A 1028834-nucleotide genomic window follows, 5' to 3' on the forward strand; every position below is an offset into this window, starting at 1 on the left:
CTTGCAGTTCTATACTTTTGTGGTCAGATTTAAATGTAATGTTCGTACTAAGTTTTTCATGCAGTGGAAAGTTAAGAGTATACAAGATCAAGCGCTTGATTTTCTCTTGTAACAGGGACGTTGATTGTTTTAGCTCCTAGAACTAAAAATGAGTCGGACATTATAATAATGTAATCATATTGTCCTAAAACCAAATCAGGAAGTCCTATTATTTCCAGAAAAATAAAAGTTCCGTTGCAGTAAAAAATCCGGGAGAATAATCATATGTAAATTAACCAACTTGCAAACATAATTAAGAAGTCTTTACAACTTTCCAAAGAAGCACCAAAAACAGACAAATCATACGCATATCTCCTTGAGACTGATATCAACCAGAGCATAAACTGGTTGGAAGCCCTCCACACTACTGATTCGCTTTGTTTTTATTAATCGTCATAAACTTTCAGTGATAATCAGCGTGATAAGTTCGAACTACTTATCGCTTTCAGTGATAAGTAGCTCGAATTTTTGGGCCCCTGTCCAATGACTGCCGAAGGGGCCCAGTCTTTCTATTTTATTAGTATGAAACGCCTTACTCGTAAAAATGTTATTTTTAACGTACATTTTAAGTCATATTTAAAAAATCCAAACTATAAAAGAAAACGTTAAAAAAGTTAGTACATAATAATAAGCAATATAATCATCCATAAGTTATAATTAGGTTACTTTATGAATTTGGTTATAATTTAAAATTTCATCGTTCTTCGAAAAAAAATCACTAATTCGTTCTTTAAGATCCATTTTGGAGGATTTCTTGTGCTCAATAGCTAGGATAACCGAATCACCTGCCTTGCCCTGTAAACGTTTGATCATTGAATTTACTAAATGACCGGACATGCAAGAAATAAATGTGGTGACTCTCTATTATTATATAATATTTTTATTTTATATAGTTGTCTTTATAACATATATATTCCTCAATAATAATGCTAATAATGTTCCTCAGTTTCTAATGCTATTTCTCAGTCAGGCAGTCCTTAACCTCTTTATGTTCTAGATGTTCAGCTTGCACCATCCACAGATACTTGGATCTCCTCTGTCATGGCTTTGATCTGTTTAGCGGTCTTCATCTCGAACTTTCGCACTACTGGATTTCTCTATTTGCAATCCGTGGGTGTGGCATTTTTCTACACTGAATTCCATGCTGACTTCACTGCTGAACTCTTCGGTGATTGGAGTGGCTGTTGGGGTTAATTTTCTCATAGAGAAGTAACCCCAGCTGCCAATGATGTACATGGATGATATCAGGGAGGAGAGGGTGTATAGGATATTCCTCTCTTGTGTATCCGTACTTGATGGTATTAAGCATGGTGGATAGTGGATTGAGTGCTAGACAGAAGCATAGTGGGCTCAGGGTAGCTCCTTAGAAGATTCCTCTCCTAATGGGGATCAGTTTCACCGTGATCTTCCTACCTTGGTGATCTTCCATTTCGTAATTGTTGCTACTAGAAGTTTGCTACTATCGAGTTTCCTTTGTAGATCATCAGAGTTCTTGTCAGTCAACCGTGGAGCACGGAATCAAAGGCCTTGTAGTGGTCGCTGCAGACCATGTACATGGTTGTGGCGCTTCTTATTAGCTTGCTCCATAACTGCTGCGTCAATGGTGATTTGTTCCTTGCATCCTTTGCTTATTTGCTTACAACCCTATTGCTGCTCGACCTTGATGTTCTGGCTCTCCAAGTGGTCTGATATCTTCTTGGTTATGCAGCTGGTCAGAATCTTGAACATTATTGAGAGACACGTGATCGGTCTGTACTTTGATGGATTTGTGATGTTAGACATATGAAAATTTTATGGGTCTTTTTTTCAAAAAAGTGGCTCAGTTAGTCAGAGTCAGGCAAGGGTAGCATGTTTTTTTCTCCGGGAAACTCTGGTTTTTCGTTCAGCAGACAGAAAATCAACTACAAAACACTCAATTTACAGATAGTATACACGGAGAAACATATCCTTAGTCGCTAAAAAAACATAGCACAACAGATTCTAAGTGCTAGGAGTTTCTGATTGATGGTGTCAAAGTGTTCTTCGATCCTCTTATTATAGATCTCTCGTTGTCTTTCTTGAGGATGGTCTTCACTTTTCTTTTCAACTTCTTACTTCTATTACCTCGTTGGTACTGGATCAGTTTGCTTATCTTCATTATTACCTGTTATATCTTTTCCTGTAGCCATCTTTCCCAAGCTGGTGTTTCCTTTTATTTGCGTTTTATTTCCCTTGTTCTCTGGTTTCTCTTCCGTTCATCCTGATGGTCTCTACAGCGACACAATTAATAGCTTTGCATTTAGACCCGAGACCATCGCACTATAATGGTCTCTGGTTCCACTTCCATTCATGCTGATGGTTTCTACAGCGGCACAGTAAATGGCTCTGCAGATAGAATCTAGTGTTATCCAGTATTATTCGCCGATTGAGGTAGATTGTAACTTGCCACAGGATTCTATTGGGTCTCTGCTTCGGCATGATGTGGAGGGGTCCATTTCCTCGAATTCTGCTAGGGCCTTCTTCCACTCTTCTTTTATTCTTGATATGGCAAAATTGTCTCTTTCCACTTTGGCTGCGCCAGGTTGTATTTCTTGTACTTGATTCTCCCCTTTCAGTTCTAGTTCAGTTGTCCATATTAGTTTTTCTTTTGTAGTTGGTCCCTCAGATTTCTGGAGTTACCAGGTTCTTTATGACAATGGTCCGTCCCTGATCTGCTAGATTTAGATCACTGATCCTGTACAGTGACCTAAACAGTCAGGAAATGTTCCAACTACTTGGTATGTAATTTCATCCTGTACATTACGTGTCGGTCTCTAGCTTGGTTACTTCGTAATATACTTCCTTGATGAATGTATTCATTTCAATACTCCACTTCATGAGTTGGCTTTTCTTTCCTACCTGGGTTGTCACTAGTGAAGAAAGCATTTTCATTTGTTTGGGCCGGATGATCATTCTCTTTCCTTATGGTAGTCATAGGATGGACAGTACCACTTGCTCCACTGTCTTGTTCAGGAGACTTTTCCAACTTGTCGAACCACCACTGTGCCTGAGGCCTGATCGCGAGTGACTTTATCCTACGCCACACTCGATTCGGTATGCTCAGTATTTCTACAACTCTTTTCATCCACTTATGGAGGTGGACCTATTTTTATTTGGCGTTTGTATTCAGTAGTAGGTGGTAGTTATCGCTATGTCTATCAAGTTGGTAGCCATTTCCTTCTTGTCGATGATGGCTATGTCTGGTGTGTGTTGTGCGGAATCGCCTTGTCCGTTATTATGGTACGGTCCCATTATAGTCTGTGAGTAGGGGTTTCTAGTATGGCTTGAGGCTCGTACTTGTACACTTTCTTTGATCAACTGGTATATTTGCGCTAGCTTCTGATGGCCTGACGACATAGTCGTTTATTATTATTGAAAAAAATAAGTTTTACAATATTTTATACTAGTTATTAATTTAAAACAAGATGAGTTATCAAGGTACATCTTTTATACCGGTCAATTATGACTACTATTAGTATGGTTATCTACTGAACATGTCATAAAAAGGTAAATTTTAAGTGAAATGCGGAGGGAAGTTTAATAAGCAGAGCATGCTTCAAAAACGAATCTATTTATATTATGGAAACAGGTATATCGACGTTGAATGGTAGGAGTGGGAAAGAATGGGTGAGAGAGAAAAAAAGGGATCGTAGGATGTGATTTTAACTTATGAGGGAAAATTAAAAACAAGTGTGGCTAAAAAATAAATCTAGTTCGAAAGAATCGCTTGTGTACATTTTTTTTTAAATCTGGGAATATTAGAAAAATAGAAGTATTCGTTTTCGTATCTAACAGAAGCTTAAATAATTGACTAATATTTTATAAATCGCAATTAGTACATCCGGTAATATAATTTCACTATTCGAAAGTTTAAGCAAAAAGTCAAGATAAGCGAGCTATTATTAGTGGACCTCTATCTGGAAAGGAGGTCAGCTTATCGATTGCTGTTGATTATGCATTAATTATCGAATCAAGTTGTGATGAAATATAAAGTATTTAGCAGTAAAATTTTCCACCAAAATGCAGATTTAAAAATCATATTGATATAAGTATGATACGTTGTTTCTAGATATTAGGGTCACGCAAATCTCTTTCCCACCTTCGCTCTGAAATCTCTACCACTAACATAAAACTTTACGTACTGTGGTGATATGCTCACGAGCTACAACTCTATCGCTGAATTCAACAGAATTCAGCGATAGAGTTGTAGAATCCTGCTGCTTGTGCAGGATTCGTTTTCATACTTGTCTTTTCATTTTGTTTAACCTATTAGGTGTGTGTGCTAGGGGGTGGTTGAGTGAATGGAACGAGATTGTAAAGGTGGGCTACGATACATACATAGTTGTAGCCCACCTCGATGCGGCACTTGGACGCTGAGCAGGCTTTCCAGGTGATCGCCTTGCTGGTGGCAAAGTGGCCAGAAACTACACAACAATACTCACTTTGCACAAACACAACATTACATACACTTTTGGCCGTTTACAGAGTTTTGTATCATCCCAGTGTCCCACGGAGGAGTTGAACTATGAGCATAAGATACTGTACATAAGATACTGTACATCCTACATAAGATACTGTACATCTCTATATATACAGGAATCGCACGACCATCCTCATAACCACAATTCATCATCTTTCAAGTTGACATGAGTACTTATTCGTAAAAGAGAAGCATTACTATTTTGCGGTATCAAGGTTTGTCCAGGACGTCTTCATCAAACTACGAGCCCTACTAAACAGCCACCTTGTATCAGAGGATGATGATACCACGGCAGCACAGTAGGCAACTTTCTCCCCAGCACATTCGCTATCTTTGTTTTCCTCAAACAAATTAACAGTCCCTCCAGACTAACGTCATCGGATATGATATCTTTCTAACTTCCTGGATTGATTACTTACAGGACATGACTTGCCGATTAACGACTGGAATCGAACTTTACATAGGAAAACTTCGCTGGAAGCTACTAGGCATGACCAACATCTAATTCTTGCTTATGACAGGCACATGCTAATTTGGCTTTCGGCCGGATAGAATTAGGTGGCGCTTGGGTCGACGGACTCGCTAACGGCGACCTACCCAGCTCTATTGCTGTGTGGCTTCCTCCCCGGGGTATCCTATGCCCCTTTCGTCTGATGAAGCTAACTCAATTGCTCTCTTGGAGGTTGTTATAGTAGGAGTTTTAGGAGCATCAGCAACCAGGGCCATATTGCTCTGTGTGTACTGTTTGTAAATTGGTGGACCAATTTTCTGTTTTGCTGGACAAAACACCCGAGTTTTTGGGAGAACAAAACCATGTTACCTTCGCCTGAGACCGACTGAGTCACGTTGTAAACGAGGCCCATTAAAATTCCTCACGTCATCGATGGGACTTGAACTCGGATCTTTTCCATCCGGTGTTGGGAGGACGGCGATTCTACAAACTTCTATCTTCTCCATACTTCTATTTGTTTACAGATAGATGTTTACAGGTAGAGAAGACAGAAGTAGCCAGGGGCAGCCTGGCTACTTCTTAACAGTGTGTGCGGGCAACGTGGCGATCCCCATCAAGGACTGTATAGCCAAAGCCAGAATACGACACGAGAACCCAATCCAACACAATACTTTTCTTTTCGAAATATTGTAGAGTGTTACTCTATTTTGTCCCAGAGTACGTATGGCACAGATGTGGGGAACCACTGGTGGCGTCTGAACATAACACTATGCACAGAAATGTTTAAAATTTTACTGGGGTACCTGCACAATGGTATCTATTGTATAGACAAATCCTAAAATTTTCTCCTGGTGGACTCTGTTACCCTAAAATACTATACGCTTCCCTTAAGATCCCCTCCCCTTTTGAGGGTGGTTTGCTTCTGCAGAGGGGTGCCTCTATATCCCTTTAACTTCAACCTCTTGGTGGAAGACTTGCTATTATCCACCCTCATTTCATCTCAACAACTCAAACTGTCTCCCCCGCACTCCATTCTAATAAAAACTTCATTTTTTGGACCCTACCTGACAAGCTCAGGCGATGCCAGTATTCGCCTCACTAGAGAACCTATCACCTTACTACCTGGCCGTCGTTCCCTTGGTCGTGAACGTCAAATAGGATACTGTGGTATTCCAAGGGCCCTAGACTAAGAGGCCAGAGGAATAATAGACCAATCCAGCTCTCTACTATACAGTGCAAAAGACGCAATAATTCACACTTTTTTTCTGGCCTTTATAGAGTTTTTTTTGTATTGTGTCATAAAAGTTCACCACGGAGTAGGGAGAACCCTAGGGCTGCATGACACTGAACACTGTAAACTGTACAGCATTGTTCTGAACCATCCATCGATATTAAGAAATCTTTTTGCAGTAATAATAGTGATGATATTACAATTCGATACACTGCAATGTAGCCCTTCACGGCCACCAAGCCAGGGGTTAACAGTAATAATACAATATAATAATAAATAGAGAGCGTTGATATATAAAACATAAGGAAATGCATGTATGGACGTACAGTTCAAAACTCAAAGTATAATACAGTTATTTGCACAATATATAAAGAAGATATTGGCAGAAACTTGAAATTTCATATACATATAGGAATATAAACAGTGCAACGTCCTTTGCACTGAACAGAAGTAGTTAGTTCATCATTACTCACGGTCATACCGAAAAGTTAGCATGCCATCTTCATATCAGGTGGTATTGTTGGCTTCCGGCATTAAGACGAGCTTCGAGGAGAAGGATCAGGGACAGAGAAGTACAATTCGGGAATGCGGCATCTGTATTCCCTGTCAGAAGCGAACTTATTAAGTTCAGCATCGAAGGACTGGGCACATGAAAGTAGCTGAAAAGGCAAGAACTTATTGGACAGTGGAGACTGCTGAGATGTGGACGTAGAGTTGGAGTCGCTCTGAGGGAAGGCTGAGGGATTCTCCATGAGCACAGGTCCCAGAATGATGGTGCCGAAATCACGCCAACTATCTTTTTGATAGTCGTGCGGAGCCTGTGAATTTAAATCAAACTGTCCATTTCAGTTGTCCTTGGCTGTGGAGGAATTTGTTTATGCCCATTTTAAGAGCCATGACTCAGCAGAAAAAGGTGCTAGTGGCAGCTGATCCCCACACTTCTGCAACATATAAAAGCGGAGAATATACTGTGGTTTTTATAAATTTTCTAGTAGTTGTGACTTCATTAATGTAATGTAAATGTTGTTTGGTAATCCATCTGAGTCGAGCTGCCAGGGTGAGGAGCTTGTCTATGTGGTAACTGAAGCAGAGCTTAGGATCACAGCCGCGAGATCAGTATGCTCATTGACGATGGGAACAGGAGGAGAATTACACAGAATTGGCTGAATATAAGGCGGCGTTTTCTTTAAAGAGAATATCATAAATTCAGATTTTTCTGGGTTTATTTTTAATCCGAACTGGTTGAGGTAGTTCAATTAATTGATTCTGTTATCACGAGAAGATCATCGTATGGAGAAATCGGTGTGAGAGGCTTTATATCATCTGTATAACATAAAGTATCATACCTGGACTCAACAAGTGGAGAGATAAGTGCTGTAAACAAGAGCCCAGATAAGACACCACCCTGTGGCACCCCTGAAGAGATACTTCGCTCGTATATGTGCCCATGAATTGTAAGCAGGATTATTCTGTTTTGGAGGAGTGACGTGAGAAACTGTAGTGTCTCCCTTGATCTGATAGTAGTCTGATTAGATTGCAGGGACGTTTATAGAGTCGAAAGCTGCTTCAAGGTCTACATAGGTGACTGCAAGCTCTGCTTGGGATTCAAACGCAGAGAGGATACAGTTGGTCGTGGCTGAGAGATTAGTCACAGTGCATCTATGCGGAAGGGAGTAGTGGATTTGAGGAGGCTGATGTGGAAGAAGTTGTTTAGTTAAAACGGGGAGAGGTACCTTCTCAAGGAGCTTTAGAAGTGATTGGCTGGTAATGCGTAAGAAGTGTAGGAGATTGAATTTTGGGATTGGCTTCACAACGTAGATATTCCACTGCTGGGGAAATAAATGGCTTGACAAAACAGCAATAAAAATAGAAAGGGAGCAAAAATATATGGGCTAAGACATTTGATAATGAATTCGGGGATTCCGTCCACACCTGCCGTAGCAGAAGCTGACGTAGAATTAATGGCAGCAATAAGCTGCTCCCTGGAGATTGATACTGCCGACAAGTGTAAAGTGTATTCGTGTCAAACGGCACCAGGGGTTTTCCCCGATCTCCGCGTTGTATACATTGTCATGTGAAACAGAACACTGTTGAGGCCAGAGATTTAAAAGTGTATGGATTTTGTACATGTGTACTGTCGTGTACCGTTGTTCATCTGGTCATTTAGCCGCTGGACCCCTACTGAGGGCCAACGTTGCCCACACTTGGCCCCGTGGAGGCAGACCAGGTACACCAGTATTACAATTATTTACTCTGGCAGGCCCTGTCACCTAATTTCCTGAGATTTCAGTGGTAGGGCCTATGTAAAAAAAAAAAAAAAATAGGGTAGACACTAGAGGTTTAGGTAAGGCCGAGATAGGTTTTAAATGAAGGTTAGGTTTAATTTTTCACATTGCAGCTTGCAGTGGGACATTCACGGTCGGTAAAGGTAGAGTGGGGGAAGACTGAAGATTGGGGGGGAACAGGTAGAAGTATGGGAACGAAAGAGAAGGTGATCCCAGGAGTGTCAGTGGAGCAAGCCCCACCAGGGAGAAAAGGGGTGCAGGGGAGGGGATGAGACAGAGGCCCATCTCTTCCCCTTCCCTGCCTAGGGATAGGGTTTTAAAAGTGAACTGAGAAAAGGTGCCCAGTTCAGAACGCCAGGCGACGTGCTGCAGCAGAGTTGCTGTGGTCATGTTGTCCAGTCATTGCGTCGCACATGGGAGAAAGAGTCCCGTTCGGAGAGAGATCATTGTCTAGTAGGAGTCCGCATATGTGGTGTCGGATCGTCTATCATTTGCGATGGATGTTCAATCCTAGGAGAGAGTGAGGTCCCACCATAACGGCCATAGTCTGGTTCAGTTTGGATGCTCATGTGCAAGGGGCCCTGGGCTAACGGCGTTCATTATTGATTGCAATTTGTGTTCTCCTTGCAAATAAGTCTTGTGCAAATTTGGCGAGCGCACTATATTCATCGAAGCTGTCCAGGAGATGGTGTTCCCTGTCCTGAGGTAAGTAAATTAGTCGGGTGATTAGGATTCCTCGAAGGTCGTCATACAGTGGACATTGGTACATCAAATGTTGCCAGCTCTCGCGTTCCCCACATGGACAATGTGGGTCCTCCACAAGCCGAAAGGCTGCAAGTTTTTCATTGAAAGGTCCATGACCTGTCAGGAGCTAAGTGGAGTGCAGTCCTGGGTGGAGCCAAGGTGGTGATTTAGGGTACACTTTGTGTATGTCCGGAAGAAATTTCCTTGCACTTCTCCTTTGGTGCTGTTTGTCCAGCGGGTTTGCCATTCTTGTTTTAGATGCCCCAATAATCGGGTCTTTTCTGTCTTTCTGTCATTTGTCGGTTCGATGGTGTGCCCCCCATGAATGTGACAGGCATCCCTTTAGATAGGTAGTATGACAGACCACACCTGACAATCTCCAGGTCCAGCGGGAGAACCCCCGCCAGCACCTGGACCGCATGCGTACTGACAGTCCTGCATGCGCAGGTTATTGTTAGAAGGATTGATCTCTGGATTGAATCAAGAATTCTTTTATTTACGGCCATGGCTGTCTTGTGGAACCAGAGAGTGTTCGCTTTTTCAGGCCCCAGTCACGCCTTGTAACATGGGCAACCAGTGCAGAGTAGTTTCTAATTTTTATTCTTAGTTGCTTAAGATGAGGTTGGAAGGAGAGATTGTTGTCAAGGGTGACACCTAGATATTTCATTTGGGTGGTAAGCTTTATCGTTTTTCCTTTTATTTTAATTTGTGAAGGTCTTCTGATATTTAATGATCCTTTGAGAAGGATCGAAGTTGTTTTTGTCGGTTCAATTTGTAGGAAGTTTTCTTCTGCCCATTGTTGTAGGATCTCTAGGGCATGGTTTGCCTGTATCTCCAGTTGGGCCCTGGAGTCTGCCGCGCCACCATCAGTGCAAGGTCATCTGCGATGGCTTGACACTTTACTTCCCCCAAGTTGGTGTCAAGGAAGTCGTCGAAGACTATATTCCAAAGCAGGGGGCCAAGAACGGACCCCTGCGGGCATCCTCTATGGATATTTCTTGTTATTCTTTGGAAGGGCGCTATGACTTCAATTCTTCTTTGGGACAGATATGCTTTGATGGTATTGTAAAGGTTTATGGGCGCATGCCCATAAACCTTTACAATACCATCATGGGTATTGTAAAGCGCCGCAAAGCACCCACTCCGCAAAGCCCCCATCATTTATGGGCGCTTTGCGGAGTCTGCCAAGGACGCTTGGCCACCAGAGAGAATCGAACGCCCTAGCAAAATCCATAGCGATCACCAGAAAGTATTTACTTTGGCATGCATTAGCAGTATTTATAAGGTTTCTGATGGCTTCGATTTTTGACAGTCCCGGCCTGAAGCCATGTTGGTTTGCTGCCTCGAGGTTTGCTGTGAAGTAGTACTGTTGAATCCGCTTATATAAAAGTCTTTCATAGAGCTTGCTCAAGACCGACAGCAAAGCAATGGGCCGATAGGAGGTCGGAAGAGTTGGTTTTCTGTTAGGATTTTTTAGGATTAATTTAGTATTGGCAATTTTCCAGTCCTTGGGGAAGTACCCCTGTTTCAGACAACAGTTATGGAGTCGAAGTAGGAGTCCTGGTGCTAAATCCACAACACGCTTAATGATTTCCTGTTCAAGCATATCCTTGCCCGGGCATTTCCTACTTTTTATCTGCGCAGCAGCCCTCTGAAGCTCTTCCTGAGTGAACGGCTGTTCCTGGTTGTCAGTGGCGTAGTCATCGTTTTCTTTACAAAGCCTGCGTTGTGCTTGTGATGCGGGTAAACCTGCTCCTTGAAGATGGAGTTGAGGATGTTTTCAATCGACTGCTCCCACGATATTGTAAGCAGGCCCTGCGGTGTTCTGGTAGTAGTAAGAATTTCCCCCCTGGGGAGTTTGTTGGTGGTAACTTTATATACCACACCCCAGGGGTCTGTGTTTCCCATGTTGGAGACGAATTGCTCCCAGGAGTTTCGTTTGCTTCTTCTGATCGCGTCCGTATACAGGTTTCTGGCAGCCTTGCAGCGCTGTCTCATGACTTCGACTTCAGCTTCTGGCCAAGAGCGCCGGGCTCTTTGAAATTCTTTCCTGCGCATGATGACCTCCTTCCGCAGTGACTGCAGATCCCGATTCCACCAAGGCACTGCCCCTGGGGATGGAATTTTCTTCTTAATTGCTATCTTGCTGGATTTAGTGATGAGTTCCGTAATCTTTCGTTGAAGGAGATCCGAATCCTCTTCCAGCACCAGGTCCTGCTGTCCAGCATTTACTGCTGTGAGGAGCTTCTCAGCAAACAGATTCCAGTCTGCCTTGTTTATTGCATATCGGTTGTCCAGTTGTCTTGGGATCGGAGTTCTGGTTAGTGTCCTAGAGATTTTCAGAGTGATGACACGGTGATCGGAGGTTGTCCAGGAGTTTTCTACCCTCCAGTCTAAGACGTGGGCGGCCGTGTTGGTGGATGCAAGTGAGATATCAATCGTTGCCACCCACAGTGTATTGCAAAAGGTGGGAAGTTGGTGCTGCTGGTTGAGCATGGCTAGGGGTGACCCCGCAAGAAAGTTTTCCAAGAGCTGGCCATTATTTGTTCCTCTTCTATCTTCGGTTGCACTATGCCAGGCAGGCGAGCGGCAATTGACATCTGCTCCGACGATGATTTTCTGGTTTGGAAGGACATCCAAGAGGTGTTGAAGGTAGTTTATGTCAAAAGTGATTTCTACCCCCGGTCTACAATATAAGGAGACCACATAGAAGGAACCTATGGGTGTGATTACGTGGGCGCAAGCTGCCCAGGTCTACATAACTGCGTCACTTTGGTGGCTGTTATATTAGGATTCCTAATGAGCACCGCCGCCCAGGGAGTGTCTTCATCACACTGAATGGTCTTGTAAGTCAAAGGGCCATATTTCATTTTCATTGAAATACGGCTCTTGGACAATAATTATATCGGCATTTTCCTCGTCGGCCTTCACTCTGAGCTGGTCAGCCACTGCTCTGGCCCGCTGTGCGTTGTGCTGAAAGATTTTGATTTCCGTGGTATTGAATTGTTTTGGCCTAGTTCCCATAATCGCTCTTACTCTGGTACATACTCTTGGCTTTTGTATACGAGGGGCACTTGGGATCTCTTATGGAATGATTGCTATTCATTTTCGCTGCCTTGCAGTTCGCACAGACGGGTTCTTTGGACTTGTTTGGGCAGCTATTAAAGTTGTGCTCTTTGTCGGAGCAGTGGCCGCATGTTGTTGTTTGAACACAGGTGTGGGAAGTGTGGCCGAACCTGCAACATTTAAAGCATTTGGGAACGATCACATGTTCCCTGAAGCGGTGACAGTTCCACTCGATGTATATTCTCGTTTGGGTTTTTATCGCTTGCCAGGCCTCAGGGGAGAACTTCGCAATCCAGTTATTGGCGTTTCTGTCTTTAGGCTTGGTCGCATATTTTGGAATTACTGACCTTTGCGGGTTTTGGTCGGGGAGCCGATCCCGAAGGTTCCTTGTATAGATTTCCTCTGTTAGTTGTTGTGGGGTAATATTTTTTCCAACGTCAAAAATAATGGCAATTGGTCCCCTTCTCTTTGGCAGCTCTGCAGTTAAGCCTAAAGTCGCGATTTTAGGATTCCCCATTATTCCTTGTATTTCTTCTCTCGTCTCAGTTTCTATCGCTATTCCGGTACTTCTAATCTTCTTTATTGACTTGATTCGTGTTGTCTTGAAGTCGTCTTTCATTGATTCCATTACTTTAGTTTTAATTTCCTCACTGGTGGTTGCTGGTTCACTCTCCTTCGGTCTTAGGATGATCAAATTTGGCCGCTGGACAGGTGGTTTCTTTTTTGTTTGTGCTACATCTGCCAAGGGAGAGGGAGCGGCGGATGTCCTCAGCGCAGCGGAGTAAGAGAGAGAGCGCTGTGGCATTTGCTTTTCTCTCCTTTTCATGAAAACTTCAAGCCTAGCTTTCGCCTTTTCTTTTTGGAGGTGTTCGCTCATTGCGATGGTTTCTGGTTTGTTCCAAAGGATTACTATGTCTCCTCTGACGGCCGTAGTGATCCTATTGTTGTTGTCTTTCATTATATTTTCCAGCTTGGTTCGAAGTACCGAGACCTGATCGAACACAGTATTTTTGTCAGTAGTGGGAGCTGGGAGAGGGCGAGCTGGAGTAGAGGGGAGGCCTGCACATATCTGTTCAAGGATTCTTTTGCAGCAGACGGGACACGCAGGACTGGAGTGGCAATGTTTAAGCTAGAGGAGATAGCTGTAGTAGTCGAGTGAGCTGGTGGAGCTGAAAAACTGGAGTTGATGCAGGTGGAGCATTAGCAAGGGACTCCAGGATGGAAGCAGCCACTGGTGTGGACATGATAAAGTCCAGTTCACCCGTGAAGGACTGGTCCGGTTGAGTAGCACAAGGGCTTCTGTTTCTCTGTCTTGTCAAGGGATTTTTAGTAAGTTCTTTCCGGTTAGTAACTGCTTCAGCATGGCTTCGTTTATCGAGCTCGGTGGAATTCACCTGGCTGTTACTGACGTGCCGCCTTCTACTACTCTGCAGCGGGCAAGGCGGCGTCAAGCAGCAGTTTGGGAGGAGAATCCACGGCTGAGTGGGAAGGGCTCCCTTGCCCATTCGCCGGCTTTTTTCGGCAGCAGCATGCAATGAATTTCGCGCGAGCTGCGCTTGATAATTTTTTTAGGCTTATATGAGAAAGACCTGAGCAGCTCTGGCAAATTTGGAATTTGCATTTGGAGCATTTAATGAATGCACCTTTGTTTTCTTCGTTGGTTTCTTTTTTGCAAAATCTGCAGATATTTGCATTTTTAAAACTATTCTCCCTTTCCATAATAAACAAAACAACTGGACGTGAGGACTACGTGTTTGGTAGTCACACAAAACTTAAGCCTGTTAGTCACTGCAGCGAAACAAAACTTTCTCCAATTTTGAAAGGGACCTCCTGCTGTAGAGTATTGCGGCAGGCAGGGAGGTGACACGAAACGGAGAGAGAGAGCGAAGGGAAAATGTTATTGGTCAGCGAAGCTAGTGTCCACTAACTTGCAAATTGTGCTATACAAGAATAACTACAAGCTAGCGTCCATCTTGAAGAAGTGCATTGTCCCAAGCCAAAAGGAGAAATATATACAAAATACTTAACTTTTGCTGGAGCAACGCAGCTGAAACTTCATACACGAGTAGACGGGCGTTCATCGATGGTTACTGGATCACTTCAATGGTCGAGCATTTAATATAATTCACTTAAGTTACTTTTGATTAAGAGCGCTAAACACACACGGTATCCTAATAGGCGCCACCTGGCGATAATCCCTCGATACTGCCGACAGTGTCATGTGGGATTCTACTTGTTGGTGTATAAAGATCAAGACATTGTTCTGTGTTTGAGGCAAATCTCGATATGAAGTCAAGTCGCTGGTCACGTTCAAGATTTCGGGAGAAATCAGAAGGCCGCTCAAAGTAGGGGCATTTTCCTCTATGAAGGGTTCTATCCATGTAATGCTTAATTGATTGAAGATTCTGCTTATTAAATGTTGCGCGAGCTCTGGAGTAGGTTATCCCGTCTTGGATACTTTGCGACTGCTTCCACATTTTGTGCAGATGCTGCTTTAACTTGAAGCTCATATTAAGATGGGGAGTCCACCATGCTCTGGACCGAGGCATGATGGAAATTCTTTTTGATGCTGCAAAGGTCGCAATAGTCTTAAGCCAATTAGTAAGCAAAATCACTGCAATTTCGAGATCACAATTTTCTAAGACTGTCCATGGGATGAGAGAGGCAACCTCAAGACATTTAGAAATACTCAAAAACCTGGGACTTAATTGGTATTAGTCGAATTTACAACATTGAAGTTTGGAGCAGGTATGTGTAAAAGAACAACAATTGGCTTGTGGTCCGAATTGAAATAAGTCTCTGGCAGGTAATCAGGTGTGCAAGGATGAGATCTAATTGGTTGTTACGTCTAGTTGGGAGTTCGTTGATCATTTGTAACCCTGTGCAAGACAAGTTTGATAGGAGCATTTGCTGAAGGTTAGCTAGCTGGGGAGAGAGAGATTAAAGTCTCCACAGGCGAAGTGCAAGGCTGAAGGATGAAGCGGGTTGATGATGCAGTTAGATATTTCATGGATGGCTTCATAAGAAGGTGCTGGAGGTATATATAAAACAACTACATCTATGAGGACCCTATGATAGCTGAGAGTAACAGCAAGAGCTTCGTTTGCTGATAGGTTAGAGCCTGATGAATAAGTGAGATCTGCGAGTTCTTAAAGAAAATTACAACACCGCCTACTCTTTGCCCAACTCTAGAAGTGAAAGCAGATTTATATCCAACTGGAACACAGGATATAAAAAAATTCTTGGTGTTTATCGAGCCAGGTCCCGGTGACACAGAGGATATCGATATTATTGAAGCAGAATAATTTGGTCAACGGTATCCAACTTGTTGGGAAGGCTTTTAACATTCTGGTACAAGACTCTAGCTTCATAGTTCCTGGGGATCTTTTTAAGGCACATACCGCTAGTGTTTTTATTTAAGGCAGGCTTTCGAGTTTGTCGATTCGTAACCCATGTTGGGATGACCATTCTCGAGCTGTTTATCACTGGTGATTGTAGGCTGATGGAATCAGTTTGATGATGCTGATGTAGTTCACCACTAGTATAATTGCGACTTATGCTCCGCACATTTTGAGACAATACCTGGAGCGTGGAGCATTCATACTTGTCTCCTTGAGGCCTTGATTGCTATCGAGGAAGGTGGATTAGTTGAGATTGTTGATGAGGGTCTGTTTTCCTCAGAAAAGGGCCTGATATGTATTTTTTGGGGCCAGGAGGCAGGATTTACAATCTTTTGGTAGACAGCGGGTGAACACATTATAAGGAAGGAGGTATAGCGTGTTTGCCGACTTTTAAGCCATTTAACCTGAACTGAGAGTATATTCTCCTTAAAATTCTGCTAATAGAATCAGGCGATGTTTTAGGTCCAAACCTGGAGGCGAAGATCTTGGCTCTGGTAGGAACGACGGAGATATTATATTTCTCGGGCAGTGTCAGACGAGATTTGGAGGCTGTTACTTGGTGGGATGGCGCCTCCGTAGCCAGGTGGGTAGGAGCAGCAGTGATGAGTAGCACACGCTTCTTGATTAGACCAGGGTTCGAGCCCGTGTCCACCAAATACGGAGGATGCGGAAAAGTCAGGGAATGATCACCGCATATCCCCGGAGCAATGTGGTGCCTTAGTTGCTAATGCTCCTAAAAACCAAATAACAAACAAACAAACTTGGTGGGATAAAGAGGTCTGCTTGGAAATAACAGCATGATGGGGATGGCGATCAATATTGGTAGCTCGAAGTCATCTTGAGGAATTTGAGGTGTGGTTGGCTGTTGGAATGAGAGAATTTTGTATATCTCCAGATGGGATGTAGGTATTGCTAGAAGAGCTGTTGGTAAGCACACCAGCATATGAGGTGTGTGGAACATGATGGGCGTTAGTTAAATTATTGTTTAGTTCTTGGGCCTGTAGGGACTCTTTATTTCCTGGTCTGTGATTCAATAGCATGCAGCTGTGGTTGCTCACCAGCCGCTGAGTGTCTAAGTATGTCTTTCTGATGAGTGCATGATTGGTCCCTGCTAACGAGCTCAGTCGGAGTGTCTGTAGATTTCCATAGTGATTGTCTTGAGTGGATTTGAGTGTGGAAGCTAGGCTTTATAAAATTAAATTAAATTACTGTATTAGGGTTACCCGTAAATGAAATTACATTAACCCGTATTCGTGTCTGTAAATTGCGTGTGTTCTCTGGTCGATTTGCCTGTTTTGCTGGACGAAAAAACCTCAGTTTCTGAGGGGAAAAACCTTGCTATCTACGCCTGAGACCGACTAACTCAGCCACGGAGTGAAAAAAGCCCACTAAAGTTCCTCCCGTCATCGATGGGATTCGAACCCGGGCCTTTTCCACCCGGTGTGGGGAGGACGGTGGCGGTACCACTGTGCTACCCACGCAGACAAGCTAGGCTTTATAAGGCTAGGAGGCTTTACTGGATGAGTAATTTTTGACCTTTTTTGGTATTATTGGTGGCTGAGATGTCAGCTTGCCATTTTGGCTCGCCATAGAACAGCGGTCCGAGAATATATGCTTATTTTGGTTCCTCAATGAGTACACCTCATCCTTGAGATCCTCAATTTGGTAAATTAGGTGGATCAAGAAATCTGCATTGTCTGGCAGTATAGGAGGCGTCGACACTAACTTCGGCATTAATTCTTGGAGAATTACCTTCGTCTTGGAAAGTATCTGTTGTGACTGGATTGAGGTGAAGAATACGTTAGCGTTCGAGGCACAATTTTGATCATTATTTTCTGATGGAAAATTCTGTTGATTAGTGCTGCATTTAACGTGATTGGCAGTGCCATCAGGTGATGTTGTGTTGCCCACTGTTTCATCACATGCGACGGTCATGAGTGAAGTTTCAGGCAAACTAGTATTTGACTGAGAATATTGACTTGGATCAGTGATTTGTGCTAATTTCATTCTGGGGGAGAGGAAGTTCAGATATTTCAGAGACCTCTCCAAGGCATTTGTCATGTACGAACCTTCTCCGACGTTGTTTGGAAAGATGTGTGATGTCTGATTTAACCGAGTGGGCACAAAAGGTAAATTTGCATACATGACATTGAATAATTGAGCCTTCCAGTCGCGTCAGGCTACGCAGACAGATTGTTGCAAGTTATTGTTTTTGTGACATGGCTGATTTCGGGTCTTAAAATCCCTTGGAAGCAGTAAACAATGTTCACTTTTAGGAGTTAGTCTTTAATTCCTAGTGGCTTTTTTCCCTCTGGCACTATTAAGCTTGCAGATTTTATATTCGCGTTCAGCAGATGACTGGGAGAACACAAGAAAGCTTAAATGGTTGAGACAGGTGTACTTAACACAAAAGATTGAAGAGTGGGAGCATTTCCCTAGGGATTTGGTAATGCGATGCTTTGTGACTTGGTCAATGTTGACGCATTGTCACCTTAAGCCCTTTATGGTAATGGTGTTTGCCTGGTTCATGAAGGCTAAAGCGCTATGCAAGCAATGTAATGGAGGGATTCAAAAGTGGGCAGGAATATTTAAAAATTAGCAATACCTGTTCATCCTATCACGAAGATGATACCACATCAGGCTTGAGCAGAGGAAGAGGAATTCACTGGTGGGCGAACCATTCTATAAAGTTAAGTATAACTATCTAAAACTAAATTAATATCAGGAGCATAAAAGGACACCGTATACCACAACTCGCGCGCGCGTTGTACTCCGTATTTACAAAGCTTGAAACATTACGGGAGGCGAAGGCTGATGCACTGTTGTGTATAAACCACATCCTCTACTGAACTTCAAGTTGCACGTCTTCCAGTAGTCCCCATGAAGTGTTCCGCAGAAAATGTAGTTATGCCATTCCTGAAAGAATCGCAAGTAAAAAAAAAAAAATAAATAAATAAAGACCAATAAGATTGTCCCTAAGAACACCGCATCAAACATTGAAGGAAAAAGATATGTTGAAAATGAGTACTGACAATCGTCTTTTTTCCAGATACGAGCTAAGTGAATGCTGAGAATTCCATTTCTTTTAAAACATGACTCATCCATAACCAGGATATATGTGAGAAATTTAGGGACACGTGTACGTTGCGAAATGAGCCACTGATAAAACTCTTCTCATTTATTCATATCTTGTGGAAACAAGATATGAATAAATACCTTGTGGAAACAATTGTTGTACAGCCGTATCGTGAAATGGATACTTGTTTTGTTATAAGTTTCCGAAGATGGCTGTTAAATTGAAAGATCCTGTCAGGCATCGGTGTTAAGAGGAATCTGCAACCAAGTTCTAGTCTACCTCGAATAGCTGATAAGGGGCTCGGCTCTGAGCAGTGATTGGGGTATTCTTCATTAACAAATATCCTGGAATGAGAGATATCAGTCCACTCAGCAACCCATTTGTTGATGGTTTTTGTCGGGTGAATGTGGTAAAGTCCTAGTGTTAAAAAAGAGGGATCTCTTATACAGTCGATAAGGTTGGCACTTTTGTATATTAACCACTTCATTAAGCTGATTCATCAATCTGATTCTTACCTCTCAAAGAATGTTTGTACTTTTATTGTACAAAGTAGCAGCATGTTGGTGAATTGGAAGTTTACAGTACAGAATTGCGCTACGATCTTTGTGGTGGATCACAATAGATAATGGAGAGTTGAGAAGCATTGGCTGTAAAGATGAATTCTTGTTCAGAGAACGCATTATAAAGGCAGAATGTGAGAGTTGACTGTTAATGACAGCATCTGAAGTAGTGACCCAGTTGTCTGACATGTTGAGATCGTGAGTGGTTTGTTGGAGATTACCTCCAGAAATGAAGACAGACCTTCATATCATCAGCAAACGAGAGAAAATTCGCTTCTTAATGATGGACACAAAAGATGGAGAATACAAGAATGTTACATCTTTATCATCACATAGGCTCTAACCATGGTAAATTTGAAACCATGGTAATAGTGTTATTTCCACATAACTCTACTACTGCTATAAATACACGTGGGCTGGCCGAAGACTTGTGACCTTGACAGTAAAACTTTCTTAAAAATTGCCTGTATCGCGATGGGAGTTCCTGTTGTACCCACGCGAACATAAAATTCAATAGCAGCTCACTGTACGATTTCAAATCCATATCGGGTAATGTAATTACATGGGCACTCAGTTGTTGCTTCCTTTGAACTTCCCTCGAGGCTAGCACGCTGGTTTCGATTGCTTTTCTTCCACAATATTTTGAAAATTCCGTTGTTGGGATACCGTCAAAAAGAGACGAATTCTAATTTCGTATGTGGCCGAGTTTGTCGGTTTTAGCCAAGGGGTGCATCTTTGTTTTTTTTGCAGAAGCCTTGAACGTTTCGTCAAGAAAAGCAGGACTATAGAAGACACGCAATTTAATTTACAGTCATATCTCTATGCCTCAAGTTGCTTTGATCTAAACAATCTGCCAACCCTGAAAATGAACTGAGTCTGGAAAACAAGCTTGCTCGCATCGCAGTTAGACAAGTCAAGTGAGAAAATCCAAAGTTTTACATACAGTGATGTTTATGTAGCGAGGGCAGAACCATATAATGGTCCATGCATCGGACCCGAGCCCTGACAGAGACCGAAGTCTCTCCAAAGCCTGCTAATGCTATATAAGTTTGATTCCTTTCTTTATTTGCCAATAGTAATATTAATTTGGTCAAGTTTTATTAGATATTACTCATGATCACAACGACAGTTGGAATTGAATATTGTCACGGCCTCCGTAGCCGAGTGGGCAGGAGCGGGAGTGCAGTAGCACACGCTCTTTGAGTAGACCGGGGTTCAAGCCCCTGACTGCTGAATACGGTCGATCTGCCAACCCGCACTGGACCAGCGTGGCAGATTATGGTCCATTTCCCTCAGCATGAATTGTTGAGGAGGCTTCCACCCTGCAGTGGGTTGATAATGGCTGCACTTTACTTTATTGTCTGTAAATTGCGTGTTTTCTGTGGCCAATTTGGCTACAGGAAACAAATGTTTGCTAGACGAGAAACCAGAGCTTTTCGGGAGTAAAAACCATGCTGTCCCCATCTTAGACTGAACAGATCAGCCACAGTGTGAAAAACCCATAAAAATTCCTCTCATTATTGACAGGATTACAATTCGGGCGTTTCCAACCAGTGTGAGGAGGTGATTATATCCACTGTGCTACCTAAAAAGGTGATTGGAAAGAAGAATCACTTTCCATTTTAAGTAATTGCTTTTGAGGGATTGTTGAGACCAACCTTAGTCATGGAAATTGATGGGGTAGTAGCTCAGGAATTGTTTGTATGGTTTTTTTTAGGAGCAGCAACAACTTAAGACGTATTTACAGACATAATGTCTGTAAATTGCGTGTGTTCTGTGGTCGAGTTGCTGTTTTTTTTTTGCTAGACGAAAAAACCCGTAATGCTAAATTTTGATACTTCGAAATTAAACAGCTAATTAACATTTTATGAATGCAAATATTGGTTCTTCTGTTTCTAAAAAATGGAGGAATTTCCATTCGATGAGCAACTGAATTGAAAAAATAAAAAAAAATCCTCATCAATGGAGGTTATCGCTTCAGTTGTGAGTCAGTAGGGCAGAAAGACCTGTTGTCCTTTGATAGCTTCTTAACTCCGCCTCCCTTGTGGCTTTCAGTCTCGCGGAGAGTAATGAACCATTAATAGTTGCTCTTCGACCCTATTGTGACATACACGATAGTTTGTCAGCGAAATGTGAGATTGCTCCATATACAAAAAACAGAGTAACATTTAAAAATATATTTACCTGTCACGTGTTTGATTAGCTGATTACATGTTCGGTGGTTGAAACATTCTGTCACTAGGGGAGGCTACTGGGCTTTGATGGCTCCTATAAGTTCTGTTCAAGCTGCCCAAATAAACGGTTGTTTGAGCCAGTACCGGTTTGAAATTCATTTAAAGGAACTCTCTGAAACTAAATTGGGCCATCGGTACGCCTTTTGTCATTCTGTTGAAATTTATGCCTCATTGAGATGATAAATGAAATTGGGCCTAATCCTTTGTCATACTTTGCGAAACTGTTGTTATTTTTTATTTGTAACCTTACTTTTTCAATGTAGTCCTTAAACATATCGCGTTCGCAGTTTTTAAGATCCTAAAGGTACTTCAAGATCATCAGCCTCTTTTGATTCTCTAAAGACTATATTCATTTGGGGAAAAAAAATCTTTACATTAATACGAAATCCATTAAAGTCTACGATGAATTGGCGTCCGTGTTTTCGATGTACACTAAATTCTGATTATCATCACTTGCTACCTCTTTGAAATCCCAGCGCGCTGCCATTTATTTGCGATAATCAGTTTAGTGCCAGTTGATCAGCTTAATTCATTATGTCACATCAGCCTTGTGTATACAACGATTCACAGCCATTGAACACCTTGGATGTTGTCTTTCTAACTGATTGTATGTCGTATTGCCGTAGTGTGAATTATAATGATATTCTAAATCTCGGTGTAGCACAGTTTGCCTCTTATATTTGACCCTTTTGTGGCTGAAAGATAAGAGAATTCGTATGGTTATGCATAACTAGAATCGACCACACATACGAGAAAGCGTTGAAAAAGAAATGGTATTGTTATTTCATGAGTACATTATTGATCATTTTCCTTCTTTCCAAGTTGCAAAGCAATTCGAAACACGTCATTTGCTTGGAGCATTCCTTCAAATTCATAGCGCATTTTCATCTGTCTTACCACTGTTGGCTGATGCAATCTCAGAATCATATAAATGATTCTGAAGTCACCAGTCTCAGACTTCAAGTTTATTATAATGCGACGATGGGCAAAAAAATTACAAGTCTAGTTAAAATCAATTCAATTACAGATTATTCCGTATAAATAAAGATCATGGAAATCTAGCATCTGGGATAACAGACAGGGCGAAGATATAATGGCTACTCAAGACAGATTACCCCCACTTAACTGATGTGCACCTGCTTACAACCACCGTCAGAATGTGCAAACTGCAATGCACAGTTCACTGGAGAGCATATACATCGATTTTCCCATATGCAACGGATCAACAAACTATTTTTGCCTTGTTTTCCACTATTGGCCCAAAAGTTACGGATGCACTGGATGTGTCAAAAAAGCTTAACTGCCTAAAATCGAAACAATGTTATAATGCACTTTAAAGTTCTAATGACAATCTTTTCGCGAAAGTTCTCTTCAGCTGTAAAGCCCTAGCAAACAGAACTGCAGAACAGTGCATTTAAAATAAAGACCTAAACTGCACATAAAAAATCCAAAAGAAAATATGACGCGAAATAGAATCTATCAGAAATTAGCTAAACGTTGATAGCATATGTTTGTTCCGCTGATGCGCCAATAAAGTCCAAAACAACCAACCAACCTTTGTATGAGATACAGCATCACGTGGGTTGCTGGTTCCTTTTGCAATGGGCAGTGCAAAGATTTCCCTCTCTTCATCACGTTTGGGAACGTATTTTCGTCTACGTCCATATCTTAAGGCTAGCAAACCTAGTCCATTGAACTTCATTTCACAAGGTTCATCTGCATTCTCTTATCACTACCTCGAAACCGGATGATCAGCCTCAAATTGAATAAGAGCACCCACACCATAACAATAACTGCTTCTGTCTCACACAAGGGTGGTGGAGAGATGCTGTCTGGTCGCTTCTTTACAGTGACCATAAACCCTGCTGCTTGCCACCATCAATGAAACATTAGCCTCTGTGGAGACATCAATCCTCAAACATCAAACGTGTCCAGGAAACCCATCAACAAACTCTTTTCCCCACCAACAACAAACTTTTCCAGAATGCGTAAACTATAATACAAAGTCGCTGTTGCGCAAGTGGTTATCGATGCATTGTAAAATTCTAATCGCAAACTCTACTCGTAACTTTAAAAAATTGCCAAGAAAATACAGACTACCTAATATGGAATCATCGGTAATAGGTGGTCTCTTGGCACTTGAAATTTGCATAGCTTTAGGACAAAGATAAACAAAGGTAACAAATAATAATAACAGTTTTCTAAACAGATATTTTATTTCTTCTTAATTATAGATAGCACTTGTTACAGCTTGTCATACACCTTTTTTTGTTTAAAAAGTTTAGAAATATTAATTCTAAATATCGTTTAGTCATTAATTATTCCATTTCCCAAAATACAGTTAAATGGTATTTTATATGGCATCCATAAATCAAAGATTTAAATGCTGATATTATCCTCCATGACAGTTAAGTTATTCCGCAAGGAAGTATGGTGGCTTGATTCCAGTGGCAAAGACCAAAGCAGAGTGCTTTTGGTTGGCATGGTAGGAAATTTTAATAAGTCCTTTTAATATTAAGGAGGAGTAATTTCCAGTCTCAGGCTGGGGGTGCAGGATTTTTCTCCCATAAACTTGGTTTTTTTTTTTCTCGCTTACATGAAACCCTGGAATATGCGTAATTTTCAGACGAATATACTGATATCTTATGGCCTTTTGACAAAATCTGATCCCTCGACGTGGGCACCTGTACGTGGTGAGGGGACCTCCCAGTGATGCTGCTGGTTTTCCAGATTAGCATCACTGGGATCCAACGCCCATACCTTGGTTCCAGGGTTACACCATTGGAATCCGGCGTGTGCAGCCGTGCGCCGCGACCCGTGGAAGCGGAAAGGGGGATCCTGGTGGTTGAGGGGCCCAGCCTTAATACACCACTTTGGCCCCTGCTTCGACGAGACGGGTGGTCCCGGACCGGCTCGACTGGGATCAATCGGCGGGTGGTATTATACTGCTAGGGTCAACTGCGCTCCAATAAGTCTCCCTCCCTATGGTCCTGGGACGGGATAAAGACTTATTGGAAACGTGGGTATGGTGTTCTAAGCGAACTCGGCGTCCCATTCGTGTACGCAGTACCTGCTAGTTCACGAGTGGGCGCCCCCTCGTAGGGCTCCGTGGTGGGTGAGGTACTTAGGCATCAGACACTTTTTCTTTACTCTTATGAGTAATTTAAATTCTATTTCTTCTGGGGCCCCAACAAGGCCCCTACCTAACCGAGACGAAACCACAGAAAATACTTGTGCAAAAAGAGCCAGAACTGAGGATACACCACCATCTGTCACACCGCTTTTCCTCATTCTCCATTCCACCGGAGAGCAGGCACTCGGGAAAATGTCACCCTTTTTCATCCAGAAAGGATTAGAAGGGTTGACAGGATCCCCAAAATCTGTCAAAAGGCTACGTTCTGGAGACATTTTAGTTGAGGCTGCAAGCCAAAAACATGCACAGCAACTACTGAAAGCCACATCTTTAGGGGGATTACCGATCATCGTTACTCCCCATAAAACCTTGAATTTCTCACGCGGTGTCATATCAGAGTGGGATCTTCTTCATGTTTCTGAAGAAGAGATCTGCTCTGAACTTAAAGAGCAAGGAGTGACGGCTGTCAAAAGAATATCGATGCGGAAGGATGGGAATCTCGTCCCTACCCGAGTTCTCATCGTAACGTTTAACACCCCACGGCCTCCAAGTTCCATAAAAGCAGGCTATTTAAACTGCCCAGTGAGGGTTTATATCCCCAACCCACTGAGGTGCTTTAAATGCCAAAAGTATGGCCACTCTCAAACAGCTTGTCGTGGCAACCCCGCCTGTGCTCGCTGTGGTGCTAAAGACCATGAGAGCAAGGAATGTTTAGCTTCTAAGCCAAGTTGTACAAACTGCCAAGGGGAACACCCTGCATACTCTCGAGCATGCCAGCGGTGGAAAGAGGAGAAGGAAATTCAGAAACTAAAAACAGAGCTAAACATCTCCTATCAGGAGGCCAGAAGACGCATCCAACCTATAAATAGCGCCAAGCCCTCATATGCCCAGAAAGCTTCTGGGAAAAGTACCATTGGTACTCAGACTGATATGAGTATTCCACCAAGGGAGTCTTTTACCCCCATTGCGCGCTATTTATTAAGTTCCGAAAAGCCCACCCAAAAATCACAGTCAGCCGCCACTGCTATATCCGTACCTCCTAGTGCTCCACCACTTCCAAAACAGAGTACTAAAGAAACCAAGAAGAAAGGGGAGCAGACATCTACAATTCAAGAGACAATGGATGTCGAAAATAAGGAGGTACAGGACGACCCTGTCCTGGAACTCTTTGCGAAAGACGAAGAAGAAATGGACACAGGCCAACGTCCAGTCTTTCCAAAGAGAGATAAACCCAGGACTGAGAAAATGAAGCCCTCAGCCCTTCGGAAGCCACCAGACGGACCCAGTAAATCAAAATAATGGGTACATTTAAATTTCTCCAATGGAATTGCCGTGGATTTCGTAGAAATAGAGATGACATCAAGGCCCTCCTGAGTAAGCATGAACCAACTTGCTTTTGCTTACAGGAGACATATTTAACGGCAAATGAAGATCCTTACTTACGGAACTGCTCAGTTATTCGCAGAGACAGAGCTGGGGATGGACCTGCCCACGGAGGAGTTTCTATCCTTGTGGGTAACCACACCCCCTTTCAAGCTGTGATTCTTACCACTAATCTAGAGGCTGTAGCAGTTCGTCTTACAGTAGGGTTCCTACTAACTGTTTGCTCCATTTATTTGCCACCTGGGAACGACACCGCCCAGGCAGACCTTGATGATCTCATTAAGCAACTGCCACCCCCTTTCCTATTATTAGGGGATTTTAATGGACATAATCCGCTGTGGGGTAGTTCTGACATCAACAGAAGGGGTCGGATTATCGAGCGATTGCTTGAAAACAATGATCTGGCCCTTCTAAATGTGGGATCTAACACCTTTTTCCACACGGCTACCCGTACATTTACTGCTATTGATCTTTCCATCTGCTCCTCTTCCCTCCTGCCTCTGAGTACTTGGGAGGTCGAAGATAACCTTTATGGTAGTGATCACTTCCCCGTGTTATCCACCATTTCAAATGGGAGACAATGTCACCAGTCGAGGATACCACGTTGGAAGATCGATCATGCCGACTGGAATGCCTTTCGTCATCTGGCAACGTTTAATACCACCATAGTCAGCCAGGAGCCAATTAATGAGGCAGTAAAAAACGTCACAGAAAGTATAGTCCAGGCAGCAGCAGTTGCAATTCCCAGGACATCGTCCCGTTTTCCACGTTTTCCAAAACCATGGTGGAATGGAGAATGCACAGCGGCTAGGAAGGCTCAAAACAAAGCATGGGGATTTTTCCGCCGTTACCCCACCACAGATAATTTAATAGCCTTTAAACGTGCACGTGCCAAAGCACGGTACATTAGACGTCAGAGCCAAAAGGAATCTTGGATCAAATTTACATCTTCCCTTACAAGGGCCGCCAATCCCAAAGCCATCTGGGACAAAGTTCGGAAAATGAAGGGCAAATACAACTCACACCCTTCATCGATCCTGGAACATAATGGATGTACAATTGCAGATCTAACTGCAATTGCAAATACTCTAGGGGAGACATTTGCTAAAGTGTCTTCAGAAACAGCTTACCCCCCAGAGTTCCTCGCACACAAGCAGACAGCAGAAAAACATCACCTGAAGCTGTCCTCTAACAATCGCGAGGAATACAATCAGCCCTTTACACAGTGGGAGCTGAAAGCAGCACTCTTACTCTCCAAGGCGAGTGCTGTTGGGCCAGACGACATCCATTATGAGATGATTAAACATCTTTCATCGGAATCCATGGATCGTTTGCTCTGTCTCTATAATAGAATCTATATTGAAGAGACATTTCCGGACTCGTGGCATGTGGCAACTATCCTTCCCTTTCCGAAACCAGGAAAGGATCCAAAAACACCAAACAATTACCGTCCTATTGCTCTGACGAGCTGCTTGTGCAAGATCCTGGAAAGAATGGTCAATGCTCGTCTCTTGTGGTATTTAGAAGCTAATGACCTCCTTTCCAGGATACAGTGTGGCTTCCGAAGGAATCGGTCAACACTTGACCATTTAATCCGCTTGGAAACATCTATACGTGATGCTTTCCTAAAACGTGAGCACCAGGTGTCAGTTTTCTTTGATATGGAAAAAGCGTATGACACGGCTTGGAGATATGGAATTTTAAAAGATATATATAACTTTGGTCTTAGAGGACACATTGCCCTCTTTATCAAAAACTTCCTTACAGACCGGTCTTTCCAAGTTCGTGTGGGATCCACCCTCTCCCGACCATTCTGCCAAGAAGAGGGAGTTCCACAGGGATCAGTTTTAAGCGTTACGCTTTTTGCAATCAAAGTTAACTCTATAACCGAACAACTTCCTCCTACCGTAAACGGTGCCCTCTTTGTAGATGACTTTAGCATCTTTTTGCAGTCATGCAATATGAGGGTCATCGAAAGACAATTGCAGCATGCCATAGACCACGTCAACTCTTGGGCAGTGACTAATGGTTTTAGGTTCTCGCCACAGAAGACCGTTTGCGTACACTTTTGTCGCAAACGGAACCTTCACCCTGAACCAGAACTTAAACTCGGACAAGACATCATTCCAGTAGCATCTGAGACAAAATTCTTGGGGCTCATTTTCGACAAGAAGTTGACATTTTTACCTTACATTCGTCAACTTCGGACAAGGTGCACAAGAGGGCTGAATCTCCTACGCTCTATTTCCTCCAATAAATGGGGAGCAGACCGCTCCACTTTGCTCAGCCTCTATCGTGCACTTGTCCGATCTAAACTAGACTATGGGTCCCAAGTGTACACATCGGCTAGAAACAGCGTACTTAGATGGCTGGACCCAGTCCACCACCAAGCCATCCGAATTGCTACTGGAGCATTTAGAACATCCCCTGTCCAGAGTTTATATGTTGAAGCATCTGAACCACCACTGTCATTGCGACAAAAGCAATTGTCTTTAAAATATACTGTTAAATTAAAATCCCTGCCAGACAACCCTACGTGGACGTCCGTTTTCAAGCCACAATGGGAAAACTTATATAACACTCGTCAGACTGCCAATCGGCCTTTTGGTATCCGTGTCCAAGATCTGCTCAGAGAGCTCGACATCACGGTAGACAATGTTGCCCAGTCACCAAGGCAATCACTTCCACCCTGGCATGCTCGCATTCCATCATGCGACTTCTCCCTTAAAAATTGGGGAAAGTCCACAACTCCATCTTCTGTCTACCACCAACTCTACGCTGCCCACCGGACCGAATATTCCGACTTCTTGCCTATCTTCACTGATGGCTCGAAGTCGGAGTTGTCTGTTGGATGTGCTGCTATCTTTCCAGGTCTTTCTATATCTGGAAAGATTCCCCAACAATGCAGCATATATACAGCTGAGTTGTATGCTATAGAGTTAGCCTTGGACCACATTAAAACCCATAGGTACCAAAAGTGTATGGTGTACACTGATTCTCTAAGTACACTGCAGGCTTTATCGGGTATGAGGTATAATCCTCATCCATTTGTGACCCGGATTCAGCAGACGTTGCATTCCTTGTTTGAGTCTTCATTTGACATTCGTTTCTGCTGGATTCCAAGCCACATTGGGATAGTGGGAAATGAAGTGGCAGATGCTGCGGCCAGGTCACCCGAACCCCAAAACAGTTATTGCCTGTTAGTCCCCTATACAGACTACAGGCAGTTAATACACGACAAATTACTGTCCCAATGGCAACAATCCTGGCATGAGCAAGTCACAAACAAGCTCTATCAGATAAAGCCTGTAATCGGACATTGGCAGTCTAGTCTGCGCAGGAATCGCAGAGAGGAAGTTGTATTAGCTCGGCTCCGCATAGGACACAGTCATCTTACACATGCTTTTTTGCTGAGGGCAGATGACTGTCCTATGTGTGAGAATTGTGACACCTATTTAAGTATACGCCACATTTTAACCGAGTGTCCACGTTTTAGACACGAACGTGATTTTTATTTTACCGCTTTTAGTCCTCTGGCTGAGCCTTATACACTCAGTCAGATTTTATCCGACAATGACAATGTGTCTGCTGTTTTTAACTTTTTAAAATCAGTACACCTTTTTAATCGAATTTAAAATTCATTTGGCATCCTTTTGTTCATATGTTTTGTACTTTTACTCCTTTTATATCTCGACATGGTGGCCTAACTACTTAGTTCACTGAATATTTTCACTTTTTATATATGACCGGTATTTGGCGCATTATAGTCTCAGTTGCTGATGCGCCAATAAACCCCAAACCAAACCAAACCAAAGACAAAATCTGATTTTTCCATTTCGAATAACTTTTCATCTTCCTTTTTACATGGTATTTCAAAGCTGTGTAGATGCCAAAATTTGCCAACCAACCCCAGTCCTTTTCTAGAAAAGCTCTCTTCTCAGTTAATTTTTATAATCTTTATATTTTACTTTACCATGCGTGCTAAATATGCAGATATGAAAGCTGTTGTTTTAACAGTTTAACTCACACAGGTTAGCTATGTTTTGAATATAAGCCGTTAAAATTTATTGTCTTGAACTGATTGGACATTAATTGTTGGACTGGACATTTATTAACTTTAATGATTAATTCCCTTTTTTCTTTTTTTTTTATTTTCCTTCGAATATGTAATAGTTATTTGTATAATTCTGTTCATTTTTGTATATTTTGCATCTGTATAATTCTGTAAATTTTCTGTATAATTTATTTTGTTAGAAACATATTGTATAACTATTTTTATTTAAAGTTGTATAATTCCTTTTCTTGCAAAAGTGGAGTGGTTAACTATTTCAGATTATCTTTAAATGGTTACTATTTTTAAAGAAAATCTAACTGATCTAGCTCTGGTCAAATTTGTGCGATAACCTTGATCACGTTACCTGACTTTTTTAAAAAAAATACAGCCCAATAGGCTTTGGCTTACAGGAAACAAACCTTGCTTGGCTGGTTACCTGTCCATGGAGGAGTAGCAATTTTCATTGACTCCAGAATCCGATCGAAATCTGTTCCCTTTAGACTTCATTATAATCTGTTGCAACCCAGAACCGCTGATTCTAATGACATACCAACTTTTATTAACAAGAGGAAGATATGTATGTAAGTTGCCGAAGCTTTCTTAGGCTTCCCTCTGGTCAACCTCATCAGATACATCACTCAACTATACCTCCATAAACAGATCAGAGCCTACAAAATCAGGCTCTTAATAATAATCCTAATCAAATTTCATCTGGACAGTCCAATTTCAAATGTACTCTAACGAAAGATCCAGGCATTGAATTTCGCAAGGTCTTCTTCCTCGACATCCAATATATGCTTATTTCTAGACAATAACAGAATATATTCATGCCAATTTGAATATCTGCCTCTAGCGTCAATATACTTCTTTCCATATCATTAATTGTCTTCTTATGAACATTAACAGTTAAGTAAATTTTTTACTTATTAATTTTATTCTCCGCATCAATATCCTAACCAGGTTAACACTTTTTTATGCAGCTTGGAAAAAAAACAAATGTTTGGAGAGAACTTAGGATTTAACGAGTTTTGTACACACCCTGAAGGATTTTTTTTTTCTGCCAGTGCCATTAAAGAAATAGGTCAATTACCATAAGGAGGTGGTGGTGGTAAAGGCATAAAGGGTACAACCTGGTGTGCGCTAATTAAGGACCTCGGTAATTAAACTACACAGACGGCTCGGCTTTATCCGGAAATATCATGGCATCCTCTTTACTCACAGTTGCAGCTGACGAAACTGGCCGCTCTGTACATGTACTTTGTGTATTGACATAATGCCATCTGCTACACACATGAAAGAACTCGTTGGTAATGACCTGTAGAGAGCTGTCACAATACGAAAAGCAAAATAGAGTGAAATTTTCGAACAAAACACGTTAGGCAACATGTTATTGCTGTTGCAATAAGTTCAGTCTCTCTCTTTCTCGATATTTCTATTCATAGAACCGTATGTTAGACATTGATATAACAGGTGCAATTCTTAACTTTATATTGGCTTCATTTTTAAAATCTTTGCCCTTTCCTTCAAAAAAATAATTATAATCATAGATTGGTAATGTGAAAAAAAGAAGAAATAAGTGTCATTAAAGGGGATGGATACGGATAGAATTAGCTGGACAAGCACGTGCTCCATGTTTACCGAGAGAGCAAATTAGATATCTGATGGTCCTAGACTTTCCTCTCCGTCTACTTTTTTATGGATTTTCTTATTGGCATTGAGTTAATTGGTCTCATTTACTTGGAATATAGTCTTGAGTTCTGCCAAATTCTTTTTCCCTCGTAAACAAGAGAAGTGATCATTGAGCATGCGCGTTTTGCATACACACACGAACCCCAACTTATCGTCATGTCTTAAATACATAAATAAAAAAAAACATTGGACAAAGATCCAGCAGTTGCGATACCAAGATCATACAATGCATATCTGTCAAGATATTCATTTCATTGTCGTAGATGGATAAATATTTACTAAATACTAGTGGAGTTTATATATAAGAATAGTATTTAGGTATAAATCAAAGATGGTTAGTAAATTGGCAATTCCTTCAACATTATGACAAGTGCGTATATCATCGTAGTTATATCTTGTACAAGATTACATATTGATAAATTCAGATAACAAAAACTAGGATGCTTTTTGTATTCTTCATTGAAATGGATATACATTACATCATCGGGTGACATCGATTAAGTACATCTCCAATTATTACATCTTCAAGGTTTCTGCATTCTCCGATGGGATTCGAACCCTGGAGGGGGCAGTACCACAAAGAGCATACACACATTGCACTTGTATTAAGGAACAAGCCTTACTGATCGCTATATATTCGGATACATCAGTGTGTCCGAGTGTTACGTGTGCCCAAGTGGGTATATAATATATGATCTCACCTGTCCAGTCTAAAATCTCACTCTCCGTAAGCGATAAATCCGATAGTTATCAAAATGAACAACAAGTTCACCTCCCCCAATATTCCCTATATTTCCGAAACACCTGCGTGATTTAGTAATGCGGTGTCTGATAATATCCTGATTCACTATTTCAGCTGCAAAGTAGCGGTTGAAAAATATACGCTGATGCAATTTATTACGTCAAAACAGCCATTAAATATTTAAATGTTCAGCAAAAAGAAACAATGTTTAATTACTGCCACGTGTAGAGATCCATTGCTTTTCGTAAACAACCGATTGAATAAGATACCAGATAAATATCAGATATAAAATATATTTTAATATCATAGGGAGAACACGCGATGTGATTGAAAACAAAAGAAAATAATGCGGTGATTTGTTGATGCGAAGCAAATCAAATAAGAAGGAAATGGATATACTGGCTGTCCAAAAGTTAAGCTATAAATCTAATTTTATTAATAATTCTTTTGAGTTTTATTAAAGCCGTATTTTTTTTTTTTTTTATTATGTGAACCCCAAACACGAGAGGTATTAGAACCCATAGTACTTAGTATCATGCTTGGGTTGGAGGTTGAGAAGACGAAAGAAGATATTTGTTGACATTGGACTTGAACTTCTGTAGACTAATTTTCAGGAAATACGTGTGAAGGAAGATTGTTCCAGAAAACGACAGTTGAATGAATAAATGAGGAAGATGAAAAGTTGGTTCTGTGGGTTTGAAGTTGGACAGTAAATGGCTGGTGGAGGCACGTGTTCAGACTGTTTTGAAAGAGAGAGCGAGAATTATAGAAGCCAATTCAGAAGAACAGTGCCCATGGAAGTATCTGTATAAGAGGCATACAGCAGAAACAGTACGTCTATGAGATAGCGAGTGGAGAGACTCTGTTAGAGATGAATCATTAACAATCAATGGAATCAAGAAGCCTGAGAGAGGTTTTGGGGGCCCACCCCAGATGTGGGAACAATATTCCATGGCAGGGCGGATTTGAAATTTTGCAATGAGTGAACAGCTGTTTGGAAGAAAAGTAACGCCGAGAGTGAAAGAGAAAACCAAGTTTTTTAGATGCAGAGGAAGCAATATTTGTAATGTGCTTGTGCCAAGAGAGATTAGAAGTCAGGGTAATCCCCAAAAGAGATATATCAATTTGCCTAGAAATCGGAGTGTCACTAAAGATAAGCATAGGAGCAGAAGAATCCTTTTTGCGAGATCTAAGACAAGACTCAGTTTTAGAAGGATTGAAATCTACCAAGTTGTATTTGTTCCACTGGACATAGGCATTAAAGGAATTGGTAGCGGATATTCGAAAAGTTGTAGCTGATTGAGCAGGACAAAGTTTCTCCAAATGGAAAGTGGAATGCAATGTGCTATCATCGGCAAAACTATGGATAGGATTTCCAGTCAATGGAAGAAGGTCATTAATATACAAAGGGAAAAGAACTCAACCTTGGTGGACACCGGAATTAGTGGAGAAGTTAGAAGACAGAGAGCCATCTACCATCACCCTCAGTGAGCGATCAGAGAGAAAACTGGATAACCAATTATTAAATTGGTTATCCAGTTTTGTTCGGATTTTTTTTTTTTTTTTTGGCTGGTGCAGCATAAGCCATAGGCTTTCTTGCACCATGCAGCCATTACGAATACTAATACTAAAAACAGTTGGCAAACCATAGGATGGAAGCTTGTTTAGAAGACCTTTATGCCAAACACGATCAAAAGCCTTTGAGATGTCAAGATCAACTGCTTGTGTTTCACCGAACCTTTCCATTGAATTAGTCCATAAATGGGTAACATAAGCCAGAATATCACCAGTGGACCGACACTGATGGAATCCATACTGGCGATCGTTGATCAGACGGAAGGTCTCTAGGTAGTTTAAGAGTTGGCGGTTAATTGATTTCTCCATTACTTTAGAAAGAGTAGAAGTAATTGCAATCGGACGATAATTGGATGGGAGGGATTTGTCACCCTTTTTTAGGAACTGGCTGGATATGAGCAAATTTCCAAGCAGAAGGAAAAAAGGCGGCAAAGAATAGGAGTAAGTTCAGGAGCACAGGTTTTGAGAACAAGTGGAGAAATACGATCGGGACCTGGAGCATTCTTAACATCAAGATTCGTCAAAATCCTTCTGACATCCTTTTGATGGAAGACAACAGGAGGCATTGAATGGAGCGTTTTGGGAATGTTGGGAGGTGTTTTACCAAGATCATTAATACATGAGTTGGAAGAAAATGGGATGCTAGTGGGTCAGCTTTATCCTTGGCTGAAGTGACAACAGAATCATCTGGTGTTGACAGAGGTGGGAGCAGAAATGGGCTAAAGTTGCGGCCAATAGCTTTGGTAAGAGACCAGAATGCTTGGCTACCATTAGGGCAAGAAACAAGTTTTCTACTTTGTCTGTTCAAAATCTAGTTTGGACTGATTAATAATTGCTTTACAATTGTTGCGAGCTTTAGTGTAGGCAGAAAATGAAACTGAAGAATTGGAAACAAGCCAATTACGATATGCAACGTTCTTCTCTTGAACAGCCTTAGCACATTTATTGGAAAACCAAGGTTTAGATAAAGGACGAGATTTTAAAGTGGAGTGTGGAATAAAGGAATAATTTATTCCTACAAGAATAATTTCTCTGACACGATCTGAGCAAATGTTGACATTAGAAGTTTTGAAACAGTAATCTGACCAAGGAAAAGAAGAAAAGAAATCTCGCGGGTCATTTCATTTTGCATTCTTTTAATGCCAAACAATACGAGGTTGGGAATAGCCATGAGATAAAGGATCCATTGGAAAAGAGACAATCACCAAGTTGTGATCTGAGGTGCCTAATGGACCACTCACTTTGACCTTGTTCTTAGAGGGATTGTTTGTGAGAAAAAGATGAAGCGTGTTTGCTATATGGTCAGGATTGTTCGGTATTCCGGTAGGTAAGTGAACAATCTGTCCAAGGTCCTTAGTAATTGCAAAAGCCTCAACATCTCGACCACCTGGTTCTGTGTGAACTAGAAATGAAATTCAGTTGGAGTTGTGAACATTAAAATCACCAAGGACAATTACATCACTGTTAGGAAAGTTGTACTGGAAAAAGTCAAGTTGCAAAGAGAGGAAGTCAAAGAGCTCCATGTGATTAGTGGAGTTGGGAGAACGGTAGAGACAACAGATGAATTTGACACAATGAAGTAGAGAGATTTTAAGCTAGAGAAGATCGAAAAGAGGAGATTCCAAATTACCAAGTCTCTGACAGGGAATATCGGAACGGACATATGCACAAGTACCACCTTTGAGGTGAACGGAATCATACAGCGAATAATTTGGGCAACTGAGATGAGCAGTAGTTGAATCAACCAATAACTGAGATTCTGTCAGAAAAAGTACATGGGGTTTGGCAGACTGTAAGTGGAAATGGACATCGTTGAGATTAGAATTGAGACCACGTATATTTGTAAAATGAACTAGGAAGTGTTTGGAAGGTTTAGGCTTTTTCGCAGATAAGCTTACTCTATTAGTTTGGCAATTCATGGTGTATTCAATAGTAAGAAAAAGTAGGTGGGACATGCTGTATGAAGTAATGACATTTTTGGATATGGCGTACACATGGCAAGAATATTCCCAGATACTTGGCATAACGTGACCTCTACAATTCCCCCCTCTCCCCGCATACACACTACTCGGGCTCCCTCCAGTCACTATCTGGCAGAGTAGAGGTAGCAAGATTATACACCAGCTGATCCGGAAGCCTCCTGAAGAGTTGCCAAAAGGTTCGGTTCGGTGTACTAACTAGCGGCCGGCCTGCGAACACCGTTTTAGAGCTGTACCCTCGAAATGTAAGGAAGATTGGATCTAGCATGATGTTCATCCTAACCTCAAAAGTCATCAGTCATACTGCATGATGGGAGGGTTGACCGGAACTTAGCTCTGGAGACTAAACATGGGTTCCACCACTTCAAGCCTCCAGTAAGCAAAGTGGTGGTATTGCGCTAGTTTATGAGTGTCATCTACTACCTTATATTGCCTGGTAATACAGAGGGGCGGCATTCTTTGATCCCTGCTTACGTTGGTTCACACCTGCTGGTCACCCACCGTGTGCTTGTGCATGTAGGTTATATCCAAGATTACTAACAGTCCCACCATCGTGAAGGTGCAAGGAGAGGATTTGGCTGTCACAGACCGTCCGGACTTCACCGAAATTGAGTCCACTTGACTTGAATGTCACCCGAATATCAGTTCCATCAGCGTTTTAGACTTCCAGGTAGCAAGCACAGCTTGTCTGGCCTATCTGAGAGAATGTATATGAGATGGATCAAGGTTGAGGAGGGAACAGATGCTTGTTAATATTGGACTTGAATTTATATTTATTGTAATGTTCAGAAAATGCGTGTGAATGATGATTATTGCAAAGAACAGAGGCAGAAGGGAAAAATAAGGAGAAGTTAGTCTCATAGAGCTGGACAGTGAATAGAAGCAGCGCATAATGTAATAGAAAGCAGAGATTGTAAGAAAGAGGTCATTAATTAAACTGATGATAACCTGTTTTAGCTAGTCTAGGAGTTTAAGTGGTTTCAGAGTTCCAGATCAAATGTACAAATAATATTGGTTGAGTGAATCCCAGATAAATATTAAAAAGTGCAAGCTTTGCAGTCTGCACTTTTTAAGCCGTTCTTCTTATGGACAACGATTAGAACCCCTTACCAATCTGATTGCCTTTCTTTGAACCCTTTTTAGGAGTTCTATGTCTTTTCTGGCGTGGTCTCCTGCAGACTGAACACAATATTCTAAATGCGAACCGACCATCGTCTTATACAAAGGGATGATGATATCTTTTTCCATGCTTGCGATAGTCCTATGTACACTGAGCGATCACTGAATTATGACCACCTACCTAATACTTCGTAGGTCCTCCTTTTTCACTCACTACAGCAGCTATCCTACGTTGCATTGATTCAACAAAATTTCGGAAGCGTTCGGGAGGTATGGCCAACCAAGCTGTGTGTAATGCAGTCAGCAATGCAGGTATGGAGGTGATTGGTGTATCCAGACGCCTGATATGCCTTTCCATGGTGTCCCAGAAGCGCTCTATGGGATTGATATCGGCTTAGTTCGGAGGCCAATCGATATGCTGGAAATAAGAACTGTTCCTCAAACCATTCCTTCACAACAAATGCTCGATGACTTGGCGCATTATCATCTGGGAAGAGATCATCGCCATTTGGGAAAACGTGTAACATAACGGGGTGTACACAGTAAGCATTTGACTTTAGCGGAGACCATTGATACGTTGTTCCACATGCACCAGGAGTCCAAGTTCCTGCCAGTGAAACATGTCTCACACCACACCTGTCCCACTCCACCGGCGTGCACTTTTGATACCATGCATGATGGTTCAAGAGTTTCACGTTGTTGACGCCCAATCCATACACGACCATCCATGGTGTGCAGTAAATAACGTGACTCATCTGACCAGCATACCTTCTGCCAGTTTTCTAACGTCCAACTTGCATGCTCTTTGCACCAAGAGGGTCTTTTACGCCGACGAACCTTGGTTAGGACAAGATGCCGTAGGGGTCGTCTGCTGGAATAGCGCATACGTGCGACGCATGATCATGCCAGATATTATTCCGGGTTGGCCCATGTTGTATTGGGTAGGCAACTCTTCAACAGTGCTGCGCCTGTCGCCTGTAAGAGTCGTCGCACCCGGCGTTCACCTCTAACATCAACCTTTCGCTGACCTTTGCAGTTTTGCCGTCGGGTCATTGTTTGACCATTTTGACGCCAGTCCTGGTACACTTTAACTACGGCGGCTGTCGAGCACTCCACCAGTTCAGCTATATATGGAAGTAAACTGAGAGGAAATGTTTTCTGAACTAAACAGCATGTGTACCAAAATTTCCCTTTCATACTGATTGGACAATTGTGGTGTTTTCTTGGTTATTTCTGTGTATTATGGAATGACACTGACTGACAGACAGACAGACACAGAGAGAGAGAGAGAGATCGTACATTTTGTTTTCAGTTCTGGCCACTTTGCGATGGTTCTGTTCAAATCATTCAGTGTTAGAAAGTAATGGATATCAGTTATTTTACTCCTCTTTTTTGGGAGCAGACACTCTTTGACCATCTTTCTGTCATCGTTGCTGTATTTGTGCTGGTGTCATTTGCACATAATGCAGCTCTTTGACAGCTCTAACTATATGTAACCATGGAAATAAATAACTGGGCAGTTCTGTTCGCCGACTGCTACAACCGTTTGTCCCTAACTCTCTGGACATTTCATAGAAATGTCCACAGAGTTAGGGGAAAACATTTCACTAAAGGCCTGTTTGCAGAGATTATGGCCATTTTTATTTTTTCTATTTCATTTATTTATTTATTGATATTTCATTTATTTTTTGTCATCAACAGAATAACTACAGTGGTAATTTGAATTTTGTTCATTTTTTTTCATGAAGTATGGAAACTCTTGCTTCACTTATATAGATCAGTAATCAGATCACGTCTGGACTACGGCCCGCCTGTCTTCGATTCTGATAAGGAGAGCGTCAAAGTCCTCCAAGATCCATTAGGTCCCGACCCTCCATGGGCTGTTATAATGTCAGTGGGGGGAAACTCTATCTGACATTAATATCCAACAGCTACACATTGCACATACGCAGTGTCATCCCGATTTCGCTGAAGTATGGATTGAAGTCTGAGAGTGGTTATTGCTGTTGTAGGGTTTTAGGAGCATCAGCGACTAAGGCCATATTGCTTCATGTATATTGTCTGTAAATTGCGTGTGTTCTGTGGTCGATTTTCTGTTTGCTGGACGAAAACTTCGAGTTTCCTGGAGAACAAATCATGCTCCCTCGCCTGAGACCGACTAACTCAGCCACAATGTGTGAAAATGCCCATAAAAATTCCTCCCATCATGGACGGTACTCGAACTCGCGTCTTTTCCACTCGGTGTGAAGAGGGCGGCCATCCTACCAACTGTAATACCCACGAGGAATTCTGAGAGTGGAAAGGGTGCAGCAGTGGCAATCCCTGATACTACCATTTCTGTACCACTTCCCACAGAATGCAGTAGTTATGCCACTGAATTATATTCCATAAAGTTTGCTCTATAAAATATTATCCATCTGTCAATCCAAAAGAGCATACTGTAATATACACAGACTCGCAAAGTTCGTTATTAGCCATGCAAAAACACTTCCCCACCTATTCATTATTCATTAATAATGCTCATCACAACAGAGTTGATTCGTTTCAGAGAGCATCAGCAAAATGTTGTCCTTTGTTGGATCCCAGGCCATACTGGAATATTAGGACATGAAATCGCGGATGATTCTGCCAAACACCCATCCAGCACAGTCCCCCAACGAATTTCATATTACCGTTCACAGATTACAAAATCAATATTCGAAGTATATGTAAAGGATGATGGACACTTCAATGGCAAGCGCAAATTCATAAAACTCCTTCAAATTAAACCAAAATTATGGGCTTCCAACTTCATTATAAACAGACAAGAACTAATTCTAGCCAGAACCCGAATAGGTCATACTCATTTAACGCATCCGTTCCTTTTGTCAGGAAATGACTCTCCTCAGTGTAATCATTGACACTCACAGTCAAACATGTACTTTGTATAATAATGTCCATCTAACATGTATACACTAATACAATATAGACAGTTGTTTTTTCTGTTATATTGAATTTTATTTATTGATGTAGATATATAACCTTTAGACGAGGTAACCTTTTTGAAGGTTACCAAAATTTCGACCTTTTTAAACACTAACTGCGACGTGGCGCATTATAACCGTATTCCTTTTTTGTGCCATAGAAAACCCAGAACCTGCCTACCTCCCATGATCAGATAAACTGGTAATAAAACCCAGTTGATCCGATAATGGAAAAAAAAAATTGATTATAGAATGCAGCAATATTCAGACAAGTGAATGGTTGAAATTTTCGTCAAGGAAACTAATTCAAAAAGCATTGTCTGTAAATTGCTTGTAATCTGTCATCGGTTTGCTTGATTTAAAGTTGAAAACTGGAATTTCCTGGAGAAAACGTACCATGGAATCCCCTTCCTCGTATGCTAGTGGCGAAGGTCTCAGTCGTGATATGCTCAACGCCTTATGCTCTGACTTACCTTGGCGCAAATTCGAAACGATCCACCTTCTTCATTTGAACTATTGTTGAGCTTATTATAAAGTTTAGGACAATGGCGGGACACTCAGAAAGAAATGTAATTGCAGTTTATAGTTATTCACTTTTTATGCTATCTCCTGTTCAGAATCACACAATGCATGCGCGCGCGCGCACACACACACACATGCACTGCAAAATCATGTCATCCCTTTTGGACTCGCTTTGCTCAGGGGACTCCTGCATTAGTTCCCACTGCTGGAGCAGGTGTCTGTGCTTACCTACAATGAAAAGTTTTACTAGCCAAACCATCACCCACCTGCTGCCTTTCTGTAAACTGCCAATTGGAACCTCAAGCTCTGAAAAAACAACGGCCATCGCGATACGACGAAAAACTTGGCCAAGAAAATACGTGCAAAATATGAATGAATCATCTTTATTATTCACTAAAGAGTTTAGAGATTACTAGATAAAATCCATCACGGTGAGTTTCCAAGGGCTTACGGTGGTATTGACAAGAGAATATTATAATAATATTTGAAGTTCAAGAGAAAAGAAAAATAAGAGTGCTAAATTACGCTTCTACCATAATGGATAAATTTAGCTGTCATATTAAAAGGTATAATTTTTTTTTACCTTCCTTTTCCTGTCTATGCCTCTGTCGGGTCATCCATGAAATATACGTCAGCTTTCCATATACTGTACTTCCGCTACCTTTAACCCTGGCTTCTCTAAACTTTTAAACTGCAACATGATTTAATTGTTTCAACCACGTGCTAGGTATATTTCATGTTAGAAACAGAGGCCTTACTTCTTGCTGTCTTTCCTCTGCTTTTGATGGCTGACCCTTGAAGAATATATTAAAATCATCGGACTTGCAGTATTACTATATATATATATCTCCGATAATACGAAATAAAACAAAAAACGTAAGCCAGTAGTATGGCAAAACACGTAGAGCGAAAAAATAAAAATAACGTAAAATAAAATAAACAAACAGGGAGGGGGAAGTAAAGGTAAGACAAACAGTAGCCGATATATATATATATCAAACTAAACATCCTAAAATGAAATTTTAGCATATTTAGTTTGATAAAGACATCTTTAGTAGAAACCTACACGTAATCGTGAATTCGTTTTGTATCTCTGTTGAAGTTTAATTATGTTAGCAAACCATATTATTCAGTTGCATTCTTTCACCTTAAGCAACTTAAAAATTCAACTTAGAACTCTTGTTTTAAGCAGTTACTTGCTGAAACAAAATACAGAGCCTTTGGCAATCTTTCTAATTGATTCATTTAAAAGGTTTAAGTGTTCTGAGAGAAGAGGTGTTTTGATGAAGAGGATGGATAAGTGTAAAGCCTTTAGCAAACGCGCGATTGAAGAGAAAAAAAAGAAACAAAAAAGACGGTCGGGAATTAATTAATCTGATTAGAAACACACTTGGTGTTTTCTTCTTTTTTTTTCTACTTTTCGAGTTACACGATATATATAATAGTTGCCTGCTGGTCATTTTCATGTGGAAAGAAACTTTTGTGGTATTCTATAATAAAGATAAATTATTAGATAATGCAGGACCGAGTTAAGAGCTTGAAACCTAACGAATTACCTGTTATTGATGGCAGGACGTTATTCAGAAGTCCTCTCCTTGACACCGACCTCTTCCTTTCTTCAGATATCATTCAGTTTGGGAGTTGCTAGATCAGGCTCTGGTTGTATGATTCTTCTATGCGGCTTTAATTAACTTTGACACAACAAATGGGTACTTTTATCCAAGAACAACTTGTGTTATGTAAATTGTAGAGTCTAGAATCTAGGCATCTGTGAGGACATTTTAAGGCTTTAAATGGATTGAGTAAGTTAGATTGCCGGTACCAATCATAAATCCGTCTTGGATATCACAAGGAATTTCTGTAGACCGTTCATTGAAATGAATATAAAATCGATATCCATTTTTATGTGCAGGAAATGAATATAATAAGAATTATAAATAATTAGCGTAATTAGGCAGACATTGGAAGAAGAGAAAGTCTGATCTTGTTTGATAAAATAGAATCCATTGGTTAAAGTTGCCTACTTAAACAGGTCCTCAAAAGTCAGATTCTCAGAAAAGTACGTAAACTTTAAGGGTTTACACACGAATGAATGTGAATTGCTGGTATTATTTTGTTTTTATTTACTTTTTTTCCCAAAGCGATTGAGGCTTAAATCGTGATTAAACATCCGATGAATGGGAAACTGTGCAACCCACAGGACGAGGTTGGCGTCCACGGCAATTCCTGCCATCTTGTCAGAATTCGAACCCAGGGCTTTTCTAGACAGTAGTAGGGCTTATAATACCGGGATCTCGGTATTTTTTTTTCCGGTATTGATACAATAATTGAAAAAAATACCGGTTTTTCGGTACTAATTTAAAAAAAGATAATTTTTTATAATTTAATCACATAAAGGTTATGTGATTCATCAAGTTTAGACCCCACGCCCTCCATCCCTTCATAGATGTCATTTAAGATAATCAATAATTAAGATCACAACAGTGGTCCTAATACTGATCCTTGGGGAACCCCACTACTTACATTAACCCAATCTGGGAAATAACCATTAATCACAACCCTCTGCCTGGTGCCCTCAAGCCATCGTGCTATCCATCTAAGGATTTTCCCTATGATTCCAGCCTGCGCCAACTTATAAAGTAACCGCTCATGTGGGACTGAGTCAAATGGTTTGCTGAAATCCAAATAAACAATGTCGAAATTATCCCTAAATCCAGCTCACGAGTGACCTGTCAAAATGGCTAACCAGGTTTGTTAAACATGATTTTCCTTTTACAAAACCATGCTGTTATATCCTTCAGAATTCCATTTCCATCTAAATGATCCTGAATTCCACCCTTGATCATTGCCTCCATGATTTTCCCTACTCCTGAAGTTAGACTGGCCTGTCGGTAATTTCCCGTTGCACTCCTGGAACCGCCATTATGTTCCAATTAACACCAATCCAACGGAATCTTTCCTGAGTCCAGTGATGCTCTCATAACTAGCCTTAATGGTTCAATGCACTCACTTGCCGCCTCCTTTAAGATTATAGGGTATATGCCATCAATCACAGGAACCTCACTCGCCTGTAGTTCTCATTAAATAATCATTTGAAATTTCAACATCATTAAATTACATTTTTTTTCAACTTCACTTCCATAATATCTCATTGACACAAAGCGTTATTTTTATGTAAATATCGATGCAAAGTAACTGTTGAGTTCATCTGTAACTTCAGCTATGTTATCTAACACTATCCCACGTCCATTGCATAAGGGTCCAATCTGATTTGTCCTTCTGTTCTTTGCATTTATATATGTGAAGAATTCCTTAACTGCACAGATGAACAGAATTCAACCATGGAAGACCAACGTGGAAGAGAACATCAGTGTTCCGCAAATTCTTTCCAAAATAAGAAATTGCCCGACTCCAACGAGATTTTAAAAGATGAACTTGAGTCGGAAATTAATGAAATACTTTGTAACTATTTTTGCTAAACGTTTGTTTTTGGAATACCGGTATCCCGGTTTCATAAATTAAAAATATCGAAATACCGGTATTAAGATTTTGACCGGTATTGTAAGCCCTAGATAGTAGCCACGAGGGGTGGGGGATGTGCAGTACATTGCCAAATCTAAGGTAACCTTATCAGCCGTTGTAGACAAATCTACAAAAAAGATTATTCATTTATTTTAACTTTAATCCTATTTCTTTCTTAGTCCATTTTTCATTCTCCACTCGCGGATTGTTTATGATACAATCTCTGTGTCACACGAGGTACTGAAGCGTAGGAAATTGTAAAAGTTCGTCAAGATCCCTACTCGCCCATTACTTTCAGGTTTTAAGTTTTGGGACAGTAATTTTAATTTCAATAGAAATCACTTGGAGATAGAATCGTTCATTTTCTCTTCATACCGGTTTCTGTCTAAATGCAAATCATTCCTCATTTTTCTCAGTACTTTTATTTTCTTTCCCTTTGCTGTTTCTTGCCATTCATGTCGACACTTCCTCTACGTTTGTTATTTCCCTCGCCCTCTTCAACCAGTTTACTGTTAATTAGTGTTCCATAGCGCGATTCTTCTTCTTCTCTTGCTGTTCCTTCCATCGTTGCATTTGCATTTTCCTTTAAGTTGTTTCTCCACTCACGCTTCCCCATTCCATTCTTCTTAGTCGATCTCCTTGTCACCAGGCGTGTGACACAGTCACTCGCCAACGCGTGATTATGTAATTGCATACCGTTGCTATATAACAAGATTTCTTTTTCTTATTCCATTTTCAGAATGCACGTGTTTTCTCTTTCTAAGCGAATAATTATTTCGAATGTATATTTCCTTTTATTAAAAATCCATGCACCAAACATCTGTTTATGCCTCTTTTATTTCCTCAACTTTTTCTTGTTTTGGCTAAGTAGCCAATCTAGTCTAACAAAGGAATCATTTGGAGTTTCAGCTGACAGAATGAGCAGCAAGATGGTTACCAGTTGGCTTCATAGAAATTAGTCTAAAGATCTCGTATAATAACAGTTACAAAAACTTCCAGACTTCTGCTTTATTTTCCATATATTCAAAGCATTTTAGAATTAATGATTTCAGAAAGCACGCTCGAAACCTACAACAAAAGAGGGATGTTCAAAAAGTCGTGGCAACACTGTCGTGTGCATGCGTTCTTGAGAAGGAATCATTCTTCTCCAGAACACATACGTATAAAATGAAACAGGACAGTTCTATTTTAGCGGCAGTTAGTATTAGCAATGGCCACATGGTGCAAGGAAGTCTATGGCTTATGCTACACAAGCCAAAAAAATAAATAAAATAATAATAACAAGAAGAAAATTTAAGAAAATAATAATTAATAAGAGAAAAGTAAATGGACAACCTATGCGGTTTCCTCCTCCATCCAGCTGACCTTTGAATTTTCCCCAAACTGTCAGCCTCTGCCACTCACGTAGGTAACTTATTCCAGTAATTTGACTCGCTGGCTAAAATAAAACTTCCTGCAATCCAGTCTGAACATCTCCTCCCAGTAACTTGAAATTATGGCCCCTTTTTCTACAATCATTTATAACCGTGAAAATTTCGTCCTCATTCGTTTTACTTATGCCTCTCAGAGCCTAGAACACTTCAATCAAGTATCCTCTAAGGTGCCTAGTTTCTGAGACCTATAGCCCACATATTCGAAGTCTTTCCTCATAAGGACGCCCTTTTGCCGATCTCACCAGGCGAGTTACCCGTCTTTGCACCCTTTCAAGAAGCTCGATGTCTTTTCTTTAGGTGCGGTCTCCATACTTAAACACAGTATTCTAAGTGTGGTCTAACAATAGCCTTATATAATGGGATTGTGATGCTTGGCTTCTCTACCAATCTTTACATCATCTGCAAATTTAGACATCACGCCCTCTATTCCTTCATCGATGTCATTTATGAAAATCAATTATGAAAATCTAATACTGATCCTTGGGGAACCACACTTTTTACATTAACCCAATCTGAGGAATAACCATTTATCACAACCATCTGCCTCCTGCCCTGAAGCCATCCAGCTATCCATCTGGATTTTTCCCTGTGATTCCAACCTGTTCCAGCTTATAAAGTAACCGGTCATGTGGGACTGAGTCAAAAGCTTTGCTGAAATCCAAATAATGTCGAAATTATTTCCGAAGTCTAGATCTTGAGTGACCCTATCAAAATAGCTAACCAGATTAGTTGAACACGATTTTCCCTTTACAAGACCATGCTGAGTATCCTTCAGAATTTCATTTCTATCTAAATGATCTTTAATTCCAACTTTGATCATTTGTCTCCATAACTTTCCCTACTACTGAAGTATCTTCTGATTGTCTGGATATAAGTCCTTGTGATTTACATTTGATCTAAAAGATGAAGAGCCACCTTCCGGGCATATTAGGATCAGTAAATCCGCCATTCGACAAGCTGCTGCTGGGATGGACATCTCCAAGGTGTTTGGCAATGAGTTGAGAGGAATACCGGCGATTACTTTGAGAAAAATAAACCATCAAATATTTGTAAATAAAATTTCATGTTTTGGTAACAACTTTGATGCCCTCCCCACTACTGTTTAAACAGCCCTCATATACGGTTTTAATCCATTTGAAATAATTCAAAAATGTAGATAGATGGGAGAAGGTATCTGTCATATTTTATGGATTAACAATTTATGGTTAGCCATAATTATCCTTAAATTAAAGAGCATTAGCAATTTATCATTTCCTAGATCGATAATACGAATAAATATTCCATATACGAATTAAGAGATAAGCATTATCTCTACCATTTTGCAAATCTTGGACGACAGCAGATAGTCTTATCGAGAACTACTCGCAAATAACACATCTGTGGATGCCTGCAACACTCGAAGTGGAACTCTGATTTCCCAGTATTTCAGCGTCACACGAATGTCTTAAATAATCTGACATAAGATCATGAAAATTCCCAGACTCGGCATTTTGCCAAGTTTGACAGTTATGCGTCAAGGATTGCATAATTAAACTATGGTAAGGAGTGTGTCAACAGGATGTGAATGACTATTCATGTCATCTGTTTTCCTCTCATTAATACTTATCCTACTGCCATTACAGAAGAGTCTTTTCACAGTTTTGTTTTCCTTTCAGTTTATAAATAACCGGTAATGATCCTTTTTATGGTATATATATTTCAAACTGTAAGAATGCCCGGCAAGTTAGAGTATAAAATCAGGTGACTATTGCAAACTAATGCTATATACGCAATTCTAACAGTCACTATGCTTTTGGAAGAAAGAAATTGGTAAGTTTATTAGGGCATCACATCTAATAATTAATCTAATTCAGGACATCAACCATTTTATTCGTTTTGAACCAAGGAGCCCTATACTGTGTTTTTCTCCAAGTCCTGGATAGTCCTGGATAGGTAGGTCTTCGTACGAACCCAGATTCGCACGAAGGATTTAAGCATCGGTATTTTTATTTTATTTTTTTGGGCGGGGGGGGAGTGGATTATTTTTTGCCAAAATTATTAAATTTCCATTATGCACGCCGAAGTCTTGAAATTTTCATAAAAATGCCATTTAGTATTACAAATGATAATCCTTTTAGCGATTAATGATTAGATATAACAACTTATGGAAATATAACTCATCTCCCAGTGGCGATACTACCATATTCATTACTAAACTATATCCTTCTATTACCAAGGTGTAAGAACAGCATAATTTGGTCTTGTCCAGTGTTCTGCAGGCGTGATAGCTACCAGAGAAGCCTTGGAAACAAACTTCGTGCAGTTTCGGCGTGTGAATTAAGTGGGTTGAGTAGCAATATGATATATTGCTAGTGGAGGAGAACAAGACAACTTTCAAGATTAGCGGTACCGATAGCCTTGTTCATAAGTCTCAAGTCTGACCCGAAAGGTGCATGAAATTCAGTGTACTTTCTTTTTTCTTATTGCAGGATGATATCATACCCCGTCACTTACCAGTGTTCTCTAATGAATCACCATTAGCATACTGAGTACGTTATCACTAGGCCATGGTCAACATGTCTGAAAGAATGTAAAGTATGACTTTGTCGTTTCGAGAACAAATTGATCTAAGAATGCATGGCCTAAATAGAATGTTTTACTAATACACTTTATAAAGGTCCAAAGCATGTTGCCGACAGCCACATTAATAGAAGATTTTGTCTGACTATTTCATTACTGACTTATTTTAATTCTGTAATAAGGCAAAACACGAATACCATTATAGTTTAGTGTATATTATATATATATATATACGAGAAATATGTAAGGTAAAGATCAATCAGCTGAAAAAGGTACTTTGGAAATAAACATCTTGGAGTTGTATCTAGTTAACAGTAAGCACCCGTGGAGTTGAGACATCAATCTGATCGGTCATCAGGCAAGGCACATTTCTGGGCATAAAACTTTGCTGGTTCTTTGCAAAACCGGTGGGAATTTTACGTCATCGTTTAAGTGACGATCATTTAGCGATTTCATCTGTAAACCACAGATATGGTAGTCGCAGGGTGACAGGTCAAGGCTGTAGGCCGCATGCTGCACCACTTGCTAAATATAGCACTCAATGAGGCTAGATTTATAGGTATATGGGTTTCGGCCAATCGTGACTCAGTACTATATATTTATGATGTGTGGCCAGAGCAACTAAGAGTATGAGACATCAGTATATTAAGTTTGTAACTGCGTGTGTTCTTCAGTCAGTCTGGTGGACAAAAAACCCGAGTTCCCTTCATTAAAAAACATTTAACACTTGCATGGCTCCGACTCAGACAAGGTTTGGATGTTGTCTAGCCGAGAGAGAGAGAGTGGCAGCCTTTCTGTCTGCGACAGAGGACCAATCTCGACACATCAGAGACAGAATCTTATTTGAAAAACCTGCCGGATTGCAGTTTTTGAGATACTCATACCTGCCCGTCTCGCGCCCAATCCCATTCTCAGTTTTTGGTTGCCTAAATCTTTTGCCTTGCTCATTTTCGCACCGAATTGCACACATACAATACAACGTCCCTGCGTATCTGCTCACCTGCTCTTTATCCCATGGTAACACGTGATGCCGTTATTGAATGGGCACTCCATTTCATGATAGGGACAGGTATGCCTAATAAGTGGTCATTCAGTGTATATATATGAAAGGCGTGTTTCGAATGTTTGAGCAAGGAAAAGTCAAAGTGAGTCATACGTTTTCTTTATCTCTGGAAAGCTTTTAAGACTAATTAAATTCCATAATTCCTCTCCTCCGCCAAGGGATCATGAAGATAAATTTGGAACATCATCTCTGATTTATTTCAAAACTTTGGTATATTTTTCTGGACTTTTGAAACACATTTCACGTCGATAAGTTAATGTATATCATCTACCCCTAAATAAAGAACTGCTACAGAAATCCTACTACTAGGATACCCATCTCGTGGTGAGTTTTTGGTAAACTTGAGTACAATATAGTAATTTTTTATTGCAATTGTGAACATTGCATAAAAATAGTACTTCAGTAATTCTATATTTTAACAGCTATCAGTGTGTAATCCTTCTTTAATACAGTAAGATAATTTAATGATTTTTTCCATATTACTTTATAAAGTCAAATTGACGGAGACCTTCCCTTGTCTCAGGTTATTATCGAAGAGTTTCAGATTGTAGAGTCGTAATTTACCACAAGAAACCTGTACTTTATTAGGCTGAAATCTAATTTCAACAAGTTGGAGAGACATATAAACCTGTGAGCAGCTAAATTAAAAAAAAAGAGGTTGAAGGAATTTCAATTAACAGCGAGAGGGCCTTCTAAATCCTCTTCCGAACCTTGAATCCACTGTTGCAGAAATTCAAAAAGTGACCACTTTATTAGAAACTCTCGCCCTTTTTATGATATGAGTGTAGTGCAATGTTTGCGTAGTGTGTCGTGTTGTGTAATTGTTTCTAGCCGCGTAGCTACCAGGAAGGCTGCTTTTCAGTACCTGTCCACGCCACGACGAGGTGGGCCCAGCTATACACGAATTAAACTAAAAGTAATATTACCAGCGAAAACTAGAACGCAAAGTACCACGGAAACTAGAACGCTGGCGGAATTTTCACACAGACTGTGGCTCAGGTTCATCGAAATTGTCCAATAATCAAATAATATCAAGCTAATGACGATCCTGTGGTCGAAAACAGTTCGCTAATGCTACAAAACCAAAGAAGACTAAGAATTTTGCGGGTACCAGAAAGACTATAGTCAGTCAATAATAACTTAGTACAACTGGTAAATCGGGTTCCACCCTTTTTCAGCAACAAACCAAAAAGTAGATTACAGTGGTCTCAGGAAGACGAACGCTGGACACGATAGCATCACACAAAAGAACACTTCCCATATCACCTGTCCATTCCCTCCAACAGTTTTTGTTCTTCTTTGTATTCATTCAAACTACCCATCTCTACAAAACCAGTTGGAAATTTGTTTCAACAGTCAACTACTCGCTGACTGAAGGCAAATTTCCGCACTTCAGTTTGCAACCATACTTTCTCAGTTTGAAATTATGTCTCCTTATTTGTGTAGTCTGAGCAAGAAGAAGGATTCCATCAGCATCGAGGCTCAATCCAGACAGTCACTTGAACATCCCAATGAGATTTTCTTGCTGGTGCCTAACGTCCAGACTCTGCAATTTGCGGAATGGAGCCTTTCCTAGTAAGAGCACCCTATTTTCTTGTTACTAATCTTGTTGTTTTTCTCTACATCCATTTCAATAAATCAACATACTTTTTCAAATGGAGCTTCCAGACCTGTATATGCGGTACTCAATATATAAAAGTATGCAAGAAGAGTTTGAAGAAAACAGCATGAGTCTATTGACCCATCTTTCCAGATATCAAAATTGCAGGCCGGCATTAGTGATGTAGGAAGGATTTTCATGGTGCACATTGGCAACACTTGGATGCCAAAAGTAATCTGGAAATTGTTTCCGACCAGGCACAGCCCTTCTTAGCTGCAGCGTATCCATCAGCAAGTGAGATCTTCCAACAGTATATCGTTACATGAACAGGACTGGTTCCAGAAACATCAGAATGAATTCAGTCTATTGTAGTGACCTACCCAGTCACCAGATCCCAACTCAAATGAGCACCTGTGCGGGAGAAGGTGGAACAAGCTCTTTGGAATAGTGATCCGTAGCTATCCAATTTGCAACCACTATGGGAAGCATTTGAATTAGTGTGGACTAGCATGCTTTCTTACATCCTAGAATCCATACTGCGAAGGATCTAGGCTGTTCTGATGGCTAAATGGGCCCACATTTTATTAGTGAGGTTTATCTAATAAGGTGGCTACTTAGTGTAGTTGATCTGTCATTTTATTTGTCTCTATAAAACAGTTAGATGAAGTTTTGGAAAAATTAGAATGCATGATTTTTTTTTCTTTCATCTCGAATTAGTTTCAGTGTAAAGTAATTTTTATTTCTTGACATAAAAATTAGTGAGCTGTCTGTCATGCGATGATTCATTCCTAACTTTTTTTTTTAACTTTCTCTGGTTTGATATCTCGCTATAACCTTTGCTACCTTGTTTGTTCGCAATGAAAGCAAAGGATAACCTTTAGAGAATATACGATTCCAACTTTAACGAGGCACTAAGCTAATTATTTTTAATCAACTAACCACTCAAGGGAAAAATAATCCCAGATAACAGAAAGAGTAAAATATCTTCAACGACACTTCGTTTGTGATGGAGTCTAGAGAGGGCAAAGAACTTCGTGTTCTTAGATGGTTTCCAAGTAAAGTCATTTTGTGAGTTAATCTCGTGGCTCCCACAGGAAACAGTGGTATGCTTCGAAGTAATCACTTAATTTTTCCTTGCTTGGTATGTAAAGATGGTAGAATCACTTACTTTCGGATCTATTTCCCTGCAGAAAGGAACTAATACTCAGAACCGAAAACAGCGTGCCGCCTTGCTTATTGACCACAAATCAAAGAAACATTTCTTCATTAGAAAGTTTTGTTTTTATGAAGGTTTTAAATACAGCTTTGGTAAAAACCTTTTAATCAGCTCTCATAATGTAAACTTTATGTTACACTTTATTTTATAACAACAGAATTCGTTTTCTTTCTTAGCAGATAACACGTGCAGAAGAGGAGGAGGCTAATCCCCATTATTTTTTGTAGATGGAATTCCCTAAATTATAAGTAATTCTCTTAAAGCGAGCTAATTTAGTTGTAATTTCTCCTAAAACTCTCGCATATAGTTATTTAAAACTGACTTTATGATGTAGCGATTAAAAAAATAATTCAAATCAATAGTTTAAGCCTCTTTAAACATCAAAATATTTTCCAAAAGATGCTGTAATATTATTTAGTTTAGGAAGACTATTTCGAATATGCGCCAAGGAAGCAAGGCACTGAGGAATAGTGGTATTTTATGATATTTAAGGTATTGAAACACCTTAGGATGATCACACGATATGCAATTGTATGTTATGAACTTCCCCATTCTAAAATAGAGGAAGTTCTAGGTATAGAATGGACATCAATCAATCAAACTTCAGATTGAATCGTTCAGTTTCAAGCAAAATGTTATGTTGAGCGGGACTCTAAGTTCGAATGGGAATAATTAGCTGGATACCACATTGTAGAATGTTTCAGGGTGATTTGTGCCACGTTTTAGATGGATTTTGGAGGCCTCCGATGTTTCCACGAACCTCTGTGTGGAATCACATAGCGGCCGATCGTTTGCTTTGACAGGAACAAAATGGTGAAAAGTGTATCCAAACAAAATTGCAACTAGAGCGGCTGCAAAATTACTCAGGAAGTCCAGGAGAATGCAAAAGAGACTGTCAGCGTGATTACCGTCAACAAGCCAAAGAAGCCAAGAGAATTTCAGTACTCTTAAAGATATTTATTATTCACACAAGATCTCAGCCAGATAAACTGACCATAACAATTCTCAACCGAAAAGGTTTAAAACAAGCTCTTCTCTGTTGAATAATCCAGCGTTTCTCAACCTGCACCTAATATCAGACTTATCGGTGAGTAAATTTCTCCCTTTATTATGCAGAAATGAATTGAATCTGACACAAGTTTGCCAAAAATTGTGACACTGCTGGACATTCAGATAAGCATCAGTGGGATCTAAAGACCACATCCTCGATTCCAGGATAGCACCATAAGAATTCAATGTGTTTGCCGTGGGCTGCGACCGGTGGAAATTTGGAAAGGGAATCTTGGTGGTTGAAGGATCCAGCTTCAACACACCACTCTGGCTCCTGCTTCCACATGGTGGTCCTGGAAGGCTCGGCCAATATCAAACGGCTAGTGGGTTCTCCTACGAGGGTCAACCAGGTCAGCGCCATGCCCCTATCCTCATGGTCTGAGGGACAGGGTTCATGCTGGCGACGATGTGGGTATGGTGTCTAAGTAGCCCTGGCGTTCCTACTCTGGAACACATTTATTGCTTGTCAGGTAGTGAGCGTCCCATTTGGGCTCCATAAGGGGGTGGCAAGCCCAGGTACTGAATAATAATAAAAATCTCTTTCAACCTCTGATAAAGTAATTTTCCCTTGGAGGCCGCAACCCGCTTTCTAAGTGAAAACCAAACCGACGAAACAGACAATGCCAATATTGCAAAGAGACCACAAACCAAAGAACTGTTAGGTCCTACTCCAAGGTTCTTGATTATATATTCATTGATTATAAACTGAGGCCCTATTGAAAAAAGGTCACTATTTTTCTTTCAGAAGGATTAATAGGGATTAGCAGATTCCCAAAAATTAGTTAAGAAGCTTCGTTCTTTGTTTTGTTCTTTCTTTCGTTCTTTGTTTTGTTTTCAACTTCTTAATTGCAATAAAAAACGACCGGTACTCAGAGATTAAATAGGACTTAACAGTCCTATTCAAATCATAGACATTGAGTCTAGTCTATTAAACTGTGTAGAATTTCTGTCTTGTGTAGAATTTCTGTCTAGTAAAGTATAAAATTATATTTATTAGTATGGCTCATGTATCTCCAGGAAGTAAATTGAGTCGTAAAGATAATTAAGAATAATCTGATTTTTTATATAAAATTAAGATCAAACAAGGTTTTAGCTTAGAATATTAAGCTTATATTACTACCGTTAGGAAGTCTCTATAGAAGGAATCCTCTGTAACCGTGTGTGAAAAAAAAGGCCATTATTATTACATTGATAGTAATGTTTCTTACATCATTTGGCCTTCGTTGATCGATGCGATAACTGGAAGGAAAGGGACGGGTCATGTTAGGTGAGCTGAGATAGGTGATCTGCAGACAGAATGAAGGGTAGATGTCCTTGATGTTACACGTGTAGCCTTTTCTAGAATTTAACCGAACTTCCTGTTTTTCTGGACAACCTTATTTGTTAGCTGAATCAGCAACCCGCCCAAAATCGAGAAGTCGGTCGGTTGCTGTCTACAGTTTAGTCGTTAACTTTGAAAAAATATAAGAAATAGGAAATTTTATATGTATTTAGAATATATAGCATAAAACTGTACAAGCTTCTAGGGGAGAAATCATAAAAAGAAACCTGCACGAGGACTATTTTTAATCAGTAGGTCAGTAATAAAGAATATCAAACACTTCTAAATGATCACGTCAAAACACAAATGAAAATGGTAAAGCAAGGCTTCCCATGTTGTAATTTAAGAAATAGGTGCATTATATAAATGTAACTTTGAACATTTCTAGAATTATATATGACAAATTGATTTCCTTGCAGATGTATCTGTGCAGTTACGTATTATAAATGGGAAAAACCACCCACCTTACTCAAAAATATGCGAAAAATGGAAGCAAGACAAACTAATTCAGAAATATAAAAGAGAACACAACTCAACGTACCAAGAAGCAAACAGAATAATCCAGCCATGGTCTATAAACAAGCCAACGTATGCCCAAGCAGTGATCCAATATAAATTATTAGAAATCCAAACAGAAATTTCCATGCTGTCGAACGAATCATTCACTGGATTGAAACCACAAAAAACAGGAGAAAACAGTGAATAATCAACTCCTATTCTGGCAGAAATCCATAAATCAGCACCACAACAAAGACTGACATAAACCTGCAAACATCAAAGCAACCGAAAAGATGGACATAGAAAACAAACGCATCAGAAGAATTAATACTAGAAATCTTCACAGAAGAAGAAATAGACATGGATCTGCCTTTCTATCCGAAAAAAGAGAAAAGACAAAACATAAGAATACCACACTTCGTAAACCAATCCTATAACAACTAAATAATGGATCAGTTCATCTAGTGGAATTGTAGAAGACTACGTGCCAGTTACGACGATGTTCTATATCCAATAACACACCATCACCAATATGCTTTTGTCTTCAAGAGACATACTTTTGACAACAAGACACTCTTTCAATAAAAAAATTATACTGTATATGGGAAAGACAGAATAAGAGAAGGGTCAACACATGGAGTAGCCATCTTGGTCCAACCGAACACATCTCTTTAAACAGTAATCTAGAAGCGATAGCTGTAAAAACATTAAGATTTCGGGTAGCCATCTGTTCAGTATACCTTCCACCAGGACCAGACATACCATTTGGAGAAATAGACCAACTAATCTTCCAACTTCCATCACCTTTTGTATAATGGGAACCCTGAATGGGCATAGCCATGCCATCTATGGAGAAATACTGACAACAGACGAGAACGAATAATAATCACCATAACCTTTCTCTACTCAATGATGGCAAACATACGTATTTTCACTTTCCTAGTCGTACAATCTCGGCAGTAGATCTGACTATATACACCTACACTTCTACTAGATTTAAAGTAGGAAGTAATAGAAAACCAATATAGCAGTGATCATATACATAATCACTGCCCCCACTGTGTGGGAAAGATTTGAGTTCGAATCCCATCGATGACGCAAGTAATTTATATGGGTCTTTTTCACTCCATGGCTGAGGTAGTCGGTTTCAGGAGAGGCTACCATGGTTTTTCCTCCCTGGAACTGTGGTTTTTTGTCCAGCGAATAGAAAATCGACCTCAGAACGCGAACAATTTATAGAAATAATATATAGCACAATACGGCCGAAGTGATGCGTTTAAACCCTACAACAACCAATCAAAAATGTCAGTTAATTAATTGTGAGCATTCAATTTACTTAAGTTGATAAAGATTGCGCAAATTGATGTACATCAATTAGTTATTTAATTTTTGAAAAAAAATTAACTCATTCAATTCTGGTTAATATCACAAACTCGATTCCTGGACACTTTTCGAATGATAAATGATTTATCTTTGTAGATACAAAATTCGAGGCCAATATCATGAAAAACATATATTCTAGAATCGTTTTGATAATGCATTGGTATTGAAGATGTTAATGGAAATATTGAAAGCGAATTAGCAGGGATTGCTAAGGGTGGCCTAAAGTCCTACACCGATTTTAAATTTTAATAACTAAAGTTATACAAATAATAGAACCATTTAGTAAAAATTATATGAAAGTTGAAGTCTTAAAGTTCTTTATATAATAATTTCATCCACATAAATCTGATTTTTCTTTTGTTTTATTCATATTTTATCAATTTCTCTTTTATTTGCGGATATTGAATGAATGACTCCAAATGGCGACAATTGAAGAAGTTAACTGCTTTCTTTGGCTTGCAGTTTAAATCAATAACAGCTGTAAGAAGTCCTCTACTCATTATTAAAAAGATGCATCCCATAAAAAAGTCAATAATTAGTTGGATGAAAAATTTAAAAGAACTGGATCAGTTAATGACAAACCACGATCTTTTTGACCCCGAATGATGGTGGCCATGTTGAAGTGTGAAATCCAAAAATTGCATTATGAATAAAACTTTAAGGCTTGAACTTTCATACAATTTTTACTAAATGGTTCCTTATTTGTATATCTTTAGTTATTAAAATTTAAAACCGGTGCATGACTTTATCACCATCCTGTATTACAAGAGCCCGGATAAGGTGATTTTTTTTTTCACCTACTCACTCGAGAGAGAACCCTGAAATCAAACAAAATATGAAACATTTATTTCAGAAATCACTGCTTAAAAAATAAAGAATATGCTGAAAAAATATTGCTATCTCTAATACTGTGTAGCTTGTTTATTTCCGAATATTCTTATATATCCATTATTATTATTATTTCTCCCTGATTGAGGTTCCACCCCTTGACGGGTATTGTTACGAAGTGCACAAGATGGTTGGTATGTCTGGTGTTACTGTTGGTCGAGGACTATCATACAGATATTCAGGATTGCGACTTTCTGGAGTTCCTTGTATGTGTTCTCTGGGAGACTTACTGCCGGTAGGCTGTTATGTAGGGCCTTTGGCATAATACCGGTGGTTGACAGGATGATCGTTGCTTCTTGCATATGCTACACCTCTTTGATCTCCTGTTTTAGGTTCATGTACTTCCTGATCTTTTCCTCGTGGGTTTTCTGGAGGTTGCCAGTGTTTCGTACCACTACGTAAATCAGATAGGTAGCATTTTCCTTCATGTCTACAATGGTCATGTCCGGACTGTTGTGTGGGATTGACTTGTCCGGGCTGTTGTGCGGGATTGACTTGTCCGTTATTATGGTGCGGTCCTAGTACAACTTGTAGTTTGGGGTCTCTAATACTGCTTGGGGTTCGTATTTGTAATACGGTACACTTTCTTTGATCAACTGGCATTTTCTTGCTAGCTTCTGATGTATTATCCTGTCTATCTGGTCGTGTCTGCGAGTACTCAGTCTGGGTGATCACCTTGCACCCCGCGGTGATGTGTTGGATCATTTCTGAGGCCAGGTGGCATCTGACATTCCGGACTCCTTAACGATGCACTTTCTATAGTTTCTGACGTTTATTACCTGGTCTTGGATGGTGAGCATGAATCCCTCAGTCTCGGGGAAGAGCCTCCCCGATTTTATCTATGTGATCTTAATGGAGGTCATTGTAGTGTCTGCCGTGGAGACACTTTGCCCATCTTTTTAGCTTCGGCTGTCTGATCGCTGAAGTTCAGTGGGGTATGCCACTTGTCTATCTTCTTTATTGACTCGTAGAGTGCTGCTGCGTTTTTCTGGAAGTAATCCTTCAGGTTAGCTTATCGCTGTTTTGTTGCTCGATGAAGTCTATCAGGCCCCTTCCTCCATATTTTGTAGCTATTGTCCGACTCTCCACGGCTAACTTCGAGTGGCGTTGGCGGCTTTTGATCATCATGTCCTTGTCTTTCTCATGATATCCTCCGCTCAGTGTTTATCCAATCTATGATCCCGATGGAGCATGTTACCACTGGGACTGAATAGGTGTTTATGGCTTTAAATGAGTTCTCTCCGTTCATCTTTGCTTTGAGCAGGCTTCTTAGTCTCTGATGGTATTTTTCGGTCAGGCTGGCCTTGATTTCCTGAGCCTGCATCATACCCAGGTATTTGTGGGTCTCTCTCTCTGTCATGACTTCGATCTCTTTACCATTCTGCAGCTGGTAGTTTCGGACGACTAATTTTCCCTTATTACCGTTGTTGCTCTTATATTATTTCTCCCTGATTAAGGGTTCCACCCAGTGATGGGTATTGCTAGCAAGTGCACAGGATAGTTGTCATGTCTGGCGTTTTATTATTATAATTATTATTAAAGCCATAAATTTATTTTTCTTTAACTTCACCGCATGAATCACGACTGAACATTTTCAAATACAGTAGTTAGAATTCAAAGCTTGTGTGTAACTGTGCATTTAGAATACCAATATCATTTGTTCATTTGGACCGATTCCATTGCACGTGTCGCAGTTGTAATAGTTGAATATCAGCAAGGAAGTCGTCTAATCTTAATAGTCAACAGCTGATGATATATTACTTTCGCACGTTTTCGGCCTATAATATCCAGAAGGAATCAACTCTTTGTGTAGTGATTAGTCAGAGTTGTTGCATCGCATCTGTATTTTTGTGAAAACTTTAATAGTCAAAACGATTTACAGTATTCTAGTTTTAAAAATATTTTTGAAGACATAAGCCTATTAGAATAAATATTAAAAATGTTACTACAATAATTTAGGTGTACTGTGTTAGTGAAAGCCTAAGTCGACTGAATTCAAAATTATATTTTTAATGCAATTCATCGCTTGATCTTGTTTGTGGCATAAATGCTAGGTACCTGGGAAAAAAATTATTATTATTATTTCCAGCTTTTTTCCTATTTCCTTGACCCTTCTTTATTTAATGCTGGTTTATTATTCTGTATTTGATTTTATTTTTTATAAGCCCAATTAAATACACGTTAATTTCGAGTTACCATCGCAGACTCCCAAAACTTATCTAACACGTTTTATGAAGGTCATGACATTTCGAACTCTGTCAAACAACATCGTAAACACTAAATACTGAAAATCACTGCTTTTCTTTCCTTAAGGAAAACTCTTCACCAGTTATACAACATCAGTTCTCAACGGTATCCATCAGACAAGGACGCCCAACCCACCCCTGACACCGAAATGAGGGCCTCCACTACTTTATTTTTTTTTTTAACAGAGGTTTACCTTGAAATGAAGTGTTTTGTCATCTTAAGTATCTTTCCCGCTGTATTTACCAAACGGAGCCCCCCAAAAGGAATTCCAAAGTGTTCAATTATAAACTGCATTATTCTACTTTCAGTAGAGTCACCACAAAGTCAGAAGCAGAACTCTGATATTTTCAAAATAACAGTAATAATAATAATAATAACAACAGTTCAGGAACGACTTTTATAGAAGAACGGGATCTATATACAAATATCTATTATTCAATATAGAATGCAAAATAATATATATCTATATACTCCTTTTGAATAAATTGTATCAAAACAGCCATTACTTAATTTATACTGTTAAATCTGCATTGGCGCATGAATATTAGTTATGGGCATAATCGAATGATTAATAATCGAGAGATTTTAATAATCAAAATAATGGAATTATAATCGAATTAATCATTCGAATGAGTACCATCGAAATAGTCGAATGATTTGTTGAAATCGAATGCTGATTCCAGCGTGCGTTTATTATTTGTAAAATATTTCTTTTCGCATATATTCTTACAGCACTTAATTTCTTCCCCATTTCCTTTCGTCGGTCTCTCCCCCTGTGGATGAATTGAAAGTTTTATATTTGGCTCTTTTAGAAAGATTTGTTCGGCAATTATAATTTCGTATGTATCGCCAATGGCTATTCATATACGATATACTGTAGATGAAACACTGGATATATTTAGTCTCTGATTGGAAGAATGAATGGGGAATATTCAGTAGCAGCGGGTAGAAGAGAAAGGATATCTGTGTGAATGTGAAGTGGATGCCTTTTGATGAGCTCTTTTTTAATTATCAGTTTACTAAATATCTAAATCATGAATTATTACTATTTTCTCATTGTATGAATCACAGAGAAACGGGAAATATATGTTATCATTTAACTGTTATTAAAATCCGGGAGAAATAAGTAAAAAAACATTACAAAATATGAGGACTGATAAGAGCTGAGGTATAAGTTACTATTTTCTTGTTTATTAAACTAACAAAGCTCCATGAAATACGTGTTAAACTTCAATTTTTATTAAATATCAAAGGAGATAAATACAGCAGTCCTGGTTATGCCTAAACCATTCTGCGATAATTGACTTTCTAATGAGGAAACATTGACTGGCAAATCAGTGTCCAGCAGCTACATGCAGATCACGCAGGTCATCGTTTGTAGATTGTGCAGTGGTTCTACCACTTGTACTGTCTCAGTCTGACTCTCATCCAATTGCAGCGTCTATACTGATGAACTTTATGCGATCGAGATGATTGTAGAACACTCCAGCAACATACTAGTCAGCAGATACTGACTCTGAGTGCATTAAATGCACCACAACAAAAAAGTATTCCTATGCACCCGATTTTGAAACAAATCAGATAAAGTCTAATACAATTTATGGAAAATGGAAAAACAGTTACGTTTAGCTGGATTTCAGGGCATGCTGGAATTTCGGGAAATGAAAAGGAGGATCAAGTTTTTAGAAATGTCCCTCAACCGTCTTGGTCTTGTATATGACTACACAATTCGTCAGGCATGTATTGAACAATAGTCAAGATTAAACTCAAAATAAGTTACTTCAAATTAAGCAATCGCCACAATTCTCGAAAGTCCAATTTCTATATTCCCAGATTCCATATTTTCAGAAAAGAAGAGGCTGTACTTGCAAGAACACGTATAGATCACACCCATTTTCATGTATTATTAGGTGGAGATCCGCCTATCTCTTCTCACTGTCACTACCTACTTACGGTGAAACATATCCTCGTTGACAATCTCCACTATAAATCTTCTCGACTTACACCTTTTATACTTCTTTCAGGTCAGCCCAACCCCTCAGAATTCAGCGATCTTTTAGGAGGCAAAATCGATTTAGCTGGTTTATTTACATATCCTAAAATTATTAAAGTACATGGTCATTTCTGGTTACAGAGACAATTTGGTTACTCTTGTGCCAGAAATTCCAGTATCAACCAACCATCCCACATAATTGGTTGTCTGAGTGGACAACTATTTTTCTCTTTAACTGGATAAAGTCCGATATTCCATCATCTCTCTCTACCTGCAGTTCTTTATTCAGGAAACGAACTGATCATTCTGTCTTCTTGAAATTTACACTGACGGCTGAAGTCGGAATCATATGTAGGACCTGCTGCTGTGTTTCCAGACACCACTATATCAGAGCAGATTCTCCCTGAATGCAGCATTTTCACTGCAGAGCTGCACGCTTTATAGTTGCCCTGGTTCACATGAGTACTCGTCAATACCAACGGTTTATGATATATTCCGATTGATTCCTTGAGCGTATTACAGGTTTAATTAACTTTCAAATACAATTCTCATCCCACCATGCCTCGGGTTCAGCAGAAGATCCACTCTCTCTCTCTATGAACGTGAAAAGAATATCCGCTCCTGTTGTATTCCTGGTCGCCTTGGGATTAGCAGAAATAATTTGGCTGATACTGCAGCCGAATCGGCCATTCCCACTAATAATCATTGCCTGTCAGACTGATGTCAAATATTACACAACAAGATGAGTTGAAGTTTATCTATCCCACAAATCCTGCCATTGGATTTGTGGGATAGATAAACTTCAAATAAATCATGTCAGATAAAGCCTGTAATCGAACCATGGAAGTCTAGTCTGTGCAGGAATCGTAAAGAGGAAGTTGTTCTTTCTCGGATCCGCAAAGGACACAGTCATTTGACACATTCGTTTTTGCTGATGGCCAATGAAATTCCTATGTGTGAGCCTTGTGACACCGTTTTATCTATTAGACATATTTTACTTGATTGTACAGAGTTTAGCGATCTCATTTTACCACTTTTAACCATCTGACTGAGCCTTAAGCACTCAGCCAGATTGCATCTAACTGAGCGTGTACGTGAGATTGTCTGCTGTTTAAATTCAGACGAACGAAGACTTTCTGTATTACGTTTGTGTGATATGTGCAGTGATGTGAAAAGTTACGTTTACATATTATTAGTTAACCAATTAGTAATGAATTGGCAACAAGTTAATTAGTTATTTACTATTAATTTTTATTAATTACAGTAAAAACAGGTTAGTTAATATACGTAGTGGGCAGAGACGTGAAAATGTGGGGTGCATTTGATGCGCCGCAATAAGGCCTCCGATCCAGCGGGCCCCAATCGAGGGAGCCATCAAAGTCTCAGCCTAAATAAACGAGGCCCCTTAATCCCTTTTGCATCCGACCCCCAAGTTTCTTTTACATTTTAGCAATTAATAATTATTTCCGTGCATCTGCCACGTTGTCCATTCATTCCTCTGACCTGCGCATGGCAACAAACATAATATTCAGTATTTCAGCTGCAATGTGCAGTATATGGATAGCCTTTGTGATATATAAGAAAAAAAAATAAATATTAATTTCCAAATGCTGTTGGTCTGATTTTAATAAAATTTGGGAAGGGTCGACGAATCATTCTAAAAGAGCGATATGTAAAATTTCCTGAAAATCCCTCTACTGGAAGTTATTTGTTGAATCATACCAGATTAATAAAATCTGGTATGATTCAACAAAAAACGTTTTAAAAAGTCAAAATATAAAATTTTATATTTGGACCTTTTAAACTAGCTACACGCCTAAATATGCAGTTAATTAAAAAAAATTGAATGCCCCTGCAATGAAGCACACTGAGTATATTACCTAACTTTCTTTTTGCAAACTGTAAATATCAGCTTAATAGTCGAAATTGCAATTAAATATATGTCAATAACAATCGTACCAACCCACTGTTCAACACGAGGGAACGGCTGGTTTACAGAATATCGAATAAAGGTTTGGAAACCACGGAAATGACAATAAAAGAAAAATTACACTACCCTTGCTCCCCTATTATAGACTTTACGAACATTAATAGCTTAGTCTACTCTCCAATCCAATTGGAAGCCATAGAGATGGTCCGGGAGAACTGAAATTCAAAACTCAAAGCTTAAGCTGGATGTTACCAGCGAACACGGTCTAGTAGTTCAGTGATATCAGCTTAGATTGTGAGATGAGCACTAGCAAAAACTACTAAAAAAGCCATATTGAATTTGAATAAACGCCAGGAATAATGTGGAGATCAAAATCTCAACTTAAAATCACTTTTTAAATCATGCTGTCAACAATACAATTTTTGATTTCTGAGTCAAGTTTTAACAAATAAATAGATTTTAATTTACCCTTATAGCCTGAATGTTTGTCCTTTTAACTTACATAAACTATCTATGGAATCTATTGTAATACGAGTAATACCATATTGTAATATGGAATCTATTGTAATTCTTTAAATGAATGGATGAATAAAAAACTTTGGAAATCAAGAAATAGCTTGGGTAGTAATCTAAACTTACAACGTACAGTTCACTTAAACAATAGTGTGAATACTACAGTAAGTTATTAAAAAAATAAGTAAATTATCTCACAATTTCAGGAATTTTAACCTGTTCAATCCAGGCTATGGGAGCTGATATATTTCCACAGAGAAGCAAAGCCCAATAACCCGACTTTTTTCATCTTGTTTCCTGAATATTACCTTTTAACTTTGGCATAAGTTTTGACTTAATATTTCCTTGTTATCGTGGATTTATGTGCAAGGTGATCATTTAGCAACAATCCTTTTGTGTCCCAGAAAACTGAGGCCAACGCTTTTGTAGCTCATGTTTTGGTTCCGGGCTTTTTGGGGCTTCAATGTCCGTTGTGCTTCCACTGAATACTTTAATTTGGATTCAGGATAATAAAAATGTAGCCACGTTTCTCCACCAGTTACCAAACGGGATAAAAATCTATCTCAGTTAGCAAGATTCGATTTCTTTTGATGACTATCTCTGATGTTTCGTAAATGGAAAGATTTCTGGAAATCCATCTTGAACAAACTGGTCACATTCGAAATGCTCATGTATTACTGTTGAAATCTTCGATGGAAAATGTGAAGTACTTTTTCAAGTACAGATACTTTCATTCTTCTTTTTTATAAAATTGTTTCTTCATTGATGGAAATTCTTTCTTTAAGCATTGATTGCTTCCGATGACCGACCAGAACTTGAATCATCCTCAACTGACTCTCGTCGTCTTTTGAACTCTGCCGACGGTCAGTACCATAACTAGTTGATATCTTTCCCAACCACTTTAGTCATTTTTTATGGATTTCTTTAGCATTTATGCCTCCTTTTATGAAACATTTTATTACTGGGCGATGCTCAATTTGCTGGATATTCATTCCTCTTCCACTTTCCAACTTAAATTAACATAAATTTTTTCATATTATTTTATAAGTCATTGAGCTATCAAAATAATATATTCTGTAATTTATTAATACATTTCATATAGCCTGTCATCAGAACTTTTTGACCACCCCTAGTACTTGCAGCAAGAGTAATCCGAAAGAAACTTTTCAAATTATCCCACCAAAGAACGCCACGCAACACTGGTGATATAAGATGCAAATTAATTAATAATACTGCATTTCTGATTTTCAGAAATACAAGATTTATAATATGTACGTGATGGCAGACTGAGACATACGTACACGTATCAATCATCGCGTATTCATCTCTGTATTCACCTTCCCTCCCTCCCTCCCTTAATATTCCATCCACCTATTTATCATTGCCCTGAATATTTCCTTTCACTGCTCTAATGCCCCTTCCCCTACATAAACAATTCTCATTTTTAAGGAGCACTTTTTTTTAGGTTGTTCGTGAGGTAGGAGAAGGAGGGAGATCCAAAAAAAAGTCTTCTAAGACCCGCTTGCTCTCTTGCATCATACTTATAATACGAAAACGACGGCAATAAATATGTTAAACGTATTTTATCAGGCAGCTGCTCTCAATCAGTGGACAGCGACTTCCCAGAAGGTCTCAAAGAATATCCTGGTAGCGGATGTGGATCACTACGTATCTTAATAAATTAAAACACACAAAAAAAAATAGCAGCCAGTACTTGTTATGATTAATGGGATCGTGGAGCGGGTCTGCTTCTGGTAACATGTTGTTTTAATGACCACATCATTGGGTCTTCTTTTAATTGATACTGTCACCTAGCATATCACGAGTACTAACAGCTGCAACAGCCGCGATTCTGCAATCTCTATTAAGAAACCATAGGCATATACCAATCACCGGTGGAACTAAGACTATAACAAGGTGAAAAGAGAACAAAAACGCAGCATGGAACTTCTTCAGTAAATATCCCACCACTGCCAACTTTATTAATTATAAGAGACTTTGAGCCAAGGCACGTTACATCCGGCGCAAAGCTAAAAGACTCCTGGATAAAATTCGCTTCATCAATCAACAATGATACTGTTGCCAGAATAATCTGGAGAAACATAAACAGTTAAAATGGTAAGTACACTTCTCGACGAAATTAACAGAACACGTTGAAAACGTGGTGCAACTCGTGCAGCTGGCGATGAAGCTGGACAAAATTTGGTATGTTGGTGTACCATAGAATAACGATGAAATGAGGAAACAGCGAGAAACTTCGAACAGGTAAAAGGGACATTTATAGGGTTGTATAAGAATTACCAAAAAGGTCATATTACAAAAGTCGATACAAGATGCTGGAAAAGGTGGTCCCATGGCATTAGTTCGCCTTATGATCCAACGGCTAATCAGGCCTGACTGCTGTGAACATTGCTCGATACAAGGGCCTCTACGAGATATAAGATTCTGTAGCAACAAATCCCATTCTTTCACCAGCGCAAACCTTACTTACCGAGTAGCCAAAAAAGTTGGCTGTCGGCATGCAATGCGACTCCCAAGGGCATTTCACACATGTTCGATCGGATTTAAGTCTGATGATCGTGCTGGCCACGCAGTCGTTGAATATCTTCAGTTTCGAGATATTCTAAACTTGAGCTCAACCGCAGAGGCCTGTTTGGAGAATTATTTCGATGTTATGGCCGTCCATTTGTGCAGTGCGTCAGAGAATTTCAGAGGCATAGTGTTAGGGAGGCGAAACATGAACAACATTTGAGGTTTGCCCATCGATGCAAGACGCATAATCTCATTCCACGAGGCTTTCAAACAAAGCTACCCTTTGAGGATGAACGAGTGTTTAACATTACCAAGTGGTATCAAAGGAAGATCCTTAATATATGGATCGGAAAATTACATAATGATTTATACCACATTAGGAGAGGTAAAAGGCAGTGCTTGGATAAGTTAAGTGATAAGTTGTCTCCGATACACTTAGCAGGAGTGGTTAGTGTAGTAACAGCTAAAGCAAAACGAATTTCGGACAGTTATAGACGGAGACAAATGGGGAAGTTTGACAAGCTTAAAGAACGAACCAAGCCTAGGGGCAGTGGTGATAGCACCACCAAGAATTTTGTGGTGAATTTGAGCAATAAACAATTAACTAAGGAGCAATTGGAGGTTCTAAATTTAGGACCGGAATTTGCCATGGTGCCGCCCAGATTACCCGTTGCAGAAGTAGCTATGGGCGTGGAAAGGGCTATAAGCAAACTTCCCGAAGCTACAGCTAATGAAGTTCGAGTAAAAGTAGCAGCGATCCTGAGTCAAGCTAAGGATGCCCCCTCCAATCTTAATGTGAAGCAAAGAATTGCGCTAAGAAGCCTTAAACAGGATGATAGCATCGTAGTCCTACCCGCGGACAAGGGTAGAGCAACTGTGGTTCTTGATAAGGAAGCATATAGAAGTAAGGCGTTGTGTTTATTGGAAGATCAGATGACTTATAAAGTTATTCAGAAAAGTCCTCTTCTTAGTTTGGAACGCCAAGTGAACGGTATGGTACAGGGTTGGCTTAAGTCCAACAAAATTTCTAAGGAACAGTATTGGATGTTGCGCGCTACAGGTAGCCAAATGCCAAGATTTTATGGCTTGCCTAAAATTCACAAAGTGGATGTGCCACTTAGACCCATAGTCTCATTTATAGGCAGTCCAACCTATGCACTTTCTGGTTTCTTAGCCAAATTGTTATCCCCACTAGTGGGACTTTCAGAATACAGTATTAAAGATAGTAAAGACTTTGTGCAGTTTATTAGAAGCCAACCCATAGAAGAAAATGAGATCATGATTTCCTTCGACGTGAAATCGCTATTTACATGTATTCCGATTGATCATGGGGTGTGGTGTGCACGCTTGGCATTACAGAGGGACACCACCCTAAGTACTAGAACACAGCTAAAGCTAGAGGATATTGAGAAAGGAATAGAGTTATGCCTCTCAAGTACCACTATGGTATTTGATAATACTATGTATAAACAGGTTAATGGTGCAGCCATGGGCTCCCCCATCAGCGCAATTATAGCTAATTTAGCTATGGAGGAGCTCGAGGCCAGAATATTTAATGCTAGTGTTCTCCCTATGCGCCCCTGGAAAAGGTATGTGGATGATACGTTTTCAATCATTCGGAAGGGGAGTGAGGATCAAGTGTTGAACAGCTTAAATGGCTTCTCCCCATTCATACAATTTACATCGGAGGTGGAAGAAGGAGGAGTTTTGCCGTTCCTAGATGTGTTGGTCTGTAGAGAAGGTCGACAGCTGAGGACTAGGGTGTTTAGGAAGTCCATGTGTAAAGGGCAGTATGCGCATTACAGCTCGGCCCAAACCAACCATCATAGGAACAGTGTGGTAAGAGCTTTAGTTGAAAGAGCAAAATCACATTGCAGTGCCTCCGATGATAGAAAGTTAGAGTATGAACGGGTCGCGACGGATCTTGCTAAATGTGGTTACCCCCGGAGGATTATAGAGAAATATGTTAAAGGAAATCAGAGGAGAGGCGAGCCATTTACACCGATAGCCACTGCATACATTCCCTACTACCCGGGTTTGACTGATCATATAGCTAGAATACTAAGAAAGTACCAGACGCGTTGTGTGCAGCTTCCAGGACGGAGGCTGCGCACAATCGTGTCTCAGGTTAAAGACCCCATTAAAAAAGAGAACACTAGTGGGGTCGTATATAGCATTAGATGCCCGGATTGTGGGGAGTGTTATGTAGGGGAAACAAAACGCCGTCTTAAAGATCGTTTGGGGGAACACGCTAAGGCAATAAGAAATGCGGAATATGGCAAGTCCGCCGTGGCCGAGCATTTTTGGGAGAAGCAACACCAGATCTCCCCGGACGATGCTATCATCACCGATCGAGCGCATAAGTTCTGGGACCGTAAGTGGCTCGAGAGTTTGCGGATTTGTTCTACCATTAACATAAATAGGGATAGAGGCACGCGGATTCATCCCATCTTTGAGACCACTATCCTCAAAAGGGATGAACGATTCCGTGTGGCTTCCACTCGAGCCACTTCCAGTTCCACAACGCGAGAGAACGAAGCACACGAGAATGGAAACACGTGAGGAGTACCGTTAGCCTGCTGATATTTAAAGTTGTACTGCATAGCAAGGTTTACCGCTGAAGAAGAAGGCTGAGCCTTTGAAAGCTACGGTTTTTATCGTTTTAATCAGTATATTTTATGCATTTTATTGATTGTAATGTAGCAGATTTTAATAATTTATATGTAGAGTTTTTATAAAGTTAAATTTGTTGTAGATGCGGGTATTTTGACTTATTATAAATCAGTTATCAAAAGTTTAGTTTCCCTGGTGTTTTTAATTCTACGCAAGGTTGGTGAAAAAGACTCAAAAAAACAGTATGGATATACCCAACCGCAGAGGCCTGTTTGGAGAATGAGCTCTATGTGTTGTGGCGTTGTGGTGAATGAAAAGAAAATCGGGCCAATGGTACCCCTAAAAAGTCTCACATAGGGTTCAAGGATCTGTTCTCGGTAACACTGCGCAGTTACGGTTACCCTATCAAAAATATGAAAAAGGGTGCGGTCGTTTATGTTATATTCCGCCCCACACGAGAACAGCGCCTTCACCTTAAGTAACCCTTTTTCTGATGTTGGAGGAATGGTACCGCATTCCTCATTGTCGTCAAATGAAATAACATCTAGAATCTGTTTGTAGGCTAAAACGGGACTCAACAGAATTGTGACCCATTTGTTAGGGATCCAAGTCATGTACTCATGGCACCAGGTTCGACGATCTCTGCAGTGGGATAAAAACCACTGGCTTCGTTGCAGAGTCTACTTGAATTGCACTTTCTTAGCACAGTCCGGTTGCAAATATTTTCACCTGTTCTGCAGCAACCTCAAGAGACAGTTGATGATAGGACATCGTATGGTTACTTCTTCCTGTCAGAGCCAGGCAGCGGTCTGTTCTGGTTGATGTCTTTCTCTATGCTCTCGCTTCAGAAATTCCAGATTCCCTTGCTTCCGTAATTTATGCAATAATCAGAATCCAGATACCGTTCAACAGATATTAAGTAATTCTGCAAAACTAGAAGAACTGATTAATTTCTTTCAGCAAATCCGATTTGATTAAAGAGTCTAAAAAAATTGATTTACTTTTAAAAAATCTGGAAAGACACAACTTGGCCTTTGATGCCCTTGTGTCTTAAAACTCTTAAACAACAGCAACATGCATACATGTATATATACACATCTGAAATGAATGCTGTACAATTAAGCCACAGATCATATTGGCAAGTTTTCCATTTAAAAAAAAAATCATTATTTTTACTAACTCACTAAGTGCAGCGAAAACAAAACTCTCACAGGTAAGAAAAATCTATTCCTCTTTGTTTCGCCTTAAGACAAATAGATTAATAAATAGATTTTCCTGGATATTTGGAGAATTTTGAGTGACCAAACTGTTGATCAAGCTACCGAAAATCCAATTTATCTTCGTCTGTTATTGGAAAAGCGTATGAAAACTTAAAGGATACAAACTTTGCAGTATTAACCAAACAACAAATTGTACCCATTTAAGAAAGAGCCAAATACTGGAAATCAAATCTTCGACCAAACACAGATGTAGAGGTTATTCTATCCAGCCAACTTATTGGATACTTCCCTGCTTTTTGCCTTCTGATTAAAGATGATCCTCCATAGTTTTCGATGCTGTTTTCAACTTGCAGTAAAGCATCTAACCATAGAATGGCATGTCAAATAGCTTTCCAAGTACCACTTCAGCTCATTCTACAAACTCAATGAAATATTTATTAACCACTGTTTTACCTTTATTAAGTTAGTAAATCTCATCAACTTCGTCTAATGCAACTTTGATATCACCAGCAGTTTAACTCGTATGATAGAAACATTTTAACAGGTACAATATATCCAGAATATTCGTAGATGTATGTGTACATGTTGAAAAGTGAAATCAATGTCATTTACAGTGATTCTCAAACATTCGGACAGGGACACCAGTGCTCAATAAACAGATAAAAGCAAGGTTACCTATAATAATCAAAATAATACGACAGAACTTGTTTTTTCTATCACCTGTTTTCAGATTAATACTGATTCTTAATTACTCAGTGCAGGCAGAAATTAATTTATTCACGGACTGGCACAGGTCAGTGGAAGGGGTGCAGATTAACCTTTTGACGATGTCATGACATTGCCAAAAGGTTAATCTGCCATTTAGCTCTTGTCTATTATAATTTCATTTATTTGTAATTATTTATATAATTCTTTTGCCAGAAATACAGAATTGTATATCTTTATTTTCCATATTCTTTGTCGAGGCCATGGTTTCCGCGGATATGAAGAAGATAAAATGGTAACCCTAGCGATAGACACAACAATTACAATACATTCGCTTTATGGGACCTTTTAAGTCAAATTTTCTTAATAACTGTTATTAACAGTTAATTCTCTTCATAACTCTCAATAATTTCCCATTTTATTTTTTCCACGCGTCTTGCTAACCATTCATTATTATTTTTTTTATGACACGTACAAAGAAAGCCCCTTTATACTACAATACATAAACAAAAATAAATAATTCAACTTTTTATGGAAAAAAAAAAGATAAAAATTACTTTACGACACAAGAACAAGCTGTTCCCTTAAACAGTCTGTTTCTTTCTGAAGGTTATCATTTCGTCAACGGAAGCCTTGGATTAAACAGAGTTCATTACCCTTCTTTATGAGTGTCCTCAGTGGACAAGGCTATACTGTTATCATCAGATGTTTTTTCTCCCATTTTTTTCAAGGATCGAAGATAGAGAAAGAGGGAGAAGGTAACATTATACTTGAAAGAATGACGTATGCAGTTTGTTTTCACAATGAGGCGAGAAGGAAACAAAGTTTATTACTTTAAGTAATGTTGCCGGCTTCAGTAATTCAGAGTCTTATATGGCGAAATAATTCAATAAACTTGTTGATTCTAAAGCCCGGCATGTTGTAAAAATGTAAGATAATGAACAAATCCGTGGATCTGTTATAAGGTAGGTTCAAGAGAAACCCATTCAAGATTACTAGTCTATCCTATCTTGGTTGACACGTACACATACTCTGCATTAAAACATGCATTTCACTGTTTCATATTTGTTGAAAGTAATCGCAGAAAGTTTGCAATATTTTCTCTCCTCTTCATCCAAAAACTGCACAACAGCAGGCTGGCTATGCTTAGACGTACTGAAAGCTGATATTCTATAATGTGTTCTCTCGCGGATCACCCAGCTGACCACTCTCTATCAGACACGCTGCATCTGGTCTTCCTTGACGATTATATGCAGTGAGATGACCTAATATCCTTGAACATCGGGCCCCGAAGTGATTTCTCTTGAACTTACCTGGTATAAAGTTTTCTCTGTGAATGGTGAGAATTCGAAATTCAGTTGAACTTCCTATATCTTTCCTTTACGCTGTAATAGAACTGAAGACCCAGGTGTAATACAATACACCTGGGTCTTCAGTTCGGATGCCCTAAAAGGGAAAACAAAAAAATCAAAGTTACTTTTAGGAGTCGATAAAGAAACGCCGAAACAGAGCTCAGGCTTGATGATAGCATCACTGTGCATATATTTAAGTCTCCTACTAATGCGTAGACAAGTTTCAAGGGCCTCATCCAATTTATGTTATTACAAGTGATATTTTAAAAATACACAAAATTGTTGAGCGTGAAAATTATCTTGTAAAACTTTTCATTTATTACCATGGTAATTCCTAAAATATAAATACGAAAATTCACATGAAACGCGCACATTTCAATTAACTCCATTAAAATAAACTGATTAAATGAAGTACACTGTAAGAAAGGCACCTGGAGTGGATGCGAGCTATCCAATTATATTAAAGGTGGCAGCAAAAAGGGTAAGCAAACTCTTAGCCATAATTATGAGAGCATCCTTGGATTCAGGGGAAATTCCGTGGACTGGAAATGTGCGAATGTATCCTCAATTTGAATAGGTATTTTGTATCTACATTCACACATGAAGAATCCTTAGGAAAGGGAATGCCAGAAGTTTATCAAACTGTAACGAGGAGGTAAATGAGTAATAAATGAAAGGAAATTGAAGAAGGAATTGAGGATGGACATGAAAAATGCACCTGGGGTGGGTGGAATCTATCCATTTATATTAAAGGAGGCTGCAAAAGAGGTAAAAAAAAAAATCCCGTTGCCATAATTACGAGGGCATCCTCGGATTCAAGGAAGGTCCCTATGGATTTGAGATGTGCATAAATATATATTGCTTATTCATAAAGCGGGATAAAAAGGCGACATGAGTACTTACAGACCTGTTAGCTTAACGTCTGTTCCAGGTAAAATAATGAAATCACTGGTTCAAAAGTAATACAGGACCATTTGGATAGGCATGCAAAGCAAGCTTCAGCATCAGCCAGCACAAAAAAAAAAAAAAAAACATCGCATTTCACCCATCCACTCGCTCCAAAAGTTTGTTCACTTCTTTCTTGAATTTATTTAAGTTATTAACTTTCATAATGACAGATGGAAGTTTTTTTTTTTTTTTCCAGAAATCAACCACCCGCTAGCTAAAGGCAAATTTCCGAACATCTATTCTGCCACTGTCTTTCCTCAATTTGAATTTATGCCCTCTCAGTTGCGTAATCTGAGAAAGAGGAAGAATCCATCAGCAGTGAACTTGCACAAACCATGCATGGCCTTACACATCTCAGTCAGATCACCTGGCAGGTGCCTAGTCTCCAGGAGGTGCACTTTGCAGAACTTAATCCTTTCTTGGTAGGAGCAACCTTTTGTTCCCCTCATCAATCTCGTTGCCCTTCTCTGTACTCAGTCCAGCAACTCTACATCCTTCCTAAAATGAGGACTCGAGACCTGTACGCAGTACTGAAAGTGTGGCCTGACCATTGCCTTACACAAACGGATAATCACCTGCTTATCCCTGCTAGCAAAATTCCTGTATATCATTGATAAGACCCCATGAGTATCTTCAGGCCTGTCTGCACTGCTCATAAAATTTCATATCTGACTTCACAATTACCTCCAGGTCTTTTTCATTCTCCACTACCCTGAGTGTGGTACCGCGCAGTTGGTATTTGACTCTGGGGTTTCCGCTACCCGTATGTGATAATTTGCATTTGTCGATGTTAAACAACTTCAGTTGCTACCACTCAACCCATCTAGATCCCATTGCAGTAGCTTACTGTCATTAACTATCCTGTCACACTTCGTATTAACAACGACATTAAGCCTGATATATCTTCATCAATATCATTAATATATGTAGAAAACAAGAATGAGCCGAACATCACTTGAAAAATCCAATCACAGCATGGATTTTTCAAGGGACGGTCTTTTCTAACCTAACTGATACCAAGTGACCAAGGAACTGGATGAAAATAAATTTTTACATCATATACTTGGATTTCAGGAAGGCTTTTGATACTGTGGTATCCAAAAGACTGCTGTACAAAATGGAGCAATGCACATTAAGGGAAAGTTTCTGCAATGGATAAAGGGATGGTTAAGTGGATGGTGAGGCTACACGAACGAGGGAGCATAAATTCAAGTAGAGGAAAGATGGTTGTAGGAACGGGCTTCCATCTGTTGTTGTGGAAGTGGATGAGTTGAATAAAGTTTAAGGGAGAACTAAACGAATTCTTGGAAGGAGTAAATGGGTGAACTTTTTTTTTTTTTTTTTTTGTAATGCTATATAAGCTTGCTTTCTTGCGTCATTTGCCATTACTACTAATCCCAGATTAAAGTACCAACTGTGTGTTACTAAATTCAGGGTAGCAGAAAATGAAAAAGACTGGGGGTAATTGTGCACTCAGATAAGAAGTTCTCTGAGCAGTGTAGACATGTTGCCCGGACAGCACACGGGGTTTTGCCAATGATATATAAGAATTTTGCTAGCCGGGATAAGGAGATGATTAATCAGTTCTACAAGGCAAATCAGGCCACATATTGATTACTGCGTACTGGTCTGGAGGGCTTCTTTTAGGAAGAATTTGCTGGAACGAGTACAGAGAAGGGCAACGAGATTGGCGCTCTTACCAAGAAAGGCTTGAGTTCTGCAAATTGCAGCGTCTAGAGACAAGGCACCAGTGAGGTGATCGCTTTGAGGTGGTTAAGGCTTCGACTGGTTTCAGCAAGCTTCATGCTGATAGAATTCTTGCTCAGACTACGCACATGAGGAATGAAATTCAAATTGATGTGCGGAAGTTTGCCTTTAACCAATCTGGTGGTGGTTGCTGGAACAAACTTCCATCTTCCATCTAGTTTTCCCTTGAATAAATTCAAGGGAAAACTAGATCAACTGTTGGGGGGGGATAAATGAAATGGAAAGTTTATTTTAATTATTATTTTAGTTTATTCTTGGCTGTATTAACCTTCTTTCTTGCATATGTACTTTGCCACTACTAATATTAATACTAATGCTATTGTCGCCATCTACTGCTAACAAGTTAAACTAATAAAATACCGAGCTGGAGTAAAGAACATAGACGCGTCACGGCCTAGAGGTCAAAGGTGTGCGGTCGGCAAACATCAATCATGGAAATTATCTAATCTTTACGTAATCCATTAACCCCAAGACGAGTCTTTTATTGTTATTGTCCCATTATGGTCTGCTAAGGAGATTGAGGAGAAAAATCACATAATTCGCCATTCTCAAGAGCTTCTTTCTGCTCATACTCTAGTTAATTTGCTGTCGGTATTAGCAATATTTGTAAGAAGAAGAAAATGTAATATTGAGGCAGTGCTAATGCGGGTATATCTTCTTGAAACCTTAAGGAAAATAAATGTTCTTACCCTGTCTAATGCGTCAAATTCATTTACCTTGTCTAATAACCGATATCCACTTTAAATTTTTAATTAAATGATGAAATAGGTTGTTTTGTTTTTGTTCTGAATTTTCGCTGTCATGATTAAGTGGCTTGAGTCTTAGTTGTGCAGAGATATAATTTTTCATTTAAAATAAACAGTTCTATTGCAAAAATGTGCGATATTTTATTATAAAAACGTGCAAAAAAGAAGACAATAAATGGCATATGCAATCATTATTAAATAAAATGTGGCATAACAGTTGCGATGATATTATAGATTGAACAAAAACTGCTATAAAAAAGACTGCAAGAAAAAAGACAAAATACAGCGGAAGAAGAACTTTTAAAGAGTGACACGATAAATGTGTTTTCTTGACTGTGGTGCATATAAATACAGTATTAAAAGCTACAGAACTTTTCCAGGATTGACAGGTTGTAGCAAATATAACAGAAGCGTTAAATATTATTCTGAAATAAGCGTTTTGTTCCCCTTGAGTTGGGCCATCACTGATAACTTATTTTTTATAAAAAAGCACAGGTTTTGTTATTATGGTTTGTACTATTGGTTGTTCCAGCTGTCCACTTTTCTTGACTAACGATATATGTATTGAAAATAAGAATATAATAATAAAATAAATAAATAAATAACAAACAAACGTATTCAGTACTTTGGTTCATTGGGACTGGAGCCTTAATACTGCTATAACACAATGGTTACATCACTGGTTGCTAGGAGATTTAAGGTTTCTATTCCTAGCGTGTCTCTGATTTTTCTAAGTGGTTAGTATCCTCGCAAAACTGTATTTCTGCATTTGTTTTAAATGCCAGCTAGTAGCACATCTAGAATCGTGCCAATCCTGGGATAACTTTTATTATTGGAATCCCTTACACAAAGATAATAGTGATACAAATCATTTCGATTTATTTTTTCAGAAAGTTTAACCTACAAGTCATTAAAAGAATTCGATTTTGTTGATATATATTTTTTATTATTTAATATGAATTATTTTGGACCCTCGCGCGCAGAATTTGACCAAATTTACTGCTTGAACTCATTAACCTTGAGAACAAATCAATTTTTTTTTTTAAATAGTGGATTTTTGATAAATGCTTTGCGGGGAGGGGGTGATTATCCTGAATGATGGCAAAGAACAGCTGTTTGTACAAGTTTATTCATTTCTGAATAGGCTTTAGTTGCCTTGGCGAAAATTCGAACTATCCGGCCGGTCTGAATTTATTTTTACTAAAATTTGAAATCAGTTAAAACAAAAAAGCTGAACCGGACTTTCAGTACCACTAACCTCTCTCCTCAATGAGCTTTTCATCGTGAACGAGATGATTTCGCCAGAAAGTAGCTTCTGGAATCAACCAAAATATTATTGTTATTTATCATTTATTTTAGTACTTTAAACAAGTGCATAAGGGTACTTGGCATCCTAGGCGATCCCTTAGAAGTAGTTTCTAGTAAATTTTGATAAGTTAATGTAAGAGCGAAATGCTATCTTAATAAAATACATTTCCTCAAGGAATTTTCATATTTTAATTAGAGTAAGTAATTTTTATCCTTGTTCACAATTTATGGCGCCCTCAAACGTTGCCCCCCCCCCCCTTGGCAATCGCCTAATTTGCCCAGTGGGTAGCGCCGGCCTAGACTATAAATCTACCAGTGTTTCGTGAATTATGTGTTCTGTTGTTGTTGTTGTAGGGTTTTAGGAGCATCAGTACCTAAGACCATATTGCTCCGTGTATATTGTTTGTAAATTGCGTGTGTCCTGAGGTTGATTTTCTGTTTGCTAAACGAAAAACCCGAGTTTCTGGAAGAAGAAACCATGCTACCCTCTCCTGAGACCAACTAACTCAGCCGTGTTGTGAAAAAAAAAACAAAAAAACACAAATATCCTCACGTCATCCACGGGACTCGAACCCAGGTTTGACGGCGATCCTACTAACTGGTAATATCAACGAGGGCTAACATCACATCATGCAAAAAAATAGATCTAAGCAACCTCCAAGTAAAAACAATACAATATCTAGTCCTAGTCGCCTAATTTAAAAGTGTAATTTTCACAATGCATCACAAATAGTCACTCTAAAGGAGGACTCACACTTTTGATAGGTCTAATGTATAGTTTATGATATTTTTAATTAGTTGGAAGCAATGATTTATGTAAATGAAATAGTGTTCTGATTTTGCATTAAAATTTATTTTAATGATTGTTAAAATCCGATATATCCAATAAAATTATAATCAATATCTCAAAGGATTTGTTAAGTTATTTGCTCATAATTTATATTTCAACTTTTCTTTCAACTTTACTCAGCTTATTGGAAATGTAGACGTTTTGAAAGAAACCGTTAACACTTCACTAATTTAAAGATATCAAAGCGCTTCCACAAAAACACTATTGCGTCAGTTTCACATTTACATTTCTTTGATGTAAAATTACTCTCTTTGACTGGTCATTCTAATTTAATATGCATATGATTTGATGGTTTATACGCCATTTAACTTTCTCAATATATGGAAATTGTAAATAGATTGATGTGGAAGCCATGGGTAGGTACTGACATCTAGTGACAATTCAGAGTACTAATTCCCATTATTAATTAATAACTAAGTTTCCTAAATTTCATTACTTTCTTCAGTTTTGTATTGTACAAGAAACAATAACAAAAAAAAAAAAGTGACAGCCATTCATACGTTTACAATATCATAAATGTTATTTTTCGGGGACATTTTTGTATGAGTTGTTAATTGTTGAAATGCCTTTGACGTCCAGCGTTGAATTCACACTGCCCTCTGCAATTTTCTTGTACCAAATACTGCAATAAAATATAAACGTTTTACTAATTCTGTATAGGGATTTTCATCATAAATTAGTTGCAAAATAATAGTGTTATACGTCTTTTCACAACTATTAACCTGATGCCCGTGAAAAGTTTATATCGTGCATAAATTCGCTATATAAGCGTTAATACCTTCTCGCAGACTTTAAATAGAGTTCAGACGCCTAAATTTTTAAATTGCGCTGTAATAATTTTCTTTTTTTTAAAAAAAAAGTCTGTCGTCAGTATTAAGATGTGCTTTATTTAGAAAAATATGGTATATTATCAGAACAAAAAATCTGAGAGTTGGTTTTAATACAATAGATGACACATCGTGCCTTGACTGCAGCTGTTGATAATAATAATAATGATATATTTGTTTACGCTCTTGGATAGCCATTTAGGGAAGACCGGAAATAATAATCAGGTATTGATAAGAATAATGATACTTTCTGTTTTTAATTTATGTGCCATCAAGCAATTCTTAGCTGTAATTTCCTCACCCTCTGCCAACGTGGGGATGAAATATTTTTGCACAATTTTAGTGCTGTCGTAAGTCACTCCTATGTGTTTTTGAACACACATTCATAACGATTTGTATATTTCTTTGGATAAAAAAAAAAAAAAAAAAAAGTTCTCAAGTGAGAAGCGATTAACCAGGCTGCAGTACGAAAACTCCTTAGTAGAATTCCATTCATTTGAAAAAGAAATCGTCTACAAATGGAACAAATTGAATCCATATGAACAATTTCTATATAAACAACGAAACTGTAACCAACTTAATCACAGTAAGTACATTCAATACACGGTATGTGTCGAGAAAGACTGAAACTTGAATTGTCATGTAAACTTCATATTGATGGAAAATGTCAAGAAGACTACCATCGATTTAAATAATGTGATGTAATCAAACGTATACACGCTTTAGAGGTGGTGCAATCCTAGAAACCCTCATGAGTAGTGCAGTTGCTATAATCGTCCGCCTCCTCACTCTGTGTAGAAAAGATCCGAATTCGAATCCCGTCAATGAAGCGAGGAATTTTTCTCGAATTTTTCACAAGGTGGCCGAGTTAAGCGATGTCAGACAAGAGCTGCATGATTTTTTTCATTAAGCAAACAGCAAATCGACCAAAGAACACAAGAAATTTACAGACATAATATGTGCGGCGCAATGTGGCCTAAGTTGACGATGCACCAAGAACCTAAAATAAAAATAATTATGTTTTTGTAGGAGTTTAGGCGCATCTGACTTAGATCGTATTGCGCCGTACATATTATGTCTGTAAATTTCGCGTGTTCTGTGGTCAATTTTTCTGCTTTCTGGGTGAAAAAAAAAAAAAAAAAACAACAACAACAACAAGCAGTGCTTGCCTGAGACCGACTAACTCAGCTACGGTATGAAAAAGGTCCAAAAATATTCCTTGCGTCTTTGACGGGACTCGAATTCAGTTCAGCTCCATCCTGTGTGGCGAGGACGGTCATTCTGTCAACAAGGGCAAAATATATTCAGATAATGATATGATGATATGGATTCTTGCCAGGGATGGGTGTATTCAGGCGTGGGCAGAGGGGGAGTATGCCCCCTTTAATCAAAAATTTGAAATTAAATAAAAAGAACACAGGAGACGTTCTAAAAAAACTTAAAAACCTAGTTGCCGTGCCTCCCCTTACAATGACATCCGCTACTGATTCTGGCAAACTATTTTTTCCAAAAAAAAGGAGAAAAGAAAACAGGTTCGCTATAGACCTTAGACTTCACGGTAACAAACAGGATACTCAAAATCAAAATAATGGATGCATTCCTACAATGGAACTGCTGAGGTTTCCGTGATCTTCTGAGTACAATCCTATAGGATTATGCTTGAAGAAACCAGCCCAACATCTAAGACAAATGTAGAAATAAAACATTACACAATCCATAGAAAAGACTAAACATTCCAGTTCTCCTCGTGGGGATGTAGCTATTAAAGCAAGTTCTAAAATACCTACCGAGCACCTTCAACTGCAAACGTCGCTGGGGGCAGTCTGTATCATTACTAGAATTGCTATACAGTTGTGTCATTATATCTCGCACCAAATAAAAACTATTTGTATTTTCCAAGACTTAGATGGTCTTATACGTCAATTACAACTTCCCATCCGCATGTTAGATGACTTAAATGGGCATAATCCGTTGCTAAGGTACTCCACTTTGGATAAGCGAGGGCAGCACTGAAAATCTGCTTTATAGACTGAACCTAACACTATTAAATACTAATATCGACAATGCATCTACCGTTGTACACCTTGCATTTTCAACCCTATAGCTGATTGACAGGGATAGGACTATCATTGATTCAATGGCACCTCCGTAGCCAGGTGGGAAGGAGCAGCAGTGCGTAGCACACGCTTCTTGGTTAGACCGGGGTTCGAGCCCGTCACCACCAAATACGGAGGATGCGGAAAGGTCAGGGAATGACCACCGCATATCCCGGAGCAATATGGCCTTAGTTGCTAATGCTCCTAAAAACCAAATAACAAACAAACATTGATTCAATTTTGATTAAATAAAAAATACATGTGGGAAAAAGTTCAGCTTTTGATCTATCAGTATGCTCCCAGCCCTTTACTCATTGATTAATTGCAGAATCGATGATGATTTCTAGACTGAAACTATTACCAATTTGCAAAATTTCTTTATTACTTCACATTACACAGAAATGTAGTCAGTCCATCGGAAACTGCATGATGCCAATCGGATCAAATACAGAAAACTTGCAGTCTTTGAGAGAGAACATGTACTTGACGCCTCAGTAGATCTTTGCAGAGAGTCATATTACAAAACAGATATTAAATGCTTAAGAATCTGCCAATATCAAACAGGTGGAATAATAAATCCACCACAGCCAAACATGAAAAGAAAAACGCCTGGAACTATCTGTAGCAGAATGGCCAGATGCAAAGGTGTATAAGTACACGTGCTTTGAGTGACGGGGTTCAAGGCCGTGACTGCTAAATACGGTGCTGCTTCTTGTAGTCTTTTTATCTTGTAAACTCCTGTGGTCTGGATATAAACAAATTTTGTTATATTTATTTATTTTGTAAATTTCCCACAACGACGAACTTAATTCAGAGCACAACAACTAGAGCAAATGATACACGCATGAGAAGGAACACTAAAAACGAATAGTGGCAAAGAACGGTGTGGTATTGCACCGTCTTCCTGAAACAGGGTGAGTGGAAAAGGCCCGGGTTCGAATTCCATCGATGATTCGAGGAAATTTTATGAGCCATTTTCACTCTCGTGATTGAGTTAGTCGGTGTCAGGCGTGCATGGCAAGGCTTTTATCCCCGGAACCCGGAATGTTTCGTCCAGCAAAACAGGCAAAGCGACCAGAGAACACACGCAATTTACAGACACATGGGTAGATGAAATAACTTTCCGGGTGACCCTAATAAATTGTTTTTTCCGCAGTCACTAGATCTACTGATACTTGAATAGTACGGAAGAGAATACGCAATATGCATGGCAAATTGCCACATCACATTAATCCGCTATTGAGCCACTGTATAATGGATAAGATATTGCTAATCCAAAAGACATCGCTGATGAACTTTGCAAAATATTTGCTGATGTATCGACACCTTCATACACATCAACATTTTAGAGACCAAAGGCACAAGTGGAAAGAGACACTATAACTTATAGCGCTACCTGCCGCACCTGTTAAATTACCCTCGAATTATTGAGAGGTTTCGAACTCCGGCCTTTTCCACCCGGTATGGGGTATGACAATGATTATAACCAGCGTGCTAAGGCGAAGGAATTATATATTGATTAGACATCTTGATAAAACTTTCTGAATAGGCCATTACAGAATATATATATTTATAACAGAATATATATAGAAGATGCCTATCCAGAAAGCTGACACCACTCCATCTTCCTTGCCTTTTTGAAACCAAAGTAATTTGAAATCCAAACGGTAATTGCCATATATTTCTTACTAATTGCCTAGGAAAAATATTGGGAAAAAAATGATAAATACCAAGCTCACGTGGCTGTTTGTTACTCAAAGCTTTTTATCTCAGACCAATACGGCTAGTGTAAAAATTGATCAGTACTAGATGCGACTGTCAAAGCAGAAACAAACATCGGAAATTCTTTCCTAAGATGCGAACAACTGGCCATAGTGTACTTTGACGTTGAAAAAGCCTTCGACACAACCTGGTATTATAGCATACCCATAGATCTCCATGACTTGGAACAAAAGGGAATTTTTTGAAATTCATATTAAACTTTCTGAATTATCGAACACGTCAAGAGAGAATACATAATATTCTTTCCAGACTATATATACAAGAGGAGAGGGTTCCTCTTCAGTGCAACCTATTTGCTATTATTAGTATCAATTCAATAAATAAAAATATACTTGAAACATATGCTGAGGACCTTAGCATCTCATGCCATTCTCACCATCGGAACATGGTCATGCTTAAAAGACAACTGCAATGTGAGATATGGACTAAGAATAATGGCTAACGACTTTTTGTACAAAAAACAAATGAAACACGTTTCTGCAGAAAGGAAACTTAGACTCTGTAACAGAAATAACAATTGGAAATAACATCATCTCCCCTTTGCACTTGACATAATCTCTATCCGATTTCTCGGCATTATCCTAGATAAGATGCCGACCTTTTCAGAACACATTAAATTTTTTGGGGTTACTTGTGTGAAGAAACCGAACTTCTCGAAGTAATATCAACTGAATACCTGTATAAAACCCTAATATGATCGAGATTAGACTATGGTGCTCCTGCTTGATTCGGCTCGACTAAGTTCATTAAGAGGCTAGACTCCATCCATCATAATGCTCTACTAATTGTCTTAGGCGCCTTTCGCACCTCACCTGTTCAAAACTTATATACAAACGCCTCACCGCTGTATATTCGCAGAAAGCCTCTTACTAAATTGTTTTGCAAAAATTAAATGTCTTTCCAATTATCCAACATGAAATACCTCTCTGAGCTAAAGTGGGAAAGCCTGTACAGAAATAAAGCAGAGAAAAATAAACCAGCCGATATACCTACAAAATCTTTTAAATGACTGGAAACTAAATTTGAGGATTGACTCAAACAAAACCCCTCAAGGATATCCTTGGAACCTCTTTTCATTAACATGTAATGACTTCTTACTCGTGATGAAAAATAGCCACCCCCAGTCAATGCTTAAAACAGTTGTATGCCGTTATTCAGCTCAATATTCATACAATGCGCAAATACATATAGCCAGTTCCATAACCGATGCCAAAGTTGGTGCAGCTGCGGTGGTATCAAATCATATTATATCACAAGTTCGAATCAGTTGCAGTATATATACCACGCTATAAGAATAGCCACAGATCAGATTCATCTCCTATTAATTCTATACAGTGTAATAGATTCGAAAGTGCATTTCGGGCGTTACAGACAGAAATTGTCTTCATAACCCTTGATAAAAAAAAAAATACAGTCATTAAAAAAAAAAAAAAAGCTCGACCGAGTTATCAGAACATGATGGATTCCTCGCATATTGGAATCGCTGGAAATAAATGTGTAAATCAAGCTGCTAGAAGTGTAACAAGCCCTATTGATAAAACTGTTAAGAGTCCCATCCACAGAGGGAATATAGAAATCGGCAATATATTCCAGGACATGATGACACCCACCACCAGACCTTGGACAAATATCTGCAATTTATGATTACTGTTTTTAACAGTGGGGAAAGAATACCCTGTCTCCCTCCAATATCGCCAGGTGGGCAGGAGCGGCAGTGCGTAGCACACGCTTCTTGCCGGGGTTCGAGCCCGTGACCACCAAATACGGAGGATACGGAAAGGTCAGGGAATGACCATCGCATATCCCCGGAGCAATATGGCCTTAGTTGCTAATGCTCCTAAAAACCAAATAACAAACAAACAAACAAACATCCAATATCGCTCAGTTACATGAAACTCACTCTTTAACTAACTCACAGGCCTGTAAAATCTATATAGATGGATCTAAAACTGAGACCCAATTAGGTGATGCGGCAATTTTCCCCTCATTCACCACTTCTGTCTCATTATCAATAGAATGCAGTATCTTCAATGCTGAGTTTTACGCGTTGAACTTAGCTCTGTATCAGCTTGTAAGAGTAGATCTTACATGATGTGGTGGATTTGGGCCTCGGCGAGTGAAAGAGTAATTAAAGAAAGTTCAATTTAGTATCAACTAAAATATTAGCATGAATTTAAGTGTTCTAAATGGTAATGCCACTTAGAACAACTCGAAGTTTGACAAAAGGGGAGATTAAGAGCTCAGGCCTAGATAATGGTGACTAAAAGGTCCACTTAAAATTGGCAAAGGGACACCACACCTGCAATAAGGGCAAGTAAGGAGCCTAGCATAAACCAAGCAACAGGAAAGGCTTAGTGGTCACGCCGAATCAGTGAAGGCCCTTGAATAATTGTGGAAGAGGGCTGCTGTAAGCGATTCTCTGGGAAGGCTGTAGGGAAAGAATTTTAGAAAACAATAAGAAATAGCAACAAAGAATACGCTATCCTTAGTAAAAATATTGGCGGGAAATAAAAGTTAAGAGAAAGGAATTCGATGCGATTGGTGGAAGAGATCAGGCGATGAAGGACGAACAAATAGATGAGAGAGAAATATATCATGCGATGTTGGGGAAAAGGATAGGGGATGCAGAGAAAAGTCGGAGCAGAGAGTCGAAGTGGTAGTCGGAAAATAAGGCAGAACAAGAACGGTGTGGCGAGAGAAGTAAGAGAAAATAATGATAGTGCGTGTAAAGTTAAGATAGTTATGTGCCTGACAGAGAGAGAGAGAATCTCCAAATAAAGCGATGCCCCTATGGAGAAATGGAATCCATATGAGAAGTGAGAAGCTAGTCCTTATTTCCCAACCACAACCCGCCAGTAGTACAGCCTACTAAGCTAGAGTGAAGGCCATCCCTTAGATGTATTAATCGACAAGTACCAGAGATTCTTCAGAAAGATGGAAGCAGCAGCAGTAATTACCCAAGGGAACACCAACATAAGACAAGGCAAGAGCCGGATGGAATAAAGTAAGTGGACTGTTACTTTCACGATATATAAGACACAAAGAAAATTCCAGGACATACATATATATACATGGGTGTAGGCCTAAAGTTTGGGCAGTATAGAAAAAAAGGAATGTAGCAGCGAAAATGGAATATGTAAGTCAACATAAATGAACTAAATGTATAAGTGTATAAGAACTAAAGTACTTGTATGTTTATATATATACATACACTAAGTAATAGATCGAGTGCTTTAGGTAAATGAATTGTGTTAATTAATAGGATAAGTTAAAGTTATAATAACGTTAGGGAGAGCGAAGATAGTTAATGCTCCATAAAAGGGAAAAGTTTCATAAATTAAGAAACCTGACACGTATAGGATGTTTCTCGTACAGAGGATAGATATTAAAATAGATCGCAGCTTGCTATACACCTATAGCCAACTTCTTAAAGGTGTTGAGAAATAAGATAAGTGAAATTTTGTATTAAAACTGAATTGGAAGGGCTTCAAGAGTAGAAGATTCCCATAATGTCAGGAAGAATTAAGTAAGGAAGTCTAACCTGTTAGAGAGCAAGAACAAAAAGTAAAATTGTTAATTATGCCTTTATTGTTCATCAAGAGTAAGTAAACATAATGAGATAAATATATACTAATAGTTACTAGTTTATGTTTGAGCTGTCTTCATTTTGAGAAGTATTTGTAGATATTGTACTTATGAAGGATATAATATGTATTATAAAGTACTTGTAAATATTACGACATGTATTAAAGCTGTATCAAAAGTATAATATTTGATGGTAATTATTCATAGACTCAGACACTGGCTTTTCGACATAATTAGGGTTTATCAGGACCGAGGGAAATCACAACGCCCTCTGGACCGGGAATTTTCTGATTTAATTACAGCTTTCAGGTAGCGCAAGTGGGTATCCGAGGTTTGAAGGCACTTTTCTTTATCACTGTTTATCTCATTAATTGAGTAAGCATATTAATAGAGATAGCGAAAACAAAATAATAAGACCCGCAAGCTTACTGAACTTTTAATTACACCTCCTTTAACCCACTGACTCACTCAGTACTGTCTCTACTATAACTAGTAATACCAATTCCTCTCACCCTGTAATAAAACAAACACGTTCTAAGTTACTTGCTTTTAATGAGTCGCACCAAACTGTGACATTTTGCTGGTTCCTAGGGCAATTCTGGAACAGAAGAAAATGAAAGAGCAGATCTGGCAGCCAAACAACCCAATTCCACAGACTTTCCAATTTCCATATACCGATTGCAAACCCATTATCAGTAAAGCATGTTACAATAGCTGGTCACTATTCTGGAGAATTTATCCAGGAAACAAACTACCGAATAAAACCAGACCCAAAGCTGTGGCTCTCCAGCTTCCAGAAAAGCAGGAGAGAAGAAATAATTTTAGGAAGACTAAGGATTGGGCACACATACCTCACTCACCTGTATCTGTTAATCAATGACAGCGCTCTCCAATGCACATGTACAACTCACTATTCGTCATTTATTAGTGGATTGTCCCCAGTATCCGCTCAAACACCTTAAAATCATTTACTAATGCACAGTCATTGCAGATTCTTGGAGATGATACTAAAAATCATAAAATATAACAGCGATTACAATAAAGTTTGTGTGTCATAATATTTGTCCCATTGTGTCGTTAAATTCCACAACAACAACAACCGTTCACCGATTATAAGCTCAGAATACTCCATGCACAAAAGGTCATTTGGTATGTCACAATGAAACCAACAATCGAGACCTTCAAATTAAACCAGAATTACAATACTGGAAATCCTGTACTCGTATGAACAACAGGATAACATTTGCAAGACTCCAAATAGGATATATACATCTTACTCATATACGTTTAAACAGGAAACTCTGTGCTCCGGCTGCCACACTCGGTTTACAGCTTGGTATATTATTTTTAACCATCCTCTTTTTAACATGGCCAGTGGCGTAGCCAGGATTTTTTTGTCAGCAGGTATAGTCACAAAACATGTGCCTGTTGCCTAATGCTAACCTACCTGTTATGTTTGGTTTTAAATAAAAGGTGTCTGAATGAAAATGATACATAATTAAAATATTACAAGAAAAAACAATAGATATATAAAAGGCAGAAAGTTCTAAAGAAAAAAATATTTAAAATTTTTACGTCTTTTTTTATACTTGAGAACTTTATCGTAATACCAAAGATTTCGGCGTCAGTGGGTACAAAGGACTTGCTGACCCCCTACTCTTGCTACATCACTGAATATGACCAAAGGAGCTAATGGGCCCATAAACCAATGACAACAAACACTGCATGACTCAAAAAGGAATTTTTGCAAGTGAGTCACAGTAATATTGATTGTACTAACTCTCTAGCAGGTACAGGGTGTGGTGTCCAGCAACATACAATACTGCCACAGGTGATTTCCATTTTGAATTACATACAAAGAGAGGGTTAAATAAAACGAAAATACGGAGGTTTTCATGAACGAGAAGGAATGTCATTCATTCTTTCGTTTTCAAATACGAAGCGTTTGAAAACGAATATAAAAGTTTCATATTCGTTTCTTCAAGAGAGTATGAGAGTTTCTGGAATTTTGCCCAGACATGATAAGGAATGGCCTAAGCCTTTTCAGTCAGTTACAGACTTGGGTGAGCGTAGAGGGATCAAGGGATAAACTTTTTCTTAGCGTGGTTTGCACTTGTTTGCAGAATAGATTGTTGCTATAGAGATAGTTGTATACGTGAATATAACAGATAGAATGATGCTTTGTAAAGGTATTGAGATAGTGTTAAATTTTTCAGGAAATTGCTATCTGGGATATATATATATATATATTTATTTTATTTTTTTTTTTTTGTTGTTTTTCCGGGACAGTAGACCGTTAATTCTATGGTGGTTAACAGCAGAGGTAGATTCGATTGTTGTGATCCTATTGCAACAAACGTAAGTTGGAAAATATGGGAAGAGGGCATAGCCTACAGGGCCTGTTGAGGTTCTTATATAATAATAGAGCGAGAGCTGGTACTAGAAATAAGACCACAAAAAGCAATGGCGATTTATTGAACAGTTGATCAAAGAATACGAACGATTAATCAAATATGGATTTGAAAACGAGGAATGTGAGGAAAAAAAAACACCCAAACAATTACATTAGGGTCACTCGGTAAATTAATACACATCCCCATATACACTGCCCTACCATTAATATCCGGACACCTGCCTTTAGACAAAAAAAAGAGCTTTTATTGTGTCATTTAATATTTTGTGCTGAAACCTTTTGTGTTTATTACGGCCTTCAATCTTCGCGGCATACTCTCAACCAACTTTTTTTATAAATTTCAGGTGATATGTTCCTCCACTCGGCCTTTAACGCAGCCACCAATTTGGCATTGTTCTTTGGGCGATCTCGAAGTGCACGTACCCGACGATCCAATACATCCCAAAAATGCTCAGTAGGGTTTAGATCAAACTTTCGTTTGGCCAATCCAACTTTTTCACACCCATGTCCTCAAACCACTCTGTTACGGTCCAATCAGTATGGCATGACCAGTGCCTTGTACAAGGCGATAATCACCTACTTGTCTCTGCAAGCAAAATTCCGATATATCATTGACAAAACTCCATGACCTGCTCTGGCAGCCTGTCTGCACTGCTCAGAGAACTTTATATCTGACTACACAATTACCTTTTTTTTCATTCTTCACTCGACTCATTCTCCACCATTCTCATCACTACTTTTTTCATTCTCCACCTCCCTGAGTGTAGTACCACGTGATTGGTACGTTTCTCTTTGGTTACTGTTACCCTTATGATGTACTTTGCATTTGTCAATGTTAAACTTTAGTTGCCATCTCTCAACCCATCTACCCAACTTTTCTAGATCTTCTTACAGTAGCGTACTGGCATTGTTATCATTAACAACCCTGCCAAATTTCATATCGTCTGCAAACTTGGACTTTAAACCTAATATTACTTCATCACTCTCATTGATAAATATAGAAAACAACAATGGGCCAAACCTCTCAAAATACTTTAAAAAAAAAAAAAAAAAAAAAAAACACACAACTTAAATAAGAGTTATCTCTTCCACATCATGGGGAGCAGATCGATACACCTTACTTCCCTTATATAGAGCCCTAACGAGATCTCCCTTGATGTATGATTCTTCTATGGAAAGCATGCTAACTCGGCTTGCTCTTATTCAGAATTCTGCACTCTGGATTGCTATAGGTACTGTAGAGCATTGCCAGTACGAAGTCTTTATATTGACGCTCATGAACTTCCTCTCAGCCTCAGGAGACAGACGTTACTTCTGAAGTATGCAGCCAAAGTTTGAAGTCTACCTACCCACCCTATTTGGCCGATACTTAACGATCCACAGTTCACGATGTACTATGGAAATAAACCTGGAGCCGCTCAGCTTAATGGTATCAGATTGCTGGTATTATCACAAACTTGGAATATCTTGACAATATCCTGCAAGATCAAAACAGTTTAAATCCTTCACTGCCTTCTGTTAACCCATTCACCATCCTGTGACAGTTATTTCTTAAAATGGGGAAATCATTCCCTTTTAAATATCAAACACAGAACTCTACACTGCTCCTCCTCACCAACACATCTTTTAATGAAAACTAAGCTGATGCATGTCTATGATCACCAGCAAGTAGTCATTTTTTTCCTGATCCTAGGCCACACTGGGTTATCAGGGAATGAAAGAACAGATTATGCAGCCAAGCATTCATGCAACATAACATCGCCAGATTATTACATTCCATATATTGGCTACAGAACCAGTATGAGAAGTATATGTAAGGAACAATGGACTTTCTATGGCAAACTGAACCGCATAACAAATAAAATCTGTACCACATTAAAATCTTCAAATGAAATCTGAACCACAGTTATGGATTTCCAGAGTCCGTGCAAAATAAATAAAAAGGCAGAAGTTATCCTATCCAGAGCACGAATCTTTTAGTCAGCTCATTCAACTTTTTCTTCTCACAGGAATCGATCCTCCACAGTATACGCACTGCAACTCTCTTCTCACAATCAAGCACATTTTCGTTGAATGCACATTATACTTATGCCCGAAAGCATCATTCAGTTTCTACGAAATCTGGAACAACCTTTGACATTTAACCATATCATAGGCAATGATGCAAATATCCAGGGATTTTCTGCTTCCTAAAACGAATGAATCTATATGTTTGTTTCTGACTGTTCTCACAGTCACCATGTGTGACCTCCATCTCGTTGATATGCGCAGTATGGCCTGAGTAGTCCTTGCGCCAGAAATAGCAATACCAATACCATGTGCAATGTGTCCATAAACTTCGTGTTGTTCTCTGGTAAACTTGCCTAATTTGCTAGACGAAAAACTCACATTCTGGGAGGAAAAAAAATTTAACTTCTCTCGTGAGGGCCACCGAGTGCCAAGCGATATTAGTGACCACAGCGCCTTTTCAAAGTGATTATCTAGTATGCTTAACTTTAAATACGTTTCTCCTGAGTTTCACAAGTCGAATAACTCCTGAGTATTATAATTAAAGAGATATATTCAAATGCTATAATCTAGAAAGGAAAGCCACTTTTCTTTAATTCCTCTTTTATTTTTAGTTAATACTAACCGTCTTCTTCGCTTAGGTCACTAGGTGGCACCGCTCTTGCCTCCTCGTGGTGGGGCTGGTAACCCGGGGCCAAAAAAAAGCGCATCATGAGTAAGTCAAACTCAGAGTTATCTGGGCTGCCAGATGCCACCTAAATATCTAAAAAGAAAGATAATTCCAAAGCAGGAACTGCAAAGAGCCAAAAAAACTGAGCCAGAGAGACCTACCAATTCTAATTTTTTTTTTGATCATCCGCTCAACTGGTGAGAATGCAGTTGGCAAACTTATATTGTATAGAGTTCAAAAGGAATTGGAAAGTCGAGCTGGATCTCCGAAATCCGTAAAAAGACTCAGGTCAGGTGACATTCTCATTGAGACATCTAATGCCAAACATTCTGAGCGACTTCTGAGAATTAATTTCTTTGCAGGACTACCAGTAACGGTAAGGCCCCACAGAACATTGAACACCTCTAAAGCAGTAATCTCAGATTGGGACTTACTAGATGTATCTGTAGAGGAGATGCTAGAAGAACTCAAAGAACAATGAATTATTCATGTCAAGAGAATCTCCACAAGAAAAGATGGCAAACTGATCTTGTCCTTTAATACACCGAATCATCCATTGTCCATTCGGGCCGTATATCTGGTATGCAATGTCAGACCATATATCCCAAACCTACTACGGTGTGTCCGATGTCAGAAGTACGGCCCCTCGACGTGGGCACCTGTACTTGGTGAGGAGACCTCTCAGTGATGCTGCTGGTGTTCCAGATTAGCATCACTGGGATCCAACGCCCATACCTTGGTTCCATAGTGTTAGTGTGACATAGTGTTTTTTTTGACAAGCGGCACCGGTGCTTTCGCACAACTCCGCATTTGAATCTCTTGTGAAGTAAGACAGTACAGTACTGTCAAGGCCAGATATCATATGTTAGTGTATGCTCATGTTTGCTTAGTGCGGGTTATGTTGTTCATCTGGCCGCTTAGCCTAGGGTCTGTGGAACACCACAGACTGCTAGTTACCGTCACTGGCACTGGGAGCCGGACCAGGTATGTGGAAAGAGAACTCTGGCTGGCCGACCCTGGGGTTAGCCTGAGCGTCCCAGGGAGGGCCGAAAAAAAAAAAAAATAATAATAATAATAAAAAATAAAAAAAAAAATAATAAATAAATAAAAAAAATAAAAAATAATAAATAAAAAAAAAATAAAATAAAATAAAAAATAAAAAAAAAAAATTAAAAAAAAAATAAATAAATAAAAAAATATAATAAAATTAAAAAAAAAAAAATAATAATAATAATAATAATAAAAAATTAATAAATAAATAAAAAATAAAAAATTTTTTTTTTTTTTTTTTTTTTTTGAAATAGGAGAAGGGGTGAGAGATTGAGGAGAAGAAAGAAGGTAAGCAGAAGAGAGAGGGTGAGGTAGGGTGGGCTCCCCCAGGGGGGGAGCCCACCCTACCTCAGGAAGAAGAGAAAAGGTTGTGAGGTCAAGTGACCCACAAAGTCAGATTGCCTAATAGCATGGTCCTGCATTTGATAAGTCAAATGCCAGTCCCACTCCCAGAGGAGTATTTATATGAGTTCCTGCACAAGTAGGAAAATCAGATATTGTCATACACCTTGAAGAGAAGAGGTGCCAGCAAGTGAGTGGGTCCCACAATGGGCAAGGGGCCCAGTGTCAAGCAATTTAATCTTCTTCATCCAAGGGTGACTTGTAGGCAATGAGCAGTGTCCCACACTGGGACTTGGATAATCTTCTCTTAGGGGATGAGAGGCGGCACATGGATTCATGAAGCTCAAGGATTGCTTGGAGTTCTTGTGGCTATTGTAGAAAAGTCCTTTTTGGGTTCGTGGGTTTGTCAGATAGCTACCTTTGTGAACGTCGAGAGATTCCTGTTAGGTCATGACAAAGATCAATATTCTGTTTGTGTTTTCTTTGATTCCATTCAGGATATGTTCTGTGAATTGAGTTTTGGGTTCATTATAAGATGGGGGTGCGTTGAACAGTTTGCTGTAGGTGAATTTGACGCATTTCAAATACAGTCTGGGCAAAAGTAGTGAAGGCTTTGTAGTTGGTTTCGTCAATTATGTAGAGGTGTTCCTGCCCACTGGGTATATTTCTAGTTTTGGTGATTAGGAGACTTCTGGGTAAATCATAAAGAGGGCAGTTATACATGAGGTGAATCCAGTCTTCATTGTCACCGCATGTGCAGAGAGGAGAATCGGTGAGACCCAGGGCATGCAGCTTGGCCCGAAACGATCCATGACCAGTGAGGAAGAAGGAGACGTGAAGGCCTGGTGAGTACCACGGAGGAGGTTTTGGTGCAGTTATCATAACTTGTGGAAGAAATCTTTTAGTTGTTTCACCTTTGGTTGTTTGCTCCCAAGATCTTTGCCAATGCTGGAAGAGCTTAGAGTAAATCTGTTTCATTTCGTTTTTTGGATCGTTAGCTAGATCGAGTGTTATATCCAGAATGGTGGTGGGAATTCCTCTCTTTATGCGGTATGCAAGGCCGCGACGAATAACCTCCAGGTCCAGAGGAAGAGTGCCTGCTAAGACCTGCAGGGCAGGATTACTGACTGTGCGGCATGCTCTAGTCACAGTGAGTAGGATATTGCGTTGAATTGTATGTAGCTTTGCTTTATTACGTGCAATGATGGCACGAGGGAACCATATGGCTGCACCATAGCACACAGCTGGTAAGAAGATGGTTTTTGGTTCCAGGGTTACATCATTGGAAGCCGACCGGGCTAGCCGAGTGGGTAAAGTACCTGCCCGGGCAACCCAAAGGTCGCGGGTTCGATTCCCGCCTCGGGCTTGGATCAAAGTACTGCAAAAACCTTGGGAGGTGCAATATGGCCACAGAAGCCGATGCGCCAACAACTACCAAATCAAAAAAAAAAAAAAAAAAAACATCATTGGAATCCGGCGTGTGCAGCCGTGCGCCGCGACCCGTGGAAACTCGGAAAGGGGGCTCCTGGTGGGTGAGGGGCCCAGCCCTAATATGCCACTTTGGCCCCTGCTTCAACAAGACGGGTGGTCCAGGACCGGCCCGACTGGGATCAATCGGCGGGTGGTTTTTTACTGCTAGGGTCAACTGCGTTTCAATAAGTCTCCCTCCCTTTGGTCCTGGGACGGGATCAAGACTTATTGGTAACGTGGGTATGGTGCTCCTAAGCGAACTTGGTATCACATTCGTGTACACAGTACCTGCTAGTTCAAGAGTGGGCGTACCCTCGTTGGGCTCCCTGGTGGGTGAGGTACTTAGGGCATCGGAAATTTTCTCTTTACTCCTATGAGTAATTTAAATCTTTAAAACCCCTCTGGGGGCCTCTACAAGGTCCCTACCTGAAACTGATGAAGATAATGTAACATCAAAAAGAAACACCGAACAGAAACTGCACCACCTCCTGTACCTCGATTCTTTATCATACACTCTACCGGTGAGAAGGAAATAGGTAAAATGTCGCCCTTCTTCGTTCAGAAAGGTCTCGAAGGGCTGGCAGGGTACCCGAAGTCGGTAAAACGACTTAGATTGGGTAATCTGTTAGTAGAAACTTCCTCAGTGCGACATTCAGAACTGCTTCTCCAAGCAACATCTCTTGGGGTATTCCAGTTAAGGTGTCACCACACAAGACATTGAATATATCACGTGGTGTAATTTCCGAGTGGGATCTCCTTGAAACATCTGAAGAGAAGACATGCACTGAACTGAGAGCTCAAGGAGTGACAGCCGTTAAAAGAATATTTATGCGTAAGGAGGGAAAACTAGTCCCAACTAGTTCTTATCCTTACATTAATACTACTAAACCGCCTACTTCCATCAAGGCTGGTTATCTGAACTGTCCTGTATGGCTGTACATTCCGAACCCGTTGCGATGTTCCAGATGCCAAAAATATGGCCACTCTCTGAGATGTCATGTCGTGGATCACCTGCTTGTGCCCGCTGTGGAGGCAAGGAACATGACACAAAGGAATGTTCTGCCTCGAAACCAGCATGCTTGAATTGGGCATGCAATTCAAGCATGCTGGTTTCAAGCATCAGGACAAATGGGTAAAACAAATGTTTTACCCATTTGTCTGAGCCTTATACACTCAGGCAGATTTTATCGGACGATGAAAATGTGTCAGATGTACTCAAGTTTTTGCAATTAATTAATCTACATAGTTTTATTTAGAGTTCTTCAATATTTAATACATTATAACTGTGTTTATGGCATATGTTATTTTATTGTATATTTTTACATATTTCTTATATATTTATATTTTATACTTTTAGACTTGGCGCACAATAGCCTTAGATGCTGATGCGCCATAAAAATCCTAATAACCAACCAACCAATCAGAAGTAAGGACATTCCCCGTACACAGTCTAAACTACGTGGAGATGGGGGAAACCCCTGGTGCCGTTTGACCTAAACATACTTTACAGTTTACCTAAACATCTGGAACAGGCACTCTTAACCATGTCAAGGGCATGCCGAACAACTTCAACAATGGCATTACAAGCTCTACTAGTGAAAATGCCAGCAAATCTAGAGGAACAATTCAGATACCTGAAGTACAGAATAAACACGACTATTGATGAAATCACTGTTGACCTGCAGGCTGAAAAGAAAACGGAAATAGCAAAATAAGGAATGTGATGAGGGAGAAATGGGAAAATACCTGGACAACCACAGAAAAGGGAGCAACAGAAACAACATCCCGGACGTGCAAGAGCTAATTAAGAAGGAAAAATTGTGGCTAGCGCCAAGCCTCCTAATGACGGGCCATGGTAGTGTTATTATTATTTATTATTATTATTAGCCATATGGTACAAGGAAGCATGAGGCTTATGCTGCACTAGCCAAAAAAAAAAAAAAAAAAAAAAATTCCTGAGTTACCCCCTAAGAGAGAGAGAGAGAGAAGTAGAAAGGAATCACCAAGAACCCTGGAGGACCCTGGAGAAAATGCGCTTCCTGCGAACGCAACTGGAACAGCTGATGGCCAAATCCAGTAGCAGGATTACAACCGAACTACTTGGAGAAATAATCACCATATGGAATAAGGAATCGATTTTGGTCAGTGATCGTCTCTTGCAGGAAAAGGTACAAACAAAACTGGAAGCCTATCTTGACGAGCGGCGAAAAGAAATGCAACAGTGCACCCCCCTCATATACAAAAGCGCTGAGGAACTCCAAAAACACCCAACAATGTGACAATACCTAGCGTTCTACCACCCAGGGAAAAGACGCTCCTACCAAAACCAAACCCTCGTCATCCGTAAGCCAGCAGCAGAAGATACCTCGAAACCGAGCGAAGAAATCAAGACCTCGGTTATTGCAAACTTAAATGGCGATCTGAAAACAATAAAAATCAAGTCAATTCAAAAGACAAGAAACGTAGGGATAAATATCGAAAAGGAGACAAAAAAGGATCTGAGACCCTAATGACCAATTAAAAAATCAACCAACACTAGGACTTGTAGCAGAGACCCGGAAGAGGAAAGGCCTTTCAATTATAATCTATGACACAGATAAAAACCAGGCCCGGGAGACCCTAAGGGAGGAAATATACCACAGAAACCTACAAGAGAGCTTTCCTGATTGCAGCTCAGATACACTCATCTTCCCCAAATACCAAACCCAGTCCAGGGATGGTAGCAAATTTAACTGGGGCGTTGAGTTGTCCCTGAAGGTGTGGCAAACCTTGTGTACACAAAGCAGGATATTCATTTGTTGGGGAAGCCACAGATTCAAGGAGCACGTGTCTGTCCCCAAGTGTTTCAAGTGTTGCCGTTTCGGCCACACTAACTCACACATGTGCTCAGACTGAGTCAACATGCGGCCACTGTGGGGAGAAAGGATATGGATTTGCCAACTGTCCTAACAAAATAGCTCAGCTGGTCTGTGCAAACTGCAAAGCACAAAAAATAGACTACAGCCACTCCATAAGGGCAATCAAATGCCATATTTACCAAAGAGCGAAGAGCGCGTACCAAACCCGCATAGAGTATAGGTATGTTGCCTAATATACGCAGCATAAAAGAGCTTAAAATCCTACAAATCAATGCACAACTACAGTTCGGGCCCGAACTGTAGTTGAGCAGATTAGGATAAAGGCAGATGAAAAGAACCTGAACGTCCTACTCCTTCAGGAGCCATACACCCACAACAAAAAAGTCAGGGGCTACCCCCTGGCATACAAAGTAATTCAAACAAACGAAGATACGCCCCGGGCGGCCATTGCAGTAAGGAACAAGGATATCACCTGTACCAGAATTTCCCATCTCTGCTCCTCCTGGGCAGCATGTGCCCACCACTTGGAGAACTGTACGTTGTCTCGCTCTGCTGTAGACCAAGACAAGACAACTCCCCGCAATCAACTATCTCCAATACCTTTTAATGGAGCTAAGAGTGAAAATACTAATTGCCACAGATGCCAATTGCCGCTCCGGACTGTGTCACAGTGAAATGCGTGACCGGCATGGAAAAAGCAACGGCCAACGCCTAGAGGAATTCCTTCTTAATTCACACCTCACCATACTCAACCAACCCAACCACCCAGCAACTTTCTCGAGCATCCTCTGGGAATCCTGGATCAAGGTTACCCTGGCTACAAGATCCCTCGCTGGTTACATCACAGACTGGAACGTGCATGAAGACTGGACAACATCCGACCATAGAGAGATAACCTGTAGGATAACGGCATCCCTTGTACAGTAACCTATGGTGCGACTAATGACCCAAAGATATGCCATAGCCAAATCAAATTGTGAGCTTTTCAGGGAAACTCTGGTGACCCTCTTTCAGGCCTCCCCCACAGAAGATATTGCAAATCCTGGATTACCACCAAAGGAAAATTACAAACGCCATAACAACCGCCAGCAACATAGCCATTAGCAAGAAGAATCCCAAGCTAGGGGCAGTGCACTGGTTGAACCAGGAGCTACGCAATCTGCGACAGGATGTGACCCAAAAACGGAGGAGATTTCAATGCGCGCGTCGGACTTGGCCGGAGAGGGAGGTAGCTGTTTACGGCAACAGTACAGGCAAGCCCGTAATCAATATACTGCGCTTATAAGAAAGAGAAAACAGAACTCCTGGGAGGAGCTTGTCTCCACAGTTGGAAATACTGATCCATGGGGGATAGTATATAGAATTACAACAAATAAACTCCCAAGAGGAGAGGTAGTGTCATCAACCAAAACGCACCAAGGAAATATGACCACCACCTGGCACAGCTCAGTCAATAATATCCTAGACACCATCTTCAAATCCCAGGTAATACCAGGTGCTCAAAGGCAGATGCAACAACAAACAGAAAATGAGACATATAACAACCACCAACTGGAACCACCCTTCACTTTGAAGGAGCTCAACACTGCTGCCTCTAAAATCAGAACAAGGAAATCTCCAGGCTTAGACCTTCTTGAACCTGAAATCATCAAGAAGACAACAGAATATACTGCACAACCTTTCCTGCGCCTCTTTAACTACTGTCTACAAACAGGCCAATTCCCGATGTACTGGAAAACACAAACGTCAGACTGATCCTCAAAAACCCGACCAAACCACAAGACCAGCCAAACTCCTACAGGCCTATTGCCCTCCTTACTGTGCTTAACAAGCTATTGGAACACCTCATCCATCAATGTATTCAAAACCATTATAAATCAGCCGAACTTCAATCTCCAAACCAATATGGATTCTGCAAAGACTTGTCCACAGTGGACGCTCTGCAAGCGATCATCACAGCCGCATAAAACACGGATAAAATATACTTTATAGTTATCTCCATTGATTTTGCTGGAGCGTTTGACTCACTTTGGTGGTCAAGCGTCCTCGGCAGACTCCGCACCGCTAACCTTCCAAAGAACCTTTATGACTGCATCCGAAGCTACCTTTCTCAGAGGAAAATCGTAGTAAGAACACCCTACAGTCATGTCTCATTACAGGTCCACAGATGTTGTCCAAAGGGCTCTGTCCTGGGGCCCCTCCTGTATATTGTCCTAGATGAATTCCTAAACTACGATCTTCAAAACGTACATTCACAGGCATATGCGGATGATTTGGTACTCACCCTTGCAGCGGACTCTCGACAACAACTAGAAGAAATGGCCAACAGAGCCTTCACTAGGATAGTGAGGGCTCTGTTGGCCATTGCCAGGAATGGGCAAACTATAATTTCCTTCACACCTCATCAACAAAAACTAGTTCCTTACTGCTCAAAGAAAACCTAAATATTAGGAGGCCCCCAGAAATACAAATACAGGGAACAACAATCCGCCTAACAGAGCAAATTAAGCACTTGGCGATTGTCCTGGACAGGAAAGTGATATTCGCTCCACACTTAAAATACATCCAAACGAAGATCCGAAACTACACGGCCATGTTCAATTGAATCACCCGAAGAGACTTGGGGCCGTAAACGCCACACACTGTCCTTGCTCTATAAGGCTGCCTTTATGCCAATCATCAGCTATGCTTCCAGCATGTGGTTCCACAAAGCAATAACGGAGACGAATAGAAAGAAACTTGACACGATACAGCGTGTCAAGTTTCTGACTATACTGCTGACTATATCTAGGCGGTACTGCACGCTCAGCACCCACGCCCTACAAGTGCTGGCCGGTGCCCTCCCCCTTGACCTGGAGATTGTCAGGACAGGCCTAATGCATAACCTCACAAAAGGCAGAACAGTAACCAGCCTTGCCTATACCACGAACCCAACAAACACCCTCACGATGGAGAAAATACGAATTGATACTCACTTAATGCGGATATGGCAGGACGGCTGGACCAATTCCAACAAGGGAAACATCACCAGGAAATTCATACCCAATGTCGAAAGGACCTACCCAAAGTCGCCACACTGGTTTTTCCCAGGTCTTCATGCTACCTTCTTGTTAATAGGACGACACGAACCCATTAGTGAGAAACTCTCCATCCTAGGCATCACTAACAATCCACTATGTCACTGTGGACTCCCTGAAAGTTGGGAGCACCTAATGTACAAATGTGAACTATACGAAGATCTCAGATGCCAACTAATAACAAAAATATTTTACGTGCCGCTAAACCAGGATCACGATCTCTTCGAGAGACGAAAAACCTTCCCGCTCAACTAAGACATAATTCTGACGTAGAATGTCTCTCCAGTAGCAACCGAGGTATACATCCAACCACGACCAAACCAAGCCTGGCAACAAAACGATAGTACAACCTGGACGCGACCTGTGTGCCATGATGTACCTCTTACCCTCTTCTGTGACTCTTCACCGGATACGACACTTACGTGATCTGGACTCTGCACCGACCTTGACAACCTGTAGCTCTGCTGCCAGCGCCATCTGGCGATTTGTATCACGCTCCCTTCCTTGTACCTGTAACCCCTCACCCCTGGCTGGGGAGGAGAGGAGTTCTGTCTCCTCTCCCCCCAGCTTCTTCTTCTGGTGAGGCATGGACTTGCCTCTCTGATTGATTGGAGTCGCCTTCCTTAACGTCCCCATTTGTACTTCTGCCTTTCCCCCAGTCTTCAGTCTACCCCCACTCTATCTACAAGGTGTCTCAAAAATATTGGTACAAACGTTTAGGGGAGGTAGGTAACATCTAAAGGAATGTGAATCGCATAGGAACCCATAACCAGAAACGGAACCGTAAGTCGGTACACGGCACTGTTCATCAGTTCGCGAGAGGAAAAATTTCTGGTTTACTCATTCAAGCAGTAACCGCCGCACGAAGAGCATGCATCGATATATACGAACTGTGAGCTGGCAGACATGCACCTAGTTTATGAATTAGCAGAGGGCAATGAACGAGCCGCTCAACGAATTTATGGAGAAGGCTTCCCAGACACACATGTACCGGACCACCGTTTGTTTGCACGTGTGCATCAAAATTTGTGCGATTATGGGTCATTTAGAGGTAACAGGAGTAGTGCGGGCAGACCACATTCGACGAGAACTCTTGCCATGGAAGAAAGTGTGTTGAATGCCGTCCAGAATAATCCTACTACCAGCAAACATGCCGTTGCCTCTGCCTTAGGAGTGTCTCGTTGCAGTGTACAGCGTGTCTGGGACGACGATTCATTACACCCTTTTCATCTCCAAAGGGTTCAGTTACTGCTCCCCCAAGGTCATCCTGCACGTGTGGCTTTTGCGCAGTGGTTTCTCCAAGAAAGTGTTCAAGACTTGAATTTTCCAGCCTATGTTTTGGTCACGGATGAGGTTTATTCCACTCGGGAAGGCTTATTCAATCAGCTCAATGCTCATGTGTGGGCTCACGACAACCCACACGGTGTGCGCCCCCATGCGGCACAACATCACTTCGCAATAAATGTGTGGGCAGGTATGGTCGGTGACTGCTTAGTCGGCCCATACCTGTTACCATCCCGCATGAACTCAGCTAAATATCGGATCTTTCCTGAACAAGTTCTACCAGGGTTACTCGACGATGTTCCGGCAAATGTGAGACGCAACATTTGGTTTCAACATGACGGAGTGCCTGTCCATTATGGAAAATGTGTTCGTGACCATTTGAACAGGCGTTCTGGGCGTCGAAGGATTGGTCGTGGTGGACCCGTTGCCTGGCCCCCACGCTCACCTGATTTTTCGAGCCTCGATTTCTTTCTGTGGGAGCCCTCAAATCTATCGTGTATGAATCGCCTGTGGAGACGGAAATGGATCTCGTGGCGAGACTCGTCTGCGCTGCTGCTACTGTCAAAGAAACTCCAGGTGTGTTCGACCGTGTCCGCCAATCCACGCTGCGTCGGTGTCACGCATGCATCGCGTCTCATGGTGGAACCTTCGAGCATCTGTTGTAACATCATGAAATGCATCCATCTCGTACTCCATTGTTAATATTATGTCAAATAAATGTTTGCCACTAATTACTGTCTTGTGTCATTTCTGCTTCTTGTGCCTCTGCTACTACGTTCCCTTGACATTTTCGGTTATGGGTTCCTATGCGATTCACATTCCTTTAGATGTTACCTACCTTCCCTAAACGTTTGTACCAATATTTTTGAAACACCCTATATATGCAAGCTAATGCCCCACACGTCTAAATTTAAACATGTCAAATTAACCGCGATCTCCAGTTTTTGGGCTTTTCCAACTTCAGCGTTTCCCTACGGTTTTTTTTTTTTTTTTTTTTTGTAGGTCCTTGCCACTGAAATCTCAGGAAATTAGGTTGTAGAATCTGACAGAACTCCCGCGAACCTTAAAATAATTATAATAATATTGTACCTGGTCTGCTTTCACGGGGCGGAGTGGGGCAACGTTGGGTCACATTTGGGTCCCAGCGGCTAAATGACCATAGGAAGAACGGTACACGACACTACACATACAAAACCTCTGGCATTGACAGTGTTCTGTTTCACACTCACAAAGCATACTATGCGGAGATGGGGGGGAACCCCTGGTGCCATTTGACACTAAACACCCTCTACACCACCAATTGACAAGTCAAAGCTCAGAGAAAGTGAGGACAATTTCAAGGCATTCAACACCTTCGCTACTATGGCCTTTAAGAGAAGACAGGCCATTAGGAGTGAGGACAAATGGATTTGACAAATAACTACCAACCTTGACCCTAACTGAAGACAACAAACTTTCCTTTCTCTCTCACAACCCTGAGTGAGAGATATTTTATTCTTACTGAAACTCTCATCACTTCTTTTTAGGGCGGCCCTACTCTTGGATTAGCCCCCATTCCATCACTATTACTTACTTCTCCCATAATTGAGTGCCCTTGAATCTGTCAGGGATACTCAGCCAGTTGATAGTAGAACCCGGCACGCCTCCTCGTGGAAGGGGTGGGGAGTGGGGGTTTTGATACCTCTCGCTCTGCCCCCCCACTCTCTAAGTTGCCGGTTAGGAAGAAGAAAGGAGTCCTATAAACTAGAAGACATGAAGCAGCTAATGGGGGAAACTCCGGGCTCCGCTCAGGCAACCTGAACACACACACACACACACACACACACACACACACACACACACACACACACACACATCTAAACATCATTGTTGACCAGGTACACCCTTTTATGGCAACAGTCTTCCCCTCTGGTGGTGCCATCTTTCAGCAGGATAATGCGCCATGCCACATCGCCCGGAATATTCGAAACTGGTTCGCGGAACGTGAGAAAGACTTCCAGGTATTGCCCTGGCCTCCAAATTCCCGAAACATCAATCCCATCGAGTATCTGTGGTTTGTGTTGGAACAGCAACTCCGATCTGCGGAGTCTCAACCACGGACCTTACAGGAGCTAAAGGATCTGCTGGTCACGCGGTGTACCATATACCACAAGACACATTTAGAAAACTTGTAGCGCCCATGCCTTGCCAAGTACGAGCTGTTTTGGCTGCACGTGGGGGTCCAACATCATATTAGGTAGGTGGTCAAATGTTTTGGATCATCGGTGTATAAGAGTACGTATATATATTTTTAAACTTTTCTAACTGTAATGGACACGCGCTCTCTACTCCTACAAAAATCACAAATCCTTCCGTCACAAATGGAAAAAGTGCTGAATCTAAGCTCCCTTTTATCAAGGGCTCTATTAAAATGCTTGACGGACAGACCACCAAGGAAGTCCAAAATCTCTTCTCCAAATGCATAGCAATCAGGGACCCTACTATCTGCAAACACTTCGCTCTCCTCTCGTCATAGAATCTCCAGATCCAGCTGTTCAGTGTTTACCTTCAGAATTGCAGGAGTATACACTGTGCTGCCACTTTATTAGGTACACCTACCTAGTAGCTTGTTGAGCCTCCTTTAGCCTTCAAAATAGCCTGAATTCGTCTAGGCATGGTTTGAGAAAGATTCTGAAAACGTTGTGCAGGAATAGAGCACCATGCATCCATGAATGTGCCACGCAGTTCCTTGAGATTCGACGCAGGTGTAGACCTGCAGCCAACAGCCCTTTCCAGTTCATCCCAAAGATATTCAAAGGATTGAGATCTGGGGGAAACTGAGCGGGCCACTGCAGCAAAGAAAAGTCATTGTCATATTCCTGGAACCATTCCATAGTGATTTAGACTTGGTGCACCGGCGCATTATCCTGCTGGATAAACTGTCAACATGAACGGATGCACTTGGTCAGCAACGATGTGGCATTCATACGTGAATCTATGGGTATCAATGGACCCAACGTGTCCCAAAAAAGCATTCCGCACACCTTAATACTGCCCCCACCACCTTGCAGAGTAGTCGTCAGATATGACGGGTCCATGGATTCATGTTGTTTTCGCCAAATTTTGAGCCTTCCATCGACATGATGCACCAAGAACTTCGACTCGTCGTCAGACCAAGCAACTGTTTTCCAATCCTCAATAGTCTAGTGCTGGTGTTGCTGTACCCACAGGAGGCGTGCTCTCTTGTTCTTCCTTGAAAACAAAGGTATGCGATGTGGCCTTCGGCTATTGTAGCCCATTCGAGGCAAAGTGCAACTATTGGTCCGTTGCGATATTTTGTTCTGCCCACCAAGGTTCTATTCTGACGTGATGTGCGACATTGTGGCCCGTCTGTTTGCTTGCTCAATTCTAGCTATCCTTCTCTGAATTCTCTCTCTCATCAACAAGAGATTTTCTTCCGCAGGAATGCCGTTGAGAGGATGTTTATTGTTCGTTACACCATTCTCGATACACCCTTGAAACTGTGGTGCGTGAAAAGTTCAGGAGAATTGTCGTTTCAGAGATGCTTTGTCCAGCACGTCTTGCACCTACTACCATGAAGTCCGTTAAAGTTCGACGTCCGTTAGATCACTCCTTTTCCTCATTCTTTCTACAGTTTGTTCGCTTAACTGATACTAGAAAGGCTGTTCTGCTGCATTTATATCCCCAACTGTGTTCATGTGGCTTGCAACGTTGTGGGACAAACATTTTTGTGTACAGCAGGGGTGTACCTAATAAAGTGGCAGCACAGTGTAAATAGTAACCTAAACCTCTTTAAAGAAATCCAAGGCTCACATATTTATGACATTTATCTGCTCACTGAAACCTGGCTCTCCGTAGATATTGATGACCAAGAGATTATAGATTGGCAATATATAATCCATAGAAAAGACATTGGATCTCGTGGAAGCGGAGTAGCTATTATACATTCTAACCATATACTCTGTGAAATTGCATCAAATTTCACAAATATTGAATCACTATACTGCCTTCTCCATCTTGGGAAGTTAAACGTTTTATTAGTATTACTTTATTTTCCACCTCCATTAACTAATAGTGACCTTCGGTACTTATAAAACAGCCGACCGGGCTAGCCAAGTGGGTAAAGTGCCTGCCTAGCAACCCAAAGATCGTGGGTTCGAATCCCGCCTCGGGCTTAGATCAAAGTACTGCAAAAACCTTGGGAGGTGCATTATGGCCACAGAAGCCGATACGCCAGCAACTACCAAATAAAAAAAAACTTATAAAACATGCAGGAATCTATCTTTCGGCTAATTCAATCTGCTGACATAGCAATGGTTTTGGGTGATTTTAACTGTCAACTGGCCAATTTAGGATCTTATTTTCCATCACTGCAGACTAGAGCTCTCTTTAATATACTTCACAGTTATGACTTTAAACTAGTTTGCAATTTTCGAACCAAATAAAAAAAAAAAAAAACCAAACTATTATTTTTAGTCCATCCGAATAATTAAATTCATCTGCCGTGTTGCGTGTCTTATGCCTGTTAATTGCGTGTGTTCTATGGTTGATTTGTCTGTTTTACTGGAAGAAAAACCCCAGGTTCTGAGGAGAAAACCTTGCTATCTACGCCTGAGACCGACTAACTCAGCGACGGTGTGAAAAAAGGCCATTAAAGGTCATCCTCGCGTTATCGACGGGATTTGAATCTGGGCCTTTTCCACCCAGTGTGGGAGAACAGTGATAATACCACTGTGTTACCCACGCAGACAACAATTTTCCAACCAGAGACAATGCCTACCTTGACCTAATATTCACCTCTACTCATATAGAGGTTCCCAAAGACAATCCTATATTCCACTCGGATCATTTGCCGATTACTTTTGACATCACTGTGACTTCTCATGACTTCAAATGCAGCTCCTGTTCTCCACGATTCAATTTCAGAATGGCTGACTGGCCTCTGCTGAACCTAGTTCTCAGCAAAATGGACAAGCACCTCTTTGATGTCGTTGCTGACATCGATGTGCTCACCAATAACTTGGTTAATTGTGTCCACTGAGTAGTTATCCCTGACATTGTTCCTCAGTCCCATCTGACGGCACGCTCTACCGACAAGCCCAGGTATAACAGTGAATGAATTCATAAAATTAAATCCAAAGAATTCTATAGAAACAAGTATAAACAATCAGGTGACAGTCGATACTACGAAAGAAATATTTAGCCAACTCCGCAAAGAAGTGAAAACGCTAATATTAAATCTTACAACGTGCATGCAAAGTCAGTTCAGGAGAGTCTTCTTAATCCCAAAGATATTAAAGAGATATTTCATGAAGCACAGAAATATAACCAGTTGAAAGTTACAACTCCATAACGCCGATGGAATTCTCTTATCGGACGAATTCAGTATAGCTCAAGAGTTTTCCAAACATTTTTCCAGAATCCAAACAAATGATACATTGAGACCTGCCTCATTTCCTGACTTCACACGTGTTAAAGATGACATTCTCACCAACCTCTTTATCACAGATGAAGATTTAAATTCTGCATTAAAAAGCATGAAAAATGACTATATTAGAGGTCCACATGACATTCCTGGCTTATTTTGTAAAATGACTGTCACCCCTCATCTGGCCCCTGGTACCAAGCGATTGTGACTGATCGATTTCTCTTTGTGCTTTCACTGCGACTTTTTGAAAGGTGAATTCTACGTTCTCTCTTACGTTCCTCTCGTTAAGAAATCCTTTTATTTAATAGTAGCTCTTGTATCAAAGGTACTGGTAGAGAGCAAGGAAGGAAAGTAATCTTTCTTTATTTTTCATATCTAATAGACTAACTCCTACTAATTTCGTTTGGTCACTCCAGGCACTGCTCCTGCCTCCCAGTGGTGGGGCTGGTAACCTTGGCAAAAAAGTTAATCTGCCAGGGGCTAAAAGGAGCCAATATGGAACAAAATGTGTTTCCCTCTTTAGAACCGACAGGTAGTTGGCCAGACATATAACATGAGCATGACTCTTCCCAAGCAAAGAGGTTAAAAACCATTTCATCTGCGACCATGTGTCCTGCATTCATTATCAGAACAGCCTCTTAGTAAGCCAAAAACACATCGAAAGTATTGCAGGTATTTCTACATATTTCTAATCCAAAAACACAAAGTATTGCAGGGTCTCCCAAGACGGTTAAAAGACTGCAATCAGGGGACTTACTTGTAGAAAGTGTCAACCGCAGGCATCCTGAAAAAAACTTAAAAGTGACAAACTTTGCTAAAATTCCAGTAAAGGTAACTCCCCATGCAACCCTAAATACATCTAAGGGTGTTATGTCTAGTTGGGACCTTTTGAATTTGACAGAAGAAGAAATTAAAGAAGAGATTCAGGAACAAAACGTAATTGCTATCAAAAGAATTATGACTAAAAGGGACAATATACTCACGCCCACCAGAAATATCATTCTCACCTTTAACAGTCCAAATCTAACCTCATCAATAAAAGCAGGTTATCTACATTGTCGCATTTGTCCTTATATTGCTAATCCGTTGAGATGCTATAAATGCCAAAAGTATGGCCACTCTCAAACGGTATTCAGAGGGAATCCACTTTGTCCCAACTGTGGATTCTCCGATCACAGTCAAAATGACTGTTTGGCGAAAGAAATGACCTGTCCCAATTGCAAAGGTAACCATCCTGCTTACTCTAAAACATGTGAGAGGTGGAAAATAGAGAAAAATTGTAAAATATAAAGTTGAAAACAAAGTTAGTTATCAGGAAGCAAGAAAATTAATTGCACCCAGTATACCTAACCGTACCTATGCCAGTATTGCAAAAAAATATATATATATCAAACAATAGCCACGCAAACTGATGTTACCGTTCCATACAACATATCAATCTCCGACTAGGCTCGAGCTGTCCTCTCTCAGCAGCAGTCCAATTCCCTGACGCACTCAGACCAAGCAAGTAATACGCCTCTTACGATTCTAGCAAAATCTCCTCATCCGCCAGTGATTACTACTACTCCAAATAATCCTAGTTCAACTTCAAAAAAGATTATTCAGGACACATCGATGGATCCAGAGTACTCATCCAAACAGGAAGATCCGATTCTGGAAATATTTGTAGAAGAAGAAGATATGAACACTGGTCGCCCCACCTTTCCAAAAAGGAGACAAACCAAAGCCAGAACGTCACAAGACAGCCACGTCAGGTAGAGCTTCTTCTAAACTCAAATAATGCCTTATATTTTACAGTGGAATTGTAAAGGCTTTCGTGGCAACATCGACGACATTCAGTACTTAACTAGACTCTACTCTCCAGTGGGTTTCTGTTTGCAGGAAACCTATTTAACTGCTCAAATTTCTGTTTCCACAAAAATCTACTCAATCTATCGAAGAGATCGGAATACATCTGAATCCGCTCGTGGTGGTGTAGCTATTTTGATTAACTCAAAGATCCCTGATAGCCAAATCATTCTCTAAACCCAAATTGAAGCCGTTTCCGTGCGTCTGATTACTCAGACGCACAGAAACCGCTTCAATTTGGGTTTAGAGAATGATTTGCTAGCCATATTCAAAATTATTTTGACTTCTTACAAATATATACTGTTGGAGCAGCAGCAGTGTTTTCGTTTGCTATTATAGCAGCTTCTCTTCCACTTGAGTACAGTAGCTTTTCAGCGGAATTATATGCAATACAATTAGCTCTAGAAAATTTGACTCTTCACCCATCTGCAAAATATTTAGTTTACACCGACTCTCTCAGCTCAATTAGAGCAATGCAGAATCTCTCTCATAAGGATCACCCTGTTTTAAATAAAATCAGGAATTTGCTGTTGAAAATTGAAGATCGTCAGCAAGAGTGAACTTTTGCTGGATTCCAGCGCATCAGGCATTAAAGGGAATGATCTGGCTGATATTTCTGCTAAAAATCCGTCAACCTTAAACTTAACATCTGTCTTTTTTCCAGTTTCTGATTATAGTATTATAATTCAAACAGCATACCATGCACAGTGGACAGAGCTAGGGTATAAACAAACAAATAATAAACTTTTCCAGTTGAAACAGGACCCAAAATTTTGGCACTCATGCATTCAGACAGTTCGGCGAGAAGAAGTGGTACCCGCAAGGATTAGAATAGGACATACTCAGCTGACTCACCTCCATCTACTCACAGGCGATGATCCTCCTCATTGATCACACTGCTCTGAGCAGCTAACAGTCAAACATATTTTGATTGCGTGTCCACATTATCGACATCTAACTTCAGTATTTCATTCTCTGGCTAATCTCCGAGAACGGATAACATTAAATGATATTATTGGTGAAAGCGCAAATATTAATGAACTTTTCTCTTATTTGAAACAAATAGGAATGTATGAAACACTATGATTAGTTTCTGACCTGAAACGAGATTGAACTGTTTTCATACTAATTATTTATTTTTTTTCAACATTTCTATGAATAGGAACAATATAGCCACAGCAGCTTGTGCGCCATTAAACACCCATACCACACACACACACACACACACACACACACACACACACACACACACACACACCGCTCATACATCGGATCTTCAACTTGTCTCTCAGGCTGGGCAAGTATCCTAAGCACTTAAGCAGGTCAATATAGTTCCAATTTTCAAAAAGTGACAAAAATGATGTAACTGATTACAGAACCATATCCTTGAAAAACAGCCTGGCTAATCTCTTCATCACAGCAGTACACAAACATCTCTTCGAAATCTTCAGGCCTCTCATTGATCAGAATCAACATGGTTTCTGCAGTGGCAAGTCAGTAGTCCCAAATTTGCTTCCTTTCTGGCAATACATCTCTGTAGTTCTTGATAACCGGCTTCAAGTTGATGTAGTCTACACAGATGTATCTAAGGCATTTGATAAAGTCCGGCACGAACAACTTCTGGAAAAACTTCAGCTCTGTGGTATCCGTGACCATTTGTACTAATTGGCTACGGAGCTATATTACATATTGTTCCTTGAGCGTTATCATCAACCATATGAACTGGAACCACTTTATACCACAAAGAGGAACATCTCAAGGATTCCCTCTAGGTCCTCTACTTTTCATTGTTTTCATAAATGATTTTCCTTCTTTAATCTGCACCTCCAATGTTCAAATTGCTCTCTATGAAGATCATCTTAAGATCTACTCAGCAGTCAATATTGCGGATTCTCAACAGCATCAATCTGCCCTCAATAAATTCTATCTGTGGCTGTCTCTGAATAGCTTGTCTGCTAACGCCTCGAAGTGCAAAGTAATCCCTTTCTTATCCTAGTTAGCAGTTATTAATCAGTCCAAACTAGAGTTTGAACAGGCTACGAGTAGAAAACTTGCGTTTTTCCCTAATGGTTGCCGAGCAGTCTGGTCGCTTCTCAAAGCTATTGACCGCAACTTTTGCCCATCTCTGCTCCCACCTCTGTCCAGACCAGATGGTTCTGTTGTCACTTCAGCCAAGGATACAGCTGACCTGCTAGCATCCTATTTTCCTTCCAACTCATGTATTAATGATCTTGGTAAAACACCTCCCACCATCCCAGCACGCTCCATTCAATGCCTCCTGTGGTCTTCTGTCAAAAGGAAGTCAGAAGGATTTTGACTAATCTTGATGCTAAGAAAGCTCCCGGTCCCGATGGTATTTCTCCACTTGTTCTCAAAACCTGTGCTCTTGAATTTACTCCTATTCTTTACCACCTTATTTCACTTTCTTATTCCAGAAGTATTTTTCCTTCTGCTTGGAAATTTGCTCATGTCCAGCCAGTTCCTAAAAAGGGTGACAAATCCCTCCCATCCAATTATCGTCCCATTGCAATTACTTCTATTCTTTCTAAAGTAATGGAGAAATCAATTAACCGACAACTTTTAAACTACCTAGAAACCTTCAGTCTGATCAACGATCGCCAGTATGGATTCTGTCAGTTTCGATCCACTGGTGATATTCTGGCTTATGTTACACATTTATGGACTAATTCAATGGAAAGGTTAGGTGAAACACAAATAGTTGCTCTTGACATCTCAAAGGTTTTCGATCGTGTTTGGCATAAAGGTCTTCTAAACAAGCTTCCATCTTATGGTTTGTCAACTGTTTTTGTAATTGGTTATCCAGTTTTCTCTCTGATCGCTCACTGAGGGTGATGGTAGATGGCTCTGTCTTCTAACTTCTTCACTAATGCCAGTGTCCCTCAAGGTTCAGTTCTTTCCCCCACTCTCTTCCTCTTGTATATTAATGATCTTCTTCCATTGACTGGAAATCTTATGCATAGTTTTGCCGATGATAGCACATTGCATTCCACTTTCCATTTTGAGAAACCTTCCTCTGCTCAATCAGCTTCAACGTCTCGAAAATCTGCTACCAATTCCTTAAATACGGATCTCCAGGTAATTCTCCAGTGGGGCAAAGACAACTTAGTTGATTTCAACCCTTCTAAAACTCAATCTTGTCTTATATCTCGCGAAAAGGATTGTTCTGCTCCTATGCTTATCTTTGGTGACACTCCAATTTCTAGGCAAAAAAATTATATATCTCTTTTGGGGATTGCCCTGCCTTGTAATCTCTCTTGGCACAAGCACATTACAAATATTGCTTCCTCTGCATCTAAAAATTTGGTTTTCTCTTTCATTCTCGGCGTTACGTTTCTTCCAAACAGCTGCTCACTCTGTATAAATCGCAAATCCGCCCTGCCATGGAATATTGTTCCCACATCTGGGGTGGTGCCCCAAAACCTCTCTCAGGCTTCTTGATTCCATTCAGAAGAGGGAAGTTAGGTTAATTAATGATTCATCTCTAACAGAGTCTCTCCACTCGCTGTCTCATAGACGTACTGTTTCTGCTGCATGCTTCTTCTACAGATACTTCCATGGGCACTGTCCTTCTGAATTGGCTTCTATAATTCCCACTCTCTCTTTCAAAACAGTCCGAACAGGTGCAGCCCAGCTAACATCCATTTACTGTCCTACTTCAAACTCACAGAACCAACTTTTCATCTTCCTCGTTTATTCATTCACCTGCCGTTTTCTGGAACAACCTTCCTTCATACGTATTTTCTGAAAATTACAATCTACAGAAGTTCAAGTCCAATGTCAACAAATATCTTCTTTCGTCTTCTCAACCTCCAATCCAAGCACGGTACTAAGTACTATAGGTTGTAATACCTCTCGTGTTTGAAGATTACATAAAAAAAAAAAAATCCTGCAGATCTGTACAACTAATTAATACGGCGTACACTATTAACTCTGTGATCATCGAAAGGTGTGACCGAGGAATTGAGAATTCTCTTCTCCGGCAGTGCTAAATTTGAGGCCCATGTCCTTAAAATCACAAGTAAAGCATTCAAAACATTGGGATTTATCAAAAGGAACGTTTACAAGTTCAAAAACTACAGATATGCTGGTATCCTTTATAAAACTATTGTTCTGCCACTCCTTGAATTCAGCTCACTCATCTGGAATCCTCACACAAAGACTTTAATTAACAAAATTCAAGCAGTCCAAAAAAATTTTGTCCATTACCTTACGTTCCGTAATCCTCTGTTTTATTACACGGTGTACTATGAATCGCTCTGTGATTACTTTCATCTGAGGACTCTGTGCACTAGAAGAGTTATTGCTGACATCATCCTTCTGGCGAAAGTAATCACTGGAGCTTATGAAGCATCTGATATCCTTAGAAAAATCAACTTAAATGCTCCTTGTAGACAAATCAAGAACCTTACGCTGTTTCACCTTGACCTGTTACTACTGATTTTATGAAGTTCAATCCACTGAACAGAATCAGCAATTGGCAAATGACTCTCTCATTGACTTTTTTGAAACCTCCCAATCACTGCTGAACTCCATCCACATGTTTGCCTGTTCTCTTGAACTGCAAAGTAGTAGTAGTAGTAGTAGTAGTAGTGGCATGTGATGCACGAAAGCAAATGTATTATGACCTTATGCCGCATCAGCCAAAAAAAAAAATTTCACACAACCATTCCCTCTAAATGTTTGTCCAGTTCCCCCTTAAATTTATTAAACCTATCAACTACCACAACGCAGAGGGAAGTACCTCAATCAGATCACCGTGCAGGTGCCTAGTCTCCAGCCATTGTAATTTGCAGAACTGAAGCCTTTCTTGGTAAGAGAATCCCTTAATTCCCCTCACCAATCTTGTTGCCCATCTCTATACACACTCAAGTAAATCTACATCCTTCCTAATATGAGGACTCCAGACCTGTACGCAGTACTCAAGGAGTGGCCTGACCATTGCCTTATACAGAGGGACAATCACCTCCTTTCCCTGCTAGCAAAATTCCTGTATATCATTGACAAAATCCCATGAGCTACCTTAGTAGCCTCTGTGCATTGCTCAGAAAACTTCATATTTGACTGCACAATTACTCCCAGGTCTTTTTCATTTTCTTTCAACTTAAGTGTGGTAGTACGTTTCTCTGGGGTTACTTCTACCCATATGCAGTACTTTGTATTTGTCAAGGTTAAACTTCAGTTGCCAATTTTCAGCCCATTTGCCCAAATTTTCTAGATCCTGTTGCAGTAGCACGCTTCCATTACTGTCATTAACAACCTTGCCAACCTTTTTTTTTCTTTTATTGTTTATTTATTTTTATTTTAAAATTTTTATTAATAACAAAATACACAACCGGTAACCATTAGCAGTGTAACTGAGAGCAGAACAATGAACTGAGTTGATAATAATAATAAGGGATCCAACAATAAAATAAACATTTTTATATATTCAAATTTAAAATCATATACTGTATACAAAAGAGGTATGCATGAAGTTAAGATACCGGTTAAATAATTAGAGAATAGAAAATGATTAAACGGATATCAATAAACAAGAAAATAAAAAAAAATTCAAATAATCTAGGAAACAAAACCATATATTTTTTTCGTTTGTCCTACTCAACAGCTCATGATCAATCATTTCAAAAAAAATTAAGGATGTAACTGAGAAATGCACACTCACCTTCGGTAATAATCTGTATTCTTCCTCAACCATTTAGCATGTCAAAAAGCCGTGAATTAGGGTTGGATTTGAAAGTGTTTGCAATTCTGCCCAGACACGATAGGAGGGAATATATGATGAAAGCCTTGTCGATCAATTCGGCCATGGAAAGATTGTGCAAGGCTCAAGGGGTAGAATTTTTTTCCGCCTGGTCTGTACTTATTAACAGGAGAGACTGCTTCTATAGGGATGGATACACTTAAATAGAAAGGGTGCAAGAATATTTGCTGATGCTGTCGAGGCAGTGTTAGGTGGGTCGGAAAACTGCTAGCTTGGGGGGATACAAGGACTAATAGATTGACAGTAGCCACTAGTAGAGGTGAAAGTGATTCTTGCACTGCTTCTATTGGAATGAATAGAAGCCTGAAAAACAAGATGCAGGTTATTTCAGAGACTGCTGGGAGTCATTGCGGTACAAGTAAACACATGGGCTATGTCAGGGTAGCTAAGATTAGCAACAGATGCATGTATACTTCCGTATACACCAATGCTAGGGGTTTGATAAATAAATTTGATGACTTTGAGATGTTGGGAAAAACATCAAAGGCAGATATTGTTGGGATATCAGAGACGTGGTATCACACAGATATAAGAAATGCAGAATGGAATTTGGGGAGTACAATGTGTACAGGAAGGATTCACAAGATAGGAAGGAAGGAGGGGTTATGCTATTAGTTAAGAAACATATAAAATCCAAGGAAGTGAAGCTAGTCGACAGCGCTGGACAGTGCAGTGTCGAGGCAGTTTGGTGTGACATAAGCATTGGGAGATCAAAATTGAGAGTAGGAGTACGTTATAGGCCTAATGACTCTGATGAGTATAATAAGAAACTGTACAGGGAAATAAAGTGGGCCAGTAAACCAGAGAGTCTTATAATGGGGGATTTTAATTTCCCAGATAGTGACTGGAATTTTTGGGTTTGTCACTCACACGTTAGCAAGGCTTTTGTGGATTGATTGGATGATTGTTTTCTACATCAGAATGTTCGGAAGGCAACTAGAAGGAGTAATACTCTTGATCTGATTATCAGTAGTGATTCTTCATGCATTAAGAATCTGCAGATAAAGGAACCATTAGGTGGCAGTGATCACAGTGTGCTGAAAAGGGATTTACTCAAAGAGGTAACTACCATCAGGGGTAAAGGGAAGGGTTCTTGCTTTCGTAAAGGCAACTACGGTGGTCTGAAACAGTATTTAAATTCTATACGGTGGAAACAACTGATGATGTTACCAACAGCAAATTCGAAATGGGAAGCATTCAAAAAATTTATCTTGGAAGCTACTAGGCTTTACATACCAACTAAGAAATATTGTTCAAGGTTTAGGCTTAATGGATGCCAAATGAACTCAAGAGACATATGGCAGAGAAGAAAAATGCTTGGGATACATATAAATTAATGGGTGACATGGGAGCCTATGATAGTAGGCGAAAATTCAAACGTTGCAGAATTTTTCTTCTTTCTGAAACGAATAAGTTTATATATCCTTTTAGAAGCCAATAAAACTAGTATTAAATACTATGATATGTGCAATATAGCCTAAGTAGCCTTTGCACCAGGAAAATCTAAACACAACAACATACAAGCTGATAGATGTATGTAAGCTTGTCTGTAACCTAGTCACAAAGGAGATTAGGCAGGCAAAGGCAGATTATGAGAAATCTTTGGCAAAGGATGCAAAGAAAAACAACAAAGAGTTCTTTACCTATATACACTCTAGAAGGAAAGGGATGAATCAGATTGGTCCACTGGATATTGATGGTTCAACTGTTGATGATCCTGCTCAGGTGGCTAGCAAACTAAATGAGTATTTTGCATCTAAATTCACACATGAGGAGTTATTCAGGGAGGGGAATGCCAAAAGTGAGTTAAACTCTGCCAATGAGCTAGATGATTTTGTCATAACTGAGAGGAAAGTGGAGGAGAAATTGTTGAAGATAAACATAAAAAAGGCACATGGGGTGGATGGGATCTATTCGGTTATATTAAAGGAGGCAGCAAAGGAAGAAAGCAAACTCTTAGCCTTAAATTATGAGCAAAGCCTTAAATTATGGGAGCTTCTTTGTACTCAGGGGAGGTACCCATGGACTGGATATGTGCAAATGTGACCCCAATCAATTCACAATGGAGGAACAAAGGGTGACACATGTAATTATAGACCAGTTAGTTTAACTTCTGTTAAAGAAACACTGCAGGATCATCTTGACAAAACTTCAGTTATAGCTCCGACATAGCACGGTTTTGTTAAGGCAAAGTCTTGCCTAACCAATTTGATTGGATACTATGATGTAGTCACAAAAGAACTGGATGCAGGGAACAACTTTGATATCATATATTTGGATCTTAGAAAGACTTTTCATACTGTTGCATACGGAAGACTGCTGAACAAATTGGAGCAGTGTGGCATTGACGGCAAATTGCTGCTATGGATAAAGAGATGGTTGAGTTGGAGAAGACAGAGAGTGGTAATCAATGGACACTGCTCTTCGTGGATTAATGTTATTAGTGGAGTCCCTCAGGGTTCAGTGCTCGGTGCATTGTTGTTTTCTCTATTTATAAATGATATTGATGGTGGTATATCAAGCTTAATGTCCAAGTTTGCAGACGATACAAAGGTTGGCAGGGTTGATAAGTACAGTAATGACAGTACACTCCTGCAACAGAATCTAGAAAAGTTAAGCAGATAGGCTGAGAGGTGGCAACTGAAGTTTAACATTGACAAATGTAAAGTACTAAAAATGGAAAGTAGTAACCCCAGAGTAATGTATCAACTCTGTGGTACTATACTGACAGTGGTAGAGAACGAAAAGGTAATTGTGCAGGCAGATATGAAGTTTTCTGAGCGTGCAGACGGTCTGCAAGGGTAGCTCATAATGTCTTGTCAATGATATACAGGAATTTTTCTATCAGGGATAAGGAGGTGATTATCCCTTTGCATAAGGCAATGGTCAGACCACACTATGTCTACTCTATACAGGTCTGGCGGCCTCGTTTTAAGAAGGATGTAGAGCTGTTGGAACGAGTACAGAGAAGGGAAACAATATTAGTGAATGGAACAAAGGGTTGCTCTTACGAAGAAAGGCTTAAGTTTTGCAAATTCCAATGTCTGGATACTAGGACCGGCAATGGTTTTAGCATGCTCAATGCTGATGGGATTCTTCCTCTTGCTCAGAATAATCACATGGGAGGGCTTAAATTCAAATTGAGGAAAGACGGATGTAGGATAGATGTGCGGAAGTTTGCCTTTAGCCAGCGGGTAGTTGGTTGGTGGAATAGACCTCCATCCTTTGTAGTGGAAGTTGATAGCCTAATTAAATTTAAGGCTGAGCTGGAGAGGTATTTTGAACGAACGGGGGGGGGTGAAATTTTTTTTTTCTGGCTGATGCTGCATAAGCTTGCTTTCTTGCATCATATGCCTCTACTAATGCTAACGCTTATGTGTGAACCTCAGCAGTCTCTTACCATCTCAATGAACAGGAATGGCCCTGATGGGATATATTATGTAATGCTCCAAAATCTTGATTAAAAATCAATCTTCACTGCTGAACTTTTTCAATTGAATCTTCACTGGACATACCCACCCCCGTCAGTGGGATAGCACAGTGGTATCGTCACCGTTTTTTCCACACCGAGTGGAAAAGACCCGAGTTCGAATCCTGTTGATGACCCGAGTAACTTTTATGTGCTTTTTTTCGCTTGTTGCTCAGTTAGTCGGTTTCAGGCGTAGATAGCAAAGGTTTTTCGTCCAGCAAACAGGCAAATCGACCATAGAATAACGCAATTTACAGACAAACGAGACATGGTTATATGAATTAACTTTCCATGTGACCTTAATGTATTAGTTTGGTTTTGGTTTTTGACATACCTCCCATGCTCCTGGCAATCTCCTAAAACCCAGTAAAGACCTGTAAAAGTTGTTTATGCATGGGTAATGGACATGCATAAACAAACATGGCCTGTCAACTACAGACCTATTTCTGTTACCAGCTGTTTCAGTGAAATCGTACACCTTTTGTCACAAACAGAACCTTTACTCTGAACCAGAACTCAAGCTAGGAAAAACATCATTCCATTAGCACCTGAAACAAAATATTTGGGGCTCATAATCGATAAGAAGTTGACATTTTAACCGCTATCCGTCAACTGAGGAGAAAGTGAGCGAGGGGATTGAACCTCCTACATGATATCTCAAATAAATGGGGTACAGACCGTTGCACTTTACTCCACCTTCATCGTGACTTGTCCGATATAAATTAGACTATGGGTCCCAAGTGTACACATCGACTAGAAACAGCGTACCATGGTGACTAGACCCAATTCACCACCAAGCCATCTGTATGATTACTGGGGCATTCAGAACTTCCTCTGCCCAGAGTTTATACGTTGAGTTTATCGAAACCTATTTTCACTAAAATGTAATTTTAAATTGAAATCCCTGCCAGAAAACCCTACGTGGACATTAATCTTTGAGCCACGATGGAAACTCTTTATAACTACTGTCAAACTGCCAACCATCTCTTTGATATCCGTGTCCAAGAGCTCCATATCATGTTAGACAATGTTGCCCAGTTACCAATGCATCTACTACCATCCTGGCACGCTCGCTTACTCTCATGAGACTTATCCATCAGCCTAATTCAACATATATATAAATGAGTTGTATGCTATTTAATTAGCCTTCGACCAAATTAAAACCCACAAGTACTAAAGGTGTATGGTTTATACTGACTCTCTAAGTGCACTGAGTGGACAGAAATCAGGGGAAACCTACCTAGTAACGAGTAGGCCCATATTTCTCCAGAATAAGGGCAGTCACACGGCGAGGCATTGAGTCCACTAGTACACGAAAGCGTTCCACAGGTATTTCCATCCATGCATACTGCACCGCCATCGATAGTTCCGTCGCATTCCTGTGCAGGATGCAAAGCTGGAAAGGACTTTTCCACAGGGTCTCAAAAATGTTCCACAAGGTTCATGTCCAGTGAGCGGGTAGGCCATTCCATGGTGGTAAAATCTGCTGAATGCTTTTCTAACCATGTTCTATTCACTACGGCTCTGTGTGGGGATGCACATTGTTTTGCTGAATGAGCCCATTGCCCTGTGGATGCACGACAACCACGAAGAGATGCAGATGGTTTACAAGGATGGAAACGTAACTTGGATTGTTCAGAGATGCGTCTAGACGTACCAGAGGTCCCAACGTGTGCCAGTTCAACAGGCCCAGACCCTTACCGACCATCCACCTGCCTGAACAGTTCCTTGTTGACATGGCTCCTGCATAGCTTTGTGCGGTTTCCGCCAGATACTCACCCTCCCGTCCGCTCGAAATAACTGGAAACGGGACTTATTGAACCAGGTGACCCGTCTGCAATCATCCAAGGTCCAGGGCCAATGTTCTTTTTCACAGCTGAGGCCTAGAGTACTGTACCTTGGTGTTAGCAATGGGACGACTCGGGTGGGTCAGCGGCTCCCTTAACTTATTAAGGCTGATGATCGCCTGATGGTTTGGTGCAGACATTTCTGACACTTCCCTCGTTGAAATCGATGGTGATTTGTGCCACTATTGCTCTCCGGTTGGTTGAAACAATACGAGACAGACGTCGACGGCCACGTTCATCCACCACGTTTCTCCGCCCACAGCGCTGTCCACGAGGATATGTTATTCCGGAAATGGCGTATTCCCGTTACACTCTTGATACTGTCCAACGAATTTCTGTACCACCTCCGCCATAGAGCTCACGATGTTTACTAACATTGAATATTACGAACTAGCATACTAACATTGAATATTACGAACTAGCATACTAACATTGAATATTACTAACTAGCATACTAATATTGAATTACCGTCTACGTGAATCCAGTGTACCCATATACTTGCCAAGCTGTGGAGTTTTCCACTAGCGAGAGGGGTGACAGCGTCGCATTGCCAGGAACCAGATATCTCATGGATTCTATCCTCTCAGTGTATACTGCAAGCTTTATCGGAGATGAGGTATAATACTCCTCCGTTTCTGACCTGGATCCAACAAAAAAAAAACCCCAACAAACTATTATTTTTCGGCCACCCGAATAATTAAATTCATTTGCCGTGTTGTGTCTTATGTCTGTTAATTGCGTATGTTCTATGGTCGATTTGTCTGTTTTTCTGGACGAAAAACCCCAGTTTCTGGGGGTGGGGAACCTTGCTATCTCCGCCTGAGACCGACTAACGCAGCCACACTGAGTGAAAAAATCCCATTAAAGTTCCTCGCGTCGTCAGCGTGATTCGAACCCGGGCCTTTTCCACCGGGTGTGGGGAGGACGGTGACGATATCACTGTGCTACCCGCGCAGGCACCTGAATCCAGCAGACGCTACATTCTCTTTCCTTGTGTTTATTCGACATCCATTTCTGCTGGATTCCAAACTACTTTGGGATTAGGGGGAATACACTGGCCAATACTGCGTACAGATCACCCGAACCCCGCAATACTCATGGCCTGCGAGTTCCTTATACAGACTATAGGCAGGTAATAAACTTCCACTACTCTCCCAATGGAAAAAAATATTAGCATTGGCAGGTCACGAACAAGATGTATCACATAAAGACTGTAATCCGATTTTGGTAGTCCAGTCTGCTCAGAAACTGCAGCGCGGCACTTATAGTTCACCTCCGCATAGGACACAGTCATCTTACGCATGCATTTCTGCCTGAGGGCAGATGACCCTCTATGTGTGAGAATTGTCGCACCATTTTAACTATTCGTTATATTTTAACTGAATGTCCACATTATACACACGAACGAGGTTTTTATTTTACCGCTTTTAGTCATCTGGCTGAGCCTTATACACGCAGTCAGATTTTCTGTTTTTCTTCACGTCTTCTGTTTTTAGTTATCTGAAATTAATTAACCTTTACATTCGTATTTAAAATTTATCTTTTTATTGCTATGCCTTTATTGTTATATTTTATGTGTTTTTAGGCCTTTATTATCCTATATATACTTTGGCATTGTGGCATAATGTTTTGTGAAAGGCACCACCTGTGGTTTCCCACATCTGCACCGTGGTACTTTGTGAAGAAGTACAGAATCTCTGTAAAAGCCAGAAAAAGTGTAATGTCTGGTTCCTGTCAGAGTAGTGTTATGTTTTGTTGTTGTGTCTCTGGCTGCTTGGCCGCAGAGCCCCTAGTTGGACCCCACGTTGCCTGCCACCACCACTTGGAGGTGAGTCAGGCTGCCCATTATACTCTGGCTGGCCTTTGCCAAGGTTGTCTGAGCTTCCTGACAAAGGCCGAGTGAAAAAAAAAGGAGAGGGAGGAAAATTAGAACAGGGGTACGAGTTAGGAGGAACAGAAAGGGGGAAAAGGAGGATGGACTGAAGTTGAGGAGCAGTCCGCTCTTTGTGAGCTGAAAATAGGGTTCTGGGAGTGGGAGTTAAAATAGCAGGGGAGAGGTGCTCCTGCATGATCAACAGAGGCCAGTGCACTCTGTATCCCGCACTCAGGAGTTCTCCAGAGTGCCAGCACTCCCGCACCAGAACGGTGCCGGCTGATCCTAACCTATAAGGGGTTTGCAGCAGTATCCCGCACTCGATAAGTGCCAGCAGTCCCGCACCAGAATGGTGCCAGCGGTGTTCCTACCTTTAAAGGATTAGCAAGTTGTCAGGGCAGTGTCCTCTAACAGAGAAGAAGCTAACCCACGTCAGTTTGATTCAGGCCTTGGTTAGCATGATCCAATGTTGTTCTCATTTCAGCAATCTTGGCTCGCCTCAGTCCGAAGATTTCCTGCGCATACACAGTTAGTGCCCTGTATGTGCTTTCATCGAGCAGCAGCGAGGACTCTTGATTACGTCGATTCCTTTGAATTGTGGTAACAAACTTGATTCTACTGTTGTCATAGTAGGCAGGGCACTCATACATGAGATGTCCCCAGGACTCTTCTTCTCCACAATGGCACCGCGGGTCTCTTTCAATCCTCATAGCTGAGTTTCTGACGGAAGGGGCTGTGTCCAGTGATAATAAACGTCATGTGCAGACCAGACGAGAGCCAGGGAGGGGGCTTTGGGTGAGTATGGTTTATAGTTGCGAGGAATCGCCTCCTGATGTCTCCTTTCTGTGTGGTTTCTCAGCTCTGTTGCCATATCGCTTGTAGGTGTTGGGTGATTCTCCTCTTCTCTATCTTGGGGATCACTTGCAAGATCCAGCTGGAGATTTACTATTTCAGCCGGTGTTCCTTTCCTAAGGTGGTAATATAGGACTCGCCTGACTACTTCTACATAGAGTGGCTGACAGACTGTTAGAACTTGCAAGGCAGGGGTGCTAACAGTGCGGCATGCCCTACTAATTGATAGTAGCATGAACCTTTGAATTGTATCCAGCTTCTGTTTATTTTTTTGCTAGTGTAGCTTGTTTGTACCAGGTGGAAGCACCACAGCAAACTTTCGGGACATATACTGCTTTGTATATGAGGGTCAGAGCTTTGTGCTTCAGGCCCCAGTCGGCTCTGCTCACCCTCCTGATCATGGCGCCATACTTCCGGATTTTGGTGGCTAGATGTTTCAGGTGGTTACAGAAAGTAAGACTCGAGTCAATGTAAATACCTAAGTATTTAACCTCTGTGTACAGTCGGATGGGAGTGAAGTTTAATTGCATCGTAGGTGGTCTTCTAATTTGTAGTCTGCCCTTGAGGAGAAGGGATTTTGTTTTTTCTGCCGAGATGGTAAGGTTGTGCAAGACTGCCCAATTCTGCAGCTTCACAAGCGCCGCATTTGCAATAATTTCCAAGGACGACCTGGTGTCCGCACGCACCAACAGGACAAGGTCGTTCGCAAAGGTCAAGGGCTCAGCCGCCCCATGATCCAAGCCCAGGAACTCGTCCAAGACAATAGACCAGAAGAACGGGCCAAGCACAGAGCCCTGCGGACATCCCCGGTGGATGAATCCAGTAACTGTCTGATATTTGTTAGTAACTCGTACTTTTCTGTTGGTTAGGTAAGACTTCATACTGTTATATAGATTTTTAGAAACATTTGATTGCCGAAGTCTCCGAAGAACGCTGGGCCACCACAGGCGGTCGAAAGCTCCAGCAAAGTCCACCAATATACCAAGAGAGTACTTGAAAGCTGAGTGCGTTGCTTGGGTTATTAGATTGTTGATAGCGTCTTCAGTGCTGCAGCCTGTTTTAATATTGTTTTTGCCATATTGTTTTTCTGAAGAGAGTTGGTGTTCCTCGTAACAGACAGAAAGTCGAAACAAGAGTAGACGCTCCAGTAGTTTGGCCATCACGGAGAGTAAGGCAATCGGGCGAAATGAGGCTGGGTTCTGTGGTGACTTGTTCGAGTTTTTCAGAATTAGTTTTAAGGTTGCAGTCTTCCATGAAGCTGGGAAGGTGCCCTCTATGCAACTTATATATATGTTGTTGTTATATATATTTGTTGTTTATATATATATAACTTATATATATATATATATATACAACTTATTATATTAGGGTCACCTGTAAATGATTACATCTACCCATATATTTATTTTGTAAATTGAGTTTGTTCTCCGGTCGATTTGCCTGTTTTGCTGGACGAAAAAAAGATAGCTGGACGAGTTTTTTCGTCTAGCTATCTACGCCTGAGACCGACTAACTCAGCCACGGAGTGAAAACAGCCCATTAAAGTTCCTCGTGTAATCGAGGGGATTCGAACTCGGGCCTTTTCCAGTCGGTGTGGGAGGATAGTGACGATACCACTGTGCTACTCGCGCAGAAATCATTGTACACTGGATTTTTCTCTGCCTGTGTTGAGCTGATTTTTCATTCTCTGAAGATTATTATTATTAGTAGATTTAAGGTGCCAGGAAGCCTGCTGCTTTTGCTGAACAACCAAATAGAATTATCTGAGTTAACCTAAGAGAGAGAGAGTCAGGACCCTGGGTGTGCCAAGTCAAACTCACCAGATGGTGAACCCCTCAGATGTGGCGCGATTTTACACAACTTATAATTTAAGCTTATAGAGAATGATTTTCACATTTATATATTTGAATGACGAAATTTGTGAAATGCTGATATAGTGAATTCTTTCATTTTTCTTAGAGCTTAAGTTTTTTTTTTTTTTTTATATTTTCATTACTTTCTACTATTGCTTTATTTTCTGTGAAGTTTTTGATAAGATGAAAACATTCTGACGTCACAAGTATGGCTTCTTGTGCGCAAAGTCAGTTTTCACTATGTGGACGTGCTGTCGGGAAATGACTTTTAGATGATTGTTACAATAATTCTTAAAAAACTTTATAGCAGAAATTCTTCGCTATGACTGACCTTTTCAGATCGGCGTTAGGTTATTTTGCTAGCAATGCACCTAAAGAAGATCACGATTTTGTAGGTCAAGTCGTAGAACTGGGAAACCAGAAACTCCGTGTTAAACGTGTGATCGCGGAAGGTAAGTACGCCCCGCTGTGTGCTTTCACTTACTGTCACCGGTTCTAACTAAATTCAGAAATATTTATCGAGGGTGATCGGGGATGAATTGACAGACAAACACTTGCCATCGCCATGTGCTTGAAAATTATCGTGTGCTAGGTTTCCATTCATATCATTTTCCGGTTATATCGCTATAAATCTAGTTATACTTACTTTTATGTTGAACAGGTGCTTAGTTTTAAACACACCTACAAAAAAAAAAAAAAAAAGCTCTCAGTATTATCAATAGCCCGCAGTTATCAAATCTTAGACCTCTGCCTAGTATTCATTTGATTTTCTATGGGCATTTATAAATTTAATTCCCAAGGGCAGTCGAAACATTTTGCTTATGCAATTTTCATGCTTTTCTGTGATCTTCATTTTTTCATCATTGCTTTTGTTGCATTGGAATCTTAATTATATGCTATAATCTGATTTTGTATCAAACCTCAACATACATCCCAAATCATTCTTGTGTCTCCTTGTCAGATTATGACGATAACCGGGTGGAACCTCTCACTATGAACTGTTTGTTTCTGGTAAGTCATTTGTATGCGCTACATAATTTTTAAATGATGAAAATAGTTCATGAATAAAAAAAAACCATAGGCAGATTAAAGACTGAGAAGTGCTTGCTTGTGCAAAAATTAAATTGTGCCTTGCATGCTTGGAGAATGGTTTGTTTTCTGTCAGCAGCAGTGAGGTCCTTATGATTTTATATGAATAATGCAGTAAAAATGCTGTTCTTTATCATTATGTAATATGGAAAGTTTTGATTATAATAATGTATAATTAAAAAAAAAAACCCTACTACTGATTTCTGTTATTTTTGACAAATTCTTTTGTATGCAAAAGCATTTATCAGAAATCGAACATCATTTATCAAAAGCATTTTGTATTTGAAAGCATATTTTTATCTGCCACTGTTGCTTTTAAGATTGGTTTATTTAAATTATTTAAGTAAGCCAAATACCTACCAAGCACAACTGTGCTCCAGTAAGAGCATAGCTACCATTTTTATAGCAACATGCAAAAGAATGGACCCATGTTTTTCGTTATAGACAGGAATTGTGTCAAAGCTTTCAAGTGCCTGAATGCAAACAAAGTGTGAAGGTCCCAGTAATACTCTATTAATGTTTTCATCAGTCCATGGAAGTGTTTCTTCAATATTCTTCGTTTTACTGTCACCAAGACTTATCACCTGGGTGCAGTCAATTCTAGGCTAACATCCTAGCATGGCCTCAACTATATGTGTAATTTTTTCCAGTTTGTGACACTCATGCCATATATGTTTGAGTTGTGTTTCAGGAATGCCGATACTTGCATTTCTTAAATTAGTACGTGTTTAAGAAATGCATTATTGTACAATGATAGTGTTTCTTGGTCAATGACCAAACTAGCTGATGCACCAGAAATCCTTCTCCCCCCCCCCTAAAAAAAAAGGAAAAGAGAAAACAAAAAGGCCATTTCATGAGATGAATAGTATGGTCTCATGGCATTCATTTGTTTGAACATCATTTATATGAACTCAGAAATTTAATTTAAATTCCATTAATTGCATTCTTAGATATTCTGCCCCACAAAACTGTTAAGGCACTATACGTATTGTTCTCAACTAACATTACAGTCTCTTGAGATGTCCAACGATTAGTCAGGACCATTTCTAGGGTTATAGAAACCCTATATATAATTTTAATCTGCTTTCTTTTATTGCTTTAAGTTAATTATTAGGAAAGTAAATTTTGCTGCCTTTTTCACTTGTCACCTGTGTCTTGGTCATGTAATATCTACTCATTTGTAGAGAACGTGGTTATATTGGGTGGTTTGCATAATGTATATAATATGCATCGCATCAACAGCAACTTGGATGTATTGACTTGATTTTTTTAATATTGTACATATTTATGACCATTCTGCGATGTTCTGTAGTGCAAGTCATATATCTGTAAATACATTGCCATTTGCTTTTGTTGTTATTTGCATTCCAGTACAGTATCAATTATAATATCATCTGTTTACATTTCCACAGCTGTTGCCAAAGCGTAATATTGGAAGTGTATTTTACTCTCATTTCAGCTGTGCAGGAATGAGAATAAAACAGAATTCCTCAAACTAAAAAAACATTGGAATTTTCATTTTTAAGCAAACAATCACGACTGTAACATTCTGATACAATGAAACAATTATTATTCATTATCGTTAGTAGAGGCATATGATGCAAGAAAGCAAGCTTATAACATCAGCAAAAAAAAAAAAAAACTTTCCCATTTCACCCATCCATTCACTCCAAATGTTTGCTGCCTTGAATTTATTTAATATGCCAACTTCCACGACAGATGATGGAAATTTGTTCTAGCAATCAACTACTCACTGGCTAAAGGCAAATTTCTGCACATGTATTCTGCAACTGACTTTCCTCAATTTCAATTTGTTTCCTCAGGTTTGTATTCTGAGCAAGAGGAAGAATCCTAGCAGCAGTGAGCTTGCTCAAACCATTCAAGGCCTTATACACCTCAGTCAGATCACCTCACAGGTGCTTAGTCTCTAGATGCTGCAATTTGCAGAACTTATGCTTATCTTGGTAACAGAAATACTTTTTTCCACTCACTAATCTTGTTGCCCTTCTCTGTACTCATTTTAATAGCTCATCATCTTTCCTAAAATGAGGGCTCCAGATCTGTATGCAGTACTCAAGGTGTGGCCTTATCATTGCCTTATACAAGGGGACAATCACTTCCTTACCTTTCTAGCAATTTTTTTGCCAAATAACATTAGCATTAGTAGAGGCATATGATGCGAGAAAGCATGCTTATGCAGCATCAGCCAAAAAAAAAAAAAAACACGCTCCCATTTCACTCCTCTATTCGTTCCGAGTACCTGTCCAGCTCAGCCTTAAATTTATTTAGGCTGTCAACTTCCACAACAAAGGATGGAAGTCTGTTCCACCAACCAACCACCCGCTGGCTAAAGGCAAACTTCTGCACATCTGTCCTACATCTGTCTTTTCTAAATTTGAATTTATGCCCTCTCAAATGATTATTCTGAGCAATAGGAAGAATTCCATCAGCATTGAGCATGCTCAAACCATTCAAGGCTTTATACACCTCAATCAGATCACCTCGCAGGTGACAGACAAACTAGACAAACTGTGCCTAGTCTCCAGCCACTGTAATTTGCAAAATTTAAGCCTTTCTTCATAAGAGCAACCCCTTGTTCCATTCACTAATCTTGTTGCCCTTCTCTGTACTCGTTCCAACAGCTCTACATCCTTCTTAAAATGAGGCTTCCAGACCTGTATACAGTACTCAAGGTGTGGCCTGACCATTGCCTTATATAAGGGGATAATCACCTCCTTATCCCTGCTAGAAAAATTCCTGTATATCATTGACAAGACACTATGAGCTACTCTTGCAGACCGTCTGCACTGCTCAGAAAACTTCATATCTGCCTGCACAATTACCCCCAGGTCCTTTTTGTTTTCTACCACTGTCAGTGTAGTACCACAGAGTTGATACGTCACTCTGGGGTTGCTGTTTCCCATATGTAGTACTTTACATTTGTCAATGTTAAGCTTCATTTGCCACCTCTCAGCCCATCTGCTCAACTTTTCTAGATCCTGTTGCAGCAGCGTACTGTCATTAGTGTTCTGAACAACCCTGCCAACCTTCATATCGTCTGCAAACTTGGACATTAAGCTTGATATACCATCATCAATATCATTTATAAATACAGAAAACAACAATGGACCCAATACTGAACCCTGAGGATCTCCACTAATAACATTAGTCCACGATGAGCAGTGTCCAGTGAATATTTGGCAAAGGATGCAAAGAAAAACAGCGTTCTTTACTTATGTGTACTCTAGAACGAAGGGGTGAATCAGATTGGTCCACTTGTTATTGTTGGTTCAACTGTCAGTGATCCTGCTCAGGTAGCTAACAAATTGAATGAATATTTTGCTTCTACATTTACACATAAGGAATTATTCAGTGGGGGAATGCCAGAGGTGTATTAAAATCTGGCAGTTATCTAAATGATTTTCTAATAATTGACAGCAAATTGGAGCAGAAATTTTTGAAGATAAACATAAGAAAGGCACCTGGGTGGATGGGATCTATCCAGTTATATTAAATGAGGCTGCAAAGGAAGTAAACAAACTCTTAGTCATAATTATGGCAGTTTCCTTGGACTTAGGGGAGGTACCTATGGCCTTAAGATGTGCAAATGTGACCCCAATTCACAAAGCAGGATCAAAGGGTGACACAAGTAATTACAGATCTGTTAGTTTAACTTCTGTTCCGGGGAAATTAATGGAGGTACTGGTTAAAGAAGCACTGCTGGATCATCCAGACAAGACTTCAGTTATAGTTTGGACACAACATGGGTTTTTTAAGGGGAAGTCTTGTCTGGTCAGTTTGATTGGATACTATGATGTGGTCATAAAGGAACTGGATGCTAAGAATAATTTTGATATCATATAATTGGATCTTAGGAAGGCTTTTGATACTGTTGCACATGGAAGACTGCTGTACAAATCGGAGCAGTGTGGCATTGGGACAAATTGCAGCTGTAGATAAAGGGATGGTGGAGTGGGAGAAGACAGAGAGTGGTAATCAATGGACACTGCTCTTTGTGGACTAATGTTACTAGTGGAGTCCCCCAGGGTTCAGTATTGGGTCCATTGTTGTTTTCTGTATTTATTAATTGTATTGACGAAGGTATATCAGGCTTAATGTCTAAGTTTTCAGAAGATATGACCACTAATGACAGTACACTACTGCAACAGGATCTAGAAAAGTTGAGCAGATATGCTGAGAGGTCGCAACTGAAGATTAACATTGACAAATGTAAAGTACTGCATATGGGTAGCAGTAATCCCAGAGTAAAGTATGAACTGTGTTGTACTACACTCAAGGTGGTAGAGAATGAAAAGGACCTGGAGGTAATTGTGCAGTCAGATATGAAGTTTTCTGAGCAGTGCAGACTGTCTGCAAGAGTAGCTCATGGAGTCTTATAATTGATATACAGGAATTTTTCTAGCAGAGATAAGGAGGTGATTATTCCCTTGTATAAGGCAATGGCCAGTCCACATCTTGAGTACTGTGTACAGGGCTGGAGGCCTCATTGTAGGATGGATGTAGAGCTGCTGGAACGAGTACAAAGAAGAGCGATAAGATTAGTGAATGGAACAGTGGGTTGCTCCTACAAAGAAAGCTAAGTTAAGTTTTGAAAATTAGTGTTTTGAGATTAGGCACCTGCGAGGTGATCTGATTGAGATGTATAAGGCTTTGAATGGTTTGAGCTGGCTCAATGCTGATTAAATTCTTCCTCTTGCCCAGCCTAATCGCCTGAGGGGACATGAATTCAAATTGAGGACAGACAGTTGTATAGATAGATATTCAAAAATTTTCCTTTAGCCAGCCGGTGGTTGATTGCTAGAACAAACTTCCATCTGTTGTTGTTGTTGTTGTAGAAGTTGACAGCTTAAATAAATTCATGGGAAAACTAGACAAACTGTGCCTAGAAGGGTGGGAGGAGTATGAGGTGTGGGCAGTATATTTGCACCCATGGCATAATATAATTTGACCATTTTTACTTATTGGGCATTTTTCTGAGAAATGGTGCTTTTTTTTCTTGAGTTATGAAAAAAAAATTTTTCATGAGGGGTACCAAAAAAATCTGAGTCGGAGCTTGGTATATTCTCTTCAAGAGTCAGCTCTTTCTAAAAAAAAGAAAAATGAGACTAAAATTTTACTCCTACACTACATTGGATAATATGAGCAAATATCTTTAGGAAAAAATCTTGTTATTAAAAAAAAAAAAAAAAACTGTAGTGTGCAGTGAAATCTTAGAGTAGCAAAATCAAAAGTGATACACTATGGAAAATTGGCATAGTAATGGCACACGGAAAATTGGCAAACAGCACACTTTTTACTTGAATACAGAACTAATAATTTTTTGTATGGCTATACTTTTTCAATAAAAATAATTAATGGTACAGATCAAAAGTGAATACAATACTGGAGGAATATTAAAATTCAAGCTGGTGTAATTGTAATTTTTAAAATAAAATAGTTTACATTTTTGATGTAAAGTTAGTATTGGCAAATGATGTAAGGAAGCAAGTTTATGCAGCATCAGACAAAAAAAATATAGTTATAAAAATAAAAGTAATAATTAAAAAAAAAAAAATTTGATATCACCTGATCAACTCTTCTAATAATTTAATTCCTCCTTAAATTTGTTCCAACTACCTGCTTTTACAATGTTGGATGAAAGTTTGTTTCAACAAAAACTTTCATCCTGAAAGCAAATTCTGCATCTATTCTGTAACCATCTTGATTAATTTAAATTTATGCTTCCTTATGTGTCTTAGCAAGAGTGTTTAACAATTTGCACACAATTCATTCAAAGCCTTAAACACCTCAATTAGATCTCACAGCTGCCTAGTTTCCAGATGCTGCAATTTTCACAACTGAAGGCTTTCTTGGTGAGAGTACCCTTTTGTTTTCCTCAGTCTTGTTGTTCTTCTCTATACCAATTCCAACAGTTTCACATATTTTCTAAAATTAGGCTTCAAGACCTATATGCATTACCCAGAATGGGGGCCTAACAATTGCCCTTATGCAGTAAAATGATTACCTCATCCCTGCTGGTACAATTCCTGTATATCATTGTCAAAACCCCCATTAGCTGTCTTAACAGCCATCTGCATTGCTCAGAGAACTTCATATCTGACTGCACAATTACCTGCAGGTATTTTTCATTATTTATTTCATTGGGTATAGCATCAAATTTGATATGTTATTCTGGGATATTTCTATCCATGTGTTTTCAGCAAAGTTTGTAGCTGAGTGCCTGCTGAAGGGTTAAGGGGCTCTTTAATTTATCAAATTTATTTACTGTATTTATAGTATACAAACAGATTTAGAGCTGCTGGAGCAGGTACAGAGAAGGGCAATGAGATTGATGAGGGGAACAATGGAATGCTTTACGAAGAATGGCTTCATTTCTGCAAACGGCAGTATCTAAAGACTTGGCACCTGCGAGGGGATCTGATTGAGGTATATTACTGGAGGAAAGGGACTTGGGTGTTACGATACGGTCAGACATGAAATTCTCTGAGCATTGTAAACAGGTTGCAAGGAAGGCCCATGGTGTCCTATCGATGATCTATCGAACTTTTGCAAGTAGAGATAGGGACGTGATAATTGCATTATATAAGGCTTATGTTAGACCACACTTGGAATACTGTGTTCAAGTATGGAGACCGCACCTAAAGAAAGACATCGAGCTTCTTGAAAGGGTGCAAAGAAGGGTAACTCGCCTGGTGAGATCGGCAAAAGGGTGTCCTTATGAAGAAAGACTTTGAATATGTGGGTTGCAGAGTTTGGAAACTAGACACCTTAGAGGAGATTTGATTGAGGTGTTTAAGGCTCTGAGAGGCATCAGTAAAATGAATGAGGACAAAATTTTCAAGATTATAAATGATGCTAGAACTAGGGGACATGAATTCAAGTTGCGGGGGGGAAATGTTTAGATTGGACTGCAGGAAGTTTTATTTTAGCCAGTGAGTTATAAATTACTGGAATAAGTTGCCTTCATGGGTGGTAGAGGCCAACAGTTTGAGGAAATTCAAAGGTCATCTGGATAGTACTTTCGGGTTAGGGAAGCGCATAGGATGATAGGTTTAATTTCCTTTTTATTTATATTTTATTTTATTTTATTGTTTTTTTTTATTTATTAATTATTATTATTTAGTTTATTTTATTTATTTATTTATTTTTTGTTTTTATCATTGTTTTGTTCGGATTTTTTTTTTTTTTTTTGGCTGATGCAGCATAAGCCATAGGCTTTCTTGCACCATGCGGCCGTTACTAATACTAATACTATATAAGGGTTTGAATGGATTTAGCAAGCTCATTGCTGATGGAATACTTCTTCTTAGTCAGACTACGCTCAGGCAAGTGTGCATAAATTCAAATTGAGGAAGGCTGATTACAGAATAGACAGATGGTTACAGAATGTGTGGAAGTTTGCCTTTAGCCAACAGGTGGGTGATTGTTCCACAAACTTCTGTCTGATGTTGAAAGAAGTGGATAACTTGAATAAATTCATGAAGAACTAGACAAACTGTTGGAGGGGAGGGATAGGTGAAAGGGGATTTTTTCCCCTGACTTAATATGCTGTATAAGCTTGCTTTCTTGTATCCATTATCAGCCATTATCAACCCACTGCAGGATGGAAACCTCCTCAACAATTCATGCTGAGGGAAATGAACCATAATCTGCCACACTGGTCCAGTGCGGGTTGGCAGATCCACCGTATTTAGCAGTCAGGGGCTTGAACTCCTGTCTACTCGAAGAGCGTGTGCTATTGCACTCCCGCTCCTGACCACTCGGCTACAGAGGCCGCTTGTACCACTTGCTAATAATAATATCAGAGACTTCGGTTTTATGTTCTTTGTATTCCCAACACATCCTGCTTAGCGGCTCGTGGCAGTGCTTTCCTAGGAATTTTTAAGATGGGCAGTGTATATACTCCAGCACAACCACCAAGTTAGAGGAGTTTACAGTAAATCATGAATACAGGTCATTTAAGTTGCAGGTCAATCGAGGAGGAACCCATGGTGGGTGAGAGTAATTCATATCTGTTGCTTCTTGAGAATACAAACATTCCAACTGTGCCTTAGTTCAAGTAGGCATAGGCCTGGTGGTTTTATTTTGCTTGATTGATTTCAGTAGAGATTTCTGGTGGTGGCTTGAAGAGATTGGCTCAGTAAGATGCAGATGGAAACTTTGTATATTGGCTGCATACTTAAGTAGTAGTGTTTTTCTGTGGAGATAGATGGTCTCATGAGCTTCAATATATAGACTATGAATGGAAGATGTCATAAAAGAAGTGCAATCTGCAATGCATTATGTTGTATAACAGCAGTTCCCAATCGGTGGTTCCCGAACCCCTGAGAGTTCGCTAAAGTGTTCCAGGGGGTTTTTGCACAAAAAATTCTGTAATGGCATCTGCTTAGATTTACATAGGTATATTTTTGTAAACTACAAAATGGTTTAATATTAATTTATGCAGTTCCATTCAAAATTTATATTTAGTTGTGATTTGGTTCAGTTCACTTACGTAGCGAGCATGCATGACAGGCATTAGTGAGAGATTGGGTGCGAATGTGCAAATATGTATCGCACCGCACCGTTCAGTCACATAGTAGTAGCAGTGGCATGTGATGCAAGAAAGCAAGTGTATGAGCTTATGCAGCATCAGCCAATAAAAAAAAAAAAAAAAAAATCACACCATTCCCTCCAAATGCCGGTCCAGTTCCTCCTTAAATTTATTCAACCTATCAACTTCCACAATGACAGATGGAAGTTTGTTCCAGCAATTAACCACCCGCTGGCTAAAGGCAAATTTCCACACATCTATTCTACATCTGTCCTTTCTTAATTTGAATTTATGCCCCCTTAGGTTCATAATCTGAACAAGTGGAAGGATCCTATTAGAATTCAGCATGCTCAACCCATTCAAGGCCTTATACACTTCAATCAGATCACCGCGCAGGTGCCTAGTCTCCAGCGACTGCAATTTGCAGAACTTAAACCTCTCTTGGTAAGAGGATCCCTTCATTCCCCTCACCAATCTTGTTGCCCTTCTCTTACACGCTCAAGTAAATCTACATCCTTCCTAAAATGAGGCCTCCAGACCTGTACGCAGTACTCAAGGCGTGGCCTGACCATTGCCTTATACAGAGGGATAATCACCTCCTTCTCCCTGCTAGCAAAATTCCTATATATCATTGACAAAACCCCATGACCTGCCCTGGCAGCCTGTCTGCTTTGCTCAGAAAACTTCATATCTGACTGCACAATTACTCCCAGGTCTTTTTCATTTTCTACCACCTTAAGTGTAGTACTACACAGTTGGTACGTTTCTCTGGGGTTACTTCTACCCATATGCAGTACTTTGCATTTGTCAAGGTTAAACTTCAGTTGCCACTTCTTATCCCATCTGCCCAAATTATCTAGATCCTGTTGCAGTAGCACACTGCCATTACTGTCATTAACAACCCTGACAACCTTTGTATCATCTGCAAACTTCAACATTAAGCCTGATATACCTTCATCCATATCATTGATAAATATACAAAACAACAGTGGACCTAACACCGAACCCTGTGGGACACCACTAATAACATTAGTCCACGAAGAGCAACACCCATTGATTACCACCCTCTGTCTTCTCCCACTTAACCATCCCTTTATTCATTGCAGCAACTTACCCCCAATACCATTGTGCTCCAATTTGTACAATAGTCTTCCATGGGCAACAGTGTCAAAAGCTTTCCTGAAATCCAAATATATGATATCAAAATTATTTTTTGCATCCAGTTCCTTTGTAGCCACATCATAATATCCTATCAAATTTGTCAGACAAGACTTTCCTTTAACAAACCCATGCTGTGTCTGAATTATTGCTGCAGTCTTGTCTAGATGATCTTGCAATGCATCTTTAACCAGTGACTCCATTATTTTACCCGGAACAGAAGTTAAACTAACTGGTCTGTAATTACTCGTGTCACCGTTCGATCCCCCTTTGTGATTTGGGGATACATTTGCACATCTCCAGTCAGTGGGAACCTACCCTGAGTCCAAGGATGCTCTCATAATTATGGCTAAGGGTTTGCTTAGTTGCTTTGCCACCTCCTTTAATATAACTGGATAGATCCCATCCACCCCAGGTGCTTTTCTTATGTTTAACTTTGACAATTTCTCCTCCACTTTGCTTTCAGTTATTACAAAATCATTAAGTATCCTGCTACAATTTGTTAGACAAACTTCGGTAAACATTGCTAGTCACTGCTCTGTGCCATATCATGTTGGATTTGAATGTTGTGCAGTATTAAATTGTTTATTCATAGTATTTTTAAAATTTGAAAATCATTATGGACTATTGGTTGAAGACTGGAAGCATGAAGAACAATGACGTTGAAATGCAAGTTAATGAGAAACACAAAATTCAAAATCATCCCCTAATTTCGTCCAAGTTGACCTTAAAAAAACCCATAAAATCCATTCAGCTTTTCAAATTTCCCAACTACTACATAAAAATGTTCAAAATATTGGCATGAAAACGAATAGTAAAAAGAGGAAATATTGTAAAGATTACATTAAATTAGGTTTTTCATTTCTTGGCGATGAGGACTATCCATGCCCGCAGTGTGTCATTTGTGGAGTAGTACTGGCCAATAGTAGTTTGAAAGCTTGTCTCGTCATTTTGAAACAAAACATGAAAATTATGCAAAAAAGCCAGTTGATTTTTTTAAGTGAAAATTGCAAGAAATCAAAACATCTAATATTGATTCATATATATCACTCGAAAATTCGGACAGTGAAAAAGCACTTAGTAAGCTATGAAATAGCAAAAGCTGGGGGAAACCCATACTATTACAGAAAATTTGTTTTCCCATGTGCAAAAGCTATTATCAGGTGTATGTTTGGTGACAATTTGACAAGTAAATTGGGTATAATACCCTTTTCCAATAACAGTCTCACCGAATACATGATATGTCTGAAGATGTTTAATCCATTCTTATAGAAAAGGTAAAAGAAAAAGTACATTTTATGCTTTGCAATTATATGAGACCACAGATGTTTCCAATCTAGCCATTTTAATTCCATTTGCACACTACTTGAATGAAGGTAAAGTAGAGGAAAATAAGCTGTTTTGTCGTCCTTTGACAGAGTGTACAACAGGTGAGAACATTTTTATTTTAATTAACTTGTATTTTGAAGAAAAGCAAATTGATTGGTCTTATTGTATGTATCATTTGTGTTGTGGAATTTATACAGATGGAACAAAATCGATGACAGGAAAATTTGTGGGCTTATTGCTTGCATCAAAATATATATGTGCTAATATCTCGTGGACACTTTGTAGCAGTCATAGACAAGCTCTAGCGTCGAGACGAATGTCTCAACAACTTAGAAGTGTAGTAGATGATGCTGTCAAAATAGTAAACTTTATAAAATCGAGACCAACAAATCCGCAGACTATTCACTTCTTTATGTAAAGAAATGGGCAGTGAGCATGTAACTCTTTTAGCACACACACACAGATACTAGATGGCCGTCACGTGACAAAGTAATTACACATTTATTTGAATTAAGACAAGAATTAATCCTTTTCATCTCAGTGGGTGTACAACAGACCAAATATGGCTTCAAAATTTAGTTTATTTGTCAGATATTTGTTTGAAGATAAATGAACTCAATTTATCATTATAAGGCTTTCACTTTTATCATACTTTTTTTCATTCAATTTATCATATAACGGTTTTCACTGTTCAAGACCAAGTGGAAAGCATGATAAAAAAAATTAAAATTTTGAGACAACTTTATTGATAACAGCACTGAATGCTTTAGCACTTAACACAATTTTTTAACTGAAAATGAACTGACTTTGGAAAAATTGTTAAAAAAATATATTAAAGAGCATCTCAATTTCGTACAGGTTACTTTTTAGATAGTATTTTCCACAAATATCAGAAAATCTGAACTGGATTTGTAATCCATTTGATGAGTCTTTTGTGGTTATGGCTGACCTAAAACTGACAATAAAAGAGAACCTTTTTGATATATCAACAGCATTTGAACTTTAAAATTTATTCAAGACTGAAAATTTTATAACCTTTTGGTTTGGATTAAAAACAGAATATCATCACTTAGCAAAACAGCTGTGAAAAAACTGCTGCTATTTTCTCAACTATGTGTGTGTGTGTGTGAGAGAGCTTTTGCAATTTATATCTTGTTCAAGTCTCAGTACCAGAACAAACTTGATGCAGAACCAGATTTGAAGCTCTATCTGTCTTCCATTGAACCAAATATTGCTATACTGTACTTTGTTCGGGAAGAAAAAAAAAAAAAAAAAAAAAAACACCAAACAAACAAATCCAACAATCGCATTAAATCTATGATTTATTTTGATTTATACCTACACATTAATATTATGTTTAAGGATTTTATTACATACATTCTGTAAGACAGTCTTACAAAAGTTGAAATTTGTTATCAGTGAAATAAAGGAAAGATCTTGTAGGTGAAAATAAGGCTAGTTGATTATCTCCATGAAAAGGAATGTAAAGTTTAGCTAGAATTTAGGAAACACTTTTCAGAATTCAGAAGGAGCAAAGTCTATTTAATGTCAAAAGCATAACAAATGTTATTATTAGCTATATGGTGCAAGGAAAATCCCAAGGCTTATGCTGCACCAGCCAAAAAAAAAAAATAATTCCCACATTACCCTGAGAGAGAGAGAGAGAGAGAGAGAGAGAGAGTCAGAAATAGAAGGGAATTCAACAAGAAAGAGAAGAATTACCATATCTAGCTCAGGATCCTGAGTTTGCCAAGCCCATACTCACCAGATGTGTGTCTCTGTGGTGAATTTAAGGAACAATTAAGATCAAAGAAACAAGCTTTGAAATCAAAAAAGAGCAGAATGATTGGGACAAATGTAGGATAAGAATAAACTTTAGATAGTGGAAAATAAGTAGTTTAATGAGTACTAGATATAATTTTAGTTCTATGTTTCCCAGAGAAAGGAGGGCCCTCAACTGAAAATAATCATAAAGAATGGCAATTGGAAGCTTTGGGAAGTGTTTTCAGTGAGAAAGGTAGGGATGGAAAGATACTTAGCTTGAGGAGCTTACAAATAAATTTATATAAATGTAATAATTAAATGAAGGCAAGGAATAACTTCCTTTGCAGGGAATAACTTTGATATCATATATTTGGATCTTAGAAAGGCTTTTGATACTGTTGTACGTGGAAGACTGCTGAACAAATTGGAGCAGTGTGGCATTGGAGGCAAATTGCTGCTGTGGATAAAGGGATGGTTGAGTGGGAGAAGACAGAGTGGTAATCAATGGACACTGCTCATCATGGACTAATATTATTGATAGAGTCCCTCAGGGTTCAGTGTTGGGTCCATTGTTCTTTTCTGTATTTATAAATGATATTGATGATGGTATATCAGGCTTAATGTCCAAGTTTGCAGACGATACGAAGGTTGACAGGGTTGTTAATAACACTAATGACAGTACACTGCTGCAACAGGATCTAGAAAAGTTGAGCAGATGGGCTGAGAGGTGGCAAATGAAGTTTAACATTGACAAATGTAAAGTACTACATATGGGAAGCAGTAATCCCAGAGATATCAACTCTGTGGTACCACACTGACAGTGGTAGAGATTGAAAAGGACCTGGGGGTAATTGTGCAGGCAGATATGAAGTTTTCTAAGCAGTACAGACGGTCTGCAAGAGTAGTTCATAGGGTCTTGTCAATGATATACAGGAATTTTTGTAGCAGGGATAAGGAGGTCATTATCCCCTTGTATAAGGCAATGGTCGGGCCACACCTTGAGTACTGTATACACGTCTGGAGGTCTCATTTTAAGGAGGATGTAGAGCTGTTGGAATGAGTACAGAGAAGGGCAACAAGTTTAGTGAATGGAATAAAGGGTTGCTTGCTCTTACGAAGAAAGGCTTAAATTTTGCAAATTACAGTGTCTGGAGACACTGTAATTTGCAAAATTTAACCTCCGAAGGCACCTCCGAAGTGATCTGATTGTGGTGTATAAAGCCTTGAATGGTTTGAGCATGCTTAATGCTAATAGGATTCTTCCTCTTGCTCAGAATAATCACCTGAGAGGGCATAAATTCAAATAGAGGGAAGACAGATGTAGGATAGATGTGCAGAAGTTTGCCTTTAGCCAGCGCGTAGTTGTTTGGTGGAACAGACTTCCATCCTTTGTTATGGAAGTTGATAGCCTAAATAAATTTAAGGCTGAGCTGGACATGTATTTGGATTGAACGGAGGGGTGAAATGGGAGCGTTTTTTTCTTCTTTTTTTTTTCTTTTTGGCTGATGCTACCTAAGCTTGCTTTCTTGCATCATATGCCTCTACTAATGCTAATAAATTTATATAAATGTAATAATTAAATGAAGGCAAGGAGAAATGAGTTGAAATAAATAGAGTAGAATTTGATTGGCCAGGTTGTGACGTGTAGAAAGGGGAAAATTGTTCATGGAAGAAATATGTCTTCTGCACCAATCATACATAATTTATATGAAATATGTGCAATTTTGGTGCAAAGAAGAGAGTGGTGTGTAAAAAAGGGGAGGGTAGAAGGATCGAGAGAGTCCGGCCGCTAACTGGGGATTTGAGCTGCAGAGTCATTATGGCCATAAGTTTCTTACATTTACCTTGTGCAATATGGTCAAGTTTTTTAATGAGTAAGATAATAGAAAGTAAAAATCGGAGTAAATACAGATCTGGCAGTGCTACAGGAGCCACCCGATGCATTGGAAAATGTAGTATAACCATTATGAATGCAACTTTTCCTTCCATCATGGCTGGAGCAATCTTAATTCAAGTCCTACTGCACCATTTGTAGGAGTCATATCGAGAGTAAAAGGAAGAATGTACATTTAGGAATGGACCTTCTTAAAAGAATTAATGTTAAGTTCTATTAATGTCTTTTCAGGATAATTTTATGTTGAACTTAGTTAAGAAATTAATAGTACAAAGGAGGACATTAACTTAATTATTAAGTTGATTAAAATTATTATTGACGATAAAGGTTATTAGGAGAATGTTTAAGATAGTATGTTAGAAAGGAGCAATATATGAAACAGGAATTATTGATCATAAGTTATTTATCACCATGGAAGTTTGAAAAATTTATTGTGACAAAAGACTGAATCAAAAGAGACTACATTTAACTTTGTGTTGATTGGACAATTTTAGAATTAAATTTAAGTGTTTCATTTGAAAAGGAGGAAGAGAGAAACCATGAAAAATTTTCTCAATGAGATATTATGAAATGCTTGCTCATTTGTAAAATTGTGTAAAATTTTGTTTGTTAATAATAGATGTTTTGTTGATCATTATTAGTGACCTTGCAATTGCTCACATGCACCAACATCAAGTCATGATGATGAAGAGGTTGAAGAAATGTACACTGAAATTGAGAGTCTTCTAGATGAGCAGAAAACCCACTACACTATTATTATGGGGGACTTCAATGCTAAGGTTGGAAAAAGACAAAACAGCACAGAAAGAGGAACTATAGGAAATTTTGGAATTGGTGAAAGAAATAAAAGAGGTGAAAGACTTGTGGAATTTGCAGAATCTCAAGGACTGTCAGTAATGAACACTTTTTTCAAGAAAAGGGTGAACAGAAAGTGGACATGGAAGAGTCCAAATGGATTAACAAGTAGTAGTAGTAGTAGTAGTGGCATGTGATGCAAGAAAGCAAATGTATGAGCTTATGCAGCATCAGCCAAAAAAAAAAAAAATAAATCACACCATTCCCTCCAAATGCCTGTCCAGTTCCTCCTTAAATTTATTCAAGCTATCAACTTCCACAACGACAGATGGAAGTTTGTTCCAGCAAATAACCACCCGCTGGCTAAAGGCAAATTTCCACACATCTATTCTACATTTGTCTTTTCTTAATTTGAATTTATGCCCCCTTAGGTTTGTAATCTGAACAAGTGGAGGGATCCCATCAGAATTCAGTGTGCTCAATCCATTCAAGGCCTTATATACCTCAATCAGATCACCGCGCAGGTGCCTAGTCTCCAGCCACTGCAATTTGCAGAACTTAAGCCTTTCTTGGTAAGAGGATCCCTTCATTCCCCTCACCAATCTTGTTGCCCTTCTCTGTACCCGCTCAAGTAAATCTACATCCTTCCTAAAATGAGGTCTCCAGACCTGTACGCAGTACTCAAGGCGTGGCCTGACCATTGCCTTATACAGAGGGATAATCACCTCCTTTTCCCTGCTAGCAAAATTCCTATATATAAGTAATGAAATCGACTTCATCCTCACTAACAGAAGATATATTGTGAATGATGTTACCATCCTGAATAAGGTAAATGTTGGAAGTGATCACAGAATGGTAAGATGTACACTTGATATAGATGTAGGAAAGGAAAGGAAAAAACTGACTCGAGTAAATAATACAAAGGTCTTTGAAATAACAGAGGAGGAGAAAAAGCAGTATGTACTGGAACTTAAGAACAAGTTTGAGCTTCTGCATACTGCTCAGGACCAAGATATCGACGAGGAATATTACAACTTTCTGAAAGTGATAAAGCCCAAGAAACCTGTAGGGAAAGAGAAATCCAAAGAAGAAAAAAATAGTCAAGAAACACTTGTCATGATGAACCAAAGACGACAAATGAAGAGCAAGAAAAACAGACAGGGAGAAAATTGAGTATACTGAGTTATGCAAAGCCATTAGAAAGAGACTCAGAGAGGACATAAGAAGATTTAACACAAGAAAAGTAGAACAAGCATTAAGGGAAAACAAAGGATTTAAATCAGCAGCCATGAGCAGTAATACAGAAAGACAAATGATACTGAAACTGAAGAATAGCGATGGTGTACTTATAAACAGCAGAGAAGGCATAATTCAAATAGCAGAAGACTACTATAGAGAATTATACAAGGAGCGAGGGAATGATACCAGCAGTGGGGAACATGGATTGCAAAGTAGCAACACATACGACATACCCGATATTCTTCCTGATGAGGTAGAACATGCATTGAAGAAAATGAAAAATCAGAAAGCCCCGGGGGAAGATGAAGTTACTTTAGAGTTGTTAAAATTGGGAGGAAGAGACATAACACAAAAACTGGCAAGGCTCTTCACAAAGTGCATTAGAAAAGGTGTGATGCCTAAGCAGTGGAATAATGCAATCATAGTTTTGCTGCATAAGAAAGGAGATAAATCAGAAATTGGAAATTATAGACCAGTTAGCTTGTTATCCCATATCTACAAGTTGTTCACAAGGGTCATTACTAACAGATTAGAAAGAATACTTGATGAGAATCAACCGAAAGAGCAAGCTGGCTTTAGGACAGGATTCTCAACTATGGATCACCTTCACGTAATATCACGGCTAATGGAGAAAGCAAATGAATATAAAACACCATTATGCCTGGCATTTGTGGATTATGAAAAGGCATTTGACTCCATACAGCATAAGGCAATATTTCGGGCACTGGAAAGACAAGGCATAGATACTCCATATATTATGATTTGAAGAAAATATATGAGAGTGCTACATCCTTTATTAGACTAGACAAAGACAGTAGGAAATTTAAAATCGAGAAAGGAGTTCGACAAGGAGACACAATATCTCTGAAGCTGTTTACTGCTGCCCTTGAGGAAGCTTTCAGAAGATTAGACTGGTCGCAGAAAGGAGTCAATGTGAACGGAGAGTACCTAAACCATTTACGATTTGCAGATGACATTGTGGTCATAAGCCACGATCCCAAAGAATTAGAGGAAAATCTTAATCATTTATGCATAGTTAGTAAGGATTTTGGACTAAAGATGAATATGGCTAAAACAAAGTAATGATGAACAAGTATGCCACAGAAAGGGATATAATGATTGAAAGAGCAGTAATTGAAAAGGTGGGGTCATATACTTATCTGGGACAAGTTATTAGCTGTAATAATGATAAATGGCTGGAAGTCAAGAGAAGAATAAATTTTGGATGGATAGCATTCAGGAAATATAGTCACATACTGAAGAGCATTATCCCAGTTTGTCTGAAACGTAAAATAATGAATCAATGTATACTCCCCACCATGACTTATGGAAGTGAAACTTGGGCACTCACCAAAAGAATGGAAGAGAAGCTAAGAACTACACAGCGAAGAATGGAACGAATTATATTGGGAATCAGACTGTTAGATAAGAAGAGAAACACATGGATTAGGCAGCAAACTCAAGTAAAGGACATTCTTATCAAAACTAAAGAACTAAAATGGTCTTGGGCAGGACACATAGCTCGAAGACATGATGACAGATGGACTAAGAAAATAACAGAATGGTACCCAAGAGGAGCTAGAAGAAAACCTGGAAGACAAAGGCGGAGATGGATAGATGAAATTCATGAGTTTTTGAGTAGTAAATGGATGGCCAGTGCTCAAAACAGAAGGAACTGGAAAGTTGCTGGAGAGGCCTTCATCCTGCAGTGGATTGAAAATGGCTGATGATGATGAATTGCTCATAAGCTATTGATATATATACATTTTCCCAAAAAAGAAAAGAAAAGTAGTAAATGACATTTATTATCCAAATATTTTGGGCCTTCTGATCATACAAAGCAGCCAGGTTTGTGGTAAATTGGTTATAAAAAATTATAACTAATAATAAACAAAGGTAGAATAAAGTAAAATAAAATTAAATTAAATATAAAGTAAAGCATTGCCAACAAAAGAAACCACATCTACAATTTCTTATAATTAGTTTACTCTCTTACAGTATATCATGTTAAATTTTTTTCATACAAAATTTTTTCATTCTCAAGGACCATTGTTATGAATAATTTTATATTATTACGCACTATCACATATAAAAACATAAGAGTGGAAATATTTTATAATAAAAATTCATAAGTATTATATGATTTCAGAGAATATACGCTTAGGAGCTCGCGATAAAAATATTATGTTGAAAGGGGTTCGCAAGTCAGAAAAGGTTGGGAACCCCTGTTGTATTGGATCAAGCTAGTGTACTGCATTCTTCCAGCTGAATCAGATTGAAGTGCCATAATCCAAACAGGATCTAATTAGTGCTCTGTATAAGTACCGCATATGGGTAGCAGTAACCCGAGAGCAATGTAGCAACTATGCTGAGGATAGTGGAGAATGAAAAAGACCTGGGGGTTATTGTGCAGTCAGATAAAGTTTTCTGAGCAGTGCAGGCAGATTGCCAGAACAGTCCATGGGGGTCTTGTCAGTGATATACAGGAATTTTGCTAGCAGAAATGAGGTGATTATCCTTTTGTATAAGGTGATAGTCAGACCATACCTTGAATATTGCATACTGGTCAGGAGCCCTCATTTTAGGAAGGATATAGAGCTGCTGGAACGAGTATAGAGAAGTGCAATGATTATAGATTGTTTAGCATTAGCATTAGTGAAGGCACATGATGCAAGAAAGCAAGCTTATATAGAATCAGCCAAAAAAAAAAAAAAAATCTTCTAATTTCACCCCTCCACTCACTCCAAATGTTTGTCTAGTTCTGCCTTGAATCTATTTAAGCTATTACCTTCTACAACGGCAGATGGAAATTTGTTCCATCAATTAACCACATGCTGGCTAAAGGCAAACTTCGTACATCTATCCTACAACTGTCTTTCCTCAATTTGAAAATATGTCCTCTCAGGCGATTATTCATCAGTATTGAGCATGCTCAAATCCCATCAGTATTGAGCATGCTCAAACCATTCATGGCTTTATACACCTCAATCAGATTACCTCAGGTGCCTAGTTTCCAGACACTGTAATTTGCAAAACTTAAGCCTTTCTTCATAAGAGAAACCCTTTGTTCCATTCACCAATCTTTTTGCCCTTCTCTGCACTCGCTCCAGCAGCTCTATATCCTTCCTAAAATGAGGCCTCCAAACCTGTATACAGTATTCAAGGTGTGGCCTGACCATTGCCTTATACCTGGGGATAATCACCTTCTTATCCCTGCTAGAAAAATTCCTGTATATTATTGACAAGACACCATGAGCTAATCTTGCAGACTGTCTGCACTGCTCAGAAAACTTCATATCTGCCTGCACAATTACTCCCAGGTCCTTTTTGTTCTCTACCACTGTCAGTGTAGTACCACAGAGTTGATATGTACCACAGAGTTGATTCTGTAGTTTATAGGCCTGCTAGACCAATCCTTTTATGTTGCCTTGATCCTATATACCACAATGCTCTCCTTCTTGCACACTGGGGGGTATACTGTACATTACTGGTTCAGAGCCTATATGCTGTAGCCCATGAAACACCCTTGCAGCTACGGAGACAGATGCATTAAATTATGCAGTAAACCTCAAAGGACATCCAAAACACCCCACTTTTCTCTCCTAAATGGGAAAACCTCTATAAAAACAATTGGGATATATCTTTGCTCACTACAAGCTGACTGGCAAATTGACCTTAGTAAGATACAGCCTACTGCCTCTCATACAATTCCACCTTGAAGCATATACCATTGTATGACGTTTCATTCACAGCTTGGGGAAAACACTATGTCCCAGCAGAACATGATACAAATACATGCGACACTGAAAAGGCCCCCGGGTGCCAAGCGTATTTCGAGGACAAGCGATATTTGTGCGATTCATAAAGTGCTCTTTATTAAATTTATTAAAGTTATTTTTAAGTGCTTACATTTCTCTAAAGTCTTATTTTAAAAACCGTTCTATACTTGAAAAGCCACAAGTTAGAATACAGAAAGGAAACCCACCTTTCTTTCTTTATCCATATTTCTAAGTCACTAACCAACTAACACTTTAACTGATTGGCCTCCTAGCGGCACTGCTCCTGCCTCCCCGTGGCAGGGCCGGAAACCTTGGCAGATAAGTCCTCTTGCCAAGGGCTAAAAGGAGCAAATATGGCAAACACAGACCATCAGGATATTGAGAATGATAATCCAAAGAGGCAAAAGACTGATCTGATGGAGCAGCCTTGCCCATTGTTCCTAATCCTCCCTTCACTTACAAGTCAGCCTATGAGTAAATTGTCTCCCTTTGTCATACAAAAACATCTGCAGCGTATTGCAGGATCATCCAAGACAGTGAAGAGACTGGCAATCAGGAGATTTACTAGTAGAAACCACGAACCACAGACACTCTAAGAAGCTGCTACAACTTACAATCTTTGCTGGCATTCCAGTAAAAATATCTCATCACGCAAACTTAAATTCATCTAAGGGTATGATATCCAGTTGGGACCTATTAAATGTCACTGAAGAAGAAATAACCCAAGAGCTGCAGGGACAACACGTAATTGAAGCAAGATGAATAATGATTAAAAAAGATAATCAACTTACACCTACCAGAAATATTCTCGTCTTCAATACACCCAGCTTACCCTCCTCTGTAAAAGCAGGTTATTTACTTTGTTGCATCCGCTCTTACATTCTAAACCCTTTAAGATATTATAAATGCCAAAAGTATAGCACTTGCAAACTGCATGCAGAGGAGTTCCTTTCTGCCCCAATTGTGGGTTCTCAGATCACATACAAATGACAGTACAGCTACAAAAATGACCTGCCCAAATTGCAAAGGTGACCATCCTGCATATTCAAAAAAATAGTAAAATACAAGGTTGAGAACGAAGTCAGTTACCAAGAAGCGAGGAAACTAGTAGCACCTACTATAACCAAAAATATGACCTATGCCAATGCTGTAAAAAAAAAAAAGTATCAAACAGTCTCCACTTAAGCTGATGTCACAGTTCCCACTAATAAATCAATTTCTGATTGGGCTAGAAATGTCCTTTCTGAGCTACAGCCAATTGGACCTAAACAACAATCCAAGTTCTCTGACCAGGAAAATACTCCTCTGACAATACCAGCAGCATCTCCTCCAGTGATAGATAACATATCTCATAGTACAAATTCAAATATAATTAAAAATATTTAGGACACAACAATGAACACAGATGGCCCATCTATACAGGAAGATCCCCTTTTAGAAATCTATGCAGAAGAAGAAATGGATACTGTCGGTCAGTTTTCTCTAAAAAAAGATAAACCAAAATTGGAATGCCATAAGCCAGTCACCTTCAAAAAGCAGTCAGATACAGCTCCATCAATTAAACACAAATAATGCCTTGTATTTTACAATGGAACTGCAGAGACTTTTTTTGTAACATATGATATCCATGATCTAGTTAACCAAAATTCTCCAGTTTCTTTTTGTCTTCAGGAAACTTATCTAACATCGCAAATTTCTCCTTCAATAAAGAACTGTTGCCTTTAGCATTAGTAGAGGCATTTGATGCAAGAAAGCAAGCTTATGCAGCATCAGCCAAAAAAAAATAAAAATAAAAATAAATAAATAAAAAATAAATAAATAAAAAATAACCACTTCCACTTCACCCTTCTGTTCGTTCGAAATACCTGTCCAGCTGAGCCTTAAACTTATTTAGGCTATCAACTTCCACGACAAGGGATGGAAGTTTATTCCACCAACCAACCACCTGCTGGCTAAAGGCAAATTTCCTCACGTCTATCCTACATCTGTCTTTTCTCAATTTGAATTTATGCCCTCTCAGGTGATTATTCTGAGCAAGAGGAAGAATCCCATCAGCATTGAGCATGCTCAAACCAGTCAAGGCTTTATACACCTCTATCAGATCACCTCGGCCCCGAGTGCCAAGCGAGTGACTATAGCGATTCCTAAGCGATTTTGAAAGCGATTTACTTAAAAGAGCGGTTGATTATAGAATAGTGTTATTTTTCTGAGCTTATTTAATTTTGCGCTTCTGAAGTAAAGAAGTTAGCGCACTTGACAGAAAGGCAAGACACCTTTCTTTTTGTATATAGGAATAACTTATTAACACACTAACAACTAATCTCTTTATCGCTTGGTCACTGGTGGCACCGCTCCTGCCTCCACGTGGCGGGGCTGGAAGTCTGGGAGAAGAAAACCACTCTCCCAGGGCTAAAAGGAGCAGTAATGGAAAACACAAAACAGTCTAGCCATGGATCTACTGATCCAGATGTAGATAGGCATGACCTAGATCATGACTTAAACCCATCCCATGCCAAGAGACAAAAAAAAGAAGGGACAGATTATTCTGCTCCTCTCTTTTTAATATTGCATTCCTCCACAGACCAACCACTGAGTAAGTTATCTCCATTTTTGATTCAGAAATGTCTCGAAAATGTGGCTGGCCCTCCAAAAATGGTTCGTCGATTAAGATCTGGAGATTTATTAGTGGAGATGAACGAACATAGACATGCAGAGAGACTCCTGAAAATTTCTACCTTTGGTGGAATTCCCACAAAGGTTACCCCACATGCCACCTTGAACTCCTCTAAAGGGGTAATATCAGAATGGGATCTCCTAAATGTATCGGAAGATGAACTTGTCCAGGAATTAAACAACCAAAATGTAATCCACGCCAAAAGAATTTTGATCAAAAGAGATGGAGAGCTTGTCCCTACTCGGACAGTTATACTGACTTTTAAAACACCAATTCTCCCCACAACTATAAAGGCTGGATACCTCAGATGTCATGTTAGACCATACATTCCCAATCCGGTACGGTGCTTCAAGTGCCAAAAATTTGGTCATTCACAAACGGTATGCAGAGGTGTAGTCACTTGTGCTGCTTGCGGTTCTAAAGAACACACACATACCGATTGTAACAAGGAAACTCAAAACTGTCCTAATTGCCATGGAAATCATTCTGCCTTCTCTAAGGACTGCGATCAATGGAAACGAGAGAAGAATATTCAGAAATATAAAATAGAGCATAAGGTGTCATATCAAGAGGCAAAAAAACAATTTACAACTCCTGTCAAATCATCTACGTATGCATCAATTACTCAACGACTACGCTCAATATCAACTCAAACTGACTGCTCAGTCCCTCCAAATATTTCTATATCTGGTTGGGCTAAATCAGTACTTTCTTCATCAAAGGAACACTCTCCCTCCAGATATGTAACAAAAGAAGTAAATACACCAGTAACAGTTCCTCCAGATAAGAATCCAAAACAGCAACAGAAAGAACAAATCAAGAGCTCTGAAAGAAGTGATAAATACAAACTCAGATCTGATACCATGGACATCGATGAAAAAGCAGGCGATGACGATACAATTCTTGAAATTCATCCAGAAGATGACATCGACACAGGCAGACCAGTATTCTCAAAGAAGGAAAAGGGGAAACTAGACAGGCGTAAGCAGACTACTTCACGGATGTTAGCAGACACCAGTTAAAACCAAACAATGAGTACAGTTATTCAGTGGAATTGCCGTGGGCTCCGTGGTAACGTAGATGACTTTTACGATCTATTAAGTAAATATAAGCCTGTTGCAGTGTGCCTTCAAGAAACCAATCTCACAAATACAGTGTCTATGACAATTAAACATTATACTATATATAGAAAAGATAGAAGTTCCTCTAACTCAGCTCATGGAGGAGTAGCAGTCATAGTGAACTCTGTAGTTCCCTGTAGACCTATCCCCATGCAAACATCTTTAGAGGCAGTTGCAGTTCGTGTCACCATTGGTATAACAGTAACATTAGTTTCGTTGTATCTATCGCCAAACCATTCATACAGCCTTGATGATTTAGATGATATAGTTAAGCAAATACCTGTTCCCTTTTGTATTATGGGTGACTGGAATGGCCATCACCCCCTATGGGGTTCCCAACATCTTGACTCTAGAGGACAGATAATAGAAAAATTTTTAGATAAACATAATCTAACTATTCTAAACACTGGTGATCACACATACATACACTCTCCATCTGGTTCAAGTTCAGCTATTGATCTTTCAATATGCTCCCCAACAATATTTCCTATCATAGACTGGACTGTTACTGACAACCCTTGTGGTAGCGATCACTTTCCTATCATCTGTACTTTTAGCTCAAGTTCTCCTCCCCAGAGAGAAATTAGGACAAGCTGGAAATTTGAAAAGGCTAACTGGACTAAATACCAGGAAATAGCTCGAATAGATACTGCCGTCATAACAACCCTCACAATTGATTCTGCAGTCAGGTATACTACACGAAAAATAATGAAAGCATCGGAGGCTGCTATTCCAAAATCTTCATCCAAAATCAGGCTTCATCCAAAAATGTGGTGGAATGAAGCATGTAACAATGCTAAAAAAGAAAGAAATAAGTACTGGAATCTGTTTCGAAAATATCCAACTACAGCCAACCTCCTACAGTTTAAGAGAGCCAGAGCTAAAGCTCGTCATATAAGACGAGAGAGTAAAAAAGAAGCATGGGCACGTTTCGCTTCCACCATAAACAGATCCACAGATACTTCTAAAATATGGAAAAAGATCAAACGAATTAATGGCAAATACACACAAACAATTTCTCCTATTCTACTCGTAAGAGGGAAGGAAATTTCTGAACCTCTGGAGATTGCCAATATCTTAGGTAATTCATTTGAAACACTTTCAGCTGTTGCCACATATGAACCAGCATTTCAATTGTTAAAATCCCGGACAGAAAAATACAAACTAAAATTTAATACTGCCGTCCCATATTCGTATAACCTACCTCTGACCATGATTGAATTGCGCAGTGCACTTTCCCAATTAAAGAATAGTGCTCCAGGCCCCGATGGAATTTTTTACACCATGATCTTTCATTTAAGTGAGGATTCATTAACTGCCCTATTACAACTGTATAACAGAATTTTTCTAGAGGAGTATTACCCTGCTAGCTGGTGCCATTCTTATGTGCTAGCTTTCCCGAAACCAGGAAAAGACCACACAGATCCCAGAAACTACCGCCCTATTTCTCTAACCAGTTGTCTGGGAAAAACATTAGAAAAAATAGTTAATGCTAGATTGACGTGGTTTCTAGAAACGGAAAACATTCTAAGTCCAAACCAACATGGCTTCCGGAGAAGAAGATCTACACTTGATCTCATTATCAAAGCAGAAACAAATATCCGGAACGCTTTCCTCAGAAACGAGCACCTAGTCATGATATGCGTTGACATAGAGAAAGCCTTCGATACAACTTGGCGATATGGGATTCTTCAGGACTTACATAAATGTGGACTTCGGGGTCATCTGCCGATATTCATTAAAAACTTTCTAGGCAATAGATCATTTCAAGTCCGATTCCATTCATCATTGTCTCGAGCATATGTACAAGAAGAGGGAGTTCCCCAAGGTTCAGTGTTGAGCGCTACACTCTTTGCCATTAGGATTGATGCCATAACCAAGTGTATACCTAATACAGTTGATGCATACCTATATGCTGACGATCTTGCCATCTCATGTCACTCTCAAAATATGCGACTAATTGAAAGACAACTACAAGGTACTATTAACAAAATAGTCTCTTGGGCCAAAAACAACGGATATCGACTTTCTAAACCAAAAACAACAGCAGTACACTTCTGTTGCAAACGTTCTTTACATCCTGATCCAGACCTACAGTTAGATTCTCATCGTATTACTTTCCAGCCTAGTATTAGATTCCTTGGTGTAATTTATGATAAAAAATTAAACTTCCTGGAGCATATAAAACATATCCGTACAAGTTGTCTTAGAAAACTAAATCTTCTGAGAGTAGTTTCCTCCATGTCATGGGGCGCAGATCGCTACATGTTGCTACAGCTATATCGATCGCTGATTAGATCCAGGTTAGACTACGGGTCTCCTGCATATGACTCGGCCAGACCGAGTGCACTTAAATGGCTCGATCCTGTACATCATAGTGCCCTACGAATTGCACTGGGGGCTTTTCGTACTTCACCAATCTTAAGTCTATATACCGAAGCCTATGAGCCACCGCTACATCTTCGACGACAAGTTCTGTTACTAAATTACGCAGCCAAAATCAGCAGTCTTCCACATCATCCCATATGGCAATATCTCTTTATACCCAAATGGAGTAAACTTTATGAAAGTAAACCACGGCTCAATAAACCATCTGGCATTAGGCTTCAAGCTCTTATCACAAGCTGGGGCCTGAATTTTACTAACATTCTTCAGGACACTAGCATGGAAACCCAGCCATGGCAAATGCCCCCGATACATATTGATAGACACTTTCAGCAATGGGGAAAGAATAACCTTCCAGATTCCAACATTAGACAAATTCATAAGACCCACTCCTCTGAGTTTAGCACTTTCATTCAAATATATACAGATGGATCCAAAATTGGTAGTAAAGTTGGTACCGCTGTAGTATTACCAAATATCACCATCTCCAGACAGCTTCCGTCTGAATGCAGTACTTATACCTCAGAACTATACGGCATTGTTCTAGCTCTAGAGAATATCAAAGAAGAGTCGTGTACCAAATCCATCATATATACGGACTCATTGAGTGCTGTTAATTCTCTACAGCGTCAATTCTTCCCTAGTCATCCGCTGGTACAAAAAATTTGGGCACAGCTACTAGAACTTCATGGACAGCTAGTAATATTTTGTTGGATCCCTGGACACGCTGGAATACTAGGAAACGAGCAGGCAGATCTAGCTGCTAAATGTGCTACAAATGTGATACCATCTAATTTCAGGACTCCTTATATTGACCATAAATCCATTATCAAACAGATGTATAAACAACAGTGGACACGCATGTGGCAAGGTCAAGCAAATAATAAACTTCTTGAAATCAAGAGAGAACCCAAGCAATGGCAATCCAGTCTGAGACGAAACAGAAAAGAAGAAACCATCCTAGCCAGATTACGCATTGGTCATACATTCCTCACACATAGCTACCTACTAACAAACGATGATCCTCCACAATGCAGCAACTGCTTATGTTCACTAACAGTAAAACATATCATCCTGGAATGCCCGCTATATCTGCAAGAACGGAAATCTGCTTTCTTCTCTCATTTTCATAACTCCAGCCGGTTATCATTACAGAATGTTCTAGGAGATCGTGAGGACATGAATGACATTTTTCTCTTTCTAAAATTGATAAATAAATATCACAATATATGAACCATATCATGTGTAAGACAAACTAAGAAGATATTAGACAGTAACCAGTGCATTATAGCCTAAGTTGCTGATGCACCAACAAATTTAACAACAACAACAACAACATCAGATCACCTCGCCGGTGCCTAGTCTCCAGACACTGTAATTTGCAAAACTTAAGCCTTTCTTCGTATGAGCACCCCTTTGTTCCATTCACTAATCTTGTTGCCCTTCTCTGTACTCGTTCCAGCATCTCTACATCCTTCTTGAAATGAGGCCTCCAGACCTGTATACAGTACTCTAGGTGTGGTCTGACCATTGCCTTATACAAGGGAATAATCACCTCCTTATCCCTGCTAGAAAAATTCCTATATATCATCGACAATACACCATGAGCTACTCTTTTGCATCCCGTCTGCACTGCTCAGAAAACTTCATATCTGCCTGCACAACCACCCCCAGGTCCCTTTCATTCTGTACCACTGTCAGTGTAGTACCACAGAGTTGATACGTTGCTCTGGGGTTGCTGTTTCCCATATGTAGTACTTTACATTTGTCAATGTTAAACTTCATTTGCCACCTCGAAGCCCATCTGCTCAACCTTTCCAGATCCTGTTACAGTAGCACAGTGTCAGTAGTGTCCTTGACAACCTTGCCAATCTTCGTATCGTCTGCAAACTTGGACATTAAGCTTGATATACCATCATCAATATCATTTATAAATACAGAAAACAATAATGGACCCAATACTGAACCCTGAGGGACTCCACTAATAACATTAGTCCACGATGAGCAGTGTCCATTGATTACCACTCTGTCTTCTCCCCCTCAACCACCCCTTTATCCACAGCAGCAATTTGCCTCCAATGCCGCACTGCTCCAATTTGTGCAGCAGTCTTCCATGTGCAGCAGTATCAAAAGCCTTTCTAAGATCCAAGTATATAATATCAAAGTTATTCCCTGCATCCAGTTCTTTTGTGACTGCATCATAGTATCCAATCAAATTGGTCAGGCAAGACTTCCCCTTAACAAAACCATGCTGTGTCTGAGCTATGACTGAAGTCTTGTCTAGATGATCCTGCAGTGCTTCTTTAACCAGTGCCTCCATCAATTTTCCAGGAACAGAAGTTAAACTAACAGGTCTATAATTATTTGTGTTGCCCTTTGATCCTCCTTTGTGAATTGGGGTTACATTTGCACATCTCCAGTACATGGGTACTTCCCCTGAGTCCAAGGAAGCTCTCATAATTATGGCTAAGGGTTTGCTTACTTCCTTTGCTGCTTCCTTTAATATAACTGGATAGATCCCATCCACCCCAGGTGCCTTTGTTGTATTTATCTTCAACAATTTCTCTTCCACTTTACTCTCAGTTATTACAAGATTCTCTAGCTTACTGCCAGAGTTGAATACACCTCTGGCATTCCCCTCGTTGAATAACTCCTCATGTGTGAATGTCGATGCAAAATATTCATTCAGTTTGTTAGCTACCTGAGCAGGATCATCAACAGTTGACTCATCGATATCAAGTGGACCAATCTGATTCATCCCCTTCCTTCTAGAGTTTACATAAGTAAAGAACTCTTTGCTGTTTTTCTTTGCATCCCTTGCCAAAGACGTCTCGTAATCTGCCTTCGCCTGCCTAACCTCCTTTGTAACTTGGTTACAGATCAACTTGTATCTATCATAGGCTTCTGTGTCACGTGTTAATTTGTATGTATCCCATGCATTTTTTTCTCTGCCATATGTCTCATTAGTTCATCTGACATCCACTTAGGCCTAAACCTTGAACAATATTTCTTAGTTGGTATGTAAAGCCTAGTAGCTTCCAAGATAAGTTCTTTGAATGCTTCCCATTTTGAATTTGCTGTTGGTAACATCATCAGTTGGTCCCACTGTACAGAATTTAAATACTGTCTCAGTCCATCGTAGTCGCCTTTACGAAAGCAATGACCCTTCCCTTTACCCCTAATGGTAGTTACCTCTTTGAGTAAATCCCACTTCAGCACACTGTGATCACTGCCACCTAGTGGTTCATTTACCTGCAGATTCTTAATGCATGAAGAATCACTACTGATAATCAAATCAAGAACATTACTCCCTCTAGTTGCCTCCCGAACATACTGATGTTGAAAACAATCATCCAATAAATCCACAAAAGCCTTGCTAGTGTGTGAGTGACCAGCCCCCAAATTCCAGTCAATATCTGGGAAATTAAAATTCCCCCATTATCCATTATAAGATTTTCTGATTTACTGGCCAATTCTATTTCCCCGTACAGTTTCTTATTATACTCATCAGAGTCATTAGGCCTATAGCACACTCCTACTCTCAGTTTTGATCTACCAATGCTTATGTCACACCAAACTGACTCGACACTGCACTGTCCAGCAGTGTCGACTGGCTTCACTTCCTTGGATTTTATGTATTTCTTAACTAATAGCATAACCCCTCCTCCCTTCCTACCCTGTCTATCCTTGCTGTAGACATTGTACTCCCCAAATTCCAGTTCTGCATTCCTTATATCTGTGTGACACCACGTCTCTGAAATCCCCACAATATCTGCCTTTGATGTTTTGAGCAATACCTCAAATTCATCAAATTTATTTACTCAACTCCTAGCATTGGTGTACACGCAAATATACATGCACCCTAACACAACCTATGTGTTTATTTGTACCCCAATGATTCCCAGCAGTCTCTGAACTATCCTGCATCTTATTTTCCAGGCTGCAGCTCATTCCAATAGAAGCAGTGCAAGGATCACTTTCACCTCTGCCAGTGGCTTCTGTTAATCTATTAGTCCTTGTATCCTCCCAATCTAGCAGTTTTCCGACCCACCGAACACTGCCTCGATAGCATCAGCAAACATTCTTGCACCCTTTCTATTTAAGTGTATCCCATCCCTGTAGAAGCAGTCTCTCCTGTTAACAAGTACAGACCATTCTGAAAAAAATTCTACCCTTTATCGAACAGATCATAATACAGTAAATGCTGCCCATGGTGTAGCAATCTGGATAAATTCAAAGATCCCAACTAAACATATTCCACTTCAGAGTGAAATAGAAGCTGTTGTTGTTCGTATAACTCTCCATATTTCAATAACGTTTGTCTCAATCTACCTACCGCCAAGCCATACTTACTCTTTAAAAGATCTTCATACAGGTACCTTCACCTCTGTGTATGATTTTAACAGGCATCGCCCCATAAGGGGTGATCCTAAACTAAACAGATGTGGTCGACTCATTGAAAGCTTTCTAGAGTCACAAAACCTTACCATACTCAATACTGGTGCACACACTCACATGCAGCTCCCAACTGGATACACCTCAGCAATAGATCTCTCCATTTGTTCACCAGTACTGGTCCCAGTCATAGAGTGGTACGTTATAAATGATCCTGTGGGCAGTGACCACTTTCCAATTGTATGCAATTTTTTAATAGCACAGATTCCTTCAACCAAACTCTGCAGGAAATGGAAATTTGTCTGAGCAAACTGGGCAAAATTTCGGTCATCAATCTCTCTATATGAGGAAAAAATCCACTTCCAGAATATTGATAATGAAACAGATTATATTACCTAAAAGTGGCCAAGAAAACAATACCATTATCAAATCCCCAGGTTGAAAGCATTATAATTATTGGTGGAATGAGGAATGCACAAAAGCAGAGAAAGCAAAAATTAAAGCCTGAAATTTATTTCGGCAATGTCCAACCACATCCAACCTCATTAATTATAAGAAGTTAAAGGAAAAAGCACGTTTCATACAAAGATAAGCCAAGAAAGAATCTGGACCCATTTTGCATCGACCTTTAACAGAAACACTGATCCCAAAATAATATGGAAAAAAATTAGACAGTTATCTGGTAAACTTCCTACCATACCTTCTCCAATCCTCTCCTGGAATGGACAAGATCTGTCCAGTCCCTTAGATATTGCTAATTCATTGGGCAATACTTTTGCTGAAACCTCAGCAGCATCAGTACTATATCATTCCAATAAATTAAATACACTAGAGAAAAGCATGCTATTAACTTTCAAACTGCTTGCCTTCTTCCATATAACAAACCTCTGCAATATTCTGAACTTTTGCATGTGATTAGAACAGCCCACTGTGGTGCTGCTGGGCCAGATGGGATTTATTATGTCATGCTAAAACATCTTGATGACAAAGCTTTGTGCCTGCTCCTGGTTTTTTACAATTATATATTTTTATAAAATGTTTTTCCAGCTTCTTGGCATCACTCTACTGTTTTGGCATTCCTAAAGCCTAGGAAAGATCCAACTAACCCCCATAGCTATAGACCAATATTTCTCAAGCTGTCTGAGCAAAATCCTGGAAAAAAATTGTCCACAGAAGACTCGTCTGGATCATTGAATCAGAACATCTAATGAGCCATAGTCAATATGGCTTTTGTAAAAATAGGTCTTGCTTGGATCTTATGGTCAAGGCTGAATTCACCATTCAAAATGCCTTTGTTAAATGTGAACATCTTGTAATGGTTTCAGCAGATATAGAGAAGGCTTTTGACAGCACCTGGCAGCAGGTCATACTAAGTGGTCTTTACTCTCTTGGTCTGCGAGGCAACCTTCCTATATTTGTTCAGAACTTCCTACATACTAGATCATTTCAAGTTCAATACCAACGTGCCCTCTCTGCAATTTTCATGCAGGAAGGTGTTCCACAGGGATTAGTACTGAGTGCCACTCTTTTTGCTCTTAGAATAGATTCCATCACCAAACAGCTTCCAAATACGGTTGAGACTTACATTTATAGCCGACCGGGCTAGCCGAGTGGGTAAAGTACCTGCCCGGCAACCCAAAGGTCGCGGGTTCGATTCCCGCCTCGGGCTTGGATCAAAGTACTGCAAAAACCTTGGGAGGTGCAATATGGCCACAGAAGCCGATGCGCCAACAACTACCAAATCAAAAAAAAAAAAAAACTTACATTTATGCAGATAACCTTTCCATCTCCTGCCATTCCCAAATCATGAGGACTATTGAACCAGCAGCTTCGGATATCACTTAATAAAATACAACAGTGGGCCAGCCTCAATGGCTATCAACTCTCGCAATAGAAAACAGTTGCTATTCATTTTTGTAAGCAATGCAGACTTCATTCAGATCCTGAACTTCAAATTTCTAGTGTCTTCATCCCAGTCACTAATAACATCAGATTTCTGGGATTAATCATTGACAACAAGTTAAATTTTATAGACCATATTAAAAATGTACATACTTCCTGTATAAAAAAGTTAAACATACTCAGAGCTTTATCCTCCCAAACATGGGGTACAGATTGTGCCTCTCTGCTTCGGCTATACCGGGCATAAATCAGATCCCGTCTTGATTATGTAGCTCCCATTTATGATTCAGCCAGATTGAGTGCATTGTGCTGGCTTGATCCAATTCAGGCTTTGAGGCTTGCACTTGGTGCTTTCAGAATATCACCAGCACATAGTCTCTAAGTTGATGCCCACCAGCCCCACTAACTTTGTGGAAAACACTGTTATTGAAGTATGCTGTCAAGATACAAAGTTGTGCCACACATCCCATTCAGTCATACCAGTTCAATCCACCATTAGAAAACCTCTTCAGAAATAAACCTAGCATAGTAAAGCCAGCTGGTCTTCGCATTCTTGAACTGATGCAAGTTTGGAATGTTTCCATCCATTCCATACAACAGGTAACAACTTGTCAACCACCATGGGTTCCACCTCCTATACTGACCTGTGACTCTTACCTCTGTCAGTGGGGAAAGAACATTTTACAAACATCAAACAACTTCATGAAGCTCACACTCAAAGATATATATTGATTTTTCTCCAATTTATACAGATGGCTCTAAATCTAATTCAAACATTGGAGCGGCTGCAGTGCTTCTGAATACCGTTATTTCAGCATCCCTTCCATCTGAATTCAGTATTTTCTCAGCTGAATTATATGCAATTAAACTAGCCTTACAAAATCTATATTCTGACTGTGCTTTAAAATTTGTTATTTACACTGATTCCCTTAGCTCAATCATGGCTTTATGTAATTCCTCTGATCAATTTCACCTGTTCTTGATGAAATAAGAAGCACATTACTACAAATTGAAGGATGCCATCAACTCCTTCTGTTGGATTCTAGCACACGCTGGCATTTTGGGCATTGAACTGGCTGATAAAGCTGAAAAAAAATCCAACTACCTTAGACTTAACTAATATCCCTGTTCCTCCATCAGACTATGCATTAACCAATCAGGCTACATGCCTGTCAGAATGGACAGCAATATGGCACTCTGAAACAAATAATAAACTCTTTCAATTTAAACATGATCTGAAAATTTGGCGTTCCAGTGTCAGCATATCAAGACGAGAAGAAGTAGTCCTTTCAAGGCTAAGAATAGGTCATACTTATCTGACCCACCTTTATTTACTCACAGGGATCAATCCACCACAGTGTCCATGTTGTAATATAAAACTAAGTATTAAACGCATTCTCATTGACTGCCCCTACTATAAACAAGACAGAACTTCAATGCTGCTATCACTGGTTAATCTTGGTAAACCAATAACTTTAGAGAATCTCGGAGACAATGCAAATATTTCTGAATTTTCAGCTTCTTAAAGCAAACTGAACTTTTTAATGAATTCTGACTTTATGAAACTTGCTCATTTCTTTATATAATAATTGAATAGGCCAAAGTAGCTTATACACCATCAAACCCCATAACAACAACCACACTGAAAACCCAGCACGGCCAGTACACACTGATCTACACAGATGGATCTAAAACTGACAAGCATGTCGGTGCAGCAGCATTTCCTAACATTACTATATCCAAAAAGCTCCCCCACTGAATGCAGTGGCTACACTCAGAATTCTGTGCTATCCACATAGCCTTAAACTACACATTCTCAAGAACCATACTGCACAGCATTATATATACCGACTCAATTAGTTTTCTTTTGTTGGAATCCCTGGTCATGCTGGAATTTCTGGAAATGAACAGGCTGATGTAGCTGCTGAAACTCCTATTGAACCTATAGACCAATCCTTCACTACACCTGCATCTGACTAAGAGTATATTATAAAGAAACGATGCTTTGAACAATGGCACATATCTGGCAGAGTCAAAGCAATAATAAGCTGCATAGTATAAAAAAAAATCTAAAACCATGGAGATCAAGTATATGTAAGAACCGACATGAAGAAGTCGTATTAGCCCGATTACACATCTCTGTTTGCTTGTGGCCACTGATCCACCATATTGCACAAACTGCAACACTCATCTTACAGTCCAGGATATACTCACTGATTGCTCCATTTACAACAGTGAATGCCAAACTCTTTGCTTCATTTTCAGCAACGAACACTGAGTATAGCTCATTTCCTGGCAGATACACCACAGGTGGACAAAATCTTTATTCCCCTTAAACAGATACAAATCTATAACACACTCTAAACTTTAACCGCAATCCATATTGATAAAAAAAAAACAGCACTGAAATCTACCATAGTTGTATGCATTATTGCCATGTTGACCTGAAGCCTGCAAACAAACAAACAAACAAACAAACATTATCATTCCAAATGGGTTGTACACTCAAGCTGCAATTTTTTTGATATAACTGTATGTACACCATTTAGCTGTGGGCCTTGTCCCTCATTCAGCTTCGGCAATTTTTCTTCTAGGCACTTCTTATATCACTTGTTACTGTCTTCACACAGTTCAAACATGCTTTCATTTGTAAGGTTGTTGGTTGGTTGGTTGTTTTGTTGTTTATTGGCACATTGACAACGGAGATCATAATGCGCCAGTTCATTCGTTATATTATGTCTTTGTATGTATATTGATTCTCTATATCTTGTCGTATTAACTGGAGTTAAATATTTTCTGTGATTATATACTCTATCATTATTTATAGTAGATGGTAAATGTTGATTGTCTGCATGAATCTGAAAATGTCTGATACCCGTCCCTCGTCACCTAGGATATCTCTGAGGGTGATGTCTTGATTTCTTTTATATAATGATGAGAAAATCTTTCGTCGATCATTTTCATAGGTTGGGCATTCTATGAGTATATGTCTGATTGTTTGGGTAGTATTGCATGTTTGGCATCTTGGAGGTTCTTCTGCACGTAGTAAATAGCCATGTGTGAGGTGTGTATGTCCAATTCGTAGTCTAGTCAGAACAACTTCCTCTCTCCTTGATTTTCTTGTGCTTGTTTTCCAATGTTCAACTTTTGGTTTTATTTTATATAATTTATTTGAAGTTTGTTTTTGCCAGAGTTCTTGCCATTGTGTCAGAGAGCGGTTTTGAATGATTGGTTTATAATCCTGATACGGAACTGGGAAAGGTTGTTTCTGAAGGTTAGTTGTTGATTTTGCAAATCTATCAGCTTCTTCGTTTCCTTTTATCCCTTTGTGTCCTGGTATCCAGCAGAAAAGTATTTCTTGTTTTTCTTTTGTTAAATCCGTTAATATCTGTTTAATTTGCACTAGAACTGGATGGGTTGTATTGGTCGTGGTTTTGAATGGCTTGTATTGCACTTAATGAATCAGAGTATATTACTGTTCTCAAATGATATGTGGTTCTGAAGTACTCCAGGGCTATCTGAACTGCTACTAATTCTGCAGTGTAGACGCTGCATTCTTTTGGAAGTTGGCGTGCCAGTGTAGTGTCTGGGAATACTGCCGATGCTCCTACATGGTTCTCTGCTTTTGATCCATCTGTATATATTGGTAAATGATTGGGATATTTAGTTCTATGTGCTGCATGCAGTTGTTGAAAGTTAATGTCTGATAAGTTATTTTTATTCCAGGTTTGCGTGGAGAGTTCACAAGTTGCGGAGTGGTTTATCCATGGTGGTATTATGTGCCTTTCAAGATTTGCAACATTATCTACGTTAAGATCATATGTTGTCAGTAGCTCTTGCAGTCTGATTCCTAGAGGCTTGTTTGCACTTTTGCGATTCCTATATATGTTTTCAAATTTTGGTGAGAATAATGATGCCCAAGTCGGATGATTTCTTGTGGATCTTATCTTGTATGCATAGAGTAGGGCCAGCTTTTGTCTCCTGAGGAACAATGGTAGTTCATTCGCTTCTGTATAAAGACTGTATGAAGGTGATGTGCGGAATGCTCCTGTTGCTATTCGTAGTGCACTATGGTGAATTGGGTCTAACCATTTGAGGGCGCTCTTTTTGGCGGAAGCATAAACCGGTGCTCCGTAATCTATTTTTGATCTTACTAGTGTTTTGTACAGATTGAGCAGGGTATAACGGTCTGCTCCCCAAGATAGTGATGTTAATACTTTAAGGATATTAAGCCGTCTCATACATTGTATTCGTAATTGTTTTATATGTTCTACGAAGGTTAACTTGTTGTCTAAAGTGAGTCCAAGGAATTTTACGCTTTGTTTGACGGGTATTTTGTGACCTTCTATTGTTAGTTCAGGGTCGGGATGTAAATTTCTTTTCCTGCAGAAGTGTACGCAGACTGTTTTTTGTTGTGAAATTCTAAATCCGTTTTTCTGGGCCCAACTACTGATTTTGTTAATTGCGCATTGCAGTTGCCTTTCTATTGTTCCCATATTCTGTGCTTGATACGATATACTGAAGTCATCTACATATAGTGCATGCGACACCGTGGATGGAAGTTGTTTTGTAATGCCATTTATTTTTATGACGAATAGTATAGCACTGAGGACAGACCCCTAGGGGACTCCTTCTTCTTGTTTATATATTTTTGACATGGTGTTCTGTACTCTGACCTGAAATGTTCTGTTTTTCATAAAGTTTTGAATGAAGTGCGGTAAATGTCCTCTGAGGCCTGTATCGTGGATGTCTTGTAGTATACCGTATCTCCAAGCTGTATCATATGCCTTTTCTATATCAAAAAATATGGTAACCATATGTTTTGAACTTATAAATGTATCTCTTATGTCTGTTTCTATTCTTACGAGGTGATCTAAGGTGGATCTATTACCTCTAAACCCGCATTGCATACTGCTTAACCAGTTGGTTGTTTCTAAAAACCAGATTAATCGTTTGTTGATAATTTTCTCCAAAACTTTGCTCAAGCAGCTAGTGAGCGCTATCGGTCGATAGTTGTTTGGGTCCTTCTGATCTTTATTCGGTTTTTGGAAAGCTAATACTATTGCATGATGCCAAGCTTCAGGATATTGCTCTTCTTGAAAAATGCGGTTGTACAGTTTAAGAAGGTTTTCTATTTCTTTTTGCTTCAGATGTTTAAGCATATCATAATGTATGTTGTCTGGTCCAACTGCACTTGATTTTGTTTTTGATAATGCTTCACGTAATTCATGCAATGTAATTGGTTGGTTATAGGAGTCAATATGTTTGGTGTTAAAATTAATTCTGTTTTTTTTCAGTTTTCTCTTTATAGGTCAAAAATTCTTCACGATATGATTGTTTTGACGATACTCTGGCAAATATTTCTCCTAGTATATTAGCTGTCTCTGAAGGTTCAGTAATGCTTTCGCCATTCCAGTGTAATACTAAGGATGGTTGGTTTTTGTATTTCCCGTTCATTTTCCGTATTTTATTCCATATTGTCTGTGTATTTGTTGTTCTATTTATTGAGGATGTAAACTGGATCCAGGAATTTTTTTTGGCTTGTTTCCTTGTGTACCTGGCTAGCGCTCATGCTTGTTTAAATTTTATCAGATTTTCCGTTGTAGGACATCTCCGGAACTTATTCCATGCTTTGTTTTGTTGTCTTTTTTTTGTCATACAGTCCTCATTCCACCAGGATTTTGGATGTAGCGGGAAACGAGTTGAAGTTCTGGGTATTGTTTGCTCAGCTGCTTGTATTAAGGTATCTGTGACGTGTTTCACAGCTTCATCGACTGATTTTTCTTGAATGCTTTGTGAATTAAATATTGCGAGTTCTCTAAATTTTTCCCAGTTGCCTTTTTCTATTTTCCAGCGGGGTGGTCTGCTGGGATGACAGGGAGTATTTCTGATCAGTGTGGTGATTACTGGGTAGTGGTCACTGCTGTATGGGTTTTCTATTACTTGCCACTTTAACTCTGGTAGGAGTGAAGGGGTGCATATGGTTAGGTCTATTGCTGAGGTCGTACGACTAGGAAAGTGAAAATAAGTATGTTTACCGTTGTTAAGTAGAGAAAGTTTATGGTGATCTATTATTCTTTCTATTATTCGTCCTCGTCTGTTGATGTCAGTGTTTCCCCACAGATGACTATGCCCATTCATATCTCCCATTATACAGAAAGGTGATTTGAGTTCGGAGATTAGTTGGTCTATTTCTTCAAAAGTTATATCTGATCCTGGTGGAAGGTACACTGAACAGATGGTTAACTTAAATCTTAGTGTTATTCTTACAGCTATCGCTTCGAGGTTGCTGTTTAAAGGAATGTGTTCAGTTGGGATGTGGTTATGAACCAAGATGGCTACTCCTCCATGTGTTGGCCCATCTCTTATTCTGTCTTTCCTATACATTGTATAATTTTTTACTGAAAGAGTTTCTTGATGTCTAAGGTATGTCTCTTGAAGACAGAAGCATATTGGCGTATGGTGTGTAATTAGATACTGGACATCGTCGTAATTGGTCCTTAGTCCTCTACAGTTCCACTGGATGAACTGATCCATTATTTGGTTTTTCTAGGTCTTTTGGGTTGTTTCCGAAATGGAACATTCTTATATTTTGTCTTATCTTTTTTAGGGTATTGAGGCCTGTCCATGTCCATATCTTCTTCTGTGAAAATTTCTAATACTGGTTCTTCCGTTGTGTTTATTTTTCCTATATCCATCTGTTCGGTTGTTTTGGTGTTTGTAGGTTTACCTCGGTCTTTGTTGTGGTGCTGATTTGTTGGTATTTGTTCTGTGTGAATAGAAATTTGAGTACTCACTATTTTCTCCTGTTTTTGTGCCTTCATTTTATTAAGTGATTCTTTTGGCAGCATGGAAATTTCGGTTTGCACTTCTATTGATTTGTATTGGATCACTGCTTGTGCATATGATGGCTTGTTTGTAGGCCATGGCTTTATTATTCTTCTTGCTTCTTGGTACGTTGTGTTGTGTTCTGTTTTGTATTTCTGAATTAGTTTCTCTTGTTTCCATTTTTCACATGTTTTTGAGTAGGCTGGATGTTCCCCTTTACAGTTTGTACATATCAAGGTGTTAGCAGAGCAATCTGTAGTCTCGTGTTCTTTAGAACCACATTTTGCACAGGTAGCCGAGTTTCTGCATGCCATTTGCGAATGTCCAAATTTCTGACATTTGTAACATCGCAATGGATTTGGAATGTATTGTCTTACTTGGCAGTTCAGATATCCTGCTTTTACTGTTGCTGGAGGTTTCGGAGTATTAAAGGTTATGATTAGAGTTCTTGTTGGAATTATATTTCCATCCCTTCGGATATTGATTCTCTTCACTGCTGTTATCCCTTGGCTTCTTAATTCTTCTATGAGCTCTTCTTCTGACACATTTAAGAGGTCCCACTCGGAGATCACTCCTCTGGAAGAATTCAGCGTGTTGTGTGGTGTTACAACTACTGGTAATCCTCCAAAGATTGTCGTAGCTAGCAACTTCTGGGAGTGATTAGGACTTTCTGTTTCTACTAGTATGTCCCCGGATCTCAGTCGTCGAACAGACTTGGGAGATCCTACTAGACCCTCTAACGTTTTCTGAATTACGAAGGAAGACATACGTCCTAATGTCTGATCTCCTGTCGCATGTATAACAATGTATGTCGGTATTTTTGGTGGGTCCATATCAGTCCTCTGTCTCTTTGCCTTTGTCTTTTCTGTATCTCTACTTGGTAGGGCTTTCTCTTGAAGCCCTGTAGTATCAGTAGTTATTTTACTACTCATGTTTGCTCTTTTGGCCCTGGGAGTGTTACTTTCCTCTCCCAGGTTACCAGCCCCGCCACGTGGAGGCAAGAGCAGTGCCACTTAGTGACCAAGCGGCTACTGTGTTAGGTTAGTAAATTGAGATTAAGAGAAAAAATAAGAAAGGTGAGTTTCCTTCCTGTGTCTTCACTTACTGCTTGTAAGACAAAGAGCTGTTTCGCAAAAAAATGAAAGTAAGTTAACGATGAAAATTAAAGAAACGGATATATTTTTTTTTTTAACTCTATAAATCGCTGGGAATCGCTTAGTCACTAATAAATCGCTTGGCACCTGGGGCCTCATTTGTAAGGATAATTGCAAATTACCTGTTTAACTTTTATTTCACTGTGGATGGATTTTCTGTGATTTTGTGTAGGAGGGCTTATATGATTTGCTCTCTTCTTTTTTGTATTTATACAGGGTGTTTCAAAAATGGGCAATAATTTAAAGGTGAAAAGTACAAACTAAAATCGGCAAAAAAGTCCCAATGAACATCGGGCCGCAAATGAACTGTTTGAGATAATGCACATTTTCTGTTAAGATCTGCCACTGACTAAGGGAGCACTCTGGGAGGGTAGTCTGTATTGCTGAGACCTTGTACACGCTGGATGTGGTTGCGGTACAGTAATTGTCAATGTAAAATTCGCCACGCGCTGGATATGGTAGTGGTACAGTAATTGGCAATGTAAAATTTGCCACACACTGTACACGCTGATATGGTAGTGGTCCCTCAGCATGAATTGTTGAGGAGGCTTCCATCATGCAGTGGGTTGATAATGGCTCTGCACTTTACCTTTTTTTTTTTTTTTTAATTGGCGATGTAAAATTTGCCACACACTGCTATGACTCAGTACACACTCTTGCAGAGCAACCCTTGTCAAAATTCCTGGATTTTGTTCTATTCTTTATAACACCCTTTCCTCAACATCAGGTGTTTTGCTTCTGGGCCTACCTGCTCATAGTCCATGTGCGAAGCGCCCATGTTCTCTAAGGCATTGATGTACCCTGATGATTGTGACTGTTGGGCTGCTGTCGGTGGGGAAATGCTCCTTGGTACAAATGTGCACTGCCGTTGGCTTTACCATACATGAAATGCATATCCACGTACTCTTTGTTGCTGTAACCTCTTTCCATGTTGACTATCCTTTGACAAGTACTAGTATTCCTGCTACATCTCAGAGCATTGAGAGAGGGGGAAAGAGAGAGAATGAGCATAACCTAAACAAACAAGTCAGTGGTGGATCCCAACTAGAAATGTGCAATATCTTGAAAAAGATTCACTTAATGTTTATTAGGCTTTTTTTGCATATTGTAGTCTGTATGGTTCACCTTTAAATTATTGACCATCACTTTTGAAACACCCTGTATATGAGTAGAACTCCTTTAAACTGTTCTTAGCTGTCTTCTGCAGAGATTTCTTTTGCTTGGCTCTACCCATCTTATCCCATTGTTGGTGTTGTCACTTAGTTTTAACTGTCTTATGAGTTTCTTTCTTACAGTAATCTGTAACTATACCATGCTATTTTCCTTTTGCTTACTAGGACCTACCAATTGTCATTTCGTGTCAGTAAATTTCCATATTTTATTTTAATGTTCTTCCTCACTGGAACAAATGTGTTTGTAACTTCCAAGATAAATCCCTTAAATATTTCCTATAATGCATTTTTATATGACAGTATATAGTTATCATTATAATATTAAAGAACTGGAGAAATACTTAAATCTATTATAGCCCCCTCCCCTTCCCTTCAGAATTTAAGCACTAGTCGTTCTCTTTGGTTACCAAAATTTCCTTAGACATTACCCAGTTAATGGCATCGTTGTCACTGTCCATGCCGCTCTGATCCTTGGTGAGAACCAAGTCAAAGATATTTGTACAACTTGCTCTCTCTCTCTCTCTCTCTCTCTCTCTCTCTCTCTCTCTCTCTCTCTCTCTCTCTCTCTCTCTCTCTCTCTCTCTCTCTCTCTCTCTCTCATATGCTGGAATACGTAACAGTTATCCAGGTGGTTCAAAATACTAATCTACTTGGTGTATTGCTAGTCATGATTTCCAACTTATAAGAGGTAAGTTTTATATCCATAACAGATTGCTAATTCAATTGGCCAGTAGAGATTTTTATCATAATCCTCATGGCTATGCATCCTGTAACCCACCACCACTTGCATCTTTCTCTTTACCACTTGTGATCTTACCACTTTACCATGCCATTGTTTATGTAGACTTGATCAGTCTTCAAACAATGTGGCAGTTTACAGGCAACATTTTGTAAAAAGTTGCATTAACTGCTAATCCTTTCCCCTCCTTTGATTTCTTTGATTTACTTTTAATTTACCCAGTTTTTATGCAACAGTCATAGTTTTGCATAACATTAAATAAGGAGTATTCACTAAGAAAATAGTGAAAGCCAATTCATAGTTTTGTATAACATTAAATAATAAGGGGCATTCACTAAGAAAATAGTGAAAGCCAATTGGAGCAGTGCAAAATTTCAGTTGGATGACAGCTGCATTATAAAAATACAGGTAACTGTATTTTTACCTGTATTATAAAAATACAGGTAACTGTATTTTTACCTGTATTATAAAAATACAGGTAACTGTATTTTTATAGTTAGGTTCCTATAAAATCTCATGTAGTGCAAAACCGTGTTATATGGGACTAAGAAATAATACAAAACTGCGGGTTATGTTCCAACAGCTAACAAAAATACATAATTTTTTTTGTAACTATCAGAAACTTAATTTTTATTAAAAATAGTAATAACTGAACAAACGTCTTACAAACTGTGATACATAATATGTCAGTTAATGTACGTTCATTTAATATTCTTCCTCTTTATTGCTGCTAAGTGCAATCAAACAAGAATGTTTTCTCTGTTGCAGAATATCTTCACCTTCTGAACTTTCTTCTGCAGCATCAAGATTTCATGTATCTTCTGCTCTCCTTAAAATATCATTATTCTGGGATTATTTGCTTTTGCTTGATAGATCTTTGTAAATTGCATGGTATGGAGCTAAGCATTTTTGAGGCTCCATTTTGAACTTCGTGTTCCTTCCAGTCGAAGGATCTGCATTAAAAAAAAATAAAAGATTCTAATTGCTCGGCTAAGTTTATACCTTGCCATATGCTTTTTAGTGTAAAATTTGGGACTTCAGAATTTCATATGCGCTATTATCCTCTGAATTGATTTGGTTTACCTCCTATGCCATTTCCACCAAATCTGCTTTGCCAGCCTCTTTTTTTTACCAGTAATTTGTGAATGTCTTTAGTAGTGATATCATCAAAACCTTCCCTTCCTTCCTACTTAGGAAGTTCTATTATCACATCGATTCTGTTTTCTGCCAGTTCGACGATATTTTCTAAATGAACTGACCCTGGCCATACATTTTTCTAACATGTACACGTTGACGGTTTTACTCCTTTGAGTGATAAAAGCTATGATTTCGATAGTCCACAATTGAAAAATGTTTCCATGCCTCCATCACTTCAATAGATTTGGAATAAATTTTTTCCAAAATCCATTGTAGCGATTTTCTGATGTAATGAGTTTTAAAGGTAGATATAACACTTTGATCTAATGGCTGAATTAAAGAAGTTTATTTAGAAACATTACTTAAACATTTTGGATGATTTAAATCTTTTGGATGGCCTGGTACGTTATCCAATAGTAATAAAACTTTGAAATTTAGATTTTTCCGCTTTAAATAGTTTTCCACGGTTGGCACAAAAGAATTTAGAATCCATTCTTTAAATTAATTGGCAGTTACACAAATTATGTTTAATTTCCTTAGCCATAATTTATGGGTGGAATTTAATTGACAACAAAGAAATTACTACAATACGGTTCTTAAGAACAAAGTTTAGTAATACATACCCGGAAAAATTTAATAAAATACGGGGATTACCCAATTTTTTTTTTTTTTTTTTTATTGCATACCGACTTAGAATGGAAATGCTTGCATAGAATAGAAATCTTGAAAAATTACATCCGACATAATAACAGGTTTTTCCCCACACAAAATCTCAAAAATACCATGTTATGCAAGGTTTGCCGCAATTTTTTCACCGTATTATATAAGTACCATGCTTTGTGAGGATTGCCGTAATTTATCAATCGTGTTAGAGTGAAACCGTGTTGTAGAAGTATGTTATATGGGGGTTGCCTGTATATTCATGTAGAATCATTATGCAAAAAAAGGTACAGTATCATAGTATTAAAAGAAAAAAAAAAAAAAAAATTGAGATAAATCTATCTAGATTAGCTAAAAGAAATGTGGAAATTTATAAATACCATATTTTATCTTTATTTTGATAGGGCAACAATTCAGATCTGCAGCCATGGCAGTCACATACATCTGCTTTACTATTACTTTTTTTTAGAACATCAGGAGATACATAGTGAATACCGCATCTGTAAATGTTAATAGCTCTGTAATGCTTGAATTGAATTGATGGCTAAGGTAATAAAGTGAGAATCACGGGAAACTTTGGTAAACTTACAGGGCAAATTCGTTTCTTGCTACCACAGTTTCTCCTTGAATTCTCGGTAAACAGATGGTGCATGTTATCAGTAGTGGCAGTAGAAGTTGATAACAATGTATTGATTAGTTTTTTCTCATTATTAACAGCTGATTATTGGAGTTCATGAGTGGGCTGAAATTTACTTACCGGTACACCCTCCAGACTGCCTGGCTTAGGATGTTTATCCCCCCCTTCCCACTGTTTTAACCTGATAGGAAAACAACTTCTACTGCCACTACCAATAACATGCACCGTCTGTAGAAGTAGTTTTCCTATTTTAAAACAGTGGAAAGCGGGGGATAAACACTCTAAGACCAGTCAGCCAGTCTGGAGGGTGTACCTGTAAGTAAATTTCAGCTGCGAAGGCATTACATTCATGAACTCCAATAATCTGCTTTTAATAATGAGAAAAAAATTAATCAATACATCGCTATCGACTTCTATTGCCAATACTGATAACACGCACCATCTGTTTACTGAAAATGCAGGGATAAACTGTGGTAGTGGGAAGCGAGTTTGCCCAGTAAGTTTTCTGTGGTTATCGTGTTGGCTTTCTTTACTTTCATTGAATAGATGCATATTTGTGTAACACATTCAACTCAATCATGGAACTAATGACCACCTAAAAACCTAGAATTGGGGGCTGCTGTTTTTGCAGAGAGTGAGTGTGTGTGTGTGTGTGTGTGTGTGTGTGTGTGTGTGTGTGTGTGTGTGTGTGTGTGTGTGTGTGTGTGTGTGTGTGTGTGTGTGTGTGTGTTTAAAAGATGGAATTTCTATGCTGTTTAATATAAATTTTGTATTCAATAAATTAAATTGAATTAAATTTATTTAATTTTATTTAAATTTTTTAGGAGGCTTTGGATATGTTTTTGTGGCTCAGGATTTATCTACTGGTAAAGAATATGCACTTAAGGTAACATTATATTCTAATTTTTTTTTTTGAAACAAGGTTAGAATTTTAGAAATTATTGGTTTTTCAAGTCACACCTTGATGGTGTTGTTAATATTGAAATGGATGGATTGAAATTTGTTTGCAGCAGAGTTGACAAAACTGACAACCAATGGATTACCAGTTACACTTGAGAAAAGGTATACATTCTTCATAGGCTTAGTTCGAAAAAGTTTTGTTTTTCTTATGGAATGAAATTCATTTCCAATTTTGCTATATAACAATGATCTGCACTGGGTTCCTTCACAAATGTCCTTTTGTTAACTCTAATCAGGGAGGCAAAGCTAGATTTTAGGGTATAGGAAAAAATCGGTTCGAGAATATAGTTAACCTAAATAGTAAGTGAAGAAAATGCATTGACTGGGATGGTATAAAGTAATTGAAGGTCACTTTGTAAAAAAAAATTATGGCAACATTAACCAAGGCAACTGTTGTGATAATTTAAATAAATGCCATAAATAAATGCCATGTTGATTACATTATATTATAATATTAGCATTCCTGCTGGTTTATACAGAAATATTAATGTTATATTTATTTATATTTATAACAAAAAATGATATTTACACAAATGATTTACCGTATTTCCCCACGTATAAGACGCACCTTAATTTTGGGGCCCGGAATTTGAAAAAAAATGTATTACATAAAGTTATTGAACTCAAGTTTTATTCATCATAAAATTCATACAACTCCTCATCACTGTCAAAACTCCCATCCATTAGCTTGTCCTCATTTGTGTCTGATGACGAATCACTGTCTTCATATATTGTCTCGTCCTCAGTTCCATCTATGGCATTTGAAATGCCACACTTCTTAAATGACTTGACAACGATCTCAATCTTGATATTATTCCAGGATCTTATCACCTAGGTACAAACTGCTCCCATAGTTGGTTTCTCTTCACTCTTCCTGTCTGGCGACAATTCCTTCAAATTGTCCCCAGAAGACTTCATCCATTGATTCCATTTGTCTCTCATGGCAGCTTTGAAGAGTTTGTTAATGCTGACATCAAGTGGTTGGAGCTGGGATGTCAAGCCTCCAGGTATGACGGCAAGTTTTGTTTTTTGCTCTGCAGCAATCTTCTTTGTGTTTTTTGTTGTGTGCCCTGAACTGATCAAGCACCAATAGGGCAGGTTTGCAAAAGAGCCCACCTGGTCTCCTGCTCCAAACTTTCTCAAACTAGATCTTCATCCCATCCTGATCCACCAACCCTTGTCATGAATGTGGACAATCACTCCTCGAGGAATGTCTTCTTTTGGCATTGTTTTGCGTTTGAAAATCAGCATAGGAGGCAGCTTGGTTCCGTCAGCACAACAAGCTAGAACAACTGTATAATGGCTTTTTTTTCATGTCCACTTGTCTTTACAGTTACAGTTTTCACCCCCTTCTTATCAACAGTTCTGTTACTTGGGACATCAGATTGAAGGGGGACTTCGTCCATATTTGCAATCTGTCCCAACTCAAACTGTGTCTTCCGACATTGGAAGACAAAACGATGAAATTAAAGGACCTTCTGCTCATAGCTTTCAGGCATCTTTTGGGCAAGTCTGGTGTGTGTGTGTGTGTATGCATGCTTAGTCCATTCCGTTTCATGAACCTGAAGCACCAATTGTGTCCTCCTCCTTTGAAATCAGTAACTTCTTTTTCATCAGCAGTTCTTCTTGCCTCATGCTGAACCATCTTTGTGGACAGGAATTCCAATTGCCCTTTGCTCTTCAATCCATATCTTCAATTCCCTCTCTAAATCAGGTCATTTTGCTGACTTGCCTCTCATGGCCTTCTTCTGTCGTGGCGTTTTCAGTAGGATTTCTTCTTCCCGTAGCCAGTCTCGGATTGTTTTCTCAGTTGGAGGAGGACCAAACTTACATTCAGCAGCACGATTTCCATTCACTTTTGCAAACTGGATCACTTTTAACTTGAATTCAGCGCTGTAAGAAAATCTTTTCTGAGCCATTTCTGGGCAGAACGTGGCAAAACGTAACCTAATATACCGGTAACAAGTGCAAAACAATGAGCGAAAACACAAGCGCGAAAAAGCGGGAAATGCAAGTAAAAAAATCTACAACCACTGTATAAGACGCACCCAGTTTTTAGACCCCAAATTTTTCGAAAAAGGGTGTGTCTTATACATGGGGAAATACGGTATGTAGATGGATGCTAATTAACTCTGCAGTGGAACTGCAACTGAATTTGTAGACCAGACTTGGGGGGGAGGTACAAAACATAAATCGTGGTTCTCTGCTGGACTGCAGAAATTAATTAAATTTGAGAAGGACATTACGTGGAGTATTTTTAGACCCCAAATTTTTCGAAAAAGGGTGCGTCTTATACATTGGGAAATGTGGTATGTAGACGGATGCTAATTACCTCTGCAGTGGAACTGCAACTGAATGACAAAACTGTCTTTATTAATCTTTCTTACCAAGTAAGAAAGATTAATAAAGACATTTTACTGCATGACATGTTTGATTAATTTAATGGTATGAAAAGGGCAGATTGGAGCAACTAGACTCAAACAATTAGCAATTCCCCATTAATAGTTAAATAAAGTTGTTACATTTCAAATTTCTATGTTGAAATTCATCTTTGGGCCTGAATTTTGGGTTCTATAAAATTATGAACAAAGAGAAGTTAACACAGGATGAGACTGAATTACATGGACTCTATAACTAAATTGTTTTATTTTTTAAAATTTTTTTTTTTTATTTAAAGAATTAGAGTTTAAAATTAAACACTGAATAGTCTGAAAATTAAACACTTCACTAAGTATATACATTAAGTCCCCGACTTGCGTAAACCTGAGTTACTTAACTTTGGGCTTGCACGTAAATATTTTTTTCACTCAAATTATTGTTGTTGTTATTTTTTTTTTAGGGTTGTAAAATTTAAAACAGTAAAAAAAAAAAAAAAAAGCAATCAATAACGATGAACATGCATACGTAAATTGCACAAGTGAGATAAGGAGTAACAAGCTTAAAAAATAGGAATGAAGAGAAGATTCTGAAAATTTACTTGTTTCTTTATATGACTGGATGTTTCAATGAAGGGGACACACATTTTACCATAATAACATAAAAACCCACAACAATTTCAGCTATCAGTATTATTGCAAATACAATAAGATCAAGTTTACTACCAGTCCCACCATTGTGAAGGTGCAAGCAGAGGTTTGTAATTAGATTGCATTAACAAAAAAGCCCAATAAAATCGGAAAGTGCAAATTGTTTTTGTTGTTTTTTGGTAGTGGCCACCAGAAATGTGCTTTAGTAAAATGTGAGCTTGTACGAGGTGATAATAGTATGTTTCCTCCTTAACCTGTGAAGTTCTTTACAGAAAATTTCATTTTGATGGTGCTGACTAAGAGAATAAGTGACAGCTGTACTAGTAAATCTACCAAGAAAAGGAAAGCAATCGATTCGGATCAGAAAATTAAAATAATAAGAATGTATGTAAATGGTCAAATATTAATAACAATCACACCAAATTTATATTTGTCAGTGTCAACAGTGAACACAATAATAAAGGACAAAGACAGAATACGGAAGCAGTGAAGGGATTGACACCAATGAAGTCAACTATAATAACCAACTATAATTTGGCCCTTGAGGTTGTCAGAGACATTCTCTTAGATATGCCAGACAAGCCGTACTTGCTACCTGGGAGTCTAAAACACTGATGGAACTGATATTGGGTCCAAAACCAAAAGTCAAGTAGACCCAATTTCAGCGAAGTCCGGATGGTCTGTGACAGCCAAATATTCTGCTTGCACCTTCACGATGGTGGGACTGTTAGTAATCTTTGGTATAACCACCATGCACAAGCACACTATGAGTGACCACCCAGATGTGAACCAACGTAAGCAGGGGTCGAAGTGTGACATCCACACACATGGAGGAATGCTGTTCCTCTGTGTTACCAGGCAATACTAGGTGTTAGATAACTCTCATCAACTGGTGCAATACCACCACTTTGCTTATTGGAGGCTTGAAGTGGTGGAACTCAAGTTTAGTCTTCAGAGCTAAGTTCCGGTCAAACCTTCTCCATCTAATTGCTGCTATGGATAAAGGGGTGGTTGAGGGGGAGAAGACAGAGAGTGGTAATCAATGGACACTGCTCATCGTGGACTAATGTTATTAGTGGAGTCCCTCAGGGCTCAGTGTTGGGTCCATTATTGTTTTCTGTATTTATAAATGATATTGATGATGGTATATGAAGCTTAATGTCCAAGTTTGCAGACGATACAAAGGTTGGCAGGGTTGTCAAGGACACTACTGACACTATGCTGCTGAAACAGGATCTGGAAAGGTTGAGCAGATGGGCTGAGAGGTGGCAAATGAAGTTTAACATTGACAAATGTAAAGTACTACACATGGGAAACAGCAACCCCAGAGGAACGTATCAACTCTGTGGTACTACACTGACAATGGTAGAGAATGAAAGGGACTTGGGGGTGGTTGTGCAGGCAGATATGAAGTTCTCTGAGCAGTGTAGACGGGCTGCAAGAGTAGCTAATGGAGTATTGTCAATCATATACAGGAATTTTTCCAGCAGGAATTCTACCCCTTGTGCAAGGCTCAAGGAGTAGAATTTTTTTCAGCCTGGACTGTACTTGTTAACAGGAGAGATTGCTTCTACAGGGATGGAATACACTTAAATAGAAAGGGTGCAAGAATATTTGCTGATGCTATCGAGGCAGTGTTAGGTGGGTCGGAAAACTGCTAGCTTGGGGGGGGGAGACAAAGACGAATAGATTAACAGTAGCCACTGGCAGAGGTGAAAGAGATTCTTGCACTGCTTCTATTGGAATGAGCAGAAGCCTGAAAAACAAGATGCAGGATATTTCAGAGACTGCCGGGAGTCATTGCGGTACAAGTAAATACATGGGTTGTGTTAGGATAGCTAAGAATAGAAATAGGTGCATGTATACTTGCGTGTACACCAATGCTAGGAGTTTAGTAAATAAATTTGATGAATTTGAGGTATTGCTCAAAACATCAAAGGCAGATATTGTTGGGATATCAGAGACGTGGTGTCACACAGATATAAGGAATGCAGAACTGGAATTTGGGGAGTACAGCGTCTACAGAAAGGATAGACTGGATAGGAAGGGAGGAGGGGTTATGCTATTAGTTAAGAAATACATAAAATCCAAGGAAGTGAAGCCAGTGGACATTGCTGGACAGTGCAGTGTCGAGTCAGTTTGGTGTGACATAAGCATTGGGAGATCAAAATTGAGAGTAGGTGTGTGCTATAGGCCTAATGACTCTGATGAGTATAATAAGATACTGTACAGGGAAATAGAGTGGGCCAGTAAATCAGAGAGTCTTATAATGGGAGATTTTAATTTCCCATATATTGACTTGGAATTTGGGGGCTGGTCACTCACACACTAGCAAGGCTTTTGTGGATTTATTGGATGATTGTTTTCTACATCAGCATGTTCAGGAGGCAACTAGAGGGAAGAATACTCTTGATTTGATTATCAGCAGTGATTCTTCAAGCATTAAGAATCTGCAGATAAATGAACCACTAGGTGGCAGTGATCACAGTGTGTTGAAGTGGGATTTACTCAAAGAGGTAACTACCATTAGGGGTAAAGGGGAATGGGTTATTGCTTTCGTAAAGGCGACTATGATGGACTGAGACAGTATTTAAATTCTGTACAGTGGGACCAACTGATGATGTTACCAACAGCAGGTGCAAAGTGGGAGGCATTCAGGGAACTTATCTTGGAGGCTACTAGGCTGTACATACCAACTAAGAAATATTGTTCAAGGTTTAGGCCTAAATGGATGTCAGATGAACTGATGAGGCATATGGCAGGGAAGAAACATGCATGGGATACATACAAATTAACACATTACACAGAAGCCTATGATAGATACAAGTTGATCTGTAGCCAAGTTACAAAGGAGGTTAGGCAGGCGAAGGCAGATTACGAGAAATCTGTGGCAAGGGATGCAAAAAAAACAGCAAAGAGTTCTTTACTTATGTAAACTCTAGAAGGAAGGGGATGAATCACATTGGTCCACTTGATATTGATGAGTCAACTATTGATGATCCTGCTCAGGTAGCTAACAAACTAAATGAATATTTTGCATCGACATTCACACATGAGGAGTTATTTGGCGAGGGGAAAGCCAGAGGTGTATTCAACTCTAGCAGTAGTAAGCTAGAGAATCTTGTAATAACTGAGAGTAAAGTGGAGGAGAAATTGTTGAAGATAAACACAACAAAGGCACCTGGGGTGGATGGGATCTATCCAGTTATATTAAAGAAAGCAGCAAAGGAAGTAAGCAAACCCTTAGCCATAATTATGAGAGCTTCCTTGGACTCAGGGAAGGTACCCACAGACTGGAGATGTGCAAATCTCACCCCAATTCACAAAGGAGGATCAAAGGCTGACACAAGTAATTATAGACCTGTGAGTTTAACTTCTGGTCCAGGAAAATTAATGGAGGCACTAGTTAATGAAGCACTGCAGGATCATTTAGACAAGACGTCAGCTATAGCTCGGACACAGCATGGTTTTGTTAAGGGGAAGTCTTGCCTGACCAATTTGATTGGATACTATGATGCAGTCACAAAGGAACTGGATGCAGGGAATAACTTTGATATTATATACTTGGATCTTAGAAAGGCTTTTGATACTGTTGCACATGGAAGACTGCTGCACAAATTGGAGCAGTGTGGCATTGGAGGCAAATTGCTGCTGTGGATAAAGGGGTGGCTGAGGGGGAGAAGACAGAGTGGTAATCAATTGACACTGCTCGTAGTGGACTAATGTTATTAGTGGAGTCCCTCAGGGCTCAGTGTTGGGTCCATTATTGTTTTCTGTATTCATAAATGATATTGATGAGGGTATATCAAGCTTAATGTCGAAGTTTGCAGACGATACAAAGGTAGGCAGGGTTGTCAAGGACACTACTGACACTATGCTGCTGCAACAGGATCTGGAAAGGTTGAGCAGATGGGCTGAGAGATGGCAAATGAAGTTTAACATTGACAAATGTAAAGTACTACACATGGGAAACAGCAATCCCAGAGCAACGCATCAACTCTGTGGTACTACACTGACAGTGGTAGAGAATGAAAGGGACCTGGGGGTGGTTGTGCAGGCAAATATGAAGTTCTCTGAGCAGTGCAGATGGGCTGCAAGAGTAGCTCATGGTGTATTGTCAATGATATATAGGAATTTTTCTAGCAGGGATAAGGAGGTGATTATTCCCTTGTATAAGGCAATGGTCAGGCCACACCTAGAGTACTGTATACAGGTCTGGAGGCCTCATTTCAAGAAGGATGTAGAGCTGCTGGAACGAGTACAGAGAAGGGCAACAAGATTAGTGAATGGAACAAAGGGGTGCTCTTATGAAGAAAGGCTTAAGTTTTGCAAATTACAGTGTATGGAGACTAGGCACCAGCGAGGTGATCTGATAGAGGTGTATAAAGCCTTGAATGGTTTGAGCATGCTGATGGGATTCTTCCTCTCGCTCAGAATAATCACCTGAGAGGGCATAAATTCAAATTGAGGAAAGACAGATGTAGGATAGACGTGCGGAAATTTGCCTTTAGCCAGCGGGTGGTTCGTTGGTGGAACAGACTTCCATCCCTTGTCGTGGAAGTTGATAGCCTAAATAAGTTTAAGGCTTAGCTGGACAGATATTTTGAACGAACAGAGGGGTGAAGTGGTGTTTTTTTTTTTTTTTTTGGCTGATGCTGCATAAGCTTGCTTTCTTGCATCAAATGCCTCTACTAATGCTAATGCTGTCTACCGTCAAAAGGATGTCAGAAGGATTTTGACGAATCTTGATGCTAAGAAAGCTCCAGGTCCGGATGGTATTTCTCCACATGTTCTGAAAACCTGTGCTCCTTAACTCCCGTTCTTTGCCACCTTTTTTCACTTTCTTATTCCAAATGTGTTTTTCTTAGTGCTTGGAAATTTGCTCATATTCAGCCAGTTCCTAAAAATGGTGACAAATCCCTCTCATCCAATTATCTTCCCATTGCAATTACATCTACTCTTTCTACAAGGGGATAATCACCTCTAGCAGGAAGTGATTATCCCCTTGTATAAGGCAATGGTCAGGCCACACCTTGAGTACTGTATACAGGTTTGGTTGTCTCATTTTTAAGAAGGATGTAGAGCTCTTGGAACGAGTACAGAGAAGGGCAACAAGATTAGTGAATGGAACAAAGGGTTTCTCTTATGAAGAAAGGCTTAAGTTTAGCAAATTACAGTGTCTGGAGACTAGGCACCTGCGAGGTGATCTGATTGAGGTGTACGAAGCCTTGAATGGTTTGAGCATGCTCAATGCAGATGGGATTCTTCCTCTTGCTCAGAATAAATGCCTGAGAGGGCATAAATTCAAATTGAGGAAAGACGGTTGTAGGATAGATGTACGGAAGTTTGCTTTTAGCCAGCAGATGGTTGATGTTTAGCCAGCAGATGGCAGATGTGCCGCCATGCGGCACAACATCGCTTCACAATAAATGTGAGGGCAGGTATGGTCGGTGACTGCTTAGTCGGCCCATACCTCTTACCATCCTGCATGAACTCTGCTAAATATCAGATCTTTCTTGAACAAGTTCTACCAGCGTTACTTGATGATGTTCCAGCATATGTGAGACGCAACATTTGGTTTCAACATTATGGGCGCCTGTCCATTATGGAAGGTGTGTTCGTGACCATTTTTGTTTTTCAGTATATATAAAATATATAAATAATTAATTGATAATATATATAAATATTTTTCTTCATTCTTCTGAGGATAGGCGCCTCCGTAGCCAGGTGGGAAGGAGCAGCAGTGCGTAGCACACGCTTCTTGATTAGACCAGGGTTCGAGCCCGTCACCACCAAATACGGATGATGCGGAAAGGTCAGGAAATGGCCACCGCATATCCCGGAGCAATATGGCCTAAGCTGCTAATGCTCCTAAAAACCAAAAACAACATCTTCTGAGGATATGTGGTTTTTGTAATTTTGGCATATCAGGGATATAGAAAAAATATTTATTAGTCATTCCCAAGTTATGTAAAGCTCGACTTACGTAAGAAGTCCTGGAACGTATCTCTTACGTATGTCGGGACTTACTATGTATGTCACAGGTACCAATACAGTATAATAAATGACATTTGTGAAAATTTACCTGAGTTTAGGTTGCTATAAATTACTATAAAGCTCAGGAAAATTTCCCAGATATTATTAGCATTAGCATTAGTAGAGGCGTATGATGCAAGAAAGCAAGTTATGCAGCATCAGCCAAAAAAAAAAAAAAAAAAAAAGCGCAGTCTTAAATTTATTTAGGCTATCAACTTCCACAACAAAGGATGGAAGTCTCTTCCACCAACCAAGTACCCGCTGGCTAAAGGCAAACTTCCAAGGCCCCGAGTGCCAAGCGATAGTTCCCAGGTGATCTTTCTAGTGCAATCATCTAGCGATTTTCCCAGGGCGAGTACTAGTGCTTTCATAAACCCTCCACCACTTTCACCATTACTGCTGACCGCTCGCAACGTTACTGCTAACCCCACTTGCAACGTACTGCTCTCCTATTCTTCTGATCATTTGGTCACTGGTTGGCACCGCTGCTGCCTCCACGTGGCGGGGTCAGTAACCTGGGAGAAGAATCACCCTCTCCCTGGGCTAAAAGGAGCAAGCATGGATTTGAATAATTTTCTGCCATTAGAGCTTTCAAGCTTAAGATTGGAAATGTCTGATGTCAATGACACTAATCAACTGAAAAGAATTCGAAGAGAAACGCAGTGCAATGAGATGCTAAACTTTCGGGTGATACCCTCTCTCTCTCCAACCAGCCTGTAGGCAAGTTATCACCATTTGTTGTCCAGAGATATTTGGAATCCATTGCTGGAACACCAAAAATGGTTAAATGTCTACAATCAAGAGACCTCCTGATAGAAACAGCATCATCCAAACATTGTGAGTGGCTGCTGAAAACAACAGCTTTTGGTGGGATGTTAAATTACATTACGTTAAATTCGTCCAAAGGTGTCATCACAGAATGGGACCTAATTACAGTGTCTGAAGAAGAATTAGTTAAAAAAAATTGAGCAATCCAAAGGTAATCAGCACCAAACGTATAATGACTAAAAAAGATGGAAATCTTGTTCCAACTCGATCCATAATCTTAACTTTCAACACCCCAGAATTGCCATCATCAGTAAAAGCTGGCTATTTAAATTTCAGAATTCGGCCTTATATCCCTAATCCCATCCGATGTTTTAAATGCCAGAAATATGGACACTCCCAGCAGGCATGTAGAGGTGATGCCATATGTCCTATATGTAGTTCCAAGGAGCATATTCAAGCAGATTGTATAGCTTCTACTCCCGTTTGCCCGAACTGTAAAGAAAGTCATTCAGCCTTTTCAAAATCATGTGAAATGTAGAAAACAGGAATGAAAATACAAAAATATAAAACAGAACATAAAGTGACATACCATGAGGCATGCAGACAAGTTATGTTGACAATGCCCAGCCATTCTTATGCATCTCATACTAGAAGCTCTCACTCAACAGCAGCTCAAACTGACGTATCGATACCACCCAACACATCTATAGTTAACTGGGTTAAAACTACATTAGCAAACTCTGGAAAAAACACACCTCAAGCTAAAACCAGTGAAGCGACCAACACTCCAATTAGCATCCTGACCGATAATGCAAAGGTTTTGCTTGACAATGAACAATTGAAAAGCACTAAAGAAAGCAAGAAAACTGAATCGCCTACCAACAGCATGGAAGTCGATGTTCATTCAGAAATTGAGGAACCCATACTTGAACTCCAAGCGAATGACACAATGAATATTGGAAGCCCCACCTTCCCAAAAAAAGGACCGGAAAAAATGCTGCTCATTCAAAAAACAGTCAGATGAATCATCCTCAACAAAACCTAAATGTTGCACACCTTTTTACAATGGAATTGCAAAAAGTAACTGGGTTACTTTTTGTTGCAACACAATATAAAAGATCTAATTAACCAGTTTTCTCCAGTTATCCTATGTCTCCAGGAAACTTACCTAACCTTACAAATTTCTCCTTCGATAAAGAACTACTGCCTTTATCGAAGCGATTGTAATACAGCTAATGCTCCATGGCGGTGTGGCAATCCTCATAAATTGAAAGATCCCAAATAAACATATCCCTCTTCAGACTGAATTAGAAGCTGTTGCTGTTCGTATAACTCTCCATATTGCCATAATGATTGTCTCAATATACTTACCGCCAAACCATGCTTACTCTTTAAAAGACCTGGAAGATCTCATCATACAGATTCCTCCACCTTTCTGTATATTAGGAGATTTTAATGGACATCACCCCTTATGGGGCACTCCAAAATAATTTAGATAAATGGGGTAGACTCATAGAAAGACTTCTAGAGGCCCAAAACCTCACCATACTCAATAGTGGTGCACACATACAACTGCCAAATAGACACACCTCAGCAGTTGATCTCTCAATTAGTTCTCCAGTACTGGTCCAACTATAGAGTGGTATGTACTAAAATATCTCATGGGTAGTGACCACTTCCCAATTGTTTGTAACCTGCTCACTACAAAACCACCACTCCGATTTCTAGGCAAAATGATATATCTCTTTTGGTGATTACCCTGACTTCTAATCTCTCTTGGCACAAGCACATTACAAATATTGCTTCCACTGCATCTAAAAAACTTGGTTTTCTCTTTCGCTCTCGGCGTTACTTTTCTTCCAAACAGCTGTTCACTCTGTATAAATTGCAAATCTGTCCCACCATGGATTATTGTTCCCACATCTATAAATTCTCTTGGATTATTGTTCTCATGGATTATTGTTCCCACAACTATAAATTCTCTAAAGCCAATTGGGCCAAATTTCAGTCAGCAATCACTCTGGACAAAAAAACTATTAAACTACAGTCCATAGATAAAGTCACTGATTATATCACATCCTGTATTTTAGTTGCCGCTAAGTACTCAATTCCATTATCAAATCCCCTGGCAAGACGGCACTTCAACTACTGGTGGAATGAAGAGTGCACAAAAGCAAAGAAGAAAAAAAACAAAGCATTTAATTTATTCCATCTATCTCCAACTACACCCAATCTAGTTAACTATAAGAAGCTAAGGGCGAAAGTGCGTTTCATTCAAAGGAAAGCCAAGAAAGATTCATGGACTCAGTTCACATCTACTATCAATAGAAACACGGACTCCCGGTTAATATGGTAAAAAATTAGGCAGCTTTCTGGGAAGTTTCCAACCATCCCTTCCCCAATTCTTTCTTACAATGGGCAAGAATTTTCTTCTCCTCTAGATATTGCAAATTCCTTGGCCAAAACCTTTGCCCAAGTCTGAGCTGCTTCAAACTACTCCAGAATTCCAGAAGATTAAGACCACCACTGAACAGAGATCCATGAACTTTCGGATATCACTATCACTTCCATACAATCAGCCTCTTCAATATTGTGAACTTTTACAGGCCATTAAAACAACACGAAACAGTGCTGCTGGGACAGATGGCATATATTATGTCATGCTGCAGAATGTCGATGAAAAAAACTTACAACTGCTGCTACTCTTTTTTAATCGGATCTTCCTGGAAAATATTTTTCCAACCTCCTGGCACCATGCTACAGTTTTAGCCTTTTTGAAGCCCCTCCAATCCTTATAGTTACAGGCCAATCTCTTTGTCAAGTTGCCTTGGTAAAATTCTCATAAAAATGATCCACAATCGACTCATTTGGATCATTGAAACCCAACATCTACTGAGTCCACATGGCTTTCGCCAGAACAGGTCATCCTTAGATCTTGGTAAAATTTGCCTTGGTAAAATTCTCATAAAAATGATCCACAATCGACTCATTTGGATCATTGAAACCCAACATCTACTGAGTCCACATGGCTTTCGCCAGAACAGGTCATCCTTAGATCTGATGATCAATGCTGAATCTAAAATTTGCAATGCCTTTGTAAAAAACAAACACCTTGTTATGGTCTCCATAGATATAGAGAAGGCATTTGATACCAGCTGGCAGTATGGCATTCTCAGTGACCTTCATACTCTTGGCCTACACTGTTGCAATTCACTTTTGTAATCAGCGCAAATTGCATACAGACCCTGAACTTCGGATATCAAACTGCACCATTCCAGTTGCCAATAATATCAGATTCCTGGGATTGATCCTTGACAGCAAGTTAAACTTCTCTGAACACATTAAATCAATACGCACTACCTGTCTGAAAAAGTTGAACATGCTAAGAGCTTTATCTGCCCTGTCTTGGGGAGCAGATCGTACAACTTTGCTGCTCTTATACAGAGCACTGATTAGATCCTGTATGGATTATGGTGCTCTAGTTTATGATTCTGCATGAAGGAGAGGCGCCTCCGTAGCCAGGTGGGAAGGAGCAGCAGCGCGTAGCACACGCTTCTTGATTAGACCGAGGTTTGAGCCCGTCACCACCAAATACGGAGGATGCGGAAAGGTCAGGGAATGACCACTGCATATCCGGAGCAATATGGCCTTAGTTGCTAATGCTCCTAAAAACCAAATAACAAACATCTGCATGAAGGAGTGTATTGCGTTGGCTGGATCCTATACAACACAATGCATTGCGGATTGCTCTTTGTGCTTATAGGACATCTCCAACCTATAGTCTATACACTGAAGCTCATGAGCCCCCTCTGCAGAAGAATGTTATTACTTAAATATGCAGCCAAAATACAAAGTTGCTCTCCGCATCCTATTCAGCCATATCTCTTTAATCCACCATTTCACAATCTCTATAGAAATAAACCAAGTAAAATACCACCAGCAGGCCTACGGCTCCTTGAAATAACACAAAATTGGAATGTTCCTCTCTACAATAGGCAACAGGTTAAAAATTACTCTCCTCCACCATGGACCACCTGTCTTCAACTGAAATGTGATACATATTTTCTACAACGGGGAAAGAACTGTCTACCGACTGTCTAAATATGCAACAACTCCATGCTAGCCATGTTCAACACTATGCTGACTTCCTACCGATATATACGGATGGTTCCAAATCTCACTCAACTGTTGGAGCAGCAGCTGTGTTTCCCCCTGCTACCATATCAGCTTCTCTTCCACCTGAATACAGCAGCTTTTCAGCGGAACTATATGCAATTCAGTTAGCTCTAGAAAATTTGACTCTTCACCCATCTGCAAAATATTTAGTTTACACACACTCTCTCAGCTCAATTAGAGCAATGCAGAATCCCTTTCATAAGGATCACCCTCTTATAAATAAGATCAGGAGTTTGCTGTTGAAAATTGAAGACCACCAACAACTAGTGAAGTTTTGCTGGATTCCACCGCATGCAGGCATTAAAAGCAGTGGGATTCAAATAATTTAACAACCGGTTTGCTGCCCTAATGACCGTTCTAAGTATAAAAAAACTATATACCGAAAGGTAGTTTATTATTTCGTGCAGTTAATACTTAAATAAGAACAGTAAAAGAGTTCCACAAAACTAGATTATTTGCTGCATGATTCCTTTCGCCTCAAAGGTGGTACTTGTGCATATGTCCGTTCTGATATTCCCTGTCAGAGACTTGGCAATTTGGAATCTCCTCTCTTTGATCTTCCCTGGCTTAAAATCTCTCTACCTCATTGTGTCAAATTCATCTGTTGTCTCTACTGTTCTCCCAACTCCACTAATCACTTGGAGCTCTTTGACTTCCTCTCTCTGCAACTTGACTTTCTCCAGTCCAACTTTCCTAACAGTGAGGTAATTTTCCTTGGTGATTTTAATGTTCACAACTCCAGCTGGCTTCCGTTTTCTAGTCACACCGACCCAGCAGGTCGAGATGCTGAGGCTTTTGCAATTACCAATGATCTAGCACAGATTGCTCATTTACCTACAAGAATACCGGATAATCCTAAGCATACAGCCAATACGCTTGATCTTTTTCTCACAAACAACCCTTCTAAGTACATGGTCAAAGTGAGAGGTCCTTTAGGCACTTCAGATCACAACTTGGTGATTGCCTTTTCTCCAATGGAATCTTTATCTCATGGCTATTTCCAACCTCGTGTTGTTTGGCATTACAAGAATGCAAAATGGGATGACCTGCGAGACTTCTTTTCTTCTTTTCCTTGGTCGGATTACTGTTTCAAAACTTCTGATGTCAACGTTTCCTGAGATCGTGTCATTGAAATTATTCTTGCAGGAATAGAATCCTTTATCCCACACTCCACTTTAAAATCTCGTCCTTTATCTAAACCTTGGTTTTCCAATGTGCTAAGGCTGTTCAAGAGAAGAATGTTGCATATCGTAATTGGTTTCTTTCTAATTCTTCAGTTTCATTTTCTGCCTACACCAAAGCTCGCAACAATTGTAAAGCAGTTATTAATCAGTCCAAACTTGAGTTTGAACAGGCTAAGAGTAGAAATGCTTGGTTACCATTAGGGCAAGAAGCCCTAATGGTAACCAAGCATTCTGGTCTCTTGCCAAAGCTATTGGCCGCAACTTTTACCTATCTCTGCTCCCACCTCTGTCCAAACCAGATGGTTCTGTTGTCACTTCAGCCAAGGATAAAGCTGACCTGCTGGTATCCCATTTTTCTTCCAGCTCATGTATTAATGATCTTGGTAAAACACCTCCCACCATTCCCAACACGCTCCATTCAATGCCTCCTGTTGTCTTCCGTCAAAAGGATATCAGAAGGATTTTGATGAATCTTGATGCTAAGAAAGCTCCAGGTCCGGATGGTATTTCTCCACTTGTTCTCAAAACCTGTGCTCCTGAACTTACTCCTATTCTTTGCCGCCTTTTTTCACTTTCTTATTCCAAAGGTGTTTTTCTTTCTGCTTGGAAATTTGCTCATATCCAGCCAGTTCCTAAAAAGGGTGACAAATCCCTCCCATCCAGTTATCATCCCATTGCAATTACTTCTACTCTTTCTAAAGTAATGGAGAAATCAATTAACCACCAACTCTTAAACTGCCTAGAAACCTTCTGTCTGATCAACGATCGCCAGTATGGATTCCGTCAGTGTCGATCCACTGGTGATATTCTGGCTTATGTTACCAATTTATGGACTAATTCAATGGAAAGGTTTGGTGAAACACAAGTAGTTGCTCTTGACATCTCAAAGGCTTTTGATCGTGTTTGGCATAAAGGTCTTCTAAACAAGCTTCCATCTTATGGTTTGCCAACTGTTTTTAGTAATTGGTTATCCAGTTTTCTCTCTGATCGCTCACTGAGGGTGATGGTAGATGGCTCTCTGTCTTCTAACTTCTCCACTAATGCCGGTGTCCTCCAAGGTTCAGTTCTTTCCCCCACTCTTTTCCTCTTGTATATTAATGACCTTCTTCCATTGACTGGAAATCCTATCCATAGTTTTGCCGATGATAGCACATTGCATTCCACTTTCCATTTTGAGAAACTTTGTCCTGCTCAATCAGCTTCAACTTCTCGAAAATCTGCTACCAATTCCTTAAATACCGATCTTCAGGTAATTCTCCAGTGGGGCAAAGACAACTTAGTTGATTTCAACCCTTCTAAAACTCAGTCTTGTCTTATATCTCGCAAAAACGATTCTTCGGCTCCTATGCTTATCTTTAGTGACACTCCGATTTCTAGGCAAAATGATATCTCTTTTGGTGATTACCCTGACTTCTAATCTCTCTTGGCACAAGCACATTACAAATATTGCTTCCACTGCATCTAAAAAACTTGGTTTTCTCTTTCGCTCTCGGCGTTACTTTTCTTCCAAACAGCTGTTCACTCTGTATAAATTGCAAATCTGTCCTACCATGGATTATTGTTCCCACATCTGGGGTGGTGCCCCCCAAAACCTCTCTCTGGCTTCTTAATTCGATTGAGAAGAGGGAAGTTAGGTTAATTAATGATTCATCTCTAACAGAGTCTCTCCACTCGCTTTCTCATAGACGTACTGTTTCTGCTGCATGCCTCTTCTACAGATACTTCCATGGGCACTGTTCTTCTGAATTGGCTTCTATAATTCCCGCTCTCTCTTTCAAAACAGTCCGAACACGTGCCGCCACCAGCCAACATCCATTTACTGTCCAACTTCAAATCCACAGAACCAACTTTTCATCTTCCTCATTTATTCATTCAACTGCCGTTTTCTGGAACAACCTTCCTTCATACGTATTTCCTGAAAATTACAATCTACAGAAGTTCAAGTCCAATGTCAACAAATATCTTCTTTCGTCTTCTCAACCTCCAACCCAAGCATGATACTAAGTACTATGGGTTCTAATACCTCTCGTGTTTGGGGTTCACATAATAAAAAAAAAAACAAATAAGAAAGAGTTTTAAAATATTAATGAAAAAATATTGAATAATACCTGACAAAAAAAAATAAAACTGTTATTTAAGATATTTCCATATTGCTTCTTGATTGGTGTCCTCACTTGCAATTTTCTTTGCTTTTATCCGAGCATCATCGGCTGAGTGATTTATCCTTAACCACTGTAGGAATAGGATCCCATTCCTTTAGAGGTAGGCCGATTAGACTAATAGTCATTGTGTTTGATATATTAGAAACAGTTAGGCGACTTCTTTTCTCTGAACATATTATGTTCATCTTTGAAAAACCCCTTTCTGCTTCTGCTGAACATACAGCAATTGTTCTGACAATATTTTTACCTCTTTGAACACTTTCAGGAATTGCATAATTCTGGGAATTTTTGAAAATGTTTTTCAAGAAATCTCGATAATCATTAATATCAATTTGGTAATTAAAAATGTCATTAAATACTAGCAATTGTTCTTCAGCTGCCTTCCATGGAACTAGTACTTCTTCAATATTCCTGTAATTTGGCTCCAAAAAATTGAGAAATTGTAATTTATTCCTATCTTGAAATTGACTTCAACTTGCTTTTAAATGTTCACGATCCATTAGTCTTTTTTTTTTTCAAATTCGTTAGGATGTTTTCTAAAAGTCTTTCCTGAGGAAACCCGAGACAAATCGATGATTTTCTACAAATTTTATATTTTTTAAGGTTTCTGAAGTAATTAATTCATCAACTTTTTTTTTCATATGGACTCTTTTCCTTTCCAAGCATTTGAAATGCTTTAATAGATCTTATCATGACTTTTTCAGCCTTCATTATGTCTATATTTATTGCTTGAAGTGCATTTGAAAGAAGAGAAATTTCGTTTAAAATATCAATCATCAATGCCAAATCAGTTATAAAATATATATTTTCAAGATGGGCAGCCATACCTAAGTACTTTTTATTTGAATAAAAATAATGATGTAGCGCTGGATAAGTGCACCACACAGCTAGGGTTGACCTTAAACTACAGGCAGCCCATCTTAGTCTCAAAACTCCACCAATCTTTATAATTTCAATTCCAAGTTCGGATATTTTGGAAAGTTCAATTTGGTTCTTATTGGATTGATGAAAAATAGTATATATCTTATCAATAAATATTGTAAAATGATTTACTTTCTTTGTTTCCTTTATCGAATCATCTAAAACAAGATGGAGGCAATGATTTAAACAGTGCCATATTATTATGTTTGGAAACTCTTTCGCAATCCTAGTGATCACCCCAGATTTTCTCCCAAGCATAATGCTGGCACCATCGGAGCAAAATCCTATTAAATTTTTTTCTAGGTAGGGAACATTATTTAACTACCTAGCCCAACATTATTTAAACCCAACATTATGTTGGGTTTAAATAATTACTACTCGAGGTAGTTCACAGTTTCAGCATTTCTTATTAAGTTGTTTGGACCTAAGTACTAAACGAAACTGTTAGGTATTTCTTTTGGTCTGGGTGCTCCTTGAAAAAATTACTGAGACATTAAAGGCGCTGTGAACCGAGAAACTTTGGCAACCTCTGACATAAAATACACAATGAAGAAATTACTGTTGTGGAAATATTTGAACAGTGTTGACTTTCTTTTCATCAATCAATTTCTGATAGCCGACAACAATCTTCTATGGGCCCTGGCGAAATAAATATCTCAGAGAACATCAAACCTTTTGTTTGAGGTTCTATGTGATACGAAAGATTTCATCTAATTCTTTTACCGTTATCTCCTTCGCGGTAACATTTTCATCTGGCTCATTTAAAAATTTGAATTTTTAAATGCAAGTCTGCATTGACTTTATTAGCAGGAGACAAACATATCTTCTTCCGATGGTTGATGGAACACACCGAGGCGGGCAGCAGGCAAACGTTTGTTTATTGACCGTACGACTCACTGTAAGCTTAATGCGCGATTCAAATCTTTTTCAACTATCGCATAAAAAAAAAAAGATTGCGTTAACTGTAAATTTGTAAAGTGAAAAGTGGTATCATTTTTCAAATAGCGTTAACTGAATATCGCGTTAATCGAACTCGCGTTATGCGAGGCCTGGCTGTACTTTTCATTTGTCAATGTTAAACTTCATTTGCCACCTCTCAGCCCACCTGTTCAACTTTCCTAGATCCTGTTGCAGCAGTATACTGTCATTAGTGTCCTTAACAACCCCGCCAACCTTCGTATCGTCTGCAAACTTGGACATTAAGCTTCATATACCATCATCAATATCATTTATAAATACAGAAAACAACAATGGACCCAACACTTAACCCTGAGGGACTCCACTAATAACATTAGTCCACGATGAGCAGTGTACATTGATTATCACTCTCTGTCTTCTCTCACTCAACCATCCCTTTATCCATAGCAGCAATTTGCTTCCAATGCCATACTGCTCCAATTTGTGCAGCAGTCTTCCATGTGCAACAGTATCCAAATCCTTTCTAAGATCCAAATACATGATATCAGAGTTATTCCCTGCATCCAGTTCCTTTATGTCCACATCATAGTATCCAATCAAATTGGTCAGGCAAGACTTTCCCTTAACAAAACCATGGTGTGTCTGAGCTATAAATAAAGTTTTGTCTAGATTATCCTGCAGTGCTTCTTTAACCAGTGCCTCCATTAATTTTCCTGGAACTGAAGTTATACTAACAGGTCTATAATTACTTGTCACCCTTTTTTTCCTCATTTGTGAATTGGGGTCACATTTGCACATCCCCAATCCATGGGTTCCTCCCCTGAGTCCAAAGAAGCCCTCATAATTATGGCTAAGGGTTTGCTTACTTCCTTTGCTGGCTACTTTAATATAACTGGATAGATCCCGTCCACCCCGGGTGCCTGTTTTATACTTTATTTTCAACAATTTCTCCTCCACTTTCCTCTCAGTTATTACAAAATCATATAGCTTACTGCCAGAGTTTAACTCACCTCTGGCATTCCCCTCCCTGAATAACTGCTCATGGGTGAATGTAGATGCAAAATACTCATTTAGTTTTGTTAGCCACCTAAGCAGGATCATCAACAGTTGAACCATCAATATCCAGTGAACTCTTTGTTGTTTCTCTTTGCATCCTTTTCCAAGAATTTCTCATAATCTGCCTTTGCCTGCCTAATCTGCTTTGTGACTTGGTTACAGACCAGCTTATATCTATCGTAGGCTTCCATGTCACCCATTAATTTATATGTATCCCATGCATGTTTCTTCTCTGCCATGTGTCTCATTAGTTCATCTGACATCCTTTTAGGCCTAAACCTTGAACAATATTTCTTAGTTGGTATGTAAAGCCTAGTAGCTTCCAAGATAAATTGTTTGAGCGCTTCCCATTTTGAATTTGCTGTTGGTAACATTATCAGTTGGTCCCACCGTATAGAATTTAAATACTGTCTCAGACCACCGTAGTCGCCTTTACAAAAGCAAAAACCCTTCCCTTTACCCCTGATGGTAGTTACCTCTTTGAGTGAATCGCACTTCAGCACACTGTGATCACTGCCACCTAGTGGTTCCTTTATCTGCAGATTCTTAATGCACGAAGAATCACTACTGATAATCAGATCAAGAGTATTACACCCTCTAGTTGCCCCCCAAACATGCTGATGTAGAAAACAATTATCCAATAAATCCACAAAAGCCTTGCTAGTGTGTGAGCGACCAACCCACAAATTCCTGTCAATATCTGGGAAATTAAAATTGCCCATTATAAGACTGTGTGCTTTACTGGCCCACTCTATTTCCCTGTACAGTTTCTTATTATACTCATCAGAGTCATTAGGCCTATAACACACTCCTACTCTGAATTTTGATCGCCTAATGCTTATGTCACACCACCAAACTGACTCTACACTTAATGTGTTGTATGGCTTCAGTATCCATACATCCTGTCTAGTAGTGTATATATATTTATTGAAGTGTAATGTCTATTCAGTATTTAATTAAATTTGAATTCTTTAGTATTCAATTAAGCAATAAAAAAATCTTATTTTGCTATAAATTGAGTTCATGTTATATAGTATTAACTTCTCCTTGTACAGAATTTTATAGAACCCAAAATCTGTCACAAAGATGGATTTCAACATGGAAACTCAATGTAGCCAATTTATTTATTTATTTGGACTATTTGAGTATAATTGTAACAGTTTATCCTTTTTATACTGATAAAGGCTCCAGGTGCCAAGCAATTTCTGATCAAGTGAATTAAGCACCTTTTATTGAACTAGAAAATCATCCTTTAAAGTTTTTATCAACATACAATTAGAAACCTACTTTAGTCGATTAGGATAGAAAGCAACCTTCTGTTCCGCTTTCCCCCACCCCTTGTATGTTACTAATCTCTTAGTGCTTGGTGAAAAGGTGGCATTACTCCTGCCTCCATGTGGCATGGCTGGGAACCTGGAAGGGAAAATGTCTGCCATCCAGGGCAAAATGGAGCAAACTGACTCTGAAGCCCAGAAATTCACTGGATCCACGGATCCACAACCTGAACTTAGTTCTATTAGAAAAGATGATAGAAGTGACTGTCTGCAAAGAGACAAAAACCTGACAAAATTTTTACATACCCCAGCTTACCTGATAATTCATTTGATTACAGAGAAAGAATAGGCCAATTTCCATCCTTTCTCATGCAGAAGAGCCTTGAGAATTTTGTCATTCCAGCAAAAAATGGTAAAAGAGTAAAATCATGTTATCTAGCCCATCCTTGGAACTTTTTGCTGATGAAGTAGAAACTGATCACCAGCATTTCTTCCTCAAAAAAGGATAAATCCAAGACTGAGAAAAGTAAGTCCTTGACACTTTGAAAGTTCACCAACAGATCCACCAAGGCCACATGATGGCTAAATTCATATGAAATTGTAGTGGGTTCTGGTGAATTATAGATGAAATAGAGGTCCTCCTGCAAAAGCCTGAACCAGTTTTCTTTTGCTTGCAGGTCTATCTGAAGGCAAACGAACACATCTTGCATCACCTGTATGAATGAATCCTAGTAATCATCAATAAGAATAGAAGTGGGAATGGGTCCTGCTGGAGGTGTTGCTGTCCTTGTATGCCATCAACCCCATACCAGCCTTTGCTGCTTCTTATCACCATAGGTGGTGCAGCTGGATTTCTATTAGCAGTTTACTCCATCTGTTTTCCAACTGAGACTGTTATCTTCCAGGCTGACCTTGATCTTAAAATCCCGACTGCCTTTCTCATTTTTAATATTAAGAGGTTGCAATGGATGTAGCACCATGTAGCATAGTGCTGACATCAGTTTGAGAGGCCCCTGCATAATGCTTATTGAAAATGACCTCTCTTTTAAATGTGATCACTTCCCTTTGATAACTACCCTACTTAGTGAGAGACTTTGTCTTCTTTTTAGGTTATCCTTGTTGAAAATTGATCATGCTGACTACTAATGCCTTCTAATATCTGGCAGAGGTAACAGTACTACATTTAGTCCTGATCCCAACAGTAATGCACATCAGAAAATATTGTCCATGCAGCTGCAATTGCAACTCTGAATCCACTATTTTCCACTATTTCCAGAATCACAGTTGCACAGTAGCAGTGAAAGCACAAGACAGAGATTGGGAAATATTCTGATACATTCCACCACAGCCAATCTCATAGCCTTTAAACAAGCATGCACTAAAGCATTATATTCGATGTCAGAGCTAAAAGAAATCACAAATCCATTTCTGGGTTATACCCAGTTGACCTGTCCTAAGGCAGTTTGGGAAATGAAGGGAGAATACACTTTACACCCTCATCAAGAGCAGGAACATCCTAGAATTCCTGCTCTTGAAACGGAAAAAAAAAAAACATTTCATTTCAAAGGGTTTTCACTTTTCTGAACAATTTTGTCCTGTACATTGGGCCATTTGCGTACATGAGTTCAGAGATCTTTCTTGATGAACACTTTCTGGATGACTGGTGCAAGGTAACCATATCTGTGTTCTCTCTCTAAAATGGGAAGTTTCTAACGTTTAGTGAAGCTGAACAAACTATCATTCTATTTCTGTGACACTTATATGTACAACATCTTGGGGGTGGGGGGAGAGAGAGACAGACAGACAGTGCTCATTGCTCACCTTATATGATATTTAGAAGCAAATGACCTCATCAGCAAGAACTTTTATAGCCTCTGTTTTTATAGGTCACCTCCATGTTTATATTAAAAGGTTTTATCCCATTGGTGTTTGTCTGAAATCCACCCTTTCTTGGACCTTTTTCTCGGAGGTGGAAGTGTCCCAAGGTTTAGTTTTAAGTGTTGTGCTTTTTGTTATTAGAGTGAATTCCATTACTGAACAAATTTCTCCAATTGTAAACAGTGCCCTCTAATTCGATGACTTAAGCATATTTTCCCAGTCATGATGCATGCGGGGTCATGGAAAGACAACTGCAATAATCCATTGAACATTTCAACTCCTGAAAAATGGTTAATGGCTTCAGGTTTTTGCACACACAATTCATTTTTTGTTGCAAGTATAATCTTCATCTAGAACCTGAATTGAGACTTGAACAAAATGATATTCCAGTAGTACCTTCTCCAGGACTCCCCAACTGAACCTAGCACTACTCTTGCTCCTTTCTGCCTGGTGGGATGACTACACTCCCTGGCCTGGCTTCTCATGCCAGTGGACAGAGGTCCCAAAGTGCCAAGCGATAGTTTCCAATTATTTATAGTGCGATTTTCTAGTGTTTCTCTAGGGCAAGTATTAGCTTTTTTCATAAACCCTCCTCTGTTTGCAACGTTACTGCTTCCCTTGATAGCAACGTACGTCACTGCTAACCTCGTTTGCAATGTTACTGCTACCTCCGCTAGCAACGTCTGCTTTCTTATTTTTCTGATCGCTTGGACACTGGTTGGCACCGTTCCTGCCTCCACGTGGTGCAGTCGGTAACCTGGCAGAAGGAAGTTCCTCTCCCAGGGCTAAAAGGAGCAACAGTGAATTGTGATGATTATCCACACCCATAAAAGGGGGACACGATATAGGTCTTTCAAAAAGAATGAGAACGGATTCTAACAAATCAGAACCATCAGCGTTTCTGATAATGCATTCGTTATCAACTCAGCTGGTAAGCAGACTCTCACCCTCTTGTTATCCAGAGATGTCTCGAAAATGCAGCAGGTACACCAAAAATAGTAAAACAGCTTTAGTCAGGAGACCTATTAATTGAGACTACACAAGCAAAGCATTCTGAATTATTATTAAAAATGTCCTCTATAAGTTGAATCCCAATCAGAGTGATGCCACATAACACATTGAACCCCTCAGAAGGAGTGATAAGTGAGTGGGATCTATTGATTGTCACCAAGGAGGAGATAGTTCGGGAATTGCAAGAACAGAAAGTGACACAAGCAAGGCGAATTATGATCCAGAGGGATGATAAACTTGTTCCAACAAGAAATACTATTTTGACATTTAGTACACCTAACTTGCCAACTTCAGTTAAGGCAGGGTATCTGCACTACCGAGTCCATTCATATATTCCGAATCCCTTAAGATGCTTCAAATGCCAAAAGTTTGGTCATTCTCAAACAACATGCAGAGGAAAAATTGCATGTCCTAATTGTGGGTCAAAAAATCATGCTCAAGCAGAGTGTACAGCAGTCTCCTGAATGTCTGAATTGCAAGAGGGATCACCCAACTTATTCGAAATCATGTGACATGTGGAAAATGGTAAAAAAGATAGAAAAATACAAGATCGAAAATAAAGTATCATACCAAGAAGCAAAACAGCAAGTCAAAGTAACTATGCCAAAATGTAGCTATGCTTCTGCAACCCAAAATTGTCAAGTTGTCGTGATCCAAACAGACATGTCAATCCCGCCTAACACATCCATTGCAGAATGGGCACGATCTGTGCTGTTAACAAATCAGCCTACTAACAGACCTGTTTTAGTTGATGAAACAAAAAATATCCCAATCTCAAGTCCATCTAAAATTACATCAAGTACAAAATAAACCACAAAGGCAGTGTGCAACTGAATCGTCACAATCAAATTCAAAGAACATGGACAACGAAGGTGTAAAGGAGAAACAGTCCTTGATTTTCATGCAGAAGACGACATAGAGACTGGATGTTCACTTAATGGAACTGATGATGTAGAAGAGAGTACAGATTATGGATGCCCTTCCTTTTCTAGAAAGGAAAAGACTAAATATGATCATTAAAAGCAAACTGCTCTCTCGCACTAGAAACAGACAGACTCATCTTCCCTCTCTAAAACCAAATAATGCAGCACATTGTACAATGAAACTTCAGAGGTTTACGCAGTAATACTGATGATATCTACAATCTGATATCACGATATAACCCTATTGCTATTTTCTTACAAGAGACTAACTTAAATTCACAGGTAACTTATACGATTAAAAATTATACAGCCTACAGGAAAGATAAATTCTTCAAGCTGCAAACACAGACGTAGAAATTCTAGGGGATTGTAAAATACCAGCTAGAAACATTCCACTTCTGATTCACTTAGAAGTTGTTGCAGTGGGACAAACTAACTTTAATCTGATTATATCTTCCACCTAACAATATCCTACAGATTGAAAGAATTAGAAGATCTTATAGAACAAATACCATTTCCTTTTTGTCTTCTTGGTGACTTAAATGCACATCATTCACTATGGGGATCTGCTCATATGGATAATAGAGGTCACTTGATAGAAAAGCTCATAGACCAACTGAACCTAACATTGCTGAACACCGGTCATAACACCTACAGTCATCTCTCCATGGGATCTATGTTGGCAATTGACTTATCTATTTGTTCCCCTCAGTTACTTCCTATTATAGATTGGACTGTTTTAAATGATCTGCACAACAGTGATCATTTCCCAATTATTTGCAGAATTCAAACAATGCTGACACCTTTCCCTGATCATCGGGTATTATGGAAATTCACCAAAGCAGATTGAGAAAAGTGTTCTGTCTCCATCTCCTTTGATAGCCAATTGATACGAGTAGGATCGATTGATAATGTAACTGAGCACATTACTAAACAAATATTAGCATCAGCTTCCAAAGCAATACTACAGTCTTCTGCTTTTAAACACTGGTGGAATGACACTAGTACCATAGCACTAAAGGAAAAAATTAAAGCCTGGAATCTGTTCTGCAAGTTTCCAACCACCAACAACCTAATTCAGTTTAAAAGACTTAAGGCAAAATCACGACAAATTAGAAGACAAGCCAAAAAAGAATCATGGATACAGTTTGCCTCCTCTATCACAAAGGACACTAAAATTATTTGGAAAAAAATTCGACAACTAAATAACAAATGTTTACCGGTTTCTGCTCCAATATTAGCCAAGAACTGATAAGAAATATCTTCACCACAAGAAATAGCTAACATCCTTGTAAAGACTTACTCTGAAACCTCTGCCACTCCTTTCTACGAATCAAAGCCATAGCAGAAAGATATATGATAAATTTCCAAACTACTCGGTCTCTAGCCTACAATCAACATTTCGTCTTTTTGAACTCCAAACAGCATTAAACAGACCACCTAATAGTGCTGCTGGAGCTGATGGAATCTTTTATGTAATGCTTTAAGCATCTAAACAATACAGCTTTGAATTTGCTAATAACGTTCTTTAACCAGACCTTTCTTGAAGGTACATATCCCACTACCTGGTAACCCTCCGTTATTTTAGCCTTTCTCAAACCAGGAAAGGATCATTCACTCTCACAAAATTACCGACGAACCTCCCTCACTAGTTGTCTAGGTAAAACTCTAGAAAGGATTATACACAGACGACTCACCTGGGTTCTTGAAACTCAAAAACTGTTAAACAACAATCAATTTGGATTCCGACAAAATAGACCCACTTTGGATCTCATGGTGAAAGTAGAGACTAATATCTGTAATGCTTATGTGAAAAATGAACATTTTGTAATGGTAAGTTTGGATATTGAAAAGGCTTTTGACACAATCTGGAGGTATGGCATATTGCAAGAACTTTATTCCCTAGGATTGCGAGGATATTTACGGAAATTTATTCAAAACTTTCTCCAAAACAGAACTTTTCAGGTTCATTATCAAACAGTACTATCTCGTATCTATACCCAAGAAGAAGGTGTCCCACAAGGGTCAATACTTAGCGCTACTCTTTTTCTCTTAGACTGAACACTATAACCCACAACATTCCCAATACTGTGGAATTATATATGTATGCTGGTGATCTAACTGTATCTTGCAGTTCAAAAATATTCATACTGTTGAAGGACTGCTACAACTCTCTGTAATTAAGCTAGAAATATGGACACAGCAGAATGGATATCGTATGTCAGAACAAAAAAAAACAGTTGAATTCACTTCTGCAAGAAACGCACGCTGCATCCAGAACTGGAACCTCGGCTGAAAAACCACCTAATCTCACCAGTAATCTTTGTTTCCTAGGTTTAATGTTGGACACCAAACTTAACTTTGTTTCTCACATAACATACCTCCGAACTGTTTGCTTAAAGAAACTAAATATCCATTGGTCGATTTCTGCTGTGGTGCTGATAGATATACTCTTTTACATTTGTATCGTACTCTTATTAGGTCTCGCTTAGATTACCGAGCTGTTGTCTATGATTTGGCTAGAAAAAGTGACTGAATACCACGCAACACAGTGCCCTTCGTAGTGTTAGGAGCCTTTAGAACATCCCCTGTCCAGAGTCTGTATGTAGAGGCATACGAACCTCTACTTCACCTTAAAAGGAAAATGCTGCTCCTTAATTATGCAGCCAAAATTCAAAGCCTTCCAGCCCATCCTGTTTAATCATTGCTTCTCAACCCTAAATGGACCACGTTCTATAACAGCAAAGCTACTGAAAATAGACCCACTGGTATTCGATTAAAAGAATTGATACACTCCTGGGACATAAATTTTGACAATATGCTTCAAGAGACTGATGTTTCTGATCCACCCTGGTCTGCAAATCTTTCTCACTGTGATACCTATTTTCAGCAATGGGGAAAGAAATCCCTGGCAGATGAAAGTATTAAACAACTACATAAAGGCCATGCCCTCAAGAATGCTCAACACTGTATAATATATACAGATTTTTCGAAAAGAGACACTGCCGTTGGTGTGGCTGCTATCTTTTCTTCTCTTACACTTCCTGTATCACTACCAGTTGAATGCAGCAGTTACACTGGAGAATTATATGCAATAAAATTAGCCCTAGAGAATATAAACACTTTCCATAATACTAGCAGTATAATATTACACAGATTCCATTAGTGCAGTGTCTGCATTAGACAAATTTTCAATACCGCATCCCATCATAAAACAATTTTTTTTCTGCTTAAACCACCTACGAAGTAAGAATCATGCAGTGATATTTTGCTGGATTCCAGGTCATTCCGGTATCACAGGTAATGAGAGAGCAGACCAAGCAGCCAAAACATCCAAACAATACCATCACATTACCAAGTACCATATATAGATTATTTGAAGCACATTAAAAAAATCTGTACTTTTCAGTGATCTGAAATCTGGAGGGCACAAATGAACAACAAATTGCTCGAAATAAAAGAGGAACCAGCACTATGAAATCTAGCTTCAGGCAAAACAGACAGGAAGAGTTTGTTCTAGCAAGATTATGCATAGGGTAGTACACATCCAACCTATATATATCTACTCAAGGAGGATGATCCACCTCGATGCTCACATTGTACTTTACTACTTACTGTAAAATACTTTACTTTCACTGTCATGACTGAAAGAGCCAACTTGGTGATTGTCTCTTCTCCAATGGAGCCTTTATCTCATGGCTATTCCCAACCTTATGTTGTTTGGCATTACAAGAATGCAAAATGGGATGACCCTGCGAGATTTCTTTTCCTTAGTCGGATTACTGTTTCAAAACTTCTGATGTCAACGTTTCCTGAGATCGTGTCAGTGAAATTGTTCTTGTAGAAATGGAATCCTTTATCCCACACTCCACTTTAAAATCTCGTCCTTTATCTAAACCTTGGTTTTCCAATAAATGTGCTAAGGCTGTTCAAGAGAGGAATGTTGCATATCGTAATTGGCTTGTTTCTAATTCTTCAGTTTCATTTTCTGCCTACACCAAAGCTCACAACAATTGTAAAGCAGTTATTAATTAGTCTAAACTTGAGATTGAACAGGCTAAGAGTAGAAATCTTGCTTCTTGCCCTAATGGTAGCCGAGCATTCTGGTCTCTTGGCAAAGCTATTGGCCGCAAATTTTGCCCATCTCTGCTTCCACCTCTGGCCAAACCAGATGGTTCTATTGTCACTTCAGCCAAGGATAAAGCTGACCTGCTAGCATCCCATTTTTCTTCCAACTCATGTGTTAATTATCTTGGTAAAGCACCTCCCACCATTCCCAACACGCTCCATTCAATGCCTCCTGTGGTCTTCCGTCAGAATGATGTCAGAAGGATTTTGACGAATCTTGATGCTAAGAAAGCTCCACGTCCCGATGGTATTTCTCCACTTGTTCTCAAAACCTGTGCTCCTGAACTTACTCCTATTCTTTGCCGCCTTTTTTCACTTTCTTATTCCAAAGGGGTTTTTCCTTCTGCTTGGAAATTTGCTAATATCCAGCCAGTTCCTGAAAAGGGTGACAGATTCCTCCCATCCAATTATCGTCCCATTGCAATTACTTATACTCTTTCTAAAGTAATGAAAAAATCAATTAACAGTCAACTCTTAAACTACCTAGAAACCTTCCATCTGATCAATGATCGCCAGTATGGATTCTGTCAGTTTTGATCCACTGGTGATATTCTGGCTTATGTTACACATTTATGGACTAATTCAATGGAAAGGTTCGGTGAAACACAAGTAGTTGTTCTTGACATCTCAAAGACTTTCGATTGTGTTTGGCATAAAGGTCTTCTAAACAAGCTTCCATCATATGGTTTGCCAACTGTTTTTTGTAATTGGTTATCCAGTTTTCTCTCTGATCGCTCACCGAGGCTGATGATAGATGGCTCTCTGTCTTCTGACTTCTCCACTAATGCCGGTGTCCCTCAAGGTTCAGTTCTTTCCCCCACTCTTTTTCCTCTTGTATATTAATGACCTTCTTCCATTGACTGGAAATCTTATCCATAGTTTTGCCGATGATAGCACATTGCATTCAACTTTCCATTTTGAGAAACCTTGCCCTGCTCAATCAGCTTCAACTTCTCGAAAATCTGCTACCAGTTCCTTAAATGCCGATCTTCAGGTAATTCTCCAGTGGGGCAAAGACAACTTCGTTGATTTCAACCCTTCTGAAACTCAGTCTTGTCTTATATCTCGCAAAAAAGGATTCTTCTGCTCCTATGCTTATCTTTGGTGACACTCTTTCTTGGCACAAGCACATTACAAATATTGCTTCCACTGCATCTAAAAAACTTGGTTTTCTCTTTCGCTCTTGGCGTTACTTTTCTTCCAAACAGCTGTTCACTCTGTATAAATTGCAAATCTGTCCTACCATGGATTATTGTTCCCACATCTGGGGTGGTGCCCCCCAAAACCTCTCTCTGGCTTCTTAATTCGATTGAGAAGAGGGAAGTTAGGTTAATTAATGATTCATCTCTAACAGAGTCTCTCCACTCGCTGTAAGCGATAGTGACAAGCGATTTTCTTCCAGTGATTATAAAGTGATCTCCAAAGTGATATAGTTTCTTTATTTTCCAGTGCGTCTGTTATTTTATTTACTTGAAGTGGTTCTGTGCTTTAAAAGTCAAAAGTAAGAACCCAGAAATGCAATCCACCTTTCTTTTCTTATTCCTTATATATATATCACTAACCAAATCCACTAACTTAAACAACCGCTTGGTCACTGGTGGCACCGCTCCTGCCTCCACGTGGCGGGGCCGGTAACCTGGGGGAAAAACCAACCCTCGGGGCGAAAAGGAGCAAAGATGGAAAAAAATGAATTTCCACGTTTAGAGCCGAAGTGCTCTCAACATGAACTTGACAATGACACCGATCATGACTTCTCTCTTTCAAAGAGACTTAAAAAAGACACTAGGAAGCAGGAATCTCCAGCTTTCCTAATAATACACTCTTTGTCATCCCAACCTGTGAGCAAGCTCTCACCTTTCATCATCCAGAGATGCCTTGAAAACGCTGCAGGTTCACCAAAAATGGTTAAACGTCTCCAATCAGGAGATCTACTAGTAGAGACTTGTTACTCAAGACATTCTGAGTTATTACTACAACTTACTTCTTTAAGCGGAATACCAATTCAGGTTACCCCACACAACACACTAAATTCTTCCAAAGGAGTGATCTCCGAATGGGATCTATTATATGTTTCTGAGGAAGAAATTGTCCAGGAGCTAAAAGATCAAAATGTCTCTCATGCAAAACGTATCATGATCAGAAAAGACGGCAACTTAACTCCCACGCGAAACATAATCTTGACTTTCAGCACTCCAAATCTACCGGATTCTGTCAAAGCTGGTTACCTGAATTGCCGCATTAGGCCTTATATCCCAAATCCGCTCAGATGCTTTAAATGTCAAAAGTTCGGCCATTCTCAGACAGCATGCCGTGGAGACACCATATGTCCAAACTGCAGCTGCAAGAATCACACACAAGCAGAATGCAAAGCTCCAACACCACAGTGCCCTAATTGTAGTGGCAAACATCCAGCCTACTCTAAAGACTGTGAACTGTGGAAGATAGGAAAAAAAATTCAAAAATATAAAATTGAAAATAAAGTCTCTTACCAAGAAGCGAAAAAACAGATCAACTTAAGTATGCCAAAACGCACTTATGCTTCTACCACTCTCAGACACGAATCTGTGGCATGTCAGACTGAAGTATCCATCTCTCCAAAGATATCAATATCAGACTGGGCACGATCAGTACTCTTGATCCAGCAGCCATCTAAACCGAATTCAACAGATCAAAGCAATAACACGCCACTCTCAATTCCAACCCAGAGACTTCCTCATCGTCAGGCAGCAGAAAATTTGCAAAGATCTTATTCTGCTGAGACGAAAGTATCAGGTCTATCAAGCATGGATACAGATGATTCTATCGGTCAAGAACTGCTTGAAATACATGCAGAAGATGATATGGACGACAGCAATGAATCGGGACGTCCCACTTTTCCCCGAAAAGAAAAACCAAAACCGGACCGTCATAAACAATCAACTTACAAAAAGCAGTCAGATACATCTTCCACGAACAAAACCAAATAATGGAACATATCATTCAGTGGAATTGTAGAGGCTTTCGCAGCAACATCGATGATATCAATGAACTAATTCACTGCTTCAATCCTGTAGCTATGTGCCTACAGGAAACCAACTTGACACCCCAAGTTTCCACTACAGTCAAAAATTACACTATCTACAGACAAGATAGATCTGACAATAATAGTGCTCATGGAGGAGTAGCTATCCTGTTGGACTCAAGAGTTCCTTCCAGATGCATTCCATTGCAAACCTCTTTAGAAGCTGTTGCCGCACGCTTAGTAATTGGAATCACCGTTACATTGGTCTCAATTTATCTTCCACCTTATCGTCCATATTCTATTCAGGAAATCGAAGATCTTGTGTTGCAACTACCAGTACCCTTCTGTCTACTAGGTGACTTTAATGCTCACCACCCATTATGGGGTTCTTCCAGCTTAGACAGGCGTGGAAAACTTGTTGAAACGTTAATAGATAGACAGGATCTAACATTGTTAAATACTGGCGCTCCTACCTATGTTCATTTTCCTACCGGATCAACCTCTGCAATAGACCTTTCCATCTGCTCTCCAGTGCTCTATCCAAGTATCCAGTGGGCAACTATTAATGACCCTCACAACAGCGATCATTTCCCAATAATATGCAAAGTTCAAACTTCCTGTTCATTACCAATAGACAATCCAGTAAAATGGAAATTTCCAAAGGCTGACTGGATAAAATATAGCACGCTTGTCTCGTTCGACAACCATATCATACAGTGCTCTTCTATCAACCATGTTACTGAACATATTACAAACCAAATTCTAACAGCTGCAACCGCTGCAATTCCACAATACCAAGTCAGGAAAAGGCGAAAATTAAATTATTGGTGGAACGAAGAATGCAACAATGCAAAAAAACAGAAAAACAAAGCTTGGAATCAATTCCACAAACATCCAACCACTTCCAATCTTATTAATTATAAGCGACTTAGAGCAAGAGCCCGTTATATCAGACGGAAAGCAAAAAAAGAATCTTGGATTAAATTCGCTTCCTCAGTTAATAAAAATACAGACATCAGACTGATCTGGAATAAGATAAAATTGTTAAATGGCAAAATTCCTCCAACATCTACTCCACTAATTAACTGGAATGGACAGGAACTCTCTACTCCTGCAGAAATCGCAAATGCACTAGGATCTGAATTTTCCCAGTTGTCCTCCTCAACTTCTTATGACCAATCGTTTCAAAAAATTAAAGGTGTAACTGAAAAATCCAAACTGAATTTCACTGACAGATGTGCACTAAAATATAATCAACCATTTACCATGGTTGAACTTCAGAATGCTCTTACCAACACAAGGAATAGCGCTTCTGGCCCTGATGGGATATTTTATATAATGCTTAAAAATTTAAATACAAAGTCACAGTCATCACTGCTGTTCTTCCTCAATCGAATATTCACTGAACATACATACCCAAGCTCCTGGCGTCATTCCTACGTTCTGGCAATCCCAAAACCTGGTAAAGACTCTTCTGTTCCTCAAAACTACAGACCAATTTCACTTACCAGCTGTCTGAGCAAAACCCTCGAAAAAATGATTCACAGCCGCCTGACTTGGTATCTTGAGTCCCAAAAGTTAATCAATAACAATCAATTTGGATTCAGAAAAAATCGATCATCATTGGACCTTATGATTAAAGCCGAAGCAAATATCAGAAATGCATTCATCAAAAAGGAGCATCTCGTTATGATCTGTCTGGATATTGAGAAAGCTTTTGACACCACATGGCGTTTTGGCATTTTAAAGGATCTACATTCTCTTGGCTTGAGAGGAAATTTGCCATATTTCATCCAAAATTTTTTAGATCAAAGAACCTTTCAAGTTCGTTACCGGGGAACTTTCTCTAAAAAGTTTGTTCAGGAAGCAGGAATCCCTCAAGGGTCCGTTCTTAGCGCTACTCTATTTGCAATTAGAATTAATCACTTAACTGAAATTATTCCGAAAACAGTGGACTCATATCTTTACGCCGATGATCTAACACTCTCCTGCCACTCTCAAAACATGAACTACATTGAGAGACAATTGCAGATATCAATAAATCAGATCCAGATTTGGATGACACAAAATGGTTACAGACTATCCAGCCAGAAATCTACTGCCATTCATTTCTGCACCATGCGTAAAATGCATCCTGATCCTGAACTCCGATTAGATAACCATCTTATTCCAATTGCGAATAGTATTCGTCTGCTTGGCTTAATTTTTGACAGTAAGTTAAACTATCATAAACACATTGAACATCTCCGGACAGCTTGCCAAAAGAAAATGAACATACTGAGAGCCTTATCAGCAACAACCTGGGGAGCAGATCGTTAGACCTTGCTTCACTTATATAGATCCATAATTAGATCTCGTCTGGACTATGGTGCACCTGTCTTCGATTCTGCTAGGGAAAGTACCTTATCTCGTCTGAACTCTATTCAACATTCAGCTCTAAGAATAGCTTTAGGTGCGTTCAGAACATCACCAGTGCAAAGTCTTTATGTGGAAGCCTACGAAGCTCCTCTAAACATCAGAAGAAAGATGTTATTACTGAACTACGCAACCAAGGTCCAAAGCCAGTCGACCCATCCCAATTGGTCAATATTTAATGATCCGCCACTCAAGACCTTTTATAGAAACAAACCACAAGCAATTAGGCCTGCAGGTATTAGGTTAATGGAACTAGCAGAAAACTGGAACATACAACTCAAAGTCCATCAAGAACCTATAGATTACGTCCCTCCATGGTCTGTCATCATGCCGTGTTGTGATAATTATTTCCACCAATGGGGGAAACACTCTTTAACGAGTACTAACATCCAGCAACTCCACATTGCACATCTACAATGTTATCCAGACTTTGCGAAAATATATACTGACGGTTCAAAATCCGAGAATGGATCAGGTGCAGCAGTGGTACTACATGACACTATCACTTCTGTGTCACTTCCAACAGAATGCAGTAGTTACACCACTGAATTATATGCCATAAAGCTTGCTCTGGAAATCATTTTCCAACTCTCAATCGAAAAGAGCATAATCTACACAGACTCGCAAAGTGCCCTATTAGCAATGCAAAAGATTTCCCCATCTACTCATCCATTACTACAGCAAATCAGATCAGAGTTGATTCGTCTCCGAGATCATCGGCAAAGCATTGTCTTCTGCTGGATCCCAGGACATAGTGGAATAGCAGGTAACGAAATTGCAGATGATGCTGCCAAGCATCCATCCAGCACAGCCGCAATGAATTTTCTGGTCCCGCTCAGTGACTACAAAATCCATATACGAAATATATGTAAGGAACGATGGACACTACAGTGGCAAACGCAGATGCATAACAAACTCCTTGAAATTAAACCTATACCCCAATTATGGGCCTCCAATTTTCGCACAAACAGACAAGAAGAGGTTGTCCTGGCCAGAGCCCGAATAGGCCACACCCATTTGATCCATCTATTTCTGTTATCAGGTAATGACCCTCCACAGTGTTCACATTGCCACAGGCCACTCACAATAAAACACATACTCCTGGAATGCACCTTGCATAACAACTCCCGTCTAATTTCATTCACTTCTCTGTCAAACTTACAAGAATTGTCACTTCGTCATATGATAGGCGAAAATTCAAACCTTACAGAATTTTTTTCCTTTCTGAAACGAATAGGTTTATATAACCGTTTCTAGCTGCTTCCATAGAAGCCAATAAAATTAGTACTAACTACTATGATAGGTGCAATATGGCCTAAGTAGCCTTTGCACCAGAAAAATCCAAGCACAACAACAACAACATCCACTCGCTGTCTCATAGATGTACTGTTTCTGCTGCATGCCTCTTCTACAGATATTTCCATGGGCACTGTTCTTCTGAATTGGCTTCTATAATTCCCGCTCTCTCTTTCAAAACAGTCCGAACATGTGCAGCCACCAGCCAACATCCATTTACTGTCCAACTTCAAACTCACAGAACCAATTTTTCATCTTCCTCGTTTATTCATTCAACTGCCGTTTCCTGGAACAACCTTCCTTCATATGTATTTCCTGCAAATTACAGTCTACAGAAGTTAAAGTCCAATGTCAACAAATATCTTCTTTTGTCTTCTAAACCTCCAACCCAAGCGCGGTACTAAGTATTATAGGTTCTAATACCTCTCGTGTTTGGGGTTTACATAAAAAAAAAAAAAGCCTGTGTCACTTGCCCATATTATTGGAAACAATGCAAATTTAAATGAACTATTTACCTTTCTTAAGCAAATACAAATATATGATTTACTCTGATGACAAATTGGACTGAATTTCTATATGAAAACATAACATGGTTGATTGCTGGTTGGTTGGATGCAGGGTGGTTGATTGCTGTAACAAACTTCCATCTGTCATAGAAGTTGATAGCTTAAATAGATTCAAGGCAGAACTTGACAAACATTTGGAGCAAGGGGACGGGTGAAATAGGGGTGTTTTTTTTTTTGGCTGATGCTATATAAGCTTACTTTCTTGCATCGTGTGCCCTTGCTAATGCTAACATAGGAATAGGCACATTTTGGCCCAGTTGCCCTTGTGCCCAAAAACACCAATACCAGTGGACAGATGCTCTGAGGCTCGTTCCTGCTGATTGCACCTCCCAGTAACGAAGAGACCAGTCAAACAACACACTACTTACACAACCCACATTGACTGGCTTTGCTGTGTTTTGCAGCATCACCAGAGTACTTAACACTATGTCCACTATATTCCAGTAGTACCCAAGACAAAATTTCCTGGCTTGTATTTGTTGAAAAGTTGACCTTTCTTGAGCATATTTGTAAACTGTACATAGAATTCATGAGAGGATTGAACACTCTCTGTGCTCTTTACTTTACTTATTCCATTCAATGTGGGCACCCATACATGGTAAGGAGACCTCCCAGTGATACAGCTGGTCCTCCAATTATCATCACTAGGATCCATTGTCTGAAGCCTAACATCAGAGGAATCTGGCATGTTTGCCGTTCACTGCAATCCATGGAAACTCAGAAAGGAGACCCTGGTGGTAGAGGGTCCCAGCTTCAACACACCACTTTGGCTACCTGCTTTGACAAGACAGTTGGTCTTGGATGATTTGACCGGGATCAATTAGCTAGTGGATTTGCCTGCACAAGTCAGTCATGTCAGTGGCATGTCCTATCATCTGAGGGACAGAATTCATCTTGTGGGGGGTGGTCTGGATAGTCCTCTTGTCCCACTCCAGTGCATATTTATTGCTTGCCAGGTAGCGGCATTCCATTTAGGCTGCACTTTGGGTATGGAGCCTGGGCACTGTACTAAACAAAAACACTTATCACAAATCCTGATAATGTAAACCTTTCTTCTGGGACCTCAATATGGTCCCTATCAGAAGAGAATGATATGCACAATAAAGAAGCAAAAAGACCCAGACCAGAGGAGATATCAGGACCTACACCATGCTTCCTGATAATGCACTGAAATGGTGAGTGGATTATCTCTTCGGGTGATCTCTGAGTAGGATCTTATGGAAGTACAAGAGAAAGAAATCTGCTCTGAACTGAAGCTGCAAGAAGTGATAGCTGTAAAGAGAATATCCGTGAGTAGGGATGGGAATCTAGTACCCAACGGAAATCTCATCCTTAATTTAAACTCAATGTCGCTTAATTTCAGTACAGCTGGTACCTCCAATACTTCCCAGTAGGCCCCATATGTACCAAATCCATTACGATTCCCCTCGATGTGGGCACCTGTACGTGGTGAGGGGACCTCCCAGTGACGCTGCTGGACTTCCAGACTAGCATCACTGGGATCCAGCGCCCACAGCCCAGGTTCCAGGCTTACATCAATGGAATCCGGTGTGTTTGCCGTGCGCTGTGACCCGTGGAAATTCGGAAAGGGGGGATCCTGGTGGTTGAGGGGCCCAGCTTCAATACACCACTTTGGCCCCTGCTTCGACAAGACGGGTGGTCCTGGAAGGCCCGGCTAGGATCAATTGGCTAGTAGGCTCGCCTGCGAGGGTCAACCATGTCAATGCCACGCCCATACCCTCATGGTCCGAGGGACAGGATTCAGGCTGGTGGCGGTGCGGGTATAGTGTCTGGGTAGCCCTGGCGTCCCACTCCCAAGCGCATTTATTGCATGCCGGGTAGTGGGCGTCCCTTTGGGCTCCGTGGTGGGTGGGGAGCCCGGGCACTGAACAATTTAAAAACTATATGAATCCTGATAAACTTATTTCTTCAGGGGCCCCAACCCCATCCCTATCAGAAATCAATGAAAAAGATACAGATAGCATTATTGCTAAAAAGAGGCAGCGAACCGAATTACCATCAGGGCCTGTCCCAAGATTCTTAATCATGCATTCTACCAATGAAACACCGATTGGTAAAATGTCGCCCTTTTTTATTCAAAAAGGGTTAGACGGGTTAGCAGGTTCCCCCAAATCAGTTAAGAGGCTTCGTTCTGGAGACCTTTTAATTGAAACTAAAAATGACAGGCAATCAGAACATCTCCTCCGAGTAACATCAATCGGTGGAATACCCATAACAGTGACACCACATAGAACACTCAGTTCATCGAGAGGTGTCATTTCGGAGTGGGACCTTCTCGACGTAACCAAGCAGGAAATCTGCTCCGAATTAAAACCCCAGGAAGTTATTGCCGTCAAGAGAATTACTGCGCGAAGGGATGGAAAAATTGTTAAAACCAGGAGCGTTATCCTGACTTTTAACTCTCCTAAACCTCCTGACGAGATTAAAGCTGGATACATCAACTGTTCAGTGCGTCCATATGTTCCGAACCCTTTACGGTGTTTTAAATGCCAGAAGTATGGACATTCTCAAATGGCCTGCCATGGAGTCCTTGCATGCGCTCGATGCGGTGCAAAGGACCACGAAACAACAGCATGTTCAGCCGCAAAACCCACCTGTATTAACTGTGAAGGCGAACACCCGGCCTATTCATGAGCATGCCAGAGGTGGAAAGAAGAAAAAGAAATTCAACGGCTGAAGGCAGAGCTAAATATATCATACCAGGAGGCAAGGAAATCGGTCAAACCCCTGAATATCAACAGACCTACCTACGCCCAGAAGGTAGCAGGGAGATGTTCCGTCGGAACTCAGACGGACATGACCATTCCTCCAAAGGAGTCTTTCACTCCCATCGCGCGTTATCTCTTAAGTTCTCAAAAACCTGCACAGAAGGACCAATCAGCTGCCACTCCTATATCGGTACCTCCTAATGCTCCACAAGTAACAAAGTTAATTAGGAAAGAAAAGAATAAGAAAGGGGAAGTCTCCCCTACTACCCAAGTAAACATGGATGTCGAGCAGAAGGAGGTACCCGAAGATTCAATCTTGGAACTCTTTGCGGAGGAAGAAATTGACACGGGACAGCGTCCATTCTTCCCCAAAAAAAGATAAACCCAAGACTGATAAAAGTAAGCCCTCAGCACCTCGGAAGCCGCCTGATTACCCAAGTAAACATGGATGTCGAGCAGAAGGAGGTACCCGAAGATTCAATCTTGGAACTCTTTGCGGAGGAAGAAATGGACACAGGACAGTGTCCATTCTTCCCCAAAAAAGATAAACCCAAGACTGATAAAAGTAAGCCCTCAGCACCTCGGAAGCCGCCTGATGGACCCACCAAGCCAAAATAATGGCTAAATTCCTACAGTGGAATTGTCTTGGATTCCGGCGAAATACTGATGACATCAAGGCCCTCCTGCAAAAGCACGAGCCAGTTTGCTTTTGCTTTTGCTTGCAGGAGACTTACCTAAAGGCAAATGATGATCCCACAATGCATAACACCACCATTTTTCGTAAGGATAGAATTGCGGATGGTCCTGCTCATGGAGGAGTGGCTATCCTTGTGGGAAACCAGACCCCAGTTCAGCCCTTGCTAATTACAACTAGCATAGAAGCTGTTGCAATTCGCCTTACGGTGGGATTTTTATTAACCATCTGCTCTATCTATTTGCCACCTGGGACTGACAACTCCCAGGAAGACCTTGATGATCTTCTAACGCAGTTGTCTCCCCCTTTCTTACTTCTCGGGGATTTTAATGGACATAACACCCTGTGGGGGTAGTGCTAACATCAATGGAAGGGGACGAGTCATAGAGCATATGCTAAATGACAATGACCTTTCCTTCTAAATACTGAAACAAATACCTTCTTCCACATGCCTACCCGTACTTTTTCTGCCATTGATCTCTCTATCTGCTCCCCTTCTCTACTCCCTTCACTCACTTGGGAAGTGGAGGAGAATCCATACGGAAGTGATCACTTCCCTGTGATAACCTCGTTACACAGTGGGAGACCATGTCTTCCCTTCAGGTTACCGCGGTGGAAGATTGATCAGGCTGACTGGACTGCCTTCCAACATCAGGCAAATTTTGATCTTAGCACAGTCAGTCAAGAGCCTATCAATGATGCAGTTAAGTACATCACAGAAAATATTGTCCAAGCAGCTGCGAATACTGTTCCAAAAACATCTGCCCGGTTTCCACCATTTCCCAAACCTTGGTGGAATTCACAATGCACAGCAGCAAAAAAGGCTCAAAACCAAGCGTGGGGGATATTCCGCCGATATTCTACCACTGTTAATCTAATAGCCTTCAAGCGTTCACGAGCCAAAGCACGCTACATTCGCCATCAGAGTCAAAAGGAATCATGGATCCGTTTTACATCGTCTATTAACCAGGCTACCAACTCTAAGGTAGTCTGGGATAAAATCCGGAAAATGAAGGGAAAATATACATCCCACCCTTCTTCAATCCTAGATTATAATGGATGCGCTATTGCAGATCCAACTCAATAGCCAATGCTCTTGGGGAAACTTTCTCCAACATCTCTGCAGCATCTTCGTATTCCCCAGAGTTCCTGGTCCTGAAACATAAACTGGAAAAACAAGCACTTAATTTTAAGTCCGAGGGCCTCTATCCCTACAACAGGGCGTTCACTATAGAGGAACTGAAAACAGCCCTCACTCTTTACAAAGCAAGTGCTGTTGGACCAGATGGCATCCATTATGAAATGATTAAACATCTTTCACCAAAATCTATGGATTTGTCTGCTCCTTCTGTATAACAGAATCTTTATTGAAGGGCAGTTTCCGGACTCCTGGCGAAAGGCAATCGTTCTTGCCTTTCCTAAGCCAGGAAAGGATCCAAAAGTCACCACCAATTATCGTCCTATTGCTCTGACTAGCTGTCTGTGCAATATCCTGGAGAAATTGGTTAATTCTCGTTTAATATGGTATCTTGAAACAAATGACCTTCTCTCCAACATCCAGTGCGGCTTCCGAAGGAACCGGTCCACTTTGGACCATCTTATTAGATTGGAAGCATCCATCCGGAATGCTTTCCTAAAACGCGAACACTTGGTGTCGGTGTTCTTTGACATGGAGAAAGCGTATGACACAACTTGGAGATTTGGCATTTTAAAAGATTTACATAGCCTAGGCCTAAGAGGGCATCTGCCCTTTTTTATTCAAAACTTTTTAGCCAATCAATCATTCCAAGTTCGTGTGGGATCCTCACTCTCTCGCTCCTTTAGCCAAGAGGAGGGAGTACCACAAGGATCAGTATTAAGTGTCACGCTTTTTGCCATCGAAATAAATTCCATCACAGAACAACTTCCTCCAACTGTACACAATGCCCTCTGTGTTGATGACTTTAGCATTTTTTGCCAGTCGTGCAACGCGAGGGTTATTGAAAGACAACTGCAGAAAGCCATTGATAGTCTGAATTCCTGGGCACTTGCTAATGGCTTCAGGTTCTCGCCGGAAAAGACCGTTTGCGTACACTTTTGTCGCAAGCGTAATCTTCATCCTGAACCTGAATTAAGGCTTGGACAAAATGCTATTTCAGTAGCAGCGAACACAAAATTCTTGGGACTCATATTCGATAAAAAACTGACCTTTTTTAAATCATATTCGTCAACTCCGCACAAAGTGTACACGTGGGCTTAATATTCTCCGCTCACTCTCCTCTACATCTTGGGGAGCAGACCGATGGACCCTTCTTTGGCTTTACTGTGCACTTGTGCGATCCAAACTAGATTATGGGTCCCAGGTATATTCCTCAGCCAGAGACAGTGTCCTTTGATGGCTGGAACCTGTCCATCATCAGGCCCTACGTATTGCTACTGGAGCATATCGCACATCTCCAGTCCAGAGCTTATACGTCGAAGTAAACGAACCACCGTTATCGCTTCGACGTAAGCAGTTGTCTTTAAAGTATGCTTTAAAACTGAAATCCCTGCCAGATGATCCTACGTGGCCATTCGTTTTTGAGCCACAATGGGAAAATTTATACAATACTCGTAAGACTGCCAATCGTCCTTTTGGTATTCGTTTCCAAGAGCTACTCAAAGAACTTAATATCAAGGTAGACAAGGTTGCCCAAACATCAAAGCAACCCTTTCCACCCTGGCATGCTCGTGTCCCGGCATGCGACTTGTCGCTTAGAAAATGGGAAAAGTCGGACACTCCATCACGTGTCTACCTGCAGCTTCATTCAGCACACCGAACTGAATATTCCGACTTCGCGCCAGTCTACACAGACAGTTCGAAGTCAGAATCATATGTGGGATCTGCTGCTGTCTTTACAGACAGCACTATATCAGAGCAGATTCCCTCTGAATGCAGCATATTTACTGCAGAGCTGCACGCTGTAGAGTTAGCCTTGGATCACATTAGTAAATGCCAATACCAACGGTTCATTTTATATTCCGACTCTCTTAGCATGTTACAGGCTTTAATATCTGTGAGATATAATCCTCATCCAGTTCTGTCTAGCATTCAGCAGAAGATTCACGTTCTCCATTGATGCGAATATGATATCCGCTTCTGCTGGATTCCCAGCCACATTGGGATTAGGGGAAATGATTTGGCTGACGTCGCAGCCAAATCAGCAATTCCCAATAATAACCGCTGCCTGTTAGTCCCCTATACAGACTACAGGCAAATAGTACATCAAAAGATACATTCCCAATGGCAGGATTCGTGGAATAGACAGACTGCGAATAAATTATATCGTATAAAGCCTGTAATTGAACCAACCGTGGCAGTCTAGTCTGCGCAGGAATCGTAAGGAGGAAGTTGTTCTAGCTCATCTCCGCATAGGACACAGTCATCTTACACATTCTTTTCTGCTGAGGGCAGATGACTGTCCTATGTGCGAGCAATGCAACACCATTTTATCCGTTGAACATATTTTATGTGATTGTACCAGTTTTAGAAATGCTCGTTTTACCGCTTTTAATCATCTGACTGAGCCGTATACACTCAGTCAGATTTTATCTGACAATGACCATGTGTCTGCTATTTTTAGTTTTCTAAAATCAGTAAACCTTTTTACTAACATTTAAAAAATCTTATTGTTATTTACTGATATTTGTCTTTTACAATTTATACTTGTTTTTTTTACCCGACTTAGCGACCTAATTCTTTAGGTCACTGAAAGTTTTACTTTTTATAACAAGTTTTTGGCGCATTATAGCCTTAGTTGCTGATGCGCCAATAAAACCCTATCAACCAACCAACCAACCATTACGATTCTTCAAGTGTCAAAATATACAAATGGCCTGTCGTGATGCCTTTGCATGCACTTGTGATGTGGTGCCAAGGAACCTGAAATCATGAGAAGTTCAGCAATGAAACCTATATGCATCAACTACCGAGGAGAACACTCTACATACTCAAGAACATGCCGGTGGTGGAAGGAGGAAAGGAGATACAAAGGCCCAAGGCAGAGCTGAACATATCCTATCAGGAGGAAAGGAAAGCACTGAAGCCAATGAAATAAATAGCAATAAATCTATGTATGCTGAGAAAGTTGCACTGAAGCACTCCATTGAGACACAAACTGATAGGGGTATTTCCACAAGGGAGAGGACTCATTACTGCCATTGCACACTATTTATTGAGCTGTCACTCCAATATCAGTATCAGTATCCAATATTAGCTGCCACTCCAATGTCAGTACCTCCTAGTGCCCCACCACTACCAAAACCAAGTGGGAAAGGAAAGCCACAACTGGAAGAGCCAACAGCAACCCAAGTAAAAATGGATGTTGAAGTGAAGGAGGTACCAGATGACACAATCCTTAGAACTGTTCAGAGATGAGGAAGAAATAAACACAGGACAGTGTGTTTTCTTTCCAAAAAAAGAACAAATCGAGGACTGAGAAAACAAAGCCCAACAAATCGAAATAATGGCCAAATTTAAATTCTTACAATGGAATTACTGTAAATTCAATTGGAGTATTGATGACATCAAGGCACTCCTAACCTGTTTTTGCTAATTGGAGACATTTAAAAGCAAATGAGGACCCTTACTTGCATAACTGTTCAATTATCCACAGATCTGGGGATGGACCTGCCCACAGAAGAGTTGCCATTCTTGTGGCTAACCATACCCCTTTTTTTCTATGGCACTTACCACCAACTTAGAGGTAGTAGCAGTTGTATTACTGTAGGATTACTCTTAACTGTTTGCCCCATCTAAAATTGGCACACTATGGCCATAGATGCCAATGTGCCTAAAAAATCCCCAAACAAACAAACCCATCTAAATTAATAATCTCATTCAGCAGTTGCTGTCCCCGTTTCTATTACTAGGGGAGTTCATTGGTCATAATACTCTGTGGAGTAGTGCTGATATCAATGTATTCTAGGCTGTGGAAAATGCAATTCCCAAAACATTGATCTGGTTTCCACTAATTCCACTAGTTCCAAAACAGGAATACCTCTCATAGCGTGGTTAATTTGTGCCAAAAATATACCGCACTATGTGAAACCATGCTGATTGAGGTATTATTAGTATGTCATCATCATCATCATCAGCCATTTTCAATCCACTGCAGGATAAAGGCCTCTCCAGCAACTTTCCAGTTCCTTCTGTTTTGAGCACTGGCCATCCATTTACTACCCACAAACTCATGAATTTCATCTATTCATTTCCACCTTTGTCTTCCAGGTTTTCTTCTAGCTCCTCTTGGGTACCATTCTGTTATTTTCTTAGTCCATCTGTCATCATGTCTTCGAGCTATGTGTCCTGCCCAGGACCATTTTAGTTCTTTAGTTTTGATAAGAATGTCCTTTACTTGAGTTTGTTGCCTAATCCATGTGTTTCTCTTCTTATCTAGTAGTCTGATTCCCAATATAATTCGTTCCGTTCTTTGCTGTGTAGTTTTCAGCTTCTCTTCCATTCTTTTGGTGAGTGCCCAAGTTTCACTTCCATAAGTCATGGTGGGGAGTATACATTGGTTCATTATTTTACATTTCAGAGAAACTGGGATATTGCTCTTCAGTATGTGACTATATTTCCTGAATGCTATCCATCCAGAATTTATTCTTCTCTTGACTTCCAACCATTTATCATTATTACAGCTAATGACTTGTCCCAGATAAGTATATGACTCCACCTTTTCAATTACTGCGCCTTCAATCATTATATCCATTTCTGTGGCATACTTTTTCATCATTACTTTTGTTTTAGCCATATTCATCTTTATTCCAGAATTCTTACTAACTCTGCATAACTGATTCAGATTTTCCTCTAATTCTTTGGGATCTTTGCCTATGACCACAATGTCATCTGCAAATCGTAAATGGTTTAGGTACTCTCCATTCACATTGACTCCTTTCTGCAACCAGTCTAATCTTCTGAAAGCTTCCTCAAGGGCAGCAGTAAACAGCTTCGGAGATATTGTGTCTCCTTGTTGAACTCCTTTCTCGATTTTAAATTTCCTACTGTCTTTGTCTAGTCTAATAAACGAGGTATCATTCTCATATATTTTCTTCAAAATCATAATGTGTGTGGTATCTATGCCTTGTCTTTCCAGTGCCCGAAGCATTGCCTTATGCTGTATGGAGTCAAATGCCTCTTCATAATCCACAAATGCCAGGCATAATGGTGTTTTATATTCATTTGCTTTCTCCATTAGCTGTTATTACATGAAGGTGATCCATAGTTGAGAATCCTGTCCTAAAGCCAGCTTGCTCTTTCGGGTGATTCTCATCAAGTATTCTTTCTAATGTGTTAGTAATGACCCTTTCGAACAACTTGTAGATGTGGGATAACAAGCTAATTGCCGACTGGGCTAACCGAGTGGGTAAAGTACCTGCCCGGTAACCCAAAGGTCGCGGGTTCGATTCCCGCCTCAGGCTTGGATCAAAGTACTGCAAAAACCTTGGGAGGTGCAATATGGCCACAGAAGCCGATGCGCCAACAACTATCAAAAAAAAAAAAAAAAACAAGCTAATTGGTCTATAATTTCCAATTTCTGATTTATCTCCTTTCTTATGCAGCAAAACTATGATTGCATTATTCCACTGCTTAGGTGTCACACCTTTTTGAATGCACTTTGTGAAGAGCCTTGCCAGTTTTTGTGTTATGTCTCTTCCTCCCAATTTTAACAACTCTACAGTAACTTCATCTTCCCCTGGGGCTTTCTGATTCTTTATTTTCTTCAATGCATGTTCTACCTCATCAGGAAGAATATCGGGTATGTCGTATGTGTTGCTAATTTGCAATCCATTTTCCCACTGCTGGCATTATTCCCTCGCTCCTTGTATAGTTCTCTATAGTAGTCTTCTGCTATTTGAATTATGCCTTCTCTTCTGTTTATAAGTATATATTTTAATGTAATGCATTCCAACAATTTGATTATATGGGTCGAGTTGCAAAAATATATGGGTATTTGTTTACTATAAATTGATGCGCACAGAGTTCTTGCACAAAAAGAAAGTAAAATGATAAAAATGAAAAATACTAGTAAGTACATGACTTTCATCAACCGGTGAAATACCACCACTTTGCTTATTGGAGGCTTGAAGTGGTGAAACCCATGTTTAGTCTCTAGAGCAAAGTTTCCGGCATCCCCCATACTTGTCCTTCAACCCATGCACGGTACTAAGTACTGTAGGTTTTGATAGCTTTCGTGTTTGGGGTTTTCATTAAAAAAAAAAAGTACAGTACAAATGATTTTTTTTGCAGTATGTACATACCAAAAGATTATCAGTGAAGTATGTACTGTATTTTTATTTTGAAAAAAATAACTGATCAGCTTAGTTTGCACAGTTTTTTCTTCTTTTTATCTGCATACATCTCTTTATAACATTGAATATTATTTTGCAATGCCTGCCTTACTTTCATTCCTCGTTGATGTTTGGTTCTACTAGAACACTCAGCGCCATTACATTTCTTCTTTCCACTCATATTTGTGTATAAAGGTATAACATTTTAAAAAAATAATCTTTAATAAAAAACAGAACGAAAAATATTTGTACAGCTTATGCACAGTCAATGACCTCACCGCTCGGATTATATACGGACTCTGCTAGCAGAGTCCATGTATAATGGGAGTTGTGACAACAGTCAGCGTGGCCTTGAATCCATAACACATTGGCCTACGTGCTGGCATTATAATACATACATACATATCAAATGTATTGGTGCGTAACGCAATTAATTTTTTTCAATTTGTAAACCGCGCTGTTTGAAACCGTGCTATGCGAGGTATTCCTGTAATTCCCTACAATTCTAAGTTCCAAAACTTAGAATGCACAACAGCAAGAAAGGCTTAAAACAAGGCATGGAGGATATTTTATTGTTATCCCACCACAGATAATCTGATAGCCTTCAAATGCGCAGGCACCAAAGCACATTATTGTTAGATGTCAAAGTTAGAAGTAATCTTGGATCCACTTCACATCTTCTATCACCTAAGCACGTCTGGGATAAAGTCCGGAATATGAAGGGCAGATACGCATTTACACTAAATCGATTCTAGAACATAATGGATATGAAATTGCAGAGCCACCTGTATTTGTGAACATTCTAGGGGTGACATTTGCTAAAGTGTCTAAAGAAAAAACATCTTATCCCTTGAATTTCTGGCCCTCAAAGAAAAATCTGAAAGGCAGCATTTCAAGTTGTCTTCAAATAACTGTGAGGCTTATAATCAACATGTTACAGATGATGACAACAGGAAATGAGAGTATCACTATCCCAGGCTAGTGTCTGGCCAGATGATATCCGTTATGAGATGATTAAACACCTTTCATCTGAGTCTGTGGATCGACTGTTCTGTCTGTACAACAAAATTTATTTTGAAGACCAATTTCTGGACTCCTGGCATAAGGTAATTGTGCTCGTCTTCTCAAAGCTAGGAAATGATCAAAATTTTCCAAATAATTATCACTTGATTGCTCTGAGAAGCTGTTTGTACATGGTCCTGGCTAAATAGCCAAGGAAAATGCCCTTTCCAAAGTACAGTGTGACTTCCAAAGGAACAGGTTGACACTCAACCAGTTAAGACTGGAAACATCTATTTGAGGTGCTTTCCTCAAACACGAGCACGAGGTGTTGATTTTCTTCGATACGGAAATAGCACATCACAAGGATTGGAGATTTGGAATCTTAAAAGAGATATATATTAAAGATTTTTTACTGAACCACTCATTCCAAGTTCATGTTGGGTCCATTTTCTCTTGATCTTTTTGCCAAGAGGAGAGAGTCTTCCCCCCAAGGGTCAGGTCTAAGTGTTACGATTTTTGCTATCAAAGTTAATTCTTTTACTGAACAACTTTGTCCAACTGTAAATGGTGTCCTCTTCATTGATGACTTCAGCATCTTTTTACAGTCATGCAACATGAGGGTTACCTAAATACAGTTGTAGCACACCATTGACCATGTCAACTCTTGGCTAATGGTTTCAGGTTCTCTCCTAATAAGACAATTTGCATATACTTTTGTCGTATACGAACCTTCACCCTGAACAGAGTATTCAATAATAAGTTGACATTCCTGCTACATATCCATCAATTATAGTCAAAATGCACAAGGAGACTGAACCTCTTATGTGCCATCTCCTCCAATACTTGGGGAACAGATCACTATATTTTACTTCGCCTCTATCATGCACTTGTCCTATATAAATTCGATTATAGGTCCCAAGTGTACACACCTGTTAGAAACAGCGTACTCTGATAGCTAGTCCCAGTTCACCATCGTGCTATTTGCATTGCTCCTGGAGCATTCCAAACATCCCCTGTCTACAGTTTATACGTTGTAGCAACTGAATTTCTACTGTCACCCCAACGAAAGCAATTTTCACTAAAATATACTTTTAAACTGAAATCCCTGCCAGACAACCCTATCTTCACATCTGTTTTTAAGCCACGATGGGAAAATCTCTATAACACCAGTCAGACTGCCAACTGTCCTTTCGGTATTTGAGTCCAAGGGCTGCTCAGAGAGCTTAATTTCAGGGTAGACAGTGTCGCCCAGGCAACCCTTTTCTACCTGGTATGGTCATTATCCATAATGAAACTTCTCCATTAACAATGGGGGAAAGGCCAGTATTTCACCACCAGTCTGCAACTCTATCCTGCCTATTGATTACTTATTCTGATTTCCTGTCTATCTTCACTAATAAAAACATCCTTCGGTTCATATTCTTCCAGAATCTTCTTTAACGTGTTGTTCCTCCAACTGTTGCAATCTTCTTCGATTACATTAACACTTTTCTCCACAAATAACCTTCTCCACAATTCTGTGATGCTTCTTAAATTGATCTAACCATCCAGTGCTCGCATTAAATATTGTATATCCAAGTGACTGTGCAAATTTCAAAGCTTATTGCTTAATTATTGGACCTGATATTAGCATTAGTAGAGGCACATGATGCAAGAAAGAAAGCTTATACATCATCAGCCAAAAAAAAAAAAAAAAAAAAAGCCCTTCCCATTTCACTGATCCATTTATTCCAAATGTTTGTCTAGTTCTGCCTTAAATTTATTTAAGCTATCACTTCCACAACAACAGATGGAAGTTTGTTCCAGCAATCAACTACCTGCTGGCTAAAGGCAAACTTTTGCACATCTATTCTACAACTATCTTTCCTCAGTTTGAATCTATTCCCCCTCATCTTTGTAATCTAAGCAAGAGGAAGGCATTAAGCCTGCTCAATCCATTCAAGGCATTATACACCTCAATCAAATCGCCTTGCAGGTTCATAGTCTCCAGAAGCTGCAATTTGCATAACTTAAGCCTTCCTTTTTTTTTTTTTTTTTTTTGGCTGATGCTGCATAAGCTCATACACTTGCTTTCTTGCATCACACGCCACTACTACTACTACTACTACTAATTTCTTCATAAGAGACCCCTTGTTCCCGTCACCAGTCTTGTTGCCCTTCTCTGTACTCGTTCTAGCAACTCTAAATCCTTCCTAAAATGAGGCTTCCAGACCTCTATGCAGTACTCAAGGTGTGGCCTGACCATTGCCTTATACAAGGGGATAAACACCTCCTTATCCCTGCTTGCAATATTCCTGTATATCATTGACAAGACCCCGTGACCTACTCTGGCAGCCTGTCTGCACTGCTCAGAAAACCATATCTGACTGCACAATTACCCCACGGTCTCTTTCATTCTCCACTATCCTGAGTGTAACACCACATAGTTGGTACATTTCTCTGGGGTTTACTGGCACCCGTATGCAGTACTTTGCATTTGTCAATGTTAAACTTCAGTTTCCACTTCTCAGCCAATTTACCCAACTTTTCCAGATCCTGTTGCAGCAGCATACTGTCATTACTGATATTGGTATATTCTTTTCACATATAATTTCATTTGCACCCATTTTAGAACAGTTTTATCAACATCTTCCTATATACACAACTTAATTAGCTTCATGTCTGCTCCTCCTTCAGTTGTCTTTAAAATTGATTCTCGATTTTTTAAAATCGTAGATAAACTGCTTGCTGTTATGCTGTATTTCTCTACAATATCTTTTTTCTTAAAACCCTGGTCAATATCATGAAGAATCTTGACTTTATCATTAATACTTACACTTTCTCTTCGACATTGTTTCCGCAAATGTAAAAATTACTTGACTGCAGCTCTTGCCGATACATACACAGTATCTATATAATATTGGTGTAAACACACCATAGACAACTCTTAAACAAAGTTTGTTTAAGAGTTGTCTATGGTGTGTTTACACCAATATTATATAGATTATTATACTCTTAAAAATATGATGCCTTGTTGCATTTAATTTTACTTAAATACACCGTATTGTGCTGCAAACTTTGCTGCACTGGCCATGTGTAGTGAATTGTTAGTACCGCCTACTCAATGACATTCGCTTGTCAATTCAACAGTATCATGTGACTTTTCATATCAATTACTTTGAAAAAATATACGACTTTGTGAATTTTTCTTATTCTGCTTTCATTCATATATACATGAAAGAAAATTTATGGTTAATGTATGCTGTATGTTACTTTTCAAAAAAAACGAGCATATAGCCTATGTTGATTGATGACATATTGTTCTAAAAGAACAAAATTTTTAAAAAAATCATGAAAATAATCTACTGGAGTCCAGTTAGATGAAAACGTACATATACAAAAACTATCATATAATGATTGACTGGAAGGTCACATGGTACGTTTGAGGTAAGAAACAAATGTCACTCAGTAAGCTTTACTAAAAACCGATTATTGAAGCATTCTGTATTGCCACCACATCGCACTAAAGGTTTACAACAGTGAATTTCTTTTCCCCTTAACCAACATCAATTTACAAATCTACCCTGTTTATTGCAAAGTTCATGACCACTTTTAAGAAAACCCATTTGATTTTATAACTGTAACGAAAATGAAACAATGACCCTCCTACGGGTGTCAATGGCCATAAGCGTTCACTAAAAGGATGATTAATTTCAGATGCTAATGAGCAATTTCGGAGGGAAGGAAGCCATACATTTGAGCGGCTGTTTAGCAGTAAATGCTTGAAAATCTTCAAAAATGCTTTTGCTAATTTTTTAAAAATTTGTTATAGAGAGACCAACACTTTGCTATATGCGGTTAATTTTACATGTAATTTTTTTTCGAGGTGCAATGTTTTGAGAAAAAATTCGTAATATAGAGAAATTTGTTAAATAGAAGTTCTTAATAGAGAAGTTCCATTATATATGCTCTTATAAACTCATTTTACTTGTCTCTCCACAGGATTAGGTGCAGTTTGGCCATAGTAGCTCTTGTGCCAAAAAACCACCACCACCACCAACAACAACATTATTCTGAACCCAATAAGATGTTATATAAGTGTAAGAAATTAGGACATTATCAAACAGTCTGTCGAGGTGGCTCAGTGTGTTCTAACTGTGGATCAAAATAGTATACCCAAGCTGGCTGTGATGCCCAGTCTTCACTTTGAACCAGTTGTAAAGGCAGTCACCCAGACTTCTCCAAAAATTGTTATAACAGTGGAAATAAGAGGAAAAAATCCAGAAATACAAGATGGAAAAGAATTCTCATTTCCAGAAGCAAGAAAGGAATTACAACTACAGATACCTAGATGTATACGTGCCAAAGCCTCTAAAAAATTTTGTTCAGTATCAGTCCAGACTGATACATCAGTTTCACCAAGCATCTCTACTTCTGAATTTACCCAATCTTTGCTCTCTTCTATACTTCAATCTTCAGAGCAACAGATTTCAAGCAGAGCTAAAACATACCACTCACAATACCACCTGCTGCCCATTCAACTCCTGTAAGAACCCAAGCAGAGAACTCATTTCATCCTCTGGAGATCCATCCAGAGGAGAAAATAGACAAGATCTATTTTCCCAAAAAAAGAAATAAAATTTAAATTGACCATGTTAAACAGATTTTCAAAAAGCAGACAGACTCAGCTTCTTCATCTAAATGAAACAGTGATCCCCCAATCATCCTTGTACAATTCATAAACTTGAATATCTTATTCTGCAGTTGCCAGTCCTGTTCTGTTTATTGGTATCTTCAATGGATACCATCAATTGTGGGGTTTGCCCAGTGCAGATGGACAAGGACAACTCACTGAAATGCTCAAAATCTAACCATCCTAAATACTGGTTCACCAACTTACATCCATCTCTCAACAGAAATAGTCTTTGCAGTAGATATCTCTGTCTGCTCTCTGATTGTCTTTTCTAGTATTGAGTGGACAGCTCTTGATGATCTGCTCAACAGTAACCATTACCCATTAATCTGTAAAATTCAAACATCACACTCCATAATTTCAGAAAACTGCATAAAATGAAAATTTTCCAAGGCAGATTGGGCAAATGATACACTGCTCGTGTATCATTTGGTAATCAGATCGCCGAATCTCGTCCAGTTGACACAGTTTCCAAATGTATTCCGAAACAAATTCTAGCAGCTGCATCTATTGCCATCTCACAATCACAGTCAAATGTCTGTAGACTCAAATTATTGGTGGAACAGGTGGAATTGTAAGGGTGTCAAAAAAGGAAAACACCGAGCATGTAATGTATTCTGCAAACATTCTACTACCAGTAATCTTAAATATTATAACAGACTCAGAGCCAAGGCCTGCTACATCAAGAAGAAAGCTAAAAGAGACTCTTGGATCCTATTTGCAACTTTAGTTAATAAAAATACTGATGTAAGAATAGTATGAAAAAAAAAAAAAAAAGTACATAAATAGAAAATTTCCTCCATTATCCTCTCCAATTTTCAACTGGAATGGACAGGAGCTGTCTACTCCTGCAGATTTTGCGAATGCTCTAGGGTTCTTATTCTTACAGTTGTCTGCCTCTATCACATATGATGTGACATTTCAGAAGATTAAAGCTTCAGCCTAAAAATCCCAACTGAACTTCAAAACAACATCTTCTTTACCACACAATCATCTACTTACTGTACTCAAACTTCAAGAAGTGCTGCTGGACCCAACGGAATATTAGCATTAGCATTAGTAGAGGCATATGATGCAAGAAAGCAAGCTTATTCAGCATCAGCCAAAAAAAAAAAAAAAAAACACACCACTCCCATTTCACCCCTCCGTTCGTTCGAAATACCTGTCCAGTTGAGCTTTAAATTTGTTTAGGCTATCAACTTCAACAACAAGTGATGGAAGTCGGTTCCACCAACCAACCACCCGCTGGCCAAAGGCAAATTTCCGCACATTCCATCCGACATCCGTCCTTCCTCAATTTGAATTTATGCCCTCTGAGGTGATTATTCTGAGCAAGATGAAGAATCCCATTGGCATTGAGCATGCTCAAACCATTCAAAGCCTTATACACCTCTATCAGATCACCTCGCCGGTGCCTAGTCTCCAGACTCTGTAATTTGCAAAACTTAAGCCTTTCTTCGTAAGAGCAACCCTTTGTTCCATTCACTAATCTTGTTGCCCTTCTCTGTACCCGTTCCAGCAGCTCTACATCCTTCTTGAAATGAGGCCTCCAGACCTGTATACAGTACTCAAGATGTGGCCTAACCAATGCCCTATACAAGGGAATAATCACCTCCTTATCCCTGCTAGAAAAATTCCTGTATATCATTGACAAGACACCATGAGCTACTCTTGCAGCTCGTCTGCACTGCTCAGAGAACTTCATATCTGCCTGCACAATTACCCCCAGGTCCTTTTCATTCTCCACCACTGTCAGTGTAGTACCGCAGAGTTGATACGTTGCTCTGGGGTTACTGTTTCCCATATGTAGTACTTTACATTTGTCAATGTTAAACTTCATTTGCCACCTCTCAGCCCATCTGTTCTACCTTTCCAGATCCTGTTGCAGCAGCATAGCGTCAGTAGTGTCCTTAACAACCCTGCCAACCTTTGTATCATCTGCAAACTTGAACATTAAACTTGATATCCCATCATCAATATCATTCATAAACACCGAAAACAACAACGGACCCAACACTGAACCCTGAGGAACTCCACTAATAACATTAGTCCACGTTGAGCAGTGTCCATTGATTACCACTCTCTGTCTTCTGCCACTCAACCATCCCCTTATCCATAGCACCAATTTGCCTCCAATGCCACACTGCTCCAATTTGTGCAGCACTCTTCCATGTGCAACAGTATCAAAAGCCTTTCTAAGATCCAAATATATAATATCAAAGTTATTCCCTGCATCCAGTTCTTTTGTGACTACATCATAGTATCCAATCAAATTGGTCAGGCAAGACCTTCCCTTAACAAAACCATGCTGCGTCTGAGCTATAACTGAATTCTTGTCTAGATGATCCTGCAGTGCTTCTTTAACCAGTGCCTCCATTAATTTACCTGGAACAGAAGTTAAACTAACAGGTCTATAATTACTTGTGTCAGCCTTTGATCCCCCTTTGTGAATTGGGGTTACATTTGCACATCTCCAGTCTATGGGTACCTCCCCTGAGTCCAAAGAAGCTCTCATAATTATGGCTAGGGGTTTGCTTACTTCCTTTGCTGCCTCCTTTAATATAACTGGATAGATCCCATCCACCCCAGGTGCCTTTTTTATGTTTATCCTCAACAATCTCTCCTCCACTTTCCTCTCAGTTATTACAAAATCATCCAGCTCACTGCCAATGTTTACTTTACCTACATCATTCTCCTTCCTGAATAACTCCTCATGCGTGAATGTAGATGCAAAACACTCGTTTAGATTGTTAGCCACCTGAGCAGGATCCTCAACTGTTGAACCATCAATATCCAGTGGACCAATCTGATTCATCCCTTTCCTTCTTGAGTTTAAATATGTAAAGAACTCTTTTCTGTTTTTCTTTGCATCCTTTGCCAAGGATTTTTCGTAGTCTGCCTTTGCCTGCCTAATCTCCTTTGTGACTTGGTTACAGACCAACTTATATCTATCATAGGCTTCCATGTCACCCATTAATTTGTATGTATCCCATGCATTTTTCTTCTGTGCCACATGTCTCATTAGTTCATCTGACAACCATTTAGGCCTAAACCTTGAACAATATTTCTTAGTTGGTATGTAAAGCCTGGTAGCCTCCAAGATTAGTTCCTTGAATGCTTCCCATTTTGAGTTTGCTGTTGGTAACATCACCAGTTGGTCCCACTGTATAGAATTTAAATACTGTCTCAGACCATCATAGTCGCCTTTACGAAAACAAAAACCCTTCCCTTTACCTCTGATGGTAGTTACCTCCTTGAGTAAATTCCACTTCAACACACTGTGATCACTGCCACCTAGTGGTTCATTTATCTGAAGATTCTTAATGCATGAAGAATCACTACTGATAATCAGATCAAGAGTATTGCTCCCTCTTGTTGCCTCACGAACATGCTGATGTAGAAAACAATCATCCAATATATCCGCAAAAGCCTTGCTAGTGTGCGAGTGACCAACCCACAAATTCCAGTCAATATCTGGGAAATTAAAATCCCCCATTATAAGACTCTCTGATTTACTGGCCCACTCTATTTCCCTGTACAATATCTTATTATACTCATCAGAGTCATTAGGCCTATAGTACACTCCTACTCTCAATTTTGATTTCCCTATGCTTATGTCACACCAAACTGACTCGATACTGCCCTGTCCATCGATGTCGACTGGCTTCACTTCCTTGGACTTTGTGTTTCTTAACTAATAGCATAACCCCTCCTCCCCTCCTGTCCTGTCTATCCTTTCTATACACATTGTATTCCCCAAATTCCAGTTCTGCATTACTTATATCTGTATGACACCACGTCTCTGATATCCCAACAATATCTGCCTTTGATGTTTTGAGCAATACCTCAAATTCATCAAATTTATTTACCAAACTCCAAGCATTGGTGTACACGCAGGTATACATGCACCTGTTTCTATTCTTAGCTACCCTAACACAACCCATGTGTTTACTTGTACCGCAATGACTCCCAGCAGTCTCTGAAATATCCTGAATCTTGTTTTTCAGGCTTCTGCTCATTTCAATAGAAGCAGTGCAAGAATCTCTTTCACCTCTGCCAGTGGCTACTGTTAATCTATTCGTCTTTGTATCCCCCCAAGCTAGCAGTTTTCCGACCCACCTAACACTGCCTCGACAGCATCAGCAAAAATTCTTGCACCCTTTCTATTTAAGTGTATCCCATCCCTGTAGAAGCAACTCTCCTGTTAACAAGTACAGTCCAGGCCGAAAAAAATTCTACCCCTTGAGCCTTGCACAATCCCTCCAGGGCCGAATTGATCGACAAGGCTCTCATCATATACTCCCTCCTATCGTGTCTGGGCAGAATTGCAGACACTTTCAAATTCAACCCTAATTCACGGCTTTTTTTCAACAGTGACCTGTACTTGCTAAGTAATTCCGCCGGTCTCCTACTCTTAATATCATTAGTGCCAACGTGTACAACTATATCACCTTTTGTGCCCTTAAAAGATGATATCCGCTCTACAATGTCATCAACCTTTGCCCCTGGCAGACATACCCTGGTCCTATTCCACCTATCCTTTTTACAAAGCATGTTCCCCGTTTCCCTGACAATAGAGTCACCAACAACTACTAGTTCCTGTGGGACCAGCGCATTCTGCTTAGGGGGCTGCCTCTGTGTTGCCTGATGACCAAGTGCAAGCTCTGGCGTTGATGTGGGCAGCTGAGAGCTTGATGGGCCCCTCAATTTATTTCCTTCGAGGGCATCCACCCTGTCCTTCAAGCTCTCATAAAGGCCCATAACAACGCTGAGTTGTCGCCTGATTTCCTTGCACTCCTTACATCGTGCACACACAAAGACATCCCCCTTGGCAGCATCATGTCCCGTACCCGACTACTCCGCAAACATCAAGCAAACAGTGCATTTTAAAAGACTGTGATTCAGAGGGCAACTGCCCCCCTCAGTTCTCCCCTGAACCACAGCACTCCCATTAGCTTGAGCCTTTTGCTTTGCTGGTCTGGTCAGAGTCATGATTCCGATTTAATTCAATAAAATTTCAAAACAAAAATTAAATCCTTAAGTTATATCCCAAAACAGTTATGTTATATATTTTTTTTCGGTATCTAATGTTTTCTACGAGTTCCCTTTATACAACTTCCGTATCACGTGTACCACTATAGTTATGTATTAATTATTTGTTACGATTAAGTCGTTATATATATTTATAGAGTTAAAAATACAATTTAACTGACAATAAAGTTTATCAAGATTAATAGATTTACTGATTAATTGACAATATTATATTATGCACTATACTACACTAAGCTTATGCTATCGTGTAAAAATGGCGGGAGTTCACGAACGGTATTTCTACGGACTCGTAAGTATTGATTAGCTTCCAAATCTCGCTATCTCAATTTAGAATAAACTAAGGATCCTGACTAGGTCTATAATCTACTTATAGAAGATAATTTGATATAACAATTGGTTAATAAATCGACTAAATTTGGTTAAAAAAAAAAAAGACCTCTCGTTCAATTTGTAACACGTGGATTTGATACCGTTACCGATACTAAGTAATACCTACAAAATCTCTGTCTAAGTTAAACTTTAAACTAAGTATCGTAACTAGGAATATAAAGCTACTCTAGAAAATAAGTTAATATGACAATTTAAGCCAATAAATCAGAAAATAAATCAGGAAAAACTTCTCTGTTCCAAGAGCTTCAAGGAGCTTCGGCCGCACAAGCTAACCTCGCACCCAGACTCCCAATATTGGATATATTATGTAATGCTTCAACACTTAGTCAACAAATCACTAACCCTGCTGCTGACCTACAATCTATCTTCATTGAACATTCATTCCTCACTTGCTGGCACAACTTCTATGTACTGGCAGTTCCCACGCCAGGGAAAGATCACTCTATCCCTCAAACCTGTAGACCTATTTCTCTTACCAGATTCTTGAGTAAGGATGCTTACACGTAGAATGCAGGTAGCTGCTTACCAGAAACCAGTTGTGACATAAAGCGGAAGCTTCTTACTTGCTATAAACACACAGAAAGCAGTTAACCAGTGCAACGTTTCGGTATGAACACACAGAAAGCAGTGTGTTCTATGTTTAAGCACCCTAATTGTGCTTTCACATAGAATGCACGTAACCTCTTACCTCGAACCAGCAGCGACATGCAGGTGAAGCTTCTCACTGGCTATGAACGCAATAGAAAGCAGTTGACCAGTGAAAAACTTTACCTTATCGCATACCAAGAAGTTGCAATGGTCAACTGCTTTCTATGTGTTCATAGTAAGTGAGAAGGTTTTGCTTTATGTTGCTGCTGGTTTCCGGTAAGCAGATACAGGAAACCAGCAATATAAATTTTTCCCTAGAAAAATTTATATATCACTGACTGACATGGTATCTTGATTCCAAAAAGCTAATCTCTGATAACCAATATGGTTTCAGGAGTGAATATATAAAAAAAAATAAATTTTCTGTTTATACTCCAGGACGACCAAACGGTCAGAGGAGTTTTTACAAGATACACAGAATACAAGAAACACCACCGTATTCAGCAGTCACGGGACTGAACCCCGGTCACTTTAGGCACGTGTACTTATGCACCCGCGCGCCTGACCACTAGGCTACGGCCTGAAACAAGCATCTTGTTATGGGATACCTTGACACAGAGAAGGCCTTTAACATTATTTGGCATTTTGATATCTTGAAAGGCCTTCATTCCCTTGACCTGAGAGGCCACTTACCATATTTCATACAAAACTTCCCTCATCATAGATCTTTTCAAGTTCACTATTGGCAATTCCCCTGGCAAATCTATATACAAGAGGATGGAATCTCACAAGGCTGGGTCTCAGTGCTATCTTTTGCAATAAGAATAAATCATATAGCCAAACATATTCCCAACCCTGTAAACTCATACCTCTATGGTGCTGATCTGACTGTTTCTTGCAGTTCACAGAATGTGAACTTCATTGAAGGGCAACTACAAATCTCACTTAATATTATTGAGCAGAATTGGTACCGACTCTGTCATTAGAAATCTAGTGTCATTCACTTTTGTAACAAATGAAAGATGCATCCTGACCCAGAGCTACACTTAATAAATAATCCTGTCTCAGTTATGAATATCATTTGCCTCCTTGGCCTGATTTTTTCAATTCCTACTATTAGTTCACACTCTCCCTATATATATTTATATATCTTGTTCAAATTTTCAATCGTTAATAAAATACTTTTTATTCATCCACTCAAGTTCAAATAAATTTTTTTAAACTTGTAGTGGATGACACTTGATGTTAATACAGTTTTTTCAAATATTAATTCATTAGTTAAATTTAATTAATTAATTTTAGTTTTATATGGGAGAAAAAAATTTCTCTTATATAAGATATTTAGCAGGATATAAATTTAGGAATAAAATTGAAATCAACAGGCAGTAGCTCAATCGGTAAAATGCAAGGATTTCAGTATTTTTCACGTGAAGGTGAAGAATGCGAGTTCAGTTCTTGCGAAAATCAATAATTTTTTGATAAATTTTTGTTATTCATCCACTCAAGTTCAAATACATTTTTTTAAACTTGTAGTGGATGACACTTGATGTTAATACAGTTTTTTCAAATATTAATTCATTAATTAAATTTAATTAATTAATTTTAGTTTTATATGGGAGAAAAAAATTTCTCTTATATAAGATATTTAGCAGGATATAAATACCGTCAGTGGCGAAGCGTGTAGATCGCTGGAAAAAAATTTCTTTTTCAGATTCTTTTTTCATTCTGGGTTCTAGTCTGAGTCAAGGAGGGAACAAAATGGAAAATGAAACATGTGAATAAAAATAATAGTCCAACACCATATATAGAAAGGAAAATGGAAAATTGCAAGGAAATTCGCTTTCTATTTTGCCACTTAATATTGTGATTCTGTCATATGTATATACATATTTATATTAATTGTAATTATTTAATAAAAATTAACTAAAATAAAATTTTTCTTTGTTGACCTAAGTAGGAATTGACTTTAAAAAATTTTTTTTTATATTACTTGTTCATAGTAAGTTGAATTTCTTAGAATATGTCAAACATCTACAACTACTTGCCAGAAAAAAGTTAATATACTCAGCTGTTTCTTCTACATCATGGGGTGCAGACCTCTACGCCTTACTTCACTTGTATAGAACTCTAATTAGGTCTCGTATTGATTATGGTGCCTTGGTATATGACTCTACTACGGAGAGAATGCTAGCACACCTTGCTCCTATTCAACATTTAACCCTGAGGATTGTTATAGGCACTTGTAAAACATGTATTAATGCCAGTTGTAATTGTTTTATATGAAGTATTTACTTTCAAGTGCATTTTTTCCATATATTTATTAATAATAATTAAATAATGTAAATAAACTCCTCAAAATTAATAAATTGTCTGTGACTTTAATTTAAAAACAAAACAAAACATGTAAGTATGTTTTGTAATCTTTCAGAGGCTGCTGGCAGCTGACAGTGAAACAAGTAAAAGCATATTACAAGAAATTTCCTTCCTTGTATCCTTTGTTTTTTTCAATTATTCTCTTCTTTCTGAATAAAATATGCTGTATTGAGTAATTTAATTCATATTGTACTGATAAATAGCATTAGCATTAATAGAAGCATATGATACAAGGAAGCAAGCTTATAAAGCATCAGCCAAAAAAAAAAAAAAAAACGAAAACCTTCCCATTTCAACCATCCATTCGCTCTAAATGTTTGTCTAGTTCTGCCTTGAATTTATTTAAGCTGTCAACTTCTACAACAACAGATGGAAGTTTCTTTCAGCAATCAACCACCCACCCGCTGGCTAAAGGTGAATTTCCACACATCTGTTCTACAACTATCTTTCCTCAATTTGAATCTTATGTCCCCTCAGGCAATTAATCTGTGTACAGGTCTGGAGGCCTCATTTTAGGAAGGATGTAGAGTTGCTAGAACGAGTACAAAGAATGGCAACAAGATTGGTGAGGGGAACAAAAGGGTGCTCTTACCAAGAAAGGCTTAAGTTCTGCAAATTGCAGAACCTGGAGAGTAGGCACTTGCGAGGTGATCTGATTGAGGTGTATAAGGTCTTGAATGGGTTGAGCAAGCTGAATGCTGATAGGATTCTTCCTCTTGCTAAGATTAAGAACCTAAGGGGGCTTAGATTCAAATTGAGGAAAGATGGTTGTAGAATAGATGTGCGGAAATTTGCCTTTAGCCATCGAGTGGTTTATTGGTGGAACAGACTTCCATCTTTTCTTGTGAAGTTGATAGCCTAAATAAATTTAAGGCTGAGCTGGACAGGCATTTGGAACGAATGGAGGGGTGAAATGCAAGTTTTTTTTTTTGTTTTTGTTTTTTTTTTTGTTGATGCTGCATAAGCTTGCTTTCTTGCATCATATGCATCTATTAATGCTAATCTGAGCAAGAGGAACAATCCCATCAGCATTGAGCATGCTCAAACCATTCAAAGCCTCATACACCTCAATCAGATCATCTCCCAGGTGCCTAGCCTCCAGACGACACTCTAATTTGCAATATTTAAGCCTGTCTTCATAAGAGCAACTCTTTGTTATCCTTTGTTATAACAATTTTGTTATCCTTCGCTGTACTTGTTACAGCAGCTCTACATCCTTCCTAAATTGACTCCTCCAGATCTGTATACAGTACTCAATGTGTGGCCTTACCATTGCCTTATACAAAAGGATAATCACCTCCTATTCCTGCTAGAAAAATTCCTGTATATCATCGACAAGACACCATGAGTACTCTTGCAGACTGTCTGCACTGCTCATAAAAATTCATATCTTATTGCACAATTACCCCCGGTCCTTTTCATTCTCTACCACCATGAGGGTAGTACCACACAGTTGATACGTTACTTTGGGTTTACTGCTACCTGCATGCAGTACTTTACATTTGCCATAAACTTCAGTTGCCACCTCTCAACCAATCTACTCTGGGGTTACTGCTACCCATATGCTGTACTTTACATTAGTCAAAATAAACAGGAAATGTTAAACTTCAGTTGCCACTTCTTAACCCATCTTCTCTACTTTTCTAGATCACGTTGCAGTAGCATACTGTCATTAGTGTCATTAACAACCATGCCAACCTTTGTATCGTTTGCAAACTTTGACATTAAGCTTAATATACCTTCATCAATATCATTAATAAATTCAGAAAACAACAATGGACCCAACACTGAACCCTGGGGTTCAGTGTTGGGTCCATGCACCAATTCAGCATGCACCAATAACATTAGTCCACGAAGAGCAGTGGCTATTAATTACCACTCTGTTTTCTCCCTCTCAACCATCCCTTTATCCATAGCAGCAATTTGCCCCCAATGCCACACTGCACCAATTTGTACAGCAGTCTTCTATGTGCAACAGTATCAAAAGCATTCCTAAGATCCAAGTATATGATATCAAAATTATTCTTTGCATTTATTTCCTTTTTGACCACATCATAGTACCAGTCAAATTAACAAACCCATGCTGTGTCTGAACAATAATAATTTTTACAGTTGAAATCTGTCATTTAAGTGTGAATTACTTTACATATATTATATTTACATGAAGGTATTTATTATAATATGCAGATGAATTGTTCTAATTGGTTTGATTAATTTAATTTTCAATAAATCACATTTCTTTTCAGTAAACTGATATGTCCTACCACATAAAATGTTTTTAAATGTATTTGAAAGGAAAGCACTATTATCATGTGAAATTATGTATTAATGATGTTACCAACAGGAAATTCTATAAATGGGAACCATTCAGAGAGTTAATCTTGGAAGCTACCAGGCTTTTCATGCCAACTAAGAAATATTGTTCAAGATTTAGGCCTAAATGGATGTCAGATGAACTAATAAGACGTGGTAGAAAAGAAAAATGCACGGCATACATTTAAATTATCAGGTGACACAGAAGCCTATGGTAGATATAAGCTGTTTTGAAATCAAGTCAAAAAGGAGGTTAGGCAGGCAAAGGCAGATTACGAGAAATCTTTGGCAAAGGATGTAATGAAAAACAGCAAAGCGTTCTTTACTTGTGTAAACTCTAGAAGAAATAGGGATGAAACAGATTGGTCCACTTGATATCAATGGTTCAACTGTTGATCATCCTGCAGAGGTAGCTGATAAACTGAATGAGTATTTTGCATCTACATTTACACATGAGTAGTAATTCAGACAGGGGAATGCCAGAGGTTTATTAAACTCTGACAGTAAGTTAAATGATTTTGTAATAACTGAGAGCAAATTGGAGGAGAAATTGTTGAAGTTAAACAAAAGAAAGGCATTTGGGTGGTGGTGAGGTCAATCCAGTTACATTAAAGGAGGCAGCTAAGGAAGTAAGCAATCCCTTAACCATAATTATGAGAACTTCCTTGGACTCTGGGGAAGTCCGCATGGACCGGAGATGTGCAAATCTTAACTCGAATTCACAAAGGAGGATCAATGGTTGACACAAGTAATTACAGACTTGTTAGTTTAACTTATGTTCCGGTGAAATTAGTGGAGGCACTGGTTAAAGAAACACTGCAGGATCATCTAGACAAGACTTCAACTATAGTTCGGAGACAGCATGGGTTTGTTAAGGGGGAAATTTTGTCTCATGAATTTGATTGGATACTATGATGTGGTCACAAAGGAACTGGAAGCAAAAAATTATTTTGATGTCATATACTTGGATCTTAGGAAAGCTTTTGATTCTGTTGCACATGGAAGACTGCTGTACAAATTGGAGCAGTATGGCATTAAGGGCAAATTGCTGGTACGGATAAAGGGATGGTTGAGTGGGAGCAGACAGAGATTGGTAATCAAGGAATGCTACTCTTCGTGGACTAATGTTATTAGTGAGGTCTCCCAGGGTTTGGTGTTGGGTCCATTGTTGTTTTCTGTTTTTATTAATGACATTGATGAAGGTACATCAGGCTTAATAACTATGTTTGCAGACTATATGAAGGTTGGCAGGGTTGTTAATGACACTAATGACAGTATGCTACTGCAACAGGATCTAGAAAAGTTAGGCAGATGGGCTGAGAGGTGGCAACGGAAGTTTAACATTGGAAAATGTAAAGTACTGCATGTGGGTAGCAGTAACCCCAAAGTAATGTATCAACTGTGTGGTATTACACTCAGGGTGGTAGAGAATGAAAAGGACCTGGGATAATTATGCAGTCAGATATAAAGTTTTCTGAGCAGTGCAGACTGTCTGCAAGCTTAGCTAATGGAGTCTTGTCAATGATATACGGGAATTTTTCTAGCAGAGATTATCCCCTTGTATAAGGCAATGGTCAGTCCACACCTCGAGTACAGTATACAGGTCTGGAAACGTCATTTTAGGAAGGATGTAGAACTGCTGGAACAAATACAGAGAAGGGCAACAAGATTGTAGCAAACAACAAGAATGGAGCAAAGGGTTACTCTTATGAAGAAAGGCTTAAATTTTGCAAATTAGTGTCTGGAGACTAGGCACCTGCAAGGTGATATGATTGAAGTGTATTAGACCTTGTATGGTTTGAGAAAGCTGAATGCTGATGGGATTCTTCTTGCCCAAATTAATTGCCTGAGGGGACATAAATTCAAATTAAGGAAAGAAGTTTGTAGAATAGATGTGCGGAAATTTGCCTTTAGCCAGTGGGTGGTTGATTGCTGAAACAAACTTCTATCTGTTATTGTAGAAGTTGACAGTTTAAATAAATTGAAGGCAGAACTAGACATAAATTTGAGCGAATGAATGGATGAAATGGGAATGGTTGTTGCTGTCTAAGCTTGCTTTCATGCTTTATATGCTTCTGCTAATGGGCCCCGAGTGCCAAGCGATTTTCTTCTTGTGATTATAGAGTGATCTCCAAAGTGATATAGTTTATTTTCTAGTGCGGTTGTTATTTTATTTACTTGAAGTGGTTCTGCACTTTAAAAGTCAAAAGTAAAAACCCAGAAAGGCAATCCACCTTTCTTTTCTTATTCTTTATATATATATATCACTAACCAAATCCCCTAATTTAAACAACCGCTTGGTTACTGGTGGCTCCGCTCCTGCCTCCACGGGCGAGGCCGGTAACCTGGGAGAAAAACCAACCGTCGGGGCTAAAAGGAGCAAAGATGGAAACAAGTGAATTTCCACGTTTAGAGCTGAAGTGCTCTCAACAAAGTGACAAATATGATACTGACCTTGACTTCTCTCTCTCTCGAAGAGAATGAAAAAGGACTCTGACAGACAGGAATCACCAACTTTCCTAATAATACATTCTCTTTCAACACAACCTGTGAGCAAGCTCTCCCCCCCCTTCATCATTCAGAGATGCCTTGAACATGCCGCAGGTTCACCAAAAATGGTAAAACGTTTCCAATCTAGAGATTTGTTAATAGAGACCACCAATTCTTGACACTCTGAACTATTATTATGTCTCACATCCTTGAGTGGAATCCCAGTTCAAATCACACCACATAACACCCTCAATTCTTCAAAGGGAGTGATCACTGAATGGGATCTATTGAATGTTCTTGAAGATGAAATTGTTCAGGAACTTAAAGAACAAAAAGTCACGCAGGCAAAAAAAATCATGATCCGTAAAGATTGCAGTTTAGTCCTACCTGGAGTATAATTTTAACTTTCAGTTCTCCAAACCTACTAGCTTCAGTCAAGGCAGGATATTTAAACTGTCCCATTTGGCCATATATTGCGAATTCCTTAAGATGTTTTAAATGCCAGAAATTCGGCTATTCCCAAACAGCATGCCGTGGAGACGTAACATGTGCAAACTGTGGATGTAAAACTCGTGCACAAACAGAATGTAAGTCCTCAACCCCACAGTGTCCAAATTGCAAAGGCAACCATCCGGCATATTCCAAAGACTGCGACCTCTGGAAGTTGGGGAAAAAAATACAAAAGTATAAAATTAAAAATAAAGTTTCCTACCAAGAGGCAAGAAAATAAATAAAATTAAGTATGCCAAAATGCACTTATGCTTCTGCTACTTACAGTCATCAAGCAGTAGCATGTCAGACAGAAGTGTCCATCCCTCCAGACACATCGATCTCAGACTGGGCTCGATTAGTCCTCTCGGACTATCATCCATCTCCACCAAACGTAGTGGACCAATGCAATAATACACCATTGACAGTTGTATTCCAGTGTCCCCACTTGTCAAGCATTGGATAATTTGCAGAAATCTGATCCTGTTGACGTGAAGAAATCTCACTTATCAAGCGTGGACACAGATGATACCTCCAACTCAGAAGATCTGCTTGAAATACATGCAGATAATGATATGGAAGAAGGCAATGACACAAGATGCCTGAATTTTTCAAGAAAAGAAAAATCTAAACCTGACAGATCCTCTTTACAACTATATAGTGGACAGTACATGACAGTCCTCTAAATAGTGACCATTATCCGCTGATTTGTAAGCCACTTACAAAAAGCAAACAGACTCCACTTCCACTCACAAAACCAAATAATGGAACAAATCATACAATGGAATTGCAGAGGTTTTCGCAGCAATTACAATTACACCGTTACAATCCTGCTGCCATATGCTTACAAGAAACGAATTTAACAACAAAAATATCTGTTTCAGTCAAAAACTATACTGTCTTCAGAAAAGATCGATCTGAAACTAACAGCCCCCATGGAGGAGTAGCTATACTAGTGGAATCACGAGTCCCCTCCAGGCACATTCCATTGCAAATGCCATTAGAAGCTGTTGCTACCCACATAGTAATCGTTATAACGTTGACAGTGGTCTCGATATATCTTCCACCAAATCGTCCATGCACAATTGAGGATCTGGAAAATCTTATTTCTCAGTTACCGTCTCCTATCTGTCTATTAGGAGATTATAATGGACCTCATCCACTGTAGGGTTCTCTGGTCTCAGATGGGCGTGGTGAGATTATTGAATTTCTACTTGACAGAGAGAATTTGACACTGTTGATTACCTACTTACATCTATTTTCCTACTGGCTCATCCACTTCAATAGATCTCTCAATCTGCTCTCCGATCCTCTTTCCAACTATATAGTGGACAGTACATGACAATCCTCTAAACAGTGATCATTATCCGCTGATTTGTAGCATTCAAACCAATCAGTCCAAACAAACAGAAACAAAAAAGAAATGGAATTTTTCCAAAGCTAACTGGACAAAATTTACTGAACATGTATCTTTTGACGAGGATATCATTGAGTCTTCTGCTATTGACATTGCCACCGATCATATCAAAACGCAGATACTAACAGCTGCACCAGCTGCCATCCAACAGTCTCAAATAAGAAATTGTGGGCATACCAACCACTGGTGATATAGTGATTGTAAAAAAGCAAAAAGAGAAAAAAAATGCATTATGGAACTCCAACCACTGTCAATCTTGCTAACTTCAAGAGACTGAGAGCAAAGCTCGTTACATCCGGCGAAAGGCCAAAAAATATTCATGGATAAAGTTTGCCTCATCAATCAACAAAGATACTGATACCCAAATAATCTGGGGAAAAATAAAGAAGCTAAGCAGAAAATATCATGTATCACCTTCACCTATTATTAACTGCAATGGGAAAAAGATCTCTTCACCTGGAGAGATTGCTAATGCCTTAGGAACTACAGAAGTACAGGTCACTGTTGAAAAAAAAGCCGTGAATTAGGGTTGAATTTGAAAGTGTCTGCAATTCTGCCCAGACACGATAGGAGGGAGTATATGATGAGACCCCTGTCAATCAATTCAGCCCTGGAAAGATTGTGCAAGGCTCAAAGGGTAGAATTTTTTTCAGCCTGTCATCTGTACTTGTTAACAGGAGAGACTGCTTCTACAGGGATGGGATACACTTAAATAGAAAGGGTGCAAGAATGTTTGCTGATGCTATCGAGGCAGTGTTAGGTGGGTCGGAAAACTGCTAGATTGGGGGGACACAAGGACTAATAGAGGTGAAAGTGATTCTTGTACTGCTTCTATTGGAATGAACAGCAGCCTGGAAAGTAAGATGCAGGATATTTCAGAGACTGCTGGGAGTCATTGGGGTACAAGTAAACACATGGTTTGTGTTAGGGTAGCTAACAAAAAGAACAGGTGCGTGCATACTTGCGTGTACACCAATGCTACGAGTTTGGTAAATAAATTTGATGAATTTGAGGTATTGCTCAAAGAATCAAAGGCGGATATTGTTGGGATATCAGAAACGTGGTGTCACACAGATATAAGTAATGCAGAACTGGAATTTGGGGAGTACAACGTCTACAGAAAGGATAGACAGGATAGGAAGGTCGGAGGGGTTATGCTATTAGTTAAGAAACACATAAAATCCAAGGAAGTGAAGCTAGTCGACATCGCTGGACAGTGCAGTGTTGAGTCAGTTTGGTGTGACATAAGCATTGGGAGATCAAAATTAAGAGTAGGAGTGTGCTATAGGCCTAATGACTCTGATGAGCATAATAAGAAACTGTACAGAGAAATAGTGGGCTAATAAATCAGAGAGTCTTATAATGGGGGATTTTTATTTCCCAGATATTGACTGGAATTTGGGGGTTGGTTACTCACACACTAGCAAGGCTTTTGTGGATTTATTGGATGATTTTTTTCTAAATCAGCATGTTCGGGAGGCAACTAGAAGAAGCAATACTCTTGATTTGATTATCAGTAGTGAATATTCATGCATTAAGAATCTGCAGATACAGGAACCACTAGGTGGCAGTGATCACAGTGTGCTGAAGTGGGATTTACTCAAGGAGGTAACTACCATCAGGGGTAAAGGGAAGGGTTATTGCTTTTGTAAAGGCGACTACGATGGACTGAGACAGTATTTAAATTCTATACAGTGGGACCAACTGATGATGTTACCAACAGCAAACTCAAAATGGGAAGCATTCAAAGAACTTATCTTGGAAGCTGCTAGGCTTTACATACCAACTAAGAAATATCGTTCCAGGTTCAGGCCTAAATGGATGTCAGATGAACTAATGAGACATATGGCAGAGAAGAAAAATGCATGGGATACCTATAAATTAACATGTGACACAGAAGTCTATGATAGATATAAGTTGATCTGTAACCAAGTTACAAAGGAGGTTAGGCAGGCGAAGGCAGATTACGAGAAATCTTTGGCAAGGGATGCAAAGAAAAACAGCAAGGAGTTCTTTACTTATGTAAACTCTAGAAGGAAGGGGATGAATCAGATTGGTCCACTTGATATCGATGGTTCAACTGTTCATGATCCTACTCAGGTAGCTAACAAACTAAATCAATATTTTGCATCTACATTCACACATGAGGAGTTATTCAGGAAGGGGAATGCCATAGATGAAGTAAACACTGGCAGTGAGCTAGATGATATTGTAATAATTGAGAGTAAAGCGGAGGAGAAATTGTTGAAGATAAATACAAGAAAGGCACCTGGGGTGGATGGGATCTATCCAGTTATATTAAAGGAGGCAGCAAAGGAAGTAAGCAATCCGTTAGCCATAATTATGAGAGCTTCCTTGGACTCAGGAGAGGTACCCACAGATGGAGATGTGCAAATGTAACCCCAATTCACAAAGGAGGATGAAAGGCTGACACAATTAATTATAGACCTGTGAGTTTAACTTCTATTCCAGGAAAATTAATGGAAGCACTGGTTAAAGAAGCACTGCAGGATCATCTTGACAAGAATTCAGTTATAGCTCAGACACAGCATGGTTTTGTTAAAGGAAGGTCTTGCCTGACCAATTTGATTGGATACTATGAGGTAGTCACAAAAGAATTGGATGCAGGGAATAACTTTGATATCATATATTTGGATCTTAGAAAGGTTTTTGATACTGTTGCACACGGAAAACTGCTGCACAAATTGGAGCAGTGTGGCATTGGTGGAAAATTGTTGCTATGGATAAAGGGATGGTTGAGTGGTAGAAGACAGAGAGTGGTAATTAATGGACACTGCTCATGGTGGACTAATGTTATTAGTGGAGTCCCTCAGGGTTCAATGTTGTGTCCATTGTTGTTTTCTGCATTTATAAATAATATTGATGATGGTATATCAAGCTTAATGTCCAAGTTTGCAGACGATACAAAGGTTGGCAGGGTTGTTAAGGATGCTACTGACGCTATGCTGCTGCAACAGGATCTGGAAAGGTTGAGCAGATGGGCTGAGAGGTGGCAAATGAAGTTTAACATTGACAAATGGAAAGTACTACATATGGGAAACAGCAACCCCAGAGCAACGTATCAACTCTGTGGTACTACACTGACAGTGGTAGAGAATGAAAAGGACCTGGGGGTAATTGGGCAGGCAGATATGAAGTTCTCTGAGCAGTGCAGACGGGTTGCAAGAGTAGCTCATGGTGTCTTATCAATGATATACAGGAATTTTTCTAGCAGCGACAGGGAGGTGATTATTCCCTTGTATAAGGCAATGGTCAGGCTGCACCTGGAGTACTATATACAGGTCTGGAGTCCTCATTTCAAGAAGGATGTAGAGCTGATGGAACGAGTACAGAGAAAGGCAACAAGGTTAGTGAATGGAACAAAGGGTTGCTCTTACGAAGAAAGGCTTAAGTTTTGCAAATTACAGTGTCTGGAGACTAGGTACCGGCGAGGTGATCTGATAGAGGTGTACAAAGCCTTGAATGGTTTGAGCATGCTCAATGCTGATGGGATACTTCCTCTTGTTCAGAATAATCACCTGAGAGGGCATAAATTCAAATTGAGGAAAGACAGATGTAGGATAGATGTGCGGAAATTTGCCTTTTGCCAGCGGGTAGTTGGATTGTGGAACAGATTTCCATCCCTTGTTGTGGAAGTTGATAGCCTAAATAAAGTTAAGGCTCAGCTGGACAGGTATTTCGAACGAACGGAGGGGTGAAGCGGAAGGGGTTTTTTTTTTTTTTTGGCTGATGCTGCATAAGCTTGCTTTCTTGCATCATATGCCTCTACTAATGCTAATTGTGTTCTGTGAATTGTCCGCCTCAAGTGCATATCAACCGTCTTTCCAAAAAATTATAGCCGAAACTGAGAAAAGGAAACTGAATTTCAAAGCTACATGCCATTTACCCTATAACTAACCATTAACAATATCTGAACTGAAAGAATCTATATATACCTCAAGAAATAGTGCTCCTGGCCCTGACGGAATTTACTATATAATGCTTCAACACCTCAATCAGAAATCACTGTCTTCATTGCTTAAACTTTACAGTCGGATATTCCTAGAACATCTATTCCCCACTTCCTGGCAACATTCTTATATAATAGCTATACCGAAACCTGGAAATGATCATTCGATACCAAACAATTATATACGAATTTCTCTAACCAGCTGCTTGAGCAAGACTTTGGAAAAAATGGTTCACCATAGTCTCACCTGGTATTTTGAATCCCAAAACATAATCAGTAACAATCATTTTGATTTTCGAAAGAATAGATCTTCCCTAGATCTCATGACAAAAGCTGAATCAATCATAAGAAACACATTCATCAGAAATCAACATCTGGTCATGATATGCCTTGATATAGAGAAGGCTTTTGATACAACATGGCGACACGGCATCCTAAGAGATCTCCATTCTATTCATATGAGAGGGCATTTACCATATTTTATTCAAAGCTTCCTTCAACACAGATCTTTCCAAGTTAAGTACCAGCAGGTTTTATCTCAAACATATATACAAGAAGAAGTCCCACAGGGCTCTCTTCTTAGTGCCACTCTGTTCTCACTACGAATAAACAATATCACAAACTGCATTCTAAACACTGTTGATTCATATTTCTATGCGGATGACCTTACCATATCCTGCCATTCCCAGAATATGAACTATATCTAGAGGCATCTACAAATATCCATTAATAACGTATTCACAAAATTACACACGAACACCAACCTTTGCTGAAATAATTATTTTAAATTTACTTTAATATTGTAAAATATATACATAGAACTAATGAAATAATAAAACTTTTCTTTAAATTAATATACAATAAAAATAAAAAAAATACTACATTTACAATAAATATAGAATATATATAAGATATATAAGAATTTTTGAGAATAAAAGCAATAAAATAATGAAAATAAAACCACTAAAATACAATAAAACAATGAGACTAAAACTGCTAAAATCCTGAAGCTTTCAGAGGCATCTGCCTCCTTTCTCAACAGTGAGATTTTTATGGTACAACACATCCTTAAATAACAGCAGGCTCACGGCTGTCAGCACGTGGTTCCACAGGAGCATGGGCAGTATTCCCTTTATGCACACTGGAACCGGAAATGGCTCTGGAGCTTGCCAAGTGGAACAGATCATCCCGTCCGTGAATCACCGCCTCAAAGAGGGGATGAATACGAATTCCCCTGTCTGTTAATGGTATTGTTCTCAGAAGAACAAATCTGCAAGCTCTCAAGCCACTTGCGATCCCAAAACCTATGTGCATGGTCGACGATGGCAGCTTCGTCCAGGGAGATCTGATGATGCTTCTCCCAAAAATGTTCCGCTACAGTGGACTTCCCATAATCCCCAGATTTTATAGCACTCACTCGGGAGCGTGCTGGAAATGACACACTCCCAAGCCATTTCCAGTTCCAGTGCGCATGAAGGAAATACTGCCCATGCTCCTGTGGAACCACGTACTGAGAGCCGTGAGCTTGCTGTTATTTAAGGATGTGTTGTATGATAAAAATCTTACTGTTGAGAAAGGAGGCGTATGCCTCTGAAAGCTTTGGGATTTTAGTGGTTTTAGTCTCATTGTTTTATCGGTATTTTAGTGGTTTTATTTTCATTAATTTATCGCTTTTATTCTCATAAATTCTTATATATCTTATATATATTCTATATTTATTGTAAATGGGTTATATTTTTATTTTTATTTTATATTAATTTAAAGAAAAGTTTTGTTATTTCATTAGTTCTATGTATATATTTTATAGTATTAAAGTAAATTAAAAATAATTATTTCAGCAACGGTTGGTGTTCGTGTGTAATTTTGTGAATATCAGTTTTTTCAACCCCAGAGGCCTATTTGAGGATCCATTAATAACATTGAATTATGGATGGCACAAAATGGTTACAGACCGTCAAGCCACAAATCTACAGCCATACATTTCTGCACAAAGCACAGAATGCATCCTGAACCTGAGTTGCATTTGGCCAATCACCCTTTACTAATTGTAAACAGTATTCGTCTCCTAGGGCTAATTTTTGATAAGAAATTAAACTTCCAGGAGCACATAAAATATCTAAGAACACTTGCGCAAAGAAAATGAATATACTCCGGGTCATCTCCAGTACATTTTGGGGTGCAGATCGTTATACCCTGCCCCACTTATACAAGTCCCTAATTAGATCTCGTCTAGACTACGGAGCACCTGTTTATGACTCAGCTAGGGAGAGCACCTTAGCCTGTCTTGCACCCATCCAGCATTCCTCTCTTAGGATAGTCCTAGGTGCATACAGAACGTCACCAGTACAAAGTCTTTAGCATCAGAAGAAAGATGTTGCTGACGAATTACTCAGCTAAAATTAAAAGCCTGCCTACTCATCCTGTTTGGCCACTCCTGCATGATCCCCAGTGGAAAACCCACTATGCAAATAAACACAGAACAATTCGGCCTGCTGGTATCAGACTGCAGATTCTAGCAGAAAGCTGGAACATCCAATTTGATAATATCCTCAGAGAATCAAAAGATCCAGATCTACCATGGACTACCTTCACACTTTCTTCTAATGAATACTTTTAGCAATGGGGTAAACGTTCAGTAGCAAATATTAACATCCAACAACTACATTATGCTCATTAGCATTAGCATTAGTAGAGGCATATGATGCAAGAAAGCAAGCTTATTCAGCATCAGCCAAAAAAAAAAAAAAAAAAAAACAACCACTACTCCCATTTCACCCCTCAATTCGTTCGAAATACCTGTCCAGCTGAGCCTTAAATTTGTTTAGGCTATCAACTTCAACAACAAGCGATGAAAGTCTATTCCACAAACCAACTGCCCGCTGGCTAAAGGCGAATTTCCGCACATCTATCCGACATCCGCCCTTCCTCAATTTGAATTTATGCCCTCTCAGGTGATTATTCTGAGCAAGAGGAAGAATCCCATCGGCATTGAGCATGCTCAAGCCATTCAAAGCCTTGTACATCTCTATCAGATCACCTCGGTGATGCCTAGTCTCCAGGCTCTGTAATTTGCAAAACTTAAGTACCCCCAATTCACAAAGGTCTATACTGATGGTTCAAAGTCTAACAATCAAGTGGGTGCAGCTGCTGTCTTCCCTAATTCAACTGTCTCGTTTTTACTTCCAGCCGAATGTAGCAGTTATACCTCTGAGCTTCATGCCATTAAGCCGCCTCTCTAGCCAGGTGGGCAGGAGCAGCAGTGCATAGCACATGCTTCTTGATTAGTCTGGGGTTCGAGCCCGTGAGCCACCAAATACGGAGGATGCGGAAAGGTCAGGGAATGACCACCGCATATCCCTGGAGCAATATGGCCTTAGTTGCTAATGCTCCTAAAAACCAAATAACAACATAACATCATGCCATTAAGCTTGCTCTGAAAAATATCTCACTGCAGTCAATAAATAAAAGTATAATACAATCCTTTATTAAAACTTGTAAGACATAAGCTGATGCAGCTTCACGAGCATCAACAAACTTATCTTTTCTTGGATCACTGGCCACAGTGGTATTCCAGGAAATGAATGTGCAGATGATGCTGCAAAGCATCCTTCCAACGTAGCCTCAACAAATGATCTAGTCCCATATCGTGATTATAGATGCAAAACACGGAGACAAAAAATACAGAGAACATGCATGGAACAATGGACACTTCTGTGGAAAATGCAAACAAATAACAAGCTATTTCAAATAAAGCCTGAACCACAATTATGGACTTCTAGCCTTTGTAAAAATAGAAAAGAAAAAGTAATCTTAGCCAGAATTCTCACCTCATTCATCTATATCTGCTTACAGGGAAGGATCCTCCTCAGTGTGCGCACTGCTTGCAACCTCTTGCAGTAAAACATATACTCCTTGAATGTAGCTTGTTTAACAATGCCTGATGAATGGCTTTTAATTCCATTTCAGATCTGCAACAACCCCTGTCTCTCAATAGCATCATAGGCAAAGAAGCAAATCTCTCTGAATTCTTTTTCTATTTAAAACAAATTCAAATGTATGACCGTTTCTAACTGTTGTACAAGCAGTTCTTGTATTTAAATTGAATTGATTTGGGAGGTGCAGTATGGCCTAAGTTGCCCTTGCACCAGAAAACACCACAGCAACAATAATAACAAATCTACTAATGCTAATGCTATATTCCTGTATTCTTAATGAAATCTTCTTCAGACCAATGTGTGGGGATGTATGAAGGTATGTATGTTGTTTTTATCAAGCATACTGAGGTTCCATGTAAATATTAATTTTGGGAGTTTTTCTGTATATCTCAGTATAGTCACTGTACCTTTCAGATGCCCCTTCCCCACCCCATATTGATGTAAAGTTAGGATTCAGTAAGAAAATCAGAAATGTAACGAAGTAGTGTTCTTTACTGTTTTAGTGTTGCTGCAAGTGATTGAACAGCACTAATTCACTGTTTCTGTGAGCTGAAATCTATAAATAATTTAATGTGGTACAAATGTTTTGTTTTCAAATATATATGCTTTGCTTTCAAATATATTTATAAGTATGTAGTATATTTTATGCAGTTTGCAAGTTATTTAATGCATGCATTGATATATAAGTCCATAACCTTATTGCAGTATTTTCATGGTTTAAATTCCGTTTACCGAATAGAATATAATATGAAATTAAGGAAAAGTCAAATATATAAATAGTTAAGCTAATTTATAATATTAAATTAATTCATTCTAAATTGGCAAATGGTAATGCGTATAACAAATCATGAAATTGGGTAACCTGATAGGTTGGTTCAACATTAACCTGTACTTTACTTTTTTTAAGACTGGCCACTTTGGGGTATGATGAAAGTTTTCATTGTGGGTTGTAGCTTTTTGCCATATGATTTTACTCCCTGCATCTCTGCAGTAGAAGATGGTGTCAGCCCTTGTCACTTGGATTATGGAATAATGCTGAGATAATCAAGTTTCTGGTGAAAGAGAGCATGAAACCAACCAGCATTTATGTAGGTTATATGAGACATTATGATAAAAAGACGTTGTGTATGAGTGAGTATGGTCAATATGCTTTGAGGTCACAGAACAGTGACCGATAGGTTGCAGCTCACATAAGTTTATGGCCACTTTCTGTTCAAAAAGTGTGTGTGTGTATGTATAATGGGATAATATTCAAACATTTACCCACATCAGGCACAGTGTATTGTTTTCTCAGTTTTCTCAGAATGCTTCCATTTGAATTGGAAGAAATATTTCTGTGGCAGTTATTAACTTGCAGTGAAACTCGGGTGCACTATTTCATTTCTGAGCTAAAGCACTCTGACCTATATTGGCATCACAGATTTCCCTCTACCCACAAAAAAAAAAAAAAATTTGTTTGTCTGGCCCATTTGTATCTGTTAACAAGAGAGAGTCCTTTCCTGTGTCATTGTTGTAATGTACTGCTTACAATCAAACATGTTCTTGTTGATTGTGGATGTTATCACATCTTGTGTTTAGTAGCCTCGTTCCAGAAAATCCTCATTTCAACAATAACAATCTAAAAAAAAAAAAAAATTCATAATACAGTCACATCAGCTGGCTAGGTCATCGCCAAAGTCTTATGGGATGCTGAAGGAGTAATCCATGTTGATTTCCTGCCACCAGATACAACAGTTAACCTACACTATTATAGCAACCTGCTATTTAGTATTGTACACCAGGCAGTTTATAAGAATCTTGGGGAACTGTCAGTGCAGCTTATTTTACTGCATTACAGTGCACAACTCTGATGACAGTGACACTGACAAATTTCTTGAGAAATCATGTTTTCCTTCTTACATTCCAAACTTGCTCCCTTCAATCATATACTGCTTTTGGGCCAGTGAAAGAGGCATTTGGGAGGGTCAGGAATTTCAACCAAGCATCTGCTGTAATTTCAGTCTATATCTGGTACTGGAGTACTGTAGGTTCCAGTAATATTTTGTTTGAAGTTACCATTAAAAAAAAATCATTTGTTTCAGGATTGAATTTGTGAATTCATGTTTTGTACACAACAACAAATCATTTAATAAAATCATTAAAATCATCATATTGAAATTGTCTCTAATTAGTGTTCAAGTCTTTTGTGTACATATCCTGATGGAAGGTTTTGCTTTAAGATGTGGATGTTGTACCATTTGCAACATAGTTTTGCATGGATATGCTTCTCTCTCACACATGCACATGGGCATTAGAACTGCATAACCTCGTGTAGTATAAGTTTACTATTTATTTTTGAGGCTCTGGAATGCGAATTGCATTTTTAATGAAGTTGTTTATAGACAGTAACATGCATTTAATTTCTTAGCATATGGAGAAATTCACATTATTGTCTGTCAGATCTTAATATCTTCTCTGGGCTGTCAGTAAAATTGTCTGCATTTCAGATTTGTACATTAAATCAGTTTTTAGACTGGATGTAGAAGAAGACTACCATTCATCAAAGGAGAGACCTAAGTATACCACACTGAGGATTACTAGATACAGAAAACCTGAAACCAGATTTTAGTATTAAACTCCCTCAATTTAGGCAGCTATACATGGTGAGGGGACCTCCCAGTGATGCTGCTGGTCCTCCACAATAGCATCACTGGGATCCAGTGCCCACAGCCTAGGTTCCAGGCTAATACCATCTAGTGTGTTTGCTGTGCATGGAAATTCGACAGACTAAAGGTAGAGCTCAGTATCTCATACCAGGAGCCCAGAAAAACAGTTAAAGCAGAAGTGCAAATAAGGCAACATATGGTGAAAAGGTTGCCAAGAAATGTTCGATTGGGACTCTGGAAATGGACACAGGACAGCATTGATACTTAGACAAAAAAGGGATAAATAGACTGATAAAAGTAAATAAGCACTTAGCACTTGAGAAGCCAACCGTAAGATCCAGCAAGCCCACGTAATGGCTGAATTCTCACAGTGGAATTGTTGTGGATTCCAATGAAATACAATTCAGTATTTTTTGTATGATGATTTTTTAATATTATAATTATTTTGAGTATTTTTTGAATGATTATTTTAATGAAGGATTAAGCTCTTGTAGGTTTTGTTGTTATTCTTTGACATGATCTAGAAAAAATTATCTGGTCACCCCAATATTATTCAGTTTATTTCTGCAGCAGCTATTGAAAAGGAACAGTCAGATCATGGAAAAGCAGAATATCTTTTATTGACAGAGTTATGTACAGGTAAAATAAACTGAATCGAATTGAAGTTACTTGATTATTGATATGTCGTATTTAACTTATTCTCAGCTTTCTGGGTTTGTTGCATACAGAAATTTGGGTACAGGATGAAGAATTCTATGTATCAACTTGCCATTGAAAATTAACCCAATTAAATGGTATTGAATAATTCCTATATTTATTTGTGGTACGGTCACTTTTTTTCTAAAAACACTTGGCAGAATGAACTTTTCATATCAATGACATGAATTATTCTCTTAATTGAGACTTTCTGAGACTTGTTTTTTTTTATTTTAACATAACTTATTTTTCAACATGTTTTTTTTTTGCAACCTGTTTCTACGATGAAAACAAAAGCAGGTGCATTGAAAATTTCTGCTCAATTGTATATTTACCTTTTATTACAATTATATTTTGCATCTCATATAGTACTGTATCCTAGTAGATTTTCTGTTGAGAACTAGTTTACATTTTAATTACATTATTTATTTTCTTGCTTTAAAAAATTTGTTGTGGCATTTTATTACACTAAACTGTAAAGAAAGCATTAACTGCACACTTTTTAACCAACAATTTTAAACCATTCAAGGCCTGGTACTAAGCTAATTATTAAAAAATATATCAAATAAAGTTTGAAATATATGTTATTTATATTTCAAATAATTATTTGACATTATTTGGGTTTCAAAATTAATTTCAAAAGATGTTATTTGAATAGTTACATGATTCTTTGATTTATTTAGTTTTTTGAATAGTTATTTGATTCTTTCGGGTATTTGGTTTAAACAGTTATTTAATTACTTATTTGATTATTTGTTAATTTGTTAAACTGTACATTATTTGTTATTTGATTAGATCTTTATGAACATTTTTTTATAATTTGAAATAATTAGTGTTAAAATCTGTTGATATTTTTTGAGCTAAAAGGAGTCGTTACTGCTTGAAGTCTGAGATTGAAGGGGTGTGGAAACAGCTGATTGGTATTAGTCAGTGATTTTAAAAAATATATCAAATAAAGTTTGAAATATATGTTATTTATATTTCAAATAATTATTTGACATTATTTGGGTTTCAAAATTAATTTCAAAAGATATTATTTGAATAGTTACATGATTCTTTGATTTATTTAGTTTTTTGAATAGTTATTTGATTCTTTCGGGTATTTGGTTTGAACAGTTATTTAATTACTTATTTGATTATTTGTTAATTTGTTAAACTGTACATTATTTGTTATTTGATTAGATCTTTATGAACATTTTTTTATAATTTGAAATAATTAGTGTTAAAATCTGTTGATATTTTTTGAGCTAAAAGGAGTCTTTACTGCTTGAAGGCTGAGATTGAAGGGGTGTGGAAACAGCTGATTAGTATTAGTCAGTCATTTTAAATTGATTAATTTTAAACCATTCAACGCCTCGGACACCTCAATCAGATCACCTCGCAGGTGCCTAGTCTCCGGATGCTGCAACTTATGTATTTTTAAGCCACTCTTGGTAAGAAAGGCTTAAATTGGTAATCGTGGTAAGAGAGGCCATTGTTCCTCTCACCGATCTTTGTTGCCCATCTCTGTACTAGTTCTAGCAACTCTACATCCTTCCTAAAATGAGGCCTCCAGAACTGTACATAGTACTCAAGTGTGCCTTGACCATTACCTTACACAAAGGTATAATCATCTCCTTGTCTCTGCTAGCAAAATTCCTGTATATCATTGGCAAAACTCCATGCCTTGCTCTGGCAACCTGTCTACACTGCTCGGAGAACTTCATATCCGACTGCCCATGCTGTGTCTGAACTATTACTGCAATCTTGTCTAGGTGATCCTGCAGTGCTTCTTTAACCAGTGACTCCATTATTTTCTCTGAAACAGAAGTTAAACTAACAGGTCTATAATTATTTGCATCACCCTTTGAACCCACTTTGTGGATTGGGGATACATTTGCACATCTCCAGTCCACGGGGGACCTCCTCTGAATCTAAGAATGCTCTCATAATGATGGCTATGGGTTTGTTTACTTCCCTCGCTGCCTCCTTCTATACAACTGGATAGATTCCATCTGCTCCAGGTGCCTTTTTTGTTTAATTTCAACAATTTCTCCTCCATTTTGCTCTCTGTTATTACAAAATCATTTAGCTCCCATTAGAATTTAGTAAACTTCTGTCCTCCCCTTCCTTACAGAATTCCTCATGTGTGAATGTAGATGCAAAGTACTCATTCAGTTTGTCAGCTATCTAAGCAGGATCATCAACAGTCAAACCACCAACATCAAGTGGACCAATTTGATTCATCCCCTTCCTGCTAGAGTTCACATATGTAAAAAGTCTTTGTTGTTTTTCTTTGCCTCCTTTGCCAAGGATTTCTTGAAATCAGCCTTCACTTGCCTAACCTCCTCTGTGACTTGATTACAGACTAGCTTATATCTGCCATAGGCTTCTGTGTCACCTGATAATTTATATGCATCCCACACATTTTTCTTCTCTGCCATGAGCCTCATTAGTTCATCTGACATCTATTTAGGTCTAAATCTTCGACAGTATTGCTTAGTTGGTATGAAAAGTTGGTATGAATTTGCTGTTGGTAACATCATCAGTTAGTCCCACTGTACAGAAGGCCCCGAGTGCCAAGCGATAGTGACAAGCGATTTTCTTCCAGTGATTATAGAGTGATCTCCAAAGTGATATAGTTTCTTTATTTTCCAGTGCGGCTGTTATTTTATTTACTTGAAGTGGTTCTGTGCTTTAAAAGTCAAAAGTAAGAACCCAGAAAGGCAATCCACCTTTCTTTTCCTATTCTTTATATATATCACTAACCAAATGAACTAACTTAAACAACCGCTTGGTCACTGGTGGCACCGCTCCTGCCTCCACGTGGTGGGGCCGGTAACCTGGGGGGAAAACCAACCCTCGGGGCGAAAAGGAGCAAAGATGGAAACAAGCGAATTTCCACGTTTAGAGCCAAAGTGCTCTCAACATGAACTTGACAATGACACCGACCATGACTTCTCTCTTTCAAAGAGACTTAAAAAAGACACTAGGAAGCAGGAATCTCCAGCTTTCCTAATAATACACTCTTTGTCATCCCAACCTGTGAGCAAGCTCTCACCTTTCATCATCCAGAGATGCCTAGAAAACGCTGCAGGTTCACCAAAAATGGTTAAACGTCTCCAATCAGGAGATCTACTAGTAGAGACTTGTTACTCAAGACATTCTGAGTTACTACTAAAACTTATTTCTTTAAGTGGAATACCGATTCAGGTCACCCCACACAACACACTAAATTCTTCCAAAGGAGTGATCTCTGAATGGGATCTATTATACGTTTCTGAGGAAGAAATTGTCCAGGAGCTAAAAGATCAAAATGTCTCTCATGCAAAACGTATCATGATCAGAAAAGACGGCAACTTAACTCCCACGCGAAACATAATCTTGACTTTCAGTACTCCAAATCTACCGGATTCTGTCAAAGCAGGTTACTTGAATTGCCGCATTAGGCCTTATATCCCAAATCCGCTCAGATGCTTTAAATGTCAAAAGTTCGGCCATTCTCAGACAGCATGCCGTGGAGACGCCATATGTCCAAACTGCAGCTGCAAGAATCACACACAAGCAGAATGCAAAGCTCCAACACCACAGTGTCCTAATTGTAATGGCAAACATCCAGCCTACTCTAAAGACTGTGAACTATGGAAGATAGGAAAAAAAATACAAAAATATAAAATTGAAAATAAAGTCTCTTACCAAGAGGCGAAAAAACAGATCAACTTAAGTATGCCAAAACGCACTTATGCTTCTACCACTCTCAGACACGAATCAGTAGCATGTCAGACTGAAGTATCCATCTCTCCAAATATATCAATATCAGACTGGGCACGATCAGTACTCTTGATCCAGCATCCATCTAAACCGAATTCAATAGACCAAAGCAATAACACGCCACTCAATTCCAACCCAGAGACTTCCGCATAGTCAAGCAGCAGAAAATCTGCAAAAATCGTATTCTGCTGAGACGAATGTATCAGGTCTAACAAGCATGGATACGGATGATTCTATCGGTCAAGAAGAACTGCTTGAAATACATGCAGAAGATGATATGGACGATAGCAATGAATCGGGACGTCCCACTTTTCCCCGAAGTGGGACCGTCATAAACAGTCAACTTATAAAAAGCAGTCAGATACATCTTCCACGAACAAAACCAAATAATGGAACACATCATTCAATGGAATTGTAGAGGTTTTCGTAGCAACATCGATGATATTAATGAACTAATTCACTGCTTTAATCCGGTAGCGATGTGCCTACAGGAAACCAACTTGACTCCCCAAGTTTCCACCACAGTCAAAAATTACACTATCTACAGACAAGATAGATCTGACACTAATATTGCTCATGGAGGAGTAGCCATCCTGTTGGACTCAAGAGTTCCTTCCAGATGCATTCCATTGAAAACCTCTTTAGAAGCTGTTGCCACATGCATAATAATTGGAATCACCGTTACATTGGTCTCAATTTATCTTCCACTTAATCGTCCATATTCTATTCAGGAAATCGAAGATCTCGTGTTGCAACTACCAGTTCCCTTCTGTCTACTAGGTGACTTTAATGCTCACCACCCATTATGGGGTTCTTCCAGCTTAGACAGGCGTGGAAAACTTGTTGAGACGTTAATAGATAGACAGGATCTAACGTTGTTAAATACAGGCTCTCCTACCTATGTTCATTTTCCTACCGGATCAACCTCTGCAATAGACCTTTCCATTTGCTCTCCAGTGCTCTATCCAAGTATCCAGTGGGTAACTCTTAACGACCCTCACAACAGCGATCATTTCCCAATAATATGCAAAGTTCAAACTTCCTGTTCATTACCAACAGACAATCCGGTAAAATGGAAATTTCCAAAGGCTGACTGGATAAAATATAGCACGCTTGTCTCGTTCGACAACCATATCATACAGTGCTCTTCTATCAACCATGTTACTGAACATATAACAAACCAAATATTAACAGCTGCAACCGCTGCAATTCCACAATACCAAGTCAGGAAAAGGCGAAAATTAAATTATTGGTGGAACGAAGAGTGCAACAACGCAAAAAAAAAGAGAAAAACAAAGCTTGGAATCAATTCCACAAACATCCCACCACTTCCAATCTTATTAATTATAAGCGACTTAGAGCAAAAGCCCGTTATATCAGACGGAAAGCAAAAAAAGAATCTTGGATTAAATTCGCTTCCTCAGTTAATAAAAATACAGACATCAGACTGATCTGGAATAAGATAAAATTGTTAAATGGCAAAATTCCTCCAACATCTACTCCACTAATTAACTGGAATGGACAGGAACTCTCTACTCCTGCAGAAATCGCAAATGCACTAGGATCTGTATTTTCCCAGTTGTCCTCCTCAACTTCTTATGACCAATCGTTTCAAAAAATTAAAGGCGTAACTGAAAAATCCAAACTGAATTTCACTGACAGTTGTGCACTAAAATATAATCAACCATTTACCATGGTTGAATTTCAGCATGCTCTTACCAACACAAGGAACAGCGCTGCTGGCCCTGATGGGATATTTTATATAATGCTCAAAAATTTAAATACAAAGTCACAGTCATCACTGCTGTTCTTCCTCAATCGAATATTCACTGAACATACATACCCAAGCTCCTGGCGTCATTCCTACGTTCTGGCTATCCCAAAACCTGGTAAAGACTATTCTGTTCCTCAAAACTACAGACTAATTTCACTTACCAGCTGTCTGAGCAAAACCCTCGAAAAAATGGTTCACCACCGTCTGACTTGGTATCTTGAGTCCCAAAACTTAATCAATAACAATCAATTTGGTTTCAGAAAAAATCGATCATCATTGGACCTTATGATTAAAGCCGAAGCAAACATCAGAAATGCATTCATCAAAAAGGAGCATCTCGTTATGGTCTGTCTGGATATTGAGAAAGCCTTTGACACCACATGGCGTTTCGGCATTTTAAAGGATCTACATTCTCTTGGCCTGAGAGGAAATTTGCCATATTTCATCAAAAATTTCTTAGAACAAAGATCCTTTCAAGTTCGTTACCAAGGAATTCTTTCTAAAAACTTTGTTCAAGAAGGAGGAGTCCCTCAAGGGTCCGTTCTCAGTGCCACTCTATTTGCAATTAGAATTAATCACTTAACTGAACTTATTCCGAAAACAGTGGACTCATATCTTTATGCCGATGATCTCACAATCTCCTGCCACTCTAAAAACATGAACTACATTGAGAGACAATTGCAGATATCAATAAATCAGATCCAGATTTGGATGACACAAAACGGTTACAGACTATCCAGCCAGAAATCTACTGCCATTCATTTCTGCACCATACGTAAAATGCATCCTGATCCTGAACTCCATTTAGATAACCATCTTATTCCAATAGCAAATAGTATTCGTCTACTTGGCTTAATTTTTGACTGTAAGTTAAACTATCAAAAACACATTGAACATCTCCGGACAACTTGCCAAAAAAAAAATGAACATACTCAGAGCCTTATCAGCAACAACCTGGGGAGCAGATCGCTACACCTTGCTTCACTTATACAGATCCATAATTAGATCTCGTCTGGACTATGGCGCACCTGTCTTTGATTCTGCTAGGGAAAGTGTCTTATCTCGTCTCAACCCTATTCAACATTCAGCTCTAAGAATAGCTCTAGGTGCGTTCAGAACATCTCCAGTGCAAAGTCTCTATGTAGAAGCCTACGAAGCTCCTCTAAACATCAGAAGAAAGATGTTACTATTGAACTACGCAACCAAGATTCAAAGTCAGTCGACGCATCCTAATTGGTCAATATTTAATGATCCGCCACTCACCATGTTTTATAGAAACAAGCCACAAGCAACTAGGCCTGCAGGTATTAGGTTAATGGAACTAGCAGAAAACTGGAATATACAACTCAATAAAGTCCACCAAGAACCTACAGATCACGTTCCTCCATGGTCTGTCATCATGCCGTGTTGTGACTATTATTTCCACCAATGGGGGAAACACTCTTTAACGGGTACTAACATCCAGCAGCTCCACACTGCTCATTTACAAAGTTATCCCGACTTTGCGAAAATATATACTGACGGCTCAAAGTCTGAGAATGGATCAGGTGCAGCAGTGGTATTCCATGACACTATCACTTCCGTGTCACTTCCGACAGAATGCAGCAGTTACACCACTGAATTATATGCTATAAAACTTGCTTTGGAAAACATTTCCCATCTCTCAATCAAAAAGAGTATAATCTACACAGACTCGCAAAGTGCCCTATTAGCAATGCAAAAGATTTCCCCATCTACTCATCCGCTACTACAGCTAATCAGATCAGAATTGATTCGTCTTCGAGATCATCGGCAAAATGTTGTCTTCTGCTGGATTCCAAGCCATACTGGAATACCGGGAAATGAAATTGCAGATGATGCTGCCAAGCATCCATCCAGCACATCCCCAATTAATTTTCTGGTCCCATTCAGGGATTACAAATTACATATACGAAATATATGTAAGGAACGATGGAAACTACAGTGGCAAATGCACATTCACAACAAACTCCTTGAAATTAAACCTATTCCACAATTATGGGCCTCCAATTTTCGCACAAACAGACAAGAAGAGGTTGTCCTGGCCAGAGCCCGAATAGGCCACACCCAATTGACCCATCTATTCCTATTATCAGGTAATGACCCTCCACAGTGTTCACATTGCCACAAGTCACTCACAATAAAACACGTACTCCTGGATTGCATCTTGTATAACAATTCCCGTCTAATTTCATTCACTTCTCTCTCAAACTTACAGGAATTGTCACTTAACCATATCATAGGCGAAAATTCAAACCTTACAGAATTCTTCTTCTTTCTGAAACGAAAAGGTTTATATAACCGTTTCTAACTGCTTCCATAGAAGCCAATAAAATTAGTACTAACTACTATGATAGGTGCAATATGGCCTAAGTAGCCTTTGCACCAGAAAAATCCAAGAACAACAACAACAACACTGTACAGAATTAAAAACTGTCTGAGACCACTGTAGTACCTTTACGAAAAAAAAACCTTTCCCTTTACCCTTGATGGTAGTTACATCTTTACGTAAATCCCACAATCAGTACACTATGATCACTGTCACCTAGTGGTTCCTTTATCTGCAAATTCCTAATGCATGAATCATCACTGCTGATAATCAGATCAAGAGTATTACGCCCTCTGATTCCACCTGGAACATGTTGCTGTAGAAAACAATCCTCCAATAAATAGGTGCCTCCGTAGCCAGGTGGGAAGGAGCAGCAGTGCGTAGCACATGCTTCTTGATTAGACCGGGGTTCGAGCCCGTCACCACCAAATACGGAGGATGTGGAAAGATCAGGGAATGACCAGTGCATATTCTTGGAGCAATATGGCTTAGTTGCTAATGCTCCTAAAAAATTAAATAACACAACAACCTCCAATAAATCCAAAAAAGTCTTGCTAGCATGCGAGTGACCAACCCACAAGTTCCAGTCAATATCTGGAGGTGCCTCCGTAGCCAGGTGGGCAGGAGCAGCAGTGCATAGCACACGCTTCTTGATTAGACTAGGGTTCGAGCCCGTGACCACACAAAAATCGGAGGATGCGGAAAGGTCAGGGAATGACCACCGCATATGGCCATAGTTACTAATGCTCCTAAAAACCAAATAACAAGCAACAAACAAACAATATCTGGAAAGTTAAAATCCCCCATTACAAGACATCCTGTTTTACTGGCCCACTATTTCTCTGCACAATTCATTGTACTCATCAGAGTCAATCAGGCCTACAACACACTCCTACTCTCATTTTCGCATTAGCATTAGTAGAGTCATTTGATGCAAGAAAGCAAGCTTATGCAGCATCAGCCAAAAAAAAAAATAAATAAATAAAAAATAATCACTTCCACTTCACCCCTCTGTTCGTTCGAAATACCTGTCCAGCTGAGCCTTAAACTTATTTAGGCTATCAACTTCCACGACAAGGGATGGAAGTCTGTTCCACCAACCAACCACCCGCTGGCTAAAGGCAAATTTCCTCACTTCTATCCTACATCCGTCTTTCCTCAATTTGAATTTATGCCCTCTCAGGTGATTCTGAGCATGAAGAATCATCCCATCAGCATTGAGCATGCTCAAACCATTCAGGGCTTTATACACCTCTATCAGATCACCTCGCTGATGCCTAGTCTCCAGACACTGTAATTTCCAAAACTTAAGCCTTTCTTCGTAAGAGCACCCCTTTGTTCCATTCACTGATCTTGTTGCCCTTCTCTGTACTCGTTCCAGCATCTCTACAACCTTCTTGAAATGAGGCCCCCAGACCTGTATACAGTACTCTAGGTGTGGCCTGACCATTGCCTTATACAAGGGAATAATCACCTCCTTATCCCTGCTAGAAAAATTCCTATATATCATCGACAATACACCATGAGCTACTCTTGCAGCCCGTTTGCACTACTCAGAAAACTTCATATCTGCCTGCACAACCACCCCCAGGTCCGTTTCATTCTCTACCACTGTCAGTGTAGTACCACAAAGTTGGTACGTTGCTCTGGAGTTGCTGTTTCCCCTATGTAGTACTTTACATTTGTCAATGTTAAACTTCATTTGCCACCTCTCAGCCCATCTGCTCAACCTTTCCAGATCCTGTTGCAGTAGCATAGTGTCAGTAGTGTCCTTGACAACCCTGCCAACCTTCGTATCGTCTGCAAACTTGGAAACCTTTCCCGTTGTTTGTCACACCAAACTGACTCAACATTGCACTGTCCACCCATGTCAACTGGATGCACTTCCTTAGATTTTATACATTTCTTAACTAACAGCATAACACCTCCCTTCCTACCTTGTCTATCCTTTCTGTACCACACCAGGGACTCACATTTGTTGAGTATGGGCTTGGCACACCCAGGGTCCTGAGCTGGATATCATCGTTCTTCTCATTCTTGATGATCTCTCTCTCTCTCTCTCTCTCTCTGGGTTACTTAGGAATTTTCTTTGGCTGGTGCAGCATAAGCCTCAGGCACCATATGGCTAATAATAATAACAACATTGTACTCTCCAAATTCCAATTCTGCACTGCTTATATCTGTGTGATACTATGTCTCTGATATCCCAACAATGTCTGCATTTGATATCCTGACCAGCACTTCAAATAATCGAATTTATTTACTGTGCTCCTAGCATTGGTGTACATGCAAGTATATATGCACCTGTTCTTACTCTTAGTTACCCTAACACAGCCCATGTATTTACTTGTTACATGATGACTCCCTGCAGCTCTTGAAGTCCCCAGCAACTTGCTCTCTAGCCTGCTGCTCATTACAATAGAAGCACTGCAAGAATTGCTTTTGCCTCAGCCTGTGGCTACTGTTAATAATCTTTTAGTCTACGAATTCCTCCCAAGCTAGCAGTTTTCTGACCCACCTGACACTGCCTTGATAGCATCAGCAAATATTCTTGTACCCTTTTTATTCAAGTGTATCCCATCCCTATAGAAGCAGTCTCTTCTGTTAGCAAGCACAGACCACACTGAAAAAAATTCTTCCCAACGAGCCTTGCACAGCCTCTCCAGTGCCAAATTAATTGATAAAACTCTCATCATATACTCCTTCCTATCATGTCTGGGCAGAATTGCAGACGCTTTCGAATTCAACCCTAGCTCACTACTTTTTTTCGACATTGACTTGTACTTGTTAATTAATTATCTCTTACCCTTAAGGTCATTAGTGCCAACATGTACAACAATTATCAACTTTTGTGCCCTTAAAAGATATCTGCTCTACAATGTCGTCAACATTTGCCCCTGACAGACATACCCTGGTCCTGTTCCACCTGTGCTTTTTTTGCATAATATATTCCCTGTCTCCCTGATAATAGTCACCAACAATAACTAGTTCCTGTGGGACCAGCACATTCTGCCTTTAAGATTGCCACTCTGTTGCCTGTTGCACAGGAGTGAGTTCTGGCATTGAGTTGGGCAGCTGAGGGCTTGATGGGCCACTCATATTACTTTGCTCGAAGGCAACAACCGTACACCTCAAACTCTCATAGATACCCATTAGAATGCTGAATTGGGGCCTAATTTCCTCGCAGTCTCTGAACGGGACAGTCTCATGTTCTGTTCTAGTCAGGTTCACAAACATTTCACATTTCGCGAATTTTTTTAGACTATTGCCACCTTCGATTCTACCCCGAGCCAAAGCAGTCTGGCTAATCTGTGAGCATTGCTTTGCTGCTATGGTCTGGGTCATGATTCCATTTAAGTACCATTTAATTAACAATGAAATTTAATAAGATTAATAAATTTTACTGATTAATTGATAATACTTTACTATATTAAGCTAACAGATTTGTAATACAGTGCTAAATGTTTCGCTATCTAGTTTTACCTTAAACCTTACGCTATCTAGTTTTGTGTTAAACATTATGCTATTTAGTTTAGTGTTAAACCTTATGCTATTTAGTTTAGCATTAAACCTTATGCTATTTAGTTTAGCGTTAAACCTTATGCTATTTAGTTTTGCGTTAAACCTTACGCTATCTAGTTTTGCGTTAAACATTGCGCTATCTAGTTTTACATTAAACCGTACGCTATCCAGTTCTGGATATATTGTTATGCTATTCCGTATTATATAACAATGGCGGCAAGTTACGGAAGGTAAAATCTAAGGACACTAAGTATTAACTTTCAGAATTGCTATCTAAATTCAAAATAAACCAAGGAACTTGACTAGGACTATAAGCTATTCATAGAAAATAATTTAATATGACAATTAAGTCAATAAAACGGCTAAATATAATTAAAAACTTAACTTTTGCCGGAGCTGCTAAATCGTGTTCAACACGTGGATAACCTCCTACCCATTCCTCCATGGGTTAATTATACCTCAGACAATATTTCAGCAGTTTATGCTCTTTGTTTACTCCATCTGCATATCTGAAACTCCCAATAGCTGTTCTGAAAATAACTTTGAGTTCTCAGAAAATTACAGAAATGTCTGGCTATCGCAGAATTAGGAAATATTCATGATTAAGCTAAACATAATCTTATGCATGTGTTGATTGACATGTCATTTTCAGTTATTGTTAGTAAGTTCACTTTACTGCCATGTGCTTTTCTCCAATTGGTAGCACACTCTGACTTCGTGTCATTAATACTTCGCTTGGAATCAAACTGTTGATGCACATGTGCTTCACATTTTATGCAGTAGGCTCTCCTTTTACAAACAAGCTATGATCTAATCACAATGTATGTTGAAGGCAGTTTTTAAATTTGCATTCATTCTCTAGCAGGTCTAAAAGGAGTTTGAATTTTCAAAAATTAATTTTAAAAAATATTTTTTTTTAATATAGAACATAGAAATTTTTGACAGTTGTGTTCAGAAAAGATTGACAATATAGATGGCATCAAAAAAATTAATAGTTTTGAATTATTTTTGCTGAGTTTTCAAATCATTCCATGCACAGTGGAATTTAAAATTTTTGCATGCCCAACTCAGTGTTAAGTGTTTTTTTCCCTTTGGTATTTTGACATACGCACAATCTAATTTTCAGTTAAGATTGTTTTCTCTATATTTTTCCCTTCCCTTCCCTTCCCTTCTCTCCTTCTCCTTTGTACATGGGAGGTTGAAGACAAATCTTTATGGTAGTTATCGCTTCCCTGTAATATCAAACATTTGCAAAGGGTGGCCATGCCACCAGTCTAAGATATCATGGTAGAAGATCAGTCATGCTGACTGTAATGTCCTCAAACATCTAGCAATGTTTAATACCACTACAGGCATCCAGAGCCAATTAATTACGCAGTTAAAAAGAATATTACAGAAAGTATTATGAAGCAGTGGAATTGCAATTCTGAAGACACTGAATCGGTTGCTGCCATTTACAGAACCATTGGTGGAATGCAGAATGCATGGCAGCAAGAAAGGCTGTAAACAAATCTTTTGGAATATTTCATCATTATCCCACCACAGATAATCTTCAAATGTGCATATGCCAAAGCATGTTATGATAAACATCAGAGTTGGAAAGAATCTTGGATCTGCTTCGCATATTCCATCTCCTACTACACCTAAGTTTGTTTGGGACAAAGTCTGTAAAATGAAGAGCAGATACACAATTGCACCCTTCATCAATCCTAGAGCATAATGGGTATGAAATTTCAGAGCCCCCCTGCAGTTGCAAACACTCTAAGGTCAGTTCTAAGTGTTATGCTTTTTGCTGTCAAAGTTAATTTATTACTGAACAACTTCTACCAGTGAAAAGTTCCCTATTTGTTGAAGATTTCAGTATCTTCTCTCAGTCATGTAATATGAGGGTAGGGTCATTGAAAGACAATTCCAACAAGCCATTGACCTTACCTTCTGGGCAGTGGCTAATGGGTTCAGGTTTTTGTCTGAGAAGACCATCTGCATACACTTCTGTTGCAATTGGAACCTTCACCATGAAACAGAACTAAAACTTTGATAAAGCATCATTCCAAGTAGCACCTGAAACAAAATTCTTGGCAGTTGTATTCGATAATACAACAAAGAGGAAAGCTGTCCCTTCCAGGGCAAAATGGAGCAAGCAGTTCCAAATGCCCAGACATCCACTGGGTACATAGATGAAACACTTACAGGGCTAAAACAATCGTAGTTTGATTTTGTTGAAGCTAAATGTCAAAAGACTGATGTAGACAGAATCTGAACTCAAACCTTCCTTATCCTCTCAACCCAAGACCCTCAGGGCTAAATGGAGCAGAAATCGAAACTGATGTGCTTCCACGTTTAGAGCCTAAGAGCTCTCAACATGACAGTGACACCGACCATGACTTCTCTCTTTCAGAGAGATTTAAAAAGGACACAAGGAAGCAGGAATCTCCAGCTTTCCTCATAGTACATTCTTCGTCATCCCAACCTGTAAGCAAGCTCTCCCCTTTCATCATCCAGAGATGCTTAGAAAATTCTGCAGGTTCACCAAAAATGATCAAATGTCTCTAATCAGGATATTTACTGATAGAGACATCTCACTCAAGACATTCTGAATTACTATTACAACTAACTTCTTTAAGTGGAATACTGCTTCAGGTCACCCCATACAACACACTGAATTCTTCCAAGGGTGTGATCTCCAAATGGGATCTATTAAACGTTTCTGAGGAAGAAATAGTCCAGGAGCTAAAAGATCAAAATGTGTCTCATGCAAAACATGATCAGAAAAGACGGCAACTTAGCTCCTATGTGAAACATAATCTTAACCTTCAGTACTCCAAATATACAGGTTCTGTCAAAGCAGGTTACTTGAACTGCCGCGTTAGGCTATATATCCCAAATCCACTTAGATGTTATAAATGTCGAAAGTTCAGCCATTCTCAGATAGCATGCCGTGGAGATGCTGTATGTCCAAACAGTGGCTGCAAAAATCACACGCAAGCAGAATGCAAGGCTCCAACACTAGTGTCCTAATTGTAGTGGCAAGCATCCGGCTTACTCCAAAGATTGTGAACTATGGAAGATAGGAAAAAAATACAAAAATATAAAATTGAAAATAAAGTCTCTTACCAAGAAGCGAAAAAACAGGTCAACTTAAATATACCAAAATGCATTTCTGCTTCTATTATTCACAGACACAAATCAGTGGCATGTCAGACAGAAGTATCCATCTCCCCAAAAATATCAATATATCAATATTAGACTGGGCTCGATCAGTACTCTTGGTCAGCATCTACCTAAACCAAATTCGGTAGACCAAAGCAATAATACACTACTCACAATTCCATCCCAGAGACCTCGCATTTTCAAGTAGCAGAAAATTTGCAAAGATCGTATCCTGTAGAGGCGAAAGAATCATGCCTAACAAGCATGGATACAGAGGATACTATCAACCAAAAGAACTGCTTGAAATACATGCAGAAGATGATATGGACGATAGCAATAAATTAAGATGTCCCACTTGTCCCCAAAAAGAAAAATCAAAACTAGACTGTCATAAACAATCAGCTTTTAAAAAGCAGTCAGATACATCTTCCACAAACAAATCCAATTAATGAAACACATCATTCAATGGAATTGTAGAGGTTTTCGCAGCAATATTGATGATATCAATGAACTAATTCACTGCTTCCATCCTGTTGCCATGTGCCTACAAGAAACCAACTTGATGCCCCAAGTTTCCCCTACAGTCAAAAATTACACTATCTTCAGACAGGATAGATCCGACACTAATGATGCTCATGAAGAAGTAGCGATCCTGTTGGAATCACTGTTACATTGGTCTCAATTTATCTTCCACCTAATCGTCCATATTTTATTCAGGAAATCGAAGATCTTGGGTTGCAAATCAAGTTGCAACTACCATCTCCCTTCTGTCTACTAGGTGACTTTAATGCTCACCACCCATTATGAGGTTCCCCTAGCTTAGACAGGTGTGGAAAGCTTATTGAAATGTTGATAGACAGACCGGATTTAACATTGTTGAAAATACTGGCTCTACTACCTGTGTTCATTTTCCTACTGGATCTACCTCTGCATTAGACCTTTCCATTTGCTCTCCAGTGCTCTACCCAAATATCAATTGGGTTAACTCTTAACAATCCTCATAACAGTGATCATTTCCCAATAATATGCAAAGTTCAAACTTCCTGTTCATCACCAAGGGATAATCCAGTAAAATGGAAATTTCCAAAGGCTGACTGGATAAAATACAGCAGACTTGTCTCTTTCGACAGCCATATCATACAGTACTCTTCTATCAACCATGTTACTGAACAAATAACAAACCAAATTCTATCAGCTGCAACTGCTGCCATTCCACTATACCAAGTCAGAAAAAGGCAAAAATTAAATTATTGGTGAAATATAGAGTGCAACAATGCAAAAAAAGAGAAAAACAAAGCATGGAATCAATTTCACAAACCTCCAACCCCTTACAATCTTATTAATTATAAGCGACTTAGAGCAAGAGCCTGTTATATCAGATGAAAAGCAAAAAAAGAATCTTGGATTAAATTCGCTTCCTCAGTTAATAAAAATACATCAGACTGATCTGGAACAAGATAAAACTGTTAAATGTTTATATTGTACTTAATATGTAGTCTTATAGTTATAGTTACGTTGGTTATTTTTATTTTAATTTAGATAAACAGTTTTTGTAGATATACATAATACTTAATATAGGTAAAACCGTTATTTCGTTCGAATCTTGCAGCCATTGTATTTGTATATAGTGGTAGGGAACTCAAATTTTTAATTGAGATAGTTAGGTAGCTCTAATGTATAATTTATAGAGTAATACGCCTCACTGTTTCTATTAGATAGCGTAGTATTGACATTTAATTAATTTAATTTATTGATTTTATTAATTTAAAGTATCATGCCCCAGACTAGAGCAGCAAAGCAACGGGCACAAAGTGGCAGGAGTGCTGTGACTCGAGGGAGAACTGAGGGGGGCGATTCTCCAACGCATCACAACCTAAAAAAATGTGCATCTTGTGAAATGTTTGCTGAACTCTATGGAACGGAACATGACATTGCCATGGGGGATGTCTTTGTGTGTGCACGATGTAAGGAGTGTTAGGAAATCAGGCAACAACTCAGCGTTGTTATGGGCCTATATGAGAGTTTGAAGAACAGGGTGGATGCCCTCGAAAGATCTAAATTGAGGGGCCCATCGGGCTCTCAAGCTGCCCACATCAACGCCAGAGCTTGCACTTGGTCATCAACGCAACACAGCGGCAACACCCAAGGCAGAATGCACTGGTCCCACAGGAACTGGTAGTTGTTGGTGACTCTATTGTCAGGGAAACGGGAAACATGCTTTGTAAAAAGGATAGGTGGAACAGGACCAGGGTATGTCTGCCAGGGGCAAAGGTTGATGACGTTGTAGAGCAGATATCATCTTTTAAGGGTACAAAGGTGATATAGTTGTACACGTTGGCACTAATGATATTAAGAGTAGGAGACCGGCAGAATTACTTAACAAGTACAGATCACTGTTGAACAAAAGCCGAGAATTAGGGTTGAATTTGAAAGTGTCTGCAATTCTGCCCAGACACGATAGAAGGGAGTATATGATGAGAGCCTTGTCGATCAATTTGGCCCTGGAAAGAATGTGCAAGGCTCAAGGGGTAGAATTTTTTTCAGCCTGGACTGTACTTGTTAACAGGAGAGACTGCTTCTATAGGGATGGGATACACTTAAATAGAAAGGGTGCAAGAATATTTGCTGATGCTATGGAGGCAGTGTTAGGTGGGTCGGAAAACTGATAGCTTGCGGGAATACAAGGACTAATAGTTTAACAGTAGCCGTAGGCAGAGGTGAAGGTGATTCTTACACAACTTCTATTAGAATAAGTAGCGACTTGGAGCGTGGGGTGTTGGGGGTTTCAGGGACGGATGGCGGTCATCCTGAAATAGGTGGGTATATGGGATGTGTTAGGGTAACTAAGAATAGGAGTAGGAGCATGTATGCTTGCATGTATACCAATGCTAGAAGTATAGTAAATAAATTTGAAGAATTTGAAGTGTTGGTCAAGACATCAAAGGCGGATATTGTTGGGATAGCAGAGACGTGGTGTTACACAGAAATAAGGAATGCTGAACTGGAATTTGGGGAGTACAATATGTACAGAAAGGATAGACAGGATAGAAAGGAAGGAGGTGTTATGCTGTTAATTAAGAAAAACATAAAATCAAAAGAAGTGCATCCAGTTGATATAGATGAATAGTGCACTGTTGAGTCAGTTTGGTGTGACATAAGCACTGCGAAAGCAAAAATAAGAGTAGGAGTGTGTTATAAGCCTAATGACTCGAATGAGTACAATGAACAATTGTACAGAGAAATACAGTGGGCTAGTAAGTCGGAATGTCTTATGATGGGGGATTTTAACTTCCCAGATATTGACTGGAACTTGTGGTTGGTTACTCACACACTAGTCAGACTTTTGTGGATTTATTGGATGATTGATTTGGTTATCAGCAGTGATAATTCGTGTATTAAGAATTTGCAGATAAAGGAACCACTAGGTGGCAGTGATCACAGTGTGCTGATGTGGGATTTACTTAAAGATTTAATTACCATCAGGGGTAAAGGAAAGGGTTTTTGCTTCCGTAAAGGCGAGTACAGTGGTCTCCGACAGTTTTTAAATTCTGTACAGTGGGACCAACTGACGATGTTACCAACAGTAAATTCTAAGTGGGAAGCATTCAAGGAATTAATCGTGGAAGCTACTAAACGTTTCATACCTATTAAGAAATATTGTTCAAGGTTTAGGCCTAAATAGTTATCTAATGAACTAATGAGACTCGTAACAGAGAAGAAAAATGCATGGGATGCATATAAATTATCAAGCGACTCAGAAGCCTATGGCAGATATAAGCTAGTCTGTAATCAGGTGACAAATGAGGTTAGGCAGGCAAAGGCAGATTACGAGAAATCCTTGGCAAAAGATGCTTAGAAAAACATCAAGGATTTCTTTACTTATATAAACTCTAAAAGGAAGGGGATGAATCTGATTGGTCCACTTGATATCGATGGTTCGACTGTTGATTCTGCTCAGATAGCAAACAAACTGAATGAGTATTTTGCATCTACATTCACACATGAGGAATTATTAAGGTTTGAAAATGGCAGAAGGTTATCAAATTGTAGCAGGACACTTAATGATTTTGGAATAGCTGAAAGCAAAGTGGAGGAGAAATTGTTGAAGTTAAACATAAGAAAAGCACCTGGGGTGGATGGGATCTATCCAGTTATATTAAAGGAGGCAGCAAAGCAACTAAGCAAACCCTTAGCCATAATTATGAGAGCGTCCTTGGACTTAGGGGAGGTTCCCACGGACTGGAGATGTGCAAATGTATCCCCAATTCACAAATGGGGATCGAAGGGTGACACGAGTAATTACAGACCAGTTAGTTTAACTTCTGTTCCGGGTAAAATAATGGAGTCACTGGTTAAAGATGCATTGCAGGATCATCTAGACAAGACTGCAGCAATAATTCAGACACAGCATGGGTTTGTTAAGGGAAAGTCTTGTCTGACAAATTTGATAGGTTATTATGATGTGGTTACAAAGGAACTGGATGCAAAAAATAATTTTGATATCATATATTTGGATTTCAGGAAAGCTTTTGACACTGTTGTGCATGGAAGATTATTGTACAAATTGGAGCAGAATGGTATTAAGAGTAAGTTGCTACAATGGATAAAAGGATGGTTAAGCGGGAGAAGACAGAGGGTGGTAATCAATGGGTGCTGCTCTTCTTGGACTAATGTTATTAGTGGAGTCCCACAGGGTTCGGTGTTAGGTCCACTGTTGTTTTGTATATTTATCAATGATATTGATGAAGGTATATCAGGCTTAATGTCGAAGTTTGCAGATGATACAAAGGTTGGCAGGGTTGTTAATGACACTAATGGCAGTGTGCTACTGCAACAGGATCTGGATAATTTGGGCAGATGGGCTAAGAAGTGGCAACTGAAGTTTAACCTTGACAAATGCAAAGTACTGCATATGGGTAGAAGTAACCCCTGAGAAACGTACCAACTGTGTGGTATGACACTTAAGGTGGTAGAAAATGAAAAAGACCTGGGAGTAATTGTGCAGTCAGATATGAAGTTTTTTGAGCAATGCAGACAGGCTGCCAGGGCAGGTCATGGGGTTTTGTCAATGATATATAGGAATTTTGCTAGCAGGGAAAAGGAGGTGATTATCCCTCTGTATAAGGCAATAGTCAAGCCACGCCTTGAGTACTGCGTACAGGTCTGGAGGCCTCATTTTAGGAAGGATGTAGATTTACTTGAGCGTGTACAGAGAAGGGCAACAAGATTGGTGAGGGGAATGAAGGGATCCTCTTACCAAGAGAGGCTTAAGTTCTGCAAATTGCAGTGGCTGGAGACTAGGCACCTGCACGGTGATCTGATTGAAGTGTATAAGGCCTTGAATGGGTTGAGCACGCTGAATTCTAATGGGATCCTTCCACTTGTTCAGATTACGAACCTAAGGGGGCATAAATTCAAATTAAGAAAAGGCAGATGTAGAATAGATGTGCGGAAATTTGCCTTTAGCCAGCGGGTGGTTAATTGCTGGAACAAACTTCCATCTGTCGTTGTGGAAGTTGATAAGTTGAATAAATTTAAGGAGGAACTGGACAGGCATTTGGAGGGAATGGTGTGATTTTTTTTTTTTGGCTGATGCTGCATAAGCTCATACACTTGATTTCTTGCATCACATGCCACTACTACTGCTACTACTACTATGTCAAATTTCCTCCAACATCTACTCCACAAATTAACTGGAGTGGACAGGAACTCTCTGCCCCTACAGAAATCACAAATGCACTAGGATCTGTATTTTCTCAGTTGTCCTCCTCAACTGCTTATGACCAATCATTTCAAGAAATTAAAGATGTAACTGAAAAATCCAAACTGCATTTCACTGACAGATGTGCATTAACATATAATCAATCATTCACCATGGTTGAACTGCAGCATGCTCTTACCAAAACAAGCAACAATGCTGCTGGCCCTGATGGGATATTTTGTGTAATGCTCAAAAATTAGATCCAAAATCACGCTCATCACTTTACATCTTCTTCAACCGAATCTTCACTGAATGTAAATTCCCAGGCTTTTGGCATCAATTCTACGTACTGGCTATCAAAAAACCTAGTAAAGACTATTCTATTCCTCATAACTACAGACCAATTTCACTTACCAGCTGTCTGAGCAAAACCATCAAAGAAATGATTCATCGCCGTCTGACTTAGTATCTTGAGTCCCAAAATTTAATCAATAACAATCAATTTGGATTCAGAAATAATCAATAATCATTGGACCTTATGATTAAAGCCGAAGCAAACATCAGAAATGCATTAATCAAAAAAGAGCATCTCGTTATGGTCTGTCTGGATATTGAGAAAGCCTTTGACACCACATGGCGTTTTGCATTTTAAAGGATCTACATTCTCTTGGCCTGAGAGGAAATTTGCCATATTTCATCCAAAATTTCTTACAACAAAGATCGTTTCAAGTTCATTATCGGGGAACTCTCTCTAAAAACTTTGTCCAGGAAGAAGGAATCCCTCAAGGGTCTGTTCTCTGTGCCACTCTATTTGCAATTAGAATTAATCACTTAACTGAACTCATTTAGAAATTTTGGACTCATATTTTTATGCTGATGATTTCACAATCTCCTGCCATTCTCAAAACATGAACTATATTGAGAGACAATTGCAGATATCAATAAATCGGATCCAGATTTGGATTACACAAAATGGTTACAGACTATCCAGCCAGAAATCGACTGTCATTCACTTTTGTACCTTATGTAAAATGCATCCTGATCATGAACTTCAATTAGATAACCATCCTATTCCAATAGCAAATTGTATTCATATGCTTGGCTTAATTTTTGACAGCAAGTTAAACTATTAAAAACACATTGAACATCTCCGGACAGCTTGTCAAAAAAAAATGAACATACTCAGAGCCTTATCAGCAACAACCTGGGGAGCAGACTGTTACACCTTGCTTCACTTATGAAATACCACCACTTTGCTTATTGGAGGCTTGAAGTGGTGAAACCCATGTTTAGTCTCTAGAGCAAAGTTTCCGGCATCTCCCTCCCCCTATACTTCTCCTTCAACCCATGCATGGTACTAAGTACTATAGGTTTTGATACCTTTCGTGTTTGGGGTTTTCATAAAAAAAAAAAAAAAAAATATAGATCCATAATCAGATCTCAACTGGACTATGGTGCTTCTGCTAGGGAAAACGCTTTATCTCGCCTCAACCCTATTCAACATTCAGCTCTTAGAATAGCCCTAGGTGCATTCAGATCATCTGCATTGCAAAGTCTGTATGTGGAAGTCTATGAAGCTCCTCTAAAGATCAGAAGAAAAGTGCTATTACTGAACTACTCAACCAAGATCCAAAGGAAGGCGACCCATCCTAATTGGTCGATATTTAATGAACCGCAACTCACCACCTTTTACAGAAACAAACCACAAGCAACTAAGCCTGCAGGTATTAGGTTAATGGAACTAGCAGAAAACTGGAAAAATCAACTCAATAAAGTCCACCAAGAACCTGTAGATCACGTTTTTCCATGGTCTGTCATGTGACAATTATTTCCACCAGTGGGGAAAACACTCCTTAACGGATATTAACATCCAGCAGCTGTACATTGCGCATATACAATGTTTTCCTGACTGCATATACTGATGGATCGAAGTCCCAGAGTGGAACAGGTGCAGCAGCGGCATTCCACGACACTACCATTTCTGTATCACTTCCGACAGAATGCAGTAGTTACACCACTGAATTATATGCCATGAAGCTTAATCTGGAAAGCATTAGCAGAGGCATTTGATGCAAGAAAGCAAGCTTATGCAGCATTAGCCAAAAAAAAAAAAAAATAAATAAATAAAAAAAAATAATAAATAAATAAAAAATAACCACTTCTACTTCACCCCTCTGTTCGTTCGAAATACCTGTCCAGCTGAGCCTTAAACTTATTTAGGCTATCAACTTCCACGACAAGGGATGGAAGTCTATTCCACCAACCAACCACCCGCTGGCTAAAGGCAAATTTCCTCACGTCTATCCTACATCTGTCTTTCCTCAATTTGAATTTATGCCCTCTCAGGTGATTATTCTGAGCAAGAGGAAGAATCCCATCAGCATTGAGCATGCTCAAACCATTCAAGGCTTTATACACCTCTATCAGATCACCTCGCCGGTTTTCCATCTCTCAATCCAAAAGAGCATAAGCTACACAGACTCGCAAAGTGCCCTATTAGCAATGCAAAAGATTTCCCCACCTACTCATCCATTACTACAGCTCTTCAGATCAGAGTTGATTCGTCTCAGAGATCATCGGCAAAAGGTTGTCTTCTGCTGGATCCCAGGCCATACTGGATTACCAGGAAATGAAATTGCAGATTCTGCTGCCAAGCATCCATCCAGCACAGCCCCAATGAATTTTCTGGTCCCGTTTAGTGATTACAAAATGCATATAAGAAATATATGTAAGGAACGATAGACACTTCAGTGGCAAATGTATATACATAACAAACTCCTTGAAATTAAACCTATACCGCAATTATGGGCCTCCAATTTTTGCACAAACAGACAAGAAGAGGTAGTCCTGGCCAGAGCCCGAATAGGCCACACTCATATGACCCATCTATTGCTGTTATCAGGTAATGACCCTCCACAGTGTACACATTGCCACAAGTCACTCACAATAAAACACATACTCCTGGAATGCACCTTGTATAACAACTCTCGTCTAATGTCATTCACTTCTCTTTCAAACTTATAGGAATTGTCACTTTGCCATATCATAGGCCAAAATTCAAACCTTACAGAATTTTTCTTCTTTCTGAAACGAAAAGGTTTATATAACCATTTCTAACTGCTTCCATAGAAGCCAATAAAACTAGTATTAAAAATACTATGATAGGTGCAATATGACCTAAGTAGCCTTTGCACCAGAAAAATCCAAACATGACAACAACATCAACCTAAGAACAACCAATTGGCAAACTCGCCATTTCTAGTGCAGAAATGTTTAGAAAGCATAATAGGTACCTCCAGGACAGCTCGTCATTTGAGGTCAGGAAACACTGGTTGAAGTTGCCACTGCTCAACTGTCTGAGCAACCACTAAAACTAAAAATGTTTGGTGGAATTTGTTACCGTTTCACCACAAATTTCCCCAAACATGTCAAGAGGTGTCATCACCAAATTGGACCTCATCAACATGTCAGATGAAGAGCTAAAATAACTTCAAGATCAAGGAGTCATCAATGTCAGACGAATTATGACAAAGAAGGATGGCATACTAGTTCCTACTCGGAATATAATATTCACTCTTGACAACCCAGACCACCAATAGTGATCAAAGCTGGTTATCTTAATTGCCTTGTTAAAGCCTACATTCCAAACTCCTTAGTTTGGGCACTCACAGACAGCCTTCAGAGGAGCAACTGCATGTGGATCCACTGCACACACTAATACTGATTGCACGGCTGCAATCATCCAGCTGTCATAACTGCAGAGAAACACATCTGGCATTTCCCTAGGAATGTCCTGTTTGGAAACATGAAAAAAAGATACAGCGATACAGAGTTGAACGCAATACCACCTACCAAGAGGCCAAAAAATTCTTACCAGCTGTGAATACTAATAACCTATGTTCAAATAAACAAAAGACATAGCGATTGTAACCCAAATGGTGGTGACTATAGCACCAAGTGACTTGTTATCTGAGTGGGGAAGGTCAGTATTGGCCACTGTACCAATAAAGCAAATGACAAGAAAACAAAGTAAAGCTATAAATATGCCGATTACTGTACAACCAGGTGCCAATCTATAGCAGAACACTACAGTACCTACTTCTTTTGATGCAAACTAAACAGATTGCATGGACTTAGTAGATAGTTCGCACCAAGATGAGCAGGTATTAGAACTATTCACTGATGAGATGGACATGGGGGAACCATACTTTCCAAAAGAAGAGGAAAGGTAAATTTGAGTGAAACAAACCTTCTGCCCCTCGAAAACAAATCGAGAGTTCTACTAAACTCACACAGTGCTTACACTTCTTCAGTGGAATCGTAGAGGATATCATAGTGATTTAAATGACATCCAAGACCATCTCTCACAATGCATCCCTCATTTTCTGCCTACAGGAAACTTATCTAACCCCACATATGACTGTTTCTCCTCCAGAACAACATAATTCATCGGCATTGCGTTGCATACAACCAGAAAAATCTGGCACTTGGAGGTGTAGCATAAATAATCAACACTCAAATATCCTCTAAACCAATCCCACTAAAAATAAATGTTGAGGCAGTTGCAGTACGAGTCATTGTTAACTCTGACTTAGCTATCATTTCACTATACTTGCCCCTAATCAAAATATAAGCTATGCTGTCCTATAAGAATTAGTGATACAACTTCCTCAACCCTACTTCACCCTAGGAGACCTCAACAGTCACAATCTGTTATGCAAGAATCAAACCATGGACAAATGCTGACAAATTATCAGAAAATTGCTTGACAAGCACAATTTGTATCCTTTATCAGAATATATATCTAACCAAATACTACAGGCAGTGGACTAAGCGATTCTGAATCACTCCAAAAGTATATCAGCACACCCAAATTTGTGGTGGAATAATGAATGCAGTGCAACTAAAAAAAGAGAACACTGCATGGAACATCTTCAGGAAGTTCTCAACAACTATAAATCTCATCCTCTTTAAACAGGCTTGGACAAAAGCAAAACTTATTAGACAGATCAGCAGAAAAGGAAGAATGGAGGCATTTTGCCTTCACAATGCATTTCCTAAGACGTGACCTTTGAAAAACAGGCAAAAAAAAAAAAACAAGAAGTACAAAAATGCAAATTATATGAACCAAAACACAACATGTACTCAACATTCATTCATCAACTTTCTCATACTCACTGTTAATGGTTGGGATGCAAAAAAACCAATGAAGATGGTAAATACAGTGGGCATTTTAAATCATTCATGAAAATATCAACTACGATATCTTATTCACCTCATTTTCAGGTACATAAGGCATAGGCTGAGAAACATTTCATCAACTTTGAATCAGCATCTGGTGCTGCATACAATCTCCCCATCACAATGTCAGAATTGCACCATGCTCTAGCCACCACAAACCCAGTGAAGCAGGACCAGATGGAATACATTATATGATGACTTCAAAAGTTACTGAATCAGTCCCTTGATGTGGGCACCTGTAATAGGTGCTAAACCTAATTCAAATGATCAAAACAATAATGTTTATTAGTGTATTAAATATTATTTGTATTTAAAATTTTTGTTTCTTAGTTACTATAAGGATCCGAGTGCCAAGCGATAGTTCCCAAGCAATCTTTCTAGTGCGGTTTTCTAGAATTTTTCCTGCATCAAATACTAGTGCTTTCTTTCGGCGTCTCCGTAGCCAGGTGGGAAGGAGCAGCAGTGCGTAGCACACACTTCTTGATTAGACCGGGGTTCGAGCCCGTCACCACCAAATACGGAGGATGCGGAAAGGTTAGGGAATGACCACCGCATATCCCGGAGCAATATGGCCTTAGTTGCTAATGCTCCTAAAAACCAAATAACAAACAACAACTAGTGCTTTCATAAACCCTCCATCGCTCGTAATGTTACTGCTGACCCCTAGCAACGTTACTTCTATTACTAGCAACATACTGCTCTCCTCTTCTGCTGATCACTTGGTTACTGGTTGACACCGCTCCTGCCTCCATGTGGCAGGGCTGGTAACCTGGGAGAAGGAATTCCTCTTCCAGGGCTTAAAAGTAGCAGCGATGGATTGAGACGCTTATCTACTTCTAGAGCCCACAGACTTGATAATGCTGTCTCAGACCATGACTTAAATCGTCCGAAGAGACAACTGACTGAAAAACAGAGTGCAGGTATGCCAGCATTTCTAATAATGCATTTACTATCCACACAACCTGTCGGCAAGTTACTGCATTTTCTAATACAGAAATGTTTAGAATCGGTTGTTGGATCACCTAAAATGGGCAAATGTCTCCAATCTGAAAAATTGTTAAAATTAACAACATTTAACAGTATTCTAGTGACAGTTATGCCCCGCAACACACCGAACACCTCTAAAGGCATATCAGCGAATGGGACTTACTAAATGTCTCAGAAGATGAAGTAATACAAGAACTTAATTATCAGAAAGTGGCACATGCATGGAGAATTATGACCAATAAAGATGGCAACCTACTACCAACTAGGTCCATCATTTTGACATTCAGTACTCTTCCATCTTCTGTTAAAGCAGGTTACTCGAACAGCAAGATTTGGCCTTACATCCCGAATCCCATTCGTTGCTTTAAGTGTCAGAATTATGACCATTCTTAGATGGCATGCCCGAGGCAATGCTGTGTGTCTTCTCTGTGGCTCCGAGGAGTATTCTCAAGAAGACTGTACAGCTTCCACTCCTGTTTGCCCAAACAGTAAAGAAAGCCATCCTGCATTTTCTAAGACATGTGACCTTTGAAAAACAGGCAAAAAAAACAGAAATATGAAGTGGAGCATAAAGTCACATATCCTAAAGCAAGTGCTACTAACCATGCCTGCCTAGTCGATCATATGCATCAGTCACCAAAAACAGCCGCTCAGCTGCAACTCAAACAGATGTCTCCATAGAACCCAATATTTCCTTTGCAAAAAGAAACCTACAATCAACGAAACCAGCAATACGCCAATCAATATCCCAACTGATGCTATCTCAACCATGCCAGATACAAAAAAAAATCAATTATTATTGAAAATCAGAAGAAAGTGAAAACACACAATAGCAACATGGAAATGGATGTTCAGAGGATGACGATACAGTAATAGAGTTCATGCTAATGATACCATGGATACAGGAAGCCCAACCTTTCCCAGAAATGAAAAATCAAAAATAAGCAGACAGAAACCTTCTCAGAAAAAATCAATCAGATCAATTCAGATCAATCTTCCTCAAATAAATCCAACCAATGAATAAATTTCTACAATGGAACTGTAGAGGATTACACAGTAATATAGATGACTTGAGTGATTTACTAATTAAAAGTAATGCAGTAGGTGTATGCTTACAAGAAACCTTTTTATCATTGCAACTTTCTCTGAAATTCAAAAATCACAATATGTTTAGGTGCGACAGGGATTTCAGCACTCCTGCTTGTGGAGGGGTGGCTATACTTGTCAAAAATACCATGCCGTCAAGACATCGCCAACTACAAACCCCCTTAGAAAGTTGTAGCAGTTCGGATGACAATGGGAACATATTTAACCCTTGCATCCATTTATATCCCACCGAATTATCATTGCTCTCAGACGGAACTTGACAATCTTATCATCTGGCACCTCCGTAGCCAGGTGGGAAGGAGCAAAAGTGCATAGCACACACTTCTTGATTAGACCAGGTTTGAGCCCGTCACTACCAAATATGGAGGATGCGAGAAGGTCAGGGATTGACCACCGCATATCCCCCGAGCAATATGGCCTTAGTTGCTAATGCTCCTAAAAACCAAGTAACAAATAACAACAACAATTTTATCACACAATTACACCCTACTGTCTGTTTACCCGGTGATTTAAACAGTCACCACCCATTGTGGAGATCTTCTACCATGGATATAAGAGAGGTCAGTTAATTGAAACATTCCTGGATAACCACAACCCAACTCTATTAAATTCTGGCCAACTCATATTTAACTAGCTACAGGTGCTACATCAGCCATAGACTTATCCATAATCATTTTGCATCAACATTCACACATGAGGAGTTATTCAGGGAGGGGAATGCCAGAGGTGTATTCAACTCTGGCAGTAAGCTAGATAATCTTGTAATAACTGAGAATAAAGTGGAGGAGAAATTGTTGAAGATAAATACAAGAAAGGCACCTGGGGTGGATGGAATCTATCCAGTTATATTAAAGGAGGCGGCAAAGGAAGTAAGCAAATCCTTAGCCATAATTATGAAAGCTTCCCTGGACTCAGGGGAGGTACCCATGGACTGGAGATTTGCAAATGTGACCCCAATCCACAAAGGAGGATCAAAGGGAGACACAGGTAATTACAGACCTGTTAGTTTAACTTCTGTTCCTGGGAAATTAATGGATGCACTGGTTGGTTTAAGAAGCATTGAAGGATCACCTGGACAAGACTTCAGTTATAGCTCGGACACAGCATGGGTTTGTTAAGGGGAAGTCTTGCCTGACCAATTTGATATTGGATACCATGATGTTGTTACAAAGGAACTGGATAATTTATATATCATATATTTGAATCTTAGAAAGGCTTTTGATACTGTTGCATATGGAAGACTGCTGCGCAAATTGGAGCAGTGTGGTATTTGGAGGTAAATTGCTGCTATGGATAAAAGGATTGTTGAGTGGCTGAAGACAGAGTGGTAATCAATGGACACACTGATCTTTGGACTAATGTTATTAGTGGATTTCCCCCCAGGGTTCAGTGTTGGGTCCATTGTTTTTTTCTGTATTCATTAATGATATTGATGGTGGTATATCAGGCTTAATGTCCAAGTTTGTAGACGATATGAAGTTCAGCAGGGTTGTTAATGACAGTATGCTGCTGTTGCTGCTGCAACAAGATCTAGAAAAGTTGAGCAGATGTGCTGATAGGTGGCAACTGAAGTTTAACATTGACAAATGTAAAGTACTGTATTTGGGAAGCAGTAATCCAAGATTAATGTGTAAATTGTGTGGTACTGCACTGATAGTGGTAGAGAGTGAAAAGGACCTGGGGTAATTTTGCAGGCAGATATGAAGTCTTCTGAGCAGTGCAGACAGTCTGCATGAGTAGCTCATGGTGTCTTGTCAATGATATACAGGAATTTTTCTAGAAGGGATAAAGATGTGATTATCCCCTTGTATAAGACAATGATCAGGCCACACCTTCAGTACTGTGTACAGGTCTGGAGGCCTCATTTTAAGAAGAATGTAGAGCTGTTGGAATGAGTACAGAGAAGGGCACCTGCGAGGTGATCTCATTGAGGTGTATAAAACCTTGAATGGTTTGAGCATGCTAAATGCTGATGGGATTCTTCCTCTTGCTCAGAATAATCGCCTGAGAGGGCATAAATTCAAATTGAGGCATGACAGTTGTAGCATAGATGTGCTGAAATTTGCCTTTAGCCTGTGGGTGGTTGATTGGTGGAACAAACATCCATCTGTCGTAGAAGTTGATAGCTTAAATAGATTCAAGGCAGAATTTGACACGAGTGGAATGGTGAAATAAGAGGTTTTTTTTTTTTTTTTTTTTTTGGCTAATGCTATGTAAGCTTGCTTTCTTGCATCATGTGCCTTTGCTAATGCTAACAACTGACACCCAAATTATATGGAAAAAAATACGAGCTCTCAATGGGAAATTTTTACCGTTGTAATCTCCGATAATACAATGGAATGGGCAGGACCTATCCTCCGTTGATATTGCAAATGCTTTAGCAGAATCTTTTTATAACATTTTTGCCTCTTCCTCTTATGCGACCTCCTTTCAATGCCTTAAAACTGATGAAGAACATCATAAATTTAATTTTTAAACTAGACTCTTACTTCTGTATAACCAAACCTTTACTCTAGTTGTGTTCAAAGAATCCTTGAGAAAATCTCCAAACAGTGCAGCAGGACTAGACACCATTCACTACAGTATGCTGAAGCATCTATGTGATGCCGATCTCTACATAATATTACTCTTTTATAACCGGATATTCTCAGACGATACATATTCTCTGTCATGGCGTCATTCTTATATTTGTGCTATTCCAAAACCAGGCAAAGATCCTTTTCTAGTTCAGAATCGTAGACCTATACTGTTGACAAGCATTTTGGGCAAAATCTTTGAAAGGATGGTGCATAAGAGGCTCATCTGGATTCTAGGCTCCCAAAACCTTTCTGATCACCAATATGGCTGTGTCCGCAAAAACATATCTACCCTAGATTTACTTGTCAAAATTGAATCAAACATGCGTAATGTCTTTGTCATGAGGCAGCATCTAGTAATGGTGAACCTAGATATTCAGAAAGCATTTGATACCACTTGGAGTGGTGGTATTATTAAAGATATACATTGTTGGGGCTTAGAGGTTACCTTCCTCAAATCATTTAATTCAGAACTTTTTAAGGTTACGCACCTTTCAAGTTCGATATCGAAACATCAAGAAGAGTTAGATGTTTGATGTTAGATGAATGTTAGATGTTTCGATATCGAAACATCTAACATTCAAGAAGAGGGTGTACTACAGGGCTCCATTCTGAATGTTACCCAATTTGTCATTCGGGTCAATAACATATTGTACAATCTCCCAAAAACTATTGAAGTATACATGTATGCAGATGACCTCACGATATCCTGCCAGTCACAAAGTATGAACACTGGTCTTGCCAGAATAAAATCCTGGACCTTACGAAATGGATACTGTCTTAAGGAACAGAAATCCACTTCTACTCACTTCTGCAAACTACGGTCGCTTAATCCTGATCTTGAGCTAAAGATAAATAATGTGCAAATACCCCTTGCACACACACTCCGTTTGCTTGGCCTGATATTAGGTAGGAAACTGAACTTTCACGCACATGTGACTTATCTTCAAATGATCTGCTTGAAGAAATTGAATATCCTTTGGGTGTGTCATCAATGTCATGGGAATGCTGATCGATATACCCTGATCTATCTTTACAGAGCTCTCATCGGATCTTTATTGGACTATGGCTCTCAAGTGTATGACTCTTCGAGGAAAAGTACTTTGGAGAGATTAAACACCGTCTAGCACAGTGCCCTGAGAGTTTCTCTAGGGGCTTTCAGAACTCCTCTAGTTCAGAGCCTTTACATCAAAGCCCATGAACTTCCCTTACGTCTTCGCAGGGAAACATTACTTCTCTCGTATGCCGCAAAAATCCAGTCTTCCTTTTCATCCTAATTGAAGATGCCTGTACAATACCAAATGGGAATCATTTTACAATAGTAAACCAAATGAAAACCGACCTGCTTCATTTAGACTTAGAGAATTAGTTCAATCATGGAATATAGAAATCAGCAATATATTTTAGAACATGACACCTCCTAATTCACCTTGGACACCTATACCTGTAATTTATGATGACTATTTCCAACATTGGGAAAGAAGGCCTTATCACCCTACAATATCTCACAGTTATATGAAGCTCACTCTACTTCTATCTCACAGCCTGTAAAATCTATACAGATGGATAAAAAACCAAGTAGGTGCTGCAGCAGTCTGCCCTTCATTCACCGCTTCTGCCTCATTGCCAATAGAATGCATTATCTTCATTGCTCAGCTTTATGCTATAAAATCTGGATCAGATTATTGAAATTTTAATTATGCCTGCATTAATATACACCGACTCACTCAATGCTGTCTCTGCTCTAAGTAGTAATACCAATTCCGCTCACCCTGTAATAAAAGAAATATATTCGAAGCTACATACTTGCAGTAAATTGAACCAAACAGTGACATTCTGCTGGATCCCAGGGCATTCTGGGAGAGCATGAAATGAAAGAGTAGATCTTGCAGCCAAGCAACCAGATATGGCCCGCCTCCGTAGCCAGGTGAGCAGGAGCAGCAGTGAATAGCACACGCTTCTTGATTAGACGGGAGTTCGAGCCTGTGACTACCAAATACAGAGGATGCGGAAAGGTCAGGGAATGACCACCACATATCCTCGGAGCAATATGGCCTTAGTTGCTAATGCTCCTAAAAACCAAATAAACAACAACAAACAACAGCAACCAGATACGACTATTTCACAGACTTCTCAAGTTCCATATACCAATTACAAACACAATATCTGTAAAGCATGTTATAAGAGCTGGTCAACAATCTGGAAAAGTTATCCAGGAAACAAACTTTACTGAATAAAACCAGTTTCTGGAAAAGCAGGCGAGAAAAGTAATTCTAGCAAGGCTAAGGATTGGGCATACTCACCACACTGACCTGCATCTCTTAATGTGCCCCGCAGTGCAGTGCACATCATTTCATGTACAACTGACTGTTCGTTATTTATTTGTGGACTGCCCTCACCTTTTTAATATCTGTTCAAGCACATTTAAATCAATTACCAATGCACAGTCATCTTTAACATTATTACAGATTCTTGGTGATGATCCTAATAAGAAAGAACTGTTTACCTTCCTAAATCATATAGGAATATATAATAAAATATATCAGTTATTACAATAAAATTTAAATTTATTAACCATTAGAAAGAAACAATATGACCCTGGCAGCCTGTGTCGTTAAATTCCACAACAACAACAACAGTTACTATAAAATTTGGTTGAAAAATTTAAAAAATCACTATTACAAATATACCCCGTATAAGTTTTGCACAGGACCCCAGGGCCCATGAAGTAATTCTTGAACAGGGCTCTACAGATTTTGGCTTTGTTTGTCTGCAAGGGTCAACCATGTCAATGCCATGCCCTTGCCCTCATGGTCTGAGGGACAGGATTCAGGCTGGCGGCAGTGCAGGTATGGCATCTGGATAGCCCTGCCTTCCGACTTCTGAGCTCATTTATTGCTTGCCAGGTAGTGGGTATCCCTTTGGGCTCTGTGGTGGGTGGGGAGCCCAAGCACTGAACTAATAATAATAATAATAAAAAAACCACTATGAATCCCGATAAACCGATTTCTTCGGGGTCCCCCAAAACGGTCCCTATCTGAAAAAACAAACGATGAAACAGAAAATGCTAACGAGGCAAGATGGTTGCAGGATAGATTGTGTAGAATTTTGCCTTCGGCCAGTAGGTGGTTGATTGTTGAAACAGGTGTGTTGTGGAAGTGGATGGGTTCAATAAATTCAAGGAAGAACTAGACAAATTCTTAGAAGGTATGGATGGGTGAATTGCATAGTTTTCTCTTTTTTATTTTCCTTATGTTATATAAGCTTGCTTTCTTGCATCATTTGTTTACGAGAAGCTACATCACTTACCACCAATTTAGAGGCAGTAGCGATTCATCTAATAGCATATGAATCACTACTGTTTCTATTAACTGTTTGCCACTTGGGAATGACATTTTTCAAGCACAGACTATTGATGTATCATTAAGCAATGGTGCCCCTTTTCTATTACTAGGTGATTTCATTGGACATAATACTCTGTCGGGAAGGGCTGGCATCAATGGAATGGGTTGGACTGTCAAGCATGCACTTGAAAACAGTGGCCTGGCCATTCTAAATGTGGGTTCTAACACTTTCTACAGCTTATCCATACATTTACTGCAACAGATCTGGCTCCGAGTGCTAAGAGAGCAACTATAGTGATTTCTGAGTGATTTTCTTAAAGAGCGGCTGAAAATTATAGTGTGATCCTTAATTTATTCTAGAGTTATTTAATTTTGTGCTTCTAAAGTAAAGAAGTTAGCGTATCTAACAGAAAGGAAAGACACCTTTCTTCTTGTACATTATTATTATTAGCCATATGGTGCAAGGAAGCCTGAGGCTTATGCTGCACCAGCCAAAAAAAATTTGAGTTACCCTGTGTGTGTGTGTGTGTGTGTGTGTGTGTGTGTGTGTGCACGTGGTTGTGAGAGAGAAAGGGAGAGAGAGAAGTAGAAGGATATCACCAAGAAAGAGAAGAATGATGATATCCAGCTGAGGACCCTGGGTGTGCCATGCCCATACTCACCAGATGTGAGCCCCTGGGGTTATAGGACTAATTTACTAACACACTAACGACTAATCTTATTTTATTGCTTGGTCACTGGTGGCATCACTCCTGCCTCCACATGGCGGGGCTGGAAACCTGGGAGAAGAAAGCCACCCTCCCAGGGCTAAAATAAGGAGCAGTGATGGACAAAAATAAACAGTCCTCATGTAGTTCTTTTGATCCAGATCATGACAACACAAATATATCCCATGCTAAGAGACAAAAAAATGAAGGAACGGATAATACTACCCCTCTCTTTTTAATACTACACTTCTCCACAGACCAACAATTGAGTAAGCTCTCCCCATTTTTGATACAGAAATGTCTCGAAATGTGTCTGGCCCTCCAAAAATCTTTTGGCAATTAAGATATGGAGATTTATTAGACAAAATGACCAAACAGACATGCCGAGAGAATACTGAAAGTATCTTCCTTTGGTGGAATTGCCATGAAAGTTATCCCACATGCAACCCTAAACTCCTTTAAAGGGATAATATCAGAATTGGATCTATTAAACGTATTGGAGGATGAACTTGTGCATGAATTAAGTGATCAAAACGTGGTACACACCAAAAGAATTGTCATCAAAAAGATGGAGAGCCTCTCCCTACCCAGACAGTGATTCTAACATTTCAAACACCAAATCTACTTACTAGCATGAAAGCTGGTTATCTCTGGTGCTTTAAGTGCCAAAAATTTGGCCATTCACAACTGTCTGCAGAGGTCTAGTCACTTGCGCTACCTGCAGATCAAAAGAGCATACACACACACAAACTGTAACACTGAAATGTAAAGTTGTCCTAACTGTCATGGTAACCATTCTGCCTTCTCTAAGGAATGCCCTCAATGGAAAAGAGAAAAGAATATTCAAAAACATCAGAGCAGAAAGTATATCAAGAAACTAAGAAACATTTTGCAGGTCCTACTGGCCGTGGGTGCCAAGCGTTATAGTAATCAAGCAATTTCCTGAGTGATTTCTAGAGTGTTTTCTCAAAGATATAGTTTTGTTTCAGTTATAAAAGTTTTCTTACTTTTCTATTATTAGGCAACTTAGTCTTACAAATCTTAAGCAAGTGTAAGAAAGGAAAAACACCTTTCTTCTTTTTTCCTTAAATTAACATACTAACTTTTATACCGCTTGGTCACTCTAGCGGCACTGCTCCTGCCACCCCGTGGCAGGGCCGGTAACCTGGGAGAAGAAATCCACTCTCCCAGGGCTGAAAGGAGCAAAGATAGATAAAAATATGTATCCACCTTTAGAGCCATTGAGCTGAAGACGAGACAACATAAATGACTTCTCTCAACCCAAGAGGCTGAGAACAACCCTTCAAGAAGAGATACAATCATTCCTCATTCTACACTCTCTCTCAGAGCAGGCTCTGAGTGAGTTATCGCCATTCCTTATACAAAAATGTATTGAGTCTGCTGCAGGTTCACCAAAAACGGTAAGGCGACTTCAGTCCGGGGATATTCTTGTAGACACCACTAAATCTCAACATTCTGCAAAGTTATTAAAGCTGACTACCTTTGGTGAACAACCAATAAAAGTCACTCTCCATGCCACCCTAAACTCCTCGAAGAGGGTAATTGCAGAATGGGACTTATTAAATGTATCAGAAGAGGAAATAGTCCAAGAGCTTTGAGAACAAAAAGTAATCCAAGCAAGGAGAATCCTGACTCGGAAAGATGGTATTCTTGTTCCCACAAGGAGTATAATCCTCACTTTTAGCTCTCCTATTCTACCAACGTCTGTTAAAGTTGGCTATCTTCATTGCCATGTGCGTCCTTACATCCCGAATCCAATCAGGTGCTATAAGTGCCAAAAATATGGACACTCCCAAACTGCATGTAGAGGTGAGGCATTATGTCCAAATTGTGGATCAAAGGATCATAATCAATCTGAATGCACTGCTACTTCTCATTGCCCAAACTGTAAAGGTAATCACCCGGCTTTTTCCAAAATATGTGAATTATGGAAACAAGGGAAAAAAATCCAAAAATATAAAGTCGAGAATAAAGTCACATACTCAGAGGCAAGAAGACAAATACTCAAAACAGAACCAAAGTGTACATATGCCACTGCTGCTAAACAATTTCAGTCCTTAGGTATTCAAACAGATGTTGCAGTTCCTCCAAATATATCCATCGCTGATTGGCCACGTTACTTGCTCTCTGCTTCCAGACAGTGTCCTTCACAACAAAAAGCTGAACAAGCTAGTAACACCCCAATTACCATTCCAACCGACGTGCCTCAAACAGCAAAACCAAAAGTGGCAGAAACTAAAGTACTGAACCCACCAGTTTCAATGGGCATGGATGTTGACCAACGCAGTGAATCAGATGATGGTATATTAGAACTTCATGCGACTAATGAGATGGATGTCACACGTCCCTACTTTCCAAAGAAAGAGAAGCGAAATCGGATCGATTCAAGCAAGTTTCAACTAAAAAGCAGTCAGAAACAAAAATAAACAACAAAACCACTTAATGGAAAGATTCCTCCAATGAAATTGTAGAGGCTTTCGCAATACAAAAGACGATTTATATGATCTCATCGACCAGTATGATCTAGCAGGCATATCCCTACAGGAAACCTACTTAAATGCACGAGTGTGTCCCACCATTAAAAATTACACCATCTTCAGACGAGATAGGAGAATAGACTCGCCAGCCCGTGAAGGAGTGGCAATTCTTGTTAGAAACAGCGTTCCATCAAAACATATTGCTCTTCAGACCCCTGAAGAGCAATATGTTCCGATGCACTTCAATATGCACTGCCACTGAAGCAGTGCATATTGTAATTGGCATCACTCTTACAATAGCGTCAATATATATCCCTCCTAATTTCTTATTCTCTTCAGATGACCTAAAAAATCTAATAGACCAGCTACCATCTCCGTTCTGCTTGCTTGGAGACTTCAATGCACATCATTCGCTGTGGGAATCTCCAACAATTGACAAGAGAGGTAAGCTAATAGAATCCTTTCTTGATGCTTATCAACTCACCATTTTAAATACTGGTGAGCCAACCTACATTCATTTTTTGACTGGATCCATGAGTTCAATAGATTTCTCGATCTGTTCTCCCTCCATATATACTATTATGGAGTGGTCTGTTCTTGAAAATCCACTGAACAGTAATCACCTGCCAATTCTCTGCAAACTCCAAACACGAGCAAACTCCCCATCGCCACGTCGCTCCATTTGGAAATTCTGTAGGGCACACTGGAGTGAATATGCCTCTCGTGTTCAGTTAGATGATAAAATAATACAATCTCAGACCATAGAAAATGTCACGGAACACATTACTACTCAAATATTACTAGCTGCTACCATTGCAATACCAAAATCTTTACCGGGGAAACGGAAACACAGTAACTACTGGTGGAACCAAGATTGTACGCATGCGAAACAGGAAAAAAACAGATCTTGGAATTTATTTCGTAAATTCCCCACAACTAGTAAACTAATTAACTTCAAAAGATTGAAAGCCAAGTTCCGTAAAATAAGAAGAAATGCAAAGAAAGAAGCCTGGATTAGCTTTTCCTCAAGTATAAATAAGGACACATTTAATAAGAATCATTTGGAGAAAAATGCTTAATGGCAAATATGTTCAGTCCCCAACTACAGTACTAAATTGGGAAGGGAAAGAGTTGTCATCACCAGGAGAAATAGCAAATGCCTTAGCGGAATCATTTGCCAGCATATCAGCAATATCCACCTTTAACCCAACCTTTCAACTAATTAAAGAATCTGCAGAAAAGCATAATATTAATTTTTCTAGGGCAGTTTCACATCCATACAACCAGCCATTCACATTAACAGAATTTCTAGAGGCACTCAATAAAACACCCAGTAGTTCTGCTGGGCCAGATGGGGTCTATTATATAATGTTAAAACAACTTGACAACAGAGCAAAAAAGAACATTGTTAAAATATTACAACCGTATTTTCTTAGAAAATACCTACATTCTCCTGGCGTCACTCAGTTGTTCTAGCCTTCCTGAAGCCAGGAAAGGATTGTACCTTTCCGCATAACTACGGGCCAATTTCACTGACTGGTTGTCTAGGAAAAGTCCTGGAAAAAATGGTTCACAGGTGGCTAACGTGGTTCCTGGAAACAAACAACTTACTAAACAGCAGCCAATATGGATTTCGAAAGAATCTGTCCACGCTAGATGTGATGATAAAAGCAGAGGCAAACATCCGAAATGCCTTCATAAGGAGAGAAAATCTAGTCATGATTAATCTCGACATTGAGAAAGCCTTCGATACACCTGGCAATATGGTGTACTAATATGGTGTAAAAGATCTCCATTTTTAGTAATAAATACACCAGCTGCCGTTGCAGATGAACTCAACAGTTATTTTGCATCGATATTTACAAATGAAAAGCTTTTTGTGGCAAAGGGAAATTGTGGGAGCGAAGTTAAAAAATATGTAATTAATGATATTGAAATTTCGCAAGATTATTTAATGAAAAAACTTTCGAGCCTACAGACCAGTAAGGCTCCTGGAGTTGATGGAATATACCCTATAATCTTAAGAGAGGCGGCAAGCGAGTGCATTGAACCATTGAGGCTAATTATGCGAGCATCATTAGACTCTGGGGAGATTCCCTTGGATTGGAAAAGTGCAAATGTATCTCCCATACATAAGGGTGGCTCTAAAAGTGAAGTTGGAAATTATCGACCTGTCAGTCTGACTTCAGTAGTAGGGAAAATCATGGAGGCAATGATCAAGGGTGGAATTCAGGATCATTTGGATCGAATTGAAATTCTCAAGGATACTCAGCATGGTTTCGTAAAGGGAAAATCATGTTTAACAAATCTGGTTCGCTATTTCGAAAGGGTCACTCACGAGCTGGATTTAGGGAATAATTTCGACATTGTTTATTTAGATTTCAGCAAAGCTTTTGACTCAGTCCCACATGAGCGGTTGCTTTATAAGCTGGAACAGGTTGGAATCACTGGGAAAATCCTTAGATGGATAGAAGGATGGCTTCAGGGCAGGAGGCAGAGGGTTGTGATAAATGGCTATTCCTCAGATTGGGTTGATGTAAGAAGTGGGGTTCCCCAAGGATCAGTATTAGGACCACTGTTGTTTTTAATTTTCATAAACGACATTGATGAAGGGATAGAGGGCGTGATGTCTAAATTTGCAGATGATGTTAAAATTGGGAGAGTAGTTAATGATCACTGTCAAGCTGAGCTTCTTCAGAGAGACCTAGATAGACTTCAGGAATGGTCAGAAAAATGGCAGCTGTGCTTTAATCCAACAAAGTGTAAGGTATTACACCTGGGAAACAGTAATCCCAAAAAAACTTATTCACTTGGTGGAGTTCAACTAAAGCCAGTACTGGAGGAAAGGGACTTGGGTGTTACGATACGGTCAGACATGAAATTCTCTGAGCATTGTAAACAGGTTGCAAGGAAGGCCCATGGTGTCCTATCAATGATCTATCGAACTTTTGCAAGTAGAGATAGGGACGTGATAATCCCATTATATAAGGCTTATGTTAGACCACACCTGGAATACTGTGTTCAAGTATGGAGACCGCACCTGAAGAAAGACATCGAGCTTCTTGAAAGGGTGCAAAGAAGGGTAACTCGCCTGGTGAGATCGGCAAAAGGGCGTCCTTATGAAGAAAGACTTCGAATATGTGGGTTGCAGAGTTTGGAAACTAGACACCTTAGAGGAGATTTGATTGAGGTGTTTAAGGCTCTGAGAGGCATCAGTAAAATGAATGAGGACAAAATTTTCAAGATTATAAATGATGCTAGAACTAGGGGACATAAATTCAAGTTACGGGGGGAAATGTTTAGATTGGATTGCAGGAAGTTCTATTTTAGCCAGCGAGTTATAAATTACTGGAATAAGTTGCCTTCATGGGTGGTAGAGGCCGAGAGTTTGGGGAAATTCAAAGGTCATCTGGATAGTACTTTCGGGTAAGGGAAGCACATAGGATGATAGGTTTAATTTCCTTTTTATTTATTTTTTATTTTATTAATTATTATTATTTAGTTATTTATTTTTATTTTTTTTGTTTTTATCATTGTTTTGTTCGGATTTATTTTATTTATTTATTTTTTATTTTTTTTTTTTTGGCTGGTGCAGCATAAGCCATAGGCTTTCTTGCACCATGCGGCCGTTACTAATACTAATACTATGCAACAGAATGTTTCAGGTAAGGTATATGAACAATTTATCCAAATCATTTGAACAAGAGGAGGGTGTACCGCAGGGTTCCATTCTAAGTCCAACATTATTTGCAGTAAGAATTACAAATATGACACGGGAAGTACCAAATACAGTAGAATCGTACATGTTTGCCGATGACCTTATTATCTCTTTTCAATCCCAAACTATGAACACCATTGAAAGACAACTTCAAATCTCCATCGCTAAAATAGAATCATGTACACTGCGGAATGGTTATTCTTTAGCAGAAAAAAAATCCATTGAAATTCACTTTTGTAAAAAACGAAAACTCCACCCGGATCCAGAAATATTTTTAAAAAACAGCCTGATACCTGTCACTAACAATTTTCATCTGTTGGGGCTACATTTAGATAATAAACTTAATTTCGCTTCCCATATATCTTGCCTTCGAACTACGTGTCTTAAAAAACTGAACATCCTAAGAGAAGAGAGCTTGCTGACAGAAGCTGACAATTTATTTATATTTAAGATGGGGGAAGACATCCCTGCTAATACAAATTTTCAACAGCTCCATAAATCGCATTCCTTGGAAAACTCAGGAAAAGTACATATCTATGCTGATGGCTCCAAAACAGATACAGCTGTAGGTGCTGCAGCAGTTTCTTCCACCTTCTCAGTAGCTGTGTCTCTTTCCATTGAATGCAGTATCTATATTGCAGAATTATTCACAATAAAACTGGCTCTAGATTATATAAACAAGTACCATATCAAGGAATCTTTGATATATATAGACTCCTTAAGCACAATCACTGCCATTCAATCTACTTTTTCTCCCTCTCACCCCAATCTTAAAGAAATCCAATCTAAGTTATTTCACTATCAAACAGTCAATCAGAAGGTTACCTTCTGCTGGATCCTTGGTCATGTTGGCATCTCAGGTAATGAACATGCAGATGCTGCTGCAAAACATCCCGACTCTTGATCTTCCAGACAACTAAAAGTTCCCTACGCCGATCACAAATCTGTCATTAAAACAACATGCAGGAAACAATGGTCTCTCCTTTGGAAAACTCAAACCAATAATAAACTGCTGCAGATAAAAAAAGAGCCACAACTGTGGACATCTAGTTCCAGGAGAAGCAGGCGACAACAAGTGATTCTAGCAAGGCTCCGCATTGGCCATTCGCATCAACTCACCTGTATTTGCTTATGGGAGAGAATCCTCCTCAGTGTTTCTTTTGTCAGTCGCAGCTAACAATAAAACACATCCTCATAGAATGTCCGCAACTTTCAATAGTCAGAAAATCAAGCTTCAGCTCCCTGTCCAACTTACAGGAACCCTTAACCTTATTTCATATTCTTGGCAATGAAGCAAATTTTGATGAACTGTTTAATTATTTAAAACGAATAAATCTGTATAATAGACTGTGATCATAGTAACAAACAAATTATGAACAGGCACAATATGACCCAAGAGGCCCTTATGCCAAAAAACCCAAATACGACAACAATAACAGCAGGTCCTACTAAGCCACCTACATATTAGCATTAGTAGAGGCATATGATGCAAAAAAGCAAGCTTATGCAGCATCAGCCAAAAAAACAAAAACAAAAAAAAAACACGCCCATTTCACCCCCTCCGTTCATTCGAAATACCTGTCCAGTTGAGCCTTAAATTTATTTAGGCTATCAACTTCCACAACAAGGGATGGAAGTCTGTTCCGCCAACCAAATACCCGCTGGCTAAAGGCAAATTTCCGCACATATATTCTACATCTGTCTTTCCTCAATTTGAATTTATGCCCTCTCAGATGATTATTCTGAGCAAGAAGAAGATCCCATCAGCATTGAGCAATCTCAAACCATTCAAGGTTTTATACACCTCTATCAGATCACCTCGCCGGTGCCTAGTCTCCAGACTCTGTAATTTGCAAAAACTTAAGCCTTTCTTCGTAAGAGCAACCCTTTGTGCCATTCACTAATCTTGTTGCCCTTCTCTGTACCCGTTCCAGCAGTTCTACACCCTTCTTGAAATGAGGCCTCCAGACCTGTATGTAGTACTCAAGGTGTGGCCTGACCATTGCCTTATACAAGGGAATAATCACCTCCTTATCCCTGCTAGAAAAATTCCTGTATATCATTGACAAGACACCATGAGCTACTCTTTCAGCCCATCTACACTGCTCAGAGAACTTCATATCTGCCTGCACAATTACCCCCAGGTCCTTTTCATTCTTTACCACTGTCAGTGTAGTACCACAGAATTGATACGTTGATCTGGGTTTGCTGTTTCCCATATGTAGTACTTTACATTTGTCAATGTTAAACTTCATTTGCCACCTCTCAGCCCATCTGCTCAGCCTTTCCAGATCCTTTTGCAGTAGCATACTGTCAGTAGTGTCCTTAACAACCCTGCCAACCTTTTTATTGTCTGCAAACTTGGACATTAAGCTTGATATACCATCATCAATATCATTTATAAATGCAGAAAACAACAATGGACCCAACACTGAACCCCGAGAGACTCCACTAATAACATTAGTCCACGATGAGCAGTGTCCATTGATTACCACTCTCTGTCTTCTCCCCCTCAACCATCCCTTTATCCATAGCAGCAATTTGCCTCCAATGCCACACTGCTCCAATTTGTGCAGCAGTCTTCCATGTGCAACAGTATCAAAAGCCTTTCTAAGATCCAAATATATAATATCAAAGTTATTCCCTGCATCCAGTTCTTTTGTGACTGCATCATAGTATCCAATCAAATTGGTTAGGCAAGACTTTCCCTTGACAAAACCATGCTTTGTCCGAGCTATAACTGAAGTCCTGTCTAGATTATCCTGCAGTGCTTCTTTAACCAGTGCCTCCATTAATTTTTCCGGAACAGAAATTAAACTCACTGGTCTATAATTACTTGTGTTAGCCTTTGATCCTCCTTTTTGAATTGGGGTAACATTTGCACGTCTCCAGTCTACGGGTACCTCCCTCGAGTCCCAAGAGGCGCCTCCGTAGCCAGGTGGGCAGGAGCAGCAGTGCATAGCACATGCTTCTTGATTAGACCAGGGTTCGAGCCCGTGACCACCAAATACGGAAGTTGCGGAAAGGTCAGGGAATGACCACCGCATATCCCCGGAGCAATATGGCCTTTGTTGCTAATGCTCCTAAAAAAAAAAAAAAAAAAACCAAATAACAAATAATGAGTCCAAAGAAGCTCTCATAATTATGGCTAAGGGTTTGCTTAGTTCCTTTGCTGCCTCCTTTAATATAACTGGATAGATCCCATCCACCCCGGGGGCCTTTTTGTATGTTTATCGTCAACAGTTTCTCCTCCAATTTCCTCTCAGTTATTACAAAATCATCTAGCTCACTGCCAGAGTTTACTTCACCTCTGGCATTCCCTTTCCTGAATAGTTCCTAATGTGTGAATGTAGATGCAAAATACTCATTTAGTTTGTTAGGCACCTGAGCAGGATCACCAAAAGTTGAACCATCAATATCCAGTGGACCAATCTGATTCATCCCTTTCCTTCTAGAGTTTACATAGGTAATTCTTTTCTGTTTTTCTTTGCATCCTTTGCCAAGGATTTCTCATAATCTGCCTTTGCCTGCCTAATCTCCTTTGTGACTTGGTTACAGACCAGCTTATATCTATCATAGACTTCCATGTCTCCCATTAATTATGTCTCCCAACTAAAATTTGTGGGTGACCAACCCACAAATTTTAGCAATGTCTGGGAAATAAAATCCCCCATTATAAGACTTTCTGATTTACTGGCTCACTCTATTTCCCTGTACAGTTTCTTATTATACTCATTGGACTTGTTAGGCCTATAGCACATTCCTACTCTCAATTGTGATCTCCCAATGCTTATGTCACACCAAACTGACTCGACACTGCACTATCCAGTGATGTCGACTGGCTTCACTTCCTTGGATTTTATGTATTTCTTAACTAATAGCATAACCTCTCCTCCCTTCCTATCCTGTCTATCCTTTCTGTACACATTGTACTGCCCAAATTCTAGTTCTGCCTTCCTTATATCTGTGTGACACCACGTCTCTGATGTCCCAACAATATCTGCCTTTGATGTTTTGAGTAATACCTCAAATTCATCAAATTTATTTACCAAACTCCTATCATTGGTGTACATGCAAGTATACATGCCCCTGTTCCTATTCTTAGCTAACCTAACATAACCCCCCTCAACGTGGGCACCTGTACGTGGTGAGGGGACCTCCCAGTGATGCTGCTGGTTTTCCAGATTAGCATCAATGGGATCCAACGCCCATACCTTGGTTCCAGGGTTACAACATTGGAATCCGGCGTGTGCAGCCGTGCGCCGCGACCCGTGGAAGCGGAAAGGGGGATCCTGGTGGTTGAGGGGCCCAGCCTTAATACACCACTTTGGCCCCTGCTTCGACGAGACGGGTTGTCCCGGACCGGCTCGACTGGGATCAATCGGCGGGTGGTATTATACTGCTAGGGTCAACTGCGTTCCAATAAGTCTCCCTCCCTATGGTCCTGGGACGGGATAAAGACTTATTGGTAACGTGGGTATGGTGCTCTAAGCGAACTCGGCGTCCCATTCGTGTACGCAGTACCTGCTAGTTCACGAGTGGGCGTCCCCTCGTAGGGCTCCGTGGTGGGTGAGGTACTTAGGCATCAGACATTTTCTCTTTACTCATATGAGTAATTTAAATCTCCTTTCTTCTGGGGCCCCAACAAGACCCCTACCTAATCGAAATGAAGACGCAGAAAACACCTCTGCAAAAAGAGCCAGGACTGAGGATACACCATCATCATCAGTGACACCGCTTTTCCTCATTCTCCATTCCACCGGAGAGCAGTCCATTGGGAAGATGTCACCCTTCTTTATCCAGAAAGGATTAGAAGGGTTGGCAGGTTCACCTAAAACTGTAAAAAGACTGCGTTCTGGCGACCTTTTGGTCGAAGCTTCTACCACCAAGCAAGCGGAAAAAATCATAAAGTCTACATCCATAGGGGGAATACCTATCATCGTAACCCCTCATAAAACTCTAAATTCTTCACGTGGTGTCATATCAGAGTGGGACCTTCTTCATGTTTCTGAAGAAGAGATCTGCTCTGAATTAAAAGAACAAGGAGTGACAGCTGTCAAAAGAATATCAATGAGAAAGGATGGGAATCTCGTCCCTACCCGAGTTCTCATCCTAACGTTTAACACCCCACGGCCTCCAAGTTCCATTAAGGCAGGCTATCTAAACTGCCCAGTGAGGATTTATATCTCAAACCCACTGCGGTGCTTTAGATGCCAAAAATACGGCCACTCACAAACATCTTGTCGTGGTAATCCTGCCTGTGCTCGATGTGGTGTTAAAGACCACGAGAGCAAGGAATGCTCAGCTCCAAAACCTATCTGTGTCAATTGCCAATAAGAACATCCCGCCTACTCTAGAGCATGCCAGCGGTGGAAGGATGAAAAAGAAATACAAAAACTGAAAACAGAGCTGAATATCTCCTACCCAGAGGCCAGAAAACGTATCCAACCAGTAAATAGCGGGAAACCTTCATATGCCCAGAAGGTTTCTGCTAAGTGCACTATCGGGACACAAACTGAGATGACTATACCACCAAAAGAGTCATTCACCCCAATTGCACGCTATTTATTGAGTTCTCAAAAGCCCACCAAAAAAACACAGTCAGTTGCCACTCCTATATCCGTACCTCCTAGTGCTCCACCACTACCAAAACCAAGTGGTAAAGAGCCTCAAGTAATAACAGAAAGAATGGATGTAGAGAACAAGGAGGTACAGGATGAATCAGTCTTGGAACTCTTTGCGGAGGAAGAAATGGACACGGGACAGCGTCCATTCTTCCCCAAAAAAGATAAAGTCAAGACTGATAAAAGTAAGCCCTCAGCACCTCGGAAGCCGCCTGATGGACCCACCAAGCCAAAATAATGGCTAAATTCCTACAATGGAATTGTCGTGGATTCCGGCGAAATACAGATGACATCAAGGCCCTCCTGCAAAAGCACGAGCCAGTTTGCTTTTGCTTGCAGGAGACTTATCTAAAGGCAAATGATGATCCCACCATGCATAACATCACAATCTTTCGTAAGGATAGAATTGCGGATGGTCCTGCTCATGGAGGAGTGGCTATCCTTGTGAATAATCAGACCCCAGTTCATCCCTTTGCTAATTACAACCAGCATAGAGGCTGTTGCAATTCGCCTTACAGTGGGATTTCTATTAACGGTCTGCTCTATTTATTTGCCACCTGGGACTGACATCTCCCAGGAAGAACTTGATGATCTTGTAACGCAGTTGCCTCCCCCTTTCTTACTTCTCGGGGATTTTAATGGACATAACACCCTGTGGGGTAGTGCTAACATCACTGGAAGGGGACGGGTCATAGAGCGTATGCTCAATGACAATGCCCTTTCCCTTTTAAATACTGGAACAAACACCTTCTTCCACATGCCTACCCGTACTTTTTCTGCCATTGATCTCTCTATCTGCTCCCCTTCTCTACTCCCTTCACTCACTTGGGAAGTGGAGGAGAATCCATACGGAAGTGATCACTTCCCTGTGATAACCTTGTTACACAGTGGGAGACCATGTCTTCCTTTTAGGTTACCACGGTGGAAGTTTGATCAGGCTGACTGGAATGCCTTCCAACATCAGGCAAATTTTGACCTGAGTACAGTCAGTCAGGAGCCTATCAATGACGCAGTAATGTACATCACAGAAATCATTGTCCAAGCAGCTGCGAATGCTGTTCCAAAAACATCTGCCCGGTTTCCACCATTTCCCAAACCTTGGTGGAATTCACAATGCACAGCAGCAAAAAAGGCTCAAAACAAAGCGTGGGGGATATTCCGTCGATATCCTACCACTGTTAATCTAATAGCCTTCAAGCGTGCACGAGCCAAAACACGCTACATTCGCCGTCAGAGTCAAAAGGAATCATGGATCCGTTTTACATCATCTATTAACCAGGCTACCAATTCTAAGGTAGTCTGGGATAAAATCCGGAAAATGAAGGGAAAATATACATCCCACCCTTCTTCAATCCTAGATTATAATGGATGCGCTATTGCAGATCCAACTGCAATAGCCAATGCTCTTGGGGAAACATTCTCTAACATCTCCGCAACATCTTCGTATTCCCCAGAGTTTCTGGTCCTGAAACATAAAATCGAAAAGCAGGCACTTAATTTCAAGTCCAAGGGCCTCTATCCCTACAACGGGGCATTCACTATGCAGGAATTGAAGAGAGCCCTCACTCTTTCTAATGCAAGTGCTGTTGGACCAGATGGCATCCATTATGAAATGATTAAACGTCTTTCACCAAAATCTATGGATTATCTGCTCCTTCTATATAACAGAATCTTTATTGAAGGGCAGTTTCCGGACTCCTGGCGGAAGGCAATCGTCCTTGCTTTTCCTAAGCCAGGAAAGGATCCAAAAGTCACCACCAATTATCGTCCTATTGCTCTGACTAGCTGTCTGTGCAAAATCCTGGAGAGAATGGTTAATTCTCGTTTAATATGGTACTTAGAATCAAATGACCTTCTCTCCAACATCCAGTGCGGCTTCCGAAGGAACCGGTCCACTTTGGACCATCTTATTAGATTCGAAACATCCATCCGGGATGCTTTCCTAAAACGCGAACACTTGGTGTCGGTGTTCTTTGATATGGAGAAAGCGTATGACACAACTTGGAGATTTGGCATTTTAAAAGATCTGCATAGCGTTGGTCTTAGGGGGCAACTCCCCATTTTTATTAAACACTTTTTAGCCAATCGATCTTTCCAAGTTCGTGTGGGATCCTCACTCTCTCGTTCCTTCAGCCAAGAGGAGGGAGTACCACAAGGATCAGTATTAAGTGTCACGCTTTTCGCCATCAAAATAAATTCCATCATAGGACAACTTCCTCCAACTGTAAACAGTGCCCTCTATGTTGATGACTTTAGCATATTTTGTCAGTCATGCAACATGAGGGTTATTGAAAGACAACTGCAGAAAGCCATTGATCGTCTCAATTCCTGGGCACTTGTTAATGGCTTCAGGTTCTCGCCGGAGAAGACCGTTTGCGTACATTTTTGTCGCAAGCATAATCTTCATCCTGAACCTGAATTAAGGCTCGGACAAAATGCTATTCCAGTAGCACCGGACACAAAATTCTTGGGACTCATATTTGACAAAAAGTTGACCTTTCTGGATCATATCCGTCAACTCCGCACAAAGTGCACAAGAGGGCTGAATATTCTCCGCTTGCTCTCCTCTACATCTTGGGGAGCAGACCGATGTACCCTTCTTTGCATTTACCGTGCACTTGTGCGATCCAGACTAGATTATGGGTCCCTGGTTTACAATTCGGCCAGAGACAGTGTACTTCGTTGGCTGGATCCTGTCCATCATCTGGCTCTCCGTACCGCTATTGGAGCTTATCGAACATCTCCAGTCCAGAGCTTATATGTCGAGGCAAACGAACCACCGTTATCGCTTCGACGTAAGCAGTTGTCTCTATACTGCGCTTTAAAATTGAAATCCCTGCCAGACCATCCTACGTGGCTATCCGTTTTTGAGCCACGATGGGAAAATTTGTACAACACCCGTAAGACTGCCAATCGTCCTTTTGGTATTCGTGTCCAAGAGCTACTCAAAGAACTTAATATAAAGGTAGACAGGGTTGCCCAAACACCAAAGCAACCCCTTCCACCCTGGCATGCTCATGTCCCGGCATGTGACTTGTCCCTTAGAAATTGGGGAAAGTCTGACACTCCATCGTCTGTCTACCTGCAGCTTTTTTCAGCACACCGAGCTGAACATTCTGACTTCACGCCAGTCTACACAGACGGCTCGAAGGCGGAATCATATGTGGGATCTGCTGCTGTCTTTAGAGACAGCACTACATCGGAGCAGATTCCCTCTGAATGCAGCATATTTACTGCAGAGCTGCACGCTATAAAGTTAGCCTTGGATCACATTAGTGAATGCCAATACCATCGGTTCATTTTATATTCCGACTCTCTCAGTGCGTTACAGGCTTTAATATCTGTGAGATATAATGATCATCCAGTTCTGTCTAGCATTCAGCAGAAGATTCGCGTTCTCCATGAACGTGAATATGATATCCGCTTCTGCTGGATTCCCAGCCACATTGGGATTAGGGGAAATGATTTGGCTGATGCCACAGCCAAATCAGCAATTCCCAATAATAACCGCTGCCTGTTAGTCCCCTATACAGACTACAGGCAAATAGTACACCAAAAGGTACATTCCCAATGGCAGGATTCGTGGAATAGACAGACTGCGAATAAATTATATCATATAAAACCTGTAATTGAACCGTGGCAGTCTAGTCTGCGCAGGAATCGTAAGGAGGAAGTTGTTCTTGCCCGGACCCGCATAGGACACAGTCATTTAACTCATTCGTTTTTGCTGAGGGCTGATGACCCTCCTATGTGTGTGTCCTGTGGCACAATCTTAACAATCAGACACATTTTAGTTGACTGTACCTGTTTTAGAAATGCTCGTTTTACCGCTTTTAACCATCTGACTGAGCCGTATACACTCAGTCAGATTTTATCCGACAATGACCATGTGTCTGCTATTTTTAATTTCCTAAAATCAGTAAACCTTTTTAATCATATTTAAAAATCTTATTATTTTAAGATTTTCCATTGTTACTTATTTACTGATATTTGTCTGTTACAGTTTATACTTGTTTTTATAACCTGACGTAGTGACCTAATTCAGTAGGTCACTGAAACTTTTTTACTTTTTATGACAAGGTTTTGGCGCATTATAGCCATAGTTGCTGATGCGCCAATAAAACTCAACCAACCAACCAACCTAACATAACCCATGTGTTTATTTGTCCAGAATGACTCCCAGCAGTCTCTAATAAGTGCCCTGCATCTTGTTTTCCAGGCTGCTCCTCATTACAATAGAAGCATTGCAAGAATCACTTTCACCTCTGCCAGTGGCTACTGTTAATCTACAAAGGGTACTAGGAAAGTTTTGCAATATGACGCAACAATGAATCACAGGAAGCTGCTTGTTGCTGCATGTTGAGACATGTTCATATGTGCATAGTAGCCGCCGCGCCAAGTCAATGGGCTCAGTTATTCATTAGTAGTGAGAGTGTAAAGTGCTTGCGATGGCATCGTGGTCACGAAATGAGATAAGGACAGTTTTGCGGTATAATTTCGTGCATGGTTTTACCATAGACCAGTGCTTAGAAGAAATGACTCTTGCACTAGATGATGATTGTCCACATCATACAACGATATTCAGGTGGTATAGAGAATTCCAAAGGGGAAATTTAACTCTGGAGGATTCTGAGAGGCCGGGAAGGCCACGAACGTCAGTTACGGAGGAAAACGTTACTGCTGTGAGGAAAATGCTTGACGAAAATAGGCGAGTGACCTACCAACAGATAGAGGATACTTTGGGCCTAAATGCACCAGCAATTAGTTCGATTCTGCAAGATCATTTGCACGTGAAGAAACTATGTTCTCTCTGGGTGCCGCATCAACTGACTGAAGAGCAGATGACACGACGTGTGACTCGGTGCCGGGAGATGTTAAAAAAGTTTGATAAGGGACAATCTCGGTATGTGAACAACATCGTGACAGGTGACGAGACTTGGCTGTACTATTACGATCTGCCGACCAAGGCTCAAAACAAAGTTTGGGTCTTTGATGATGACGACACACCTGTAATTGTCAGAAAATCCCGATCTGTAAAGAAGAAAATGATAGCTGTATTTTTCAAATCGAGTGGAATTGTGGAACGTGTCGTTTTGGACATGCAGAAGACAGTCACAGCTAAGTGGTATACTGAACAATGCCTGCCTAAAGTCATTGGATCTATGAAGAACCTGCGGCCAAAGTCAAGAATGGACACCTGGTACCTCCATCACGATAATGCTGCAGCTCACAGCGCCAAAGCCTGCACCGAATATTTGACCACGACAGGACTGAAACTTCTCGAGCACCCTCCCTACAGTCCAGACCTTGCTCCCTGTGACTTTGCACTGTTCCCGCATGTGAAAATGAAGCTAAAAGGGAGGCGGTTTTCCAGTGATGAGGACCTTCTACGGGCTTGGGACAACGAGTGTGCTTTACTCCCTAGTGAAACTTGGCAGAACTGGTTTAAAGATTGGTTTCGGAGGATGGAGAGGTGTATTGAATGTAGAGGAAATTACTTTGAAAAAATTAAATAAACAAAGCTGTATTGCAAAACTTTCCTAGTACCCTTTGTATTAGTCCTTGTATACCCCCAAGCTAGCAGTTTTCCGACCCACCTAACACCGCCTCAGTATATGTTTCAGTTACCGAATGGTTGCGCTCAGTAGCAACTCAGACTTACTGCTTATTCCCTCTATCTCAATATCACTACATTCCTCATCAAAGAAACAATCTACTCCCAAATATGCTACTAGAGAAGCGAATACACCTGTAAAAATACCTCCAGACAAACCTAATGAGCAAACCTAAAGAAGCAACACAGCTAAATTTATAGCTGATACCATAGATATCGATGAAAAGGTAGATGAAGATGATTCAGTTCTTGAGATTCATCCAGAGGATGACATTGAAACCGGCAGGCCAATCTTTCAAAAAAAACAAAAGCAAAAGTAGACAGGCATAAACAAAAATATCTGCAGTAATTAACCAAACCTACCAGTTAAAACCAAACAATGCACATTGAAGTGATTCAATGGAATTGTCGTGGACTTCGTGCTAATTTAGAGGACCTATATGATCTCCTAAGTGAATATAAGGCTGTTGCAGTATGCATACAAGGAACAATCCTGATGAATTGCTCTAATGCAGCACATTGAGGAGTAGCGTTGTTGATAAACTCTTTAATTCCCTCCATACCTATTCCCCTGCAAACACCTTTGCAGCCCATTCACCATTGGCATAACGATAACATTAGTCTCATTGCATCTCACCAACCACGTTTACACCCTTGTTGATTTAGATGACCTCGTAAGACAAATACTGACTCCTTTCTGTATTCTGGGCGACTAGAATGGTCATCACCCCCCTATGGGGTTCTCAACATCTTGACTGCAGAGCACAAAGAATTGAAAAATTCTTAGATAAACACAATCTATTTTAAACACCGATGATCACACATATGTGCATATACTATGTTGTTCAAGCTCTGCCATTGATCTAACAGTATGTTCTCCAACAATACTTTCTCTCATGGACTGGACAGTTACTGATAGCCTTCGTGGTAGTGATCACTTTGTGATCATCTGTAATTTCTGTACAAGTTCTCCTCCGAGTAACATAAGAACAATTTGGAAATTTGACAAGGCCAACTGGACCAAATATCAAGAAATAGCTCAGTTAAATTCCACTATCATTGCAACTGACAAGATTGATTCTTCAGTAAGCTATATTTCATGACAAATAACGACAGCAGCTTTATCTGGTATCCCGAAATCATCATTTAAAATCTGGTTCCATTCAAAAATGTGGTGGATTGAAGAATGTAGCATTGCTAAAAAAGAAAGGAATAAATACTGGAATCAGTTTCGAAAACATCCAATCACAGTTAACCTCCTACAGTTTAAGAGTGCAAGGGCTAAGGCTTGTCATGTAAGACAAATGAGTAAAAAAGAGGCCACCATAAACAGATCCATAGATACTGCTACTGTCTGGGAAAAAATCAAATGTATCAATGGCAAATACTGATTTGCAACTTTTCCGATTCTATTTCTAAAAGGGAAGGAAATTTCTGATCCTGTGAAATTTCTAATGCATTCGGCTCATCTTTTGAAACCCTCTCAGCTGTTTCCACGTATGAACCAGCCTTTCAGTCGCTAAAATACAGTACAGAAAAGTATAAACTGAATTTAAATACCGCTCTCCAATATTCATACAATCTGCCACTAACCATGACTGAATTGTACAATGTACTTACATTATTATTATTATTATTATTACAATTAGCCGTATGGTGCAAGGAAGCCTTGAGGCTTTTGCTGCACCAGCCAAAAAAAAAAAAAAAATTTGGAGTTACCCCAAGAGAGAGAGAGAGAGAGAGAGAGAGAGAGAGAGAGAGAGAGAGAGAGAGAGAGAGCAAGTGTCAGAAGTAGAAGGGAATCACCAAGAAGAGAAAAATGATGATATCCAGCTAAGGACCCTGGGTGATGGGTAAGTGCATTGTACAATTGTACACCAGTGCTTCGGGTCCTGATGGAATTTATTACACAATGACTTCCCATTTAAGTGAAGAATTGTTAAATGCTCGCTTACAACTCTATAATAGAATTTTCTTAGAGGAATATTATCCCACTAGCTGGTACCATTCTTATGTTTGCCTTCCCGAAACCAGGAAAAGACCACATGGATCCAACAAACTATCGGCCCATCTCTGTAACCAGTTGCTTGGGAGAAACATTAGAAAAAAATAGTCAGTACCCAACTAACATTGTTCCTGGAGACTCAAAACATTTTGAGTCCAAGTCAGTATGATTTTCGGAGAAGTAGATCGATACTTGATCTTATTATTAAAGCTGAGGCAAATATTCTGAACAATTTTCTAAGAAATGAGCAGTTTGTCATGATATGCATCAACATCGAAAAAGCCTTTGATACTACTTGGTGATATGGGATTCTTCTTGACTTACATAAATCTGGCCTTTGGGGTCTTCTCCCGAAATTTATTTAGAGCTTTCTAGCTAACAGATCCTTCCAAGTCCAATTCCACTCTTCACTGTCTGGAACATATATGCAAGAAGAGGGAGTTCCTCGAAGCTCAGTGCTGAGCACCACACTCTCTGCCATCAGGATTGATTCTATAATCAAGTGTATACCTGACACAGTTGATGCATACCTGTATGCTCATGATCTTGCCATCGCATGTCATTCACAAAATATGTGATTCATTAAAAGACAACTACAAGGTCTTTCTAATTTCATTAATGAAGTGAAAACAACTGCAGTACACTTCTGTTGTAAACATACTTTACATCGGGTCCAGACCTTCAGTTAGACTCTCATTGTATTACATATCAGCACAGTATTTGATTTCTTGGTAAAGTACTTGATAAAAAATTAAAGTTCCTAGAACATATAAAATATATTCGTACCAGCTGTCTTAAGAAACTAAATATTCTCAGAGTAATCTCCTCTATGTCATGAGGTGCAGATTGTTACATGTTGCTACATTTATACTGCTCATTAATTAGATCCTGCCTCGACTATGTGTCTCCTGCATATGCCTCAGCTAGACCAAGTGTACTGTAATGGCTTGATCCCATACATCATAGTGCACTACAAGTTGCACTGGGGCCCTTCATACATCTCCAATTTTTAGTCTATATACAGAAGCCCATGAACCGCTGCTCCACCTTCAATCGACAAATTCTTCTCCTAAATTATGCTGCTAAAATCAGCAGCCTTCCACATCACCCCATATGGAAATATCTCTTAAGACCAAAATGGGGAAACCTCTCTCAAATTAAACCATGTCTTAAGAAACCATCTGGCATTAGGCCCCCAGCTCTAAACACAAGCTGGGGCCTCAATATGAATAACATACTGCAGGATACTAACGTGCAAACCCACGATACATATTGATAAATATTTTCAGAACTGGGGAAAAAATAATCTTCCAGATATTAACATTAGACAATTACATCTGGCCCACTCCACTCAGTTTAAAAGTTACATTCAGCTATATACAGATGGATCCAAGACTTGCAGTAAAATAGGCACAGCCGTAGTCCTGCCAGACGTTATCATTGCCAGTCAGACTTCAGTGCTAGACCCGTTGTTGTTTTATATATTTATCAGTGATATCGATGAAGGTATATCAGGCTTACTGTCCAAGTTTGCAGACGATACAAAGGTTGGTAAGGTTGTTAATGACAGTACAGACAGTATGCTACTGCAACAGGATCTAGAAAAGTTAGGCAGATGGGCTGAGAAGTGGCAACTGAAGTTTCACATTGAGAAATGAAAAGTACTGCATATGGGTAGCCATAACCCAAGAGAAACTTACCAACTGTGTGGTACTACACTCAGGAAAGTGGAGAATGAAAAAGACTTTGGGGTAATTATGCAGTTAGATATGAAATTCTCTGAACGTTGCATTGCAGACAGGCTGCCAGAGCAGGTTATGGAGTTTTGGCAATGATATATAGGAATTTTGCTAGCAGAGAAAAGGTGATTATCCCTTTGTATAAAGCAATGGTCAGGCCACACCTTTGAGTACTGCGTTTAGGTCTGGAGGCCTAATTTTAGGAAGGATGTAGAGTTGCTAAAACGGGTACAGAGAAGGCCAACAAGATTGGTGAGAGGTGAGTGGTTTTTTTTTTTTTTTTTAGGAGCATTAGCAACTCAGGCCATATTGCTCCAGGGATATGCGGTGATCATTCCCTGACATGTCCGCATTCTCCGTATATGGTGGTCACGGGCTCGAACCCTGGTCTAATCAAGAAGCATGTGCTGTGCACTGCTGTTCCTGGCTACAGAGGCGCCTGGTGCTCTTACCAAGAGAGGCTTAAATTCTGCAAGTTGCAGCATCTGGAAGCTAGGCACCTGCGAAGTTTATCTGTTTGAGGTGTATAAGGCTTTGAATGGTTTTAGCAGGCTCCAATGCTGATGCAATTCTTCTGCTTGCTCAGAGTAAGAGCCTGAGGGGGCATAGATTCAAATTGAGGAAAGACGGTTGTAGAATAGATGTATGAAAGTTTGCCTTTAGCCAGCGGGTAGTTGATTGCTGGATCCATTTATTGTTGTTGTGGAAGTTGATAGCCTTAATTAAATGTAAGGCTGAACTAGACAAACATTTGGAGTGACTGAATGGGTGAAATGGGAAGTATTTTTTTTTTTTTTTTATGGATGATGCTGTAAAAGTTTGCCTTCTTGCATCATATCCCTCAACTAATGCTAATGATAATGTGTTCTTTAGTTTCTTATTTTATTTTATTTGAATATTGGAGTCTTATGATCTATGTAATGATATTGCATCTTTCTGAGAGGTTGCCCTGATTGTAGTTTGCTTGTTTTGTTTTATGAGAATAATATTTTGACCTATTTGAAGTTAGGATAAATAAAAAACATTTTTGTTTCATTTTCAAGATTGCATTTTTCTGGTTTCCCATAAAGGAATTGAAAAATATCCGTGTTTTTAAACAGTATGTTACTATTTCTTGTTAAAAAAAAAAAAAAAAAATGCATTGTGACTTACATAGCTGTCACATGTTTTTTTATCTTTTGTTACTCTGAAGGATATTAGTGGTTACTCTGAAGAATATTAATGGTTTTGCAGTCTTAAGTTAGAATAGATACTAATCATATCTGGCCATTGGCACACAGATGCTTGGGGTAATCATTGATACACAAAAAGGATGTGTAATTGGTTACTGAAAAGTTGGTTATTATGTGAACAGTTTTGCTTAATTGAATTCTGAAACTGAAAATAACTATTAATTTGCATATATCTCCTGTCGTTTAGTCACAACTGCTTTGAAACTGAATGAAGCAGATTTGTAATACAAGAGAATAAGAAGTTAAATTAGAGAAAGTTAATCATTCTGACATTAAAATACTAAAAGAGAGTAGCCTAGCCTGCAAACTGATTTTGCTGGAAAGGCATATTAAGATCTTTATGGGGACTACAAAGACATTTATTTACTAAAAATTTAGGTGTTGAAATTTAAAAGTTGGACTCCAATTTAGCATTTTGTATACTTAGGACTCCTCTTTTTCATAATATTTCAAATAATATGTTTTGTTTTACTTTTGTGAAAAATTATACTTTTAATTCTTTAATTCTTTTTATTATTTTTTTTTCTGTTTGTTTTATGCCCTGTTGTGTGTAATTTTATTTTTCAAAAAATATCCCAACTTTATAAAATTATCTTCTGGCCACCTTGAGGCAGCTGCACAAATTCCGGGAACCAGGAGCACTTACCACTGTTTTAATCTGTCTTCTATAATTTTATTTTTCACAGAAAAAACTAAATAAATAGAGTTGTTTCTGTAGAGAAGCTTATTGTTGATTTTTAATTTCTCAAAAATAATTTTTTTTTGTTTAGTTATTAGAATTTACTTCCAGGCCATACTGGATAGTCTGGAGTATAGCACATGGGTTCCAGGTTGCTCGCTACTTAGATAAGACATAGAAGCTTATGTTAGGAATCAGTGTGCAGTATCTCAAATAAATAAATAAATATTCTGTTTCTGCTTTAGATTGTCTGTATAGAGCCAATTGAATTTACAACCACATTGTGAAATTTATAGAAGTAATATTTATTGTTTTAAGACATCTCTGTTTCTTATGGGGGAAATCAGCCATTATTGGAAAATGTTTTTTAAATATTAAATAGCTTCAAAGAATTTTGATCCACCTGGTAGCCATTAACAATTGTCATATATAAGATTTTTTAACATTTATTACTGATTTTTAAAAATATCATTTGTAAACTTATTGCTATTAATTCACATTCTAGGAGGTCCATTGGTGGATGCACTTAAAAATCTACAGACTCCTGTTGATTTTGATCAGGTGACACAAGTGTTTTATCAGACATGCTGTGCTGTTCAATATATGCATAATCAGAATCCTTCCATTATTCATCGAGACTTAAAAGTTAGTATTTATTTAAAACAATCCTTTCATAAATTTTTCTTTCTTATGTTTCAAAGTATTTTTTATTATAAAAGACAGCTCGAAAGTTATGTGCTTATTTTAGTTGATAAAGAACTTTAAATTACTTGTTTTATTAGCATTCAGCATCAGCCAAAAAAAAAAAAAAAAAAACCCACTCCCATTTCACCCCTCTGTTCGTTCGAAATACCTGTCCAGTTGAGCTTTAAATTTGTTCAGGCTATCAACTTCAACAACAAGTGATGGAAGTCGGTTCCACCAACCAACCACCCGCTGGCCAAAGGCAAATTTCCGCACATCTACCTGACATCCGTCCTTCCTCAATTTGAATTTATGCCCTCTGAGGTGATTATTCTGAGCAAGATGAAGAATCCCATTGGCATTGAGCATGCTCAAACATTCAAAGCCTTATACACCTCTGTCAGATCACCTCGCCGGTGCCTAGTCTCCAGACTCTGTAATTTGCAAAACTTAAACCTTTCTTCGTAAGAGCAACCCTTTGTGCCATTCACTAATCTTGTTGCCCTTCTCTGTACCCGTTCCAGCAGTTCTACATCCTTCTTGAAATGAGGCCTCCAGACCTGTATACAGTACTCAAGATGTGGCCTAACCATTGCCTTATACAAGGGAATAATCACCTCCTTATCCCTGCTAGAAAAATTCCTGTATATCATTGACAAGACACCATGAGCTACTCTTGCAGCTCGTCTGCACTGCTCAGAGAACTTCATATCTGCCTGCACAATTACCCCAAGGTCCTTTTCATTCTCCACCACTGTCAGTGTAGTACCGCAGAGTTGATACGTTGCTCTGGGGTTACTGTTTCCCATATGTAGTACTTTACATTTTTCAATGTTAAACTTCATTTGCCACCTCTCAGCCCATCTGTTCAACCTTTCCAGATCCTGTTGCAGCAGCATAGCGTCAGTAGTGTCCTTAACAACCCTGCCAACCTTTGTATCATCTGCAAACTTGGACATTAAACTTGATATCCCATCATCAATATCATTCATAAACACCGAAAACAACAACGGACCCAACACTGAACCCTGAGGAACTCCACTAATAACATTAGTCCACGTTGAGCAGTGTCCATTGATTACCACTCTGTCTTCTGCCACTCAACTATCCCCTTATCCATAGCAGCAATTTGCCTCCAATGCCACACTGCTCCAATTTGTGCAGCAGTCTTCCATGTGCAACAGTATCAAAAGCCTTTCTAAGATCCAAATATATAATATCAAAGTTATTCCCTGCATCCAGTTCTTTTGTGACTACATCATAGTATCCAATCAAATTGGTCAGGCAAGACCTGCCCTTAACAAAACCATGCTGTGTTTGAGCTCTAACTGAATTCTTGTCTAGATGATCCTGCAGTGCTTCTTTAACCAGTGCCTCCATTAATTTACCTGGAACAGAAGTTAAACTAACAGGTCTATAATTACTTGTGTCAGCCTTTGATCCTCCTTTGTGAATTGGGGTTACATTTGCTCATCTCCAGTCTATGGGTACCTCCCCTGAGTCCAAAGAAGCTCTCATAATTATGGCTAGGGGTTTGCATACTTCCTTTGCCACCTCCTTTAATATAACTGGATAGATCCCATCCACCCCAGGTGCCTTTTTTATGTTTATCCTCAACAATCTCTCCTCCACTTTCCTCTCAGTTATTACAAAATCATCCAGCTCACTGCCAATGTTTACTTTACCTACATCATTCTCCTTCCTGAATAACTCCTCATGCGTGAATGTAGATGCAAAATACTCGTTTAGATTGTTAGCCACCTGAGCAGGATCCTCAACTGTTGAACCATCAAGTGGACCAATCTGATTCATCCTTTTCCTTCTCGAGTTCAAATATGTAAAGAACTCTTTTCTGTTTTTCTTTGCATCCTTTGCCAAGGATTTTTCGTAGTCTGCCTTTGCCTGCCTAATCTCCTTTGTGACTTGGTTACAGACCAACTTATATCTATCATAGGCTTCCATGTCACCCATTAATTTGTATGTATCCCATGCATTTTTCTTCTCTGCCACATGTCTCATTAATTCATCTGACAACCATTTAGGCCTAAACCTTGAACAATATTTCTTAGTTGGTATCTAAAGCCTGGTAGCCTCCAAGATTAGTTCCTTGAATGCTTCCCATTTTGAGTTTGCTGTTGGTAACATCATCAGTTGGTCCCACTGTATAGAATTTAAATACTGTCTCAGACCATCATAGTCGCCTTTACGAAAACAAAAACCCTTCCCTTTACCTCTGATGGTAGTTACCTCCTTGAGTAAATCCCACTTCATCACACTGTGATCACTGCCACCTAGTGGTTCATTTATCTGCAGATTCTTAATGCATGAAGAATCACTACTGATAATCAGATCAAGACTATTGCTCCCTCTTGTTGCCTCACGAACATGCTGATGTAGAAAACAATCATCCAATAAATCCACAAAAGCCTTGCTAGTGTGCGAGTGACCAACCCACAATTTCCAGTCAATATCTGGGAAATTAAAATCCCCCATTATAAGACTCTCTGATTTACTGGCCCACTCTATTTCCCTGTACAATATCTTATTATACTCATCAGAGTCATTAGGCCTATAGCACACTCCTACTCTCAATTTTGATTTCCCTATGCTTATGTCACACCAAACTGACTCGACACTGCCCTGTCCATCGATGTCGACTGGCTTCACTTCCTTGGACTTTATGTGTTTCTTAATTAATAGCATAACCCCTCCTCCCCTCCTGTCCTGTCTATCCTTCCTATACACATTGTATTCCCCAAATTCCAGTTCCGCATTACTTATATCTGTGTGACACCACGTCTCTGATATCCCAACAATATCTGCCTTTGATGTTTTGAGCAATACCTCAAATTCATCAAATTTATTTACCAAACTCCTAGCATTGGTGTACACGCAGGTATACATGCACCTGTTTCTATTCTTAGCTACCCTAACACAACCCATGTGTTTACTTGTACCGCAATGACTATCAGCAGTTTCTGAAATATCCTGCATCTTGTTTTCCAGGCTTCTGCTCATTTCAATAGAAGCAGTGCAAGAATCACTTCCATCTCTGCCAGTGGCTACTGTTAATCTATTAGTCCTTGTATCCCCCCCAACTAGCAGTTTTCCGACCCACCTAACACTGCCTCGACAGCATCAGCAAAAATTCTTGCACCCTTTCTATTTAAGTGTATCCCATCCCTGTAGAAGCAGTCTCTCCTGTTAACAAGTACAGTCCAGGCTGAAAAAAATTCTACCCCTTGAGCCCTGCACAATCCCTCCAGGGCCGAATTGATCGACAAGGCTCTCATCATATACTCCCTCCTATCGTGTCTGGGCAGAATTGCAGACACTTTCAAGTTCAACCCTAATTCACGGCTTTTTTTCAACAGTGACCTGTACCTGCTAAGTAATTCCGCCGGTCTCCTACTCTTAATATCATTAGTGCCAACGTGTACAACTATATCACCTTTTGTGCCCTTAAAAGATGATATCCGCTCTACAACGTCATCAACCTTTGCCCCTGGCAGACATACCCTGGTCCTGTTCCACCTATCCTTTTTACAAAGCATGTTCCCCGTTTCCCTGACAATAGAGTCACCAACAACTACTAGTTCCTGTGGGACCAGTGCATTCTGCCTAGGGGGCAGCCTCTGTGTTGCCTGATGACCAAGTGCAAGCTCTGGCGTTGATGTGGGCAGCTGAGAGCTTGATGGGCCCCTCAATTTATTTCCTTCGAGGGCATCCACCCTGTCCTTCAAGCTCTCATAAAGGCCCATAACCACGCTGAGTTGTCGCCTGATTTCCTTGCACTCCTTACATTGTGCACACACAAAGACATCCCCCTTGGCAGTATCATGTCCCGTACCCGACTGCTCCGCAAAAATCAAGCAAACAGTGCATTTTAAAAGACTGTGATTCAGAGGGCAACTGCCCCCCCTCAGTTCTCCCCTGAACCACAGCACTCCCATTAGCTTGAGCCTTTTGCTTTGCTGCTCTGGTCAGAGTCATGATTCCGATTTAATTCAATAAAATTCAAAACAAAAATTAAATCCTTAAGTTATATCCCAAAACAGTTATGTTATATATATATATTTTTTCGGTATCTAGTGTTTTCTACGAGTTCCCTTTATACAACTTCCGTATCACGTGTACCACTATAGTTATGTATTAATTATTTGTTACGATTAAGTCGTTATATATATATAGAGTTAAAAATACAATTTAATTGACAAAGTTTATCAAGATTAATAGATTTACTGATTAATTGACAATATTATATTATGCACTATACTACACTAAGCTTATGCTATCGTGTAAAAATGGCGGGAATTCACGAACGGTATTTCTACGGACTCGTAAGTATTGATTAGCTTCCAAATCTCGCTATCTCAATTTAGAATAAACTAAGGATCCTAACTAGGTCTATAATCTACTTATAGAAGATAATTTGATATAACAATTGGTTAATAAATCGACTAAATTTGGTTTAAAAAAAAAAAAAAAAAAAAGACCTCTCGTTCAATTTGTGACACGTGGATTTGATACCGTTACCGATACTAAGTAATATCTACAAAATCTCTGTCTAAGTTAAACTTTAAACTAAATATCGTAACTAGGAATATAAAGCTACTCTAGAAAATAAGTTAATATGACAATTTAAACTAATAAAGCAGAAAATAAATCAGGAAAAACTTCTCTGTTTCAAGAGCTTTAAGGAGCAACGACCACACAGGCTAATCTCGCACCCAGACTCCAGTTTCTGGAGTGATATGCAGATAAAATTTTTTTCTCTGCATATACAAGTGAATATAATTAGTGTCACTTCAGCTTATGGAACTCCGTTAATAATAGAAAAGTGAAATTTGGAATGGACAGTTCCAGCACATGTGACTGAATGGGAGCATTTTACACCGGTAAACCAAATGAAAACTGACCTGCTCCACTTAGATTTAAGGAACTGACTCAATCATGGAATATAGAAATCGGTAATATATTTCAGGACACTACACCACCAGATCCACCCTGGACAAATATGATGACTATTTTCAACAGTGGGGAAATAAAACCTTTGCACGTCTGTGAAATATATACAGATGGATCAAAAATTGAGACCCAAGTAGGTGCTGTGGTAATATTCCCATCATTCTGTCTCATTACCAGTCTCATTACCAGTAGACTGCAGTATCTTCACTTTCTGAGCTTTATGCTATAAACTTAGCTCTGTATCACATTATTGAATATCTAATATCTAATATCTAATTCCATCTGCTTTTATATATACTGACTCACTTGGTGCTGTCTCTGCTATAAACAGTAATACCAACTCCTCTCACCCTGTAATAAAACAAATCCATTCTAAATTATTTGTGTGTAATGAGTCAAACCAAACTGTGACATTCTGCTGGATCCCAGGACATTCTGGGATAGCAAGAAAAAGCAGATCTTGCAGCCAAACAACCAGATACTTCTATTTTACAGACTTGTCAAGTTCCATATACCGATTTCAAACCCATCATCTGTAAAGAATGCTACAATAGCTGGTCAGTAATCTGGAGAGGTTATCCAGGAAACAAAATTTAACCAAAAAAACCGATCCAAAGCTGTGGCTCTCCAGCTTCCGAAAATGCAGATGAGAAGTAATTCTAGAAAGGCTAAGAATTGGGCATACTTGCCTCACACACCTCTATCTATTAACAAAGGACAGCACTCCTCAATGCACATCATGCCATATACAACTGGCTATTCATAATTTATTAGTGGACTGTCCTCACCTCAATTTTCACTCAAACAGCTTTAAATCATATGCTAATGCACAGTCATCACTAAAATTATTGCAGATTCTTGGAGATGACCCTAATAAGAAAGAACTATTTACCTTCCTAAATAACATAGGAATATACCATAAAATATAACAGGTATTACAATAAAGTTAGTATTTCCTTATTAACCACTAGAAAGACACAACATGGCCCTAGCAGCCTAAATGTTGCTAGGGCCATGTTAAATCCCAACACAACAACAAGAACAATCAGCATATGTGGAAAGGAAAAGTGGCAAAAAAAAACCCCTACTACCAGCAGACAGTTGCCCGTGTGTACTGATATGCAAATCTGACATCATGGGATGTGATCATTGCTGACTTTTCTGAGAGGATGGAAGATCAAAGCAGTCAAGAGGTCTCAAAGTGATACTCTAGAAGGATGATGCTCTACCAGAACAACAGTAATTGCATGGCTCTGTTCAGAAAACACAAAACACTGGCATTCAAAAGGATTAAGAAGAGGACCACTTTCCTGGGAGCTGCACAAAAATGATGAGAATATTTGAAGAAATGGAATTTATCTGTAGTCCAAAGCAGAGGATTTTCTCCAGCGATAGCAGCATTTGTTAAACAGGTTTGATGATGATGCAGCATGAAGATGATGTCTATGGTTGATTATGCAGCATGAAGTAGTAGTAGTAGTAGTGGCGTGTGATGCAAGAAAGCAAATGTATGAGCTTATGCAGCATCAGCCAAAAAAAAAAAAAAAAAAAAAAAGAAAATCACACCATTCCCTCCAAATGCCTGTCCAGTTCCTCCTTAAATTCAACCTATGAACTTCCACAACTACAGATGGAAGTTTGTTCCAGCAATTAACCACCCGCTGGCTAAAGGCAAATTTCCGCACATCTATTCTACATCTGTCCTTTCTTAATTTGAATTTATGCCCCCTTAGGTTCATAATCTGAACAAGTGGAAGGATCCTATTAGAATTCAGCATGCTCAACCCATTCAAGGCCTTATACACTTCAATCAGATCACCGCGCAGGTGCCTAGTCTCCAGCCACTGCAATTTGCAGAACTTAAGCCTCTCTTGGTAAGAGGATCCCTTCATTCCCCTCACCAATCTTGTTGCCCTTCTCTGTACACGCTCAAGTAAATCTACATCCTTCCTAAAGTGAGGCCTCCAGACCTGTACGCAGTACTCAAGGCGTGGCCTGACCATTGCCTTATACAGAGGGATAATCACCTCCTTTTCCCTGCTAGCAAAATTCCTATATATCATTGACAAAACCCCATGACCTGCCCTGGCAGCCTGTCTGCATTGCTCAGAAAACTTCATATCTGCCTGCACAATTACTCCCAGGTCTTTTTCATTTTCTACCACCTTAAGTGTAGTACCACACAGTTGGTACGTTTCTCTGGGGTTACTTCTACCCATATGCAGTACTTTGCATTTGTCAAGGTTAAACTTCAGTTGCCACTTCTTAGCCCATCTGCCCAAATTATCCAGATCCTGTTGCAGTAGCACACTGCCATTAGTGTCATTAACAACCCTGCCAACCTTTGTATCATCTGCAAACTTCGACATTAAGCCTGATATACCTTCATCAATATCATTGATAAATATACAAAACAACAGTGGACCTAACACCGAACCCTGTGGGACTCCACTAATAACATTAGTCCAAGAAGAGCAGCACCCATTGATTACCACCCTCTGTCTTCTCCCACTTAACCATCCTTTTATCCATTGTAGCAACTTACCCTTAATACCATTCTGCTCCAATTTGTACAATAGTCTTCCATGCGCAACAGTGTCAAAAGCTTTCCTGAAATCCAAATATATGATATCAAAATTATTTTTTGCATCCAGTTCCTTTGTAACCACATCATAATAACCTATCAAATTTGTCAGACAAGACTTTCCCTTAACAAACCCATGCTGTGTCTGAATTATTGCTGCAGTCTTGTCTAGATGATCCTGCAATGCATCTTTAACCAGTGACTCCATTATTTTACCCGGAACAGAAGTTAAACTAACTGGTCTGTAATTACTCGTGTCACCCTTCGATCCCCCTTTGTGAATTGGGGATACATTTGCACATCTCCAGTCCGTGGGAACCTCCCCTGAGTCAAAGGATGCTCTCATAATTATGGCTAAGGGTTTGCTTAGTTGCTTTGCCGCCTCCTTTAATATAACTGGATAGATCCCATCCACCCCAGGTGCTTTTCTTACGTTTAACTTCAACAATTTCTCTTCCACTTTGCTCTCAGTTATTACAAAATCATTAAGTATCTTGCTACAATTTGAAGGAAGGAAGTCAACTTCCTTCCATTAATTCTACAACAGCATCACAATGGCTTAACATTCTTTGTCAACCTGTGCAAAGTTCTTTGATCCATCATCAATTGGTACTCATACAAAATCCATATAATGCGACATCTATTATGAATTGATGCCCCATCAACATAACTGTTCATTTCTAACAAGGATGGCAGTTGATGACACATAGCCAGCATAGCCAGGGGACATCTTGTGGAACAATGAGGCTCATTTCCATCAAATGGCAGTGTAAATATTCAAAATTATTGAATGTGGGTATCATTGCTCCAGGCATTATCAACAAAGTGTTTCTCCATTGTCTTCGTGTTACTGTTTGGTGTAGTTTTACAGTGAATTTTGTAATTGAACTATGTTTGTTTGTTTTTTTTTTTTTTTTTTTTTTTTTTGAGGAGCTTAGAGCTCGTGATTTAGAGATGTGTACTGCGACAGCTGAGCCTACTGCAATCTTCTTCATCATTGTTTGGATTCTGTTCTTCAGTGGTGGGATGTGGGAGAAGAGAGAGAGGAAGGTAGGGATGTATGGAAACAGCTGTTTTTATGCAGTATGGAGCTTAGCTGCTTTGTAACACATTTGATGATGACATCTCACTACTTTCAAAACGTTTGGCTGCCTTGATCCCTGGCTGATTATTTGTGACTTTTGGTTACTGGACATTCAAGGACTGTGTGTGTGCATGAGAGAGAGAGAGAGAGAGAGAGAGAGAGAGAGAGAGAGAGAGAGAGAGAGAGAGAGAGAGAGAGAGAGAGAGAGAGAGAGAGCATCTCCCATGCAGACCTTTATGATTTCATTATGCAGCTGTCTTCTTTAGTAGGGAATGTCATTGGACACAATACCCTGGAAAAGTGTAGATACTAATATGAGGGGATCATACAATAGAGTTTATCCCTGAAAATAATGATCTTCTAAATGTAGTAAAGAACACCTCTTTTCACATGTTTACCTATATATTTTCTACTTTCTGCCATTATTGAACATTTTACTTGCTCTCTTTTCCTTCTCCTTTTGTTTATTTGGGAGGTTGAAGACAGTCCTTATGTGGGAGTGATCACTTCTTTGTGATATCTTTCTTGACCAAGAGAAGACCGTGCCAACAATGAAGTGGAAGTTTGAAAAGGTTTTTGAAAAGGAAAGTTGGAAATATTTTGAACAGCTGGCACAGATTGACATCAAAAAAGTCATTCAGAAATCTGATAGTGATGCACATTACAACAGTTATTGTCTGTGCAGCAGTTGCAATTCCAAAAACATCTGTGGTGTTTCCACTATTTCCAAAACAACTTTGGTGAAATTTGAGTGTGCAGCAGCAGCAAGAAAAGCTCAAAACAAGGCATGGCCTTGGGTGAAAAGCAATTTAGTGACCGAGTAATCATTTCCAAAGATAGTTTTTGTTTTCAAACATTCTCCCAGTTCAGTACATTTGAAATAGAGCTTTGCAAAGTAAGCAGACTCTCAGGAAGGAAATTCACCTTCCTTTTTTTCTTTTCTCTACTAACCAACTAACTTTTATACAAAAGTCAAAAGTCACTCTTGAGGCACTGCTCTTTCCTCCCTGTGGCGGGACAGGAAACCTGGGTGGTAAACCCCTGAGTCAAAAGAAACAAAACATTGATTGTGACTTTGCTGGCTGGAAATCTATGAAAGTCCCGCTTCCATGGATTTGTATCAATGTGATGATGACATTTCCACCCTAAAGAGAGTGAAGATACAAACTTTCAGAGTAGACTATCCAACTTTCTTGATTCTCCATTCTTTAATAAACCAATCTGTAGGCACTTTATTGCCATTTATCATACAGAAAAATCATGAAAATGCAAGTATCAAGCTCATTTTATTTGGTGGAGTTCCAAAGTGTCCCCACATATGCTACACCCAACTCCAGAGGTGTTATTTCAGAATAAGATCTAGTGAATGTCTTGGAGGAGGAAATTTCTCAGAAACTACAAGAACAGCAAGTCACAGAACAAAGGCCCCGGGTGCCAAGCGTTCCGTGGCCAAGCGATCTCAGTGCGTTTTCCAAAGCGAGCTATCTAAAGAGCTTTTGCCATTATATATATTCTGTTTATTTCCGAATACCGTTTTTTCTCATTTTATATTTAAGTAGCTCTTTTGTTCTGCAAGAAGTAGGCAAAGGCCCAGAAAGGAAAGAAACCTTTCTGTTTCGTTTTCTTTATTACTAACACAACTAATAGCCGCTTGGTCACCTCGTGGCACTGCTCCTGCCTCCCCGTGGCGGGGCCGGTAACCTGGGTGGTAAAGACAAACCCCCAGGGCCAAAAGGAGCCGACATGGATATAAGTGACTATCCACTGTTAGAGCCCTCGAGCTCAAGGTCAGAAATTCCTGACATTGACCATGACTCCAATCGTCCAAAGAGACTAAGGACGGAAAATCAGAATAATGACGTGCCCGCATTTCTTATAATGCACTCATTATCCACGCAACCTGTTGGCAAACTATCGCCTTTTCTTATACAGAAATGTTTAGAATCGGTTTGTGGATCTCCTAAAATGGTTAAGCGTCTCCAATCTGGAGACCTTCTAATTGAAACTTCTAAGACAACTCACTCAGAGAAGCTGTTAAAATTAACATCATTTAACAGTATTCCAGTGTCAGTTACGCCCCATAACACTCTTAACACCTCTAGAGGCGTTATCAGCGAATGGGACTTACTATCAGTGTCAGAAGAAGAGATAATACAAGAACTCAGGGAACAAAAAGTGACTCATGCGCGGAGAATAATGACCAAAAAAGATGGGAACCTACTACCAACCAGGTCCGTCATTTTGACATTTAGTACTCCGACTCTTCCATCTTCTGTTAAAGCAGGTTATTTAAACTGCAAGATTCGGCCCTACATCCCAAATCCCATTCGCTGCTTTAAGTGCCAGAAGTATGGCCATTCTCAGACGGCATGCCGAGGCGATGCTGTGTGTCCTATTTGTGGCTCTAAGGAGCATTCCCAAGGAGACTGTACAGCTGCCACTCCTAGTTGCCCTAACTGTAAAGGAAGCCATCCTGCCTTTTCTAAAGCATGTGACCTTTGGAAAACAGGCAAACAAATCCAGAAATATAAGGTAGAGCATAAAGTCACATACCCTGAAGCAAGGAAGCAAATACTGTTAACCATGCCTAGCCGATCATACGTATCGGTCTCTAAAAACAGCCGGTCAATTTCAACTCAAACAGATGTCTCCATAGAACCAAACATTTCATTTGCCACCTGGGCCAAAACCATGCTAACGTGCAATAAAAAATCTACAGTTAATGAAACCAGCAACATGCCAATCAGTATCCCAACTGATGCCATCTCAACCTTGCCCGAAAGAACAAAATCTGTTAGTGTTGAAAATCAAAAGACAATGAAATCATGCTATAGCAACATTCAAATGGAAGTTCAGTCAGAGGACGAAGACACAGTCCTAGAATTACATGCCAATGATACCATGGATACAGGACGCCCAACCTTTCCCAAAAATGAAAAATCAAAACTAAGCAGGCAGAAACCTCAGAAAAAACAGTCAGATCAATCTTCGTCAAATAAACCCAAGCAATGAACAAATTCATACAATGGAACTGCAGAGGATTACGCAGTAATATAGATGACCTGAATGATTTACTCACACAAACTAACGCATTAGGAGTATGCTTACAGGAAACATTTTTATCACCAAAAGTTTCACTCAAATTCAAAAACTATACTATGTTTAGGCGAGACAGGGATTCTGACTCTTCTCGTGGAGGGGTAGGTATTCTTGTCAAAACTACCATACCATCAAGACATCTCCAACTAGTAACCTCCCTAGAAGTTGTAGCAGTTCGGATAGCAATGGGAATATCATTAACCCTTGCATCTGTTTATATACCACCTAATTATCCTTGTACCCAGACTGAACTTGACAACCTTTTAACACAACTGCCACCTCCTGTCTGTTTACTCGGTGATTTTAACGGTCACCATCCATTGTGGGGATCCTCCACTATGGATAAGAGAGGCCAATTAATTGAAACATTCCTAGATAACCATAATCTGACTGTATTAAACACTGGCTCTCCAACGTATGTTCAATTACCTGCAGGCACAACATCTGCCATAGATTTATCTATCTGTTCAGCATCTCTTTTTCCAAGTATGGAATGGTTGGTGTTGAACGATCCATTCCACAGTGACCATTTTCCAATAATCAGCTCACTTCAAACACAGGTCGTATCATGCCCCAAAGCCCGTATATCTTGGAATTTCCACAAAGCAGACTGGAAAAACTACTGTACTTGTGTCCTATTAAACAAACAGTATGTACAGCAACAACATATTGATGAAGTAACCGAACACATTACCAGCCATATATTATCAGCAGCTGAAATGTCTATTCCAAAATCCAACCAGAGCAAGCGGGTACACCAAAACCATTGGTGGAATCAAGATTGCACCATAGCGAAAGTAGAAAAAAACCGTGCTTGGAACCAATTTCGCAAATTCCCCACTACTGCCAACCTTATAGCTTTCAAAAAACTGAGAGCCAAAGCAAGACAAATTAGGAAAAAAGCAAAACGTGACTCCTGGATTAAGTTCGCCTCAACTATTAACAAAAATACTGACACTCGGATTATCTGGAAAAAAATACAAGCTCTCAATGGAAAATTTCTACCTCTACAGTCTCCAATAATTCAGTGGAATGGGCAGGACCTATCTTCTCCTACTGACATCGCAAATGCTTTAGCAGAATATTTCTATAATACTTCCGCCTCAACCACTTATGTGACTGCTTTTCAGAGAATTAAAACTAATGAAGAACGAAAAAAATTGAATTTTTCAACTAATCACCCACTTCCATATAACCAGCCCTTTACTATAGCTGAACTCAAAGAATCCTTGAGTAAATCTCCAAATAGTGCAGCAGGACCAGACGGCATTCACTACAGAATGCTTAAACATCTGTGTGAAGCTGATCTGTACATACTATTGCTATTTTATAATAGGATCTTCTCAGAAAACACATATCCTCTCTCATGGCGTCATTCCTATATTTGTGCAATACCAAAACCGGGAAAAGATACATCTCTAGTTCAAAATTACAGACCAATATCATTGACAAGCTGTTTGGGCAAGACCTTCGAAAGGATGGTGCATAAGAGGCTCACCTGGATTCTTGAATCCCAAAATCTGCTTTCTGATCACCAATATGGCTTCCGCAAAAACAGGTCCACCCTAGATTTACTTGTCAAAATTGAATCCAACATACGTAACGCCTTCATCAGGAGACAACATTTAGTTATGGTCAACCTGGATATTCAGAAAGCATTCGACACCACATGGCGTCATGGTATTATCACAGATATGCATCAGTTAGGGTTGAGAGGCTATCTCCCTCAAATTATTCAGAACTTTTTAAAGTTACGTACCTTTCAAGTCAGATATCAAACCTTCCTATCAGCATCTCATATTCAAGAAGAGGGTGTCCCACAGGGTTCTATACTGAGTCCAACCCTATTCGCAATTAGGGTCAACAATATATTGGAAGATCTTCCAAAAACTATTGAAGTATATATGTATGCAGATGACCTCACCATATCGTGCCAATCACAAAATATGAATACTATCGAAAGACAGTTACAAATTACTCTAAACAGAATAGAATCGTGGACTTTACGCAATGGATACCATCTTGCTGAACAGAAATCCACTACCACTCATTTCTGCAAACTCCGGTCATTTCATCCTGATCCTGAGTTAAAGATAAAAAATGTGTCGGTTCCTCTGGTTAACACTGTCCGCTTTCTTGGCCTGATTCTAGATAAAAAACTGAACTTTCAAGCACATGTGGCCTATCTTCGTACCATCTGCTTGAAGAAATTGAATATCCTTCGGTGTGTGTCATCCATGTCTTGGGGCGCTGATCGGCATACGCTTATCCATATTTATAGAGCTCTCATCAGATCCCGTTTGGACTACGGTTCCCCAGTGTATGACTCTGCGAGGAAGAGTACATTAGAACGATTAAATACCATCCATCACAGTGCCCTTCGAGTTTCTCTAGGGGCTTTCAGAACATCCCCAGTCCAGAGCCTTTACATTGAAGCCCACGAACCTCCCTTACATCTTCGGAGGAAAACATTGCTTTTAATGTATGCCGCAAAAATCCGCAGTCTTCCCTACCACCCGAATTGGAGATGTCTGTACAACACCGAATGGGACTCATTTTACAACAGTAAACCAAATGAAAACAGACCTGCTGCACTTAGACTTAAAGAACTAACTCAAACGTGGAATATTGCAATCGACAATATATATCAGGACATAACACTTCCTGATCCACCGTGGACAAATATCCCTGCAATTTACGATGACTATTTCCAACAGTGGGGAAAGAACACCTTGTGTCCCTTCAATATCGCACAGTTACATGAAGCTCACTCTGCTTTTAATTCACAGGCCTGTAAGATCTATACAGATGGATCGAAAACTGAGACCCAAGTAGGCGCTGCTGCGATCTTTCCATCTTTCAGCACTTCTGTCTCATTACCTGTAGAATGCAGTATCTTCACTGCTGAGCTTTATGCTATTAACTTGGCTCTAGGGCATATTACTCAACTTCTAATTTCGTCTGCCATAATATACACTGACTCGCTCAGTGCTGTCTCTGCCATAAATAGTAATACCAACTCCTCTCACCCTGTATTAAAACAAATCCATTCTAAATTACTTGTGTGTAATGAGTCAAACCAAACTGTAACATTCTGTTGGATTCCAGGTCATTCTGGGATAGCAGGAAACGAAAGAGCAGATCTAGCAGCCAAACAACCAGATACTACTCTTTTGCAGACTTTTCGATCCCCATATACTGATTATAAACATATCATCCATAAAGCATGTTACAATAGCTGGTCATTAATCTGGAGAGGTTATCCAGAAAACAAATTATTCCAAATAAAACCAGAACCAAAGCTGTGGCCCTCCAGCTTCCAGAAAAGCAGACGAGAAGAAACAATTTTAGGAAGGCTCAGGATTGGGCATACTTATCTCACTCATCTCTATCTATTAACTAATGACAGCGCTCCACAATGTACATCATGTCAAGTACAACTGACCATTCGCCATTTGTTAGTGGACTGTCCCCACCTTCAGAACATCCGCTTAGATACTTTTAAATCAATTGCTAAAACACAGTCATCAATAAATTTATTGCAGATTCTGGGAGATGATTCTAATAAAAAGGAACTATATACTTTCCTAAACCGGATACAAATATATCATAAAATATAGATATTATTTCATATTCACTATTAGAAGACACAATATGGCCCAAGTAGCCTTTGTGTCGTTAAACCCAACAACAACAACAACAACATCACAGAACAAAAATAATTATACTTAAGAGAGGTGATGAGCTTATTCCTCCTCACAGCATTGTGCTGACATTTAGTATTGCAACTCTTCCTTTATCAAGGAAAGTAGCATGGAATATTTGAACTGTTGCATATGCCCGTACCTTCCAAATCCAATAAGATATTGTAAGTGTCACATATAAGCTTGCTTTCTTGCATCATATGCCTCAACTAATGCTAATGCTATGGATAGGAGTGGCCAATTAATTGAAATGTACGTGGATAACCATAACCTGTGTCTGTTGAAGTCTGGCTCTCCAACTCATATATAACTACCCACAGGTACAACGTCAGCCGTAGACTTATTCATCAGTACAGAATCTCTTCTTTCAAGCATGGAACGGTTAGTGCTGAATGATCCATTAAACTGTAATCATTTTCCTATAATCAGTTCAATTCAAACACAGATTTTGTCATATCCTAAACCGGTCCTTGAGGTTGTTGCAGACATTCTCTCAGATATTCCAGCCAAGCTGTACTTACTACCTTCTTACCACGTGTAAACCCTATCCAAAAATTTCATTAATTCATACAGCATGACCCCGGCCCCGGGTGCCAAGCGATCTCAGTGCGTTTTTTAAAGCAAGCTATCTAAAGAGCTTTTGTCATTGTATATATTCTATTTATTGCTGAATACTGTTTTCCTAATTTTATATTTCAGTAGCTCTTTCATTCTCCAAGAAGTAGGCAAAGGCCCAGAAAGGAAAGAAACCTTTCTGTTTCTTTTTCTTTATCACTAATACAACTAAGAGCCTCTTGGTCACCTCGTGGCACTGCTCCTGCCTCCCCCGTGGTGGGGCCGGTAACCTGGGTGGTAAAGACAAACCCCCAGGGCCAAAAGGAGCCGACATGGATATAAGTAACTATCCACTGTTAGAGCCCTCAAGATCAGAAATTCCTGACAGTGACCATGACTACGGACGGAAAATCAGAATAAAGATGTGCCAGCATTTCTTATAATGCACTCATTATCCACGCAACCTGTTGGCAAACTATCGCCTTTTCTTATACAGAAATGTTTAGAATCAGTTTGTGGATCTCCTAAAATGGTTTAGCATCTCCAATCTGGAGACCTTCTAATTGAAACTTTTAAGACAACTCATTCAGAGAAGCTGTTAAAATTAACATCATTTAACAATATTCCAGTGTCAGTTATGCCCCATAACACTCTTAACACCTCTAGAGGCGTTATCAGTAAATGGGACTTGCTATCCGTGTCAGAAGAAGAGATAATACAAGAACTTAGGGAACTAAAAGTGACTCATGGGCAGAGAATAATGACCAAAAAAGACGGCAACTTACTACCAACCAGGTCTATCATTTTAACATTTAGTACTCCGACTCTTCCATCTTCTGTTAAAGCAGGTTATTTAAATTGCAAGATTTGGCCCTACATCCCAAATCCCATTCTCTGCTTTAAGTGCCAGAAGTATGGCCATTCTCAGGCGGCATGCCAAGGTGATGCTGTGTGTCCTATTTGTGGCTCTAAGGAGCATTCCCAAGGAGACTGCACAGCTTCCACTCCTACTTGTCCTAACTGTAAAGGAAGCCATCCTGCATTTTCTAAAGCATATGACCTTTGGAAAACAGGCAAACAAATCCACAAAGTCACATACCCTGAAGCAAGGAAGCAAATACTGTTAACCATTCCTAGCTGATCATACGCATCGGTCACTAAAATCAGCCAGTCAGTTGCAACTCAAACAGATGTGTCCATAGAAAAAAACATTTCATTTGCCACCTGGGCCAAAACTATGCTAACGTGCATTAAAAAATCTACAGTTAATGAAACCAACATGTCAATCAGTATCTCAACTGATGCCATCTCAATCTCGCCCGAAAAACCAAAATCTGTTAGTGTTGAAAATCAAAAGACAATGAAACCATGCTATAGCAACATGGAAATGGAGGTTCAGTTAGAGGACGAAGACACAGTACTAGAATCACATGCCAATGATACCATGGACACAGGATGCTCAACCTTTCCCAGAAATGAAAAATCAAAACAAAACAGACAGAAACCTCAGAAAAAACAGTTAGATCAATCTTTCTCAAATAAACCCAATCAATGAACAAATTCCTACAATGGAACTGCAGAGGATTACGCAGTAATATAGATGACCTTGAATGATTTACTCATACAAACTAATGCATTAGGAGTATGCTTACAGGAAACATTTTTATCACCAAAAGTTTCACTCAAATTCAAAAACTATACTATGTTTAGACGAGACAGGGATTCTGATTTTTCTTGTCGTGGAGGGATAGATATTCTTGTCAAAACTACCATACCATCAAAACATCTCCAACTAGAAACCTCCCTAGAAATTGTAGCAGTTCGGATGGCAATGGGAATATCATTAACCCTTGCATCTGTTTATATACCACCTAATTATCCTTGTTCCCAGACTGAACTTGACAACCTTTTAACACAACTGCCACCTCCTGTCTGTTTACTCGGTGATTTCAACAGTCACCATCCATTTTTGGGATCTTCCACTATGGATAAGAGAGACCAATTAATTGAAACATTCCTAGATAACCATAATCTGACTGTATTAAACACTGGCTTTCCAACTCATGTTCAATTACCTACAGGTACAACATCTGCCTTAGACTTATCCATCTGTTCAGCCTCTCTTTTTCCAAGTATGGAATGGTTGGTGTTGAATGATCCATTCCACAGTGACCATTTTCCCATCATCAGCTCAATTCAAACACAGGTCGTATCATGCCCTAAAGCCCGTACATCTTGGAAATTCCACAAAGCAGACTGGAAAAACCACTCTACTTGTGTCCTACTCAACAAACAGTATGTACAGCAGCAACATATTGATGACGTAACCGAACACATTACCAGCCATATATTATCGGCAGCTGAAATTTCCATTCCAAAATCCAACCAGAGCAAGTGGGTACACCAAAACCAGTGGTGGAATCAAGATTGTTCCATAGTGAAAGTAGAAAAAAAACCATACTTGGAACCAATTTTGCAAATTTTCCACTACCGCCAACCTTATTGTTTTCAAAAAACTGAGAGCCAAAGCAAGACAAATTAGGAAAAAAGAAAAACGTGACTCCTGGATTAACTTCGCCTCAACTATTAACAAAAATACTGACACTCAGATTATCTGGAAAAAAATACAAGCTCTCAATGGAAAATTTCTACCGTTTCTCAATGGAAAATTTCTACCAATAATACAGTGGAATGGGCAGCACCTATCCTCTCCTACTGACATCGCAAATGCTTTAGCAGTATCTTTCTATAATATTTCCGCTTCTTCCACTTATGTGACTGCTTTTCAGCGAATTAAAACTAATGAATTGAATTTTTCAACTAATCTCTCACTTCCATATAACCACCCCTTTACTCTAGCTGAGCTCAAGGAATCCTTGTGCAAATCTCCAAATAGAGCATCAGGACCTGACAGCATTCACTACGGAATGCTTAAGCATCTGTGTGAAGCTGATCTGTACACACTATTGCTATTTTATAACCGGATCTTCCCAGAAAACACATACCCTCTCTCATGGCATCATTCCTATATTTGTGCAATACCGAAACTGGGAAAAGATACCTCTCTAGTTCAGAATTACAGACCAATATCATTGACAAGCTGTTTGGGCAAGATCTTCGAAAGGATGGTGCACAAGAGGCTCACCTGTATTCTAGACTCACAAAATCTGCTTTCTGATCACCAATATGGCTTCTGTAAAAACAGGTCCACCCTTGATTTACTTTTCAAAATTGAATCCACCATACGTGTAACGCCTTCATCAGGAGACAACATCTAGTGATGGTGAACCAGGATATTTAGAAAGCATTCGACACCACATGGCGTCATGGTATTATCAAAGATATGCATCAGTTAGGGTTGAGAGGCTATCTCCCTCAAATTATTCAGAACTTTTTAAAGTTACGTACCTTTCAAGTCAGATATCAAAACTTCCTATCAACATCTCACATTCAAGAAGAGGGTGTCCCACAGGGTTCCATACTGAGTCCAACCCTATTTGCAGTTAGGGTCAGGATATATTGGAAGATCTTCCAAAAACTATTGAAGTATATATGTATGCAGATGACCTCACCATATCATGCCAATCACAAAATATGAATACTATCGAAAGACAGTTACAAATTACTCTAAATAGAATAGAATCATGGAATTTACGCAATGGATACCATCTTGCTGAACAGAAATCCACTACCACTCATTTCTGCAAACTCCGGTCACTTCATCCTGATCCTGAGTTAAAGATAAAAAATGTGTCCATTCCTCTTTTTAACACTGTCCGTTTTCTTGGCCTAATGCTAGATAGAAAACTGAACTTTCAAGCACATGTGGCCTATCTTCGAACCATCTGCTTGAAGAAATTGAATATCCTTTGGTGTGTGTCATCCATGTCATGGGGTGCTGATCGTCATACGCTTATCCATATTTATATAGCTCTCATCAGGTCCCGTTTGGACTACTGTTCTCCAGTGTATGACTCTGCGAGGAAGAGTACTTTAGAGCGATTAAATACCATCCAGCACAGTGCCCTTCGAGTTTCTCTAGGGGCTTTCAGAACCTACCCAGTCTAGAACCTTTACATTGAAGCCCACAAACTTTCCTTACATCTTCGGAGGAAAACATTGCTTTTGATGTATGCAGCAAAAATCTGCAGTCTTCCCTCTCACCCGAAATGTAGATGTCTGTACAATACCGAATTGGAGTCATTTTACAACAGTAAACCAAATGAAAAACAGACCTGCTGCACTTAGACTTAAAGAACTAACTCAAACGTGTAATATAGAAATAGACAATATATATCTAGGAAATAAACTCATACACCGACCATTGAACAAAATTTACTGTAACTAAAATTTTTACAGATAGTAGAAAAATAATGCAAAATCAAAAATAAATTATTTACAATAAACTAATGATTGTATATTGCGGAATACTAAAAACTGTAATAAAAGATCGTTTACAATAAAATAAGCTAAAATATAAAATTAAAAGCGCTAAAAACCTGGAGCTTTCCAGAGCGTCAGCTCTCTTCTTCAACAGTAATATGACTTCCTGCAACATCTCCTTAAATAGCAGGTTCACGGTACCTCCACACATGGTATTTCTCCATGTGGTTCAATCGGCACACGGTCAATACCGGAAGCGGAAATGTCTCGGGTACGTGGCAAAGAAAATCGTTCATCCGAACTTAATACAATTGTTTCAAAAATAGGATAAATTTATTAACTCATCGAATTTATTAACTGTATTCCTAGCATTGGCGTACATGCAAGTATACATGCACCTGTTTCTACTCTTAGTTACTCTAACACAGCGTATGTATTTACTTATTCTGCTATGACTCCCAGCAGTCCTGGAAATCCCCATTGCCTTGCTTTCCAGGCTGCTGCTCAATTGCATTTCAATAGAAGCACTGCAAGAATCCCTTTCACCTCTGCCAGCGGCTACTGTTATCTATTAGGTTGTGTATCCCCCCAAACCTAGCAGTTTTCCGACCCATCTAACTCTACCTCGATAGCATCAGCAAATATTCTTGCACCCTTTTTTATTTAAGTGTATCCCATCCCTGTAAAAGCATTCTCTCCTGTTAACAAGCACAGACCAGGCTGAAAAAAATTGTACCCCTTTAGGCTTGTACAATCTCTCCAGGGCCAAATTGATCAACAAGGCTCTCTCTCATATACTCCCTCCTATCGTGTCTGGGCAGAATTGCAGACACTTTCAAATTCAACCCTAACTCGCGGCTTTTTTTTAACATTGACCTGTACTTGTTAAGTAATTCCGCCAGTCTTCTACTCATAATATCATTAGTGCAAACTTCTACAATGATATCACCCTTTGTGCCCTTAAAAGATATCTGCTCTACAACGTTATCAACCCCAGGAGCTCACATCTGGTTAGTATGGGCTTGTACACCCAAGGTTCTGAGCTGGATATCATCATTCTTCTTTTTCTTCGTGATTCCCTTCTAATTCTGACTCTTGTTCTCTCTCTTTCTCTGGGTAATTTAGGTATTTGGTTTTTTTGGCTGGTGCAGCCTAAGCCTCAGGCTTCCTTGCACCATACAGCCAATAATAATAATAACAATAACCTTTCCCCCTGGCAGACATACCTTGGTCCTGTTCCACCTATCCTTTTTGCACTGTTCCCTGTTTCCCTGCCAATAGAATCACCGACAACAACTAGTTCCTCTGGGACCAGTGCATTCTGCCTTGGGCTTTGCCACTGTGTCGCATGATGTTCAAGTGTAAGTGCTGGCATTGATGTGGGCAGCTGAGAGCTTGATGGGCCCCTCAATTTAAATCCTTCGAGGGCATCCACCCTGTCCTTCAAGCTCTCATATAGACCCATAACAACACTGAGTTGGCTCCTGATTTCCTTACATCGTGCACACACAAAGACATTCCCCTTGGCAATATCATGTCCCGTTCCTGATTGCTCCGCAAACATTAAACAAGCAGTGCATATCAAAAGGCTGTGATTCACAGGACAACCGCCCTGCTCAGTTCTCCCTTGAGCCACAGCATTCCCATTAGTTTGAGCCTTTTGCTTTGCTGCTCTGGTCTGAGTCATGATTTCTATTCAATTTCAATAAAATTCCGCTACAAAATATATCCCAATGCAGTTATAACACTATATATATATATTTCAGTATCGAATATTATCTCTGAGTTATGTTATGTGACTTTCTTATCTCCTGTCAAGTTATATGTATAAATTTATATTGTTATGTTTGTAAAAACTCGGTCGTTATATGTATTTAGTTAAAAAAGTACAATTTAATTGACAATGAAATTTAATAAGATTAGTAAATTTTACTGATTAATTTATACTACTATACTTGCTATCTAGTTTTCCGTTAAACCTTACACTATCTAGTTCGGGGTACATGTATCATATAACAATGGTGGCAATTACGAATGGTATATCTACAAACACGAGGTATTAATTACTTTCAAAATCGCGCTATCTAAATGCAAAATAAACCATGGAGCTTGACTAGGTCTACAAGCTACTTATAGAAAATAATTTAATCTAACAATAAAGTCAATAAAACGGCTAAATATAATTAAAAACTTAGCGTTCACGTGAGCTACAAAACTTGTTGAACACGTGGATTAGATACCCTTACCGATACTAAGTAATAACCTACAACATCTCTATCTAAGTTCAAATTAAACTAAAGTATTGTTACTAGGAATATAAAGCAACTCTAAAAAATAAATTAATATGCCAATTTAAATCAATAAAAAAGCAAAAATTTAAAAAAACTTCTTTTTTGCTGGAGCTGTAAAACTTCGCCTGTTCACTTGTACTCTCGTGTGTTGGATCTTGAGCTTCAGATAAAAGAATCCTTGAGAAAATCTGAAAATAGTGCATCTTGCACAGAGGGCATTCACTACAGTTTGCTGAAATGTCTGTGTGAAGCTGATCTAAGCATATTATTGCTCTTTTATAACCAGATCTTCTCAGAAAATACGTATTGTCTGTCGCGGTGTCATTCCTATACAAACCCATAACCGGAAACGTCACGGGAAAGTAGTAGCAGAGGCACAAAAAAGTAGAAATGATACAAGACAGTAATTAGTGGCAAACATTTATTTGACATAATATTAACAATGGAGTACGAGATGGATGCATTTCATAATGTTACAACAGATGCTCGAAGGTTCCACCATAAGATGCGATGCATGCGTGACACCGACGCAGCATGGATTGGCGGACATGGTCAAACACACCTGCAGTTTCTTTGACAGCAGCAGTGCAGACGAGTCTCGCCACGAGATCCATTTCCGTCTCCACAGGCAATTCATACACAATAGATTTGAGGGCCCCCACAGTAAGAAATCAAGACTCGATAAATCAGGTGAGGGTGGGGGCCAGGCAACGGGTCCACCACGGCCAATCCATCGACGCCCAAAACACCTGTTCAAATGGTCACGAACACACCTTTCATAATGGGCAGGCGCCCCATCATGTTGAAACCAAATGTTGCATCTCACATTTGCTGGAACATCGTCAAGTAACCCTGGTAGAACTTGTTCAAGAAAGATCCGATATTTAATGGAGTTCATGCGGGATGGTAACAGGTATGGCCTACTAAGCAGTCACCGACCATACCTGTCCACACATTTATTGCGAAGCGATGTTGTGCCGCATGGGGGCACACACCGTGTGGGTTGTCATGAGCCCACATGAGCATTGTGCTGATTGAATAAGCCTTCCCGAGTGAAATAAGCCTCATCCGTGAACAAAAGACTTGAATTTTCCATAGGCTGGAAAATTCAAGTCTTGAACACTTTCTTGGAGAAACCACTGCGCAAAAGCCACATGTGCAGCCACATCTTGGGGTAGCAGTAACTGAACCTTTTGGAGATGAAAAGGGTGTAAGGAATCGTCGTGCCAGACACTCTGTACACTGCATTGAGACACTCCTAAGGCAGAGGCAACGGCACGTGTGCTGGTAGTAGGATTATTCTGGATGGCATTCAACACACTTTCTTCCATGGCGGGAGTTTGTGTCGAACGTGGTTTGCCCGCACTACTCCTGTTACCTCCAAATGACCCATAATCGCACAAATTTTGATGCACACGCGCAAACAAACGGTGATTCGGTACATGTCTGTCTGGGAAGTGTTCTCCATAAATTCGTTGAGCGGCTTGTCCATTGCCCTCTGCTAATGTTAAGGTCGCCATAGCCTAGTGGTCAGGTGCACAGGTGCATAAGTACACGTGCCTTGAGTGACCGGGGTTCAAGCCCGTGACTGCTGAATACGGTGCTGTTTCTTGTGATCTGTCTACCTTGTGGACTCCTCTGACCATTTGGTTGTCCCAGAGTATAAAGAGAAATTTATTTATTTAATCCATACACTATGTGCATGGCTGCCAGCTCACAGTTCATATATCGATGCATGCTCTTTGTGTGGCGCCTACACACCGTCTACTGACTTATGGTGACGTTTCCGGTTATGGGTTCCTATGCGATTCACATTCCTTTCGATGTTACCTACCTCCCCTAAACGTTTGTACCAATATTTTTGAGACACTGTATAACTGTCTTGTAGCATAATAGCCTTAGATGCTAATGTGGCAGTAAATCAGGCCCTGGGTGGCAAAGTGATTGTGACTGAGCGATTTCTCTGTGCTTAAAGTATGATTTTCCAAAAAGTGATTCATAGTTCTACATTCCTGTCCTTAAAAAATTTATTTATTTAATAACAGCTCTTGTTAAAAAAGTACTTGTACAGAGTAAGAAAGGAAAGTTACCTTTCTTTATTTCTTATATTTTTATTACTAACACCTACTACTTCTTGCTTGGTCACACCAGGCACTACTCATGCTTCCTCGTGGCGGGGCCAGAAACTTTGGCAGAACAGTTAATCTGCCAAGGGCTAAAAGGAGCAATTATGGAACACAATAGGTTTCCTCCTCTAGAGCCGACAAGCTCTTGGCCAGATATAGAAACTGAACATGACATGTCTCAACCCAAGAAGTTTAAGACCAACTCCTCAGCCATAAATTTTCCTGCAATTCTCATAATGCACTCTCTCTCTTACAGATCAGCCTTTCACCAAATTGTCTCTGTTTCTTATCCAGGAACACCTAGAAAGCCTTGCAGGATCTCCTAAAACAGTGAAGCGACTGCAATCAGGGGACCTACTAGTAGAAACAATCAGCAGGAAATATTTGGAGCATCTACTGTTACAAATTTTGCTGGAATTTCAGTAAACGTTTCTCCCCATTGTACCCTAAACACATCTAAGAGTGTTATATCCAGCTTGGACCTATTGAATATCTCACAGGAGGAGATAAGTCAAGAGCTTCATGAGAAAAATGTAACTGCAGTAAAAAGAATCATGATTAAAAATACACTCACACCTACAAGGAATATTATATTCACTTTTAATACACCAAACCTACCTTCATCCATAAAAGCAGGTTATCTTCTTTGCTGCATTCGACCCTACATTCCAAATCCATGAGATGTTGTAAGTGCCAAAAATATGACCACTCTCAAACGGCATGTAGAGGAAACCCGGTTTGTCCCAAATTTTGATCCTCCGATCACAATCAAAGTGATTGTTCAGCAACAGAAATGATCTGCCCTAACTGTAAAGGCAACCATCCTGCTTATTCTAGGACATGCGACAAATGGAAAACTGAAAAGAAATCTTGAAGTATAAAATTGAAGTAAGCTTTCAAGAAGCAAGGAAATTAATTGCTCCCAGTATTTCTAAACGTACATACTCCAGTGTGGCACAAAAATATCAATCAATGGCTACCCAAACTGATGTTACAGTCCACTTCAACCTCTGACTCTGGGTGCCAAGTGATTGTGATCAAGCGTTTTCTCTGTGCTTAAAGTGCGATTGTATAAAAGTGATTATAGTTCTTTTAAGTTCCTATTCTTAAGAAATTTATTTATTTAATATCAGCTAATGTAACAAAAGTACTTTTACGGAGCAAGAAAGGAAAGCTACCTTTCTTTATTTTACATGCCCAAACCCAATGTACTTTTTCTGACAGAATCTCAGTTATCGGTTGATTCAACTACTGCTCATCTCAGATGCCCAAATTATTCGCTGTATGATTCCTTTCGCCTCAAAGGTCGTACTTGTAAAGGTCATATTCCCTGTCAGAGACTTGGCAATTTGGAATCTCCTCTCTTTGATCTTCTCTGGCTTAAAATCTCTCTACCTCATTGTGTCAAATTCATCTGTTGTCTCTACCGTCCCAACTCCACTAATCACTTGGAGCTCTTTGACTTCCTCTCTTTGCAACTTGACTTTCTCCAGTCCAACTTTCCTAACAGTGAGGTAATTTTCCTTGGTGATTTTAATGTTCACAACTCCAGCTGGCTTCCGTTTTCTAGTCACACCGACCCAGCAGGTTGAGATGCTGAGGCTTTTGCAATTACTAATGATCTAGCACAGATTGTTCATTTACCTACAAGAATAACGACAATCCTAATCATACAGCCAATACGCTTGATCTTTTTCTCACAAACAACCCTTCTAAGTAAACGGTCGAAGTGAGAGGTCCTTTAGGCACTTCAGATCACAATTGGTGATTGTTTCTTCTTCAATGGAACCCTTATCTCATGGCTATTCCCAACCTCGTGTTGTTTGGCATTACAAGAATGCAAAATGGGATGACCTGCGAGACTTCTTTTCTTCTGTTCCTTGGTCGGATTACTGTTTCAAAAGTTCTGATGTCAACGTTTGTTCAGATCGTGTCAGTGAAATTATTCTTGCAGGAATGGAATGCTTTATCCCACATTCCACTTTAAAATCTCGTCCTTTATCTAAACCTTGGTTTTCCAATAAATGTGCTAAGGCTGTTCAAGAGAAGAGTGTTGCATATTGCGAGAGCGAGAACGAGGGTAGCCTGTGCGGACGTACATTTCTGCCGCTCCTGGAACAGAGAAGTTTTTTCTGATTTATTTTGTTTTATTAGCTTAAATTGGCATATTAACTTATTTTCTAGAGTAGTTTTATATTCTTATTTACGATACTTAGATTAAAGTAACTTAGATAGAGATTTTGTAGGTATTACTTAGTATCGGAAAGGGTATCAAATCCACGTGTTTACCGTTCGTAAATAGCCGCCATTGTTACGCGATAGAAAATATCTCTAAATAGATAGCATAAGCTTAATATAGTATAGTATAGTACATAATATTGTCAATTAATCAGATAATTAATCTTGTTGAACTTCATTGTCAATTAAATTGTACTTTTAACTATACATATAACGACTTGGGTTATGTAACATAAATAATTAGTAAAAAATAAATAATTAATACTTAACTTGATAAGGAAGTAATATAAAGGGATTTCGTAGATAACACTCGATACTGAAACATAAATATAGCGTTATAACTGTGTTGAGATATAAGTTTAGGGTTTTAATTTTGTACTGAAATTGAAATTTTATTGAAATTAAATCGAAATCATGACTCTGACCAGAGCAGCAAAGAAAAAGGCTCAAGCTAATGGGAGTGCTGTGGCTCAGGAGAGAATTGAGGGGGGGCAGTTGCCCTCTGAATCACAGCCTATTAAAATGCACTACTTGCTTGATGTTTGTGGAGCAGTCAGGTACGGGACATGATACTGCCATGGGGGATGTCTTTGTGTGTGCGCGCGATGCAAAGAGTGTAAGGAAATCAGGCGACAACTCAGCATTGTTATGGGCCTATATGAGAGCTTGAAGGACAGTGTGGATGCCCTCGAAGGATTAAAAGTGAGGGGCCCATCAAGCTCTCAGCTGCCCACACCAATGCCAGAGCTTGCACTTGGTCATCGCGCAACACAGTGGCAGCCCCCAAGGCAGAATGCCCTGGTCCCAAAGGAACTAGTAGTTGTTGGTGACTCTATTGTCAGGGAAACGGGAAACATGCTTTGTAAAAACGATAGGTGGAACAGGACCAGGGTATGGCTGCCAGGGGCAAAGGTTGATGATGTTGTAGAGTGGATATCATCTTTTAAGGGCACAAAAGGTGATATAGTTGTACATGTTGGCACTAATGATATTAAGAGTAGGAGACCGGCGGAATTACTTAACAAGTACAGGTCACTGTTCAAAAAAAAGCCGTGAATTAGGGTTGAATTTTAAAGTGTCTGCAATTCTGCCCAGACACAATAGGAGGGAGTATATGATGAGAGCCCTGTCGATCAATTCGGCCCTGGAAGGATTGTGCAAGGCTCAAGGGGTAGAATTTTTTTCAGCCTTGTCTGTACTTGTTAACAGGAGAGACTGCTTCTACAGGGATGGGATACACTTAAATAGAAAGGGTGCAACAATGTTTGCTGATGCTATCGAGGCAGTGTTAGGTGGGTCGGAAAACTGTTAGATTGGGCGACTAATATATTAACAGTAGCCACTGGCAGAGGTGAAAGCGATTCTTGCACTGCTTCTATTGGAATGAGCCGCAGCCTGGAATATAAGATGCAGGATATTTCAGAGACTGCTGGGAATCATTGGGGTACAAATAAACACATAGGTTGTGTTAGGATAGCTAAGAAAAAGAACAGGTGCATGTATACTTGTGTGTACACCAATGCTAGGAGTTTAGTAAATAAATTTCATGAATTTGAGGTATTGCTCAAAACAGATATTGCTCAAACAGATTGCTCAAAGGCAGATACTGTTGGGATTTCAGAGACGTGGTGTCACACAGATATAAGGAATGCAGAACTGGAATTTGGGGAGTACAATGTCTACAGAAAGGATAGACAGGATAGGAAGGGAGGAGGGGTTATGCTATTAGTTAAGAAATACATAAAATCCAAGGAAGTGAATCCAGTCGACAATGCTGGACAGGGCAGTGTCGAGTCAGTTTGGTGTGACATAAGCATTGGGAGATCAAAATTGAGAGTAGGAATGTGCTATAGGCCTAACGACTCTGATGAGTATAATAAGAAACTGTACACGGAAATAGTGTGAGCCAGTAAATCAGAAAAATCTTATAATGGGGGATTTTAATTTCCCAGATATTGCTAAAATTTGTGGATTGGTCACTCGCACACTAGCAAGGCTTTTGTGGATTTATTGGATGATTGTTTTCTACATCAGCAAGTTCGGGCGGCAACTAGAGGGAGTAATACTCTTGATCTGATTATCAGTAGTGATTCTTCATGCATTAAGAATCTGCAGACAAAGGAACCACTGGGTGGCAGTGATCACAGTGTGCTGAAGTGGGATTTACTCAAAGAGGTAACTACCATTAGGGGTAAAGGGAAGGGTTATTGCTTTCGTAAAGGCGACTGCGATGGACTGAGACAGTATTTAAATTCTATAGAGTGGGACCAACTGATGATGTTACCAACAGCAAATTCAAAATGGGAAGCATTCAAAGAACTTATCTTGGAAGCTACTAGGCTTTACATACCAACTAAGAAATATTGTTCAAGGTTTAGGCCTAAGTGGATGTCAGATGAACTAATGAGACATATGGCAGAGAAGAAAAATGCATGGGATACATACAAATTAACACATGACACAGAAGCCTATGATAGATACAAGTTGATCTGTAACCAAGTTAGAAAGGAGGTTAGGCAGGCGAAGGCATATTATGAGAAATCTTTGTCAAGGGATGCAAAGAAAAACAGCAAAGAGTTCTTTACTTATGTAAGCACTAGCAGGAAGGGGATGAATCAGATTGGTCCACTTGATATCGATGGGTCAACTGTTGATGATCCTGCTCAGGTAGCTAACAAACTGAATGAATATATTGCATCGACATTCACACATGAGGAGTTATTCAGCGAGGGGAATGCCAGAGGTGTATTCAACTCTGGCTGTAGTGGAGGAGAAATTGTTGAAGATAAATACAAGATAGGCACCTGGGGTGGATGGGATCTATCCAGTTATATTAAAGGAGGCAGCAAAGGAAGTAACCAAACCCTTAGCCATAATTATGAGAGCTTCCTTGGACTCAGGGGAAGTACACATGGACTGGAGATGTGCAAATGTGACCCCAATTCACAAAGGAGGATCAAAGGGCAACACAAGTAATTATAGACCTGTTAGTTTAACTTCTGTTCCTCGAAAATTAATGGAGGCACTGGTTAAAGAAGCACTGCAGGATCATCTATACAAGACTTCAGTTATAGCTCAGACACAGCATGGTTTTGTTAAGGTTAAGTCTTGCCTGACCAATTTGATTGGATACTATGATGCAGTCACAAAAGAACTGGATGCAGGGAATAACTTTGATATTATATACTTGGATCTTAGAAAGGCTTTTGATACTGTTGCACATGGAAGACTGCTGCACAAATTGGAGCAGTGTGGCATTGGAGGCAAATTGCTGTTATGGATAAGAGGGTGGTTGAGGGGGAGAAGACAGAGAGTGGTAATCAATGGACACTGCTCATCGTCAATGTCCAAGTTTGCAGACGATACGAAGGTTGGCAGGGTTGTCAAGGACACTACTGACACTATGCTACTGCAACAGGATCTGGAAAGGTTGAGCAGATGGGCTGAGAGGTGGCAAATGAAGTTGAACATTGACAAATGTAAAGTATACTACATATGGGAAACAGCAACCCCAGAGCAATGTATGAACTCCGTGGTACTACACTGACAGTGGTAGAGAATGAAAGGGACTTGGGGGTGGTTGTGCAGGCAGATATGAAGTTTTCTGAGCAGTGTAGACAGGCGGCAGGAGTAGCTCATGGTGTATTGTCGATGATATATAGGAATTTTTCTAGCAGGGATAAGGAGGTGATTATTCCATTGTATAAGGCAATGGTCAGACCACACCTAGAGTACTGTATACAGGTCTGGACTCCTCATTTCAAGAAGGATGTAGAGATGCTGGAACGAGTACAGAGAAGGGCAACAAGATTAGTGAATGGAACAAAGGGGTGCTCTTACGAAGAAAGGCTTAAGTTTTGCAAATTACAGTGTCCGGAGACTAGGCACCGGCGAGGTGATCTGATAGAGGTGTATAAAGCCTTGAATGGTTTGAGCATGCTCAATGCTGATGGGATTCCTCTTGCTCAGAATAATCACCTGAGAGGGCATAAATTCAAATTGAGAAAAGATTGATGTAGGATAGACGTGAGGAAATTTGTCTTTAGCCAGCGGGTAGTTGGTTGGTGGAATAGACTTCCATCCCTTGTCGTGGAGGTTGATAGCCTAAATAAGTTTAAGGCTCAGCTGGACAGGTATTTCGAACGAACAGAGGGGTGAAGTGGAAGTGGTTATTTATTTATTTATTTAATTTTTTTTTTGGCTGATGCTGCATAAGCTTGCTTTCTCGCATCAAATGCCTCTACTAATGCCAATGCTAATATCGTAATTGGCTTGTTTCTAATTCTTCAGTTTCATTTTCTGCCTACACCAAAGCTTGCAACAACTGTAAAGCAGTTATTAATCAGTTTGAAGTTATTAATCAGTTCTTGCCGTAATGGTAGTTGAGCATTCTGGTCTCTTGCCAAAGCTATTGGCCGCAACTTTTGCCCATCTCTGCTCCCACCTCTGTCCAAACCAGATGTGTCTGTTGTCACTTCAGCCAAAGATAAAGCTGACCTGCTAGCATCCTATTTTTCTTCCAGCTCATGTATTAATGATCTTGGTAAAACACCTCCCACCATTCCCAACACGCTCCATTCAATGCCTCCTGTGGTCTTCCGTCAAAAGGATATCAGAAGGATTTTGACGAATCTTGATGCTAAGAAAGCTCGAGGTCCTGATAGTATTTCTCCACTTTTTCTCAAAACCTGTGCTCCTGAACTTACTCTGGTCGAACCTGCTCGAACCCCGGTCTAATCAAGAAGCATGTGCTACGCACTGCTGCTCCTGCCCACCTGGCTACGGAGGCACCCCCTACACCAAAGCTTGCAACAATTGTAAAGCAGTTATTAGTCAGTCCAAACAAATTTTCAACGGACTAAAAGTAGAAAGCTTGCTTGCCCTAATGATAACCGAGCATTTTGATGTCTTGCCAAAACTATTGGCCGCAACTTTTGCCTATCTCTGCCCCCACCTCTGTCAATACCAGATGGTTCTGTTGTCACTTCAGCCAAGGATAAAGCTGCTAGCACCCCATTTTTCTTCCAACTCATTTATTAATGATCTTGATAAATCACCTCCCACCATTCCCAATGCACTCCATTCAGTAGCTCCTGTGGTCTTCCATCAAAAGGATGTCAGAAGGATTTTGACGAATCTTGATGCTAAGAAAGCTCCAGGTATTTTATTATTATTATTATTATTATTATTAGCCATATGGTGCAAGGAAGCCTGAGGCTTATGCTGCACCAGCCAAAAAAAAAATTTCTGAACCACCCCGAGAGAGAGAGAGAGAAGTAGAAGGGAATCACCAAGAAAGAGAAGAATGATGATATCCAGCTCAGGACCCTGGGTGTGCCAAGCCCATACTCACCAGATGTGAGCCCCTGGGGTTGCTCCACTTTTTCTCAAAATCTGTGCTCCTGAACTTACTCCTATTCTTTGCCGCCTTTTTTCACTTTCTTATTCCAAAGGTGCTTTTCCTTCTGCTTGGAAATTTGCTCATATTCAGCCAGTTCCTAAAAAGGGTGACAAGTCCCTCCCATGCAGTTATCGTCCCATTGCAATTTTTTTTTTTTTTTTTTTTTTTTTGATTTGGTAGTTGTTGGCACATCGGCTTCTGTGGCCATATTGCACCTCCCAAGGTTTTTGCAGTACTTTGATCCAAGCCCGAGGCGGGAATCGAACCCGCGACCTTTGGGTTGCCAGGCAGGTACTTTACCCACTCGGCTAGCCCGGTCGGCCCCATTGCAATTACTTCTACTCTTTCTAAATTAATGGCGAAATCAATTAACCGCCAACTCTTAAACTACCTAGAAACCTTCCATCTGATCAACGATCGCCAGTATAGATTTCATTAGTGTTGATGCACTGGTGATATTCTGGCTTATGTTACCCATTTATCGACTAATTCAATGCAAAAATTCGGTGAAACACAAGTAGTTGCTCTTGACATCTCAAAGGCTTTTGATCATGTTTGGCATAAAGGTCTAAACAAGCTTCCATCTTATGGTTTGCCAACTGTTTTTAGTAATTGGTTATCCAGTTTTCTCTCTGATCGCTCACTGAGGGCGATGGTAGATGGCTCTCTGTCTTCTAACTTCTCCACTAATGCCGGTGTCCCCCAAGGTTCAGTTCTTTCCCCCACTCTTTTCCTCTTGTGTATTAATGACCTTCTTCCATTGACTGGAAATCCTATCCATAGTTTTGCCGATGATAGCACATTGCATTCCACTTTCCATTTTGAGAAACCTTGTCCTGCTCAATCAGCTTCAACTTCTCTAAAATCTTCTACCAATTCCTTAAATGCCGATCTTCAGGTAATTCTCCAGTGGGGTAAAGACAACTTAGTTGATTTCAACCCTTCTAAAACTCAGTCTTGTATTATATCTCACAAAAAGGATTCTTCTGCTCCTATGCTTATCTTTAGTGACACTCCGATTTCTAGGCAAAATGATATATCTCTTTTGGGGATTACCCTGACTTCTAATCTCTCTTGGCACAAGCACATTACAAATATTGCTTCCTCTGCTTCTAAAAATCTTGGTTTTCTCTTTTGCTCTTGGCCTTACTTTTCTTCCAAACAGCTGCTCACTCTGTATAAATCACAAATCTGCCCTGCCATGGAATATTGTTCCCACATCTGGGGGTGGTGCCCCCAAAACCTCTCTCAGGCTTCTTGATTCCATTCAGAAGAGGGCAGTTAGGTTAATTAATGATTCATCTCTAACAGAGTCTCTCCACTCGCTTTCTCATAGACGTACTGTTTCTGCTGCATGCCTCTTCTACAGATACTTCCATGGGCACTGTTCTTCTGAATTGGCTTCTATAATTTCCGCTGTCTCTTTCAAAACAGTCCGAACACTTGCCGCCACCATCCAACATCCATTTACTGTCCAACTTCAAACCCATTCAAACCCACAGAACCAACTTTTCATCTTCCTAATTTATTCATTCAACTGCCGTTTTCTGGAACAATCTACCTTCATACGTATTTCCTGAAAATTACAATCTACAGAAGTTCAAGTCCAATGTCAACAAATATCTTCTTTCGTCTTCTCAACTTCCAACCCAAGCACGGTACTAAGTACTATAGGTTCTAATACCTCTTGTGTTTGGGGTTTACATAAAAAAAAAAAAAAAAAAAATTTCATATTTCTATTACTAACAATTACTACTTTATGATTGGTCACACCGGCACCGCTCCTGCTTTCTCGTGGTGGGGCTGGAACCTTGGCAGAACAGTTCAGCTGCCAAGGGCCAAAAGGAGCAATTATGGAACATAGTGTTTCCTCCTCTAGAGCCGACAAGCTCTCGGCCAGACATAGAAACTGAACACGACACATCACTCATTTTAAACCCAAGAGGTTTAAAACGAACTACTCGGCGACAGATTTTACTGCCTTTCTCATAATGCACTCTCTTACAGATCAGCCTCTGACTAAACTGTCTCTGTTTCTTATCCAGAAACACCTGGAAAGTCTAGTATGATCTCCTAAGACAATCAAGAGACTGCAATCAGGGACCTACTAGTAGTAACAAACAGCCGAAAACATTCAGACCATCTACTGAAAATTACAAATTTTACTGGAATTCCAGTAAAAATTTTTCCCCATGAACCCTAAACACATCTAAGGGTGTTATATCTAGCTGTGATCTATTGAATGTCCCAGAGGAGATAAGTTAAGAGCTTCAGGAGCAAAATGTAATTGCAGTGAAAAGAATCATGATTAAAAAGGACAATACACTCACATCTACAAGGAATATTATACTCAATTTTAATACACCAAACCTACCTTCATCCATAACAGCAGGTTATCTTCTTTGCCACATTTGACCATACATTCCTAATCCCTTGAAATGTTATAAATGCCAAAAGTATGGCCACTCTCAAACGGCATGTAGAGAAAATATAGTTTGTCCCAACTGTTGGTCTTCCGATCACACTCAAAATGATTGTTCATCAACAGAAATGATCTGCCCTAACTTTAAAGGCAACCATCCTGCTTATTCTAGGACATGCGACAGGTAGAAAACTGAAAAGAAAATCGTGAAGTATAAAATTGAAAATAAAGTAAGCTTTCAAGAAGTGAGGAAATTAATTGCTCCCAGTACATATAAACATAAATATTCCAAATACTAAACTTATATGTTCCAGTGTTGCACAAAAATATCAATCACTAGCCACACAAACTGATGTTACAGTCCCTTCAAACACCTCAATCTCTGACTGGTGCACAAACTGTTCTCTCTCAGAAATAGCCCTATATCCCCAAACAATTGAACCAGGGAAGCTCTTACAATACCAGCGAAATCTCCTCCTCCAACGAATGCTGCTGCATCAAATAATCGAGGTTTAAACATAAAAATGAATATTCAGGACACATCTATGGATACAATTGACTCATTCAGACAGGAAGACCCAGTCTTAGAAATATATGTGGAAGGAGATATGGACATCAGTCAGCCATTCTTCTCCAAAAAAGACAAACCAAAACCTGAACGCCATAAACCAGTCGCATCAAAAAAACAGTCAGATACAGCTTCTTTTAGTAAACACCAATAGTGCCTTATATTCTTCAATGGAATTGTAGAGGATTTCGTAGCAACTTTAACAATATTCAAGGCTTAATTAACCACCTGTATACAAAAACCAACTCTCCAGTTGGTTTCTGTATACAGGAAACCTATCTAACTTCTCAAATTTCTGCCAACATAAAGAACTATTATATCTGTCAACATGATCGTAATACTTAAACTTTCGCCCGTGGAGGTGTGGCCATCTTGGGCAGCTCAAAGATTCGAACCAAGCAAATTGTTTTGAAAACTGAAGTTGAAGTTGTTGCTGTACGTTTGATAACCCAAATTGAATTAACGTTAGTATCAGTTTATCTCCCACCAAGTCATACCTTCTCTTACCAAGATCTTGAAAACCTGCTAATACAGCTACCTTCCCCTGTCTGTCTCTTGGTTGATTTCAATGGCCACCACCCCTTATGGGGATCTACTAAATTGGATAGGTATGGCAGACTGATTGAAACCTTAATAGATAAGCAAAACCTTACCATTCTTAATACCGGTGCACCTACTCACATACAGTTACCAACTGGACAAACTTCTGCAATCGATCTCTCGATATGCTCTCCGATTCTGTTTCCAATCATGGAATGGCCTGCCATGGGCAGTGATCATTTTCTGATTATTTGTGATTTGCTCACTGCATAACCACCATTAGCCAAATCCTGCAAGAAATGGAAGTTCTCTCGAGCCAACTGGGTCAAATTTCAATCAGCTATCGCTCTGGATGAGAAATTTATATGAACACAGTCGATAAATGAAGCCACAGATTATATCACTTCACACCTACTATCTGCAGCTAACTTCAATTCCATTGTCGAATCCCCAGTCCTGATGGCACCTTAACTATTGGTGGAATGAAGAATGCACAAAAGCAAAGGAGTTAAAAATATATTTACTGCTATTATTTACTGCCAACAGACAAGATGTCGATGTTTTCATAATATTTTTGTAACACAATTTTTGATATTATTTATATATACAAGTTTTTTTTTTTGGACTGTTAAGCCCCCCCCCAAAGAGCTTAGCGCCTCGGGTCCCGAGAAGTGTAAGGCAGCCCTGATAATGCCTGGAATGCTTTATACCTGTTTTATATCATATATGCTTTTATAATAATATATTAAGTAATTATGCTGTTTTACTTGGCTTATACTATTTTATTCCTTTTTGACTTGGTGCATTATAGCCTGTGACGCTGATGTGCCATAAAACCCATAAACAAACAAACAGACCAGTTAGCTTGACTTCAGTGGTACGGAAACTCTTAGAGGCAATGATTAAGGGTGCAATCCAGAGACATTTAGATAGATAGGGCATTTTGAATAACACACAACGTGGTTTGTTTAGGCAAAATCATGTTTAACTAACTTAGTAAGCTATTTTGACACAGTTACTCATGAGCTGGATGTAGGCATAATTTATTTGGATTTTTAGCAAAGCATTTGATTCAATTCCTGATTGGAGGTTATTGTGTAAGCTGGAACATGTTGGGATTATTGGAAATATTCTAAGATGAATTGCAGGGTGGCTGCAGGGCATAAGGCAGAGGGTTGTGATTAATGGATATTCTTCAGATTGGTGTAATGTCGAGAGTGGGGCCACCCAAAGATCAGTCCTTGCACCACTGTTGTTTCTGATTTTTATAAGCATCATCAAAGGGTTAGAAGGCATGATGTCAAAATTTGTAGAAGATATAAGGATTGGTAGAGCTGCTAATGATCAGTTCCAAACAGGGTTCCTTCAGGATGACTTGAACAGACTTCAAAAGTGATCAGAGAAGTGCCAGCTGTGTTTTTATGCAGCAAAATGCAAAGTGTTACACTTCGGGATTAGCAACCCCCAAAATTAATTATACACTTGGTGTGGTTGAGTTAAAAACAGTAGAGGAAGAAAGGTATTTGGGATTTACGATACGGACAGGTACGAGTGTTTTCTTAGCAGTATAAACAGGTGGCCAGGAAAGCCCATAGTGTCTTATCGATGATTAGTCGAACATTATCCTGACATAGGGAGGTCATAATCCCACTGTATAAGGCAATTGTAAGACCACATCTGGAACACTGTGTTTTGGTATGGAGACCTCATCTGAAATGGCCTTAGCTGCCAATGTGCCATTAAAAACTAAATCAAATCAAAATCAAACCTAATCTGAAAAATGACATCGAGCTTGTCGAAAGGATCGAAAGGCAGGCAACTTGCATGGTGAGACTGGCAAAAGGCGGCTGTATGAGGAAAGACTCCGACTATGTGGTCTGCAGAACTTGGCAACCAGACACCTCAGAGGTCACCTGATTGAGGTTTATAAGGTTATGAAATGAGTTAATAAAATGAGTGAAAGGGAAATTTTCACTTTTATAAATAATCCCAGAACTAGGGGCCACAAATATAATTACAATGGAAAGAGGTTTAGACTAAATTGTAGGAAGTTTTCTTTTAGCCAACGAGTCGTTGATTGCTGGAAAAGGTTGCCTTGCAGGTAGTTGTGGCTGATAGTTCAAAGAAATTTAAAGATCATTTGGATAATTACCTATACGAGGAGGGTAGCACATAATTTGTATTTTCTTGTCCACTTGTTTTTTTATTTTCTGACTCTTTTTTTTTTTTTTTTTGTCAGCACAGCAAAAGCCGGTGGCTTCCTTGCACTATATTGCAAATACTCTTACTTACATGCATGGTATGTAAGATCAGTCAGCTGAAACTGGTCAAGCCTGCATTAGTCATATTGATAGAGGCTGGTCCAGTTTTGACTGATATTAGGCCAGTGGTTTTCAACTAGGGTGCCACGTAATTTGGGTTCAAGTTACTTAAACTTATTTATTTATTTTTTTATTTATCTATTTTTGTTTAAATATAAGATTGCTTATCATACCTTTTTGTAGGAAATTTCTTCAGCCGACACTCACATCAAATTGATCCGGTTAATATATAATATAAAAGATCTAAGTTTGAAATGCGATAATATCCATATTAAAAGATTGTTAATTTATACGGTTTTTATAAAACTAATCTTGTCTACTTACTGCCACCAAGAAAGAGCAAAGCATAGCCAATGCACATCAATCTACCCCAAACTAAACCCATCAGCAATGATAGACTAGAAACTGAAGATAGTTGTCAAACTATATTAAAATATTTTAGACTAGATGTCTTTATACGTGACAGGGTTATTTCGGTTATGACCAATGCTCACAAGAAGTAAAGTGACAAATTTAACAATATCCACTTTCTGATAATTTAACATTAATGCACCACAACAAGATTATTTTTGTTACCCAGTGTGAATTGCTCTATACACACACATGCACGTAAAGGTCCATGAGTCCGAATAAAGAAGTCTAGTATGTATGAGCAGATGGGCCGAGAGGTGGCAAATGAAGTTTAACATTGACAAATGTAAAGTACTACATATGGGAAGCAGCAACCTCAGAGTGACGTATCAACTCAGTGGTAGAGAACAAAAAGGACCTGGGGGTAATTGTGCAGGCAGATATGAAGTTTTCTGAGCAGTGCAGACGGTCTGCAAGAGTAGCTCATAGTGTTTTGTCAATGATATACAGGAATTTTTCTAGCAGGGATAAGGAGGTGATTATCCCCTTATATAAGGCAATGGTCAGGCCACACCTTGAGTACTGTATACAGGTCTGGAGGCCTCATTTTAAGAAGGATGTAGAGCTGTTGGAACAAGTACAGAGAAGGGCAACAAGATTAGTGAATGGAACAAAGGGTTGCTCTTATGAAGAAAGGCTTAAATTTTGCAAATTACAGTGGCTGGAGACTAGACACCTGGGAGGTGATCTGATTGAGGTGTATAAAGCCTTGAATGGTTTGAGCATGCTCAATGCTGATGGAATTCTTCCTCTTGCTCAGAATACTCATTTGAGAGGGCATAAATTCAAATTGAGGAAAGACAGATGTAGGATAGATGTGAGGAAGTTTACTTTTAGCCAGCGGGTGGTTGGTTGGTGGAATAGACTTCCATCCTTTGTTGTGGAAGTTGATAGCCTAAATAAATGTAAGGATGAGCTGGACAGGTACTTGGAATGAACGGAGGGGTGAAATGGGAGCGTGTTTTTTTTTTGGCTGATGCTGCATAAGTTTACTTTCTTGCATCATATGCCTCTGCTAATAAAAAAGTCTAATCTTAAATATTTTAATATAGTTTTTAATATAGTTTTTAATATAGTTTGACATTTGTCAAACTATATTAAGGGGCTCACATCTGGTGAGTATGGGCTTGGCACACTCAGGGTCCTGAGCTGGATATAATCATTCTTCTCTTTCTTGGTGATTACTTTCTGCTTCTGACCCTCTCAGTGCCTCCGTAGCCAGGTGGGCAGGAGCAGCAGTGTGTAGCACACGCTTTTTGATTAGACCGGGGTTCGAGCCCGTGGCCACCAAATACGGAGGATGCGGAAAGGTCAGCGCCTCCGTAGCCAGGTGGGAAGGAGCAGCAGTGCGTAGCATATGCTTCTTGATTAGACCAGGGTTCGAGCCCGTCACCACCAAATACGGAGGATGCGGAAAGGTCAGGAAATGACCACAGCATATTCCCAGAGCAATATGGCCTTAGTTGCTAATGCTCCTAAAAACTAAATAACAACAATAACACAGCGGAAAGGTCAGGGAATGACCACTGCATATCCCCTGAGCAATATAGCCATAGTTGCTAATGCTCCTAACAACAATTTCTGACCCCCTCTTTCTCTCTCTCACTGTGGGTAACTCAATTTTTTTTTTGGCTGGTGCAGCATAAGCTTCCTTGCACCATATAGCTAATAATAATAATAAAATTATCTTCGGTTTCTAGTCTATCACTCCTGATGGATTTAGTTTGGGATAGATTGATGTTCATCGGCTACGCTTTGCTCTTCCTTGATGGCAGTAAGTAGACATTGGGAATTGAAGACAAGATTAGTTTTATAAAAACCGTATATAATAACAATCTTTTAAGTATGGATATTATCGCGTTTCAAACTTAAATCTTCTCTATTATATATTAACCGGATCAATGTGATGTGAGTGTCGGGTGAAGAAATTTCCTACAAAAAGGTATGATAACCTATCTTATATTTAAACAATATTACTTAAAGTAGGAAGAATTGGGCTCCATCGCTCTTATATTTTGAAATCTTATTTATTTATCTTTTTATTTCATTATAAAAAGGTACAATCTTATCTTACCTATATGAGTTAGGATTTTCTGTGTTTGCTGCTATAAAAACTAACAAGTGGAAAAGACTACAAACGATTGAGGAAGAAATGAGCGTATGTATCTCCTGTATTCTGGCATGATTCGCAGATCTTTTTGATCTGTGAATTATGCCAGGCACAAATGTGTCATTGAAAAGTTACATAAAATAAGTGTTTAAATTTCTTCCATTGTATGGTACATATTTGATGTGAAAATATCTATGGCGGCACTAGAGTAAAATCCATAGGTAATGAAATTTTCTTCCGGTAACGGAAATGACGCAATTGATTGTTAACAGAATTTTTTTTTACAGAAATGACACATTTGACGTCAATTCCTATTATGTGGCTGTTAGATTTTAAATGATGCAAATGACATCACTTCCTAAATGGTGCTAACGATGCTAACTCAGTCACTAACACTGATTCAGTAGAGTAAGTAGTTGATTCAGAGGAGTAAGTTCATACTAAGATATGAAAATGACGTCACTTCCTAAATGATGGCAACTCAGTCACTAATGTTGATTCAGTAGAGTAAGCACTGGTTAGTAATATTATGCAAGAATAAAATGCAAACTTTAATAAAATCTGCTTCTTGAGATTTTGATTAACATCAACGTTCTAAGTAGTGTGGAAATAAGTAAGTTTCGATCAGACTGTTCAAAAATTTAAACGGTTTTTCTCTAGTGCCGCCAGAGATATTTTCACATAAAATAAAACATAATCAAAATTAAAATGATCCCTGATGAAATGTTAATAGAAGAACAGGCATGATTCAGAAAAGGAAGATCATGTACAGATAATATATTTATATTAAAGCAAATAATAGAAAAATGAAAAGAGTTTAATTTAGAAACGCATTTAGTATTTATAGATTATGGAAAAGCATTTGATCGAGTAAACAGACGAAAACTATGGGGCATATTGAGTAATAAACGATACCCAAAGCATCTTACAAAAATAATAGAGTTTATATCAAGGAACAAAAATAGTAATAGATACAGTTAATAAATTAACAGAAGAAAGTATAATAAATCAAGAAGTTAGACAGGGACGTAGCTTGTCACCAACACTGTTTAACATATATATCGAGGATATGATATGTGAATGGAAAGAAGAAATTAATACAGGTATATATTTAAATACAAAGAATAGGATTTGTAGATGATCTTTTATTTGCAGATGATCAAGTAATTATTCAAGATGGTGAAGATAATTTACAAAGAGCAGTATTTAAATTAAACCAAATAACAGAAGAATATAAAGTTAAAATATCAATGATGAAAACTAGAACAATGGCTTTTAAAGAGAAAAATGCAGTGAGAAAAAAATTGTTATAGACAATAAAATATTAGAACAAGTAAAATATTTTAAATATCTAGGATGTGATATAACATATGATGTCGAAGAAGATATGAATCAGAAATTAGTGAAATTTCAAAATATATGTGGAACAATAAAAAGAACTCTGGCTAAGAAAACAAAGAAAGAAACACAATTGAAATTTTACAAAGTAATGGCAATATCAACACTTCTTTATGGATACCAAAACAAAGAGACATTAATAGAATACAAGCTGCAGAAATCAAATTTTTAAGATATGTTAAAAGGATGTACAAAATTAGATAAAATACCAAACGTAAATATTAGAAAGGAATTAAAGATTTGCTCAATTAATGGCAAAATTATAGAATATAGACAAAGATGGAAAGAACATGGAGAAAGAATAGAAGATAATAATTCCCTAAATTAGCTTATACATATAGAGCAAAAGGAAAACGAGACAGAGGAAGACCAAAGAAAAGATGGGCAGACCTCTTCGAGATCGGAACAGGCGGATCACCTAATCCATGAAGGAAGATGAGATAAAACATCTTTCGTGCGTACAGGGTACACACGCTGCTTTTTTTTTTTTTTTTTTTTTTGTGGTGTTCTGTAATTGATGTTTATTTAGTACCTCTATATAAAGAATAAAATTACTATATAAGTATATATCATTTGTATTATCAATTATAATTTTGCTTATATTATTATTATATTAACTATCACATAACATATTTTTTTTAATATTAAATAAATATATAAAAAGAGAGAATCTGTTCTAACAAGCAGAAAATTGAGTAGGGGTGCCATAAAATAAATTACTTAAGGGTGCCATTATTAAAAAAAAAAAAGGTTGAAAACCTTTGTATTAGGCACTTATTCCATCTAGTTTAATGCTTTATATGTATGTGAACATTTGTAATCAAACCTTTCTCTGGTATGTTTTAATTTTCTTTAATTTGCAATGGGCTACAAAATTGAGTATTTTGGTATAAAACTGTATTAGACACTTTGATACATTTCTGTCTTTGATTATTTAATTTTTTTTCCCTTTATATTTTAGATTGAAAATTTACTTTTAAGTGCCCAGGGTACTATTAAGTTATGTGATTTTGGTAGTGCCACAACAAAAACTTATAAGCCTGATACCTCTTGGACAGCCATACAGAGGAGCCTTATAGAAGATGAGGTTTGTTTCTAATTGTAATATTAGTATTATTAGAATAGACAGAGTGGTAGAAGTAAACTAGGCTGATTGAGGAACATTCAGCTAATTTAAATGATTTAAATTCATTCAGCATTCCTTCAGCTGAATGAATTTAAATTTATTTTCATCTAGGTATTTATTCGTAGATTCTCCAATTTCATAGTTAGATGGTAGTTCAGTTTTTGGCAGAAATATCAAAAAAAGAGAGTTTTCTTAGTTGGTCCACATTAGGAAAATCCATTTTAACTGAAATACATGAGTATCATCACAAAAGATATACTCTGTTTTTAGTTTCTTAAATTCTTTTGGTTCTTTGGTTCAGCGTCAATGGATGCTGCTCTTTGTGGACTAATGTTATTAGTGGATTCCCCCCCCCACCAAGGTTCGGTGTTGGGCCCACTGTTGTGTTGTATATTTATCAGTGATTTTGATGAAGGTATATTAGGCTTAATATCGAAGTTTGCAGATGATACAAAGGTTGGCAGGGTTGTTAATGGCAGTGTGCTACTGCAACAGGATCTAGAAAATTTGGGCAGATGTGCTGAGAAGTGGCAACTGAAGTTTAACATTTACAAATGCAAAATACTTCATATGGGTAGAAGTAACTCCAGAGAAACGTACCAACTGTGTGCTACTACACTTAGAGTGGTAGAAAATGAAAAAGTTCTGGGAGTAATTTTTTTTTTTTTTATCAAAACCCCAAACATGAGAGGTATTAGGACCTATACTTAGTACCATGCTTGGGTTGGAGGTTGAGAAGACGAAAGAAGATATTTCTTGATATTAGACTTTAACTTCTGAAGAGTAATTTTCAGGAAAGCACCTGTTCGGACTGTAGAAAACAGTCCGAACAGGTGCTTTCCGCGCTGTTCGGACTGTAGAAAACAGTCCGAACAGCGCGCGTTCGGACTGTTTTGAAAGAGAAAGAGTGAATTATAGAAGACAGTTCAGAACAGTGCCCATGGAAGCATCTGTAGAAAAGGCATGCAGCAGAAACAGTATGTCTATGAGACAGCAAGTGGAGAGACTTGCCGAGATGAGTCATTAATTAACCTAACTGCCCTCTTCTGAATGGAATCTAGAAGCCTGAGCGAGGTTTTGGGGAGCACTGTCCTGGATGTGGGAACAATATTCCATGGTAGGGCAGATTTACGATTTGTACAGAGTGAACAGCTGTTTGGAAGAAAAGTGACGCTGAGAGCGAAAGAGAAAACCAAGTTTTTTAGATGCAGAGGATGCAATATTTGTAATGTGCTTGTGCCAAGATAGATTAGAAATCAGGGTAATCCCAAAAGAGATATACCCTCTTGCCTAGAAATAGGAGTGTTGGTCAGAGAGAAAACTGGATAACCAATCACAAAAAACAGTTGGCAAACCATAAGATGGAAGCTTGTTTAGAAGACCTTTATGCTAAACATGATCGAAAGCCTTTGAGATGTCAAGAGCAACTGCTTGTGTTTCTCCAAACTTTTCCATTGAATTTGTCCATAAATGGGTAACATAAGCCAGAATATCACCAGTGGAATTGCACTGATGGGATCCATACTGGTGATTGTTGATCAGATGGATGGTTTCTAGGTAGTTTAAGAGTTGGCAGTTGATTGATTTCTCCATTACTTTAGAAAGTGTGAAGTGATTGCAGTGGAATGATAATTGGATGGGAGGGATTTGTCACCCTTTTTAAGAACTGGCTGGATATGAGCAAATTTCCAAACAGATGGAAAAACACCTTTGGAATAAGAAAGTGAAAAAAGGCGGCAAAGAATAGGAGTAAGTTCAGAAGCACAGATTTTGAGAACAAGTGGAGAAATACCATCAGGACTTGGAGCTTTCTTAACATCAAGATTTGTCAAAATCCTTCTGACATCCTTTTGATGGAAGACCACAGGAAGTATTGAATGGAATGTGGTGGGAATGGTGGGAGGTGTTTTACCAAGTTCATTAATACATGAGTTGGAAGAAAAATGGGATGCTAGCAGGTCAACTTCATCCTTGGCTGAAGTGACAACAGAACCATCTGGTTTTTACAGAGGTGGGAGCAGTGATGGGCGAAAGTTGTGGCCAATAGCTTTGCCAAGAAACCAGAATGCTCGGCTACCATTAGGGCAAGAAGCAAGTTTTCTACTCTTAGCCTGTTGAAAATCTAGTTTGGACTGATTAATAACTGCTTTACAATTGTTGCGAGCTTTGGTGTAGGCAGATAATGAAACTGAAGAATTGTGCAGTCAGATATAAAGTTTTCTGAGCAATACAGAGAGGCTGCCAGAGCAGGTCATGATGTATTGTTAATGATATACGGAGTGTTGATTCAGCCTTTTGATAATGATTTTAACATTAATCCTGCTTGTGACGTACAGCAGCAATGTAATTTTTTTCCCCACAGGTGCAGTCCCAAACCTTATGAACAGGTGTATCAGTTGTAGAAGTTGTTTTAATGTTGACATGCCTTGGAAATTTGACCCATGGTTGGAAGGTTACATAACCGCACTTTCCGAAGAAGGGTACAGTTATGCGAAAATTTTTGATAGGTGCAAGTCGAAAAATTTTAGTGTATCAAAGTTCGGTATCCATAATGTTTTGAATGGAAAGGAAAATTCCACGAAGCTGCTGCAAGTGGGCGGAAGACACCGAAGAAACTGCAACCTGCTCCAAGTCGAACGAGGGACGTAGTATGAAAAGTGCAGTTGCTCATTGTCGGTGAAAATTCAAAAACCCAAAGAGCTATAGTGTCACGTGTGGGAACATCCCAGTCAACCTTTTGTCGCATAATCAATGAAAATTTTGCAACTGGAGAAGAAGCACAAAGCCCTCGTAAACCACCTATGAGCAAGGCACATTGCAGAGCGGTGGGTCAATGCTCGAAAACTCTACGAAAAATATCTGCCAACTGAAAAGTGGAAATTCGTAGCAACATTGGACGAAATGTGGGTGTACTTCTCCTATTGCAACAAAATTCGGACAATTTGTTACCATCCACAGGGTGACAAGGCCTTTCCAACATGGGTGCGTCAGTGAAAGGAAAGTTTTGGCCGAGGTTTTATGGTTGTAGCTGGTTTTTGTTATAACGGCAAATTTGAGTTGCGTAGAGTTGCTAAAAATGTGAAAATTAACTCAATGTATTACCAGACTGAAGTTCTACAGGCTTTGTTTGAACGTGAAATACCCACATTATACGGTTCTGATGCTGAAAAGGACTGGGTGCACAAGGATAAGGTGTCCAGCCACAGTCACATTCCACACTTGCTTTTTTTGCAGAGAATGGTAGCAGTGACAGTATTTGTTTGATCCTGTTTGAAGATATACCTGTTAAATCATGTGATGCCACACCCATGGATTTTTGCACATTCGGACTTTTGAAAAAATCTCTCAGAAACCGCTGCCCCAGAACCGTTGAAGGTTTGTGGAAAGTCTGCAAGCAGGAATGGGACAAGATCGATATGGTAGTTTTGCAGTGGGCTTTACTTCAATAGAAATTGCGATGCCATGCGATAGTCCATGAGCAGGGAAAACAAATAGAACACAACCGGTGGTGGTGGCACGGAACTTCGTAGTTTTAAAGGACTGTCAAATTCCTTATCAAAAGTCCGAATCAAACCTCCGTACAGGAATTTTGCCAGTTGGTAAAAGGAGGTGATCTTTTTGTGTAAGGTAATGGTCAGGCCATGCCTTGAGTACTGTGTACAGGTCTGGAGGCCTAATTTTAGGAAATTTGTAGAGTTGCTTGAGGGTGTACAGAGAAGGGCAACAAGATTGGTGAGGGAATGAAGCGGTCCTCATACCAAGAAAGTTTTAAGTTCTGTTAATTGCAGGAGTTGGAGACTAGGCACCTGTGAGGTGATCTGATTAAGTAGTACAGGACCTTGAATGTGTTGAACACGCAGAATTCTGATGGACTTCTTTTGCTCAGAACCTGAGGGGGTCATAAATTCAAATTGAGGAAAGACAGTTGTAGAATAGACGTGTAAAAATTTGCATTTAGCCAGCGGTGGTTAATTACCGGAAAACTCTTCCATTTGTCATTGTGGAAGTTGATAGCTTAAATAAATTCAAGGAGGAACAGGACAAACTTTTAGAGGGAATGGACATAGAAATTGTTTTTTTTTTTTTTTTTTTTTTCACTTGGGCTGATTCTACATAAAATCATATGCTTGCTTTCTTGCATCACATGCCTCCATTATTACTACTACATCAGTCATTTTCTGCATCAACAATTTTAATTAGTTCATTAGCATGCAAAGGACAATTAGTGCATTTATTCCCCAAACAATCCCAATAACTAAATAAAATTGGCTATGTTTTAGATTCCGAGAGGTTCGTGTGTGTTGTCTATTTTAATGCCTACGTAGAGGTGATACAGAGATGTCCTAGCCCATTATTTTGCAATAAATGATAGATAGAACCCTATTGGCGATCCTGAATTCTGCACTGCTGAAAGAACTTCATGTGAGATTGTAGAATTATTCCAAAATATTTTTCTTCTTCAGCTGGCATGAGTTTGTCACTCCTTAATTGCAACTTTGAAAACTGCACTCTGTTACCTGCAGTTGTTTCCTTATTCTGTCAGAGTATCTCTTTGTCTTCTATAAGAATAACTCTTTCTCTTAATAGCTGATCTTCTTACCCTTTATTTTACCCTTTCCAACAGGTCCACACCTATTGTGTGTTTTAACACCTCTGTAGGGGTGGTGGAGAAATGTCATAGTTCATTACATTGCACTAAATGATAGGTGGAACCCTATGGGCTATCTTGACAACCTTTACACACACACTGCTGAGAGACCTTCATGTTAGATTGTATAATTATTCCTAAATCATTTTCTTCTGTTTCTTAGAAAGTCTTTCATTGCATAAGTGATAAATTAATAATTAAATGTGGGTAATTGCAGCTTCCAGCATTTAACTACTACATTTTGAGCTGTTTGAAAATTTAATAAAGATCATTTTGAAGGTGCATATTCTATTTGCTGTTAGGAAAGTGGCTAGCACCCTCAGAGAGAAAATATGTCATTGGCATATTTTGGTATCAGAAGATCTTGTTACACTTTCATAATACACTTTACTAATAAATACACTTTCATACACTTTGCTAATAAATATCAGAAAGCATAATGGACCAAGTACTTATACTGAATCTTTTGAGCTTCTCACTTCTGAACCTAGTATATTCAGAGGGATAACTGTTTATAATCAGTTTTTGTTACATATTGGTTAACCATTGATCTCTTCAATTAATCAAATCCAATAAAATAAAACATTCCGATATAGTCCTCTCTGAAATGAAAACTCATGCCTTTACTTTAGATAGTCCCACTTTATTTTATTGTGGTCATTATTTGCTATTGGTTCCCTGCCATTTAAGGTTTTGAAACATTTAGGCTCCTTAGTGAAAACCAGTTGTAAGATACTATAGCCCCTTATACTCATTGACATGTTGGAATAAGTAGCAATCATCTAGATTTGTACAAAAAAAGCACTGTTACCATATACAGTAGTTTATTTCTGGCTCATGTATTCCTGTTTGTAAGAGTAGGTTGAAGTTGCCCATAATGAGACAATCATGCTTACTAATCCATTTAATCTGGTGGAAGAGATTTTTATCATATTCCTCAGAGTCATTTGGCTTATAATATAGTCCACTATCATCTTCTCTTTACTGCAAGTCATTTCAAATCATCCTCGACTTGACATCTGCTTTGCATTGATCTGATTTGGGGAACATCCTCATCTTCAGGCAGTTTTAGATCAAAAGCATCTCTTCTCCACTTTTCCATCCCTCTCTATCCATCCTAAACATATAATATTCACTGAAATGAAATGCATCTCATATCTCTTCACATCTCATAGTCCAACTCCATCAGTGTATATTGGCTTGATCAAAATTTTGCCTTTATTCATTTAATTTGCTTTTAAAATTTTTCCATGTGGTCTTAGATTGTTGGTGGATTATGCTTTAATTACAATTTCCTTTTCAGTGTTTAGGGTATTTAATGGTTGCACACAGTTGTAATTTTGTCCGATGATAGTTACCTAAGTCGATTGCATGCTGATATCCATAACTTCCCAAGCTAACAGAATCCCCGAACCCTTAATGTCTCCTCAGTGGCATTAACAAAAATTCGTGTATTTCCTTTGTTTAAGTGAATAGCGTATTAACCAAATAAATTCCAACTAACTGAACTACCAGCTGTCTACTGAATTAATTGCAGTTATCATTTTGACTGATTTGAATAAATATCTATAAATATCTTATTCTTGTATATTCTATAAATACCTTTTGAGATAGTAACTGATTTTCATAGGTCAGTGTAAAGTGTGTTAGTTGTCTGACAGCACTGGGGATTCCCCCATCTCCACATTGTATTCTTTGTAAGTGACACAGAACTCTGTGGAGGCCAGAAATTTAAAAAGTGTGTGGAGAGTGGTTTGTTGTGTAGTGTTATGTTCTGTTGTTTCTCTGATCACTTAGCCATTTGGCCCCTATTGGGACCCACCGTTGCCCACACTTTTCCACGAGGAGGTAGTCCAGGCACCCAGTAGATTATTTATGTAGTCTGGCAGGCTCTGCCACCTATTTTCCAAGGATTTCAGTGGCAAGACCTATATATATATATATATATATATATATATAAAGAATCCAAATATTCCAGAGTTAAATTGTAAAATATATATAAAAAAATTATTAAGCGTTACAAATATATAAAATTATTAAGTGTTACATATGGAACTAACCGATTAATGCCATCAAACGATAGAACATTACATCGGTCGTTAGGTATGTCCAAATTATATAAGTTATAGTGTAATGTAAGTACCTCCATCGTTTGAAAATCGATGTAACCACTGGCCAACCATACCTCCAGTATACATGAAAAATTACATGAAAAATATATAAAATATTAGGTTAAATAACATAATAAGCCTTACATGGGAACCCATTTTGCAAGAGACTTTGTCAAGGGCTAAACCCCTACAAAATAAAATTCCATGTTAGACTGAGCCATCGGTTTCTGTTATCTGCCTGTATACCAAATCCAATATCCATCATAATGGATAATTCAACTAATTTAAAATTAGGTTATAGTAAATACTATAAATCAGTATAAATCTAGCCATCCAAAAAGGGGTATGTCTAACCATAATTTGTAAGAATACAGGCTGGATGATATTTAGCCCGACCGATCGCTGCAACATTATAAGCACAACTGAGAAATTATTAATATTTGCTGAACAATTTGCAGAAAAAAGGCTAATTTAGCTAACTAAAGGCGAACGGAAAGCAGGGTAGTTAAAGCAATAGTACCTCACTCCCCCTCGAATTACTCTAATAGTTCGTGAGATATGAAAAATTAGGCAAGAGGATAGCTAAAAGTGAAACAGAAAGGAAAAGCAAATTATCAATATTACATCGGATATAACCGGGAGTGTAAATTCCCGACCCTAATAGTAGGGATCCTGGTTAAGTAGTAAGAGCCGGTAAAATATATATCAATATAATTCGAAAGGAAACAGAAAAAACGGAATGGCTAATTCCTAAGATAATTTACTATAAATCTAACTTCAAAAATTAAGTAGTGGCAAACTTTATGTAAAGCGTTAAACAACAAAGGAGGGAATGCAGCTAAACAACAAAGGAGGGAATACCGTAGAACCAGTATGCTCCCGTCAAAGAATCTACCTTACATACGTTACCGTAGCCCAAGGCGGGAAAAAAACTAAACGCCTGCAGGAAACGTACAAGACGTTTATAACTGCCGCGTATATTGCGCCACCTAAGATTTGTCCAATAATAGCCAGGTTTGGGAAGAACCAAAAGCTTAACAGCGCCCTCTATAGTAGAGAAAACAAAACCAATAATTCTCAGATGTCGAAGAGAAATCTTAGTAAAATATAAACGAATTGATTCCTACTGTAAAAACACATATAGGTACCACTTTTCTAAGACGTAAGCTATATATAGCGTGTTTATGCAGCAGTGCCTAGTATGTACATGTATATACAAAGGCTAATTAGTAAACAACTCGCTCCATAGATACTGATGTATAAAACCGATAATAATTCTTTTAGAACAGAGAAACTATACCAGATAATAATTCCTTTAAAACCGAGAAACTATATACCGTACATGTAATTCAATATACTGTATGCCTAATAGCTTCCATGGTATCCAACAAGTTTAGATCTTCGTGGTATTGTTTTAGGGCTATTGACAAAGCAGTACTCATATGTTTCATAATAAAATTATGTGGGAAACCGTTATCTAATAAAATATGCTTAAGATTGATCAGTGTGTCTATAACATCACTTTTATTATTACAGATATATAATCTTCTGATACCTTGTGTCACTATTATGTTTTTAAGGATTCGCATTGAGGTGTTAGTACCCCAAATGGTTAGGTCTATAGTTTTGAAATTAAATTCTTTGCGTTTGTCAAATACCTTGGTAGTTAGGTTATTATTCTTAATATGAATGTCTATATCCAGATATGCAGCTTTACCAGAGTCACTCTTGTTAGTGACCTCTAGAACCAAATCCTGCGGGTAGTGTTTAACTGCTTCTGTATGAAAGTTAGTATAGTTGAACACAATTAAGTCATCTATATATCTGAACATATTGATATCTTTATCGAAGTTCTTTTCAAAATGGTGTAGATATAGATTGGCTATAAGACTCGAGCTACTCGCCCCCATAGCTATGCCAGTATGCTGTACGAAAATATTGCTACCATTATAAATATAGCTGTTGGAAATACATAGGTTAAGTAGGTTATCCCAATAATTACATTGGATATAATCTAATGCTGTGCTTATGTTCAATTTCTAGTATAGTGATAGTAATATTATCGAAGCTATGTATTTGGAAGTGCTGCAGTTCAATGTCATTTTTGCTAACAAAGTTATTAATATGTGATCTGTGCCCATTAATTCTAATATGTAATTCTCTTCCCGTTTGTCCAATATATTTGGCCATGCAATTATTGCAAGTAATTAGATAAATGGCTCCCCTAGAATGGCAGAAAACCGGATCGTCCGTATTATTTGAGACATGTTTAATGTCCATAGCAGGGCATGTTTGACATCTAATATTATTGCATTTTTTGAATTTTAAGTATTTTTCCGATGTATAAATCTTCGTGTCCGAGGGTAAGTTAGTGGCTATATTATCCATAGTTTCATTAATGGTATCATTAACGAGACTGTTACTTGGTAAGCCTAACGCATTATATGCAAACTGGCTAGTTTGGTTACTTATCGGATCACCCATAGCCACAGTGGAATCCGCGGTACAGTTTAGCCTATGCGACCAATGTAGTATCGTATGATTATTCGAAGTGTAGTAGCTCATAATAGCATTAAAATGTGACAATATCTAAAATGGGAAGTACCATTAGCAATCGACTACAAGTCATACCAAACTCAGAGTATAATAACCTGCAATATAATATCTTAATATCCTGATACTAACTTTTAAATATAATGATATAATACGATAAAGTAAGATAAAGCAATTTAATAACTCTAAAGGAGTATCCTAGTAGACCAGTCAATACAAAGGCAAACTCCTACATTAATAAAGAATCCAAATATTCCAGAGTTAAATTGTAAAATATATATAAAAAAATTATTAAGCGTTACAAATATATAAAATTATTAAGTGTTACATATGGAACTAACCGTAAACTTGCATATAAGTATAATTTACCACTAGAGGCCTTCTATAATTGGCTGGTACTTACCATCAGCGAACTTAAGCAACATATATGTAGGAAGCTTTTACATAGGAAGCAACATACCAATAGAGATAGCAAAAGATATAACATGCAGTTAATCAAACGATAATTAAAGGATTTACAGGATATATTTATCATAACTACTATAGACAAGGCCGCCAATAATTATAGTTTCATCTGCAAAAAATTCTACGCCTCACTGTTATACGAGCTACATAGCAGTGCCACATACGCTAGATCAAATGGTAACCTTGGTACTATTACCAAGAAGCTACTAGCTATGCAAAAAAAGTTAAAACTTAATAACTACAACACTAACTTTCCTTTTTTGTATGGTATACCCAAATTTCATAAATCGCCTATCAGTTTCAGATTTATAACTTCATGTAGAAATAGCTACTCAAAGGTCCCGCATTGTAAGCTAGTTGAACTGCTTAGGATTATCTTCAATACTATAAATTTCACTAGAATTATTAGTAATAATAGACCTATTTTAACCTTTATAAAGAATAATAAGCATAACATCAAACACATAAATACATTTGATTTCAAAAACTTATTCACTAGCATCCCGCATGATAGTTTAAAATTGGTTTTAAATAATTATTTCACAGAATATAGCGATATTTTACTCTGCCAACGTAATTACTGGGATAACCTACTTAACCTATGTATTTCCAACAGCTATATTTATAATGGTAGCAATATTTTCGTACAGCATACTGGCATAGCTATGGGGGCGAGTAGCTCGAGTCTTATAGCCAATCTATATCTACACCATTTTGAAAAGAACTTCGATAAAGATATCAATATGTTCAGATATATAGATGACTTAATTGTGTTCAACTATACTACTTTTCATACAGAAGCAGTTAAACACTACCCGCAGGATTTGGTTCTAGAGGTCACTAACAAGAGTGACTCTGGTAAAGCTGCATATCTGGAAATAGACATTCATATTAAGAATAATAACCTAACTACCAAGGTATTTGACAAACGCAAAGAATTTAATTTCAAAACTATAGACCTAACCATTTGGGGTACTAACATCTCAATACGAATCCTTAAAAACATAATAGTGACACAAGGTATCAGAAGATTATATATCTGTAATAATAAAAGTGATGTTATAGACACACTGATCAATCTTCAGCATATTTTATTAGATAACGGTTTCCCACATAATTTTATTATGAAACATATGAGTACTGCTTTGTCAATAGCCCTAAAACAATACCACGAAGATCTAAACTTGTTGGATACCATGGAAGCTATTAGGCATACAGTATATTGAATTACATGTACGGTATATAGTTTCTCGGTTTTAAAGGAATTATTATCTGGTATAGTTTCTCTGTTCTAAAAGAATTATTATCGGTTTTATACATCAGTATCTATGGAGCGAGTTGTTTACTAATTAGCCTTTGTATATACATGTACATACTAGGCACTGCTACATAAACACGCTATATATAGCTTACGCCTTAGAAAAGTGGTACCTATATGTGTTTTTACAGTAGGAATCAATTCGTTTATATTTTACTAAGATTTCTCTTCGACATCTGAGAATTATTGGTTTTGTTTTCTCTACTATAGAGAGCGCTGTTAAGCTTTTGGTTCTTCCCAAACCTGGCTATTATTGGACAAATCTTAGGTGGCGCAATATACGCGGCAGTTATAAACGTCTTGTACGTTTACTGCAGGCGTTTAGTTTTTTCCCGCCTTGGGCTACGGTAACGTATGTAAGGTAGATTCTTTGACGGGAGCATACTGGTTCTACAGTATTCCCTCCTTTGTTGTTTAGCTGCATTCCCTCCTTTGTTGTTTAACGCTTTATATAAAGTTTGCCACTACTTAATTTTTGAAGTTAGATTTATAGTAAATTATCTTAGGAATTAGCCATTCCGTTTTTTCTGTTTCCTTTCGAATTATATTGATATATATTTTACCGGCTCTTACTACTTAACCAGGATCCCTACTATTAGGGTCGGGAATTTACACTCCCGGTTATATCCGATGTAATATTGATAATTTGCTTTTCCTTTCTGTTTCACTTTTAGCTATCCTCTTGCCTAATTTTTCATATCTCACGAACTATTAGAGTAATTCGAGGGGGAGTGAGGTACTATTGCTTTAACTACCCTGCTTTCCGTTCGCCTTTAGTTAGCTAAATTAGCCTTTTTTCTGCAAATTGTTCAGCAAATATTAATAATTTCTCAGTTGTGCTTATAATGTTGCAGCGATCGGTCGGGCTAAATATCATCCAGCCTGTATTCTTACAAATTATGGTTAGACATACCCCTTTTTTGGACGGCTAGATTTATACTGATTTATAGTATTTACTATAACCTAATTTTAAATTAGTTGAATTATCCATTATTATGGATATTGGATTTGGTATACAGGCAGATGATAACAGAAACCGATGGCTCAGTCTAACATGGAATTTTATTTTGTAGGGGTTTAGCCCTCGACAAAGTCTCTTGCAAAATGGGTTCCCATGTAAGGCTTATTATGTTATTTAACCTAATATTTTATATTTTTCATATAATTTTTCATGTATACTGGAGGTACGGTTGGCCAGTGGTTACATCGATTTTCAAACGATGGAGGTACTTACATTACACTATAACTTATATAATTTGGATATATATATATATATATATATATTATAAAAAAAGTGGGTGAACACTAGAATTTGGAAAGGCTGAAAGAGGTTTACGAGAAAGCGGTTGAATTTTTAGACGTTAATAAGAATTTGGTGGCATTGTTAGGGGTGTACTCGATCGGTTTAGTTACAGTGGGGAGAGAGACTAGGGGGAAACAAGTAGAAGGATGGGGATGGGGATGATAGAGTAGGCATCCCCAAAGAGGTTAGTGAGGCTGAGCCCCACCAGCCAAAGTATGGGGAAGGCAGGAGGGGAGGGGAGGAGACAGAGACCCATCTCCTCCCTCTCTCTCTCTCCCCTGTCTGGGAATAGGGTTTTAAAGGGAACCGGGTTAGAGTACCCAGTTCAGATTGCAAAATGGCGTGTTGGCAGCAAAGCTGCAATATGTCTTTGTTGGTGATGGCTGTCAGGTCCATGTCTTGTTGAATCCGGTAAGAAGGTGAAACTGCCCATCCCATTCTGTGGGTGGGATATGTTAGCTGGCAGTGAAGAACCCAGCAGGCGAGGGGGTGGGAGAGACACACATTTACTTCATTCATGAGCCGCATTCTCACTCTACTTGCATTCTATTTTTATACTTTTTTTCCCCTGTTAGGCTATATATACACTGTGCTGCCACTTTATTAGGTACACCTACCTAGTAGCATGTTGAGCCTCCTTTAGCCTTCAAAACAGCCTGAATTCGTATAGGCATGGATTGGACAAAATGCTGAAATCGTTGTGCAAGAATTGAGTACCATGCAGACATGAGTGTGTCATGTAGTTTCTTGAGATTCGACGGAGGTGTAGGCCTGCAGCGAACAGCCCTTTCCAGTTCATCCCAAAGATGTTCAATAGGATTGAGATTCAAAGACTGAGCAGGCTATTGCAGCAAATAAAAGTCATTGTCATGTTCCTGGAACCATTCCATAGTGATTTGGGCTTTGTGCACCGGCACATTATCCTGCTGGAAGTAAACATCTGACTGAGGATAAACTGTCAACATGAACAGATGCACTTGGTCAGCAACAATGCTTAGGTACGATGTGGCATTCAGACATGAATCTATGGGTATTAATGGACCCAACGTGTGCCAAGAAACATTCCCCACACATTAACACTGCCCCCCCCCACCACCTTGCACAATAGTCGTCAGACATGACAGGTCCATGGATTCATGTTGTTTTCGCCAAATTCTGAGCCTTCCTTCAACTTGATATACCAGGAACTTTGACTCGTCAGACCAAGTAACTGTTTTCCAATCTTCGATAGTCCAGTGCTGGTGTTGCTGTGCCCACAGGAGGCGTGATCTCTTGTTCTTCTTTGATAACAAGGTACACGATGTGGCCGTCGGCTGTTGTAGCCCATTTGCGACAAAGTGCGACTAGTGGTCCACTGCGATGTTTTGTTCTGTGCACCAAGGTTGTATTCTGACGTGATGTGCGACATTGTGGTCCATCTGTTTGCTTGAACAATTCTAGCTATCCTCTTCTGACCTCTCTCATCAACAAGCAATTTTCTTCCACAGGAGTGCCATTGAGAGGATGTTTTCTGTTCGTTGCAACATTCTCAATACGCCCTTGAAACTGTGGTGCGTGAAAAGTTCAGGTGAACTGCTGTTTCAGAGATGCTTTGGCCAGCACATCTTGCACCTACTACCATGCCATGTTCAAAGTCTGTTAGATCACTCCTTTTCTTGCTACGGTTTGTATGCTTAACTGATACTAGAAAGGTTGTTCTGCTACATTTATATCCACAACTGTGGTCATGTGACTTGCAACCTTGTGGGACAAACCATTTGTGTGCACAGCAGGGGTGTACCTAATAAAGTGGCAGCACAGTATATATATACAGACAGGGTGTCTCAAAAATATTGGTACAAATGTTTAGGGGAGGTAGGTAACATCTAAAGGAATATGAATCGCATAGAAACCCATAACCGGAAACCACCATAAGTCGCTACACTGCGCTGTTCATCAGTTCGCGAGAGGGAAAATTTCTGGTTTACTCATTCAAGCAGTAGTCGCCACACGAAGAGCATGCATCGATATATGAATTGTGAGCTGGCAGACATGCACGTAGTGTATGGATTAGCAGAGGGCCCACACGGTGTGCACCCCCATGCGCCACAACATCGCTTCGCAATAAATGTGTGGGCAGGTATGGTCGGTGACTGCTTAGTCAGCCCATACCTGTTACCATCCCACATGAACTGTGCTAAATATCGGATCTTTCTTGAACAAGTTCTACCAGGGTTACTTGATGATGTTCCAGCAAATGTGAGATGCAATATTTGGTTTTAACATGACGGGGTTCCTGCCCATTATGGAAGTTGTGTTCGTGACCATTTGAACAGGTGTTTTGGGCGTCGATGGATTGGCCATGGTGGACCCATTGCCTGGCCCCCACACTCACCTGATTTATCGAGCCTTGATTTCTTTATGTGGGTGGGGCCTCAAATCTATTATGTATGAATCGCCTGTGGAGACCAAAATGGATCTCGTGGCGAGACTTGTCTGCGCTGCTGCTACTGTCAAAGAAACTGTAGGTGTGTTTGACCGTGTCCGCCAATCCATACTGTGTTGGTGTCATGCATGCATCGCATCTCATGGTGGAACTTTCGAGCATCTGTTGTAGATTCATGAAATGCATCCATCTTGTACTCCATTGTTAATATTATGTCAAATAAATGTTTGCCACTAATTACTGTCTTGTGTCATTTCTGCTTCTTGTGCCTCTGCTACTACTTTCCCGTGACGTTTCCAGTTATGGGTTCCTATGCGATTCACATTCCTTTAGATGTTACCTACCTCCCCTAAACGTTTGTACCAATAATTTTGAGACACCCTGCATATATATATATATATATATATATTTATTTATTTAATTTTTTTTCACAATCACTCATTCATCTCTTTCTCAAACACCGGGGGGGCGGATGCAATGGTGCATAATGTAATTTAAATACTAATGCTTAATAATTAAGCTAAATAAGAAAGAATATAAAAGATTAAAACCACTTAACTGTAACATTTATGGTTTGACAGATATTTATTTAAGGTATACCCAGTATAAAATAAAATATTATTTTATTTTATTTTATTTTATTTTATTTTATTTTATTTTATTTTATTTTATACTGGGTATACCTTAAATAAATATCTGTTAAACTATGGACCCCAGTACTCCAGGCCCATTTGTCACTATTTATGGTTTGGTTTCTTTTTCTCACACACTTAAACTCTCATTAATTCTTCTGGCTTTCATTTTATTTGTTCGACTCTTGCTTTCTGCGGCCCCAAGAGCCAAGCGATATTAGTGACCACAGCGCCTTTTCATAGTGATTATCTGGTACGCTTTACTGTAATTACATTTCTCCTGAGTTTGGCAAGTCCATTAACTCTTGAGTATCAGAATTAAATAGATCTATTCAAATAATATAACTTAGAAAACAAAGTACATTTCTTTAACCCCTTTTTTATTTTTTAGTACATACTAACCTTCTCTTCGCTTGGGTCACTAGGTGGCATTGCTCTTGCCTCCACATGGCAGGGCTGGTAACCTGGAAGAAAAAGGTAATCTCCCAGGGCCAAAAAGAGCACGTCATGAGTAAATCAAACTCTGATTTATCTGGACTGTCAGATGCAACCCAGATATCTAAAAAGAAAGATAGTTCCATTGCAGTAAGTTTTTCGATTTTTTTCATTTTAATTTCTGGAGAGTATCATATGGAAGTGTTCTACGTACTATACTGAGGTAAACTTCTCTGATTATTTTACAAATCCCTCAGATCAAGAATGCAAAGAAAAACAAATCAGAACTTCCAGACATCAAATGAAAAGGGATATTAATGAAAAAGATGCAGATGATGGCATCCTAGAAATTTTTATCGAAGTAGACATGGACATGAGAAAGCCTTACTTTCCAAAGAAAGATAAAAACAAGAGTGAAAATCAGAGAACTTCAACAATACAAATGTTCTGAAAGCAGCCTAACAAGAAACAAATAATGGACACAATAATTCAGTGGAATTGTCATGGTTTCCGTGCCAATATTGATGACTTATATTATGTTACCTCTAAATATATGCCAATATGTCTCTGCCTTCAAGAGACATATTTAAAACCTCCAGATACACCAAAACTGTCTCAGTATAATATCTTTAGAAAATACAGAACCCACCAAAATACTGCACTTGGTGGTTTGCTGATGGTGTAGCTGTTTTAGTAAACCCACATGTTCCTTCCAATCTTGTCTCACTGAATTCTCTACTTGAGGCAGTAGCCGTCCGTGTAGCTGCTGACATTCACATTACAATCTGCTCCTTATACATTCCACCAAGTGATATCATTCGACAAAACAATCTAAATAGTCCCATTGCTCAGCTCCCCGCACCTTTCCTCATTCTGGGAGATTTAAATGGACATCACACAGTATTGGGGTAACAACCACATAGATCAAAGAGGGAAAACTAATTGAAAAATGTTTAGATGACAACAACCTTCTTCTAAATGATGGGTCACCAACATATCCCAAAAATCTGGTGGAGTGATGAATGCCGTATGGCTAAAAAAAAAAGCAAAATAAAGCATGGAATACCTTTCGCAGCTGTCCAACTATAGCTAATCTTATCATATGTTAGACTAATCTACATTAGACTCAGTAATAAAAAGGCAGCTTGGATCCACTTTACTTCAACCATCAATCAAGACATCCCTACACCCAATTTGGAAAATAATCAGAAAAATTAGTGGGAAATACCAGACGACTCCTGTCATGGAATGGAGGGGACAGAACATTTCTGACACTGTACAAATTGCCAATATCTTAGGGACAACTTTGCCAAAGCATCATCAGTGGAAAGTTATACACCAACTTTCACAGGCCCCGGGTGCCAAGCGAATTCGAGGTCAAGCGATTTCTCTGCGATATATAGAGTGCTCATCAAAAGCGATTAAAGTTTTTTCTAATTTTGTACGTTTCTATTAGCAGCTTTATTTCTATATTGTTCTACACTTAAAAGCCACAAGTTAGAACAGAGAAAGGAAACTCACCTTTCTTTATTTTTCCATATATCTCTATTTCCACTAACTAACTAACACTTTAACCGCTTGGCCTCCTAGCGGCACTGCTCCTGCCTCCCCGTGGCGGGGCCGGAAATCTTGGCAAGTAAGACCACTTGCCAAGGGCTAAAAGGAGCAAACATGGCAAACACTGACCATCAGGATATTGAGAACGAAAATCCAAAGAGACAAAAGACGGATCGGATGGAGCAACCTTGCCCATCGTTCTTAATCATCCACTCTCTTACTAGTCAGCCCATTAATAAATTGTCTCCGTTTGTCATACAAAAACATCTGGAGGGTATTGCAGGATCTCCCAAGATGGTGAAGAGACTGCAATCAGGAGACTTACTAGTAGAAACCACCAACCACAGACATTGAGAAGCTGTTACAGCTTACAAGTTTTGCTGGAATTCCAGTTAAAATATCCCCGCACACAACCTTAAATTCATCTAAGGGTGTGATATCCAGTTGGGACTTATTAAACGTTACTGAGGAAGAAATAACCCAAGAGCTGCAGGGACAACACGTAATTGAAGCAAGACGAATAATGATCAAAAAAGATAATGTACTTACACCTACAAGAAACATTATTCTCACCTTCAATACACCCAACTTACCCTCCTCTGTAAAAGCAGGTTATTTACTTTGCCGAATCCGGCCTTACATTCCAAACCCTTTAAGGTGTTACAAATGTCAAAAGTATAGCCACTCACAAACTGTATGCAGAGGAGTTCCTGTCTGCCCTAATTGTGGATCTGCAGATCACATACAAAGTAACTGTACAGCTACAAAAATGAACTGCCCAAATTGCAAAGGTGACCATCCTGCATATTCCAAGACATGCGAAAAGTGGAAAACCGAGAAAAAAATAGTAAAATACAAGGTTGAGAACAAAGTAAGTTACCCAGAAGCGAGAAAATTAGTTGCTCCAACTATAACCAAAAATATGACCTATGCCAATGCTGTGAAAAAATATCAGACAGTCTCCACTCAAACTGATGTAACAGTTCCCACTAACAAATCAATATCTGATTGGGCTAGAAATGTTCTTTCTAAGCAACAATCTAAGTTCTCTGACCAAGCCAATAATACTCCTCTGACAATACCAGCGGCATCACCTACTCCAGTCATAGATACCATATCTCATAGTTCAAACGCAAATGTAGTAAAAAATTTTCAGGACACAACCATGGACACAGATGGCACATCCATACAGGATGATCCCCCTCTAGAAATCCATGCAGAAGAAGAAATGGACACAGGTCGACCAGTTTTCTCCAAAAAAGATAAAACTAAATTAGAGCGTCATAAGCCAGTAACCTTCAAAAAACAGTCAGATACAGCTCCTTCAATAAAACACAAATAATGCCTTGTATTTTACAATGGAACTGCAGAGGCTTTCGTTGCAACACAGATGATATCCGTGATCTAATTAGCCGCTATTCTCCAGTTGCCCTTTGTCTTCAGGAAACTTACCTAACCTCGCAAATTTCTCCTTCAATAAAAAACTATTGTCTTTATCGAAGAGATCGTAACACAGCAAATGCTGCCCATGGTGGTGTAGCAATCCTGATAAACTCAAAGATCCCAACTAAACATATTCCACTTCAAACAGAAATAGAAGCTGTTGCTGTTCATATAACTCTGAATATTTCAATAACAGTTGTTTCAATATACCTACCACCAAACCATACTTATTGTTTAAAAGATCTTGAAGATCTATTCATACAGATACCTCCACCTCTCTGTATATTAGGGGATTTTAATGGGCACCACCCCTTATGGGGCGATCCTAAACTAGACACACGTGGTCGACTCGTTGAAAGCTTTCTAGAGTCACAAAACCTCACCTTACTCAATACTGGTACGCACACTCACATACAACTCCCAACTGGACACACCTCAGCAATAGATCTCTCAATTTGTTCTCCAATACTCTATCCAACCATAGAGTGGTATGTTTTAAATGATCCAATGGGCAGTGACCATCTTCCAATCATATGCAATGTTTTAATGTCACAGAGTCCATCAAACAAGCTCCGCAGGAAATGGAAATTTGTTCGGGCAAACTGGGCAAAATTTCGATCATCAATCTCTCTTGACGAGGAAAAAATCCAGCTCCAAAATATTGATAATGTAACAGACTACATCACATCACATCTCCTAAAAGTGGCCAAGGACACAATACCATTATCAAACCCCCCTGATCGCAAGCATTATAATTATTGGTGGAATGATGAGTGCACAAAAGCAAAGAAATCAAAAATCAAAGCCTGGAATTTATTTCGGCAATGTCCAACCACAACCAATCTCATTAATTATAAGAAGCTAAGAGCAAAAGCACGATTTGTACAAAAGCAAGCTAAGAAAGAATCCTGGACCCGTTTTGCATCGACCTTTAACAGAAACACTGATCCGAAAACTATATGGAAAAAAATTAGACAGTTATCTGGTAAGTTTCCTACTATACCTTCTCCAATCCTCTCCTGGAAAGGGCAAGATCTATCCAGTTCCTTAGACATTGCTAATGCTTTGGGCGATACTTTTGCTGAAATATCAGCGGCATCAGCATATCCTACATCATTCCAACGAATTAAAAACACTAGAGAAAAGCATGCCATAAAATTTCAAACTGCATGTACTCTTCCATATAACAAACCTCTGCAATACTTTGAACTTCTGCATGCCATTAGAACAGCCCACAATGGGGCAGCCGGGCCAGATGGGATTTATTATGTCATGCTTCAACATCTCGATGACAAAGCTTTAAGCCTGCTTCTGGTTTTTTACAATCGTATATTTTTAGAAAACGTTTTTCCAACTTCTTGGCACCACTCTACTGTTTTGGCATTCCTAAAACCTGGGAAAGATCCAACTAACCCCTATAGCTATAGACCGATCTCTCTATCAAGCTGCCTGAGCAAAATCCTTGAAAAAATTGTCCACAGAAGACTCGTATGGATCATTGAGTCACAACATCTAATGAGCCATAGCCAATATGGCTTTCGTAAAAATAGGTCATGCTTAGATCTTATGGTCAAGGCTGAATTTGCCATTCGAAATGCCTTTGTTAAACGGGAACATCTTGTAATGGTTTCAATAGATATCGAGAAGGCTTTTGACACTACCTGGCGGCATGGCATACTTAGTGATCTTTACTCTCTTGGTCTGCGAGGCAACCTTCCTATTTTTGTTCAGAACTTCCTACGTACTAGATCGTTTCAAGTTCAGTACCAAGATGCCCTCTCCAAAACGTTTATACAGGAAGAAGGAGTACCACAGGGATCAGTACTGAGTGCCACTTTGTTTGCTCTTAGAATAGATTCCATCACCAATCAGCTTCCAAATACAGTTGAGACCTACCTTTATGCAGATGATCTTTCCATCTCCTGCCATTCCCAAAATATGAGGTCTATTGAACGGCAGCTCCAGATATCACTTAATAAAATCCAACAGTGGGCCAGCCTCAATGGATATCGACTCTCGCAGCAGAAAACAGTTGCCATCCATTTTTGTAGACAGCGCAAACTTCATCTGGATCCTGAACTTCAAATTTATAATGTCTCCATCCCGGTCACTAATAGCATCAGATTTCTAGGATTAACATTTGATAATAAGTTAAATTTTATAGACCACATTAAAAATGTACGTACTTCCTGTCTAAAAAAGTTAAATATACTCAGAGCTTTATCCTCCCAAACATGGGGCGCAGATCGTACATCTCTGCTTCGGCTATACCGGGCATTAATAAGATCCCGTCTTGATTATGGAGCTCCCATCTATGATTCAGCCAGATTGAGTGCATTGCGTTGGCTTGATCCAATTCAACACAGTGCCTTGAGACTTTCACTCGGTGCTTTCAGAACATCACCAGCACAAATTCTCTACATTGATGCCCATGAACCGCCACTAACTTTACGTAGGAAAACACTGTTATTGAACTATGCTGTCAAGATACAAAGCTGTGCCATGCATCCGACTCAGTCATACCTGTTCAATCCACCATTAGAAAACCTTTTCAGAAATAAACCAAGCGTAGTAAAGCCAGCTGGTCTTCGCCTTCTTGAACTGATGCAAATTTGGAATGTTTCCATCCTTTCCGTACAACAGACAACAACTTGTCCTCAACCACCATGGTTTCCACCACCTATACCGACCTGTGACACCTACCTCTCTCAATGGGGTAAGAACATTTTACAAACATCAAATATCAAACAACTTCACGAAGCTCACATTCAAAGATACTTTGACTTCTCTCCAATTTATACAGACGGCTCTAAATCTAATTCAAACGTTGGAGCAGCTGCAGTGTTTCCAAATACCGTTATTTCAGCATCCTTGCCATCTGAATTCAGTATCTTCTCAGCTGAATTATATGCTATCAAACTAGCTTTACAGAATCTCTCTTCTGACTGTGCTTTAAAATATGTTATTTACACTGATTCACTCAGCTCAATCTTGGCTTTATATAACTCCTTAAATAAAGTACACCCTGTTCTAGACGAAATAAAAAGCATATTACTGAAAATTGAAGAACGCCATCAACTGGTCACCTTCTGCTGGATTCCAGCTCATTCTGGCATTTTGGGCAATGAACTGGCTGATAAAGCTGCAAAAAATCCAACTAGCTTCGACTTAACTGATATTCCTGTTCCGCCATCAGACTATGCATTAATCATTCAGTCTGCATGCCTGTCAAAATGGACAGCAATATGGCACTCTCAAATTAATAATAAATTATTTCAATTTAAACATGATCCAAAAATTTGGCGCTCCAGTGTCCGCACATCAAGACGAGAAGAGGTAGTCCTTTCCAGGGTAAGAATAGGACATACTTACCTGACCCACCTTTATTTACTCACAAGGAACAACCCGCCACAGTGTCCACTTTGTAATGTAAATCTGAGTATTAAACACATTCTCATTGACTGCCCTTACTATGAACAAGACAGAACTTCAACCCTACTATCACTGATTAATCTTCGTAGACCAATAACTTTAGAGAATCTCATTGGAGATGACGCAGATATTTCCGAATTTTTCAACTTCTTAAAGCAAACTGGACTTTTTACTCAATTCTGAATTTATGAAACTTTATCATTTCTTTTTATTATAAATGAATAGGCGCATTATAGCCAAAGTAGCTTATGCGCCATCAAACCTCCATATCAACAACAACAACCAACTTTCAGGAGATTTAAAACAAATACAGAAAAACAAAAATTAAACGTCTTATCAAAAGGAAAGAACAATATAACCTACCATTCACTATCCACAAACTGCGTAGAGCTCTGTCAACATCTAGATGCAGCTCGGTAGGACCTGACAATATCCACTATTCAGTGATACAGGAACTAAGTGCTGAATCATCGCAGTCACTCTTGGATCTGTTTAATAGACTTTACGTAGAAGATACATTCCTTAAACAATGACATCATGCTACAGTCCTTGCCTTCCTTAAACCCCGAAGGGACCCAACAAACCCTACTTGTTATAGACCCATTGCCTTGACTAGTTGCCTCTGCAAAATTCTTGAAAAGATGATAAACTGTCAACCGATATGGTACCAAAAAGCTTTAATCTCCTACATTCTGCACAATTTGGTATTCGCCAAAACAGATCAACCCTAGATATACTAGTAAGACTAGAGAACTCCATTCGGAATGCATTCCTCAGATCACAACATCATGTAATTGTTTGCTTTGATATTAGTAAAGCATATGTTTCCACATGGGAGTATGGCATTCTCCACGAATTAGATTACCATAGACTTGGAGGTCATCTACGGATTTTCATACAGAACTTCCTGTACAAATGCACATTTCAAATCCGATTTAAAACTTTGTTATCCCAAGTATACTTACAAGAAGAAGGAGTTCCCCAAGGCTCAGTTCTAAACACTACACTTTTTATAATTGCAATAAACAACATTGCTGAACAACTTCCGAAGAATATTGATAAAGCACTATTTGTAGATGATCTTAGCATTTCGTGTCATGTGAAGAAAATGAATACTGTTGAGAGACAGTTACAAGGGGCAATAAATAAAATCAGTTCATGGACACAAACTAATGACTACCAACTCTGTCCCCAAAAAACATTGTGCATTCATTTTTGCCGCTAATGTAAACTCCACCCACATCCCGAACTACTGGCGCCTCCGTAGCCAGATGGGAAAGAGCAGCAGTGCGTAGCACATGCTTCTTGATTAGACCGGGGTTCGAGCCCTATCACCACCAAATACGGAGGATGTGGAAAGGTCAGGGAATGACCACCGCATATCCCGGAGCAATGTGGCCTTAGTTGCTAATGCTCCTAAAAACCAAATAACAACAACAACCCGAACTAGTACCGAACGGACAACTAATAGCAGTTCATCCCACCATACGGTTCTTAGGAATAACATTACATCATAAACTTACCTTTTTAGAACATATTAAAAAACTAAGAATATCTTGTCAGAAAAAGCTAAATATCATCTGGGTTCTTTCAGCAATAAGTGGGGGAGCTGATTGCCTTACCTTGTTACAATTATATAGAGCCTTAATCAGATCGAAGCTTGACTACAGAGCACCAGTGTTATAACTCAGCAAGACCCACTGCCCTTTGCTGCTTGACCCTATCCATCATAATGCAATACGCATTGCCTTAGGAGCATATCGCACATCTCCAATACATAGATTACATGCCAAAGCATATGAACCCCCTCTCTCCATCAGAAGACAACAGCTGATATTACGCTATACATATAAAATTAGATCTATGCCAAAACACCCAAACTGGCAGATACTTTTCACATCACAGCATAGCAGGTTATACCAAAACTGCTCTACTGCAAATCGTCCTTTGGGTATGAGAATAAAACAACTCTTAGAAGAACTAAATTTAACCTTAGAGAATGTGGCGCATAACCTCCCATTCTCTCTTGCTCCTTGGAACATCACTCCACCTTCATGCGAATTACACATTCATGAATGGAATAAATCTACGTTACATAGGAAAAATTTCTTGCAATTATACCATGCAGCAGTGGACCAGTTTCCCAACTTCGTCATAGTATATACTGATGGATCAAAGAATGATGCCCACGTTGTATATTCTCAGCCAAACTAATAGCAATTCAGGTTGCACTGAATTACATTGAGTCCTCCGATATTAAAAATAGCATGATTTTCTCAGATTCTTTAAGTGCACTTCAAGCACTGAAAAACACCATGAACATCACTCACCCAGTTGTAAAAGAAAAAAGTCACCTCTTTGCATACATTATCAGAACTTGGGAGAAATATATGCTTCTGCTGGGTCCCAGGACATATGGCAATTCCTGGGAATGAACTAGTGGACAGTGCTGCCAAAGGCTAACCTACCACCCGACAGCAAGTGGAAAGTCCTTCATGAAGACTATAGACCAATAATCCAGGAAAAATGCACGTACCAGTGGCAGTTATCATGGCAGCAACAGCTTAACAATAAACTTTAAATTTTCTGTTTATACTCCGGCACAACAACGAAGTCAGTAAAGTTCACAATTAATCGTTAATACAAATATTTATCGTATTTAGTAGTCACGGGCTTAACCCCAGTCCACTCAAGGAGCACGTGCTATGCACTCTCGCTCTTGACCACTGAGGTATTAAACCAAATCTTGAGCGATGGCCTTCAAGCTTCAGTTCAATTCGACAGCAGGAGGTAATATTAGCTCGCTTGAGAATCAGTCACGCTAACATTACTCATGGTTATCTCTTAAGAGGGGAGACTCCCCCTCAGTATCATCACTGTAACACTACACTTTCCGTGAAACATATCTTTGTTGAATGCACAAAATATGCAAGAGAACGCCAGAACCTCACTGCTGACATAACGAAAGACCCTCTTACACTTGCTTTAATCTTGGGTAATAAAATAAATGTCTCCAACATCATTACTTTTCTCAAAACGATTAATATACATCACCTCCTTTAGCTAAAAAAAAAAATAATTTTTAGCCATAGTTAGGAAATTATCCCTACCTTCAAGAAATAACATCCATACTTACCATATGTATGGCACACTATGGCCATAGATGCTGATGCACCAAAAAAATCCCCAATCAACCAACCAACCTTGCTTTCTGCACTGCACTCTCTGGGCACCTTAACTTACTGTTATTCTTCAGTTGTGGTGCAGGCCTAGCCTCAAGTTTTTTGCAGGCCAGGGGAGAATGCAGTGATAGTGTTTGTGTTGTTAGTAAATGTTTGTTAGTATATATAAAGTAGTGTAAGTTATTATTAACTTTGTATTCTTTCAGCCAATTACATTTGCTCTTCCACTCATTCACTCACTTTCCCTCGTGCTGGGTCACTCTTTCTTTCATCAAAACTGACATTTATTCCTTTTTACCATAATTCCTAATTCACTCTTCCACTCAGTGACCAGCCTATTCATTCTTTCTTTCATTCTTCTTTCATTCTACATTGCATCCCATTGCTACCAGCTTACTAATATTTTTCAGCTAATCTGCTTCCCTGGCTGCCTGTACATCTCCCTCCCCCACATGGTTACTTATTTGATGTGGGGTTCCAGGTTCCTACACATGGCAGGGTTAGGCCTGGGGGGGGGGGACCCAGGTCAATCCAGTTTTGTCATGTCAGGGTGCTGCTCTCCTGACAGTTATTGTCTGGGCATGGTGGGAGACTTGGGCAATTTTAATTGTTGATTATTGTTTAATTGCTGGGGGGCTGAATTGCCATTCTTTGGATAGTTCTGCGCATTTCGAATACTTTCTGTGTGAAGAATGTAAAGGCTTTATAATTTTCATCTTCTGTGATAAACAGGTGTTCTTCTCCCCTAGGAAGGGGGCCAATCTCTGCTATTAGCTGTGTTCTGGGGATGTCATAAATTATAGATTCATATAGAATGTGTGCCCAGTCTTCCCTCTTGCCACGGGTGCAATTTGGGTCATCAGTCAGCCCTAAGGAGGTTAGTTTTGCCTTAGGTAGCCGTGAAATGTCAATATGAATGTTGTAAATAGTCCAGGAGCATACCACTTAGGCGGTTTTGGGCTGACCATTGCCACCCATGGCAGAAACCTTTTGGTAACTAGACCTCTGGTTTCCTGCTCCCATTTTGTTTGCCCTAGCTCATGGAGCTTTGTGGCTATTCTTTTTCTTTCAGCATTGAAAGCATTGGCTGTATCACGGGCTATCCCCAGAAATTCTGTGGGTATGCCCCTTTTAAGTCTATAATACAAGCCTCTTTTGGCTACTTCCAGGTCAAGTGGTAGAGTTCTGGCCAGCAACTGTAGTGAGGTGTGCTTACTGTGTGACATGCTCTGGTAATGGTGAGAAGTATTGTCCTTTTTATCGATTCAAATTTATTCCTGTTTCTTACTATGGTCGAGCGGGTGAACCGCGGACCGGCTCCATAGGTGATAACATAGGTAGGAACATTGCATGGTCACTGAAATCTTTTTATCTTTTACTGTTTTTATTATCTGGTTTTGGCCCATTTTATCTTCTTTTGCTGATATGCCAATAAAACCCAAACCATTCCAAATCAACATGACCAATCTGTAAGTTCAGTTGAGGTTTAAATCATTAGTTCTGCCTATATTACCATGCCCCCAGTAATTGGTGCCATTATGTGCTGATAAACAGTTTGTTACATCATCAGTGCAATAACATATGTCTTTCTTATGGAATATGTTCCCCTATCTACTTTACAATTAATTCCCCATTAAAACTACTTCTATCAGAAGCAAACCGTTCTTTGCTGGTTGATCATTTCTGGAGCCAGATTCAGATGTGTCACCCAACACTGCATAAAATATGTAATTGTAAATTCTTATGTATGCACATCACACAAATCAACATAATAGAATCTTGATAATTTGAGGCAAATGGAACCGAGGTTGCCTTAAACTATCAAAAAACTCATGGAACATATGGAATATATTCTCACAAAAAAAGGACAATTTACAATGGCATTTTATTAATAATAGTATATTTTCTAGTATCAGTACAACTTTGTGAGTCTCTTTTAAAAATTTTTCAGTTTTTGGAATGAATTCTTTAAAAATCACTGTTTGAACGGCCCACATCACATCCAAAAGATTTTCTGGGCTTTATGTGAAACTGTTGAGGCTGTCAAAGAAGCGTGTTTTAGGCAGCTAGTAGGGTTAAGCTAATTTTGCAATTCATAGTATGTGATATACAGAAACATAGAGGCAGAAAACGTATGGCAAGCAAGTATATTTTCTGCTGTTTTTTGGTGAGGAACTAGAATTTTAGATGTAAGTGATTGGACTTCCTTTCAGTCTCTACGAAAAATACAGGAATATAGTTTTGTTTATTTTTTCATATTCAGTCTTTGTGGTTTTTCATAAAATCAAGGTATCTTCAGAACATTTTTCCGAGCATCACCTTTCAGTTTTGATCTGTTTTGTGACACCAGTTCACAAAGTAACTTGTTTGCCAAAGTAGAAGCCATAAAAAGTTGGTATTATTTCTGACACAAATTTTTTATGGTTTCTCCTTTGTCTAATCCTTTTAAAGCTTCAGGCTTGACTTTCATTAAAGACTATTTTTCTCTTGCTTTTATAACTCATTGTACACTGTCAAAAAAAAAAAAAAAAAAAAACAACACTTAATATATACATGTGAGGAACAGCTCTAATAAACATAACTGCCTCAAAAACATGTGTACACAGTGATTCACTTGCCTCAACTGAAGTTTATTTTTAGAAGGGTGTCAGCTGGCCAGAGGAAGTGACCTCAGTTACAGTTATATTTTTGGACTATACAGAACCTTGAACTAATGGGACTAGAACCTTGAACAAATGGGACTCTGCTGTACAGTTATTAACAAGTGCCCAGAGAGTGAGTAATTAGCTTATATATACAGGTAGTTCTTGACTTTATGAGTTAATTCGCACCTAGCGCGTGCTTGTAAAGCAGGAATTTATTTCCCATAGACATAAGGTTAAAATAGGGGTTACATTCTCAACGATGAAATTAGTTAGCTAATTAGTTTGTTTAAGCAATCATTGATTTATCGAAAGAAATGGAAACGTAGCCTGTAAAATCAAGGAAATAATAATAATAGAGATTTTATTTACGATCTACATAAATGTTAGTAAAACTTATAAAAAGGTTAAAAATGTTAAAGAATGTTTATTCTTCATCATCATCGACTAAATGCACAATGGTTGATCACTCATTATTGGTTCAGCACTCATTGGTTTGTTGCACAAGGAGTCATCTTCTTCAGAAATATTTCAAGAGGCATTTGTTTCCAAGATAATTTCATGATTGCATGCATAAGCATTTTTTAACGACACACACAAATTTCAGCTAACACAATGCACGTAGAATAACAAGTTTGCAAAGCTTAAAAAAAAAAGAAACAAAGAGAAGATTCTGAAAATTTATTTGTTTTTTTAAATACAATTAAAGATTTCAGTAAAGGGGAAACACATTTTACCATAATAACGTAAAAACCACAATTTTAGCTATCAGCATTTTCGCAAATGCAGGAAGATCGAGTTTACTACCCATTTATAATTACTTGCAGTAACAGAAAAGCCGAATAAACCGGAAAGTGCAAATTGTTTTTATTGTTTTATGGTCGTGACCTCCAGAAATGTGCTTTAGAAAAATATCACAAAGGCGTTTAAAATTGATTCTTATAATGGAACATATGATAACAATGAAAGTGTGTAGTGCATTTTAATGATTTGAATTGGTTACCAATTCAAATCATTAAAATGCACTACACACTTTGTTTGTAAATTGTAACTAATACAATTTACAAACCATGTTCACGACCTTTTATATGGCCTTAAGGTCACGCTCGTGACCTTAAAAATGACATTTTAGAGAGATAAATAGCTTAGTTATGCAGCGAAAATTTCAACTTCCGAGATCTTGAAACGAATTACCAAAAAAACAATGTGTTATTGGGTTCACATTACGATATTTTCATGATACGATGGTGTCTCTGGAACTGATTAATAACGTAAAGTGGGGTAAACTATATTGTATAGCTACGCACATGGTTTGGAATGCAGTATTTATGAATGTTTAACATTAATTTTTTGCAATTAATGTTCATATTTTCGATTTTGTTGATACTTGGGAAAAAAAAACTCATAAACCCGGGAACTTGTAAAGGGAGAACTTCCAGTATATATACACACTCAGTGATCACTGACTTATGGCGACCCCATCCGTAATGGACTGTGCAGCATAGCTGGCTGGGGGCCAGCCGAGCTAGCCGGGTGGGTAAAGTGCCTGCCTGGCAACCCAAAGGTCACGGGTTCGATTCCCGCCTCGGGCTTGGATCAAAGTACTGCAAAAACCTTGGGAGGTGCATTATGGCCACAGAAGCCTATGCGCCAACAACTACCAAAAAAAAAAAAAGCAGCATAGCTGGCAGTATAAAAAGCTGAACAGCTTTGTACACTAGAGCAGTGCTAATTTGCATCTAATCGTGCAAGTCAAAGTGATAAAGTAGAAGTTATGGGACGTAGTAAAGATATATGAATAATGGTTTACAAGATGAGTTTCTAAAGGGCATGATTGTGGGATATAATACGTCTGGTACATCCATGCACTCAGAGTTTTACAACAGATGACCCAAAAAGACACTCTCCTTGTGGCTGATCACTGTTGATGGTGAATGCTGCGATGACAACAACAGCACGATGGTTGGTACTTGAGCACTGGAAATGAGCGTGCTGTTTTGATCAGTCACAATACCTTGTGCAACACACGGATGGACACCTTTGTGTGTCTTGCAAGCAATGAGCCCATGGACCTGGTGGTTGCTTAATATGGGGCATGTTTTGCTGGCAAGAACTAGGAACCCTCGTGCATTTGAATCAACATTTCACTGGTGAAGTCTACCAGCAACTCTTAGGAGACCATGTCCACCCTGCCATATTTAATTTTTTTTCTGGATGGAAATGTTTCTTCCAAGACAATAATGCACCATGTCACAGGGCCTGCACTGCGCACAAGCAGTTTGACTAACAGAGTGAAGATATCACCCATCTTGATTGGCTTCCAAATTTGCCTGACCTCAATCCAGTTGAACTGTGGGATGTTTTGGAATGGGAAGTGAGGCGTACGGACACGTGGCTGTCATCTCTTTTGACCCTGTAAAGCCTTGCATGCAGCATCACTACAGATCCTTACTGATGTTTTCAGAAATCTAGCAGAGTCAATGCCAAGGCAAATAGTGGCTGTTATTCATGCAAATTGTTGCCCAGTGTGGTGTTAGGTAGGTGGTCACAATTCAATGATCACTGAGTGTATATAAGGATATCTGCTTAGCTCTTTTATAGATATCATTTCTTTCTTTAAAATTAGGTTACTGTTTGTCAGATCAGTGGTCCCTTTATGCCAGCTTACAGAAAAATTAACCCCTCTCTAATATGTGAAATATGATTAAAAATTTTGTTTTCTGTAATTCTGTTGCAGTTATAAGTTGTTATTGCGAGTTTTCATGGTTACGCATGTGTAATGCTGGTATGAGGTATATAGAACTGATAGTAATCCCAATAATTACTTTTTACTTGTGCATTGACGGGTGTTGGTTCCTGTTGAAGTACTTATCAATGTGTAAAGACAGTAATTAGTTTTTGTTTTATATTTTTATATTCTGTATAATTATAATTTGATTAATCTAATTTTGGCTTATTTAATATACATAGATTTATATCATTACATATTGCTGTTTAACAAACCAGTACTGAGGCTCCGAGTGCCAAGTGATTTGCAATCAAGCGACTAAGCACTGCAAATTAGTGCTTTCTCTAGAAGGAGTAAACTGTTTTTGTTTAAAGTTAAACTAAAACATAATTGAATATGCCTTAGTAAAAAAATCCACTTTCCTAGTTTATAGATTAGGAATAAAAGTAATCTCCTTTTTTGTTGTTTACTTTCTCTGTATGTATGTACATATTTATTACTTACCCTGTCTTCTGCTTGGTCACAACTTTGCACTGCTCCATCTTCCACTTGGTGGCAGGACAGGAAACTTGTCTGAAGTTGTCCCATCCTGGGCAGAATGGAGCAAACTGACCAACCCAGAAGCCACTGGGTTGTCTCACTCAAATATAACAGGGTACAAACACGAAAACCTAGTTCCCTCCACAGCCAAATAAAAAAAAAAAAACCTGATGAAATGGTATGCCTGGCTTCAACTTTTTTAATAATTCATTCTAATAGTTAAATGACAGTAAGTAAATTGCCGTCATTCAAAATATGAAAATACTTGGAGAGCATTGCTGAGCATCATGTTCAGCTACCAAACCCACCTGCATTAACTGCCAAGGAGAACACTCTGCTTACTGTAGAGCATATGAGAGTTGAAAAGAATAAAAATAAATTCAGCTCTTTCTATACAATGGAATTTTCCTTGAATAGCAGTTTCCAAATGCCTGGCGCAAAGCAACTATTCATTTGCTAAACTAGGAAAGGATTCTAAATTTCCAAAAAAATTGTCGACTAATTACTCTTACTAGCTGTTTGTGCAAGATATTGGAGGGAAAGGTCAATGCTCATCTTGTATCGAATAGCTTTTTTTTTCCTGCATTCAGTCCGGCTTCTGAAGAAAGGGTCCACTTTGAGTCACTTAATTTGACTAGAAACATCTGTTCATGATGCTTTCCAAAAAAGTTAGCATGTGGTGTCCATCTCCTTTGAATGGAGAAAGTGTATGACACAACATGGAGATTTGGTATTTTGAGAGACCTTTATAACCTCGGTTTAAGAGACCACCTTCCCTTTTTTATTAAAAACTTTGTATCCTGCGAACTTTTCCAAGTTAGAGTAGGATCCACCTTCTCTCAGTCCTTTTGCCAAGAGGAGTGAGTCCTGCAATGATTTGTTATAAATGTTACGCTTCCTTCAACCATAAACAGTGCACTTTGTCGATAACCTCAGCATATTTTCCCAGTCATGCAGTATGAGAGTTATTGAGAGAAAACTGCAACAAGCTATTGATTACCTTCACTCCCAGGCACTAGCCAATGGTTTCAAGTTCTTGCCAGAGAAGACTGTTTTCATCCATTTTAGTTGCAAACATAAGCTCCACCCTGAACCAGAATTCAGACTTGCACAGAGCACCAATCCAGTAGTAGTGGAGACAAAATTCTAGGGACTCGTATTCAATAAAACCCCTCGACGTGGGCACCTGTATGTGGTGAGGGGCCTCCCAGTGATGCTGCTGGGCTTCCAGATTAGCATCACTGGGATCTAACGTCCATACCTTGGTTCCAGGGTTACATCTTTGGAATCCGGCGTGTGCAGCCGTTCGCCGCGACCCGTGGAATTCGGAAAGGGGGATCCTGGTGGTTGAGGGGCCCAGCCTTAATACACCACTTAGGCCCCTGCTTCGAAAAGACAGGTATTCCCGGACCGGCCCGACCGGGATCAATCGGTGGGTGGTTCTTACTGCTAGGGTCAACTGTGTTCCAATAAGTCTCCCTCCCTTTGGTCCTGGGACGGGATCAAGGCTTATTGGAAACGTGGGTATGGTGCCTCTAAGCTAACTTGGCATCCCATTCGTGTACGCAGTACCTGCTAGTTCACGAGTGGGCGTCCCCTCGTAGGGCTCTGTGGTGGGTGAGGTACTTAGGGCATCATAAATTTTTATCTTACTCCTATGAGTAATTTAAATCCTTCTTCTTCTGGGGCCCCAACAAGGCCCCTACCTAACCGAGATCATGACGCAGAAAACACCTCTGCAAAAAGAGCCAGGACTGAGGATACACCACCATCAGTGACACCGCTTTTCCTCATTCTCCATTCCACCGGAGAGTAGTCCATTGGAAAGATGTCAGCCTTCTTTATCCAGAAAGGATTAAAAGGGTTGGCAGATTCACCAAAATCCGTTAAACGACTGCGTTCCGGCGACCTTTTGGTCGAAGCTATAAATATAAAACAGGCGGAAAAAATCCTGAAAGCCACATCAATAGGGGGAATACCTATCATCGTAACGCCCCACAAAACTTTGAACTCTTCACAAGGTGTCATTTCAGAGTGGGACCTTCTTCATGGCATAGAGTGATGGCTGTCAAAAGAATATCAATGAGAAAGGATGGGAATCTCGTCCCTACCCAAGTTCTCATCCTAACATTTAACACCCCACGGCCTCCAAGTTCCATCAAAGCAGGCTATCTAAACTGCCCAGTGAGGATTTATATCCCAAACCTACTGCGGTGTTTTAGATGCCAAAAATACAGCCACTCACAAACATCTTGTTGTGGTAACCCTGCCTGTGCTCGATGTGGTGTTAAAGACCACGAGAGCAAGGAATGTTCAGCTCCAAAACCGATCTGTGTCAATTGCCAAGAAGAGCACCCCGCCTACTCTAGAGCATGCCAGCGGTGGAAGGATGAAAAAGAGATCCAAAAGTTAAAAACAGAGTTGAATTTCTCCTACCCAGAGGCCAGAAAACGTATCCAACCAATAAATAGCGGGTAACCTTCATATGCCCAGAAGGTTTCTATTAAGTGCACTATCGGGACACAAACCGAGATTACTATACCACCAAGAGAGTCATTCACTCCGATTGCACGCTATTTATTGAGTTCACAAAAGCCCACCAAAAAAACAGTCAGCTGCCACTGCTATATCCGTACCTCCTAGTGCTCCACCATTACCAAAACCAAGTGGTAAAGAGCCTCCAATAATAACAGAAACAATAGATATAGAGAACAAGGAGGTACTGGATGAATCAGTCTTGGAACTCTTTGCGGAGGAAGAAATAGACACGGAACAGCGTCAATTCTTCCCGAAAAAAGATAAATCCAAGACTGACAAAAGTAAGCCCTCAGCACCTCGGAAGTCGCCTGATGGACCCACCAAGCCAAAATAATGGCTAAATTCCTACAATGGAATTGTCGTGGATTCCGGCGAAATACAGATGATATCAAGGCCCTCCTGCAAAAGCACAAGCCAGTTTGCTTTTGCTTGCAGGAGACTTATCTAAGGGCAAATGATAACCCCACCATGCATAACATAACATTTTTTTCGTAAGGACAGAATTGCGGATGGTCCTGCTCATGGGGGAGTGGCTATCTTTGTGGGCAACCAGACCCCAGTTCAGCCCTTGCCAATTACAGCTAGCATAGAGGCTATTGCAATTCGCCTTACAGTGGGATTTTTATTAACTGTGTGTTCTATTTATTTGCCACCTGGGACTGACATCTTCTAGGAAGACCTTGATGATCTTGTAACGAAGTTTCCTCCCCCTTTTTTACTTCTCGGGGATTTTAACGGACATAACACCCAGTGGGGTAGTGCGAACATCAATGGAAGGGGACGAGTCATAGAGCGTATGCTAAATGACACTGACCTTCCCCTTCTAAATACTGGAACAAATACCTTCTTCCACATGCCTACCCGTACGTGTTCTGCCATTGATCTCTCTATCTGCTCCCCTTCTCTGCTCCCTTCACTCACTTGGGAAGTAGAGGAGAACCCATACGGAAGTGATCACTTCCTTGTGATAACCTCATTATACAGTGCTAGACAATGTCTTCCTTTCAGGTTACCACGGTGGAAGATTGATCAGGCTGACTGGTCTACCTTCCAACATCAGGCAAATTTTGACCTCAGTACCGTCAGTCAGGACCCTATCAATGATGCAGTAACGTACATCACAGAAATTATCGTCCAAGCAGCTGCGAATGCTGTTCCAAAAACATCTGCCCAGTTTCCACTATTTCCCAAACCTTGGTGGCATTCACAATGCACAGCATCAAAAAAGGCTGAAAACAAAGCGTGGGGGATATTCCGCCGATATCCTACCACGACCAACCTTGTAGCCTTCAAACGCACACGAGCTAAAGCACGCTATATCCGCCGTCAGAGTCAAAAGGAATTGTGGATCCGTTTTACATCATCTATTAGCCAGTCTACCAACTCTAAGGTAGTCTGGGATAAAATCCGGAAAATGAAGGGAAAATATACATCCCACCCTTATTCAATCCTAGATTATAATGGATGCACTATTGCAGATCTAACTGCAATAGCCAATTCTCTTGGGGAAACATTCTCTAACATCTCTGCAACATCTACGTATTCCCCAGAGTTCCTGGTCCCGAAACATAAAATTGAAAAACAGGATCTTAATTTAATGTCTAAGAGCCTTTATCCCTACAACGGGGCATTCACTATAGAGGAACTGAAAAGAGCCCTCACTCTTTCCAAAGCAAGTGCTGTTGCACCAGATGGCATCCATTATGAAATGATTAAGCATCTTTCACCAAAATCTATGGATTATCTGCTCCTTTTATCGAAGGGCAGTTTCCGGATTCCTGGCACAAACCAATCGTTCTTGCCTTTGCTAAGCCAGGAAAGGATCCAAAAGTCACTACTAACTATCGTCCTATTGCTCTGACTAGCTGTCTGTGCAAAATCCTGGAGAGGATGGTAAATTTTCGTTTAATCTGGTATTTAGAATCAAATGACCTTCTCTCCAACATCCAGTGCGGCTTCCGAAGGAACCGGTCCACTTTGGACCATCTTATTACACTGGAAACATCCATCCGGGATGCTTTCCTAAAACGTGAACATTTAGTGACTGTATTCTTTGACATGGAGAAAACGTATGACACAACTTGGAGATTTGGCATCTTAAAAGATTTGCATAGCCTTCGTCTTAGAGGGCAACTTCCCATTTTTATTAAAAACTTTTTAGCCAATCGATCTTTCCAAGTTCGTGTGGGATCCTCACTCTCTAGGTCCTTCACCCAAGAGGAGGGAGTACCACAAGGATCAGTTTTAAGTGTCACGCTTTTTGCCATCAAAGTAAATTCCATCACAGAACAACTTCCTCCAACTGTAAACAGTGCCCTCTATGTTGATGACTTTAGCATATTTTGTCAGTCATGCAACATGAGGGTTATTGAAAGACAACTGCAAAAAGTCATTGATCGCCTTAATTCCTGGGCACTTGCTAATGGCTTCAGGTTCTCGCCAGAGAAGACTGTTTGCGTACATTTTTGTCCTAAGCGTAATCTTCATCCTGAACCTGAATTAAGGCTCGGACAAAATTCTATTCCAGTAGCGGCAGACAAAATTCTTGGGACTCGTGTTTGATAAAAAGCTGACCTTTCTGGATCACATCCGTCAACTCCGCACAAAGTGCACAAGAGGGCTGAATATTCTGCACTCTCTTTCCTCTACCTCTTGGGGTGCGGATCGATGCACGCTACTACGCATCTACCGTGCACTTGTACGATCCAGACTAGATTACGGGTCCCTGGTATACAATTTGGCCAGAGACAGTTTACTTCGATGGCTGGATCCTGTCCATCATCAGGCTCTCCGTATCGCTACTGGAGCATTTCGAACATCTCCTGTCCAGAACTTATACGTTGAAGCAAACGAACCACCGTTATCACTTCGACGTAAGCAGTTGTCTCTAAAGCTGAAAAAACTGAAATCCCTGCCAGACCTTCCTACTTGGCCTTTCGTTTTTGAGCCACGATGGAAAAATTTGTACAACACCCGTAAGACTGCCAGTCGTCCTTTTGTTATTCATCTCCAAGAGCTACTCAAAGAACTTAATATCAAGGTAGACAAGGTTGCCCAAACACCAAAGCAACCCCTTCCACCCTGGCATGCTCATGTTCCAGCATGTGACTTGTCCCTTAGAAATTGGGGAAAGTCGGACACTCCATCTTCTGTCTACCTGCAGCTTCATTCAACACACCGAACTGAACATTGACTTCGTACCAGTTTACACAGACGGTTCGAAGTCGGAATCATATGTGCGATCTGCTGCTGTCTTTACAGACACCACTACATCGGAGCAGATTCCCTCTGAATGCAGCATATTTACTGCAGAGCTGCACGCTATAGAGTTAGCCTTGGATCACATTAATAAATGCCAATACCAACGGTTCATTTTATATTCCGACTCTCGCAGTATGTTACAGGCTTTAATAACCGTGAGATATAATTCTCATCCAGTTCTGTCTAGCATTCAGCAGAAGATTCACTTCCTCTGTGAACGTGAATATGATATCTGCTTCTGCTGGATTCCTAGCCACGTTGGGATTAGTGGAAATGATTTGGCCGACACCGCAGCCATATCAGCAATTCCCAATAATAATCGCTGCCTGTCAGTCCCCTACACAGACTACAGGCAAATAATACACCAAAAGATATATTCCCAATGGCAGGATTCGTGGAATAGACAGACTGCGAATAAATTATATCATATAAAGCCTGTAATTTTGAGGACGAGAGTTTCCTGTGCGGACATGCCTTTCTGCCGCTCTTGGAACAGAGAAGTTTTTTCTGATTTATTTTCTGCTTTATTAGTTTAAATTGACATATTAACTTATTTCTAGAGTAGCTTTATATTCCTATTTACGGTACTTAAAGTTAAAGTAACTTAGATAGAGATTTGTAGGTATTACTTAGTATCGGAAAAGGTATCAAATCCACGTGTTTACCGTTCATAAACAGCCGCCATTGTTACGTAAAAATTAATCAGTAAAATCTGTTAATCTTGTCGAACTTCATTGGCAATTAAATTGTACTTTTTAACTATACATATAACCACTTAGGTTACGGGACATAACTAATTAGTAAAAATAAATAATTAATACATAACTTGATACGGAAGTTATATAAAGGGATTTCGTAGATAACACTCGTTACTGAAACGCGATACAGCATATCCGGAATTCGATAGCATTAGCTTTGTATAGTATAGTGCATAATATAATATTGTCAATTAATCAGTAGATCTATTATTCTTGTTAAACTTCATTGTCAATTAAATTGTACTTTTAAGTATATATATATAACGACTTAGAGTACAAACGTAACAAATAATTAATACATACTTGATACGGAAGTTATATAAAGGGAACTCGTAGATAACACTCGTTACTGAAAAATAAATATAGCGTTATAACTGTGTTAAGATACAAGTTTAAGGTTTTAATTTTGTTCTGAAATTGTAATTTTATTGACATTTAAATCGAAATCATGACTCTGACCAGAGCAGCAAAGCAAAAGGCTCAAGCTAATGGGAGTGCTGTGACTCAGGGGAGAACTGAGGGGGGCAGTTGCCCTCTGAATCACAGGCTTTTAAGATGCACTGTTTGCTTGATGTTTGCGGAGCAATCGGGTACGGGACATGATACTGCCATGGGGGATGTCTTTGTGTGTGCACGATGCAAGGAAATTAGGCGACAACTCGGGGTTGTTATGGGCCTATATGAGACCTTGAAGGACAGGGTGGATGCCCTCGAAGGAAATAAATTGAGGGGCCCATCAAGCTCTCAGCTGCCCACATCAACGCCAGAACTTGCACTTGGTCATCTTGCAACACAGAGGCAGCCCCCAAGGCAGAATGCGCTGGTCCCACAGGAACTAGTAGTTGTTGGTGACTCTATTGTCAGGGAAACGGGGAACATGCTTTGTAAAAAAGGATAGGTGGAACAGGACCAGGGTATGTCTGCCAGGGGCAAAGGTTGATGACGTTGTAGAGCAGATATCATCTTTTAAGGGCACAAAAGGTGATATAGTTGTACACGTTGGCACTAATGATATTAAGAGTTGGAGACCAGCGGAATTACTTAACAAGTACAGGTCACTGTTGAAAAAAAGCCATGAAGTAGGGTTGAATTTGAAAGTGTCTGCAATTCTGCCCAGACACGATAGGAGGGAGTATATGATGAGAGCCTTGTCGATCAATTCGGCCCTGGAAAGATTGTGCAAGGCTCAAGGGGTAGAATTTTTTTCAGCCTGGAATGTACTTGTTAACAGGAGAGATTGCTTCTACAGGGATGGGATACACTTAAATAGAAAGGGTGCAAGAATATTTGCTGATGCTATCGAGGCAGTGTTAGGTGGGTCGGAAAACTGCTAGCTTGGGGGGAGACAAAGACTAATGGATTAACAGTAGCCACTGGCAGAGGTGAAAGAGATTCTTGCACTGCTTCTATTGGAATGAGCAGAAGCCTGAAAAACAAGATGCAGGATATTTCAGAGACTGCTGGAAGTCATTGTGATACAAGTAAACACATGGGTTGTGTTAGGGTAGCTAAGAATAGAAACAGGTGCATGTATACTTGCGTGTACACCAATGTTAGGAGTTTAGTAAATAAATTTGATGAATTTGAGTTATTGCTCAAAACATCAAAGGCAGATATTGTTGGGATATCAGAGACGTGGTGTCACACAGATATAAGGAATGCAGAACTGGAATTTGGGGAGTACAATGTGTATAGAAAGGATAGACAGGATAGGAGTGGAGGAGGGGTTATGCTATTAGTTAAAAAACACATAAAATCAAATGAAGTGAAGCCAGTCGACATTGATGGACAGGGCAGTGTCGAGTCAGTTTGGTGTGACATAAGCATAGGTAAATCAAAATTGAGAGTAGGAGTGTGCTATAGGCCTAATGACTCTGATGAGTATAATAAGATACTGTACAGGGAAATAGAATGGGCCAGTAAATCAGAGAGTCTTATAATGGGGAATTTTAATTTCCCAGATATTGACTGGAATTTGTGGGTTGGTCACTCACACACTAGCAGGGCTTTTGTGGATTTATTGGATGATTGTTTTCTACACCAGCATGTTCGGGAGGCAACTAGAGGGAGTAATACTCTTGATCTGATTATCAGTAGTGATTCTTCATGCATTAGGAATCTGCAGATAAAGGAACCACTGGGTGGCAGTGATCACAGTGTGCTGAAGTTTTTTTTTTTTTTTTTTTGGTAGTTGTTGGCGCATCGGCTTCTGTGGCCATATTGCACCTCCCAAGGTTTTTGCAGTACTTTGATCCAAGCCCAAGGTGGGAATCGAACCCACGACCTTTGGGTTGCCGGGCAGGTACTTTACCCACTCGGCTAGCCCGGTCAGCAGAGTGTGCTGAAGTGGGATTTACTCAAGGAGGTAACTACCATCAGAGGTAAAGGGAAGGGTTTTTGCTTTCGTAAAGGCGACTATGATGGTCTGAGACAGTATTTAAATTCTATACAGTGGGACCAACTGATGATGTTACTAACAGCAAATTCAAAATGGGAAGCATTCAAGGAACTAATCTTGGTAGTTGTTGACAGTGGCTTTACATACCAACCAAGAAATATTGTTCAAGGTTCAGGCCTAAATGGTTGTCAGATGAACTAATGAGACATATGGCAGAGAAGAAAAATGCATGGGATACATACAAATTAATGGGTGACATGGAAGCCTATGATAGATATAAGTTGGTCTGTAACCAAGTCACAAAGGAGATTAGGCAGGCAAAGGCAGATTATGAGAAATCCTTGGCAAAGGATGCAAAGAAAAAGAGTTCTTTACCTATTTAAACTCAAGAAGGAAAGGGATGAATCAGATTGGTCCACTGGATGTTGATGGTTCAACAGTTGAGGATCCAGCTCAGGTGGCTAACAATCTAAACGAGTATTTTGCATCTACATTCACACATGAGGAGTTATTCAGGAAGGGGAATGTCGTAGGTGAAGTAAACATTGGCAGTGAGCTAGATTATTTTCTAATAACTGAGAGGAAAGTGGAGAAGAAATTGTTGAGGATAAACATAAAAAAGGCACCCGGGGTGGATGGGATCTATCCAGTTATATTAAAGGAGGCAGCAAAGGAAGTAAGCAAACCCCTAGTCATAATTATGAGAGCTTCTTTGGACTCAGGGGAGGTACCCATGGACTGGAGATGTACAAATGTAACCCCAATTCACAAAGGAGGATCAAAGGCTGACACAAGTAATTATAGACCTGTTAGTTTAACTTCGGTTCCAGGAAAATTAATGGAGGCACTGGTTAAAGAAGCACTGCAGGATCATCTGGACAAGAATTCATTTATAGCTCATACACAGCATGGTTTTGTTAAGGGCAGGTCTTGTCTGACCAATTTGATTGGATACTATGATGTAGTCACAAAAGAACTGGATGCAGGGAATAACTTTGATATTATATATTTGAATCTTAGAAAGGCTTTTGATACTGTTGCGCATGGAAGACTGGTGCACAAATTGGAGAAGTGTGGCATTGGAGGCAAGTTGCTGCTATGGATAAAGGGATGGTTGAGTGGCAGAAGACAGAGAGTGGTAATCAATGGACACTGCTCAACGTGGACTAATGTTATTAGTGGAGTTCCTCAGGGTTCAGTGTTGGGTCCATTGTTGTTTTCTGTATTTATAAATGATATTGATGATGGTGTATCAGGCTTAATGTCTAAGTTTGCAGACGATAGCATGGTTGGCAGGGTTGTTAAGGACACTACTGATTCTATGCTGCTGCAACAGGATCTGGAAAGGTTGAGCAGATGGGCTGAGAGGTGGCAAATGAAGTTTAACATTGACAAATGTAAAGTACTACATATGGGAAACAGTAACCCCAGATCAACGTATCAACTCTGTGGTACTACGCTGACAGTGGTAGAGAATGAAAAGGACCTGGGGTTAATTGTGCAGGCAGATATGAAGTTCTCTGAGCAGTGCAGACGAGCTGCAAGAGTAGCTCATGGTGTCTTGTCAATGATATACAGGAATTTTTCTAGCAGGGACAGGGATGTGATTATTCCCTTGTATAAGGCATTGGTCAGGCCACACCTTGAGTACTGTATACAGGTCTGGAGGCCTCATTTCAAGAAGGATGTAGAGCTGCTGGAACGAGTACAGAGAAGGGCAACAAGATTAGTGAATGGAACAAAGGGTTGCTCTTACGAAGAAAGGCTTAAGTTTTGCAAATTACAGAGCCTGGAGACTAGGCATCGGCGAGGTGATCTGATAGAGGTGTATAAGGCTTTGAATGGCTTGAGCATGCTCAATGCCAATGGGATTCTTCCTCTTGCTCAGAATAATCACCTGAGAGGGCATAAATTCAAATTGAGGAAGGACGGATGTTGGATAGATGTGCGGAAATTTGCCTTTAGCCAGCGGGCAGTTGGTTTGTGGAATAGACTCCCATCGCTTGTTGTTGAAGTTGATAGCCTAAATAAATTTAAGGCTCAGCTGGACAGGTATTTCGAACGAACGGAGGGGTGAAATGGGAGTAATGGTTGTTTTTTTTTTTTTTTTTTTTTTTTGGCTGATGCTGAATAAGCTTGCTTTCTTGCATCTTTTGCCTCTACTAATGCTAATTGAACCGTGGCAGTCTAGTCTGCGCAGGAATCGTAAGGAGGAAGTTGTTCTTGCCAGGACCCGCATAGGACATAGTCATTTGACTCATTCGTTTTTGCTGAGGGCAAATGACCCTCATATGTGTGAGTCCTGTGGCACAATTTTATCAATCAGACACATTTTAATTGATTGTCCAGATTTTAGCAATATTCGTTTTGTCGCTTTTAATCATCTGACTGAGCTGTATACACTCAGTCAGATTTTATCCGACACTGACAATGTGTCTGCTGTTTTTAGCTATTTTAAATCAATAAAGATTTTTACTTGTATTTAAAATTTACATGTTATTGTTATTTCTTTATTGATTTATCTTTTTTACATTTTATACCTTTGTTATTTTATATCTTGACATGGTGACCTAAGTAATTAGGTCAGCGAAATTAAAATTTTTATATATCACCTGGTTTTGGCGCATTATAGCCTTAGTTGTTAATGCGCCAATAAAATCCAAGAACCAACCAACCTATTCAATAAAAAGTTGACATTCTTACATAGTCAACATCCCACCAAGTGCTCAAGAGGACTGAACATTCTTTGTGCGCTCTCTTCTACTTCTTGGGGTATAGACCGATTCACCTTACTCTGTCCGGATTGTGCACTTGTACGATCAAAATTGGCCCTGGGTGCCAAGTGTTATAGTGATCAAGGAATTCTCTGAGTGATTTCTGTTTTCAAAAAGATAAAGTTTTGTTTCAGTTTTTAAAGTTCTTTTACTTTCCTATTAATTGATAGACAACTTAATCTTACGAACCATAAGTAAGTTTCAGAAAGGAAAAATGCCTTTCTTTTTTTCCTTTAAATTAACTTACTAACATACAGGGTGATTCACTACCAGTGCGACAAACTTGCAGGACGTGTAGGGGGCACAAAGACGAATCGAAATCACATAGCATTGCAGGGTCTGAAATGCCTTCGTCATGCGGTAGAGGACGTTGAACGGGAGGTCGTGTGAACAGCGATCCTGCTGGAAGTCAGCATTTGCGAACCGGTTCCCGAGGCAGTAGGATGGACGAGTATTCAAACGTTGAACTGGCCGACATGCACCTCGCGTATGGAGCTGCGGACTGTAACGGGCGTGCCGCTTTGCGCTTGTACCAGGAACGTTTCCCGCACAGGCGTGCTGCTCATCATACGATTTTCGCACGTGTGCACAGAAGGATACGTGAGACTGGTTGTTTCACAAGAGGTACGAGGATACCAGACAATGAGGAGAATGTCCTACGTCTTGCAGAAGGCAATCCGAGTACGAGTACTCGAGCGATAGGCCAACAATTGGGTATTTCCCAATCCACTATATGGAGGATACTGTCAACAAACCAAATGAGTTCATACCATCTGCAACATGTCCAATCATTGGAGCCTGCGGATTATCCACTCCGGAGGACTTCTGCTATTTGGTTTCTTCAACAGAAACTTTCGCAAATGCTGACTTCCAGCGGGATCGCTGTTCACGCGACCTCCCGTTCATCGTCGTCTACTGCATTATGAAGGCATTTCGGACCCTGCAATGCTATGTGATTCCGATTCGTCTTTGTGCTCCCTACACCTCCTGCAAGTTTGTCGCACTGGTAGGGAATCACCCTGTACATACCGCTTGGTCACTCTGGCAGTACTGCTCTTGACTCCCTGTGGTGGGGCTGGTAACCAGGGAGAAGAAACCCACTCTCCCATGGCTGAAAGGAGCAAACATGGATAGTAATATGTATCCACCTTTAGAGCCATCAAACTCAAGACTACCTACAAATGACACTGAAAATGGCTTCTCTCAACCCAAGAGGTTGAAAACAAACCCTCAAGAGGAGATACCATCATTCCTCATACTGCACTTTCTCTCAGACCCGCCTCTGAGTAAGTTATCACCATTCCTTGTTCCGAAATGTTCGTTATTTGGTTTTTAGGAGCATTAGCAACTAAGGCCATATTGCTCCAGGGATATGTGGTGGTCATTCCCTGACCTTTCTGCAACCTCCATATTTCGTCGTTACAGGCTCGAACGCCGGTATAATCAAGAAGCATGTGCTATGCACTGCTGCTCCTGCCCACCAGGCTATGGAGGCACCTTCCGAAATGTATTGAGTCTGCTGCAGGTCACCTTACTGTTTCCACCGAAAACAGTAAGGTGACTCCAGTAAGGAGATATTCTGGTAGAAACCATGAAATCCCAACATTCTGCATAGTTATTAAAGCTGACTATTTTTGGCAGACAACCAATAAAAGTTACTCCCCATGCCGCCCTAAACTCCTTGAAGGGAGTAATTGCAGAATGAGATTTACTAAATGTGCCACAGGAGGAAATTGTCCAGGAGCTTCATGAACAAAGAGTCATTCAAGCAAGAAGAATCATGACTCAGAAAGATGGAATTCTTGTTCTCACATGCATAATACACTTTCAGATCGCCCACCTTACCAAAATCTGTCAAACAGGATATCTCCATTGCCATGTCCGTCCTTACATCCCAAACCCAATCAGATGCTACAAGTGCCAAAAGTATGGACACTCCCAAATTGCATGTAGAGGCGAGGCAAATGTCCAAATTGTGGGTCAAAGGAGCACAATCAATCTGAATGCACTGCTACCACTTTTCATTGCCCAAAGTGTAAGGGTAATCACCCGGCTTTCTTCAAAATATGCAAACTATGGAAGCAAGAAAAAAAAAATACAGAAATAGGAAGTTGAGAATAAAGTGACATATTCAGAGGTGAGAAGGCAAATACTGAAAACAGATCCAAAATGTACACATGCAACGGTTGCTAAAAAATTCTAGTCATTAGGTATACAAACAGATGTTACAGTTTGCCCAAATATGTCTGTCGCTAATTGGGTATGCCCCATGCTCTCTGCTCCCAAACAATGTCCTTCACAATAAAAATCTGAACAGGCCTGAATACACCAATTACCATTCCAGCCAATGTACCTTCAACAGCAAAACCAAAAGTGACAGAAGTGACAGAAACCATTGCACTGAAACCACCAAATTCAACCAGAATGGATATTGACCAGCACAGTGATACAGAATGATGGCATATTAGAACTTCGTGCGATTGTTGAGATGGACGTAACACGTCCCTATCTTCCAAAGAAAGATAAACCAAAATTGGATTGATGCAAACAAGTCACAACTAAAAAGCAGTCAGAAACAAAAACAACCAACAAAGCTGCTTAATGGAAAGAATCCTTCAATGGAATTGTAGAGGCTTTTGCAATACAAAAAACGATTTTCGTGACCTCATTGACTGCTATGAACCAGCAGGCATATCCCTACAGGAAACTTATTTTAATGCATAAGTTTTTCCTACCATCAAAAATTACACCATCTTCAGACGAGATAGAAGCATTGATTCATTACCCTGTAGAGGCGGGGCGGTTCTTGTTAGAAACAGTTTCATCGAAACATATTGCTCTTCAGACTCCTTTTGAAGTAGTGGTAGTATGCATTGATTGGCATTACTCTTACAATAGCAATATATATCCCTTCTGATTTCTCATTTCTCTTCAGAAGACCTAGAGAAACTAATAGACCAGCTGCCATCTCCGTTCTGCTTGCTCAGAGATTTCAATGCACATCATTCTCTGTGGGCATCCCCAAAAATTGACTAGAGAGGTAAGCTAATAGAATCCTTTCTTGATGCCGACCGGGCTAGCCGAGTGGGTAAAGTACCTGCCCGGCAACCCAAAGGTCGCGGGTTCGATTCCCGCCTCGGGCTTGGATCAAAGTACTGCAAAAACCTTGGAAGGTGCAATATGGCCACAGAAGCCGATGCGCCAACAACTACCAAAAATCAATCAAATCCTTTCTTGATACTTATCAACTCACCATTTTGAACACTGGTGAGTTGAACATATTCATTTTGTTCAACTGAACATGTTCATTTTTCAACAGGATCCATGAGTGCAGTAGACCTTTCAATCTGTTCTCCCTCCATATATATACTATTAAGGAGTGGTCGGTTCTTGAAAGCCCACTAAACAGTGATCATTTGCCAATTCTTTGTAAGCTCCAAATATGGGCAAACTCCCCTTTATCAGGTTGCTCCATTTGGAAATTTGGTAGTGCACACTGGAATGAATACACCTCTTATGTCCAGTTAGATGATAAAATAATCCAATCCCAGCCCATAGACAATGTCACATAACATAACTAATCAAATATTACAAGCCACTACCACTGCAATACCAAAATCTTTACCCAGAAAACAGAAACACAATAATTACTGGTGGAATCAAGATTGTGCACATGCTCAACATGAAAAAAATAGATCCTGGAATATATTTTGAAACTTCCCCACAACTAGTAATCTAATTAACTTCAAAAGACAGAAAGCCAAATTCTGCTAAATAAGATGAAAGCAAAGAAAGATGCTTGGATTAAATTTTCCTCAAGTATAAACGAGGACACGGACAGCAGAATCACCTGGAGAAAAATACAGACACTTAATGGCAAATATGTTTCAGCCCCCAGCTACAATGCTAAATTGGGAAGGGAAGGAGTTGTCATCACTGGGAGAAATAGCAAATGTCTTAGCGAAAATATTTGCCCATATATCAGCAATATCCACCTACAACCCACCCTTTCAACGAATTAAAGAATCTACAGAACAGCATAAGATAAATTTTTCTACAATAATTTCACATCCATACTACCAGACATTAACAGAACTTTTAGGGGCACTCAAAAAAACATCCAGTAGTGCTGCTAGTCCAGATGGGATCTACTACATAATGTTAAAACAGCTTAACAGTAGTGCAATAAAAACATTGTGTAACTACTACAACCGAATATTCTTAGAAAATGCTTACCCAACCTCCTGGCATCACTCAGTAGTTCTAGCCTTCCCAAAGCCCAGAAAAGATCATACCTTTCCACATAACTACAGGCTGATTTCACTGACTAGTTATTTAGGCAAAGTCCTGGAAAAATCGGTTCACAGACTGCTAATGTGGTTCCTAGAAACTAACAACTTGCTAAATAGTAATTGGTTCAGGTTTTGAAAGAACCATTCCAAATTAGATATAATGATAAAAGCAGAAGCAAATATCCGTAATGCCTTTATAAGGGGACAGCATTTGATCATGATTAATCTCAATATTGAGAAAGCCTTCGATACAATCTGGCGATATGGTGTACTTCAAGATCTTCGTTCTTTTGGCTTGAGAGGTCATCTACTCCAATTTATACAAAACTTCCTATGCCACAGAACATTTCGGGTCAGATACATGAATAATTTATCCAAATCATTTGAACAGGAGGAGGGTGTACCACAGGGTTCCATTCTCAGTGCAACGTTATTTGCAATAAGAATTACAAACATGACATGGGATGGCATAATACATTAGAACTGTACATGTTTGCTGACGACCTCGTTATCTCTTGTCAATCCCAAAATATGAACATCATTGAAAGGCAGTTTCAGATCTTCATTGCTAAAATAAAATCATGGGCATTACGAAATGGTTACTCCCTAGCAGAAAAGAAATCCACTGCAATGCATTTTTGTAAAAAATGCATATCACACCTGGATCCAGAGAGATTTTTGTCTGTTGGGGTTATATTAAAAAAAAACAAAAAAAAACTAATTTTTTTTTTGCTTCCCATATCTTAGCTTAGGACTACTTGTCTTAAAAAACTGACCATCCTAAGAGCAGTCTCTGCTGTGTCCTGGGGTTCCGACAGAATCTCTCTCTCTTTCCTGCATCTGTATAGAGCTTTAATAAGATCATGCTTTGATTATGGTTCACATGTCATTTACTTTGCTAATAAAAGTTCTCTCTTATGTATGAACGGCATCCAGCATTGTGTCCTTAGGATAGCTTTGGGAGCCTTCAGAAAATCTCCGGTTCACAGCCTGTATATTGAGGCAAATGAACCCCCTCTCTGCAACTCAGGAGGAAAACTCTATTGTGTAATAATACAACAAAAATTAAAAGCATACCATTCTACCCCAGCTGGCAATACCTCGTTGATCCTCAATATGCCATATTATATCATAATAAACCTAATGAAAACCGTGCCACAGGGTTTCGACTGCAAGAGCTCATGCTCATTTGGGATATTAAATTTCAGAACATTCCAAGACCTTGCTACTCCTGAACCTCTCTGGAATGAATGCTCACCTCTCTGCGATAATTTCTTTTTAAGATGGAGAAAATCCTCTCTGGCAAACCAACTGCCAACAGCTCCATAAAACTCATTCTTTGGAAAACTCAGATAAAATACCTATCTATACTCGTGGCTCCAAAACAGATGCAGTCGTAGGTGCTGCAGGAGATTCTCAATTGCTGCATCTCTTCTTACAGAATGCAGTATCTATACTGCAGAATTATTTGCAATACTTACTGTAGACAAAATACACAAGAGCCATAACGAGCAATCTCTGATATATACAGACTCCTTAAGCACAATCACTGCCATTCAATTTACGTTTTTGCCCTCTCATTACATTCTTAAAGAGGTATGATCTAAGTTATTTTACTATCAAACAGCCAACCAGAAGGTTGGCTGTTTGATAGTAAAATAACTTAGATCATAGGTTACCTTCTGCTGCTGGATACTTGATGTCAGCATCCCAGGTAATGAACAAGTGGATAATGTCACTTGACTTCCCAACTCAGGCTCTTCCAGTCAAATAAAAGTGCCCTACACCGACTACAAATCCACATTTAAAACTTGTAGTGGTCTCACCTCTGGAAAACTCAAATAAATAATAAACTGCTGCAGATAAAAAAAGAGCCAAAACTGTGGACATCTAGTATCAGGAGAAGCAGGCGACAAGAAGTAATTTTAGCAAGGCTCTGCATCAGTCATTCACATCTAGCTCATCTGTATTGGCTTATGGTAGAGAACCCTCCTCAGTGTTTCTTTTGCCAGTTGCAGCTAACAATAAAACATATTCTCATTGAATGTCCCCAACATTCAACTATCAGAAAATCAAGCTTTATCTCCCTATCTCACTTGCAGGAACTGTTAACCTTATTTCATATTCTTGGCAATAAAGCAAATTTCGAGAAACTGTTTACTTATTCGAAACACACAAATCTTTAAAATAATCTGTGATCACAATGACATGTGAAATTAGCATTAGTTGAGGTGTATGGGGAGTAAAAATAAGGTTGAACTAGACAAACTTTTGCAGTGACCATCTGGTCACTGCAAATGTTTGTCTAGTTCAGCCTTAAATTTATTTAAGCTATCAACTTCCACAACAACAGATGGAAGTCTGTTCCAGCAATCAACTACCTGCTGGCTAAAGGCAAACTTCTGCACATCTATTCTACAACAGTCTTTCCTCAATTTGAATCTATGCTCCCTCAGGTTCTAAATCAGAGGAAGTAGAAGTATCCCATCAATACTGAGCCAGCTCAAACCATTCAGGCCTCAAGTGCCAAACGATTTATTAGTGACTAGGCAATTCCCAGCGATTTATAGAGAGTTAGAAAAAATATACCAGTTTCTTTAATTTTCATTGTTAGCTTACTTTAATTTTTTTGCGAAACAGCTCTTTGTCTTACAATCAGTAAGTGAAGACACAGGAAGGAAACTCACCTTTCTTATTTTTTCTGTTAATCTCACTTTTACTAACCTAACACAGTAGCCGCTTGGTCACTAAGTGGCACTGCTCTTGCCTCCACGTGGCAGGGCTGGTAACCTGGGAGAGGAAAGTAACACTCCCAGGGCCAAAAGAGCAAACGTGAGTAGTAAAATAACTACTGATACTACAGGGCTTCAAGAGAAAGCCCTACCAAGTAGAGATACAGAAAAGACAGAGACAGAAGACAGATATGGACCCACCAAAAATACCGACATACATTGTTATACATTCGACAGGAGATCAGACATTAGGATGTATGTCTCCCTTCGTAATTCAGAAAATGTTAGAGGGTCTAGTAGGATCTCCCAAGTCTGTTCGACGCCTGAGATCCGGGGACATACTTGTAGAAACGGAAAGTCCTAATCACTCCCAGAAGTTGCTAGCAACGACAATCTTTGGAGGATTACCAGTAGTTGTAACACCATACAACACACTGAATTCTTCCAGATGAGTGATCTCCGAGTGGGACCTCTTAAATGTGTCAGAAGAAGAGCTCACAGAAGAATTAAGAAGCCAAGGGGTAACAGCAGTGAAGAGAATTAATATCCGAAGGGATAAAAATATAATTCCAACAAGAACTCTAATCATAACCTTTAATACTCCGAAACCTCCAACAGCAGTCAAAGCAGGATATCTGAACTGCCAAATAAGACAGTACATACCAAATCCATTGCGATGTTACAAATGTCAGAAATTTGAGCATTTGCAAATGGCATACAGGAACTCTGCTACCTGTGCAAAATGTGGTTCTAAAGAACATGAGACTACAGATTGCTCTGCCAACACCTTGAAATGTACAAACTGTAAAGGGGAACACCCAGCCTACTCAAAAACGTGCAAAAAATGGAAACAAGAGAAACTAATTCAGAAATACAAAACAGAACACAACACAATGTAACAAGAAGAATAATACAGCTATGGCCTACAAACGAGCCATCATATGCACAAGCAGTGATCCAATACAAATCAGTAGAAGTTCAAACTGAAATTTCCATGCTGCCAAAAGAATCACTTAGTGGAATGAAGGCACAAAAACAGGAGAAAATAGTGAATACTCCAATTTCTATTCTATTCACACAGAACAAATACTAACAAATCAGCCCCACAACAAAGACCGAGGTAAATCTACAAACACCAAAGCAACCGAACTGATGGATATAGGAAAAATAAACACATCTGAAGAATCAGTACTAGAAATTTTCACAGAAGAAGATATGGACATGGACAGTCCTCAATACCCTAAAAAAGATAAGACAAAATATAAGAATGTTCCATTTCGGAAGCAACCCGAAAGCCCTAGAAAAACCAAATAATGGATCAGTTCATCCAGTGGAACTGTAGAGGACTACGAACCAATTACAATGATTTCCAGTATCTAATTACACACCATACGCCAATATGCTTCTGTCTTCAAGAGACATACCTTAGACAACAAGAAACCCTTTCAGTAAAAAATTATACAATGTATAGAAAAGACAGAATAAGAGATGGGTCAACACATGGAGGAGTAGCCATCTTGGTTCATAACCACATCCCAACTGAACACATTCCTTTAAACAGCAACCTCGAAGCGATAGCTGTAAGAATAACACTAAGATTTAAGGTAACCATCTGTTCAGTGTACCTTCCACCAGGACCAGATATAACTTTTGAAGAAATAGACCAACTAATCTCCGAACTCCAATCACCTTTCTGTATAATGGGAGATATGAATGGGCACAGTCATCTGTGGGGAAACACTGACATCAACAGACGAGGACGAATAATAGAAAGAATAATAGATCACCAATTTCTTTCTCTAATCTTTCTAATCTTTCTCTACTTAACAACCGTAAACATACTTATTTTCACTTTCCTAGTCGTACAACCTCAGCAATAGTCCTAACCATATGCACCCCTTCACTTCTACCAGAATTAAAGTGGCAAGTAATAGAAAACCCATACAGCAGTGACCACTACCCAGTAATCACCACACTGATCAGAAACCCTCCCTGCCATCCACCCCGCTGGAAAATATAAAAGGACTCCTGGGAAAAATTTAGAGAACTTGCAATATTTAATCCACAAAGCATTCAAGAAAAATCAGTTGATGAAGCTGTGAAACACTTCACAGATACCTTAATACAGGTAGCTGTGCAAACAATACCCAGAACTTCAACTCGTTTTCCGCCACATCCAAAATCCTGGTGGAATGAAGACTGCATGACAAAAAAAAGACAACAAAACAAAGCATGGAATAAGTTCCGGAGATGTCCTACAACGGATAATCTCCTAAAATATAAACAAGCACGAGCGCTAGCCAGGTATACCAGGAAACAAGCCAAAAAAAATTCCTGGATCCAGTTTACTTCCTCAATAAATAGAACAACAAATACACAGACAATATGGAATAAAATATGGAAAATGAACGGGAAATACAAAAACCAACCATCCTTAGTATTACACTGGAATGGAGAAAGCATTACTGAACCTTCAGAGACAGCTAATATACTAGGAGAAACATTTGCCAAAGTATTGTCAAAACAATCATATTGTGAAGAATTTTTGACCTATAAAGAGAAAACTGAAAAAAAAGCAGAATTAATTTTAATGCCAAACATATATTGAATCCTATAACCAACCAATTACATTGCATGAATTACGTGAAGCATTATCAAAAACAAAGCCAAGTGCAGTTGGACCAGACAACATACATTATGATATGCTTAAACGTCCGAAGCAAAAAGAAATAGAAAACCTTCTTAAACTGTACAATTGCATTTTTCAAGAAGAGCAATATCCTGAAGCATGGCATCATGCAATAGTATTAACTTTCCAAAAACCCAATAAAGATCAGAAGGACCCAAACAACTATCGACCGATAGCGCTCACTAGCTGCTCGACCTAAGTTTTGGAGAAAATAATCAAACGATTAATCTGGTTTTTAGAAACAACCAACTGGTTCTACAGTATGCAATGTGGGTTTAGAGGTAATAGAGCCATCTTAGATCACCTCGTAAGAATAGAAACAGACATAAGAGATACATTTATAAGTTCAAAACATATGGTTACCATATTTTTTGATATAGAAAAGGCATATGACACAGCATGGAGATACCGTATACTACAAAACATCCACGATACAGGCCTCAGAGGACATTTACCGCTCTTCATTCAAAACTTTATGAAAAATAGGACATTTCAGGTCAGAGTACAGAACGCCATGTCAAAAACATATAAACAAGAAGGAGTTCTCCAGGGGTCTGTCCTCAGTGCTATACTATTCGTCGTAAAATTAAATGGCATCACAAAACAACTGCCATCCACAGTGTCGCATGCACCATATGCATGCGACAATGTGGATGGCAGTCATAGATACATGCACTATATCAATGACTACTATATGTATCTACATATAGTAGTCATAGACTTCAGTATAACGTATTAAGCACAGAATATGGGAACAATAGAAAGGCAACTACAATGCGCAATTAACAGAATCAGTAGTTAGGCCCAGATAAACAGATTTAGAATCTCACAACAAGAAACAGTCTGCGTACATTTCTGTATGAAAAGAAACTTATATCCCAACCCTGAACTAACAATAGGTCGTCACAAAATACCCGTCAAACAAAGTGTAAAATTTCTTGGACTCACTTAAGACAACAAGTTAATCTTCGTAGAGCATATAAAGCAATTACGAATAAAATGTATGAGACGACTTAACATCCTTAAAGTCTTAACATCAGTATCTTGGGGAGCAGACTGCTATACCCTGCTCAATCTGTACAAAACACTAGTAAGATCAAAAATAGATTACGGAGCACCTGTTTATGCTTCCGCCAAAAAGAGCACCCTCAAATGGTTAGATCCAATTCACCATAGTGCAATACGAATAGCAACAGGAGCCTTCCGCACATCAGCTTCATACAGTCTTTATACAGAAGCTAATGAACTACCATTGTTCCTCAGGAGACAACAGCTGGCCCTACTCTATGCATACAAGATAAGATCCACAAGAAACCATACGACTTGGACATCATTATTCTCACCAAAATGGGAAAACGTATATTGGAATCGCAAAAGTGCAAACAAGCCTCTAGGAATCAGACTACAAGTGATACTGACAACATATGATCTTAACGTAGATAATGTTGCAAATCTTGAAAGGCACATAATACCACCATGGATAAACCACTCCACAACTTGTGAACTCTCCACACAAACCTGGAATAAAAATTACTTGTCAGACATTAACTTTCAACAACTGCATGCAGCACATAGAACTAAATATCCCAACCACGTACCAATATATACAGATGGATCAAAATCAGAGAACCATGTAGGAGCATCGGCAGTATTCCCACACACTACACTGGCACGCCAACTTCTAAAAGAATGCAGTGTCTACACTCCAGAATTAGTAGCAGTTCAGATAGCCCTGGAGTACTTCAGAACCACATATCATTCGAGAACAGTAATATATTCTGATTCATTAAGTGCAATACAAGCCATTCAAACCATGACAAATATAACCCATCCAGCTCTCTTGCAAATTAAACAGATATTAACAGATTTAACAAAAGAAAAACAAGAAATACTTTTCTGCTGGATACCAGGACACAAAGGGATAAAAGGAAACAAAGAAGCTGACAGAATTGCAAAATCAACTACTAACCTTCAGAAACAACCTTTCCCAGTGCTGTATCAGGATTACAAACCAATCATTCAAAACCGCTCTCTAACACAATGGCAAGAACTCTGGCAAAAACGCCGACCGGGCTAGCCGAGTGGGTAAAGTACCTGCCCGGCAACCCAAAGGTCGCAGGTTCGATTCCCGCCTCGGGCTTGGATCAAAGTACTGCAAAAACCTTGGGAGGTGCAATATGGCCACAGAAGCCGATGTGCCAACAACTACCAAATCAAAAATCAAATCAAATCTGGCAAAAACAAACTTCAAATAAATTATATGAAATAAAACCAAAAATTGAACTTTGGAAAACAAGCACAAGGAAATCAAGGAGAGAGGAAGTCGTTCTGACCAGACTACAAATTGGACATACACTCATCACACGTGGCTTATTTACTACGTGGCGAAGAACCTCCAAGATGCCAAACATGCAATACTACCCAAACAATCAGATGTATACTTATTGAATGCCCAACCTATGAAAATGATTGACGAAAGATTTTCTTATCATTATATAAAGGAAATCGAGACATCACCCTCAGAGATATCCTAAGTGACAAGGAACGTGTATCAGACATTTTCAGATTCATGCAGACAATCAATGTCTACCCTCTACTGTAAAAAATGATAGGGTATATAATCACAGAAAATATTTAACTCCCGTGCATTCGACCAAGATATAGAGAATGAATATGCATACAAAGACAATATAACAAATGAACTGGCGCACTATGATCTCCATTGTCAATGCGCCAATAAACAACAAAACAACCAACCAACCAATCAATCAAACCATTCAAGGCCTTATACACCTCAATCAGATCACCTCACAGGTGCCTAGACTCCAGGCCCTGGGTGCCAAGTGAATCTCGAGTCCAAGCGATCTTCCATGCGACTTCTACTACAATTATATTAGACAGATAAGGTTTTCCCTTTGAGTTCACATGTTTTTTCTTTCATTATTCAAGTATATAATAGGAGTTCTCTTTGTTAAAGCATAAGGAAGAAGTTTCAGAAACAAAAGTAACCTTTCTTAATTTTTCTGTGTACTAACCTCTATTTTGCTCGCTTGGTCACTTGGTGGCACTACTCCTGCCTCCGCATGGCGGGGCTGGACCTGAGTGAAAAGACACCACCCAGGACTGAAAGGTGTTTAACTTTGGACCAAAAAACTAACAACATAAGACTGGAGAAAGTTACAGCTGAACATGTCTCAGGCTAAGAGAATGAAAATCAACAGCTTTCAGCCTACTATTCCTTTCTTTTTGGTGATACATTCGTTATCAACACAACCCATTGGGAAATTAACCCCTTTCTTAGTTCAGAAGGCTATAGAATCCATGGTTGGATCACCAAAAGTGATAAAACAATTACAATCAGGTGATCTCTTAGTAGAAACCTCACTAAGTTGTCAATCTGAGAAATTGCTAAAAACAAAAACTTTTGCAGGACTGCCAGTTTAAATTACCCCACAGAATTCCCTCAATACATTGAAAGGTGTTATTACTGAATGAGACCTTTTGACTGTTTCAGAGGAAGAATTACTGCACGAGCTAACAGAACAGCAAGTGTTACATGTTAGGAGGATGATGAAGAAGAAAGACGGAATTCTCACTCCAACCCGATCAGTTATTCTCACCCTTAACAATCCTTCTCTTCCCCACTCAGTTAAAGCAGGATATTTAAATTGCAAAATCTGACCGTATATATCGAATCCAATAAGGTGTTACAACTGTCAACGATACGGACACTCTCAGGTGACATGTCGCAGTGATCCCATCTGTCCACTCTCTGGATGGAAAGAACACAAGCAAACTGCACATCCTCTACACCACTCTGTCCAAACTGTCACAGAAATCACCCTGCTTTTTTTGAAGGCATGCGAAATGTGTGTATTGGGAAAGAAAATTCAAAATACAAAGTAGAAAATAAAGTGTCTTATCCGGAAGCAAGAAAACAGATAATTGCAACCAAACCTTCACATTCCTATGCTTCAGCAGTGAAACGACAGCAAACTATAGCCACTCAAATGGAGGTAGTAATACCTCTAAATCAAATTATAAAGTAAAGTAAAGTAATGATATAATGTTGTAAAGGAGTAAAGTAACGTTGATGACAAAAACAGCTTCACAAGAAACATCCAGTGCTAAAGAGCAAGATACTTCCGTGCCTGGAAAGCAGAAATCAGAAGTAACATCTTAAAAAACAAAGCAAACAGCGTCTAGTAAACCGTGTGAACAGAAACAAACAAACATAGACGAAATGGATAATGATGAACAGAGAGAGAGAGAGAACGTACTAGAACTACACACTGCAAAAGGTATTGATACACCTCGTCCTAATTTTCCGAAGAAAGACAGACCCAAATATGATAAACGAAAAAACTCAAAAGTGCAGTCAGATTCAACAAAATAGTTCCGAGACCTAAATAATGCAACATATTATTATACAATGGAACTGTCATGGTTTATGTGGAAAATTGGATGAAATAAAAGATATTATTCAGCAGTATAAACCGGTCTGCATTTGCTTTCAGGAGATCCATCTAACACTTCAATCATCACCCACATTTCAAAATTATACACTTTTCCGGAGAGACAGAAATGATAACAGAACTGCCAAAGGAGGAGTGGCAATTTTGATGAATACTAATATACCAGCTAAGCAAACAACATTAAAAACCAATTTAGAAGCAGTAGCAGTGAGAATAGCCATCAGAATTCTAACACAATCTCATCCCTTTATCTTCCACCAAATATTCCTCTCTCCAGATCGGAATTAAACGATCTTACTATGCAGCTTCAACTTCCCTATTGCCTTATGGGAGATATGAATGCTCAATATCATCTCTGGGAATCTTCTCACACAGACAGTAGAAGTAACTTAATCGAAACTTTCCTAGATGGTCAACAGCTGAATTTACTGAATACTGGATCTTACGCTTATATCAGTTTTAATACAGGTATCACTTCTGCAATAGACTTAACGATATGTTCTCCCCCAATTTATCCCAGTATAGAATGGTTCATATTAAGTGATCCTTACAACAGTGATCGTTTTCCGATAGTATGTTCCATACAGACACAACCTACTCTTATAGTAGAAACTAGAGCAGTATGGAATTTTAAAGAAGCTAATTGGAGTAATTATATACAATTAATCAAGCTGGATAAGCAATTAATAGAAATCCTGCCAATAGATGATGCTGTCATATATATCAACGATCAACTGCTAAAAGTTTTAAAAGCTACAATACCCCAAATAAGTAGGGCAAGGCAGGCACGGTAAAACTTTTGGTGGAATGCAGAATGTGCAACATAGTGTTATTGTTATGCAGTTCCTGTGGTTTCCCACAAATCCGTGATAAATACTCTGTTAACTAGGCGCCTCTGTAGCCAGATGGAAAGGAGCAGCAGTGCGTAGCACACGCTTCTTGATTAAACCGGGGTTCGAGCCCGTCACCACCAAATATGGAGGATGCGGAAAGGTCAGGGAATGACCACCGCATATCCCCGGAGCAATATGGCCTTAGTTGCTAATGCTCCTAAAAATCAAATAACAAACAAACAAACAACTCTGTTAACATAGCAAAGCCAGTCAGTGTGAGTTATGTGTAAGTAGTGTGTTGTTTGATTGGCCTCTTCGTTACTGGGAGGCGCGATCACCAGGAAGGATCCTCCCAGCATCCGTCCACCGGCACGAGGAGCCGGACCAGGGAGTAAAAGACATCTGGCGGGTCGTCCACACTCCTGCAGGAGCGAGAGTGGGGAGGGCCAAGGAAAGAGCAGAGAAGAGGCAGGAAAGTGGAAGACAGGCAAGATAGCGAGGATGACAGAGGCATCCTCCCAGGCGAAAAGGAGCAGGAAGAGTGCTAGGTGCAGTTGTGGGAGGAGTCCTGGAGAAGGACTGTGGGTAGGAAGAAGAGAATGGGTAAAGTTCAAATTAAAGAGTCCAGGATCGTCACAATGGAGAATCACGGAGCGGCGTCGACAGGGCTGGCCGCAATTTGCAGTTTCATGTCTGGAAGTTTCCGGTGCTGGGTATCAGTTGCTGTCTAGAGGAGGTTATCCAGGAGTAGTGTTCGGGAGTTGCAGGTGATGCCAGCGACGACGAAAGACCTCGTTAGCATAACTGGTCAGTGCACGGAAGGCATCATTAGATTCCAATAACTTGGTTTCTGGTCGAAGTGATGTAGTGTGGAGGTCTAGGAGTAGTTGGATTCTTACATGGGATGCACTCATGCAACGAGTGCATCCCATGTAAGAGTTCTTCAGGTTCTCTGCAGGTACAGAGGGCATATTCGACTAGGCCGAACTCTAGAAGGCGTCTCTTGAAGGACCCGTGGCCAGTTAATAGGAAGGAAGCATAGACGTTAGGGAAGAACCAAGTGGAACGTTGTTTGTTGATGTAGGTTACCTCAGGAAGGAAAAGTTTAGTAGTTGCACCAGTTGTGGAGTTATTCCAGCGGGTTTGCCATAGGTTTATCAATTCTAGCCACACACGTTTATGTTCCTGGTTGATGTTGGTATTGGTATGGGTTTGAACAGTGAGGAATTCAGCTTCCTTATTCTTCTTAATGGCATGAGAGAGTCCGATAAAAGCAACGTGGAGGTCCAAGGGGAGGCGGCCTGTTAGTAGCTGTAGGGCGGCAGGTGATGTCGTTCTACATGCGCGGGTCATTTGTAGTAGCATAAGTCGTTGAATTTGCTATATTTTATGTTGAGCATGCACTAAAGTCATTCGGTGGTACCATACTGCAGCTCCATATCTGACAATTGGTATAAATACTGCTGAGTATAAATGTAGCCAGGTGGGAAGGAGCAGCAGTGCATAGCACATGCTTCTTGATTAGACCGGGGTTTGAGTCCGTCACCACCAAATACAGAGTATGCGGAAAGGTCAAGGAATGACCACCGCATATCCCGGAGCAATATGGCCTTAGTTGCTAATGCTCCTAAAAACCAAATAACAACAGCTGAGTATAAAAGGCGTTGAGTTGGTCCTTTAAGACCCCAGTCCTTGTGGGTAAAGCGTGCTAACATAGTGATGTAATTTTTTATCTTTTCTTTGATAGCTTGGATATGGGGGATGAAAGTTCTCCTGTCGTCCAAAATTACTCCTAGTAACTTAACCGATCGGTAGTTTTTCAGTGGGCGGCTATTTAAGTGTATGGTAGAAGGTCTGGAGAAGTCTAGTTTGCCTTTTAATAGGAGGGTTTTGCTCTTCTCAGTGGAGACTGAGAGTTTATTTTCCGTGGCCCATACGGACAGAGCAGAGAGAACAACCGTAGCCTGGGTTTCTGTTGTGGCGCGGGTGGGACCGTCAATGATGATAACCATGTCGTCGGCGTAAAAAAGCTGAGTAGTTTGTGGGTAGTCCCTCAGGAGCCAGTTGTCGAGTATCATATTCCAGACAGCTGGCCCCAGGATGGAGCCCTGGGGACAGCCTCGGGTTAGATGTCGGGTGATGCAGTGATATTTTGTTTTGATGCTGACCTTGCGGTTAGAGAAGGAGCTTTTGAGGCAGTGGTAGAAATTCCAGGTACAGTTAGAAACTCTGGTCCTCTGAAGAATGCCCGGCCACCACACTGTGTCAAAAGCTCCTTTGAAGTCAATGAAGATTGCCAGTACATCAGTTGCATCCGACTGTTCTGCAACTTTGAGAGTTTTAGATAGAGCATCAATTGTGGAGCACCCTTGTTTGAATCCAAATTGAAGCGATGATGCCAAACCACTGGCTTCATATCGGGGTTGGAAGCGGGAGAGCAGCAGTCTCTCAAAAACCTTGCCGAGAATGGGAAGCAGCGCAATCGGGCGATGTGCCTTGGAGGTACCTGTGGGATCCTTAGGTAAGAGCCTCAGGTTAGCATGCTTCCAACGTGATGGAAAGTTACCCTCATTCAGACAAGTGTTGAAGAGCTGAAGAAGTATCATTGAAGCTATGGCCCAGAGACGTTGCACAGTCTCGCCTTCAATAAAATCCAGACCAGGAGCTTTACCTTTTTTGATTTTTTTAATTGCTGCATCGACTTCCTCCTCTGTGAATGGTTCCTCCATAATTTCTGGCTGGAAGCTGGAATTTTGTACTGCTGTCTTCCTGTGGATGTCAGTGTCAGAGTTGGTGTTGTCCTGATATATTAGTTAATCCAGAATCCGGTTGATTGTATCTTCCCAGTGTGTAGTCTCAGATGAGTCATCAGAGCGGACAGAGTGTATAACATCCGTGGATCCCAGCTTATTCCTCACCAGTTTGTGGACTAAACCCCACAGATTCCGGTTCCTTTCAGTCTCGACAAGGGAGCGCCAGGAGCTTTGCTTGGCATGGTAAATTTTGTTAGTATATTCACGGCAGACTGCTTTGAATCGGTCTCTATACTGTTCTACGATTGTGCAACAGCAAAAACAAAACAAAATCGTGCATGGAATAGATTCCGAAAATATCCAACTACCCTCAATTTGATTGCATATAAAAGAGCCAAAGCGAGGAGAATTCAGAAGAAGGCAAAGAAAAATTCTTGGATCATGTTTGTCTCCACACTTACTAGGAACTCGAGTCCCACTTTGGTGTGGAAAAAAATTCGGATTTTAAGTGGAAGATATCCATGCATACAATCTCCAATCTTCCATTGGAAAGGGCAGGGCATTTCTACAACAGACGAAATATCAGAAATTCTGGCTGAATCTTTTGCTTCTACATCAGCAGTTACACGCTACAGCACTGACTTTCAAAAATATAAAGAGCAATCTGAACAGAGTAAGTTGAATTTCTCTACCAAGACATCTCATTCCTATAATCTACCATTCCTAAAAGAGGAGTTACTTAAAACCATTACAAAATTGCCTAATAGCGCCCCAGGTCCCGATGGCATTTATTTTACTATGATCCAACACCTAAACTCCGATTGTCTGGATATCCTACTAGTTCTATATAATAGAATTTTTCTGAACAACCTGTATCCATCCATATGGCGGCATGCAATTGTCCTTGCATTTCCCAAACCCGGAAAAGATGCTTCCTATACATATAATTATCGCCCTATTTCACTGACCAGCTGCTTAGGGAAAATTCTTGAACGAATGGTGCACATTAGACTTACGTGGTTGCTGAAAAAAGAGAATGTTTAATCACCCCACCAATTTGGATTTAGGAAAAATAGATAAACACTTGATCTACATGTCAAAGTTGAAACAAATATTAGAAACTCATTTATAAGAAAGTAGCATGTGGTGGTTGTAAATCTAGATCTTGAAAAAGCTTTTGACACAACATGGAGATTCGGAATCGTACGAGATCTATTTCAGTTAGAATACAGAGGACAACTTCCACAATTTATAGAAAAATTCCTTACTGACAGAACATTTCAGGTACGATATAAAGGCTGTTTATCTACAATTTATACACAACAGGAAGGGCTCCCCCAGGGCTCAGTATTAAGTGCAACCCTGTTTGCGCTGCAGGTGAACAATATCACAAAGGTTAAACCACCTTCACTGGAAATATATATATGTACGCAGATGATCTTTCCATTTCATTTCAATCACAAAGCATGAACTCGATTGAACGACAGCTCCAATTATCCATAAACAAATTAGAAGCCTGGACTAAAAATAATGGATATAGAATATCTGAGAAAATATCAGCTGTTTTACACTTTTGAAAAATGTGTGGTCTAAATCCTTAATCGATCTTATACTTAAATAAAATTGCTCTACCTGTTGTTAAAAATTTGTCCTTCTCGGGCTTAACATTAGATAGAAAACTAAACTTAGCATTAGCATTAGTAGAGGCATATGATGCAAGAAAGCAAGCTTATTCAGCATCAGCCAAAAAAAAAAAAAAAAAACCCTCTCCCATTTCACCCCTCCATTCGTTCGAAATACCTGTCCAGTTGAGCTTTAAATTTGTTTAGGCTATCAACTTCAACAACAAGTGATGGAAGTCGGTTCCACCAACCAACCACCCGCTGGCCAAAGGCAAATTTCCGCACATCTATCCGACATCCGTCCTTCCTCAATTTGAATTTATGCCCTCTGAGGTGATTATTCTGAGAAAGATGAAGAATCCCATTGGCATTGAGCATGCTCAAACCATTCAAAGCCTTATACACCTCTATCAGATCACCTCGCCGGTGCCTAGTCTCCAGACTCTGTAATTTGCAAAACTTAAGCCTTTCTTCGTAAGAGCAACCCTTTGTTCCATTTACTAATCTTGTTGCCCTTCTCTGTACCCGTTCCAGCAGCTCTACATCCTTCTTGAAATGAGGCCTCCAGACCTGTATACAGTACTCAAGATGTGGCCTAACCATTCCCTTATACAAGGGAATAATCACCTCCTTATCCCTGCTAGAAAAATTCCTGTATATCATTGACAAGACACCATGAGCTACTCTTGCAGCTCGTCTGCACTGCTCAGAGAACTTCATATCTGCCTGCACAATTACCCCCAGGTCCTTTTCATTCTCCACCACTGTCAGTGTAGTACCGCAGAGTTGATACATTGCTCTGGGGTTACTGTTACCCATATGTAGTACATTACATTTGTCAATGTTAAACTTCATTTGCCACCTCTCAGCCCATCTGTTCAACCTTTCCAGATCCTGTTGCAGCAGCATAGCGTCAGTAGTGTCCTTAACGACCCTGCCAACCTTTGTATCATCTGCAAACTTAGACATTAAACTTGATATCCCATCATCAATATCATTCATAAACACCGAAAACAACGGACCCAACACTGAACCCTGAGGAACTCCACTAATAACATTAGTCCACGTTGAGCAGTGTCCATTGATTACCACTCTCTGTCTTCTGCCACTCAACCATCCCCTTATCCATAGCAGCAATTTGCCTCCAATGCCACACTGCTCCAATTTGTGCAGCAGTCTAAAATGTGCAGCAGTATCAAAAGCCTTTCTAAGATCCAAATATATAATATCAAAGTTATTCCCTGCATCCAGTTCTTTTGTGACTACATCATAGTATCCAATCAAATTGGTCAGGAAAGACCTGCCCTTAACAAAACCATGCTGCGTCTGAGCTATAACTGAATTCTTGTCTAGATGATCCTGCAGTGCTTCTTTAACCAGTGCCTCCATTAATTTACCTGGAACAGAAGTTAAACTAACAGGTCTATAATTACTTGTGTCAGACTTCGATCCTTTGTGAATTGGGGTTACATTTGCACATCTCCAGTCTATGGGTACCTCCCCTGAGTCCAAAGAAGCTCTCATAATTATGGCTAGGGGTTTGCATACTTCCTTTGCTGCCTCCTTTACTATAACTGGATAGATCCCATCCACCCCAGGTGCCTTTTTTATGTTTATCCTCAACAATCTCTCCTCCACTTTCCTCTCAGTTATTACAAAATCATCCAGCTCACTGCCAGTGTTTACTTTACCTACATCATTCTCCTTCCTGAATAACTCCTCATGCGTGAATGTAGATGCAAAATACTCGTTTAGATTGTTAGCCACCTGAGCAGGATCCTCAACTGCTGAACCATCAATATCCAGTGGACCAATCTGATTCATCCCTTTCCTTCTCGAGTTCAAGTATGTAAAGAACTCCTTTCTGTTTTTCTTTGCATCCTTTGCCAAGGATTTTTCGTAGTCTGCCTTTGCCTGCCTAATCTCCTTTGTGACTTGGTTACAGACCAACTTATATCTATCATAGGTTTCCATGTCACCCATTAATTTGTATGTATCCCATGCATTTTTCTTCTCTGCCACATGTCTCATTAGTCCATCTGACACCCATTTAGGCCTAAACCTTGAACAATATTTCTTAGTTGGTATGTAAAGCCTGGTAGCCACCAAGATTAGTTCCTTGAATGCTTCCCATTTTGAGTTTGCTGTTGGTAACATCATCAGTTGGTCCCACTGTATAGAATTTAAATACTGTCTCAGACCATCATAGTCGCCTTTACGAAAACAAAAACCCTTCCCTTTACCTCTGATGGTAGTTACCTCCTTGAGTAAATCCCACTTCAACACACTGTGATCACTGCCACCTAGTGGTTCATTTATCTGCAGGTTCTTAATGCATGAAGAATCACTACTGATAATCAGATCAAGAGTATTGCTCCCTCTTGTTGCCTCACGAACATGCTGATGTAGAAAACAATCATCCAATAAATCCACAAAAGCCTTGCTAGTGTGCGAGTGACCAACCCACAAATTCCAGTCAATATCTGGGAAATTAAAATCCCCCATTATAAGACTCTCTGATTTACTGGCCCACTCTATTTCCCTGTACAATATATTATTATACTCATCAGTGTCGTTAGGCCTATAGCACACTCCTACTCTCAATTTTGATTTCCCTATGCTCATGTCACACCAAACTGACTCGACACTGCCCTGTCCATCGATGTCAACTGGCTTCACTTCCTTTGACTTTATGTGTTTCTTAATTAATAGCATAACCCCTCCTCCCCTCCTGTCCTGTCTATCCTTTCTATATACATTGTATTCCCCAAATTCCAGTTCCGCATTACTTATATCTGTGTGACACCACGTCTCTGATATCCCAACAATATCTGCCTTTGATGTTTTGAGCAATACCTCAAATTCATCAAATTTATTTACCAAACTCCTAGCATTGGTGTACACGCAGGTATACATGCACCTGTTTCTATTCTTAGCTACCCTAACACAACCCATGTGTTTACTTGTAACGCAATGACTACCAGCAGTCTCTGAAATATCCTGCATCTTGTTTTTCAGACTTCTGCTCATTTGAATAGAAGCAGTGCAAGAATCACTTCCACCTCTGCCAGTGGCTACTGTTAATCTATTAGTCCTTGTATCCTCCCCAACTAGCAGTTTTCCGACCCACCTAACACTGCCTCGACAGCATCAGCAAAAATTCTTGCACCCTTTCTATTTAAGTGTATCCCATCCCTGTAGAAGCAATCTCTCCTGTTAACAAGTACAGTCCAGGCTGAAAAAAATTCTACCCCTTGAGCCTTGCACAATCCCTCCAGGGCCGAATTGATCGACAAGGCTCTCATCATATACTCCCTCCTATCGTGTCTGGGCAGAATTGCAGACACTTTCAAGTTCAACCCTAATTCACGGCTTTTTTTCAACAGTGACCTGTACATGCTAAGTAATTCCGCCGGTCTCCTACTCTTAATATCATTAGTGCCAACGTGTACAACTATATCACCTTTTGTGCCCTTAAAAGATGATATCCGCTCTACAACGTCATCAACCTTTGCCCCTGGCAGACATACCCTGGTCCTATTCCACCTATCCTTTTTACAAAGCATGTTCCCCGTTTCCCTGACAATAGAGTCACCAACAACTACTAGTTCCTGTGGGACCAGCGCATTCTGCCTAGGGGGCTGCCCCTGTGTTGCCTGATGACCAAGTGCAAGCTCTGGCGTTGATGTGGGCAGCTGAGAGCTTGATGGGCCCCTCAATTTATTTCCTTCGAGGGCATCCACCCTGTCCTTCAAGGTCTCATAAAGGCCCATAACAACGCTGAGTTGTCGCCTGATTTCCTTGCACTCCTTACATCGTGCACACACAAAGACATCCCCCTTGGCAGTATCATGTCCCGTACCCGACTGCTCCGCAAACATCAAGCAAACAGTGCATTTTAATAGACTGTGATTCAGAGGGCAACTGCCCCCCTCAGTTCTCCCCTGAACCACAGCACTCCCATTAGCTTGAGCCTTTTGCTTTGCTGCTCTGGTCAGAGTCATGATTCCAATATAATTCAATAAAATTTAAAACAAAAATTAAATCCTTAAGTTATATCCCAAAACAGTTATGTTATATAACTTTCATGAACATATACTAAGACTTTGAACTAGTTGCCTCTCAAAACTTAACATATTGCACACGGTATCTTCAATGGCCTGGGGAGCTGACAGGTACTTATTACTACGATGATATAAAACTGATTAGATCTCATTTGGATTATGGATCTCCTGTATATGCTTCAGCAAGGAGCATATTACATCGCCTAGATACCATTCACCATAATGCTCTCCGTATAGCTCTAGGAGCATTTAGAACTTCACCAATTTACAGCCTGTATGCAGATGCATCGTAACCCCCACTGCACCTTTGACGAGATTATCTTCTGTGCATGTATGTGGCAAAAATATATTGTTAGCCATCACATCCAAATTGGTCCATTATTCACGATCCACTATGGACGAATAATTATGATTGCAAGCCAAATGAAAATAACCCAGTCAGATTTGCGTCTAAGACACTTAGCTCGAGTTTGGGAATTACATTTCCAGTACCTTTCTGCAGTAGATATAAACTCAGAACCTCCTTGGATTTCAACTGTGCCTTTGTCCATATCACATCTTACAAACAGGTATAAAAAAGATCTCTCCAATTGTTATACAGAAGCTCCATGCACTGCACAGTTTTGAAAATAGAAACAGTCATCAGATTTACACATATGGTTCAAAATCGAACAACTCAGTAGGTGCCGCAGTAGTTTTACTGGAATATATTATATTTGTCTCCTTGTCTCACGTTTGCAGTATTTTCACAGCAGAATTATATGCTATTTAACTAGCACTGGATGATATTACCGAGCATCAACTTCTACCTGCTCTAATCTATTCTGACTCCCTCAGTGCAGTAACAGCTCTACAGAATAGCAAATATTCCTCAAATTCCTTGATTCAGCATCTCAAAAAACAACTGAGTTTTGCATAAAGCAAGAAAACAAGTGTCTATATGTTGGAATCCCAGGAAATAATCATGCAGACCAAGCCGCAAAAAATCCAGATCTTAATATACAAGATAACTCTCAGTTTGTACCATTTACAGATTATAGGGATGTATTTCGTACTAAATATACTTCCATTTGGAAACAACTTTGGAGGGACCAACCTTTCAATACTCTCCACAGAATAAAAAAAGATCTATGTTCATGGTGTTCGAGCTCATGTGCAAATAGACAGGAGGAAGTTGTATTGACAAGACTGCGCATTGGGCATACCTTCCTCACTCACAAACATTTACTTCTAAGGGAAGATTCCCCGCTCTGCTCTGTCTGTCAGATACAACTTACAATAAGGCACATCCTGATTGATTGTCCATCCTATTCAGCCATTCGAACCACTTGCTTCCAATCATTAGCAAACTTGCAAGCTCCTCTAACCCTCTTTCATATACTTGGTGACAAAGCAAACCTAAGTGAGCTCTTTATATATATTAAACATCTTGGAATAATAAATACACTTTGATATATGCATCCTTAAATTATTAAAATGAACATAGCGACTCTGACAGACACATATTGGCCATAGTTGCCATTGTGTCACGAAATTTGCATAACAACAACCTAGACTCCAGATGCTGGAACTTGCAGAACTTAAGCCTTTCTTTGTCATCACACCCCTTTGTTCCTCTCACCAATCTTGTTGCCATTCTCTGTACTAGTTCTAGTAACTCTACATCCAGGCGCCTCCGTAGCCAGGTGGGAAGGAGCAGCTGTGCGTAGCACATGCTTCTTGATTAGACCGGGGTTCGAGCCCGCCACCACCAAATACGGAGGATGCGGAAAGGTCAGGGAATGACCACCGCATATCCCGGAGCAATATGGCCTTAGTTGCTAATGCTCCTTAAAAAAAAAAAAAAAAAAAACCAACCAACTCTACATCCTTTCTAAAATGAGGACTCCAGACTTGTATGCAGTACTCAAAGTGCAGCCTGACCATTGCCTTATATAAACAAATAATAAGAGGAGTTTACCTCAATATAGTATGTAGAACACTTCCGTACGATACCTTCCAAAAATTACTGTCAGTTAAAGGAATTGAAGTCCAGAACATACAATATTCCTGCACTTTTTGGTCAGGTAAAATTACACAAGACTGGATTTCCTATTCGACCTATTGTTTCCTACAGGAACTCGGCATTTTCATCCTTAGCCACACATGTATATAACATTATAAAACCCTTTAGACAGGTAATACAATTTGGGATTAAGAACTACGATACATTATTTAATAATCTTAAAGACTGTAGACTCGGCGACAATGACAATTTATTCTCACTAGATGTTACCTCATTATATACAAATGTAAACGTTGAATACACATTAGATATTATTTGGGATATGTTAAATAAAAACTCGACACTGATTAATTATACGAAGCTACCTATTAAGGAAATTTTTCACTTAATTAAACTGTTTGTTGAGGCTAACTACATCACCTTTTGAGACAAGGTGTACATATTTTTGGATTATCAATGGGTTTGAGCCTGAGTGGCTTAATGTCAGAGATCTATCTCTCAACGATTGAGCAGATACATTTGACACCTTTTCGACACTGTATCACATACTATGGGAGGTATTTAGACAATGTTCTAGTTATTACCAATAGTAGTACTATCCAAGACATTTTACATTCGTTTAATAATATTCATTCTAGACACAAATTTACATTGGAAAGAGAGGATACGGATACAAAGTCACTAAACTTTCTAAATTTCACGCTTACCCAGGACTCGAATAAAATTCAATTTAGCATCTATCGAAAACCTACAAACACCGATATGCTTCTACATTATAATAGCTATCACCCGTTCACCCACAAAAGATCGATTATCTTTAATCAATTTCTAAATGCCTATAAATATTCAGCAACAGAATCTGCTTTGGACTCAGAAATACAAATATTAACTAACAGATTCTTAAACAGGGGTTATTCCATTACCACAATAAACCGAATTAGGGTACAGGCTAAGGATAGGATACAAAATACTACATCAATCAACAATAGTAATATCAAAAAATACTTTATTTCTGTCCCATATGTTGAACAGTGGCACAAACAGCTTAACAGATTCTTTAAAGATACCGAATTTAAAATTGTAGCTAGGCCAATACAGAAGTTACACACTATACTGAACAATCGCTCGGTTCTTTCCGTGTTCGCAACACAAACTAATGATCTGGTATACAACATTTCTTGCTGTGATTGCGACTCGTCTTACCAAGGTTCGATGCGATTTTCTCTTAATATTCGTGTAAATCAACATGAAGCCTCAGTTCGTGCTTCTCGTTCAGCAGCGTCAGAATTAGCCTTTCATGCCATTAACGAAAAACATACTTTTTTTTATTTAACGAGGCCAGAATACTTAACGTTCAACGTAATTATACGCGACTATTAATTGCAGAAACCATTGAAAAATTACACGAGAATTCTGTTAATGTTCGGCGGCCATATTTGATCTCCGATGCGTGGACCTTTACGCGCATGCGCGAAGACAAATAATCACTATTTAAGTTTCAAGTTTAACCCAGTTCGGTAATTTTCATTCCTGTGATCACGACATATGGTCGAAAAGCGTTGTCAGCTTCAGGAAGGAAAATCGTTTTGAATATTTTTGTTAGAATCTTTTAATTGCGTTAAATTGATTTTAATTGTGTTAAATTGATTATTTAATTATTTATATTTTACTCTAATGTACCGGTAAGTTGTCGATTTTTTTCGTTTTTTCCGTTTTAATTTCTGGAGGGTATCGTACGGAAGTGTTCTACATACTATATTGAGGTAAACTCCTCTAATTATTTTACTAATATTATTATCAACGCAGAACATATTGAGTATTACAGCTCTGATTCATACTATCTAATAAACAAATAATCACCTTCTTGTCTCTGCTAGCAAAATTCCTATATATCATTGCCAAAACTCCATAACCTGCTCTGGCAGCCCGTCTGCACTGCTCAGAGAACTGCATATCTGACTGCACAATCACCTCCAGGTCTTTCTCCACCAACCTAAGTGTAGTACCAGACAGTTGGCATTCCTCTTGGGTTACTGGACTACTGCAGTACTTTGCATTTGTCAATGTTAAACTTCAGTTGCCACCTCTCAGCCCATCCACCTAACTTTTCTAGATCCTGTTGTAGTAGCATACTGTCTTTACTGACATTAACAACCCTGCCAACCTTTGTATCGTCTGCAAACTTGGACATTAAGCCTGATATACCAGGCGTCTCCGTAGCCAGGTGGGAAGGAGCAGCAGCAGCGCGTAGCGCACGCTTCTTGATTAGACCGGGGTTCAAGCCCGTCACCACCAAATACGGAGAATGCGGAAAAGGTCAGAGAATGACCACCGCATATTCCCGGAGCAATATGGCCTTAGGTGCTAATGCTCCAAAAAAAAAAAACAAACAAACAAAAAGAAACAGCCTGATATACCCTCATCGATGCCATTGATAAGCACACAAAACAACAATGGGTCCAGCACCGAACCCTAGGGGACTCCACTAATAACATTAATCCATGGAGAGCAGTGTCCATTTATTACCTCTCTCAACCATCTCCTACTCAACCATCCCTTTATCCAAAGCAGAAACTTGCCCTTAATGCCATACCACTCCAATTTGTACAGCAGTCTTCCATGTGCAACAGTATCAAACACTATCCTGAAATCCAAGTATATGATATCAAAATTATTTTGCATCCAGTTCCTTTGTGACTTCATCATAGTATCCATTCAAATTGGTCAGACAAAAGTTTCCCCTAACAAACGCATGCTGTGTCTGCACTACTACTGCAGTCTTGTCTAGATGATGCTGTATCACTTCTTTAACCAGTGACTCCATTATTTTCCCTGGAACAGAAGTTAAAGTAGCAGGTGTATAATTATTTGTGTCACCCTTTGCAGCCACTTTGTGAATTGGGGATACATTTGAAAATCTCCAGTCCATGGGGACCTCCCCTGACTCTAAGGGTGCTCTCATAATTATGGCTAAGGGTTTGCTTACTTCCCTTGCTGCCTCCTTCAATATAACCAGATAGATTCCATCTGCTCCAGGTGCCTTTTTTATATTTAACTTAAACAATTTCTCCTTCACCTTGCTCCCAGTTATTACAAAATCATTTAGCTCCCTGTTAGAGTTTGATAAACTTCTGGCATTCCCCTCCCTGAATAACTCCATGTGTGAATGTAGATGCAAAATATTCATTCAATTTATGAGCTGGATCATCAGTAGTCATACCACTAGCATTAGCAAAGGCACATGATGCAAGAAAGCAAGCTTATATAGCCAAAAAGAAACAACCTTATTTCACCCATCCACTCGCTCCAAATGTTTGTCAAGTTCTGCCTTTAATCTATTTAAGCTATCAACTTCTACAACGACAGATGGAAGTTTGTTCCACCAATCAACCACCTGCTGGCTAAAGGCAAACTTCCGCATATCTATCCTACAACCGTCTTTCCTCAATTTGAATTATGCCTTCTCAGGGGATTATTCTGAGCAAGAGGAAGAATCCCATCCACATTAAGCATGCTCAAACCATTCAAGGCTTTATACACCTCAATCAGATCACCTCTCAGGTGCATAGTCTCCAGACACTAATTTGCCATCTATGTTAAGTGGAACAATCTGATTCATCCCCTTCCTTCTATAGTTCACATAAGTAAAGAATTCTTTGCTGTTTTTCTTTGCATCCTTTGCCAAATATTTTTCATAATCTGCCTTCGCCTGCCTAACCTCCTCTGTGACTTGATTACAGGCTAGCTTATAACTGCCATAGGATTCCGTGTCGACTATTAATTTATGTGCATCCCATGCATTTTTCTTCTCTGCCGCGAGTCTCATTAATTCATCTAACATCCATTTACACCTGAACCTTCAACAGTATTTCTTAGTTGGTATGAAAAGCCTAGTAGCCTCCAAGATTAATTCCCTGAAGGCTTCTCATTTAGAATTCACTGTCGGTGACATCATCAGTTGATCCCATTGTATAGAATTTAAAAACTGTCTGAGACCACTGTAATCACCTTTAAAAAAAAACAAAACCCTTCCCTTTACCCTTGATGGTAGTTACATCTTTAAGTAAATTCCACATCAGTACAACGTGATCTCTGTCACCTAGTGGTTCCTTTATATGCAAATTCGTAATGCATGAATAATCACTGCTGATAATCAGATCAAGAGTAATATTTCCCCTGATTGCCCCTTGAACATGTTGCTGTAGAAAACAATCCTCCCATAAATCGACAAAAGTCTTCTTAGCATGCGAGTGACCAACTCACAAGATCCAGTCAATATCTGCAAAGTTAAAATCCCCCAATACAAGACATTCTGATTTACTGGCCCACTCTATTTCTCTGCACAACTGTTCGTTCTAACCATCAGAGTCATTAGGCCTATAATGCCTTTGGTTTTTTTTCCTTTTTTTTTAGGCTGGGGCAGCATAAGCCGTAGGCTTCTTTGCACCATGTGGCCATTACGATTACTAACACTAACACATTCCTGCTTTCATTTTCCCTTTCCCAGTGTTTGTCACACCAAATCAACATTGCACTGTCCAGCCATGTCAACTGGATGCACTTCCTTAGATTTTGTTTTTCTTAAGTAACAGCATAACTTCTCCTCCCTTCCTACCCTGTCTATCTGTACACATTGTACTCTCCAAATTCCAATTCTGCACTGCTTATATCTGTGTGTCACCATGCCTCTGATATCCCAACAACATCTGCCTTTGATGTTCTGATCAGCACTTTAAATTCATCAAATTTATTTTCTATACTTCTAGCATTGGTGTACATGCACTTGTTCTTACTCTTAGTTACCCTAACACAGCCCCATGTATTTACTTGTTCCATGATGACTTCCAGCAGCTCTTTAAATCTGATGCTGCTGTTCATTACAGTAGAAGCTGTACAAGAATCACTTTCGCCTACTGTTAATCTTTTAGTTTGTGAATCACCCTAAGTTAGCAGTTTTCCAACCCACCTAACACTGCCTCGATAGCATATGCAAATATTCTTGCACCCTTTCTATTTAAGTGTATCCCGTTCTTGCAGAAGCAGTGTGTACTGTTAGCAAGCACAGACCACGCTGAAAAAAAATCTACCCCGTGAGCCTTGCACAATCTCTATACGGGCCGAATTGATTGACAAAGCTCTCATCTTATACTCCCTCCTATCATGTCTGGGCAGAATTGCAGATACTTTCAAATTTAACCCTAACTCATGACTTTTTTTCTCGCATTCACTTGTACTTGTTAAGGTAATCTGTAGATCTCTTGCTCTTAAGGTCATTAGTGGCAACATGTACAACGATATTACCTTTTGTACCCTTAAAAGATGATATCTGCTCTACAACGTCATCAACTTTTGCCCTTGGCAGACATACCCTGGTCCTGTTCCACCTTTCCTTTTTACACAAATTTGTGAGAAGCACATATTGAAGCTGACCGGGCTAGCCGGGTGGGTAAAGTGCCTGCCTAGCAACCCAAAGGTCGCGGGTTCGAATCCCGCCTCGGACTTGGATCAGAGTACTGAAAAAATCTTGGGAGGTGCATTATGGCCATAGAAGCCGATGCACCAGCAACTAACTAAAACAAACAAAACAAACAAACAGCACATATTGAACAGGCACAGTATGGCCCAAGAGGCCCTTGTGCCAAAAACCCAAATACAAAACAACAACTATCAAAATTAAATTGTGGATCTCAGCTATGTGCATCCACCAGAAATAACGTCATTCAGTGGCTTTACCCCTTCACCATCAGGCTATTCATATTTCTACTGGTTGCTTTCAGTACACATCTTCTGGCCAAAATCTATAATGAAGCTAATGGACCATCATTGTCCCTGTGATGCAAATAATTGGCTTTGCTGTCAAGCCTAAACCACTGCCAGCCCTTCTTATGGGGACACCCGTTTTTGAGCAACATTGAGAAAATCTATACAACCCTTGTCAGGCTGCCAATTTCCCTTTCAGTATTTGAGTTCCAAGGCTGTTCAGAAATTTGAACATCATAGTGGGCAGTTGCCCCATCACCTAGGCAATCCCTTCCACCTTGGTATGCTCATATTCCCTCCAGCAACTTCCTTCTTAAGAACTGGGGAAAGTATAGTACTCCATCTGCTGTCTACCTGCAGCTCTTCTCAGTACCACAATCTGAACATTCGGACTGACTTCTTCCCTGTCTTCACACATGGTTTGAAGCCAGAGGTATCTGTTAGATCTGCAGCTGTTTTCCCAGATGCTACAATATCCAAGCAGATCCCTGCCAAATGCTGCATATTCACTGCTGAGCTACACACAACCGAACTAGCTTTGGATCACATACAAACACACCACCACCAAAAATGCATTATATATACCAATTCTCTGTTCATTACTGGCCTTATCATCGATGAGGTTCAATCCTCATGTAGTCCTGTCCTTGGTAATGCAGAGGCTACATCTCCTTTCTGAAATTGATATTTTATTTTTGGATTCTTGGCCACATTGGGATCTTCGGAAATGATTTGGCAAATTCAGCAGCCAAATCTGTGCCCCTTTATAACTCTCATCCGTTTGTTCTCTATACAGCCTACAGGAAAGGAATGTGAAAGAAATTGGTTTCCTAATGGCAATGCTCTTGACATGAGCAGGCTGAAAATATGTTATATGAGATTAATGTTGACTGTCTAGTCTGGGCAGGGACTGTAGAGAGGAAGTTGTTCTAGCTTGGGCTCTATATAGGGTACAGTCACCTGACGCATGCTTTTCTGCTGATGGCAGTGACCCTCCTATGTGTGAGCCTTGTGACATCATTTAAACTGTGAAACATATCGTTATTTAGTGTTCTGGAGGATTTTTAAATGCATGCTATTTATGTTTTAGAACTTTTGAGCCTTTGACAGTGTTCACTTTTAGCCTTCTGACTTAGCATTATACACTTGATCAGATTTTACCTGTCAAAAACGATGTCTGCAATTTTTAAATATCTGAAAATTTCCAACCTTTATACATGTATATAAATGTTTTTTGTTATGCATCATGTATATATCAGTTTCTCTACTTGATTTTAGTTTTATATGAAATTTCTTGTTTATTAGCCATTTGCGCTTATTGGTATAGCAACATATTTATAACTCAATATATTTTCAGTATATTTAAATATTGGACTTGGTGCATCATGGGCTTAATTGGTCATGTGCCATAAAAATCCAATCAAATTAAAGCATCACACTGAGTGATGTATTCTGACTTTCTGCCAGTCTACACAGGTGGCTCAGAGTGAGAATCATACGTGGGATCAGCTGGTGTCCTCGTACTCAAAATATTATCCAACAAGATTTCACAAGAAACTAGCATATACATTGCAGAGTTGCATGCACTAAAAATATCCCCTGATCACATTAAAGATAGCTGTCATCAAAGATATGATATTTACTGATTTGTCAAGCATGTTACAGGCTTTATTATTGTTGATGTATAATTCTCGTACAGTCCTCTCCCAGATTCGGCAGATGTTTTTTTACTTTTGTTGAATCAGAATTTGACCTCTGCTTCTGCTGGATCCCAAGACACATTGGGATCAGGGGAAATGAATTAGCTGATATGGTTGCCAAAGCGGCCATTCCCCTGCATGACTATCTCCTGTCAGTCCCCTAATCAGACAGCAGGTAAATAATATGCACCAAATTATATTCCAAATGGCAAGATTCTTGGAATGGCCAGGCCATAAATAGCACTACTCTGCATTTTGAAAAAGATTCACTGATGTTATCTCAGAAGTGGCTGTTTCTGAATCATTTTCTAATGCTGATTTCAGAAATTACTTCTGTTTGCTTCTATATCAGGTTTATTCAAAAATTAGGAAAGAAAAGTTCATTTTTCACAAATTTTTATTAATTTTAGTAGTTTGTGCATGGAAATTATAAAAAATGCTACTTTTACCAAACCTTTCTGCACGTTCTGCAGTTAAACTCATCATCCCTTATTTCCAGATTACATCACGTTTTTATTAGGCCTATTATATCAGCATTGGTTGACCTAACTAGCATTTCAAATTCGCTCATTTTATTGACGACACTCCTGACATTACGGTAGAGGTGATTATGGCCGACTATGCTGAACTTGATTTGATAATTGATATTGATGACTATTTTCTTTTTATTTTAGATGTGCAAGCATACTACACCTATGTATCGTCCTCCTGAAATTTTGGATACTTATAATAATTATGTCATTAATGAGGCTGTAGATATATGGGTAAGTTTATGATTTGGAATTCATAGATATCACATTATTAATATTTTAAAGGAATAATTCAGCTTTCATTTTCTTCCCATGACCTTATTTTTTTTTCTTTTATTATTATTATTATTGTTTTGTTTTGTTTTATTTTTTACGTAAACCTAGTGATAATTATAATCAAGAATCATAATAGAAACAATCAGTTATTGCAGTTTCATAATTGACTGTATGCAAATTAGGTGATTATGAAATTGACAAGAAGGGAAAAAAGATTACAGTGGAGAGATTCGATTTACAGTTATTAAAATTTAAGATAAAGTACTGTTACTACTTGGCTAATAGTTCTGCTCAGTGATTATATATGTATATATATAGTTTTGAAATTAGTTTACAGGAGGGGAAGAAGAAAAAAAAGATTCAGATTCAAGGGATATATAAAAGTCACAATGAATGTGGAAAATTAGTTTAACAACAAAATTAAAAGTAAGAGAGAAAAGAAAATCAAGGGAAAAAATTATAAAATAATAAAATACCGAGGGAAAAGATAGTTGCGTAATGCACAACCTTGTTGTTTAGTTTTAATATCAGTGTTGTGCCTTACGCGACAGTATCTCTTTATCTCTTTCCTTAGTATTTTATAATTTTTTGTTCTCCACTATTCTCTTTTCTATTTCTTTGCTTTTATTACTCTTGTCGTTAATTTTATGCTTTCTTTGATGAATATTTTTACTTTGTGTGTATGTGTGTGTATATATATATATATAGTGGATATGGCCAAAGGTTACAGCTATAGGCTTCGGTCGGTAAGCATATATTCAACACGTGCCGATTCATTCGGTCTTTCGTATTTTTTTGCTTTACGGTGGTAAGCAGTTTTCTTATATATATATATATATATTTTTTTTTTAGCTTATACTAAAGGACTTTACCTTGATTGCCATAACCAGGATCCCTTACTATAAGGGATGGGAATTTACACTCCTGGTTATATCCAAAGTTAATTTATGATTTAACTTTTTCTATTCTTTTTAACTTTTGCTGTAAGATCCCTATTTTTCATACCTCATGAACTATTAGAGTAATTCGAGGGGGATTGAGGTACTATATCTATACTTTGACCTTTTCCGTTCACCTTGGTTAGCTTATGCTTCTACTGTTACTTGGCAATTGCTGATTCTACCGAGATTATATATTATATACCATATACGTAAAAGTCTAACTATAGATGGATCTCTTTCTATAATTTAAAATTTGGCTATCCGTCGGGCTAACAGTCATCTTGCCAGCTTATTACTAAATTGGGATATATCAACTTAAATATCTTGTTGTAATGGATGGTTACTTCCTTTGGATGGTTGTTATACATCTTTAATGTTATTTTATGCTACCTGGTTATCTTATACTACCTGACTATCATTTGGACACAGTTATGCTGGATGATAACTACAGAAACGGATAGCTCGTTAATTATGGTTGATACATTGAAAGGGTTAGCCCTCGAAAAAGTCCCTTTCAATGTATCTAATTGCCTATAATTAACATTTTAATTTTTCTTTTAATGTTATTGATATGTAAGGTTTTCCTTACTTTATTTGGCATATATATATTTTTTCCGGTTTGCGTTGGGCTCTTGCATAAGGCGTTGGGTTTCTTGAGAAGCTATAATTTACTAGCTTTCATATTATATATTATAGCCGGCTTAACTTTGTCTATTATTGCACTATTATAACTTACCACTACAACTAATATCTTAAATAATATACAGACGGATGTAATGTTTAATCTTGTAAGATGGCCTTAATCGTATCTGTGACGATTAATATATATATATTAAATTTGATATATTTATTATAATTGAGCTATTAATTAACTATTCATTTATGTATTTTACATACTTGGGATATATATATATATATATATATTATGTGAGGTAAAAGTTAGGTAAAAGTAATAAAAATAAATAAATATGGCTATGTAGCTATCATTAGAGGCAGCAAATGCACATCCTCCACATGATGCCTAATTATATCTGATAATTAAAATAAATATGATATTTAAATAAAATCATCAGCCAGTAGTACGGCAATAATGCAGAGCGAAATGAAACGCAAAATAATATAAATAAACAAACAGGGAAGGGAAAGCAGAGATAATAGGACAAAAAGGTAGTCGATAATCCCCTATATAATTTAGTCAATTAAGTCATTAAACCCAATTAATAAAAAACGATATAAATTTAACTAATGCCAATTATAAATAATTTAGCGGTACCGCCCTTGAAGGTACCAGTTCCAAAAGACGTGAAATATCACCAAAAAAAGGGTTAAAGAAACTACCAAAACTAAAATATCAAAATAATAGACTGACCATCATGCCCCATATCGACAGAGGACCACGAGGCCAATAATGGTCATGGAATCGCTGCATTTCAATCGTCGTACAAATCATCGCAAAGGCAGAAATATCGAAGAACCAAACCACCCCTCCATTCTCCGATAGATCAACCAATGCAGAGGATTTGCATGGCGGTGGTCCTTATGCAGCGAAAAATCTATAGAACAGACAGCACTCTTGATCAGAGCCACACCACTGACATAATGCAAGCTTAACCAGCTTATATAATAGAAAGGAAAAGAATAGATCTGTCGATATGGGGCATGATGGTCAGTCTATTATTTTGATATTTTAGTTTTGGTAGTTTCTTTAACCCTTTTTTTGGTGATATTTCACGTCTTTTGGAACTGGTACCTTCAAGGGCGGTACCGCTAAATTATTTATAATTGGCATTAGTTAAATTTATATCGTTTTTTATTAATTGGGTTTAATGACTTAATTGACTAAATTATATAGGGGATTATCGACTACCTTTTTGTCCTATTATCTCTGCTTTCCCTTCCCTGTTTGTTTATTTATATTATTTTGCGTTTCATTTCGCTCTGCATTATTGCCGTACTACTGGCTGATGATTTTATTTAAATATCATATTTATTTTAATTATCAGATATATATATATATATATATATATATATATTAATTGTGCTAGTGCCACTCTGAATGCTTAATACACTCTTATTCTATTAATTTGGCCTTAAGGCTCTGTGAGATAGCTGTTATTATATATTAATGTAATTACATTAATGTAAATTACGTACATAGAAGAATTAATATACACATAGTACTAACTAGACCTCGTGGGTAGCACAGTTGGTAGGATTGCCGTCCTCCCATGCCAAGTGGAAAAGACCTGAGTTCGAGTCCTGTCGATGATGTGAGGAATTTTTATGGGCCTTTTTCACAATGTGGTGAGGGCGTAAACTCAGGTTTTTCGTCCAGCAAACAGAAAATCAACCTCACAGCACATGCAATTTACAGACAATATACTCAGAACAATATGGCCTTAGTTACTGATGCTCCTAAAACCCTATAACAGTGAGTACTGACTAAACATAACACTTTTTAATATGATTTGGTTTACCAATGATTTTATTCCAAATGTCAAGAAGTATCATGAATGAGAAGGCAAAATGGGCAAGGTCTTGCTTATCTTAGACAACGTGCTATCTCATCCTTGAGTGAAAACATTAAATAGAATGGACAACGGATTTGAGGTCATGTTTCTTCTATCAAACATTACCACACTCCTCCAACCGATGGACCAGGGAGTCAAAGTTGAAAGGAATCTTCAAAAAACAAGTCTTGTATCATTTACTTTTAACAGAAAATAATGGAGAAAGCATCATCACTTTTTTGAAAAAGCTCGTCTCGAGGACAGCTACTACATGTTAGCTAATGCATGGGAATCACTCACTGCACAGAATTTCCTGGCACAGAAGTTGAACTAACAGGTCTATAATTACTTGTTTCCCTTTGATCCTCCTTTGTGAATTGGGGTCACATTTGCACATCTCCAGTCCATGGGTACCTCCCCTTAGTCCAAAGAATCTTGCATAATTATGGCTAAGGGTTTGCTTACTTCCTTTGCTGCTTCCTTTAATATAACTGGATAGATCCCATCCACCCCTGGGTGCCTTTTTTATGTTTATCTTCAAAATTTCTCCTCCACTTTCCTCTCAGTTATTACAAAATCATCTAGCTTACTGCCAGAGTTAATTCACCTCTGGCATTCCCCCACCTGAATAACTCCATATGTTAATGTAGATGCAGAATACTCATTTAGTTTATTAGTCACCTGAGCAGGATCATCAACAGTTGAACCGTCAATATTCAGTGGACCAATTTGATTCATCCCTTTCCTTCTAGAGTTTACATAGGTTTGCAGAATAGAAATGTGGAAATTAGCCAGCAGGTGGACAAATTTCCATCTGTAGTTGTAGAAGTTGACAGCTTAAATAAATTCAAGATAGAAATAGACAAATGTTTGGAGTGAATGGATGGGTGAAATGGGAAGTTTTTTTTTTTTTTTTTGACTGATGCTGGATAAGCATGCTTTTTGCATCATATGCCTCTGCTAATGCTTATCTGAGACTTACCAGAATTCCATAGTTCTTGAATTGGTTATCTTGGAAGATAATAATTTTCTATCTAGTGTTGGACTGGTTGACAGTTCCTTCAAAGTGAAGATATTTTTCAGTTGGAGTGGCCAGGTAGAGCTCGTAACTTGAATTCAGTTTAATATACTTGCAATGTTTTATATGCAGATGAATCAGTGCATCATAACTTTACAGAACTCCTTTCATGTATTAAGATTTACTCTTGTGTGAAGTGGAATTTATTTCCAGAAGACGTTACAGTTTTGCAAACAGTATGAAAGCTGAAATACTGTAAGATCAGATTTTATTGACAGCATGGTCAGTCTCAGAAGTGATCAAGCTGCTTATTAAATGCCTGAAATATGCAGGACCAGTACCTTGGTTTTAGATAGTCATACTCAGGTGATTATGAAATATCATAATACACCACCTGAAAGAAAATATGGACTTCCTCAACCAAGGAAATACCTTTTTGTACATATATTTTACCTTTTTGTCCCGCACTTTTTCTCAAATATTATCTTGCTTAGTTTTGGATACTATGGTATTCCACAATCGTCAAGTATGTAATTAAAGAATTCTGTAAATACTGATTATTCAGGTTAAGCACACATGTGGCTCCATATAACCCTGGACACATGTAACCATGTAACCCTGGACCTTAACCTTTGAATGTAATAAAGAACTCCCTAGCTTACTGCTGTCCAGAGGGTGGCTCTAGACCAGAGCAATAGAGTATTAATAATAATTATGATAGTAGAGGCATAATTCTTTTGAACTCACTATAATTGAGTTTATAATACTTTTTTACAGAAGATTAGTAGGAGTATTATTATGAAATTTGTTTGGGGAAGAATATTTATTTTTTAGAAGAATATTATATTATTTTTCTGAGATTATATGGTAAGTGAACTTTAGGAAACCAGTGTGTTTGAAGGCATTACAGCTGAACAATTAGAATGATAAACAGACTAAATATTTGCATTAATCATTCATTTTCTTTTTTATAATTATACTTATAAATGTCTTCTATAATTTTTGCTGCAAATTTTAAATAGTGTTAATAATCAGTCATAGAATAATTATTATAATAAGAATGAATTATGTATTATTAATGGGGCAGTGAATATTTTGTGGGATGAGAAAAATTCATGGCTTCCATGAATTATGGCACTTTCTTCAAGTGCCAATTTCTAAATTGGCAGTTTTTCTAAATTTCCGTGATTTTTTTTCTTTTACCTAAACTTTTAGAACGTTACTTTCTGTTTTTAAACAAGTGGATCACAGAATCCAGTGCACTTCTACATAAGAGTGAATCATTACTTTAAATATGTTTTTGTTAAACATGTGCAGTAAATGCATTATGATTGTTTTGTCAGCAATTGAGATCCACCAGAATTACTAGGGAGATTGGCTGCAAAAATAAAAAATAAAGTTGAGCTATATTGAACATTGAGCTATATATGAAACAGTTACATTTTTTCTGTTAATGTAGGAACCCTGCTTCAGATAAAAATGTGCACAATATTTTAATGAGGAATAAAGATTTTACTAGCCTGGAACACTTTTTTTTTTTTTTAAGCTTATGAGAATTTTCCATTCTGATCAAACAAGGGTTTAGAAATTTCTGCAAGTAACATAGATGATATTGTGTTTGACAGTATATCAATGTTTGAAGGCAATAACTTAAGATTGTGAATATCAGTACTGTGTATGAACTATGGTAGAATGGAATACCACCGGCAACTTAATTCTCTTTTGTGATTTCCAAGAAAACAATTTTGCAGCCTGCCACATGTAATGTTCAGATGTTTTTCAGTTCCAGTGAACAGCATTAATATAGAATGGCCTTTTTCAAAATACACGTTCTGTGAGATTATTGCTGAAGTATAAAGAAAGAGAATTTATTTATGTATGATATGCTCTATTAGAATTTGTCTTTACCATTTTATATGTATAAGCGATGAATTGAACCTTAATAAAGCAAATCAGTTCACTTGTGTGTGTGTGTGTGTGTGTGTGTGTGTGTGTGTGTGTGTGTGTGTGTGTGTGTGTGTGTGTGTGTGTGTGTGTGTGTGTGTTTATTATTTCTTCTGAGGCAGTTAAATGTATTATTTCTGCTTTGTTGGTATAAATTCAAATATTCTTCTTTGCCATCCCAAATAGGACACAGCTAAAACAATTTGTTTAAAGAACAATAAGCATGCATGAAAATTTTATTGTTTCATAACCTAAAGATGTACAAACATTGTAATTTTACCCAGTGATATTCCCTGTGAAATTCCCATGAGTTTTACTTTTTTTTTTTCCCACAAAAAATTCACAGCATCGATTATTAGTGATGTTTAATCATAGCAAATATTTTAATGTCAATTTAGGACTTGGGCTGCATTTTATTTCTTCTTTGTTTCCGAGAACATCCATTTGAAGACTCTGCTAAATTAAGAATTTTGAATGCCAAATATAACATTCCTCCAAATGATACCGAGTATGATATCTTTCATGATTTGATACGTGAGTATATTTTAACATAATATTAAATTAGAAGTTTTACTGGGGTAAATGTACTGATTCTGTAGGGGGGTTTTTTAATATTTTTTTTTATTTGAAACTTTTTGTGTTCTGGATATTTTTAATAAGGAAATATATAATATTTTATAAAAATTTTCAGCATTATAATTAGCATTAGCATTAGTAGAGGCATGTGCTGCAAGAAAGCAAGCTTATGCGGCATCAGCCCAAAAAAAAAAAAATAAATAAAAACCCTCCCATTTCATCCCTCTTCGTTCCAAATGCCTGTCCAACTCAGCCTTAAACTTATTTAGGCTATCAACTTCCACAACAAAAGATGGAAGTCTGTTCCACCAATCGACCACCTGCTGGCTAAAGGCAAACTTCCACACATCTATTCTACAACTATCTTTCTTCAGTTGGAATCTGTGCCCACTCAGGTTCTTAATCTAAGCAAGAGGAACAATCCCATTAGCATTCAGCTTGCTCAACCCATTCAAGGCCTTATACACCTCAATCAGATCACCTCGCAGGTACCGACTCTCCAGATGCTGCAATTTGCAGAACGTAAGCCTTCCTTGGTAAGAGCACCCCTCACAAATCTTGTTGCTCTCTTTTGTACTCATTCTAGCAACTCAGCATCCTTCCTAAAATGAGGCCTCCAGACTTGTACACAGTACTCTAGGTGTGGCTTGACCATTGCCTTGTACAATGGGATAATCACCTCCCTGTATCTGCTAGCAAAATTCCTATGTATACTGTATTTCCTAATGTATAAGATGCACCTTAATTTTGGGGCCTGAAATTTGAAAAAAAATGTATTATATAAAGTTATTGAATTCAAGTTTTCGTCATAAAATTCATACAACTCCTCATCACTGTCAAAACTCCCATCCATTAGCTTGTCCTCATCTGTGTCTGATGATGAATCAGTCTTCATATATTGCCTCATCCTCAGTTCCATCTATGGCATTTGAAATGCCACACTTCTTAAATGACTTGACAACAATCTCAATCTTGATATTATCCCAGGATCTTTTCACCCACAAACTTCTCTTATAGTTGGCTTCTTCACTCTTCCTGCTGGTGTCAAATTGTCCCCAGAAGACTTCATCCATTGGTTCCATTCGTCTCTCATGGCAGCTCTGAAGGGTTTGTTAATGCTGACATCAAGTGGTTGGAGCTGGGATGTCAAGCCTCCAGGTATAACGGCAAGTTTTGTTTTTTGCTCTGCAGCAATCTTCTTTGTGTTTTTTGTTATGTGTGTCCTGAACTGATCAAGCACCAATAGGGCAGGTTTGCATAAGAGCCCACCTGGTCTCCTGCTCCAAACTTTCTCAAACCAGATCTTCATCCCATCCTGATCCACCAACCCTTGTCATGAACGTGGACAATCACTCCTCGAGGAATGTTTTCTTTTGGCATTGTTTTGCGTTTGAAAATCAGCATAGGAGGCAGCTTGGTTCCGTCGGCACAACAAGCTAGAACAACTGTATAATGGCTCTTTTTATGTCCACTTGCCTTCACAGTTACAGTTTTCACCCCTTCTTATCAACAGTTCTGTTACTTGGGACATCAAATTGAAGGGGAACTTCGTCCATATTTGCAATCTGTCCCAACTCAAACTGATGTGTCTTCCGACATTGCATGACAAAATGATGAAATTCAAGGACCTTCTGCTCATAGCTTTCAAGCATCTTTTGGGCAAGTCTGGTGCGTGTACGCATGCTTAGTCCATTCCGTTTCATGAACCTGAAGCACCAATTGTGTCCTCCTCCTTTGAAATCAGTAACTTCTTTTTCGTCAGCAATCCTTCTTGCCTCATGCAGAACCTACTTTGTGGACACAGGAATTCCAATTGCCCTTTGCTCTTCAATTCCCTCTCTAAATCAGGCCATTTTGCTACTTGCCTCTCATGGCCTTCTTCTGCCGTGGCGTTTTCAGTAGGGTTTTTATTTCCTGTAGCCAGTCTCGGATTGTTTTCTCAGTTGGAGGAGGACCAAACTTATGTTCAGCAGCACGATTTCCATTCACTTTTGGAAACTGGATCACTTTTAACTTGAATTCAGCACTGTACGAAAATCTTTTCTGAGCCATTTCTAGGCAGAACGTGGCAAAACGTAACCTAATATACCGGTAACAAGTGCGAAACAATGAACGCAAAGACAACCAGTGCGAAAAAGCGGAAAATGCAAGTAAAAAAATCTACAACCAGTGTATAAGACGCACCGAGTTTTTAGACCCCAAATTTTTCGAAAAAGGGTGCGTCTTATACTTGGGGAAATACGGTAATTGACAGGACTCCATGACCTGCCCTGGCAGCCTGTCTATAATGTTCAGCAAACTTCATATTTGACTGCACAATAACCCCCAGGTCTTTTTCACTTCCCACTTCCCTGAATGTAGTGCCGCACAGTTGGTATGTTTCTCTTGGATTATTGCTACCCATATGCAGTACTTTGCATTTGTTAATGTTAAACTTCAGTTGCCACCTCTCAACCCATTTGCCCAACTTATCTAGATCCAGTTGGAGTAGCATACTGTCTCTACTGTCGTTAACGACCCTGCCAACCTTTGTATCGTCTACAAACTTGGACATTATGATGATATACCTTCATCAATAACATTGATGAATACACAAAACAACAATGGACCCAGTGCCGAACCCTGGGGGACTTCACTAATAACACTTGTCCACGAAGAGCAGTGTCCATTGATTACCACTCTGTCGTTTCCCACTCAACCATTCCTTTATCCATTGTAGCAACTTACCCTTAATGCCATACTTCTCCAATTTGTACAGTAGTCTTCCATGTGCAGCAGTATCAAAAGCTTTCCCAAAATCCAAGTATATGATATCAAAATTATTTTTTACCTTCAGTTCCTTTGTGACCACATCATAGTATCCAATCAAATTGGTCAGACAAGACAACAATGGACCCAGCTGATAACACTGCTGTTAACAAACTTTAACAAACCTATGCTGTGTCTTAACTAATACTGCAGTTTTGTCTAGATGATCCTGCAATGCTTCTTTAACCAGTGACTCCATTATTTTCCCTGGAACAGAAGTTGAACTAACAGGTCTATAGTTACTTGTGTCACCTTTTGAACCACATTTGTGAATTGGTGATACATTTGCACACCTCCAGTCCATGGAAACCGCCGCTGAGTCCAAGGGAGCTCTCATAATTATGTCTAAAGATTTACTTACTTCCTTTGCTTCCTCTTTTAATATAACTGGATAGATCCCACCTCAGGCCTTCTTTATGATTAACTTCAGCAATTTCTCCTCTACTTTGCTCTCAGTTATTACAACATCACTTAGCTCCCTGTTAGAGTTTGATAAACTTCTGGCATTCCCCTCATTGAATCACTCCTCATGTGTGAATATAGATGAATATGCTCATTCAGTTTATCAGCTACCTGAGCATGATCATCAATAGTCAACCCATCCATGTTAAGTGGCCGTATCTGATTCATCTCTTTCCATCTAGAGTTTACATAAAGAACTTTTTGCTGTTTTTCTTTACATCATTTGCCAAAGATTTCTCGTAATCTGCCTTTGCCTACATAAACTCTTTTGTGATTTGATTGCAGACAAGCTTATATCTGTCATAGACTTCTGTTGAGACAGAAATGTATGGGATGCATATAAATTATCAGGTGAGCCTGATAATTTATATGCATCCCATACATTTTTCTTCTCTGCCACGAGCCTCATTAATTCAAAATCTGACATCCATTTAGGCCTGAACCTTGAACAGTATTTCTTAGTTGGAATGAAAAGCCTAGTAGCCTCCAAGATTAAATCCCTGAAGGCTTCTCATTTAGAATTCAACGTTGGTAACATCATCAGTTGATCCCGCTGTACAGAATTTAAAAACTGTCTGAGATCCCTGTAATCACCTTTATGAAAGCAAAAGCCCTTCCTTTTAGCCTTGATGGTAGTTACATCTTTAAGTAATTCCCATATCAGTACAATGTGATCACTGTCACCAAGTGGTTCCTTTATCTGCAAATTCTTAATGAATGAATAATCACTGCTAATTGTCAGATCAAGAGTATTACTCCCTGTGGTTGTATCTCGAACATGCTACTGTAGAAAACAGTCATCCAATAAATCCAAAAAATTCTTGCTAGTGTGGAAGTATTCAACCCACAAGTTCCAGTCAATATCTGGAATGTTTAAATCCCCCATTATAAGACATTTTCCAAGTGATTTTCCTAAAGAGTAGCTGATAATTATAGTATTATTCTTCATCTTTTCCAGAATTATTTAATTTTGCTCTTCTAAAGTAAAGAAGGAAGCATACCTAACAGAAAGCAAAGACACACTTCTTCTCATACATAGGACTAATTTACTAACACACTAACAAATAACCTTACTTTATCGGGTCACTAATGGCACCGCTCTTGCTTCCATGTGGCGGGGCTGGTAACCTGGGAGAAGAAAGCAACTCTCCCCGGGCTAAAAGGAGCAGAAATGGACAAAAGTGAACAGTCCACTTATGGATCTTTTGATCCAGATCTAGGTAAACATGATCTAGATCATGATGACATAACTTTCCATGCTAAGAGACAAAAAAAAAGAAGGAACGGATAATACCGTACCTCTCTTTTTAATACTACACTCCTCCACAGACCAACCATTGAGTAAGTTTTCCCCATTTTTAATACAAAAATGTCTTAGCATTAGCATTAGTAGAGGCATTTGATGCAAGAAAGCAAGCTTATGCAGCATCAGCCAAAAAAAAAAAAAATAAATAAATAATAAAGTAAAATAAATAAATAAAAAATAACCACTTCCACTTCACCCCTCTGTTCGTTCGAAATACCTGTCCAGCTGAGCCTTAAACTTATTTAGGCTATCAACTTCCACGACAAGGGATGGAAGTCTGTTCCACCTACCAACCACCCGCTGCTAAAGGCAAATTTCCGCACATCTATCCTACATCTGTCTTTCCTCAATTTGAATTTATGCCCTCTCAGGTGATTATTCTGAGCAAGAGGAAGAATCCCATCAGCATTCAGCATGCTCAAACCATTCAAGGCTTTGTACACCTCTATAAGATCACCTCGCTGGTGCCTAGTCTCCAGACACTGTAATTTGCAAAACTTAAGCCTTTCTTCGTAAGAGCACCCCTTTGTTCCATTCACTAATCTTGTTGCCCTTCTCTGTACTCGTTCCAGCATCTCTACATCCTTCTTGAAATGAGGCCTCCAGGCCTGTATACAGTACTCTAGGTGTGGCCTGACCATTGCCTTATACAAGGGAATAATCACCTCCTTATCCCTGCTAGAAAAACTCCTATATATCATTGACAATACACCATGAGCTACTCTTGCAGCCCGTCTGCACTGCTCAGAGAACTTCATATCTGCCTGCACAACCACCCCCAGGTCCCTTTCATTCTCTACCATTGTCAGTGTAGTACCACAGAGTTGATACGTTGCTCTGGGGTTGCTGTTTCCCATATGTAGTACTTTACATTTGTCAATGTTAAACTTCATTTGCCACCTCTTGAAAATGTGGCTGGTCCTCCAAAAATGGTTAGGCGATTAAGATCCGGAGATTTATTAGGTGAAATCACTGAATGTAGACATGGTGAGAGATTATTAAAAATATGTACCTTTGGTGGAATTTCCACAAAGATTTCCCCACATGCCACCTTAAATTCCTCTAAAGAGGTAATATCAGAATGGAGTCTGTTAAATGTATCGGAGGATGAACTTGTCCACGAATATGAAATCAAAATGTAGTACATGTCAAAAGAATTGTCATCAAAAAAAGATGTAGAGCCTGTCCCTACTTGAACAGTGATACTCATATTTAAAACACCAAATCTACCTACCACCATAAAAGCTGATTACCTTAGATGTCCTTATGATTACCTTATATTCTGAACCCAGTCCGGTGCTTTAATTGCCAAAAATTTGGTCATTCACAAACTGTGTGCAGAAGTGTAGCCACCTGTGCTTCTTTCGGTTCTAAAGAACAATCGGACACAAACTGTAACAGTGAAATGCAAAGTTGTCCCAACTGTCATGCAAATATTTTGCTTTTTCAATGGAATGCCTCCAATGGAAATGAGAAAAAAATATTCAAAAATATAAAATAGGACAAAGTGTCATACCAAGAAGCAAAGAAACATTTTGCAGTACCTACTAAGTAGTAGTAGTAGTGGTGGCATGTGATGCAAGAAAGCAAGTGTATGAGCTTATGCAGCATCAGCCAAAAAAAAAAAAAAAAAAAATCACACCATTCCCTCCAAATGCCTGTCCAGTTGCTCCTTAAATTTATTTAACCTATCAACTTCCACAACGACAGATGGAAAGTCATCTACATATGCTTCAGTTACACAACAGCTACACTCAGTAGCAACTCGGACTGACTGCTCAGTCCCTCCAAATATATCGATATCTAATTGGGCTAAATCACTCCTTTCCTCATCAAAGGAACAATCTGCTTCCAAATATGCTACTCAAGAAACTAATACGCCTGTAACAATACCTTCAGATATGAAACCCAATGAGCAACCCACAGAACGAACCAAGAGTCCTGAAAGAAGCAACATGTATAAATTAACATCTGATACCATGGACATCGATGAAAAGGTAAATGAAGATGACGTTCTTGCAGTTCTTGAGATTCATTCAGACGGAGACATTGACACGGGAAAGTCAATCTTCCCAAAGAAAGAAAAAGCAAAAGTAGACAGGTGCAAACAAAAATATCTTCCAGAAAGAACCAACACATTAGTTAAAACCAAACAATGCACACAGTGATTCAATTGAATTGTCGTGGACTTGGTGATAATTTAGATGACATATACCAGGGGTGGCCAACGAGTCGATTGCAATCTACCAGTCGATCGCGGCTTTAATTTCGTTCAATCACGAAGAATTTTAAATATACATCATCCCTCGATTTTCTTGGTCAGGTGTACTACCAAAATTTTATATTGCGCAGTGGGTTTTGCTACCTGCATGTTATTTTTTTTTCATTTTTTTATAAAGCGTCAAAAATAAGAATGAAGAGCAGATTTTGAAAATTAATTTTTGTTTGTTTTTTTTGCATGATTGAAGATTTCATTGAAGGTGTTATGGAGAAACACATTTCACCATAATAAAGTAAAATCCCACAGAATTCCAGCTGTTGGTATTATTACAAATGCAATAAGATTGAGTTTACTTCCCCTTTATAATTAGATTGCACTAACAGAAAAGCCCAATTAACCGGAAATTGCAAATTGTTTTTATTGTTTTATGGTTGTGACCTCTAGAAATAGCTTTAGAGAAATATCAAAATATCAGAAAGGCATTCAAAACTGATTCTTATAAGGATATAACCAAACAGAGCAATAAACGGTGTTGTGTTTGTCCAGTTATTTTGGAAACAACTTCCTCATTTGGGAATCCTCTTCATCGATTATCCTACGTTAGCTGTTACGACAGAATACTTTTCTGGTTCGCATAACTTAGTGTTTTAATCGGTAAGCATTGCTTTTGCTGATTTAATAACTGGACATTACTTATATGTTAATTTAATAACTTTTGATTTAAAATAAATACTACGAAAAAGAGTAAACGTATCATTTTCATCAAGAGTGGGAACTGGAATACTTTTTTGTCATGGTGAAAGAAAAATGTTGCTGTTTGATTTGCAATGCTTCCATGGCTATAACCAAAAGAAGAAATTTAGAAAGGCACTTCAACGCACTCCATGGTAAATACCAATCGGATTTTCCCCGAATAGTGACCTTAGAAAAAATAAATTAGAACTTAAATCCAGGTTATTCGCGTAACAAAATTACTTCATTACACCTAATTTACAATCTAAAGCAGTAACTGTAGCATCATTTAAAGTGAGTCATCTTCTTGCAGAAAAATGCAAATCATTTTCTTATGGTCAATTCATCAAAGATGCATTTTTAGAAATAACAGATTCTCTTTTTGAAAATTTTAAGAACAAAAATGAAATTAAAAGTGCCCTTTAAGATCTGCAATTATCTCGAAATACTGTGATGCGATGCATCGAAAAAATGAGTAAAAATGTGAGTGAACAGTTGTGTGCTGATATTGCTAATTGTGTTTCCTTTTCTTTACAACTGGATGAATCTACAAATGTCAGTGATACAGCTCAGTTGCTCATTTTTATTCGTATAGTTTTCGATGATTCTATCACTAGAGAAGAACGGCTGGATATGGTTTTGTTAAAAGAAAGAACTAGAGGTCTTTGATATCTTTAACTCATTTAAACATTTTTTGAAAAAATTAAATTACCACTATTTAAGCTCGTATCAGTAACAATAGATGGAGCTAAAGCAATCACAGGGCATCTTAACAGATCATTGCATTGTGCCAAAAGGATGATGAATTCCCAGATTTTTTGTTACCACTTTATCATCCACCAAGTGTTAGCCAGCAAAAGATTAAATACTAAAAGTGTTATGGACATTGCTTTCAAAATTGTGAATTCCATCAGAGGACAATTTCTTCAAAGGAGACTTTTCAAAATGCAACTCGATGAAAATAAACCAGATCTGATATTACACACAGATGTGAGGTGGCTGAGTCGGAGTAAGTTTCTACAGAGATTTTGAAATTTGCTGAATGAAATTAAAATATTTGTTGATCAAAGGTGAGATGATTATCAGCAGCTGCAAGATTACGGAGTGGTTGTGTGATTTGGCTTTTTTGGCAGATTTTACCAGTAAATTAAGTGATCTGAATTTGGAATTACAAGGAAAAAATAAAAATGTGGGTGACATGATTAGTAGTATTTCTGCATATAAATATCAATTTTTGGCAATGGCTAAGGATCTCAAAGAAAAAAAAATTCGACCATTTTGCAAATATGCAAGATCATTTGCAAAAATATCCTGTTTTTGAATTTAATAGTGACAAATATGTTTCTGAAATTGAGAATGTTGTGGACGATTTTGAAACCAGATTCAGTGATTTTAAAACAATTAAAGACATTGTTCAATATATTTCTTATTCATTTAATGTCGACTTAGATATGAAACAAATTGCAGAAAAAATCGCTGCGATTTTTCACATGGCAAAAATATTACTTGAAAATGAAATTATTACATTGCGAAATGATACCTTCCTAAAAGCGAGGTCATCAGAAAAAGAGTTTTGGAAATATGTTTGCCGAGAAAAGTACCCAAATGTAAAAAAATGCAGTGAACTTTAAATTCCTGTTTTGGTTCCACACATCTATGTGAATCGGTCTTTTCGTATTTGAAATAAACAACGACGAAGAATCGCTGTACTCTTACGGATTTGCATACAGAAGATTCTTTATGGTTCTCCTTATCACAGTATATCCTCGATTTTGAAAGCTTGGCAGATGACATTGAAGACACACTTTGCATAAATTAAAATTTTAAATACGTATTAATTTAAAATAAGAATTCTGAATTGTATTGAATTTTAAAATTTATAAACAACACTTTTCAATGTGTTGATTAACTTTTTTAACCTTGTGCAATGAAATTTTTGAGATGGTAGATGGCACAATTTGAAGGAAAAAAGTAGATCGCATCACAAATTAAGTTGGCCACCCCTGATGCATACGATCTCATAAGTGAATATAAGCCTGATGCAACATGCATACAAGAAACAAATCTGATGAATGCAATTTCTATAACAATAAAACACATCACCATGTATAGAAAAGATAGAAACTGCTCTAATTCAACTCATGGAGGAGTAGCACTCTTAGTAAACTCATTAATTCCGTCTACACCTGTTCCCCTAGAAACACCATCGGAGGCAATTGCCGCAGGGCCCCGGGTGCCAAGCGAATTCGAGGTCAAGCGATTTTTTCTGCGAAAACAGAGTGCTCATCAAAAGCGATTAAAGTTTTTTCTAATTTCCTACGTTTCTATTAGCTTTATTTCTATATTGTTCTACACTTAAAAGCCACAAGTTAGAACAGAGAAAGGAAACTCACCTTTCTTTATTTATCCATATATTTCTATTTCCACTAACGAACTAACACTTTAACCGCTTGGCCTCCTAGCGGCACTGCTCCTGCCTCCCCGTGGCGGGGCCGGAAATCTTGGCAAGCAAGTCCACTTGCCAAGAGCTAAAAGGAGCAAACATGGCAAACACAGACCATCAGCAGGATATTGAGAACGAAAATCCAAAGAGACAAAAGACTGATCGGATGGAGCAACCTTGCCCATCGTTCTTAATTATCCACTCTCTTACTAGTCAGCCCATTAATAAATTGTCTCCGTTTGTCATACAAAAACATCTGGAGGGTATTGCAGGATCTCCCAAGATGGTGAAGAGACTGCAATCAGGAGACTTACTAGTAGAAACCACCAACCACAGACATTCTGAGAAGCTGTTACAACTGACAAGTTTTGCTGGAATTCCAGTTAAAATATCCCCGCACACAACCTTAAATTCATCTAAGGGTGTGATATCCAGTTGGGACTTATTAAACGTTACTGAGGAAGAAATAACCCAAGAGCTGCAGGGACAACACGTAATTGAAGCAAGACGAATAATGATCAAAAAAGATAATGTACTTACACCTACAAGAAACATTATTCTCACCTTCAATACACCCAACTTACCCTCCTCTGTAAAAGCAGGTTATTTACTTTGCCGAATCCGGCCTTACATTCCAAACCCTTTAAGGTGTTACAAATGTCAGAAGTATGGCCACTCACAAACTGTATGCAGAGGAGTTCCTGTCTGCCCTAATTGTGGTTCTGCAGATCACATACAAAGTAACTGTACAGCTACAAAAATGACCTGCCCAAATTGCAAAGGTGACCATCCTGCATATTCCAAGACATGCGAAAAGTGGAAAACCGAGAAAAAAATAGTAAAATACAAGGTTGAGAACAAAGTAAGTTACCCAGAAGCGAGAAAATTAGTTGCTCCAACTATAACCAAAAATATGACCTATGCCAATGCTGTGAAAAAATATCAGACCGTCTCCACTCAAACTGATGTAACAGTTCCCACTAACAAATCAATTTCTGATTGGGCTAGAAATGTTCTTTCTAAGCAACAATCCAAGTTCTCTGACCAAGCCAATAATACTCCTCTGACAATACCAGCGGCCTCACCTACTCCGGTCATAGATACCATATCTCATAGTTCAAACGCAAATGTAGTAAAAAATTTTCAGGACACAACCATGGACACAGATGGCACATCCATACAGGATGATCCCCCTCTAGAAATCCATGCAGAAGAAGAAATGGACACAGGTCGACCAGTTTTCTCTAAAAAAGATAAAACTAAATTAGAGCGTCATAAGCCAGTAACCTTCAAAAAACAGTCAGATACAGCTCCTTCAATAAAACACAAATAATGCCTTGTATTTTACAATGGAACTGCAGAGGCTTTCGTTGCAACACAGATGATATCCGTGATCTAATTAGCCGATATTCTCCAGTTGCCCTTTGTCTTCAGGAAACTTACCTAACCGCGCAAATTTCTCCTTCAATAAAAAACTATTGTCTTTATCGAAGAGATCGTAACACAGCAAATGCTGCCCATGGTGGTGGCCCCAGGTGCCAAGCGATTTTGTGATCAAGTGTATTTGCCAGTGAATTGCGCTCTCTTGAATAAGTAAAATCGTCTTCTTTATTTACAGCGTTACACTAACAATCAATTAAATAAGCTTCAGTAAAGAAATCACTTTACTTGAACAGGAGGAAAATTAACCTTCTTTCTTTTTTTTCCCCTTTTTTCTTTGCATATTACTACTAACCCACTACCGCTTGGTCACAAAGGTGGCACTGCTCCTGCCTCCACGTGGCGGGGCCGGTAACCTGGAGGGGAAAAGATCTCCCTTCCAGGGCGAAATGGAGCAAGAAGTCCATAAAACCCAGAAAAACACTGGGTACACAGAAGAAACTCTGACAAGGCAAGAACAAGAGGAGTCTGGTTCTGTCGCAGCAAAACGTCAAAAGACTGACGTAGGCAGAATCCGAACCCCAACCTTTTTAATTATACATTCAACTCAAGAACAACCAGTTGGAAAACTCTCCCCTTTCCTAGTGCAAAAAAGCCTAGAAAGCATAATAGGTACTCCCAAGACAGTTCGTCGGTTAAGATCTGGAGACCTACTGGTTGAAGTTGTCACTGCCAGACAATCTGAACAACTACAAAAATTACAATCCTTTGGTGGAATTTCGGTCAGCGTTTCACCGCACGTTTCCTTGAACACGTCAAGAGGTGTCATCACTGAGTGGGACCTCCTCAATTTGTCAGATGAAGAACTCAAACAGGAATTACGAGAAGAAGGAGTCATCAATGTAAGGCGAATTCTCACGAAGAAGGATAATGTACTAGTTCCTACCCGGAATATAATCCTTACTTTTGATAATCCTAAACCACCAACATTGATCAAAGCCGGTTACCTTAACTGCCGAGTTAAACCATACATACCAAATCCATTACGCTGCTATAAGTGCCAGAAATTTGGGCACTCACAGACGGTCTGCAGAGGAGCAGCTGCCTGTGCCACATGTGGATCCACTGAACATTCTACAAATGACTGCACTAACACAACTCCAAACTGCATTAACTGTAAAGAAGCCCATCCGGCGTATTCGAAGGAGTGTCCCCTTTGGAAACGCGAAAAACAGATACAGCGATACAAAACTGAACATAATGTAACCTACCAAGAAGCTAAAAAATCCTTACCAGTTCCAAATACTAACAAGCCAAGTTATGCCCAAATAACCAAAAATCATGTATCAATTGCTACCCAAACAGAGGTCACCATACCACCAACAAAGTCACTAGCTGAATGGGCAAAGTCAATATTGTCCTCAGTGCCAACACCCCAAACAAAAAGCAAACAAAGCAAAGCAATAAATACGCCGATCACAATACAACCAGATGCCACTCAACAGCAAAATACTACAGTGTCTACCACTCCCGACTCAAACCAAACAGACTACATGGATTCAGAAGATAATTCAAACCAAGATGGACAGATTTTAGAACTTTTTACTGAAGAGGAGATGGATACAGCGAAACCTTATTTCCCAAAGAAGGGAAAAGGTAAACTTGAGCGATCTAAACCTTCTGCACCTCGAAAACAAATCGAGGGCCCCACTAAACCAAAATAATGCTTACTTTCTTACAATGGAACTGCAGAGGCTATCGCAGTAATTTGGCTGACATCCGAGATCTCCTTTCGCAGTATGATCCTATTGCCTTCTGCCTACAAGAAACCAATCTAACACCAAATATAATTGTTTCCCTTCAGAAATACGTAATACATCGGCAAGATCGTGTTGCCCACAATCTGAACAACGTTGCACATGGAGGAGTAGCGCTGATCATCAACTCCCAGATACCCTCAAAAGTAATTCCACTAAAGACAAATCTTGAAGCAGTTGCTGCACGAATCAATGTCAACTTTGATTTAACCATAGTCTCATTATACTTACCACCTAACCAAAACATAAGCTACGCTGAATTAGAAGAACTAGTGATCCAGCTTCCCAAACCCTATTGTATCCTAGGAGACCTGAACAGTCACCATCCGCTGTGGGGAAACCACAACCTGGACAAGCGCGGAAAAACTATCGAAAAATTACTTGATCAACACAATCTAATAACTCTCAATAATGGAGCCCACACTTATACGCATCTTCCCACAGGATCTACATCAGCTATTGATGTCTCTTTATGCTCAGCAACCATATACCCTCTGTTCGGATGGACTATTCACAGCAACCCACTGGGCAGTGATCATTACCCTGTGATATGCCGCATTGATACAAGCGTTCCCCATATTTTTTACCGAATCCCAAAATGGATATTCTCCAAAGCTGATTGGGATATGTACAAGCAGCTAGCTACACTAGAAGGAAAACAAGTTCAACAAACACCTATAAACTTGGCAGTAGAACATATATCTAACAAAATACTGCAAGCAGCGGACAAAGCAATTCCGAAACGATCCACTAAAATATCGGCCCGCTGTAAAGTGTGGTGGAATAATGAATGTAGTGCCGCAAAAAAAGAGAAGAACAGAGCATGGAACATCTTCAGAAAGTTCCCAACAACAGAAAACCTCATCTGCTTTAAAAGGGCAAGGGCAAAAGCAAAACGAGTTAGACAGACCAGCAAAAGGGAAGCATGGAGGCGTCTCGCTTCCACAATTACAAAAATGACAAAAACCCAAACAGTTTGGGCTAAAATACAGCGTATGTATGCAAAACATCCAAGTGTCAACTGTCCCATGCTTAATGTAAATGGCTCTGATATTTCAAAACCAGAGGAGATTGCAAACGCTCTAGGTAGATCTTTCAAGGAAATATCAGCTGTGACATCATACTCGCCACAATTCCAGACACTCAAAGCACAAGCTGAAAAACACTCAATTAATTTTGAATCAACATCCAGTGCTGCATACAATCTCCCTTTCACAATGTCAGAATTACATCATGCTCTAGCCTCCACTAAACTCAGTGCAGCAGGTCCAGATGGAATACATTACATAATGATAGCAAAACTCACTGAATCTGCACTCAAGACACTATTATTGCTCTTCAACAGAATATTCAAAGAAAACACTTTCCCTGACAAATGGCGGCATGCTTATGTTCTGGCTTTTCCAAAACCTGGAAAAGATTCTTCAAATCCGCAGCATTACCGACCTATTGCACTCACCAGCTGTCTATGCAAGGTAATGGAAAAAATGATCAACGCTCGGCTATCCTGGTATCTAGGTCGAAATAACCTTATGAATCCAGTGCAGTGTGGCTTTCGTGAAGGTAGATCCACTCTTGACCTATTGATTAAGACAGAAATAAACATCCGTGACGCCTTCGTACGCAAAGAACATCTTGCGATGGTCCTATTTGACATTGAAAAAGCGTTTGACACTGCTTGGAGATACGGTATAATGCGAAATCTATACGATCTGGGATTACGCGGACACCTACCACAGTTTATAAGAAACTTCCTACAACACCGCTCATTTCAAGTTCGATTTCATAATCACTTATCTTCAAAGTTCATACAGGAAGAAGGAGTGCCCCAAGGATCAGTGCTAAGTGCTACCCTCTTTAATATAAAAATGAACTCAATAACACAGGACCTGCCACAAACAATATCCACTACCCTGTATGCCGATGACTTTAGTATCGCCTGCCATTCTCCTAATATGCGGATGGTAGAGAGACAGCTGCAATGTGCAATCAACAAAATAGCAAAATGGGCCCAAAACAATGGTTTTCGCCTGTCAAACCAAAAGACTGTCGGTATACACTTTTGCAGGAAGCGTAACCTACACCTACACCCAGAACTTCGACTAGAAAATCAAATCATACCTGTTGTCCCTAGTGTCCGCTTTCTTGGTGTGATACTTGACCAAAAGCTCACCTTCCTGGAACATATAAAAACACTCAGGATCACCTGTCTTAAAAAGCTAAATATCTTAAGAGTTCTATCAGGCACAACATGGGGAGCTGACCGATACACACTATTACAGTTGTACCATGCGCTAATACGTTCACGTCTAGACTATGGTTCTGTAGTTTATAGCTCTGCTAGACAAAGTGCTTTACGCTGGCTTGATCCTGTGCACCACAGTGCTCTACGTCTTGCACTGGGGGCGTACCGAACATCACCTGTCCATAGCCTATATGCTGAAGCACATGAAACCTCCCTGCAGCTACGCAGACAAATGCTTCTATTACAATATGCAGTAAAACTCAAAGGGCATCCAAACCATCCCACTTGGAACGGACTTTTCTCCCCTAAATGGATAAACCTATACCAAGCCTATCCATCAATAAATCCACCAACTGGGATACGTCTTTGCTCATTGCAGGCCGATTGGCAAATTGACTTTAGTAAAATACAGCCCACTGCCTCTCATGAAGTTCCACCTTGGACATACTATATACCACCGTGTGACTTTTCATTGACAGCATGGGGAAAACACACCTTATCCGAACAGAACGCACTGCAAATGTACACCGCACTGAGAACCCAGCACGGCCAGTACACATCAATTTACACAGACGGGTCTAAAACTAACAATCATGTTGGAGCAGCAGCAGTATTTCCCAACACAACTATATCCAAGAAACTCCCTTTAGAATGTAGCAGCTATACTGCAGAACTTTGTGCTATCCACATAGCCTTAAACTATGCACTCTCTAAAACCATATTGCACAGTGTTGTATATACAGACTCCATTAGTGCTATCCAAGCCATACAACGCAATACAAAAAATGATAACCCCTTACTTGGACAGATCTGGAATACTCTGACAAAGTTAAACCACAAGAAACAACAAGTTCTGTTATGTTGGATCCCTGGTCATGCTGGAATTTCTGGAAATGAACAGGCCGACCTAGCTGCCAAAACTGCCACCGACCCTATAGCCCAAGCCTTTACTACACCTGCATCTGACTACAAGTACATTATAAAGAAACAATGTATGGAACAATGGCAACGCATCTGGCAGAGTCAGGCCAATAACAAATTATTCGGCATTAAAAAAGATCTCAAACCATGGAAGTCTAGTATTCGTGAGAACCGTCATGAAGAAGTTGTATTAGCCCGATTACGAATAGGTCACACACACCTGACACATCTCTATCTACTTACAGCCGCTGATCCACCACGTTGCACAAACTGCAAAGCCCAACTTACAGTCCAACACATACTCATTGACTGCCCGATTTATAAAAATGAGCGTCAAACTTTATTTGCCTCTTTTTCAGCAACGAATTCTCCGAGCATTGCCCATCTTTTAGCAGATATGCCACATGTAGACAAAGTCTTCACTTTCCTTAAAGAGATAAAACTGTATAACACACTGTAAACGTTAACTGCAATATATAAAAAAAAAAAAAAAAAAAAAAAAAGCACTAAACTTTACCAGAGTTAGGCGCATTATGGCCATGTTGCTCTTGCGCCGTAAAGCCCACACTCAAACATCAAACAGCCCATGGTGGTGTAGCAATCCTGATAAACTCAAAGATCCCAACTAAACATATTCCACTTCAAACTGAAATAGAAGCTGTTGCTGTTCATATAACTCTGAATATTTCAATAACAGTTGTTTCAATATACCTACCACCAAACCATGCTTATTGTTTAAAAGATCTTGAAGATCTATTCCTACAGATACCTCCACCTCTCTGTATATTAGGGGATTTTAATGGGCACCACCCCTTATGGGGCGATCCTAAACTAGACACACGTGGTCGACTCGTTGAAAGCTTTCTAGAGTCACAAAACCTCACCTTACTCAATACTGGTACGCACACTCACATACAACTCCCAACTGGACACACCTCAGCAATAGATCTCTCAATTTGTTCTCCAATACTCTTTCCAACCATAGAGTGGTACGTTTTAAATGATCCAATGGGCAGTGACCACCTTCCAATCATATGCAATGTTTTAATGTCACAGACTCCATCAAACAAGCTCCGCAGGAAATGGAAATTTGTTCGCGCAAACTGGGCAAAATTTCGATCATCAATCTCTCTTGACGAGGAAAAAATCCAGCTCCAAAATATTGATAATGTAACAGACTACATCACATCACATCTCCTAAAAGTGGCCAAGGACACAATACCATTATCAAACCCCCCTGATCGCAAGCATTATAATTATTGGTGGAATGATGAGTGCACAAAAGCAAAGAAAGCAAAAATCAAAGCCTGGAATTTATTTCGGCGATATCCAACCACAACCAATCTCATTAATTATAAGAAGCTAAGAGCAAAAGCACGATTTGTACAAAAGCAAGCTAAGAAAGAATCCTGGACCCGTTTTGCATCGACCTTTAACAGAAACACTGATCCGAAAACTATATGGAAGAAAATTAGACAGTTATCTGGTAAGTTTCCTACTATACCATCTCCAATCCTCTCCTGGAAAGGGCAAGATCTATCCATTTCCTTAGACATTGCTAATGCTTTGGGCAATACTTTTGCTGAAATATCAGCGGCATCAGCATATCCTACATCATTCCAACGAATTAAAAACACTAGAGAAAAGCATGCCATAAAATTTCAAACCGCATGTACTCTTCCATATAACAAACCTCTGCAATACTTTGAACTTCTGCATGCCATTAGAACAGCCCACAATGGTGCAGCCGGGCCAGATGGGATTTATTATGTCATGCTTCAACATCTCGATGACAAAGCTTTAAGACTGCTTCTGGTTTTTTACAATCGTATATTTTTAGAAAACGTTTTTCCAAATTCTTGGCACCACTCTACTGTTTTGGCATTCCTAAAACCTGGGAAAGATCCAACTAACCCCTATAGCTATAGACCGATCTCTCTCTCAAGCTGCCTGAGCAAAATCCTTGAAAAAATTGTCCACAGAAGACTCGTATGGATCATTGAGTCACAACATCTAATGAGCCATAACCAATATGGCTTTCGTAAAAATAGGTCATGCTTAGATCTTATGGTCAAGGCTGAATTCGCCATTCGAAATGCCTTTGTTAAACGGGAACATCTTGTAATGGTTTCAATAGATATCGAGAAGGCTTTTGACACTACCTGGCGGCATGGCATACTTAGTGATCTTTACTCTCTTGGTTTGCGAGGCAACCTTCCTATTTTTGTTCAGAACTTCCTACGTACTAGATCGTTTCAAGTTCAGTACCAAGATGCCCTTTCCAAGACGTTTATACAGGAAGAAGGAGTGCCACAGGGATCAGTACTGAGTGCCACTTTGTTTGCTCTTAGAATAGATTCCATCACCAATCAGCTTCCAAATACAGTTGAGACCTACCTTTATGCAGATGATCTTTCCATCTCCTGCCATTCCCAAAATATGAGGTCTATTGAACGGCAGCTCCAGATATCACTTAATAAAATTCAACAGTGGGCCAGCCTCAACGGATATCGACTCTCGCAGCAGAAAACAGTTGCCATCCATTTTTGTAGACAGCGCAAACTTCATCTGGATCCTGAACTTCAAATTTATAATGTCTCCATCCCGGTCACTAATAGCATCAGATTTCTAGGATTAACATTTGATAATAAGTTAAATTTTATAGACCACATTAAAAATGTACGTACTTCCTGTCTAAAAAAGTTAAATATACTCAGAGCTTTATCCTCCCAAACATGGGGCGCAGATCGTACATCTCTGCTTCGGCTGTACCGGGCATTAATCAGATCCCGTCTTGATTATGGAGCTCCCATCTATGATTCAGCCAGATTGAGTGCATTGCGTTGGCTTGATCCAATTCAACACAGTGCCTTGAGACTTTCACTCGGTGCTTTCAGAACATCACCAGCACATAGTCTCTACATTGATGCCCATGAACCCCCACTAACTTTACGTAGGAAAACACTGTTATTGAACTATGCTGTCAAGATACAAAGCTGTGCCATGCATCCGACTCAGTCATACCTGTTCAATCCACCATTAGAAAACCTTTTCAGAAATAAACCAAGCGTAGTAAAGCCAGCTGGTCTTCGCCTTCTTGAACTGATGCAAATTTGGAATGTTCCCATCCTTTCTGTGCAACAGACAACAACTTGTCCTCAACCACCATGGGTTCCACCACCTATACCGACCTGTGACACCTACCTCTCTCAATGGGGTAAGAACATTTTACAAACATCAAATATCAAACAACTTCACGAAGCTCACATTCAAAGATACTTTGACTTCTCTCCAATTTATACAGACGGCTCTAAATCTAATTCAAACGTTGGAGCAGCTGCAGTGTTTCCAAATACCGTTATTTCAGCATCCTTGCCATCTGAATTCAGTATCTTCTCAGCTGAATTATATGCTATCAAACTAGCTTTACAGAATCTCTCTTCTGACTGTGCTTTAAAATCTGTTATTTATACTGATTCCCTCAGCTCAATTTTGGCTTTATGTAACCCCTTAGATAAAGTACACCCTGTTCTAGATGAAATAAAAAGCATATTACTACAAATTGAAGAACGCAATCAACTGGTCACCTTCTGCTGGATTCCAGCTCATTCTGGCATTTTGGGCAACGAACTGGCTGATAAAGCCGCAAAAAATCCAACTAGCTTCGACTTAACTGATATTCCTGTTCCGCCATCAGATTATGCATTAATCATTCAGGCTGCAAGCCTGTCAAAATGGACAGCAATATGGCACTCTCAAATTAATAATAAACTCTTTCAATTTAAACATGATCCAAAAATTTGGCGCTCCAGTGTCCGCACATCAAGACGAGAAGAGGTAGTCCTTTCAAGGGTAAGAATAGGCCATACTTATCTGACCCACCTATATTTACTCACAGGGAATGTCCCGCCACAGTGTCCACTTTGTAATATAAATCTGAGTATTAAACACATTCTCATTGACTGCCCTTACTATGAACAAGACAGAACTTCAACCCTGCTATCACTGGTTAATCTTCGTAGACCAATAACTTTAGAGAATCTCATTGGAGATGATGCAGATATTTCCGAATTTTTCAACTTCATAAAGCAAACAGGACTTTTTAATCAATTCTGAATTTATGAAACTTTTTCATCTCTTTTTTATAATAAATGAATAGGCGCAATATGGCCAAAGTAGCCTATGCGCCATCAAACCTCCATATCAACAACAACAACAACAACAGCAATTGCCGCCTGCATCACAATTGGCATAACTATAACATTAGTCTTATTGTATCTGTTGCCAAACCACACTTACACTCTTAATAATTTAGATGACTTAGTAAGACAAATACTCACTCCTTTCTGTATTCTGTATTCACCCCTATGGGGCTCTCAACATCTTGACTGCAGAGGAAAAATAATTGAAAAATTCTTAGATAAACACAATACAACTATTTTAGATACCATTGATCACACACATGTGCATTTACCATCTGGCGCAAGATCTGCTTTGGTTTGTCAGTATGTTCTCCAACAATATTTCCTCTTATAAACTGGACAGTTACCGACTACCGCGTGATATTGACCACTTTCCGATCATCTGTAATTTCTATACAAGTTCTCCTCCGCGGAGAAAATTAGAACAATTTGGAAATTTGACCAAGCCAACTGGACTAAATGTGAAGAAATAGCTCATTTAGATTCCTTCATCATTACAACTGTCAAGATTGATTCTGAGGAATTTTATTGTGGCTTAAACACAGAGCGTACAGATAAAGTAGAAATATATATGAGCTTTCGGCTATATGGTAGCCTTCGTCAGAATTAAAATACATGAATGGCAGTTGGAATGAAGATGTGCACTGCCAGGTGCGTGAGACGCGAGGTTTAATTGTTTGTTGACGTCTGTGGCTGTGACGCATGATGACGTGGCCAGCGCTTGTCCAATGACAGAACTACTGACTCTGTGATCGGGTTGACTTGGCAACCACTGTTCCTGTTTAAGGATTTATCCGAAGATTTTATATTTAATGATTCCAACCAGGTACGCTTTAGGTAATGGTGGGATCTGTCTACCACCACGACATCGCGGTGTGGGTCGATGTCGTGGTGGGTTGTCCAGACATGTTCGGCGATAGCTGAGTGTTCTATATCCGCTAAACGGATCGCTCTTTTGTGCTCCGAGAGACGTTTCTCGAGTCGACGTCCAGTCTCTCCGAAGTAGCAGCTAGTGCAGTCACGGCAAGAGATGCGGTAGACTAAACCGCTCTGCAGAAGGGTGGGGACAGGTGTTTTCACGTTGGAAATGAAAGAACGCAGTTTCCTGCCTGGGAGCTGGATGCACTTTATTCCGTGCGTTCTCAGGATTCTACCGATCTGTTGTGACAGGTTGGGGTAGTATGGGATGAATGCCCTTGTGGATGGCTCGTCACTGTTGGTGTTGTAGCTGGTCGTCACGATGTCACGTGTCTGTAGATCACACCTGTCGAGGACGTCAATGGGGTAGCCACACCTCGTAAGGTCTACTTTGACCCTAGTGACCTCTTTGCGTCTTTCATCAGCGGAGCTGGAGTGTGTCCAGGCGCGAGTAAGCAAGGTTCGGGCCGTGGAGAGGAGGTGGCCTCGCGCGTGTGCTGACCGGAAGTTGGTAAACTGGCCAGCACACATGGGCTTACGATAAACTGTAGTCCTCAGGTATGTGCCTTCACGTCGGACAAGCGTGTCTAAGTATGGTAAAGAGTTGTTCGACTCCAGCTCAATCGTGAATTTTATGAAGGGCGATAGTGAGTTGAGGTATGATAGAAGTCGCTGACCTGAGTCTCTAGGGATGACCACGAACACATCGTCAACATAGCGACACCAAAAGGCGATGTGATCAGGTGCGTGTGCAAACGCACGTCCCTCTAACTCCTCCATCACGATGTTTGCTGTGACTGAGCTGACCGGGGAACCCATGGCCGTGCCATGTATCTGCTGGTAGACTGAGTCATTAAATATGATCGCACCCCCTGTTAAGCACAGTCTGAGGGCGGTGGAAATGTCATCGGGTGTGAGACCAGTTCTTTCGTTGAGGGTTCTATCATTGTCCAAGAGTTGTTTTGCACAAGAAATGGCAAGTTCCACAGGGATGGAGGTAAAGAGCGATATGACGTCGAACGATGCCATAACTTGATTCTGCGAGATGGATACAGTGCGAATCCTCTTTATGAATTCAACACTGTTGGAAACGGTGTGGGTGGTCTTGCCAACCAGAGGAGAAAGAAGTCTCGAGACAAATTTAGACAGCTCGTAAGTCGGTGATCCACAGCAAGATACAATTGGTCTCAGTGGTGTGTCTTCTTTGTGCACTTTCGGTAGGCCGTAAAACCGTGGGATCTGACATCCGGAAGCACGGAGGTGATTACGGGTTGACTGTGTGATCTTCCCTTGTTTCAGCCAACTGTTGACGAGGATATTCACCTCTGATTCCCATCGTTCTAAAACTCTGTTGGGGTTGATGGTCAGGGGTTTGTATACAGTAGTATCCCGTAAAAGTAGTAGCGCTTTCGCCATGTAATCAGTGTGATCCATTACAACCGTACGGCGGCCTTTGTCTGCCGGTAGAATGACGATGGACGAATCCTGTTTCAACGCCTTGAGGGCAGAGAACTGTGTACGGTTGAGGTTAGAAGAGACGGGGCGAGCACGGTGTAGAACTGCTGCAGTCTTCAAGCGGATTGTGTTGGCTACATCTTCTGGGAGGCGTGATAAGCTGGCTTCCACACCTAAGGCGATGTCGGTGATCGGCGGGTGCTTAGGTTCAATACGAAGTCCGTGGAATTAGTGAGAGGGGTATTACATTGGCTGCGCAATTGACGGGATTCATTAATCAAATTACAAAACTTACGTTTCTGTCGGGTACAATAAAGATCTGATTCTCTGATGGCCTGGTGACATAAAGTGTTGACCACATCGGTGTAAACGGGATCGGGAATCAGAGTCTTAAGGTCGGCTAGTAGGGTTGCCTTGCTCGCTGAAGCACGTTGTATGTCATGATGGAGGCAGCCGATCCATATACGTAGGGTTTTGAGGCCGAAGTTCCGACAGGCACGTCTCATGCGCTCATTAGAAAACGGTTGTTTGTAGCGAAACCCTTTCGGTATAATCTCGTTAGCTTTGCACCTATGTGCAAACCTCAGGTGTTGTCTACTACGGGCTATGAAGATAAAATCTTTCTGTAGTCTCACGACCATGTCGTATGCTGGTTGGCCAAGAATAGTACGAACATAACGAAACAGGCCTACGCGCTCTGGATTCATTGAGGAATTTTATTGTGGCTTAAACACAGAGCGTACAGATAAAGTAGAAATATATATGAGCTTTCGGCTATATGGTAGCCTTCGTCAGAATTAAAATACATGAATGGCAGTTGGAATGAAGATGTGCACTGCCAGGTGCGTGAGACGCGAGGTTTAATTGTTTGTTGACGTCTGTGGCTGTGACGCATGATGACGTGGCCAGCGCTTGTCCAATGACAGAACTACTGACTCTGTGATCGGGTTGACTTGGCAACCACTGTTCCTGTTTAAGGATTTATCCGAAGATTTTATATTTAATGATTCCAACCAGGTACGCTTTAGGTAATGGTGGGATCTGTCTACCACCACGACATCGCGGTGTGGGTCGATGTCGTGGTGGGTTGTCCAGACATGTTCGGCGATAGCTGAGTGTTCTATATCCGCTAAACGGATCGCTCTTTTGTGCTCCGAGAGACGTTTCTCGAGTCGACGTCCAGTCTCTCCGAAGTAGCAGCTAGTGCAGTCACGGCAAGAGATGCGGTAGACTAAACCGCTCTGCAGAAGGGTGGGGACAGGTGTTTTCACGTTGGAAATGAAAGAACGCAGTTTCCTGCCTGGGAGCTGGATGCACTTTATTCCGTGCGTTCTCAGGATTCTACCGATCTGTTGTGACAGGTTGGGGTAGTATGGGATGAATGCCCTTGTGGATGGCTCGTCACTGTTGGTGTTGTAGCTGGTCGTCACAATGTCACGTGTCTGTAGATCACACCTGTCACACCTGTTTCGTTATGTTCGTACTATTCTTGGCCAACCAGCATACGACATGGTCGTGAGACTACAGAAAGATTTTATCTTCATAGCCCGTAGTAGACAACACCTGAGGTTTGCACATAGGTGCAAAGCTAACGAGATTATACCGAAAGGGTTTCGCTACAAACAACCGTTTTCTAATGAGCGCATGAGACGTGCCTGTCGGAACTTCGGCCTCAAAACCCTACGTATATGGATCGGCTGCCTCCATCATGACATACAACGTGCTTCAGCGAGCAAGGCAACCCTACTAGCCGACCTTAAGACTCTGATTCCCGATCCCGTTTACACCGATGTGGTCAACACTTTATGTCACCAGGCCATCAGAGAATCAGATCTTTATTGTACCCGACAGAAACGTAAGTTTTGTAATTTGATTAATGAATCCCGTCAATTGCGCAGCCAATGTAATACCCCTCTCACTAATTCCACGGACTTCGTATTGAACCTAAGCAGCAAACAGTTATCTGCGGACCAAGTAAACTTATTGACTCTTGGCATGACGCTGCTGCAGTCTTCAAGCGGATTGTGTTGGCTACATCTTCTGGGAGGCGTGATAAGCTGGCTTCCACACCTAAGGCGATGTCGGTGATCGGCGGGTGCTTAGGAAGAACGGCAAACGTCATGCCAAGAGTCAATAAGTTTACTTGGTCCGCAGATAACTGTTTGCTGCTTAGGTTCAATACGAAGTCCGTGGAATTAGTGAGAGGGGTATTACATTGGGGTATTACAGTTGGCTGAAACAAGGGAAGATCACACAGTCAACCCGTAATCACCTCCGTGCTTCCGGATGTCAGATCCCACGGTTTTACGGCCTACCGAAAGTGCACAAAGAAGACACACCACTGAGACCAATTGTATCCTGCTGTAGATCACCGACTTACAAGCTGTCTAAATTTGTCTCGAGACTTCTTTCTCCTCTGGTTGGCAAGACCACCCACACCGTTTCCAACAGTGTTGAATTCATAAAGAGGATTCGCACTGTATCCATCTCGCAGAATCAAGTTATGGCATCGTTCGACGTCATATCGCTCTTTACCTCCATCCCTGTGGAACTTGCCATTTCTTGTGCAAAACAACTCTTGGACAATGATAGAACCCTCAACGAAAGAACCTCAACCGTACACAGTTCTCTGCCCTCAAGGCGTTGAACCAGGATTCGTCCATCGTCATTCTACCGGCAGACAAAGGCCGCCGTACGGTTGTAATGGATCACACTGATTACATGGCGAAAGCGCTACTACTTTTACGGGATACTACTGTATACAAACCCCTGACCATCAACCCCAACAGAGTTTTAGAACGATGGGAATCAGAGGTGAATATCCTCGTCAACAGTTGGCTGAAACAAGGGAAGATCACACAGTCAACCCGTAATCACCTCCGTGCTTCCGGATGTCAGATCCCACGGTTTTACGGCCTACCGAAAGTGCACAAAGAAGACACACCACTGAGACCAATTGTATCCTGCTGTGGATCACCGACTTACGAGCTGTCTAAATTTGTCTCGAGACTTCTTTCTCCTCTGGTTGGCAAGACCACCCACACCGTTTCCAACAGTGTTGAATTCATAAAGAGGATTCGCACTGTATCCATCTCGCAGAATCAAGTTATGGCATCGTTCGACGTCATATCGCTCTTTACCTCCATCCCTGTGGAACTTGCCATTTCTTGTGCAAAACAACTCTTGGACAATGATAGAACCCTCAACGAAAGAACTGGTCTCACACCCGATGACATTTCCACCGCCCTCAGACTGTGCTTAACAGGGGGTGCGATCATATTTAATGACTCAGTCTACCAGCAGATACATGGCACGGCCATGGGTTCCCCGGTCAGCTCAGTCACAGCAAACATCGTGATGGAGGAGTTAGAGGGACGTGCGTTTGCACACGCACCTGATCACATCGCCTTTTGGTGTCGCTATGTTGACGATGTGTTCGTGGTCATCCCTAGAGACTCAGGTCAGCGACTTCTATCATACCTCAACTCACTATCGCCCTTCATAAAATTCACGATTGAGCTGGAGTCGAACAACTCTTTACCATACTTAGACACGCTTGTCCGACGTGAAGGCACATACCTGAGGACTACAGTTTATCGTAAGCCCATGTGTGCTGGCCAGTTTACCAACTTCCGGTCAGCACACGCGCGAGGCCACCTCCTCTCCACGGCCCGAACCTTGCTTACTCGCGCCTGGACACACTCCAGCTCCGCTGATGAAAGACGCAAAGAGGTCACTAGGGTCAAAGTAGACCTTATGAGGTGTGGCTACCCCATTGACGTCCTCGACAGGTGTGATCTACAGACACGTGACATCGTGACGACCAGCTACAACACCAACAGTGACGAGCCATCCACAAGGGCATTCATCCCATACTACCCCAACCTGTCACAACAGATCGGTAGAATCCTGAGAACGCACGGAATAAAGTGCATCCAGCTCCCAGGCAGGAAACTGCGTTCTTTCATTTCCAACGTGAAAACACCTGTCCCCACCCTTCTGCAGAGCGGTTTAGTCTACCGCATCTCTTGCCGTGACTGCACTAGCTGCTACTTCGGAGAGACTGGACGTCGACTCGAGAAACGTCTCTCGGAGCACAAAAGAGCGATCCGTTTAGCGGATATAGAACACTCAGCTATCGCCGAACATGTCTGGACAACCCACCACGACATCGACCCACACCGCGATGTCGTGGTGGTAGACAGATCCCACCATTACCTAAAGCGTACCTGGTTGGAATCATTAAATATAAAATCTTCGGATAAATCCTTAAACAGGAACAGTGGTTGCCAAGTCAACCCGATCACAGAGTCAGTAGTTCTGTCATTGGACAAGCGCTGGCCACGTCATCATGCGTCACAGCCACAGACGTCAACAAACAATTAAACCTCGCGTCTCACGCACCTGGCAGTGCACATCTTCATTCCAACTGCCATTCATGTATTTTAATTCTGACGAAGGCTACCATATAGCCGAAAGCTCATATATATTTCTACTTTATCTGTACGCTCTGTGTTTAAGCCACAATAAAATTCCTCAATGAATCCAGAGCGCGTAGGCCTGTTTCGTTAAGATTGATTCTGCAGTAAGCTATATCACATAACAAATAATGATAGCCGCTGAATCTACTATCCTGAAATCGTCATCTAAAATCTGGCTCCATCCTAAAATCTGGTGGAATGAGGCATGTAGCATTGCCAAAAGAGAAAGGAATAAATTCTGGAATCAGTTTCAAAAAATCCAATCACATCCAACCTCCTACAGTTTAAGAGAGCAAGGGCTAATGGTTGTCATTTAAGACAAATGAGTAAAAAAGAAGTGTGGGTGCATTATGCTGCCACCATAAACAGATCCACAGATACTGTTTCAGTCTGGAAAAAAATCAAACAAATTAATGGCAAATACTTGCTTGCAACTTCTCCAATTCTTTTTCTGAAAGGGAAGGAAATTTTCAAACCTGTGAAAATTGCTAATGCATTCAGCTCGTCTTTTGAAACACACTCAGCTGTTTCCTCATATGAACCAGCCTTTCAGTTGCTAAAATTCGGGACAGAAAAATATAAACTAAATTCAATATTGCTCTCCAACATTCATACAATTTGCCATTGCCCATGACTGAATTGCACAATGCACTCACACGGGTGAAGAACAGTGTTCCAGATCCTGATGGAATTTATTACACAATGATTTCCCGATTAAATGCTCTCTTATGACTCTTAATAGAATTTTCTTAGCGGAATATTACCCCACTAGCTGGTGCCATTCTTATGTGCTGGCCTTGCTGAAACCAGGAAAAGACCATACAGATCCAGTAAACTATCAGCCTACATCCTTAACCAGTTGCTTTGGGAAAACATTGGAAAAAATAGTTAACGCCCAACTAACATGGTTCCTGGAGACTTAAAACATTCTTAGGCCAAGACAGTATGGTTTTCAAAGAAGTAGATCGATGCTTGATCTCATTATCAAAGCGGAAGGAAATATTCGGAACGCTTTTCTAAGAAATGAGCACTTTTTCACGATATGCGTTGACATCGAAAAAGCCTTTGATACAACTTAGAGATATAGGATTCTTCAGGATTTACATAAATCTGGTCTTTGGGGTTATCTCTCGAAATTTATTCAGAACTTCCTAGCTAACAGATCCTTCCAAGTCCGATTCCATTCTTCACTATGTACATATATTTCATATCAGGTATACACTATGTACATATATTTCATATCAGGTATACACTATGTGCATATGTTACATATGTACATAGTGTATATCTGACACAGTTGATGCATACCTGTATGCTGACGATCTTGCTATCTCATGTCATTCTCAAAATATGTGACTTATTGAGAGACAACTACAAAACACCATTAAGAGAATAGTCTTTTGGGCCAAAAGCAAAAGTTACAGAATTTCTAAATCGAAAACAACTGCAGTACACTTCTGTCATAAACGTACATTACATCCTGATCCTGACCTTCAATTAGACTCTCATTGTATTATATTTCAACCCAGTACTTGATTTCTTGGTATAATACTTGATAAAAAAAGGAAACTTTCTTGAACACACAAAATATATTCGTACCAGCTGTCTTAAGAAACTAAATATTCTCAGAGTAATCTCCTAAATGTCACGGGATGCAGATTGTTATGGGCGCCTCCGTAGCCAGGTGGGAAGAAGCAGCAGTGCGTAGCACACGCTTCTTGATTAGACCGGGGTTCGAGCCCGTCACCACTAAATACGGAGGATGCGGAAAGGTCAGGGAATGATCACCGCATATTCTCGGAGCAATATGACCTTAGTTGCTAATGCTCCTAAAAACCAAAACAACAACAGCTGATTGTTACGTGTTACTACATTTATACCGCTGATTAATTAGATCCCGCTTAGACTATGCATCTCCTGCGTACGCCTCAGCCTAGCCAAGTGTACCGATATGGCTCTATCCCATACATCATAGTGCACTATGAGTTGCACTGGGGGCCTTTCGCACATCTCCAGTTTTAATTCTATATACAGAAACCCATTTACTGCCACTACACCTCTGACGACATATTCTTCTCCTAAATTATGCCGCTAAAATCAGCAGCTTTCCACTTCATCCCATATGGCAATATTTCTTCAGACCAAAATGGGGAAACCTCTATCAAATTAAACCATGTCTCAACAACCCATCTGGCATTAGGCTTCAGGCTTTAAACACAAGCTGGGGCCTCAACACAAATAACATACTGCAGGATACCAGCATGGAAGCCCAGCGATCCAAATAACCACAATACATATTGACAAATGCTATCAGAAATGGGGAAAGAATAATCTTCCAGATATTAACATCAGGCAGTTACATCTGGCCCACTCCAGTCAGTTTAGAAGTTACTTACAGCCATATACAGATGGATCCAGGACTGCCAGCAAAATTGGTACAGCTGAGTTATATGGTATCGTGTTAGCCCTGGAGAAAATAAAAGAAACCTCCAATCCATAATATATACCAATTCATTAAGTTCTCTGAATTGTATGCAATGTAAACATTCTAGGAGATTGTCAGGATATGGATGATGTTTTTGTTTTCCTAAAATCGATTGATAAATATCACCTTGTCTGAACTTTTATCAGAATCAAAACCAAGGAAGATATACTAATCAGAAATCAGTGCATTATAGCCATAGTTGCTGATGCACCAACAAATCCAACGGCAACAACAACCCTCCTCCCTCCCTCCCTGTCCTGTCTATCCTTTCTATACACTTTGTACTTCCCAAATTCTAATTCTGCACTGCCTATATCTGTGTGACACCATGTTTATGATATCCGAACAATATCTGCCTTTGATGTCTTGACTAGCACTTCAAGCTCATCAAATTTATTAACTATAATGTGTACATTATTAACTGTTTATTAACTATAATGTGTACATTATTAACTATTTATTAACTATAATGTATAACAAATCTATTAACTATGATGTGTATATTATAATACTGAAATTACAATTACAGTACCAAATTCATTCAGATTTTATTATACAAATGATAAAACATGCCATTCTTAGGTATTATAACATCAATGAATTATCACTATATAAAGCATTCTGTTCTGAGGACCAGTTTTTTATAATGTAACTATTTATTTATATGACACATTACAAGTTTTCCTAGCTGAATGTGTGATAATAAAAAGACAATATCACTCATAATGGTGGTGGTTATACAAGTTCATGCAATAGAAAATACAAATAACAATCATTCAGTTCAGATTTTTAATTTTTTTTTTGTGAAACTTTAGATAGTAATACATAGACATTAATAGTATGACAAAATTTGTCATTTTACTAAGAAAGCTACACATATTGCATATCTGAGATAAAAAAAAAAAATGATTGAAAAGTACTTCAATTCACCTGTTTTCTTTAAAGGCTGGAACAGCACAAAGATGTCAGTATCATAATCGTTAATAAGCCATGTTTTGATAGAACTCAGTAGCAAGAAGCTGGAATGACAGACTGGAATTTCACATAAATGATTTTTCAAATGAAACTGAATAAATTTGTGACATACTGCATTTTTTTTTTATTTATTTATTTATTATTTTTTTTTTTATGAAAGAGATGAGACCTGTGAACAGCTAACAAGGAAACTAGTCTAGAGGAGGAATAATAGTGACTGCACAAAGCAGTGAAATCATCTGTAAACATCTGGTAGATAGCATCGAGGTAGGAATTAAAATTTTAATTTGAAAAATTATTTGATAACAGAGACATCAGCAGGCATGATTAAATCAGTTGCATTGAGAATGTGTTCCAGTTCATAAAAGTAGTCATTGGTGACAATAAATGATCTGATATTGTAAACACAAGATTGGGGAAAGCTGAGTGTTTTGTGGACATGGGACTGTGAAAAGGCGTTGTTGAGTCAGGCATGCATTCTCGAATCGTTAAACTACAGAATTCTGATAAGAAGTGTGGCTAAAAACAGAAACTATATTGAAGTCCCCAATAACATGCAGACTAGTTTTTGGCAGTATGCTGGAGAAAGTGTGAACAATAATTTAATTTAGCCAAAGTAATGTCATGAGAGACAGGAGGAAAATGGAATTCCAAAAAGGTCTTAAAACTGATAGAGAGAAAAATACCTCTAATTTTATTGATTTTAGTGAAGTTAAATACAGTAAAAGACCGAAAATCTGGATGCCAGAAATCTGAACCACCCGAGAATTCGGACTTTTCAAAAACACAAAGTTTTTAAATTTAGCGGACTTGTGTGTGCGTGTGCGTGTGTGCATGTATGTACGTGTGTGTGCGCAAATGCGTGATCACCGCAGATGCCCAGTGACAACAAGTGAGCACGTGGTCGCCTTTTTGAAATGAGCAATCAAAATGTGGCAACGCTATAATTTTTGTCCTGCTCTTTCCATTTACCATATATATCATACGTATTTACAAACCTAGAATAATGGCTCCTAAAATAGATAAACTTCATGGTGTGAAGAGAAAGAACAACACTGAAATTGAGTGACAAATTTGAAATAAAAGTTTAAGGCTGTTGAGAATTAAGTAGAAACTGATGAATGGCCAGCAGGAAAAAAAGGGCAGGGCAAGAACTACCTAATTCAGGGGTGTACAAATCATGGATTGTGTGTGGATCACATCTCATTTTGTAGCCCATGGTCTTGTAGGCAGCCTTAATGCTATGTATCCCCCCCCCCATGAATTTAAAGTTATTTGTAGTATTTTGCAAATTATAATTTCACATGGACTGTAGAAAATGTCTGTTTTTAGTAATAATCTTTTTTTGCATTGACGTTTTATGTAATAATTGTTGGATTTTCTTATTTAATTATTAAACGTAAAAAAAAAAACTAAATATACACATTGATAACAAAATTAAAGTCTTTCGAAAGTCACAATTAGTGGTAAGGAACTGTTCTTTCTATGCTTTCCTGCTTCCTATGAGAATACATATAGCTCACAGCATTATGGGTGCATACACACCTAGCCAAATCAGATTGGAGATGCCACAACCTATGCATTGTTCATTAGTTTGAAAGAGCTACAGATTGAGTACACTTAAAATGAAAGTAGAGTAAGTATTAGCACCCACTGGTGATGTGGCATATGAGATGGTATTTGCTAATGAAGCAAATTGTATCAGTGTTTTACTTACAATATCCATGTCTGGATGTACTATGCTGCCAAGCGATTTGCACATTTAACGGGTGATAAAAATTTACAGTACTCACAGAACATATTACAATTGCATTATCACTGACAGCTCAATATACAAGGTTTACATCCAGTGTACCCCTTGATGTGGGCACCTGTACGTGGTGAGGAGACCTCCCAGTGATGCTTCTGCTCCTCCAGATTAGCATCACTGGGATCAAACACCAACAGCCTAGGTTTCAGGTATGCACTTGAACCCATGGAAACTCGGAAAGGGGAATCCTGGTGGTTGGGGTCCAGCTTCAATGCACATCACTTTTGTCCCTGCTTCGACAAGACAGGTGGTCCTTGGATGGCTTGGTCAGGATCAGATGGCTAGTGGGTTCACCTGCAAGGGTTAGCCATGCCCCCAATCCTCGTGATCCAAGGGACAGGATTCAGGCTGATGGCAGTGCAGGTATAGTGTCAGGATAGCCCTGACATCCCACTCCTAAAGGCATTTATTGTTTGCTGGATAGTGGATGTCCCATTTGGGCTGTGTGGTGGGTGGGGAGCCCAGATGACAAATATGAATCCTGATACTTTAAATTGTCCTCCTGGGACCCCAACAAGGTCTCTACCAGAAAAATAGTTCACGGAAACTGAAAATGCTACCTCAGCTAAAAGACCCAGAACTGAAGATATATCAGGCTCAATACCTGGTTATCTGATTGTACATTCCACAAGTAAAAGGCCCATAGGAATAATATCCCCGTTCTTCATCCAAAAGGGTTTAGAAGGGCTAGCAGGCACACCAAAATCGAGTAAACAGTTTTGTTTTGGCATCACCTTTGTTGAGATGAAAACTGACTGGCACTCAGAACAGCAACATCTTTTGGGGGCATACCAATTGTAGTAAACCCCACAAGGCATTGAACTCATCCCGAGGTGTTATCTCGGAATGGGATCTGCTCGAAGTGTCTGAGGAGGAAATCTTTTTAGAAATAAAAAACCAAAGGATTACAGCAGCAAAGCAAATGTTTGTATGTAGGATTGGAATATAGAAGTAGAAACCTCATCCTTACATTTAACACACCAATATCTCCCAATGAGATTAAAGCTCGTTATCTAAAGAACTGCATAGTATGTCCATATATTTCAAACCCATTAAGGTGCTTCAAGTGCCTGAAGTATGGGCATTCACAAATGGCCTACCATGGTGCTCTTTCATGTGCAAAATCAAAGTACTATTAGATAACATCATGTAAAGCTGCAAAACCCATCTGCATTACCTGCTAAGGCAAGTACCCTGCGTGCCTCCATAGCCAGGTGGGAAGGAGCAGCAGTGCATGTAGCACACGCTTCTTGATTAGACCGGGGTTCGAGCCCGTCACCACCAAATACGGAGGATGCGGAAAGGTCAGGGAATGACCACCGCATATCCCAGAGCAATATGGCCTTAGTTGCTAATGATCCTAAAAACCAAATAACAACAACAAGTACCCTGCCTACTCATGAGAATACCAGAGGTGGAAAGAGGAAAAGGAAATACATGAATTATGCTGAAAAGGCTGCCAAGAAGAGATCAATTCGGACTCAAGTAGAAATGACCATGTAAAAATGACCAGTGCATGTAGCACACGCTTCTTGATTAGATCGGGGTTCGAGCCCGTCACCACCAAATACGGAGGATGCGGAAAGGTCAGGGAATGACCACCGCATATCCCAGAGCAATATGGCCTTAGTTGCTAATGATCCTAAAAACCAAATAACAACAACAAGTACCCTGCCTACTCATGAGAATACCAGAGGTGGAAAGAGGAAAAGGAAATACATGAATTATGCTGAAAAGGCTGCCAAGAAGAGATCAATTCGGACTCAAGTAGAAATGACCATACCACCGAAATCATCATTTGTGCCCACTGTTCACTATTTAGTGAGCTCAAAAAAAACAGCACAGAAATCTCAGTCAGCTGCTGCTGCTGCTGCTGCTTCAATATCTCTACCTCCTAGTGCTCCAGCATTACAGAAAACTGAATTGCCTCTGCCAGTGCAAGATAAAATGGATGCCAAAATCAAAGAGGTACTTGACAATTCAGTCTTGGAACTCTTTGTGTGCGGAGGTAGAAATAGACACAAGACAGCATCCATACTTCTCCAAAAAAAGATTAAAAAATGAGGCCTTCAGTACTTCGGAAGCTGATTGATAGATCCACCAAGCTAGATAATGGGTAAATTCCTGCATGACAGGAATTTATTACAAATAATAGTAAGGTTATGGTTCATGAGGTCATCATTTGCCTTTAGATAAGACATTAAGGTCAAACCAATGTGCTTTTGCTTACAGAAGTCTTATCTAAAGACAAATGATAACCTCATGAACCAACCTTACTATTATTTGTAAGGACACAATTGCAAATGATCCCGCTCTTGGGGGAGTCTCAATCCTTCTGGGCAACTAGACACCATTTCAGCCTTTACTGCTTACAACTAGCATGGAAGCTGTTACATTTTGCCTTACAGTGGGTTTTTATTAAGACACCATTTCAGCCTATACTACTTAGAACTAGCATGGAGGCTGTTACATTTTGCTTTACAGTGGGATTTTTATTAACAATCTGTTCTATTTATTTGCCACCTGCATCTGACAATGCCCAAAAAGACCTTGATGATATTGTTCAGGCACTCCCCGACTTAGGTTAACAGTGGCCACAGGCAGAGGCAAAAGTGATTCTTGCACTGCTTCTATTAGAATGAGCAGCAGCCTGGAAAGCAAGGTAATGGAGATTTCCAGGACTGCTGGGAGTCATAGTGGAACAAGTAAATACATGGACTGTGTTAGGGTTACTAAGAGTAGGAACAGTTGCATGTATACTTGCATGTACACCAATGCTAGGAGTATAGTTAATAAATTTGATGAGCTTGAAGTGCTAGACAAGACATCAAAGGCAGATATTGTTGGGTATCAGAGACATGGTGTCACACAGATATAAGCAGTGCAGAATTAGAATTTGGGGAGTACAATGTGTAAGGAAGGATGGACAGAACAGGAAGGGAGGAGGGGTTATGTGTTAGTTAAGAAACACAAAACCTAAGGAACTGCATCCAGTTGATGTTGGTGTACAATGCAGTGTTGAGTCTGTTCAGTGTGAAATAAGAACTGGGAAAGGAAAAATCACAGTAGGTGTGTTATAGGCCTAATGAATCTGATGAGTATAATGAGCAATTGTGCACAGAAATAGTGGGCCAGTTTTCAGAATGTCTTATGTCGGATTTTAACTTTCAAGATATTTTAACTTTCCCACCCACAAGTTCCAGTCAAGGATTGACTGGAACTTGTGGGTTGGTCACTTGCACACTAGCAAGACTTGTGGATTTATTGGATGACTTGTTTTCTACAGCAACATGTTGGAGAGGCAAACAGAGGGAATAATACTCTTGATCTGATTATCAGCAGTGATTATTCATGCATTAAGAATTTGCAGATAAAGGAACCACTGGGTGACAGTAATCACAATGTATTGATCTGGGAATTACTTAAAGATGTAACTACCATCCAGGCTAAAGGGAAGGACGTTTGCTTTTGTAAAGGTGACTACAGAGATCTTAGACATTTTTTAAATTCTGTACAATGGAATCAACTGATGATGTTACCAACGTTGAATTCTAAATGTAAAATCCTTCAGGGGCTTAATTTTGGAGGCTTCTGGGCTTTTCATTCCAATTAAGAAATAATGTTCAAGGTTTAGACCTAAATGGATGTCAGTTGAATTAATGAGGCTGGTGGCACAGAAGAAGAATGTATGGGATGCATATAAAGTATCAGGTGACACAGAAGCCTATGACGGGTATAAACTAGTCTGTAATCAATTCACAAAGGAGGTTACGCAGGCAAAGGCAGATTATGAGAAATCTTTGGCAAGAGATAAAAAGAAAAATAGGAAAGAGCTCTTTACTTGTGTAAACTCTAGAAGGAAAGGGATGAATCAGATTGGACAACTTAACATAGATTGGTTGACTATTGATGATCATGCTCAGGTAGCTGATAAACTGAATGAGTATTTTGCACACACAAGGAGTTATTGAATGAGGGGAGTGCCAGAAGTTTATCAAATGCTAACAGGGAGCTAAGTGATTTTGTAATAACTGAGAGCAAAGTGGAGGAGAAATTGATGAAGTTAAACATAAGGAAGGCAACTGGGGTGGATGGGATCTATCCAGTTATATTAAAGGAGGCAGCAAAGGAAGTAAGCAAACCCTTAGCCATAATTATGAGTGCTTCATTGGACTCAGGGGAGGTCCCCATGGACTGGAGGTATGCAAATGTTTCACCAATTCACAAAGTGTGTGACACAAGTAACAAAGGTGACACAAGTAACTACAGACCTGTTAGTTTAACTTATGTTCCAGAGAAAATAATGGAATCACTGGTTAAAGAAACATTGCAGGATCATCTAGACAAGACTACAGTAATAGTTAAGACACAGCATGGGTTTGTTAAAGGGAGGTCTTGTCTGACCAATTTGATTGGATACTATGATGTGGTCACAAAGGAACTGAAAGCCAAAAATAATTTTGATATCATATACTTGGATTTCAGGAAAGCTTTTGATACTATTGCACATGAAAGTCTGCTGTACAAATTAGAGAGGTATGGCATTAAGGGTAAGAACAGCTTCATTCCAACTCCTATTTCAAAATGTGCGATCCATGAGGAACAAACTGAATGAAGTTGAGGAGCTCTTGCTGTCCAGTTCAATGGATGTAGTTTGCTTTGCAGAAACATGGCTTGATCCCAGTGAAGAAACACTTTATTCTACTTGGCCTGCAGGATATCAGATGGTGTGTACGTCTAGAGAAAACCGTAGGGGAGGAGGAGTAGCAATTTTGTTCAATGAGCAGGTATTTTCTATCGTCCACTCAGTATCGAGCCAGTCCGATTCTTTCGAGGCAGTTCTAGTCACACTAAAACCTAAAAACAACAACAGCCAGAACGTTTCTCTCGACATTGCCGCAGTGTATATCCCACCAGTTCCAGACGCACAAGTAGTTGATGAACTCCTCAATTGGCTGATTAACCATCTCCATTCATCACTGAAGCATATCGTGTGTGGAGATTTCAATCTCCCAAATACCCTGGGGAGCCTCAAGAGAAGACTGAGTCAGCATTTAGACATATTAGGTCTTAAACAGGTGAGCACACCACCCACGAGGGGTGAAAGCACATTGGACCTCGTGTTCGCGTCAGCAAATTGTGTGGCTAATCAAAACCCGACAAGCAACCTACAGTCTGATCATAACCCCATCATTCTCTCTGTGCAAACAGAAATACCCATCACTTCTGGCAGGAGGAAAGTCACAGCCAAAACTATTACAGCGCCCAAATACCTTGACCCTGAAAGGTGTGTTTATGCAGCCCAGGCAATTCCATGGGATGTCCTTGAGGAATGCGACCCTGAATTCGGAATTGACCTAATGACAAGATGGATAGCCACTGTCTCTCTCTATGCTGCAACAAAGAAGCTAACCATTACAGAGCATTCAAGGGCCTGGTGGAGTCAAAGTCTCTGAAAGCTTCCACGTCAAACAGAACATGCACAAGCGGTGGAAAAACTCCGGCTCACCCTCGGACAGAACTGCATTCTCCCGAGCCAGGGCTCTTTTCATTAGGATTAAGAGGGAGGCAATAAAACTTCACCTAGAGGCTACCATAAATAAAGGGAAGCCCTTCCATAGAAGCAAATCAGAGGACGCCATTCACTCACTCAATCTGAGCAGTTGGCTCGACCACATAACTAGGTTTGCGGCTCAGCCAGAATCCATCACACCAATGGAATTACCAATCAATCCGATTTCAACCGACCTCTTAAATTCAGTTCAACTTACCAAATATCAACTGATTGATGCAATAAACAGTTTAGCACCTACGGCCGCATCCGGCGCAGACGGGATTCCTCAGTTTATGTTGAAATGCCTGAGTACATTTATTGTTGATCCCATTCTGTCATTATTCAACAAAATCCTTCATCAAAAATTCTTCCCTCCTATGTGGCATGTCTATCTAGTAAGACCGCTGCCAAAAATACGCTCTGCTTCTCAGCCCAGTCACTTCCGTCCTATTTCTTCTGCATCAAGCCTACTAAAGCTATTTGAGAAATCTCTTCTGAAAACGTTAACCACACAAATAATGCCACATCAGCAACCGCAGATCCACTATGCCACCCGGTCAAGATCCACCGCTACAAATCTAGTCAGTACCACTACCAAGATCCTCGAAGCATTTGAGCACGGTTCGGAAATCACCGTTACTTATATCGACGTCCAGGCAGCATTTGATTCCGCATCCGTTCACACGTTGATAAGGCTATTACGTGAGTATTACTTCATTGGCGGAGACGTGCTCTGGTTCATTCAGTCAATGCTTGAGAATAGGACGATTATTGTTCGCGATGCCAATCGACGCTACACCAGAAATATTACAACTGGAGTCCCACAAGGTGGGGTCCTCTCTGGTATTTTGTTCTCAGCCGTTCTTCTGCCTTTCGTGACGGGCCGAACTGATATTATCACCTTCGCCGATGATATAAAGCTGTTCACTGTTATCAACCCCGGAGACACTGCTGACTACACAAATGTCGTAATCGAACATAAAATCCAGAACCTCGAGGCCTTCCTCTCCGGTTTCGGCCTTCACATCAATCCTGAGAAGTCGAAACAGCTCACTTTCTCGCTCAAACGGAACCCAACGATGGTGCAACCCAATATAAGAGGATCCGCGATTTCTGTTGTGCAGCAACACACCGACCTGGGCGTTATTTTTGACCAGAAGCTCTCCTTTATACCACACATAGACCACCTGCAAAAAAAATTCTGTCGACTCCGGTGGATGCTTAAGCAACAACTTATGCATGTCCATGACCAGGCCGTTGGATGCAGGTATATTAAGACGTGTGTCTATCCGGTCATTCTTTATGGAGCAGAAGTCTGGACCTCAACTGCCGCAACGCATCTAAGACGGATTTTAGTGGGCGAATTTTGGCTATTGAAGTGGGCCATATGGAAATTCCGACTTCCCCCTGCACGAAGGACCACCCAGATGGCAGCATCTCTAAACATCAGACGTCTTCCTGCCATTATCCATGAGAGAAGACTCGTCTCTTCTGTAAAAATGATGGTTGGCATTATTTCGCACCCAGACTTCTGGGCCAACTGTGGTTGGAGGATCCCGGTCCCAAGCCTTCGGGCCAATCCAGTCCTCCAGGCCACCCCAAACCGGTTAAAGTTATCCGATCGCTTCATACCCGTGCAAATGCTGCAGTACGTATACTCCTTGGATGGCGACCTCTACAAGTTCGCATTGGATAAAAAATACAGGCAGAACTTACTCCATCGACTTCCTTCTCAGGACCATGTCACAGGGCATTAGAACCTGCTCCCAAGGACCTGTCCATCACTCCCATGGATCAATCACTACATTGCTTCAACTTTCTGCGCCTGCTCAGATGACTCCAACACTGTAAGAGGACTGCTCCCTGGAGGATAAATTAGCATGATAACATGCTGTTGTGTCATATGTAAATTTTCCATTTGCTTTCATTTCATTACACTTGTATAATTAGTAATAAGATTATTTTTTCTCCTATCTCATCCTTGTTTATTGCAGTGTATTAGCCTTTGTAACCTTTATATTAGACTTTTACCTTGTATTAACCTTTACTGTAAACCCCTGGCTTCTAGCCGTGAAGGGTATTGTGTACGGCATATGCATTTTTTTCGTATGCAATAAAGATTTCTTCTTCTTCTTCTTTCTTCTAATGAATAAAGGGATGGTTGAGTGGGAGACGACAAAGTGGTAATCAATGGACACTGCTCTTTGTGGACAAATGTTATTAGTGGAGTCCCCTAGGGTTCAGTGCTGGGTCCATTGTTGTTTTGTGTATTCATCAATGATTTTGATGAAGGTATATCAGGTTTAATGTCCAAGTTTGCAGATGATACAAAGGTTGGCAGGGTTGTCAATGACAGTAATGATAGAATGGTACTCCAGCTGAATCTAGATAAGTTGGGAAAATGGGCTGAGAAGTGTCAACTGAAGTTTAACATTGACAAATGCAAAGTACTGCCTATGGGTAGAATTAACCGAAGAGAAACATACCAGCTGTGTGGCACTACACTCAGGGAAGTGGAAAGTGAAAAAGACCTCGGGGTAATTGTGCACTGAAATATGAAGTTTGCTGAGCGTTTAATAGAAGACGGGCTGCCAGGACAGGTCATGGAGTCTTGTCAATGATATATCGGAATTTTGCTAGCAGGGACAGGGAGGTGATTATCCCATTGTACAAGGCAATGGTCATGCAACACCTAGAGTACTGTGTACGGGTCTAGAGGCCTCATTTGAGGAAGGATGTAGAGTTCCTGGAACCGAGTATAAAGAAGGGAACAAGATTGGTGAGGCGAACAAAGGGGTGCTCTTGCCAAGAAAGGCTTAAGTTCTGCAAATTGCAACACCTGGAAAGTAGGCATCTGCGAGGTGATCTGATTGAAGCATATGAGGCCTTGAATGGGTTGAGCAAGCTGAATGCTGATAGGATTCTTTCTCTTACTCAGACTAAGAACCTGAGGGGGCACAGTTTCAAATTGAGGAAAGATAGTTGTAGAATAGATGTGCGGAAATTTGCCTTTAGCGTGCGGGTATCTGATTGGTGGAACAGGCTTCCATCTTTTGTTGTGGAAGCTAATAGCCTAAATAAATTTAAGGCTGAGTTGGACAGGCATTTGGAACGAATGGAGGGGTGAAATGGAAGTGTTTTCTTTTTTTTCTTCTTTTTTTTTGGCTGATGCTGCATAAGCTTGCTTTCTTGCATCGCATGCCTCTACTAATGCTAATATATATATATTTTTTTTGATTATGTAAGGGTTGCGTTCCACTGAACTCTGCATAAGTCAAATTTTACGTGTCAGAATTTCCCTGAAGGCTTATACAGCACTCGCAAATATGCTTGCTGAATTTGATTGAAGCAAAAAAGCAATGTTCGACAAACATGTAAATAGAATTATTTATTAAATTTTTTTTATCTCATGTGTAGGAAAAATTACAAATGAAGGGAGGGGACAGGCATAATTCAGCAAGTTTTACCTTTCGAGCATCTTTGCCAGAATCAACATCTCCAGCTGATAAGTACGCCACTGCAGAGGTTGAGGGCTGTGGAAATTTAGAAGTCTTTACGAACACATCACAAAATATCTCTTCTGCAGCATAATTGGCACTGGCGACTTTACTGCATATTTCAATTGTGTGGAAACCAGTGCAATGCTTGAATCTATTAAACCACCCATTGCTTGCCACGAACCTGGCTTGAGGTTCACCATACTTATTCTTAATGTCTTCATAAATGCATGTTGCTTTTGCTTGAATGGTCACTAGACTCAGTGGCACTCACTTCTGAATTTGATTTTCCCTCCATATTATTAATAGCTTTTCCATCTTCTTTATAGCACCTGAATGCTGTTTTGTGATCACTGTTGTTCTTAAATGCCTTGATCCTTCAACATATTCTTTTATAAGTGCACTGTCCTTTAAAATAGTATTTATTGTTGAAGCAGCGAGACCTAATTCCCGTGTGATAGATGACAAACTTTGTCCTGCTTCGTACTTCTTAATCATTTTCATCTTTATTTCTAAATCAATTTTATTTCGTTTCCTAGCACTGCCAATACTTGCACTTTCCATATGTATAAAAAACATAAATAAATTTGTTTTTTATATGAAAAAAACTTCAATCATATAAAAAACATAAATAAATTTAAGTTTTTTATATGATTGAAGATTTCAGTGAAGGGGAACACATTTCACCTAGCATTTCGCCATAATAACGTAAAAACCTACACAATTCCAGTTATTGGGATTATCGCAACTGCAATAAGATAAGAATTTACTACCCATTTATAATAGATTGCACTAACAGAAAAGCCCAATAAACCAGAAAGTGCAAATTGTTTTTATTGTTTTATGATCGTGACCTCCAGAAACATTCTGTAGAAAATTATAAACAAAGCCATTCAAAATTGATTCTTATAACAGAACATATGATAACGATGAAAGGATAGCACTCCATTATAAAAAAGTAACCTTTTAGAGAGATAAATAAATAGCTTAGGTATATAGTGAAATTTTCAACTTCCGAGGTCTCGGAATGAATTACAAAAAAAAAAAAAAAAAAAAAACATGTAATAAAATGTTTTTTTTTTTTTTTTTTTTTTTTTTGCCTGTTACCAGACAGCCAGCACTAAGGTAATCTGTAGAAATGCAGGGAAAATACATGGCGCACTCCTTATCGATCCTGGAAAAAACATCGCAATGTGAACCCAATAGGGTTCACATTGCGATGTTTTTACAATACCTTCATTTATTCCTACGGGATGCAAAATACGTTTCCAAAATTTTTTTAAGTTTGTACCGGCTGGCAAAAACTTACGTAAAGTCAAATTTATGGAAGTTGGATATTATGTAAGTCGGGGAGTGCCTGTAGTGCAGTTGCTTCCCCCTTTCTTACTTCTTGGGGATTTTAATGGACATTAGCTACACCCTAGGCTAGTGCTAACATCAAATTGGAAGAGGAAGAGTCATAAAGCATATGCTCACTGAAAATGATCTCTCCCTCCTCAGTTTTGGAACAAACACCTTCCACATGCCTACCCATATGTTTTTTGCCTGTTACCAGACAGCCAGCACTAAGGTAATCTGTAGAAATGCAGGGAAAATACATGGCGCACTCCTTATCGATCCTGGAATATAATGGATGTACTGTTGCAGACTTAACTGCAACAGCCAGTGCTCTTGAGGAGACATTTTCCAGAATCTCAGCAGCATCTTATTCCCCAGAATTTCAAGTCCTTAAACACAAAACTGAAAAAAGAGGCATTGAATAATTTTACATTCAAGGGTTTACCCATATAATGAGTCATTTACCATCCACAAGCTGAAGGTTAGTGCTGTTGAACAAGATGACATTTGTTATGAAATGATTAAGCACCTTACACCAGAATTCATGGACCTCCTGCTCTTCCTATAAAACAGAATATTCCTTGAAGTGCAGTTTTCAGACACCTGGCACAAAGCAACTTTTCTTGCTTTTTCTAAGCCAGGAAAGGATCCTAAATCTCCAAAAAATGATCCTATTTCTCTGACTAGCTGTTTGTGCAGAATATTAGAGAGAATGGTTAATTCACTCTTTATGGTACTTAGAATCAAATGACCATCTCTACTGCTTTCATTACAGGTTCTAAAGGAACAGGTCCACTTTGACCACTTAATGAACTGGAAACATCTATTTGAGATGCTTTCCTGAAAAGAGAGCACCTGGTGTGCTGTCTTTCGTTTGTTTTTTCTTTGACATGGAAAAAGTGTAGGCACAAATTGGAAATTTGGTATTTTAAAAGATCTTTATATCCTTAACTTTAGAGGTCATCCTCCCTTTTTTTTTTTTTTTTTTTTTAACTTTTTATCCAATCATCTTTTCCAAGTTTGAGTAGAATTCACCCTTTCTCAGTCCTTTTGACAGAGGAGGGAGTGCTGCAGGGATCCATTATAAGTGTTATTCTAGTGTTTTTGCTGTTAAAGTAACCTCCATTACCAAACAGTTTCCTCCAACTGTAAACATTGCACTTATTAGCATTAGTAGAGACATATGATGCAAGAAAGCAAGTTTTTACACCATCAGCCAAAAAAAAAAAAAATCCCATTTCACCCATCCATTCACTCCAAAAGTTTTTCCACTTCTTCCTTGAATTTATTTAAAATATCAACTCCCACAACGACAGATGAAAGTTTGTTCCAACAATCAACCACCTGTTGGCTAAAGTCAAATTTCAGTACATTTGTTCTACAACTTCTTTCCTCAGTTTAAATTTATGCCACCTCAAATGCGTAATTTGAGCAAGAGGAAGAATTCCATCAGCATTGAGCTTGCTCAAGCCCTTTAAGGCCTTATACACCTCAGTCAGATCACCTTGCAGGTGCTCTGACTGAGGTGTATAAGGTCTCCAGACACTGCAGTTTGCAGAACTTAAAGTTTTCTTGGTAAAAGCTACCCTTTATTGCCCTCAGCAATCTCGTTGCCCTTCTTTGTACTCGTTCCAGCAGTTCTACATCCTTCCTAAAATGAGACCTCCAGACCTATATGCAGTACTCAATGTGTGGCCTAACCAACTATTGCCTTATACACCACCTTATATCGCTGCTAGCAAAATTGCTGTATATCACTGACAAGGCCCCATGAGCTGCTCTGGCAGCCTATCTGTACTGCTCAGAAAATTCATATCTGACTGCACAATTACCTCCAGGTGTTTTTCATTATCCACAACATGTCAGTGAGCTCAGCATATATTCCCAGTCATGAAACATAAGGGATATTGAGAGACAACTACAAGAAGTTTTTGATCACCTTCATTCCTAGGCACTGGCCAACAGTTTCAGGTTCTCACAAGAGAAGGCCATTTGGATCCATTTTTGTTGCAAACACTCTGAACCTGAATTAAGACTGGGACAAAGCACCATTTAATATTAGAGACAAAATTCTTGGTACTCATATTTGACAAAAGCTGGCATTTCTCCAACATATTTGTTAGCTATGTACAAAGTGCACGAGAGCTGATAATTCTTTGTGTTCTCTCTCTTCTATTCCTTCGGGTGAGACTGACTTTATTCTGTCTGTATCATGCACCTGTGCAATCAAAATTAGATTATGAGTGTCAGGTATATGCATCTTGCCAGAAGTAGCATCCTTCAGTGGCTTCAACACATTCACCATCAGACTATTCATACTGCAACTGGTGCATTCGGAACATCTCCTGTCAAAAGTCTGTATTTTTGTTTCTTTGATAGAAATAGTCATCTTTAAACTGAACTCTGTGCCAGACTACCCCACGTGGATGTCCATTTTTGGGAGAAGACAGAGTGGCTATTAAATGACACTGCCCTTCATGGATGAATGTTGTGATTGGAGCCCCCCCCCCCAAAGTTTAGTGCTGGGTCCATCATTGTTTTCTGTATTTATTAATCATATTGATGAAGGTATATCAGGCTTAATATCTAAGTTTGCAGATGATATGAAAGTTTCTAGGGTGGTTAATGACAGCAATTGAAATAAGCTACTGCAAGATCTAAAAAACTTAGGAAGATGGGAGTTGAAGTTTAACATTAACAAATGCAAGGTACTGCAAATGGGTAGCAGCAATCCCAGATTAAAATAACAACTGTGTGGTACTACACTCAAGATAGTGGAAAACAGATAAGACCTGGCGGTAATTGTATAATCAGATACAAAGTTCTCTGAGCATTGCAGACACAGCTCATGGAGTTTTGTCAATGATATACAGGAATTTCTTCAGGATGTATAAGGAGATGATTATCACATTGTATAAAGCAATGATCAGGCTACACTCTGAGTACTGCATATAGCTCTGGAGGCTTCATTTTAGGAAGGTTGTGGATCTGTTGGAACAGGTGCAGGTAAGAACAATGAGACTAGTGAGAAGTACAAAATGGATATTCTATCCTGCAGCCATCCTTTTATATTTTATATCATCTTGTGTGTGTGTGTGGTGTGAGAAGGAGCAAAGATTCCATCAGCATTTAGTTTACTTCAGTCAGGTCCTTTCTTGTTCCTAGTTTCTAAATTCTGCAATTTGCAGAACTGAAGTTTTTGGTTCCTTCCTGTTTTATAAAGGACCTTTGTAAATAGGGAAAGGGGTGGCATTGTTCCTTTCCCTTTATACAAGATGATGGTATGACCATATTTAGAAGAAAAACCTTTGAACTCTTAGTGGCAGCTCTATGTTTTTTTGACAAGGTGTGCCAATCGGCATCCATCTGGCTTAAAAGGTGCTGAGCAACTAGACATTCAGTGGGAGAACGAATGAATGAGGTTTATTTTCACTGGTCGAAGAAAGAACTAGTGGTCACAAATATAAATTTTGAAAAGGCTGGATCTTGATCTTATTTTTGTGCAATGTGTTGTAGATATTGGAATGAATTGCCTGCCACAGTAGTTGAGGTTGTGTTTTAAGTTTAAGGAAGAATTGATGGTCACTTTTTGGCAATGGGGAAGGTTTGAGTGATATATATATATAAGTAATGACATTAAAAAGTTAAATAGGTAAATAAGAAAATAAATAAACATGAAGTAGTCATTAGAGGCAGTGAAATACAAATCCTCCACATGATACCCAATATATTACTGAAATTATGTATTGAAAAATTCATACAAATGCCCTTAGTATGGCAAAACTGTAGAGGGAAAATTTAACATGAATCTAACAATTAATCGTAATTGGGAGGGTAGAGAAGGGGTAACAAGACAAACTGTAGCCGAAAGCCTCCAAATAATTTAGAATATTGGATTTAAAATATAATTTAAATCCAATTCATATAAATCCATTTTAAAATTTAAAATATAGAACCAATTGCATATCAATTTAGTGGCATCCCCCTAGTAAGGTACTAGTTCCGAGAAATGTGAAATATCACCAAAAGAGACCAATCAAACTACTAAAACAAAATAGACTAAACTAGTTTAGTTTATTTTGTTATTTTTTTTTGTTTACAATAAAAAAAATGTTTTTCTTATTAAATGTGATATATTTTTTTCAAATTCTGTTGAAGACCTGTTTGTTCTTGCCTATATAAACAAATGAAAAATATGGTTTATTAGATCTCATAATGACAGTTGCAATTTTCCATTGCATTGTATGATACACATTAATTTGGCAGAAAGGTCCAGAATGCTGTTCTGTTCTGTTGTGTTTTAGTTGTAAGATTTGTATTAAAATGTTTCTAGATTAAATTTCTGAAATCTAGATTGAATTTTTGAAAGGAATATATGCTTTCCTGTTTCATTGTAAGGGCTTCTGCATCAAAATAAAACGAAATGTGCATCATGAGTTACAGATACTTCCTTTTTTCTAAGGATTTTAAAATTTCATACTTAGACAGCCACAAATCTCATCAAATATGCTAGTTTGATATATCTGTCTGAGATCCTGTTTAAGAGCTGTCACTGTTACAATCTGTCAGAATTGTGAATTATGGATAGCTCACACTTAATTAGGCATTAAATACTTATTTAATATATTATACATTGTATTTGTGATTTTTGATGGATGAATTTTTGAAATGTACCCCTTTTTTACCACATAGATAATGCAAAAATTAGTTTATTAAGTGCTTTGACTTAATTCCTAAACTTATTACAAAGGTGACATTTCAAGATTCTTGTGAGATCACATCATCAGACCATACTGGACTAAAATAAAGGGAATATAGGGAACATTTACATTCTTAAAATTTTTACAGTAATGCTGAAATAAATGAAAAAGTTTTTATAAATTAATTATACATAAAATGAATAAAATCACAATATACAATTTTAGTTAGATAACTATAAAAACCTAAAGCCAAAATGTACGTAAAGCCATATAACTCGTGATTGTTACTCCTTAATAAACAGTATGGTGATTGCATAATGAATGTAATGTAATATGCTTCTTTCTTTTTTTTTTTTTAGGAGGGACATTGCAACTTAATCCCGTGGATAGGCCTAACATTCATGAAATACTGGAAAGATTAACAGAGATTTCAGAAGCCAGGCATATCAACCTTACTGCACCCTTAAGATTAGGTCAGCCAGTTGGAAGCAGTCCCTCCAGTCCAGGTGAGTTATAAAAATGTAGGGCAAGTCTATAGTAGCTTCATACATTTGGTGTCTCATAAAAGTTTTATCACATTTATATAAAATAAATATTGTGCGAATAATCAACCTCTGGCCAGATATGCTGTAGTATGGCCAGTAATTCTGTTGATTGTTAGTGATTCTCCCATTTCAGTCATTCACATTAGTTTTCTGGGGAAGGGAGAAGCTTGTGTAACTGTTATGTAACATTTTCCTCCCTTTGGGATGGGTATTTTTTTTTTAATTTTTTTTAAAGAAAGATAGCATGTGCACAGTTGTGGTCTGCCTCCTTGTGGCATGAATGGGTACTGGGAAACAGCCTTCCTGTTAGCAAAGTGGCTAGAAACAACTAAACAACAACATGAACACTGCACAAACATAACACCACTCATTTTTGGCCATTTTACAGAGTTAAGTAATCAGCACAGTTTACCGTGGTGGAGTTGAATTTGTGTTCAGGGGGCATCCTACGTTGGATACCAATCACACACACATACATGTTCTTTAATATAAACCCACAAAAGTTATAATCTCAGTGAGCGTTGTTGAGGTAAGTAATCTGGCCACAAAATTGGATCAGCATACCTTATCCATTGACCCAGAAAGTGGAGCTCCAAACAGCCTCAGGCATCCTTAAGGAAAATTGAAATATGCTAATTAGTATCCCAACTGATGCTCCAACGATCTCACAAGATACAGAAAAGCCAAAAATTCCTAAAGACTGTAAGAAAACTGAATCTCCTGCCAACAGCATGGAAGTGGATGTACACTCAGATTATGATGAACCCATGCTAGAACTTCATGCAAATGACACTATGGATACATGATGTCCCATCTTCCCAAAAAGAGACTGAAAAAAATGCCCTGCAGCATACAAAAAACAGTAAGATGAACCCTCCACAACTAAATCTAAATAATGCACATCATACAATGAAACTGCAGAAAACAAAGCAGTTATTCTGATGACTTAAAGGATTTACTCACTCAATTCAAGTCTTCTTGTGCATGCCTACAGGAAATATTCTTGTGCCCCCAAGTTTCACCAAAATTCTTGAATTGCATCATGTACAGACAAGATAGGAGCTCAGAGTCTCCTGCCCATGGAGGAGTTGATCTTATTAATTCAAATACATTATCCTGGCCTCTCCAATTATGAACCTCCCCCTCCTTGACGTGGACACCTATATGTGGTGACCTCCCAGTGATGCTGCTGGTCCTCCAGATTAGCATCACTGGGATCCAACGCCCACAGTCCAGGTTCCAGGCTAACATCAATGGAATCTGGCATGTTTGCCATGGCTGCGACCTGTGGAAATATGGAAAGGGGGATCCTGGTGGTTGAGGAACCCAGCTTCAATATGCCACTTTGGCCTTTGCTTCGACAAGACGGATGGCCCTGGATGGCCCATCTAGGATCAGTTGGCTAGTGGATTCGCTTCCGAGGTCAGCAGTGTCAATGCCATGCCCCTACTCTCATGGTCTGAGGGGACAGGATTCAGGCTGGCAGTGGTGTGGTTATGGAGTCTGGGTAGCCCTGACATCCCATTCCCAAGCACATTTATTGCTTGACCAGTAGTGGACATCCCTTTGGGCTCCATGCTGCACTCATGGTGCTCTCTGGGCACTAAATCCACTATAAAAATTAATATGAATCCTGATAAATATATTTGTTCAGGGGCCCCAATCTCCATCCCAATCTGCAAGTAACAATGACGAAAAAGAAAGGCACCTAAAAGACAACAAAATGAAATACCATCAGGGCCTATCTCAAGATTCTTAATCATTAACTCCACCAGCTAAACGCCTATTCGAAAAAAGTCTCCTTTTTTATTCAGAAAGGTTTCGAGCAGTTAGCATGTTCCCCTAAATCAGTTAGGAGACTCCGTTCTGGGGACCTATTAATCGAAACAAAAAATGACAGGCATTCTGAGCAGCTACTCTGAGCAATATCTTTTAGAGGAATACCGATAACCGTGATAACAACATCGAACACTTAACTCATCGAGAGGTGTCACTTCAGAGTAGGACCTTCTCGAGAGTTACCGAGGAGGAAATCTGATCTGAACTGAAACCACAGGAAGTGAATGCTGTTAAGGGAATTTCTGCTTGTAGGGATGGGAAACTTGTTCCCATTAGAAACCACATCCTGACTTTCAATTCACCAATATTTCCTAATAGGATTAAGTCTGGCTATATCAACTGTGCAGCCCTTCCATGTAATGAGCAGCAGCCTAGAGAGCAGGTTGCTGGGGGTTTCAAGAGCTGTTGGGTGTCATCATGGAACAAGTAAATAGATGGGCTGTGTCTAAAGGGTAAGAACAGGTGCATATATACTTGCGTGTACACCAGTGCTAGAAGTAGAGTACAAGCGTTTCCGTGGCCAAGCAATTATTGCATGTTTATAAAGCGTTTTTCCTCCTAGCTACAGAGTTTTCCTTGTTTTTTCTCATAGTATTAAAATTTTCTGTTAAGTAGCTCTACTTACTTAAAAGCACTAAGAAGAGAGCCCAGAAGAAGGCAAGTACCTTTTTCTTTAATTTAGCTAGCCGTACTAACTTAATAACTAACTCTACGCTTGGCCACCAAGCGGCACTGCTCCTGCCTACCTGTGGTGGTGGTGGTGGTCCAGTAGCCTGGGTGGTAAAGGCAAACCCCCAAGGCTAAAAGGAGCCATCATGGATAAAAAAAAAAATCATTATCCAAACTCAGAGCCTTTGAGCTCAAGAGCGGAAGCATCTAACAGTGACCATGACTCAAGTCAACCTAAAAGACTGCGAAGAGAAGCAGAATGTCATGATGATTCGAACTTCCTGATGATTCATTCCCTATCCGCCCAACCTGTGGGTAAGTTATCACCATTCTTAATTCAGAAAATCTTGGAATCTATTGCTTGGTCACGCAAAAATGGTTAAGACTGCAATCCGGAGACCTGATAGAAACAGCCACCTCAAAACATTCTGAGCGGCTGCTAAAAACAACAACGTTTGGTGGGTTGACAGTATCAATTACTCCCCACAAAACACTAAATTCATCAAAAGGTGTCATCAGCGAATGGGACCTAATTACAGTCTTCAAAGAAGAACTACTCCAAGAACTCAGTAGTCAGAAAGTAATAAATTTAAAACGGATCATGATGAAAAAAGGTAATAATAATAATAATTTATTTAACCCTATTTTATGTTACACTTTTTTGAGAGATAACACCAAAAAGGGAGGGAGGACACATAAGCCAATGGCTTTTTTAGGGAGTGTTCCCTTAATAAATAATGAATATACAAATATACAATTGAAAAATGTACAGTTCTGAAATTGCACAGGTAATGTTCAACAGGAAAGATATAAATAAATTGGAGTGTTTTCTACATTTCTTTACAGAAGACTTTGAAAAGCATCACTACTTATAATATATAATTGTGAACATTTTTACAATTAAATGAGGAGAGAAAAGAAAAATGATGAGATACATGCACAGAAATTTACAAACTATTTGCCAACTGCTTCCTTTAACATTTGTACATTATTTCCATGTTGATGTTTTTAAAATTCAGGAGTTGAGTGGAAGGTAATTTGAATCAGACATCCCTGGTGATGTGTTCAATTAGTAGTTTCTTGAATTGATTTAGTGAAGTGACATTTTTGATTTTTGCAGGAAGTTTGTTCCAGGTTTTAGCACCTCTATTTTATACTTTTCTGACCTATGGCTTTTCTGAAAAGCGGAATCTTCAGGTTGGCTTCATTTCTTAGATTATATGATATTTCTTCTTCATCTGTGGTTATGAAAAAGGATCTGAAGAGAGGGGGAAAGTCTGCTGTCTTCATAGCATTATAAACAAGGATCGCCTCGGCTTTCTGCAATAGCTGGTAGATGCTCAGGAGTCTCACTTCCTTGTATCTTGAACTAACCAATGCATTCCAGGGAAGGCCCAAATTTGAATGAACGCATCGATTGAGAATGGAGTTGATTCTCGCAAGGTTTTCTTTGCTGGTGGTACCCTATGAGATGATTCCATAGGTGAGGTGCGGAGACACCCATCAGAATCTGAGAAGAGAAGGAGACACCCAGGCGGAGGCCCTGGCGAGTATTCACGCTAGTGACGAAGTTTTCTTTCGTAGGGTTATCATTTGTTTTGCCCAACTTTGCTTATCATCTAGCCAGATTCCGATAAACTTGGTTTCATTCACCCTTTCAAGTTGTTTTTCTTTGTATGTTACGTTGGAGTAAGATGGAAATCTTACTCCAACAAGATCCATCATTCTGACATTTAGCACTCCAGACTTACCATCCTCTATTAAAGCTAGTTATTTAAATTGTCAGATTTGACCTTACATCCCGAATCCTGTTCATTGCTTGAAATGCGGTCATTCCCAGCAGGCTTGTCGAGGGGAAGCCATATGTCCCATCTCCGGCTCTAAAGATCACACCCAAGTGGATTGTTCAGTCAAAACCCCTGTTTGTCCAAACTGCAAAGGAAGCCATCCAGCCTTTTCCAAAACTTGTGAGCTATGGATAACAGGAAAGAAAATTCAAAAATACAAAGTTGAAATTAAAGTCACGTTTCCTGAGGCACATAGACAAGTTATGTCGACCATGCCTAGTGGTCGTTCTTATGCAGCTCACACTCGTAACTTTGTTTCTACTGCAGCTAAAATGGATGTATCAGTTCTGCCTAACACCTCTCTAGTGAACTGGCTTAAATCTATACTTTCGACCTCTAAAAAAGATAATCCTCATAATCCTCCAAAGAAAATTAGCGAAGCCACAAATACTCCAATCAGCATTCTTACTCATATACCCATTGGTCCCAGTTCAAAAAGAAAAATTAAAATCTGAATCAGTCTCTAAAAAAATGGAATCGCCCACCAACAATATGGATGTAGATGAGCTACATAATGAGGAGCCCATTCTAGAACTCCATGCAGATGACACCATGGATATTGAACGCCCCACATTCTCAAAAAAAGGACCCGAAAAAATGTTCCACATACCAAAAACAGTCAGATGAATCATCCTCAGGTAAACCTAAATAATGCATGACATCATACAATGGAATTGCAGAGGACTAAGCAGTGATTCTGATGACTCACGAGAATTAATAACTCAATTCAATCCCATAGGTGTATGCTTACAGGAAACATTCTTGTCACCCCAAGTTTTGCTAAAATTTTCAAGTTATACAATGCATTTACAGACGAGATAGGAACTCAGAATCACCTACACATGGAGCAGTTGCTATTCTTGTTAACGCTAACATACCATCCAGGTCGATCCAATTGAGAACTACCCTAAAAGCTGTGGCAGCTCGCATTCCAGTTGGTACATTGTTTCCATTTATATTCTGCCATCTGCACCATTTCTTCTTTCTGAACTTGACAACCTCATTGCACAACTCCCAGCTTCAATTTGTCTTTTTGGTGACTTTAATGGACACCATCCATTGTGGGGGTCTGCCACAATGGATAGAAGAGGCAAATCGATTGAGGAATTCATGTATAATAATGCTCTTAATTTATTAAATTCTGGATCTCCTACCTACATCCACTTAGCTACCAGATCTGCTTCCGTAATAGTCTTGTCAATTTGTTCACCATCCATATTTCCAATCATGACATGGTCACTATTAATCGATCCCTTTGATCACTTTCTTTTTTTATTTGCTTGCTACAAACAGGGGTAACTCGAAATCCCGATCAGCGATCCACTTCGCAGTTTAAAAGGGCAGACTGAGGTGACTACTCTGTCCAAATACTCTTAGATAGATTTTATGTTCAAAGACAACATATTGATGATGTAAACAATTACATAATCAATCTGATTCTGACTTCAGCTAAAACCTCCATTCCAAAATCCATGCTATATCAAAAACAGAAATCACTGGCGGAATACAGATTGTTTAATTGCCAAACAGGGAAAAAACCCTGCTTGGAATAATTTCCGCAAGTATCTCACCACTTGTAACCTAATTGCTTTTAAAAGGCTAAAAGCAAAAGCTAGAAAAGTTAGGCGGAAAGCAAAACAGGATTCATGGATTTCTTTTGCCTCAACCATCACCAAAGACATGGATACATGTGTCATCTGGAAAAGAATACAGGCATTAAATGGCAAATTTGCTCGGCTGCCCTCTCTGATACTTAATTGGAAAGGGAAAGACATTTCTACTCCTGAAGAAGTTGCAAATGCATTAGCAGAATCATTTGCAAAAATCTCAGCTTCTGCCACCTATGCATCCACCTTCCAGAATATCAAAGCAGGTGCAGAACGGTATAAAATAAACTTCTTCATGCGCCGCTCATTTCCGTACAACCAACCATTTACATTAATAGAACTTCAAGAATCATTAAACAGATCTTCCAATAGGCGCTGCAGGTCCAGATGGAGTTCATTACATTATGCTAAAGCATTTACTTGGAGAAGACTTGTGCAGCTCACACTCGAAACTTTGTTTCTACTGCAGCTAAAATGGATGTATCAGTTCTGCCTAACACCTCTCTGGTGAACTGGCTTAAATCTATACTTTCGACCTCTAAAAAAGATAATCCTCATAATCCTCCAAAAAAAATTAGCCATTCATTCATTATCCGCAAGTAAAAAACCAGGAAAACCAGAAAAAAATCCTTCCTGTGTTGAAAATTACCGGCCAATATCTCTTACTAGCTGCATCGGAAAAATTTTCGAAAGAATGGTTTATACTAAGCTCACCTACATCCTGGAATCAGAGAATCTCCTTCCAGATCATCAGTATGGCTTTCGAAAAAATACATCAACCCTAGATCGTTAAAGCCCAGCCTCATATCCGCACTGCCTTTATCATGAGACAACATCTAGTTGTGGTCAATTTAGATCTTGAAAAGGCATTTAATACTACATGGCATCATGATATTATTATTATGGACCTTTACCATCTGGGGGCTTAGGGGCCATTTGCTGGAAATAATTCAGAATTTCCTGCAATTGCGTCTTTTCAGGTCCGATATAAAAACGTACTCTCTACATCTCGCGTTCACAAAGAGGGAGTCCCGCTGGATCAATACTTAGTCCAACACTGTTTTCAATACGAGTTAGCAGCATGACAAAAAGCAGCATTCTTTTTGTGAATTAACGATGAACAGACACAATTTGGCCTTAGTAGCCCTTGTGTTGTTAAACTGAATAATAACAACACCAAATAAATTTGATGAATCTGAAGTGCTGATCAAGGCATCAAAGGCAGATATTGTTGGGATCTCAGAGGCATGGTGTCACACAGATATAAGCAGTGCAGAATTGGAATTTGAGGGGTACAATGTGTACAGAAAGGATAAAGGGAAGGAAGGGAGGAGGGGTTTTGCTGTTAGTTAAGACACACACAAAATCCAAGGAACTGCATCCAGTTGATATGGGTAGACAAAAGGTAATGTTGAGTCAGTTTGATGTGACATGAGCACTGGGAAAGGAAAATGAGAAAAGCACTGTATTATAGGCCCAGTCTCTGATGAGTACAATGAACAATAGTGCAGAGAAATAGAGTGGGCCAGTAAATCAGATTGTCTTGTAATGGGGGATTTCTGCAACTTGTGGGTTGGTTGCTTGTACTCTAGCGAGACTTTTGTGGATTTATTGAAGGACTGTTTTCCACAGCAACATGTTCAAGGGGAAACCAGAGGGAGTAATACCCTTGATATGATTATCTACAGTGATTATTCATGCATTAAGAATTTTCACATAAAGGAACCACTAGGTGACAGTAATCAGTGTACTGACGTGAGATTTACTCCAAGGTGTAACTACCATCAAGGGTAAAGGGAAGGGCTTTTGTTTTCGTAAAGGTGACACAGTGGTCTCAGATAGTTTCAAAAGTCTATGCAATGGGATCAACTGATGATGTTACCAACAATCAATTCTAAATGGGAGAAAGCCTCCAGGGACTTAATCTTCGAGGCTACTAGGCTTTTCATACCAACTAACAAATACTGTTCAAGGTTCAGGCCTAAATGGATGTCAGATGAATTAATGAGGCTCATGGTAGAGAAGAAAACTGCATGGAATGCATATAAATTATCAGGTGACACAGAAAGAAGCCTATGGCAGATATAAGCTAGTCTGTAATCAAGTCACAAAGGAGGTTAGGCAGGCAAAGGCAGATTACGAGAAATCTTTGCCAAAGGATGCAGAGAAAAACAGCAAGGAATTCTTTATTTATGTAAACTATAGAAGGAAAGGAATATATCACATTGGTCTACTTAACATGGATGGTTTGATTATTGATGATCCTGCTCAAGTTGCTGATAAACTGAATGAGTATTTTGCATCTACATTCACACATGAGGAATTCTATAAGGAAGAAGAAGAAGTCAGAAGTTTACTAAACTTAACAAGGAGCTAAATGATTTGTAATAACGGAGAGCAAAGTGGAGGAGAAATTGTTGAAGTTAAACATAAAAAAGACATCTGGGGCAGATGGAATCTATACAGTTATATTGAAGGAGGCAGCAAGGAAAGCAAGCAAACACTTAACCATAATTATGAGAGCATCCTTAGATTCAGTGGAGGTCCCTATGGAATGGAGATTTACAAATGTATTCACAATTCACAAATGGGGTGCAAAGGGTGACACAAGAATATGGCCTTAGTTGCTAATGCTCCTAAAAAAAAAAAAAACAAACCAAATAATAAGTACACTAATCTCCCAATGATGACTTATAATGCCGCTTGTCACTTATTTACGACTTGCAAAATATCTTGTTATAACTATTCTAGTTACTACTTGAATTTTTTAATTTCCGGTTGATTTTTTTTTTTTTTTTTTATCTGGAGCCTTGAAGTGTTGCGGTTAATCGAGAGGCTGCTGTATTTACACCCACCAGATATATCATTCTTACCTTTAACAGTCCAAATCTACCCTCATTATTAAAAGCAGGTTATCTACATTGTCGCATTTGTCCTTATATTCCTAATCCGTTGAGATGCTATAAATACCAAAAGTATGGCACTCTCAAACGGCATGCAGAGGGAACCCAGCTTGTCCCAACTGTGGATCTTCTGATCACAGTCAAAATGACTGTTCGGCGAAAGAAATGACCTGTCCTAATTGCAAATGTAACCATCCTGCTTACTCTAAAACATGTGAGAGATGGAAAATGGAGAAAAAAATTGTAAAATATAAAGTTGAAAACAAAGTTAGTTATCAGGAAGCAAGAAAATTAATTGCACCCACTATACCTAACTGTACCTATGCCAGTATTGCAAAAAAATATCAAACAATAGCCACGCAAACTGATGTTACCATTCCATCCAACATATCAATCTCCAACTGGGCACGAGCTGTCCTCTCTCAGCAGCAGTACAATTCCCTGAAGCACTCAGACCAAGCAATTAATTATGCCTCTTATGATTCTAGCAAAATCTCCTCATCTGCCAGTGATCGCTACTACTCCAAATAATCCTAGTTCAACTTCAAAAAAGATTATTCAAGACACATCGATGGATCAAGAGTACTAATCCAAACGGGAAGATCTGATTCTGGAAATATTTGTTGAAGAAGAAGATATGGACACAGGTCACCCCACCTTTCCAAAAAGAGACAAACCAAAGCTAGAACGTCATAAGACAGCCACATCAGGTACAGCTTCTTCTGAACTCAAATAATGCCTTATATTTTACATTGGAATTGTAAATTCTTTCATGGTAACATCAACGATATTCAGTACTTAATTAGATGCTACGGGCGCCTCCGTAGCCAGTGGGAAGGAGCAGCAATGCGTAGCACATGCTTCTTGATTAGACCGGGGTTCGAGCCCGTCACCACCAAATACGGAGGATGCGGAAAGGTCAGGGAATGACCACTGCATATCCCAGAGCAATATGGCCTTAGTTGCTAATGCTCCTAAAAACCAAATAACAAACAAACAAACTTTAGATGCTACTCTCCAGTGGGTTTCTGTTTGCAGGAAACCTATTTAACTACTCAAATTTCTGTTTCCGTAAAAAACTACTCAATCTATCGAAGAGATCGGAAAACATCCGACTCTGCTCATGGTGGTGTAGCTATTTTGATTAACTCAAAGATCTCTGCTAGCCAAATCATTCTCCATACCCAAATTGAAGCCGTTGCTGTGCATCTGATTACTCAGATTGTGTTTGCGCTAGTCTCAGTAATCAGACGCACGGCAGCGGCTTCAGTGGCCACCACCCTTTATGGGGATCCTCTAAATTAGGTAGACAGGGCCGACTGATTGAACTCTACTAGATAAACAAAACCTCGGCATTCTTAATAGTGGTGCACACACCCACATGCAGTAACTTACTGGACAGACTTCTGCAAATGACGACCTCTCAATTTGTTACCCGATACTGTTTCCAGTCATTCAATAGTCCGCTATGGATGATCCCATGGGCAGTGACCATTTTCCAATTTTTTGTAACCTGCTCAATACACAACCACCATTAGACCAACTCTGCAGAAAATGGAAATTTTCTAAAGCCAAATGGACCAAATTTCAATCAGCAATCACTCTGGACAAAGAAACTATTCAACTACAGCCTATAGATGAAATAACTGATTATATCACATCCCGTCTTTTAGTTGCAGCTAAATACTCAATTCCATTATCAAATCCCCCAACCCGATTGCACTTCAACTACTGGTGAAACGAAGAGTGCACAAAAGCAAAATAAAGCATTTAATTTATTCTGTCGATTTCCAATGACAGCTACAAGAAGCTAAGGGCAAAAGTGCAGTTCATTCAAAGGCAAGCCAAGAAAGATTCTTGGACTCGCTTTCCGTGTATTGTCAATAGAAATACCGACTCCAGATTAATATGGAAGAATATTAGGCAGCTTTCTGGGAAATTTCCAATCATCCCTTCCCCAATTCTTTCATACAATGGGCAAGAACTCTCTGGTCCTCTAGATATAGCGAATGCCTTGGGCAATACCTTTGCCCAAGTCTCAGCTGCATCAAACTATACTCCCAATTTCCAAAAAATTAAGACCGCCACTGAACACAGACCCATCAACTTTAAAACCTCACTATCACTTCTATACAGTCAGCCTCTTAAATATTGTGAACTTTTACAAGCCATCAGAACAACACGAAACAGTGCCGCTGGGCCAGATGGCATATATTATGTCATGCTGCAGCATCTCGATGAGAAAAACTTACAAATGCTGCTAGTCTTCTTTAACCGGATTTTCCTGGAAAATATTTATCCAACCTCTTGGCACCATGCTACAGTTTTGGCCTTTTTGAAACATGGAAAAGATCCCTCCAGTCCTAATAGTTACAGGCCAATCTCTTCAAGTTGCCTTGGTAAAATTCTTGAAAAAATGATCCACAGTAGAAACACCTGAATCATTGAAACTCAACATCTATTGAGTAATTGTCAACATGGCCTTCGCAAAAATAAGTCCTCCCTAGATTAGCATATTAGCATTAGTAGAGGCATTTGATGCAAGAAAGCAAGCTTATGCAGCATAAGCCAAAAAAAAAAAAAAAAAAAAACTTCCACTTCACCCTTCTGTTCGTTCAAAATACCTGTCCAGCTGAGCCTTAAACTTATTTAGGCTATCAACTTCCACGACAAGGGATGGAAGTCTGTTCCACCAACCAACCACCCGCTGGCTAAAGGCAAATTTCCGCACGTCTATCCTACATTTGTCTTTCCTCAATTTGAATTTATGCCCTCTCAGATGATTATTCTGAGCGAGAGGGAGAATCCCATCAGCATTGAGCATGCTCAAACCATTCAAGGCGTTATACACCTCTATCAGATCACCTCGCTGGTGCCTAGTCTCCAGACACTGTAATTTGCAAAACTTAAGCCTTTCTTCGTAAGAGCACCCCTTTGTTCCATTCACTAATCTTGTTGCCCTTCTCTGTACTCGTTCGAGCAGCTCTACATCCTTCTTGAAATGAGGCCTCCAGACCTGTATACAGTACATTAGGTGTGGCCTGATACAAGGGAATAATCACCTCCTTATCCCTGCTAGAAAAATTCCTATATATCATTGACAATACACCTTGAGCTACTCTTGCAGCCCGTCTGCACTGCTCAGAGAACTTCATATCTGCCTGCACAACCACCCCCAGGTCCCTTTCATTCTCTACCATTGTCAGTGTAGTACCACAGACTTGATACGTTGCTCTGGGGTTGCTGTTTCCCATGTGTAGTACTTTACATTTGTCAATGTTAAACTTCATTTGCCACCTCTCAGCCCATCTGCTCAACCTTTCCAGATCCTAGGCGCCTCCGTAGCCAGGTGGGAAGGAGCAGCAGTGCGTAGTACACGCTTCTTGATTAGACCGGGGTTCGAGCCCGTCACCACCAAATACGGAAGATGCGGAAAGGTGAGAGAATGACGATCACTCCGGAGCAATATGGCCTTAGTTGCTAATGCTCCTAAAAACCAAATAACAACAACAACAACAACAATTTCCAGATCCTGTTACAGCAGCATAGTGTCCTTAACAACCCTGCCTACCTCTGTATCGTCTGCAAACTTCGACATTAAGCTTGATATACCCTCATCAATATCATTTATGAATACAGAAAACAATAATGGACCCAACACTGAGCCCTGAGGGACTCCACTAATAACATTAGTCCACGACGAGCAGTGTCCATTGATTACCACTCTCTGTCTTCTCCCCCTCAGCCACCCCTTTATCCACAGCAGCAATTTGCCTCCAATGCCACACTGCTCCAATTTGTGCAGCAGTCTTCCATGTGCAACAGTATCAAAAGCCTTTCTAAAATCCAATTATATAATATCAAAGTTATTCCCTGCATCCAGTTCCTTTGTGACTGCATCATAGTATCCAATTAAATTGGTCAGGCGAGACTTCCCCTTAACAAAACCATGCTGTGTCCGAGCTATAGCTGAAGTCTTGTCTAAATGATCCTGCAGTGCTTCTTTAACTAGTGCCTCCATTAATTTTCCTGGAACAGAAGTGAAACTCACAGGTCTATAATTACTTGTGTCAGCCTTTGATCCTCCCTTGTGAATTGGGGTGACATTTGCACATCTCCAGTCTGTGGGTACCTCCCCTGAGTCCAAGGAAGCTCTCATAATTATGCTAAGGGTTTGCTTACTTCCTCTGCTGCCTCCTTTAATATAACTGGATAGATCCCATCCACCCCAGGTGCCTTTCTTGTGTTTATCTTCAACAATTTCTCCTCCACTTTACTCTCAGTTATTACAAGATTCTCTAGCTTACTGCTAGAGTTGAATACACCTCTGGCTTTCCCCTCGCTAAATAACTCCTCATGTGTGAATGTCGATGCAAAATATTCATTTAGTTTGTTAGCTACCTGAGCAGGATCATCAACAGTTGACCCATCGATATCAATTGGACAAATCTGATTCATCCCCTTCCTTCTAGAGTTTACATAAGTAAAGAACTCTTTGCTGTTTTTCTTTGCATCCCTTGCCAAAGATTTCTCGTAATCTGCCTTCGACTGCCTAACCTCCTTTGTAACTTGGTTACAGATCAACTTGTATCTTTCATAGGCTTCTGTGTCACGTGTTAATTTGTATGTATCCCATGCATGTTTCTTCTCTGCCATATGCCTCATCAGTTCATCTGACATCCATTTAGGCCTAAACCTTGAACAATATTTCTTAGTTGGTTTGTATAGCCTAGTAGCTTCCAAGATAAGTTCTTTGAATGCTTCCCATTTTGCATTTGCTGTTGGTAACATCATCAGTTGGTCCCACTGTATAGAATTTAAATACTGTCTCAGTCCATCGTAGTCGCCTTTACGAAAGCAATAACCCTTCCCTTTACCCCTAATGGTAGTTACCTCTTTGTGTAAATCCCACTTCAGCAAACTGTGATCACTGCCACCTAGTGGTTCATTTATCTGCAGATTCTTAATGCATGAAGAATCACTGCTGATAATCAAATCAAGAGTATTCTTCCCTCTAGTTGCCTCCCGAACATGCTGATGTAGAAAACAATCATCCAATAAATACACAAAGGTCTTGCTAGTGTGTGAGTGACCAGCCCCCAAATTCCAGTCAATATCTGGGAAATTAAAATCTCCCATTATAAGACTCTCTGATTTACTGGCCCACTCTATTTCCCTGTACAGTATCTTATTATACTCATCAGAGTCATTAGGCCTATAGCACACTCCTACTCTCAATTTTGATCTCCCAATGCTTATGTCACACCAAACTGGCTCGACACTGCACTGTCCAGTGATGTCCACTGGCTTCACTTCCTTGAATTTTATGTATTTCTTAACTAATAGCATAACCCCTCCTCCCTTCCTATCCAGTCTATCCTTTCTGTAGACGTACTCCCCAAATTTCAGTTCTGCATTCCTTATATCTGTGTGACACCACGTCTCTGATATCCCAACAATATCTGCCTTTGATGTTTTGAGCAATACCTCAAATTCATCAAATTTATTTACTAAACTCCTAGCATTGGTGTACACGCAAGTATACATGCACCTATTTCTATTCTTAGCTACCCTAACACAACCCATGTGTTAACTTGTACTGCAATGACTCCCGTCAGTCTCTGAAATATCCTGCATCTTGTTTTTCAGGCTTCTGCTCATTCCAATAGAAGCAGTGCAAGAATCTCTTACACCTCTGCCAGTGGCTACTGTTAATCTATTCCTCTTTGTCTCCCCCCAAGCTAGCAGTTTTCCGACCCACCTAACACTGCCTCGATAGCATCAGCAAATATTCTTGCACCCTTTCTATTTAAGTGTATCCCATCCCTGTAGAAGCAATCTCTCCTGTTAACAAGTACAGTCCAGGCTGAAAAAAATTCTACCCCTTGAGCCTTGCACAATCTTTCCAGGGCCGAATTGATCGACAAGGCTCTCATCATATACTCCCTTCTATCGTGTCTGGGCAGAATTGCAGACACTTTCAAATTCAACCCTATTTCACGGCTTTTTTTCAACAGTGACCTGTACTTGTTAAGCAATTCTGCCGGTCTCCTACTCTTGATATCATTAGTGCCAACGTGTACAACTATATCATCTTTTGTGCCCTTAAAAGATGATGTCTGCTCTACAACGTCATCAACCTTTGCCCCTGGCAGACATACCCTGGTCCTGTTCCACCTATCCTTTTTTCAAAGCATGTTCCCCGTTTCCCTGACAATAGGGTCACCAACAACTACTAGTTCCTTTGGGACCAGCGCATTCTGCCTTGGGGGTTGCCGCTGTGTTGCGCGACGACCAAGAGCAAGCTCTGGCGTTGATGTGGGCAGCTGAGAGCTTGATGGGCCCCTCAATTTAGTTCCTTTGAGGGCATCCACCTTGTCCTTCAAGCTCTCATATAGGCCCATAAGAACGCTGAGTTGTTGCCTGATTTCGATACATTCCTTGCATCGTGCGCACACAAAGACATCCCCCATGGCAATATCATGTCCCGTACCAGAATGCTCCACAAACATCATGCAAGCTGTGCATTTTAGAAAGCTGTGATTCAGAAGGCAACTGCCCCCCCTCAGTTCTCCTCTGAGCCACAGCACTTCCATTAGCTTGAGCCTTTTGTTTTGCTGCTCTGGTCTGAGTCATGTTTCTTTTAATTTAAATAAAATTTCAATTTCAGTTTATAACCCCAACTTATCTCCCAACACAGTTATAACGGGATATGTATTTTTTAGTCTCAAGTATTAATTATCTCCAAGTTCCCTTTATATAACTTCCGTATCAGTTATGTATTAATTAATTATGTTACGTTTGTAATCTAAGTCGGTATATGTATTTAGTTAAAAGTACAATTTAAATGCCAACGAAGTTCAAGAAGTTTAATAGATTTTACCGATCACTGAAAATATTATAACCTATACTATACTAACGCTATCTAGGTTCGATATATGACGATCGTATGACAAAGACAAAGGCGGGAAGTTACGAACGGTAATCTATGGACACTTTTTTAAGTATTAATTAACTTTCAAATCTCGCTGTCTCAATTCAGAATAAACTAACGATTCTTACTAGGTCTATAAGCTACTTACAAAAAATAATTTGATGTAAAAATATTCAATAAGCGGCTAAATATGGCTAAAAAAAAAAAACTTCTCGTTCAGCGGAGTTGCGACTTGTAACACGTGGATACTTTTACCGATACTTTTATGCAATTGCAAGGCCGAGGGCACCTCCGTAGCCAGGTGGGAAGGAGTAGCAGCGCGTAGCACACGCTTCTTGATTAGACCGGGGTTCGAGCCCGTCACCACCAAATATGGAGGATGCGGAAAGGTCAGGGAATGACCACCGCATATCCCGGAGCAATATGGCCTTAGTTGCTAATGCTCCTAAAAACCAAATAACAAACAAACAAACAACAGCAAGGCCGAGTAAAGAATAAATACACCAAATTAATCAGAAAATCACAAAATAATGCTATACTGCTAAATTTAAATCAAAAGTTTTAGGAAAACAATAATTTCAAATCAATAAATAAGAAAAATCCACTTAGCGGCTTTGAACACGTCTGGCCCCTACTAGCCTCGTCAGCAGTACAGCAGATATGATGATCAAGGCTGAATCTGAAATTCGTAATGCCTTTGTGCAAAACAAACACCTTGTCATGGTCTCCATTGATATAGAGAAGGCATTTGATACTACCTGGCAGTATGGCATTCTCAATGACCTATATAATCTTGGTCTACGAGGCAACCTGCCTATATTTATTAGAAACTTCCTGCAGAGGCGCTCTTTCCAGGTTCGATACCAAAACTCCTTTTCTTCTACGTTCTTGCAGGAAGGAGTACCACAGGGGTCGGTATTGAGTGCCATCCTATTTGCCCTTAGAATTGATTCCATTACAAAAGAACTTCCAAATACTGTGGAAGTCTGTCTTTATGCTGACGATCTCTCTATTTCTTGCCATTTTCAGAGCATGAGATCTATTGAATAGCAATTGCAGATGTCCATCAATAAAGTACAAAAATGGGCTGAGTTCAATGGATATAGTCTTTCCCATCAGAAGACAATTGCGATCCACTTTTGCAATAAACATAAATTACACATAGACCCTGAACTTCGGATATCAAATTCCGCTATCCTGATTGCCAACAATATTAGATTCTTGGGATTGATACTGGACAGCAAGTTAAACTTCTTTGAGCACATTAAAGTAATACGTACTACCTGTCTGAAAAAGCTGAACATGCTAAGAGCTCTGTCTGCCCTGTCTTGGAGCAGATCATAAAACTTTGCTGGTCTTATATAGAGCACTGATTAGATCCCATTTGGATTACGGTGCCCCAGTTTTTGATTCTGCCCGAAAGAGTGTATTGCACTGGTTCAATCCTGTAAAACTCAGGGCGCTGCAGATTTCCCTTGGTGCTTATAGGACATCTCCAACCTATAGTCTATATATTAAACCCCATAAGCTCCCTCTGTACCTCCACAGAAAAATGTTACTACTTAAATATGCAGTCAGAATACAAAACTGTTCTCCCCACCCCATTTAGCCATATCTCTTTAATCCACCATTTCACAATCTCTATAGAAATAAACCAAATAAAATACGACCAGCAGGCCTGTGGCTCCTTGAAATATCACAAAATTGGAATGTTCCTCTCCACAGTAGGCAGCAGATAAAGAATTATTCTCACCCACCATGGACTCCCTTTCCTCAACCGACCTGTGACAATTATTTTCTCCAATGGGGAAAGAATCGTTTACCGACTCTGAATGAGCAACAACTTCATGATAGCCATATTCAAAACTATGTTGACTTCTTACCAATATATACTGATGGTTCCAAATCTCATTCAACTGTTGGAGCAGCAGCAGCAGTTTTCCCTCTGCTATCATATCAGCTTCTCTTCCACCTGAGTACAGCAGCTTTTCAGTGGAATTATATGCAATACAATTAGCTCTATAAAATTTTAATCTTCACTCATCTGCAAAATATTCAGTTTACACCAACTCTCTCAGCTCAATTAGAGCAATGCAGAATCCCTCTCATAAGAATCACCCTGTTTTAAATCAAATCAGGAATTTGCTATTGAAAGAAGATTGTCATCAACGAGTGAACCTTCTCTTGATTCCAGTGCATGCAGGCATTAAAGGGAATGAGCTGGCTGATATTTCTGCTAAAAATCCGTCAACCTTAGACTTAACCTCTGTCTTTATTCCAGTTTCTGATTATAATATTATAATTCAAACATAATACCATGTGCAGGGGACAGAGCTATAGCATAAAAAAACAAATAATAAACTTTTCCAGTTGAAACAGTGCCCAAAATTTTGGCACTCATGGATTCAGACAGTTTGGCGAGAAGAAGTGGTACTCGTAAGGATTAGAATAGGACATACTTATCCGACTCACCTCTATGTACTCACAGGCAGTGATCCTCCTCAGTGTTCACACTGCTCTGAGCATCTAACAGTCAAACATATTTTGATTGACTGTCTATATTATCAACAACATCGAACTGCAATATTTCATTCTCTGGCTAATCTCTGAGAATGGATAACATTAAATGATATCATTGGTGAAAATGCAAATATTAATGAATTTTTCTGTCATTTGAAACAAATAGGAATGTATGAATGACTATGATTAAGTTCTGACATGAAATGAGATTGACCTCTCTTCATATTAATTATTTATTTATTATTATTATTACAGTGGATTCTGGTTATTTGGGCCACCAGTTAATCAGGGCAGCCGTTTATTTGGGGCAAATCTTAAAGAACAGAACCCAGTCGAGAAAATAGCAAGGGATTACTTCGCTTAATTGGGACAACATGCCGTTTAATCGGGGCAGGAGACCGCAGCACTGGAGATTACCCTACGATTGTCTCCGACCGTACACGTGGTTCGTCAGATTTCTGGAGGTCACAACCATAAAAAAATTAGCAGTCACCTGCTTATTGGGCTTTTCTGTTAGTGCAATCTATCATAAATGGATAGTAAAGTCGATCTTATTGAATTTGTGATAATACCGACAGCTGGAATTCTCTGGGTTATTATGGTGAAATGTGTTCACACTTCCATGGAATCTTCAATCATATAAAAAAATTAATTTTCAGAATCTTCTGTTCACTCCTATTTTTAAAGCTTCATAACTCGTTACTCCGTTCTCATTTGCGTGTATCGTGTTACTTGCAATTTGTGTGTGCCATGTTCTTTGTTATTTATTGCTTATCTTTTTACTGTTTTAAATTTTAACCGCCGCCCAGAAATGTCAGTGAACAGAAATATCAACTAGTTTGTATGTACATATTACAGTACGTATTAATTATTCCGATTATCACGTATATTCTTCCGATTTTTACGTACCATTTAATTTTTTAAATTGGTAAGGTAATTAAACTTTTGTAGCCTGTGGATAAATTTCCTCCTATTTTTGCTAATTAGAATCGCCGTTTAAGAGAATTAAAATTCAATTCACAAATGTGATCACAATGACGGCGCTTATTACACATCATATAGTGAACGGTACTTTGCTATGGTGAGTCTGTCATAACGTGATTGGATTGTACAGTGAATCAAATGTAAAGTAGGGATCCATTGTATTTTTAACTATTTACGTGGAACTTCGGATAATTGGGGCAGCCGCTTAATCGGGCCAAAATGCACTAGTCCTGTTGTGTCCCAAATAACTGGAATCGACTGTATTTATTATTATTTTATTCAACATTCAAATGAATAGGCGCAATATAGCCATAGCAGCTTGTGCGCCATTAAATACCCATACCACACACGTGCATTTGCATCGATGTATTTAGCTAGAGGGTCTGCCAATTTTCATATTGTAATAAATAAAAATAAAGCTTAATCAAACACTTATAGACTTTTTATTAATTAAAATGTTATCAAATGTTTGAAATTTCTGATTTTCTTGTGAAAGTTTGTTACTAATAACAAAATGTTCTATAGTTTAAAGAATATGGATGATGCCAGCATCTTATTTTTTTTTTATATTCTATATCATTTCTGCAACTGAAACTTAGCAATAACAGTATAGGCCTTCTGACCATGCATTTTATACTTGACTGAGAGTAAACAGTTCATCCCTCTTGTGGAACTCAAGTCATCTGGTCGTGAGGAACTGATTGTCATTGAACGGTCATGCCATAATCAAATTGGTCTTTGGAAGGATTAGTAATTGCAGATAATACTCTCTATATATATTATTCAGTCTGCTGTTTTGCTTTATTCAGCCTATTGGTTCTATTGTTTACTTGGTATATGTTATAATTATTAGTTTATAAATAAATTTAGATTTAGAATATCAGTACTCACAGGTTTTAATTAACTTTTGTCATTTTAGCTCACATTCCTAATATGAGGAGAATTAGTGAACAAAGTGAGTCTCCCACAGCAACACCTCTTAATCATTCTAATCTGTCTCCCTCCCATGTGTCTCATCCAGGAAATAATGTTGGTAGTGCTGGACTGCTTAGCTCTTTGAGAGGTGGTGCTGGGAGTTTCTTCCGAAATATCAGGGATACTTCATCCCGTGTCATGCATAGTGTTCAACAGTAAGTTTATTTTCTCAAGTTCAGTGCTGTTAAATACTATTCTGTACGTTGTAGTTAATCGATTCTTAAATTTTGTTCAGTGTAATTGTGGTTGTTTTGCCCAAAATTTCCATTAGTTCTCAACACTTGCTACCTGGGAGTCTAAAACGCTGATGGAACTGATATTTGGGTGACACTCAAGTCAAGCAGACCCAATTTCGGCAAAGTCCGTATGGTCTATGACAGCCAGATGCTCTGCTTGTACCTTCGCGATGGTGGGAATGTTAGTAATCCTGGGTATAACCTCCATGCACAAGCACATGGTGAGTGACCACCCAGGTGTGAACCAACGTAAGCAGGGGTCGAGGTGTGGTGCCCACACCACATGGAGGAATGATGCCCCTCTGTGTTACCAGGCAGTACTAAGTGGTAGATGCCTCTCATCAACCAGTGTAATACCACCACTTTGCTTATTGGAAGCTTGAAGTGGTGGAACCCATGTTTAGTCTCCAGAGCTGAGTTCCGGTCAACCCTTCCCCATCTCTTCCATCATGCAGTATGATTGATGACTTTTGAAGTTATGATGAGCATCGTGGCGAGATCCAATCTTCCTTACATTTCGAGGGTACAGGTAATTAACAGCTCTAAAAGGGTGTTCGCAGGCTGGCCGCTAGTTAGTGCACCAGACCGAACCTATTAGTAACTTTCTAGGAGGTTTCCAGATCAGATAGTGTATAATCTTGCTACCTCTACTCTGCCAGATAGTGACTGGAGGGAGTCCGAGTAGTGTGTTTGCGGGGGCCATTGTCGAGGCCAAGTTATGTCAAGGATCTGGGTATATTCTTACCATGTGTATGGCATATCCAAAAATTTCATTACTTCATACAGCATGTCCCACCCACTTTTTCTTACTATTGTATACACCATGAATTGTCAAACTAATAGAGTAAGCTTATCTGCAAAAAGGTCTAAACCTCCCAAATACTTCCTAATTCATTTCACAAATATACGTGGTCTCAATTCTCATCTCAACGATGTCCATTTCCACTTGCAGTCTGCCAAACCCCATATACTTCTTCTGACAGAATCTCAGTTGTCGGTTGATTCAATTACTGCTCATCTCAGTTGCCCAAATTATCCGTTGTATGATTCCTTTCACCTCAAAGATGGTACTTGTGCATATGCCCTTTCCGATATTCCCTGTCAGAGACTCCGTAATTTGGAATCTCCTCGTTTTGATCTTCTCTGGCTTAAAATCTCTCTACCTCATTATGGCAAATTCATCTGTTGTCTCTACTGTTCTCCCAACTCCACTAATCACTTGGAGCTCTTTGATTTCCTCTCTTTGCAACTTGACTTTCTCTAGTCCAACTTTGCTAACAGTGAGGTAATTTTCCTTGGTGATTTTAATGTTTACAACTCCGGCTGGCTTCTGTTTTCTAGACACACCGACCCAGCTGGTCGAGAAGCTGAGGCTTTTGCTATTACTAATGAGCTTGTACGGATTGTTCATTTACCTACAAGAATACCGAACAATCCTAACCATACAGCCAAAATGCTTGATCTTTTTCTCACAAACAACCCTTCTAAGTGCACGGTTGAAGTGAGAGGTCCTTTAGGCACCTCAGATCACAACTTGGTGATTGTCTCTTTTCCAATGGAGCCTTTCTCTCAGGGCTATTCCCAACCTCATATTGTTTGGGTACAAGAATGCAAAATGGGATGACCTGCGAGATTTCTTTTCCTTGGTCGGATTAATGTTTCAAAACTTCTGATGTCAACGTTTGCTCAGATCGTGTCACTGAAATTATTCTTGCAGGAATGGAATCCTTTATCCCACACTCCACTTTAAAATCTTGTCATTTATCCAAACCTTGGTTTTCCAATAAATGTGATAAGGCTGTTCAAGAGAAGAATGTTGCATATTTAATTGGCTTGTTTCTAATTCTTCAGTTTCATTTTCTGCCTTCACCAAAGCTCGCAACAAATGTAAAGCAGTTATTAATAATTCCAAATTAGAGTTTGAACAGGCTAAGAGTAGAAACTTGCTTCTTGCCCTAATGGTAGCCGAGCATTCTGGTCTCTTGCCAAAGCTATTGGCCGCAACTTTTGCCCATCTCTGCTCCCAACTCTGTCCAAACCAGATGGTTCTCTTGTCACTTCAGCCATGGATAAAGCTGACCTGCTAGCATCCCATTTTTCTTCCAAATCATGTATTAATGATCGTGGTAAAACACCTCCCACCATTCCCAACATGCGCCATTAATGCCTCCTCTGGTTTTCCATCAAAAGGATGTCAGAAGGATTTTGACGAATCTTGATGCTAAGAAAGCTCCAGATCCCGATGGTATTTCTCCACTTGTTCTCCAAATCTGGGCTCCTGAACTTACTCCTGTTCTTTGCCGCCTTTTTTCACTTTCTTATTCCATAGGTGTTTTTCCTTCTGCTTGGAAATTTGCTCATATCCAGCCAGTTCCTAAAAAGGGTGACAAATCCTCCGAGTCAATTATCGTCCCATTGCAATTATTTCTACTCTTTCTAAAGTAATGGAGAAATCAATTAACTGCCAACTCTTAAACTACCTAGAAACCTTCTGTCTGATCAATGCTCGCCAGTACAGATTCCATCAGTGTCGATCCACTGGTGATATTCTGGCGTATGTTACCCATTTATGGACTAATTCAATGGAAAAGTTCAGTGAAACACAAGCAGTTGCTCTTGCCATCTCAAAGGCTTTCGATCATGTTTGGCATAAAGGTCTTCTAAGCACTGCGAAAGGAAAAATAAGAGTAGGAGTGTGTTGTAGGCCTAATGACTCGAATGAATACAATGAACAATTATACAGAGAAATAAAGTGGGCCAGTAAATCAGAATGTCTTATAATGGGGGATTTTAACTTCCAGATATTGACTGGAACTTGTGGGTTGGTCATTCACACACTAGTCAGAGTTTTGTGGATTTATTGGATGATTGTTTTTTGCAGCAGCATGCTCAAGAGACAACCAGAGAGAGTAATACTCTTGATCTGGTTATCAGCAGTGATCATTCGTGTATTAAGAATTTGCAGATAAAGGAACCACTAGGTGGCAGTGATCACAGTGTACTGATGTGGGATTTACCTAAAGATATAATTACCATCAGGGGTAAAGGAAAGGGTTTTTGCTTCCGTAAAGGTGAGTACAGTGGTCTCAGAAAGTTTTTAAATTCTGTACAGTGGGATAAACTGATAATGTTACCAACAATAAATTCTAAGTGGGAAGCATTCAAGGAATTAATCGATTAATTCCTTGAATTAATTAATTCAAGGAATTAATCGTGGATGCTACTAAAAGTTTCATACCTATTAAGAAATATTGTTCAAGGTTAAGGCCTAAATGGTTGTCAAATGAACTAATGAGACTCGTAACAGGGAAGAAAAATGCATGGGATGCATATAAATTATCTAGCGACTCAGAAGCCTATGGCAGATATAAGCTAGTCTGAAATTAAGCCACAAAGGAGTTTAGGCAGGCGAAGGCAGATTACGAGAAATCCTTGGCAAAAGATGCTAAGAAAAACAGCAAGGATTTCTTTACTTAAATAAATTCTAAAAGGAAGGGGATGAATCTGATTGGTCCACTTGACATCGATGGTTCGACTGTTGATGATCCTGCTCAGATAGCAAACAAACTGAATGAGTATTTTGCATCTACATTCACACATGAGGAATTATTAAGGTTTGAAAATGGCAGAAGGTTATCAAACTGTAGCAGGATACTTAATGATTTTGTGATAACTGAGAGCAAAGTGGAGGAGAAATTGTTGAAGTTAAACATAAGAAAAGCACCTGGGGTGGATGGGATCTATCCAGTTATATTAAAGCAGGCGGCAAAGCAACTAAGCAAACCCTTAGCCATAATTATGAGAGCATCCTTGGACTTAGGGGAGGTTCCCAAGAACTGGAGATGTGCAAATGTATCCCCAATTCACAAAGGGGGATCGAAGGTTGGCACGAGTAATTACAGACCAGTTAGTTTAACTTCTGTTCCGGGTAAAATAATGGAGTCACTGGTTAAAGATGCATTACAGGATCATCTAGACAAGACTGCAGCAATAATTTAGACACAGCATGGGTTTGTTAAGGGAAAGTTTTGTCTGACAAATTTGATAGGATATTATGATGTGGTTACAAAGGAACTGGATGCAAAAAATAATTTTGATATCATATATTTGTATTTCAGGAAAGCTTTTGACACTGTTTCGCATGGAAGACTATTGTACAAATTGGAACAGAATGGTATTAAGGGTAAGTTGCTACAATGGATAAAAGGATGGTTAAGTGGGAGAAGACAGAGGGTGGTAATCAATGGGTGCTGCTCTTCGTGGACTAATGTTATTAGTGGAGTCCCACAGGGTTCGGTATTGGGTCCACTGTTGTTTTGTATATTTATCAATGATATTGATGAAGGTATATCAGGCTTAATGTCGAAGTTTGCAGATGATACATAGGTTGGCAGGGTTGTTAATGACAGAAATGGCAGTGTGCTACTGCAACAGGATCTAGATAATTTGGGCAGATTGGCTAAGAAATGGCAACTGAAGTTTAATCTTGATAAGTGCAAAGTACTGCATATGGGTAGAAGTAACCCCAGAGAAATGTATCAACTGTGTTGTACGTTTCTCTTAAGGTGGTAGAAAATGAAAAAGACCTGGGAGTAATTGTGCAGTCAGATATGAAGTTTTCTGAGCAATGCAGACAGGCTGCCAGGGCAGGTCATGGGGTTTTGTCAATGATATATAGGAATTTTGCTAGCAGGGAAAAGGAGGTGATTGTCCCTCTGTATAAGGCAATGGTCAGGCCACGCCTTGAGTACTGCGTACAGGTCTGGAGGCCTCATTTTAGGAAGGATGTAGATTTGCATGAGCGTGTACAGAGAAGGGCAACAAGATTGGTGAGGGGAATGAAAGGGATCCTCCTACAAAGAGAGGTTTAAGTTCTGCAAATTGCAGTGGCTGGAGACTAGGCACCTGCGCAGTGATCTGATTGAGGTGTATAAGGCCTTGAATGGGTTGAGCAAGCTGAATTCTGATGGGATCCTTCCATTTGTTCAGATTACGAACCTAAGGGGGCATAAATTCAAATTAAGAAAGGACAGATGTAGAATAGATGTGCAGAAATTTGCCTTTAGCCAGCGGGTGGTTAATTGCTGGAACAAACTTCCATCTATTGTTGTGGAAGCTTGTTAGGTTGAATAAATTTAAGGAGGAACTGGATAGGCATTTGGAGGGAATGGTGTGATTTTTTTTTTTTTTTTTTTTTTTTTTTGTCTGATGCTGTATAAGCTCATACACTTGCTTTCTTGCATCACATGCCACTACTACTACTAATGTCAACAAATATTTTCTTTCGCCTTCTCAACTTCCAACCCAAGCACGGTACTAAGTACTATAGGTTCTAATACTTCTCGTGTTTGGGGTTTACATAAAAAAAAAATTTAAAAAAAACCCAAACCCATAAAATTAAATACAGCTCTTGCTTTATTACAGTTTTGATTTAGCACTCTCAGAAACTTGCAAAACTGTTTCTGTTTACATGGTGCAAAATTCAGATTAACACAATTTCATTTTACAGATTTAACAGTTCTTGTTACTACAGTAAGTGATTATTTATGAACTCAGTCTCAATTTACATAGTTTAATTTATTCTGGTTTTGACTAATGTAACCACCATTTAAATTGCAGATCAAATGTATACAGATATTTCTCAAATGACGAAAGTGATATGTTTCTGTAAAGTTATATATCATAAGGAATTATGTTACATGAAACCTGCTCTCTGTTTCCTCTATTATTTATTTGGAGTTCCTTAAATTTTTTTTTTTACTGAAGGACATAATACATTAACAGAAGATTAAAGGTGGATATGTACGAGGGGTATCAGAAAGTTCATACCCTTACCTAGAAATAATAGCTCTAGAAAGGTGAAACTTTACGGGAACTTTAATAATTTTCTATGTATTCTCCATGTGTAGTAACACATTTCTCCCATCTCTGGATCAGTTGTTTAATGCCTTGATCATAGAAATCCACACTTTTTGCCTGAAATCACGATTCCACTTCATTGATGACTTCCTGAGAAGACTCAAAGCAGCATCCACACAATGGTTTCTTCATTTCTCGAAACAAGAAGTCTGACAGTGCTAGGTCAGGAGAATAGTGTGCTGCTGCAGTAGTTCGGAGCTGCACTGGGCAACAAAATTTGTGGCATTGCTGACGCCTTCTGCAAAGGCATCAGCAATCTTGGAACCCATCATGTGGAGACCTTAGACATGTGCAGATAGTCATGTAAAATGCCGTGAGCAGACCCAGAATTAATTCTCACTGCTGCAATGAAATGAATTGTCAATGTCTGTCACTCAGCACCAGCTTCTCAACCTTTGCAACTGTCTGTGGATGTTGATGACCTTCCTTCTCTTGGCTCATCAAAGACACTTGTGTGGCTGCACTGGAACTCCTGTTTCCACTTTTTTACAGTGTCATATGATGAACAATTCTGCTTTCATTTCTTCGTCAAATTCCTGAGCATTTCTTGCCTTACAAATGCAGGAACTTGATCACCGTTCAATACTCCACTTTGTCAACCATAGTGTCCTTCCTTAGATTCCGGGCTCCATCTCTGGTGTACGATCACCTACAGGAATGAAATTTCACGTTAGTTATTGAATACGTAGACAACTTATATAAAAACGGCATCCTCTGAAGGTTTTATCTAGGTCAGGGTACAAACTTTTTGATACCCCCTTGTATTAATCGCCTTAATTATATTACATGAAACCTGCTCTCTCATTGACTTTGATTGTGTATTTGAAGATGTTTTCTGTAATTTTTTTTTTTTTTTTTTTTTACTCAAGGGCATTAATACAGTAACAGAAGAATAAAGGTGAATATGTATTAACCACCTTTATTCTTCCAGAGCCACTAGGAGCTCACATTTCCTAGTTGCTCAGGAAACCTGTGGATGTGTATGTGTTTGTGTGTGAGAGAGGGAGACTGGGAAAGAAAAAGAGAAAGAAAGAAAAGAGGCTACTGCCTTTTTAAGATGGTGTGTGACTCTACCATTGTAGTGTCTGCATATGTTGAATCTTAGTTCCCATTTCATGCAGATCTTGCTTGTCATTTCTTTTAGATGATTAAAGTTTCTTTAGTGTCCATGAGTTTTAATTCCTGCCCTGGAACATTTATTTTAATGAACATGAAAAGAGGCTGGCTGAGGTCCATATACACAAAACATGAGAATGATCCTCCAGTTCATCATAGAAAAATCACTGTCAGAGAATCCCAGTGATGAAACTTGACATTTAGGTATCCTTGGCCAATCAGGAAGTATAATGCATAAAGCACATCTGTTTGGATGGAACAATTTTCACTTCTTTTGTCCATGACCAAGTCCACTTCTAATATAAAAGCCTTGGGGACCAGACCTTTAGTTGAATTTGACCGTATGTCTTGCCATTTTTGGAGTAGTTCTCTTCAGCATTTGGCTTTTTTCTGTTTTCAGGTTGGCTTGAGTGTTAATTTGTATATCATATTTCCACTGATTGGCTTTTCCTGATCTAGTAATACGTTCTTTTTGTAGATGCTGCAGGTCTAAGGGAAAGGAGCCAGAAATCACTTGTAGAGCTGACATGGAGATCATTCTTCATCGTGGTGGCCCGGACCATCAGTTTTTGTAGCAAATGATGTTTAGCCCTAAATGTGACATTAGTTGCCCTCACATACCAATGCTCCCTGCTCCAAATATGGCAATTAGTAGAAAGATAGCCTTATGGTATCTGTGCAGTGTTCTTTGTTTTAGACCCTACTCCTGTCTGGAAATTGTTATAAGCATACATACCAATAAACATGTTTTATAAATATACAAGTAATGTTTGGAATAAAGGGTGGCTTATTGTTGATTGGGAGACCTGTCTATCTTGTTTCAGACACCTGGGGGGTCATTAAGTTTGGCTATAGGAAGGTCAATTGAGGTTCCTTCTGAAAGCCACCACTTGGCTTTATTGGAGGAGGTAGTGAGATCGCTTGTTATGGCCTACAAGTAGAGATCTGCATGGATGCAGTTGGCTACATGTTGTTCCAGTTGTGCCCTTGAATTACCATTGTAAAGAATGGGTAGGTTATATTCTTATACCAGCTGGTAGGTGTTTTTGTACAGGTGGTGAAGCCAGCACCATGTTTCAGAATAGAAGTCTGAGGTTAGAGATCTGAGGAAAATTCCTGATTCTTGGATTTAACAATAACATATCTATTAGAGAAGTTTACAGGGAATCCATATTACAATATAATGCAGCCCAGAGTGCCAAACGAGTGATCAAAGCGGGTCTAAAAGCGAATTTCAAAGCACTAGAATTAGCAGTTTTCAGAGAATTTTCAAGTGTTTATTTGTTAAGTTATTTCTTTTCTGTTCTTCTGAATAAAAAGAAAGGAAAGGTACTTTTCTTCTTCTTCTTGTATATAGAACTTACTTACATAACACACTAATCTCTTATTGCTTGGTCACTGTTGGCACCACTCCTGCCTCCACATGGTGGGGCCGGTAACCTGGGGGAAAAGTTATCCTCCGGGGGCTAAAAAGAGCAACCATGGATTATGACAGCTGCCCAGCACTTGAGCCTAGACGCTCATGTCATGACATGAATGAGATCGAACATGATGCTTCCCAATCTAAGAGACTACGCAAAAATGAAAATCAGCAGGCATGTCCAACATTCCTCATATTACATTCCCTTCATCCAAACCTATGAGTGTCCTTTCACCATTTCTAATTCAGAAATGTTTGGAAAGTGTGGCCGGTTCACCAAAAATAGTGAAAAGACTCTGATCTGGAGATCTACTAGTTGAAACAGCTAAACATCAGCATTCTCAGGCCCTACTGAAATTGTCAACTTTTGGCAGAATACCTGTACAGGTCACCCTTCATGCTACATTAAATAGCTCTGAAGGAGTAATAGCAGAGTGGGATCTGATGAATGTTGCTGAAGATGAGATAGTAGAAGAATTACAAGAGCAAAAAGTTGTTCAAGCAAAACGAATAATGTTCAAAAAAGATGGTGAACTTGTACCCACTAGGAACATTATTCTAACATTTAGTACACCAACCATACCATCATGTGTGAAAGCTGGATACCTTAATTGCCGAGTACATCCCTACATTTCCAACCCAATCAGATGTTTCAAGTGTCAAAAATTTGAACACTCACAAACAGTATGTCAAGGGGACACCATCTGCCCAAACTGTGGCTCCAATTCACAAACGGATGGCACTGCAGGAACACCACAATGCCCAAATTGTAAAGGCCAGCATCCATCATATTCAAAAACATGCTAACTCTAGAGGGTAGGAAAAAAGATCCAAAAATACAAAGTTGAACAAAAGGTCACCTACCAAGAAGCTAGGAAGCAAGTTATGCTCAATATGTCAAAAGTTACCTATATGCTGTAGCAACCAAAAAATATTAGTCAACTGCAACACAAACGACAGTCGCAGTATCCCCATCCATCACAATTGCCGATTGGGCTCGATCAGTGTTTTCATCCCCACAACTGCCATCTACAGAACAATGTAAAATAACTTGTGCTAGCAATACTCTGCTAACAGTCCCACCAGCTGCAACTGATGCTTTGCCAGAAACTGCAAAATTGAAAGCATCAGCCTCAAACACTGCAGACCAACCATGCTCAGGAAATATGGATATTAATGCTGGCACCCTGCAAGATGAGCCAATCTTAGATATATACATGCAGAAGACGACATGGACACTGAGCGCCCTACCTTCCGAAAAAAAGAAAGGATGAAACTAGATTGATTTAAACAGGCTGGATACAAAAAACAGACAGAACCATCTACAAACTCTAAAACTAAATAATGCAGAACATTATGCAATGGAACTGCAGAGGTCTACGAAGCAATATTTTTGATATTTATGATCTGATTAAACAGCACAGTCCAATTATCCTCTGCCTGCAAGAAACCAATCTAACCCCATAGTTGATTAAAAACCGGGTGCTGGATACCCAGCCACATCGGAATTCCAGGAATTCAGCATGCAGACGAAGCAGCAAAGCGCCCTGCTTGCTTTGATTCCATCACAGTTCCTTACTCTGATTTCAAACCAATCATACAATGAATATGTACTGAGATGTGGCATCTCAGTACTATCGAACAGGGATAGTGTAATTTCTGTACCAACTCCACAATAGTGACCCATGCATTGAGCCCCACTATCATCCCTCTTTCAAAGTCGGTTAACTCACGACGTTTATCCACACTGACATCAAATTACCGTCTACTTGAATTTTCTGTCCTTTCAGTGTATATTATATGTGTGTGTGTGTGTGTGTGTGTGTAACATATCTTCCACCTTAAGAAAAATTAAGGTGGAAGATAGAAAAAGAATGTGAAGAACCTAAAAGATGCATTGAACTATCTGAAATTGAAAGCTGAATCAATAAACCAATTAGCAGGAAAGAAGCTATAAGGGAAAAAAAAATGTAAAAATGGTTAATAAATTACAAAGAAATAGCAAACATCAAATAGAAGGTGGGAATAAATTTGATGTTAAAAAATCTAATAATAAGGGAAAGAAAATCTGCCTTTGTCTATCTTGCCCCTGTAATAATCTCATCTAATCTCATCATCTACCACATGTAAACCAATATCATGGACACATTACAGGTAATCTTGATATCATCAGTAGTAACACTAAATATTTTCATTTTATAGCTTCTTTCCTTCTAATTTGCTTATTAATTTAGGCTTTAATTTCAGATAATTCAGTGCATCCTTTAGGTTCTTCATATTATTTTCCTATCTTCCACCTTAATTTTTCTATTTCCTCCTACTAGTTTTGGCACATTGTGCTCTTTACAGTTCCATATGTTTGCTCTTTGTCTCTCGCTTTATTACTTCTCTCTTAAATATATACTTTTGTATCCTTTGCTGCTGCTTAACACATATTGGTGCAATTGCCATATAACCTTTTTAACTTTTAAAACATAATTTACCTATACCTCCATATTTGTCACTCCTACTCATTTTATCCATACTACACTAGGGGTCAAAGAAAGTGCATCACCTAGGAATTTCACATTTCTAACCCTCTTTCACAATGGTACGTTACATTAATGACTAGCACCACAAATAGAAATATAAACAAAAGATATTTATTAATAGTTAAGGCAAAGCTAAGTAATATTTGACAGGTGCTCTGGCCCCGGGTGCCAAGCGAATTCGAGGTCAAGCGTTCAAAGTGCGAATATATAGCGATCTTTCCAAGTGATAAAAGTTTATATTAAGTTATATCGTTTTTTACTGGAAGTTCATTTATAATTCAGTTCTATACTTGAAAAATCACAAGTAAGAACAAGGAAGGAAACTCACCTTTCTTTTTAATTACATATATTTACTCTATTTTACTAACCAACTAACTTATCTAACCGCTTGGCCTCCTTGCGGCACTGCTCCTGCCTCCCCGTGGCGGGGCCGGAAACTTGGGAGGGAAAGTCAACCTCCCAGGGCAAAAAGGAGCCTAACATGGACTACGACAATTACCCAGAGCTTGAGCAGCCTAGGCGCTCATCCAGTACCATCAACAATACTGATCATGAAATTTCTCACGATGTAACAAAGTCTAAACGACTGCGTACAGACACAGACCAACAGGAATGCCCATCATTCCTTATCTTACATAGTCTGTCGGACAAATCTATGAGCACTCTCTCACCATTTCTTATACAAAAATATTTGGAAAATGTGGCGGGCTCTCCCAAAATGGTGAGAAGACTAAGATCTGGAGACCTCTTGGTAGAAACAGTGAGTCGTGCACATTCTGAGAGACTGTTGAAACTAACAGTATTTGGCGGGCTACCCATTCAAGTTACCCCTCATGCAACACTAAATACTTCCAAGGGAGTAATTGCTGAGTGGGATCTGATAAATGTAACAGAAGATGAACTGGCCCAAGAACTCAAACATCAGAAAGTAATACAAGCCAAGCGCATCATGATCAGGAAAGATGGAGAACTTGTTCCCACCCGCAACATCATCCTGACATTCGGAACACCTATCTTGCCATCCAGTGTCAAAGCCGGCTATCTCAACTGCCGAGTACGACCCTTTATCCCGAATCCTATAAGATGCTACAAGTGTCAAAAATTTGGACACGCACAAATGGCTTGTCGAGGAGATCCAGCCTGCCCAAACTGTGGGTCGAAAGAACATTCGCACACAGACTGTGACGCCAAAACACCGCACTGTCTGAATTGCAAAGGCGTGCATCCAGCCTACTCCAAGTCATGCGATCTATGGAAAACTGAAAAAAAAATCCAAAAGTACAGGGTAGAACGAAAAGTCACATACCAAGAGGCAAGAAAGCAAATTATGCTTAACGCACCTAAGAACACCTATGCAGCAGCAATGCAAAAACACCAAACAACAGCAACACAAACTGAAGTATCAGTTCCCCCAACAATGTCGATTGCAGATTGGGCCCGATCTATACTGTCACCATCAATGAAACAGACTCCAAAAGAGCAAAAGGTAGTAGATAGAGCCAACAACACCCCTGTCACAGTCCCACCAGCAACCCCACATAGACCACCAGATATTTCAAAGTCAAAAACCGACTCAGTTACAAATAGGAAGACAAACAATATCACTTCAGAAAATATGGACACTGATAACAATACTGACCCAAATGAACCTATCCTAGATCTTCATGCAGAAGATGTCTTGGATACCGGACGCCCAACCTTTCCAAGAAAAGAGAAAATGAAACTCGATCGCCACAAACAGCCTGGAAATAAAAAAGACTCAGAATCTTCCTCAAGTAACAAAACCAAATAATGCACCAAATCATACAGTGGAACTGTAGAGGAATTCGCAGTAACATTGATGATATCCACGAGTTAATTGATCGTTATCATCCCGTAGGCATCTGCCTACAGGAGACAAATTTAACACGTCATGTGTCGCTCTCAGTTAAAAATTATGCACTCTTTAGAAAAGACAGAACTGCTACAAATAATGCTCATGGAGGGGTAGCCATACTCATAGACTCCAGAGTACCTTGCAGATTAATTCCTTTACAAACCTCCATCGAAGCTGTTGCAACACGTATTGTGATTGGTATTACTTTGACAATTGTTTCTATCTACCTTTCGCCCAATCACTCCTATACCATCCATGAACTGGAAGATCTTATTCAGCAGTTGCCAACCCCTATCTGTTTATTGGGTGACTTCAATGGACACCATCCATTGTGGGGTTCTCCCAATGCAGATAGACGAGGACAACTTATCGAACAGCTTGCTGACAGACAAAATCTGATTATACTAAATACTGGCTTGCCAACTTACATCCATCTCTCTACGGGTACAACTTCTGCAATAGACCTTTCAATATGCTCTCCGATCCTCTTCCCTAGTATTGAGTGGACGGCCCTCGACAACCCGCTAAATAGTGATCACTTTCCGCTAATATGTAAAATTCAAACAGCACAATCCATAATTTCCCAAAACTATGTAAAATGGAAATTTCACAGAGCAGATTGGGCAAAATTCACTTCCCGAGTGTCCTTTGATGAACAGATCATCGAAACCTGTCCTATTGACACAGCTACCGATCACATCACAAGACAAATACTCGCTGCTGCATGCACTGTGATTCCACAATCACAGTCAACAACCCATAGAACCACAAACTATTGGTGGAACGAAGAGTGCAAAGGTGCAAAAAAAGAAAAAAACCGAGCATGGAATCTGTTTCGAAAATATCCCACCACCGCCAATCTTATAAACTACAAGAGACTCAGAGCCAAGGCCCGTCACATTAGGAAGAAAGCTAAAAGAGAATCTTGGATTCGATTTGCGAGCACGATTAATAAGAATACTGATTCAAGAATAATATGGCAGAAAATAAAACAACTAAGTGGCAAAGCTCCCCAATTATCCTCTCCAATTCTGAACTCGAATGGACAGGATCTTTCTTCTCCTGCAGATATAGCCAATGCCCTAGGGACTGTTTTTTCACAGCTATCTGCCTCAACAGCATATGATCTATCATTCCAGAAGATCAAAGCATTAGCTGAAAAGTCCAAACTGAACTTCAGATCTACGAGTAAATGTACTTTACCTTATAATCAGCCGCTTACAATGCTTGAACTTCAAGAAGCCATATCTAGCTCAAAACACAGTGCTGCAGGCCCCGACGGAATATACTACATAATGCTCCAACACTTAAATAAAGAATCGGTCTGTTCACTGCTCACTTTTTTCAATCGCATCTTTCTTGAACATTGTTTCCCCAGTTCCTGGCACCACTCCTATATAATAGCAATTCCGAAACCAGGAAAAGATCATTCCATTCCTGAAAACTATAGACCTATTTCTCTCACCAGCTGCTTAAGCAAAACCCTGGAAAAAATAATTCACCGTCGACTTACTTGGTTTCTCGACTCTAAAAATATAATTTCTGACAATCAATTTGGATTCAGAAAAAATCGATCAGCCCTGGATCTCATGGTCAAAGCAGAAACAAACATCAGGAATGCATTCATTCGAAATGAGCATCTCGTCATGGTATGCCTTGATGTAGAAAAAGCCTTCGACACCACATGGCGTTTTGGTATCCTAAGAGATCTGCATTCCCTTGACCTGAGAGGCCACTTACCGTACTTCATATTGAATTTCCTTCAGCACAGATCTTTTCAAGTCCGATACCGACAAGTTCTCTCTCAAACATATATACAAGAAGAAGGGGTCCCACAAGGCTCTGTGCTCAGTGCCACCTTATTCGCAATAAGAATAAACCATATGACTAAATATATGCCCAGCACTGTGAATTCATACCTCTATGCCGATGATTTCACTTTTTCTTGCAGTTCTCAAAACATGACTTTCATTGAGCGGCAGCTCCAAATTTCAATTAATAATATTCAGTTATGGATGGCACAGAATGGGTATAGACTCTCTTGTTCAAAATCTAAAGTAGTTCACTTTTGCAACAAAAGGAAGATGCATCCAGATCCAGAAGTACACTTAACAAATCAAACTATCTCAGTTGTGAGCAGCATTCGTCTGCTTGGTCTGACTTTTGATAGTAAGTTGAACTTCATAGAGCATGTTAAACATCTAAAGACGTCTTGCCTGAAAAAAATGAACATACTCAGAGTCATTTCTTCTACATCATGGGGTGCAGATCGGTACACGTTACTGCATTTGTATAGAGCCCTAATCAGATCTCGCCTTGATTATGGTGCCCCGGTGTATGATTCTGCTAGAGAAAGTGTGCTAGCGCGACTTGCACCAATTCAACACTCTGCCCTGAGGATTTCTACAGGCGCTTATAGAACTTCACCAGTCCAAAGTCTTTATATTGATGCTCATGAACTTCCTCTAACCCTCAGAAGAAAGATGTTAATTCTTAACTATACAACTAAAATCCAAAGTCTACCTACCCATCCCATTAGGCCGATACTTAACGACCCACAGTTCACAACATTCTATAGAAATAAACCAAGAGCAATTCAACCTTTTGCTCTCAGAGCTCAAGCACTATCAGAAACCTGGAATATAGATCCCGATAAAGTTCTTCAAGATTTAAGCAGTACGGATCCCCCATGGAGGTGTATTATGCCACTCTGTGACAGTTATTTTCTAAACTGGGGAAAACACTCTCTTGCAAATGTTAATATACAACAACTCCATATAGCCCATACACAAAATTATCTGCATTTTTCAAAAATATATACTGACGGATCAAAATCTGAGAGTGGAGTGGGTGCATCAGCCGTTTTCCCTCATAAAACCTTTTCTGTATCACTTCCCAATGAATGCAGCAGCTATACAGCTGAATTATACGCCATCAAAATTGCAGTGGAAAATATCCTCCATCTGACCATCCATAAAAGCATGATATATACAGACTCCCAGAGTGCGATTATAGCTTTACAGAACAATTCTTCTAAAACACATCCTTTAATAAAGCTCATAAAATCCAAACTGATGCATCTTCAAGAACTCCAACGAGTGGTCATTTTCTGTTGGATCCCAGGCCATGCTGGGATACTAGGAAACGAACGTGCAGACTATGCCGCTAAACATCCATCCGACAGAGAATTATCACAGCATTACGTCCCATATCTTGACTACAAAAGTAACATTCAAAGAATGTGTAAAGAACAATGGAGAATTCAATGGCAAGCCCAAACGCAAAATAAACTCTGCCAAATAAAACCTGAACCGCAATCGTGGACCTCCAGTTTCCGTATGAACAGGAGGGAGGAAGTAATTTTAACTAGAGCGCGAATTGGCCATAGTCACCTTACCCACCTTTATCTCCTCACAGGTAATGATCCTCCACAATGCACACAGTGCAATTGTCCACTCACAATAAAGCATATTCTTATTGAGTGTACTTTATACACCACTGCCCGCCAAGTCTCTTTTAGCTTTCTACCAAACCTTAAAGAACCTTTGACACTCTGCCATATCATAGGTAACGACGCTAATCTACTGGAGTTCTTTCACTTCACAAAAATTATCGAATTATATGATCGTTTTTAAGTAATGCCATCACAACCACCATGCATATGTACCATTTATAACAGTGATAGGTGCAATATGGCCTAAGCAGCCCTTGCACCAAAAAACAACAACAACAACGACAGGTGCTCTCAAAATATTCCAAATGAGCATTTGCAACCTTTACACGATAATTTTGCTAAACATGACAATTATGGCTGAAATGTTATCAGAAGCCCTCAGTTTGCTTCGGTTTATCATTTTAAATGGAAAACAAAATGAAAAGTTCATCGGGTTCAAACTAATATTTAGTTGAACCACCTCTGGCCTTGATGACAGCAGCACTGACAAGATCGAGGCATTTACAAGATCATTTTCTGAAGATAATCAACTGATAGATCGTGGTTCCAAACATGAATTATGGCCTCCTGAAGTTCATGAAGGGTCTTTGGTTTCTTTATGGCAACTGCAGATTCCACACGATGCCAGCAGCTGTCTACAGGATTCAGGTCCGGGCTGTTTCCTGGCCAGCTAAGAGTTGTAATGGACCGTTCTTCCAACCATTTTTTTCACCTGTAAGAAATGTAAACACATTACTGTTGAACCTCTAATGCAGAAATGAAGCTAAAGTAACTACAGAAGTGCCTACTTACACTTTTTGTCCGATGACAAGGAGCAGAGGCTTCCTGAAAGATGTAGTTACTTGGCACGTTGAAATGGTCTCTAATGGTTGGCAGAAATTTGCCTTCCAATATAGCAAGGTATCCATTGGCATTTACGGAACCTTTTATAAACTTTTTTTTTTACACCCCCATATCAGAGACAAACGAATCATTTGTCTCCCATCAGAGCCATGCAGGTTGAATTTCTTCTCATCCAAGAAAATAACTGACTTCCACTGCTCGGAGGTCCATTTGACATGCTCCTTACACCAAATTATTTGGGCCTTTTTCATTTTTTATGTGAGGAGGGGCTTCTTCTTAGAACGATGGGCTACAAGTCCATTTTATAAGGGGCATCTTCTGACTGTTACTGCACTTGCTACCACTCCTGTATGTTCTTCCCATTCTCTTTTCTGCTCAGATGAAAAAGCTTTATGGTTTTTAAGGCATAAGCGCTTCAAAACGCAGTCCTGTTTTGGTGTAGAGACTAGTTTGCGTCCGGTTTCTTTTTTCCTATCAGCAGAACCAGTATCCTTGAGTTTGGAAAGAAATCTGCTCACTGTTGACTGATTATAAGACACTATAAACAATATGATGGGAAGAACATCTTTCCTCATGTAAAGAAACAATAGCACTCTTTATTCGTGGCATCAACTGCACATAACTCGCCATCCTGACACAAGCAAGGAATGACCGCAATTCTTGCAGAGCGTGCTTATATAGCTGAAAGTAACAGCTGATGCAATATTACATCACCTACACGTGCCAGTCTTATCTGATGCAATCTGTAAGAAATATTGCCATATAATTACATTATTCAGATGACAATTACAATTTTAAGGGGTGGTGCACTTTCTTTGAACACCAGTGTATATATTTCATCGTGGCCCCGGGTGCCAAGCGTTATAGTGATCAAGCGAATTTCAGAGTGATTCATAGAGCGTTTACTCAGAGCCAAAGTTCTTATTTAGTTTAAAAAGTTTTTTTACATTCTCTTTAATTAATAACTTAGTCTTACGAATTGTAAGCAAGTTTTAAGAAAGGAAATCCACCTTTCTTTCTTTTTCTCTTTAAACTAACGTATTAACACATATACCGCTTGGTCACTCTAGCGGCACTGCTCCTGCCTCCCCGTGGCGGGGCCGGTAACCTGGGAAAAGAAATCCACTCTCCCGGGGCTGAAAGGAGCAAAGATGGAAAACAGTTCATTTCCACCTTTAGAGCCATCGAGCTCAAGACTATCAAATGACAATGAAAATGACTATTCTCAACCAAAGAGGTTGAAAACAACACCTAAAGAGGAGATACCAGCCTTCTTCATCTTGCACTCTCTATCAGATCAGCCTCTGAGCAAATTATCACCTTTTCTAGTGCAGAAATGCATTGAGTCTGCTGCTGGTTCACCTAAATCAGTACGGAGACTTCAATCAGGTGATCTTCTAATAGAAACAACTCAACCTCAACATTCTGTAAAGCTATTAAAGCTCACAACATTTGGAGGACACCAAATAAAAGTTACTCCCCATGCTACCTTAAACTCCTCAAAGGGAGTAATAACAGAATGGGACTTATTACTTGTATCAGAAGAGGAAATTGTCCAAGAATTACACGATCAAAAAGTGATACAAGCAAGGAGAATCATGACCCGAAAAGACGGTACACTCGTTCCAACAAGAAGTATAATTCTTACCTTTAGCACTCCTAACTTACCAACATCTGTGAAAGCAGGCTACCTGCATTGCCGTGTCCGACCATACATTCCGAATCCCATCAGGTGATACAAATGTCAAAAATATGGACACTCCCAGACTGCATGTCGAGGTGAGGCAGTATGTCCCAACTGCGGGTCAAAAGACCATAACCAATCTGATTGTGCCACTACCACTCCGCATTGCCCAAATTGTAAGGGTGACCACCCAGCTTACTCAAAAACCTGTGAATTATGGAAGCAAGGAAAAAAAATTCAAAAATATAAAGTAGAGAACAAAGTGACATACTCAGAGGCAAGAAGACAGATAATCAAAACAGAGACAAAGCGAACATATGCCACAGCAGCTCAACCCTCACAGTCTGTAGGGATCCAAACTGAAGTAACAATTCCTCCGAATGTATCAATTTCGAACTGGGCACGTTCGTTGCTTTCTAGTGCAAAACAGTGTCCTACACAAAAAACAAGTGAGCAGTCAAGTAATACCCCAATCACCATACCAACGGATGTTTCCTCAGCAATAAAACCAAAAGAAACAGAAACCACGAAACCGCAAACATCCACCACCGGAATGGACATCGACGAACATCATGATTCAGAAGATACCTTTTTAGAATTACATGCAACCGATGAAATAGATATGACCCGACCCGTCTTTCCTAGGAAAGACAAAGCAAGAATTGATCGATACAAGCAAGCTGGAACTAAAAAACAGTCAGAGCCGAGAACAACACAAAAAAATCACATAATGGAAAAAATACTTCAGTGGAATTGCAGAGGATTTCGGAATGCAAAAGATGATTTGCAGGATCTAATCGATCGGTATGAACCAGCTGGCATAGCCTTACAGGAAACTCTTTTAAATTCACGAGTGTGTCCTTCCATCAAAAATTATAACATCTTTAGACGAGATAGGAGTATTGATACGCCAGCTCATGGAGGGGTGGCTATTCTTGTCAGAAATAACATTCCATCCAAACATGTTCCCCTTCAGACTCCTTTTGAAGTAGTAGCAGTGCGATTTGAAATTGGTATCACCATTACAATAGCTTCTATATATCTCCCTCCTAATTTCGCTTTCTCCTCAGATGATTTAGAAAAGCTAGTAGATCAGCTGCCATCTCCTTTCTGCTTACTGGGAGACTTTAATGCTCATCATCCTCTATGGGGATCTCCAAAAATTGACAAAAGGGGTAAAATAATAGAATCGCTGCTTGATGCTCATAACCTTACTCTGTTAAACACTGGTGCACCCACCTATGTCCATTTTTCTACAGGATCCATGACAGCAATAGACCTCTCAATCTGCTCTCCCTCCATTTATGCCAATATGGGGTGGTCAGTCCTTGATAACCCGCTAAACAGCGATCACCTGCCGATTCTATGCAATATTCAAACACAAGTAAACTTGTCTCCATTGCAGCGATTCACTTGGAAATTCAGTAAGGCAGACTGGCATAAATACTCCTCCCTAATCCAGATTGATGATGAGATAGTCCAGTCTCAGTCCATAGATAGTGTCACCGATTATATAACGAATCAAATATTACAAGCTGCAAATTCTGCAATACCTAAATATTTACCTGGAAAACGCAAACAGAGTCATTACTGGTGGAATCAGGAATGTACACATGCTAAACGGACAAAAAATAGAGCTTGGAATTTGTTTAGAAAATTCCCAACAACTGCTAACTTCATTAACTTTAAAAGACTCAAGGCCAAATTCCGCCAAACAAGAAGAAAAGCAAAGAAAGACGCCTGGATATGTTTTGCTTCCACCATAAACAAAGACACGGACAGCAGCCTCATCTGGAAAAAAATTCAAGCACTTAATGGCAAATTTGTGCAGTCTCCAGCCTCAATCCTGAACTGAAAAGGGCAGGAATTGTCCGCTCCAACAGCAATAGCAAATGCATTAGCTGAGTCTTTTGCCAGTATATCAGCAGTGTCCACATACAGCCAAACCTTCCAAAAAATTAAGGCATCTGCAGAAAAACATAAAATCAATTTTTATACTAAGGCATCTCAACCGTACAATCAGCCATTCACGTTAAAGGAACTTTTTGAGGCTCTAAACAAAACATCAAGTACTGCTGCTGGCCCGGATGGAGTATGTTATATAATGTTAAAAAAGTTAAGTAATAAAGCAATATTTTCCCTATTAAGATTCTACAATCGAATTTATTTAGAAAATACTTATCCGCACTCATGGCGTCACTCAATTGTACTGGCCTTTCCGAAGCCAGGTAAGGATCATACCATACCGAATAATTACAGGCTGATATCACTGACTAGCTGTTTAGGCAAAGTCTTAGAAAAAATGGTGCACAGGCGGCTAACGTGGTTTCTGGAAACAAACAATCTGCTAAACCAAAACCAGTATGGTTTTCGGAAAAATCACTCAACTTTAGATGTGATGATAAAAGCAGAAGCAAACATCCGCACCGCTTTCATCAGGAGACAACATCTGGTTATGCTCAATCTCGATATTGAGAAAGCGTTTGATACCACTTGGAGATACGGTATCCTTCAGGATCTTCGTTCCTTTGGTCTGAGGGGGCAGTTACCCCAATTTATACAAAACTTCCTACACTACAGAACGTTTCAGGTCAGATATAGAAACAGTATGTCCAAATCATTTGAACAAGAAGAGGGTGTACCGCAGGGTTCCATCCTGAGCGCAACACTATTCGCAATAAGAATTACAAATATAACACAAGACATCCCAAAAACAGTTGAATCATACATGTTTTCCGATGACCTGATTATATCTTGTCAGTCACAAACCATGATCTCAATCGAAAGGCAACTCCAAATGTCCATAGACAGAATAAAATTGTGGGTGCAACAGAATGGCTATTCATTAGCAGAAAATAAATCAACTGCAATTCATTTCTGTAAAATACGAAAATTGCATCCAGATCCTGAAATATATTTAAATAACAATCTGATTCCTCTTACCAACAATTTTCGTTTATTGGGTTTATACCTTGACAGTAAGCTTAACTTTTCCAATCACATAGCCTACCTTAGAACGGCCTGTCAAAAGAAATTAAACATCTTAAGAGCTGTGTCATCTAACTCCTGGGGTGCTGATAGACACTCCCTCACACATCTTTATAAAAGTTTTATCCGATCCCGCTTAGATTACGGGTCACCTGTCTATGACTCTGCAAGAAACAATTCCTTGTTACGTCTGAATACTGTTCAACATAGTGCCCTAAGGATAGCCACAGGAGCCTTCAGAACGTCTCCAGTCAACAGCCTGTATATTGACGCAAATGAACCGCCGTTAAACTTTAGACGAAAATCCTTACTATGTAGCTATGCTGCAAAAATAAAAAGTATTCCATCTCATCCTTGCTGGCAATACCTGTTTGACCCTCAGAATGAAATGCTCTATCGTAACAAACCTAATGAAAACCGCCCTGCGAGTATTAGATTGCAAGAACTGATGCACAGTTGGAATATTAACTTCCTACATATCCTTGAAGACGTAGAACCTCCTGAACATCCCTGGTCTCATTATTCACATCTTTGTGATAATTTCTTTCTGAAATGGAGAAAAGGATCCCTGCCAAACAACAACTTCCAGCAGCTACATAAAGCCCACGCCTTAGAAAACGCAGAGAAATGTCAAGTATATACAGACGGCTCCAAAACAGATGAAGCTGTAGGTGCTGCAGCAATTTCTGCTGCTTTTTCAATAGCTGTGTCTCTTCCTACAGAATGTAGTATCTATACCGCAGAACTGTATGCAATAAAATTAGCCCTAGATAACATAACCAAACAGCAAATCAGAAAAGCTCTTATATACACCGACTCCTTAAGTGGCGTCACTGCCATTCAATCTACTTCTTTTTCCCAACATCCCATTCTGAAACAGATACGTTCTCAATTATACGAATATCAAACATCCAAACAGTTGGTTACCTTCTGCTGGATCCCTGGGCATGTCGGCATCCCAGGTAATGAAAGTGCAGATCGTGCTGCCAAACATCCTACCAATGGATCATTCGATCATCTGAAAGTTCCACACATTGATTATAAATCAACTATTAAAACAGCATGTAGACGTCAATGGACTAATCTGTGGCAAACACAAGTAAATAATAAACTGTTCCAGATTAAAAAAGAACCTCAGTTGTGGAGTTCTAGTTTCAGGAAAAGCAGACATGAAGAAGTGATTTTGACAAGACTCCGTATTGGCCACTCATACACAACTCATTTATTCTTGCTTATGGGAGAAAACCCACTCAATGTCCATTCTGTCAGACACAGCTAACAATCAAACATATTCTAATAGAATGTCCTAATTATTCAAGTAACCGGAAATCCAGTTTTTGTTCTGCATCCAATCTGCTGGAACCTTCAAATTTACTAGATGTACTTGGAAATAATGCTAATTTTGAAGCACTTTTTAGATACTTGAAAAGCATAAATATTTATAATCGCCTCTGATAACCATTATATTAATAACTCAGTCATAAATTAATAATGAAAAGGCACAATATGGCCCAGGAGGCCCTTGTGCCAAAAAACCCAACAACAACAACAACAACAACAATATTTCATCGTATATTTCACACACACACACACACACACACACACACAAAATGTCATTTAAAATCAAAGTTACAGTTGATGAAAAAATAAAAATAAAAAAACAAAAATGAATAAACAAGATATGACAAATGCACCAAAACGTGCAAATCAGCTGTAAAGGATGCAAAAGTATATAAGCATACATAAGTCTGATAAAGTTTGCATAGATGGAGGTGAGAATTACACAAAGTGTCAACGACTAGAAAAAACGTTTTTTTTTTTTACTTTTTCAAATCTACATTACTTCTTTTTTCTACTATCCTTGCACTTTGTGTTATTTTCACTTACATCTATGCAAACTTTATCAGCTTTATCTATGCTTACATAGAATTAACCTTGGGCCACATTAAAACCCACAATTAACAAAGGTGTATACTGACTTTTAAGTATACTGCTGGCTTTTTTGGGTATGAGATATAATTCTCATCCATTCTGCATCCTTTTCTGCTGCATCCCAACCATTTTGGAATCAAGAGTAATCAACTGGCTGGTTGGCTGGGATCATGAGGACCTGTCTGCCAGGTCATCACAACCTCAGAACAACCATAACTTGTTAGTCCCATATGCAGACTACAGTCAATAATTACACAGTAGATTTATTGAACAATTTAGTAGAGCAATCTTGGCATGGGCAAGTTGCAAACAAGCTGTATCAGATAAAACCTATAATTAAACACGCAGTCTAGTCTGTGTAGTACCTGCAAAGAGGAAGTTGGTCTTGCAAGAATCCAATAGGACACAGTCACCTTACTCATTCCTCCTGAGGGTAGATGACCCTCCTATGTGCAAGACTTGTGACATGTTTTACTGCTTTTAGCCATTACTGAGCCTTATAAACTCAGTCAGATTTTATCAGACAATGACTATGCATCAGATATTTTAAAATTTTTACAAGTTATTAATATGTACAAAGATATATAGTGTTCAGAATTTATTTTTAGTCACTGTGTTTTGCCTTTTACTGCATTTTATATATTTGCATATTTTTTGACATTGTAATCTTGTTGGAAGAGTATGAAGTCTTTTTCTCTTTTGCCCCTTGATGTAGGCACCTGTATGTGTCGAGGGGACTTCACAGTGATGCTGCTGGTCTTCCAGATTAGCATCACTGGAATACAGTGTCCACAGCCTAGGTTCCAGGCTAACATCTTAGGATTTCAGCTTGATTGCTGTGTGCTGCGACCTGTGGAAATTCAGAAAGGGGGATCCTGGTGGTTGAGGGGCCCAGCTTCTACACACCACTTTGGCCCCTGCTTCAACAGGATGGGTAGCCCTGGATGGCTCGGCTAGTGAGTTCTCTTGTGAAGGTCAACCAAGTCAATGTCAATGCCATGCCCCTATCCTCATGGTTCAAGGCACGGGATTCAATCTAGCGGCAATGTGGATATAGCGTCTGTAGCCTTGGTGTCTCACTCCCGAGCGTACTCATTGCTTGCCACATAGTGGGCATCCCTTTGGGCTCTGTGGTGGTGGGGTGAAGGAGCCAGGGTGCCAAAGAAAAACATAAAACTCATGAATCCTGATAAAATTATTTCTTCTGGGCCCAACACGGTCCCTATCTGAAAGCTTGAGTGTTGACTCAGAGAATGTCATTTCTGCAAAATGACAGAAAAAAAGAGGTTTTATCAGGAACCAACACCTCAGTTCCTGATAATTCACTCGACTAATGAGAAGCCTGTAGGAAAAATGTCACCTTTCTTTGTCCAGAAGGAGTTGGCAGGTTCTCCTAAGTCCATCAAATGGCTTTGCTTGGGAGACATACTTGTAGAAACCAGAAGTGACAGGCATTCAGAATAGCTCCTCCTAGCTACGTCTATGGGGTGGTTATGCCCATCACCATTATCCCCCACAAGACATTGAACTCAACCCATTGCCAAATTAGAGTTGTTGCTGAGACATTGTCCATTGTAAATAATTTTTGATTAATTTTAATTTTGAGAAAACCTCTACACCTGAGGCAACTGAAACTGGTAAAGTTAGAAAAATTCTTAATGCAACCACTACATCCGGAAAAGTATCTGTAAAATTGTTTTTAAAAAATATATTTTAAAACTTCAAATGGAGTAATATTGTCTTTAATATAAATTTGAAGTACTGTAAGTTCTTCAAATAATGCTTAACCATCAGTATCAGACTCATTACAATCAATGTCTCTTAACTTGATATGTAAAACTTTGCAATGATCTAATAATAAGTCCGGTGTACTAACTAGCTGCTGGCCTGCGAACACCGTTTTAGAGCTGTACCCTCGAAATGTAAGGAAGATTGGATCTCGCCATGATGTTCATCATAACCTCAAAAGTCATCAGTCATACCGCATGATGGAAGAGATGGGGAAGGGTTGACCGGAACTTATCTCTGGAGACTAAACATGGGTTCCACCACTTCAAGCCTCCAATAAGCAAAGTGGCGGTATTCCACCAGTTGATGAGAGTCTTCTACCACCTAGAATGTGGTGTATGCGTGTGGTGTTAATTTTTGCTAGATGTTTTTTTAAAAAATTGCCGCTTCTTTCTCTTCATTTTGAGCTCCGACATATTGTGATGTCATGTGACACCCCCTAATACAGTGATTTTCAACCGGGGTGCTGCGGCACACTAGGGTTCCGCAACAACATTCTGTTATTTGAAATTTATATATTTATTTCATTATAAAAAGGGTACAATATCCATTACCATATCTTTTTAATTTTGTGGTGATCTATAATTGATCTTTATTTAGTACCTCTATATAAAGAATAAAATTATTATATATAGGTATATATGAAAAGGTCGAAAAACCACTGTGTTTGGAATTTCTTTTGGCCTAAGGGTGCCGTGAAAAAATTACTGGGACAGTAAGGACGCCGTGAACCGAGAAAGGTTGGGAACCTCTGCCCTAATAACATGCAGGTGAGGAGGAGAGAGGGAAATCAATGAGTGGGAGGTGCCTTCACATTCCACCAGTGCCTTCTTCCTCTCTTTCTCGCTGAAGTATGTGATTGTACCGATGTTCTGGAGAATAACCCTGCGAATTACAAATATGAAACATGAATCCAGATAATAAGCAAATTAATTTAAGTCTGCAATTTCATGTACTGTATTTATTTCAAACGAATTATTTACCTGCCGTGTTGAATACGGGTAAACATTAGCCAATTAGATGATCATTGTGACTTCTGGGCATAGGCCCCAGGGGCTCACGTCTGGTGAGTATGGGCTTGGCACACCCAGGGTCCTGAGCTGGATATCATCATTCTTCTCTTTCTTGGTGATTTCCTCTTTTCTCTCTCTCTCTCTCCCACAGGGTAACTGAGAATTTTTTTTTTTGCCTAGTGCAGAAAAAGCCTCAGGCTTCCTTGCACCATATGGGTGATGATAATGAGGTGGGACTGGGGGTTGGATAGGTTTTATGAGTACTGCTAAGTTACAGAATGGTAATCCCTTTGGCTCTTAATTCGTGCTTAGTAGCAGCACTAATTATCAGAAGGCCAGAGGTGTGAACAATGCATTCCCAGTTAAGTCTCTCGTAATCCATTATATATGGAAAATTTCTTCGTTCTACAGGAACTATTCTAATTGTTTTAGTTTAAATTTTTGAATACCAAGGGGTATTAAAAAAAATCACTAACTAGAAAATTTTGCTATAAAGAAGTTGGTTAAACAGAGGTCCGACTTGTATATGTCAAATATTTTTTGCCGCCCTCCTGAACTGCCACCTGTAAGCGAAGCGTACTTTGCCTACCCACTTGCAGCGGTCCTGCTGACATCCACCAGAAAGACCTTAATAATCATGTAATGCAGCTGCTTCCCCCCTTTCTTACTTGGGGATTTTAATGGACATAATACCCTGTGGGGTAATGCTAGTATTAATGGAAGGGGAAGAGTCATAGAGCATATTTCTCGGGATATCAGAGACATGGTGTCACACAGATATAAACAGTGCAGAATTGGAATTTGGGGAGCACAATGTGTACAGAAAGGATAGACAGGGTAGGAAGGAGGAGGAGTTATACTATTAATTAAGAAACACAAAATCTAAGGAAGTGCATCCAATTGACATGTGTGGACAGTGCAATGTTGTCTGTTTGGTGTGACATAAACACTGGGAAAGGAAAAATGAGAGTAGGAGTGTGTTATAGATAGAATGACCAGACTTCCTGGATTTTCCCTGCATTGCAAACTGTCCCAGAAAATGTCCCAGATTGGACATGTAGCCACCATAATTAATGGCAAACATAATGCAATTGATTTGCATTATGTTTGCCGGGAATCAGTGGTACATTAGAAACAGTTATTTTCGATAGAAAATAAGCTGTGGATGTTAACAAAACGCAACTCACAGTTGAAACACTGAAAGCAATACTACAAGTTAAGTGCAATTTTGCTAATTATTGTGAAGCATTTTATGAATAAATTTCAAATAATGAAGAATTATTAAGAAAAATTCACCCAGTGGAAAAATATTTAATTATACTATTTAATTTCTCTTGGTTTTATTGTTAAGAGAAGTATGTATTATTATTATTGTTTCACAGAAAAAAAACAACCTTTTTTCACTAAACAAAAATGAAAATCGATTAAAAACATGACTCCTCCCTCTAATAAGTGTTTTTTTTTTTTTTTTTTTTTTCCATCTAATTATAACTATTTTTCTCAGTTCACATTCTTTCTGCAACCTTCTGGTCACTACATAGCATAACATGAGTGGTACAGTATACTGAATTTCAGCTTTTCTATGGTATTGGGGGGGGGGACATATATAGATTATATTTGGTTTTTTTTTTGTTCTTTTAAGAGGTGTGATATTTTATAAGTTTAGTTTAAAGAAGTATATGTATTTAATTTATGTTTTGTGTATGTGAATATTTTTTTATATATAAAAAAAAAAAAATAAATAAATAAATGTGTATATTGTTTCTAGGGAGTTGAAAAATCCACTCCACCCCAAGACGTTCTGCATTGGGACACCAAGGATCTGGTCACTTTAGATATAGGCTTAATGACCCTGATGAGTACAACAAACAGTTATACAGAGAAATAGAGTGAGCCAGTAAATCAGAACGTCTTATAATGGGGGATTTTAACTTTCCAGTATTAACTGGAACTTGTGGTTTGGTGGTCATTTGCACGTTAGCAAAGACTTTTGTGGATTTATTGGGATTATTTTCTACAGCAACCTGTTCGAGGGGCAACCAGAGGGAATAATACTCTTGATCTGATTAGCAGCAGTGATTATTTGTGCATTAATAATTTGCAGATAAAGGAACCACTAGGTGACAGTGATCACAGTGTACGGCCACTCCCCGACTTATGTAAGGATTGTTTTCCATGGAACTCTACATAAGTCAGAATTTCCTTAAATGCTTGTGCAGCCCTTGCAAATTTAACTGAAGTAAAAAGGAAATGTTCAACGAACATGTAAATAGAATAATAGTATTATTTATTCAATTTTTTTATCTCATGCACAGGAAAAATTATAAAAGTGTACAAAATTATAAAATTACAAAAAGAGAGGAGACAGGCATAACATCAGCAAGTTTTGCCTTTCTAGCATCGTTGCCAGAATTAACTCTCCAGCTGATAAGCACACCACTGTTGGAAGTTGAAGGCTGTGAAGATTTAAAGGAGTTTTTTCCAAAACATCACAAAATTTCTCTGCAGCTGCAGAATTGGCACTGGTGACTTCACTGCATACTTCAATGTTTTGGAAACCAGCGTGATGCTTGAACCTGTTAAACCGCGCATTATAGCCTTAGTTGCTAATGTGCCAATAAAAATCAACCAACCTATTAAACCACCTGTTTCTTGCCACAAACTTGGCTTGGGGTTCGCTGTACTTATCCTTAATGTCTTCATAAATATTTCTTGCTTTTTGCTTTTAGACTCGGTGACATTTGCTTCTGAATCTGATTTTCCATCCGTATTATTATAGCTTTTCCATATTCAATATAGCACCTGAACGCTGTTCTGTGATCACTGTTGATCTTAACTGCATTGATCCTTTAACATGATCTTTTTACGGCACATTGGCGCCTCCATAGCCAGATGGGAAGGAGCAGCAGCAGCAGCACCGCGTAGCACACGCTTCTTGATTAGACCAGGGTTCAAACCCATCACCACCAAATACGGAGGATGCGGAAAGGTCGGGGAATAACTACTGCATATTCCCGGAGCAATATAGCCTTAGTTGCTAATGCTCCTAAAAAACCAAATAACAACAAATAACAATTTTACGGCACTGTCCCTTAAAATAGTATTCACTGTTGAAGCAACGGGACCTAATTCCATGCAACAGAAAACAAACTTTGTCCTGCTTCGTACTTCTTAATTAATCATGTTCATTTCTAAATCAATCTTGTTTTGTTTCTCAGCACTGCCAGCACTTGCAATTTCCATTACTCCCTTTCCCTTCACCATTGTAATAAGTAAATAGGAATGAAGAGAAGATTCTGAAAATTTATTTATGTTTTTTATACGATTGACAATTTCAGTGAAGGGTAACTCATTTCACCATAACATAAAAACCCACAGAATTCCAGTTATTGGCATTATTGCAAATGCAATAAGATCAAGTTTATTACTCATTTATAATAGATTGCACTGACAGAAAAGCCCAATAAACCGGAAAGTACAAATTGCTTTTATTGTTTTTGACTGTTACAGCCAAAAACGTATTTTAGAAAAATATCACAAAGGCGTTCAAAATTGATTCTTATAAGGGAACATATGATAATGATGAAAGTGTAGCAATTTCCATTATAAAAATGAGCTTTTAGAGAAATAAATAGCTTAGCTCTATACCGAAAATTTCAACATCTGAGGTCTTGGAACAAATTACCAAAAAAAAAACAATGTGTTATTGGTTCACATTACAATATTTTCACAATACTTCCATTTATTCCTATGGGATGCAAAATACATTTCACAATTTTTTTAAGTTTGCACCAGACGGCAAAAACTTACATAAAGTCGAATTTCTGTAAGTCGAGTATTACGTAAGCCAGGGAGTGGCTGTACTAATGTGGGATTTACTTAAAGATATAACTACCATCAAGGGTAAAGGGAAGGGTTTTTGCATTCATAAAGTATTCTACAGTGGTCTCAGACAGTTTTTAAATTCTACACAGTCGGATCATCTGATATTGTTACCAACGGTGAATTGTAAATGGGAAGCCTTCAGGGATTTAATCTTGGCAGCTACTAGGCTTTTCATACCAACTAAGAAATACTGTTCAAGGTTCAGTCATAAATGGATTTCAGATGAATTTCGTGGCAGAGAAGAAAAATGCATGGGATGCATATAAATTATCAAGTGATACAGAAGCTTACAGCAGGTATAAGCTAGTCTGTAATCAACTTACAAAGGAGGTTAGGCAGGCAAAGGCAGATTGCGAGAAATCTTTGGCAAAGGATGCAAAAAAAAAAAAAAAAAAAAGCATAAAGTTCTTTACTTATGTAAACTGTAGAAGGAAGGCGATAAATCAGATTGTTCCACTTATCGTAGGTGGTTCGACTATTGATGATCCTGCTCAAGTGGTTGACAAACTGAATGAGTATTTTCCATCTACGTTCATACAAACAGGGGAATGCCAGAAGGTTATCAAACTTTAACAGGGAGCTAAGTGATTTTGTGGCGCCTCCGTAGCCAGGTGGGAAGGAGCGGCAGTGCGTAGAACACGCTTCTTGATTAGACCGGGGTTCGAGCCCGTCACCACCAAATACGGAGGATGCGGAAAGGTCAGGGAATGACCACCGCATATCCCGGAGCAATATGGCCTTAGTTGCTAATGCTCCTAAAAACCAAATAACAAACAAACAAAACAAACAAGTGATTTTGTAATAACTGAGAGCAAAGTGGAGGAGAAATTGTTGAAGTTAAACTTAAAAAAAAGGAACTGGGGTGGATGGAATCTATCCAGTTATATTGAAGGAGGCAGTGAGGGAAGTTAGCAAACTCCTAGCCATAATTATGAGAGCATCTTTAGATTCAGGGGAGGTCCCCATGGACTGGAGATGTGCAAACATATCCCCATATCACAAAGGGGGGTTCAAAGAGTGATACAAATAATTATGGACCTGTTAGTTTAACTTCTGTTCTGGGGAAAATAATGGAGTTTCTGGTTAAAGAGATGATACAGGATCACCTAGACAAGACTGCAGTATTAGTTCAGACACAGCATAGATTTGTTAAGGGGAAGTCATGTCTGACCAATTTGATTGGATACTAAGATGTGGTCACAAAGGAACTGGATGCAAAAAAATAATTTTGATATCACATACTTGGATTTCAGGAAAGCTTTTGATACTGTTGCACATGGAAGACTGCTGTAAAAATTGGGGCAGTATGGCATTAAGGGCAAGTTGTTGCAATGGATAAACAGATGGTTGAGTGGGAGATGGCAAAGAGTGGTAATAAATGGACACCACTCTAAGCGGATTGATGTTATTAGTGGAGTCCTTCAGAGTTCAGGCCATTGTTGTTTTGTGTATTTATCAATGATATTATTATTATTAACTGTGTGGTACAAGGAAGCCTGATGCTTATGCTGCACAAGCCAAAAAAAAAAATTCCTGAGTTATCCTGAGAGAGAGAGAGAGAGAGAGAGTCAGAAGTAGAAGGGGTATCACCAAGGAAGAGAAGAATGATGATATCCAGCTCAGGACCCTGGGTGTGCCAAGCCCATACTCACTAGATGTGAGCCCCTGGGGTTATATATATATATATATATATATATATATTGGTGAAGGTATATCAGGCTTAATGTCCAAGTTTGCAGATGATACAAAGGTTTGCAGGGCTGTTAATGCAGTAAAGACAGTATCCTACTGCAACAGGATCTAGAAAAGTTAGCAGATGTGCTGAGAAGTGGCAACTGAATTTTATCATTGACAAATGCAAAGTATTGCATATGGGTAGCAGTAACCCAATAGAAACATACCAACTGTGTGGTACTACGCTCAGAGAGATGGAGAATGAAAAAGACCTGGGGCTAATTTTGCACTCAAATATGAAGTTCTCTGAGCAGAACAGATGGGCTGCCAGAGCAAGTAATGGAGTTTTGTCAATGATATCTAGGTATTTTGCTAGCAGAGACAAGGAGGTGATTATACCTTTGATTAAGTCAATGCTCAGCCACACCTTGTGTACTGCGTACAGGTCTGGAGGCCTCATTTCAGGAAGGATGTAGAGTTGCTAGAACTAGTACAGAGAAAAAGGCAACAAGACTGGTGAAGGGAACAAAGGGGTGCTCTTATGAAGAAAGGCTGAAGTTCTGAAAATTGCAGCTTCTGGAGACTAGGCAATTGCACGGCAATCTGATTGAGGTGTATAAGGCCTTGAATGGATTGAGCAGGCTCATGCTGATGGGATTGCTCAGATTACAAACCTGAGAAGGCTTAGATTCAAACTGAGAAAAGACTATTGTAGAATAGATGTGCGGAAGTTTGCCTTTAGCCAGTGGGTAGTTGAATGCTGGAACAAACTTGCAATTGTTGTTGTGGAAGTTGATGGCTTAAATAAATTCAAGGCAGAACTAGACAAACATTTGGATGGGCAAAATGGGAAGTGTTTTTTTTTTTTTTTTTTTTTTTGGCAGATGCTGTATAAGCTTGCTTTCTTGCATCATATGCCTCAACTAATGCTAATATGCTCAATGACATATTCATTCTAAATGTGATAACTAACACCTTCATCCACATGCCTGCCATTACATTTTCTGCCATCGATCCTTCTATCTGCTCTCCTTCTCTACTCCCTTCACTCACTTAGATAGTGTAGGAAAACTCATATGGAAGTGATCATTTCCCTGTGATAACCTACCTACAACTTGGGCTGTCATCCTTTTAAGTTTACCGTGGTGGAAGATTGTTCAGGCCGACTGGATGGCTTCCCACATCAGGCAGAGTTTGACATCACTGCAGTCAGTTAGGAGCCTGTTAATAATGCAATGTACATCACAGAAAATATGGCGTCTCCGTAGCCAGGTGGGAAGGAGCAGCAGTGCGTAGCACACGCTTCTTGATTAGACCAGGGTTCAAGCCCGTCACCACCAAATACGGAGGATGCGGAAAGGTCAGGGAATGATCACCACATATCCCCGGGGCAATATGGCCTTAGTTGCTAATGCTCCTAAAAACCAAACAAAACAAAACAAACAATCAACTCTGTGCAAAGTTCACAAGAGGACTAAATATTCTTCGTTCTCTCTCTCCTGTACGTGTCGCACACTAAATGCGCCTTACTATGCATTTAGTGTGCACTTGTATGATATGAACTAGATTACAGGTAGCAGGTATAAGCTTCAGCTAGAGACAGTGTACTTTGATGGCTGTGCCCTGTCCATCATCAAGGTATCCGTATCACTACTGGAGAATTTCGAACACCTCCTGTCCAGAGCCTATAAATGGAAGAAAATGACCACTGCTCTTGCTTCGACATAAGCAGTTGTCTGTAAATTAAAATTTCAAACTGAAATTCCTGCTAAACCATCCTATGTGGACATCTGTTTTTGAGCCACGTTGGGAAAATTTGTAGAATGCCCATCAGACTACCAATTGTCCTTTTGGTATTTGCATCCATGAGCTACACAGAATTTATTATCATGGTAGACAAAGTTGCCCAAACACCAAAACATACCTTCCAGCCTGGCATGCTCATATTCCATCATGCTACTTTTGTTTAAGAACTGTTTAAAGTATGAGACTCCATCTTCTCTCTACCTGCAGCTCTATTCAGCACACCGAGCTGAACACTCCATCCTGCCAGTTTACACAGACAGCTCGAAGTCAGAATTGTGTGTAAGTTCTACTATTGTCTTTACAGACACTACTATATCTCACCAGATTCTTTTCCTGAATTCAGCCTATATAATACAGAGCTGCATGCTATAGAATTAGCCCTGGATCATATTAGAACTTGTCAATACCAAATACAAAATATATTCTGATTCTTTGAATGTATTACAGGCTTAGACACAATTCCTATCCAGTTCTCTGTCGAGTGCAGCAGAAAATACATTCTCTTTATGAACACAAGTTTGATATCCGCTTCTTCTGGATACCTAGCCACATTGAGATAAGGGGAAATGATTTGGCTGACACTGCATCCAAATCAGCAGCCCCCACTAATAACACTAGCCAACACGATTTTTACCTCCAAGAACTTAAATGCTGTTTTAACCAATTTTTATGTGTAGATTTCGAAACTCACCGTGATAGTTTCACCTCACATCACTAAATCTTTGAAGTAATATATCCTATTTCAGTTTTAATTTATGTGAGTGCGTGTAATCTGATTAAGCATTTCCTTGTATTACAGGACCATAGGAAGGCAGGATTTGGATTTTAATTATATAACAACTAGAATAGCAGGTAAGATAAAAGTAACCTTACAATGCATTTAATTTCAGTTACTGTTTTATTTTATTTCTCAAATGGGTTTTCATCAAGAGTAACTGCATTTTTTATATATATATATATATATATAGTTGGTGTTTTGTGATGGTGCAACTGCAGAATTACAAGTGGTTACTGTAGCATTAATTATTAATACTGTTATTTGTATAATAATTGTTTGGTAACTTCTCTAAAACAACTTGCCTCGCCTCTTTATTCTGCATATTTAAATTTTAACGAGACAAATGAAAATTAAGTTAAAAGAAAGAAGACTAAAATAGACCAGAATAAAAGACAATAAAATGCTACAGCAAACTGAGAATGTTCCACTGGTACAGTAAAATGAGACAGCAAACTGAAATACCATCAGTGGCTGTCCCAAGGTTTTTAATTATCCATTCAACTAGTAAAAAACCGATTGGAAAAATGTCACCCTTTTTTATATAGGAGGGGTTAGCGGGTTCCCCTAAATCAATTAAGAGGCTCCGTTCTGGGGACCTCTTAATTGAAGCAAAAAATGACAGGCAGTCCTGAGCAGCTACTCCAAGCAACATCAATTGGAGGAATACCCATAACAGTAACACCACGTAGAACACTCAAGGAGGGGTGTTATTTCAGAGTGGGAGCTCGAGGTTACCGAGGAGGAAATCTACTGTGAACTAAAATCACAGTATGTAATTGCTGTTAAGAGAATTAATGCTCATAGAGATGGGAAACTTGTTCCCACTAGAAACATCATCCTGACTTCTAACTTACTGACATCTCCTAATTAGATTAAAGCTGGCTACATCAACTGTCCAGTGTGTCCATATGTTCCAAATCCTTTACGATATTTTAGGTTCCAGAAATATGGACATTCTCAAATGACCTGCCATGGAGTCCTTACATGTGCTCTATGTGGTGCAAAGGACCATGAAACAACATCATGTTCCAGAACAAAACCCACCTGCATTAATTGCCAGGGATAACATCCAGCCTTCTCATGAGCATGTCAGAGGTGGAAAGAAGAAAAAGAAATTGAATGAAAGAGATGAACATATATCAGGAGGCAAGGAAAACAGTTAAATCTGTAAGTATCAACAAACCTACCTATGCCCAGAAGGTAGCAGGGAGATGTTCCATCGGGACTTAGATAGACATGACCATTCCTCCATTCACTCCCATCGCACATTACCTCTTAAGCTCACAAAAACCTGCCCAGAAAGATCAATAAGCTGCCACTCCCATATCAGTACCTCCTAATGCTTCAAAAGTAACAAAAGCAATTTCCAAAGAAAAGTCCAAGAAAATTGAAGTACCCCCTAACACCCAAGAAAATATGGCTGTCTAGGAGAAGGAGGTAAAGATGATTCAGTAAACTCTTTGCTGTGGAGAAAATGGACACATTACAGCAATACTGACAAAAGTAAGTCCTCAGCACCTCTGAATCCACCTGAAGGACCCACCAAACCAAAATGGTTAAATTCCTACAATGGAACTGTCGTGGATTCCGGAGAAACAATGATGACATTAAGGCCCTTCTGCAAAAGCATGAGCCAGTTTGCTTTTGCTTGCAGGAGACATACTTGAAGGCAAATGAAAGTCCTTCCTTTTCTAATACCACCATTGTTCGTAAGGACAAAACTGGAGATGGACCTGCTCATTGGGGCATTGCTATTTTTCTGAGCAAACACATCCCATTTCAACCTATTCTGCTATCCACCAACATAAAAGCAGTAGCAGTTCGCCTTACGGTAAGGTTTTTACTAACAGATTGTTCGTTTTATTTGCCATATGGGGCCGACATCTCACAGAATGACCTTGATGATCTCATTGTGCAGCTGCCTACACTTTTCTTACTCCTGGGCAATTTGAATGGACATAACCATGCGGAGTAGTGTTGACGTTAATGGAAGGGGATGTGTCATTGAGCATATGCTCATTGAAGACCTTTCTCATCTAAATTTAAGAACATCTTTTTCCACATGCCTACCTGAATGTTTTCTGCTATTGATCTCTCTATATGCTATCCCCCCCTCCCTCCTTCCTTCACTCACTTGGGAGGTACAGGAGAACCTTTTAAGGAGTGATCACTTCCCCGTGATAACCAGCCTACCTAACTGGAGGCTGTGTCCACCTTTTAGGTTACCACAGTGGAAGATTGATCAGGCTCACTGGAATACCTTTCAACACCTGGTAGACTTTAACATCAGTATATCAATGATGCAGTGGCATACATCACAGAAAGCATTATCCATGCAGCTGCAACTACAATTCTGAACACATCTGCCCAGTTTTCATAATTTCTAAAACTTTGGTGGAATGTGCCATTCGGAATTGTAGTTTTGCATGCTGTGCCAGCAGCAAAAATGACACAAAACAAAGCTTTGGCGATATTACGACAGTATCCTACCACAGGCAATTCTTAGCCTTCAAACGTGCCAAAATATGACATTCGTCGTCAGAGCTGAAAGGAATCGTAGATCCACTTTACATCCAGTACTACCCAGTCAGTAAAGCTGTCTGGGAGAAAATCTAGAAAAGATGGAGAAATATACATCACACTCTTCATTGGTCCTGTAATATAATGTATGCATTGTTGCAGACCCAACTACAATTGTCAATGCTCTTGGATAGTCCTTTTCTACCATCTCATCGTCTTCTGACTCCCAAGAATTTCTGGTCTGGAAAGACAAACTTGAAAGACAGCCAATTAACTTTAAATCTAAAAATTTTCATCCCTTTAACAGGTCCTTTACCATGTAAGAGTTAGAAACAGCTCTAACTCTAGCCAAGGCAAGTGCTGCTGTACCATATCTTATCCATTATGATATGATCAAACATTTGTCAGCAAAATCCATGGATCAAGTGCTCTTTCCATATAACAGAATATTTCAAGAAGAGCAGTTTCCAGATTCCTGGCATAAGGCAATCGTGCTTGCATTTCCTAAGCCAGGAAAAGATCCCAAAATCCTACCAAACTACCGTCCTGTTGCTCTGACTTGCTGTCTATGCAAATCCTGGAGAGAATGGTTAATGCCCACCTTACGTGGTATTTGGAGGCAAATGGGCTCCTCTCCAGAGTACAGTGTAGCTTCCATAGGAATAGGTCCACTTTTTACCATCTAATGAGGCTCTAAACTTCTATTCGAGATGCCTTTTTAAAATGAGAACACCTGGTTTCCTTATTCTTGAGTATTGAAAAAGCGTATGGCACAACATGGAGGTTTGGAATTTTAAAAGACCTTTATAGCATTGGCCTTATAGGTCATCTCCCAATCTTTATGAAAAGGTTTTTATACCATCGATCTTTCCAAGTTTGTGTAGGATCAACCCCATCTCAGCCCTTCAGTCAAGAAGAGGGGTACCTCAAGAATCAGTTTTAAGCATTATGCTTTTTGCCATTAAAGTGAATTGCATTACAGAACAACTTCCTCCAACTGTGAACTGTGCCGTCTGTGTTGACGACTTTAGCATATTCTCTCAATCCTGCAATATGAAGGTAATTGAAGGTAACTGCAATTCATTGACCACCTAAACTCGGCCCCAGGTGCCAAGTGATTTTGTGATCAAGGTTCTCTGCCAGTAAATTAGTGCTCTTTCTTGGTGAGATAAAATCGTTTACTTATTTTCAGCGTTACATTAACACTCAATTCATTCAGTAAAGAAAGCACTTTACTAGATCAGTAGGAAAAGTAACCTTCTTTCTTTCTTTCTTTCTTCCATTTATTGTTTTATTACTAACCCACTACTGCTTGGTCACAAAGGTGGCACTGCTTCTACCTCCACGTGGCAGGACTGATAACCTGGAGGGGAAAAGCTCTCTCTTCTAGGGTGAAATGGAGCAAACAGATCCTAAGATTAAGAAATCCACTGGGTGCATAGATGAGACCCTTACAGAGCGAAAACAGTCTGAGTCTGATTTTGTTGTAGTCAAAAGACTGACGTAGCCAAAATCAGAACTCCAACCTTTCTGATCATTCATTCATGAAGAACAACCTATTGGCAAACTACCTCCATTTCTAGTGCAAAAATATCCCCAGGTGCCGAGCGTTTCAGTGGCCAAGCGATTTTCTGAGCTCTGTGAAGCGATTCAAAGCATTCTCCTTTAAAGTAATCACTCTTCTCTTTAAGTTTCCCATTAGTTTCTCTTAAGTTCTTTAAAAAAAGCACGGTAGACTTCACCTTACAAGTTGTTGTTGTTATTTTGGTTTTTAGAAGCATTAGCAACTAATGGCATATTGCTCCAGGGATATGCGGTTGTCATTTCCTGACCTTTCCGCATCCTCCGTATTTGGTGGTCATGGGCTCAAACCCCAGTCTAATCAAGAAGTGTGTGCTACGCACTGCTGCTCCTGCCCACCTGGCTATGGAGGTGCCTACTTACAAGTTGTAAGTTAAGTCAAGAAAGAAAAGACACCTTTCCTTTTATTTTTATTAGAGTTACTAACCTAACAACCGCTTGGCCACTCGTGGCATTACTCCTGCTTCCCTGTGGCAGGGGGCCGGTAACCTGAGTGGGAAAACCAACCTTCAAGGTCAAAAGGAATACAAAATGGACAAAAAAACCTTTCCTCCACTTGATCAGTTGAGATCACTTACTGATAAAGACCAACCCGATCATGATTCCTATCAAAATAAAATACAAAGCACAGATCTATATGAACAAGATCACCCAGCGTTTCTCTTTATTCATTCTGTATCAGATTTTCCTGTGAGCAAATTATCCCCATTTCTAATCCAGCAATGCTTGGAAAATGCTGTAGGATCATTAACATCTCAGAGGATAAAATTGTGGAAGAATTTTATCAAAGAGTAATACACGCAAAAAGAATATTAATTTTACCAAAGATGGTAAAGCGATTACAGCCTGGAGATCTTCTGGTAGAAACAATGAAGCCAAAACACTTAGAAATATTATTGAAACTGACTACATTTGGTGGAATTCCTGTGAAAATAATTCTCCATGTCACTCTGAATACATCCAAAGGAGTTATAGCAGAGGGGGACCTCATTAACATCTCAAAGGATGAAATTGTTCAAGAATTGACAGATCAAAGAGTAATACACGTAAAAAGAATATTAATCTGGAAAGATGGAGAATTAAAGCCAACACGGAACATAATACTGACCTTTAGTACCCCAAACTTGCCAACAATGGTTAAAGCAGGGTATCTGAATTGTTCTATACATCCATATATACCGAATCTCATCAGGTGTTATAAGTGCCAGAAATATGTCCACTCTCAGGTAGCATGCTGTGGCACTGTGATTTGCCCAAACTGTGGTTCAACAGAACACACTCAAGCTGATCGTACTGTAACCTCCTTCACTGTCCCAGTTGCAAAGGTAACCATCCGGCATATTCAAAAAATTGTGAAATGTGGAAAGTGGGGAAAAAATACAAAAATACAAAACAGAAAACAAAGTAACATACCAGGAAGCCAAAACGCATATTATGCAGTTTATGCCGAAATGCACGTATGCACAAGCAACCCAATACTGCCTTTCCATTGCTACTCAAGCTGACATTACAGTCCCTCCAAACATTTCTTTTGCAGATTGGGCCAGGTCCGTGCTTAATGCTAAGCCACAACCTGCCAAAAACAAGCAACTGGAACAAGGAATTAATACTCAAGTATTAATTAATTAATTAATTAATACTTGAGGGGAATGAAGGGATCCTCTTACCAAGAGAGGCTTAAGTTCTGCAAATTGCAGTGGCTGGAGACTAGGCACCTGCGCGGTGATCTGATTGAGGTATATAAGGCCTTGAATGGATTGAGCACGCTGAATTCTGATGGGATCCTTCCACTTGTTCAGATTACGAACCTAAGGGGGCATAAATTCAAATTAAGAAAAGACAGATGTAGAATAGATGTGCGGAAATTTGCCTTTAGCCAGCGGGTGGTTAATTGCTGGAACAAACTTCCATCTGTCGTTGTGGAAGTTGATAGCTTGAATAAATTTAAGGAGGAACTGGACAGGCATTTGGAGGGAATGGTGTGATTTTTTTTTTTTTTTTTTGGCTGATGCTGCATAAGCTCATACATTTGCTTTCTTGCATCACATGCCACTACTACTACTACTACTACTCCAATTTCAGTTCTGCCCAACATGCCTGAAACTACGAAAACAGCAGACAAAACAGTACCAACGGATCAAGGCGCCTCTATAGCCAGATGGGCAGGAGCAGCAGTGAGTAGCACACACTTCTTGATTAGACTGGGATTCAAGCCCATGACCACCAAATAAGGAGGATGCGGAAAGGTCAGGAAATTACCACCTCATATTCCCGGAACAATATGGCCTTAGTTGCTAATGCTCCTAAAAACCAAATAACAACAACAACCAACAGATAATGCTCAGACCAAGAAACAATTCCCTATACATATGGATGTTGACAACAAAACTGACCCAGAAGAAACTATATTAGAACTTCATGCAGAAGAACACATGGATACAGCGTGACCGGTTTTCCCCAAAAAAAGACAGAAATAAAACAGATCGTTACAAACAAACTGCTCCAAAAAAACAGACAGATAAAACATAACTCCTAAAACCAATTAATGCAGCACATACTTCAATAGAACTGCAGAGGCATATGAGCCAATACCGTTGATATATATGATGTGATCAATAAGTACAATCCAGTGGGTGTTTGTCTGCAAGAAACCAATTTAACACAACAGGTAACTCTCTCAGTTAGAAACTTCACAATGTACAGAAAAGACAGGAAAATTGCAAAATCCATGCATGGAGGAGTAGCAATACTAGTTAACTCTAAAATCCCAGCTTGACATATCGCTCTACAGAGTGACTTAGAAGCTGTTACTGTGCGTATTGCGCTTGGAATAACACTAACTCCTGTTTCAATATACCTCCCACCAAATAGACTTTTCATGTTAAAAGAACTAGAAGATCTTATAGCACAGTTGCCAGCACCTTTCTGTCTTTTTGGAGATTTCAATCTGTTCTCCCATACTGTTCCCCAGTATGGAGTGTTCAACCTTATGTGATTCACACAACAGTTATCATTTTCCAATTATATGTAAAATACAAACAAAAACAATCCCAATGTTCAGATTACAGAGTAAAACGGAAATTCACAAAAGCAAATTGGACAAAATATTCATTTGTGTTTATTTTGATGATCATATTATTAAATCCCAACCAGTAGATGAAGTCACCGAGCACATTACCACACAAATTTAGGCAGAAGCTTTTGAGGCAATTCCTCAATCCTCTGCAAACTAAAAAAGACATGCAAAATACTAGTGGAATGAGGCCTCTAACAGTGCAAAACGAGAAAAAAATAAAGCTTGTAACCTATTTTGTAGGTTTCCTACAACAGCCAACATCATTTTATATAAAAAACAAAAGGCAAGGGCATGACAAATCAGAAGACAAGCCACAAAAGAATGGATAAGATTTGCCAGTACCATCACGAAGGAAACCAGCAGTAGGCTAATATGGAAGAAAATCCAACAATTAAATAATAAGTGCATTCTTTTTTCTGCTCTAATCTTAATTAAGAATGGACGAGAACTGCTTTCCCCAAAGGAAATAGGCTTGGAGAGACTTTCAATCAAATATCATCAGCATCTGTGTACAACAATTCTTTCCTGAAAATAAAAATCTCTGCAGAAAAATATAAAATAAATTTCAACACCACCCAATCCCTTCCTTATAATCAGCCATTCATCCTAGCTGAACTCCAAGAAGCTCTGAACAGAACAGCAAACAGCACAGCAGGACCGGATGGAATCTACTATATAATGCTTAAACATCTAAATAATACAGCTTTAAGATTATTTCTAGTTTTCTACAACTGGATGTTTCTTGAATGTGTTTATCCTTCCTCATGGCATCATTCTGTAATTCTTGGCTTTCCAAAACCAGGAAAGGATCAATCACTTCCACAAAACTACTGATCAATTTCCCTAACCAGCTGTTTAAGTAAAACACTAGAAAAAATTATACCTAGAAGATTAAAATGGATCCTAGAAAGTAAAATGCTGCTAAATATCAACCAATATGGTTTCCGACAAAACAGATCCTGCTTAGACCTTATGGTAAGAGCCGAAATTAACATTTGCAATGCATATGTTAAAAATGAACATATGGTAATGGTGAGTCTAGATATTGAAAAGGCATTCAATACCACATGGAGGTATGGCATTCTTCGAGAGCTGTATGCTCTAGGGTTGAGAGGACACATACCTCAATTCGTCCAGAACTTTCTTAAGTGCAGAACCTCTCAAGTTCGTCACCAGAATGTACTCTCACAATACTTTATTCAAGAAGGGGGTGACCCAAGAGTCCATCCTTAGTCCTATCCTCTTTGCAATTAGGCTAAACACCATGATGCAGAATATTCCCAAAACTGTAGAAATATATATGTATGTCGATGATCTTGCTATATCATGCCATTCACCAACCATTAACAGCATAGAGAGACAGTTACAACTTTCCATAAATAAGTTTGAGACATGGACTGTACAAAATGGTTATCACCTGTCAAAGCAAAAGACAATTGCAGTTCATTTCTGTAAAAAGTGCAGATTGCATCCAGAGCCTGAACTTAAATTAAAAAGCAACCAATCCCTCTTGCCAGCAATATCCACTTTTTAGGTTTAATATTAGATACCAAACTTAATTTTGCCATGCACATAACTTATCTCAGAACTCTCTGCTTTGAAAAAACTCAATATACTCAGAACCATCTCTGCCATGGCATGGCATGGGGTGCAGATAGATACACTCTCCTGCATTTGTATCGTTCATTCATCAGGTCACGTCTAGATTATGGTTCAGTAGTCTACAACTCAGCTGGGAAAACTGTACTTACAAGACTGAATACCATACAGCACAGTGATCTTGGGGCTTTTCGAACTTCCCCAGTCCAAAGTCTGTATATAGAGGCAAATGAACCACCACTCCACCTCAGAAGGAAAATGTTACTCCTCACCTATGCAGCCAAGCTTAAAAGCCTTCCAGATCATCCAAATCAACCGCTACTTTTCAATCCTGAAAGGATAAAATTCTATAACAATAAACCCACTGAAAATAGACCAACTGGTATTAGACTACAAGAGTTGATGCATTGCTGGAATGTTCATTTTGAAAACACGCTGAAAGAAACCAAAATACCTGATCTGCCTTGGTCCTCAACCCCACCTTACTATAACACCTATTTCCAACGATGGGGAAAAAGTCCCTGGAAAACTGTTACATCAAGCAACTGCATCAAGGACATGCTGCTAGCAATGCACTGAGCTGCTTAATATATACTGATGGCTCAAAATCAGATGCTGCCATAGGTGCTGTAGCAGTCTTTTCCTTGTGTAAAGTATCTGTATCTCTCTCTCCCGGCTGAATGTAGCAGTTATACTGCAGAACTTTATGCAATCCATCTAGCTATAGACAATATCAGTATGTGTCTCAACACTAATAGTTTAATATATACAAACTCCATGAGTGCGCTCTCCGCAATAAGTAACAATTTCTCAACCCCACATCCCATAGTAAAAGAAATCCAGTGTCGTTTAAATCATTTGAGGAATCTTAATCATACTGTAAGTTTCTGTTGGATTCCATGGCATGGATTCCATGATCCTATAGCTTTCTGCCTTCAGGAAACCAATCTGACCCCACATATAATTGTTTCTCTCTGAAACTATATAATTCATCACAGGTAACGAAACAGCAGACCAGGCAACCAAGCACCCAAAGAGTAGCGCACCACCATCTTACCAAGTACCCTATATAGATTTCTTAAAACATATCCGACGTATCTGTAGGGGCAAATGGTTAAATATTTGGAAGACACATGCAAACAATAAATTATTTGAAATTAAACGTGAACCACAAATATGGTGCTACAGCTTAAGGAAAAACAGGCATGAAGAAGTAATACTGGCAAGATTGCTCATAGGGCACACACACACCTGACTCACTTGTTCCTGCTCATGGGCGATGACCCTCCTATATGCACTGTTCATCACAACTTACAGTTCGACGTAGACTGTTTGTATTATTCCCATATCAGAAATACTACCTTCCTCTCTCTGACTCAAATACAAGAACCTTTGTCACTAATCCACCTATTCGGAAACAGTGCCAATCTGGATGAGCTTTTCGTTTACCTCAAACAAATTAGACTTTATGAATATATCTAATATTAAATAAAGCAAACTCTGGTACCGTTCCAAATATTTGAATAGGCACATTTTGGCCTCAGTTGCCCTTGTGCCACAAAACCTCTACACCACCACCACCACCACCACCTAGTGAAAAAATGCCTAGAAAGCATAATAGGTACCCCCAAGACAGTTCGTCCCTTAAGATCAGGAGACTTGTTGAAATTGCCACTGCTCGACAGTCTGAGCAACTACTAAAACTAAAAACTTTTGGTGGAATTCCCATTACCGTTTCACCACACGTTTCCCTGAACACGTCAAGAGGTGTCATCACCGAATGGGAACTCATGAACATGTCAGATGAAGAGTTAAAACAGGAATTACAAGATCAAGGAGTAATCAATGTAAGAAGATTAATGAGAAAGAAAGACTGCATACTAGTTCCCACTTTTGATAACATAATACTCACTTTCGATAACCCTAAACCACCAAGAGCAATCAAAGCAGGTTATCTTAATTTCCGTGTTAGAGCGTACATTCCAAATCCCTTACGCTGCTACAAGTGCCAGAAGTTTGGGCACTCACAGACAGTCTGCAGAGGAGCAGCTGCCCATGCCGCATGTGGGTCCACTGTGTACACGAACACTGAATGACAGCTACAAAACCTAGTTGTCCAAACTGCAGAGAAGCACATCCAGCGTTTTCTAAGGAGTGTTCCCTTTGGAAACTTGAAAAACACATACAATGATACAAAACTGAACACAATGTCACTATCAAGAGGCCAAAAAATCTTTACTAGCCTTGAATAATAATAAACCAACCTAGGCTCAAGCAACCAAAAGACATATAACAATTGCAACCCAAATGTGGTAACCATACCGCCAAGCAAATCGCTATCTCAGTGGGCAAGGTCAGTAAACCAAATGACAAGCAAACAAAGTAAAGCCATAAATACTCCAATTACTGTACAGCCAGGTGCCTCCTCACAGCAAAACGATAAAGTAGCTACCTCTCCTGATGCAAACCAAACAGATTGCATATACTTAGAAGATAGCTCAAAGCAATATGAGCACATACTAGAACTATTTACTGATGAGGATATGGACACGGGAAAACCATAATTTCCAAAGAAGGGGAAAGGGAAACCTGAGCGAAACAAACCTTCAACCCCTCGAAAACAATTAATTTAAATTGCTGCAATATAGAGGATATTGCAGTAATTTAAATGACATCCAAGATCTCCTCACACAATATGATCTTATAGCTTTCTGCCTTCAGGAAACCAATCTGACCCCACATATAATTGTTTCTCTCTGAAACTATATAATTCATCAGCAAGATTGTGTTGTACAGAACCCTAACAATCAGGTGCATGGAGGTGTGGCATTTATAATCAATGCTCAAATACCCTCCAAACTACTCCCATTAAAAACAAACCTTGAGGCAGTTGCAGCGAGTCAACGTTAATTTTGACTTGACTATCGTCTTGCTATACTTGCCACCTAATCAAAATATAAGCTACACTGACCTAGAAGAACTAGTGGTATAACTTCCTCAACCTATATCATCCTAGGGGACCTCAACAGTCATCAGGCACCTCCATAGCCAGGTGAGCAGGAGCAGTAGTGCGTAGCACACGCTTCTTGATTAGACCAGGGTTTGAGCCCGTGACCAATATACGGAGGATGCGGAAAGGTCGGGGAATGACCACCGCATATCCTCGGAGCAATATGGCCTTAGTTGCTAATGCTCCTAAAAACCAAATAACAAACAATAGTCATCATCCTTTATGGGGAAATCAAAATATGGACAAATGGGAACAAATTATAGAAAAGTTACTTGACCAGCACAATTTGATTACTCTCAATAATGGCGCACACACCTATACGCATTTACCTACAGGATCTACCTCAGCTATGATGTCTCACTATGCTCAGCATCTATGTATCATATATTTGGATGGACTATTCACAGCAATCCACTGGGTAGTGACCATTACCCAGTTATATGCCGGACTGATACAAACATCCCCCACTTTTCTAACAGAACTGTCCAATGGAACTTTTCCAAAGCGAAATGGGATATATACAAACAACTAGCAATACTGGAAGAAAAGCAGGTCCAGCAAGCATCCATAAACTTAGCCACAGAATATACAGGGTTATTCAAAATGAAGTCTGGGGTTTCAAACAATTCCTGTACACACATGAGCAGACATAGGAAGAAAGAAATATTTCCAGAATGCAAGTATAGTAATGAAGTTTTTTTACATACCTCATAAATGTTCAATATGAGAGCCTTTAGTGATCTGGCAGACATCAACTTGGAAAAGGAATTCTTCCCACACACGGCTTAGTACGTCAGGAGTGATGTTGTCAATGGTTTTGGTGATCCGATCTTTCAGTTCTGGTATAGTCGCAGGTAAGGGAGGCACAAAAATTATCCTTTATGAAACCCCACAGGAAGAAATCGCATGGTGTTAGGTCGGGAGACCAAGGCGGCCAGGATTCGATCTGCTGATCTGCAGTACTCCCACGTCCGATCCATCACTGTGGTAAATGGCGGTTTAAAAAATTCCAGACTATGTGATGGAAGTGACATGGGGCACCATCTTGCTTTAGGATGAAGTTCGCACTATCGTCCGGTAGTTGGGGTAGAAGCCATAAATCCAGATAAATCTTTCCAGTTACAATCTTTTTACAAAAGAAAAATGGACTGTAAACTTTCCTTTGAGATATGGCACAAAAGACATTTACTTTTGGAGAGTCCCGCTCGTGTTCCACCTCTGTATGTGGATTTGATGTCCCCTAAAATCGCGCATTCTGCTTATTCACTTTCCCCGACAAATGGAAGGTAGATTCATCAGAAAAAATCACTCTGTCAGCAAACATGTCATCTTGTTCCATGCAGCTCTGCAGTGCAGTGCAAAGTTACTCCTCGCACACAGATCATCTGGTTTCAAAGACTGCAACAGAGTTAGACGATATGGTTTCATTAGTGATCGCTTCCGCAAAACACGCCAAACTGTAGTTTGCGGGATGTGAAGTTCTTTGCTTGCCCTTGTAGTGGATTTCCTTGGGCTCCTTAGAAAAGTTTCCCTAATGCCTTCCACATTAGCATCTGATACGGGCGAGCGACCGGGACTTTTTCCCTTGCACAGACATCCTGTCTCCTTAAACTGCGTATACCATTGTTTAATTGTCTTGTCCGTCAGCGGATCTTTCTTAAATTTTGTCCGAAAGTGGCATTGCACAACGGTAACAGATTTACTTACATGAAACTCCAACACAGTAAAAGCTTTCTCATTTCATTCCAAAGCCATGTCGCAACAGAGCAGAACTGGCGTCACAGGCAAACGAACGACTGCACGGCGGTATGTGTCCAATGCCATCTGGTGGTTAGCCGTGCAGCATACCGAACATCGCGAGTGTGGGAACGAAACTTGAGATATTATGCGTTCTTTCGAGATGGCTACAAATGATTATGACACATGCGCTTTCCCAAAAAATAATTCTGAAGCCCCGGACTTCATTTTGAATAACCCTGTATATCTAACCAAATACTACAGGCAGCAGACCAAGCAATTCCAAAGCAATCCAACAAAATATCTGTACACTCAAAATTTTGGTGGAATGATGAATGCAGCATGGCTAAAAAACAAAGCATGGAACATCTTCAGGAAGTTTCCAACAACTGCAAATCTCATCCACTGCTTGGGCAAAAGAAAAACGTATTAGGCAGACTAGAAAAAGGGAAACATGGAAACATTTTGCCTCCACAATTACAAGAACTACAAAAATGCAAACGATATGGACCAAAATACGACGTATGTACTCTAAACATCCATACATCAACCTTCCCATACTAACTGTAAACAGTTGTGATGTTACAACACTAGTGGAGATTGCAAATGTATTGGGTGAATCGTTCATGAAAATCTCAGCCACAACATCTCACACACCTGATTTTCAGGTACACAAGGCACAGGCTGAGAAATATTTCATCAACTTCCAATTGACATCTAGTGCCGCCTACAATCTCCCATTCACAGTGACAGAATTACACCATGCTTTAGCCACCACCAAACTCAGCGCAGCAGGACCAGATGGAATACATTACATCATGATAGCACAACTTACTGAACCAGCCCTTAAGACAGTGTTACTTTTTTATAACAGAATTTTCAAACAGAATACCTTCCCGGACAAATGGCATCACGCTTATGTTTTGGAATTTTCAAAACCAGGAAAAGATCCTGCAAATCCACAACATTACCGACCCATTGGAAAAAGGTCCTGGAAAAAAACGATAAATGCCCGCCTAACCTGGTTTCTAGTCCAAAAAAAGCTTCTTAACTCGGTACAATGCGGTTTCCCTTAAGGCAGATCCACTCTTGATTTACTGATCAGGGCAGAAATAAACATCCGTGATGCTTTTGTACGAAAAGAACACCATGTCATGGTTCTTTTTGACATAGAAAAAGTATTTGACACAGCTTGGAGGTACGGCATAATGTGAAACCGATACGATCTAGGACTACGTGGACACCTACCAGAGTTTATCAGAAACTTCCTACACCATCGCTTATTTAAAATTAAAGTCAACAACCAGTTATCTTTAAATTTTGTCCAGGAAGATGAAGTTCCTCAAGGATCAGTACTGAGTGCCACCATATTTAACATAATGATAAATTCCATAATACAGGGTCTACTACAAACAGTGTCCACTACCCTGTATGCCGATGACTTCAGTGTCTCCTGCCATTTGCCTAATATGCAAACGGTAGAAAGTCAGCTGCAAGGTGCCATCAACAAAGTTGTAAAATGGTCACAAAACAGTGGCTTTCGCCTCTCGCTCCAAAAGACTGTTGGGATACACTTCTGTAGGAAGCATAACCTACATCCAGACCCAGAACTTCACCTAGAAAATCAAATGATCCCAGTGGTTTGCAGTGTCCATTTTCTTGGTGTGGTTCTAGACCAAAAACTAACCTTCCTCGAAAATATAAAACAGCTCCGGTTTACTTGACTTAAGAAGCTAAACGTCTTAAGAGTACTATCTGGCACAACATGGTGACCGACCATTACATGCTACTGCATTTGTATCATGCGTTAACATGGTCGCGTCTAGATTACGGCTCTGTGGTCTACAGCTCTGCTAGACCAAGTGCCTTACGTTGGCTTGATCCCATACACCACAGTTCTCTTCGCCTTGCACTAGGGGCATTCTGTACATCGCCAGTTCAGGACTTATATGCTGAAGCAACTGAAACTTCTTTGCATCTACCGAGACAAATGCTTCTGTTAAACTACGCAGCAAAAGTCAAAGGGCAACTGGACAACCATACTCGGAATGGACCTTTCTCTCCCAAATGGGAAAATCTTTACAGAGCCTACCCATCAACAGGGATACGCCTGCCCGTCAATTTGCCAATCACCTGCACAGTGATTGGCAAATTGACCTTAGCATGATACAGCCAGCCACTTTGCATACAGTTCCACCTTCGATGTATCACATACCGCTGTGCAACCTTTCACTCCCATCATTGGAGAAACATACCTTATTCCAACAGAACATACTGACTGCAAATTCATGCTTCATTGAGAACCCAGCATGCAGAGTACACGCCAATCTACACGGATGGATCTAAAACTGACACCTATGTTGGTGCAGCAGCAGTATTTCCCAACCTTACTATAGCCAAGAAACTCCCCATTGAATGTAGTAGCTATACTGCAGAACTCTATGCTATCTACATAGCATTAAATTTCACCTTCTCAGCAAATATTTCGCACAACGCTATCTACACGTACTCAATTAGTGCTATCCAAGCTGTACAGCAGAATAAAAGTCATTATAACCCCTTACTCGTACATGTTTGGAACACCATGACCAAGTTAAATAAGAACAAGCAAAAAATTCTCTTTTGTTGGATCCCTGGTCACGTTGGAATTTTTGGAAATGAACTTGCAGACTTAGCTGCCAAAACTGCTACAGATTCGGTAGATCAACCCTTTAGCATACCACTCTCTCTGATTTCAAATTAATTATAAAGAAGCGAAATGTTGAGCAATGGCAACATATCTGGCAAAATCAAGTTGGTAACAAACTGCTCCATATAAAGAAAGCCTTGGAAGTCGAGTACACATGAGAATAGACATGGAGTAGTACTAGCTCAACTATGAATAGGTCATACACACCTGACTCATTTCTGTCTTCTTGCAGGCACTGATCCACCACGGTGCACAGGGTGCAACACTCAGCTCACTGTCGAGCATGTACTTATTTATTGCTCCAAATACAATACTGATCGACAAGCTATGTTTGCCTCATTTTCCACGACAAACACCTCTTTCAGCATTTCTGACCTCCTAGCAGACATGGCACATGTAACCGAAATTTTTGGTTTCTTCAAACAGATAAAACTGTACAATGCAGTATAAATTTGAATAACATCTATAACTATGTATTTAGCATCACCATAGTTAGGTGCATTATGGCCTATGCTGCCCTTGCGCCGTAATGCCTACAAACAACACCACCACCTAAACTCATCAGCATTGAATAATGGTTTCAGGTTCTCCCCCGCAAAAGACTGTTTGTGTGCATTTCTGCTGCAAGTGCAAATCTGCACCCTGAACCTGAACTGAAGCTTGGACAAAATGCTATTCTTACAGTAGTACCTGAGACTTGTTTTCTGGGGCTCATATTCAACAGAAAATTGAGGCCTAAAAATTGAATCTACAGCACAACCATCAACTACATGCAAAATACACAAGGGGATTGAATATCCTAAGTACAATTTCCTCTAATTCTTGGGGCACAATAATGTGCCTCTATTGTGCTCTCGTGCAATCTAAATCAGATTATGGTTCCAAGGTATATGCATCTGCTAGACTCGGTATACTCCGATGCCACTGGAGCATTTCGAACATCTCCTTTTCAGAGCCTCTACGTTGAAGTGAATGATGAAGTGAAGTGAATGAATTTTTATCACTTTGTAGGAAACAGTTGTCTGTACAGTATGCTTTGAAATAGAAATCTCTGCTATTTCACGTGGACATCTGTGTTTGAGCCACTTTTGGAAAATCTGTGCGACTGGGGAAAGGACAGTTTACATCTGCTGTCTACTTGCAATTCTTTTTATCACACCATTCTGAACATTCTGACTTCTTGCCAGTCTACACAGATGGCTCGAAGTCAGGAGTGTCTGTGAGATCTGCAGCCATCTTCCCAGACACCACAATATCTGAGCAGATGCAAATGCAGTGTCTTCGCTACAGAGCCATACTGCCTAGCAGGGGTCATCTCTTCTATCGACCCCTTACTTCTACTTCTACCCCCCCAGTCTTCAGCCTCCCCTCCCTCCCACTTTTATCTTTCATCAACGTATAGCCCACATGTCTAAATTTTATAACAACAAAATTCTGCTCGACCTTTTAGGCCTTTTAACATATCTCTCTAGCATTCAACCCCAACAAGCGATTTGCTAACAGCAATCTTATTAAGAATTAACGTCAAACGCGTATATATATAGTTTTCTTCTTTTTCTTTTTTTTTTTTAGGTCCTAGCCACTGAAATCCCAGGAAACTAGATGGCAGGACCTGCCAGAGCAACTTATCATGATTCTGGACACCCGGATAGCCTCCACGTGGTGAGGTATGGACAACGTCTGGCCCCACTAGGGGCCTGGTGGCCAATAAGCCGGACAAACAATGGGCACAACACATCACACTGTACAGACATGGCCCACACACTTTCAAGTCTCTGGCTTGACAGGGTACTGTCCTCGATACAGCAAACACACGTGGAGATGGGAGAAATCCCGGATGCCGTCTGACACAAACATACCTTATACCTTATTGTACAGAGCTGCATGCAGTGGAGCTAGCCTAGGATCATATTGAAACCATCCAATGCAAAAAATGTATTATATATACCGATTCGCTCAGTTCATTGCAGGCTTTATCTCCGATGAGATTCAATCATCCTGTCCTTGCACCTCCTTTCTCAATTTGAATTTGATGTATGTTTCTGTTGGATCCCCAGCCACATTGGGATCTCAGAAAATGATTTGGCAGATACTGCAGCCAAATCAGTGACACGTTAGTCTCTGATACAGACTACAGGCAATTAATACGAAAGAAATTGGTCTTTCATGGCAGCACTTGTGGCACATGCAGGCCGCCAATAAGTTATATGTGATTGAACACTGTAATTGAACACTGGCAGTCTGAACACAGTAATTGAACACTGTCAATCTGAACCCTGTAATTGAACACTGGCAGTGTCTGCACAAAACTCTTCAAAAATAATGATTATTGGCTCTCAAAGCAAAAAAACAATAGCTACCCATTTATGTCATAAACATAATTTACATCCTGATCCAGATTTGTAGTGATTGTCATCCAATTACTTTGCAACATAGTATTAGATTTCTTAGTCTAAAACTGGATAAAACTAAAATTTCTGAAGCATATTAAGCATGTCCATACAACCTGCCTAAAGTAACTAAATCCACTTAGGGTAATGTCTACTATATCATGAGGCTGCAGATCATTAAATTCTCCTACATCTATACCATTCATTAAATAGATCTCAACTGGACTATGGGTTTCCTGTATATACCTAGCCAGACAAAGTTTATTAAACTGGCTTGACCCAGTACATCACAATGCTCTGCAAATAATTGCACTAGGGGCTTTTTGTTCATCACCAGTTCAGTCTTTATAGGGAATAACATGGACCTCTGTTACACCTTTGTCAGCACTCTCTGCTATTAAGCAGTGCAGCTAAAATCAGAAGTTTCCCATATCATCCCATATGACTGTTCACACCACCGACCGGGCTAGCCGGGTGGGTGAAGTGCCTGCCTGGCAACCCAAAGGTTGCGGGTTCGAATCCCGCCTCGGGCTAGGATCAGAGTACTGTGAAAACCTTGGGAGGTGCATTATGGCCACAGAAGCCGATGCACTAACTAAAAAACAAACAAACAAACAAACCTGTTCACACCAAAATGGGATAATCGGTATTGAAATAAACCATGTGGCACTAGGTTACAAAGCTTAAATACATGTTGGAGATTAAATATGAATAACATCATTACAGATGCTATCATGGCGACACGGCCATGGCAAATGCCCTTGGTACATGTTGATAACCATTTCCAACAGTAGGGAAAGAATACGCTCCATATTTCAGTGTTAAGAAAATCCATGCAGCTGCTCTTTCTGATTTTCCAGTTCCAACCAAGTATATTCCAATGATTTGAGGACAGCAAAGTTGGTGCGGATTCCATTGGTATAGTGTCTGGGTAGCCCTGGCATCCCATTCCCGAGACGTTTTTTGTTTGCCGGATAGGAGCATCCCATTTGGGCTTGGTTGTTGGTGGGGAGCCCAGACACTGAACCAAAACAAAATTTCCACAAATCCTCGTAAAGTAATTTCTTCTGCAACCTCAACCCGGTCCCTATCTACAAATGTGAATATTGACCCAGATAATGGCACTTCTGCCAAAAGACAGAAAGCAGAAACTATATCAGATCCAACACCTTGTTACCTGATAATTCACTCTACTAATTAGTGAGAAGCCCTTAGAAAAAATGGCACCCTTCTTTTTCCAGAAGGGTTTGCAGGCTCTCTTAAATCTGCCAAATGGCTTTGCTCAGGCAACGTTTTGTTTTCTGTTCCACTTCTGTTTAAATACAATTTAACGAACAATAAAAATTAATAAGATTTATATAATTAGCATTTAGCATTAGCATTAGTAGAGGCATTTGATGCAAGAAAGCAAGCTTATGCAGTATCAGCCAAAAAAAAAAAAAAAAAGAAACCACTTCCACATCACCCCTCTGTTCGTTCAAAATACCTGTCCAGCTGAGCCTTAAACTTATTTAGGCTATCAACTTCCACGACAAGGGACGGAAGTCTTCCACCAACCAACCACCCGCTGGCTAAAGGCAAATTTCCGCACGTCTATCCTACATCTGTCTTTCCTCAATTTGAATTTATGCCCTCTCAGGTGATTATTCTGAGCGAGAGGGAGAATCCCATCAGCATTGAGCATGCTCAAACCATTCAAGGCGTTATACACCTCTATCAGATCACCTCGCTGGTGCCTAGTCTCCAGACACTGTAATTTGCAAAACTTAAGCTTTCCTTCGTAAGAGCACCAATTTGTTCCATTCACTAATCTTGTTGCCCTTCTCTGTACTCGTTCCAGCAGCTCTACATCCTTCTTGAAATGAGGCCTCCAGACCTGTATACAGTACTCTAGGTGTGGCCTGACCATTGCCTTATACAAGGGAATAATCACCTCCTTATCCCTGCTAGAAAAATTCCTATATATCATTGACAATACACCATGAGCTACTCTTGCAGCCTGTCTGCACTGCTCAGAGAACTTCATATCTGCCTGCACAACCAACCCCAGGTCCCTTTCATTCTCTACCACTGTCAGTGTAGTACCACAGAGTTGATACGTTGCTCTGGGGTTGCTGTTTCCCATATGTAGTACTTGACATTTGTCAATGTTAAACTTCATTTGCCACCTCTCAGCCCATCTGCTCAACCTTTCCAGATCCTGTTGCAGCAGCATAGTGTAAGTAGTGTCCTTGACAACCCTGCCTACCTTTGTATCGTCTGCAAACTTCGACATTAAGCTTGATATACCATCATCAATATCATTTATGAATACAGAAAACAATAATGGACCCAACACTGAGCCCTGAGGGACTCCACTAATAACATTAGTCCACGACGAGCAGTGTCCATTGATTACCACTCTCTGTCTTCTCCCCCTCAGCCACCCCTTTATCCACAGCAGCAATTTGCCTCCGATGTCACACTGCTCCAATTTGTACAGCAGTCTTCCATGTGCAACAGTATCAAAAGCCTTTCTAAGATCCAAGTATATAATATCAAAGTTATTCCCTGCATCCAGTTCCTTTGTGACTGCATCATAGTATCCAATCAAATTGGTCAGGCAAGACTTCCCCTTAACAAAACCATGCTGTGTCCGAGCTATAACTGAAGTCTTGTCTAAATGATCCTGCAGTGCTTCTTTAACTAGTGCCTCCATTAATTTTCCTGGAACAGAAGTTAAACTCACAGGTCTATAATTACTTGTGTCAGCCCTTGATCCTCCTTTGTGAATTGGGGTGACATTTGCACATCTCCAGTCTGTGGGTACCTCCCCTGAGTCCAAGGAAGCTCTCATAATTATGGCTAAGGGTTTGCTTACTTCCTCTGCTGCCTCCTTTAATATAACTGGATAGATCCCATCCACCCCGGGTGCCTTTCTTGTGTTTATCTTCAACAATTTCTCCTCCACTTTACTCTCAGTTATTACAAGATTCTCTAGCTTACTGCTAGAGTTGAATACACCTCTGGCTTTCCCCTCGCTAAATAACTCCTCATGTGTGAATGTCGATGCAAAATATTCATTTAGTTTGTTAGCTACTTGAGCAGGATCATCAACAGTTGACCCATCAATATCAAGTGGTCCAATCTGATTCATCCCCTTCCTTCTAGAGTTTACATGAGTAAAGAACTCTTTGCTGTTTTTCTTTGCATCCTTTGCCAAAGATTTCTCGTAATCTGCCTTCGCCTGCCTAACCTCCTTTGTAACTTGGTTACAGATCAACTTGTATCTATCATTGGCTTCTATGTCATGTGTTAATTTGTATGTATCCCATGCATGTTTCTTCTCTGCCATAAGCCTCATCAGTTCATCTGACATCCATTTAGGACTAAACCTCGAACAATATTTCTTGGTTGGTATGTACAGCCTAGTAGCTTCAAAGATAAGTTCTTTGAATGCTTCCCATTTTGCATTTGCTGTTGGTAACATCATCAGTTGGTCCCACTGTATAGAATTTAAATATTGTCTCAGTCCATCGTAGTCGCCTTTACGAAAGCAATAACCCTTCCCTTTACCCCTAATGGTAGTTACCTCTTTGAGTAAATCCCACTTCAGCACACTGTGATCACTGCCACCTAGTGGTTCATTTATCTGCAGATTCTTAATGCATGAAGAATCACTGCTGATAATCAAATCAAGAGTATTCTTCCCTCTAGTTGCCTCCCGAACATACTGATGTAGAAAACAATCATCCAGTAAATCCACAAAAGCCTTGCTAGTGTGTGAGTGACCAGCCCCCAAATTCCAAGTCAATATATGGGAAATTAAAATCTCCCATTATAAGACTCTCTGATTTACTGGCCCACTCTATTTCCCTGTACAGCTTCTTATTATACTCATCAGAGTCATTAGGCCTATAGCACACTCCTACTCTCAATTTTGATCTCCCAATGCTTATGTTAGACCAAACTGACTCGACACTGCACTGTCCAGCGATGTCCACTGGCTTCACTTCCTTGGATTTTATGTATTTCTTAACTAATAGCATAACCCCTCCTCCCTTCCTATCCAGTCTATCCTTTCTGTAGACGTTGTACTCCCCAAATTCCAGTTCTGCATTCCTTATATCTGTGTGACACCACGTCTCTGATATCCCAACAATATCTGCCTTTGATGTTTTGAGCAATACCTCAAATTCATCAAATTTATTTACTAAACTCCTAGCATTGGTGTACACGCAAGTATACATGCACCTATTTCTATTCTTAGCTACCCTAACACAACCCATGTGTTAACTTGTACCGCAATGACTCCCAGCAGTCTCTGAAATATCCTGCATCTTGTTTTTCAGGCTTGTGCTCATTCCAATAGAAGCAGTGCAAGAATCTCTTTCACCTCTGCCAGTGGTTACTGTTAATCTATTCGTCTTTGTCTCCCCCGAAGCTAGCAGTTTTCCGACCCACCTAACACTGCCTCGATAGCATCAGCAAATATTCTTGCACCCTTTCTATTTAAGTGTATCCCATCCCTGTAGAAGCAATCTCTCCTGTTAACAAGTACAGTCCAGGCTGAAAAAAATTCTACTCCTTGAGCCTTGCACAATCTTTCCAGGGCTGAATTGATCGACAAGGCTCTCATCATATACTCCCTCCTATCGTGTCTGGGCAGAATTGCAGACACTTTCAAATTCAGCCCTATTTCACGGCTTTTTTTCAACAGTGACCTGTACTTGTTAAGCAATTCTGCCGGTCTCCTACTCTTGATATTATTAGTGCCAGCGTGTACGACTATATCACCTTTTGTGCCCTTAAAAGATGATATCTGCTCTACAACGTCATCAACCTTTGCACCTGGCAGACATACCCTGGTCCTGTTCCACCTATCCTTTTTACAAAGCATGTTCCCCGTTTCCCTGACAATAGAGTCACCAACAACTACTAGTTCCTTTGGGACCAGCGCATTCTGCCTTGGGGGTTGCCGCTGTGTTGCGCGATGACCAAGTTCAAGCTCTGGCGTTGATGTGGGCAGCTGAGAGCTTGATGGGCCCCTCAATTTAGTTCCTTCGAGGGCATCCACCCTGTCCTTCAAGCTCTCATATAGGCCCATAAGATTAGCATTAGCAAAGGCACATGTTGCAAAAAAGCAAGCTTATATACCATCAGCCAAAAAAAAAAAAAAAAAGGAACCCCTTATTTCACCCATCTACTCGCTCCAAATGTTTGTGAAGTTCTGCCGTGAATCTATTTAAGCTATCAACTTCTACGACAGATTTAAGTTTGTTCCAGCAATCAACCACCCGCTGGCTAAAGGCAGACTTCTGCACGTCTATCCTACAACCATCTTTCCTCAATTTGAATTTATGCCCTCTCAGGCGATTATTCTGAGCAAGAGGAAGAATCTCATCCACATTGAGCATGCTCAAACCATTCGAAGCTTTATACACCTCAGTCAGATCACCTCGCAGGTGCCTAGTCTCCAGACACTGTAATTTGCAAAACTAAAGCCTTTCTTCGTAAGAGCAACCCTTTGTTCCATTCACTAATCTTGTTGCCCTTCTCTGTACTCATTCCAACAAATCTACATCCTTCTTAAAATGAGGCCTCCAGACCTGTATACAGTACTCAATCTGTTAGCAATTAATTGCTAACAGATTCCTAGCACAGTGCTATGTATTATGCTATCTAGTTTTACGTTATACCTTACGCTGTCAAATTCGAGATATACATTGCGTTATTCCATATTGATCTAATATACTACAACAATGGCGGAAAGTTTAAAATGGCACTATGTTCTACTGATACTAAGTAATAACCTACAAAATCTTATCTAAATTCAAAATAAATTAAGTAGCATAACTAGATCTATAAAGCTACTTCTAGAAAATAAATTAATATGCCAATTACGTCAGTAAACTGGCAAAAATTTTTAAAAAAATTTATCGGTTTGCTGAAGCTGTAAAATCTTTGCCCACACCTGGAAATAGGAGGGTAAAGCCATAAAGCCAACCTAATGCCCTTTTGGGTAGTGCAAGCATGAGTGAAAGGGGACGAGTCATAGAGCATATGACCCATCCCCTACATTTAGGATGGAGAGTTCAAAAACAGTGATCTCTCCATCCTGAATGCGGGAAGAAACACCTTCTTCCACATGCCTCCCCATACGCTTTCTGACATTGATCTTTCTATCTGCTCCCTCACTTAATTTGGGAGGTGGAGGAGAATCTCTATGGAAGTGATCACTTCCTTGTAATAACCATCCTAATTAATGTGTGACTGTTTTCTTGTTAGATTACTGCAGTAGGAATTTGATTAGGCTGATTGGAATGCCTTTCAACATCAGGCAAATTGACTTGACTGCAGTCTGGAACCTATCAATGATGCATTTACCTACAGAAAATATCTTGCATGCAGCTGTGAATGCCATTCTGAAACATCTGCCCGATTTTCTCCAGTGGATGAATTACCTAAGAAAGATGCCAATCCTTCTAAAACTTAGTCCTGTCGTATCTTTTTCCAAAAGGATTCTTCTGTGCCTACACTTATCTATGATGACACTCCAATTTCCAGGCAAGATCATATATCTATATTAGAGATTATCCTAACTTCTTATATCTCTCTCTTGGCATAAGCACATTACAAATATTGCTTCCTCTACATCTAAAAAACTGAGTTTTCTCTTTCACTCTCGGTGTTATTTTTCTTCCAAACAGCTGTTCACACTGTACAAATCACAAATCCGATCTGCCTTGGAATATTGTTCCCATATCTGGGGCAGTCCCCCAAAACGTCTCTCAGGCTTCTAGATTATATTCAGAAGAGGGAAGTTAGATTAATTAATGACTCATCTAACAGAATCTCTCCACTATCTCATAGACATTCTCTTTCTGCCGCATGCATTTTCTGTAGATACTTCCATGGACACGTTAATTCTCTCTCTCTCTCTCTCTCTTCCAAAGCAGTCCGAACACATGCCACAACCAGTCAACATCCTTTTACTGTTTTACTGTCCAACTTCAAACTCACAGAACCAACTTTTGTTTTTCCTCATTTATTTATTTAACTTCCGTTTACTGGAACAACCTTCCTTCGTACATATTTCCTGAAAATTATAATCTGTAGTTCACATCTATTGTCAAAAAAAAAAAAAAGTAACTTTCGACTTCTCAATCTTCAACCCATGCACAGTACTAAGTACTATAGGTTCTAATACTTCTCATGTGTGGGATTTTCGTAAAAAAAAAGGGGGGGGGGGTTAAATAATGTTTACCATTTAGGAAGAGACATAAAAATGACTGTATGTAAAGTAAATAAGTTTTTCTATAACAGACAAAAAGGGATAGTACTATTCAGAATGCCAATGATTTTTAGGAGTAATAAACTTATTCAGTGAAGTGCACTTCAGGGAGGTAGCATTTTAATGATGTTTCACTTATTATTCCTCTTTACTTTAAGAAAGTAGAATATTTACCACATGAAAATGTAAACATGCAGAGTAAGGTGTTTTTGAAGATGTTGCTAAACAGTTATTATCGAAACTCAATAGCTAGAAGACCTAGAGCTATATTCACGTTATTATTTTCATTAATTGTTTTGGCAACTTTGGTTGGATTAGTTTATATGAAAGATAAAAAGTATGATTAAAGATTAAGGTAATTGGATTAAGAATTTAAAAAATTAATAGGTAAACTATCTTATTTTTAATTTTGTAGTCACTGAAGAGGTGGAAGAGAAAACGTCTGCAAAACATGTGATTGTTAGACTCTATTTAGTAGTAAATAGATTTTAAATCCTATACAGGTGAAGTGTTTTTATTTCAACTGATTTATATTATTATTATTCATATTAAGCTTTCATTTTTCAACTGATTTATATTGGCGATGTCACTGTGCAATTTAAGCAGCATGCAACTACTTGGGTTTGACATATGTAATTTTATTTATTAAAATCACTCTCCCCATGATCTCTAAGTATTAGTACTGGAAAATGGTACAAGAATGAAAGCTTATACTGCATCAGCCAAAGAAACCCCATGTCACCTATCCATCTCCCCCAATAGTTGTCTAATTCTTCCTTGAATTGATTCAAGCTATCCATTTTTGCACATCTATTCTGCAGACATCCTTCCTCAGTTTGAATTTATGTCCCCTCACGTGTAGTCTGAGAAAGAGGAAGAATGCCATCAGCATTGAGCATGCTCAATCCATTCTGGGTCTTGAACACCTCAATCAGATCATTTTGCAGGTGCCTAGTCTCCAGAATAATCTCATCTTGCATTGACTTGCCTAACTTCCTTTGTGACTTGATTGCAGATTAGTTCATATCTCCCATAGGCTTCTCCACCACCTTATAATTTATATACATCCCATGCATTTTTCTTCTCTGCCACGTCTCATTAGTTCATCTGACCTCCATTTAGATCTAATCCTTGAATAGTACTTTTTAGTTAGTATGAAAAGCCAGGTAGCTTCTATGATTATTTCCTAAAACGTCCCCACATTGAATTAACTGATGGTAACATCATCAGTTGGTTCCACTGTATAATATTTAAAAACTGTCTCAGATCACTGTAGTCACCTTTATGAAAGCAACAACCCTTCCTTTACCCTAGTAGTTAGATCTTCAAGTAAATCCCAAATCAATACACTCTGATCACTGCTATCTAGTGGTTCTTTTATTTGCAGCTTCTTAACGCATGAATAATCACTGTTGGTAATCAGATCCAGAGTATTATTCTCCCTTGTTGCCTCTCTAATGTGCTATTGAAGAAAGTCATCCAATAAATCCACAAAAGTCACTTGCACACAAAAGTGTGGTGTAGGCAAAGCACTGGGAAATCAAAATTGAGAATTGAGAGTAGGAGTGTGTTATAGGCCTAATGACTCTGATGAGTATAATAAACAACTGTACAGGGAAATAGTGGGCCAGTAAATCAGAGTGTCTTATAATGGGGGATTTTAATTTTCCAGATATTGAGTGGAATTTGTGGGTTGGTCATTCACACACTAGCAAGGCTTTTGTGGATTTATTGGATGATTGTTTTCTACAGTAGCATGTTCAGGAGGCAAGTATAGGGAGTAATACTCTTGATCTGATTATCAATATTGATTCTTCATGCATTAACAATCTGCAGATAAAGGAACCACTAGGTGGCAGTGATCACGGTGTGCTGAAGTGGGATTTACTCAAAGAGGTAACTAACATCAGGGGTAAAGGGAAGGGTTTTTGCTTTTGTAAAGGCAACTATGGAGGTCTGAGACAGTATTTAAATTCTATACTTCCAGGGCTAAAAAGAGCAAAATATGAGTAGTAAAGTCATTACTTCCCAAGGGACTTCAGAGAAGATCCCAATAAATCGAACTGTTGAAGATCCTGAAAACACTGCCAAAAGGCAACGGACAGACAGTTCAAAACCAACCCCTTATTCTTAATCATTCACTCCACTGGAGATTAGATATTAGTTAAGAAATTCACATTTTTCACCCAAAATGTCTTGGAAGGACTAGCTGGAACACCAAAAACGGTTAGACAACTCCAATCTGGGGATTTGTTAATTGAAACATCCGGTACCAGACATTCAGAAAAGTTACTGAATGTATCGAACTTTGGAGGTATACCAGTAGTGGTCAACCCCCATAACACAATATCCGAACGAGATCTCTTACACGTTACTGAAGAGAAAATCAGCAATGAACTCCAAAATCAAGGAGTGACAAATGTAAGATGGATTTCTATTCAGAAAGATGGAAATATAATACCAACCAAAACCCTAATTCTGACATTTAATATGTTAAAAGTCCCATCAACTGTAAAAGCAGGATATTTGAACTGCCAAGTAAAAGCATATATCCTAATCCCTTACACTGTTTCAAATGTCAAAAATATGGACACTCACAGACTGCATGTAGAAGTACACTGGCATGTGCGAAATGTGGATCCAAAGAACATCAGATCGAAGACTGCCCGGCTCCAACTCCAAAGTGTCCAAATTGTAAAGGAGAACATCCTGCTTACTCCAGAACATGCGAAAGATGGAAAAAAGAAAAAGAAAAAGAAATACAAAACTGACTGCAATATATTACATACCAAGAAGCAAGAAAAATGGTCCAGCCAACTATAAGCAATAGATCAACATATGCACAAATAGCGGCCAGATATAAATCAGTTGAATGTCAAACTGAAAATCTCAGTTCCTCCAAATGAATCTTTCTCACCCCAAGTCAAACACATACTCCAAGCAAAACAAAAAGATAAACAGGAGAAAACATTGAACACACCAATCTCAATCCCCTCAGATTCTCCAACTGTGAAACAGTGTAATAGTAATGGACCATGTAATATGAACTTCCATCCGAATTTATGGAATTAGAGAATACAGAAAAGGTAGATGATGAAGTGTTAGAAATTCATGTCGAAGATACTGGAAAACCAGTCTTTCCCAAAAGAGGTAGACTAAGGACAGAAAAGGAAAAGACTACCACCGAACGAAAACAGCTTGAGGGGCTGAGAAAATATAAATAATGGATAAAATTATTCAATGGAAGGGTCAAGGACTGTGCACTAATATTGACGATGTCCAATATCTGACTACACTCCAATACACTCCAATCACACACTACACTCCAATCTGTATCTGTCTTCAGGAAACGTACCTTAAACAAGATACCCTGAATATCAAGAACTATCAATGTACAGAGACTGAATAACTGACAGTATAACCCACGGAGGAGTGGCTATATTAGAAAATGACAGCATACCAACACAACAAGTGCATGTAAATAGTCGATTAGAGGCGGTAGCAGTTCGTACAATAGCAGGATCTCTATTAACCATATGTTCAGTATACATACCACCAGCAGATGTCTCTTATGAAGACTTAGATGCATTAATACAATAACTACCTCCCCCTCTTTGTTTGATGGGAGATATGAATGGACATAACCCTTTGTGGGAATGCTCAGACTAAAACAGAAGAACAACTATTAGATAATCACAACCTCGCTTCCTTACAGGGGTAACCACACTTATTCCGCTTTCCAACTCGGACCACCAGCAATAGACCTCACCATATGACCTCCAATAGACCAGCAATAGACCTCCCAATTAAATGCTTTATACAGCATTTAATTGGGAGGTATTTGAAGATAGTGTTGGTAGTGATAATTACACAGTAATTTGTACACTGGTGGATGAGTATTCAAGTCATACCAGCAGGACTCCCCGTTGGAAGTTAGGTAAACCTAACTGGGAAACATTTTGGAGGAAAGCAGTTTTCAACACCAATATCATTGAGCACAAAACATTAGATGTTGCACTAGCACATGTCACAGAAACATTAGCATTAGCATTAGCATTAGCATTAGTAGAGGCATTTGATGCAAGAAAGCAAGCTTATGCAGCATCAGCCAAAAAAAAAAAAAAAAAAAAAAAAAAAAAAGTAACATAAATAAATAAAAATAACCACTTCCACTTCACCCCTCTGTTCGTTCGAAATACCTGTCCAGCTGAGCCTTAAACTTATTTAGGCTATCAACTTCCACGACAAGGGATGGAAGTCTGTTCCACCCACCAACCACCCGCTGGCTAAAGGCAAATTTCCGCACATCTATCCTACATCTGTCTTTCCTCAATTTGAATTTATGCCCTCTCAGGTGATTTTTCTGAGCTAGAGGAAGAATCCCATCAGCATTGAGCATGCTCAAACCATTCAAGGCTTTGTACACCTCTATCAGATCACCCCGCTGGTGCCTAGTTTCCAGACACTGTAATTTGCAAAACTCAAGCCTTTCTTCGTAAGAGAACCCCTTTGTCCCATTCACCAATCTAGTTGCCCTTCTCTGTACTCTTTCCAGCAGCTCTACATCCTTCCTGAAATGAGGCCTCCAGGCCTGTATACAGTACTCTAGGTGTGGCCTGACCATTGCCTTATACAAGGGAATAATCACCTCCTTATCCCTGCTAGAAAAATTCCTATATATCATTGACAATACACCATGAGCTACTCTTGCAGCTCGTCTGCACTGCTCAGAGAACTTCATATCTTCAAACCATACAGAATGTAGGCAAACTAACAATTCCGAAGACTTCATCACATTTCCCTAACCGTTCGAAGATATGGTGGAACGCTGATTGTACTGAAACAAGAAAACAACAAAATAGGGCATGGAACTGATTTTGCAGATACCCCACCACAGACAATCTGATTCAGTACAAAAGAATGTGAGCTATAGCAAAATTTACTAGGAAACAGAGCCGAAGAGCAACACGAAAGTTCTTTTGTGTTGCTCTTCGGAACATGATGGCACTTCTACAATAAACAGGACAACAAATGCTCATATAGTCTGGAATAAAATAAGAAAAATGACAGGTAAATGTAGAAATAGGCCGTCATCAATACAGGTTTGCAGCCAGTTTGACTGACCCGACCTTTATTGCAAATACATTAGGTGAGACCTTTGCAAAGGTATCAGCAAAAACTTCATACCATCCTGAATTTCTGATTCAAAAAGAAAAAGCAGGAAAGCATAAGATTATATTTAAATCAAAAGGTAATGAACCCTACAATCAACCATTCACAATAAATGAACTGTACGAAGTTTTGTCCACAGCCAGGCCAAGTGCAGTAGGTCCAAACGACATACATTACGATATGATCAAGCACCTTAACAAGACTGAATTAGAAAATGTATTGAAACTGTACAACAGAATATTCCAAGAAAATGTATTTCCAAACAGATGGCACCATGCAGCTTTTAGCTTTTCCTAAACCTGACAAAGATTTAGCAAACCCTTGTAACTATCGACCAATAGCTCTCACTAGTTGTTTAGGAAAACTACTAGAAAAAATTATAAATAAGAGATTGATATGGTATTTAGAAGAAAATAACTTCTGCACAAACACACGGTGTGGCTTTAGACATCACAGACATTACACTAGACCACCTAGATAGGATAGAAGCCAATATCAGAAATGCATTTATCAGATCACAACATATGGTTACGGTATTTTTTGACATTGAAAAAGCATACAATACCACTTGGAGATATGGGTTCCTAAGAGATATGCACCATGCTGGACTCAGAGGCAATCTTCCTATGTTTATCCAGAACTTCCTTATGAACAGAACCTTCCAAGTCAAAATACAAACTACTTTCTCCAAAATCTACCAACAAGAAGAAGGCATCCCGCAGGGCTCAGTCTTGAGTGCAATTTTGTTTGTCATAAAGATTAATTTGATCACAAATCAACTGACAGGTAGTGTCAATTTTGTTTGTCACAAAGATTAATTTGATCACAAATCAACTGACTTGAGTATCTCTAGTCAGTCACAGAACATTAGAACAATTGAGAGGCAGTTACAATGCGCAATCAATGATATAAGTAAGTGGGCACTAAATAACGGATTCAGACTGTCAACACAAAAAACAGTATATGTACATTTCTGACACAAAAGAAATCTCCATCCTGATCCTGAATTAAAACTAGAAGGCCAGAATATACCAATGCAGCCAAAAGCAAAATTTCTTCGGCTAATCTTAGATAAGAAACTCGCATCCGGGAGCTATGTACAAAACAGCTGAACATACTTCAAGTCCCATGCTGTTGATGAAAGGACTTGAAGTATGTTCAAGTCCTTTCATCAACAGCATGGGAAGCAGACAGATATTCTTTATTAAACCTATACAAAGCGCTAATTAGATCAAAGTTGGACTGTGGAGCCCCAGTGTATGATTCAGCATGGAAAACAGCTCTGAAATGGCTATCATACCTTTCCCATATATAGTCTCTATGTTGAAGCCAACGAACCACCTTTAACTCTTAGGCGACAACAACTGGCATTGGACTACACATTTAAAATAAAATCTATGCCTGGACACCCTACTTGGGAGACCCCCCCTTTGATCCATGTTGCAGAAATATTTACCAGAATCGCTAACTTCAAATTGACCCTGGGAATCAGATTGAAAGGCTTTTTAGCAGTACATAACCTTAATATAGACAGAATAGCACATCTGCCAGTTCACACTCCTCCACCATGGGATTAGCATATCCCGATATGCGATTTCTTCTTTCAAAAATGGAATAAAAAAGCAATACCTGCAACAATCATCCAACAGTTACATGCAGCGCACAGACTTCAATTTCCTGACTATATTCCAATAGACACAGATGGCTCGAAAACAGACACTTTTGTGGGAGCAGCAGCAGCAGCTGTATTCCCAGATATTACTTTAACACAACAACTACCGAAATAATGCAGCATATACACGGCAGAATTATATGCAATAAAAATAGCCTTAACTCATGTACAAGGTAAGAGTTACATGAGAAGTGTAATATATACAGATTCTTTGAGTTCCTTGCAAGCCATGCAAAACATAGGTACACCCAAACACATAATCCTTTGGCAAATATGACAAATACTAACTGACAGCACCAGAAATGAACAGGATACACTTTTCTGCTGGATCCCAGGACATAGAGGGATTGCTGGAAATGAAGCAGCAGACAAATCAGCAAAAGAAGGCATACTACAGATTGGAGAAAATATATCAGTGCTGTGTTCCGATTACAAACCTGCGATACGGCGTACTTGCCAGTTGCAAAGGCAAGAAACTTGGAACCAGCAAACTGCAAACAAATTATACCAAATAAAGCCAAATATTGAAAACAGAGTTTCTATCACACGAAAGTCGAGAAAAGAAGAAATTGTACTGGCTAGACTAAGAATCGGTCATTCCAATATTACGAACTCCTTCTTGTTGCAAGCAGAAGAACCACCATGATGCCAAACTTGTGTCATTATCCAGTCAGTCTAATACATATTAATAGACTGTCCTATTTATGTAAATGAACACAAAAAAGCCTTCAAAGATACTTATAGGACACACCACAACATTACACTGACGGATCTCTTGAATGATAGAGATGACTTCACAGATGTTTTCACCTTCCTTAAAGCTATTAATTTATACCATATCCTATAAGGAAGTAAACATAAGAAACAGACTAACCCAATGAAGTACAAATCAGGTTAAAAGGAACAATTTAAATACAAAGTAAATACCTCTGAAACACATCATACCAAATGAACTGGTGCATTATGACCCACATAGTCCATTCCCAATACAACCCCAAATACAAACCACACCAATCTGGGAAAAGATCTAAACCTCCCAAACACTTCCTAGTTAATTTCACAACTATACATGGTCTCAGTTCTAATCTCAGTGATGTCCATTTCCACTTACAGTATGACAAACCCCACATACTTTTTCTCACAGTCTCAGTTATCGGTTGATTCAACCACTGCTCATCTCAGTTCCCCAAATTATTCACTGTATGATTCCTTTTGCCTCAAAAGTGGTACTTGTGCATATGTTTAATCCAATATTCCCTCTCAGAGACTTGATAATTTGGAATCTCCTCTTTTCGATCTTCACTGGGTTAAAATCTTTCCACATACTGTCAAATTCATCTGTTGTCTCTACTGTTCTCCCAATTCTCACTAATCATTTGGAACTCTTCGACTTCCTCAATTTGCAACTTGAATTCACTCCAGCTTTTCTAACAGTTAGGTAATTTTCCTCGGTGATTTTAATGTTCACAACTCCAGCTGGCTTCCGTTTTCTAGTCACTTGGATCCAGCTGGTCGAGATGCTGAGGCTTTCGCAATTACTAATGACCTCACACAGATTGTCCATATACCTACCAGAATACCGGACAATCCTAACCGTACAGCCAACACGCTTGATCTTATTCTCACAAACAACACTTCTAAGTACACAATTGAAGTGAGGTGGTCCTTTAGGCACCTCAGATCACAACTTGGTGATTGTCTTTTCTCCAATGGAGCATTTATCTTATGGCTATTTCCAACCTCGTGTTGTTTGCCATTACAAGAATGCAAAACAGGATAACCTGCGAGATTACTTTTCCTTTGTCAGATTAATGTTTCAAAACTTCTGATGTTAACGTTTGCTCAGATCGTGTCAGTGAAATTGTTCTTGTAGGAATGGAATCCTTCATTCCACACTACACTTTAAAATCTCATCCTTTATCTAAACCTTGGTTTTCCAATAAATGTGCTAAGGCTGTTGCATATCATAATTGGCTTGTTTGTGCTAAGAATGTTGCATATGTAGAATAGATGTGCGAAAATTTGCCTTTAGCCAGCGGGTGGTTAATTGCTGGAACAAACTTCCATCTGTCGTTGTGGAAGTTGATAGGTTAAATAAATTTAAGGAGGAACTGGACAGGCATTTGGAGGGTATGGTGTGATTTTTTTTTTTTTTTTTTTTTGGCTGATGCTGCATAAGCTCCTACATTTGCTTTCTTGCATCAAGTGCCACTACTACTACTACTACTACTACTATATCATAATTGGCTTGTTTCAAACTCTTCAGTTTCATTTTCTGAATACGCCAAAGCTCGCAACAATTGTAAAGCAGTTATTAATCAGTCCAAACTAGATTTTGAACAGGCTAAGAGTAGAAAACTTGCTTCTTTCCCTAATGGTAGCCAAGCATTCTGGTCTCTTGCCAAAGCTATTTGCCACAACTTGTGGCTGTCACTCTTCCCACCTCTTTCAAAACCAGATGGTTCTATTGTCACTTCAGCCAAGGATAAAGCTGACCTGCTAGCATCCCATTTTTCTTCGAACTCATGTATTAATGATCTTGGTAAAACACCTCCTAGCACGCTCCTTTCAGTGCTTGCTGTGGTCTTCCATCAAAAGGATGTCAGAGGATTTTGATGAATCTTGATGCTAAGAATGCTCCAGGTCCAGATTGTATTTCTCCACTTGTTCTCAAAACATGTGCTCCTGAACTTACTCCTGTTCTTTGTTGCATTTTTCACTTTCTTATTCCAAAGGTGTTATTCCTTTTGTTTGGAAATTTGCTCATATCCAGCCAGTCCCTAAAAGGGGTAACACATCTCTCCCATCCAATTATTGTCTCACTGCAGTTACTTCTACTCTTTCTGAAGTAATGGAGAAACCAGTTATCTGCCATCTCTTAAGCTACCTAGAAACCTTCCGTCTGATCAACGATCGCCAGTATGGATTCCATCAATGTTGATGCACTGGTGTTATTCTGGCTTATATTACCCATTTAGGCACAGATTCAATGGAAAAGTTCAGTGAAACACAAGCAGTTGCTCTTGACATCTCAAAGGCATTCAGTCATGTTTGGCTTAAAGGTCTTCTAAACAAGTTTCCATCTTGTGGTTTGCCAAGTTTTTTGTAATTGGTTATCTAGTTTTCTCTCTGTCTGCTCACTGAGGGTGATGGTAGATGGCTCTGTCTTCTAACTTCTCAATTAATGCTTCTCAACTAAATGAACCAAGGTTCAGTTCTTTCCCCCACTCTTTTTCTCTTGTATATTAATGACCTTCTTCCATTGACTGGAAATCCTATCCATAGTTTTGCTGATGATGGCACATTGCATTCCACCTTCCTGTTTGAGAAACCTCGCTCTGCTCAATCAGCTTCAACTTCTCAAATATCTGCTAACAATTCCTTAAATGCCTATCTCCAGGTGATTCTCCAGTGGAGCAAAGGCGACTTAGTTCATTTCAATCCTTCTAAAACTGAGTCGTGTCTTATACCTTGCAAAAAGGATTCTTCCTATGCTTAACTTTGGTGACACTCTGATTTCTAAGCTAGATGATATATCTCTTCTGGGGATTACCCTGACTTGTAATCTTTTGCCATAAGCATATTACAAATATTGCTTCCTCCTCATGTAAAAAAAAACTGTGTTTTCTCTTTTGCTCTCAGCAATACTTTTCTTTCAACAGCTGTTCACTCTGTACAAATCACAAATCCTACCTACCATGAAATATTGTTACCACATCTCAGGCTTCTAGATTCTATTCAAAAGAGGACAGTTAGGTTAATTAAAGACTCATCTCTTACAGAGTCTTTCCACTCTGTCTCAGACGTAATGTGTTTGCTGCATGCCTTTTCTACAGATACTTCTATGGGCATTGTTCTTCTGAATTGGCTTCTATAATTCCCGCTCTCTCTTTCAAAACAGTCCTAACATGTGCTGCACCAGCTAACATTCATTTACTGTCCAACTTCAAACTCAACCAACTTTTCATCTTCCTCATTTATTCATTCAACTGCCGTTTTCTGGAACAACCTTCCTTCATACATATTTCCTGAAAATTACAGTCTACAGAAGTTGAAGTCTAATGTCAACAGATATCTTCTTTCGTTTACTCAACCTCCAACCCATGCACGGTTATAGTACTATAGGTTCTAATTACTTAAAATAATTTAATTATTTTAAATTTTATACACTGCAATCATTTTAATGATTTTATTATAAGACAGTGTCTTCTGGCACTCAGAATTGTGTGCTGGTAGTCGGGTGAGGGACCTTAGCTGTCGATCGTGGATTTGTCAGACTATTCTTATATCTTTGAGGGAAGGAAGCCATTAAAAAATAGTTTTACATTCAACTGAATTCAGGAGTGCGTGGTGTTGAAGTATTCTACAAAGAAGCATTGAGGTAAAGTCCTCTTTATTTCTATATATAACAATATTACAGACAGAATTTTAGACTGATATTAATGCCAAAAAGGAAGCCACTTTCTGCAAATTCAAGAGATTGAATTTGCAGAAGGTGAAGAAAATGTGGTGAGTTACTGATTTCACACCAGGAAGGGCTAAACAATGAAAACCTTGCCATGGATGAAAGCAACAGAAGGGAATTGGAGTTGAACCCTCAAGAGACTGAACCTCTGAGAAAATGCATAGGTGCAACCCTCTCATGAGTGGATGGGTGAAATTAGATTTTTTTTTTTTTTTTTTTTTTTTTTTGGCTGATGCTATTATATAAGCTTGCCTTCTTGCATCATGTGCCTTTACTAATGCTAACTCAGGTATCCATCAAGTGATTTTTTAAAAAACCACCTTCATTAATAGCATCCAATTCATTTTACTTTTCCACATTCACTGAAGAGCCTACCATACTTTATGTATCTCTAATCCATCTTTCAGTATTAATAGCGGCAAATGATGCAAGAAAGCAAGTTTATCCATCATCAGAAAAAAAAAAAAAAAAAAACCTTTTCCATTTCACTTATTCATCCTCTCCAGTAGTTTGTCTAGCTCTTCCTTGAATTTATTCAAGTTATAAAGTTAGCCTTGGATCACGTTAAAACCCGCCATTAGCAGAGATGTATAGTGTATACTGACTAAGTACAGCAGGCCCCCGTTATAACGCGGTTCGCTATAACGCTGTTCTTATATTATAACCCGTATCTGACTATAGTGCTGTCACAGATCACTATAACGCTCTTTTACAGATTGCATTTTTGGCACATTTAACGAAAAATTGTTTCATTTATTGAAGTCGATAGCTTGAAAATTAATAGCAAAATAGCATTAAAACGTTTCCCATGCCGGCTTGAGAAATTTTCCCACGCTCAGTGAAATTTTCTCGCCCACTAATTTAATTGCAGTACAGTGACTTGTTACGTAGTTCCGAGATCAACATTTTAAAAAATGACCAAGTATATTGCTTGTAATATTTCCGTTATATGCATTTATCCGAAGTCTAGTGTCATCACTCAGTACCGTATTAGACATCGTGCGAAACGGACAGTTTACTCGAACATTGTATCATAATTAATGCAACCAACGCAGTTACATTTTCGAAGAGCTATTAATGGCCGATAAGAATGAAAAAGTAACAACGTCTGAGCGCAGTACGAAGACTATAAATGTAAGAAAAAGACTGAAATTGAAAATTAAATTAGATGTTTTGAAGTGAATCGATTCCGGTCAAAGACAAGCGGATGTGTGCCATAATTTAGGACTTGCAAGTTTAACTGTAAGAACAATTATAAAAAAAAAATAAAGAATTAATTTTAGCAGCGGGAAAGATAGCTGTTCCACTGCAAGCAACTAGGGCAGGGCCGGCTATTAGGATTGAAATGAAAGACTTTAACTAATTTCATTGAAGATAATATCCAATGCAGAATTCAGTTAAGTTAAATATTATTAAAAAAAAGAGAGAGAGAGAGAGATTAGCCAATATGATGATCTGAAGAAAACTCACCTAAAAAAAAAAAAAAAAATGTGGAACCGTTTAAAACTAGTAAGGGCTGGTTGAATAGATTTAAAATCCAGGGAGAAGCTGCAAGTGCAGATCAAGGAGCCGAAACTTTCAAAAAAGAAGTTGTTAAAATTATTGAAGAGGGAGTATTGCGTGTTATACTTCTCAGCAAGTTTTTAACATAGATGAAGCAGGACTTTTGTGGAAACAAATGCCTAAAAGAAGTTTCATATTGAAAGAAGAAAAAAAACATGCCAGGTTTCAAAGCGGCGAAGGATTGGTTGACTTTACTGTTGGGTGGTAATGCTGCAGGGGATTTAAAATTAATACCCTTTTTGTTTATTTGGAAGAGGGCCAAAGTTCAATCCACAATCGACACATTTTTCTTGATTAAATTCATGATTTTAATTGGAATTTTAAGTTTAATTTTGATACATAAGTAGTTACCACATAATTATATACGTATGTAATGCGGAATATTTTATATGTACAAATATTTGAATATTAAATATTTTGACTGACATTCGTGCATCTGTTCACTACCGTTTATTATTGATTAGGAAATATCCTATGGCACCAACCACAACTCACAAATACATATGTTACCTTATGGGAATGCGGCGCTCGCTTAGCGGGGATTCACTTAGCACTCTGTTTTTACGGAACGAATTATCAGCGTTAAGCGGGGGTCACCTGTATACTGCAGGCTTTATGAGGAATGAGATATAATCCTCATCTATACCTGCCCCGTCTCCAGCAGATGCCTCTCCCTCTTTCTGAGTGTTCTTTCAACGTCTTATGCTGCAGCCAAGTCACCACAAATCCAGATTAACATATCTTGCTAGTCCCCTATACAGAGTACAGACAAGTAATTAGCAGTACATTATACTCTCTCAGTGACAACAATCTTGGCATGGGCAGGTAAAGAAAAAGATGTATCATATAAAGCCTGTAATCCAACACTGTGCAGGAACCATAGAGAGGAATTTGTTCTAGCTCGCCTCCCCATATGCTATTGCCCACACTTTGCCACAAGGAGGCATGTCAGGCGCCCAGTAGATTATTTAAGTACTCTGGCAGGCCCTGCCACCTATTTACCGAGGATTTCAGTGGCAAGACCTATATATATAAAAAAAAGCAAAAAAAGGGAGGTGAACACTAGAATTTGATAGGGGTGTACTCGGTCGATTTAGTAAGAGTGGGGGGGATGACTGGAGACTGGGGGAAAACAGGTAGAAGGATGAGGATGATATAGTAGGCATCCCCAAAGAGATCACTGGGGACGAGCCCCACCAAGCAAAGTATGGGGGGGGCAGGGATGGAAGGAGACAGTGACCCATCTCCTTCCTCCCCTGCCTGGGGATGGGGTTTTAAAGGGAACTGGGTGAGTGTACCCAGTTCAGATTGCTAAATGGTGTTGGCAGCAAAGCTGCAGTACGTCTTCGTTGGTGATGGTTGTGAGGTCTGTGTCTTGTCGAATCCGGTAGGAAGGTCAAGCTGCCCATCCTGCTCTGCGGGGTGGTATATGTTAGCTGGCATTTGGGTTTTTTTTTTTTTTTTTTTCTCACTCACTCATTCATCTCTTTCTCATACACCAGAAGGGGATGCAATGGTGTGTAATGTAATTTAAATACTAATGCTTAATAATTAAGCTAAATAAGAAGGAATATAAAAGATTAAAACTACAGTTAGTGTGTACTTAACTGTAACATTTATGGTTTGTGTTCTTTTTCTCACACACACTCTCGTTCATTCCTCTGGCTTTCCTTTCATTTGTTTGACTGTTGCTTTCTGCACTGAACTCTCTGGTCACCTCAACTTACTGTTATTCTTCAGTTGTGGTGCAGGCCAAGGGATAATATAGTGATATTGTTTGTGTTGTTAGTAAAAAGGGCTGAGAAGTGGCAACTGAAGCTTAACATTGACAGATGCAAAGTACTGCATATGGGTAGCAATAATCGAAGAGAAACGTACCAACTGTGTAGTACTACACTCAGGGAAGTGGAAAGTCAAAAAGACCTGGGGGTAATTGGCAGTCAAATATGAAGTTCATTGAGCAGTACAGACGGGCTGTCAGGGCAAGTCATGGAGTCTTATTAATAATGCATAGGAATTTTTCTAGCAGGAACAGGGAGGTGATTATCGCATTATACAAGGCAGTGGTCAGGCCACACTTAGAATACTGTTTACAGGTCTGGAGGTCTCATTTTAGGAAGGATATAGAGTTGCTAGAACAAGTACAAAGAAGGGCAACAATGTCGATGAGGGGAACAAAGGGTTGCTCTTACCAAGGAAGGCTTAAGTTTTACAAATTGTAGTGCCTGGAGAGTAGGTGCCTGTGAGGTGATCTGATTGAGGTGTATAAGGCCTTGAATGGGTTGAGCAAGCTGAATGCTGATGGGATTCTTTCTCGTGCTCAGATTAAGAAACTGAGGGGGGCGCAGTTTGAAATTGAGGAAAGACAGTTGTAGAATAGTTGTGCGGAAATTTGCTTTTAGCCAATGGTTAGTTGATTTGTGGAACAGACTTCCATCTTTTGTTGTGGAAGTTAATAGCCTAAATAAATTTAAGGCTGAGCTGGACAGGCATTTGAAACAAATGGAGGGATGAAATGGGAGGATTTTTTTTGGCTGATGCTGCATAAGCTTGCTTTCTTGCATCATATGCCTCTATTAATGCCAATTCTAAATGTTTGTTAGTATATAAAAAGAAGTGCAAGTTTATTATTAACTTTGTATTCTTTCAGCTAATTACATTTGCTCTTCCACTCATTCCCATTCACCTTAACACTCATTCACTCTCTTTCCATCATGCTGGGTCACTCTTTCTTTCACCAAAACTGACATTTATTCTTCTTCCATAATTACTAATTCACTCTTTCACTCAGTGACCAACCTATTCATTCTGCATTGCATCCCCTTGCTGCCAGCTTACTGATATTTTTTAGCTAATCTGTTTCCCTGGCTGCCTGTACATCTCCTTCCCCCACATGGTTACTTATTTGGTATGGAGCCCCAGGTTCCTACACATGGCAGGGTAGTCCTGGGGGGGTGGATAGCCAGGTCAATCTGGTTTTGTCATGTTAGGGTGCAGAATACTGCTGTCCTGACAGTTATTAGGTCATCGTCTGAGTGTGGTGGGAGACGTGAACAATCTTAACTATTGATTATTGTTTAATTGCTGGGAGGCTGAATTGCCATTCTTTGGATAGTTCTTTGTATTTCGAATACTTTGTGTGAAGGTTGTAAAGGCTTTATAATTTTCCTCTTCTATAATGAATAGATATTCTTCTCTTGGAAGAGGACCAATCTGTGCTATTAGCTGTATTCTGGGGATGTCATAAATTATACATTCATATAGAAGTCTTCATTCTCACCACCGGTGCAATTTGGGTCATCAGTCAGCCCTAAGCAGGTTATTTTTGCCTTTAGGGAGCCGTTAACTATCAATATAAATGTTGTGAAAAGTCCCAGGGCATACCACTCAGACGGCTTTGGGCTGACTATTGCCACCCATGGCAGAAACCTTTTGGTAACTAGACCTCTGGTTTCCTTTTTCTCATTTTGTTTGCCATAGCTCACGGTGCTTTGTGGCTATTCTTTTTCTTTCGGTATTGAAGGTGTATGTAGGTTCAAGGGCATATCCCCAGAAATTCTGTGGGTATGCCCTTTTTAAGTCTATAATACAGGCCTCTTTTGGCTTCTTCCTGTTAAAGTGGGAGAGCTCTGGCCAGCAACTGTAGTGCAGGTGTGCTCACTGTGCGACATGCTCTGCTATTTTCCTTTGTATTGATTCTAATTTATTCCTGTTTCTTACTATGGCCGAGCTGGTGAACTACGCACCGTATCCATAGGTGATAACAGGCAGGAACATTGCATGGTATATGATTGCCAGGGTCTTTCTTTTGAGACCCCAGTCTGATCGACTGATCCTGCAAATCATACCTGCATAATTTCTCACTTTCTTTGATCAAGTAGATCAAATGGGGATAAAAAAGTTAATTTAATTCATAAAGTTAGTTCATTAGCTCACAGAAATCTTAACTGATATCTCTTATATGACCTGGTTTTGGCTTTATAGCTGTGGTTTGTAATGTGCCAATAAAACACAAACCAACCAACCTCAACATGAATTTAAATCTTTGTTTGAGTCATGTGACATAAATGACCTGGATGTTTGCTTTTGACTCCACCTAGCCGCTGTAAGCATGGATCCAGTCCAATCATGTGTAAGGTTTATTTTCTTAATTTTTTCTGAAATCTATTATAAGTGTTTATAGGCTTAACCTTTTTTTGAATTTGTTAAATGTTTTAATCAAATGAATATATAATATGTTTGTGGTCATTTTCTCTAACATGAATATATGAAAAAGAAATGTAATAATACATTTGTTATTATTATGTGTTTGGTAATATATTTGAATATATGCTTTCAATGTATACCATTTTATGAATTTTTGTTAATTACAGTGATTTCCAGGAATGCAACACATGGATATAACAAGTAGCTATACACTGGTGTTCAAAGAAAGTGGATCACCTTGGAATTTCACATTTGTAACCCTTTTTTGCAATGGTATGTTACATTAATGACTACCATCACAAATAGAAATATAAACAAAAGATATTTATTAATAGTTAAGGCAAAGCTAAGTAATATTTGACAGGTGCTCTCAAAATATTTCAAAATGAGCATTTGCAACCTTTATACAGCAGTTTTGGTAAATACGACAATTATGGCTGAAATGTTATCAGAAGCCCTCAATTTGCTTCAGTTTATCATTTTAAATGGAAAACAAAATGAAACGTTTGCCAGGTGCAAACTAATATTTAATTGAACTGCCTCTGGCCCTGATGACAGCATCACATTTTCAAGGCATTGACAAGATCAATTTCTGAAGATAATCAACTGATAGTTCGTGGTTCCAAACATCAATTATGGCTTCCTGAAGTTCACGAAGGGGCTTAGGTTTCTATCTGACAACTGCAGATTCCACATGATGCCAACAGTTCTGTATAGGATTCGGGTCCGGGCTGTTTCCTGGCCAACTAAAAGTTGCTATGGACCATTCTTCCAACCATTTTTTCACCTGTTACAAATGTAAACACATTATTGTTGAATCTCCAATGCATAAATGAAGCTAAAGTAACTACAGAAGTGCCTACTTACACTTTTCGCACTATGACAAGGAGCAGAGTTGTCCTGAAAGATGCAATTACTTGGCAGGTTGAAATGGTCTCTAATGGTTGGCAGCAATTTTCCTTCCAATATAGCCACGTATTCATTGGCATTTACGGAACCTTTTATAAACTGCAGGTGATATGAAATGCACTCCCATTTCATTTGTCTGGTAGGGAATTTCACTGTAGACACCATACAGTCTGGATGGTATTCTTCACCACGTCTACGGCGAATCATTTGTCTCCCATCAGAGCCATGCAGGTTGAATTTCTTCTCATCCAAGAAAATAACTGACTTCCACTGCTCGGGGGTCCATATGACATGCTCCTTACACCAAATCAATCGGACATTTTTCATTTTTTGTGTGAGGAGGGCTTCTTCTTAGGACGACGGGCTACACATCCCTTTTTGAAGAGGCGTATTCTGACTGCTACTGCACTTGCTACTATTCCTGTATGTTCTTCCCATTCTCTTTTCAGCTCAGATGAAGAAGATTTATGGTTTTTAAGGCATAAGCGCTTCAAAATGCACTCCTGTTTTTTTTGTAGAGACTTGTTTGTGTCTGGTTTCTTTATTCCCATCAGCAGAACCAGTATTCTTGAGTTTGGAAATAAATCTACTCACTGTAAACTGATTACAAGACACTGTATAAGCTGACCGGGCTAGCCAGGTGGGTAAAGTGCCTGCCTGGCAACCCAAAGGTCATGGGTTCAAATCCCGCCTCGGGCTTGGATCAGAGTAAAATGCAAAAACTTTGGGAAGTGCATTATGGCCACAGAAGCCGATGCGCCAACAACTAAAAAAAAAAAAAAAAAACCACTCTATAAGCAATATGACAAGAAGAACATCCTTCCTCATGTAAAGTAACAATAGCACTCTTTCTTCGTTGCATCAACTGCACGTGACTAGCCATCCTGACACAAGCAAGGAATGACTTCAATTCTTGCAGAGCATGCCTATATAGCTAAAAGCTATATAAGCACACTCTGCAAGAGTTGTGCTGATGCAGTATTACATCATCACCTATGCATGTCAATCTTATCTGATGAAATTTGTAAGAAATATTGCCATATACACTTACATTATTCGGATGGACGACAATTACAGTTTTAAAGGGTGATGCACTTTCTTTGAACACCAGTGTATATACTAGATGTATAGGAAGTACAAGGTTGTTAAAATTAAAGTATTACTATGTAGAAGGCTCTGGAGCGATTCTAAGACTCGTACTGAAGAGAAATTTGGACAAGTACAATAAAGAATGCACTCGCCATTTATTGGGGGAAAAAAATTAGTTACAAAATTTGTCACTATATGGTGCTGTGCAATACAAATCACTTGAACAGTGCTACATTTGTTCAATGTGTCCATTTTGGTCAACAACAGTTTCCATTTGAAGAACATCATTTTCTACAGCAGAAGGTTATATGTTAACTGGAACAGGCAGCACATGACGTCTAATGCTGTCCTTCAGATCTGCCAGAGTTTGACATCCTTTCCTGTACACCTAGTTCTTCAAAAAACTCCACAACCAGAAGTCGCATGGGTGAGGTCCGATGTTTGGGGTGGCCAAGATGTCTGCAAATAACAGCTGATGACCCGTTCATCTGTAAAGTGTTGCCTTAGCAATCTTTGGACACAACGGTGGATGTGGGGTGACGCACCATCTTGCATAAATATGGTATCCTGAAGTCACTCACATTGTTGCAGCTCTGGTATTGCAAAATTTGCCAACATTTCATAATATTGCTGTCCAATGACGGAACGGGTGCAGGGTCCAGTCGGTTGTACATGTTCAAAAAAATATGGCCCAATCATGAATTTGACCATAAATCCACATCACTTTTGGAGAATGCAGTGCAACTTCTTGGATAACTGGAGGGTTTTCTGTTGCCCAAATGCGACCATTATGTGTATTCACTTGTCTATTTAAGCAGAAGTGGGCTTCATCACTCCAAAGGATGTTCCATGGCCAAGTGATATCCACTCTCATTTGGGCCAAAAACTGAAGTGCATATGTGAAACGAATATCTGCATCGCCATGCTTTAGCTGCTGTAGCATGTGCATCTTGTAAGGATAGTACCGCAACACCTGACGCATTACTAGCCTTACAGTGGAATACAGCATGTCCACTTCACGAGAAACAGCTGGCACACTTGCACTACCACATGAATGACTTGATAAATCCATGACAGCCATAGCCACATCTTCAACACGACAGGACTCCACTCGTTTTTGACCTCTTTGAACACCAAGATGTCTTGTTGCTTCAAATTTCGCAATCATTTTGTGGACAGCACAAACAGTCATAGGTCACATCCACACCTTATACGCTTCTGACGCCAGAATTCTCTGATAGCTGCAGCTGCATTGTTGCTGTTCTGATAGTACAGCTTCACTAATGCATTTGCCTGCAACCCTTTTGGCATTGCTGCTGTAGTGCAGGCAAACATCTACTGTAATATTTTGAGAAGACTGCTCTGCTTTTTTACAGTACAGTAGAGCTAAGTAGTGGCGCTCTGGCAATAACTTACGATTATACAAATAGTGTAAGTTATTTACATAATTGTAACTAAGATAGTTATAGTGCCATACAGTAACTTCCCCCCCCCCCAATAAATGCGAGCGCATTCTTTATTGTACGTTTTGTCCGAATTTCTCTTCAGTATGAGCCTTAGAACTCGCTCCAGATTCCTCTACATAAGGATACTTTAATTTTAACAACCCTGTATATGTATAGATGTTAAAAAGTTGTGTAAATATGTCCTCTATTTTTATAATTCTGGTTAAAAAATATACATATATATGTTTTTCTTTATATTTAGTGATGTCTTATCCTGCAGAAGGTTTAGAATCTGCATATAGAAATCATGTAGAAGATGTTAGAGGTTTGCTTGATACCCGACATCGGAATCATTATTCTGTGTATAATGTTTCTGAAAGAGCATACACATCTGAGAAATTTAATGCCAGGGTTACTGAAGCTGGCTGGTCAGCAAAACGGGCACCTTCACTTGATACTCTTATATCACTGTGTCGAAGTATGTACTTATGGTTGAAACAAGATCCAAAAAATGTGTGTATAATTCACTGTATGGTAAGTTCTCTGTTAATATATAAATTTTTCATTCATTTATTTATGTTATTAAAAGCATATATACTTTTTCTTTAAGTAGACAAGAAAATTGCTATTTGTGTAACTAACTGTGCTTCTTTTTTTTTCTGCTGGAATATGCTGCAGCATTTCACACCCTTTTCTGGGGAGGGGAGCACAACTAACTGGTGCAAAAGAAAATAATTTTATAAAACATGGTAATGTATAATACGAAGTATAATCCCAAAATGTTACATAATTCTCCTGCATCTTATGGACTGAAGGGATCTTATGTACTAGGTGAATAGTGATTTCTTTTGCCATGAGTAGAGTTAGAGATATCAAAGTACTATCAAATTTAAATTATTTCTGTTTTTGTATCTTCATGGCAATTGGGGCTTTTTCATGTGTAACAAGTGTGAAAGAAGGAAAAATGGTCAAAAAGCAGAATGAATGGTCGCTGTAGTCATTGGACATCTCAATTAACAAACCCTTTAAAGTATTTATGTGCATAGAGTGAACCAAATGGATGGAGTCACCAAATCATGATTTGATACCAATAAGATGAATTGCTGTATTGATGCTCCATTTCCTGTTAAGTAGATGAGACATGTTTTATGACATCCCCATTTTATTAATCAAACTTGATGTATTTTACTAACTGGGATTTGTGAAAAAACAGGTTTGATTTTATAGGACATAAGCAACTTTTGTGCAATTTCACCAGTGTTCACAGCCGACCGGGCTAGCCGAGTGGGTAAAGTACCTGCCAGGCAACCCAAAGGTCGCGGGTTCGATTCCCGCCTCGGGCTTGGATCAAAGTACTGCAAAAAACCTTGGGAGGTGCAATATGGCCACAGAAGCCGATGCGCCAACAACTACCAAATCAATCAATCAATCAACCAGTGTTCACAGGCTGGTTGCATGTTGTGTGGGTTGAAAAAATTTAAAATAATTCACAGGGGAACCCAACTACCTCTGCTTGAGATTGGCTGACTGCACCCCCAAAGTCTCCTGATACCAATTATTCCATGGTCAAGCGATCCTAGTGCATTCTAAAAAGCATCTTGTTATCTAGAAATATTTCTTCTGTTTAGTTTAAATGCTGATGTAGTTACGTTACATCAAAATCAAAAAGCTTCTCCCTTATAAAGAAGGGTTTCTGTTTTCGTAAAGGTGACTGCAGTGGTCTCAGACAGTTTATAAATTCTATACAGTGGGACCAACTGTAATCAAGTCACAAAGGAAGTTAGGCAAGCGAAGGCAGATTACAAGGAATCCTTGGCAAAGGATGCAAAGAAAAACAGCAAGGACTTCTTTACTTATGTAAATTCTAAAAGGAAGGGGACAGATCAGATTGGTTCACTTGATATCAATGGTTCGACTGTTGATGATCCTGCTCAGAAAGCTGACAAAGTGAATGAGTATTTTGCATCTACCTTCACACATGAGGAATTCTGTGGGGAAGTAGAGGCCAGAAGTTTCCCCAGCTCTAACAGGGAGCTAAATGAATTTGTATAAGTGAGAGTAAAGTGGAGGAGAAATTATTGAAGTTAAACGTTGAGAGGCACCTTAGGTGGATGGAATCTATCCAGTTATATTAAAGGAGGCAGCATAGGAAGTAAACAAACACTTAGCTGTAATTATGAGAGCATCCTTGGACTCGGGAGGTCCCCACGGACTGGAGAAGTGCAAATGTATCCCTAATTCACAAAGGGGGATCTAAGAGTGACACAAGTAACTACAAACCTGTTAGTTAAACTTCTGTTCCAGGGAAAATAATCGAATAACTGAAATAAACATTGCAGGATCATCTAGACAAGACTGCAGTTATAGCTCAGACACAGCATGGATTTGTTAAGGGGAAAGTCTTGTCTGATTAATTTGATTAAATACTATGATGCGGTCACGGAGGAACTGGATGCAGAAAATGGTTTTAATATCATATACAGTCAGTTCTACTATAATGCACATTTTTGCAACCCGAATTTGCTCAAACGCGACTGATATATTAGGGAACAACGTGATTTTCGCATTGGCTCATGCATGATTTCATTTGCGAGTAACACCAGGTGAACACAAAACCTCGGCATCAAGCTGAATGTAGTGACTTGCACTGCAATACATACATTTACGAAACTTAAAAAATGTCAAATGTGTAAGTGCTGCATTTCCCAGTTACTGTAGTTGTATTGGTTGCAGATATACTGTTGTCATTCACTATATTCACAAGATAATAACTGATAATTGTAGGCCAACTCATGTTTTCAGGAGCTCACATTTTTCTGTTCGAACAGAAATGTCGTGAGGCGGGATAGCATGAGCAGAGGAGCACATTTCTGGAGATCACTACCATAAAACAATTTGCAGTTCCCAGTTTATTGGGTTTTTTCAGTTAGTGCAATCTAATTATAAATGGATAGTAAACTCAGTCTTACTGCACTTGCGATAATACTGATATCTGGAATTCCGTGGCTTTTTACGTTATTTTGGTGAAATCTTCAATCTTATAAAAAACATAAATACATTTTCAGAATATTCTCTTCATTCCTATTTTTTAAATTTTGTAAACTTGTCTCACTTGTGCAATTTCTGTCTTGTGTTTGTAGTTACTAATTGCTTATCTTTTTTATTCTTTTAAATTTTACAATCCACAAAAAAAAGATAATGTCGGTGAACAGAAATATCAAGCAAACTTCATATCTTGTCAAGGTAAAGTGCTGTATTTACTGTAACATTCAGTTATTTATTAAAAATTTAAGATGTTTAAACCTGTTTTAGCAATTTTATTGTGTTTTTAACTTTTTGTAGTGTTTTACTTACCAGACTGAACTTTTTTTTTTTTTTTTTTTTTTTTTTTTTTGAGTGCTCTGCTCCAACCCAATTTTTTCCATAAGCCCTGTTGTTTTTAATGTGAGAAATACTATAATGCAGAGATTTTTAAGAACACATATACCGTGTTATAGCAGAACTGACTGTACTTGGATTTCAAGAAAGCTTTTGATGCTGTTGCACCTGGAAGACTGCTGTACAAATTGGAGCAGTATGGCATTAAGGGCGAGTTGCTGCAATGGATAAAGATATGGTCGAGTAGGAGAAGACAGAGTGGTAATCAGTTACCACTCTGTCAGTTACTTGTGTCCTTAAACACCAATAAGGCATCATTCCTATATGCTGGCAATCCCAAAACCAGTTAAAGACCATTGTGCTCCTCACAACCAAGACCGGTTTCTCTTATGAGCTGTCTCAGCAAAACCCTTCAAAAAAATGGCATACCGTTGTCACAATAGCTATGTTTAGTCCTGAAATCTGATTAACAACAATGAATATATATTCTGAAAAAATCGATCATCATTGGATCTCATGATTAAAGCTGAAACAAGCATTGGGGTTGCATTCATTAAAAATTAACATCTTGTCATGATTTGTCTTGATGTTGAGAAAGCCTTTGACATTACATGTCATTTTGGCATCTTAAAGGATCTATATTCTCTTGGCTTGAGAGGCCATTTACCTTATTTCATCCAAAATTTCCTTCAACACATCCTTTCAAGTTCATTATTGGCAAGACATATCTAAAAACTTTGTTCTAGAAGAAGGAATCTCACAATGCTCTGTTTTCCCATTGCTGCTTTATTTGCAATTAGAATGAGACATATAACCAAATAATTCCAGAAAAGATTTATACTTTTATGCTGGTGAATTCACAATCTTCTGTCGTTCTCTAAACATGAACTACATTAAGTGACAACTACACATCTTACTAAATTGCATTAAACTGCGGATGACACAAAATGGTTATGAAATATTCAGCCAGAAATCTACTGCTGTTAATAACTGTACCGGATATAAGATACATCCTGAACTTCGCTTGGATAGCCATCTTCTTGAAATAGTGAATAATATTCGTCTTCTAGGTTTAACATATTCATGTCTTCGTGTTTGCCATAAAACAGCCCATTATTCTTTGCATGCTCTTTTTATATTGGTTTTGTAATCAGTGAACAGTACTAGAAAATTCGTTGTGGCTGTGCTCAATGGAAGTTTGGCAGCATAATAATAATAATTTATTTATCCCTATTTTATGTTACACTTTTTTGGGAGATAACAGCAAAAAGGGAGGGAGAACACATAAGCCAATGGCTTTTTAGGGGGTGTTTCCCTTAAAAAATTATGAATATACAAATATACAATTGAAAAATGTACAGTTCTGAAATTGTAAGGTAATGTTCAACAGGAAAGACATAAATAAATTGGAGTTTTTTGTACATTTCTTTACAGAAGACTTCAAAAAGCATCACTACTTATAACGTCATTGTGAACATTTTTACAATTAAATGAGGAGAGAAAAGAAAAATGATGAGATACATGCACAGAAATTTACAAACTATTTGCCAGCTGCTTCCTTTAACATTTGTACATTATTTCCATGTTGGTGTTTTTAAAATCCAGGAGTTGAGTGGAAGGTAAATTGAATCAGACATCTCTGGTGATGTGTTCAATTAGTAGTTTCTTGAATTGATTTAGTGAAGTGGCATTTTTGATTTTTTCAGGAAGTTTGTTCCAGGTTTTAGCACCTCTGTATTTTATACTTTTCTGACTTATGGCTTTTCTGAAAAGCGGAATCTTCAGGTTGGCTTCATTTCTTAGATTGATGATATTTCTTCTTCGTCTGTGGTTATGAAAAAGGATCTGAAGAGAGAGGGAAAGTCTGCTGTCTTCATAGTATTGTAAACAAGGATCGCCTCGGCTTTCTGGAATAGCTGGTAGATACTTAGGAGTCTCACTTCCTTGTATCTCGAACTAACCAATGCATTCCAGGGAAGGCCCAAAAGCATGATCTGTTGTTTCATCCCTTATTATTATACCCTCGGGGGCTCACATCTGGTGAGTATGGTCTTGTCACACCCATGGGCCCTGAGCTGGATATCATCATTCGTCTCTTTTTTGGTGATTCCTTTTGACTCTCTCTCTCTTAGGGTAACTCAGGAATTTTTTTTTTTTTTTTTGGCTGTTGCAGCATAAGCTTCAGGCTTCCTTGCACCATGTAGCTAATAATAATAACAATAAGAGAAGGGCAAGACCATCCAACCCTACCAACTGGAAGTGCTTCCTGCGCAATTGTGCCAGTAATCACCCAGGAAGGAAGAAAACACCAACACATAAAGTGGAGCATCGAAATGAATATGTACATTATGCAAGCATACTACGAAATAACGAAGCTGGAGACCGATATGACAACTTATAGGGTGAGACTACATACCAAGTGGCTGAACGATTCACAGATATTAAGGTCAGCGAATAACGGACCAGAGAAGGACCATCGTCACAAAGAACCCGATAGCTCCTGTAATCTTAGAAAAAAATCAAGCAGGACGTGAGCGATCAACTATAAAGGATAAAGAATACGGAACCAGATGAGGAAGAACATACCACCACCACCGAACCAGAGGAGGAAGAGCAAGAAGAAATACAACCCACAGTAGCTGAAGTGGAAAGAGACCACCTCAGTCGGCAAATAATACCACATTACCTCAACAATAATGGTGCAACACTGGAGGCCATCCACACAGCCATGTATTGTGCTGCCGTAGCAGCTACTAGGATTAATGGAAGAGAAACGAGAGACCGGCAGCAGAAGAACCAAAAACAGAAGGAATTAAGGCCTGCCTGACTGAAAAATACCATCAGCGACTCAGAAGCCTGCTGAAAGCAAAGCTGAATGGAGGGAACACAGTTAAAGCCATAAACACCTATTCAGTCCCAGCGCTAACATACTCCTTCGTGGTCATAGATTGGACTAACACCGAGCTGGAGGATATCATGAGAAAGAGGACAATGATGACCAAGAGCCACCAACACCACCCGAAATCAGTCATGGAGAGACTGACAGTTGCCCGGAAAGGAGGAAGGAGCCTGATAGACCTCATTGAGCAACAGTAGACAGCAATTGCTAACCTGAAGGATTACTTCCAGAATCACACAACAGCACTCTGGAGCAATATGGCCTTAGTTGCTAATGCTCCAAAAAACCAAATAACAAACAAACAACAGCACTCCAGCAGGCGATAAGGAAGATAGACAAGTGGTATACCACACTCAACCTAAACTAGGAGTCCTCTCCCAACCAGACGGCACAAACGAAGCTAGAAAGATTGGCAGAAAAGACACACCATGGCAGACACTACAATGATCTCCATCAAGATCACATAGATAAAATTGCTTCCAATGCATGGCTCATGAGCGGGATGCTCTTGCCTGAGACTGAAGGATTCATGTTCGCCATCCAAGACCAGGTAATCAACACCGGAAACTATAGAAAATACATTGCTAAGGAGCCCGAAGTCAACGATACCACCTGGCCTCAGAAATGATCCAACACACCATGGGATGCAAGTTGATCACCCAGACTGAGTACACTCGTGGACACGATCAGGTAGCCAGGATAATACATCAGAAACTAGCAAGGAAATACTAGTTGGAAGACCCTACATAACAGCCTAGCAGCAATAGGTCTCCCAGTGAACACCTACAAGGAACTCCAGAAAGTTGTAATCCTGAACACCTGTAGGATAGTCAGAGAGTTGTACTTGGTCGCAATACCCATCACGAGGTGGAACCCCCAATCAGGGAGAAACAATAAGAGCAATAATAAATCTCATCAAATGAGAGCTGATTCTCCTCAGTAAGCATAGACAAATAGTTGTTTCTGTTGGATCCCAGGCCATACTGCAATATCAGGGAATGAAACCACAGATCATGCTGCTAAACATCCATTGAGCACATCCTCAATGAATTTTCTACTACTGTTCGCTAGTTATAAAACCAATATATGAAGAATGTGTAAAGAACGATGGTGCTCAATGAGCACCATCGTTCAATGAGCCTGATAGACCTCATTGAACGATGCTCAATGAGATCTATCAGGCTCATAAACACAAATATATGATAAACTCCGTGAAATTAAACCTGTACCACAATTATGGGCTTTCAGCTTCCATACAAACAGACAAGAAAAATAATCCTAGTCATGACCAAATAGGTCACACTCACTAACCCACCTATAACTTACTGTGTATACACTGCCAAATATCACTGATAGTAAAGCATATACTTCTGGAATGTGCCTTTTACAGGAATGCCTGACTATTCTTATTCAGCTCTCTCTCTCTCTCTCAGAATTGCAGGAAACTTTGTCGCTTGGCAGTACAATGGGTGAAAACTAAAATCTCACAGACTCTTGTCCGAAATAAATAAGATTATATGACTGCTTCTGACTGCTTATTGAAGATCCTTATATGTCATGTTGCCCTCAAAAAAAGACGTGTCATCTATATTCGCAAGATTATTTAATGTTTGGATTTATTTCTTCGCCTGGCAAAGAATCAGTATTGTTATGTCTCTTGTGTGAGAACACCTTTTGGAACGATACTATGAAACCATCAAACCACCAGCTGAAAAATATGCATCCTGGTGAAAAAGGGGATTTTGAATATTTCAATGCTTTAAAGATAAATTTATAAAATGTTCTACAATGGGTTTAAAATCATTCTTGAAACATTTAATTTCTAGAAATGCTGAAGGAGGATTGCAAGAGCAGGATATCCACACATAATTGGGGAGCAATTGATACTGCCATCAGTAGTATCAATTTAACATAATCAGTATAAAGAATTATAAGCTGTCATGAAAATGAATCCATATCCAGTATTAAAGTGCATTCCACAGAGTAACAATACAGCTCAATGTTGTATTGATGAAATGTTGAAGATATCCATAAACTGTGGTTTCTGAATTGCAGCAAACTAAATTTGCTGTGCAATTGGATGAGAGAACATTTGGAACTTCAAGCATCCTTATGATTTATGTGTGTTATTACAGCCAAAGAAAAAAAGGCAATGACATAATTTCTTTTTGCTGATGGATTAAATTGTATACAATAGGAGAAATGATTTTTTTTTTGTATTTTGAAAAATCCTGTATATTGTAGCAGCTACTTCTGATGGAGCAAAGAAATAGTCGACATATATAGAGAGGTTTTTTTTTTATATATATATATATGTATATAATCATTTTTGAAGAAAACGATGCCTGATGTTAAAACTGTACTTTGCGTTCTGCATGGGCAATATTTGGTTGCAAATATTGTCTGTTGTAAGAGTTTTCTAGTTTCAAAATACACAGACATTTTTTAGATATAATAATGAAATAGCACTTTCTAAAACATATTATTAATGCAACATTTATCACTTTTAAACTACTGTACTGCAGGCAGCAGAAGTTGGATTTTATTGATTGTCTAATCCTTAGAAGTAAATCAACATTAAATTATAATGACAGGACTTTCCTATCCTATTTCTTTCACATCAATGAATTAAATATTGCAGACAAGAATACAAGAAAATTCTTTTACCTTTATTACTGTTTTTGAATCATTCATTATGAATGTAATCCGTTAGGTATTGTATATTGTGTTAAGCATAAAGACGTGTATATAATGTGAAAAGTGTATGTAATAGAAACCTCTGTTTGCTTTCAAATAAAAAATAAGTATATTTTAACAACTTCTTATTAAAGTCAGAAAACATACTGATTTTTATTTGAAATATCATAGACATGAATAATAATCACATTATCCAAAATACATGTAGTGAGAATTTTTTAAATGATATAGCTCTTCCAATGTTTTAACCACTATATTTAAAGATTACTGTTTGCTAGCCTACATAAATTCTGATCTGTTCTTCTCTGTTTCATTCATGTCCTTTCCTTTGTTCATACAAGTGCTTCTGTGTAATTAATGCATAGAGCATCACAGCAGCAAGTGAAAATAGTTCTCCCATTGAATGTTAACCTGCCAAGCTTTTATGGTGCACTAAAAAGAATACTACTTGTAGCTGGAATGTTTTAATATTATTAGTTTCTAAAGAATATCCATAATCAGGTAATTGCTAATAATTCTTTTTTGTAACAGAGGTACTTCACTTCATTAGTCTCAATTTTTATTTAATTTTAGTCATTCTTAAAAGTAGTGTGTATATATATATATATATATATATATATTTTTTTTTTTTTTTTTTTGATTTAATGATATGTCTGAAACTGGACTGAATGATAGCAACATAACAGTTAAATGTAAGAATTAAATTCTGTACACTAGTGTATTTTATAATTTTATTTCAAAATGGGTGGGATCCTTCGGAGTTCATTGTGGGGTCCTTTATGCAACGGCTCATTCGTATATACATTTGAGTTCACTGGTTCATGCCTCTGTGACAGAATGTGATGTTTTTATATTCTCACCATCTTGTGAACTCCTCTGATCCTATGTGGCCTCTGGGCCTTGTGGAATATAAAAAGAAAACTTATTTATATCACTGTCTAAGTTTGCTGAATATGCAAAGGTGAGCAGGCTCTGCTACTCTAACAAGTCATGGATAAATTAGAAAGGTGTTAATAAAATTATTAACATTTATAAGTGCATGATACCGCATTTCGATAGCAGTATTCCTAGAATAATATATAATTTTACCAGTACAAACTAAAGGTAGTGGAGAATTAAAATTAATTGAGGGCTATATGATCATAATAGAGACAGGGCCATAAATTTAGGTATCAACTGCAGTTTATCCCCCTCTCTCGCTTAGGGTGGTAGAAAATGAAAAAGACCTGGGTGTGATTGTGCAGTCATATATGAAGTTTTCTGAGCAATGCAGACAGGCTGCCAGAGCAGGTAACAGGTTTTGTCAATGATATGAAGGAATTTTTGCTAGCAGTGGAAAGCAGGTGATTATCCCTTTGTATAAGGCAATGGTCAGGCCATGCCTTGAGTACTGCATACAGGTGTGGAGGCCTCATTTTAGGAAGGATGTAGATTTGCTTGTGCATGTGCAGAGAATGGCAACAAGATTGGTGAGTGGAACAAAGGGGTCCTCTTACCAAGGGAGGCTTAAGTTCTGCAAATTGCAGCGGCTTCAGACTAGGCACCTGCGAGGTGATTTGATTGAGGTGTATAAGGCCTTGAATGGGTTGAGCATGCTGGATTCTGATGGGATTCTTCCGCTTGCTCAGATTACAAACCTAAAGGGGCATAAATTCAAATTGAGGAATGACAGTTGTAGAATAGATGTGCAGAAATTTGCCTTTAGCCAGCGGGTGGTTAATTGCTGGAACAAACTTCCATGTGTCATTGTGGAATTTGATAGCTTAAATAAATTCAAGGAGGAACTGGACAAACTTTTAGAGGGAATGGTTGTGTGATTTTTTTTTTTTTTTGGCTGATGCTACATAAGCTCATACACTTGCTTTCTTGCATCACATGCCTCTATTGCTATTACTATTACTTGAAGTGGTTCTGTGCTTTAGAGGTCAAAAGTAAGAACTAAGAAAGGAAATCCACCTTTCTTTTATTTTCTTTTTTTTAGTCTTTATATTTATTACTAACCAACTCTACTAATTTAAACACCAAATACGGAAGATGCGGAAAGGTCAGGGAATGACCACCGCATATCCCGGAGCAATATGGCCTTAGTTGCTAATGCTCCTAAAAACCAAATAACAAACAAACAAACAACTAATTTAAACAACTGCATGGTCACTGGTGGTACCACTCCTGCCTCTATGTGGTGGCGCCGGTAACCCAGGGGATAAACCAACCCTCGGGGCTAAAAAGGAGCAGAGATAAAAACAAATCAATTTCCACGTTTAGAGCCCATGAGATCTGAACCAAATGACAATAATGACATCGACCATGACTTCTCTCTCTCTCTCTCTCTCTCTTTCTCTCTCTCTCTCGAAGAGAATGAAAAAAAGACACTGGCACCAGCATTCCTGATAATACATTCTCCATCAATGCAACCTGTGGGAAAGCTCTCCCCTTTCATCATTCAGATGCCTCGAACATGCTGCAAGTTCACCAAAAATACAAAATGCCTCCAGTCGGGAGATTTATTAATGAAGACCACCAATTCTCGACTCTGAACTATTATTACGTCTGACATTCTTGTGGGGAATCCCAGTTCAAATCACACCACAATACCACCCTCAGTTCTTTAAAGGGAGTGATCACTGAATGGGATTTATTGAACATTCCCGGAGATGAAATAGTCCAAGAATTTAAAAATCAAAAGTCACTCAGGCAAAAAGGATCATGATCTGAAAAGATGGCAGTTTAGTCCCCACTCAGAGTATAATTTTAACTTTCAGTTCTCCAAACCTACTAGCTTAAATCAAGGCAGGATATTTAAACTGTCACTTTCGGCCATATGTTCCGAACCCGCTAGGATGTTTTAAATTCTAGTAATTTGGCCATTCCCAGAGAGCATGTCATGGAGATGCAACATGTGCAAACTGTGGGTGTAAAACTCATACCCAAACAGAATGTAAGGCACCAACTCCACAATGTCCCCATTGCAAGGGCAACCGTCCGGCATACTCCAAAGACTGTGACCTCTGGAAGTTGGAAAAAAATACAAAAATATAAAATTGAAAATAAAAGTTTTCCTACCAAGAGGCAAGAAAACAAGTAAAATTAAGTATACCAAAATGCACTTATGCTTTTGCTACTGACACTCACCAATCAGTAGCATGTCAGACAGAGGTGTCCATCCATCCAGACACATCAGTCTCAGACTGGCCTCAATCAGTCCTCACGATCCAGCATCCATCTGCACCAAAGGTTGTAGACCAATGCAGCAATACACCACTGGCAATTCTATCCCAGAGACTTTCCTATTGTGAAGCAGTTGAGGGTGAAGCAATCAAACCTATCAAACAAGAACACAGATGATACCACTAACTCAGAAGATCTTGAAATACATGCAGATGTATTTCATATGGAAGAACTGAATGACTCAAGACGCTCACATTTTTCAAGAAAAGAAAAAAATTGAAACCCAACAGATATAAACAAGCCACTCACAAAAAGCAGGCAGACTCCTCTTCTGCTCACAAAACCAAATAATGGAACAAATCATACAGTGGAATTGCAGAGGTTTTCGCAGTTTTCTCAGTTTTCTATTGATGATATCTATGAATTAATTCACCAGTTTTCTATTGATGATATCTATGAACTAATTCACCAGTTTTCTATTGATGATATCTATGAATTAATTCACCAGTTTTCTATTGATGATATCTATGAACTAATTCACCAGTTTTCTATTGATGATATCTATGAACTAATTCACCAGTTTTCTATTGATGATATCTATGAACTAATTCACTGTTTAGAATCCTGCTGCCATATGCTTACAAGAAACGAATTTAACAACAAAAATATCTGTTTCTGTCAAAAATTATACTGTCTTCAGACAAGGTCTGATACTAATAGTCCCCATGGAGGAGTAGCCGTACTCGTGGACTCACGAGTCCCCTCCAGACGCATTCTATTGCAAACACAATTTGAAACGGTTGCCACACATGTAGTAATTGATATCATTCTGACACTGGTCTTAATTTATCTTACACCAAACCAATCGTGTACAGTTCAGCAACTGGTAAATGTTATTTTTCAGTTACCATCTCCTGTTTGTTTATTAGGAGATTTTAACACGTTGACTGCCTAGCTAGTTTTAAGAAAAAAAATCCCTCCCAGGGGCCAAAAAATATTTGGTAAATAATTTGATTAGTAATTCTAAAATAAATATTGTAATGTCAGTGTTATTCCGTTTTATTGTTTAAAATATCAAAAAAGAGTATTTTTTTGTGTTACATATATGTGGCTTAGTAGGTTACTTTTATTTCTTGAGAAGCTACATTGGCCATATACATGTGACGCTATTACAGCATACATATGAAGGTAGTTTGTGATTAGTTTATTGCATGCAAAGATGAGCAGGCACGCGCTGCAATAAAAGTAATCACGATAAAATAAACTCTCAAACGTTGCAATAAGTTTGTCAGTATTGTTAGAGATTTTGTGAAAACAAGTTCATTAGCACACTGTATTATCCCCGTTATTATTGTTGTGTTTCTTCGGAAGTCTGTAGAAGTGTGTTGTTAAAAAAAAAAAAAAAAATGTAAAAAGCAATGGCTAAAAGAAAATTACTAAAAGAAGAGGAACTGAGAGAAATTGCTGAAAATCTTAGAAGTAGTTCTGAAGATGAAAAAGAACATTTCGACTCTTGTGATTCTTGAAAAGATCCTGACCAGGATATTTCTTCAAATGAAGGAGATACTGAAATACTGGAAAAATTGAAGAAGTGCTTCAAGACTGGATGGCAGAAGAAAACACTCGTGAGCAATTTGGAGAGACTGAAGTGACTGAAACAAATGAAGTTATTGAATGGACTGAATACAAAGGATGCCAAAAAAGATTTGATTTTACAGGCAAATCAGGACTGCAAATAAAAACATTACCCATCTTCAGGTGTTTTCATTATTTTTTGATGAAGAAGTAATAAATCTTATTGTAACAGAAACAAACAGATATGCCGAACAGAAAATTCAGAGTCCCTGAGCTTCGAACTGAATTCTTCCAAGGGAGTGATCTCTGAATGGGATCTATTAAACGTTTTTGAGGAAGAAATTGTCAAGGAGCTAAAAGATCAAAATGTGTCTCATGCAAAACGTATCATGATCAGAAAAGACGGCAACTTAACTCCCACATGAAACATAATCTTGACTTTCAGTACTCCAAATCTACCGGGTTCTGTTAAAGCAGGTTACTTGAATTGCCGCATTAGGCCATATATCCCAAATCCACTCAGATGTTATAAATGTCAAAAGTTCAGCCATTCTCAGACTGCCATGGAAACACTATATGTCCGAACTTCAGCTGCAAAAATCACAGCAGAATGCAAAGCTCCAACACCACAGTGTCCTAATTGTAGTGGCAAACATCCAGCTTACTCCAAAGACCGTGAACTATGGAAGATAGAAAAAAAAATACAAAAATATAAAATTGAAAATAAAGTCTCTTATCAAGAAGCGAAAAAACTGATCAACTTAAGTATGCCAAAACGCACTTATGCTTCTACCATTCTCAGACACAAATCAGTGGCATGTCAATAGACCAAAGCAATAACACACCACTCACAATTTCAACCCAGAGATCTCCGCATTGTCGGGTAGCAGAAAATTTGCAAAGATCGTATTCTGCTTAGACGAAAGTATCATGCCTAACAAGCATGGATACAGATGATACTATCGGTCAAGAAGAACTGCTTGAAATACATGCAGAAGATGATATGGACGATAGCAATGAATCAGGACGTCCCACTTTTCCCCGAAAAGAAAAATCAAAACCAGACCGTCATAAACAATCAACTTATAAAAAGCAGTCAGGTACATCTTCCACGAACAAAACCAAATAATGGAACACATCATTCAATGGAATTGTAGAGGTTTTCGCAGCAACATCAATGATACCAATGAACTAATTCACTGCTTCAATCCTGTTGCCATGTGCCTACAGGAAACCAACTTGATGCCCCAAGTTTCCACTGCAGTCAAAAATTACACTATCTACAGACAAGATAGATCTGACACTAATAGTGCTCATGGAGGAGTAGCCATCCTGTTGGACCCAAAGAGTTCCCTCCAGATGCATTCTATTGCAAACCTCTTTAGAAGCTGTTGCCACACGCATAGAAATTGGAATCACCGTTACATTGGTCTCAATTTATCTTTCGCCTAATCGTCCATATTCTATTCAGGAAATCGAAGATCTTGTGTTGCAACTACCAGTTCCCTTCTGTCTACTAGGTGACTTTAATGCTCACCACCCATTATGTGGTTCTTCCAGCTTAGACAGGTGTGGAAAGCTTGTTGAAATGTTGATAGATGGACAGGATTTAACATTGTTGAATACTGGCTCTCCTACCTATGTTCATTTTCCTACCAGATCAGGCGCCTCCGTAGCCAGGTGGGCAGGAGCAGCAGTGCGTAGCACATGCTTCTTGATTAGACCGGGGTTCGAGCCCGTGACCACCAAATACGGAGGATGCAGAAAGGTTAGGGAGTGACCACCGCATATCCCCGGAGCAATATGGCCTTAGTTGCTAATGCTCCTAAAAAAAAAACCCAACAACAAACCTACTGGATCAACCTCCGCAATAGACCTTTCCATTTGCTCTCCAGTGCTCTATCCAAGTATCCAGTGGGTATCTCTTAACGACCCTCACAACAGCGATCATTTCCCAATAATATGCAAAGTTCAAACTTCCTGTTCATTACCAACAAAGACAGTCCAGTAAAATGGAAATTTCCAAAGGCTGACTCGATAAAATATAGCACGCTGGTCTCGTTCGACAACCATATCATACAGTCCTCTTCTATCAACCGTGTTACTGAACATATAACAAACCAAATTCTGACAGCTGCAACCACTGCAATTCCACAATACCAAGTCAGCAAAATGTGAAAATTATATTATTGGTGGAACGAAGAGTGCAACAATGCAAAAAAAGAGAAAAACAAAGCTTGGAATCAATTCCACAAACATCCAACCACTTCCAATCTTATTAATTATAAGCGACTTAGAGCAAGTGCCTGTTATATCAGACGGAAAGCAAAAAAAGAAGCTTGGATTAAATTCACTTCCTCAGTTAATAAAAATACAGACATCAGACTGATCTGGAATAAGATAAAATTGTTAAATGGCAAAATTCCTCCAACATCTACTCCACTAATTAACTGGAATGGACAGGAACTCTCTACTCCTGCAGAAATCGCAAATGCACTAGGATCTGTATTTTCTCAGTTGTCCTCCTCAACTGCTTATGACCAATCATTTCAAAAAACTAAAGGTGTAACAGAAAAATCAAAACTGAATTTCACTGACAGATGTGCTCTAACATATAATCAACCATTTACCATGGTTGAACTGCAGCATGGTCTTACCAACACAAGGAACAATGCTGCTGGCCCTGATGGGATATATTATATAATGCTCAAAAATTTAGATCCAAAGTCACACTCATCACTGCTGTTCTTCTTCAATCGAATATTCAATGAGCATACATACCCAAGCTCCTGGCATCCTTCCTACGATCTGGCTGTCCCAAAACCTGGTAAAGACTATTCTGTTCCTCAAAACTACAGACTAATTTCACTTACCAGCTGTCTGAGCAAAACCCTTGAAAAAATGATTCACCGCTGTCTGACTTGGTATCGTGAGTCCCAAAATTTAATCAATAACAATCAATTTGGATTCAGAAAAAATCGATCATCATTGGACCTTATGATTAAAAGTGAAGCAAACATCAGAAATGCATTCATCAAAAAGGAGCATCTCGTTATGGTCTGTCTGGATATTGAGAAAGCCTTTGACACCACATGGCGTTTCAGCATTTTAAAGGATCTACATTCTCTTGGCCTGAGAGGAAATTTGCCATATTTCATCCAAAATTTCTTAGAACAAAGATCCTTTCAAGTTCGTTATCGGGGAACTTTCTCTAAAAACTTTGTTCAGGAAGAAGGAGTCCCTCAACAGTCCGTTCTCAGCGCCACTCTTTTCGCAATTAGAATTAATCACTTAACTGAACTTATTCCGAAAACAGTCGACTCATATCTTTATGCCGATGATTTCACAATCTCCTGTCACTCTCAAAACATGAACTACATTGAGAAACAATTGCAGATATCAATAAATCAGATCCAGATTTGGATGACACATAACGGTTACAGACTATCCAGCCAGAAATCTACTGCCATTGATTTCTGTACCATACGTAAAATGCATCCTGATCCTGAACTCAAATTAGATAACCATCTTATTCCAATAGCAAATTGTATTCGTCTGCTTGGCTTAATTTTTGACAGTAAGTTAAACTATCAAAAACACATTGAACATCTCCGGACAGCTTGCCAAAAAAAAATGAACATACTCAGAGCCTTATCAGCAACAACCTGGGGAGCAGATCGCTACACCTTGCTTCACTTATATAGATCCATAATTAGATCTCGTCTGGACTATGGCGCACCTGTCTTTGATTCTGCTAGGGAAGTGTCTTATCTCATCTCAACCCTATTCAACATTTAGCTCTAAGAATAGCTCTAGGTGCATTCAGAACATCTCCAGTGCATAGTTTCTATTTAGAAGAAGCCTGCGAAGCTCCTCTAAACATCAGAAGAAAGATGTTATTACTGAACTACGCAAGAAAGATCCAAAGCCAGCCAACCCATCCTAATTGGTCAATAATGATCCGCCACTCACAACCTTTTATAGAAACAAACCACAAGCAACTAGGCCTGCAGGTATTAGGTTAGGTGTAAGGTGTATTTAGTGTCAGACGGCACCAGGGGTTTCCCCCATCTCCGTGTTGCTTTCATTGTGGGTGTACCAGTTCACTGGGAAATGCCAGAGATTTAAAAGTGTGTGGGCTTTGTATCTGTGTGATGTCGTGTACCGTTGTTCATCTGGTCGTTTAGCCGCTGGACCCCTGCTGAGGCCCAACGTTGCCCCACCTTCGCCCCGTGGAGGCAGACCAGGAACCCAGTAGTTTTAGTTTCACTCTGGCAGGTCCTGCCACCTAATTTCCTGAGATTTCAGAGGCTAGGACCTAAAAAAAAAAAAAAAAAAAAACGCGCGCGCTCTTTTATATGCACGTACGTACAGACAGAGACATATATCCATCATCGTCGGTTTGATGATCGTTAGGTGAGGGGGATAATGCTTGCATAATAAAAGCCGAAAGAATGGGCGAACGGGAATTTTGACATAATTAAGATTTTGTGTGTGGGACATTCGCTAGCATAAAGATAGAGTGGGTGGGAGACTGAAGGCTGGGGGAGTTAAGGCAGAAATATGGGGATGATAGAGTAGGCAACCCCAGAAGTCAGTGAGGCATGCCCATGCCTCACCAGGAGAAAGTAGGGGGCGCCAGGGGGACCGTCCCACCACCGGCGCAGGGGAGGGGGTGGAAAGGCACCAGGCAAGGGAGCCCGGTGAGCTGAAGAACAGATGTTCTTTGGTTATAATGGTAGTGGGTTGTGGGCTGCGGCCATTTGGTTTCTCCTCGTCCTCCTCCTCGTGAACAGTGCCTGTGCATAATCCGAGAAGGCTTGATACTCCTCCTTCGTGTCTAGGAGGTGATGTTCTTGTCCCTGTGGTAAGTAGTGGATTCTGGTGAGTAAAACACCACGTAGGTCTTCATAGAGCCTGCAGTCATACATTAGGTGCTGCCAGCTCTCCAGCCCCCCGCAAGTGCAAGTTGGATCAACCTGGATCCCAAGTAGAGACAGTTTGGCATTAATAGCTCCGTGTCCAGTTAAGAGGTACGTTGCTTGTAGACCTGGGGAGAACCAGTTGGGTGAGGTTGGGTAGTTTTGTTCAATATTGGGTAGAAATTTCTTTGTGATCTCTCCCTTTTGAGAGTTGCTCCACCTTTCCTGCCATGCCTGCTGCAGGTGAGTTTGTATCCGCTTCTTTTCCACATTTCTGTTGCTGGCTAGGTCAATAGTGAACCCCAGAAAAGTCTGTGGGGTGCCTTTGTCTAGGTAGTATAGTAGGCCACGTTGTATGATTTCTAGGTCCAGCGGGAAGTGCCTGCGAGCACTTGCAGGGCGTGGGTGCTCACCGTGCGGCAAGCGCGAGTGATAGTTAGGAGGATGGATCTGTGAATTTGGTCCGTGATACGTCTGTTTACTGCTGTTGTAGTTTTTTGAAACCATGCACCAGATGCGTAGGTGACGATCGGGGTGAAGATAGCTTTGTAGAACAGTTTGAGGACTCGCTTTTTCAAGCCCCATTCTTTACGCGTGACCCTGGCAACCATGGCTGCGTAGCGTCTTATTTTTTTACGGAGATATTTCAGATGGTCCTGAAATGACAGGTTTTGGTCCAATATCACGCCTAGGTATTTCAGTTGGTTGGAGAATTTGATTGTTTCCTGCCCAATTTTTATTTGCGGAGGCCGCCTAAGATCAAGGCGTCCCTTTAGTAGGATGGAGTTTGTTTTTGTGGAGGATATTTTGAGTTGATTTCGGTTTGCCCATTCTTGGAGAGTGGTCAGGGCCCGATTTGCGAGGACCTCTAACGCAGCTCTTGAGTTTGCCTGTATCGTCAGAATGAGGTCGTCCGTGAATGCCTGAGATTGTACTTCATTGAGATCGATGTTAAGAAAGGTGTCCAAGACAATATTCCACAGTAGTGGGCCAAGGACTGAACCTTGAGGGCAGCCCCGATGGACATGCCTGGAGAGTGTGCCATAGGGGGCGGTGACTTTGATGGTTCTGTTGCTTAGGTAACTTTTGATGGTGTTATAGAGGTTTTCCGGCATGTTGGCTTCGCGCAACCTCGCCAGGACGCTCGGCCACCAAAGTGAATCGAACGCCCCAGCGAAGTCGACGGCTATCACTAGGAAGTACTTTGTATTACATCTGTTTACCTTGGTCAGGAGGTGAGTTAAGGCATCCACGGCGGAGGTTCCCCGTCTGAAGCCGAATTGGTTTGCTGAGGCCAGGCCTGCCTCATCATAGTAATGTTGGATCCGTGTGTAAAGTAGTCGTTCAAATAGCTTACTGATAACTGTCAAAAGTGTAATGGGCCGATAGGAGTCTGGAAGGTGTGGTGGCTTTGTTGGATTCTTTAGGATAAGTTTAACGTTTGCCATCTTCCAGGAATTCGGGAAGATACCTTCTCTGAGACAGAGGTTATATAGGTTTAGTAGTAAGTTCGGAGCGTACTCTACCGTTTTTTTGATAATTTCGGGTTCTAGAAGGTCCGGTCCAGGGCATCTATTTCCCTTTATTAGGTCTGCTGCATTGCTGATCTCTTCCATGGTGAAAGGGTGCTCTTTTGTTGCCGTTTGATGAGTCTCGTTGGCTTGGCAAACTCGGCTCTGTTCTGTTGTCATTGTTTGTATCTCTGGATGAAAGGCAGCGTCAAGGATATTGTTGATGGTGTGTTCCCAAGTGATAGTCAAGTTTCCTTCAGGTGTTTTAGTGGCTTCAACTACTTCCCCTCTGGGAAGTTTGTTGGTGACGATCTTGTATACAAGTCCCCAAGGGTCCTTGTTTCCAGTGGTGGAGACCAGGCGCTCCCAGGATTGGTTTTTTCTTTCTCTAATTTGTGCTGTATAGGCGTTTCTCGCCTCTTTGTAGCTCTGTCGTAGGGTTTCAATTTCCGCCATCGGCCAGGAGCGTCTGGCTCACTGGAAGGCCTTTCTTCTTTCCTGTGCCTCCTTCCTGAGTCGCTGGAGGTTTTGATTCCACCAGGGCACTTTCCCTGGTGTTGGATTTTTCTTCCTGATGGCTGTGTCGCTGGCTTGTTTTATGATTTCAGTCGTTTTAATTTGGAGGATTCTTGGGTCCTCGATACGTTGGAGTTCTCTCTGTCGTTGTTGTATGCTATTCCGTAGGGTGGTCTGGAAGAGTTCCCAGTCTGCCTTTGCTATGGCATATCTATGGGCAGTTTTTCTGTTCACAGGTACTGTGGCCAGTGATTTGTTTAGACTGAACGTAATGGCGCGATGATCAGACGTTGTCCAGGCCTCACGGACGGTCCATTTTGAAATGTTGTTGGCAGCATTCCTAGTTGCCATGGTAACGTCTATAGTGGCCTCCCATAATGTGTTGCAGAATGTAGGCAGATTGTTGGGTAAGTTTAGTACAGTTAATGTTGAGGTTGCCAGGAACTCTTCCAACTTGGTCCCGTTTCTGGTACCCTGTCTATCTGGGGTATGGCTGTGCCACATTGGCGACCGGCAGTTAACGTCTGCTCCCACGATGATTTTTGCATTTGGGAGCATATCACTAGCCAGACTTAGGTACCTTACTGCGAAGTCGATGTCCTCACCCAGACGGCAGTAAAGGGCTATGACATAAAACGCGCCCAAGGCCGTAGTGAGTTGGGCACATGCGGCCCAAGATGTGCATAGCTGAGTGATTTTGGTCACCGTTATATCTGGGTTTCTTACCAAACTCGCTGCCCATGGGGTGTCAACCCCCGTTTGGACTACTTTGTATGTTATGGGATAGCCCCTGACAGCCTTCATATGTACATATGGTTCTTGTAATATTACTACATCAATGTTTTCTTCTTCCGCCTTCTTGCGGATTTGGTCGGCGACCGCCTTGGCTCTATGTGCATTTATCTGCATGAATTTAACCTCTGTGATGTTATATTTTTTAGGATGTGTTCCCATAGTTGAGTCTTGATTGGAATAAACTCTTTGCTTTCAGGTATGTAGGACATTGACCATCTCGATTGAATGCGCACTATCTAACTTTAAACTCTTGCAGTTTGCACAGGTTGGGTCGGTGTTTTTGTTTGGGCAGTCACGGAAGGCGTGACCTTTTGCCGAACAATGCCCGCACGTGGGAATTGTCTGGGTGCATGTGTGGGTTGTATGCCCAAATTTGCAGCACCTGTAGCATTTGGGCACAGTCACATGCTCCCGAAAGCGGTGACTGCCCCAGTTAACATAGATTCTGTTCTGGGTGCTTAAAGCCCTCCATGCCATGGGCGCGAGCTCGACAACCCAGTTTTGGCGGCTTCCGTCTCTTGACTTGGTTATGTACTTGGGCGTCACTAGGTCTTCCTTATTCCTGTCCGGAAATATGGCCTGTAGATTTCTTTGGAATAGCTCCTCTGATAGGTGATCTGGGGTAAGGTCTTTGGCCAGGTCATATATTACGATTGAAGGGCCTCGGTTTTTGGGCGCAGCAGCAGTTAGTCCTAGTTCAGGTATTTTCGGATTTTCTATTATTCTTTGTGCTTCCTCTCTTGTTTCCGTTTCTATCAGTAGTCCGACATTCCTTGTTTTCCTTACGGCCTTTATTCTTGTTGTCTTAAATTCTTCGTTTAGATTAGTCATTATTTGGGATTTGAGTTGTTCACTGGACTGGTTGTCGTGGGGTTTTGTTGGTCGTAGGACCACTAAGTGTGGTTGTTTAGGTAGGATCTTTCTTTCGGGTTCGGGTGCTTTGCCGGCCACTATCGAGTCACTTGCTGGTGTCCTCAGCGCTTGTGCATACGACGGAGCGCACTGTAGCATTTGTTTGTCTCCATCCATGTTTCGTGCTTCCAATATTGCCTCTGCCTTCTGTAGTTGGCCGAATGTGTTCATTAAGATGGCTTCAAGTTTATTCCATTGGTGTACGATTTCTGCTCGTAATACGGATGTTATTTTGCTGCAGTTTTCCTTCATCAGATTTTCTAAGGCCGTTCGCAGCAGTAATGTTTGCTCTGGAACGGTTCCCTTTGGTAGTGTTGGATCGAGTTTAGCATTTTCTGAAGGCTTGGGTTGGTCATCTGTCCCTCCTGGGTGTTCATGCTGATCCTTTATTTGGCTGGTGCTCCGGGTTTTCCGGTCAGATTTTGGTACTGTTCCATTTTTGTTTTTTCTTTTGGCAATTGGTCTATGATCCTCGGCCTCTTCCTGTTTCTCTTCAGTTTGGCTGAGGGTACCAATCTCAATGACTACCATGTCGTTTTCTTGCATTTTATTTGTTTTCCGGATAATCGGAATTGTCTGGTTTATCGAGGTGCTGCTGTTTTCCTACACAGGTCTCTTCGGGAGTCGCTGAACGATGCCTCACATGAGTCCGTACGTTAATTTGGAGAGGTATACTACTATGTGTGTGTTTTTCCTTCCCCCACCGAAACACATGGGGGGAAACAGCCGAGGGTAGAAATTCCCCTAGGATGATGGGAAATTTTTCCTTAGCGGTTTCTGAGGACGCTAAAGATGATGGTCAGATGAAAAGATCAAAAAAGTTGGGAAATGCACGAGAGAGAAGTTCCACTTCACCATGAAAGTTTATGGCAGAGAGGGGGGGGGAGGGCAGTCACTGAACGCATAGTTTGTAATTATAGGTTAACTCAGTCACAAGAAAGTTGGGGCTCTCGTTCAGCCCAGGGTACACACTATTTGGGGGATCCTTCCCCAGTCAAGGGCGAGATCCTAGCGCGGCAGCCGCATTATACCGGAGCACTTCTCTATTTTCCCTTCGCGAGCCACATGGTGACCATACAAAGTCTCGCAAACAAAGGAAAACGTATTTAATGGAACTAGCAGAAAACTGGAATATACAACTCAATAAAGTTCACCAAGAACCTATAGATCACGTTCTCCATGGTCTGTCATCATGCTGTGTTGTGACAATTATTTCCACCAATGGGGGAAACACTCTTTAACGGGTATTAACATCCAGCAGCTGCACATTTACAATGCTATCCCGACTTTGCGAAAATATATACTGACGGTTCACAGTCCGAGAATGGATCAGGTGCAGCAGTGGTATTCCATAACAATCTCACTTCTGTGTCACTCCCGACAGAATGCAGTAATTACACCACTGGATTATATGCCATAAAGCTTGCTCTGGAAAACATTTTCCATCTCTCAATCAAAAAGAGCATAATCTACGCAGGCTCGCAAAGTGCCCTATTAGCAATGCAAAAGATTTCCCCATCTACTCGTCCGTTACTACAGCCAATCAGATCAGAGTTGATCCGTCTCCGAGATCATCGGCAAAATGTTGTCTTCTGCTGGATCCCAGGCCATACTGGAATACCAAGAAAGACTTCGAATATGTGGGTTGCAGAGTTTGGAAACTAGACATCTTAGAGGAGATTTGATTGAGGTGTTTAAGGGTCTGAGAGGCATCAGTAAAATGAATGAGGTCGAAATTTTCAAGATTATAAATGATGCTAGAACCAGGGGACATAAATTCAAGTTATGGGGGAAATGTTTAGATTAGACTGCAGGAAGTTTTATTTTAGCCAGCGAGTTATAAATTACTGGAATAAGTTGCCTTCGTGGGTGGTAGAGGCCGATAGTTTGGGGAAATTCAAAGGTCATCTGGATAGTACTTTCGGGTAAGGGAAGTGCATAGGATTATAGGTTTAATTTCTCTTTTTTTTTTTTATTAATTATTATTATTATTATTTTTATTTATTTATTTTATTTATTTTTTTTTTTGTTTTTATCATTGGTTTGTTTATTTTTTTTTTTTTTTTTTTTTGGCTGGTGCAGCATGAGCCATAGGCTTTCTTGCACCATGAAGCCATTACTAATACTAATACCAGGAAACGAAATTGCAGATGATGCTGCCAAGCATCCATCCAGCACATCTCCAATGAATTTTCTGGTCCCGTTCAGTGATTACAAAATGCATATACAGAATATATGTAAGGAACGATGGCACTACAGTGGCAAACACATATTCATAACAAACTCCTTGAAATTAAACCTGTACCGCAATTATGGGCCTCCAATTTTTGCACAAACAGACAAGAAGAGGTTGTCCTGGCCAGAGCCGGAATAGGCCATACCCACTTGACCCATCTATTCCTGTTATCAGTTAATGACCCTCCACAGTGTTCACATTGCCACAGGCCACTCACAATAAAACACATACTCCTGGAATGCACTTTGTATAACAACTCCATCTAATTTCATTCACTTCTCTCTCAAACTTACAGGAATTATCACTTAGCCATATCATAGGCGAAAATTCAAACCTTACAGAATTTTTTTTCCTTTCTGAAACGAATAGGTTTAAATAACCGTTTCTAACTGCTTCCATAAAGACAATAAAATTAGTATTAACTACTATGATAGGTGCAATATGGCCTAAGTAGCCTTTGCACCAGAAAAATCCAAGAACAACAACAACCGGGTGCCAGGCGTTCCATGGCCAGGTGATTCTAGTGCGTCTCTGAAAGCATCTAAAAAGAGCATTTAAGCAAAGAGTTTCTATTTTTAGTTTTAAACACTGTTTTCTTGATTTCTATATCAGAGTAGTTCTCTTGCACTTCAAGAAGTAGGCAGAAACCCAGAAAGGAAAACCACCTTTCTGTTTCCTTTTCTATTAGTGCTAACTTACTAACTCAGCCGCTTGGTCACCTCGTAGCACTTCTTCTGCCTCCCTGTGGCATGGCCAGAAACCTGGGTGGTAAAGCAAACCCCCAGGGCAAAATGGAGCAAAATATGTATTACGACAACTATCCACCGATTCAGACAGCAAATTCAATGGATTTGCACCAACCCAATGATGACGCAACCAACAGAAACAAACTGAAGACAGACACTTCCAGAGTAGAACATCCAAATTTCCTGATTTTTGCATTCTTTAATGAATCAGGCTTTAGGCAATCTATCGCCATTTCTCATACAGAAGTGTCTGGAAAGTGTAGCAGGTTCCCTAAAAATGGTGAGATGTCTTAGATCTGGCAACCTGGTTGAGACAACCAGCTCCAAACACTCTGAGTCCCTTCTTAAACTCACCACATTTGGTGGAACTCCAGTCGAGGTATCACCACATGCTAAACTCAATACCTCCAAAGGTGTCATCTCAGAATGGGACCTAATGAATGTCTCTGAGGAGGAAATTGTAAATGAATTACAAGATCAGAAGGTCACACAAGTAAGAAGAATTATGCTGAAAAAAGATGGCGAATTTATCCCAACTCGCAGCATCATACTGACAAGTAGTTCACCAAATCTACCCTCATTGGTGAAAGCCAGGTATCTGAACTGCCTCATTCGCCCATATATATTCCAAATCCATTAAGATATAAGTGTCAGAAATTCGGACTCTCCCAAACGGTGTGTCGAGGTGATGCTGTATGCCCTACCTGTGGCTCGAAGGAGCATGCCCAAGCTGATTGTAAATAACAGTCCTCATTCTGCCCTAATTGTAAAGGCAACCACCCAGTCTTCTCTAAAACATGTGACCAGTGGAAATATGAAAAGAAAATCCAGAAGTACAAGATAGGAAAAAGTCTCATTTTCAGAAGCAAGAAAACAGATACAGCAACTGACGCTTAAACATACATATGCTGATGCTGCTAAAAGATTTCTTACAATATCCGTTCAGACTGATACTTCATTACCACCAAGCATCTCTATTTCTGAATGGGCTCAATCTATACTCTCTTCCGTACCTCAGTCCTCTAAGCAACAGATCCAGTAACACACCAGTCACAATACCACCTGTTGCTCGTGCAACTTCTGCAAGACCTGCTCAAAGAGAAAACTCTGATCTCGTTAACAAACAGCATGCTGAATCTTCTTCCACTATGGACACAAATGAGACTTGCAATCAAGAAGAAAATGAAACCATTCTGGAAATCCATCAAGAAGACGAAATAGATACCAGACCTGTTTTTTCAAAGAGAGAGAAAATGAAAGTTGACCGCCTGAAACAGACTTCCAAAAAGCAGATAGACACAGCTTCTCCATTTAAACCCAAACAATGAAAAACATCGTCCAATGGAACTGCAGAGGATTTTGCAGCAATATTGATGAATTCACAAAATAATTATGAACCAAAATCCAATTGGAATCTGTTTACAGGAGACATATTTAACACCTTAGTTGTCTCCCTCGATCGATAAAAAATTATACTCTCTTCCAGTAAGACAGACCTGTTACCACAAATGCTCATGGAGGGGTAGCCATACTCGTAGACTCACGAGTCCCTTGTAAACGCATTTCGCTACAAACTGCCATTGAAGCTGTTGCCATGCAAATAGCGATTGGCTTTTGTCTAACACTGGTTTCTATCTACCTGCCATCCAGTTATCCTTGTACTTTTTAAGAACTTGAAGATCTCATTCTGCAGTTGCCAACCCCTTTCTGTTTATTGGGTGACTTCAATGGACACAATCCATTGTGGGGATCTCCGAATGCAGACGCACGAGGGCAACTCATTGAAATGCTTGTCAACAGACAAAATCTAACCATATTAAATACTGGCTCACCAACTTATCTACACCTCCCAACAGGAACAGTCTCTGCAATAGACCTATCCATCTGCTCTCCGATCCTCTTCCCTAGTATTGAGTGGACTGCTCTGGACAATCCGCTCAACAATGACCCCTACCCGATAATTTGTAAAATACAAACTTCACTCTGCATAACTTCAGAATACAGCACAAAATGGAAAATTTCCAAGGCAGATTGGACAAAGTATGCTTCTCGTGTATCCTTCGACAATCAGGCCATTGAATATCATCTAATTGATAAAGCTGCCAACCATATTACAAAACAGATCGTAGTAGCTGCATCTATTGCCATCCCATAATCACAGTCAAGTATCCATAGAAGCAGAAACTATTGGTGGAATGAGGACTGTAGGAATGCAAAAAAAGAAAAAAAAACGTGCTTTGAATTTATTACGCAAATACCCTACCACTGCTATCCTTATAAACTACAAGAAACTTAGAGCTAAGGCCCACCACATTAGGAAGAAAGCAAAAAAAGACTGTTGGATTCAATTCGCAACTGAAATTAATAAAAATACTGACATAAGAATTATATGGAGAAAACTCAATTAAATGGAAAATTCCCCCCCATTGTCCTCCCCACCTATCTCCTGGAATGGGCTGGAACTGTCTACTCCTGCAGAGATTGCAGATGCTCTAGGCACAGTATTTTTACAGTTATCTGAATCGACGGCATACGAACCATCATTTCAGAAGATTAAGACTTCAGCCGAAAAATCCCATCTGAATTTCAGAACCAAATCCTTGCTACCATACAATCAACCACTCACTATGCTAGAACTTAAAGAAGCTCTGTTCACTGCAAAGAACAGCACTGCTGGCCCTAATGGAATATACTACATAATGCTACAACACCTAGATAATAAATCGCTATCTTTGCTACTGACCTTCTATAATCACATCTTCATGGAACATTCAGTTCCTGGCGTCACTCTTTTGTACTGGCAATACCCAAACCAGGGAAAGATCTTTCTATTCCTAATAATTATACACCCATTTCTCTCACCAGCTGCTTAAGTAAAACCCTAGAAAAAATAATACACCGTCGACTAACATGGTACCTTGATTCCCAAAATATGATATCTGATAATCAATTCGGTTTCAGGAAAAACCGATCATCTCTGGATCTCACGATCAAAGCAGAAACAAATATTAGGAATGCATTTATTCAAAATAAACATCTTGTCATGGCATGTCTCGATCTAGAGAAAGCCTTTGACACCACTTGGCGCTTTGATATCCCGAGAGCTCTTCATTCCCTGGATCTGAGAGGTCACTTACCTTACTTCATACAGAATTGACCTTTCAAGTTTGCTATCGGCAAGTACTTTCCAAAACATATGTAGAAGAAGAAGGAGTCCCTCTGGGTTCTGTTCTTAGTGCAACCTTGTTTGCAATAAGAATAAATCAGATGACCAAAATTATTCCCAATACAGTGAATTCATACCTTTATGCTGATGACCTGACTGTCTTTTGCAGCTTGCAAAACATGAGCTTTATTGAGAGGCAACTGCAAACAACAACAATTAATAATATTGAACTATGGATGGCACAGAATGTTTACAGACTGTCTTATCAGAAATCAAGTGTCATTCATTTTTGTAACAAATGAAAAATGCACCCAGATCCTGAAATACACTTAAGAAATCAACCTGTCACAGTTGTGAACAGCGTTCGTCTTCTTGGTGTGATTTTTGATAATAAATTGAACTTTTCAGAACACATCAAACATCTATGCACAGGAGAGATTCTGTTGGATTTGTGTAAATTGGAACATAAAGGCAGTTCTAGGAGTGTAACGGGAAATTAGCGACCAGCCAGTCTACCTTCAGTAGTAGGGAAAATCATGGAGGCAGTGATTCCAGGGTGGAATTCAGGATTATTTAGATGGAAATGGAATTCTGTAGGATACATAGCATGCTTTTGTAAAGGGAAAATCATGTTTAACAAATCTGGTTAGCCATTTTGACAAGTCACTCATGAGCTGGATTTAGGGAATAATTGCGACGTTGTTTATTTGGATTTCAGTAAAGCATTTGACTCAGTCCAACATGAGTGGTTACTTGATAAGTTGGAGCATGCTGGAATCGGGGAAAATCCTTAGATGGGTAGCACGATGGCTTTAGGGCACCAGGCAGAGGGTTATGATAAATGGTTATTCCTCAGATTGGGTTAATGTAAGAAGTGGGGTTCCCCAAGGATCAGTATTGGGACCACTGTTGTTTTTGATTATCTTAAAAGACATCTATGAAGGGATGGAGGGCGTGAGGTCTAAACTTGCAGATGATGTAAAGATCAGTAGCGTAGTTAATGATCGCCGCCAAGCAGAGCTTCTTCAGAGTGATCTAGGTAACTTCCAGGATCGTCAGAAAAGTGGCAGCTTTAATTGAGCAAAATGCAAGGTCTTACACCTGGGGAACAGCAACCCCAAAATAACTTATACACTTGTTGGAGTTGAACTAAAGTCAGTAGTGGTGGAACGGGACTTGGGAGTTACAATACGGTCAGACATGAAGTTGTCCGAGAATTGTGGACAGGTTGCAATGTTGCATTGTGTCCTATCGATGATTTATGGAACATTTGTTAGTAGAGGTAACAACGTCATAATCACATAAAGGTGATTTTATAACCTTTATGTGATTAAATTATAAACAATTATTATTTTTTTTAAATTAGTACTGATAAACTGGTATTTTTTGTATCAATATCGGAAAAAAATTACCGGGATCCCGGTATTGTAAGCCCTAAGTATAAGTATTAGAGTACCAAACATATGAAGAAGAATTTTACAGCTGACATTTGCATGTATGGTGATGATGTATATAGAAATTTTTGGAAATGCAAAATGGAATTTTGTTTAGCATATTTAATCCATTTATTTATTTATTAATTTTTTGCTGTCTGAATTTTGATATTTTTAGGATGGAAAGTCTTCATCGGCAGTTCTAGTTTGTGCATTCCTAGTGTTTTGTCATTTATACCAAAAACCAGAAGAAGCTCTGCAGATGTTTGCTATTCGTCGCTGCCCTGTTAATTTAATACCCTCTCAGTTGAGGTAAGTGTATATGTTGTACTTTTATCTCTGAATACTTGGATTATTCACGGATGGAAAATTTACTTTTTTTAAAAGCCATAACATCTTTGTATATATGATGATCAAATAAGAATCTCAGTTGTACTGAATAAGTAGACTTAGTACAATTGAGTACTTAGCTACATATTAGCAGCAGTTCTTACACCTTTCATCTTTGTTTGTTAAAATGGTTTAAAACTGTTCAGTTAATTTCATTAGTGAAAAAGCTTTATTAAATATGAATACAACTGTATTTTCACTTTGTTTTCTTTTTCTGTATTGTGTATATCTTTTATTTGAAAATTTTTATCATTATGACTCCTGAAAAAGTCTGATACCACATTATAAATTTAATTTATCGAAATGCTACAGTTTGAAAATTGGGAAAATGACTCTCCAATTTCCATTGGATTTTCATGGGGTTTTCAGTGCTCATTAAAGAGCACTGGAAGCTGAGAAAATAAAGTTCCCAAAAGAGTTTCCAATATTATTTAAGTTTATGTTGTTGTTGTTGTTGTTGTTATTTGGTTTTTAGGAGCATTAGCAACTAAGGCCATATTGCTCTGGGATATGCGGTGGTCATTCCTTGACCTTTCCGCATACTCCGTATTTGGTGGTGACGGGCTCAAACCCCAGTCTAATCAAGAAGCGTGTGCTACGCACTGCTGCTCCTTCCCACCTGGCTACGGAGGCACCTTAAGTTTATGTAACCATTTCAGTAAATTAATATAATTAAAATAAAATAGATGGTACAGGAACATTTTTCATGGTTTAATCATCATTACTTATAGCTTGATTATTTGATATTTCAACTTCTTGAATGTCTGGCCATGGTGTTCTCTGCAAAAGCTACAAAACTTTATCTAGAAAACACAGTTAAAAAAAAAAAAGGAATAACAGTTATGAACTTTGTTTATTTAGATTGTTTGATTGTTTCTGCAGATTAAGAATGGCTTTATAGGATTATGAAATGATGTAGATATAAGAAGTGATGTGGACTGTGATAGATATAAGCTAGTCTGTAATCAAGTCACAAAGGAGGTTAGGCAAACGAAGACAGATTATGAGAAATCTTTGACAAAGCAGAGACTTCTTTACGTATGTGAACTCTAGAAGGAATGGATGAATCAGATTGGTCCACTTGATATTGATGGTTCGGTTGTTGAGGATTCTGCTCAGGAAACTGACAAATTGGATGAGTATTCTGCATCTAAATTCACACATGAGGAATTCTGTAGGGAGGTGGAGAAGCTTATTAAACTCCAACAGGCAGCTAAATGATTTTGTAATAATTGAGAGCAAAATGGAGGAGAAATTGTTAGAGTTGAACATAAGAAAGGCACCTTGGGTGGTTGGGATTTGTCCAGGTATATTAAAAGAGTCAGCAAAGGAAGTAAACATACCATTAGCCACAAGAGCATTCTTGGACTCGACGGAGGTCCCCATGGACTAGAGATGCATAAATATATCCCCAATTCACAACAGGGGATCAAAGGGTGACACGAGTAATTAAAGATTTGTTAGTTTAACTCCTGTTCCGCAGAAAATAATGGAGTCACTGTTTAAAGGAGCACTGCTGGATCATATAGACAGGACTGCAGTTATAGTTCAGACACAGCTTGGGTTTGTTAAGAGGAAGGTTTGATTGGATACCATGATGTGGTCACAAATGAACTGGATGCAAAAAATAATTTTGATATCATGTACTTGGATTTTAGGAAAGCTTTTGATACTGTTGCAAATGGAAGATTGCCACACAAATTGGAGCAGTGTGGCATTGGAGGCAAATTGCTGCTGTGGATAAAGGAATGGTTGAGTGGGAGAAGACAGAGAGTGGTAATCAATGGACACTGCTCTTCGTGGACTAATGTTATTAGTGGAGTCCCCCAGGATTTAGCGCTGGGTCCTTTGTTGTTTTCTGTATTTATTAATGATATTGATGAAGGTATATATATCAGGCTTAATGTCTAAGTTTGCAGACGATACGAAGGTTGACAGGGTTGTTAATGACACTAATGACAGTGTGCTACTGCAACAGTATTTAGAAAAGTTGAGCAGATGGGCTGAGAGGTGGAAACTGAAATTTATAATTGAAAAATGCAAAGTACTGCATACGGGTAGTAGTAACCCCGGAGTAATGTACGAACTGTGTAGTATTACACCCAGGGTAGTGGAAAATGAAAAGGATCTGGGGGTAATTGTCCAGTCAGATAAAAAGTTTCCTCAGAAATGCAGACAGAGCAGGTCATGGTGTCTTGTCAATGATATACAGTAATTTTACTAGCAGGGATAAGGAGGTGATTGGCCCCTTGTATGAGGCAATGGTCAGACCACACCTTGAGTACTGCATACAGGTCTGGAGGCCTCATTTTAGGACGGATGTGGAGCTTGCTGGAATGCTTCTACTAATACTAAAGGTGAAATTTTCTGAGCAGTTTTATCAGGTAGCTAAGAAAGCCCATGCTGTCTTATTAATGATATATTGAATAATATCCTGTAGAGCTAGGGATATAATAATACAACTATATAAGGGAGTTGTAAGACCGCATTTGGAATACTGTGAACAAGTATGGAGAGAGACCTCATCTGAAAAGAGACATTGAGCTTCTCGAAAGGGTCCGTAGATAGGCTATTCACTTGGTCAGATTGCAAATTGTCGACTGTACAAGGAAAGACTTTGATTATGTGGGCTGCAGAATTTGGCAACTAGGCACCTTAGATGGGAACTGATTGAGGTTTACAAGACTCTAAAAGGTATTTAGTAAAATACAAGTGGAATTTTCACTTTTATAAAGAATTCCAGAACTAATAGCCATAAATTCAAATTAGCATTAGCATTAGTAGAGGCATATGATGCAAGAAAGCAAGCTTATGCAGCATCAGCAGCTTCCACATGCAGCTTCCACAACAAGGGATGGAAGTCTGTTCCACCAACCAAATACCCACTGGCTAAAGGCAAATTTCCGCACATCTATCCTACAACCGTCTTTCCTCAATTTGAATTTATGCCCTCTCATGTGATTATTCTGAGCAAGAGGAAGAATCCCATTGGCATTGAGCATGCTCAAACCATTCAAGGCTTTATACATCTCTATCAGATCACCTCGCGGGTGCCTAGTCTCCAGACACTGTAATTTTCAAAACTTAAGCCTTTCTTCGTATGAGCAACCCTTTGTTCCATTCACTAATCTTGTTGTCCTTCTCTGTACTCGTTCCAGCAGCTCTACATCCTTCTTGAAATGAGGCCTCCAGACCTGTATACAGTCTGTTGGTGGAACAGACTTCCATCCCTTGTCGTGGAAGTTGATAGCCTAAATAAGTTTAAGGCTCAGCTGGACAGGTATTTTGAACGAACAGAGGGGTGAAGTGGAAGTGGGTTTTTTTTTTTTTTTTTTTTTTGGCTGATGCTGCATAAGCTTGCTTTCTTGCATCAAATGCCTCTACTAATGCTAATGCTAATCCCTTTCCTTCTAGAGATTACATAAATAAAGAACTCTTTGCTGTTTTTCTTTGCATCTCTTGCCAAAGATTTCTCGTAATCTGCCTTTGCCTGCCTAACCTCCTTTGTAACTTGGTTACAGATCAACTTATATCTATCATAGGCTTTTGTGTCACATGTTAATTTATATGTATCCCATGCATTTTTCTTCTCTGCCATATGTCTCATTAGTTCATCTCACATCCATTTAGGCCTAAATCTTGAACAATATTTCTTAGTTGGTATGTAAAGCCTAGTAGCTTCCAAGATAAGTTCTTTGAATGCTTCCCATTTTGAATTTGCTGTTATATCAGTTGGTCCCACTGTATAGAATTTAAATACTGTCTCAGTCCATTGTAGTCACCTTTACGAAAGCAGTAACCCTTCCCTTTACCCCTGATGGTAGTTACCCCTTTGAGTAAATCCCACTTCAGCACACTGTGATCACTGCCACCTAGTGGTTCCTTTATCTGCAGATTCTTAATGCATGAAGAATCACTATTGATAATCAAATCAAGAGTATTACTCCCTCTGGTTGCCTCCCGAACATGCTGATGTAGAAAACAATCATCCAATAAATCCACAAAAACCTTGCTAGTGTGTGAGTGACCAACCCACAAATTCCAGTCAGTATCTGGGAAATTAAAATCCCCCATTATAAGACTCTGATTTACTGGCCCACTCTATTTCCCTGTACAGTTTCTTATTATACTCATCAGAGTCATTAGGCCTATAGCACACTCCTACTCAATTTTGATCTCCCAATCCTTATGTCACACCAAACTGACTCGACACTGCACTGTCCAGCGATGTCAACTGGCTTCACTTCCTTGGATTTTATGTGTTTCTTAACTAATAGCATAACCCCTCCTCCCTTCCTATCCTGTCTATCCTTTCTGTAGACGTTGTAATCCCTAGATTCCAGTTCTGTGTTCCTTATATATGTGTGACATCACGTCTCTGATATCCCAACAATATCCATCCTTGATGCTTTGAGCAATACATCAAATTCATCAAATTTATTTACCAAACTCCTAGCATTGGTGTACATGCACCTGTTCCTATTCTTAGCTACCCTAACACAACCCATGTGTTTACTTGTACAGTAATGACTCCCAGCAATCTCTGAAATATCCTGCATCTTGTTTTCCAGGCTTCTGCTCATTCCAATCGAAGCAGTGCAGGAATCACTTTCTCCTCTGCCAGTGATGACTATTAATCTATTAGTCCTTGTATCCCCCCAAGCTAGCAGTTTTCCGACCCATCTAACACTGCCTCGATAGCATCAGCAAACATTCTTGCACCCTTTCTATTTAAGTGTATCCCATCCCTGTAGAAGCAGTCTCTCCTGTTAACAAGTACAGACCAGGCTGAAAATAATTCTACCCCTTGAGCCTTGCAAAATCTTTCCAGGGCCGAATTGATCGACGAGGCTTTCATCATATGCTCCCTCCTATCGTGTCTGGGCAGAATTGCAGACATTTTCAAACTCAACCGTAATTCACGGCTTTTTTTCAACAGTGACCTGTACTTGTTAAGTAATTCTACCGGTCTCCTACTCTTAATATCATTAGTGCCAATTACGTGGAAGGTGGTTTACACTAGATTGTAAGATGTTTTCTTTTAGCCAGCAAGTCGTTGATTACTGCAAAAAGTTGCCTTTGCAGTTAGTCGAGGCTTGATAGTTTGAAGAAATTCAAAGGTCAACTGGATAGTTAACAATGTCAGGTTGTATGTGCATAATTTGTATTTTCTTATCTACTTTTTTACTGGTAAACAACAAAATTCTGTGGCTTCCTTGCACTGTATGACTTATGCTAATACTAAAATGCTTCCATTATTGGGTACTGCATAATTCCTTAACATTTTAAGAGTGCGTAGCACACTCTTCTTAGACCGGGGTTCGAGCCCATGACCACCAAATACGGAGGATGCGGAAAGGTCATGGAATGACCTCCGCATATCCTTAGAGCAATATGGCCTTAGTTGCTAATGCTCCTAAAAACCAAATAACAACAACAACAACAATAACATTTTAAGATAACTCTCCACAGTAGTAGTCTATTGAATCTATAAATTAATTGTACATTTGATAATCCCTGTTGTTAGAAAGAAGTTAATTTTCCATGGTTAACTGTGCGGAATTCCCATCAACACATTTTTGCCTGGAAAGATACGATCTCTCTCTCTCTCTCTCTCTCTCTCTCTCCCTCCCTCCCTCCCTCCCTCCCTCCCTCCCTCTCTCTCTCTCTCTCTCTCTCTCTCTCTCTCTCTCTCCCCCCCTCCCTCCCTCCCTCCCTCCCTCCCTCTCTCTCTCCCCAAGATGGTGAAGTAAGAATTTTTTTTCTGGTCCAGTAAGCACAGTTGTGATGATTCAAATGTCTAATAAGTTTGAATGTCACTTCATCTAAACATACCTTTGGAATCTCAAAAGCATTGATTCTACTATTTTTATAACAGTACACTTACAAAATTGTGTTTATTGATCTGGAGTACCTTCCTGTTCGCATGCAGAAATCAAAATCTAAAAGGCTTCATATTTATGTCCTTTAAGGTTGTTATAACACTTAATTAACTCATTTACAGTTCTCATGAGCACTATCTTGTTGACTCCTATGGTAACATTCACATGTATTCACAATGGCCCAGCCTTAAAAAAGAAATAGTACAAATCAGATTGTTAAAGTGTGAATGCATAATTTTGACTCACTTTGTGTATCTGTATATATTAGATATTATTATTCACATCATTTTAGATTTTGTTTCAAATTTGGAGTGCTTTGAAGCATATACATAAGGTGGTAGATGACTTTCATCAACCGGTGAAATACCACCACTTTGCTTATTGGAGGCTTGAAGTGGTGAAACCCATGTTTAGTCTCTAGAGCAAAGTTTCCGGCATCCCCCTCCCTCCATACTTCTCCTTCAACCCATGCACGGTACTAAGTACTATAGGTTTTGATACCTTTCGTGTTTGGGGTTTTCATAAAAAAAAAAAAAAAAAAAAATATATATATATCATCATCATCATCATCAGCCATTTTCAATCTACTGCAGGATGAAGGCCTCTCCAGCAACTTTCCAGTTCCTTCTGTTTTGAGCACTGGACATCCATTTACTATCCACAAACTCATGAATTTCATCTATCCATCTCCGCCTTTGTCTTCCAGGTTTTCTTCTAGCTCCTCTTGGATACCATTCTGTTATTTTCTTAGTCCATCTGTCATCATGTCTTCGAGCTATGTGTCCTGCCCAAGACCATTTTAGTTCTTTAGTTTTGATAAGAATGTCCTTTACTTGAGTTTGTTGCCTAATCCATGTGTTTCTCTTCTTATCTAACAGTCTTATTCCCAATATGATTCGTTCCATTCTTCGCTGTGTAGTTCTCAGCTTCTCTTCCATTCTTTTGGTGAGTGCCCAAGTTTCACTTCCATAAGTCATGATGGGGAGTATACATTGGTCCATTATTTTACGTTTCAGACAAACTGGGATATTGCTCTTCAGTATGTGACTATATTTCCTGAATGCTATCCATCCAAAATTTATTCTTCTCTTGACTTCCAGCCATTTATCATTATTACAGCTAATAACTTGTCCCAGATAAGTATATGACTCCACCTTTTCAATTACTGCTCCTTCAATCATTATTTCCCTTTCTGTGGCATACTTGTTCATCATTACTTTTGTTTTAGCCATATTCATCTTTAGTCCAAAATCCTTACTAGCTGTGCATAACTGATTAAGATTTTCCTCTAATTCTTTGGGATCATGGCTTATGACCACAATGTCATCTGCAAATCGTAAATGGTTTAGGTACTCTCCATTCACATTGACTCCTTTCTGCGACCAGTCTAATCTTCTGAAAGCTTCCTCACGGGCAGCAGTAAACAGCTTCGGAGATATTGCGTCTCCTTGTCGAACTCCTTTCTCAATTTTAAATTTCCTACTGTCTTTGTCTAGTCTAATAAAGGAGGTAGCACTCTCGTATATTTTCTTCAAAATCATAATATATGGGGTATCAATGCCTTGTCTTTCCAGTGCCCGAAACATTGCCTTATGCTGTATGGAGTCAAATGCCTTTTCATAATCCACAAATGCCAGGCATAATGGTGTTTTATATTCATTTGCTTTCTCCATTAGCTGTGATATTACATGAAGGTGATCCATAGTTGAGAATCCTGTCCTAAAGCCAGCTTGCTCTTTCGGTTGATTCTCATCCAGTATTCTTTCTAATCTGTTAGTAATGACCCTTGTGAACAACTTGTAGATGTGGGATAACAAGCTAATTGGTCTATAATTTCCAATTTCTGATTTATCTCCTCTCTTATGCAGCAAAACTATGATTGCATTATTCCACTGCTTAGGCGTCACACCTTTTCTAATGCACTTTGTGAAGAGCCTTGCCAGTTTTTGTGTTATGTCTCTTCCTCCCAATTTTAACAACTCTACAGTAACTTCATCTTCCCCCGGGGCTTTCTGATTCTTCATTTTCTTCAATGCATGCTCTACCTCATCAGGAAGAATATTGGGTATGTCGTATGTGTTGCTACTTTGCAATCCATCTTCCCCACTGCTGGCATCATTCCCCTGCTCCTTGTATAATTCTCTATAGTAGTCTTCTGCTATTTGAATTATGCCTTCTCTGCTGTTTATAAGTACACCATCACTATTCTTCAGTTTCAGTATCATTTGTCTTTCTGTATTACTGCTCATGGCTGCTGATTTAAATCCTTTGTTTTCCCTTAATGCTTGTTCTACTTTTCTTGTGTTAAATCTTCTTATGTCCTCTCTGAGTCTCTTTCTAATGGCTTTGCATAACTCAGTATACTCAATTTTCTCCCTGTCAGTGTTTTTCTTGCTCTTCATTTGTCGTCTTTGGTTCATCATGACAAGTGTTTCTTGACTAATTTTTTCTTCTTTGGATTTCTGTTTCCCTATAGGTTTCTTGGGCTTTATCACTTTCAGAAAGTTGTAATATTCCTCGTCGATATCTTGGTCCTGAGAAGTCTGCAGAAGCTCAAACTTGTTCTTAAGTTCCAGTACATACTGCTTTTTCTCCTCCTCTGTTATTTCAAAGACCTTTGTATTATTTACTCGAGTCAGTTTTTTCCTTTCCTTTCCTACATCTATATCAAGTGTACATCTTACCATTCTGTGATCACTTCCAACATTTACCTTATTCAGGACGGTAACATCATTCACAATATATCTTCTGTTAGTGAGGATGAAGTCGATTTCATTAGTAGTTAATCCATTTGGACTCTTCCATGTCCACTTTCTGTTCACCCTTTTCTTGAAAAAAGTGTTCATTACTGACAGTCCTTGAGATTCTGCAAATTCCACAAGTCTTTCACCTCTTTCATTTCTTTCACCAATTCCAAAATTTCCTGTAGTTCCCCTTTCTGTGCTGTTTTGTCTTTTTCCAACCTTAGCATTGAAGTCTCCCATAATAATAGTGTAGTGGGTTTTCTGCTCATCTAGAAGACTCTCAATTTCAGTGTACATTTCTTCAACCTCTTCATCATCATGGCTCGATGTTGGTGCATAAATCATTATAATCTTTAGCTTGTATCTCTTAGAAATCTTGAGTATTAGTCTTGACACTCTTGGTGATGTACTTTTGAATTCCAAAATGTTGTTTTTAAAATCTTTATGGACCAGAAACCCAATTCCACCTTCACGCCTTTCACTGTTTCCATTGGTGTACAGCAGATTTCCACTTGATAAACTTATAAGTGATTCATTTCTTCTTCTTGTTTCAGCCAAACCGATGATATTCCAATTCACATTTTCTAATTCCTTTTCCAGCTCTAATATCCTGTCTTCACCGATGAGTGTTCTTACGTTATAACAGGCCAAGTTCAGTTTCCGTGCATGGCAGCCTGGTCGTACCAGTTTTCAACAGTGACCTGTACTTGTTAAGTAATTCTACCGGTCTCCTACTCTTAATATCATTAGTGCCAATTACGTGGAAGGTGGTTTACACTAGATTGTAAGATGTTTTCTTTTAGCCAGCAAGTCGTTGATTACTGCAAAAAGTTGCCTTTGCAGTTAGTCGAGGCTTGATAGTTTGAAGAAATTCAAAGGTCAACTGGATAGTTAACAATGTCAGGTTGTATGTGCATAATTTGTATTTTCTTATCTACTTTTTTACTGGTAAACAACAAAATTCTGTGGCTTCCTTGCACTGTATGACTTATGCTAATACTAAAATGCTTCCATTATTGGGTACTGCATAATTCCTTAACATTTTAAGAGTGCGTAGCACACTCTTCTTAGACCGGGGTTCGAGACCATGACCACCAAATACGGAGGATGCGGAAAGGTCATGGAATGACCTCCGCATATCCTTAGAGCAATATGGCCTTAGTTGCTAATGCTCCTAAAAACCAAATAACAACAACAACAACAATAACATTTTAAGATAACTCTCCACAGTAGTAGTCTATTGAATCTATAAATTAATTGTACATTTGATAATCCCTGTTGTTAGAAAGAAGTTAATTTTCCATGGTTAACTGTGCGGAATTCCCATCAACACATTTTTGCCTGGAAAGATACGATCTCTCTCTCTCTCTCTCCCTCCCTCCCCCCTCCCTCCCTCCCTCCCTCTCTCTCTCTCTCTCTCTCTCTCTCCCTCCCTCCCTCCCTCCCTCCCTCTCTCTCTCCCCAAGATGGTGAAGTAAGAATTTTTTTTTCTGGTCCAGTAAGCACAGTTGTGATGATTCAAATGTCTAATAAGTTTGAATGTCACTTCATCTAAACATACCTTTGGAATCTCAAAAGCATTGATTCTACTATTTTTATAACAGTACACTTACAAAATTGTGTTTATTGATCTGGAGTACCTTCCTGTTCGCATGCAGAAATCAAAATCTAAAAGGCTTCATATTTATGTCCTTTAAGGTTGTTATAACACTTAATTAACTCATTTACGGTTCTCATGAGCACTATCTTGTTGACTCCTATGGTAACATTCACATGTATTCACAATGGCCCAGCCTTAAAAAAGAAATAGTACAAATCAGATTGTTAAAGTGTGAATGCATAATTTTGACTCACTTTGTGTATCTGTATATATTAGATATTATTATTCACATCATTTTAGATTTTGTTTCAAATTTGGAGTGCTTTGAAGCATATACATAAGGTGGTAGATGACTTTCATCAACCGGTGAAATACCACCACTTTGCTTATTGGAGGCTTGAAGTGGTGAAACCCATGTTTAGTCTCTAGAGCAAAGTTTCCGGCATCCCCCCCCCCCATACTTCTCCTTCAACCCATGCACGGTACTAAGTACTATAGGTTTTGATACCTTTCGTGTTTGGGGTTTTCATAAAAAAAAAAAAAAAAAAAAAATATATATATATATATATATATATATATACAATTTGGATTTTATGCATGTTGCTAACTGTCTATCCTGAGTGAATATTGCCTTCTTTGTTTTTGTGTGTATTATTAAAAAATATTGAACTTTTCCAAAATAAGTAAATTACAACTGTTTGAATCATGTGGAAGGGTTTTAGGTTTGTTGCCTCGGTAGCAGGTTCTCATGCTATCATTACTACTAGTTAAAAGTAGAGCAAACATGGTAGAGCTGTACCAGCTGGGCGCACTCACTATAACTCTGGAAGAATGATTAAAAAAAAAAAAAAGATTTCAACATCATACCAAGAAAAAATTTGTCTATATTTTCTAAGATAAAGGAATACTTTTATCATGATTAATGCAGCCTCATAGGTGTAGTGCAGGTATTGCAGGGCTTAGAGATCACCAAATTGATGGATTTGCATAAATCAGAGATGAACACCATTCAGCATCTGGGGGCCTTTAAAACTGTTGTGCATTTGATTCAGAGAAATTAGTGTGTGAGGTATAAGTGGTTCATTTTAAAGGCCCCCCAGATGCTGAATGGTGTTCCTCTCTGATTTATGCAAATCCATCAACTTGGTGATCTCTAAGCCCTGCAATACCTGCACTACACCTATGAGGCTGCATTAATCATGATAAAAGTATTCCTGTATCTTAGAAAATATAGACAAATTTTTTCTTGGTATGATGTTGAAATCTTTTTTTTTTTAATCATCCCAGAGAAATTAGTGTGTGAGGTATAAATGGTTCATTTTACCTCCAGTAGTCATTATAGATAGCAATTATTGCTACAGAATAATATGCATGTTAATTCATTTACATTCATATTTTTTTCAGGCTTAATTCAGTTTTTATTTTTTTTAATTTATTTCTCACTTTAAATGTATGTATGAGATTTGTGAATTTTTAATTTTCGGTGTACCTGAATTGGTATTGTGGCATTCTCTGTTTTTAGCACTTTAGCTTTCACAAAATTCCTTTAATATGGCGAAATACAGATTTTCTATAAGTCAGGTTTGAGCAAGAAATTGATTTACACACTATTATTTACATTTTTTAGCTCACTTTCACACACTCTACCTAAATATGAATATTATATATTTCATTAGTTGAGTGATTGATATGTCTTGATTTCACCAGTATGTTCTTGTTTACTTATTATAGTAATTTGACCTTAACAATTTCTTACAGATATATTCATTATGTTGCACAGTTAGTGTGTCCTAAACCACTTGTCCCTCACTGTTACCCAGTAACTATTGTGTCTCTTACAATGAAACCTGTACCTCTTTTCACAAAACTTAGGTAAGTTTATTTAAATGCCTTTATCCAAGTTTTTGAAATTTTTATAGGACAAGGGATTCATAATACTCAGCTTTGGTTGCTTATAATGTCACTATATGTAACTATTTCTCAGCAAGTTCTCCCTCCCTTTTTTCATTACCACTAATGGTTGATAGACAAAGTGATTTCAGAATCTTTATTGAAAATAAATAAGCTGCCAGTATAAAATTATCTATCTATTATCATGATAAATCAATAAGTAAGAACCGATCAAACTTGCTTTGTAAAAAGATTACAATTCTAGTCTGGATCAAATAAATATTTTTACAGGTTACATCAACACTGTCCAATTAAATCATCTTATTGTGAATAGCAATAAAAGGATTAATATTTTTCTTTTTTTTTTTTTAGAACAATTTTTTCAAATAAAAAATAGTCGCCCTTGATTATTACAAAAGAATGTTTTCTGTGTTGCATTTCAAACTCAAACCTACCAACCATACAGCTTAATGTAGCTTTTTGATTTTTGCAGATCTGATCCATCTAAACTGAACTTAGTACATCAAAGCAATAATACGCTACTCACAATTCCATCCCAGAATCCTCCACATTGTGAAGTAGCAGAAAATTTGCATAAATCAATCCTGTTGAGGTGAAGCAACCATACCTAACAAGAACGGATACAGATGATGACATGGATGATAGCAATGATTCAAGATGTCTCATTTCCCAGAAAAGAAAAATCGAAACTTGACTGTTATAAGCAATCCACTTTTAAAAAGTAGACAAATTCATTTTCCACATACAAAACCAAATAATAGAATACATCATCCAATGGAATCGCAGAGGTTTTTGCAGCAACATCATGATACCCGTGAACTAATTCATTGCTTCAAAAATTATACTATCTCAGAAAAGATAAATCGTACACTAATAGTGCTCATCGAAGAGTAGCCATACTCGTTGATTCAAGAGTCCCCTCCTGAGACATTGGCCCCGGGTGCCAAGCGTATTTCGAGGCCAAGCGATATTTGCGAGATTTATAAAGTGCTCTTCAAAGGCAATTAAAGTTATTTTTAAGTTTGTACATTTATCTAAAGCCTTATTTCTTTAAAACCGTTCTACACTTGAAAAGCCACAAGTTAGAACACAGAAAGAAAAGCCACCTTTCTTTTTTATCCATATTTCTAGGTCACTAACCAACTAACGCTTTAACCGCTTGGCCTCCTGGCGGCACTGCTCCTGCCTCCCCCTGGTGGGGCCAGAAATCTTGGCAGGTAAGTCCTCTTGCCAAGGGCTAAAAGGAGCAAACATGGCAAACACAGACCATCAGGATATTGAGAACGATAATCCAAAGAGACAAAAGACTGATCAGATGGAGCAACCTTGCCCATCGTTCTTAATCATCCACTCTCTTACTAGTCAGCCCATTAATAAATTGTCTCCGTTTGTCATACAAAAACATCTGGAGGATATTGCAGGATCTCCCAAGACGGTGAAGAGACTGAAATCAGGAGACTTACTAGTAGAAACCACAGACATTCCGAGAAACTGTTACAACTTACAAGCTTTGCTGGCATTCCAGTTAAAATATCTCCACACATAACCCTAAACTCATCTAAGGGTGTGATATCCAGTTGGGACTTATTGAACGTCACCGAGGAAGAAATAACCCAAGAGCTGCAGGGACAACATGTAATTGAAGCAAGACGAATAATGGTTAAAAAAGATAACGAACTTACACCTACAAGAAATATTATTCTCACCTTCAATACACCCAACTTACCCTCCTCCATAAAAGCAGGTTATTTAATTTGCCGCATCTGCCCTTACATTCCAAACCCTTTAAGGTGTTACAAATGCCAAAAGTATGGCCACTCACAAACTGTATGCAGAGGAGTTCCTATCTGCCCTAATTGTGGATCTGCAGATCACATACAAAGTAACTGTACAGCTATAAAATGACCTGCCCAAATTGCAAAGGTGACTATCCTGCATATTCTAAGACATACAAAGTATGAAAAGTGGAAAACCGAGAAAAAAATAGTAAAATACAAGGTTGAGAACAAAGTAAGTTCCCAGAAGCAAGAAAATTAGTTGCCCCTACTGTAACCAAATATATGACCTATGCCAATGCTGTAAAAAAATATCAGACAGTCTCCACTCAAACTGATGTAACAGTTCCCACTAACAAATCAATTTCTGATTGGGCTAGAAATGTTCTTTCTAAGCAATAATCCAAGTTCTCTGACCAGGCAAATAATACTCCTCTGACAATACCAGGGACATCTCCTACTCCAGTCATAGATACCATATCTCATAGTTCAAATGCAAATGTAGTAAAAAATTTTCAGGACACAGATGGCACATCCATACAGGAAGATCCCCTTCTATAAATCCATGCAGAAGAAGAAATGAACACAGGTCGGCCAGTTTTCTCCAAAAAAGATAAATCTAAATTAGAATGTCATAAGCCAGTAACCTTCAAAAAACAGTCAGATACATCTCATTTCCCAGAAAAGAAAAATCGAAACTTGACTGTTATAAGCAATCCACTTTTAAAAAGTAGACAAATTCATTTTCCACATACAAAACCAAATAATAGAATACATCATCCAATGGAATCGCAGAGGTTTTTGCAGCAACATCATGATACCCGTGAACTAATTCATTGCTTCAAAAATTATACTATCTCAGAAAAGATAAATCGTACACTAATAGTGCTCATCGAAGAGTAGCCATACTCGTTGATTCAAGAGTCCCCTCCTGAGACATTGGCCCCGGGTGCCAAGCGTATTTCGAGGCCAAGCGATATTTGCGAGATTTATAAAGTGCTCTTCAAAGGCAATTAAAGTTATTTTTAAGTTTGTACATTTATCTAAAGCCTTATTTCTTTAAAACCGTTCTACACTTGAAAAGCCACAAGTTAGAACACAGAAAGAAAAGCCACCTTTCTTTTTTATCCATATTTCTAGGTCACTAACCAACTAACGCTTTAACCGCTTGGCCTCCTGGCGGCACTGCTCCTGCCTCCCCCTGGTGGGGCCAGAAATCTTGGCAGGTAAGTCCTCTTGCCAAGGGCTAAAAGGAGCAAACATGGCAAACACAGACCATCAGGATATTGAGAACGATAATCCAAAGAGACAAAAGACTGATCAGATGGAGCAACCTTGCCCATCGTTCTTAATCATCCACTCTCTTACTAGTCAGCCCATTAATAAATTGTCTCCGTTTGTCATACAAAAACATCTGGAGGATATTGCAGGATCTCCCAAGACGGTGAAGAGACTGAAATCAGGAGACTTACTAGTAGAAACCACAGACATTCCGAGAAACTGTTACAACTTACAAGCTTTGCTGGCATTCCAGTTAAAATATCTCCACACATAACCCTAAACTCATCTAAGGGTGTGATATCCAGTTGGGACTTATTGAACGTCACCGAGGAAGAAATAACCCAAGAGCTGCAGGGACAACATGTAATTGAAGCAAGACGAATAATGGTTAAAAAAGATAACGAACTTACACCTACAAGAAATATTATTCTCACCTTCAATACACCCAACTTACCCTCCTCCATAAAAGCAGGTTATTTAATTTGCCGCATCTGCCCTTACATTCCAAACCCTTTAAGGTGTTACAAATGCCAAAAGTATGGCCACTCACAAACTGTATGCAGAGGAGTTCCTATCTGCCCTAATTGTGGATCTGCAGATCACATACAAAGTAACTGTACAGCTATAAAATGACCTGCCCAAATTGCAAAGGTGACTATCCTGCATATTCTAAGACATACAAAGTATGAAAAGTGGAAAACCGAGAAAAAAATAGTAAAATACAAGGTTGAGAACAAAGTAAGTTCCCAGAAGCAAGAAAATTAGTTGCCCCTACTGTAACCAAATATATGACCTATGCCAATGCTGTAAAAAAATATCAGACAGTCTCCACTCAAACTGATGTAACAGTTCCCACTAACAAATCAATTTCTGATTGGGCTAGAAATGTTCTTTCTAAGCAATAATCCAAGTTCTCTGACCAGGCAAATAATACTCCTCTGACAATACCAGGGACATCTCCTACTCCAGTCATAGATACCATATCTCATAGTTCAAATGCAAATGTAGTAAAAAATTTTCAGGACACAGATGGCACATCCATACAGGAAGATCCCCTTCTATAAATCCATGCAGAAGAAGAAATGAACACAGGTCGGCCAGTTTTCTCCAAAAAAGATAAATCTAAATTAGAATGTCATAAGCCAGTAACCTTCAAAAAACAGTCAGATACATCTCCATCAATTAAACACAAATAATGCCTTGTATTTTACAGTGGAATTGCAGAGGCTTTTGTTGCAACACAGATGATATCCATGATCTAATTAACCGATATTCTCCAGTTGCCCTTTGTCTTCAGGAAACTTACCTAACCTCGCAAATTTCTCCTTCAATAAAGAACTATTGTCTTTATCGAAGAGATCGTAATACAGCAAATGCTGCCCATGGTGGTGTAGCAATCCTGATAAATTCAAAGATCCCAACTAAACATATTCCACTTCAAACTGAAATAGAAGCTGTTGCTGTTCATATAACTCTCCATATTTCAATAACACTTGTCTCAATATACCTACCACCAAACCATATTTACTGTTTAAAAGATCTTGAAGATCTCATCATACCTCCACCTATCTGTATATTAGGGGATTTTAACGGGCACCACCCCTTATGGGGCGATCCTAAACTAGACACACGTGGTCGACTCGTTGAAAGCTTTCTAGAGTCACAAAACCTCACCTTACTCAATACTGGTGTGCACACTCACATACAACTCCCAACTGGACACACCTCAGCAATAGATCTATCAATTTGTTCTCCAATACTTTTTCCAACCATAGAGTGGTACGTTTTAAATGATCCTATGGGCAATGACCACCTTCCAATTATATGCAATTTTTTAATATCACAGACTCCTTCAAACAAACTTCGCAGGAAATGGAAATTTGTTCATGCAAACTGGGCAAAATTTGGATCATCAATCTCTCTTGACGAGGCAAAAATACAGCTCCAGAATATTGATAATCACATATTGATAATTACATCACATCGCATCTCCTAAAAAGGCCAAGGACATTATCAAATCCCCCTGGTCACAAACATTATAATCAAATCCCCCTGGTCACAAACATTATAATTACTGGTGGAATGAAGAATGCACAAAAGCAAAAAAAGCAAAAATCAACACCTGGAATTTATTTCGGCGATGTCCAACCACAGCCAATCTCATTAATTATAAGAAGCTAAGAGCAAAAGAACGATTTGTACAAAGGCAAGCCAAGAAAGAATCCTGGACCTGTTTTGCATCGACCTTTAACAGAAACACTGATCCGAAAACTATATGGAAAAAATTTAGACAGTTATCTGGTATGTTTCCTACTATACCTTCTCCAGTCCTCTCCTGGAAAGGGCAAGATCTATCCAATTCCTTTGATATTTCTAATGCTTTGGGCAATACCTTTGCTGAAATATCAGCAGCATCAGCATATTCTACATCATTCCAACAAATTAAAAATACTAGAGAAAACCATGCCATAAACTTTCAAACCACCCATCCTCTTCCATATAACAAACCTCGGCGCCGACCGGGCTAGCCAGGTGGGTAAAGTGCCTGCCTAGCAACCCAAAGTTCGCGGGTTCGAATCCCGCCTCGGGCTTGGATCAAAGTACTGCAAAAACCTTGGGAAGTGCATTATGGCCACAGAAGCCGATGCACCAACAACTACCAAATAAAAAAAAAATAATAATAAAAATAACAAACCTCTGCAATACTCTGAACTTTTGCATGCCATTAGAACAGCCCATAGTGGTGCTGCCGGGCCAGATGGGATTTATTGTCATGGTACAACATCTTGATGACAAAGCTTTACACCTGCTTCTGGTTTTTTACAATCGTATATTTTTAGAAAACGTTTTTCCAACTTCTTGGCATCACTCTACTGTTTTGGCATTCCTAAAACCTGGGAAAGATCCAACTAACCCCTATAGCTATAGACCGATCTCTCTCTCAAGCTGCCTGAGCAAAATCCTTGAAAAACTTGTCCACAGAAGACTCGTATGGATCATTGAGTCACGACATCTAATGAGCCATAGCCAATATGGCTTTCGTAAAAATAGGTCTTGCTTATATCTTATGGTCAAGGCTGAATTCCCCATTCGAAATGCCTTTGTGAAACGTGAACATCTTGTAATGGCTTCAATAGATATCGAGAAAGCTTTTGACACTACCTGGCGGCATGCCATACTTACTTTACTCTCTTGGTCTGCGAGGAAACCTTCCTATATTTGTTCAGAACTTGCTACGTACTAGATCGTTTCAAGTTCAGTACCAACATACCCTCTCCAAAACGTTTATACAAGAAGAAGGAGGAGTACCACAGGAATCTATTCTAAGAGCAAAAAAAGGTGCCACTTTGTTTGCTCTTAGAATAGATTCCATCACCAATCAGCTTCCAAATACAGTTGAGACCTACCTTTATGCAGATGATCTTTCCATCTCCTGCCATTCCCAAAACACGAGGTCTATTGAACGGCAGCTCCAGATATCACTTAATAAAATACAACAGTGGGCCAGCCTCAATAGCTATCGACTCTCGCAGCAGAAAACAGTTGCCATCCATTTTTGTAGACAGCGCAAACTTCATCCGGATCCTGAAATTCAAATTTATAATGTCTCCATCCCGGTCACTAATAGCATCAGATTTCTAGGATTAACCCTTGATAACAAGTTAAATTTTATAGACCACATTAAAAATATATGTACGTCCTGTCTAAAAAAGTTAAATATACTCAGACCTTTATCCTCCCAAACATGGGGCGCAGATCGTACATCTCTGCTTCACCTATATCGGGCATTAATCAGATCCCGTCTTGATTATGGAGCTCCCATCTATGATTCAGCCAGATTGAGTGCATTGCGCTGGCTTGATCCAATTCAACACAGTGCTTTGAGACGTTCACTCGGTGCTTTCAGAACATCACCAGCACATAGTCTCTGCATTGATGCCCATGAACCCCCACTAGCTTTACGTAGGAAAGCACTGTTATTGAAGTTTGCTGTCAAGCTACAAAGCTATGCCATGCATCCAACTCAGTCATACCTGTTCAATCCACCATTAGAAAACTTTTTCAGAAATAAACCAAGCATAGTAAAGCCAGCTGGTCTTCACCTTCTTGAACTCATGCAAATTTGGAATGTTTCCATCCATTCCATACAACAGGTAACAACTTATACTCAACCACCATGGGTTCCACCTCCTATACCGACCTGTGACACCTACCTCTCTCAATGGGGAAAGAACATTTTACAAACATCAAATATCAAACAACTTCATGAAGCTCACACTCAAAGATACTTTGACTTTTCTCCAATTTATACAGACGGCTCTAAATCTAATTCAAACGTTGGAGTGGTTGCAGTGTTTCCAAATACTGTTATTTCAGCATCCTTGCCATCCGAATTCAGTATCTTCTCAGCTGAATTATATGCAATCAAACTAGCTTTACAAAATATCTCTTCTGACTGTGCTTTAAAATCTATTATTTACACTGATTCCCTCAGCTCAATCTTGGCTTTATGTAACCCCTTAGATAAAGCACACCCTGTTCTAGACGAAATAAAAAGCATATTACTACAAATTGAAGAACACCATCAACTGGTCACCTTCTGCTGGATTCCAGCTCATTCTGGCATTTTGGGCAATGAACTGGCTGATAAAGCTGCAAAAATATCCAACTACCTTAGACTTAACTAATATCCCTGTTCCACCATCAGACTATGCATTAACCATTCAGGCTGCATGCCTGTCAAAATGGACAGCAATATGGCACTCTCAAGTTAATAATAAACTCTTTCAATTTAAACAGGATCCAAAAATTTGGAGCTCCAGTGTCCGCACATCAAGACGAGAAGAGGTAGTCCTTCAAGGGTAAGAATAGGACATACCTGACCCACCTCTATTTACTCACAGGGAACGACCCGCCACAGTGTCCACTTTGTAATATAAATCTGAGTATTAAACACATTCTCATTGACTGCCCTTACTATGAACAAGGCAGAACTTCAACCCTGCTATCACTGGTTATCTTCGTAGACCAATAACTTTAGAGAATCTCATTGGAGATGATGCAGATATTTCCGAATTTTTCAACTTCTTAAAGCAAACTGGACTTTTTAATCAACTCTGAATTTACGAAACTTTCTCATTTCTTTTTATAATAAATGGGTGTAATGAGATGACACCCTTGGAGGTATTGAGTGTTGTGAGTGGTCCCATTCTGAGATGACACCTCCAAGGGTGTCATCTCAGAATGGGACCTAATGAATATCCGAGAAGAGGAAATTACACAAATGCTAAAGATACAGATACAGGAGACAAATCCTCTGTCCATGATCATATGGACACATATGAAAAGAAGTCTCAGAGGAACCAATCTTAGAGATACATGCCGAGGAAGAGATGGCAGTTCGTCCATTCTTCCCCAAAAAAGAGAAAAAGCCTGAAAGAAATAAGCAAACCACCATTCACAAAAAGTCAGATACAAATTCGAAATCAACACAATGCGTACAATAATACAATGGAATTGTCGAGGTTTCCGCAGTAACATCAATGATATTTGTGACTTGATTGACAAATATCATCCGATAAGTGTCTGACTTCAAGAAACAAACCTAACTCCACAAGTAAACATAGCAGTGAACTGTTATGGTATCTACAGACAAGATCGATTCCCTTCCAGTGGACCACGTGGTGGAGTGGCTAATTTAATTGACTCCAGAATTCCATGTAAACCCCTCCAACTACAAACATCTTTGGAAACAGTTGCAGTACGAGTCTCAGTACAGTTTACATTCTCAGTGGTCTCACTTTACCTTCCACCAAATCAAGTGTATGCATATGCAGATCTTGAAGCATTAGTAACTCAGCAATCCCCCCCCCCCCGTCATTATCATAGGAGACATTACACATTACGATGGCCAAAAAGATGGAGATTTCACAAAGCTGACTGGACAAAATATACAAATCTTGCGAGAATAGATGAACAAATAATCACTACTCAACCAATAGACAACGCTATAACTCATGTCACAAACCAGATATTATTGGCAGCTGAAGCTACAATCCCTCAGTCTTCTGTCAAGTATCATAAACATGCCACGACATGGTGGAATGATGAATGCAGTTTGGCCAAGAGAGAGAAGAACAAGGCTTGGAATCTTTTCCAAAAATATCCCACCTCTGCCAATCTCATAAATTTTAAAAAAAGCTAGAGCTAGAGCCAGATATATCCGCCATAGGAGTAGAAAAGATTCATGGATACGTTTCGCCTCCACAATTAACAGAAATACAGATACCCATGTTATATGGAACAAAATCAGAAAACTCAATGTGAAATTTCTTTCAGTACCAACTCCACTTATAAACTTGAATGGACAGGAGATCACTAACTGCAAGGAAATTGCAAACATACTTGCAACTACTTTTACAAGTGTACTAGCATATATCCCATCCTTTCAGAAAACGAAAGCTATAGCAGAAAAATACAAACTAAACTTCAATACCAGTGAACATCTGCCATACAATACCATGAACATCAATACCAGTGAACATCTGCCAGCCTTTCAATATAGAAGAAATGCAGAAAGCTCTGACTAAGTCAAGGAGGAGTGCAGCAGGACCCGATGGTGTTCACTATAAAATGATACAGCAACTTAGTCAAAAATCTCTAAATACATTACGTAAATTATACAATAGAATTTATGTTGAAAACTATTACTGAAACCCCTGGCATCATTCCCTTGTAATTGCTTTCCCTAAACCTGGCAAAGATCATACAATCCCCAGAAAGCATCAACCAATAGTGCTAAGTTGCCTCGAGAAAATGGTGAATAACTGACTAACCTGGTTCTTGGAAAAATATAACTTACTAAACACAATCTTTCCACAAAAAAAGATCATCTCTGGACCCCATGATAAAAGCAGAGGCAAATATTTGCGATGATTTTCTAAGGAATGAGCATCTGATCATGATGAGTCTCGACATAGAAAAGGCCTTTGACACTACCTGGCGATATCTCATAACTCTCAAACCAATACAGTAGCTATTCTTCTGAGCTATTTGCCCTACTAATGGCCTTAAAATACATTGCATCCTCTCCTCTTCTGAAACTCTCCAAAATCCAAAAAACTCTCATATACACAGATTTATTGATTGCAATACATGCTCTCCAACAAAAGCAGACTCCATCACATCCCATCCTTCACCAGATAAAAGCTCATCTTGTGAAGCTCAAAAGCAAAAGAAGGCAAGTAAATTTCTGTTGGATCCCAGGACATGCAGACATTGAATGCAATGAAAGTGCTGGTTGAGCAGCGAAGAATCCTACAAATACAACCCTAAGACTTTCCGATTACAGACCTATCATAAAACAGATTCTCCCCACAATATCTCTGGGGAATCCGCCTGAAGAAGTCATTTTAACCAGGTCTGCACATTGGACATACACATCTCACACACTTGAACTTATTCATGAAAGTAAATCCTCCAGAATATCTCCACTGTTCTTGTCATCTCACTGTAACACATTTCCTCATAGAATGTCCACAATACCACATGGTGCGACAATCAGCCTTCCATCTCCCTATAAATATTCAGGATTCCCTGACTTTATCACAAATCCTAGGCTATAACTCCAAAATTGAAAATATATTTACTTATTTAAAACTAATAGGATATTTTAGCCAGATATAAACCATAATTAAGAAACGTCAATGTCATTGTCACATAATACTAACAGATAGGCTCAATATGGTCAAAGATGCTTTTGCCAAAAAAAAAATCGAACAACAACCTACCAACAAGGAAATTAGAGCTAAATCCTGTCATATTAGGAAGAAAGCAAAGAGAGACTCATGGGTTCAATTCGCAACTGCAATTAATAAAAAACTACCGATGTAAGAATTATCTGGAGAAAAATAAGGCAATTAAATCAAAAATTTCCTCCCTCGTCATCCCTACTTTTCACCTGGAACGGACAGGAGCCATCTACTCCTGCAGAGATTGCAAATGTACTAGGGACGGTATTTTAACAGTTGTCTGACTCTATGGCCTATGATCCATCTTTTCAAAAGATTAAAGCTTTAGTGGAAAAATCCTGTCTAAAATTTAGAACTACATCCTCTTTGAGGATGTAGTTCTAAGTGGTTCAAAGTGGTTTATTGTAAGGTAAAGAACCTTACAATAAACCACTTACTTTGATAGGACTTCAAGAGACTTTATCCACCACTAAGTACTGCAGACCCGGATTGAGTATACTACATAATGTTACAACACTTAGACAATAAATCATTATCTTCGCTGCTGTCATTCTACAATCGCATCTTCATGGAGCATTCCTTCCCCATCTCCTGGTGTCACGCATTTATACTGGCGATACCCAAACCAGGGTAAGATCACTCTATTCCGAATAATTACAGACCATTTCGCTCACCAGCTACTTAAGTAAAACCATAGAAAAAATGATACACCGTCAACTAATGTGGTATCTTGATTCCCAAAATATGATCTCTGACAATCAATTTGGTTTCAGAAAATACTGATCATCCCTGAATCTCATGATCAGAGCAGAAACAAACATCAGGAATGCGTTTATCCAAAATAAACATCTCGTAATGGTATGTCTCGACATAGAGAAGGCCTTTGACACCACTTGGCAGTTTGGCATCCTGAGAGATCTTCATTCCCTGAACCTGAGAGGACACTTACTGTATTTCATACAGAATTTCTTATAGCACAGGACCTTTCAAGTTCACTATCGGCAAGTCCTTTCGCAAACATATATACAAGAAGAAGGAGTCCCCCAGGGCTTTATACTCAGTGCAACCTTATTTGCAATAAGAATAAATCAGATGACCAAAAATATTCCCAATGCTGTAAATTCATACCTTTATGCCTGTAAATTCATTATGCTGTAAATTCATACCTTTATGCCTGTAAATTCATTATGCTGTAAATTCATACCTCTTGCAGTTCGCAAAACATGAGCTTTATTGAAAGGCAACTGCAAACCTCAATTAATAATTTTGAGCTATGGATGACACAGAATGGTTATCGAGTATCCTATCAGAAATCAAGTCTTTTTTGCAATAAGCAAAAGATGTATCCAGATCCAGAGGTACACTAACAAATCATCCCATCACAGTTTTGAATAGCATTCGTCTCCTTGGTCTGATTTTTGATAATAAACTGAACTTCTCAAAATATATTACACATCTAAGGACTGCATGCCAGAAAAAAATGAACTTACTAAGAGGTATCTCTTCTACATCATGGGATACAGATCGTTACACCTTACTTCACTTGTACAGAGCCCTAATCAGATCTCGCCTCGATTATGGTGCCCCAGAGTATGATTCTGTTAGGGAAAGTGTACTAGCCCGTCTTTCCCCTATTCAACATTCTGCCCTCAGGATTGCTGTAGGCACTTATAGAACATCGCCAGTACAAATTCTTTATATCAAAGCCCATGAACCTCTGCTCAGCCTCAGGAGAAAGTTGTTACTTCTGAACTATGTAGCCAAAATTCAAAGTCTACCTACTCACCCCATTAGGCCAATATTTAATTTTCCTCAGTTCACAATGTACTACAGAAATAAACCTAGAGCAGCTCAGCCTGCTGGCAACATATTGTAGGCTTTATCACAAACTTGGAATATACATCTGGACAAATATCCTCAAACATCCAAACAGTTTAAATCCTCCATGGTTTTCTATTAGACCATCCTGTCAAAGCTATTTCCTCAACTGGGGAAAATATTCACTAGCAAATACCAGTATACAGCAACTGCATACTACTCTCACACAAAATTATCCAAATTTTACACAAGTATATACTGATGGGTCAAAATCTGGGAGTGGAGTCGGTGCTGCAGCTGTCTTTCCCTATAATACCATCTCTGTTTCACTTCCCACTGAATGCAGCAGTTATACAGCTGAATTATGTGCCATCAAGCTTGTCTTAGAAAACATTCTCCATTTGTCCATACAAAAAACTGTAATATATACTGACTCACAGAGTTCACTTTCGGCCTTGCAAAATTCCTCCTCAGCAATGCATCCCTTAATAAAATCTATAAAAACTCAGCTGATGCATATCCATGATCACAAGCAAGTAGTTATCTTTTGCTGGATACCAGGGAATGAAAAAGCAGACTCTGCAGCCAAACATTCATCCAACATAGCATCACCAGATTACTACATTCCATATATGGACTACAGATCCCATATAAAAAATACATGTAAGGAACAATGGACACTTCTATGGCAAGCTCAACTGAATAACAATCTCCGTGAAATAAAACCTGAACCGCAGTTATAGTTCTCCAGTTTTTGTGTAAACAGAAAGGAAGAAGTTAGCCAGAGCCTGAATCGGGCACAGTCAGCTGTCCAATTTTACAGGAAATGATCCTCCATAGTGTATGCACTGCAGTTCTCTTCTCACAATAAAGCACATTCTTGTTGAATGCACTTTATACACTCAAGCCCAAAAAGCCTCATTGAGTATTCTACAAAATCTTCAAGAACCTTTGGCACTCTGCCAGCTCTTAGGTAATGATGCAAATCTCCCGGAATTTTTCTGTTTTTTTAAAATAGATACATCTGTATAATTGTTTCTAACTGTTCTTTACGGACGCCGTGTGACCTTCACCTCGTTTATAGGCACAATATGGCCTTAGTAGCTCTTGCACCAGAAATAACCATACCTAATATTCAACACCCCGCAGCTTCTAACTTCCATCAAGGCAGGCTACTTAAATTGCCCAGTGAGGATCTACATCCCGAACCCATTGAGATGTTGTAAATGCCAAAAGTACGGCCACTCCCAAACCACTTGCCTTGGCTCCCCTGCCTGTGCTTGCTGTGGTGCTAAAAATCACAAAGCAAGGAATGTTTAGCTTCTAAGCTAAATTGTATGAACTGCCAAGGAGAACAACCTGCATACTCTTGAGCATGCCAACAGTGGAAGGACGAAAAAGAAATTCAAAATATAAAAACAGAGCTGAACATATCCTATTGGGAGGCCAGAAAATGCATCCACCCAGTAAATAGTGCCAAGCCCTCATACTCCCAGGCCGACCGGGCTAGCCGGGTGGGTAAAGGTAGCGGGTTCGAATCCCGCCTCAGCTTGGATACTGCAAAACCTTGGGAGATGCATTATGGCCACAGAAGCTGATGCGCTAACAACTACCAATCATACGCCCAGATAGCTTTTGGGAAGAGTACCATTGGGATCCAGACTGGCATGACAATTCCACCAACGGAATCATTTACTCCCATTGCACTCTATTTATTAAGTTCACAAAAACCCACCCAAAAATCTCAATTAGCTACCACTCCTATATCCGTACCTCCTAATGCTTCATCGCTTCCAAAACACAATGCAAAAGAAATTAGAACAGCAACCTATAATCCAAGAAAAAAATGGATGTGGAAGATAAGGAGGTACAGGATGAATCAGTCCTGGAACTCGTTGTGGAAGAAGAAGAAGAAATGGATATGGGCCAACATTATTATTATATTATTACTATTAGCTATATGGTGAAAGGAAGCCTGAGGCTTTTGCTGCACCAGCCAAAAAAAAATTTTATGAGTTACCCTGAGAGAGAGAGAGAGAGAGAGAGAGAGAGAGAGAACAAGTCAGAAGTAGAAGAGAATCACCAAGAAAGCGAAGAATGATGATATCCAGCTCAGGATCCTGGATGTGCCAAGCCCGTACTCACCAGATGTGTTGCTAAAGAGATATCTGGAATTATTTTTGTTTTGAAAACTTTAGTAGAGGTAGTCCATCTGTTTTGCAAAAGACTCCAGAGAATGTTCCAGACATAGGCTATCTGGCATGATATATATGTGAGGCTATATGCGAGACGTAGAACAACTGACACAAGATATTGCTTATACAAAACATTTAATTAGTTATTAATTATATGAAAACATTCATGGTTGCTGCAATAACTGTGGCTGTTGGTGTACAACAGGTAAGTTACTGCCACTACCCCCCCTCTTTCCACTAAAATAAAGGAGTATGAGTAAATGGTGCTTGAGGCTGTCACAGACATTCCATCAGGTATGTCAAGTTGGGCTTACTACCTAAAATACCGATGGAACTGATATTCAGGTGACACTCAAGTCAAGTGGACCGAATTTCAGCAAAGTTCATCATTCTGCAAAGCCAAATCCTCTACTTGCACCTTCATGACGGTGGGACTGATAGTAACACTGGGTATAATGCTATATGCAAATACTGAAATACAGCATCTAGTATACTGGAGGCAACCACCGAGCAAACCAACATGGAGGAATGCCACTCCTCTGTGTTGCCAGGCAATACTAGGTGAAAGATGGGTCTCTTCAAGTGGTGCAATACCACCACTTTGCTTATTAGCATTAGCATTAGTAGAGGCATATGATGCAACATCCAGTCTTTCCAAAGAAAGAGAAATCCAGAACTGAGAAAACAAAGCCTTCAGTCCTTCGGAAGCCACTAGACAGACCCAATAAATCTAAATAATGGGTACATTTAAATTTCTACAATGGAATTGTCGTGGATTCTGTAGAAATAGTGATGACATCAAAGCTATCCAGAGTAAACATTTTACTTACAGGAGACATATTTTAAGGCAAATGAGGATCCTTACTTGTGTAACTGTTCAGTTATTTGCAAAGCTGGGGATGGACTCACCCGTGGAGGAGTCACCATCCTTGTGGGTAACCACACCCCCTTCCAAGCTGTGCCACTTACCACCAACCTGGAGGCTGTAGCAGTTTGACTTACAATAGGGTTCCTCTTAATGTTTTGTTCCCTCTATTTTCCACCTGGGAAAGACATCCCTCAGTGAGACCTTGATGATCTCATTAACCAATTGCCACCACTTTACAATTATTAGGGGATTTCAATGGACATAATGCTCTGTGGGGTAGATCTGATATCAATAGAAGAGGTCGGATTATCGAGCGATTGCTTGAAAATAATGATCTGGCCCTTCTAAATGTGGGATCTCATACTTTTTCCACATGGCTACCCGTTGCTGCCATTGATCTTTCCATCTGCTCAGCTTCCCTCTTGCCTCTGAGTACATGGGAGGTTGAAGAAAACCTTTATGGCAGTGATCATTTCCCTGTGTTATCCACCATTTCTAATGGGAGACAATGCCACCAGACTGGGATGCCTTTAGACATTTGGCCACGTTTAATAACACCAAAGTCAGGCAGGAGCCAATTAACAAGGCAGTAAAATACATCACAGAAAATATCGTCCAAGCAGTGGCAGTTGCAATCCCAAGGCCATCGAACCAGTTTCCATGTTTTCCAAAACCATGGTGGAATGAAGAATGCACAGCAGCTAGGAAGGCTCAAAACAAAGCGTAGGGAATATTTTGTCGGTGCACCACCAGAGATCATTTAATAGCCTTCAGACATGCCCATGCCAAAGCACGTTACATCATGGCCAAAAGGAATCTTGGATCCGATGTGCATCTTTCCTCACACGATCTGCCAATCCCAAATCCATATGAGACTTAAGTCCGGAAAAGGACAGTGGCTAATGGTTTAAGATTCTCTCCTCAGAAGACTGTCTTCTTATACTTTCATCGCAAATGGAACTTTCACCCTAAACTGAAATCATGTTTGTACAAAATATTATTCCAGTAGCACCCGATACAAAATTCTTGGGGCTCATATTTGATAAGAAGTTGACATTTCTACCACATATTCATCATCTGGTGACTAATTCTACCTCACCTGGGGATTCTTTTCTTTGTGATCGATGTAAGGAGTGCACCGATCTTAAATTACAATTTGGTGCAGTGATGGAACAATTTGAGTCCCTGAAAAAACGAGTGCTTGCCCTCGAAAATAATGCATCTGGGAGCTCGTCAGGGACACAAAACTCCAGCAATCTACCAAGTGATGCACACCCGATTCGAGCCTCAAAACAAAAACCAAGTGCAAACTACTCTGGTTAAAAAGGACATTGTTTTATTAGGAGACTCCATTGTCAGGGAAACGGGGAATATTTTTTGTAATAAAGATAGGTGGAGCAGAACCAGGGTATGTCTGCCGAGAGCAGCTATTGATGATGTCACCAACAGATTGTCAGATTTTAAAGGGGGTAAAGAAAATATTATTATTCATGTGGGGACAAACAATATTAAACGATATTGTCCTTGAGGTTGTCATAGACATTCTCTCAGATATGCCAGACAAGCTGTTCTTGCTACCTGGGAGTCTAAAACGCTGATGGAACTGATATTCGGGTGACACTCAAGTCAAAGTGGACCCAATTTTGGCGAAGTCCGGACGGTCTATGACAGCCAAATCCTCTGCTTGCACCTTCACGATGGTGGGACTGTTAGTAATCCTGGGTATAACCTTCATGCACAAGTACATGGTGGGTGACCACCCAGGTGTGAACCAACGTAAGCAGGGGTCGAGGTGTTGCGCCCACACCACATGGAGGAACGTCGCCCCTCTATGTTACCAGGCAGTACTAGGTGGTAGATGACTCTCATCAACCGGTGAAATACCACCACTTTGCTTATTGGAGGCTTGAAGTGGTGGAACCCATGTTTAGTCTCTAGAGCTAAGTTCCGGCCAACCCTTCCCTATCTCTTCCATCATGCAGTATGATTGATGATTTTTGAGGTTATGATGAATGTCGTAGCGAGATCCAATATTCCTTACATTTCGAGGGTACAGCTCTAAAACGGTGTTCGCAGGCCGGCCGCTAGTTAGTACACCGGACTGAACCTATTGGTAACTCTCTAGGAAGCTTCCGGATCAGCTAGTGTATAATCTTGCTACCTCTACTCTGCCAGAGAGTGACTGGAGGGAGTCCGAGTAGTGTGTATGCAGGGAGCATTATCGAGGCCACGTTATGTCAAGGATCTGGGTATATTCTTACCATATGTATGCCATATCCAAAAATTTCATTACTTCATACAGCATGTCCCACCCACTTTTTCTTACTATTCAATACACCATGAATTGTCAAAATAATAGAACAAGCTTATCTGCGAAAAGATCTAAACCTCCCAAGGACTTCCTAATTCATTTCACAAATATACGCGGTCTCAATTCTAATCTCAACGATGTCCATTTCCACTTGCAGTCTTCCAAACCCCATGTACTTTTTCTGACTGAATCTCAGTTATCAGTTGATTCAACTACTGCTCATCTCAGATGTCCAAATTATTTGCTGTATGATTCCTTTCGCCTCAAAGGTGGTACTTGTGCATATGTCCGTTCTGATATTCCCTGTCAGAGACTTGGCAATTTGGAATCTCCTCTCTTTGATCTTCTCTGGCTTAAAATCTCTCTACCTCATTGTGTAAAATTCATCTGTTGTCTCTACCGTTCTCCCAACTCCACTAATCACTTGGAGCTCTTTGACTTCCTCTCTTTGCAACTTGACTTTCTCCAGTCCAACTTTCCTAACAGTGAGGTAATTTTCCTTGGTGATTTTAACGTTCACAACTCCAGCTGGCTTCCCTTTTCTACTCACACCGACCCAGCAGGTCGAGATGCTGAGGCTTTTGCAATTACTAATGACCTAGCACAGATTGTTCATTTACCTACAAGAATACCGGACAATCCTAATCATACAGCCAATACGCTTGATCTTTTTCTCACAAACAACCCTAAGTACAAGGTTGAAGTGAGAGGTCCTTTAGGCACTTCAGATCACAACTTGATGATTGCCTCTTCTCCAATGGAACCTTTATCTCATCGCTATTCCCAACCTCGTATTGTTTGGCATTACAAGAATGCAAAATGGGATGACCTGCGAGACTTCTTTTCTTCTTTTCCTTGGTCTGATTACTGTTTCAAAACTTCTGATGTCAACGTTTGCTCAGATCGTGTCAGTGAAATTATTCTTGCAGGAATGGAATCCTTTATCCCACACTCCACTTTAAAATCTCGTCCTTTATCTAAACCTTGGTTTTCCAATAAATGTGCTAAGGCTGTCCAAGAGAAGAACGTTGCATATCATAATTGGCTTGTTTCTAATTCTTCAGTTTCATTTTCTGCCTACACCAAAGCTCGCAACAATTGTAAAGCAGTTATTAATCAGTCCAAACTAGAGTTTGAACAGGCTAAGAGTAGAAAACTTGCTTCTTGCCCTAATGGTAACTGAGCATTCTGGTCTCTTGCCAAAGCTATTGGCCGCAACTTTTGCCCATCTCTGCTCCCACCTCTGTCCAAACCAGATGGTTCTGTTGTCACTTCAGCCAAGGATAAAGCTGACCTGCTAGCATCCCATTTTTCTTTGAGCTCATGTATTAATGATCTTGGTAAAACACCTCCCACCATTCCTAACACGCTCCATTCAATGTCTCCTGTGGTCTTCCGTCAAAAGGATATCAGAAGGATTTTGATGAATCTTGATGCTAAGAAAGCTCCAGGTCCTGATGGTATTTCTCCACTTGTTCTCAAAACCTGTGCTCCTGAACTTACTCCTATTCTTTGCCGCCTTTTTTCACTTTCTTATTCCAAAGGTGTTTTTCCTTCTGCTTGGAAATTTGCTCATATCCAGGCAGTTCCTAAAAAGGGTGACAAATCCCTACCATCCAATTATCGTCCCATTGCAATTACTTCTACTCTTTCTAAAGTAATGGAGAAATCAATTAACCGCCAACTCTTAAACTACCTAGAAACCTTCCGTCAGTGTCGATCCACTGGTGATATTCTGGCTTATGTTACCAATTTATGGACTAATTCAATGGAAAGGTTTGGTGAAACACAAGTAGTTGCTCTTGACATCTCAAAGGCCTTTGATCGTGTTTGGCATAAAGGTCTTCTAAACAAGCTTCCATCTTATGGTTTGCCAACTGTTTTTAGTAATTGGTTATCCAGTTTTCTCTCTGATCGCTCACTGAGGGTGATGGTAGATGGCTCTCTGTCTTCTAACTTCTCCACTAATGCCGGTGTCCCCCAAGGTTCAGTTCTTTCCCCCACTCTTTTCCTCTTGTATATCAATGACCTTCTTCCATTGACTGGAAATCCTATCCATAGTTTTGCCGATGATAGCACATTGCATTCAGCTTTCCATTTTGAGAAACCTTGTCTAGCTCAATCAGCTTCAAGTTCTCGAAAATCTGCTGCCAATTCCTTAAATGCCGATCTTCAGGTAATTCTCCAGTGGGGCAAAGACAACTTAGTTGATTTCAATCCTTCTAAAACTCAATCTTGTCTTATATCTCGCAAAAAGGATTCTTCTGCTCCTATGCTTATCTTTAGTGACACTCCGATTTCTAGGCAAAATGATATATCTCTTTTGGGGATTACCCTGACTTCTAATCTCTCTTGGCACAAGCACATTACAAATATTGCTTCCTCTGCATCTAAAAAACTTGGTTTTCTCTTTCGCTCTCGGCGTTACTTTTCTCCCAAACAGCTGCTCACTCTGTATAAATCGCAAATCCGCCCTGCCATGGAATATTGTTCCCACATCTGGGGTGGTGCCCCCAAAACCTCTCTCAGGCTTCTTGATTCCATTCAGAAGAGGGCAGTTAGGTTAATTAATGATTCATCTCTAACAGTCTCTCCAGTCTTTCTCATAGACGCACTGTTTCTGCTGCATGCCTCTTCTACAGATACTTCCATGGGCACTGTTCTTCTGAATTGGCTTCTATAATTCCCTCTCTCTCTCTTTCAAAACAGTCCGAACACGTGCCGCCACCAGCCAACATCCGTTTACTGTCCAACTTCAAACCCACAGAACCAACTTTTCATCGTCCTCATTTATTCATTCAACTGCCGTTTTCTGGAACAACCTTCCTTCATACGTATTTCCTGAAAATTACAATCTACAGAAGTTCAAGTCCAATATCAACAAATATCTTCTTTCGTGTTCTCAACCTCCAACCCAAGCACGGTACCTAGTACTATAGGTTATAATACCTCTCGTGTTTGGGGTTCTCATAAAAAAAAAAAAAAAAAAAACGTACACGATCTGACGATTTGTTGGAAAAATACAGGACCATGATAAGGAAATGTCGCGAGCTAGGCCATAATGTCTATGTGTCTGCATTTCTGCCCAGACACGATAGGAGGGATTATATGTTAAGAGCCTTGTGGATTAACTCAAGACTTGAAGGAATCTGCAAGGCTTTAGGGGTAAATTTCTATCAGCATGGCCCACACTTGTAGGTAGAAGGAATTTGTTTTGTAGAGACGGGATACACTTAAACAAAGGTGGTGCAAAGGTTTTTGCCAGTATTATTGAGGATACCTTAAAGGTTCAGGGAAACTGCTAGTTAGGGGGGATGTGGGTAATACTGACACACGTTTATATGATAATATTGGTCAATGTAACTCTTGCACATACCTTAAGAGTTCTTATCTGTTACCCCAACTGGACGTATTATCTAGATGTTCTGGGGACAAAGACGTTTCACGTGCGTGGGTAGCCAATATCAGGGAAGAGAGCCTAAAAAACTTCAAGGGTTGTGTTAGGGTTGTTAAATATACAAGAACAGTAAATCTTAATTGTTTATACAGTAACGTTACAAGTGTCGTCAATAAAATGAGTGAATTCGAACTGCTGGTTAAAACAAATAACGCGGACATAATAGGGCTTACAGAGACGTGGTGCCACCCGGAAATTGGGAATGATGAGTTTCAGTACGGCTTGTATAATGTATTTAGGAAGGATAGGTCAGATAGAAGGGGTGGTGGGGTAATGCTTCTTATCAGAAGCAGCCTGAGTGCGACGATTGCTTTCCCGGATTCAGACGTTTCACATGCTAGTATAGAGTCTGTATGGTGTGAGATAGTTGGAAACAAAGGTATAATGCGAGTAGGAGTAATCTACAGACCAGGTGATTGTGAAGATTATGACAAAAGCCTCTACATGCAAATGGAATGGGCAGGTAAGCGTCAATGCCTTATTATGGGTGATTTCAATTTGCCTCTAATTGATTGGAGTAAATGGGAAGGAAACTCGACATGGGGAACAAAATTTTTAAATCAACTAGATGACTGTTATTTGTATCAACATGTCAGGGAAAGTACTAGAGAAAAGAATATCCTAGACCTCATCATCACACATGAATCAGATGACATAACAGGGCTGACAGTAGAGGAACCAGTAGCAGGAAGTGATCACGGAGTTCTACGGTGGATGATGACAAGAGAGGTAGCAGAAGTAAAAGGAAAGGAATGGGTTTTAATTTCAGAAAAGGAAATTACGATGCCTTAAGGTACTACATGGCCTCTATTAACTGGGTAGATATTGCGCAGAGAATGAATACAATTGGTACGCTTTTAAAACATTAATCACAGATGCCTTGAATGCGTATATACCATTAAAAAAATACTCCACGAGAAGGGTTCCAAGTTGGATGAATAGTGAAGTTGCCACATTACTTGAGCAGAAAAAGGTGGCATGGAAAGGTTACAGAGCAATAAAAAGTACTGAAGCCTATAACAGCTACAAGGTGATCTGTAATAGAGCCACAGAAAAGGTTCGACAGGCAAAGGCAGTTTATGAGAAATCACTAGCAAACAGAGCAAAGAGGGGGGATAAAGAATTCTTCACATATATAAATGCCAAGAAGAGCAGGACAGACCAGATCGGACCTTTACGAAAGGTCCGATCTGGTAAATACACCAGCTGCCGTTGCAGATGAACTCAACAGTTATTTTGCATCGATATTTACAAATGAAAAGTCTTTTGTGGCAAAGGGAAATTGTGGGAGCGAAGTTCAAAAATATATAATTAATGATATTGAAATTTCGCAAGATTATTTAATGAAAAAACTTTCGAGCCTACAGACCAGTAAAGCTCCTGGAGTTGATGGAATATACCTTATAATCTTAAGAGAGGTGGCAAGCGAGTGCATTGAACCATTGAGGCTAATTATGCGAGCATCACTAGACTCTGGGGAGATTCCCTTCGATTGGAAAAGTGCAAATGTATCTCCCATACATAAGGGTGGCTGTAAAATTGAAGTTGGAAATTATCGACCTGTCAGTCTGACTTCAGTAGTAGGGAAAATCATGGAGGCAATGATCAAGGGTGGAATTCAGGATCATTTGGATCGAATTGAAATTCTCAAGGATACTCAGCATGGTTTCGTAAAGGGAAAATCATGTTTAACAAATCTTGTTCGCTATTTCGAAAGGGTCACTCACGAGCTGGATTTAGGGAATAATTTCGACATTGTTTATTTAGATTTCAGCAAAGCTTTTGACTCAGTCCCACATGAGCGGTTGCTTTATAAGCTGGAACAGGTTGGAATCACTGGGAAAATCCTTAGATGGATAGAAGGATGGCTTCAGGGCAGGAGGCAGAGGGTTGAGGGTTGTGATAAATGTCTATTCCTCAGATTGGGTTGATGTAAGAAGTGGGGTTCCCCAAGGATCAGTATTAGGACCACTGTTGTTTTTAATTTTCATAAACGACATTGATGAAGGGATAGAGGGCGTGATGTCTAAATTTGCAGATGACGTTAAAATTGGTAGAGTAGTTAATGATCACTGTCAAGCTGAGCTTCTTCGGAGAGACCTAGATAGACTTCAGGAATGGTCAGAAAAATGGCAGCTGTGCTTTAATCCAACAAAGTGTAAGGTATTACACCTGGGAAACAGTAATCCCAAAAAAACATATACACTTGGTGGAGTTCAACTACTGGAGGAAAGGGACTTGGGTGTTACGATACGGTCAGACATGAAATTCTCTGAGCATTGTAAACAGGTTGCAAGGAAGGCCCATGGTGTCCTATCGATGATCTATCGAACTTCTGCAAGTAGAGATAGGGACGTGATAATCCCATTATATAAGGCTTATGTTAGACCACACTTGGAATACTGTGTTCAAGTATGGAGACCGCACCTAAAGAAAGACGTTGAGCTTCTTGAAAGGGTGCAAAGAAGGGTAACTCGCCTGGTGAGATCGGCAAAAGGGCGTACTTATGAAGAAAGACTTCGAATATGTGGGTTGCAGAGTTTGGAAACTAGACACCTTAGAGGAGATTTGATTGAGGCGTTTAAGGCTCTGAGAGGCATCAGTAAAATGAATGAAGACAAAATTTTCAACATTACAAATGATGCTAGAACTAGGGGACATAAATTCAAGTTACGGGGGGGAAATGTTTAGATTGGACTGCAGCAAGTTCTATTTTAGCCAGCGAGTTATAAATTACTGGAATAAGTTGCCTTCATGGGTGGTAGAGGCCGACAGTTTGGGGAAATTCAAAGGTCATCTGGATAGTACTTTCGTTTAAGGGAAGCGCATAGGATGATAGGTTTAATTTCTTTTTTATTTTTTTTTTATTTATTAATCATTATTATTTAGTTATTTATTTATTTTTTGTTTTTATCATTGTTTTGTTCGGATTTTTTTTTTTTTTTTTTTTTGTCTGTTGCAGCATAAGCCATAGGCTTTCTTGCACCATGCGGCCGTTACTAATACTAATACTAATACTGATATTCGTTTCGCATATGCACTTCAGTTTCTGGCACAAATGACAGTGGGTATCACTTGGCCATGGAACATCCTTTGTAGTGATGAAGCCCACTTCTGATTAAATGGACAAGTGAATACGCACAACTGTCACATTTGGGCAAAGAAAACCCTCCAGTTACACAAGAGGTCCCGTTGCATGCTCCAAAAGTGACAGTGTGGTGTGGATTTACAGCTACATTCATGATTGAGCCATATTTTTTTGAACAGGTAACACCAACTGGACCCCGCACCTGTTCCGTCACTGGACAGCATCATTATGAAATGTTGGCAAATTTTGCAATACCAGAGCTCCAGCAATGTGGGTGCCTTCAGGATACCATATTCATGCAAGATGGTGTGCCACCCCACATGCACCGTTGTGTCCAAAGATTGCTAAGGCAACACTTTACAGATGAATGGGTCATCAGCTGTTATTTCTAGACATCTTGTCCACCCTGATCACCGGACCTCGCCCCATGCGACTTCTGGTTGTGGGGTTTTTTGAAGAACCAGATGTATCAGGAAGGATGTTAAACTCTGGCAGATCTGAAGGACACCATTAGGCGTCATGTGCTGGCTATTCCAGTTACAAGTTTCATTCTGCTATAGAAAATGTTGTTCTTTGAATGGAAACTGTTGTTGACCAAAATGGAGGACACATTGAACAAGTGATTTTTGTATTGCCCCAGCACCATATAGTGACAAATTTTGTAACTAATTTTTTTTTTCCCCAATGAATTGCGAGCACATGCTTTATTGTACCTGTTTTTCAAATTTCTTTTTAGTACGAGACTTAGAACTCGCTCCAGAGCCTTTTACATAGGGATACTTTAATTTTAACAACCCTGTATCTTTATATTAGTTTACCTTATGCATATTTATATTTTTATACATATTGACATAGTGACCTAAGCAATTACATCATTACAATTTTTACTGTTGTCTTGTATGAGATGTGGTTTTCACCCTTATGGGCCTTTACATTTATATGATATATCAGTGATTCTTAACTAGGATACCATGGAACTTTGTGGCAAACCTCTTAAAGAGATGCATTGAAACTGTGGGGAAAAAAAAAAAAAAAAAAATCTGATTTCATCACTGACACTCATTTAGGAGTGTCTTTCATACCTTTTTAACCCAAATGTTGTTTGAGCAACAAAAGTTACATATGATGTGTATCCATCTGACGTTACTCCAACAAATTTTTTTTATGAGTAGAGAAGCAGCTTCAACTGTTGTGCACTTAAACTTTTGTTTTACTTTGTAGGGATGGTTGTCGTCCATTTGCAGAGATATATGTTGGAGATGAGCGTTTGTTGACAACATCCCAAGAATATGAGAGAATGAGGCAAGTAGAAAATACTTAATAGAAGTTGAATTTTTTATTAGTTTTTTCAGTTTATTCAAATTTAAACATTAATTTTATTGGGATTTATTTAGCGTGAATTTAATTCTTGTTATTCAAACCTTGTTTCGACCACTGCTTCCTGCCAGCATTTATTATGTCAGTATTAAAGTGACAGAATGAGGCACAGAAGCAAAGGTTTTATGCAGCAGCCATATAAAAAAAAAGTCCTAGTTTCATAATTTATCTGTTTTCAGTTATTTATCTGAATTTATATATTCCAGTTATTTATATAACTCCTCTTTAACCCTACAACAGTGGTGCTACTGTTATAAGGTCATGAAAATGATGAGCCTGCTTTAATTGTTTGTTGGCATCTGATTTTCTATACCTTCTTAAATACAGACACATTTTTATCGGGTGTGTCTTTTGAATAGTTTTTTATTGTTTTCCCAGAATTATCATGTGAAAACACCTGCCAAATACAGCACCATTGTATTTGTTACTGTTTTTCACTTGCAACAGCATCTCTCAATAATTTTTCTATGAAATATTTCTTGTGCTTGTCATTGGCTGTTTGAGTCCTGTATGACTTTAAAAATGTCTGGAAGTGAAATATTGATGTATGCGTGAAATGGTTTACTCTGTGTTTTTTGTGCAAAAGGTTTCACTGTATATTGGGTGTTTTATCTTGTTTTTTGGCTTCAAGTTTTCTTCAGTATTTTTATTCAGATGGCTATATATTTTCTTAATATAAGGTAGATATTGTGTTTTCTTCTCTTCCTTTATTATTATGATTTATGTATTTGACAAAAGATGTCAATGGTTTTAATTGTCGATGAACCTGCTCAGGTTGCTGGCAAACTGAACAGGCATTTTGCATCTACGTACACACAAGAAATTGTTTAGAGAAGGGCATAGCAGGAGTTTACCAGATTCTAACGGGAAGTTAAATGATTTTGTGAAACCAGAATGAAAGTGGAAGAGAAAGTGGTGGATGGGATCTATACAATTATATTAAGAGAGGCAGCAAAGGATGTAAACCCTTAGCCATAATTATGAGAACCTCTTTGGATTCATGTGTGAATGTATCTCCAATTCACAAAGGGGGTACAAAAGGTGACATGAGTAATTACAGATCTGTTAGCTTAACTTCTGTTCTGGAGAAAATAATGCAAAGTGACTCTGCCACTGGTTTACCTTCTAGAGAAAAAAAAAAAAAAAAAGAGATGGGAATTTCACCATTCTGGTTCTTTTTAATAGTGCTAACTAATGGAGGGCGATCTAGACAGGAATACAGTTATGCTGCTGTCACAGCATGGATTTGTTAAGTGAAAGTCTTGTCTTACCAATTTGTTTGGATACTGTGATGCAGTAACCAAGGAACCAGTTGCAAAAAATAATTTTGATATCTTATACTTGGATTTTAGAAAAGCTTTTAATACTGTTTTGTATAAGACTGCTATACAGATTGGAGCAGTGTGGCATTAAGGGCAAATTACTACTTTGGACAAAGCGATAGTTGGGTTGGAGAAGACAGAGAGTGGTTATCAATGATACTGCTCTTTGTGGACTAATGTTATTAGTATAGGTCCCCAGGGTTCAATGCTAGGGCCATTTTTATTTTCAATATTCATTGATGATATTGATGAAGGTATATCAAACTTAATGTCCAAGTTTGCAGATACAAAGGTTGTCAGGGTGGTTAATGACAGCAATCAAGGGGATGCTACTTGCAGGTTTATTGGCACACATTCATATGAACTTTAAAGCAAACTAGCATAAACTGCTCATATTGCAATGGCAAACACACTGCCTACTCCAGAGATTGTATCCTCTTTGGGGGGAGATTCAAACTGGTCAGAGCCAAACAAAAAAATCATGTACTAAGAAGCCAAAAATTGGTATAATCTTAAAATAACACTTAATCTACTTTTGCTCTAGTAATTCAGAGTTCAGCACCAACGATTACCACTGCATAAAAAATAACAGTCTGGTACCCAAACAGGAATAACTTTTTCACTCAAACAGACTGATGTCAGACTGGGCTCAGTCACTATTAGAAAGTGTACCCTTACTTAGTAAAACTCCTAAGATAAAAAGGCTGTTAACACATCATTCACTGCTCTATGTACTAATACTTATCCAAAGTATTCAGAAAGCACTACTACTGATAATACTACACAGACTTTACTGATGAAGTTGATTCATTAAAGATGCTATGACTTTTATATTCATATATATATATAGATGGTTCTGAAACATTACCACCACTGAAATTACTGTCAGTTTCAGAACCATCTGTATGTATCTGAATAGAAAATTCATATTTTGCAATTATTGATTTACGAAACTCATTTATTCTGTTGAGTAAGAGTACCCATTCTTTTGGGACAGACCACATGAAATAAGTCAAAAATATAAATCACTTTCAGTGACAAAATCAAGTCAAACTCCTGCAACTGAATTACTAGTCTTGGCAGTCCAGCTTCAAATTAAAAAAATGTCACTTGTAAGAGTAAGGATGGGTCATATACACCTCATTCACTCTTATCTTCTTTCTGCCTCAAATCCACCCTTCTGTCTGAACTGTCATACTCAACTCACAATCCAGCATATCACAGTTGATTGCCCTCTCTAAAACAAATTATGGCAAACCACATTCTTATTAAGGCACGAAGTCCAAATTACTTCTACTTCAAAACAAATATTATATGACAGATCTGATGACCTTTAATAGCACCTGTTACTCTGTACCTTTTATTTGTCACATAATGACTTTTAGTTGCCATTGCACTGTACAGCATTCAGTAACTACAACAACAATAACCATTCATTTATCAATAACAGTAACTTGTCCTTAATGACACACTGCTCCAATTTGTTCAGTAGTCTTTTATGTGGTACAATATCAAAAGCTTTACTGTAATCAAAGTATATGATTTTAATATATGACATTTCCATCCCTAAAAATTTCCTCATGCATGAACATAGATGCAAAATATCTATTGTTTATCAACAACATGACCAGGATCATCAGCAGTTAGTCTATTCATATCTAATGGACCAACATGATTCATCCCTTTCATCCTAGTGTTTACATTAGTAAAAAAAGTGTTTCCTACTTTTCTTTGTGTTCTTTGGAAAGAGCTTTTGTAAATTGCCTTAGCTTGCCTAATCCCATTTGTTACTTGATTGCAGACCAGTTTATATATACTGTAGGTTTCTTGTGTTACCTGATAATTTATAAGCATCTTGTGCATTTTTCTTCTCTGTCATGAGCATCATCTGGCATCCATTTGGATCTTAGCCTTGAACAGAACCTCTAAGATGGTATAAAAAGCCTAGTAACTTCTATGATTATTTTCATGGCTGTTTCTCATTTAGAATTTGTTGTAGGTTACATCATCAGTTGGTCCACCTGAATAGAATTTAAAAGCTGAGACAATTGTAGGCGGCCCTGAGTGCCAAACGTAGTGATTCCAGTGAACTTTCAGTGAATTATCTAGCATGCCAATTATTATAAATAGTTTTATTTTTGTATGAGTATTTGCAATTTCCTTAAACTCCTACTGTATATATTAATAACATTTAACACATTAAAATTTACCAATACAGAAAGGAAAGTCACTTTCCTTTATATTAATCAGTTGCTAACCATTCTTTTTCCACTTGGTCACTAGATGACACTGCTCCTGCCTCCACATGGTGGGGCAGGAAACCTGTGAGAAAAAGCTCTCACTCCCAGGGCAAAAAGGAGCAAACACCATAGATTTTGACAACAAAGTCATAAAATCCTTTAACATGATACAATCAACTCAAGAATGTGAAGAAATTAATACAAACATGGCTAAAGGACAGAAAACCAATTTATGTGAAATACCCACACCCACATCATTCATTCTACAGGCGATCAGTCCACAGGAGAATTATCCCCTTTCCTGATACAAAAATGTCTTGAAAATATACCTGGAACTCCAAAAGTAGTAAAAAGGTTAAATCAAGGTGACTTACTAAATTTAAACATCCAATATACAACAGTCAGAGCAACTAATGAAAATGTCCACTTTTGGCAGGATCCTTGGTAACAGTTACACCCCATAATACACTGGTGTGCAAAATTTAAGGCCCAGTCATGTTTTCACCTGTAGCTTCTCATAGGAGTGGCCTGGATATGAGAAAAGCATACCAAAGGAACCTCGTGAGGTACAGAAATGATGAAGGAAACAACACCGACACAACAATGAAAACAAAACGGTACAGAAGGACTTTATTCAAAAATGGCAACATAGCACTGGATGCCATGATACAGATGCATCACTGCCAAAGATGGAACAAAGGGAAGAGGTGGTCCTCAGTAGGAGATATGGCCACTCTAATGTCAATGCAGGCTTTGCACTGTCTGTCCATATTCAGAACAATGTTGTTAGGTTCTTGCTGTAACATCATCCATTCCTCTGTCAGTGCCATTTTTAGCTGGTGAACATTTTCTGGTGGGTGTAGACGTGCCGCTAGGCATCTCCCCAGAGTGTCCCATATGTGTTCAAATTGGAGGAACGGGCAAGCCAATCCATATGAACAATGTCCTCACTTTCCAAAAGCATATCAACAGCTGCAGTGCAATGTGGTGTGGCGTTATCATCCATAAACATGAACTCGGGGCCAATGGCACCTTGGAACAGATGCACATGGGGAACGATTACCTCGGTACAGGAGTGTGCAGCAGTTACAGTACCGCCTTCCAGTATCTGGAGTTGTGTACGTCCATCCAAGATAACGCCTCCCCAGACAAGAACACCTCGGCCACCATATTGATCTCTTTCAGTGATATTTGTGGGAGTGATACAGTGTGCCAACCTTTCGTCAGATTAGCTGATGTCCAAAATCGCTGCTAACCGTTAGAAAAAGTGTTGGTCCTTAAGTTTTGCACACCAGTATACTTTAAACACCTTGAAAGGAGTAATCTCTGAATGGGATCTCCTCAACATAATAGAAGAAGAAATACTACAAAAAATAAAAAAACAAAGAAGTCATTAATGTCAAAAGAATAATAATCGAAAAAGAAGGAATAATCACCCAGACCAGAAATATCATTTTAACTTTCAATACTCCAAGTTCACCCTAGCACATAAAAGCTTCCTTTGTCAAATTTGACCCTATATATAGTGGTGGACAAAAAAACTGCATCACTTGTGAATTTTGCAAATAATGTGTTTTGCGTTGCAGAAATATTCGAAATGCATTTGTTAGGTGGGATATACATCTCTGTGAATGAAATCCAATAAAAAGACTCCACCTGATATACCTAATTGCCATAAATATCTTCCCAAAGGGTAAAATGCATAATTAACGGAAATATGAGAAATCATGCAAATGACAATCATGACAACCAAACATACATTTTATTGTATTTACGTGTACAAACTGAAATGACAAGTTAACATAATATTATTATGTACTGTAAATCAGCAAAATAAGTCCTCAATATTTTGTTGTTCCTCCTCGAGCTGCAATTACAGCCTTGCAATGATCTGGCATAGAGTTAGTCAATTTCTGGATATATATATAAGGTTGCCCAGTTTTTTCTGGTACCACTCCCTTACAGTGCTCTCCTGCAGCTGAATCTTACTTGTTGGCTTCTTCTGAGCAATTTTAGACGACATTATGTACCAGCAGTTTTCAATAGGATTCAAATCTGAACTGTTGCCGGGACAGCTGCAACACTAATGCCAGCATTTCTGAGATATGACTGCACCTTAAGGGAGAAAAATGAGGGAAAACATTGGTGTACATATGTTTTAAGCCTTGTGAGACAAGAAAACAAACTCATCATTAAATCTAAATAGCATAAAACTTACAAATTTTGCTGTGTGGCAAGGTGCTGAGTCCTGTTGAAAAATGCAGTTTTGAATGTCTGTGTGGTGATCCCTAATAACTGCTTTCAGGCAGTCCTCCAAGATAGCAGTGTAGGTTTCTCCATTCACTGTTCCGTTAATAAACTTAATTCGCCCCACCCCTTTGCTTGTTATGCATCCCCAGACCATCTGACGGGCGGGCAACTTTACAGTCGGTGTTATGCAGTCAGGATAGTATGCCTCTGATTTTTGTCTTCTGATATATCACTTCCCATCCCAGCCATGCAGGTTGAATTTTGATTCATCAGAAAAGATGACAGTGTCCCATTGCTGCTTTGTCCACGAAACATGCCTTTTAGTCCAAGCAAGTTGCTTCTTCCTCATTTGTTGGGTCAACAAAGGCTTCTTCTTGGGCTGATAGGCACGTCTTTGGATAGTTGATGCACTTGTTTCAACACCAGAGGCCATCTCAAAGTCCAGTTTTAGATCAGGAGCACTAGTATGGTGATTACGAAGGCATATCTGTTTAAAATATCGATTTTGGGAAGGCATAGTCACTCTCTTACAGCCTGATCCAGGTCTTCTCTTCACATCACTGGTTTCGCACTTTAATTTCAGCACCCAGGATACTGTTGACTCGTGGCAGCCTATTTTATCAGTGATAACATGCATAGAAAGCCCTTCCTGGGACAGAGCAACAGCTACACTTCTTTTTTCTTGGTTTCAACTGAACATATGGAGCTATGCATAGACCTCCGCAATACAGGATACTAATGAGCATGTATACCCTTCCAATGCCGTATTTATAGAAACTGCTGATGCAGTACTTTGCAATTACTGTCTGATGCAATAGAAGTATTATCTGACGCAGTACCTTTGCTTTGCAATGAACAATGACTGTAATCAAACAATATCTTATACCTTTCGCTACAAATGTTACTTTTTTTAAGATGATGCAGTGTTTTGTCCACCACTATACCAAATCCTATCCGATGTTTTAAATGTCAAAAATATGGACATTTACAAACAACATGCAGAGGAATAGCAATATGTGCCAAATGTGGTTCCTGAGAACACACAAATCAAAAATGCATAACTGAACACCCTAAATGCCCAAACTGTAGTGGAAACCACACTGCCTTCCCTTGGGTATGCAAATGTTGGAAAGTAAAAAGAAAGGAAAGGAAAATTCAAAAATACAAAGCAGAACATAAAGATATATACCAGAAAGATATTACAACCGGCCAACATAAGGAAACCTACCTATGCACAGATAACACAAGTAGTACAAATAACCCAGAAACAACAAACAACAGGATCACAAACTGAAGTTACAATCTCACCAAATGAATCGCTGTTAGATTGGGTACTCAAATAGCTCCTGTCCCCAAACAGTAGAAATGAGAACAGGCTGCAAACATCCCTATCTCAGTTCCACCTACAGTAATTTCACCACATGGGAAAACCAAAGAAGATCCCTCCATAACAGTACACTATGCTGCTGAACAAATGGACACAGCAGAAAAAACACAAGAAGAAACTGTTCAGAAATATTTGCCAAGGAAGATATGGAAAGCCATATTTTGCTAAAAAAGACAAATCACAGGCAGGAAAATATAAATATAAAACAGTAATAAGAAAACAACCAGAAAGCTCATCTAAAACAAAACAATGAGTACTTTTATTCAATGGAATTGTTGGTTTTCATAATGATATTGACGATGTCCGGGATTTAATTTCTCAATATCAACCGATATGTTTCTGCTTACAAGAAATATATCTAAAACCTGACGATACAATCTTAATCAAAAACTTCACTGTACAATGAAATTGAATATATAATTCTATAGCCCATGGGGGAGTAGCAATCCTTGTCATTTCTCAGATTCCATTCCAAACAGTTCACCTACAAACTACTCTTGAGGTAGTAGCAGTATGTATAGCAGCAAGTAGTTTAATAACAATAGTATCGATATATTTACCCTCAAACCAAGAAATAATTTAATGAAGACTTAGAAGAACTGATAGACCAGCTATCCCTTCCTTACTGTATAATGAGGTATCTAAATGGACATCACTGCTTATGGGGAAATACTGATGTTAATAAAAGGGAACATAAAGTAGAAAAAGTAATAGATGCCAAAAATCTATCCCTCCTGAATATTGTAAAAAAACAAATGTCAACCTTCCAACAGGAACCAGCTCAGTGATAGATCTTACTTTATGCTCCCCAGCATTATATCCCAAAAATACTGCCACAGACAGTCTAACACAGTGGGCCAACATCTGATGGTAACTCATTCCACAAAACCCATTGGGCGCCTCCGTGGGCAGGAGCAGCAGTGCATAGCACACCCTTCTTGATTAGACCGGGATTCGAGCCTGTGATCCACCAAATACAGAGGATGCGGAAGGGTCAGGGAATGACCACTGCATATCCCTGGAGCAATATGGCCTTAGTTGCTAATGCTCCTAAAAACCAAATAACAACAAAACCCATTGTACCCGAGGGGCTCATATCTGGTGAGTATGGGCTTGGCACACCCAGAGTCCTGAGCTGGATATCATAATTCTCTTTCTTGGTGATTCCTCTCTCTCTCTCTCTCTCTCTCTCTCTCTCTCTCTCTCTCTCTCTCTCTCTCTCTCTGAAGGTAACTTGGGAATTTTTTTTGACTGTTGCAGCATAAGCCTCAGGCTTCCTTGCACCTTATGGCTGCTAATAATAATAAATAAAAAAAATATATTGTAAGTTGATACATTGATTTCCTGTAATTCGTTCCCCAACAACACATAAAATAGGTATTTTTTATATGTTATACTTCTTTTTTACATTAAAAATTTGTGTTTTATAAAGATTATTCAATAAATAGTCATAACATCTCAGGATAAAAAACAAACAATAAATTAGCATTTACCTTAGACTTGAAGTGCAGAGCTGATGAAATCACTGATGGTGATCAGACTATATCATGTCAGGTGTCTTTTCAGTCTTTTGTTGCTACTGGTAAAGAAAACTGTCCAAAATGGACTGGTATTTGTAGCTTCCTGAAGTAAGAAATGACTTTGTCTTCCATTTTGCAAATCATGAATTCAGTGTTTTCAATGTTTGGGTGTTTTATCACTTCTTTTGAACACTCACAATGAGAAATGACAGTTCAACTCTTCAGCTGACACTTTTTGGATTTCTCTTCCTTCCTCTCCAGTGTCACTCTTCGGAATTTTCTTCAACTCTTGTAGCTTCTCTGTTGTTAGCTCATGCCCATGAGCATCCGTTAGGTCCTCCACATCCTCTTCGCCAACATCCAGACCCATTGATTTACCAAGAGTAACAATATCATTTGTCAAAGCACATTATCTTCAAATCTGTCAACGTCATGGATAATTAAATGCCAGATGTTTTTCAAGGCTGAATTTAAGCACCTGGTGGAAACATCATTCCAAGAACTTACAATCAGCCTCACCACAATCCAGCAATTTGAACTTCAACCTCCAAAAATATTTACGGGTGACAGCATTTTCACCAGAGTTCGCTGCAAAGCAACTTGCGAATATTTTTGTGGTGTTGATTTTCTTGAAGTTTGCAATCACTTGCTGGTCCATTGGTTGAAGAGGAGTGATGTTGGGTGGCAACAAAAATTTGACTTGAACAAAGTCAAATTTTGCCTCAAGAGATTGAACAAGGTTGGGATCAGGGCCAGGCGCATTATCCAGAAGGAGCAGTGCCTTCACAGGAGGCGTCTCCGTAGCCAGGTGGGAAGGAGCAGCAGTGCGTACCACACGCTTCTTGATTAGACCGGGGTTCGAGCCCGTCACCACCAAATATGGAGGATGCGGAAAGGTCAGGGAATGACCACCGCATGTTCCAGAGCAATATGGCCTTAGTTGCTAATGCTCCTAAAAACCAAAACAACAAAAACAGCCTTCACAGGAAAGCTTATTTTTTTTAAGATAACTCTTCACTGAACTTCAAGCTCCCATTCATTGAAGACATATCCTGTAACCCAGGCCTTCTTGTTACTGCACCAAAATACTCCCAGCATGCCTTTGTTGACCTTTTGTTGTTTAAATACACAAGCAAAGGCTTCAGCTTAAAATCTCAAGAGGCATTGGCACCCAACAGGAGAATGAGCCTGTCTTTCATAGGCTTATACCCAGGTAAACTAGCCTCATCCTTAGTGATGTACGTTTTCCTGGGCAATACGCTCCAAGAAGAGGCTTGTTTCATCAATGTTAAAAACCTGCTGGGGACGATAACTCTCCTGATCAACAAACTCTTGGAATTCAATTTTAATAGTCTCAAATGTTTTTTTTTTTTTTTTTTTATCAACACTGGATGCCTTTCAACAGTGATATACGTCCTTTTTTCGGAGTGCTCGAACCAGCCTTTGCTGGCTTTAGTTTCAAAGTGCACAGCACTGCTACTGCAGCTTTAAGTTTTAGATCGTCATAGATCTGAAACAGTCGTATGAGTGATGTTCCAAGCATTGCACAATAACGTTGTTGAACAATAAAAAAAATGTTATTTGGTTGAGAATAATCATAAGAATGATGTTCCATGTGCCACGCATCATTCCAGCTATATCGGAAAGCCATCGGTACCTGCAAATCTCATCTATACTTAAAAGAAATGATCGTATGAAAGGTATATTGGTTCCTGAGAATATCGGATGTCGATGTCATCATAAGTTGAGGCTCCACTGTACATTTTAAAAAAAAATAATGAGAGCAAGATCAAGATGTGTCAGATGAACATGCAAGAAAGCCTCCTGGATATATTTTGCCTCAACCATAATATAACCACTACAAATATTAAAACAGTTTGGAATAAAATAAGAAAAATGAGCAATAGATATCAAAAGTTAGTACATCCAGTTATCAATTGGCAAAGGCAAGATATATCTGATCCAAAAGATATAGCAAATGCTTTAGGGAAACTTTTGCCAAAATATCTGCTACCATATCCTATCCACCGAAGTTCCAGAAATATAAAAACAAAAAAAATGCAATTTAAATTTCTCCACAAAATATATAGAACTGTATAACCATCCACTAACCATAATAGAACTCCGTAACCAAATACGGAGGATGCGGAAATGTCAGGGAATGACCACCGCATATTCCCGGAGCAATATGGCCTTAGTTGCTAATGCTCCTAAAAACCAAATAACAAACAACAAATAGAACTCCGTAAGGCATTATCATAAACAAAACAAAGTGCAGAAGGTCCAGACGGCATCAGTTATATGATGGTAAAGAAACTCTGTGAAGAATCTTTGCGATGCTACTTCTTTTATACAACACAATTTATACAGAGCACGAGTTTCCTAACAAAGGGCATCATGCAATTTTTCTCTCTTACCCAAAATTTGACAAAGATTCTACTAATTTGAACAGCTATCATCCAATAGTACTCACCAGCTGCCCAGAAAAATTAATGAAAAAGATCATAAATGCAAGACTTAAGTTGTACCTATAAAACCATAACCTTTTGTGCTCACCACCGTGTGGCATCAGGAAAGATAGATTGACCTTGAACCTCCTAATTAAAATAGAAAACAACATATGTAACATTAGAAAAGAACGTTTAGTCGTGATATGTTTCAATATCGAGAAAGCATATGGTACAGCCTGGCGCCGTGGCATTCTTCGGGACGTATATAACTTAAAGTTAAGAGGATGGTTCCCTATTTTCATCCAGAATTTTTACAGCACCTGACCCTCCAAGTACAAATGCAAACTATACTCTCAAAAGTTTTCCTACAAGAAGGATCAGTCCTAAGTGCCACCCTGTTTGCAATAAAAATAAACTTGATAACCCAACAGATACCATATACCATAAATACAGCTCTTTATGTATATAGATCAGGGGTGAGCAACCTTTATAAATGGTGGGCCAAATAAAATATCTGCGAGGTACATGTGGGCCAAATTTATTATTAGCTTTCCACGATTTTTAGGATTATTAAAATGGTGTATAATGAAAAAAATTGTCATAAACAATTTTGTTATTTATCATAATATTTATACATACACGTGCATATAATTAATTTTATTAATAAGAAAAATCAAATACAAATTCAAGATAAAGTTGCAAAAATACAATTATAGTAACAAAAATTTCAATATTTTATTTTTATAATGTCTAGTGAGAGATATGGTAATGTTTATTTTTTATCAGTATAAATACTGTGTGCATTGTTATGACAATTGGTATTTGTCATAACAATGCACATAGTATTTTCTAAATTTACATCAAAAATATATATAATGAATGGCGTGCCCATTATTATATATATTTTGAAAATGACCACAGGCCGGATTATGCACGTTTGCGAGCCAGAGTTGGCTGGAGGTTGCCCATCCCTGATGTAGATGATTTCAGTATCTCTTTCCACTCCCGAAATATGAGAACAATAAAAGGGCAATTACAAGGTGCAATAAACAAGGTCCACAAATGGGCTCAGGAAAATGGTTTCATGATCTCCACACAAAAAACAGTAGGCATGCACTTCTGTAGGAAAAGTAACCTTCATTTAGACCCAGAATTAAAACTTAATGGACAGTTAATCCCAATCAAACCAACCACTTTTTTAGAACATATAAAACAACTAAGAACAAACTGCCTCAAGAAACTAAAAATTTTGAGAGTCTTATCGTCAGTGTCCTTGGGTGCAGATAGAGTTACTTTATTGCGATTATACAGAGCCCTAATAAGATCCCGACTAGACTATGGAGCCCCCATGTACAACTCAACCAAACCGAGTGCACTGAGATGGCTTGATCCAGTACATCAGGTGCCTCCGTAGCCAGGTGGGAAGGAGCAGCAGTGCGTAGCACGCTTCTTGATCAGACCAGGGTTCGAGCCCGTTTTTTTTTTTTTTTTTGTTTTGTTTTTGGTAGTTGTTGGCGCATCGGCTTCTGTGGCCATATTGCACCTCCCAAGGTTTTTGCAGTACTTTGATCCAAGCCCGAGGCGGGAATCGAACCTGCGACCTTTGGGTTACCGGGCAGGTACTTTACCCACTCGGCTAGCCCGGTCGGCTCGAGCCCGTCACCACCAAATACGGAGGATGTGGAAAGGTCAGGGAATGACCACCGCATATCATGGAGCAATATGGCCTTAGTTGCTAATGCTCTGAAAACCAAATAACAACAACAAAATAACAACCAGTACATCATAGCACTTTACGTATAGTATTAGGAGCATATCGCACTCACTGGTCCAGAGCCTATATGCAGAGGCTCATGAACCATCACTACAACTCTGGAGGCAAAACTTGCTTTTATACTACACTGCAAAGATAAAATCAATACCTGACCACAGATGTGGAAATCTTACATGAACCAGATTTGGAAAACATATATAGAGTACATCCAAACATTAACAAATCAACAGGCATATATTTAAAAGATCTAATCCTGCAACGTAATTTAAATTTCAGTCAGATCACAATTTCTGATAAAGTTCCATACCCACTTCGGGATACCATCCAAACAATGTGAAATCTTCATATGCACAACTGCAACAAAATTTCCAGCAATTACATACAAACTACAAAGCAGAACATTGCAATTCCATCCTAATATATACAGATGGTTCCAAAACAGAAACCAAGGTAGGAAAAGCTGCCAAATTCCTGAATACCATCATTTCCCAACTAATTCCAACTGAGTGCAGCATTTATACTGCAAAATTCGAGGCTATACAACTGGCTAGTTGTATAGCCTCCAATTCTGCAGTATAAATGTTGGTTGGTCATATATGACATATAAGACCAATCAACATCCCCAGCAGTATAATCTTCACAGATTCATTCAATGCCCTGCAAACCTTAAAGAATATCACCAGAAATACTCATCCAACTGTATGGTAAATTCAAAATATGCTAACAAAACAAAATCAAAACATAAGTTTCTTTTGGGTTCCGTGACATGTAGGAATAGATGGCAATGAACAGGCAGACCAAGCAGCAAAACATGTGGAAAGCCCGATCGATAAAACCATAAAAATACCTTACCTGGACTAAAAAATTACAATCTGAAATAGTGGTGAAAGGCAGTGGCAACAAAAAAGGCAGAAGCAAGCCAGTAACAAATTTTTATAGATAAAACCATTGTTACAACAATGGAAAACCAGTAAAAAGCCTAATAGATGAGAAGAAGTTACACTAGGCAGACTAAGAATAGCACATACCAATGTTACCCACTCCTACCTGCTCTGAGGTGAACTCCTCCTCGGTGCTCTGACTGTCAAACAGTGCTAACAGTCTAACATATACTACTTGACTGCCCTAACTTTACACAAGAACGACAAATTACTTTTAATTCCTTAAAAGCAGTGGACACTATTTCATTACAAACAATATTGGCAGATAAACCTAATATATCTGAAGTTTTCCAGTTTCTGATATGTATAAGCTATTATAATTTAAAATAAAACACAGCAAATAAATCACAAATCATAAGTTTGGCACATTATAGCCATAGAAGCTGATGCACCAGTAAAATTCCCAAATCAACCAACCATTGTAGTCGCTTTTACAAATGCAAAGTCTCTTCCCTCATGCTCTTGACAGTATTTGCAACTTTAAACCCCACCTTGACACTATGATCTCTGCCACCTAATGGTCCTTTTATTTGCCGATTCTTAATGCATGAAGAGTCGTTGCTGATAATTAAATCAAGAGTATTGCTTTCTCTTGTTGTCTCCAACATGCTGGTTGCAGATAATGATCATCCAGTAAATCCACAAAAGTCTTGCTCAGGTATGAGTGACAAACCCACGTGTTTCAGTCAGTATTCAAAAAGTTAAAAATCTCCCATTATATAAGACATTCTAATTTTCTGGCTCACTATTTTACTTTATAGTCATTCATCATACTCATTACAGCCATTAGGCTTATGACACACTACTACTCTTATTATTATTTTTTTTTTCTAGTGCTTATGATACATCTTACTGACTCAACATTAAACTGACCATCCAAGTTGACAGGGCATTCTGCCTTAAATAATAATTAAAAATTAAAGAAATAAAACTTCTTCAGCAGTTTTTCACTGCTTTTATCATCTGAAATGGCACAGCATGACCCCAGTTGCCCATATGCCATTAAATACCAAACCAAACTGCAGGCAATGTTAGATTTTCCTCTGACTTCTTCACTAATTCTGGTATTGCCCAAGATTCAGTTCTTTCTTCCACTCTCTTTATCTTGTATATTAATGATCTCCTTCAATTGACTAGAAATTCTATACATAGTTTGGCTGATGATAGCACACCGCCAGTAAATCCACAAAAGTCTTGCTAGTGTGCAAGTGACCAGTCTACAAGTTTCAGTCAATATCTGGGAAGTTAAAATCCTCCATTATAAGACATTCTGGTGTACTGGCCCACCCTATTTATGTGTACAGTCATTCTTTTACTTGTCAGAGTCATTAGGCCTATAACACACGCCTACTGTCATTTTTGCTTTCCCACGAAAGTGCCTTAGATGGCAGTGCATTCACAGCCATTTAAGGCAGTAGATGCACTGCCTTAGATGTCCTTGTATTGAGGAGTTATGCAGGCTTCACTACTCATACTGGCAATTGTAGAATTTTCTTCCCTATATTGGCATGTGTTTTATTTCTGTTTACATGACTGTCCCAAACATACTCTTATAAAATAAGATTATCTGTTATGGTATTTCTGTTTTACATGACTGTCCCAAATTATCTGGTATTTCTGTTTACATGACTGTCCCAAACATACTCTTATAAAATAAGATTATCTGTTATGGGATAATTTTATTCATTGACAAAATTAGAGACTTCAAATAAAAACAAGCCTCTTGCATCAGCTGCTACAGCTTTATATATAGGCTTCATACATAAATGTGTATGAGAAAATTCTCTGGTTCAGCAACAGTTAATGTTGCTGAAAATATTGAAACATTGAAAATATCACATCATCATAGGCCGACCGGGCTAGCCGAGTGGGTAAAGTACCTGCCCGGCAACCCAAAGGTCGCGGGTTCGATTCCCGCCTCGGGCTTGGATCAAAGTACTGCAAAAACCTTGGGAGGTGCAATATGGCCATAGAAGCCGATGCGCCAACAACTACCAAATCAAAAAAAAAAAAAAAAAAAAAAAAAAAAACATCATCATAGGATTAATGTAGATCTGGCATAGTCCATGACAAGGTAAATTCTAAATTTTGATAGTATTCTGCCCCCCCCCCCCACACACACACACTTCAGCATGGACTCTTCTACCACAAGAGCTAGTCCCCATGCAGTGGGGACTACTGGGGTGATAGTATAGTGGCATCACTACGTTTTACCTATTTTAAAAAAAAAAAGGGTCTACAGTTGATTTCCACTTTCAGACACCAGTCTGAAATATATTCTGTTTACACACTGTCTTTTGGCTTTATTTGTCTCAACACTTACTGCAAATAACTGAACTCAACCCAGCAGCAGGAATGAAGAAGTGGGAAGCTCCATTTGCTTTTATAATTGGCATTTATGTCTCTCATGGTTTAAGTTATTATTTTATTGTTTAATAAAATAATAATAAACCACAATACACAAAATTATTGTTTTATTGGTTAATATTGGCAGGTATTTTTTTCACTGATTTATTTCTTTAAACCAGGGAAGTTTTTTGTTTGCTGATATGCTTCTTTAGTTTCTAAACTGTTTTATTTGATATGTTAGTATCAGGTTTAATATAAAAATATCAGCAGAATTTAAAATAGAATCATTAGTGCTTCTTAGTTCTTCCTCTGTTAATTTTAATACTTCTACAGTTATTATCACTTAGTACTTCATTATTAAGTGAAGTGTAAGATTGGAGAGAATATTGTCACAATAGCTACTGAGTTATCTCCATGCTGCCTTTCCTTTTTATTGTCCTCTGAGCATATAGTCACTCTTCTCTATTTCAGAGGGAAAAGTCTCTGAAGTAGGCAGAAAATGCAGAAAAGTAGCTCCCTCTCTCCACATTTTATTGTAGGTAATTCTTGCTTAATTTATCTTTAGGCATTTCAACCTGGCAGATGGACATGTTACTATACCATTAAAGGTAACAGCTGTGGGAGATATTCTGGTAGTGGTATGCCATGCACGTTCGACTTTTGGAGGAAAAGTTCAAGGAAAGGCAAGTTTTAAATCATGATCATTAAGTAGTAGTAGTACTAGTGGCATGCATTGCAAGAAAGCAAGTGTATGAGCTTATGCAGCATCAGCCAAAAAAAAAAAAAAAATTTACAAAACAATTTGCTTTTGCTTTTATAATTGGCATTTGTCCCTCATGGTTTAAGTTATTATTTTATTGTTTAATAAAATAATAACTTAAACCACAAGACACAAAATTATTGTTTTATTGGTTAATATTGGCAGGTATTTTTTCACTGATTTATTTCTTTAAATGTTTGCCCAGTTCCTCCTTAAATTTATTTAACCTATCAACTTCCACAATGACAGATGGAAGTTTATTCCAGCAATTAACCACCCGCTGGCTAAAGGCAAATTTAGCCAAATTTCCGCACATCTATTCTACATCTGTCCTTTTATGCCCCCTTAGGTTCGTAATCTGAACAAGCATCAGAATTCAGCATGCTCAACTCATTCAAGGCCATATACACCTCAGTTAGATCACCTCGCAGGTGCCTAATCTCCAGCCGCTGCAATTTGCAGAACTTAGGCCTGTCTTGGTGAGAGGATCCCTTCATTCCTCTCACCAATCGTGTTGCCCTTCTCTGTACACACTCAAGCAAATCTACATCCTTCCTAAAATGAGGCCTCCAGACCTGTACTCAAGGTGTGGCCTTATACAGAGGGACAATCACCTCCTTTTCCCTGAAAGCAAAATTCCTGTATATCATTGACAAAACCCCATGAACTGCCCTGGCAGATTGTCTGCATTGCTCAGAAAACTTCATATCTGACTGCACAATTACTCCCAGATCTTTTTCATTTTCTACCACCTGAAGTGTAGTACCACTCAGTTGGTACGTGTCTCTGGAGTTACTTCTACCCATGTGCAGTACTTTGCATTTGTCAAGGTAAAACTTCAGTTGCCACTTCTTAGCCCATCTGCCCAAATTATCTAGATCCTGTTGCAGTAGCACACTGCCATTACTGTCATTAACAACCCTGCCAACTTTTGTATCATCTGCAAACTTCAACACTAAGCCCGATATACCTTTATCAATATCATTGATAAATATACAAAACAACAGAGGACCCAACACCGAACCCTGTGGGACTCCACTAATAATATTAGTCCACAAAGAGCAGCACCCATTAATTACCACCCTCTGTCTTCTCCCACTCAACCATCCTTTTATCCATTGTAGCAACTTACCCTTAATACCATTCTAGTCCAATTTGTACAATAGTCTTCCATGCGCAACAGTGTCAAAAGCTTTCCTGAAATCCAAATATATGATATCAAAATTACTCTTTGCATCCAGTTCCTTTGTAACCACATCATAATATCTATCAAATTTGTCAAGATATAAGACAAGACTGAGTGTTATAAGGATTGAAATCAACTAAGTTGCCTTTGCCCCACTGGAGAATTACCTGTAGATCGGCATTTAAGGAACTGGTAGCAGATTTTCAAGAAGTTGAAGCTGATTGAGCAGGACAAGGTTTCTCAAAATGGAAAGTGGAATGCAATGTGCTATCATCAGCAAAACTATGGATAAGATTTCCAGTCAATGGAAGAAGGTCATTAATATTCAAGAGGAAAAGAGTGGGGGGAAAGAACTGAACCTTGGGGGACACCGGCATTAGTGGAGAAGTTAGAAGACAGAGAGCCACTTACCATCACCCTCAGTGAGCGATCAGGGAACACTGGATAACCAATTACAAAAAACAGTTGGCAAACCATAAGATGGAAGCTTGTTGAGAAGACCTTTATGCCAAACATGATCAAAAACCTTTGAGAGATACCAAGAGCAACTGCTTGTGTTTCACCGAACTTTTCCATTGAATTAGTCCATAAATGGGTAACATAAGCCAGAATATCACCAGTGGATCGACACTGACGGAATCCATACTGGCGATCGTTGATCAGACAGAAGGTTTCTAGGTAGTTTAAGAGTTGGCGGTTAATTGATTTCTCCATTACTTTAGAAAGGGTAGAAGTAATTGCAATGGGACGATAATTGGATGGGAGGGATTTGTCACCCTTTTTAGGAACTGGCTGGATATGAGCAAATTTCCAAGCAGAAGGAAAAACTCCTTTGGAATAAGAAAGTGAAAAAAAGGCGGCAAAGAACAGAAGTAAGTTCAGGAGCACAGGTTTTGAGAACAAGTGGAGACATACCATCGGGACCTGGAGCTTTCTTAGCATCAAGATTTATCAAAATTCTTCTGACATCCTTTTGACGGATGACCATAGCAGGCATTGAATAGAGTGTTGGGAATGGTGGGAGGTGTTTTACCAAGATAATTAATACATTAGTTGGAAGAAAAATGGGATGCTAGCAGGTCAGCTTTATCCTTGGCTGAAATGGGTGCAGAGATGGGCAAAAGTTGCGGCCAATAGCATTGGCAAGAGATCAGAATGCTCGGCTACCATTAGAGCAAGAAGCAAGTTTTCTACTCAACCTGTTCAAACTCTAGTTTGGACTGATTAATAACTGCTTTACAATTGTTGCAAGCTTTGGTGTAGGCAGAAAATGAAACTGAAGAATTAGAAACAAGCCAATTACGATATGCAACATTCTTCTCTTGAACAGCCTTAGCACATTTATTGGAAAACCAAGGTTTAGATAAAGGATGAGATTTTAAAGTAGAGTGTGGGATAAAGGATTCCATTCCTGCAAGAATAATTTCACTGACATGATCTGAGCAAACTTTGACATCAGAAGTTTTGAAAGAGTAATCCGATAATGAAAATAAATCTCGCATCTAATTGAGGTGTATAAAGTCTTGAATGGTTTGAGCATGCTCAGTGCTGATGGGACTCTTCCTCTTGCTCAGAATAATTGCCTGAGAGGACATAAATTCAAATTGAGGAAAGACAGTTGTGGGATAGATGTGCAGAAGTTTGCCTTTAGCCAGCGAGTGGTTGAGTGCTGGAAGAAACTTCCATCTGTCGTAGTAGTTGATAGCTTAAATAGATTCAAGGCAGAACTAGACAAACATTTGGAGTGAGTGGATGGGTGAAATGAGAAGTTTTTTTTTTTTTTTTTTCCCCCCGGCTGATGCTATATAAGCTTGCATTCTTGCATCATGTGCCTTTGCTAATGGTAATGCTACTTGTGTACTGGGTATGGGAAAGTCATAGATAACCCATCTGGTTTTGCTGATTTCGAAATTACTGAAAACTGTTCATTAAAAAAACTTTCAAGCATAAAGTCAAGTAAGACTCCTGGAGTTGATGGCATATATACCTAGTAATTTTGAGGAAGATGGCCAGCAAGTATATTGCACCAGTGAGGTTAATTATAAGGGCATCATTGGACTTGGGAGAGATTAGTATTAGTAAAGGTATATGATGCAAGAAAGCAAGCTTATACAACATCAGCTGGCGCCTCCGTAACCAGGTGGGCAGGAGCAGCAGTGCATAGCACATGCTTCTTGATTAGACTGAGGTTCAAGCCCATGACCACCGTGTATCCCTGGAGCAATATGTCCTTAGTTATTAATGCTCCTAAAAACCAAAATAACAACATCAGCCAGAAAGAAAAAAAAAAAAACCTTCCCATCCATTCGCTCCAAAAGTTTGTCCAGTTCCTCCTTGAATTCGTTTAAACTATTGACTTCCACAATAATCGATGATAGTTTGTTCCAGGAATCAAACACCCGTTGGCTTAAGGCATATTGCCACACATCTATTACAACTGTCTTTCCCCAACTTTATGCTCCCTCAAGTGCAAGCTGAGAACCATTCAAGGCCTTATACACCTCAATCAGATCCCCTTGCAGGTGCCTATTCTCCATACACTGCAATCTGCAGAACTTAAGTCATTCTTGGTAAGAGCAACCCTTTGTTCCCCTGCTCTGTGCCCTTCGACGTGGCCACCTGTACATGGTGAGGGGACCTCTCAGTAATACTGCTGGCCTTCCAGATTAGCATCACTTGGATCCAATGCCCATAACTTGCTTCCAGGGTTATATCATTGGAATCCGTCGTTTTTAGCGGTGCACCGCAACCCGTGTAAACTCGGAATGGGGGATACTGGTGGTTGAGGGACCCAGCCTTGATACACCACTTCGGCCCCTGCTTTAACAAGACGGATGGTTCCGGACTGGCCCAACTGGGATCAAACGGCAGGTGGTTCTTACTGCTAGGGTCAACTGCGTTCCAATAAGTTTCCCTCCCTTTGGTGCTGGGACAGGATCAAGGCTTATTGGACACATGTGTATGGTGTTCCTAAGCAAACTTGATACCCCACTCGTGTACGCAGAACTTGCTGGCTCATGAGTTGGCGGCTCCTTGATGGGTGAGGTACTTAGGGAATTGGAAATTATCTTACTCATAAGAGTAATTTAAATACTATTTCTTCTGGGACCCTAACAAGGCCCATACCTAATCAACATGATAACACAGAAAACACCTTTGTAAAAAGAGCTAGAACTGAGGATACACCACCATCAGTGACAGCACTCTTTCTCATTCTCCATTCCACCGGAGAGCAGTCAATTGGGAAGATGTCACCCTTCTTTCTCCAGAAAGGATTAGAAGGGTTGGCAGGATCACGTAAATCTGTAAAATGACTGCGTTCTGGCGACTTTTGGTTGAAGCCACATCAATAGGAGGAATAGCTATCACCATAACCTCCCCACACACACACACACACACACACACACACACACAAAGACACAAAACTTGAAACTGTTCACAAGGTGTCATATCAGAGTGGGATCTTCTTCATGTCTCTCAAGAAGAGATCCGCTCTGAATTGAAAGAACAAGGAGTGACAGCTGTCTATAGAATATTGATGCAGAAGGATAGGAATCTCGTCTCTACCCGAGTTCTAATCCTAACATTTAACACCCCACGGTCTCCAAGTTCCATCAAGGCAGGGTACTTAAACTGGATTTTTATCCTACAACCACTTAGGTGTTTTAAGTGTGAAAAATACAGCCATTCACAAGCAGCTTGGAGTGGTAACCGTGCCTGTGCTTGATGTGGTGTGAAAGACCACGAGAGCAAGGAATATTCAGCTTCCAAACCGATCTGTGTAAATTGCCAAGGAGAGCACCCTGCCTACTCCAGAGCTCTGCTGTGGAAGGATGAAAAACAGATCTAAAAACAGAGCTGAATATCTCCTACCCAAAGGTAGAATACGCATCCAACCAATAAATAACGGTAAGCCTTCATATGCTCAGAAAGTTTCTGCAAAGTGCACTATCGGTACACAAACTGAGATGACTATACCACCAAGAGAGTCATTCACTCCGATTGCACGCTATTTATTGAGTTCACAAAAGCCCACCAAAAAAACACAGTCAACTGCCACTCCTATATCCATACCTCCTGGTGTTCCACCACTACCAAAACCAAGTGGTAAATGAAAGACAAAAAATATCGGAAGAGCCACCTGAAATACCAGCAACAATGGATGTAGAGGAGAAGCAGATACCAGACAAATCAGTCTTGGGACTCTTTGCGGAGGAAGAAATGGACACAGGTCAGTGTCCATACTTCCGCAAAAGAGATAAATCCAAGACTGACAAAAGTAAGCCCTCCACACCTTGGATGCTGTCTGATGGACCCACCAAGCCAGAATAATGGCTAAATTCCTACAATGGAATTGTCGTGCATTCCGGCAAAATACTGATGACTTCAAGATCCTCCTGCAAAAGCATGAGCCAGTTTTCTTATGCTTGCAGGAGACTTACCTAAAGGCAAATGATGATCCCACTATTGCCGATGGTCCTGCCCATGGAGGAGTGCCTATCCTTGTGGGCAACTAGACCCCAGTTCAGCCCTTGCTACTTACAACCAGCATAGTGGCTGTTGCAGTTTGCCTTTCAGTGGGATTTTTATTAACTGTCTGTTCTATTTATTTGCGATCTGGGGGTGTGATATCTCTCAGAAAGATATTTATGTTGTAATGCAGTTGCCTTCCCCTTTCTTGCCTCTCAGGGATTTTAATGGACATAACACCCCGGGGAAGTGCTAGCATCAATGGAAGGGGACGAGTCATAGAGCATATGCTAAATGACAATGACCTCTCCCTTCTAAATATTGGAACAATCACCTTCTTCCACATGCCTACCCATATGTTTTCTGCCACTGATTTATCTATTTGCTCCCCTTGTCTTTTCCCTTCTCTCACTTGGGAATTGGAGGAGAACCCATATGGAAGTGATCACTTCCCTGTGATAACCTGCTTACACACTGGGAGACCACGTCTACCTTTTAGGTTATCACTGTGGAAGTTTAATCAGGCTGACTGAAATGCCTTTCAACATCAGGCAAATTTTGAAATCATTATGGTAAGTCAGCAGCCTTTCAGTGATGTAGTCCCATACATTGCAGAAAACATTGTTCATGCAGCTGCAATTGCAATCCCAAAAATATCTGCCCGGTCTCCACCTTTTCCCAAACCATGGTGGAATTCACAATGCACAGCAGCTAAAAAGGCACAAAACAAAGCTTGTGGGGATATTCTGCCGATATCCCATCACGGCCAACCTTATCGCCTTTAAACGCACACAAGCCAAAGCTCGGTACACTCGCCATCAGAGTCAGAAGGGATCATGGATCCATTTTACGTCATCTATTACCCAGTCTAACAATGCTAAGGTGGGCTGGGATAAAATCCAGAAAATGAAGGGAAAATATATATCTCACCCATCATCTATCCTAGACTATATTGCAGAGCCCACTGCAATAGTTAATGCTCTTGGTAAACGTTTTCAAACATCTCTGGGATATCATCCTATTCCCCAGAGTTTCTGGTCCTGAAACATAAAAGAGAAAAACAGGCACTAAATTTTACGCTAAAGGGCCTTTGTTCCTACAATGAACCATTCACTATGCAGGAATTAAAAAGAGCTCTCTCACTTTCTAAAGCAAGCACTGTTGGACCAGATCGCATCCATTATGAAATGGTTAAGCACCTTTCCTCTATGGATCACCTGCCCCTTTTATATAACAAAATCTATACTGAAGAGAAGTTTCCGGATGCCTGGCGCATGACAATTGTTTTTGCCTTTGCGAAGCCAGGAAAGGATCCTAAAATTCCTACTAATTATTGTCCTATCGCTGTGACCAGCAGTCTGTGAAAAATCACGGAGAGAATGGTTTATTTTCGTTTAATGTGGTATTTAGAATCAAACCACCTTCTCTCCAACATTCAGTGTGGGTTCTGCAGAAACAGGTCCACTTTGGACCATCTTATTAGACTGGAAACATCCATCCCAGATGCTTTTCTAAAATGAAAATGTTTAGTGTCAGTGTTTTTTGACATGGAGAAAGCGTATGACACAACTTGGAGATTTGACATCTTAAAAGATTTGCATGACCCTTGGTCTTAGAAGGCATCTACCCATTTTTATTAAAAACTTTTTAGCCAATCGATCTTTCCAGGTTCGTGTGGGATCCTCACTCTCTCATTCCTTCACCCAAGAGGAGGGAGTACCACAAGGATCAGTTTTAAGTGTCACGCTTTTTGCCATCAAAGTAAATTCCATCACAGAACAACTTCCTCCAACTGTAAACAGTGCCCTCTATGTTGATGACTTTAGCATATTTTGTCAGTCATGCAACATGAGGGTTATTGAAAGACAACTGCAAAAAGCCATTGATCGCCTCAGTTCTTGGGCACTTGCTAACGGCTTCAGCTTCTCGCTGGAGAAGACCGTTTGCGTACATTTTTGTCATAAGCGTAATCTTCATCCTGAACCTGAATTAAGGTCAGACAGAATGCTATTCCAGTAGCAGCAGACACAAAATTCTTGCGACTCATATTTGATAAAAAGCTGACCTTTCTGGATCACATCCCTCAACTCCGCACAAAGTGTACAAGAGGGTGTTCTGGTATAAAATCTGAAAAATGAAGGGAAAATATACATCCCACTCCTCACTGATCCTAGACTATAATGGATGCACTATTGCAAAACTCACTGCAATAGCCAATGCTCTTGGGGAAACATTTTCAAATATCTCTGGGATATCATGCTATTCCCCAGAGTTTCTGGTCCTGAAACATAAAAGAGAAAAACAGGAACTAAATTTCACACTAAAGGGCCTTTGTTCCTACAACGAACCATTCACTGTGCAGGAATTAAAAAGAGCTCTCTCACTTTCTAAAGCAAGTGCTGTTGGACCAGATGGAATCCATTATAAAATGGTTAAGTACCACTCCCCAACATCTATGGATCACCTGCTCCTTTTGTATAACAAAATCTATACTGAAGAACAGTTTCCGGATGCCTGGTGGATGGCAATTGATCTTGCCTTTGCGAAGCCAGGAAAGGGTCCTAAAATGCCTACTAATTATTGTCCTATCGCTCTGACGAGCTGTCTGCAAAATCATGGCGAGAATGGTTAGTCTTCCTTTAATGTGGTATTTAGAATCAAACCACCTTCTCTCCAACATTCAGTGTGGCTTCTGCAGAAACAGGTCCACTCTGGACCATCTTATTAGACTGGAAACATCCATCCCAGATGCTTTTCTAAAATGAAAATGTTTAGTGTCAGTGTTTTTTGACATGGAGAAAGCATATGACACAACTTGGAGATTTGACATCTTAAAAGATTTGCATGACCCTTGGTCTTAGAAGGCATCTACCCATTTTTATTAAAAACTTTCTAGCCAAGTTTCCAAGTTTGTGTAGGATCCTTACTCTATTGTCCATTTTGCCAAGAGGAGAAAGTACCGCAAGGATCAATATTAAGTGTCACGCTTTTTGCCAGTAAATTCCATCACAGAACGATTTCCTTGAAACGTAAACAGCGCCCTCTATGTTGATGACTAGCATATTTTGTCAGTCATGCAACGTGAGGGTTATTGAAAGACAACTGCAACATCCATTAATCGCCTTAATTCCTGGGCACTTGCTACTGGATTCAGGTTCTCGCCGCAGAAGACCGTTTGCGTACACTTTTGTCGTAAGCGTAATTGTCATCCTGAACCTGAATTAAAGCTTGTACAAAATGCTATTCCAGTAGTGTCAGACACAAAATTCTTGGGACTCATATCTGATAAAAAGCCGACCTTTCTAGATCACATCCCTCAACTTTTTACAAAGTGCACGAGAGGTCTTAATATTCTTCGTTCTTTGTCCTCTACATCTTGGGGTGCTGACCGATACTAAGCATTTACTGTGCACTTGTGTGATTGAGACTAGATTATGGGTCCCGGATATACAATTCACCCAGGGACAGTACTTCGATGCTGGATCCAATCCATCATCAGGCTATCCGTATCACTATTGAAGCATATCGAACATCTCCTGTCCACAGCCTATATGTCGAAGAAAATGAACCACCGTTATTGCTTCAATATAAGTAGTTGTCTCTTCAATATACTTTAAAACTGAAATCCCTTCCAGATCATCCTATGTGGATATCCGTTTATGAGCCACGATGGAAAAGTTTGTACAATGCCGGTCATACTGCCAATTGTCCTTTTGGTATTCGTTTCCAAGCACTACTCAAAGAACTTAAAATCCTTTGTCTGTCTACCTCAGCTTTTTTCAACACAGAGCTGAACATTCTGACTTTGCACCAGTGTACACAGGCGGCACAAAGTCAATTCTATGTAGGATCTGCTGCTGTCTTTGCAGACACCACTATATCAGAGCATATTCTCCCTGAAAGCAGCTTATTCACTGCAGAGCTGTGCACTGTACAGTTAGCCTTGGACTATATTAATAAATGCCAGCACCAACGGTTCTTTTTATATTCGGATTCTTTGAGCATCTTACTGGCTTTATTATCTGTCAGATATAATCCTCACCCAGTTCTGTCTCAAGTTCAGCAGAAGATTCACTCTCTCTATGAACGTGAATGTGATATGCGCTTCTGCTGAATTCCCAGCCACATTGGGATTAGGGGAAATGATATGGCTGACACCGCAGTCAAATCTGCAATTCCTTTTAATAATTGTTGCCTGTCAGTCCCGTATACAGACTACAGGCACGTAATACACAAAAAGATTCACATCTTGTGGCAAGATATATGAAGTAGACAGACAACCAATAAATTACATCAGATAAAGCCTGTAATTGAACCGTGGCAGTCTAGTCTGCACAGAAATCGTAAGGAGGAAGTTGTTCTAGCACAGACCCGCATAGGACACAGTCATCTGACCCATTCTTTCTTGCTGAGGGCTGATGACCCTCCTATGTGTGTGAGTCCTGTGATACAGTTTTATCCCTGAAACATTTTAATCGAGTGTCCAGATTTTAATAATATGCGCTTTACGGCTTTTAACCATCTGACTGAGCCTTATTCACTCAGTCAGATTTTATCCAACAATGACAAGGTATCAGCTGTTTTTAATTTTTTACAGCTTACTAATTTATATACATGTATATAAAATAAGCTTTATATTTTTAGAATATATACCACCTTTTAAACTTATACCTAATCTTTTGACCAGGTAACCTCTTTTAAAGTTACCAGAATCTATTTTTACCTTTGTCTTGGTGCATAATAGCCACTGCTGCTAATGCACCAGTAAAATTTCAAACCAACCAGCTCCTTTGTGATGACTTGAAGAGGCTTCAAGTATGGTCAGTAAAGTGGCAGCTGTGTTTTATTGATACTTGGTGGGGTTGAATTGAAAACTGTAGAGGAAGAGAGAGATCTGGGAGTATGATATGGACAGATATGCCGCATTAGACCATACATTCCTAATCCATTGAGATGTTTTAAGTGCCACTCTCAAACGGCATGCAGAGGCAACCGAGTTTGTCCTAATTGTGGGTCCTCTGACCACACCCAAAGTGATTGCTCAGCAAAAGAAATGACCTGTCCCAACTGTGAAGGAATTCATCCAGCTTATTGAAAGGCATGTGACAGATGGAAAACTGAAAAAGAAAATCGTGAAATATAAGATTGAAAATAAAGTAAGCTTTCAAGAAGCAAGGAAATTAATTGCTCCCAATATGAATAAACATACATACGGCAGTATTGTGCAAAAATGTGAATTAGTGGCCACTACTGATGTTATAGTCCCTTCAAACACTTCAGATACTGCACTTACAGTACCAGCTACATCTCCTCTTCCTCCTCCTCCTCCTCCAGTGATTGCTTCTACATTGAATAATCAAAGCTCAAATTCAAAAAAGAATATCCAAGAAACATCTATGGATGCAATTCACTCATCCAGACAAGGAGACTCAATCCTAGAAATATATGTGGAAGAAGATATGGACACTGGTCAGCCATTCTTCTCAAAAAAAGACAAACCAAAGCCTCAATGCCATGAGCCAGCCACATTAAAGAAGCAGTCAAATACAGCTTCTTCTACTAAACACCAGTAATTCCTTACATTCTACAATAGAATTGTAGAGGATATCGTAACAACCTTAATGATATTCAAGTCTTAATTAACCGCTACTCTCCAGTTGGATTCTGTCTACAAAAAACCTACCTAATGTCTCAAATTTCTACCAACACAAAGAACTGTTCTATCGACAAGATCGTAATACTTCAAATGCAGCCCATAGGGGCATGGTCATTTTGGTCAGTACAAAGATCAAGACTAAACAAATTGTTTTGCAAACTGAAATTGAAGTTGTTGCCATACGTTTGATAGCCCAGATTGCATTAACACTACTATCAATCTATCTCGCACCAAGTTATACCTTCTCTTACCAAGACCTTGAAAATCTTCTAATGCAGTTACCTTCCCCCATCTATCCCTTGGGGTATCTGAATGGCCACAACCTCTTATGAAGTTTGACTAAATTAGATAGACATGGCCAACTAATTGAAACCTTTCTGGATAAGCAAAACTTTACTGTTCTTAATACTGGTGCACCCACTAACATACAATTACCAGCTGGACAAACTTCTGCAATTGATCTATCAATATGCTCCCTGATTCTGTTTCCAATCATGGAATGGTCCTCTCTGGATGATCCCATGGAAAGTGACCATTTTCCAATTGTTTGTGAGCTGCTCACCACCCAGGCCCCGAGTGCCAAACGATTTCTTAAGTGACGTATAGAGTGATCTTTCTAAGTGATTTCGTTCTGCTTTATTTCTAGTGGCTTTCTCATCCTCAGTTCACTGTAAGTGGTTCTGTCCTCAACAGATTTAAGTAAGAGCCCAGGAAGGAAAACCACCTTTCTTTGCTTAGTACATTTAATTTTCTTTGTTAACAAACTAATTCTCCAGCTGCTTGGTGACTAGGTGGCACTGCTCCTGCCTCTCCGTGGCCGGGCCGTAAACCTAAAAGGAAAAATAATCCTATCAAGGCTAAAAGGAGCAACAATGGACTTGACAAAGCAGGCTTCACCTGGAACTATGGATCTAACTGATCATAATCGCCAGCAAGATGATCCTAATCCATCTACTGCCAAAAGACAAAAGAAAGATGTGACCCAAACCATCCCTCCACTCTTTCTAATTTTTCACTCCCTAACAGATCAGCCTTTGTATTACAAAGGAAGCCCACTTCCTTTGTAATACAAAGGTGATTAGAATGTATAACTGGTCCACCAAAAATGGTTCGCTGCTTAAAATCTGGTGACCTACTAATAGAAATGACAAATCACCGATATGCAGAGCTTCTTAAAACCACAGCTTTTGGCGGGATTCCCATCAAGGTCACTCCATGTCCCACTTTAAATACATCAAATTCATGGAATGGGACCTCTTAAACAGCTCTGAAGAAGAAATTGTACAAGAGTTACAAAACCAGAATGTCATACATGCTAAAAGGATGGAAACCTGATACCAACCCATATTGTTCTCACATCTGGGGGTGGTGCCCCCAAAACCTCTCTCAGGCTTCTAGATTCCATTCAGAAGAGGGCAGTTAGGTTAATTAATGACTCATCTCTAACAGTCTCTCTCCACTCACTGTCTCATAGACTTACTGTTTCTGCTGCATGTCTTTTCTACATTTCCATTCCCCCCCTTTTATTAATACACAGTTTCCATACATTCATATATATACAAAACTTACATAGATTTCTATACAGTTATATATACATTTCCATTATCCAGGGCTTGTGTGTGTGTGTGTGTGTGTGTGTGTGTGTGTGTGTGTGTGTGTGTGTGTGTGTGTGTGTGTGTGTGTGTGTGTGTGTGTGTGTGTGTGTGTGGCCCATCTCCACCTTGTTCTCTGTGTTAGTGTAGAAACACTAGGTCACTTCACCACCAGAAAGCAGCAAACATCTGGGCAGCTGCCACCTGGTGCCCGTCCCCAGGCAAGATGAAACTGGCCTGGATCTACTGACCTATATATGCTTATGTGCACAAATTCCCGCACCCACAGGAGGTAGTGCAATACCGGTGGGTGCCAGCAATCCCGCTCCCAGGTTTCCCAGACCTCGAAGCCAGCAAAAAAAAAAAAAAAAAAAAAAATGATAATAATAATAATTATTATAAATAAAATAAAAAAAAGATAAAAATAAAGTGGCATAGTTACCCATAGTACCACTACCTATTTATAGGTAAACGTGACACTCGATGCTTAAATTATAGCAATTTATCACAACTTAATTAAGTTTAGTAATAATAGTGCCAAGTCCAAACAGGGCCTGGAGTAGCACCAAAATGAGTATGGCTTTTAACATTACATCATCTACACTATTTACAATATAAACATTTAGTTGTTGCCAAGGCCCAACTCGGGCAAACACAGCGGCAACCAACACGGTTGTTACGTTTTAAGTCTTCTCCCAAACTGAAGGATTCTTTACAAGTCCTCACCTCAGAGCCATGTACTTGCACAAAATCATAGCTGTAGTTTAATTGTAATTAGTACACGCTTGCTTCAGTCTCCAAAGCAGATCAGATGTGTCCAATAAATAATATCCAACACAGAAAACGCAGAAAGTTCTTTTGTCACCAGTTTTGTCCAAAACATCAATGTTGATAGCATACAGAGCCGTCAAACATGTTTCCCCTGAAGTCCACGTCCGAGAGGTCACTGAGAATGGAGTCCTAGTCACACTAGATGTAGAAATTACTCTGTTGTTTTATATTGTGGTTCTAGGTTAGGTGACTTGTCACAATATGGCAACTGTGCTCCAAAGCCAGTTTCCATCCATTACTCTAGATTTTCAAGATCTATTAAGTGAATTGCCTAGCAGTTTGAGCTCTCAGCTTAATTCTCTTCTTGAAAGCCAAGGTGGAGAAAAGCTGTAATGCCTTGAAATTAGTTTTATTTTCCACAAGTATGTTTACATTGGCCTCTGTGAGATCTGGAACTGCAGTTTGTAGGTCCAATCTGACCTGTGAGTATAATAGGCAGTGGAAAAGTATATGATCCCACATCTCCAATCCTCCGCAGGTGCAATAAGGATCCGGTTCCAATCCTCTTTTGAAGAGCATAGAACGGAGGGAACCATGACCTGTAAGTAAATAAGATGTGGTCATAGAGGGTGTAAACCACAGGAAAATTTGAATCTTTGAAACAAAATCAGCTTTAAGAACAAATTTCTTAGTAACCAATCCATGCTCACTTTCATCCCAATGTATTTGCCATGCCTTTACAAGTTCCTCCCAAATTCTCGTCTTTTCTATCTTGAAGTTGTTTGCTGGATTTGAGGAAATCCCCAATATTTCCGTAGCAAGGCCCTTCCTCAAACGATGAGTCATTGCTCTGTATATAATAAACAGGTCAAGGGGCATCATACCACCTAACACCTATAAAGCAGTATTAGATACTGTTCTAGTAACACAATTGATAGCCAAAAGAACAGAGCATTGTTAGTAGGGCTTACAATACCAGGATCCCGGGATCTCGAATACCGGGATCCTGGTATTTTTTTTTTTCAGTATCCCAGTATTTTTTTTTTCATTATCTCTACTAGCAAATGTTCGATAAATCATCGATAGGACACCATGCAACATTGCAACCTGTCCACAATTCTCCACAACTTTATATCTGACTGTATTGTAACTCCCAAGTCCCATTCCTCCACTACTGACTTTAGTTCAACTCCACCAAGTGTATAAGTTATTTTGGGGTTGCTGTTCCCAGGTGTAAAACCTTGCATTTTGCTGAACTAAAGCATATCTGCCACTTTTCTGACCATCCCTGAAGTCTGTCTAGGTCACTCTGAAGAGGCTCTGCTTGGCGGCAATCATTAACCACTCTACTGATCTTTACAACATCTGCAAGTTTAGACCTCACGCCCTTCATATATGTCATTTAAGATAATCAAAAACAACAGTGGACCCAATACTGATCCTTGGGAACCCCACTTCTTATATTAACCCAATCTGAGGAATAACCATTTATCACAACCCTCTGCCCGGTGCCCTCAAGCCATTGTGCTATCCATCTAAAGATTTCCCCTATGATTCCAGCCTGCTCCAACTTATAAAGTAGCCACTCATGTGGGACTGAGTCAAATGCTTTGCTGAAATCCAATAACGTTGAAAGTATTCCCTAAATCCAGCTCACGAGTGACCTGTCAAAATGGCTAACCAGATTTGTTAAACATGATTTTCCCTTTACAAAAGCATTCTGTGTATCCTACAGAATTCCATTTCCACCTAAATGATCCTGAATTCCACCCTTGATCATTGCCTCCATGATTTTCCTTAGGGAAAATCATGGAGGCAGCCTACTGAAGTTAGACTGGCTGGTCGGTAATTTCCCGTTACACTCTTAGAACCGCCTTTACGTTCCAATTTACACCATTCCAACGGGATCTCTCTTTGAGTCCAGTGATGCCCTCATAACTAGCCTTAATGGCTTAATGCACTCAGTTGCCACCTCCTTTAAGATTATAGGGTATATGCCATCAACCACAGGAGCCTTACTTTCCTGCAGGTGCGAAAGTTCTCATTAAATAATCATTTGAAATTTCAACATCATTAATTACATTTTTTTCAACTTCACTTCCATAATATCTCATTGACACAAAGGGTTTTTTTTATGTAAATATCGATGGAACGTAACTGTTGAGTTCACCTTCAACTTCAGCTGATGTATCTAATACCGTCCCCGTTCATTACATAAGGGTCCAATCTGATTTGTCCTTCTGTTCTTTGCATTTATATATGTGAAGACATCCTTAATTATATTCTTTGCTCTCTTCTTTATTCCTTATCCCCACTCTTTGCTCTCTCCCAGACTCAGTAAAGATACTATAGTGAAAATTATACTTCACTTAATAAAACGTCTTTCTCCTTCAGAAAATGATGAACATAATTCAACCATGGAAGACCAACGTGGAACAGAACATCAGTGTTCCATAAATTCTTTCCAAAATAAGAAATTACGGAACACGGATGTTCCGTAATTTCTTATTTTGACTTTAGTTCAACTCCACCAAGTGTATAAGTTATTTTGGGGTTGCTGTTCCCAGGTGTAAAACCTTGCATTTTGCTGAATTAAAGCATATCTGCCACTTTTCACAAACCAACCTCTGCTTCAGCAGTTAATACACCCATTTATAATCTCACCAGATGCCGAAGATCCAACACCAACAAGTAGTGCAAATCCCACCAAAATAAAATATCTCTGTAAAAAAAATCAAGTGGTTAAGCCTAAATTTTTAGATTTTCCTGTGAATAGGTGCATTATAGCCACAGCAGCTTATGTGCCGTTAAATCCCCATAACACACGCACACACACATTGTTTTACAGACACCTTTTTCAGGCTTATCAGTGCTTGTCACAATCCACATAAACATTAACATTCCTCTTCTTATATATTCATCTGAATGGCCATATTGCATATGAAGATCTTAAACTTTTCCACTCAGCTGTCCACATTTGTATCATGGATGACATCAGTGGATGCCATCCACAGAGTCCCTTCGACATGGACCTCCTGTACATGGTGAGATGACCTCCCAGTAATGCTGCTGGCTTTACAGATTGACATCACTGGGATCCACTGCCCATACCTTGTTCCAGTGTTACATCATTGGACTCTGGTGTGTGAAGCTTAGCACATTGGAAACTCAGAAAAGGGTGGGTGGGGAACCTGGTGATTTAGGGTCACAGCCCTACTTTACACCACTTTGGCCTCTGCTTCAACAATGTGGGAGGTTCTGGACTGGCTGGACTGAGATCAATTGATGAGTATTTCTTACTGCTAGGGTCAACTGCATTCAAATAGATTTCTTTCCCTTTTTGGTCCCTGGACAGGGTCAGGGCTTATTGGAAATGTGTGTGTAATGCTCTAAGCAAAATTGCTGTCCCATTTGCTTATGCAGTACTTGCTAGTTCACAAATGGGCATCAATTTTTTTTTTTTTTTTTACTCTCATGAGTAATTTAAATCTCTCTTTTCCTTTTTGTGGCCCCAACATGGACCTTACCTAACTCATCGGTCAACACCGATAACACTAATACAAAAGGGCCCAGAACTGAGACCATCGTCATCAATGATATTGCTTTTGCTCATTCTCCATTCCACCGGAGAACAGGCAATCAGGAAAGTGACACCCTTCTTCATTCAGGATTAGAATGGTTGGAAGGTGTACAAAATCTGTAAAAAGGGTACATTCTGGAAACTTTTTAGATGAAGCTGCAAGTCTGAAACATGCTAGCAAATTCAGAAAGCTACATTGATGGGGAATACCTATCATTGTAACCCCGAATAAAACTCCGAACTCTTCACGCAGCGTCATCAGAGTGAGATATTCATGTCTCTGAAGAAGAGATCTGCTCAGAATTGAAAGAGCAGGGTGTGACAATTGTCAAACAAATATTTATATGGGAATCTCTACAGAAATTATATACTATATATAATAATATTTATAATAATAATAAATGACACTGTTATAACTAGTGAAATTGTTAACAAAATTGGATTTATTAAATTCATTTGGAATATAAGCTCAACACTAAATTTTTAGCAGGTGACTTTTCAAGATTCTTACCAAACCCCATCATCATCAGACCATAAATGCTATGGCTCTGTGGATATGGCATTCCTGATTCCTACATCACAGTTCAATAATTCAGCTTAGTAAATTGAGTTGTGATGTGAGGAATTAAGAGAGCCATAACCATAGAGTCATAACATTTATGATTTGATGATGGGGTTCAGTACGAATCCTGAAACATCACCTGCTAAAAATTTAGTATAGAAATTGAGCTTGTATTCAACATGAGTTTAATAAAGCCTATTTTGTCCATAATTTGACATGTTATTATAGTGTCACATATTATGTATGTTATTATTTATAGTATATAATTTTCTGTATACATAGAAATCATTTAATACCCTTCCCAACTATATTATGAGATGGAAATCCCGTTCCTACGAAACATCTCAATTAATCAACCCACGGTCTCCGAGTTACAACTGAGCAGGATACTTAAACTGCCTAGTAAGGATTTACATATGAAATTTTAAGTGTGAGTTGTTTTAAATGCCAAAAGTACGGCCACTCGAAAACAGCATGTTTTGGCTCCCCTGCCTGTTCTCAGTGTAAGACTATGAGATCAAGGAATTTTTAGCTTCTAAGACAAATTGTACAAATTGCAAAGTACAGTACCTTGCATACTCTCGAGCCTGCCAGTGGTGGAAGGAAGAAAGAAAAAGAAAACCAAAAACTAAACAGATAGCCAAACAGCTCTTATTAAGAGGCCAGAAAATGTATCTAACCAATAAAAGCATATCTTCATTAGCATTAGTAGAAGCATTTGATGCAAGAAAGCAAGCTTATGCAGCACCAGCCAAAAAAAAAAAAAAAAAATCCACTTCACCCCTCTGTTCGTTCAAAATACCTGTCCAGCTGAGCCTTAAACTTATTTAGGTTATCAACCTCCACTACAAGGGATGGAAGTCTGTTCCACCAACCAACCACCCGCTGGCTAAAGGCAAATTTCCGCACGTCTATCCTACATCTGTCTTTCCTCAATTTGAATTTATGCCCTCTCAAGTGATTTTTCTGAGCTAGAGGAAGAATCCCATCAGCATTGAGCATGCTCAAACCATTCAAGGTGCCTAGTCTCCAGACACTGTAATTTGCAAAACTTAAGCCTTTCTTCGTAAGAGCACCCCTTTGTTCCATTCACTAATCTTGTTGCCCTTCTCTGTACTCGTTCCAGCAGCTCTACATCCTTCTTGAAATGAGGCCTCCAGACCTGTATACAGTACTCTAGGTGTAGCCTGACCATTGCCTTATACAAGGGAATAATCACTTCCTTATCCCTGCTGGAAAAATTCCTGTATATCATTGACAATACTCCATGAGCTACTCTTGCAGCCCATCTGCACTGCTCAGAGAACTTCATATCTGCCTGCACAACTACCCCCAAGTCCCTTTCATTCTCCACCACTGTCAGTGTAGTACCACAGAGTTGATACGTTGCTCTGGGATTGCTGTTTCCCATGTGTAGTACTTTACATTTGTCAATGTTAAACTTCATTTGCCACCTCTCAGCCCATCTGCTCAACCTTTCCAGATCCTGTTGCAGTAGCATAGTGTCAGTAGTGCCCTTGACAACCCTGCCAACCTTTGTATCGTCTGCAAACTTGGACATTAAGCTTGATATACCATCATCAATATCATTTATAAATACAGAAAACAATAATGGACCCAACACTGAGCCCTGAGGGACTCCACTAATAACTTTAGTCCACGATGAGCAGTGTCCATTGATTACCACTCTCTGTCTTCTCCCCCTCAACCACCCCTTGAACTCATACTCCCAGAGGGTTTCTGTGAAGTGCGACGCAAACTGAGACAACCATACCACTATCACAGTCAGTCATTCCTCTTGTCTGCCATTCATCAAAACCAACCCATAAGAGCCAATCAGTTGCCACACCTATATCAATGCCTCCTGCTGCACTAGCTACTCCAAAAGAGAATGGCATAGAATAGCAGTCAAAACTGCTCCATCTCAACTACAAGAACAAATGGATGTAGAGAAAAAGGAAGTGAGAGTAGACGTCAGATTTGAACTTTATGCAGAGGAAGAAATGGACACAAGACAGCATCCATATTTCTCCAAAAAAGATTAATACAAGGCTACGAGAAACAAGCCATCAGCATTTCAGAAGCCAATCGATGAATTCACCAAGCCCAATAAATGGCTAAATTCCTACAGAAGTGGAATTATTGTGGATTCCAGCAAAATACTGATGACATCAAGGCCCTCCTGCAAGAGCATGAGTCGGTTTGCTTTTTGCTTGCAGGGGAGAAGGCATATTTAAAGGCAAAGGAAAACCCTTCCTTTTATAATACAGCTATCATACATAAGGTGATTATCCCTGTGTATAAGGCAGCAGTTCCCAACCAGTGGTTGGTGAACCCCTGGGATTCGCAAAAGTGTTCCAGGGGGTTCACGCTAAAAGTTCTGTAATGGTGTCTGCTTAGATTTACATAGGTATATTTTTTAAAACTACAAAATGCTAAAGAATTGCCAACGAAAGAAACCACATCTCCCACAATTCCTTATAATTAGTTTAGTATCTTACAGTATGTCGTGTTAAATAAATATCTTTTCCATACTACGTTTTTTTTTTTTTTTTCCCATTCTCAAAGACCATTCGATAGGTACTTAATAATAATTTTATATTTTTATGAATATTGCTTATAAAAACATAGTACTGGAAATATTTTATAATAAAAATTCAGAACTATCAGATTTCAGAGAATATAGGCTTAGTGGTTCAGGATAAAAATATTATGTTGAAAGGGGTTTGCGAGTCGAAAAAGGTTGAACTGCTGGAATAAAGAAATGGTATGACACCTTGGGTGCTGCACACAGGTCCGGAGACCTCATTTTAGGAAGGGCATAGAGCTGCCAGAATGAGTACAAGGAAGGGCAACAAGATTGGTGAGGGAGAACAAAAGGTTGCTCTTACCAAGGAAGGCTTACGTTCTGAAAATTGCAGAATCTGGAGACTAAGCACATGTGAGGCAATCTGATTGAGGTGTATAAGACCTTGAATAGTTTGAGCAAGCAAGTTCAATGCTGATGTGATTATTCCTCTTCTCAGATTACTCACCTGAGGGGGCATAAAATCAAATTGAGGAAAGATAGTTGTAGAATGATGTACGGAAATTTTCCGTTAGCCAGCAGGTGATTGATTGCTGGAACAAACTTCCATCTTTCCATCTGTTGTTGTAGAAGTTGATAAATTAAATTAATTCAAGGAAGAACTGGACAAACAATTGGAGTGAATGAATGGGTGAAATCAGAAGGGTTTTTTTTTTTTTTTGCTAATGCTGTATAAACTTCCTTTCTTGAATCATATGCCTCTACTAATGCTATGGAGAGAACTGGAAATGTACCTACCCATGTAGGAGTTGCTATCCTTGTGGGCAACCAGGACATTTCAATCTGTATTGCTTTCCTCCAACACAGAAACAGTAGTAATTTGCCTTATAGTATGGTATATATTAACAATCTGTTTGATTTATTTGCGACCCATGAAATGTCTGGGAATGATATCTGCCAGACACATTCTTTGATGATCTCATTGTGCATCTGCCTTCTCCTGTCCAACTTCTTGGGAATTTCAATGGACACGATGACATGACTGAGCATTAATTGAAGGGGACATGTCATACAGTGTATGCTCACTGAAAATAGCCTCTCCCTTCTAAATTGGGAACTAACACCTTCCAAATGCCTACCTGTACACTTTCTGGCATTGATCTTTATATCTGCTTCTTTTCTCTTTGCCCTTCATTTATTTGGAAGGTGGAGGAAAACCCTTGTGGAAGTAATCACTTCTCTGTGATAACCATCCTAATTAGTGGGAGATTGTCTTCCTGCTGTTGTGTTGAAGGATTTATCAGGCTGACTGGAACAGCTTTCAACATCTGTAGAGTTTGACATCACTATAAGCAGTTAGTAGCCCATCAGTGATGCAGTGACTTACATCACAAAAAAGATTGTTCATGTAGCTGAAATTACTATTCCATAAACATATGTCTGGTGTCCACCTTTTTTCCCAAACCATGGTGGAATGCAGATTCAAAGCAGCAAAAAAGGATCAAAACAAGGCTTGAAAATATTCCACCAGTATCCTACCATGGCCAGTCTATAGCTTTTAAACGTGCATGACCCAAAGCACTCTCCTTTTTCCATCAGAGTAATCAATCAATCTGTTTCACATCATCTATTATCTAGCTAACCAACACTGAGGTGGTCTAGGATAAAATACGGAAAATGGAGGGAAAATATATTTCTCACCCTTCATTGATCTTAGAGTATAATGAATGCACTATTGCAATAGTTAATGAATTTGGACACATATTATACATTTCTGCAATGTCATCTTATTCCCCATAGTTCCTGACCTGAATTATAAAACTGAAAAAAAAAAGGCACTTAATTTCACATCCACGAGCTCTTTCCCCTATAATGAATTGTGCACTCTACAGGAACTAAAAAGAGCTGTAACTCTTTCTAAAGCAAGTTCCGTTGGACCAGATGGCATTAATTATGAGATGATTAAGTACCTTTCTCAAATATCTATGGAATGCCTGCTTTTTCTGTATAACAGAACCTTTATTAAACAGCTGTTCCCAGAAGCATGGCACAAGGCTACCATTCTTGCATTTTCTAAGCCAGGAAAGGATCCTAAAATTCCTACTGACTATCAACTTATCATTCTGACTTGCTGGGTGTGTGTGTGCAGAATCTGGGAGAGAATATTCAGTACTTATCTCATATAGTATTTAGAATCAAATGACCTCCTCCACAACATGCAGTGCTTCTTACAAAAAAACAGGTTCACTCTGGACTGTTTAGTTAGGCTGGAAACATTCATCCGGGTTGCTTTCCGAAAACGAGAATATCTGGCATCTGTGCTCATTGATATGGAATAAATGTATGATACAACTTGGAGATTTGGCATTTTAAAAGACATATATAGTCTCAATATTAGAGGCAACCTCCTAATCTTTATTAAAAACGTTTTAGCCAATCATTCACTCTCCTGTCCCTTTTGCCAAGAGAAGGGAGTGTCACATGACTCAGTTTTAAGTGTTAGACTTTTTGCCACCAAAGCAAATTTCATCACAGAACAAGTGTAAATATCACTGTCTATGTTGACGATTTTAGAATATTTACTGTCATACAACGTGATTGTTATTGAAAGAAAACTGCAGTAAGCCATTGTTTACCTTAATTCCTGGGCACTGACTAACAAATTCAGGTTGTCAGCACAAAACACCCTTTATGTACATTTTTTTCATGAGCACAATCTTCATCCTGAACCTGAATTTAGACTTGGACAAAATGCTGTTCCAGTAGTGCTAGACACAATATTCTTGGGATTCATATTTGATAAAAAGTTAACCTTTAGCATTAGCATTAGTAGAGACATATGATGCAAGAAAGCAAGCTTATGCAGCATCACCCAAAAAAAAAAAGAAAAAAAACCCTTCCACTTCACCCCTCCATTGGTTCGGAATACCTATCCAGCTGAACCCTAAATTTATTTAGGCTATCAACTTCCACAACAAGGGATGGAAGTCTGTTCCACCAACCAACTACCTGCTGGCTAAAGGCAAATTTCCGCACATCTATCCTACATCCGTCCTTCCTCAATTTGAATTTATGCCCTCTCAGGTGATTATTCTGAGCAAGAGGCAGTATCCCATCGGCATTGAGCATGCTCAAACCATTCAAGACTTTGTACACCTCTATCAGATCACCTCGCCGGTGCCTAGTCTCCAGACACTGTAATTTGCAAAACTTAAGCCTTTCTTCGTAAGAGAAACCCTTCGTTCCGTTCACTAACCTTGTTGCCCTTCTCTGTACTCATTCCAGCAGCTCTACATCCTTCTTGAAATGAGGCCTCCAGACCTGTATACAGTACTCAAGGTGCGGCCTGACCATTGCCTTATACAAGGGAATAATCACCTCCCTATCCCTGCTAGAAAAATTCCTGTATATCATTGATAAGACACCATGAGCTACTCTTGCAGCCCGTCTGCACTGTCAGAAAACTTCATATCTGCCTGCACAATTACCCCCAAGTCCTTTTCATTCTCTACCATTGTCAGTGTAGTACCACAGAGTTGATACATTGCTCTGGGGTTGCTGCTTCCCATATGTAGTACTTTACATTTGTCAATGTTAAACTTCATTTGCCACCTCTCAGCCCATCTGTTCAACCTTTCCAGATCCTGTTGCAGCAGCATAGCGTCAGTAGTGTCCTTAACAACCTTTGTATTGTCTGCAAACTTGGACATTAAGCTTGATATACCATCATCAATATTATTTATAAATACAGAAAACAACAATGGACCCAACACTGAACCCTGAGGGACTCCACTAATAATATTAGTCCACGATGAGCAGTGTCCATTAATTGCCACTCTCTGTCTTCTGCCACTCAACCATCCCTTTATCCATAGCAACAATTTGCCACCAATGCCACACTGCTCCAATTTGTGCAGCAGTCTTCCGTGTGCAACAGTATCAAAAGCCTTTCTAAGATCCAAATATATAATATCAAAGTTATTCCCTGCTTCCAATTCTTTTGTGACTACATCATAGTGTCCAATCAAATTGGTCAGGCAAGACCTTCCTTTAACAAAACCATGCTGTGTCTGAGCTATAACTGAATTCTTGTCAAGATGATCCTGCGGTGCTTCTTTAACCAGTGCTTCCATTAATTTTCCTGGAACAGAAGTTAAACTCACAGGTCTATAATTACTTGTGTCAGCCTTTGATCCTCCTTTGTGAATTGGGGGTATATTTGCACATCTCCAGTCTGTGGGTACCTCCCCTGAGTCCAAGGAAGCTCTCATAATTATTGCTAACGGATTGTTTACTTCCTTTGCTGCCTCCTTTAATATAACTGGATAGATCCCATCCACCCCAGGTACCTTTCTTGTATTTATCTTCAACAATTTCTCCTCCACTTTACCCTCACTTAATTCAAGATCATCTAGCTCACTGCCAGTGTTTACTTCATCTATGGCATTCCCCTTCCTGAATAATTCCTCATGTGTGAATGTCGATGCAGAATATTCATTTAGTTTGTTACCTACCTGAGCAGGATCATCAACAGTTGAACCATCGATATGAAGTGGACCAATCTGATTCATCCCCTTCCTTCTAGAGTTTACATAAGTAAAGAACTCCTTGCTGTTTTTCTTTGCATCCCTTGCCAGAGATTTCTCGCAATCTGCCTTCGCCTGCCTAACCTCCTTTTTAACTTGGTTACAGATCAACTTATATCTATCATAGGCTTCTGTGTCACATGTTAATTTATATGTATCCCATGCATTTTTCTTTTCTGCCATATGTCTCATTAGTTCATCTGACATCCATTTAGGCCTGAACCTTGAACAATATTTCTTAGTTGGTATGTAAAGCCTAGTAGCATTCCAAGATAAGTTCTTTGAATTCTTCCCATTTTGAGTTTGCTGTTGGTAACATCATCAGTTGGTCCCACTGTATAGAATTTAAATACTATCTCAGACCATCGTAGTCGCCTTTACGAAAGCAATAATCCTTCCCTTTACCCCTGATGGTAGTTACCTCCTTGAGTAAATCCCGCTTCAGCACACTGTGATCACTGCCACCTAGTATTCTGTATCTGCAGATTCTTAATGCATGAAGAATCACTACTGATAATCAAATCAAGAGTATTGCTCCCTCTAGTTGCCTCCCGAATATGCTGATTTAGAAAATAATCATCCAGTAAATCCACAAAAGCCTTGCTAGTGTGTGAGTGACCAACCCACAAATTCCAGTCAATATCTGGGTAATTAAAATCCCCCATTATAAGACTCTCTGATTTACTGGCCCACTCCGTCTTAACCCTATTCAACATTCAGCTCTAAGAATAGCTCTAGGTGCGTTCAGAAAATCTCCAGTGCAAAGTCTCTATGTAGAAGCCTACGAAGCTCCTCTAAACATCAGAAGAAAGATTTTATTATTGAACTACGCAACCAAGATCCAAACTCAGTCGACCCATCCTAATTGGTCAATATTTAATGATCCGCCACTCACGATCTTTTATAGAAACAAACCACAAGCAACTAGGCCTGCAAGTATTAGGTTAATGGAACTAGCAGAAAACTGGAATATACAACTCAATAAAGTCCACCAAGAACCTACAGATCACGTTCCTCCATGGTCTGTCATCATGCCGTGTTGTGACTATTATTTCCACCAATGGGGGAAACACTCTTTAACGGGTATTAACATCCAGCAGCTCCACACTGCACATTTACAAAGTTATCCCGACTTTGCGAAAATATATACTGACGGCTCAAAGTCTGAGAATGGATCAGGTGCAGCAGTGGTATTCCATGACACTATCACTTCCGACAGAATGCAGCAGTCACACCACTGAATTATATGCCATAAAGCTTGCTCTGGAAAACATTTCCCATCTCTCAATCAAAAAGAGTATAATCTACACAGACTCTCAAAGTGCCCTATTAGCAATGCAAAAGATTTCCCCATCTACTCATCCGCTACTACAGCTAATCAGATCAGAATTGATTCGTCTCTGAGATCATCGGCAAAATGTTGTCTTCTGCTGGATCCCAGGCCATACTGGAATACCGGGAAATGAAATTGCAGATGATGCTGCCAAGCATCCATCCAGCACATCCCCAATGAATTTTCTGGTCCCGTGCAGGGATTACAAAGTACATATACGAAATATATGTAAGGAACGATGGAAACTACAGTGGCAAACGCACATTCATAACAAACTCCTTGAAATTAAACCTATACCGCAATTATGGGCCTCCAATTTTCTCACAAACAGACAAGAAGAGGTTGTCCTGGCCAGAGCCCGAATAGGCCACACCCATTTGACCCATCTATTCCTGTTATCAGGTAATGACCATCCACAGTGTTCACATTGCCACAAGCCACTCACAATAAAACACATACTCCTGGAATGCATCTTGTATAACAACTCCCGTCTAATTTCATTCACTTCTCTCTCAAACTTACAGGAATTGTCACTTAGCCATATCATAGGCGAAAATTCAAACCTTACAGAATTTTTTTTTCTTTCTGAAACGAATAGGTTTATATAACCGTTTCTAACTGCTTCCATAGAAGCCAATAAAATTAGTACTAACTACTATGATAGGTGCAATATGGCCTAAGTAGCCTTTGCACCAAAAAAATCCAAGCACAACAACAACAACAACTGGCCCACTCTATTTCCCTGTACAGTTTCTTATTATACTCATCAGTGTCATTAGGCCTATAGCACACTCCACCTCTACTCTCAATTTTGATCTCCCAATGCTTATGTCACACCAAACTGACTCAACACTGCACTGTCCAGCGATGTCGACTGGCTTCACTTCCGTGGATTTTATGTGTTTCTTAACTAATAGCATAACCCCTCCTCCCTTCCTATCCTGTCTATCCTTTCTGTAGACGTTGTACTCCCCAAATTCCAGTTCTGCATTACTTATATCTGTGTGACACCACGTCTCTGATATCCTAACAATATCCGCCTTTGATGCTTTGAGCAATACCTCAAATTCATCAAATTTATTTACCAAACTCCTATCATTGGCGTACACGCAAGTATACATGCACCTGTTCTTTTTCTTAGCTACCCTAACACAACCCATGTGTTTTCTTGTACCCCAGTGACTCCCAGCAGACTCTGAAATATCCTGCATCTTATTTTCCAAGCTGCTGCTCATTCCAATAGAAGCAGTGCAAGAATCACTTTCACCTCTGCCAGTGGCTACTGTTAATCTATTAGTCCTTGTATCCCCACCCCCCAAAAAAAAACCACGTCATGTGCCTGCCAGGTTTCTCAAACACAGCCATCTCTTTCTCAATACCTTTCTCATACCTTTCTCAAACACAGCCATCAACTCCATACAAAGTGCATGAATGGCTTGAACATTATCTGTGCTTTCTCTGTTGGGATGCGAAATGTTGCACCTTACAACATTTCGCATTTACCGTGTACTTTTGGCGCCTCCGTAGCCAGGTGGGAAGGAGCAACAGTGCGTAGCACACGCTTCTTGATTAGACCGGGGTTCGAGCCTGTCACCACCAAATACGGAGGATGTGGAAAGGTCAGGGAATGACCACCGCATATCCTGGAGCAATATGGCCTTAGTTGCTAATGCTCCTAAAAACCAAACAACAACAACAACAACAACAACCGTGCACTTTTGCGATCTAATGTAAATTATGGGTTCCAGTTATACTCATCAGCCAGAAACAGTGTACTTTGATGGCTGGACCCTATCCATCATCAGACTATATATATTGCTGCTGTAGCATTTCAAACATGTTCTATGCAGAGCCTCTACGTGAAAGAGAATGAACAACCATTATTGCTTTGACATAAGTAGTTGTCTCCAAAGTATGCCTTAAAACTGAAAACCTTGCCAGACCATCCTATGTGGACATCTGATTTTGAGCCACAATGGGAAAATTTGTACAACACTTGTCAGACTGCAGTTTATCCTTTCAGTATTCATTCCCAAGTGTTACTCCAAGATTTGCATATCATGGTAGTCAAGGTTGCCCAAATACCAAAGCAAACCCTTTCACTTTTTCATTCTCATGTTTCAACATGTAACTTTTTCATTAAGAACTGAGTAAAGTTGGATACTTCTGTCTACCTGCAGCTCTATTCAGCATACCAAGCTGAACATTCTGACTACTTGCCATTTTACACAGATGACTCGAAGTTGGAACCATGTGTGGGATCTGCTGCTGTCCTTCCAGACACTACTGGCCCCGGGTGCCAAGCGTTATAGTGATCAAGCAATTTCCTGATTGATTTCTAAAGCGTTTTCTCAAAGATATAGTTTTCTTTCAGTTATAAAAGTTTTCTTACTTTTCTATTATTACGCAACTTAGTCTTACAAATCGTAAGCAAGTTTAAGAAAGGAAAAACACCTTTCTTCTTTTTTCCTTAAATTAACGTACTAACTTTTATACCGCTTGGTCACTCTAGCGGCACTGCTCCTGCCTCCCCGTGGCGGGGCCGGTAACCTGGGAGAAGAAATCCACTCTCCCAGGGCTGAAAGGAGCAAAGATGGATAAAAATATGTATCCACCTTTAGAGCCATTGAGCTCAAGACGAGACAACATAAATGACAATGATAATGACTTCTCTCAACCCAAGAAGCTGAGAACAACCCCTCAAGAGGAGATTCCATCATTCCTCATACTACACTCTCTCTCAGAGCAGCCTCTGAGTAAGTTATCGCCATTCCTTATACAAAAATGTATTGAGTCTGTTGCAGGTTTACCGAAAACGGTAAGGCGACTTCAGTCCGGGGATATTCTTGTAGAGACTAGTAAATCTCAACATTCTGCAAAATTATTAAAGCTGACTACCTTTGGTGGACAATCAATAAAGGTCACTCCCCATGCCACCCTAAACTCCTCGAAGGGGGTAATTGCAGAATGGGACCTATTAAATGTATCAGAAGAGGAAATAGTCCAAGAACTTCGAGAACAAAAAGTAATCCAAGCAAGGAGAATTCTGACTCGGAAAGATGGTATCCTTGTTCCCACAAGGAGTATAATCCTCACTTTTAGTTCTCCTGTCCTACCAACATCTGTTAAAGCTGGCTATCTTCATTGCCGTGTACGTCCTTATATCCCGAATCCAATCAGGTGCTATAAGTGCCAAAAATACGGACACTCCCAAACTGCATGTAGAGGTGAGGCAACATGTCCAAATTGTGGATCAAAGGATCATAATCAATCTGAATGCACTGCTACTTCTCAATGCCCAAACTGTAAAGGTAATCACCCGGCTTTTTCGAAAATATGCGAATTATGGAAACAAGGGAAAAAAATCCAAAAATATAAAGTCGAGAATAAAGTCACATACTCAGAGGCAAGAAGAGAAATACTCAAAACAGAACCAAAGCTTACATATGCCACTGCTGCTAAACAATTTCAGTCAGTAGGTATTCAAACAGATGTTACAGTTCCTCCAAATCTATCCATCGCTGATTGGGCACGTTCTTTGCTCTCTGCTTCCAAACAGTGTCCTTCTCAACAAAAAATTGAACAAGCCAGTAACACACCAATTACCATTCCAACCGACGTGCCTCAATCAACAAAACAAAAAGTGGCAGAAACTAAAGTACTGAACCCAACAGTTTCAACGGGCATGGATGTTGACCAACGCAGTGAAACAGATGATGGCATATTAGAACTACATGCGACTGATGAGATGGACGTCACACGTCCCTACTTTCCAAAGAAAGAGAAACCGAAATTGGATCGAGGCAAGCAACTTTCAACTAAAAAGCAGCCAGAAACAAAAATAAACAACAAAACCACTTAATGGAAAGATTCCTCCAATGGAATTGTAGAGGCTTTCGCAATACAAAAGACGATTTATATGACCTCATCAACCGGTACGATCTAGCAGGCATATCCCTACAGGAAACCTACTTAAATGCACGAGTGTGTCCCACCATTAAAAATTACACCATCTTCAGACGAGATGGGAGAATAGACTCGCCAGCCCATGGAGGAGTGGCAATTCTTGTTAGAAACAACGTTCCATCGAAACATATTGCTCTTCAGACCCCTTTTGAAGCAGTGGCAGTGCGTATTGTAATTGGCATCACTCTTACAATAGCGTCAATATATATCCCTCCTAATTTCTTATTCACTTCAGACGACCTAGAAAATCTAATAGACCAGCTACCATCTCCGTTCTGCTTGCTCAGAGACTTCAATGCACATCATTCGCTTTGGAGATCTCCAACAATTGACAAGAGAGGTAAGCTAATAGAATCCTTTCTTGATACTTATCAACTCACCATTTTAAATACTGGCGAGCCAACCTACATTCATTTTTCGACTGGATCCATGAGTACAATAGATCTCTCAATCTGTTCTCCCTCCTTATATACTATTATGGAGTGGTCTGTTCTTGACAATCCACTGAAAAGTGATCACCTACCAATTCTCTGCAAACTCCAAACACGAACAAACTCCCCTTCCCCACGTCGCTCCATTTGGAAATTCCGTAGGGCACACTGGAGTGAATATGCCTCATGTTCAGTTAGATGATAAAATAATACAATCTCAGACCATAGAAAATGTCACGGAACACATTACTACTCAAATATTACTAGCTGCCACCATTGCAGCTAGTAATATTTGAGTAGGAAACAGAAAGGAAATAGAAGGGAACAGAAGCACAGTAACTACTGGTGGAACCAAGATTGTACGCATGCGAAACGGGAAAAAAACAGATCTTGGAATTTATTTCGTAAATTCCCCACAACTAGTAACCTAATTAACTTCAAAAGACTGAGAGCCAAGTTCCGCAAAGTAAGAAGAAATGCAAAGAAAGAAGCCTGGATCAGCTTCTCCTCAAGTATAAATAAGGACACAGATAGTAGAATCATTTGGAGGAAAATTCAATCGCTCAATGGCAAATATGTCCAGTCCCCAACTACAATACTAAATTGGGAAGGAAAGGAGTTGTCATCACCATCAGAAATAGCAAATGCCTTAGCGGAAACATTTGCCAGCATATCAGCAATATCCACCTTTAACCCAACCTTTCAAAGAATTAAAGAATCTGCAGAAAAGCGTAAGATTAATTTTTCTACGGCAGTTTCACATCCATACAACCATCCATTCACATTAGCAGAATTACTAGGGGCACTCAATAAAACACCCAATAGTGCCGCTGGGCCAGATGGGGTCTATTATATAATGTTAAAGCAACTTGACAACAGAGCAAAAAGAACATTGTTAAAATATTACAACCGTATTTTCTTAGAAAATACCTACCCACTCTCTTGGCGTCACTCAATTGTTCTACCCTTCCCGAAGCCAGGAAAGGATCGTACCTTTCCGCATAACTACAGGCCAATTTCACTGACTAGTTGTCTAGGAAAAGTCCTTGAAAAAATGGTTCACAGGTGGCTAACGTGGTTCCTGGAAGCAAACAACTTACTAAACAGCAGCCAGTATGGTTTTCGAAAGAACCGGTCCACGCTAGATGTGATGATAAAAGCAGAGGCAAACATCCGAAATGCCTTCATAAGGAGAGAACATCTAGTCATGATTAATCTCGATATTGAGAAAGCCTTCGATATGACCTGGCGATATGGTGTACTAAAAGATCTCCATTCTTTCGGCTTGAGAGGTCAGTTACCTCAATTCATACAAAATTTTCTATGCAACAGAACGCTTCAGGTAAGGTATATGAACAATTTATCCAAATCATTTGAACAAGAGGAGGGTGTACCGCAGGGTTCTATTTTAAGTCCAACATTATTTGCAGTAAGAATTACAAACATGACACGGGAAGTACCAAATACAGTAGAATTGTACGTGTTTGCCGATGATCTCATTATCTTCTGTCAATCCCAAACTATGAACATCATTGAAAGACAACTTCAAATTTCCATAGCTAAAATAGAATCATGGGCACTGCAGAATGGTTATTCTTTAGCCGAAAAAAAATCCACTGCGATTCACTTTTGTAAAAAACGAAAACTCCACCCGGATCCAGAAAAATTCTTAAAAAACAGCCTGATACCTGTCACTAACAATTTTCGTCTGTTGGGGCTACATTTAGACAATAAACTTAATTTTGCTTCCCATATATCTTACCTTCGAACCACGTGTCTTAAAAAACTGAACATCCTAAGAGCCGTTTCCGCCATGTCCTGGGGTGCTCTCTTCTTCATCTCTATAGAGCTTTAATAAGATCACGCTTAGATTATGGATCACCTGTCTATGACTCCGCTAGGAACAGTTCCCTATTACGTCTGAACACCATACAGCATAGTGCCCTTAGGATAGCTGTGGGAGCCTTTAGAACATCTCCGATCCACAGCCTGTATATTGAGGCAAATGAACCTCCACTGCACCTAAGGAGAAAATCCTTATTATGTAACTATGCACTAAAGATTAAGAGTATTCCATCACATCCTAGCTGGCAGCACTTGTTCGACCCTAAATACACCATGCTATATCAAAATAAACCTAATGAGAATCGCCCAGCAGGGCTTCGACTGCAAGAGCTCATGATCAGTTGGAACATTAATTTTCAAAATGTCTTCCAAGGCCTTGGTACTCCCGAACCTCCCTGGACTGAATTTGTACCTCTCTGTGATAATTTCTTTTTAAGATGGGGGAAGACATCCCTGGCTAATACAAATTTTCAACAGCTCCATAAATCGCATTCCTTGGAAAACTCAGCAAAAGTACATATCTATACTGATGGCTCCAAAACAGATACAGCCGTAGGTGCTGCAGCAGTCTCTTCCAACTTCTCAGTAGCTGTTTCTCTTCCCACTGAATTCAGTATTTATACTGCAGAATTATTCGCAATAAAACTGGCTCTAGGTAATATAAACAAGTACCATATCAAGGAATCCTTGATATATTCAGACTCCTTAAGCGCAATCACTGCCATTCAATCTACTTTTTGTCCCTCTCACCCCATTCTTAAAGAGATCCGATCTAAGTTATTTCACTATCAAACAGTCAATCAGAAGGTTACCTTCTGCTGGATCCCTGGTCATGTTGGCATCTCAGGCAATGAATATGCGGATGCTGCTGCAAAGCATCCCGACTCTGGATCTTCCAGACAAAAAAAAGTTCCCTACACCGATCACAAATCTGTCATTAAAACAACATGCAGGAAACAATGGTCTCTCCTTTGGAAAACTCAAACCAATAATAAACTACTGCAGATAAAAAAAGAGCCACAACTGTGGACATCTAGTTCCAGGAGAAGCAGGCGACAAGAAGTGATTCTAGCAAGGCTCCGCATCGGCCATTTGCGCCCAACTCACCTGTTTTTGCTTATGGGAGAGAATCCTCCTCAGTGTTTCTTTTGTCAGTCGCAGCTAACAATAAAACACATCCTCATAGAATGTCCCCAACTTTCAACAGTCAGAAAATCAAGCTTTAGCTCCCTGTCCAACTTAAAGGAACCCTTAACCTTATTTCATATTCTTGGCAATGAAGCAAATTTCGAGGAACTGTTTAATTATTTGAAGCACATGAATCTGTATGATAGACTGTGATCAAAGTGACAAACAAATCCTGAACAGGCACAATATGGCCCAAGAGGCCCTTGTGCCAAAAAACCCCAATACAACAACAACAACAACAACAACAACAACCAGACACTACTATATCTGACCAGATTCTCCCTGATTGCAGCATATACACTGCACATGCTATAGAGTTACCCCTGGATTACATCAGAACTTGCCAGTACCAATGGTACATTATACATTCTAAGTCTCAGTGCATTACAGGCTTTATTAGTGTTGAAATACCATACCCAGTCCTACCTGGGGTTCAGCAGAAGCTATATGCTCTTTCTCTGTAAATTTGAATTTGACATCTGCTTTCTTCTGGATCCCCAGCCGCATTGAGATTAGGGAAATTGATCATTTGTCTGATACCACAGCCAGGAATCAGTAATTTCCATGAATAAGTATGACCTTTTGGTACTCTATACAGACTGCATGCAATCTTAACAATGGGAGCATACAAGGTATGCTCCCATTGTTAAGATTCATGTAACGAACAGCCAACAAATAAATTATATCAGATAAAGCCTATAATTGAAACATGCCAGTCTATTCAGTACAGGAGTCACAGCAAGAAGTTGTTCTTGCTTGGCTTCAAATAGGACATGGTCATCTTACACATTTCTTTCTGCTAAGGGCTCATGATCCTCCTGTGTGCAAACACTGTGACATCATTTTGACCATCAAGCATATGTCTGGATTTTTTTAAATTTGAATACCTTTATGTTTTTAGCACTTTTAACTGTCTGGCTGAGCCTTATACACTCAGTCAGATTTTGTCCAAAATGTTTCAATATTTAAAAATTATAAATTTGTGTACACAATTTTTTTTTTAATAGCCATCGTATATACTTCTGTTTTTACCCCGATTTACTTGTGTTTTGCTTTTTATATGTATGGACTTGGCAACCAATTTGTAGGTTACTGCTGTTTTTAATATTTTAATTAATTATTGGAATTGGTGCAGCATGGCCTGAGTTTCTCATGTGCCAAAAAAAAAGCTCAAATCACTCACATAGCCTGCTTCATTTGGTTTTGTTAACATCAAAAAGGAAATGTGCAAATTTTTATTTTAAAGATTACAAATAACATTGCATGTTATTGCTTTAACTTAACTTTAAGTAGTGAAAGCAGCAACAGTGTCTATTAAGCTGATATATATTATTTGCTTGCACATTTCTTCTAGCCAACCAGAATGCATAGAATGCACACTATTAACATACAATTTTAGTGAAATATTACTTGTTTAAAAATATTAAAACAATAAGCTTTTTAATTCTTAATTCCATTTTTATATGAACGAATTTATTTTTTATACCATATTAAATTTTGCAGGTGACAGCAATTAAGATTTTCCAGCTTCAGTTTTATACAGGCTTCATTAGCCATGGTACTCAAAATGTGATCTTTACGAGGTAGGTTAATTTTATTCATCTGTTGTCATATAAATATTTCTGCAAGTGTTTGGTTGGCCCTTCTATTATGAAAGCCTATTTATACCTTTTTTAATGGGTTAACATGGTTTGAATTTCTAGTAATTTTCTTTGTTCGTAGTATTGTGTGACTAATATACTTATTTTAGTAACTGTTGCTAACTAACTATTTTATTAACTTATTTTAGTAACTGTATTTTAGTTCCCTGTTAGAGTTTGATAAACTTCTGGCATTCCCCTCCTTGAAAAACTCCATGTGTGAATGTAGATACAAAATACTCATTCAATTTATCAGCTACTTGAGTAGGATCATCAATAGTCGAACTATCTATGTTAAGTGCACCAATCTCTTTCATCCCCTTCCTTCTAGAGTTTACATAAGTAAAGAACCCTTTGCTGTTTTTCTTTGTGTCCTTTGCCAAAGATTTCTTGTAATCTGCCTTTGCCTGCCTAACTTCCTTTGTGACTTGATTACAGACTAGCTTATATCTGTCATAGGCTTCTGTGTCACCTGATACATTTTATGCATCCCATGCATTTTTCTTCTCTGCTACGAGCCTAATTAATTCATCCGACATCCATTTAGGATGTCGGATGAATTAATTGAACCTGAACCTTTAACAGTATTTCTTACTTGGTATGAAAAGCCTAGTAGCCTCCAAGATTAAGTTCCTGAAAGGTTCCCATTTAGAATTCACCATTGGTAACATCATCACTTGATCCCAGTCTATAGAATTTAAAAAATTTCTGAGACCTCTGTAGTCACCTTTACGAAAACAAAAATCCTTCCCTTTACCCTTAATCATAGTTACATCTTTAAGTTAATCCCACATCAGTACACTGTGATCACTGTCACTTAGTGGTTCCTTTATCTGCAAATTCCTAATGCATACGTCATCACTACGAGTAATCAAGGGTATTACTCCCTCTGGTTGCCCTTCAAACATGTTGCTGTAGAAAACAGTCCTCCAATAAATCCACCAAAGTCTTGCTAATGTGCGAGTGACCAACTTACAAGTTTCAGTCAATATCTGGAAAGTTAAAATCCCCCATTACAAGACATTTTGATTTACAAGCCCATTCTATTTCCCTGCACAACTGTTCATTGTACTCATTAGCATCATTAGGCCTATAACATACTCCTACTCTCATTTTTCCTTTCCCAGTGTTTATGTCACACCAAACAGACTCAACATTGCACTGTGCACCCATGTCAACTAGATGTTGGCTTAGTTCCATACAATGAAATTCACAAAGATTTATCAAGAAAAAGCAAACAAACCCAGATTACTGATTTTTTAAAGAGAGCAGAAGATATACGAAATCTAGAATGGTGTATTTTTATTAGCTTTTGGAACACAACCTTCTTTTGTACATTTTCTTAGTCATGTATAACACAGTTTTGCACAACACGACATTTTATAGGAACCTAACTACCATGTAATACGAGGGTTACATTTACTTCAAATCCCTAAAACAGTCAGAGGATTAAACAAGGTGTGCAATAAGCACACAGTAATGCTGCTGGCCTAGATTGAATATACTATTCTTTTTTACATCACTTGAATGAAATATCTGTATACTGTAGAAGGAAAGTCCATACATGAAATTAAGTATCAAAACATATTAAAATTATATTTTTTTCACACAATGTCTATCAGAACAATATGTAATTGGAAAGTATCTAAGAAGCATATAAGATTAATTCATTGAGAGATATTATTAGTTTTGTCTATTAATAAATAATCTGTGTTAAAAGTCAGATAAATTTCTGATTGTTGTAAAGGACATTGTTTACCTTGAAAGGCATACCACTGAATTAATTAGTTGTGCATGACAAGCATGAGCGGTAGTTTTTTTTTTTTTTTTTTTTTCCCACGTGAACAGCTACTACAGTTAGTAGTGGCAGGAAGACAAGCTTACACAGTATCAGCAAAAAAATTGCACATATCACTACCCACCTTATCTGTCCATTCCCTCCATTTGTTTAATATTTTTAAATTTATTAAACTACCCACTTACCCAACACCTGGTAATTTAAACAAAACCCCCTGTCATTGTCTTAGGTTTACTCAATCCATTTAACACCTTAACATTTCAGTCAGTTCTTGCAAGTGACATTCACGCTGGAATTTGCAAAAGTCAAGTCCTTTGTGGTAAGGGTACCCCTTTGTATTCTTAACTGATCTGGTTGCTCGTCTCTCCACCATTTAAGAAGAGAACCCCAGGGACTTACATCTGGTGAGTATGGGCTTGGCACACCCAGGGTCCTGAGCCACCGGATATCATCATTCTTCTCTTTTTTGGTGATTCCTTTCTATTTCTCTCTCTCAGGGTAACTTGGAAATTTTTTTTTTTTTTTGGCTGGTGCAGCATAAGCCTCAGGCTTCCTTGTACTATATGGCTAATAATAATAATAATAAATTTCCTAAAATGAGGCTTCCAGACCTGTGTGCAGTACTCAAGATGTGGCCTAACCATTGCCTTATACAATGGGTTAATCATCTCCTTGTGCCTGCTGGCAAAATTCCTGTACATCATTGACAGAATACCATGAGCTGTTCTAGCAGCCTCTCTGCTCTACTTGGAGAACTTCATACGAGACTCTACAATTACTCATTTGTTTTTTACCACCTTGAGTGTGGTGATAGCAAATTGGCATATTATTCTGGGATTACCTACCCATATGCAGTATAGGCTGCATATGGCCAGGTAATGTTTATTACTGGCCTTTTTTTGCCAATAATGAACATATCAGTACTTGCTTGTGAACTTCACTGAACACCCCCTGCTGATTATTTTTAGTTGTAATAAAATATAATCTGGCAGATGCAATATGGCTACATTGCAATAGGGCCTTTGTGCCAATAAAAAACATACCTGTACCTGTACGTAAACTTATCTGCTCATACTTTACCACCTTGATTATCAGCAACATCAAATTTTTCGTATTAAACCTTGGCAGAAAGTTAAAAATCTTTGAGCTAATGAAAATGACTAGTATATTTAAATTTCATAAAATTTATACATACTACTTGTCATTTCCTTTTCTTCACTGATATGCTCAGTATTTTGTTAGAAATCATATTTTTTCAATCAATATCCTTTTCTTTTGTTTTAATTTCATCTCTATTGTTGCCAGGTGGGCAGGAGCAGCAGTGCGTAGCACACGCTTCTTGATTAGACCGGGTTTCGAGCCCATGACCACCAAATACGGAGGATGCAGAAAGGTCAGGGAGTGGCCACCGCATATCCCCAGAGCAATATGGCCTTAGTTGCTAATGCTCCTAAAAACCAAATAACAACATAGCAATCTCTGTTGTTTTTGTTTGAGATTCCCCCATCATGAGGTTCTCAATTAAACTCCAAAACGTATTTCTGCCTTTCTGATACGTGTTCTTCTCATCTTTCTCAAAATCTTCCCAAAATTCTTCCCTAGTCTTGCCCACACATATCATAGCCCTCTTGTATTTTTATTTATATTCCAGTATAGATTTAAGATTTATTCTCTAAGAATTTCTTGTACTGATTTGTATTTTGTTTGTAATGGAACCTCTAGTGCAGTGGTTTTCAACTGGGGTGCTGCGGCACCTTAAGGTGCCGCAACAACATTCCAGGGGTGCCACGTAATTTGGGTTTAAGTTACTTAAACTTATTATTATTTTTTTAATTTATATATTTATTTCATTATAAAAAGGTGTACAGTATCTTTTTAATTTTGTGGTGATCTATAATTGATGTTTACTTAGTACCTCTATATAAAGAATAAAATTATATACTGTATATATATAATTTGTATTATGAAATGTACTTTTTAATTATATTATTATAATAAATATCATATAACATATATATTTTTTAATATTTTATATATGTATATATATATATATTCACACATACATACATACATACATACATACAGAGAGAGAATCGGATTTAACAGGCAGAAAATTGAGTAGGGGTGCCGCAAAATAAAATAAATTACTTAGGGGTGCCGTTATTAAAAAAAGGTTGAAAACCACTGCTCTAGTGGTTAAAGATAAGTTAAAAAAAAAAATAATAATAAATAAAGTAATTGAAGCAATAGTAATATTAGAATGTAAATTCCATTAAATATTATTTTAAGGACCACAAGATTTTACTTAGGTTTTTTGTTATTTATTTTTTTATTTTTTCCAGGAATGATTTAGATGGCATTGAAGAACTTGATAGGTATCCAGAAGGGTTCTTTGTTTCACTTCAGCTCACTTTCACAGACAAAGAAAAGGCACCAGATAAAAGTCCACCTTGGGAAGGTCTTCCTCAGTTGAATCCAAATCCACGGTTACTTTTCAACACTGATGAGGAATTAGAACAGTGTACAAGTAAGTGATTTAGTCATGATTGAAATTGTAAAAAGTTTGGGGATGAATTAATGTTTGTAAAATGATGAGGCTGACCTGTCTGTTCGGGTGGATGGATCTCTTGAAGTAGTTTACATGACACTATACAGTGATTCGAACACTTCTGAACTTCTGGAGATGTTCCAACAGGTCTTTTGGAGTTCCCAATAGTCGTGTTTTGAATGATTTCCTCAGTCACTGAAAATATGGGATCATTCAAGGGAGCATAAAGCTTGAGGAAACAAAAAAAAAATTACAGGGGGATTTGATCCAGTGATATGGCAGATGGGGGGGGTCTACAATAATGAAATAATTCATAAGAATTTCTTGCATGGAAAGTCATTGCAACAAGTGTGCAGGGCCTTAGTCATGAATTGACATAAACACTAATTCTCTGAAGCCCAGTTTTCCTGCCAATTTTCTTTGAACTGCATTGCACAGTTGCTTTAGAACTATTTATTAGTATTTCTGGCTCACTGTTTAACTGTGTATAACAAATTTGTAATGAACAGTGTCCTGTGAGTGGAAAATATAATAAACATCTTTAATTTCATTAAGATTGTCATAGTTTTTTGAACCCTGCAGAAGTTATTTTCCCTTTTAAAGGACTTTTTTTTTTCCCTTTCTTTCTTTCTTTCTTTCTTTCTCTGGTGATGGAAATAAAGTGTGGGTCAACAGCAGTATATTTATGAAGATCCTGATGTGTGAAATCTCTCTCTCTCTCTCTCTCTCTCTCTCTCTCTCTCTCTCTGCAGATACATGTCCCATAAATAAATAAATTTTTATTTGTCCTATGCCAACATAAATAAGCATTACTTTGGTATTAGACATATTCCCTTCATGGCAATATATGCTGTGGGATTTACATATAATACAATATAAAGGAATATAAGTAGTTTTGATATTTTTTACCGTATTCTTCGTTAGTTATGTTCTACACAATCTACATTGCATTCTATAAAGATATTAAATGGGCTTAGTAGCATTCATTAACTTATTTTTTAAATTTAACTAGTGATTTTTTGTAAGTTACGACTCACTGCTCATACTGATGTTGACGCCAATATTGTTGAACTAGCCACCATTGTTGTAGTATACTAGATTGATACGAAATAGTGTAACATATATCGCTAACTGATAGCGTAAGGTATAACAGAAAACTAGATAGCGTAATACATAGCACTGTATTAGGAATCTGTTAGCTTAGTTTAGTATTATCAATTTTTTTTTTTTTTTTTTTTGTTAGTTGTTTGCACATCGGCTTCTGTGGCCATAATGCACCTTCCAAAGTTTTTGCATTTTACTCTGATCCAAGCCCGAGGCGGGATTCAAACCCGCGACCTTTGGGTTGCCAGGTAGGCACTTTACCCACCTGGCTAGTCCGGTTGGCAGTATTATCAATTAATCAATAAAATTTATTAATCTTATTAAATTTCATTGTTAATTAAATTGTATTTAAACAGAAATCATGACCAAGACTAGAGCTGCGAAACAACAAGCACAGATTAATGGGGGATGCTGTGGTTCGGAGGAGAAATGAAGGGGGCCATTCACCAATGCATCACAGTCTCAAAAAATGTGCAAAATGTTTGTAGACCTTTCTGGAACAGGACATGATCTAGCCTAGGAGGAGGATGTCTTTGTGTGTGCTAGGTGCCTAGAGTGCCAAGAAATTAAGTGCCAACTCAGCATTCTGATGGGCATCTATGAGAGTTTGAGGTGTAGTGTAGATGATTCCCTTGAAGAAATTAATATGGGGGTGCAATCAAGCTCTCATTTGCCCGACCCAATGCCAGAGCTCACTACTGTGCATCAGGCAACACAGCGGCAATCTCCGAGGCAGAATGTGCTGGTCCAACAGAAACTAGTTAATTTTTGTGGCTCTATTGTCAGGGAGACAGGGAATATATTATGCAAAAGTATAGATGGAAAAGGACCAGGGTATGTCTTCTAGGGGCAAATGTTGATGACATTGTAGAGCTGATATCTTTTAAGGGCACAAATGGTGCTATTGTTGTACATGTTGGCACTAATGACATTAAGAGTAAGAGACCTGAAGGCACCTCCATAGCCAGGTGGGCAGGAGCAGCAGTGCGTAGCACACACTTCTTGATTAGACTGGGGTTTGAGCCCATGACCACCAAATACGGAGGATGCGGAAAGGTCAGGAAATGACCACCACATACCCCTGGAGCAATATGGCCTTAGTTGCCAGTGCTCCTAAAAACCAAATAACAACAACAAGAGATCTGCAAATTTACTTAACAAGTGCAGGTCAATGTTGAAAAAAAGTGGTTAGTTAGGATTAAATTTGAAAGTGTCTACAATCCTGCCCAGATATCATAGGAGTTAGTATATGATAAGAACCTTTTCAGTTGATTCAGCCCTGGAGAGATTGTGCAAGGCTCATCGGGTAAAATTTTTTTCAATGTGGTCTATGCTTGTTAACAGGAAAGACTGCTTCTACAGGGATGGGGTACAATAAATAGAAAGGTGCATGAATATTTGATGATGCTATCGAGGCAGTGTTTGGTGGGTCGGAAAACTGCTAGCTTGGGGAGATTCACAGACTAAAAGATTACCAGTGGCCTCAGGCAGAGGCAAAAGTAATTCTTGCACTGCTTCTACTAAAATGAGGAGCAATCTGGAAAGCAAGGTGCTGGAGGTTTCCAGGACTGCTGGGAGTCATCGTGGAACAAGTAAATGCGTGGGCTAACTATGAGTAGGAACAGGTGCATGTATACTTGCATGAACACCAATGCTAGAAGTATAGTTAATAAATTGGATGATTTGAAGTGCTGGTCAAGAAATCAAGACATTGTTGGGATATCAGAGATGTGGTGTCACACAGATATAAGCAGTGCAGAATTGGAATTTGGGGAGTACCATGTGTACAGAAAGGATAGATAGAACAGGAAGGGGGAGGAGTTATGCTGTTAGTTAAGAAACACACAAAAACTAACAAATGAAGTGCATCTGATTGACAGTGGTGGACAATGTAACGTTGAGTCAGTGTGGTGTTACCTAAGCACTGGGAATGTGAAACTAACAGTAGCTGTGTGCTATAGGCCTAATGGCTCTGACAAGTATAATGAACTATTGTGCAGAGAAATAAGAGTGGGCCACTAAACCAGAATGTCTTAAAATCATGGATTTTAACTTTCCAGATATTGACTGAAACTTGTGGCAAAGGCGTAACGAGAGGAACTAATATCCTTGATCTGATTATCAGCAGTGATTATTCATGCATTAAGAATTTGAAGATAAAGGAACCACTAGGTGACAGTGATCACAGTGTCCTGATGTGGGATTTACTTAAAGTTGTAACTACCATCGTGGGTAAAGGGAAGGGTTTTTGCTTGCGTAAAGGTGACTACAGTGGTCTCAGACAGTTTTTAAATTCTATACAGTGGGATCAACTGATGATGTTACCAACTGTGAATTCTAAATGAGAGGCCTTCAGAGATTTAATCTTGGAGGCTATTAGGCTTTTTATATCAACTAAGAAATACTGTTCAAGGTTTAGACTTGAATGGATGTCAAATGAATTAATGAGACTTGTAGCAGAGAATAAAAATGCATGGGATGTATATATTATCAGGCATCACAGAAGCCTATGGCAGATATAAGCTGGTCTGTAATCAAGTCACAAAGAAGGTTAGGCAGGAAAGGTACATTACGAGAAAATTTTGGCAAAGGATCCAAAGAAAAACAGCAAAAAGTTCTATATTTATGTAAACTCTAGAAGGAAAAGGATGAATCAGATTAGGCCAATTAACATAGATTGTTCGGCTATTGATGATCCTGCTCAGGATCATCAATAGCCATACAAACTAAACGAGTATTTGGCATTTATATTCAACATGGGGAGTTATTCAAGGAGGGGAATGACCGAAGTTTATCAAACTCTAACAGGAAACTAAGTGATTTTGTAATAACCGAAAGCAAAGTGGACTGGAAATTATTAAGGTTACATGTAAATAAGACACCTCGAGTGGATGGGATCTATCCAGTTATATTAAAGGAGGCAGCAGAGGAAGTAAGCGAACCCTTAGCCATGATTATGGGAGCTTCCTTGGACTCAGGACATCCCCATGGACTGGAGGTGTGTAAATGTATCCCCAATTCACAAAGTGACTCAAGTAACTGTAGACCTGTCAGTTTAACTTCTGTTAAGGGAAAAATAATGGAGTCACTGGTTTAAGAAGCATTGCAGTATCATCTAGAGAAGAGTACAGTAATAGTTAACACAAAACATGGGTTTGTTAAAGGGAGGTCTTGTCTGACCAATGTGATTGTATGCTATTATGTTGGTCACAGAGGAACTCGCTGCAAAAATAATTTTGATATCATATACAGTCAGTCCTCGTACAAAGGGTACTAGGAAAGTTTTGCAATATGACGCAACAATGAATCACAGGAAGCTGCTTGTTGCTGCATGTTGAGACATGTTCATACGTGCATAGTAGCCACCGCGCCAAGTCGATGGGCTCAGTTATTCATTAGTAGTGAGAGTGTAAAGTGCTTGCGATGGCATCGTGGTCACGAAATGAGATAAGGACAGTTTTGCGGTATAATTTCGTGCGTGGTTTAACCATAGACCAGTGCTTAGAAGAAATGACTCTTGCACTAGATGATGATTGTCCACATCGTACAACGATATTCAGGTGGTATAGAGAATTCCAAAGGGGAAATTTCACTCTGGGGGATTCTGAGAGGCCGGGAAGGCCACGAACGTCAGTTACGGAGGAAAACGTTACTGCTGTGAGGAAAATTCTTGACGAAAACAGGCGAGTGACCTACCAACAGATAGAGGATACTTTGGGCCTAAATGCACCAGCAATTCGTTCGATTCTGCAAGATCATTTGCACGTGAAGAAACTTTGTTCTCTCTGGGTGCCGCATCAACTGACTGAACAGCAGATGACACGACGTGTGACTTGGTGCCGGGAGATGTTAAAAAAGTTTGATAAGGGACAATCTCGGTATGTGAACAACATCGTGACAGGTGACGAGACTTGGCTGTACTATTACGATCTGCCGACCAAGGCTCAAAACAAAGTTTGGGTCTTTGATGATGACGACACCCCCCGTAATTGTCAGAAAATCCCGATCTGTAAAGAAGAAAATGATAGCTGTATTTTTCAAATCGAGTGGAATTGTGGAATGTGTCGTTTTGGACACGCAGAAGACAGTCACAGCTAAGTGGTATACTGAACAATGCCTGCCTAAAGTCATTGGATCTATGAAGAACCTGCGGCGAAAGTCAAGAATGGACACCTGGTACCTCCATCACGAAAATGCTGCAGCTCACCGCGCCAAAGCCTGCACCGAATATTTGACCACGACAGGACTGAAACTTCTCGAGCACCCTCCCTACAGTCCAGACCTTGCTCCCTGCGACTTTGCACTGTTCCCGCATGTGAAAATGAAGCTAAAAGGGAGGCGGTTTTCCAGTGATGAGGACCTTCTACGGGCTTGGGACAACGAGTGTGCTTTACTCCCTAGTGAAACTTGGCAGAACCGGTTTAAAGATTGGTTTCGGAGGATGGAGAGGTGTATTGAATGTAGAGGAAATTACTTTGAAAAAATTAAATAAACTAAGCTGTATTGCAAAACTTTCCTAGTACCCTTTGTATAGCACGATAGTTGTGTTCCTAGAAACTCTCGTGCAATGCAAAATCGTGCAATATAAACAACAGGCCCTATGGGAAAAACAGGGTTAAGTGCCAGCCACGCAAGATTGAACACACATTTGTAACCAAAACATTACCAAACACAATAAATAATCGTAATAAAATGCGTAAGTATTTTATTACGACTATTACGTAATAAAATAATGCTTTTGCTTCTATCGTAAGCAAACTTGTTTTTTGTTTGATTTTTCTATCCAAACAGATGACAGCCGTTCCATCTCTTCCAATTCTTTGTCTTAATCTAATGGATTTTAATTACACTTTGAGTTGTTCCTGCCGTGAAAGTTGTTTTTATTTTCTCTGCATTCTTTGTAATTCTCGGTGTTGCCTCATTTAGGTCTGTAGCACGTGCAATATCACATGGTCTTTCATTTCGCTCAAAGCGTTTCACAATTTCATATTTTTTCTCTATCGACAGAGGTGGACTGGCCATAAGCCTTACCAGGGAAACTCCCGTGGGCCGGAGGCCGGTGTGATTTTGGCCATAAACCGTAGTATTAGGCCACTATAAATTTTCCCGGGTAAGAATTTTTGACCCAGTCCGCCTCTGTTTATCGATATTGCTTTTCTTTTTCTCTCTGAATCTGCAGTGTCTTCACCAGGACGCTTCCTTTTCACACCTTTTAAGTATTTTACTCATTTTTAGAGAATAAAGCACAATTACAAAAGGAGGAGGCCCGCTTGATACACATAAACAAAGCTGCGCGCGTGTAGCAACTGAATAAACAACACCGTAAAGGCAGAGATTAACACTTCACATTTTACTAAAGCACATTTCCAGGGGTTACTACCATAAAACAATAAAAACAATTTCCAGTTGCATTTCTGCTAGTGGAATCCGTTATAAACTGGTAGTAAACTCGATCTAATTGCATTTGCGATTATACCGATAGCTGGAATTGTTGGTTTTTCCGTTATTATGGTGAAATGTGTTTCCCCTTCACTGATATAAAAAAACAAATACATTTTCAGAATCTCCTCTTCATTCCTATCGTGTTGCGTTCAGTTGGGTGATTCCGCGTTCGACTGCCATTTCTTGTAAACACAAAGGCGAATCGTGCATAAGCGAATTCGGTTCGTGTTATATAAGATATCGTTCCCCTATTTATAAATCGTGTATGATCGAATTTGTGTTGTGTAAACACGTGTTATACGAGGACTGACTGTACTTGGATTTCAGGAAAGCTTTTGATATTGTTGCACATGGAAGGATGCTGTACAAATTAAATCAGTAATGCACTAAGGGCAAATTACTACAATGGAAAAGGGAAGGGATGGTTGAGTGTGAGATGACAGAGAGTGATAATCAGTGGATACATGCTCTTCATGGACTAACGTTATTAGTGGAATTCCCATAGGTTTCGGTGCATTATTGTTTTGTGTATTCGTCAGTGATATTGATGAAGGTACATCAATCTTGAAGTCCAAGTTTGCAGTTGGTACGAAGGTTGGCAGGATTGTTAATGACAGTAAAGACAGTATGCTATTGCGACAAGATCCAGATAATTTGGGCAAATGGGCTGAGAAGTGACAACTGAAGTTTAAAATTGACAAATGCAAATTACTGCAAATGGGTAGCAGTAACCCAAGAGAAACGTACCAACTGTGTGGTACTACACTAAGGGAAGTGGAGAATGAAAAAGACCTGGGGGTAATTGTGCAGTCAGATATGAAGTACGCTGAGCAGTGCAGATTGGCTGCCAGAGCAGCTCATGGAGTCTTGTCAGTGATATATAGGAATTTAGTTAGCAGGTATAAGGAGGTGATTATATCATTGTACAAGGCAATGGTCAGGCTACACCTTGAGTACTGTATACAGGTCTGGAGGCCTCATTCTAGGAAGTTTGTAGAGTTGCTAGTACAACTACGAAGAAGGGAAACAAGATTGGTGAGGGGAACATAGGGGTGCTCTTGACAAGAAAGGCTTATGTTCTGCAATTGCAGCAACTGGAGACTAGGCACCTGTGCAGTCATCTGATTTATAAGGCCTTGAATGGGTTGAGCAAGCTCAATGCTGATGAGATTCTTCCTCTTGCTGGAACAGACTTCCATCTCTTGTTGTGGAAGTTGATAGCTTAACTGATTTTTAAGGCTGAGCTAGACAGATGTTTGGAGTGAATGGATGTGTGAAATGGGAGTTTTTTTTTTGACTGATACTGCATGGGCTTGCTTTCTTGCATTGTATGCCTGAACTAATGCCAATATAACAACACCACCACTGCATACACTATAGACAAGCATTGAGTGAACCTGGGCGAACCACATCGCAGTTTGTTTCCTGTACTTCGGATCTTCTATTGGCCTTTCAAGGTCAATTCCAATTTGAGACTAGCTGTCGATTGATTCCAATGCCTTGGCTTGTATGAACCTATTGGCCATTTTCAGCCTGTTAGCTTTCATTTTCAGGGATTTGATGCCTCTGAAGCCAGATGGCAGGATGTGTCACTGATAAAGCTGCCAGAAACATGGTGATGATATCAGTCCAGTCGTCATCTTGATTGTAGTTATCAGTCGCTTCCAAGCAATAAGTGCCAAGCGATAGTAATAAGCGATTTTCTTACTGTGATTATAGAATGCTCTCCAAAGTGATATTGTTTTGTTTCTTTTATAGTGTGCTTATTGTTTTGTTTACTTAAAGTGCTTCTGCACTTAGAGGTCAAAAGTAAGAACCAAGAAAGAAAATGCACCTTTTTCTTAGTCTTTATATTTATTGCTAACCAACTCTACAATTTAAACAACTGCTTGGTCACTGGTGGCACCGCTCCTGCCCCCACGTGGTGGGGCCTGTAACCTGGGGAATAAACCAACCCTTGGGGCTAAAAGGAGCTGAGATGGAAACAAATCAATTTCCACGTTTAGAGCCAAAGAGCTCTCAATGAAATCACGACACTGACCATGACTTCTGTCTCTCAAATGAAATGAAAAAAGACACTGGCAGAGAGGAATTACCAGCATTCCTGATAATACATTATCTGTCAACACAACATGTGGGCAAGTTCCCCCCCCCCCCCTTCATTGTTCAGAGATGACTCGAACATGCTGCAGATTCACCAAAAATGGTGAAACTCCCCTAATCGGGAGATTTATTAATAGAGACCACCAATCTTCGACACTGAACTATTATTACTTCTGACAACCTTGAGTGGAATCCCAGTTCAAATCACACCACATACCACTCTCAATTCTTCAAAGGGAAAGTTCAAGGGCTGAAGATGAAATAGTCCAGGAACTTAAAAATCAAAAAGGCACTCGGGCAAAAAGGATCATGATCCGAAAAGATGCAGTTTAGTGCCTACCTGGAGTATAATTTTAATAACTTTCAGTTCTCCAAACCTACCAGCTTCAGGGCCCCGGGTACCAAGTGTTCCGTGACCAAGCGATTTCTTTGCGTATCTCAAAGCGTTATCTCTAAAGAGCCTTCAAGTGAGAGATTATATTTTGTTTCAACAACCGTTTTCTTTATTTATTAATTAGTGTAGCTCTTTTGCACTAGAAGAAGTAGGCAAAGGCCCAGAAAGGAAAGTTACCTTTCTGTTTTTTATTTCTAATAGTACTAACTAACTAACTTAGCCGCTTGGTCACCTTGTGGCACTGCTCCTGCCTCCCCGTGGCGGAGCCGGAAATCTGGGTGGTAAAACCAACCCCCAGGGCCAAAAGGAGCAAAACATGGACTGTGACAATTTTCCACCGATTAGGACTGCAAATCCAAATACATTGGATTTGAACATACCCGATAATGACTTATCCAATCCAAAGAGACTGAGGACGGATGCTCCCCGAATGGAAAACCCAAGTTTTCTGATTCTGCATTCGCTAACTAACCAATCCTTGGGTAGTTTATCACCATTCCTCATTCAAAAATGTCTTGAGAGCGTAGCTGGCTCCCCTAAAATGGTACGACGACTGAAATCTGGCGACCTGCTTGTTGAGACCACCAACTCAAAACACTCTGAGTCTCTACTCAGACTCACCTCATTTGGTGGAGTCCCAGTTAAGGTGTCCCCCACATGCCACACTTAATTCATCCAAAGGTGTTATTTCTGAATGGGACCTAATGAATGTATCAGAATAAGAAATTGTTCAGGAACTGCAGGATCAGAAAGTCACACAGGCAAAACGAATTATGATGAAAAAAGATGGCGAACTCCTTCCAACTCGCAGCATAATTTTGACATTCAGCTCACCTAATATACCTTCATCCGTAAAAGCAGGGTATTTGCATTGTCGCATTCGCCCATATATCCCGAACCCAATAAGATGTTACAAGTGTCAGAAATTCGGACACTCACAAACAGTCTGTCGAGGCGACCCCGTATGTCCTAACTGTGGTTCAAAAGATCATTCCCAGGCTGACTGTAAAGCCCAGGCTCCACTCTGCCCCAATTGTAAAGGTAACCATCCAGCCTTTTCTAAAAATTGTGAACAATGGAAATATGAGAAAAAAATCCAGAAATATAAAATAGAAAAGAAAGTTTCATTCCCAGAAGCAAGAAAGCAAATACAACTAATCACACCTAGACGCACGTATGCTGAAGCCGCTAAAAAGTTTCATTCAGTATCAGTGCAGACTGATACATCAATACCTCCAAATACCTCTATTTCAGAATGGGCTCGTTCCCTGCTCAGTTCTGTACCTCAACCTTCAAAGCAACAGATTTCTACTAGAGCTAACAATACACCAGTCACGATACCACCTTCTGCCGATGCAGATCCCGTAAGATCCGTCCAAGCAGATAACGCAGATTCTAATCGAAAACAGACATTTGACTCCTCCCTTATGGATACTAATGAAATTTCCAATCAAGATGATACCGAAACCATTCTGGAGATCCATCCAGAGGATGAAATAGACCAAAGACCAGTTTTCTCAAAAAGAGATAGGATTAAAATTGACCGTGCCAAACAGACTTCCAAAAAGCAGTCAGATTCAGTTCCTTCATCTAAATTGAAACAATGAACAACGTTATCCAATGGAATTGTAGAGGCTTAAGGAGCAACATTGATGACATATACGACATAATTAAGCAGCATAAACCAGTGGGCATCTGCCTACAGGAGACATATCTGACTCCTCAGGTATCTCCTTTGATAAAAAACTATACTCTTTTCAGACAAGATAGACCTATTGCAAATAATGCTCGTGGTGGAGTAGCCATACTCATAGATTCGCGAGTCCCATGCAGACGTATTTCTTTACAAACCTCTATAGAAGCCGTTGCTACCCGAATAGCAATTGGCATCACTCTGACTCTTGTTTCGATCTATCTACCACCCAATCATCCGTGTACTATTCACGAACTTGAAAATCTTATAATGCAGTTGCCAACCCCTTTCTGTTTATTGGGCGACTTCAATGGACACCATCCATTGTGGGGTTCTCCCAATGCAGATGGACGAGGGCAACTCATTGAAATGCTCATTGACAGACAAAACTTAACCATCCTAAATACTGGTTCACCCACTTACATCCATCTCCCAACAGGAACAGTGTCTGCAATAGATCTATCAATATGCTCTCCGATCCTCTTTCCTAATATTGAGTGGACAGCTCTAGATGATCCACTAAACAGTGACCACTACCCATTAATCTGTAAGATCCAAACATCACACTCTTCAACTGCAAAAAACCAAATAAAATGGAAATTTACCAAGGCAGATTGGGCCAAGTATACCTCTCATGTTTCATTTGATAAACAGATCATTGAATCCTTCCCAATTGACACAGCCACTGATCATATCACCAAAGAAATTCTAGCAGCTGCATCTATTGCCATCCCACAATCACAATCAGACACCTACAGACCCATAAATTATTGGTGGAACGATGAATGTAAGAATGCCAAAAAAGAAAAAAACCGAGCGTGGAATATATTTTGCAAATACCCTACTACCAACAACCTTATAAATTATAAGAAACTAAGAGCCAAAGCCCGACACATCAGAAAGGAAGCTAAAAAAAACTCTTGGATCCGATTTGCGACTTTAGTAAATAAAAATACTGATGTAAGAATAATATGGAAAAAAATAAGACAGCTAAATGGCAAATTTCCTCCATTATCCTCGCCAATATTCAACTGGAATGGACAGGAGCTCTCTACTCCTGCAGAAATTGCGAATACTCTAGGGACAGTATTCTCCCAGTTGTCTGCCTCGAACTCGTATGATCCGTCATTTCAGAAGATCAAAGCCTCAGCCGAAAAATCAAAACTTAACTTCAAAACTGCTGCTTCTCTACCATACAATCAGACACTTACTATGACTGAACTTCAAAAAGCTATATATTCCTCAAAGAACAGTGCTGCTGGTCCAGACGGAGTATATTACATAATGCTTCAACACTTAGACAATAAATCACTATCCTTGCTGCTGACCTTTTACAACCGTATATTCATTGAACATTCATACCCCACTCGCTGGCATCACTCCTATGTACTGGCAATTCCCAAACCAGGGAAAGATCATTCTATCCCTCACAATTATAGACCCATCTCTCTTACCAGTTGCTTGAGTAAAACATTAGAAAAAATTATACACCACCGATTAACATGGTATCTGGATTCAAAACATCTAATCTCTGATAACCAGTTTGGCTTCAGAAAAAATCGCTCATCCCTAGATCTTATGGTTAAAGCTGAAACAAATATCAGGAATGCATTCATTCGAAATGAACATCTTGTCATGGTCTGCCTTGACATAGAGAAGGCCTTTGACACCACCTGGCATTTTGGTATCTTAAAAGATCTTCATTCCTTTGACCTGAGAGGTCACTTACCATGCTACATACAAAACTTCCTTCAGTATAGATCTTTTCAAGTTCGCTATAGAGAAGTCTTCTCACAAATCTATATACAAGAGCAAGGAGTACCACAGGGCTCAGTTCTCAGTGCTACTTTATTTGCATTGAGAATAAATCATATTACCAAATGTATTCCCAACACTGTGAATTCATATCTCTATGCTGATGATCTGACTGTTTCCTGCAGTTCGCCGAATATGAACTTCATTGAAAGGCAACTACAAATCTCACTAAACAATATTGAACTATGGATGACACAGAATGGTTACAGACTATCTCATCAAAAATCTAGTGCCATTCACTTTTGTAACAAACGAGGGATGCATCCTGACCCAGAGCTACACCTAACAAATCATCCTATCCCAGTTATGAGTAGCATTCGCCTCCTCGGTCTAATTTTTGATAGGAATCTTAATTTTTTAGAACATATCAAATATCTCCGGACAACCTGCCAGAAAAAAATGAACATTCTCAGAGTTCTTTCTTCTACAACATGGGGTGCTGACCGTTACACCTTACTTCACCTGTATAGAACTCTAATTAGATCTCGTCTTGATTATGGAGCCCCGGTGTATGACTGCTAGGGAGAGTGTGCTAGTACGGCTTGCTCCTGTACAACATTAGCATTAGCATTAGTAGAGGCATTTGATGCAAGAAAGCAAGCTTATGCAGCATCAGCCAAAAAAAAAAAAAAAAAAAGTAACATAAATAAATAAAAATAACCACTTCCACTTCACCCCTCTGTTCGTTCGAAATACCTGTCCAGCTGAGCCTTAAACTTATTTAGGCTATCAACTTCCACGACAAGGGATGGAAGTCTGTTCCACCCACCAACCACCCGCTGGCTAAAGGCAAATTTCCGCACATCTATCCTACATCTGTCTTTCCTCAATTTGAATTTATGCCCTCTCAGGTGATTTTTCTGAGCTACAGGAAGAATCCCATCAGCATTGAGCATGCTCAAACCATTCAAGGCTTTGTACACCTCTATCAGATCACCCCGCTGGTGCCTAGTTTCCAGACACTGTAATTTGCAAAACTTAAGCCTTTCTTCGTAAGAGAACCCCTTTGTCCCATTCACCAATCTAGTTGCCCTTCTCTGTACTCGTTCCAGCAGCTCTACATCCTTCCTGAAATGAGGCCTCCAGGCCTGTATACAGTACTCTAGGTGTGGCCTGACCATTGCCTTATACAAGGGAATAATCACCTCCTTATCCCTGCTAGAAAAATTTCTATATATCATTGACAATACACCATGAGCTACTCTTGCAGCTCGTCTGCACTGCTCAGAGAACTTCATATCTGCCTGCACCACCACCCCCAGGTCCCTTTCATTCTCTACCACTGTCAGTGTAGTACCACAGAGTTGATACGTTGCTCTGGGGTTGCTGTTTCCCATATGTAGTACTTTACATTTGTCAATGTTAAACTTCATTTGCCACCTCGAAGCCCATCTGCTCAACCTTTCCAAATCCTGTTGCAGCAGCATAGTGTCAGTAGTGTCCTTGACAACCCTGCCAACCTTTGTATCGTCTGCAAACTTGGACATTAAGCCTGATATACCATCATCAATATCATTTATAAATACAGAAAACAATAAAGGCCCCAATACTGAACCCTGAGGGACTCCACTAATAACATTAGTCCACGATGAGCAGTGTCCATTGATTACCACTCTCTGTCTTCTCCCCCTCAACCACCCCTTTATCCATAGCAGCAACTTGCCTCCAATGCCACACTGCTCCAATTTGTGCAGCAGTCTTCCATGTGCAACAGTATCAAAAGCCTTTCTAAGATCCAAGTATATAATATCAAAGTTATTCCCTGCATCCAGTTCTTTTGTGACTGCATCATAGTATCCAATCAAATTGGTCAGGCAAGACTTCCCCTTAACAAAACCATGCTGTGTCCTAGCTATAACTGAAGTCTTGTCTAGATGATCCTGCAGTGCTTCTTTCACCAGTGCCTCCATTAATTTTCCGGGAACAGAAGTTAAACTCACAGGTCTATAATTACTTGTGTCAGCCTTTGATCCCCCTTTGTGAATTGGGGTCACATTTGCACATCTCCAGTCAATGGGTACCTCCCCTGAGTCCAAGGAAGCTCTCAGGGGAGGTACCCATTCTGCCCTCAGGATTGCTACAGGTGCTTATAGAACATCGCCAGTACAAAGTCTCTATGCCGAAGCCTATGAAGTTCCACTCTGCCTCAGAAGAAAGGTGTTACTTTTGAATTATGCCGCTAAAATTCAAAGCATGCCTACCCATCCAATTTGGCCTATACTTAGTGATCCACAGTTTAAAATGTTCTACAGAAATAAACCCAGATCAGTCCAACCTACTGGCATCAGATTGCAGGCTCTATCTGAAAGCTGGAATGTGCACCTTGGAAAAAGTCCTCCAAGATCCAAACACTTCAGTTCCCCCATGGTCCTGGGTTAATCCATCCTGTGACAATTACTTCCTGAACTGGGGAAAAGATTCCCTTGCAAATATTAACATGCGACAACTTCATACTTCTCACACACAAAATTATCCGCATTTCATGAAAATATACACAGATGGGTCAAAGTCTGATAGTGGAGTAGGTGCTGCAGCAGTTTTCCCTTTTAACACCATCTCTGTATCTCTGCCTACTGAATGCAGCAGTTATACAGCTGAGTTATTCGCCATTAAACTTGATCTAGAAAATATTATTCATTGATCCATTAAAAAAAGTATAATATATACCGACTCGCAGAGTACACTAGTAGCCCTACAAAACATCTCCTCACCAACCAATCCTTTAATAAAAACCATAAGAAGTAAGATGATTCTTATTCAGGAACGCCAGCAAGTAGTCATCTTCTGCTGGATCCCAGGTTACACTGGGATCCCAGGAAACGAATGCGCAGACCATGCTGCAAAACATCCATCTAACCCATTATCTTCAGGCTTTTGTGTTCCATATGTTGATTACAAACCTATGATACGAAGGACATGTAAGGAACAATGGACACTTCTATGGCAAGCTCAAACGGGTAATAAGCTATTGGAAATAAAATCAGAACCACAGTTATGGACCTCTAGTTTTCGTACTAACAGAAAGGAAGAAGTCATCTTAACCAGAGCACGAATCGGCCACAGCCAGTTTACTCACCTATTTCTCCTCACAGGAAATGATCCTCCACAGTGTTTTCAATGCAACTGTCAGCTAACAATGAAGCACATTCTTGTTGAATGCACTCTGTACAAACATGCTCGGCAATGTTCATTCAGCTTCCTTCCAAATCTAAAAGAACCTCTAAAACTCTCTCATATCATAGGCAACGATGCTAATCCCTTGGAGTTATTCTGTTTTCTTAAACGAATAAAACTATATGGACATGTGTGGACATGTGTATATGTAAGGGCGGCACCTAGAACGTTTGTTCAACTCCGCCTCATATCTCTGTGAAGAACAGTATCACTACAGATGGGCCAGATGTGTGTGACGTCGGTTTGTGTGTATTATGTGTGTGTTCTGTTGTTCTGTTCTGGCCGCTTGGCTACCCAGAAGCATCAGTCACCTGGACAGATGATTCTGGGTACTCGTCCACACCACGGGAAGGTGGGCCAGTCCCAGTAAAACACGTACCATCTCGAAAGAGACTCTGACCCACCTGCTGTTGTCAGCAGGTGGGCCAGGAACCTCTGGGGGCCCATTCCAGAGGGAAGAGAGGAGATAAAAAAAAAAAAAAAAAAAAACTACCCGTGGTGCAAGTTGTAAAAAAAAAAAAAAAAATAATAATAATAAAAGTAATCCATTGTAATATATTATAATAATACAGTAATATATTTATGTATGAGAAAAAATAAATAAATAAATAAAATAAAATAAGAATTGATAGTATGGCAAATTTAGCAAAAAAGAAATAAATAAAAAAAAAAAAAAATTATAATAAAAAAAATAATAAAATAAAATAAATAAATAAAATAAAATAAAATAAAAATTGATAGTATGGCAAATTTAGCAAAAAAGAAATAAATAAAAATAAAGTAAAATAAAACAAAACTATATGATCGTCTCTGACTGTTTCCATAACAGTCACCATTGATAACTTTCATATCACTGATAGGCGCAATATGGTCTAAGCAGCCCTTGCGCCAAAAATAACAATAACAACAACAACCAGCTTCAGTCAAGGCAGAATATTTAAACTTTCACGTTCGGCCATATATCCCAAACCCCCTAAGATGTTTTTAATGCAAGAAATTAGGCCATTCCCAGACAGCATGCCATGGAGATGCAACATGTGCAAACTTTGGGTGTAAAATTCATACCCAAACAGAATGTAAGGCACCAACTCCACAATGTCCCCATTGCAAGGACAACCGTCCGGCATACTCCAGAGACTGTGACCTCTGGATGTTTGGGAAAAAAATTCAAAAATATAAAATTGGAAATAGTTTCCTACCAAGAGGCAATAAAACAAGTAAAATTAAGTATACCAAAATGCACTTATGCTTCTGCTACTTACAGTCACACATCAGTAGCATGTCAAACAGAAGTGTGTCCATCCATCCAGCATCCATCTCCATCAAAAGTAGACCAATACAGTAATCTGCAGCAGCATGTTCGAGAGGCAACCAGAGAAAGTAATACTCTTGATCTGGTTATCAGCAGTGATCATTTGTGTATTAAGAATTTTCAGATAAAGGAACCACTAGGTGGCAGTGATCACAGTGTACTGATGTGGGAATTACTTAAAGATTTAATTACCATCAGGGGTAAAGGAGGGGTTTTTGCTTCCGAAAAGGTGAGTACAGTGGGATCAACTGATGATGTTACCAACAGTAACTTCTAAGTAGGAAGCATTCAAGGAATTAATTGTAGAAACTACTAAAAGTTTCATACCTATTAAGAAATATTGTTCAAGGTTTAGGCCTAAATGGTTATCTAATGAAACTCGTAACAGAGAAGAAAAATGCATGGGATGCATATAAATTATCAAGCGACTCAGAAGCCTATGGCAAATATAAGCTAGTCTGTAATCAGATCACAAAAGAGGTTAGGCAGGCGAAGGCAGACTGCGAGAAATCCTTGGCAAAAGATGCTAAGGAAAACAGCAAGGATTTCTTTACTTATATAAACTCTAAAAGGAAGGGGATGAATCTGATTGGTCCACTTGACATCGATGGTTCGACTTTTGATGATCCTGCTCAGATAGCAAACAAACTGAATGAGCATTTTGCATCTACATTCACACATGAGGAATTATTAAGGTTTGAAAATGGCAGAAGGTTATCAAATTGTAGCAGGATACTTAATGATTTTGTAATAACTGAGAGAAAAGTGGAGGAGAAATTGTTGAAGTTAAACAAAAGAAAAGCACCTGGGGTGGATGGGATCTATCCAGTTATATTAAAGGAGACGGCAAAGCAACTAAGAAAACCCTTAGCCATAATTATGAGAGCATCCTTGGACTCAGGGGAGGTTCCCACGGACTGGAGATGTGCGAATGTATCCCCAATTCACAAAGGGGGATCGAAGGGTGACACGAGCAATTACAGACCAGTTAGTTTAACTTCTGTTCTGGGTAAAATAGTGGAGTCACTGGTTAAAGATGCATTACAGGATCATCTAGACAAGACTGCAGCAATAATTCAGACGCAGCATGGGTTTGTTAAAAGAAAGTCTTTGACAAATTTGATAGGATATTATGATGTGGTTACAAAGGAACTGGATGCAAAAAATAATTTTGATATCATATATTTGTATTTCAGGAAAGCTTTTGACACTGTTGCACATGGAAGACTATTGTACAAATTGGAGCACAATGGTATTAAGGGTAAGTTGCTACAATGGATAAAAGGATGGTTAAGTGGGAGAAGACAGAGGGTGGTAATCAATGGGTGCTGCTCTTCGTGGACTAATGTTATTAGTGGAGTCCCACAGGGTTCGGTGTTGGGTCCACTGTTGTTTTGTATATTTATCAATGATATTGATGAAGGTATATCAGGCTTAATGTTGAAGTTTGCAGATGATACAAAGGTTGGCAGGGTTGTTAATCACAGTAATGGCAGTGTGCTAATGCAACAGGATCTAGATAATTTGGGCAGATTGGCTAAGAAGTGGCAACTGAAGTTTAACCTTGACAAATGCAAAGTACTGCATATGGGTAGAAGTAACCCCAGAGAAATGTACCAACTGTGTGGTACTACACTTAAGGTGGTAGAAAATGAAAAAGACCTGGGAGTAATTGTGCAGTCAGATATGAAGTTTTCTGAGCAATGCAACGGGCTGCCAGGGCAGGTCATGGGGTTTTGTCAATGATATATAGGAATTTTGCTAGCAGGGAGAAGTAGGTGATTGTCCCTCTGTATAAGGCAATGGGCAGGCCACGCCTTCAGTACTGCGTACAGGTCTGGAGGCCTCATTTTAGGAAGGATGTAGATTTACTTGAGCGTGTAAGAGAAGGGCAACAAGATTGGTGAGGGGAACGAAGGGATCCTCTTACCAAGAGAGGCTTAAGTTCTGCAAATTGCAGTGGCTGGAGACTAGGCACCTGCGCAGTGATCTGATTGAGGTGTGTAAGCCCTTGAATGGGTTGAGCACGCTGAATTCTGATGGGATCCTTCCACTTGTTCAGATTACAAACCTAAGGGGGCATAAAAGGACAGATGTAGAATAGATGTGCAAAAATTTGCCTTTAGCCAGCGGGTGGTGAATTGCTGGAACAACTTCCATCTGTCATTGTGGAAGTTGATAGGTTGAATAAATTTAAGGAGGAACTGGACAGGCATTTGGAGGGAATGGTGTGATTTTTTTTATTTTATTTTTTATTTTTTTTGGCTGATGCTACATAAGCTCATACACTTGCTTTCTTGCATCACATGCCACTACTACTGTTACTACTACTACTACATTACTTATAGTTCCATCCCAGAGACTTCACTATTGTCAAGCAATGGAGAATTCGCAAAAATCAAATCCAGTTGAGGTGAAGCAATTTCACCTATCAAGTATGGACACAGATGACACCACCGACTCAGAAAATCTGTTTGAAATACATGCAGATGGTGATATGGAAGAAATTCAGAATGCCCAAATTGTTCAAGAAAAGAAAAATCAAAACTCAACAGATATAAACAAGCCACTGACAAAAAGTAGACAGTCTTATCTTCCGTTTACAAAACAAAATAATGGAACAAATCATACAATGGAATTGGAGATATTGATGCATATCTATGAACTAATTCACCATTTAGAATCCTTCTGTCATATGCTTAACAAGAAACAAAGTTAACAACAAAAATATCTGTTTCTTTAAAAAAATTATACTGTTTTCGACAATATCGATGTGATACTAACAGCCTCCTTGGAGGAGTAGCTGTACTCATGGATTCACGAGTCCCCCCAGATTCATTCCAATGCAAACACAAATGGAAGCTATTGCCACATATGTAGTAATTGGTATCACTTTGACACTGGTCTCAATATATCTTCTGCCGAACCAATCATGTACAATTTAGCAACTAGAAAATCTTATTTCTCAATTAACATCTCCTATTTGTGTATCAAGAGATTATAATGGACATCGTCCATTATAGAATTCTCTGGTCTCAGCTGGACTTGCTGAGCTTATTGAAATGTTACTTGACAGAAAGAATTTGACGCTATTGAATACTGACTTGCCCACTTACATCCATTTTCCTACTGGGTCAACCACTGCAATAGATCTCAATTTGCTCTCCAATCCTCTTCTCAACTATACAGTGGGCAATACATGACAATCCTCTAAACAGTGACCACTATCTGCTCCTCTCTAGTATTCAAACCACCCATTTCAAACAAATGAGACAAAAGCAAAATAGAAATTTTCCAAAACAAACTAGATAAATTTACCAGTCATGTTTCTTTTGATGATGACATCATAGACCTTTTGCTGTTAACACTGTCACCGATCATATTGCAATGCAGATACCATCAGCACAACAATCACTGGTGGAATGGTGATTGTAACAAAGCAAAATGAGAAAAAAATGCATCTTGTCATTGCTAAACTTTTACAATAGGATATTCTCAATACATATATTCCGCACTTCCTGGCGACATTCTTATGTAATAGCCATACCCAAATCCTGAAAAGATTTTTCGATTCCTAACAACTATAGACCAATTTCTCTAATCAGCTACCTGAGTAAGACTTTGGAAAAATGATTCACCATCAACTCACCTGGTACCTTAAATCCCGAAACATAATCAGTTTGGCTTTCGGAAGAATAGTTCTTCCCTAGACCTCATGACGAAAGCCAAATCAAACATAAGAAATGCATTCATCAGAAATCAAAATCTCGTCATGATATGCCTCGATATAGAGAAGGCCTTTGATACCATGGTGCCACAGCATACTTAAACATCTCCATTCTGTTCATGTGAGTGGCCATTTACCATATTTTATTCAAAGCTTCCTTCAGCACAGATCTTTCCAATTTAGGTACTGGCAGATTTTATCTCAACTCAAACATACATACAGGAAGGAGTCCTACAAGCTCTGTTCTTAGTGCCACTCTGTTTTCAATATGAATAAATATCACAAACAGCATTCCAAACACCGTTGACTCTTATTTTTATGCAAATGACCTTACCATATCCTGCCATTCCTAGAATTTAAACTATATTGAGAGGCATCTACAAATATCCATTAATAACATTGAATTATGGATGGCACAAAATCGATACAAACAGTCAAGCCACAGATATACAGCCATACATTTTTGCACTAAGCGCAGAATTCATTCTGAACCTGAGTTGCACTTTGTCAATCATCCTCTACCAATTGTGAACAGTATTCGACTCATAGGGCTAATTTTTTGTAAGAAATTAAACTTCCTGGAGCACATCAAATATCTACAAACCACTTGCACAAAGAAAATGAATATACAGGTCGACCGTCACTAATCTGGCAACGTTGAGACCTGTGGGATGTCGGATTAGTGAGTTTGCCGGATCACCGGTGGTTATTTTAGTACATACAGTTTACCCAACACCTTTAGCATGCTGACTACCAATCCAGTTTAAGAAAAAAAATTCCCCAGGGCCAAAAAAATATTTAGCAAATAATTTGATTAGTGATTCAAAAATAAATATTGTAATGTAAATGTTGTCGTTTTTTCGCTTAAAATATATATATATATATAAAAAGACTTTATGTCGCATATATGTGGCCCTGTAGGTTACTTTATTTCTTGAGAAGCCGTGTCAGCCACATAACGTGTGACGCTATTACGGCATGCATACGAAGGTCGTTTGTGATTGGTTTATTGCACATATGGCGAGTACTGCAATAAAACTAATTGCGATAAAATAAACTCTTAAATGTCGCTATACGTTTGTCAGTATTGTTAGAGATTTTGCGAAAACAACTACGTTAGCACGCTGTATTATCCATCGTATTGTGTTGTGTTTTTCCGCAAGTTTGTTCAAGGTTGTAAAATAAATCTAAAAAGGAATGGCTAAAAGAAAATTAGTAAAATAAGAGGAACTGAGAGAAATTGCTGGAATTTACAATTAAGCAGAGTTGAACTTCTCACAGGACACACCGCTGTTGAGTTTTTTCAGAAGTTCAACTTTATCTGTTATGGACAATGTACGGTGTTTGTGCTTTACACCATGAGAGGCACTTCCTTTATGCATTGGAACCATGGCTGGAGCTAAATGTGAGCAGGTTATAATAATAATAAATGCAGAAAAACAAGTGGGAATGGCTTGCCAGTGTTTACGAGTTCGCGCCAACAGCTGATGCTGCAACCAACACCACCAAAACAGTAGCAGCAGGTCGGTGCACCGACCCGGGAAATTTGAAATTACGTTCACAGAAATTATGTCCAAATTACCGATGGAACCAGATTACCGGTGGCCGGATTAGTGATGGTCGACCTGTACGCCGTATTATCTCCAGTACATCTTAGGGTGCACATCATTATACTCTTCTTCATTTGCATAAGTCTCGGCTAGATTACAGAGCACCCATTTATGACTCAGCTAGGGAGAGCACCTTGGCTCGTCTTGCGCCCATCCAACATTCTTCTCTTAGGATAGCTGTAGGTGCATACAGAACATCACCAGTACAAAGTCTTTATGTTGAGGCTTATGAACCTCCACTTAGCATTTAGCATTAAAAGAAAGATGTTGTTGATGATCTACTCAGCTAAAATTAAAAGCCTGCCTACTCATCCTATTAGACCACTACTGCGTGATTCTCAGTGGGAAACTCACTATGCAAATAAACCCAGAACAATTCGGCCTACTGGTATCAGACTGCTGGTAACAGAAAGCTGAAACATTCAACTTGATAATATCCTCAGGGAATCAAAAGATCCGGATCCCCCATGGACTACCTTCACACTTTATTGTGATGAATACTTTAAGCAATGAGGTAAAGTGCATTGTGATTTCTTGCTTGCCCCGACCAAATGAAAAGAACTTAATTAGTAAGTGAGAGAGTAAACACAGTAACATAAAACTGACACAAGGCACAGATATTTAGGAGATGACATATATTAAATTTAGCAAATACAGAACATACATAGAAGCTTTCGGCTACTGTGCGTATCCTTTTTCAACTAATTGAGCACTGGCAAGCAGTTGTTTTTATGCGCTATAGCTGAACTTCGAGTAAGTACGTGAGGTCACAGAGAAGGGGAGAGTGGATTATGGGTAGTTTCGAATGGTGACGTGGGCCAGGAAGAGTGAGGTCAGGAGAGGGGAGTGGGAGAAGCAGGAAGGGAGATGGGTGACTGCTATCGTCGGCGGCTGCTGAGCTCATGAACTGTAAAGTGTAAAGTGTGTTAGTTTTCTGACGGCACCGGGCGTTTCCCCCATCTCCACGTTGTATTCTTTGTAAGTGACACAGAACTCTATTGTGACCAGAGATTTAAAAAGTGTGTGGGAATGGTTTGTTGTGTAGTGTTATTCTAATGTTACTCTGACCATTTATCTGTTGAGCCCCTATTTGGGACCCACCGTTGCTCACACCTTGCCATGGGGAGGCAGATCAGGCTCCCAGTAGATTATTTAAGTACTCTGCAGGCTCTATCACCTAATTTCCAAGGATTACAAGAAAGTGGTAGAATTTAGACAGTGATTAGAATTTGGCAGCATTGTTAAGGGAATTGTTACTCAGTCGGTTTAGTGAGAGGGGGGAGAGAGAGAGAGAGAGAGAGAGAGAGTGAGTGAGTGAAGACTGGGGGGAAACAGGTAGAAGGATGGGAACGATAGAGTAGGCATCCCCAAAAAGGTCAGGCCGAGCCCCACCAGGCGAAGTATGGGAGAAGCACAGAGAGGAGGAGACAGAAACCCGCCTCTTCCCCTCCCTGCCTGGGGATGGGGTTTTAAAGCGAAACCGGGTTAGAGTACCCAGTTCAGATCGGCAGTGCCATGTTGTTTTGATTCCAGTAGCATGGTCAAACTGCCCATCTTGCTCGGGGGGGTAGGATATGTTAGCTGGCAGTGGAGGGGTGGGAGAGAAACACATTTACTTCATTAATAATCTGCATTCTCACCCTACTTGCGTTCTATTTTTATACTTTTTTTCTTATATTTTATATATATATATGTTTTTTTTTTCTGTTAGGTTATATATATACGCATATATAATTATTTTTTATTTTTATTTTTTATATATATATAATTTATTTATTTGTTTTATTTTTATTTTATTTTTTTTTTCCTTTCACTCACTCATTCACTCTCTCTTTCTCTCTTGTTGTGCCACTCTTTCTTTCACCAAAGCTGACATTTATTCCCTTTTACCATAATTCCCAATTCACTCTGTGTCCAGACTATTCATTCTCATTCTTTCTTCTTTCATTCTACATTTCATCCCATTACTACTAGCTTACTGATATTTTTCATCATCTGCTTCTCTGGTTGCCTGTACATCTCTCTCCCCTACATGGTTGCTTATTTGGTGTTCCCCAGGTTCCTACACATGGCAGGGTAGTCCTTGGGGGGGTACCCATGTCAATCAAGTTTTGTCATGTCAGGTTTCCATCAGGGTGCAGAATACTGCTATCCTGACAGTTTTTATGTAATCGTCTGGGCGAGGTGGGAAATGTGGGCAATTTTTTACTATTGATTATTGTTCAATTGCTGGGGGGCTGAATTGCCCTTCTTTGGATAATTCTACGCATTTTGAATGCTTTCTGTGTGAAGGTTGTAAAGGATTCATAGTTTTCCTCTTCTTTAATGAACATATGTTCTTCTCCTCTGGGAAGGGACAAATCTGTGCTATTAGCTCTGTTCTGGGGGTGTTGTAAATTATACATTCATATAGAATGTGTGCCCAGTCTTCTCTCGACACAGGTGCAGTTTGGGTCATCAGTCAGCGCTACCCCTCGATGTGGGCACCTGTACGTGGTGAGGGGACCTCACAGTGATGTTGCTGGTCTTCCAGGTTAGCATCACTGGGATCCAATGCCCATACCTTGGTTCCAGGGTTACATCATTGGAATCCGATGTGTGCAGCCGTGTGCCGCGACCTGTGGAAACTCGGAAAGGGGATCCTGGTGGTTGAGGGACCCAGCCTTTATACACCACTTTGGCCCCTGCTTCAACAAGACAGGTGGTCCTGGACCGGCCCGACTTGGATCAATCGGCAGGTGGTTCTTACTGCTGAGGTCAACTGCGTTCCAATAAGTCTCCCTCCCTTTAGTCCTGGGACGGGATCAAGGCTTATTGGAAACGTGGGTATGGTGCTTCTAAGCGAACTTGGCATCCCATTCGTGTACGCAGTACCTGCTAGTTCACAAGTGGGCGTCCCCTCGTAGGGCTCCGTGGTGGGTGAGGTACTTAGGGCATTGGAAATTTTTATCTTACTCCTATGAGTAATTTAATTCCTATTTCTTCTGGGGCCTTAACAAGGCCCCTACCTGATCGAGATCATAACACAGAAAACACCTCTGTCAAAAGAGCCAGAACTGAGGATACACCACCATCAGTGACATCGCTCTTCCTCGTTGTCTATTCCACCGGAGAGCAGTCAATTGGGAAGATGTCACCCGTCTTTTTCCAGAAAGGATTAGAAGGGTTGTCAGGATCACCTAAATCTGTAAAAAGACTGCATTCGGTGACGCACCTAAATCTGTAAAAAGACTGCATTCGGTGACGCACCTAAATCTGTAAAAAGACTGCATTCGGTGACCCACCTAAATCTGTAAAAAGACTGCATTCTGGCGACCTTTTGGTCGAAGCTTCCACCACAAAACAAGCTGCAAAAATCCTGAACTCTACATCCATAGCGGGAATACCTATCACCGTAACTGCCCACAAAACTGAATTCTTCACGAGGTGTTATATCAGAGTAGGAGTGGTCAGTGTTGAATGATCCATTTCACAGTGATCATTTTCCAATTATCAGTTCAATTCAAACACAGGTCGTGTCATGTCCTAAAGGCCATACTTCTTGGAATTTTCATAAAGCTGACTAGAAAAGCTATTCCACTTGTGTCCTAATACAAACTATATTTACAGAAACAGCATATCGATGACTTAACTGATCATATTATCAGCCATATATTATCGGCAGCAGAAATTTACATTCCAAAATCTAACCAGTGCAAGTGTGTACACCAAAATCCGTGATAGAATGAAGGATGCTCCAAAGCGAAACGAGAAAAAAACCGTGCTTGGAACCAGTTTCGCAAATTCCAACTACCACTAACCTAATTGCTTACAAAAAACTCAGAGCAATAGCAAGACAAATTAGGATGAATGCAAAACGTGATTCCTGAATTAACTTTGCCTCGACTAACAACAAAAATACTGACTCTCGAATTATCTGGAAAAAAATGCAAGCTCTGAATGGGAAATTTCTACCGCTACAATCTCCGATAATAAAATGGAATGGGCATGACTTATCATCCCCAACTGATATTGCAAATGCTGTATCAGAATCTTTTTATCACATTTCTGCCGCCTCCTCTTATGTGACCTTTCAATGTATTAAAACTGATGAAGAACGCCATAAATTTAATTTTTCAACTAGACTCTCACTTCCATATAATCAGCCCTTTACTTTATCTGAACCCAGATACTCCTTAAGCAAATCCTCAAATAGTGCAGCCAAACCAGATGGCATTCACTATAGTATGCTAAAACATCTATGTGAAGTCGATCTCTACATACTATTACTCTTTTATAATCAGATCCTCTCAGAAAATACATATCCTCTGTCATGGCGTCATTCCTACATTTGTGCTATCCCAAAACCAGGCAAAGATCATTCTCTAGTTCAGAATTACAGACCAATATCATTGACAAGCTGTTTGGGTAAAACTTTTGAAAGAAAGGTGCATAAGAGGCTCACCTGGATTCTGGACTCCCAAAACCTTCTTTCTGATCACCAATATGGCTTCTGTAAAAACAGATCTACCCTAGATTTACTTGTCAAAATTGAATCGAACATTGTAATGCCTTCGTCATGAGGCAACGTTTAGTGATGGTGAACCTAGATATTCAGAAAGCATTTGATACCACTTGGTGTCATGGCATTATTAAAGATATGCATCAGTTAGGGCTGAGAGGCTACCTTCCTCAGATCATTCAGAACTTTTTAAGATTACGCATCTTTCAGGTCCAATATCGAAACATGCTGTCAACATCTCACATTCAAGAAGAGGGTGTCCCACAGGGGTCCATATTGAGTGCTTCACTATTTGTGATTTGGGTCAACAACATATTGGAAGATCTTCCAAAAGCTGTTCAAATATACATGTATGCGGATGACCTTACCATATCCTGTCACTCACAAAGTATGAATGCTGTTGAAAGACAGTTACAAATTGCTCTATCCAGAATAGAATCCTGGTCCTTACGTAATGGATATCGTCTTTCCGAGCAGAAATCCACCACTACTCACTTCTGCGAATTACGGTCACTTCATCCTGATCCTGAGCTAAAGATCAATAATGTTTCAATACCCCTTGCTAGCACCGTCTGATTTCTTTGCATGGTACTAGATAGAAAGCTGAAATTTCAAGCACATGTGGCCTATCTTCGAACCATCTGTTTAAGAAATTGAATATTCTCAGGTGTGTGTCATCCATGTCATGGGGTGCTGATCGACATACATTGATCCATCTTGATAGGGCTCTTATCAGTTCCCGCCTGGACTATAGCTCTCCAGTGTATGACTCTTCGAGGAAAAGTACTTTAGAGAGGCTAAACACCATCCAGCATAGTGCTCTTAGAATTTTCATAAAGCTGAAAATTCTCTAGGGGCTTTCAGAACCTCCCCAGTTCAGAGTCTTTACATCGAAGCTCACGCACCTCTGTTACATCTACGCAGGAAAACATTACTTCTCTTGTATGCTGCTAAGATCCACAGTCTTCCTTCTCACCATAATTGGAGATGCCTATACAATACCGAATGGGAGTCATTTTACAATAGCAAACCAAATGAAAACCAACCCGCTCACCCTTAGACTTAAAGAACTAGCTGAATCATGGAATATAGAAATTGGTAATGTATTTCAGGACATGACACCATCACATCCACCTTGGACAAATATCTCTTCAGTTTATGATGATTATTTTCAACAATGGGGAAAGAACACTTTATCTCCTTCCAATATTGTACAGTTACATGCAACTTACTCTCTTTCTAACTCAAAGGCATATGAAGTATTAGTAGTAGTAGTAGTGGCATGTGATGCAAGAAAGCAAATGTATGAGCTTATGCACCATCAGCCAAAAAAAAAAAAAAAAATCACACCATTCCCTCCAAATGCCTGTCCAGTTCTTCCTTAAATTTATTCACCCTATCAACTTCCACAACGACAGATGGAAGTTTGTTCCAGCAATTAACCACCCGCTGGCTAAAGGCAAATTTCCGCACATCTAATCTACATCTGTCTTTTCTTAATTTGAATTTATGCCCCCTTAGGTTCGTAATCTGAACAAGTGGAAGGATCCCATCAGAATTCAGCGTGCTGAACCCATTCAAGGCCTTATACACCTCAATCAGATCACCGCGCAAGTGCCTAGTCTCCAGCCACTGCAATTTGCAGAACTTAAGCCTCTCTTGATAAGAGGATCCCTTCATTTCCCTCACCAATCTTGTTGCCCTTCTCTGTACACGCTCAAGTAAATCTACATCCTTCCTAAAATGAAGCCTCCAGACCTGTACGCAGTACTGAAGGCGTGGCCTGACCATTGCCTTATACAGAGGGATAATCACCTCCTTTTCCCTGCTAGCAAAATTCCTATATATCATTGACAAAACCCCATGACCTGCCCTGGCAGCCTGTCTGCATTGCTCAGAAAACTTCATATCTGCCTGCACAATTACTCCCAGGTCTTTTTCATTTTCTACCACCTTAAGTGTAGTACCACACAGTTGGTACGTTTCTCTGGGGTTACTTCTACCCATATGCAGTACTTTGCATTTGTCAAGGTTAAACTTCAGTTGCCACTTCTTAGCCCATCTGCCCAAATTATCTAGATCCTGTTGCAGTAGCACACTGCCATTAGTGTCATTAACAACCCTGCCAACCTTTGTATCATCTGCAAACTTCGACACTAAGCCTGATATACCTTCATCAATATCATTGATAAATATACAAAACAACAGTGGACCCAACACCGAACCCTGTGGGACTCCACTAATAAGATTAGTCCAAGAAGAGCAGCACCCATTGATTACCACCCTCTGTCTTCTCCCACTTAACCATCCTTTTATCCATTGTAGCAACTGACCCTTAATACCATTCTGCTCCAATTTGTACAATAGTCTTCCATGCGCAACAGTGTCAAAAGCTTTCCTGAAATCCAAATATATGATATCAAAATTATTTTTTGCATCCAGTTCCTTTGTAACCACATCATAATATCCTATCAAATTTGTCAGACAAGACTTTCTCTTAACAAACCCATGCTGTGTCTGAATTATTGCTGCAGTCTTGTCTAGATGATCCTGCAATGCATCTTTAACCAGCGACTCCATTATTTTACCCAGAACAGAAGTTAAACTAACTGGTCTGTAATTACCCATGTCACCCTTCGATCCCCCTTTGTGAATTGGGGATACATTTGCACATCTCCAGTCCGTGGGGACCTCCCCTGAGTCCAAGGACGCTCTCATAATTATGGCTAAGGGTTTACTTACTTCCTTTGCTGCCTCCTTTAATATAACTGGATAGATACCATCCACCCCAGGTGCTTTTCTTACATTTAACTTCAACAGTTTCTCTTCCACTTTGCTCTCAGTTATTACAAAATCATTAAGTACCCTGCTACAATTTGATAATCTTCTGCCATTTTCAAACCTTAATAATTCCTCACGTGTGAATGTAGATGCAAAATACTCATTCAGTTTGTTTGCTATCTGAGCAGGATCATCAACAGTCGAACCATCAATGTCAAGTGGACCAATCAGATTCATCCCCTTCCTTTTAGAGTTTATACTTTGTATAAGTAAAGAAATCCTTGCTGTTTTTCTTAGCATCTTTTGCCAAGGATTTCTCATAATCTGCCTTCGCCTTCCTAACCTCCTTTGTAACTTGGTTACAGATCAACTTGTAGCTATCATAGGCTTCTGTGTCACGTGTTAATTTGTATGCATCCCATGCATTTTTCTTCTCTGTTACGAGTCTCATTAGTTCATTTGACAACCATTTAGGCCTAAACCTTGAACAATATTTCTTAATAGGTATGAAACTTTTAGTAGCATCCACGATTAATTCCTTGAATGCTTCCCACTTAGAATTTACTGTTGGTAACATTATCAGTTGATCCCACTGTACAGAATTTAAAAACTGTCGGAGACCACTGTACTCGCCTTTACGGAAGCAAAAACCTTTTCCTTTACACTTGATGGAAATTAAATCTTTAAGTAAATCCCACGTGAGTACACTGTGATCACTGCCACCTAATTGTTCTTTTATCCGCAAATTCATAATACATGAATGATCACTGCTGATAACCAGATCAAGAGTATTACTTTCTCTGGTTGCCTCTCGAACATGCTGCTGCAGAAAACAATCATCGAATAAATCCACAAAAGTCTGACTTGTGTGTGAGTGACCAACCCACAAGTTCCAGTCAATATCTGGGAAGTTGAAATCCCCCATTATAAGACATTCCGATTTACTAGCCCACTCTATTTCTCTGTACATTTGTTCATTGTACTCATTCGAGTCATTAGGCCTATAACAGACTCCTACTCTTATTTTTAGTATTAGTATTAGTAATGGCAGCAAGGTGCAAGAAAGCCTATGGCTTATGCTGCACCAGCAAAAAAAAAAAAAAAAAATCCGAACAAAACAATGATAAAAACAAAAAATAATAATAATAATTAATAAAAAAAAAAAAAAAGGCAATTAAACCTATCATCCTATGCGCTTCCCTGACCCGAAAACACTATCCAGATGACCTTTGAATTTCCCCAAACTGTCGGCCTCTACCACCCATGAAGGCAACTTATTCCAGTAATTTATAACTCGCTGGCTAAAATAAAACTTCCTGCAGTCCAATCTAAACATTTCCCCCCGTAACTTGAATTTATGTCCCCTAGTTCTAGCATCATTTATATAAGGCACCTCCGTAGCCAGGTGGGAAGGAGCAACAGTGCGTAGCACATGCTTCTTGATTAGACCGGGGTTCGAGCCCGTCACCACCAAATACGGAGGATGCGGAAAGGTCAGGGAATGACCACCGCATATTTCCGGAGCAATATGGCCTTTGTTGCTAATGCTCCTAAAAATCAAAAAAACAAACAAACAAGCATCATTTATAATCTTTAAAATTTTGTCCTCATTCATTTTACTGATGCCTCTCAGAGCCTTAAACACCTCAATCAAATCTCCTCTAAGGTGTCTAGTTTCCAAACTCTGCAACCCACATATTCGAAGTCTTTCTTCATAAGGATGCCCTTTTGCTGATCTCACCAGGCGAGTTACCATTCTTTGCACCCTTTCAAGAAGCTCGATGTCTTTCATCAGGTGCGGTCTCCATACTTGAACACAGTATTCCAAGTGTGGTCTAACATAAGCCTTATATAATGGGATTATCACGTCCCTATCTCTACTTGCAAAAGTTCGAAGATCATCGATAGGACACCATGGGCCTTCCTTGCAACCTGTTTACAATGCTCAGAGAATTTCATGTCTCACCGTATCGTAACACCCAAGTCCCTTTCCTTCAGAACTGAGTTTAGTTGAACTCCACCAAGTGAATAAGTTATTTTGGGATTACTGTTTCCCAGGTGTAACACCTTACACTTTGTTGGATTAAAGCATAGCTGCCATTTTTCTGACCATTCCTAAAGTCTATCTAGGTCTCTCTGAAGAAGCTCAGCTTGACAGTGATCATTAACTACTCTACCAATTTTAACATCATCTGCAAATTTAGACATCACGCCCTCTATCCCTTCATCCGTGTCGTTTATGAAAATTAAAAACAACAGTGGCCCTAATACTGATCCTTGGGGAACCCCACTTCTTACATCAACCCAATCTGAGGAATAGCCATTTATCACAACCCTCTGCCTCCTGCCCTGAAGCCATCCTTCTATCCATCTAAGGATTTTCCCAGTGATTCCAACCTGTTCCAGCTTATAAAGCAACCGCTCATATGGGACTGAGTCAAAAGCTTTGCGGAAATCTAAATAAACAATATTGAAATTATTCCCTAAATCCAGCTCGTGAGTGACCCTTTCGAAAGTGTATACAGATGGATCAAAAACTGATATCCAAGTAGGTGCTGCATAAGTCTTCCCGTCATTCACCACTTCTGTCTCATTGCCAGTGGAATGCAGTATCTTCACTGCTGAGCTTTATGCTATAAACATGGCTTTGGATCATATTATTGTGACATAAGCATTGGGAGATCAAAATTGAGAGTAGGAGTGTGCTATAGGCCTAATGACTCTGATGAGTATAATAAGAAACTGTACAGGGAAATAGAGTGGGCCAGTAAATCAGAGAGTCTTATAATGGGGGATTTTAATTTCCCAGATATTGACTGGAATTTGGGGGCTGGTCACTCACACACTAGCAAGGCTTTTGTGGATTTATTGGATGATTGTTTTCTACATCAGCATGTTCAGGAGGCAACTAGAGGGATTAATACTTTTGATTTGATTATCAGTAGTGATTCTTCATGCATTAAGAATCTGCAGGTAAATGAACCACTAGGTGGCAGTGATCACAGTGTGCTGAAGCGGGATTTACTCAAAGAGGTAACTACCATTAGGGGTAAAGGGAAGGGTTATTGCTTTCGTGAAGGCGACTACGATGGACTGAGACAGTATTTAAATTCTATACAGTGCGACCAACTAATATAACAGCAAATTCAAAATGGGAAGCATTCAAAGAACTTATCTTGGAAGCTACTAGGCTTTACATACCAACTAAGAAATATTGTTCAAGGTTTAGGCCTAAGTGGATGTCAGAGAACTAATGAGACATATGGAAGAGAAGAAAAATGCATGGGATACATATAAATTAACATGTGACACTGAAGCCTATGATAGATACAAGTTGATCTGTAACCAAGTTAAAAAGGAGGTTAGGCAGGCGAAGGCAGATTACGAGAAATCTTTGGCAAGGGATGCAAAGAAAAACAGCAAAGAGTTCTTTACTTATGTAAACTCTAGAAGGAAGGGGATGAATCAGATTGGTCCACTTGATATCGATGGTTCAACTGTTGATGATCCTGCTCAGGTAGCTAACAAACTAAATGAATATTTTGCATCGACATTCACACATGAGGAGTTATTCAGCGAGGGGAATGCCAGAGGTGTATTCAACTCTGGCAGTAAGCTAGATAATCTTGTAATAACTAAGAGTAAAGTGGAGGAGAAATTGTTGAAGATAAATACAAGAAAGGCACCTGGGGTGGATGGCATCTATCCAATTATATTAAAGAAGGCAGCAAAGGAAGTAAGCAAACCCTTAGTCATAATTATGAGAGCTTCCTTGGACTCAGGGGAAGTACCCATGGACTGGAGATGTGCAAATGTGACCCCAATTCACAAAGGAGGATCAAAGGACGACACAAGTAATTATAGACCTGTTAGTTTAACTTCTGTTCCCTTAAAATTAATGGAGGCACTGGTTAAAGAAGCACTGCAGGATCATCTAGACAAGACTTCAGTTATATCTCAGAAACAGCATGGTTTTGTTAAGGGGAAGTCTTGCCTGATCAATCTGATTGGATACTATGATGCAGTCACAAAAGAACTGGATGCAGGGAATAACTTTGATATTATATACTTGGATCTTAGAAAGGCTTTTGATACTGTTGCACATGGAAGACTGCTGCACAAATTAGAGAAGTGTGGCATTGGAGGCAAATTGCTGCTATGGATAAAGGGGTGGTTGACGGGGAGAAGACAGGGAGTGGTAATCAATGGACACTGCTCATCGTGGACCAATGTTATTAGTGGAGTCCCTCAGGGTTCAGTATTGGGTCCATTATTGTTTTCTGTATTTATAAATGATATTGATGATGGTATATCAAGCTTAATGTCCAAGTTTGCAGACGATACGAAGGTGGCATGGTTGTCAAGGACACTACTGACACTATGCTACTGCAACAGGATCTGGAAAGGTTGAGCAGATTGGCTGAGAGGTGGCAAATGCAGTTTAACATTGACAAATGTAAAGTACTACATATGGGAAACAGCAACCCCAGAGCAACGTATCAACTCTGTGGTACTACACTGACAGTGATTTTTTTTGATTTGGTAGTTGTTGGCGCGTCGGCTTCTGTGGCCATATTGCACCTCCCAAGGTTTTTGCTGTACTTTGATCCAAGCCCGAGGCGGGAATCGAACCCGCAACCTTTTGGGTAGCCGGGCAGGTACTTTACCCACTCGTCTAGTCCGGTTGGCGCACTGACAGTTGTAGAGAATGAAAAGGACCTGGGGGTAATTGTGCAGTCAGATATGAAGTTCTCTGAGCAGTGCAGACAGGCTGCAAGAGTAGCTCATGGTGTCTTCTCAGTGATATACAGGAATTTTTCTAGCAGGGATAGGGAGGTGTTTATTCCCTTGTATAAGGCAATGGTCAGGCTGCACCTTGAGTACTGTATACAGGTCTGGAGGCCTCATTTCAAGAAGGATGTAGAGCTGCTGGAACGAGTACAGAGAAGGTCAACAAGGTTAGTGAATGGAACAAAGGGTTGCTCTTACGAAGAAAGGCTTAAGTTTTGCAAATTACAGAGTTTGGAGACTAGGCACCGGTGAGGTGATCTGATAGAGGGGTACAAAGCTTTGAATGGGTTGAGCATGCTCAATGCTGATGGGATACTGCCTCTTGCTCAGAATAATCACCTGAGAGGGCATAAATTCAAATTGAGGAAAGACAGATGTAGGATAGATGTGCGGAAATTTTCCTTTAGTCAGCGGGTAGTGGGATGGTGGAAGACCTCCATCCCTTGTTGTGGAAGTTGATAGCCTAAATAAATTTAAGGCTCAGCTGGATAGGTGTTTCGAATGAACGGAGGGGTGAAGTGGAAGGGTTTTTTTTTTTTTTTTGGCTGATGCTGCATAAGCTTGCTTTCTTGCATCATATGCCTCTACTAATGCTAATGCCTGTAAGGAATCAAACCAAACTGTGACATTCTGCTGGATTCCAGGACATTGTGGAATATCTGGAAATGAAAGAGCAGATCTTGCAGCCAAACAACCAGATAGATTATACTCTTTTGCAGACTTTTCAAACTCCATATACCGATCATAAACATTATCTGTAAAGCATGCTACAATAGCTGGTCACTAATCTGGAGGGTTATCCAGGAAACAAACTATACAAAATAAAACCCGAATCAAAGCTGTGGCTCTCCAGCTTACGGGACAATAGACGAGAAGAAGCCATTTTAGGAAGTCTAAGAATTGAGCATACGCACCTCACTCACCTGTATCTATTGACGAATGACAACATTCCCCAATGTACATCTTGTCATGTACAACTGACCATTCGCCATTTGTTAGTGGACTGTTCCCTCTTACAAAATATCCGTTTGAACACCTTTAAATCGATTGCTAATACACAGTCATCAGTAAATTTATTGCAGATTCTTGGAGATGATCCTAATAAAACAGAATTATTTACTTTCCTAAATTGCATAAGAATATATCATAAAATATAGTTATTATTTCATATTCACCATTAGAAAGACACAATATGGTCCTAGCAGCCTATGTGTTGTTAAACTCAACAACAGCATGGTATATGATTGCCAAGGTCTTTCTTTTGAGCCCCTAGTCTGCTTGACTGATCCTGGCAATCATACCTACATAATTTGTCACTTTCTTCATCAAGTAGGTCAAATGGGGATAAAGAGTTAATTTTGAATCGAAGACTACTCCAAGATATTTTAGTTCTGTTACCATTTTTATAGTGCTTGTATTAATTTTGATTTGTGGATGTTTGGTTTTGTCAGGCGATATTTTGAGAATGTGCATTTGTGCCCATCCCTTCAGCTGCAAGAGGGCAGCATTTGATATTTGCCCTACAACCACTCGCATGTTACCTTTTACAAGGAAAATCATGTCATCTGTAAAGGCCAGAAATTCATTCAGAACGATGTTCCAGAAGAAAGGGCCAAGGATTGAACCCTGCGGGCAGCCTTTATTCACAGGGCATGTCAATTCCTGAACCTTGTGCATACCGAGACACTTCTCTCTGTAAGGTAGCTGTTTATTACCTTATAGAGGTTTTCTGGGGCATTTACCTGGTGGAGTCTTCTAAGGACACTAGGCCACCAGAGTGAGTCAAATGCCCCAGCAAAGTCAGTGGAGATTGCCAGCATATATTTATCCTCTGAGTTTTTAACTGTTGTCAGTAGGTGGTGCATAGCATCCTCCGTTGAGTTGCCCTGCTTCTGTGTAGTATTGAGCTAATCTGCTATATATTAGTCTTTTGTATATTTTCCCTAGTACAGGGAGAAGGGCTATTGGTCTATATGATTTGGAATCAGTAGGTGGTTTCTCTGGGTTTTTGAAAATTAATCTTAACACAGCTTTTTTTCATGTTTTTGGGAATATACCATCTGTCATACAGTTATTATATAATGCTATTAATTTGTCTGCTGCTATTTCTGCTAATTTTTTGATGATCTCAACCTCTAATAGGTCAAATCCTGGGCATTTATTGTTTTTGATTTTAGATAGTGCTATTTCCAAGTCTTGTGTACTAAACAGAGGTTCAATATTGGCATTTTCATATTCAGTATTTTCTTTTATAATGTCCAGCTGGCTGGGAGAATGATCTCCAGTTTCATTCTAGGATGTAAATAACATCCTAGACAGTACTACAGAATAGTACTGTCTAGGATGTTATTTACAGAATCAGCCAAACACAGGGTTGGGGTTCCATCTGGTTTTACAGTGGTTTCCAAGACATCACCTCTTGGCAGCTTATTGGTCACTATTCTGTAGATAACTCCCCAAGGTTTGTTGTCAGTAGTTCCCACCAATTGCCTCCAGCATTCCTTTTTCTTGTCTCTTATTACGGGCTGTGTACTGATTCCTGAGAGTTCTATAAGAATCTCTCAGTGCATCCACCTCATTTTGTGGCCAAGATGTTATGGCTCTTTGAAAATTTCTCCTCGCCTGGTGCACCCTTCTCCTGAGTATAGTCAGTTCAGGGCACCATCAGGCGACTGCCTGCTTCCTCTTGGCTTTTTCTGTGGGATAGACAGGTTTGCTGTTTTTGTTAAAATGTTTGTCATAGTTAGTGCTTGCTCATCCAGACTACAGTTGCCTGATCTAGACCACTCATTTTCCTGTTTTTGCAGCTCAGCTACTATATGTTCTGCAAAAATCTGCCAGTTTGCCTTTTTAAGGTCATGCCTTTTTGATATCCAACAAGGAATGTTGGGTTGTTTGTAACTGCCTGTTTAGTTTTAAGGTGATGCCACTATGATCTAACGTAGTCCAGGCTGACTGGACATACCAGTCTGTAATTTTATAGGCTATTGAATTGGTGGCAAGAGTGACATCAATGTCATCCTCCCACATGGTACTGCTAAAAGTCGGTAAGTTATTAGGTTGATTTATCACTTGAAAGGCCTCTTCACGTGGGCACCTATACGTGGTGAGGGGACCTCCCAGTGATGCTGCTGGTCTTCTTGATTAGCATCGCTGGGATCCAATGCCCATACCTTGCTTCCAGGGTTATATCATTGGAATCCGTCGTTTTTAGCGGTGCGCCGCAACCCGTGGAAACTCGGAACGGGGGATACTGGTGGTTGAGGGACCCAGCCTTGATACACCACTTCGGCCCCTGCTTTGACAAGACGGATGGTTCCGGACTGGCCCAACTGGGATCAAACGGCAGGTGGTTCTTACTGCTAGGGTCAACTGCGTTCCAATAAGTTTCCCTCCCTTTGGTCCTGGGACAGGATCAAGGCTTATTGGACACATGTGTATGGTGTTCCTAAGCAAACTTGATACCCCACTCGTGTATGCAGAACTTGCTGGCTCATGAGTTGGTGGCTCCTTGATGGGTGAGGTACTTAGGGAATTGGAAATTATCTTACTCATAAGAGTAATTTAAATACTATTTCTTCTGGGACCCTAACAAGGCCCATACCTAATCAACATGATAACACAGAAAACACCTTTGTAAAAAGAGCCAGAACTGAGGATACACCACCATCAGTGACAGCACTCTTTCTCATTCTCCATTCCACCGGAGAGCAGTCAATTGGGAAGATGTCACCCTTTTTTCTCCAGAAAGGATTAGAAGGGTTGGCAGGATCACGTAAATCTGTAAAATGACTGTGTTCTGGCGACTTTTGGTTGAAGCTACAAATATGAAACAGGCGGAAAAAATCCTGAAAGCCACATCAATAGGAGGAATAGCTATCACCATAACCTCCCCCCCCCCCCCCACACACACACACAAAACTTGAAACTGTTCACAAGGTGTCATATCAGAGTGGGATCTTCTTCATGTCTCTCAAGAAGAGATCCGCTCTGAATTGAAAGAACAAGGAGTGACAGCTGTCTATAGAATATTGATGCAGAAGGATGGGAATCTCGTCTCTACCCGAGTTCTAATCCTAACATTTAACACCCCATGGTCTCCAAGTTCCATCAAGGCAGGGTACTTAAACTGCCCGGTGAGGATTTTTATCCTACAACCACTTAGGTGTTTTAAGTGTGAAAAATACAGCCATTCACAAGCAGCTTGTCGTGGTAACCCTGCCTGTGCTTGATGTGGTGTGAAAGACCACGAGAGCAAGGAATATTCAGCTTCCAAACCGATCTGTGTAAATTGCCAAGGAGAGCACCCTGCCTACTCCAGAGCTCTGCTGTGGAAGGATGAAAAACAGATCTAAAAACAGAGCTGAATATCTCCTACCCAAAGGTAGAATACGCATCCAACCAATAAATAACGGTAAGCCTTCATATGCTCAGAAAGTTTCTGCAAAGTGCACTATCGGTACACAAACTGAGATGACTATACCACCAAGAGAGTCATTCACTCCGATTGCACGCTATTTATTGAGTTCACAAAAGCCCACCAAAAAAACACAGTCAACTGCCACTCCTATATCCATACCTCCTGGTGTTCCACCACTACCAAAACCAAGTGGTAAAGGAAAGACAAAAAATATCGGAAGAGCCACCTGAAATACCAGCAACAATGGATGTAGAGGAGAAGCAGATACCAGACGAATCAGTCTTGGGACTCTTTGCGGAGGAAGAAATGGACACAGGTCAGTGTCCATACTTCCGCAAAAGAGATAAATCCAAGACTGACAAAAGTAAGCCCTCCACACCTTGGATGCTGCCTGATGGAGCCACCAAGCCAGAATAATGGCTTGGTGGATTAGATTAAAGGATTAGAAGGGTTGGCAGGATCACCCAAATCTGTAAAACGACTGCATTCTGGGGACCTTTTGGTCAAAGCTCTAAATATGAAACAGGCAGAAAAAAATCCTGAAAGCCACATCAATAGGAGGAATACCTATCACTGTAACCCCACACAAAACTTAACTCTTCACGAGGTGTCATTTCAGAGTGGGACCTTCTTCATGTCTCTGAAGAAGAGATCTGCTCTGAATTGAAAGAACACGGAGTGATGGCTGACAAAAGAATATTGATGTGAAAGGATGGGAATCTCGTCCCTACCCGAGTTCTCATCCCAAAGTTTAACACTCCAAGTTCCATCAGGGCAGGGTGTGGAATATAAATCCTCACTGCCCAGTGAGGATTTATATTCCACACCCACTGAGGTGTTTTAAATGCCAAAAATACAGCCACTCACAAACAGCTTGTCGTGGTAACCCTGCCTGTGCTCCATGTGGTGTGAAGGATCACGAGAGCAAGGAATGTTCAGCTTCCAAACTGATCTGTATAAATTTCCAAAAACAGCACCCTGCCTATTCCAGAGCATGCCAGCGGTGGAAAGATGAAAAAGAGATCCAAAAACTTAAAACAGAGCTGGATATCTCCTACCCAGAGGCTAGAAAATGCATGCAACCAATAAATGGCAGGAAGCCTTCATATGCTCAGAAGGTTTCTGTGAAGTGCACTATCGGTACACAAACTGAGATGACCGTACCACCAAGAGAGTCATTCACTCCGATTTCACGTATTTATTCAGTTAAGAAAAGCCCGCCAAAAAAAAACACAGTTAGCTGCCACTCCTATATCCGTACCTCCTAGTGCTCCACCACTACCAAAACCAAGTGGTAAAGAAGAGCAACCAATAATAACAGAAGGATATAGAGGACAAAGAGGTACCGGACGAATCAGTCATGGAACTCTTTGCGGAGGAAGAAATGGACATCAGACAGAGTCCATACTTCCCCAAAACAGATAAACCCAAGACTGACAAAAGTAAGCCCTCAGCACCTTGAAAGCCGCCTGATGGACCCACCAAGCCAAAATAATGGCTAAAATTCCTAGAATAGAATTGTTGTGGATTCCAGCAAAATACTGATGACATCAAGGCCCTCCTGCAAATGCACAAGCCAGTTTGCTTTTGCTTGCAGGAGACTTGCCTAAAGGCAAATGATGATCCCACCATGCATAACATCTCAATTTTTCATAAGGATAGAATTGCGGATGGTCCTGCTCATGGAGAAGTCACTATCCTTGTGGGCAACCAGACCCCAGTTCAGCCCTTCCTAATTACAACCAGTATAGAGGCTGTTTCAATTTACCTTACAGTGTGAATTTTATTAACCGTCTGCTCTATTTATTTGCCACCTGGGACTGACATCTCCCAGGAAGATCTTGATGATCTTGTAATGCATTGCCTTCCCCTTTCTTCTCAGGGATTTCAATGGACATAATACCCTGTGGAGTAATACTAGCATCAATGGAAGGGGACGAGTCATAGGGCATATGCTAAATGACAATGACCTCTCCCTTCTAAATATTGGAAGAAACACCTTCTTCCACATGCCTACCCGTACATTTTCTGCCATCGATCCATCTGTCTGCTCCCCTTCTCTTCTTCCTTCACTCACTTGGGAAGTGGAGGAGAACCCATATGGAAGTGATCACTTTCCGGTGATAACCTGCTTACACACTGGTAGACCATGTCCGCCTTTTAGGTTACCACGGTGATAGTTTGAACAGGCTGATTGGAACGGCTTTCAACATCAGGCAATTTTGAAATCACTGCGGTCGGTCAGGAATCTATCAATGATGCAGTCACGTACATTGCAGAAAACATCATCCATGCAGCTGCCATCGCAATCCCAAAAACATCTGTCTGGTGTCCGCCTTTTCCCAAACCATGGTGGAATTCACAATGCACAAAAGCTAAAAAGGCACAAAACAAAGCATGGGGGATATTCCGACGATATCCCACCACGGCCAACCTTATAGCCATTAAACGCACAAGAGCGAAAGCTTGGTACACTTGCTGGCAGAGTCAGAAGTAATCATGGATCTGGTTTACATCATCGATTACCAAGTCTGCCAGTGCTAGGATGTTCTGGGATAAAATCTGAAAAATGAAGGAAAAATATACATCCCACTCCTCATTGATCCTAGACTATAATGGATGCACTATTGCAGAGCCCACTGCAATAGCCAATGCTCTTGGGGAAACATTTTCAAACATCTCTGGGATATCATCCTATTCCCCAGAGTTTCTGGTCCTGAAACATAAAAGAGAAAAACAGGAACTAAATTTCACACTAAAGAGCCTTTGTTCCTACAACGAACCATTCACTGTGCAGGAATTAAAAAGAGCTCTCTCACTTTCTAAAGCAAGTGCTGTTGGACCAGATGGAATCCATTATAAAATGGTTAAGTACCACTCCCCAACATCTATGGGGAGTGGTACTTAACCCCAACACCTGCTCCTTTTGTATAACAAAATCTATACTGAAGAGCAGTTTCCGGATGCCTGGCGGATGGCAATTGATCTTGCCTTTGCGAAGCCAGGAAAGGGTCCTAAAATACCTACTAATTATTGTCCTATCGCTCTGACCAGCTGTCTGCAAAATCATGGAGAGAATGGTTAGTCTTCCTTTAATGTGGTATTTAGAATCAAACCACCTTCTCTCCAATGTTCAGTGTGGCTTCCGCAGAAACAGGTCCACTCTGGACCATCTTATTAGACTGGAAACATCCATCCCAGATGCTCTTCTAAAATGAAAATGTTTAGTGTCAGTGTTTTTTGACACGGAGAAAGCGTATGACACAACTTGGAGATTTGGCATCTTAAAAGATTTGCATGACTTTGATCTTATAGGGCATCTCCCCATTTTTATTAAAAACTTTCTAGCCAAGTGATTCTTTCAAGTTCATGTAGGATCCTCACTCTCTCGTCCATTTTGCCAAGAGGAGAGAGTACCGCAAGGATCAGTATTAATTGTCATGCTTTTTGCCATCAAAGTAAATTCCATCACAGAACAACTTCCTCCAACTGTAAACAGTGCCCTCTATGTTGATGACTTTAGCATATTTTGTCAGTCATGCAACATGAGGGTTATTGAAAGACAACTGCAATATGCCATTAATTGCCTTTATTCCTGGGCACTTGCTAATGGATTCAAGTTCTCACTGCAGAAGACCGTTTACGTACACTTTTGTTGTAAGCATAATCTTCATCCTGAACGTGAATTAAAGCTTGGACAAAATGCTATTCCAGTAGTGTCAGATACAAAATTCTTGGGACTCGTATTTGATAAAAAGCTGACCTTTCTAGATCACATCCATCAACTTCGTACAAAGTGCACGAGAGGTCTTAATATTCTTCGCTCTTTGTCCTCTACATCTTGGGGTGCAGACCGTTGCACCCTAAGATGCACCCTAAAACTAGCAACCAGGTATACAATTCAGCTAGGGACAGTGTACTCCAATGGCTGGATCCTATCCATCATCAGGATATCCCTATTGCTACTGGGGCATATCGAACATCTCCTGTCCAGAGCCTGTACGTTGAAGCAAATGAACCACCGTTATCGCTTCGACATAAGCAGTTGTCTCTTCAGTATGCTTTAAAACTGAAATCCCTGCTAGACCATCCAACATGGCCATCCGTTTTTGAGCCACGATGGGAAAGTTTGTACAATGCCCGTCAGACTGCCAATCATCCTTTTGGTATTCGTGTCCAAATGCTACTCAAAGAACTTAAAATCAAGGTAGACAAGGTTTTCAAACACCAAATCAGCCCCATTCCACCCTGGCATGCTCACATTCCAACATCCGACTTCTCCCTTAAAATCTGGGAAAAGTCGGACACTATTGTCTGTCTACCTGCAGCTTTTTTCAGCACACAGAGCTGAACATTGAGTTCACACCAGTTTACACAGACGGCTCGAAGTCGGAATTCAATGTAGGATCTGCTGCTGTCTTTGCAGACACCACTATATCAGAGCAGATTCTCCCTGAATGCAGCATATTCACTGCAGAGCTGCACACTATACAGTTAGCCTTGGATTATATTAGTAAATGCCAGCAACAACGGTTCCTTTTATATTCGGATGCTTTGAGCGTTTTACAGGCTTTATTATCTGTCAGAATATAATCCTCGCCCAGTTCTGTCTCAAGTTCAGCAGAAGATTCACTCTCTCCATGAACGTGAATACGATATTTGCTTCTGCTGGATTCTCAGCCACATTGGGATTAGGGAAAATGATTTGGATGACATTACAGCCAAATCAGCAATTCCTTCTAATAATTGTTGCCCCTATACTGACTACAGGCAAGTAATACACAAAAAGATTCACACCTTGTGGCAAGATACATGGAATAGACAGACAACCAATAAATTACATCAGATAAAGCCTGTAATTGAACCGTGGCAGTCTAGTCTGCGCTGAAATCGTAAGGAGGAAGTTGTTCTGGCACGGACCCGCATAGGGCACAGTCATCTGACACATTCTTTCTTGCTGAGGGCTGATGACCCTCCTATGTGTGAGTTCTGTGATACAGTTTTATCCCTGAAACATATTTTAATCGAGTTCCCAGATTTTAATAAAATGCGCTTTACCGCTTTTAACCATCTGACTGAACCTTATGCACTCAGTCAGATTTTATCCGACAATGACAAGGTGTCAGCTCTTTTTAATTTTTTGCAGCTTACTGATTTATATACAAGTATATAAAATAAGCTTTATATGTTTTTTGGATAAATACCACCTTTTAAACTTACGCTTAATCTTTTGACCAGGTAACCTCTTTTAAATTTACCAGAATCTATTTTTATCTTTTTTCTTGGCGCATAATAGCCACTGCTGCTAATGTTCCATTAAAATTTTAAACCAAACCAAAAGAATCACTTGAAAGGCTGAGGTGGCTATAAAATCTGAAAATATCTGGCCATTGTGTGTGTGTGTGTGTGTGCCTGCTCTGTCTACAGCTATGCCATAAGGCTGATCGGCAGTTGACATCAGCACACTATGATATTTGCAGTAGGTAACAAATTTATGACTGATTGTAAGTAATCTATAGTAAGGTTTATGCCTTCACCTGGTCTTGCATAAAAAGATATAATATAGAACTGTCCAACTGCACTAGTGATATGGGCACACACTGCCACTGAAGAGCAGAGGTGACCCACTTTTGTGACTATGAGGTTAGTGTTTCTGATCACTATTGCTGTAGAAGGTACACCGGGGGTGTATTCTCTTTTTTTATAGCCTCTTGGGTATCCTTGAATCCTACCCATATGTGTGTAGGGCTCCTGGAGTACCAAGATATCTATATTATTTTCTTCTGATTTGAGTTTGATCTGATCTATAACAGTTCTTGCTCATTGAGCATTCAGTTGGACAAGATTTCTGACTGCCCTAGTCACATTTATATTTTCAATCTGGCCCATAATTGGTCCTAGATTGTATTTCTTTTGTCATTTTCTTATAGCAGGGGCATTTTTCATCCCTGATGCTGTGTGCATAGTCAGTCAGCCATGCTGCCTTGCGGGTAGCAAATTTTGGCTACTGATTATAATTTCTACAGTTTTTATAGTCATGCCCAACTACTGCACAGTGACCACAGACAGGTTCTTTCTGACTGCAATCCCCGGCAGTGTATCCAAATTTATGACAATTATAACACCTTGTTACAGGGAAGTTCCCTATGACTGGTCCAGCCAGCATAGATTCTTTGCAGCCCTGTAGATGCTTCCAGATTTTTGAGGAAATCTCCACTATGAAATTTATCTGACAATTTTTCCTGCTTTTTGTGGCTCCTTTGAGTTGGAACTGTTCAGCAAACTCTTCTATGTCCATTATTTTTTGGAAATTTTTATGATATATATCTGTCATTAATTCCTTCTTAGGAGTAAATTGTATTACATCAAATAGTAGAATATGTCGGTTCTTTCCCTTTTGTTTCTCAGGTTTTAAACCAAGTTTTAAGATTTCGGGGTTAGTTTCTACCTTTTTCAAATCTTCTTTGTTTGCTACTTCCAGTAGCACCCCATTTTCTCTCACTTTCCTCATACTTCTTATTCTGATCTCCTTTAGGTGGGGTTTCAGTTGAGCCATAACAGCTTCTCTGACTGCCTCACTAGTCTTGTAGTCACTGTCTGGTTTTGCTTTTAATATTACTATATTGGTTTCTTTAGTCCTGAGTATTTCCATTGGTTTCTTAGGTTGGGTATTTTCTGTTTTACTTGCCCTAGCTACCTAGGCATAACTTAGGGTGTTCATTTCTTTGTAGTTATTCCTTTCCTCAGTTACATTGTCTATCCTAGATCTCAGCACTATTTTCTATGTTGAGTTTTATCACCCTTTGCTCTAAGACTGTCCAACAGTTTATAATCTGAAGTCTAACCACAGATGTTATTCTGTTAGTCTGGTTATGGAGGAAGTCCTCTAAATACAGTTTCAACTTTTATTTTTTTTAATTGGATCTGCCAATTCATTTATTGCTTGAAACCTTTTTTCCTCTTCTGCCTTGTTATCAGTATTTTCATTGTTTTTCTTCACTTTATCCTCTTGGTTCTCAGCTTGGTACCTCGCTTTTTTGGCCATTTTCATACTCAAGAGGCCTGGAGGACATGCATCTAAGTCTTTATTATTACTTTCATCGCCATTTTTGGGAGTCCTCTAACTTAAAATTCTTATTTCTAAGCCAGGGTTTGTCTCTGTCTAAATTGTTATTTCCAGATTTTTGCCTTTTATCCTCAGTATTTTGTTCTTGCCCAGTCGTTTTGTCCATTTTCATTTGTTCCTTATGTTGGGGGGAAATAATTTAATGTATCTAATTCCAACGTACAGCTATTTAAACTGGAATATCACGATTTCCCAGTTTTGGCAGGAAAATCGCTATAAACAAAGAAAACTAACTCGAGTTCTGAGAATACATTATAACTATTGTTATAATCAGATTCCCCATTCAAAATATGCCTAATATAGCTAGTTTTATTTGTAATATACTCAAAACTCTTGCAATCAGGTCAACAACAGTAACAGTGAGATCGCTAGCGCTGTAGCGATCCTGCTGCACGAAAATACTTTAAAAGCCAAAAAATTGGTGAGAACTATAATAAGTAAAACTCTTACTTGGAATATATCACTTACCTCCATTTGCATATACCTTAAAATACAAAAAATCCATGGTAAATCCTAGTATTGATTCAAAACCAAACGAAGTTAATCTACGATCCCCGTCATCCATCAGCAATCAAGTGCATCTCCATGTAGACGTATCAGTTCACTACCACAATGGGAGCACTCTCTCTAGCTCGTGGAGTATGAGAGGTTCAAAGGTTGGATGTATGCGGGTGCCACAGTCCCTGTTGAACGTATTCCCGGTAACACTGGCATGTGCTGATTCCTTGCAGCCAATGGCAGATCCTGAAATTGCGAGAGAAGCCTATGCTTTTTGCATCCCTGAGTGTGATATCATAGCTGTCCTGCCAATAGTGAGCAGCTATCGCTGAATGGATAAAGTCAGCTTTAGTGTGATGGCAGTTTGTTGGTCCCTCAGCTGGTTTTCCAAATGTCGAATGGCCTCCCCGATGTAGCTTGTGTGGCAGTCCCGGCATAGTATGAGGTAAATGATCCTGCTCCACTTCAGAAGTAGGGGGGGGGAGTATGTGGATTGGAGTTTCGTTCTGGGTGTTTGAACAATGTGGATGTTGTAGCTGCAAAGGATTCTGGTTATGCCATGCACTAAAGCAGGGTAAAATGGGATGCGGGCGATGCCTGAGGACCACCATCACTAAAGCTAGCTTTGCCCATTCAGAACTAGCTGCTCACTATTGGCAGGAGAACCATGATATCACATCTAAGGGTGAACGAGTTTTTACCTGCCTTATAGTTTAACTTCTGTTCCTGGTAAAATAATAGGGTCACTAGTTAAATATGCATTGTATGATTATCTAGACAAGACTGTAGCAATAATTCAAACACCGCATGGGTTTGTTAAGGGAAAGTCTTGTCTGACAAATTTGATTAGATACTGTGATGTGGTTACAAAGGAACTGGATGCAAAAATTAATTTTCATATCATATACTTGGATTTCAGGAAAACTTTCGACACTGTTGCACCTGGAAGATTACTGTACAAATTGGAGCTGTATGATATTAAGGGTAAGTTGCTACAATGGATAAAAGGAAGGTTGAGCGGGAGAAAACAGAGGGTGGTAATCGATGGATGCTGCTCTTCGTGGACTAATGTTATTAGTGGTGTCCCACAGGGTTCGGTGTTGGGCCCACTGTTGTTTTGTATTCTGAGAGAGAGAGAGAGAGAAGTAGAGAGAAATCATCATCAAGAAAGAGAAAAATTATGATATCCAGCTCAGGATCCTGGGTTGGAGAATCTATTGATGTGGTCCATCCAAGCTTCACTGTAAATTTGCTGATATGTGTCATTCCTATGCCTACACTGGGTAGCTTTCCTTTGTCAAGTATATCTTTCATGTAGCGATCGATTGCTTTAGATTTTTCCCTGTTAAATCTTGTTCTGGCCAATGAATAGTTAATTCTGTCTTGTATATCATTTGACAGGTTCCATTTCCTGTGCAGAATTTGCTTTAATTTAAACAGGACAGTTAGGCTTTGGTTCCACCAGGTTCTTGATCTTGATGAGATCCTTACAAGTTTGGAAGCCGCAAATTCTGCAACAGAGTTGATCTAACTGTTTAAGAGAGTTGTTGTGAGTAAGGTGTCACATGTGAGTAGGCAATTCCATGGGATACAATTAGCAGCATATAAGCATTTATTCTTGTCCAGAAAGGCTGGCAGTGTCACAAGCTGGCTCTTGCATTTGTCGTTAACATTGAAGTCAATCAATGCACAGTAGCATTAATAGGACAGCGACTGCATTGTGACTGGATAGAAAAAATGTTTCTGGAGGTACATTAATTAGACATTTGCCAGATGACAGAATCAGGTCTAGTTGTTTTCAACTCTTGTAGGCTGGTCATTGATAAGAGAGATGGAGCATGGCTGCAGCCTATTTAACATGATGTCCAACAGGTTATTGGGCTGTGGCAGAAGATTGAAATCTCCACATATTATATGGGTGGCTGACACATGTCAGCCAATCTACTACGTTATTTATCAATTGTAGATTACTAACAGGAGGGATCTAGGTGACTGCTATATCCACAAGTGCAGTGTGGACTTTAATGTGACAAATACTGCCTCATAAAGCTCTGCATCCGAGTAGGAGGCAGAGATCATCTGAAATCCGTTCACTTGCAAATAGGATTACTCCTCTATCCCTCGTACTAATTCTTGATTTGAAATAGGCCTTGTATCCAGCAGGGATTCTTGATGTGCCATAGCCAGGTCTCGGTGTGACAGACAGTATCCGCAGAACACAACAGGAGTATTTGTTCTAACATGTCTAACTTGTTCCGATTGCTTCTAACATATTGATAGAATATCTTTCCCATGGCTGCTAGTTTTATGTGTATCCTTGTAGGTCTTCTAAGAGATATAGGCATGTGATGTATCATATGTAGTGTCGCAACTACTGTAGTAATTTTACTGACATTTGACTGACAATCAGACAGAGGATGATCGTCCTGCATAACTGATAGGGGATGGATATTCTCTGATGGCTCAGTTTCAGGCCTGTGGCATCATTCTTTAGCATTTTCATTAGTAGAGGCATATGATGCAAGAAAACAAGCTTATACAGCATCAGGCAAAAAAAAAAAAAAAAACCTTTCTATTTGCTCCAAATGTTTGTCTAGTTCTGTCTTGAATTTATTTAAGCTGTGAACTTCTACAACAACAGACGAAAGTTTGTTCCAGCAGTTAACCACACACTGGCTAAAGGCAAACTTCCGCACATCTATTCTACAACTGTCTTTCCTCAATTTGAATTTATGTCCCCCTCAGGTAATTAATCGTTAGACACTGTAATTTGCAAATCTTAAGCCTTTCTTTGTAAGAGCAACCCTTTCTTCCATTCACTAACATTGTTGCCTTTCTCTGTACTCGTTTCACCAGCTCTATATCCTTCCTAAAATGAGGCCTCCAGACCTGTATACAGTACTCAAGGTGTGGCCTGACCAATTCCTTATACAAGCGGATAATCACCTTCTTATCCCTGCTAGAAAAATTCCTGTATATCATTCACAAGACCTTTTGAGCTACTCTTGCAGCCTGTTTGCACCGCTCAGAAAACTTCATATCTGACTGCACAATTACCCCCAGGTCCTGTTCATTCTCTACCACCTTGAGTGTAGTACCACAATATGTTACTCTGGGGTTACTGCTACCCATATGCAGTACCTTACATTTGTCAATGTTAAACTTCAGTTGCCACCTGCTCAACTGAAGCAGGTGGCAACTGAAGATTCTAGATCCTCTTGCAGTAGCATACTGTCATTAATGTCATTAACCCTGTCAACCTTCATATCGTCTGCAACTTCGACATTAAGCCTGATATATATACCTTCATCAATATCATTAATAAATACAGAAAACAACAAAGGACCCAGTGCTGAATCCTGGGGGACTCCACTAATAACATTAGTCCACAAAGAGCAGTGTCCATTACCACTCTGTCTTCTCCCACTCAACCATCCCTTTATCCTTGGCAGCATTTTGTCTTAAATGCCACACTGCTCCAATTTGTACAGTAGTCTTCCATGTGCAACAGTATCAAATTTATATATTTTTCTTTTAGCAATCTCTAAAAGGCAGGAACAAGCAAGTTGTGAAGGAATTGATGACGAGTCAAAATCAGAGTTCATGTCTTCTTTGAACTGGCAAGATGAGCATTCAGAAGCTGCCCAGGAAGCAAAATTTGTAAGCATAATTTATATTTATTCTTGGTGTTTTATCTCAAAAACATTACAAATCATATAATCTACCCCAGACTGAATTTGAAAATTGAGTGCATAATCTGAACCCTGTTTTTCTTCATATGAAGTCTTTTTGTCATGAAGTGGTTAGAAAATAACTTAGGTGATAAATTCATCATCAGTACATGTGTATATATAAACATACAAGAAGGGTCTCGCCAGAATTGGGAGTGAGTTTTACTTAAATATCTATCAAAAAAACTGAAAAGTTCAAATGAACATAGATTTGGAAATGCTTCCTAACTGAATAGCTGGGTTTCTACTCCTAGTGGTAATATTATCAGCTCTGTATTCAAGTTTTTGATACCATTTCTCATGACACTGCTGTACAGATGGGACAGAGTGGCATTAGGAGCAGGTTATTATTGACCACTGCTCTTCATGAACTAATGTTAGGCGAGGAGCCCCCTCAGAGTTCAGTGATGGACCTCATACTTATTAATGATATTGAAGGTATAAAGTTTAATGTAAAAGTTTGTTGATGAAAAAAAGGTTGTCTTATACTAAGATATATTATTTGGTTAGGTTAGGAAAGGTTAGCACCTTTCCACATAACTATAGGCCAGTTTCACTGATTAGTTGTTTAGGTAAACTCCTGGAGAAAATGGTTCCCTGGTGGCTAACGTGATTCCTGGAAACTAACAACTTGCTAAATAGTAATCAGTATGGGTTTCGAAAGAATCAGTCCACTTCAGATGCGATGATAAACACAGAAGCAAACATCCATAATGCCTTCATAAGGGGACAACATCTGGTCACGATTAATCTCGATATTGAGAAAGACTTCGATATTTTCATGATCTTCATTCTTTTTCGGCTTGAGAGGTCAATTACTCCGATTTATATCTTACTTCCTACACCACCGAACATTTCGGGTTAGATACATGAACAATTTATCCAAATCATTTCGACAAGAGGAGGGTGTACCACAGGTTTTCATTCTCAGTCCTACATTATTTCCAATAAGAATTACAAACATGACATGGGAAGTACCAAATATAGTAGAATCATACATGTTTGCTGATGACCTCATTATCTCTTGTCATTCCCAAACTTCCTCAATGTGGGCTCCTGTACATGGTGAGGAGACCTCCCAGTGATGATGCTGGCCTTCCAGATTAGCATCACTGGGATCCATCTCCCCTACCTTGGTTCCAGGGTTACATAATTGGAATCCAGCATGTGTAGCCATGTGCCACGAACTGTGGAAATGCATAAATGGGATATACTAGTGGTTGAGGGGGCCCAGTCTTAATACACCACTTTGGGCCCGACTGGGATCAATTGACGGGTGGTTCTTACTGCTAGGATCAACTGCATTTCAATGTCTCCCTCCCTTTGGTCCTGGGATGGGATCAAGGCTTATTGGAAATGTGGGTATTGTGCTCCTAAGCAAACTTGCTGTCCCGTTTGTGTATGCACTACCTTCTTGTTCATGAGTGGGTGTCCCCCTCGTAGGACTCCGTGGTGGGTAAAGTATGTAGGGCATCTGAAATTTTTATTTTATTCCTATGAGTAATATAAATCCTCTTTCTTCTGGGATCCCAACAAGGCCCTACCTAATCAATCAGATGATAATGACACCAATTCTATTAAAAGAGCCAGAACCGAGAATAAAACACCATCTGTGACACCACTCTTCCTCATTCTCCATTCCACTGGAGAGCAGTCATTCGGGAATATGTCACCCTTCATCCTGAAAGGATTAGAAGGGTTGGCAGGATCACCTAAATCCATAAAGCGGCTGTAATCTGGTGAGCTGTTGGTCGAAGCTTCAAGCTCAAAACAAGCTAAAAAAATCCTGAAAGCCACGTTGAAAGAAGCAATTCCTATCACTGTAACCCTCACAGAACTCTGAACTCTTCTGGAGCTGTCATATCAGAGCGGAAACTTCGTGTCTCTGAATTGAAAGACCAAGTGATGGCTGTCAAGAGAATATCAATGCGAAAAGATGGCAATCTTGTGCTACCCGAGTTCTCATTCTAATGTTCAATACCGATCGGTGTAAATTGCCAAGGAGCACTCTGCCTACTCAAGAGCATGCCAGCGGTGGAAGGATGAAAAAGTAATTCAAAAATAAAAACAACAGAGTTGAATATCTCCTATCCAGAGGCCAGAAAATGCATCCAACCAATAAATAGAAGGGAGCCTTCATGCACCAAGGTTTCTGCAAAGTGCACTATCGGTACACAAACTGAGATGACTTATAAAAGAAGTTTACCTCAGTATGATACATGAACACTTCTGTATGATATTCTCCAGAAATTAAAATAAATATAACATTACAATAAAAAATTAAATTGAAAACAATTAAAAAATCTAAAATATTACATTACAGTAAAAAAAATTCAAAACAATTAAAAAAATCAATTGAACACAATTAAAAATTAAGAAAAAATTAACGGAAAATATGCACTTTAGTCAAAGCTTAAATAAAAATTAACTAAAAGAATTTAACATAAATGTTGCAAAATGATTTTCCTTCCTGAATCTTATTCTTTTACAAATATTGAGATCAACATAGAACATATTGAGCCTCACAGCTCTGGTTTATACTAACAAACTAAGATGACTGTACCATCAAGAGAGTCATTTACTCCAATTGGATGCTATTTATTGCATTCACAAAAGCCCACCCAGAAAACACAGTCAGCTCCCACTCCTATACCTGTACCTCTTAGTGTTCCACCACTACTAAAACCAAGTGGTAAAGAAAGGCTACAAATATCGAACGAGCCACCTGCAGTACAAGAAACAATGGATGTAGAGGATAAGGAGGTACCAGATGACTCAGTCCTGAAACTCTTTGCCGAAGAAGATATGGACACAAGTCAGTGTCCTTTCTTCTCAAAGAAAGGTAAGTAGGACAGAAAACTAAGCTCTCAGCCCTTTGGAAGCCATCGGATGTACCCAACAAAACTAAATAATGGGTGCATTCAAATTTCTACAATGGAATTGTCATGGATTCCATCGAAATACTGACCTCATCAAGGCTTTCCTGAGTAAGCATATGCAACTTGCTTACTTCCATAAGTGTTCAGTTATTCAAAAAGAGACAGTTGGGGATGGACCTAACCACAGAGGGGGTCACCATCCTTGTGGGTAACCACACCACATTTCAAGCTAAGCTGCTTGCCACCAACCTAGAGGCTGTAGCAACTCGCCTTACAGTAGGTTCCTTTTAATTGTCTCCTCCATCTATTTGCCACCTGGAAACATCTTCCAGGCAGACCTTGATGATCTCATTAAGCAACTGCCACCCCCTTTTCCATTATTAGGGGACTTCAAGGGACATAATACTCTGTGGGGTAGTTCTCACATGAATAGAAGTAGGTGAATTATCGATCGTATGTTTGAAAACAATGATCTGGCCCTTTTAAACGTTTGTTCTAACACCTTCCACATGTCTACCCATACCTTTACTGCTATAGATCTTTCTATATGCTCCCTTTCACTTCTTCCTCTCGGTACATGGGAGGTGGAGGACAACCTTGATGATAGTGATCACTTCCGCGTGTTATCCACCATTTCTAATTAGGGAGACAATGCCACCAGTCGAGGATACCACATTGGAAGACCGGTCACGCTGACTGTAATGCCTTTAGACATCTGGCAACATTCAATACCACTACAATCAGCCAGGGGCCAGTTAATGAGTCAGTAAAGCACATCAATAAATCATGGTGGGGAGTATACATTGGTTCATTATTTTACGTTTCAGACAAATTAGGATGTTGTTCCTCAGTATGTGACTATATTTCCTGAATGCTATTCTGCATTTTTCAAGGGTTGTGGAAGATATCAGGTTTCCGTGGAAAATTTAGATTTGCAAATGCATCCATGGAAAGACTTAAATATACAACAAAAAGCTTGAAAATCCTTGTTCTGCATTATTCAAATGCATTTTTCTGAAAACCACTAAATAACTAGAGCTAAAAGAAAAAAATTGCAAAAGCTTAACTAATTTCAAGGAGACCAGATCTTGTGTTTTACTTGTAAATATAATACTTGATAGCCTGCTGTTGGAAGTTTTTTCATTTTAATTATTTAGTTATCAACATATAAATGGAATATTTTTTTTATTATTGATGACTTTTTTTTTTTTTGTTGTTGTTGTAGGTAACCGGAGACTCAGAAAGTGATCATTCCCCTAGTCCAACTCCAACACCTAGTCTAATTGAAGATTCCAAGGGCAGATCAACTTACACACCATTCCACGAAGCAGATTTATTAAACTTGGGAGAAAATGCTCTTAATAAAACTCAGAACTCCGAAAATGATTCTCCTCAGTTGAATCTCTTAGACATTTCTGATAGTGATATGGTTCGCTCACCTAGTAATTTCGACCTCCTTAACAATCCTCAGACCGTTCCTCTAATAACTACTTCAGATACTGGCTCCTCACTAAATAACTTTGATATCTTTTCCAACAGTGCTACACTGTCGACTCCATCCAAAGCTGAACACATTGACAAAACCAATTTATTTGACATGGTGAGGGAACAGACCTGCTCTACACCCAATGCAAGAAAATTCAGTAATGAAGGTTTAGCAGAGGAAGAGGAAAATATTTTTGATCCATTTGGTACAAATAATGGTAATTCAATTCATTTTAAGAGCAGTGCTAGTGCATCAAATACTCCACAGGTAAGTTTCTAGGCAGATCTGTTTGTTTTAGTTTGTGTTATTACATGCAATAAAGAAATACTTACTCCCACAAAGAAACTTAGTTTAATATACTAGTTTGTTTTTTGATTATTAGTTAAATAATGGATCATAATTAAAGTACATTACATAGAATATTAATAAATTATTCTATTTATTTATTTATTTTTATTTTTTTTTTTTGAATTATTAACCACACTAATGTGGTTAACTAGGATGCTGTCTTCTGCTTTTTAATTCTTATGAAATTTTAACATTACATCATATTGGGGAAAGTTTTTTTTTCAAATGTCTAATTATGACTTTTAATATTATTTTATCTTTCACAAGTCCTTTATTAATATTAGTAGTGGCAAATAATGCAAAAAAGGGCAATTTCACTTGATATCATAAAATCTTGGTTGCATTCTTTCAACCTCAATCGTTTGAGTTCTGATAAAAGAATGGTTTACTTTCTGGGTAAAATATATTGTATTACACTATATTTTAATATCTTCTGCATGGGGTAGTCATCTTATTTATTCATTCTTTCCGAGAGTAGGTGACTCTCCTATGTGTCGGGAATGTGACGCCTTTTTAAACACACATCATATTTTAGCAAGGATCCAAATATAGAAATTATGTTTTATTTTGTAATGCTTTTACTCATCTGACTGAGCCTTATACACAGTCAGATTTTATCTAACAATGACAAAGTCAGCTATTTTTAGATTTTTTAAAATCAATAAACCTTTTCTCTTCTGGTGAGTATGGGCTTGGCACACCCAGGGTCCTAAGCTGGATATCATCATTCTTCTCTTTCTTGGTAATTCCCTTCTGTTTCTCTCTTTCTCTGTCTGAAGTAACTCAAATGTTCTTTTGGCTGTTGCAGCAAAAGCCTCAGGCTTCCTGGCACCATAAGGCTAATTATAATAATAATAATAATAATAATATAATGTAACTTGATACCGTTTTACATATTTATATTTCTTATACATTGACATAGTAACCTAATTAGTTAGGTCACTGGAATTTTGCTGTTATCTTTTATGGGATGTGGTTTTGGTGCATTATAGTCCTAGTTGCTGATGTGCCAGTAAAACTCAAATAATATCAAAATATTTTAATGTCTTCTTTCAGCATAAGCCAGGTATTCCTTCAAGTACATCAGCTTTTAATGTAGTTGGCAGTGCAATGCAAGATCCTTCTCTACTTGGTAGCTGGGATTCAGTTTTTCAGTCAAATCCTTCTCCTGCTTTAGGACCTCAGAGCCAGCGTCCACTTTCAACTAATATCCCTAGAAATGCCTCCACTCCAAACCTAGAAGCTCTAAATAGTGCCACTAAAGCTGATCCTTTTGCAGACTTAGGTAAGTACCAGACAATTATAATCTTTAAAAGTTAATCTGTAAAATCTAGATGTAACTCAGCCAGGATTAATCGGCTAGTAGGTTTCCTGCAATGGTCAACCATGTTGATGCCATGTCCCTACTCTCATGGTCCGAGAGACAGGATTCAGGCTGGTGGAGGTGCGAGTATAGTATATGGGTAGCCCTGGTGTCCCACTCCCAAGCACATTTATTGCTTGCCGGCTAGTGGGCGTCCCATTTGGGCTCCGTGGTGAGTGAGGATCCCAGGCACTGAACCACTCCAAAAACACTTATGAACCCTGAAACTCCAAACTTTTCTAATGGGGCCCCAAGAGATCAAAATACAGATGAACAGAATATGACTAATGCAGATAAACGGCCAAGAATGGAAGAAAAACTAGGACCAATCCCACGCTTTCTGGTTATCCATTCAACATTTGAAAGACCCATTGAAAAGATGTCTCCCTTCTTTATTCAGAAGGGACTGGAAGGGTTGGCAGGGTCACCGAAATCAGTCAAACAGCTACGCTCCGGCGATATCTTAATAGAAACAAAAAGCACTCAGAACAGTTTCTTCGAGCCACTTGTATCGGGGGAATTCCGATTACAGTTACCCCTCACAAGACATTAAATTCCTCTCATGGCATGATCTCCGAGTGGGATCTTATGGAAGTATCAGAGGAAGAAATCTGTTCTGAACTTAAGTCACAAGGAGTGGCAGCTGCCAAGAGAATATTTGTACGTAGGGATTGGAATCTAGTATTTACTAGAAACCTGATCCTTACCTTTAATATGCCAATATCTCCTAATGAGATTAAAGCTGGGTACCTGAACCGCACAGTAAGGCCATATGTACCAAACCCCTTAAGATGCTTCAAATGTCAAAAATGCAGACACCCACAAATGTCCTGTTGTGGTTCTCTTGTATGCATTCAATGTGGTGCAAAGGACCACGAAGTAACAGGATGTTCAGCTACAAAACCTGTATGTATCAACTGCAATGGATATCCTGTGGATATTCTGTGGCACCACTGGTATGCTCTTGAATCACCCTGTGTATTCAAGAGCATGCCAGTGGTGGAAGGAAGAAAAGGACATACGACTAAAGGCAAAACTTAACATCTCATACCAGGAGCCCAGTAAAACCAGTAAGTAGCGGCAAAGCAACATACGCTGAAAAGGTATCCAAGAAATGCTTGATTGGGACTCAAATGGATATGACTGTACCACTGAAAGAGTCATTCACTCCCATTGCCCACTGTTTACTAAGTTCAGTAAAATCAGCACAGAAATCTGTCAGCTACCACTCCAATATCGGTGCTCCAGCACTATCAAAAGCGAGCACTAAAGTAACAGTACAAAAAAACTCTACAGCCCATGTCAGGGCAAGAAAAACTGGATGTAGAGTATAAGGAGGTACCAGACGAATCAGTCTTGGAACTCTTTGCGGAGGAGAAAATGGACATGGGTCAGCATCCATACTACCCCAAAAAAGAAAAATCCAAGACTGAAAAAGTAAGCCCTCAGCACCTCAGAAGCTGTCTGATGGGCCTGCCAAGCCAAAATAATGGCTAAATTTCTACAGTGGAATTGTTGTGGATTCTGACGAAATGCTGATGACATCAAGACACTCCTGCAAAAGCATAAGTCAGAATGCTTTTGTGTTCGGGAGACTTATTTGAAGGCAAATGATGACCCCACCATGTGTAACATTACCATCATTTGTAAGGACAAAATTGTGGATGGTCCTGCTCATGGAAGAGTTGCAATTCTCGTAAGCAACCAGATTTCCTATCAGCCTTTGCAACTTACAACTAGCATAGAGGTTGTAGCAATTCGCCTTACAGTGGGGTTCTTATTAACCGTCTGCTCTGTTTATTTGCCACCTGGTATTGCATCTTCCAGGAAGACCTTGATGATCTTGTCATGCAATTGTCTGCCCCTTTATTACTTCTAGGGGGTTTTAATGGACATAACACTCTGTGGGGTAGTGCTAACATAAATGGAAGGGGATGAGTCTTAGAGCATATGCTCACTGACAATGACCTCTCCCTCCTAAATGTGGGAGCAAACACCTTACACATGCCTACCCTTACGTTCTCTGCCATTGATCTTTTTATCTGCTCCCCTTCTCTGCTTCCTTCACTTACTAGGGAGGTGGCGAAAGCCCACATAGAAGCGATCACTTGCCCTGATAACCACCATAATTAGTGGTAGACCAAGTAATCCATTTAGTTTACTGCTGTGGAAAATTGATCAGGCTGACTTGAATGCGTTTCAGCATCTGGCAAATCTTAACATTGCTACAGCCAGTCAGGAGCCCATCAGTGATGCAGTTGCGTACATCACAGAAAATATTATCCATGCAACTGCAATTTCAATCCCAAAAACATCCATCCAGTTTCCACTTTCCTAAACCTTGGTGGAATTCAAAATGCACAGCAACAAAAAAGGCATAAAACAAAGCCTGGGGGATATTCTACCGATAATTTAATATCATTTAAACATGCATGAGCAAAAGCACATTATATCTAACATCAGAGCCATTGGATCCATTTTACATCCATAACTAGACTGCTAGCCCAAAAATAGTCTGGGATAAGATCCGGAAAATGAAGGGAAAATATCCACCATGCCCTTCGGTGATCCTCGACCACAATGGATGTCCATTTGCAAACTTCTCTATGCAATAACATCATCCCCCCCCCAAGAAATGTGAGAAATATCCATTAAACTTTTTTTCAAAAGGGGCTGAACCATATAACAAGCCCTTTACACAGGAAGAGTTAAATGCAGCACTCTTTCTCATGTGTGCAAGTGCTATGGGGCCAGATGACATCCACTACGAAATGATAAAACACCTGTCACCACAATCTAATGATCACCTATTAATTTTATTTAATAGAATTTTTCTTAACAAACAATTTCCGGATTCCTGGTGAAACACCATCGTTCTTGCTTACCAAAAACCAAGAACGGATCCTAGAAATCCAAATAACTATCATCCTATTTCTCTGACAAGCTGATTGTGCAAGATCCTGAAAAGAATAGTTAATGCCTGCATTGTGTGTGGTATTTGGAAACAAACGGTCTGCTCTCCAGGACACAGTGCATCTTCCGAAGAGACAGATTAACTCGGGATCATTTAATCCAACTTGAAGCATACATTTGTGATGCTTTTATTAAATCCGAGCATTTGGTAGCAGTCTTCTTTGAAATTGAAAAAGCGTATGACACAGCCTGGCGATTTGGAATATTACAAGAACTCTAGCTTTGGTCTTATGGAGTAACCTCCCTCTTTTTATTAAGAACTTTTTTTCGAATCGCCAATTTCAAGTCCACTTAGGATCAACACTCTCTCGAGAGTTTTGTCAGGAGGGAGTCCCACAAGGATCCATTCTAAGTGTCATGCTTTTTGCAATCAAAATAAACTCTATGACAGAATGACTTCCACTCACGGTAAACAATGCCCTCTACATTGACGACTTTACTCATTGGAACAAACTTCCATCTGTCGTAGAAGTTGATAGCTTATATAGATTCAAGGCAGAAATTGACAAACATTTGGAGCAAGTGGATGGGTGAAATAAGTGGTTTTTTTTTTTGGTTTTTTTTTTGGCTTATGCTATATAAGCTTGCTTTCTTGCATCATGTGCTAATGCTAGATAAGTCAAATTGAAATTCCTTGGACTCATTTTCGACAAAAAGCTAACATTTGTACAACATATTCCTCATCTTAGGACGAGGTGTGTTAAAGGGCTTAACATCCTTTCTGCCCTTTTGTCGACTTCATGGGACACAGATCGGTCAACCCTTTGTCTCTATCTGGGATATGTGAGTCCTTGTCCGTTCCAAACTCGATTATGGAACTCGGGTGTATGGATCTGCTAGAGATAGTGTACTTCGGCGGTTAGATCCAGACCACCATCAGGCCATTTAGACAGCCACCGGAGCATTTTTCACATCTCCTGTCCAAAGCCTTTACGTTGAAGCAAAGGAGCCATCGCTGTCTCTTTGACATAAGCAGTTGTCTTTACATTATACCTTTAAATGTAAATCCCTGCCCAATTATCCAATTTTTGGATCAGTTTTTAAGCCACATTGGGAAAATCTCTACTACATCCGTCGGACTGCCAACAAACCTTTTGATATTTGAATCCAAGGGCTGTTAAAAGAATTAACTGATGGTAGACAGCGTTGCCCAGTCTCCAAGGCAATTCCTTCCACCTTGGCTTACCCATCTTCCAACTTGTGACTTCTCCCTTAAGTTCTGGGAGAAAGCTATTACGCCACCAGCCATCTACCGGCAATTTTTGTATCACTAGAGAGCAATATTCTGATTTTCTGCCAGTCTATACAGACTGCTCGAAGTCAGAATCTTATGTAAGATCTGCTGTTGTATTTCCTCACAAAACATTATCATTTAAGATCCCAGAAGAAACTAGCATTTATACTGCAGTATTATGTGCAATAAAAATAGCTGTTGAGTTCATTATAAATAGCAATTACCAAAGGTATATGATTTATAATGACTCCTTAAGTGTGTTACAAGCTCTACTATCAATGAGATTCACCTCTCATCCAGTCCTGTCCCTGATAAACTGAAATCCCTGCCAGACCATCCTACGTGGACATTGGATTTTTGAGCCACATTGGGAAAATTTGTAAAATGTCCGTCAGACTGCCAACTGACCTTTTGTTATTCGTCTCCAAGAGCTACTCCGAGAGTTTAACATCATGGTAGACAAGGTTGCACAAACACCAAAGCAAACCTTTCCACCCTGGCATGTTCATTTTCTATCATGCGACTTTTCCCTTAAAAACTCTGCAAAGTCTGAGACTCCACATCTGTCTACTTGCAGCTCTATTCAGCACACCAAGCTGAACATTCCAACTTCCTGCCAGTTTACACAAAACGGCTTGAAGTTGGAATCGTGAGTAGGATCTGCAGCTGTCTTTCCGGACACTATTATATCTCAACAACTTCCTGAGTCTAGCATATACACTGCAGAGCTCCGTGGTATAGAGTTAGCCTTGGATCACATTAGAACTAGTCAATACCAAAGGTCAATAATATATTCTGATTCTTTGAGTATATTACAGGCCATATGATCTTTGAGACAACTCTCATCCAATTCTCATCCAATTCTCGGGTTCAGCAGAAGATACATTCTCTTTATGAACGCAAGGCAGATATTCGCTTCTGTTGGATTCTTAGCCACATTCGGATTAGGAGAAATGAATTGGCCAACACGGCAGCAAATCAGCAGCTCCCACTGATAATCTTTGCCTGCCAGTCCCTTATACAAACTACAGGCAAACAAGATATACTACCAATGGCAACAACTATGACAGAGAGAGAGAGAGAGAGAGAGAGAGAGAGAGAGAGAGAGAGAGAAGAAAATAAATAAATTATACTATTAGAAACATGGCAGTTTAGTCTGTGCAAGAATTATAGTGAGGAAGTTGTTCTTGCTCAACTCAACATAGGACACAGTCATCCAACACATTCGTTCCTGCTGAGGGCAGATGACCCTCCTATGTGTCTTTACACGTCATTTTATCTATAAAGGCTACGCCTCCGTAGCCAGGTGGAAAGGAGCAGCAGTGCGTAGCACATGCTTCTTGATTAGACCGGGATTTAAGCCCGTCACCACCAAATACGGAGAATGCGGAAAGGTCAGGGAATGACCACTGCATATTCCCGGAGCAATATGGTTCCCCATATAGACTACAGGCAAATAATACGATCTGAATTATATTCCCAATGGCAAGACTCTTGGCACGGACAGACGACAAATAAACTACATCACATTAACCCTGTAACCATGCAATGGCAGTTCAGTCTACGCAGGGTCAAAAGAGAGGAAGTTGTTCTTGCTCAGCTCTGCATAGGCCATAGTCATCTAACACACTCCTTTTTTGCTGAGGGCAGATGACCTACCTTTTTTTTTATCACATTTTTCTCATTTTTATGTCGTCACATTTTAAAAATCTCGTCACATTTTTATCGAATGTCCTGTCTTCAGAGAATAATTTTTAGCACTTTTATTAATCTGGCTAAACCATTTACACTCAGTCTGACTTTTGGTGACAGAGACAATACGTCTGACGTTTTTAACTTTTAACAATCTATCAATTTATATACAAAGATTTAATTTTATTTTATTTTTATTTATTTTTATTTTTTTACTTTTTATATAGGCGCCTCCGTAGCCAGGTGGGAAGGAGCAGCAGTGTGTAGCACATGCTTCTTGATTAGATCGGGGTTCGAGCCCATCACCACCAAATAGGGAGGATGCGAAGAGGTCAAGGAATGACCACCGCATAATTCCAGAGCAATATGGCCTTAGTTGCCAATGCTCCTAAAAACCAAATAAAACAAACAAAACAAACTTTTTATATATCTTTTTACCATATAGTGTCATATTTACATTTTTGACATGGTAGCCTATTTATAGGCCAACTTCCTAATTCATTTCACAAATATACGTGGTCTCAATTCTAATCTCAACGAAGTCCATTTCCACTTCCAGTCTGCCAAACCCCATGTACTTTTTCTGACAGAATCTCAGTTATCGGTTGATTCAACTACTGCTCATCTCAGTTGCCCAAATTATTTGCTGTATGATTCCTTTCGCCTCAAAGGTGGTACTTGTGCATATGTCCTTTCCAACATTCCCTGTCAGAGACTTGGTAATTTGGAATCTCCTCTTTTCGATCTTCTCTGGCTTAAAATCTCTCTACCTCATTGTGTCAAATTCATCTATTGTTTCTACCGTTCTCCCAACTCCACTAATCACTTCGGGCTCTTTGACTTCCTCTCTTTGCAACTTGACTTTCTCCAGTCCAACTTTCCTAACAGTGAGGTAATTTTCCTTGGTGATTTTAATGTTCATAACTCAATCCTAACCATACAGCCTACATGCTTGATCTTTTTCTCACAAACAACCCTTCTAAGTACACAGTCGAAGTGAGAGGTCTTTTAGACACATCAGGTCACAACTTGGTGATTGTCTTTTCTCCAATGGAGCCTTTATCTCATGGCTATTCCAAACCTAGTATTGTTTGGCATTACAAGAATGCAAAATGGGATGATCTGCGAGATTTCTTTTCTTCTTTTCCTTGGTCGGATTACTGTTTCAAAACTTCTGATGTCAATGTTTGCTCAGATCGCGTCAGTGAAATTATTCTTGCAAGAATGGAATCCTTTATCCCACACTCCACTTTAAAATCTCATCCTTTATCTAAACCTTGGTTTTCCAATAAGTGTGCTAAGGCTGTTCAAGAGAAGAATGTTGCATATTGTAATTGGCTTGTTTCTAATTCTTCAGTTTCATTTTCTGCCTACACCGAAGCTCGCAACTATTGTAAAGCAGTTATTAATCAGTCTGAATTAGAATTTGAACAGTCTAAAAGTAGAAAACTTGCTTCTTGCCCTAATGGAAGCCCAGCATTCTGGTCTCTTGCCAAAGCTATTGGTCGCAACTTTTGCCCACATCTGCTCCCTCCTCTATCCAAACTAGATGGTTCTGTTGTCACTTCAGCCAAGGATAAAGCCAACCTGCTAGCATCCCATTTTTCTTCCAACTCATATATTAATGATCTTGGTAAAACACCTCCCACCATTCCCAAACTGGCTCCATTCAATGCCTCCTGTGGTCTTCCTTCAAAAGAATGTCAGAAGGATTTTGACGAATCTTGATGCTAAGAAAGCTCCCGGTCCCAATGGTGCTCCTCTCCACTTGTTCTCAAAACCTGTGCTCCTGAACTTACTCCTGTTCTTTGCCGTCTTTTTTCATTTCACTTGCTTATTCCAAAGGTATGTTTCCTTCTTCTTGGAAATTTTCTCATATCGAGCCAGTTCCTAAAAAGGGTGACAAATCCCTCCCATCCAGTTATCGTCCGATTGCAATTACTTCTATTCTTTCTAAAGTAATGGAGAAATTAATTAACTGCCAACTCTTAAACTACCTAGAAACCTTCGTTCTGATCAATGGTCGCCACTATGGAATCCATCAGTGTCGATCCGCTGGTGATATTCTGGCTTATGTCACCCATTTATGGACTAATTCAATGGAAAAGTTCGGTGAAACACAAGTAGTTGCTCTTGACGTCTCAAAGGCTTTTGATCATGTTTGGCATAAAGGTTTTCTAAACAAGCTTCCATCTTATGGTTTGCCAACTGTTTTTTGTAATTGGTTATCCAATTTTCTCTGATCGCCCACTGAGGGTGATGGTAAGTGGCTCTCTGCCTTTTAGCTTCTCCACTAATGCCGGTGTCCCCCAAGGTTCAGTTCTTTCCTCCACTCTTTTCCTCTTGTATATTAATGACCTTTACAGGCCGACAACCAGGGACATAATAGTGGCCTTTCTTGTAAACCATAATCTCACGCTGCTTAACATAGGTCCCACACCTATGTCCATTTTCCAACAGGCTCAACCTCTGCAATAGACCTGTCGATATGCTTACCCACATTAGTTTCAGATAACCCATTAAATAGTGGCCATTTTCCTGTAATCTGTAAGCTCTGGACATGGAAAAACTTACCAGTAAGTGGCCGAACTAAATGGAAATTATCTAAAGCTGACTGGAATAAATATGCATCTAGCATTATGCTAGATGATCATATCATCCTGCATCACTCCATAGATGACGCCCATTAAACACCTTACAGAACAGATTTTTGCAGTTATTGCCACACTGCAAACTTCAGATAAAGTATACAAACATCAACTACTTGGTGGAATTCTGTATGTAGTGCTTTTAAGAGAAAAGAACAAGGCTTTGAATCAATTTTGAAAGAATCCAACCAATGCCAATCTCATAAACTAAAACTTAAAGCACATGCCCATTACATCAGGCAGAAACCTAAAGCAGCTTTGCCCCTCATCTGCCACTAAATACAAGTGCAGGACTAATCTGGTAGAAAATAAGTTGCTCTGCTGGAAAGATTCCATCAATTCAATCGTCATTTATAAAGAACAGGAGATAACCCTTTCTGAAGATGTTGCAAACATCCTATTGAGAAAGGCCTTTGAAACCAAGTGATCATGGCATCCTTCGTGACATACATGCCCTGGAACTAAGAGGACATTTACCGTCATTAAATCAGAGCTTTTTCAGAGATCGAACCTTTCAGGTCCATTATTGAAGTACTCTCTCCAGAATCTCCTTGCAGAAGGAAGGAGTACCACAAGGGTCAGTCCTAAGTGCCACGCTCTTCGCAGTTAGAATACACACTCTAAAGACAATCATCCCAAATTCTGTAGAAACTTATATTTATGCCGATGACCTCATTAGCATAGGCATATGATGCAAGAAAGCAAGCTTATGCAGCATCAACCAAAAAAAAAAAGAAAACAGCTCCCATTTCACCCCTTCGTTCGTTCCAAATACCTGTCCAGCTCAGCCTTAAATTTATTTAGGATATCAATTTCTACAACAAAAGATGGAAGTCTGTTCCAACAATCAACTACCTGTTGGTTAAAGGCAAACTTCCACACATCTATCTTACAACTGTCTTTCTTCAATTTGAATTTATACCCTCTCAGGTGATTATTCTGAGCAAGAGGAAGTATCCCATCAGCATTGAGCATGCTCAAACGATTCAAGGCTTTATACACCTCAATCAGATCACCTCTCAGGTGTCTAGTCTCCAGACACTGTAATCTGCAAAACTTAAGCCTTTCTTCATAAAAGCAACCCTTCATTCCATTCAATAATCTTGTTGCCCTTCTCTGTACTCGTTTCAACAGCTCTACATCCTTCTTAAAATGAGGCCTCCAGACCTGTATACAGTACTGAAGGTGTGGCCTGACCATTGCCTTATACAAAGGAATAATCACCTCCTTATCCCTGCTAGAAAAATTCCTGTATATCATTGACAAGACACCATGAGCTACTCTTGCAGACCATCTGCACTGCTCAGAAAATTTCATATCTGCCTGCACAATTACCCCCAGGTCCTTTTCATTCTCTACCACTGTCAATGTAGTACCACAGTGTTGGTACTACACTGACTGGAGTTACTGCTTCCCATATGTTGTACTTTACATTTGTCAATGTTAAACTTCATTTGCCACCTCTCAGCCCATCTGCTCAACTCTTCTAGATCCTGTTGCAGCAGCTTACTGTCATTAGGGTCCTTTACAACCCTGCCAACCTTCGTATTGTCTGCAAACTTGGACATTAAGTCTGATATACCATCATCAATATCATTTATAAATACAGAAAACAATGGACCCAACGCTGAACCCTGAGGGACTCCACTAATAACATTAGTCCACGAAGAGCAGTGTCCATTGATTAACACTCTGTCTTCTCCCACTCAACCATCCCTTTATCCATAGCAGCAATTTGCCTCCAATGCCACAGTGCTCCAATTTGTGCAGCAGTCTTCGCCTTCCTAAGATCCAAATATATGATATGAAAGTTATTCCCTGCATCCAGTTCCTTTGTGACCACATCATAGTATCCAATCAAATTGGTCAGACAAGACTTCCCCTTAACAAAACTATGCTGGGTCCGAGCTATAACTGAAGTCTTGTCTAGATGATCCTGCAGTGCTTCTTCAACTAGTGCCTCCATTAATTTCCCTGGAACAGGGAAATTAATGGAGGCACTCCATTAATGGAAATTAAGGGAAGTTACACTAACAGGTCTATAATTACTTTTGTCGCCCTTTGATTCTCCTTTGTGAATTGGGGTCACATTTGCACATCTCCAGTCCATGGGTACTTCCTTTGTTGCCTCCTTTAATATAACTGGATAGATCCCATCCAAATCGGGTTACTTTTTTATGTTTATTTTCAACAATTTCTCCTCCACTTTCCTCTTAGTTATTACAAAATCATCTAGCTCACTGCCAGAGTTTAATTCACCTCTGGCATTTCCCTCCCTGAATAACTCCTCATGTGTGAATGTAGATGCAAAATACTCATTTAGTTTGTTAGCCATCTAAGCAGGATCATCAACAGTTGAACCATCAATATCCAGTGGACCAATCTGATTTATCCCTTTCCTTCTAGAGTTTACATAGTTAAGGAACTCTTTGCTGTTTTTCTTTTCATCCTTTGCCAAAGATTTCTCATAATCTGCCTTTGTCTGCCTAATCTCCTTTGTGACTTGGTTACAGTCCATCTTATATCTATCATAGGCTTCCATTCCTTTAATCTTGCCAACAACAACAAGCAAATAGACCTTTATCACTCCTGTCCATGTTAGTAGCTACTAGGACTGTTTCAGGGTCTTTTGGTTGCTTTCCTCTGACTGCGGTTGCTCCTTTGAGTGTGTAGGTCTTATTTGGAGTGCACTTGAAGAACAGGGCTGTTTCATCAGTAGATGAAGTAGCCGAGTGATCAGGAGCGAGAGTGCATAGCATGCATTCTTTGATTGAACCGGGGTTCAAGCCTGTGACTACTAAATACTATAAATATTTGTATTGACGATTTATTGTAAACTCTACTGACTTGGTTGTCGTGCCGGAATATAAACAGGAAATCTATGTAAGTAGGGTAGTATTCTGTTAGGATAGTTTGAAGCTGCTTAAAATGGGTAAGCCATCTATTCCAGGTGGTTCCCAAACTTTTTTGACATGTAGAGTCCCACATCAGAAAGAAAAAAACATTCCAGAGCCTTAATAAAAAAAAAAATTTTTAAAAATACACTAAAAATAGAAACAGTCAGTCACTAGCAGCAGATCTTTACATATATAACATACACATTGACAATCCAAGGTCACTCAGAAAAGGCTAAATTTACTCTTTTACTTTTATGCACAGCGTATTCTGATTCAATTTTATAGTTTTAGAAAAAAATAGTAGCATTCTAAAATTATCTCGTCAAGCACCAGATAACTATGGCGGAGACCAAGGGCTCTGCAGAGCATAGTTTGAAAAGGGCTGATCTATTCAGCAGAGTAAAATTTGTGATGCCCAGTTTTTTGGCAAAATGATCATCCTCTTCTGTAAACATTGCATGCCCATTGGTGAGAGTTCAGTCATTCTTTATGGTGTTGCAGTGCCATATGTACACGGCTTCTTCTGGTTCTGGATCCTTGAAGAGCTTTATCTTCTTGGCCTTAGAATTTATACTTCCACCCTCGTACTGCACCTTAATCTTTGCTGAATTGCCACCCAACCACTCAGTGTGTTGTGTTTGACATTAAATTATTTTCGCTCATCTGCACACTTTTTTTCCATCTTCTAGTGTTTTAATTACCAAATACTTTGTCTCAAGAATGTACAGGCCTAGCTTTCATTTTTGTTCCTGAGCTGCCATTGTTGGGTATACATATTTCAGTACATGCATATAAGAGGGAGGACGTTAAAAAATACCCTACAGAAAGTAAAGTTCACTGTTCACAAGCAAGAAATAGAATCCTTTTAATAAACACACTGGAGCAACGATATCTAGTAATTTTACATCAATAAAACTGAAAAGTCATAAGTCGACATAAGCAATGACAAAAAGTAATAAAATTGTATCTTGGACTGTAAAATCGTGTTGGGATAGGTGAACATGCATCTTAACATCAAGTAATGTGGTCAAAACTTACTAAATGCTAAACAGGTGGACCAGGACTCAGAAAAAGTGCCGACGAAAGTGGGATATTGACGTGAATGGGATTTTCCTAAACAGGTTCTGCTGTACCAGTGTAAACATAAATAGTGAACAGAACTTCAGTGTTCTTATCGAATGTGAGACTATAGCTATAATAAACGAATCTGCAAGGGTGATCTCCCATAACCAACCAAGAAAAGAGAAGTGCAAACAGACAATGTGTTATTAAAAATGGGATTTTATTGGACAGCAATCCACCCACTCCTAGTCGCCAGTTTGATTTTCTGTTGTGGAACTTTGTCTTTGAAAGCTTTCAAAGAAAAGACTGAAATCTCTGGTAAACTAATTTCATTTTTCCAGAACAGGCACGAAATAAATTTATTGAAAGAAAGTGCCTTTTATTAGAGAAATTACCCAGAAAGTGGCTTTAATTGTTAAGGGTGGAGAAGACATCAAAATATAGAGGCATCATTCAAAGTTGCACTGCTCGTAGCAAGAATACTTAAAAGTCACACTATTGCCAAAGAGCTTGTAAGGCCAGCTGCAAAATTAAAGGCAAATATAATTGAAACAAAGGCAAAGTGTGCAGCCCTCATGGGTAAATAGTGATTAAAATGAATGACCTTCCCCCACCAGATGAAAAAGGCTTGTGTTCAGATTTCATCAATGCAAGGAATTTTTGGAGACTTTTATTAATCAATTAATCAGTCTCAGGTGTAAAGGTTCCATGGTTTATTTTCTTGGAAATTCTGTGGTTTTTTTTTTTTTTGTCCTACAAATTGACTGAAGAATACATGCAATTAAAAATGTAGTGATGCTCTTGTAGCTTTAGTGCTTCGTTGCTTAACATAAACATAACCCACCCTAGCAGAAAGATATGTTATTGACAAAATTCCTTTATCGGTTGACATTGCAGCATCATGTAGAATCAACGGTATACAGTGTGGAGGTGCAATTATTGTTGCATCTGGGTTGCCTGCAAATATTTTGCTGTACAGTTGGATTAAACTACTGATGAGAATGAATTATCATTTGGCCAATGTGTTATATATATGCGAGGGAGAAGTGCTTGAGGACTTTTGTTCTGCTTATCACAAAAAACATCCTTCAAAAGGAAAAGACTTTACAATTAGTTAACAATTGTTTTGTTGGCTATGACTGGAAAGATGCATTGGGGTCAGCACCGATAGAGCACCAAATGTGTGTATGGTAAGGAAGGTCATTGCAACATGCATAAGAGACATAAGAGGTTGCACATGAATGTAAGTCCACATCCACACACTGCTGTATTCATGAAGACCATTTGGTGTTCAAAAATATGCATCGTAATGTTAATTTTTTGTTCAAGCAAGTAGTGAAAATTGGGATTATAATCAAATCACAGCCACTGGTTGTATGTCTTTTCAGTGTGCTGTGTGAAGAAATGACCAGTGAGTAGAAGGCATGCTTCTCACACTGTAGTAACCAGTCAGTTTGGGGCTGAAATATCATGATTTTTAATGTACAGGATAGGATATCAAGATTTCTTCAGAAGACTGAACTATAATGCAGACAACTTGATTGGCAAGAGCTTACTCTTTCCTAACACTTTTTTATTTTCTTCGTTTGTTTGAGAAACAACTCTATGACATATAGGTTTAAAAAACACATCCATATACTGCAATAGAACATGAACAAACAAACACTTTCTAGAGCCAGTAATAACAAAGGAGTGAATTAGGAGTCTGTTTCCTGGTCTCTCCCAATTGAATTGATCAATTTTCCATTCATGAGTGTGATATGTTCATAATTAGCATCTGATACATACAGTATCAGATGCTACAGAAAGGAGCTACTGGATGTGGAACCTAGCCTACAGCTCAAGATGCCCATTATTGAGCCAAATATAAATACCCTGGTGCAAAGTTTCAAAAGCATCACTTTCACCAATATGAAACAAATTTTATTAATTATATTATATATGATCAAATGATTAATAAATAAAATTATTTAAGTGAAGAAATTGTGATGAATCATTGTTTAAAATAATTTGCTTTAAATTGGTGTATAGAAAAATAGTGGTTTATGGCAACTTTATAATTTTTCTCATTTTCTCGGAAAAAAGCAACATTTCCCTCATCTGTAAAGAGCACTTCCATGCTCTTTACATATATGAGAGGAATGTTATGAAATGTTAATTGGCTCACGTGTGTGTACTGACTGCCCATGTAGAAGTCTTGTGGTTGCCAGACACTTGAGAAAACTGCCTGATAATGATATTTCTGTGTATTTGCATGGATTACTCTGATTAAGTCCAAATTTTCAGAACTTAATTAGAATATTAGAGGCTTTTTGTCAGATTTCTTGTAGATGGGTTAATCCATTGCCCATGTGCACCTGTTCCACCTTAAAAAGTGGTACAACACTACAAATCAGAACTTAGACAATGCATCATATTGTAAAATGCTGGTTAGCATCTTTTTAAGTGTAGTTTAGGTGGACCTGAAGTACTTTGGATTATAAGTGGTTGCATTTACATTTCGCCTGTTTTTGAGCCATGCTGAGAAAATCTGTGCAACACTCCCTGCAACTCTACTCTGCTCACCAAGCTAAACATTTTGAATTTTTGTCAATCTACACAGATGGTTTGAAGTCAGAAGTGTTTTTGGGAAGTGCTGCTGTTTTTCCAGACACTATGATATCCATGCATGTCTCCCCCCATCCCACCCCCAAATTTAGCATATTCACTGTTGAGCTGCACACATTTGAGCTAGCCTTGGTTCACATACAAACCTACCAGCACCAAAAATGTATTATGTATACTGATTTCTTCAGTTCATTGTAGGTCATTGATGAGGTTTATTCTTTTTGTTATTTACTATATACACCATTACTCTTTGCTTGTTTTTATAGATATTAATAACCTGTTTATATATATATATATTGGCATGGCAGCCTAAAAATAGATTGCCATGGCAATAAATATTGCTGTTGGCATCTTAGGCCATAATGCACTCAGATGCATCAAAAAATCAAATCAAATTAAATCCATTCTGGGCATGCTTATGTTCCAGAATGAGATTTCTCCCTTCAGAACTAGGTGAAGTCTGAAAGTAAGTCTGCTACTCCACACCTGCATGCTATTCAACACATCAAACTAAACACTAACTTCCTGTTAGTCTATAGATGGCTCAAGTCAGCATCACATGGTATCTGCTGCTGTCTTTCCAAACACTACTATCTGAATCCTGGGGGAATCAGAACAAACACTGCAGATTTGCACTCTGTAGATTTAGTTTTGGATCATATCAGTACCTGCCAATATAGACATTGTATTGTATACATAGATTCCTGTAATGCCCATAAGGTATCTATGCATATAACATTAACATTATATTATATTCATGGGTTCCTTAAAATATATCCCCTCGACGTGGGCATCTGTACGTGGTGAGGGGACCCCACAGTGATGCTGCTGGTCTACCAGGTTAGCATCACTGGGATCTAATGCCTTGGTTCCAGTGTTGCATTGTTAGAATTCTGCGTGTGCCACAACCCATGGAAACTAGGAAAGGTGGATCGTGGCAACTGAGGGGCCCAACCCTAACCTACCACTTTGGCCCCCTGCTTCTACAAGACAGGCGGTCCCAGACTAGCCCGACTGGGATCAATTGGCGAGTGGTTCTTACTGCTAGGTTCAACTGTGTTCCAATAAGTTTCCCTCCCTTTGGTCCTGGGATGGGATCAAGGCTTATTGGTAATGTGGGTATGGTGCTCCTGACCTAACTTGGCGTCCCATTCGTGTACGCGGTACATGCTAGTTCACGAGTGGGCGTTCCCTCATTGGGCTCAGTGGTGTGTGAGGGCATCGGAAATTTTCTCTTTACTCCTATGAGTAATTTAAATCTTTCAAACCCCTCTGAGGCCTCTACGAGATCCCTATCTGAAATTGATGAAGATAACGTAACATCAAAAAAGAAACACCGAACAGAAGCTGCACCACCTCCGGTACCTCGATTCCTTATACATTCTACCGGTGAAAAGGAAATAGATAAAATGTTGCCTTTCTTCATTCAGAAGGGTCTTGAAGGGCTGGCTGGGTCCCTGAAGCCAGTAAAATGACTTAGATCGGGTGACCTTTTAGTAGAAACTTCCTCAGTGCAACATTCAGAATTGCTTCTCCGAGCAACATCTTTTGGAGGCATTCCAATTAAGGTGTCACCACACAGGACATTGAATACATCACGTGGTGTAATTGCCGATTGGGATCTCCTTGAAACATCTTGAGAGGAGATATGCACCGAACTGAGAGATCAAGGAGTGACAGCCATTAAGAGAATATTTATACATAAGGAGGGAAAACTAGTTCCAACTAGGGTTCTTATCCTTATGTTTAACACTCCTAAACCACCTACTTCCATCAAGGCTGGTTATCTGAACTGTCCTGTAAGGCTGTACGTTCCGAATCCGTTGCGATGTTTCAGATGCCAAAAGTATGGCCACTCTCAGAAGGCATGTCATGGATCACCTGCTTGTGCCTGCTGTGGAGGCAAGGAACATGGCACAAAGGAATGTTCTGCTTCGAAACCAGCCTGCTTGAATTGTGGCAGTGAACACCTGGCATATTCAAGAGCATGCCAAAAATGGAAAGAGGAAAAACAAATTCAAACAATCAAGATGGAACAAAACATCCCACATGCAGAAGCAAAGAAACAGATAACATCAGTAAATTGTAGAAAATCTTATGCACAAGCAGTTCTGAGGAAGGTTTCTATTTCAATGCAAACTGATATTTCAGTCTCACCACGTGATTCTTTTACACCACAAGCCCAATACTTGTTAACCCAAGCACAGCAAGATAAAGCAGTCAGTACTCCCATCTCAATACCAACCAAGGAAGTAGCACCTAAAGAAAAACTTCCTCCAACTAAATCCCAGCCTATTATTAGTGAGATGCAGGAGGAAATGGAGGTAAATGAAGAAGAGGAAAGTGTGGAAGAATCTATTCTGAATCTTCACCCTGAAGAAGAAATGGATACTGAAGAAATTGATAGGTGGAATAGGACCAGGGTATGTCTGCCAGGGGCAAAGGTTGATGACGTTGTAGAGCGTATATCATCTTTTAAGGGCACAAAGGGTGATATAGTTGTACACATTGGCACTAATGATATTAAGAGTAGGAGACCGGCGGAATTACTTAGCAAGTACAGGTCACTGTTGAAAAAAAGCCGTGAATTAGGGTTGAATTTGAAAGTGTCTGCAATTCTGCCCAGACACGATAGGAGGGAGTATATGATGAGAGCCTTGTCGATCAATTCGGCCCTGGAGGGATTGTGCAAGGCTCAAGGGGTAGAATTTTTTTCAGCCTGGACTGTACTTGTTAACAGGAGAGATTGCTTCTACAGGGATGGGATACACTTAAATAGAAAGGGTGCAAGAATTTTTGCTAATGCTGTCGAGGCAGTGTTAGGTGGGTCGGAAAACTGCTAGTTGGGAGGGATACAAGGACTAATAGATTAACAGTAGCCACTGGCAGAGGTGGAAGTGATTCTTGCACTGCTTCTATTGAAATGAGCAGAAGCCTGAAAAACAAGATGCAGGATATTTCAGAGACTGCTGGGAGTCATTGCGGTACAAGTAAACACATGGGTTGTGTTAGGGTAGCTAAGAATAGAAACAGGTGCATGTATACCTGCGTGTACACCAATGCTAGGAGTTTGGTAAATAAATTTGATGAATTTGAGGTATTGCTCAAAACATCAAAGGAAGATATTGTTGGGATATCAGAGACGTGGTGTCACACAGATATAAGTAATGCGGAACTGGAATTTGGGGAATACAATGTGTATAGAAAGGATAGACAGGACAGGAGGGGAGGAGGGGTTATGCTATTAGTTAAGAAACACATAAAGTCCAAGGAAGTGAAGCCAGTCGACATCGATGGACAGGGCAGTGTCGAGTCAGTTTGGTGTGACATAAGCATAGGGAAATCAAAATTGAGAGTAGGAGTGTGCTATAGGCCTAATGACTCTGATGAGTATAATAAGATATTGTACAGGGAAATAGAGTGGGCCAGTAAATCAGAGAGTCTTATAATGGGGATTTTAATTTCCCAGATATTGACTGGAATTTGTGGGTTGGTCACTCGCACACTAGCAAGGCTTTTGTGGATTTATTGGATGATTGTTTTCTACATCAGCATGTTCGTGAGGCAACAAGAGTAATAACATACTCTTGATCTGATTATCAGTAGTGATTCTTCATGCATTACGAATCTGCAGATAAATGAACCACTAGGTGGCAGTGATCACAGTGTGTTGAAGTGGGATTTACTCAAGGAGGTAACTACCATCAGAGGTAAACGGAAGGGTTTTTGTTTTCGTAAAGGCAACTATGATGGTCTGAGACAGTATTTAAATTCTATACAGTGGGACCAACTGATGATGTTACCAACAGCAAACTCAAAATGGGAAGCATTCAAGGAACTAATCTTGGTGGCTACCAGGCTTTACATACCAACTAAGAAATATTATTCAAGGTTTAGGCCTAAATGGGTGTCAGATGAACTAATGAGACATGTGGCAGAGAAGAAAAATGAATGGGATACATACAAATTAATAGGTGACATGGAAGCCTATGATAGATATAAATTGGTCTGTAACCAAGTCACAAAGGAGATTAGGCAGGCAAAGGCAGACTACGAAAAATCCTTGGCAAAGGATGCAAAGAAAAACAGAAAGGAGTTCTTTACATATTTAAACTCAAGAAGGAAAGGGATGAATCAGATTGGTCCACTGGATATTGATGGTTCAACAGTTGAGGATCCTGCTCAGGTGGCTAACAATCTAAACGAGTATTTTGCATCTACATTCACGCATGAGGAGTTATTCAGGAAGGAGAATGACGTAGGTAAAGTAAACATTGGCAGTGAGCTGGATGATTTTGTAATAACTGAGAGGAAAGTGGAGGAGAGATTGTTGAGGATAAACATAAAAAAGGCACCTGGGGTGGATGGGATCTATCCAGTTATATTAAAGGAGGCAGCAAAGGAAGTAAGCAAACCCTTAGCCATAATTATGAGAGCTTCTTTGGACTCAGGGGAGGTACCCATAGACTGGAGATGTGCAAATGTAACCCCAATTCACAAAGGAGGATCAACTTAGTTTAACTTCTGTTCCAGGTAAATTAATGGAGGCACTGGTTAAAGAAGCACTGCAGGATCATCTAGACAAGAATTCAGTTATAGCTCAGACGCAGCATGGTTTTGTTAAGGGCAGGTCTTGCCTGACCAATTTGATTGGATACTATGATGTAGTCACAAAAGAACTGGATGCAGGGAATAACTTTGATATTATATATCTGGATATTAGAAAGGCTTTTGATACTGTTACACATGGAAGACTGCTGCACAAATTGGAGCAGTGTGGCATTGGAGGCAAATTGCTGCTATGGATAAGGGGATGGTTGAGTGGCAGAAGACAGAGAGTGGTAATCAATGGACACTGCTCAACGTGGACTAATGTAATTAGTGGAGTTCCTCAGGGTTCAGTGTTGGGTCCGTTGTTGTTTTCGGTGTTTATGAATGATATTGATGATGGGATATCAAGTTTAATGTCCAAGTTTGCAGATGATACAAAGGTTGGCAGGGTTGTTAAGGACACTACTGACGCTATGCTGCTGCAAGAGGATCTGGAAAGGTTGAACAGATGGGCTGAGAGGTGGCAAATGAAGTTTAACATTGACAAATGTAAAGTACTACATATGGGAAAAAGTAACCCCAGAGAAAAAGTAACATATACTTATCTGGGACAAGTTATTAGCTGTAATAATGATAAATGGCTGGAAGTCAAGAGAAGAATAAATTTTGGATGGATAGCATTCAGGAAATATAGTCACATACTGAAGAGCAATATCCCAGTTTGTCTGAAACGTAAAATAATGAATCAATGTATACTCCCCACCATGACTTATGGAAGTGAAACTTGGGCACTCACCAAAAGAATGGAAGAGAAGCTAAGAACTACACAGCGAAGAATGGAACGAATTATATTGGGAATCAGACTGTTAGATAAGAAGAGAAACACATGGATTAGGCAGAAAACTCAAGTAGAGGACATTCTTATCAAAACTAAAGAACTAAAATGGTCTTGGGCAGGACACATAGCTCGAAGACATTATGACAGATGGACTAAGAAAATAACAGAATGGTACCCAAGAGGAGCTAGAAGAAAACCTGGAAGACAAAGGCGGAGATGGATAGATGAAATTCATGAGTTTTTGAGTAGTAAATGGATGGCCAGTGCTCAATACAGAAGGAACTGGAAAGTTGCTGGAGAGGCCTTCATCCTGCAGTGGATTGAAAATGGCTGATGATGATGATGATGATGAACCCCAGAGCATCGTATCAACTCTGCGGTATTACACTGACAGTGGTGGAAAATGAAAAGGACCTGGGGGTAATTGTGCAGGCAGATATGAAGTTCTCTGAGCAGTGCAGACGAGCTGCAAGAGTAGCTCATGGTGTCTTGTCAATGATATACAGGAATTTTTCTAGCAGGGATAAGGAGGTGATTATTCCCTTGTATAAGGCAATGGTTAGGCCACATCTTGAGTACTGTATACAGGTCTGGAGGCCTCATTTCAAGAAGGATGTAGAGCTGCTGGAACGGGTACAGAGAAGGGCAACAAGATTAGTGAATGGAACAAAGGGTTGCTCTTATGAAGAAAGGCTTAAGTTTTGCAAATTACAGAGTTTGGAGACTAGGCACCGGCGAGGTGATCTGATAGAGGTGTATAAGGCTTTGAATGGTTTGAGCATGCTCAATTCCAATGAGATTCTTCATCTTGCTCAGAATAATCACCTCAGAGGGCATAAATTCAAATTGAGGAAGGACGGATGTCGGATAGATGTGCGGAAATTTTCCTTTGGCCAGCGGGTGGTTGGTTGGTGGAACCGACTTCCATCACTTGTTGTTGAAGTTGATAGCCTGAACAAATTTAAAGCTCAACTGGACAGGTATTTCGAACGAACGGAGGGGTGAAATGGGAGTGGTGTGTGTCTTTTTTTTTTTTTTTTTTTTTTTTGGCTGATGCCGAATAAGTTTGCTTTCTTGCATCATATGCCTCTACTAATGCTAATGCTAATACTGGGTGCCCTCAATTTCCCAAAGGCAGAATAAAATCCAAAGCGGGCCAATCAAAACCCGCATAACTTTGGAAGCAAGCCAATGGTTCCGCTAACTCCAAATAATAATGGCTAAATAATTGCAGTGGAATTGTTGTGGATTCTGACGAAATATGGAGGATGTCAAATATGATGCTAATCAAATAAAACCTGTTTGCTTTGTCTCTAAGAAACATACCTAAAGGCAAGTGATGACCTCATCTTTCAAAATTTTACTGCTATCCGTAAAGACAGAAATGGAGATGGCCCAGCTCATGGAGGAGTCGCAAACCTCGTGAGCAACCATACCCCTTTCTCACAAGTTCAATTAAACACTAACTTACAAGCAGTAGCCATTTGCTTAGCAATAAAGATATGTGCTATATGTTCTTTTATCGCGATATGTTCTATATATTTGCCTCCTGGGGCACACATCTCCCAGGCAGATCTTGATAATCTTATTATGCAATTGCCCTCTCCTTTATTATTTCTTGGAGACTTTAATGGACATAGTACCCTGGTGGGTAGTGCAGAAACTAACAAACAGGTCGTATTATTGAACGTGTGCTCAATAATAACGACCTTTCGTTACTAAATATGGGAATCAACACCTATTTCCATATTTGAACGTGTGCTTGACAATAACAGCCGACCGGGCTAGCCAGGCAGGTAAAGTGCCTGCCTGGCAACCCAAAGGTCGTGGGTTCAATTCCCCCCTCGGGCTTGGATCACAGTAAAATGCAAAAACTTTGGGAGGTGCATTATGGTCATAGAAGCTGATGCGCCAACAACTAACAAGGAGGGAGAGGAGAGCTCAACAATAACAGCCTTTCATTACTAAATATGGGAATCAACACCTATTTCCTTATGCCTACCCATACTTTCTCTCCATCTGCTCACCTACCTATGCTTTCCTGGGAGGTTGAACAGAATCCTTATGGAAGCGATCACTTCCCCATAATATCTACCATAGTGGATGGACAACACTGCCATCCATTCAGAATCCCACAATGGATTCTGATCAAGCAGACTGGAGTAAAGTTTACATTCTCAATTAACCAGATGACCAGTGCTAAAGTCGTCTGGGAAAAAATTAGAAAAATGAAGGGCAAATTTACATCACTTCCCTCATCAGTGTTAGAACACAGTGGATGTACATTAGCAGAGCCAACTGACATTGCCAATGCTCTAGGAGAGGTATTCTCCAGCATATCTGCTGGGACCTCATACACTGCAGAGTTTCTAGTTTTAAAGAAGAATATGGAGAAGCAAAAACTCAACTTTTTTTCAAGCAAAGTCCAGCCTTATAACCTGCCTTTCAGTTAAGTGGAATTAACCATTGCGCTTGCTACCTTAAAGGTCAGTGCTGCAGGACCAGATGATATTCAGTATGAGATGATAAAACACCTTCCATCTCACTCTCTAGAGCTGTTGTTATATCTTTACAACCAAATTTATTTGTAGGATCAGTTTGGAGGATCAAAGCCAGGAAAGGACCCCAAAATTCCTAATAACTATCATCCTATTGCTCCGACCAGTTGCTTATGTAATGTTTTGGAAAAAATGGTGGATGCCCACCTTATATATTACCTTGAAGCAAATGACCATTTGAACAAGATTCAGTGCAACTTCCGAAAAAATCGATCCACTTTGGACTATTTAACCCGATTGGAAACAGCGATTCGTGATGCGTTTGTAAAGCGTGAGCACTTGGTATCAGTTTTCTTTGACATGAAGAAAGCTTATGACACAACCTGGAGGTATGGTGTTTTAAAAGAGCTCTATTTATTTGGTCTTAGAGGTCACCTTCCTATTTTTGTTAAGAATTTTTTATCAAAACAACTCTTCCAGGTCGTGTTGATAAAAAAAAAAAAAAAATCCCAGTGTTTTATAAGGAACCTGAATGCTTTGGAATGCTAAATGCCTAAATGCTTCTTTTTATTAAAAGAAGTAAACAGATCAGTCAATATATCAGTCATATATAGGCATTCAAATTAGTGAACAGTATACATCAGTTTAACTGTGTGCCACAGATAAAATGCAACTGTTCTTCTCAGTATGGGAGTGATTATTTGTAGTGCAACGGTGGGGCAGTTAATGACAGTGCAACCTTAACAGAAAAACACCTACTTTGAGGACTTAAGAATGCCATCCTGCAAAATCCATTTTAGGAAGAAAAAAGAGGTAAATCTACTTTATCCTTTTAACTTGTAATTTGTTTTATAACAAGTTTGGCACATAAATCCTTATGCCCAAATTTTCCTTTAAACATCATATTTAGTGATTTGTCAGTTCTTTTATTTTTGGTGCTAGGTAACGTAAGTGCTAATGCCGGACAAGGCCAGAACAAAACATTTACCTCATGGCAGAAACCACCAGTGTCTCAGAATGATTCTTTAAATGCCAGTCCTCAGAACTTTCCACGGCCTCAGTCTTATGGTGGCACTTCAGCTTCATCTTGGCAGTCACCGCAGAATTCTCAAGGACAGACTGGAACGCCACCTACTACATCATCACCACAAACAAAGCCTGGGATTAATCAGCAGAAATCTGACTATAATAGGAGTCACTTTTCAAGCGTTTTTGGTGAAAGAGAGGATAGGGGTCCGAGGAAATCAGGTGGTAAGAGCAAGATATCTTAAAATGTAATGCCTTGTATATCAATTTAATTAATATTAATAGAGGATCTCTAGCATAAAATTAATCCTCTACATTCATTATTGAAATTGTAATTAAATGGGTTACCACACTTGCCTCATGAGACTTTGTATTTTAATTATATGAGCCAAATTTTACATGTTGGTTTTGGCAAAATGATGCAATGAAGCAAAGTATATGCAGTAACAAAACAAAAAAAAAAAAAAAAAAAAAAAAGAGCTTTTTAATCATTTAATCTGCCCATTTCTTTTTATAATACTGGTCAACAAAACAAAACTCTTTTTATCAAAGCACTTATCTAAACTGATTTTGCCTGTTGCTTTCAAATATGTTCTGAGTTTTTTTTTTTTTTTTTTTTTTCTAGTATGTGTAGTTTCTGTAACATGACAGCAAATAATACCAGAACTAGTTAATGTGATTCCATTACAAAACACACAAGATGTTACAGTTACATTTTTATCACAATTTAAACACAATACACTTTATGCACATAGTTCAAATAATACAATACATTATTGTAAAAAAGATACAGAAACTTGAAACATGTTGCAGTACTCCTTCAAGAAATCTTGGTAGTGATTTTCTATTGACAACCCCACAGCCCACAGGGGCCACTGTTGAGTGCCATCGTATTTGTCATTACAATAAACATTATAACCAAACAACAAACACAGCTCTATGTATAGATGATTTTCAGTATATCCTACCAATCTGAAACATGAGAATTGTTGAATGCCAGCTTCTTGCAACAATAAACAAAGTCCGTAAGTGTACGCAAACAAATGGTTTTTGAATCTCTGCTCTTACCCACCTCCATTTGCTCATGGGGAAAGCTCTCCTCGGTGCTGTTAATATCAAGCACAACTCAGTGGGACCCGGGTGCCAAGCAAATTCAAGGTTAAGTGTTTCCAGTATGAATGATCTAGTGATCTTTCTCTGTGATAAAAGTTCTTTTTAAGTTATATCATTCTCTATCAACTGTTCATTTATAAACTAGTTGTACACTTGGGAAATCACAAGTAAGAACAGAGAAAGGAAATTCACCTTTCTTTTTTTTTATTACATATTTTACTTTTTTTCATTAACCAACCAATTCTTCTAACCGCTTATCCTCCCTGTGGTGGGGCTGGACACCTGGGAGGGAATGTTAACCCCCCCCCAGGACAAAAAGGAGCTAACCATGGACTACAACGACTATCCTGCACTTCAGCAGCCTAGGCACTCATCTAGCACTATCGGCAATTCTGGCCATGAAATTGCCTATGATGCAACAAAGTTTCTACAAGCACTCTATCACCATTTCTTTTACAGATATGCTTAGAAAATTTGTGGTCCCAGGTGCCAAGCGATTGTGACTAAGCGAATTCTCAGGTCAGCTGCAAAAGCGATCTATAGTTCTTTTACATTCCTCTTGTTAAGCAATATATTTATTTAATAACAGCTCTTGTAACATAAGTACATGTATAGGGCAAGAAAGGAAAGCCACCTTTCTTTTTCTGATAGTTCTATTACTAACCCCTACTACTTTACGCTTGGTCACACCAAGCACTGCTTGTGCCTCCCCGCGGCAGGGCCGGTAACCTGGGTGGTTAACACAAATCCCCAGGGCCAAAATTAGCCATCGTAATTATCCATCTTTAGAGCCCTCGAGATCAGAAATTCCTGACAACGACCATGACTCCAATCGTCCGAAGCGACTATGGACGGAAAATGAGAATAAAGATGTGCCAGCATTTCTTATAACGCACTCATTATCCACACAACCTGTTGGCAAACTATCACCTTTTCTAATTCAAAAATGTTTAGAATTGGTTTGTGGATCTCCTAAAGTGGTTTAACATCTCCAATCTGGAGACCTTCTAATTGAAACTTCTAAGGAAACTCATTCAGAGAAGCTGTTAAAATTACCATCATTTAACAGTATTCCAGTGTCAGTTATGTCCCATAACATTTTGAACACCTCAAAAGGTGTTATCAGCGAATGGGACTTACTATCCGTCTCTAAAGAAGAGATGATACAAGAACTCAGGGAACAAAAAGTGACTCATGCATGGAGAATAATGACCAAAAAAGATGGAAACCTACTACCAACCAGGTCCATTTTGACATTTAGTACTCCTACTCTTCCATCTTCTGTTAAAGCCGGTTATTTAAACTCTAAGATTCGGCCATACATCCCAAATCCAATTCGCTGCTTTAAGCCCAGACACGATAGGAGGGAGTATATGATGAGAGCCTTGTCGATCAATTCGGCCCTGGAAGGATTGTGCAAGGCTCAAGGGGTAGATTTTTTTCAGCCTGGACTGTACTTGTTAACAGGAGAGATTGCTTCTACAGGGATGGGATACACTTAAATAGAAAGGGTGCAAGAATATTTGCTGATGCTATCGAGGCAGTGTTAGGTGGGTCGGAAAACTGCTAGCTTGGGGGGAGACAAAGACAAATAGATTAACAGTAGCCACTGGCAGAGGTGAAAGAGATTCTTACACTGCTTCTATTGGAATGAGCAGAAGCCTGAAAAACAAGATGCTTGATATTTCAGAGACTGCTGGGGGCCATTGCGGTACAAGTAAACACATGGGTTGTGTTAGGGTAGCTAAGAATAGAAATAGGTGCATGTATACTTGCGTGTACACCAATGCTAGGAGTTTAGTAAATAAATTTGATGAATTTGAGGTATTGCTCAAAACATCAAAGGCAGATATTGTTGGGATATTTGATGAATTTGAGGTATTGCTCAAAACATCAAAGGCAGATATTGTTGGGATATTTGATGAATTTGAGGTATTGCTCAAAACATCAAAGGCAGATATTGTTGGGATATCAGAGACGTGGTGTCACACAGATATAAGGAATGCAGAACTGGAATTTGGGGAGTACAACGTCTACAGAAAGGATAGACTGGATAGGAAGGGAGGAGGGGTTATGCTATTAGTTAAGAAATACATAAAATCCAAGGAAGTGAAGCCAGTGGACATCGCTGGAAAGTGCAGTGTCGAGTCAGTTTGGTGTGACATAAGCATTGGGAGATCAAAATTGAGAGTAGGAGTGTGCTATAGGCCTAATAACTCCGATGAGTATAATAAGAAACTGTACAGGGAAATAGAGTGGGCCAGTAAATCAGAGTCTTATAATGGGAGATTTTAATTTCCCAGATATTGACTGGAATTTGGGGGCTGGTCACACACACACTAGCAAGTTTTTTGTGGATTTATTGGATGATTGTTTTCTACATCAGCTGTTCGGGAGGCAACTAGAGGGAGGAATACTCTTGATTTGATTATCAGCAGTGATTCTTCATGCATTAAGAATCTGCAGATAAATGAACCACTAGGTGGCAGTGATCACAGTGTGCTGAAGTGGGATTTACTCAAAGAGGTAACTACCATTAGGGGTAAAGGGAAGGGTTATTGCTTTCGTAAAGGCAACTACGATGGACTGAGACAGTAACTACCATTAGGGGTAAAGGGAAGGGTTATTGCTTTCGTAAAGGCAACTACGATGGACTGAGACAGTATTTAAATTCTATACAGTGGGACCAACTGATGTTACCAACAGCAAATGCAAAATGGGAAGCATTCAAAGAACTTATCTTGGAATCTACTAGGCTTTACATACCAACTAAGAAATATTGTTCAAGGTTTAGTCCTAAATGGATGTCAGATGAACTGATGGGGCATACGGCAGAGAAGAAACATGCATGGGATACATACAAATTAACACATGACACAGAAACCTATGATAGATAAAAGTTGATCTGTAACCAAGTTACAAAGGAGGTTAGGCAGGCGAAGGCAGATTACGAGAAATCTTTGGCAAGGGATGCAAAGTTTACTTATGTAAACTTTGCATCTTACTTTTAGAGTTTACTTATGTAAACTCTAAAAGGAAGGGTATGAATCAGATTGGTCCACTTGATATTGATGGGTCAACTGTTGATGATCCTGCTCAGGTAGCTAACAAATTAAATGAATATTTTGCATTAACATTCACACGTGAGGAGTTATTTAGCGAGGGGAAAGCCAGAGGTGTATTCAACTCTAGCAGTAAGCTAGAGAATCTTGTAATAACTGTGAGTAAAGTGGAGGAGAAATTGTTGAAGATAAACACAAGAAAGACACCTGGGGTGGATGGGATCTATCCAGTTATATTAAAGGAGGCAGCAGAGGAAGTAAGCAAACCCTTAGCCATACTTATGAGAGCTTCCTTGGACTTAGGGGAGGTACCCACAGACTGGAGATATGCAAATGCGACCCCAATTCACAAAGGAGGATCAAAGGCTGACACAAGTAATTATAGACCTGTGAGTTTAACTTCTGTTCCAGGAAAATTAATGGAGGCACTGTTTAAAGAAGCACTGCAGGATCTTCTAGACAAGACTTCAGTTATAGCTCAGACACAGCATGGTTTTGTTAAGGGGAAGTCTTGCCTGACCAATTTGATTGGATACTATGATGCAGTCACAAAAGAACTGGATGCAGGGAATAACTTTGATATTATATACTTGGATCTTAGAAAGGCTTTTGATACTGTTGCACAATGAAGACTGCTGCACAAATTGGAGCAGTGTGGCATTGGAGGCAAATTGCTGCTATGGATAAAGGAGTGGTTGAGGGGGAGAAGACAGAGAGTGGTAATCAATGGACACTGCTCATCGTGGACTAATGTTATTAGTGGAGTCCCTCAGGGTTCAGTGTTGGATCCATTATTGTTTTCGGGATTTATAAATGATATTGATGATGGTATATATCAAGCTTAATGTCCAAGACGATACAAAGGTTCGCAGGGTTGTCAAGGACACTACTGACACTATGCTGCTGCAACAGGATCTGGAAAGGTTGAGCAGATGGGCTGAGAGGTGGCAAATGAAGTTTTACATTGACAAATGTAAAGTACTACATATGGGAAACAGCAATCCCAGAGCAATGTATCAACTCTGTGGTACTACACTGACAATGGTAGAGAATGAAAAGGACCTGGGGGTAATTGGTCAGGCAGATATGAAGTTCTCTGACAGTGCAGACAGGCTGCAAAAGTAGTTCATGGTGTCTTGTCAGTGATATACAGAAATTTTTCTAGCAGGGATAAGGAGGCGATTATTCCCTTGTATAAGGCAATGGTCAGGCCACACCTTGAGTTCTGTATACAGGTCTGGAGGCCTCATTTCAAGAAAGATGTAGAGCTGCTGGAATGAGTCAGAGAAGGGCAGCAAGATTGGTGAATGGAACAAAGGGGTACTCTTACGAAGAAAGGCTTAAGTTTTGCAAATTACAGTGTCTGGAGACTAGGCACCAGCGAGGTGATCAGATAACCTCGATCTGATCAAAGCTTTATACACCAGAGAGGTGTATAAAGCCTTGAATGGTTTGAGCATGCTCAATGCTGATGGGATTCTTCCTCTTGCTCAAAATAATCACCTGAGAGAGCATAAATTCAAATTGAGGAAAGGCAGATGTAGGATAGACGTGCGGAAATTTGCCTTTAGACAGCGGGTAGTTGGTTGTTGGAACAGACTTCCATCCCTTGTCATGGAAGTTGATAGCCTAAATAAATTTAAAGCTCAGCTGGACAGGTATTTCGAACGAACGAAGGTTGAAGTGGAAGTGGGGTTTTTTTTTTTTTTTTTTGGCTGATGCTGCATAAGCTTGCTTTCTTGCATCATATGCCTCTACTAATGCGAATGCTGATCTTTATAACTGAATTAATTTAGAGGATCAATTTCCCGATTCTTGGCGTAGAGCAACCATTCTCACTTTCCCAAAGCCAGAATAAGACCCCAAAATTCCTAGCAACTCTGACCAGTTGCTTATGTAAGGTTTTAGAAAAAATGGTGACTGCCTGCCTTATATTACCTTGAGGCAAACGATTATTTGAACAAGATTCAGTGCGGCTTCCGAAGGAATCGGTCCACTTTGGACCATTTAATCTGACTGGAAACAGCGATTCGTGATGCTTTTATAAAGCGTGAGCCCTTGGTATCAGTTTTCTTTGACATGGAAAAAGCTTGACACAACCTGGAGGTATGGTGTTTTAAAAGACCTCTATTCTTTTGCTCTGAGAGGTCACTTTTCTACTTTTATCAGAAATTTTTTATCTAAACGGCTCTTCCAAGTTCGTGTTAAATCCAGTGTGTCCCGGTTTTTTTTTGTCAAGAGGAAGGAGTTCCCCAAGGCTCTTTCCTGATTGTTACGCTGTTTGCAGTCAAAGTTAACTCCATTACAAAACAGCTTCCTCCTTCAGTAAATAGTGCCTTATATGTTGATGATTTTAGTATTTTTTTTCACTCCTGCACCATGAGAATTATTGAACGACAATTGCAACAAGCAGTCAATCACTGTAGTTCCTGGACTTTAACCAATGGGTTTAGGTTTTCTGCCCAAAAGACCATTTGTGTGCACTTCTGCCACAAACGGAATCTACATCCTGACCCGGAACTCAGACTTGGACAAAATCCAATTCCTGTGGTAGCAGAAACGAAATTTTTGGGACTTATCTTAGATCAAAAGCTGACATTCCTACACCATATCCGTCAGCTTAGAGCAAAATGCATGTGGGTTTAAACATGCTCAGTGCTATCTCCTCCAATTTTTGAGGAGCAGATAGAAGTATATTATTGTGTCTATACCAAGCACTCGTTCACTCTAAACTTGACTATGGTTCCCAAGCTTATTCTTCTGCTAGAAATTCTGTACTCCGATGGCTTGACCCAATCCACCATAAAACAATTCAGATTGCCACTGGGGCATTCCGTACTTCGCCTGTCCAAAGTCTATACGTTGAAGCCAGTGAATCACCATTGATGCTTCTACATCAGCAATTGTCATTACAATATGCCATAGAAATAAAATCCCTGCCTGACCATCCTACATGGACATCTGTCTATATGCCACGGTGGGAAAATCTATATAATATGCTTAAAACTGCCAGTCGGCCCTTTGGTATCAGGATTCAAGAGCTGGTTCATAATATTAACTTCACGTTGGATAATATATCCACGTCAGTCAAGCAGGTCCTTCCTCCTTGGAATATACGATCTCCGTCTTGTGACTTCACTCTTAGGATTTGGCTGAAAGCTAACACATCGGCATGTATATATCGGCAACTCTTTGCAGCACACCTTGCCGAATACTTTGACTTCTTGCCGGTTTATACAGATGGCTCGAAGTCTGAAGAGTTTGCAGAATCTGCTTGTGTCTTTCCAAGCAAAACAATCTGCAGTCATATTCCAAGTGAATGTAGCATATACACTGCAGAGCTACACACAATAGAACTGGTCTTGGATCATATAAAAACCCACCAGTACCAAAGGTGCATGTTATATATCGACTCCCTAAGTATATTACAGGCCTTATGCAACGTGAGAAGCACTCACCCAGTATTATGTCAGGTGCAGCAAATATTATACTTCCTTTCAGAGTTAAACTTTGATATTCGCTTTTGCTGGATCCCTAGCCATGTTGGTATTAGAGGCAATGACTTAGCTGATGCAGCAGCAAAATTAGCAACGCCACAAAGTCGCATCCACTTGTCAATCCCCTATACAGACTGCAAGCAACTAATCTACAAAAAATTGTGTGCATTGGCAAGAATCTTGGAATGGGTGCCCTACCAACAAGCTCAATGAAATTAAGCCTGTAATAATGCATTGGCATTTTAGTCAGCGCAGGGTTCGATGGGAGGAAGTAATTCTTTCTCGACTACACATAGGACATTCTCACGTGACGCATTCGTATTTGCTGAGGGCTGATGATAATCCTGTGTGTAGACATTGTAAAGCAAATTTAACTATCCATCATATTTTAGTAATGAACGCCATTTATGTTTTAACCCTCTGCCTGAGCCTTGTACACTCAGGTAGATTTTATTCGACGATGACAATGTCGGATATATTCAGATTTTTACAAATGATTAATCTATATTGTTTTATTTAGATTGCCTAAAGTTTAATATATTATAAATGTTTTATGCCATATTTTTGTTTATAATATATTAACTAGATATGTTATTTTATATTTTTATATATATTTTTACGTTTCTTATATATTTATATTTTATTACCTTAGGCTTGGCGCACAATAGCCTTAGATGCTGATGCGCCATAAAACTCCCAATAACCAACCAATGGAATAAATCACAAAATTTCCATCCACTTATCCCACAAATTAGATCTCAGTTATATCACCTCAGTGAAAATAAGCAGACTGTCATGTTTTGCTGGATACCCAGCCATGTTGGAATTCCAGGAAACAACCATGCTGATGAAGCAGCAAAATACCCTGCTTGCTTCAATTACATCCCAGTTCCTTATTCTGACTACAATCCAATCATACAGTGGATATGCGCTGAGATATGGTCTGAAATGTGGCATAACCAAACAGATAACAAGCTCCTTCAAATAAAACAGAATACCCAGCTATGGACATACAGTTCCTGATTAAACAGGCAAGAAGAGGTTGTGCTTGCAAGAGCACAAATTGGCCATACACAATTAACACACCTATTTTTACTGATAGGTGATGATCCTCCACTTTTCTCCATTGTAGTTCCACACTTATCGTGAAGCATATTATCATCGAGTGTCCATATTACCATTCAGCTAGAATTGCATGTTTCAAATCTCTATTAAATTCACAAAAACCACTGCAACTAAGACATACTTGGAGATGATGCCAATTTATCAGAATTGTTTATTTATCTAAAAATGATCAATGTATATAACCACTTCTGGACCCATCTCTAATGTATTGATGAACACTCAAAAGTAACAGGTGCAATTTGGCCATAGCAGCCCTTGCGCCAATAAATCCGACTACAACAGCATTTTCCAACCGGGGTCCATAGAAGCTTTGAGGGGATCCACAAGAAAAAAATTGTATTTCGGGGGTCCATAATATGAGCTAAGGGGTTCATGATAAAATATTATAAATAAAATAATGTCATAAAAAAGTCCAGAAATTGGCTGTTAGAAGATACTCGTATTTTCTGGAACCTTCTTTAGTTGACGCAAAATAAAATTTCTTTCCATAGAAAATTCTTGAAGAAGAAAACATTATTTAAGCACCAACTAATCTAGAAAGAGTCAGTCAGTCAGAGGCAGTCATTTCATTCTATAGTGAGTAATCGGCATCGTCGTGATGAAATCTATTGTTTGTGTTATTGAACATTATTGTTTTAGTGAACTATATTTCCATTAGTACCAACAAGCATTTCTAACATTAAATATTTGAGGTTAATAATATTATTATTGTTTTCAGATTACCCATGGCTCATGCAAAGAAGAAAACAAGACAATATTTGACTGAATATCTGTCGTATGGTTTTATTGAATCACCAGAGAATATCACAAAACCAATGTGCCTTATATGTATGACTGTGCTGTCTAATGATAGCATGAAGCCAAGTAAGCTTCGTCACCATTTGGAGACAAGGCACAGTGAAAAGAAAAATAAATCAGTGGAGTATTTCCGAAAACTATGAGACAATTTTCAAGGAAGAAACAAATTGGATCAGATTTTTAGTAAACAAACAAGCAATAAAGAAAGCGGTTTATTAGCATCATATGAAATCAGCAAAATAATAGCAAAATCTGGAAAGCCACATAGCATTGGTGAAATTGTCATCTTGCCTTCGATATCAGTTGTAATTTCAACAGTGTTAAACAAAAATGCACGTGAAATTACTGATAACCTTCCTTTGAGCAATAACACAATATCCAGACGCATTGATGAAATGAAGATGTAGAAAATCAACTTATTGCTCAATTACGAGTGAAACAGTTTGCAATGCAACTCGATGAATCAACTTTGATGGGCAATGAAGCACTTTTATTTGAAAATGTAAGATGTATGGATGATAATCAACTCAGAGAGGAAATGCTTTTTGCAAGATTCCTCAAAACAGTTACTAAAGGTAAAACAATATTTAAGGAAGTCCAGTCTTATTTTAGAGGAATAAAATATTCCACTCGAAAATTTAATGACTTGTACTACTGATGGCACTCCTTCCATGGTCGGTAGGTACAGAGGGTTTATCACTCATTTAAAAAATGCATTGCCAAAAGTAATTTGCATACGTTGTGTGATTCACTGCCAACATCTGGTGGCGAAGAGATTGAGTGGACGTCTTCATGAAGTCTTAACTCTTGTAATAAAAGCTGTCAACCTCATTAAGGCTAATGCTCTTCAAGATCGTCTCTTTCGCAAATTTTGTGATGAAAATGAAGAAGGATTTGACAGTCTTGTACTGCATACAGAGGTGTGATGGTTGTCTAAACAATTGTCTTCGTCGTCCTTTGGGACAGTATTGTATCATTTCTAAACGAAAAGGAGATTGGAAAACAGTTGGTTGCCATGAAAACAGACATTTTACCTCTCAGATGGGTTTGAAAAACTGAGTTCTCTTAATAAGCTGCAGCAAGGACATAATTGTGATTTAATATCTAGCAAAGAGCCATTAATGCATTCCTAGGAAAACTCAAATTGTACAGTCTTAATATCTCACGCTGTGCGTTTGACCAGTTTCCAAACCTTGCTTCAGTTAGCCGTGATTTAAAAGATAATGATTGTGTTGTGTATGTTGAACATTTAAAAAAAAATTATTAAGACATGCAAGTTTGGTTCAAGGACCTACTAGAACTGAACATTCCAGATTGGGTGCTGATTCCATTAGAGGTAAATGTTGCTGATGTCGAAATTGATTTACAAGAGGAACTTGTTGAATTGCAGTCTGATGAGACAGTCCGAAGTCTATTCAAAAAAAGGAAAGCATGATGTATGGAAGAATAGTGACATTGCATGTAAATATCCGCTTTTATGGGGGAAAGCTAAAATGTATGTCATTGTTTTCCCATCATCTTATCTAGTGGAATCTTGGCTTTAGTCGTGTAACACAGTTGTTAACAAAAAATCGTAATCGACTTGATATAGTAAAAAGAGGTGATCTTCGTCTGACTCTCACAAAATTGGAGCCAGATATTAAAATGCTAATATCAAAACATCAGCCACAAGGATCTCATTAGTAGGGCCTATTTAATAGCCTTAGGAATAAATTTATATATGTTGTTTGAAATATTATTTTTTTTTTTACTAATTCTGTCATTACAAGTAAAAATATGTTTCAGTTTTATCAATTAAATTTTTCAAAATTTGTAATTTACATTTTTTATATTATGTTGGAATTGTTTAATTATTAGCTTTTACTAACCTACTAATAAATATTTCATTTAGGAATATTACATATGCGTATATGGGGGGTCCACTTCCGTAAAGTTAGGACTCGGGGGGGGTCCACAAGCGAAAAAAGGTTGGGAACCCTTGCACTACAACAACAACAAGCAAACAAGTCTTCAAAGATATTTATAGGACACACATCACTCCATTACCCTAGCACACCTCTTGAATGATAGAGATCACTTTACAGAAGTTTTCAGCTTTATTAAGCTATATCACACCTTTAAAGAAGTAAACACAATCAACAGACTAATCCAATGAAATATGAACTAAAAGGAACAACAACAACCAAAATGAGTCAAACTGAAAGCGAGCACCTCTGAAACACAACATACCGTATGAACTAGTGCATTATGACCCGCGTGGTTTGTGCTTGTGCACCAATAAAGTCCAACACAATCAACAACCTTTTTAACCATACAATATATTTTAACTGAATGTCCATGTCATAGACACCATCATCTTATATTTTACCATATTTAGCCATCTGGCTGAGCCTTATACACTCAGTCAGATTCTATCAGACAACCAGCATGTGTCTGTTGTTTTAAGTTATTTGAAATCAGTTAACATTTGTACTCATATTTAAAATTTACCTTGTTATCCTTCATTGTTTTAATTTATATTTTATATATTTCGTTTTTGTTATTTTTGACGTAGTGACCTAATTCTTTAGGTCACTGAAATTTTACTTGTGTTCACTATACAACTTGAGTTTGCCGCATTATAGCCTCAGTTGTTAATGTGCCAATAAAACCTAAACCAAACCCCTTCAGTATGCAACAGTAAATCTAATGAAAGCTTCCCCACGAAGCTTCAGTTGCAAGAGCTCATACTCAATCCAAAATAACTTACAAGATGTTTCTACTCCCAAACTTCTCTGCACTCAATTTTCACATCTTTGCAACAGTTTCTTTTACAGATGAGGAAAATCCTCCCTAACAAATATTTCAGCAGCTATGTAAAGCACATTACTTGGAGAACTCAGAGAAAGTACATATCTATACTGATGGCTCCAAAACAAATGCAGCTATAGGTGCAGCAGCAGCTTCTTCCACCTTCTCGGTAACTGTGCCTCTTCATACTGAATGCAGTGTCATACTGCAGAATTGTACACAATAAAACTAGTTCTAGATAACATAAACAACAACAATATCAAGCAATCTCTTTATATACAGATCCTTAGGTTCAATCACTACCATTCAGTCTACTTTTTCCCACTCTTATCCCCCTCGACGTGGGCACCTGTACGTGGTGAGGGGACCTCCCAGTGACGCTGCTGGACTTCCAGACTAGCATCACTGGGATCCAACGCCCACAGCCCAGGTTCCAGGCTTACATCAATGGAATCCGGTGTGTTTGCCGTGCGCTGCGACCCGTGGAAATTCGGAAAGGGGGATCCTGGTGGCTGAGGGGCCCAACTTCAATACACCACTTTGGCCCCTGCTTCGACAAGACGGGTGGTCCTGTAAGGCCCGGCCTAGGATCAATCGGCTAGTAGGCTCGCCTGCGAGGGTCAGCCGTGTCAATGCCACACGCCTACCCTCATGGTCCGAGGGACAGGATTCAGGCTGGCGGCGGTGCGGGTATAGTGTCTGGGTAGCCCTGGCGTCCCACTCCCGAGCGCATTTATTGGATGCCGGGTAGTGGGCGTCCCTTTGGGCTCCGTGGTGGGTGGGGAGCCCGGGCACTGAACAATTTAAAAAACTATATGAATCCTGATAAACTTACTTCTTCAGGGGCCCCAACCCGGTCCCTATCTGAAAACATAGATAACGATCCAGATAGCATTATTGCTAAAAAAAGGCAGCGAACTGAAGTACCATCAGGGCCAGTCCCAAGGTTCTTAATCATGCATTCTACCAATGAGACACCGATTGGTAAAATGTCGCCCTTTTTTATTGAAAAAGGGTTAGATGGGTTAGCAGGTTCACCCAAATCAGTTAAAAGGCTTCGTTCTGGAGACCTTTTAATTGAAACTAAAAATGACAGGCAATCAGAACATCTACTCCGAACAACATCAATCGGAGGAATCCCTATAACAGTGACACCACACAGAACACTCAATTCATCGAGAGGTGTCATTTCGGAGTGGGACCTTCTCGACGTAACCGAGGAGGAAATCTGCTCCGAATTAAAACCACAGGGAGTCATTACCGTCAAGAGAATCACTGCGCGAAGGGATGGAAAAATTGTTAAAACCAGGAGCGTTATCCTGACTTTTAACTCTCCTAAACCTCCTGACGAGATTAAAGCTGGATACATCAACTGTTCAGTGCGTCCATACGTTCCGAACCCTTTACGGTGTTTTAAATGCCAGAAGTATGGACATTCTCAAATGGCCTGCCGTGGAGTCCTTGCATGCGCTCGATGCGGTGCAAAGGACCACGAAACAACAGCATGTTCAGCCGCAAAACCCACCTGTATTGACTGTGAAGGCGAACACCCGGCCTATTCACGAGCATGCCAGAGATGGAAAGAAGAAAAAGAAATTCAACGGCTGAAGGCAGAGCTAAATATATCATACCAGGAGGCAAGGAAATCGGTCAAACCCCTGAATATCAACAAACCTACCTACGCCCAGAAGGTAGCAGGGAGATGTTCCGTCGGAACTCAGACGGACATGACCATTCCTCCAAAGGAGTCTTCCACTCCCATCGCGCGTTATCTTTTAAGTTCTCAAAAACCTGCACAGAATGACCAATCAGCTGCCACTCCTATATCGGTACCTCCTAACTCTCCACAAGTAACAAAGGTAACTACGAAAGAAAAGAATAAAAAAGGGGAAGTCCGCCCTAGTACCCAAGAAAAGATGGATGTCGAGCAGAAGGAGGTACCCAAAGATTCAGTCTTGGAACTCTTTGCGGAGGAAGAAATGGACACGGGACAGCGTCCATTCTTCCCCAAAAAAGATAGACCCAAGACTGATAAAAGTAAGCCCTCAGCACCTCGGAAGCCGCCTGATGGACCCACCAAGCCAAAATAATGGCTAAATTCCTACAATGGAATTGTCGTGGATTCCGGCGAAATATTGATGACATCAAGGCCCTCCTGCAAAAGCACGAGCCAGTTTGCTTTTGCTTGCAGGAGACATATCTAAAGGCAAATGACGATCCCACAATGCATAACACCACAATTTTTCGTAAGGATAGAATTGCGGATGGCGCTGTACATGGGGGAGTGGCTATCCTTGTGGGTAACCAGACCCCAGTGCAGCCCTTGCTAATTACAACTAGCATAGAAGCTGTTGCAATTCGCCTTACGGTGGGATTTTTATTAACCGTCTGCTCTATCTATTTGCCACCTGGGACTGACATCTCCCAGGAAGACCTTGATGATCTTCTAACGCAGTTACCTCCCCCTTTCTTACTTCTCGGGGATATGAATGGACATAACACCCTGTGGGGTTGTGCTAACATCAATGGAAGGGGACGAGTCATAGAGCATATGCTAAATGACAATGACCTTTCCCTTCTAAATACTGGAACAAACACCTTCTTCCACATGCCTACCCGTACTTTTTCTGCCATTGATCTCTCTATCTGCTCCCCTTCTCTACTCCCTTCACTCACTTGGGAAGTAGAGGAGAATCCATATGGAAGCGATCACTTCCCTGTCATAACCTCGTTACACAGCGGGAGACCATGTCTTCCCTTCAGGTTACCACGGTGGAAGATTGATCAGGCTGACTGGACTGCCTTCCAACATCAGGCAAATTTTGATCTTAGCACAGTCAGTCAAGAGCCTATCAATGATGCAGTTAAGTACATCACAGAAAATACTGTCCAAGCAGCTGCGAATGCTGTCCCAAAAACATCTGCCCGGTTTCCACCATTTCCTAAACCTTGGTGGAATTCACAATGCACAGCAGCAAAAAAGGCTCAAAACAAAGCATGGGGGATATTCCGCCGATATCCTACCACGACCAACCTTATAGCCTTTAAACGTGCACGAGCCAAAGCACGATATATCCGCCGTCAGAGTCGAAAGGAATCGTGGATCCGTTTTACATCATCTATTAACCAGTCTACCAACTCTAAGGTAGTCTGGGATAAAATCCGGAAAATGAAGGGAAAATTTACATCCCACCCTTCTTCAATCCTAGATTATAATGGATGCGCTATTGCAGATCCAACTGCAATAGCCAATTCTCTTGGGGAAACCTTCTCTAACATCTCTGCAACATCTTCGTATTCCCCAGAGTTCCTGGTCCTGAAATATAAAATCGAAAAACAGGCACTTAACTTTAAATGTAAGAGCATTTATCCCTACAACAGGGATTTCACTATTCAGGAACTGGAAAGAGCCCTCGCTCTTTCCAAAGCAAGTGCTGTTGGACCAGATGGCATCCATTATGAAATGATTAAACATCTTTCACCAAAATCTATGGATTGTCTGCTCCTTCTGTATAACAGAATCTTTACTGAAGGGCAGTTTCCGGACTCCTGGCGAAAAAGGCAATCGTTCTTGCCTTTCCTAAGCCAGGAAAGGATCCAAAAGTCACTACCAATTATCGTCCTATTGCTCTGACTAGCTGTCTGTGCAAAATCCTGGAGAGAATGGTTAATTCTCGTTTAATATGGTATCTAGAAACAAATGACCTTCTCTCCAACATCCAGTGCGGCTTCCGAAGGAACCGGTCCACTTTGGACCATCTTATTAGATTGGAAGCATCCATCCGGGATGCTTTCCTAAAACGCGAACACTTGGTGTCGGTGTTCTTTGACATGGAAAAAGCGTATGACACAACTTGGAGATTTGGCATTTTAAAAGATTTACATAGCCTAGGCCTTAGAGGCCATCTCCCCTTTTTTATTCAAAACTTTTTAGCCAAACGATCGTTCCAAGTTCGTGTGGGATCCTCACTCTCTCGCTCGTTTAGCCAAGAGGAGGGAATACCACAAGGATCAGTATTAAGTGTCACGCTTTTTGCCATCAAAATAAATTCCATCACAGAACAACTTCCTCCAACTGTAAACAGTGCCCTCTATGTTGATGACTTTAGCATTTTTTGCCAGTCGTGCAACATGAGGGTTATTGAAAGACAACTGCAGAAAGCCATCGATAGTCTGAATTCCTGGGCACTTGCTAATGGCTTCAGGTTCTCGCAGGAGAAGACCATTTGCGTACACTTTTGTCGCAAGTGTAGTCTTCATCCTGAACCTGAATTAAGGCTCGACAAAATGCTATTCCAGTAGCAGCGAACACAAAATTCTTGGGACTCATATTTGATAAAAAATTGACCTTTTTGGATCATATTCGCCAACTCCGCACAAAGTGCACAAGAGCCCTTAATATGCTCCGCTCGCTCTCCTCCTTATCTTGGGGTGCAGACCGATGCATCCTTCTACGGCTTTACCGTGCACTTGTGTGATCCAAATTAGATTATGGGTCCCAAGTATATTCTTCAGCCAGAGACAGTGTACTTCGATGGCTGGATCCTGTCCATCATCAGGCTATACGTATCGCTACTGGAGCATTTCGAACATCTCCTGTCCAGAGTTTATACGTCGAAGCAAACGAACCACCGTTATCGTTTCGACGTAAGCAGTTGTCTTTAAAGTACGCTTTAAAACTGAAATCCCTGCCAGACCATCCTACGTGGCCCTTCGTTTTTGAGCCACGATGGGAAAACTTGTACAATACCCGTAAGACTGCCAATCGTCCTTTTGGTATTCGTCTCCAAGAGCTACTCAATGAACTTAATATCAAGGTAGACAAGGTTGCCCAAACATCAAAGCAACCCTTTCCACCCTGGCATGCTCGTGTCCCGGCATGCGACTTGTCGCTTAGAAACTGGGGAAAGTCGGACACTCCATCATGTGTCTACCTGCAGCTTCATTCAGCACACCGAACTGAATATTCCGACTTCGCGCCAGTCTACACAGACGGTTCGAAGTCAGAATCATATGTGGGATCTGCTGCTGTCTTTACAGACAGCACTATATCAGAGCAGATTCCCTCTGAATGCAGCATATTTACTGCAGAGCTGCACGCTGTAGAGTTAGCCTTGGATCAAATTAGTAAATGCCAATACCAACGGTTCATTTTATATTCCAACTCTCTTAGCATGTTACAGGCTTTAATATCTGTGAGATATAATCCTCATCCAGTTCTGTCTAGCATTCAGCAGAAGATTCACGTTCTCCATGAACGCGAATATGACATCCGCTTCTGCTGGATTCCCAGCCACATTGGGATTAGGGGAATATGATTTGGCTGACCCCGCAGCCAAATCAGCAATTCCCAATAATAACCGCTGCCTTTTAGTCCCCTGTACAGACTACAGGCAAATAGTACATCAAAAGATACATTCCAATGGCAGGATTCGTGGAATAGACAGACTGCGAATAAATTATATCGTATAAAGCCTGTAATTGAACCGTGGCAGTCTAGTCTGCGCAGGAATCGTAAGGAGGAAGTTGTTCTAGCTCGTCTCCGCATAGGACACGGTCATCTTACACATTCTTTTCTGCTGAGGGCAGATGACTGTCCTATGTGCGAGAACTGTGGCACAGTTTTATCCATGAGACACATTTTAATTGATTGTCCAGATTTTAGAAATATCCGTTTTACCGCTTTTAATCATCTGACTGAGCCGTATACATTCAGTCAGATTTTATCCGACAATGACAATGTGTCTGCTGTTTTTAGCTTTTTAAAATCAATAAATATTTTTAATCGAATATAAAATTTACATTTTTCCTTTATATATTTGTTATACTTTGGACATAGTGACCTAACTTATTAGGTCACTGAAAGTTTAAACTTTTTTATAAATGACATGGTCTTGGCGCATTATAGCCTTAGTAGCTAATAGAACCAATAAAACCAAAACCCAAACCCACTCTTATCTGATTCTTAAAGAGATCTGATCTACATTGTCGCTAACAAACAGCCAACCAGAAGGTTACCTTCTGCTGGATCTCTGGTCATGTCAGCATCCCAGGTAATGAATGTGAAGTGTCCAAACCCATTATTAAAACAACATGTAGAAAACAGTGGTCTCAACTCTTGAAAACAAATCAATAATAAACTGCAGCAGATAAAAAAAAGTCACTGCTGTGGGCATCTAGTTTCAGGAGAAGCAGTTGAGAAGTACTTCTGGCAAGCCTCTGCATCAGTCATTCCCATTGAACTCGTCTGTATTTACTTATGGCAGAGAACCCTCCTCGGTGGTTTTTTTTTTTTTTTTTGGTCAGTTCCAGCTAACAATAAAGCATATATTCTCATTGAATGCCCTCAACAATCAACTATCTGGAAATCCAGTTTTAGCTCCCTAACCAACTTGCAGGAACCCTTAACTTTATTGCATATTCTTGGCAGTGATGCACATTTCAAAGAACTGTTTAACTATTTGAAATACAAAAAAATTGTATAAGTGTCTCTAGTCATGATAATATGGCCCAAGAGGCCATTGCACCAACATGACAACAACATAAGCGGGATGCTGCAAGGATCAGTACTTGGATAACTGTCATTTTTGATTTTCTTAAATGACTGACAAAGGAATACAGAGTATAATATCAAATTTTGTAGATGAAGTCAAGATTGGTGGAGTAGTTAATGATCAGCACCAACAGTGCTTCTTCAAGACAACTTAGATAGACTTTAGGAATGTTTAGGAAAATGGTAGCTACGTTTTAATGCAGAAAAATGCAGTGCGTTACAGTTGGGAAATCGCAAACCCGAAATAACTTATATACTTTGTGGGAATGAAATAAAAACAGTAGAGGATGAAGGAGATGAGAATTAGGGTATGATCAGATATGAAGTTATCTGTGCAGGGCGGGCAAGGATCCCATGGTGTCCTACCAATGATTTGTCAAGTATTTGATTGTATAAATGGGGTTGTGTGTTAATCCAACTCTATAAGGCAATTGTAGGACTGCTCTTGTAATGTATTCAGGTACGGAGACTGCACTTAAGTGATAAAGCTTCTTGAACGGATCTGAAGATGCACAATGCATATGGTAAGATTGACAAAAGGGCATCGATAGGAGGAAACACTTCAAATATGTTAGCTACAGAGTTTCTTAACTAGGCACCATAGAGAAGACCTGAGGTGTATATGGCTCTAAGAAAAGAAAATGAATGAGGATGAAAGTTTTCACTGTTACAAATGAGGAATTAGGTATTTCTGTGGTTGATTGATGCTGACATCTTGGAGAAATTCAAAGGATCTGCTGGATGGGTACCTACATGAGGAGGTAGGCAAATAGGTAGTTTAATATATTTTTTTTTTTTTTTATTAATTATCATTATTATTATTTTTTTTAATTTATTTTTATTTATTTATTTTTTTTGCAATGTGCATCAAAAAGTTTGGACACTTACTTGCACCATGTGGGTAATACTAAAAAGTGATAAAATAATGAACGGTTGAATTTATATTATTTGACATTGTACTTCTTTTTAGGTCCAAAGCCAAAATTATGTGATGATGATTTTGGAGATCTTTTAGGCAACCTCAGTTTTGGTAAGAAAGAGCTTGGTCCAAAGACAATTGGTGAACTTCGAAGAGATGAGTTGGCTAAAGAAATGGATCCAGAACGTTTAAAAGTAAGGTGGTTTTTTTTTTTATAATTTTAATGGTAATTATCACAATATAAAACATAAAAGGAACATATCATTTGTTTGGAAGCTGATTTTGTGGGTTGGACTCTTGTTTTGTATTAGTATATAATGGGACCTGAAGCTAGTAATTAGTTTATTATATCATTAAATCGTGAATGCCAAAGTTGTTGCTTGTTTTTTACAGTCAAGAAGAGGAAAACATTGTATGTCTCACCTGAGACTTAAAACCACTGCAGCCACTGAAATCCTAGAAATAGTTGGAAGACAGAGAAATTAGGTTAAGCTACTAATATAGATATATGTTGCTAGCCTTCTGACTGTTGTTTATAAATATTTGTGTTTTTGAGCAGTCTGGTAGTGTTGTTTACAGTGCTTGTAGGTTTAGCTTTAATATTTTTTGTTTTATTTTTTACATTCCTGCTGTAATAAAAGTCAAATAAGTCCCCTATCTTAAATTTTATTTAAAGGCCAGTGTTTTTTTCCCTCCCCCTCTGGTTTACAAGAGTAGGTAGGGTTTCATAAAGAGAACTGGAGCATTTGATCCTCTTCCTTCCGACAAAAGAATCAAGAGTGTACCAGGTTTCGTGAATTCTTAGATAAAATCTCTTAACATATTTTATGACATATTATTTTTCTTTCTTTCTTTTTTAAGTATCAGCAAGAAAAATTGCACCAATCTATGCCTGAAACAGCATTGCTGTATCCCACAGTTTTGTATGTAATGACACCTCCATTAATGCGTTTAGATTTTCCACGTTCTGCTTTTTTATGTAAAAATGAAGGTGTAAATGCACCTTAATCTGTTCAGATATTTCAGAGAACTACAGAATAAATTGCAAATCAACCAACTCTTTGGCACATACACAGAGGTTATGAACAAACATAAAACATATGAAAAGTGCCATTGTTTCAAACATGTTTCAAAAGTTTCCATAAGACTGCTTCATTTAACATGTGCAATATTAAGAGATAACTATAATTTAAGCCACTGTTACTCTGTGATAATTATCTTTATAAAGAACATCATGTTCTGAAACCATTATCAATCCCTTGATCACATGCACAACTACTAAGTGTTCAGAGTGTCCAGGCAAGTAAGAGATGAGGGGTAATATCATAAGAGGGATTGACCCAATAACTTATTCTACCCTATAAAGATGGTGAGATCTCTTGTATTTTTTTGTGCATGGTTTTAAACTTAAAAAAAAAAGTAAAATTAAATAAATGTATTCTCTTTTGCTGAAAAGATACATAATGTATGTGTATCTCTCCTCATATTTCCATCTATTCTTTGTTTTTGATAAGAATCCCCTTTCCCCATGATAATTTAAAATTTTTTTTACATTAAAAACTTAGGAGCATTTATAGTTTTGCTCTACTATCTTGGATTTCCTGGTATTCCCCTTTTCTACATGTTTACAATGTTCCCAGCTGTCATTTCAGATAACCTCCCCCTCTTGCTGACATAAATTTTCCATAGCTGCACGTATTTTTGTAAATAATGTGTCTATGTCTGTAGGATACAAAGTTGCTGAACAGATAGACAAATCTATTGCAGCATTTGTTCAGGAAAGAAGGTGATTGCAACCCTCAGAAAATTACCCGTTTTGTTTATTGGTTTAAATACCGCATGAAATCAGTATTTTTTACATATTTACATGGATTTTCTCTACTTTTCTTTTATATTTGTAAAATAATAAGTGAAATTTACGTCAATATGATACGTAGAACACTTCCGTATGATACTCTCCAGAAATTAAAACAAAAACAATTAAAAAATCTAAAATCTTACATTACAGTAAAAAATAATTAAAAATCAATTGAACACAATTAAAAATTACTGGTAAGTAAAAAATTAATTTAACAAAAAAATTGCAAAACAATTTTCCTTCCTGAAGCTGACACCGCTTTTCGACCGTATGTTGTGATCACAGGAATGAAAATTCCTGTAATGGAATGAAAAAATTGATATCAACGTAGAATGTATTGAGCATTTTAGCTCTGGTTCATACTATCGCTTTTCTTTTATGCAAGGTATTATGGCTACTTTTTTTAATTCTCCATTCTGTATTTTTTTTATTATTAAGAGAAGAAACATTCTGATAATTTTCCTTGTATTTGAATTGGTTTTGTTAATATGCCTTGTGAAAACCCATTGTTCGAAAGGGTTATGTGAGATGTATTTACATTTCTCATCCAATTTTTTTCAAATCACCAGCTCTTAATGCTCTCCACATTAGCATATTCGGGATGCTATTTTTGATATTCACTGGATATTTGAATTAAAATTTAATATAACATCTGGAGTCTGTCTTTTTCCTATAGACCTGAGTAATAACACAATTTTGCTCTCACTTCACCAAGACATCAAAAAATGGCAGTTTCCCACCCTCTTCTTGTTCTATTTTGAACTTGGTAGTTCTATGGCTATTGTTCATATACTCATAAAATTATTTTAATTGAGTACCCTTCCCCCTATGTTTCCCAGTCAAAAGAAAAAAAATATATCATCCATATATCCGACCTTTAAGGTAAGCAACCAAAGCTCTCTCTCTTCAAAATCTTCCATAAAAATATCCACCATGACTGGTGAGATAGAGTTGCCTTAAATTTTCCCTTTGAATTTGAAATCCCCAAATTCCAAAACCAATTTTAATAATTTAATTATCTTCATATTAGAGACAGTATCTTATTTGTTTGTGGAATTTTAACTGTTGCTTCTCCCACCAGTATGTTTATAAACATATCTTCTTCATCCATACTCACCATGGTAGTGTTGTTATTAAATATTTCTTTTTTATAATGTTGAAGTAAATCTAATTTTTTACATGATTCTTTTTGAGTGGATTTAAAATACAAACTAATTACTTTGTCTGAATTTTGATCTGGACTGTCTTTACTGCTAACAATGAGCCTAATGGGCATTGTATATGTCCTTTTATTACTTATTCGTTTGTGTAATAAGTCTTTTGTAGCCTTGCTTTTTCTTTCTCTGCTGGCTGTAGGATCTTTTTTAATCTCACGTTATATCATCTCACGTAGAGCTGCTGGAACGAGTACAGAGAAGGGCAACAAGATTAGTGAATGGAACAAAGGGGTGCTCTTACGAAGAAAGGCTTAAGTTTTGCAAATTACAGTGTCTGGAGACTAGGCACCAGCGAGGTGATCTGATAGAGGTGTATAAAGCCTTGAATGGTTTAAGCATGCTCAATGCTGATGGGATTCTTCCTCTAGCTCAGAAAAATCACCTGAGAGGGCATAAATTCAAATTGAGGAAAGACAGATGTAGGATAGACGTGCGGAAATTTGCCTTTAGCCAGCGGGTGGTTGGTTGGTGGAACAGACTGCCATCCCTTGTGGTAGAGGTTGATAGCCTAAATAAGTTTAAGGCTCAGCTGGACAGGTATTTTGAACGAACAGAGGGGTGAAGTGGAAGTGGGTTTTTTTTTTTTTTTTTTTTTTGGCTGATGCTGCATAAGCTTGCTTTCTTGCATCAAATGCCTCTACTAATGCTAATGCTAATCATATTAAGACTAATGAGGTTATTTATTTGGCTTTATTTAAAACCACTACTGTATTCCCCTTATCTGCTTTTTATAAAACCTAATTTTCCTCTCCAGTTTCATAATTTTAAATTATGAAACTTGTTAAGTTAAGCTTATACAGTTCTGCATGGTTTTTTTTTAAGTGCTGCTCATATCCAATATAAGATTGTCTTCAGCTCTATTACAAAATGGAAGGTTTCTTGCTTTGAATGGATTGAGTAAGCTCAGTACTAATAGAATACTTACTCATTGCAGCATAAATTCAAATTGAGGAAGGATGGTCACAGGACAATATTTTGCATACAATTAATGGTAATCTTATTATAAAAAATAGCCTTAACTCGTGTACAAGATGTGCATTACAAGAGAAGTTAATATATATACAGATTCCTTGAGTTCTTTAAAAGTCACGCAAAACATAGGCTTTAGTAGGAGCAGCAGCTGTATGCCCAGATATTACTTTAACACAACTACTGAAAGAGTGCAGTGTATGCATGACACAATTGTACGCAATAAAAATAGCCTTAACTCATATACAGGATAAGTGTTACATGAGAAGTGTAATATATACAGATTCCTTGAGTTCTTTAAAAGCCATGCAAAGCATAGGTACACTCAAACACCCAATCCTTTGGCACATACGACAAATACTAACTGACTGTGTCATAAATGAACAGGACATGACTGTGTCATAAATGAACAGGACATACATTTCTGTTGGATCGCAGGACATACGGGATTGCTGGAAACAAAGCTGCAGAATGGAGAAGAAATTTCAGTACCATATTTCGATTACAAGCCTGTGATGTGGTGTACTTGCCAGTTGCAATGGCAAGAAATCTAGAATCTGCGAACAAACTGTACCAAATAAAGCCAAATATTGAAAACTGGGTTTCTAGCACGCAAAAGTCAAGTAAAGAAAAAACAGTACTGGCTAGACTGGCGCTTCCGTAGCTAGCTGGTGCGTAGCACACGCTTCTTGATTAGACTTTATTGACCACCAAATACGGAGGATGCGGAAAGATTAGGGAATGACCACTGCATATCCCCGGAGCAATATGGCCTTAGTTGCTAATGCTCCTAAACCTAAAAACCAAAACAACAACAACTGGCCAGACTAAGAATCAAGCATACCCATATTATGCACTCATTCTTGTTGCAAGCATAAGAACCAACACAGTGACAGTATCCAGTCAGTTCAACTTATATTAATAGACTGTCCTACATATGTAAATGAATGCCAACAAGCCTTAAAAGATTTATCATCACACATCTATATCACTCTAGTAGACCTCTTGAATGATAGAGATCATTTTACAGGTATTTCTGCCTTCCTTAAATCTATTAATGTATATCACATCCTCTAAGGAAGTAAACAAGCAACAGACTAACCCAGTGAAGTATTAATCAGCTAAATGGAACAATTCAAATCCAAAGTCAACACCTCTGGCACACATCATACCATATGAACTAGCAATTATGACCCATGTAATTCATGCACCAATAAACCACAACACAACCAACCAACTAACCAACCATAGAACTCAACACAATTAGTATTAACTACACTGATAGGTGCAATCTGGCCTAAGTAGCTATTGCACTGGAAAAATCCAAGAAAACAGAGTATTTCTTTGACACAGTTTACTTCAAGCTTTATATTAATTACAAATTTCATTAGTTTTACATTTACAATCTAATATAGTACTGCACCATTTTGCAACTCAGTGCTGTTTATACTATAATGTAACCCAGGTGATCAGAACATGTCACAGTAATAAGCATCCCTTAGAATCATTAATAATTCTTAATGATTTAAGGCCAACTGATGTTGCCTGTCTTTAAGAATATTTTGAAATAATTCTCATAACGAAAGAGGAAACATTTATTAAAAAAAAATTTCTTTACTAGAAAAAAAAAAGAAGAAAGAAATTTTGGTTAATGGTTTTATCAAATAAGAATACAAACTGATATTACTAATTATTGTTTAATAATTGAATCCTTATTTGGAAATAAATATCTATTAAAATGAGTGTTAAAAGTTAGTATTATAATTGTACTCAAAGTTTCAATACTATTAACACAACATATGTATGCAAGGTAGTAATTCTACTTTTAACTGGAAGTACACTGTTCTGTTTTTGACTAGAACTTTTTATTTTCATACAGATATAGTGATACATTTGTTGCAAATAAAGTTAATTTTAATTTCTTATTGTTTTTTTTTTTTTATTAGATTCTGGATTGGACTGACCGCAAAGAAAGAAATATTCGAGCACTGCTTTGCACATTACACACAGTTTTATGGGAAGGTACGAGGTGGCAAGAAATTGGCATGCATCATTTAGTTAGTCCAGCTGATGTTAAAAAATATTATAGGAAAGCTTGCTTAGCAGCACATCCAGATAAAGTAAGTTTATATTATCTTAATCACCTGATCATGTTTTGAAAGTTCACCATGTTCGCTGATAACTGTTAATCTGTTCAAAGTAGGTTTGCTGAATGTATGGTTTCATGATGAGTTTCTTGCTGTGTTTCAGCTTTTTGAATATTTTTGTAGAATTTTGAAAAATTAAAACTTCATGCATAAATACATTAGTTTTTTTCCTTCATTTTTTTATAATATTAATTGCTTTTATCTTGGTTGCATAGCATTAGAGCAAAAATATTGACAAAAAATTAAATCGGAATAAACAAAAAAAAATCATAAGAAATAATTGATAGTTTATTTTTATTTATGTATCACTTGATTCAATTTCATCACTTTTTAATCTGAATTCCAGAAACGTTTTGCTTTTTGAAGCCCATATCAGACAAGAAGACCTTAAGAGTTCTTATCTGTTACCCCAACTGGACGTATTATCTAGATGTTCTGGGGGCAAAGACGTTTCACGTGAGCGGGTAGCTAATATCAGGGAAGAGAGCCTAAAAAACTTCAAGGGTTGTGTTAGGGTTGTTAAATATACAAGAATAGTAAATCTTAATTGTTTATACAGTAACGTTAGAAGTGTCGTCAATAAAATGAGCGAATTCGAACTGCTGGTTAAAACAAGTAACGCGGACATAATAGGGCTTACAGAGACGTAGTGCCACCCGGAAATTGGGGATAATGAGTTTCAGTACGGCTTGTATAATGTATTTAGGAAGGATAGAGTAGATAGTAGGGGTGGTGGGGTAATGCTTCTTATCAGAAGCAGCCTGAGTGCGACGATAGCTTTCCCGGATTCGGACATTTCACATGCTAGTATAGAGTCTGTATGGTGTGAGATAGTTGGAAACAAAGGTATAATGCGAGTAGGAGTAATCTACAGACCAGGTGATTGTGAAGATTATGACAAAAGCCTCTACATGCAAATGGAATGGGCAAGTAAGCGTCAATGCCTTATTATGGGTGATTTCAATTTGCCTCTAATTGATTGGAGTAAATGGGAAGGAAACTAGATGACTGTTATTTGTATCAACATGTCAGGGAAAGTACTAGAGAAAAGAATATCCTAGACCTCATCATCACACATCAATCAGATGACATAACAGGGCTGACAGTAGAGGAACCAGTAGCAGGAAGTGATCACGGAGTTCTACGGTGGATGATGACGAGAGAGGTAGCAGAAGTAAATGGCAAAGGAATGGGTTTTAATTTCAGAAAAGGAAATTACGATGCCTTAAGGTACTACATGGCCTCTATTAACTGGGTAGATATCGCGCTGAGAATGAATACAATTGAACTGTGGTACGCTTTTAAAACATTAATCACAGATGCCTTGAATGCGTATATACCATTAAAAAAATACTCCACGAGAAGGGTTCCAAGTTGGATGAATAGTGAAGTTGCCACATTACTTGAGCAGAAAAAGGTGGCATGGAAAGGTTACAGAGCAATAAAAAGTACTGAAGCCTATAACAGCTACAAGGTGATCTGTAATAGAGCCACAGAAAAGGTTCGACAGGCAAAGGCAGTTTATGAGAAATCACTAGCAAACAGAGCAAAGAGGGGGGTAAAGAATTCTTCACATATATAAATGCCAAGAAGAGCAGAACAAACCAGATCGGACCTTTACGTAAGGGAAAGGGGATAGTAATAAATACACCAGCTGCCCTTGCAGATGAACTCAACAGTTATTTTGCATCGATATTTACAAATGAAAAGCCTTTTGTGGTAATGGGAAATTGTGGGAGCGAAGTTAAAAAATACGTAATTAATAATATTGAAATTTCGCAAGATTATTTAATGAAAAAACTTTCGAGCCTACAGACCAGTAAGGCTCCTGGAGTTGATGGAATATACCCTATAATCTTAAGAGAGGTGGCAAGCGAGTGCATTGAACCATTGAGGCTAATTATGCGAGCATCACTAGACTCTGGGGAGATTCCCTTGGATTGGAAAAGTGCAAATGTATCTCCCATACATAAGGGTGGCTCTAAAAGTGAAGTTGGAAATTATCGACCTGTCAGTCTGACTTCAGTAGTAGGGAAAATCATGGAGGCAATGATCAAGGGTGGAATTCAGGATCATTTGGATCGAATTGAAATTCTCAAGGATACTCAGCATGGTTTTGTAAAGGGAAAATCATGTTTAACAAATCTGGTTCGCTATTTCGAAAGGGTCACTCACGAGCTGGATTTAGGGAATAACTTCGACATTGTTTATTTAGATTTCAGCAAAGCTTTTGACTCAGTCCCACATGAGCGGTTGCTTTATAAGCTGGAACAGGTTGGAATCACTGGGAAAATCCTTAGATGGATAGAAGGATGGCTTCAGGGCAGGGGGCAGAGGGTTGTGATAAATGGCTATTCCTCAGATTGGGTTGATGTAAGAAGTGGGGTTCCCCAAGGATCAGTATTAGGACCACTGTTGTTTTTAATTTTCATAAACGACATTGATGAAGGGATAGAGGGCGTGATGTCTAAATTTGCAGATGATGTTAAAATTGGTAGAGTCGTTAATGATCACTGTCAAGCTGAGCTTCTTCAGAGAGACCTAGATAGACTACAGGAATGGTCAGAAAAATGGCAGCTGTGCTTTAATCCAACAAAGTGTAAGGTATTACACCTGGGAAACAGTAATCCCAAAAAAAACTTATTCACTTGGTGGAGTTCAACTAAACCCAGTACTGGAGGAAAGGGACTTGGGTGTTACGATACGGTCAGACATGAAATTCTCTGAGCATTGTAAACAGGTTGCAAGGAAGGCCCATGGTGTCCTATCAATGATCTATCGAACTTTTGCAAGTAGAGATAGGGACGTGATAATCCCATTATATAAGGCTTATGTTAGACCACACTTGGAATACTGTGTTCAAGTATGGAGACCGCACCTGAAGAAAGACATCGAGCTTCTTGAAAGGGTGCAAAGAATGGTAACTCGCCTGGTGAGATCAGCAAAAGGGCGTCCTTATGAAGAAAGACTTCGAATATGTGGGTTGCAGAGTTTGGAAACTAGACACCTTAGAGGAGATTTGATTGAGGTGTTTAAGGCTCTGAGAGGCATCAGTAAAATGAATGAGGACAAAATTTTCAAGATTATAAATGATGCTAAAACTAGGGGACATAAATTCAAGTTACGGGGGGAAATGTTTAGATTGGACTGCAGGAAGTTTTATTTTAGCCAGCGAGTTATAAATTACTGGAATAAGTTGCCTTCGTGGGTGGTAGAGGCCGACAGTTTGGGGAAATTCAAAGGTCATCTGGATAGTACTTTCGGGTAAGGGAAGCGCATAGAATGATAGGTTTAATTTCCTTTTTATTTATTTTTTATTTTATTTTTTTTTATTTATTAATTATTATTATTTAGTTATTTATTTTATTTTTTTTTTTTTTTTGTTTTCTTCGGATTCTTTTTTTTTTTTTTTTTTGGCTGGTGCAGCATTTCTTTTTTTTGCTGGTGCACCATAGGCTTTCTTGCACCATGCGGCCATTACTAATACTAATACTAAGAATGGCCAACAGTTGTGATTTCCTCTTATCAATTTTCTGAGCTATTTTTGTGTTGCTATTACTTTTAAACACCTGGAAACATCTGATGAAAGATTTAGAGAAAATTTACACATATAAACAGACACATTATTTGAAGTCTAATTGCAACAATGTTGACAAACTTCAATATATATAATGCATATATATATGCACTATATATATATATATATATATATATATATATATATATACACAGGGTGTCTCAAAAATATTTGGTACAAACGTTTAGGGAAGGTAGGTAACATCTAAAGGAATGTGAATCGCATAGGAACCCATAACCAGAACCGTCACGGGAAAGTAGTAGCAGAGGCACAAGAAGCAGAAATGACACAAGACAGTAATTAGTGGCAAACATTTATTTGACATAATATTAACAATGGAGTACGAGATGGATGCATTTCATGATGTTACAACAGGTGCTCAAAGGTTCCACCATGAGACACGATGCATGCGTGACACCAAAGCAGCATGGATTGGCGGAGACGGTCGAACACACCTGGAGTTTCTTTGACAGTAGCAGCAGCGCAGATGAGTCTCACCACGAGATCCATTTCCGTCTCCACAGGCAATTCATACACAATTGATTTGACGGCCCTCCACAGAAAGAAATCAAGGCTTGATAAATCAGGTGAGTGTGGGGGCCAGGCAACGGGTCCACCACGGCCAATCCATCGATACCCAAAACGCCTATTCAAATGGTCATGAACACACCTTCCATAATGGGCAGGCGCCCCATCATGTTGAAACCAAATGTTGCGTCTCACATTTGCTGAAACATCGTCAAATAACCCTGGTAGAACATGTTCAAGAAAGGTTCGATATTTAGCGGAGTTCATGCGGGATAATAACAGGTATGGGCCGACTAAGCAGTCACCGACCATACCTGCCCACACATTTATTGCGAAGCGATGTTGTGCCGCATGGGGCGCACACACCGTGTGGGCCCTCTGCTAATCCATACACTAGGTGCATGTGTGCCAGCTCACAATTCGTATATCAATGCATGCTCTTCGTGCGGCGACTACTGCTTGAATGAGTAAACCAGAAATTTTCCCTTTTGCGAACTGATGAACAGCGCCGACTTACTTTGACGTTTCCAGGTATGGGTTCCTATGTGATTCGCATTCCTTTAGATGTTACCTACCTCCCCTAAATGTTTGTACCAATATTTTTGAGACACCCTGAAATATGAGACACTTATATATGAGTGCATATACAGCAGACTCTCGAATTCGTGGGAATGGATTAACCGGGACACTTCAAGACTCCAAATAAAAAAATAAAAAATCAACAAAAAATCATAAAATTCAAGTAATAACTAGAATGGGTATGAACAGGTGTTTTTTGCAAGTCGTAAATAAGTTGCAAGAAGCGGCGTTATAAGTCGTCATTGGGAGATTATAATGTACCTATTATCTTGCAACCCCACTGTCTTCATACCGCCGCTCAAAAAAAAAAGAGAGAGAGAGACCAAATGTTTTAGTGCGTTGCGTCGATTGTTGTGTTCCGTCGCACTGCAAAAAGACAAATTTTGTTTCGTTATTTATGTCAGAGGCTTCTCCGTAGCCAGGTGGGCAGGAGCAGCAGTGCATAGAACATGCTTCTTGATTAGACCGGGGTTCGAGCCCGTGACCACCAAATATGGAGGATGCAGAAAGGTCAGGGAATGACCACCGCATATCCCCGGAGCAATATGGCCTTAGTTGCTAATGCTCCTAAAATCCAAATAACAACAACATTTATGTCAGGGTTGTCAAAAAATTTTTTTTATTTCAAAATCACAAAAATGATCGGTAAATGCAAAAGAGTTGCGCTTTCAGTTAAACAAAAACATGAAATTATTTAAAAGTTTGAAAACGGTGCATCTGTTAAATCTTTGATTAACCATTATAATGTTGGTGACCAAATCATACGCAACATCGCTAAAAATAAAGGGAAACTATTAGATTTAAAATCGAAATCGCAAAAAAGTAAAGGAAAGCATTGTATTTGACACGCAGTAGTACATAGTAAGCTTTTTCGGTTTTTATCTATCGCCATATTTTTAAGTAGATTGCTGAACATTCTTCGATACAGTAAGTCCCTGACATATGCAACTACGGATTTACGCAAATTTTTTTTCACCCTATTCATTGTTTTATACAGGAGGATAAGGAGGTGATTATCCCCCTGTATAAAACAATGGTCAAGCCACACCTTGAATACTGCATACGCGTCTGGAGGCCACATTTTAGGAAGAATGTAGAGCTGCTAGAACGAGTACAGAGAAAGGCAATGAGATTGGTGAGGAGAAAAAAGGGGTGCCTTACCAAGAAAGGCTTCAGTTCTTCAAATTGTGGTGTCTGGAGACAAGGCACCTGCAAAGTGGTCTGATTGAGGTTTTTAAGGCTTTGAATGGTTTGAACAAGCGTGCTGCTGATGGAATTCTTCCTCTTGCTCAGTTTACACACATGAGGGGGCACAAATTCATATTGGGGAAAGATGGTTGCAGACTAGATGTGCAGAAATTTGCCTTTAACCATTGACTTGTTGATTTCTAGAACAAACTTCCATATGTCATTGTGGAAGTTGATTCAGGAAGTTGATTAGTTCTTTGGCTGATGCTGTATAAGCTTGCATGATAGGCAGCTACTAATGCTAACTGTAAAAAAGGAGAGTGCAGATTGCTCAATAGATCACAGTCATGACAAATCAGTAGGCCTTCATTCACTGTTTTCTGCTTCTCACCCATTTCCTTCTTAACAGTTGTATTTCCCACTAGAGTTAATGATTTATCTGGATACTTCGTTAAATAATGTTCTACAAAATGGGATTGTTATGAAGGCTGATGGTATCATAAGGACGTCATTACAAAAGTTCACTAAGAAGTGGTACAAAATATACCATAAAATGTCTAAGAGTAATCTGTAATTCTTGAAGAAATTAAAGGCAGATTACGCTCTACACAGGTTTAAGTACTCGTTATTTCAGCAATTCCAGTTTCAGCAGTTCCACTTGCACACCATGCCACTAAAAGAATATTTAAGATCTCTTTCTTCTAATAGGAGATGATTTCCTCCCCCCCTGCAATACTTACACTGCCATTCTTTACTTGCTGAAAAACATTGTATATTGTACCCAGTATGAAGCTGGTAGAACCCATCATTCTGATCCCTATCTTAGCATTAGTAGAGGCATATGATGCAAGAAAGCAAGCTTATACAGCATCAGACAAAAAGAAACCCTTCCGATTTCAACCTTCCATTCACTCCAAATGTTTGTCTAGTTCTGCCTTGAATTTATTTATTCTTACAACTACCTTTAGAATTAACTCAGTGCTAACTTCAGCGAATTTTTCATCCACCAAAAAAAGGTTCATCTTTATATGTATTTCAAAACATTTTATACTGTATACTGATCATTGTTCCACTGAGATGCAGTAACAAGTGTAACCTGACCATAGTTGTCCTAAGCCAAAAACACCTTATATCAACAATTGGCCATGTGACTGTTAGCCCATGTTTCGTTAGCCCATGAGAAGGTCTTGTTGTGGTTGTTTGAGTTGAAATTAGAGTTTCCTTTTTTTCTGAATGATATTAACTCTGATTTCTCACATTATTTTGAATATCATATGTTGCTTTGCAAGTTAGCATACCTTTGTGACATTTTCAAGCATTGAGATGAAGGGCTCAGTGTAAATATTTTCTATTTAACCCATACATCTTAAACTTTACCATATGTTTTTCTGTTCCATTAAAAGACAGTATCCTGTAGTCCCTGGCAGACCTACCTTAGTCTTATTCCACCTGTCATTATCAGAGTCTTATGAATCACATTGAGTAGCATATATCACTCTCCTTCTGTGATTGTATGAACTGGCTTAGTGCTGTTTGTGTTAATTGCCTTACTTCAGGCATTAGTTTCCACGATTGTAGTGAAGAATATTGTTTCATTTGTATTTCTTATTTATCAGTTGTCTTAGCCAGAAAAACCTCTCAGCTGTAAACTTGGAAAATCTGCTGCCAGTCATGTTTTCTACAAGATTTTGTATCTTCATGCCATGTAAATGTGTAATTCACCAGAAGATATGCAATTAAATTCATTTTATTGCATCTTTATGTGTAGTGCTTTATTTATAATTAGAACTATATATGCTCTGTTTTTCATTAATTCATTTTTTCTTAGTTATTGTTCTTGGTATAAGGAATTCTTCCTTCCTTCAAAAAGTATGAATTTTATTGGTGTATCAGATGAATCGTATAATATCCGTTTGGTCATATTATTTCACCGTTTTCATAATCCACTCCTCATTATCCATCACTTCTCTGACAGTGGAATTAAAAAGATTCAGAACCAGTTTCAGTACAATATTTCATTACATTTTATTTAACTCACTTTGTTTTCAATGATAAAATCAATATAAACGATTAAATGGTAAAACTGAATAACAGAATGAGAAGTCACTGTACAGTCATTCCTCATATAGCACAATAGTTGTGTTCCTAGAAACCCTTGTGCAATATAAACAACAGGCCCTATGGGAAAAATAGGGTTAGGTGCCGACCACCCAAGATTGAACACACATCTGTAAACAAAACATTACCAAACACAATAAATAATCGTAATAAACTTACACATTTTATTACGACTATTATGTAATAAAATATTGCTAATGCTTTTGCTTCTATCGTAAGCAAACTTGTTTTTTGTTTGATTTTCTATCCAAACAGATGACAGCCGTTCTATCTCTTCCAATTCTTTGTGTCTTAATCTAATGGATTTTAATTACACTTTGAGTTGTTCCTGCTATGAAAGTTTTTTCTCTGCATTGCCTCATTTGGGCCTGTAGCACGTGCAATATCACATGGTCTTTCATTTCGCTCAAAGCGTTTCACAATTTCATATTTTTTCTCTATCGACAGCATAGGACTGGCCATAAGCATTACCGGGGAAACCCCAGTGGGCCGGAGGCCAGTGTGATTTTGGCCATAAACGCTAGTATGAGGCCACTATAAATTTTCCCGGGTAAGAATTTTTGACCCAGTCCGCCTCTGTTTATTGATATTGCTTTTCTTTTTCTCTCTGAATCTGCAGTGTCTTCACCAGGACACTTCCTTTTCACACCTTTTAAGTATTTTACTCATTTTTAGGGAATAAAGCACAATTACAAAACGAGGAGGCACGCTTGATACACATAAACAAAACTGCACGCGTGTAGCAACTGAATAAACAACACCGTAAAGGCAGAGATACACTATTAACACCTCACATTTTACTAAAGCACATTTCTAGGGGTTACTACCATAAAGCAATAAAAACAATTTCCAGTTACGTTTCTGCTAGTGGAATCTGTTATAAACTGGTAGTAAACTCGATCTAATTGCATTTGCAATTATACCGATAGCTGGAATTATGTTGGTTTTTATATTATTATGGTGAAATGTGTTTCCCCTTCACTGATATAAAACACATAAATACATTTTCAGAATCTTCTCTTCATTCCTATCGTGATGCGTTCTGTTGCGGTGATTCTGCGTTCGACTGCCATTTCTTGTAAACACAAAGGCGAATCGTGCATAAGCGAATTCGGTTCGTGTTATATAAGATATCATTCCCCTATTTATAAATCGTGTGTGATCGAATTTGTGTAGTGCAAACACGTGTTATACAAGGACCGACTGTACTATGTTAGGCATAGCCATGCACAAACTGGTTTTGCTACTTAATGCATCAATCTTATTTTGTAGAGGTACTTTGCCACAGGTTGCCTTGGTATTGCACAACTCTAAATAAACAGCACTGCTCCAGTGGAGAAGTATATTGCTTTTTTTTTAAAGTATATGTCATTATCAAGACCTGGATTTCTATCCATTCGAAGTTAATGTGGTTGAACTCTCATTCTCAAAACTCGCAAACTTTAGTTTAGTTACAGGTTGACAAGTCTACCCAGACCCAGGTTTTATTCACAATAAGGATTCAGAGTGCTTCCACAGTATGAAATCAGTGCACTAATTAGCAAACTTAATTTACTCGCAGCTAAGTACTGAAAGAGGCTTTTGCCCTAAACTTATTTATGCCTAATAGAATGAGTTAAGTGGACTCAAATTGTTAGAGCTGTTTTCATAATAATGATATTAAAAAGGAAATTTCTCCTGTTTTTAATTAAATTAATATTTTGTTATTTCAGCAAGTTGGTACAGATCATGAAACTCTAGCAAAACTCATATTTATGGAACTGAATGATGCATGGAGTGAGTTTGAGAAACAGAATCAACAAAACCTGAACTAGTCAGTCAAGTAAAGCTCATTGTGATAGATACTGAAATTCCGCACTTCTCAAAATATACTAAATCAAGATCCAGTGGAGACTTCTCATCTGTGCAGCAATCTCAGATATCACATTTAAAAAAATGTTTGTTTTTTTGTTTTTTTTTTTAATTTATTGAAGTAACTCTGAGTGATCAAGCAGTGTACCTGGACCATTTCAGTGCTGTAGATATTCTTCATACTGCTGTAGCTCACAGATAAAGCAAATTATATCCATTAATATTGTGAAGTAATGTTATATTTTAAGTGGCTATTAAATGAGCTGTTATAAATTTTCAAGGTCAAAAATTTACAATGTTGTGAAAAAAAGTTGGCTTTATAAGTTGAATTTGAATAATGCAGTATTTCTTCTTTAATTTTGTTACTTAAATGATTAATTATGATAAAAGAAATTTTATAATTGTAATAGAAAGAGAAATATTTTGGCTTGGGTTTATTTAAATACTTCAACAGATTCTTTTAAAAGGATATGAGGTACTTATATATACCAACTGGTGATATTATACTTTGTAATATATAAAAGATTTTAAGAAGTAGTTTATATAAATTAGGCTAAATGGTGCGTTTTTTTTTTTTTTTTTTTAAGAAATCTTTAGGCTTAAACTACTTTGCAGTTATTTGTTTTCATTGTACAGAAGATCTGAACTGCTTGAGTTCCTATAATGATGTTGGGTAAACGAAAGATTTTTTTTATAGCATGCATTTTATGTGTTGTGTCAGTATACTTGTGGTTTGTGCACTTTCACAGTGTCAAATCCATAAAAAAAGTCTTGAAAAATGTTACTGAAAAAAACATATGTATAGTGCATCTCTTGCATATTTCATTACATACATTTCGTGGATGTAATGAACTGCCACTTGTATTAAGATGTATATTATGTGTTAATGTTTTGAAATATATTTAATTTGTAAAAAAATAAATAAATATATATATATATATATATAAAAATATATATATATAGTTGACAGTGTCTTACATAAGGATGAGTTGTGGAAAGTTTCTGATGTTTGAGGCATGATTGCCTCTCCTTGTACATTCCATTATTTGTGTGTTGTCATGCATTTTAAAATATTTTACACTGTAATATATAAAACTTATCATTTTTGCATAGTGTTTGTCTTACATTCTTCCCTTTCCCATTTTGTCCATCTGAAAAAATGTGCTGCCGCAAATAATATATCCCTCCCTGTATTTTTGTGTGTGTGTACATGTGCAGTTGTTTATGTTATTAAGTGATTTTAACCCTTAACTTTGGATTCATTTATATAGAAGATAATTATGTAATTATGCAGCACATAATCTTTCAGTGTTGGCAATTTATGAAGGAGTCTTCTCTATTTTAGGAATTGGATCTGATTGAATATTTGTAAAGGTAAAAAGTATTTCTGTAAAAAATGATTAATGATTATTAGAGAAGCAATAATTAAACTTATTGTAATTATAAATTTGGCATGCTTGGTAAGTTACATCTAACATTATGTCAAAAAAAAAATTGTATTTATGATCACTTGAGCAGTATGTAGTCAACCATTCTAGAATAAACTTAAATTTCTCTGAAAGAACAAAAAAAATTATTTTAATTAAATAAAATGGCTTTATTTTAATTAAAATTTATTTTTAGTTAAAATTAAAATCTTAAACATCATAACTATTGTTTTCAGGATTCATAAATTGAAATACTGAATACAAAAAGAAAAGAATATTAGGAAAAGGATTAGAGGATGTGAGGAAAACTAATTTAATAGCTTAGGTGCCCAATATGTCCTGTGCACATATATATACAGTGAGGCCCCAACATCCTATGGTAATTCATTCCACAAAACCCACTGTATGTTGAAAACATTGTAAGTTGAAACCAATAATACATTGATTTCCTGTAATTCGTTCCCCAACAACACATAAAATAGGCATTTCTTGCATGTTGTACTTCATTTTTACATTAAAAATTAATTTTTTATGAAGTTTACTTAATAAATAGTAATAAAACATCTTAAAAAAAAAAAAAAAACAGAAAACAGACTTGAAGTGCAGAGCTGATGAAATCAATGGTGGCATAATGGTGGTGGGACTCACATCTTTTCAGTATTTTGTTGCTACTGGCAAAGAAACTCTCCAAATGGACTGATTTTGATGACTTTTTTGTAGCTTCCTGAAGTCCACTGTCACTCGCCGTAATTTTCTCCAACTCTCGTAGCTCCTCTGTTGTTATTTCACACCCATGAGCGTCAATAAGGAACTCCACATCCTCTTCACCAACCTCCAGACCCATTGATTTACCAAGAGTGACAATATCATTTGTCAAAGCACCACCTTCAAATCCGTCAACGTTATGAATAATTAAAGGCCAGATCTTTTTCCAGGCTGAATTTAAGCAACTGGTGGAAATACCATTCCAAGAACTTACAATCAGCCTCACACAGTCCAGCATGTTGAACGTCAACCTCCAAAAATCTTTGAGGGTGAGAGAGCATTTTCACCAGATGCTGCTGCAAAGCAATTTACAAACATTTTCATGGTGTAGATTTTCTTTAAGTTTGCAATCACTTGCTGGTTTGGTTGAAGAAGAGAAGTGGTGTTTGGTGGTTTGACTTGAACAAAGTCAAATTGTACCTGAAGAGATTGAACAAGTTTCTAATCATGCCCTGGTGCATTATCCAGTAGGAGAAGTGCCTTCACAGGAAGCTTATTTTTCTCAAGATAATTCTTCACTGAAGGACAAAACTTCAAGCTCCCATTTATTGAAGACATCCTGTAACCCAGGCCTTAGGCTTATGCCCAGGTAAACTAGCCTCATCCTTAGTGATGTACATGTTCCTGGGCATTTGCTTCCAGAAGAGGCCGATTTCGTAATTGTTAAAAGTCTGCTGGGGAAGATAACCCTCCTGATCAACTAACTCTTGTAATTCAATTTTAAAGGTCTCAGCTGCTTTATTATCAGCACTGCCACTGCTTGATGGAGCTTGAAGTTTGACATCGTCATAGATCTGAAACAATCATACAAGTTACGTTCCGCACACCACACATTGAACAATAACGTTGTTGAATAATAACAAACATGCTAATTGGTTGAGGACAATCATACAAGTGATGTTCTGTTTGCCATGCATCTGAAAATTTCCAGCTATATCGGAAAGCCATCGGTACCTGCATATATCATCGGTCCTTAAAATAAAAGATCATATGGATGGTATATCGGTTCCTGAGAATATTGGTTGTTGATGTCATCGAAAGTCGAGGCCCTACTGTATATTGCTTTTTTCCCTGATTGAACTGGTCTGTTATTTACTTCAAGGTGACATGTCTGTTGGCCTGTACAATTATAGCAAGCTTCCTCGGACCACAAGAGTATTTCTCATTCCATGAAAATTCAGTTCTCATGCTCACTAGCCTATTATAGGCATAGCTTCCCATTGTGTATGGAAGTCAGTGGTGTATAACAAGATTGTTCTGTAGCTTAGTTTGTTCAATGCCCAATTTACTGTATGAACCTGTTTCTATGCCCCTGATTAAACTGGAATGTAATTTCTTTCATAGTATTTCCTGGATTATCTGTGATGAGCTGTGCAGTCTGAGCAAAAAGAATTATATCAGCATTGAGCTTGCTCAATCCATTCAAAGCATTAATCAGATCACCTCACAGGTGCTTAGTGTGCAGACACTGCAATTTGCAGAACTGAAGCATTTCTCAATGAGAGCACCTGTTTTGCCTGCCACACCAACGTAGTTGCTTTTCTCTTTACTTGTTCTAGCAAATCTGCATCCTTTCTAAAATGAGGCCTCCATACCCGTATGCAGTACTGAAAATGTTGCTTGCCTAACCATTGCCTTGTACAATGGGATAATCACCTCCTTTTCCCTGCTAGCAAAATTCCTGTATATCAGTGAAAATCCCATGAGCTGGCCTAGCCGCTTGTTGCACTGCTCAGAGAATTTTATATCTGACTCCACAATAACCCCCAGGGATTTTTCATTTTCCATTACTTTTAGTGTAATACCACACAGTTTGTACATTAATCTAAGATTAGCGCTACCCATGTACATTACCTTGCATTTGCTAATTTTAAACTTCAATATCCATTTCTTAGCCTATCAGCTTAAATTTTCTTGACATTGTTTCAGTAGCATACTAGATTGCTATCATTAACCACCCTGCCAACCTGTGTATCATCTGCAGACTTAGACATTAAGCCTGACATATCTTCATCAATATCATTGATAAGTTAACCATTGATAAGTTAACCAATAAACAATGGTTACTATGGAGTGTTGCATTAAAGGCAGTGATTTGCACTAAATGCCACACTCTTCTACACTACAGTCTTCTATGTGAAACAGTAATAAATGTTTTTATGAAATCTCAGTATATGATGCCCAAATTATATTTTGCATCCATTTCCTTTTTTATTCTTCCATAGTATTGAAACAGATTGGTTAGAGAAGATCACTCTTTAATAAATCCACAATATGAGAGATGCCTGATGGTGTGCGTGGTTTAATCTAAAAAATATTTTTTGGCTGAATGCCTAAAGGGTATGAACAAGTTTACTTATGCATGGGTAATGCGTGCACACATTTCTACTAGCAAGGTTAGTTTTAATGCATTGTTTTCATTATATCTCACATTGTGAATACATTCAAAACAAGTTGCCATGATAGTGCAATTCCATGGCAATTCGTGAAGATATTCACAATATGAGATATAATTAAAATGATGCATTAAAACTACCTTGGTAGTAGAACTGATGTGTGTGTGTGGGATCCCATGCATAAGTAAACTCCTTCATACTCTTAGGCATTTAGCCAAGAAATATCTTTTAGTAAATGCATTATTTCCCCCAGAACAGAAGTTAAGCTAACAGATTTGTAATTATCCATGTCATCGACCTTTTGTTCCTCCCCCACTTTGTGAATTGGGGATACTTTTCATCATGTCCAATCCATGGAGACCTTCTGTGGACCTCCAAAGATGCTCTTATAATTATGGCTAAGCATTTGGATATCATCATCTACCCCATGTATCTTTTTTTATGTTTATCCTAAGTGATCTTTTTCCACTTTCCTCAAATTTGTCACAAAATTATTTAGCTTCCTTGTGTTAGTTTGATTTCCTTCTGGTGACCTGTTTCCTAAAGAATTGTGTGAATGTAGATGCAAAATACCTATTCACTTTATCACTAACCTGAGCAGAATTATTGCCAACAGTTAAACCATTGATATCAAATGGAAAAATATGAATCATCCCCTTTTATTACATAAGTAAAGATAACATAATAGATTGTTGTTAATCACCCTGCCAACTTTTGTATAATCTGCAAACTTAGACATTAAGCCTGACATACCTTCATTAATAAATATAGAAAACAGCAATGGTTCCATTACTGAACCTTTGCTGTTTTTTTTTCACATTATCTGCCATCCCCAGGGGCTCACATCTGGTGAGTATGGGCTTGGCATACCCAGGGTCCTGAGCTGGATATCATCATTCTTCTCTTTCTTGGTGATTCACTTCTACTTTTGACTCTCTCTCAGGTAACTTGGGAACTTTTTTTTTTCCTGGTGCAGCATAAGCCTCTGGCTTCCTTGCACCATATGGCTATTAATAATAATAATAATAAAAAAAAAGACTTCTCAATATCTGCCTTATCATGGCTAATCTCTTTTTTGACTTCATTACAAGTCAAAATCGGCCATAAGCTTCTATATCACCTGATAATTTATATCCATTCCATGCATTAAAATATTCTCTGTCACAAATATCAGTTCATCTGACATCCATTTAGGTCTGAGCCTTGAACAGTATTTCTTAGTTATTATGAAAAGTATAGTTACTTCCCTGAATTCTCATTTAGAATCTGATATTGATATCATTTGTTGGTCCCACTGTAGAGAGTTTAAAAACTGTCTACAACCACTCTACTCACTGTCACAAAAGCAAAAGTCCTTCCCTTTACCCCTTGACGTGGATACCTGTGCGTTGTGAGGGGACTTAGTTATGCTGCTTGTCCTCAACATTAGCATCACTATGATCCAATACCTACACCTAGGTTCGAGGATAACATCAGAGTAATCTGGCATGTTTGCATGTGCTGCAACCCATTGAAATTTGGAAAGGAGATTCTGTTGAGGGGACACACCACTTTGGCCCCTGCTTTGACAAGCTGAGTGGTCCTGGTTGATCCAGCTAGGATCAATCAGCTAATGAGTTTGCCTGCAAGGGCCAACCATGTCAATGCTGTGCCCCTACCCTCATGGTCCGAGGGAAAGGATTCAGGCTGGCAGCAGTGTGGAATTGATGTCTGCGTTGCTCTGGTGTCCCACTCCTGAGTGCATTTATTGCTTGCTTGGTAGTGGGGTCCATGGTGAGTGGGGAACTAGGCACTGAACCAAAAAAAAAAAAAAAACTATGAATCCTGATAAAATTATTTCTGCCGGGGCTACAACCTAGTCCCTATCTGCAAATACAGGTGAAGAGACAGAAAGCAAAAAGTGAACAGAATTACCATCAGGGCCTGTAACAAGTGCTTTAATCATCCACTCAACCAGCAGAAAACCTATTTGGAAAATGTCGCCCTTTTTTTTATACATAAAAGTTCAGAGGGGTTAGCAATTTCCCTAAATCAGTTAAGAGGTTCCATTCTGGAGATCTTAATTGAAACAAAATGACAGGCTTTCTGAGCAGCTACCCCAAGCAGCATCATCCAGAGGAACACTGATAAATGTGACACTACAGAACACTCAACTCAGGTGTCTTTCAAAGTGGTACCTCGAAGTTTCCAAGGAGGACATCTGCTCTGAACTAAAATCACATGGAGTGATTGCTGTTAAGAGAATTTCTGCATGTAGGGATGGAAAACTGGTTTCCACCATAAGCATCCTGACTTTCAATTCATCGACATCTAATGAGATTAAAGCTGGCTACATCAGCTGTCCATATGTCTCAAATCCTTTAAGTGCCAGAAATATGGATATTCAAAAATTGGCATGCTACGGAGTTCTTGCATATGCTCGATGTGGTGCAGAGGACCATGAAACAGCATCATGGTCATCTGCAAAACCCACCTGCATTAACTGCCTACTCAAGAGCATGCCAGAGGTGGAAAGAAGGAATAGAAATTCAATGAGACAGAGCTGAACATATATCAGGAGGTGAGAAAAGCAGCAAAACCTATGCCACTCCCATATTGGCACCTAATGCTCCACAAGTAACAAGCAATTTCCAAAGAAAAGTTCAAAAAGTTTGATGACACCCCCGTACCCAAGAAAATATGCATGTCAAGGAAGAGGAGGTACAAGATTATTTAGTCTTGGAACTCTTTACTGACAAAGAAATGGACACAGGACAGCATCCATACTTCCACAAAAGTTAAATCCAAGACTGAGAAAAGTAAGTCCTCAGCACCTTGGAAGCCACCTGATGCACCCACCAAGCCAAAATAATGGCTAAATTTTTACAATGGAACTGTCGTCGAATTTGGCAAAACAATTATGACATCAAGGCACCTTCTGCAAAAGCATGAGCCGATTTGCTTTTGCTTACAGGAGACACTTTAAAGCAAATGAAAACTCTTCCTTTCGTAATATTACCATCGTATGAACAGCGGGATGGACCTGCTTGTGTGGGTGATGGTGGTGTTCTTCTGGGAAACCATACCCCACTATTTTGCTCTCCACCAACATAGAAGTGGTAGCAGCTTGCCTTACGGTTGGTTTTTTACTAACAGCATGTTTGGGTTATTTGCCTCCTGGGGCTGACATCTCCCAGAAAGACCTTGATCTGTTAACCCCAGGGGCTCACAACTGGTGAGTATGGGCTTGGCACACCCAGGGTCCTGAGCTGGATATCATCATCCTTCTCTTTCTTGGTGATTCCCTTCTGATTCTCTCTCTTTCATACACAGGGTACTTCAGGACTTTTTTTTTTTTTTTTTGGCTGGTTCAGCATAAGCCTCAGTCTTCCTTGCACCATATGGCTAGTAATAATAAACATTATGCAGCTGCATATTCCTGTCTTACTCGTGCCAATTCAATGGACATGACACTGTGGGGTAGTGCTGACATTAATGGAAGGAGATATGTCATGGAGCATATCTCACATATATTGACCTTTCCATTCTAAATGTGGGAAATAACCTTTTTCCACATGCCTACCTGTATGTTTTCTGCTATTGATCTCTGTATGCTCCTACCTTCATTCATTTGGTGAGTGTAAGGTATGTTAGTGTCTAACAGCTCCTGGGATTTCTCCCATCTCTGCGGGTGTACATTGTATCAGGCCAGAAATTTGAAGGTGTTTGGGGGTAATGTGCTGTATATTGTGTTGGTGCCCTTTGTTCCTCCAGTCTATTAGCCGTTGGACCCTAGTGGGACCTGATGTTACAACTGCCATGGGGAGGCTGACCGGGTGTACTACTGATGCTAGAGTACTCTGGCAGGACCTGCCGCCTACTTTCCTGGGCTTGGAACAAATTGATTATTTAATTATTTATATTTTACTCTAATGTACTGGTAAGTTGTCGATTTTTTCGTTTTTTCCGTTTTAATTTCTGGAGGATATCATACGGAAGTGTTCTACGTACTATATTGAGGTATACTCCTCTTATTATTTTACTAATATATATATATATATATACACACACACAGGGTGTCTCAAAAATACATGGCATAACTTCAGGAACTAGTTCCTCATACGTATACAAAATATTTTATATCAACATAGTTCTGGAAATGCTTGGTTTTCGAGTTTTGAAAGTCTGTCTATGACACTTAACTGTTCACATCACCTTATAGTAATTGTTCAAAATGTCCACCTTCTGCCTGAATACAGGCCTCACGTCGACATCTCATGGACTCGCGAAGATGATGCCAAATTCCTGGCATGTTTCGTATTGTCTCACAACCTGCCACAATTCGATTGCGGAGAGGTTCCACATCAACTACCGGAGTCAAATACACCAATGACTAAATGGCCCCACAGGAAAAAACTAGTTTTAAATGAGATGAGTGTGGAGGCCAAGCAGTTGGTCCACTGACCAGGAATCCTTCGATTCAGGTAATTGCGGAATAGGTGGCTGAAATGTGCGGGAGCACCATCGTGCATGAAGTGTGCTTGTTGATGAATGATCAGTGGCGTGTCCAAGAAATCAGGCATGTTGTTTTCCAGAAAGTCTATGCCTGCCCTGTGAGTTTGGAAGTACATGAGGCCCAAATAACTTATCACCAAAAACACTCGCCCAGATATTGAGGCTGAACCTCTGTTGGTTATGCGATGGAGGAATTGCATGTGGGTTTTCCTCAACCCATACATGCTGATTGTGAAAGTTTTGGATTCTGCCTCATGTGAACTGCTTCATCTGTGAATATCAGGCAGGAAAGTGAGAAGTAGTACCACACTACTGCAAGAACCACTGGCAGAACATTACTCGTGCAGGGTAATCTGGTGACAAGGCCTGTACCCGTTGCAGATGGTAAGGATACAGTTGGTGTTCTCACAACTCTCCAAATAGTCGAACGTTGAACAGCCAGTTGCATTGCTATTCTGTGTGTGCTGATTCCAGGAGTGGCATATCCAACAACTTTACTTTGGGAGTTGTAGATCTTGGTCGTCCTCTGTCAGCAGCATGAGGTGTAAAGGTCCCATGTTCACAAAGGCGATAATTAGCATTAGCATTAGTAGAGGCATTTGATGCAAGAAAGCAAGCTTATGCAGCATCAGCCAAAAAAAAAAAAAAATCCACTTCACCCCTCTGTTCGTTCAAAATACCTGTCCAGCTGAGCCTTAAACTTATTTAGGCTATCAACCTCCACTACAAGGGATGGAAGTCTGTTCCACCAACCAACCACCCGCTGGCTAAAGGCAAATTTCCGCACGTCTATCCTACATCTGTCTTTCCTCAATTTGAATTTATGCCCTCTCAGGTGATTTTTCTGAGCTAGAGGAAGAATCCCATCAGCATTGAGCATGCTCAAACCATTCAAGGCTTTATACACCTCTATCAGATCACCTCGCTGGTGCCTAGTTTCCAGACACTGTAATTTGCAAAACTTAAGCCTTTCTTCGTGAGAGCACCCCTTTGTTCCATTCACTAATCTTGTTGCCCTTCTCTGTACTCATTCCAGCAGCTCTACATCCTTCTTGAAATGAGGCCTCCAGACCTGTATACAGTACTCTAGGTGTGGCCTGACCATTGCCTTATACAAGGGAATAATCACTTCCTTATCCCTGCTGGAAAAATTCCTGTATATCATTGACAATACTCCATGAGCTACTCTTGCAGCCCGTCTGCACTGTTCAGAGAACTTCATATCTGTCTGCACAACTACCCCCAAGTCCCTTTCATTCTCTACCACTGTCAGTGTAGTAGCACAAAGTTGATATGTTGCTCTGGGATTGCTGATTCCCATGTGTAGTACTTTACATTTGTCAATGTAAAACTTCATTTGCCACCTCTCAGCCCATCTGCTCAACCTTTCCAGATCCTGTTGCAGTAGCATAGTGTCAGTAGTGTCCTTGACAACCCTGCCAACCTTTGTATCGTCTGCAAACTTGGACATTAAGCTTGATATACCATCATCAATATCATTTATAAATACAGAAAACAATAATGGACGCAACACTGAGCCCTGAGGGACTCCACTAATAACATTAGTCCACGATGAGCAGTGTCCATTGATTACCACTCTCTGTCTTATCCCCCTCAACCACCCCTTTATCCATAGCAGCAATTTGCCTCCAATGTCACACTGCTCCAATTTGAGTAGCAGTCTTCCATGTGCAACAGTATCAAAAGCCTTTCTAAGATCCAAGTATATAATATCAAAGCTATTCCCTGCAACCAGTTCTTTTTGTGACTGCATCATAGTATCCAATCAAATTGGTCAGGCAAGACTTCCCCTTAACAAAACCATGCTGTGTCCGAGCTATAACTGAAGTCTTGTCTAAATGATCCTGCAGTGCTTCTTTAATCAGTGCCTCCATTAATTTTCCTGGAACAGAAGTTAAGCTCACAGGTCTATAATTACTTGTGTCAGCCTTTGATCCTCCTTTGTGAATTGGGGTCACATTTGCACATTTCCAGTCTATGGGTACCTCCCGAGTCCAAGGAAGCTCTCATAATTATGGCTAAGGGTTTGCTTACTTCCTTTGCTGCCTCCTTTAATATAACTGGATAGATCCCATCCACCCCGGGTGCCTTTCTTGTGTTTATCTTCAACAACCTCTCCTCCACCTTACTCTCAGTTATTTCAAGATTCTGTAGCTTACTGCTAGAGTTGAATACACCTCTGGCATTCCCCTCGCTGAATAACTCCTCATGTGTGAATGTCGATGCAAAATATTCATTTAGTTTGTTAGCTACCTGAGCAGGATCATCAACAGTTGACCCATCAATATCAAGTGGACCAATCTGATTCATCCCCTTCCTTCTAGAGTTTACATAAGTAAAGAACTCTTTGCTGTTTTTCTTTGCATCCCTTGCGAAGGATTTCTCGTAATCTGCCTTCGCCTGCCTAACCTCCTTTGTAACTTGGTTGCATATCAACTTGTATCTATCATAGGCTTCTGTGTCATGTGTTAATTTGTAAGTATCCCATGCATTTTTCTTCTCTGCCATATGCCTCATTAGTTCATCTGACATCCATTTTGGCCTAAACCTTGAACAATATTTCTTAGTTGGTATGTAAAGCCTAGTAGCTTCCAAGATAAGTTCTTTGAATGCTTCCCATTTTGAATTTGCTGTTGGTAACATCATCAGTTGGTCCCACTGTATAGAATTTAAATACTGTGTCAGTCCATCGTAGTCGCCTTTACGGAAGCAATAACCCTTACCTTTACCCCTAATGGTAGTTACCTCTTTGAGTAAATCCCACTTCAGCACACTGTGATCACTGCCACCCAGTGGTTCATTTATCTGCAGATTCTTAATGCATGAAGAATCACTGCTGATAATCAAATCAAGAGTATTACTCCCTCTAGTTGCCTCCCGAACATGCTGATGTAGAAAACAATCATCCAATAAATCCACAAAAGCCTTGCTAGTGTGTGAGTGACCAAACCACAAATTCCAGTCAATATCTGGGAAATTAAAATCCCCCATTATAAGACTCTCTGATTTACTGGCCCACTCTATTTCCCTGTACAGTTTCTTATTATACTCATCAGAGTCATTAGGCCTATAGCACACTCCTACTCTCAATTTTGATCTCCCAATGCTTATGTCACACCAAACTGACTCAACACTGCACTGTCCAGCGATGTCAACTGGCTTCACTTCCTTGGTTTTTATGTGTTTCTTAACTAATAGCATTATCCCTCCCCCCCCCCTTCCTATCCTGCCTATCCTTTCTGTAGACGTTGTACTCCCCAAATTGCAGTTCTGCATCCCTTATATCTGTGTGACACCACGTCTGATATCCCAACAATATCTGCCTTTGATGTTTTGAGCAATACCTCAAATTTATTTACTAAACTCCTAGCACTGGTGTACACGCAAGTATACCTGCACCTGTTTCTATTCTTAGCTACCCTAACACAACCCATGTGTTTACTTGTACCGCAATGGCCCCCAGCAGTCTCTGAAATATGCATCTTGTTTTTCAGGCTTCTGCTCATTCTAATAGAAGCAGTGCAAGAATCTCTTTCACCTCTGCCAGTGGCTACTGTCAATCTATTGGTCTTTGTCTCCCCCCAAGCTAGCAGTTTTCCGACCCACCTAACACTGCCTCGATAGCATCAGCAAATATTCTTGCACCCTTTCTATTTAAGTGTATCCCATCCCTGTAGAAGCAATCTCTCCTGTTAACAAGTACAGTCCAGGCTGAAAAAAATTCTACCCCTTGAGCCTTGCACAATCTTTCCAGGGCCGAATTGATCGACAAGGCTCTCATCATATACTCCCTCCTATCGTGTCTGGGCAGAATTGCAGACACTTTCAAATTCAACCCTAATTCTCGGCTTTTGTTCAACAGTTCAAAATGGATACCTTCAAACGTTTTCCTGTCTGGACATCGTTCTGGGAACCTTTTGTGGTACAAACAATGAGGCTCCAGAGCATTGCCATCTGCCAAACCGTACATAAAGTGCATATCCGCTTCTGATTTGAGAATGGAATGGAAAACCAGATTCTGTCAGTACCTCGTGATGAAGGAAATCACCCGCGGGAGATAAGACATTCCAGTTAATAGGAACCAAGCATTTCCGGAACTGTATTGATATAAATTTTTTTCTACATATGAGGAACTCATTCCTGAAGTTATGCCATGTATTTTTGAAACACCCTGTATATATATATATATATAAACCCATTGTGTAAGGGAGGAAGGCAGAAGACTGAGGGTAGGAAACAAAAGGGGCCGACAGGGATGATGGCCCCCTGCTTACAGTGTAGTATGTCCAGTACCTCACCAGAGGGAAGGGTGGTGGGTGGACAAAAAACCACCCCTCCCACACAAAAACGTAAGAAAAAATAAGGGGGTGAGAGGCCGGATGGTAGGAAATTAGAAAGAGGGCGATAGGGCAGATGGCCCCTGCTGACAGTGTGGCATGTCCAATGCCTCACCAGAGGGAAGAGGGGGGGTGGAAAACCACTTCAAAAAAATATAGATATTCCCCCATCATGCAGGGTAGGTACGGCTAGCACTGCCAGTCAGTAGGAGCCGGCAACTTGCTCAAAATCCAGCAGCGTGAGTGTTGCTAGGGTGGATGGGTCATGTTTGGGAAATTCTAGTCCAGGTGTCATTATTGGGACTCCATTTAGTCAGTCTCGCATCCAGACTGTAGGCTGGTCCAGTAATCCAAGATAGGATGGTCAAGTCCAGTAAACGACGTTAGGTCTTCTTGAGACGTGTCACATCCGGTGGGGAGAAGTTGGTCCAGGTGTCAATGATGAGGAATTTGTCAAGATATATGAGGTCCCTGTCTTTGATTGCACTGCTAGTATTGTCACAGCCAAGTGGGGAGATCAGTTGACTACTCGAGATCAAGTTGGGTTCTGTACTCTGGTTGGTTTGTTGGTCCATGGCTCAGCGATGCGCAGCAGCAAATGGCAGCCATGGTTGTTTTGACTTATTTATTTGGATACTATGGTGGTGGTAGTGCTTTCTGCCTGGTAAATAGGTCCACTGCAAATTGAGTCAGGGCTCAGTAAGTTTCTTCATTCTGTACAGTGAGGTGTTCTTGGTTTTGGTAGTTGAAGCATAGTTTAGTTATTAGGATCCTGAAGTCCTCGTAGATTTCACAGATTTGAGCATGGTTCTCCCACGTCTGATCCTCTCCACATTGGCAGTGGGGTGAGTCTGAAATCCCGAAGTTGTAGTTTTTTCTGGAAGGAGCCATGCCAGTGAGGAGGTAGGTAGCATAGAGTCCTAGTGAAAACCAGCCAGGTATGAGGGGCTAAAAGGCCCTGACATCCGGGAGGAACCTTTTGGTGACAGCACCTTTAGTTCAGGTCTGCCACCTTTCTTTCACTTGGTGGGTATTGAAAAACCTCTATTGAAATGATTACTTCCCTGTGATAACCAGCCTGATTAATGGGAGGCACTGTCTACCTTTTCAGTTACCTCTGGAAAGTTGATCAGGCTGATTGGAATGCCTTTCAACATCTGGCAGAGTTTAACATCAGTACAGTCAGCCAAGAGCCTATCAGTGATGTAGTGCTGTACATTACAGGAATGATTATCCATACAGCTGCAACTACAATTACGAAAACAGCTGCCCCTTAACACCGTTTCCAAAACCTTAGTGAAATGCTGAATGGACAAAATCTGGAAATGAAGGGGAAACATACATTGCATCCTTCATTGGTCCTGGAATATAATTTATGTTTTATTTTAGAACAAATTGCAATATCTAATGCTCTTGGGGAGACCGTTTCTACCATCTTGCTAAAATCTTACTCTCAAAAGCAGCTAATTAATTTCAAATCTAAAAATTCTTATCCTTGCAATGGGCCCTTCACCATGGAAGAGTTTAAAAAAAACAGCCCTACCTCTTTGGTACCAAAGCAAGTGCTGAAAGACCAGATCCAAAATCCATTTCAGCAAAATCCATGCACCAACTGCTCTGTCTATATAACAATCTCTCTAGAAGATCAGTTTCTGGATTCCTAGCATAAAGCAGTTCTTCCCTTCATAACCCAGGGAAAGGTGCCAAAATAAGTACGAACTAGCGTCCTATCGCTCTGACTAGCTGTCTGTGTAAAATGAGCGCGTGCAGAGTAGGGCAACAAGATTAGTGAATGGAACAAAAGGTTGCTCTTACGAAGAAAGGCATTCGTTTTGCAAATTACAGTGTCTGGAGCCTAGGCACCTGGAGGTGATCTGATTGAGGTGTATAATGCTATGTATGGTTTGAGCATGCTCAATACTTTTGGAATTTTTCCTCTTGCTCAGAATAATCGCCTGAGAGTGCATAAATTCAAACTAAGGAAAGACAGTTGTAGATGTCTAGAAGTTTGCCTTTAGCCAGCGTGTGGTTGATTGCTAGAACAAACTTCCATCTGTCATAGAAGTTGGCAGCTTAAACGAATTCAAGGCAGAACTAGACAAACATTTGGAGCGAGTGGATGGGTGAAATTAGATGTTTTTTTTTTGTATGATGCTATATAAGCTTGCATCATGTGCATTTATTAATGCTAATGCTAAAAAAAAATCCTGAAGCACTCAGTGGATGCCTTATATGGTATTTGGAGGCAAATTGGCTCCCCATCAGAGTGCAGTGGCTTCCGAAGGAACAAGTCCACTTTCGACCATTTCATCATGCTCGAAACTTCCATTCGTGATGCATTTTTAAAACGAGCACAGCTGTTGTCTGTTCTGTGATATGGAAAACGAGCATGAAAACTTAAGAGATTTGAAATTTTAAAAGGACTTTATAACATCGGCTTTAGAGATCATCTCCCAGCATTTATCAAAAAACTTTATCCAATCGTTTCTTTATTATTATTATTATCCACATGGTACAAGGAAGCCTGAGGCTTATGCTGTACCAGAAGAAAAAAAAAAAAACTTTCTGAGTTATCCTGAGAGAGAGAGAGAGAGAGAGAGAGTCAGTAATAGAAGGGAATCACCAAGAAAGCAAAGAATGATGATATCCAGCTGGGGGTACGAAGCCCATACTCAGCAGATGTGAGCCCCTGGGGAATTCCAAATTCGTGTAGGATCTACCCTTTAGCCAAGGGGAGGGAGTATCTCAAGGATCAGTTTTAAGTATTACTCTTTTTGCCATAAAAGTGAAGTCCATCACAGATCAACTTCCTCTAACTGTAAACTATGCTCACTGTGTTGACTATTTTAGCATATTCTCTGACTCTTACAAAATTAGGGTAATTGAGAGGCAACTGCAACATACCATTGACCACTTGAAATCATGGCTGTGAATAACGGATTCAAGTTCTCCCCGTAAAAGACCGTTTGCTCACATTTTTGCCGCAACTATAATCTTCACCCTGAACCTGAACTGCGGCTTGGACAAAATGCTACTCCAGTAATATCTGAAAAATTTCTGACTAGATTTTTGAAGCTCGTATTTGATAGAAAATTGACATTTCTACAACACCCATCAACTACATGCAGAATGTACAAGAGGCTTGAATATTCTATGTCAAATATCCTCATCAAAATCTTGGGGCACTGTCTAATGCACCTTTTGCCCGTTATGCACTAGTGCGATCTAAGTTAGATTACGGGTCTCAGGTATACGCATCTGCTAGACAGCGTACTCGGATGCCTGGATCCCATTCAGGTAATCAATATTGCCATGGAGCATTCCGAACATCTGTCCAGAGTCTCTATGTCGAAGCGAATTAGCTGTCTTTATCGCTTTGTAGGAAACAGCTATCTCTACGGTAGGCTTCGAAACTGAAATCCCTGCCAGACAACACGACATGGACAGACGTTTCTGAGCCAAGGGAAATCTCTACAACGCTTGCCAGACTGCTGATCGCCCATTAGGTATTTATATCCAAAGGCTAATCAGAGATTTAGACTTCAAATTAAACAATATTGCCCCATCACCGGGGCAACCTCGTCCACCCTGGCATGCTCATGTTCTACCTTGTGGCTTGTCCTTAACAACTGGGGATGGCATTTTTCCATAAATCTGACTGTTGCACATGGAAGACTGCTGTACAATTGGAGTGGTATGGCATTAAGGGCAAGTTGCTGCAATGGATAAAGGGATGATTGAGTGGTAATAAATGGACACTACTCTATGTGGACTAATGTTATTAGTGGAGTTCCCCAGGGTTCGGTGCTGGGCCGATTGTTTTTCTGTGTATTTATCGATGAAGGTATATCAGGCTTCATGTCCAAGTTTGCAGATGTTACAAAGGTCGGCAGGATTGTTAATATAATAAGACATTATGCTACTGCAACAGGATCTGGCCCCGGGTGCCAAGCAATTGTGGCTGCGCAGTTTCTCTATGCTTTCACTACGATTTTCAAAAGATGAATTCTATTTCTCTTTTACGTTCTTCTTCTTAATAAATCCTTTTATTTAATAGCAGCTCTTTTTTCAAAAGTACTGATCGAGAGCAAGGAAGGAAAGTAACTTTTTTTTTTCATATTTAATAGACTAACTTGTACTAATTTCGCTTAGTCACACCAGATACTGCTCCGTTGCGGGGCCGGTAACCTTGGCAGAAAAGTTCATCTGCCAGGGGCTAAGAGGAGCCAACATGGACAAAATATGTTTCCATCTATAGAGTCGACAAGCTGTCGGCCAGATACCAAACATGAACATGATTCGTCACAAGCAAAGAGGTTGAAAACCGATCCCTCGGTGACAGACTTACCAGTATTCTTAATAATGCACTCACTATCAGAACAGCCTCTCAGTAAGCTATCCCCTTTTCTAATCCAAAAACACCTGGAAAGTATTGCAGGGTCTCCAAGACGGTTAAGAGACTGCAATCAGGGGACTTACTTGTTGAAACTCTAAACTACAGGCATTCTGAAAAACTGCTAAAAATTAGAAATTTTGCTGGTATTCCAGTTAACCTAACTCCCCATGCAACCCTAAATACATCAAAGGGTGTAATATCTAGTTTGGACCTGATGAATGTGACAAAGAAATTAAAGAGGAGCTTCAGGAACAAAATGTAATCGCTGTAAAAATAATTATGGTCAAAAGAGACAATATACTCATACCTACAAGAAATATCATTCTCACCTTTAACAGTCCAAATCTGCCCTCATCAGTAAAAGCAGGATATCTACTTTGCCGCACTCGCCCTTTCATACCCAATCCGTTGAGATGTTATAAATGCCAAAAGTATGGCCACTCTCAAACGACATGCAGAGGCCACCCATTTTTCCCCAACTGTGAATCCTCCGATCACATTCAAACTGATTGTTCGGTGAAAGAAATGATCTATCCGAACTGCAAAGGCAACCATCCTGCCTACTCTAAGACATATGAGAGATAGAAAACGGAGAAAAAAATTTTGAAATATAGTTGAAAATAAAGTTAGTTATCAGGAAGCAAGAAAATTAATTGTACCCACTGTCCCTAAACCTACATATGCCAATATTGCAAAAAAATATCAAACAACAGCAACTCAAACTGATGTTACTGTTCCATCAAACAGATCAATCTCCGACTGGACTCGGGCTGTCCTCTTTCAGCAATATTCCAATCCTCTTAAGTACTCACACCAAGCAAGCAATACGCCTCTTACGATACCAGCGAAATCTCCTCCTCCACCAGTGATTGCTACTACTTCAAATAATCATAGTCCTCCTTCGAAAAAGATTATTCAGAATACATCAGTGGATGCAGAGTACCCATCCAAACAAGAAGATCCAATTCTGGAAATATTTGTAGAAGAAGATAAGGACACCAGCCACTCTACCTTTTCAAAAAGAGACAAGCCAAAGCCTGAACGCCATAAGACAGCCACACAGGTACAGCTTCTTCTAAATTCAAGTGATACCTAACATCTTGCAATAGAATTTCAGAGGCTTTCGTGGCAACATTGATGACATTCAATACTTAATTAACCGCTACTCTCCAGTTGGTTTCTCCCTGCAAGAAACCTATTTAACTGCTCAAATTTCCATTTCCATAAAAAAATACTTAATCTATAGACAAGATCGGAATACATCCGATTCTGCTTGTGGTAATGTAGCTATTTTAATTAGCTCAAGGATTCCAGCTAGGCAAATCGCTCTCCAAACCCAAATCGAAGCTGTCGCTGTGCGTCTGATTACTCAGACTGCTTTAATACTAGTCTCAGTTTATCTCCCACTAAATCATACTTACTCTTATAATGACATTGAAGAACTTTTAATACAGCTACCCTCCCCTAACTGCCTGCTTGGGGATTTCAGTGGCCACTACCCTTTATGGGGATCATCTAAATTAAACAGACGCGGCCAACTGATTGAAACTTTACTGGAAAAATAAAACCTCATTCTTCTTAATAGTGGCTCGGACACACAACTTCCTAATGGACAGACTTCTGCCATTGACCTATCGATTTGCTCCCCGATACTGTTTTCAGTCATGCAATGGTCCGCTCTGAATAATCCCATGTGCTGGGATCATTTTCCAATTGTTTTTATTCTGATGAATACACAACCACCAATAGGTCAGCCCTGCAGGAAATGGAAATTCTCTAAAGCTAATTGGGACAAATTTCAGTCAGCAATCACATTGGACAAAAAAATTATACAACTACATCCCATAGATGAAGTTACCGATTATATCACTTCCCGCCTTTTATTTGCAGATAAAAGCTCAATTCCATTATCAAATTCCAAGACAACGCCATTTCAACTGTTGGTGGAATGAGAAATGCACAAAAGCGAAGAAAAAAATAAAGCATGGAATTTATTTCGTCGAACTCCAACTACAGTTAATCTTATTAACTACAAGAAACTAAAGGCAAAGGCGCATCTCATTCAAAGACAAGCCAAGAAAGATTCTTGGACTCTGTTTGCATCGACTATCGATAGAAACACGAACCCACGATTAATGTGGAAGAAAATTAGGCAGCTTTCCGGGAAGTTTCCAACTGTTCCTTCCCCAAATTTTTCCTGCAATGGTCGAGATGTCTCTGCTCCTCTTGATATAGCAAATGCCTTAGACAAAACTTTTGCTCACGTCTCAGCTGCTTCAGCTTACACTCCGGAATTTCAGAAATCTAAGACCACCATAGAAGAGTGACATGTCAACCTTCGAACTTCACTGTTACTTCCATATAACCAGCCGCTCCAATACTGTGAACTTTTGCAAGCCATCAGAACAACACACGACAGTTCCGCTGGGCCAGATGGGATATATTATGTTATGTTACAGCACTTTGATGAGAAAAACTTACAAATGCTGCTAGCCTTTTTTAAGCGAATCTTCCTGGGAAATGTTTATCCCACTTGTTGGCACCATGCTACAATTCTGGCCTTTTTGAAACCTGGAAAAGACCCCTCTAATCCTAATCGTTACATGCCAATATCTGTGTCCAGTTGCCTTGGTAAAATTCTTGAAAAAATGATCCACAGTCGACTCACTTCGATCATTGAAAGCGAACATCTACTAAGTAATAGTTAGCATGGCTTTTGCCAAAACAGGTCCTCCCTTTGATCTGATGATCAAGGCTGAATCTGAAATTCGCAATGCCTTTGTTAAAAACGAACACCTAGTTATGGTCTCCATAGATATAGAGAAGGCATTCGATACTACATGGCGTTATGGCATTCTCCGTGACCTCCATAATCATGGTCTACGAGGCAATCTGCCTATATTTATTAGGAACTTCCTCAAGAGCCGATCTTCCCAGGTCCGATATCAAAATTCCCTTTCTACTACATCCTTGCAGGAAGAAGGAGTACCACAAGGGTCAGTTTTGAGTGCAACCCTATTTGCCCTCAATTGATTCCATCACAAAAGAACTCCCAAATACTGTAGAGGCATACCTTCACGCTGACGATCTCTCTCTTTCTTGCCATTCTCAGAATATGACATCTATCGAAAGGCAATTGCAGATGTCTCTGAATAAAGTACAAAAGTAGGCTGAGCTCACTGGATATCGTCTTTCCCAACAGAAAACAGTTGCGATCCAGTTTTGCAATCAGCGCAAAATGCATACAGATCCTGAACTTCGGATATCAAATTCCACCATTCCGATTGCCAGCTATATCAGATTCTTGGGACTAATCCTGGATAATAAGCTGAACTTCTTTGAGCATGTTAAATTATTAGGTACCTGTCTCAAAAAGATCAACATACTAAGAGCTTTATCTGCTCTGTCTTGGGAAGCAGATCGTATGATTTTGCTGCTCTTATATTGAGCATTGATTAGATTCTGTTTAGTTTACGGAGCTCCAGTTTACGATTCTACGCGAAGGAGTGTACTACGCTGGCTGGGTCCTATTCAACATAATGCACTGCGGATTGCAATTGGTGCGTATAGGACATCTCCAACTCATAGTCTATACATTGAAGCTCATGAGCCCCCCCCCCCCTTATCTCCGCAGAAAAATGCTGTTACTTAAATATGCAGCCAAAATGCAGACTTGCCCTTTGCATCCTATTCGTCCATACCTTTTTAATCAACCACTAGTTAATCTCTATAGAAATAAACAAAGTAAAATCCGACAAGCAGCCGGATTGCTCCTTGAAATATTATAGAACTGGAATGTTCCTCTCCACAACGGGCAACAGATAAGGAATTACTCTCATCCACCGTGGACCCCGTTTCCCCAACTAACTTGTGATACTTATTTTCTACAATGGGGAACGAATCGCCTACCGACACTAAATGTGCAACAACTCCATGCTAGCCATCTTCAAAGCTGTGCTGACTTCTTGCCGATATATACGGATGGTTCCAAATCTCTTTCAACTGTTGGAGCAGCAGCAGTGTTTCCCTCTGCTATTATATCAGCTTCTCTTCCACCTGAGTGTAGCAACTTTTCAGCAGAACTAGATGCAATACAATTAGCTCTAGAAAATTTGACTTCACCCATCTGCAAAATATATAGTTTACACTGACTCTCTCAGCTCAATTAGAGCAATGCAGAATCCTTCTCAAAAGAATCATTATATTTTAATGAAAATCAGGAGTTTGCTAATGCAAATTGATCATTGTCAACAACTAGTGAAATTTTTCTGGATTCCAGCACATTCAGGCATAAAAAGAAATGAACTGGCTGATATATCTGCTAAAAATCCATCGACTTAACTTCTGTCTTCATTCCAGCTTCTGATTATAATATAATTCAAACAGCATACCATGCTCAGTGGACAAAGCTATGGCATAAAGAAACAAAAAACAAACTTTTCCAGTTGAAACAGGACCCAAAATTATGGCACTCATGCACTCAGACAGTTCGGCGAGAAGAAGTGGTACTCGCACGGATTAGAATAGGGCATACCCATCTGACTCACCTCCATCTACTCACAGGTGATGATCCTCCTCTGTGTTCACACTGCTCTGAACAGTCAAACATATTTTGATTGACTGTCCACTATCAACCACATTGTACTTCAATACTTCAAAATCTGGCTAATCTTCAAGAACCGTTGACATTACATTATATCATTGGAGAGGAGGCAAATATTAAGGAACTTTTCTGCTTTTTGAAACAAATTGGAGTGTATAATCTTTTATGAATAGGTTTCAAAACTGAACTGTTTCATTCTTAATTATTTTCTGATATTCCTACGAATAGGCGCACTATAGCCATAGCATCTAATGCGCCAATAAACAACCATACCACACACACACACACACACACACACACACACACACACACACACACACACACACACACACACACACACACACACACACACAACAGGATCTATAAAAGTTAGGAAGATAGACTGAGAAGTGGCAACTAGAGTTTAATATTGACAAATGCAAATACTGCATATGGGTAGCAGTAACCCAAGCGAAACGTACCAACTGTGTGGTACTACACTCAGGGAGGTGGAGAATGAAAAGGACCTGGGGGTAATTGTGCAGTCGGATATGAAGTTCTCTGAGCAGTGCAGATGGACTGCCAGAGCAGGTCATGGAGTTTTGTCAATGATATATAGGAATTTCCTAGCAGAGACAAGGTGTTATACCTTTGTATAAGGAAATGGGCAGGCCACACCTTGAGTACTGCGCACAGGTCTGGAAGCCTCATTTTAGGAAGGATGTAGAGGTGCTAGAACGAATACAGAGAAGGGCAACAAGATTGGTGAGAGTAACAAAGGGGTGCGCTTACGAAGAAAGGCTTAAGTTCTGCAAGTTGCAGCATCTGGAGACTAGGCACTTGCGAGGTGATCTGATCGAGGTGTACAAGGCCTTGAATGGTTTGAGCAGGCCCAATGCTGATGGGATACTTCCGCTTGCACAGATTAACAACGTGAGGGAGGGGCACAGATTCAAATTGAGGAAAGACAGTTGTAGAATAGATGTGCGAAAGTTTGCCTTTAGCCAGCTGGTAGTTGATTTCTGGAACAGACTTCCATCTGTTGTTGTGGAAGTAGATAACTTAAATAAATTTAAGACTGAACTAGATCAATATTTGGAGTGACCGGATGTGTGAAATGGGAAGTTTTTTTTTTTGGATGATTCGCTATAAGCTTGCATTCTTGCATCGTATGCCTCAACTAATGCTAATGCTAAAAGGACAGTACTCCATCTGCTGCATCTCTTTTCAGCCCACCGATCTGAACATTTTGGCTTCTTACCAGTCTACAGATGACTCGAAGTCAAGTGTTGTGGGATCTGCTACTGTATTCCCAGACACCATAATATCTGAGCAAATCTCCCACAAATGCAGTTTGATTACTGCAGAGCTGCACGCAGTTGATCTTGCCTTGGATCATATACAAACCACCCACCACGAAAACTGTATGATATATGCCGACTTATTTAATTGAAGGCCTTATTATCGATTAGATCAATCCTCATGCTATCCTGTCCCGGATATAGCAGAAACTGCACTTCCTTCTATTCCCCTATACAGACTACAGACAATTAATACGAAAGAAATTCGTATCCCAATGGCAACATGTATGACACAGGCAGGCTACAAACTAGTTATACCAGATTAAGCCTGTAATCGAACATGGGCGGTATAGTGTGCACAAGAACCATAAAGAGGAAGTTGTTCTGTATTGGCTCCGCATAGGGCATTGTCACCTGACGCACTGGTAACTGGCGAGAGCATGTGATTGTCCTATGTATAAAAACTGTGACACCATTTTAACAGTCCATCATATTTTAATCGAATGTGCGTGTTTTATTAATAATCGTCGTTTGTCTGCGCGGTAGCACAGTGGTATCGTCACCGTTCTCCCCCCACCGGGTAGAAAAGACCTGGTTTCGAATCCCGTGGATGATGCGAGGAACTTTAATGGGCTTTTTCGACTCCGTAGCTGAGTTAGTCGGTCTCAGACATAGATAGTAAGGTTTTTTTTCCCCAGAAACGGGTTTTCCTTCTAGCAAACAGAAAAATCGACCATAGAACACACGCAATTAATACAGCGCGGCAGATGATTCTTCTTCCTTGCTGTGTTTAATTATTCGGGTGGCCTAAATAACAGTTTTTTTTTTTTTTAATGATCATCGTTTGTGTTTTACTCGTCTGTCTGAGCTTTATACCCTCGGACATATTTAATCGAACAATGACATGTCAGATGTATTTAATTTTTTACAACGTATTAATTTATACAAATAATATACAGTTTTATTATTTTATGCTTATAACTGTTTTATATCATATACTCTTTTATAATAATATATTGAATAGTTATAATATGCTTTTACATCTTTGACTTGCCACATTATATTCTGTGACGCAGATGTGCCATAAAATCACTAAACAATCAATCAACCTTCTCTTTACCTTTGACAGTAGTATATCCTTAACTGCCGTCGAAGGATATAACTACCGTGAACGGTAGTTATGTCCATAACTAAATCCCACATCAGTACAATGTAATCATTGTACTGACATTGTACGGATCATTGCCACCCAGAGCTAAGCCTAAGACTAACTCTCAGTTTAATCAGGATCTGAAAATTCGGCGCTCTGATGTTCAAAGATCAAGACGAGAAGTAGTCCTTTCAAGGGCAAGAATAGGTCATACTTATCTGACCAACTTTCATTTACTCACAGGAGATGATCCACCACAGTGTCCACATTGTTATATAAATCTGATTGACAAGTATTAAGTTATAGAATTCTTATATTACCGTGATAATAGACTAAATATAAAAATAGCGAAATGCTTAAAGTGCGGTACTCACCTTGAATATAATCTGCAATAGTTTTATGAAAAGACTGATGGCTAAATATAAGGTGGAATGGTTAAGTTAATGCATTAAGGTGGGATGAGATTTAATTTAACGGAATTTTAAAATAAGTGCAAGGAAGCAGAAGTGCACTACTCCGTCCCTGGTTGTCATTAAGTAGAAAATTGATCACGATCATAATATCACCAACCCTAAAAATAAACTAGATTTAATCTTAAGAAAACTCAGACAAAATAAAGAAATCAATTTATACACACTGCAACAGATAGGAATCCACAACAACATCCTTCCTCACATATTTGGCATCACCAAACTACACAAACCTGGCCACCCATTAAGACCAATTATCTCTTTCAGTTAGTCAGCTTTTGCAAACCTATCCACCTACTTAGTTAAAATTATATCCCCTCTTACCAGATTCTCAGAATTCAAAATCAGCAACACCAATCAGGCCTTTCAGAAAATAAGCAATACTACAATTTCTGATGGAGATATCTTAGCATCATTTGACGTAATATCTCTATATACTAACGTGCATGTCCCATACACTTTACAGGCTTTACGGAAATTCTTAACAACAGATAACACTTTGACAAAACGTACCTCTCTTTCCATTAATAACATCCTTGAACTCACTTCACTTTTACTAGACGCCCGATATTTCAGATTTAATATTAAAAATTTCCAACAAATATTCATTTTACCCATGGGTTCAGGTATCTCCACCCCCTGTCAGAAATTTACCTCGCCACAATAGAGAACCAAATCTTACAACCCTTCCCCCCAGAAATAAAATTATACACCTGTTACGCTGATGACATACTCATAATAGGCAATAGGTCCACTATAGACAATCTCTTTTTAAAATTTAATTCGATACATGATAGGTTAAAACTCACCCTTGAAATTGAAACCAACAACCAAATTAATTTTCTCAACCTCACTGTTTACAAAACAGGTACCAAACTAGGTACAAAGATTTTCAGAAAAAATACACATACAGGCAAATACCTACATTTTGCTTTGCACCACCCCCTCTGCACAAAAAAAGCGGTTTTATACAACGAAATACATAATACCCTCAAATATAGCATCTCACAAAATGACTTAACCGATGAACTTCAATACCTCACAGAAAAATTTACAGCTAGGAACTACCCAACCCAACTCATTCAACACACTATTTCCACCGCCAAAAGTAAAATTAACAATCCACCAAAACCCACCACCAACGCAAATATACGCATCATCCTCCCACCATAATGAACTTGTCGGACAATTCCGCCGTGTGTTTTTTCAGCTTATAATAAACTCGGATCCTTATTCAACACTTACAAAGACACACACAAATACCCAACCTACGATTTGAACAATATAATTTACTTGATTAAATGTCAACCAAACTGTGATGCCTGTTATATTGGTAGTACTACTACTACCAAGTTTGGTTCTACCAAAATCTCCAACACTCGCGCATAATACCACTATAATAGCCTTAGATCGGGACAAGCTAGTACAGAACTCGCAATTCAAGCTCAAACCCACAATCACACTCCTTTAATTGACTCCGCTATCATCATTATAAACAGCCACAAAATTCTTCAATATGAAGCCCTCATTATCGAATGGTTTCGACACAACACTAATCTCAACATCCTAAACGCAAAACTTCCCTTTCACCTTTCCTCGGCTTGGAATCTCTCACATCTGAGATTCCCACGTGTCCCAAAGAGCACCACGAGAGTATAGAAAATTCCTTAAAATACAGCACGCGTTACTTCTCACTTAACACCGCCAACTGAAGACGTTATAAGTTAACGAATGTCTGTCGTCACGACTATTGGCATTATCAATTATTTTATGTTCCAGATTAACTATTTTCTTCTTTATGACAACCAGGGACGGAGTAGTGCATTTCTGCTTCCTTGCGCTTATTTTAAAATTCGTTAAATTAAATCTCATCCCAACTTAATGCATTAACTTAACCATTCCACCTTATATTTAGCCATCATTCTTTTCATAAAACTATTGCAGATTAATTTCAAGGTGAGTACCGCACTTTAAGCATTTCGCTATTTTTATATTTAATAAATCTGATTGTTGAACACATTCTCATTGACTGCCCCTACTATAAACAAGACAGAGTTTCAACCCTGTTGTCACTGGTTAATCATCTTAAACCAACTGTAGAAAATCTCTGGTGACAAGGCAAATATTTTTGAAATTTTCAACGTCAAGATTAAAAAGTCCAGTTTTCAAGCAAACTGGACTTTTTAATCTTTTTTGATTTCAGAATTTTCTGACTCTGCGAGATTTTCTCACTTCTTTATATAATAAATGAATAGGCGCATAATGGCCGAAGTAGCTTTTGCACCAACAAACAGCAACAACAACCACCATTGTATCTTTTATCTGGAGAATCTTAATGCAGGAAGAATCGCCGCTGATAATCAGATCAAGAGTATTGCCTTCTGTTGTTGCTCTCTAACATGCTAGTGTAGAAAACAGTCATCCATTAAATGCACAAAACTGTGTGAGTTTCCAATCCGCAAGTCTTAGTCAACATCTGAAAAGTTAAAATCCCCCATTATGAGACATTCTGATTTACTACCCCACCCAATTTCTTTGTATAGTTAGTTGTTTGTTATACTCATCATATTCATTAGGCCTATAACACACTCCTACTCCCATTTTTGTTTTCCCAGTACTTTGTCACACCCAACTGACTTAACGCTGCACCGGCCACCCCATTTTGACTGAATGCACGGCCTCAGATTTGATATTCTTCTTAACTGAGAGCATAATTCTTACCCCCCCCCACACTCCCGTCCTTTCTGTACACATTTCTGTACTCTCCATATTCAAATTCTGCATCCTTAATGTCTGCGTGACACCAAGTCTTCAGTGTCTGCATTTGATGACTTAATCAGGCTGCTGCATGTTCCATTAGAATCATTTCCACTTCTGCCTACGGCTGTTGTTTATCTATTAGTTGGTGTAACCCCCAAAGCTAGCATTTCTTTTTCTCACTTAACACGGTTTCATTAGCATCAGCAAATATTCTCGCACCCCTTCTGTTTAAAAGTGATCCATCTCTGTAAAAACAGTCTGTCCAACAACACAGACCATGCTGAGAAGTGTGTATTCATTGTATTCAGTATTAGAGGTTTATAAACACACAAAATTATTCCTTGATAAACTTAATTATATTTTAAAACCTTTGCATGTTCGAGTTTCGTGCTGCGTTGTGCACAGTACTTGCAAGTTGTGTGAATGCATAACTTGAAACTGGAAAAATCAGGACATCGTTGCCCTTACATGAAAACTGGCTTGACTGTGTAATTTTTCCTCTTTTATTGTGTTAATTATTTATTAAAATTTAACTACAGATTACCTTTCTTTTACCTTGTCAGCTATGTAATTGCCAGCAGGAATGATGTAATTGCCCATGTTTGACAGTACTTGCTGGCAAGCATATTTGTGGCCAAGCGTTTCTTATGCAAACTACCCGGTGCGTTTTGATTAGTTTCTAAAGTTCTATTGCCTTTCTCTCTTATAAAATTATTTAACGTTGTTCTTTACTTGAAAAGTTGCAAGTAAGTATCCAGAAAGGACATTCACCTTCCTTTTTTTTTCTTTATAGTTAGAATAAATTTATTTTAGTACATTTATTACTAACTTTAGTAACCAAATTTCCAACTGCCTGGTTATCTAGTGGCCGCCCTGCACCTGCCAAATGGAAAATGTATCTCTCAATGGCAAGGCCACAAACCTGGAGAAGGAAATCACACTTTCTCAGGGACGAAAGAAGCCAATGACAACTAACAGACCACTTATGGATCTTTCAGTTCAAATCTGTTGAAACATAAAATGAATGTATCTAATGCAAACAGGCAGAAAAAAAAGAAGGAACTGAAAGCCCTGCTCTTTTTATAATATGCATTCCTTGAAAAACTATCCACTGAGTAAACTTTCCAGATTTTAAAATCAGTAATATGTTTAAAATGTGACTGACCCTCCAAATTGGTTCGAATACTACAATCTGGAGGTCTCCTAGTTGAAATGACTAAGACTAAACACTCAGAAAGATTTAATGATATTCAGTGGTATTCCCAGAAAGATTTTCTCACTTTGGACTCCTCTAAATAGCTAATAGCAGAGTGGACCTTCTTAATGTATCTGAGGAATATGCGATTTGAGAGAAGATTGAGAGGAGGAAGATCCAAGAGCTAAATGATTAAAATGTAATAAATAATAAAAGGACAGTTAAAAAGGTGGATTACTTAAACTTACTTAGACAATTATTCTCAAATTTAACATGCCAAATCTGCCGTTAACCTGTAAAAGCTGGATAATTATAATCCAGTTCAGTGCTTACGTGTCAAAAATTAGGTCATTTGCAAGCAGTCTATATAGGTGTAACCAACTATGCTCCCTGTGGTTCAAAAGAATATGTTCACACAAATGGCCCAACAGAAATGCACTGCTGCTAAAATTGATTTATTGAAAGGAATGCATCCAATGGAAGAGAGAAAAGAAAATTCAAATATACAAAGTTGAGAACAAGGGAGCAAATCAAAAAGCAAAGACAATTTTTAATGTGTCCTAAATCATCCACCTATGCTTCAGTAGTCAAAGTCAACACTCCATGGAATAAAGAGCAATTGTTTGGTTCCCCCCAAACATTTCAATAGCTGATTGGACCAGATCAGTCCTCTCTTCATTAAAAGAATCAACCCCACAGCTTAACTCATTCTGCAAATACAACCAACGCTAACAATATGTCTGGATAAAAATACAGTACAGCAGCCGAGAGAACAAACCAAAAACTCTGAAAGAAGTAAAATTCCAGTACTGATACTGTTGATATTGATGAAAAACATAGGATCTTCTATTCTTGAAATTCATCCAGAGAAAGACATGAACACCAGCAGACCACTGTCCAAAAATGTGGGGAGGGAGAAGTAAACGGCACAAATAAACCTCATGTAAACAAACTGATACACCTGCTTAGGCCAGAAAATGCGTCTTAGTTAAATGAAACTGTGATGACACTGCGCTAACTTAGACAATGTACGAGGGGGGTGGATTTCAAAAAGATTCCTATTCACCCAGAAGTAGTTGTAATTAAAAGTTGAAACAAACATGGTATATTATACTTGCAACGTATTCACCAGACTATGTTGAAACGGCCCCGGGAGCCAAGCGATTGTGACTAAGCGATTTCTCTGTGCTTTCACTGCGATTCTCAAAAGGTGAATTCTAGTTCTATTTTACGTTCTTCTCCTTAATAAATCCTTTTATTTAATAGCAGCTCTTTTTTCAAAAGTACTGATCGAGAGCAAGAAAGGAAAGTAACCTTTCTTTTTTCATATTTAATAGACTAATCACTACTAACTTCGCTTGGTCACACCAGGCACTGCTCCTGCCTCCCCGTGGCGGGGCCGGTAACCTTGGCAGAAAAGTTCATCTGCCAGGGGCTAAGAGGAGCCAACATGGACAAAATATGTTTCCATCTATAGAGTCGACAAGCTGTCGGCCAGATACCAAACATGAACATGATTCGTCACAAGCAAAGAGGTTGAAAACCGATCCCTCGGTGACAGACTTACCAGTATTCTTAATAATGCACTCACTATCAGAACAGCCTCTCAGTAAGCTATCCCCTTTTCTAATCTAAAAACATCTGGAAAGTATTGCAGGGTCTCCCAAGACGGTTAAGAGACTGCAATCAGGGGACTTACTTGTTGAAACTCTAAACCACAGGCATTCTGAAAAACTACTAAAAATGACAACTTTTGCTGGTATTCCAGTTAACGTAACTCCACATGCAACCCTAAATACATCAAAGGGTGTAATATCTAGTTGGGACCTGATGAATGTGACGGAGGAAGAAATTAAAGAAGAACTTAAGGAACAAAATGTCATCGCTGTAAAGAGAATTATGGTCAAAAGAGACAATATACTGATACCTACCAGAAATATAATTCTCACCTTTAACAGTCCAAATCTGCCCTCATCAATAAAAGCAGGATATCTTCTTTGCCGCACTCGTCCTTTTATACCAAATCCGTTGAGATGTTATAAATGCCAAAAGTATGGCCACTCTCAAACGACATGCAGAAGCAACCCAGTTTGTCCCAACTGTGGATCCTCTGATCACATTCAAAGTGATTGTTCAGTGAAAGAAATGATCTGTCCCAACTGCAAAGGCAACCATCCGGCCTACTCTAAGACATGTGAGAGATGGAAAACAGAGAAAAAAATTATGCAATATAAAGTCGAAAATAAAGTTAGTTATCAGGAAGCAAGAAAATTAGTTGCACCCATCATACATAACCGTACCTATGCCAGTATCGCAAAAAAATATCAGACAATAGCCACGCAAACTGATGTTACCATTCCACATAACATATCAATCTCCGACTGGGCTCGAGCTGTCCTCTCTCAGCAAGAGTCCAATACCCTGAAGCACTCAGACCAAGCCAGTAATACGCCTCTTAAAATTCCAGCAAAATCTCCTCCTCCACCAGTGATTGCTACTACTTCAAATAATCTTAATTCATCTACAAAAAAGGTTATTCAGGACACATCGATGCATTCAGAGTATTCTCCCAAACAGGAAGATCCGGTTCTGGAAATATTTGCAGAAGAAGAAGATATGGACACAGGTCGCCCTACATTTCCAAAAAGAGACAAACCAAAGCCAGAACGCCATAAGACATCCACGTCAGGTACAGCTTCTTCTTCTAAATTCAAGTAATGCCTAACATCTTGCAATGGAATTGCAGAGGCTTTCGTGGCAACATTGACGACATTCATTACTTAATTAACCGCTACTCTCCAGTTGGTTTCTGCCTGCAAGAAACCTATTTAACTCCTCAAATTTCCATTTCCATAAAAAACTACTCAATCTATCGACTAGATCGGAATACATCCAATTCTGCTCGAGGTGGTGTAGCTATCTTAATTAACACAAGGATTCCAGCTAGGCAAATCACTCTCCAAACCCAAATCGAAGCTGTCGCTGTGCGTCTGATTAGTCAGACTGCTTTAACTCTAGTCTCAGTTTATCTCCCACCAAATCATACTTACTCTTATAATGATCTTAAAGAACTTTTATTACAGCTCCCCTCCCCTATCTGCCTGCTAGGGGATTTCAATGGCCACCACCCTTTATGGGGATCAACTAAATTAGACCGACGCGGCCGACTGATCGAAACTTTACTGGATAAAGAAAACCTCACTCTTCTTAACAGTGGTTCGCACACCCATATACAGTTACCTAATGGACAGACTTCTGCCATTGACCTATCGATTTGCTCCCCAATACTGTTTTCAGTCATGCAATGGTCCGCCCTGGATAATCCCATGGGCAGCGACCATTTTCCAATTGTTTGTAATCTGATGACTACACAACCACCATTAGACGAACCCTGCAGGAAATGGAAATTTTCTAAAGCTAATTGGGAAAAATTTCAATCAGCAATCACATTGGATAAAAAAATTATACAACTACATCCCATAGATGAAGTTACCGACTATATCACTTCCTGCCTTTTATTTGCAGCTAAAAGATCAATTCCAATATCAAATTCAAAGACTCGACGCCATTTCAACTGTTGGTGGAATGAGGAATGCACAAAAGCGAAGAAAGAACAAAATAAAGCATGGAATTTATTTCGGCGAACTCCAACTACAGTTAATCTTATTAACTACAAGAAACTAAAGGCAAAAGCTCGTCTCATTCAAAGACAAGCCAAGAAAGATTCTTGGACTCGGTTTGCATCCACTATCAATAGAAACACGAACCCACGATTAATATGGAAGAAAATTAGGCAGCTTTCCGGGAAGTTTCCAACTGTACCTTCTCCAATTCTCTCCTGCAATGGTCTAAACGTTTCTGCTCCTCTGGATATAGCAAATGCCTTAGGCAAAACTTTTGCTGACGTCTCAGCTGCTTCCACCTACTCTCCGGAATTTCAGAAAACTAAGAACACCGCAGAACAGAGACACATCAACTTTCGAACTTCACTGCTACTTCCATATAACCAGCCACTCCAAAAATGTGAACTTATGCAAGCCATCAGAACAACGCGCAACAGTGCCGCTGGGCCAGATGGGATATTTTATGTTATGTTACAGCACCTTGATGAGGAAAACTTACAAATGCTGCTAGCCTTTTTTAACCGAATCTTCCTGGGAAATGTTTATCCCACTTCTTGGCACCATGCTACAGTTTTGGCCTTCTTGAAACCTGGAAAAGACCCCTCCAATCCTAATAGTTACAGACCAATATCTCTGTCCAGTTGCCTCGGTAAAATTCTTGAAAAAATGATCCACAGTCGACTCGCTTGGATCATTGAAAGCGAACATCTACTAAGTAATAGTCAGCATGGCTTTCGCCAAAACAGGTCCTCCTTTGATCTGATGATCAAGGCTGAATCCGAAATTCGCAATGCCTTTGTTAAAAACGAACACCTAGTTATGGTCTCCATAGATATAGAGAAGGCATTCGATACCACCTGGCGTTATGGAATTCTCCGTGACCTCCATAACCATGGTCTCCGTGGCAACCTGCCTATATTTATTAAGAACTTCCTCAAGAGCAGATCTTTCCAGGTGCGATATCAAAATTCCCTTTCTACTACATTCTTGCAAGAAGAAGGAGTACCACAAGGGTCAGTTTTGAGTGCGACCCTCTTTGCCCTCAGAATTGATTCTATCACAAAAGAACTTCCAAATACTGTAAAGGCGTACCTTTACGCTGACGATCTCTCTCTTTCTTGCCATTCACAGAATATGAGATCTATTGAAAGGCAATTGCAGATATCTCTCAATAAAGTACAAAAGTGGGCTGAGTGCAATGGATATCGTCTTTCCCAACAAAAAACAGTTGCGATCCACTTTTGCAATCAACGCAAACTGCATACGGATCCTGAACTTCGGATATCAAATACCACCATTCCGATTGCCAGCAATACCAGATTCTTGGGACTAATCCTGGACAGTAAGCTGAATTTCTTTGAGCATGTTAAATTGTTACGTACTACCTGTCTCAAAAAGATCAACATGCTAAGAGCTTTATCTGCCCATTCTTGGGGAGCAGACCGTACAACTTTGCTGCTCTTATATAGAGCATTGATCAGATCCCGTTTAGATTATGGTGCTCCAGTTTATGATTCTGCCCGAAAGAGTGTACTACGCTGGTTAGATCCTATTCAACATAATGCACTGCGGATTGCAATTGGTGCGTATAGGACATCTCCAACTCATAGTCTATACATTAAAGCTCATGAGCCCCCTCTGCATCTCCGCAGAAAAATGCTGTTACTTAAATATGCAGCCAAAATACAGACTTGCTCTTTGCATCCTATTCAGCCCTACCTTTTTAATCAACCACTAATTAATCTCTATAGAAATAAACCAGGTAAAATCCGACCAGCTGGCCTACGGCTTCTTGAAATATCACAGAACTGGAATGTTCCTCTCCACAATAGGCAACAGATAGAGAATTACTGTCATCCTCCGTGGACATCGTTTCCTCAACTAACTTGTGATACTTATTTTCTACAATGGGGAAAGAATCGCCTACCGACACTGAATGTGCAACAACTCCATGCTAGCCATCTTCAAAGCTGTGCTGACTTCTTGCCGGTATATACGGATGGTTCCAAATCTCTTTCAACTGTTGGCGCAGCAGCAGTGTTTCCCTCTGCTATCATATCAGCTTCTCTTCCACCTGAGTATACCAACTTTTCAGCAGAACTGTATGCAATACAATTAGCCCTAGAAAATTTGACTCTACATCCATCTGAAAAATATATAGTTTACACTGACTCTCTCAGCTCAATTAGAGCAATGCAGAATCCCTCTCAACAGAATCACCATATTTTAATTAAAATCAGGAGTTTACTATTGCAAATTGACAACAGTCAACAACTAGTGAAGTTTTGCTGGATTCCGGCACATTCAGGCATAAAAGGAAATGAACTAGCTGATATATCTGCTAAAAATCCATCAACCTTAGACTTAACCTCTGCCTTCATTCCAGCATCTGATTATAATATCATAATTCAAACAGCATACCATGCACAGTGGACAGCGCTATGGCATAAAGAAACAAATAACAAACTTTTTCAATTGAAACAGGACCCAAAATTATGGCACTCATGCACTCAGACAGTTCGGCGAGAAGAAGTGGTACTCGCACGGATAAGAATAGGGCATACCCATCTGACTCACCTCCATTTACTTACCGGCAATGATCCTCCACAGTGTTCACACTGCTCTGAACATCTAACAGTCAAACATATTTTGATTGACTGTCCACACTATCAACCACATCGTACTTCAACACTTCAAAATCTGGCTAATCTTCAAGAACCGCTGACACTACATCATATCATAGGAGAGGAGGCAAATATTAAGGAACTTTTCTGCTTTCTGAAACAAATTAGAGTGTATAATCTTTTATGAATAGCTCTCAGAAGTGAAATGAATTTGAATTGTTACGTTCTTTATTATTTTCTGATATAACTACGAATAGGCGCACTATAGCCATAGCAGCTAATGCGCCAATAAACAACCATACCACACACACACTATGTTGAAACAACACTTCAATATAGTCACCAGACAAAATGACACATTTTTGCTACCTCTCAATGCAATTCTGCAGGTCAGTTTTGTAGACGTCCTCTGACTGTCCTTCAAACCATGCTCAGCAGTAGCAAGATGTTTTCCGAAAACACGGGACTTCAGGGCAGGAAAGAGGAGGTCTGCAAAACTGGCCTGCAGAATTGCATTGAGAAGTAGCAAAAATGTGTCATGTCATTTTGTCTGGTGACTATATTGAAGTGTTCTTTCAACATAGTCTGGTGAATATGTTGCAAGTATAATACATCATGTTTGTTTCAACCTTTAATTATAACAACTGTGAAGTAACCTTTAGGAATACCCTCTGCAGATTTTTTGGTTAGAGACAGCTATTTTGAGATGACTTTGATATATCTGTCTTGCAAGTCGTTTCTAAATACATGGAACAGTAATCGGGAGCAGTTGGTCTTGTGAGGTCTATTGAGAGCGTGTTCCCACTAAAGGGAGTCTAAAGCGCCCTTGAAGTCAATAAAAATGGCTAATTCAAATTTAGACTCAGAGGTCTCAATGTGATAAACAAGATACACACCGGCATCTCCGCAAGATTTTTCTTACTTAAATCTGAGCTGTTGGGGACAATTTAGATTACTATTTCCAAAGAGGTTTATAATTCTTAGAGCAAGCAGTCTTTCAAGCAAAATATTTCCTTCTGCTGGATCAGAGGCCATACTGGAACACCAGGAAATGAAATCGTGGAACATGCTGACAAACATCCATCCAGCACAGCCCCAACGAATTTCCCACTACTGCACACAGATTACAAAATGAATATCCGAAGTATATATAAAGTACGACGCTTAAATGGCAAGGGCAAATCCATAATAAACTCCTTTAAAATAAATCTGTACCAAAATTATGGACTTCCAGCTTCATTACAAACAGACAAAAAGAAGTAATTGTAGCCAGAACCCAAATTGGCCATACTCATTTAACCCATCTGCTACTTTTGTCAAGAAATGACTCTCCTCAGTGTAATCATTGCCACACATCACTCGCAGTCAAACATGTACTTCTAGAGTGTGCTTTGTCTAATAATTCCCGTCTAGTGTCATTCAGTTCTTTCGGAAACTTACAGAAACTTTTGTCGCTTAGCCATATCATAGGTGAAAACTCAAAACTCACAGAATTTTTCTCCTTCCTGAAACGAATAATATTATATAAGTGGTTCTAACCTCTTCCACCCTTATTCGTACTTTCCAAAGATGTTCTATTCTTTAATTTTGTTTTTTTATCCTCCAAGCACGTGCAATTTATTTCAGAAATTAGTTTAAGCAGTCTAGTTTCACTGATTACATGTTTAATTAGTCGACAAGTATCTAATCATCTTCCGAGGTAAAGACTTAAAAATGTTCGTATTGATCAGCGAAATGCTAATGATGTTGCTTGCTTTTTATCATGAATTGCCTAAAATAATTAGGATATCCACAACTTTCCCTGCGCTTTCTATGTGGTAAACAAGTTCTTTTCTCAATTCACTGCATGAATGCACACTAGAAACTTATCAACTTCAGTATGAGTAAGAAAGAATGTGGTTAATTCCTTTTTTTTTTTACTCTGTTTACTTTCTTCTATTCTACATTAGAGCTGATAAATTTGACAAAAAATTTGTATTTTTTAGCCATATGATCGTCAAGTGTAACAGTACCTAGCAGCATCACTAGAGAAATAGCAACGAAATACGTACTTTCCCAAATATCAGAACCACTATAAAATGCTTAGAACAACGTAAGTATAGTTCAGTTCCTTAAAGCCACATTCCTGAACGCTGTTACATACATTGTAACATCCTTGATGTTATATTTTATGGTGGGAGTCGAGTCCGTCTGTCCATTCGCATGTAACATTCTTACATGCGAATGGACAGACGGACTGTCAGAGTATGAATTGTTACCTTTCTGTTACACTGTGTTCTGTTTTAGTTCTGGATTCCTGTGATGAATTGGGATCCAAGTATTTTAAACATTTTATTTAAACTGTGGCTTACTTTTAAGTAGATATCAACTTAGGGAACAACCTGATCGTCTCCAAATTGTTCATCTAACATGATTAGGACGTTATGCTCAATTAAGTGTACATATTTGTTTAGCCACCGCAGGAATTTTAACCTTTGTTGAGCACATAATCAGATGCTAAATTTTGCATGAATGATGATAAATTAGCCTGTTCATAATAGATGGTGTCGTTAAAGTATGGAACGATAGGGAATGGTTAAAAATATGTTCACTATTTGTCTTGGGATCTTACTAATCTTTCCCCTCATTTCATCTCTTATACTGTTGTTGCTGTTGTGTGTTATGCGCCAAAACAACTAAGGCTATGAAGTGGCAATATATTGTGGCTGTAAATTGCGTGTGCTCTGTGGTCGATTTGTCTGTTTGCTGGATGAAAAGCCCGAGATTCTGGGAGATAAAACAGTGCAATTATCTCATAAGAGCGACTAACTCTGCCAAGTTATTAAAAAAAAAGTCCATAAACAATTCTCACGTCACTGAACGGTATTCTAAATTCGACCTTTTCCACCCTGTGTGGGGAGCTCAGTAGTTATATTTACTGTTCCAACGAGGATCCGTCTCTCAGATTCCAAAACTTCTGTGACTGATCAAGAAACCCTCCGTCCTAGTCTGTGAGAGTGATAGAATTATATCACTCTCACAGACTGGGTATATTCAAATAAAAATTTGTATTTGCTGCATTTTTATATATCCGCAACTTCTTATTGACGTGACCATGAGTGAATCTGTTAAAATTTTAGATTTCCCCTTTTGCATTCCATAGTATCCTGTTCATTTGCAATGCAATCAATTAAAATATAGACCTCACTGTCCAAAAAATTACAAAGCGTTTCCATTTGGCTTAAGCAGGTAATTAAGCTTATATGATCACAAGTTTTGTGATATCGAATAAATACCGTACACTTTCCTGAGGCTTCTTAATCTATCCGGCCATAGGGAAGCCACGTGATCTTTTCAGTTTTCAGAAAGGTGTTATTGTTGGAGCGCGTTTAGCAGGATTCATAATCGAGAAAACAAAGGGAATCACCGGTGTGTCGAAAGTAACAATCTCAAAAGTATAAAATGAGTGGAAGAAAAAAGGAGGATGTATTTCTAAAAGAAGAAACGCGGCAGAAAGATGGTACTCCAAGAACGAGGCTGCAGGAATTAATAGCGAATTGTGTATGAGAATAGAGTGTCCAGTGTGTAGCAAACGACTGAAAAATTCAATTTAGGCAAAGGAAGATCCATTTACAACAGAACCATTTGGAGCGAGCTAACTGTTGGTTGTTGAGATCATGTTGTCTGAAGCGTATCCATTTGTTGAATCTCAAGAAGCCATGCATCGAGAATGTGTCTACCATTCAATGGCTGGAGGTGGTATCGTGGTATTGCTATTAGAATAAAAGATTCAGTTTTGTAGCAAATGCGTAAGAAATTCTGTTCAGAAAAGAAACACTCATTTCTAAACGAACTGTGCGGCAGGAGTTAAAGATTCTTGGATTTGACAGTTGTGTGTGTGTGCACGAAGGCCACTTCCTTCTGTTAAAAATCGATTCGACCATCCCTCCTTCTTATCCGACACCTTTTTGCTTTTCTATCTATGGGGAGTCAACTGCTAGAAGCTCATTAAAGATTATTTTCAGATCATGGTTTCAAAAATTACTTTTAGATCATGGTTTCAAAGATTATTTTCAGATCATGTTTGCTGCATTTAAATAAAAAGGTATATTTTAAAAGGTCGACAGTAAAATGAATGCATTGAAATAGCAATTCTTTGTACAGTCAGTAAAGTTGCGATAATAAAATAGATATCCATTCCATATCAACTAAGAATATTAATTATTCATATATCGGGCGTATGCAATAATTCACTCTGCGAATCTAGCAGGACATATTTAGAAATATAGAGAATGTGCGGTCAGGCAGAAGGAAATTGCTTCCAACTTCGGAATGGTAGAGTAGATGGCGATCTCAATTATGACATTATACATCAGTCGACCGGACGTCGAAAAGGATCATTAAGTGTAATTATATAAGCATCTAGTTAATGTTGCGAGCGAAAGCGTTCATTGAACTCTGGTTCTCCCTAATAACTTCATAAATACGTTTATCCAATGACAGGTGCTGCAACTGATGCGAGTTTTTTTGTATGTGTAGGTAGAGAAGGAGAAAAAGAGAGAGAGAGGCCTCCAGTAAAATACTGTGAACTTGCTGGCTTATCGAAATACATGCGAAGAAATACATTATTATTAATTTATGAGGCAAATTTGAGCTAATGAACACTTTACAAAGCACAAATTATGCTCAATTGTCGCCTTTATCGTCTTCTAGATACTCCGGATAATTAGTAATCGCGTGCTTTCTAAACGCATTGCAGGGTTTAGTATTTTCGAAGATGAAACCTGAATAGAGATAAATGCATGTGGCTTCTCATTCATACTGAAGTGGGTTTATTTTTATTTTTATTTTATTTTATTTTATTTTTATTTTATTAGTAAAAAGATACACAACAGGTAACCATTAACAGTGTATCTGAGATCAGATCAATAAACATAATAACAATAATGTGAAATCCTACAGGACGATAAACATTGATACAAATTCAAACAATAAAGCATATGTACAAAAGAGGATTGTATTAAGTTAAGTTACCGGTAAAACAAGTAATAATTAATCCGTTAGAGAATAGAAAAATAATATAACAAATAATAAGCTACAATAATTAGATGTGAGCTAGTCACTTTGCAGTTTAAGTGAAGAGGCAAACTTGTGGATGGAGTTCATCAGTGATTGGGAGTTGTCAAAGAAGTCAATGCGAGAGTCATTTGCTGATTTGCTGATTCTGTTCAGTGGACTGAACTTCATTAAGTCCGTGTTGGCAGAGTCAAGGCGAAACGGTGTAAGGTTCCTGACCTGTCTACAGGGAGCATTGAAGTTTATTTTACTCAGGATATCAGATGCTTCATAAATTCCAGTGATTACTTTGGCTAGGAGGGCGATGTCAGCAGTAACTCTTCTAGTGCACAGAGGCCTTAGATGAAAGTAATCACACAGCGATTCATAATACACTGAGTGATAGAATAGAGGATTGCGGTACGTAAGGTAACGGATAAAGTTTTTTTGGACTGCTTCAATTTTGTTAGTTAAAGTCTTTGTGTGAGGATTCCAGATGGGTGAACTGAATTCAAGGATTGGCAGAACAATAGTTTTATAAAGGATAACCGCATATCTGTAGTTTTTGAACTTGTATGTGTTCCGTTTGATGAATCCCAGTGTTTTGAATGCTTTGCTGGTGATTTTAAGGACATGGGCATCGAATTTAGCACTGCTGGAAAAGAGAATCCCTAAGTCGTTAACTTGGTCACACCTTTCGATGATCACAGAGTTAATACTATACTCCGTATTCATTAGTTGTGGAGATCTGCAAGATGAGAAAGAGATTACTTTGCACTTCGACGGGTTAGCAGACAAGCCATTCAGAGATAGCCACAGAGAGAATTTATTGAGAGCACATTGAAGTTGTTGAGAATCGGTAGTCTCCTTCACTGCTGAGTAGATCTTAAGATCATCTGCATAGAGAGCAACTTGAACATTGGAGGTGTAGATGAAAGAAGGAAGATCATTTACGAAAACAATGAAGAGAAGAGGACCTAAGGGAGAGCCTTGTGGTACTCCGCTTAGTGGTATAAAACAGTCTGAGTTCACTTGATCGATGATAACGCTCAAGGAACGATGCGTAATATAGCTGCGTAGCCATGAGAGCAAAGGGTCACGGATGCCATACAGCTTAAGTTTTTCCAGAAGTTGTTCGTGCGGGACTTTATCAAATGCCTTAGATATGTCTGTGTAGACTGCATCAACTTGTAGGTGGTTATCAAGAGCTTCAGAGGTGTATTGCCAGAAAGGAAGTGAATTTGTGACTACTGACTTGCCACTGCAGAAACCATGTTGATTCTGATCGATAAAAGGCTTGAAGAATTCGAAGAGATGTTTGTGCACTGCTGTGTCGAAGAGTTTAGCCAGGCTGTTTTGCAAGGTTATGGGTCTGTAATCGCATACGTCATTTTTATCACCTTTTTTGAAAATAGGAACTATACTGACCTGCTTAAAGTGATTAGGATACTTCCCCAGCCTGAGAGACAGGTTGAAGATCCGCAGTATGAGGGGTTTCAATGTAGTGACAGTCCTTTTCCAAAATAGGCCTGGAATGTCATCTGGGCCTCTAGTATAGTCATTTTTCATGCTTTTTAATGCCGAGTTTAAATCTTCATCAGTGATGAAGAGATTAATGAGGATATCATCTTTAACAGGTGTGAAGTCAGGAAATGAGGCAGGTCTCAATGTATCATTTGTTTGAATTCTAGAAAAGTGTTTGGCAAACTCTTGAGCAATACTGAATTCGTCCAATAAGAGAATTCCATCTGCGTTTCGGAGTTGTAACTTTCTACTGGTTACACTCTGATGTTTTTGTACTTTTATGCTGAAGTAACTTCTTTTTAATACATTGATATTCTTAATAGAACACAATTTTTTTGCTGTGTAACTGAAATATCATGAATAAATATGAAACATCATATTTATTACACAAACACATCGTTTATTGTGAAATATTCTTGTTTCCTATCCACAATAAAATATACTCCTTTTCCAAAAACCTTAAATGGCTCCGATTCAACTTCTAAGATTAGGTATTCATTTATTTATCGATTAATCGATAAATAAATGTTTTTACAGATTCGAGTCTGCACTTTATCTCAAAAAATACTTGGTTCTGGTTTCTGGTCTGGGCGACAACCTCAACCTCTGACTACAAGGAGTAAGAGTACCAGTTGAAAGGCGTGATACTGGCTCCTACTTTCTCTCCTTCTTGTCAATGACAAATATATAAACTTCCGATGGATGCACAACATTTGGTACTCTATAGGGGATAGCTTAAACACATCATTAAGCCCCAGATGTGTTTAGGTAAAAACTAACAGCCTAAAGGCCGTGGGAGGATCAAAAACCTTTCAGATGCAACGCTGTCCTCATTGATTTAACCTTTTTGCTTCTATAAATATGTTCTGTTCACCGTAATAAACTTTTCCACCAAATTTAATAATAAATCCTTGTCTCTATTTTCTTTACACCTTAATTTGTGCAATATGACATTCTTCCCACTAATTTCTGCCTTTCCTAATTGTCCCTTTTCTTTGTGAAGAAAATTAAGAAAATTCCTTCAATGAAATTTGTAATTATGCATCTTTTTCAGTATAGAAGTAAAGCGCCTGCTGTCTTAATCACGTCAGGCCGCCTCATTCTTGGTGAAATTATTTTCATAAAATTTTATATTTGTTTGCTTTCGAAAGATCTGTCAAGCCTTCCTATATTTAATTGAAATAATTAAATTAAATAAGAATCTGGCGATTATTATTTGTTTGTCTGTCCGTCTGCATGCAATAACTCGACTCTCATTCAATGGATTTTCCTTACATTTTATATTTGGCTCTAGTAAATCTAATTACCGACCTTCCCCAATTATTGTAGTTGAAGCACTGGATATCATGTTTGTTTCCCTGGGCTGGCTGCAGGAATGAATATAGAAGATGCATAAAAACGAAATGTTCTTGGTTCGCGCATAAAAGCCGTTGCTTTTTTTTGCTCTTTATGTTATAAATCATAAATTATTACTATTTGCTAATGCGCCTGAAATGTAATGTTGACATTTTCCCTGTTGTTGCAAGATATAACAAAAACATGTCGCAGTACGTAAAGGAAGAAATGCTAAAGCTATGGTGTTCACCGAAGCGAAAACTTTCACTGTAAAGAAATAATTAATCCGGTCAGAGTTAAGGAAGTTTTATATTTCGGACATATTAAAGGATAAAGTAATTAATTCGTAATGTGTCACTGGAAAAGAGGTAATAGTTTAAACATTTTTATTTCATCTCGAGTAGTTGTTTTTCTTTCTGAGCACGTTCTAAAAATTCCCTGCCTTTCTGTGCACATGCGTAACGACTCGTTGCGTGCTTTTACGTATTCTTGTCCGATGTCACTCAAGTCCTCAGTTGAATCCAGGGTGTGGCAGACCCGACATTCCGAACCCATTCAACTAAAACCAACTGAGATCACTGTATGTCTGCGTGATGAATCTATCAGGCAAATTGCCATCATTCACGTGGTTTTTGTAGTCTACCCTTGCAAGTATAAAATGACCATCCAGACGGGGTTAACACTAACATTAGTATAATGCAAAAACTGCGAAAGTTTTCTTGTAGCGTCTACTTTTTTTTTTAGTAAGGGATTCTCTAGTATAAGCGAAACCGTTCTGGTAATGACTCTCATTAATGGAATACATCAGTCTGAACGTGTGGTACCTGAGAGACTGAGCCCTCTTACACACACTGTGACTAGAAACAAATATCTGAACTTTTGATGTCCTGTTGTACTTCCCTTGATTTTGACAACAAAAGGCTGTTCATTGTATATTGAAACAATTTGGTTAATGCGTTAGCAAACAGTATTGATTCTGATTTATACATACATATAAATAAATAACCAAAATGCAACAACTTTTATGCTCGAACTGAGTGCATTTCATTATTGTGCATCTGCCATACTGTCCATTCATTCCTCCAATCAGTGCACGGCAGCAAATATAATACCCAATGCTTCAGAGACAATATATGGTTTATGGATAGCTTATATTATAAGTGTAATATGTAGAATCTTACAAATTAATTAAAATAAAGATATGTTTTTTTTTTCCAAGTAAGATTAAAATAGAAGAACGTTTGATTTAGAGATGGGATAATTTAAGTGTGAGAATTAGGAATGGTAACAAAGGGGTAAACTATCAATTCCCATAATACAAAAGAGCAAACAGGGACAGACAGCAGGACTAGGTAAAGGGGTGCCATTTGAGAATAGGCGTGAAAAGGGTTGCTTGAGAACGAACAATAGGACGGGAGACGGGATTAGATGAAGCGCCTCCTTTGATCTACAACACCGTCAGGCCAAAACAGGAAGGGAGTGCTCGTCGAGTGTTCGTTTCAAATTAAAACCGACGTCAGGCTGACTGATATTTGAGTTCTGATACTGTTAGAAAGAAAGGTGCAATAATAAAATGAGTATTTGTGGAGGTGCCGGTTGACATCAAAGGGTCATGCTGCCTGTGAGAAAAAAAATAAGAATGTTCGAAAAAGAGGTTGGTTTGCGCGCTAGGGAGACAGCTTGGGAGAAAGGTGTTAGCGAATGAAACGGAACATAAATTTAAACTGTAAGGGGAGGATTGGTTGGAGTCCTTGGGGGAGGCGTGCCAGTCGAAGTGAGGTTATCGGAAATGTAAGGGAGTGAGAAATTAAGGGATGAACGTTTAAGGTAGTTAAAGGGAGTTCGGTAAACAGTGAAAACGAGAGCAGAAGATTCACATAGATGACCAAGTCCACCGAGGAAGGCGATAATACCCTGAAATAGTCTGTAAAGGCAAAGTAGCAGCCCCGGAACAGAAGGTAGCGGTCCTGACAGGCAGAGTAGCAGATCCCAAAAGCTGAGTAGCAGTCCTGAATGCCGTACGATATTCCCCTGGAAGCCGTAAGATATTGCTCTGGATGGTGGAAGATAGCAGCCCTGAATGAGGAAAAGGTAGAAGACCCTAACGGAGACATCCCGCCAGAAATTAGAAGTAAGTGCCAAGTTAACATAAGCACTCTTTAAATTATGACTATAGGGAATAATAAGAGAATTATAGGGGAAAGTCATATGGGAAATTATACACTAAGATATATGTATGTACATGTAGATAAGTATAGTTGTGGTGTTAGAACATAGTAATGAATGGAGAGTATATGGAGATGGTCAAATTACATATGAATGAATAGAAGTAAAGTAGCTAATATAGACGGGGAAATTTAAAGGGATATTTAAGGTAAATACTGTTATATATGATGATCCAGTTGTACTATGGTGTCCAAGTCAGAAAGTTTTTGTTTAGTGCTGGTATGAACCAGATAATTAAGATAAAAGCAATATTTATTTCATATATTTAATGGATGAAGGATAGGATTCTTCTTACAAATCCTTCACTGCAAGGATGGTGAAGGTGGGAGAATAAAATGTTAGTTGGCCATACTAAAGTTTGAGGAGGAGTAGGGAAATTAGGAAGGAAAATAGGAGGAGTAGGAGTAAAGAAAATTGCTCCCATACTAAAGTCTGGGAGCAATTTTCTTTACTTATAGTCTACTCTGCTCATAGTACTATTTTTATTATACGGAAGGGCTTCTGTAAGGTCCTAATCCGAGGACTGTTTTGAAAAGGGCTGCACCTACTCAGCTATGAAATGATGGCAGCAAACTAATCTAAAATACATATATGCTAAGGCGTCTTTGAATAGTTCTGAGATTTGCCATATTGCCACTGCGGTGGAGTAACATGCATGTCTTGTAGCAATGGTATAAGTACTGAGAGTTAATAAGCATATTGCTCTCTATTAAAAGTTATTTCTGTGATATTTAGTACGCTTCAAGGCAATGATGCACAATTGAGTGTGAAGCTGGGGAAATGTGGCCCAGAGCGGTGGAGCTTATGAACTGGGCACATCAAACAAAACATCTGTGTTCTGGTAGAATGGCATTTTGAACAATGGTAGGAACTGGTTGTTTATTTGTCCTTGACTGTCAACATAACTGTTGACAGTCAAGGACAAATAAACAGTGAATGAAGCACAAGTATTACAGATTTGAACATGGAACAAGCTGGACAGATTTTGACCAGAAGATTCCCATTGAACTTCTGAATATCTGAGCATCGTTTGGTGGATGAAATTTGGGGAAAAACCGTGGTTTTATGCTATAGGTTGGTTGATTGGGGATTTATTTGGCGCATCAGCATCAGCATCTATGGCCATAGTGCGCCATTATGCTGTAGGACATTGCTTTACCGGATGTTGCAAATGTGGAAAGTCTGGAGTTCGAATTCCATCACTCGAGGAATTTTTATGGGCGTTTTTCACAAAGTGGCTGAGTTATTCGGTCCCAAGCGAGTCTTGCATGTTTTTTCCCCTCCCGGAAACTCTGTTTTTTTTTTCGAACAGCAAATAATACACTTAGTTATAAATACAATATACTGACATCTTATAGCCTTAGTTGCTTTGGCTTTTAACACACAATAAGCTCGATTTTGACTCTGTTGTAACGGCCGCTGTAACGAAGAGATTGTCGATATGCTTATTTTCACCGCAGTTTTTTTTTTTTTTCCCCAATATCGCCATAATTCAGAGTTGAGTAGACAAGGAAACAAGTTAATTAATGTACACGGTGCGTTATATTTTAGATCTATTCGATATTTTTTTCTTCTATTAATCAGGGAAATTTTTTTCCCCTGATTAATAGAAGTTAAAAGTAAATACTGTATAGTTATTTCCTTGTGAATTATTTACTAAGATTATAACTTTACAGAACATATAATAAAGCTCTATAGTTTTACCTTCTCGAAACTTAGCCGTTCAGTTTAATTTCTCTCCCATATTTTAATCTAATTTTAAGTCACTGTTAAGCCTCTTTTCTGTCTATACAAATGTGTATCTCTTCCCAAGCGACACCGCTTTCACGAGTCTTCATAACAGTGCACGCGAAGCGTGCACGGACTATGAAAAGCTAATAACATTGCATTAAAACTACTGTACATTTAATCCATGCATTTATTTTTTCATTCAAATTGGATGGAAAAATATGGTGAAGACAATGTATATGCTTGCCGCCTCTTCACAACGTTGAAAATTAGGATAGTCCCTGAAAACAACTTTTGTACACTGCAAAAAAGTTTATGAATTTGCGTTTCAGGGTGTTCGAGTGAGAACACAATTTCAAGACAAGGTTTGAGATTTCAATGTCGAAAACTTGGAAACTACGACTCATTACCTGTTGTTGGAAAGCCTTCAGAACAATCATATTTATACACGGTGAAGTCACCTGGAAGTGTCACTGTATTTTTTTTTTTTTTTGCAGGATGGTATTAGAATTCCGAAACTACCTAGATACTTGTAGAGGGCGAATTTCAATAAACGCCTTGGGCTGAGCACATTAGCCTGCGGTGTGTGCGCGTGTGTGCGTGTTGCGCACGTGCAGTTATCTCGTTTTCACTTGTTCCTTATCTATAGGAGAAAGTTCTCGCTTCAGCAGATGTAATTTTTGCTTAGCGTGCCGTTGTGATACAAAAGCCTGTTGTGTTTCCAAGTTCGCGATAAAAGAGTTGCGAAGAGAAATGGTAAAGCCTTTTGTGTCAACAAGATAGATAGTTTAGAACAGCGTTTTTCCCTTGGGAGGTGGTTCTTTCAACGTTCGAAACAAGCTTTGGCAAACTCAGGAAGAGGTATGACTGTTCCAGAAAAAAATATTACTTAACACCTGAGCTGTATTTTGAAACATGGCCGCTTTCCTAACCGGTGCAGTCTTTATGTACCCTTAATTTTAACCCCCAGTTGGCTCATATTGCGAACAAAATGGGCAATAAAATAAAAATCAGAAGATAGCTTTTTTTTTTTTTTTTTAGAAACGTCATCATTGATTTTTCGGAAGGAAACAAAGTCAATAAAGATTCTCAAAGTAACGGTTTTCAGGGCAAGAAAACGAAGAATGAAGATTTTTATTTTTATTTAGACCCTAGTTGGAACATCTGCAAGTTAAAATATCAATGAAACATACAAGCGAATTTGAAAAAAAAAATGTATAAAATTAATAAGAAATGCACTACTCCTAACATATTTATGTCACACTGCTCCTAATATATTTAAATATCAAGAGCGACAGTCACATGCAGGAGTCAGAAGAATGGGTTTTCTTCGAATCAGGACATCCTGACAAACCCTTGTGATCGTGAGAAGAAACCCAAAATAGGGTGGTGAGGGTAAACCAATGAAAACACTACACTAATAATTAATTACAATTTTATATAATATAGCTTTAAAATCGATGTGTCGATCAATCATCATACTAGTATGAACTAGGGTTTTCTTTGGTCCGATTGTCACCAACTAAATCTTCGAAATGAATACGTTAACATATAAACGGATAATAAAAACGGATTGAAAAGCCCTACAACCACTGACAGAATACGAGAAAAAACCTAAAAGGTTTAAAAAGCAAACAAAAAGTTGTGTGTATTGTGTGTGGGCTAGATTTGTTGAAACCACGTTCTTCAATACTGCTTCTCTTATCTCCAGACCATTCACTGTTCAGGTTTCCAGGTGAGAGAATCCTTTATGTTTCTCTGATAAAAGTGGCAGCCACATTAATATTAATGCACACAACTGATATTTACTAAGAAGGCAATGTTTTCTTTCTTAACTTAAGGAGGCATTGCACGAAGAGCGAAATTTAACGAATGTTTAAAATAATAGGCTGCAATCAATGCCAATATCTGAAGTGTACCACATTAAAAAAAGAACGGGGTTATTATAACATTTATTATAACATAAGGAAATGTTATATTTTCACAATAAAACAACAATACAATTGTCCCCGCACGTAGATAAATTGTCGAAGATTGAGTCTAATACTTATAGATATCAGTTGATGGAGAAAATTAATATATCCTATAGATTCTGCTACTAAAACCTTTTATTATTCTCTAGAATCGTGTTAAAACTTTACGCTTATGTCTCTAAAAGATTCTGCTGCTCTTCATGCTCTTCCCACCTCCTTCTTCTGAAGAAATGTGGTCTGTCTTGTTTCTGTATGATTATTTTAGCCAACTGCTGTCGTCAGTATATTGCTATTCTTCCACTTGTAAACGCGTCCAGGAAAGAGAAGGTGATAGAACCCATCTCATTAGTTATCATCCATTCACTATATTCAAATCTGTCGCCAAGCAACCTTGCATGCAGCACAATGATTACGATCGATGTTCTTCTTTCGTAGGTGTTTAATCCCGTCAGGAGGTGGGGAGCAATAGTTTTCCCAAGGAAATTCCGGTTTTTAATTCTTTCAGCTATCAACTTTGGTCTGCCAACATCGAGCAGCAACTGTTAATGGACACCATGGAGCTTTACAAAGTTCTTAATTCATCTTTCCATCCATTTGACTTAACTCTCTCTCATTTTCGTATTAGTATTATAACGGCTAAATGATTAAACGTCCATTTACTGATTCCCTTTAGGGCCTTATACACCTCTATTATCCCCCCCCCCCCAACGATGTCTAGTTGTCAAGCTTTGAGTTTAACGCTATCTATACCGTTCTTCATATGGACATCGATTAACACTCCTCGCCAATCTGTTTTCCCTTCTTAGAACCCTTTCTAGAAGCTCTGGTCTTTCCTGAACAGAAAATTCTAAATGCGGTTTCTCCATTGTCTTATATAAAGGGACAATGACATTCTCTTAGCTGTTTGTGATGGTCTTCAATAGCACAGAAGGTACACCATGAACTTTCTATCCGCTCGTTTACACTGCATGGAAGATTTCACGTCTGACTGAATCATAAATTGTACATCTTTTTCTTCCTAAATCACTTTTGACTCCTCTCTTCTTTGATAATGCCTGGATTTCTGATTTCAAGGTAAAAAAACTTTAAACATTTAGAAGTATTAAACTTCAGTTGCCATTTTTCAAACCACTAGTGCAGCCGATACAAGTTATTTTGACGCAACGTGGCTTAGTTTTGGTTCTTACCACCCTTACTACCTCTAAATCATCAGTAAACTTTGACAATTTTAATGTAATTAAAGAAAATGAGAAACTCACATGATTCTAATACTGATCCCTCGGGGACTTCGCTTACTACACTGGTCCACCGTGAGTAATATCCATTTATGACTATTTTATGTCTCTTATTTTTTAACCAACCTTTGATCCAACGAAATATCTTACCAATAAGAATATTGGCATTACCAATAATACCAATTTTCTCTAGTTTATGTAAAAAGCCTTTAATGGGGAACCGCATTAAAGGTTTCACTGATGTTAGAGCAAATAAAGCAAAGCTATTTCGTGCCTTCAACTATCTCACGGTTTTGTCATAATAATAAATAGGTTGGTCAGGGAAGTTGTGATACATTAAGGATATCATTCTTCTCGAGTTGGACGCGTATTGCGCTCTCAAGTTAGTAAACTATAGAATAAAATGGCCGAATTCGAACTGCTGGTTAGGACAACTAATGGTGACATAATAGGGCTAACATAAACGAGGTTCCATCTAGAAATTGGGGATGACGAGTTCCACTCTGGTATCAATTAAGTATTTGGGAAGACAGGAAAGATAGAAGGCGTGATGGAGTCGTGCTTCTTATGAAAAGCATCCTGAGCACGAAAACAGCTTTTGCTGAGTCAGAAGTTAGCGTCTGCCAGTGTAGAATCTGTGTAGTGTGAGTTAGTTGGAAGCAAAGATATAATGAGAGTGTGGGTTATCTACAGACCAGAAGATTATAAAGAGTATGACGAGAGTTTCTACATGCAGATGGAATGGGTATGCAAGCGTGAATGTCTTATTATGAATGACTCCACTCTGTCCCAGATTGATAGTAATAAGTGGGAAAGAAACATACCTTGGGGAAATTTTTTAAAAATAAATTAGATGATTATTATTTGTTTGGATTTTAATTCCAGAAGAGGGGGACTACGGCAGTTTAAGGCGCAATATGGCATCTATGAATTGTGCGGATTTCTGAGTGAGGGTGAATAATGGAATACCTTTAAAGCAACCATCACAGAAGCCATGAACGCATGAATATTAAGAAATACGAAGATGAACATTAAGAAAATATTTTACGAGGAGGATGTCGAAATGGATGCCGGTCTAATAAAGCAGAAAAAAAAATATTAGCATGGGACAATTACAGAGCGAAGAAAAGTACTGATGCCTACAACAGCTATAGCACACGCTTCTTGATTAGACCGGGGTTCGAGCCCGTGACCACCAAATACGGAGAATACGGAAAAGTCAGTGAATGACCACCGCATATCCTCGGAGCAATATGGCCTTAGTTACTAATGCTCTTAAAAACCAAAAAATAACAATAACAATAGCCTATAACAGCTACAAATTTATCTGTAACAGTATCTTATAAGGTTAGGGAGAGCAAAGAATGGGGACAAGCAACTGTTCATGTATGTGAACACAACGAAGAAGAAAGCGAATCAGATGGATTCTTGTGCACTGTGGAAAGTCTTAGGTAACCCAACTGATGTTGCCGATGAGCCATTGAGGTTAATTATGAGGGCATCATTGGACTCAAGAGAGGTTCCTTTCGAATGGAAAAGTGCCTGCGTATCATTAATACAAAGAGGTGATTCTAAGAACAAAGTTGGTAACTACAGACCGGTAAATCTGACTTCATTGTTAGGGAAAACCTTAGACGCAGTGATTAAGAGTACCATCCAGGGATATTTAGATAGATATTATCTGAATTTTTTAAAGGAAAATCATGTTTAACTAGCTTACTAAGCTATTTTGATACAGTTACTCAGGAGCTGGATGTAGGGAATAATCTCAACATAGTTTATTTGGATTTTAGCAAGACATTTGACTCAGTCCCTCACGAGACGTTACTGTATATAAGTTGGAACATGTTGGGATTACTGGAAAAATTCTAAGATGGATTGTTGGGTGGCCGCAGCGCAGAATGCAGAGGGTTGTGATTAATGGATATTCTTCAGATTGGTGTAAAGTCGGAAGTGGGGGTTTTCCAAGGATCGATTCTTGGACCACTGTTGTTTCTGGTTTTCATAAATGACATCGACAATGAGATAGATGGCGTGATGTCAAAATTTGAAAATTAACTACTCTTAACTCATAGATTGGGAGTAGTTAATGATCAGTATCAAGCAGCACTCCTTCAGGATGACCCGAACAGGCTGCAAGAATGGTCAGAAAAGTGGTAGCTATGTTTTAATGCAGAAAAATGCACTTGGAGAATAGCAACCCCAAAATAAATTAAACACTGGGTGCTGTTGAATTAAAAATAATAGAGGAAGAAAGGGATCTGGTAGTTACAATATTGGCAGATATGAAGTTTTCTGAGCAGTGTAAATAGGCAGCTACGAAGCCAATGGTGTCCTATCGATGATTTATCGAACATTATATTGTAGACATTTGGAGATCATAGTCCCACTGTATAAGGAAATTGTAAGACCACATTTGGAATACTGTTTTCAAGTATGGAGACCTCATCTGAAAAAAAGACATTGCACTTCTTGAAAGGGTCCAAAGATAGGCAACTCGCATGGTGAGATGGGCAAAAGGTAGACCCTATGAGGAAAGGCTCCGTATATGTTGGCTAAAAAGCTTAGTAACTAGGTACCTCAGAGGTGATCCGACTGAAATTTATAAGGCTCTGAGAGGGGTTAGTAAAATGAATGAAGGATGAATTTTCACTGTTATAAAGAATTCCAGAACTAGGGGCTATAAATTTAAATTACAGGAAGAGGTTTCGACTAGATTATAGGAAGGTTTCTTTTAGCCAGCAGGTAGTCAATTGCTGGAACAAGTTGCCTTCGCAGGTGGTTGAGGCTGACAGAGTGAAGAAACTGAAATTTCAACTGGATAATTATTACCTTCATGAGGAAGGAAGTGCATACTTTTTTGTTTCTTTTTTATTTTGGCTGTTGCATCAAAGCCTGTGGCTTCCTTGCACTATTTGGCTAATACTCATATTATTACTTCGTGATGCCCCCATCAATGAACCCAAAGTCACCAGTCGATATATGCGCATCACGTCTTTCGCATCTCCTTTATGGACTATGGAGACATTAACTCGGGGATTCATCCCAGCGCCAATGGTGATTTCGTTAACAAACCCAACTGGATAATACACTGACATGCAGCCTTTTGTTAGTGTAACAGAATTTGTATCTCCTACTCCTAGAGTCTTACCTTTGCTTGGCTTCGCTAGTTTCTTTTTCCCATATATTCCTCTCCGAGATTGATAGATCACTTAATTTAAAGCTGATTATCCTTGTCGCTGATCTCCTACATTTAAAATGTCCTTTTAACTATGGAGATCGTTGAAAATTGCTTATTCGACTCGTCTGCCACTTCTGATGGATTTTATACGAGTTTTTCGCTTCAATAAAGTAAGTGTTTGCGCAATAAGGAAATCTTTTTATCTATTTTAACTCTCTTTGATAACAATTTCTTGTATTCACCTGTTGTACATCACCGATGGGTTTGTTTTATTAAAGTTTATAATACTCTTATAAATCAATATCTTTCCATAGTCTGTACCAATTCCATGTTTTTTTTTCTTTTTTTTTTTTTCTCAATTTAATCTTTAACTTGTCTTGTAATCCACTTAGATATCTTTCTTTTGCAGCACTTCTATACTGGAAAAAATACAGTTGTAGCTAGCAGGACAAATCCCTTGAATATTCCCAATAATGAATTCGTATCAAAGAGTGCATAGTTGTCTCTTCAGTTTACAGAGCCGAAGAAATATATCAATCCACTATTAACTTTCTCTTGAAAACGAAGCCTTCACCTTTTCCTTTAATCACAGAACAAGATGCCATTTGAAAAGGTACAACGTATGTCTCAAAGCTTTCTTTCAAATTAAGTTAAAAGTATATAATATCGTTGAAAACAGGATAAATATTTCTTGGTCAATGCAGTCTGTTATAAATGTCCTTAATGGTGGATTTAATAACTGACTATCAAGAGCAATATAGTCAGTGCAGAAAAGTAACTTAACGAATGTGCGATCAATTCCAGCGGCGACTAAGAATTACTGTTAAGTATGTATTAGAACGTTTGACTTTTGTATGAATTCAGTTTTTACAGATTAACTTTCCCTATCATTTACTTATAAAAAATATATTAACAATACATTTCGATAACAATTTTGACTTCGTTCTTTGTTTTACGAAAAAATTCTGAAATTTCTAAAACTGCTGAAGTGTTCATGACACTTCAGCAATTTTAGATTCTGTCCACAGCGGATGCTGTTGAAGCAAAATCTCGTGCAGGGGAAAAATATTATTTCCCACAGCACTAAAGTTATTCTACGTTTAATCTTGTTTACATCGCATGCAGTAAGGGAAGAAGGACCGATCTTGACTCTACGATCATGTCGATAAATTTTTCATCAGTGTCATCTCTCCACGGTTGTCTCCATCCACTTGTCAAAATTCTCCTGGGAGTTTCGGCTGGGCATTCAGTGCCTTCTTTAAGTATACCATCTTCTGTAAAGTCTGAAAGCGTGGGAACCAATCTGATGATCAATCATGTCACAAACTACAGGACTGTGGTGCTGTTTTCTTGGTCATGTAAATGATAAGAGGGCTATACCCAGAAGACATGTCGTATACTTGGTTCCCCATGATACAGCTGCAAAAGTCTACGAGGGATTTGATACACTAGAAACTTATCGCCACAAGAAATTCTTGTTTTATGGCGGTTGTCTTATCGAAAACGCCGGAGATATTTTAAGTTCGACTCGAAGGATCAGCTTTATATTTATAAAGCTACAATATTTCAATTTCGAAGAAAAATTATGAACATCGAGAAATTGCTTTATAACAACACCTGAAGATGCATTACAAGACCTTTGGTAGTATTTGTGCGCGTTGGTCTACATTCTTAAACTATAAATTGGTGTTCGCGCAAAAAAAACGAGAAAAACCTTCTCAATTTTTCTGTCTTTGAGCTTACACATACACTGAACTAATATTTATTCAAATTAATTCATCCATTCTGTCTGTTAATGTATCTTACTTATGTATGAATTCCCTGAAGGTTACCACATTTCATAGTGCTTCATAAATACTTGTTCTTCTCAATCCATCTACTTATTCATGGTAATAAGGGTATTGCAGATTACCATAAAATATATCTAGTGTACTTCGGATTTCAACTAACTTAGGTATACAGAATTACAAAATGAAATCAGAGGGTGGTTCACCTTTTCGATGAATAGCAAGATCCGCCCTGGGCAACTTTATCTCTTCGGGTGATGGCAATTATTCATTAATATGTCAGCGATGAGAAGGATGAATAAATATTGTGGACTATAATCAAATTTTCTCACAATTCAAGTTATATAATATCGTAGTTGCTTTTAATCTTGGATTCTCTGCTGTACTTCCAGGTCGTGCAGGGAAACAACATTTCCAGGTTCCATACTAGAAATCCTGTGATGTCCTGGTTTAAGCAAATTTTCAAAACTTAATACTGAACTCAAGCCATGCTACAAAAATAACTTATTTAAATTTTCACGTTATACATCACCTTAAAGGGCCTCATTTGAAAAGTTTTTCTATTTGCCTTAAATGCGCTTGTATAAGTATTTGGTTCCAGTTACATTTTACAGCATATCGTAAGTACTGGTATGAGTTCAATTCGAAACGTAAAAGGCTAGGCAGCGGTTATTGCTCGAATGCAGTAGCCCACGCCTTTGAGTTCAGAGTGGGAGGAGTCCAAGTGCCTACTAATAAGATTACTTATTGTATGCTTGGCAAAATGATTAGTTATAAAATAATTGTTTTCATAAGACCTATTTTGAAGAGATATATTTCTATGGCTACAAATCAGAGAACGATGGGGAACACATACGACAGAGAACACTTTTTTTCCAAGAAGTTTCCCTCAGACCTATGCGATCATGTCGGAGTATAAAGAGAAAAAACAAATTCCGTTATTTTTCAAAGTAATCTTGCTTCCTCAAAACTTGTCACATCGATCCACCATCTTCTAGACGCCTTCCACAAAGAATTCATTCTTTCGTCTTCAAGTCTCACCTCTTATTTTACCTGTTCATCGCCTAGCGAGTAGCATGTGGATATAATCACGCCCCTTCCACATCGGACGGACGGAAATGCGCGGTTTCGAATCCTATCAATGATGAGTGTAATTTATATGAGCTTTTTTCGCAACGTGGCCCGGTTAAATTGATGTCAATTAAGAGTTAGATGACTTTATCACCAGGGAACTCTAATTTTTCAATAGAAAACAGTCAAACTGTCAAATATTTCTAACTTCAAGCTATCCGAAAATGTGATAAAAAATTATCATATTAGGGTTACATGAGAACAACCTTATCCCCCGATGTGTATTATGCTCATAAATTCGACTGACCTGTTTTGTCATCCAATAAAACCTGCCCCTGTACAACTCTTCATTGGGGTTTGTCTGTGTTTTATTCTAGCAAAACGGGCAGTCTAACCTGCCTGTTTTTCTGAATGAAAAACCCAAGTTTCCGTAAGAAAACAAAAAAGGAAAAGATGGTACAGAACGGGACTCAGGTCCCTTCTTTAGGGCTGGCGAAGGTTAGCGCTACTAAAATTTATTGAACAAACATACTCTTTTACTGTGCATGTGTATTTGTATGAGATGAGTTCCCTGAATGTGATCATCTCAGTACATACTGAAAAAACAAGATGTTTTGGAAAAGTTTCTGAATTATAGTGAAATCCGGCTTGAGCCCAATAATGCCTTGGTATGGAACTAAAGGAGAGCTATTTGCAAAATTTCAGTACAAATGCTACCCCAAAACGTTGCCAAAATATCTTGTGGTGCGTGTGTATTAAGATGCTAATTTCAATAAACAACTTATATAAACACACATGCAACAAATGAGTGTATTTTCCAACTGACTTTCGGCTTATTTATCGTACCTTTTTCCAAGAAGGTTTTGAATACACATGCGAGGAGAGATGCATCAGCGGTCTTAGCCCAAACTGAGAAATAGCTGCACATAATGGTACCTCCTCTAGGCTTCATACTTGAGGCCATTCACTTAGGTAAGCGATAATCTTAGAAATTTCTCCTTTTTCTGACCAATGACTCTTAAATGTGTAGCATAATACGTTTTCCATAAGCTCTATTTCCATCCCTTCAAATCCAAGAACTATGGACAAATGCATCACTCTAAACGATGTCGGGATTCATTAACGCTTAATAATGTGTGAGGTTGATGAACCGCAGAAGCCAATGGCATGTAATGACCCGTTTTTAGGGACTAGATCGGGATGATATAACCATTTAGGGATCAACATCGTGCCTTCTCATTAAGTGTTTAGAATTTAGTGTGTGGCTCCTCCATTATCTCCTTTTACCTTCTTTCATTGGCTATAATTCACTTTGAAACAACAAACAGACACGTTATTGATGTGACAACCGACATTCAGACCTAACTGGAATTTCAGAACTTTCCAATTTGCTGCTGCACCGGCTGTTAATGAAATATGTGATACTCGTTTTATACCCTAGTAGTTGTTTATATGTTTCAACCGCGCTGCTTGCAATGGTTGTTGTTTCCTCTTCCACAGTTCTTGTAAAAAAATGCCCTGTTGGATTGCCCACAAAAAGTGATTTTCAATTGTTATTTTCCATCCTTAAAAAAGCCATAGAATGCGCCAATTACCAGATTCATGGCCTTAACTACCCCTAATTCTTGAATACAACAGGTAGGACTTACATCTCAGTTACAGAGACTTATCTTACATTGATAAGATAAGTCTTGTGTTCTTCAGAACACAAGACTTTATATATCTTGTAAATATAGCTGAAAATAAAAATATTTTCTTCTTCCTCTCCTTCTAGTCGTTTGGACTAAATCAGATGTTTTTTTACTTAAATTTAAATTATTTCATATCACCCGTGCGATAAAATTACCCTTACAGAAAAAAAATTACACGGTTTGCTAATCCACATGAAGATATTTTTTTGCTTCAAACTATGATGAGAGTTTTTAATAATTTGTCTACCCCTAATATAACAAAGAGGGGTTTTAGTGTACAACAAATGCAAAGCCTTCCCCACAGAGAAAGGGTTCCATAACCATGGATTAAAAAATCTCATTTTCAGTAAATGGGAAAACTAATTTCCTAGCGATCGGGGCTAACAAGAGCCTTGCGCTAGGGATCAATATTACATTAATTATTTTGGATAAAAAAAATTTAGATTAACATCGGTGACATCAAAAAATGTTATGCACCAAGGGCAGAGAAGAGGGCTACCTGATGTAGCGTGCGTTGTTTCAGAGAGTTAGTGTTAGGTTGCTTTCTTTACTTCCCTGAAGAAAAGTTTTCATTCCATTCCATGGTATTTTCGGACGATTGATATTTATGGTCTGGGAGGACTGAGCTTTACCTCCACTTCAAACTCAGAAATTTGTGGACTGATGGGCAGGATAAAAAAATTAAAAGGCAGTGAAACCGATTGGAAGGTTATGATTTAATCTGTTCTGTTATGGACACTAACGATAACTTCTGTAATTTGTTATGACCTTTGCCAAAATATGAGACAGAATTGTACGACAGTGACAGTTGAGTTGGTTGGGTACTTGTAGCAAATTTACAGAGTTACAGGCTCCAGAAAAAAAAAGAAACCGTTCACATCGGGTCCTTACAGAGAGAGAGGGGATCTTTCAGAAAAAAAAGGTTGAAATAATTAAGCCAGAAACCCTAATCCGAAAAATGGCGATGACATAATGGGACACGCTGCAGTCATTAAAAGACAATCTAATTAATGCATCAGAACCCAGGGTGCAACTTATCACGGGACTTGTCGGATTACATTCCGTGCCCTAGACAAATATTATTCGCCAACACGCTTAGTTAACACTTAGACAAATACATTATTTGTATAAGCGTAAATTCTGCCCTGTTGGTTACTAACGGATAGGGGAGGAACTTGTCTTCCATAAGGAACGACACTCTATAGTCAGACTACTGTTGGGCTTATTGTATTGTCCCATTAGCGAAGTGAACGTTTATCCATAAGCTTGTAACGAAGAACAGAATGTGGATTCCATTGTCAGTTTGCCAATATGCAGGATGAAAAATCCATGTAAAACTGGAAAAGACCGACTAACTTGGCCACGGCGTTAAAAATTGGCGATAATAGGTCTTGCCGATTGAGGTATACCTCAAATCACAAGTAGATTCTTCCATTTTTTGCTGAGCAGCATGAGAGAGCAGCGGTATATTACTTGTGCGGCTTACTATGAATTTTGCAAATATTTTCGCCAGTTCGGTCTGACATAGCTGAGCGGTCAAAGAGAAAATGTTTCTGAAGTATGTGGTTGTGAGAGAAGACAAAACATTTTTGTATAAACGAAGAGCAGATTGCAAGAACTAACTGAGTGAAATGATGGTCAAATGTCACCTGGAGAAATACCTATTCATGCTGTTGCTCAAAAATTAACATTCCCAATAACGGGTGATGATATTGAGGCCAAGAAACGATCAGGTAGGCGTGAAATATTAACTAATAGAAGTCGATGCGCTTTCGGACTTGTTATCTCATATTTCCATCATCCCTATAAAATCTGAATTTTGAGCTAGCAAAAAAGAATTTTCACGGAAGAGCAAGCCTTTGATAACAAAAGCAGGGACACACTATTCATGGCGTGTTGCAAAGTACGGTGCTGTGGGTTGTTGAAAATCAGTCCAATGGATTGCGAGTCAAGCTATAAGCTCTTCGTGTATAATAGATGTTTGAGTGTGGAGGATGACTCGAGAGCTCATACTTGAGTGTGTGTTTCGGCTGTGAAATTAGGAGGAGGAGGTGAAGGAGAAAATATCATGGCCTGGAGATGTTCCTCGTGGCATTGGCTAGATACACTGGTCACAATGCGAGGAATCATAAGTGCACTGTTCTGCGCAATTCTATGTGCCATTATGCCAATTTTATAGAAGCGGCCCAACTTCGCGACACGTTTCAGCTTAAAAATGCTCTCATAAAGGAAAATTTTTGAGGAGGATGATTTCGAGATATTGCAGTGACTAGTATTTGGAGACTGATTGAGGTATTCCCTTTTACTGTTAACTGCTGTGCTGTTGGGATTGTTCAGGTTTGAGGAAAAGTTGACTTCTTGGTTGTGACCATAGTTCCTAGTTTAGACATCTACTTCCTGGACTGCATTTCTTCTCATCTTGAGTCTTCATAGTGAACCTATAAGTGTCAATTGGATCCTCAAAGATCATCATAACCTTATGTTTGGACTTTATAATGTCAAATACCTTCTTGGTATTGCATTGTGATATAGACATTACATTGAGAACGAATTTATCCCCTACGAGGGAATCTGAGATAATTTTACATCAACTTTACAGCATTGTAAACAGATTTTGGGGTTGCCGGAAAAGCTGACTGGGACCGCATAATAAAAAATAAGTACAAAGTTCTGACAGAATTCAACTGAACATCTTTGAGATAAGATACAATACAACTGGAGAACAAAACCGAGGGAAGCTCATGAATGCTTTAAGGATGGAGCAAGCACAGCACCATCAGCTTTTTATCATAAATTAACAGAACGTTTTCCACAACGTGTTGAAAGTCATTACGGCCAAAGGGAGGGCCATATGGTATTAATAATTTATTTGAATAAATACATGATTTTGTTCAAAATTATATGCGTGATGTTTTGGCAGGCATTATATTATCATCACTTGAGTCACATAATTTTGTAGCCTATATAGATAATCCATTTTTTCCTCATTGATCGTAACTTCTTATTATTATATAAAATAAATAATAAAAATCAGATTTTTCTGATTAAAGCTTGTATTTCATCATGGCAGACCGCAGCTTTACCTTGTAGAATTCAGCAATAACATAAATGAAACATTCAAACAGCCTTTGTAGAAGCACACCCATGTATACGTCAGCACTTCTCTTTCACAGACATCGGAGTGTTGAGGTGGGTAGTGGTACGCAGGCCTCTTGAGATTAAAGTTTGTTTGCAGTTTCCATGCCTCACAGCACTGCTTCAGTAATCCACCATTTTCTTCTCTTCTTTTTGTCCTTTTTTTTTGAAACTACCGAGAAATCACCTAAGGGTTATCCCTCGTAATTGGTAGCTTAAGGGTGCTAAGGGGTTCGAGAAGATAAATACAGACGGATCAATCAAATTATGACGTAAAAACACCGTCATCACTTCCGTGCATGGAAGCTTAAAGATGCTTTACCTTCCATCTCAACCTTGAGGCAAGGGCGATGAAGCAGTTTAACCCCCGGTACAAAAAAGAAGCGAGAACTTGTCCAAGACTGGTACTGCTATGCGAAATGAATTTGAAGGACGGCTGACGAATAAGTGGCTAACGAGAGATTAAAATAGTTTAGGCTGGTTTCGTATGTACGTTATCAGAATAAAACAGTCTTTTTAAGCTTCAAGCGGGAATGGCAAGAACGTTGAAATTGTTTTGTTCAGACATTAAGGAGTGGAAATTGCACATTTAACAAATGTCATACAGGCATTATCACATATAGTATGAATTATTGTTGTTGGAACATACAAGGATGGGTAGAGAATCTTTTAAAGTTGTCTATGGACCCAACAGTAGCCCCAAAAAAGAAATCGAATGGCATTAGGGTGCGAGGGGCATTATAAATGAAAAATCGAGTTTTTCATTCAGCAGCCACGAAACTGATCATGGATTATAAACAGTTAACAGATATGTACATCGGTCTGTAAACTCTGTGCGTTCAATCGGTTTATGTAGGCCCTCATGGTCATCAATTATCTTCAGTTATCTGGCTACTCTGAAACGAGATAACCATCGAAAGTTTCCAGAGGATGGTGGCACTGTGTTACACATTAATAACACTATATAAAAGAAGTGCTGTTTGTTTTTAGTGAAGTAAAGAAATTCGTGTTGATACTACTGAAATTCAATCAATGCCTTTATAAAGAACTTTATCAAATAAATTTTTTAATCAGTGGAGTTTGTTGCATAGGGGAAAGCTGCATTTATTTGCAATTTGTTGTGTTCACCTAATGAAAGCACGCAATTGATTAGTTACAGTTCTTAAAGTACGAAAATTTCTTTTGGTGCTGGTCTATGAATGATATTAACTAAGACTGCAAAATAGTATTAAGATCATTCTAATGCTGAATGTGTTGTAATTTCAATTTTTTGGGAGTAGATTAAATTTTTATGAAATATAACCCTCGTAGATATCTTTATAGGCAATTAAAATAAATAAACGTAATTTAAAATAATTAAGAATGTTAATTTGGCTTCATTAAATAGGTTTTTATATGCTCATATGATTCGTAGCGTGCTAAATGTGAAGGATTATCGTGTGCATCATTAATGTTTGCAGTTCCTGGGAAAGAGAGGGAAGCAGCCAAGATTTGTAGGCATGTCGTGGTAGCAAAGGGAGCACCATTTATCTCCGAAACTGAAATCAATGGCTGTCTTAAAGCGTATCTAGATCCATGATGGATTTAAAAAAAAGAAATCCTTAATATTGGAAGTACAGAGACCCCATTTGATATACTCTGAGTGTGCAGATGGTTCGTTCTGCCACCTGACAAATAAAGTCTTTAGTAACAGTGAGTTATTCTGAGTACTCTCCTATCCCATCCCTCCAGGCCCTTGCGTCATTTGTTGCACGGACAGTGGTAATCTTCAAACAGTCGTGCTACATCTTCCTTGTCACAAAGACAAACGCTCTTAAAGTCACTCCGGGAAGTGGTACTTGTTACCATGACAAGTGACTGCTTGTTTATTTTTTTGGGGCTCCTACTAGTAATAAAGCTCATAAGCTCACTTTCTTCGAATCGTTTTTGCTCTAATTATGTTATGATAAACAACTCAGTCTTTCTTCTTGCACATATAAAAGTAAGACGAGGTTCAGAGGTGACCACGAGTAAAGCGTTCTTAAGGATGTCTGACAGCGTATTAAAACTGACTCTTTCTTGGCAAAGAAAACTTAAATTATGAGCATTAGAAATTTATTAACTGAAAAAAAATTAAAAACAAATTAATGTTGGTAAAATTATACTAGGAAGCAAGATTATACTATAGCATTAACAAAAAATACTTTTTATCTAATTCAGTTTGTCCACATTTTTAATGAATTGTCCAGGTTCGTACAGTCTTCTTTTATTTATTCAGCTATCCTATCCGCTTCCATAACATAAATGGAAATTTATTCCAGCCACTCCTTTTCTGGGCGAAGGCAAATTTTCGTACATCTATCATCTATCCTGAAACCATCATCCAATTTAAAATTTATGTCCTTTTGTGTGTGTTGTCTGAGAAAGAGTAAAGATGTCATCGGTATTCAATGTTTTACGCGAACCTTTTTGAAGCCTCAAACACTTCAGTTATTACCACGCACATGGCTAGTTTCCAGATGCTGAAATTTATAGAATTTTTCTTCCAGTGTTTCTTGATAAGAATACCTTTTTGTGTCCCTAAATAATTCCGATTCTCTTCTCTCTGCAACCTTTCCAACAGATGCATGTCCTTTCTAAAATGAGGTTTCCAAACTTGCATGCAGTGTTCCAGATGCAGCCTAGCCATTGCTTTATACAGAGGGATTGTCACTTCTTTGTCCTTGCAGAAAAGATCCTGCATATCATTGAGCTCTTCTAGCAGCCTCGATGCATCCTTGAGAGAACGTAATGTTGAACTGTAATAAAATTATCAATTTCGTTACAGTCCAACATTAAAAGTGTCGGACCTTAAAAGTGATGTGCAAAAACTGCACAGCGAGGTTAACGGATACGAATAAATACGGTAATGGCAATTAATGATTACTCTAAAGAGATCATGAATATTTTTATTGGGATTTATTATATTAAAATTCACTCCAAAAATATACAATCATGGGTGGAAGTTCATATAATCATGGGCCCAGTTGGGTGGAAGAGATAAACAAACTCTTTCAAAGTAGACGACGAATCTAGTAATGTCCTTATTAAATATATTTTCTAGTTTTCGATAGGAGAAAGAACAGTGCCTTTTGTATAGCCATATATAATTATTTGACGGCTATTCAACTGGATAATATTGTGTACTGATACGAAATTTCTTGTGATATTTGTCATAGAATGTAGAAGGCGTTCATAAGCTCCAAGAATTTTTAATTTTCAGGGACACTAGGCTAACTATGACAAAGAAAGAGGGAGACAAAGAGAGAGAGAGAGAGAGAGAATAATTTTAAAAATATCAAACACGTAAACAAGTTGAATCGATAATTAGACTTCCAATTTTACTAGGCATTTTGATTCATTCCAAGCGATCGTATAGCCGAAGATAATAATGCATATAAGGAAATATGAAACAAGAGGTTTAATTAGAAATATGACCACCCCAGATAACGATCTTTTACATGAATATTTTTAGTTGCTTGGAGAGGAAGTTTATTGAATACATGAACCAAATTATGGCAATTATTAGTTGACCGCACAAGACATTCACTTTTAAAATAAGAAAAGCTGTTCTAGGTAATATTTACGAATTGTTATATTATACCTGTTTGGAGACATTTCCCCAAACTAATATACGCTGCCCTACCATCAATATAGGGACATTTGCCTTTAGACAAAAAAAAGAGCTTTTATTGTGTCATTGAATATTTTGTGCTGAAACCTTTTGCTTTTAAGACGGCCTTCAATCTTCGCGGCATACTCTCAACCAGCTTTTTATAAATGTCACGTGATATGTTCCTCTACTCGACCGTTAACGCAGCCACCAGTTCGGCCTTGTTCTTTGGGCGATCTCGACGATCCAATACATCCCAAAGATGCTCGATAAGGTTCAGATAAGGCCTCTGGGTTAATCAATCCAACTTTTCCACACTCATGTCCTCAAACCACTCTGTTACGACCCGATCATGGCGCGTTGTCTGTTGTCTTGCTGATACAGGTATGGGCCTTCCCCGAAGTATTACCATAATGTTGGAAGTGCATTATTGTTCAGGCTGTCCTGGTATTTCGTGTGCGCGGGTAGCACAGTGGTATCGTCACCGTCCACCCCACACAAGTGTGGGGTGGACGGTGACTTCGAATCCCGGGCCTTTTCCGCCCGGGTTCGAATCCCGTCGATGACGCAAGGAACTTTAATGTGTTTTTTTTTTCACTTCATGGCTGAGTTAGTCGGTCTCAGGCGTAGATAGCAAGGTTTTTCTCCCCAGAAACTGGGAGTTTTCGTCCAGCAAAACAGGCAAATCGACCAGAGAACACACGCAATTTACAGACAAGAATATGGGCTAATGTATTCAATTACGGGCAACCCTAATGATAATAATAATTTCTTGGCATTTCACAGCATTTATGGTTTTGTCGATAACGACTAATGGGTCCAAGCCAAACCATGAAAGGAGCCCCCATACCATGATTCTGCCTCCACCAAACTTCATTGTTGGGAGGATACAATCAGGGAGGAACTGTTCCTCTGGCATTCACCACACCCAGGAACGGCCATCAGACTAGACTAGTAGAGGGAGAATCTCGACTCGTCTGTCCATAGGACTATTTTCCACTGCTCTGTAGTCCAGGATTCGATATGTGACTACTTGAAAACATTCTATCCACCATAGAAAGAGTGAACAATTTAAAATAAGTAAACATGCATTCAAACATAGTCACCTCTGATGACTATGTTCCATTAGAGTTATCTGTCACTTGTAATTTTTCACAGATGCAAGTGGGATACCGATCTCATCTGCTGAAAGTCACTTTTGCTTCCTTCACCTGAAGAATCTAAGTCCACCGAATATTGGAAACCGGCTTTCATATTTACTCAACACAGAAGGTGAATATTCATTATAACCCTCTCGCTCGCGGATAGCGTAGATCGTTGTTCTTCCACACCATGGAGAAAAAGGCCAAGGTTCAAGTTCCACTGAGAGGAAAGGAACTTAGTCTGCCTCGTGAGAGGGTTCAATTGTTTTCTTTATCCAAGAGACTAAGATATTTTCATCCGATAAAATTTGAAACGAACCAATCATGGAATGTTCATGATTTGCAACCGTAATACTTGACGTCTCATTCCAGAAAAGGTAATGAATACAGTACACACGGTTTAGTACAATAAATAAAAAGTAAACTGCAAATACAAACGTTGTACTATATTTATTTATTTTTATATTACTTGTAATTTCGGATGGAAAATATGGAACAACTACCACTAACGAAATAAAACATAGAAGATAGTTTACATAATCCCAAAACTAAAAGCATCCGATATAAAAAATAGAAAAAAATAAATAAATAACTCTCACCGGTGTAAAGGAACTATAAAAAGAGATGCCGTATCTTTTACGTAAGTTATACCAACTTTGTTGGAAATGTAATATTAATAGTGTTCGTAGTCTTAAACTTGAAATGAGAACTTAGTTTTCTGAGATTATCTCGTAAATTGAACTGGTGAAGGTGCCATTAGGAAAATGTAAATTCCGAAATACTGAAGTGTTGGAAGAATCTTGTAGCAGAAAATATCGCATCACGGTGGCTTAAGCTGCGAATATCTTATCAGGCTCTTGATATTAAGTGGTTGCGATGCCACAGCAAGCACTGGAAGCTGATTTGGTGCGCCTAGAAATCTGATGCTAATCAGAAGGATATTTTCGTATAAAAGTTTAAAAAAAAGAACTCCAAGGGAGCAAGAGTTTTCTACAGAGAGTTTCTTTCATCCAGTATTTACATGGATATTGCTTTCAAATAAGGAATTGTAACAACGGGGGTGGCGCTGCTGTGTCATCTTCCACCTGAAAGACGAATGAAGTAAGGTTGAGTTAGCAGGAATTTTATATTCCTCGAAGTTTGTACGCTTATTGTAAAGAGATATTTGTAAATAGAATAATATATTTCGGATTTCCTTAAGCTTTTTATTAGTAGTAAAATATAAACTCAAAAGTGAGTTATATTGCTGGAAACTGATGCTGAGAAAATTTCCTTAATTACTTGTCAAGTTACTTTTTGAACTTTTGCCCTTGAAGAGATAACTCTGGTGGATTACGAACTCCTCTTGTTTCTTAATCTCCTCTCCAGACGCGCCTGTCAGGATGGAGATTAGTCTGACATGTACTACTTTGAATTATACCAAGGTGGGGAAGGTTGAAGTTCAGTGGATACGTACACTCCTATATTACAATATTATTCGAATATATAAATCGTAGAATATTTATCTTGTTGGAGATGGTATTCATAGATTACTACTGACCGCGAGAATTCGTGAATTTGCAAAGAAATATTTTCTTTTAATGAAACTGTGGTGAATGCTAGGCTGAAATGATGGAACTGTCGTGATTTATTATTGTAATGTCATGTACTCGTATAGACATTAAAATTTAAAGATAATTGGCGAGTGTCCAGTCTGGGATTATGATATGCATTATTCAGTTAAAAAAAAAAAACTTGACAAGCACCACTGATTGAATTGTTTAATTATTTTTAATTATGTCAGATGACAAGAAAGTTTAAAGATTAAATAGTTGAAATAAATCATGGGCTACACTGGTCACAAAAGCGACAATGGGAACAGGTACCACGGCAGATAACAATGGTGCAGGAGGGAAAAACATGGATGTCAGTTAGTGGAGACTCTTCGTCAAAGAGTTCCTGGAATCAGGCTAAACATGATAATAATAACAATGTATGAGTGTTTTATGAGCTGTTCGAAGAAACGTAATGCAACACGCAGCATCTGTTCTTGAGTGACATTGGTATTCAAATGAAGACGAAGAAGAAAGAAAGAAAGGCTTTTAATTGGGTGAGTTTGGTTTTTATTGTACAGTATTTGGTTTTGCACGCGTCGTATAATAATGTGTACACACAACCTTGTAAAAAGGATACATTTTGAAAGTGTGTATCTTTGGTACTCAAATTTGTATGATTGGATATTTTAAAACGTGAATGAAATTTTCAGTTATTGTTTGTTGAATTTCTTGTTGTTGTTTGCTACTTTGACTTTGCATGCAATAACACCGTAAAACGTGTTATGTAAATTGATATATGACATTAATTGCATGCCATTCCGAACAAAAACTGAAATTATAATATGCCACAAAACCTGTACACCTTACATTTTAGATGCAGAGCAAAATGTCGTGCTGCAACATATCGCACGGTATCTTATCTGATGTAGGACTTTCATTCTCTTATCATATTGCACGATGTCTGATCCAGTGCGGGACTTTTATTCTCTTCATAAAAGAGAGTGCTCTTTTATATTTAATAATATTCCTAAAGAATGTGATTAAATATAGAAGAGTGCCCTGAAGAGAATGAAAAGTCCAATTGGATCAGAATTCAGCATACTTCAAATGATAAAAAGACTTGTTAATGTATTTGGTTTCCGAAATTTGCTGAGACATCTTTTCATTCCAATATTATTGACTTTATAATAGGCAGGTTCAAAGCTCAGGAAAAAAAATAATAAGTATTAGATGGTTATTCGTACACACTTAGATCTTTACGTATTCGGTAGTCTAATTTTTCTTATGTTTGAATGTTGTTAATTAATTTGAAGAAGGTTTTATATCGGCGTAAATTCTCTTGATCCTCCAGGTGATTTCAGGTGTAAGAACATGTTTTTTAGGTTCCCCCTAAGATGTTTTATTAACCTATTCTTACAAAGCACTCGCCTTAAGGGGAATCAGTGGAGTCCTTTCTACTCTTGGGTGTTGCTCAGAGCACTCCACAAATTCATCAAGATTTAAGGATCTTTCAATAAGTCACACTTTGTTAATCTTGCTGTCTATTGTCATCTTTAGATCGAGCCAGTCCTCTGGAGGATAATCACTCGTGGGTAATCATTTTTTCTTGCTCCTAGAAATTGAAAAGAACCCTTTTCATTTTATTGCATTATTCCATTCTCAGCTAATCGATGTTTTATGAATGCTAGAATGTGTTGAATATTGTTTTATTGGAAAGGGGTTTGCAGCGTTTAAAGTAATTTGGTTTCTCTGGGAATAAAAATTAAACTTCTTTATATAACTCATTTTTTTTTCCATTTTTATTGATAAGGATTGAATCACTAAAGAAGTGCTACATAGAAATAACAAATTAACCTTTAAAAGTATAACTGGCTTTTTTTTTGTACTGTCATCAATTTGACGGTTGTTCTGATCGTTATTTCCATTTCATCAGAGGGTAGTAAGGCACTCATCATGCTTCTGATGTGCCTGTAAATTGAGTGCTTTTTTTTCCAACGCGTTCTCCAGAAACTGAAATGTACTTGTCTAGCGGCGGTTTCTAAACGTGCGATCAAAACCTGGATTCCACCTAACAAAATTATTTTTCTTAGCGCAAAACCAGTTATGGATTTCAGGTGGCATATCCTGGTGTCACCAGAATATGTGACCTTTGTAAGTACAAGCATAAATTAGTTTTGGAACAAATCTGCCGAATATTGTATATTTTTCAATCGTTTTAAATGCTAAATTTCTTTCTATTGGCGACTTTCAGTTATCATTCTGTATCTTATCAGGTGATCTTTCTTTAGAATTGGTGTAGAATGGTACAGCGGAAAAATGAGTTTTCGCTTCTGGAAGCAGTACTAACCATGTCCCTAATATATCCATTTTATGATATTATTGGTTAGTTCACTGATAATTAAGTCCTTCGATATATTTCTCATATTGGTAAACCAGTTTTATGTCGTGTGTACAAGATTTTGAGACGTCATTACCAATCTTTTTTTTTTTTTGAAGCATTCAGACGTAAGAAATCGCTGTCAAGAGAGTATCACGGGCAAATTGCCCATTACTAGTAGCATTCAAATACCCGTCGTTGGAATCAATCGTCAGAGAGAGAAATGGGCACCCGTCTTCAGAATTTTTGATAGTACGCCAAGTGGGCTTCGCATCTAGCATCATAATCAGAATATTATACAGGAAAAGTCCAGTTCATTGCATCACTTAGTGATTATAACACTAATAATGGCGTGTTGTTCTAAATATGGTGTAATTCCATCCCCCCCCCCCCCAATGGTTACTATTAAAATCGATGGCAGCGCATATATTTTGTTTACTTTTCCCGCAGAAACTGATGGGATTTATGATTACTGGCAAGCGAGAGTTCATTGGAAATCAGTCTGTTGGGTCAAGAACTTTAAAATGTTTTGATAATAGATAACGATCGTATTCTTTTCTAAAAGTGGACTATCCCGTGCTTATCTTTAAACCATTCATTTCAACCAAATGTTTTGAAACTAACTACGAAGCTTGAGTCGCCCGCTTGAACGACAGAGGATTGAAAACTGGTATTGTGGTCTGATAACTGCCGATTTAAACTCTTTTATACAACTGCAAAGGGGGAAGGGGTGAAGTAATTTCATGAGGCGATGAATCAAGCTGCAGAAATGCAATAATTGTGAGTGAAAGTTATCATGGATCCATTGATACGCCTTAAGTTATAGCATAAGACTTCAACGTATGTAAGCAATTTATCACATCAATGTACCCTTTGCAATGTTTATTTTTCTTTGAAAGGGGGGGGGGGGGCTCACATCAAAATGATAATACAACTGTCCATCATGGAACGTGGTCGTGAATTCGGTCACCTTTCCTGTCCCTCATCTCCAGATCTGAACCATAGTATACTGTGGGGGGAAGAGGAGAACGCCTCCCTTACCATCGAAGGATCAAGAAGAATTATTGCTACAGAAATGGCTTATGTTAAGTATCTTTAGCTAGGTGATCAATATATATCTACGTCGAAATTCAAGCTTTCAAGGCGAGGGAGTACTACAAGATATTGAAATTTTGTTTTTAACGGTTTAGTTGAGCAGTGTACATCCTCTGAGTAATACAAATATTAGAGTATACTGTTACACATAATTTTTTAAAAAATCGAGCGCATCCAACGATGAAAAATGGTATGAGGAACTGTGAAACTTCAACGGAGGTTTCGTAGGAATTGCCAATTTTTTTATATTTCTAAGATATTAATCCGTTTACTGACAGGACCCAGTAGCTTACATTGTGAGCGTGGGAACTTATGATGTCTAGAAAAAGAACTAAAATAAAATGAATGGACACCGGTCGATATAATATTATTACAAATCAGTAGCTGGCAAAAGAAACTTCTGTTCTGAAGAAAATAGAAAAAAAAAACCAAAGTAGAAATAAAGCAAAAACGTCCGAATTCCTAAATATACTATAAATAATATTTGAACGAATGTTTTCTTCCTTTTGAATAATTAAAATAAATATAATTGAGGAAGTAAACACATAAAAAGGATGTGTACTAAAGAATACGAAAATAATAAAAACAATAGTAAGTATATTCCCTATTTTAATGAATTTCCGTTGCAGTAATTCTCTTATAATCCTGGAGTCTTCAATGTTCTTAATATTTGTTTATCGATATCTTCATTATCATCTGAGTAGTCTTCAATTATTTTGATTCTTTATTATACTAGTAATAAATACTGCACCTCATGCGGTATTAATATTTAATTACTGGCTTGTAAGACTGATTTTAAATACGTAATTATGCAAAAGAAAAACATTTAAATACGTAATTATGTTCCTTATGATATTTTCCACTGTATACTGTTTAATCTGAATGTTATAAATTTCATTGCGCGTGTATCTGTTATACATTGCCAAGCTTTTGTTGAATGTGTTTTGTTTTCACGATATTGGCCTAGAGTTTTGGATCTGCAAAGATAAATTATATATCATTTGAAAGTCTCAAACTACAATAATCTATGATACTAATCAGAATTACGGAGTTAATATTTAAATACGAAATTAAGTAATTTATGCGCTTGTGCAAATAATAAACCGAAATAAGGATGCCATAAACACAATTATGGTAGTTAAAAGAATAGCGCAATCGATAAAAGTTTTGCGTGGGTTTTTATGTTCGTGGTCAAATCCAGGTGAAGGTGTCAACCTCCACAGAATTCTGCAGTTCACTTGGATTACAAATATCAGAGACAACTGGATCACACAATTCGACATACCTAAGTAAGAGGAGTATTTTGCATATGTATTTGTAGAAATTCATTACGAGTTTGTACTTTAAATCATGCTCGGTGGTGCTCCAGATTTAAGTATATCTGGTTAACTTGTAACACCTTCCATTTAAGGTGTCCGGACTTTAAAATTTCTTGACAGAGGAATTTAAGCTTCTGATATTGGTGAATCTTATTAATCTCCGTCATCCCCTCCCCACACCCAAAGAGGAAGAGACATTTTCATATTATTAAAGGTTCACATAATCGGCGAATCCGTTTCAAAAGAAAGGATCCTGAAACATGAAGAATATTCGCTCGAAAAATTGGATTTAAACTAGCAAATTTAGCGGAAATGACAGAGATGAAATATTAAGTGGCCACTTGTGTCAGATAAGAAAGTTCATCGCAAGCAGATTTTCTTTTCTCTTTCCTTCATATCTAGAATTATTGAAAAAAGCTATTGAAAATTTAAAATAGCTGTTTCTGTTGCATATTTTATGGAATTAAACTTCAACGAAGAAGCGTTACGCTGTTTGAAATTAATTTTAATTTTTGATGAACTTCAGTAACGCTACAGAGATGTCTACCAATGTACTTAGCCCTGTTTTTAACTTTAAGCAGAAAATTCGTGTAAAGTTGCTTGCAAGAGAGAAAAAAATAAAAGGAAATTGGTCACGAGCACACTTAAACGGGCGTGTTTCTCAGTAGCTCATGCTCAGAAGGCAAGCAAAGCACTCTTCCATATTGGAAGGCTTTTGTTCGATGCTTCGTTAATTGCAACAGGAACGCTACTTTATGAGGTTAACGGAAATTTCGTATTTCACCAGACGCGGGAGTATTTTGAGAGGTTAATGGAGTCTAGAATGAATCCAGAAATTTCCCAGGGGAGGAATAATTCTATCAATTATCCAGGAAAACATTGGGGATACTTTAATTGATTGTTATATTTCTATTATTAATTTTCATTATAATCACGAAACATACCATAAAAGAAAGTTTAAAATAAATATATTGGTAAATGAACAACTAGTTTAAACATGATTTACAGTGAAATTGGCTCTTCTTTACGTGGCTATCAGTTACTCAGTGTTGATTCACAAATAAACAGCACCTATCAGAGAAAAATACATCATTCATTTATAATACCCTCTCTCTCCACAAAATTATTACAATGTAATCGCCATTTCATCGTAGGAAAGGAGACCCGTGAAAAACTTTTTTGTCTTTTAGGTAGTCTGTGGATGAACATATTAATGGAAGTCTTGATATCATTAATATATTTTCATAAGTAATATACAGAGAGTGTTTTTGAAAGACCTCATCAAGATTTGGGAGCGTCTTCCAAGGTAATAGCCTGTTTTTGTCGTTAAAAACGTTTCTGCTGGCGTTATTGCACAAATTTTGTAACGAAAAAGCGTTACGAAAATTTAATCCAGTTTAATTTATCTTCTACCGCACCAAATTTAATGAAATTTTGCACGGACCTTCATCTTAGCTCTATACTAGAGGGAAAACTTTCAAACCTCTGAAAATTGCAGTAGTTTTTCCAGGATAGTGGAAAATATGAACATGTGATCGAGGAAATTTTCTCACCTAATAAATAGGATAATGTGATCGTTAGCATATCGTTGAAAAGCTAAGGAATTTACAAACAGAACTATTAAGGTTTTAAGATACAAAAAAACTTTCGGAAAGGCGTTAATTCGAAAATCTATCTGGTTTCAAGTCACCTGGTGTTTCCCGATTGAATGTAATTTTTTTCTTTACAATTAAACTCTGATGCTGGAAAATACTTTTATGGGTCTTTAAACGTTTTTAATGCCTGCCGATGACTTAAATGTAAAATACGTTAAATATGCTAGCAGCAGGACACATTACGTACCTGCTACAGAATTTAATTTTTTTTCTTTTCTTGCTTTTTTTCCCCATAGAATGAAGGTAAATACGCTTGTCAATAAGTAAGATAATGGGGAAATTTGGATTATTTCCCCGTCAGTGTATGTTTATGCAATTTTTTTTTAACAAATCCATTTACTCCTGGATAAGTTTTACAGTGATTGTGGATAATCCTGTTTATCAATTGTGCTTAAGATACCTACAAGAAAACCAATATTCCTCATGTTATTTTCAATCCACATGTTAATTTTTACCTTGACCATGAATGATCGATACTTTAATTGGAATGTCAGGAATTCATTTCATTTATGGAGTAATAAGTGGGAACAGCATGAAGCTCATTATCTGTCAGGAAACTTTTCAGTAATTGCAATGTCCAGACAAGGATACGTTTTGTATCCGCCCATCGGTGTCTTCAAGATAAAAGATCCTTATTGCCTGATGCCAGTGATTAAGTGTGAATAAGAACTGTCCAGTCATTTGTTTTGGAGAGCAGCAGGCGGATGATATGATCGAGAAAGGTAGCAGTAGAGGGCGGTATTAGGCCTTGCACATTTCTCTCTATGGAAAATTCTGGTGAAGCTTTTTTCCGTTGTTTACTTTTCATGGATTCAGAAAAGATGCCATTATGAATTTTCCCAGTAATTGCCAATGGGCACGAGAAAAATCTTCATGTAACATCACCCATTTCATGCTTACACCCATGTGTAAGTATGAAAGCAACTAAAGCTGTGAGGCATCAGTGTATTGTGTGTAATCGCGTGTCTTGTCTGCGAACGACTAAATCAGACACGTTATAAAAAAATTTCTCCCATCATCGAAAGAATTCAAACCAGGTCTCTTTTCCACGCGGTGTGGCAGGATAGGACAGTGATTATATCCACTCTGCTACCTACGAGGATACTAGTCCCAACGTCAGTAGCACTTTCATTAGAATATTTGGACTGATATTTTTGGTGACTATCCGACTGGTCCATTTTCCTGCCATCTATGCTTAATTTTTTAAACAAATATAGGCATTTGTTGGAGGCGAAAGTACCTGCATTTCGAAAAAATTCCATTGGAAACGTTCCTTAAAATGTGGTTCCCGTGATAAGTCACTTGCACATTTTAGCTCACTACTCTAGAGTTTCCAGGATACAAGTATCCTGGCCGCCGGATTGGCAGAGGAGAACCAACTGCATGGCCTGCACGTTCCTGCTGAATTTCTTCTTATGAGGATAGTTTAGGGCCCTTATTTACGATATTGCGTTTTGTAATAAACAATTTCTCCGAGAATGAATCGTGAATGATTGTCAAGTAATTGGGAACATTGCGAGTTTATTTTATTTTTTTTTAAATGTTTTCAAGATTCTGAGGCGTATATCTGTGCTCAAGGGAGCAATTTCGAACACCTGCTCTGATGTAGACGTAAAGGAAAGTTCTCATTGGCCACTTAGAGTGTACATTAGTTACTTGAAAAACCGGCTGTACTTCAGAAGGAAAACCTTTCCGTATCTATATCAATGAATCTCTTTCAACCTTATGCCCAGAGAACTTTCCCAAAGTTTGACGAGGCCTTTCAAAAACGCCCTCAAATGGGGGGGGGGGCAGTTTTCCACATTTTATTCCCTATTGCCTATTTTATTGCCCATTTCATATTTTTTATTGCCTATTTATGTCTATTTTCTCTGAAGGATTCAGAGAAAATATGAAATACACTGTGCTGCCACTTTCTTAGGTACACCACTTGTGGGGAAAACACAAATGGTTTTTCCCACAACATTGCAAGTCACATAGGCGCCTCCGTAGCCAGGTGGGAAGGAGCAGCAGTGCGTAGCACACGCTTCTTGATTAGACCGGGGTTCGAGCCCGTCACCACCAAATACGGAGGATGCGGAAAGGTTAAGGAATGACCGCCGCATATCCTGGAGCAATATGGCCTTAGTTGCTAATGCTCCTAAAAACCAAACAACAACAACAACAACAGCAAGTCACATGACCACAGTTGTGGATATAAATGCAGCAGAACAACCTTTCTAGTATCAGTTAAGCGTACAAACTGTAGCAAGAATGGGCAAGAATTCTAACGGACTTCGAACGTGGCATGGTAGTAGGTGCAAGACGTACTGGACAAGGTATCTCTGAAACGGCAGTTCTCCTGAACTTTTCACGCATCACAGTTTCAAGGATGTATCGAGAATGGTACAACGAACAGAAAACATCCTCTCAACAGCACTCCTGTGGAATAAAATCGCTTGTTGATGAGAGAGGTCAGAGGAGGATGGCTAGAATTGTGCAAGCAAAAAGACGGGCCACAATGTCGCACATCACGTCAGAATACAACCTTGGTGCGCAGAACAAAATATCGCAACGGACCACTTCGCACTTTTATTATTATTATTATTATTATTATTATTAGCTATATGGCGCAAGGAAGCCTGAGGCTTATGCTGCACCAGCCAAAAAAATTCCCAAGTTACCCTAAGAGAGAGAGATAGAGAGAAAATAGAAGGTAATCACCAAGAAAGAGAAGAATGATGATATCCAGCTCAGGACCTTGGGTGTGCCAAGCCCATACTCACCAGATGGGAGCCCCTGGGGTTGTCTCGAATGGGCTACAACAGTCGACAGCCACATCGTGTACCTTTTTTATCAATGAAGAACAAGAGAGCACACCTCCTGTGGGCACAACAACATCAACACTGTACTATCGAGGATTGGAAAACAGTTGCTTGGTCTGACGAGTTAAAGTTCCTGGTGCATCATATTGATGGAATGCTCAGAATTTGGAGAAAACAACATGAATCCATGGAACCGTCATGTCTGACAACTACTGTGCAAAGTGGTGGGGGCAGTGTTATGGTGTGGGGAATGTTTTCTTGGCACACGGTGGATCCATTGATACCTATAGATTCACGTCTGAGTGACACATCGTTGCTGACCAAGTGCATCGGTTCATGTTGACAGTTTATCCTCAGTCAGATGGTTACTTCCAGCAGGATAATGCGCCGGTGCACAAAGCCCGAGTCACTATGGAATGGTTCCAAGAACATGACAATGACTTTTCTTTGCTGCAGTGGCCCGCTCAGTCCGTGGATCTCAATCCTATTGAACGTCTTTGGGATGAGCTGGAAAGGGCTGTTCGCTGCAGGCCTACACCTCCGTCGAATCTCAAGGAACTGCGTGACACACTCATGTCTGCATGGTACTCCATTCATGCACAACGGTTTCAGCATCTTGTTCAATCCTTGCCTAGACGAATTCAGACTATTTTGAAGGCTAAAGGAGGCTCAATACGCTACTAGGTAGGTGTACCTAATAAAATGGCAGTACAGTGTATATGGATTTTGTGTATTGACTTAATTATTTTTAAAAAGTTTGTCACATGCATATTGCATTAAGATGAAATGTTATTTTAAAATTAAGTTTTTTTTTAAAATTTTTTTAAAGTATTATTTTAAGTTTGCCTTGCATTTGAAAATAAATTGCAAAAGACCTGGGTATTTTTCAGGTAGTGGCCGAGTTAGTCGGTCCCAGGGGAGGGCAGCATGATTTCTTTCTCAGGAAATTTAGGTTTCTTTCTAACAAACAGTAGATCAATCACAGAATACTTGCAATATACAGATGTATTATATACGGCGCAATATGACCCTAGTTGCGGATGCGCCTAAAACCATACAATAGCAACAGCTGAAAGTACATTTTACATCAGTATTAGCCATGTAGTGGAAGGAAGCTTTTGTTGCACCAGTCAACTTAAAATGTATTTGAATAATTCTATAACGAGATTACTTACTCCTTATGTTATAAAATTATGATTATTTTATTTGAGTAAAATAATAATAAGTTTATTTTAAAAAGGCTAGAAAATTTGCCAAATTAGCTCCCAACAGTGTTAATAGAGGCGGATTTATCGCTAGGCACGAATGCACATTGGGGACCTAGGGAATAACCTCACTCGAAATTAAACATCATTTAAGTGTATATGATCATTTTTATGGCTCGTCATACCAGAGGCTTCTCTTTTGTTTAAAATATGAATAATAACAACCGCAATTTAATACTGATTTACATGTGAGTTACATTATCATGAATCTGAATAATTCATGATAATGCAACTGCTTAATTATATTAATAGTCATGCTACCATAATGGAACCTAGGTCTGCGGAATGGCCAAAGTTTAGTTGCATTGGTTCCGAAAACTTTTCTTGTCCGATTGGATTGAGGTGATAATTTTAACAAGATAGAGGAATCTGTATCATTTCACTGGGATGAAGTTTTTGATAAGGAGAAGAAAGTTTACGAAACTCCCCTTTAATTCTGAAAGAAAAGAAGAGAATGCGAAGGGTTAAAATGCAATTTCTAGTTATTGGAAGTTCTAGAGTGCATTTAAAATGCATAATAATAAATATATGTTCAATCAAGATGTGCGTGGGGGGGGGGTTATAGTCAGGAATGTAGTATGAAATGTGTTATGGGATCGAAACTTTTATCCAGAAATACCGAGAGGAATATGAGCCATCTGCATAAGATGTTACATATTTCTGTCTGCTTCAATATCAGTACAAAAATCTAAGTCGAAACTGCAAATTCTAATTATAATGCCATTAAATTCGCGCCGTTCTGTTCTTGAACCAAATTTGGATCGCATAAATCTTTGAAGATAGAGTGCTGACATCTAGTGACAACAATAAGAAATAATCCATATTATAAATATCTCTGTTTATGCACTTCACTTATTTTTTTAGAAAATATAAAAAGATTTAATCCCGGAAAATAATGGGTGTTGTAGAAGGAGAGTGAGACTAAGCTTATATTTACTTTAAAGTAATTTTCTACAGATTTAGTGACATCGATTATTATTTATTTTTTATTCTTATTTATATTTATAATTATTACATTTAAAAAAAAAAAATATATATATATGAGTTCTAAAAAAGCTAAAGTTGTTATCATTAAAATAAACTAAAAAGTTAATTATAAAGTAACATCCGGTTACAAGGAATTTTCTTTTAAAGGATGTTCACGAATTCTTTCGTTCTAATAAATATCTCTGAAAATTATCCGCAAATAAATCGTTATTTGTTAGTATAAATTCTTCTCTACCCTTCTAATATCAACTTTAAAATCGATAAAAATAAAGGTAACAAAATACGTACTACTACAAAAGAAAAAAATGCGGAGTGTATCGTTTTGAAAGCATATTTTATTTAAAATACTACATTATAAAATTTTAATAAATTGTATATTTGGAAATGCGAAATATAACAAAATATATTTCCTTATATCTATTGTATAATAGTAACGCTAATGCAGCAATACGTGAATATCGGAAACTTAAAAGGATTGCGTAAAGGACCTTTGACCTTGTCAGTGGGGCTTCGAAAACTAATAAAGAAAATTGAAGCGACCGGGAAAGTTAGGTGTAATTTCAAGCAGGGGACGACCACGTATCGAAAATTAGGTAGTGGATGAAGTGGCGATTGGAATGGTCACAATGAGGGCCAGAGGTGTGTCAAGAGACTTGAATCTTCCTTGGTCTACTGTACGTAAAGTGCTTCGAATAATTTTACGCTGGTTCCTGTACAAGATTCACGTAGTGCAAGAACTAAAGTCTCGTGATTAGCAACAACGATTTCTCGTATGGAACTTGACGAGACATGGGCTCGAATGATCTTGTGGTCTGATGAGGCACATTTCACTCTTCATGGGGCTGTAAATGCACAAAACTGCCAAATATGGGGAATTTCTTATCCATCTGCTGTGCATGAAAGACCACTACAAAGTCCGTACGTTACAGTATAGTGTGGATTCCCAGCAGAGTTTATAATCGGACTATTTTAATTTGAAGAGTCTACACCTCATGACCCCTTCCCCGTAAGGTGGACGGTGACTAGTGCACGGTACTGCGCTCTTCTAAGAGATCACATTATTCCCGTTCTGAAAGAAAGGCCATGCTTGGAGACCGTAGTGTTCATGCAAGATGGTGCCCCTCCCCAAGTTGGTCGACAAGCGAAGGAAATGATTTCTAGAGACTTTCCGCAGTTCTGACCAGCCCTCAATCCCTGTAATTTCTGACTACCCACCGATTTTCACAGTGCTATCTCTAACCGTTTTGACACTAGGGTCTCCTGAATAGGGAAACTTATTTTATAACCACCCGATAATTGTTCTGAAGAAAACCCAGCTTTTTGGATGCAGATGAGGAAATATTTTTAATGAGTTTATGCCAAGCGAGGTTAGAAATCAGGGTAATTTCTAGTATATAGTCTTGTCTAGAAATCTGAGTATCATCGAAGACCAGAAAACGAACAGTCGACTTTTTTGAGAGAGAGATATAAGACAGGACTGAGTTTCATAGTGATTAAAGTTAACTAAGTTTTATTTGCCCCACTGAACCTTGAGATTGCATTTAAGGACTTAGTTTACGCTGACTCCATATTACGCTGACTCCATACATATGCAGAGATCTTTCCGTTATATTAAACATTTATACAGTGATTCTTAGCGACCATCTCCGAATTTACTCCATTAAAGTGAATATTCATTCAGACATGACATATCTAGCCATTGATGTGGCTAGATACTCCTAGATTTTCTTTCCAGTTCTGTCGCCAACACCTCACACGAACTGGACGATCTCATCAGTGCACAGGGTTCTGTGATACTGCCGCATGCTCTTACCCTGATTGCTGGACACTTCATAAAATCCTCTCACCAAAATGAATTCTCCCCGTAAAGGACTAACAACAGCGATCAACTAATGAAAAGCATTTATTCGCAGGCCCTCACGATTTGATTGCGCTAAAAGTCATATAAATGACCTACTCATCACAGTCCCGATCAGTGTTCTTTTACAACCAGAAGAAAAATTTACTTAGACCTAAGTTTTACTAATTCCATGGTGAGCATAAATAACACGGTGTCACACGTAAATATCGTCCGAACCCTAGAATACCTCTTCACAGTGCCATAAATCAATCATTAAACGCCAGTCTGCCTCACTTAGCAGATTGCGTTTAATGTCAGTGAAACTTTAACCATGAGTGGCTAAGTTTGCAATAGTTTCTAAAATGCAGGTCATTCCATATTGCATTTCTACCAAGAAGAAAAATTCGGAATTGTATACGAAATACCCATGCCATCTAAACAAAAACAAAACAAACAATAAATTTATATCAAAAGTAAAAATTAGTAAATGTAAAATCTACAGGAAGTCCAGGCACGAAGAAAAATATTACGAGGAATAAGAATTTGAATCCATTCTCTAATATGATTAGTAATCTCCGAAGAATACTAAATCCCATAATGAATGAGCATCCCAGTACCTGCACATTACTGTCACAAATATTTCATAACTTCTGCTGAACAAACGACTATCGAAGTATTCCATGCGCTCCGTGTAATCGATTCATTTAAACGTTTCGATCAGGTCCTGGCACGAATCAAAAAGGATCTAACTCGCATAATTAGTGTCATATTTCATCTGCAGAGAGGTCAGTGGTGCACAGCTCCATAACTGATGGATAGCTAACCGGCCAGCTACAATAGAATCATTAGCACATATTTTGTAACACTTTTATTATAATATTCGAGAGACTTGACGTGCAAGCATTGATCACTACATATACTCATGAGCCAAAAAAAATTACGACCATCTACCTAATAGCGTTTTGGTCCACCTTTCTCCGTGATCGCTGCTTGCAGACGGCATGGCATTGACTCCGAGAGACGGCAGGTGTTCTCATATATCCTAGACCAGCTGGACAAGGATGTCCCGAGTTCTGTACAGGATCAAGGCACCGGCGTTGGCTGACGAATGCTTCATTCCACCGAATCCCAGAAATGTTCGATGGGATTGATGTCGGGGAAATTTTGTGGCCAAAGGAGCACACAAAATGTTGGATGTGATCTTCAAATCATTCCTGCACAATACGGGCCTTGTGACAAGTGGCGTTGTTAAAAGAGTCCGTGCTGCCATCTGGACACGCAGTCTTCATGTACGGTAGAACTTGGTCCAAAGCAATACCAAGGTGGGATGGCGGCGTGGGCGTGTTCAATGAGGATGAGAGAATCCAGTGATATCCATGAAAACAACCACCAAACCATGATACCAAACGCCGGCCTGTTTTCGCCCAACCGCACAGTCAGGTTGCAACTGTTAATCTGCTTGCCGTCGAATACACATCGGCCCATCGGCATGATGAAGTTGGAACCTTGATTCATCGGACCAGTTGATGTTTTTCCGGTCGTCAAATGACCAGGAACAGTGTTCCACTGCCTAGTCCAAGCGGGCGTGTCGATGACGGCCAGTCACTGCGGGCATATGAACAGGTCGTCTACTCCGTAGGCCTATCTACAAGAACGTCCGCTGGATGTACTCGGAAACTCTTCTCAGTACACCCTGACTGTAGTCTGCCGTTAACAACTGAGGGATTGTGAGCCGTCTGTTGTCCCGGACACCAAGTGCCAACTCGCCCTTCACCTCGCTGCCTTCTAACAGCCGACAGTGCTGATCCTTGCCTTCCTAGCCCTCCAAATCATTGCCAGTTCAAATTCTTTTCCCATTGCACAGGCTTCGTGCTGACGAACTGATAGGTACTACATTTGCCTTCGATATATGCAGTACGCCGGTCTGTGACAGCACTCCTAGGTACTGTGGGATGGATCTAATCGTGGAGACAGGGATGGTCATGATATTTTGGCTCATAAATGTAAACATTGCTACATTCTTCAGTTGTATTCGTATACACTCAATGTCCAAATGGTGAGCACGTTATTTTGTCTTTCCCATGGTGTTGAAAAGCTGAAATGCTCATTTTATTCACTTTTAATATTACCACGATAAGTCCCATTTGAAACAATTATTTTCTCATGTCGAGAAGCTATTTCAAGACAAAACGACCAGCTCCAATCGACAGCCCCTACTTAAGATATATTTATCTCCAAGCAATTATCTGATTTGGAAATGTCTGGGTTCGAACCCATTACAGACTTAACGAATTCTTAAAGAGCGGTTGGGACTGTAGCTAGTTGATCTTGAAGGATGTAAAGTCCTCCCCACCCTGCGAATTATTCCAGTTTTTTTTTTTTTTTTAGTCAAAAAATTGTCAAATAAAACTAAAGTTTATTTTGACAATTTTTATTTTTTTATATCTTAAAGAAAGTGTCTTCTTACAAAAAGTAAAAATACCCACACCATATTTGCGTCAACGTTTTGCAAAACAAAATTGTTAAAGGAGTACTCCATCGAAATATATTTTTGTCTGTTTTTATTCAGAATGAGGAACACCTGTCAAACACTTCCTTCCTTGTGAATCAAACCAAAACTCGGTGATGTCAAGCATTACTAACTAAATACCTGCAAGTTTCCATGGAAATTATTCTCTAAGTAGAGGGGTGGAGGGCTGTCACCACACTGAAACATCCACCGCTACATAAATTAAGAGGAATTAGTTGGAGCTGAAATTGTAATCTTATTTGGCATTTAACTGTGTCGAGAAGACAGATAATTAGGTATAAAACTAAAAAGTGCAGATAAGACTGTAATTAAATTTTGTCTCTCTGCCACACTATTAACAGGAGCCAGGAAGTGATACGTATTGATCCGTCTTTGCTGTAACTTCCGCAAAATGTGTCACGGGCTGCTAGTTTCAGTAAAACAGCACGACATAATTAATTCTATTCTGTAACCCACATTCTATTAGATATAGGAAAACTGTTGTAATGGTACTCTGGCTGCTACTCAACATGGATATATGCATCCTCCAAGTGTAATAATACGTGAATATTTACTTACAGATGTTTTACGTCTCTTCTGTAATGTGCTTGACACTTTTTAAATTGATAAATGCAGTGATGGGGAGGGACAAAGTTAGAATTATGTAAATTATGACAGATTAGTTATTAGTAACGAAAAATGACTCAAGGAAGCAAGCTTATATAGCAATAACCAAAAAATATTAATAAAATAAGTAAGTAAATAAAAATATCCATTTTGGTTGCCTTTCCTTTCAATTGATTATGCCAACTACCATCTCTACTATAGTTTGTAAGTGGAGACCTATTTCAACAATCAACCACTCTTTGGCTGAAAGCAAATTCCGCATATCTGTCCTGCAATCATCCTTTTACAATTTTGATTTCTGTCCACTTATGTGTGTTCGAGAAAGCAAGGATGCAAAAAGCACTTAGTTTACTTTAGATTACTCCAAGTAAAGCCTTAAATACTTCAATCAGGTATACTCACAAGTAGTTTCCAGATACTGGAACTTAGAGAAATCAAGTCTTTCTTGGATGAGAGTAACCTTTTATGTCCCTGAGTAATCTTTCTTCTACTCTTTGCGCTCATTCCAAAACATCTGACTTTTCTAAAATGAGGAGTCCAAAACCCGACTGCAGTACTCGAGATGCAACTTGACCAGTTGCCTTATTCAATGGGATAAGCGTCTCTTTCAATGCCTTAATCAATGAGATAATCTTCCCTCTCCTCCCCCGGTAAAATTCTTGTGTATTATTGACAGAACTCCATTCTCCGTTCTAGAAGCCCATCTCCACTAGTCAGAGAACTTATTGTCAGACTGACTGCAGCTATTTCAAAGCACTTGATGCTGCCTTTAAGTTGTAAAAATCGAGAGACGTCTAGTGACTAGCTGTTTACGAGGATCCAAATTCATTCGCTCCCTTCCTCCTCAAGGGGCTTTAAATATTTTAGAATTATGTATGATAATATTAAATCTTTTTTCTTCATTCCGCAAGCAGAAAGAGCCTTGGACCACAGTTTACACACACACACAAAACGCTTCAAAGACTCCGAGTCTTAGTTGCAATTCGAAACGCCAACAACCCTTTTGGTCATGGTGTCTTAATTCATGTACTCTTTGTAGTGTATTCAGTAAGTGACCTACAAAATTTTAATCCTCTGTGAGTTTATTGAACGCTCCATCCTGCTTTATTTAACAAACAGGGCTTGTTACTATTCTTTTTTTACTATTGACATAGTAATAATACAGTCAGAATGGGTGGACAGTAAAGTGTTGATTAAGAGTCCATTAATTGTCCTTCAAACCACCTGCATATGAGCAGCTTTAACGATTTGAGTATAATTTGACTTTCATCTGTTAAAAAAAATTCTAAATATCAACTTTTATCAACTCTTAAGAACGATTTTAGCTTAAGAATTAAATTATTGTGTTAACACTGAAATGCTGGTCTGAAATTAAAATCTGATGGAGAGTTAACAGTCTGCACAATCTACAGATTCTCAATAAATTCCTAATAAAAATGCAAAAATATTCTATTTCACATAAAAATAATCGGGATGCTAATCAATTAGTGGAAACCCTGGTCCATTTTCTCTAACCACTCAACTTAATCATTGGCGTAAGGAAATGTGCCCAAATAAATTGCACTTTACAGAAGAAGAAGCTTAAGCCAGTGGCTATTCTCATTTTAGGCACTCCAGTATACCAAAAGTTGGCTTTCACAAAGATCTGGAGTAAATGAAATCTCTCCTTTTCCTGTACGAAAAAAATTTCAGAGCCAAATGGCTGACAATCAAGAAACAGTCACAATAAGCAACACAGCAACATTATGAAACATGTACAGCTATGCGTCTACCACACCCTCACATATTGAGCAGAAATATGGTCAGGAACTCCACAAGCCACATATAAAAAAAATTCGTCTCTCTCTCTCTCTCTCTCTCTCTCTCTCTCTCTCTCTTGAACACTGAGTCCCAAATGGTTAAACCCCAAATTAGGATTTCCATTCATAATATCCTTACAGCAAATGTGCCAGAACCTCAGGCCATCTATTCATGAAACAGGCGAATGTATCTATGGGAAGTAGCAGTTTCTCCCAACGTTACAACCACAGTCACTCAGAACACATGGACAAGGCAACTGTACATCTGAACAGTCTCCAACAAACGGGCGGTCTATTCCCAACTGCACTTCAGCTAATTAATCAACAGAGGATGGACCATCATAGCTTTGTCACTAGCAAATCCTACAGACATGAGATAGCCAACCTGGTCAAAAACCGCTGAAAGCTTCATCACCCGAAGTCCTGCTAGAGAAGCGTCACCTTAATATTATCTCCAAATGCAACTGAGGACTAGGTGCCAAAGATTTCCCATTTGGTATTAATCTACTTTTACAGCACCTGTGTTTTGTTTTATGTGGAAAAGAATTCTGGGAGAGGAAATGGATGATGAGTGGATTAAATGAAGATTTAATCCACTTGAAGATTTCTTGGATTTAATTCTATGTGGGGTTCATGGTCATCGCCCCTCCAGATGCTAGTAAAAAACAAATTTTGTTTCTCACTTAAACCGGTTTAACTTACATTTTATTTCTTGGGATTATGAAGAGAAAAGCTTTTTATCGAAATTTCTGCAGTTAGCGAACATCATCAAAAAAAAAAGTCTCACATTGCTAACGTGTTCGAAGTTCATAACTTAAAAAAAGCATCGAGAGTTACGTTCTTTAATTGCCCGTCAGGTGAATTAATGACAAAGTTAATACTTTCAGTGGACAGTTTCAAATTATACGGACGTGCGACCTCTCCGTTATTAGCACGAATCGATCGCACGATCTCGATAATTGCGCCTTAATGAATTTTCTACTGTTTCTTTGTCTTTTCAAAGCTCTTAGACAGTGAGCGGTGTCAAATTGTGATGAATTCTAAACGTAAAATAGACTAACCTCTGCTTTTTAAGTGAAAAAAATCGGAGAAATTAAATATTCACTTTTGAAACCTTCACTGGTTTAGAAAATATTTCTGCAACTTGGTTTTTCGCATGAATTCGTCTCCATCTCATGGTTCCATCTGCAATCATTAACACGCGTTTCTGTTATCAAAATGATAATTCAGAATTAATGTCAGCAACTAAATTAAAATCTGAACCAGTGGTGTTAAACGTGCTAAGAAGAATTCTCTTAGAACTCTGGTGTTAATAAGATTTATATGTTCTATTCAAAATTAAGAAATTACACTGGCTTTATTCAATTAGTAACATTACTTGATTCCTTATGCATTATTATTTCTTCTTTTTAAAAGGACTCAACGTCAAGAATTGCCAGTTTTCCTAAGTGTTTATTTTTCTAAGCTTAAACCATATTTTTAATCTTCTCTGGTAGGTAACTAAATGAAATTTGTCTGGTGGCTAAAAGAAACGTAAAATAATAAAGTGTTAGCAGTGTGGATCTACTTTCGTTTATCAAATTGCGACTGAATTCTCATCGCTAATTTGTAACATGTTACTAATTCTTATTCCAATAAATGCAAACGTTTGTGTTAATTAAATTACAATAAGGAGGAAGTATTGATCGTTGGAGAGCTTTCTTTTATGTGAGACCATAGAAGAGGAACAAGTATATGTTAATGAGCTGTGCTCAGTTGATTGGGGAATGTGGGAAATGATCGACTTTCTCTACTGCATTTTGGAAATCTGCTGTACCTTTCAGTCCTAGCAGGTCTCACATCGTGTAACCTTTCGATAACTTCACTTCATTATCGGCTATACAATGTATTCTCCTAAAAATCAACATCTTATGTTTTCCACGAAAATACGGGACCTAATATTTTGCTTGGACCGTTATAATCCTTTTATATGGAATCATTATCCTCAATATTCTGAGTTAGGTTAGCTAACATGACCTTAATATAGGTAAGTTAACTTGATCTATTTTCTTAATTTAGATTACCGAAATCTAATATGTAAGAGGTATTCCATGGCATTTAGACTTAACTTTAAAAACAAAAAAGCTCAAAATTCTCCACTACAAGTTAATGAATCCTGTAGTTCGATATGTTGATTTTCCTGGACTTCGAACAGAGCTGCCCTCACGTTTTCCACAGTTTTATCATTCATCATTTTCCTCCAAGTTTTTTAGCAAAACAGTCTTGAAATAAGAGAATGGTTTCATGCAGAACTGCTCAAGTGAACTATTTTGAAAGGGAAGAAGCAAATAATTAACTTCAGTTTTAACTTGCTTATAAAGTAATTCCTGGAACTTTCATAATTAATATTTAATTTTGAAGTCGTTGCAGACTATATATCACACCTTTACCTTGATTGGCAGTCTGATATCAAATATACTAATATTCCTGTAGGCTGCACGTGGATGAAAAATTTAAATCTTGGAAATATTCGTGTCTTTGTCTTCCTTACTCGTGTTATAAATTTTACCGATGTAAACTGAATGTAAAGAATAAAAGTTTGGATCTTGATAGCCTTGTTTTTTTTCTCGAAATGGAGTTTCTCTTCTCAGAGACCGTGGCTAGCGCGTTAGAAGAATCTTATTAACATTTCTTTGAAAATGTTTGAAAATAGGGTTGTTCTGAAAGTTGATTTGTTGCCAGAACTGCCTGAAGTTGAAATATCCTTTTGCATTTGCTGTATACATATCTCAAAGAGAACAAATTAAAAATCCAAATTAAAGAAATACATTCATAGAGAGAGAGAGAGAGAGAGATGTAATAAACAAACTGCTGGGAGTGTCAAACCGAGAAAGGTCGCGCTTTGCGATAGCGAAAAGGTAATTAGGAATTAATGAATCCAGCCTTACTGACGTTTAGAAATTACAAAGAAGGAATAATTACAATTTAATTGACAATACTTTTAACGTGCCGATAAAGCGTAGAGAAAATGTAAAGAATTTATGAGATGAAAATCATAAATACAGACAATCAGTATATAAAGTAAATAAAGCTAAGTAGCTGTTTTAATTACCTTTTAAAAATATTTGAAGATTCAAAGATATAGTCTAACGTAATTGAATCTAGGTTTTCGGGAGTCGTCGAAAAAAGTAATTGATATTGGTAGTTCAAAAGTCAGTTTGCTCTGAAAGAAATATTCGAACTGAAGACTGCGCGAATCAATTTTATTCACTAAAATTTTCAAAAGCTTTTTCTCAGCTTGTTCTGTTTCAGTCAAATAGTCGCACTCCGTATCATGTTCAGATCGTGTTTTCTTATAAAGTCAAAAGTGCATTTCTTTTTAAAAATTTGAAAGTGAAAAGTCTTTTGAAAAATGAGTTTTATTTCTCTGAAAGAAACCAAACTCTCAGAGATATTTTTTTTATCTTTTAGAAGAATTTCCGAACAAAAAAAAATAACAAAAATCGGTTGTACTTCTTATCCATGACACAAATTTAATTACTCAGTTATTGGCTCTACAAATTTATTAAGTTGGAACCGTGGTGGTTTTCCTTCCTTAATATTTCTGTAAATGATGGCAAAAATGTTCGCCTCCAGTTATCCTTGCAAAAAATAATTAAAGCTCAACTCACGGTTCAATTTATGTGCAAAGCATGTAAAAAGTGTTCCCTGAGGATTTTTCAGAGAGAATGTTTACATAGTCCCTTGAGTTTTATAGCTTCCAGGTCTGCTTTTTCGGTTTCTTCCGCTTTCATCGACTTAATTAGTTTAATCAGTCGGATAAAAAATGTAAAATAAATTCGAGTGCTGAAAACAATGAATCTCTTTTGCTGATGTACTGGTTCCATGGTACAAGCATGGCCAGTGAGGAAACGCAGAGAAAGAGAGAAAAAAAATGACATGAAAATATTCCTCATAACCGTAGATTACTTATCGGATAATGCTTGTTGTAATTATGTTGTAACTGTGCCGCTTAAAATTATCAATTATGTAATTGATACTAATTAATTACTTATTTCAACTTCTGATTTAGTGTTACTTTTTTTTTTGCGAAAATCTTTATCTTGAAAGTCAATTTTGTTTCACGTAAAATTAAACTATATTTTAATTTTAATATAATTAAAATATTAATTTATTAACGCAATATTTGTTAGTTATCAGTTATTGTGTTCAGTTTTAATATAAGAGATTAAAATGCAAAAAAAATTACATCGACGTAAGTTGTTTACCACTTCCTTTTTTGCCTTCGAGGGTGGCATAGTTAATATAATCACCATCTATCTTTCACTGGGCAGAAGAAACCTAAATTAGTATCTTGAGTTATTTTTATTGGCCTTTTTTCGCAATGGTTGAGTTAAACGAGCTTAGGCGAGTTCAGCATGGTTTTTTCTCCCGGAAATTCGGGTTTTTGGTCCAGCAAAAGGCAAATCGACCACAGAACATACGCAACTTATAGACATAACGTGTATGGCATAATATGGTCTAAGATGCACCTAAAATCTTACTACAACAATTTCCTTTTTAGCAACTTCTGCGTTTCTTAAACTTGATAATAAACTGTCAATTTTCTTCGTTATTTAAATTTAAAATACCCCAACAAACTCATTTCACTTTTGCCAGTAGTGTTAACATACGAAATTGTCCTTGTATCAGAATGCAATCTCAGTTATTGAAGTGAATATGAAAGTTTCATTTAGGTTTAATGCCATTTCTTCCTTAGTCTTATCTTTCCTGAGTTACTAGGAAAGTATAAGAACAAACGTTTTTTTTTTTTTTGTGTGCAAAGAAAAACGTTTTAATTACCATAACTAGAACACGTAACAGCCACAGGTTATCTACGTAGGTCATACCCGCCAACATACTTTCCAGTGTTTCCTCTTGAATATCCTGAAGTTGTCCACTAAATTTGCACGAGACGATAAGTGTCGTCGAAGACTTCAACTCGAGACCTTGTTGTGAGTCATGGTTTTGTTTCAGTGTACTTACTGTTGCATGTATTGGAAGCCCTTTCTAGAAGGTAACGTGAAAAAAATGCACAGTTAACAAAGGTTCCTTAAAGATTGAAAGGAAAATCTAGAGATCTTTAAATCTGACTTCTATGCTATAATCTTGGTAAGATCATAGCATAGAATTAATATTCGTGTTATAGGCTTAGAAATTTGAAGTTGCCTTTGAATTCATTAAGAAAAATAAAGCCAAGAAAACCTGTAATATCCATCTAATGATTTTCGCTATGATCATGAGAATAGCAACTCTCAAATGAATTTTCCGGCTTTGACTTTCTGCTTGTTGTGTGAGCTTGCTATTTATTTGGCCTTTTTTTACAAGAAATTTGTACAGCGTGTTCTGTTTTGTTTACCTTTGCTTCCATCGATTAATATTTAGTTTAACAAGTGTGCGTGCTTTCTGTTTACTTGTTATATAAATATGAATGAAGACTCAGTGCTTGTTTTCCCTGCGGACCATTTTGATTCTGATGGTCGGATATTTGAGTTCTAACGAGATAAAGGCGTTTTTATTTGTTTATCTAATAAACTGAAAAATGCGAAGCGTCAGTTTTATTATATTTTTAAGCGTAATTTAAAACATATAACTTTCATTTTTGAAATATCAGTAAAGCAAATTTGTTATACCACCATCTGAAATTTTAAAATGTTTTTGAGTCTTACGAAGAGAAGGTTTTAGCCAATCTCCACCCAGTACAGCAATGCTACAGGGTGGAATCACTACCACCAGAAAAATTACTTTGTAGCAATCGAATTAAGCTAATTACACGTTTGGGTGCCCAAATTACTTACGGTAAGATTAACCTCACTTGAAAACTCGCAAAAAATTCTTCCACCACTTGCGTCATTCAAGTCTATGAGTTGGTATCATCCAGTTAACGTTCTGCCAATCTACAGTTAGCAGACAATCTTTTAGAATTGTGATTTTATTTAGTAAGGATACAGAGGGAAAGGGGAGGGATCCACAGTGTATTCGCCTTGTGTTGGTTGACTTTTGTATTTTCGTTTAATACTAAATTTATAAGACTCATCACAGTGGTTGTTTTGGTTGTTTGGTTTTTTTAGGAGCATTAGCAACTAAGGCCATATTGCTCCGGGATATGCGGTGGTCATTCCCTGACCTTTCCGCATCCTCCGTATTTGGTGGTGACGGGCTCGAACCCCGGTCTAATCAAGAAGCGTGTGCTACGCACTGCTGCTCCTTCCCACCTGGCTACGGAGGCGCCCTCATCACAGTGAATATGGTCACTGTTCTTCCACGCTATGCGTTAAGGGCGCAGTTAAAATCCGCCTAGAGAGAAGGAATTTTTATGGGCTTTTTGCACACTGTGGTTGAGGTTTTCTGAGGCGAGGATTTAACGACTTTTCATCCCGAAAACCATTAAATTGTGGATTCTTTAGTAAGAAACTCTGGTTTTTTTATCCAAAGAAACAAATGAACCGACCTCAACAACACAATCAGTGTTATCTTGCACTAACACAATCAGTGATAATTTAGATGGCTCTTGTTAATTAAGAGCAGCTTTGAGTTTATACTCAAAAAAGTTTGAGAAAAGCACTGCGAATTCTTCATTATTATTATTATTTTTTTTGTACTGAATTCTTGGCATCTGGTATGAGAATAATCTAAGATTACTTTTTCGCTGGAGGAAGATGAAAATTACCTCTAAAACTCAATAATTTCAAATAAATGAAGAAAATAGCGCATGCGCCGAAAATGTGCGTCGTGATTGGATTTCTTAAAATTAAAAAAAAAAAGCTGTTGCTATCGCTAAGTGTTTCAATTTCTTAACTTAATAAAACTTTCCTCGTTTTATTCAGTATGTGTGCATGTGTTGACGCTAGTAAGATTATAGGTGGTCTGTTTTTTGCTGTGGAACTTTCTTTTAAACCTATTACGGTGGAAGCTGCTGTTAGACAGAATCCTTAATTAGCTAGAGTAATTTGGAGTAGATGTAGATGTATCTACAAGGATAGCTTAAGAAGGAACTTAAGAAGGTAGAGAAATCAGCTTCCTGAATTCTAGACATAAATGAGAAATCGCGCTATTCGCTGGACTGGGAAGACTAATGCGTTCATGCAGTGTTTATTTATTTTTTTTTTTGCTTTGTTTTTCCCGTGTTACTATTTTGAGCAGTCGTTAGTTTCAGTTAATAATAATTAATCACGATTAATTATTAAAATTATTTAATCCACTTATTTCTTTGAAAACTCTGGACATTAACATCAAGTATACACTCTCAGGGATTTGGGCTTTATTAAATATTCAGGTACCATTAACTCGAGAATATATCCATGGCATGGTCTTCAGTTTATGTAAATTTTTAAATTAAGAAAAAAATGGCACTTGTCCGTTTTATTTTTAAACAAAGATAAAAAGGACAAGTTTTTAGTTTGGTTTCTCTAATGGTGGTTTTTCTTAATGGCAGTATTAATCTGCTGTAACTCTTTTTAAATTATGAAATGGTTCCCTTCACTGACAAAACCATCAGTACTTTTTTTTTCAAACTGAATTCAGAATGTTTTCAAGTGGATATTTTTCTGAGGCGACGGTTTAATGTCTTTTCATCCCGAAAAACAGTTAAACCCAGGTTTTTCATCCAACACAACGGAAATCGAGAGAATATGCGCAATTTACTGACATAATGCACTGGTGATTACAACTTTAGTTACCCTGGTGCAAAAAAAGTACAACAACCAACTTGAACTATCTAACAGTATTATCACTTAGCAGATCAAGAAGATATTTCTTCGCAATGACACTCGAATCAGTGTGGCTGCGTTTCACTGGTATTAGGACTATTAAATTTTTATACTAGCGAAACAAATGAACCGTAATCATCCTTTGATTATTTCATGAAAGATTTATAATTGGGACTGGCATTGAACTGAAGTAAGTTCGGTGTAGGTTTGACATTTTTTTTTTTTGCTTGCTGGCTTTCATAGTTCTATTGTGAAAATCAACAGAAATCTCTGTTTTTTTATCATGGATGTAGTATGTCATATTTTTAGTTATAATTGTCGTTAGAACTCATAAGCAAGAAGCTTATGCGTTCTATCGACGATTATTTATAAACAGCGATTTAAAAATTAGCTTCTTATAAAAGAATATGTTTAAGTCATTCTAAAAATATGCATAGATTTTCAAAGATTTCATTCGATTATATCATCGCATTTATCTAAAATTTTTGTCTTCCGTACGGAACATCTTATGAAAATGGATTTCATATATTTTGGATTTGGTTACGTGTTTTCTGTAATAATACAAGCGTTTGTGTTTCACAAGTTATCAAAGAATATCAATTTTTAACAATCCGTACCTAATAAGAACCTATTACGGCTCTTACTCTTATTAGGCATGGATGGTTAAAAAGTCACGTTTTAATTACACACCCTTCTACAGCGAATTATCTTAAAAGCTATGAGTAGTATCTTACGTAATAGGTTTGTCTCTGAATAATACAATATCATATTATGAATACTTCAAAATAACAGAAACAAAAATATTGGCCTTAGAAATGGTCCTCTAACAGTGCTCAATAATCTTTCTCGCAGTAAAGGGGTGCATAAAGCTTGTAGCACAGAGGTAACAAAGTAGAACGAACGAACGAAAAGCAGAGATGTTCTCAGCGAAGATGTTATAAATAGGTAATGAACAGGTAGCTGTTTAGATATGGTAACCTTTGCAATTGATATTTTGCAAGTCTCCCAGGATAATTAATTTGCTTCGCTATCTCTCGTGTGCTCCAACGTTAGACACAGTCCACCGCCGAAAACAGACTTAGTTTAATTAGCACAATGATATAAATTATTCACGTGCCTCATACCATGACATTTATAGTCCGCAACTTAACGCGACTGCATCAGAAATTAAAGGTTCGTGCACACCAAGTGGGGCGTAGCTCAAGCAGGCAAACATCAGAGTTCCTTTTCGCTTCTTGAATACTTAAGATTATATGGCACGGGGAACACCACTTAGCACCTCTACTGGAATGTCTTTAATACAACACCATTTACTAGAGGAATTTGCTTCACTTCTGGGTGCTGGAAAATATCCACTAGATGACCTCCAGTGCAAACAAGCTAACTCGGGCCATTTAATAAGTAATCTAAGTACCAATCCAGTCGTTTAACTGGTTACACAGGTTACGTGTATAAAACACTTTAGCCAATATTTTTCTCATTACTTGCCCAATTGAAACATATTGGCCAAACGAAAATTAAATTCTGTCCAGACCGAATTCCTCCATTCCTCGTATACAGGAATGATACTCATGTATACAAATCCCCCGCTGACCATATTATCACACAGATGACAGTAACGGAATATAAATCTATTTTTTAGTCATCGACAAACTTACTCAGAGACAAAAATTATGGGTGAAATGATGCTTGTAGTAAAGCAAAAGAAGAAGAAATAAAAGAATAGGTTTCATAAATGCTCCGTTACTAATGACCTTATAAATTATACGAAACTTTAAGAAAACTAAATGGGGAGGCCAAGAAAAAATCATTTTTACACTTTGCTTTAACCATTACAAAAAATACAGATATTAGACTAACTTTGAGGAAAATCCCACTACAAAACGCTAATTATCCATTACCTCCTATCCTGTTTTAACTCTAATGAGCAGGAGGAGCTATCCATCCTTATGATGATAGGAAATGCCTTTGCTGAAACATTTGCTCAGATTTATATAATATAGAACGTTTCAAACTATTAAAAAGACAAAATAAGAATAAACTATGAATCCATGAGCAAACCAGAAGAAAGCACGCAGTCCTCTCAAAGATTAGTGGTCAGCTTCGTTAATTTGATAAAGGGATGGGATTATTATTGGCATTGTCTATTCACTTCCTTAATTTAATTTTTTTCTCAAATAGAGCCTGGTCTTTGAGTGAGTAAACAGCATTGAAAAGTATTTGATTTCAATTTGGTTGTGGAAGCCCCCAAAGAGCAGAAGTCCCAGATGTTAGGATGTGAGTAGACCCTACTAACATTGTGGCAATGTATATTGCTCTTCTTTCGTTAATAAAGGAGTAGAGCCTTCAATTTTACAAGACGGTTGATTTCAGTGGTGATGATGATAATAGGGCTGAGATGGCATTGGCATACTTCAATAGCTAGTACTCTCCGGCATAGATTACCTTGTTGTTTGAGGGAGCTGCCGAGACCTAATTTAGCCATACAGAATTTCTCTGTATATAGTTATGAATAGAACCCTTGTGAGGGTGGGAAGAGGTCGGTACATGAAGTTATGGCTGCTTGGCGGCTGACCCAAGGCCTAATCTTTCTTTTTTCATATAATCCTTTTACGATATCTGAGTTACAGGAATCGATGACAAAGCGCATTTTAGTGCACCGGTCCAGATGGAGTATGCATATTATCATATTCAGAAACAGCTGGACAATGCAGTAGTACATGCACTACTCATTTTAAATATTGTCGTCCAGGAACATATGTATCGTAGCCGTAATGGAATTCTTTTGTATTAGCTCTCCTGAAACCAGAAAAAGACCACTCGCTTCCAGTCAGTTGTTGACCAGTTTCATCAGCCAGTTGTTTAGAGAAGATGCTGGAATTAACTGTGGGTTCTACAAAGCTGGTACGTAAAAACCAGTTTGGGGATCCAAGAAACAGATCTGCATTAAATTTGTTGAATAAAGCAGAATCAAACAGTTTAGTCTGTCTATCTAAAAATTCCCGCCGGTAAAATACCCTCACAAGATTCAATACTGAACATCCTAGTACGCTAATAATTGCCTTGGAAGGTTTCAAACATCCCCTGTTCACAGTCTGAATATATTAAGAGATACGAAGTCCCATTCGATATTTAGAGAAAATTGTTGTTACTCAGTCAAAATAGTCCTTATTTTCATTCCCTCAGGTCATGCCTATTTGGGTATGACCTGATGGAAGTGTACTATGGCACATAGTAATAAACGAAGTGGAAACTAGCTGAAATCAGATTACAGGAATCTGTGCAATTCTGGAATTCACATATTTTTCAGAAAACAAAAGCATGTGAAAGGAATATATGCTGATCCGTGAGAACTGCTTTCGATATTTTCAGCAGGAAAATAACAAGCTAGCAAATCAGGAAACTTTGTGCAGCAAACTTTGCATCGAAATAAGTGTTAACAAATACAGGGGGTAGACAAAACAACGAAAAACACTTGTAATAATAGTTACCAGTATGTATGCACTAATATGGTGTTGGGCCACCCTTCCCTTTTAAAACGGCTTGCATTCTACGAGGGATAGATTCAAATAGATTTCGAACTGTCTTAAGAGGAATATTGGACCATTCTTCATGGAGGACGTTTCCAGCTCCTTGAGTGGTGAAGATGGAGAAAATTTGCTTCTCAATCTCCTGTCCGAAGAGAGGCAAGAAGTCACATTGGCTTAACAACGCTTAAATTTGGTAATTACGCAGGCCATGGGAGATGTCAGCCTCAGTTTCTTGTTTAGTTTCGGGTTCTCCTCAAACCAATGCATCTCAAATCTCATCTTGAAATATGTCATCGTTTATGGGAAACGTTTGCACACTATGGGATGATTCTGGTCTCAGAATATCAAGGTAATTAGTGGCAGTAATTCGACTATTCATGGCGGAGGAGGATCAACGCCATTGTTGATCCTCCTCCGCCATGTTTGACGTTGTCACAAGACAGTCAAGATGATGCGCTTCCTTTGGCATTTGCAAACGTAAATTCTCCTTGATATTGAAAAAAAAAAAAGTGTGAATTACCAATAATCAGAGTTACCAATTTACGATTAACTATATTGGATCCAGGTTGAACCAACCACAGTCCGTCTCATTCGCGTCTTCTTCCCGCTACTTGTTCTTCACTAAAATGGATCAGAACCTCAGCAAGCAAGAAGAAACTGCGAATTCAAATTGAAGAGAATGAACCTTATTTTTCCTGTTTCTACTGAACGGCAACTTAAAAATTTAATACTTTACAATCATAATTTTTAATCGTAAATTGGTAACTCTGATTATTGGTAATGGTAGTACTCAAAATATTCAAATTTGTAACTCTTTCTATTTTTCTGCTTCCCCAACAGCTTGGTCTGATGATGGGTATCATTAAGGTACCTGAAACGTCATATTAATGTATAATAGTGTAGGCGAACAGCCTAATAGACTATATTGTTCATTTTCACGCGGTACAAGAGTGGTTTTAATATAATAACAACCTTAATGGAAATTAATCATGTAACGTCCTTCCCTAACTATATTGGTGTCTATAAGATTCTGTAGCAACAAATCCCATTCTTCTGCCAGCGCAGACCTTAGCACACCGAATGATTGAAAAATTGGCTACCAGCATAATATGCGAGGGGATGTGTGAAGTCCCCAAGGGTGTCCGTCTCACACATAGATTTAAGGCTAGTGATCGTGCTGGCCACGGCAGTCTTTGGATATCTTCAGTTTCAATATGTTCCATCACTTAAGCTCTGTGTGCAGTTGTCGTGCATGAAAAGAAAATCCTGGCCAACCGCGTCCCTAAATAGTTGCACATAGGGTTCGAGGATCTGTTCTCGGTAGCTCTTCACAGTTACGGTAACCCTATCAAAAACATGAAGAGGTGTGCGGCCGTTGATCATTATTCCGCCCCACACCATAAGGTGACGGATGGTGATGCATTTCTCGTTTTTTTAGATGAAATAACGTTTCTAGAATCTCTTTGTAGGCTAAAATGAGATCCATCAGCAAACAGAACTGTGCCTCATTTCTCAGGGTTCCAAGTCACGTGTTCATGGCACTAGTTCGGCGAGCTCTGCCATTCATTCCTGAATCAATTTTTTTTTTTTTTTTTTTTGGATGGATTTTAAAGTATAACTAAAATCAATCAGCACTTTTCATCTTAATCTTAGGCTACCAATCAGATATAAAAATATGAAAATTTTGAACTAAACTGCCTTTGTATATCTACTTCATGAATACATGTAATTAATTTTAAATTTTCACGTTCCTATGCCTACTTCTTTCAGATTTGTGGGTGGACCGAACAAGAATCATCTCGTAGTTCAGAAAGCACATTCGAAAATAAGAGACTAATCCGATTCTTTCTCTTATTTTAAAAATCTGAATCACTGCTACAAGCAAAATAGTTCGAAATGTCAGAAAACAAAGAAGCTTTTACCGGTTTTATTTGTAGGCATTTAATTATGAATAGTTGAATCTGAACGAATTAACAGAAAGTTAATTAGAGTGATAGGTTGATGTCTACGCTGCAGAAAAAATTCAATAAATAAGTGCCTACTAAAAGTGAAATGGAAGAATTAATGTAAATATTACCCGAGTCAAGTTCTCGTGCATGCAGTATACCCTAAGGATTGCACAATTAACAGTAAGTGAAAAGAGAAATGATGATTGCGAAATAACAAAAGCGTACTTTACGCCCATCTTGAAACTCAATTAAGATAGAAACTTAAAGAAAAATAATTAAAACCTGAAAGGACTTTAAACAATAAACTAAAAAAAAGACATTCAAATTGAAGTAATGCCAAGAATTCCTGTATTGCTTTGTGTCTGGAGTATACAATGGCGACAATTAAAATGCAGTATTTTATGGGCCTTTCGTTCATCTTTTCTCATTTTAAAATCTGAATCTTACAGATTTCCACTGGACAGCCCGTGCAGTTATAATCGCTGTCCTTTTTACATAATGTGAAAAAGACCTGTGTGCGAATCCAATCAATGACTCAAGAAATTTTTTTTATGGCCCAGTTAGTCGGTCTCGGGAAGGGACATCTAATTTAAACATATAAATTATTTAAATATATATATATATTTGAAGCGATATATTTGAAGTTAAACCAACGAATAAAATAAGCAATAATTTTAAATAATTGACTGGATTTTGCCGCTAGATGGAACTGTTTGTATTGAAACGAATTGCATTGTAAAATGAACATTTTGGTGTCGTTACATTGTCTAAAGAAAACAAAGTGGTTTTTACTTACAGACCGAGTTCCGTGGCTTAGGTTTGATCTACTAATCCCCAGAAACCTTTCAGGAGAACGTATTGATCTCAAGATACGACAGGGCTACCAGAACGTATTACTTACAGTAAGGGCAAGATGGCAAAAACAATAACAAAAAAAGAAACAAGAGAAACGAAACTGTAAGTTTCCTATTGAAAATAAGAGGGTTCCACTGACGGTACGTGCTGATGCTTTTTATTGACCGGATGTCCCAATACATAAATCTGAAACAACTTCACCGTAAAGCGTGCACTACTTGTTTCCCAGACGTAAGTGAATAACAGAAGGAAGGGGAAGCTGCTTGACGGATTCTTGTGTCAAAATGTCATTACGGCAGAATGTGGCACCCGTTCGACAGCGGAATGATGGACAGCGGGTCACCGCGCTAGCCAATAATGTCAAAAATGCTGCTCGTGTTCGCAGCTGGTGCCTCTCCTGAATTTAAGACAGCCTTCAAATAATGCTTCTGCTCTCCATCCGTTTGCCTTGCCTTCGGAAGAAAAAGGAAATCCACGTTTTTGTCCTGGTAGAAAAATAACGACCATGCTGTAGATAAATCTCTGGTCGGATTCATCTAAGAATTACAACCGCGAATATTAATGGGCAATGACCCAGCAAAAGGATTCATTGATGAAGCCATTCCTTATTTCAGGCTAATCACCACTAATCTAATGTGAATTCCCACTGTTTTTAATTTAGATTTTTTTCAGTCTGTATGTGCAGAATAAAGAGGTACAAGAACTGTCACAAAACTAACACAAACGTTTGATGCCACAAAACCCTATTATCGTGTGTTCGAGACCGAAAACATTTGACAAGAAAAGACTCGGACAAGAAATGCATTCCTTCGCTATTTCTCCTTGCTCTTTCACGCTATTCTGACTAAATAACCTTTGCTGATGCTGATTTGTTTGAACAGACAAATTGGAAACGTACAAGTATTTTAATACGGATGTGTCATGGAAAGGAACTATTTTTAAGTCTTGAAGCTTTGGAAATGAGTTTATTTTCTAATTAAAGCAATGAACTCGGTGAGTAATTACTTTACTTAAAGAAGAGAAGAATCTGAGGCAACGTGTAACGAGACTTGATGTCTTTTCTTGGCATATTAGTTCCGAATAAGGTAGTGGAGGTATTTTTCATGTCTCTGTGCCGAGATTGGTACCGAATAATTGCGGATCACAAAGAGAAAAGGAAATGACGTGGCTTATCATGCCTTGAATCCGTTAAAATATTGTAACAATTATTCAAAATTTCTTATTATTTGAAAACTTTAAAACGGAACATCATCAAAATTAACAGCAATAAACTTTTGATAAGATGTATTCACTTGTATGTTTGATTAAATTCGATAATATGCGAATATCATATAAAAATTAACTTGGAAAACATTGTGTATATGAATGTGTCGTTGGTAGGATCGCCGTCCACCCCATATCGGGTGAAAAAGATCTCAGTTTGAGGCCCGTTGATGACGGAAGGAATTTTTGTGGGCCTTTTTCACAACGTGGCTAAGTTAATCGCTCTCAGGCAAGGGTGCCATTGTTTTTTTTCTCTCGGAAACTCGGGTTTTTCGTCCAGCAAACAGAACATCGACCTCAGAACACACGAAATTTACAAACAAATACACGGAGCAACAAGGATTTAGTCGCCGATGCTCCTAAAACCCAAGAACAACAGCGCACGAAAAGCAGCTGCTATTTGCCTAGGCATTGACTCCACTAGATGTCTGAATACGTCCGTAGGAATCTGCAGCCGTGCTACCTGTAGGGTTTTCCGCAATGTCGGAATTGATGCTCTTGTGTGTGTTCATCCACCTCACTTCCGTTCTAAAACATTCTGCAGGTGTTCCATTGGATTGAAGTCAGGAGAATTTGGATGATATTTTCATTGTGTTTCTGGAAACACTCGTGCAGAGTGCGAGCCCTATGACACGTCGCATTATCGTCTTGTAAGATTCCTTTCTGTTCAGGAAAAAATGCAACATGGCAGAGTGAACGTGGTCTCCGAAGAGCTGCTGATAGACCTCACCAGTGAAACATTGGTCCATATGCACTAGGGATCCTAGTTCTTGACAACAAAATACCCCACATAAAGCAACCACCGCCAACTGGCTGGACAGTAGGCACCATGCACGATGGGTCCATGGTCGTGTTGCTTGCGCCACACACGAAGGAGTCCGTTGGCGTGTTGCACTATGTATTTGGACTCATCCGAAGAGCACATCCGTTTGAAGTCCTCCAATGTCCAACTAGCCTATTGTTGACGTCACAACATTCACCATCGACGATGATCTGGGTTAAGAGAGGGTGTCTCTTGAGTCACCTGGTGTGGAATCCCGTATGTCTGACTATGCAGTGTATCGTCATTTGGGATTTTGTTCTTGCATGTTCCCCATATTGTATTGAGATGTCAACTGTTGCAATGACCTGCCGTTGAGCCCGTACAATGCATGCGCTACACCCTTCGCTCACTACGAACATCCACCTTGCATATCCTTTACAGTTCTGTTGGCGGGAGTTGGTTTGACCCGTTCGACCCATTTTTTGTAGTACTTCTTAACCACAGTGGGCCGTGTTGTTGTTGGGTTTTAGCAGCATCAGCGGCCAAGGCCATGTTGCTCCCTGTATATTGTCCCTAAATTTCGTGCGTTCTGAGGTCGATTTTCTGTTTTCTGGGCGAAAAACTTGAGTTTCCGTGAGAACAGACTATGCTACCCTCGCCCTTTGGATCTTATACAAGCATTTTTTGAGAAACCCAAAGCTCTTGATGTTTAATTTAATTATATGCTTTTTTAACGGGGTTGATAAGTTGAAAAAATTCTTAAAAGTTCGTGTCGTTAGGAAGGTCCGAATTTTAATTTTTTTCTTCCATTTTGGGCAATCGTTTTCTTTAAAAAAAGTCCAACTATTAAAAACAAGAGCGATATATAGATTTAATAATCGATATATTGATACTACATAAAGCAGATTGATTGTCCCTGTTGAACTGAATTAGTTAACATCGATTTTGATATTTATTATGGATATTTTGACATGCAGTTTTATGTTTGTTCCCGTTATAAAAAGTTCAATTCACTCGATTTTCATCCAGCCGATTTATACATAAAATCTTAATGTCCACAAAAGAAAATAAACCTGGTCAGCTGAATCTGTCTCTAGGTATAACAAAAAAATATAAAATCCTAGCATTTTGACCAATTCCATTACAAATGACTGTTTTTAAGACTGACTGAAATTTAATATAAACACACACTTAACCTTTAACCATTAACTCACACGTTCTTCAGTGTTTTAGGGCTTATTGAAGATTAATCTACTCGTCCTTGAACAAAAGCTGAACTAACCGTGCAGCATATAAAGTTCATTGATCACTTTATTAAAGTTAGATTACAACCGGACTTGGCCGGTTTGTTTCTTCAATTTTTCTTCCGAAGCGTAATAATCTGTACAACTTGTACAAATTTAGTTTTGATTCGAACAGAAGAGTAAAAGGAGAAACTAAAATTGCTTTTTTAATCCCATCAATGCCGCCGACAACATTTCTCTTTCTTCCAGACGTAGTTAACCCAACGGCATCTCCGAATGTAAGAAGCAGAAAGCCTTCCCTGGTGGCAGCGTACAACTAACAGCAACTCTGCGCTATTGAAGATATCAGAAGGTAACCACAGCTCAATGCAGAAAGTCAAAAATACTCTTCGTTGTTGTAACTTTGTTCATTAAAATGATTAAAGGAGATTGGATGTGCTTTATACTCTGTAAACAAGTGAACTTAAAACTTTACTTTATGAAAGAAAGTGAGTGACGGGTTTCAAAAGGCATCTCTTGAGCTTTGATCTCAAAGGAGTCGTAATAACTTTTGCTTCTGCAGTTCTTCCTTATTTCAGCGTCGACCTAGAGAAAGTGTACCGACCTGTTCGACAGCTCTCAGTGAAAAAGAGTCCGGGTATTAAGATCAAAATCCTGCCAGTCTTATCAACAAGACACATTCCTGCTGCTGGCATTATTTCACCGCCTCCTACAGACCGGGGTGGGGTGAAAAAAAAAGAGAAGAGAATGCACCGCGTTCGATGGAGGATAGCGATTGATGCGACAACGTTGCTAGGTGACAGGGAACATTACAGCAAACGAGATGTCTTCCGGAAGAGTAGATCGTTACATTAACTAGTGAAGGCGAAAAAGGTAATTTTAATAGTCGCAGAATTCAACGAATTTGGACTTCGAACTCTACTGAAGTTCTGGCTAAAGGAAGTATTGGGTGTACATATAGAAGTTCTGGGCTTAGAAGAATTCTGACTGATGATTAACGAACTTGTTATTACAACTCTTCAATCTTTATGAAAATTTCACAGTTCATTTTTCACAGTAAGTTGGGAATGTAATCTAGAATAATTGAACTCGTACACTCTGTGGTATTTAAACCATACAATCAAAATTCTAGCCCCTAAGTGATGTAGAAATATGAGGAAGAAGATGATATTTGAAGACATTAAGAGGAGAACGAAATGAACCAATCCAAGAGGTTCATATCCAAGATACTAGATTTAGGCTCTTCCATTAATGCGTTTAGTTTTAATTTTTATATTTCATTACTGATTGTTTTTAATTTACGAGGTTAATATCTTGATTTCTCTTAGTTATCTTAAGTTTATTTTCTAGTTAATTAATGGAAGCTCTTTTCAGTTATCGCATCCGGATAAAATAATCCTCATACTAGAAAATCACATCTCAATGGACAGGCCCACGTTAGAACTGGATGAGTTGTTTGTGACAAGGCTTGAGCTCTGTATTTCTTAGAGTTGCACATTTTGTTGACATCTAGGAACAGAGGAATTCTATTGACTGGGAAGAAGTGTTCAAGGCAGTCCAAGTTATCAAGGGCGGTCCAAGGGGATATCAATTTCCTTTGTTATGAATTGGGACAAGGTAGTGATGTCCCAAAGTGATTTTTGCTGTCCCAAAAGTCATCCCTGTACAAAAAGCAATTTCAAAACACATGTATGCTCATAAGTCAGAATTTTTTACTGATCTCACGAGATTCAGGCGTGCATTAAGTTGGTCTGTATACAGTTTCACATTTTCATTTGAAAGAGTTCTTCAGTATACATGCGAGGCGACGTTCTGTCCCTCAGATAGTGGATGGGGATATCAGTGTGAGAGTCTAAATCAGGGACCATATAATAGCGGAACCAGTTGGGCCAGTGAACGGCTGCAATTGCGATCCGAAGTGAACTTCTGGAGATCTATTCCGATCATTAGCAGGGCTGTATATTGTTTGGGAGTGTTTAGTATATTTGGGAGTGTTTAGTATATTATATGATAATTTTGTTCATTATATTAATTGTATGATCAATATATTAAGTTCCTGTTTGTTTTTCTAAAGTCTTCTTTTCTGTTTAAACATACTGCTTGTTAGGTTAGGATAGATCATCCTCCCATCTTCTTGGTCTTCCTCTACTTCGTTTGCCAATGGGTCTCCAGTTTTTTACTATTTTTGCTCACTTATCGCTATCCATCCTATTTATATGTTTCCCCTTACTTTTTTTTGTTCTATTATATATCCATTCATTAATAGGTTGTATTTTACCCAGTTTTCTGAGTTCCCCAATTTTAATTTAATCTCTTAATGTTTATTTAGTTATTTTCCTTAGTGTTTTCATTTATTTGTTTTGTGGGGAGTTGATTTGATTCATCAGAATAGATAAAGGGCTTGAGGTCATCAGCGCATGATGGCATATCAGGATGATTAGAAAAGAACATCTTAAGTGCAACAAAAACAATAGGGTGGAGAAATCATAATCTTGTAGAACTCCTCTTATAGTGATGTATTCGTGGAGAAACTGTTGGTAGGTGACTGAACGGTGCCCCTTCAAGAATATTTTCATGTACGTTGAAATATTCAGTATTTAGCAAATACTATTATACACTGCCCTACCATTAATATCCAGACACCCTTCCATGGATGGGGAAACAGGTCCTATGCATGCAATAAGTCACAGAACCTGCTATAAATACGCACACTGGGCTTTGAACAGACAATTGCAAAAGTCTGCATGCAAGATGACACGTTCAACAGAATTGATCACCTCAACAAATGCTAGACGCCGAATAACAAGGTGTAAGGAGCTCGAATCCTGGATTGTAGAGCAGTGGAAAACAGTCTTATGAACAGACGAGTCGAGGTTCGCACTCTACCAGTGTGATGGCCGTTCCTTGGGTGTGGCGAATGCCAGGGGAACAGTTTCTTCCTGATTGTATCCTCCCAACAATGAAGTTTGTTGGAGGCAGTGTCATGGTATGGGGCTCCTTTCATGGTTTGGCTTGGGCCCATTAGTCGTTATCGACAAAACCATGGCTGTGCAATACCAGGACAGCCTGGACAATTATGCACATCTAACCTTATGGCAATACTTCGGGGAAGGGCAATACCTGTATCAACAAGATAACAGACAACGCGCTATGCCGTACTGCTCGGGTCGTAACAGAATGGTTTGAAAGCATGGGTGTGGAAAAGTTGTATTGGCCAGCCAGAGTGCTGATCTGAACCCTATCGAGCATCTTTGAGATGTATTGGATCGTCGGGTACGTACACTTCGAGATCGCCCAAAGAACAAGGCCGAACTGGTGGCTGCGTTAAAGGCCGAGTGGAGGAACATACCACCTGACATTTATAAAAAGCTGATTGAGAGTATGCTGCATGTTTGCAAGTATTAAAAATAAGAAGTGTAAATCATTAACTAAAATTGTTTTATTCAGTCGATATTTTAAAATACAAAATCAACTGAATTAATAATAAAAAATATTCTTACTGAAGTCTCTGCTTATGAAGATGTGGGTGTCACTTTAACCTCAAATAACAACTTAATTATTAACACTGTAAATGAGAATTACTGCCTTCAGGACTTTTATCCTTCCGTAGAACATTATGTACGAGTTGTGATCAGAAATTTTGGGGACTGAATTAATACTGAGAAAATTACGGGGTTTACTGGCCATTAGTATTAGTAGTGACAAATGGTGCAAGAAAGCAAGATTAGACAGCATTAGTCAAAAAAAAAAAAAAGCCAACGCTTCCCATATCATATTTCTGACTTTAATTTTAAAATGTCTTTTGATTTATTGTCAGGACATGTGATATGTTGATTGAGAATGATTGATTATTGACTGTGTAATTTCGGACCATCTGTATATAATATATATGTATAACAGATTTGTCAGTTTCTGGCTAAGGGCCACTGCTTAATGAAAATGTAAAAAAAAAAGTGTCCATCCTTCTAGCAGGTTGACTAGGTCTTCCTTGAATTTGTTCAAACTACCCACCTCTAGAACACCAGGTGGACTTTATTGCAACAATCGACCTTCCGCTGAATGAAAGAAAAATTCCGCACATCCACCTTAAAACCATCCTTCCTTAGTTTGAAGTTATGCCCTCTCATTTGTATATGGTCTGAGCAAGGAGGATTCCATCGGCATTGAATTTATTCAAAGCCTTAAACTCCTCATTCAGATCTCTTCGCAGGTGCCTAGTCTCCAGGCGCTGTAGTTTTCGAACAGAAGTCTCTCCTGGTAAGAGTACCCTTCTGTTCTCTTTCACTAATCTTGATGCTTTTCCTCTGCACCCGTTCCAACAGTGATCGACATTCTTCCTAAAATGAAGTCTCCAGACATGTATGCAGTTCTCAAGATGTAGCCTGATCATTGCCTTATGCAATGGGATAACAACCCCTTATCACTGCTGGAAAAAATTCTCTTGACAAAACCCCATGAGCTGTCCTGGCAGCCTGTCTTCACTGCTCAGGGAATTTCATATCTGATAACGCAATTACTGCCAGGTCCTTTTCATTTTCTACTAGCCTGAGTATGGCACAGTTGTTACGTTAATCTGGGATTACTGCTCCCCATATGAAATACCTTGCATTTGTTTACATTAAACTTCAGCTTTGCTTCTCAGCCGATCTCCTTAATTTGTCTCGGTCTTGTTAGAGTAGCATAGCTTGATTCCTGTAATTGATCACTTACCAGCCTTCGTATCACTGCAAATGTAAACTTTAATCCTGATATGCCTTCATCGATATCATTAATGAATGTGTAAAACAACAAGGGGCCTAGCAGTGAACCCTGGTGGACTCCGCTAATAACATTAGTCCAAAAAGAGCAGTGCCCATTGATAACCACTCTGTGTTCTCCCACTCAACTATCTCATTATCCATAGCAGTAACTTTCTCTTAATGCCACACTGCTCCAATTTGTACAGTAGTCTTTTATGTACTACAGTATGAAAAGCTTTTCTGAAATCAAAGCTTATGATGTCAAATTTATTTTTTACGTCCAGTTCCTTTGTTACTGCATCATAGTATCCAGTGAAATCGGTCAGACAAAACCACTCCTTAACAAATTCATGCTGTGACTGCAGTATAACTGCATTATATCTTTAACCAGGGTCTCCATAAACTTATGGGTATATCCTGACACATGAGAACTCACCGCTCTCTGTGATCATCAGTGTGGAATGCAAAGCACAAACATGGCTGTCTTATTCCCAGATATGTTAAATATTTTTTTCTAATTGTTATGTCAATTGCTTTGGAGAATATTCAGCAGGATGCCATCAAGTCTTTGCTGAAACTTTATGGTGAGATTCGATTTATAACGAATTGTTCTTTGCTGGTCCTCGTGTTTCCTATGAAATCCTTCACAATAAATGTTTCTTTGTTTGTACCTTCCAGCCTTTATGAATCTTAGTGTTGCTGGTCTGACTAGACACGGTAACTTGTTTTTATCTGCATGGTCACCTAACTCCGGTAAAACGATTAATCAATGTAATAATTGTTTCAGACCTGGAAACATTTCTGAACTCCATACTTCTTCAGTCCCTTATATCAATAATAAAACGTTTTGTCCAGTTTGGGATCGTTATGGTTCTGATTCCATTGTATCAGTTTTATTGCAGTAAATTGTCTTAGTCTATTGCAGTTGCTTTGCATTGCACATGACATCATTGTACTCGAGCTGTGTATTATGTTTCATGATGAAAGATTTAAGGACCCCAGCTCCTTCACGCTTCTATAGACATATCAAAGCATATGGATGAAAGTTGATATTATTCCAGTCTTCAACGGGAAACGAATCCAGACCTTTCCAAACGAGTGGAACGGTCTGGATTCGTTGACGCACTGCCTAATTGAATTTATTGTTAAACTTTGAAAAATTTATGATGTTAAATGCAATTAAAAATTGACAGCGAATAATTAGTTTATTTTTTACAACTTTCCCTGGTAAAGGTAGAGACTTGTTTTGTCTTCTACCATCGCTTTTGCTCAGTTGATAAGTCAAGACTCTACATTGCCGATGCTGAGAGTTATGACATGGATGAACTGCTGATGGAGTTGATCATTATGAAAATCAAAAACAGTACCAGCTAACGATTTTTGAGAGAGGAGAATGACTCTACTGATTGGTAGGAAAAGGAATTCTTTTCCCAATACATAGGAGTTCAGTTTTAAACATGATATGAAATCAATCCGTGTTACTCTAAGTTATTCGGTGTTCTTTGAAATATGTTATTTAAAAATGCTGGAAGGTTTAAGATGTCGAAATTGGAGAAATGTCTGTGTCTAAAGGATAATATCCGGTAGTGTTTCGCTGCTACTGAGAACTGCGCAGCATTTTCTGTGATCCATTGAAAGTCTGAGGAGAGGAAATTCTTATTTAATTCAAGCATCATTAACTTATTTGCAATTCAGATTTCCTTTTCTAGTTTACAAGTGAAAATGCATGTGCTTTCAATTGCATCGTGATGTTAACATAACGCTTTATTCTGCTTTACCCTCTTTTCTGGGAAATATATTACCTTTCTCGCTTTTTCTTATGTTTTTCTTGATGGTAAATTTTAACTGTTTTCAGTTTTAGTTCCTTATTTAGCAACATAGTCCGAGATATCTTAAATGGACGCTAATCTCCCACTGTCACACCTGAGATGTCTTATATGGCCTCTTATTTTCTCTTTCTTTGTCTTTGGCTTGTAAGTTATTTTTCTTACTTCAGTAAACTGGAATTTCTGCTGACCAAGAAACTTAACCACGTGAAACAGCCGATCTATTTTTTTTTTCTTGTTATTTTTTGTCTATCTAAACTACGTCTTTGTTATTAACGTATAGTAGACAAAGAGGAGATTATGCGCGACTCTTTGGATTAACTGTTAAAGAGGATTATCGTAAGAGACAGCAGGTATATAAAGACAGTACCAGCAAGAGGAAAAACTAATTTTTGTTCCAACGTGCTTATTCAAACAAAGATACTAAGTGAACAACAAAGCAAATTACTTTTAAGTCCTCTTTCAAAGAGGAAAGATCAAAGCGTAGGGGCTTAACATTCACTGTGACCAGTCAAAGAAGGGATTTATTCTGCTTTAGCACTGTATCACTGAAGTTTCATGGACTAAACCATGATGAAAAAACAGCCTCTTTGTACCAATTAATGTATTTATTCACTTCAGAAATACAACGATTTTCTAGATCAACTCAAATCGTAATTGATGAAACACATAGAGGATAATTTCACATTCACTTTTTCACGCTTCCTTCTTTGATGGGATCTAAAAGGCTATCAGTTAGAAATAAACTTAAGACTGGAAGTTGTTTATTTAATAACGCTCAGCAATTTTAACTGATGAAGGAAATATAAACTGAGAGAAATCCGGATATCGCTTAAAAATTCAGGTACGAATAAATAAAGATCAGTCATCAGCTGTTGATAACGAATGGTTGAATTTCTCAGAGGACAGTTCTATAGAAATACAGGAATAAACCTGGCAGACTTCAAAAATATAACTGGATTAAAGAAGTATCAAATTTAATTTCAGTTATAGGACATAACAGCCTCATTCCCTTCGGCTATTAATACTTGGTGAACATTAATAACTGAACGAGCGAGGGCTTCTTAATTAAATCTTATCCGAAATATCCCGAAGTCTCAAAAATTTAACAGGAAGTTCGAAAGTGTCGCAGTATTACCTGAAATTCACCCTGGGGATGGGAGAATGTGCGAGATAAGAGATATCTGTGTTATCATCCATCAAAAATAACTTCATTTTCAGAATTCATCAATAAAAATAAAAGGGAACCTTGATAAACTTCAAGGGAAGAAGGATCAAACCTTTAATTCAATGAATAAAAATCAGGCTTTAAAATTTTAAAGTTATTGGTGTAATTTTTCTTTCTGATTGCCCGCTCCTTAATTAAATTCTTGTATAATTTTTTCTGCCTGAATGAAGAAATAAGTCTCTCTGCCATGTGTCTACAAATAACAACGTTATGCTTTTTCCTTCTCTCTTTCTGGGAAGGGACACGACTCTAAGGAAGGAAATGGTATTGAATACCATCATCGAATGGAAGTTTTTGTTTAACTCTTCGATGGAAGCATTAAATGGAGTCTCATGAGACTTGTGATAATGCCCACATATTCTAAGTAAAAATATTTCTTTGTTGCAATGCACAAGCTCTCAACGAATCTTCACGCCAACGAGTCATCACGGACCCAGGAATACTTAATTATAATTTATAAAAATGAGACGGTTAATTAGAATAACAATTAATGTTAATAAGGTACCTCTGAATGCGAATATTATCTTTTCATTACGTAATAGGATGCTGTGAATGGTGTAGAAACTGATCATTTTTCTCGTTTAATCGCAAGTAACATCAGCTAAAGTTAGTCACACATTATTATGTAAATAAAAAGAAAACTTAACGCATTTTCTAAATTACATTAATGTTTTAATGGATGCGTATATGTATAAGTCAAAATAAAGAGCGTATCCATCGAGGGTGAAGGAAGATCGTCAATCAAGTGAATGGGAAAGGATTTTTAAAGTAATCTGTATTGTACGAATCTATGAATGCTGCTTGAAGATTCACATTTTACGAGCATTTAGTTTTATCTCCCATTAGCGAGTACTTTTAAATATGCATCTCCTAAACCAAAATTCCAGTTCTTAATCATGTGATTTGATTAATTCATTTCGTTTATAATTCTCAAGTAACTTATATTTAATGCGGAGATGTGGAAAAGCAATAAACACAAAACAGTATAATTGCAGATAACCTTTCTGGAAATATAAACAGATTGCGTTTTTTTAAATTGAAATAATGTTTCTGTTTATAGTCTGGAATTGACACATTGGGTTAGAAGCTTTAACGAGATATATGCCTCTCCAGTAACTTTTAATTCCTTTTCAACATTTAAGTTCCTTCTCGAGAAAGAGAGATGTCTTTAAAATGTCATCAGCTGTAACACAACGATATTGGCCACTAATGATAATGAATTATCTTTAGCTTCTAATATATTTCTTCCCGAACATTTGCAGAGTCAAACAGGTTTGAAAATGTTGGGGTGGGAGCGGCTTTGCCTCCTGTAATGCCCTCGGTGCACTTTCTCTCAGATTTAAACAAAAATACTTTTTTTTGGAGAGGAAGGATTAATCTTTCCAGCCAATCCTGAACATCTGTGTCAGAAATTAATACGAGTATGTTCTTTCTTTGGTTTCAAGGTTCTGTTTTGGATCTTGCCTATGGTGCATTTTAAAATATATCTACTGCCTATCATAGAGCTTTTTCCATGGACTTGTCCACATCAGATGATTCCAGATACCTAACCGCCTAATCGAAATCTCGAATCCCAACTTTCTAAATCTTTTCAGTTGATTAGCGTCGTACCGAGCAGTCGGTACCACGACAGCTCCACCCTCTCATCATGCCGGGGATTTATTAGAAACTTGGATCCTTCCTTTTCAAGATTAGGGTAAGAAACCGCGTTGCTAATATGTAATATATTTATTAGTAATATTATAATAATAAAATAATTAATAATATGCATAATATATTCCTAATAAATATATTTATTTATTAGGAATATAATATCTATATAATATATTTAAAATTTAGAAATAGAAACTCCTCAATGAAAAAGTGGTATTTCTTAGTACCAAACTACGGATAATTTGCAGTAAAATTTCAATTTAAGAGTTCAAAGACAAGAAGTTTTGAAAGAGACTTCGCCCTTTTCTAGATAAGATTGTAAATGGGTGTAATTCCTTCACTGGAATTCTTAATTGCGCGTATAGCAGGATTCAAGCTAAACCAGCTCTTTTCTTTTACTTTACGTTTTCCGACTATTTTCACCCTGCTCTGTTGTTCTGAAACCAAGACTATTAAGCGCCAGTCTTTTCTTAGACCTTTTATTCCATACACGTTTTGGCCAATTCTCTGCTGTGAGGGAAGATCATTGATCGAATTTAAAGTTCAGCTCCAGCCAAATGAAATGCAATATCGCCCAGTTGCTTAGCAACAAATAACGTGCTTTATCGTAGAGTTAAAAAAAAAAACACAATCCGATTCTGGTAGCGAAAACTTTCCCCAAAATTCGGTTTTTAAATGAACGAATCCGGAGGATTGATCTATTTGAAATTCCAGATAAAGTTCACGATCTTTCGAATAATTCATATTGCTAATTGATAATATTTATTTATTAAGCTAAAAGACTGTCAATTTATTCGATTATTTTTTGGATAACTCTGTATAAGTCTCCATTGTGTTCCTAAATTCCCCAACTTTAATAAGTCATCTTTTAATAGATTTTTATGGTTTACAACAGGGATCCATCGAGTGTATTCAAACGAGGGATAGAGAAAAATGAAATTCCTTTGCGCAAGTGGCCGCTACGTTTTGCAATTCTTCAATTACAAAGTACAGAATCATCCTGTTGATTCTATGAAGAGTATGGATTTTGATTCCAACCATTACACAAATACTTTTAAGTAGCTGTATTTAAAACCCAGTTACTATTTTAACATGTTTAGTAACCGATAGCTTAATATTAGAATGGAAGTAGTCAGAATGGGTTTACTGCTAAAGGAACCATCTTCAATATCCCCAGATTCACGAATTAATACAGAATGGCGTGCTCCATTGGTGTTATTCGCAAAAAGCAAAGGTGTTTCATTTTCTTTTAAGTAAAGACGTGGATTTAAATGCTTAGAGTAATCAAGAATAATAAGAATGGCACAATATTATCCGTGCTGTGCGATTTCTTTCATCCCGTAAAGCAATCTCTGAAATTCGATTCTCCAAGTACTGGTCTGTAGTCGATTGTGTACGTAGAAACAATTCTACTTTTGTGTGAATAAAACCACCGCTACAGCCCGAGGGTTAAATGCGCTACTGAAGAAAGAAGAGAACGAAAATGCAGCGAATCGATCATTGCTTGCTTGCTTCTAGGAGGCAATGTACTAACTCAGTTATCGATACCTCAATTTACTAATCTTCTTACTTGTTTAACTTTTACCTTTGTCTTGTATGGGCAAACGTCGTATAGACCAAATAAACACAAGAGGTGTGAATTACAGATGAAGACGTGATAATGAACTTGCTGAGAAAGAAAAATAAAAGTAAAATGTACTCCAAATAAAAACGTGTGAGATAACAAAGAAAAAATAATTCAATTTGTCCGTCTAAGAATAGTAGTGCTGGAAAATAAACTTCGATTTGCATTCGCAATTTTTGCATTCTGTACAGGACGAAAGCTAATAAAGTAATCATGGAAATAGTCTCGAAAAGCCGAATATATTGTAAATAAATAGAACATGTATGAATACCCTAATATTCAACGAGGACAGTTTGAATTTTGGAGTGTTAACTTTCAAATGTATCTCATCAGTGTGAACTGAACATATGGAATTAAGAATTGAAAATGCAGTTCTGTTGTTATTGCAGCAAACTTTTTATTTGTGCGAGTGGTAAGCCTTGGAAACTAGATTATTCTTTACTGCCTTATTTCTGCAAGTTATTTGCTTAAAATATGCTATTTGCACATGTAAAATTGATACATTTGCATAGAATCGATAGTACAGATACAGTGTACAGATAGAATGATACCATGGATATTATTGAGGAGTTTTATCTGCTGTTTAGGAAACAGCAAAATTATTCGAGACGTATCATGCAAAGCGCTGAGTCCCATCATGGATTTCCATAACATTATCTCTGTAGTTTTTGTAGCCTTTATTTAGAATAAATTAGTTCTGGAAAAATCAACTCACATATAAAAGAAAAACCTTCCTAACTGAAGGTTTTTCTTTTATATTCCGATATATATCAGACACTTTATAGATAAATATTTATGTTGTCTTCCTAACTGCTATAAATCCCCGCAGTTGAAACGTTTGTAACTTGACCAAGATCTCCCGTTCTAGATGGTGTGATTCTGGGATAAATATCTCCTATTTAAATCTTGCAAGAAAATCAAATCCAAATTTCGCTATTTTCTGAGTTAAAGTGGACTGAATTTAATATGGATTCTGTATGATCTGATCTTATCTGTGCAGAAAGTTTCTCGTTAGAAGATTTCGCCTGAGAAAGAAGCAGAATATCTTCTTTGACGAAACCCTTTATGCATTTGTAATTTATTGTTTATTTGCTGTTTGTGAGATAGTTTCAAAATGCATCATCGTGGTATAATTAGTACAGTATTGTGTTGAATACATTGTGATATTTTGCTGCCAATGATTCCCCTTTGAGGCATGCGTTTGTTGCTTCTGTGGTATGCATTCGAATGTCACTCTTGTAGATAATACTAATTCGGCTGATGATCCTCCTCTATTTCCCAGATATTGTGTGGCGAGCTTTAATTAACCTTTGGTGCATTACCAAATGAGACCGAAATATTGTGAAAGCTGGTTGACTCATCCACAGTGAAGTGAAATTAGGTACATATCAGGGATTCAAGTATCCAGTAAACTGCGGACCTCGCGGGAAAACTGTCAAGTGCATGCTGCTCTGTTTCAGAAGGATGTAGTTCTGTTGAGGATTACTGTTCTAAAGGAAACGGATAAGATAAATAGAAATGAAATAAAGATAAATAGGAAACAGAAAATTAATAGAACAAAAATAAATAAATAAATAAAATAGGATGGGATGGGACAGTTCTAGAAATTCTGAGACATACAATAGTGATAAGCTAATCTGTAGTAGCAGTACCACATAATTGGTTAAGCTAGAAAACCTCATTATTCACCTTAATTGTGACTTCAGGCGAGATGCTTAGTTTCCAAGTCCTGTATTCTCACCAAAAGGTTGTTTGTCTTTGGAACTTTTTTCGAGAAGTTCAATGTCTTTTCTCTAAATTGGATACAAAACGAGGTTTCCTCATTGACTTGTATAATAGAACTATAACCTCCCTCTCCATACACCCAAAGGTTCGGCAAATAGCTGATCAGATTGTGTGCGCCTTCCTTGGCCACCTGCTTACAATGCACGGAAACCTTCATATCTGCCTGTATTAAAACAGTCAAGCCTTTTTTCATTTTACATTCTTTTACTCTTTTCCACCTAGTGTTCAAGTTATTATCGAGTTATTATTCCTCAAATGCAAAACCTCACATTTGGCAACATTAAACCGTAGCTGCCATTTATGGAGCTTATCGAAATCATTATGGAGAAGTTGAACGTGACTTACATCGCTGAGTACTGCCACAAACTCTGTATCACCATCTGAAAATTTGGACAGCGTACCCTTTATTCCTCAACTTGAATGATGTCCTCGATATCATTCAAGATAAGAAATAAGAGTGACATAATCAACTCAGTCACTCTGAAGAATGATAAATTTTAATAACCTTCTGCTTCTTGCTTTATACTCATCCTTTGATCCATCCACCTCAGGATCTTTCCAGCAATACCAGCACACTGGAGTAAAATGGTGATAATCATCGCCCTACTGGTGGAAAGGCCTGGGTTGCAAGCGATTTGTAATTGACCGAGTTCTCTGCCTTAACTGCAATTCTTCAAACTGACTAGTATTATCTTTAATTTTCAGAGTTCGTTAAATTTTATTATTTGAAAGCAGCTGTCGTTGCAAAAGATTCTTGAAGAGAGCAGGAAAGGAAACTTCCCTTTCTTTATTTTTTCTACCTTAATCACTAACACTTACTAACTTTCGCTTGGTCACACCAGATACTGCTCCTGCCTCCCCGTGGCGGGGCAGGTGACCTGGACAGAAGAGTCAGTCCCCAAAGGGCTAAAAGGAGCCAAATGGATCCGCAGTTTTTACTAACAGTGGAGCCCAAGGGCTCAACATATCGAGACTGAGACCGATTGCGACGACCCAAATTTAGAAAGAGCGAGAAGAGAAATGAGCAAACAATATCATGCACCATTTCTCATGCAACTATAAATACCTCAAAGGGAGTCATAACAGACTGAGATTTAGTAAACGTATCTGAAGAGGAAATAGTGCAAGAACTGCAAGAACAAAATGTCATACGTGGAAAAAAGAATAATGACTGAAAAAGATGAACTTGTGCCTATACGTAACATCATACTTACATTCAATACCCCGATTCACAATAACAGTAAAAGCAGGGTATCTCTAATGTCGTAATTGCCAACGTATACTAAACCCGATAAGATGCGATGTGATAAAAATTTGGCCATTCATAAACAAATGCTGGGGATACTCAATTTGCTGCAACTGTCGGTCCAAGGACTATACACAAGAGAACTGTAATGCAGAATCGCCTTGTTGTGCAAACTGCAAAGGCTCTCATCCAGCATACTTAAAAGCCTGCGAGAAGTGGAAATTAGGTGAAACATCCAAAAGTACAAGATAGAACGTAAAGTTACGTATCAGGAAGCAAGAAAACAAGTTGTTGTTGAAACTCCAAAAAGTACCTATGCAGCAGAGACCCAAAAATATGAAAAATAGTAACACAGACAAGTGGTATATTCCTCCGAATATATCAATTGTTGAATCTCTATTGGCAGATTATCAGAAATTTTCTCAAAAGAGGATGTCAGATCTCCTAATACTCCAAATCCAATACACTTGTTTCTCCCTTTATCAAAATGCACAAAAATCGGAAAGAGGTAAATACTGTTAAAGTAAGAAACTCTTTCCCACCACATTGATGGAAAAAAGGGCAGATGCAAAAATGATCGATATTAGCAAACAGTCAACAAAAAGCAAGGAGATCCACCTTTCACCTACAAAACTAAATAATGGAACACATCCTACAATAGAATTTTAGAGGACTACGTTGCAATATTGATGACATATACGAACTTATCGCTCGAACCACTGGCTTGTAGCCGTGAAGAGTATCGTGTACGGCGTGTGCCTTTTGTATGCAATAAAGAGTTCTTATAATCCTGTAGGCATATGCTTGCAGGAAACTAACTTGACTTTTCAAATGTCCCCTTCTTTTAAAAATTGTAATCTCTACAGAAGAGACAGAGATGAAACAAATACAGCTCACAGAGGTGTTGCCATCGTGGTATGTATTTAGATGGAATCTAGAATTCCATCCAAACACATACCACTATGTGCTCACTTAGAGGTCGTTGCAGTCCATGTTGCTGACACCGTCTCATTCACTCTTGTCTGCATACACCTCTCACCAAAATCATACATACACTGAAACAGACTTAGATAGACTCATTATGCAGGTAACTACTCCACTCTGTTTACTGAGTGATTTTAATGCACAATACCCACTTTGGGATCACATCAAATGGAAAATGGGGTAACTACTTGAAGAAATAATTGCTAAACACAACCATATTGTTCTTAATCTGGTCTCCATACAAGGTCCACTTTCCTACACAATCAACCTCTGCCATTGATCGTTCCATCTGTTTGCCGGCATTATTTCCAACCATTGATTGATTGGTCAGTGACCTCTACAGCAGCAACCACTACCCAATAGTCTGTAGAATTCAAACAACAGCCATTTCAGAAACCAAAAGTAGAATAAAAAGAAGTTATCTGTTACAAAGAAGGTTGAATAAATATGCCACTCACATTGTGTGTAACACTAAGGCCATAGAATCCAGCACATTGATGGTGCAAAATAACATAACTAGCTGTAGCCTTATTAGCAATACCGCGATCACTTGTAGAAAAACGAAAATCTTTTCCTACTAGCAGGGGAAAATCCTCTATAGTGTATTCACTGCCACGTCCAGTTAATTGCAAAACACATCATTATAGACTCCCCTCTTAACAACACTGACAGAAGAGAGAGCAACCTTCAAATATTTGTCAACATTATCTGTAACGTTAGCACTGAATCACCTCATAGGAAACAATGCCAATCTGACAGAATTCTACAGTTAAGAATTCACCTATATAAGCGATTTTAATTAAACCCTGTTTGTTACTATTATTACATAATGAACAGGCGCAACATGCCGCTGCAGCCCTTGCACCATTAAACCTAATAACAACTGGTGGGGAAAAGGCCTGAGTTCGAATTCCGTCAATGAGGACACGAGGAATTTTTATGGATTTTCCATTGTGGCCGAGTTATTCGGTCTCAGGAGAGGGTTACAAACTGAACGAAGAATACACGCAATTACAGAAACAAAATATACTGACGCCTCTTAGAGTAATTGCTTTGGTGCGTAACAGACACTACCACACAATCACCACAAGACCTTTCCATGTGGAACCGTGTTAAATGCTTTACTGAACTCTATGCTGTAATTTCTTGCATTTAGTTCCTGTGTAACCACATCGTAGTAGTTAATTAGGATGTTAAACCATGATTTTTCTTTACAAAAAGCCATATTCTGATTCAGATATTATACTTTTCAACTGGATCTTTTAATGAACCTTTGACCATGGACTTTGCTCACGAACGCGGATAAACTGACTGATCTATGGTTACTAATATGATCTTTAGTTTGCCCCCCCTCCTCTTATGCATTAGCGAGAAGGTGGTACTTCTCCAATCTAAGAAGATTAGCCCTGAGTGAATGATGACCTCATGATTATAAAAAATCTCTGCCATTCATTGAGTTTCATTTTGAGAAAAGTGGCGAGAGAATTCATTATACTGTTAAGGTCAACTATGAGGAATTCCCCCCGGCCTCCGTAGCCAAGTGGTCAGGAGCGGGAGTGCAGTAGCACACGCTCTTTGAGTAGACCGGGGTTCAAGCCCCTGACTGCTGAATACGGTCGATCTGCCAACCCGAACTGGACCAGCGTGGCAGATTATGGTCCATTTCCCTCAGCATGTACAGTTGAGGAGGCTTCCATCCTGCAGTGGGTTGATAATGGCTGCACTTTACCGTTTTATGAGGAATTCATTGAAATTCAGGGATCATTTCCCTGACTGGAGGAGCGCTAATGTACCATTAACCCCTCGTGCAGATGTGAGAAACCACATGTGGTGCCTTACCCTAACACTATGCACACTATGTATCATCACCTCATATATGTGGCTTGAAGAGAGAAGGAGTAACTATAAATCAGGCAGTTCGTTTTATAAGCTGTATCATGGATCCTTAGATGGATTACTACAGGAGAAGAAGCAAAAGAGTTATAATTAATCTTATTCTTCGGAATCAGGATATTGTTAGGTGTGAAGTCCCAGAGGGGTCGATGCTGGGATCGTTACTATATTCTTAAATGACATTAATGGAGGCACAGGAAGCGTTCGTATATCAAACGTATTTAATCTTAAGGAGGAATACACGGCAGAATGTTAAAATTTTCCTTTAATCATTCTCCCGATAAGATAAAGATGGGAGTGGTTAAAGATAAGAGCCAAGCAGCGTTTCCTTATTGTGACTTGGAGAGGCTTCAGGAATGATCACATAAATGATAGATATATCACTTCGGATATAAAGTATAAGAATAATTGACCTACCTGGAAGGAAGAACCTAAATCAGCAAAGGAAGTAAGGGATTTATGGATCGAAGCAAACATGAAGTACTCTTGTTGGTGCAGACGTGCTGAAAGACGTTCATGATGTTGAGGATTTATGAAACAAGTTCTTGTAGAAATTCGCTGGTTATAATTCCATTGTATAAAAGCCAATAGCGGGACTGCACTTGGAATACTGTGTCAAGTATAGAGGTCGGATCTGAAAAGCGCAGATTGAATCCATTTTCTATGCGATCTGTGGGAGAAACACCAAATTTTCTGAAAAGAAACTAACAACTAGTTGAGAATAGTTAAAGCACTGAGAAGAAAATTTCCTCTACAGAATTTTGCTATATTTATTATCTGTAACTCGAAGTTCCAGTACTCATACTTAGCTAAGGAACCCTCGCTAAACCAATATATATATATACGGCAAAAGATTAAAAAAAAAAAAACATATTTAAGATTTAGTGATTCGAAAAAGTTTCCTTATACCGTTCCACAATGTCGCGAGTGTGGCTCCTTTTGATGACATTTTGATCTATTGCCAATGGAAACTTTCAGAAGGTCGACGTGGTCCTCAGAAAAACCAAATCACCGTGTTTGACAAGAAATCTGGCTGCGTGGTATCACACGTACATCGGCAAAATGTACACCACCCTTGTCAAAATGAACCTTTCAGCGCCGAAACACACACATAGAGAGAGGACAAAAAAAACTACAGTTGTTTAACTCGTTTGGACTTCCACTTAAACCTTGTGGCTGTCACCAGGACAAGGGGAAAAAAGTGAAAGTTTTGACACTGAATGATGGGCCCCATCCTCCGTGAACTTCGTGGTTCAGCTTAATACAGACATATCAGTTCTGTGTTCCGTTGATCGATTGCTTCCTAGTTTGCTGGTTCCCCTCCGGTTATGATGCATGTAACACCGACATGCCGCAGAGATAATGACAGCAGTTCTACTTGCACTTCATTTTTTTCTTACCCAACTCTTAGATCTGCTTTTCCAGTTAATTAAACGAAGAGGAGAATACCACATCGGACTTAAAACTGAAATATGCGGACAAAAGAAAGCTACTGAAACCGCGTGCTGTTCATCAACGCCTGCCGGGAGAGAAAGAATACCAAAGATAGAAAGAAGACAATGATAATGAAACTCGACCTTTATGGGCCTTGTCTTATGGGTTAATTATAGATACACAAACTGAGTCATAAGCAATATCTCGATAAATTTCACTCAAAGTTATTCGTGTTTTCATTTAATCTTTGGTTTACATATGCCTGTGGGGATCACTATATATGATCACCACACATACACTGTGCTGCCACTTTATTATGTACACCCCTGCTGTGCACACAAATGGTTTGTCCCACAACGTTGCAAGTCACATGACCACAGTTCTGGATATAAATGCAGCAGAACAACCTTTCTAGTATCAGTTAAGCGTAGAAACCGTAGCAAGAATGAAGAAAAGGAGTGATCTAACGGACTTTGAACGTGGCATGGTAGTAGGTGCAAGACGTACTGGACAAAGCATCTCTGAAACAACAGTTCTCCTGAACTTTTCACGCACCACATTTCAAGGGTATATCCAGAATGGTTCAACGAACAGAAAACATCCTCTCAACGGCACTGTTGTAGAAGAAAATCGTTTCTTGATGAGAGAGGTGAGAGGAAGATGGCTAGAATTGTGCAAGCAAACAGATAGGCCACGATGTCGCACATCACGTCAGAATAGAACCTTGGTGCGCAGAACAAAATATCGGAACGGACCACTAGTCGCACTTTGTCACGAATGGGCTATAACAGCCGAAGGCCACATCGCGTACTTTTGTTATCAATGAAGAACAAGAGAGCACGCCTCCTGTGGGCACAGCAACGCCAGCACTGGGCTATCGAGGATTGGAAAACTGTTGCTTGGTCTGGCGATTCGAAGTTCCTGGTGCATCATGTTGATGGAATGCTCAGAATTTGGCGAAAACAACATGAATCCATTGACCCGTCATGTCTGACGACTACTGTGCAAGGTGGTGGGGGCTGTGTTATGATGTGGGGAATGTTTTCTTGGCACACGGTGGGTCCATTGATACCTATAGATTCACGTCTGAATGCCACATCGTTGCTGACCAAGTGCATCGGTTCATGTTGACAGTTTATCCTCAGTCAGATGGTTACTTCCAGCAGGATAATGCGCCGGTACACAAAGCCCGAGTCACTATGGAGTGGTTCCAAGAACATGACAATGACTTTTCTTTGTTGCAGTGGCCCGCTCAGTCCGTGGATCTCAATCCTATTGAACATCTTTGGGATGAGCTGGAAAGGGCTGTTCGCTGCAGGCCTACACTTCCGTCGAATCTCAAGGAACTGCGTGACACACTCATGTCTGCATGGTACTCCATTCCTGCACAACGTTTTCAGCATCTTGTTCAATCCATGTCTAGATGAAATCAGGCTGTTTCGAAGGCTCAACACGCTACTAGGTAGGTGTACCTAATAAAGTGGCAGCATAGTGTATATGACGATGCTAAATATGTTTGTGAAATACTCAATGTATAACGCTTAATAACTTGCACTGATCATTGAAGATAAAGTCATAATGCATCATATAATGATGTCTTATGGCTTTTGCGTGCTGTAAGGGACCAATAAGGCCTTCTTTAAGAATATAGAATCTACGGTTTCTTCAGTCCCAACAAGAATCTAATCCAGGCTTTTTAAACACAGCGAAAAGAACTATCGTATTCACTGTCCAAACAGCGTAGGCTTTCGAAGAGCACACTGCATCGGGTATTACAGTAAAGGCTTTTAATATCTTCCAAGGTCCAATGTTGGAGAAACTGAGAAGAATGTCCTAATATCAGAGGCACTATCAAGCAGCAACCCTGATTCTCTCCAGGCCATTAGCTTATCTTATTAAAGGAGAAAATATTGCCTTACTTTCTCTCTCTCGTTCCAGAGAAGAACAGTATTAGCATCATTAGATTAATGCTGTTATTCTCAGACTTGCTTGATGTGAACTTAAATCCATTCCTTGCTAATAACTGCTGCTATATGGAAATCTGAGGTAGTACGGAACCCGCCCGGGATTTCACTTATCGGTAAGATTCTCAGTGAGAGGTTGGGAAATGATTTACCTATGAACTACACATAGTTTAGAGCAGTTTTCTTCAAACGTTCGCGTTTTTCACTCTCACTGATCGGGACACTGACCTCAAATACTAAATGACATGTCAGTATTTATAAATACTGAATACCTGAATGATAAATACTTATTCCTGTGTAGGGTTATTCAAAGTAATCAGAATAAATAAAGTTATGAAAAATACGCACATATTAAAGCGAAAAAAAGTGTCCTCTGTCTGCCTCAATATATTTTAATCGGAAAAGATCCATCAATTGGACATTTAGGTCTTCCTTTGGTTATCCAACTGGTGTCACTTTTACTGTGTCAACAAAAAAAAGAACCCGTCCTTCACCTGTTAAAGAAGACTGCTTCTTTCTTACAAGCGTCACCGCTCGGTCCACAACCATGACGGTTGATGAATGCTTAACTGTCAAGAGTAAAGATGGTGGCGATCATGACGGACGCCCGGGACACATTGTGCAGAGATGAACCAGTCCTGAAACTTCTATGCCTTATGGTTAGCTTCTTATCCTTCTCGGAGTATTCTTTAAGTCGTGGAACGTCATCCAAGAGTTTCTTCTCTTCTTTAAGACATCAATCATCTGCGTGACCACAAGTAAAGATGCCAAGATGTTGGTTTGAATTCTGGGGAAGAGACGTTTGTAAAGAAGTTAGTTGAACAGAGTCCCCGGTTTGTTATGGTCACCTTCGATATAGAAGATTGAAAGAGAGTGTCGTAAGCCAGATCTACCATGAGGAATTGTGTTTATTGTTGATAATTTTTTTATATTATTTGGTATGTTTTCTTCTCAATACAAATGGTGGATCGAGAAAAGTCTGCATCTTTTCAGCCTATTGATATACCATTTTGAGTTATTTGATAAATACATTAAAAGATGAAAGACATATTAAACAACCAATTTTGGAGTGAACTGTAATTAAAATTCAGTTGGACATGTACTGTTGCTGATATAGCTAACGGACGGATGTATTACAGGAAGTGGTTTTCAATTTCTTAACATTTCAGTCTTTGAAAATAGGAACATCTGCGAGTTTGGTATTACAACATCTAATCAGATTCGTCAGGCATTCGCTAGCTGAATACTGAGTCTGATAAATCACTGTCAGAGCCAGAGACACAAATTTTTCTCAGTCGTTAAACTAATTTTTTTGTGTCAGTTTCATATTCAACCATGTCTCATGTCTAGCGCCTCATTAAGGGTACAGGATACTGGAAAAACAGTTTATCATCATCAACATGTTTTTCCCTTTCTCACTTGGACAATTTCGGCCAATGCTCCCATTTTGGGATTTCTGTCTTTTTAGCAAACCTTTTTGTTTCTTCATCTGCATTTTTATTTCTTCCTCTTCGTTTTCTCTCTCTCTTTGCGAACATGAAAAATGTATTCATTTCAAACAAACTTATTAATGATAATATAAAAATAGCTAGCATTTAACAAAATGTAGGTTAATTGTCTACATGAAATGAGAAACCCCTATTATATTTTAATTTGACTATTGATTTACCAATCAACCTCGAGCGTTGGGTACAAGAAACACTTCTTGATATTGAAGTAGTGTCTTAATCCTTTTTCGTACGAAACACCAAGATGATCTAGTTTAAATACATCACGAGTTCCACAGCTTGGAGTTGTTGCTATACGCAGTGGGAAATATTTCTGAACTTTTGAAATAGCATCCAGTATCCAGGACCACTGATTAATTTTACTTTTGTAAATTCAAGTCATCTCAATAAACAAAACAGTAAGATTGTAAAATTGTCTGTGACATATCATTGATCATAAGCTCAATGATATGCCACATATATTCCCCCTCATGAGTGCGATGGACGCAGACCAAGCCAGATTCAGAAAGAAATGGCAACAAGTCCTGAAACATAGCACTAAGGAAAGACTGGTTAAGAAGTCATAAGCATATTGATCCCTCAGCTCTTCTACTTTATACTTCAAAGAAGCACACCTGAAAATGTTCAGGTACTCTGCTGTACTGGAAAACCCGCATTAAGCTCCTCAAACCATTGCCCACTTTGCATAGATTGTATTTCAGGTAGAATATTTATAACATTAAGGTAATACTGTTCTTTAACTGTAATCTAACAATCTATCTTCCATATTTTTTTCTTGATGACGTTTTCTAGTATTATTCTCCTTGCCCTCCACCTCCTACTTTTGCTTAATCCTGCCACCCCATCCTGCATTTTCTTATGCCCTTTTCCCAGTAACCGAACCACACCTGGAAACCCACAGCGAGTGAATTGCTTCCTATGGGACTTGCACTTGGCACAGTAGGAATATTTTCACACTGCCAACTGGCCCATTAATTTTATCTTCTCACTGGAATTCCGATCGTAAAAGAGTTCCGTTAATGGAGTTCACTAATGAAGGTAATTTTTATGTCGTACATCGTTAAGCTACATTTATTCCCGGTGATGCATTCTGAGTGATGGCTGTCTTGGAAGAGTAATGCTAGTATTAATGTCAAAGAAGATCGTAAAACTAGTTTTTGAGGAGCTTTTTTTCTTTTGAGTTAGTGGTGCAGTTTTACGTCCAAATTTGCCTCGCATCTTAACAGTGAACGATAACCTGATTTTTTCAGGAATGAAGGTGTTGTTCCTCTAGTAACATAAATCAAGAGAAAATGATATAAACTCGGTTTCAGATTAATTTGCCATTTATCGCACTCTTGATATATCACTTGGTTTCCATCTTCTAAAGTAGATCCATTAGCCTTCGTAGCCCGAAGGAGCAGATCATTTCAAAAGAGGAAATTTTATCAATGTCCATGCACAGTTAGAATGTACCCATTTGCTTATTTTAAAATGAGTAATTCTATTAGTATAATCTTAGTTGTGTTACCATTGCTTTGGCTTTTAATGCAGCAAGAAGCCCTAACGCTATCTTCCTAATTGAAGCCTCCCCTGAATGTGCTTAAAGACTGATTCATTATTGGTGGGCAACCCAAAACACGCAAGATGGAGTCAATGATTAATTCAGGATCATTTTAACAGAAATGAAATTATATGGAAATCACAGCATGAACTTGCTAAGGGGCAATCCTATCTGACCAATCTAGTTAGGCATATGACACAGTAATGAAAGGAATTGGATGCAAATAATAATTTTGACAACTTATATTTAGATTTCAGTAAAGCCACATTGTGGTACTTCTGCCACTCAACCATCCTTTTATCCATAGCAGTAAATTGTCCTTAAGGACAATTTATTGCTATGGATAAAGGAATGGTTGAATGGAAGGAGACAGGGGGTGATTATAAATGTGCACCACCCTTCTTGGGCCAATGCTATTAATGGAGTCCCGCAGGGTTCAGTGCTTGTTCCTTTATTGTTTACAGTATTTATTAACGATACGAATCAAATCATATCAATGTTATTGTCTAAGTTTGCAGGTGATACGAAGGTTGGCAAGTGCGGTTAACGAGAGGAATCAAGACATGCTATTTCAGAAAGATGATAAATTAAGCAGATGAGCTGAGATATGGCAATTAAGGTTTAACATGGATAAATGCAAGATAATTTTAGAATAACAAACCAATTAGGTGGTATCACACTCAAGGTGGTGGAAAACCAAAGAGATCTGGGTTTAATTGAAGAGTTCGACAATTTCTCTGAGTAGTGCAGACAGGCTGCTAGGACTGCTCAAGGGTCAATGATATACAGGACCTTTTCCAGCAGGAAAAAAGAGGTGACTGTCGCATTGTTTTAGGCAGTGGTTAGGCTACACCTTGAGTGCTGCGTGCAGGTCTGGAAGGCTCATTTTAGGAAGAATGTGGATCTGTTGGAAGAGAAGAGCAACCAGATTTGTCAAGAACACAAAAACTAGAAACTAGGCACCTGCAACGAGACCTGATTGAAATGTTTAAGGTTTAAATGATGGTTACAGAATAAATCTGTGAAAATTTGCTTTTGGCCGCAGAGTGATTAATGGTTGGAAGAAACGCCCAGATGGTGTGGTGTGGTGGAAGTGGGCAGTTTGAATAAATTCAAGGAAGAATTAGATATATTATAAGATGGAATAGGCAGGTGATGTGTGTAGTGAAGGTTTCTTTTGGCTGATACTGTATAACCTTGTTTCCTTGCATCATTTGCTACTATTAATAATAATAAAGATGCGTTGTGTTTTTAGTTGCTTTTGAAATTAATTTATACATTCAAAGGTATGCGTAATCTCGTGAACTGAGGCGGTCTCTTACTATGCTTGATTGTCACTACTGTAATTGAGCCCAAGATGGTGTTTCTGAGAGTTGGAACTAACCCGGGAACTTAGAAAAAATCTGCAACTTGTAAGTCTGCAGTATCCCACAAAAGGCAAACGTCTTGGATACTTCTTCTTTAGACAGCCTCGGGTTTTCTTCCACGTCTTAAGTTTCTAATTTTCTATACCAATACAAGAGGTCACTGTTATGGAGTTACATAATATATCATCGATAAAACAAGATGTGTCTACTGTACATTTTATGCGCATAAAAACATTTATGTAAATACCGGAACCCATTACATCAGCATTACAGGGCATTAGCTCTTAAACGTGTACAATAAAGTATTTATAATTTACAGAACAGTGTCTCGGAGATATTTTAAAATGATGACAGATCGCTACCGACGGGTGTTTTCCATAATGGAAGTATGTATGGAATGTGGCGTGAGCATCGGACAACTCTATTGGGATATCAAATGGCAATATGCACACACACCCTGAACGTGCAACGATACTGACAACGATCGACCAGATTAGCATCTAAAATGCTATCTAAGAAACAGGATCACTATCTCTATATCTTAATTATCATTCATATCGTTATCGATTTGTTCCTATCTAATTCCTATCTTAATTACTAAGTCTGATATCCTATTACCTCGCCACTATTTATCAACTTGATGAAAACGTAGCACATCAGCTGGCGGCATATTGGAAAGTTGATGTGGGAAAAAACTAGGTGTCTGTGGCTTGTTGTACAACCGCACTGCCATATTCTTAAGCGTATAAATTACTGCAGCGGTTCATCTTTCGATGGAGATGATTCATTGCCCTGCGAGCCCATTTAAACAACTCGCTTCGTGCTACAGTAATTTTATTTGCTTTCATTCAGGTAGTCATTACTACGCCCAGCACGGGTAGGTCTTTATTATACTCTGTGTCGATCTTTATCTTCCAGCTGACTTCACTCATTCGCGAGCTTAACGCGGACACCACATTCAGTGTCAATATCGTGGAGAATTTCAGTGTAAGAAGGAGGTGGGGGGATATCTTCGATTAATTCCTTTGCTTCCCCATCTTTTAAAAAGTCTTCGTTGTATTTTCCCTCGTGTGTGTATCCCACTTCTAACCAACTTTATTCTATGAGATAATCACGCTGCTAATGAACGTTAGCTTAGATTAATGAAATTTAAGTTTACTTCTGGCATAATGCCAGAAGTAAATTGTCTTTTGTCTTTACCATGTCCGTCCGTCCTTCCGCATGCAATAAGTCGTCTCTCAGTAGGCGAATTTTCATGAAATTTTATTGTTGGGCCTTTCATTAAAATCCTGCCATTTATTATTTATTTATTTCCGCCCTTATATAATAACACCACTTCCAGTGGATAGAGTTTCATAAAATTTTATATTCGCGCCTTTTAGAATGTTTTTCCTAGCCATTCCAACTTTTTATTTTTTTAAATCATGAATTGTTACGTACAATCTTTAATTCTTTTTTTTTATTGTGACAGTTTTTAGATAGCTTTTACGATGTTTTTCGCATTGCTATAAAATTTCTTTGAGTTTTTTCTTCTTTCTTAAGACGAGAATCTTAATAAGCTCAGAATTTCTCTGTTTTTTTTTTGTTCCTTTGTGTCTTTGCGCTTCCATCGATCTGTACCATTTTTGTATGTTTATTTTGCATTGTAAACAATTGGTTGATTGTCTTGTCTTCTCTTTTTTTTCATCGTTCTCCCTTTCACCGCGCATGAGTACTGTATATTGCTCCTTTCTATTAATCGAAACACGGAGAGCGAAAAGAGCAGCCAGTGAATGTCTCAGATATTTTTCTATTCCCGTGGCGCCCTCCATATGTATATTACTGAAAGGTACAAAGGAAGCATTTTATTATTGATTTTAAGCAGATCTGTAGCATATTCTTGTTTCTGCTTATAATGAAATTCAATGTAAGCTGCGTTTACTACAGTAGATATCACCAGCGAAACGTTGATACACAAATACCAAGGGTCCTAGTTCTTGTCAATAAAGCGTGCCCATATTAAGCAACCACTCATCTGCCTGGATAGTGGGCATTATGCACGATAAGTCCATGGACTCGTGTTGCTTGCGCCACACACGATGGAGTCCGTCGGCGTGTTCTACCAGGTATTTGGATTTATCCGACCAGCACACTCATTTCCATTCTTCCGGTGGATGTCCAACTAGCACGTTGTTGACACAACAGCAGAATGCTGTCGACAGTAATCAACAGTGAGGAGATGGTGTCTCTTGGGTCTTCTTCTGTGGAATGCCATACATCTGGGCGTGAGGCGCATCGTCATTATGGATATTGTTCTTGCATTCCCCATATTGTATTGCAATGTCAACTGTGATAGGTGACTTGCTGTTGAACTCGCACAACGCGCTGCACCTTTCGATCAACACCATCCTTCTTCTTATTGTATTTCTCCGTTGTATCAACAGTTATCCTCGATCTAACTTTTTTTATAATTTAATTTTGTTCCTCGACTATTTTCTCTCCTCCCGACTCCATTCTTCAATTTCCTCTTTTCCGTAGCCGCCCTCACTCCTTCTATCTATGTGCTTCTAGGTTTTCCTCTCCTTTTCCTTCTGGGGGTGTCCATTCCATTGTTTTTTTAGGCGATCTCTCTTCTCCCATTCTCATAACATGTCCATACCATTCTAATCTTTTTTTGTTCTGTTTTGTCGATGATGTTTATTCGAGCGTCCATTGTTTTTCTTATGTCTTCATTATTAACCCTTTCTAGTTTAGATCTTCGGGCTGATCTCCAAAAATCCATCTCGACAACTAGCAATTTTCAGATGATAAAATTGCACAATTGAACAGTTTATCTGCAGTAGAATATGCTTACTTTGTGCAAAACACTCTTTACAGAGCTTTGACTGAATCCACTAAAAGGAAAGTTAGGAGACCTGGCTCCACCCCATGGTGGAATCCCCAGTTATCTGTTTTGAGAAGACGGGTTATAGATGCAAGGAAAAATTTCCAGAGGCACAGATACTTAACAGAAACAGACGTTAGGCGACTAAAAGAAGTCTATTGTCAATTACGTAAGGAATATTTCGAAGCTATTGCGGAAGCCAAAAGATCCTCATGGCAGAAACTAGTGTCCCAGACAGGAAATTCTGACCCATGGGGATTAATATACAAAATTTGTCGTGACAAACTTGCAACTCCTGAGATATATAGTTCTGTTTACTCTAACGGAAGTCTGACTACTGATTGGCTCTCCACGGTTGAAGCTATTATAGAGAGACTTTTCCCTGATGATCACCCAGAGCAAGACACAACCGAACAAGCTCACATAAGGTTCGTTAACGGATCTTACAAGGGATCAAATGACACAGAACTATTTAGTCTAGATGAACTTGCACTTGCAATTTCTAAAATCAAGCAGTCAAAATGTCCTGGAATGGACTTAGTTGAAAATGTGGCAATCAAAAGATTTCACCAATATTTCCCACATATATTGTTGAATGTTTTCAACAAATGTCTATTAGAGGGGACTTTTCCAAATTTTTGGAAGATTGCATTAGTAAAGATGCTCAGAAAGCCCGGAAAATTGGCAACGGATCCCAAGGCATATCGCCCAATATCCCTTCTAGGAAATCTTGGAAAGCTTTATGAGAGATTATTAGCGCCTAGGATGCAGAAGGTTTTGGCTGCAAGTAATGAGTTCTAATTCACAATTCGGCTTTAAAAAAGGCTCCTCCACTGAAGATGCCATCAGAAATTTGGTGAATCTATGCAAAACTACGGATAAAAAATACATGATGGTTGTTTTTATCGACTTTGAGGGCGCTTTCGATACACTCTGGTGGGAGAGCGCCCTCAGGTCACTTCGAGAGGCAGAATGTGATGTTTTACTATATCAGGTTATGAGATCTTATTTTTCAAATAGGCAGATAAAAGTCATCTCACAACACTTGGTATTTTCAAAATTCATTTCCAGAGGATGCCCACAAGGCTCGGTCCTCGGGCCTCTCCTCTGGAATTCTGTCTTAGACCAGTGGTTACTAAAAGAAAGTCAAATTTGCAATAAAATAGCATTTGCCGACGATTTAGCGCTGTGCATACCAGGCAGGTCAAGACTTATGCTAGAAACACATGGGAAAGAAATCCTGGATGATTTGCTGGAATGGTCTAGAATAAACAAATTAAAAATTTCTCAGACGAAAACTAAAATGATGATCTTCAACAATAAACTGGATTATAACAGACCTCCTAAACTCCATATTAACAATGTCCAAATTCCTTATGTTTCTCAAAATAAATATCTTGGTCTCATAATTGATGATAAATTTTCTTTTATCCCCCACGTAAAGAACTTAGCTGAAAAGATTAACAAGTTTACTGCCAATGTGATTAGGCTCTCAAGAGCAGAATGGGGTATAAAGCACAAAACTTTGCCATTATATTATAAGGCTATATTTCTGCCAATTGTAGTATATGCGGCTGCCATATGGTTTCCTAGGGTTACTCACGTCACAGTGAAGGCCAAACTCTCATCATTGCAGAGAAAGATGATATTGGCAACACACAGATGCTGCAGAACGACATCAACCAATGCTTTACAAGTGATCTCAGGTTGTATTCCGATCGACCTTTATGTGGCATACCGAGGCATGATTTCTAACTTAAAGAAAGGATTGGCAACTGAAATCCTCGACATTGCAAGTAATCCGGCCACGGACATTCGGCAGGAGAAAATTAATCTTTGGACAAAATTCACTGAGAAGTGGAAATACAGATGGCAATCCAGTGAAACAGGACTCACTACCAGGGAGTTCATTGAAGATGCAACATTTGCTGTAAATAAGAAAGTTATGGGATGGTTTTATCCTTCTATGACTACGTCATATTTAATTACTGGACATGGTTCACTACGGGATAAATTGTGTAAATTTGGACTTGAACCTGACCCTTTGTGTTTTTGTGGGGCTGTAGAAGATTGGAGGCATATTCTGCTTTACTGCCCGGCTTATGACGACTTCAGACAAGAACTAGTTAACAGCACTCAACCTATTAGGGAGGCGCCTCCGTAGCCAGGTGGGAAGGAGCAGCAGTGCGTAGCACACGCTTCTTGATTAGACCGGGGTTCGAGCCCGTCACCACCAAATACGGAGGATGCGGAAAGGTTAAGGAATGACCACCGCATATCCTGGAGCAATATGGCCTTAGTTGCTAATGCTCCTAAAAACCAAACAACAACAACAACAACCTATTAGGACTGATAACCTCGATATTTTGATTCAAGATGCCAAGAACTTTGCAGCATTCCAATCCTTTTCTGACAAGGTGTTTAAAAGAAGACGCACCTTGTTTACAAATTCTAGAAGTGGACAATAGAGTGATGTGCTCATGAACTTAATATTTCTACCTTACTAGGTCAAACAGCTGTTACCTTAGAAACTAACTGTTGTGTTCTTAAATTAGTAACAACATTCAATGTATATAATGGTATTAACTATACATATTTATATTTTATTTTAACTTTTTTTTTTTTTTATTATTACTATTATTTATTTATTTATTTATTTATTATTATTTTTTTTTTTATTTATTATTATTTTTTATTGTTTTATTTTTTTTTTTCCCTCGGGTTGGGCAGCCTGAGAGCTCCTGTCCTTTGGTATTGCACTCCTTCCACTGGACGACAAATTGGTGCAGCAGCACTAGATAATAGAAGCAGGCACAACTACTCATGCTTAGAAATGGGCAGTGGTTGACAGGGTGTTGATCGCTGTAGAGTGTAGACAGTTTCTCTCTCTCTCAACACAGATTTTGCAAGGTGGAGTTCGACTAAACGTCTAGGTGCCACCCAAAACAAGTACATCCGCATACATACACACATAGTATATCTTTTATTGCTTGCAAGTGAAGCTGTATAATTAAAATTGTTTTGTTTTTTTACACAGAAAGCGACGATTGTAAATAGAAAGTGTTTGTATCTGTGTATATATATGTAATAAAAATGTATGTATGTAAATAAATAAAAAAAAAAAAAATAAAAGCAATTTCTTCCTTTGCCTTTCCTTTATAATCGAAATCTCAGGAAAAAAATAAAGAAGTAAGGACTAAAGTAATAGATCTGCAGCATGGAAGGTGCTGAAGAGATTGCGACAATTACATAAACAAAAGGCTAATCTTGGTGTAATAAAATTAGAAGAATGGTATAGATATTATGGAGAATTACTGAGTGAAAACAGAGAGGGATTTAAAGATAACGAAGTTGAAACTTTCTGGACAAGAGAAGAAGTAAGGATTAGCTTCGAGGAAGTGGAAATAGAAGTAAAAAGGGGGAAAAATGGAAAGGGAACTGGAGGAATGAACATGGAGCTGCTGAAATACGGAGGAGGGAAAATCATCTCACTGCTCACGAGACTGTTTAACAAAAATATGTAAAGGAGAATAAATACTATCAGAGATGAGACTGGGATACATCACTTCTGTGTCCATATAGTAAGATACTCTGAAAAATTGCATTATATAGTAATCGTTTGGTTTTTGGGAGAATGTTATTGCTCCATAATATTGGATTCAACATTCCCAAGTCCTTTCTTTCCCCATTAATTCTCCTTGTAATCTCATATTCAAATGAACTATCCCGTAAACCAGCTCCTAGATATTTAAGCTGCTTCACATTCTTTACCTGTGCTCCATTTACACTCGAAATATCCCCTGTTGAATTCATATATTCCGTCTTATTAAAATTTATTGTCAAACCCCATTCTCTGTATTGTTCCAATAGCTTTCGCTTTCTGCTCATATAGTCAGCACCCTTCGCATCCTGCGCAATCAGAACCTAGTCATCTGCGAACAAAAGGTTTGAAAGGTAAATGTTTTGAGCCACACAATCCCATTGGTCTGCATCTTTGGGACCAAGCTTCCAGAGTTACTTAGACTTGAATAACGTGCGGGATGAACAGCTCCCTGTAGCAAGCCTTTGAATGTTTTGAATTTCCTTGATAGTTCTGACTCAATTTTAATTCAGCAAGTGTTAGTTTTGTATATTTTTCTAATTATGTCGATCAGTGGTTGTCGTATTGACATTTTTCCCATGACACTCCACAGCATCTTTTTTGAGACACTGTTATAAGCTTTTTCCAAGTCAATAAATACTAATCCTATATCCTGTCTAGTAGCTTGACCTTGAATAATTGAATACAGGACCGTCCAGCTGTAAATCCACACTACTCCTCCGAAATCCTTATTTCTCTAGTTTAGTTTTCAGTATCTCATTAAAAAGCTTTTCAATTGGGTTTAAAACACAGATTCCTCTGTAGTTTGAGAAAACATAGGCAACCTAGTCCATGAAGCGTGTTTCCCACACGAATTTGTGCAATCATTAGAAATTACACATCCAAGAGAACCTTGGAAATCAGAGATATTTGACCCGGTAGTCGTTGCTCAATATTTATCCCTGATACAAACAGGAAAATGTTATGAGAATGCACTTAATGTTTTCTTAGTTTTCACTGCACTTAAGCACAGCAAAAAAAAAAAAAAAGATATTCTACAAACGATCATCGTCAGTGAGTGGATTTAAGAAAAGGAAACGCGAGCTTTTTGTGATCCCCGCTGCAGACGTCGATGTGTAGGGAAATCTGACCTCCAGTTGAACCTTCTCTGAATATACAGATAAAACACCACAGCCAGATGTTGCTTCAGTCGAAATGATCCTTCTGTTGGTTATCTTTAGATGTACATTCAGCGCACGATGAATCTGATGCTTCTGTAGTACATATATCTCGAAAAATATAACTCTCCGAGGGCAGATGCTTTGTATGAATGAACCACTCCCGTAGTCCGACCCACAAAAGAGATAGTCCTTTGGAAATTGCAGGGCATTGATGTATTTCATGTGTCAGCTTACACGGTGGTCAGGACCTCCCTGGAGATGCATTGCGTTTATCTGAAAGACAGTCTGTTTTCTTAAGAGCACACACTGTATTACTAGCGATTTCCATAACTTACATATTCCGCATCGAATCGAACGATATCTCGTTATCTCTTTTAAATATTCAGCAAGGGTCAAGGAGTTTAGGAGATAAATTAAACACTCGTGTTCCATTCTGTAGATTATTCTCAATTTAAAGTCGCTGTGGTACTCGTATTATTTGCAGATTGCTTTTTCACTTTTAAAGTTTCTGGTTTTTATGTCACAGCTGGTTTTATATATCACGTCAGAGTGCTCGCAGCTAAAGGGGTTTCACTTTTTTTTTTTAGATTAGAAATCTTTCTTATAAATGGAATGATTTGTTATGAAAGGATATTAACAAAAGATAACCTCGCTATAGAGAGACTGAATTTAAAGAACCCACACACCAAGACTAAGTTTAATAAAACTGGTAAAAGATATTGCTTGAAAAAAATTCGTGGCTAGGATATATTAATGCGTGGTGAGTTTAGTATTCAGTTTATAGACTTGAGGAGGGTTTATTTTTCAGGCTATGAGCGTATTTCAATATTTGGTTTACTCTAGTGGTAAAGCTGTAATGGCTGCCATATAACATTATGATCATAGCATGAAGGGATATATTGGAAAATTCAAGGTTATTGGTTTTTAGTGAGAATAAGAATATTTTACTGGATTGAATATTTGTAGAGTAGTGCCCCTTTATGGGCTTAATTTACAGCTACACGTGCATAGCACTATTTTTCGTGGACTTTGCTTCGTTGTAGATTTATTGATTTATTACAGTTTTCAAGGTCAGGAAGGTTCTACTGAATCAACCATTTTGCCTTCTCGCACATCAGTGAAACAGAGCTAGAGTGCTGCCACCTGCCTACACCGAGTATGCTGCATGGAAAATTAAATTTAAAAATATATATTAATACATAATTTATATTTTATATGGGTACTCCAGCGGGAAATATTAATGAACTGCAATGGTGTATACAAAATGAATAAGAACAGCGTATTGGTACGAAAAAGGGGGGGAAGTCAGATCCAGGGCAGCAGCCCATATTTGGGGCTTATGCATATGTGAAATCTCGTGGGAATAGTCTGTCATGTAGTGAAACCTTATTGGTATTTCAGGGGATATTGGTGGGTCAGGTCGCCCTCCTGCTCAGGTGTTGATTGAGAAGCATAAAGGAGCTGGTATCAATTATGGATTTACCGAAGAAGATTGATGTATTCCCTGACAGTCGTGCTCTTCTACCTGACGGTGGGTGTAAGATCCCAAATCTTACTATATTAATTAAAAGGCATAATCTTATTTTTTATGAGTTGGGAAAAATTTCTCTAACCAATTTTTCCAATTCTTCTTTGTAGTTAGCTGCAAAGAATCTAAGATAGGGTAAGCTAAGTACTTTTGCATCTAAATTGGCACAGATATTCATCTGCGTAGATTGCTGATTAGTTATGCCAATGCAAGTACAGAACAATTGGAAAGTGACAATGGATGGCAAGTTTGAGTTCTAAAAATATAATGGTTTGGAACGCAGGAAAGGTATGTTGGGAAGGGAATAAAGTCATCGTCCCAAATTATCCATTAATCCTAGTAGGGCACGTGTAGAGAAATGGACTGCGACCGTGGTAATGGAAGATAAGCTTCTGGAATACATTTGGGAAACAGAAGAGCGTCTGTTTCTGACTATGAACAAACCAAACCAGATTAACTGAAAGTACAGTTATGGGAATGTTCCAGAAGGAAGTGGCTCCGCAACCTTTGTACTTCGGGAGGAGGGATGCCCAGCCATACAGCACACGACGGAAATAAAGTTTTGAGATGAAGGACGAATTAGAGTAGAGATGCTAGAAGAGAAGGTGATTGTGATTGGTTAAGGAGAATGCGAGAGAATGGAAACAAAAAGTAGAAGTAGGAGGAGAAAGGGTATAATAGAAATTTTTTATGGTGAGTGGTGTCTGAAAATAGTGTTGTAACGTCGTGTCGGAAAGAATGGTCAATTAGAAGTGCCTGTGTTTGATGTAAAGGTTGGAGGAATGAAGATAGTCGCAAAAATGAGAAGTGTGTCTGGTGAATGACTTGCTGAATGCTTAAGGAGCCCGAGCCTCGTCATAACAAGAAAGCAAATGGATGCAGACCGTCGCCCATCGATTCCTATAGGGGAGAATCTAGGAATGGTATGCTTGTAGAACCCTTAAGCCAAGCACAAGGAAGACGGCAGCGAAGGAAAACCAGGCGGAGGACTAACCTACTGTGGTTGCGGAAATAAAGAAAGGGCAACGAAAAGTTAGTCCCCGACAATTATATAGGTTAATGGTTCGAATTCGCTCAGGACTGATAATATAAAGGCATTGTGAAGTTGTATATGTTTGTAACAAAAAAAGGGTTGATTGATGATTGACTTCAGGAATAGGATTTTTGTAAGTCTAAAAGGATTGTTTTCAGAGAGTAGTATAGTCTGAGACTATTAAAGTAAATATGTTGTATATGTTTTAAAAAAAAGGGGGAAATTAAGATTAAATAAGGATATGTATGAAGAATATGTAAAAAAGGAGGTAGTAGGAAAGCTTTTATTGATCCTGTAGTTAACCTTAATTTAAAGTAGTTTTGTACAAATTGCAGAAGGAAAGTGGAGATAATATTTCTTAAACATTAAATGAGATAATACTCTGTAAATTTTGATATTGAAATAAACCTTTGTTATGTTTAGAAATTTTAATAAGTGCTTCATTATTCTAAGAGAAGTTACTCTAACCTGCAAGATAATATGATGGTTTTCTTGAATAGTGCTGAATCGGAGCTGGGTAGTTGCACTTATAATGGTTTTTTTATGGTTTGTTTGATTCCAATTTGAGAGGACTCATACCGATTTGGACAGCATGCAAAATGTGTGAATGGCAAAGTAAATCGGTGTTCTGACAGCGAAAGGGAAGATTCTGTATGCAAATTGGACAGTAAAAGCTTTGAGATCTTAGAGCTGGTGCAAGCAGATGTGAAATGTAGTCAAACTATTCGAAGTGGGCTTGCAGCTCAAGGTGGATGACAGTCCTTGGTTAAAACGACTTCTTCAACGGTAGCTTCTTCATCCTCTCTAATGGCTAGTGAACAGGTTTCTAGAACATTTCGGTTTCAAGATTCCACTAAATCACGTTTAGAGCGTTTGAAACGTTCTAATGACGTTCTTGTTGATTCTATGAAGAGAATAGTGAATCTATTGAATGAGCGCATGACAACTCTGGTGTCATCTGGTGATATAGATCAGGTTAGTACGCTGTTAAAAGGACGCAAGCTCAGTAAACCAAGAATATTATTCATTGAGGCTTTATATAGTCATCATAATGATTTTTCGGAATGCATTTAAAGTTGAAAATACTGTGAAACCTGTATGTAGTGCTGAAATTAAGCGTATTTTATTGGAGGAATCTGAGTCATCGATACGTACAAAGAAAGTTAGTGCTAAAATTAAGATATTCATCTTAATTTCAGCATTAACTTAAGTTCTTTTCCCCAAGGGGAATAGCAACATGGGCACAGGACGGTGTCCATACTTTCCCAAAACAGATAAATCCAAGCCCTCAGCATTTTGGAAGCCGCTTGATAGACCCACCAAGCCAAAATAATGGCTAAATTCCTGTAGCGGAACTGTCGTGGATTCCGGCAAAATACTCTAAATCAAGGCCCTCCGGCAGAAGCACGATCCAATTTCCTTTTTCTTGCAGGAGACATATCTTAAGGCAAATGAAGACCCTTTCTTTCGTTATACTACTATCGTTCGTAAGGACAGGACTTGGGATGGATCTGCCCATGGAGGAATTGTCATCCTTTTGGGCAGCCGACCCCATTCCAATCTGTGCCGCTTTCCACTAACTTAGAAGCGGTGGCAATTCTTAAAAGGTTGTGTTTTTATTAACAGTCTGCTCTATTTATTTATTAAATAACAAATAACATTTAGCAAATAACAACCCAGTGCAGCAGTGTAAAGAGACATTTTAGACTGCACAATTCGTCGAACCTTATCAGAGATAGCGTATCACAGCTGACGACCAAACCGCATTTCACTCCTGTCTGCAAAAAACAAAGCATTACATTTGCAATCCACTCAGGAATGTATAAACTGAACAAAGCAGGACTGGAAAACATTGGTGGTCTGATGAATTCCGGTTTCTGCTGTGTTTTCTTTTCTTTTCTTTTTTTTATTTTTGGTGATGGGAGGGCCACAATATGACAAAAACAATGCGAGTCCATGGATCTATCTTGCCAGTGGCGCAATGGTGTGGGGAACTTTTTCGTGATGTATATTAGGCCCTTTGATAGTAGTGTATCCATCAGTGAATAAATTCTTCCAACAGTGTAATGCTCCATGTCACAAAAATCCACAATCTACAGAATTGGTTCCAGGTACTTGTAATGTATTTGGGAAATATCCAAAGTTAAAAATCCGTTATTTTAACTCTGCAAAATAGAATCAATGTACTCGCTTTACAATGCAGTATGTTTCCACACGATGGCTAAAGTTCTTTTTGCGCTAACCCAAAACATCACGCTCTAAAATTTAACTTTTTATGGAGTAAACCTGAACTTTTCTCACGATGCATTTTGCATCCCAGACTTCAATCAGTTATTAGCGTTCACCATTAAGTAATAACCCACGAGGACCAGCATGGAATACCCATTATTTTTAAAGTCCTTCGCTTAACCCCGTACAAACCTTTTTTAAAACTACTTCTCAATAAATAACCCTGTCAACGTTGATGCAATACTTAGACTTCAGCCAATGTAAATAAAGGCCAGTCTTCAAAGTAAATATTTAAGAAATAGTCCAAGTTACTTAAGTTTACTAGGAGAAAAGTGATCCACTAAATTGTAGTTTTTACAACGTCTCTGAATACCAAGCTGTGTCTATTTAGGGCGCACGCTGGGGGAGGGAGGGAGAGAAGGGTAATCCTGGAATTATTTAGTAGAGGAACTCCTAAAAGACAACACCGTTCGTTTTATGTTAGGGAAAGTGATAGTTCCAAGAAGAAACTTCTCGCGACTTCTTTTACAATAACTGAGCTTGAAAAATTTTCTTCTGGTCTCGTGACAGCTGATTGTAATTTAGAGGGCCATTTAAGTCCGTCCCCGTCATCCTCTGATCCTTAATAGCTGTTGTAAGTAAGTCCTTTGGGCACACTGTACATCTTTATGGGGAATAGCGTTGCTAACTCTACCCCACTTACTTAATGGGCTGCCTGGCTTCTGCCGCTCGAAAACTAGACTCGCAAGATTACAAGAAACTCTCCGTGAGTCTTTCTCGCATTCTTCTCCATCAGATACTCAGTTAGGAAACAAGAGAACGCAGACAGTAAAGGAATAAGAAATAAATACTCCGCATGTAGCTTTCTTAGCAGCGCATGAACTTCTAAAAGAAACCAAAAGTGAAATCAGAGCGCAAATCTAACACCTAAACAACTCTTATTAACTGCGGCAGCCGCAGCTTGTTATAAAAACGATATTGCTCTACATGAATAATTATTTAGTGGGAAAACTAGTAAGTGTAAACCTTCCCTCACTATTAATTCAATTTGTACTTATTTTTTTCTGTACAAAGTAGGCCGGACAGTCAGCAGACGTTTCGGGCCATACGAACTGGACCTTCTTCAGTGTGACTAGTTATGGACACAAGCGAACACAACTAAGTATATTTGCAAATTTTCTAAGAGCTGCAGTAAGGTCCAACGTGTGAATATTTGGCCTGAATGAACAAATTCGAAGGTGAATTTGATTGGACAATTCAGGGCGAAGGTAATTGCTTTTTCCCCCTTTTTTGTAAATTTAAAAGTAAGTGAAATCAGCTTCTTACATAACTAAAGAGATGTCATTAATATTAACAAGAAAGCTGACTTTAGTGTCTTATATTTATTTTAATATACTTAAACGACTATCCAAGCTTTATTGAATAATTAGATATTTTGAATATTCAGATCGGTTTAAGTGAATTATATGAAAAATATAATTGAAAATGGAATTTTAAAAGTCACTTTGATTTATACAGAATTATTGGACAAATTCGTTGGTCAAAGGTAAAAAAAAAACCGAGTTATCTTTAAATTTAGCTAATAATAGTATTGCTGTTATAAAATCCATTTGGGAAAACAAGGCGTAAAGTTAAATGTTGAATAACTAAAATTCTTATATTATTTAAGTTAATTCCCTAATTAAATAAATATTCAAAAGTTATTAGAAAGTAGAAGTTAAAACTATTAAATAGGTAGGAAGTTGGTTAAAAGCTAAAAGTAAAAAGTGAAAACTTAAAAGTAAAAAAGAAACAGTTGAATGTTGTATAAAAGTTATTTAAAACTGTAAAATTTAGTTAGAAAGTTAGATAAAATTTTCTAGTTAAAGTTAGAAAATTTTCTACATATGAAAATATTTAGTTACAAAATTTTCTAGTTATAAAATTATAAGTTCGAAAATTAGTTAGAAATTAAGTAAGAAAATTAGTTAGAAGCTAAGTTAGAAAATTAGTTAGAAAGTTAGAAAATTTATAGTTGTAAAATTAGTTAAAAGTTAGAAAATTAAAAAAAAAATTCTATTTATAAAATTATTCAGAAAGCTAAATTTCTAGTTATAACATTAGTTAAAAGTTAGAAAATTATAGTTGTAAAATTAGTTAAAAGTTAAAAAATTTCTAGTTATAACTTTAGTTAAAAGTTAGAAAATTAGAAATTAAATAAGAAAATTAGAAGTTCGAAAATCAGTTAGAAAGAAAATTTATAAAATTAGTTAGAAAATTATAGTTATAAATTAGTTAAAAGTTATAAAATTAGTTAAAATGTAGAAAATTAGTTTGAGATTGAAAAAAATTATAGTTATATAATATTAGTTAAAAGTAAATTTGGAAGTTAGAAAGTTAAAAAAAATTTCTAGTTATAAAATTAGTCAAACGTTAGAAATTTAAAACATTAAAAAAAATTCTAGTTAAAAATTAGTTAAAAGTTAGAAACTTAAAACATTAAAAAAATTCTAGTTAGAAAATTTTAAAAATTCGTTAGAAAATTAGTAAATTAAAATTTTTCTAGTTATATATAACATTAGTTAAAAGTTATAAAATTAGTTAGAAGTTAAATTAATTAAAAAATTCTAGTTAGAAAATTTTTCCACTTATAAAATTAGTTAGGAGTTAGAAGAAGAAATTAAATTTGTTCAAAAGTTATTATTATATTATTTATTTAATAATTCAGATTTGTTGACGCTATCGATCAAGCAGTGTAAGTTCCAGTACTTGGTAGAGCAATCAGTCATGAACTGTCTCGTTGCATTGCCCAACACAATGGGTTAATAAATTCTAGACGTGGTTGTTGCCAGCAATAAACCATTGTGGTTAACAAAGGAATATTTGTATGGAGCGGTCTTCGACCACACTGACAAAAGCGACATGGCAGTAACTCTTAAGTGACCACTGTTGAAACTTGGATGGATCACAATGCATTATTATGGCGCAGCAATTAGACTATCACTACGATCAAAAGGCCCTAATTATCCGAACAATTCGCTCTTAAGTAAATATGCTCAGTTACAGTTTAACACGTTATAAACTTGTCTTAGCTTAACGTTAGCATTAATTACGTTGTTTTATTAAATATAACACGAAACAAAGGAAAAGTTGAATCAGCTGTTTATTAAATACATTACTTTAATGTCCAACCGGACTCATTAATTACGAATCAGTAATCATCCGAATGAATTAGTGGCGTCATCCACCATAAATGTAAAGTCCTCCTCAGTGAAAGTATTCGAAATGGATTTTGTTCTACACTTCAAATGTCTGAAATTTACCGTTAAAATTGCATTGTCGTACAATCTTTCGGGAAGATTCAGTGTAGCAATGGTCAGGATTTTTGTTTGTTTTTTTTTAAGAGAAAAAAATTGAGTTCTTTTTATTGTAGAACCAATTTAATCTAAGAGACTATCCGTCTTTATCGCTTTTCGTCCATTTTATAATCAGTCCCTTGCACCATTTTCCAATTTTCCCTTGTGTGTTGGGCTCTGAAGAAGAGCAAAGATCCTCAGACAGTGCTATGGCAGTACCACGGAGTTTAAGGTCTGTCCCAGCACACCTTAATCAGTAGGTCACTTAAAGTTATTTAATAATGCAGCGCAGAAAGGGAATTCTCTTCCCTCGGAAGTTCTGCATTAATTATACACTGTACTGTTTTCTACGAGACAGGTCGCTAATGGAAAGAAACACTAAGATCTTGACCACCCCTCTTGTTTGTTGGAAGAACGCCTATAGTGAGGTATTACGGTGGTTCGGGCGCTAGGAGCCGGATGATTTATGGAGTGCGCGGAAAGCGACGCCCTTTCACAGTGAAAACAGGACCCATCGGAGATAAGGAAATGCGAAAAAAATCCCTGGCTTTGTAGAATGTTATAACAGTTGTAAATACGTCCAGCTCGGGACAGAAGTGACGAGGGTTTACGACAGGGATGAGGGCAGTAGTTGTGTTCCGACATCACCCCTTAACACTACGATAACAGGGGTGGTAAGTAGGCACGCGATCTGCGAACATCCACTTTCACGGCTTTCATGTGGGCAGATCTGCGAAGAGGTGATGCCCAGTTGGTTGACCCGATGAGTGAAAAACGGGAGGAATGCTCGTGACGAAACCAGTCTGGCTTTAGCACGCAACCGATAGTCGATGAAATCCAGGTCACGGTTATAGCAAATATTAATTTTTAGAATCATTAAGAGAGAAATAGAAATACAGTAGAATGTGTGCATTATTATAAATGGACTTTTCATCCAGGAAAAGAGGAACACAGACAGAATACGACCTTTATTTCCCTTATCGTTAAAACAAAACAAGATGGTGAGTGGTTATATAAGAGTGACCCGTGAACTCTGTTATTTGAACCAAGATGGCATTTTGTCCGTCAAAAAGGACAGAAATAACACCACGCACACATAACACCATACTCATTTCTGGCCATTTTACAAAGTTCTGTTTTCATCACAGTGGTACCATGGCAGAGTTTAACTAACGTTTAGGCGCCGCTTTACATAGGAAACGACACCTGTCACCATGGCAGCAGATAGTAAATAATAGGTGATTGATTGATTGCCTTCTTTTTTTGAACGGTGGTTCTAAATTAATGACCACAAAACTGGGATCGTTGAAGTGCATCGGCTACTCCTTTATCTCTTTGAATAGCATAAAGTATTCTACCTTAAATCATGTTTTGACATTGCAGACATGGATTGTGTTTATTTTCAGAGATGTGTATATGTAAGGACTTTATAAAATAGGCTAGCCGTTCTCAGAAGCAGCAATCACTAGGAAAGCTGCTTCTGAGTACTCATCCACACCACAGGAAGGTGGGCAAAGTCCAGTAGATGGAACACTCTTATTGTCTCAGATGACACAAACAAAAAAAAAAAAAAAACTCTGGTGTCTCCATCCATCAACAGCATTTCCCTCTGGGTCACCAGAGGAAAATGCTGTTGATGGGTGGAGACACGAGAAGAAACTGTTAACATTAGAAAATTTCTAGAATGTTCCAGAATATTCCAGAAAGGTGTAGAAGATTTGTGAATGTGGCAGAACTTCGTTGATGATTCTAGGATATTCTAGAAAGTGGGAGTATTGTTTCAATATTATAGAACATTTTAGATGATTCTAGATATATGCAATAATATAAATTGAAGAGTAAAAGCTGTAACTTATAAAATCGAACTCTTGTCGTTCAGAAAGAGTGTTTGGTGTAAGTTTGTGTGCTTCGTGATAAATATGGCAAGAAATAAGGAATTGAGTGTGGAACTGTTATAACTCTGTATAAAGAAAGTTACTCCATGAGAAGTATTGGTAAAATAGAAGCACCAGGTAAGACGATAACACTGATTTCTAAACGCAATCGAAGACTTACTGCACTTAAAATCCGAGCTGAGTTCAATAGGAACAAGGAACTTCCGCGTCTACATCCAACGTAAAACTTCGTTTTAAAGAAGCAGCACTTTATGGTCGTGTAGCGGTTCGACACTCTTATTAAAACCGGAAAATCGAAATAAACGGTTGGCTTGAGCTAAGAACCATCAACGTTGGACAGTATGTTTTTCCACTTTTTAAGAGTGGAAAAACGAACTGTGGATGGATTAATCCAATTTTCAACTGTTGGATCCAAGCGTATAGTTTATGTGAGACGATAAACTGAAGAAAAAAATGTGGCACCAAACAGACGAAGTTTGTTTGATGCCTACAGTCAAGCATAGTACTGGTTCCATCACGATCTGGGATTACTTCTGTTCTTCTGGGTGGCCTTGTCAGAATTAAAAGAATTTTAAGAAAAGAAGGCTATATAAAGAAGGCTATGTCCTCTGGACTTCGATTTTGTGGAAGAAATTTTATGTTACAACAAGACAAGGCACAAAGCACAGCTCTAAGCTGTGCAGGAACCATATAGCAACTAAACAACAGGAGGGAATATTGTAAATTATGGTGTGGACACCGCAATCAATCTAAGCTGTGCAGGAACCATATAGCAACTAAACAACAGGAGAGAATATTGTAAATTATGGTGTGGACACCGCAATCATCTCACTTAAACCCAATGGTGCTTTTAAAGGATCATCTAGAACCGTCAAGTCTGTGAAGTCTGCCCATCTTTACAAAATTTATGAGGACCTTGGATCGCTTGGAATAATGTTAGTCAAGACCCAATTATAAAATTAATCGCCAGAAAGCCACATCTGTGTAAGGCACTGATAAAATTTCTGGAGAATATTTAGTGGAAAATCAGCAATGTTAATATTAATCATTGCTGTAAATTTTTCAATGCTTAATAAAAATCTTAAAATACTTTGTAGTGTGTTGTTTTTTCCATTAAAGCTTTCATTATCGTAGCTAATTTCAAAAAAATTAACAAAAACTGTTGTCATACGCTGTGATTCCCAATTTTTAGGCGGGCGCGTACATCAATTCGCAAAGCCGAAGGTACAGTCCCTCCTTAACTAAATTATATTTCACTACAACTTTCAATTATGTTAATTATAATTATCATTAATGAATGTAATACTAAATATTAATTAGTCACGGAAGCTGAACTCACTGGGTGCTATCATTTGCAAGTGGTATCACTGACAGTGCAGCACGAGGCAGTAACATTATGTGGTCCTCCGAGAAATAATAGGGTATCAAAAGGTCCGTTCACAAGTATTGCCGCAGGATGAGATCGGGTTAAGCGTCTTTAAGTTTCCTTGGAAAGAAGTGATGACGGTGTTCCATGTCATAATTTGATTGATTCACCTCCTGTTTATCTTTCCAGCGTCCTCGACTTCCCTCCAGCTACTACCGGTTACAGGGCGCTCCTTGTACACTGAATGCGGTGTTTTGGAAGAAATAGAAGAAAATGACAGTTTGTTGTAGGAAAGGATTTTGGGTGCAGTCAATGGGGGCACCATTGCTTCACCTTTCTTTTCAGCTGCTGCTGCTCCTGAAACAGCTATTTGCTTGGTTAGTTGAACATCGAAAATGGCTACGCAAAAGTAAAAAGCATCTTTTTTTCAAACGCCACTGCTTCGTCTGTTTGGTAAATGAAAAGTCAGTATTTGTTCCTCTTCACATGCAATCTTGAGAAGCTAGATGAACGAACGATGAAAGCTAGATGAAATAAACAGAAGTGCCAATGATTAAGACCACCGTAGTGAATGTTATCTTACTACTAAAACAGTTATTGCCTAATTCTTTACTAATTGAGGGACAGACTGGTTTATAACAGTCCACAAAATTCACCCGTGTGGGAAATTGGTGATTATAAGGCTAGGCAAGGTCAATATATGATTAAAGATTGTTGTTTTGATTTTGCCCCAAGGCCCATAATGTCGTGGGGCTTCAGTATATTATGTCTGTATATTTCGTATACTCCAAAAGCAGTACATCTGTTTGCTGGATGAAAAGCTCCACTTCCTGAGAAGATAAAACCCACATTAACCCCTCCAGAGTTGGTGTAGGACCCATAAAGCCCATTAAAGTCATTAAGCATCAGATATATAGGTAATACATTACTCATAAGAACACACGAGGTACTTCTCTTGCAACTTGTTAGTAGCATAATGCCGAGGCAATCCATTGTGATAGCCTGGCATTATGAGAAGTTAATGCCACTGTATTAATATTATTTTAATCGACCGAACAAGGTGTTGCTTATTCTGTTTACTGGTCTCTTTCTAGGAAGTGCATAAAAATGCAGCTCTTTATATAGTCCATTTCGATCTCTTAAGGTCAGTAGTGTAAGAGAAACTAAAGGCGTGAGATAAGAATCGATAGGATACTAGCTTCGTAAACTAAAGGAAACTTAATGATTAACGATCTTGAAAATGTCTGAAAACCCCATCTCCTCAGGCTGACTTTACAAATAGTGCTTTGTCGTTAATGCAAGACATTTGGGTGTGCCCAATGCGAGTAGTAACATTTTCAGATAATTTATGTCTAAATACCAAGCGACTGTTGGAAGAGACTGCATTAAGATTCCAGATGTAATGCGGATAATGGATCCTTGTCTCTCTGCTAATGTCCTGGCTACCTATGGAATGTGTTAATCAGAAAATGGTTACTTTTAGATTACTTCCATCTCATAAATCTCCTTAAGAAATTAATCTACTGAGAAGAAAATAGAACTTCATCGTGAGAAAAACATTGGATTGCAGTTATAATATTTGTTGGATTGTAAATCACATCGGAAAAGCCACCTTTGCATCCATGCTTTGCCCTGCTGAAAGGCTCGTTTTTCTGACATCTGGCGGCCTCTAGCGATAACAGTATGCATCCGAAGAAACGCGTGGACTATCAGTTAAGGAGGATAAGTACTCTGCTAGCGTTAATTACTTAAACTGAAACATGATGTGGCAAAAGATGCAGAGATCAAGCACCCTTCTATCTTAAGGTTGCATCGGCGACAGCTAATGCAGAACCACTTGATAGCGAGCAACTTCGAATTATGTATTACACAATGAATATCAAGTTTCTTTATGATGCTGTGCCCATGTCGGCGTTCTTTGAACTCCACCCTATATCTTGAGGCGAGTTTTAACCTAAGAGCTTTTTTGTCGAGCTGCAGCCTTGCCGAGAGGACTGCTAAAAAGTCTGTCTTCCAAATAAAGAGGAGGGGGAGGAGGGGCTTGAAATGTATTACTTATGTCTTCGAGGTGAATGGGTTAGCATAAGTACACCGATCAAGAGCTGAATATCGCTTGTCTTTTTATTGCTATTTCGTTTTTACCCTTCGGAAAAACTTAAGGAAGTTAAATGACGGCTTTGATGTTTAATCTCAGATTGTTTCGAGAATATAAAGAGGGTTCTTCCAAGAAAAAATATACAGTATATATATATTAAGGTGTACGTAAAAGGGCACACGTTTAACTTCTTAGAAATATGACTGGCCTAACGAGGACATTAAATGCGCGACAAGATTTCGTCGAAAATAAATCTTTAAGCCGATGATACTGAGAGAAAGATAAGAAATATGCATAATTAACTCATTGCACGTAGGGATTAATGAAGCCACTTAGGCCAGAGATTGATTAATGTCTGATTTGAAGATTTTCAAAGTAAATATTTGGATTTAGAATAAACGCTGTTTGTTTTTACAATGGTGATGCAAGCAGGGGCGTGGTTTCCAGTCAATCTGGATTAGAATGAGACAGCAAAGTATGCGAATAATTTTTTTCATTTATTTCGGAAAATTCTTAGGGCCGGGCACAAAATGCAGATTTGCTGAACCCACACGATTATTATTATTAAAATGTTTTCTCCTTAATCGCCACGTGAGGGCGATTAAGGAGAAAACAGCATTTGACTTTATGCTGTAATTAATTGAAGTAATGAGGACTGGACTAGTAGATAAACCAGTTCCTCGGAATAGAGTTCCTTTTTTTTATCATCATGGACAAGACATGCCCTGAATTGTTAGCATCGTTCTTGTCAAGAAAGGATAATATTGTGTTTCATCAATAATTGGTTTCTCTGGGCTATTAGAACTCAAACAGGTAATTTCCAGTCTCCTTTCCCACACAGAGAGGGGAACGCCTCTCCCATCAAAATTACTGCATACTCATATTCATTCTCCTAAGTATTAATTATATAAGCCGTTAATGTGTTCTTTAATTTCGTAGGCAACCTATCCTTCTTCAAAACACAGACAGCTCCACTCTGCTGATCTTTGATAGATTTCAAACATAATGCACCAAAGTTTGATTTCAAAAGCCGGGTACCAAACGCCCTTCATTTCGTATCAGACACAGATATACAACAAGCATAATTATAGATCATTGAAAACAAGGTCAAACTTATTATTTTATTTATCAAGACCAGATTGGAAGTTTAGGAGTAAAATATGGGTTAATTTACCCTAATTATACGCCTAAAACTGCTTTATATTCAATTCCCTAATTCTTCGTGGCGCCAGCTCAACTGGTTCGTGCACTTTCACGAAAAACGCCCCGTATCAACGTCAATCAAATCGTTCTTCGGAGCCCTAAGAGAAATGTCATTTCGCTTTTTTATATTATGTGGAAACTCCGTAGTAACCTTATTTGGACAAATCGGTGGAAGATTCCTAGGTATCATGTCACTGTTACGTCACATACGAGTACACTGATCGGATGGAATATAATATTTCCATGGTTGAAGAAATAGGAGATACAAGGGGACACTTTTTCACAAAAATTCGGAAAGAAATCCTTCGAAGGAAATTTAGAAACATAAGACCTTATTTAATCTACAAAACAGGTGTTCAGTGTGTTATTTGGGATGAAAAACCATGCAGTCCTCTCTCCAGATCCGCTAACTTTGGCCCCAAAGTAAAAAAAAGAAAAAACACGACAATGGTTCCTCCTGTCTGGTGAAACTCGTAACCCTTATTCCACACAATCGAAGAAGAGCAATCGTATCGCTTGCTAGCAGCATGGTCTAGACTTTATTACGATTTATGGCTTTTCTCTCTCTCTCTGAGAAAAATATCGGGTAAGGGTAATGCAATCCTAAATGAAAACGGGAACATGGTGTTCTTTATTAGTAATTAAAATGATAACTATCATGGTCCAGTGCGTTAGACTAATTGGAAAAAATATTACCATTTTGTTGGGATCTACTGTTATTTGTGTTTAGGCCAAAGCAACTCAGGGCCTAAGGCTTCAGTGTATTGCGCCTGTAAATTTCGTGCGTTATATGGTTGGTTTGTATATTTGTTGGATGAAAAATTGGTATCGGTAGATGGAACCTTCAATCATTGCCCAACTAACTTGGCATGGTGTAATAAAAATTTCATTAAAATACTTCCCAACTTTCCGTATGGTGCAAAAGGACAATGACTTTGTGGTGTTACTCACCAGTGTCAGATAGAACCAAAGAACTAAGTAGTTCAGCAAATCTTAATGAACCAAACCGAAATAATGGGTATGATAAAATTACATTTGGGTGTTGAAAGAAAAAGTGCTAAAATTAATATCCTTCCAAAGATAATTTCTATTTATCATAAACCACCCACGATTCTCTAAACAGAAACCCTGTACGTCCACAAGTGCTGTTCAGGACAGTGTAATCAATCAGAAGAGAAAAAAAAATAATAATAATTAATAATGATGGTGAGAAATCAACACCAGGGGCGAACTGTTTATTTATTTTAACAGGTGATTTCATTTACGTTCTATTATTAATTTCTTTAGTTTTAATATAGTTATAAATCGGCTTAACTTATCCGTATTAGTATAGTTATTCGAGAGAGAGATGAGGTTGGACAGAAAGTTTTTTCTTTGGTGTCAAGAAGTCTGCAGGCAATGAATTCCTTCTTTCAGCCACTTTTTATGTATGTTATAATGGGTATCTCTAAATACATTTAAAATGTAAGAAAAAAGTTTCATACAGTCCATGAAACGAATGTGGTTCTAAATGACTAACGACTGGTTGCGACAGGAAAGAATTTATCATGATTATAGTCTGGTTGTTGGCCTTACCAGTAAAAGGGGAAAGATACTTTAAATCTAATTTTTTGCCCTAGGGCAAGGGAATCAGCTTTGAATTACTGTTATATCCGACCTACGCCCTCCCAATTAAAAGCCAAGGTGAGAGAAGAGAAAAGCTGATCTGTCTTTGGCGGTCATCCAGATTTATGATCTTAAGATTTATATCCTTCTAAAAGGTTGTAAATTGTAGATCACTAAGAAATGTTAGCTCACAATGACTTTTGAATTATTAGATCAGAGATGAAACTTTGAATGCGTAATCGAGATTGTATGTGGAATTCGCGTCATAAAAAATAAATAAGAATAAAGGCCGAAAAATATAAGAAAGAATCATTTCAGTGTTCTCCTTATTTCTGTACTCAGTTTCTTTACTTAATTTCTTAATCAGACTTGATCAGTTGATGAACCAACTTGGTTCATCAACTGGTTGACGCCTTAACATAAGTACGGTATATATTTAGGCTAAATTTGCCTTAGGAAAGGATGGCCCGGGTCTCTTGGACATCTCAATGCTGTTAAAATGGAATGGAATTTATTTTAATTTTAATATAGATCTCCTTTGTCCATATGACGTTGTCCATGATGTCCTCAGCATTCCAAAGCAACAACAACAACAAAAAGTATTCCTGTATTGTAAACCTACACACACACACACTGTTTAAAACTCCTGATCCCATCTTAAAGAGTAATCACCGATTTCTATCTTGCAAACTCAATCCATTCACTCATTCAGTTTCTGTTGCATTCCCTTTATGTAGATATTGTCCACGAACACCGTTTCGAGTCCACACCAATAATTCCCAACATTTGTTAGCATTGATTTATGGTTTATCTCCATATTTATTTAGTTAACTTTTCTTCTGTATGAATTATTTTCTGGAAAACACAACTTGCAAAGTTTCATTTACAATATTAATGATATTGTCGCAGGAACGTGTGAAATCTCTTATTTATTTGTTTTATGTGCTAATATTCTTTATAGTACCTTCAAAATCGTGAAAGTTATTTTAAAATACAACCTCGCACATACACGTATCTCTGTATGGCCAATCTCCAATTTACGCTTAATAATAACAAACAAAAAGATTCAACATCTCCAGTGTGTTCCATAAATATGACATCCCTGCAAAGTCATTATTTAGAATGGGATTTGAAAGCAAACAGAATCCATGAGTTTATCGCAGAAAGAAATATTTTCCAACTGTATCATTTGATAGATTGCACCTTCAGACAGGGTGAGCATTTGATAAAACAAGGGAGGGGCTTTCAAAATGTGAAGTTCCTATTGGATGTAGATTTTTTTATCGGAACTATAAACACGGTAATTCTAGGAAGTACACACCCTCACACGTGCCAGTCTACGTTTTTATATCAACACCCAGCTACGCACGTATCTCTTCTCTACATGTTGTTGATGGCTGTGGACGTGAACACACCTTTTTTTGCTATTTTTTATAATTTTTTACGTTGTTTATTTATCATATTCTTGCCTGCTCAGTTCTGGATAAATTTGCGAGAGACTCTGAATCAATATTTATCGCTTGTTTGCTCTTCCATTTTTATCGAGTGGGCAAGTTGACAGTTTAACAAAGATACTGTCATATACAAGTCAGCTCATACGATAACTTGTCTAAAGTGCACATTTTTCAACAGTCTTGCAATGCCCCAACCACTACGCTGGCGATTTAGACGAAGAAAATATATTCAAATAGCTCAAAGCATTAAATACTTGTTTTTCTGATAAACGTAAAACGCACTGTTGGTGGGAACAGAACTCCAGATGGATTCTATTCTAGACAGCAATAACAATTTATTGTAAAACTAAATAGTAATAGAAAGATAAGTAGGCAAAGGGCGCAGGAATTTAGACTTTATAATAATAATAAAATATTATTATTATTATTGATCTTTCTCCTTATAGGATTTTTTACCATCCTCTGACGGGTATTGGTACCAAGTGCATGGGGTGGTTGGTTGTGTCCGGTTATTATTATTATTACTGTTGGTTGAGGAACTCTCGAACTATCCAACAAGTGTTCAGGATCGCAGCTTTCTGGAGTTCAATGTAAGTGTTTTGAGCGAGGCCTATTGCTGTTAGGTTCTCATGGACGCTCTTTGGCACAATGCCGGTGGCTGACACAGTGATCGGGATGGTAATCAGGATTTGGGAAATAACGGAAGTTTATTTCCCAAATAGCCGAGGCCAGGAAAGTTCAATCATTCATTGGAACCCATAAATATTGGTTGCCCTTATCGTGGCTGGAGCCAAGATACGGGCAACCAGATTTTCAAAAGCCACAGTTTACAATGTACAGCCTGTGTTCTGTGACAGCACACATGCTTGAACCTGCACCCTCCATAACCCTGGCAGTTCCAGATATGGTTATTTTTTTTGTCTGTATCAGATTCACAAGATGTCATATGATATGGAATCAGAATGGTCTGTAGTAACCTCGATATGCACCTTCACTAATGAGTTGAGAGATGAATTCATAGTCTTTGATAACTCCTAGGGTAAGTAAGAGCAATTTTTGTTAAGCGCCATAATTAGAATAAGTTTTCGATAAATTAGTAATTATAGAATATTGTCGGCCATTTTGAACAGTATTTAATATAAATGAAATGCAAAATATTGCTTGTATTGACCTTTCTAAAATTTTGCTGTCCAACAAGAATTACTAATACCAACTGTTTTTACTATTAGAGAAAATAAGAAACGCTGAATTTCTCATATTGCCTTTTTATTTATCCATCGTTCAGCGAGAATTATGCGTAGATTGAAATGTTTAGTTGATCAGTGTTATATCATTTCTCAATGTCTTTGGAAACACGGGTTTTGCCTTGTTTGAAATTGGTTTACAAATTTCAAGCCATCTCTAGATGTCTTGCTGTACCCATCTAGAGAGAATTTTTAGTCAGTGGTTAGTAAGGATTTTCTATAGCAAGGACAAGAATATAGGGCTGATTAACAGGCAATTGAGGCTTATGCCATATGAGTAAAAGAACTGCTTAAAGAGACTCAATTGTGTAACTCAATAAGGCCGTGAGACGTCAGTATATTGTGTGTTCTGTGGTCGATTTGTCTGTTTGCTCAGGCAAGGGGTTCATGATTTTGTTCATCCGATATTGTGAAGTTCTTAGTATAATTGATGGGATTCGAACTCGGATCTTTCCATGTGATTCGATCCTTTGGACCTTTATGAACAATAGTGTATCCATTTATTTACAAATCTCTCTTTTTTTTGAAAGACAATGTTTATAAACTTTTTTTTTTTATTATTATATGGTGGTTTTATGGACATTTTATTCTGGAACAGTGTATAAAGAAAAGGCACAGCAACCAAGTGTGGATATTCTTGTTGACTTTCACAATCAATCAAACGGTACAGGCAAGATTACCACTACTTTATCGATTGTCAGAGTTTGGCAGTTGTTTCAGTATGGAAGTTGGCCAAGTTATTTCTCGATTCCTAATGAATAGTAATGTAAGATTGGGACTGAAATCGCTTGCTCACACGTTATATGGTCGTAAGCGCCGGTCCTGATCATCGCTTCTCTTTCGATTATCGTGTTGGAGCAGATTTTAATTGTTAATCGTCAAAGTAAATCGCGCTGCCGGCCATCCAGAAAATCCGATTATATCTAAGTCATTCACCTTCTTTATCCGCGAGGCTTTCTTAAGAAAACCTGATGAATTATTTAATTTTTAAATGATGTGAAGGAATAAGAATAGGATGAATTCGGAGTAATAGGATAATATGGTATGTGATTAAGACGACGAAATTATATTTTAATGATATTTAATGCAATAGAGTTGTGAATTCATCTGGGTTTGAATGTTTTTTTTAATTGATATACACACACTGATCAAGAAATACGAATCTTTGTATTAAGACACAGATAGCAGAAAATGGGGAGAAAAATCGGGATCTATCAGACTTCGAAAAAAGGTCTTATCGTGGGTGCACGTTTAGCTGGAGCCACGATTCAAGAAACGAAAGACATAACTGGTTTCTCAAAAGCATCCATCTCAAAAGGTTTCTAGTAGCTGGAAATCAAGCGGTTTTTCTACATCTCAAAGGCGCAAATATGGACTATGCAGAATATTGCAGTGGTGCCGAGGACATCGTGATTGGACAATGGAACAATGGAGGAAAGTCATGTGGTCAGACGAATCACGATACACTCTGTTTTGCGCTAATGGTAGGCAGAAGTGTGGCGAGAACCTCATGAAGCGAGGGACCCTGCTTACCTTGTTAAGACAACTCAAGCATCTGGAGGTGGTATGGAGAATGTTTTGTTGGCACCGACTAGGTCTGTTAATAGTATTAGAAGGTCAAATGTCATCCAGGGAGTATCAGATCTACTGAACCCTGCAATGTTACGCTTTTATCCCGAAGGTGATGGCCACTTTATGGATGACAATGCAACAGCGCATCGTGCAAGAATGGTTCGGAGAATATTGTCATCCATAAAGTGGCCATCCCGAAGGTGATGGCCACTTTATGGATGACAATGCAACAGCGCATCGTGCAAGAATGGTTCGGAGAATATGACAAGGATTTACACCATTTTCTCTGGGCCCAACATTCACCTGATCTCAATCCTATTGAGAATGTGTGGGATATGCTGGACAGAGCTATTCGGCAATGAAGTCCTCTTATTTCAACTTTGAAGCTGCCATGCGAAATTTTGCCGAAAGAATTGTTAGACAAAAACGCAACAAAATAGAATCCATTCCGCACCCCACATTTGCTGTTATTCGAAACAAAGGCAGCTCTATTTGATATTAGATAAAGATTCGTATTTTTTGTCCAGTGTATTAATATTTCATGGAAACTCTGGGCACGAATATTCAGATAAAACTATTAGTTATTGTGGTAGCAGAGAATATTAAATAATCGAGGATTAACCAAGGACACAAAAGGCACTCTTACCATGAAAGAGTTAAAGTTCTGAAAATTGCTGCGCTTGGAACTACACATCCGAAAGGATATATATGAAGTGTTTAAGGCTTTAAATCGATTTAGTAAACTAAACATTGATGACATCCTTTTGTCGGACAACATTCATTAAAGGGATAAACTTCAAATTGAATAAGGATGGCCATAAACCAGATGTATACTTGCCTTTGGGCAGCGGGTAGTTGTTTTTTGGAACAAACTTTCATCAGGTGTGGTGGAAACGGGTAGTTTGAATAAATTTATGGAAGGATTTGATAAATTATTAGAGGGGATAGACAGATGAAGAAGGTAGTTGAATGATGCCGTTATAAGCATGTCTTCTTGAGTCAGTTGCAGCTATTAATAACCCTCTGAACAATTGAACTTCTACGTGAAGGTTCTATGATGAATGGCTACTGTCAGCATCTTTGTCTCATATATGACAACTGAATAATGAAAAAAAAAAGTAAAAACTAAAGAAATAGCAAATTCTGCTTTTCACCTAACGGTTAATAGAACATGCAGAGGTCATCGCTTCGCTCTCACGCACGTTCCGTCAGTCTGCGTGATTCCTTTAAGTTAGTGTTCAACTTTTCTGGGAACAGCAAAAGTTGGTACAGCAAAATGCAGTTAGGGCCGATTACGGCAGAAACTGATCAATTTCATGAGTGAATTCGTGCCAGTGTCTCGTGCGACGATTGTTTGCCGAAGACACACGCCCGCCTTCACGTTTTTTAAACATCGAAACGGTCACGTGCTGGTTTACAACGAGGCTTCCTAGCCTTAGGGATCATTCTACCCCCCGGGGTTATTTCTCTCAATAAACGCAAGTGGTGCTGGGGACGGGTGGAGAGGGGGAGGAGTTGTTCACAACCGAGTTAAAGTCGATGACAAAAAAGGGACGGTGCGATGGAGTTAGAGATACACACAGTAATATACTTTTATTGGGAGTTACTCTGTAATCCTCATTTGATGTATGCCCGTGAGAAGTTTCTAATGGATGCATGCGGGCCAATGAAATAACGCCATCTATAGTCAATATGGCGACATATTAAAGCTGTTATTTTAATGCCAATTTATATTTAATCCAGTTTAGTTCCTTTTGGAAATTCTGAAGCTGGCATTTTGTATCATTTAACTTCCTCCAGAGGGAATTAATCTTTTAAATTCCTGTCTTCTGCTTCCCTCATCTGTCACTCTTCTCTTTCTTGCGATTCGTGTCATTCCGTTGCTGCTTTTTCCCCCTTTCCATCCTGATCCAGTCCCCCAACATTTTCCATCTGCCGTAATTTTAAATGAAGAAGGGAGCAATCACTTCACCTGCAGTGGTGGGTCTTACCAATTTAAGGAGCGGACACTAATGAAGCAGTTTATCAAACTAATGTACCTTCCCGTCTTCCACTAACGCTTCCATTAAAGTTGGTTAGAAATTTATAAGCTAGGCGTGTGCTAATGTTTAAATAACAAGTACTGATCTTTTTCTACCCTCTGTAATTCTTAGTGTCATTTAGAGATGCCTTCTAACACTGCTCCAGCCCCGAGTTGAAAATAACTCCATTTGAAACAGTGTCTACGTGGAACTCCTCTTCCCCTTCCTCCTTTTTTTCTATTTAAGGTTGCAGTAATTCTTAAACCCCCTCAGCTTGAGGGATTTCGTGTCACAATGCACTCTCTCTCAAAGGTAATAAATACTGTTGATGATTTCTAAAGTCCAGCTGCTGCGCTGAAAATTTAAAACACGACTACTGTTCATTGGGCAGAGAATAAAAACAGTTAAAATAGGGATTATTTAGCTAAAATCGTCTATTTTCATTTGCGGTAGGCTGAAATGACACTTCTTCAGAAGGGTGAAGTTAACTTTGTTTTATCGTTGAAATAACCCTGCTTTTATAGGTTTATTTACTTTGAATTTAAGGCACACGTTCCATTTTAATATGCCTTATTGTTGTTCTGGTGTTTTAGGCTCATCAACGATTTAGGCATATTACTTTGTATGTATTATTCAGTTCTGTGGTCGACCTGTTTTCTGGATGAAAAACCTTAGTTTCCGGGAGGGTAAAACCACATTTCTTTAGCCTGAGATTGACTAATTCAGCCAATATAAAAGGTCCATAAAAATTCTTCTTGCCATTGACGGGATCCGAACCCAAGCCTTTTCCAGCGAGGGCTTAATGCATATTTGAATATTACATCGTAGTAATGAAGCTAGAGACAGACATGACAATGTACAGAATTAAACTACAAACCAAGTGGTTGGAACGGCTCCCGACTGTTCAGGTCACCGAACAGCGAATAGTAGACCAGAGACGGACCATCATCAACAAGAAACTGATAACGCCTGGAAAACATCGAGCAGGATGTGACCGACCAACTACAAACAACAAATACAGATACAACCGAACCAGAACGGGAGGAGGAATAACAAGTACAAGAACTGCAACCTGGAGCAGATGAAGTGAAAACAGACGAGATCGCAATATCCAGAATAGAAGAAGAGTGGAAGAAAGACAGAAGAATTCGAAGCAGACACCAAAAGAATCCTGTGGCAAGCTACAGACCACCTCAATAAGCGAATAAAATCAGATTATCTCAACAAAAACGAAGTAACAGTACACACCATCCGTACAGCCGTTTACTGTCTGCTGTAGCAGCCACCAGGATTAACGGAAGGGAAATTAGAGCTCAACATAACACAAAATGCAAAGATAAGAAACAGCCAGCCTGGTAAAGAAGGCTATAGCAGAAGATAGAAGAGACAAGGGTGAGGATAAGCCAACTGATCAACGGGATAACAAAAGTAAGAAGCAGATCGGAAATATGAAGGCTATCAAGAAAGACAACACCCACAGCAAACACGAAGTAATCAATAACACCAAGTACGGGTATACCCTAAAAGAAGGGAGGAAGAACCTGTATACCATCTCTCACTTGATGTACGTGGATGATATCAGATTCTATGTCACAACCGAGAATCAAATCTACCAGCTACTCTGGATCACTGCAGAGTTCAGCACTGATATCAGGGCCCTCGTGATCGCTCTCCTCCCCGTACCAGGTGGAAAAGATCTCAGAATCGTGTTGACGACCGAAAGAATTCTTATGGTTCTTTTCACAACGTGGGTGAGTTAGTCTCAGGCGATGGTAGTATGGTTTTTTCTCCCGGAAACATGGGTTTTTCGTCCAGCAAACAGAAAATCGACCTCAGAACACACGCAATTCACAGAGAGATAATAATGACCAAGAGGCACCAATATCACCCGAAGTTGGCCATCGAGAGACTGACCATAGCCCGTAAAGAAGGAGGAAGGGGATTGACTGACCTCACTGAACAAGAGAAGAAGGCGATTAACAACTTGCGCGACTACTTCCAGGAAAACACGCCACCAATCTACCAAGCCATAAAAAAAGATCGATAAACTGCACACAACACTCAAACTCAATTACTGGGACAACACTCGCACAGACAGAAGAAACAATGACAGAAAGATGGGCGTTGAAGACACTCCACGGCAAACACTGCAGTGACTTCCATCAAGACTCTACAGATATATGGCTTTCAACGCATAGCTCACGAACGGAAGGTTCTTCCCCGCAACCGAAGGACTCATGCTCGCCATCTGGGTAATGAACACCAGGAACCGGGTTTTGTACCGGGATGCAAGATCATCACAAGGACAGAGTACGCTTACAGACACGATCAGATCGCCAGGATAATACACAAAAAGGTAGCGAAGAAATACCAGTCCGTCAAAGAAAGTACATCGTGTTATAAGTAAAGAACCTCAGGCGGTACTAGAGACCACCCCTACTTATAAACTAAACTGGGATCTTGACAAGATGATCGGTCGTAACCCTCACCGACAAGAACCACAGAACATCTACGAGGAAAACTTCCACATCTCTTTGACTTCCTCTCTGAGGAAGTCAAAGAGATATGACGTATTTAAAAAGGAACAACTAACCTGATCAGCATGAAAAACATTAAGGAAAAATTTATCAACAAGTTGTTGTCGTTGTTTGTTGTTAATAACACATTGGCATACAAGGCCATCAGCAACACGTCCAATCTTGTCCAGCGTAAAAGACAGTTTGTTGTTTCCATAAATGTGAATGAAAAGTGGTCATTTGCCTATTCGTACAATCTTGCCAAAAATTCGTACAATATGCATCTCAAGCCAATTTATTTGATCCGTCTTCTCTCCATCCACAGACACCGATCATCTTACAAGGGTAACCATAGCTACGTTTTGTAAACTACGACCTCCTTAATTCGAATAACTTCAAAAATCCGAAATTCTGGTAGTACACGTAAGAGAAAAAACAGGATTAACTTCCATATTTGGACTTCGTGCTAATGAGAACAGATTACAGAATAAAATACGTTTATCATAAAAATGTGTCACATTAATCAGCTTCTTTCTGTCTATTATCTATAATATATGAGGACGATGGCTTGTTTAATAAGAAATGGGCGGCTTGACGCTTATAAGTCTTCCTTCCTTCCCTCAGACGCCGAAGACTGCATATGTAGATCTATTTTCTCTATCTTTCTCTCCCATAAACACAGTTTCTCGTGGTGGGTGTTTCTGCCGAAAGGATAAAGCTATTAATTGTCCAGGTTAATTGTACGATGTTATCTGACCCCTCGGTGTGGGGCGCGGCCGTTTTCGCCACACGCAGACCAGACGGATGGTCGGACGGACGGATAATCGCGATTCACGACTCCACCCGGAACCTGTCGGAATGAGGAGAGACGTGTGTCGCCGGACATATGGTAGCAAAATGCGTCTGTTTGCTCAGTACCGTTTGCCGAGGCCGGACGAGGGTTGTCCGACTTGTTCTTTGTGGCGAAACTGAAGCGGGGCCGGAGAGAAATGCCCGTTTATCCTCGTGGGTGAATCGAAAATGGCGCATTTATAAAACAAGCGGTCCGTCTCGTGCGCCTTAAAAAGGTTTGTTTCCCTCGGCCTTTTAAACTGCTGGCAGCAGATAGGTCACTCGTGAGGCAAACGAACAATGGCAGAGAGGCATTCGTCGGCTGCTATTTTACAAGGTATTGCGTGTCCTTGGCTGCTTTTGTAGCTGTTGAAAATATGCCAATGTTTAAGGGTTACTGCAGTTATTTGTAATTTTAATTCTTAAGTGACACCCTTATCCGGGGCATTAAGAAACAGTGTGGGTGCAGCGGATAAATAGCTAGAATGATAACAGTCTTAGACTTTTGATTTGTACAAGAATTCATTTAAAAATTCGTTTGTGGACGGATGTATTGTTATTAGAACTTAAAAATAGACGACGGTTTTTCCTCCATGTTTTAGAAATGGAAAAACATGCCAAAAGATCAGAAAGGAAAGAAACTGGCTTTCACAAAATACATTAAGAAGACTGCCAGAGAGAGAAAATAATTATTTTGAGTATTGGCGTACATAAATCCACACTTTGCAAAAGACAAACGGAACACAATTGCAATTTCAAGGTTCAAGCCAGCATTCACTGATAACCTTGAAATAGATCAATACAATTACATTGGTGTTCAAAATTTAAGGCCAGTCAGGTTTTCACCTGTAGCTTTTCATATCAGTGGCCTTGATATGGGAAAAGCATACCAAAGGAACCTCGTGAGGTACAGAAATGATGAAGGAAACAACATCGACACAACAACGAAAACAAAACAGACAAAGGGACTTTATTTAAAAATGGCAACAAACAGATGCATCACTGCCAAAGAGGGAACAAAGGGAAGAGGTGGTCCTCAGTAGGAGATATGGCCACCCCTAATGTTGATACAGGCTTTGCACCGCCTGTCCATACTTAGAACAATGTTTTTGATAAGTTCTTGCGGTAACATCGTCCATTCCTCTGTCAGCGCCATCTTCAGCTGGTGAACATTTTCTGGTGGGTGCGGATGTGCCGCTAGGCGTCTCCCCAGAGCGTCCCATATGTGTTCGATGGGATTTAGACCGATAGAACGGGAAGGCCAATCCATACGAACAATGTCCTCACTTTCCAAAAGCATATCAACAGCTGCAGTGCGATGGGCTGTGGCGTTATCATCCATAAACACGAACTCGGGGCCAATGGTACCTCGGAATAGACGCACATGGGGAAGGATTACCTCAGTACAGTAGCGTGCACCGGTTATAGTACTGCCTTCCAGTATCTGGAGTTGTGTACGTCCATCCAAGATAACTCCTCCCCAGACGAGAACACCTCGACTGCCATATCGATCCCTTTCAGTGATGTTTGCGGGATGAAACCGTGTGCCGACCTCTCGCCAGATTAGCATGACGTCCAGAATCGCTGCTGAGACTGAATCTATTCTCATCAGTAAAAGTACCTTAAGTAAATATTTTGTGGTTGTAGCCTTCAGAAATAGTGTTGGTCCTTAAGTTTTTCACACCAGTGTATTAGAAAGAACTAGATGATATGTTTTAGTATTGGCAACTAGAACTTAATGTAGCTTGCTGATGAACATATATCGAAAGGAATAATTTAGAACACTGGTTTAACAGAACCCATGGATTCATTGAACCTTTAAGACATCCATTTTGGGTAGAAGTGTGACTCGTGGAAATAAAATATATATGCAGGGTGAGTCAGAATTATGTACACACATTTTAAGAAGCCATCTGGGGTAGCACAGTTGGTCGAATTGCCGTCCTCCTGCACACCGGGTGGAAAAGATCTGAGTTCGAATTCCGTCGAGGACGTGAGAAATTTTTATGGCCCGTTATCACAATGTGGCTGAGTAAGTCGGTTTCAAGCGAGGGTACCATGGTTTTCTTCTCCTGGAAACTCGAGTTTTTCATCTTGAAAAACAGAAAGTCAACCGCAGAACACACGCAATTTACAGACAATATGAACGGAACATTATGGCCTTTGTGGCTGATGCTCCTAAAGCTCTACAACAACAACAACACTTTAACAACCTGAAATTAATGGCGGTATGTTATCTCCTGTTGAAAAAACACATCATAATTCGTTAAAATTTCAAGGTTACTCTCCTAAAACTTTCATTGAATATTTAAGTTCCGTTGATGCCGTAAAAGGAGTTTCCCATCCACACAATTATCCCTGGCAGGTCAAAACCTTTCTGCGTGGGTTGTGGAGATTTTCGTGGGCCCAGTAACGAACAGTTATGGCGATTCAAATGTCCATTTAAATAATCTTTTATTTTACACAAGCAGATACAGTCGTCAATAAATACCCATCATAACCTTACAAGGCTGGAGTTTGACAAGTTGAATATACACTGCCCTACCATTAATATACGGGCACCTGCCTTTAGACAAAAAAGTGCTTTTATTGTAGCATTTAATATTTTGTGCTGAAACCTTTTGCTTTTATGACGGCCTTCAATCTTCGCGTCGTACTCTCAACCATCTTTTTATAAATGTCACGTGATATGTTCCTCCACTCGGCCTTTAACGCAGCCACCAGTTCAGCCTTGTTCTTTGGGCGATCTCGACGTGCACGTACCCGACAATCCAACATATTCCAAAGATGCTCGATAAGGTTCAGATCAGCACTCTGGGTTGGTCAATTGAACTTTTACACACCCATGTCCTCAAACAACTCTGTTACGCCCCGAGCAGTATGGCATGGCGCGTTGTTCTGGTGATACATATATGGGCCTTCCCCGAAGTATTGCCATAATGTTGGAAGGGCATAATTGTCCAGGTTGTCCTAGTATTGCAGAGCATTCATGATTTTGTTGATAACGACAAATGTGCCCAATCCAAACCACGAAAGGAGCTCCATACCATGAGACATTGTTGTTGGGAGGATACAATCAGGAAGGAAGAAACCGTTCCCCTGGCATTCGCCACACTGAGGAACGGCCATCAGACTGGTAGAGTGCCAACCTCGACTCGTCTATCCATAGGACTGTTTTGCACTGCTCTACAGTCCAGGATTCGCGCTCCTTATACCATGTTAATCGGAGTCTAGCATTTGTTGAGGTGATCACTGACTTGTGAACAGCTGCACGACCATTGTAACCCATATCATGAAGTCTCCTTCTTATTGTACTAGTGATGACATTAGTCTCGATACTATCGCAGAGGGTTTGTGTGATTTGAGACAATGGCGAATTACAATTTGCGCGCACAGTTCACAGAATTCTCTTGTCCCGTTCTGTTAGTTTTTGAGGTTTACCAGGCCGTTTTCTGGCAGATTCAGTCCCATTCCTCTCCCATTTGCATATTAAATCACTAACCGTTGACCTATTAATTTTCTATGCATGCATAGGACCTGTTTCCCCCCCATACAATTAATGGTAGAACAGTGTATATATAAATATACAATTAGAAATTAGCAAAGAGAAAATTAATAGGTTAACAGTTGCAGTACTGAAAAGTTATGCGTCAAATAAAATAGGAAAACCTATTTTATATTACGCATATAAAATTAAAAGGACAGTATTTTAAAAATATATATTGTAAATATTGGCAAACGATGCAAACAAGCAATCTTATACACCATCAACTTAACATAAGTGTTTTTTCAATGTGATTGTGAAATCGTAACTTAGGGTCGAAGGCTATTCCTAAGTCTGTGTGCATTAGCACCTTTACTGTCTGAGAGCCTTCAACAGTGGCTACGGCTTGTGTTGGATTATTTTCAGTGAGAAGATAATCTGAGCAGATTTGGATGTGCTGATGGAAAGCCTGAATCATTTAAGATATTTTTCGAGGTTGCTGAGATTTTCAGATGTTAGCGATTTCAGATTTTCAAAAACTCTATCACCTTGCCTCCTGGACTGATTCGAGTTACTATTTTTAAATCACCGACGTAGCATATGATGTTGAGTCTGTTCTAAATGAAGGGTACAATGACGGTTGTGAATAAAATTCCAGAAAGTGCCTCCCTCTTGAGGTACCCCTGCGGTAATAGTTCTTGTAATCGTGCAATCGTTAGCATGAAGGATTATGATTCTGTTGCGAAGAAGGGTATTGATGAACCACAGCACATCACCCATAGATTTCAAGATACTATTCCAAGCGGGTGATGAATTCGGGATGTGGATGATATCGAAGTCTGCTTGGAGGTCAAAGTAGATGATGGCTAACTCAGCATTTTCCTCAAAAACTCTAAGAATGACATCTGTCATATTGGGGCCATCCAAGAGCTATCTTAGCATATCGTTTTCCGTCACATCTATAGGTTTCAGCCAATCTGAAAAATAAATAATACAAATGGTCCTCTAATTCTAATATATATATATATATATATATATATATATATATATATATATATATATGTAAAATCGGTCCGGTGTTTTTTTTTAAATTAATCTCATTTCCTTTCAATTAATTGGATAGTTTATATACAGAGGTTGACAAAATAAATGGAAACACCTGAGATAAGATTTACAGGTATGCACTAATATGATGTTGGGCCACTGTTTGTTTTAAAACAGCTTGTATTCTACGTGGAAAAGATTCAGACAAACCATAAACCACCTTAAGAGGAATAGTGGACCATTCATGAGGCTCCTTGTTTCTGGCTCCTTGAGTAATGAAGATGGGAGAAATCATTTCGCGCTCTCCTCTCCAAATATGCCGACAGTGACTCAAAAACATTTAACTGGTGATTATGCAGGTCATACAGATGCTTAGTCTCAGTTCCATGCTCCTCAAAACAAATTTTGCATTATCATCTTGAAACACGGCATTGTTTGTGGAAAATAATATTTGCACAAGAGGATGAACCTGGTCACTCAGAATATCAAGGCAATTAGTGGAAGTGCATTCGACCATGCAGGATAATGATAAGACCTAAAGAATATCAAGATATTTCTGCCCAAACCATGGTTGACGGTTGTCACACCATTGCCTGGATGATGCTCTTCCATTGACATTCGCCAAATGTAAACTTTCTCTGATGTTTGAAAACGTGTGAATGGTGATTCGTCTGAAAATATGATTTGTTTCCAATGAGTGGCCTGGCAGTATCGGCTCTGCCATAAATTTCAACTTTATGAAGTTCTCGCTGAACTGTTTTGTATAAACTGGATTACTGAGACTCATATTAAGTTCTGCAATTATTCTTGAGGTAGAAGTTTTATGTTTTCGGGCTAGAATCCTTTCTGTATTATGTTTCCATTATTTTGTCCACCCCCTGCATATTTTATATATAGTGAATTACGCCTTCTGTACAAAACATAACTACTTTCACATACTTGCAGTTTTATATATAAGGTACACGTCCCTATTTAAATCTGAGTATCTGCGATACTTACACTCATGAAGAAAACCAGAAGTCCATTCAAGTGACCAGTATACTCAACTGGCCCGTGATTTATGGCTTAGATATCAGCGTTCCCTAAGTTTCTTATCGGCCGACAGCGAATAAGTTCTGGGTTTTGTTTTAGCTCGCTAACACTCACAAAAAGACCTTGTTTCCGAAGCCCTTCGCAAAAACGACTTCCGATTACAGATAGGTAAGGACATTTCAGCGGGAACAGCAGATAAAGGCTTTCGTGTGCACCACATGCTTACTCAAACGATCGAAAAAAATATCCCCGATAAGGTTTTTATTCTGTTTTTCCTTGTTTTAGAAAGTCATTGGCGGATTGATAAATGGATATCTAGTGCCGCGTTAACTGTTAGAAATATATGATTAAGTGCCACTTAAATCCCACTATGATCCATCACAGGTGGAAGGGGAATCCATCAGCTTGTGCAATTCTAGAGAGCAAAGTGTGGTCTAAGACCTATTTCTTATCACCGGGACAATCACCGACAGAGTGCTACATCCTGTGGAGTGTCCAGAGAGTATCACAATATTTAAAATTACCATCCTCACTAATAAGAATTACGTCGATACACCTTTTTCGTGATGTCTCAGATTTTATTGATACAACTTAACTTTGGACAACACCGGTTCATAAATATTAGATTGTGGGTTAGTTTATTCAAGGAGTTTATACGTCTATAAGGGAGGTGTTATTAGATCCCTAGGACACTGTTATAATTAACACTACAGTGAATTCGAATATTATGTATATTAGTTTGTCAGTCTCAGAATAATAGTCAATGTCCAGTTTTTAATAGAAGAGACGTATTTTAGCTGTATGGTATCATGGACGAGACATATGAGGATAGAGTCTTTGTTTTGTTTGAGAAAGGAGGTTAAAAAGATGCAAACAGCCCTTGAACGTCGTTTAGATACGACTTTACCATCAAGGTCAAAGTTGCACTTGATAGAAAAAATATAATTTGACATAGTCTGTAAAAGACAGCATATGCATTGGACCCATGCATTGTTTCCAGTTCCCTTGCGAAGATTGAGATCGATCCAGTTCCCTTGAGAAGATTGGTCAGCCTATTGCGTCTTAAATGGCAAATATTCTATGGTCATTTTGCATTTATTTAAACCGCCACTTTCTAGGAAGATAGCCACCGAACAATTGGTTTGATTACTGAAGCGATTCGAACTCAGTCCTTTTCCACATGGTTTGGAAGGACAGCAGCGCGCTGACCACTGTGAACCTTTCAACAGGTTCACAGTGAAAGAGTCAGTGCCTTCCAACAGGCATTGAACTGACTCTTTCATGTCGATTACGGTACCTGTACTTTTCAAATTAATGATTTTATCGTGTTTCTATTAATTTTCAGCTCATATTGACAACCTATTCTTTTTTTCCCTTTTTCTTTTGAAAAATGGATTCTATTATTTATAGACTTGAACACCTTGAGTGGAGCATTATTGTCTTCGTTGCGAGTGTGCCAAAAACTTGAAACAAACAACAAATCAAGCTATTAAATTACACTCACTGTTTCACCTGAATCTGAATTTTCATCTTATTTTATTAACATTCTTTCTTAAAGGACGTTAATACACCTGAATAGATTTTTATAGAAATGAACTAATCTTGAAATCAGGTATCTGCCTTTTCTAACGTGGATTTGATGTCACTTTTCATCCCATCTAAACGGAATTACAATTTATCCATCCCATACACAATTTTTCAGCCTAAAACACACGATGACTAATCATGCTGTAATGCGCTACTATTGTCTTGAATCCTCTTCTAACGAGATTCTAGATGAGCGGTGTGTGGCCATATATTCCTTGGATGAATGTTCCTTGTTTCTTGGAAAAAGGAATTGATGAGTAATTTAAGGAGGACCTACATCGGTGATGAATTTGCAATCTGAAGTCCCTAATACTTCGTGCCATAAAATATCATTTGGTAGTGAGACACATTGCAGATGACTATTCTTCGGGCTGACAAAGAAAGCCTTCGCTAACAGTGAGTTATACAGAGCACCATTCCATCCCATTTTCTGGAGACGTTGTGCATTTGTTCTGTGCCCGCTTGTAATCTCCACACTGGGGTGCTGCATCTTCGCTTGTCACACACGCACACACTTTACGCTGTCTGTCTACCACCGTTTGTTAGATCGGCACGTGCCTCCTTCCAATCCCTCTGTCACTTTTACTAATAAAGCCAATAACAGCGACAATAAGTTAGTCTTTCAGATTCTCTCTCGCTCTCAGTCTATCTATCTATCTCTTGGCGTTGTTCGTAATACAATTTTAAGGTCTCCACATGGATAATAACATAAACTCGCGTTTTATTAGGCGTCGACACAGAATGTCAACGAAATCCCATAATAATTTGTTCGTTCTGGTAAATTGTAGGTCATCCGCTAGGAAACAGCAGAAACGCGCTTCGCATACAAAATGTTCAAGGACATGCCGGCTGTAATGGTTCTTTTATCTTCCCCCTTTTTCTATCTCAATATATCTCATTTTCAAAAGTGTGTTCCGGTTCCTTCACGTAGCAGCTAAACATCAGGCATCTTTATATTCGCCTCCAGTTGAGCATGAAAAATAACGTAGGAGTTAGTCAGCTTTCATAATGGAATTAGGTGGTACATTGTATTTTGGCTGAGTCACATCGTAAATTTGAGTGGAGTGAAGCGCTTCTGCGGATAAATCGAAAAGTCTTTGCATATAGATGACTACTGTTGTTGGATTTGTCAATATCTGGTTATACAGTTGACTGGTTTTGTTGATGTGGTACAAGGCTGTTCCATCATTGAACTGTTATGAACAAAGCGAGTAATATTCTCCCAGATTCTCAACTGTTAAAACATAAGGGGATTAAAAGTAGAGTTTAATGGAGTAATTTTACTATGAAGCGCTAATCTGAATTCAACGTATCCTTCAGTGCCTTGTTCCATCAAACATCGATGTGCTGCAGGTTGGTAGTTCCAACGTGCACTGCATTATTTAAGTAAATAAATAATCCATTATTTGGTAAACAGCGTATACGAGAACAACAAAGTCATCAATGAGTATACAGTGGAAATGGAACTACTAAATATCGTAGTGTACACGGTTGGACAAAAGTTAAAGTATAGATGACAGACGTGTTATAATTTTCCGAAAAAAATTATATATGTTGAAAAATCGGCTTTAAAATCCTGAAATATCAGTAGCCACCAGCCAGTGGGAATAGTCGATCTCAAGATTATTCCTGATTAACATTGACAGCATGGTAACAGCACTTTCAGCGAGTTCTCAATGAGTGGTAAACTCCATGCTTGCAGATGAGAAATCTGTAACTCATGTAAGTTTTTCGGAGGTGGTTAAAGACTCGTAAATTGTCTTCCAAGATCAGCAGTGGTCAACCGTTTCTAAATAGGTCTTTATTGATATTTTAATAATGCTTGAACATATCTAATGACAACTTTTTAGCAGCATAATTTTTCTGACAATTACACTAGATTTTCACCACTAAATATGGCTGATAAACCAAAAAACAAATATACCTTCAAATTAAAAATACTTTATTCAGAGTATTTGATGGGTGTCCGCATGACTGTATATTTTCCTATGCATGGCACTGGAGGCACGCGTATCACTGGTTCGCCATTGCAGCCCTAGAGCAGTCCATTCTCTCATGGGATTCAGGTCTGGTAAATATCCTCACTCTAAAAATTCTCCACCACTTGCTCTCTGTGGAAAAGGGCATTGCCAGCCTTTAAAAGGTCTATTGTAACTTCTTATAAATTAATAGCTCGTCAATTATCAGTCTGTATTCCTCTCAGAATTGCATTTATTCAGAGATTACTACTACAGAGTCCAACTCTTGAGGGAATGTGAGTGGAAAAAGCATATTATTTTACTTAATCCACGGTCAGAAGATGAAATATTAATGGCGCAGACCTTTAAAAGACTGAAGTAAGTTTCTCTAGAGGGCGCAAGTCTCTTCTCTGTCTTAGTGTTTTGGGATTAAAATAGATGAATACCACATAGCCAGTGGCAAACAACAAACAGAAAAAAAATTAGCGCAGAGGTCATCTAAGTATTGTGGCATTTAACCCTTTCAGCCGTGCCTCCTGGTAAGTTAACTTTGTCTTGTTGCACAGTGTGGCTTCGGAGCGTTTGATGTTCCACGGGGGTGTCCACAAATAAATCGAGGACATCATACATATTAAACAGTGACGGCAACAGGCTTAAGGAGACTTCAAGCCAAGCTGGTACAGCCACAGTTATCGCATCACGTAGATTTGAAAGACACTGTGTGTGGTTGCTTTCACTCAAACGTTTTATGGTAGACAAGATTTCCGTTGTGAAGTAACGAAGCCATATAAACCCAGGGCCGTGATTTAATGCCCTTCCTAGGTTTCCCGCTGTTTCATTCGGCAACCTTTTCACACTCTTCTCACACATTAGTTTGCATGTTCACTATATTTGATAAAAAGACCTCTGGAAATCAGCGACTCCTTTTGTTGGTATTCAAAATATGTTTCTTGTATTATGAAAATGTTGCATTTAATAAAAACTTTACTCAAGTCATAAAATTTTAATAAAGGACAGCACGAAAACCACCATGCTAGAACGTCAAGGGTAAAAATGACCATAGAACGTCAGTGCATCGCCATTTATAGATGCCATGCGCTGATATCTCGTGGCCAATCTTAAAGAGATAAACTTGCTGAATCCAGGAGGAAATACATTACTTATTTCCTCCTGGATTGTTAATACAATTGAAATTCCACACGTATATTATACACATTAGGTACCTTGAAAAAAGAATCCCCCTGGAATGTGACAAGCAGGTACGTGTTTCCTCTCAGTTATGCTAGAGGACCCTCTTATGATTGCAGTAAGCTCTTACCTGCCTAGTGTGCCTAAATCCAATGTATACTTTGGGTGCTAGAGATGTTTGGAGGTACCAAATTCGATGAATCACGCGAATGAAAAAAAATGGTGGCAAATCCTTTCTCCTAAGATAATCGAAGTCAAGAAACATCATGCAGCATATAAAATGGTTCTTTAAGATCCTAAATACCATCAATCATAAATATTCGCCTTGTTCGGATGGTAGCAGATGTGTAATGATCCCCGACTCGTCGTAGCGTATCATCAACTTTCTAGTGTTCCAAGTAAGGGTATATGTAATAACACCTAGGCTTCATCTAATAGTTTTTTCTTAATTATTCTAGAACAGTTGTCACATCGGGGATCTCCCGTATAATTTCAAAATGATGGATCAGCAAGATTCTAAGTTTCCTCACCCACACAAATTAATACCGAGGCAAAAAGGTGAACTCCTACGGATAATTTAAAAGATGGGTTAGAGCAAAGTTCTCCACCCAAGTCAGGGGTCACAGTCCTGGTAGCAAAAATGCTAATCATCTCTTTCCACTACACTGGTTGGTGTGTGTGTGTGTGTGTGTGTGTGTGTGTTGCAGAGCTTGTAAACACATTGCTGTGAGCAAAAAGGTTGTATCTGTTGGTGTATTTTGTACCATCGATGTTGCCAGACTGTCCAGACCATTTTTTTTTACTCCCAACGGGTTTTGTATTTTAATGTAGAATCCATAATTTTGATAGCTAGAGAATCTAGATATTTTCGCTATTTAATTTACGCCTTTGGCTGCTCGCCTATAAAAGGTGAACAGCTTTTCAAAGGTTCTTCATCCGATTGATGATCATTTTCCTGGAGTTGTATCTTATGCTTACAACAAATTTAAATTAAATAGACATGGATTCGAATATTCATATATTTAGGAGTAACCCCTCAACGTGGGCACCTGTACGTTGTGAGGGGACCTCCCAGTGATGCTGCTGGTTTTCCAGATTAGCATCACTGGGATCCAACGCCCATACCTTGGTTCCAGGGTTACAACATTGGAATCCGGCGTGTGCAGCCGTGCGCCGCGACCCGTGGAAGCGGAAAGGGGGATCCTGGTGGTTGAGGGGCCCAGCCTTAATACACCACTTTGGCCCCTGCTTCGACGAGACGGGTGGTCCCGGACCGGCTCGACTGGGATCAATCGGCGGGTGGTATTATACTGCTAGGGTCAACTGCGTTCCAATAAGTCTCCCTCCCTATGGTCCTGGGACGGGATAAAGACTTATTGGTAACGTGGGTATGGTGCTCTAAGCGAACTCGGCGTCCCATTCGTGTACGCAGTACCTGCTAGTTCACGAGTGGGCGTCCCCTCGTAGGGCTCCGTGGTGGGTGAGGTACTTAGGCATCAGACATTTTCTCTTTACTCATATGAGTAATTTAAATCCCCTTTCTTCTGGGGGCCCCAACAAGGCCCCTACCTAATCGAAATGAAGACGCAGAAAACACCTCTGCAAAAAGAGCCAGGACTGAGGATACACCATCATCATCAGTGACACCACTTTTCCTCATTCTCCATTCCACCGGAGAGCAGTCCATTGGGAAGATGTCACCCTTCTTTATCCAGAAAGGATTAGAAGGGTTGGCAGGTTCACCTAAAACTGTAAAAAGACTGCGTTCTGGCGACCTTTTGGTCGAAGCTTCTACCACCAAGCAAGCGGAAAAAATCATAAAGTCTACATCCATAGGGGGAATACCTATCATCGTAACCCCTCACAAAACTCTAAATTCTTCACGTGGTGTCATATCAGAGTGGGACCTTCTTCATGTTTCTGAAGAAGAGATCTGCTCTGAATTAAAAGAACAAGGAGTGACAGCTGTCAAAAGAATATCAATGAGAAAGGATGGGAATCTCGTCCCTACCCGAGTTCTCATCCTAACGTTTAACACCCCACGGCCTCCAAGTTCCATCAAGGCAGGCTATCTAAACTGCCCAGTGAGGATTTATATCCCAAACCCACTGCGGTGCTTTAGATGCCAAAAATACGGCCACTCACAAACATCTTGTCGTGGTAATCCTGCCTGTGCTCGATGTGGTGTTAAAGACCACGAGAGCAAGGAATGCTCAGCTCCAAAACCTATCTGTGTCAATTGCCAAGAAGAACATCCTGCCTACTCTAGAGCATGCCAGCGGTGGAAGGATGAAAAAGAAATACAAAAACTGAAAACAGAGCTGAATATCTCCTACCCAGAGGCCAGAAAACGTATCCAACCAGTAAATAGCGGGAAACCTTCATATGCCCAGAAGGTTTCTGCTAAGTGCACTATTGGGACACAAACTGAGATGACTATACCACCAAAAGAGTCATTCACCCCAATTGCACGCTATTTATTGGGTTCTCAAAAGCCCACCAAAAAAACACAGTCAGTTGCCACTCCTATATCCGTACCTCCTAGTGCTCCACCACTACCAAAACCAAGTGGTAAAGAGCCTCAAGTAACAACAGAAAGAATGGATGTAGAGAACAAGGAGGCACAGGATGAATCAGTCTTGGAACTCTTTGCGGAGGAAGAAATGGACACGGGACAGCGTCCATTCTTCCCCAAAAAAGATAAAGCCAAGACTGATAAAAGTAAGCCCTCAGCACCTCGGAAGCCGCCTGATGGACCCACTAAGCCAAAATAATGGCTAAATTCCTACAATGGAATTGTCGTGGATTCCGGCGAAATACAGATGACATCAAGGCCCTCCTGCAAAAGCACGAGCCAGTTTGCTTTTGCTTGCAGGAGACTTATCTAAAGGCAAATGATGATCCCACCATGCATAACATCACAATCTTTCGTAAGGATAGAATTGCGGATGGTCCTGCTCATGGAGGAGTGGCTATCCTTGTGAATAATCAGACCCCAGTTCAGCCCTTGCTAATTACAACCAGCATAGAGGCTGTTGCAATTCGCCTTACAGTGGGATTTCTATTAACGGTCTGCTCTATTTATTTGCCACCTGGGACTGACATCTCCCAGGAAGACCTTGATGATCTTGTAACGCAGTTGCCTCCCCCTTTCTTACTACTTGGGGATTTTAATGGACACAATACCCTGTGGGGTAGTGCTAACATCACTGGAAGGGGACGGGTCATAGAGCGTTTGCTCAATGACAATGCCCTTTCCCTTTTAAATACTGGAACAAACACCTTTTTCCACACGCCTACCCGTACTTTTTCTGCCATTGATCTCTCTATCTGCTCCCCTTCTCTACTCCCTTCACTCACTTGGGAAGTGGAGGAGAATCCATACGGAAGCGATCACTTCCCTGTGATAACCTTGTTACACAGTGGGAGACCATGTCTTCCTTTTAGGTTACCACGGTGGAAGTTTGATCAGGCTGACTGGAATGCCTTCCAACATCAGGCAAATTTTGACCTGAGTACAGTCAGTCAGGAGCCTATCAATGACGCAGTAATGTACATCACAGAAATCATTGTCCAAGCAGCTGCGAATGCTGTTCCAAAAACATCTGCCCGGTTTCCACCATTTCCCAAACCTTGGTGGAATTCACAATGCACAGCAGCAAAAAAGGCTCAAAATAAAGCGTGGGGGATATTCCGTCGATATCCTACCACTGTTAATCTAATAGCCTTCAAGCGTGCACGAGCCAAAGCACGCTACATTCGCCGTCAGAGTCAAAAGGAATCATGGATCCGTTTTACATCATCTATTAACCAGGCTACCAATTCTAAGGTAGTCTGGGATAAAATCCGGAAAATGAAGGGAAAATATACATCCCACCCTTCTTCAATCCTAGATTATAATGGATGCGCTATTGCAGATCCAACTGCAATAGCCAATGCTCTTGGGGAAACATTCTCTAACATCTCCGCAACATCTTCGTATTCCCCAGAGTTTCTGGTCCTGAAACATAAAATCGAAAGGCAGGCACTTAATTTCAAGTCCAAGGGCCTCTATCCCTACAACGGGGCATTCACTATGCAGGAATTGAAGAGAGTCCTCACTCTTTCTAATGCAAGTGCTGTTGGACCAGATGGCATCCATTATGAAATGATTAAACGTCTTTCACCAAAATCTATGGATTATCTGCTCCTTCTATATAACAGAATCTTTATTGAAGGGCAGTTTCCAGACTCCTGGCGGAAGGCAATCGTCCTTGCTTTTCCTAAGCCAGGAAAGGATCCAAAAGTCACCACCAATTACCGTCCTATTGCTCTGACTAGCTGTCTGTGCAAAATCCTGGAGAGAATGGTTAATTCTCGTTTAATATGGTACTTAGAATCAAATGACCTTCTCTCCAACATCCAGTGCGGCTTCCGAAGGAACCGGTCCACTTTGGACCATCTTATTAGATTGGAAACATCCATCCGGGATGCTTTCCTAAAACGCGAACACTTGGTGTCGGTGTTCTTTGATATGGAGAAAGCGTATGACACAACTTGGAGATTTGGCATTTTAAAAGATCTGCATAGCCTTGGTCTTAGGGGGCAACTCCCCATTTTTATTAAACAATTTTTAGCCAATCGATCTTTCCAAGTTCGTGTGGGATCCTCACTCTCTCGTTCCTTCAGCCAAGAGGAGGGAGTACCACAAGGATCAGTATTAAGTGTCACGCTTTTCGCCATCAAAATAAATTCCATCATAGAACAACTTCCTCCAACTGTAAACAGTGCCCTCTATGTTGATGACTTTAGCATATTTTGTCAGTCATGCAACATGAGGGTTATTGAAAGACAACTGCAGAAAGCCATTGATCGTCTCAATTCCTGGGCACTTGTTAATGGCTTCAGGTTCTCGCCGGAGAAGACCGTTTGCGTACATTTTTGTCGCAAGCGTAATCTTCATCCTGAACCTGAATTAAGGCTCGGACAAAATGCTATTCCAGTAGCACCGGACACAAAATTCTTGGGACTCATATTTGACAAAAAGTTGACCTTTCTGGATCATATCCGTCAACTCCGCACAAAGTGCACAAGAGGGATGAATATTCTCCGCTTGCTCTCCTCTACATCTTGGGGAGCAGACCGATGTACCCTTCTTCGCATTTACCGTGCACTTGTGCGATCCAGACTAGATTATGGGTCCCTGGTTTACAATTCGGCCAGAGACAGTGTACTTCGTTGGCTGGATCCTGTCCATCATCTGGCTCTCCGTACCGCTATTGGAGCATATCGAACATCTCCAGTCCAGAGCTTATATGTCGAAGCAAACGAACCGCCGTTATCGCTTCGACGTAAGCAGTTGTCTCTAAACTACGCTTTAAAATTGAAATCCCTGCCAGACCATCCTACGTGGCTATCCGTTTTTGAGCCACGATGGGAAAATTTGTACAACACCCGTAAGACTGCCAACCGACCTTTTGGTATTCGTCTCCAAGAGCTACTCAAAGAACTTAATATCAAGGTAGGCAAGGTTGCCCAAACACCGAAGCAACCCCTTCCACCCTGGCATGCTCATTTCCCGGCATGTGACTTGTCCCTTAGGAATTGGGGAAAGTCGGACACTCCATCGTCTGTCTACCGGCAGCTTTATTCAGCACACCGAGCTGAATATTCTGACTTCGCGCCAGTTTACACAGACGGTTCGAAGTCGGAATCATATGTGGGATCTGCTGCTGTCTTTACAGACAGCACTACATCGGAGCAGATTCCCTCTGAATGCAGTATCTTTACTGCAGAGCTGCACGCTATAGAGTTAGCCTTGGAACACATTAGTGAATGCCAACACCAACGGTTCATTTTATATTCTGACTCTCTCAGCGTGTTACAGGCTTTAACATCTGTGAGGTATAATCCTCATCCGGTTCTGTCTTGCATTCAGCAGAAGATTCACTTCCTCCGGGAACGTGAATATGATATCCGCTTCTGCTGGATTCCGAGCCACGTTGGGATTAAGGGAAATGATTTGGCTGACGCCGCAGCCAAATCAGCAATCCCCAATAAAAATCGCTGCCTGTCAGTCCCCCATACAGACTACAGGCATACAATACAGCGGAAGATACACTCCCAATGGCAGGACTCGTGGAATAGACAGACTGGAAATAAACTATATCGTATAAAGCCTGTAATTGAACCGTGGCAGTCTAGTCTGCGCGGGAATCGTAAGGAGGAAGTTGTTCTTGCCCGGACCCGCATAGGACACAGTCATTTGACTCATTCGTTTCTGCTGAGGGCTGATGACCCTCCTATGTGTGTGTCCTGTGGCACAATTTTAACTGTGAGACACATTTTAATTGATTGTCCAGATTTTGGTAATATCCGTTTTACCGCTTTTAATCATCTGACTGAGCCGTATACACTCAGTCAGATTTTATCTGACAATGACCATGTGTCTGCTGTTTTTACCTTTTTAAAGTCAATAAACATTTTTGATCTTATATAAAATTTACATGTTTCTTTTATACATCTTGACATAGTGACCTAACTATGTAGGTCACTGAAAGTTTAAAAATTTTTTATATACGACTTGGTCTTGGCGCATTATAGCCTCCGTAGCTAATGCGCCAATAAAAACAAAACAAAACAAAAAAAAAATTTAGGAGTAGAGTGAAGTACGCGTATTACGCACCGAAGCAACTAAGGCTATGAGGCGTCAGAGGTCGACTAACTCATCTACGTCACTCAGACCTCTTCTGCTTGTGGGGGAAGAGGGTGATTATAGCTGAGAGGATCGTTTAGAAAGTAGGAACCCCAAATCAATATGAATATGTACGATGAGTTACTTCTGAGAATATCTCAGAAGAATAATCTAGGGGTGTGAGTGATAAGCCTTGCCGTTCTCATCATGACTTATCCGGTGCATAGATAGTTTCAAATGACTCTTAAAAATAACAAATACATTACTGGATACCCTGGCCAAAAAAAAAAATATGAATAAGAAAAAATATGAATAAGAATATGAAAAAGTATTAAGTCAGTCACAGACAAAATAAATGCGAATAAAAGCGAATATATGCAAATTGAACGCTGACGTAGAGTGATGATATTGCCTCGCTGAGTATAAAGACTGAACAGGCCTTTCGACTGCAGTAATATCGTAGTCGAAACTGGGTAGTCGTCCGAAGCCAGAATAGAAAAAACGCGTGACTAAGAGGCTTTGAAAAGGTGGGTGCACGTTTAGTAGAAGCCACGATTTACGAAACTAAAGACATAACTGGTTTCTCAAAATCATCCCTCTCAAAGGTTTTTAATGACTGGAAAGCAATGTGGAAAAAACAGTTCTTCCATATCTGCGAAGCCGTCGTAGTCTGAGGAGGACTGCAAGAAAAAATAGGACATCCACTGCAACAAATAACATCTGAATTCAACCAAGTCAAGGGAATTTAAGAAATTGGGTAGTCGTCTGCCTATTCAGAAAAACAGAAAAATCCGCTTGCAGTGGTGCCCAGAACGTCATGATTGGACAGCGGAACAATGGAAAAAAAAGTCATGTAATCAGACGAATCACGATACACTTTGTTTTGCACTGATGGTAAGCAGGGGATGGCGAGAACCTCACGAAACGATGGACCCTGCTTGCCTTGTTAAGACAACCCAAGCATGTGGAGGTGGTATCATAGTATGGCGAAAGTTATGTTGGCATGGGGTGGGTCCGTTGATATCTGTGGAAGGGCAAATATCATCCAGGGAGTACCTGAATTTTGGATCAGATCTACTACATCCTGCAAAGTTACGATTTTATTCCGAAGGTGATGGCCACTTTATGGACGACAATGGAATAACGCATCGTGACAGAATGGTTTGGAGAACATGAAAGGAATTCGCCACCATCTTCCCTGGTACCGACATTCACTTAATCTCAGTCCTGTTGAGAATATTGGATTTGCTGGAGAGAGCTTTTAGGTAACAAAATCTTCCTCCTTCAACTACGCGGTAGTGTGTGTGTATGTATAGTACTTACAAAAAATGAAAAAGCGATGTAGTTATGTTTATATCTCTGATGCTCGCACCTTAACCACTAATTTAATCGAAACAAAGCTAGACTTCACATGAGAAAGAGAGAGAATAATTCCCCTTAAGAACAGTGTAGATATAAGTTGTTTTCGTTTCGGACATACGATGCTACTGCATTAAATTATATGACAGTAAACCCCTCTCACAGTCTGAGGCTTTTTAGTCCTAAATCCTATATGCATCCTTAATCTACATCCCACTTACCATCTCATATTGTGAATTTAATTCACAACTGTGTTGTCAGCTGTTACACCATTGGGGTACCTACCCACTCAGAAATGATGGTCCAGATAGCTCTGAAACGGCCATCTGAGTGGTACTACCCACTGAGAATAAGTAGCAGTAGTGTTCTCTGTTGGGGAAGTATTACTTATTCGAAGTATAATGAGATGCCACTGTACAACTTCGGTTGGTTTACTTGTACAGAAATTATCTTATTGCACTAACTCATATGGCTGTTTAGGACAGGATTTGACCATTTATCACCCTCTAGCTTAGTTTAGACTCGCGGATCCTTTTTATAATTAGCAAATGAGATATTTGTTTAAGAATGTACAGTGGAACCTACGCTTTGCACTTTCGCTTGTTGAAAGTGAATAAAATCCTATTTAATTTTACCGATGATAGCACGCTACATTCAACCTTCCAGTTTGAGGAAAAACCTTGCTGCACACAAACAGTTTCAACTTCTCGAACTCTATACAGTTTTGAAATTCGCCCTACCGTGGAATATTGTTCCCACAGCTGGGATGGTACTCCATAACCTCACTTAGGCTTCTGGCTTAATTAAGAAAACACCTTTTACAAAATATTTCCACTCTTTGTCCCATAGACCTTGAATTTCTATTGATGCCTCTATGGGCGCTTTTCTTCTATTCGCCAAAGTTTTTCTTAAAAAAAAATATGCAAAAATTCGATTCAACGCTTCCACAATAATTATAAAACTAGATTTAAAATTTAATGCGTCGATCTCATATTGGAGGAGGCACTTCACCATAAGTTGTCGCAGTAGTAGTCCCAATTTAAATAATAAATTCCAAAGGTAAGTCTATCATCATAAAAGTGCGCGCTATCAACCAACATAAATTCATTTATTTGAGCATCCATTGTTACTTGTATATGATTTTGTTTAAAATATGAAATAATAATTGTAAAACTATTATTATAATCATAAAAATATTGCGCAATTATTTTAATTATCACACATCGTGATTAGCCCATTTTTAGAATTAAAAAATTGCCTTTAAATATCCAAAATTCAATTATATTTGGAGATTACAAAATTACAGCTGGTAATATAATTTGGTAACCTCGACATGATCTATATTTAGAGGTATTTTTATCTTCCATCGTTGTGTTCATCTAATTGATGAAAAAAATTGCAATTTTACCATTCTGTTATTAGTATTCCACGCGCAGTGTTTATAAGCCAATAGATTACAATCGGACGAAGCATTTCTGTGTAAAAGCACGTAGCGGATTACACCTGGAAGTTATGCGCCGGGCTGTATTAGACTTAGAACGGTACGAAGTTCATAAACGGTGCCAGTAACATTGATTACAAACAAATCGATCTCACTGAGGCACCGAAACAAAACAGAAGCTGACAGGTCATTCCGGTTACAACGATGATTCTATTTTCTGGTTCGTTAAATACCCATTTTTTACTCCTTTTTTTTGTTCAGAGGATTTTTACGATCACCATCGAGAAAGATTTATATAACAGTTTTCTCATACTGTGTCGTTAGCCACTGGCGCCATCTGGCAGGATATGTATCAAGTAAAGTAAACATTTTGCAAAACAACTCCACATAAACACATTGTTGTTATTAGTTAGCAATGAAATAATTTTACAACTTAGCATTTTATTTTAAAGCGTGAAGATCTAATAAATTGATCTGACACAAAAATAATAATGAAAAGAACTTATTTGTGATTTAATAGCTTTATATAATGATTAATGGCCACTTAACATTTAGACAATAATGGACATTTTTGTGTTTTGTATTAGTAGAGAGAATTCGCTCGTTAAATTAATTAAAAGATAAATATTTAAATACGAGAAGAGTAAGGACTCTTCAGTTTTAGTTATTTTACATAAAACATGCGAATAAAACATCGCTATTAATATAACTCAATGTTCTATGGAAGTTCGTGCATTTGTAGATAAAGACTGGCAGTAGAAGAGGAATTTTCCTCTAGTTGTATGCAGGAAAATCGATAAATCGCCTGCCTGGTCTTTTCAGGTGTCGTAAACACTACCATTCTGTGGCGTGGCGAGAAAATAACTAAAGTTGGTAGGAATTAATACACACTAGATTGACCACGTACCATGATAATCCTAAACCTAGGTTTCATTAAAAAGAAATCCTCTTTTAAAGTACCGTAATATGTACCACAGTTTTACACATGTGTGAGCCATCCATTAATAGTTCTCTGTCCATTGGTCACATGCTTCTGGATAGGGTAAGATATTGTTCAGTGCCAAATTATCAAAATAAGTATATAAAGGGTTCAAGTAAAAAAAAGACGTAGGACGACATTTACTGAAACCAACCCTCAATTAAAAAAAAAAACAACAGATCTATTCCTCTTTCCTTGCATATTTAGGATTATTCCTTCGATAAACTTCATCGCTTATGTCAAATAAAAAAGAATACACCGTTTTAAAACGATTTTAATCTGAGTACAAAGAATACAAATAGGTTATGTTTTCAGTGTTATAATAAACTAAATTTTATTACATTTAACTACATACAGATATTCGCCAGGCATTTGCTGGAAAACTTGGAAGAAAAGACTGATGATTAATCGTAAATCCAGTGCATGTGTTAAAATTTGTAAGCGACTATATGTACGGAAAATATCTTGTTGGAGAATAAGGTGGAAGGAAATTTGTTGAGCCTCAACTATGTTGCCTTAAAAAAAACAACTGCCTCGTGTATTTGAAAGCCAGATCAATGCCATGAATATTTCATACGCGGTATTTTAATTTTCTGCTTCTGAAAAAGTATAATTTTTTTCCGTAACATTTATTAAACCACAGAAAAGCCTTAATAGACACTTAACACGCTAGGCGAAACACTCAATTCAATAACCCTATCGCTTAATATTTGCAGAATCCATATTAACGCATTGGAATCATAAAGTAACCTAGTACATTAAGAATACTTTAAGGATAATTAATTAGTTTCAAATGCCATAGACTCATTCATCGTGCAAATAAGAAATAGGATGAATTTTCTACATTCCTGGCTCTTTTCCACAATAGTAATTGGGGAGTCATGAGTTCCAAGTAATGCCTCTTTAAAATAATGTGTTCAATCAGCAAGAAATGTTGAAAGTCGGCAGTCCATATTTCTTTATTTATTTATACAAATCTACATCACAGAAAAGCTCATTAAGTAGGGGCTCATATCAAATTATTTGTAGAGGTGTTTAATTAATATACTTTACATGGAAGTTAAAAAAAAAAAGCAGGACCTTTCTGTCTTCCACATTTCTTTAATTCCTCTTTAAATACACATAAAAATTAATGAAAAATTCGTGTATTTCTCCTATATTATTGAGAGAGTCCCATGCATTGTACTTGTAATCTTACTATACTGTTGGAAGAACCTGATATCCAAACTGCATTACAACTTCAAGGTCATTTTTAGTTTTGAGGATGTTGCACCTTTTGTTGGTAACTTAACTTGGAATTACTGCAACCAGGATGCGTATACTGTACTCGCATTTACCAACATTGAAGATTAATTATTTGTAGAGGTGATAAAGGCACATATAAAATAGTCTGTAATCAAGTCACACAGGAGGTTAAGCAGGCGAAGGAAGATTATGAGAAATCTTTGGCAAAGGATACAAAGAATTCTTTACTTATGTGAACTCTAGAAGGAAAGGGATGAATCAGATTGGACCACTTAACATAGCTGGGTTTACTATCGATGACATGCTCAGGTAGCTGATAAACCGAATGAGTATTTTGCATCTACATTCACACATGAGTTATTCAAGGAGGGGAATTCCAGAAGTTTATCAAATTCTAACATGGAGCTAAGTGATTTTGTAATAACTGGGAGCAAAGTGGAGGAGAAATTGTTGAAGTTAAACATAAGTAAGGCACCAGGGGTGGACGGTATCTATCCAGTTATATTAAAGAAGGCAGCAAAGGAAGTAAGCAAACCTTTAGATATAATTATGAGAGCTTCCTTGAACTCAGGGTAGGTCCCCATGGACTGGAGGTGTGCAAATGTATCCCCAATTCACAAAGGGGGTTCAAAAGGTGATACAAGTAACGGGGAAAAATAATGGAATCACTGGGTAAAGAAGCATTGCACGATCATCTAGACACGACTGCAGTAATAGTTTAAGACACAGCATGGGTTTGTTAAAGGGAAGTCTTCTCTGACCAATTTAAATGGATACTATGATGCGATCACAAAGGGACTGGATGCAAAGAATAATTTTGATATCCTTGCACACTGGATTGCGATTATATATATATATATATATATATAGGCAGCACGAGAACATGGCTACATACAAGAATCCAAAAACATAAAAGCAGTTTAAAAGTAGCCGTAAATAACAAAGAAAAAATAGACCGAACGGAAAAAAATAATAGTTCCGAATTGGTAGCTCACCACTTAGACACAGGACCCTTCCTTTGAAAACACGATAATAATTGACAAATAAGACACAAAATTTTTGTTAGAAACCGGTGAGACACTAGCAGTGAGATCAACAAACAGATCAATAAACATACATAGACCAATAAGAATGGGACCTAAAACAAATATTCTATAAATGCAACTTTAATAACAGAACATAACCTTCCCCCCAATCTAGGACCTCGACTAACGGGGACGGGTAGTCACCCTACTTCTACCCTACTTCTCCTCCTTTCGACTACTCAACACCCCCCACCACGCTTTTGAAACACGGCAATGGAACGTGCCCGGACTATAAAATATTGCCTACGACACGTATTCACTCTCTTTGAAGATGGTATTAACGAAAAATCCCCATCAGGCTTAAAAAGGACATCATCTCTCTTTATATCTATAATTACTCCCCACGCAAGGATTTAGGACAAAAGCTTGCTTTTTCCTTCGTCCCCCTTCAAGATATATGCTATTTCAACACCTTTCGAATTACATCTCACTCGGATGCAGCCGTTCCTCTGTCTTAAATTATACAACATTTCAAAAATTTAATATTCCAAAAATAGCCTATACTAGCCTTTTCGGAAAAAAATCCAAAAAGTTTATTTTAAATCCATAATGAGAATGCAGATCCACTAAAACGAAAAATTACAATAAATTATTAGCATTTGTCCGACTTTACGAAAATTAGCGGGTCTCGACTACTCAAGGTGTCTGTCCATACTTGGAATTTAGGAAAGCTTTTGATACTGTTGCACATGGAAGACTGCTGTACAAATTGGAGAGGTATGGCATTAAGGGCAAGTTGCTACAATGGATAAAAGGGTGGTTGAGTCGAAGAAGACAGAGAGTGGTATCAATGGACACGGCTCTTCTTGGATGAATGTTATTAGTGGAGTTTCCCAGGGTTCGGTGACAGACCCTTGTTGTTTTGTGTGTCCATCAATGATATTGATGAAGGTATATCAGGCTTAATGTCCAAGTTTGCAGATTGTACAAAGGTTGGCGGGGTTGTTAACGACGATAAAGACAGTATGCTACTCCAACTGAATCTAGATAAGTTGGGAAAATAGGCTGAGAAGTGGCAAATGAAGTTTAACATTGAAAAATGAAAATCACTGCATATGGGTAGCAGTAACCCAAAAGAAACGTACCAACTGTGTAGTACTACATTCAGGGAAGTGGAAAGTGAAAAAGACATGGGGTAATTGTGCATTCAGATATGAAGTTCGCTGAGCACTGCAGATTAATTCCTCGGCAGGTCATGGAATCTTGTCAATGATATATCGGAATTTTGCTGGCAGGGACAGGAAGGTGATTATCTCGTGTACAAGGCCACACACCTCACTGTGTACAGGTCTGAGGGCATCATTTTAGAAAGGATGTAGAGTTGCTAGAACGAGTACAAAGAAGGGCAACAAGATTGCTGAGGAGAACAAACGGGTGCTCTTACCAAGAATGGCTTATGTTCTGCAAATTGCAACACCTGGAGAGTAGGCACATGCAAAGTGATCTGATTGAGGTGTATAAGTCGTTGAATGGGTTGAGCATGCTCAATGCTGATGGGATTCTTCCTCTTGCTCAGGTTAAGAACCTGATGGGGCATAGATTCAAATTGAGGAAAGATAGTTGTAGAATAGATGTGCGGAAATTTGCCTTTAGTCAGCGGGTATTTGATTGGTGGAACAGACTTTCATCTTTTGTTGTGGAAGTTGATAGCCTAAATAAATTTAAGGCTGAGCTGGACAGGCATTAGGAACGAATGGAATGGTGAAATGGGAGTTTTTTATTTTATTTTTATTTTTTCTGATGCTGCATATGCTTGCTTTCTTGCATCGTATGCCTCTACTAATGCTAATTACCATTTTAGACTAGTTGTATAATTTTTCTGTTTCTCGCTGTGGAATAATCCTGTCCGACTTAATCACATCAGCAGATTTTGAAACAAAAACCCTGATAATACACTATCGTTAAGGAAAAGTAAAGCCAAAAGAACCCTGAGGGACCTCATTCATAACGCTCGTCAAGTACTGCCCATTTATAACAGCCCTTTGTCTTCTACTAGTTAGTTATCCCTTTATCCGCTGTAGCTGCCAATCCCCAATGCCATGCTGCTTACCAACTTATGCTCGCGATTTTCATGTGGGGTGTGTCAAAAGCCTTTTTGAAATCGAAGTAAATTATATGAAATTTATAGCGAGCAATAACTTGATAAAGCACTAACATTCATTTCGTTTCCAAATACTTCATAACCCCTTACCAGATTTGTGACAATCTGATCTTCCTTTATTGTTTTATTGCAGAGTTTTAGGGCATCAGCAACTTAGACCATATTGCGCTGTATAAAAAATGTGGGTAAAATGCGCTCCTAGAGCTTTCTCTTCTTTTCTTCTTCATAAGTATTTGGCTTCGGGGCACCCTACAGTCTCATGCCATTGTCTATGTTGTCTCCCAACAGATATCTTCCCAGATATTTTTTAATGTAATATATATTTTAGGATTCTTTGATTGTCCGTTCTCTGAACAATTATTGGGATCCTTTAATTCTTCGGTATATCTTGATTATCGTTTCAAGACTGGTATAGTCAGCAGTTCTCATAAATCCCATCTAGCAGCTCTATCATCTCCAGCTCTTATAATTAAAAATTTATTTGATTCTGAATAATTGTTAGCTGAACTATCAGTCTCCTTCACTTCCTGTATGACTTTAGATGAGAGCACTTGTTCAAATCATTAGCCATCTGCTTAGGAGTCTTCTATACTGATCTCACTGCTCCTCTTTAGTGAGCTAATATGATCCATTCCTTTGCCTTTGTGTTTACGTATGCAAGAAACTCTACTAACCTTCTTCGACCTCTTCGCCAAATCCTTTTTATAACCTGCCTTGCCTTGCCTTGTGTTTTCCAGTGGCTTATAGCCTGATCTCTTCAAAGATCAGGCTAAAAGAATTTTACATCAGAACGTTGCAATGGCCAGTACTGACCTCAATCCAACTGAAAAGTTTTGAACGTAACTGGAACGCAGAATTAGGACAAGGTCAGGATGGTCCTCTTTGTAGTAAAGCTCGCGAAGAATACCACCAGCTTTCTTCTAGGAATTACTAGAATTGTTGGACAACTAATTTCTTGAATAAATACACAGTTTGCTTATATGAACCTCCGCACCGAGTGGAAAAGACCTGAGTTTAAATTCCATCCATGAAGGGAGGAATTTTTATGGTTTTTTTTCACAACGTGTTTGAGTTAGTTGGTCTCAAGGTAGCATGGTTTTTTCTCCCGGAAACTCGGGTTTTTTTGTCCAGCAAACAGAAAAACGACCTCAGAACACATCAATTTACAGACGATATACACTGGGAAACAGAGCCTAGTCGCTGAGTTTCCTAAAATTGAAATAACAATTATATGAACAAAATATATTCGTGCAAAGAGATTAATGGCATGGAAGAACATTGGCCATAGCAACTGCTTCGATGCATCATGGAAGAATTTCTGCTAATATCTGGAAGAAAGTTGGTATTATTCAGCACCAAGGTGTCCCAGACTTTTGGTAGGTTAGTATATGTACCGTAAGTAAAGTGATCACACTTCCCTTGTTTGGATCAACACGTTACTCTACAACTATTTAAATAAAATCGCCTTTCCCATGTATGTTGTAAATGTTAAATGTTCATGGTTCTACTAGTTTTAATATTTGTTTTTATTTTCAAATGTAAATCGTTTTGGTGGACATTCACCACTAAAGCGATATTTTATTTATTCTGTTGAGACATATCAAATTCTAGCAATTTTCTTGATGAAATCCCAGTTCTGTTCCATACCCCGCCATGTTTCACAATAAATCTAATAGCTCTTCAGCATTTCAAGGAGAGGATTTGAAGAGGTATTATTTTTCACTTAAAGCCCACACAGTTCACTCTTAGCTTAAAATACAGCTCTTGCATAGAATCATCTAAACTGTTTGCTGAAGTATTTATAGTTCACGACTTGTCGGCTTTCTTGGAGTGTAAGAATACAGCATAAAAATGATGTGTAGCGCGTGGGAGTTCAGGGTTCATCACTTTTTCCTTGTTGACTATACAAAGAGCCTTTTCAACAAAAGAGGAATGTTACGCTTTTAGCGTAGCCTTCGAGCGTTGTTCCCTATGGTTCTCGCGCTTATGACCATTGTCTTTCCACAGCTGATAGAAAGGGTCTGGATTTAATTCCCGTCTTCATGGGAGGAACTTTGTTCATTAAAATCGGACAATTAGAAATTCATCAATTACTATTTCTTTTTTCTAGAGAATTTGTGCATAAAATAAATCTATAGATTAAATGAAGTTTTTAGCTCTAGATATAAAGGCATAAAGGTCTTGTTTGGAAGACCTTTATGCCAAACACGATTGAAAGCCTTTGGGATGTTAAAAGCAACTGCTTGTGTTTCACCAAACTTTTCCATTGAATTTGTCCATAAATGGGTAAAATGAGCCAGAACATCACCAGTGGATCGACACCGACGGAATCCATACTGGCGATCGTAGATCAGACGGAAGGTTTCTAGGTAGTTTAGGAGTTGGTGGTTAACTGATTTCTCCATTACTTAGAAAGAGTAGAAGTAATTGCAATGGGAGGGATTTGTCACATTTTTAGGAACTGGCTGGATATGAGCAAATTTCCAAGCAGAAGGAAAAACACCTTTGGAATAAGAAAGAGAAAAAAGGCGGCAGAGAACAGGGGTAAGTTCAGTAGCATAGGTTTTGAGAACTAGTGGAAAAATACCATTAGGACCTGGAGCTTTCTTAACATCAAGATTCGTCAAAATCCTTCTGAGAATTATTTTGACGGGAGATCACAGGAGGCATTGAATGGAGCGTGTTGGGAATGGTGTGAGGTGCTTTACTAAGATCATTAATACACGAGTTGGAAGAAAAATGGGATACTAGCAGGTCAGTTTTATCCTTGGCTGAAGTGACAATAGAATCATCTGGTTTTGACAGAGGTGGGAGCAAAAGTTGCGGCCAAGAGCTTTGACAAGAGATCAGAATGCTTGGCTATTATTAGGGCGAGAAGCAAGTTTTCTACTCTTAGCCTGTTCAAAATCTAGTTTGGATTGATTAATAACTGCTTTACAATTGTTGCGAGCTTTGGTTTAGGCAGAAAATGAAACTGAAGAATTGGAAACAAACCACTTACGATAAGCAACGTTCTTCTCTTGAACAGCCTTAGCACATTTATTGGAAAACCAAGGTTTAGATGAAGAACAAGATTTTAAAGTGGAGTGTGGAATAAAGGATTTCATTCCTACAAGAATAATTTCACTGACACGATCTGAGCAAAAGTTTACATCAGAAGTTTTGAAACAGTAATCCGACCAAAGAAAAGAAGAAAAGAAATCTCGCAGATCATCCCATTTTGTATTCTTATAATGCCAAACAATATGAGGTTGGGAATAGCCATGAGATAAACGCTCCATTGGAGAAGAGACAATCACCAAGTTGTGATCTGAGGTGCCTAAAGGACCACCCACTTCGACCGGATAATTGCGCAATCAGTATAAAGTTCTTTGAGCAGTGCAGACAGGCTGCTTGGACAGCTCATGGGATTTTGTCAATGATATACAAGAATTTTGCTAGCAGGGAAAAGGAGGTGATTATCCCTTTGTATGTTTGTTTGTTTGTTGTTATTTGGTTTTTAGTAGCATTAGCAACTAAGGCCATATTGCTCCGGGGATATGCGGTGGTCATTCCCTGACCTTTCCGCATCCTCCGTATTTGGTGGTCACGGGCTCGAACCCCGGTCTAATCAAGAAGTGTGTGCTACGCACTGCTGCTCCTTCCCACCTGGCTATGGAGGCGCCTATCCCTTTGTATAAAGCAATGATCAGCACAGACCTTGAGTACTGCATACATGTTTGTAGGCCTCACTTTTGTTCCCTTCTTTGCACTCGTGCAAAGAAGGGAACAAAAGGGTTCTTTTACCTAGAAAGGGTTCAGTTCCGGAAATTGTAGCGTCTGGAGACTAGGCACCTGCGGAGAGATCTGACTGAGGCGTTTAAGGCCTGGAATGAATTGAGTTAGTATTAGTATTATTAATGGCCGCATGGTGCAAGAAAGCCTATGGCTTCTGCTGCACCAGCCAAAAAAAAAAAAAAAAAAAAACCAATAAAACAATGATAAAATAAATAAATAAATAAATAAATAATAATAATTAATAAAAGAAAACGAAATTAAACTTATCTTCCTATGCGCTTCCCTGACCCGAAAGTACTATCCAGATGAACTTTGAATTTCCCCAAACTGTCAGCCTCTACCACCCATGTAGGCAACTTATTCCAGTAATTTATAACTCGCTGGCTAAAATAAAACTTCCTGCAGTCCAATCTAAACATTTCCCCGCGTAACTTGAATTTATGTCCCCTAGTTCTAGCATCATTTATAATCTTGAAAATTTTGTCCTCATTCATTTTACTGATGCCTCTCAGAGCCTTAAACACCTCAATCAAATCTCCTCTAAGGTGTCTAGTTTCCAAACCCTGCAACCCACATATTCGAAGTCTTTCTTCATAAGGACGCCCTTTTGCCGATCTCACCAGGCGAGTTACCCTTCTTTGCACCCTTTCAAGAAGCTCGATGTCTTTCTTTAGGTGCGGTCTCCATACTTGAACACAGTATTCCAAGTGTGGTCTAACAAAAGCCTTATATAATGGGATTATCACGTCCCTATCTCTACTTGCAAAAGTTCGATAGATCATCGATAAGACACCATGGGCCTTCCTTGCAACCTGTTTACAATGCTCAGAGAATTTCATGTCTGACCGTATCGTAACACCTAAGTCCCTTTCCTCCAGTACTGGGTTTAGTTGAACTCCACCAAGTGAATAAGTTTTTTTGGGATTACTGTTTCCCAGGTGTAATACCTTACACTTTGTTGGATTAAAGCACAGCATTTTTCTGACCATTCTTGAAGTCTATCTAGATCTCTCTGAAGAAGCTCAGCTTGACAGTGATCATTAACTACTCTACCAATTTTAACATCATCTGCAAATTTAGACATCACGCCCTCTATCCCTTCATCGATGTCGTTTATGAAAATTAAAAACAACAGTGGTCCTAATACTGATCCTTGGGGAACCCCACTTCTTACATTCTGAGGAATAGCCATTTATCACAACTCTCTGCCTCCTGTCCTGACGCCATCTTGCTATCCATCTAAGGATTTTCCCAGTGATTCCAACCTGTTCCAGCTTATAAAGCAACCGCTCATGTGGGACTGAGTCAAAAGCTTTGCTGAAATCTAAATAAACAATGTCGAAATTATTCCCTAAATCCAGCTCGTGAGTGACCCTTTCAAAATAGCGAACCAGATTTGCTAAACATGATTTTCCCTTTACAAAATAATGCTGAGTATCCTTGAGAATTTAAATTCGATCCAAATGATCGTGAATTTCACCCTTGATCATTGCCTCCATGATTTTCCCTACTACTGAAGTCAGACTGACAGGTCGATAATTTCGTACTTCACTCTTGTTAAGTAGGAGTTGCTAAACGTTAATGACATTCTTCCTCTTGCTGAGAATCATTCATGAGGGGGGAGACAAATTTAAGTTGAGGAAGGATAGTCACAAAATAGATGTGCAGAAGTTTACCTTCAGCCAGCGGGTGTTTGATTGTTGGAAAAGGCTTCTATCTGTTGTTTTGGAAGTGAGTGGTTTGAATAAATTCAAGGAAGAGCTAGACACATTCTTGGAGGGTATGAATAGGTGAAATGTGTGGTTTTTCTTTTTCAGGTGATGCTATATTAGTTTGTTTTCTTGAATCATTTGCTACTACTACTACTACTAGAAAGATTCTTTTTTCAGGTCATTTTAAAATTCTGCTTAGATGCTTCCATTCAAATTTTCCAAGAAAACGAAATGGGGTTGGAGTCCAGGAGGCAAAAGATCCTGTGAAATATTATCAGAGCTATATCTGAAATAAAGTCTTTGCCATTGAAAGTATCGACTGTCTGTAATAACAAATCCAACCATGTTCATTCGATAATTATTGCTGAATAATGTTTGGTCTTTGGAAAGTGGGGTGGAGGGTGCTAGGTGAACCCGTGGAATTTGTGTTAAAATACAATCAAGCAAACAAGCAGATTTTTCCTGCTTTATAATAAAAAAAGTCTCTGTTTTCGAGAAAATAGAGGCTGTTTTACGTAGTACATAATTATTTGTAACCTAAAAACCATTATTATACCTAACTTTTGTGATAAGATTTGTAAAAGGAAAATCATTATTATGGTAATATAAAGGACCTACTTTTTTATTACTACATGCCTTTTCCAAATAGTGAGCCTGCTGTTTGGTTCAGACGCTTGGTAATAATAAAAAAAGGTATGTCGTTTACATTAACATAATAATTATGATATAGCAAAGCATGTTTGGATTCGTCCCAATTATATCAGTAAAAAAATGGAGCCTTGTGTGCAGATAACTCTAATTGTCAAAAGGAAAATACCGAGGATATTTAAAGCACGAAATAGTCTATCCAGACTGGCATTAGCATATGGCACTTATTATCTACATCTACATTCTGTCTGCTACAGACTAGCTTCCAGTAGTTGAGTTCGTAAAAAATGAACAGACATTTTTATAGTCGTGTAAACGGGACAGAAAAATAATTTTATTAAAAAAAAAAACAGTATAAACGTTAACAGATTACATCTGAAAAATGGTGGGCTTTTAGACACGGTTATTTTCTCTAATCAGCAACTTTAATACGATTTCAGCTCAGCTGTCAGTAATATTCATTTAGAAATAGTTTAGGTTGATCAATCATAAGTTTATTCTTCTTTTGAGAAAAAAACGAAACTGTTAACCGTAAATTGTGGAATACTATAATTGTTAATAATTACAATTAGCCTCATTGAGTCATCACACTGTGTGGAACATTAGTAGCATTAACTATCCAATCACGTACTGTCTATTCACCTCCCCCCCCCCCCCCTTTCACTCTAGCAGTATTTTTTAACTTCCCAACAGTCGCAGGACATGAACTAACATGGCGGTTTTCATTTGATGGTGCTTCATCAGCTGAGGGTTTTTAAAATCATTTTTTGTTTGTTTGTATATAACTAAGTGATTCAAAATAGTGTGCAGTTCGCAGAATCTTCTTATCCAGCACCACAGCTTAACGGGAAATTCACAGGTGGGTTTATTAATTACTGCTCATTAATATTCATTATGCAGGTTGCTACCGTTATAAAGTAATTGACGCAATAATATGCACGTGTTGCTGTAAGTTACCATCGCGTGCAGATGCATATATTTATAAATATTTCATAATTACAGGTTTGTAACATGCATAATGAAATATTCGTGAAATTATTTATGCTGTTTTTTTAATTTAGTAAATTAATCCTGCATGTGAAGAAATTCTACTTAAATTATTTCTTATGAGTAGATTTAAGCTCTATGCACGATCTTTAAATATACGAACAAGTGCCATATAAATTGTATTTAGATTATTGCTTTAATTGGTATCATATACCTTATAAGCGGCTGTGTCGGGTATGATTGTAAAAAATTTGCATTCCATATTACCCCCCTGGGATATCTCAATAGTTGTGGGTCTCCAGATCGCGATGATCAGTAGCCTGATTATCGCGTTGTCAGGATTTCACAATTACCTGCAGGCATCTTATACGTAAATAAATGAGATGTTGGTTCTTTCTATCTGCTAACAACACCAGAAGCTACTACTCGAGAATATCATTATTTTTTCTTAATATTTTTAAAGACAGGTTCGAAGTGTAGAAAAAATGCCACGTGTGGGGGGAGGGTATTTTAATACATCCTTTCCTTCAGCTTAAAAGAATATCCATTACACGAATTTTAAATCTCTGGCTTACTGATAAATATTTCCACAAGTGTCTCTTGGTTTTTATTTCTGTTTTTATTAGATTATATATTTTATACGACCTACGTGTTTAACTGCGAGTAGTGTTTCGCTATACATGTGCGAGGAGGGATAGATAATTTACATCAGGGTCACCTACCTAATGGTAAAAATAGAAAGAGGTTTTTTTTGTTTACCTTAGTAGATATGTGGAAACGCATTCCAAAACCCATCGGAAAGTATTTTCATAGAAACAATAAAGAAAAACGTATCGTAAGATCCTCGAACAGGAGAGCTTCAAAAACACTATGAATTTTTTATTATCTTGTTTGCTTTCAACCAGAATAGGTTAATGATATCCGTCTGTTGGATATCCCTTTATAAAAACTACGCATCTTTGAATCTTAAATCAGGTTCCGGAATCGAATCTAATACCCTGTGATTATTTTTGGAAAACTGTATGGGCAGGCTACACTCGCAGTGATTTTCAATTTCCGCCACGCACATCGAAGCCACAGGCCGCATACAAAATAGTAGTATGAGTGCTTCCGCGTTTCCTGAATGTGAAAGAAAAACAGTGAAGAAATGCAAAATAAAGCAACTGGTTCAGCAGTTTTACTTGTTGCATGTTTTCGTCCTTTTATTTCTAGAATTAAAACGAGAAATTCAATTATTTTTAACGATAATTGTTTGCTCCTGAAATATTTATCTGTACTTTCTTGTTTGCGTTCTAATTATAATTTTTTTTTCACTCCACTTAACAGCAATATTGAAAGATTCAGAAATCTCCAAAAAGCTCCACGAGTCCCACAAATTTATCTTGTCCACCAACGATGAATCACATTGAATACTAACTCTAAACGCCCTTGTGGTCTCCCGGTCTGGATAGAGGCCACCAGTACTATGCTGGTCGCGATATATTCTTCATACACTGTACACGTAAAGCTAATATTTGAATCCTATAAGGATCCGTCAAGGTTAGACTGCAAAGAACCCTCCCCCCCATCTCCGAGAAAATGAAAGTATTTTGATGGGATCTGACAATACGTATACCGAGGGCCATATCGATAAAATTCAGAGGAAGCTGAACGTCGAGATTTTTCTCACTCCCTGCCAGATTCTTTTAGGAACCTGATTACCATTATTGATTTGATTACCAAGATTTTCTCAGTTTTCTTCTTCAGTTATTTGCATCTCTTGATGGCTGAAAATCAGTTTGACTTCGTGCCTGAATAGTCTACTGCTGCCAGACTATCCAGACTTTATCTCACTTGTTATAACTTTGGGATTACGATGTTCAAACTCATATTGTCCTGATCTCTAGCGCTAAAAGTTTTGGCCGATAAACTATAAAGATTTCCTTGCTGAAAAAAATTCCAAAGAATTTTATTTGTCCTGTCTACCCCGCTTTCCTTATTACCATTTTCCTTTCACCTTACCATATTGCAACCTCACACCTCTTGTTCATCGTGTGTATAAATGGAAATATGCCACATCTAAAGTCCATGAAAGAGAAGGCCAAAATTTTATCAATATGCCTGCTCGCTTCACCCGCAAAGACTGGGGTCTAAAGGGACCTGCACTCCACCTTCTTTATTCAGCTGTTTTTGTACGGTTCCATCGTTTGTCCGTCATCATCATCAGCACTAGGAATGTAATCCTGCAGATACAACGGTTGATGTTATTAAAAATGACTCGGGCTTGTAGAAAGATATGAACAGCACCACTACAAGTAATAACAGGCTGTATACCCCTTGACCTACAAGCGGCCTTCACAGGTCTTTCCCATACTATCAGAAAGAACAAAGAAACTTAATTCCTGGGTATAAAAACTATTGTCAATGTAAATCCGAAACAAGAACTCCGGGTTAATTGGCAGGAACTCGTTTCACTCTAGTAAATTCATTGGGATGATTCCACCAAAGGCAGTACTACCAAGCTATTTCTACCTAGTGTCTCCTACCTCAACAAACAAAGACTTGGCTGGATCTTCCCTAATTTACTTACTAACTTTCTTCTGACGGGTCATTCAAAAAGCGACTTCAGGACTTTGGGCTTGTAAACGATTCCCATAGTGTATGTGGAGAACTCGAGGACTGGCACCACGTAATCCACTCGTGTAACGTCTATCTGGACCTACGTAATTAACTGCTACTGGATCTAAATTTAACCAGACCTAGTCCGGAGAGCAACCTTTTAAAATCAAAAGAAGCGTTTGTAGCTTTTAGCAGATACGCCTCAGCAATCTTCAAGAGGCATTGGTATCATCTCTCCAAGTCTGATCCTACAACATAGACATTCAGACTATTCGTTCCTGAAACCGTTATGATCTCTCCTCGTACCTGCTCTTCCCTCATCATCGGCCACTATCAGAACAGAATGTACACCCAACTGGACATCTTCCTCGTAGGAATGACTGCACTGAACCGATAGCAATCAAACTCATACACTTCCCATTGCACCTACTGAACTTTGCAGACCCCCCCTCCCCCTTGTTCTGCAAGCTGTCTTCCTTTCCCTTGCCTTCGGTGGGCTCCCAGACCAGAGGCGATTCCTACGTCTCCCTTTCCACCTCTTCTTTCCTCATCCTTCTCCTTTTGCCTACTTTGACTCCACCGCTTGTGCTATCTTCCCCACTCTCGTTCCGCCGTTGTTTTTTTTTGCTTTTGTTTTTTGGTCTCTGTCCAGAAAGCTCAAGCGACCCTGGCGAAGATCAGCCGGGCTCACCTCCCAGTGGTGGTGGTGGCGGGCAAGATAGGGCCCCCACTAGGGGCCCTGTGGCCAAGTAGTCAGAGACACAACAACAGAACATAACATAATACTGCATAAACCAGACACTACACTTTTTTCTGCTTTATGCAGTAGTCCTGCATTCCATCACAGAGTACATACGGCACAGATGTGGGAAACCACAGGTGGCACCAAACCCTCAATACTATGCCACTACTTTCTGATCTTTTCTTGGTACGTTTTCTGAAGGTTGCTGTTGTTGGGCACTGCTATTGTCAATAAGGTAGGTAGTTATTTCCTTTTTGTAGATGAGGGTTATGGCCGTTGTGCGCGATTGTCTTATCTATCATTATGGCACGGTCTCGGTATAGTCTGTGAGTAGGGATCTCTAGTATGGCCTGAGGCTTGTACATGTAATACGGTAAACGTTTTTTTTGCTCTAGCTTCTGATGTATTAATCTAGCCACCTGGTAGAGTCTTTGAGTGTAATCCGTCAGCGTGGTCACCTTGCGTACTGCGGTTATGTTCTGGGGCCAGCTGGCATGGTCAACATGAGTCATCTAATATGGGTCCTTAGCGATGTATTCCCTGTAGTTCCTAATGTTGATTACCTGGTCTTATATGGCGAGAACGAATCCCCCGATCTCGAGAAAGAGCCTTCTTTTCGTGAGCCAAGCGTTGGAAACCATCTCATCTATGTAGTCTTGATGGAGGTCATTGCAACGTCTGCCCTAGTGTCATCTTCGCACATCTTTGTTTCTTCTGTTTGTGTGATTGTGGTCACCTTGTTGAGGTTGATTGTTGCGTACCGTGTGGCTATCATTCTTATGGCTTGGTAGATTGGTGCTATGTTTTCCTGGAAGTAATCGCGAAAATTGTTAATTACCTTCTCTTGTCGAATGAGGTCAGTCAATTCTCTTCCTACTCCTTTACGGGCTATGGTCAGTCTCTCGGTTGCCGACTTCAGGTGGTGTTGGGCGTCATGGTAATCATTATCCTGGTCGATCTCATAATCTCTTCTAGCTCTGTGTTGGTCCAATCTACGATCTCGAAGGAGTACATTAATAGTGGGACTGCATAAGTGTTTATGGCTGTGACAATGTTCTAATTCAGCTTTGATTTTAGCAGGCTTCTTATACTTTGATTGTATTTCTCAGTGAGGCAGGCTTTGATATCTAGGCAGAATGTCTTTGATGTCTGCCTCTATCTTTGTAACTTCGTAGTATGCTCGCATGATGACCGTATTCATATCGATGCTCTACTTTATGCTTTGGAATCTTCCCTGTTGAGTGGTTCTTAGCGCAGTTGCGCAGGAAGCACTTCCAGTTGGTTGTATTGGATGGCCTTGCTCTTCAGTTTCGGTAGCTATACGATAGACAACGCCAATCGCTTTACTGCCGTCCACGGAAGACTGTCTCTGACTTTTTGACCGGCCCCTCTGCCTGAACGCAAGTGACTTTACTTGCGCCACACACTCGATTCAGTATGTTGAGTATTTCTACAACTCATCTTCATCCTGCCATGGAGGCGGACCTGTTTAGCGTTGACATCCAGTTAGATGGTAGTTATGGGAGAAACACCAAATGGCGCCCCTCTCTGTCTCATCGTCACTTCGACCTTGTGTGTGAGGTAGGTCCAATGAAGAGACTTTCGCATTTTTTATATTATTATTATTAATCAAACAACCCTGTACTGGAATTCCCTTGGAGAGTGGCACTTACATCCCTCATACTTAATAGATAATAACATAAAAATAAATAAAGAACAATAATTGCATAGAAACAATCATTTACACTAATTGAATCACAAGAAGTAAATCTGTTGTATAATATTTTACGTCTTTTAAGGAGCCTTTTCAGAGACACTTTAAGCTCCTTAACCAATGTTCTACAGAGTTTACAGACCTTATTTTATTTATTTATTTTTTGTTGTTGTTGTGATTCCTCTTCCTTCGATTCTTTATTAAATTTGAAGTTTGGTGTACATTTCAGCTGCTGCAAAATTCCTATAGACCTTGTCTTGGCAGTACCTGTTCTTGTCGATTTTGAGGCCTCTAAAAAGTTCCGGAGTGTTAGTAGTGGGCAGCTCACATAATGCCTTTATGTTATGGAGAGCACTATGTAAGTTATTAGGTTCGTAAAGCCTGGCTTCAGGATGGGATCTGACCAAAAGGTTCTTAATTCGACAGGCATCTAAACTCCCAGTCAGAAGTTCATTGAGAGTAATTATTACATGCGTTGGAATTTTTACAAGTGCAGGAATGGATACATTATAAAAGTTGCCTTTATATCAAGAAATATGATATCAGTTTGGGCCTTTCATCTAGGGTTTGTTGCCCTTTGAAGAGGATCACCAAAATATTAGTAGTACAGCTTCTTTGTACTATGGCATGCAGTTAGAGGGACCTGTGCGCAAAACACTGTAGGGAGGATGGTTTTTTCAAAGAATTTTAGTAGAGTACAACTGGGCCTAAAGCTGAGGGGTCTTTAGGGTTCCTGGTTTTTGGGAATAGGCCTCACAAAGTAGTAATTCCATTTTTGAGGAGAGAATTCATCTTCAGGATGTTTTGGTAACACCACATTAATATAGGAGCTGCATATTTTTAATTTTAAAATACGGAACTCATCGATTATAGATTTGTTTAGCAGGAAATTTATAGAATTATAATGACGAGATCTTCTCTGTAACTAGTAAGGCTGGATATGCTTCACACAATCCAATAAACATGAAAATTCAATTCTTTGCTGCAGCAGAACATCCATTCTTCAGAATTGCCAATTTTTAGTCTTTCTTGGATGTACCTTTACAACGTTATTGATTTGAAACAAACCTGGAATCTCTGCTGTCTGGTTAACTCATCATCATCTTATTCAGGCGCATGCTCAAGGATTAGCATAGATATGAGTTCGTGATTTTTCTCAGAGGGTCAAAATCATTTATAAATTTTGTTTTAAAAGCAAAGTAATTTAAAAACAAATAAAAAAATAATATAAACTCGCTTTCAACGTAATATCCTTGGTGGCTTTTAAAAGATTGATTAACCGACTCAACATAGTTCATTCTGGTTATAAGCTCAAGCTTATGACCAGAATGAACTCCCATTGGTGGTGGCCTCTGCCACAACAAATTACGATAATTTGTGGTGGCAAAGGTCAGGCTAATAACAGCACAATAAAAGTTACAATAATAATCCCCAGGATTTAGACGATCCTGAGAAATGGAGTTGGGTGGAACTGAGAACTTCTTGATGCCACTTTGGAGTCCAAAATATTTTGATTGACTTTAACTCAAAATAGTAATAAAGTAGTAAAAATATGGACTCCAAAGTGGCATCAAGAAGTTTTCAATTCCACCCGACTCCATTTCTCGGGATCTCCTAAATCCTAGGGATTATTATTGTAACTCTTATCACGTGCTCTTATTAGGCTGACCTCTGCCACCACATGCCACGATCGAATTCATAGTGCCACTGTATAGCCAATTCCAGCCTAGGGTTCAAAGTCTAATTAATGTGACAGATTCCATTTCCGCCACCTTGGGGGTGTGGAAATTGGCCGTAATATTTTACCAAGGAATTCTTTCCGCTCCCATCTGCATAGTTTCCGTACTTTCTCCACCTAAACTGACATTCCTCACACGGCGAAGCGTTTAACTCGGACGAATGAAAGAAGTTTCGCCGTGTTTGCAACTTGAAGTTCGCTTTTTTTTTCTTTTCTTTTCCCACTGTCAGAGAACGCACCGAGAGGTTTCAACCTTCTCTCCCGTCGGCGAAGGAAATGACGACATACCTCGGATAACAGGTGTTTTCTTACTTCCACATTTCCGCAACAGGAGGGTCGCACGGG

At 39.1% G+C, this 1028834-nt stretch overlaps 1 protein-coding gene across 2 annotated transcripts; it reads left to right on the plus strand.

Annotated features, from left to right (window-relative positions):
* Positions 1-124633: 124633 nt before the first annotated feature.
* aux (cyclin-G-associated kinase) lies at positions 124634-827854 on the plus strand. 2 transcript variants are annotated; one of them, XM_090387775.1, is made up of 25 exons: positions 124634-124867; positions 171645-171706; positions 233386-233445; positions 251114-251228; positions 309106-309245; positions 352449-352574; positions 429356-429445; positions 436299-436434; positions 484586-484732; positions 504994-505204; positions 540014-540066; positions 586651-586922; positions 616521-616654; positions 628717-628830; positions 654635-654715; positions 671589-671706; positions 706980-707059; positions 711257-711441; positions 761492-761613; positions 765789-766316; positions 767454-767682; positions 791703-792011; positions 811695-811837; positions 817634-817807; positions 827537-827853. In XM_090387775.1, exons 1-25 carry the CDS (start codon positions 124738-124740, stop codon positions 827636-827638), a joined length of 3861 nt encoding a protein of 1286 aa, XP_090243901.1. In that variant the 5' UTR covers positions 124634-124737; the 3' UTR covers positions 827639-827853. The 2 variants fall into 2 exon arrangements, with proteins under 2 accessions (XP_090243901.1, XP_090243902.1); XM_090387776.1 differs by lacking the exon at positions 791703-792011 and having other exon boundaries at positions 827537-827854.
* Positions 827855-1028834: the final 200980 nt, after the last annotated feature.

This window comes from Mastigoproctus giganteus, chromosome 13, assembly GCF_048544385.1.
Source record: "Mastigoproctus giganteus isolate SK-2022 chromosome 13, ASM4854438v1, whole genome shotgun sequence".
Taxonomy (NCBI): Eukaryota; Metazoa; Arthropoda; class Arachnida; order Uropygi; family Thelyphonidae; genus Mastigoproctus; species Mastigoproctus giganteus.

What these genes read in the sequence shown, in the direction of transcription:
- aux (XM_090387775.1), top strand. Translation starts at nt 124,738, where the DNA reads ATGACTGACCTTTTCAGATCGGCGTTAGGTTATTTTGCTAGCAATGCA. An exon ending in TACAAGAAATTTCCTTCCTT is followed by an intron (nt 233,446 to 251,113) that starts GTATCCTTTGTT and finishes GACATGATCTAG; the next exon opens with AAAAAATTATCTGGTCACCC. An exon ending in GTGCATCAAATACTCCACAG is followed by an intron (nt 766,317 to 767,453) that starts GTAAGTTTCTAG and finishes GTCTTCTTTCAG; the next exon opens with CATAAGCCAGGTATTCCTTC.